The following is a 1,134,053-nucleotide window of genomic DNA, read 5'->3' as shown; positions in this document are numbered from 1 at the left end:
TGCGAAGTGCACGATAACAGGGACGTAAAATATATATTTTCTCTTTTTACTCCAATTGTCTGTTATGTTAGCGGTACCAGATACTTCGAACCGGTGCTTGTTTCAAATTAATTATACAATTATTGAGTCGTACCAAGCATATTCATACCTTCGAACGCGATAATCCATTGAATTCAGAATTATTTTATCTATCTATCTAATGTAGCTCTATTTCTGTGTCAGATTATGTCACCAAATGAATGGTGATGGCTTTACCCCCTTTGCCTCCTCAGTAATCATCTTTCCAGTCTTGTACAGTATATTTCTGACTTCTGAACGTTGCTTTCAGCTATCATCAATTTGTTAACGAGCATTATTAAGCCTTTTAGAGTCATCTTGAATTATTTGGGGTTCTTGCTGATCATGCATCGATAAATTTTAAAATCGTGGACATATAATGAGTATTTAGTGCGTTGGAATAGTCTGGAGATGTCGTTAATATAAATAGGAAAGGTACCAAATGAAAACGTTACTCTCGAGTAATTGTTTTTCAGAAACTCTTTTCGATAAAGATAGCCAACAAAGTATATAGCAGTTTATTCCCAACTTATCTTGGAAATCAATTATCATTATTTAAACGATTTCTAGGGATAAATAATGTTTCAAATGAAGATCCTCAAAGATTTACAAACTTGGGAGAAACCACTGTGACGGCTGGAAATAAAAGCAATTTTCAAGAATTTTTCTGGGTGTAACTATGAAACTTTTTCTGATAAATGTTTAATGTTTTCGAAAGTACATTTCTTGAACTATTTGAAAAAATTTCGTATAAAAATATTAATTAATATAGCCACAATAGGAACCAGCGTGAGAGGATTCCAATAATTTGTAATTTTTCACTGCAAGCTGTGAAACGAGAAATCATGCAATTTTCTTAAACTGCAAGACATAGCTTCAGTTGCATTTGCAGATTTTTAAACATAATTATTTATTATAAAATGGTGGAACTTTGAAGGGAAAATCTCAAAAAACTGCGACAAAATCAATACTTCGTTTAACACCATCTACTAAATCTTCTGTAACTTTGTCATCTTTTTGAATTTTACTTTAATATCTTAGGGGGTCAGTTTTAAAACCCCAAGCATTGAGAAGGGATAAAGAAAAATTTCGATTCGCCACAGTAATTTCCTTAGTGACACCTAAAGTAAAATGATTGAAGGTGATAAAAAATTGTACTTTTTCGCGTCTAAATCGTCGGTGTCGAACACCGTGCATTCTTATCTCGGTGGCCTCTATTTAGAACCGATGCTGCGCGACAGGATCCCGATCCCGATCCCCGAACCTCGAATCTATCGCGTTCGCCTACGTCTCCCCTCCCGGTTGGCTTTTTGCACTACACTCCACCTCAGAGATGCCAGATTCAGCACCCGGTGCTCTACTCACACATGGAAGATCACGCATACGTGAGCTCGTGGAGGTTCGGAAAGTCGACAAAGGCAAACTGACACATGCCTTCTTTCTCGATTATTCCGAAGTTGCCCGAAGTAATGTCGGACCGCCTCGTGGGAGTCGAGAGAGAAAGGCTCACATTTGCCTTCTCGCTCTTAACAACTGAAATCCGACCTCCCGTCTACGCCATACGATTCGGAATCTAGACTGTCCAGGTATTTTTACTTGCCTTTCCTAGAGTTCATTACTGAACTCTGCAAATTACTCATGGTTTCTATTTGCCTCTGATGACCTCTGATGACCAGTGCTGACAAGAGTACAGAACTCCCGACAACTTTTGACACCATACAGCGACTGTTGCTGACTGCTCCTGATTACTGCTTGCCTCTGCTGGACTCTGCTGACCATCGCTTATGTTTCTGACAACCTATAACGATTATTACTGACTTCTGCTAACCTTTGTTGGTCTTTGCTGATCTCTGTCAGCGTGTGCTCGTCTCTGCTGAACTTTCCTGGCCTCTCCCGAACGCTACTGACCACTGCAGGTATTTCTGATAATGTATAACGATTAATACTTACTACTGCATGCCCCTACAAGTCTCTGCTTGCCTTTGCAGGTTTTGGCTTGCCTGTGCATGCCTTTACTGGCCTCTGCTGAACACTGCTGACCACCTCTGATGCTTCTGACAACATATAACGCTTACTACTTGCTACTATTCGCCCCTGGTGATCTCTGCTTGCCACTGCTGGCCTCTGCTGACCACCGCTTATGTTTCTGACAACGTATAACGATTAATACTGACTTCTGCCTGCCTCCGCTGGACTCTGCTGACCGCTACTGACCACTCCTGATACTTCTGACAACGTATAACGATTACAACTTGCTACTGCCTGCCCCTGCTGGACTCTGCTTGCCACTGCTTGCCACTGCTAACCTCTGCTGACCACAGCTGACCACCCCTGATGCTTCCGACAACGTATAACGATTACTACTTGTTACTGCTTGACCCTGCTGGACTCTACTTGCCTCTGCATGCCTCTGCTGGCCTCCGTTGGCCCCCGTTGGCCTCTGCTGATCGCTGCTGACCACTGCTGACCATCGCTTATATTTCTGGCAACGTACAACGATTACTACTGGCTACTGCCAGCCTCTGCTGACCTCTGCCAGCATCTCCCGACCTACGCTGGCCTCTGCCAACATCTCCCGACGTCAGCTGACCATCGCTGACCACTGCTGACCGTTGCTGATAACTTGTGACATGATGTAATATAATATAATATGTTTATATGTATTAAAGTGTTGTATAATGTAAATCTATGACAATAAATGATATAATTTCAAAGAATTCTATGTATTCTCATCATTTTTTACCTCTCTTTCCCTCTCCAAATTTCGAATTCGTGGAAATGACGTCGTTTCTAAGAATTCCTGTAAATTCTCGGATCCCTGAAACTTACCGGTGGCCCTGAAACTTCTCGGAATCCCTGAAATTTCCAAGAAGTTTCAGGCAGAATTTTTCGGCAAAAATTTAAAGAGCTATTACGTAATATTACGTAACATTATGTAATATTACGTAATAGCTCTTGAAAATTTTTCGCAGCCGGAATTTTTCGGCAAAAATTACGTAATATTACGTAACATTATGTAATATTACGTAATATTACGTAATAGCTCTTAACAATTTTTCGCGGCCGGAATTTCTCGGCTAAAATTACGTAATATTACGTAACATTATGTAATATTACGTAATATTACGTAATAGCTCTTGAAAATTTCTCCGGACGGAATTTTTCGGCAAAGATTACGTAATGTTACGTAATATTACGTAATATTACGTAATGACGTCATTTCCAGGAATTCGCAAAAATTCCTGGCGGCGGGAAATTTGAAATCTTTCCGGGGAACTTAGAAAATTTTAAAAGATTCGGTGTGTCTTATAACTAAGGGAATGATTTCGATAGGAAAAGAAGGGTAAAAATGATGAGAACACATAGAATTCATTGAAATTATATCATTTATTGCCATAGATTTACATTATACAACACTTTAATACATATAAACATATTATATTATATTACATCATGTCACAAGTGGTCAGCGATGGTCAGCTGATGTCGGGAGATGTTGGCAGAGGCCAGCTTAGGCCGGGAGATGCTGCCAGAGGTCAGCAGAGGCTGGCAGTAGCCAGTAGTAATCGTTGTACGTTGCCAGAAATATAAGCGGTGGTCAGCAGTGGTCAGTAGCGGTCAGCAGAGGCCAACGGAGACCAGCAGAGGCATGCAGAGGCCAGTAGAGTCCAGCAGGGGCAGGCAGTAACAAGTAGTAATCGTTATACGTTGTCGGAAGCATCAGGGGTGGTCAGCTGTGGTCAGCAGAGGCTAGCAGTGGCAAGCAGTGGCAACCAGAGTCCAGCAGGGGCAGGCAGTAGCAAGTTGTAATTGTTATACGTTGTCAGAAGTATAAGGAGTGGTCAGTAGCGGTCAGCAGAGTCCAGCGGAGGCAGGCAGAAGTCAATAGTAATCGTTATATGTTGTCAGAAATATAAGCGGTGGTCAGCAGAGGCCAGCAGAGGCTGGGAGAGGCTAACAGTAGCCAGTCGTAATCGTTATACGATGTCAGGAGTAACAGGAGTGGTCATTAGCGGTCAGCAGAGGCCAGCGGAGGCAGGCAGAAGTCAGTAGTAATCGTTATGGGTTGTCAGAAATATAAGCTGTGGTCAGCAGAGGCCAGCAATGGCAAGCAGAGATCTCCAGGGGTGAATAGTAGCAAGTAGTAAGCGTTATGTGTTGTCAGAAGCATCAGAGGTGGTCAGCAGCGGTCTGCAGAGACGAGCAGATGCATGCAGTGGCAAGCAGAGATCAGCAGGGGCGAACAGTAGCATGTAGTAATTATTATACGATATCAGAAGCATCAGGGGTGGTCAGCAGTGTTCAGCAGAAGCCAGCAAAGGCATGCACAGGCAAGCAGAAACCTGCAAAGGCAAGCAGAGACTTGTACGGGCATGCAGTAGTAAGTATTAATCGTTATACATTATCAGAAATACCTGCAGTGGTCAGTAGCGTTCGCCAGAGACAAGCACACGCTGACAGAGATCAGCAAAGACCAACAGAGGTTAGCAGAAGTCAGTAGTAATCGTTATACGTTGTCAGAAATGTCAACAGCGGTCAACAGAGGCCAGTGGAGACCTGTTGACGGGAGGTCGGATATTAGTTGTGGCATGGTGCGGTCATGAGGCACCAGCCGCCGAGGGGTAGAAATGGGGTCGCGGGCGGTTGCGAGTTGGGGCTCGCAGCCGCCACTAAACGCGGCCCAGAGACGGTTGGCAGCGGGACGAAGTGGCCTCGTCCTGCCGCTATGAGATAGCGTGACTACCTGGGGGAACCGTTTGTCCCCCCGTGGATGAGCGATCAGCGCGGGCACGGGGAGGATACCGGAAGTATGCTTCGAGCTATTCCCGGTATCCTCCCAAATCGTGCGAAAGGGTCACCGTGGGGTTTTTAGTGGGTAGGTCCCGCGCCCGTCATTGCATGGGTGCGGGGAATCCCACACACCCCTCCCACCTCTCCCCAAAGAGGTGGGAGGGAGTCTTTCGAAGATTTTCCCCACGAAAAAAAAAAAAAAAAAGGTCGGATATTAGTTGTTCGATGGTGGGGTTCTCGTGACTATAGCTCGTATGTACATTAATCAAAAATTAATGTATCTACGAGCTTTTTTTTCATTACATTAGTTTAAACATTTCAATATTGCACATTGCATAATTAAATAACAGTTTTTTACATTTCCCTCCTGATGGAAGAGACCACCACCTTCCCGTGGTTTCCATTGAGCGGTATCGTTCACGTTATTAATTTTTATGGATCGATACAATCATTTTTTTATGCAAAATTAAGCCAAATCAGACATATAATATTTAGTTCGTCATAACAAATTGATACGGTTAACTCAAAATATATCGAGGAAAATCATTATTAATTCATTTCCGCAACTATTAATTCTACTTTTTTATTTATGTTATAAAAATAAGAACTCTTATTATCGAAAAATGCCACAGCGTGCACGATACTGGCAAAGAGTGGACTCTCATTTTAATTTATCAATTTTCAATCTTAAAGAATTTTGATTTTGAAAAATCGTATTATTAATATACATATGTACGCTCATACATGGGAATAATAAAAAAAATTTCTTCTTTTTCAATAATTAAAATATGATCAGGGGGTCTTAAAACTTGTATTTCCGTAAAATAAATTTTACAAAATTTTTTCCCATTATGGGTACTTTGCTTATGTGCGCCTACATAGGTCGGAAAGTAAAAATGACTGTGCAGTCGAGAATCACGGCTCGAGATTCCAAATCGTATGCCGTAGACGGGAGGTCGGATTTCAGTTGTTAAGAGCGAGAAGGCAAATGTGAGCCTTTCTCTCTCCACTCTCACGAGACGGTCCGAAATTACTTCGGGCAACTTCGGAGAATCGAGAAAGAGGGCATGTGTCAGTTTGCCTTTGTCGACTTTCCGAAACTCTACGAGCTCACGTACGCGTGATCTGACATAGTGTGTGAGAGCACCTTCGGTGCCTTTCTGGCATCTCTGCTCCACCTCCTACCATCGTTTCGCCATTTCCCTCTCTCCGCGAGCCGATGCACGATGCAGGGGAGAAAGACACGCTGCCTTCCGACCGGCTCGTAGTTGCTCGAAAACCTCTCTTACCTGCGCCGTGCGCTCGCTTGTATCCGCCGACGAGCTTCCGAATCGGTTCGTTGTCGCGTACGGTATCTCCACGCGGCGAGCCCTTCCGCCATTTTGGTCCCCGGGCCGCTTCCGGTGCCGCGCGTTCACTACGGCTCGATCGAATCGATCCAAGTGCCGGAAGCGTGCTCGGAAACGCGCCTAACCCGCGCGCGCGCGCTCTCCGATCGACCGTCGCAAGCGTCGAAACGATGTTTTGATGATCCACGGGCGGCCCGGATCCCCGCAGCTTCCGCCCGCAACAAATGGCTCCGAGGAACCAGACGAGACGCTCGAAACTCTTTCGCTAGATCGAAACTGTCACCGACGATCGAATAATAACAAAATAGAGGAGGAAGCATCTTTCTCGAGAGCAAGTTTAATGATTTTAGAGATCGATCTCCAGTCAATTTCACCTGTCGAAGCTCTGGGACCAAGACACACCTGACCGTAGAGAGTAACTTGACGATTACTCGGTCTTAACGGAAACGAGGTGATGAAAGGTTGGATAGCGATCGATCGCTCTTTCGCAGATTTAACCGTGGAAATCCAACTGTAAACGAGAAGACCAGGAGCCAATGTCGTCGAAGTACCGATGAAACTTAACTGTGCAAATTAACGATCGGAACAGTCTCGATTAAAAATCTTCCGTGGTTCTGGAGGTACTTTTCAGCCGTCGAGATTCCAAGTTGGAAATCGAGAAATCGAATGACCAAGTTTGGCCGCCGCGGTCCGTTTCTAGGCGAACTGGCTCGAAAGTGTAATTCAAACTGCTATTGACTAATCCCGTTCCGCGGCTGGAACGTCACCGCAGAGATCTTATCTCCGGCGTTCCCCCCGTGCACCACCCCGCGGCCGCAAATAAATCACCGCTAGGGATCGAACGAATGCGTAATATCGTTTGATGAAATCTGCTCCATCGACAAATTGCCAGCTTTCGATGGGAATCGTCGGTTGAGTCGAGAGTCGATCCCGAGAGTCGCCGAAAGGATCAACAGGTTCGTCGTGTAGATCGAACGCCGTCGATATCCGCGAGTTATCTCGACAGGAAGCGTCGGGGAACTCGAAACCTACGATCTTCGCGGGTTCCGTCGACGCTTCGCGCGATTTCTCGATCCCGATCGAGAGGGGAAACCCGTGTCTCGCTGGATGAGTCTCGTGAGATTGAATTTTTGGGAGTGCAGCGAACGATCGAGATCGAAAAGTGCAAACGCTTGGGACCGTTGAGTTTTTTATTCTGGAATCACCGAAGTTTGGGGGAGGTTTTTGTCGATGGGGAAAACACGGTGAGAAACTTTGTAGTATTTATGCAAAAGGCGATCGAGGGTAATGAGATAAGATCGGATAAAACAGGTTAACAAAATAGCACCGTGTAAAAAGTTATTACATAAATCGCGAGATCGTATCGAAGGTAAAATAAACGTTGCTTGACGATAAACTATACGATATTGACATATCTGCTGATAACGAGTTATTTATCACGGACTGGATAACGTAAATCAGTCTGTAATAACATGTAACGTGAAAGTTGGAAAACATTGATGCAAACGTTTCCTTTGCAATAAAAGAAACTATTGTACTAGTGATCTAGAAAAATTTGCGAAACTGTTCCACGATTTTAGGAAGCTTGCTCTTTTTAAGGATTAATTCGAAATATGTTGACTCGCCATTTTGCTAGCTTAACAACACAGCCATAAACTATCGTTTCAAGATAGCAACATCGAAATTGAATCGATAACATCTCGAGTTTAATTATTTTCACAGTAACATCCAAGATCATATTCTTTCAAGATTTTTTTCATTCAAGTAAGGCCATTTCAAATTGTTAAGTTCTAGGTCGAGGGTTTCCTTTTAAAATTTGGTGTTTCATGTCGAAGATAAACTCAACGATCAAGTGTTTCGAAAACTATTATCTCAATATAGATCGCGACGAGACGCTGCACTAGACTATGTAACTTCTCGAATTTAATTACTTCCAAAACAGCGACAAAGGCTCTTCCTCGAAATTCAGCGTTTCATATCGTTGAAGATCAATTAGACTTCTATCTAAAGGAGCCTAAACCATCGTTTCAACATAAACTGTGACGCCAAGCGGAATGGAAGCTTAACTCCGAGGTAATTACTTCCCAAACAACGTCAAAGGTTTCTTCTTGGAATTCGGTGTTTCGTATTGAAAATTAACCGAACTATTCAAGGGTTTATAAACTGTCGTTTCAAGATAGTGCCATCGAAACTAAACTCGTAACTTCTCCAACTTAACTACTTCTGAGACAGTGTCAAAGGCTTCTTCTTGGAATTCGATATTTCACGCTGAAGATGACCAGCCAAGTGTTCGTAACTCGTAACTCTGATTGCAAAACAATGTTAAAAGTGTTTCCTTAAAACATACAACGCTTCTCAGACGAATTCAACGATGACCCAAGAATTCGTAAACTCCCATTTCAAGGTTCACCAAAACTGAATCGTAACCCTTTCGAGTTACAATCCTCCTCACAAAAGAATAAAAGGTTCTCCCTTCAAACCACGAGTCTAATATCGCCATAGATCAATGTATCTGTGAATTCGAGGGCTCGTAAACCTGGATATAATTCCTCTGGTTTATTTTCTAAAGAACGAAGAAGAATTCTAAGCAGAATAAGAATCGAATAGTTTCGAAGACGAGTGCCAAGGTTTTAGCGGTTCCGCGTAGAGGATCGATTAGGGGTGCGCAAACTATAATTTCGAAGTAAAGAGCGGCATCGAGTCCCCGTGTTTGGCCGCGATTGCTCCCATTCGATGTTTCCCAACGTCGTTTCCCCTGAAAGGTAGGGTTCCGCGTCGTTGAAGGTCAGCCGCGGAGGAACCCAGGTAATCGGCTGCAGCGAGTCCAGTCGCCATGAGAACTTTCGTCGATTGTCTTCCCGAAGATCTGCTGGTCCCGTGATTCATCGAGGTCGTCGGTTGAGCGGGTCAGGGACGCCTGTTCCGCGGCTTCGGGTCGGTGTACGTACAACCTGGATTTCTGCACGATTTAACGCGCGTCGGGGCTTCGAAGACGGAGCGAGCGCGTGCAGACGGTTAACGTCATCCGAGCGGCGATAAAGTCGCGCGGCTCGCAAACGATAAGGAACTAGCTCCGGTCGATTAATCGAGCGTATTTATCGGTCGATTCTGGGCTCGTTAGGGCGATCTTAGCGTACTCTGGACAACGTCGAGGCGCGTTCGAGGCCCCGCGGATTCGGGATCCGTTTCGAAAGTGAGAACAAGTGCGAGAGTGTGTGTGTATGTGCGTGCACGTGTCCGTGTGCTTGTGTTTCGCGAGTGCGGTGCGAAGTGTCGAAGCGGGAAGGGAGTGGAAACTATACGAGGAAGAATAGAGGAAGGTTGCTGACCGGAGGAACAGTGGAGAACCTCGTTGGTGAGTACCCGGACGATTTTTAGGCGATCAACTTGAACCCAGAGCTCGTAATTGTAGTTCAGAGAATGTTTCGATGCATCGTAACGTTAAAAAAAAAAATGATATCGACTGTTTTAACGATGATCGATAGGAGAAAGAATAACTCGAGATTGACATTTCGAGTTTCTCGAGGCGGTAAACGTTGATCGTTGGAGACGAATGCGGGAAATTAATGGCTTGGAAGGGTACTCGATTCGATGATGAAATTGATAATTTCGAAGGCATGAAAATGCGGATAATATATGGCAGACACTACATCATTTTTGATCGAATTTAATTCGGGATGCTGGCTGCTCCGATATCGTAAAATGCGGTAGATTTTGTTAATTTATGGTTTCCTTTTCATAGCACGAAGAACATTACAGTAATAAACGTAAGAGTTTAAGATGAAAATAGCAGTTGTTCCGATACAGATGTCGTATGGTCGTTAAGCGTTTGTAATTAAGGCTCTATTCAACTTCATAAAGTATAGTGGTCCTATGTCGGGCTGGACTCGACGTGGTATTTCGATCTAAACATACTATAATTATTTCACTGATATTTGCAACATAATTAACAAGTCGATTTGTGGTTTAACTATACCGTTCACGAGGAAAACATATCTAGAGACTGCGTGGAATGTTAAATCCGTAAAGTATAAAAAAAAAGAAGAGAAAAGTGTTACGTAAGGTAGTTGTTCGACTAATCGGTCATACTCCAGTCACAGGACACTTTGCATAGTTATTTTTAACGTTGAGAAAACAGGTTCCCGACTGATCTTAAATTGCAAGTAATAGTAAAACATATTTCTGTAAGTTAGCGTAAATGAAAATGGGCGAATAGTGGATTTGCTCCAACGAAACGTGAAAGGAGTCTCGAATTAAAGAACGATCGAGGATCGAGGGGGTCAATAAGCGCGCTCCCGTTGATCGAGATGTAATTGAAGGATCGAGAGGATCATCGCGATCGGTGGTCAGAGCGATCGAGATGCGGTTCGTGGAAGCAAACGAAAAGGAAGAAGTCGACAGCCCGGCGCAATGGAAAGCTCAGCATTATCTGCATCCGTGAGAATAAGAAACGGGTTGTCGTTGATTGACTGCGCGAGCGTGCGGAGCCGCTTCGTTAGAACATTAACTCGGCAATTAAGTGAGCCTGGAGAGTATTACGCCGCACGCTTGAGCTCTTCTATTTTCGAGATTCGATCGCGTCTCGATTAACAGAGTCTCAGGAGTGGCGCGAACGAGTCGTTTCTTTTCCCCCTTTTTTCTTTTTTATCCGCAAAAGCAACCCTGATTGGAGGGATCGTTATCCAGATCGTCCCGAGTTGGAGGAACGCGTTGAATTGCTACTCGAAGAGAATCGTGACGTTAATCGATGAACTTCGGGAGCAACTCGACAACAGTGATTCGAAACTGGAGAGCTATTAAATGCAATCGATATTTTAGCGCGTCGTAGTCGAAGGGGAGTGTCTCTCCATACCTAATGGTTTTGCAGATAAATAAAAGGATATTCAGGGACGACAGGTGTATGACAGAAAATAGATACTCTGGAAAATCTGGAGGAAAATGGATAGTAAAGTGTTGGGAACATTTCTGGTTAAAGGATTAAAAGTTTCCTTTTTGAAAATATTTTCAAATTTTTAAGGATTCTCAAAGGCTAATAAAGCATGTTAAAAGTTATACGAAAAGCTCGATTTGAATGCAAAATTTAAAAAAACAAGCACGTTCGAGATACGTCTGTTTGGCTCAGGACGACAGTATAATCATTCTCGCCAACAATAAAACTAGAAGAACATCGGAAACGGTTTGCAAACCGACTGCACCGGCACGACCAACGCGTCCATGAAACCACATCCTGTGGACAGAGACCACGAAAGCGTTCCATGGGACGAAGATGAGTCAAAAAATTCTCCGAACAGAGGGAATGTTTACAAGCGTTAATAGTTCCATTACATAATTTACTACGACTGTAAACGTTAATTTGTTCCCAACTGGTACGATTAGTCCTCGCTCTTAGGTGAATTATCATACCTATTCTAATAACATTTTGTTACACGATATTAATTTTAAAAAACAATCATAATTTTGGGGTGTTCCAACATTATTATTAGCTTCCAAATATGGAAAATCACCTCTACAGAAAAAGAAAGGAGACCATTAATTAGAGGACCAAATTTCAAATCATTAGGAGGTGCCTAAATTTTTCGGAGAAAAAAAATTTTTAAATCCTTCTGAAAAAATTATTTTCGGATGCAGGGGTCAATTACAATCATTTTTGGTGAATAGACGTATTCCCAAAATCTTACGCATTTTCAAGAAAAAAATTGGAGAAGGTGTGAGATTTTTCGGCGAAATAAAAAATTTTTAAATCGTTTTGAAAAAATTATTTTTAGCTGTGGGGGTCAATTACAATCATTTTTGGTGAATACACATATTCCCGAAATCCTACGCATTTTCGAGAAAAAAATTCAGTAAGTGCAGAAATTTTTCAGCGAAATTAAAAATTTTCAAATCGTTTCGAAAAAATTATTTTCGGTTGCAGGGGTCAATTACCATCATTTTTGGTCGTTATATATACCCCCGAAATCCTACCCACTTTCGAGAAAAAAATTCCTTACCGAAAATATATTTTCTGGCCACAAATGTCAGCTCGAATTTTCATGCGAATCTTTAAAACGTCATAACTTCTGAACGGATTGGACGATTTTTATGTTTAAAAAAGCAAACTACGCGTATTTTGGTGGAAAATATGTAGAAATCGCAAAAATATTCGAAAACTTGGTCCTTGACCCCGTAAAATTAGAAAAACCCCATAAATGTGGTCCAATTTTCAAACAGCCATAACTCCTACGATAGTGAATATATTTCATTGAAATTTTGGGGGGAAGTAGAGTTCATGGATACATACAAAAAAGTATTAAAAAACTTTTTCGTATAGCGCCAACCAAATTTATTAAAAATGAACAACGAATTTCTAAGAAAAATCGACAGGGGGTAGCTGTTGAAATTTTTCGGCAAAAAAAAAATTTTTTAATCGTTCTAAAAAAATTACTTTCGGTTACGGGGGTCGATTACAATGATTTTTGGTCAATAGACAAACCCCCGAAATCCTACTCACTTTCGAGAAAAAAATTCCTTACCGAATTTTATATTTCCAGTGAAATTAATCGTGATCTCATTTTCTGTCTCATTTCCTCTCGTGTTAATTTCTGAAATCTGTGCGAGTGACACTAAAACGGTAGTGGTGCTCGGGAGCACCAGAAAAATGGACCGAAAAAATACATTGAACGTAAGGTCTACTCGTATACCTGGTCTGTGGAGCAACGTTTTACGCAGCAGAGGATAACTGATGGATCGGCGTTGATTGCTCGGCTGGGGTTTATTAACTTCTTCCCGCAACTTCGTTAGAACGGTATCCGCGCAATTAAGCCTCTGTTAGAAACGAGAAAACACTGTATGGTTTTCCTCGCGTGGTTTTCTGTTTGATGTTTTTGTCCACGAGACTTACATATCCAGTTGTTATTCTCTTGACGGACGCACAGTACACTGAGATTAATTCTCAAGCGTGGCCATTGACAGTTATACTGACAGTTGGGATCGTCTTTCAACCCTTTGCAGTCCTTCAAGCCAAGCTGGACGTAATATTTCAGTGTAGATCCTCGAGATCGACTCGATATAGAATTATTCCATCAATATTTTTAATTTTTATTCATTATACGGGTAGAAACCTATTAAAAATACAATAGTTTTACTGTCAAGGTACGCATAGAACAAAATAGAATTATAGAATAAAGTGTAAACCCGATTTTTGAACGAGAAAATTTTAATGAAAATTTAATACGATTAAGAATGTAATAGTCAAATATTCAAACGCTATTTGAATTTTATTCAACAAATATTTGAAACACTGAAGTGTTTTGGATATTATAGAACTAAATAAGTTCCACTCCCAGAGAAGGAAAGAATATTCTTTTCAAATGTTTCGCTGACAATCAGTCACGAGTAAAAGTGAAAAGATAATTCAATGAAGCATTCGACTCGAATCGAATGAGATAGACGGTGTTCCAGACAGTTCGCTCGCTTTCATCGAAGATAATCTGCGAACGCGTGGAAGAAAGTCGGCGGTAGCATTATGTTTCGCTCGGGATTATTATGAAATTTGTCGAATCATTGTCGCTTAAGACGAGAAAACGTTTCGATCGTTACCGTTTTAGCCACGGTCGTAAAACGCGGACTTTCGTATCCAGTTATTCCTTTCGCACGCATCTGCCGTGGATGGCTGGAACACGGAACCATTTCACTCTCTATAAGAAGCGTTTTGCTTCGCGTTAGGAGAACCGAACGGAGAAATTTCTCACTTGTGCCCGATCGAAAGCAATTTGTCAACCATTTAGTTATACTACTTTTCCCGTACCTTTTCTCCAGAGAAATCGAACGACTGTTCGCTCTCTATTCATTCGAATTTCATTTCCTCTCGAAAGTTCGAATTAAAAAAGTACGATAATTTTTACTGTGGCATTGATTTATAAATCTACAAATAATTAGGAAAAATTCGATTAATACTTTGGGGAATAAAATACAATTATTATTGTGGAGTAGTGTGATTTGCAAATTGTTTACATTTAAAATTGTTTTCCCTTGACGCGAAGAAATCCACGGATCGCGCGACAGCCCATCCCAATTTGGAGACGGCTGCAACAGAAGGTTGAAAATGGTTCACGAGCACTCGAATTACCGATGTTTGTCGTTCGGGTTGCAGAGAAATGCGTTTACAAAAGGTCCCCGTCTCGTGTCTCTACTTTCCATCGGGTCTTATATGTGCAAAAATTTCAAGTGCGCCGCTTCGAACCGCTACGATTCCGCTTAAAGCGTTTCGCAAGATCCTCGCGCCTGTTCCGATTTGGAGAACGATTGATCAATATCGGCGTCTGCTGGTACAGAAATAGAGAATCGTCGATGCTAACGCGCGTTCCTTTTCCTTTCGAAACGTTTCCCTCCGTAAAGCTGTCCGACATCTTTTTCAAATCCGTCGACGTAAGTATTTTATTTCTAGTTACTCTTTAAATAAAGTACATTTCCATATTCGTTGTGAATTAAAAAAGTATTAAAAGAGTATATTTTACTTCATTTTCTGAGGCGCCTTGTTTTGAAGGACCTTTATTAACTTACAAAATATTGAATATTTTTCTACGAACAAAATTGAGTATATTCTTCGAATATAGATATAAATACATATATGTTTAAACTTAATATAAAAAGATTCCCCTGTTCCTCACCTCCCAAGAAAAATTTCCAAGGCAGAATACTCTTTTAATAAATATGAAACAGACTTCTTCTCGCATGAATATCAATGCTTAGAATACTGATAGAAATACAAATAATATATTCAGGTGTTCCCATTTAAATTCTCCTATATTTCTAAAACTCTGTTAAAACTATATCATAAATAGATCGTCAAAGGGTTGATGAAGGGCCAATATCAATACTGATAGAATTATAAATAATATATTCAGGTGTTCCCATTTAAATTCTCCTATATTTCTAAAACTCTTTTAAAACTATATCATAAATAGATCGTCAAAGGGTTGATGAAGGGCCAATATCAATACTGATAAAATTATAAATAATACATTCAGGTGTACCCATTTAAATTCTCCTATATTTCTAAAACTCTGTTAAAACTATATCATAAATAGATTGTCGAAGGGTTGACGAAGAGCCATTTATGTGCCAGGAAACGTCTCAGACGGATTAACCGTAGTTAATTTAATTGTAAATCTCTGTAAGCTCCCGAGGAAGAAGACCGTCGAGGAAAAAAGGTGGGTCCGTAGTCGGTTCTTTTCGATTCCATTGAAATGTAAATGGCGTCGGAGTAGACGCGGAGCGTATGGCGAACCGCGACCGAAGAAAACGGAAGCGTCGTCGAATTCCGAGGGTACGTAGGTCGTATTTGCATCCTCTGGTTAAACGCGAGCGAATCCCCGGGGAATTCAGCACCGTTAGAAACCGTGCGAACCGACGATAAAAGCGTTCTTGGTTCCGAGGGAACCTTGCGACGCGAGTAAATCAAACCAGCCATTCCCGTGCGGCTCTTCCTTCCTTTGGGGTGCATCAAGACGACGGCTCTTGCGGCTTCTTCTCCTAACTAAATACGCGGGTGTTTGCCGGTTTATGTGTTCTTTAACGACAGGATCGAGTTTAACGTGTAACGATAAATTTCAATTGATGCGACGCTTACGCGCCGTTTCGCCGGGGATCGTACGAACGTAAATATCTCGTTCGATGCGCGGTCGCTGGAAAAATTTACATTCGTAATGAAATATGAAATTACACTGCACGCGAGACCCGACGACGGAATATTCCTAAGAATAGCGGCGATACGAAAGTTTTGGTGGACAGAAAATAACGGATTTTATATTTAGAAAATTAATTTGCATCGAAGAAAATATATTCTATTCAGCTGAGAAGGGCATGAGTACCATTTTTTAATTCGATGAATTTTGTATTGAAAAGTTTTATCAATTATAACGGATTTTATATCTAGAAAATTAATTTGTATCGAAGAAAATATATTCTATTCAGCTGAGAAGGGCATGAGTACCATTTTTTAAATATCTAAATTTTTTAATTCGACGAAAGCTTGGTCTATCAGTGTATCGAATGTTCGATCTTTTTGATGTTCTATTTTTCTCCAGCATATTCATAGTGCATGTTCTTTTGCACATTGTAATTCAATTTGTAATTGCAGGTAGTGACTAACTAGCGACACGTTAATGTAACAGTTTTGTCTCGTACTTGAACGTATTTAGGCTGAGAAATCGAAGAAATTCCATGTTTTTCTCTCGCGCTTATTCAATCTCGATGTATGAATAATGTATGCTATCTCATAAATGCGTGAGAGAGCGTTTGTAAATGTACGCGGTTTACTATTATGCCATGTACATACAAAGCGATAATAATGGATTCGATTGTTGCGCATTCGTTTTCACGATACGCATCGTTTCTTTACCGCGTGTGGTTCGAACGAGAGCAAACCGACGACTACGATATTTTTAGATTAATCGACGATTAACGTTATTAGCAATATATATCATATATCGTCTCTCCCGTAAATACACCGAATTAATTAACGCTGATAAGAAACTTTTTGATGCATGGCCTCGTCCACTGTTGGGTCCTTTAAGAAAATTATACCAGATAAATGGGAGCATTAGCAACTTCCTTAATTAGTAGTACGATTAGCATGAAAAGGTAATTATTTCTATCTTATATCTGAATGGAAAAAACATGATGTGTTTCGGAATAATTACGTAAAAATAATAAATACTTTATCTCTTGTTTTCGATAGAGACTTTAACGGGGTTACCAAGAAAAATGATATAATCGATGTACGAGATTAACTTCTGCAAACTTGATTCGTTATTTTATTTTTACTATTTTATATTGCAGGCTTTATCGAAAGTCTAATCTACTCTCGATTCTGGTTAAGCTTGAAACAGTATTTAATCACACATCGCCTGTTTGTACAGTTGTATCACGAAGATTGTTAAATAAAATAAATAAATCCTTGCGTGTATGTACATCGCAAAAGTATCTGCAATATGCAGAGTTGTCTACTTTAATTTGTGACCTGATTTAAATTTTGCGATGACACCACTTAAAAAAATACTCAAAATTTTATAATACTTTCTCTGTCATATTGATTTCTACATTAAAAGAGAAGATACACTTGTCGGTAACGTTTCATCAGAATAAATTCCATTTATATAATAATAGAATCTAACATATTGTAAGTAGCATATTTTTGTATATTAATTAGTAAGTTAAATTGAAGTTTACAGAAACGTAATAAGTATAGAATTCTTTTCACGAATCTACCTGTAGTCGGTAAAGCTTCGTGGTTATCGTAGGTCGATGAAAAAGCTTCCTAAGCTTGGAAAAAGTTTAAAGCTCGAGTTTCATTCTCTTCTTAATTCTCGTAAATTATATTTCAATAAACAAGTACGCGATTCGCCTTATTCTGCACGAAGCTATGCGTTAAGAAATTTAATTATCGTTCAACAATTGAAGAGGGAAAATCAATATAGCCACTTTAACATTTTATGGATTCATATGTGGCCATGTAGCTACAGCTGGAACGAAAGCGTTACTAAATTACAGCATGTAGTGTATACAGTTTGTAGGTAATAAATCATCCCGACAGCATAAATTATACTCAAAGTAATATAACTCATAAGTTAAGATAACGAAGAAAGTCCTCACGGACATTCATACATTTCATTTCCGATGAAATATTTGCAGAATCGTTAATCGCAGAAATAAATTGCAATTTAAACAAACAAATGAAATTTAGATTTCTTTTTTGCGTGTCCAGAGATTACGTACGTATAGCGCGTTCTGTGTGGGATGTATTTGTAGGTAAAAGTATCGTGTTTGGATTTTAGAGTAAAAATAGACAAAAATTCGGATGTCAATGGGTTGAAGCACCAACTCGTACCGGATAATCCGGATTAAATGTACGGATTAGCGAGAGTTTACTGTGTCAGCATGTGGGATCAGTGTCTCGTAGGGGACGAAACAGTTTTGGAACTTTTTTTAGCGTGTTCTATTTAAACGGTTTCATCGAAACTTTAAAGCAAAACGTTTTTCCATTGAAAATATGCAATTTAGTCGAGTTCAAAAGAATATCCATCAAAATAAACATGTTAAAATCTATCGGGTTGTCTTCTAATATTACAAATTATACAGGATGTTCGGCCAACCCTGGGAAAAATTTTAATGGGGGATTCTAGAGGCCAAAATAAGTTTTTAACGTTTAAAGTTCCGCCAGTACTGAATTTTTTTCTAGAAAATGAGTAAGATTTCGGGGGTGGGTCTATTCACCAAAAATTATTGTAATTGACCCCCGCAACCGAAAATAATTTTTTTAGAACGATTTAAAAATTTTTTTTTTCACCGAAAAATTTAGGCACCTACACCCCCTTGTCGATTTTTCTTAAAAATTCGTTTTTCATTTTTAGTAATTTTGTTTGACGTCCTACAGAAAAGTTGTTTAATACTTTTTTGTATGTATCCATGAACTCTACTTACCCCCAAAATTTCATTGAAATATATTTACTATTGTAGGAGTTATGCCTGTTTGAAAATTGGACCATTTTTATTGGGTTTTTCTAATTTTACGGAGTCAAGGAGCAACTTTTCCAATATTTTTAGAATTTCTACATATTCCTCACTAAAATACGCGTTGATTGCTTTTTTAAACATTGAAATCGTCCAATCCGTTCAGAAGTTATGACGTTTTAAAGATATGCATGAAATTTCAGGGAAGCATTTCTGGCCTCACATTAGATTTTCAGTAAACAATTTTTTTCTCGAAAATGCGTAGGATTTCGAGGATATGTGTAATGACCAAAAATGATTGTAATTGACCCCCACAAACGAAAATAATTTTTTTAGAACGATTTGAAAAATTTTTTTTTCGCCGAAAAATTTCAGCACCACTCCGATTTTTTTTCTCGAAAGTGGATAGGATTTCGGAGGTAAGTGTATTCATAAAAAATGATTATAATTGACCCCCGCAACCGAAAATAATTTTTCCAGAACGATTTGAAATTTTTGAATTAAAATAACTGTTTAACGAAGCCTCCATCAATAAACTGGTATTTTTGATTTTTGTCTTATTTTGGCCTCTAGAATCCTCCATTAAAATTTGTTCCCAGGGTTGGCCGAACACCCTGTATTTTACTACTCTGCATACTATTATCCTAGGTCAACGTCGAAGAAACCACTGGAACAATTCATTTATTATTACTCGCGATACCAGCCGAGCAAATAAAAAATAAACGAACGATTTCATACGCTGGGATGAATCGAATAAAAAGAATTCGTGCTCCAGCTAGAATTCGACTCGTTCCCGTCGAATGGGAGCCGTTTTTCGTGAACTGGGCGCGAAACAGGTGTTCGAAGCCACCACCGGAATTCGCAAGATATTTCCACGAGGAAAAGAAACGATACGGGTCGGGGAAAACTGGAACGTCCGCGTTCCACCCACACCTCTATCGTCGATCGATAGTAACACGTCGCTCAGACTACACCGCTGGCATAATCAATACGGACTGATATATCCGTAATAGGAACGAGACACGGGGCTGGTAAAACGGCAAAGGGTAGAAGAATACCGATGATAGATCGTTGACTAACAGGTACGATACACAGCTTATCGCAAAATGCCTCTCTCCTGAGAAAATTGTGTACACCTCGGGGCGACGCTAATCGTTTTTCCCCGTGGCGCGCGCGGGAAATCGAACACGTGCTTCCCAAGGAGTTGCACGGCTCTGGGAATCGATGACTCCCCGCTATTTCGCGTCACCCTGATCGAGAAACCAGGGCTCCCAAAGAAACTTCTATTTTTATCAGCTTCGTCGTAACTACGATATTCTTAAAAAATGTACGTGCGCGTCTAAGAAACGAGAATTAAATTGGAATTGAAAGTCGATGACGTTTCAACGGATAAAACGAATGAAATGTGTAATGGAACTGGGAAAGGTGATATTAGAAAACAGAAAGTGGAGAAGAAAGGAATGGGATCTATGAAGTATTCTTCCAGGAAAATAGATTACTTCTTCGTGGATTAGTGAAGAGTTTCCAGTAGAAACGAGAGGAAACGAATGTTTTTATTTAGTAGGAGCAATTAGCGCTTTCACCGCAGGCGATTCTAATTTAATACGGAGTTGCATGGAATTTAAAGAAAAATCCCATTCGATTGAAGCAGAATTCGAGTGATAAATTGAAAGTAAAAATGAAAGAAAGATTGCTTTTTCTCGTTCGTTCGAAATTGAGGGGAAAAATGAGTCGCACGTCCCGAATTCAACTAGGAAACTTTCGCGTTTATAAATATGGAAATATTAAAAGATCGCGCGAGAGAGCACGGTCTGAAAGCACCGTCTCCGCGGCCAACTTTAAATTATTTTCTAGCACTGGTGTTTAAGTTATCGGCTGCTGGAAGTTTGATGAAGTGGTTAGTTATTCTCCGTGAACTCTGTTGTTTGAGTTCGGCGGTCAGTTTCAAAATTGGGTGTAGATGTAGTCTTTTATGATGTTAGTACAGCGGTTCGGTGGCGATTTACGATACCTGATGGGGAGTTTAAAACGAGTTACAACCTCGACTTTTCTACATTGTCGTTTTAGAAACTTTAATAATTGGAGTAGAATCTAAAATCCCATTATGAATTAGAAGAATATGTATCCTTCGAATACTGGTGAAACTCGAGGTAAATTTTTGACAAGAATTTATTAATATTTTTGTTAGCGTGAATTATATACTAATCAGCTGAAGAATATATATACGGGGTGTTTGGCCACTCCTGGGAAAAATTTGAATGGGAGATTTTAGAAACCAAAATAAGACGAAAATCAAGAATATCAATTTCTTGACTGAGCCTTCGTTTAAAATTGATTAAAAAATTAAATTAAAAAATTTCAAATTGTTCTGGAAAAATTATTTTTACTTGCGGGGGTCAATTACAATCATTTTTGGTCAATGGACAAACCCTCGAAATCCTACCCACTTTCGAGAAAAAAATTCGAGAACGTGTGAAATTTTTCGACAAAATTAAAAAATTTCAAATCATACTAAAAAAATTATATTTAGTTGCAGGGGTCAATTACAATCATTTTTGATCATTACACATACCCTCGAAATTCTACGCATTTTCGAGAAAAAAATTGTTTACTGATAATCTAATGTGAGGACAGAAATGCTTCCCTGAAATTTCATGCATATCTTTAAAACGTCATAACTTCTGAACGGATTGGACGATTTCAATGTTTAAAAAAGCAAACAACGCGTATTTTAGTGAAGAATATGTAAAAATTTTAAAAATATTGGAAAAGTTGCTCCTTGACCCCGTAAAATTAGAAAAACCTCATAAAAGTGGTTCAATTTCCAAACAGCCATAACTCCTACAATAGTGAATATATTTCATTGAAATTTTTGGGGGAAGTAGAGTTCATGGATACATACAAAAAAGTATTAAACAACTTTTCTGTTGGACGACAAACAAAATTACTAAAAATAAAAAACGAATTTTTAAGAAAAATCGACAGGGGGTAGGTGCCTAAATTTTTCGACGAAAAAAAAAATTTTTAAATCGTTCTAAAAAAATTATTTTCGGTTGCGGGGGTTAATTACAATCATTTTTGGTGATAGAAATACCCCTGAAATCCTACCCACTTTCTAGAAAAAAATTCGAGAAGGTGTGAAATTTTTCGACAAAACTAAAAAATTTCAAATCGTTCTGGAAAAATTATTTTTGGTTGCGGGGGTCAATTACAATAATTTTTGGTGGATAGACCTACCCCCGAAATCCTACTCACTTTCTAGAAAAAAATTCAGTACGGCCGGGAGGTCCTACACATTACTAAATTATTGTTATAACTTAATTAAATTGCATTCCCAGCGCAATATTTGTATAATTAAGTCAACTTTCTGTAATTCTCCCTTTCTCTAGTCGATACAATTTATTCTTCTTTGGCAGAATATCGTTTCTTAACACAGTTTCAAACATGGTACACGTTGCTTTTCATTATTTCAACAGCAACATATCAAAATTGAAACTTTTTAAGTAATTTTATAATTATGACACGCAGTGTATATACGTATCTCTTTTTGTATTATCCTCTTCTCTCACATTATATAATTTTTGCTCGCACGTTTACTCGTATTAATATTCACATTTTTAATTGGGCCAATTTAAATTGAATACACCTCTGCTTAACAATTTCTACCAAAGTAGGGGTTGAAGTATTAATTGTTTCTTTTATTTTCCATTACCCGGTAATTTTTCTCGAGCCCCCTCTCCCCCCAGTCAACGACGGGCATATTTTCATTTCCTAGCTTGGTTGATCGACCATTCGGGCAGCCCCCGAGCAGTCTTCGAGTGGACACCCTCGAAGGGGTGGGGTAGCGATCGCAAACAATTTCGCAACACCGAGGCGCGCGACAAATTACCGCGGGGCAGGAAAAACGAGGAAGTTAGTCCCGGTTGGTGGAAAGCGGGGGTGTCGCGTACGAGGGATCGCGGATGCCCGTGGGGCTGGCTGGAGGGGGGGTTGGTCGACACGAAAAAAGGGGCGCAGTCGCGGCGAACGGCCACCCCCGCGGGCACGTTCGCTCACGCGGCGCCTCGTCAGTCCCGGTCAGTCGTCGGCGGCCGAAAGTCGTGTGCAGCAGGGTGGCGAGGGAGGAAACTGAGTGAGATACCGCAGGAGGAGTCATCGAACGCGGGAGAGGAGGAAAAGAGGAAGTCGCGGTAAGGTCGAGCGGGTTAGATGAAAATAAAAACGGGATCGAGGCACGATGGATAAAAAGTTTGGAACGTAGGGGGATGGGACGAAGAAGTTGTTAGGTCGTGAGTCGCGGAAAGTGGGGTAGAAAGGGTAAATAATTGCAAAGTCGAGAAACGAGAAAGGATCGAGGCGGGCGTTTTTATTTAAATTTAATTTCAAATGATTTTTCCAACGTATAGTATTTAATTCTGTTTAAAACGAAATAGATTTATGAATACCTCGTGAATGTAATAAATCTGTAAGACTTGATGACGAGTCAGACTCGTTGAAGTTAAAGAGGGAATGGGGATTAAGGAAATATATCGTGAGGTAAGATCGCGAAGGGGTGGTCGCGAAGATTATAGAGCAGGTGATTCACGATAGGGCGAAGAGAAAGATACACGTGGGACAGGCGCGACGAAGGTAAAGACACTATTAATCCAAGGGGCAAGACGTATAGAAAGGTTAAAGAGTAGTGAAGGTAATAGAGTCGAGGCACGGGTTATCTAATATAGAAAGTGGGTTGAGCCATGGAAAGGGTAAATTGTCCTGGCGAATTGACGATAATAAAATAAAAGCAAAATTCTAATCGTGTCCAGTAGATCAACCGTATGCGAACGAGAAAGGTAGGGTTTAGAATCGCGGTGAATTTGATCGAGGGGTTGACGTGGATGAAAAGTGGAAGGAGAAATTCGAAAAGATCGTCTGCAGCGTAAAGTGGGGTAAGTTATCGAAGGCATTAAGGGAGGTTTGTAAATCGACGAGCGAACGATAATAAAATGAGAATGGAGATGAGGGTGGAAAAGACCTCATGATGGATTAGGGATACGTGGAAGAGGGAATAGGGACGTAGGACAGAAGAAACCGTGGGGTTGGATACAAAACGTGGCGAGGTTAATTGAGTCCAGAGGGTTAGCAGGGGAGAATGGGATTTGAAAAGCACAGACCATCTGCTGTGGAAAGTAGGTTAAGATATCGGATGGGTAAATAGTCGTGGTGAAGTCGATTACAGAGTTAGGGGATGAATGATAAAACGAAAAGATACTTGGACACGCGCTGTTAAGATGAGATGAGCGGATTTGTTGAAAGTGAAAGAGGGTGTCGCGATATTAAAAGAACGAAGAATCGTCCAGATAGTTGATACAAGAGAAAAGAATCTAGTTAATAGAGGTATTCAGTTACATTAAAATCAAGAGGGTTTGTATCGTTATAAAATTAATTGTAGTGCATACGAGTGATTTATGAGTAAATAAAAATAAGAAAGCGTTTAGTTTGATTAAATAAATGAGAAAGACAGAGAATAGGGTACGATACGGTTAAGGAGTGTTTATAAAAATAATCGTAAACGAACGATAACAAAATGAAAACTCTGTGAGAAGAGAAAACCGTTGGGCAAGGTGTCAAGAGAGTAAAGAGCCACGGTAAAGTCAATCGAGTCGAGAGGGTTGTCGAGGAGGAAAAACGAAGGAAGGCACGTGGAAAGCGTAGAGAGTGGGGTAAAACACATCGAAAGGGAAAATAGTCGCGTTGAAGTCGATCGAGTCGGTGGGAGGGGGTTGGTACGGAACCAAGACGGAGAAGGAAATTTGGAAAGCACGGATCGACCGATGCGGAAAGTGGGGTAAGATATCGAGAGGGTGAAAGAGTCGAGGGGAGCTCGATTGCAGAGAGAATGAATGGCGATAAAACGAAAAGTATGGTATTCCGACACGTGTTGAAAAGAGGGGACGAAGTAAAGCTCGCGAAGGCGTTGAAAACGATCGAATAATCTTCGACAGGACGGGAAAAATATTTAAATAAATTTCCTGTCTATCTGTCAGTTTCTTTTTTATCGTTTCGTCTCCTTTGTGATCAAATAATTTTGCAACGCGATCCAGTGAACGAAGCACGAATTTCCAATCGACACGTTTATCTTGTATCGTTTTCTTTACGACTCGTGTTTTCGCGTTAATCTGACAGAGCTGAACGCGTGACCAAGGTTTGCTATTTTCCCTCTGATCCGATCACTCGTAATAAAAGTCTTTGCTTACCGCTGGATCGTGAGGCAACAGTTCGTGATGGATAATCCTTTACATATCGCAGCATACGGTAATAAAGCTTTCTCGTAGATCTGGTTTCGTTCATAATATCGAGGTTTCGCCATAAATAACTCATTGATCTCAGCGGTTAACATTACCATGTTACAGCCATTTCTCATACGCCGCTACATTTCTGTACAAATCCGTTCATTTCTCAGCCCAGACGGAAGCGTAACTCATCCTTTGCTCCGATTCGCGGGGCACCGTTCATATTAACATTTTTCAAGCGACGACGGATCGTAAAATGAGTTCACTCTTCGAGATCTATAACTTCAATTAGGGCTCGTACGATATCTCTCGGGTTTCATAACGTGGAACTCATATTCCAGGCTTCAGAATTTTTTCATCGAGATTTTGTAAACTGCTTTTTGACACGTACTTTAATACTTTACTTATTCATAGTATTCAAAAATCAAGTTTTCGAAAGGGTACCAAGTCTCGATAAGTTTGAAGTCGTTTGATGACTCTAGAACGATTCAAACTCAAACGTGTCTATACTAAATTCATTCTAGATCCATGATTACTGTCTGTACGCCTCAACCACGAAAGAACTCAAAAATTAAATTTTCAAAACAAAAGGGTACCAAGTCTCAATGGGTTTGAAGTCGTTTGAAAACATTCTCTAGAACGATTCCTAAGCGCGTTCCAGTTTCATGATTACTTGGATCTGTAGGTCTCAACCACGATAATAACTAAAAATTAAGTTCTTAAAGAGGTATCAAGTCTCGATAGGTTTGAAGTCGTTTGATACCTCTAGAATAATTCAAGCTCAAACGTGTCTATACGTTCCAGTTTCATGATTACTTGGATCTGTAGGTCTCAACCACGATAACACTTAAAAATTAAGTTCTCAAAAGAGGTACCAAGTCTCGATAGGTTTGAAGTCGTTTGAAAACATTCTCTAAAACGATTCCTAAACACATCCCAGTTCCATTCTTGGAACACTCATGCATAATATCGTTAACCCTATCTGTACACCTCGACCATTGAAATAACTAAAAATTAAGTTCTCAAAAGAGTACCAAGTCTCGATAAGTTTGGAGTCGTTTGATAACTCCAGAACGATACTCAAACGTGTCTATACTTCACACCTCCCAATTCCACGATTGCTCGTCAGAACACGTCATAATATCACACGATGGGATTGCTCGCGTTTGCACAAACGTTTCATATTATTTTTCCCGCAGAATGTTCACGTTTGCAGACCTACGTCAACCTGCATGGGAAAAAAGAGCCTCAAAAGAGAATCGTAGGTAGAAATAATGGAGTGGTTGAATCGAGGGGGAAAAGATGGGCGAGGAAGAGAGCTAACGGGTGGACAAGGAGGGAACGCCGCAGGAGAGGCGCGGAGGTTTCGCCCATCAGTATCGTGGTTTCCGTGGAACCGAGTGGAACCGAACGGAACGCCGCACACGGTGGAACGACACGAAGCGACCGGTACCGAAGTTTCACGATGGGGCCCGGCCGGTTTTTCGTGTTCAGTTCGTGCGGCGAGCTCGGCCCGTGCGCCGTTTCTCATTTCGTTTCGCGTTCCCCACGCCGTGTTCCCCCATTTGGATATTTTTAAGCCACGTTCGCCACGGACCGGAAGCACCAGGGAACACGTGACGGAAAAATCGGAAGCAGCGATCGAGCCTCGACACCATTTTTCTCTCCATCGCGTTTGGTCAATGATTTCATTCTATTCGGTGCCCGGTTGATTTCTTCCTCGCGAAAGGCTACCATTCGAATTCTCGTGGGCAGTTTGAAATTGTTATTATACGGAGAGAGAGGAAGCTTTATGCCGTCGTTTGTGTTTGGGTTCAGATTTCGATTTTTTAACGATAGTAGGATGGAAAGAGAGAAGAGATAATGGTGGCCATCTTTTGTCTCTTTTCATCGCGTTCGGTTCGCGATTTGTGTTTGGTGTATGGATCTCTTTTTCCTCGTGGGAGCTCCGTTGTGGAAATGATAGAGGAAAGCGGAGAAGTGATTGCTTTTAGTAGGTGGATATTTTAATACAATCGGAATAAAAAAAGAGAGATCTTGAACGTAATGAAATATCGAAACTTTGTTCGCGATATGTATTTTGTCTATAGACTTCTTGTTCTTCGCGGAAGATTCGTTGCGAATGTAGTCAAAGGAACCCAGAGACGAGGAAAATTATTACCTGTATAAACATTTCAAACATCCACGGAAAGATAAACTGTTTATCCGTTACTCGTTAAATAAAAATAAAAATTTGAATCATAGAATGAAATATTTTACAACGAACAGATACAAATTTAACTCTTCCGTCGAATAAACGTCACGAATAAATTACTGTACGCTGGTTTTATTGGCTATCTGCTATCCGAATAAAATTTTCCGCGTCTCTGGAGGGAACTGACGTTCGCTAGGAATTTATTTGTTATTTTTCCTGTAACGTCCTCGCTCTGAAATTATTCGAGGGAATATTTTGCTAGACATTTCGTTTTCTTTGAAGTCCAGATATTTTAATGCTACCAAAAATAGCTTTGAAAATTCGCCGTGTACTTTGCAAATGAATGTTCCATTATGGAGGAGCTAGATTGCTTTTAATGGAAGCCAATTTTACGCTGCTACCTGAGTCGAAAACTTAGAAATTATTTATAATTGATGCTCGTTTCTACAATGGAAATATACGCGCAAAGCAGCACTCATAAAAGAGGGATGATTAGTTAGAAACGCGTGGAATGCAGGCACGTGGTGCAAAGACGTTCAAAGGAGCTCGTTTCAATGTTTCACAGCGCCGGTTATACGATTCATTTTTTATAAACGTTATTCTTAGAACTCGAACATTGTGGAATTCCATTTTTATAGGTTTGTTCCTAGAAGGAGCGCATTTAACATTTATTATTTCCTCGAATCGATTTCTTTTTAAATGTACCTCGATCTACGCGCGTTATTTAAAGTAGTTCCCGGCACTGATTCTTCATGATTAATCAATACAGTCAATGAAATAGTTAAGAGACTGCATTTCAATTTAAATAAATTCCGAAAATTTATAATAGAACCGACACATTTTCAAACTCGATATTTAGACTAATATTTAAAAAAAAATAATCTTTTTTCTTTCGCTTATGGTAGCATTAAAATAATTTTTTATTAACCCGATGCTTGGTCTATCATTTTTAAATGTTATCTATATAATTATTAGTGACAGGTTGCCATTCGTTGGAATTTGTTCAACAGGCTTGCGTCCTCGAACAGTGCAGTGCCTTTTTTACATATTTTATTGCATCGACCAGTGGCAATTTCGTACGTAATGGTTTTCGGGTGAGAGACTCGCGAGCGTAGCGATATTTTGCACGAGCTAAACAAAAATTGTAGGAACGAGGCTCGACAAAAGAACTTGCTCGTCGTCGATCGTCATTCGCTGACGCTATAAATTCCCCCTCGCCGCGCCAACTGCTTTCAACGCCAGCTGAAACAATCCATTTTCTTCGCTCGTCCTCGGTCGTTGTATTTTCGCCGATCCGCGACGATAATTCCCGCAATGCTTATTCGGCGACGATATCGCGCAACGCGAACCGTTTCGTTTCGGTTTATCGTCCCTGGAATCGTGGCGAAACCGCGCGATCGAGTCGAGAACCAGTCCCAGCAGTCGAGCACGGCAAAAAGGGCCCCGCGATAATTCGACTTCGAACGTCAAAGTAAATAAAACAGTCGAAAAGATTTTACGGGAAAAAAGATTCGGCGAAAAGTAATTTTGCCAACTCTATCGCGAACTCGTTAGCTAACGTTTGTCACGGACTTCAAACGACTTTCGTGTCGCGGTTGTGATAGATCGATGGCGGTTGGATCTGGATCAAGGATGCACGAGTCATCGGCTGCAGAGATGGGTGAAATTGTTCAGATACACGTTTTAAGATTTTTTTCGAATTTTTGCTCGCCTCTTGGGTTAAGTAAACATTTATTAAACCACTACTGTTTTCACGTAATTTTGTTAGTAAATCAGATCAACTATATCGAAAGCTGCTTCACCGATTTTCCAAGCATCGTTAATTTTTAATTTGACGATGGTGATGTTTAAGATTTTTCGCATTTTCCCACGGAAAATAAAGGCAACGGAGGACGCAATTTTATTTACGGTATAAATATTCTGGATCGATTAATTCTGAAATAATCTCACGGGTTAATTGCGTTTTTCATTGCTTCTTTCGTTATTTTCACACCAATTATGCCAGGTCGTGTTCTCGTGCAATGAATAAATAAACAAATATATCCGGTGCAGTGTTTAAAAAAATCAAGCGAAAACGGTGCGTTTCGAGATAATAAAATAGAAATACCGTAAATCCTTGAAAGCTTCTATCGTCGAAATAGCTGATTCAACATTTATGCACGTGCTCGCGAGTCGATTCGCTGTTTGACATATTATTCGCTGCTGCTATTCGAAGCGATTCGATAACGATCGATCGCTCGAAATCGTAACAAATTCATTGACTTTCAATTCGCGATCCAATCGATTCCCCGGTAACCAAATCGTTCGCCAACGCGGTCCGGGTCGACCAGTTTCGTAAAATCGCTTGCGAAATCTCGACTCCTACACAGAAAATGGCCGCCAAAAACCTTCGTGTCCCCTCCTTTACTTTATTATCTGCGAATTCGTTTCGCAAACCCGAATAGAGTCTCGTCGACGATGGTCGTTCTGTATTTGTTTGAATAAATTTTACTGAATTTGTTTATATTTGACAGGAGATTGAGCTTAGCAGATACAAATATAAAATTTATATTAAATTGGAATTCCATACTGTCAACTCTATATATTCTAAATTTAAAAAATTGAATTAAAATCGCGTGGTTCTGCTTTTCATGATTTATTTATTAACCATTACTATTCAAGATTTCAATCGTTGCCTGTATATTCAATCAGGAGACACGAGGTTCTAAAATTCAAGTGTTTTATTGTATTTTGTTTTATGGAGACCACGGAGGTTTTAGGTTTTACATTGACATTTTTAACGCTGATACTAAAAATCATCCTACGATTACGTGACTCACCTGAGCTGCGGAGCAACAGGAAAGAGAAAGGGAAATGTATCGCGCAGGTATTGACGCCCAAACGAGGGAAAAAGTGGAGGAAGCGAAGATCAAGGACACCTGGAAGGTTCTGGCGGGTCTTGGCACTGGAAGAATTCACAGATGTGCAGTGTATAATCGTGGATCTTGCAATGCCATCACTTGCTGGATACCGATTCACCGTGGACACCGAGAAAGATTAATCGCTACACGATCCTCGTGTCTTTCGAAATTATTCACTGGCGCGCGACTCAATCTAACGTAATTGCACCTCTGCAGAAGTAAAATGAAACGCATGCAACAGACGATCAAAGGGAACACGGTAATTGTTTGCTATTTTAAATTAAAAAATCATTTAGAAACAATTTCAACCATTTACCAAGCCTTTAAAGACTTTGATTATATTTTCAACGTCCAATGCAATTTCGTCGAATCTCCTTAACTGAAATCTGAGTACAAGTAATCTGGTAAAATGATCCACAAATTGGTAACAAAATGTAACGAGAATCATCGCTTAACGAGTACCCTGAGGGACGAATTGGCTTGGTCGTATTGGCGGCTAATGATCTTCAGAACTGCCTCGATCGTGAAACCAATGATCTCGCGACATGGAAATACAGGTAGCTGAAGAGATGCTCCTTAACCGAATATCGAAGTAGATCATTGCCTGGAGATTCGTTCGAGCGTGTTCGCTTTAATCGGGTGAAAGTAGATGCACCGAGGAAGATTCACTCGGTCGATGCATCTACCTTGCACCGCGGAGCGTGTCGTTTCTGTTGTCGATCGAAGATTAACTCCCCTTTCGTACCGTTACTAAACGCCACGCTCGAGTACTTTCGAACGACGAATTGAATCGTACTTTCGAGCTGAATAGCGTTAAGTATTTCCGCCGACGACGGGGTCATTTTTCTTTGCCAACAACGAGGCGTGCAATCGAGGAAGAGAACAGTCTCTGCGATCCAGAAACGAGAAACGCAAAGCAATGTTTTATTGTAATTTCGTAAATAAAAATTGTAGCAAAGATCGTAGCAAACTCGATAAAATTTTCTTATTGTTAATTCTTTTAAATAGGGAGAACGATTTCTGATTGTACTTAATGTTTAAAATGTTGAAAATTGAATTGAAAAATGGTGTACATTAACAGTTATTGTTCACTATGCTTCTCTTGGATGCAATCGTATTGCACAAACACGATATTAGCTACCTATAAATCGCAATATCGACTGCAAGTTTGATTCTGGAGAGTTAGATAGCAGGTATTATGGTTAAACAGATAAGAAAAGAATGCATAGAAGTTCCAACGAGATAAGAGTAAAATGTGACAATGGATTTCTTAACAATCATCGTTGACTTTCTCGGACGAGATAATTATTGATACGTGTAACAAGCTTCTGAAATTTTCTTTGTCTGAAAATTGTAAGTCTTTCCATTCTCTATTCTCGAATTGGAATTATTTTTATTGCATAAAAAGAAATAAAAGAATTATAAACTTGTTTAGATAATTATACGATGGTGTGCTTTAATAAAAAATTCTTCTCTGCCTCACAATACTTGAAAATTAAACAGTTGGTTTTATCTGATGCATTGTTAACATGTAATACCTACTAACAGATACGAGTATGTTTTGGTTAATTACAGGAAACCGTATCTTGCAATAGGGGAGTTTCAGAGTCAGGTATGATATAAAATGTATAAATAATACGTATAATAATGAAATAAAATTAATATAAACAAGTAATAAAAATGTATTTAACTAAAATCACGTAGCTCTCATTTTCCCTTATTCTATCCCAATGTTCTATTTACAGAAAACAATAACATCTATATTAATATTATAAATATTGGATGCAGTTTGAGGTGATTTAATCGTAAATACAAGTGACTCGTTCACTAAAAGGAAATATAATATTTTCTGCCCGGAAGATATAGTTTTTAGGGTAACCATCGATTCATTTATTATTAAAAAATTTATACTCTTGTACAAACAATAATTAGAGTTGCTTCAAAACTAAAAGTGACAAATTCCTTCCGATAGATAGATCACTAACTATGAAATAAAATATTTATAATGGAAAGTTCTTAATAATCTTTCTAGCTATATACAAATATAGTAATTCCTCCCAGTCTAGATTTAAGTATTTACATTTAAAATGTATTCATTGATAGAAAAAGAAAGTAAAATCGAAACATCGAAGAATTCTTTCGTGAGAATTTATTTACTATTTTATCGAATGTAACTCAAGCAAATGGCAGTTGGAAATATTAAAATACAATTTATCCAAGTAAGATTGAACATTTGAATGGTGACTTGTAATCGGGGGGCCAATTTTCTCGTTTTTCACGGCGGAAAGATACGTTTCCAGAGGTTCGTTCAGCCGACATCGAAAGAAAGAAACGAGTGGCACACCTTGGAACGTGCTACGTGGAATTTCATTATGCATAGGCGCTCACATTTTCTCCGAGACGCGCACCTGCCGCAGATAAGGAGCCCCTATCGCGACAGGTTGCAAATGCGAGGGCTGCCCGGTGAAATTAACGTATCTTTTTTGTCCCTCGGCTTTGGTACTTTGGATTAAATGTCACGCGACTTCCCGAGAACTCCCGAGAGGATAAGGAAGAAGCGACAGCTGTGAGTTCGTCGAGATCATCCCTGATGGTTCCTCCATTTTTAATACTCCATAAAATCAAGCGTTCAAAATCGTTCGAGAATTTTGCACAAACGCAAGAAAAACATTGTCTTTACAAATAGGAGAAAAGCAATATTAACAGAGACGAGTATATTAATGATAATAATTTAAAACATCGCGTGGACGTAATATTAAATTTTGAAAGATAAAAGGAAGTCGTTTAATGCAAATTGTTAAACGGAGAATGTCGAGATACGCTATGACACGAGCGTGCACAACTTCTTTCACGCTCTAGATCTTACGCTCGTAATGGTAAATTTTACTACGCGGTCGATCCAGCGACGGATATTACTCTTTCTTTCGTTTAATACAACGTTAAACTCCCTTATCAGATCGTGGCGGCTACTGGTATTGTTTACCAGAAAGACAAAGAAAATAATAACGATAGTTGTGCCTCTAACCTTCCCATACGTTCTTGCAAAACTCTTCGGCGAACAAAGAGCGTTCGGAACTTGGAGAACTTGGGTTCCCCCCAAACCCATTGAATTAGATTATTTAGAAAATATTATTCTAACGCCTCGAATCACAGGATTCCCGCAATTCACAATTTTTAATTTCTATCGACTGTCGATCCCTCGTATTAATTGAAAACAGAAGTAACGTTGGAATACAAATATGGCGGCCATGACGACGATCGAAAGTTCACTCTAAACAGTAAACCCTATTTCTACGTGAAATTAACTAAAAATAAGAATAATTTCCACACGGGTATCGCGTCCACGCTTTTGTTTTACAGTCTGCGGAGCATCGTGTGCCTGTGTAACCTAATTGTTCGTAGCGCTGATAGCCAAAGCGAGCCCCAGTCGTTCCCAATTTGCCGATTCCGTTAGACCATTACTCGGAACGCAATCGTCCGGAAACGAGACGGCGAAGAAAAATCGCATCTCCGTTCCAGGGGGGGTAAGTTGGCGTGACCCGAACGGTGGCGCATCGCGGAACACCATCCCCGAATCGATCCGTAGATCACGGGCGTGCACGGCCTAAGGTTTATTTGGCGGATGCACGCGCGCGGCGACGCACAGAGAACGCAGGTGGTGGCGTGCAACGATAGGTGCACGGCCTGGCCGAGCATCGTGATCCATAATGGTGGCGGGTGGCGGTCTTGTGTACACGAGGGGCTGGCATGGCAACGGGGTCGATAAATAGCCCGGCACGGCAGCGACTTCCGATTTCATCGTCGACCGTGCCTCGCTACTATCGTTGCCCTGCGCTGGCATTCTCGGCGATTCCTCTAATTCGACCTCAACGTCCCTACATGGCCGCCTACGACGACCTGAAGCCTCCAGAAAAGCTCTCAATCGCAAGAAGATGGTTCGTTTCGACTTTAAGGGGCCATCGTTGTTCGTAACTGGCGCTGGGACCGAGCCACGTTTGCTCAATTTACGTATTTTTACTACAATTTGATGTATAGATTGAAAACAGAGGGGTTTTCTATGAGATAGGATTTTTAATTGTCATGGCCGCCATACTTGATTTTAGTAGTGTTTTATTTGTCGATATGGAGAGTACGTATTCTCCATCGTGTTAAAATCAGAACAATTTTGTATGTAAACCGGACACATAGGGTTCTTCAACTGAAGCAATAGAACTTTGAATTGTCATGGTCGCCATATTTGATTTCAGTAATGTTTCATAAGTCAATATGGAGAGATACATAGTCTCCAACGTGTTAAAATCAGGCAAACCTTATATACACATCAGAAACACACAGTTTTCCAATGACAGTAATACAAGTTCCAATTGTTATAGCCGCCATATTTGATTGACTCGAAGAAGTAAAGAGAATATTGCTACTCTAAGCAAAAGTGTTTCTGAGAATCCAAATTTATCGATTAAACTGAATTCTAATTAATGAAAGTTTCTCTAATACTCGAAGCCAATCACTATTGCGATAGTTATTTTAAAATACTGATGTAGTTCAAGTTTGACGCAAGAATACTGTACTTAGACATCTTCTTAGTCACCGATTTCAACGTAGATATCGAAAACGCGATAGTGAACCAAGTTTGAATAAACTTGAAGAATCCCTCACGAGTTTACATCAGTTCGAAACAGATTGAAGGAGAAAAGTTTTCTGGACTTCGTGGAAATATTCTACTTTTAATGGCAGTTGGTACTAAAACGTCTAAGTCGATTTTTGAAAATGCGGTTTACTGCTTCCTTATTGCGTAAACGAAATTATCCGTAAATTCGAGACTTCGCGACGACTCGAAGAAAGAAATATTTGCGAGCGTGGTGGTTTCCGTGTGCTGTCGTCATCTATCATTTCTCACGAACGTTGATACCAATCTATTTCGCGAAGAGGGGGTAAATTAAGATCGTATTTAAACACGGTCTTTATCTGGTATCTGTAATAATTAGTATTTAAAGCTGCTAATTATTCGTGATCGTTTAACATTATATAAATTATTTTTCCAATCTGAGATCTGCACACATCGTCGGGCCTGTATAATTTTTCCGACGCGGTCGCGCGATTAAATGGCAGAATTTGTACAAATCGATGGTTCCCGACGTTTTTCTCGAGTTCGATCATTCGACGTACGGTAATTTCGTGCGATACAATTGCACGTAATTTGCGGAATTAAAACCTTCGTATCGTAATGGTCGTAACGACGTCACGCAATGGATGATAAGTTTTATTGCGCGTAGTTCGCTTCCACGATTCCGTGGCAACGCTTTCAGGAAAAACAGGAAACACTTCTTTCCACTTTGTTTTCAACGGTATTGCAGTATTACGTTATCTAAAATTAACAGTGACGTTTAAATGATATTCGATGAGACGTAGTTAGGAAACTTTTAATTTCAAAATTATTTCTTTTGTTTTATAACAGAGAAAGAGGGTGTGATAACGTAAATACTTAGTGTATGCTTATCGTTCTACTATTTACAAAATTTTAGTTCCGTCATTGACTTTGACACTACCGAAATAGAACAGACAGCTTTCGCTCCTTTGGAGATATACTAAAAGACTGAACCGCGGCCATAATGATATAGCATTATCCTGACAGTGATCGCCTTTCAACCCTTTAGCTACGAAATAATAGGCTATTCTACTTCAACCCCTCTGTCGTGATGCACGTCAAATATAAAGTGCTCGTGGTGCTGTCTACATGCTCTTCGAAACTCTTTTTCAACGCGACGCAGCTTAATTATTTAACGCATTACCGTCCGGAGACGTAAACATATATTTTTTCCTTGACTGCTCATGAAACATTGGACACGTACAAATAGGGTTTTACACGCTGTGTATAGCTATGTGTCACGACATATACAATATACTACGATATAAGTAAAGGAAAATGCAGACATTACATCGAAAATGCCCAATAAACAGAACGTAATCAAATAATACAATTTCCCTAAAGCGTTGCAACGTAGTCGAGGACTATTTTCATATCACAAAAATTTAAGCCATTATTATAAACGTTATATCGTATCTCCCTCCTAGTTATCAGCCCCTTATTCGACTAACAACGATAATTACGAAGTGTCTCCGTACCGTCCAAGTCAGAATCACGTCAAATTCGAGGGTTCGACGCGTTAACCAGCAATAATGGCGAACCGAAAGGCTCGCCTTGTAATTTCGGCCGCGCTGTAAGTCACGACTCCGGTGCCGCGTCCATCGAATCGATCGTTTCGTCCGGCCAACGATATTTTTAACCGTTTCGTGTCGCGTCCGACTGTCCTTAACCTCCTCCCACGCGCAAAGACACGCGACGATCCTTGCTCTTATCTGTCGATACGCGGGCATTTTTTATAATAGCCAGTAAATAACGATTATCCCGACGGTTTATTCGGTTCCCTCGGCGATTTATTCGCGTCCGTGATCCGATAGCGGCGGAAAAGGATAAACGTTTGTCCGTGGTCAGGTTTCCACGCGCTTTTCTTCTATTTGCCGGCGGAAGGACTTTTACGGGGCGACTCGAGGTCCGCGCCACTTTCAAATTGCAACGAACTTTTTCCATTTAAGGCGTTCGAGGCGCCTCCGGGGTCCCGGGATTTTCAGCATAAAGTTCCCGCTACACCTTACGGCCGTAATGTTAATATACGTGGTATTAGGTGCGTGGGTATAATCCTGGAAATAAACACGCGATGCACGGTACACGATTCTCTGCATAAACTTTCGTGTCGAGACGGAGTAACAGATAGGAGTGTGCCCGCGGATGATGTTCGAGTTTTCAATTTGCATTTTCTTGCCCGCGTCCCTCCCTTTCCCTTGGATTTAATTATCCCATACCCAGTCGCTCTAATTTGGTAAGTGGTCTTGGGAAATATTTTACACGCCGCGGCTAACACGTGTGCTTTATTTATGTCTTTATGTACTACTTGCTCCTTCATGTAACCGTGCGAACGTGTGACTGTGCAATTTGTCTTTTGATAAGAAGTGTTTTAAAACACATTTAAGTTTCACTCGTTATCTTTCCATTTTAATTATAGGAGTAATTGTCAGGCTGTCGAAGCCTTTATAGTTTATTCGCTGAACGGGAGAATTTAAATAAAAAAGCGAAACACAAAGCGCCTAAATAACGTTAACGAAGTTCTGGTGTGTTTTTCAAGCATTTTGACGGGAATTTAACAAGCTTGAAATTATAGAGCGGAATTAATCTGAAGATGCAACGTTGCGTTAAATTCTGCCACGGACAAACCGGTTGTAAGAAATTTACGTAAAAATTTATATTGTTAGCAGTATTATCGGCTGACTAAGGTCACTTTGTTGCAAGTCATATTACTGGAATATGTTACCACTGGCATTGTATGAAATTTAAATTAGATACTAAACTCACCTCATTATAAATTTTCTATTTTTATATTTATTCGTTGCTTCGAAATATTCTGAAAAATGTTTCAATTTTCACGCAAAACAGTCGAGTAAATATTTTCTTTATCTTTTCTAATAGAGAAACGAACGAAAGTTCATTCGAGTACGAATGAAAACTTTACACATTTCTTTTGGGCTTTCATTTTTTTAAAGTCGTACAATTTTTTAATTAAGGTGTTCGTACGAGCGTGTAAGCTCGTTGTTTTTATAGCGGACGGGCAACGCGAGTTTTCGAAAGCGTTCGTGGTCAGGCACGAAACTAGGATCGGAATAGAAATAATGCAGGGGACCAACCGTACAATGGCAGGTGGGTCCATAATTCCGCTCGCACCTGATGCTCCCCTGCTTCCGTCTGCTGGCACACCAACCGTAAATTCACGATTCTGTCTGTCTAGGGCGTGACCGACTGCTCGAAATGTCCACTCGTGAAACGTATCAGCAGCCTCGGACGATTAAAACTAATTCTCGTTATCGCAGTTTACCCTTAACCCTGGCTTCGAAACTACGAGACTGGCTCGACGCACGTGACTGCTTTTAAACGAACGCTATAATTATCCGAATTTTTACGTAACCACGTCTCGTGTAATTTCGTCCGTGAATTAGGCTTTTTAAAAATAACTTTTCGAAGAGTTTCAGGTTAGAGAAATAAAAATTTAACGCTGAAGGTTCTGGCGATCCTGTTTCGGATGCAACCGTAAATGAAATAAAATTTCTAGCAGCGATCTAACAGTGGAAAGTTTGCCCAACCTTGAAGCGAGAGACAAAGATCGAGATACATTCGTTTAATTAATTATGCAATTTCTTTCGCTGCGTAGACATTGCTGTCTGTTAACTACAAGTTTTTAAATTTTAAAATTAGAATTTTTAATTTGCAAATGATTCTGCACCGACTCGAATGATTGACAATCAGGAAATGTTAAGTATAGGAAATGTAGTGGTTGGTTAAGTTGGTATATTGCAATGTACAGTAGGTCAGAAGTATAACTGGTATAATGGGAAGCGTTATACTGACGGAAGAGAAATATTTTATTATTGGCGATTTACGGTCATTTCCTTTCATGGAATTTATTTACTTGGCCTTATGGCCGATAGTAAACATCAGTTTTGATGGTTTGGTTGGGCTCGAGAGGCTCGTAATGAATTATTCTTCGCATGTCCAGTCTGATAAGGATCATAATTTTTTTTCGGAATCTAATGACTCTTTCAGGGCTGGTTATGGTACCTTCTTTGTTACGTTTCCGAACGACATTACCATAAAATATGCATTTCTTGTTACACGTTACAAAACTTTGCAAAAAAAGTACCTTTTTGAAAAGTAGATGAAATTATAGATGAAATTATGATTATCGTTGGCAGCTAAAATTGCATGGATATTTATTTGTAATTATTCTTTGGTGATGTATGAAACATGACGTATCAATCATAAAATCATTTTGTTACCAATTACAAGTCTCTTAATATTATCACGTAATTTATATGTATCTTAGACTCTGTAATAATCAATTAACTCCTGCGTTGAGTATCAAATAAATTATAATTATGACATATTGAATTCAAAAGCATTCTTCAAGACGTCAAAATCTAATTACTGTCACGAATAAAGAACATCTCAGTATGATATTTATTTTAATTCATAGCTACCAATGCGTTACTAGTGTTCAACATTTAAAACGGGGCATAATTGTTACATTATGAGCAAACTCACCTTTATATTAATCAAAAACGCGATTACTGTCATGAATAAAGAACACTGTATCGTTCTATTAATCATTGCACTAAATGATTTCTCACAGCCGCTTGGATTATAAAAGAAATAAAAATTTTCTATAGAATATGAACTACAATATGAACCTTTATCGCTTCAAGAATATTATGGTTTTCCCTTTATGCTGGTAGTATTTCTACCGGTTGATGTGTTAAGGGTTAATAATCTTTATCTATGTAAAAATAAGTATTGCTATAACCTGTAATTATAGGTAATAACCACGAAAAGATTTCTACATCGATTTCACATAAAAAGTTTTTTATATTCAAGCAAATAAAAATACGTTTACATATTCATACTTTTCAGCAACCATAAAATCACTGCCATAAAGATAAATTGCACGTTCGAGACAATCCACGAAATCGAATAAATTTTTTGGAAGCTTTTAGAAAAGCAGCCACGCAAGTTCAGTATTATTTATAATCAGAAATGCTCATTAATTCATAAATTTATTTACGTCGAGCCAACTAACAAACTTCACGTTTGACAGTCATTAGTATCCCTTCAGAATTACAGTGGCTTTGATTAATTCACGCTCTTGCACATAAATCTGAAACATTCATCTTTTTTACTCGCCCGACTTCAGCTGCATTATTTAGCGACAGTGCTCGTTAGTACGAATCAAATATTAATTTAATAGCCACACGTAGTCCATCAATCAAAGTAAATAAATAATGGCTGGACAGGCGCAAAACGAAAGCAAGAAATTTTCCCTTTTAACGTTTCGAACCTTTGTGCTAGTTCCAACCCTCCTCAGAAGTAGTTTTATTCACGCCGCAGTGATAAAATATTTTATTCCCACGAAGTTTGCTCAGTTTTGCGACAGACAAATTCATAGGGTATCTATTTCTCTCTGAATCATTATTTTGCAATAAAATTGTATTCGGTAGTTTTTTTTCAATTCTTCGTAAATTTCAATTTTAGTTTAGATTCTCAAATTTTTCTTCAAAAATCGTGGAATAACGTAGTAATTGTTTAACGACGAAGGATCCTTCGATGGCGGCGCGCGTTTCGAACAATCGCGATCGTTCGCGCCGGAAATGTTTCAGATTTCGTGGTTCGGGCCGCTCCTGGAATTATTAATCACCCACGGGCGTGTATTACGGCATCGCGGCTCTATTGTTCGGCCGACGGAACACCCGGGGAAAAAGAAAACAAGAAAAGGACAACGCTGGTTGAACCTGGACGAGGAGTCTGAATGAACTGCGCGACCACGCGGCCGTACTTCCGGTTTATTCGCCCCTGTCCTCTCTTCTCTCTCCTCTGTACGCGTCTACTTGCGTCGTTTCTGCCGCCGTGCACTCCAGAACCGGGCAGGCTGGATTTAATTTGGATAACAAACGACAAACGATCAAATTTTATCCATCGATTATTCATCAGAACGATTACAACAGACTCGCGATCATTTAACCCCATGACGCACGATTTAATTTCAAATAATTCGTCAAATCTATACTATTTAATTTTGTTTAAATTTGTCCGTACAATGGTCACGAAAAATATTAAATTTACGAATACTTTGTGAATGTAAAAATGTGTTAATTTTAATATACAGGGTGTTTGGCCATCCCTGGGAAAAATTTAAATGGGAGATTCTAGGGGCCAAAATAAGATGAAAATCAAGAATACTAATTTGTTGATGGAGGCTTCGTTAAAAAGTTACGAACGTTTAAAGTTCCGGCCGTACTGAATTTTTTTCTCGAAAGTGGGTAGGATTTCAGGGGTATATCTCTTCACAAAAAATGCTTGTAATTGACCTCCGCAACCGAAAATAATTTTTTTAGAACGATTTGAAATTTTTTTTTTCGTCGAAAAATTTAGGCACCCCCTGTCGATTTTTCTTAAAAATTTGTTTTTCATTTTTAGTAATTTTGTTTGACGTCCTACAGAAAAGTTGTTTAATACTTTTTTGTATGTATCCATGAACTCTACTTCCTCCCAAAATTTCAATGAAATATATTTACTATTGTAGGAGTTATGGCTGTTTGAAAATTGGACCATTTTTATTGGGTTTTTCTAATTTTACGGAGTCAAGGAGCAACTTTTCCAATATTTTTAGAATTTCTACATATTCCTCACTAAAATACGCGTTGATTGCTTTTTTAAACATTAAAATCGTCCAATCCGTTCAGGAGTTATGACATTTTAAAGATTCGCATGAAATTTCAGGGTAACATTTCTGGCCTCACATTAGATTTTCAGTAAAGAATTTTTTTTCTCAAAAGTATGTAAGATTTCGAGGTATGTCTGTTCACAAAAAATGCTTGTAATTGACCCCTGTAACTAAATATAATTTTTTAGCATGATTTGAAATTTTTTAATTTCGTCTAAAAATTTCAGTACCTACTCGAATTTTTTTCTCAAAAGGGAATAGGATTTCAGGGGTATGTCTGTTCACAAAAAATGCTTATAATTGACCCCTGTAACTAAATATATTATTTTTAGTATGATTTGAAATTTTTTAATTCAATTTTTTAATAACTTTTTAAGGAGGCCTCAGTCAAGAAATTAATATTCTTGATTTTCGTCTTATTTTGACGAACGTACAAGACGTGATGATGAGAGTGAATAGCCTCATGATCGTGATCGTAATTGTATAGCAAGAAGTTAACACTTTGACCAGCCTTTTCTCTATAAGAACAACAAAATTCTCAAATTAGAAGAGAATAAATTTGACACGACTGAATTGAAATCAAAATTGAATTCATTCAAATAAACGGAAGGTCTATTATACAATGATATATCAAACGAAAGGCAGCTAATTTTATATTAGTAGCTGTTTTAAATACTTAAGGAATTGCAGTGTTCTGACACGAATGAAAATTTTCCACACAGGCTGCGACGAAACGAAACTCCCGACAAGAGGAACTCGGAGAACGACTTGGACGGTGTTGCACACGTGACAGGGATAATCCCGAGTTTTCAGATTTCGTCTGACCCGCGTAATCCCAAAATGGAAGCGCACGGTTCCTCGAGAGCGTGCTGCGATCAAACCGGATCGCCCTGTAGGTCGAAACCTGGCTCATAGAGGAATCCGGCTCGTAAGAACTTTCCTCCGTTCCGCCATTTATCTTTCCCTAATCGTCCGTCAGAATCTAGCCAGATCTGGTAAACGACACCCGGAGATCTCCCCGAGACGCAGGGGAATCCATATTAGGGAGCAAGGTCGGCCGGGATTTATTAATCCGCTCGTCCCAGTTCCCACTACGAGACAACTTGCTTTATTCTTCTGTCCTTACCCGTATAATCGTCGGGATTTATTCGGAGGATACGCTCCTTGACGAGTAACGTGAAATTAATTACGCAATAGTTGGGACAAAGGTTCGAAATTCTGGAATAATAATCTTAAAGAGGACCTCGAAGCAAAGAAACGTTCAATTTTTAAGATACACCCTACAAGCTATTTGCAAAGTTGAAGATCGACTCTTTTACAATTTTTAAGAGTTGATCTTCGAATCTTGAAATAGCTTTTAGAGAGTATCTTTAAAATTGTACGTTTCTTTACTTTGGGGTCTTCTTTAAGATCGATGGATTATTTATTGTACAGTCTGGTGTGTAATCAATAGCGAGAATTACGTTTGCGAGCAACAAACGGACCACCAGTGTTACCAGTTTAATTACGAAAACATTTTTCCCCAGCCGCGAAAGCAAACGCGTTTCGCTGTTCGGAGACACACGGATACATACGCTTATGTAAATGTGTCCGCTTTGCACGCGTGAACGCACGCGAATAAATACATAAGGATGAGTGGCGAATCGATACGCCTTTACCGAGAAAACGCCAACGAAAGAGTCCATCAATCATTTTGCGCGCCGCGCCGGAATCGTGCAGCGCGCCAAAGTGTGCTCCCTCTGTACACGGACACGCGACAGAGAGAAAGGGTGAAAGGTGAAACGAGACGGAGTCGCGGGTTCCGTGGCAATTTATTTATGCCTCGGGACGGGAATCGATTTACTCGATCAGGAGGTGTCGCGACGAAGGAAGCGTGAATTTCCACGTTTTCTGCAAACTTTGAAAATTACGGATCCGAGGGTATCGAAATGCGCGAACAATTGGGGGTTGTATACACCGATTCACCACCTGGTCGAAGATTGGGGTAAAAGTGGGCACCGTGGATGAAAAATTCATTCGAGAAATTTTGATCGTTTTACTAAAGGCTGTATTTAATTTCTCTAGGGATAAACTTGTGTTTTAACCCTTGAGTGAGCTCTCTGAACCGAATCATTTTACTTAATGTTGATTTTTACCAAATTGGTAAATGGAAATCAACTTTTTGTTTAAAGCATTTAAAAGATAATTAACTAATGGAGGATCATATAAATTTTCGAATAATTACAATTAGTAGTTTGAACTTGCGAAGGGCTCCAAAGATCCACTTAAGGGTTAAATGTAGCTTTCATTTTATTTCCAATATTACAACTCAAACGATGGTATTATAATTATAGTGTGGGGGTGAAAATTCACTTATAGTGCCATTAGTGTAACAGTGAAGGATTGTACTAGTTAAGGGTTGAATGTAAAAGGTAAACAGTGTAACTAATCGGCCATCTTTCCTTATAATTCACGAAGAGATCATAAAATTAGTTTCTACGTAGAAATAGGGGACTCGAAACTTCTTGCTATTTCTATGACTCGAAATTCCAGTAGATAGGTCTTTTATACAATGTAAATTAGTATGTAGACAAACTTGGAATTGATCTGCATAAAGGCTGATATATTCTTTAACGTTGTCTCAACAACGTGTCTCAATTCTTGGCCCAGTAGGTCGAAACTTGCGAACCCAATACCTAGTCGCAAGTTCAGTGTACTGGGCTCAAACTGGCGCCGTAAACTCGCGAACTTCTGCTTGTACGTTGTAAAATTCGCGCAGGAAGACCGCGAAGACAAGGGGGAGCGGGTGGTTTGTCGTAGAGAAATTTGGTGGGCGGGGGTGGCTCGTAAGCACCGTAAGCCCGTACGTACGCCACGCGGCCGATAAATGGACGAGCAAAAGCAGCCCGAAGCTCGTCACGTTTCCAGGAACATTTCGTTACGATCGATACGACCTGCCATTACTGCCGGTGGATAGGCTCTACTACCGCCTTCTTCCTTCTCTCTTGGTGGCACGGTCCTTCCGCTCGGACCACCCTCTCGCACGCCACGCGGTAATAAGGGTTGTTCCGCGGTATAACGCGCGGCAGACGTTGAAATCACAAGGAGAACGATTTTCGCCCTCGTTTCCGGCTCGGCAGTTCTTGAATTACGCTACAAACGGCCCACCCCCCCTGTCCTCGGACCTGCATTTTATTGTTTACCATTTTTATGGCGTTTCCCGCGCAGAGATTCGCGCGCTCCCACGCCAGAACCCCTTCGCGATCGCTAATAAAAACCCATCGTCCAGACTGGACACCCAGATAGCAAATAAGGGTAATTTATTCGAATTTATTTGATAGATACTTCAACTCTGGAAACAGGCTTTAAAAATCTGCCATTCGTGCGTGGAAAGTGTTTCCAAAAAATTATGTATCGTCGCAAATGAGGGTAATTCATTCGAATTTGATTGATAGATATTTCCAGTCTAGAAAGGCCTTTTAAAAATCCTTAAAGATCTGCCATTTGTAAAGAATTTCCAAAATATTATCTACCATTGCAAAGTGTATTTAGGAGCCCGAACGTCTTCGAATCTTTTTATTCGAGAAACGAATTTTTAACGTGGAAAGAAACACAGTTTTTAAGATCGAAATTGGAAATTGACGGTGCATTTGGCGTTATTAGTATCGCGACGTACATTGTTGCGATTCTTGGGGGTGGCTCTGAATAATAGAAAGAGCCCGTGCACACGTTCGCCAGGATGGGTTCGCAGCACCGATTTTCGTTCTCCGCCGACCACCTCGGTATAAACGCCAGCGTCTAAACGAAGTCTCGTGCAAACCGACTCCTGCACATACGAACAGCGGCAAACTATTGATCCGTGAGTAGTCACGCGATTCCCTCGTACAACGCCACTCAAGCCTTTCTTGTGCCTTTTTCCTACCTCTGGTCGCGCCGCCCCCGCCGCGACCCGTTAGAAACATTCTCATTTTGCGCAAAGTCGAATGCCCCGGACTCCGGAACTCGCCTTTCTTCCCGGCGAGCCTAGTCCCTGTCCTTCGACGTCCTTCGCGAAATCGGTCGATCGAAGGTCGAAGGAGCGCTCAATTATATACGATTTTATCGCGAGAGAGGTGCCATTACAATATCGACGAATCCTTGATACCACCGGTACCTCAAGCTAAGGAGAATGATAAATTGGTAATTCCATTAAGTCTCCCTTTCCTCTTGTGCTTCAAATAGGGTAACTGGTACCCCTTGTTCGACGCGTTGATTTCTAGACGAAACTTTGCTTTTTAGACAATTGGAAACTATTTGAGAGTCCTATCTAGATTTATTTTCTTGAAGATCTAATCTTTAGCTTCTCAGTGAAAAATTATGGCAGCCGATGCGTCGAGCCACTCTATTGTCTGTATGATAAATAAATAAAATCGACTTCGAAGAACGTACCGGACCAGTAATCGCCGGTTCACGATCGTTATTTCCCGCCGTTCGCGTCTGGAATCGCGACGGCCAGAAAATGCTCCAGGACGCCAGCAGCCCTCGAGCTGTCCTATCCAATTAAGCTTCTCAAACAGGAAGCACCGCGAGGTGTGGACAAAGTGCAATATCGGGCCAGGAATATAACCCCACCCTTTTATTTCATTTCGCTCGACGGCGTCATTGCGCGCTAGGCCTCGCCTGTTTCGCCGCGAGGGCGGCGAACGGGGGGTGGAGGAGGGCGACGGGTGGGCCTCGAGCCCAGGCAGAAAAAAGCGGTTCCGTAGGTTTTGACCGATTCGCCCAACGCCATCATCACCTACCACCTCCCTTAACTCACCCTATTTCCCCCGCTTTATCACCTGCCATCGGCTACCACCGGCTCTATACCCACCTACGGGAGCGCCTCGGTTAGGTCTTATCGGTAATGGTCCTATTTTTGGAATCTCCGCCCATTCTTCGCGTGACCTACCTCTTCAACCCCTACACTCAGTCCCCCCACGAGTCTAAAGTCGGGAGCTACGCGGTCAGCGCGAGGGAGCACCAGGAGCCTTCTCGACGCGGACTTAGGGGATGTTCCAAACCTACAGACTCGGTGACTTTTTGAAAAGAGTCGCCATCAGCTCTTGCAAGGGTAGTCCTTGACGCTAGACAGATACTGAATGGTAGATCCATAATCGTAGCCTTGGATGGGCAATTTTGGGGAAAAGAAACTAATCTTGCAAGATAAAAATATTGTTTTATCTGCGATCCCCGGGGTTGATAATTCGGACGAGACGGAAGACGGTGAATTTCCCAGGCTTCCTAATTTATTTCTCCGCGTCTGCCCATAATTCTAACCCGGCGATCGAAGTCCTGGACGCTCCCCAAAATCCTTTTCCCAAATATCCCGGGTGATCGATCGCCACGAACGCGCCCCCCATAAATACAACCAGATTTTCCCGCGTCGAAGTCAGTCCGTCCGTTTCCACGTAGGAGGAAGCTACCGTGAAACGCGGAAATTACCTGGGTTGCTCGGCTCCTACGGGTTACCTCGTCTACCGAAATCAGAGTTCTGTTCCAGGGCAGGTTTTCGCAGGAGGGGAGAGTAGAAGTCGAAGTCAGAGGCTCGAAAGGCCTCTTCGGGGCGGCTGGTCGGTTGGCGTGACTCGGTTCACGGATCGATAAGCAAACCGGAGGGCTCTCCGTTAACCAGCCTCGGGTCACGAGAATATCATTAAGCATGCCGGTGCTTTTCCGACCGAGCAAACGGATCCGGGCCGCTCGACTTTTATCGGCCCTCCGCGATGACAATAAAAAATGAGGGAACGCGGGCTCTCTCCTGGCTTTTTCGATGCGCGCCACGTGACCCCGTGCTTTCTTTGACTCGTCAAGCTGTTCTCTACGATCGCTTGCAGCCGAGGGTAGGCGAACCTTTTGCCATTCGTAGGCCACATGTTACTTCATAGGATTCTTGATCGTTTCTTAGATCTAATAGGCTTGGTGCAATTAACACGTTCACTGGCAGATCAAAACTGTTCTGTAGAACTAAAATTTTGATTTTGGAACCATTGTATATTATGGAATTTATTTCGGTACTTATTCTTGTAAGCTTGCTAAAATTTATAAATCTTATCCAAATTTGTTTCCCTCAACGTCTCGACTCGAGGATTAATTTTTCTAGTCCCACAGTGGAAAATCCTGTCACCTATGTATGGTAAAGCGTTAATTGCTTTGTTTCGTATGTTTTTTAAAAATTGTACGAATAAACGAAAAAGGAATTGCTAACCAAAATTGAATTGAAAGACTAAAATTTTGATTTTGAGCCATTGCAAACTGCACAACCTTAAATTTGTTTCAGTATTCGTTTTTGTAACCTCGCTAAAATTTATAAATCTCCTCCAAATTTGTTTCCCTCAACGTCTCGACTGGAGGATTAATTTTTCTAGTGCCAAAGTGGCAGTTGAAGTGTTATCTGCTTTGTTTCGTATGCTTTCTTAAAACGTAACGAATAAACGAGGTGTCACTGACTAAAATTGAATTTCCCCCAATTTTCGAGCGTGTCTCGTTCGATCGCGAAACGCGTAAATTGAATTTTAAGACTAATTTTATCGCTGCCAAGTTCCACAGTTCGGTCTATTATTCTGTTCGTACGAGAATTCGAGAATCCCCCGCAAAACGCCGCTCGCCATTACACATTCTGACGCAATTCCGTTCCGCAGTGACCAATACGTTGAAAGCAGTAATTTTCAAGCGATCGCGATTGAATAGTCCGGCACGTGAGTACGCGTAACTCGTTCCTATTATTTTAACAACTTCGCTTTACGATCTTACTCCGCATAATGGCAGGTTGCATGTCCACGAAGAAATACTTCATTGCGGGTGGAGCGTAATCGCGGGGAGAAATATACGAAAGGCGTCGCCCGAAGAGACGCTATGAAAGCCATTTCGACGCGGTCTGTCATTAAGTGCGCTTATATACAGGGCGTTAAAAAAACTGTCGCAAGACTTTGGTATCTGATCAATATTTATAGTAAACATTCCTTCTATTTTTGTCGCGAGAAAAGCGTGCTTTTCAATTGCAAGATATCAATGGAACATATATTTCACTTGGAAATATAATAATTTTAAAATAAGAAGACAAAATTATTTGATTCTCAGCAAGTAACCTTGATTGATTTTAGAACTTGAGTCGATTATTATTTACCTCTTTTGGCGAGTTTGATGTATCTCTGAATACTAGAGTTTCTTTTTTAAACAGCCTGTATGTAGAATCGGCTCTTTTCTATCAGCACTTTGATCCGTGTCGCGTGATGTCTCGCGTGCACGAGCGCGTCGCAGAAGGCTCGTCCTTATGGCTTAGTTTCCACCGAAAGGAACCAGAATACGCAGCGTTGATAAAAAATAAAACGCGTCTACCCTCGCAGCTGCCAAAGACGTTTATGTAAATTTGTGCCAGCGGACGCTTATTATTTTGATTAGATTGCATTTTTCGGCCTTTAAATGGGCTCGGAGGCGCCCGACAGCCAACGGCGGACCATCTGACACTGTTCGAGGGCTCCAGGTGTGAGCCCTCTCCTTCCGGAAGACAGTTTCGTCGTTGTAGATTCATCGGGGCCTCGATGACGTACGAATTTTCGTCAAAGAATAAGAACATAATCCAATAACACGGTTCCAAAGATCGTTCGAATGCCATATTTTGCAAATAATTTTTTAAACGTCGTACGAACTTACTCGATTACCAACAATGTATTATGCATGCTAACGAATTTAACCCTTAAGTGGGGTTAAGGGTTTCTCTGCAAATCTAACAAAAATTGATTTCCATTTACCAATTTGATAAGAATCGACATTAAGTAAAATAATTCAGTCGAGATCGAGAGTCCACTTAAGTCACAGTCGAATCAGAGTGCAAATATCTTGCGAACTTCCCAGCGTAAACCTGTTTCGTTCTAACGACATTTAAAGTTCTCCCGCGTACCGTGGCGTGCTTCCCCCGTGGCAAGGGTTCAGCAAAACGAACGAGAAGTATACTTTAAAGTAACTCATTACTTAACCACAATTCCTTCGCGTTGCTAGAGGGCAACGAAACTACCCGTCCCGACAGAACCAGCGAAATAGTAGCTGGAAAGGAAAAATGAAATAATAGAAAGCTCGCCGTATGGGATGCCCATGGACGCCATATGCTGTGTGGCCATTCATGTCCGACTGTACGCTCGGCGTAGACTTTCTGGCGCGTATACCTTTGCCCCGATGTGCCTTCGATGATCGCGAGGAACACGTAAACGCACGCGTGGATACGTGGTGACTGCCTCTACGCGCCACCAATCGCTTTCCATCGGGTATAAGCGACGGATCGTGCAAATCGCGACCTAACTGGGACATATGCGCGTTAAATGTTAAAATGCACCTCTAGGAACATGCACACTCTGTTGCAAACTGCTCCACTTTTTTCTTCGATTAACGTCCACGTTGCTGTCTGGGGGGCAGGGGAGAGTATGTTGTTCGAGATCCCGCTCGTTCCTATCGGAACGCGACATTCTTCAAGCGTGGGACTTTGATCCGAGATTCGAGCGATAGACTCTTTGCGTCAACGCGGGTGACAAATCGACTGTTGCTTGGCGGAGAGGACGACGGAAATAATCACTGTACTAACAAATGCCCTAATACTCATCGAATACTTTGTAAAAAGATCAGAACCTCCAGTCTGGAAATGTTGTAGCTAAATATTATTGACAAGTCTCATAAATCTATTCTTTTTCGCGACCATTCCTTGTACGAGCAAATTTAAACCAAATTAAATAGTACACGTTTGAAAAATTGCACTAAATCGTACGCCAAGGGGTTGAGATCTGTGCAATGGACAATTTATGTAAGTTTCAATCGTGTCGCTCCTATGGAGGAACGCTAGAAACTTTCTAATTCCACCCTGGAAGTCTGATTGTATCGTGATTTATGGTCGATGTTTTTTCTTCCACGACTACCCTCTTTTATTCGGCATATCCAACCATTCTGTTTTCCTGCTGTTCTCGTAAATTCGATCACATTACTCCTCTGTTCCAGCGTTCTGGCTGACTGAATATGTGACAGTGATGGATTCCTCATTTCTGCTGCCTTGTTCACAGGGTCCTTAAAGGCTCCTCAAAGGCTCCTCTCCGATTTGTCTTCATATACCGAGAATGCTCCAATCACCAGATTCTATACTTTTCTCTACCCTCTGTTCGCGCTACTAAATCTCAAGCCCAATTTTCTTATTCGTCTACCACTATTTTAACCCTGTCTCCGTCGTCCTCAAGGGCCAATTCCAGCGTAACGAATTCAAAGAATCTATTGTCTTATTGCACGAATGTTTCAAGAATATAATTGAAGAGACTCGTGTTGATTTTTGATAAATTTTTAAGGTAACCGTTATTTTTTATTTCGACGACCCCATCGACTCCCCCGCGATGCCTCGCCACGATCAATCAACGTTGTAAATCGCGGAACGCTCGAAGGGCGGAACATCCAGTCATGCAATTTAATGCACAAACCGTCGAACTCGGGCAACGCGCCCCGGCGGGGCAATAACAGCGAAAAAAGAGGAAATTAAGAAGATACGGAGGAGCAAGTCTAATCGTCGCGTGGAAAGGACAGACACAAGGGGGGGAGAAAAGAAACGCAGGGGGCAGAAACAGCTGGCGCGTAATGGCCGTTTCGCCCGCGACGGTGCAGAGATGCCAGACGGAGCCCCGGGTGCACCGGAGACACCTCATTCCACTTTCTCACACTATGCCAGATCACGCGTACGTGAGCTCGTAGAGTTTCGGAGAGTCGACGAAGGCCCTCTTTCTCGATTCTCCGAAACTGCCCCAAATAATTTCGGACCATCTCGTAACGTACATAGCAATCACACGAAAAAGTTAAACGAAAGCTAACAATTTTTCGATCTATTATATTTGGCACCTCATCCACTACTGTACGGAACGAACTACTTCTCGACAAGCCTGGGCATTCTGGTCGTTGACCATCGTTGACCAATTCGCCGCTACCAGAATAGAGGGGGGCGGGGGGTTGTTAAAATTTTTCTGAAAAATTCCGCCGGAATTTTTGCCTGCAGTGACGCAATTTCCAGAAAAAGAGGGCATGTGACAGTTTGCCTTTGTCGACTCTCCGAAACTCTGCGAGATCACGTACGCGTGATCTGGTGCAGTGTGAGAAAGTGGAATGAGGTGTCCCCGGTGCAACCGGGGCTCCGTCTAGCATCCCCGCGACGGTGCCCTGCAGTTTCCGCCGCGTCGTTATGAGTGGCATTAAGAACGTCTGCGGCTCGGATAATTTCGTTGCGGTCCCGCGTAATTCTCCCCGGCCTTCCCTTTCTTCTTTATCTGTCTCGGTTTTCGTGATACCGGCCGAAAGAACGTTGGGAAGGCCGGGGATTCTACGGTGCGTGACGCCCACCTGCCATCGTCCACCCTGTTCGCCGGACAGCTGATAGCGTCGGGCACCGGAACCCGCTTCTTTCCTTTCCGATTTTTTGCCCGCTGGGCTGATCTCCTTTATCGCGGTTCCACGAAACTCGGAAAACAGAAACAACGAGACCCCGATCGAACCTGACGTCTCGATTATTTGTGAGGATGTCGAGTATGGTCACAGACGTGTGGTCGGATTCAAATATTCGAACTTCTATATTATTTAATATTACTACAACTATTTAACATAAAAAGAGTGTCTTTCTGCTGTCGAAATCGAACCCTCTCGATTCCTATCTACATATTACAAACACTTCTTACATATTCGAGTCTTAAACAGAGCCTTATCGTCTCGTCGAGGGGGGAAAAAATCGAAGTTCCACGAAGAATAGAATCATTAAGGTTGCCTTCTTTTGGGACGTAGAATCGACTCTGACTGCGAGAGAAAAATAGAACAGAAATAGAAAAACGTTCGATCGAAGTAACCGGAGAAAGAGACATCGTTGCTCCGATTTCGTAAGCCAACGACTCGAAATTTCAGAAGACGATTGATAGCATTAGAAAATTTACACCCAGCCAAGGATAATTTTAAACGTCTCCGATAATATCCTCGGTTTCCTGATGATCGAATCGCTGACCACGGAATTGCGTTTAATATAACAAATGTTCGTAAGTTTCTCGGAGAGGAGACACGCTTCGAAGGCAAGAAAGATTCTAAAAATGCGGGCAACGAGACTGCCAACGAATTCCACAGTCTGTTCGAAACCATCCATTATCGTTCACCGGTTCCATCGGTTTGCATGGAAGTTGTTTCTTCGCGGTGTAGCGACAGGAGGACCGAAACGTCGCGAAACGGCGTCTGTCCGCATTGCGGTCCCCCGGGAAAGAGACCGACGCAGGAAGAAAGAAAAGGGCCGAGTCACGATTGGGCGAGTGTCGTCGAGCCTCCGTGCGACGTCCACTTGGTCGTCACGAGATCATCGTCGAGATCATCGTTCGGGGTTTCTGTCGTAGTCGACGACGACTTCGGCCTAGGCATCGCGGGTGCCCCGTCGCCGCAGTGCTGGCGCAGCGCCCTGACCTCAAAACATCGCCACGGATCGATAGAAAACTTCCTTCCTACCCTTTCTGTTGCGTTCGCCACTCGGACTTCGCGGTAGGCCGAGAAGCTGCCGCAAGAAGATGAATATTGCACTAATTGTAAGACTCTTACGAAACTTGTTCACGTCGCAGCTAGACTCCAGCGAGCGACGACGGTCCGCGGGGTATTTTATACTGCGGAGTCTCGATTTTTTTCTTTTACCTTCGTGGAGGCGATGAAAAGGGTTGCGAGACTTTCGAAGCCACGGGGGTTGGACCCTTTACGGGAGGAAACCACTGTGATGGATTGAAAAAATCGAGTTTTTTTTTATCTCTTTTCAATGCTTGGGAGTTTACGAATGACGAAATATTAGAGTAAAAGAAAAGTCCTACAAATATAATGCTCTTCGTACTATTTACCTTTCTCCTTGGAATTTTTTCATAAATGCGTGAAACAATTGCACCCTGTATAGTGTATAATTCATCGTATTGTATGAACTTGCCCTGTTACATGAACTGTTCAACCCCCTTGAAGCTCTACTGCGATTACAAATATTAGTATTTTAATAAAATCCCCAGAACAGTGATATACCTGTTCAAGAACGAATTCCACTCGCATAAATTCAACCAAACGCGTTGTAAAATCCGTAGAAACGATACGTGAACATCTGATTCAAGATGGTGGCTTAATTTGATAAGGAAAGGCCGCAGAAAATTGCGCCCGTGGCAGCCGGAGTGGTCTCCATCTTTACGGCTTAAAATTACAATGATCCGGCCGTAGAAAGCATCCAGAGAAACGGTAAAAACTTTCATTTGCCGTAATTGTTCTCTCCTCGACGTAGCCATAAGCAGGACTTCCGGTGGCCAGCAGCCGAGCACCATCAACGCGAGCGGTCCTCTTCGATCCAAGGTCGCGGAGGACTTCCTCGAGGATCATCGACCCGGGCTCCTCCGCTCGAATTTCTCACGGTCTTCCTCGTCGAGAGGATCTCTTGAAAACGCGAACCGCCGCCACCTCCACGCGCCTCTCTAAACGAACCGTGATTTTTCTACTTCCCCCCGTCCTCCTGTTCTTCACCTGGACGAGCGCTAGACCCGCTATCTAAACACGGCCTCCTCGTTTTTCGCGGTGTTCGCGTGGGTCACGGTGTCCTGTCAAGATACACGGACCGAGGAAGAGGAGCCGAGTTTATCGTTGCTACGACTTCCTGCTGCTTTACGAGCTGTCGATATACTGGCTCGTTAACTCTATGCAACACGGTGGCTAGCGTGGATGACCACCTAGAAAATATCCATTCCGGCAGAGCGGTTAGCATCACCGACTACTTTGCTTCGCTACTTTCTCGTAGTACTCTCATGGTGGTTATCCTTCGGCTAACTACCGAGCGCGCGTGTGCTTTTTCCTTTTGTTGTTGCGCCCATCCTGGATGGCTAGACGGCCAGAACTTCCACGTCCCTTGCTAATTAAAGATAGATTTTATGAAGAGGCGTTTTTAAATTTCTCGGTGGCAGGATCGAGTTGCTGTATCGAGTATCAGAACCGGCCGTGCAAGATTTATCCACTTACGTTTATTAAAGAAAACGATCCTATGTTATGCGATGCGATCAACATTGAGATTACTCTGGGATCATTCAGTTATGTTGCACAAATTTTTCTCTTATGTACAGGGTGAGGCACGAAGTACATACGATTTTTCAACCCCTTTCCATGGTCTGACAGAAAAATTTTATCGAAGTTAATCAGTGTTTAACCGACAAGAAATTGCAGTTGATTAAATTTAAAAACAAATTGAATCTCGATGAAAAATTAAGGTCATTGTTGTATTTTTAATTTCATAGGGTTGGAGGTGACATCGAGACGAATTCAACAACCTGATACACTATGATTACATATGTAAAATTATTTGGCGATGCACAACACTCATTTATTCAACTTCAGAGCTTAAAATGTGTAAAAATGTAAAAAGAAGTTCTCCAATTGAAGCTACACATAAGACTTTATTACAAAAAGCAGAACATTCACCTTTTTAACATGCGTGTTTTCAGTTTGGTTATATATTTGGTTGTATATCAGGTCTGGGGACAAATTTGCAGTATATAAAATGGTAAAGGGTGATTCGATATGGTCGAAGTGGAAATGCATTCACGAGGACGTCGAAGAAGAATAAATCGATAATTTATAAAAATGTATTAAACATTTCTTTTACGTCGTCTCCATAAAGCGAGATTAAATTTTAAATCGTATTTCCTTTTACGACGTTGCCCCGAAATTCCATCCTAAGTTTCTATGGAAATATAATGCACCACCGAGGCGAATCGATCCGCGACTGCGGTTTTCGTCGACATCCCTGAATTATTTCACTAATTCGCCGCTGACAACGTTCGCCAGGTATCGCAAATTGACGTAACATTACCTCCGCGGGCACAAAACGAACGTCAGCGATGCACGCCTGTTTTATTACGACTCGACGAACGAGAGAGGAATGACTTCCTTCTAGTTTACGATGTGCCAATATACACAGTGCCTCGATAAATCCATAGAAACGGCGTTCCTCTTTCGAACAGTACGCGATAGCCTTTGTTCAGCCGTTTTGATTAATACAATTATTCCCAGCGGTGATTTTCAGTCGTAATAATTGTATCTCGTACGTGACAATTAAAAGCACGGGTCACTTTCCTTGCACGTGTACATTTCATGTTACAAATATAATTGTTTAAAAACAAGAAGACAATTTCCTAGAAAAGATACAAGAGTCGTCTCCAATGTTACTTGTTGCTTAGCTACCCCTAGCTTGTCGACACATTGCAGTGAATCGAGGTTCTACCTTTTTATCAGTGCATATTTTACAGTTATATCTGATGCATTCCAGTATTCGTAGCTTTGTATCAGTATTTTCCATTAGCTTATTATTGCTAGGATCACGAATGTACTTCTCGAAACTGTCAAAGCTGAAAGCTCGAGCTATAGGCAAGATTAAAGAAATCCGAAGCTAGACCTACTTCGATAAGGTGGCGTCCTCCAAGAGGGAGTGCCTCGGACCACACGTTAACCAACTTTACGACGCTACACTTATGAACACGGGGACATAATAAAAGTAGTACTGCGCCGACTATAAGTAAAATCCATTAAACGTCGCAGTAGATGATATCGCGATGCGGGGGGGAGGTTAAAAAAAATTGTTCCTGCGAGTCTCGTTAACCCATTTGCATCGTACGAAAGAATGAAAAATACACTCTTATCGTCGAATTTTCGCCACCACTGACAATCTGAACGCGACAATGGTAATTTTGACGTATGGGCTAGCATTTTCTAAGAACTGATAAACCAACGTATGAAACGTGCCATGAGAATGAACGTATAGTTCGTTCCATACATTCCCAGGGCGTGGACAACGTTGAATATTAATTGTTAAAGTAGCAGAGCGATAGTTTCTTAATTTTAAAAATACAGAAAATCTTTCAACCAGATTTTTCAAGCTTCCGTACGATGCCCAATATATGGTAATTTTGACGTAACCTAACCTAGACCCAACCCAGGACGTGGATAACGTTGAATACGAATTATTAAAGTACCAGATAGTTTTTTAATTTTAACTGAAAAATTCTTTCAGATTTTTCAGATTGTACGAAGCCCAATATAAAAAACTTGCATGTGGGTTATAAAAATGAAGAAGTTACGAGGTTTCTTCCGATCAATGACGCGTCTGCGAGCATGGATCGCGACGACAGACTTAACAAAATATTATCGCTGGCGGCGTGCACACGGCGACGCGCTCGTCCGTCCTCATCGAATTTCCTAACGAAGAAAAATCCACCTAGAAAGTACGTCGGATCAATATTGCTTTATGCTAGCGTACGGCGACACCGGCGCTTGTATGCTCGTTTTATTACGGCGTGTACACACGGGAAAGGTACGACTTCCTCTTGGTTTACGAGGTGTCGATACCGCGCCCCGTGTAAACGTATATAAAGCGAGTTTACTCTGGCCTCGCGTACCTCGTAGTCCACGGACCATGTACGCGATCCTGTCGCGATCGAATGTCCTGTCGTGCAGCAGGAAGGAAAGTGAAAAGAACGAACACTTATCACTCGCCGACTCGAACCTTTACGGCACCCTTAACCTTTCGCGGCCCTACACGCCGGATTTGACGTCCCACTTTAACGAAATTTACTTATTAGAATCTCGCAGAACGCCTACGAGTTCCTTGGATAACCATTTATTTTTTATCGAGCATTCGAAAATGATTTTCCGAGCTTGTACATACGTTAAGAAACAAATGAATAATGTCCTGTGTATCTTACCTTCGAATCAGATAATTTTTTAGATACTCGTATCGCGAACTGTTTGCAAAATTCGGGCGATTTCAATCGTTCCCGCGGCCGGATTATCGCTGGACAGTGATTCATCGAAGATTTAAAAGTTTGGCTCGTCGCCTGGCGAAGATATAAGTCGTATCCAGCGAAAATCCAAACAGGCATTCGCGGTATACTTTTTTAAAGGCGCGATACCGGCGGAATAAAATCGCGCGAAGTTTACAGAGGGAGCTCGCGAGATTTATGTCCCGAAAATTGGCAACCGGGACCCTTTCGGGGAAGTTACGGACTGCTTGGTCCTCGAGCGACTGATAATATTTCAACCGCGACGAGCACTGTGAACTCTCGACGCTCTATCAGCGAATTCCTAAAGACGCGTTTCATTGCATTTTAAATGGTCGCCACTGGGGGGGTTCAAAGTTTACTTATAAATTAATAAACGATGAATGGGGTTAAGAAAGTGAATTATAGTAAACTGAAAGTCTTCCTGAGCGTACAAGGATTGAATAGAATAGTACGAGGGAGAAAATTTCTATTCAACCGTGCAGTAAATTAACGCCATTTGCATGGATTTATCGCTAGCGGAGTTAACCTAATGTTGAAATGTTAATGATGGAAGTTCACGCGAAAATGTCTCGGGTTACGGGAACGATGCTGACGAGCCAAGATACTGGCATTTCCACGAATCGTCGGAAGTTACCCTTTCTACCGATTCTTCGGGTTGGCGAGTAGGGTGTTTTCAGGCAGCCTCGAGGGTTCGTTGGCATTTAAATGACGGGCCAATCCGCGGCCCGTGCCGAACTAACGAAACGAGACGGCAGGGAAACCGACGCTGTTCACCGCGTAACCGCCATTACGGAGAACCGGCGACATGACGTGACTTTTAATCTTCATTTTCGTTCCTTTCGGTGCCATCACTCTGCATTGTACGCTATTTTCATTCAGTCTACCCTGACGAGGCTCGCTTCTTTATATTCTATTATTTTTTAGGGGCGCGGGTTAGGGGTTGTTCCAATCTCAAGAAATTAAAGAGACGTCACATTCGTAGCTATTTGATAAAAGGCTAAACAAAATTATTTTGCTCGCCATATTGAAAGATGTGTCAATTGGAATCGTTAGGGGTTTTTTTTTTAAAGAAACGGAGAGATTGGCGTTTTTGTTTAATAATTCTCTATTGCAAAAATTTTATAATATGATGATTCGATGAAGAAATTTATTTAGTCTTGAGAGGAATAGATTCTATAAAACCTGTCTGTTCAACGTGGTCCTCTTCGGAACCTAAACAAAATAATATAATGCATTTTATCTATCGATTCTCGCTACATCTATAATTTTATCGCAGTTGAACAATTTAAAAAAATTTTTATCGCGAGAATTAGTCGATTTGTAACGTTTCAAAGTGTCCGTAACAACGTTAATCTGTCAATCGAACGAGTCGCGTAACGTGACAAGATCCCCCGTATTTATTTACGATCTCACTTCCCGTTTACGCAATCATTTTAAATGCTAATCCGAGGCACGGTGAAATAAATGGCCGGACAATACTTGGATCTCGTTTAACGATTCTTCGGGCTTCACCTTGATTGGCTCCCGTCGCGATGCCTCATCGTAATCTTACGCAACAGATTGACAGCTAAAATCCCGTGGGTGTGCGCGTACTGTAAACCTCCGTGGAAATACAACGGGGTGGCTATAAATAATATCTGAAAAGGGACGGTTGAGCGATTTATGACCGATCGTGTGTGCTCGGATTATGCAAGCGTTACGAATGTTACGTCGCGTCGTCTGCGCGGGGATTAATCTTCCGCCGCGAACTTTTCTCGCCGGGAAATTTACGCGACAAAACCGTAACACTTTCTTCGTAAATTTTCGCGCGTCGTCCCGCGTTATTCCTTGGCGAACCTAGCGTCCATTTTCATCCAAATCTCAGTTTATTATCTCCCCAATCGGTGTTACATTCTCTATTTACTATTGCTATTTTTATTTATCGAGAACCAGAATTCCACGACTTCGAAATAAACGGTTTTCATGGATTGAACTGTGCAAGAAACTTGCAGATCGTTTACGTATTAATAACATAGTATATTAGAATGGTAATTCGTAATAGTACACGGTTCATAACTGGGTCAACTGTGAAAAATACGACTTGGACATTGCTAACTTCTGAAGTAATTAATTTTCGACCTAAGATCCCTAATACTTTTGTAAAGAGAATGATAAAATGTTTCCTAAAAAAAGTGACATGATCTTAAGTTTTTTTATTAAATGTAATATTATTGTCAATCATAACTATTGCAATTTCTTTATAGTTAATAACTGACTAACAAGTCACTCGGATGAAAAATTGGCACACTTTCCGGAAAATGTATAAAAAATTGCTATCAATTTTGAAGCACAATTTTCAATTACAAAATAGTAGTATCACAATGTATGTATCTCCATGAATATTTCAAGCTATAATAAGCCATCATTTACAGATATTAGGTCTTTTATTTTTCTCCATTACACGAAACACTGTGGCATCGGCGCAAGTAGAAACAGAGTTTAATGGACAGACGCGCCAAGCGAGTAACATCGTGCTTCAATCGTTCGTTTCGTATCGCATTCTATAAACATTGTTGAGTATGTACTTGTATAAACAAACGATTAAAACTATTAATGGATTTCAAATCGTGCAAGAAAGTGTTCGAAACTATAATTTTGCACGTTTCACTGCCCCGAGCTCTTTGAATTCCCTTTTAATTTCGCCGGACGATGACGGTCGATGAACAATGGACGACGATCGCGAAACAAGAGGGAAACTACGGAGTCGTCCGACTTCTTGAACGAATCGTGTCCGTTTCTATGTCGCTGGGCTCGATTCCACTGCGCTAGATACTTAATCCTCTCAGCCGGTTGTCTCCGTTCACGGGTCAAGTTTCATCGAACAGCGTTTGCACGTTTCCTAGTTCCGTCGTCGAGTTTACGTATCGTTTGCACGCCTCCTTCGTTTCGTTCCTGGACGCAGTTTAATTCCCACGGATACCAGAGGAAACACGCGTGTCGTATAATCTCATATTTAATAATTTCTAGGGAGCGATAATGACACTACACGGAGTTCCGTGGCTCGAGAAACATTCGTTCGTCAGACTTTCTTATATTCATTAAAGAAAATAGTTCCTGAAGATATACGACCGTTCGAAAGTTTACAAGGGTGGACAAGATGCATTTAATTTAAATTGTATTATAGGGGTTGTTAAATGGCGAATTGATGAAAATTTGTTTCGAGTACGTTTGACACGTATAAAAACATTTTTACGCGCCCTGTGTACGTCTGGGGGTGTAAAGTTATTTTCCGGAGATTGATTCCCCGTGCACGTGGAACGAAACACGAGTTATCGCGCCGACCCGTGTTCTACGAAAGTGCAAGGATGTTCGTAAACATCATCGCCTTTATCATACTCCCGGTGCGCGCAGGGTGGTGCTTTTGTTCGTAATTAGGAGTAATTAGACGACGTGCCATCGGTGTAACTCGCTAGGTGCGAGCGTATAATTACCCGTAAAAAGGCACCTGGAATGCTCGAGCTTAATAAAGCATCTCGTTATCTCTCTCCTTCCCCCTCGAACCCCTACTCGCGACTTTTTTCTCTCACGTGCGCTCTTTTATTTCCGCGTGGAAGCGCCGACCTAAGACGCCTTCGAGGCTCTGCCCCTTTCCTCGTTCCTCCTTCGTTCTGGCGATCGTTAGGTCCACTTCTGACATTAACCACCGTCGTACGTATTTTTTCGTACAACTGAAACAGTTTCGAGAAACGTGGATTTGCAACAGAGAATCTTAAAAATTCCCACCGAGGGGGTGGAAATTTCAGGGCTGTGATTTTTCCTCCAAATATGTGTGTAACACAGAATTATAACCTCATCGTGAATTAACGATATTTCAAGGTGTGCTGTTCTTTTTGTCGAGAGTGTATGTGCAAATAAAACGCCATAAAAATTCTTCGTGTGTTTAGCTGTTGGCCTGGACGAGAATATGGTTGCAAGAATGCTGCTCGTTCTCGTAAAAATTCGAGGAGGAATTTCAGTGACAGGTCGAGCGTCGAGTTTTCCTGGCAACGGTGCCGGGTGCGTGAACTCTCGATGTCAACGCCGAACGAACTGCACAGCAAACAAAAAGTGCATAACTGTGCAGCGCACGTGCCGGTCAGGAACAGCGATTAACATTACCGGTAACGGCAAGTGGGTCACGACTACGCTCGGATAACTGACCGATCAAGAACACCGACCGATCCGTGACCTAGACACCTCGACATTAACCCGTCTCGATCTATTCTTCTCCCTGCCCTTTCCCAGACGATCAATGGACGAGTAAGAACATTAGAAACACCCCGACAAACTGTTATTTATTAAATATATACGCCGAAAATCACAGTTCTGATTTATTTCGATGGGAAACGAATCTTTTTATTGCCTGCATTTTTTTATATTTTCCTTGAAACTATGGTTATTTAAAATTTTATGTGACTCACATATACTGTGAAACGAACTACTTGGGTGATGTACTAATATAGAAGAATCCATAGTTTTTCTTTTTATCCTCGATTTTTAATACAAAACGTTACATACATACCACCTTGACGTGTTACAAATATTGATTTTAGATTTTTGTAGGACGATTTTTTAAAATTTTCATTTCATAGTCGTTACAAATTTTATGTGACTCAGGCATATTGTGAAACGAACTGGGTGATGTATTGATATAAAAGAACCCATAATTTTTCTTTTTATCTTCGATTTCTGATACTAAAAGTTGGACGAGTTTTGTAGGACATTGAAACTTGAATGTTTCAAACACAAATGGGAAAATTGAACTTCGTACGCCTTAATAAGTTTACGAATTCCATAGTATATATATTCTTAATCAGAACATGTTCCTTAAAGCTTGTTTTTTTTTTTTAATTTTATTTTAGAAGATCGACGAGTGACGAAGGGATTAAGTAAGTGGGGAGTAGCTAGATTCCGATAAAATTTTTTTTCGTAGCCTCTCTCTCGCTAAGAGAAAGAAAAACGATCATGCATAGACTCATTTACATGCTCTGCTTTAACGTAACGAACTGCATCGCGTGCATACGGGCCGCCTATGCACCTTCTCGGAACCTGGCTGGACGAGCGCACGCTAATACGGCTCCCGTAATTCCTGGAATAAATATTCCTCGCTGTTACTACTAACCTTCCTACATTTTCTGAGAAGTTTTACGCTGACATCGAATCGCGATAACATGGCCGCGTGTAGCTTGCAAATTCGGTGCTCCGGAGATCGATGAGAGATTTGAATTCAGATTCGCTAATTTTAGGAGAAACACATGTATCGTACGGACTCACTAGAACAATGGAAAATTCGATCATCAAACACAGTAGTCAGACTGTTTAGGTTACGATAATGTTACTATTCGGTTTATACTTTTAAACGACACTGGAGTATGCTAATCATAACACTCTAAAAGTTTTTAGCTTGCATTAGTCGCTCGATACACGTACATAAATCACTTCGAAGTTTCGTCAGTTTGGCATTGTTTACACAGCTGGCGTCGATTCGACGGATTTCTCACGCCAAACGCAAAAAAACATGGCGGGGATAGCCACATATGTTTTATCGAGGTCGGAACGTTGCACTTTATCAAGGTGATACTGTATTCGGTGAACTACTAGTTTTAGGATAGGTACACCTCGACACTTTTGTACTCGGGATTAACTACTCTATCGAATTTTACCGTAAAAGGCTAATTCCGCTAAAAAGGAACGATCTACCTTTAAACGCTTCAATGTAAAGCAATTTTCGAACGAAGTTAGGTAGCTCTGTGCAGAGGATTCTGATTCTTTGGGAAGTTCCCGACTCCATTAGCCTGCAACGAACCGAAAGTAATCTAACTAAAGAAATTCTTCGCAGAAATCGGACCTTGTCGAAACCGTTGGTACCGTCGCCCGACAATTTCCTTTTCCGTTCGACGCACGCAGGAGCACTTCCTCGAATCTCGGTAGTAAAACAGGGCCGCGCAAAGTTCAGGTTGGCTCGTTTCACGCGGCAAAACTTGATAAGTAAGCGAAACAAAAAGAGGGTGGCGCGATACAGCTCGTCGAGATCCTCCTGGCAGATAGAGCCGCTCGTAATAACGCACGAGCGCTCAGTCTACCTGGCAGGTTGTTATTGCCGCTTATTATTTATCCATCGCGGCCGGCTCAAAAACGCGTCGTTCGCGGTCTGTTTACACGGAGGGAGAAACGTTGAATGGCAGTGACGCCGCGAAACTTTAATTATTATTCTGGCGCGCGGACAGGCCGGCCCCGGCGATCGATGATTCGACCCGACACGTCGACTTTCGTATCGGCCGACGCGTTTCGTCGACACGTGCCACGGCACGATAAGAGCACGGGAAAGGTGCGCGACGTCCTGATACCGGACACCGCGGACAAAGAATTTTTCCTGTAATCGATAAACGAGGCCCGTTCGCTTCCGCAGCGTCGTGGCAACGCGTGTTTTGAACCAGCGCGCGTCCCGAGCCAACCCCTTGCACTTCCGACCGATGGCCGACGCACGTTTAATGCACGCTGTAACGCGTTCACCACCATTTTGTTTGGTGCAAATATTCTTTTTAAGCACCTTTTCATATTTGTAAATTTTGGAGTAATTGTTGGTGAGATTACTATAAAGCAGAGTGAAATTTTGTCATCGCCATTTTGCATCCCCTGTCAGAATATAAACAGTATTCCTTATTGGAATAACTTGCACAATCCTCAGATAAATTATTTCGTTTCAATGACTTTTTATATTCGAATATGAAGCAGAGTTTGTAAAATCTTATCACCAGCATCCCCTGTCAGAATGTGAAGAACAACCCCTATTAGAATACCTTATACAGAGTGGTCTCTACCAAAAATAGTTTTTTTAGATGCCTTTTCATATTTGCAAACTTTGAAGTAACTTCATTATCATTGAGAATGCTATAGAGTTTGTGAAATCTTGATCTCAAAATATGAAGAGCATCCCCTATTAGAATACGTTGTATAGAGTGGTCTCCACCTACAATATTTTTTTTAAATGCCTTTTTAAATTTGCAAATTTTGAAGTAATTTCATTATTATTAAGAATGCTATGAAGCAGAGTTTGTGAAATATTGTTCTCATCATCTCTGCATCCCCTGTCAGAATATGAAGAGTATCCCCTATTAAAACAATTTATACAGACTGGTCTACTCAAAACAAAACATCTCTCAGTCCTGACATTGATACTCCTCCCCCATAAAATATGTTAAATTAACTTTCTCAAATTGTAATGATGAAATAATGATCTCTCCAGAGACCATTGCACTTGTATTCGCTACTTTTAAACGAAGCATGAATTCCAGTTTCTCGCTGTATGTTGCAAGAAAATTTGCAACTAATTTACACTCGATGAAAGGTTCGACACGTGATTATACATGTATCGAAGATCAAGTGGTTACCAATAACGATCTGTGCAGGAACTAGACGCGAATAGGAGATACTAGATATCTCCAGGAGGATTTTGGCTATTTTCCCCCGAGTAATCTAACGCGAACTCGATCGAACCGGGCGACCTGTTTCAGGCGGTTTACCAAATTAGCGAGGAAATCCAGTCGGCGCTTAAACGAGGGACTCTCAAACAAAAACCCGTCGCGCTGATTATCTCGGGGCGGACTTTCATTTACATAACGCTCCGGCTCGGTGAAATGCAACGAACGAGGAAGAAAGAGAAAGAGGAACAAAGAGGGACAGAAACCTGCGGGAATTTCGCTAAATCGCTTTAATGCGCTCGGTCGCGATTCTGCCGCAACCGCGGCTGATCTCGCAATAGTCGGTGACTCACTGTGCTCCCCCGTGTCAGTGGGGCATTATACCTCCATGATCCTTCTAAAAAAGGTGAACAACGATTTTAAATACTAAACGATGATCAAATATTGAATCGTTTCGTAAGGTCGTGCAAGTAAATATTCATCGATATTCGGAGAAAAGTGGGAAAAACTGTTCGAAGACCGTTCGAAGCTCAAAATTCGATGGCTATCGATCAAACAGAAACAAAAATTCTGTAAATGTGTAATAATAAAAATTGCCTACGAATTATACAATATTGCACGGAATATATGCTCCGATTTTATTCGTACAGATGTTACTGTAAACTGGGTTTAAAAAAAATACACATAATATCGAATGAGTAATAACCGAATAGTTCACGAGGCTATCGAATGAGAACATCACAAATGTCTCGAATCGTAAAAGGGGTTGATATGAGAATAATAATCCCTTGATCTTGGGTACCCATTTAGCTGCTAAGCAGATGTTTTTTCTTCGTTTACGAGATAACGAGTGGACAACGAAACGAGAAAATTCTGGTCGATGCGCGACCAGTTTTCGAGATTGCTCTCGACCCGAATGATTTTGTGGTCGCGGCTCGAACGACTACTCGTACATCGAGGGAACGCTAATGATCCGTATCGGTGATCCCGTTACCGTTGCCACCTCCGGAGCACTTTAGCTTCCGCCTCTAACCCACGGTCCTTCCACCGACGCGGCTACTGCCTTCTTCAACCTTTCTTGAACTCTCTGCTCGATGGCATCCGACGATATCCTGCAAGGGATACTTCGAAAGCTTTAATCGGCACGTAAACGGCCCTAATTGGTGTACGCATTCGACAAAAATACGATGGCGAGTGTAGAAAAGCCAAGCCCCTATCTACGAAAAATTTTTCCTCCTTCTTGTCTTCCGAATACCTCGTAGCAATCTCTGAACGATTGCTTCGTTGGTCTTTAGGGCGTATATACAGCGAATCATTTTATCGTGGGTCCTTTTTAGAAAACAATGTAAATTCTAAAAATAAATTAAATAAATCAATCTCTTCTTAACGAAACACTTCTTCTTTTTCTTATCCTCTGATTACCTCATGTAGCAGTCTCAAAACACTCGTTATTTCATTGATCTTTAGATACAGTAAACAATTTTATGATTTTTTTTAGGAAAGTATATAAAATTCAACAAAGTACGATGAAAGTTGGGAAAATTATTTAAATTCGTGAAAGGGGTAAATACATATGTCATCCAGAAGTTCACCGAATGAAATATTTGGATCCAAGTATTGCGTAGCAGGGAACAATGAAAGTAAAATTTTCTTCGAAATAACTTTCACAATTTCTGACAATTACTTCAGATTTACGTGGCTCTTTGGACGAAAGTGGCTCTGAACTGGAGATTAAAATCGAGCAAACGAAAGTGTTGCGAAATTTAATGCTACCTGTCTAAACGGTGCACTTCGTTAGCACTTTTTAACGTTACATCAAATCGCGAGGTGTATCCAAGCACCCAGGAAGTTATTTTTCACGTTAAAACTTACGTATATACGATATCATCGCATTTCACTCCACTTTCAAAATTACAAATTAAAAATTACGCTTATTAAAGAGTACATCGATTAATTAAAAGACGTAATTTTTGCTTTGGTTGCAAAATACTGTTGCAGAAATGTCAACGACAGCTTCGTTTCATTATAATTAGCATCGTGTGGATGAGAGGCTCAAGATAGTTAATAACTTTCTAATAGCTAAGCAAACAGCCGTTTTCAAGGTAGCATTTACACTTTACGCAAATTGATAAATGGATAACGAAATCCTAACACAAAAAAAAAAAATCCAATTGCACGCGTGTGCATAAATATATCTCTACCGGTTATATCGCAATCGATGACGTCGAACTACGGTGAAGGTTTTCTAACGCAACAACTTGTAATTTCCTTATCGATTCAACGAAGTCGTAAAATCGTAGAATCTAGCGCAATTTTTCTTCATTACTTCCACGAAGAAAATTAGCTTTTCGTAATCGATATTCGGTAATTCATTTAAACGACAAATCACCGAAGATACGATATTTCTTAAAATCTGATCCTTCTAACGTTTAAACTGAGTCTATCAAACAGGTGCCATAATTGTCTCGATCCTTATTTTTATCAGTGATTAATAGTCAAGATGCTTTGTATACGATATTTCTTAAGATGTGATCCTTCTAACATTTAAACTTGAGTCTGGGTTAGGTGATGAGTCTATAGTCGTCTTGATCCTTAATTTTATCAGTGATTAATAGTCAAGATGCTTTGTATACGATATTTCTTAAAATGTGATCCTTCTAACATTTAAGCTTGAGTTTAGGTTAGGTGATGAGTCTATTAAACAGGTGCTATAGTCGTCTCGATCCTTAATTTTATCAGTGATTAATAGTCAAGATGCTTTGTATACGATATTTCTTAAAATGTGATCCTTCTAACATTTAAGCTTGAGTCTGGGTTAGGTGATGAGTCTATTAAACAGGTGATATAGTCGTCTCGATCCTTAATTTTATCAGTGATTAATAGTCAAGATGCTTTGTATACGATATTTCTTAAAATGTGATCCTTCTACATTTAAGCTTGAGTCTGGGTTAGGTGATGAGTCTATTAAACAGGTGATATAGTCGTCTCGATCCTTAATTTTATCAGTTGCGTGATTAATAGTCAAGATGCTTTGTCGAAATGATTACCGTCGCTGCGTCTAGTGTCGCTCGAAGATTAATTACAGGTAATTACCAAATAATTTCTCTGTCGGCGGAATCGTCAAAGTTGTTGCGCCGTACGCGGAGCTCCGAGTGTATCCCATTGTTCCCAGCTAGACGCATTGTTGTTGCGCGTTTTCGCGTGGGTTTCGCCCCGGTACGCGGGCAATTTCCTTCTAATTGCATTAAACACGGTCGTCGTAATGGAAAAGGAAAAAAAGAAAAGAAAAAAAAACAAGGAACTTGATTTGTTGCCACGCTCGGCACGCAACGTTTAGAGACGTTTAATTGCACCTGGAAACGTCTGGAATTGTTCTCCTTTCTTATGATTCACGGCCATCCGCGGGAACACGATGTGTGCAAACCTCTGCCGCTGCTCCCCTTAACCCCTTAACCTTTTCCTCTTCAACTCGAATCTGTTATACGGTTTTTATCGGTTGAACAACAATTTTATTCGATATGAGCTGACAGCGTGGCTTGTGTATTCAACGACCACCGATATGACGAAAATTTTTTAATTTAAATTGAATTGAAACTCTGAGACCAAGAGAGAATTAAGTGGTAATTTTTGCATCGTTTCAGATATTTAGAAGACATGGGACTGGCCGAGAGAGAAGCCGAAATGCAAGAGTTAGAAACGTCAAGACCCGGTAGATCGCGAGATCTCTTCGGTGTGCAGCTCGAGGTAATTGTTATTGCAATAATATTCATAGCAGGGGCATCTTTCTTCTGGTGGAAGCTTGCATTCTGATACTTTTATAATTTTAGCGTTTCTCTCGTGTTCAGAATGGCGAATAAACGAATTAAAAAAGATGGTAGTTTCAGCGCCAACCGATCTCCGGTGCCCTCGTCGAGATCAGAAACAAATTCGATCTGGAATCGATAGCCCATTCACCGAACGAGGCGCTGGTTGCAAATTCAATAGCCACTTTTGTCAGGCTGAGCATAGGCCAGTGAGAGGCGCGACCCAGAAAACCGGTGTCGGTTCTGCTAGAACAAACGGCTACCTGATACCGAATTGGCCGAGGAAAGTCTGTCTATCGGACTCTCTTTCTTTTTTGATCGATCCGCCGAACTCACCTTTCTCCGTCGGTGATCGTTAGCGGAATCTAGAACGCGATTGGATCCGGGGATCTTCCGCGGTGTCGTGAAATTTATCCTTCTATCGCGTCTGTAAAAGTATATACCGATCGAAATACCCAGTTATTTGGGTTTTCTTCGCTAAAAAATTATTCCCTTCTCTGCTTTCGAATTTCCACGATTCGTGATCGGGGGACAAGATCGTTTTAGAAAGGTTTCTCCTTTCTCCCGGTGATCGATCGAGGAAAAGGATACTCGGATCGGAGCGGTAAACATTAGTAACCGAATCCGGCTTTTCGATTTCGCGGAGTCCCGAACACCTGCGATCGATTTTTATCCGATCTCATTGCCAATCCTTCCGCGGAGGTTTTATTTTCGTCATTGCACGCTCGAATGCACGGAAAAATCGTTTCGCAATGTTGCACCTTTCTCGAGATTGTGCAACGACCATCGATTCGTTCCCGGTAAAAGTAAATATAATTGTAACGAGCGAAATAGAGAATCGAAACGAACTTTTCTGGCATGTAAAAGTAATTGTAACTGCGAGAAATTAAATGACTTCGTTTTAAGGTGGATTGGTTCACGATTTCATTTTGGTAAAGCAAAGTAATAAAATAGAGAATAATGTTAAACTTACTGAAGGAATTAAGTCTGACAAATAGATTACAAAATGGATCTTGTTAAGATACGTTCTAAAATGGCGTCAACTGATTTTAAACGAAGAGAAAAATACGTATAAAAGTGGGTTAGATTTTCGAAGAGGCACATAAAATATCGTTAAAGACCCTCGAGCTTTGCTTCGTGTAATATTTTACTACCACGTATGTATATTGTAAAGGTATTAATATCCAGAGGCTGTAACGCTCTAAGTAGAAAATGAAGATAAGGACACTTTTTCCACTTACGAGTTTATCTGCTTGTCGCGATGCGTTTTCGTTATTAGAGCTAAAAAGTCATAAGGGAGGCGGTGTTATTTATCCCGTGTTTTGTCCGTGCAATATAATCACGAATAAACGGACCGAGGGTAGTTTAGTTTTTGTCATAATTTCGCCTTCCTCTGGCGATTTCTTAATAATCCGCGACCATGGAACATAACGATCAACCATCCCGCGTATATTAAGATCCTCAGGATTAGATCCTCGGGAGCTTAGCCTTTCGTTTACGTGCAACGTTGCCCCTTTTATTCTTATAAAACTGATCGTTTCAGCTGCCTGCTATTCGCACGATTGTTATTCATTGCGCTGCAATAATTTCTCATTAGGCATTGGAATATATACGTTGGGAAACTTTTTCAATACGGTTAGGAATACTTAAACGATCCGTCGAAGGACGCCGTTTAAACATCGTTTTCGGTGCGTTTCAATTATCTTTCGTAACTGAAAATAGTTGCAAATTTACAGGATGCAATAAAACGGTACCATTAATTAACTATGACAGATATTATTATCTTCTCCACATCGATATAAATTTTCATTCAGAATAAAATTACCCATAGTTGCAATTAATCTCTAACAGACACATTAGTCCATTTTTTTTTGACAGTACAATTAATCGACTATAGTAGATAATATTATTTTCTCCCCATCGATATAAATTTTCATTCAAAATAAAATTACCTATACTCTCAATTAATTTCTATCAGACACAATACTCCATTATTTTGACAGTTGTCCTAGTGCAAGTGAACATGAAATGCAATTAATTGGCTATACTAGATAATATTATTTTCTCCCCATCGATATAAATTTTCATCGAAAATAAAATTACCTATAGCCTTAATTAATTTCCAAGGAACACAATATTCCATTTTTTCGCAGTAGTCCTAATGCAAGCGACTACGTAATGCAATAAAATAGTACAATTAATTGGTTATACTAGATAATGTTATTTTCTCCCCATCGATATAAATTTTCATTCAAAATAAAATTACCTATAGCCTTAATTAGTTATCCAAGGGGCACAATATTTTTTCACAGTAGTCTTAGTGCAAGTGAGCAATAACGATGCAAGTCGGTGGAATCGCGCATCGAAATAAGACAAAGTAACAGCGATACTTAGGAGAAGAATGTTCCGCGGCGAGGTTCATGAATTATCGAACAAACAGATGTTACGATGGCAGGAACCGCTGCTGTTCTAATGTAAATTGATCGCACGAGGAGATAGGGCTCCCATGGAACGTACCCCGCGCTTCTGTCGTAATTACTGATGTGGGTTTATTAATTGCTTGGCAATATGGCGCGAGCCTAATTAATCGGCCCGCGGCTCATTATAAATGACACGGCTTAATGTTCGGAGAACCTGGCATCGTGTCCCGTCCGATCGGATAGACCTGGTCGTTTTAATCGCGTCGATGTAAACGACCCGTAATACCGAGTCACGAGTTCATTAAATCGGCCGTCGGCCGAGATACAAATCGTTTCGGTCGGTTTGGTCAGTTTGGACTCGACGACGGAAACTCTGGAACGACTGGCTCGATGCGAAAGACGATATTCGCCAATTTCGTTCCACACACTGTGAAATTACTACAATTTTTACGATTGTAATTAAACGAAGATTAAAATATTTTTAAGGATCTACGAAAATCAGAGTTCACTGTAAACATAAAAATAAATAGTAACTTGTAATTCTTCGTATCGCATAGAATTTTTGGTCAAAGTCTGATGCCTCATTCTTTTTATTTCACGAGCTTTCTATTGAATTACGTTCGATATACAAGGCGAGTGTCACCGTACGATAACGATTTGCTTTTATTTTTATCTAAACGGTCACACTAATGTATGCGAAAGAAAATAAGTAGGAGAACGAGAGAACAGGTTATGGTAAACGCATAGAAGGTTTAAGAAATTGACGAAGTACAAGGAAACGGAAATTTCTAAGTTTGTAACTAGTTTACTTATAGGACGTTTAAAATTATGAATAGACTTGGGAATGAAGTTATCGTGATTACAGAGTACACTGACACTGCCTATTGCATATTACGGTTATAGGTTTGGAACCACATATAGTTATGTTAAAAAAGATTTCTGGGTCGAAGCTGTAGAATTTATTCGTTGTGCAATTACTGTTTCCCAGAAGACAGCAGTCAGCAGCGAGAATAATAGTGTAATTTAATTTAATTTGTATCAACGACGAGTCCACCCATGGTGTAACATCAAATATTTTGACGAACTACAGAATTAATATGCTCACTGTCCACGCTGCTTAACGAGGTTATTTCGTCTCGCCAACTCGTGTTCTCCGTGCTTTCGAGCGAATTTATTTTCTACTCGTTGAAAGTAGGATGAACGCGATAGCAACATATTCGTAACAAAAATCAATTCCCATACGAATTCATTTCCCACCCATACTTCTTTTTCTTTTCATCCTATACCAAATAAAATTAAAATTCTACCAGAATTTAAAAACAAATATTTGTGAACTCATCCACTGTTGCAACTAGACTACGGATGTTCATGCATTTTAATTCAACAAAACTATAAGAAATACTTAAAGTGAGAATCGTTATATGCAAAGCTACCGTTTCATTAATTCTACAAAATTTGGACAAAGATCGATCTAGTTCTCTTCATAAATGATACAAGTTGGATCGTACGTTGTCTATAGAGTCGCTGTTCGATGGAATTTAATTTAGTTAATAAAGTTCGATGCACTCTTTCCGACGGCTACTCGATGCAAAGTGTAGTTCGTTAATCGACTAATTACCAGGCGCGATGGAATCACGAAATCGTCGAAGGCTCCCAACGAAAATTGCCCGGCTGACTTTTCAGACCCTCCGCAGACACGATTAATCGATACCCGTCCGACGAGTGTCGAGTCGTTTCAGGTCTTTGCTCAATGACATTTAATCGAATCCCCGTCGACGAAAAGGAAAAGGGGGGCCGGCGACGGGAAAAGAAGCGCGGGGCGGATTTCGTAATTTGTTTCGTCGGTGCAAACGCGTATCGGTCGCGCCATTATCCGGTTACGCTTCCCTGGCCACGGGAGCGTTTTCACTTTTACGCTAAACGTAACCCATTATCGACGACGCGTCGAAATTATTACTCACCGGCCAGAAAAACAGCGTTAACGTTCGATTTCGAGTTTTTTTTTTTTCTTTTACCGCCGGTTTCCGCGCCGCTGGAGCGTTGTTTCCTATTCGAAAGCGTTTCAGGAAACGCAAGTCAGAGTTTAAGTCTTCAATTTCGATTATTAAACGGTCGGTAAATTGCTTTCGACAACTCGAGGATGTATATAAATTACAAGAAACGTACAACGTTCAAGTATACATCGAATAATGGTTTGATGATGTTTTAACTCAGGATGCCACGTAGTTCGCGACAATTTGACATTTTCCAGCGTACGGAGCCTTCCAGCGATAAATTGTGCAACTACTGAACGCTTAATCTCCGCGCGACGAAGATGAAGTGGAAATTAAAGAATGTACGCGTACAGTGTGCATCAAAGTACGTGGGCTTCACGATCTGTAATGGGGGAGTAACGAGAAACTTTTGGAATCGAGTGATATTTAACGATGTGTGTAAGTTTAGTATTTCTAGGCTAAACAGGCACCGTGTATAGAAGAGGCCAGGAAAAGCTTCACACTGGGCTAATTTCGTACCAACGCTGAAACACGTCGATGGTTACCCCATGGTGTGGGGCTATACGAGAGCAAAAAGTAGGTAATTTGCATATTATAGATGGGATGACTCAACATGCATATTTGAATACTTCAACCCTGTATGCCATACTATGTTCCACCAGCAACCTGGTAAAAACAATCTCCCTGAGCTGAACAAAATTTTACGAGATTCTTAAGAGCTTAAGCCCACTTATTACGTAATATTTCGAAATATTATTTCTTGAAAATCGTTATCAGAAATGTTCAACGTTTGTTAAACGAGTGTCAACCACCCGAGAAGCTGCAGAAGAAATCGCTATTAAATACTCAACGTAAGAAGGCTCCTCCCAGGTTCGCAACGCGATGTATTCAGCGAAATAAAAAGCGAGAGACGTCATCTTTATGGATGAGAAAAAAATTTTAATCGTATGGTCCAGATGGTTGGAATTATTACCGTCGTGGCGCATGAAAAATAGAAAAAATTATGGACTCGTCGACAAATGGATGATGGAGGTATTACGACGTGGGCGGGAATCGTTATAACGAAAGGACTGAAATAAAACAAAGGAACGAACAATGTTACTTATATAACGTTAACCAAAGAGCAAGTAAAAATTTGTTATGCTAGAAAAATTCTACAGCCTACTCTTCCAATGAAACAAACGACTGCTTAACTGGAAAGTTTAATTTAGTGATTTAAATATAGAAAAAGAAAATGTATTAATTGGAGGATGGATTAGATTAGTCCGCGGATTGTATGTTATCCTAATGTAAACGAAACGACTGTTTCTTGGAGTCGCTGGAGACGATAAATCGTTGTTGAATTTTCCTGTAGCATCGCAACGATTGCAAAAGCTGGATTTAACTGGACGAAGCGTATAAATATTGGTCTCCTCGCGCCTGGAAATTGTAGAAAAACATTCTCCCGACGCAAATGCACCGCGGAACGTGAATTTCAGTTAATTACGCTTCGGCAAACACGACTCGATCCCTTTTGCGATTCGATCGGCCGTGAGTTCCAATTGCTGACGCGCAAAAACCGCCGTAAGAAAAATCGTTCCATTATTACCGCGATTAAAGTATCCTCGAAGCCCGCTGGACGGTTTCATTTTGTTCGAGGCAACGACAGAATCTCGATTGTCGATGCGGTCACGACGACAGGGGTACAGGCGAGACGAATGAAATTATACGCGATCAACGAAATGAACCGTGAAACGCCAACACCGCGATCCACGAACGAGCAAAAAACGCAGAGGAGAGAAAATAAAGTTTCACCCAACCACTCGTTGTTAGATCCGCGACCATTCCTAACCATCGTGTTCTTAACAAATACGATCAATTCTTAACGCTCGTTGTTTCTAAAACTGTTCTATGGAAGATCGAATTTAGTTCGAAACATCTGATTATTTTTGTCCAAGAATCATCGAGGCAAAATAAGTATAAAAATTAAGTTTGGATCAATATCTGGTAAATAAAATATTTTTTAAATAATTGACGATATTTTAAATTACTCGATAGTTTGCGAACTTTGATTTGAAAAGGTTGAAAACCAGTGGCTGAGATGATCGAAACAAATATCTCTCCGATTACTTTTGTCCAAGAATCATCGAGGCAAAATCTATAAGTGTAAAAATTCAATTTGATCAATATCTGGTAAATTAAATATTTTTTAAATAATTTACGATATTTTAAATTACTCGATAGTTTGCGAACTTGGGTTTGAAAAGGTTGAAAACCAGCAGCCAAGATGGCCGTCCGCTCACGCATTGAAATTCGATATTCTGCGTGGTAAGTAAATGGAACAAGAAATCGACGCTTACACGGACGACGAAAAGAAACTGTATAATTGAACGAGATATGCTTCGGCGGCTAATGTAATTGGACGTGGAGTGTCGTAAATGTCACTCACGCTGCTTTTTCGAATAGGTCGTAACTTTTCTGAACGCTACATGGTTCCGATGAGTTGGACATCTCTGTGAACGATTTAAGCCAGCGAACAAAAAGTTCGAAGAGAAGAGAAATACGTCGTAATAAATGCGAGGTGAAAAAAAAATAACGTTAACGACGCTGATGATTTCTTTATTATCGGAACTCTACGAATGTTCCATACGAGTAACGTATTTAACTTTCGGTTGAAATTCGCGAATAAGAAAACATTTTTTCGCCAAGCGTGGCCGTTCCGATTGCTTGATGGCTGAGCGACGTCGCGCGAGCATGCAATTTATTAAAAATATAATTCGCTGCAAGCGTCGTCTCGACCGTAACGGATCCTTTTTTCTCCGACTAACAAGAATGTCCGATTACGACAGACAGGATAATAACTCAGCACTTCGTAATCAGCCTCGTATCACGGGTAGATCTTTAATAAGCAGGACCAGCCCATAGTTGCACAAACTTACACATATTTCGACAGACATCCTGTCCAAACGATTCGCGGTTCCGTGTTTACCACGACGGATCAAAGCGGGAAATCGTTGTACGAGAAAACTGTATCTCGTTAAAATTAAAACTGTAAGCTCGTGGTTCAGATTTAGGGAACAGCCATGGTTAAAATTATTCGATTCTGATTAATATGAGTCTTTTTTAACATCATCATTATTTTAAAAGGAAAATTCTCTATGAAAGTAGAAATTTTGTGTCAGTGATCGAATACCTTAAATAAAATTGGGCTCGATTAACTTGATTTATAGTCTATGTCGTGACACTCAAAATAGATACAAATTTTGTCGAAAACGATCACGTCGAGTGCGACAAATTTAATTAAAAGGACCTAACCCGATCCACGCAAACGAAGATTTAACGCATCGCGAGCCATCGCGTTCTAAACGCGTATTATTGCGCGCGAACATTGTTCCAATTTATCGTAAAATCGGGTGCGTTTACTAATTTCCTGGCAACCGGCCGGCAAACCGTGTATAAATTGCGAGAGACTGCAATCAACGAAGATTTCGAATCAGCGTGGCAGGATAACCGCGTGGTGGCACAACGCTCTATGACACGATGTTATTACTCGAAAGGGAAACCGCAGGGGGACCTTGAAAAAGAAAAGAACCGTGGGCTCCGCAAGAAATTTCAACAACCATATTTCACTTCATTTTTGACACAACGAATCGCGAAAAGTTAAAAAGAACAAACGAGCAAAAACGTGCCGATACATTACAGAGTTTTTAGGAAGAAACGCATAAAGTAAATAAATAATTTTTTGGATGACTCTAATAGCCAACTAATTGATTTCTTTTTACTTATGACGTTGACAGCTCGAGCAAACAAAATGAAGTCCAATCTCATTTGTAACCTGAGCTATGGTTATGAAAACCTTGTCGCGACACAATATATTTTCCTTTCGCGTATAACGTCAATGATTTTCGTAGGAAATTACGATGTGTATATAATTAATATTTCGAATACAATAATTATAAATTAATTTTTTTAATATTCTAGATGGCTATAAGAACCAAGCAATCAATTAATTTTATTTTCTGGAAGAAAAGAGACGGAGGCTCTGGGTAAAATTTCAACAACCGGGAAAAGGAATCCGTGGACAGGCTGTAGTTACATACTGGCAACAAACTGTGATATCGTATCATTTGTTACAGTTAGGCAACACTTGCCTTACCCGGTAATCTACGTAACTTTATCGTGACATCAAATTTTCACGTCAAGTTGATCGAAGAGCTGTTATCAGTTGCACCAACCGGTTCGATAGCCTGACTGCTGTCGATATAGCCTGACTCCGGCGGTTAACTTTCGAACAGCCGACGTCCGTGGTTATCTACGATGATTTCGACTTTATTATTTAAACCCCTGGGAACGCGATAGTGGACGGAAATGAAAGTTACAAAATGGACAATTTTCTATATTTCGTATCAATTTTAGCTTCGCGTTTACAGCACATTCACTACTACTGTAAATTTAACGTGCAATGTACTTCCAACACTGTCGAACACTGGCTAATTGAAAATAAGACAAAGAGACTCAGCTTGCTTTGCCTCTTTTGTTTTTAATTTTGTACTAATTCTGAGGATGTATGTACTTTTTAGAAGAGGACTCTATGATTATATTTTATTCCAGTAAATCTGTGATGTACATTCGATATCCTGTTTTCATCAATTCACGTTTATAATTCTTTGTAGCGGGTCTCAAATGAGAATTTTGTAATTCGATAGCTAGGTATGTCATCTCTGCAGCCCTTTTTAGCAGTACAATATTCTGTTTATTATGAATGTCCACAGCCACGAATATTCAGATACAAATATATAAATATGTATGAATTATATATGGAACGATTGTATACAGAATCATCCATAGAACTGGAACTATTTTAATGGAAAAGTAATAATACACTTATCGATTACAGCTTAGGTGAAAAGATTATTCCTAACCCAGACCTAAACATTAACATTAATAAATGCTTTTGTACAAACGCGTGATGATTGTTCTTGTGATCTAGATATATTCTTTTTATTAAAATTACGGAACGAATCATAGTATTATACAGGGTGTTCGACCACCCCTGGGAAAAATTTTAATGGGAGATTCTAGAGATCAAAATAAGATGAAAGTCAAGAATACTAATTTGTTGATGGAGATTTGGTTAAAAAGTTATTAACGTTTAAAGTTTCGCCCGTACTGAATTTTTTTCTAGAAAGTGGGTAAGATTTCGGGGGTAGGTCTATTTACCAAAAATTATTATAATTGACCCCCGCAACCGAAAACAATTTTTCTAGAACGATTTGAAATTTTTTAATTTTGTCGAAAAATTTCACACCTCGAATTTTTTTCTACGAAATGAGTAGGATTTCGAGGGTATATCTATTGACCAAAAATGACTGTAATTGACCCCTGCAGCCAAAAATATTTTTTTTAGAACGATTTGAAATTTTTTTTTTTCGTCGAAATATTTAGGCACCTACCCTCTGTGGATTTTTCTTAAAAATTCGTTTTTGATTTTTAGTAATTTTATTTGACGCCCTACAGAAAAGTTGTGTAATACTTTTTTGTAGGTACTCATGAGCTCTAATTCAGAAAAAAAGTTTCATTGAAATGTATTCACTATTGTAGGAGTTATGGCTGTTTGAAAATTGGACCATTTTTATCGGGTTTTTCTCAGTTTACGGGGTCAAGGATCAACTTTTCGAATATTTTTAGAATTTCTACATATTCTACACTAAAATACGCGTTGATTGCTTTTTCAAACATTAAAATCGTCCAATCCGTTCAGGAGTTATGATGTTTTAAAGATATGCATGAAATTTCGGGGAATGATTTCTAGTCTGAAATTAGATTTTCGGTAAACAATTTTTTTCTCGAAAATGCGTAGGATTTCGGGGGTATGTGTAATGACCAAAAATGATTGCGATCGACTCTTACAAACGAAAAAAATTTTTTTAAAACGATTTGAAAAATTTTTTTTCTGCCAAAAAATTTCAACACCTACCCAATTTTTTTTCTCGAAAGTGGGTAGGATTTCAGGGATATGTCTATTCACCAAAAATGCTTATAATTGACCCCTGCAACCAAAAATAATTTTTCTAAAACGATTTGAAATTTTTGAATGTAATTCTTAATAACTTTTTAAGGGAGCTTCCATCAACAAATTGGTATTCTTGATTTTCGTTTTATTTTGACCTCTAGAATCCCCCATTAAAATTTTTCCCAGGGGTGGCTGAACACCCTGTATGGTGGTGTGCGTTTAAAGCGCCGAACGATTTTTAGCGACCGTTTTCCGAGCATCATCGCGAATCGAGAGGAAAGACGCGAGCTCGGTCGATCTCGATTCACCGTCGAATTTGCATAATCCAAGAATAATAACTCATATAATCGTAGGAAGTTCCAGCGGTTTCAGCCAATTATGGAACGCATTCGCATGCAGGCTCGCTCTCAGATCGGAGCGCGTTTGCGTCTTACGGCGCACGTTCTCCTATCTCCTCGAATATATCTATGCGGGATCTCTGTGTTCTACGTACGAACCTACGCTCACACGTAAACGTGGATGCACCTACGCCTGGTGCATTACTGTACGCGGCGCATACGAAGAAAAGACGACCAGAGAGAGACAGAGAGAGACAAAGAGAGAAACAGATCGTTATCGGTTTAAACAGGAAGGTAAATTTTGCACCAGCCACGCTCAGTGATCCTTGTTTCATGCTCGATATGGCACTTCTTGGAAGATCGCTTTTCCGTTCCTCCATCATGGATTTCTTCAGGGTGGATACACACGTTGCTCAATCGGACGTTAATCGAGCTGGACTCAACGTAGAATTTATTTACCAGCGTTGCCTGGCTTCCTCAATTATGATTCCAAGTATCTCACGATTATTTCAATCGGTATTTTATGTGTGCTAGTTCGAACGAAGACCATCCTCGTTTGAAACGTTGGGTCGTAATCGAGTTACCCCAATTTCCAGACTGTGTACAAAGAACGAAAACAAAGATACGTCATTCGTTTAGGAATCGATTTGCTTGGATAGGCTGCAGCATTCACGATTAGTCGATCTGTATATTAGCATGAACAGTGCTATAGCTAAGCTGACGATCAATACGCTTGAACGTAGAAGCCTCGGTACCTAATCTTCGCGTTTAAAGTATTGTATCGCGGAATAATGTCTCTTTGGCTGTTTAGAATTCCCAGAAATGCACTCCCAAGATTAATTTAACTAGCACTTCTACTCAAACCGACAACATACAGAACCAAACCAGCTCGTAAAGACCCTATTAACAGAATCGATAATCTAGCAAATAGCTTTACAAAGCGTAAACGCTTCCTTGGTTTCGATGAGGTCGTCCAACCACTGTGTTAACAGTGATTGAGCTATAATTGCATATATTAATTGCAATTAGCAGATTGCATTCATTAACTATACGATCAATAGCGCCATTAAATTAAATAAATAATTTTCTGCGACGAGTCCATTATCCATGCTTTCGAAATGCAAATATCAAGACGTATATTTTTAAATCCAAGAGTTATACATCGTCATTGATCTCGAGTCTTTCTTTAATTTGGCGCCATTCGTTGAACTGTTCTATCGATAAAAAAATGAAAACGATACTGGCTGTTGGTCGAATTTTTACCGCAGGGATTTTTATATCAGCTGTTGGTGCATGATCGACCGAGAAGTATGACTGGTTATCGGTAAAAAAGAGAACTGTATGCGTTTCGTGCGATCATAAACATAGACAAGGCGTAGAATAGACGTTGCAAGCAATGCCACTACCAACATTATCAGTTCGAGAGAGAATAAGACAATTGCACCGTTGGCGTTTGGAATTAAGACTAGATAGCGAGAGAAATAATTACTTCGATGCAATGAAAATTAAGTCACAGGTGTAACTTTAGACGGATTCGATCGGGAAAGCCACGTTTCGATTTTAAAACTAGTTTTATCGTTTTTAACAATAAACTTGCGGAACCTGTCTTCAGATTCCAGACTTTAAATTATAGAACTCATGAAAGTTATTTGAATTTGAATAAATCTTCACGTCAAGTGTACTTTTATCGCAGAAAATTATTTTTGTTTACTCAAATGTGCACGTGAATGATCGCGAGCAAACAGAACACGAATCTTTCAAAAAAGTATCGCTTCAAATTTCTACTTTACACCTCGCCTGAGTTAAAAATAAATTTCTTTGTAGCATTAAATCCATCAGCTTGTTGCACGTGGAGTTATCGACTTTATAAGCGCGTAAAGTTTTTCTCAGCTTGATAATTAATGTGTGCCGTCAGGTGTTATTAATTGTACATCAATTTAAAGCTTGATGCTAGCTGAACACGACATGATGAATGTTTCGTCCATTGTTCCAGAATAAAATGACAGATTGTGAACTAAAGCGGACGATGAATCAATGTCGAATCCGATTTCGAAAATTCACGTAACACGAAATAAAGCTAAAACGAAATTTTATTTAAAGATAATTATTAGTTCGTTTGGGATTCTCGTAACTTCGAATCGATTCGCAATTTTCTGCATATATTTTTATTTTACCCACATTCTATCCGCTGTTATAAGTATCTAGTTAAGGAATAAGAAACCATTCTAACACCTTGCTTGTATTTTTCAAATTTCATTTGCTCTCGCGTCTCTGAAATTTTTCAATTTCTATTTTAATATAAAACCACAGACGAGGTATACGAGTAGACCTTACATCTTATGGACTTTCGTGGCTCATTCTCGTGGATGGCGGTCAGATGAGAAACTATTCACTGAATTAGTATTGATGGGCTGACAGCTGTAGTGTGTGTATAAGCACATGTGAATTGACTATGCGAGGATTGAAATTCATTTCTAAATTTGTTGGTAATGTTACAAATGACACGAAAATGGTAATGGGGTTACGAGACTCCATAAAAATGGGCCGAAAAAATACATTGGGTGAAAGATCTACTCGTATACCTTGTCTGTGACAATATTCTAGAATCTTTGATGGATCAATGAGAATCAAAACTAACCTAGCGAAGAAGCTCTATATTCATGATGACCTATGCAAGGCGGATCGCAGCCAATTTGCTAATATTATTTAGTTTTTAATTAATAATTGTATTACCCTGCTAAGAACGATACGATTATTAATTAAACGGTAAATAATATTACCCAGGTCTCACCACGAGGAGGTTGCTGCGAATGGAGACCCATCCTAACCGATTCCCATCCACCCTCCATTAATAAAGATAACGATCGTTGGTCGAAGAAGAAACAGACGACAGTGCAACCAATAAAAGATGCACAACCAACGAAGATAGTGAAAGAGTTTTCAAAAGAATTTGTCTTCAAATAAAAATAACTTGCCTAACATAATGGTTAACCAAACACCTGCCTCTCTATAAATCTAAATTTGTTTATTATATCAAGAAACAATTCTAAATTCGCAGCCATTAGCTCGGTGTCACCCACGAAGAATAACTTTTCTATCGTGGGTGACACCGATTACCAGGTCTCACCACGAGGAGGTTGCTGCGAGTGGAGACCCGAAGGGAGATAGATGGAATCAAAGTTCCATCGATCTCCCTTTTACAGTCTTAGAAACTAGATTACTAAACTAGAGAGATAGAAGGAAGCAATGTTCCTTCGATCTTCTAATTTAGTTGTGCCAAGTAATTATTTCGTTTAAAAAGGAATGAAGCTAAATTATGGGAGACGCGACGCGACGCGATGCTGAACCGTGCAGCAGATCTTCGGATCGAATCGACACTACCCTTGGTAGATTGATTTCTATTTCTAGAAATCGATCTATCATTGGCAGGCGACTAGATCTTTCGGACAAACTGGACGGCCGATCACATGTTTCGTTCGACGAAACAGTGGTGACCGAAGCAAGAAACGAGAGAACGAGTCGAGAGAAGCTACTTGTTAAATAATTACTTGGCAATATTGGGGGACGCATACAATAGGGACTTAAAATTAACGTCGAAGCTCAAGTCTAGTCAAGTTGAAGCTAAAATTCGGACGATAGAAGGAAACAAAGTTCCTTGTACCAAGCAATTATGTGATTAGAAAGAGGGATGAAGCTAAATCGTGGGATACGCGACGCGACGCGATGCTGAACCGTGCAGCTGATCCGAGGATCGAACCTACTGCCCTTGCTAACTCGATCTCAACAAGAAAACAGAGAACTGCAACTCCGAATCGAGGTCTCCATTTCTCCAACGCAACCCGCCGGGAGCCCGAAGGACCCGACTTAGGCTGTCTGACAAAGAGAGAGTACCTGAGACAGAGTCGACTTCCGCTGGAAGGTATGCGTTTCCGCAGAATACGGAAACTCCACACCTTCCAGCGAAGTGCCGTTTTCCCTCAATCAAGCTTACCAAGGGAAGGCGATTAGATCTTTCGGACCAGATATACGGCCGATCACATGTTTCAATCGATGAAACAGCGGTGACCGAAGCTAGGAACGAGGGAACGAGAAAACGAGAAGCTACTTGTTTAATAATTGCTTGGTAGGACGCGGAAATATGTACAATAAAGAAATCTTCGACGTTAATTTTAAGATTCGCGACGAAGCTTAAATCTAATCGACTTAGAATTAAATGTCCCTCGGCGGTTGTGGTGTTTTCCATCGATGTCCCTGCGAATAGTCTGAAACTAAAATTGATATCCATATTAGTGACATACGAAAGGAAATCTAATAAACACCATGCAAACTAGTCGAAACGATGGAATAATTAGTCGTGCTGATGTACCTAAAAGTGAGAATCTATAAGATTCTCGATGCTAGACCTACTTAAGGAAACGTACAAAATTTACACATGTTAGGAACAAAGTATTTTACCTATACTTGCGTAACGAGAGATAAATAGAAGGAGAGATAATGTCGAAGTAAAATAGCAAACGATTACAAAAATTATCTGAAGAACCATACCAACGAAGACGAACAGAAACAAAGATTGAGCAGAATTGAAAATCCAACGATGAAATAATAGAAAACGAAGAGTGAAAATATCAGAGAATTAGACAAAATATCTTAGCGAAATAGCACAAAAATAAAAATCTTATTCGAATTAGTTACATCAAAATTCATACAATAGTATGCAAACAAAAATTATACATGGGTCAACACAATCATGCCAATTCAGAAAACAAGGCAGAAGTAGAAATAGAGGAAGAAAACATAGTAATCAAATGAAACCGGACAGTCAAAGAACATTGAATTATGACCAAACAAATAAAATAAACTGGTCAATTTTATGATAATAATATAAATAAGTAAAGCGAGCTTACTACTTGTTGAGCATTAGTTACCATTACCAAGGAAGCACCAAAGGTCCAGCTGTAACATAAGAAACGATTCGTAATTTAGCAAAAGCGATGGACAGTTCCATAACGTTCAATTAGTATCAAACGACAAAATAGAAGTGGGGAGAGCAATTTTAAATAGTTCTTACCAGTGGTCATCACGGTCCGGCACTGGTCAGTAGTGGTCAGTAGTGGTCAGTAGTCGGATCTGCACTGGTCAGTAGTGGTCAGTAGTGGTCAGACCTGGTCAGTCCTGGTCACTCCTGGTCCCCAGTGGTCAGCGCTCCTCGAATGGCCTGACTTAGGCCCGCGAGACCCGATCCCCCTGGATGCTCCAGGGGTACTGAAGAATTTGTCCAGCGGTAGTCTTCGAGTAGGGAAGTCGAAGAGTGGGGAGACAGTGTCAACGTGAAGAGTTAAGAACCGCTTGATCTAGAGAACAATACTATTTCGATTGGTCCCATCTCTTGACCATTTCTGGATCTTCACTGGACCGCTGACCTTAATGTCAACCTCACTGTTGACCACCAGTGACTATAAGCTGGTCATTGTTGATCATTGACCCATTAAAACCATTACGACGATTAAAGCCTTCTTACGAGTATCCCCTTACAATTTGATGCATGATCTTTTTAACATTTTGTTCCACTTTAAAAGAGTGTATCTCACGTTATAAGACACTCGTGGTACAGCGATAGCGTTCATCCACTAGTGATAGGTCTGTTCTTTACCTCGTTTATGTGTAATAGGTATACATGGGTTGGAAAATAAAAATGCCTGGGCAATTGAGGCTTAAAATCGTATGCAGGTTGACACACAATTCGGATTTCAGCTGTTTCGAAAGCAAGAAAGTCTCACATTCGCCTTCTTTCTTGAATTCCCGAAGCTGTCCAAAGCACCTAAGTTCACGTACACATGGCTGTGGATTGGTGTGCGCAAATGGAGGGGTAAGCTCACTCTGGGTACCGGTCTGCCGTCTAATAACACTGTTATGAATCAATTTTTAGATTTATCAAGACACATATGTATAACTTCCGTATCTGTAGTATTACTCATTTTCTATTCGTTAATTTTTGTTAATACGTGTCTTTTTGTATATCAGTTCGAACAATTGCCATACCGAGCGAAAAATTCAAAGGTGATTTTAACGTTCTCGTCAGTTGAGAAACTATTCACTGAATTAGTATTGATGGACAGACAATTGTAACGTGTGTGTAAATACATGCGAGTTGACTATGGGGAAGGGATTGAAATTCATTTCTAAATCTGTTGGTAATGTTGCGAGTGACACGAAAATGGTAATGGGGCTCTAGAGCCCCAGACCAATTGGCCGAAAAAATGCATTGGGTGAAAGGTCTACTCGTATACCTCGTCTGTGGTAAAACTATGGGAATGGATGGTCGATAGAATATTCTATGTTTACTGTCCTTACCAACCTATGCACTGGGGTCGAACATAGTGTTCTCAGAGTCAACACCCTAAAATCTAGGGTGCGCTGAGCAACTATTGATTTTTTACGATGTCGGTACTTCAGTTCGTGTAACAAATACTACCGTAACATAGTTAGGTCACATACGAGCTAATTGTACTTTTTTAATAATTTTAATTTTAATTTTATCCGTTTTGAAAAACGATGATATTCTTATTTGTATTCTAGACCCTTTCGTAAATATATATTTTGATAGATTTCTAACATCAGTTTCAAACTTCATTGTTACAGGTTACTTCTCTGCTTTTGGAAGGTGAACGCCGAAAATTGGCAGTTCTTCAACGAGAATTGCAAGTCGCGCTCGCCGAAGGGGGCAGCGTGAAAGTTAAAGAGAAGCAGAGGCAAGAGTTGCTGCACGCCATATCGTAAGTAGAATAGCCACGGCCACAGTCAGGCAAACGTATCGAACGAGTAGAGCATCTCATATATCATTCGTACGATGTTTTCTATTATTCTAATTATTTTTTTCATCGTAAATGATCCAGTCAGAATTCATTTCGATTCATCAGAGATCAAACTTTATTCAGGAACATCGAATACAAATTTTAGATTCGTTCGTAAACTAATTTCCATTCGCGTTTCATTGATTTTCAAAATCGACGTTTAGACAAATGAATTTATTACGATCGAGTACAATACGAAAGAGAAGCGTCAGACGTCGAGGCAAAAAATTCAGAGCAATATCGGAAAAGGAAATAAATTGCTAGCGTATTGCGTGCGTCATCGGAAGAATAATTCCATTGAAAGCTTTTGCTGCTCCACGGTGTCGACGAATCTCGAAGCCACCGACAAAACTATCGAAACGTCCCGTAAGAAAAAATCCTCTAAGGAAACATCCATTTTCCCTGGTGGTGGCTTTCGAATAATATATTTTGCAAGTTGGCACTGGACTCCCGTAACACGAACTCTGCCCCGGGACTTCCCTTTCCCGCCCCCCGAAAGCCAGAAAAGGGAGGGAGGATTAACTCGTTCAAGATTTATTAGCGCCTGTCCTCCGGCGAACTAACAATTTGATCAAACTACCGTGGAATTATGCAGTTTCGCGTAGCTTCCGGCGCGACTCGTTCCTAGTCGAACTGGAAACGACGAACTTTCATCGTTTTCTCTCCCGTAAAATACGTCCCGATTAATTGTTTTCCTACTGTAATTAGACCTAACGACTTCGCGGCCCAATATTTGCGTCGAGTTTCTCATCAAGATGCATCGCAACTTTACAGCCTCGTCCGTGCGCGCGATTATTACTTGCTATTTTCGACGCGCATCTCTGGAGCGTAAAACTACCCTAAAATTTGTCGACTCCTCGAACTCTTGTATCTACGTTATCTATTTGACACTGCAAAATGAAATTATTCGGATAAATATATTTGGTTTCCATTAGTAGATTCTATATTTCTCAAAATGATTCCAAACTGGAGGATCGTAGTAGAGATTAATGTTAAATTTGTCTTAATCTTCGAAAAGATTGTTCACACAGTATTACTCTTTCGTTGTCATGTAACTTGTATACGAAATATTTAGATGGACCACTTCTGTTTTGAAAACAAAATCATGGAGTACTTTACTTTGAAATTATACAGGGTGTTCGGCCAACCCTGGAAAAAATTTTAATGGGAGATACTAGAGGCCAAAATGAGACGAAAATCAAGAATACCAATTTGCTGATGGTTGCTTCGTTAAGAAGTTATTAACGTTTAAAGTTCTGCCAATACTGAATTTTTTTCTCGAAAGTGTGTAGGATTTCGGGGGTATGTCTATTCACCAAAAATGATTATAATTGACCCCTGCAACCGAAAATAATTTTTCCAGAACGATTTGAAACTTTTCAATTTTGCCGAAAAATTTACGCACCTACCCTCTGTCGATTTCTTTTAAAAATTCGTTTTTTATTTTTAGTAATTTTATTTGACGTCCTACAGAAAAGTTGTGTAATACCTTTTTGTAGGTACTCATGAGCTCTACTTCAGAAAAAAGTTTCATTGAAATATATTCACAATTGTAGGAGTCATGGCTGTTTGAAAATTGGACTTTTTTTATGGGGTTTTTCTCATTTTGCGGGGTCAAGGACCAACTTTTCGAATATTTTTATAATTGCTACATATTCTGCACTAAAATACGCGTAGTTTGCTTTTTTAAACATTAAAATCGTCCAATCCGTTCAGAAGTTATGGTGTTTTGAAGATTCGCATGAAATTTATGGGAAGCATTTTTGGCCTGAAATGATATTTTCGGTAAGGAATTTTTTTCTCAAAAATGGTGAGGATTTCGAGGGTATGTCTATTAACAAAAATGATTATAATTGGTCCCTGCAATCAAAAATACTTTTTTTTGAACGATTAGAAATATTTTAATTTTGTCGAAAAATTTAACACCTTCTCGAATTTTTTTCTCGAAACTGGGTAGGATTTCGGGGGTATATCTATTCATCAAGAATAATTATAATCGACCCTTGCAATAGGAAATAATTTTTTTAGAACGATTTGAACAATTTCTTTTTTCCCCGAGAAATTTCTCTCACGCTGGTTCCTATTATGTCTATAATAATTAATATTTCCATACAAATTTTTTACAAAAAGTAGTTCAAGAACGCATACTATCGAAAACATTAAACATGTATCAGAAAAATTTCCATAGTCACCCCAAAAAATACTTGAAAATTGCCTTTATTTTCAGTCGTCACAGTGGTTTCCCTTCTTAAGAAGACTTCGGTACAAAGAACCATTAACTCGTTTCTCCCCCTCTCTATTAAATATCACCCCGGTTCTCATAACGAGTGTCGCTGACGAGCATCCAATTTCCTTTCGTCGACGATAAATCTAACGCGTCGGGATCCGGGGCTGACTGGTGCACGCGGATTTCCTGGATCCCGAAAATTAGGATCGCCGACGGGTGTTCGCGAGACGCTGGGCCCGGGGCGTCGCGTACAGTTAAGTGTCTCCGACACCTTGAGATAAAAAAAGCTTCGAGTCAGCGATATGTAAAGCTCCGTGATTCTTTTTTTTTTTCTCTCTCTTCTCGTCGCCTCTTTCGCGCTTCGACGCTGTTTGCGCAACTCCTCTCCGTGGCTCGCGGCGTTTCGGCCCTGTTTGCAGATGGCGGCGGCGCCTCGTTGATTATACGGCAATAATAAATTTACGAGATCGCCGTACCGCGAAATTTCCGCGTTTCCGGGGCGAAAAGGAAGAGAAGGGGGGGGAGGGGGTACGAATTATTTACCCCGAGCTTTCTTTCGAGCTCCACCGGCCTCTTTCGCGAACCCCCCACAAGCGAGATATTGCGTCGCGTTTCGGGGAACACGTGCGAGGAACAACGCAATAATTGACGATCCCTTTTCCCGACCGGGGAAACGAGAAATTGAATGCGGAAACGGAACGCTGCAGGCAGAGAATTATTCACGGAACGGGCGCTCGATGCTCGTTCCCCGCGATCTTCTTTTTCCTGGGGAAAATAAAGACGCGGGTGTAACGTGCAACGAGAATAATCGAAGGCTGCCGCGAGTTAGAAACCGGAACGAGAACGTTTCGAGCTGTTTCGTAACGGACAATTTTATTCCGTTTAGCCTCGCGCGCGTTAATTTCTTTTTAGCGTGTCGTCTCGTGGACGTGAATGTTTCAAAACTTTCCTAAAGAACCTTGGATCTACGAAGTATCGTGTGACGATAGATTTATGTAATTTCACTACAAATGGACGCGATAAATATAACAAGCTGCGCAACGACGCGACATTATCGTTCCGCAAAGACTGAGTGAATCCACCGTTCCAAAGACTCATGTATCACTGTCATCGCGCGGTTCGTTCGCGAGCTTATCTTGAAATCCCTAAACAATCTAGCTCCACCTGCCCTCGCTGTATTCCCCGTGGGTATTCGCGATGACAGGACGAGTGTCATATTTCCTGTCGCGGCAATTGTCGCGTTAAATCACAAATTTAGAAATGGAAGACGTTTGTCTTCGATTGTTCCTCGAAGGGTGGTAAAATTCAATGCCAACCTCCCGGATTCGAAACAGCGAGAGTATTGGTAAAACTTTCCTTCAAAGAAATGTATTTATATCCGGGGGAAAATTTTTCATCCCCAAAGTTCGTCGATTCGTTCTCGAAGCATCTTGCACGCTTCGATCGATCCGGCCAACCGCGAGAAGATATTTCATTTGGGGCAAGTCGAAAACAAGAGGATCCAGGTGTCGTTAGAAAAATAAAACGCTGACTGCTAGCGTTCAAAGTCAACGTGGCAGGCTCGCGCCATGAATTCGTAAGATTGTTTGCTCTCGCGTAATTGCCGAAGTTTTCGCGGAGACGTTCGTCCATCCGTGAAACTTTTTCGATTCCTAAATCACCGGGCGGAAACCGCTTGGAAGAATCCGCTGGCGCAGACGGCGTCGTCTTTTTCCCGGTTGCTCGCTTTAACGCTTAATTTTTTTTTTTTTTCTCGCGAGAAAGGGAGAGCTCGCGTAAACCGAACGCGACGCGACCAAATCCCTGCTTCTTAATGCATTCCGTAACTTTGCCATTTCGCTAATTAACTGGGAATTTTAAATCGTGCGAATTAAAGCGCCCGATAAGCCTTGGATATGTTTCTATTATAATCCTTCGCTAATATTATCTACTTGCTGATACAAAAAAAAAATTAAAAACGGGCTGATCTGTGGGAAATTCTGAGCAATCTCTTTTCTGTTTATGCAACTTACAAATAGAAATTACTTCAACTACAATCGTTCTAATGACTGCTATAATTTACTAAAAGTGGCAGCATGGGGTTCAAAATGTCAACTATAATTTTTAAACAAGTAACACAGAAGCATTTATTATAATTGGTATATCTTCAACATCGAAGAAGGTAATTAGATATGTATTTGAAGAAACATTCTGTGAAAGTCAAGAAAGAAAATTATAAGTGTATACGACTGTCTGTACTTAGGGTTGCTGACTGAAGGTACCACAGGTGCAACGAAGGATATCTATTCGCACATAAATTGTATTTTTACGGTAGCAATACCATTAATTCTGATCGATAGAAAAATAACATTCGAAAATTCTGAACACTGAATTTACATTTGATAGAAACGGGCGAAGCTTTTCTTCGACGAAACCTCATACCACCTTGGAATGATTCAATTATTCATGCCAGACGAAAGGCATCTCTCCTTGGGACATTAACGAAAGAATAATGTTTTTTAAGGTGTAATTTTCCATTCGTTTTGTCCGTAGGAAAATTCAAGGACAGCATGAGCAGCTCGACAAGGAGTACAGAATCCACGCTGCCGGTGTTCTCTTATGCAACTCGAGGGCCTCCGGGAAGGTAAGCGTTTTGTCATTATTCTTTCCTTTCCTTCCGTGATTCACGGAAGATAAATGGTTCTCTCGATCATCGCAACGCTATCTATTATTTGTTAGACGAGAAACCCCCGAGCGTCCTTCGCTATTTTCTCCATGACTCGGCTGTTCGTTAAATAAATTCGATCGATCGGCTGTCTCTAGAGGCAACGAAGGCAAGAGACTCTTTCGTAACTTTTCCAAGAATTGGACATCTTCCCTTGGCAACTGTACACCGAATTTAGTATTTTCGATCCGCGTATCGTCGAACATTATATTTACACGGGAGTTCGTACGGTTATAAATTTCTATAAATTTGTAACACGCAAAGGTCTACGATTCTTACGTAAGCAGCTTTGTAGCGATCCATAAACCCAATAAACGATTTATCGAACGTACTCGACTATCTTCTTACGGTCTTCTTTGGAACAATAATCCTAATTTATAGTAGAATAAGCATCGTGCTAATAATAAAAGAAAATATCACATTTTAAATGCAAATATTCTTTATTTTTATGAACATGTGTAAATTAATCTTGAATATCTCTGACTAGAATTTAAACGCCGAAAACATTGAAAAAGGAACCATATACATAATTCGAGGAGAATAAACAATAAAATGTATCTAAATGGATATAAATTAAAAATTGACTCCACTTGCAAAAACACAGTTTACATCATATCGTGTACTTTCTCAAACCCTAAAATTTCCCTAAATAACATTTTCTTGAATTCTTTGAAATAGTCAAGATATTTATGTGGACAGAGTCCGGCGAGACACGCTGTGTACGCTTCTTTCTCCGAGCATAACTCGTCGAGAAACGTTATTTGCGTGGTCAGTTAATTTCATCGAACAATGTACACCGACGTTTGCACTGCCTCATCAAACAATATACCGAGCACGAACGCAAGCAACAATCCGGGAATATTCGCAGCGTTAATTCGCGGAAACGTACGATTTTCCGACATCCACGGAAGCCCATCGAACCGGTCGCCGGACAATGGGAAAACTCCATCTCAGTTCAGCGGGAAAATAATGTAACGATGCAATCTAAAAGAACGAGGCAAACTTTCGACGAGTATCGGGGAGCTACGCGATCTTTCCCTTCGGCGTTCCATCGTCGAGCCCTCGGAATAATAGATTCAATTCCTGCGTGCCCTCCCACCACCCCTCTCGTTCCGACCATTTTCCTCTTTCGTCCCCTCTCTTTCACGCACACACGTACACACGTACACGTTCTCTAGCTGCGTTCTCGGTCGTTCCGAGCCCACCGTCTTCGGGCAAATGAAAGTTTGGCTGGATTATCGCGCTCCGCCAAAGACCAAGGAAGACCCAAAAGCTCCTGGAGAAGTGGTATTTCGAGAGCTCGAAGCAATCGAGAATTGGCGACTCTATCTCGAGCTTCACCGTCTTCGTCGCGGCGAGAGACTAAAGTTGTACGGGGGAGTTGACCCGGACTGTGACGAGCAACCGCGATTGGAACGAGGGAGGAACGGGCCAATTCGACGATAAGGCGAGATCCGAGGGCTCGAGACATCGAAGAAGGCTCCAGGCGGGGCCGCATTTCCGGTTACATCGCGCAGAATCACGCATTACAAATTTCCCTACCTTTGATGACGCTCCCCTGCCACTTTTTTCTTAGTTTTCGAATACTTATTTTATCTGCAGAAAGTTTTGTGAACGCTTATTTTATCTACAACCCTAGAGATATACAGATATCCCTCGGAAAAATTTTAATGGGAGATTCTAGAGGCTAAATACAACAAAAACTAAGGATACTAATTTGTTGATTGAGGCTTCGTTAAAAAGTTATAGAAATATTTCCAGCCACACAGTAATTTTCGGTAAGGAATTTTTTTCTCAAATGTGCGCAGGATTTCGGAGGTATGTGTATTCACCAAAAATGATTGTAATTAACCCCCGCACCCGAAAATAATTTTTTCAGGACGATTTGAAATTTTTCTTTTCACCGAAAAATTTCAGCACCTACCCCCTGTTGATTTTTCTTAAACATACGTTTTTCATTTTTAATAAATTTGTTTGACGTCCTACGGAAATTTTGTTTAATACTTTCTTGTAGGTATCAATGAGCTCTACTTCTATATTAAATTTCATTGAAATTCATTGGGTATTGTAGGAGTTATGGACGCTTGAAAATTGGACCATGTTTATGGGGTTTTTCTCACTTTACGGGGTCAAGGAACAACTTTTTCAATATTGTTAGAATTTCTACATATTCTTTACTAAAATACGCGTTATTTGCTTTTTGAAACTTCAAAATCGTCCAATCCGTTCAGAAGTTATGTCATTTTAAAGATTCGCATGAAATTTCAGTGAAACATATCAATGAATGGTCAGACATATTATATTTTCGGTAAAGAATTTTTTTCTCGAAAGTCCATAGGAATTCGAGGGTATGTCTATTGACCAAAAATGGTTGTAATTGGCCCCTGCAACTGAAAATATTTTTTCCAGAACGATTTGGAATTTTTTAATTTCGCCGAAAAATTTCAGCACCTACTCGAATTTTTTTCTCCAAAGTGCGTAGGATTTCGGGGGTATGTCTGCCCACCAAAAATAATTGTAATTGACCCCTGCAATCGAAAATAATTTTTTCGTGAATGACTTCAAATTTTTTTATTTAATTTTTTAAGAACGAAGCCTCAATCAAGAAATCTCCCATTACAATTTTTCACAGGGGTGGTCGGACACCCTGTATACAAATAGATGCTCAGTCGAGCAGTTGCGAAAGAGCGTAGCCCTCTGCAGGCCTCCATTTTAATTTATAAACTTCGCTGATTAACAATTTCTCTTCAGAAATGGGAATTACAATAGAAATACAGCGAGAAAAATACTAAGGTGAGTATAATGATAAGTGAAAACTGAACGTTACAACATTTCTAATAAAGTGGAAACCGGGTAGATGTGCCGGAGGCATGCTTTCAATATTCATGCAGCGCATAAAATTAATACTTCATACCGTGCAGAAGCTGAATATGTATGAATTATTTGTATCTGTTAAACGTACCACTGCTTCAAAATTGTTGAATGCAAATCAATGTGTAGAACAAAAAGCTTGAATTTAGAAAAGCATTCAGATAGCAATGGTCCAAGTTCAAGCGCACTATTCCACTGTTATTTGTGTCAGTTTTTATTATTATCATTCATTGCCTCTGGAGTTATTTGTTAAACGTACTATTCCCAACATTCTTGAATGCAAATTAATTGTAGAACAAAAAGCTTGAATTTAGAAAAGCATTTAGATAGCAATGGTCCAAGTTCAAGCGCACTATTCCACTGTTATTTGTGTCTGTTTTTATTATTATCATTCATTGCCTCTGGAGTTATTTGTTAAACGTACTACTCCCAACATTTTTGAATACAAATTAATTGTAGAACGAAATGCTTGAATTTAGAAGAGCCTACTCTGTGTTAATAAACTTCTCGTAAACAAGTAACCAAAATTCTGGGATAGTCAATAATAATACTTTTAATCGTTTTTAAAGTACGATCTTTTTATTCCTCAATTTGTTTAGCGAGTCAGAATAAAGTTGAGCGCCAAATATTTGCCAACGACAACAGTCCGCTTTATCCGTTAATTGAAAAAGCAAAGTATCGTCGTTGGAACCGTATAATATCCCGGGGTCCTCTGACGTTTCTCTTGGACGCTAAACGGGAACTCGATACGAAAGGAAGAGGACCGTCGGGACAACGCTACGAACGCATAGTGAACATCGAGGGAACGGTCGGGGGTGGCATAATAGGACGCAGGGGACGAATAGGAGACGGAAACGCACTACGTAGGAAATAATATGAAATCCGAGGCTCGTTCGCGGGGGGGATGGAAAGAAAAGAGAAACGCCGAAGAGGCGGCGGAGTGTACAGGCTGGCCGGATGACGAAGCGCAAAAACGAAGGAGGAAATTGCAGGGCCGAGGAGCCCGGATCACCAGCCGGATAATAAAGCAACGCAAGAAGAAAGTCGACGTTCGCGATGGACGGGAATTTACGGGAACGGAGGGAGAAGGACGACATAGTTGGGACCGACCCGTTGGGTGCCAGAAGGAATGAAATATGAAAGACGGAGGCGAAGTGTATCGAGTGACGCGGAACCGAAAAGCGTGGCCACGTTTGCTGGGAAAAGGCAGAAACGTATAGCGGAGGAATATGAAACGGCGGGCGACGACGACGTGATCAAAAACAAAACCGTCGAGCCTGGAAATTAAAAAAAGGACAGAATTCCTGCTACGTGCTCGGGGGTCGAGGACTCCTCGAAGAAAACGCTGCGATAGATCTGTCTTTTATCCGAATGTGGTAAAACCGTTCGCTGAGAACGTAGACGTTTCAGTATCGCGCGGAACCGTAAGGGACAATGGAGCAAAACGATCGCTGCCTTCGCTCGAATTGCGTCTTCGAACGATCGAAGGAACGTGCTTCGTTAAACCTTTATGTGGATTTTTATTATCAAAATACAATGCACAATCGCAGTCGATTCGTTGCGAACTAAATGCGAAACACGAATAAAATAGACAACACGTGTCCAAATAAACGGTCAGCTCGGGATAATAATTTTCATCCGTGTTTCTATTCGCGATAAATATCGCGTATCGCGTGTATATTCGGAAATTGCGTCGTCGTCCAATAAACTTTATATCGTGGACGCGGTATCTCTGGCCCAGAAGATAGCCATAAACTCGATTTAATCGCGTAGTATATTTCCGCTAAAATTGGTGTAGACACGTTTGACAAAGGACCATATTCAAAATCGACGGAATCTGCTCCGCCTCTCGTGGATTCGTTCTAAATTATACGTACAAAGATACATTGATGAAATTTACGCTGAAAAGGAACGGGGACAATTATTTAAAAAAAAAAAGAAATTATTGAAAATATAGCCGATTGAACGAATATTCAGTGACTTGAGAATATATAAACTCCGATATGGCATCTTCGATTCGGTCTTATTTCGAGCTGCACACCTTCGGAATGTTTAAAGCGTCATTTTCTTCGATCAGGCAAATATTTTGTGACAACTTGGGTGAAAACTTATACGTCGAAAGCATGGAAACGGGCACACTGTTGACTTCGAAAACAGAAATCTGTTTCTGCAACGCGTCGTCAATGCGATTGAAAGCGTCGGTCGAAAAATAAATCGAAAAGTAATAACGGCACAAAGCACGAAATGCACTTCTAACATACTGTGAAAAATAGAGTTATAGTAAATATTATTTATCTGTTATTTACTACTGAGAAAAGACTTTACAGCGAATTGATATCTGTGTACTCTACGTTTTAGGAAGTATCCCATGAACGGAGATAAACAATGCCTACGCACTGATCATGCTCCTCAGTATGCTAATCCAAAGTAATTAACTCCGTCTAGAATAACCATCTACGGTTAAACCAGTTTTAATTGACCTCGTATTCAAACTCTCGGGATTACTTCCATTCCCTTGTAAATCGAAATAAATGCTTGTTATGGCGAAGACGTTTGTTAGCACCCGGAGCAAGTAACACTGGATTTCAATTACTGTATAAACTCAATGTTTCTTCTTCCATAAAATACACGTCGAGTTGTAAATGGAAATGAAAATGAGAAACTTGGCAGAAATAATTAATCCTAACCTTATATTGTATTGCATTCGCGTTAGAAAATTGTTCCCGTTGAAAATTGACAAAAACTGAAGCAGTCAAAGAAAAGGTGAAAATAGACAATAACCCGAGATAAGGTGGTGGTAGATAAACTGTTGGGAAACGAATGGCACTGGAGAAAGTAGAGGAAACAGATCGAACGAACGAATAAAGTAAATAACGACGACTTCAATATCGACACACGCTTCTCACTTTTCATTCTTGGGTTTCTTCCCTACGTTCCGACCGTGCTACTTTCCCTTCGTTTTCCTATCTTCTTTCGTTACCCTTTCGATCCGTTCTTCCGCGTTCCTCTCCTTTCCCTTTTCCATTCCCTTCACGTTCGACAAACGAGGTTGGGGTGCATTAGTGGTGTCCAATTACGGAACCGCAGTGCACCCTGGTTCAGACACATTATTTCAACGGAGTCGAGAACGAACAAGCGTGGACGATACTTTCGTTTTTAGAAAAATACGAAGGCCCTGGTGAAACGTGTACCGTATTGCAATAAGTTTGCTTGGTAATATCCAAACCCAGCGAGCAACTCGAAGACCCATTACAACGACGTGTCTTCTAACGGATAGGATTACGGGAAAGTTGGCGATCCCACGCGATGAAATAAGTAGAAAGTGTGCAACAAAATTTTCTGATACGTAGCGTTGTTTCTCGAAAGAATTACTATGAAAATACGACAGATGCACGTGTACTTTATTGCCTCCGTTTTGTAGCAGAGGAAGGTACTGGGATGTGCCAGAAAATATTGCTCAATTTTAGTCGTTTTGCTTTCTCTCATTTATAATAAAATATAAGAGCGTTCGTGCGAATGTATATTTTTATAAAAAGAAGATAAAGTTGAGACTCGAACAGATATTTATTTTATTATCGATAACAGCTAATTTTATATTTGATGAATAAATTAAAATAAATTCTTTTTAGTTTTGAATACCTTGGCGGACGAAGAGATCACGTATAAAATAATAATATCGTAATCGATGACAATTTGATATATTTAATCAGTTCTTCCTTAGATATCGATTACCCATAATGGTTATCGATTTGACCTACTTGTTTCAGTTCCGATTAAGCCGATTAATCTGGATCCTCCTGTACATACAATTTGAATTATCAGTTACCGGTTGCGCTAAATTGGAAATTAATTTTTCACGATTTATTACAGGCCTCGATTGTCGTGCTTTAATATTAGGTTAATTGCTATAAAAGAACGTCGACGAAGGCCGCACACCTGTTTCATTTTCAGTAATGATGGACACGTTTTTCATTATCCCAGTATCGTATCCGAATAATTGATAGACTGCCGCGCTAAAAGGCTCGATCGTATATTTTATACGTCCAACGCGTCAGAGGAAATGAAGGTTTCGATTCGAGTCCATCGTTCCTCGAAAATATCGACAATTTCGAAGAGAAAGCGAAATTGATTTCATCGAACGTAAACGCGAAAGCTTCTAGGATCCATTGAATCCGTCGAGCAGAAATTAGATAACGGGTACGAATGGCCGTTGCTTCATTATCAGATTTTGATCGAATTCGAAGCGACAATATTGGTAAATTATTATTCCAGCTGTTAACGCGACTCGTTCACCGGGAGGGGCGGATCAATTGTTTAACTCGCGGGACCGTCCTAAAACGCGAAACGTTCCCGCGTCCGTACGTACGAGCATTTTATCCGAACGTGTTTCGAAACGAACGTGTATGACGGGAAATTGATTTTGCAAGTGTGATTTGTCAGAGCGCGACACGTACGTTGAGCCGCCAGGAAAGAGTTAATGAGCAATCGATGAGTCGACCCAGATTCGAGACACCGCAACAGCCAGTTTTGCAATCAACAGGACCCGTCGTCCGGCGAAAAAATGTTTTCGCTCCTCTCCGATCGCGTAAAACCATCGACGCTGCTAGGAAACCGAACTAGACATATTCGCGTTTTATTTTCGGCCAACAATTTTTTCTCGAGCTTCGCGTCGATTCGTACGTGTGTTTAATCACGAATTACCGGATCTGACCAACGGTCAACCGACCAATTACGTATCCAAGGGACTAGCTTCAATATTACCTCTCATTTCAATATTAAAAATAGCAACTTCTAAGGTGTTCAGTAGCATTTAAAATAATAATTTTGTACACACTAAAATTGATATAATTAAACGATCATTAGAAAGTCTAAAATTATCCTTGCAACGTATTGTAAATTATTTTGTTAAAATTTTATAAACGATAATGTTTGGATATGTAAATTCCACATATGTGGTTCCTTACATATTTCATCTTTTGTACTAAAGGGTATGACTAAATCAAATAATTGAGTACCTTGAAAATAAAAATCGAAACTTGAATTTTCTTTAAAAATATTTTCCAGAGTATAAAAATCTGTGTGGAAGATACGGAGACGCTTCGTATTTTGAGTTAGGAGAAAAGGTCGATGATGAAAAGGCAGCGTGGAGCATTTGACGATATTAAAGGGAAAATTAAGCCCGATGGTATTTTTCTCGGTTGAAAAGACGCGGTGGAAAATCTGTTTCTCGTATCGTACGTTGCATTTCGAATTACGCGGCCATCGAGGCGTTCTCCGTGAGCGTAATTCGAGGCGACAATGTGCCACGATTCAACCCCGTAGCGCGTGGAAAGCTGCGTTACATGAACGCATCGGACAGCGAATATCCATAACAGAAAACTCCTCTGTCATTCGACGCAAAGGGTGAAAGACAGAACAAAAGCTGAAACGAAGAAGACTGGCGAGGTAAGGAGAGGAGAATATATCTATCGACGCGTCTCGAGCGAATGCCCGTGCGACGAATAACAACGCTTTTAAGGCGGATGTTCCGGTGTTCGAGATACACGGCGCAAAGGTAAGAGCATCCGGGCCAGGGAAAATAAAATATCGGAGCCGCGCCTCTGAAGGATAGCGCGCGATAGAAATAAATTCGCTTTGTTCCTCGAGTTACGGAATCTGTGCCAATTACGTCTCGATGGCGCGTGGAACTTTGATGCTTTAAGGGAAAATAACCTCGCGATCCTGGCAAGGCAAATTAGTCGAAAGAATTAATAACGAGGAACGCGAGAGCACGAGAAACGATCGTCGCGTTCTCCGAACTAAAACAGAGCGAAACGAGTGACTTATGGGCGATTTAATTGAAAAATTAATTAATTCCTTCGGAATTTAGGGGGTTCTTGATAGTAAAAGAAATTAATTCGACTTTAGTCAACTCTTTGTACAAGTTTTATCCCTTTTCAGGTTTTCAAGAATTTGTAAATTAAGTTGGAAATAACAGAAACATGAATTTAAACCAGAAAGGGTTTCGAATTTCACGGTCCATAACCAGTCAAATTCCACTTTTGCGGTTCGTTTTGTCCGGAGGGGTTTATCTTCGACAATGGCTTCAAAAGGCCCGTCTATATTTTAGGACGCTGGGATAGTCTGTTTGCAATTGAAGTTTGTCCTGCTGTCTCTAGAAACGGATCCTGGATGTGTGTTCGCTACGCGAAACACCGGAAAACAGAGAACCACGCGACTCCAAGTGATAGGAATCGGGTGGCTTTGTGCATTTCCGGTACCACTCGACGTGCACGCGTGTGATTCGAGCAATGGCGGAGATGCCAACGATACGCGAGCTGGAAGAAAACTGATCCTCGAGATGCCACGGTGGCCACTCTGCCTACGATTAAATCTAGAATTATTAAAATTCTATATCTCTTGTGATTTGATATAATCTCGTACGACAGTTATTCTTGAGCAAAATATCTTTACACAGTACAGCAGGATATCTCAGAAGGAGTTGTAGTTATTAAAAAAATGTTCCCACGAAAATTGTTTGGTAGAAGGGTAGAAGCTACATGATGTAGTACTAATTGTTTTCTCTTGGAAGGGGTTGATGGAGAAGATATGTGGGTCAATCTAATTTTCTTAAATGAAATTCTACATTAAAAAATATAGCATTCCATTTAAGAAAATTAGATTGGCCTTCAGATGTAGCCCCTTCTACCAAACAACTTTTGTACGAACATTTATTTCTGTAGTCACTCAAACAAGGCACCCAGTATAAATATTTTATACTATCACATTGTATAGACAAACATAGTTAAACACAATCAAATTGAGCACGAATTGCTAACAAATAATATCCACGGACAGTGAGTTAATTTGACCATGTTTCGTAGATCCAGCGTGGACAAAATACAACGAGCAGAGGTCTCGTTTCGTATTCAGGCGATTAAAGAAAACATTTGCAAGCAGCCCGTAATATTTTGCAGAGGCGAAGGCGGCCTGTATATCGAGGAACATTCTATTAAACGTTCACGCGATAAGGGGTACAAAATATTGCTGTACAAGCATTAAATTTTCCTACCGTCCCTGCTATCGCGTTCCCCGCGTGACAGCGGAATCCGTGCATCGCGCCCTCGCAAGTACTTCTCTTTGCAATTCCACGGGAATACAACAGCTCAGCAGCCCTTATCTGGCCGGAAACGCGCGAGCCCAGGAGACGGACGCAAGAGAGGACCACGTCACGCGGCGAACACGCGAAAACACTTTACGTTCTTGGCAGACCTTCCCCCGAGCAGCCAAATTGGCAACGAGCACCAAGAGTCGGGGGGATAATTATCGTTATCGCTGGCACGTCTCAGCCTCCTTCAGCTCCTTTTGCCGCCGCCACATTCGCCGGCGGTCGTCTTTTAAACGGTTCCCTCGTACAATACCCAGGTGCCTATGAATTCAAATTACCGCCCAGAAGCGCCTAGAATTTTTAATTAAAAAGCAACACCGCTACGAGCCGGTCGCCGCCCGATGCCCTCGTCTAACGAGCATGAAATAACGAGAGCAACGTTCGCCCACTCGTCTTCCTCCAGCGGTTCGTCGTTTCGAGTTTCACAATTTTTGACATTGAAAGACAATTTAGAATTCGTCGTGTCTCGCGAAATGCACGCACGATTAATCGTCAATCGACTCTCGGAGGCGAAGATAGTTGGAAAGCTTTCGGAAACGTTTCGGAAGAAATTAGAAAAAGTTCGCGTTCGAAAGCATTTTAAAGTACTCGCACGCTTCGCGAAAGTTTCGTGGTTCTTTGCTAATGCGCAGAGTTCAAGCGCGAACTGTATCTCCGGGAATATCTTTTCGCGCAAATAAATCATCGCAGATGTTCGAGCATACTTCTCCTTCAATTTCCAGCGTCCCGGAAGAAACTTTACTCTCTCAACGAAGTTCTTCGCCCGGGTTTCAGAATCTTACATTCGTCTCCTCCCGTCTGTTTCCTTCCGAATCTCCAACCTACTGTCGGAAATTACATTACGTTTCGTTCCATTAACCGTGGTTGTTACTCGGAAAATATTCTCACGTTTATATGTTAATAACACGAGACGGAAACACGTGCAGTTAACGCCTATTCTCGCGTTACCCCCTCCAGGGCAGAAACCCCAATCTTCCTCGATCATTGGAATATTTTTAGCGAAATGCTTCCCTTTCAATATTTTCAGAAACGGAACAGAAGATTATATTATATTTAATAAAGTTGTAAATTATATAAATAGTAACTCTGGTTGCTAATGATTTTTCAAGTCGAAACAACCTTAGTAAAAAAAGTTTTCAGTTTCTTTTTTCAGCAGGTTGGCGACAATTCATTATGATTAGTATTAAGTGGGCGAACAGTTAACCAGGTTTAGTGTTGCACAGGTTGCATGAAAAAGTTGTACGGAAGCGACCGAAACTTTTCACGACTCGTGGACCTTGCTTTACAACAATGCACCTGCTCACATGGTGCATTGGAGGAACTTTTGGCTAGTAGAAAAATAAGCGTGTTTTGGAACATCCTCCCCTTTCGCCGGGTTTGCCCTCCAACGAGCATCTTTCTCGAAATAAAAGTCTGTCTCTAAGCTACTTGCTCATTACCTTTTTTTCTTGGTCTCGTCCACGATATTTCCTCTCAAAGTATGGACGCGTACGAATCACGTTTCGTAGAAGCTTTCTTTACGAAAGAGGACAATGTAAAGTAGCGTTGGCTTTCGCCATTTTTGTTTCTTAAAAGCTGCTGTTACGGGAGAACGACACGCTCGAATGCAATTAAAGCGTGCGTGAAAGTCGCTTTTATTTTTGTTCCCTCGGATTTTATTCGCTGCCTTGGCTTTACTTTCCCCCTTTTCCTTAAACGGAGGCTTATTAATAATATTTTTTACGAGATAGCTTGTAACTTTTAATTTCGAAGTTTAAACTTGCGAGCAAGGACTGTGGTACATTTTGATACGCGAGATTAAACGAACGTGGACTGTAATTTGAAATTGAATTAAACCGTGAACGATGTTTCAGAAACAATTTCACTGCAGTCGCCGAAGACACTGACTGGATGCTTCAGCGGCGACAGCGTTAAATTGCGCAAGACTTACGATTTGTCGAGAAAAGAATTATTGTAATAAACATCGGACAAATGGGCGCGTAGTGTTGAAGTAAATTTTTCCGTCGAGTCTGAACCTTCCGCGACATAAATCAGCGCGTAACTGCAAGACTGGTATAAGACTTGGACGATAAAACTTTTCCGTCGGGTTTCTCCGCTCCATCCGGAGATTAATAATATACACGATGTGAACGTGGCTTAAGCGTCCGTGTTTTAATTAAATCGAAATCCGCAGTGGGGCCAGTTAGGCGGTCTATTAAAGGAGCCTGGAGTTGATAAAAAAGCATTATAAACGACCGGACCAAGGAAGAAAGAACAATGCAGATATAGAATAAATTCGTAGGAAATTTTGCGTCTGCAGCTTGTGGCGTTAATTGTTAAACGCAATTGTAAAACAGCGTCGAACGTATTCGTAATACGGTACATCGGTTAGCGATTACAAATTAATAAATTTATGTCATAAATGTTACTTTATGCTTTCCAGTTCGTTCCTCGTGTCCTTTAAATATTCCAATATTACGTAAACGTTTTATCCGATTCCGTTAATAAGGAATACATTGAATTTTTTTATTAAACTCGTTTCACGAAATTCCCCTTATTACTCGCAATATACACGTCGCTTAATTACAATTATTTCGATTTTCCCCCGTTAAAAAATTGCGAAATATTTACGACGCACCGTAGCTGCTACAGGGGCGATAAAAATAAATAATATACGCGCGTAAACGTACGAATTACGCGCGTTAATTATTGACATACAACCGCGATCAATTACGAGCGTGAAACTACATTCCATTCAGGATGCCCGCGGTGATTTCTTCGATTTCGATAAACTGGAACTAACTACGACCGAAATAGTAAATTATCTCGCGAGGGAAACCGGTTACGAACAATTTCATAGAAACGTTTCATTCCCCGGGTTCCGAGGCCGATAATTCGCAAACGTTGTCGCCTTTTCAATCGGCGCGCATCGACTCAGTTAATTTCGTGGCTGGCCGAAATTGCGCGAAATTAAAGCGCGTATATCGGCCATCGACGATTCGCTTCTTTTCATCGTCGCTTATTCTCCGTGCGATTTCAGCGTCGTCCTTTATGCCGCTGGCTTATAATTACGGTTTAATGAATCGCTTGGCCAACAGCGCGGCGTCCATTGGGCAACTTTTTCAATTCTGTCGTGCCGACGCCAAAGTTAAATAGAAAGCTGCCTCGCGAGCCGCCGCTCGAAAGTTTCCGCTTTTGTATATTTTAATGCAATTGTATGTACACGGAGCGTACTGTGTGTCGGGGAGAGAGAGAGAGTCGCGCGAATTGTATTGATTCGGGCGTGGATTTACATTTTAGCCGCCTCGTGTCGTAAGTTCAAGTTTTTAACGCATTATGGTCTGTCGAACGAACGAAATGTTAAATAGTATAAGTGGAACCATTGTAACCGCCACGTGCACTATTGTAGGCGTCGTTTATTGGCAGGCGAGCCATTTTGTCTGCAGTGTGCGACTGTCAATCGTAGATGAAGGGTTTATAAGGATTCAATTACTGATAAATATGGTTTGATGCAACGAAGGAATTAGATACTACAAAATACCATACGTCATTAGTTTCGAAAACTTTTATAACGTGAGGAACAGCTTACGAGTAATTCGAGATGATCAAACTGGTGACTCGATTTGAAAATCACGAATTTATAGCTAGATTTCTATAAACGTGTCTGAATGTACCAGTGGGCTATATGCGAGAGTCAAGAGACTGCAACGTTGGACGATAATGCGTTAATATAGAACCATCTTAGTCCTCGTGAAGCTAAACTGTGCTCTAGTTTCAACGCGAATTATCTGTTATCATTGTGAAGTTTAGATATAGGGGAAACTCAGATAATTTCGTGATACTAACAAGGATCATCCGCGAAAGGTCCATCCCCCATCCATTTTGATGAAATTTTGGAGGTTTATACAGTAGTCAAAAATAATGAATATGTATCTTTAAAACAATTCGGATTAAATAGTTGAAATTACCCTCCAAAGCATCATATTATGGTCCATTATCTTATTCCTAGTCGCAACTCGACGAAACGGGTTTCTGTTTAGTAATATCTACGAAATAATTCTTAATATTACGCCAGAATTATTTAATGAATATCTCAAGTATTATAATATTCGCTAGAGCACAAAATTATCAGACTTCTCTTACGTTTAAAGATGATGAGCTGCCCCGGATCAACCACGCTCCTGATGAAACTCCGTTATGGATAGACTAAGTTTGAGTCTGTTATAGACGGGATCTTTCTTCATAACTTTGTATTGCATAATGTGACCGATTGAGAACCCTGAAGATGGAGTTCCTGCAAAGTTCGTCAAAGAAATTTTGTGAAATTTGAACACAATGATTTCTTCTGGGCGCATTTACATAATAATTCCTATTTAGGCCCAAAATTATTCCATTAATTTATACTAAGTTATACGTTGCGAGTTCTGGAAATTATATTGCAAAGCCAAAATAATAGAACATTTAATTAACTTGTTTTAGAAAGGTGACATATAGCGAAAATATATCCAATCTCTTGGCAAGAAATGTTATTCCGCTATTTAGCACCTTGTATACAAAAATCAAATCAAATTTCATACGGCGAATGTTAAGTGGTCTTAAGTTTAGTCTTACTTGCATCTCTATATAGTCAAAATAAACATAGAAGATGGCATAAGTTATAATGGTTAATATAGTCATCGGGTAGGGGATGAAATGTCCTTTAAAATGAGCGTTTGTACGAGTCGATAGCATTATTAGTTCCGGAGATATAGCGATTTTAGTTTCAAGTCGATGCGGTGGCTAGTTACGGAGATAGAAGGGTTCGAAGCGTTTGTTTACGTCGCGAGGTCAGTGAACGCTCACTACGGCCTTGCCAAGGTCGTTGACCGCACGTGCTCGTAGTAACTAGGTCACTCGGCCACGAGTCACGTACGAGACAAAGAGGTCCGGCGCGACGCGTCAGAGGAAGACAGCGATAGTCGAATTAAGAAAAATTACCTTTTACATAAATTACGATATCTCGAAAACGGAAAGTCGGATCGACAAAAACCAAAAGCCATTTTAAAGGGGAGGCTTTGTCGCTTCTAACAGTGGCTAAATAATTAATAAAACACTAATAGTTTCGGAACTGCACGCGTCTAAAGTTTTACTACTTTCGATATGCGTTACTAGACTATTTTTTAAAAGTATTATTACCCGTAAGTAAATTATTCGAATAATTTAATTCCATTAAATGTTTTCGACATTCCTAACAATGATTATTTCATGAAATTTCGTTTACTCTGATACTCTGTTAGAAGTTTAAAGTACTTCTACTTCAAAAGAAGAAATTAATAGAGATTTTTGAAGTATATGAATGTAGTTTTTTGCTATTGTGACACTTCACGCACTCGCCAGCAGAGGGACACGTTCTCTCACAAGTACTCGACCGACATCTAAGGCAGGCCTTACTGATCCCACCAACAGGCCCAAAATGAAATGCTTCCTTCTCGTTTCATCCTGCTATCTTGCTTACTACTTCCTACAACAGCAAGCCGCCACCACGAACGGAGTATAAAGGATGAAACATATCTAATCTTTCGTCCCGGAGTCCCGTACCGCGTCCAGCTCTGCGAAATCTCGTCGTGGGCTAAGCAACGCTCATCAAAATCTGTCCACGTCGCGATACAATTGGCTCCACGGCCGAGCGTGTTAACGTTTACAGGCGAGCGTGTCTGCTTATCGGGCCGATGATTCATTGCGGTTATCTCGGCGTACAGCAGTTTGCACCCCCGGCGATGGAAGGAAAACGGTGTGTGCCTGTGCTTGCGAAGTAGAGCGTAGAAGGTTGCCAGGGTGTCAGAGTCGGGTTAACCGAATTCAAAATTATTACGGTCCGCCTTAACTCTCACGTATCCGCCCCCTCGTGTTCGCGGAACTAGACTTGCCACGGTGGAACGACAGGGACGAGAGGAAAGTTTGGGCTACAAAGGACAGAAACTTACGAGACGAAGCCGACGGAGACAACCGACGCGTTTCAGGACCAAAATGCAAGCGATAAATGAAAGGGGACAGAGAGACGTATGTGCAAAGTTTGTAAGGCCCCGGAGCCTGTTTCGCGGTGCCAATTACGAAGTTGATGCTCCATAGGAAGCGGTTAAGACGATACCGGAAGCACCAAAAGATCAGAGTCGGGTTCGACGCGGGAATGTCCTGAAAGGATACGTACTTTAAGAGGAGGTCTTAAGCGAAGATGCATGTTCATCTTTTTGAAGTACGTGGACTTGCAAACGTCGAAGAAGAATAATGATTTAAGATTCTGAACAATCAAGTTTACAACAATATTCTGAAGTAGTTTGATACATGAACGACTCTTGGGAAGGGTTTACCTTGCAGAAGATGTAATAAGCAGAGATACGTAATTGTTTTCTCGAGGTGAATGGCCTGTTAACGTTGGTAGAGACGCTTCATCTGAATTTACAAGCTTAGAATAATGTTTTGAAGTATCGAGCGAAGAATTAAAGTCAGTTTCAGTGTAGGAGACCTTCACAAACATGCGTACTCTCTTCTCGAAGTAATTAAATGAAATGCTGGATTGCTGATTTTGATGAAGAAATTATCTGTAAAGTTACAAGATTAAAACAAAGTTTTAAATTACCGTAGTTTAATATTATGAAACTTCGTTCTATATAAAGTTGTAAAAGTAATTTAAGAATTACTGAAGGGAGGTTCAAAATCAAGTTTGTTTCCTGATTTTCTGGAAGGATGTGCAGACTATCCGGGAAGGTGGCAATTCTATGGGGAAAAGTATAATGGTTCGTTTGGAAAATAATTAGATTTGATAATTTTGTCTGACCATTACTCGGTGTTTCTACTTGCGCTGGCGTTTAAGTCGTACTCTGTTATACGCGTAAGAAAATTTTATTTATATAGATTGTATCCATCAGAAATCCATTGGAATGAGTTTTATATAAAAGGTGTTAAGTAAAGCTACACACATTTGTTTCTGAAATAATAGAATTTCTTCAAAAAAATATCTGCGGAATTGTAAGTTTTAAAATAATCGTATAACGCACGGTAGTATAGATACGTGAAATTTTATGCTTTGAAAGGTTATAAAAGTAATGCAAAAAGTACTGAATAAAGGATCCGAGTCAGGTTCGATACAAGAGTTTCATGGAAGGATTTATATTTGAGAAGGTATTAAAAGGAGATGGATACTTCTCTTGCTAAAATAGGTGAGATGCCATTGTGTGCAGAGTTGGAAGTTGAAAGTTTCAAAGTACAGTAACAGAATATGGTGAAATTTCATTTTACAGAAGTAAGGTGAGTATTTGAATATATTTTACAAATTTGTCTCCTTTGTTTCTAATTTACTAATGGAATATTAAAAAAGAACCTTTACTTAAAAGCTATAATACTTTCGAATGCTTTAAACTATCTATTTTTCTACATAAGATAAGGAAACAAAGACTAAGCTTGGAACATTTAAAAGACTTTTTGTTACAAGCTCAACATTTATAATACTTCTAACGGGATTATCTGCGATGGGTAAAATTCACGTTTTTATTACACAAATTTTTTCAGACGGATTCAAAGCATAAAACCAAACGGAAAAATGTATTTCCATATTACCCCACGTTAAAGTCACACGCTTCGCCGTGGCAATAGCCACGATTCAAACAAAGAGAAATAAGAGGAGAAGGATGGAGTAAAAACATTTGCGTTCTTTCTGGTCTCCTTCCTCTCTAGGGAAATTCAATAGAAATAATTCTGTAATTGCATGGTCTAGTTCTACATTCGATGCCTGGCCACGGATCGGGAATATCCTGTACCGGATTTAAAGTACAGCCGTGGCTGGATGCACAAACCCGCAGGATATTCCTGACACTAATTAAACTTGTTCGTTATTGTTGTATCTATCGTCTGTGGCAAAACTAGGGGCTGTCGAGTCAGTGTTACCAAATAATTTTCCGGAGTAAATCGATCGACGGTAGCGCGTCGTCAATGGCCAACGAATTCTCGTTAATAACTTTGCCAAGGCACATCTGATTTGCAGAGGCCGCAGATAACAATGTCGCGACGCCATCGATAACCAAATTATATTTAGTTTTTTGCACAGATTGCATTTACGTTTCTTTCTTAAACAAGGATCCACGAACGAACTTTCCGAACCAATATCAAGCAAATCCTAGTTTATCGATAAATCTAAAATTGTAATTCGTTGTTCATGAATAAAATTTGCTCGAATCTGCCTCCATGGCTGTCGCGGCGTTCGCTATCGATACGTCACGCAGTTAAAAAAGATTTCATATTCAAATATATAAATCGTATTATAACAGAACTGGTACAAAGTATATACTACTGTAAATAAAACGACCGAGCGCTTTCGGTTATCTCCCGGTCAGTTGGGACATATTGCTTTTCCATAACTTTGTTCCGTGTGTACATTTTAATATCGCCAGTGGATGGAGTAAACAAAGCAGGTACGCCAACGATTTAAATTTTCATTTCGTAAGAATGTAAATGAAACGAAACGGGGAATAATAAAATAATGTGGGGCTGTAAAGGGTGAAAAAGCAGCAACGTCACCATATTCACTCGAATACGTAATAAAATTAATGACTTTAAAAGATTTTAAATATTTTATTACCTATAATTTAAAAAGTAGATAAGTTTTAATGCAATACGCTCGATATTTATGAAATTGTTAATCAACATTGTTCGCGACGTTGATTCTGGTTAGTCGAAATTGCAATCTTCTCTCGCGATTTACTTTCGATATTATAAACAAGAGATCTTGTTCGCAGCGTGCGAAACGACATTGCTATCACTGGTGCGCCATCTCAATGCTCAGTCGTTCGCAATGAGGCAGGATAATTACGATGAAAATTAATGTTACGCCCCGAAATGCGTCGACTCGGTTGCAATCTTCGTCTCGTAAAAATTGTTCCACGATCGTAATAACGTGTGGCCCGTGTGATCGGGGGACGAAGATAGATTTGCGATTCGTTCGAAATCGTGCCCATTCATTTTCTTTTTTGCCACCGTTCTTTCGAATTCCTCATTCGAACCGGCCATTTTATCTCTGTGTCGTGCCCAAAGGGAAACTCGACACTCGAAAACATAGCGCGATTTCCATCACGTTGAGTTATATATTGCCCGATTAGAAAGCATTTAATATAAATTTTTAAAACTTCCTTTCAAAAATTAATCTGTTGAACGAACTGAAGGGTCATAAATATTGTAACTAGGTCTCTGATATTTAGTTAAAGGTTTCACGTAAAAAGTAAAGCATTGGACCCGATTTTTACGCTTCAAATAATATATAGTATATTACCTTGCTGACTGGACAACCATTTTCAGTCGTTTAAGATAATTAATAAACCATGGCACTATTTGTACAGTCTAGATACTTTGAAAATTCTTGACTTGCTGTTGACACCTTTTTTCTACCTGTAATTATTAATAATAAAATTAAACCTACACTTAAAGATGTTAAATTGCTGAAATGCACGAAGATTGTATAACTGGCGTATAAAATAATCGTGATGCATTGTCAGTATTGCAGTTGAAATTCGTTTCAACGAACATTGAAATTCGTTTCGTACTTGTGTATTTTAGGAATACACGTCTATATTATGCATCATCGACTATCAACAACAATTTTTAATTGATATACCTGGTCAGCAAAAAATTGAAAGGAATACGCTTCAAGTGACGTTCAAGTGATAGCTTGACGTTGATATTGTTGGAGTATTTCAATATTTCCCGTTTTCCTGTACTTTCTGGGTAAGTAGACCTTTGACCTGGTTATTACTACAGTTCAACCACTATTTCGAGCTTTTTTCTCAGTTATGCCAATTTATATCTTTTTTTTTCTAGGGAAAAAGTCTCTTATGTACGTTCGATGAATGCTCAATTTACGTTCCAGTTTTTTTTACATTCATTTATTCGCATTTATTTTTATTTTTTTTTAAACTCAGATTCCATATGGAAATAAACAAATAGCCATTTTCAGTGACAGTTTGCTCGCTAAAACATTTTCCGCGTTAATTTCACGATGACATTTCAACGGATCATTGCAGATTTGGTGTAACAAATGCGCGGCTGATGCTGCAAACATTTTACCGACGTCGAAATAAACATTACGGATTGAAGATTAAATTTCGGTTCGTTTAAAATGCATTAACTAATTAACGAATATATTTGATGTCACAATTTGTCGTCACTTGATTAGATCATCGTGACCGAAAGAAACAAAAATGAAATCACAAATTAAATATCGATAAGAGAACTTCGTGGAATTACTATTTATATTTGCAACATTTTTACCACGGTGATATTTCAATTGCGCAGCGTCGTTAAATAATGCAGAGAATTTAAACGAAGGTTCGGAACAATGAGTGGTTTTATTATGAATTTTCCGTAAAAAAACGTTCCTGCGTCTGGTTAATTAAATTCTGTGTTTTATGTCGATACTGTATTAAATTACTATGGTAAATTAAGGCAAGAATTCCATTTAATCTAAATAGTTAAATGACTGTTAAAACATCTGCGTGAATTAATGGATTAGGTATTATGCCGTACGCTCGGTTAATTAATAAATCGCTTATTGAACGCGCGGATTGTTCTTCATTAGCCTTTATAAATTTAATTCGTTATTTTTGTGCTGGTTATAAGTGATAATGCCGCGAACAAATCTCGCTTATCAACTTAAATTCTCGGCGTACATTAAGCCGCATTGACGTTATGTCATCGAGGCTGCAATGACGCACGCACTTAATTCAGGTGCAAATTAATGTCACATTTATGCCAACGTGTATTTCTACCATGTCACAATGTAATTTAAATTAACTTTCAAAATATTAACTTCTATCATGATTACAGTCACCCTTTGTTATTGCATAGCACGATCATTATACATAAATTATATGTGCCCGTTTAAAGCTTCGATCATCGTTGCTTTTTGTCTCAGAATACCACGTTGGTGGCGTAATTCCGTCGAACGAAATTCAATTATGGTGTGAAATAAGTCCATGAGCCCTAGGATAGCTTTGGCCAAATCAAAAATAGAACATAAGAACAATCTTTCCTGATCGAATTAAAAATATTCACGAGTATTTAGAAAAATTAATATTAATTTTACAGTATTACCTTAGGAAGTGAATTTCTAATCGTTTAAAGATTGAAATTTGAAATTACAATAAGATTTAGGACCTATTGAATCTTCGAATACTCGTTTGCTATAACGAAAAATTGAAAATTGGGTCGTGTATTATTACGGACCGTTGGAATATCGTTTTACACGACGAGGATCCGAAAATCGCGACGATTATTGCAAGGGAATCTGTGCCTTGACATTCGATAACACTTTCCAAGATAGAGGGTGATGCATTCGATAATTAATCGTATCCCTTTATTCCCGATCGCTTTACTTCCACGGTTATACCATTTCTATCGACGACCGGAACTACCGATTAATCACGATCGAAAGAAAGTGAAAAATATGCCAAGGATGAAACCGTGACGTTGATTGCATCGCGGAACGATGAGGAACGAGTTCCCGGCAGCCTCGTGTCAATTTAATGGATTAATACGAGTTTCATTCAAAGTTCTATCGTCCAAATGACTACTGTAATCGATGAAAACAATTTTATAACATTTCAAAATTCTAAATAACAAGGAGACAAGGCATCGAATATCTGTTCATGAAAACAAAATCGTTACAGTGAAACGTTCGCGTGGAGCAGAATAATTAGCAAGATTTCGTCGGAGGTCTGGGATCGCTTTTCAGCGTTGGTTAACGAACGGTTTACAAAACCGAACGAAAAGGTATTAGCAGCCGACAAAGGTAGCCGCGATGGACAGGCGAAGTTCCGTCGACGGGGGCACGTTTCCCCGGCGAAGATTCGCGGAAAACTTCGTCGAAAGTTCCAGCGTGCTTGCTAAGTACCCAGCAATACCGGGTCCGCGTAACAATGCTGATGTCATAACCGAAACTTTGTGCTCGTCGTGACGGACGGAGAACTCTTTAAAGTTGATGCTTACGATCCCGCAGATGTTTTAAGGTGGGTAGTCTCGACAGCGACGTCGTAGAAGTGTTAAGTGGAATTAGGAAACCTTCGCGAGACTTTACGACTACTTTTATGGGCAAATCGTAATTTCCAGGCTCCCGGCGTCGAGCAGTTCTCGGTATCCGGGGACCTCGTTTACGGAGGTTTCGCGTCTTTGTTAATGACAATTGAAAACCTATTGGTCCCGGAGTTTCATCGATCCGAGTCCTGTTCGCGCGCGTCGACTGCGCGTCGTGAAATTGGGTTCGACGCCTCGTCCACTTTCGTTCGTCTTTTTCTTCCGCTACAAATGAAAATTAAATTATGTGCTCAGGAATGGAATGGGATTACCACGCGAAGGTGATTTCGAATTCCGTGTCAAAACTGACGGAGGCGAAACTGCGAAATAACTTGTCCGAATCGCGAACCGGTTAACGAGAAACGCGCGTTCGAATTTAATATTTACACTTCGGTTATTAATAATGGACAATCATTTGGAATTTGATTTATTACACTCTGACAAACTTTAAAGGCAAAAATAGGAATTGAGATTAATATTATTCGCGTAAAGAAATTTCTACGACGTTGACGCGACGATTCGGTTATTTCAATAAGCACCGATCGGAGGGTTTATTAAATAAAAGGATATTGGAATTCGAATCGAGCTTTATGAAAATGTCGAGAAACACGGCAGCAGGTTTAATGTCGTTTCTATTTAGAGTGTTAAATATCGCGCTCAAGGTACTGATCTCTTTAATAAACTCGAAAAAGTAATCTTTTAAGTAGTTCGGGGCAACTTTAATGCAGCATGAACCCTACGGGCGCCGCGCTTTATTACGGAGATTAGTCGAACCTTTAAACGCTGTTTGATGTAAAATAATATTAAAATCAATGACCCGTCCGTGACAACGATGTAACGCGTCGTTTCTTTCCGACGTGAAAATAAGTCCCCGATGAATTCACTCGGGGCCAAATAATTGATTAGCCGTGACGTGGGTTAATTGGTTAAATTCAAAGAGTATCGATACCTAGCGTGCATTCGTTTCCGTGTCACTATGAAATTAATAAATTGGGTTAAGTCAACTTATTTGGACTGCAACCTACGTTGGACGACTTTGATAAGTAGTCGAAATTACTAAAATTTTGAGTGCTTTCAGGTTTGAAATCACAGTCAAACCTAACTCTAAAACGATTTAAATACGATATTTATAATTATGAAAATTGGGAAATAATAGTTGTAATAAACGAGTCTAAAATTCAGGGGTCGTAGCGAGCACGACTCGCTTAATTTATGCGTGTCGTCGTCCCGCTGTATTCGTACGACGTTTGTTCCCAAAGTAATTAATCAGAAAATCGTTCCGAAAGTCTGTGGACGGTGTAGTAAAACGAACAAATCATAGAACTATTGCCACGGAAGGCCAACAGTCCAGTATCCTGGCTGGCCTAGAACGCGTTCAGGACAATGGCAGAAATAGATTGCTTTGGGTGCTTTTCCAAAAAGTACAATTGCTACGAAATATATTAGTTCGAACTAAACGATAACTAGAAATGCCCACACCTACGCAGATGCGAGAAAATTGCGACTATTCGGAAATTAACAGTTATGTAACAACTTCCACTCGGATCTGTGCATTCCTATACAGTGGTTTTATTAAAATTCTTCTTTTCAAATTAGTGTCTTTAAAATAAAATTATAACTTTCTTCTTCGTTGAGTCATGAAATTAGTTTGTTGCTCTGGAAAAAAGGAGTTGCCTTCCTTGAACGGTTATGACAATCTTTTATTATACAGTCGTGATTCGTTTTACATCGAAGATGAAATTCGACACCAACAGATATGTATAATAAATACAAATCGCATCTGAGGTTCAGTTTACGAATCATTGCCCCACTAACATTTTATGGAAAATGTATTTTCCGTGTTAAACGATAATTTAACGTATACGAAAATAATTAAATTTAATCGATCTTATTCCACCAAATCCATGGATCGTCCATCGTCTTCGTTTTCACTTGAAACTTTAATTACGGGGGGAAAACTATATCAATAAGATCGCACAGGGGGTCTTCTCGTCGCTGTTCGCTGTCCCAGATACGGTCCCTGAGTAATAACCCCCTCGAAACTTGGCGGAATTGGCTACTTTAACCATTAGACGGCTGCCGATCGAAGGCCGGATGAAAAGTCGTTCAGGAGGTCCTACGAAGGAACTTCCCCGAGTCTCCCCAGCTTCGGGGGAGGAAAAGATTTTCTCGCGCGGAGTGCCTTTCGCCCTTCCCGAAACTCGTCAACGTTTAAAACCTCCGACGCTCCGGAATCGCCTATTCTTTCACGACCACCGTCGAAATCGGTACATACACTCTCTCCGTTCGCAAGTCACGGCTCGTGTTCGACGATTCCCGGGGACTCCTGTCATTGTGCCACGGGCAAACGGAACCTTTCCCCTTTCCGTCGTTCGTTTCGTCCTTCTCCGACCCTATCGAGTTCCTTCGCGCCCCTCGTCGTGTTCCTACACCTCGTCGAGTCTCGTTCTTTCCTCCTGGGTCAGATTACGCGAGGGGCGGTACCGACAACGTACACGACGAGGCTGTAAATAATAAAAAATGAACCACTTCCGAAAATGAGTCGCCGCGCAACCCCTGCCAGCGGCCCTTTGTCGCGCGACACTTGTCTCCTCGTTTGAGTCCTTTGCTATTATGAGTCTCCCCGATGCCAGTACTTTTCACTCCGGCGCTCTTTTTTTTCTTTTTTTTTTGCTTTCCTTTTTGCACGCGTTTTTCGTGCACTGGGTATCGCTGCTTTTGGGTTTTTGATACGATTCTGTAGTCGAGGGGGGACAGTACTTTCCGTGCAGATGTCCGCGGGGTTCGCGCAAAAACATTTGTAGCGTTCCTAGCGAGGACTTTGATGGAAAGCTCTTTTCTATGGAAAGCGAACTCGTTTTACACGGGGACGAAACTATTTCGGTACTGACAATTTTTTTTGGCGGGTAAATCTGTATTTCTTAACGGGGGTATGGCTATCCAGCGAGCCAGACAAAGGGTAGTTCGATAATTGATAAATTCCTAAAAATCTGAAATGTTCCATAAATCAAGTACACGAGAACTTAATCACATTTCTATTTTTAAAGAGTTAAATACGAAACGTTATAAAATACATTGTGATAAAAGATTCCAAAAGAAATTGTTTAAATAAAAACCTTTTACTACCTTCGGTTGGACATTTTGTTCTCATTAATTTTCGTGCCATGCTTTGGAAAATATCGCGTAAAAAATTTAAATAAAATAATATTGGACCTTCTAAATGGAATTAAAACATTTAAAATTCAAATGAGTATTTTTAAAAAGCAGATTTAAATTACGCGAAAAAACTAGTCGTTTAATTCTTCGTTAGGGGTTCCGCTAAAAATGTTTTTCATTTAAAATACGTCACCAGGACGAAGTTTGTGTAACATTACTGTAGATATATGATACCACAGTACACGTATGTTTAATTCAGTTGAGGAGAAATTGAATAACCGAAGCTATTACTCGGTTGCTTAATTTCCGTAATTTAAAAAAAATAATATTCGCAGCTTTGAAAGAAACGAAACTATTTTTCGAGGGATTTTCGACTTTGTGTTTAATTGAATCTGGCTTTATCAAGCTCTTCGCCTGCTACGAAAACTTGTAACCGTCTCGACAGTATGAAGAGAAATGAACTTTGCTAATCCCTGACAACGCTACTACAACTACAAATAATCGAAAGCTTGTTAAACAGTTCGCAGCCGCCACGAGGATCCTAGTAAACAATGGTAATATTGCACTGGTGTATTTAATACGTCAGCAACTTATCGTCGAACCAACACATTTTCAGTTACGATTTTTTAAATTCTCTCCTGTGTTGGGAATTTTCCTTTTATACCACACAAAGCATTTTAAATCGCGTGTCCTGGCTGGACGTGAAAAGAAACCACAAGAAACGTAGCACTTTCGAGAATGAGTTGTGCTCATTTCTTACCAGCCATTTCCCGAACATTTGTCGCATAATTTGTACTGTTCCGCGCGCGCCTTGCATTTCTCTCTGCGTTAACTTCGCCGGTTTCATATTTGTCACTAACAGAATATATGCAGTATAAATAATACGTTCGAACAAAATTACTACAAGTTCGACAGATACTTCCAATGATTCAGAAACGTAGACAACGATAGAGAAGAAACTAAAAAGATATTACTCGTATCGTTTATCGTTGCATATTTTACTCCCCCATTTCGGATTCACACTTTGACATTTTATTGCCAGCAAAATAAGCATCGATTAAAAGCAAATGCCCGGCCGTTTATTCAATACCTCAAAGGGGGAAAGGAGTATTAAAATGCTAAAGGTGCTTTTCTGCTATCTTTCTTACTTAAACTTTCAGCTGTAATTTTCCATACGAAAGTGCTTCTCCTTTGTATCCTTCGCTGCCTCCTATTATTTTCTCGACGTGCTGCAACCCCTAACCCCTATTTGGTAATCCGATGGAATAATTTCAATGTAAAAGCCAGAAGCTTCGGGAGAATATCTTACCCGCGACGAGGGAATACACCGTACGGCGACGATACGGTCCTGAACGACATTTCACGAATCGGAGAGAAAGGGAATAATAAAAAATGAACCACTTCCGAAAATGAGTCGCGCACGTCTGCAGTCAGAGCGAGGCTTTGCAGCGCGATACTCGTTTCGTCGTTTGAATCCTCGAGCGGCGTCTCTACGCTTTCCAAACCTCTCCCTTCGTCCCTTGCCGATGGGAAACCTCAACGAAAGGGAAACGAAATTCAGCGACAGTCCCTTCCTTTTGCATCGACCTACGAAAAAGACTTTTTTCGAATTTTTTTTTGAATTTTCTTTTCGTATCCATCCACGCACCGGTTCAATTCTGGGCTGACGTCGGCTCCGATTAAAATATTCGTAGCAAAGAAAAGAAAATTCCAACATAGAAATTGTAAAAATAATTCTTATCCTTTCTAAGTGTTTTAAATGATTTTACTTTAGGAAAACTATTCGACACAATACACGGTAGTAGCGCCAGGGAAAAAAACGTCTCTCACGGAATATAAGAATAGCATTGCGAGGCTGGCGACAAGCTAGCGAAACGTTTTCGAATAGAAACGAATAAAAACGATGTTCATGAAATCAGGCTCGAGCAATCTGTTCGGTGTGCTTAAGCCGCTTGTGTCTATTTGCTCGACGACGAGATTCGTTTGCGAAGAAGTCTTACAATCTCGTTTCGAGAGCTGAACTATCAACTTGTTTGAGCGAAACGATTTGACTCGGGGGTGACAAAGTTGTCCACGCGTCCTTTCCAGAGGTGTCTATGACAGCGTATAATCGGCAAATGAAGTTGTCGCGGAAACTGCTTACTGACCTGGCGCAAGTTATACTCACGGAACAGTTATTACCCCGAAATGAAGAGAAATTCACGGAAAATTCGATAGGAAATTAACGTTCCTCTTGCGTGAACGTAACAACATCGACAATGTGAATTTATGAAATTACGTTAAAATTTCTTCTTCGAATAGCAATATTTATTATCGAAAAGCGTTACTTTTTCTTTGAATTTTATTTTATTAAAATTCTATTTTATTTTGTTCGACTCGCTAACAAGAAAGATCGTTCGAACGATAGTTAGTTTGCCTAAAAAGGCGAAAGTGCACGGTACACGTCCCCCGAAAAGCGCTACGAGACGCTCGTCATCGGAAACTATGTTCAAACTCGATAAACTAAACGCGAATACTAAACTTTGAACACCGAGAGAGGTGGCCAAGTAAGCCATCCTAAATGGAGTTCTCCGTAAGACGACAGAAATTTCGTAGTTCATAAAGGACCGCGACGCGCCTTTGTGAAAATAATTATTACCCCGGAAGTAACCAAGCTCTTGGATGGCGTCGTATATCATCTGGGATACACTCTTTCGGGAAACCGGCGAAGGAAGAAGCAACACGTTTCCTTTCGCACGACGCTTTTTTCGTCAACTTCTTCCTGCTGATAAAAATGATACGATCAGGTGTCGATAATACTCGAGCAATTCGATACTGCAATCGTTGACAGGAAATATTGGAAGCTAGCGAAACTTGGTATCAATTTTCGACATTAATCATAATGTGAAATACTTATTTTCACTGTTGCTTGCGACTTGTTATTAAGGAAATTTAATTTAAACTGAAATTAAGGAAGTAAGCTCAAAGTATTTCGAAGAGAACGAAAATGAGACAGTATAGACAGGCAATTGTCATTCAAAAATTTATTATGAAACTAAAGACGTAATTTATTCAAGGATCTAATGCCGTTCCAATAATTTAATGTTCAAATATTTTGTAGGTATAGTAACTTCGAATATTTGTACTTTTGTTCTGATGTTTTTAAATATTGCATCTCGTCGTTCGTCGATTTGACTCACGTTGCGGTGAATGAAATGGATGATTCTGAGAAAATGGAGAATAATCTGCATGCACATGAACTTTTTCCAATAAAATTGTGTATTCCCCGCAGCTGGAAACGTTATAGCTGCTCACAGACGAAAAATACAAGTACGTACGTGCGTTTCCGTTTGTCAAACTAGAATTGTCGCGCAGAATATCGTTCGTAAAATATCTCCGATAAAAATGATATTTATAAAAGATCGACGAACACGAAAAATTTGAATTATAATCCAAATCGTTGTCTAAATATTTTTAATCGAGGCACAAAATATTCGAGTATTCAAATTCTAGATTTTATCAAATCCCAATTACCCAACAGATTTTGTTTCTTATTTTTACGATTTAAAAATACGGATACCAAAGATTGCTATAAAAACAGTTTCACATAGAATGTATTAGACCTATCGCTACTTCATCGTTGTTTGTATATTCGCTATTTTCTTTAATTTCCGCAACCCGTTTCCCGATAGACGAAACACAGGGCGTGCATCTTTCGATCTGTGGCTCTCTGCGTGGGTGATTTGTGCCCATGGAAGGGGCTGATCGTGCGAGAGGGTGAAAAAGTTTACGATCCTCGTAGGACGGGTGCACATTTACTAAGTCTATTTGCAAGTCCGGAGGGACGAACGAAAACAATTGCGCAACAAAATTAGAAAAGAAAATGCTCGATGTCCCTACATGGTCTGCGTTACTAAAAAATTACCAGGATATTTGGATTTATTTTATACAATAAAAAGGTCTAACAATTCAATGGACGTGTTAACATTTCACTCGAGTATAGATCGTTATTCGAAAATAATTTATCGATTTTCACGGTCGATAATTTCAATTAATCCATACCGTGTGACTATAAACAAACACACCGGGTAATACGAGACAAATAACAACAAAATGTTTAACGCGCGTTAAATTACAATAAACGAAGAAATTCCATTAATTCTCTCGCGAGCATTTGCATCGCAAAAGAAAACCGTGGGTCGCGGCGCAATTATTCGGCAATTATGTTTCGAGCTTACGTATCTCCGCGAGCGTTTCGCCCTTATCGAGTGTACTAAAGTGCACCGAACAAAACAACAGTCCTAATTGAACCGTTATTCAAGTAGGTGGATGCATATTCACGCGGCAGTATCAACACCCTCGCCGGCGAGGGGGGCAAGTTCCATCGGGTTGCGGAGGAAAAACAGAGAAAGTGAACGCACACAGGTGCACGCAATCCACCCACATGCATGCACACGGACTGTCGAAACCGCTGGCGAACCTCGAACGCGGACGGACGAAGGTGTGGGTGTAAGCGCGCGAGGGAGAAAGTGCAGTGGCGTAAGCCAGCGATGGCTGCAAACGAAAACGGGGTTGAAAGAGTCGAAACTGTAAACATTTTTGGCGTAACGTATATACAGTTATCCTTTTAGGATAGACTGCTACACTTTATAAAGGTTTTACAATGTAATTGAAAATACTACAAACAATTGGAAGTTTGAGCGTAAGAAAGACAAACAAAGTTTCTCATTGTCGTTGAATACATGAATTCGCAATGGACCAAAGGAACGTCGAAATTAACATTTATTTTATGGTACGCGAAAGTTAATTTTACGATAATAAAATTTAAATATCTTTCTTTCTGTCTCATTATCCTACACCTCGTAACAACCGCGTTGCGCAATATTCTGTAATTTTAGCCAACGCCGGGCAGAGTAAGAAATTGATGAAACCACGCTTATGCGAAATTCATGAGGAGTAAATGTTCCGAGGATGCACACAATTCGTGCGAGCAAAATGTAGTAATATTCCACATTAGAAATGGACATTATGACAATAATTGCACAACGAAAATAAATATCGCGCGTCGACTGCGGACAAAGCTGTGATTATACTTTCTCACGTCCCTTTGTGTCTAATGCGCCTTTGTGCGTTGCTTTACAACTCTGAATGGGAATTACGTTTTCTCGTAAAACAGTGTCTGTTGTACGTTTCGTTTCGCAAAACACGACATGTATGTAAAGTTACATTTGAATATGCTGTTCTCGTAACCCTTTACGAGCGCGTGTAAAATATCGTGTGTAAACAGTAAGTTGGCTTCGCGATAGCTTTCTGAAAAGCGCAATTCCCAAAGAACTACATCTTCGAAATAGCTTGCGGCAGATTTTACAGCCAATTTTCTAGTAGATACAAATTTTCTAAAAGAATAAAACACTCGTTTCCATTGCTAGGCATTTTGCTTCCTTCCAAGTCCTACTTCTCTCTCACCGCTAAATCTGAAATCGAACGAGGTCGCGTACACCGTCTCCATCGTCGTAATTTCGAACCTAAACTTATCCGACGCGTCGTATCTCTCAGACAGCGCCCTTCCTCCCATTATCAAGCGTTATCGCGCGACCTTAACTCGCCCCTAATTTCGAACTTCTTACGATCCCCGTGACTTCATTTTCCCCGAACCTTTTGTCCAGAAAATTCCCGGATTTCCGCGCCACTGCACGCCGCGCTATCGGCGGTGTGTCGGTGGCTGGAGAAGAATATGGCAGCCCTCACACAGCCGCGGTAGCTCGGCGGTCGGTGTAACGTAAGCAGAAGAAGGAAGACGAGGCGGGCGAAACCCCGTTTCTGCATCGTCCTCGTCGTTTTGCCTGCAAGTTTATTAGAAGATGGGTTTTCACCGAGTCGTATCGCGTAGTCTCCGCAATGCAGGAGAACTTCAACGCGAAGGGCGGTTAGAGACCTTTGGCGCGACTTTCTCGACGAACTTCCCCCACCCCGGGTTCTAGCTTTTTCTTCGGTTGCTCTGTATACAGAAACATCGTTTCTACGTTCCCGCTAATCCTTCGCGCGATTATTTTTCGACTCGGCTAACGAACTTCCATCCCGGAAAATCCACTTCCGGTACCCGTGACCGAAGACGCTCTTTCGGTTTCCCCCTTTGCGTTGCTTTCGTTTTATTAAACCGATCAATCCAGCTCTCCATTGGCGAAGATTCAATATTACCGAGAAACGAGTTTATTATATAAATACAAACTAGCAAGAATATTTGAGCAATTTTTAGTAACTTGGGAATGTTGGATTTGCTTATAAACTTTTGTTCTATGAATTATCGTTCGACGGTTACTGTAAAAGTAGATTCAGAAATGTCAAGTTCAAAAAATCGTGATCAGGATACGTTGATTGCTGTAAAGTTTTAGAAAATTTTCAACGCGAGAAACTGCTTCTGTGGCGAGTCCTCCGCCATCGCAAGGTGGTTTCTCTAAGGGCGGAAACGAGGTCGCTCTTTCTCGATACGGATTTCGAGGGTGTTAATATCGACACCCGATTTAGCACTTCGAGACACTTTTCAGGGAGGGATCGTCACGGATGTTCGATTTGTGAAAATCCGCCCTCCATTCGAGATTCACTGTATTCAGGATTCCTATTAGCTGTTTTCGATATCCTATTCTGAGCACTTTAAGGAACATTGTTAACAAAACTGATCTCACGAAATTTACGTTTTCTGTAGAACCCACCATAACAATAAAACCACTCTAAAAAAAGGTTTGATTCTTTACTTCAAAATAAGTAGTTTTAATATACAATTGACAGAGGTAAGTGATTTAGCAAGGTTTATTTCAATGCCCATCATATTTTTCTTCGATGAAACTATAACGTTTCCTTTTAACTCAAACGTATTTTTCTTGTAATTCAATGAATGGAAATATTTAAGTATGTTAATTGAAAAATTAACGTTTCACGATATATTTTATTTTAAGAAAGTACTTCTTATTATTTCAATGATGTATTGTTTAATAATTTTTGAATATTTGTACGTATAAGAAGAAAGGAAAGTGTATTCGTAAAATAATACTCTGAATCTTTTACCAACCCCCGGAATACTCAGAGAAAAATCTTCCAGAGCTACGGAAGCGTTTTCACCGGAATTGAAACAATACCTGAGTTCATCGAATTATCTACATTAAATCGAGCAAGGAATATCTCGATTGTTCTGGACAATGTAAGAGTGCAAACTGCAGTACAAGGAAACGCTATAAGCGAGCGCATGAAGGCAACCGTGGTAGAAATGGATGGAGAAAAATGAAAGGAGATACTGGGAACAGACCGAAAGACTTCAGTGTTCAACTAGCTAGAAAATATTATGGCTGATTCACGATATGATAGCTCTTTAAAGTCTTTCTTCTCGTGAAATATGTGAAAAACTCTTACTGCAACATTTATGACACTGTTACTTTACCATTATAAACTTTACGAACCGTGCTTTTCGTGTTTCGCATTAACCCACGCCTAGACAAATATTTAACATTACTGCTAAACGTAATTAAATTTAGTCTTTAATTGATTGCAAAATTGATTTAAAAATAGTTACTTGTGCGAGATTCGATGGAACTATTTCCGTGTCGATGTCTCTTGTATGCGGATGGATGATGGTTTTGGAGTCAGGGCCGTGGACCACTGGCGTACGAGGAGGAAAGATGAGGCACGAAAGTATGGGACCGATATCACTAGCGGAATAGAAATCACAGTTTATTTCGAGTGGTCCGGTCAGCGGCGATACGACAACTGAGCTCAGTATCGAAGCGTTTCGGCTCGGTTCGATTCGAAACCGGGAGCAAAAACTTTGTCGGTAAACACCGGTAACCGTCGAGACGGCAGTTTACTGGTTTAACCGTCTCGCGTGTCTGTTATTGTCTTAATAACGGCGAATCCGAAACATTACTAGAACCTCTAACGTTAATTAAAATTTCAAATATGTAATCGTATCTGAAATAGATTATACGAAACAAAGTTTTATCAAAGATCACAAATAATAGATTCGAGAAGGGACGATAAATGTTGTATCGCTCCAGAGGATCAATTTATTTAGCCAAAACGAACAATGTACCACGTGAGCATCTAACACAGAATCTTTAAACGTGCACGTGCATTCTACTCGGCGTTACTGCTAAAGATGAATACGCATGTAGCAAGTTTACACATTGGCTAAGTTTACGGTTGGCTTGCAACATAGACAATGTTTAACCTTTCAGCAGCTCCGAGCGAATACGCTCGCCTGCGAACCTAACTACCCCAACCGAATTCGCATGGTTTAACTAACCGGTTTACGGCTGTGCAGAAGCCAGGCATAACTTACGTCGAGTTCAAGTACAAATTAATTAAACAGTCGATAGAAAAGCATCTCCGTACGAAGATATCCGCATAAAATAACGACGAAATATTTTCAGAGACAACGTTCGCTTAGTCAATGTCCAAACAGTTATGGCGTCGGGGTAGCTGCGTTAAACGAAGCTAAAATATTTCGAGAGACAACGTTTGCACTAAGCACCAGTCTAGCTGCAAACAGTTGTCGCGAAACGTGCGTTCGGCTCGTACGTTCCCTCTGTAATAACCCATATTGTTCCAACCCTTATCACGTAGGGGTGTAAAGAGGAGGCGAGGGAGTGACGTACGAGAGCACGCTAGGGAGGAATCGTGGATTCGAACACCAAGAGGAAAGAAAGAGTAGAGACACTCGAGGCAGTGGAAAAAGGGTGGGTCACTGGTGCTCAACTAGCCGGAGGGCTAGGTGATCCGAGGTCCCGCAATGGGGACGCGGAACTGCAAGCTCAGGCTAAGTAAAGCCTCGGATACGAAGGTCTAGGGCAAGTCGATATGTATCCCCCTTCGTCTTCACGCTACTCAAAGATTCCTGGCCCTTTTACCTCCGAGGTAAGAGCTGCACTCGAGGCAGACGCAGCACCGTGGAAGCTGGCAATTCAGAATCGCCACCCCTCCGCGTTTGCTATCTCGACAGGGTTGGTAAATCGAGGAGCGATAACTGCTTCTTATTCGCTGCTGCTCGCTGCCATCCACTGTGTGTGTTCGGTTGTTATGGTTATGGCTCTCTCGTAACGAGATTTTTTAGGTACCCGTGGCTTTGGCTCGCGGAGATAATACTGTTTGAGGATTCTAGTTACGAGGATAGAAAGGACCTGAAACGATGTTTCGCTGGCGTTGCAACTTCATCAATGTACGTTCCACCCTCCCACTACCTCGGATCACCTAATCCATCTGGAATACGCTTTCGGTGGCCATACGTTCTGTATTACTGCTTTATACTTCGTCTTTTTATTTCGTTAGTAAAATACTAAATTTCGATCGTCTGTTTTTAATAAAAAATAAGAAATATTCTGTCGAGATGTATACAGGTTAATTCTGGAAATATTCTTTATAAGTAAATTACCCCGATAATCGATACGTGTCAATGTCGTCACAATACATATCACGAGTCAACGTCAATTCGAACGTTTGTGCATTTCAAACAAAATAATTAGTCCCTGCAGAGGTTAATGTACTAGCCTGTACGAGTAAACATACTTGGTGTCAACATATCTGTACCACTGTGTAATTGTATAAGTTACTATTAATAACAAATCATCACAGAGCCATCCCTCAGGATGAGATAACTAGGCCAGAGAAGGTCTTGATAATTCGAACGACAGTATAAAATATTAAATGTACCAAAAGAATCTAACGAAATTAGTTAAAATATTTAACGAACTAAGACCACGACTAATTATTCGATGTTTTACTAACCGACGAAACCATCTGTAGCTTTGAAGTCGGTGGTATAAATATTTTGTACGGTGCATTTCGTCGACGGGGACCAGATTTGCCTGGAAAGTTGCAAAGTTACTGGCGCGGAAGTTTGATAGATACTGTTATCAAACGTCGAGCGTTCTCAAGGCCTTCACTGACCACCTTGGCCGTTCTTATCCCTCTGGAAATATGTTAGGAACTCGATCATAGCGGGATAATGGGGTTCGAGGAAAGATAAACCAGGGCGTAGAGAATGATGGATCGCGCTGGTAGTTGAGCCAAACACGCGAAACTTGGCATGCAGGTCACACGGTGGAAATGAATTCTCCTTCTGCTCATCGCGCGAGCTGCCAAGCAAACGGAAACCTGTTCCTTTTTTTTTTTGTTTTTCGTATTATTGCTGCGAACTATGGATTGAATTCAGACCCGCCGGACGGAACATCGACCCGTTCTACTGACACACTCTCGCCGACTCTTCCATTAGCAAGCAAATCTGAAAAGAGCGAGCGAACGAATAAACAATGAACAAATAAACAAAGAGAAACGCGATCACGAAGCTTGATTCGCTCTGTCGCGAGTAGAAGCTACATGTGTGTGTTTCTTTTTTTTTATTAATTCATCAATCCGTCGGCTTTCTTCTTTTTCTGGCTTTACATCCGAGCTTAGCTGTTTGTTAGCTTCTCCCTCTGTTTTCGTTCGACCTGTAGGATCGATTTTAAGCGATCTGTTATTTTAAAAGTCAGTTAGGGGAACGGAACGCAGCTTCTCCTCCGATTTAATGCCGTGTCGGTGTTTGTAGAGTAACGGCTTTGCATCATAATACCGTTTCACTTCTCATTGTCGGTATCTTTCACACTAATCTCTTACTGGACAATTAAAGGCCACGTAATATGTTTATTTCACCCTTCTATTACAAGAATTTTATTATGTTTTATATTATTAAGAGATTGATGTAAAAAATTACAAAATGAAGACGCTTTTTGAACATTTGTCGTTGCTTGCTCGTAGAATATTATGAAAATTCATTGTGGTCCCTGTAAGTTTGATATCGATAACGTTTTCGATCGTGATTTGGGTCCTCCTCGAATGTAACAATTAATTACGTTATAAATCGAGAAACAAAACTCTTTTCCCCGTGTTTTTTTCGTATAATCTTTCGATGGATATTTCTGTTTGACTAGTAAAATATTTTTTTGAAACCGTTTATGTAAACGAGCCGCGGAACAATTTTTCTTTCAAAGAAATCGCTATTACGGTCGAAGTGGAAGGCATGATGGGTTTCTTATTTTTGCATGCATTATATAAGAGCCGAAGCTTCGTTGTACCATATTGTTTTATTCTGTTTAGTGTTTATGCGTACGACTACTTTACATTCTTGTTACAGTAGCTGCTTAAATTCAGATTGACACAATGCCCGGATTAGAAATGAAATTCGTTAAAACCGTTTTAATATAATTGAAAATATCTGTTCCGACACGATTCATTAGCAGTTTATGGATTATTCAGTTTTTGAAAGTCTGAATATCCGCCCTAGTAAAATAACAATTAGAGTAATTGCTTGCTCGTAGAAAATTATGCAAATGCATTGCAGTCTTTGAAAGTTTCGTATTGACACTGTTTCTGACTGCAATTTGGACTTTTATGGGTAAATTAATCAAGGATAGTAGCTGATAAAATTTCTTGAGTTAAATTTTCTACTGACAGGGGATAATACGTTGATTTTACGAAACATTTGGCTGATGTTACTTGCAAATGGGTGACATGATTTTCCACTAAGGAACTAAAAAAATTAATTCTCAAGATTAAATAAAATAAATCTAAATAGGAGATAAAAGTAAGTTCTGTGACAAATTTTAATCTGGTAGTCAACGTGTTATCAGAGGCTCATTTTTCACTAGCCTCACAAAAAGTTATTCTTCCATACACAGATATTCGTTAACGAAGCTACTCGACACTCGATTGCAGAAGATTCGACACATTTGCAACGCTCTGATCGACGGTTAGCTGACCATTCGCGGGAATAAAAATTCCCAACTTCGGGTTACTGCTTTCAGACGAAAACTTGCCCGAACAAAAGTCGGAAAAGAAACTCGAAGACGGAGACCGAGGGAAGTTAATTAAAATCTCATTTAGCGGAAAGTCCTGAATGCTACCGAAGTCTCGGGGTTCGACGATCTCCGAATCGCCGAATTGCCAGCTCCCAGCTCCTATATTAACAAATCGAGCGTCGAAACACCGCAGCGATTAACATCCGCTTAATCGAAACGGGTGAAATAAAACTCGCGAATTGGGTCATCGCGATGGCCAAGTGGCCATTAGACCTCCTCCCACCTCGGGCACGGCTGGTATCCTTCGGAAGATGTCGACCTTCTCTCGCGACAGATCGCCTCGGTTTTGTCTTCATTCACAAAGACGCGCATAGCCGCGGCAACGCTGTTATCGGAGCTCCGTGGAGGGTGGCCTGCCAGCATGGAGGGTTCAGCGTTTCCCCCTAACCTCGAGCCGCCCGCGCCCCAACTACCCCCAGGTGCCCACATCTCCCACCCAATTGGGGATTCGATCGACGTTGGAACTTCCAACCGTGACCACCCAACCCCGTGGTGGCGCCTGCGTCGAGACGCCCCGTAAACACACCAAGAGAACCGCCAAGGGAGCGAGCAGGACGCCTCGACTACCCTCCGCGCGTCCCTTCCTACGATTCTTGTCAACCGTCACGGGTATTCTGACCTGCGCGTGGAGAACCACTGCCTTGGAATCGTGCGGCAGGATCTGCTTGTACCCACGAGGGAGTACCTCTGTGTTCGTCGTATCCACGGCGTTGTAGGTGTCGATGTCGACGTTGGGGCGCATGGAAACTTGGAAGTGTGCGCCGATAACCACGTTTGAAGCGCCGGTGATAACGCGAATTCGTGCAGGCGATAACGTGCCGGACCCAATAATTGTTTAAAAACTAGTTTCTGTGCTTCAGGCTCTTCATCCAAAACAGGAACAGCGTTCGAAACTGATCCGGTTATTAATCGTATCGTCGATAAACATCGACTCCCGACGGACCCCCGTGAAACAGCAAAATTTAAACAGTCGTTGTAGCATCAACGTTTCACTAGGTAATTCCACGACCTTGTTACGTTGTAACTCGAACACAGACAGGGCGCCGGTGTTAATATCGCCGTCTATGTGCGGCCCAACTGGATGCCAGTCCCTCGACAGTGGTGGGTCGACAGGATTTCCCAACCCGAGCCACGGTATTACTAATACTCGTAACGCAGGGATAGCGATACTGGTGGTGGAGCGTTTGGTGGTGTTGGTGGTGAAAGTGGAGGTGGTTGTGAAAGCGGTGGAGGTGGGCGTCGGTGGTGGTGGTGGTGGTAGCGGCGGCGGCGGCGGCGGTAGCGACGGAAGGTAGTTTCTGGGTGGTGGAGGGCGCGGATCGTCATCCGCAAAGTCGTGCGTTCACCCCGTGCCGCGACGACAACAGGGCGTCGTTCGTTTCGGAGCGAGCGGCGTTGCGAGTCGAGTTCGCTGGGTGTCGCGAACTTTTCACGTCCTGATGGACGTCCACGGTCACGACTCGCACACATCGATACGGTACAGCCGGTGGTCGCGACAAGGTGATCGTTCGTCCGTGCAGTGTTGATTCCGGCGTCGACGGTTCGTCTGTGACCGACGTAGCGTGCACGCGATAGCCCACGGCGCGAACAGGAGCCGATCGCAAGGAGACGTGTGTCCTTTGGAACACGTGGTCGAGAGCGCGGCGAACATCGACGTAACACGAGGCAGGCGCTACCCTCGAAATTCGAGGTTAGGTCCACGCGGTGCTTGGTTTGCACCCCTGCGAGAAACCTACGGCGCCGGGAGTTGCTACGGGCGCCGAGCCACGGTCTGCAAACGGGACGAGGGTGGTGCTCGACGACGTCAGGGTCTAGAGCGAGCGTCTAAGTCGATAGAAGGTTACTGTATTCCTCGACAGCCTGGTGATCGTCGCGATATTCGTCACGGCAAACATTGTCACGTGGTTGTCACGGGGTGAAAAAAAAGCAATTGTCGTTGATCGCCGGATCGTACGAGCAAATTACAGGTCCGTGAACGGATGGCTGCTAGAAGCACCGCGGATAATTAACGGTTGTGGAGGTTGCTGGCTGGTTAATTGGTGGCTAATCGGTACGGAGAGATTCGGTGAAAAGGTGCGACCCGAGGAACCGAACGTCGAGCGTTTCGTCGCGACGCGAGTGGGTGCAATCGTCTACCCGAATAAATCTTGTGTTACAGTGGGATGAAAAGCTAGAGCCCCCGACAGTTTCAGTGAAGTGTGGCGCGGCAAGCGGCGCAGTGGCAGTGAAACGTTTTTCAGGTGTAAATCCAACAGGTTCCATAATGAGCCCATCGAAACGCGTTTAAGGAGAGCCCGTGTGGATTCTTCGCGCCAGCGTTTTGGATTACACCGTGGCGGCTTTAAAGGACGCGGATTCCTGCCCTGCGTCGCTAGGGCGAACACGTGAATCAACCCTCATAACGAAAATCGATCGTCTCGCTCGCGTACGAAACGTGGCCTGGTAAGTTCCACGGGAGATCCTCCAGCCCGATAATACTCCTCGTAATATTCCGGCGCAAAGTTTCGCGTTCGTTTAGCGAACGTCCCGAGAAACGACGACATAAAGGAGAGTAATCTTGAGAGAGTTCGATGCTAAAAGCTCGAAGAATCGGTCGGGCCATCCGGAGGAGGCATCGCAATTTATAGGAGTTCGCGGAACTTACTCGGCTTCCAGCGAAAGAGAAGATCCTCAGATTTTTTACTCGATAAAACAGCCCCTCTTGATGACGAGGAACGATGGATGCTCGACTGCATTCAAATATGATATATTCGAGCTATAGAGAATGTCGTGACGTTTACGAAAATCATCCCTTGTGTCCATGAGCATTTTTACGACACCAAACCAACAGTGAAATAATTTCTCTTTTTGAATTCTTATTGCTATTAATTCCACTCTGGGGGTATTCTCTGCAGCTCTTCGTTTCTGTTTAATTGGGCAAGTGTTTCGGACGAACAGCGTATCCTCATTTTCACAAAGACCCTCCAGTCCTGCGCGCCTTAAAGCGCAGGTTATGCAACGTTTCAGGTGTGGCTGAGAATTTAAGGGCCTCGGAAATTTATCAAACGACGTACAACGTCTGACTAGAGCTAACCTGCGTCTTCTCCAGGGATTTCTTTAGCCGCTTTAGCGGGGCACAGACACTCGAATCGCGTCTTTGCTTCTTCAGCGTCACGCTGGTTCGGTCGAGACTTTCTTCAAACCGCGATTCATCGACGCGTTCTATGCCGTACGGGAAATATCGTATGACAGTCGAGGATACCAAACTCCGAAGCATCGGGCAAAGCGGCTGTTCCAGTTTAATATTTATGAAAGCTTCGACTTCCGACTCGAAGCGTCGAACGAGAAACATAAATTGAATTTATCGCGAGCACGGCAAAGAGCCTGTCTCGACGCGAGAAGCTCCGCGAAACGTAATTGCTGATTTAATATTGAAACAACTGGCAAAAGTTTCCGATTAATGGAAACTTGATCGTGATTTTAACCCTAACGGAGTTTCCACGGCTGCCACTCGTGGTCTGACTTTCGATGTCGTGCTCGCGTGTGCTCCAAGGAGGGCGAGAAACCTCTTGCTTACGCGGCCACGAAATCACCCCTGTGAGCATCGACGAGTTCGATTAACTGCACCAAGCTTTCGTGGCATTCACGTACCAAACAGTTTTCTTGCTTGCGGTTCGTTAATCGACTCGTTTGTAATGATTTCGCGTCGATCAGAAGTTGAATTCGTTGGGGAATCGAACTCGTGGCTGGTTCGATCGCGCCAAGAAAACTATTAATTTTATTGCGCTTCGTGCTTTCTGCAGAGGACGTCAAAGAGACGGTGGAAAACATTAATATAATTGGTTTCCTTGATGCGACCAAACTAATTATGAGTATAATATAAAATAATATAAAATAATATAATATAAAATATTTTTAACGATATAATTTGACTACCAAAATTAAATTCTCTAAAAATTAAAGTTACTCTAAATCAAAAAGACATTTTGAACAAAGCCTCCCCTGATCAATTTTGAAAATTTCGATCGTCTTTTAAATTCATTTCGCTCGCGCCAATTAACAACGTATTTTGGACCTGAACTTCACGCTTCTCGGTCTTTATAAACCTCAACTAGTGTTCTAAGTTTAACCTCCGACCTAATTCTATCGCTTAATGTGACCCTGGGGACCCAATAAAAAGAGTCCGTGCAAAGTTCGCCGAGAAGTTTTATGTCATTCACAGGCACGACAGAGGCATCTTTAGTCTCCTAAGCTTTGGCTACTTATCGAAATAATTTTTTTAAATAACGTTAGCTCGTTGAAGCAATAATATCGGGATCCAAAATCCTAATGGATCCTCGACAAACAGTGCCTAGTGCTTGTAACTAACCCACAGGTCACGTATCCCCGATATTAGTGGATCTGCAACCGCGTAGAAGTGGCCATAACGCTAATGCAACACGGGTTATTTGGACGGGAAATCGGCTGAATGGTTGAAACAATTCTATCGAGTAATTGCAACGATCGAGGCACACGTGTATTAAGTCCGCGTTCGCTGGCAGGATTTCGTATCTGGAAATACAGAGGCATCTTTGCTCCACTTTCGATTAGGCAGGATCACGTGGTCGGGGCTCGTCGATGCTGACAATCGAGGACGAAAAGCGACATCCGTGCTTCTAATTAAAGCCGTGTACGTTGAAAGATGTCATCGGGGAAACTGATTACCCGTAATTGGACCTCGCCGAAGCCCCCAGGCTGGGGGCTGTTTTGACAGTCCGTATCGGAAGTCGACATCGGATGATGTGCTGTGTCGCCGTGCACAGCCGCTCCTCGGATTACCGTGTATTGTACGTGGAACACGCTGGTCAAAGCAGAGGATTTAAAATCGACCGCTGGAGACCGTTGAGCGGCAAATTTTGACCTCGCTTTCATTTTGATTTTGGTATCGTCCAACGAAACGCACAGGTTGCTTTGCACGCAGGGATGGTAACGATATTTTTTCCTCGCCGTCGGGATATACGATAGTGTTCTGCTATATGCAAAGGAATCGCCCCGGCTACATGCAAAAGAATCCCCTGCCGGGCAACGGAGTTTTTTTTTTATTCGCGCACAACAAATATCGTGTTATTTGATTCCGAGTCGTTCACCGGATATTAATCTTTGCCAAAAGGTTCATAAACGTACGGATCGCGTAGCGGTGACACGTCGCGGATGACAAAATGGCCGTACTACGATATCGATTTATTTAAAACGTTTTTCTTTTATTTTTTAAATAAACATAATGAGAAACACGATTGTGTTTGTAGTATTCCGAATCTGTATACGATATTTACCAATAATGGCCATATTAATGAATATAATTTACATTATTGACCTCATTAAAATTTTCATTGGATGCGAACAATAGCGTTTCAATATCCGTGGCTCTAAATTTCGGGGTGGTATCGTCTACAAAGTAATTATTGGATTATGGTTCCTTATAAGGTAGAGATTTCGATCGTTATTTGCTTTAAACTGATTATTCGTCTTGTAAATACGTTTCATTTCGACGAGCTAGTGATTTATATCGAGTTGTTGAAAAGCGATTCGAAATAGTGGTGTCGTTGAACTCTTTTTCCATTGACAAGGCGAACTGTATCTCTGATTAACGTCGAACAGTGTGCATTAGTGTGTTAGAAGAACGTACAATGGAACGAGGAGCACGTCGGGGAAAAAATCATGTAAAATTGCGGAACAAAACGCGTCCGCGGGCGAACAAAACCTTTGTGCATCGATGTAACTGGTAAACATGTGGATTAGTGGTGGCACGAGGGTGGAAAACGGGGTGGAAAGATTAATGGAAAGCTTAAAGGTGAAGAAGCTGAGTTATGTTCGGTTTAGCGGAGATGAGGGAATAAATTAAAGCGCGTTTCAAAATGTATCGATCGATCTTTACGCAGATTAGCATCGTCTTCTCTCGAAATTTTAGCGCCTCGACGCGTTCGATCGCGTCAAACCCAATGTCCCTGTTCCCCACTATCGACGTCATTCATCATCGGCTGTAATTACACGATTTGCATCGAAATGGAAATTACCTTCGACTTTAATGGGACGTTAAGAGCGATAGCTCGAAACGTTCGACGGATTTGTCAAAAATCTGCTAACTCCGTCAACGACGTGATTTGTCGAGAACGAAAAATTGTAAGATTACGATTCGAACGAGGAGTAAATGTTTAAAAATCCATCAATGCGATAAAAAAAGAAATTGCTACGTACAATTTGAAATTAAAGGAAAAACAAATTTTTGATATGTTCGATGTTATCGAATATTGTCCGAGTATTTATTAAAAGTGTGCGCGTTTTTGCGTAATAACTGATCTGGCAAACAAACGTATCGATCGTATAAATTAAAATTATTTTCAATTTCACGATACGCGATACCTGTAAAAACGATGAATTCGATTCATTGCTCGAAATTGTTAAAGAGTTAATAACGAAAAAACGGTAACGGTGGAGAGGCTGCGTGCAATTTCATGCGGAAAGTACGAAATCAAAGTTCGAGTAGGGTGGAGACGATGAGGAAACATGTCGACCTCGTCACACTGATTAATAGTCGATTCTAATGCCCCAATTTATGTCGCAATCAAGGTAATTTGACGTTTAATCAAAGCAGTTGTATCGTACGACTTCTGTGCGAAACAATGAATAGCGAACTATTGCGAAAATGAAACAAACTGACTGATTGTACGGTCAATATTGATGAGCGTTATTTATACAACTCACTTTTCATTAGAGTTCCGCAAATATATTCAGTAACGAGCAATTAATAGTTGACTACAATTGTACACGATAAATAATAAATTAATAAATACGAACGAACGTTCTAGCGAATCTCTGATTTGGAGGAAAATATAAAATAAATTTTGATATTTAAGCATATATTGTAGTTTGAATATATCGGGCTGCGTTTTGTTCCGAAATAATTATTGCTTATTAAAATCGGTACCATTAATTGGTCACATGTATTTGACTGTTAATTGTTAATGATTTGCTATCAAATATATAATTGCTTCCATTCCATTGCGAGAAATTGCGCACGTAATGAGGAATTTGGTAATGTTACTTTGATGTATCCTAATTAACGTCAGGAATGGACAGTTGTTTTTTAACGTAGTTCACGTATTAATAAAAGTGACCTATTTCATTAAAAAAAATCTGATATGAACGTGATACGAACTTCTAGTTTTATAATTTCGGAACGAAAAATATTTAGAAATTCTTAAATTTTGAACAAGGTTATAATTTATTTGATTTCTATTTAGAGAGATTTTATTACATTTTATTCTCAGTGCACCACTGATTAAATTTAGTAAAATCGGATTGCACTTTAAGAGAGTCGTCGAGATTTAATATCCTCGTATATATTTGCGTGTTATCGTCATATGAAAGAAACTTGTTATAGATGAAAGCACCAGTTAACTCGCTTACGAAAATATTAAATGAAAATATCACTCGACGTAAAATTTAAATTTAATTTCAATTTAATTTGCATTTTTAATAATTTTGTTCCGTAGGAAACGTAAAACCTTGTCGATGGATGAGTGGCACTGAATGTATTGCGACCTACATTTGGATCATGGCCCATAGGTTGAGAAGCACTGGTCTATACCAGGAACTTTATTGAAATTCAGAGTATTAAGCTAGTATTAAACACTCTAGAGACAACTCTGTATTCTTTGCATAAAAATTATTGAACATGTCTTCAATGTAACTAAACCAGTAAACTGTACCACCGTAATAATTTGTGATCGTAAAGCGAATAGTATCAGACGTATAGTTTAATTATTAATGGTTTCATTATAGTTTGCAATGCAAGAAATAATGGGTTAATTATACAGGAAACGGGAGAAGAAGAGTTGATATATGCTTCGTTAAAAACGCTGATGGAACAATTAGTAGTGTAATAATTCAACTCCAGAGAACTATAAAAAGCATTTAATGGCCGCTTGGAACATATACCCTGTTATAACTAGCTACCATAAAAGGTAATAATAACTCACTGTCAGCCGATATCGTGTTTTTCGAACGATAATGTTATTACAGAAAATATGCTAATATTTTACCAGAAGCGACGCATAAGCGAAAGAACTAATCGTTCCAAGAATTAAGTACAATGCAATATAAAATTACTATAAAAGAATTACGGTTAAAAAAGAAGCTGCATTAGCTTCCACTAATTATGTCAGTAAGGAGGTTGGTTGCTTAAGGAGAGTAAGCGTGTCTTAAGTATCCATATCTTAAGAGTGAAGCGGGAAGGTAAAGCTACTGCACATATATTACGAACCTTTTAGTGGCACATAAAGTTCGCATAAACATCGCTATCTAAAAGTATAAACGTGAAGCGAGTTTGTTGCTTTTAAAAATAGCCGCGCGAAACGAACGAAATAAAACTAATTTATCACCCGATATCTATAAAGAAACGTAAGATCGAACACTTTTGCAAGTGTTTCACTAACTGAGTTTGATACGATATTCTTGCAATTTAAAAATTCAATGGAGATACTTAGTATTTTTGAAAATACCGCATCAAAATTTCCAAAATAATTATTAAAAAATAATTTACTATTTATTTCACTTCGCAATATTTCCACATCCATCTATCAAGCCTCCAAAAAAGAGACCTTAAATAACACGATGTACGATTCGCTACACGCGACAGGGAAACGCAATTAAAACGCAGTGGCATGCTTTTTAGAAAACCGATGGGTCTAAACCAGTGGTTCTCCGCTTGAAGTTCACGAGTAAAAAATTTAGAAACTCTCAGAGGATCCTGAACATAAGAACAGCTCGTAAGCTTATCTTCGTCTCGTACAGCGATCGAGTTTACGTTCTGTCTGGTGGCCGACAAAAAAAAAAAGGTTAAGAACTATTGGCCTAAACAATCTTATCCAAGGGGCAGAATGAAATGGACCAATAAATGAAAGCTGTTTGCTCGCCGTTGAAATAACAAATGGCCGCGTTTCGGTCGAGCGCGGGAAAAAAGGACCATTATTTCTCTGGACCGCGTTCCAAACGACCAACGCGACGTGGGGGTATTAGAGTGTTAACCGTGGGAGAAATTCCTCAGCGAGATGGCCCACCGCTCTGTTTACGCGTGATAATTAAGCTAGACCGGTTAATTGAACCAGGAACGGTATCGCGGTGGAAGAACTCCTGATACGTCGTTATGATGAATGATCGCGAAATTGGAATCGCCGCGTGATTAGTTTCACAGCTTCTATTGGATAGTTGTGTGATGTATTGTCGAGTATAGGAGGTAGTAGCGTTACAGCAATGTTTACATGGGGTATATATGGCCAGCCAACGGATCAGGGTTTGCACGAGACGAAAGAACCAGGACACGTGTTTGTCTAGATGATCGGATTGTTGTTTCAAAAACACTTCGCTTCGGAGTGCAAGTATTTGGGGGGGATTAAACAAATTTGTACATAACCCTAACCCTATCTCTGTCTATATATTAAATCGTAAATAAAATTAATTACATTTAGTATTTTAAAAAATTTCTCAACAAAACACAGAATAAAGTTCTGCATCTCCCGTGTAATATACGAGTTCTCTCAGTACGTGAGGATCGATACTCCAAGATCGACTCCCTGTTTTCTTATTTTGCAGACCCCGTGAAGAAGGGTCAGAATGGTTTTTCTCGAAAGAACAACACCACCAAATCATCCTGAGATGGCAACAGCGTAATCTATGCCTGCTCGTCTTTCCTGTTATTTATGGTATCGCGCCCTCGAAACTTTCCAAGTATCATTTTCGTCCGAGAAAAATAATACGTCTCGAAACAGTTATCCCTTCGTCGCGAGTATACATCAAAATAATTTACAAACGCAACTTCCAAGACGTCGTTAAATTTTTAGTAATGGTACCGACGTCTAAACATTAACTGCAACGGCAAATGTCTTGGGCTACAACACGTTCCCTCCAACTACTGTTAGTGGATTCCACGCTGAATTCAATCTCTGCTGGAAACTTTGTGGACAGCGAATTACCAAGTTGAATTTGTAAACTGCTAACGAAGTAGTCTTCGCGCGTTTCAGTATTTAAGTTCTACAACGTTGGCTTGTCATAAAACTACGGTGGAGTCTCATCGGGATCGGGATCGATTCTCAATTATACCGAGAGAGAACTATCGACGAGTGGACATTGTTACCGTCGATTTAAAATGTACAAAAGTTCCGGTGAATATATGATAAACGTTCGCCCGTTTAATCGAGGGGGGAAGCTCGGTCCATTAAGGTTCGTAATAAAGTTTAATGAATCGAGTTTCGATTTTAACTTAATTGCGATTAAATTTCAATTGATCGCGAAACGAGTGAAAATAGGGTTTCGATCTTACGTTACATATTTCAATACTTTCGCCAAAAATGACTAATTAAAAATTCAATTTCGTTCTTATCTCCGGTAACTAGTTCAACCTAATATCAAAGTCCACGTTTCGCTTCGTTTTGTAATTTTGTCCGAAATCAAAGGCATCGGTATCGATTTCCGTGACTCAGAATTTCACCTAGTACCAATAACCGACATTCTACCGTGTTATAAATTTGCCATTAAACGTACACGTTGATCGTTCTAGGACAGAACCATCAATGTTCGTGTTTAACGACAAAAATACACTGCATTGTCAATCCGCTATGCGCAATACAAACAGGTGGTTCATCGAACATTCTGTACGCACACAGTGGTGTTTGGGCAATCGTGTAACGCGTGTAATCGTCGGTCATTTCTGTAAACAGGGGCTAATGATCGATAAAAGAGGAAGACGATGGCTGTCGATGACGTTTAATTGATTCGGAGGCAGTGTATCAGTTGAAAATGAACATCATAATTGCAGGTGTCTGCGGTTCTTACGGTTTACCGCCGTCACAAGTGGTTGGCAAATTTCGCGGTGTATGTAACGAGGGGATCAAGACCGTATCTCCCTTTACAGGCCGCCATTTGCAGTAAGAAGGGGTTGGTTCGCGTTTACATTTACTTGAGTCGCTTGAAATTCCAGGTCACGCGTGTGCAACGGACGCCCACCTTTGATCGGCGAATCGTAAACAAACAATTTGCTGCTCGGAATTTCAGAAAGTCCGGAAACCTGTCCCGAACACAGTTAATGCAAATAAATTTCCACCGACCGCTAGTTTCGAGTTGGACAAAAATATAATCAGACGTAGTATCTAAAAAATGAAAATCTCGTCGCGTGTCGATGTTAGTAACTCCAGGAAAGGAGAACTGTTGTTAAATATGCTTTTGCTCGTTTTGCAACGGCAACTCGAATAAACTGTTTCCTTTTCATAACTAGTTCTTAATTGGTACTCGTCCCTTTGGTACCTCCACTCTGTAATTATTCCACAATCGAATTCTTTAGAGTCACGGACGCAGGAACTCGAATGCCAACCTATTAGTTTCAAGCAATTTAATTTTAAATCAAATTGCTTTTCTTCCAAACCCAACTACGCAAACAGACACAGACATACCTCAAACTAATTTCACGATTACTCTATTTAGATTTACATTAAGTTATCTTTGGAAGCAGTTGTTTTTAAATAAACTGTTGCTTTTCTTCCAAACCCAACAACGCAATGTTCAGGCTGGGTTCCCTCAAACACACATACACACACGTGCGCGTACACCGCTCAGAATTTCAAATCATCTCGCTGAGCAGGAACGATTGCGCATTAAAATTTCCACTCATCGGTACTCGATACAGCACACAGCGGCTCCCGCAGATTTGCTTTCCGAGTACCGTAGACGCAGCTTCGAATTTTCCGCAAGAATTCACCTCATAGGTTAGAAAGGATCGTCTCGGGAATTAGCTGCGAGCGTATATCTCTCTAAAAGCTCTCGAGCGCCGTAGGACACCGTTGTCGAGCACCTACAAGGAGAAAATGTATTCCTCCATTCCCTCATGCTATTGTATTTTCCTTTTGCATTGTTCCGTGTCATGCTCCCCCCCCCCCTTTCTCCCGCGGCGATTCCCATCCGCTGGCTGCGGCATAAGTAATGATCAGCCGTTCGTTGTTCGTGTGTATTTTAAGATACGTCGACCAATGACTGCGCAATAATTTCATTTTACGCGCTGAAAGGGTTGGGTACTCGAGGGACGTTAAGTATGAATGCGCACTTCCCTCTTAGACGATGCAAAAAGGAAGGAACTTACAAGGAGAGGCGGCCCACCGCTGCCGCGGTCGGGCAATTAAAATTTTAAAACTACGTACAGGATGCGGTGGAACTATAGGTGCGAACCTAAGTGGCTAATAGAGCGCGAGAAAGAGAAGCAAAAAACCGTTGGTAAACATATGTCCGTGAGACCAGTGCCCAGATGCGGTACAGCGATTAAACTTTCAGAGATACTCGGCCAACGAATTAAATGGTTAAAGTAAATCCTTTAAGTAGAAAATCTCCTCCGGTAAATGACTAATAGAAAAGCGAAGAAACCTGATTGCCAATTAAATACTGTTCGCTGTTCTTATTTTAAAATAACTTTCTACTTGCAAGATTAAATGAATTTATCTACTGATTATTTGTGTCATAAATAAGAAATTCGCAGAATATACCCACTGTATCTAATAAGTTATATGAACTCATATATTTAACTTAATCCATTTTGATTTTAAAAGAATCCATATAAGAATCGAAATATAATTAATAATATATTTTTCCAATCTTTAATAAAGAAAAATTTCATACTTCACTAGCCCCCATAATTCATTTTTCGTACGAAGGACATCAATTATGTTCGAAGAAAGATTGAAACTTTCAGGTCGCTTAACTTGTCCATTATTTCTGAGAAACACGTCCAATAAATTTTTATATATCGTCCGAGTACGACATGCCACTTTTTATTTCTATTTCCCAGACGTAAAACTACGAGCTCCTTTTCTGATCGTGAAAGGCACCAGTATTTTCGAGGCGATTTCTGGGATAAGTTTGTTTCATAAAGTTAGAGAAATTCAATCTGCTTTCACCCGAATCGCGGTTCTATAATCTTTGAAGCCCCCTTTGAGCCTGGGAAACATTGTACAGGCGATCGTCGTTCGAAATTACCAAGGAAAATGACGGTATGGAATTTGGTTTTTCTATTGGAAAGCTTTCAGACCTGTTTCCCGAGCATGCACTCAAACGACTGGGAAGAATGCAAGTTCTTTTCTACTCGCACCCTCTGCACTTTCAGTTCTCGTCGCACATCTTTGCACGATAAAGCATACGTAAAGAATTCGTATCCATGAAACGCGTAACTTTCGAACATCCTCCAACAGTAGCGCGCCTTGTTTTCGCGATAAACTTTCGTTACACGGTCCGATAGGGCCGTATATCAGTGGACATTCAAGATTTTCAAGAATCTCCGTAAATAATTTGCATCCAATAGTGTCATGGATCAGAACAAATAATTAAATTTATTATAAAAACAGTACAAAGTTCCGTAAAAATCGGGCGATTCCCGGAACTTTTAAATTCGGTCGTTTATAAAATGGAATGTTTTCGCACGCTCGCGTAAAACCGCGATGATGTTTCGAAATAACTACCTCTGGCCTCGCGTAACTAAATTTGTGCACGGGGTTAAAATAAAATAACTGTTCGATCGCGGGTGTCCAAAATTTTTAGGAGCGAAGAATATTTTGTATCGATCGCTTTTCGTCCAGCAAAAGACGATACAAAAATTATACAGCTCCCCATGTAACGTCGATAGAAATATAATTCGTATTCGGTGTTCAATACTCGCGAAAATGAGATTTGTAAAATATTCATGAACCTGCAGGCGCTGGATAAAACGATTCGTTCACGTGTCCGAGGGAATTTTATGTAATTTTCTTTGCTGATACCGTGCCGAAACCTTTACAGGCGAAATGTAATTGCTCCTGTGGAACGTGACGCGTACAACAGGATAGGGATCATAAAAGGTTAAACAGAGCGTGATAAAGGACTTACGTTTATTCGAACGCAAGCGAAACAATTTAGTCAAAAACGTTCAACGCGGAAAGGTCAATTTTTATTTGCGATTCTTTTTTTACGATGTTATTCTACGGCTACAAAAAATATGCTGTTTGCGTATTTTTTTTTACAGAATGTTATTGAATTTTGCGTTGGGTAACCAAATACTCCGAGCTTATTATATTTATTGAAATCTCCATTCTGTATGAATTACCCGTTCAATATTAATTTTATCTTCTTTCGCCTACGCGAAATAAAACACGGTTGTCACGAAACTATATATAAATCGTTTCAAATAACATTTATGTTTCCTGTATTACTTTTATTATTTTTTACATGCACTGGATCAGTCGAATGGAAAATTTAATCCTGGATGTATAATTTATTTTCTTAAATATTCAGGAATATTGTTATCCTGTTTTTTGAACAATGATTTGAAGAACATCGCTTGCTTTAATTTAGGTAAGGGTTTTGTATTTATCATTTATTATTCCCACAAATATACGCAACAGGATGCATTAAAACAGACATTATTTAAACATACATTCTCCATCGTAAATTCAGTCAACCTTATTTTATCTTTGAATAAATTGACTCAGGAACCGTACACGCAATAATTGTAATCTGCGATTAACTGAAATTAATTGCAAATGTAATTCGTACTTAATTTCAATTCATTACCAGCGTGATCTACGTACTTATTATTGCAGCCAATGCTGTTAAATTTTAACCAAATTCATAACCACCTTCATTAAACAAAAATAATGTAAAAACATAATTTAATATAGGCTTTTAATATAAATGAACATTTTTTTTTGCATATGTATACAAATTATTCACTGGGAAAATTTTCAAATTTTCATTTTTCATTTTATGGATTCAACATATTCGTTTAACATTCAAAATTAATTTTTAGTTAAATGATGTTTCTAATTATATGTGGATTCTTTTATATAGTCCAAGGCATCTAGCTTCCGACGTTCATTTTGGTTGTCAGGAAATATATCAAGTTTCGTTTTTCTTCGCGAAAAGAAGCACATTTGAGCAGTCGGCTAGGAGAAAAAGCATGTTTCGTCTTTTGCCACGAAATCTAATAAATGATTTAAAAAGTAACATGCTCCATTTGTAACGACGAAAAGAAACACGTTTGAAAGATTACCTACGAAAAGAAGTATACTGCGAAAATTAACATATTTCAGTGATCTATCGCGAAAGGTAACATGTTCTATTCCTAACGATGAAAAGAACCACTATAATTGATTACCAGAAAACATGCGTTTGACTTCACGGTATATTCAGATTTTCTACTCAATTCAGTTATAATATGCAGTGTGACAAATTCAATTTGGGAAGCAAATTCTATTTCTCTCTTACTCTGAAGTTCTCGAATTTTTGTATCGATCACTGCCATCTTGAAAATTGCACTGTCCTTGGTCCCACAAAGGGGTAGTTCTATGCACTTCATACGCTTCTAAATTATTTGGAGGCGACTAGTTTTTGTACTTTAACTTTCCATTCAATAATTAAGCTGTTATTATTTTGTTATTGTACGTTTTACTCGAGACGTTTCCAATCATCTGATCCTGTTTCCATCGACTGGTCGTTTCTCCGTCGTTTCATCTTAGCAGAGCATGCAGAGTTCGAGTTCGAAGACAGCGCTCGTCTTGAAATATTTTCTCGGGGTGGTGCACATTATTTTCGTGATAAATTCATCCCACTTAGGTCGGCTATAACCGTACATTTCTCCGGAGACTCTCAGGTGCGACGCTCGTGAGCTTATCGCATCCGAGGATCCTGAAGGAGGAAACGCGACTCTCTCCATTTAGCCTCTGTTTCTCCTCTGCATCCCTGTCTCGTTCCTCTCGCCCGTTCAAAGAGGGTGACATGCCCTCAAAAGGTTCTTGGCGTATACTTAAACTAGGATCCAATTAGAGGAGATAGAGAGCCAGGCGTCTCGTGTTTCGAGACTCGGAGCTCTAACTTCTTTTTAAGGGACACTAATTAATCCACCACCTATAGATTCCTATTTGTTTAATGAAGTGGTCAAGAAAAGAGGACCTCCCGGCGGGAATTATTTTTAACGAAGTTTGTGTAATTTACAATGGACCTTCCTAACACACTCTTCTCTAGGAAGTTACTTATTTGTCCTCGTAACGTTTGCGTAAAACAGAATCCAATTAATACAATGATCTAACTTTCTTTCAGGCGATACTCATTAATACCGCGCCTGTGGATCATTATTTTGTTTAACGATGCGGTCAAGGGAAGAGGACCGATGGGAGTTATTTTTAATGAAGTTTGTGTAATTTTACAAGGACTTTTAAGAAGTTCTTTCTAAGAATACTTTCAGAAAACAATTGATACGGAATACTGAGAGTAAAAATATTTACAATAACGTAGAAATTCAATCGAAAATACTGGAATGCGAAATAACGAAATTCAGATTTTAATGTAAATCGTGCAGCTGCAATTAAATGACCATAGGACGTACTTAAAAAACAAACAGTCTGCCCAAAATTTAAATTCATAATTATGAAAAACTAGAGACAAAAATGAAATGCTATTAACCGATTCGACCCAGTTATTAAATGACAAATAAAATCTAAAAACTTGGAACTGTCGAAAAAATAATCACATCGAAATGCAATTCAGTTTTGAAGTGAAATCTTAAATTTAAAACCATATTACAGCAAACATTTTGACATTCTGAGGTGAAATTCTGACTGAAATCATTTTTAAAAAGTGTGTGCAAATTAAAAAGAACCTTTGTGAAATACTCTTCTCTATGAAAGTTCAATTATTAAAGTTTTATCTTCTTAATTTATACATGGCATAATATTAAATTAGTAGACGCGGAGAAGTAGAAGTATTTCCAAAAAGCGATGATCTAACCTCTTTTGAGAGGATGTCAGTTTACATGACACTTACGTTTCAGGTGGTTCTTTGTTGAAAAAAGGAAAAGACTATACCTTTGACGTCTATGAAAATTAATTCTGAATATGCGAAAGTAAAATGGAATGCATGATATTTCCCTTTATGAAACTTATCCGTTGACATTTCGTATTAAAATGTAATAATTTAATTTCTCCACAAAAGAGTTTTATACAGTGGATATGAAAAAGAAACTTTTCGATGGTAAAAATTTTAATAAACTTCGTGTAACGCAGAGAGAACTTTGTAAGGTATTTTTCCATGTGAAATGAAATTCTTTAAAAGTTATCATCTGGATGTTTGAAATTAATTTCTGGGCGAGTAAACTTCGAATAAAGAAAACGCAAAGACAGTCTTATGAGTTCTTATAATTCATAGTTTGAAAAGTCCAATTGTGATTATTCTACCGTTCCTGGTTCTCAGTTATACAGGGTGTACGGCCACCCCTGGGAAATTTTTAATGGGAGATTCAAGAGGCCAACATAAGACGAAAATCAAGAATACCAATTTGTTGATGGACGCTTCGTTAAAAAGTTATTAACAATTAAATTCAAAAAATTCAAATCGTTCTGGAAAAATTATTTTTGGTTGCGGGGGTTAATTATAATCATTTTCGGTGAATAGACATACTCCCGAAATCTTACCCACTTTCGAGAAAAAAATTCAGTATTGGCGGAACTTTAAACGTTAATAACTTCTTAACGAAGCCACCATCAACAAATTGGTATTCTTGATTTTCGTCTTATTTCGGCCTCTAGAATCTCCTATTAAAATTTTTCCCAGGGGTGGCCGAACACCCTGTATTTATAACAAAAGACGGAATTCGTTTATTACCATTTTCTTCGTTTGAGACTAAGTAAAAATACCGTGAAATTATTATTAATCCTAGTTTCTGAATTTCTATTTCTTCCATTCGAATGCTTTTCTCGCGAATATAGCTTGAATATTTATATAAAACAGCCAAAGAATTGAATCGCTGCTTCAAGCAGTCGACAAACTAGTTAAATTGCGAGTTGATTCCAAACTTTCTGCTTTGATTCTTCCAAGTTTCTTCTAATAAATCCACCTCAAACAACAGAACGTTGAAGCGGACTCCCGTTTGCATTTGCATTGACAAAGCTTGCACAGAAACGCTGACTTTAGTAGCACCTGTTACCAAAGCAAAGTATACGATGCTCGCGTCTTTCTAACACGTATTTCAGTTTAGAAGTGAATAATGCGATGCACTCGATGCACTTTGATCGTTAGGCGCATCTGCCACCTAGTTGCAATAACACTATTCCACGAGCGACGCGTATCTTTTCCAGCTTAAATGATAGACGCGGGCTGCGCTATCGTTTCGATCGCTTATCTAAGCGTGGCTGTCTCATTGATTAGGTTCTTGTAGGCCCTTAGTCGCCCTTGTAAATCGATCTTTCCTCGCCCACTCTCGCGGCAAAGTGCATCGAGAGTGTGAGTTCTTAAATGCTTTTGTGCGCCATCCGCTTTTTTTCGCAAACCACTCAGAAACGGCACGTGAGTTCATAAATGAACGGATATTGGTACTCGAAACGATCCTCGCGTGCAAAGTGAGTCATTTAATCAAGTCGTTTCGAACGCAGAAGCTAGTAAATAATTTCTAATAACAAATTAGACAAAGAATCACACTGAACTTGCGTGTAACGATAGGGAAACTTTACTAACGTATTTGAAAATAGCATTGCTTTATTTACGATCGTTTAACCAAATACTGTTATCTGCATCGTAATAATTCGCTATTTATTCTTCAATATCAGGCATCTGGCACGGATAAAGGAATCAGGTTATGTTTGTACGCCATTAAAATGTTTCTATGCTTCGCTAATGAATCACTGATTTCACGCATCGCTTTACTTCGTCACGGTTAAATCAAATACACACGTTGCGTTCGAAAATTTTAAACGTCCAGTTACCAACGTATTTACGTTGCACCGTAATGCTGCCGAGATAAATCCAGTGACAGTAAATTAACTGAAGTCGAGTTATAATCCAACTTTATACGCGTAAATGTGCTCTCCGATTTTACAATACAAGCAACAACAAATTTCGACGGAATAACGACCACTTTTGCATGAAAACTTCTTCGATTTGTATAAAATCCTCTTCGATATTATCTCTGTATAAATTAATTACTTGGACTCATTTAAAATTTAAATTAATAATTGGAAGCTTGTTTGTATCAATTTATTTAAGAGAGTTTTCACCTAGTTTTATCCTACAACATTTAATCGTTTCTTTTTATGTGTTATCGAATGAGATTATATAAAGCACTGTGTCGATTGTTCAATGAAAAATTCAGTTTTCCAGTGAATTCAGTATTCATACGCTATATAATATACATAGGTTTCTCTCTATTCGTATTGTTTCACATATAAATCGATGCTGAGAGTTCACGAGCGTGCAATATCATTCAGAACATCTCCAAAAATATGTGCCTCTATCCAGGAACGTATTACGACTTCCCGCTTCTCTTGCATCAATCGTGATGTATAGATCCGGCCGTATCGGTGAAACATAGCCATCGATCATTTCTGACACGCGAAATCCTTTTAAGATATACACCAGTGCTTTACATATTCTTCCACCGTATTTCGGTTGAACTCGTTGCGTTGATGCATTGGTTCCTTTCAGCGTTATTTGAGATTTACATTGAAGAAGCGTTAGGGAAAACGAAAACGAATTATGCTGAGATCCATACAACAGAGTGGCAATTTTACCAATTTATCTGCTTCCCAAAAAATCGAAGCTGGTAACGTTCTATATTTTTTAGTGATTAAAAATAATTTGAAAATTTCTTTCTTAATAAAGCAGAACATAAATCTATGAAAACGTAATTCCATTAGAAGGATAGCACGATAAAAAATTACGCGTGAAGAGTAAAAATGAATGTATAAGAATAATATTGAATAAAAATAGCACATTAACTTTGTCTCTTCGTAATCTGTTTTTTTATATTCTATTATACCGTAAACTTTGTGGGATATAAATGCTAAATAAACGAAATAAATTAAATAAAATGTACAAGAAGAAAATAAAGGTCGCAAAGGAAGTAATAACAGCAAAAAGTTACACCGGAGCTTCGGGAACTATATTGTCATTGTGTCTCTTTGAATATATACGTATTTGTGTAAAAGCTACTTTCTCGATGAAGCTGGCAAAAACTCGGTATACTGTCTATTCAATTTTTCACAATAGGTAGTTAGAAAAGCTTCAGGGCTCCATCTTGTTTTACGAATTCGTACAACTTTTTGGTAGAAAACTTTCCACAGAGCTACTCGAATTGTTTGCAAAATATTGTCCAACTACAAGAGAAACTATTAAGCGTACAACTGTTTATTTTATTTTTTATAGTTGAAATGGTCTTTATCCAATAACCATATTTGCGTCTGTTTTAATACTATTTTTGATTTCACGCAAAGCAACGAACGCGAATAAAATTATTTAAAGAGTTTACTTGTTATATTTGGAAATCTAGAGAAAACGGAAACAAACGTTAAACTTTGAAATAAGGAACAACAAAAATTCCTGAACTCACGTAGTTCCGTGGCGTTCATTTCCTAGCTTTTTACGCGTGTACATAATTTATGGTTTCCGAAAGCGAATCAATTTACGCTCAACTCCCATAAATCTACGGCACACAAATTTCCGATCACGACACTCTTCATCCTGGTTAGTTCTTAACTTACACCGTCCTGCCAACTTTTCTAACGTGTTTTATACTCTAAGTTTCGCGGAGTCCATAAACTAATAACACCGTTACGAAGATTATATTCCACTAGCTTCGCATACAGTTGGAAAAGTTTTAAAGTGCGTAAGTACGAAATTGATTACGAAGTTTCAGCAGCTTTGTAAATTAGATAAAGGTTCTTTATTACGCTTGGGATCCAAAATTAAACAGAAAATTATCTTAACGGTGCTTCGAATCCTTCGAATAAATTTTCAAACCCATTATGAAACTCTCGTGATTGTTGCAGACGTAAAATCGAAGTTTGTTACGAGTGGAATCGCTATTATCGAATATTTGCAAAACATTTACGTTAAACAGAGAAATTGGAAACAGTAAATAAATTTACATTGAGATTTATTTCGATAAAACGAAATTTCCTTTCATAACGCTGGCAAATAATCATTGTCAAGAGTTATATTAACAAACGAGGATTGAAATTTAAAATGAATTTTAAATAAGTTTTAAATATTTGTACTGATAGACGTTTTTTCGTCCACTTAATGACAATTTCTTTATTTCTTGGCAGGTTTTTAGCTGTCTAGATTAATCTGCTTCTTTTATCTTTCTTTAGGATTTACATTGTTCCGATATGATCAAGCTTTCATGAATGGGCGGCGAAACGTCTGACCTACACGCCGCGGTAAAAGTTTTGTCTGGTCAGTGACTTCGAACCGAGATGTTACTACTGCTTGAATCTCGTGGATCAATAACGAAATGTTTTATCCTAGACAGTCTTGAAAATTATGCACTGTAATTACTTCTACCAGAAGTACACTTTACGTGAGAAATATATTAAAATTTTTTCTGTGTCGATATAAATTAACAGTTAATTCAATAATTGATATTGCACGGTAGAAGTAGCGTTAACGAACTTGATGTATTATAGGTATAATTAATATTAATAATACCTTGAAAATTCAGTGACTAAAATTACTAATAACCTAAATTGATTAATTGCAAAACTTTGATACGTGATATCTTGTGAAACTAAGTGTCAGATTTCTAGTCTGGGTTGTATGACTTTGACGTTGATGAAAAACGATCAATAAAATTTTTAATAAAATATAACGCGATATCCAAAACCGGGCATGTGCGATCGGTTATGAATTTTCTGCCTCTTTTATTTCCAATAGTATAAATAAAAATACAATTTCCTTTTCTGAATGGAATCGAATTTGATTTTTAATCTTGCTCACGTTACTACGTTTTACTAAGAGTTTTAATTATAAATGATTTAAAATAAACTCTAAGAGTTAGCAAATAACACTTCTTATATAGCTAATATGAATCTCTATAAATCTACTAAGAATCTCTGCACTTCTCGTAATTATATCGATAATAAACAATGAATTTTCTAAAGTAACTTGTTAGTACGCTTAATATAGTTCAGCTATTTCTCCATAGTATCGCGCGTGGAAAAATCCACGGAGAAGTCTATTTTCGTTGGCGTTTCCAGGGACGCTATCTACTCGAGCAACTGCGAATAAACAGCGCTCCAAACGAGTACAATTAGCGGGGGTTCGAAATTCATTAGCAATGATTTCCTTGTAGCGAGCGCGAGCGTTTTTCGAATGAGATCCCCCACTTTCAGCCTCAACTAAAGCGTCTCTCTTGCTTGGAAAATCGCATAACACGCCTCCGGGGGTCGACCCAGCTCGTCGTTATCGTAGATATCGCTTGAAAGGAGATTCAGGTTTAAAACGCTGAAAATTAGGAAATTTTCCAGAATTTCTTTAAAGAAAATAAGCTCACATACAAACGCCATACACGAATCAATTGGGCACATGAATTTGTTTGTGCCCACATCCTTTTTATTCTTTAGAATATATCGGTATTAAAAATTATGGTGTTTCATTCTGAATCTGAATCTCCTCTCATTCTGTGTAATTAAAAAACTACGATGAAAAATTAATTCATTTTGTATACACATTTAGAGATAGTCTAAGCACGTTTAGAGACAAGTATTCCAAGCTGTTCCGATTCTGTAACAAACATGCACATTTGTTCGATAATAGGAAGATGGTTTCGGGAAATATTATACCAATAACTTCCAGTTTGTTTACATTTTCTAGAGAGATAAACAGACTTCGTAGATTAGATGTTTGATACATCCAAGTTAAACGAGAATGTTATTAGTATTAATGTTGACGCAACTATCGTCGAACTGCTGAGTATTTGCCGGGGATTTCGATCTACGGAAGTCACGTTTACAGTTTTACGTTCGTAATTTGTTCTCGCGACCCAGAAACTCCTAAAAATTTTATAGACACCGAAAAATTGTTTGCAAGTCGATTCTTCGTCGTCTGAAACCACGGACAAACATTTTGTACTGGCGGTGTTTAATAATTTGTGATTGTAGGGGTTGGCCAACGTTTCCCCGCCGGCGTGGAAAAAGAGGACCGCCGCGGATAAAGACTCCAGAAAAAGGGGATTCCCGACATGACACCCCCAACCCTCGATATTCATTATGCGTTCACGCACGCCGTTGCCTCGGGCTCGATCCCGCGTGGCTCGTTTTATCGACGAGCTCGAGGCGTACTAGCCCGTAAATTAACGCGCACGATATACCGTGAGCCACTTTAACGTCGCGATACTTTATTCAGTGTCCTGCAGTGTTGTCCACCCGGCTGAATAAGAACGTTATCATTGATATATGAACTTCGACGTCGTATTATCGTTATAGATCGCCGGCGAGATCGTTCGGTGATACCGTTTAACCAACTAGCGCGTGGGCAAACAGCTTTCGCAAATTTTCCTTGGGGCCTCTGAATGACTTTTTAACAATACTAGCGAAGAAAGTAAACGATCGATCGACCTTACAATAATTACAAAATTTTAAGAATCTCCATTGTCAATGCATAATAGTTCAAAGTGACTTGTAAGACAGATCTTGAAATATCCTGTACACATTTTCAAAAATTCTGTGGAAAACGTGTTTACGATTTACGAATGTTTTTACTTATTGGTCCCTTATTACTATGACTACTTGGACATTCATTTTTATCCGTTTGCAAGTAATTATGAACGAATTTTTGAATTTTGTTGAGGAAAATCCGAAGAGTGACTCTAAGAAACGTATAATTTAATAAGGAGTGAAGAATTCAGTGTTTGGCGTTTCGAGAATCGTTTAACCCAGGACGTTATTCTCCAGCTTTTTTGAGCGACACTATCGGATTCCAAAATTAGAAAAAGAAATAAAGTTGCGAGATTCGATCTGGAACAGCCTGGAATAGAATGTCACCGCTGGGGAACTGAAAGGAAAATTGAGTTTATAGGGACGTCAGGTGAGAGACGAGACTGGACTAGAGTTCCCCCACCGCAGGAATCTTTTCTAAGTCTGCGTTAAAGTTTCCGATGCTAGAACAAAAAGCTTGTACAGGGTTAAAGCTTCTGCATTTTTCATGCCCAGATTTTCAGTGCGCCTATCTGTCTAAGAATATCGATAGTCGAAGACGAGAACGAAATTCAAACTGTGACTGGATAATTTCATTTCTAATTTTCTAAATTCTAAAATAATCCAGGCAAATCGATAACCCCTGCAGTATTATCTTTCTTTATGCTGGATACGACTATGTATAACATGCCTGATTAAAACGTCACTGTTAATAAATTAATATAATTTTGTATTTTCACTTAAATCGTACGACAAATACGAAAATTATTGCAAACGAATTGTCGAAAGTGAAACGAAGATAATCTGATTAGTACATAAATTAACTCTTGTAATTATAACGATGTAATACGAAAATACATATTCGTGTAATTTTCCATTAATATTTTATTTCAGTATGCACCGTAATCATTCGTAATCCTATATTTTTAATCATGTTTTTTCAACGAAACTAGTCACACGGAAGAATAAATATCGCTGTTTGGAATATCTGCACGTCATTAAAATTAGAATATATTCGAAACTGTAGACGTTGTCCAAAAAATTTATTTACAAATAAGGTGCTTAGACTTTCAGTTCCCCTCGAGGAATGGCCTTTTCGTCGTGTTGCTTCTAGGATTAATAAAATCTTTATGAAAGCAATTTCCCGGAAAATTGCACGAATTTCGCGCTAGAAACGTCTTCCTTTTAAGAATTCGCGTTTCTATCGAAGCGTGCACGAGCGCCACGATACTTTGGTCCCCCGATGCTCAGAATCTCTCTGTGGTCGAACCACCCAATAAGGACGTTATCATTGATGTATGAACCTCGAGACTGCGCTACGATCATGAATATATCAAGAAATGAGTCCGAGATATTATATTCGAGGTCCCACGGATGTGCTAGAGCAGCTCTACGATCGTGAAAAAAAATGGGAAATCGATACTTCGCTATTTTACCACGGAGCTCGCCTACGTCGTTAATTGTTACTTTTTTAATTTACGTACGTAATTCATTATCAGAGTCAACATCTACTTTTTGGAGCTTCGAATGGATATCAATGAACATTTAATTTTATGTCATTTGAATTGGTAATATTAGTTATTCGTTTGCTTCTTCTGACTGTTTGCAAGTTAACTATAAATTCAAGTCCACGAGAAAGTTAATGTAGAACCACGAATGAGAAGAGAGAAGAACTATGTTCTTACGGTATTTGTACAAAGAAGGAACTTTTAGCAGAAAAGTAAGATAGATTGATATATAATTTGCTAATTACAAAGAAAGTTTAAAGTAGTTTTATCTTTTGGCAAGGATATGCAACGGCTGAAAGTTTGGGAATGTAAATGAAAGTATTACGATGTGCTCCAATTACCACAGAATCTGTGGAATTTGTGAACTCCGAATAATATTATTACAGTACACAAGAATTCCTGAAAAAGAATATTTTTTAAATTGGACGTACAAAGTATTATAAAGGAATAATATAAAATATTTTTAATTCTGATCAAGGCAGAGCGTAGAAATTTGAAACCGTATCTTGCAATCTAATTATTTAGATTGTTATTTTTAAAATACGATTTCATTGACTTTACGAAATTACACGTACGCAAGTTCTTAGCATTCACAACGTACATTATTGCAATAAATTTATGTATATCACATCTTCGTAACCCGCAATTCATTCATTGCCCGATGAATAATAATTTTCGTACGTAATAAATTTGTCGGCTTTAGTAATTGCTGGTTTAATGAAATTTCGATTTTAGCTCGCCATAGACCGGAACAAAAGCTACAAAAAGAAACCGTTGGATAGGGAATATAATTTTAATTTTAATGTCTCACTCCCCCGTGGTGGAAAAGCAATTTTATTAATCGGTCGATGCACAAATATTGGCACGAGGAAAGAGTCTTATTGAGACACAAATAGTGCCCAACGAACCTTTCTCTTAATTATCGAAGGCCTATTAATTAACGGTAAGCGAATATTGCCGCGCGACTGAAACGAGAATTGCTCCGCGATATTAATGATCCTTACCACGCCGCGTTTCCATATTTATGAACATTATTAGTATCGATTTTTCATGAATCAAGGTGGTTCCGTCTCTAGATAACGCGGCCACCGCTAATTTTTATAGATTTCGTGTTGCAGTAAATTCGACGAGAGATATTAATTTTCATGGGAAAGTACCGTGAAAAATGATCTACTAAAAGATGCTTGGTGTTTATGATTCGATTTATCGACTGCAGATTAGTCTTTCGAGACTTACTTTCCCAGTTAATGTTTACAGTCTAGCGATAAACTTCTTTTAACATCTATTTTTCGTAATCCTAGGATCAAGAGGTTTGTGAAAGTGTAGAGATAGAGGATGAGAGAAGTAATTTTTCCCAGGTTTATTATTTCAATTAATGCTTTGCAATTGACTGATAAAATTCTTGTACACAAGTTTAATTTCTGAGTAGGGAATTTCCTGTAGAAAGTGCGCAGATCTCGAGTAATTTTCAGCGTGGAAGCATTACTGCTGGAATGATTAAATCGTCCGATTCAAAAATGGTTAAACGCATAGCGTTTAATGGATTGAAATAACTGCGGAGGATATACCGCGTGCTGTATTGTTACTATGCTCGTGTGCATTGCGTTATCAAGCGACTCTATATGTATTAAACTAATGCTTTGTTCACGATTTCGCATTGTTATTACGGTTTAGCGAATATTCAACACTACTCCGCTACGAAAATTTGTGGCCATTAAAATCACCATTAAATTGATTTAATCTATTTCAGAATTAGAAACTGTTTTTTAATTGAAAAATCTAAAAAACATCATCGAAGCCATTTTGTTAAGTTATGTGTAACTTATTTAAACATATTTTTCGATGTCGGATTTCATTCGTACAAATTGAGCAAGGATACTTTTTCGATATTTGTAATAAAGGGAATCGTATACAATTTTGAACGATTGCTAACAATATTGAAATTAAATATTAATAAACGGTGATACGAATGTATCTTTTTATTGTTTTAATTACGAGATATTTCAATTAACGAATTTAACTACGTGTCAACCTTATCAATACATTGGAAACAATTTTCACATTTGTTGAAAGTTTTTATTGTAAATGCAATATTCCAAATAATTTGTCAATAATGACGTTTATTATGACGTCTGGAATAAGAGATGATTTAATGTAGCTGTTAATATATCAAAACGTGACGTTATTCTTATAGAAAAAGAATTTCAAATGAATCTTTTAAAAATCCTTCAAATTACTTTTACTGAAATAAAAGCGAACATAGCATAGTGTTTTCATTCTTTCAGATATATGTTCGCGACGAATGAATCAATTTGACGTAAACAATTGATTCCAATCTATAATAAATTAACCGTAAGCTAAAATTTTGCACCCTTAAGATTATTTATAATAACAAAATTCTGAGAACAACAACTTTCTCTTGCAAGTATTCCAAATATTTACTATCGTGAATGAACGTACCTAAAATTAAATATTAATAAATGCACCAGGCAATTTATTATTTCCCGAATAAAATCACTTTGCATAAGTAATGATTATGGAAAATTTATTACTGGTGTAATAAGTTACCTGTCATTTCGTTCCTATAAATGCACTTGACGTTAATCACGTACAGCAATTGAATTATTTCAGACCGAATATTGGGGTAATATCGATACTTTGCATACATTCGAATACATTCGAGTGAGCGCTACTGTTTCGTAAATTTACGCGAGACAACGCGTAGGCTATGGTATTTTATCGACGTGCTTCATCTTAATGTATTTTCTACTTTATCTATCGCAATATTTGCTTATAAATAGCTGCGGAGTGACATGGAATACCTTGCCTATATGTTTCATTCGAACGTAACGCTCATGCATTCTGATTAAACGAATTTATAGGAACATCAATAGCCTCGTTACAATATTCCAATATTACGATTTCGTGAAACACCGTTTCATACTTTCGTGTCTTCGATTCTCGCCCACCGCGACGATATTCCGATTTTTCGCGAGATTTCAATCGAATTCATGTACCACATTCATACGCGTACAATTTGCAAATATATTATACTTTTATCGTAACATAAATCATTTTTAATCGAGGTTTTGTGATGTCGGGGCTTTGAATTTCATGTCGTGATTGTTCGATAAACTGCTTGGGTACTGATGATATTAATGACGAAAGTTTCTTTGGAAACTACACAATACTTTGCGACTACAATATCAAAATCTGATCAATTTCAGAGCACTAATTAACAAGCAAATTTCTGAAATGGGCTATCATTCACGATCAAATTGTAATAGAATCCGATATCCAATTTCCTTGCTCGTAACAGGCATGCAACTAGGTAATTACCACGCGTAAAACTTTCAAAGTCCCCTTATATACGTAAAATGACTACAAGACACGTTTACGTGTCAATTAAAAAAGCACACATACTTAAAAGGCCAAACAAAATTATTTTTCTTCATTTGTTTTTCAGAAATCGATCTTCCCCTAAGGTTTTATCTTCTCCCACCCTTGCGTTCGATTTCCGTATAGTTTTCGTTCAGGTAATAAGTAACAGTTACTCCGCCGCCCACCCTAAACTCGTAATTTCACATTAGGGACAAATATTCTACGTCGTGCAAAACTTGAAACTTGTTTTCCATCGAAGCAGTATTTTAAAAATTGACAGCAGAAACGTGCTGCAAATTCTTACTGTGCACTGTATTAATATTTCTCTTTTGCAAGGTAGTCACCATTCGTTTCTTCAATGAAAAAAATTCATAAATCACGGCTGTCCGGTGCAGAGGCTTCCCTTGACAATTCCAAACGCTTTGCCATATGGTTACAGTGCGAATGAAAGGGTTAAGTCGATGACTGGTGACGTCAGTGCCTTCGCCACAATATTTCAATGCGACGATTCGAACCAGCCGACAACCCTCGCGTTTCTACGTCACCGTGGGACCGCGTAATACGCCCTGTCGCGGCGGCTTCCCTCCGCGAACACGCAACCCGATTAGAATATTATCGCCATAACGCCGTGTACAATAGCGAATCACACGACGCGCGACGCCGGCTCGATCTATGGTTTCACAGTGTCACGCACGCCATAAATTAACGCCACGCACCCGGCCACGACGAGGGCCATTCCGTAATTCTTTCCCGCGGAATCTCTGTACAATGAACGTACCGTTTACGATATTAATTCGATCCGAATCTTCACACGCGTATCAAATACCGGAGAAGTCATATAAATATGATTTATGACTATACGCTGCCTAAAATACCCCAAGATTTTGCAGAATGATAGTAGATCCCTTTTCACGTATGGTAAAATATTAGGTGTAGACACTCAACATATTTCAAGATATAAATAATTCAAGCGCGACAAGTATAATCGACTATTCACACGATGTCTCGTAAAATTTAATATGAATTTGTTGGTTTTGGAATATTGTAGCAATTAGGAGAGTTGAATCGCGGCACGACACTTACGAATTGATTTAATATTGATCTCTGTCATAAAATATATACAACCTCGAAATCTGTGAAATCAATGTGTTACCAGATTATGTATACCAAAGACATATGTGAGGACACATAAACATGTAACTCGAGAACTCGTACTACATGTACGACAGGTGGAAAACCGATGATTACTGTTGCTAATTTGCTGTAACTGCGCGTCGCTGATAATTTGTTGTACGCTCGAACAGATTATTTGCGTAATCAGCGACGCGCTGCCGGTTCGAGAACGCTGGACATTTTCAATTTCCTTAGCCACTCGTAATTGTATCGAAATGCGCGAGCAATGTTAATCAGTCTGTTGAAGCAGCAATGTTATTTACCATGAATCTTTTAACTCGATTTTTCCCAAGAGAGGAACGCTCTTGTTGGAAAAATTGTTTCGTGATTCTCATTATAACGTAAAAAGCGAAACGAAGCACAGTAATGGCAACAAAATTATTTATATTCGCTATTAAACAATAACAACGTATGATTTATCATAAACTTTCTTCTAGTAAAAATACCATGTGAGATTTTTTAGTATTTATGTTAATACTTCACAAAAACGTTAATAACGATTTTTAGCATTCTTCTAATCCTAGAAATTTGCTATTTACGAATTTATGTCTCTAAAATACAGACTATCTGTTGTGTACTCGAACTAACCTAATCGACAAACTAGTAGAATTCTACGGAAGAGGGCACTACACAAAGTGACTATCATTAACTTTGTAAACATGACTAACTCTTTAAATATTATCAAAGATGATCAGACCGATTCAGAACTGCAAAAATATGTGTAGTATATTATTTAAGAAGTTAAAAGTGATTATGTGGCCCATTATACTAAATAGAAACTAAATCCTCGATTTCCATATAACAAAAAAGAAATTTTTTTCAAATCATTCTGGAAAAATTATTTTCGGTTGCAAGAGTCACTTACAATCATTTTTGGTGAATAGACATACCCCCGAAATCCTAACCATTTTCGAGAAAAAAATTCATTACTGAAAATATGTCCGACCAGACGTGTACCTATTCCCCTTAAATTTTTCGGCGAAATTAAAAAATTTCAGATCGTTCAAAAAAAATTATTTTCAATTGCGGGGCTCAATTACAATCATTTTTGATGAATAGACATACCCCCGAAATCCTACGCTCTATCGAGAAAAAAATTCTTTATTGAAAACTGTATCAGTTCCTCTTGTGTTAATTTCTATAACCTGTTAGTAATGTTGCCAGTGTCACGAAAATTTTAATGGGGCTCTAGAACTCCAGAAAAATGGGGCGAGGAAACACATTGGATGTAAAGTCTACTTGTATACCTAATCTGTGGTTATATTCCTCGAACCCGGAAGGGAATAACAAACCGTAACGTCAGAGAATATTTCGATAGAACTCTGGATTCCGAAACTTTGTGCTCGTAATAAATATGATCGTTTCTTTCGTTGCTACCGAAAAAGTTTGAAGGTAAGTTACACGCGTAGAAATGTTACTTCTGGCCCTACACCGAGGCTTACTACTTTGAACGTTGTGTACACAGAGGCACCGCCTCGGTCGTAGCGAAGACGAAAGAACGAAGTTTTAAAGAAACTTGGTGCTCTTGTAAATATAGGTCGGCGGAATCAAGTTTTCGGATCATAAAGTAGTACAGCGACAGTTTGTCCCATTTCAATGCACGGCGAATGAATATCCAAGTTTCTCGTCGTCCAGGAATTAAGGCTATAAAACTTGCCGCACCAACTTGTTTATCGAAGTTAAAAGGAAATAATTCGTGATTGTGCTTCCAAGGAGTCTCTCAGTCTTCCGTGGGCTTTGAGCGCTCGTAAAAGTAATGGCGGTCGTTCCGTCTGCCGATACGCCAGGTACAGCCACTCCGTGAAACGACTTCAAACATTATTTTAAGAAGTAATAAAGGCTTTCATTATTCTAGCGCTGACAAAATTTCGTCTACAGAGTACTTTGATACGAAACAACTACCCGTCGACTCTATTATCTAAATGCATAAATGTTGTTTAACTTTGTATCATAACGCCGAAGAATATAACATTGTATTATTAAAATCGTAAATTGTCTATAATAATGCTTACTGGAAAAGTTCGTAGTGAGAACGACAAAATTCGAAATAAATTATTTTCATTGTTTTCATTGTCAATGAACGACTTTTATTTACATTTTATTAAACCGACTGTTTTGAGACTTTTTCCCGGGAAACTATTACTTTACGAGATTTATCAATTTTATCGCGCGTAGCAAACAAAAACTGAATGGGCCAGTTGATGTAAAATATTACGTGCACGATGATAATCTACCAACCATGAATCTACTGTTTTTCCAGAAATGAAATATAGGAATGAGTTTTGCTGATATTTTCATTAAAAAATGTATCTTGAAATTTTATTTTGAAACAACATACTATCCTTCTGTCCATCGCTGTGTTATTCTTTTTCCAAGAGAAGTTTCAGAATTTTAATGAGTTTAAAATTTTACTGCAACGGTATAAAATATTTCGCTCCGAAACAATTAGTTTTAACATACGTTTAGCGTGCAAAATGAATAGTTATTACCGTCACCGTTTCATTATAAGTTCATTCCTATTTAAATTGTTTTCATTTACGAACAGTATCGACATTTTTCGACGAATTCAGCAACTTTTTTAATAGCGCATCGAAATAACAAAATTTCCTGGAAAATCTCGCCCGTTTCTCTTTATTTAAAAATACGCTTCGTCGCCTGCTCTGGAAACACAATTCTCACGGAAGCTCCGACCTAACCCGCGTCTAATTTAGATGTAAGCCAGATCTACCTCGAATTTTCGGTAACGTCAGGTTTGATGTAAATAACGCTGGGAGATTGAAGCACTGAAACTTCAAAGTTCGAGCATATTCTACTATTACTTTCCCTGTAATGATCAATCTCTGTTCTAATAACATTAAAACAATTTCATTGGACTCTCCAGAGCTGAGAGATTTTTCAAAATTCGTAGCAATCTTACTCTGTAATCAGATATGGATAAATTGTATTTTTGCATAAAGATAATAAGATGATAAAATCAAACGTCTATAGAACATAAGAAACGTTACAAAATAGTTTGGTATTCGTTGGTAAGGAGCCGCAAAGCTGATTTCGAAGCTTGGCCGTGTTACCGGAGACGGTTAGACCGAAATTCGCTTGGAAGTTCCGTGAGAGATATCTTATGCAGGTACGATCGTATCGCGGCGTGTCAGTTCGATAAATTCTGCGTCGGTACGGGAACGGTATCGGTGGATTTTGCGCTTCGTTTGGCCGGATAAGCGTCCGCGATTAGGCGAGTACGGCGATGGCGGATACTACGGAATTTCCGATCTGACCCGATTCAATTTGCTGGACAGTCTGCAGGGACGCACTGTCCCTTCTGGGATGAATGCCCAGCGAATCAGAGGCAGGAAGCCGCTTCTCACGCATCCATTAATTATGTCGAAGCATCGTCCTGCGCTGTTACGATCAATTTTTAACTCGATCCTTTTGATTGGTAGGAAACTGCATAAGCTAACCGGATTTATTTACGGGCACGAGTAGTTATGATTGCAGGCTGAACGGATTTACTTCTTATGGCCGAGTTGTTTCTGGTTTAGCAATCGGATGCCGCGAAATTGATAGGTATTCCGCGTTTCATTCATCGTTGACAAACGCAGAAACTACATTTTACTTTTCTATTTGCACTGTAGTTTTTTTTATATGGACAAACGTTTCAATTTATGTGACTTTCAATATCTATATTTAATTAATTAATTCCGACAAATGTTCAAAAAATTTCTATCTTTAATTATGACAAAGACAAACGATAGACGCTAAGAAAAGCATACTCGTAACGAGAAACTAATTGATTTTCAACGAGGACTCGATACTAGAGATTGAAGTTTTAAATTACAGTATAAATTTTTTAATTATGGCTCTATACTTTATGCAAAGAAATTCTTCGTTCTGCATTTATTAATAATGCCCAGGCACGTCGCAGTTGTCTTTACACTGTAATCGAAACAGTAGAGATGACCGCGATGTACGCGCGTATCAACTATCACGATCTGCGACCACTACAAATTGTAGAGGCTGGTTAATCAATTATTCACCAAGCATAAAATGCGGTTAAAAGGTTAATTACTTTCTCACTCTTCACGTTCTACGGAATAACAAATGAAAATACTAGTAATTGTAAAAATTATTAAGTAGATAAACTGGTTCAATACGGAATCAAATAAAATAGATATTTCTACAAGTAGTACAGATCAATATTGGTCGGACGAGCAGGTTAAATCACTAAATGAACGCCGTAAAATCTACCACCGCAAATCTGTCGAATGAATATTGTATATTCACAGAATTGTCGCATACTAGAAATGGAATATCTGCGAATACAATAGACGAACGTTGGTCGGATAGCCAGATTTAGTTGAAATGCAAATTCGATGCAACAAAATATATTCCCAGTAAACATTAAGTATGTACACGGTTCTCGTTTATTTTCCATGGCGCGGTTAGTTTATTGCTAAATCGAATGCTCAATGATGGAGCAAATACTCTGTCGAGCAGCATTGTTGTTAACAGCACAGTTCGTTGATCAATAGAAGAAACGCGAGTTGATAAATACGTAGATATATACGGAGATATTACACCACCGACTATTATTAGATACTTAGAGCTCGAATATCCAATCTAGTCCAATCTAGAATTGAAGTATTAAAAGTAACAAATTTCTGCAAGTAGAATGGAACAATTGTGGCCAGACTGTCTGATTTACCTCAATCCCAAGATTAACGCAATACAATCTGTTGGCACGAGGAAACCCGTCAAATAAATATTAAGGATAAACAAAGCTTTCCTATATTTGTGTTTCGTGTTTTGTGTGTCGCTAAATGGAATGCTCAACGATAGGAAAAAAGTCGATCGAGTAGCATCGTTGTTGACCAAACAAGCGTAGTGACCCGGTAGAAACGTAGATTGGAGAATGGATTTGACTCTGGCTTAGGCAATAGTAATTCAAGAAATCAAATGCTGAATAAAGCAGTTTCGCGTTGCAAAGCCTCGAGTCACATTGTGTTGTTTTTTTTATTCGTTTACTATAACGGTAATACATTTGAACGAAATCTACCGACACTAGAAATGCCGTCGAATAAATATTAAGGATACACAAAGCTCTCGTTTATTTCCTCAGGTATTTGTCGTTAAATGAAATGTTCAACCATAGAAAACAAGTCGATCAAATAGTATCGTTGATCAAACAGTGCGGTGATCAATATAAACGAATAAATTTCTCTCGGGTTCAGTCAACAAGGATTTAAAAAGTTAAAACTAAATAACGATTTAACTCTCCGGTACGTCTGCGCCTATTCTGCTGGAAAAATTGTGTCTAACGGTCGTTGGCCACGTTATTGCTTAAAAATTAAATAAACTGAAAACATACATAATGTATACGCGATTGATAATGGATTGAAACTGATGATTATTTCCCGCTAGTAAAGTAACCCAATGCTGGTCAGACGGCCGGGTTTATTCGAACCGTAAAATTAACGTATGGAAATCTATTGTGATGCGTGAATCCGTTGGATAATCATTAAATATGCGTAACGTTTCCGTTTTTCTCTCACGGTGCGGTTTGCCAAATCGAATGCTGAACGGCGAAATAAAAAATAGATCGAATATCAGTTATTGTCCGGGTAGCGTGGCGACCGATAGAATTGTAGATTCGTGAACGGACTTCTCCCAGGTTTAATCTGGGAAAAATTCATTCAAACTTTTTTTATTGTACTTTTCTTATACCTCCGTGTGTAATATTATCGCGTCACGTCATAGAGAGAGTCACGATCAATTATAGCACACATTTTGAAGCATATTAATCTACTAGATTGTATTTAATAAATTTATAGTTTATAGATTACTAACGACCTTTTAAGTTGAAACAATCTTAATAGAAATCATATCAATGGCAGATTCCCTCGAATCAATCAACAAAGGAAAATAGACGTTTCTACAAGTAGTACAGATCAATATTGGTCGAACGAGCAAGTTAAATCACTGAACGAATATATTCGATAGTTTGTCGAATAGAAATTAAGAACGAGCGATGTTCTTGTTTGTTTCTCGACGAATTGAGTGCTCGACGAGAAACAGTCGATCGAACAGCATCGTTGTTGACTGTACAGCGTGGCGACCGAAAGGAACGTGCGTGGGTGGTTTCGTTAAACGGTGGTCGAGATTTGTGCGCAGCCGGCGCGACTTCGCCCGGAAAGTATTTGTTTCGTCGAATCGACGGACGAGCAACTCGATCGTATGAACAACGTGTCACACGGGGAATTTTGGGCGACGATGACGACGAGCAAACCATGTTCTGCGGCGTTCGGGGTTCGTTTTCAGGCGCAATCTCTTCCGGATTCTCCGCGCGCGCGATACACCAGCGTGCTTCGAATCGTAACGCTCTCAGAACAGAGATTCGATACTCAAAGACCGCAGGGGAAAGAACTGCCAGACTATCGGAGATCCATGATTAAGCGAGCAGAAAGAGACAGGGTATTTAATTCGAGGAATTTCCTGGAGTTCAAAGATCGTTAATTAGAATTTTCTTTGCTCGAGAGTGGAGGCGACTTTCGAATAAATTGTTTTATCTGTTGCTATCGATATCGATTCGAAGCGTGCAATTGAGTATTTACCAATTTCGTACTACGTGTTATTAGATATACGGTAGAAGAAACAGCTGCTTTTATGGGACTGAATGGAATACTTTTTCTCGGAAGCGATTTATTTTTTGGAGACGTTTTAGGGAGAAACTGTTCCGGAATCTTTTTACGGGAGCATAAAGTGTGGCTTTTAGTTGGAAGTTACTACGATGGTATTTCGTGGCGACCAGCCACGAGAATGGAAAAGCGATGGTCGATTTTTTCAGAATGCGTGTCTTTTCACTACGTTGTTCTTGAAAAGGACGGCATTCTCGACTGCCTCGGGTGGATGAAAAGCCCACGCATTGTTGTGGAATCTCGCGTTACACTTCGCTGGATTTACTTCCTTTACCTCGCAGTTTACGCCCCTTACACGCGCGTGTACTTTTATAAGCAACACCCACCAAGGAACGTCGCGATATTCCGCGGGACGATCGATGCAGTTAACCTTTCGCAAGTTTGGAAAATGCGGTTCGAAACTTCGTGGGACATTGATGAATATTGATCGCAAGTTTTGAAGCAGGAAGGTGGAAGTTTTGCAAGTTTCCTGTATCGACAGCATCGATCGTTGCAAAGTTGTATCTTTGAGCATAAAGGATAGGAAATCGTTTGTAACGATCATTGGTGAAAAGATTGTCGAGAGGCGACTGTATAGCTCGCTAATCGATGGTTGGGGTTGAGTAACGAGCCAGGATTAGCATCTAAGTTAAACTATCAATCTTAAGAACGAATTTTAACATAACAGGCACAACAAAACGAAGATGCATAATTTCGTAGTAAATTTGGTTGTTGAATGTTATTAAAAATAGCGAAAATTGCGTAAGTGTTGTGCAACTACTGGTTAATTCTTTTGCCATGCGAAATATTCCGTAAAATTCATAAAGATAAAAAATTGTTTCATTAACGCGGGGTAAAATGTAATTTTAGAAATTATTTAATCCCGGACCTTAATTTTAATCCACCGGTAATTTCGTCCAACGTCGGATTATAAACTTTCGTCTACTTCTCGTCATAAATTAAAACTTTTAAATTGCGTCGATAATATCGTATTTTCTTTATTGAGATAATCTTGAGACTGCCAATTAAATTTAATGTTACACGACGACGACGTGTGGATATTATTTTTGGCATTTTTAAGTACAATTGAACAATTTTTCGGACCGTTGCACGAGTGAATGAGTTAATCTATATTTCAATAACAACGCAAGTGTACTATAAACCTGAACAATCGATAAAAATTCTACGTTATAAAATTTTCCACGGTATTTATTTTGTTTTACATTTTACGTGCACAAACATTCATTGCCCAGTAATTACAATTCGATGGTAATACGTAAATTCTATTTGTATATTAACTAAGATCTTGTAATCTTAACCGTGTTCAACTTTGGCGTTCATTAGTTTGTCAATTCACCGAGACGATCTTATTCAAACCCAACCGTCGTCGGAGCGTAGCAGGTAATTAATTTTAGGCTCGCCTATTCGAAACAAATACCGCGCGTAATCATGCCTAGTCGCGATAATTGCAACAGTGAACTTGAAAATACGGGCATTGATCGAAGCAAATATTCGCACAGACGTGTGTATAAGTGAATCTAATATGAGAAAGAGGTACCGTATGATCGAGCCTCTCTGCAATAAATGCATCAGTCCTTTGACGCATAGGCAACGATCAAAGTGCAGTAAACGTACTTTACTACGACAATAAACAAGCATCGTACGTTCATATTCTGTTGAAATAAATTCCACACTGATCGATATACTGTAAGACGTAGTTTAATATAATATTAACAAACGCCACAGACTCATGCCTTGCTGCTGAAAATTAATTAACGCGCAGTAAAGACAAACCTTCCTACTTTGAATTTTCATGCAAAATTTTGCAAATTAATTTTTAAAGAAGACCAGAATGAAAGATTTGAAAATGTCGTAGCAAGGCTATCGAACAGTTATAACGAATTCTACTTTTGTTTAAACGTTTGATACTTATTTCTACGGAGATAATATTTTCTGAGTAGCGTTTCGAAATTTTCTACGCTGTTTTCCATCTATATCGCGAAACAAGCAGAATTAAAAGCAAATCTAAAAATCTCGAAAAATTAATGCACTGATTTCATCTGACATTCGCGGCCAAATTTAAAGATTTTACAAAGTTCATTATTATCATAGGATCGAATTTGTTCTAAAATTTAAATTAAGTTCATTTTATTTCTCATTTATGCAGCCGTTATTAATTCATGTTACCAATTTTTCCCCGAGTCCGGGGAAGTAAAAATTACTCTGTACATTTGTCTTCTTGAAGCGTCCCTCTATGCATTATTCATCGTTCGTTAATATCACCGGAGTCTTCGCGAAGCAATGCATTATTTCACTCCGTGAGCGAGATTCGACTCGCAGAAAACATTGTCTTTTATTTGGCCCAGTAACGAAGAAGGATTTGCAAAATCGGCATAAATTTTCATCAGTGACTGTTCGTCGAAGAAGATTCCCGCGTTTCCATTCGTCGGGGAGAATCCAAGCGTCGCGATCCCGGCTGGTTCGAAGTCGGCATTAAGTTGTCCGTGCGTCAAATTCTGTCTGCAGGATCGAACGGATCCAGCATGAATACCAAATAGTCGCAGGTCTGCTGCGAAACGGCCAAAGACGGATGTCCGCGCGCATTCGTCGTGAATTCCACGACTCTCGGCGATTCCGTTCTCCAGGAATTCCTCGACAATTCCGAGCCAGCTAGTCATTGAACATCGATGCGCCTCATTGTCGTGCTACTTTTTGCCAGTCGACAAATCGACCGACTTCGTTTCGTTATCTTTTTGATCGTCGAACCGTACCTTCTTCCTATTACCCGTGCTCGTCGATTCCTTCGCGAAATTCTCCATGAGCTCTGATCTTTTCCACTCGTTATTCTCCGCGACAACCGAATTTACGAGTCACGAATCGTCCGGAAAAGTCGTCGAGCAAATTGTTCAATTTTCGTTCCTGATACCTTTCGTTCCACGCGAAATCCTCTATTTCATTTTCCAGCCGAAGCACTGAATATCGATGGTATTTCGTTCGTCAACGAGTCAACGTAATTATATAAAATTGATTATTCGTAAAATGGTTCTTAAATCCTCGCGCTCAAAAATCGCGTAAATAGGGAAGCCCTCGAGAAGAATACCTGGAAAGACACAGGCAGGTCGAGCGTTTCTTTCTTTCTAGGGTGGTAACTTCGGTGTTCGATTTTTGCACCGTCTGGCTCGTCAATAACGTATTTACTCGCCGGGATTCCGAAGGGAGAAACGCAGAAACAAGCAGCGAAAGGCAGAGTGTCGAGAGAAGCGAGCACTCGAGTTCAGCCTCCTTGCTCTCCTGCGACTCTTCTGTATCGTTTTCAACCACCATTTCCCTTCTCGAGACCGTCGATCGGGCGTGGCTCGCGTTCTACTTTATGGACACATGTACACACTCGCCGATCGCGGCTCGCTCGCCGTTCTCGCGTATCAAAGCGCGATGCACTTTTCCCGTTGTTCCTCTTCCCCTCGTCTTTCCATTTCTTTTCTCTGCTCGCGGCTCGACGAGCTGCGTTCGTTTCGTATCCGAGGCGAGCCTGTGTTTTTACAGTCCCGACGACACCAGACTGATGGCGACGTCCATTTTACCCGCCGAGCGGACGTCGCCGGTTAACCCTTTAAAGCGGGAATTAATCTCCAGTAAGAAATTAAATTCACGGTTGATGCCAGCGGCCAACCATTTTTGCAATTAGACAATCGTTTTAACGGATACTGAAATTACTTCGTGAAACGTGGATTCTGGCTTTCAACGAATGATTCCATTTATTCACTGTTAAATTTATTTTTGTTCGTAACGAAGACTGAAATTTTCAGTCGAAAACGTTTTATAAGGGAGGAGTTTGGGAACATAAAATATTTATCCTGAAAATAGTTGAAATTATTTTTCACCGCGTTCCGAGAAGGAAGTTCGGTTCGCGACCGTGTCTCTGTGGATTAGTTTCGAACTACACGGTTCGCCGCGTTATTTTTGTTTTCGCGGTCGTTTCCTCGCGATACGCGTTTCCAGCCTACGAGAAAATGCGACCCGAGAGAAAGCATTAAAGTAGTAATGTAGAAGGGAGTACAGCATAAATTTCTAAGATTTGCATCGTATAAAGTACATATAATATTACGTCCTATTTGGGTCGTGACTGTGGTCCGAAATTGTACACGCTTCACGTGACCATACTAGCCACAGAGTCGAGCGAATTTTATTTCCGGAATAACGAATAAAAACGTTAAACGTCGATACCGTTTTTTCTCGTTAATAATTTCTATAAACGCGTACTACACGTTACCCGTTTGCAACATTCTCATACTCGAGCGATCTTTCACAGTTTGGACAAGCTCGCGTGTTTGTAAGTGGTATGAAAACATAGATAACAAAACTTTCGACGCCTAAATTGAAAAGTTAACATTGATTAAAATTTATTGCCTCGAAGGAGATTACTCACGCTACGATAAGCAGAACCCGGCTTGGAGATTGAACCAGACTCGAACTAATAAATTAATTTCTGACTTCGGAAGTAGTTGGAAGATGGATCCAGCCACGCAACAGTGCGAACTAATTTGGAAGTATGCGCGTATCCTTGATCCATTGTGGACTGAAACGAGAGTTGGATACCTCGCGTGAAAAGTACGAGAAAATAGAAATAAAACTGAACTGAATATTTTCTCAAATTTTCAATTGTAATACTGAATATCGAAAGGAGAATTAAAAATGAGAAAAATTGAAAACTGCCTAGCGTAACGTCGCGTTCTGGTTTCCTATGCGCGGGTGGTAAACTATAACCTGGATGTGTCGGCGACTACTACAAACGAAACGCACCGAACAATAATTTCGGTCGCAACTGTTGTCTAATTAGCCGCGCGCAATTAATTATCGCAGGATAACGCAAATAATTTCGAGGCTGGCCGGTCTTTCGTTTTAGCCAATTATTATCGCGATTGCCCGCGATAAATACAGAGTGACGCACAATGCGACAGCGCTGCCATGCAGTTACAGCTTTCGCGATTAACGATCGGCTGTGTGTCGCGTCGCACAAATAACACATCCATCGTGCCTGCTGGCCAGAGATTCTATTAGCGCTCGACGAGTTCCTAGCTCGGTCCAACGGCTTACGCGTTTGCGCTGTAACACGCTCCGAGAACTTTCCAGCGTCGGGACTTATTGACACCTCGTTGCTCAAATTAATTAACGCGACCACGCGCGTACCTCGATTGGGAAACTTAAATTCGCGCGTGGTGAAGGAGTCGTATCGCGATAAGGCTTCATCGCGAAGGGTAAGCGGAACGATCGGAGTGGCCAAACTTTCGAACGACACGAAAGAAAACTTCCATAAATTTTCGACCGCTAGAATGGACATTGCGGGGCCAATGAATTCTTCGTTGAGCATTAGCTTGCGTTTCGACGTTACGATCGCGCCGTTGGAACAATCGGCCAGGATTCAACTTCTCGGAATCGCCTCGAAGCTCTCCGAACGCGAACTCACGACGAGAGAAGGAAAGCAATTATTACATCTAAAAGCGATTTCAACGGGGTCGAGAGGATCGAAGAGTTTTATCTAAATCCATTTTGCCCAAGAAATCGGGTGAGCGTCTGAGAAAGCAAAGTCCCTCCGATCCGGGGGAACGAAAGAAGAAATAGCTTCGCGCGAACAATGGAAAACAAGCTTTCCCAACAAAGAGGGAAATTTTATCGCCTGGATTTTCGCGAAACGTGACGAACGGGGAACTGGAACGATTTGAATCGAATTTGTCGATATAATTGATCGTAGAAACAGACAATTTAAATTTCTAATATTGTGAATCTAGAAATAGAAAGAAAGATGGTCTAATTAGTAATCAAAATATGTTGGGCCACAGAGTAAAATCTCGAGACATGTTGGTGTGACGTATGGGTGGTACTTGCGATGTCGTTGACCGATTATTTATCGGACGGACCCGCGTATTTCTCTGTGTGAGCGACGAAATAGAAAGCGCAGGAGTCAGAATTACATTCTGCGAATGAATAATTGGAGGTCAACGAGCAGAGATCATTTAATCCGGGGAAACAAAAGAGGGTCGGTGGAGTCGAGGCGCTTTCCATGGAGCCGTCACTGCTCTGTATACAGCACAGTCGAGGATTAAACTCCGTTCACAAGCCTGCTCCGCTAACCCTTTCGAATCTGCATGAAATTAACGCGAAGTTTACCGACCAAGCTCCATCCCGCTCTCGGAGGAAGTTGCCCACGAGCTTACAGCGGTGCAAGAGGAAATAGGCGTGCACGTGCATCGCAGGCGGCCGAGTTTTTTGATATGAAATGCATCACTGGTCGCTTGCTCGGAGCTTTCTGCTCTCTCGTAAGCTGCTTACTCGACGATGTACAATGCTTCCGCACCGAGAATTTATTTAAACGGACACGCTCGATACTCGTCACCATTTTATCGGTTATTCGCGAAAATAATCTGCCGACGCATAATTCGATAAAGTATCTCATCGTTGAAAGTCTGCCAAGAACTATCGATGCAATTTAGTTATTTTTAAATTGCATCAGTAAGAAGAAAAAAAGCAAATCTTATGAAAGTAGGCAAAATAAAAGAAAAATATTGAAAAGTTGAAGCACGTTTCAAATAATTTCGAAATACGATTTAAAGGACAAGCACGATTCTTGTCGTTGTGTTTTATGAACGTATAAAGAAGATATTCTGCGGTTATTCTTACGAAAATCCTGGTAATATAAGAGATGCATACGAAGGGAAACAAAACCCAACAACGTGCTCGTACTCAAGAAGATTTACAGGCAGTGTGTACTATTCGTTGCGTTAAAAATGCATCGCTCCGAGAAAATAATTTAAAAAAATGGTGATCCGTATTTGCCCGCAAGCATCGCGCAGAAATGTTTCCATATTCTTTCATTTTCACGATCCCGCGAGGCAGGCAATTTGTTCAGCACAAATTTTCGCAACGCTATAATTATAATGGCGGGTACATGTGAAATATAAGAGCGAACCAGTTACATACCATTAGCAATTAACCTAATTGCTCAGAGCTTATTTTTACAAACTTTTATTATACAAGGTAGAGTGAAAATCTATCCATCTGCAACAGAGTTGCCGTTATTTTTGAATGAAAACAAAGTTTTTGCCTAGCCTTACATACTGGTATTCTTGGAATATTTAAAATGCATCGTGAGACTTCCACACGTTACAAAATTTTGGTTAATATTTTAATTACTACATCAAAATAGCAACAAAACTTTTTCCCGAGAATTGAAAAACGCGAATAATAATTTAATCAATTCGAATGGAAGTATCGTTATCAAATTTAATTATCAAACACAATTTCAATCCAAATAATCCAGTCCGATACTCTCGAAATAATTGTTCGAAAGTGTGTTACGAATCGTTACGTGAGAATATCATGCTAATGCTTTTATTACACGCTGCAAACACGATTCGTATTTTGCATTTTTACCAACAACTGTACACACATGGTTTAAAATTCCAAACGTGAAAAATACAGCAATCAGATTGTATACCGTGCGCTGTGCGTATTAAAAAAACAACATTGCAAAATTTAAACGAACAATTTTTGTTGGTTTTTAATGCTCAATGAAATACTCTGCCATTGCGTAAATGTTAAATATATCGCAGAAGAGGATATAACGTTAAAAATCAAACAATGAAACGTCAAAAAATAAAACAATTCGCTTGTTAAGTAAAAATTGAATCGTGGACTGCGCGATTATGTTGTAAAAAAGAGCGATAAAAATGTTTCCGTTTTTCTGGGCAAATCCACAGCGGGATTTCGTAGTTTCGCGAAAATAAAATTAATGGCAGATCAGTTTCTGTAGTCTCAATATTTGTGCGTATTTCCCGGTGCAGAAAGTCGAGCAACAAAATTTGACTAGGATCGAATGGCGTTTCGAAACATCTCTAAAATCTTTCTCCTGCCTCGTTTCGCCGGTATAGCGTTTCTTTCAGAGCAGAATATTTACTGAAATTTATTTACTGTCTCATGGAAAAATTCAAAATGTTTGTTTAAGCACTTGATGACGATACAGTATTCAATGACAAACGAAATGTGGAAATTCAATTATTTAAAATTTAGTTTCTTTATCAAATATTTACTTTTTATAACAGAGAAAACAAGATCTTTTGAGTAATAAAGAAAACGTTGCAAAACTTTGGTGTCCCACTCTACTCTTTCTAAGGTTGACGAAGAATCAAGATCTTATTGATTGCATATTTTGTTGTTTCAATCCCGATTTTCTTGTAACGAGCTACGGCTGTGTACAACGAGAGAATCCAGCGAGGGATAATGTTTCCAAAGGAATATGGTTTCAGGTTGTTAGATCCACAAACGAACTCGACGCGAAATCGAGTAGTTGCTAGGATTATTGATAGCGAGGTCGAACCTGATGCGAAATCGGGAGCTGCAGGATGCAAATAAACCTGATGCTAAATCGGGGAATCCGAGGAAACGTTAGTTCATCCCCGTAACTTCAATATTAAGACAAACGATAGGTTTCATCGTTATTATAAATAACTTCAGTTCCATTTTATTCTACAGATATTTTTTCTCTTACTGAGACGATTACTGAGACGTTCTATCCTTTCTCCTGATTATGATGATACGAATTCCTGACCCTTAAATGATCGAAGAACTTAAAACTTCTCGCTGCCAGGAACTGAAATCTGGTGCCCAAGAAGCCGAGCGAGATGAATGCGAGATTAGCTCAGGACTGACAAATCCCTCGCGAATGAACCTTGCAGGCCAATGTGTCCCCATCCCTTGGATATTCTTACTCAGCAAAACTGTCTGGAAACGAGTTCCTTGAGAATCGAACGCGCTGTCTCCTAGTTATAACGCGTAATATAGAAAACTTCAGAATTACTAAGCTTTATTCCCCACAGAAGTCCACATTTTTTCTTGCTCTCTGAAGATGATACAGAAAAGGTCCAAAATTTTAGTTATTATAAAAATTTAGCCAGCATTTAAATATCTCTTTTTCAAAGTCAACTACATTTCGTTAACGTTCAATATAGAATATCATTTTGAAGTATAGTGCATTCGGTATTGCACCCTAATTTGTTCTGGATCGAGGCGTTAGAGTAAGGATACTTCACCGAGCGAACTCTTAAGAGTCTCGTTCCCCGTACGCTTGATTAACGCGAGATTTGATGGAGAATGACAAATTTCTCATGGGACCGTCATGCGCGACATTACGCCCTCCTTGACCCGGTATCTGGGTCTGCGTCCTGCTGGATATTCTGCCAGCAAATTTCATGCCAGGGAAGGGGAGAAGATTTTCCAAGGAAATTATAATGCAGTTAGGGGGACGTGACATCACCCTGAAACGCCTCACCTTTCAAGAAGCAGTGGAGAGGCTCTTCCAGCGGATCCGGAAAAAGAGGAAGCTCGTCTATTTTCGAAGTAGCGCGGAAAAGAACGGTGGAAAGAGAAAAGGAGGGGGAGAGCTAAGACCGAGAAGCTTACGTTTCGGCAACTTCCGCGGCTCTGAGTGTACCGAGCAGTTCCTTTCGTACTTGGAACTGCGAGAAAGCTTTGCAACGAAGTCCTCACCCCGTTCTCTCGTGAATATTAACTATTGTTACAAGTTCCGCGCGTATAATGGGTCGTCTGAGCCGATAAATATTTCCTCCGTGAAATTTGCATCCCCCTGGGGTAATCCTGATACACTTGACTGCCGTTTCAATATTCCGCGTCCTTTGTCCTGCTAGGCCAGTGGTTCTTAACCTTTTTAAGCTCGAGGCACGGGGGGTGGAACATTCGTGCAAAATGAGTGGCACGCGAAATTTTTGTTCGAAGATTCTTGCTTTGTCGTAAAGGAAATTCTCAATAGTTTAATTTGTACGACTATAAAAATTTGACTGATAATAAGAGTCAATGTAGTATATAAAAAGAATAAAATAATTATCGAAACAGTTGATTATCTGTAATTTTATTCGAGCAAGAATAATTGTACCAGGAAGTAATTCTCTGACTTCGGTATAAATGACTATGGAAAAGTTGAATCAGTCCCGAATAACTTGCAGTTTTACATTTTTATTAAACGCGATAAAATTCTGTTAATTTATTCTTAAAAGTGAACAATGCGAATCGATATTCAGTATGCAGAAAAGGGAAATCTAGATACGTCAAACAATGATAATTTATGTCTCTCTATCTTGGAAATAATCTTCGAAATTAATGCCGGAAAGCACTGATGGAAAAATCAATAAGAACGCTATTATAACACGAACGAGTTGTAAAGCGTTTTCGTATGTAGTACAAAAGTTTTCTCATTTTTGCACGAAAGTACATTTCTCCGGCATCTCAGAAATAGCTGTTCGTTGAATTGAACCATTTCGGTGCGCAGGAAATACGACAAAATTGTGTCGGCTCAAAGAGAATGTTAAGTCGTACGAATAAACCACACCATTGCAATTATGAAAAACATCGATCTTAAAATGACGTAAATACGCCAGGAAACAAATTACGTGCTCATATTTTAAATATTACGTTTACCAAAATCAAGGTAAATTACAGAATAATGAAAGGTGAAAAATTTTAGAATTTTTTTAATGTATAATATGAGCACAAAAATTATTATGAAAGATAAATGGAAACAATTCATTTCCCGTTTATAATAATTCTAATGAACAATTGCAAGTTTGGAATCTCTCTTGAACAACTGAAAGTTGTGGTTTACGCGTGGACGTCGTAGTCTGACTACAAAGATCCGTTTCTACTGTATGGATCGCGTACACATAAACTATCCAGAACGTTTGTTTTCTACCTTCCACCCTTCCTGACCGCATAGAAACCGCATGTTGCATTCACCAACTCCAATAACACGAAGATTTAAAAATGATTCCTGTTATTGTAGTATCGTGATGCTTTTATGAAATTCTATATTTGGAAGAGAAATGTTTTCAAGCACAGAGAATAAAAGATACGAGTTTTATTATATTATTGATTCTGTAAACAATCTGTGCAATTATTAATTAAAAACAATAATATAAAATTGATTTACAAAACTAGAAATATTTTTAAAGATACGTGCAATATTTCGATGCATCTCTGTATTTTTCTATTGTTAAAATTGCAGTTTCTATGGTGTCTGATCACAACCGTTTTATTCTACTTTCTGAGTCGGTTATTCGACGTACTAGTGCACCTTACTTATTATTTATTACGAATACAATTTTTTGATACTAAAAATTATATTTTTGAAGAATGCAACAGGACAACAGTGATTTATTCTTTGTTTTCTCCCGTCGTCTTCGTGTCCTGGTGCAATCGCAGAGACATACAGCACACGGAATCGTTGCAAATGCTGCGTGCTTCGTTGCGAAAGGTTTCTCGAGCGGAAAAACCCGCAGAAAATGGAATATGAATCGCGTCGCGTTTCCGAACGTTTCTTCATTACTTGTTTTCCGTGCACTGCTAACCGTGCGACGAGTTTCCGTTCCGCAGTACTGCCTCTTTCGCTATAAACTTCTGGCTTCCCTCGATACACCTAACCCGTGAACTGTGAAAGGCTACACAGCGTCCGCCGACATGTTTGCGCTTCACCTTCGACGCTACCACCGACGCTAGAAAAGCTATCGACGTCGGCGACGACACACGAGCCCCGAATAAATTCGAGGCGTTAACGTACACCTGAACTCGATGACAATCTCGCAGAAAATTCCCCAGAAAATCTGATCGTGATTTCTAGACGACGTGCTTCTAATTTCCCCGTATGAATCTTTATTTTCTCCAGTACCAGAAGAGTTCAGAAATTTTACTTATTTAAAATGGTTAAAAAGATACGAACGCAATTACTAGAATTAGCACGGAAGAGATGGAATAAAAAAAGAAATGGTGGAATTTGCGATATTTGTACTGTACTGTTGTTGTGGGTTTGATTTATGCCTTTGACTGTTTTTTTTATTTCTGTGTATATAGCTCGAATATTTTAAGAGTACCAAAAAATATTATTGTTACACGTTAACACGCTTGCCTTAAAATACTGTCTAACGATGTTTATTTCTAGGAGCTGAGGAAACTTGGCCCCTCTCTGCTCGATCAATTTACTTATTTTGATTTAAAGGATTCTTCGTGAGCATGGTTAGAAGCGAGGGACGAGGTGGTTGTACCCTCGTGCACTTTCAAGTTTTATCCGCTTAAGTTGACGATTACGCGGAATAAAAGTTTTATACGAGGCTCTGGAAGGCTTTGGTACTTTTACAGAAGTCCCTTAGTTTTATTGTTCTTTAAGATGCTGTAAAAGTTGTTCATAAAAATTTTCTAGAAAAACTCAGGACACCAACTACGTTAAATTTCTTCCTGCAAATATATTTCGCTGTTATTTTTGATACCACAATTTGAAGATCGAGTAGTGAGGGAAACCATCGTTTACCATTAAAAATGCTTCGATGCAAACTGAATAATAAATTATACACATTTTATCGCGTACATTTTAACGATCTACAGATAAGCGTCGGCATTGTAAACAATCGTACCGATAAGATAAATATAATCCCCGAGTTCGTCTCTATTATAAACACCATTATCGTTATCCTGCACGCAAACAACGACACACGATCGCGTATTGCGTGAAACCGACGAAACCGGCAACTATTAGAACCGGAGATCCCGAGAGCTCGATTCCCCTCGAAACTTTTTCCGATCAAAGGCAGCGGAACCATTTCATCCGCGATTGGTCAAATCATTCCCGTGCGATTGCGTGCTCTATCCGCCGCGCAATAGCTAAGAAGCATTCGATACCTTTTATCTCGAGCATGATATTCAAAGAGACCGCCTTTCGTCGACGGTTCCGCGTTTTCGACGGGAAAATGGGTTTCATATTTTTCGATCGGAACTGCTGAGCGGGTCGAGCCCTTTACGAGCGCTCCATCTGTACCTCTGTTCCCTCAGCCACCCTCCACCCCCGTTTGGTATCGTTCCGTCTCTTTTCTCAGCGGTCTTCTACGCAATTGCGGAGCCGCGCTGAGGGATGAAAGTCGCCCGAAGCCATTTGCCGTGCGCTTTGGCAAATTGTACGTTACACCTGGAGGTCTGTCGCGGGGCCCGTGTGTACAAAGTACGGTTTCCACTCGCGTAAGCGCGGAAAATTATTCACGGCGCGGCGGAATACGTGGCCGAGCGTTTGTTAGCCGCGTCGCGCAGCTGGCGACACGACTAATGATCCTTTTCCCACCCTCGAAACGCGTCGTCGTCGCGAAACGGTTCGCGACCGTCCCGGGAACAGACATCGGTTTTCTATTATGATCGCGCGACTTTCTTCGATAATCGTGGGCAGCCCCGTTCGAAGATCAAGCTGTCTGCCGCCCGCAGAGACCACGTGGCGCGGAAAATATTTACGGCTTCTGACGATCGTTGCTTGGTAATTACGCCACGTTACCAACCGCACGCACCCGCGACTCCTTCCCGCAACAACGAATCACCGACGAATTGCGCAACCGTTGCTACGCCCGAAATGTTCGTTATATTTTTCGATTCGTTCATTCTATTTCTGTTTTATTCAACATTTTTATCTCGCCGTAATAAAACAAGGCAGGGAGGAAAAACGACACGGCGATAGGGCGCGTGGGCGTGGCTCATTTGTATTTTGAAAATATTCCTGAATTATTGCATTTGTTTCTTGGGGGAAAATATTTTTCTTCGCAAGTAGTATTTCGTAATTTTCTTGTAGTAGAAGATAGAATCGTTGTTAGTTCTATGGTGATTACTGGGACACTATATTTAAAGATTGCAAAAATGGGTGAGGTATAATGTAAAAATAGATAAATTTGTATAAATTTGACACAAATAACGCAGGTAGAGAGCGGTGTGGTTCGCTGACCGTAGAAGTCGATTACCTGAAATGGGGCACCTCGCAGACTCAGCTCATTATGATGTCAATTAAAATAGAGCCACCCTAGAAATAACCTCGCTCCGCACTGGAAGCTTCAAAGAACACGTTCATGTTTTTATTGGATTTTTAAAAGTCTCCCTCGGACAGGAAATTCGCAAATTAAAAATTTATTTTCAATTTCTAAATTTAAGGCTGCTACCGGTGAAACACTAAACTGAAGCATTTGAATCGCAGGCAGGGTGTAACGTATATGTTAGTTAATTTGTTTGCGTACGGCGGATACAAATTTCAAAATGTAAACAGTGATAGCAGAGAACTTGCGATATACACACGAATAATCAGTCATTTTACCGTGTTAATAAAGGAAACTGTGTCTTTTGCAGTTTCGTCCATTGAACTAGATTTAAAATAAAAAATAAAATTGCAAGTATTATTAATTTTGTTGAGATTCCACAATTTTCGGGGCTTCCATTTTCAAAGTATTGTACTTGCGCCGATAGACATCGTTGCAAAAATGGTTTCATCTGCTTGGGATTATTTTCAAAAAATTTCGAAATCAAAACTTTTCGACGCCACAATGCAAAGCGGCCATGTATGTGTATCCATCTACTGTAAAGTGAATGGGCGGAGGGCGCCGTCTCCCATTGTTGCCTCGGGCGTCGAAATACCTAGGCTCGGTGCAGTTTGGGATACGTTTGCAATGTTTGAATATTTGAACGTTCCCAAATGCTCCATCAACGAAAAGGAACTCTTTGAATAAAAGGAAAGTCATCAGAATCTAAATTGGAATTTAAACTTTCAAACTTTTTAATTGTAGCTGCCCGAAATTGAAGCGTCGAAATATTAAATTTAATCTCCGATGAGTTTGATTCCTCCAAATTTGCCAAGATAATAGATTTGTATCTTATGAATTTTAAAGACACGTAACAGTTAAGAAAAACGTTGTTTCGAACAATTCTCCGCCATCGACAAGTTGCACCTTCGCGTACCTATAGCTCGATTACTTCTACTGGACAAAGTTTGCGACGGTAATTTCACAATTGCGTAATAACTTAAACATCAATTGAATGCAATGTTACGTAATGTTGTTTGCAAGCTATGGAAACGATCGAGAACGAACGAGACACTTGCGCGGGTCCCTACTGGAAATTTCATTAGTGCCCTTTGCAAGATGCGAAACGTTGATTTAATGTACATCGATGTAATATAATATAGGATCGTCTACGCGCGCGGCCATGGAAACTCGATTACCAGGTCCGACCAGGCTTTGACTAATTAAGTGGCGGTTCCTAAGATACGCCACCCACGCGACCATTCGTGTTCGTTGGCGCGTAGTCACAAATTGCAATTGACTCCGGAATGCTATGTGCGCGTTCCCCGTCGTGCGAAAGTGTCTCGAATGCAGTATCAGAGTGTACACACGGTTCGTGTATGCAATCAGCCGAAATCGATTTTAATATTTTATTAGTAAAATTTCTCTCGAATCGCGGTAACGCGGGAGCAACTTCTTTTCATCGTTGATGATTAATAATATCGTTAGTGCGTAACCATGGTTTACAATAGCGCGTTATCAACGTGAAAATAAACAATTTTCGCACTACAATAACGTCGGAATTGATTTTAATAATTTACTGACAAAATTTATGGCGAATTACAATAGTACGGTTTCTGACGGTGCATTTATTTCGACAATGAAATGTTTTCAAATGCAATCGAACGTTCGTAAATATAAAAGTAATTTAAAATAATTCAAAATAACCCTCCAGGAATGGTCAGATTGGAGGAAATAAATGTAGGAAAACATTCGGAATAGTTCATCAATTCAAAGCTGCGCACCTTCGAGTATAACGTTTTTCTTCTCGATTGTTTGATCCATTATTCTTCAAACTCTGCGTGTTTTCGTACACCCTCCGTATTCTTTCTCTCGGAATTCTTATTCAAGGACCTTCCACTTACTAACGCGTTTGCGAGTACCAGTGGGTTTAAGTTATTACTGAAACGCTTTCTTGAAAGCATTAGGTGATTGCAAATAACAGCGGAATCCAACAGCCATACGTTCACAATTTCTTTGCCAAATATTTCTATTCCTGTTGCCAAAGCTAACACCATTCACAGTTGCATAGTTGAACTACTCTAGTAATACAGTCATTCACGGTTAGGTTGTTAACATGTGTTTATAATTTCTAGAATTAGTTTTGGATTTCTAATTCTAAAAACAATTTAGAACACACGAGTCAAAACGTAAATAAAAATAGCTTGCTTAAGACTGGCAATTAGTAACTTTTAATTTGATGTAAATTATAATTCTCTGTACTGTCTTATTTAAAATAAAATAAAGTAAAATCTCCTGCTCGTTCATTTTGTACTTTGTTTCGTCTGCGAAACCAGTTCCTAAATAAAAATTTCGCTGCCAAGTAGACTTTAAATAATTCGAATGGCATTCTACGAAAGAAATGATAGAGTTTTTAATCGAAAAAAGGCGAAATCTCGGTATTAGTCATGAAAAACGTTTGAATATTCTCGGAGAGAGCACGGACCACGCGATTTCGGTGCATCGACGCACGTAATTGCGCTTTAATAGAATCTTTTTACGGTATTTTTCCGCGAATCGAAAAGATAATGGTTTTATTTAATCCGTTCAAAAATCCTTTCACGAGCCTCAACTGCTTTCTCGTTTCATTACTTGATTATGATGCACGTCACGAGGCACTTTAATAGTCGACCATGTATTCGCGCGTACATACCTATATGCATGTATGATAAATGCTGGGTTAGAGGAGCGTAACCGTTCGCAATGGAAAGCTCAGATCGATACCACCGACGGAAATAAGTTACTGTGACACATCCACGGAAGTGCCGGTAATGTCGCGAGTTAAGCTGAATGCAAGTGATTTCAAAGCGAAACATCGCTGGAGATGAAAATCTACGAGCTTCCATCGGGATTCATCAAATATCGCGCGATGACAAACAATTACAATGCGTGGAGCGCGAAATCGATTGCCTCTGTTTCATAACGAACGTCGGAGAGATTAAATTCGCCGGCTAGAAACGAGAGACGAGGGAATCTTTGTTCCACTCGCTTTTACAGAGAGAAAAAATCAGACTTATGTAAAGTTCAACCTACTTTCTGTTTTTATTGCGATAATCCTCGATGTACACCGACGCCCGTAACTCATCGGTCACTCGTCCAGTTCCGAAAATGCAGACGAAAATGCAGAGCCACGTTTCTGAATTTATCTATTTTATCTAATAATATTCGCCGTTGTCTTTCTAATAATTCTTCGTATATTATGGTTTAGACCGTCTGCGATACGAAAATTGTCAACCGAGTCCTCAGCGAAAAAGATCAAGAGCCGCGAAGAAATTAATGTAGACTCTGAACGAGGTAAATCATCAGACTCGAGGGCGAGAAAACGAATATTAGTCAGCCAGGTCGCCTTGTCAAATTAGAAAATTCAGCGTTGATTAAATTCCAGCAGCAATCTGCTGTACACGTAGACTGCAGTAACTTCCGGGTTCGTGTCCTTCTTATTCCAAAATTTTAAACAAGACCCAGCTTCGAAAATTAAAAAGCAGTACAACTGTCAAAAAGATGGCTCTGCGTTAAGTAACTTGCGAATATAAAATGAGATTTCGTATTGAAATTGAGAAATTTCGCAAATAGTGTCCACCAATCACCGTAGCTCGCCTCAAATATTAATTTTCTCTCTCCCATTTATTTTGTTCGATATTTCATTTTCTTTCACACTATTATTGTTGTCATCGCGTCGAAAGGAATGTAATTATTATTTTACTCGAAAGCTGTACAAACTATTATAGAATCACAAAAGTATAAACTGCTGTCACATCTTAAGCTTTTAACTCTTCTATCCGCCCGAACGATATTTTCTTTATCGCAAAAATTGTACTTCCGTGTATACATTCCTAGCCTTTCGCCGTCTTTGCCGTGAGAATCAATTAAACCGAGTTTTTAGTTCACTCTGCACACACTTTCCAGAACAATCCTGATCTGTTTTCTCACGTAGAGTAGTTACGTTTCCCTGTTACGTTTTTACGAAAACAAAAACGAGTCCTTTAAATCTATATTAATTTCCAGAACTGACAATTAATTATTTAAACGGAACGGAATTGCTGATTCCTTTAAATATTTTCTCATAGACGAGAACCTTTATCTCATTTCAGATAGACGTTTTACCGAGTCTGTTTAATACGTATGTTTAAACGAATGTCCGTTCGTAGCTGCGACATTCTTTTATCCGAAACAAATGTAAACCGTGAGATCGAAAGGCAACAACGAAACAGGGTCGTCTGTTTATCGATGTTTACCGATTCGTTTCGCTTAATTTCCTGCAACTTTATTCGAACGGAAGGCAAACACGAAGGAACCGTACGAACGTCACGGCCATTCGAAACAGAAAAACACATGCTAAAATTCGCAACGACATTCGGAATAACGGTAAATAATTGAAAGCGAGCGACGCGGAGTTTACTCTGTGCGCGGCGATGGTGTACAAGTAGCACTTTACAAAATTAATGCAAGCGAATTCGTGTACGCGCGCGGACTTCCATCGGCGATTTTTCCGGATATTTTAAATGCATCTCGCGCGGAAAATTCACGACCGACCGGCGAGCTCGACGGGAACGTTTTATCTTGAAGCGAGTTTTTCGTGCCGTGGTGGCGCGTGAAACGCTCGCAGGGGCCAGCGAAACTCCGTCGTCTGTGTACATTTTCATTCGATCCACCCCTCTTTTTTTCTCCTTTCGGTCCTTTCATTTCGTTTTCTTTGTGCTATCTTCGCGTTACAACCCTTTCGTTTTCCCCTACCCTCCCGTGCCCCGCCTTTTTCGTCATTTATCGTGTCTCTCCTTCCTTGGAATCCCGTCCTGCCCTATTCTTCTTTCCGCAGCTGCTGAAACGCGCCGCGATAAAATATTTATCATTCCGCGATTCCTTTTTCGCCGCGTGCAGGTGTAACGACGAATAAACGTCGCGATTGCGTGGATTTCTTGCGGATGAATAATTTAAATGGTCGAGTACGAAATCTTATCAGCGAGACAAGACGTTCTTGCGTAATAATATCGCGTTTAAAAACCCTAGGCGCATCAGTACGATAGCTTTGTCTGTTTTGACTTGTCTGACTGCAGGTAGTGATTTCTACTTAAATTATCATTTTGCTCCTTCTCGAAACTTTTCTAACTATTAAACATACGGTCTATGTACGGTAAATCTGTCACCGTGCAACGCAAAAATGCATACACGCGTGATAGAGTACGATTTAACCACCGCGTCTGACAATTACTCGATATATCCACTTGCATTGGCGTTTGTATCATTGATACTGATACGATATTATCTGGTTTCCGTTAACCTTACTATCCACTAACTAGTTCGAACCAATTAAAGCAGATAATACAATATTACCATTAATTATTACATGTAAACCTATGCACACACCACCGCAAGTAGAAATATCGAGCGATGGTCGGACAAGTTATACTCAATAGCACGAGTGCTCGACGAATTTTCGAAATCGACTTTTTGGAAAACAATACCTTATACAAAACAGTCTACGCCTGATTGTATCTTTTAATTTTGAAATCATTTTCAAGGGAGGATCGACTTATTCTAGACATTTTTAACCTGCAAAGGGTTCCTCGACATGATCTAATCTCTTTTATAGATTTGTGAAAACGCAATCTTCGCGGGTTTCTGCACGCTTTGCCTTTCCAAAGCTGAAAGCACTGAGAAGAAAGAGGGAAAGGCACGTTCTATTTGTTCGTCACTTGCCAGGACTTCGAAACCGACTCACGTAACGCCATAGACGCTGAATGAACGTAAGCCAATGTCAAGACGTCCGAGAGACCGGATCTCAGGGAAGCTGCAATTATATGTATTTCGAGGAAACCGAAGGGATTTCCGGTGCACAAGCCTTCCGGCATCCGCGTGGCAGACGGCTCGGAAAAGAAGAACGAAGAACGAAGGAAATTCCTACGTGGTTCTGGCACACCAGCAAGGGTAAAATACTTTGGAATTTCAGTAGTTCCTCCGCCGACGAGCTCGAAACACAGAAGAAGAAAGTCGAGGAATTGAAGCGAGGATAACCGACATATGAGATTCTTACATCTTTTAATTTAAATTCTTCAAACACATATAACGTCCTCCAGAATTTAACGGCGGCCTTTGTCAGAATTTCCGAAAAATACGGGAAACAGAAAATCTCCAAAAATGCTCTCAACGTTATTTATTACAATCCGCGATAAATATCGTTAAATTCTATCAATAAAGACGTTTCGCTGTATCATTATAGGAACTAGTCCTCTTTTATCCAGCTGGAGGATTAAAGGAGACGTTCGTCTCACAGAGAAAAATCGACAAGAATTGGAACCTAAATTCAGTCGTGAAACGCGCATCACTATCGGTGAATCGATCGAATATCATTGGAATTGCATTAAACGGACGACAAAAGATGGCCGTGGATCTGTGCTAGATTTCGATGCAATGAATGGTATACGCTCTATTCATCAAATATCTGGGATCATGGGTTGATGTGTTTATTTAAATATCGCGAGAGATATATTTCTGTCACCCATAGAAACGTATGACGACAGACTGGATCTATTAAACAGATAAACATCCTAAACATATTGCACGTGTTGTCAGGCAAGTTTTATGCGAATCTAATATTAATGTAATAAACCGGCCAGGACAATATATCGATCAGAAACCTAGTGAAATATGGAGCAGTACGTAAATTAGCGGAAACCGAAAAATATGGACCCGTTGTTCAATATCTATAGCAGGTAGCTACCAAATACTAATGTTACAATCCCAAAATTTATACCGACTATAAAAGTCAACAAATTTTTTACATTTTTCGTGTCAGAAACTACTGCAAATTGGATTTCACGATAGACTGTGCTTTGTTTATTTTCCTGTTGGTCGAACGACGGTTTTAGGACGTCTAACAAGCACGTAGCCTAAAACTACAAACCTGACATTGTAAATATACAACTTCATCGACTAGCCATACCACGGAACAAGTTCTATTGGCAACCAACTGACCAAAAAGCATAGGAGGATCGATGAAACGATGCTGCTGCCAAGACGTGTATCGAGTTGTTCATTTTTTCCTTTTCTTTCAGTATTCAGCCGCGTCGTACTCCGGACGTTACGTTAATTAACGTTTAATAGAAATTTCGTAGAGCATGCGGTAACGAACGTCGATTGGCCGCGCGGCGCTCAGCCAGAAGCAACACCTAATATCGATTCCTCTTTTGTGTTAAGCGAGCTGCCGTTCGCCGCAGAAATGAAGCTAAAGTTCGCCAGCGGGGAAAAAAGCGAAGGCCGATTTTTCATCGGCTGCTGCCGTATCGATGCGACGAAGCAGCTTGCCTCGTTACACGCTCGTCGGCCCGATGCTGCCGGAGATTAAATCCCGGGAAATTGTTAAATCACCGGCCGCTTTGACAACGACTTCCGCTCGGAGGATAATAACAGCCGCAACGCTTTGAAAGATGGAATTCTACCGCTCGCGAAACGAGAAGGGACGACCGGCGTTGAATTATGCGAGAACTTGATTCCACCTATTCCTAGCGGTCGTTGGGAAAAAGAGAAGCGTGAAAAACTGTGGTTGAAGAATTTTAGAACATCTGCTGTTTAAAAAGAAATCTTCCGTATTAAGTTGTCCAAAAAATAATTGCATTTGGCAGACCAAGTCGAAATTCTCAACCTACGCTTTTCTCTCTTTGAGAGAAGCGTACCGAATGTATTGAAAGCTATTATTCTTAAAATAAATTGCATTGAAGAGGTATTATTCCAATTTATTGCTAATATCGAAAATACGCAATTATTTTCGGAACAGCATAATACTCAGTGAAGATGCATTTCGATCTATTTCTCTTCCAATGGCTCCAACAATTTGAAAACATACAAATTAACTATTGATAGGAATAAATGTTTGTTTTTCTTTTAAAATTGAAATAGTGAAAACTCCAGAATTGAACTATTGCTGTCCTTACCAGGGACATAGAGTGAAGGTTCTAGAATTCTATAAATACCAAATTTTTTGAGATAATATTCCTTGAAATTTTTCCTCAGGCTTGCATGAAATGTAGCCACTGCCCCGAGACTTTTGGGCGGCAATTGACGCGCAGGCGCAGAGGCGAAGACGAAAGAGAGCAGGAGAAAGGGGACCTTGTTCTACTCGTTTAGTAGGGACAACCGAATCAACGTAGGCAAACGTTTGCTCTCGTTCCACAGACTTTTTTCTCTCTCTCTCTTTCGTTAACACGCTGACCCCTTTTCACCTGGAAGGACTCCCGTTTGACGTTCTGCAATTTTAATCCCCATATTTCTGGCTTTCTTTCGCGCCGGCGTGCGAATTGTTGCGGCACCGCCAGGGGGTCAAGTGTCGTCGACGAGCCTCTTTAATGATCGCGGTTACGAAAATAAGTGGCCAGTAACGAATGCCTGGCTAATGGCGATAAAAACTAACGTACGAATCGGGCCACGTTGGCAAAACTTTCCCGTCCTCTGTTCTCCCCATTGTGTATCACTCTTGTTCCTCTCTCGGACAATACGTGAGTTTTTTCTACGTCCGCCTGAATTTGTACTTTTTTTTTTCTATCGCGAACAATAGATTTTTGTGGCACCGTAGTTGTGACGAAATCCATGAATTCTACAAGCCCCGGCGGTACGTATAGCTCGACAAATTAAATGAGATCCCTGGATTCAGTTCAACGTCGGTCCTTCTCATCCTTTCACAGTTTCGCTTGCTTTCGACAGTATCAGATGACACTCACTAACTAGACTATTGTCCTATGCGATAGCCTAATCGCTAGGTCTCATCCGTGCCACTCGCTTATCCAGGTTCGAGTCACAGCTCTTATTAAACTTGTTGAGCTACGCTTTACATTAAAACGTCGTTTGCACGCTGATGGATACAACAAGATTGTTTTGTACCTCAATTTTCAACAAAGGTCAAAATTGAAATTACAGGAGTGGATATAATATAAATTAATATATCGTGGCCGAGTTGATAGACAACGTAGTTGTTGAAATTACGAAGCATGAGACGGATAATACATATATGTATTTAAAATTCAATGATGAAGAAGTGACTTAATATTAAATTTGATACTTAAAGTAGTATGTTTCTTGATAAACACAATTCTCTACGGATCTCACTTTCATGAAATTAGACTACCATGAACTTTCTTAGAATTAAATTACATACACTTTCGCTGCATCGCACCAAGTTTCCTTAATTGTATTGCGAATTGTAGACGAAAGTCGCGACGAAACGTTTCTATTTCAAGATTTAGCGTAACCAAAGTAACGAATAAAACGTAGAGATTCGTGATATTTCCAAACGGAATTTTATATAACTTTACAAAAGTATGAAAGAAACCGTAAATTTTGCGTCGACAATGTATTTCCTGAGTTTGCTTCGTCGCGATTCCTACGAAAAGGAAATGAAACGAACGATCGGTCCTGTTTAATTTTCTCGTCGTAAATAGAGTGGAGTTTCTACACCGATGCCTCCTTCCGTCCGGAGGGAATAAGTTTTCAAGCCTGGTACAAAGTTAACGGAGGAAACTTCCTAGCAGTATGATAAATATGGAAATCAGAAGACCCTAACGTAGCTATGGGTACTCGGGAAGGAATAAAAATGCAAACTTCCAAGACAAAAATGACGAACGTGGATGCATACCATATTTTCTTTGAACAATTACACACGATTAACATAACATTAATATAATATTCATAACTGAGTAAACTGAGGATCATTAAAATTGTCTAAATGCACATTAAAGTATAGTAAAAAAATAAATGAATATTATTGACCTACTCTGTATATTCACTGGTTAATGTAGTTTTAAACATTGGATATAGTATGATACTACGTGATTTCTATTAATTTTCTAACTAAAACAATTTAAAAGAGACAATACTATTATAAGTTACCATCCATGACAGAAAACATCGATGCAAGTAGAAATAACGAATAATAGTCAGACGCATCAACCAGCTAGTAGTAAATCGTACGTATGCCCGACGAATTTTTAAAGACAATTTTCATATAGACTTCTCTACATCCCCTAAAACGATTTTTCATACGAAACCGTAATAATCATGAATACCTCACAATAACTACCAATTACTTGAAAACCATGCGAAGGAATTCAGGAATTTATGTGCTCGAACGATTGAAATTCCTGTAAATTCTCTAGAAAAATTCCCCGAGGTAGGAATATACCAAGAATATTTTCTAATAACATGATCCTACTAGACTGGGCCGCAATATCCTCGTATTGCGCAAAGTATACCTACAAACGAACCACAAATTAACAGCGACGAAATCTGTAGACTATCCAGGGTTGTGGCAGCATCGACATCATTATCGCTGGCATTGCGCTCTGTAGACTTGGTCCCCAGGAAGCTTGGAATTTTCATTCCACCGTAGATTGTACGCCAACATTCTGCACCCGCCTATGTAGGGGTTGCAGACGTTCGCGCGAGATGATGCACAGATATTACCTATCCGCCCCCTTCCTGGAGGTCTGCGCTGCGGTCTGCATAGGAGAGGATCCAGAGACGACGAACCAGACGTTTTGGCTCGTTGGTGGATTTTAAATCACAGCAACCAGGCCACCGGCAACGCTTTCTCGCTGTTTCGTACAGTCGTTCGGGGTTAGTTTGCCAATTAAGTCCGACGTATTAACTTCGCGTACTATACGAACCGATCCATAGGCAACTTTAATCGATTCGGATCGGTCGCAGTACTCGACGCGATAATTGGCAGAACTTGGTTTTACGCCAATTAGAGTTGAGCGATACTACACGTCGGTTACGTGGTTTCAGTAAATTTGGTATGCTCACTTTTGTGCTTAGTTCGAGGCTATTGTTCGAGCGGACACGATCGACGGATCAAAATGCATAATGAAATATCCTTTGTGCCGAGAATTCGAATCCAGTAATTGCAACGATCGATCCCACCGACAAAGTATTAAATAAAATTTTCTAATTCGGTTATCTCGAAAACGAAGCATCGTGCCGACCGTACTTTGTTATATATTTTCGATTTCATGTTTCTTTCATGACAAAAGCAACGCAACCGTTGCTCGAATCTAGTTATCGATACTCGAATTGCTTGTACGCTTTGTAACGGGTACGGGGAATATCTTATTGTCCTCGATAAATGCAAGGAAATTGGAAGTCCTTCAAAATAAATGCTGAAATAACCGGGTCACCGTGTTTTGTAGTATTGGCAAGTAATAGGATTTCAAGCCGATTTCAATTGATCCCGATGCATCGCGGCAGTCGATCGCACTCCTGATAGCCAGACGACTGTACCTAGACCGAGGAAATTGGTGTAATTCGGTCGCGGTCCATTCCATGACCTCGCGTTATTGTCAGTTTCCGACGAACTCTCTCCCAGGAATGACAACTCGATAATTCGATATGGATTTCTTCGTGCATGCTGTAGAAAATCGCCCTCCTAAAGAACAAGAAGGCTCGTTGCGCTTTTGGAAGTTTGCTTTTAATCTATCAGAATTTCTTCCACGCTGCAGAAACTACGGTTTTTTCATTTAAATTCTTGCTTGATACTGCATTTCAATCGTGCAATATTCGTGCAAGGTAAATTCAAGATTCTCTTTTTCTTTATCTTTCGTTTAATTTATGTCTGCCATACAGATAGATAGCAAAAGGTCTGGGAAAAGAAACGAATTCGCATCGGGAGAAAGTTCCCTTATTGAAAAATTACAGAAGTCAAAAGTTGTACGCTTCAAAGTAGTTCATTCCCTTTTTCCATTTTCTTCTTCCATGGTTAAGAACATTTTTAGAAGTTGTATTTGGAAATGCTTCTCAGGAGCTCCGTCGTACGCTTCTTTATATCCTCGACGTCGTCAAAATAGGTCCCCTCCATAACTCTTTTTAGTATTCAAAGTTGTACAAAGTCAGAAGGAAAATCCACCGTTATTATTCGCTCCTTTTGTTTCAACTTTTCATTTCTTGCCTGTCGATTAAAATCTTTGGCGTGAACTTCGTGTGTATTTTCTTTTTTTAAGATATTATTTCTTCTCGAAGTTACCAAAACTTAGTGTTCAAATGTTGTAATTCTTTTTCATAATGAAAATTCAAACATTTTCATCAAAATTAATTATACCTTTGGTTGCAGTTTCGTTTGATTCGATTAAAATTTTCACGTTAGTAGGCTGTTTTAAATTTCTATCTCGCATTTTCCGGGCAATCACGACAATACGCGTCTACGAAAAAGGACCGAAAACAAAGACTATTTACCGGAATCGGACAAACGCGTCCTTGTTGAATCAACAAAAGCCGACGTAATCCATTTAACTGCGGAGAGCGTATTACGCAGACTAATTGTTCAGTCTTGTTTAGTTTTTGCTAGACCTCATACGAATTCAGACAAGAATAAATATCCTTAAAAATCAGTCCCTGTCTGTATTTCAATCATTTAACAATCGTTTAATGATGTCAATTTTCGGATACTTAAACACGAATTTTCTCCTCCAATTGCTTTTGTATCAATTTTTAAAAAACCAAGAGCAATAGAAATGCACAGAAACAACATTTTGTACTCCATTTAGGTTTGTTCTATACGATTCTTTAAAAGCAGACTTAGGATCGTACCGAAAGCCTTAGGAAACATGGCTGCTTTTAGTTTCCTCGCAGGAATCAACGATCCTTATCGACTAACTGGTTTACAAAATACATACTTAACACAGCTTAAAGTATACTAACTAGTTTAATCGGATAACTAGTTAACTAAATCTGCAACGAAAATTTCACGAACAGATCTTGCTCCGTCGAAAATGTTCAATGCTTGTTCGCTAATACTGTATTTCGTTACTTCGTGGATTTTTTAGCAACAAGGATTGGTTACGTTTTAATACACTCCGTTTCATTCTCTCCAATTAAAAACACAAGAATGCACAAAGACGTGTTTTCCGCAAATATAGAAATCACCGCACTGTTTTGTCGTGTAAATGGATTTTACGGAAAGTTTGTGGTATCGGTGTACCTCGATGTAAGCACGAATAGTAATCCAGTGAACGCAATTATCGATTATCTCGTTACTCGAGTTCTATCGTCGTTCCACCTCAAGTGGCAATGTCTGGTGTCGGAAAATATAAGTAATGACTTTCTCGAGCTTTAATTAAACGAACAAGCCCGAGCATAGGGGTGCTCGAAGACGCGAATTTAAATGTGAAAATGCATAAACATATAATTATACGAAAAGTATATAGTAAAATGTTTATACATTGTAATTAAATTTCACTACGTATTTAGGTAGTAAAATACAGCCACCAACTCAGCACGCCCAAAGAATTTCTGAATTTGTTGCAAATTTAAAGAAATCTAATTAGAGTTGGGATCTAAGGTAGTCTTCGTAGACGATTTGAAATGTATCGTAAAAAGGAAAATGCAGAGTCGCGGCCAGATGGCTTAATTAGACGCGTAAGCTCTCGATTCTGCTGGGACATTACGTTTCAAGCCTTATAACGACTTCCGATCGTCTCTCTTCGAATGGCTTCCCAAATCGTGGTCGTTAGTGAGCCTTTTAACGGAATAACGAGCTAATATTCCGCAACGTTACTAGATAGCGTCGGATGGTCGTTCGGTTTACGAGGAATTGTCCTCGACCGGCGCTGTAAATTCCTCACTGCACGTTCTCATCAACTACGAGCGAGATAGATTGTCGATTGCTGTTGAATCACTTTCGAGGGAAATAGTCAGCGAGAAATGGGATAGTTGTAACTCAATGTCCGTCAGCAGGAGCGACATTTAAGATTCCTCTCGATGGTATTTATCCCTTCGCTGGGTCCCATCAACGTTGCAAGCATGTAGCACTCGTTTCTCAAAGTAGGACAAATTTTATTCTCGAGTGGCAAATAAAGATTTTAGATTCGATCGTAAACTAACTTCCGTTTACATCACGTTTATAGCAACGCGAGGCCGAAACATTTTACCATGTTTTGTAAGTTAGAAACGAAGCAAACTCTACCGAGAAATGTTTGAAAGAGCTAAAGAGTGGCTTTCAACCGACGAAAAAAATATAAGCACGGATATATAAATTAACGAAAAGAAAACTGATTAAATTTTGCTATTTAAATGCTTGATGAAAACGCCCTGAACCTTTTCCATAAAATACAATCCTGTTACGCGATTCTATCAACCGTGTTTAGATGCTTAAAGCGAATATTACATTCTGTACATTTCCAGGCGTATCTACGCATCTAGATATTGGTCGAGTAAGTAAGACAAAGTATGTGGATGCACGGAAAGCAATTTATTTGCTTCCCCCAGCGTCTGGAAAATATCTCGGAGATACGTCCAAAGGAACACTTTTACGTTGTTTGTCATCCAGTCCTAACGAGTCTGTGATGTCTTCGTGTCTCGCTTCGTTTCGAAACGTACACGCACGGGGATGTAAAAATAATGCGGAGAAACGCGACGTCCTGTGGCGCAATTAGAGCAATTTGGAACGATTGGTACAATACACAATGGATAGCTGATGGCGAATCGGTGAATTAGTGACGCAGCCGAAACTGTCGATTTTGCGGAAATGTTGGTTTAAAGTAATGGAAAAGATTCGCCTTTTATCGTTCGGAGATCTGCTTCTTTCAGTATTGCTTGCTCCTCTACTATGAAGAACGTCCCGCGGGATATCCGGGAATCGTCTCTAGCGTATTTACCAGCAAACAAAGAAGGTTAGCCAAATGATATAAATGTGCACGCGAATCGAAAATCGAGAAGTTCTTGTGGAAATTTAGTAGCGTCAAAATACGAAAAATTCTTTTTATAAAAAAATTGTTATACGAACGAATGTTTAATAGTAAATAATTGAATCTAACGATGGAATTATTGATCGAGTAATCGAGGTAGAAACAACACTGAAATAATTTCAGTGTTAGTTTTCGTGTCTAATAGACCGAGAAACTTTAGGTATATCCAATCAACGATCCCTTTATGCGAACTGGTCGAATGCACTTGCCCGGGTTTCGGTCAAAGACTAATTTGTTGCATCTGTGCGACCCACAGCTTAATCCTACTATAGTGTTGAATTGCAAAGGGGTGGCGTGTATGTTTTGGGGTGTCGCTAGATGTGCGGGTGTAGCCATCAAGGCCAAGGTAGCGCAGAGTCCCTGCGGGCAGAAGGACTAAATTTGCACAACACCTACATCTTCGAATTTGGAATGTACAGAATGAAACAGTAGCAATTAGCACATCAAGTATCTTGAAAACTGTAATAGCACAACGAGAAGAATTAAACAGTTGTTGCATGGTACAGAAGGAACTATTATGGTAATTTTCCTTCCACGTGCAGTCAATACGTAAACGTGAAAATTAGCTCCACGACCAAAAGTAAATAATAATAAAGATACGAAACGGAGGTCTATTATTGTTTCATTAAATGGTAGTTTGTTCTATGTACGTCTATTGCAATAGAGAATTAATTCACCTAGTACGTATCTATTCTGGTTGACCTACTCGACACTCTTGGGAAAGTTTGGGTTAGGTTGTACTATGTCTTGAAATATCCTGCAATTGCATCTACAACGTTTCATTTGGATCGAAGTTACTTAATCCATTATGTATTTTCCAAGTCAAACGTATAAAATCCCTTTACGAATAATGTATATGTTTTTATATAAAATTCTTATCACAGATTTTCCGATACAAAGAAAATATAAGAAATTTGTCAGTGATTGAATAACCTCCAATCGAATACGATTCACTACGAAAGATTCATATTCACACGACGTAACAATATAAACTCTTTCGTTTTCCTCTCGACCAAATACCGTAGAGAAATTATAAAAGTAAACGCAGAGACGGGCGGGGCTGATAGTACATGGTTCACCGCGAGACAGTGAGATATTTTCAGCGTCTCTGTTTCCCCGCAAAGTAACTTTCCGGCAATGAAAGATGGCCTTCCAGAAACTTAAGTGATCACGAGGCGCCTGGGAAATCACGAAAACAATTCGCACTCCTGAAAGTAAAACAGATCGCCCACGAAGCACCGAATGCTTTGTTCCGCGCTGTCATTGTACGATAAGTTGTAACATGGATTGTCAGCGTTTTTCGAACACTGCCAGAAACACAGCTTTTATCGCTCGCGAATAAGTGCTTCGACGCGTCGCTTGCCCAAAATCAGACCCCGAAATTTCCGAATGCGCGCGTACATGTTTGCTCCAACTTTTCCTTCGACAGTTTCCACCCACGTCGAACTTCCCGTTGTTAATCAAACTCTTTCGACGCCTCGAAAGTCGAACGTCACGATATATGAAAAGTTTACAAATTTTATACACAACGAAACATAACATTTTCATGATATATGATGTGTACAAATGTTCGTAAGGTGACCGATTTTAGTAGAAAAGATTACTCTCCGAACGTACGTCTCACACAGCGCCGAATATTATGGGGACAATTTGAATAAAACTATAAAAAAGTAGGATACATTTCATGTCCTTCTCTTACAGATCGATTCTGCCGATTACCTATCGACGAAGTATACGCCGACATCGCCCTAAGAAACTATATAAAAATGTATACCCACGTACTCATGTAAAATAGAAAAATGGAAACGAAGGACTAAACGGGATACGAATAGAAAATCAAATGCTGTCTTTCAGTCTGAGGAAATCAATCATAAAATCATTGCCCGAATCAACGAAAAGAGAAGCGAGAACTATCGAATTCTGTAACGGAAACTGCCCAACGTAATCAAAAATGTTCAAAGCTCAACACCGAGAATCAAAAACGAATTAACGAGTTTTATAACGTTTCGAAGAATTTACACCGATTAATCTCGTCGTACCGAGTAAATATTTACATCGTTTAAAACGTGTCCACCGCAAACCGCTGTGTAATCCAAGCGTCGAATTATACACAGAGGATTCAATATTTTAACAGAAAGTCGAGCGGATCGTAACCGACGACAGCAGACGAGCTTTTTAAATTGCGTTCCATGAAGTGACTTCCACAACGAGCAAAACGAATCTAGAAATACGAGCGACTTTTTGCGTGCAGACGCGCCGTTTCATCGCGACGAGTATTTACGAACAACGCGGGAAACCAGGGGAAAAGGGAAACAGTCCTCCTCCGTAATGCCGTTTCTGTTGTCTCGTGGCAAGAAGACCATGAAGTAACAACAGTATCGCAGACAAGACCAGGTTACAGGACTGCTTGTTTTCCGATGTAGGCTTGTACAAAAAAAAAAGAGAATCAAAAGGATGCAATAAAAGAGATTACGTTCGCAATTGCGTATTCCCTTTCGCGCAGCGGGAAACGAGAAATACGAGGCCCGAGCTCAAAGAACAACTTGTACAAACGCTTAAAAATTTTTGCACGAAGTTATTCGCTAAATTTGCAATTTATTAACAAAGCAAACAGGACAGTTGCGAAAGAGACGCGGTGAAACACCGACGAAAAGAATTTATTAATAAAATTAAGCTGTCTGGCTACCGATTTTAATGGAATTTCGTCGATATTTATATCCACTTTGTACAAAAACAATTTAAACCGAGAAGCGAAAGAAACTTTATAAATTCTAGAGGATCGACGCGAGTCAGACAAGACGATATCGGCGTTTACATGCCTCGAGTCGACCTAGCGAAATCCACGAGGCGCAATAACGCGATCCGCGACGATTACGTTCGAGCGAGGATCTAAATTTCCAACGGAGAGTTGCTCGGTAAGTCGTCACGGTGTGCGGATTGGGGCGAATTCTCGGCTACATCGGCGGACGACCGTCGGTGGGGGCCGCCAACATGTCGCAGTCCGGGTCGGGTGGCGCGAACGATAGCCAGGAGCAGAACCAAGCCGGTCAGACGATGGAAAATCAACAGACGACGTGTCAGAATGGCCGGGCGGAGCCGCCAGCCGACAACGCGAAGCAGGATCTGTCGAATGGCTTCGAGAACCGAACCCTCGAGTACGACAGATTCGTCCAAGAGAAGCCTCAACCGAATCAAACTACCGGGAAGAATCAGGATCAACAACACCAACAGACTCAGCAGGCAAGTCAATATCCGGGTGGCAGAAGGCAATCCGTGGTAGGTCTCCCGGAAGACAGGCATCCACCAACCGGACAACTCCCGCCCCAACAATACAACGCCCAAGAGAAACCGGCCATCGAGAAGACTCAACACGTTTCTCAAACCAGCACACAAACCCTACTGGTCCAAACGCATCCTCAGTTTGTGCCGGATTACGATCAAACCCAGTACACCCAGATACGAAATCAGTTCGAGATAAGACCGCAAATGTACCCTCCGCAGGCGCAGTACACCGAAAGGGCTGGTTACGTGACCAGAGACGTCACGTACAGAGATCCAGCATTGTATCAAGGAGGCGCAACGAATCCAGTGTTCGCTGGCCAAGGTCAGTACGTGACGGTTCAACACGGATCACATATACCCTCTCAGTCAGCCAGTCCCCAGCCACCATACTTCTCGGGAGTCGTGGTGCCTCAGCCGCCAAGTTACGCTCAATTCGGCACGCAGCCTCAATACTCCTATAGCCAATATCCTCAAACAGTGATGAACGCCGTTCCCTACACTCCTCACGCAGGGATGTATCCCACGCAACAGTTCGGCCAGCAGTCGCCGAACCCGCAGAGATTCTCCCAAGACTTGGGGCAATATCAAACGCAACCGATCATCCAACCGATCGCCCAGAACGTGGCCCACGGCATCGCCATCGCGGCGACCGAGAGGCCGAGTCGCGGACCGAAGCCTATGGTTCCTCCGCGCGGCAACTCGAAGATCACCCACGACACCGGTCACAGGAAGTCAGCGAGCGTCGACGTACCGGGCATGCAGAAGCCAAAGTACGATCCTAATCAGAACCCTCCGCAGGATCAGATACACCGTAGTGACGGGGCGATCATCGTGCAAGGTGCACAGATAATCGCCGACGGCCAGGAGAGACGATACCTGACGACCATCAATCAAACTCCACGAACGAGGCAAGATGGCCTGTACGTGGACACGAACGGGGATCCGCCGGGGCGGGAAAAAATTTGCGAGGCCGTGGCCACCGACTGCGGGCTGTACGTGGCCAGACCCGAACACAGAAAATCTATTTCCATCGACGTGACGTCGAGCTTCCCGCGGCGAAACGACACGATTACTTTCACGTTCCCGGGCGATACGAATCAGGAAATATTGATACCGGCCAGGAAGACCGGTACCATGGTGGATCCGAAACGAGTCGAAGCCAATCAAGTGTACCCGCCTGATCAAAGGCGATTGGATACGAGCTTAAGAGTATCACCGATGGCTTTTGATACGAGACAGGAAAATAGGAAGAGCATAGGGGCTGATAGGAAGCCAGAATGGGGTAACGTCAGCCCTAATCAAAGAGCGGCGATGCCGCAAGAAAACAGACGGTCCGATTACTTCGACGAGCACAGGAGATCGCCTATGACTATAGAAGGGAAGAGAATGGAGGACGTTAGAAGATCGCCGATGCCATTCGTGCCGATTCGAGAAGCGTCGGTGGATCGCGCCGGTCAGAAGAGCCCGTCGTTTGTGAATCAGAATTTCGAGAAGACGAGGCAGGAGCTGGCGATATGGGCCGAGCAAAGGCAACGTCAGGAGCACGAGAAGAGCATGATGCAGAATCAGATGCTCTCCACGAGTCCGCGTTCCAGAAATCAGTCCGAGGAAAGAAGAGATTCACGGCCCTTGCATCAGACGGAGGAACGAAAGGAGACGAGAATGACGCAATCTGCTTTCCAACCGCTTCCCAACATCAGTCAGAGCACGATAATGGAACAGCGTCGTCATCTCCGGCACGTGAGCGCCGATTTGACGAAGCACATGGAACTCTCGAGAAAGGAGTTCGACGATCAGCCGATCAGCGGCTCGGTGGCCAACCTTGGACCCACGGTCAGCACCGTTCCGTCGCAGAGAGCCAGTCCAAACATATGTCATCAGTATCCGGCCCTCAGCGAGGCGAAGTTAGACACCAAGACGGTGCTGACGGTAGTGACAGACTTCGGCGATACGAATCTGAACAAACCGATCGATCAAGTCGATCACATAATACACAGCCATCGCAAAAGTTACAATCATTCGAGCAATCTACTGACTCACAGCAAAAGCCAAACGGACAATCTACAGAGTCAGCTAGACGCGCAGAACGACAAACCGGATTCCCTGCAAGCGCAGCAGCAACAATTACAGAATCAACGTAGCCTCGATTTGATCTCGGAGAAGCTCAGCCAGTTCGAACGTCAGCAGAGCGATCTACAAGCGAAGCTGCAGTGTCTTCAGAATCAGAATCAAATACTCGACAAGGTGGCGCAGTTTCAGCACCAACAAAACGACTTTCAGGCGCGTCTGCAGAGCATACAGGTGCAGAATCAACTGTGCGATAAATTGCAAAGATCCACGGATTTTCAGCAGTACGCGATCGGGAACGAGATCCATCAGGTTCAATCGAATTCTCTACCTAACCACCAGGAACAGACCGATAAGACTTGCCCGTCGCAAAGCCAGCATCCGTCGCACAGTCATCATCAAACATTATTGACTGCTTCCTATTCACAGAACTCTAATCATCAATCCTGCCAATCGTCTGTCCGCGAGAAGCTGTCGCCGAGGCTTCAACACGATACAGGCGACCCGAATTCTATTCAGATACCGAACATGTCACAGATGCCATTGCCGTGTCTCCCGCAATTCGAACGCGCTGACACATCGCGCGCTTCGTTCACGCAGTTCCATCGGCTTCAATGTCAGATCGACGGCCACGAAGGCGCTTCAGCCTCGCCCGGCGGTGCTTCCACCACGTCGTTCACGGGTACCTTGAAGAAAGTACCGCCGGAAAAACCACCGAGAACGTCCCTGATCATTCAGTCGCCGGAATCAGAGGTAAGAACTACAGAGAACTGTCATGCGTTTGAGTTTTGCACGATTTAGAAGCATGCTTAGTCGTGACGTAGCGATTTGTACAAAACGATCTACAAATGTTACCAATATTTTCTTATATCTTTACTTAGCAATTACTTTTTTCATTTTTAGAACGTACACGAAATTATCAAGAGTACCTTCTTGTATTGCTGTCGCGGTCGAACAAAATTTTAAAAAATCGAGCGAGGAAAGAATCGTTCGTTTTCATCGAGAAAGTTGCAATGCAATGTGCCAACGAACAATCTTCTAACTAAACGAAGGAACCTTTTGTTTCGTGGATTTCATAAACCTTGTTTTATCTCGAGCAGCGTGCCAAGACAAAAGCGAGCTAATGGTTGCAAAACAGAATGCAAGATCCGTAATAAGGAACACTTGAACGGTCAAAGTACGCTCTTCGGTTTCCAATAATTCTTTATAAAATTATAATCTCGCGAACCTTGGACGAATGATTCACGAGAGTTCTTTCACGTTTCCCGGACGCTAGAGCGACCAAAGAACGTGAGACGAAGATAGAATGGCGGATCGGTGAAGAGATCTCCACTTGCAGTTTTTGCCGCGGCATCGGAGTCGAATGAATTCGTTATATATCAGACTCGATGTTATCTTTGAAAACTTCTTTACTAGCCCTGTGTACCTTTCGCTCCACTCCCACGGTCGGCCTTTCCGTCTAGACGATTCTGTTCGTGCTATAAAACTAAATGTCCCGCCGTCATCTGGAAACGACGTTACACGCTCGGGCGTCACGTGTTTCGAATCGCAAATCCCAGATTTCGCGACTATACGATTGCTCGAATATCGTATTGCGGGGGCGTTCTTCGTACCTCATTCGAGAACGTATCTTTTTGTATGTGCTACGTTGCTTTGTGTAGAAATGTATGTTGATAATTGTAAGCAAAGATACAACTTTCTTGTTTGATAAAATGTTCGTGACGTGGTTAAATTATAGAATATTTTGTAGAAATGATATTAAACGAAGCGTTTCAAACGGAGATAGTCGAGATGCACGCGTTAAAGGAAGCACTCTCTAATCGCTTCTCACGGCAATGTATTTCCCAGACTCCTTTGTCGTTCTTAAAAATCCAGAGATGTTCTCAAGCGCGATGGGAAGCCGGCAGAAAAATATTTTTAAGCTACCGCGCGGATTTTCTGGCGGAATGATATTATGTTAACTATCAGCGACGCTTCCATCCAAGACAGACCGTTTCCAATCTTTTCCAATATTTTGCATAAAAGACGGTACCGCGCAGAGCCGTGCAGAAAGGCAAATAACCGGCTCTCTCTGCGAATACGTAGCTGCCGAACCTCCGCTGGCGTCGTCCCGGCAAAATTGGGTTAGCGCTTCGAGTCGCGCGCGTATGAAAAGCTCCGGGAGTTTACTTTCTCAGAAGAGCAAATATACCCCCATCACAGCACGGTGGACAATGGAGAAGTAAAGAGAATTCGCATTTCCGACCACGGTGCGTTACCCAACCCGCCCGACGGTGGATTCTCTCCGAGAGTCTCTTTGATACAATTCAGTAATGTCCCATTTTTCCTCTCCGTCGCGGTAACGATAATACGTGCAAACAAAAGCGTCGAACGAAACGTATAAAGGATTTAACGGCGCGAAAGGGAATATTTTATTGTAACGCCACGTGAATCGAAGGAACGGTGAAACTGTAAAAGGATTTCGTGTTTCCGCCCGCGTCGCGATTCTTCTGACCCAAAAGTGATTTGCCCTGGCACAAAGTGCTCCATTTTTCTCGTTTCTATCTAATTAAATGGTCCATCGACGGTAGAACTATTTTTACAGTTTGTAAAACTCTTTTTCGAGACGGGTCAATTAGAGTCATTACGCTCCGAAGACTAAACTGTAAAACGAACGAAAGTTACTACTTGTTTAAAAAAAAAAATACTTAACTCTGCGATTCAAATATCGATGTTTTTGTAAATATTTCAGGTGAATTAAGAAATGCAGAATTTTAAAATTATTTCCATTAGTTATATCAATTTGCGTGCGCGGTGAAAGTAATTCGATAGCGAAAGTAAACACCCGGCGTAATGGTCGTCAAAGGTGTAAAGCTTTCAGTCAGCTGCGAGAAAAGATTTTCTCTTTTAGGCAATTTGTCGCAACCCTTTATAATACCACCAACAATACAAAGGTTAAGAGAATGCCCCGTTTCTGACCAGGTTCTGCTGGCTCGTTTACCCGCTAGAGGATTCTTGCTAGGCCAAGTGTCTAGGCAACCAAGCGCGTTTCATTCTAATGTAATTAATGTCTCGTTCTTCCAACACTCGTCTGCGTGCTTAGCAATGTAAGCGCGGAAAATGAAACAAGTAGTCCTGGTGACACATTTCTGCAATATTAATGGACGCGCACCCATGCCTGAAAGATGGAATGTCGAGTTCCTGGAAACAATCGCTTGGTTAAATACAGTTCTGTGGATGGAATTGTTTAACACCTACGTTACGTATACTCAAATAGTGGAATATGTATTTGACAAGTTTGATTCGATCCGTTCCAGGATAAATTTTAACAATAGAATATGAATATAAGCAAATTGAATACCGAACAATGATGGGCAATCATTGTATCTAAAACCTATTCGATGTATCGAGTATTTCGAAGAATGCAAGCTTTCTAAGCGATACTTCCAAGCAAACCTTCGGTAAATCGGTCTTTTTAAGAGATTTATCGTAGCAGGGGAACAATTTCATGGATATAATGCTCCAGGTGAACACCTTTTAAGACGCTGTTGATATATTTTCATTCTATCGAAATGGATTCGACGAGCGAATTGCCGAAAGCCATTCGAACGTGTCGAACTATTGACTTATTTGGCTAGTGTCGCTTCTGTCCGCCTATTTCTTCTCCTTCGGCTCGAGTCGTACGTATTTCCGGCTTTTCGGGGTAGAAAACGAATAAAACACCATGGCTGCCGTGAATGCATCCATTTCTCGATCGTATCAACCCCGGTCGATGCTTTGGAAGCGTCAACAGAAAGAGGACGCGCTTTTCAAAAGTCGCTTTCTCCATTTATACGGATTCGTTTTAATCATTGACGTAGATAGCTGTTTCTCGTGTTGGAGACACCGCGGCTCATCGAGAAGTCGACGCGAAACGTACGAATGATAAGCAACCACGCGATTTTGATAAAATTCGTGACACGGAACATCGAGGTAAAATAGAATCCTTGTTAAGTAATGAAAGAAAACCACGAGTGACAGAAGAAAGCTTTTCTAATAAGCTTCCTTACTCAGAGATTATTTCATTTAAAAATATACTTTCTGTACACGGTATTTCTAATTTAATTACTACGAAGTTTATACGATTCAACGTTCGCAAACATAAGAGAATATTATTCTTCTTCAAAGCAGTTAATGTCATTTGCTATCCTTCTACTTATACAACCGTGTTTCTACTTGCGTTCTACAAATTCACAAGATCCTGTTATTTTCATGGAACTCGAGCTTGACTACCCCGTGTCTCTCGGAATTATATTTGCAAATTGAAACTAATGGTTCCCTGCCGCATATACTATCACTTTCAACTGTATGCAACATACATCACTATCTTAAGACAATGATACTAGTGTCAGCTAAAAGGAAATTGAATTTGTAAGAATTAGTTAAATAAAAATTCTATTCGCGTTTGGGTAAAATGTTATCGATCCATCGGTAATAACTATCAGCCCACGATATTCACCGTTCGAGAACGTCATCGTAAAGTGCTTTCCGCGTCGGTTTTAAGTCACAGCCGTTCGTTGGCGAATACTTTGGGACAACACGAAGGTGTAACAAAAACTTTCAGCGTTTTCCTGAATGGCAAAATGAAAACTGTCGCTGGTGAGGCCGAAAACAATCCGTTCTACGGTCCACAAAAGTCCGAGGTAACAATAGATGGCAGCCTCTAGCTAGGTTGGATGTCTTTGACGATGGCTGGACCGTGTGTTTGCATGTCCCACTAAAAATCGTGCTGCACGAAACGACGAGCAGCGACGAGTTAATCAGATTTGGCATGGCCGTATGGCTTCTATAACTGCAGATAAAACAGCCGGTTGAATTTGCGGCCGGTCTGCGGAAAAACGAGAATAATAAAGGGATGAGGAGCCACCGCCGAGCGGAAAACGCGAAACAGCGGTCGCAATCACGTAAAACGGCACACCGCGTTGCCTGGAAATCTTTCCTGATCCTCTTCAAATACGTTTCGCTGATTTATAACTGCAATTACGCGTTTAAATGTATTTTGTTCCATCGCACTTCATTTCGTTTGCCGCAACTTTGCGTAATCTGAACGAAACCCCTTTGATCGTGTCTCATTAAATCGTAGACAAAGTTCCCTGAGAGTCGCAGCGAAACCGTGAATCAAATATCGCAAGAAACATCTTTGTACTATTCTATTTAAATTTACTTTCCGACCTAATATGTTTACTTATTTATTTTAAAATATAAAAAAAACAATAATTTAAATTTCAGTAATACCGGAAATTATGTTGTTTACTCGGTGAAAGTTCATCGATAATTTTTTGATTTTCTTGTTCACTTTTTTACCGATGTCTGCACAGTATTATTTTTCACTAAAAGCTATATAGAGTTTGCTTGGAAGACTCCCTTGAATATCCGATAGTTTTAAAAATAGCATCAGATGGCTGAACTTTTGAGGGTAGTTTCACCCCTTAATACTGAGTTACGATAGAAACGTGCATCCCTTATTTTTGGTCGCGTTACAACCCTGTGCAAGTTTGATCAAAATCTCTCGGGTAAAATGGTTGCAAAAGCTATTGGAATCGAACACGCTCTTCGTTTGAAAAGGTATTAAAAAGTCGACTGCGTATTAGTAAATAAAAACAAGTAATAGCCATGTAAATGGACAATATTGTTGTGCCAATTGGCGGAGCGGCAGAACGAATGCAGTTTTGCGCATTAAACTTCGGGCTTTATTGTTATCCGATCGAGCTCGATTATATAGGAATTATTTTTTTGCGTACTGGGAACCTGGCGGTTGAGACCAAACTAACTGCGAGGTAAAAAAAATAAGGAGTGTTCTCCACAATTAAAGATTAATAGCAATCGAATGTTTTCAGTAAAAATTTCTCAGGAGTCTAGTACCGTTGATCATAAATTACTTCACGCAAACTAATTTTCTCCTATATTCTGATTCATTCAAACTCTCAACTATTGCATATCTTCTATGACACGATTTATTAATGCTCGACAGATTGGAAAGAATTCTGCAGGAACCAAGACTTATTACAAAATTCTTTGCGCGACGAAAACATGGTTGGTGGTTAGATCCATCGTCCCAGAACTCAATCACGTGAATCAACATTTATGTAATTTGAAATACACTCAACATCTGTTTCAACAAAGTACACATAGCTACCTCGCTGGTGCAATCCACTCTTCCTCTTCGTACCTTTCGAAGACTTCGTAATCTTTCAATTAATCTCGGTTATGGTTATTTCCATTCGGTACACGTCGCGAAGAACAAGATTGCGGTTTCTGCAAACGAAGGGTATTGTCGGCGAGCGGATTATGAAATTAAATATAGTTTGGCATCGATCGGAGCGAGGGAATCGAATGACACTGTCTCGAGGAAAATGACAAAATACGTTAAAAATATTTTCCACTTTGCCGAAGACATATTTTTCGTAATTTTTAATTTCAAAAAGAAAAAATGAATATTTTTATAGATCGTTTATAGAAACGTTTATGTGGTTGATAAACTATTTTTAAGGCTTCGTTCGTCATTTATTGGCCAAGAGGAAAAACGAAGAATATTAAATAAGACGACGTATCAATCGAAAACACGTTCGTTCGAGTTATATTTTTGCATTTCTTCGAGCAGAAGAAAATGCTCCTTCCAATGCATTCATAGTAGAACGTTTCACTTAAGAAGCGAGATACCTTTAATAGAAATCCAGGCACGTACGTCGGAGGATCGATAATCGATAAACTGCGCATGATTCGATTCAGCGAGATACAATTTCAGAATGTTTTTAAAATCTGTTAGACCAGTTATAATAGAAAATATAATTCGTGAACGTGATACAATAACTTCGTGGACGTTTAATTGATTTTGCTAGATACGTACGATGCTTTCTATTTGAAAATACAATTAATTCTTCGGAGTACACGAGACTTTACCATTTTCCTTTACTCGCAAACAAGTGGAAAAGCACAGTAATAAGCAAACATTTATACATTTCGTTGAAAAGAGAATTCGATAAAGAAATACAGCGTGCTATCGATTGAAAACTAATACAATTATGGAAATTGTAACAATTCAAACATCAAACGTGACAGAGACACATCGCGATGGGAAAAGGAATTAATAAAACTACTTTGTACATTTCAATTACCGGAATAAAGTAAGGCTGTCTCTTTAAACTCGACGGCGTTACGTAATTCTACTTTGCTGTTACGATTTAAACATCTCGAACCTTCAGGATTCCATTTAAATCGAAATAATGGAGGTTAAAGAATCGCAGCAACGAACGTACATTCCCGGATCGAGTGTTGGTGCGCGACCAATAACCATTGGAATGGAATTCCTCTAGAAAATCTCATTTTCTTCGCGACTGATACAATTATCTCCGATACACCTGGCGGAGACTAAAAAATTTACGAGGCGTACGAGGCAGCAGGGTATCGCGGGAACGGGTATAAAAAAAAAAAGAAAACGAAGCAATCGAAAGTTCGAAGCATAGAACAGAGACTGGGAACGTTTCTCGTGGGATTCAACGTTTCCTTCTTTCTGGAACTAGCCTCCATTTTGACGCGTACACGAACAAACTGACGAAATGGAAAAACGTCGAATCGATCGTAGTTCCCATTGATTCTTCGTCACCGACTTTGAGCGTCGTTTCAATCGACCAGAAGATATTAATTGAGTTTATCGATTCCAAGACAATACGAACCTAATTAAAACTGGAAAAGACCCGATAACTAAGCTACAAATCAAACTTGTTTTCTGCATAGTTAACGTAAGTAAGTATCGTGCAATAAACAGCTGTCTTCTACCTTCTTGCACTGTCATATCATTTATTATTTCCAATTATTTGGGATAACTGAACTTTGTATACGCAGAAGGACTGAATCATAAATGGTCGAAACGAGCAATAAACGTATTAAATTCAGTTTGTCTAGCTACGAATTATTGGATTAATTTAGTTTTCATTATTATCCGGGCACAAACGTTGCTGCGTTTTGCACGAACACCGATACGTCGTACAGCTTCTTTTGCTTTTGAAATATCGAACGTCGCGTGGCTATTTCGAAACGGCACGTGCTTTCTACTGTATTCTGTTATCCAACGTGTCATCGACATTCCGCATTCCGCTGCATCGTACAAAGTTGCGTTGCACGGAAGTGATACGCGTTTAGCGAATGGCATAAATTAAATTCCTGGCCTCGCTTGATATTATCGATGCTTCCGTATTTAAAACGGATACATTTTTTAAAACGCGCGTGCGTACCGTTTATCGTTAAAGTACTGTAAGTCCATTTATCTCTGTCCCAAAGTACAAAAGGTTCTGCATGTTGATCGTTTGGAAAATATCAGACAAAATTTGATGCATTATTTCCTCTTACGAATGAAAATTCGAAACGTTTTATTTCTATTTCAATATTTGATTCACTTGTCAGTCATCGAGTGTCAATCAGGCAAAAATATTAATAGGCAAAATGAAATAAAAACTAACGTCGCAGCAGCGAAATATTGTTTTAGATAATCATTAGAAATCAATTATCGTCCCTGTTTACAGTTAGTTCATTAGTGTCGCAATGATATTTACTGTGAATACTCTATCAATACCACAAGAAGCCTTTAACAAATCTGTCTGATTAAACCAAGTAAACTGTAACTTGCTTCGTTTCGTGTTTGATACCATAACACTTGGGAATTGATACGTAACAGCATTAATGGATATGTCAATCGATTGGCTCCATCACTAGCACTCGACGTTCACTGTTGATTTTCCTGCTCGTCTGTTACATCGTGCTGAATACGAAAATCGATTTCACCCTAGCTACATGCGCACTATAAAGTGCCACAAATTTACATCTCAGGACAAGAATATACACTTACGATGCCCTACATTTTTATGCAAAGTATTACTATTTTTTAAAAAGTAACAAATTTTAAAGTCGCTCGAAAACCATACATAATCCTCAACAGATCTGATAGTATCAAAATGATCTACACTATTATTTTAAGGCTCCCTATCGCTTGATTACAGCAGTCATTTATCTCGGATCTTGTGTTTTCTACATTTAGTATGTTGCTACACCCTGAATAAAATACAAGAGATAAATGTTTTAGATATTGACAAGTTATTAGTTTGTTTTCCAATTTTACGAATGAATTCCCTGATGCAATACAAAATTTATCTGTGAGCCGTAAATGGACTCATATATCCCTGAGCTTTTGACTATACCGTTAAAAAAGTGCTTTTGATGCACAATATACCTGACAGGAAAGAGGATTAAATAAAATGTGTATTATAAATTTTTATTTTCTATTGTTTTGTTCATTTTTAACTTCATTAAAAACGATAGTATGTGTCAAAACATTTGATACTGTAGCTAGCAGCTCGATATCAATCTTTGTAATTAAGCAGCGAAAGCTATTATTAAATAACTCATTCATTATTCTAATCTCTGATGAAATTGACCCTTTGCCTACTGCTTTCGTACTTGAAGCTATGATAAACCATTCTCTGATGTTTATTTTAAGTTCTTTTTCAATTATAATTTGATACTAATAAATGCAACAAACGACGTTAACCTATTATTTGAATGAAAGTGTGAAATGAGAATAATAATAATTACTTTATTACGGTTTATATCCTCGTGTCGTTATAATTATTATCCGCGTCATAATGAATTTCCGATACGAAGAATCCAATGACGCGCTTTTAATATAATTCATGGTGACTACTCGTATAATGAGAAAATTTTATTGTCCAATTATAACGTAATGAATAGAACCAGTATTAAATTTTCTGCCAATTACCATCGAAAAAGTTCCATATTAACGAGGGTACAGTTTCATTTTTCAACGCGACATCGACGAAACAAGCGAAGGGTTCGAATTAAAAAATAATAATTATTCGAATTAAAAAAAATCAGATCTTAAGACGCGTTGTCTCGATTTCAATACTTTCTTTTCTTATAGGTCGGAAGGTAAACAGTTTTAACGCAAGCAAACAAGAAGATGCAGCGAACGGTTTAACGTGATGAATTTCATTTACATTGTAATGCGCGCGGCATTTGAAAGGGTAAAAAATTCTAGCAGGCGATTTTTCCAAGCAGCGCTTTCTCCCCGAGCATTTAATGCAACAGTTCGAAGCCCGAGATTGGAATAGAGTGAAAACGTTCGCACCAGTAATGAGATCCAGAAAAACTCGAATGTGTCCGCAATTTGCCTCAGCAACCCTCGAACCGCGTTAATGTTCGATTCGTACGACCCCAACTACTTTTAATCAGAATTAAATATTACTCTCGTTCTCGACTCTCGATTGCACAAAGCGCCGGCGGTGACTATATAATTATCGGAGTAGCACGTCGCAGAAGGTAGCCGGCGGCCTCCTCGGCTACGTGGAATTCTCATTTCCTTTGTACGTGATCCACCAATGGATTTTTCACATCCACCTGATATCCTCCACACTCGTGCCACGTTTCATTCCGGTAAATTGATTTGTATTCAATCCCCCGTCTACTCGCGTTGCCTCAACCCAGAATTAACGTTACCAATTCTGACTAATGAGTGGTCTTCAGTCGACGAAAGATTCTCATCCAACTAAACTCTCAGTTCTTACTATCCCCTTGCTCGTGAGATCGTAATGGAAGTTTATCCAAAGGCGTGGAATGAAAGGTTCCTCGTCTTCAGACTTCACGGCTTTTGAGATCGTTAATGAATGCCCCACTGAAGAACCGTCCTCCCATGAAAAATCTTTTACTTACGTAATTTCAATGCTTGAGTGATCACGATTACGATAAACTTTAATGATTAATGTTACGAACAACCAGCTAAAGTTTCGCTTCTTTTTTCTAAAGAAAACGATACTCCATAATGATCGTTGTCCAATCGCAGAACATCGAAATATTATACGGCAATTTACAGAAACGATAGGACAAAGGACAGAAAATTTAAACGAAAAGAGAGAAAATAATAGAATAAACGGAAAACAGGTTTCAGCTGAAGTCGAACAAATTTCTATTCGCGAACGACAAATAAAAATTTCACGTTCGCTCGTAAATTAACTTCCGCTTACGTTTCATTCGTAAATTAAAATCCATTAATGGACTTTTTAAACCGACATCCAGGAGAGTTTAAAATTTCCCCGACGCTACCAGCCGCTCTGACATTTTCGCATTTTAAAAAATTTATTTCCCGAGAACGAAATAGACCGTGTCGTTTATTATTTTCTAAAGTTGTTCCGTGCGTTCTTTATCGACGGATCGTCTCGAAAAGAGAAACATTTTTAAACAGGATCGGTGGCCGCCGTTGTCTCGTTTCGCCCCGCTGCGAGGCGGAGAAACGCGTTTCAAAATAGTTAAAAACGACCATAGTCGGAACTTCGTTCTCTACGCGTGTCTACGTAACAAATCTGTCTCTACGGACTGAAATCAGAGACGGGGCTGCAAACTTTTCTCCGGGTTGAATTGGTAAAAAAAGAAAAGAAACAAACGATACGGCGTGTTCGTGTCAACGGCGTCGCTCAATCTCGTTATAACTTGACGCGAATCGCGAAGCAATAAATTCACAAAATTGCCTGTAGCAGCGTCGAAACTAGCTACGAACGAAACGACCGGGCGAAGAAAAAGTTTTTAACGGGAAGAAACGAACCGACGGACGCGCCGTCGTATTTTCGACCGCGTCTTTCTTTCCCTCGAGTTCCTCCTTTAATTGTTTGCGCCAACCTTCACGGACGAAGCTTTTGGATGCGACCCGGATTCGGGCGATTAAGCGGCCAATAAAAAAAAAGGATCGAAGGGAACGGGCGAGAGAAAAACGGCAAAACAGCCGAAGAATCGAGCAACTTAAAGGAACCGGACCGGCGCGCAATTATCGAAACTGGGTCGAGCCACTCTCGAATATTACCGTTTGGCTGAGCACCGAGACAACTCGATAGAAAAGTCCAGCCGATTACAAATACAGCGACAACGAGCACCGTCGTTGCCAAATTCCGTGGCAGTGACGACGGTGCAAGAAACAACGAAGTTTGATTAAACTTCCGGATCGGTTATAACTCTAGGAACGGCGCCACAAAATTACGCGTTTTGTTTCTCCGTGAGAACTTTTTACCAGTCCTCGTTCCCCGACGGGATTGCGTGAATCTTCGCGAGATTCGTTTTGAATGAGTTTCTATTGGACGAAACGACGCCGTTGCAGAGTTATTTTACGAGTTGGAAACGAATGAATTGATCTCTATAAAGTATCATTGGATCGGTCAAGTTCATAGTCAGTGGATCGTAACCGAGAATCGAGATCGAATTTACTTCCCCAATTTACGGCGAGTGTCAGGTTGCACGCAACCGTCAGGGAATTATTTATTAGTGATTTTACCGTGCTAAGATCTGTTTAGAAAAGTTTTATTCCTGAACCGTACCCAAAGCAAAAATTGAATTGATCTGCATTTTTGGAGAAACATCCTTTATTTATTTACCGGAAAAGAATCACTCGATTTCCATAATTACGTGTTTACACGATCAGTACTATACGCTCGTAGTGATTGGGAAATATAATGAAATTTGCATAAAATAATTTAATTCTCTGGCTGGAAATCGGAATCACTGTGCCGAGCTTCGAAGATAGCAGTTGTTGCGGTCGAGTTTGCGTCAATTCGGACAATGGGTATGTGTCGAGAAGGACTAGTGTTACTCGCGCTAACCATCGGAGTAATTGGACTAATTACCTGATGCAATTATCCGAAATTAATCGAGATAAACCGCGTAATTATCACCGTAGCACTACGTTCGTTGTTTCTCAATCTAGTGCTCTTGTTGATTTCCAACTACTCTAAAATATACCAATCTGGCTGCTAGTCTTCGTAGTCAAAATCGATATCCTCCACGATAATAATACAGATACTAATTAAATTTCAAATCTGGCGTCACGATCTAATCTTTACGCAGCCCTAAAATTTATTGATAAATCTCGTGACGTCGAATTCATGACGTTCTTCGACGATTAACAAATAAAATTTTACGCCTACAGTAGAATGGAATTCTGAATCGATTTACGGCTACGCTTAGGCGTTGCTTCGTCGTGAGACAGAAACAAGTTCGCGCATTCAATTTTTCGTAGTTGTTGGTTAACGTTACTGGCTGCACACCGCTGCACTTCGCCAATTAAGATTTACGTGTTTCCAGCAATGACGGCCCGACACGACGATACTGTACGGTTCGACAGTTTCCTGAATTTATCGTTTTATCGTTTGTTCCTACGCCCGGCGATACCGCGCAGAACGACACGTTGCTTTTCTGGAGCGGATTTATTCGCTATCGGAACACAACATTCTGAACGCCATAAAAGGATGCGATAGCAACGAATTTTTTTAACAGGCATATGCGACAAATTGTTCACACTCCGATGATTAACGCTTCGAATACTTCATACGTTCTCCATTTAGTAGTTTGAAACAGTAGAACAACACTCGATTACAGACACAATGGTAGATAACATATTTCTAATGACTGTTTCTTTATCATTACACTGAATGTAATAATATTATATAATGTAATGAAAATATTCACCCGAGTTTTCTCGAAGGTGATCCTTTTATAGCGGTTTTAAGACATCGTGGCACAATTTGTTAAAATGAACTGTAAACGGAAACGATTTTACTTTGTCGTAAAATCAGTCCACCGCCATAGATCGACGATACTAATCTCGAGAAAATCCTACGGAAGATTTTATGTCACGTCTTCTTCTCCCTCGACCCTCTACGACATTGAACTTTTATAACCGAACCTATCAACCGCACGTTTCAGAATAGTTCTCCGCTTCCCGAGAAGGTTAAATCTTTGATTTTATGTCAATATTTCTTTACCCGGAAGTATGCTGAGAAATATTCATATTATCTCATCTTTAATAATGAAGTATTTTTCTTTCGAAAGTCACCAATAATACAAGACAAAAATTTGGCATTATTTTCCAATACATAAATGATTAAATTAATTCCATTATCCTATATTTAGCAGACACTACTTCTCCGAGAAATTATTACCTTCCTAGACACTTTACAGCTGGAACGATCGAAGTTACACCGTACTCGTATTGCACGTTAACGTTAAGGTGTCCCAGAAAATATTGCGCTACAAATAGAAGTGTTCAACGTATGTATGTTCCAAGATACTACCTTTTACCAGTCGACATGAAAGGAGGCTCGTTTCAGGGGTTTGCAGCCCCATATATTCAGTGGGGGAAAAAATAAAAAAATATCATTTTCACGAATGAGAAAAAATTTAATTCGCGAATAGCTAGTCTGAATAAATAAGGTTTGAAATGAAGTTAATTTGCTCGAAATGTATTAATTAATTACTGACCGTGGCGTTCTCTGTTATTGTTACAGAGCAACAGAAGCCAGCCAGCTATCGGCCTGAAGGAGATGCCGAAGGTGCGGGTAAGTTTTTCCATAAGTGTGTATAATGCTTCCACTGTCAGCGACTGCCGCCGTTAGGTTTTGCGGCACAAAGACCAAATTCAAATAGGGTGTCCGTAGCAACGATCCAGCTCCAAACTAGTTACCAAGAGCTCGTTAGAGGCCCGATCGATGCCCACGACCGAGTTTCCCGTACTTTTGGCCAAACAACTTTTCAACGAACCCTTCCCCAGCTTGCTCCTGCTTCTTCGAGCTCTCCCGGTGGGAAGTTGAAATAGGTGAACGCACCCCTTTCTCTCTTCGTTTGATATATATCATCAGAGAGCAGCCAACCACGAAATCGCTCCAAGGAGAGAGGGGCTGAGTATAATTTTACGACCATAGTTTTCGCGAGAGCCGGATCGTCGTGTTTGCCCGCTGATATTTGCTCCCGAAAGTATCGAACAGTTGACGTTATCGTCGAGACGTTTGCTCGTAATTTATAACCGCGAAATTGCGTGTCGTACGTCACCATTAACGCAAGACCTGGATATTGCTCTATGGTTTACGATTTTACTCGCATCGATGTCTTGCGATATTGTACAAATCTCGAGTCTAACCTGACAGAGAACTAAAAGTGAAAAATCGCTATTGTTTCTCTGACTCGAACATTCCTTTTTTTTAAGTGACATTTTTTCCATGATTGATTCGTCGTTTTGGTAAGAAATAAAAAAGTTCTTTCCCGTTTTGCTCTTTCAGATTTTGTTGTCTCTGAGATACGAGCAGTTATGGTTGTTTTATGGATGTGAACGTCATGGACACGCGCTTCTTGTAGGTAAAGTCACGTACTGGAAGTCACATTGGTAAAGTTTAACTATTATATAAGGTGATTCTAGTAACTGGACCAGGCCAGAGCGCTGGTTCTAAACGAAGGTAGAAAAAAATCGTCGTGGAAAGTTTGGTACGGCTTAATGACAACTACTATCACGTGATACGACTTTCTTTACAGAACTCGACTTTTTAGCTCGTTCTAGACACAAGTTATAAAGTAAGATGATCGAAAATTCAATACTTTGGCTTTAAAACGAGTCTGTTGGTTCTGAACTCGCTGCTTTAATGGCAGCTACATTGACTATGAATTATTAAATTCAACGAACATTAATTACAACAATCAGGTTGCTGTCGTAGAACCGCAACATATAATTTGAAATTAATTCCTGAGTAAGCGATTTCTATGTCCATCAATCGTGACTTAATATTGACGAGTCATTGATTGTTATTAATTACAACTGTTTGTTAATGCACTCGTCTGTACGGTGCATCGAAATATGCGTATGGCATAATGTACAGAATTATAATGGATTATTAATTAGGAATGTTTCAAGAGCATCAATTTTAGAATATTATCATTTCAATATACAGAATGAAGAGAAAGGGAAATAAATATTCTCGATTAACGTAGATACTGTACTCGTCATGTACATAATTTTAAAAACTTTCTACTAATTTCTCAGGTGTCATTCAATATATACCCTGAAAATAACAACCACCTATACTTCATCGAGTTAAAACAAAAAAGTAGAAATTCACAAATTACTCCGAATAACGCGAATGCTGACACCGATTGTATCGACTTCAACGAATCTGCTTGTTCAAATCCTGTGTCAATAATTTCGCCCGCGTTTTAAATTAAAATGTGATTCATGCCCGGCGCGAGGCGAAACTCGTGCCAATCGTTCGCGAAATTCTATTATTGGCGCATCGGCGGTGTATCGAAGCAGCGTTCGTAAATATTAACGATGTAAAAATTCGATGCGTTCCATCGAACCGGTAATAATGTTCGTCACATTCGATCAAACGACGCGCAGAGCCGTGCGGACGATTTCGTTTCCCGTAAAAATCAACGTTCGTCGCGTTTCTACGTCGTGTTGCCATACACGCGCGATTCTTGGTGCACGTAACGTTACATAAAATTCTGTTCGTGTGAGTGACAGCCGGCAAGAGTGCACCGAGGATGCATACGAACGAGCAAAACCACTGAATGACACACGGGACCCCCGATCTAACCCCCCTACTCGTCGCCCACGCTTCGTTTTAATCCCCACTGGGCCTACTTTTTTCACGAAACAGATGGAAACGGTGGAAACAAAGGGCTAAATGTTAGCAATCTCGCTATCTCTGTCGTCGGAAAAATAAGTAAATCCCAGATTCGCTGGTTAAATCAACCATAGTTCGATACGATCATCTGGTATGCACGCGCGACTCTAATACTCGACATAAATTATTCAATCTGCAAGGTGAAACTGTTCGATAAACATTATCAATACATAAATTGGCCTTTGCCAGTCGTAAACAAGCTAATTTTATTTAACGTTTCGAATCACAGTCGGGATCTCGTATGTAACCATCTTATCTAATTTCTTTCCAAATTATTTATGAAATAAACGCGTTTAATTTGGCCTAAGTTACGAGCAAATGGCAACCAGACAATCCAGCATCGTCGATGCAAGTATTGATTCCTTGTTCTTTTATTAATTAACTCCGCCCCTCGATCGTTCCTTTTTCCATTAGTGCGGCGACTGGAGCTATCGTGGCTCGGACCGTTCAAGATAAAGTCCATCTTCGATCCAAGATTGTCGTTGTTTAATGCATCGAAATCATTAGTCAGCGACGGTAACGGTTGTGCGCGGAGATTAACCCAAATCACTTTTCCTCCTTCGCTCGTTAAGCTCTCCTCGGGACGGGATCATGTTCCGATTGTTATTCTGTTTCGCCTCCTTCGCATCCCCCCCCCCCTCCATCCCACTGGCCGTCGTGCAAATGAAACTCGAAGGATTCGGAATAGGGAATGGCGGGAACGCGAATAGTAACGTCTGCGAAACGACGTGAAATCGCGCGGTGCAATTTCGTGAGATTGCTTGCCGAGGCGACTCGCCGGGAGGACCATCCTCGTGGAAAAGAGCTTCTTGGAGGCACGAGGGTGCTCGTATTTCTCCCCACCCTATTCGCGAAAGGAAATACGACCTTCCTTTCGGGAAGGAAATGCGCAGCGAGTTCTATGACAGACTGTCAAATGCAATCCGTACCGTCGACTCGCGTCTTGCTTACGCGTTGCTCTTAATACGCCATTCTCTCGAATGAAGAAACATCGTTCGCGGGGAGAATATAAAAAAATCTGCTTCGAGGGGGTGAAAATCAGCGAAAGGATTCTGTCGTCATTATTGCGTATTATGATACTGAGTGACGATTCAAGAGAAATTGGCCCTTTAACATGTTACTAATATTGTAAAAATATGCAGGGTAGGTCGAGACAACCGGACAGATAAAGTTGCAGATAAAATGTTTCCTTGAATGGCTTAATTTTTTTCAGGATAAGGAATTAATTTAGTCGTGTTATTATTCATCACTAAGGGCCGAGAATACACAAAAGCGCAATGAGCAAGGTGCATATTTTGCAATGCATCAGAAACCTCTATTATACACCTGGCTACACTTTGCTGTCTCTAAAGCTGACCGATGCACGGTGAACCGTCTGTGAATGATAACTACCGTAAACTCTACGTAAACTTAGCTAGCTGATGGGGTGAGATTGTGCCCCGTGGGTAGCACTAACCTTCCACGAAATGCACGTAATACGAGAAACAAGCATCTACGGCAGCATGGCGGGCCATACACGCATTTCTAATACCTATTTATATGCTAATAACTCACCACCGGTATCTCGCATCGAAATTGTCATCCCACGGTTTTAGTTGCTAGGAATACTATATAACAGTCGGTGAAAATATTCGAAATTGATTCTATTATATAGAATTGTATTTTTTTTCGCTCGATTCAAATTCGCTCCAGAGATTCTGCCTGAGTATTATAACACGTTCTGTACGTGGAGAATTAATTAATTTTTTGGACGATTGTAATACGTTCGGAAATCGGTGCAGCACAAACAGCGCTGGGCGCCAGTAGTTGACGATAGCTTTTAGTAATATCAGCGAACGGAAGAGCGTGGAACTCCCCGTTCCTACGATCCATACCGAAGTTATTAGGTGAAAAGTGCATTTGCAGAGGAAAGAAATGCCTGGGAAAGCAATACGTGGCTTCTCCGGGTTTCAAAAGTTCACCGCGAACGGAGGAACGTAATTTTATTCGAGCCGCATTACCCCGTTATTCTTTCAACGATATTTTCCACTTCTCCGTCGTTACAATACCCGGAAAATAAACTGCAAATGAATTCGTTCGCAAATATGAGCGCGTTTCCACGCAACTGATCGAAATACAGCCACGCGAATTCGAATAATTCGCATCTCGAACAATATAACACTTAATTTCAATAAATGTGTTGCTACATTCGATACCACTGGGAAAACAAATATTTACTGGAACATGCAGAGCAGTTAAATTTTAATTATTTTTATATTATAAATAAAGTGTGCATATTATTTCTTATGTTAATCAAATTCGTAGCTTGAAATTATCAATATTCACGTCGTTTTCTCATTTTACTTAAAAAAAGTAAAGTTAAGCTGTTCCGTGTGCTCCGATAAATACTAATCTTGAAACGTGATATTTAACGCACCACTGCTAGAAAATGTTTTGTCTATTAAAAGCGGCAGGTGGCTGCTATTTGTGCCAAGGAAATGAAACGTCGGACAAAAAAAAAAAAAAATTCGATGAAATTCCGCGTTGAGCAACTTTTTGAAATTGAAACCGCGAACGCCCCCAGCGTAATTTCATTCCTTTCTCTGCCGTACAGAAACACGGAAATCGAGGGAAAAATAATGATTATGCAACAGCGACCGTTGTGAAACGCGAAAAAAAAAAACATAAATTAAAATGAAACATTAAAACGACAAACAGCATAAAATTATATTTTGAATTTTATAAGTTGCAGTAACTTCTTTGTCGGCCCCGCTTGCAATTAGTGCATGTAAACTTTTCGTTTTCGCCTGGAAGTTTTTATACGAGCAGAAATTTCCATCATGTTTCCGTAAAAGTCACATTTCACTCGACGTACCGTTGATTCTCCCACTGAAACCGTTTATATTGTTATAATGCTTTAATAAACATTCGGACACGGTCGAGAAACGGCGCCCGCTCGCCGAGATCCTATAATTTGCAAATATTGAAGTTCGAATTTGACTCCGACTGAATAATTCATGAGGATGAAAACATTTTCGAAACGTATCCTGAATGATGTAACTGACGGTCGCGTGAGTTACTTCCGACGTTTAGGAAATGTCTCTATTTTTACGAGTCTTTCTCTCTCGTTGCGATGAATAAAAAAATTCACAATAAACAAAGATAGATATTGATTAATTATATCGCTCCGTGGATCGACGAAATTTACGGCGATACGCGACTTGAAATTAAATTTGCCCATTCTATCTCGCGAAACTTTTTAATCCTTTCCATCTTTCCAAGCCGTTTTTCTTTACTGAAACAAGGCTGAAGTCGTAAACAAACCGCCATGTTGATTTTGCACAAATTTTCCTCAGCAAAAATTACAAATGCACTCTGTAGATCTTTCTTTCTCAACTGTTGTGCTTGAAGACATAATATTCTTTTATACCGGTGGTGCGCAAGCTTTCTTCTTACTAGATTAAATAAAATAATATTTCGAGTTAAGACTTTTAATTGCATCCTTTAGTAAATTTGAACCGTCTGTATTCTACCCTTGGAATCTGTTTATATTTAAATACCTTATACTTCAAATTTAATGACAAGCTGAAGGTATTACGGTCTCGAAATGTCCTTCATAAATTACGTATACGAAGTTTTCGTAAAACTTACGAATTGGCTTTAAACTTTATTTTACGAGCCGGACAAACTTGATGAAATTGTCAAATTGGCCTGCGGGCAGGACTTTGTGCACTATTGTTTTATTTCGTCGACCGCTCGAGTCACTGGTGCTGAATAAACACAAATAGTGGTGGGGATGTTTTCGCTTCAATTATTCATGAAAAAATTGTTTTGATTATTCTAAGAATAGTGTACATCGAAGGAAAACAAATTTAATAACTCGCTTTTCACTTTATTGACATGGTTCCTCCATATTTGGATTTATATTTGAATATTTATTAAAAATATTTCATCCCCTACTGTGAGTCACTTTTCACAGACTTTTTGTCTGTCTATTTATTTCGTTCTCGTTTCAAAATATTTCTAAATGTCCGATTTACGAATGCATTTCAGTTTTCGTTAAAATTTTAAAGTAAATATCAAAATCGCCATTTCTTCGTAACGAGTGTACTCGTCATACACGGCTGACAAGTTAAGAAACAATTCGCGTTAAACGGATAATGACGAAGGATGAAACGGTGCAAATGTTGCACTGAAGGTCGTTTATTTTCGTAAAATCTTCCCCGCTAACGTACCGTCTCTCGCATTATGTCTTTCAGCAACAAGGACACCCGGCTGTCTAGCACGTCTCGCAGTTTCGCAAAATTATTTCATTTTCCGTGATATTCGCCGAGTCGTCTCGGTCGGCTCAGCTCGTTACGTTTGAAAGCTTCTGACCGGAAACGAGATGACAAAGGAAGAATTTAAATTGCCGTTCGCCGCGAACGCCTTCGAATTTCCCAACGCGACGAGACTAATACTTGGCTGCTCGACTTTTGAATCGCTGGGAAACATGTCCCTCCGTTTAGGCCGTGCCATAAACGACTATCTCGTTCCATTTGCATCCCTCGAGATAAATTTCGACCTTTCGCGTGGAAGCCACGAAACGACGTAGCTTTTTGGACGAAATCGAACCGAAAATCTAAATAGCAATCCATGAAGATATTTGTTAATATCATAGATTCGATAGGAATATTTTTTGTATCATTTTTAAAGAACGTAGAGCGAATGGATTTTTTGGTTGCAAGAGCACACTTCGACGGGGGTAATAATTTTATTTATTTACTAGAGCTGGTAATCAAATTTCCCCTCGATAATATAGTCTCTCTATTTCCCGATGCATAGAGTCGTCTGAATAATTATGACCCGTGCAGCGCGTACCGAATGATGGAAAATTTTCAGCAAACTAACGCCCGAGAATGGCATCTAATTAGAGCTTCATTGGGCCCCCTATCAATGCACGCGAAAACGTAATTCGGTCGTTCGCAAGTCGACGAGTGAGTGCACTTAACGTTAGCGGAACGAGGCACGGCGGTCGACCGTACATTTCTTGGCGGTGTAATGAATTGGTCGACTGCTAATTACAATTACAAATAGCTACGCGACCTTCTCGCAACCCCGTTGAGTGTCGCTGTAACGGCATCTCGGTCTCTGCCGCTTCCACCCTCTCTTCGCCGCCCTCTCAGGCTGTACCCTCCCCCTACGCCGCATTTCCGTCCTTATCCACCCCGTCGCGGCTCCGGTTTCCTCGCCCAAATGCTCTCTTACACATATCCACGCTGCACTGCACTCATAGATATGCAAATCCTCGGGAACGGAGTGCGGAACCCGGCCCAGCTTCAGAAATAAACGAGTATCCGTCTGAATCTCGAAATTACGCGTCCATTGGCTGCGCCTGGGTTCGATTAATGACGCAACGCGAACGTGGGCAATAAAGTTCGTGAAATCACGAACTTGCCAAAGGAATTCCTTCCGATTTTCGAGCCAGAACGCTCAATAAACGTGCGCTCTATTTTTAAAGAGAACCGAAAAACCTAGTAGCAAAAACTGTAATCGAGCAAAATTGAAAATAAATAATTTTTGACGAAGAACCTACGAAAAACATTTTTTTATTGACTGAGTAAAACCTACTGTACAGGGAATATAGAGATTTACGCGAGTTTGCAACCAGAGGGTATATCAAGCGTTATTTAACAAATTTTATAACGCTGCTCCGGGTGATGGCTCCCAATAGAGTTTGCAATTGTTACTCCAAAAACATCCGTAGTAATCATTTTAATGAAAATATAGTGACTCAAGAAGCGTCATAACATGGAGCCTTTTTCCCTCTATTAGCACGAAAATAACGAATGAAATTCCTCTCCACTCCATTTTAAAGCAAATGAAATTCAATTTTTCCTAGCAATCCGTCAATCGATTAAACGAAACGTACCTGATTTCGCATGCTCTGTTTTTCACTAATAAAGATGAGTCCGGGGAGTCGTACCACTAAAATTTCACTAAAACAGACCTATCGCGTCGAAATATCTACTCCATTTTTTTTTAACACACTATCCGAGCGAAATAGTATCGCCCGGATCGAATTGATTAAAAAAAGAATTCATTTTCATTATATCCAGAGTATATCGTAATATCGTCCACTTCAGCGATGGGTTGGAGACGCAAAAGCATTAGAAAAAGTAAATATTTAATCGCTTAGTTAATTGCAAATTGAGTATAATTTATTCTACTACCGTTTATCCCAATATAAAATGTTCGATAACTCCTCAATTCAAGACTACCTTTTTGCAGCACAATCAAATATTATAAAATTTAATTTTTGCTCGTTAATTAAATGCACCGAATATGACGTAGCGTAACTAGAATTCTATTATTGTCAATGAAGAAATAAATCAGCTCGACATATATTTAACTCTTTCACGAGCGAGCACTCCCCCCAGGCTCGGTTCGATATTCCCATCGTCGGCTTCCATCCGTCAGAATTCGATTTCGAATTTCGAGCAACAATGGACTTCCTTCTTTCGATAAACTGGCCGGGTACGTTTCGTCCCGGATTTCTTTCAAGGCGTTATCGTCCGTAGTAGTTTCCAATTGGCGACAGGGCGGCCGTCGATTCGAGGTTAAAGGTGCCGGAAGCGGCGGGTGGAATGCTGCCGCCGGAGGGTGCGATGCGGGGGAGGAGGTGAAGGGCCTGTTGCACGACCTTTGTTTCCGACGAACAAATAAACGCGACCCCCGCTCGATACCGTCGCCGCGAATCGACATTTCGCTAGTTTCCCGACCACCCTCTCGTTCGACACCCCTTCTGACCCCCCGACCCGTCTCCTCTGTGTCCGAGCCAAAGGTTCGTTCCTCGTGCCAAGTCTCGTCGTCTGCCTCCGGAAAAACGGGCCGTGGAGAAGAGATTCCAATTTTCCCATATTTCGCGGCGCTCTTTCCTCGAGACTAATGAAAACTCGTGGCCTTATTCGATGATAAATGCCGCGAGGCTGTGTGTGTGCCCGACTTCCTATGAACGAATTCGGATCGACGGAGAGCGGCTCTTTCGCTCTGCGAACTGTAGCCGATGCCATGGAAAATTATAGGCGCTACTGGTTGCGTTCAAAAACTCTTACTCGATATTTTTCGAGACTTCAAACTGCAGTTGATAATCCGTTCTGATATCTATGCCCTCGAATAGACGATGTTACGTGCCCTTAATATTCGCAATCGCAGCTCTCCTCGCACTATACGCGCTTGATTAACGAATGAACAATTTTTTTAGATTGCTTTATAGAATTAAATATCTCACAATGTTCGATCTCATCACAATCGATTAAATATTGACGAATAAATTTCTTTTACAGTGGAACAGTACTTTGGAAAAATAATTCACCCGTATCAAAGTACCGCAATGCCCACTGGCAAAAGTCCATGCGATTTTGAAAGTCTCTTCAGCGAAGTTCTTGTTATAGAGACTCGTGAAACGAATAGAATTTGTATTCATCAAGAATACCGAGAATGTAAAACCTTATTTTAGATATGCCGCTATCTCATTCAACGTGGGGCTCGTATGAAACAGCAGCCAAAACAGCAGTAACTACTTTTTCAATTGAAATACTACGTTCGCGATTTCTTTTTCATCTACTAGTGTCATCGATTTTGTTTTGTATTTGAAAGAGATGACGTTTCTTCGAATATCTTCATAAATAGAAATACAATATATAATCGTCAAGATTGCAGAAATTATATTCGAAGAATATCAATTAAATCACATACTTTTTTAAGTATTTTACTTCGAAACGGAATATTTCTCGGTTCGAGATTAGCGACGAGACGACCGTTATTCTAATAAATCGTTTTAAAACGCGAAACGCTGGTCTCGTTCCGGCTGGCCAACCGCCTACAGAAGCTGTCGGTCGAAGGGATTAAATATTTTCCTCTCAGCTTAGATCCGTTCGTCTTTTGTCTACGATCGCGTTCATAGGCGAAGCATTTTCTCATTCTCGGGCATCGAGCCTTTTGTTTTGCCCGTCTCCTGCTCGATCCAAACGTCTTCGTTCTCGCCTTTTGTGCCCTCGCGCTGCGCCGCCGCCCACATCCCCATTTCGCCCTCTTTTGCTCGCCCACCTTCCATCTTTACCTCGTTGCGACTTCCCGCGGCACTTTACCTCTTTTCGTTCGAGGTAAAAAACAGGCAGGAAACGCCGCAAGAAAGCTCGTGTGATGCCAGAGCCGGAGCGAGCTTTCTTCCAGGCAGCTTTCGGAGACAGCGGACGCTCGCGGCTTTCGTTTGACCGATAACCAACGTCGAAAACTTCGCGTCAATTTTCACCCTCGATTCATCACCTTTTTGCGCGCATCGATGTCAAACGACTCGTCTACATCGTCCAACGTACCTCTGCGCTCTTACTTTTTCTACTTGTCAGTTGCATTCTAGCAGCTTTGCGGCTTCCTTGCAGCGAATACATTGTGGATGCTTCCGTTTACGCAATCAGTCTTTTTTACGTGCCTCCGAGAGCTATTCACTATTCTCCTGATTTATGGTTTCCCTTATTTTTCTTCTTCACACTCGTTAATTTGATATTACACAAAAGCGTAGTCTGGAGAAGTTCGATATTAATTCATTAAACTTGAAAACTCGTTGTAATCCTACTACGTGTGTATATTTTGAAGTATCCATGTAATATTTATATGGTCTTCAACAAACAAACGGAAATTATAAATTATATAACGAGGAAACAATTAAAAACTTTCTTACGACAAATGGATGTTATAACCAATAATTACATCTGAAACGAAATACACGTGGAACAAGCCAGAGAATGTTACGATAATCAGCACGTAGGAATAATTAATACTAATATACACATTGCAACATTATTTAACAAATAATATATTCAAGGGAATTTAATCCGTCCATCTGATCATTCTCATGATTAAGATTAAATTTCACACGAGTTGGAATTATTCAATAGGGACATGGGAACTTTATAAATGAGATTACCCTTGTGCTACTGGGATAAATTGTATGGAGTGGTTCGCTAAAAACAGTATTCCAGATGTAATTTCGTTTACATTAAACGCGTGAAAATAAATAAAATATCGCAGGTAGTAATACGATTTTAAATTGAATCGAAAATATGCAGATTAAATTACCAAGATTTCGTAGATTCAAGACTCAAAAGAAAATTCCTATTGCATACTTTTTTACAGAATTTCTCAAATTAATTTTCCCAAAAGAATGCTAATAGAACGTGTTAAAAGGTCTCGACAATTTTCGTGTTATCGATATTATCAAAATACTATTAACAAACCTCAAACCTTCTCCCTGAATTTAGGTAAATTCACTTCCCATTTCCGTGCGTTCGTCAAACACGAATAGATCGTTGTAACTAACCACACAAACTCGAATACTGTCAGCCAAGGAAATGGTGGAACTTCTGGACGTGCAGTTTTAATCGTCGATTGGAGACAAACTACCAGAAAGGGGACACTGAATAATCCAGTCTAGAAGACAAACAACTGACACCTACGGAGTTTAGCAATCACCACGACCCTCGTATCTCACCGTCGGCTGCTCATCCTTAATTCGAGATCTCGTCACTTCCAATACGCCACGAATTGCGAATTGTCTCGCGTTCCACACATATTTTGCGAATAATTTAATTCGCGGATTTTTTCGTCGGAAGAAATCGAAAGAGAGAAACGAACGTAAAACGTAGAAGTATGGCAGTAGTAAAAATCAATAAACGTTCCCTCGGAGCTACAAATACGATCAAATATAATTTACAAACGACTATAATTAAATTCTAAATCAATTACAAAACATTCGTCCAATTTGTTTACACAAAACGCCAAAGGCAACCCTTGTTTTATATTTATTTTACGTTTATTAGTCGAATGTTTCGACCGTATGATTTCGGTACTCTTCAGAAATAAATTTTTTTCAAAGGAAAAGACCTAACAGTATGGTGAAAATAAAGAATAACGATATATGCATACATATGCTTCAACAATTAAAAAAACAGAAAAATAAAATAGTAAATCATTAATTGCTTTAAACAATATGTTATTTACTTTCCATTTATTCTTACAGTAAAATAACTTCTGATTAATTTCATTGCTGTATTGCCTGGTATAAAAAAATTTCTAACATTGGAAATATGTAATATCCTGATTAGAATTTACAGTAATTTAACGCTCCTCTGTGAAAATCGTAAAATTTTATATCTTCGATATTTCATATCTTCAATTCCCAGGGCAATAATTTTTTATTCAACTTTTGAGATTTGCTTATAAAAGATGAATTAACGTAATTAAGCACGCCTTCATTTCCATTGTACTGAAAATATTACTCACAGAAACCTCGATTCATTCAACTGTACATTAAACTTTACACGCACTTTCTTACTTATGAACTTTATATTCAAAGCACTGTACGAACTCTTTCATTCTCTCGAGTTGGCTTTTGTTCTCCATGCGTATTATTAGTCCTTACATTTCCACATGTTAGTAACAACAATGCCCGCTACCGTTACGCGTTAAATATGAGCTGACCAAGATGACCAGAGATGACCAACTTAATGGTCGAACAAACTTATGCTTGCAAATAATAATGGACATTTACTAGCTCGACTAAGTTAAAATATATATAGGAAAAATATAAACGAGCAAAATGATTATCAATTTGTTAAACAGAAAATTTATTCAAATAGTTGGTCTAAAAATAATTTCATTATTCGAAAATTTCTTTCACTGTGCACGCGCGTCTCTCTATTAATTGAGACGACGGAAGCTCCCGTTGTAAGTCAAAACAGACGCGCGAACATCCCCCCGGTGAATGCACCCTTTCGTAACCGAACCGACGCAACAATAGGGGAGATTTATAAGCCGTGCAAGTAACTCGTCGCAGTCTGTTGACGTTCGCGTTTACTCGACGCGAAATACGCGAGACGCGTCGTTGCCTCCGAGCACGTCTTCCACGCTGTGAAACGGCGTCGGCGTCGCGGCGTATACAGACGCACACGAACGAACGCGGCCGGTTGAACGAAAGATACCGTTCAACCGGAAGTCCCCTTATTCGACGCGGCGATATTTCGGTACGCGGGCATCGAGCGGGTACCGCCATTCACCGATGCGTTTCTTCTTTATTGTTCGTTCGTCCGCTTCCTTACGATATTCGTTTCGGCTTTTCTTTATTTCCGTTTGCCCGCGCCCGCGAAACAAAGAGGAACGAACGCCGCCGGAGGCTCGACGCGGGTAGCGTGCAGGCGCTCTTTTGTGTTTGCTCCTCTGCCTCCTGAGCTCATCACTCCCCCTCCGACCCCTGCCCGCCTCCCCGCAGCCTTCCGCCCTTCGTAACTTTTCCATTCCTCGGCGCGGTGCTCGCTACTTCGACTAATCACCGGGTACCTCGGCGAAATAAAAAGAAAGCGGAACGAGGGACGGAAAGGGACGACCGGGAAGAAAAGGGGGACGATGAGCGAGAAAGAAGTCGCGACCCCTATCCCGTAAGCGGCGTCGTTCCGCGCGGGGAAAGACCGTGATTGAGATCGCGCCCTCGCTTTCGTCCCGCAACCAACTCGAACGGGAAATCAGCTTTTTTAAACGATGGAAAGACGATTCGCGAGCAATCGTCGGATTCGCCCTGTGACGCTTGAAAAGCGCGACAAAATGGATTTTCAACCGCAGGAGGGGATGAAACTTTCTAGGTCACTTTGTTCGAGCCTGCGATGTGCTCATATCTTCACCCAGCGAGATTTTTTCCACTACTGGTATGAAATTGATGCATATTAACACGTTGACTACCTCCTATATATTTGTATATACAGCAGAATTCCGATTATCCGACACCCAGTTATTCGGAATGTCCGAATTTATTTTATTTACCCCGATTATTCTTCAGTAAATATTACGAATTATATTTCCCACAAAGAATTCCCAGCCGCATACATCCAGACGTCGATACTAATCAGTTGGCTACTAAAAAAGTATTAGACAACTTTTCTGTAGAGCGTTAAACAAACGTATTGCAAATGAAAAATGAATTTTTAAGAAAAATCGACAGGGGGTAGGTGCTTAAATTTTTCGGCGAAAAAGAAAATTTCAAATCGTTCTGGAAAAATTATTTTCCGTTGCGGGGGTCAATTACAATCATTTTTGGTGAACAGACACACCCTCGAAATCCTAAGCACTTTCGAGAAAAAATTCTTTACCGAAAATATAATGTCTGACCAGCAGGAATATTCTACTGAAATTTTATGCGTATATAACTTCTGAACAGATTGGAGGATTTTAAAGCTTCAAAATGCAAACAACGCGTATTGTGGTGAAGAGTATTTAAAAATTCTGAGAATATTCGAAAACTAGTTCCTTAACCCCGTAAAGTGAGAAAACCCCCATCAAAATGGTCCAATTCCTCATTTTTACCACTTCGTATGTAGGTAAAGTCCACTTTTCTGGCACTATCTCAGTCCCGCTAATGCCGGAGAATAGGAATTTTACTGTACTACATCCCTTGATGAATGCATCCCCTCAGAATGTCTTGAAATGTTATCATAAAAAAATAAGAATATTCGATCGCTCGATGGTGTGTTTGTTATTGTAGGGCATTCATAATAATGCTAGAATTATTTGAAAATGACCATCATTACAGTCAACGTGTTAACGTATCTCTCAGGATGTGCGGGAAAGTTATCGAATAATAACTTGTAATAAATAATAACCACCTCGCAGCGTAGTGCCGTTCGCAGTTTCGAAAGACGACACGCAGCTTACCCAGGTACGACCGCTGTCGTTCGAAACAACCGAAGTTTAGTCGGATTTAGTTACCAAACTATCCGGCGAGCGACGATTTTACGCGCGCGTAACCGAAAATCCGGTTACCCCCCGTGGAAAGAGGTGTAACGATTAACGAGAAAGTTCTCAACCAGAGTTATAGTCGTCCGTATTACGCGTAATTTGTCTTACCCGTTCGCCGGGTACTTTGCAATTAAAATCCCGTTCCATTAATTACTTTCACGCCGCACGGATAAACTTAAGCCGCTTCTATTCTTCCGTTTGCAAATTTTATTTATTCTCAGTTACTCAAGCACGTTCGCTTTATTAAGTTTTATCTTCGCTCGTGGCGATTTTAATGAATAACGAAGTATTGCGAATGTCAGGCTTGAAAAATGGCCCCATTAATTTAGAAACGTCTGTTTCAAATTTCAAAGCAGCTGTAAAAACACTTCCTCCGACTAATGTGATAAACTTTCTTTTTCTACGGTTTGAATTATTTCACTTGCTCGTTACTTGTTGCAATTTTGGTTTCGGTACTGGCGATTATATCGCGTGGTAGTGTCGCTGAAAGGTACGATTATGCCAGAATGGGTGCCTATTTACGAATGAATGCGCGTGAATTGACAGAGATTGAAGTGAAACGAGCGATAGCCGAATCGACAAAGTCGTTAAACTATGATACTTAACGTAACTGGTTGAAACGCGACTTAATGGATACAATTATTTCCAGGGGCGTTAACGAAATGACAGAGAGAGAGAGAGAAATCTCGGTAGCTGTATATTTCAGATTTAAGTGAAATTTCGCGTTGGTGAATCGTCGATGAGTAATAGAGTCGTGTTATCGTAAACATTCGTTAACAGTGTACGTTATTCAAGTAACGGCAACTGCGTGGCAGCTGTCTATGCAATTACAGAAACAGGGCTGCCATAGCTGAATATTATGCTGTCCATAACGGAGAGTTTGCTTGCGCGCGTATATCTGTCTGCTGCACGTCAAATAGCTCATTTTCGCGAGAGCTGCAAAACCATGTACAATGCGATTCGTGGGTCTGTACAGTCGGTGAAAATTTAGCCTAGTCTTAGGAACAAGCTTTATTTATTTACACGATTCTAAAAGAAAACGTAACTCCGTCTAATAACGACCCTATTCGCGAATTCCTGTAATATTTCCCTCGTTAAAACTTTATCCGCCGCCACCCTGTTTTCAGCTATTAGCTCGGTGTTTGTTTGAAGTTTCACTCACATTCTCATAAATTATACTCACGGTGCACGGCTGCATGCGCCAGCTAATTAAAATACATTGCAGAAATAAACCAAACTATGAACGATCTTTCCCGTATGGAGCATGTAAATTTTTAACAAATCCCTCTCGCCCGCATACTCGCCGACGGGGTTTTGTTCCGTGAAGTTCCCTAGCAACGTTGAGACATTTAATTAAGACAGCGGCGCATCCTGTTGTCGAATTATTCGAAAATTATTGCAACGACAAGTTGATTGCTCGCGCGTCTTTTCAACGAGGGCACGCGAGCTCCCTTCGACTTGCAATTGAATCGCTCGTCGTCATTGCGATCCGTTTAAAATGCATGAGGAACTGATATCGCGAGATCACAATCGAGCAGCGACAATTACGATAAATCGCTGCAACAGGAGGAGCAATTTAATGCGCATTACGACCGCGAACCGGCGAGGAAAAAATGCGTGTACGACAACGGAACGCGGCGGAAGATGCACGCACACGAGCGGCCATTTTCATTCGAAAGAAACACGATATACGCGACATTCGGATTGTTCCGTGCGGTGAATGTCGTAATAATTAAAAATTGTTGCGTAGGTATGCCACACAAGCCGTAATTACGGATTCAAGTGCGCCTGTTGCTTAATTAGTAATTATTATGATTTCTGTTGCGAGCCCCATCCGCATGCTCGTTCCTCGCTCTACGGCTACATTCTACCGGGTGTAACCATTTATGGAATCGATAAAGAATGATATCTCTGTTTTATGACACACGACTGGGCATAAAAGTGACTCGAACTGTGTATATCTATCAGTAATAAAACATCCACGTCTGTAGACTCTAGTATACAGGGTGTTCGGCCACCCCTGAGAAAAATTTTAATAGAGGATTCTAGAGGCCAAAATAAGACGAAAATCAAGAATACCAATTTGTTGATGGAGGCTCCGTTAAAAAGTTATTAACAATTAAATTCAAAAATTTCAAATCCTTCTGGAAAAATTATTTTCGGTTGCGGGGGTCAATTACAATCATTTTTGGTGAATACACATACTTTCGAAATGCTACCCACTTTCGAGAAAAAAATTCGAGTAAGTGCTGAAAGGTTTGGGTGAAAAAAAAGACTTTCGAATCGTCTTGGAAAAATTATTTTTAGTTGCAGGGGTCAATTGCAAGCATTTTTGGTCAACAGACATACCCCCGAAATCCTACTCAGTTTCGAGACAAAAATTTATTACCGAAAATTTCATGTCTGACCATAGCGTTGATATGTTTCACTGAAATTTCATGCGTATCTTTAAAACATCATAACTTCTGAACGGATTGGACGATTTTAATGTTTAAAAAAGCAAACTACGCGTATTTTGATGGAGAATATGTACAAATCGCAAAAATATTCGAAAAGTTGGTCCTTGACCCCGCAAAATGAGAAAAACCCCATAAAAATGGTTCAATTTTCAAACAGCCATAACTCCTACAAATGTGAATATATTTCAATGAAACTTTTTTCTGAAGTAGAGCTCATGGGTACCTACAAAAAAGTATTAGACAACTTTTCTGTAGGGTGTCAAACAAAATTACTAAAAATGAAAAGGTAATTTTTAAGAAAAATCGACAGGGGGTAGGTGCCTAATTTTTCGAGGAAAAAAAAATTTTTAATTAATTCCGAAAAAATTATTTTCGGTTGCGGAGATCAATTGCAATCATTTTTGGTGAATAGATATACCTCCGAAATCTTGCGCATTTTCGAGAAAAAAATTCAGTATGGTCGGAACTTTAAACGTTAATAACTGTTTAACGAAGCCTTCATTAACAAATTGGTATTCTTGATTTTCGTCTTATTTTGGCCTCTAGAATCCTCTATTAAAATTTTTCTCAATGTTGGCCGAACACCCTGTATAAGTATAGGAAGAATCTTCGACCTAATAATAAAGGAAATTCCTTCTTAAAATGTTATTATTTTTTATCAATTGAGTTTCTAGTTCAGTTGGAACATATAAACGTGGCCTGCACAATGATATTATGTGTTTCAATCAATCCTAATTAGATAGTGAAATCAATGACAATCAGAGTACTGTATCTGTACTGTAGAAACAACAGAGATAGATTCGTTATTCGAGTTGTACCGGGAACCAGTCGAATATTCACAATAAATTGTATGAAAATGTATCATTCTACCACGTCAAATTAAACTTGAGTTTCTAACTTTAAAATAATATAAATTGTACATATTATAATAACGTTCTATTACGTTTCTGTATACATATTCGCACAAATTATTGTCAAACATAGTCGTTTTTAAAATTGACTTCCCTCGCTTTTAAACTAGGAAGCTCTTTACCAAATTTAATCGCCTCTACGTTATGAGCTTGTATGGTAAGCTACGCTTAAATATGATAATCGTATTTTGTTCATTAATATTTAAAATTGCTCCTCTTTCATTTCTTGTTAAAGAGCCCCTGGCAAAAGCACATGCTGATCAGTGTAATGCAATATATTACATACAAACTGAAATATGCTAAATTTATTTCAAACTGTTCTTATACCTACATGATAAAATAGTAGATATTTGATTATTATTTTTAGAGAGTTCGTACTATATGCGATTTTACTGTCTTTAGTTCTCAGTAACTTTCCTAATATGCTATACGTAACTCGAATAGAACCACGATCCACCACAAAATTTCAGAACAAATAGACTGACCCTGTTGAGAGGATCTGGTTGCAAGCAGATCCCAGTAGAAATAAATCGTCGAATAACTCCCAACCCTGCAAAACAATTTGAAAGGAAGAATTGGAAAACCGTGAACACTGGTTAGGAGCGATTATTAAATCAGGAGAAATATTTCCTAGCAGGTTAGCCACCTGTACACCCGTTAGATTTATGCACGCCCGGTACCAGTACCAAGGCTTGTTTACACTTTGGCGGAGAGTTAAGAGCTTCTCCCAGGCGCTAGGGTGCCGAGTAATCGACTTTCCTGACCCAGAAAGTCAAAAGGGCTTCGTTTACTTGCCGTCTGTCTCTCTCTCCCGTCCCTCTGCCATTCAGTCGGCCTCCTTCTCGCTCTTCCGCCCCTTCCGTTTGATTCTTATACCAGGCCGAGCGTCCTTTTCTCTTCTGCCTCTTGTCCCGCTTCCGCCTATTCTCTTTTTCCTCTCTCCTCCGGCGACTCGCGGATCCGACTGCCTGTCCTGCTTCCGGCTATCCTCCTGTCTGTTTCACTCTGTCTGCCAACCCCGGGCCGCCGATCTGCCCGAACAACCCCCGTGCCACCACCCGGTTTTCACGCTGGAGTGTCTCTTTCTCCGCGGAGTCGAGTCGAGTCGACTCGAGCGGAGTCGAGTAGAGTCGCGTCTGGATTCGGCGCTGCCGCGGAGATACGGTCGTATAGTTAAAATCGGGCACTGACCGAAAACTTCAATATTCCGGCTCTTTCACCGACGAGAGGACGAGGAAGGAGCCAAGTAGATATCGACAGTTTCCAGCAGAAACGAAGACGTGGCCGGGAGTAAAGAAACTCTGAGAGATCGGGCGGCGGTTCGGGTCGGGGGCGGTCTGAGGGAGCTCGAAAAACGCTTTCTGTGCCGCAACACGGGCTTCGGGATCAGGAATTGAGATGCCGCATCCGAAAGCGTTTCCAGCCCGTTTGAGTTCTCGGGACCCAGGGACCTTGATTCTTATTGCACCGAGATATTGTAAACGCGTGCTTTTGTGTGTCTCTGGCTTAAACTCGATCTTAAGAAGCGTTCGATGTTCTTTACCAGTCTCGATGCAAACGATGCTTATGAAAATCTTGTATGATCTACTCCCGCGGTGGCATCTGTCAGATTTCATTTTCGAAGACTTAAATCATCCCATTCGAATACCACGGTGATTTCGTATTTGTGATTTTGTAATCGAGACGATGACAAAGCATGAAAATGACTCGACTGAGAACTGCGAGTACAATTAGCGAACACAGAAATTACAATACAGACGAGAACAGTAGCGTTATGAATGTTAATGAAGAGAAGGATAATTCTATCGACACCCTGTCCGACGCGTTAAACAATTCAACGCCGTCGTTAACTTCAAATTGATTAAACTGTAAACGTCACGCGTGGTGTTTCTCTGTTAGTTATACATTGGATAGAGTAAACAGTCATTTACTATTAATCGCGTGCGCCATTTAAATCAAATATTTGATTGAAATTACGGTTTCACCGACCGCGTTATATAATGGTACAGAATACTCGGCGAACGAGCAAATCACAAATGATTTGAAGCAGAATTACTGAGCGTAAAAATGAACGAAAGGACGACGACGTTCCTTTGGAGATCGGTTCCTCGAGTATGCTCCAAAGTTATTAAAAGCCTGTTCGACCAATGTAACGACCGATTTCTCACGACCTCATTCTCCACCATCTTTACTTTGCAAGTTACTCGTACTTTGCCACGGAAAAGCACTTCCTTTTCAGCTTGTTCTGTAAACCATTCCCGATAATGTTCAATAATTCTCAACGGACTAAATATCGAAAAGTAATATTAAAAATAAATCTGTAAACAAGATTTATCTATTTTTCAGGTACAACTTTAGTAAAAAATAATGGTCTAAAATCATAAAATATCATCGCGTAGAAACTTACACAGTTCTTGACTAAGGACCGCCATAAATTGGAATTAAGCCTTTGCCCCAGTTTCGATTAAACGGAGAGAATGGTATGGTAATTCAAATAAAACTAGCTTTTGGAAGTTCGCTGAGAAGCGTATGTATAGGCATATTATTCCATGCTACGCCCTGTTCGACGTAACATTTTCGCCTTTAAAATTTAAGGGTTTAGAAAATGAAACATTCCCGAATAAACCAGAATCCTGAAGCGTCGCGCAGCATTCAGACGGACGCGCGAATCGCGAAAAGAAATGATGAATTACGATCGCGACTCATCGTCCTGGGACTCCCCCGCGTTTGTCAACAAGGGTGGCCAGGTATTTATTTCGAATTGAAAGGCAACCAAAACCGTTTGGCCTTTCATTTACGAGAAATCAACTCCGGTTGGCAGGCCGGCGTTCCCTTGAAATTCAAATCGCACCTACCGCGAGAAAGTAATAAAGGAGCGCTTTCATCATCGTCCTAGACGTCTGTGCTCGGCAAAAGAGCACTTAAAACCACCGCCAAGCCTCGCCATCATCGCGCCTCCTTCAGCCGCCACCGACAGCTTCTGTGTTTTCTTCCAACTTTTATATAAGCGCTGGCCTCTTCTTCTTCTTCTCCTCTCCACGTCAGCTCTGTTACACACTTCCCCGACCGACTATTCTTATTCCTTTCTTTACCTCCACCGTAACTCTTACATCTTCTACATTTTTTTTTTTCTACAAACACTTCTACTGTTCTTTTCTCTCCGCTTCGCGTCGATAATTCTTTTTCTACTCGGGACCGTTCGATCTATCAATGTTTTCGCCCTTGGTTATTTCTATTATTTTCCTTTTATTTCCCATTCGTGTTCCTTCCTCTGCTTCCATCGTAGCCCCTACGTCTTCTACTCGTCTCGTGTCGTAACTTTTCTTCGTTAGCTTTCCTTTTCTGCAGATTCGTCGATCTTTTCAAGGTTTTCGTTTCCCATCCGTTTCAATCGCGCCTTGCTTCTTTGCTTTTCTTTTGCTTCCTCTCGCCGGCTCTTTTACACTCTTTTCTGCCTGGCTACTCTTATTTCTTTACTTACTTCCACCGTAACTCTAACATCTACTTTTTTCTTACAAACACTTTTACCGTTCTTTTCTCGTCAGTGGCTCTTCTTTCCTTGGAAATGTTCGATTTATCAATGTTTTCACCCCAAAGTTTTTTCTATTACTTCTAGCTTTCTTTTCTTTCGAAAAGCCCCCCACCCCCTGCACTTTGCTCTGGCTACCTATTCTTATTCCTTCCTTTATTTCCATCGTGAGTCTTACATTGTCTTGTCTTCTTGGATCGTAACTTCCCTCCATTAATTCTTCTCTTTCTTAGACTCATCGGTCTTTTCAATGTTCTCGTCGCCAATTCATTTCAAGTGTTTTGTATTTCTAGGTCATATTCCATTCTTCAGGGTAGGTCAATTAGGTATTGTAGGTCGTCAAATACATGTTAACTTCAGCTACTTTGGCGTGATAATAAAAATTGATTTTATTTCGACTTTAATTTTAAATTCAATACAAAAAAATACATTTGAGCATTAATTATATATTTTCCACTTCGAAAACAAAATAGCCACGAAGAAATTAGTGTTCTTCGCATGTATTAGAAAAAGAAAATATTCTGTGACTAAAAGGATTTGGGAAACGCTGCTTTAGTTTCCGTGTACATTTATTTCCGTATATTTCCCGTGCTGTTTTTTCTTTACTTTCTTTTTTCAGCTCTATTACGCTTTCTCTAGTCACTTATTCTTTCTTTATTTTCCCCGTAACTCTTAAATCTTCTGCCTCTTTTATGTGAATTTTTCTATTTCTTTTTCGTTACTGCTTCCCATCGGTGGTTCTTCTTTTCCATGGTTTACTCATTCTACCCAATATTTTCCTCTTCGCTTTTTCTTTATACTTTGCACTTAATGTATCCTTTCTGTTTACGCTCATCAGTTTCGACTGTGTTTCAATTATTCCTGGACGTTCTCGTTGCTTGAATCCTTTCGATAATTCTTTTATGTTTCTTTTTCGACATAGTTTTCTTTTTATTCCGCCACGGTTCGAACGCGACAAATTGAATACTCATTTTAAATTGCTTCTTGTTCCTTCGTCTCCATTAATCGAGTCAAAGGTAGTTCTGCGTTTTAATTTAATTGTAATTAAAAGTTGGTGTCCCCCGTTAGAATCTGTTAAAGATTACCTTCTACTGAACCTTCATTCTACGCTATTTTTGAATTTGTTGATCTTTTGTTGCACGAAACTGTCTGATATTTTATTTGTAGAACATTTTTAATATTTTCTTTCTCTGGCCTACTGTTATAAATACATTTTATCGACAAACACGTTTGGATATTTAATTGGAACCATTGGAAGTTTTAACTGGTCACCTACATATCGTATGGAGTTATCGAGCCCCCTTTCCTATAAGTAAGAGCAAACGCGAGTCACTTGGTTACGATAGTTGGAGATACGGAGTCAAGAGACCAAAGCTTAAATCGAGTTTGCTCCTTGTATCGAATTTTGCAGGAAGTGCACTCCCCGGTGTGCAGCTGGCTATCGGAAGAGTCGCTAAGACATTATCGATTTAGCCGGCGATCCACAGAATGTATCGCCTAAATTTATTTGGACCTAACGGCGGGAATACCGTGAATACTACCTAAATCGAATTCCAACGATAGAAGACGGTCCAAATTCAATGAAGTTATTCTTCCGTATCGACAAAGAGTCAAATTACACAATATTTGTGTCTTCGTATCTCAATTCCTACGAAAATTAATTATAACAATATTTTCAAATTCATAGAACATCAAGTAATACTCGTATCTAAACTAATTGCAAACTTCAAGTTGGATTTCTAGTTACTAACTAGTATTTCATCAACCAGAAAATTCTCCTCGTGACAATGAGATCGTGATTTTCAATTATTACCTACTAATACGGAAATCCTATGGTCCCAAAACTAATAATCATTCCATCTAACAGAGAATGTGCATACGAAATTCTCTTAAACTCGAAGACGTATACGTAATTCAGTTCAAACTTCTAGTTCTTGATTTTAATTAGCGCCCCGACAATTAAACGAAGTTTGCCTATTAATCGATCGTCGAAATTACCCCCTAGTCTTATCAGGGTTGATATTCATAGGAATATAAGGAATGTTGGGAGAGCTATTGCCATCTTTCGAGTAGAAATCAAATGGATTCTGTTTCAACGACGGTCGTTCGACCAGGAAACTTCCATACCGACCACTGGATGCACTTCTTTGCAGTCGACCTGCAGTAGAAAACAATCTTATGACTGAGTAGTTCGAGCCAGCACCACAGAAAAGGTGCACAAGTGTATCGAACTTTCGTGGCCCAAACTGACTGCCGTACCGACCTAAAAACTGAAAAAAACAGGTGATATTCCCGTCCTCTTCTCTTATTTGGGCAAAAAAACGCGAATAATCCTTCGCAACGCTAATAAAAAACCGCTGTCAGTTCTTATTCGCAACGCTACTTCAAAAACAAACACGAAGAATATAACCGACCGCAACTCTAAAAGTAATAAAAATCGGTCCACTATATTTGCAACGCGATAATGTTCACATTTCGCAGCACTAATACAAGCCGAGATTAGTTTTAATACGCAACATTACTCTGGAAGAAAACGCGAAAAACTCTCATCGTTCGCAACACTAAAGTTATCTATAAAACTAATTATTTGCAAAATTATCTAGACAAGTAACGCGAACAATATTCATTTCTCGCAACTCTAATGCAAACCACGATCTGTGTTTACTCGCGACACTACTCTGAAAGGAAACGCGAAAATATTCATCCTTCGCAACGCTAAAAGTAATCGCGATAAGTCTTAATTATTCGCAACGCTACTTTGAAATCAATCGCGATCATTCATAATTCGCGACACTAATGCAAACCGCGATTTGTTTGGGGGGGAAATGATGATTGTTCTGGAACAAGTACCATCTGAAAAACTACTAAATACTACAACTACAGTCGAGTATAGCGACAAAGTAGGAACACAGAATGATTTTCCATCCTCATCCGAAGATGAAGATGCAGAACCATTTGTTGCAGCCCACTCTTGCGACAGTTTGTCAGGGCCTCTTCGACTCATCGAGTCTTTTCTTTTTTCGACGGTCCTGCCAAAGCCTGAAACTTAAATCTAGACTCGAGATTCCGTGCAATACGCAGTCCTCTGACAATTCCAGGAATTGTTATCGGAACAGGTGTGTGGAAACTCGAGCGGGACGAGCGTTTCGGGGAGCCTACCGCGAACGAACGCGACCGCGACGAGCGACTGTAAAGCCGCATGATTCCAAGAACCGAAAGTAAAACCAAAACAAACGGTATAAACTGTTCGAATCGGCTAACATTTCGACTCTTAAAATCGAACTACAGGAATAGGTCTACCACGTGAATAAAATCTGTAGCAGCCCTACCCTGACCCTACCTACTTAGGTCTAACACACATACCAGAAAGCAAGTTACCTACCTACCTAACTCTATATTTAAAAAATTGCAAAACTCATTCTCGCAAACGTACACTCCACGGTTCTCATACATAATGTCCGGGCGCAAGAGCCTAAACTAGAGAGGATTCCCCGGGGTTCCTCCGACACCCGAACATTGCAAACATTCACACTCTAAAGTACGTACCAATTTCCTGAAATCGGCTGACAAAGGCTAATGACTATTGCGTTTTTATATTTACACAGAAACATTTATATAGAATGTGTTGATATAATATACTCTTTGAAAAAATATATTTTATATATGCTTTTATACAGGGTGTTCACCTGGGAAAAATTTTAATGGGAGATTCTAGAGGGCAAAATAAGATGAAAATCAAGAATATCAATTTCTTGACTGAGGCTTCATTGAAAGTTATTAAAAAATTGAAGTAAAAAATTTTAAATCATTCTGGAAAAATTATTTTTGGTTGAGGGGCTCAATTACAATCATTTTTGGTGAATAGACATATCCTTGAAATCCTACGCATTTTCGAGAAAAAAATTGTTTACTGAAAATCTAATGTGAGGCCAGAAATGCTTCCCTGAAATTTCATGCATATCTTTAAAACGTCATAACTTCTGAAAGGATTGGACGATTTTAATGTTTAAAAAAGCAATCAACGCGTATTTTAGTGAAAAATATGTAGAAATTCTAAAAATATTGGAAAAGTTGCTCCTTGAACCCGTAAAATTAGGAAAACCCCATAAAAGTGGTCCAATTTTCAAATAGCCATAACTCCTACAATAGCGAATATACTTTATTGAAATTTTGGGGGGAAATAGAGTTCATGGATACACATAAAAAAGTATTAAACAACTTTTTTGTATAGCACCAACCAAATTTATTAAAAATGAAAAACAAATTTTTAAGAAAAATCGACAGGGTAGGTGCCTCAATTTTTCGGCGAAACTAAAAAATTTCAAATCGTTCTGGAAAAATTATTTTGGATTATAGAAGTCAATAACAATCATTTTTGGTCAATAGACATACCCCCAAAATCCTACCCACTTTCTAGAAAAAAATTCAAGGATGTGTGAAATTTTTCGACAAAATTAAAAAATTTCAAATCGTTCTGGAAAAATTATTTTCGGTTGCAGGGGTCAATTACAATAATTTTTGGTAAATCGGCCTACCCTCGAAATCCTACTCATTTTTTAGAAAAAAATTCAGAACGGGCAAAAATTTAAATGTTAATAACATTGTAACGAAGCCTCCATCAACAAATTAGTATTCTTGATTTTCGTCTTATTTTGGCCTCTAGAATCTCCCATTAAAATTTTTCCCAGGAATGGCCGAACACCCTGTATATTTATTTATTCGTTATGTCGAACGCGTAATGTTATGAAATCCAATATTATTTGTAAATTATAATGGATTTTAAAACGACGCACTTCCACATCCTAACCACACACACACATGTGGAGAGTACGTCGTGCACAGTTCACTAACCAATATCAGCCGCTAAAGTATATTATTATAAATTTTTACAAACTAAATCATCGTGCCCATTGCCTTCGCTCATGCAAGTAGCACCTGGGCACGTGCATGAGTTCAGGCAACGAACACAGAAAAGTGACCTGAAAATCCTGATCTAGAAAGAGTGGTTAATAAATAACAAAGTATAACGAAACGGTATATTGAAAGCAAAATACATTAATACTGAAAAATGTTACTTTTATAGAAAATTATTGAAATTTAAATTTTTTTATTTAAAAGGACAAACATTAATCAAGGTTTTACGATAAAATAGTTTACTTTGAAAATTTGAGACAAATCATTTAAATAAATTTATTAAATTATTAATTCAAATATTAATTATCCTCAATCGATTCAGGTGTGAAAGTAAATTTGTAAAAATTTGAAAATAGTTTACCATGCTTGTTACTTTCACTCGAAAATCGACTAATCGCGAAATGTTTTTTTGTACTTAATATATTATACATCATATGTTGTAATAATTAAGGAAATGATCAATATTCAAAAAGCTGTCTTCCTGAGGTTAACAGGTTAATGAAAATATTCATTTTATAAATATTTAATATATTAGAGAAATAAAAATGTTTGAATGAAAGTCTATAATAATATTTTCTATAATCATCAATTTCTATTTTAACATGAAATAAGATAAATATAAAAACAGATCAATATTTAATATATGAACAATATTATCAAGAGAATTATCATTGTATACTGAATTTAATCAAAAGTAAAGCCATTCATATTATAAAAATTAGTGTGTAATTTTATTGTAATTGATATTTATATTTAAACATTATTGAATTATATGCTCATATTCATTTAATATGTAGCATTTATCATGTTAAAAAACGCGATGTACAAAAAAACCCTAGCCTGAACTAAGAAATAAAACAATATATGTTCCTATTCACGGGTATTAAAAATACCCGCGGTCGCTATACTCGCTAAAAATACTATCTATACAACCGGTCACCCGTGTTGATTCGGACCTTTCGTCCTACAACATGATTGGGGACCGGAGGAATAAAAAACGCATGCGACATACTAATTGTTGACGATGATCAAGTCATACTTCTGCTGCCCAATAGAAGTGAACAGCAAAGTCATCTGCAGAGTCCTCGTTTCCAGGATGTAGAGACGAAATCTAGAAACTGTAAAAAAACAAGAAAAAAATTATCATCTATCGTAAAAATAATAAACATTTCATAATTGAATATAAAAAACTACGTTCAAAACTAATCACAGGTTTCTGATCATTTAGACAATTTTAAATTGATAGTAAAATTTGAAAATATTAGTTTTTCTAAACATGCATAGAATAATATAGGATATACTTACATTTTTTGCTCATGAAGCATCGCCCAAAAGTCCTCTTTAGTGAAACACTGACTCTAATACCGATAACGAACGATTCTAATTTTTGAACAATAATTAAAAAAAATAATAAAGATTTATAAAACAAAAAGAGCCACGATGCTCTGGGAAAAATTTATGAATGCGTACTAAACACTGATTCGACTTACGCGTGTGCTAAAATATAAACGCAACTCTATTCGAAGCAACTGTGCTTCATAAAACAACGAACTACTTTACGAAACAAATTGATTCTATAGACCGCATTGCACGCGGTCATCAAAATGTCTGAAAGAAAACCTGAAATTAGAAATAAAAAATTAACAACAATCTTTTCTTACTTTTCTGTTGCTCATAGAAAATACTGTGTTTTAATAAAAATAATTGTTCAATCCGAAAGCATTACATTATAACCTTTAATTATTAATTAAGTCAAATAAATATTTAATATCTATAAAGATGCAATGGCGAACAAACAGTCGTTGTCTAACGACGCCCTCTGAAACCGTTACACAATCGAAATCACGAACGAGTCATAATTCGAAATCTATTTCACTTTTAACTCAATACAGACCTGTCTATTCATCGATTTGAGACTACATTAAATAATAAATCGGTAGGAAGACCAAAAGATATAAACATTTGTAGGTAGATACTCACTTGTTATATTAAAGCTGATTTCACCGAAATTCCACAGCAAATTCCTTACTTTCGACATTTTGAGACATCGAGGAGTCCGTTGCTGTTCCGCTAGCGTACCTTCCCCCCGAATTGCAGCGATCAAATCCTGTAACAAGAATATGACACGAATTTCGATCAAATGTTTATAATTAATGCACTTATATGTTCATGAAGCATCAACTGAAACCGAAATGTGGTCTATGAGTTGATAATTTCGTTTAGAAGTATCATAATTAACGTCGATTAAACGTGGAAGAAAAGACGCGAAGCAGATTCAACGTTTTTCGCGATTCAGACTAAATTTGTAATAAAAACGTGTTAATATTGAACAAAAGTACCAATTCAGGGAGACAAGGAGTAGTAGTAGCGATTATAAACATTTAAATGACAATAATTGAACAGTACATACCTAATTAGATGCGAAGCAGTTTACACGTCCAACCATACCAATCTTCAGAGGACGAATGACGTCACGAAAGCAGAGCAGTCGCTAACCGTTGAAGAGTAATGGGTGGGGGGTAGAGTGAGGTAGTCACGTAGTCCCGCGCCACGATTCTCGCTGTGTTTTCGAAAGAAAGGTTAAATCTTAGATCTCGAATATCTGAAAATAAGTAAAATAAATACCGAAATATGCTCGACAAACAATCAATTAATTAATGATTTATTATCGTTACATTCTTGTGATGTCAGAATGCACAGCATTCATTGGTCCATTGTCATTGGCTCATTGTCATTGGCTCATTGCTAATGGTTCATTGTCATTGGTTCTGCGTGAACATCGAATATCGATCTCGTTATGGAACACATAAGAAACTAGATCGATTAAAATATATTAATTCTAACCATAGAAACAGATAATATGTTAATATTAACTTTCAATCTAAATTTCAATCCGTTTTTTGTCTAAATGTTTCTGTGTGTAGTATATTTTCTAGTTACTTGTTTTAATTCTCACGTTCAGTCCATTAGTTTGTAGAGCAGGCATAGGTGGAGCAGACGTCACAAACGATACTTTTTTCGTAATACGAGTGAAGGGTACAGACAATGCATACTGTAGTCGTGTAAAGCGATCGTTTTTCGCGTCAGACGGACAAGGAATTCGTGAATCTTTCTCCAAGGTGAAGTCGAGCAGTTGACGACTGAGAATATAAACACAGGCTATCCGAGTTTTCAAAACACAGGTGTTCCGAATTACTGTCCTTGGATTACGAATGCTAGCAATGGTAAGAATAAAATTTCTTTCGAAAGATATTCTAGAATACATAAGAAATAGGTACAGAGTTTGTGTCTTACGACGTACAATATACGTATCGTGAAAAATTAATATTTTTGTGTATTCATTGCGTGTGACGTTACAAAAGGACAACGGTACGCGTTCCATCCCTTTGCAGTCGAAATCATCTTTTCCTCCGGTCAGATTTCATCAGTTACAAACAACCAGTGGCGACTGAAGCATGGAACGACAGAGTGAGTAAAAAAGAAATTACTACATTCATTCTTAAAAGAGAAATCGATAGAATTTGTGTAATTCGTACAGAAACAAAGTGACATTTATCTTGTCCCTATTGTTACAAATATAATCGTCGAAATCAGATTCCAATCTTGTATTTAATCTTGCGTAAAGAATAGACTGCGAGGTTAGTTGAGTGAAGAAAGTAGTTCGCATATAGAAAGAGGTTAGGTAGTACCGACATACATATGCGTTCATCGTCAATTTGAACGTTCTTAAATAACATATACGTTCAAAATAGAAAACATTTGAGTATTATTTAATATATAAATAACTGTCAATCTAAAGTTTCGTGGAGGTAGCAATAGAGGACGAGATTTTTATCCTATCGTTACCGACTCCAGTGAGTGGAATGAAAACGGTTCCAGAAATCACCGTCCTTAACCGTGGAGTGCGCTGCATAGCCATTAATTTTTCTCGTGGTCGGTATCATATAACCATCTCTTATCCGTTGGGTACGATTTATCAGCCGAATTTTATTTAGTAAAGCCATCTTTTCAACGACAATAACTGAATTGTTTTACGAATCATTCAACGCTTTGTTATCTTAGTTGCATACATCGTTTACAGGAACAGGAAATACTCAACATAATTTTCCGATAACAGATACACTGTTTTAAATTCTTGTCTAAACTATTTATAATTACGTTCGGCTAGACTTCTCAATCTTCTACCATACGTATATACATACGCACAATACACATTGTAAAGTACGTAAGTTTCAGTTAAAGATGCACGCTATTATCTAAGATCTAATATGCGCATACATTTGAATCCTAACGCTATGCTTCCTCTTCGGAAAGTACACACATTTCTACTATTATTATCTAACATATATCCTTGTCACTGCTGTTTTCTCCTCAGTGTATGCAAAATATAATAAAACTACTTAATAATTTTAGCAATAATGTGAACATTCGAGCATATAAAAATATGTAAATCGGTTTTTATAGATTTATACAAGCGTATAAAACAGGTATATAAATTTCAGAAGTTTTTAATGAATGTTTCTCAAGTTTGAAAGGCGTAAAAGATTGTTACTTAGATTACATTTCGCCCGACATTGATTTATGTAAATAATGATGATCTTCCAAGAATCATCGATTTAGTTCACCGCAACGGTTCATCCATGTACGTGACTCGAATCAGCTGGTGGCAAAATATAATATTTAAATACATTATCAGTATCCTCATTATTCAACCAGGGCAAATATGCGAGTACTTTCGTCTAGATTCGAAGCTAGTAAAATACTTATAAAATGTTTAAATAGTTTCCTAGTACCCCCGTTACTCGAGCAATTTAAATACGTGAAATTTGTTTAGTTTGATAAATAATGATTTATCTGAATTCTACTTTGTTCGAAGTTAGTAGTCGAATATTTACAAAATATTAAAATAGCTTCCTAGTACCCTCGTTACTCGAACAATTTAAATATGTGATTTAGTTTGATAAATAATAATTTATCTAAATTCTACTTTGTTCGAAGTTAGTTCGTAATAGTCGAATATTTACAAAATATTAAAATAGCTTCCTAGTACTCTAGTTACTCGAACAATTTAAATATGTGATTTAGTTTGATAAATAATGATTTATCTGAATTCTACTTTGTTCGAAGTTAGTTCGTAGTAGTGGAATATTTACAAAATATTAAAATAGTTTACTAGTACCCTCGTTACTCGAGCAATTTAAGTATGTGATTTAGTTTGATAAATAACGATTTATTTTAATTTTATATATTCGAAGTTAGTTCGTAGTAATCGTATACATGCAAAATATTTAGTTTTCCAATATCGTTGTTATTCAAGCAGGACATATGCACGAACAGTTTTTTATTTTGATAAATAACGATACGATATTCGAATCCTCCGAGATTGGAGGTTGGTTGGCGGCAGTGGGATACTTGTAAAATATTCAAATAGTTTAATATTCGGATCCGAGCCCTCTCCGGGACCAGGTAGGACGGATACGCGTGAGCTGTGCACGCGCGTGAGTAGGGATAACGTGGCGCGTGGGGCTGCGCCGGCTTACGGTTGTCACTTGTCAGTCTGCCGCGAACGCTCCTGTGGTGTGGATCGTGTGCCGCGTCTCGTTCCGTCTGTGTTTTCATTATTTCGAAGCCGCGAGTGGGGTGATCGTTGGAAAATAAACATTAATGTCATCGTCGAGGAGCGTTCCGGAAGACGCGTCACCGCGTCTCGTCGCGGCGTACAAAACGGAACGACGTCTCGCTCGTGTCGATCGGTGCACGTCTGACAGTGCCGTTTGATTTCGCGCCCCCCCACCGAAATATATTTCGTGTTCGCGACTACGTCCTAGCGGAAGGAAACCCAATCGGTGCAGGACGTTACGTTTCCTCGTGCTTGGTGAGAAATTGTGCTCGTGTTCGGTGAAACTTGTTTGTGTTCCTCTTGTGCCATTGGATTACCACCGGAGCGCGCCGTTTCCACACGACTCGCGAACAGGAGGAAAGGACAGCCAGTGAGTCCATGTTATTTCGCTCGTTCCTGGGTAATTGTTAGGTCGGTGCACGGGAAATATGGCTTTTACCCTCGGCTTTTTAAACCTCGTTCGGTAGAGATAGCTGCGTACCTCGCGATTGTTTACGCTTTTACCCAAAACCAACAGGCTTTGGTACTCCCTTGCGATAAGAATAAAAAATCTGAGCATTTAAAATTTACAATTTGTCGTCGGAACCAGCGAGTCGAATAGAAAATGTAACAACTCCAACGTCGGTTAATCGAGGCTTTTTGATATTTGTACGACTCGAGATTTTTCCTTAACAATAGAAAAAACCCTGTTGTCTTTTTAATACGATGTATAACAGCAGTCAATCAATTGTCATTCATCTCGTGTTATCGTACCATAGAGCATTCGAACATGAATGGAGCGATATTTGGCGTTCACCAACCTAATACAAGACAGGTCGAACGTTTCGTGCGAAGCAACGGGCGAAGTGGCGCAAAAAGGAGTTACATAAATATTTACGCGTTCATTTACTGCGAAATGAACACGACCGTTGTACGGGAGCGGGCACGTAAACATAGCACGAGCGTCGAATACCTCGAAAAATTGTATTTCGCGAAAGAGGGAGAGAGTAAATCAGGTGTCTCGTTTTCGACACAGGTGAGATCCATCTCGCACGTTGCTACGTAAAATGTTTGGTCTGCGCTTATTGTGTAAGACGCGTTGCGTGCATTGACCGTGGGACCAGTGACAAATTATATTTCGAGCGAAATTCGCGTGCACGCGCGTCTCGACCAAAGTCTTCGCGTTGCAGTTGGGATATATTCGACCAAATAGTCGATACGTTTAATCGTATTTACCGTTATTGGTCCTCGACGGTCATATTTAGTTAAATAAAGCTCGTGAAACCTGTCCAATTTCAGTGATTATCGAAACTGCGTGATTTTCACGTTTCAAAATCGCATTATGCAAACGATACGCTTTGCCACCGATTCAACATTTATTTGCGCAAAACTGCGGCGAACTGCTCGCGTAAAATTTGAATTTGAACGAGACAACGAATACACGATGCTCTCAGAATTATTCATTTAAATCTTGGCTAAATTGTAATCCGCGTGAAATTATTTACTCGTCGTCGTAGCGTCGCGTGATTCTATTTCTATTGTAATAATAATTTTATACTTTTGTCGCGCGTCGCGTGTGAAATTTGGACATGAAATGTACTTTTAACGAGTTTCACGAATTATTGTCTGAAAAACTGCGTAGGTATGTAAATAAAATGAACGTTCAATTTATAGTGGAATTTTCGCTGTTTTTCCATGTCGACGCTGAATGGAGAGTACAAACGCGGTAGAATAAAGTATTTTGAAATTCCAAATCACCGAACTGGACTACCCATGTTTACTACTTTTTTTATCAAACGCCACAACGACGAGTATTACACGATTTTTACAGTAACGGGAACTGGACTTCGATTCGCGCTTTTGCTGTTTATGCGTCGAAATCAATGTCGAGCGAAATTTAAATTCAAATCAGTCGCAGTTACCTTCCTACGCGTCGAATCATTATCGAGGCCTCCGCCGCTTCGTAGCTCGAATCCGTCTTTATTTATCGTCTATAAATCACTGAAAGAAACGTGGGTTGATGCTTGTCCCACGGTCAAGTTATTACGCTCGTAATTCGACGTACGATCGAGGCTCCCAGCGTCGAGAAGACGATCGAGACAGCGCAACGCGCTAAATTCGAAAAAGTAAAAACTCGAGTCTCGGACGCCTATTGATGCGAGTCAACGTCGCGTCGCTCCAATTACTTCAATTATAGTAGCGTCACGCTGATTCGAGCGCACAATGGATTTTTTAATGGCGCCTGTTTTTGATTGGTCTTGCGTGGAACGACGTTGGAAATTCGCAATTAATTGCAGTTGTTTTTCCGGCGCCAAGCATTGCTTTATATATTTTTAAACTAGAAACTATTCAGTTCATATTAAAATTGTAGTATATAATTTTCCTCGATGAACTTTCGTTTCATTTGGAGGTCTACAAAATTTTTTTTTTTAAACTGCAGTCAAATAGTTGCAATTGGGAACAGTCACTGAAGAATAGAATTGCACCCAAGTCCATTTTGCATCTCTTTTACGTAGAGTCAACGTTTTCTCCGTTTCTAGTAGCAAAACAACACGGTAGATCTGAAACTCGGAGCACTCGAATCAGCTTGGCAGCGTTCGTCGATCAGAATTTCAAAAGTTGTACCGCTCCAGGGCGCGCTAGCGCGTCGAATCGCTTCACTTTCAAGTTCACCGGCCTGAGATTCGAGCAATCTCCGTTTCGATCGTCCCGCGAAACGCCGAGGAGCCTCGACCGTCGACCATTTTTCTAACCCAGTTTCCTTGGCAAGCGTGTGCAACCCGGTCGACTCACGGGAGACTCTCTCATCAACACACGAGTGCTGGCGGCCGGTTGGCACACCTGTTGTTCGAGTTTCACGCGAGCTGGCTCGCTTTAAGCCCGCGTGCACGCTCGCAAAATCTGCTTTCGCGACAACGATTCACGAAATCGTACCATCCACACCTATACGGGCTCGTTTCTCGCGTATTATCCGATAAACAAACTATCATTTCACCGGGATGCGACGTGAGATCGCGTGCATAAGTTTGATGAACCGTAGAGCAAGGTTGAGCAACGAGATATCGAATGACATCGTTGACTAGGCTCCTCCTTCGCACCGGAGCCACTCCCTCCGGGGATATTGTTAATGTTGTCGGATAGTACGTTCTGGCCCGCCTTGGTGTTCCTGTTGCGCGGGTTGAACGAAGGAGAAACGGAATCCGTCGCAAACGACGGCCATGGTGACCTAAATCCGACACGACGAGAACGACCGTGACGAGAGCAATGTAATTTCTCATCCGTCGCTCGACGTGTGCAGCGATGGAATTATTGAAATTTTCGAGCAATTAAGGACAATTCGAGCAAATCGTGCCGACGAGTAGTGCCGATTCGGAGGAACGCCGTGCACGGACGTGTAACCGTGATTGATGCGAGGTAAATCAAGTTTCGCGTGGCCGGACCTGACTAGAAAATTGGTTGCAATCGTTAATAAAAAATAGAAATCACGAAATCGACAGAAGCTATTTTGTTTTCATCGAACGATCTTATCGAGTTTTAAAGAGGCAATTTGCTGTTGGTTGTTTTACATTTTAATTAACTTCTTAAACCAAAGGATGGTACGTAATATCTTGCATACAATCTTGAGCAATTTTGTAAGGAAATTTATATTTTCAAGATAATCGTTAAGGTAGTGGATATGTTCGACTAACTGTTAATGAGACGATCAAAGAGTAGTAAAATAAAAATTTTGCGTTCGTGTGTTACATAACTCGAGCAACGAGGAAATGGACGGTCGTTACGTCCAGTGATTTCGTTTTATCATTGAAAAGCCAACACGACTAATTAAAGGGCGTCGGTGTCTTTTAATATTACGAAGCTATCGACAGTTCATTAAAATGCAAAATTATTTCGTTGTTAAGCGCGTTTAAAAGGTCCATTTATACGTCGTGGAATCGACGATAATTGAAGTGTAACATTTCCTTCGAACCAGTAAATTTAATGGTTCCAGCGGAGAAAGCTGAGTGTGGTTTTATATACTCTCTCGCGATACTATGTAAATATGCTCTGGTTGTTCCTCAAAAAGAATCAGGTCGATCGAAACACGTTTAATTTTACTATTCCGTAAATTCCGTCTCTCCTATAGTTTTCACATACGTACGTGATTCGTCTTTTCAGAATTATTTATAGTTTCCATGTTTGCACGCTTGCCAACGAAACGTAAAAATATTATAATAATCCTGTATATTGTATTTTGTAGAAAAAAGTGAAATGGTAAATGAAGATTAAAATGGTAATATTTTCATTTACATTGTGTCGCACAAAATATTACCCATGAAATTAATGTGCGAAATTTTCAGTTTGCGTCGACCTCATTTTAATTTTACGAACCTCCGTGCGAATATCGATAAATGGATGTGGTATGCAAAACATTAAAGCGCGAATGGTACATTCTCGTTGTTCGATAATATCGTCGACTAATTACCGTGTAAAACTGATGAAAAGAGAAACATTAATTGTAGCTATATTCCCTACGATAAAAGAATTAAATCAATATTGTTCTTATAATTACTGCAAGGATAAAGCTTTGGACGAATACAATTTTAGGATGAACCGATTTAATCTCATCTCGTGATTTTATTCTAAACATTCTCTAATTAAGCTGCTGGTGCATATGACTGTAAACTAGGAATATTAATTTTGCATGTATTAACAAGACAGCATTAATAAGTTCGATAATGTATGCATATACATTCAGTAAATTTCTGCAATGTAATCTCGTATTCTTGTAACGATTGCGTAATAATGAAGACAGGCATACTCACTGTCAAGATCATAAATACACTCCTTGACAGTGTTTTCTTTGCAAATTTCAATATTCCAACTATTTATTATCATACTAGATCGATAGTAAAACATTAATACATTATCTTAACAATCTTAAAACTTGATAGTAATATGAATACTCAATTTCGTATTTAGGAATAATTACAAAAAAAAAATACCGTGACCCCGATATTTGGCCATTGTATACCGTGTCTGCGCATTCTGAACGCCAGAAGCTACGGGGACCACATGCACCCGGATATCCGTGAACGGAAATCGTAATTAATAATTTCGGCGCTCTCCCGTATGGTGGTTCGAGGCCACCCTACTTTTCTGCGTCCCTCGCAGTCTGTTCTTTCGAACAATAGGTTCCACTCGGCGCGAAGGTGTCTTTTCGTTCACCTGGGGAGGCAGTATTGTACCTAACTTACGCCCATTCATGTGGTACGTGGGGTTGAAAATTAGATAACCCACTCCGCGATGCACAGCTGCACGGATCTCTTTGGAAACTGGTTTCTCACGCAGTACAATGTACAGCGAGATTAGAATTAAATTTGTACTAACATTTTGTCGGCCAAGTTTCCTTTCAATGCAGCCTTCGCGAAAATTTTATTTACACTCTGCATCGAAATGCACAAACACCTCGAACTAAGTTTTCTGGCAGGAATCGAAAACGATCTTAACGAATAAAGATATGTTCTTTAGAATTATTTAATAAATAGTAAAAGGGTGAAATCAGTCTGGCTTTTCGAATTATTATGCGTTTCAAAATTATTGTCAAAGCTCTCCGGGTTTTAGCAAAGTCTACCATCAGGTTTATATTGACAAAGCTTAAACAGGGATCTGCTAACGCAACAGTTATGAAACACATATTGTAAACACAGGGTATATGAAGGCATCACTAGTATTTGAGCAGTCCGCCATAACTTCGTTATTACACTTTAATATTTACTTGCATATCGCTTGGGATTAATTACCTTTCTATGGCGGGATTCACGTCATGCGCTAATTTTACATAGTCCTGTTCACTATGGTAAAATTACTATGGCAAAAATACTTGTGTAGCAAACTAACAAACATTGTTTCACACGTTCTTTCCTTCAAAATTCCATATGAATCGATCTGATAAAGTTGTGTTATTTTTTGTTTTAAAAAAAAAGGGAACGGTATGCAAGTATTTACAACTTATTGAAAACAGGAATACAAGTTGTAAAATTGATTGAAATATTGTTCGTGGGAGTATGTAAATTCTGTACGAATTGAACAAACACGGTGTGCAACAATAGTGCTCGCGATCATCCTGTTATTGTTTGTATTCCTATATTGTTCTCGCAAAACGTGTGACAGACGTGCAGGCGAATTTACCTGGGCGCGGCAAACGTCGATGTCAGCTTCGTACACTGGTCAGTAGAAAGGGAGCTAAAAATTAGTTAAACCGCCCACCCTCTGATTCCCCTCTCGCACGTCCAGCCTGGTTGCTGGCTGTTCGATAGCGAAAGCAAGAAACAGTATACGGAACTGTTCAAAACACGTTTGCACGCGCACGATACGCGAGAACTAACATTTCAAATAAATACTAATAATTAAACAGAGTCGATAGCAATCTTGTTTGCTTTTATTTTGAACAGTTGTCGCAAGTATTTATGCATTCGTTGACAAAGAAACGATTATTTTCTATTTTCGAACATTTTAGTTATTCGAAACATGCTACGGACGGAATATATTAAAGATAAGTATTTCCTAACAGAAACGGGTTATGTAAGAACTCTCTGCATACCCATTAACGATTACGGCTTTTGTTTTTATTCGCTAATAAGTGGACCATAATTAACTAATTTAATTTTAATCATTTATCTAGACAAAATTTAAGTATAGAATTTCTCAAATTACAGGAACATATATAATTCATATAATAGGCAATATTGTATGTGACATTATATATTTTTACAAAGATAAACTTAAAGTTAGATATAAAGTTGATATGAAAGATTACAATATTGTTGAACATTGATATAGCTTATAAACTGTGTTCTCTCCATTGATGATACCCGAAAAATATTTACTCATTTTTTAACAAAATAGTCGTTAGTTACCTAACATTAAATCAGTTAAAACTGGCTTCTGTGAATAAATATAAATAGTAGCCTTAATTTCGCTCTATTTAGCCGGAGAAAAATCGTTCGTGTAATCTGAGAAATTCTGTTTCAAGAGTGATAGTAAGGTTTCACAATCGTAGCTTCTTCTATCAGCGCATTGCAGGATTAACCTGCAATCGTCGAGGTTCTCCACCGACTGGCGCCGTGTTTCATATCTTCTGTTTATTTGTAGTCATTTTTTTCTACGTGGCGGTGGTATCGCCCTTCTGTTATGCGACAAGTCTTACGCGTCACCGGTCTCTTGATTAGCCGGTGCACCGAGATTAGACCTGCCCGTGGACGTATACCGGTTTTACGACGGTAATTCGTCCTGAGGTTCGTGATAACAGAGCGGAGGCTACGTAGAAATCGACTCGTCGGATTCCATTCTTTCGCTACGTTGAAAGTTTTCGGTTTCGTTTTAGGCCACGAGGAAACGACGAAAGGGGCTGTTTGCTCGCGAATTCCGCGAGTGCACTGTCCTCGAATAGAGCGAGATTTCCTGACTTCCGAGATCCCTCTGCACGCTCCGTCCACAAATGTAATATTTGCCTCCATTGCGCGCACGCAAGTGGGCTAAATATTTGCCAGTCTCCTCTGTGTGCTTTACTTGGTTAGCGTACCACTACGCAGTTGATGGATTTCCTTCGTGGTATTGGATTCTGCAATTTCAGACTATGTACAGCCAACAATATTCCTAATAGTTGCATTTTCATTTAACCTATAATTACGTTCGGATATATATCTGCAGTTTCAACGTTAAAAATCTGTTTCGTTATACTCAGTGTAAACTTCACGAACGTTATTGCTATTAGAAACTAGGACACATCAATCTGTAATCTTTTGTAAAGGATGTTTGAGAGTATTGGCAGAGACTTTTACCTACTATTGTATCGTACAAAGGCCAATGTCTTGAGAATTCAGTGTGTCAACGATACTATGCGACCTCGAGCTGGATATGTTATATGAATTGCTGTTTGCATTCTCGGTAATAGCACAGTCCATTCTATTAGGACTTACTCATGCTGTTTCTATAGTGTTCACATATAATGGATTCCTTGCAACTCCTTTTGCTTGCATTTTATGTTCTCAGTCTCCTTCTTATCATTGACCATGTATGAAGGTAGAGTAAGATATTTACTTATGAAAAAGAAGAATAGAAAAGTCGAATCAGCAAATTACCAATATTTCTTGAGTACATAATTTAACTCTAGTCGTTTCAAATAATCTCATAATTTATTTAATGTATATTCGTCGAAACATTTTTGCCCATTGTTCGAGTCTTTCTCAATGGCATAAATTAAAGTAGAATAATTATAGGAAAGATATCAGATGGAACAGTTCTTTAAAATGTGTTTTAGTAAAACTGTTAAGGCCAATCTTAAACGCGATATATTTTACGCGTTGCAAAATCTCAGTGGTTGCATTGAAATTAATTTTTACCGTTTTAGAAAAAGTATCTCCCATTCATTAGCCGTTGAATAAGCAGAGACATAGAAATGCAATTCATAGAAGACGACCTTAATAATCGAGGCTGTCTATGAATACATCGCGCATATGCGCGAGGGATCAAGGTCGATTTCATTGCCGATCAAACAGGGTGGTCATTAAGCCCTCGTAGATCCTCTTTTAATGGACATTCCACTCTAGTTACGTTCATTTCTGATGCTTTGATTTACGCAATGCTCAATCATTTTAGTATTTTCTACTCCCTCAATTCCTTGAATGCAATTAAGAATACGGTATGCTATCGCAACGATCTTGCTTTGATATATTCGCGTAATTGAGTTTCGTTTCTCTAAATGCACGTCTTTCATAATTTAGTGGAATGCTTCGTCGACACTGTTATTCCTCCGTTTCGTTAATTTAATTTCAAATTAAACGTTTTTGATATCTATACATATTTATTTCTTGCATTTATATAATTTTCAATGAATTATTATTGGATTGGACAATACATTCGAACACGATTTTAATTGAACGTTATGTGAATAATTACTGAAAAGAATTTTAGATACGTACGTGAAATTCAAAATTGTTTGGACTTAATTATAAATAATAATTGAAATGATTTCGAAGCTTGAGGCCTAACTGTATTGATTTTATTATTGAGAAACTTAATTTAAAAAATCGTACTACAGAAGAAAATTTGATAACTTCAACTGCGTTTGTTTCTTACTCCGTCAGGTATGATTACATAATCCTGTTACGTTATAATTATCGTATTGTTCGCGAAAGACGAAACAACGCGATTGTACTCCACTACAGAAATATAATTACTAACAAGTTACTATTCAAACAAAGGTTTTAGAAACACTGATTTCCGTGTAGTTTCGATTTAACCCAACTTTACGTCGTTCCCTTCACTGCTATAAGAGTACACGGTACGTCGTAAAACGCTGCAGTAAAGATTTATCGTCGCAATAGAATCGACGTCGTAAAGTCCCGGAGAAAATTTCCTATCATTTTTTCCGTTAGGAACATTGTTGTTCTATTTTAAAAAGAATTCGCGTCGTCCCGAGAAGCACGTTTTGCTCAAACAATTTCTATTTAAATCTCTTTATCTGAAAATTATTGCCTCTAAAATTCCGTGGCAAAATTAACAGAATGCTTTAAAAACATTCCTGCTTCTCCTTTCGCTGATTCTTTTCTACTATTTACTACTCAACAGTCTCGAGCTGGCCAGTTATCGGTACATTTACCTCAAATATTTCAGTCGTATTTGAATATAGAAAAATTTGACGAGTAATCCAAGCTCGGTTTCCAGTCGAATGGCAAAGTTGACGCGATCGGTGGCGACGTATTAGTACACGCGTGCGGAGTCGCGTGTCGTTGGGACTGCGACAGTGTTACTACGACCCACATAACGCGTTAGTTGCGTAACAGGCTAATACGCGTATTGTGCACGATGGAGAGGAAAAATGCGCATGGAGGCGCACGTGCGCGCACTGTACGTGTACGTACACGCCGTAAATGGCGCAAATGACGGTACACGTGAGAACGCAAACCGACGCCCCACTTGACTCCGCGCACCGAGGTTCAAGTCGCTTCGATGAAACGTAAACTGGCGAAAAATACTGAAAACGACCAAGACATTTCACGGTAACGCGAACTCTACAAATTCAACTGCAAATCGATATATTAACTACTAGGGCAAAGTAACATTTGTTTATTTTTCATTCAATTTTCACGAACGTGTTATCAGTAGTTCGTTTCACGAGCCAAAGAGTAATTTATTTTTTTCTTGCGTGGGTACTTTTTGTAACTCACGAAGGCGAGCGAGGATCAAAGAGTCTCGAACGATTGTTAATGACACGTCAGGTGTCCGCGAGGAATAAAAAGTAAATCTAAACGCATCAACGCCCGACATTATTCTGCGCTTTTTGAGCACGTTCGTGGTCGACGAGCATAAAAGCTACCTATAAACACCGGTATACAATGAGGGACCTCCTGTGCGGCGTATAATGCCGGTTGATATCGTGGAACAACGCGCGCCGTCGAGTTTACAGAAACGTTGGTGGAAGAGGCTCTGTGAGAATTATTCGACGACGTAGACAGCCGAACGATCCTCCCGTTTGCGAGTCGTTAAGCGGTCGGTGACTTTTTCCCTAAAAAGAAGTCGAAACAGTTTCTACTTTAAAGAAACGCGTTCAGGTTGATCGTTTGGGATGTCGCGAAAGAAATTTCTTGAAAGCGTCGGTGCATTTATACGAATCTGCTTTCGGTTAACCTCTTTTTATCGACAAAGCCGATCTTTATAGTCTGCAAACTATAATTGCAACGAGTAAATTGGATGATGGCCTATGATGTGGAGGTCATCTATCAATGTCGTTCCCTTCTACCAGCGCGACTATGTAGTTTGACGTCCTTCAGGTATTGGAACTAAAGAAGGCCATTTTTGCTTCACTCTTCTCACTCTTAATCTACGTCTGAAGCTGTTACTTGAAAATTACGTGCCAAGGAACGCGAACAGTAACGTATAATTAAATGTATTTTAACTCAAACTTCCATCGACGCACAGAGTCGTTAGCGACTGGTTACTATTAGTTTCGCAGACTGTTCTTAAATATTTGTTCAGGTGTATCTTACTCTACTTATAAAACGAAGTTTCGTGTCCCTGATCAAATGTCTTTACAATTTGCTAGTCAATTTTTTCCTTCGATACTCTAGTTTGATCGTTCTTTTCGTAAGATTGAAATCTTTTCAGACTTGCTTTTGTACTTTGATAAAATTCAGTAGTAGGTAACGCAGTCTTGCGATTAGAGAGATAATCCATTACGAACATGACTTCGAAACGTTAGATGCAACGGGGTTTGTTAACAACACGAGGCTCGATTGAGAAGGGCGCTGCGAATGGACCAAAGACAAAGAATACAGGAGGAAAACCAAGAATCTAGGCAATTACTAAGCCGGTCAGGTCGGACCAGGTCCCTTTGTTTCACGACGTCGGTGCTTTCTTCTGTTCTTCTCTCTCCATTTTCTCAGTGACCTACAAAATTCCAGCTCGTTTGCTCTCACGTTCACAGGCTCGTTCTTAAATTCGGACCTCTTTTAACCTGAGGTTCGTTAAAACTCAGGATTTTCTCGTGTAGACCGTGGACATTTTATCTGATCTTCGCTGCTAAATCGACGAGTCGTAAGATGGGTCTTTGATAAAAATTCAAGTTTGATTCCGGAGTGGTTGCGAAACCTCCATCGTGCTGTAAACCATAAACGGGTCGGTCTGATTTTCGTGTGTATCGTCGCGTTATAAACGCAAACCCCTGCGTACGATATTTCGGACTTTATTGTTCCCTGCTCTCCTACGTGCTCTAGATAAATATTAATGGAATTTTACATTAAACACCTCATCACGCTTTGAAAATTAGTGTGCACATTACCACCTGCTTTACATACGATAATTGTCAATTGAATTTTGCACAACCTACAGTTACACTTCTACTGAAATATGTAATCTTACATTTGTAATTTCTGTTTTTCCGTTTTGAATACCTGGGAGTAGAGGAAGTTTTCTTTCGTACGAATACAGGATAAATTATTTTACACTTTGCGAGGACTGATCGACATTGTTCATAAAGTATTTGCAATAGAGTTTCTTGGACACCTATCGTGTGGTTCTCGCTTCAGAATTCTGAGGATTACACGATGTAATCCTTATGGAAGCACGGTTCTATTGATATTTCCTGCTTAAAGCAGAATCCTATCGAACATCTCGTTTATCAGGCTACGGTTCTTTGCGAGGAATGGGAGGAAGTGCGGATTGCCGGTTAAATCGTAAAATTTAATTAATCGGCCAGTGGTTGGCCGTGTACCAGGTTCCCAGCAGCCTTTACCAAGCTCCTGGCCTCTATCCAGAATTAATGCTCATGCCAACACGATATTCCCCTCTCTTTATAGGAAGTACTGAACTGTCGCTATATACGCCCCTGAACACGTACTATCCAGTCTTGGTCGTATATACCGCGTTCAATGTAGAACGCCAGGATAATCTTCGCTAGTGTCTATCTAGACTCTAGCCAAAGCATTGGTAAATCATATGTCTTTGATCTTAGCCCCCTTGCTATCGATTAAGGAAATATTTGTATAGACCAAGCCGTGTCTTCTGTTGTTCCTTCTAATAGTATACTGTCTAAGATTCTGTAAATTATCTTTAACTTGCTTACAAATATTATCTTATCCTGAAACAGAACTGTCTTTGTTTAAATTTGACGTTATACATATAATACCAAGTGCAAGTAAATTTCAAGAAACTACGATCAACCTACGGTCAACTGTCGAAAATTTATTTACGCGTTAGCTAAAATGATTTAGAAATCAGTTTTAAATTTAATAGAAAATTGTTTTAATGTTTGATAGAACTCTAAATAAATTAATTTCTTTGGAGTTCATTATGAGTAAATTCAATCTTTTCGATTGTATCAACAATGTCAGTAAAAACTTTGTACTCGGACGCCTTCGGTATTGCGAGACATTTGTAAATCATCTCGAGTTACGTTAGCGAAATGCAAATCGCGGCGCAGAAACTCTTCGATTCGCTTCTGAATATCAAGTATCGAAGATCAGTCGCGTATAATCGCGCGTCGAACGCCGAGATCATGCTCAGCAGTTTCCGCGAAAGCAAAGCTGCATGTAAATCAACCTCTTTCCGTCGATACTTTCTTCGATACCATAAATTTGCATGAAATTCTCGGTTTATGTTACGCAACGTATTTGTATACATGAGCGTGGTCTTTCAACGACATTCGAAAATTCAATTATCTTCTTTGCTACAGCGAGTCTGCAGAATTTTAATTAATCTTTAAATAGACTGGTTAAACCATTCGATAGAGATCATCTCCTCGATACAAAATAATTTTTCCTTTATCCTTGTCATGCAAATGCTTATAATTTATTTTACCAAACATGTTCATACTTTACTCGAAATGAAAAATTTAGAAACCTTACATCTCGTGATCGAACACACTGGTAAAAAGAAGAGTCATAATCGTCAACCTACATACGTCAGATAGCAAAGGTCTACTTAAGGGTTAATTGACGGGCAGGCGTGGAAAATGTCACATTGAAATCATCGCGTCTGTCGATCACGATTCAAAAATACCCAGTAATCGATGAAAGAACACGCTTTGGTAGATCCAAAAACAACGTATCGTATTTCGTATCGAAGAAACTGTTGCGAATAAATTCAATTTTACGGACAAAAAATCGTCGTCTCCCTCCGAGGCTCGTTACTAGGACACGCACTTGTCGTTGGAGCAGAATTATTTAATAAACTATCGTAACGAGCTCCTCCGGAAGAAACTTTTCCTCGGAGGACCACCGAAGTAGAATTCAGCCGGAGTCAGCTGGACTCCTTCGTGCTCGAAACATTCTGATTGCGTGTGCGCGTTATTTAACATAACAGAAAAGAGGAGGAAGTTTCCTTCTGGGACGAGGAAAAGGAATCGAGGAAAACGGGTAGCGCAACGAAAACAGAGGGGGGAAAAGCTAGATGGGCGGATAGTTCGTAGAGACGAGGAGATCTATTTTTGGTGAGCTTATTCTCTCGTGCGTACAAGTTGTAAGTACAAGCATGAACGTGCTAGGTTCGCGCGTTTCCTCTCCAGACGAGATCTGCTTTACTGAAGTCGGAGGGATCGGCAACCTCTGGCGAGCACACCGGGCAGATTAAATTATTTATACCGGCCACTTTGGCGCGCCGCCTCGTTTCAAGCCTCGCTCCGATATTCGATTATTATCGATTACGTGCTATTAGCCGGTACCCGTTTCAACATCTCTGCCCCGGTAGGCTTGTAAAATTTCAAGCCACTTTCTCCTCCGTTTTTGTTTTTCCCTCCGCTGGCCACCACCTTTCTTCTCCTCGACTTCCTTTTTGCGATCGTGAAATCGAGATCGGGAATTTTTCAGCCTCTCGTTTCTTTGTCGTAGATTTGGGAACATACAGGCACGTCAAATTCGTTTCACACCGAGAGTTTGAGACAGTCAATAATACTTTAGAGACAATTTTTCAGCAATTATTCGCGTCAATATTGTCTTCGAAGTGACCATTCAAAGAGGGAATTAGTAGAATTTCGTTCTGTCGAAAAGCTGCGAGTAAAAGCTCCCTTTACGAAACGTGTTCGAATAACGAAATTAATATGGCCTCCGGGAACGAAGTTATTATCGTGACCACATTATCGACAATTGCGGAGAAATAGTAATCGCGTTTCTGGCGCAATAGCAGCTAAATTCATCGAGCGCAGTGCAAGAGATTTGGAATTATTTCCCGCGAAATTCGGTAAATCTCGAAATTCAAATCACGAAAATAATATTTCCTATTTTCAAACCGATCGAAAGTTTATCTATAATGTTATTTTATTGTCGCGTTATTCGTTTGGAGCGTATGGAAGTCACGAACGATCCAACCTCGACCATTTCCAGTTCAAAGGTTGATCGTTTTAAGGGGTCGAAGCTCAAAGGTTTCACGCGATAACGTGAAATCAAAAGTATCTACTTGTTAACTGGCCCCGCGTTTTGACATGGAATCGACCACACACGCGAGTGGATATCGAAGGTGTAGCCTCAGACGGATCCCACGCGTCTAAATGCACGAGCTCCTTTCATCTAGCGTCCGTTCGTTTGTCCCTCTGCGGTTCGCAGCGTGTACTCGCGCGTAACGTGTCTCGTATGTATTACTGACGGTACGCGTTTAAAGCATTGCTCGAGCAAACGGCCTTTTAGTGCATGTTCGAGCCAGACGAGTTTACCAGGGAGCGTAGGAAGACTGCCGGTTTAGCGAGGGAACGCTGGGATAGATGAAACGCCGATAGGGAGAAATATCGGAAGAAGATTGACAAACGGAAACGATTTCCGATTTAAACCGTTCGCCCAAATTGGCTCTCGATCCAATATCTGGTCATTCGTGGAACAATCTGTGTAGAAATCTCACTATTCGTAGGATCTCTCGCAAAATTTAATATTTATTCGATTCAGAAGCTTTCGTGGGGTTTTCTGTTGCAAGAAAATATGCACCAAAGTTGGAGTTTATTGATGTTACAATAATATAGTAATTAGGAGAATTGTCTTCACCACAAGTGCCTAAATTTTTAAGAAAGAAATTTATTAGCGAACCTAATATTTTCCATACACCAAAGGAGATGACTATCATTTTACGAAATCACGTTAAAATCGAAGTCAAACAGTTCGTATACACAAAATGGCGGGAAAATAATTTTGGGGCTCGTGAATTTTGAATTTCGAAAACTGTGAAACGCGGTCGATTTATTTCGTCATTATACCGCGAATCGCTGACGAGTGCTCGGTGTCTGAAGATTCGCGATGCGGAAATTCATTTCCCTGGCGTTGCAGCAGTCATTTGGGAGACGCGTCTATTGGAAGAGCAGCGTGTGAACGCGCCCTTAGCCTTGTCGCCTCGTGACTCTCGTGCGAGTTCTCCGTGCGTGAATAAGCGACCGCCCTGCTCGAGAACTATGCCAACTGCCAACTATTATGTAATGCGTCGCGTCTTCTTCGCCCGTTTCCTCGCCCCTTCGTTCCTGTATTCTGGTTCACGCCTCTGTGCTCGTGTTTCCGCGACCGCGTGCACCTCCGTCGCTGACATTCCACAGAGAATTCCCCGACAGGTGTCTAAATACGGTTCCCCCATTAAAACTTGGAACTATGCAGGATCGACGGGAACGCGTACATTTTTATTCGTAAGTTTGTCGAAATACACGTTGAAAAAATCGGCTACACACGCGAGTTCGCGTGTGTTTCGATAATTACACTGTATGGCTGGTGCAGCGGCCATACGAAAATATTGATGCAGCTTGCAATTCGGTGTAAAAACCTTTGGTAACTACTGGACGAATTGCTTGCATGTTTTTTTGTTTGGAATAACTCACTTGTTTATGCGAAGCGTTCCAGGGATCGCGGTGCAACGTGGACTCCGATAGAAGTAGAAATAGACAGTAATGGACAGACGCAGATTATCTCGGAAACGAAGCATCGTTCCAATAAATTTTATTCTACGTTTCTGATTTGTTTCGTCGCATAAATTTCTATTGCACTATCGGTTGGATTGTGTTCGCCGGACAATTAGAGTCGCTGCAGGATTAAATGCGAATCGAACGACGGTTATCGAGGTCGCTTGGCTCTTTGGAGAAGATTATTTTCGCGATACGTGGCTGCTCACAAATTTGCACACCCACGGTCCTCAATAAATGGAAGTCGTAGTCATTGTCTCGAGGCTCGACGCTCTTTATTCACGAAGCACGGAGTGTAACGAGTATATGAACCCATGTAATGACTCAACGTCGTTTATGGTACGTGCATTTCTCTCTCGTTCAATCTTCGTCCGCTCGACGGTGAACATTTCCAAAAAATATTCAGATAATAACTAACGAAGGCTAAACAAAATTCAATCTATACGTTCGTCGAATGAAAGTCAGAATTTCAATCTTAAATCGACCGAATGTAAAGAATACATCATTGTATGTTGCTTTTATTATCTATTATTCGATTAAAGTTTTGCACATCTTTAAGTGAGATTAATGGGAGGAACAGAACGACGCGTGAAACGTGATTTATCGAACCGTAACAGCAACTGTCGATGAGTCACAGATTTGGCCTCGTGATTCGTCTAAATTGCAGGATATAAATCCTTCGTCGAGAATTATCTGGGCGGATAGAACGCGATCTTATCCGCGAAATCCTGAAGATTTATCTCCCAGGAGATTTCACAGAATATTCCGTGGAAAATGTAAATTTCACGGAACGTAACTAGTGCGAATTTTCTTGGCGTAATCTGAAAAAAGATTATTAGGTATCCTAGTATTGAAATCGGATTTCTTTTTATCCCTCAATAATGTTAATCTACCTGGAAATATTTTTTTCTCTTAATTTCTAATTAACCACGAGGGAAGGGTTTTCGTTTGTTTTCCATTTAACGCTATCGAAACTACGTGAAAAGTTGTTCGGTCAATACCTCTCGGTCGAAGCTTCTTTTTCGTTTGCTGTGCAACTGGTTCGACGCCAAGACCCGAAAACCAGTTCATTGTCAAGGACCACCGGTGCCGCCATTCTCTTTTTTTCCATCGCATCAGGGGATATCGTCACTCCTACGCGTAAAGGAACAAACGGTAGTCGGTGATTCTATTCAGCATCCGCATATCGTACCTACGCATGCAGTAGTATCGACCCGTAACCACGTATGTGCTCCTTTATTCCTACCTTCTACTTCTCTAGATATCTCACAGATTGTTTACCGTTGGGCATTATTCTGCGACTTTTACGGAAATCCCTTTCGAAGAGATTAATTCTCCGCCCAGAAACTTGCAACGAGGGGGAAACGAAGGTGAAAATAATGTTCGAGCAAACGGGCGAATAGAGGAGAGGAAAGTAAAATCTACCATTTTCATTTGTTCCCTTCGTCTCTGTTATATATATTTTTTTAATGTATAAAACGGAAGACCGGTGTCTGTTTTCGAAATTTGTATCTGAAATTATTCGCACGAGATACGATGGATATATAATTTACCGTTCACGGTTCGCCTCTTCCATATAAAGTGATAGTTTCGCTGAAAATGGATAGCGATTCGTTCTGGAAATGGATAGCGATCGCTTGATAGGCGACTTTAAAAGTGGTATCGGTAAATGGACAGGTAGTGAAATCTCCACAGATTTATCGCGCGTCGATTCGTTCGAAGAGTCAGAAGTGGATTTCGAATTATAATATCTCTGGAATAGACGTGAAATTAAAACGCAAGAATATTTTCTTCGGTCGCAGGAGCAAAAGTTATTTCGTTTCGTCATGGATCGGTTAAAGTCGTTCTAGTAAATTCTACTTCAGAGTCACGCACAACTTGAAAACTGTCTCTTATATGCGAAGTCTTTAAGCGACTTGCACGCAGTCGAGGCTCAAGGGGCAAGAAAATCTTTCTCGTGGAAAAGACTCGTGAGAAAGAGAGTAGATTAAACCCGCGGGCAGTCGTAAGCCTCCGCGTGTATGGGCTGTTATAGATCAAACTCAGCAATAAGAACGATCTTAGCAGCAGCCATCCGGTAGCTAAAAGGGGAAAACGTTGAGGTTTAATTAAACAGTAAAAGATATAGTACTCGTTTCGAACTGACAGTAATGCAGAAATACAACAAGCTCAACTAAAAATTAACAGAGTCGAACGAAACTTTATCAGAAAAGATAGCGTGTCGACGTAATTCTCGTTTGCTTTGCTCTTCGCTTGCAATATTAAATACAGAAGCTCGCGATGTCGATATCTCTTCGGGATTAACTTTCACCGGACTTTATCGAGGTATCCGAAAAAACAGATTTCGTTTCCAGTTTGGATCGTTTCGCTTGATTTCGACAACCACGGGGAGCAACGAAAATAATTTCACGGCTGTTGCTGCACTTCGTGCTCGTCAGGATCCCCGATGCTGGTTGTCTCGAAAAATATTTGCACGATTCGACGGAAATAGCGAACGCTCGACGGTCGCCCCGATTCCAGTGGCGGATTGCACCGAACGCGAAAGAATTGTTTAGGGCTCGTAGAAAAAAATAAATATACAATTCGAAAAATATTTCTTTCAACCTTTTTTTTACAATGAGTAATACACCCCCGTGTGTCATTAACGCATTCACAAAAAATGCCAAAATGCATCTGTAGTTCCTTCGATTTTTTTTAAGCGCGACGGTGCATATGCATTTAACAATTTCATCGTTTCTCCAAATGGAAATAAAAAAAATCTAAGGACCTACAGATGCAGTGTCCATCGAACCATCTATCTTTTTCCCTTGGAAGTTTTTCATAAATGCATTAATAACGAAGTTATGAAACAATTGCGTGGACCATCTACTGTATCAGCAAAGTTAAATTGACTCATCTTCGAGGGTGTTTTCGTAAATTTTTCAATATTCTGATGGTACTTCGAACGCGTCATAAATATTAGAAAAATGCAGTTTGTCAGAGAATCTTGTTGCCTAGGGCCTCGTCGAAGGTTAGTGCGTTGTTGCTCGATCGAGGCTCGAGGATCCTCGATCTCTTCGCGCTCGTTCGCAATGTTTTCGTCTTGTCGACCGACTGTCTGGCGTCGCGTTACGCGTACGTACACGCAGCAAACGACCCGGGGAACTACCGGTTTAAACCGCAGCCCGATCTCTCGGTCTGGTCCCTGGTACCGGCCGTTTCCTCTCATGGGCGAATAATCGGATCTCGAATCTGGGATATCGTGTATACACGCACGTGCTAACGAGCGTGTCCGTACGCTGGCCAGGCTGGTCTGCGTGCAGGTGAACAAGACGGATCGTCCAGGCCCATCGCAAACTGGTTTCAAATCGAACGATCGAACCAGTTTACTCGGCTAGACGACGACTGATCTTAGATCGCGCGGAGAAGTGGGACGCCATAGGTCAGTACACCGGCGATTTTCGTCGTTTACCTTTTCTCTTCCCCTGCTTTTTCCTTCTTTCTGTCACTCGATCGAGTCTCGTTTTGCTCCCGCGGTCCTTTAACGCACGCGATAAGCTTTATGAATAATCGTCGCACCTCGTTACTTTCTATCGCGCTGTCAGTGGTCCGGTTCTTCGTACTTTCGCGACGCTATTATCGCTTTATAAGGTGATTTGTGGCTCAGCAGGCAAGCCTCATTGTCCTCTGCTCCTTCTTCACGGTTCTTGATTCGAATTAACAGCGAAATTTCCGCGTCGTTTCATCCTAGACGCTGAATACCCGAATCAACCGAAATTGCCCTGTTATTATGCTCAGCGACAACGTTTCCGCGTGGTTTATGCGTTCATATTTCCGATCTCGCATTGTAAGCAGAAGGGCTCCGTCGTAAACTAAGTTAAAGTTCCCTGTAATTCAGCCCGATCGAGCGGTATCGAGAGAAACGAATAAGAGAAGTTCGTGTCTATAGGTAGATGCTGAACGTTAAGCCTCGAACGCAACGAGAAAGCTGAATCGAAAGACTGGGTCTATCTAATCGCAGGGGAGATTAAAGATAAAACTGGACCGTATTTTAATTACTCGGACCGGAATAACTGGATTACGATTTAAATATTTACGCGTAACAAAATGATTGAAAATGCATTAACTCGCCAACCGGTAACTCACGTTATTATTTTCGAATCCTACGTTTAACAATTAAGAATCCTGGAATCCGAGATTCCAATCGGTTCCAAAGAAAATCCTGAAATCCTGACAGGAGATTTGCACTCGATCGCCGTACGCTTGGGAACGCCGTCCCTTTCGAAGACCGACAAAAAGTTCCTTTCACGACCACGAAGAATTTCTTTCTCGTTTCCCGAACGGTTTTTGATCTTCCTCGAAACGTGGACGCGAGGAGCCGACGGATTGTTTGTTCGTTTTATTTTCCGCGCGAAACGTCGGGGATCTCGTCGACCACTCGGCGTATCGGAGTGCACTTCCTCGAACGTCGAAGAACACAACGCGTAGCTCGTATTATAAGATTTGATCGCGCGGCTGTTTGTTCCTTCGCGATAAAATCGAGATAAGTTCGCGTTTCCGACTTTACCGGGAATCATCGGCTCCGGAGATACAGCGATCGGATAAAAACACTTCCTGGGTGCGCCGGGTCGAGTTGCATCGCGTACGTGTGCACTCGTGGGGTCTCTGTGTGAGCCTACCTTTACCTGCCGATGGAACGTAGCACACACAACGCTCGTTCTTCTACATAATGGAAAGCAATTCTTTCGTCCTTCTCGGAGAGGGCGCCATACTTGGCCCTCACAATGTATCTGGAGTGCAGCCAGGTACAAAAGGGAAGGAAAAAACCGAAAGTGTACAGGTCTGGCAGAATGGAGAGGCAGGAGCCATTCGACACGAGATCGGCAACAAAGAGAACGTGTTGCGGTCGGATTACCGTGCATATATCGTCTTTTTCGCCCGAGAAATCCTCTTTTTCCAGGTGCATCGCGAATACCTTCCCCGTGGCGATCAAGTTTTTCTCGCGATCGCTCTCGAATCGGGGAGACACGCGTTGCTTTTAACGGAGACGATGTCGAGACTGAATTTCCGACGATTTATCGCGACGCGGTTTTTACTGGAAAATTTGTCCACGATATTTAGACTTGGTCGACAAAATCAGTTTTTATAATATCGAGCCCCTGGAGTTTCTATTAAAAATATCAATCTTTATATATATTAAAATATTCTTTTTTAATTCGGATAAGCGGGAATGTGACTTTAGATGGTTCGGTTTGAACGTGCCCTAATAGTCTCATTGTAGCACGTGTTGGAACGCACCAAGTTAATTTAATCTCATCCACGTCATAAAACGTTGCTTAATTCGAGTTGTATGGTTCAAAGGAGTAACACTGGGTGACTAATAAAATTCATGAGTCAATTGGACTTATCAGGCATTCATGCCGCTGTTCGTTTAAGTTTTTTTTATTGTTTTCAGATTTCTTGTTTGAAACGTAATACCGTGCGTATGTTAATAAAGATTCTAAATACTGTTTTACGATTGTCAGCATCGAATATCTAGTGTCAATATCAAGGATATCTATCAATGTCTTGTATTACATTTAACGTTCAATTTTCTGCAAATACGAATATCACTTTACGGAGTACGACGTATTACTAAGAGAACTCATGAAAATCAAATAATGACAGAAGGATCGTATTCAACAATTTGCTAACTGATACAATTTTTCGAAGATACATTTATCTTTTAGTAAATGATTTTAGGTAAAGGCTCTCTAGACAAACTTTTGTAAGTCATTTCACACAGTAAACCACGTTTTAATAGGGCAGTACAAAACTCTGAGACTAAATGATTGTTTTTTATTTAATTGGCAGATCTCTACTAATACGAATCCTCAATGTTATATATCAGGGATCATTGTATTCGCCCCTAGGTGTTCGACGGAGCACTCATCTTGTGTCTCTACTATTCAATTACTTTATTAAGAGCTCTACAATCACTTAAGAGCTCAATTGATGTGAATCCTTTTTGTATGCTGACGATTTGAAACTCTGTAAGCGTGTATCATCGTTTATTCGTGCCCTCGAACTTCAATCAACACTGGAAAAACTTGAATTACGGTGCTTAAGAGACTCAGTACCCTTTAACATTACCAAATGATCAGTCATTAGATTTCTCGTTGTACATTATTATTACGAATATAAATTCAGTGATCTGGGCGTAATACTAGTTAGATGATCGTATCAAGTTTATTTGTAACTGCAAGTTAAGGGCATTAAGCAAGTTGAAGCGTACCTCAAAGTACTTTAAGAGTGCCTCTTCACTCAAAACCTAATATTTCTCTCAAGCGAGACCACGCCTTAAATGCGTATCTCTGATGTGGCCTCCGTAATGTAAACATTGTTACGTGTTAGATAAAAGCTAATGTTCCTACGTTTTGCATCGTTTCAACCTGATTTTCTTGTGTCGCAACTTATATTCCATCATTTCTTTTTCGGAAATACGACTTCGGTTTATTGATCGATAAAAATCAGTAACAACGATTCAATTTTTAATTAAAGTTAACGTATAGTCCGGGCCAAAATATAGCGAGGTCGTAAACTAAACTTTTGAGGGTTGGGACCGACTATTGCTGCGGCACTTAGGGCCGTACATGACATCTTATTTGAGGGTGCCTTTCTGAATGTTTTTCTGTGTCCGTAACTGCACTATCTTTTTTCATTTTCTACATGCATATAGAGGGTGTTCGGCCACACCTGGGAAAAATTTTAATGGGGAATTCTGAAGGCCAAAATAAGACGAAAATCAAGAATACCAATTTGTTGATGGTGGCTTCGTTAAGAAGTTATTAACGTTTAAAGTTCCGCCAGTACTGAATTTTTTTCTCAAAAATGGTTAGGATTTCGAGGGTATGTCTATTGACCAAAAATGATTGTAATTGACCCCCGCAACCGAAAATAATTTTTCCAGAACGATTTGAAACTTTTTAATTTAATTGTTAATAACTTTTTAACTAAGCCACTATCAACAAATTGGTATTCTTGATTTTCGTCTTATTTTGGCCTCTAGAATCCCGCATTAAAATTTTTCCCAAGGGTGGCCGAACACCCTGTATTATAAGCAGGTAAATTAAGATATTAAAGACTTGAGTAAGACCTTTACCTGTTACGATACCTCTGAAAATGGCTTTCTAAAAATGGCGACACTAGATAAAATATTTTTTCATACGGCCCTGACTATGGCCTAAGGCCCTTAGCTGCTCGTATTTCTGTCAATTCATTTGTTTCGGGAGCTGAAACGTGTAAACTTTGACACCCACTCGAGTTTACGACTTCGCTATATTTTGGGCCTGACTATAACAGAAATTGTCTATAAATTTCGAGTCCAGAAAAAAATGTTCAAGAAATATAGTTTTACTATTTTGTGTGTTGCTTCTGTGACGCGGTAAACTAGGATAGATAATAAACGAATGCATTTTATCCAGAACCGTATAATGACGCGTCTTCGCCTGTTTAACGAGCAAATAAATAAATTTGTGAAAATATACAGCCGCAGTTCGAACGTGGAGCATAAACAAAGTGGTTATCGGTTCGGTCCAAGCTCATTTTCGAGTCCCCTTGCAACTCGTTCTCGCGTCGAAGACACTATCTCCACCTCTGGAGCGCATTTCTGTTCCTGTTCGGCAAAGTTATTGTGCCGTAGTGCACATACGCGACAATGGCAAACCAACCTAGATACTATAGAGTAATACCTATGCTCGTATGTAAACCGTCCTGAAGGAGAGTGGCGCGGAGAAGCGACGTGCATTGTGAAACGTCTCTACAAAAGCCGTTAGATGCAGCCAGAGACGCCGGTTGCGCCTCGTGGAAAAGGACCAATCTCTGATTATTCTACGAAACGGTCAGCGGTTGGACGTCCGTCCTGAATATCGCCCTGAGCTTTTCACTTTGCCCGGGGAAATCTTTGAATGGCTCCGATAACGTTCTTCGTTCACGGATTTTGAATAATTTCAAAAGCGTTTTCGTTACGACGAGATTTTCACGTTTTAATTAGAAGCGCGGATGATACGTTGCATCATTTTTCATTCGCGGTGTATATTATTTTCGCGGGAATTTTTCGCGTTGTGGGAATTTCTGCGCTATCAAAGACCGTTCCAACGTGTTTCATTCAATGCAAATGCGCTTCGGGATTCATTAGCGCATCAAAATTCATTTCTGCGTTTTTACGTGCTTTTTTTTTCTTCGAGTGATTGTACACATTTGAATGGGGGTTATTAGCGCGTGGAACCTGTTGATTACGGTTTACGGTTGTTGAAAAAGTTGATTGATGATGGCACGTGAACGTTGAGGGTTTTTATTCTCGTGGATAAGGTAAACCAAGATTATGACACAAGCTAATGTACAAATTGTTGTGTGTACGGAGTATTCAAATAGCGAGTCAGATGGTCGGATGAAAGCAAAATTGATAGAATCTTTCCGACAAATCAATACTCAGCATAGGATTCGTAGAGGCAAATTTCTTAATAGTTTTATTATATTATTATAGAAAAATCTATAAAAGAATTTAGCAATTTTTTACTCTACAGTGGCCAGTATAGAACCTAAATTGAAAATTCATCAATAATCTGTGAGCATCATTGAAAACGTGAATGTAAATTGCTATTGCATCGTTCAGCGTTGAACTTTTCACCCAGAATTCATAAACCAGTGAAATCAAATTTTCCTGCACGAGTGCCACAATTTTGTAAAATCTAGGTCAAGATAGAGGAACACAAATTTCTATAAAATTTTGTACTTGTAGCGTGTAGGTTCAGCTGTTATTTGCACGTATTTCTGAAACACTGTTTCACACTCGACGAAACATTTTATTTTACCTGGTCCACCCAGGGGGGTGAAAGGTCGCGTATCATCGGTCTAAATGGAAAGTCCATCACGGATCACCGTTGACCCACGCGGCACCGAACGCGTTAAGTGTCATTCACGCGACGCGAATCGCATCGTACGAAACGCAACCAGAGCCCCGGCGTGCGCGTTAAGTGTGTACATTCGTGCAGTAAATCCAATAAAATTAAACGCCGTATGAGCGCAATTCAGCAAAGCTCGTTATATCGCCGGGACAGGTCAATTTACGGGCTGGGAAATAAATTGTTAATTCCTCCACGGAGTGGCGCGCATAATCGCGGAATGCTGGAACCCCATTAACGGACGCTGCGTAGGACGAATGACGGCGTTATCCGTGCTCCGGGTATGGCTTCATTTACGGATAATCGAGGAGACACTCGACTCTTGCTTCGAGAGGAAGTTATCATCGAGGAGCGCACACGGAGAACCGAACGGGAGTTTATAATTGGGTCGAAAACGAATAGCAAGCGTCGGCTAATGGCGAAGGAACGAAAACGCGGCCGGGAAACGAGCGTGAGCACTCGAAGAAGCCTTCCGGCTACCGGTTGCCTCGAGCTGTTCCCGGAAATCATCGTCGAGGCACCTGCATTCAAGCTTTCGTTATTCTGCCGTGTATTTAATTCTCCTCGCGCGATAACGATCGATACGCGGTCGTCGGAAGCTTTTGCGAGTACAGAATGGCCGCCATACGTTTGATGCCTCTCAACCCGTGGAAACGTATTCACGTTTTCATGGTTTCTGACTTTAACTTACAAGAAGAGGGCCATAACTGTTCGACTTCAATTTCATTGAGCCGTAAATTTATAGCGGACAGGTTCCTTAGTGATTTACGCGTTATATTCTCGGTAAATAAAGTTTTCGTTTTTGCAATTTTATCTTGGAAATATCGTGCAAAGTGTCTGACTATATAAACGCATAATAAAATTTTATTCATTGCACTAACATTATCGTATACGTCATATGGAAGTATTTGAGTACTATATACCGTTCAAAGGCAGCTAAGGGGAGTTAGACTACGAATTTGGAGGATGATACAAATCCGTTTAGAAAAGTCTCTAATAATTCTCTGTATGATTCTTTAGAACAAGGAAATATTTTTGTTATGACTTCAATTTCTTCGAACGATCAGCTGAAAAACTCCTCAACGCGTGACTCTTTCCCATTTTTCATACTCTGGGCGTGTCCCCTTTTCCTTTTTCACGGCTGCAAGGTTGGAAATAGCAGATTTTACAAGGTCAAGTGTTTTATTACTGTACATATTTGCCGAACAAAGAAGCCACGTCGAATAATGAGGAAAATTCTCGCTTCTTCCGTGATTCATTGCCGGAAACGCTGAAATGCAGCTCTTTTCCTACTTTCGTGACTTTCCTACTTCTCCTTCGCGGCCCGAATCTGTTATTAGCTCGAGCACAGTTTTACATTGCAATGGAAAGGGTCACGTATATAGTAACAGTATCAGATAAATGAAAACTCTTTCTTTATTTTGCAAAGTAGGTTACTTACTCTTTCTGGGAATATTCTAACGCCTCATCGACCTAGCTCGTTCAAAAAACCTTCAGTTTTTCAAAAGTCAGCATTAATTATGGCACTGCAGGTTATGTTGCACACGATGTACTGATTTTTAATTTACGCCGTAGCTGTCGAAGGGTCAGGTGACTTTTTCAGAAGCGTTCCATGGTGGTTTATAAAGACATCGATATAACTGGGATTAATTGTTAACGAGGTGGGAAGCTGGAACGTGCCGCACCACTCAAGTTAACCTTGGGGTGTTCCACGTCACTTGTTCTTATCCCTCGTTCCTCTTACTCGTTCTCTCCCTTCTAGCAACCCCCATCAGTTGTATCCCTTTGAAAATTCCCGTAGGAGAAATGAGTCATCTTCGCAATCGATTATCTCCGTAGGAAGAAGCTGGTTACGACCGCCCAGACTTCGTTGTGAATTATAATCGAAGACGATAAAACCATTCGCATTCGATTTATGACTGATGTAAATGGCTTACGGAAGGAAATCTGTTTTTTCGTCGAATAATTTATTCTGTGCAAAACCGAGAATAGGGAACACAGATTTATAAACGACTAAGCGACGATGTGTATTAGAAAAAAGAATTTAAACGAAGTATCGGATAAAAGATTTAGCCATTTGATTAATCATTAAATATGAATTAATCATTAATTAATATTAAATTATTATATATGATTTAAATCATTTTACGAACATTTTACCGTGAAAATTACAAAAGTTTTTGATTCGATTCAAAGCGTGTATTTCTATTGAAACGACCGGTTGTCACGGGATTTACGATCGTTTATATCTATCTTGGTTTCGTAATATTCACGTCCATAAAACTGGTTTGTCTCAATTTATACGCGATGACCCAAAGCAGTTAATTATTATCGTTAATTGCAGTTCCAGTGCGCGATGGGCGCTGCTAATTAATTTGTTGTGATCGGTTGAATCGCTTCTGTTATGTTGGGCGGATGAAGAATCCCTCGATGCAAAATCAATGTTTCAAACGTTTAATACCCGTGGCACTTGACAAATTGATATTAAAATACAATCATCGAAACAAGTGTAAAATTTAATGATAGATTTTCGAAGAATACATCGCGATATTTGTTTCTATTTATATAGAGAACGAATGGTCCAATTATTTTTATTTTAAAACATACGTTACATCAATATTTTCATTGCGGTATAAAATAAAATTTAATCGAAAAGTTCTTTTATTTTGTATCGAAAAACAACACGTAACTACTAGTATTTGAATTTGTCCATAATTAAATTTACCCATTGGATACATGCGACGTAAAATATAATTCTTCCGTATTTTAACGAGCCTCTGTAGAAAAACAGACACAGTATAGTTACGAGGAGAAAGGGGCAGATGAAATCATTCTTTCGGATGCAATCATTCGATTGCAAAGGTATAACGTGCCAATTCCAGTCTGAAACAGTGCAATTTGAGTTTCTGTCAGGCGTCCGATATGTGTACTTTTCAAAAACGCGGAGAGACCAGCACGCGATGTTGTTTTCGGTGGGCGTCGAGCTACCGGATGTGACGTCAGGTGGAGCGTGGAAAATCATGGAAAACGTTTCCTCGCTGCCAAGACTCCTCGAGGGTTTGCCGAGCGAGGAGAGAGCTCGCACAAAAGAGTAGTGAAGAGAAGAGTAGGGACGGAAGTGAGATCGATACGAGAGCAGACCGAGAGTTTAGCAATTCCCGCCATTTCGTTGAAACTTACGCGTCTCTCGTGGTCTTCTGTTTATCTTAATATTTGATACGGTTCTTTGTTTACGAGTTGATACGCAAATGTGAAATCCCCGTATATTTTACGCGATTACGTCAAGAAACTGCTATTGCACCGTGATACAGGATGCAAATAATCTAGGTGAAGAAAAGGAACTAAAAACTAACAGAAATAGAAAAGTTTTATGGAACGTGAAATAAAATAATTAGTAACGCGTGAAAAGTCTAAGTCTGTTGGAGGAAATAAAAAATTTACATAGATCAAATACAGTCGTTCACTTATCCGGGATGAGAAACGAGCACTTATCGGGGCAATAGCGTAGTACTGTGAAATCTTTTTATTCGGTCTGTGACATACATTAGTATAAGTATCTACGTCTAGAAATATAAATTTATTTATTCGTTACGTTTTCGGTTTTTATTTTAGAATAAATTCAAAATCAGAACTTCAGAACTATTAGTTTTTGGGCATAATTTGGACAAGCATTTAATTCGTTCATAGTCTACAAAGTAAATATTCCACTCCATTCGTAATTCCTTTAAATATACTAGAATTTCAAAAAACTGTGGGTATAAAACAGTCGGAATCAACGTGTTATAAAAGTACAATGGTTTTTTCGGTAAAAAGTAGTACGCTGGAAACGCAAAAAATCTCTCGACTCGGATCGAACGTTACGATAAAAGTTTTTTCGTATTATTTTATCATAACTGTTCGCGGTATCGCGGAATATAAATTCGAGTGCCCCAAACGTTTGTGTTTTCCCCGACGGGTTTTACGTGCACGCTTCGAATCGTATTTCAGTTTTTAGTAGAAGTGTCCTCGTTGCGTTGTTTATCATTTTTCTTCAGATTGCAGAATTTTCGCTTTGCGTTCGTTATGCTTACCTCGTATACGAATTCGCCTCGTTACGTCATGCGGTTTAATTAAATTGAAATGTTTCGCGTTCGATGAAACTTACCGTATTTTTGCGTTAGTTAAACTTGGCAGATCTCTCCGTAGCGCGCAACACGTTTCGCTGGCATCCGAATCGAAAGATTCGAACCATTGTTTTGAACATAGAAAACGTTTCTTCGATTGTTATTTAAACGTTGCTATTCGCGAGGCTGACTATTTATTCCTTAACCTAGAAACGATAGTTATTTCCGTTTTCGCTTCCAAACCGTTGGCGATCGACGACAAGCAGGATATTGGATTTCTCTGCAGCCAAGACGATTTCGCAATGCCTTGCATATTACTACATCTATCCAAATCCAATATCCTACACAGAACGCCGTGACAGAAATGTTGAAAAATATATTCCAACACTATAATTTCGGAGCATTGTCCCGGAGAGTTCGTTGCATTGTATTTTTTCGATTATTTCGGCGCACGTATCCTTCGACTGAACGTGCGTCGTGCATAATTATGAAGATGCCATTAAACTTGTTGCAAAGTTTGAAACATACAGCGTGAGTGGCTAACGATTACCCTCTGAAACAACTTTTCATTCACTAATTATAGATAGTATTGTTTTATTTTGAAATACAGTAGAATCTCCACTACTTATTCAGTTTTCATTTAAATAACCAAAGTTTGTTTCCAAATAAGTGGATTCGTTCGCGCAGGGGCAGAGTTGGGCAAATTTTATTCATCACAGACGAATACGAATTTTAAATTCGTTCGTTAGCTAGTTTTCGATCGCGATTTCGTCCAAAAATCGGTTTAAAAAGTTCGTTAATGGATTTTAATTTACGAATAAAACACAAACGGAAGATAGTTTATGAATGAATCTCAAATTCGTATTATTTAGTAATTTATATACGAATGTACAAGATTCGTCATGTACAATAGAATAAAATATATAAAAAGCCTATAATAATCATGATGAATAAATTTGAACTAGAATCAAATTAAAATAAGTTATTTCGGGCGATAATTAATATTCGCTCACACTGCATAACTCGCGATATCTAATACCGTATGAAATTAATAATGAAAATTGATTTGGTACAGAGTGATGTGTTGCGCAATCATTTAAGATGATTTATTCACTAAAATTCTACCCATGTCTTTCGCGAGGATTTATAACTGGCGCTCGTGAATGATTTCGCATAATAGAAGTATAAATTGCATCTGTCACGCGTGTACTGTATTTAACAGCGCAATATCGATGTTAATCATAATCAGTGCAATATTCCACGCTGCGCTCGCGTTGAATTGTAACCGAACGAGGCATGTATTAGTCACACGCAATTTATATACATAGTTCATTTCATTATTCGGCCGGGATTCCGCCATTTATCAAAACTGCGCAATGCCTATGCTTGCCTCTGCGAATTTGTCAAACCCCGGTGGATATATCTTTAAATCGGAACCGCGTGCTTGGTTATGCAGCTTTCGAAAATGTTTTCGTTGCGATCAAATGCACGCGATCGAGAGCATCGATGGATATTTCGAATGTAAAATTTTAATTATTTTTCGTTTAATAGTAAAACGTGTACTTGGGGTTCTCCAATTTATCACTCATTTAATACAATCACTCCTGCATGCGCTATAGAATGATTCGTTTGTCAGAGTTTTATAAAATGTCATAAGCGACACGTTTTATTATTCGAAATAAATCACGATGTTATTGAAAATGAAAAATATATTCTAATCTATTATGACGAGACATTTCTCAGGTCACTTGGTACTTGTTGATTCGCTGACCTTACGAGATATTGATTACTTAACAGTGCATTCAATTGCACAAGAGACGTTGACTCAGAAATTGAGAAACTAATATCTCGGAAATGATTAGTTTTTTGTTGTATCTTGAAAGTTCTATCGATCTGCAAAATTTATATCAATGCTTCTGAAATATATTTTGCAATAGGGTGTCTGCATAAATAGCGCAACTAACGATGATTTTGGACTTAAAAATAAATTAAAAATGTAGAATAAAATTTGTCAAATCTATTTGGGGTTAAATAAATTTAAAACACTATTTTCTTGTGACTCATCGAAGCTTCGTAGGAATAAATTTTATTTTAATTCATTTTTGTATGTAGGATACCGTTTGTCGCGGGGCAATATATCGGTAAAAATCGTGGATAAAGTAAATACAAGTATGTCAGTCCGTGTAATCCGTCCGGTTCAATTGCGAAGACGATCGATCGTTCCTAATGGCGCTTCTCGAAGAGCGCGTACGCAAATACGCGACCCAATCGCGAATAATGCGAAAAGCTCGGTGAATGACGACGACACGACGACTATGCCGGGTTGATAAAGTGGATAGAGTGTCACCCCCTTTCGAGCGGCGTGGATTCATCCATCAAATCCATAGCCGGTAAACAACATTCTGCCAACAGTCCAGAAGCGTTTGGCTGGTGATCGTGCAACCGGCGTGTAGAGACTCCTCCCACATGCTGATCTGTCTACATAATTCATGAATCTCTTCAGAACCACCCCGACAGACGCTCGCCGGTGGGTCACGTAGCCTCGGGAGAGCGGAACTCGCACTAGGTATCTTATTATCAGGAAACGTCATGGGAAAGGCACCTTTCGAATCGTGGATAAATCAACCTAGCCAGTGTTGCTTAACTCTCATCACGGTCGCCATTGACGGGCTGTGCGTTGTTCCGGAGAAGAGACTTATCTCTTCTTTGAATACGAAACAAACAAATTTATTCGATACAAAATTAAAACGCAATTTCCTTCCTCTGGCTCGTCGTCATTCGAAAAAATAATTCTAATCGTCGAGTCGAATGCGGAGAGAGAGCTCTCGATATTTTACTGTCATCTCCGTTTCGAAATACGAGAATAGGTTCTGAATACTGGGCAATTAAGTGAACCAGGTATACAGAGATCTACAAGCAGAAAGCATAATCTTGTTGAAAGAGGGGCATATATAATTTCAATTATTATAAAATATTTCTACGTATTTGCTAATAGTTAAACGACACAGTTTCATTAATATTTCAAACATACTGGTTGTCATCGTTTTCGCGACGTATTTCGTTTGAATGAAACAAGTAATTATTATGCCGTTTACTTAAGATATTATACAGAGTCCCGAAGTCTCCCTTTCGCGAGAAAAAGAAACGTGCCGGGCTGACGAACGGTTCCCTCCTGGATTTTTAGGTTAAGCCTTCGTTTTGTTTCTCGTTTGAATGCGAGGAACGGTGTTCGCAAGGAAACTCCGACCGTCGGGAAGACATTGCCGAAGACATCGGTGAATAAACGCCCGGGAGAGGGTTTTAATATTCGCCGGAGAAATTTTTTTCACGAGGCCCCGTCGAGAACTTTGCCCGAATCCTGGAGTAGGACACGATCTTAATCCCGAGGGAAACGACGCTATTCATTTCAACGCCTCGTTCCGGAGCGCGGCTCCCTGTATCGCTCTGGCAAAGTCTCGAGAAGAGCCCTCTTTTTTCCGGGATTCTCTTTCAACTACGAGACCCATACTCGAAGTGTTCCGCGATGCTTTAACGAGCGCTTCCTCTTCCACCGGAAGAAAAGGAAAGAAGCAGCGACGAGGGCCATCGAAAGAGCACAGTTTCGAGCGCAATTAAGTACGCGGTACGATCGGATTTGATTACTCGCGAAATTCGCTAATTACAGCGTTTCCAACGGGGAGGGATGCTCGATCGAACGTATCAGAAACAGCGGTGCTATCGACGAAACGGTATGTAATTATCTTATCGAGTGTAATGAATTTAGGGAAAGCTTTGGAAGCAAAATCGTTATTCTCTATCCGACTTATTCGAACAAAACACTTTGGATGGACGTTTAATAACAGCACCCAAACGAGATATATTGGCGGAGAATGAAACTGCATCCATCAATATTAGAAAAATTTATTCAACAATCTAATGGATTTGTTGCGTCGAACGAACGCGGAACGGAAGGCCCACGTTTTTCTTTTAACGGCTGCTAATAGTTGAGCCACCAGGAGTCGGTTTAAGCAAGATTCATCGCCGCCAGGATGCAGATCGCGGAATCGTGTAACGTTGAAATTGGAGTGGGGCTCGGGGATCGATAGCTCGGGCCATGGTCGGGAACGTTTTTCACGGCGGAAAAACGAGGAGGGATGATTCTCGATGAACGAGATGGACGATTCATTCTACGACGTACCGACGTCGACATTAATAACGTCCCAGAACGTTTGTCTAATGATCCCGAAACGTTCGGCCATTTGTCGGGCATGCAATTTAATCGACGAGCCGGGCTCTCGTGGCTGTCGATCGAAGCGTTCCTTTCGATTCGTTAATGGCGCGTTGTTACTGACGATTACTGCGCCGCTCCGGGTCCCGATGGCTCGTCCAACTGCGGTTTAGTGACGTTTTTTTTTTTCGGGGGACAAAGGATGTGTATTGCAAATTAGTCGAAATTGGACGAACGCAGGAACCAAAGTAATTGGGACTTTCGGCTCTCGGGAAGTTGACAGTTTCGAAAATACTGCTCATTAAGCAGGTAAAAAAAGGAAACTCTTGCGTCGTTGGTTGGTTGGAGAATTTTCAGTTTGGTCGATGAACGTTTCGGGTCAAATTATCGGGGAAAATACCGGTAGTAAAAAATATCGGAAAGTCTCACAAACGTAACATGCGAAGCATGGCTTTGTTAAAAACTAGTCTCCAGGTCAAATTATCGGGGAAAAATACCGGTAACAAAAAATATCGGGAAGTTTCAAAAACGTAACATGCGAAGCATGGCTTTGTTAAAAACTAGTCTCCAGGTAGATATAGTAAGTTATTGGTACCGACAATCAGCAAACTATCGAGTATGGTAATTTATGAAAATACGTTGACATGGCTACTTAATTACTTAGATAAACGCGCTTTAACTGTGTAAATACAAGCTCTCGAGACAGATGGAACTCGTAGATAGGAACAAAGAGGTGTTAATAAATCGATAAATATTTCTTACACATGATCTTTCACATTAACTTTATACGATCGTTCTAAAATTCAAATCGTTGCACTAGATAAGCACAAACCGAAACAAGCCATGTCAAGTACATGACGCGATCCATAATCCATACATGTACTCGAGGTCATTTATTTTCTGACCCGCTGAATTCTCGATACGTCAGTCGCTTAAATTAAAATTAGAGAGCCACCGCTGAAATTGTTAGTTTCCAGACATGGTTTTCCAAGAAGCTCGACCTGTGAAGTTTGCACCTACGGTTTATCTATTTCCTGTGTAATACACCACAGCGAGTATCAAATTATAGTACCGTAGAACCTCAATTATCGCAGGAAATCGAGGCTGAAAATTCCTGTAAGAAACAAAGTGACTAAGTCTTCAACCTTATTTGTTACCTAGCGATCCTCTCTTCTTGTCAACTCCATATATTTCTATGCTGGTACGATTTTACAACAAACAATTTTAGCGGTATTTAATACCCTGTATCACTGCTTCGGTAAAAGGATCGAGTTCAATCTGTTCGCTTTATAACCTCATTAACGTCGAGGAGCATAATGCCGTCGGTCGCAATAAAAATATATTACCGTGCACGTGTAGATAATTTTAAAAATACCGGTTTACTTGACGGGTGAATGAAAGCCGGTTCAGTTGAATGAAAGGCGATATCTTGTAACCGGGGGCAGATTCAGGGACGGGAAAAAACCGTAAGCCTGTGACACGAGCTAGGGCGCGTGAACTCGTCTTTACGCGCAATGCTATCCGCTGCGTGTTCGTTTCACACGCGCGTTGCACACGCATGTTGGTCCGCGGTGATTCAGGCCGATGTAGCGTAAAAAGGTTACACCGCGGGCACACGTGGCGTCGCTGGCCAGTTTTTACGCTTCCGCGTATAGGAAATGTCGGAGTCGTCCCCGAACCTACGAGCACATATGCTACGAAGCCCCACAAAATTCCGGAATTTATCTATCGACCGGCGCATTAACTAATTCCATCGATTAATACCGGTGAAACGTGCAGGGGAATTACTGAATCTTTGGAAACTATTTTCGAGGACATCAACAGTTGGTATTTTTAAAATGTATCGCTTCAATCGTTACTAGATGTAAGTTGATTTTCCAGAAGCATTATTAGAAATTATCTTGGCTATAAAGCAGCGTTGAATATGTTCATAATGAAACGATATGCTGACTTTTATGGGGAAACAGGAGGGAATCGCTACCATGTTCAGTTAAACGGAGTCAGTCGTAAACAGACAAATGCATTCTTCAAGTACGCAATACGAGATTTCCATCGGTAGTCATAACTGTTATATTCAAGTACCCACTGGTGTACTCATAGTACTTACCATTAAAATCGTCTGGTATAATACGTAAGATAATTGCAATCTTCGAGCTTCTGAATAAATAACACAATATCAACGTGATTTAAACGAAATAAACCCAACTCTACAGATAAGAAAATATGCGACGTATTGTCTCGCAGGGTTGCAGTCGGCTCCCGGAAACAAGTAAAGCAAAGAAGTTTGTAAACTGCGCGAAACTCAATTTCGTTCTTCAAATTTCGTACACGAAGAATAGAATGAAAGTTTATCAAGTTAAAATTTATAGTAGCAGGGTGTCTCGACGCATGACAGGAGAGCAGTTTGTTCCGAGGTTGGTTTTACAGGCTCGCGTCGGAAATACAAGGCGACCGTGTCGTCCAACCTGTGGTACAGCTCTTAACAAGCTTTCCAAACAATGTGTACGAATAAACTTTTAATTTACCTTACAAATAGAACAATTTTCCGGCGGTACAGCGTTAACACATGGCGGAATAAAAGCGCGTTCAACGATTTATGTCTTCGTAAATCTCCTCGAACCAAACGCGTACGTACTGTACTTCATTCAAAGAAATTGACTATAATCTTGGGCAACAGACGTCCATTATTACCTTTATCGATTACCTTATAATACCTCGCAACCTCTCTGTACATACCAACAGACTAACATTACACCTATCGATGCTCGTTATTCGCGTCCCTGGCGTCGAATCGATACATTCCAATTTTAATGTGCACCTACGTCGATCAATTTCTGACTTATTCACGGAGTATCTTGGTCTGAGCTGTGACGGTCACTGGCTCGATTCACCGAGTTTTGTACAAATTTGTGTTGTCTTCGGGGTAGTAGATCTGGTAGAATGGAAAGACTATCGCGTGTATTTCGATTAATTGTTGTAGGGTCTTCTCGCGATGTTTCTAATTTTCCTTTGCTATAACAACACGAAGTACAGTCTTAAAAAATTCATATTAATGGGTGAAACCAATACATTTACGAGACAGTTACCGATTTCCAATCTTGAAAACAGAAAATGAATCGTTTACCAAGTCAGTTCACCGTGGTTTGTGCTCGATGGCCAAAAGGCTACGGCGGAAGGGTGTAATTTAGAGCGCAACAGGGCTGATTCCAAGTATCGAAACTAGTGTCTGTTCTGTACCTGCACATTCCCCTGTTCTGTTCGCGTCGATCGCGCTGTTTCCTTTTCTTTCTCTTATATCGTAGGACACCTTGTCGTTCCAAGCGCGCCTTGACTCGCATACGTGTATTGCCATGCATCAAAGCTGGAAGCAGGACGGTGTAATGCAAATAGAAACGAACGAAACGACGGGGGCGGTCGAGGTGGAAGCTGAGAAATTTAATTTCCATCCTTGCACAAACTAGCTTACTTTCTCCGGTTCTTTCTTCTGCGTTCTACAACTGTCGACGGTCTCTCGTAGACCTTGCACTGGTGATTTCCCTTCGACGACTCCGTTTTAATTTTCGAAGCTGTCGAGTTGTTTTGAAAATCTGTCTTTTAAACTATTGAACGAAACTCGTGGTCTTTGTATTTTTGATACAACAATTATTTCAAATATATTTTCAAATCACCTTTGGACATTTGTTTACGAGAAACTATGAAGTATTTTTGGCTGACCTGTTGCACGCGTGTCTATCCACAGGGACATTTATACAACCGGTAGTTACGCTGAGAATTGAGGGTTAGGCGTCTTCATAGCCACCGTTGAATATTTACGAAGGTTTCCGAGATAACCAGTCTGATTATAGCGTACGTCGATTTACGACTCCATATAGAACAATATTTCCGAAGGCCGTCTGAGAGTAAGTGTATCGATTCACGCTCAGTGGGTGTACATATGACAGGAAGGAAGTGCTCGTGCCTTTCCTGTGTAAATACGAGCCTTCCGATTGGATATGGATTCTCCTAACGCGTGACAGATTACAATGGCGCACGACTCACTTTATTGGAATCGCGTTCCTTATTCTTCCAAGTGGAAATACTAATATTAAATTACTAAATAATAGCATATCTTCATTTTACTTGATATAAAATTTTGCTACAATAAATACACAGTTACATTTAATCATACAAAGCGAATTCGAACGAGTGATTATTCATTAAAAAAATAATTATCATTATCACAGTTGAAATTCATATCATACATTTGAATTTGAATAAAATTTCAAAAAGAATTGCACGCTAGACATGAATTCACCAATAAATTTCTCGTGTGTGAATTGTGCGTAACTTCGTTCGAAAATTATCAAGTAGAAAAAAGGAAGAGGGAACGGTCATACGAGTGCCTTTATCATCCTCGTTTTAAAGCTCAATCGCAAAGTGGCTGCCGGTGTCGTCGTCGCTTTTTTCCTCCCCGGTGAAATTTTTTGAACAGAAACAGCTTTTATGAAGCTTAAGCTGGACGGATAATACGCTACGACGAGGGGGCTGGTTCGCCCTTCTTCTTAAGTAGACAAGGGTTCACGGCCCCGTGATGACGTACGCGCGAGAACGTCTACTCGCTTCCCTCGGCTACGAATGCCTTTCCACCCCTTTTTCCCGGGGATGACTCATCCCGTGGAAAGCCCACGGAAACATTCTGAAGAGCAGTTCCCCGGCAACCAGACGAAAAACCGAGTAGGGTGTCCTGTTTTCTTTGCGCTTACGCGGTCCATTTATCCCAACATTTTGACCGATGGGTGCGAACGCATCGATCGCGCGTAATGCATCCGACAATAAATTCGAGCGTAGTGGGCTCGTGCAGCTGGCGAATAAACAAATAAAACAGAAATTTGTGCGTCAGTCGTATCCGTGGAACGAATGAATCGAATATTCAAAAGTGTTTCTCTTTATATTCTTATTTTTATTTAAAGGAAACGTGGCTCACTTTGATCAAATTAAGGGGTGAAAATTACTTTTAACGAAAAGAATTTTTAACTGCCCTGTTTTCAGTCTTGATGTACTTTAATAATTAATTTAAAGGCGGTCAGGGGAGTCGCGACGTTCAATAATTGAAATATAGGGGCTCGTAATGTTCCAACTACGATTAGTCGGATAAAGTTCCTTAATTAGAATCATCTGACCTAGTAGTTTGAAAAGCTATCGGTCGAACGAGGAAACTGCAGCCACGAAAAGGAAAATCAATACGTAATATAAATTGTGGTAAATATAACCACCGTAATTTTAAGATACAGGCTTGATCGAATAGCTCGTAGTATCTTTAGCTCGTTCGATTATTTCTCGTGTTGGAATTTCGATGTGACCTAACCACGGTTGGTGTAGGCGTGCTGTCGCGTGTCCTCGAGCACACTCGGGTCACAATTACGGGGATCGTGACTGCGAATACGACTCCATGGGCTCCATGGATGGATGAGTCGTTCGGTGAGTCATGGTTGCGTAGGGACGGGAGACCTTCAGGGTCCCTGTAACCCATGGCATTTCGGCGAATCGAGCGATTCGTGCCCCAAAACCAACGTGTTGCGCCAGTTTCGCCGTCTGGCCACCGAACCACTCCAAAAACCACACAATACAGTATTAATTATGCTCTTTAACTACCAAGTCTTATTAATTACGGAGAGAAAAAGAGGTCATCTTTAATTGCAATATTGAGACCAACATAGAATTCCAAAATGCAAGAGAAATTCTTAAAAGTTCCGGTACAAATATTAATGTAAAAAATACGTGTTGTGTTTTGACTCCAAATACACTTATTAAAATAACAGATTTAAGGACAGAACGTTAATTAGATTACCCGGAAATAAATTTCGCGTAACGAAGCGTCGTCTGAACAAATGATTAAATCAATCTCGGAGCGTGTAATTAGGAATGTATACGGAGTGGGTACAAGCATCGTTTGAAATAAGAGAAGCGAAGAAAGTCATAAATAATATCAGTAGTAGTTATTAAGTTAATGACTTGTTCACTGTAATATTATGAGCTACAATTGGTCAAAGTCGTGCGATTCTGCTGTCCGCGATACGATAATAAATATGCCATTAAGGACAGCATGATATAATGGAGGCCTTGTAGTAGTTCTTTTGGCTGATTCGTTTCGGTGTATAACTATAATACATCGATATAATTACTCTGATACACTTTTAGCGATACATAGTTGGCGTTCCCGTTTTTTCAACATTTTTCTTTCGTCGAGAAACGTTTGAACGCGATCGTTGGTACGTCAGCTTCGAGACATCGTAAACGACGAGCTCCGGCGCGAATATCGTTTAATCGACGTGATTGCACTTATGTCACCGACGAATTTGGTTCTCCCCCCTATGGACTACGGGCGTCCTCCTTCTTCCTTCCTATTCTCGTTGACGTGGACACGATTTATAGGGCGCGATCATAAAAGATGTTCATAGCGGAATGACGCCCGGTCGACGGAAGCTCATGGAAATGCGATGTCGTAAAAGTCCACTTAATGTGCCAGCGCGAGATCAGATCCAGAAAATTCTCCGTGGAACGATTGCCCAGTTGTCGGTTTTATTAACTTCGCTGGTCGCGTAAAATTTCAGTTATCGTCGTTGCGGGAAGCGAGCTTGCGCAAGCAAAAATTACAGTTTCGCGATTTCTGCCGGATAATTCCGCGCGGAAAGATCTCCTCGTTATTGTGATTTTTACCTCGAGCCAACCGTTTCGCCGCTCGATTCTTACCATTATTCTAAAGCACTGATTTAATTTTATCGCTACATCATGGGCTTCGTTTTACGTTCCATTTTACGGCAGCAACAACGTCAGCACATTATTATAAGGCATCTTAGTTTATTACAACAGCAGAATTTATTTTTCTTATATTACCACGCGTATCTTCTCTGATAATTGAATTAAAATATCGAAAGGATAAATTTTAATCACTCGCACGACCAAAAGGAATTTACCTTGTTCGTCCTCGCCATATCGGTTCGAGCACGTAGATATCGAACGTTCGAATCGGTCGAGATCCCAAAGATCGGGATTAAATCACAGCAATAAAGTTCAGCGAGCGTGGAGATTGACGTGGATAATCGAATACCCGCGATCAAAGTGAGGGACGCGTTACATCGTTCTGGATCAAATGTAAATCCACTGGAATTTCGCGATGTTTGTCGCGGGACAAGCATCGTGATCATATTGCCGATGTTCGAAAGCCGGGCTCGAGCCGGGTGCACGTTCGCGTATACACGCTCATAATAAATGCGTACATGGATATGCGTGTTCGTGGCCCTCGAAAGTGTTTACGAGAGGCATTAACACGGTACAACGGTCGAATATCACTTTGGATCAAAGACACCATTCGCAGCTTCGAGATTAACGCAAACATGCCCTCGCGCGATGGTTTAATTAGTGTAGTTGTTCGCTGAATTTCGTTTTATCGTGCTTGTACTTGCAGAGAACTTGTCCTGAATCCAGCAATTTCAATTCACAAACTCCGGTTGGTCAATTTAAGTAAACTCTATCACGATTTTTCAAAGATATTCATTCGATTTACACAATTTCTTTTTACATAAATTATAAAGATTTAGATTCCATTTGGCTCATCCATATTCACTCGATGCCGACCGCGGAGCCAAATGGGAAAAAATCATTTTCTCGTTCACTGACCACTGTCCATCCCAGAGAATCGTAACAGTGCCAAATGGTCCGTAGCGTTGAACTCTCTTGGAACCGTCATCGAGCGGTTACGAAGTTCTGCGAAAGGTCAACGACGAACAGTTACGTCCCTCGAGTTCCCCTCGAATTCGAAGACGGTCGGTTTCGACAGCAACTGACCGGTATTTCCGCGGCAGAAGTCACACGCCGAGAATTTCTAGGGTTTGTAGGGTTCCTAGGAGTCCGTCTGTCTCGGACTACGCGACGTCTCTGGACACCTTTGATCAACGAAAGCACGAGGGTCTCTCGACGATCTATTCGCGGTCGCCTTTGACCGCATGGTCCTTTGAATCTGGAATCCCAGCGAATTCCAAGCACCAGACTATTAGGAGACGTTTGCTCTCGCGCGTTCGACGAATTCAAATTTTTCTCCCGAAATCGCGAAACGACAGAATTGTGCTAGGAAGACAGAATTGAAAATTGCTAGAGCGGGAGTTCAGATAGAGATTTCCTGTACGTATGGAGCATTTCAAATCGAAAGAATATTTGAACACGCACATAACGAAACTTGTGCGTTACAAACGATTTGAATAATTTGTCTTCATTCCAAAAATCTTCGTATTGAATTTTATATTTAAAGAATATCCGATTGCCTCGAAAAGATGGTACGATTCCAAGATGCGAAGGCAGCTTTACGGTCTCTTTCGACGAACGTTAATTAACGTTATGGTTGCTGCACTCTACGGTAATGTTGGGGTGGAGAGCTAGCGTAGCAAGTGAAATTCCCTTTGTGACCGAAAGCCCAATATTGCTGAGCTTAATCACGCTTAAATACGCTAGCTCGTCACAGCCATTGCATCTCGCGTCCCTTTCTGGTTCGCGACAACGCAGTCTGATCGAAACGTATCCATAGATATCCGTGATATCACGTCGATTTGCCTCTCTGTGATATCGATACCTTTCGGATTATAATTATTATTAATCAGTCAATTAGCGTTTTCCATTAGCTTCTCGCGCGCGTGACGTTTTCGCGTATTCGCGTTACACGGTCCATTCTCTCCTTTGACAGATTGAAAATGATGACGACGATACCGATGATCGAAGATTCTACCGTGAAAAGAGACCAATTCCAGGGTTCCGTGTAGGTTTAATTTAACGTTAAGTAGAAAAAAAATGTGGTCAGGGACTCCGAGGACCGTGTGAAAGGGTGGCGTGGAGAGATGACTTAAGGAAGAGCCCTTCTCTGCGTGGGTGCTTGAGAAGGAGTCGAGTGGTATCCTGAAGTACCCGAGAAGGGATGTGAACAAACTAGCATAATAATGGAGATGATTAAAAAGTATGGTGAGTTGTTGTGCACGCGTGTGAATATATTGAAGTAATTACCGTGGGAGTGATTTTACTTGTAAACTATCGCTTGTACATCTTTATTAATATTATCGGTGTATCGGGATTACGATACGAATTTCATTGAATTTTTCGTAGTTTTCACTACACTAACATCGTTAACTTCATTAAAAAATTAATAGATTCCGTTGATTTGGCATTGTGGAATTTTTTATTCGATTATTCCGTGCACTTCCCCCCATTGCTTTAATATCCGTATTTTCGCTATACAGTTTTACTCTCGATAAAGTTTAAAAAGCCTCGCCGTTGCATTTCAATGCACCGTATTCGATATCAGTGCAATAAAACGCTTATAGCCACGTTGCTTTTACGAGCTTCGATCGAACTTTTCTGAAACATATTTTTACGGTTCTAAATTATGAAAACATGTAAAGGAATAAAATCTATATTTCCGAAGTGCTGGACCGGAATACCTTAAAAATAAAATCTTGCCTCTGCTTCTAAGTTCGGAACATTCTTCCTTCCCTGACTTCTGAGGATCTAGATCAGAATATGGATGCGATAGATTGTAATAAAAAATTTTCCTTCACTTTTCTTTCGTTATTTCCGTGCTTTATGAATTCCTGAAGTTTCTCTATGTTTTACTTACCACTCACGGGAAGGAATCGATTCGTTCGATTCGCAACTTCGCGTACTGTGAGCCAAAAACGAGTATGCGTTGTACTTTGTACGTAACTTCGTCGCGGTTTTAATTCGTTTTTTTTTCTCAGATATTGGTTTCGCGTGTAAATGGGTTGCTGGGCAATCGCTGGCGGCCATAAACAGTCATTGACAGTGCGTACGTGCAGCCATTTGCTAAATCGCTTTCTACCGCCGCGACCGCAACAGCGGTTAGACTAAACCGTCGTTTCTCAAATGCATTCAGCGTATCCTCAGTGATCAATGCGATTCTCTGTGCGAGGATTTTCCTTGATCACGCTCAGTGATATCTCTTCCGTTACAATTAATCGAAAACTTTTGCAATATCCCTTTTAAAACGCATCGTTCGCGCTTGTACCGAGCATATATTAAAACGAACCCAAACTACGATTTGGCTTTTAGATAAAATTATATTCGTAACAGGATATTGGTAAACATTGATAATGGAATATAAATTAAATGGTGAATTTTAATGAAAACAATTATTAAACATGCACGTTTTAAAGTCACGTTGGTGAAATGGAGAATCTTTAAAAATATAGACTCCAGGAGTCACAGGCATAGAGGGCTAATTAAAATTGATAATTAACGATTTTCGATTAAGTAGCACCGTCGCGTTTCAAAGTGCCACGCACATGTCACCGTGCATTTGAATAATTTTAAGATAGTCTAACAGTTTATTCCTTTTTTGTTTTGTAATCATTTTTAAATATACAAACGGTTGTTGTTCACGAATTTTTGTTACGTTATATTCACGGTATGCTCGCAGTGTCAGTGTCTCTGCGTAGGAATATTCTCTTTCCTTTCTTTTATCTCGCCATTCAGCGGAAATGGTGTCCTATCGAACGCATCGACATCCTGTCAAGTCTCTGCATATTATATCTCAAAAAGTTTCCTTCTTTCGGCTTGAATTATTTCCCCGACGGAATCGCTTGAAATTGACTGATTAATTTCAATTACTTAAACTCCGAACATCGTTGATCACCGTCGTCGAAAGTTTCTTGAAACAACGTCGAGCAACGATATTTCGAAATCTAAAACTCTGGGAACGCTATCGAACAGAATTTCATTTTATTAGAAAAATTCCTCGAAGGAATCGCGATGAACGTTGACGCTACAAATTTCGTCTGAACGCTGGGCGTCCTCTGTAATGCAGATTCGCTGCATAGCGTCAAGCCCGAAGCATGCATATTTCATAACGCATCTCCATAAGCGATTAATCTTTTCTCGACTCTTTTCAAGGGCCTTTCGATGGTTGCAACCCCCATAGAAAACACTTTCGATCGTTTCTAGGCGAAGCTGTAAATCGTCAAGAGGGAGTCTCTTTGACTACATCTGGTTCAATCTGCTCTCCTCATCTTTCTGTATTTCTTCGTCCTCCCTTACAGCCCTTCCATCGCTTTCCACGTGGAAGAGCCATCCTTTTGTGCGTGCGGAATTAGTTTCCTCTTACCAGACTGGCTGGTAGCCATTTCGTCCTCTTCCTCTTCCTGGTTTATTCGTCGCCACCGTACCTCAGCGACGTCATCGTCTACGTTATTTGCTGGACCGAGGGGAGAAGTTCTGGGGAAGCTTTGAACGCAGTTTTCTCACATTGGTCCAAACGTGGAACTACGTAGAAACGCGTCCCTCTGTTCAATGGGAAGCTTTCCCGATCGTCTTTCAGTCTTAACAGTAATGAAAGGAGTTCAGTCTCGAAATCTTCCAAGAACCATTTTCGAGACTTCTACGCGGACAAAATTTCAACGACAAATAAAAACTGTTCGATGGGATAAACGTCGCGAATAAATTTTTCAATGATTTGTTCGTTGAAATCATTGAAATGTATTTAATTTTTCTAGAAACTTGTGATTTAAAGGGAATGTAGTTTTCATTTTATTTTCAATATTACAACTTAAATAATAATATTATAATTACAGTGCATGTAAAAATCAGTATTTCAAAAATGATAGTATGGATCTTACAACACGCTTGTAAAATTTCCAGCTATTCGTAGATGTAAATATACGAGGTTCGCATTTGCCTGCTTAATATTTTCATAGCTAATCATGCTACTTGGTTGCATACTTCGCAAACGTCCGAGGGAAAGCGAGTCGATAGAATAATCTTTGACTTACATTTCCTTCTGCGCTATTTACTAAACCAACTATGGCAATTTGGGAACCTTGGGTAGACTTTTTCCTCTCTTGCTCGTTAAAAAGTACCAACGAACATGGAGACGTTTGCGAGCACGTTTCCTCGTTAGAACTCCCTTTAGTTACCACTTATGTTTTCCCTCAAAAAATTTTTTTTGTACGACTTTGTAAAACACGCCAGTTCCTGAGCAAATTCAATTAATTATATCATTACTCTCCCTACTTTCATTAATTGTCCACTCAAAATCGTGCTATGTGTTTGTAGATAAAAAAATGTTCCTCTCGTGAGTTCGTTCTCGTTGAAGAGGTCAAATATACAGCCCAACGCAATTAACACGTAATTTCCAAGAAAATATTATATCGTAATATCATGTAACAACGTTTCTTCGGGCAATGACATCTAAATAGCTTACTCCATTCACGCCAAGTAATAAATAATTATCACTTTGATTGTTTCTATTAGCAGCGTTCGATAATTATCGCAATTGACACAGGTCGATCACTTTTAACGTTGCATATGTCTAATTGTAACTAAATATATTTTAATTGACAGTTTCGTGACAAGTACAATAGGTCGAGGAGTTTTCTATGATCGTAGGAAAATCTTGGAACGATGAAAACGAAACTGCAATCCGTCGTTTATTTATTATACCGTATGTTTATCTGCCTCGGGAAGACCTGATGCGCGCATACGCGATTCCTGCGGGATCGATACTCCTGGTACTCCAGGCTCGTCACAACTGGAGGCGCGAGATTCCCGAGAAAATTGAAAACCGAGGGAACCCTTGGGAACGAACATTCATTGCCATTGAACAAAGTCAAAGCAGGCCTCATTAGTGGCGCCCGACTGAAGCCTGCCCCATAAATTGTGATGTGGCTTTCTCTTGAAATTCGAACAAATGCTCGTGGAACACAATCAACAAACATACAACTGGATATTCCTTTATGATTTTTAATATTTTTCTTTACGAGTCTAGCAACAACCTTAGACGAAACGTATTTTCCAGAGCTTCTATATTTTTAATATTTACAAAGTTACTTTAATGCACTACTGGGTAATTAAAATTTATCGTATCAGATGCAATTTAATAATAACTCTTACTCGTAACAATTTCCTCGGATTTCTCTCATCTTGCGAGATGAATTTTCGCGTCTGACCAAAAAGGTCCGAATCTACTAATGGCAGCCATTAAGGCAACTATTAAAACAGTCGTTAGGACTGTCAACTTACGAAATAGTTTTCGAATAGATAAACTGTACCTATTAATTATTACCGTGCCGTGAAATGGGGTAAAATGGAGGGAAATTTATTGGCAGGAATCGATGATTGGTAATCGGGATTCATTACTTGCATCTCCTGTAATTTCGCAACGGTGGATATTTAATATTAAATGATTTTGCACGATGTCGATTTGCTATCGGCAAAACGTGGCAAATTGTTTGCTGTTTGCGCATTATGCTGAGCTGCAATAATTAATGTCGACTGGCTGAGAAATTTGTATGTTCTCTCTTAGTTTCACGAATAAATAAATTACAATATTTACTGAAAAGTAGACGTTAAATTAATGTTCCAGAATTTATAGACATTCTAAAACCTTGACATCTTAAATTGACTGCTGGATCACTAGTTCATTTATACGAGAGTTTGAGTTTTGCTTGTTATTTTATTTTGCCTATATCTGCTTTCACTTTTGTTTTCTCCTTGCGTCGCATTTCTGGTCGCATAATCTCCGACGATATCGCCTATCAATTCTTGGAATCGTGTTCTACTCGCATGGGGTTTTGTAGTTTGGCATTCGATATGTAGAAACGTTCAGTCACGTATTTCGTGACTCCCGAGGTGCATAGCGCCGTGTAATATGATAACGTTGTCACCGATAACGCCACCTTTCGTTTTCCTTATCGCGAGATTTTATCATAAACTATTTTCTCGATCTACCCGTGAGACAAAACGTGGGACTGTATGTTGTTAAAATACCCCTGTATCGTTCGGTTATTACTCTAATCTTCGATCGTTTTCTCGTTAACGACATGAAATATTGCACGCAATAAATGTCGGTAGCATTTTTCCTGTCAAAATATGGAAATTAAATACCTATCTTATCTATCTAAGATAAAAGATACAAATGTAAATGCACCTAAACGTGCCAGGAGTTAATGTCTAAATAAATGAAATATCACTGATCAATGTCAGTACATTTTTATTTGCTTAAATAGGTATTTTTACCGTGCATAAGTTATCGCCCAAATAAGTGAAATAATACAAAAGTCGTAAAAATGACTGTATTGTTTGAAAGACAAGTTTCGATTTTCTCGAAAATATTTGAAGCTTCCGCAAGCAAGAAGAAACCTTTTACAGACATCGAGTTGATGTTGGTTTGATCGATTGAGGTACATTTACTTTATATACGTGTCAAATTTCGAGGCAATCTGTCTACTTGTTCTCGAGATATTACGTCGACCAGTTTGAAAAATGTCGCGCCAAGAAAAACTACTTTTCTAGGGTACATATACCCAGTTGAAGTATAGTGTACCTAGTATATACTTTAGTTCGAGTGCTAAATTACCTACGGGGCATGTACTTAAATACATATGAACCCAATTACATTTTCACAATATTTTTACTCAATATATAATTCAATAGTAACTTTGTGGCATTCGATGAACCGAATGCATGGCTATCGAACTCCAAGCTTCTTGTATCGTGCGATTCTTTATCGTTCATCTGCTACTTTACATACTTATTCCGTTGATCCGAAGTATCTATATAGGATCAAGATCCGGCGATTCAGCCAGCCACGTTTATATCATGATCATTTAAAAATGTCTCAACAACGCGTGCAGTATGTTTCGGATCATTGTCCGCTCGATAAATCCATTCTTTTGGCACGTGCTCCTCGACAAATAAAAAGAATACATTTCATATTAATTGTCCCATCAAATCAGTTATTTGTAAGAATTTTATAATATAAAGAATTAAATTCTACGTAAAACAGTTAAGTAAATATTTGTTCTCTAATTGAAGTTTTGCTCGTTTCACACTTAAACCACATTGACAATAAATGTTTGATTTAATGTATTTGTGAAATTATTGTTTCGTACAAATGAACATTGTCTTGTATTAAAATAGTGTTAAGAAAGTATTACTATGTGTTCGTATCTGTTAGCTGTATCATTTGTCTACAGAAGCTGATACTCCGATTTCAGAACCTAACTAAATCACGTTCAAATAAGCTCGAGGTAGACTCAAAGATAAATAAAGCAATGTGGTCGAGTTTACAATAGATTGCTCTTAAATAAGTTCACTGTAGAAGCCCGTTGTTGCAGATATAATACACAGTTTGTTCGGATTACACACGAATCGTAAACTCCGTGCGTAAGAACGGCTTTTAGAGCACTAGTAAGGAACGCGCTTCCATTCTTGTTTTCACACTTGGCAGTCGTTCTTCTCATTCATTCAAACCATTTACTTATGCAGGCGCCATTCATGCGGCTAACGTGCGTTCTAAAATATCCATGCGTCAACCGATCGACGAGAACTATATTCCTGGACAAAGTGCTCCAAAAACAATTTATCGTACCCCACAAGTATTTTTAACTTTGGCAATTTTAGAGAAATCTTAAAGATATTTTGTAAAATTTGTTCTGCATAAAAGACTTCTTCATAATTTACACTTTCTTTTTGAATATCAGTATTTTTATTCTTCGTACTTTTTTGCATACTTATATTCGTTCAAATCGATCCATTTCATCATTTTATATAATATTCCTCGTTCGAGAGAAAGCTGAATACACCATATTTTAATTTCAAATAGCCAGGTATAATATTTAGAATATTTAATTTTAATACACATATATTTGTTATATTATTAAATGCAGAAAAAACGAAAATTAGTTGCTCGTGAGCTATATCAATCTTCCAAGAATATTTCGTGCAATTATCATCAGTGTATATGCTTGAAAAAAATTAAGACGCTACCAAAATGCATAATTCTGTTATTTCGGTTCATCGTACTGCCACGTTTCTCTGTAGATTCGCTTTCTTAGAATTTGAAAACTATTCTCGACGTGCAATGATATCGTCGAACGCGTACGTGGATTTATCATTCCCGCGTAGCACAATTTCGCGAAACAAACGTTTCCATTCGTCATCGTGATAAAACTACTTTCGAAGTAAGCGAACACGGTGTTTCGATCGCTTCTGCGTCGACAACAGGCACACAACTTAATCGCGGTGCGTAGACGTACGTAGCGGGAGGCGTGATTCGAATTCGAATTAGCGATCGGCGCTTGCAATGCAGCCTCGTTCGGGTTCGTAAGACCGAAGTCGAGATTGCTGGCGAGGCTCTCTTCTGCGTTCCCGTCGGCTTTACCGTTTCCAGCGGTGCACGCTTATGTATACGGTCGTTCGTATCGTAACCGTAAGCGCAATCGGTCGCGTGAATTGATCCGCGCACGAGATAAATACCAATCGATGCAGGAGTCTCAATGAAAATGCAAATATCCAAGGACCCTTCTCATAAACACAGTAATTATGAGCGCTCGAAGGTCTCGAAAGTACAAACTTCGCTATAAGCTCATTTATTTATCACCGCCTTGGTGCACGGAAATCAGATATCGCCTCGAATAATTAACTTATAAGTTCGTCGAGTTAGAAATTGAGAAGATCGTTGCTTGGAAACAGAAACGGAAACATACTCTTTCGAGTTTTATTTATTTTCTAAAAAATCCGTTTCTCGAAGGTCTTCGAGGTAGCTTACGGTATTTTCTACTGTCTGTCCGAGAGATGTTGGCAGAGAGGGCGGGGCACCAATCAGACCCGCATTCCTTTCGCTAGTCAACTTCTCGCGGACGTACAGTAGTTACCAAGAAAGTCTTGTATATTTCTAACGAACGCGTTTGTTTTTAAAGTGAGTCACGTACTGGATAAGAGAGAACTAGTATTGTGTGGATTCGATGGCACGACGTGGCAATGAAGTGTCTCCTTTTCCCGATACTTGTCGTCGCTGTTAACAATTCGTATCGTTTTACGAAATATAATCTCGATACCACAAAAAGGAAAGTCAACATCCCGTGAGACTGACTGTACCGTAGAGTTTTTATCCGTGTGTACGTAAACACGTTGAACTGATTTCGAAACGAACATGTAGTTCGTGCTCTCATTCTGCCTTAACGCGTACTCCAATATTAAATATGTACTACACATCAAGCGAAACGAAACAAATCTAGCGAGTATGTTTCTCATTTTCACGCGCAACTCCGATATTTTTATTCTCGAACACTTGTTTACGAAACATAAATTCGGTCGAAATGCGACAGTACGTTATAAAATCAGATACGAAACTTTAATTTGAAAGAGTCCCTTTGTTGCATTCAATACTTTCTAACGAGGTTGGTGATTTTGTTGCGTGCAAATCGATTTTAATACGGGATTTAAGCTCCAACGATCGCTATCAAGGACAGAACAGGAGTGCCACAGGAAGCTGTCACTATTCGTATCCTTGTTAATGTCAACAGCTCAGGAATTAACTTTCTATAAATAATCTATGATTTTCATCGGCACGAATTTGATGTTTTTAGTATTTTCAACTTGTGAAGTGTAAATTCAGCAACAGTGCAACGACCTCTCCTAGATTTTTCACGAAGCTGTTTAATAAATTAGCCAATTAAATTCGAACTTTTTCGTGTTGTTCTGTTTAAATTAAATTATTTGCAGACGAATGAGATTGAAAGTTGCTTGAGATAACGTGGCTTCAAATCCAATAAAAATATACGTATATATTTCTTGTATAATAATTTCTTCTACCTCTGGTCGATAGTCTCTTTTTAACGATCTGCTTTCACCTCAAACGCAAGACACGACACTTGTTGCTAAGTGGCATCCTTTCTATTTGACAACGCATCGAAATTGTTTTGGATGCAAATATCGTGAGCTGAAAATACAGTGGACAAAACAAATTAGAATTTATGATAAGAAAAGACAAAGTACTATTTGGTTTTTAAATTTTACGAGTAAATTGTGCAATAAAAATTAACTCGACGAGTTTAAAAGGGGGGGAAACGAAGTTTTAAGGATTGAAACAATTTTTTTCGAAACGTAGAATTCAATTTGACGGCGGGATATAGGACGAAGCACGATTTCCGTTGAATTTTACAAAAATGCGCGCGAGTGGATGCTTCAACGAAAGGAGCGCATCGCTTTTAAAACTTTTATCCGCGGGAAGTGCAATCGAGCGTCGGTTGATTTAATTGCAAGTTACGAAGTGTACCCTCATGGTCGATTGGTTCCCGTCCAAAACGACATTCTGCCCAGCCGCCGGTAACCCTTTTGCGCTACCATTTACATGATATTGAATCCAACGGGCGGATAAAGTCGACGTTAGTCGCGACGAGATTGGGTACTACGTTATGTGCGGGCAATTTTTCCTGGGCGAAACGTTTTCATGACATCCAGCCAATATCGGCCCCGCATGGAGGAGAGCCGAGACGGTAGTATTAAAGGAATACGGGTCACTGAGAAATTTTAAAGCAGCCACGTTCGTCCCGTGCCAGCAAAGAAGCACGGATTACAATTAGACGCGCCTCGATTGTATTAAAGTGCCCCAGAAAATATTGGCCAGTTTAAAACGTTTATTAAGCGACGACTGGAAGGAAACGTAATTTCGAACGCGACGATCTATAGCAATATTTTCCAATCTTCTCGAGAGTGATGCGAGAATGGGAAAAATAAATAAATGAAAAGACATATACTGCGACTCTTGATGCTTTTATTTATTTTTTACATTTCTACATTTTCGTAATCCGCAGAGAAGGAGTTTTACAACGAGACGCGTATATTTCATTTCGACAGACGTTTTAAAAATAGCGGGAATAGACGGCTGAAATGCGAAATATTTCCTGGGACACTCTGATATTTATTACGCTCCGCTTCAAGTTTTGTTTCAGATACAGTCGAGTTAAATGATAAATTCAGATCGTTATGAATCTTTCAACTTCTGCTGTATTTACGTCTAACTTTAACTTTAGAATTGCATTTATATATTCAGATTATTTTTGCAATTTATTTTTCTTGCGGCATAAATGCATTAAAGATTCTCGATTCATTCTTTAAATTTATTTTACAATTTATAAATTAATAATATTCGATATCGTAGGGCTCAGAAAAACTGTAGTTATTATTTTCACCATCTTCAGTTTCTCTTTATAAATCTACCTTTCCGATCCCGAATAAATATCTCCGAATGCATCGGAAGGGAAACGAGTTTTGCTCTTAATAAACGATAACACTGTTCGAAGTGCATGCACCGAGGATGTAAAATATAATTACAGCTTCTACGAGTACTATTTACGATAACAGTTTACAGCGTTCCTAGACCCCCTCTTCCCCCTTGTGTATTACGAGTATCAATTGCGATATGCGAAACGGGGGCGGATGGACGACAATCGAACGTGTTTCGATTCCCCTTCGAGTTCGCTGTCGGTGTGTATGAAGCATGTCGTTGTTCTCTCGCGAAATTGGAACGTTTCACCGCGGCGAGGCCATTGCAATTTTCATCGATACGATCTGACCATCGACCGTGAAGCCGGGCCCCGTTTCCTGTCCGGAATCGTCGAACCGATTTCGACCGGTCGTCGGGGCACGTGCTACCGCCATTTTCTCTCTTTCTAGCTTTCACTGTTTCACCGTGTATCCTTTCTCCTGGTACGTCCAATCCGGGCATCTATTCTTTCTGCATGCTCCGATCTTTTCTCTTGCTCGTCTCCCTCGCCGACTCGACTTTCCTTTCTGCTCTTCGCCGCGTCCCCGTTCCCTGAATCCGCAGTTTATTATTGCCGTTTCCATCTTCAGAGACGGTTTCGCGTTTAGCGAGCCACTCCTTCCGTAAACTTCGCCATTCTTCCGTAATCAGCGGACCGATCCTTTATTTAGGACTATTGTTTCCGCGGCTGAAATAGAGCCAGACGTTTCATTGACGGTTCTATGCCCCATCCGATGATCGATAAATGATTCGGTGGAAACGGCGAGAGTACTCGAATGCTTTTGCAGACGAATTTCCCAAACAAAAGAAAATATCTTTCTATATATTACTTAATTAATCTTCCAGTTGAATAACAAGTGGCTGAATCTGTAGAGGTACTCGACGTCTCTATAAGAAAACATTTATTTAATCTCTTTCGTCATCACGTGATATCATACACATCCGAGAAGGAATAATTTGTATCGATTTTATTTCGAAATGATGTCTCTTAAACCACTTATCAATATTTAATACGTAATTTTCGCTCGCAATTACCACGATGGAAACAATTTTTTTTCTAAGCATGCCTTCGCTTCTGCATCCCTTGTTTCAGCAAATTACGTGTAGTTTGCCATTAACTCTTTATTCCCCATTGAAAGTAGGTAGCCTATTACGTTCCGTAATAGCTCCTTCACAACGAGAACCAGCTATATGGTCTACTAATTGTCGGACGTATTTCAAATGTAACTCACATGGAGGTTTTAGTTTCTCCTTTTAATGAAACTCCATGCGATTATAGAAGAATTTTTTAGCAATTCTTAATGCCATTTTGGAGTTTTGCACGGAATACTGTGCAAACTAATCTGCCTGTAGTACTTAATAAGACAGCATAATTATAAATTTTTCTTTTGAAAATCAATAAATAATTATCGAGAGGATTCATCCTTTTGCAATAGTATAAAAAATCTAATAATAAGACGAGGATTGCAATCACGCGTATCCTAGTCGTTTGATTAGCCTGAAAAAGAACATTCCTTTCGATACTCGACTCTTCGTTTGTTTTTCTATCTTTAGATTATGCACTCTAAAGCTACGTTTATCTTACGAAGTCAATAATAAAGTATTTTCAGCTCGGTGAGCAAACGTGTCATTAGCGGTAAAATGGGGTTTTCAATTAACTACGAAACCATAACTGGGATAATTATGTTGCGAGGAATACCTCGACATCCGTTCCCAAATGGCTAATTACGAACGAATATCGATTGTTCAATTTAATTAGCGATCGTATAATTTGAGTAGCCTCGTTCCTCGACTTTAAAACTCGCTGGTCGCTCTTCTCGTATAGTTTGGTATCTCTTCCACTTCGTTGTAGTCAGAACAATGACTATGTAGATTAACAGAACGAGTTTCTTACAATCTTAAACAAGTATCACTCTTCCGCGTCACGCGAGCGAGAACGGCGTCGACGAGGAAACTAATCTTAATTCCATTAAGTCAACCGGCGTAGGTGGCTGCAATCTTTACGCGACACGCGAGTAATAATCGCGATAACGATCGTATGCTGAAAGCAGAGTTAACGAGTACCGCCACGGCGGTTCGGGACGAGGAAAAAACATTGAAGACTGACCGGTCGCACTTTCTAAATCTTGGACTCGTTCCAGATTACTCGTGTAGACTTATTCGCGAAGATGGCGTCGACCAATGGAGGCATTAAGGCTCACAAGTTTTCGGCCTAACCACGAACGATCGTTCATTAAGAAAATAACGTGTGACTATTCTTTGAAGAATGGAGTTTCTGCGAGAAATATTCCAAACATATACCGAAGTTTCAGTGTTAACGAGATAACATTGTTTTCACAAATTTACTGACTATAATTCAATTGTTACAGAGATTGAGGAAGACGTTCATTATAAATGTCCAACATCAACATCAGCGTATAGAACTTATTATATATCTCGTAGATCAGAAATCGTTTTGTCGACAAAACTGAATCGTTTAATGTTAGTACTGTGCATTCGTGAGAAGTTGACTAGTGAAAGGAATGTGGGTCTAATTGGTTCCTGGACCCCATGTGTTGTTGAAAGTGGGGATGGAAAGTTGGGTGGAGGAAACGAAGTACTCCTCTGCCCCCTCTATCGTTCTACTTGACAACTTCTCACGAATGCACAATACTTTTTACGATTTGACTTATAAAAACTTACGTCAACTTAACGTGCAACGTAATCCTTGACTACGAGTCATACGCAATGCTTCGATCGACGGAAAGTGAGTCGATTGTTGGGCCATTTACGTTACTCCCCCAAGTATTATAGGCCAAATGAAGTAGTATGGGCCATATTGTGTATTTGTGAAGCGATCTGCGAGAGAAAGCTTCGATAACCTATGCCGGTCGACCATCTCGCGCGCGTACGCCGACAAAAGGTCTGCAACCGCAGACCACGTGCTTTCTCCGTCGGTGTAGTGGACCGTTATTCTTTTTAATTATTCGCTGGCCACTCGCGGACGTAAAAGGATCCTCGAGGATCCGAGATGCAATTAGGAAGAGCCTCGCCCGGTCGGCGGTAATTAAAATTGTTTGCTCCTTACACCGTTGAATTCGAAGCTGAAACCCAGCCGGAATATCTCTCTTGGCTTTGTGCGCTTCTTTTGTCCATTTTTCCTTCTTTCTTTTTTTTTTTGGTCTCTTTTCACGACGCGGCGAAAAAAGGCTATCTCGTTAGGCAAGATAAATAATGAGCCGGCACGATACAAGGGAGAAATCTGACTTCTATCTGGTCCGTGACGCGTGATTCAATTTGGCGGACGGTAATTGCGCTCGATTTATCCGCTCGGTCGGTTGTGCGTGGACACTTCAATTGCGCTTGGAAGCTCGCGAGCGTTTTCGTGCGACGTTAAAATGTCGCCTGGGTTTTAATTTTCGACGATCCTTGCATCGATGAAACGTTTTGGGCGATGAATGGAATACGATGCTTCTCTGGGACACTTTTCACTCGAGAACTTATGAGAAACATCCCCTGTTCCTTTTGTTTACTTTTTCTTTAAACGAAAATATTCAGAGACTGCTTCCGTGACTTTCTCGGATCAAAATTTTCACCCCAAAACGATCAAACATTTTATAATGTTTCTCAAAACGATTGCAAGATACACAGATTGTATCTGCCTCTGAAAGTTGTTCTTTTCTTAGTAATACGAAAGAAAATGTCACTCATTCAATTCCTGCCACTCGTAAGTGTCATCGAGCTTATGAAACGAGGAATTAAGCTCGAAGAACGAAAAGAGCGGATCGTGTTTATCAATTTACACGGTGCAATTAAAAAACACGTCTCCCTCGAGACGTACAATTATATTCCAGTAAGAAATTCGAATGTCGGTCATTCGGCGTATCCATCGCATTATGCGCAAGAGCACAATCTAAACTGTAATTAACATTCCTGCTTTTCATTCGCGGTCCTATTCATCGCCCGAGATGCATTTCCTTATAAAGTCGCCGTACCGTGCGTTTATTTAATAAACGAAATTAATAACGGGGGCGGCTGAAAAGAAACACGCGGAAGTTCACTGTACAGGACGCAATTTAATTCACACGTTTTGCTGTTCGGTCTAATTTGCACCGGTAACGTTACTAAAAAGTGTTTCCTTTTGTTGTGTGGATATCTGACGGATAAAATTCATTGTGAAATCTGAATAGCCCGGGTACTCGCCGACGCGAAACTGTCGGGAATAACAATTTTCGATTCGTTTCCGTGCAAGTGAACTCGATTTACGTAGTCAGACGTATCCTGGACAATTAAGCTTCGTTCGTGAATTTAAACGCACCCCGTCTATTTCCGCCGCGAACGGTTTCTTTTGAAGTGGAATCGAGGTTTTTGCGCGCGATATGATAATTCCGTCGCCCTAGTTTTCCGGTAATATCGGCCGCGCTTCGCTTCTCCTTGAATTTTTATGCAATTTCAGCGGTTGGATCTGCATCCAATTAATATTTTCAGCATAAAGACCGGGAAGAGGATATCGACCCGATATTACGAACGAATTACACTATAGCATGGAAGTAGGTAACATTTTTAGAAATCCAATGGCACGAACAACATATTGTCGACCAAGTAACTAGAGGGAGCAATAACACTACTGACAAATAATTGAGTTTGGTCTTTACACGTTTTCGAAACACGTATGAACTCTGTTTACCGATTTTGATGGACACCAATTTCAGACAATTGCTGTCCAAATATCAACTATGTGTTTTTTTTTCTACGGTACAAAACTTTGCTTTTAAACAATCGCAAACTACACAAATTAAAATTCGTCTCAGTACATATTTTCTCAATTTTCCTTAATGTATCAGCGTGAGAATTAATTGCTTTGGGTTACAAAATGAAAAGTCCATACCCATGGATGGATGACAGTCAAAGTGTCAACGCGTACCTAGAAATCAATGACGAACTCGAAGCCTTTAATTTCCAAGCATAAATATTTTTATGTATTTCCGGACTCGACGTACACCCCACCCGGGTCGTTCTAGGATTAATCGAGCAGTCAACTTGACTCCGGGTCACGGGGGGCGAGGAGGGAAAGCGAATTCATTAATTTCGTTGCGTACAGGCGAATAACCGAGTTCCGGCAACAAGTACGTAATAGCCGTCACAGTACATTTTGACGCCGGGCACAGTCGAAGGTCGACCTCGTTTCCTTTTTACAGTGACCAGTCCGCCGGACGACCGTTTTATATTCGCAGCTGGCTCGTCCTCCGTTTCACGCACACACGCGAAACCCCTCGATACGAAGGGTTGAGCTAAAACCCTGCCCCCCCTTCCCCTCCCTATCCGGTAGCCAGGGTATTAAAATGGAGCAGCGGAGGTTGATGCGCATGCATTATGCAGTTAAACGGAACATAAATACCAACCCCCCTCGCCCTACGACGGCTTTTGACCACCCGACGCGATTCGTTCGCGCGCTCGTAACTACAAATATAGTCGCGCAGGACATCCGATGGCAAAAAGGACCAAGGGGACGGCCGACGATTGCACGGAAAGTAGGCTCGTCGAATCCCCGCGCACCATATTTGGTCGCGACTGTCGATCTTCCCCCGGCGCATCCCCCGATTCTTCTAGCTCGCTCGACCGCATTCATCCCGACGTTTCCCTATTTTTCTAGTCGTTTTATAGCCAATTATTGCGTTTCTGGAAACGCGCCACGAACCTACAGGATATCGTAACGACCGCTGCGCTTTTGCAAAAATAAAAATTTTCTCATTCTTTGTCGAGCAACCTTTAACGATTCTGCATTCGTCGCTGAATTAAAATTAGAATTTTATTCGTGGAATGAAATTATATTACAGTGGTATATTACAGTATCTAGAACACAAGAGATTGTACAGTAAGAGTTAAATTAAGAATTTGTTACGCTTCGGAATAGCTAAATGATTGCTGTCTTTCCATTTCTGTTGTCTATAATATTTTAGAAAATCGATCTTGTTGCACCGTGAGAACGGAAAGCTTTGCAACCCTTTGAAATTTTAAATCGATACTCCGAAAACGCGGGTTCATCGAACGGAACCCCACGGAAGCTTGTGCATAAACACCGGATAGCAGCCCCCAAAATATTCACCCTTGCGGAATCATACGTCGGGCACTGATAAACGCGCTCCCGTGTACGGTGGCTGTAGAAGGGGGACGAACCCTCAGGATGGCGCAACACAAAACGCACAAGTGGTACGAAATTCCCTCCGGTTGCGCGAGAGGATTACACGGGAGAACATTCATCGATGTAAGGGAGAAATTGCAGCTCCCCCGCAATCGCGTCGATTCGCCCGCAAATTGGTTTATCGTGTTCTCTGGCGAGTCGCTCGAACGAAAACAAAATGTCCGATGTGGAAAACGAGAGCCGGTCGAGTACCTCGCATCGCCGAGTCGATCAATCATTCGCCAGCGCACGGCAATTGACGATGACTCGTAGACACACGACGTTTCCAATAAGAAAACACGAACGACCGATTGATCCGCGGTCCTCGCCGGTTACGTGTCAATTTACATGAAAACGTTGCCATTTGTAACGATCGTCGATCGGCGAACTCGATCGAAAGATACCGAAGAGCCATTGCGATAATTAACGTATCGTTCACTTGTTGTAACAGAGTATTAGTTACAAAATTTATGTAGTCACGGTATCGTGTATTGCTTTAAAGATCGTCGGTGAGAAAGATATCGACGTATCCTTCCAACGAGTGTTTCTTAACCTGTTTTGGCTCGTGGCGCGCTTCAGAATTTTATTTATCTCCGCGACTCTCACGATCGCTGTCGTTCGGAAAAGATAACAGTGTTTGTTTATTTATGATACGCTAATTAAAAATTGACATTGAACTCTTCTATCGTGCGCCAACCACAATTATAAACGCGTATTAAATTAATACTTCTATATCGAACGTCTATTTATTATCTAAACATATATATGATATTAAATGACAGTAACTGATACGATGCATTGGCAATGAAACACAATAATACAAAACTGTCAATGATTCAGTACAGTAATGATTCTTAAAATGAACATCGCTCTAAGCTCGACATATTCATTTTTCGTACAGCGTAGGTGAAATTCGACACCAGCATCTCGACTCGTATCGTGTTTCAAATATCGTCTTTCACGCTTCACTGGCTCCAAGATAGAAACGTTCAACTTACGATCACGTTCAAAGGATCATTACTATAAACCGACACAGTTGGGAATCACTGCTCCGCAGTCATCGTTCATCGAGCAATTTTCTCTCGATAATTATTTCCGATTCGACCAGGAAAAGTATATCGAGTGCAATTGTGTTTCGTAACGAATGCACGAGTGTCAATCGATATCTACTTGGAGGTCTCCGTTTCTGTAATCGAATTCGTTGATTCGAGATAACGCGTTGTTCTATCGTGGCTGGAAATTCCACGGGGGTTCATTTGCGAACCATTTGCGACAAAGGAACGTGCGTGCTCGTATTCGAGGAACGGATCGCGGTTATATAAATATGGAAGGAGGCGAGCGTAATCGCGCAATTACTTAACGTTCCGGAGCATCGTTGCTTGGGGGGACTTTTACCGCTAGCATTCGGCGCCGTTTATCGTGTTTCACGAAAGGAAATATCTCCATTTGCACTCGGGGGTCTACGGGTACGTAGGATCCCTTTCTTACTGTTGCTCGCGATTATCTTAACTGCTTCAAATGCATTACATCCCGTAAGACGATTGCTTAAACGCGTTTCTCCGACGATTCCTGCCTCTCGTTCTTGACACCAATTACTTGACACGTTTTGCATTACGGATACTGCTAACTTTTCGCTCTGCGTACACGCGTCACTCGCGTCCATATAAATTTATAAAATTATTCTCCGTTCGACCGTCCACGAGACGCGTCGTATCATTTTACCAAATATAGTTTGTCTTGATGGATGCATTTTAATATAATTCCAATATTTCGTGGATCGATAAAGCGCAAAATTATGAAACAATAGGCAGCACATTTTATTTCTGTTTCTCCATCTGTTAGTTTATTCGCGTGCTCTACGTTCGAGGTTCTTTGTCACCGATTAATTCGCCGGAAAATATTTATGAAATCCTATTCTATACGGGGTGTTTAGCAACGCAATTCAGAGGATGTAAATTATCATTTGTTCGTTGGTCCTAGGGGGGATTAGCATAGTTCTAACAAAATATCGGGATTTTCGGCGCCGCGAAGTTCCTAAGCATAATTTAATCGCGTTTAATCGCTTTAAACCCGACGCTGTGAATTCGAACCGAAAGCAAACCGGACATATTTCTGGTTACGCGGTAAGCGACAGACGTAACGAGACAACTTGGTGTCCCGTAATGCTGGAGGTAAATAACCAGGGTGTTGTAGGAGGGCGTAGCGTCGTAGTTTGGTTAATGCGACTGTCCTCGCAACTGACTTTACGAAGTAAGTTTAAATCAGTTAGAATAGTTTGGGTTTCCGAAAATAATTGGAGCTTAACTCGCCAGACGGACGAGCACAAAATAACTGGACTCACGTATCGACTGTGCAGCGATACACATTATTTAGAAAATAGTTTTCATTTAAAAGAACTTACTATTTCACACAGCGAGCGTGTGATTGTCAATTGTTGAGGATTATTTGGTTACCGTGTTTGGTTCTCTTTTTTATCATTCCACCGAAGAATAGATCACTGATTGCACTTTAATAAGCTTGAATAGCAGTTAATTGCATTACAAAATATGGTCTCGTACCACAAATTCCCTGGATTCCTCGACGACGTGCAATCAACTACGAAACAGCGTGGAACAAAGTTAAACATTTTCCGCCAAGTATCGCGAACTCTGCACAAGTTTCGTATTCGTTTCGCTACGTTTCGCTACGTTTCGCGTTAAGCATTCATAGCCGTTCGCCGGATGGATTTTTCGTCGTCGTCAACGTTTCAACTTCCACTCTTTCGCGCGCTCATTTTAAAATGGGAAATTTCGAGGGAATATTTCATCGCTCTGAAATTCGCAAGGGGGGAAAAAATTGTTCGCGAGCGCCCACTAACCTAAATAAAGTTTCTACGGCGTTCCTCGCGGCGCGTTTCGGAGTTAATGATACGTCGCTGAAAGGGATTAACAGCAAACCGTCTAATGTGCTCGCGGGAGGGAAAATTCGTTTCCCCCGGACGAGAACACGTTCGAACGTCCGTGATTTCCTCGGCTCGTCGCGTCGCGGCTATTTCAAGAAAGTAGGCGAATGTGCAGAATTCGAAGAACGCCGCTCGACACGAATTCTGTAAATTAGCAGTAGTTGTTCTCCAAACAATCCCCTTCTGGTTATGCCTTGGACAAATTTTCAAACTGAAAACACAGAAAATAACAAACTACTGATAATCACAGATTTCCTTTAAAACTTGTTAATCAATGGACCTTTCTCTAATTTTTTTCTCCGCTCCAAGGGAGAAAAGAGTTTACTCTGATCTTGTCTCGATTTAAAAATAATCACAACGATGATCGTTAACACTTATGAGGTTCTATATTCTCGAACATAGGACGGTTTTCCCCATATTTCGCTCAGTGTATCGTTCTTTAGAGATTCGGGGAGGTTTGGTTGTTCGAAACACACGAACTTGATAAGAAGGATCGAGAGTGAAAAGAAGTTGTCTGTATAGGGCGGTCGTATTAAGCTAAAGCGAATTAACGTGCAAACGAGGGTACGTGCCTGGTTCCCCCGTGCATCGGAAACGCAGCGATCGGGGCTCGTTAACATTGCAAATTCCTTACGGAGCGGGTACTTTTTACGAAGCTAATTTCACTCTGCAATGCAAATTTCGGCCCGGCCACCCTCCCGATACACAACCCTTCGTCCCCGGCCGCGACTCGCGGTTCATTCGCAAGGAAAACGCGGCGCGGGCAGCCGACGACGCTGGGATATCTCGTCTGGAAGCAAGATCGTTCACGGTTTTTGCGCCGTTTCGCCGTCAATTTCACAGCATTACGCTTTCTGGCCGGGCTCCAACGCCGGCCGTTCGCGAAAAAATCAAACGAGCGGACCGGATTTTTGTCGACGCTCAAGAAACGAACGTTTAAAGGCCGCTCGAATCGCTGGCAAATTGGTTTCTTAATTGCGAAAGCGTCTCCGAGCGGCGCCAGAAGAAACAATCGCGTTGTTTATCGGTACACGTGCCCGGAAAATTCTTCCTTTTATCCTCTACTGGAAAACTCTGGATAGAATTCAGATTTAGTTATCAGAATTGTTGGGAACTTTTGGTCAAAATTGGACGATTTTTTTATTTACAAAAAATACGCTTTAGGGACTACTATAAAATATCCAGTATTTTTTAAAGATACTAATATAGGAAAATTATAAATTCATGATCGTAAATCGAAGTATAGAACCGTACAATTCACGTTGTCGAATAAAATATACACCTCAAAGATGCAATTATGTAAACACAACCGATATTCTCTATAGTCCAAGCTCTAAAAACAATACTTGTGCGTTGAAATGTATAATATGACGAAGGAACTTATGCAGTATCTTAGTATCGTGACAGTGTTGCTCGTCGACGTAACTCTGGACAATATTACGTAAGAAACAATTCATCGTGTTTGCATTTTCCGAGGAAAGAGACAGCGAGACTTCCACGATGGAAGTGTATACAATTTCAATTTTAAATGCGTTAACAGAATATTCTTGGCCGTCTTCCAGCGAAATGAACTGCACAAGCACGGGGGGGGGGGGCACAATTCCGAAAGTATTTAGAGCATACTTCGAACAATGTCGCGCCTCTACGCTAAATAAAACAGTCTGTGTATCTAGAGTACCGTGTTACGCAAATCTTGGTACCGCGTCGATTTGCTATCGAGCGCCGATTGTTTGGGGAACCTGGCTGGCAAAAACATTCGTATTTTATCGTACATACGTACTGTCGTTCGATTTCGTATGCAATTAGCACCTTCTCGTTTCACGGTCGGCTCTATCGTTCCATCGCATTTTCATGCGGCTGCGAAACAACGATAAGAAGCGTGCTTGTAAATAACACATGGGAAAATTTACTCGCTTCTTGTGCTAATTAAACTCGATATGACTATGTGTATCGTATCGAGTCTAGACTGTAATCTGTTCCAGACTATTCTGGTATGATGTGTTAATCTTGCGTTAATCTAGATCATCTTAGTTTTAGAACTTTAGAAGACTATTTTAGATTACTCGTTTCTGGATAAAATATAATTTCCCCTCGTAAGGCATATATTCCTTCCAATTCCAAGATACTAAATCCCCCATTTAACAGTTATCGTTTCCTCGGAGTGTTTGAATTCTCGGCGTAAATTATGCCCCGTTTCGAAGTAAATTTCATTCGCCATAAAAATACTTTTAACCGTACCAGGCGATATTGGACCACCGTTTCGCCGTGTTTTAACGAGTTCCATTCGTTTCGGTGAACGATCCAACGACGGAAATTTCGACCAGTTCAGCAACGATTCCGTATCAATACGAGCAGCACAGAGTCGATCGACTAGTAGCTTAATATTCGAACAACAACGACGATTTCGAACATGACCGATGATAATTGCGCGCGTTAAGCCCTTGGCTCAGCGAACAGGTTTTACGCGGTGTGGTATGGGGTTCTAAACAGCCACAGATAGGTAGTTCGTTACTATCCGTGACTAATTAACTGAATATTAAACGTCATCGAATTCCGCGTGTCTTTCAAAGTGTTCCGGTGCGCGGCATAATTACGCGAGCATTAACGGTAGAGTTAGGCATTACTTAACCAAAGTTTTCTTCAATCTCCTTTCCCTCGCTTAATTTTGTCTTTACCGCAAACGAGGTAGACGAGTAGACCTTACACCTTATAGATTTTCGTAGTTCAATCTGACTATCATTCTGAAAAAATAATTTTTAGTGTCTAAATTTTTCGACGGAAAAAAAAAATTTCAAATCGTTCTGGAAAAATTATTTTCGGTTGCAGGGGTCAATTACAATCATTTTTGGTGAGTACACATACTCCCGAAATCCTAACCATTTTCGAGAAAAAAATTCATTACCGAAAAAAATCGTACAAAATAAGTACGTATTGTTTTTATTTAGCCTGTTAATTCAATATTGCAAGAATTTTGATCTTATCTTTCGGAAGAAAAAAAGAAACGTATCTCTGGGTTATTTATACTTGCAGGAAATAATTAATATTTAAACGAAAGAACAAGTGAGGGAACATGCAGAGCCATAAATGTCTCCTTCAACATCACGTAGAAATCTCGTACCGGAAAGATTCATTTTACGGGGCACATTTTAGAACGGAGTGTGATTAAATTTTGAAATTGGTAGCTCAGGTTTAAATATACGAAAGTTCGTAAGCTTCCTAGCGAAAAGCAATTAATATAGAGGGGAAAAAGCGTCTCGGTTTAGGTTTGCTGAACGTAGATAAGTGACTTGTGCGTTTAATTGAATGGACCGTCCGTACGTGCCAAGATATTCAATGCAGAAATAAAATAAAATATTTTAAACGAATCGCGACTCTGGTTACCGGTTGCATGTGAAACAGGATTTTCCGAGCGCGCGTGACTTCGCGAGTGAACGTATTAATTCACCGGCCTGCAAATGTTTTCTCGCGAAAGGAAAAGTGGCCTAACGTTTACGTTTCCGTTTATAGTAGAAATTGTGACGGAGTTTTGTATAGTAAAATATACAAACTGTTACGAGTGGACAATCTTAATCCGTTGTAAAATTGTGTTATTCATTCTGAACATTTTTCGGAAGCGTAGACGTGGCTCTAATTTTCTTCCCGTTTAGAATATTCGAATAATTCGGTAGTGAATTTTGTCACTAATTTTTAAACTAATAGTTTTCTTTATCCTGGAAATTCAATTTTGTTTCAAACGTTGATAGACGACACTTACGTAACCTGAATGGTACAGAACTCGTCTACGACAAATGAAATTGCAAAAAATACACGCTATTTGAAATAGCGTTACGGTGGTGCAGGGTAGCGCTAATTCTCGCGAAATGCGAATGCTAATTTGCGTATTTCGATAAATGACTCAATTAAAACTGTAAAACCAAGTGTTCGCACTTTTTCGACACGCGGAACGCCTCGAGGTCGAGCGAAGTGCCTTCGTACCGAGCAAACCAGTACTTCGCGAGAATTAATTAGATGCTCGTGGAGTAATTAAGACGGGGAACGGTAGGAAACAGCCTAAGTCTGCGTTCATCACGCGATCTGCGCGAGCTTTTGTTTCGTCGAATGTAGGAATGCCCATTGGAACGCGTTGCTACGGTCTTGTGATGCGTGAAGAGCACGAACATTAATTAAACGAGTTTGGGCGAAAATTCGCACGAGATCTCGTCGGATAAAGAAAGTGCGAGTCTTGATTGTGTGCAAATTACGTGCCAGTGGCTACCACATTAAACAACACGCGTTTCGTGAAATGTCTCGTGTTGTGGGCCCCGGGTATCTTTCGTGTCCTTTTTCGGGTCGTACGCGATCAAGTGTCGAAACTTTTGTTTCATCAAACGACTATAATTCTTTCGTTTTAACACGGTGTTCAAAAAATAATCTATTGACTACGACGTTTCGAAGTTTTAGGCGTAAGTTCGACTCTGATGAGACATAGTTATAATTAAAGAACATGTAAGTTACTAGATTACGTGACTTCTATTCTCTTCCTTAGTGGTCTCGTGTGTGCGTGTAAATGATAAATGAGTTTTATCTTGTTTAGCTTTATCGAGAAGCACACGGTAGAAGTAATTATTTATAAGATACAATGTAGGTAGAATGAAAATACAAATTCAATAACCACTAATGTATTTATAATTAAGGAAGTACACGAAAGTCACGAATATTTTCTAGTAATTTACGTGCTCGGAACTTTCGTACTCTTTCTTAATTATGATTATATTAATGATCGTTTAATTTAAGAAGAGACTCGTAACATTATCAACCCAAACTTATAATACACTTGGCGACACGGATGTACATGAAGTTATAGGCAACGAGCATAAATATTGTATGTAAACGAATATAGAATTAATGAATGGATAAATTTGCTGCATTTTTTTCTTGAAGCTGATTCATAATTTTCACGTAGAAACGACGTGCTAATATGCAAAAATACCAAGGCCAGAAACAAATTAACAGTTGGTTTTGTGGGTTCGTGTTACAGTAGGTCGGCTGAAGTATGACGCGAATGTACACGATTGCTTATTGTATAGGAACAATGAAAACACGTCATTAGTCGAACATTCGTTTCTTTTCCTCGTTACTATTCAATTGTGTTATGCATATCAAAAGAATACTTTTCATACGAGAGACTAAAGGACCAACGAATATAAATTTCGATATTACAATAATTCCTAAGGAAGATTCGCAGAAATATTTAATAAAAAATCATTATACACAATTTGGAACGTTGGTAGATTAAATTATACAGGGTGTTCGACTACCCCCTGGGAAAAATTTTAATGGGGGATTCTAGAGGCCAAAATAAGACGAAAATCAAGAATACCAATTTGTTGATGAAGGCTTTGTTAAACAGTTATTAACGTTTAAAGTTCCGACCGTACTGAATTTTTTTCTCGAAAATGCGCAAGATTTCGGGGTTATGTTTATTGACCAAAAATGATTGTAATTGACCCCCACAACCGAAAATAATTTTTCGAAAACGATTTGAAATTTTTTTTTTCCGTCGAAAAATTTCACACTTTCTCGAATTTTTTTCTAGAAAGTGGGTAGGATTTCGGGGGTATGTCTGTTGACCAAAAATGATTGTAATTGATCCCTGCAACCAAAAATAATTTTTCCAGAATGATTTGAAACTTTTCATTTTCGCCGAAAAATTTAGGCACCTACCCCCTATCGATTTTTCTTAAAACTTCCTTTTTCATTTTTAGTAATTTTGTTTGACGCCCTACAGAAAAGTTGTCTAATACTTTTTTGTAGGTACTCATAAGCTCTACTTCAGAAAAAAGTTTCATTGAAATATATTTACAATTGTAGGAGTTATGGCTGTTTGAAAATTGGACCATTTTTATGGGGTTTTTCTCATTTTGCGGGGTCAAGGACCAACTTTTCGAATATTTTTGCGATTTCTACATATTCTCCATCAAAATACGCGTAGTTTGCTTTTTTAAACATTAAAATCGTCCAATCCGTTCAGAAGTTATGACATTTTAAAGATTCGCATGAAAATTCAAGCAGACATTCCTGGCCAGAAATTATATTTTCGGTAAGGAATTTTTTTCTCGAAACTGAGTAGGATTCCGGGGGTATGTCTGTTAACCAAAAATACTTGCAATTGACCCCTGCAACTAAAAATAATTTTTCCAAGACGATTCGGAAGTCTTTTTTTTCACCTAAAACTTTCAGCACTTACTCGAATTTTTTTCTCGAAAGTGGGTAGGATTTCGGAAGTATGTGTATTCACCAAAAATGATTGTAATTGACCCCCACAACCGAAAATAATTTTTCCAGAACGATTTGAAATTTTTGAATTTAATTGTTAATAACTTTTTAACGAAGCCTCCATCAACAAATTGGTATCCTTGATTTTCGTCTTATTTTGGCCTCTAGAATCCTCTGTTAAAATTTTTCCCAGGGGTGGCCGAACACCCTGTATATGTCTGTTTATCGGTTTAATTAATATCGAATCTTGGAAGTGCAACTCAAAGTGGCCTTAAAAGCTAATGGCTCTGGATACGATGTTAAATAAATACAAAGCAAATTTCTACTAATTTATACGAAAGAGAGATCACAAAAGGAAACAATTTATTAAATTTGCTCGTCTTTTGTGCGCTTCCTGTTCGTTCAGCTGCAATATTTATTATCTGGGTTAGTAATTACCGTGTATGCATCGACAACCGAACGCAGGGGACCTGGTTTTCGCTTCATTGTCTTCCTGTCTGTCCTCAGTCTCGTTTCCATGCACACCGGACACAGTACGATAAAGTAGAGGAACGGCTCTTTATTATATTTCTTATTATTATTCCCGTCTGAGAAGACGCGGATCGCGTGTTTCTGAATCGCGGTTCGTGAGAACCTAGTCCGTGACTCTGACATCTGGAAAGGGGAGGAGTTACCAGCCCGAGAAGGAACCAAGGTGCGTTTGTAGTCGCGTTGGGCATTAATTAGACTACGTAGTCGCTAATTACACTCGTCCGAGTGACAATCTTGATTGATCTGCCGTTGGATTGCGGTTTCTCGTAAAAAATGTACCGCAACGTTTAATTTGATTCAATTTTTCAGTCGTTTTACCAATCAAACGTATTATTACAAGGACGAATCGAACAAGTAAAAAAATATATTTCTAATAATGCTTAAAAATAAATAATACGCAAAAAAAACTATTTTACTTTGAAAATTGTCAAGAGGTGTATCACTCCTAAATTATTTGCAAAAATAGAATTATATTTGAATACCTCGCGAATTTATGTCGGTTTGAATAAAATAAATGAGCTCTCTAAACTCTCGCGCAGAACGAATTTAAAACACTGAAAGGATTTATCGTGGCGATTATCCTTCCAACGGTATATAAAATGCGGAATAATACAATGGTTTCATTGTTCAAAATACTTATTGTTTCAAATAAATCGATATTTCGTTTGTTTTCGGATTGCTGGAAATTCATATATAACAATTCGTTGTGTCAAACGTTGAAATTTACTCTTTTGTATGTTCGAGTTGATTTCGGATAGATGGAAAAAAATCGCCTCCCGATTTTCATCCTCACCGATCATAACGATTTACGATCGTATCGTTTACCGACGTTCCTTCGACGACGTGCAAATTGTGAAGCGGAATCTCAAACAGATCCAGACGCGTCCAAACATTCGAGTTCCGTTCGCAGCCGTGAAGACGATGCGATTAAAGACTAATGAGGCTCAATAGAAGCCGACTGATCTTGGAAGGTTGCGAACAGTTTCAAACAGCTTGGCTTCTGTATCTCAAGTTCCCCGCCGCGCAAATAGAGCGCCACGACACTTCGTTTCGTGCCCTTAATTAGCACGCTGGCAATTAATTAGCCCTCCCGCCAGACGCACTTTGCCTTTCCAGCGACTTCCACGCCACTTCTTCGTAGCTTCTTCCTCGTTCGTTTTCCTGCCACGGTCGTCTTGTTACGGCTAAAAATAGTCCATCCGTACGTCAGGATCGAAACGTCGTCACGATGATCCGAAAGGCTAGGAATTCTTTCGATCGTCCATCGCGCTGACGAGAAACAGGAGCGAATCACTGTCGTCACCTTGTCAGGAGATAATATCTAAACAAATAACGTATCTTAACAGGATAGATTTTTACACTACTATAACGAGAAATTAATAAAGTCCGTGAAAACTCCCGATCCATAACAGTTTCTTTATCACAATAATTTTTGGGGTATGTGTCTTGCTTCCTATTACGGCTAGGTTTTCCTTACTTCCATCGAAACTCTGATTTCTCGAAATATCTTTAGTCGCGCTCGCAACTTTCGGTACTCCAGAATTTTTGTAAGAGAGAAAACCCCAGGAAAAAAGTTGTTAGGCTCGAGACTGAAACCCGTGTTCGTTCGAAGAAGAGTTTTTTTCACAATGTGGCACTCTGTTCTCTCCGGCAAAGTGCATTCCTGCCGCGCCATTGTTCGCGGTAGGCATCACGTCGCCCAAGCGTGGAAAACTTAAACATTTCTTTCGTTTATAAATTGTAGAGGCGCGTCTAGCTGTTTCAAGGTCTCAAAAAAATTTTGATGAACAGATTACGGGAACGGAACAGAGATTCCTGTAATTAATTGAGGAAGAAAAATATTTCTCGTTGATAGAAACCGGTAGTTTCCTAGTTGCCAAACTGTGACGGTTATTAAGCCTCTCGTAATCTCTCGGTAGTAAAATTTCCTTAAAAAATTATAATGAAACGTTGCTCTCCGCGCGAACGTTGCATTATTCATGCCTCAATGCAATAATAGACGCGACGCATTTCCATCACAACGACGAAGATGCCTGCGAGATAAATCAAGAACTCTGGCTTCGACCTCGGTCACGAATGAGGTTAAGAACGTTGCAGGCCCGATGATGCGAGGAATGCATTAGCTCGGTTCACGCGTACGATGCGCCGAATCTACCTTCGCTGATTTACACTTTGAAGGAAGCGATGGAGGATGCGGAGCGGCGACAAGCAGCGTTATTTATGGCGAATGAATTGTGCGTCTCTGCTCCGACTCTTTCCCTATGGAGAACCATGCGACGGAGATAAAAGGAGAAGATATTTGTCGAGAGCTCGTGAATTTATCCCAGGACAATGTACATATCACAAAAACGCTCCTAATGTATCAGACAAATCTCGCGTATGGAAATTTACACGTACAGATTAGTCTACACGAGCTTTAAAATATAGCGTTGACAGATTTGTGTTTCTGTAGATTGGAACAGATGGGGCATTTCAAGGGAAACTACCCTCAACGAACAAATTCTTCGACGCGAATTTAGAAAATAATAGAAGTAGTAAAGAGTATCGAATTATTTATTTCCGTCTTAAACGATGGATAAAAATATTTTCGAAAGCTCGAGGTTGAAAGCAGTAACCTATCTACCGGTTTGCTTTCTGTAATATTAATTTAATAACAACGATTACGAAACGAATTACCGTGGTCGATTTGCCTCGTTACGCGCAAATCGCGTTTCTTTTTAAACGTTTCAATTCCTGATGCGATTAGATTTTATCGTTATGTAAAAATTCTCACGTAACTAATGACAATCTTGATAACATTCATCGTTCAATTTTCCCATAGGCGAGGGAAGGAAAAATGGTTGCACGACAAGCATGACAATGTACGATAGTACGGTACACGATTCGATTTAACTACGTAGCCAGCAAATTGTGCTTTACCGAACCATCTACTAAGCTTCTGCTTCTCAGAACGGGTCATTAACGTATTTTCATATCTGCGAATACCCACTTACTTCATCTGATATGGTAGCTGCCTATTAAACTGATACCTAACACGGACTATGTAAAGCGCGTACGATCCGTGTTATGCTGCTCGATCGCGTGCAGAGATACGAGCGCACTCTTGCACTCGTGAAATTGCATTGCGTTCAGGAATTGACGCTTTTCGAAAGAAATTCCATTCAGAGCTTGAACTTACAACCAATTACGGTATAATGATTTTCAAATTTACGTAAGAGCAACGTTAAAAAATATTTATACGGAAATGCTTCTAGCACGATATATTTCTCGATATTAAAATCCGTAGACGAGTTACTTGCATGACTCATAGCTTCCACAAACTATCGATATATTCGTAATTTCGCGAAGTCAGCTTCTTATGAAAGCAATTTATCCGCTATCAAGGTTCCTCGTTAAACTTTATTTTCATAAATCAACGTCCTATCGAAGTTCATTGTAATCTTCCTAATTTTAATATTCGGAATAAGTCTGCATAATCTTGATCGTTATTCGTTGGAGTATTCGCCACCTACCAATAACATGACGATTCTACATCGAGTATTCCACGCGTACAACGCGACTGGATTCTGAAACATAGACGAATATGGTCATACATAATCATTGGTTGCATGTTAAGCACTTTTGCCTGTACCTCGGAAACTTATTTCTCAAATCAAGATACCGACGACGGTTTTTTCGTGACGATGCTATAAATCTACCGGACAGTGATTCGATACGTCGATAAGAGTAAACATCGTTGCAGAATCGTTAAAAGGACAATTCTTATCGTGCTCTCAATGGGTGCATTTGGACATCGATTCTCGATGCAGGTGCGTGTAGTTTCTTGTTCTATGCAGGTAGCGTTTGGGTTAGGTTAGTTCAGGTGGCTCAGGTGGTGGGATGCACGTGCGCAGGTGTTCCGATATTACCTGAAGTCTTCACGAATAGCCGGCAGCTCTTGACTCGACTCGTGATTCTCGTGACTTGGTTACGAATAATTTTAAACGCATTTGCCCAGATCACGTGTTTGCACACAGCTGCATCGCCGTTCAAGATGTTGTCTAGATGTTATCACGGTCGAAACTTGTGTTCATCCTAGACGTGTCAATTTTGTTCGGTATTCTAATTGATTGCTTTCGATCGCATCGACTGGTGGAATGAATTATTAGTGTATTCAATTCGTTGTGAATTATTGATCTTGTCTGTTCAAATACTCGTAGTTCAAAGTAGAAATAATGGTAGAATCGATGTCCAAAAGGGGAATTTAAAAACGAAACAAGAAATTATTTATAAAAACTTACGCCATTTATATGCAAAAATCTATGCTACTTTTAGCTGAAGACGATAATACAGTGGACTGTGGGTTTGTTGATACATGCTTTTCGTAATAACTGAGAATTAAATATTAGTTCCAGCAGCTTAATTTGCAAAGATTATTTCAATTGGTGGTTGTTAGGATGTAATTTTATGCCTTTGCCGTTGACAGAGTAATTACTCACGAGGAATATCATGGTGTGTGTACTCGGATGCAATAAGAGGTGCAAGAAAAAAATGTTGGCTGCACCTTTTATTTCTTATGAAACCCTACATCGCGATCGATTTAATCTGATTAGATCGAAGCTAGGAGATACGAAATTTACGATTTCACGGTTCGTAGTTTCGCCGTATTTTGGTCACTGTACCTTCATTTGCAATTCAGTGCGCAGCTGATTCCTCGATGTCCCCTTCGAGCGTATTTAAGTATACTTTATCTTCGTCCAATCGGGCAGGTGCAAATTACTGCGTTTGTATTTCCCCGGACTCATTTTGTCGCTGAGACGTCACCTTTGTGGCATCTAAAGATTTATTTCGTAAGGCTTGGTCCGATACGCGATATTAAATTAACGAACAATTATTTTGTTATCGACGTAAGAGACACGGTAAATAAATATTTGTCTATCGAGATTTCTGTCAAATTCATCACGTATTTAATGAATTTCTGCGGACGCAGAATAATTGTCTGTGCATTTTGAAACCTCAAAATCAAAGTCGCTTGGAAAGCAGTTTGGAGCACGGACTGCAACGACGAATATTTCTTTTATCGCGCATCAGTTTCCTCGAACGCTGTCCGAGGAATTTTAAGATTTGGAACTTGAGAACAGAGATTTATTTCAGAAGCTACTTCGTTACAACGTAGTCGTACTGCTCGAAATACCCGACTCGATGAATTTTATAAAACCTGAATTTTAGAACGAGTTATTTATTACTAAACTTATACCGTGCACATTTTACCGTGTCTCTAATAATAAATTACCAAGTTTCTTCGTTTAATTAGAACCTTTATACCGTGTATGGTTGACATAAATTTTCCACTGAGGAGCTAAAAAGATCCCAAGATTACATTTCAAAGAAAATAAACTCATGACTCTCGAATTTTAACGAGACTAGCTTCCAATCGTCTACAAAACAAAGTATCGTTTTCGTGGGCAATTCGAGTGGTTTGGCGTGGCGTGCGAACGCGTTGAAATAATTTACAAACGCGACCGTATGGGTTGCCATAAAGTGTTCGTCGTAACGTTACACAATCAGAGCCCATACTTCAAAGGCTAAACTTCGAAGGAATCTAACCCAGAATGTGACCCCCGTAAACGTCCAGAGACCATAAAAGTTCATCAAAAGAAACCGCAACCACGTCCATATCGATTTCGCACGAGGTTCCAATAAATCAGCCACGAGTTTCGCGTACCAACGTACCGTACGTTCACAGGCATGGACGATCACGAGATCCAGTCGACGGTGGAGTCGATCCTCGGGCCCGGGGTGAAGGTGGTGGATTGCGAAAAGAAGTCCAGCATGAGGGAGGAGGAAGTATTGCTGATAAACGGCGTACCGATTCCCCTCGAGGGCCCCGATGGCGTTGCCATTCGCGAAGCTATGATAACAGGCCAGGTGCCACCGTGCGATCTGCTCAATCAGATCCTCGTTAAGGCCGGAATCCTCAGGTATCATCGTGGATCCTCTTCAGCTAACTCTAATGCGGAATAAATTGCACTCGCGATATTATCCTTTGCCTTGTAATTTCCTGAAATTATTTTGGAACCGCCCTCTTACGATTTTGATTACATCGGGCACAGTTGGAAGCTGGAAAGATCATTTTCGAGTTAAGGGGAACACGTAAACTGTTTAGAGGCCTTTGAATGGCTGGGTGTAACGTTTGATGCAATGAGATTCGTAACTCCTTTCGGAGATCAATTTTTTTTATTATAGTATGTCTACTTGTATTCAGAATTTTTATTTTGGGTCCCTTTTTCAGACTCATATAGAGCTAATAATTGTAATTGTCGTGGTTTAAATTAATAAACTGTTGGGAGGAAGAAAATAGTTTTGGAAGGAGTCGCGAACCGTACTGGGTCAGACATTCTACTTAATCTTTTCACTGTCGAATTAATCAGTAATCGTGAAGCCTCGATGTTGAATTAATTTTACAATTTATTTTTCAATGATTATGCGTTGTAGAAGTATGGACTTTCTTAGAATGTCCAAGCCTTAATTTTGTTGATGTTTTTACTCAGTTTCAGAGTTTCTATTTATTGTAGTATGATTGCTATATGGGGAAATGTTATTCGAGAGCGGCAATCGAAAGGTTAATGATGATACTACATTCCTCTTTACTCGGGACTGATCTTTCTCTTTATAATATACCGGGTGACATTAATTTCTGTCGTTTAAGAGGCGTACAGTACATAAAACTCATACTCTTCTCCTCGACAAGCTTCTAATTACGTGACATCCAACTTTAGTATAACTTATGAATTAAATATTTATCAGAGTATTTTGAGAACAAATTTGCAATAATTTTTCACTTTGCCTTCTTTGCAATATATTATATTTTTATGAAGTCATGAATTTTGTTTTGTCATGACATACAAAGTCGTTAAATAAGAATAAAATAAAGTAAAATGTTTAAAATTTGTAATAGGTTATTTACTCGACAAAACAAATGACTATGATTTGAATATAATTGCGTCTTGAAAATGATACATGTAAGCCGTACGTGGCAGGTAGCGCGAAACGCTATAAAATAAGAATAATGAAGTGCGTTCCCTAGCGTTTCAGTCACGTGATACTTAGAAGCTTGTTACGAAGGAAAAGGGTTGATGTATAGCGTTTCATATTCTCTTTAAACAACAGTAATTAATGCGCATAGCAGATTAGCTGCTGAAGGGGAAATACTACAGAAACGTTTTTTAAAACATCGCACTATCATGATACCCTACGCGGACATTGCAGACAGTCTACGTTTACTGTCTTCCGTTTGTCATTAGCAAACTACGAATTTTACGCGTTTGATGTGGTATGCTGAAATCTGTAAAATAATTAATATTCCTACGCATAGACAAGAATTCTTAATCGTAAAAATTCAATAACCTTAGAATTATTTTAAAATTAATATACCAGAATCGAATATAGGGTCTAATTAAATTAGAATTTAACAGAAGTCTCGTAAATCACTCGGAAGTTTGTCGAAGTTAACCCCCAGAACTCATTTCGTTTCCCCTAAGTCTGGTACTTCGGAAGTTCGTCGACGCTCCGAAGTCTTCAAACCGCAACAAATTCTATTTACCGTGCCGTTACGTTCGAGAACCTTCGTTGCGTACTTGCTAAAAACATTTCCCATAATTTCGTCCGCTGTTCGCGTACGCGTCGAGAGCGGTTCGAGCGCTCGAGGATCCACCATGATACCCCGGTAACACGGAATGCTTGCAAAGGGCCCCGGTGCGACTCGAGACGTCCTTGAGCGTAAAATCGTCCATCGTGACGAAGGAGGAGGTCACCGTGGCACGGGGCGGAAAGGTCGTAGACGAGAGGAGTCGCGAGACCAAGGAAAATAATTTCTACGCCTCGTCGACCAGCGAAATATGGGAACCGGTGGGAATCGTTCATCGTCCCAGGAACATCAAACCTTTCGACAGCTCGGACGAGTCCAGGCCCAACTCGAACGCCAGCTCCGACCAAGGTTACACGACCAACACCAGCAGCAATCACGTCCTCAGGGAACCTGGTGGTGGTTCCTCCACGGTCGGCTGTCCGATTTGCGAGGATAACGATCCCGATTGCTCGCGTAGGTGTCTCGGAGGGCTCGCAGGATTGGGAACAAAGGTACCAGTACAGACGACCAACTCGGCGGTAAGCTACTCTCAATCTTGTTTCAAACTACCGGGGCAAACTCACGGATTTGCAAACGTACACAAACGTGGTCGAATTAATTCCGAAACTAAAAGCAATCGCAAATTGCAGAAATTTTAAACTTTACATAAAACCCACGTTAATTTGGGCATGCAATCATTTATACAGGGTGCTCAACCACCCCTGGGAGATTCTAGAGGCTAAAATAAGACGAAAATCAAGGATACTAATTTGTTGATTGAGTCTTCGTTAAGAAATTATAGGAACATTTCTGGCCACACAGTACATTTTCAGTAAAAAATTTTTTTCTCTAAAGTGTGTCGGATTTCGGGGGTATACATGTTGACCAAAAATGATTGTAATGGACTCCCGCAACGAAAAATAATTCTTTTAGAACGATTTGATTGTTTAATTTAATTTTGTTAATAACTTTTTAACGAAGCCTCAATCAACAAATTGATATTCTTGATTTTCGTCTTATTCTGGCCTCTAGAATCTCTCATTAAAATTTTTCCCAGGGGTGTTCGAACCCCTCTATTCAAGGAAATATCAACAAACCATTCGTTATTTATTATTACGAGGTAACGTCGTTGCTATTTATTTACTATGAAACGATCCTACTCTTACTTATCACGAGGACGATACTAAATAAACAGTAGTTTTACGATCAATCGTTTCACGCGTAAGCACGAAAATTATTATCTTCTCGTTCGTAAGTGTTTCTGTGCGCTTCCGAAGTCGTAATTAAATTCTTCATTGCACTTGATGCGCCTCGTTGGATCGAACCGCGTGGCACCGAACGAGCCATGCCGGAATTGATTTTTCATGCCACTAATTAGAAATTTCATAGATCGGGTACTCGTATCGTAGAGTTGCCTCGATTTTCGCGATCTTAACTACCCGTACGTCTCTCGTCGTCTCTTTCGCTCGTTCTTCGCCTAACTTCAGCCTGTTTGTACAAGCGGTATACTAATATAGCCGACAGGCCTCGGCTGTCCTTCTGCATTCTGTGGGAGCGAATAGCGCGAGATAGGAAAACCGCTTTGGCGAAACGAGTCGCCGCGTAAGTTGCCATATAAGCTGCTTTGTCGGCTCCTTCGCGCGGAAAGTTATCACCCTTGCTCGCTGGCTTTGGGTCACTTCGGATCTCGGAGACGATCGCGCGACACGTTTCGCGCGTGTTACGAGCCGGCTTAACGATTAAAAATTTCGTACGTTCGCGGGAGAATAGCGGGGTCCGAGGCGAGGCGATAAAATCGTCGACATTGTTCGTCGAACGTTCGGCAGCTCCTTTTGTAACGGCAACTTTGGACCAATCGATGCTTTTTACCGATTCTCCATACATTTCCAGAGTCAAAAAGGCGCCTTAAGGCTAAAATCATTTGCTTTCGGACCGAATCGCTTTTAAATCAAATATTTTCATTAATTTTTTCGCGACGGTACAGAAGTTCCTTCGATGTTTCCATAACAGCGTTATGTTGCGGTTCAAGAATATCTTTCTCGCGCCAAAATGGTTACCACAAGACAAATGCCCTTGGCGTTAGAATTGCTGCGGTTGGGTACTTTGTTCAGCGCGTATCAGCGCGATCGTTTGTAAGGTGGACCCTAAAATGGGAGAAAAATTGAGGAAGGAGAGTCGAAGGGTCCAGGGAAAGGCTTGTACGGTGACGGTGGACAGGTTTACGAGATATTTATTGCGTCCCGACACCCAGTTTAAAGCAATAAACTTAATCCCATCGAAAGGGTAGTGGTGCATGCTGGTTCGCCGAGGTACGTGAGAGGAGATCTTAACGACTCGTGTTTTTCCTTGTTCCGTCGGAGAGTGCAGAGGTGAGTCAATGGCGGATAGGTGAGCTGGTAGGTAGAGGCAGTCTGTAAAAAGGATTGGCTAGCTCGTGCCACCGCAAGCAAACGTCGCGATCGTCATGGATGCGCTGCGTGCTTGACAGACTGAGTAATGGCCTCCTCCGTTCTCCTCGTACGGAAATCTGGAATACCGGCAGCGACGTGTGTCTGTTTCTTTTTTTTTTTTCTTCTCTTTTCGTCGCGTTGATTGGGTGGAAACGAATCGACAAACCCGATTGGCAATTAATGGATCGCGACGGGATGTTTTAGTCCGGTAGATTCCCTCGACGCGGACGGGGGCTGACTAATTGTGATTCGATCTTCGGGCTGGACCGTCGTTCGGTTCGTTTGCGTCGGAGCTTTATTCGATTATTGAATATAAAGGGTGCTCGTTTGATTAGAAATGATTCGATAAACCGAGGAACAACGCCAGCCGAACGAATTCGGTACGCTTTAAAAACGAATCTCGGAAGATTGTCTCGATGCTAAGCGCGCAAGATGATCCATCGATCACGGTAGTCGAGTTTTAAAATTGTAACGAGCGATAGAAACACGAACTTTCTCACTCTCTAGAAACTCCAAATAGCATCTTAAGAACGACTATTCTATAAATTATATTTAACGCCGCGCCGGAGTGAAACCGTATTTATGAATTATTCACTGTTTTCGTAGCGGAACGATTTATTCCGACAATACCTAATTGGCTGTGGCGCGGTTCTCGCAGTCTTAGATAGGATCGTTCCAGCCAACTTGAAACGGTTAGTATGTGTTTACGCAAAACACGAATTTATCGTTGTTCTCTCGAGGGGAAAATAAGCAATAAAAAGGCCGAGGAAATTATATTATTTGTATTTGCTGCACGCGTAGCGCATGAAACTTTTACGGGCTTCTCTTTTTGCGGGCACCTCGGTCGAGTACGCTCGACAGAAGCTGTTGCAGTCGCATCGCAGGGAACTTTTATGATCCTGAATTTCCTTTCTCCGCGGCGCAAATCGAATTAACAAAGACGAATGCGTCGCGAAACTTTCCAGCGCGTCGCATTGTTGCTGTTTTAATCGTAGAAGATATTTAAACTTTTTTCGTTTCTTTTCCACCCCGTTATTCTTGCGTTCATTTTTAACGAAAAAGTGTCATCCATCTTGCTAAAATTCACTTCAACGACTATTACAAAACTGAATATGATGAATAGGCGAACGTCTTATGGCCTGAACGTGATTAATGATGTTTTAGCGAACGCAAAGAGTTACGAAGAAACCCGACGCGATACTGTACACTTTTATATTAATGTCACTTTCACGATGTCGGCTCCAAAATCATCAATTTCATCCAAACCGAGTCTCGTTTAAAAGCGTATTATTGTTAACCTTTCGGTTAAGAACAATAGTAATTTATTTTTACGGTTTATAGATCCGGTGATACTCTCGTTATTAGAGGTTTCCTCGGTTCGAATCGCGAAACTCGGACACTTTGTATAATCAGACATCTCGAACGACAACCTTCTGGTGCGCATCGCATTGTTCTGTCACAATTAAATGTATCCCCGAGACATCTCGACCGATGTATATTGTCTGACACGCTTGAAGACACGCTTATATGCACCTGCAATTGGATGACTGAGCGTAGGACGTAATATATCGAACCGATGATAATGATACATCCAGGAATTCTGCGCCACGCCCCTTTGATTTGCATAGAATTAGTTACTTCCCGGTTCGTTTCTTTGCCGTGTTCCTGGCGACGTTAAGCTCCTGGTTGAATACAATCGCAGCCATTGTATCGGAATTTTTTGGCTCCGCGCGAAGAAACGAACGCTCTATAAATTATAACGACCTCCTTATAAATCATCGGTGCGAATATAAAATATTGTTCTATATTTTATTAACAGGACCCGTTCGTGCTTAGTCTGCCAATAGTTTAAGAGGGCTTTTAACTGTGATTTTGTATCTTTGAATCTACTTTATCGATTAATCTTCTTTCACAATAAGTTATCTGCAATTGGTAATACTATATCAACAGTAGGTTTGTTTAACCGATAGTTGATAACAGGTTCTCTACTCTATCGACTGATAGCAAAGCATATATATGTGGGTGGCCGATAAAGAAGGTTCCCTTGTTACCTCTGACGGTAATATAGGACGCGAAATGTAGTTACAGGTAAAGTGGACCTAGTATCAGAGGCGAGATAAAGAATAGACGTACCATCGTGCACGAAGTACAGGATAAATCTAATATTTTATGATTAGATCTTGTTGATGCCGAACTGAAGTACCGATCCCATGATAAATGATCGTGTAGCGCACTCGGCGTTTACACATAGCGACTCTGAAAACCACATTTAACGCAGAAGTCGATAAATGTAGTACATGTAGAAAACTCGTCTATCGTTCTATCATACTTATCAGTCTCAACGATATTATATACCATCCATTCTTGTTGCTATTTTATAATGTATCCGAATATAAATAACGAAAACCAAGACGTTAACATAGAGGCAAATATTATATATTTACTTCGGAGTCCACTAAAGAGTCACAGCGTGCAAACTGCGCGACAGTTCTCAAATTTCAAAGTGACAGGAATATGACATCGTCCAAAACGTGATCAGCCTACGTGTGGTCACCTTAAATGGGATTATCCCCGTTTCTTGAGGACCGTAACATTTACCTCTAGTGACGACTTGACGTTCCTTGTGCCTTGTTTCGAGGTATGTGCTGGCTCTTGATCTTCGTGCATAAATATGCAAGTATTCACGGACGTTCGTTTTATTTCGTCCGTGTGTAACTGTCTGTTTATGCTGCGTTGGGATGCCAGAGATGGTTTAAGCTTCGTGTAAGATAGAGGTATATTAAATAATGATAGGAGAAACTTTGTATTTCAAGGTGTTGTTCTTTCCTAAACGAAGGTTCAATGTTTTTTTTTAGATAAATCGATTCGAATGTAAAAAATAATTCTTACGTGGTCCATAAATATGTAACTAAATGCGTGCATATTGAGAATTATTTAACTGCAGTCGTTAAAATATTACTTGGAAACATGTAACCGCGACGTCGGATTAAAAGGGGCGAAAGAGAGGATTACCTAACAGGACAAGTATTAATTCAATTAAGTCAATGAGTTATTAACGCAATATTGGGACTGGGGTCTCTAATGGACCTCGTGCTGTCCTCGAAGGGTTAAGTGAGATTATAAATTAAGGATTAAATAGAGCCAGGTCAGTGAAATAGTCTCATTCGCTAAACCGTCGCCCGTTCACCTCGCTTCTATAAAACGAATGAATAAATCTCGCTAGTTTAGAGGCAGCCAAAAAGTTCCATTGTATTTTAAGCAAAAGAATTCAGTGCGACGGTGAACGAGTATATCGTTTAATTAAAAACGAACAGTTGGAACGTGAAACCTGAAGTCGTGAAGAGGATCAGAACGGTGTTTACTCCTCGATAGCCTTGAGCAGCCACTTAATTTTGCGCCGCGGATATTAAAGTTTGACTAAACACTTTAGGACCGTTGAACGGGTGCCGATCGTTCAGTTGCAATTCGAGTAGAAGGATCGAAAATCAGAACTATTCTCGTCGATTGAACGGGCATCGAGACCAACAGCGCGAGAATTTTCGACAAAGTGAGAAAGAAATCAACGATCGTCGGGTTTACGATGTCGATTACACTCCTGGGCGGGGGCGGATTTTCACGTGGCTCGACCGATAGCGGGGGCGGACAGGAAATGGGAATCAGAAAACCGATCGATAAATCCAATTAAATTTCGTAACGCGTCCGCCTGGGGTAGCAGAGCGGGCAACAGTAACGGCCGTCTGACACCCACCAAATTGCATTTTATGCGCGACCGAAGAACTGCTCTGATGCGTTCACCGGGGGCCCCATCTTCGTGTCGTTGCGACGATACGCTGCACGGGCTGTTTGTTTTTGTAATTTGCGAGTTAGGTTTACTTTGATAATTCGTCGACGTGTTTTTCTCGATACGCGAGCCCACCTCTCACCTTCCCCACCCCCTTGTTGCGAAGGTTAGTTTAATTGGCAATTTATTTAGCGACGAATATTTCGTTCTATCCGTTGGCCCGGGACCGGGGCGATGTAAAATATTTGCGCCTTGATGTTTTTCATTTTGCCGGCACGGGCTCGATGAAAGTCAAGCAGATTCGTTTAAATAACGTAACGGCGTATAAAATAAAAACGTATACACGATTCGAAACGCTGAAACGCAGTTTTCGTGACAGAATGACGAACGAATTAGTGGATTTTCGCATTAGCCTTCGAGGCTGGAACGTTAGAATATAACGTTCGCGTTCGATTCAACTCGGACGTGTGAATTTGTTTGTTTTTATAATTAGAGAGACGAGAAACATTCGGAAGTTATTTTTAAAAAAAATTCTGCGTAAATTTCCCCGTCGCGAGGCAGCGTGTTTTTTTTTTCTGCAACGTTACGTCTGTTTCGAAAGAACGAGCTTTCTCTGTGAAAACTGAAACAATAAATAAAGGAAGCTTAATTGTACTTTGTTGATTAATAGCGAAGCATGCTACAGCGGTTGTTGTTGCGAATGCATGGAATTGTATATCTGGCTGGCGAACCAGGGACTTTATAGGGAATTGTTGCAACAGATTGTGGTTTCCTAAAACAGTTCCAAGGGTTTTCGAAATAAATTGTACCATGGCGCGTCATAACGTCCCGCTACGCACAACATCGTGTAGTAACTTGTACCGGTTCATTGCAGACGCAGGAACTATGTTGTATTGTTGGAAAACAACCCAGTAAAGGACAGGGGAGAACTTTACATTTAAATAAACGCACAGCGAATTCTCCGACCCGTGAAATTAACTTTCCCGATTCTCTAACGATAATGCATCCGCTGATTTATCGCGTGCGATTTTCTTGGATCGCAATTTGAAATTTTTACGTAATCTGCGTTCCTTATTCGAATCAAAGAACGATCTGTCAAACGCTTTGTGTAATTTAAATTGCATCGTTTGGATCCTCCGTAGCAAAGAACAAAACGTAAGTTTTTATTTTTTATTGATATCATAATTATAGTTTCGAGTGTGTATCAAAAGTCGACTATATGTGTGGTTTAATTTTAACACGGATGAATTTAATTTGAATTTAAAATATTCTCAAAGCAGCCTCTCGTACGTCATATAAATTTTGTCACTTTAATTCTTGGTGTAACTATGATGGAAATGCTTCTAATATTTAGATTAGAATATGTAGAGTAGACTACATGATTGCTTGCAAGATTTGCATTTCGTTTGTTCGTTAAATATATTTAATAACTTATTGCATCGAGAAGAAACGACTCTTTCGGGGATATTTAAATCATGATCGTGATTCGTTGTCGAACTCTGTACACTGTACAAGAAAAAAAATGGTGAAATGCAAATAGAGAACGCACATGCAACGAACAGGGCGTCGATCGTAATTGGATTCGTGATTGCCTCCAACGCGTTGATAACTTTTTCACCAGCCGCCAACCGATTATTCTGGATATCGTCAGTATTGCGTTCAAATTCGCCTGGCCCGTCCTACAACAATTGTAATCTGATCGTTGTCGGAGTTTACATTAATTGTTAGGGCACTCGTCGATTGAAATAGAATGACTCGCGAATTTGCGATCTGTCGTGTCAAGGATGTGGATAGAAAAACTTAATCGCTCAGAAAATTTTCTTTATTTTCACAAGATATGGATATAAAACGCATTAAAATTATAACACGTGACCTTCTAGTAACAAGAATCGAACGTCGCTATTCTAACAATTTTAATAAAGAACGGATGATAAAAGATATTGTAGAAGAATGTTTAGTATACAGGAGGTTATTTAGATACAGATAATTGAAAATGGACCCAGATCGCCGTGGCCTTTACAAAGATTCTCAGCAAATTTCAATTTGCATCTGAATTCTTATAGAAGACGTAGATGACACAACTTCGCCCACGGAGATAGCACTTTGTTCGAAACTACACGGAGGTTCTCGGTTTCAAAATTAACATATTCATGGCTGCGTCGAGAAATATTTGACGCACCAACTACAAGTGTTTTATTCAATTTAGCTACGGCTCGCTTATCGTATTATCAAGATTATACCGCCAAGTTTCGAGCAGTCTCGTCGAGTGCTTTGCCTTTCGTCGACGTGTGTCGAAAATTTGAAATATTAGGTTACCGCGGATGAGATGCACGAATTTTGAACGAACCTTTCGACGGGGTTTACGTTTGCCGAAAACAGTATTTACGGTCCAAGATATTCGATACGAATATTTCCCTACCGATTTTCTTACCAAAATTCGAACGTTTGTTTTTCAAGAAAATATCAACTATGATATTTTCCATCGAATTGTTTCACAAATAAATGTTTACAGTTAGTTCGAATCAAAGTGGAATTCTTGATTCTTCCGTATATACTTCTATTAAAAACCGATGGAACACGGTATCGATATTTAAACGCGTGTTTCCGAGGCTTCTCTGTTTTTCGACGATTCTGTGGAATCGATTTGTTCCTACCGTTCGGCTGATCTATTAAATTCCCCGTGGAACTTTCCGCAAATGGAGGTCAGATTTATAGGGAGTCCGGTCCCGAAACTTGTGCTCGGTTTGCAAATCGCGCGGACGAAAATGCGCTGAAGCTTTACCGTGTTTTTACGATATCCGCGTTCGAAGTTTCGTGTTTTTCGTAAATTATTGCGACCATCAAAAATTGAATCTGCTATCGTATGGAATAAAAAATCTATAATTCAGCGAGGTTTGAACGCGCACGTGCGTGGAAAGAATTAAAAATTAAAAGATTTTTTAGAAAGATTAAAAAAGAAAATGTAAATGTAGCAACTGCAGTCTTTTTACGTTTCGATTTTATTAATGAATATTAGAACGATTTTTAAAATACCCTACTTTGGCAGAGGACGAATGAAGTACAATCATTTTAGATAAAACGAAGATATTATATTAATTTTGCAAAAGCAAAAATCCTCTTATAGACGATTTAGTGACCGTAATTCTAGTCTGGGTGGTTCAGGCACGGGGAACAATAAATATCCGGATATCGACTGGAGTCTGACGCGATTTCGTGTTACCCTCGATCGAGGCTCACGCGTAACAGCTTGTTCGCCGCTGTTTTCCCGTAGCTCACCTAGATTCCATTTCCACCGAACTATTAATACGCGTTTCCGCGTCCAGTGGTCTAGGTGGAACCAGCAACTCGGACCGAAAACCAGAAATCAGTGGTCTCCTGAGCATCGTTCGCGGAGGAATTTCTTTTCCAACGAGTTTTCCTCGCCCTTTCGATCGCGATCCACGCGGCCGGCTTTGACCCTCGCGTTAAAAATAGAGAGAGCTTTTCTCGTCGATCAGTCGGTGTCGATCTCTCGTCATCGAGACTCGAGACGTGACCGTAGTCGTGCAACTCGAATTTTCTCCGACGAAAAAGTGATTCTAAATTAACTCTCGCCCTAATAAATGTTTCTTCCATATTATTATTGTTCTTACAGTGTCGCGTTTGTAAATGTCTCGTGGAATTCTGTAGTGTTCGATGAATTAATTGTGATGCGTGGCGCGAACTTGGGGTGAAATGTCTGAGAAGGAGTGGTAGCAGAAGGTTCATCTTCAACCCTTCGATGCTACCACTCACGGATTCTTTTCTTTTTCATGTCAGTACATAACAAATCTATTTGATTGCGTAATAGGTTAAGAATATTAAATACTACCAATTTTATATAGAATTTTCTTGATTAATACGTGTCTCATTTTGTTCTATGAATTCAAGGTTTTTCTTCGTTAATCAAGAATAAACGAACAATTGTTATTCGAGATTTTTACGTAAGAATTTTGTCTCCGCTTTTGACTCACCCTGTGTTTTCGACGATAGTTTCGACACGATTAAATATTTTGTGAATTCTGTTGGGGCGTAATTAAGATGCTTAAATAATTACGTCACATTACAATTTTAACTTCCACGCTCGTTATCCCACGCTTCTCGTCGCGATTCTTCAGTTCTTTTTTCTCAAGAACGATCAATAAGGTGAAGAGCCTACCTACTGACCTACCTCACTTATTGTTAGGTATTCACACTTGTATTGGGTTGCACTAATTGCTCGCAAGGTTCCTCTTTACACCAGATTAAGGATCACTTGTACTTTCTTGTTGACACAGAAGCAGTGACATTGATCAATGAAGGGGGCTCTGTTCCTCGCGACAGTGCTCAGCCACGCGTTCGATGTCAAAACACTGAACGACTTCGAGTACGAGGGGCTTTATACATTTATCACGCATCAGAGATTTCTTTTCTCATGGAAATTATTTTTCCCGCCGCTTAAACGATCTTCTATACGAGATCGCTTTCCCGTTGACGCGAATTCATACGATTGAGTGCCTCGGAATTCTATCAACAGAAATGCGTTCGTTTTAACGGTCGAGTTAATCCATCGAATAAACGAATATTTATTATTCAAATATAAAAAGGTGGATGTTACGTAACTAAAATCATAACAAAGTTATATCAGACGATATGCCATTCAGAGGAGTACACACATGTTTTGTACTATAAATGGAGTTCTGCTATATCTTAATAAATATAAATGAACGTTTACGACCGTCCTCTATCTCTAACCGACGAAAGTTTGTCGATGGGATGGTTGTATCAAGGTCGCGTTTACGCCAGGTTATTTTCCCGATCGTGAAAATGGAAGGAAAACACTCGGCCCGAAGAGCAGGTAGTTTCCGAAAAAATGCTCGTTTCTGGTGCTCGTAAATGATAGAGCATGGGGTCGGTTTCGATAAGTGACCACCATAAATCTCTCTTCCTTCTCGAAAGCCAACGAGAATCGTCTGCTTCCTTTTCCTCCCTGCAGCTCTTCGATGCTTTCGTGTTTCCTGGTCGGACGCTTTACTGGCAAATAGCTGCACGGAACCAGATTTATCGATTTGCTGTTGCTGGACAACGGGGTTTCGTGTCGCTATTTGCTGGACATGAAACTTTTCTTTCGATAAGATAGGATTTCCGAGTTCTCGGGATTCTTGCAATGGCACGGGCTGGCTGGTTTTGTAACGATTGATTTACAATACGTTCCCAAATATTCACGTCGCGTTTTGGAGATATCGCCATTGTATCGTGTACGATAGTCTATCAGTTAAAGGAGAAATTTAATTTTTTAGTATACCCCATTATATGCCTAGTTAGAAAATAAAGAAAAGAATTCAAAGTTCGCTAAAATAAATAGGAAAATTATTTATGTAAGCTAGAAAGAAAATCTACGAGTCCATAAGATAATATATTAAACAATTTACCTCCATTTATAAATTTCAAGAATTTCGTTTATTGTGTTATAAAACTGTTTATAGAATGGGTGTGAGTTTGTGATCATGTTTTGCACAATTATTCGAAATTATTCAATTGAGCCTGTTTGTCCGTAATTGTGAATGCAGTGAATATTCGTGATTGTGAAGTTTGGGGTGAAACAATAATATGGAGGAAGGAGAGTCCAGTGAGGAAACATTGCCGACAATTTATGGAATTATGATCGCGTTTCTCACTTGCATGCTTGGCTATGTTTTATGGGTAAGTATTACTTGCCATGAAAACTGTACAAAAGATCCAAATCAGATTTTTAAAACAAAATATATTTATACATACCTAAATTGAAGAAAAACAACTATATATACAAGAAGAACAATAAAGTACAGATCTTTATAACGTGTAATTAAAGCTTCGAATATAAACTAGAAGTTGAGTGAACCGATTAGTTGTCGTATGAAATTACATTCATTAGTAGTTAAAAGTAACATAATGTTCAACATTAACGAGAAATTTGCGAATCCCCGTCGGTGAAATTTCATCAAATGTATTCTGGATTCGTATCTTTTGATATATAATTTCCCCGATTGAAGCGAAACAGCGTTTATCGACAATTATTTCCACGTTTGAAGTCAAAGCGCCATTCGGCGGGTCCACTTAAGAGCCCGGTCTGCCTCTTGTTTGGCTAGGCCACTCAATATCGTCGGCATTGTTTGCGGTAATCGTCGCTCGCATTCGCGGCATCAACTATAATCTGCAGACTCGCATACATTTGGCGAATGCTGACTCGGGGACGCGTTGTCCGTTAAATTATGGCCGCGTAATTAAGATGCGAGCCGATTGTTTCATCTGCTCCGCCATCGGGGTCCGGGGGTTAACTTACATTCCAATACCAGGCAATATTAGCCAGCCGCTCTCGTGCTTCGCGATTTATGCTTTCGACGGTCTTTTGTTCCCCGGTAATTGATTGCTCGATGATTATTCGATCCGACTACTTCAATATTATTTAATACCTTATATACGAAAATCAAAATATATTTAATCATACATGCATCTCTGTATAGACAAAATAAACATGGAAGACAACGTTAGTTATAGTAGTTGGTATAGCCATCGGATAGAGGATGAAATGCCCTTTAAGATGAGCGTTTGTACGAGTCGATAGCGTAATTAGTTCCGGAGATATAGCGATTTTAGTTTCAAGTCGATGCGGTGGCTAGTTCCGGAAATATAAGGGTTCGAAGCGTTTGTTTACTTTCTTACTACGGCCTAGTCAAGGTCGTTGACCGGCACGTGACTCGTAGTAACTAGGTCACTCGGCCACTCGGTCACGAGTCACGTGCGAGACAAAGAGGTCCGGCGCGACGCGACAGACGGAGACAGCGATAGTCGAATTAAGAAAAATTACCTTATACATAAATTACGATATCTCGAAAACGGAAAGTCCGATCGACAAAAACCAAAAGCCACCTTAAAGGGGAAGCTTTGCTGCTGCTAACGAAGGCTCAATAATTAATAAAACTCTAATAGTTTCGGAACTGCACGCGTCTAAAGTTTTATGATTTTTAATACGCGTTAGTAGGCCTTTCGGAGGCGCCGAGCGAGATCGTAGTCGAATTAAAGAAATTACCTTTCACATAAATTATGATATCTCGAAAACGAAAAGTCGGATCGACGAAATTCAAAAGCCACCTTAAAGGGGAGGCTTTGCCGCTGCTAACGATGGCTTAATAATTAACAAAACTCTAATAGTTTCGGAACTGCACGCGTCTAAAGTTTTACTACTTTCGATACGCGTTACTAGACTATTTTTTTATAAATATTAATACCTTCAAGCAAATTATTTGGATAATTTCATTCTACTAAATGTTTTTGACATTATTAATAATAATTATTTCATAAAATTTCCTTTACTTTGATAGTTTGTTAGACGTTCGAAATACCTTTGTGAAAAAGGAAGAAATACAGATTCATAAAATATATAAATGTAGTTTGTTGGTAACAATCAAACTATTACACGATGTATGGAGTATTATAAACAATTTTATTTATAGAAACTATTATAAATTCGCAGCCATTAGTTCGGTGTTACTCACAAAGAACTTTTCATCACAGATCACACTGATTATTAGGTCTCACTCGAAGCAACCTTCTCGTGTAGAGACCCTTTCACGTTCTTAGAATCTAGATTGCTAAACTAAAGAGATAGAAGGAAATTGAAGTTCCTTCATCGGACATATTCCGGACCAGTAATCTTCGGTCGTTCACTTTGTTGCGAACGCGCTCAGTCCCGGCGCGCGGATAGTTAACTATCGTTGGACCGTCGCGTAACAAACAATGCGAGTTATGATCAGAGGCGGGGAACACGTGTCATAAATCGTGCCCGGAGTTGGCGCTAACACGGTTCGGTCGTTAGCAACAAAAAGTCGCGATGAGGTACGGTGTACGCAATCAGCTAGCAGAGTCAATGAAGAGCGCCGCGCGCTGGTTCTTCCTCTCAATCTCGCTCTAATCGAGCCGACGAAAGTGGATCGAAGAAACGAATTGCCCGGCTAACGATCTCTGCGGCTTGGATCCCCCTGGAGGACAGGGAAACTCCATTCGATCGGGGCCGCGGTGGTGCGTTGAACACTCGACGCGAACCCGCCGCCTGCGTTCACGCGTTCGCTGGACGATCGCGCTCGTTACACTCTGTCGGCAATCAGGCCGTGCTGCGGTCTGGGTCAGGTGTGCAGAGAGGAAAAAAAAGACGGCAGCAGCGGCGGGGTGGAGAGGGGGGCGAGATAAAGTGCAGATTGCACGTCGGGGAAAAGCAGTCGCGCATCAAAGAGCGATTAACCCCCTCGCGCGCCGTGGAAAAGGAAATCCGTCGTTCCCGGCGAGCCGCAAAAAGGGGATCGTTATATGTTTTTTCGATACGCGACGCCGGTGTTCCGGTCGCGGGATCGCCGCGTACGCGATTGAAAACTGACGAAGTATTCTGGCGTCGTTACAGCGTCGATATTGTTTCGACGCCCCCGCGAAGCACCGCGAGAATCGTCCCCGGACAGCCGTGAAATTTGTCGAACAGGCGTCCATTATTTCCACGATTCGATACCGCGTCGTGTCCTCTTCAATTTGGGACAAGGTTTCTCTTTGAATGACAATTTTTCTCGAACCCCTTAAAACGGAATTAAGTTCTTACGTTTTTGAATAGTTGCTCTAATATGGAATACCTTTCTTTTGTACGCATGTTTCACTTGCTTGCAGAACTTTTATAAGCACTTAAATCGTATCAATTTATAGGAAATTTTATGCTCATTTGACTGGTAGTCAAATTTAAAATATAATGACGGTTTTTTTACTGACTGAGATCCTCATTTTCCATATTACGCTCTAGTGTTCGTAATATGGAATATCATAACATATCTGACCCTATGATTTAAAAAAACTACATCGTAATTTCAGTAGACTATGAATTTATTTAAAACGTCGACGCAGCGTACGGAAAATTTTTAACGAATCGCTTCATTGCCTCTCGGAGATTCTATCAACGTCAAATCAAGAGAAATCGTCTCTATAAATCTATATAATATTCTTTTCAGAAGGCTATAACTCTGAACGTCAGGTCGACAGAAAAACAGCTTTAAAGTTTCCAGTTATATTATGTGATCTATATAACATTCTTTTCAAAAGGCTATAACTCCTCGAAATCTTCGAGTATCGCCGTAAAATTTTAAGAGCATAATTTGAAGATCTTAAGGGTCGTAGTAAAAGAGTAAATAAAAGAGTCGATTTTTCATCCGAACAAACCAGAAATTTCATTTAAAGTTTAACGTTTATTTAAATCGTTTGGTTTCCTTATTCGGTCATAAAGAGTAACAAATGGTGTATGAATGATATTACGTTTAGTGCCGTATATAGAAGGAGTAATATTCTCGGTTGGCGAAGCACTGATGAGTCTTCTAGCGAATCTAGGGCGAAATGCCACAATATTTTTCCTTTACCAACCAAGAATATTACTTTCTATACGTACGGTATTAATCTTTACGACGAACGAATAATTCTTGTTACCTCGAGCATCCCCAAATTTCTCGTGTATTTTCGTTTAATGACTATTCTGAATATCTTGTTGTTAATTTCAATTCGAACCTTGCTCGCCATAATATTAAACGCTTATATAATTATACGAATATTACCTATTTGAAAGAAACACTTTAAAATATGAATATTACTCATTACGTATCGTTAATAGACTTTCGATCCACGGGAAGCAGTTAAATGCGTATCCGAAGGAATTAAATTTCGTTGGCAAATATTTATTCGATGAACGCGTGCGTAGGTGTACACATCGATTGCAAAATGTGAGTTATTTGATGCGTTTCCCAGCGTAAATTAGGGAGTACAAACAGGAACGAATCTCGTTTCACGTTTGTTGTTTCAGTCATTATACGCCAGCGATATAATGACTGTAACAGATTACGATATTATGCATGTTGACACTGTCGTTATCATAATAACGTTGTAACGCGTCGGTGGGGGAGCAGAATGTAAAGACCAGTTGCTAACAGAAGGCTGCAGATGTTCACAGATAATTAGGCAAAATCAACACGGTCTGTTATGAAGCACATTATTTAATCTATACATAAATTAATGCACATTGTGCACGGGTTTAAATAAAATTTAGTATGCATTGTGCAGTGTGTTTACAATAATGTCTGGCAGTAATGTCACACACTATGGAGGAAAAGCAATCTAAAGCGTTGCGATGAAACCTTTATCGTGCAACTATTTACTGCCTACGAAATTTGTCAGATTGGAATATTATTTATTTATGTAATCACGACTCTAAAAATTTTCTCTTCTTGTCAAGTTTAAAGTAAAACTACGATCATTATCAGTCTCTACCAAAATCGTGTAGCAATTGAGAATGAATTTTATACAAAAATTTGTTGTAATATTGAGTTATCAGAACCAGCAGGGGTGGCTCAGAATCTCTGTCGAAGAATTTTTAGTCACTGCAAGAGAAATTCGATAAATTTTAATTTTCATAGCTTGATCAATTTTCCTCGACTGTCATGCCACTCACGTTACATCGTGGCTGACCTCTCGAATCAGAGAAGCCTCGAACTGACAGTTAACGGACAGTACAAACCAAGACCTCCCTTCGTCTCGCTCGTAACTTTTGTAAATACAGCCGGTCGCAATTAATTCGCACCCGCGAAACAACGAACCTGACTGTAGTTAATTTCACGAGCGTTGGCCAGGAAACAGCGAACCCGGATAGATCTTGAGACACTTATAAGCGTCTGCTCGAATCCCGAGAAGTAGTTAACCGTTTCTCAAGTCGCTGGAGTTCCATGACGCCGAATGGATGCATCAGTAGGTTATACGCGATGCCTTGGCCATTATCGTAATGTCATAATGACATGATATTATGGGCTACATTATGGGCATCGATCGTTTGCTGACTGTAATTACAGACCAATGCGATGCTACACGCAGAGTTGGAATATGATTATTATCGCCAGTCCGCGCCTATAGTGTAACCGAGCGTATACTATGATGAATCCGCGTGCTGTAATCCAGCGATAGTTACAAGTAGCAATTCGATTTCTACGATAATACCGGGGGACAACGTTGGGCGTTATGTTTTATATTTTTAAACGATGCTTAAATTGAAACTGAAATACAATTTCTTCTACCGTGGTTTCTATTTTGTTGTTACAACGAATTTTGTAATAGCCACAGTAGAAAATCCATTATATCAGTCAGTTTCGGTTCGCTCGTTCAGGGTCGAGCGTTCTATTTCTTAATCGGGTCTGTCTGGACTGCTGCTTCTCGACTCTAAATAGAATACTCGCAGAAATCGTCGAGGTTCGTTGCTAGTACCAAAGTCTACTTCTGTATTTTTAGAATGGCTAAGAATATCGCTTCGATACATAACGTCACTCCACGGGAGGAATCCGAAACGTTCGAATTCCTTGAGGAAACTGTGCTACGAAAAATTAGGATCTCAAAACGATGCTTTTAGGCTACTCGATTTTTTCAAATTAAATATTGCTTGAATTTCTTCGAGCTTAACACGTTCCTAGAAATTAGCTATCTTGTCTACACGTACAACGACGATCATTTTGATACATTACGAGCACGTCTTCCACAGTCTCCATTTCAACAGAAGACGTTTCTTTGCGCGGCATAAGCGATCGTTTGCAGTGCTGAAATTTTACATTCCCATTTCTCCCAGTTTCTTCGCGACTGTCGCGTCCATTCGAGACAGCAGAACGCAAATAATAATTCTAAAGAAACCGTTGAATATTTATTTGCCAAAATAAATACGACAGAGTTTCGACATAAGTATGTATTTAATCAATGCCGTTTTACAAAACAAAAATGCTGTTTTTAGCTTGACGGTTTTCTGCTGACTGAGCTTGATGCTCAGAAAAGAAAACGAGATGCTCAGGAGGTGCAATAAACAAGTGTTCTCAGGTAGTACAGACCTTTGCAAGGAAAGGGACCAATGGATACAAATTTTCATTAAAAATACATGCAATGCTTATTATCAACGGAAACATATATGATATTGTCTGCACGATAAAATAATTCCATCGCTAATGGCGAACCTCGATCAGATTTATCGGAGTTTTCGTCGCAACGGTGCACGCGATTCCGACCGAAATCACGAGCACGTTGACGCAATCTCCGATCTTGACGGGGAATAAAAGGGAAACGCCGGGGAAGCATCGGTATCTAGGACAATATATCCGCGAAGAGAGTTTCCCTAGGCGATCAGGACGTCGCCTGATATCGTGTCTTTACGATCGAACTTGGTTCGCGATCGCGTAGCAGTTTTATTTATATCGTTGAACGGCATAAAGCGGCGATTTGTTCGATGCCTTCCGCCATCGCTGACGTATCCGTTTCCGGGCACGGTGTTCCTCTTCTGTACCTCTCGTTTCCCGCGAATAATACAGCTGCTACCGCGGAACTTCTGTTTGTCCGACGGATCCTCCAAGTTTACCCCCGGGGGACGACGATCGAAGATTTTTCCGCGCTGCCTGCCGTGATTTAGAGGAGTTCTTCGCCGCTTCTTCGCGGTTCTCGTCATCCACGCGGCGCGGAAATCTAAAAATTGAACATTTCCTGCCCTACTGATGTATCCACGCTCGCGTTCGAGCTCTCTTTACGATCGATTTATTCTTTCGTCTTTTTGGGGGCAAATAAGGTTTACACGTCCACCACGCGACAATTTGGAATTCATTCCGTGTACCGCGATGTCGATCGTGGTCGACCAAATTCGGCTGCAAAGTCGAGGGTCGATCGATCCGTCGTTCCGCTCGCACGCTCCCGAATAAAGCAGTTTTAATCGCCTTTGGCGTGCCCTGATCAGCTCTGACATTTTCCCGACGATGTAACCGGACAATCTTGGAACGTACGACTGCGATGGACTCGATGCGGTGCGCAGTAACTTCGGATTACTTACGGAGCGGAATAAAACGTTACGGTGGTTTTATTTCGTACGTCGGGACTTTGATAAATCCGCGATGGCAAACGTCTCGCAGACACGAGTGTCTTTCGTTCGGATTCGAGCGTGTAAAACGAACGGATAAACATCGTGCAAAATTTACGACGTTAAAAGTTAAGATCCAAATGACGAGATAATTTTATTGTCCGAGTTCTTCTTGTGAAAGAACTGGCGTTCGTTTTCGTAGCGTGTATACACACCCACGCACAGACCAAAAATAATCACGTGTCTCTGGAAGAGACTGGCATTAGCTAATTTCAGGAATTCTTTTCACGTGTAAACGAAATTGTAAAACAAGTTGTTGAAATTTGTATTCATTGGTGCGGTCTCCTCTCTTGCAAAGGTTAATACTCCCTGAGGACACTCGTTTATTGTTAGCAGAAAACTACATTAATTAAGTACATACTTAGGTCAGAACTCTGTCGCATTTATTTAGCAAACACATATTCAACACAAGTAAAAACAAATTCGTAACGAAAGGGAGTTGACAATCGATCTTTGTGAAATAAACACTCTTGGAAGAAATCGTTGTTTACACGTTCAATTTCCACGTTTCTATCGAGTTCGTTCACACGCGAAAAATTATTTCCGAATGTGTAGAGCAAGGAAACAGAATGATCGTATTGCAAGCGAGCCGGATGTTCGAAACGAAAAGCTTTTCAATTTTCGGTTGCTCTGCTTGCGTCCCGGTTAGCACTCCTCCGGTTGAAAATGTCTCTAATTTCATCAGCGGTCGCGTTCTCTCGTTTAAAATTGAAACAAAGCGCGCGACGTCGCCTAAGACTCGCAGCCAAAATAACAGAGGGACGAAATGGCCCGTATTAGAGAGTCCGCAGCACGGAGTCATTAGCTACTTCGACATGTAAATTGGTTAATTGCTCCTGCTCGCTGCGGCGAACGACATTTTACTGGCAAAGCCTGCGCAGCGGAAACGCCACAGGCGCGAAGCGACTGGTAAGTAAAAGAGAAAAACACTGTGCTATGGGAAATAAAACGAGCGTTTTTTCCTTGATTGGATATCACAAATTACTTTCGTCAAATTTTTCTGAACGCAGTCAAGGATTTTTTTATGCAATCATACATCTTCTTTAAGGTGTTCGAATGTCCTGATGGTTTTCAAATATTCATGATTTTCAGTCTCTTTTAAATACAGTTATAATCGTACATTATATGTAAATGGTGTTTTACTAAATAGAAAAAGATTGGAAAAGATTTATAGGAAGTCTCTTTTCGTTCACACAGTGTAGGAATACGAGTAGGAGTAAATGAAAGACGTAGCACCTGCATTAGAGGCAATTATTGAGTTAGTGGCAATGTCTCGTCGAGTATGTTCGACTAATATACCATGCGTATAAAGTCGAATCGGAGAATACGGTCTATTTTCGGTGAAATATCGTTGCTCGTAAACCGAAAATGGCGAAGGAATCTGCGAGACTCTCGGCCGGATCCTTATGCAAAGCTACGCACAGTATTATATGTACATTTACGATGACTGTAGTACGAAATGGAATTTGGAATCGAAGCTCCTGTTGCATAGGAACAGAAATCTGTGTACACGGAACGGGATTCATAGCATGAAAGATTGATTTCAGTGATATATACATTACTGGCGAGACGCGCGGAAAATAGCAATATTCCCAGACACGTTTCGATATGTTAAGAAATAAAATTCCAATATACTGCAACGTCGTAGCGATTTTAATTATACCTGCATGGAATATAATTATTATCCTTTAATCGTACGATCATCTGAATGAGAAGAGGCTTTAAAATAGTTTTTAGCCCCTTATGCATTTTATTTTGAATACGTTGGATTATGTATTACGTATTAAAGAGTTCTAATAATTTTAAATATTTTCTAAACAATTCCTAAAATATACACACCAAAAAAAGTGTTATTAATATTAGAACTACTGACAATTATGGCGTATTTATTTGTACCAAAGGAAAACGATAGATACTTGAAGTATAACGCTCTCATAGAAATCCACGATTTTGCAACAATCCGGTCGAGTAAATTAACAATTTATTATTAGAAATTACCAAACATTTCGACCACTTCCGGTAGTTCTAGCGTTAAATAACCTATAACCCAGCGAGAAATTTCGTCGTGTTACATTGTTTGAGCTAATATTAATCCGCGGTCGGGTTCAGGGGATTTAAGCAGTTAATATAGTCAAAGCAGCGTTAAGCAATTCAATCCACTTGAACAGTTAATACACTTAAAGTTCTTGCGCGACGAAGAACAGGGTCACAACGGGACGTTGCGCCGGTGTTATCACTTTAATAATTAATAGACGGCGCGGCAAACAATGTCGGGGAACCGTGTTCTCCCCCGAAATATCGGCGTCGACGCCAAAATCTCGTCACGATCGCCGCGACAATGGACATCCGTCCGGCTCGTGGAGATTTATCGCGTCGTTCCGCGACGAGCACTGGGTCGGAGAATCAAACGAGGCACGAAATATGGGTTCGGATCTCGAGAAAGCTCCGTGCATATACGGGTTCCGTGGAAATTCTGACGCAGCCAAGAAGATGATTTCCTGAAACGTTCGCTTCCCTCGAACGACCGACTTGTATCATCCACAAAGCTTCCCGTGAACTAGAAAAATTAATTAAATTATGGATTCTCCGATGGAACTTTACTTAACCCCTGTACAACGACGAATCTGACTAGTTAGAAGTTCTTAATGTTAAGTTTCACAATCATGAGGCTACTCACTCATAAAATTTTAAATAGTAAAATCAATACATTTTTACATTGACGAAGTATTCATAAAATAAATCTGTGTAAAATAATATACGTTTTAAAAATTACATTAAAAAGTCAAGGGGTTAACATTAATTGTACAACTCGAATCTTTGCAAACTTACCGTGGTTTTCTATAAGAGAACGAATAAGCATTTATGTTTAAGTTTTAATCCCTTTGATACAAATTACGCTCAGATCAGTGTTTCGAATATCTCCTCATCGCGTCGGAGACACGATAAAAAATTCACTCCATTTTTTCCAGCAAAGTCTCCGATCTTTCGACGTTCTTTCTATCTTATCTTCCATCTTATCTATCATAGGAAGAAAATATTACTCTTTCGACGTATTTTCCCGGAGAGCAGCGAGCCTATCTCCGAACGAGCCGCGATATTTATCGCGCCCGTATAATCGTGACGCTGGCGAATCGAACGAGATGGGTTACGAGCTACGGACCGGGGGACAGGGACCTTAATAGATAGGATGATGGAGCGCCATGATTCTTTACGACTTCGCCGCGAGCTCGAGGGATGAAATCTCGCGGAGAGGATCGCGAGGGACGGAGACGCAAGACCGTGGGATTCGAAATTCCGCGAGTCGGTTCGCGAGTAAATACCGTCGCCCGAGTTTTCTCCATTATGTGGGTTTAAAACGATTTTTCTCCCGCATTTCCTCCCCTCCTCAACCCCCGTCGGGCCGATGCTTTTGGTAAATCAACCGTCTCGAACGAGGATGTGTTCATCGAACGCGAGTTTTTCACTCCCTGGAACCGGGTCTTTGTAGCTATGGTAGACGGTCTTTTGACGGAATTTTCGGGGAAATGAAATTCTGTTGCGAATTCGATGGATCGAAACGCGGAGGAGGTATACGACAAAAGCTTTTTCAGGGGGGGAAGCCTGCAAGCAGACGAAACTAGTTCAAACAACTCGTATCAAAATAGGAGAGCCTCGTCGAACCGTGTCAAGATTCGTATTTTTACGTTGTCGTTCGTGCAGACGCGTTCAAAGTAGTTTCTAACCATTCCGCGTATCGGTTATTGAACTCGGATGCATCGACAAATTTGTGTGTATGGATATCACTTCTTGAACGTTTCTACTAGTTGTCAGTCTTTGGCAATTATAAATATCTCTTACCATGGTCCTAATTTAGTTCTCATAACAAGAGATTTAAAAGAATTATAGTGTAAATGTTAGGAACAGCCAATCTTCAGTTTCAGTTTTCCTTTATTGGAGTGTGTAGGTGCTATACGTATAGCATTCTTTGACACCAAATTGTACGTTTCCTTAGATAGCTTTCGTTCTTTTATATTTTCTCTCGTCCATTCCTCTTTTTTCCTATTCTTCCTTACGCTAAGTATATTTTATACCAAATAAAAACAAACACAACATATAGCATAAAATAAACAAAATAGGTACACTAATGTAAAATTGTAAAAGAGAACGTAAAATGTAAGCACAATACTTCGCAGTCTATCTCAGCCAATCTTAGAGTATCTCTAGTTGAGGGCTAAAGGTTTATGGGATCCTCTATTAAGCTATTAGGGTATTATAACTGCCAAATTGGGCCACTTGAGCATCTTGACTTCCCAGTAACTAGTCTCTAGTTAAATCTTTAAAAGTCTGATCCCAATCTGTATCCTTTAAAAATAGTTTCCAATTGATTCATTAAGGTCTCTGACACTACGGTCAGTGAACCAGTTCAATAGTTATAAGCATTCTGATCGTAAATAATATACCAACGTTAATTCATGCTCAGAATAATCTTAGAGAATTGCAAATATAAAGGAAGAGTGTTTTCTGATATAAAGTTCACAGTATGGAGTGTATTAAACATCTTCGTGGACAGATCCTCGCGACAACATAAAGTTTCGCGTCTTTACGGTCACCGTGGACGAGGATGGAAAAAAAAGAAGTCGCTCGGGACAAATTTTGAACATTTCAGTCGGATTTATTGCCGTGTCTAGGGATTTCCACTTTAGAGACGATTCTTCTCGCAGCTTATCCCGACAGGACAACGTTTTATTTTCCACGTGGTTTTTCCATGACGGCCGTCTACTTTTACGTCTCCTTATTGGAGCGGTCCGCACCGTCGAGACCGTGGAACAACCTTTGCTAGGAAAAAGAAGGCAGAAACGGGGAAGAACGTCGAAGACGTGGTATACGAGCTGCTCGTACTCGTTAGGTTTGAGAAAGCAATAATTAAGTCCGTACAGAGAGAGTAAGTAATTTAGGAACGTAATCCTTCTTCGTAAGACTTCGAAAATGGGTTCCAACTCCGCAGAAAATGGCCGAACTGTTCAAATACTCCTTCCAGATCACCCTAATATTCACAGTAAAATATTTCTATTACTTTCATTCAAACATGCTATTCAAAGCAGGACTAAACGAAGTTATAATTTATCGTCGCATAAAATCACAAAATATTATTTCGAATTCTTATTTGTCTATTCACTTCAAAAAGTTTTCATTCATTTGCAATATTCCCAGACGAATGTGAGAATTAAATCGTTGTAGAATACTCCTTCCAGATGACCCTAATATTCACAGTAAAATATTTTTATTTTCATTCGAATATGCTATTCAAAGCAGAACTAAACGAAATTATAATTTATCGTCGCATAAAATCACAAAATATTATTTCGAATTCTTATTTGCATCGTCACTCTTCAAATCTCATTCATTCATTTGCAATATTCCCAGACAAATGTGAGAATTAAATCGTTGTAGAATACTCCTTCCAGATGACCCTAATATTCACAGTAAAATATTTTTATTTTCATTCGAATATGCTATTCAAAGCAGAACTAAACGAAGTTATAATTTATCGTCGCATAAAATCACAAAATATTATTTCGAATTCTTATTTGCATCGTCACTCTTCAAATCTCATTCATTCATTTGCAATATTTCCAGACGAATGTGGGAATTAAATCGTTGTAGAATACTCCTTCCAGATCACCCTAATATTCACAGTAAAATATTTCTATTACTTTCATTCAAACATGCTATTCAAAGCAGGACTAAACGAAGTTATAATTTATCGTCGCATAAAATCACAAAATATTATTTCGAATTCTTATTTGTCTATTCACTTCAAAAAGTTTTCATTCATTTGCAATATTCCCAGACGAATGTGAGAATTAAATCGTTGTAGAATACTCCTTCCAGATGACCCTAATATTCACAGTAAAATATTTTTATTTTCATTCGAATATGCTATTCAAAGCAGAACTAAACGAAATTATAATTTATCGTCGCATAAAATCACAAAATATTATTTCGAATTCTTATTTGCATCGTCACTCTTCAAATCTCATTCATTCATTTGCAATATTCCCAGACAAATGTGAGAATTAAATCGTTGTAGAATACTCCTTCCAGATGACCCTAATATTCACAGTAAAATATTTTTATTTTCATTCGAATATGCTATTCAAAGCAGAACTAAACGAAATTTTAATTTATCGTCGCATAAAGTCACAAAATATTATTTCGAATTCTTATTTGCATCGTCACTCTTCAAGTAGGAAATTCCTATTTGTCTATTCACTCCAAAAAGTTTTCATTAATTTGCAATATTCCCAGACGAGTATGAGAATTAAATCGTTGGAATCTCTTGGTTCGTTTAAATACCCTCGCACGTTCTATCGCTCCCCCATTGTTTCGCATCGCTGGAAATTAAAGAATCTCCCCCATCCGTTGTTTCTTGTTATTTTCGCGACGAGCACGTCTCGATCCTTTCAGAATTGTTCCCCGGTAGTTCGCAACAGTTCGTAATGAGGTCCGCTTGGAGGACGCCTACGAAATCACTCGCTAACTGTGTTGGGATCATCGTTATTCTCGAGGCTTCCGTTGTCCCGAGTGTCCTGATGGTTCCTCCAGAAATTCTGGTGGCGAACCACTCAGGACAATGGACCAACGTTTGTCTCCGGCTCCTTTTCTAGCCCTTTCTTTTTTCTTTCGCCTATTCCCTACCCCCCCCCCCCCCCCCCTCCCCCTCGTCGTCATTTTCTTCCTTTTTCTTCTCCGTTCCTCCTAGAAAACCTCATTCCGGTTGCGTCGTCGCTGGATCGCCGGCTCTTGCATGTTTCCTCGAGGAATTTTCGAGGTGGATTCTTCGCGCTCGTGTCCCCATCGATCGTACCCCGACTTTTTTCCCGCCGCCTTCGACCCCGTTTCTGTAGCATCTCGTCGTTTTCCACGGGAACACCGGAGACGGATTTTTCGCGCTTATCGTACCATCGATCGCCTCGGAAATTTGTCGACACCTTTGTCTCTTTAATTGGACGAGCCGCTCGAAGCAATCAACTCGGATGGAAAACTCGATGTAAGCAAATTGCCTTTCTTTGTTTCCTTTGCTCGATCGAACATCTGTCTTAAATAAATCAAACGATCGCGATCGAATAACAAACGGTCTGCTAGTCTCCCAGCACGAACAAAATCAGTTTAAACGTTTAAAGAGTTTTCTTTAATTAAATGTCTCCGAACGTGAAACAAGGAAGAAGGAATCAAGGTTAAAAATTGTTCTGTTAAATACTCGAATTCTAGGTTTTGATTTATTTATTTTTTAAGAATTTAAAGGCTATTAAACTTGAATAAAAATGTAAGGAGTAGTTAAAAGGAAAAATCTCAATATTGTATCGAACTTTTCTTCCGTAAGTCTGGTCGGGGCTTGTATCAGGCAATTTTTCACTCGTGATTAACACGTTTGGTTCGACTTAAATACTGTCGGGATGTCACTATCAGAGTTCTTCCCAGAGCACCAGGGTCCTGGAGTAATTTGTAAATAAGACGGACATCGGTTACTTGATCCTCAAAGGACTCTCTTAATCGTCCGCTCGAGAGTATCCTGCAACGGAAACGCGGAATAATTTAACTACTCGAAGGATTTAGAGACAAGCCAGATGCCCGTTTCAGAGAACCACTTGAAGGATCGCGTGGTTCCTCTTTTATTGGAACTACGTGCCACGGACCACATATTACCACTTTCTAACAGAATCCTGAATTCATCGTTTAAACTGCAAAATTTTACGATTTAAATTTAAATTTGTCGTAGCACTTCTGCATCGAGCAATTAAATTTGCTTTTATTTTAATTGTAATTTTCGATGATCGGGAATTCGATTTTAAACGAAAGGAGAGCAACTCGTCAAAATTTAATTAATATTTGTTTTTAACAAGTGTACAAAGAGGAATGTGAAAAAACAATTGGCCAGATATGTCTAATATGCGCGATAACGATTTCCTTTAATTCTAGTACACTGTTGTTTTATAGCAAAATATTAGACTTTCACGATTCGTTTCTTCCGCATAGTTTTTAATTAGCTTTGTTTAAAAACGACCGCGTTCGCTGTTGTTCCTTTCATCGTGGAGTTCACGCGGTTAACTTTTGTGTCTAAAATATGACCGCCTCGCTCGTAGAAATATCTCGTTTCCTGCAGTAAAATTCCACCACGGATTTTCGATTATTTGTTTTTGTTTGTTTCCCGTAGAGCGGTTTCCCATTGTATGCGGTTTCAACATCGAACAAAGAGGAATCTGCGAAATTGCTACGATGCTGGTAACGAGGATATGTCGCCCTTTCTTTATACGACTGTACTCAGATAGGAATCCCATGAAAATGATGCCACTGTTTCAACGCGACTAGTTCGCTGAAATAAATTTACCAAATACCAGAGAACGTACAAAGGTGCCTTGTGTGATAAAGTACGCGTAATAAAATACAAATTGTACGCGTTTTAAGAGGGCCAACCGTACGTAGACTCGACTGTCGCGAGCGTAAAAAAATGTCCGACTGGAACAAGAAGCATAGGAACGCAAGAAGAAAGACCCGGAAGAAATTTCTGCGAGGAAGCTGGCCGAATACCCTTTTTCTCGTCGTCTTTTTGAATCAGGGACGCGATTGTTGACCGATCCGACGAAGCGGATAAAGATAAGGAGGAAACGATTCAGTGCTGATTCCGTGTTGCGGATGTTCCACAGAGCGCATCGATTCGACTTGTTTTTCTCGTCCGACACGTCGTACCTGACTGTTACGTCATAAATTACGAGCTCGTCCTTATCAGACTTTCCTTATCGCGACCGGAAGGATAAACTTTTCGTAGCTCGGGGAAGAAAGGTCGACCCACCTGAAAAGGGTGAATAATTTAATTACACGCAAAGCTTACGGTAAAATATTTCAGTTGGAACGTTCGAGGGAAATTTAAGGGGCTAATTTCGATCGATAACATTTCAATTTCGAGTCTTTTAATAATTTAACGAGGCGTCGCACGAATTAAGAAGCTGGAAAATAGTTACTCTCTCCATTTCTCGTTCTTTTTTCTCGATTTTTCTATCCAATCGTGCTCTTAAGCTACATTATCCATATCGATAACAATTACTTTGAGTGAGTTTTTATGCTTTTCAAGACGCATCGATTCCACTCGAGGCTCGTAGCCAGCAATTACCTTCGGTGCTTTCACAAACGACAATGGAAGATTCCTCCTTTGAGAAAAATGTTTCGGCTCGTTCAATTCATTATTGCTTTTCGGCTTTTAAATTCTTGCCCTTATCCTTCGACCGTTTTACGATCCACCGTGTTTGATAACGGCACGCGAGTTTACGGAATTTGAGTGCTGGAGTTTGTACAAACAACGGATGAATAATAGTAATCGTGTTTCCGGAGATTTAATTCATTTCCGCGATTGCCATAACGCGCACGCAATAACTGGAAACCCGATTCACCATGCAGAATGTAAAACATCCACCCTGGGCAGATTTATCTCCCAGAAATGTAATATCGATTCGACGGAACGAATTGCAACCGTTTATTCGATATTTTGTTCTCGGGCATACGAAACCTTTCCGCCGTTGCAGTAATTAAAAAATTAGTGGAGCTTCTTAAATCAGGAGACATTAATAATTTTCTTAATTCTAACGCAAATTCAACAGTAATATTTACTATAAGTTGCTCTGGTTAAATATACATTAAAACTGAAATAATAAGCTATCCAGCAGTTCAAGTTTTATTTAAATTAATCGAGTGTAGTACAAACTGTTATACAGGGTGTTCGGCCACCCCTGGGAAAAATTTTAATGGGGGATTCTAGAGGCCAAAATAAGACGAAAATCAAGAATACCAATTTGTTGATGAAGGCTTCGTTAAACAGTTATTAACGTTTAAAGTTCCGACCGTACTGAATTTTTTTCTCGAAAATGCGCAAGATTTCGGGGGTATGTCTATTCACCAAAAATGATTGTAATTAACCCCTGCAACCGAAAATAATTTTTTCAGAACGATTTGAAATTTTTTTTTTTCGTCGAAAATTTAGGCACCCCCTGTCGATTTTTCTTAAAAATTCCTTTTTCATTTTTAGTCATTTTGTTTGACGCCCTACAGAAAAGTTGTCTAATACTTTTTTGTAGGTACCCATGAGCTCTACTTCAGAAAAAAGTTTCATTGAAATATATTCACAATTGTAGGAGTTATAGCTGTTTGAAAATTGGACCATTGTTATGGAATTTTTCTCATTTTGCGGGGTCAAGAACTAACTTTTCGAATATTTTTGCGATTTGTACATATTCTCCATCAAAATACGCGTAGTTTGCTTTTTTAAACATTAAAATCGTCCAATCTGTTCAGAAGTTATGACGTTTTAAAGATTCGCATGAAATTTCAGTGAAACATATCAACGCTATGGTCAGACATGAAATTTTCGGTAAGGAATTTTTTTCTTGAAACTGAGTAGGATTTCGGGGGTATGTCTATTGACCAAAAATGCTTGCAATTGACCCCTGCAACTAGAAATAATTTTTCCAAGACGATTCGAAAGTCTTTTTTTTCACCCAAAGCTTTCAGCACTCGAATTTTTTTCTCGAAAGTGGGTAGGATTTCGGAAGTATGTGTATTCACCAAAAATGATTGTAATTGACCCCCACAACTAAAAATAATTTTTCCAAGACGATTTGAAATTTTTGAATTTAAGTGTTAATAACTTTTTAACGAAGCCTTCATCAACAAATTGGTATTCTTGATTTTCGTATTATTTTGGCCTCTAGAATTCTCTGTTAAAATTTTTCCCAGAGGTGGCCGATCACCCTGTATATGGTTACCCAAATTGAGTGTCAAATTTTTAAATTGAAATAAAACACAAACTATTTGAGATATTTCAAGTTTCTCTATTTTAATGTAAAGTCCACTTCATAACATTAATCGTGGGACACAACGTCATTCGAATTCAATTTTCTATTACACTATTACATAATTGGCGACTATAATATTGGTTTTAGTTCGTCGATCGTTTGTGGTTTATCGACATAAACCTTATTTTTTAAAAACCCCTCATAGGAAAAAGTCTATCGGAGTTAGATCGCATGACCTTGGTTGATGTCTCCTCGAGAAATCAGGTGTCGAAAACAAGCTCGAACAGATCTGGAATGTTTATAATAATTTCCAACAATTTTTACACGTTGTTGCACAGTGTAGCGTTCACGATCACGTGTGTGAAATATAACAAAACACATCTGTTGAAAGTTGTCACACTCAGTTTGGATAACCCTACATAATGCTATAAATTATATTTCAAATGAGCATTTAAACGTTCTTATCGTGAGACGGTCGAAATATTGGGCTGTAAGAGTTGCGATTGCAGAAACTTTGTCTCTTCTTATAATAGAGGGTTGACGCGATAATGGAACAGCCGTTTGATGTAGTCGCGAGCGTCTATTTTCAACCACTTGGATTTAAAAGAGGAATGCTAGAAGTCATCAGAACCCTCTATCGCGAATATCGTTTTCGTTATTGCAACGAAAAGCACGAGTCCTCGGTTTACTGCTTTCGTCGGTGTTTATAGTTGTCTAACACCGTACGAACCGCGTAAAACCGGGGAACCTTGGTCCAATTTCATTTTTTATCGTCGCATAAACTGCAAATCCTGGCGATACGTTCGGCCTGTGCAAGCCGAGAGGACGATTTGTTGTGCGCTATTTAATTCCGCCGTATCGCGTGGCGTTCAAGGAAAACTGCCGCGCGGAACTGTTATTTCGGAAATAAAAGGACGCTTAATGGATCAGGACTGTCTTTGGCTTGATCAAAACGCTTCGAGCGGTAGTATTGTCGGGCGAGGAGGATCATTCTCCGTTAACGTTACGAAATTATCGACCGATCCGAAGAGGTACTTGTGCTTTATAGCGAACGTTTCCGCGCCTGGGCTCGATTGATTTTTCCTACGGATGATTTAAGCACGAATCGACGTACGGGAAATTTACGAGGCGCCAAGTTCTTGGCAATCGCGGCTGCTATGAATTTAACTAATATAATAATCGTCGTTCGCTTCCATCTTAACGCTTAAAACCAAGTACGTTCCATCATTTAACAAATCATTATACAGGGTGTTCGTCCACCTCTGGGAAAAATTTGAATGGGAGATTCTAGAGACCAAAACAAGACGAAAATCAAGAATAGCAATTTGTTGATTGAGGCTTTGTTAAAAAGTTATTAACGTTTAAAGTTCCATATCGACCGGAGAATTTTTCGGCAAAGTTAAAAAATTTCAAATTGTTCTGAAAAAATTAATTTTAGTTGCGGGGGTCAATTACGATCATTTTTGGTGAATAGACATACCATCGAAAACCTACGTGCTTTCGGGGAAAAAATTCGAGTATGCTGAAATTTTACGGCGGAAAAAAACTTTTTAAAATCGTTCTGGAAAAATTATTTTTAGTTGCGGGGGTAAATTACGATCACTTTTGGTAAATAGATATACCATCGAAATCCTACGCACTTTCGAGAAAAAAATTCTTTAACGAAAATATAATGTCTGACCATACATTGATATGTTTCACTGAAATTTCGTGCGTGCGTTTAAAACATCATAATTCCTGAACGGGTTGGAGGATTTTAATGTTTGAAAAGGCAAACAACGCGTATTTTAGTAGAGAATATGTAGGAATTCCAAATATATTCAAAAAGTTGCTCGTTGACCCCGTAAAGTAAGAAAACCCCCATAAAAATGGTTTAATTTTCAAATAACTCCAATAGTCATTGAATTTAATTGAAATTTAGTGATGAAGTAGATCTCATGTATACCTACAAAGATGTACTAAACAACTTTTCCGTGCAGCGTCAAACAAATTTATTAGAATGTAAAAATTTTTCGGTGAAAATGACAAGTTTCAAATCATTCTGGAAAAATTATTTTCGGTTACGGAGATTAATTACAATTATTTTTGGTGAATATACACACCCCCGAAATCCTACGCACTTTCGAGGAAAAAATTCGTGTAGATGGACAAATTTAATCAATAATTTTGTTAATAACTTTTCAACGAAGCCTCAATCAACAAATTGCTATTCTTGATTTTCGTCTTATTTTGGCCTCTAGAATCTCCTATTAAAATTTTTCCCAGGGGTATATTTCACATTGTATATTTCACAAAGAATCGTAGCCGAAGGTTTACCGTGATATTTTTCTGCATATTTATATTCCCATCGGTAGACTCAGATTGAAAAATGGAAAATGGATTGTTTGATTTATATTGCCACGAAGAATCGAACCCGAAGGAAGGGGCCATACTCGCGCGGACAACCATGTATCGTCCCCGATTTTCCATCGACGCTTTCTTCTTGCCCGATGCAAAGAGGAATGCATTTTCTCGATCAGGGGCAGTTAATGGCGCGACTGCGGCCACCGAACTGCATAGATGGCATTCCATAGATTTACGAGGCGACAGCTTTTACAGCGGCGTTTCGGGATTCGCAGTTTTACGCGTAACATCCGGACGAATTCACGGGCCGGAATCACGCCTCTATTTCGAATTGACAGCCCGTCGATCGATGTCAAAAGGCGCGATATTTCGCCGGCTAAAAGCTGGGAAATGTAATTGCTGCCTCCTAATGGCAGATCGCTACGCTTTTTAACCCTCTAATTGACTCGCTTTCACCCCTACTCACTGCATCTTTTTTTTCTCGACGACAACGCGACATCGAATACACGTTTACGCATATTATTTGCTGGAATGCACGTGACTTTTGGTGAACAAATATTTGTATAATTAAAATGTTCTCTCCTGTCGATACTCTGCTGGTCAGTTTCTTTAAAATGGCGTCTATTCGGAGCGATAATAAGAGAATGTGGTTCAATGGATACATTAAAAGCAATTCATTTTTTGTTACAGCCCACTATCTTTGGCACAGTCACCACGGAGCCCAACCTGAACCCGAAGGACGGCAACAGTCGAAGGGTGAGTCTCGTAAAACGATAAAATTCTATAATTGATCTCCGATTTTTCTTAGGAACGGTTAAACAGCTCTAAACCGCGATAAAGCGTTCGATCGAAAGATGGCACAGACTGTCACGATAGTTTTTAGAGAATAAAGCAACGCGTTTCCACGTTTCAATGACTGCATTCACTTTTTCGAGCGAAACATTCAGCAAACAATAAATCGGTTCTATCTATATATGCGCAACCATTGTTTATAGTTTACCAACCTGATACACAATCGACGAATTGGCATTTCTATTCCGAAGAGTTAAACTTTTTCTAAATCAAACCAGGACAAATTTTATCCGAAAGAAAAATATAAATAAAAATAACCGTTTGAAACAATGTTTCGATGTTTTAATTCTTGCAACGTATCCAGAATATCGTGTCGATTTATTTCGAACGATAGCCGCTTCAAATTACGAGAGTATTTTTTTGTTCGTAGATTTTTTACTGTTTTGATTTCGTCTATTGTTCGAAATATTGTTTCGTGGTTTTGATTTTTACGCGTTTTAAAAGGATATTCCGCTTCAAAAGTAAGTCGAGCTTCAAGATTAAGGAAAGGACGAGAATCGTCTCAATAATTTCGCGCACGATAAGGATGGGAAGACCCGGCGCCGTGCGCGAGGAGATTTTGGTCTTATTCGTGGAACGCGTCTCGCGAGACTCTTCCTCGAGTTTTAATGGGTAAAAATTGCTGCTAAGTCGGTGTCCTCTTCTGCTCTTAAACGCTCGAAGATAGAGCGTCCGAGCTCTCTAATTAAAAGTAACTGCCGCGCCAAGCAAGTCATTCAGCCCTAAAACCCTTTTTGCGGAGGGACCTTAACGTGGAAAGTCGCGGAGACCGTGTCCCGCTTTATGCCTTGCATAAATTTTTCATAATTGCAGAATCATGCAGAATATTGCGGATCCCTCGAGGGACGCAATAAAAAGGGCTGTTCATTGTCGCCTGGAACTTTTTGATTATTTTAATACTTGCTTTTGCTGCTCACGATCCTTAAAAGTGCGAAATTCGAGACCACTGGTCGTAAGTTTAGAATTTGGCACGTGGATCAGCAAACTTGAATAGACATTAAAAATTCTGCTCATGGACAGAGCGAGTTTCGAAAATACGTAGAGACGTAGTATATTTCCAACAGAATTTTCGAGGCTACATTTTTCATGTCAGTATACTTTTCCGATACCATGACTGCATTGCCGCGTAAATATTGTTTCAGCTCGCGGAAATCTCGGTTCAATCAACACACCGCGAAGACGGTTCCCCCAAGTTGGGTTGTCGTTTCATTGCAATTTTAAATTTCGTTATTACGTCACGTGGTCGATACGCGTTGAAAATACTGTCGAACGGTCGCGATTCGCCGAGCAGGTCCTTGGATAAATACTTCCGATCGACGTTCAGAGGTCCTGTCGTTTCGAAATAACGCGTGTTCATCATAGAATATCACGAATTAAACCTAACGTTAATGCTACAAACAGCTATTTACATACGATATGAACCGATCGATCGGGGCATGTGACGCTATCCGTAGGAAACGCGGTACGTTATTGCCACCAGATCACAGCAGAACTCGAAGGGGCACAACGTCAAAGGACCAATCAGCACTGTAACCGACAAGAAAGGTCCAATCAGGAACGCCAAGTAACTAATAACTAGTACTCGAACGGCGATAGGATTTGAAACTCGATAAACGCGGGCGATAAACAAGTAAATCTGAGGATGAACGTCAAACAGAAATCGGTTCTATTAAAATAAACGAGGGAAATACTTGGCAGAATTTATTGTAATGTTTTAAAGACGCCCAACGTTTCTCTTATTACATTACTATCAAACAATTTCTAACATTTTTCAAAAGCCTAAGAAACCTGTAAACATTCTCACGTACGAAGAAAACATTTTAATTTTGCCCGAGAAGTATTCCTTAAAATTATTCATAATTTCTATCGTGCTCGTATTTTGTTTCATCTTATATTTCCAAGAAAGAGGAATATTACTAAAAAATTGTTAGTAAAACGTTTATAAAGCTCCTAAAGGGTGAATGCATTGCATATGTATGACCTTCTCGAATTAAATTTTTCCAGCTCGAATTTTGGCCATCTTTCGAATGGATGCGTTGAATAAGCAAACATTCGGGACATTTTCTCCGTAAGCGTTCCCTTTACGCTGCGATAAAAGTTGCTCGAATAAATTCGTGAATCTTAGATGGAGGAGCCTCGATCGACGACGTCTCGCGCTCGAATCGATTCCAATGAATATTTAATTCACGATCGCCGATAAACGGGCGATGTTTCCCCGCGATGTCACCGCGAACAGAGGTTTTTTTCTCCCCTCGCGAGAGCCAGAGGTGGAGGAGTGTGATCGAACGACTCCTGAAAGGGATGAAACGTAAATACGCGTGACGCGGCCGCGCGATCGATGTTAGCGTTTCGGAATGAGCGGCGGATCGTTTTGGATTTACATGTTCACACAGCGTGATTACGTCCGCGGCACCGTAACACGCCGCGTAGCAGATTCCGGCCGCGATACGTTTACCGGAATGGAAGAGCAAGCACCGCGCCGCTTGTACGGTCATTGCCGTGTACCGGGGATTAATACGAGAGCCGCGAGAGTAATTTTCGTTGGATTTACTAAACGTATCGGCGATTGAATAGAAACGCGGCACGAACGTGCGACTGACTGGGGGCTTTGCGACACCTGCGTCAAGATATTTTATTCCGGCGTTGTTAACACGTTCGTTGCGTGCTCCGATCGAACCGAACGGGTATTCACTCGGTCCATTCTTCGCGTTCGAACCGTTAAATATCTTATTGTATAGAGTATTCTCGAACTGGCATGAAAGGGATGAATTTATGCGGAAGAATAAGTCGAAAATGTGGGGCGACAGATCGTTCTACGAACTTTCGTTTTAGAATAAATCGATGTTGATTTTGTTGCGAGAGTTTTGGTATAAAATTCGGTTCGTTACGAAGAGTGACGTTTTTAAAAGGCTCTTGTACTGTAAAACACGTTTTTTTACGTTCTCTTTGGTATTTTTTTTATAATATTGTACGCAGTATTTTGAAACTGACACGAACCTTCGTTTTAGAATAAATCGATGTTGATTTTGTTGCGAGAGTTTTGGTATAAAATTCGGTTCGTTACGAAGAGTGACGTTTTTAAAAGGCTCTTGTACTGTAAAACACGTTTTTTTACGTTCTCTTTGGTATTTTTTTTATAATATTGTACGCAGTATTTTGAAACTGACACGAACCTTCGTTTTAGAATAAATCGATGTTGATTTTGTTGCGAGAGTTTTGGTATAAAATTCGGTTTGTGAAGTGTGAGAGATGGCATTTAAAAGATGATACAAGTTGGGGTGAATCTACGTGAAAAAATAAATCGAAAGTAAAAATGTAGAGTGACAGATTTTCGTACGAAGTTTCGTTTTAAAATAAATCGACGTTGAAAGCTTGTCGAGAGTTTTGACAAAAAGTGGCATTCTTAATTAAAAAAAAAAAAAATACTTTTGGACATAGTTACATAGTGGGTTATGCCCACACAATAAACGCCATGACACAACTGTGTTTGGGCGGTCCTTTCGTAGCTTCAGGGGAAAATCAACAGACTAGAATTCGTAGACTGGTTGGGGACGTCCATACACAGGGTGCTTCCTGGGTTTCCCGGAAAATTGTAGAAGTATATTTTACAAGTGGAAATAAGGGAAAATCCTCGTAGACTTGTAAATATTGTACGCAACAAAACATTTTCTATTGCAGAATATGCTTAATGTTTACTTTATCTTTGGCTTAAAAAGATTCAGTCTCTATAAAAGATATATAAAAATTTGTATACAAGTGTATATAAAAATTTCTATGCTTTTTCAATTTCAAACATCCTCCTTATACGTCGATACAAACTATCAATATAATATTGAATTTATTGCACTATGAGTTTCTTGAGCAATTCAACTATGAATTAAATATACAATTTGTAGTACATTTTTTGAACCAAAGAAGAATTGTTCTATAATATAAAGATTTTCGTTCTTGAGTGATAGTTTATTCAACATTTTAACTTCCTATGCAAACTATCAATATTGAATGTATTACACTATGAGTTTCTTAAGCAATTCAACTATGAATTAAATAAACAATTTCCAGTATAATTTTTGTACCAAGGAAGAATTGTACTATAATGTAAAGACTTTTGTTTTCGAGTGATAGTTTATTTAACGTTTCCACTTCCTATTAGGTTCTTTTCAGGACCGAAAATATTTTGTTCTTATTCACACTTGTAGAATATGCTTCCGTAGTTAGGTAAACCCCGGAACACCCCGTAGAGGCGACGATGGCACCGCGGCGTAAAAATAAGAACGAGACAGGTTGCAAAGGAAGCGTGTAGAACGAAGAGGAGATTCGGTGAACGATTTCCACGTTATATTTGTCGAGGGTAAATATTGCTGGCGGCGCGAAACGGGGGCGGAATCCGTTTCGTTATGAATATAAATGTCGTTCTGCTCTCGTGTTGTGCTTCCGTCTAATGTATAAGAATCGAGGAGGGAGCTTAGACATTATAGCGTCGTCGATAATAATTTAGTTTCGAATCACTCAAACGGAAGAAAAACTGTTGATTGCTCGGAAAATTGCCTCTTCTTCGACAGACATCGTAAACAAATTTTGTAGAACAACAGAACTCTTATTTTTCTCATTATTTCTTCTTATTTATATCAGTATTTATTTATGCTTCACTCAAATGGAAAGTAAACTGTTGATTAATCGGAATATTCTCTCTTATTTATCGTAAACAAAACAGAACTCATATTTTTCTATATTCGTTCCACGCTTGAAATAAAATAATAAAAATAATACTAACAGAAATACACATCTATTTCACGAATTCCACATCTTTTTGAGAGACTGTTAAAAACGTCAAATAATCTTACAAAACATTTATATCAACTTTTTCTAAGGCATGTCAGTATTTATTTATGCAGCGAAGTACTTATTCAATTATATCGAGGACTATTATCCAAAGCATCGACGAATTATCTGTCAAATTTATCTTCCCTGCTAATAATTTCGGAACTCAGCCCCATAAAAATTTCAAGCCCGAGCGAATCCGCAGGGGACGCGCTGCAACGTTGCGAAGAGTTAATTAATCTACATCATGAAGTGATAAAACGAGGAATTAATCGTCGATGTTTGGACCGTGGCTGCAGTACGACCTATTAATTTCGTATAACAATACAGGCGCCATTTGACGAGTAACTTTGCACACCGACGGCCGTATAATTTTGTCGATTACTTTCTTGCGAAGCAAACGCGGCTGTCGTGATTTATGAAACACCCGTCTGAACGACGTGACGCGGATTAACGAGACGAAAATAATTACATCACGTGGATCGAACCGTCTATCGACGTTTCGTTCCATACACGATATTATGGCGTCAGTTTCCGCGACGATTCGCGTCCTCAAAGAGGAATCGACGACAAAGTTTAAATAATTCAACAACGATAAAATCAGAAATTTAATTTTCCGCGCGGTTCAGCGTCAACAAAAGGATTAATAATTTAAGAAACGAAGCGCAAGCTATATTTTATCGGTGTCAAATTGCGGCAATAAGCTGTTATGTAATATTACGATGCACGATAATTCAATTTGTTTGTTCGTCGCTTCCCCGTGATGGTAGAAATAAAATCTTTCGCGCTCGAAAAACTGTATCGTCGAAAGAGGTTCGCGGAAAATTGACTTTATCAAAACGTTAAAGAGAAACGATCGTCAGTTTTGCTACGCTCGGACGTCGTCTGAAAATCTCCGATGAGCACGTTTTGAAAGCTCTTTCCTCTTTTAAGATCTATAAATTGATTAAATAGAACGACTCGATCGACGTCGTCCCGGTGTATAACTGGGCTGGAAGCACGAAGATAAAGATGTACAAAAGGTCGCGATAGAGGAAGATGAAAGGTGCGGGTCATCGGGCAATTTCTAAGCGTTTTATGACACGCGTCCAGGAAAAGAACGCGAAACGCGTGATTGCCCCGCAACGTTTTGGCTTTATTGCAGCGCGTGCATGAAATTAACGTTATTGCTACGGCGAAGGGAAACGAGGCGGCCAAAAAGAAAATTCGATGCGAAATATTTTCGCGGGCGATACGCTCATATTTGATGCGCGTCACGATAGCAATAAGACCTGGCCACCTTAATGGTTTTCGTTGCTTTTATGGCCCATTAGGAGAATAGATAAATTTCGATGGAAATAATGAGTTCCGTTGAAATTGCATCGTCGCGCGATTCTCCTCGATTTTTATCCGAGGAAATTTTTCAGAGTGCAGTGGCAATAAATACTGTCGATTCTCGTTCGTAAAATGAATTTTAAAGGATACTAAATTGTACTCTAATAAAGTAAATTATTGTCGGGTCCTTGACGAAACTTGTTCGTGTTATAAGAATTTTCCTTAAGCAATAACATACTGCATTTTTAGGAATTATGTGCACTGTAAAACTGTCCTAAAATAGAAGGAACGAGAGAATATCGCGCAATGGCCGATAAGTGTAAATGGAACAACGTGCAAGTATTCCAGTCAGTAGAATATCTCGACAATGGCCAGCCGTATACCTGTAATAGGTATTTTACGCGTTAATAGTTCTCGAGAAATATGAAAGTTACGTCGTTTCATTTGCATTTTGATTTCATTATTTCTGGCAAGTTGAAACTCGCGATAGTTAACGCTGAGTTGGGAAAGAAAATTTTGAAATAATTCGAAGTAGCGAAATCGTTCATAAATCAGACAATTAGCGAGCAGTGACTTATGAAAGCGAACCATGACGGAGTTTTGTTACAAGTACATTTCCATTCTTCGTTGAAATACGAGCTTTCGAAACAATAAAATATTTACTTCCATTTTTCTGTTATTTATTTTTTTTATAAACTAGAACGAGTAATTGCGAAACCGTAACCAAGAGGAATTCTCTATTTCCCCGATATATTTTCGGTTCCATACAATGAGAGCACATTGGCAATAAAAATGAAGTATTATTAAAATGATATTGTTTATAACGAGAAACCGTTTATTTTACCGACGCAGTGATTCGGTATTTGTTATCGCGTTAACATAAATACGAATCGTGCCCGGCGCACACAGTTCTGGACGAAGTCCATTAATCATGTTCATATTATTCGAATAATAGCACGCAGTCGAAAGGATTACACGTAACGCTTTCAACGGATAACAGTAGCGACCGTTTGGGAAAACAAAAGGTTAAATCGATAACTTCGCGTTACCTTCGAATCGAAAGACACGAGCAAACTAATGGAACCGAATTGTATTTTAATCGACGGTTAAATCGCGATTCCATTGTAATCTGCGATTCGTCTTCGTAAACACAATTCCAACAAATACCTCCGTACGGTCGGATCATTTTCAGGAACCGTCATCGACGCGAATGTCCGTCAATCCAATTCACCACGGGCTCTTACCGCCGCAAAAACTCGATCCGTCCTCATTCACGATCCATGAACAGATCGGGGAGCCAATAGGACGGCCTGAATCCTTAATAATGACTCCTGCCACTAATAACCGCAAAAGCACGAAATTCTCGTCCAACGAGGTTGACCCAGAATCAGGAACAGGTTGGTAAACAGCGGGAATATGGGCAAACAGTATGAATCAGTTTTTGGCCGGCTATCGACAGAGTCGACGCTTTGGACGATCCCACGTCCTTGTGTCTATATTAACGTGTGCACGCGTGCATGCATGTGTGTGACCAGGAAATTAGAGTAGAAATTGCAGTTCGTTTCGACGACGATACTTATAGCCGACCCGAGAACACACCCCACCTCAGAAATCATTTTCTCACCTGCAGACACTGCAAGCTGAAGACTTTTCACGAGATTGTTTGCATTTTATTGTTCACGGTCGTTTTCTCAGTTTTTGGATCTTGTAAATTCACGTGAAATATTTCGGGGATATTGTGTTCTCTAAACTTACATATGTAAATTAAATTTTTATCGTCGTCTTAGATTTCTCAAGATTAGATTATTTAATGCTCACATTTTGTTGAGTTTGTAATTACTGATGGATGGATTTTGAGATACGATGGTGAGATGCCAAAAAATATAGTTAAACCAGAATAATATTTATGGCTTCTGTTCGGGGATTGACGAAGAACCATGTTGTTGAAAACAGGCCACACATCAGAGTATTGGAAACGTCACGTGAAAGTGATGTGGAAGCTATGCAAAACAGTAGCCAAAAAAAGATGATTGACGTTAAGCTCATATTCGTGTCAATGTTGTAACAAAATGTATGAATTTCTTTCTCACTGATGTGCACATTTATCTTTTTAATAATAGGATGTATATCTTTAAAGACACGAAACATAAAATACTCGTTAGATTTGGAATTGTAGAAATATGAGTTAGAAACTCTCCGGTGCTACGTCGTATCGATTTATAAAAATACTGATTGACGTGCATATTAATTTCATTTCGATCGATCCCTTCTGTGGAATGTTTATAAACTTAGTAATGAGGAACTTGGTTAAATCAGAGCTCACGAGGAGCGTCCACGAAGTGTCCAATTTTAATGAAACTTTGCTGATTTGTAAAGAGGTACGCGTTCCTTTCATCTACGGCAACTCAACTTTAAGGGATGATGAAATTACCTTCCAAACTTTCAGCCTTTTGATGCCATCTTCAAAAGTATCGAAAGCCTATATAAGAAATTCTTAAAAACAAATTATGTATGTTCGGTTAAAATTAAAAATTAACACACTATCCTTTGAAGGGGATATCTAATATTTGTAAAAGGTAAATATACTTCCTACTAATTATTAACATTATTTTTTAAAATAATATGTACACGTTATTTTTCTTCACAACAAACTTGTTCGAAATACTTCCTTATATCTCTAATTATCTTCAAGATCAAGGGATGAAACTGGATTGTAATATCCCTTAAACTTCGGTTATCGCAGCTGAAAAGAATCTTATTTGTAGCCATACTAAAAACCTATAAAGTCTCATGAAAATCGGGAGATGGGGATGCTTCATGCCAGTAGAACGTAGCCATAATGATCAGACATATACTCAAGCGCTGTTGTAAGCATTCTGCATGTTGGTACTTACCCAAAAATCGCCGTGTTACTCTACTCTTTTCGATTTCAGTATTGTCTTTCGACTAAATCTCCGAGATAATTCAATTCATACTAAAAATTTTCAAATAGATTTCATCTACGTTTCCGGGAAAGACTCGTTTAAAGTTCTAAATTTTTTAAAACATCACTTGAACCATACTCGAAATTTTTCTTCAAAAATCTAATCAGTGCATTCTGAAATACTTTCAAGAAAAATGCGTTTAAAGTTCTAAATTTTTTAAAACATCGTCTGAACCATACTCGAAATTTTTCTTCAAAAATCTAATCAGTGCATTCTGAAATACTTTCAAGAAAAATGCGTTTAAAGTTCTAAATTTTTTAAAACATCGTCTGAACCATACTCGAAATTTTTCTTCAAAAATCTAATCAATGCATTCTTAAATAGCTTCTAAAAATGATAAAAAAATGGATTTTTTGGTGCCACAGAGAAACTCTTAAATCACACGACCAACGCCATAAATAAAATGGTATAATATCGATGTATTGGAAAGTATCGTGACTCATTGGGTCTTTGTTAATTTGGTTAATCGTTGGACCGTGGTTTTCGATAGTGTTCGTCCCCGAGTCTGTCTCGGCAGACTGTTCCACATTTAAATGGTTAATTGCGCGCAACCTGTGCAACGCACCTGGGCTGCACATCGCATATTCACTGGCGTAAACGCACGATGATGGTACCGTGGCGCGAAACGGGATTGGGATTGTGGTACAGCCAACGCGTCAATCACATCTGATATCATCATTGCCGGTAGCTGCCTAGGCGGTGCCCAGCTCGTAGATTACAATGTGCCGCGCGTATTGTACCGTCGATGGAGTGCTGAGGAGAGGTGACCGAATGAGGGCTGGGACCGAACTCCACGAAGAGCTGCCCTTCCGGTTCGAATTACTTGTAACACGCGTAATAGGATCTCTTGGTCCATCTCTCAACTGCTCCCATTGATTACAATGCGCTTCTCTTTGACGTTCGTTCCTTTTTGTCCAACCGCTTTCAAATCTCTTTCTGGCAAACAGATACCATCGGGACTAAACTTCATTTGGAATGGAAGTTATTGGGGGAGTGCAAATGTGGTTGGTCACGATCCAAAGTGAAATAGATCCCTCGATGATCTGTAACTATCGGATGGTTTACGATTTTGATGAATATTAGACGGATAAAGGATTGAAAAATATCGATTTTATGGATGAAATAAGCGTTTAATTAAATGTCTCGAAAAGCAATGGACGTCGACGCAAACGTTTCATTTTTGACAGGCAATCATAGGGCTTGAATGGATATATTATTCATAGTACTATGCCAATATCCAATTTCGAAACGTGAATCGTTGCTTCACAAAAGAACCCTGCAGTCATTTTAATTGCATAGATTGAAACCATAAACTGATTTCAAAATTCGCGTCCGCTGAAAGAGATTGATTTTTAAAGTGCTACGAATGAAAAATAAAACAAAGTTCTACCGACTATAATAAATATTGAAAACACCTTAGTAATAATAACGTCGGATATTAAACGGTTAAGAATTGGAAGTCTCTTTTGTAGAAATAATTAGTTGACTTCGTTGCTCGAATGGGGTATAAAAATTCTCTCTCGTCGCTTCTATTACGGAGTCGATCGATTCCTCACCCGTGATCCAGCAGGTTTATTATAGTTTCGGTAGAGAATCAGAGAGCACGATGGCGGAAGAGGAACGAGGGCATAAGGGGTGAGAAGAGATGGATGGAGACCTAAACTGCTCTCCGTTCCACGTCCACCATATGCAATATTCGTATTACGACCCCTTCATATATTGCACCGTTGATTGCGATCGTTTAACGGATGACCAGCGGGTCGTTCATCTTCATTCCTGTTCCCCCCGAAGGTTTGCTTTAAGGATTAATTGGAATACGCTGTCCTAATTACCGCCACCTCTCGATTTCCTTCCAATTTTACTTTAATAAATTATACGGTCTGTATTAAATTTTAATTGATTCGCGAAGCCGTTACAATCGCAATTACGACGTAGATAATTCGTCGCCTCGGCGCTGCGATTAAAATCGGCTAGAACGAAGTGGAAATAAATGGTTGGTAATTTAATTTAATTGTAATACCCGTTAATTCGTCGCGAAAAATATTCCACGATAACGCGTCTTCGAGCAATATCGCGCGAGGCGGAACGCCGAATGCCAAAGCGTGACTGAAACCGGAAAACTTTTGACGTTTTTCGATTCGACAGAATGTTACGAATCTGGGACAAGAGCTCTTGATTAATTCGAGCGCTCACTTCTTCCCGGCGTAATGCTTTCCGGTAATAGTTTAATACGATATTACTTTGCTCAATTTTCCTAACAATTTTACGCCGCGAATTTTCGAGGAGGCGAGAAACGAGTATTTCCACTACGTCTTCTTTAAAAATGTAATAAAATTAGAGAAGAAGCTTTCGTATTCTTAAAAAGACTAATGGTCAAAGCTAGCGGAAGATAAACACCTCTAAAACAGACTCGTGCGAACTGACAATTTTCCGAGATTAATGGAAGTTCGAGAAGGTTGATTCTACTTGAAAATAATAGTCGTCAACGTTCTTTGCGCAGCAGTGTCAGTTTCGTCGAGTAAAAAGACGGGGATTTATCACAAATTTTCGTCCGCAACCACGTAGAACTTTTCATAAATCTAAGTGCTGCGTTATTTCGTAACGAATGGAAGAGTGTCTGCCAGAACAAGTGGCAGGATACGTCAAGACGTCCGTGGAAAAGAATTTCCACCGCGTAGGAAAAATATTCCCGTGTTAAGAAAAGAGCGGACATTTTGCGTTGTTGGAACAACGGTTCGCCGATTAAACAATTTTACTTGCGACGGAACCGCGGCGACAAATCGAGGGAGGGGATGCTTATCCGCAGCGGGCGATTATTACGAGTAATATTCATCCGCGGTCCTTCGCGCGAAAAGGCGAGTCCCGTTCCAATAAACTTCTCCATCTGACTGTTCATCTGTCTACTTTGAGAAACGGCCGTTCCCCGTGACGCGAGTAATTACGAATAACCAGTCTCGTCGCAGCACCAGCAGCGAGACTCGATGGCATGGCCGAGTGATAAATCGAGTCACGGGACGACGTCATGCGGTGTTCCCTGTTCACGTGCAACGTTTCTACGTTCATCACCGATTGTGCGTATGATTGTGCTGTTCGTGCGCCACTTGCATGGAACAGTACAACTAGTGGACAGTCATTTTTTAAAAATGTTCCGCGCCCGACAGCGCCCGGCGATCGATCGATCCAGGTATGCGAAAATTCATGCAGTTTGTTGACGCCTTCTCGGGAATCGAAACATTTATCGAAACCCTCGAATCGTCGTAATAATGAGAGGTGTATCCGGAAAATTAATTTGGAATTTTTTGAACACTTATTTGCATGGTTCAAATTTATCTGATGCTTTTTATTATTTATTTTTGGTACGTTAAAGACGAAACGAATATAGAAAATAAAGTGTTAATGTTGAATTTTGTTTTAAGTCGATACTGTAGTTAATTCCGGAGAAAACAATTATTTGCGCAAATAATGATGGTTAGTAATTATGATGACACCCTGTATAAAAATGTAAATTCTTGTTCAATTAAATAAACAATTTATAATCCAGTTGTATCGCACATTAGTCGTATAATCAATAGAAGTTGCTGAAACTTCTTTGGGTATGCAGCGTCCAAGTTAATTGCAAAATAAACATAGAAGACAACATAAATTATAATAGCTGATATGGTCATCCGATAGGGGATGAAATACCCTTTAAAATGAGCGTTCGTACGAGTCGATAGCGTAATTAGTTCCGAAGATATGGCGATTTTAGTTTCAAGTCGATGCGGTGGCTAGTTTCGGAGATATAAGAGTTCGAAGCTTTGTTTACATTTCGTTGCGCTCGCGCGAGTTCATTCATCTCGCGCGCGTAGATAGCAGACAGTGCGTAGTAAATTCTTGGAAATACTACGCTTCCGCGTCACGCGACTGTCTCGACTCACGCGCGACAAGGAGGTCCGGCGCGACGCGTCAGACGGAGACAGCGATAGTCGAATTAAGAAAAATTACCTTTTACATAAATTACGATATCTCGAAAACGGAAAGTCCGATCAACAAAAACCAAAAGCCATTTTAAAGGGGAAGCCTTGCCGCTTCTAACGATGGCTCAGTTATGCAAAAAACATGAGCGGCTTCGGAACTGCAAGCGTTTAAAATTTATGTATTTTTAATACGCATTAATAGCCTTCTCTAAGACGGAGAGCGGAATTTAAAAAATTACCCCTTTACATAAATTACGATATCTCGAAAACGGAAAGTCCGATCGACAAAATTCAAAAACCATTTTAAAGGGGAGACTTTGCCGCTACTATCGATGGCTCGATTATGCAAAAATCATAAGTAGTTTAGAAACTGCACGCGTCTAAAGTTTTATGATTTTTAATACACGTGGTTAGACTGTTCTAAGACAGTGAACACTCTCCTTTCATCTTTATTATATATTTCTTATTTACATCGGGAGCTAATAAAAATTTCATACCAGATTTTTTCTCCTTAACCTATATATTTTTCTCAGAAAACGAAAAATAAGAATAGAAGTGAATATTGAGAAAATTCGTAAAGTCGTGAAGTTAAATGACGCTAAAATAACATTCTGTGTCAGAAGTTCTAAACGAAATTTGAAAAACGATCATTCGACCGGTCGCTGGTAGGTTTAGTGTTAATATTAGCGTCTCGATGTAATAGGTACTGCTTAACGGGGGATGTTGTCGTGTTCGCTGTGATTAGAGCATGACGGATACGATGACACGTTGTCCTGTTAAAACACGCAGGTAAGATAAAGTGGTTGACAAGTTTGGTAATTCAATATGTTCGCTCGTTTAATCCAAACGCTTCGTCGCGGCAAGTTTCGATCAGTACGAGAGTATGTTAGAGAATATAATTACGTCGTGCACGAAAGGATGGAACACTGTAAACTATTAGAATATTAAATACAAAGTCTCGAATGCGTCTGCCTTGGGTTATCGTCGCCTGATTCGTTCGTTTCGATTTACCGTCGACGGTTTCCCGCGGCGAATTCCAAAAATTTCATCGAATGGCCCCGTCAGGGTTGGTCCTCTTCCGGTCGTGCGATCGTCACGAGTCTCCTCGGTCGATGTAATTTCCGGAAACGACCGCAGGCCTGTCGGCTAAGAAGAACCAGACGTATGATCTTATCGGGTTCGGAGTACAAAGCTATCTTCATTCCAGCAGTCCCTTCTGCCGTGTACGCTCGGCTCGTCCGCCACTCCTGCCGGATTTCCGGCAGATTTGCATAATCTGCGCATGAAACGAGCGAAGCAGGATCGGGGAAGGCCCAATAGCCGTACGGGCCGACGATATTGGCGTCGTTTTGACGTTCGGTTCTTTGTAACCCGTGTGCGCGGCAGCAGTATACGAATCGAACCAGGAATGGGAAATCCGTGGGATTTTTGCATACTTTCGACGATTACAATCGTGGAAAAAATACATATTCGCATTGTAGAAATAATTATTATTAAATTCTAATTAAAACGTACTCGCGATGTTACTGAATCGGATGTACAGGAAAAGTTATATACGTTTATTTTTTAAAGCCTCGACAGTAACAGGCGAACAGGTCGTTAATTATCTGGACGACAATCAACAGCTGGCCATCTCTATTTATTCATATAAACAATGAACCATTTATTCTTTAATACAGAAACGCACAATTTCGATTTAATGTCTTGCCATCCATAATATCATTCCCCCCTTCTGACAAGCGGTTATTCCAACGCATCTCCATTTATTCATACAAACAGTAGCACATTTGTTCTTTAATACAGGAACACACAATTTCAATTTGAAATGCCGTCCATAACAATATCCCCTTGATAGAATGTTCAATCAATAATTGAAATTAATATGAACATTACCGTATAGATAAATTGTGTTTAATGGACAAGGCAAGCAATTAGGGAAGAACGAAATTAACCGTATGTTCATGGAACATGCCGTTAGCTAGAAATATAAATATTTTCTATAGCTAACGATACAAATTTACATCAACGCTAACCAACTGTATTATATTATAATTTAAAATAGCCACAAAATTAATACTTTAACGACCATGAACATATAACTTTCAACAACGGAACATTGCCTTTTTTTTGTTAATATTAATTAAAGTACCCACCGTTTCCCTCTTTAAATTTGTTCTTTAATATTCTTCTTGACATTTCATTAACGACTGATTTAAAATTTGAAGAAAAAAACAGCCTATTATTTATTAATTCTATTATTATTATTCATTTTTCACCATTAAAATTTCCTCGTTCAGAATTAAAGTTTACAATTTAGAATTAAATTCTAAGTCTCAACAATATAATTACATTTCCTTTCGTACACTAATGGTTTCTTATCCGTAAAATAAATAAATCGTCCATTATATTTTTTCGATCGTGTCCTCGTTGCATGGGAGTATAGTCTTCATCCTGCTGTAAAAGTCGTGTGCTGAACGCGAAACACATTTGAAACAAAAGAAGTTTATCGTAAGAACGCCGAGCATCCGGTTTGCAGTGAGATTTTTTTATTAACGGCGAGAACGTGGATTCGTCGAAAACGTGGCTTTCGATCGCTCGCTCGGAACCGTCTTACCCCTTTTTCTGGCGAGTCTTCCAACCAGAGATCAGGGAAGGAAACATTCAATCCGGTCGAGAGTTATTCGGGTAGTTTGCATCGTAAGGGTCTTGTTTATTTCGTGGCTTCTTAGTTTCTTGCAGACCCGGTTTTCCTGGACTTTATGAAGCTCTCTCGGCTGCTTGCATGCGAATGTGAGCCGAGGTTGAAACGAAATCATTTTGCACAGGCCAAATTCGTTCCGTTTCAGTTGAAAATTAAAATGGAATTTTTTATGTTTAACTCGCCCCGCAACGAAATTGGTATTTACCTAAGTACTTCGAAGCTTTAATAAACTTTATACGAGTCGATTATAATATTCATCAAATACAGTAAACTAATTTACTACGTGAATTTATCCGACGAGTTACATGGCAAAGGACGCCGAAAGAAATTGCAATTTCCTCCCCTGAAAACGCACAAACGTCGAATTAACAAATTAAAATATACACGCGAATTTTAATGACTGTAATAATATTCGTACAGTGACATTTATCGAGTTATTTCTAACGTGGAAGTTCGTTGGAATTTTCGCTGACGTATTTTAAATATTACAATATTTATGTAAATTTTGGCAACTATATTTATCGACATATTTCTGGGCGCACGAGCCCATCTAAATGTAAATTATCTCTGATTATAAATTACTCTCTATAAAGAGTAAATATTTCTGGCATAAAACACGACACACGTTTCGCAACAAAAATATTAATTCAAATGTTTCGAGCATTAGCGGCCAAAGAATCGATTCTTTCGTTTATTATTTCAATGTTTCTTGTACTTGCACGAAACGTAATAACCGTTCCAAAGGTTTCTATTGATTCTCAAAAAGGAACTCGACGCCAGGAGGGTTAAGAATCGTCTCGAGGCCTCTCGAGGAAAATTTTGTGAAACGTATAGGAAGGTTTCTCGATCGATAAGTGCCCTTTGGCGCAACAAAACATTTTGATGGAGGGGTTACTTCGCAAACAGAACTTTCGAACTGATTCGGACTCCGGGATGCCGTGTTCCACGCCCGACCGTTCAAAATAAATTTCTCGAATTCCTCGACGTAAGAAAGCAGTGCCTTTCTATCTGTCCAACCGAAGTTTTTACAGCTGTCCGAGTTTTACGATCATGGTTCTTACCGATCGCCAACCTCAACGTGCAGAAGCCGGTCGAACACGTATGGCCGACTTCTACGGTGATCGTCGACGCGTTCGATAAATCAGGATCGTTCGTACGAGCATAATAAAGTCGAACGGGATCACCTAACCGGCGATGACTAGGATTACGATACTTTATGCCTTTGCTCGAACTCCGGAACCGTTGTCAAATATAGCTCGTAGAAATAAAAAAAAGTTACTCGACCCGGGTGTTCGACGCGGGAGTGTTTCTCAAGTAGCGACGAGTGCAATTTTTCTAGAAAATCGATTATATCGAGTCGTAAGGTTGCGAACTAAATCTCAGTAGATAGAGTATGGGATGAGTAATAGGTAAAGCGTAGACACGGAAAGATGTAATCTGCTGTTATTGGGTCCTGAAATTTATGATGCTCCTGAATTACTGGGGCCTGGAAACACGCGAGAACCTAAGCGCGATGACATAGTTACTGCACTTTTATGCTTTAGAAAGTTGTCTTGGAAATGTTACGCTTAAGACGAGGGTGTTTTTTGAACGGGGACGAGCGTAATTTTGGTCGGGAATCGATTATATTAAGATTTAAGATTTTCGACTGAATTTTAGGGCAAGGTGTAAGGGATGAGTAATAGGGGACGTGTAGACATGAAAAGGTGTAATTTACTGCTATTGGATTTTGAAATTTATGATTCCCTTGAATTACTGAGACCTGGGGCACGTGTCGTATATTTTCGGTTATTCTAAGTAAAAGATGTAATTTTCTGTTATTGGATCTTTAAATCTTTGATGCTTTTAAATTATTAGTTATGTTGGAACTTTTTTAAAAATACGATCGCAAAATCTTTTATTTTGTTTGCTTTCTGTGTGTGTTCAAAATGATATTTTTATAATTCTAAATGGGAGTTATTTTCTATTGAATAAAATTGTAGTTACCAAAAATTCAATTCAGTAACGTAACGAATTTACATAGTTGATTACTCAAACCTGATGCAACCGGACTAGACCAAATTACAAACCTGACAACTGCTCATTTGTCTAAACACATGATGGGTAGAATTCTAAAGCTATGGAACGTAAGCCGACAGTCTGGACAATATCCAAACCAGAATCGCGAGGCAGCCATTATACCCATTCGCAAACTATAATTACTAATGAATTGCAGCAGTAACAGACCAGTATCATTAATTATCTCGCTGAAGTTATGGTACTCGACGCATTTAAATTTATAGAATACAGCATTCGAGAAAATCGTCATTTTAAACATTTATTACGAAACATTAATATACGTAAATATATAAATAAACATGTCATACATATGCAGAAACTTGTACAAGCTCGTGTCATTTTCTCTCTGACCTACTTCATTCCGAGTGATAGAAGACTTTCACATTACTACAGAATGTATTATTTTATTTACATTGATTTAAGTTTAAAATTGAAAAAAAATGATCGCTTTTAATTCTCGAACCAGTTTCTTCCAACGCGATCCCCCGTGCTATCGATAAAACTTCCCAAAGTTGCTGTACGCGACCAAAAAGGTTGATAAACGCCCTGCATGTCCTGCAATTTTATCGAAACCGCGTGTCAACCGATAATCACGGTTCACCGATCGCGTTACAAATTGAACCTCACTTTTAAATAAAAAAAATTGACGCGCCAAATTCGATGTTCACCTGTGGCACACCTTCGATGAACTCAGTCCCCCTTCCGCTCCCCTAGGATGTCAGTTGTCCCCCGCGGTGATCGAATTTCATCAGCCCTCGGTAACCGAGTTTGCGCGCGGTGCCGTAGTTGAATTAACGTTAACGAAACCGCGGACATATCAGTAACAAAGCTTGTCAGTTCGTCGTACGCGGACTTGTTTGTTTCGTTTCGCGGGGTTCGACGTTCCGCGCGCGGAACTTCCGGCTGCGGATCGACCGCGCGAGCCGCAAAGGCCCTTACACGCCGCAGTGCTGTACCAACTGCAGCCGCCGACTGTGCCAACTGTACCGTCGGCGAAGGGCTGCTGCTCATCCAGGCAATTTGTCACGTACGCCGACAGCTCGCTACCCGTTCGTTTGATGCCCTTTAGATTAATTACCTTTGCCTCCGATGTGCACATGGCCGGGTGTCACGCTTGCTACTCGCGCGCTTCATCATCGGTCGCGCAGTTACAGAATATAGTCGCCGGTGCATGGATTGGCAATGGTCGGGTGTGATACAGCGATGATTCTTAAAATGAACGCCGCTCCAGCGACGAAACGTTCATTTCTCGTACAGCCGGAACCGAAATTCGACACCAGCAGATGTTTATACAGCGATGATTCGTAAAATGAAGTCGCTACGAGGTTGATAGGTTCATTTCTCGTACAGTAAAAGTGAAATGCAACACTAGCAAATGTTTATACAGGCATGATTCGTAAACTGAAGTCGTTTCGAGGTTGATAGGTTCATTTGTCGTACAGTAAAAGTGAAATTCTTCACCAGCAAATGTTTATACAACGATGATTCGTAAACTGACGTCGCTACGAAGTTGATAGGTTCATTTCTCGTACAGTAAAAGTGAAATGCAACACTAGCAGATGTTTATACAGGCATGATTCGTAAAATGAAGTCGCTTCGAGGTTGATAGGTTCATTTGTCGTACAGTAAAAGTGAAATTCGACATCAGCAGATGTTTATACAGGCATGATTCGTAAAATGAAGCTTTTTCTGTAAAAAGTCGAGCTAAATAGTCGTGTTTGTGCTAACTCAATCGTCTTAAAAGACTGTCTCTCACGATTTCTCCACGTGCATTAATGGAAAAATTGTTGTCGGTGCGTTAATTGCGATTACGTGTCGGTACGCGTAGCTGCTAGTCACAGATGCGTTTCCCGCGATATAGTAAACACTGAACCGAGTAGCATCTTGCTCGTTTATCACCTTTAGATTGATACACCCTGTGTGCACCGTGTACAAGAATTACTGCTGCTGTGACAGGGATGACAAATTATGATGAGCATTAACTGCTTCCTGTTCTAATTCTGGGCCAGTTCGAACTGATGCAGTCGAGGCGTTGAAATAAACAATATATGTTGTATTTACTGTAATTTGAATTTGTAGTCTATATATTCTGAAATTAACGTCTATAGAATTTGCACGAGAATAATAATCATACAGTGTGTCTCACGAACTCTATTCAATAATATAATGATTACATAATCCTCTGTAATCTTTCGTAAACACACGAAGGAAATATCATGGAGATATTTTTCTATGTGCCTATTTCAGAATTATTTGAAAATCAAATTGTATACAGGGTGATCGGCCACCTCTGGGAAAAATTTTAACAGAGGATTCTAGAGGCCAAAATAAGACGAAAATCAAGAATACCAATTTGTTGATGGAGGCTTCGTTAAAAAGTTATTAACAATTAAATTCAAAAATTTCAAATCGTTCTGGAAAAATTATTTTCGGTTGCGGGGGTCAATTACAATCATTTTTGGTGAATACACATACTTCCGAAATCCTACCCACTTTCGAGAAAAAAATTCGAGTAAGTGCTGAAAGTTTTGGGTAAAAAAAAGGTTTTTTGAATCGTCTTGAAAAAATTATTTTTAGTTGCAGGGGTCGATTGCAAGCATTTTTGGTCAATAGACATACCCCCGAAATCCTACTCAGTTTCGAGAAAAAAATTCATTACCGAAATTTTCCTGTCTGACCATAGCGTTCATATGTTTCACTGAAATTTCATGCGTATCTTTAAAACATCATAACTTCTGAACGGATTGGACGATTTTAATGTTTAAAAAAGCAAACTACGCGTATTTTGGTGGAGAATATGTACAAATCGCAAAAATATTCGAAAAGTTAGTCCTTGACCCCGCAAAATGAGAAAAACCCCATAACAATGGTCCAATTTTCAAATAGCCATAACTCCTACAATTGTGAATATATTTCAATGAAACTTTTTTCTGAAGTAGAGCTCATGGGTACCTACAAAAAAGTATTAGACAACTTTTCTGTAGGACGTCAAACAAAATTACCAAAAATGAAAAATGAATTTTTAAGAAAAATCGACAGGGGTAGGTGCCTAAATTTTTCGACGAAAAAAAAAATTTCAAATCGTTCTGAAAAAATTATTTTCGGTTGCGGGAGTCAATTACAATCATTTTTGGTGAATAGGCATACCCCCGAAATCTTGCTCATTTTCGAGAAAAAAATTCAGTACGGTCGGAACTTTAAACGCTAATAACTGTTTAACGAAGCCTTCATCAACAAATTGGTATTCTTGATTTTCGTCTTATTTTGGCCTCTAGAATCCCCCATTAAAATTTTTCCCAGGGGTGGCCAAACACCCTGTATATTTGATCACTGAATCGCGGTACTAAAATCGCACAGACACATCATTAATCGCGTCAGATGTCTGCTACAATAGTAACTTGTCCCAGCAAGTGGAGTTTCGCGTCGAAGTTCACCGTAGTCTAGCGATCATCGCCTCCAGGCATAAAGTAACAGCAATACCAACGATGACTGCCTTGACATTCATGAGAACAGAAGTCGTTAATGGTATTTGTCGGGGAAGATAAACGAAAGGAGTATCTGATAGTTGTTTCACGTTTTCTGTTTATAATTCTAAAATGGATACCGGGGCTCGTGCACGCCAAATTATTTCCTGGAACCCGTCCAGAAAGAGGAGAGTCTCGGGGGATCTAACATCACATAACTGAAAGGAAGCTGATCTTTCTATTGAACCTTGGTAACGATACTTCAGAATCAACAAACAATACTGCTGACTCCGAAACGACAAGATACAATTAATTTATCACGTAAATAGAAACGTAGAAACTCCTTAACGAAGACTACGTCGCATTGAAAATCAATTTTTAATTTCAAGTTCAATAATGTTCGCAATTTGCATTTCACCGGAGAATTTTATCGAACGCTTATCAAACAAATTTTCAAGAAGTTTTAAACCGGGATTTCCGGAGAACGAAGGCGAACGACGGAGAATTTCCGCGCCTCAAGGAACTAAAAAAAAAAAAAAAAAGAAAAAAAAACTGGAAACGCAGAATCGCTGCTCCAACGATGAGGGACGATAAAGAAGCAGCGACTGCGTCGGTTTTTCTGGTTTAAAAACGTTTCACGGTCGCTTAGCGCGCCAGTTAAGCAAACACGCGTGCCATCGCGCTCCATTCTGACCGAGTGGAAAATCGTTTCGCGTCAGGGCTGGTCGAGGAGCTCTCGGTTGGCCGCGCGTTTCAGAGGAAATTAGATCGGGCGATTTCCGTGGGCATCGGGGCTGGCCGAGATACACGAGACGGACCAGAGACCGGGAACACGCGAACCAATCGGCGAAAGAGACGCCGACGACAGGGAAAAGGTGGATTAAGTCACGTATACGCGGTGGCTGGCGAGTAACGGAACGAGAAAAACTGAGAAAGTTTCCAGGAACTCGGACTGGGCGGCCGCTAACAAGACGCCTGTAGTCTTTGTCCATGGTTTGCTGCGCGAACTGGACGGCCAGAAAAGTTACGAACGCTTTTTTCCTCTCGCTTCTCGCCAGTCTCGAAACTGTGAAAACGAACGAAAGAAACATGCGGAGAGAGAGGAGGCAAACACCTTGGGCGTTTAGTTTTGAGGCACCTGGACTTTTAATTTCGTTAACCTTAATGCGCCGATGTGAGGCAACTGATGCACCGACGGAGATGAAAACGAGGGTGCACAAAGGATGGAGACGGAAAGAAAAATGACTTTTGAACGTTAAACTGTAGCTCGAACGAATAATTAAGGTCATAGTGTCGGTGGTTGACGCTTCGCGATGAATCTCTTAACGAGAAACTGCTGGTAGTAATTTGCAAGAGCGGCTTTTGTAAGTAATTTTACGGAAATAATTCGGATCGACTGTTCGTACGTAGATAAAAGGGATCGCCGGGGAGAATGGAAGAATGAATATTGAGAGGTCAATAACACGATAGACTGTCGTGTCTGGGAGTGGAACGAAGTTGATAAACGGATATATGGACGGAGACAATGGCAACAAATACAACACAGCTTCGATTATTTCAGATAAATTGAATCAGTCCGCTTTCAAACGTGTTCAAAGATGGTTGGATAGTACAAAAACCGAATTACGTGCAGGTATAGTTCGTGGGTAACAAAGAGACCTTTTCATTTGTTCAATAACATTTGTTTGTCGTTGTACAGTTCACCGCACTTGTCGAACGAACGTTGAACTAGTTTTATTTTACGCAACACGCTTTATGTTCTTTCGAGTGGTTCTCTCTTTATTAGGATAAAGATTACGAATTCGTGATTTAATCACATTGATTGTCATCTGATTTTTCGTTAAAATTATTAAAATTAAGAACAAAATTAGAACTAATTAGAACAGAAATTGGGATCTTGTATCAGCATTTTCATGTTGTCATTAGCCATGCAAATCATTGACGCGAGGTTCCGGAGTCTGAGAAGGCAGTATCTCTAGAATATTCTGAGCGTATCACGTCATACACAGGTGGGGATCGAATTCTCGTGCTGATTACGCGCCAAAACACGTCAATTGCTAGGAATCGCCTAGGGAGTTAAGCACGAGTTGATCCTGCAGACAACAGAACACTGCGATTCAACGAACCGAGAAGTATAACTCACGCTTGAACGTACATCTATAGTCTAAATAAAAATTTAGAATGAATCGAGAAAAAATCACGTTGCAAAAAGAATTAATTATATTCGAGAAAGAAATTAGCTGATACGTCTGACCATACGCATATTATTTCCACTTGTTTTTATATTCGTGCTGTACATATATCTATAGTTTAAATAAACATTTAGAATGAATCGAGAAAAGGCTACGTTGCAAGAAGAATTAATTGTCTTCGAGAAAGAAATTAGCTGATACGTCTGACCATACATTTACTATTTCCACTTGCTTTCATACTTGCGAACTGTGATAGTGTATAGTATTATTTATTTCACCTTTTTTCAGTTAAAAAGTATTAAAATCGGTGGAAAGCAGACAACATTATACCACCATCAATTTTTACGATCATCGTCGCAAGTAGAAATAACGATATATGGTCAGACATGCCAGCCAAAGTACACCAATTCCATGCATTTTCAAGTGCGATTATCTCGACTAAAAAGCCTCGTACGAACAAATCTTATACCACATTTTCAATTTATAATATCACGACGAAACGCCCTGATTTTTATCGTAACAGGTATTTTGTATTTATTCCGACTTACGTCACTGTTAATGGAGTGAACAGCACAACTGCAAATCAAACTTTTGATTTGATTCCTAAAGAGAAAAGGGGATTGTGGATATTAAAAATTTAAGCGTCTATAAGTGTTTTTCTTTAAAATAATAAAATAATTCTCACTTAAATACTGAACTGTTCAGAGGTGAACATGTACGTATAATAGAGGCAATTGGTTGCGCGAAAAAAGAAAATGCAATTGCAAAGCGGAACGTTTGCGATCAAAGATACAAATAGATACAGAGCGGAGTTACAGGGAATCATGTACGATGAGCCAATAGGAAACGGCCGAGCCATCGGTTACCCGGACGGAAAGAGAAAACGATCGACAAATAGGAAGATGAGGGGAATCGGCGCAAAGGAGCGACGTACAGAGAGAAGCGCAGCGCGCTACGCGAGCAATTGTGTATTTATTTGAATGGTTTCCCGGGGATTAGACGGTTTAAAAGGATTAAATTAGATTGTGTTTAACCAGTGGTCGAGAGAGGCCGGTACCACGCCGCTGGAAACGGTCCAGTGAATTTCCGGCTTCCAAGCTGAAATTTACTCGTGAATCCACGTTGCTCGCGTTTCGAAACGCGAGCGTTTGCAATATTCGGCCATTGACCTGTCGCCAAAGATTTTGCATCGCCCACAGCGACTCGTTCGCTTTGACGTAAACCGGGGATCAATAATTAGTAGATAATCGTGTTGCTGAAAAAGAAACACAAACACAAACTTTCGTCTTTTTCGTAACGTTCACATAAATCGTGATAAACTCCTGTTTCTCGTTAGTTTTACAATTACCCACTGTTGCAACACTTAGCTGAAAATTAAGTATTCCACTTCTGATAATATATTTTGTTAGATGAAACTTTAGAACTGCTTTCCAAATCAAAGGTACGCGACTTTCGATTCCACTGGAATCACATGTAGGTCAGATGACGTAGTCAAATATGGATTAGCCAGACAGTGAATGAGTTCAACATCGTTCCAGCGAGCTGATTATTTTAGAAAATGAGGAATCCCGCTTGGAAACACGAGATAATTTATCCCGGTTCGTTCCTCCGAGAACGTTTAGGTTCGAAAGTAGAATTAATAAAATAAATGGATAATCTGTTTACGACACTGCATATCGTTTAAAAAAAAAAAAATCCTCGAATCGCTTTTGCACTCAGTGCATGCACATTTCCAGCGTTTATCCGACAGTAGTAACTTACACGGCATTTGGTGCTACGCACGACAATATATCAGTCTTATGGTAAAAAATTCGTTATATATGCATAAACGAAACAGCGAGGTAAATCTACGCGTTGATTGTACGCGATGTAATTTATTATCACGGCAGTTATTTCTCTTCATTTTTTCTTCTCGAATATGAACTGATATACGAGCAAACATGCACTGAATTAAACGCACTCGTGAACCTGAACATACTTTTATGGAAATAACGGAATCTTTATAAATTATGCGTGCATTATGTTGATGGAACGAAATGTAAGGAGCGTTAAAAAAAATAAACGCAAACGTGGTATCAGTTATATGACTTTAAACATATAAATATCTTACTAAGATAAGTGTGCCATGGTCCAAAGCAACCGAATAAGTTTTTGGGTTCTCTCGGACGACACCGCGGGTACCATTCGAGGAAACGGAAGTTTCGACATTCCCCGAAGTTCCGCAAAGCGTGAGAACGAACGGAGGAGAGACAAACGCCCGATTCGAGTTCATTATTAACTGCGCTCAAGATAAAGTGACCGAACTCCGTTGATCTTTGCTGCTGGATGTTTGGCGCTTCTTTCGCGCTTTTGTGGGATTTCTTCGCGCTCAAAAATAAAGACAGACTTCCTCTTGCACCCGTTTCTTGGACACTGGCATTTAATAACGAAATCACAGGTTTTCTCTACCTGTTGCTATCCCCCGAAAGAAATTTCCACAAGACACAATAAAATTGAAATTAATTATCTCGACCCTTCGTTTATTTTCTTTGAGTAAAATTAATATAAAAATTGATCTTATTTTCGGGTCATTTGAATTGGGTTCACGACTTTCACAAATTGCCTATACATTCGCGAACTATTATATGTATTTAGAATAGATTTTCTTGTTCGGACAATGTTTCTTAACACGAAATTTGACGCCCTTCCTCCAAAATTTATTAGGATCCTGTTTCCCTATTCTTCCAAGCATCCACTCCCATTCGAACTCGCATCTCCATTTGCGCGTTCATTTATTCATGATCCCACACTTACGCAAGACGACGTCGATAAAGAGAGAGCATTAGAAAAGAAAGTTGTACACACACCGAAACGTTAAATAACGTCTCGAATAGTGAGAAGTCGTCCATTGTGGAAATTTAGCGATTCGACGGACGCGAGGCTATCGGTGAAACGTGTGGATGGCTTTATGGTGCCGATAACAGTAATTCAGTCTCGCTATTTATCACGGGGACTGTGTATTCGCCGTATAATCGACTTCGCGAAGTTCGCCGTGAACCACCGCAGACGTCATCAAATATTTATCGACTGAGCGTCACTCGTGGCTCGTTTCTCCCGGCGAAGACCTTGTTTTTGCTTGGTTTCTTTTCTCGCGGACTAACACGTCGGTGGATCGAGGGGGAGCTGGTTGCTTGGTTCGCTGGTTTGTAAGTTGGAATGATGCATGGATGGCTATTGGGAGAATGCAAATTGAAAACCAATATCCAGGCACCCCGACCCTCGCGAAATACCGGGAGACCCGCGGTTCGTGGCGTTGCTCGAACGAGAGGCAGAAGTTTCGAGACAGAGGAATAAGTCGATATCCATTCTTCCGTCGGCGTACGGAGGAATCTTTCGTTTCCTCCGTCGTTGCATCGCGATCTTGTCTTCTCCTGCGGGCGGTTCTTGCGTTTCTATAAATAAGTTTTCCGCGGGAGCCCGGTTACTTCCCGGGGATGTTCCGTGCTTGTCGTTACTTTATTAAAGTCGTCGGAGACGGCGACGTCGAGGACGGTGATCGATCGAATTTCTTTCTGAATTTTTAATGCTCGGAACTTTCAGCCTACCCCTCGAGATCGATCTTCAAACAGCGCAGGTTTTTTATAGAAAACAATTTGTAGCGTATCATTTAAAAATAATCGTCCTGTTTTCCAGCGGACCATCCGATATATTTTTTCGGAGTATCGTTTTCTACGTTTGCAATTTCTGCTCGATCAACCACGAGATCGATACAGTACACCTTAAATATTAAATTCTATCTAATTTTTATAGTCAATATTTTCAATCTCGAATTCCAAATAAAAATTCTCAAGACGTAGAAACTCTATTCAGCAGTCTCTTTATACTTGCGACTTCGAGTTTCCTCTTGTCGAGGAATCTTCTTTTTATCATTCAACAGACTGCAAGAAGAAAAGGTACAAGATGAATTGTCCGATCTGTAGATTGGAAAGAACAAATCGAATCACTGGAAATGCCCGATAAAAGTCGAATTATCCGCTCGAAATGAATTTCTCGCTAACAACGTCTTCGCAATAAATTTAACTCGGCAAATTTCATTTCGCGGCGCGTCGGTTTTTAATTTTCTAATTGAATTTCCATTTACTTACGAATAATCCATTTCTGAGTATTTTAGGCTTCCTTTACGTAACGCGTGCGTGTTTAATTCTCTTTCGTTGAACCTTTTGGTGCTTCTGCTGCACGATCGGTCCAATTATTCGACGGTTTCGGGCAATTTCGATTTCACCGGAATTCGCGAAAAGCACGATCAACGATTAGCCGACGAAATTTCGGTTGATCGATCTCGCGTATCGAGTTACACGGTCAGGATAGGCGTTGGGCCGCAACTAATTACAACGAAAATTGAGAACATCGTCGTCGTACGTGTTGGCGGTGATGTAAAATTTGATGATCGTCGCAGCACGATCCCGCGCCTCGTTATTCCAGCTTTTAGTGAAATTACGTTCCCGGGGTTGTTAATCGTGTCTGACGTTCCCAAAGTTTCTCTGCGTCGAACATTCGTCGCGACACCCTTTTCGCGGAACGTCGCTCGAATTTTTCGACGTTTAATTTTTTAATCCACTTAGCGCGCGTTCCCTCTTTGCTCGGTAATTTTTTACGCGGTTTTAATTACGGACGAATTATCGCAATAATTCGGATTAGAATCTGCCGGACGATGAATCATTATGTCGCCCGTAGTCTGCGAACGTATCGATAAAACGCGAGTGATTAATTTAAATATAAAATAGACATTAAATTGGATATTTGCGGATCCTTAAAAATCCTTTAACGATTATCGGTAAAAAGAATGCCTCTACTTTTATACTAGAATTATTTTTAACATCCGATATATTCCCTGCTAATAATTGAATAACCACGTTATTTTGAAATCGCAATGGGCGCACAGCGACGAATAGAAATCAGATTTCGGAAACGTAAATACGATATTCTATCGGTGTCTGTGCTTTATTTACAGTTATTCGTGTTCTCGTTAATTACCAAACAACGTATATTTCTGTTAACGTTTAGCAAACACGTCGAAAAATTGTAATTACCGTTTCCCATTTCTATACATCATTCCATCGATTCGACAGCAGCCGTGCAACGCGTTTCGAAGCAAATATCCCGCCAAAGAACGGTGATCCAAAAATAAATTGAACGTATCGAGTGTCCCAATCAAGGCACACACTTCGACGCTTAAACCGAGTCGTCGACGAGTCTCGAAATTCTGTGGACGAGAGATACCGTGGACGCTAGAGAAGAGTATTTGTTTATCTCTCAGTTCCTCGGACTTGGCCGCAGGAGTCGCGTTACCGCAGCCCGTATTAAAATAAGTGGCTGAAAGTTTCCCGGGGACGCCGGTCGACGTTGGCTCCGCTGCAATTCCTCGATTCGCTTTGAGTTCCTTGGCTTTCTCCCCTCGTTTCCTTTTCGCCCTCCACCGTCTTTCGAATCCCCTTTATTGCTCTTTACGCGTCCTCCGTTTGAGGCAGCAGACGTCGTCGTCCCGGAGTTTCGACCACGGACGAAGAGACCTCGAAGAGCCGCTGTTCTCGGATAAGCGAATCCGAATGTATCAAATAATCCCTCGCCTCTGTGGCAATTAGATGAAATTCAGATAGTTGGAAATTGTTCGTACCTTCGATGCAGTTTGCGCTCTGTGTGCTTACTCCGACGGAAACGTTGACGCGAACACTGCTCGCGGACTTCAGAAGGATTCTTTAGGAATAACTGGACGAGGTTTCGTAGAAATTGGATTTTAACCCCTTGTCATACAATGACGTGTCTGACTCGTGGCAAGTTCTTGATGTCAAGTCACAATTATGAGGCTTCTCACTCAACACATTTTTACATTTTTACATTCGAGGCATTCGTGAAACAAAGTTAAATAAGGGGGTTAAAAATAGAATTTGATAACAGCATACGTCTTATGTTTCCTGTATATCTTTTTATAGAGTGTCAATTGACAGCTGGTTTGTTTGGTAATTAAGAATCCTCGATTTATAAAAGTAGGAGAGATTAAGACTCTGTGCAAACGCTTTTGTAGCGTTTTCGAAGCGATCCTGTAACGAAGCTTTCCGAAAATACTTAGCGACGTATACTGATAATGGCTAGTTTGAAGCATAACACCTTGATCTCCGTGTCGCCCGGGCGCTTACAACTCGAACGAAAGTCTGCCGTGGTAAAACACTTACTGCAGAAGCGATGCTTTCAGCGTCGAAGACGAGAAAGCTCTCTCCTCTTCGATCACGGGTACCTCACGGCGCCCATCTTCTTTCGCGATAAGAGCTTTCCTTCGTGTTACTCGCCGTCGAGTCTCACGGTTATCACGTGATGCATCATGATAGAGACGAATGGGTGGAAAGAGCGAATGGGGGGGGACTACCCATCGCGGGGCCAGCCTAATTACTCTTAATGACTGTGCCGCTTTAATTGAAAATGCTTCCCTACGTAAGCGCGACTTTTAGTTTCGGATCGAAGGTCTTCCTGACTTGCAAAAACCCGGGACGAGAGCGCCCCCGGAAACGGGGCAAAAAGTGAATGAAGGATTACGTGCTACTCATCGGAGGATCGAACAGTGACCTGGCTTCTTTCGTGTTTCTTTCTCTATTTTTTAACGTCGCCCGTAACCCCGACGCTTTTATCTCAGCGAAGAATGCGGGGGCGACGATAAGGGTTCGACCAGTGAAAGTGCAGTTACTGTAACGTTGATTCGCTGTAAATGAATTTAAATTAGGAAATACAGGATATTTTAAAAATATGCAGGAATGATGATTAAAAAATGCCCTACGTGCCAGTGGTTCGCGAATTAAAATTGTGTTTCGGATGTAAGGTAGAAGAGACGGAGCAAACCACTTTCCCGCGAACGGATTCAAGTGGAACGGAGACAAGGTTCGGATACGATTTACGTCGATTCGATCGACCGAATCAACCGCGGGCTTGCAAGGCTTTGGTCGAGGCTCGCGTTTTCGTAACCTCGGACGATTCAGCCGGCCGATTGTCTTTTGGTTGAATGCCGCGGCGGACCCTCCTTCCGGTCGGCCGGATGTACGAAGCAAGGATCGTTTCGCTATTCGATTTCAGGTCTTTGTTCGGCTCGGTACAGTCGGAAGGCCCGAGACCACGACGATGACGTCGCCCTCGAACGTCTACGATCGAGGATCGTCGAACAATGGCGTGGCTGACGCGAGCGTCTCGCCTATTGTGGGCCTAACGTCGCCGATATTATTATCAAGCTTCGACTTTCGATCGCCTCTAATCGATACTCCAAGAAAGTCGATAATTATCCAAAGAGTCGACTGGACGAAATATCAAAATTTACGAGCCATCAACAATAATTTTATAATCGTTACAGTAATCGTTACTCTTGTCTCTCTTGCAAGAGCTCGACTGACCCTTCCGTTCCTTTATACAGTAAAATTCCGATTATCCGGCGTACTCGGGACTGGGGTAATATTGGAAAATCAAATATATCGGATAGTTGAACTATACCTATATATAAAGTGATAAAAACGAGAAATTGGACCACTTTTATGGGGGTTTTGACACTTTACGGGGTTGAGGAACAATTTATTGGAATTTTTTAGAATTTCTAAATATTCTGCACCAAAATATGCGTCGATTGCCTTTCGAAACATTAAAATTCTCCAATCCGTTCAGAAGTTATGATTTTTTAAACATACGCATGAAATTTCAGGGGTATTGATCAACCATTGGTCAGACATTGTATTTTCGGTAAAGAATTTTTTTCTCGAAAATGCGTAGGATTTCGGAGGTATGTCTATTCACCAAAAATGATTGTAATTGACCCCCGCAACCGAAAATAATTTTTTCCGAACGATTTGAAATTTTTTTTTTTCGTCGAAAAATTTAAGCACCTCCCTACTACCCTCTGTCGATTTTTCTTAAAAATTCGTTTTTCATTTTTAGTAATTTTGATTGACGCCCTACAGAAAAGTTGTCTAATACTTTTTCGTACGTACCCATGAGCTCTACTTCAGAAAAAAGTTTCATTGAAATATATTCACAATTGTAGGAGTTATGGCTGTTTGAAAATTGGACCATTTTTATGGGGTTTTTCTCATTTTGCGGGGTCAAGGACCAACTTTTCGACTATTTTTGCGATTTGTACATATTCTCCACCAAAATACGCGTAATTTGCTTTTTTAAACATTAAAATCGTCTAATCCGTTCAGACGTTATGATGTTTTAAAGATACGCATGAAATTTTGAGCAGTCATTTCTGGCCACACATGATATTTTCGGTAAGGAATTTTTTTCTCGAAAATGGTTAGGATTTCGGGGTTATGTCCATTCACCAAAAATGATTGTAATTAACCCTCCTAGCTAAAAATAATTTTTTTAGAACAATTTGCAATTTTTTTTTTGCCATAATATTTCTGCACCTACTGAATTTTTGTTCTCGAAAATATGTAGGATTTCGGGGGTATGTCTATTCACCAAAAATGATTGTAATTGACCCCAAAATAGTTTTATCAGAATGATTTCAAATTACCTAGTGCCGAATAAGCGGAACTCTACTGTATACACTCCTCGACAGACTATTCAATATCCCAGCGTCTAACTTTCTTTTCTTATTTCTTACTATCTCGTTTACCATTCCTTCATCTACCAAATCGTGCCGCATTATTCTCAAAATAAACATCGTCCCATTGTTTTTCACGTTCATTCTACGTGCAGCAAAGACCACTGAGCTTTAAGGAGGAAATGTTCAACTCCTAAAATCACACGTGTCCATTTTAAAAATCATTACTTCCACGTTAATGAAAACGCGCCAATTTCGATGCATGCCCTGTCGCCGACGACTGCCAGTCTCAGCCAAGCCCGCGTTACGAAATTTGAATCGTGACTCGGATTCCTGCTACATCGTTGCCTCGAGACAAAGTTCCCATTAACTCGCCAGCTGGAAGGAACCCGGAGCTTACAGTTCGCTAACAGTATCCCCTCCGAGCCGTGAAGAATATTCACTTTATGTTCGACGATAAGGGGCAAAAGCGTAAGAGCGGATTGTATTCTAAAGGTCGCGTTCTAGGCTCTCCGGCGTACGGCGTAATTAAAAGGGGTAATAGATCCCAGAAAGGACATACATTCTCTATGGCCTTGTTCTCTGTACCCGGGCCCGTCTTCCTATTTTAGTTCAGTGCTTCGAGCATGACCACAAGCCTCGACAACGAATTGTACGCCGGCAATTCCGGGCGCCCAACTGATCCCGAGAAATAATCTCGTCCCAGAGAGGATGAATAACTTCGTCCACTTTACCAGCAAGCCGCGGCAAGTTTTGCGCCGGTTCATGACAGTTTGTAATATTCGCTCGCTTTACCCGTTGGTTCACGGGCTTGCTCCGCGGTTTGCCCCGGATTTTTGTAACGTAAATACGTTTGCTGCGGTTGAAGTGCAATTACGAATTTCCCTACTTCACTGTCTGGCGCCGGGGCCACGGCGATTGCAGTGTATTTAGGGAAGCGGCGATGTGTCTTCGCGCTTTGTCTTCCCAACGTTTCGATGGCCACGAATTTACATCGCCCGTTCCCGTTTCGTTTCCCCTTTTCTTTCGCCACCGGGGACCGCATTGTTTCGAGACATTCCCATCCTATCCGATAAATACGCCAGTCGTACGTTTCTTCGTGGCAATTGTATCTCACTGTTCCCGATTTCATATACTTTTTCTGCCATCCCGGTTTACATTTTACTTCTTTGTCGAGGGAATTCCGGGTAATATGGAATATTACCGCGCTATTGTTCAAACGCCTCGCACGCCTCGACAATCATTTTATCGCCGTTTTCATGCCTGTCGTAACCGTTGACGATCCGCGGATGATCGCTGTGTTGTCTTTTTGTTACTACCTTGTCGTCGAGCTCCCATTTAAGGCACGACAATATGTTTCGCTATGTTTGTGCGCGTTTCTGGGGCAGCTGCCGCGACAAATGGCTGGGAAAATACAAGCGTCTCTTCTCGAAATAATCAAGACGCGTACAAGTTTCATTGCAAACTACAAATATCGTATAAGAACTTCGGAATGTTTAATTCTCATTAAATTTTCCATTTTATCGTCGTCAGGAAACATTTACGTTCTCAGAGACGAAGCACAAAATTTGTAGTATCTCGTGGAGTTGGTGTTGAAAACTTGATATAATAATTTTTAAAAATTGTTTGCACTCCAGCGAAGCTGGTTTACCGCAACCATAAGTCGCGACGCGGTATTACCTAATCCCAGGATGATCTTGCGAAGTAAACTCGTTTCAGGGACTTGAAACTTGGCTCATCCTAGCCCGTGAGTTCCACGAAGTTTCTCAATACTTCGCGCGTACCCGGTTTTTTGCCATTTCTTGCCACGCGTCGCGGTTGTTGGAATTTTCGAAACTTGGATTGTCTGTCAAAATTTTGATTGGACGTTGACGTACGTCCTTTCGACGACGCGTTCAACTACGGAACAGTCGCGATCAAGCCAAAGTTCCCGACGCGAGCACTCGCAGTTAACGTAACAACGGTCTTCCCGGCGTTACCGTGTTTTCGAATAGGCAACGATGAAACGCAAAGTTTTATCAGGAATGTAATTCCATTCTGGATAAACTGCAAGTTCGTCTAGCTTCGAAAACGATGTACCACGGATTTCGTTATCTTCGGCTCGGCTTTCGCTCTGTGCTCGAGGCTGTTTGGAGAATTGACAATAACCGCGTTATTCTCGCACGCGTTTCGTACTTGTTGAAATATTTTACCGAACAGCGAAAGCTTTTCAGCAGAGAAGTTAGCAATAGCGACAAACGTGAAACAAATATCAAAATTTACGGTCGTTCCAGCCAATGGTTTTATTCGTGGACAATAATGGAATCGAAACATTTTCGACCTCGTACAATTTCCTTCGACCGAATTCTGCAACGGATGCAATAAAATTTATTTATAAAAAACTTTAAACAAAATTTAATAATCGTATAGTGGTAATAGTATTCACTATTGAGCTTATTAGAAAGGCTTAAAAAAGAAAATCTGTATCTCCCTCATAAAACCAAATATTGTAGCGTGTATTCATGTATACCGTTTTCTTAAAAAATGTAACTTACAAATTTAAGTTATTCACACCACCATTATGTATAGCTATATAACTCTCACAAGAGTTTCACGAAGCTAAATAAAAAAAAAAAATATTCACTATTATTGGAGAAGTAAATAAAGATGTGTTGGTCGAAAAATATCAGTTCAAGGATAACAGGAAGTACATTATACCAAGCTTGCTAAGATTATATTACGTTTCAATGTTTAAGAAGTTTGCCTAAGGCAGTCACAATGTACAGTGACTTGGAAAAGAGATTGTTTTTTATCGGTAGCCTAGAATTGCAGTGGGGGGGCGTTCTCGTTCAGCAGTTTGTTGCTCGAAGAAATATTTCGATGTTGATCCTGACGCGAGCACTTATCCCGGTAATTTCGAGTGCTCGACAGGGTCTCGAGGAACTTGAGGCGCACCATTTTCCTCTCTGGTAATCCCGCGGAGTCGCCTGGCGAAGTCATTTCACGAGGTGGCTTTCGCTCGTGCAAAAACACCTCTGATATACGCGACGGACGTCGAGTCCCGTGTCCGGGATGGATAAAATGCTGACGTTGTTTCGACAGAGACTTACCCGGGCAAACAATGTGTTGGTACGCGCGCAGAATTTTGACGAATTTTGTATCGCGCGAGAAAGGGGCACAGGCACTGAAGAACATTCTTTTGGATTAATTTTGTCGGTACGAAAGTAGAATTCCTACTATTTAAATAAACGAATTTTCGTACCGCGTGCAAGCTTCGTGTATTTTAAGGTATATTTGTGCGACTCTTTTATGAAATTTATTTCGATAAGAAAATACCTTGGATGATTGCTTCCGCGGAAGACCGATAAGATTTTTGTTCTAGCTCTTAATGAAAGTTTTTATATGGCTTCGGTTCCTGTTTCCTTGCTTCGTGAAAGCAATTGCTGACTGTTGAATTAATTTTTCGAGAGATATCAAATAATTGAGAAGCATCGTTGTACTACAGATATTAAGGGATTGTATTATACGTTATTGCATCGATGTTTGGTTTAATTGTTCTTGTTAGTATATTTTACATACGAGTATTAGAAAGATATATTTTGAGGAAACGAGAGGTGGACAGGGGCAGGGAAAGTTGGAAAAGAGAGAACTGGGAAGAGTTAAGAGTTGAAAGATGGCTTTCGACACGCGTCAGTGGAGGGAGAATTTTCCACGTGGAACGTAATACCATGCTGATGTTATATCTCGAATTCTCATCCCGAGCCTTCTACGGAGAGACGATATTTAACTTATGAATATTTGCCGACGTACGATATGAGGTTTGTGCTTTTCAAGCGCCTAAGTATAGCGGGGGTTGCGCGAAGGTATGAGGGCGGGGAGCATAGTTACATCTTTCGCGAGGTAGACACATCTTATCTGTCGTAGCGCAAAATCCGCGTCGTATGAGAAAATTGGAAAATCTACGTCGTTAGTTTCCTTCTCTATTTATTACTAATTCACCGTGCTATTACAAAGAGACGTTTCACGACAAAAAGAGGATAACTCAATTATGAAATAAATTAAGCACAGGTAGCCCTCCTACAACGGTTTCGCTTTAACACAATAAGAAAATTGCGAAAACCTTTGTACAACACTGTACTTCTACAGCACTGAATAACATGATTTTTGTTTAACATATTTAAAAACTAAATTACTTTAAAATAATGACGCGAAAATTATAATTTAATTGCTTATGTAGAATTAGAAAAAAATATTTGTTTTTAATAAATTTTCGGAACTCCCCTTTTTGTACTGGCTCTGGGTCTCGTATAATACGGTTTCACACAACACGGAATTTTCTAGGAACCTATCTACCGTGTTATAGGAGGGTTACCTGTACACGCAAACGCATTTAACTTTAGAATTTCTCCTCGTTTTCTGTACTGTTTATAAAATAATCTCGAAAATTTCCTTTGCTCGATATTACGATGGGGCGTCGTCTATATTTATGAATGTCGGAGTTATCTTCCCGGCCAGAAAATTCAGATGTACTCTCGAAAGTGGTTCGCACGGCGGTTAATTAAAACTTTTCCTCGGGAGTTTCTTCGGATTACTTGCGCCCGATCCGCGCCGTTTCGATTCCGATAGTAACGATTCGACGTTATTAAACCGCGCGTCGATCTCCGCGATTGTAACTTCGACGATCCAACTTTGATTGTTTACCCGCGCACGATAAGTTTCGCGGGTTCCCTCGGTGCTTGAAATATGAAAATTGCCAATCGGAGGAAGGGCTGTAGAACGTCAGGGACCGTTGTTTCTCTTAACAAACTGGACGCGTATTATTTACGGGGAGACAGGTACGCGTATCTAACCGATCGTTGCGCATCGAAACGGCGCGGAATTTTTTGCGTTCGTAACGTTGCCTCGTTATTTTTCGCGTTGCTGTAACAACAAACTCCCAGACGGAACAAACGCTTTGATTATAAACGCGCACTTCTTCTGCTTCGTACGGAATCGATTCAAGCGTGGCTCGTTAGGAATTTCCTTGTTAGGTTGCCCGGGGAAATTTGAGAATGACCTGCTTCGTTCCTGGATGAAACGAGGCGAACGTGTTTCGTAATTCCAATAACGAAATAAATACGAGAAGTCACGGTATAAGATTTATCTAGCGAACAGTACAAGTATGTATTACTATGGAGATAATTTGCTCGCCCGGACGGCTACAGAAATTGTTTAAAAATTAATCGACAATCAAGGAATCCGGATTCAAAGATTGAAAAGCAAGCACTCGTCGTCGCGAGCTTCGCGACTTCCTGGCTGTGTTTGAAGTTCGTCGGGAAAGGAAATTTCGTTGAACAAATGGAGAACGAACAGTCGAGCCGCAAGGTGCAGGAATCGGAGAAGTTTGAAGGTTAATAGACAACGAGAAAGGGTGCAACGTAGAGAAAGACGAGTTCCATTAAAGAGCTCTCTTTTCATTTCATGGAGTTGCCTCGTTTTCACGGAATAGGGTAGCAGGTGGAGGGATAAGACGAAGAAGGACACGGCGGGGAAGTTTTCAGGGCTGAAAGGACCACGACGAGCTGCTGCAAAAGAATTATATTCGAAGAATCGACTGTTATAATCTCACGAATATTCCCTTTTTATTTTCTTTACACGTTCGTAGTATAGTTCGCCTTTCTTACGATCGAACTGGGACAGTGATGTGGCAAGTATCCGTAACGCACAGTGATTCAAGAACCGGAACAATACTGTATTTTCATATATTCATCCAACGACGCGCTGTCAGGCCTGAAAGGCAACGTTTGAGATTCTCCATTAACTCGAAACTTCCTGCGACGGTGGCATTTAATCGAGTCCTGAAAGACGTCACTCAATAATGCTGAAATTTCAATATGAAGTTTAGCTTTCGAGAGAATATTGGATCCCTCTCGGGGAAATTGTTTTAATACGACAGCTCCTCGAGGGCTCAATGTACAGCTGTAAACTGGAAACAGAGCCTTTGATGTGCTAAGCAAAAATTTAAATTTAAAATTAGACAAACTTGTATTAAATTTCTTCGCCTCTAAATGCCTTCGTTCTTTAAATTTCGTCATTTAGCGGTTGGAACGTCGCTGCAGTTCCATTTCCATTCTTGGGAAATTAATAAATATTATTTACTCGAACCCCGGTCCTGAAGAAGGGCTGGAAGTTCGCGAAAGTTGATTGGATCGTTGGTTCCTAAAGTAAATCGACTTTATACTTTTACAGGGGATTGATTGCATTCAACTGTCGCGAAATTCTGTTCGAAAGTTTCGTTTACTTCAACAAACGACAGAAAGTAACGCCAGATTCGAAGTACGAGGGTATGTCCATTCCGAGCAAATTGAATTAGTAAACGCGTTTCTAATCATCACGTCCCTGGGTGTGCGGAGATATTGTTTTTCAATCGATTCATTTTTAATTCGTTTTCGCTGAATGTGAAACGTAATTTCTGCGACAGAAATCCTTGAGAGGGAAACTCGAAAAAATGTTCCGAGTTATTGACGTTTACCTTTGTTTCCACCAAGAAAGTTCTTCTATTCCGCAGAAATTTAATTAATTACCGAGACTTCGTTCCTTTTAGTCTGTTTTGCCCGCGTGTTCCTGCGTTATTCATTCAACTTTAAACTCCTTTGAGCGGCCGCTTTGCGGCTTAACCAGATTTCGTTTAGCCGGAGCAGCTTGTAAATCTAAGATGTCAGAGAAATTTCTTTTCGCCATGTGCTACGTCGCTTAAAAAAATAAAAATAAAGAAAAAAGGAAACTTCTGTCGAGAACATGTCCGTGTTTTTCCCCTGGCTTCGTTGAAAAGCTCCCGTTTTCGAAACCGGGAAGTTTAGGAAAAAAACGCGGGAAAATAAAACGTAAGTTCGCTGTTAAGTTTTATGAAATTAATATCATATTTACTCGACGCTCGTATCATCTGCACGCAAAAGGGATTGGTCCGTGCGTGGACGCAGGCGGAATAGTGAACGCCATTACGCGATAATTAAATATGGAAAATAATCTTTCGTCCCATTGAAATATAAATTATGAAAACATAAAGAATCTGGAGAGGCAGGATAAAATTCACACGAGAGAAATTTTACTGTATTTAATTCTTTTATAGGTAAACTTATTGCAACATAAAATTAATGAAATTTTAAAAAAATTAATAGGGAAAGCCAAATGCAATTTTATTAATGAATCGAATCCACATTCAATTGTGAAATTCAATGGTAAAAATTTCTCTCGATCTTTTTTAAAATTAAACAGTACCAGTCGAGGATTAATAGTGTTCGCATAATGAAATACATTCTTCCTCTACCCATTGATTCGATTGCTGTTTATAACGACGAAATGGTTAAAAATTACAGTGAACGTTCGTAAACGTCCAGTATTCCTAAATGAACGTCTCGATGTGCTCGTGAAAAATTCGCCGAGAGGTCACAGTATCGTGCAACAATGGAGTTTCGAGGGTTTCAAAGATTTCCTCCCGTTTGTTTCTCCGTTTGAAACGTTTGTCGTCGGTTTGGGTGAAACTGGAGTCCGAAAAGCCCGACGGGAATAGGGCCGATATACTCGGAGGCCCGATGGAAACGTTCGATCCGAAGTTTCGTTCGGAACAAAAGGCGGTCATCTCGCGAAACGCGGAATTTCCCGGAATATTCGTTTGATACAGCGGTCCCCTCCGCTGGTCCATTAGATGAACAAACATATCCCGGTGTCTCGCGACGGGGACGATGGTATGCTTTCTCTCGTCAATCCTTTTTTCGCGAGCGACCGTGTAACTGTTGACCGGTGGTTCCTCGCCAGCAAGATCGAACGTTCGTTTCGAACAGTCGAAAGTTTCCCCGGTCTCCTAACAAGATGTCAGACAACAAATGCTAAAATATTTATACCCGGGCGTGTTGGAATAAAAGTACGGCTCTTTCGTGGACCCATTGGCCGGTTCCCCTTCGAATCCCTCTTTCCCTCGATTGCCTCGTCAAACCGGAAGGGGACTTCATCCCGCTAGGCATCGATTTTAAAGCTCTTCCGTTTGTTTGTTCCGCCCGTACATACTCTGTCTTCCCGACACGAAGCTCCATCGTCGAAAGGCTTCCGCGGAATTTTCCTTTCGCGAACCGATGGAATTTTGTTTATTCATTTAGGGAGGGGGGGGGGGGGGGCTGAAAAGTCGGCGGACTGTTTAATTTTGTATGCTTTGTCAGCGGAGTTTATATCGCGAGAGAGCGTCGAACGGAATTGGACGGGCAAATACCGCGGACGAAGTTCAAACACCGAGAATCGAGTCTCTTCTATTTTCTCGTTGCGTTTCTGCTACTTCGAATTCAGATTTACCTTTTAATCGCGTTTGGGTGAAATTCCGTAAAATCTTCGAACTTTGATCTCGTAGGTGGACGTTTCGCGGTTCGAAAATCGAGACAGTTTCCAATTTACAACGTTGGTGATTGGAAACGGCGTGACTTGAGTCGCGTGTTTAATCACAAACACACCGGACACCGGTGTTGTAAATAGTAATTCAATATTAACCGTTTCGAAGCTGGCGGTGGGGTGCGTGTACACGAAATTTATTGACTTTGCGATGCACAACACGTATTTGCACTTATATTTTGCACGGGTTCGCGAAACTGTGCAACAGTCTTCTCATTGTGTTAGTATCTCGAAGCTCGTTTATAATTAAATTATTATACAAAGAGTCAGAATTTCATCGCAGAGGAATGTAATTGCGATATATCGTCGCGTTCGAAGTTATACAGGGTGTTCGGCCAACCCTGGGAAAAATTTTAATGGGGGATTCTAGAGGCCAAAATAAAACGAACAATAAATAAATTTTTTAAAAATGATAAAAATAATTTTTTTAGAACGATTTGAAATTTTTGAATTTAATTGTTAATAACTTTTTAACGAAATCTCCATCAACAAATTAGTATTCTTGATTTTCGTCTTATTTTGGCCACTAGAATGTCCCATTAAAATTTTTTCCAGGGGTAGCCGAACACCCTGTATATTGCTGTAGTTATTATCTAACGAATTTTTAGGTTTTAAAACGCGTAGTATTTTCTGGGGTGTTCTAATAAATATAACAATAGGAGGCAGCGGAATATCCATAAGAACAATGCAGGCATTGTACGCCCAAACAAATATCGCTCACCGGGACGCTGTTTCTCGTGAATTTACCCAAACGTTTTTGACGCACGCGAGCCAACACTTTCTCCTGCGCGCAGAGAGGCGACGAAAATTTAAAAACGTTTCGTCCAGACCGACGTTCTTTATTCAGACGAGCGTAAACTTCGTTTCGCGAGGAGGGACAACCAACGGACGACGATTTCTTTTCCCTTTTGTCCACCATCGCGGATCTAACAAGTCGAATTTAACGACAGTAATTCGTTAAAAATCGTACACTTTTTAACAGACGATCCATCCATGATGCACTATATCACAGTACACTGATTTTAATTTGCACACATGCTTCGATCTAGTACACGGTGACTCGATAAGTTCTCTTTGTGTCTTTAAGCTCGAGACCTCTGAAAGGACCTTTTCCTCTTGCCCATTAGTCATTCCGTTTTCTATCAGCTTTGGTTGCACGCTGCAGGTTATAACACAAAACGTACACGATTATTTTCAGTATCCTTCGATCGTCGACACAAAAGATTTGTAATATTAATGGATTCTGTTAGGACGATTAAATATTCGTACGAATGGTACGGACCGTGGAAGGTACACGTGACGCTCAGACTTCCGGTTGGGACGTTCGCGGTCCTCCTTGGAGCACCTACGGTAATCTTCCGCGACCATTAAGCTCCGCGTGGAATTAAAACGAGGCGGTACGTGGCGGACGTACAAATGAAAGCGTCCGCCGGCGCTTTATCCACTTTTTTCCCTGCTCCCGGCGGTCTTGTATCGCGGGAAGTAATCATAAGGGAAACCGACGAAAATTGTCCACAATACGCCGCGGAAACGGAAGGTAAACGCGTATAAAATCTCGGGGAAGAAGAGGTTGCGTTTAAAGAGCCTTTTGTATGGCCTTCCACGCGTTAGAACATTTCCGAGCCCGGTTTATTATACGGACGACCGAACCGCGCTAGCTTTTTTCGGAACGTCTGTGGAGAATATTTGCACAACTAATTCCGCAGAGGGTTACATTGGGGCGACGGGACTAAAAAATAAGCTAGACCCCAGAAATTTTCTTCGAACACTGTCACGTGATTTTATCGAATAAATGTACGACTACAAATCTAGTAAAATTTTGATATTAGACCATTGTAAGCTACATAACTTAAAATTAGTTTCGGTACTTATTTTCGTAACCTTGTTAAAATTCACAAATTCTATTTAAATTTATTTCCCTCAATGTCTTAATTTGAAAATTAATTTTTCTAGTATCGTAATGGCAAATCCTGTCACCCATATACAGGGTGTTCGACCACCCCTGGGAACAATTTTAATGGGAGATTCTAGAGGCCAAAATAAGACAAAAATCAAGAATATCAATTTGTTGATTGAGGCTTCGTTAAAAAGTTATTAAAAAATTTCAAATCGTTCTGAAAAAATTAGTTTTGATTGCAGAGGTCAATTACAATCATTTTTGGTCAATAGACATACCACTGAAATCCTACGCACTTTCGAGAAAAAAATTCCTTACCGAAAATGTAATGTCTGACAATACATTGATATGTTTCCCTCGGCGAAAAAAAAATTTCAAATCGTTCTAAAAAAATTATTTTTAGCTAGGAGGGTTAATTATAATCATTTGTAGTCAATAGACATACCATCGAAATCCTACACACTTTCGAGAAAAAAATTCCTTACCGAAAATGTAATGTCTGACCATACATTGGCATGTTTCCCTGAAATTTTTCGGCGAAAAAAAGTTTCATATCGTTCTAAAAAAATTATTTTTAGCTAGGAGGGTTAATTATAATCATTTTTAGTGAATAGACATATCCTCGAAATCCTACACAGTTTCGAGAAAAAAATTCAGGAAGGTGGACAAATTTTTCGACAAAATTAAAAAATTTCAAATCGTTCTAGAAAAATTATTTTTGGTTCCAAAGGTCAATTACAATAATTTTTGGTGAATAGACATACCCCCGAAATCTTACATACTTTCGAGAAAAAAATTCTTTATCGAAAATATACTGTGTGGTCCAGAAATGTTTCTATAACTTTTTAACGAAGCCTCAATCAACAAATTAGTATCCTTGATTTTCGTCTTATTTTGGCCTCCAGAATCTCGCATTAAAATTTTTCCGGGGGTGTTCGAACACCCTGTATAGGTGACGTGGCAGTCAAAGTATTAATGACGTAACGAGATAAAACAAGGAAATTTTATGCGTTAAAATGTGACAGAAATCATAGAATATGCTTTGAATATGTATTTTCAGAATCGACATTTACGGAAAAACTAATTTCTTCATAGAGACAGATTCCTTCGGTTGCAGCGTGGATATAGGAATTTGTAATCTGTCTGTGTATTCATAGTAACGACGTCGTGCTTATTTTCTGGAAAGAATCGCATTGGGATCGCTCGGGGCTCGTTAGTGCCGCGTGTTACAATTTCCACGGAACGAAATAAACCGTCCATGCCGATAAAGCGAACGGCGTTCGCCGTGTGTTATCTTCTCACCTATCGTATTCCCCCCTTTGTTCGAATCCTTCTAATTAGAGTCCATTTTGGCGAGAGTAACGAGGTCGTTTTGCGGGAACATTTTCCACGCTGCGGCCGAATTTCCTTTTAATTCTCCCCCACTTTCCACCTTCGAATCATCCGGCGTTTCCGTGTCTCGTGCCGGTGGAACTACGGCTTCCCTCCGCCACAATTTGTCTTCACTGTTCGTCCCTTTTTCCCTCCTCGTTCGCGGCCGACTGACCGTCTATTTCGAATCCTCTAGTTAAGTGACTTTCGGTTTAGTCTTCGTTCTTCAAGGCGAGTGTGAAAACGTAATCGACTATTTTCTAATTCCGATAATTGGAGGGCCACCACCACGAAACGGAGAGAGAGAAAATGGTCAGTGTCTTAATTGGACAATTATTTCGCTAACCATCATTCCATCTAATCTAGACCTTTCCATGCAAAGAGTAAACGAATTCTTTATTCGAGGTTCGTTTAACGATTGGGACAATTGTTTTTAAACGATTTTTAGAATTTGAAATTATTAGATAATTATTACGAATTTTTGGAAATATTTCTACTTTATTCTCGATATATTTCGATTTCATATCATCCGATATTCGTCTCGCATTTCCTCTCGCCAAAGCAAACCTGGGAAGGTAAACTATTCAGAAACTTTCCATTTGATTTTTCATCCTGTTATCCGACGGTAGAACAGAAGGTAATGTGAATGTCTTGTTTGTCAGAAAACACCACTCTGTTTGCACATCCTGGAAGTCTAGTGCAGAAGAAACGCGGCGAGAGAATATTAGACGGATAAGAACTGTCAAATATTTGGACATAGACAGTACTCATAAATAAAGTTAAGAATTTCTAAGGAATTTTTGTTCTATTTTTAAATTCATTTAATCTGTTACTATTTTTGGCGACCATTACATTAATCGCTTTCGTATCAGGTTAGTGGGAGATTTAGGTGGTTTCTATCTAATATAGGTGGATGCAAAAGCTGGTTCGAGTTATAGCTCCTTTCCAAGCGAAACCGGAGAAAATTGCTAGAGGGAAATGTTGCACGGCTAAGTAAGGTGTATTTCCCTGTAACCTAATTTTGCTGGAAAGTGCTCCGATGCACCTGCAAAACATTATTAATTTGTTCCCTTAATCGAACGATCGGAGTGAGGTTTAGTAACAGCTGTCTTATTGCTGAAATTTACGTTTTATTTATGGTTTGAGTAATAATGACGTTAAATGCATGCCTATAAAAACGACAGTATTTCTCTAATTCATTCTGTTTATTTTACTTTGATCTTTAAATGGTGTAATGAAAGAATCGGTGGAACACTCAGGAATTTTCCTGAGTAACTCAATGTTACGCGAGAAAAATATTAATCTCTGTAGGAATTTCCATTCTAGTCTCGTACACCAATGTATTAATTTGTTAAGAACGTCTGGAACCAGAAATTATAGCGCGGAACCAATTCGTCCTTGGCAAAGTCGAGGGAAATCCTTATCGCGTGTCACGCGAATTTTCCTGAAGGAGCATTTGAACTGCAGACAAATGCAAATGCAGGCAGAAATGATTTATGTGACACGCGAAACGCGGCAGTGGTGAACATCCCCCAGTGGAGTCGTGATTTAATTAAATGCACGAAACCGCCTCTTTCTTCGGTAAAACGTTTTAATGGTCATTAGCGTTTATGCAAAGCAAAGAGAATGGTCATGGTCGCCAGCTAGAACGAAAGTTGTCACAGAAATAAAACGAAATTTAAAAATCGTCTCGTCTCTTGGATCTTGGAGTCCCAGAGTGGAAAATGCAAAGGGTAATTAACGACGAGAGGAGCAAACTTTATTCGCGAATGACAAATAAAGATTTTAGATTCACTTTGGAATTAATGGATACTAATTTACGAACGAGTGCACGAAAGAAACATAAACGAGTGAATTAAAAATTTTGTTTGCCATTCGAGGATAAAATTTGCCCAACTCTGGAAACTGATTTTATATTTAACCGGAAAAATTAAGTAGACTGGGGATGTTCTTGAATTCTTGCGAATAAGTGAATTTCGTTCCTTTAACAAGTTGAAGTAACATTCTCATGCAAATGCTAGCTGTGAATCAGTGTTACCGGCGTCTGTAATCGAAGGTCTGGGGAATACATTTTTTCGGGATTCTATTCTCATCCCTTTCGTTCCAGTTAAAGTCTTCTATGAAGCTTTCCGGTGCAGGAAGGTCATCCTTTTATGCAGATTTCTCAACGTCCCAGAAAGAATACTTGCAAAAGCTTATAAACCTTTCAGGATCAAATACTTTTTAAAACGGATGGAAGAAAACGATGTGAAACCTATTTGAATAATTTATATCCCCGATTTAGACTCGTGGTACTTATAAATCTTAACGTGCATCTGTTTATACAAATATATAATCACTGATTAATACACGAATAACAATTCGGATGTACCAAAATAACTGTAACGTTAATACATATCATCTTTTAATGATATAATCTAACCATATATTTTCAACTTCTAGTTTTCTCATACAGACGAGTATGAACAAACAAATTAAGTATCTCTGAAGAAAGGAAACGTACAGGATACAGTTTTGTTATTTACAAATTATAAAACGTAGTCCATCGATCAATGATCCTCCTGTAAAACTTCATTTTGGTTAAATGTAATCTTGACACGTTACGAGAGAACAATAAATCGGTTCGCTGAGGGTTTCGTATCCGAAGGAACCGAAAAACCGGAATGATAGATAACGAGAAAAATAGCGGAAATCTTAAATCGAACGGACGCGGTTTTTTCGTAAGAAATAAAACGGATCATCCGTGGAAACAGGATCGACTGCGTCTTTCGGTGGAACGCGCTTTGTCCGTGTCCATCGCGTTCGCCGTCTTTCAAGATTTATCAATTTTCGCTGCGGGCGTCTTTCTTCCGGTCAGACGAGTCTTCTTTTATCCAGAGTAACGGTTTTCAGGGCGGTCGTAAGGGTCGGTTGAGAAATGGCCAACCGACCCACCCCTGGGTGGCCGTCAAGTACCATTACACCGGACGCGGATAGGTTACATTTTTAATTTCCTCGTTCGGCCGTTTTGACGGAACATCGATAACGGTTATCGCGTCGGTCCGATACATCGTCGCCCGGGTTTCAGGTGAATTCACTTATACGCTCGATAGGTATGTCTATATAAGCGGAACGTGACGCACGATCGAGATTAATGAACGGACGTGTGAGAGAGTCTTGAGGGGATTCGTCGCCCCGGCGTGGCTATCGCGAATTTATCGCGAAAATAAAGCTACGGGAAAATTAAATCGATATCGTTCCTGATACCCCCTCGAGCGCCGCCAGCGAGCTGGGAAACTGCTGATGCGTCTGTTTCATCGGTCCGGACGGAACAAAAAAACATTGCGAAACAAACGTGACACGAGTCCGGAACTGTCCCCATGATTCGAAAGATACTGTTTATCGACAAGAATTCAAGATGATGAATCATGGACTATCGAACGCTTCTATTCCTCGTACGCTCTATAAGCTTCGCATTCTTACGACAATTTTCTAGATAATCAAGAAAATTCAAGCTGGATTCTTATACGATATTCCCAAGATTTATTCTTGAAATTTTATCGCCGTGAAAATTAGTGTGTTTAACTCTCTAGTGGAAATTCTTACCACTCGTGTTCGTACACTATAATGATGATAACGGGACGTTAAATGAAAATTAGAATTTTAATAACAGAATAATAAAGTCTAACTGGAAATTGTTTAATAATTAAACTCAAAAATAAACATAGGAAGCAGAATAAATTAGAATAGTTATTACGTTCAGTGGATAGAGGATGAAATGCCCTTTAAAATGAGCGTTCGTACGAGTCGATAGCGTAATTAGTTCCGGAGATATGACGATTTTAGTTTCAAGCCGATGCGATGGCTAGTTTCGGAGATATAAGGGTCCGAAGCGTTTGTTTACTTTTTTACTACGGCCTTGTCAAGGTCGTTGACCGCACGTGATCGTAGTAACTAGGTCACGAGACTGTCGCGACTCACGTGCGAGAAAGAGAGGTCCGGCGCGACGCGTCAGACGGAGACAGAGATAGTCGAATTAAGAAAAATTACCTTTTACATAAATTACGATATCTCGTGAACGAAAAATCGGATCGACAAAATTCAAAAACCATTTTAAAGGGGATGCTTTGCCGCTTCTAACAGTGGCATAGTTATGAAGAAAGCACTAATAGTTTCAAAACTACACGCATCTAAAGTTTTAGTACTTTTAATACGCTTTTCTAAAACGGAGAGTGGAATTGTAAAAATGATGCTTCATTTAAATTATGATATCTCCAAAACGAAAAGTCGGATTGACATAAACCAAAAACCATTTTGAAAGGGAAGCCTTGCCGCTTCCAATAGTGATCAAATAATGTATAAAACACTATTAACTTCGGAATTGCACGCGTCCAAAGTTTTACTATTTTTAACACGCATTAGTAGACAGCTTTTTACAAATATTACAATAACCAGTAAATTATTCGAACAAATCAATTCTCAACAGTTCTATTAAATGTTTTTTTATATATCCAACAAAATTTAGTAATTATAAATGTCTTTCCATTTATAATAAATCACCATTACAGTGGACGATTACGAGTGAGGTTGTAGGTCACTAAATCCAGGAACAGTTTCGAAATTAGCCTAAAACGAGACGCAGAATCGTCGCAAATTATCTTTCCAGGACGAACTATGATCGCGACAGGATAAAAGGGACCCCGGATATAACGGAACGCGCCACTTGCTACTTTCGCTTGTACGCGCGACCGTTTCAAAAAGCCACGACCGGTGACAATGGGCCGAGTGTTGTCGCAGTTGCTACGCCAGCAATAAACGGTGCATCAACCGTGCCGGTGCAGCAGATAACAAGCTCCATTGCAGCGAACGTTCGAACCTGGATCCCTTGGCTGCGATGCACCTGCACACACATACGTACCGATGCGTTCGCGTGCATGCAAACAGACCCCTCCATGGATATATCGACTCGCGTTCCTATATGTGTGTCTGTGTGTGTGTGCAAGTACGTACACAGACGTGTAAGCGCTTACGGAACTGATCGTGCCGACGGATCCGGAATCCGGAATGTCCAAGGGTGTATTGTTGATTGTGGGGAACGATCGGAAATGAACCGATCATCCGGTCACGGGGAATCTGTCGTTTGGACCTGACGTACCGTATCCTCGATAGAAATCCAGTTCCTCTTTGCTCTGACCTCTCTCTCTCTCTCTCTCCTTCTCTCTGTTCAAGTAGTACGCTGTTGGGTCGGCCATGTCTGGCCCCAGACTATATTCGCGCGACGTGCAGTCGATGGGGATTCACCGTCCTGCTGCGACCTGTCGTCCGAGAACAGGCGGTGTAAATCGAACAATCTTTTGAAATTGAATGAAGAGGACTTAGCATTGTTGGATTTATTACCGAACGAGTCGCGGAAGTAGGAGTTACTGGGGGAATTATCTTGGAATCGATCCACGGAAGCGTTCGACGATAACGATTACAGACCTCTTCGATTCTGATTTCCCTTCTATCAACAAAGGAATATTCTTAAAGTTAAAGATCGAAATTTTAATTCAGGAATATCATATTGTAGGTGACTTTCCACTGAGAAGCTAAAAAAATTAATTCTCGAAGCAGTGTTTCCCAACCTTCTTTGTAAAGCTAAGCTTTTAAATGTTCACTGAAGAAACTCGAATGATAAGTTTTAGGAAGAAATCACTAATTATTGAGCAAACACAGTAAGTAAATTTTCAAAATATATAATAAAGAACTGAAATTCAAGTACATAATAATTTTAATGAAAGATTTTTCTATATTATTTTAACTATCAGTAATTATTTATTATTCAAATTTAGTGAGATCCTTGCGCTTGTTGCTTACTGCAAAAAGATTTTATGTAAGCTAAATTCAGTCTCAAGTCTCCCCGTTTTATTATATCAGAAAGAAATCTAGATAGAACTCTTGAATTTCAACGAGGCTTTAAAAATAAGTTCCAAAGTTTCCAGTCGTCTAAAAACAAAGTCCCCGTTTGGTAGATAATTTCAAAGATTTGTTAGTAAGAGCGTTAGAAAGCAAATTTTCGAGCCATTTACTCCGTTCGCTTTCTCTTGAACGGTTGATCGAGGAAACCGAAAAATCTGCAGGATTCTCGGTCGATCGGAGGGGAACGTTCTGTCACGAGTCAATTCTCCGTCCACCGTACTATTACCCTGTTTCTCGTTTCCGATCTCCATCCCGACGGTTCTCGATACTCGCTCGATAAGTTCGGAACAACAACGAGGAAGCAACGCGGCGTGGGATAAAAGAAGTTCGATCGAAGATTTCCCGGAACATTCTTATCCTCCGGTGGTCTCCATCCCTCCCCCCGGCTACAGGGAAATAATAAACAGAAGTTTGCGCGAAAACTTTGGTTTTAAAATGATATTAGTCGGCGGGTATCGGACCCGAGGTGCAGAACTCGGTTTCCGATGCAACGGGTGCAAAGTAATGATAAACTTCCGAACAAGTCTCCGCGCCCGCTGTCTGCAAACCTTTCCTTCCCGTTTTTATTTCATCCCCCCTTTTCTGTTTCGCTCCCGTTCCAAACAACTTTTACGCGTTTCTTCCGATCACACGTTTCGAAGAATCCCCGATCACTTTACTGTTCGTCGCGTGAACCTTCGATTTTGCCGCGCGAGAAACCTGATGGCTGATCCGGCCATCGGCGACAAAACAGATCCTTTTTTTGTTCGATCCTCGATTATCCTATCTCCGTTCTTTACAATGCTCAGCGATAACTCGACGTTTCTTTCATTATTATTATTTACAGAACGGTCACACACATTTCGTTTTTATTGCTTACCAAGTGATAATTTTATTCCGCGTTCCTGTTGTTTTAATATTCGTTGCTCGTACAGCGAACACGAAAGAGGAATAAAATTTTCCGCGTATGTACGTCGCGTAAATTTCGCGGTTGCGCTTTATCTCGCTATCGTTTTGTAATTTTTTCGCCTTACAGGTTACAGTTTCTATTTCCAGAAATTTTCCCGTTTTATCCCGTGCCACTGCGAAGTCGATTTCCCGATCTCGAAGAATTTCTCCACGGAATCCATAGCAATTCCGGCCTTGCAAAATATTGCCGCTACTTCGAGACTTCTCACGCGCAGATGCAATGCTGTAAATTCGTTTTATTTTCGTCTGGTTATGGCTCTCATTTTTCCTTTTATTAAATCCTTTTTCCGTTCCCGTCGTCTCCTTAAAAATCGTTTCCACGTCGTGTTCGCGCAACACCTGGGAAACAATTTCTCTTTTTGGTGGTTCTTAGATCCTTCTTGGCATAAGAATCAAATTACGGTTTCTTCTGTTTCCGTACGCGTTTTTCCATCTTCCCCCGCGCGAACCGCCTTTCGAATATTTCTGACCGGCGTTCCGTCGTTCCCGTTTTCTACGTATTTCCCTTTGTTCGGGATTATCCGCGATTTCCTCCAAGTTTTGATCCCGTTTGCGACGTCTTACCGTACACCCTTTCTATCCTCTCGAAATCCTTCGAGATTGAGCCGCATTTATGGGAATCCCTGTAATTCTGTACCCGGTTACCTCTTTCAACGATGTCCGAGAACTTGTTGCCTTTCTGATTTCTGCTTCTCCGCAACGTGTTACCATTGAAACGCCTTGAATAGCCTGGCCAGCTCGTTATTTCAAGTACTTGGATATTTCCAAACCCTCCAGAGGAAATTGAGACGTTCGATCGACCGAGTCTCGCTGCGAATTTCAGGTTTATTTTACCTTTTTAGAAATTTCCCTTGTGGATCGAAGGATCACACGATTTTTGTATAATAATATCTAGCGACACCGACTCGATAACGATTTTTAAATATTGTTTTCGCGCTGTTGAGTCGTCTCGTTAGCGAGACGATCGAACGAAAACTATCTCCCGTCAGACTTCCAATCATTAGCCGTGCATATTCGCAACTCGCGCGTCGGTTACTCACACAATGTGTAATGAGTAATGTTCCCGCCACTTTGCTAATTGCATCGTGCTGGTAGACGTCGCGTTCGCCCCCGACTCATTGTCGCAGAATATTGCTTCACGGAAGAACGACGTCGCGGACGCCTCGGCAGTTCGCGTTCTGCTTTTCACTCGGCCTCGTCGAACGCCATTGAACGCCATTTCCTGCGTCCATTTTATCGAGCTTTCATATAGTTTGCGTCGAATCGTTTCATTGGTCGCGGATCAACAAAATACGTTTAGAAAAAGAGTCATTGTTTCCTCGATTTCCTATCGGGCGGCGCTCGTAAAACGTTCACCAAAATATTTCATGTTCCATGCATCGGGCAAATTCGTAAATCTTTTCGTATTTTTCGGTTTAAGCAAATCCTATTCCAGGAAAATATGCACGCGCAAAAAAATATTCATCATTCACAAATTCATCGCTGTTCGTTTCACTCGGAATTTGTTTTTAGAAACTTACTCAAAGTCGCTCTTAATTTTCACGAAAATTTTAATATTTCATGTTCCATGCATCGGGCAAATTCGTAAATCTTTTCGTATTTTTCGGTTTAAGCAAATCCTATTCCAGGAAAATATGTACGCGCAAAATAATATTTATCATTCACAAATTCATCGCTGTTCGTTTCACTCGGAATTTGTTTTTAGAAACTTGCTCAAAGTCGCTCTTAATTTTCACGAAAGTGTCGATGGAATTGTAAAATATCTAATAATTCTTACTAGTCGTTAAAACAGAAGTTGATCGACTCATAGCAAGCTTTTGTACTGGAATGTAACTTCGTCTCGAATTTATTTATTATCCTTAATAGAATTCGAGTCATTCTCGTAGCACGACGGCACCATGCACTCGAACAATTGCGACGAATGACGGGGTAAAGTCAAATTAACTAATTACTCCGCTAATTCGTCTCGCGCTGCCAAAAGGGGAAAATTGAATCTCGCGACGACAGTAAATTTTACGGCGGTCGTCCTTAACGGGAAAACTTCAAGTATAGGAGTCTACGTTTGACTGCAGCCAACGGAAGAGTATAATAAACGACGGGGGATCCTATTCTAGCTGTTTCTAGGCGACTCATTTTCCTTTCCCCGAACTTATATTTCCGCGCGAGAGTATTGCTTCGTCTCGACGTAAAGTTTCACCGGGAAATCATTTGCTGTATGGCTTCTTCGTATTTGGGTTTCGCGTATTTACCGTCTTCCGTTCGAGGAAATTGGAGATCATGGTTTATTCCGTCTTCGAGTCGATCGAAGAGGTGTCGAGGATCTCGAGACAATTAGATTTTATTTATTTTACTTTGAAATTCTGTTTGTTTCACCGACAGACCGCAATTAGCGCCAAATCTGAGTCCTCTTTAACGAAACGAAGGTAATTGTGTAATAAACCGACGAATTAATTACGATCTTCTCGGTTTTATCCACAGCGAGCCACGAGCGTTGACGCGTGATCCTCCAAAGCCTGGAATTTAATATTATATTTATTAGCCTAGCATCGTTAATCATCTTGACATCTATCGCCTTGATTCCACATTCCTTCGAGGTTGCCCTCTACGCTTTTCTTCCCTTTCGATCTCGAGTCTTTTGAAAATTCCAGCGAGAATTGGCTCGCGTCAGGACTTGAGAAAGTGTCCATTTTGTGGAGGATCGTCTCCCTTATTGGACGTTTTTAAAAGATATTTTTTTAAAGGCGATTCCACGGTTCGAAATAAATTATTAATCGCTGGAAATATGAGAAAAATATTACCTTTCTACGTCTAATAAGAGAGTTGCTTGGAATGAATGTTGTGCGCATAAAAAGGGACAATAAAAAATTGTAACGTATCCAGGCGTTCGATTAATCAAGATTAACTTACAATTTTCTGGATAGGGAGTAAGGGGGGGTGTTGGAACAGCGTCGAGGGAAATGAAAGGTATGTATCGAAGAGGCGAGGGTGTTACTAATTAGGAAACTTGGGTGATTAAACGCGACCACGTCGAAAAGGATCCCAGGAGGATGTCTCGTGATCTGGTTTTCGTTCGATCGAAGGCATCGCGACGACGCCCGTTGATCCCGTTCCAGATTTTGGCCACTGACGCGCGCATAATTTTGAATTACGACGCCCCGTGACGTCGCCTCGTCTGCGTGACTGTGAAATTGCCGTTCATGAATCACGCCATTGGTATGCCACAATTCACCAGCCGTGTCTACGGACCGATTAGAGTCACTCTGATCGATTCGCGGTGTCCAATGACGGACCGTCGATGACTGTCCTTTCTCAGCTGCCAATAGTTGATCGAACAGAGTACAACCCTTTCGTTCCCACGATAACAATACAGCTGCAAATTTATAACTACCAAATACAACCTCTCTGCCATTTAGATTTGCAAGTTTCCAAATAGTTCCGATTGTTACATTTTAAGCGTTAAGCTCGTCGCGACGGGCTTAGCCTGTCTCGAGCGAAGAAAAGTAAAGCCAATTAGTATCAAGGAGAAAGAACCACAGAGAAGATCCTGCAAGAATAGTCAGTCATAGGGCAAACACGCTTCTGCATTAACGCAACATGTTCATCCAGAAAGAATAATCCTCACACCTGCGTCATACAAGAAATCCTCGGAGTCCGGTGCAACTAGGAAACTAGTTAATCCAATTAGGACCTGGGAGAAAGAGAAAATCCTCTAACAGGACTCGGTGCTAATGTACACATGCTTCTGCACTCACGTAACGAGTTCGTTGTCATAGATCTATCCGCGTATCTGCCAAGTGCGAGAAACTCTTGGCTCATTGCGATCGAAACTATAGCAAAGGCAATTAAAACAAACTAAAAGAAAGAATGGAGAAAATATTATTGTATTTCGTTCTTCTTTTATATACCACCCCTGGGAAAAATTTGTATAAGGGATTCTAGAGGCCAAAATAAGACGAAAATCAAGAATATCAATTTGTTGATGGAGGCTTCGTTGAAAAGTTATTAACAATTAATTTCAAAAATTTCAAATCGTTCTGGAAAAATTATTTTCGGTTGCGAGGGCTAATTACAATCATTTTTGGTGAATACACATATCTTCGAAATTCTATCCACTTTCGAGAAAAAAAATCGGGTAGGTAGTGAAATTTTTCGGCGAAAAAAAAATTTTTCAAACCGTTCTAAAAAAATTATTTTTAGCTAGGAGGGTTAATTACAATCATTTTTGGTGAATAGACATATCCTCGAAATCCTACGCACTTTCGAGAAAAAAATTCCTTATTGAAAATGTGATGTCTGACCATACATTGACATGTTTCCCTGAAATTTCTCGGCGAAAAAAAAATTTCAAATCGTCCTAAAAAAATTATTTTTAGCTAGGAGGGTTAATTACAATCATTTTTGGTGAATAGACATATCCCCAAAATCCTACGCACTTTCGAGAAAAAAATTCAAGAAGGTGTGAAATTTTTCGACAAAATTAAAAAATTTCAAATCGTTCTGGAAAAATTATTTTCGGTTGTGAGGGTCAATTACAATTATTTTTGGTGAATATACACACCCCCGAAATCCTACGCATTTTCGAGGAAAAAATTCGTGTAGGTGGACAAATTTAATCAATAATTTTGTTAATAACTTTTCAACGAAGCCTCAATCAACAAATTGGTATTCTTGATTTTCGTCTTATTTTGACCTCTAGAATCTCCCATTAAAATTTTTCCCAGGAGTGGCCGAACACCCTGTATACACTTAGTCGCGTTACATATTTCTCGCATGCAAGGATAAACAGATTGCAATCTGATTTCAATTAGCCCCGACGATATTAATTTATCGGAAGAGCAGCCGGAATATCGCGTCAACGGTTGCCCAAATTAGCATTAATTTTGATTTATGTTGATGATGACGATTTTTAATTATATTTTAATGACTGAGCAATCCGGGTTCGAATTTTAAGCGATTGCTAGTATTATTAAGATTTATCATCGAACGTACAAATATGTACTTTCCTTTTTTAGTTTCATATTTATTTTGATACACACGAGAAAATACCAAGCATTGCATTCGTGTATAAATTTTCGTATTCTGAGAAACGTTTGGAATTGACGTTTCACTTTGTAGATCTAAAAAATAGCGCGAATAAACTTGACCAACAAACCAAATTAATTTCTGTACGTACGTGGCTCGTTGTTGTTGGAATTTCAAGCTCTCGCGTCGTCACGAATCGTCGGGCGAAGCGCAAGTTCGTTAGTTGGCGGTCTAATTTCTAACAAATACCGTGCCCCGACAACGCGAAACCATAAATACTAAGCCAGAGTGAGGCCACTGATAATAAGTAATTGCTCGTCGTCATGACGGATCGTTTAGCGCGATAGGGCTAATTGTACCGAGGCCGGACTCGCAAACGAACTGAAGAGTCAATCACGACGATCGAAATCGTGGCTCGTGAATCATTCTGTTGCGACATTTGTAATTTACTAAATGTGCCCGTCTATTTGTACGGGCGCATTTGGCAAAGGGAAGTCACAGAATGCTGACAATCATCGTCAAAATACTCGTCAAATTCGAGGTTTATTAAAGTAAATATTTCTCTTTTAAAGTGAAACCGAAGCAGATAATTCTGGATGTAAAAGTCACTATTAGAATCAATGACAAAATCCTTTGCTAATTTTTGTACCATCCACCATCACAGATAATTGAGAATTTTAATCTGTTCGTTGGCCCTCAGTGGCCAGTATTTGTCAGCATTTCGTTACTATTTCCGAACTATTAGTTACAGAAACTTGGGTAGGATCCGAGTACGGTAAATTGACTTTAAAACTGGCTTTAAGGTCGCCTCGAGTAATATAAGTTAAAGTAACATTTAATATTAAACCGCGTATAATACGATTGTGAAAACCACCCGGCCTGTCCACTGATTTTACCTCTCTGCCTTAAATCAATTTCGTAATCGTCCTAAGGGCAACTTGAAATTTAAAGCGGGCTTAACTTATATCGCTAATTCTAGTATTTCAGCTAGCTACTAGGACCGCTCGGGGCCACGTTTCCAATATTATCGCCATCGCGAAACTACCATAATAATCATATCTGAGTAGAATTGTGAAAACGCTATCAGTTCTGTGAATCGGTCTTTAAATTTCCCAAACGAAAGCAAGAAGCATTAAAATTTCAAATATTTTTGTTTTAACCCGGTTCGAAATTTAATTCGTCGAATTCTGCAGCGTCATTAATGGGTTGGTAATGACTTAGAAAACTCGTGGCGATCTCCATCCACGAGAGATAAAATTGACAACAAGTCTTCCTTCGAGAGGATTAATGGGCTCCTTGCTTGTATAAGAGAGCGGTATATTAATCGAGTTTTCTGATACCGGTCCTCCTCTTTTCTGTCTTCTTAATTCAAGGGTTCCGGAAGGGTTAATCTTCATCAAGAGAATATTTAAATTTAATAACACCTAACCCGGATCGCTCAGCATCGCTTCCACCCGTGCTATAAGCGTGTCATTGATCTTCGACAGCGATTCTATAGTAAAAGTGATATCGTAAAATGTCACCTTTCCATAAAAAAAATCTTTACGACGAAGTGACCTAATTACGAGCAACCGTTTCCCCGAGTTTAGGAACGTGTGACAGTTCCGTAAGAAATCGATCGAAGGCATTAAGAAGTGCTTCCGAGAACGTTGATAGAACTCATCACGAACACCGGTTCATCGTAATTGTTATTCGATCCGTGGAACTTCTCGCGTATAAGTAAAATTCGAAAGTTTCGAAAGTTGGCCCAAGATCGGTCTGAGCTTGCCACGTAGACGCAAAGAGGTCCTTAAATCTTGTCTGGAGCGACGTTTCCATCGATCAGCATTTCAATCGACGCCTTCTTCTTCGCTCGTAGGGATCATATCGTCGGCATATACCGGGTGGAATTGAATTCGAGCAGCGGGGATGGACGTCTCTCGCGCATATTTTCGCCAAGTCTCGAATAATACATCAGGCCTTCGACGCAAATAGTTCAAGTTCCTTTTCTAGACATCTGACCCGAGTTATAGCCGTACCTTGACACTTTTAAAGTATCGAGAAAAATATTCCAATTTTTACAATCTTTATTATTCGAAGTATATTGAAATTCCCGTCGTCTCGATAAGGTAAATCGTGCAGGTTTTTAATTTAAAGACTCGTGGTATTTATATCGTGTCCACTGGAAAACTTTCCACGGTTAATTCTTGTAACGAGACTCTTATTTTAAACGAGCGGGGCCAGGTGCCAGATTTGTGTTATTTAAAATGTTGCAATGTGCGAGCTGTGCTATAAAGTTCCGCTAATTCCCCCCCATAGCCGGGGATAAAGAAAGAATAACACGGTTTACTGCCACGGCAAAAGGAACCTCGTAGCATCTCGAGAAACGAGAGAATTCCATTCACATTTCACGTCTGCCACTTCAGATCGATTAACTTTCGCGGTTGAAACTGTGTACCGACTATTATCTTAATTGAAAACAGTCGGGTAAGTTCAGTAGAACTGCAGGATTAAGTAGAAACGAACTTCTTTGTCCGTGGTTTCATTGCTTAGCGGTAAAGCTAGCGCGTCCTTCTTAATCCTGGTCTGTAAAATGTACTTCTTAAATTTTTTTTTACATTTGAAAAAGGGACGAGAAACGAAAGAATATCGGGGACGGAGCAATCAAACGACGCTTGAAAGGAATGTTAAGATATTTGCAGCGGTTGTGTACGTTGTCGAAAATTCTAACTAGCTTCCAGTTCTCGTTTCATCCTTCGAAAAGCAAGATGCTTAAACGAATGTCGTGGTTAATTTACTACTTTGCTGAAATCGCTTCGCGGACTAGCGGGTGAATTTAGAAATGCGAGAGCAGAATGCTCCCTCCAGACTAAGTTCCCTAAAATTACTTCGTTAACTCTCGTGGCATCGTATATTAAGCTTTAAACGCGAAAAACTTGATCCTTGTGGAAGTTAAATTATCTCGTTACGAGCCAGTGTCTTATTTGGAAGAGATTCGAAACGGTATTAAATTTTGCGGGAATTTATAAATATATAAATCTTTGATCCGAAGGAAAATATTTATGTACGATGATGTACTTTCCCTCTTAATTCCAAGCCAGCTTCGGTTTGAAATCGTGTGAAAATGTTTCGAAGTTCGTTCGAGTCTTCAACAAATTTTAAATTTCGTCTATCTCAGCGAAGTTAAGCCGGCGCAATATTTCCGCAGCGCAAGTCGTTTCCTACGGCAGTTTTTTCTCGCTTGAATGGAGCCAATCGACGGGTCGCGAGTTCTCGAAAATTTCAAAAAATCGATCGAAAGTGTGTTTGAACTTCAAATCCCGCGTGATCTTGCGTAATACCTTCAACAAAAGTTCGCACCACCAATTTTGGTTCTTGATTTTCGTTACTCGTAATTCGTTAAATCCTGATTATAGAAAGAATCTTCAAACATTGCATAATGGAAGAAAAATCACAGACATTATGTTTGCAAGTAAGCTAATCAAAGGTCATATTTCGTGTTCAATTGTTTCCTTTGTATGTATCATGAAGCTATTAAAGATATCACTTTCTACTTTACTCTGAAAGTTACCGTACAACGTTTGGATCTCAGAATTGTGTAAATAGAATGATTAATCGTGCAAATTTTGTGCACACTAAAACTGATATAACTGAACAATCATCAGAAAGTCTAAAATTTTATAAGCGATGATAACGTTTGACTATGTAAAATCCAGTAAAGGGTTTACTCCCGTTAATAAATGAATAATAATAGAAATGAAATTATTCTTAAAAATACGTGGATATTTCGACTTGTTTCGAGCTGTTTGGAAATTTTTTGGATAGTTTGAAAGCCTTCTGGATCGGAAATCGAACGGTTCCATATTAATCGATGGCTCGTCGCGAGCATCGCTCAGTTCCTCGAGACATCGGGCCTTCTAATTGGCCGCGCGGAAGCCGGGAATTGTTCCTTTTGTGCCTCGATTCGCCGGTTAATTGACGAAAGTTTCACATAGGGACGTCCAACACCTCAGTGGAGTTCCAGCGGTAACGAGAACGTGTATCACGATCGTGGTCCCCCTTAATTGTTTCCCTTGGCGGGTTCTACTCGCGGCAATAAGCTCCAGGAAGCTGCGGATGAGTCGGTACCAGGGGTCTATCCAGTTACGCGGCGTCCCTTTCATAAAAAGTAAATGAACTGGTCGCACGTGATCGGACTGAATTATTGCACGGCTCTGTGAAAAGCTTGATTGAAAGTCTCGGGCGGATCGGGCGGTCGTCTTAATGGCCGATCTGATGTCGAGCGGGAAGATATGGAGCTTTTAAAAGAGGGAAGCAATCACTGCCGCGGTTGGTGTTTCTACTTGAACCTTTCCGTTCGTGGCTACGGCCATATTAATCGCGCGGGTCCCGCTGGCGAGCAATCGAAACTCGGGAACTATTCGAATAACGCAATTTTCGAATACTCGATCGATATTACGAATAAACTTATATGGAAGTAGAAAGAATATAACAGGAAGGCTATTTGTGATTCGTAAGTTGAACATTTCTATCCCTCCGACCTAGATTGAAATTGAAAATAGAGAATAAAGGAATCTTCGAGGAGATTTGATTTATTCAATGAACGATACTAATAATAATTATTTTATTCGCGAATTATTAGAGCTTTTCGCTGGCGGTTTCAAATCCGTTTTTATATTCGGGGCAGCGATAAATTAAGCACGGGTTAAAGTGCGTCGATCGAAGCGCTTTTTAGTATTTTCCAATTTCGAAATGCTCCGCGGAGTGGGCGAGTCATCTTGGCGGTCTTGTTTTATTCGAAACGGTCGAAACCCGATTAAAATCAAAAACTGCGTCAGCCACCCCTCCCCTACGTCTCTGCCACGTTCGTCGATTCACGAGCGAAATCTGGTGCGTCGAAATGAAAGGTGCAGAGGGATTCGCACGTAGCAGAACGTTTGAAGCGCTGATACGTGGTAAAACTCTGTGTGGAAATTTGAAATCGTAGCCGTTTCGAAGCCAGGATAATCCGAAGTGGCCACAATACAGCAGTTGATGTATGGTGGGTTGGACAGGGCATTGGTCAACCTGACGCGAATATATTGCACGGCCTATATTACTGCTTCAGTTTGGACTACATATCTGCTTGTCTACTAGCAACGCTCTCGCGGACTACAGTACGGATGCACTTTATATTTGCGTGAAACATTCTGACCGAATCAATAATTCCGAGAACGCGATTGTTGCTTCGTCTCGCCGCGGTTTGATCTTTCCCCTATTGTGAACGATTAATTCGATCGAATATTCGATACCAAGCTTGTCCATCGATTCTGTTTCTAGTACTATATTACCACAACATTTTGACAGAATATATTTTATTTATATAGACTAGCGTTTTGCATATTATATTCAGCATTATGGGACGTTGCCTTGAAAGAAAGTTAAAAAGAAACCTGTAAAAGTCAAGAACAGAATACCTTTATATAAAGCAATGATTAGACTTCTAAAGAAATAAATATTGACTATACAGGGTGTTCGGCCACCCTTGGGGAAAATTTTAATGGAAGATTTTAAAGGCCAAAATAAGACGAAAATCAAGAATATCAATTTCTTGACTGAGGCTTCATTAAAAAGTTATTAACAAATTAAATTAAAAAATTTCAAATAGTTCTGGAAAAATTATTTTTGGTTAAATTCACACACGCGAATTTAAAGGAACCTCATCTCAGCAATGGCCAAATGACTTCAATATTCGTATCAACGTGTCCGGAATACAGATGAACCCTCCTTATGCAACGATACGGTTACGCTCGCGAATATTAATTTGACGCGACATCACGAATAACTACGCAATTTCAGAAACTGACGTAATTCATCGGATCATACATCAAATGCGTCCGTTTGGTCACGATCTCTGGGAGCTACTCTGTTTATTGCTTTCTAATAGACAATCAGCAACTGACGATATACTCGATTGTCATCTGGGCAGTATATCAAAGGCAGAAAGATTTGTTTTAAAATAGTATTTCTCAAATTGGGGTTGGAAACTCCGTTGTTTAAAATAGGAACTTTTTATCGAATTTTCCGTGTGCAACAGTTTTATTTGGAAGTCGAGTAATATAAGAATATTTAAATAGTTTCTAGTAAATAGAGGTAAAGGTCTCGCGAAGACCCAAAGTCGTTTAAAAATGTATTTGATATTCTTCTACGAGGAAGATGAAGTTTAAGGAACGCTGCTCTAAAACGTGGATAAAGTTTACCGTTCAAAGCAGTGAGAATAATGTGGGTAATTCTAGAAGATTGACAATGGCAGTCTTCCTGGATTTCACAGAAGGTATCGATGTTGTCGCCAGGCATAACGGTCGATATTTAACAATGAAGAGCAAGTGAGGGAAAAACGGAAGAAAAAGAGAACACAGGAAATAGGAGTGAAGTAGAAGTTTAGAAGGTACCATCGTTCGTGTCTGTGAAACGTGGAACCGTTGCTGGGCAAGCTGCAGTTGCAGCTGCAGACGGACTTCCTCAGAGAGGTTCACGACTCCTCCCGGTAATTGGAGACTTTTAACGATCCAGCCAGCTTTCAAGCTAGCGCTGCGTATCTGTTTTTTCACAGGACGAATAGTGGGTGAAAAGGATCAGAAAATAGACAGCCGGCCATCAGAGATAGATATGGAGTCATTGTCCTGTGGAACACTTTGATAATTTCTACGTACAGTGTCTTAGACTCCTCTGAAATTTGACTCCATAGACACTCGTTAAATTTCAATTTGAGTTATTTAAAACTTCTCGAATAGGCAGCATTTAGTAACAGGCAGGTTTCATTCGAAGCTATTCTCGCAATAGACGTCAGCACTCTAAATAATTTTTTAATGGATGACTGTCGGGTTGCAAATAAATGACACTGCAGTGGGTGTATAGCAAACAACTGCAATTGCACCGTGCACGAAAATACCTTGTTCATGTTGCGCTGATGAACTTTTTAGACGCGCTTGTACTGTAAACAAACGCGAAAATTTGAAATACAGTAACAGGAGTGGTACCATCACAATTGTATAACGAACAGCATGATTATATTTGGTTTAAGTAGATGCACAATTTTTTTATATATGCTGTAAAGTGTCTGTCATTTTGTATTTTTAACTATTAACACTGAACCTATCACGACCGGTCAAATGATCGTTTTTTAAATGAAATTATCCGAACAATTTACTTACAGGTAATAATACTTGTAAAAAGAATTCTAGTAACGCGCATTAAAAATACTAAAACTTTAGACACGTGTAGTTTCGAAACTACTAGTGCTTTAGCAATATTTGAGGCGTCGTTAGAAGCGGCAAGGCTTCCCCTTTAAAATGGTTTTTGAATTTTGTCGATCGGACTTTCCGTTTTCGAGATATCGTAATTTATGTAAAGGGGTAATTTTTAAAATTCCGCTCTCCGCCTTAGAGAAGGCTATTAACGCGTATTAAAAATACATAAATTTTAAACGCTTGCAGTTCCGAAGTCACTCATGTTTTTTGCATAACTGAGCCGTCGTTAGAAGCGGCAAGGCTTCCCCTTTAAAATGGTTTTTGGTTTTTGTTGATCGGACTTTCCGTTTTCGAGATATCGTAATTTATGTAAAGGGGTAATTTTTAAAATTCCGCTCTCCGCCTTAGAGAAGGCTATTAACGCGTATTAAAAATACATAAATTTTAAACGCTTGCAGTTCCGAAGTCACTCATGTTTTTTGCATAACTGAGCCATCGTTAGAAGCGGCAAGGCTTCCCCTTTAAAATGGCTTTTGGTTTTTGTCGATCGGACTTTCCGTTTTCGAGATATCGTAATTTATGTAAAAGGTAATTTTTCTTAATTCGACTATCGCTGTCTCCGTCTGACGCGTCGCGTCGGACCTCCTTGTCGCGCGTGAGTCGAGACAGTCGCGTGACGCGGAAGCGTAGTATTTCCAAGAATTTACTACGCACTGTCTGCTATCTACGCGCGCGAGATGAATGAACTCGCGCGAGCGCAACGAAATGTAAACAAAGCTTCGAACTCTTATATCTCCGAAACTAGCCACCGCATCGACTTGAAACTAAAATCGCCATATCTTCGGAACTAATTACGCTATCGACTCGTACGAACGCTCATTTTAAAGGGTATTTCATCCCCTATCGGATGACCATATCAGCTATTATAATTTATGTTGTCTTCTATGTTTATTTTGCAATTAACTTTGACGCTGCATACCCAAAGAAGTTTCAGCAACTTCTATTGATTATACGACTGATGTGCGATACAACTGGATTATAAATTGTTTATTTAATTGAACAAGAATTTAAATTTATATACAGGGTGTCATCATAATTACTAACCATCATTATTTGCGCAAATAATTGTTTTCTCCGAAATTAACTACAGTATCGACTTAAAACAAAATTCAACTTTAACACTTCATTTTCTATATTCGTTTCGTCTTTAACGTACCAAAAATAAATAATAAAAAGCATCAAAAAATTTCAAATTGATTTTCCAGGTTCCAGTTATCTATTTTCCGGTACACCTCTCATTATTACCATGATTCCAGAGTTTTGATAAATGTTTCGATACCGTTCCCCTATGTTTATTTCGAAATTTACTTTGACTCTATGCACCCAAAGAAGTTTCCACAGTTCCTATCGATTATACGACTGGTGTGCGACAGAACTAGATTATAAACTGAAAATGAACTCAAATTTGTATACAGGAATCGCTTCCAACATATTAGCGTTATGAACGGCGAGCAACTAACCCACTGTCGTTTTTATATTGTCTGCGCGGACCAACGAATTTAAAGTCCCTTTAAAACTGTCCACCGTGCCCTTCCTTCTTTCTCCCGTTATCTCGGCGTCTCCACCCTTTTGGTAAGAAGCGCAGTGCAGCGGTGCACTAAATCACGGCGGTGGGTGGTTCTTGTTTGCCGTCCCCTTCCCCCGCGCTGGAATCCCGAGCGTCCTTCGCCGCGAGATCTCCTGCAGGAACAAAAAGGATGACGAGACAGGGGTAAGTGAGCCGAAGGACCTGGTCGTGGAAAGCTTAGACCTGTCCTACCTCAACGTTAAAAACCGTACGCTCCCTCTTGTTCCTCCCCTACTTCCAGACTGCCTTTTCCTGCCACTTCTCCCAGCCCAGCCGTCGGTTGAGGCGATTTTCGCGGCTGGATTCGTGCCAAGGGCCAAGCGTCGTTACGGTCAACTTTCGATTCCGTTCTTACGGTTAATTAAATTTTTCACGTTGAGCCCGATACGCGGGGCCGGCTTTACGCCGACAAGAAATTCGCGCGTGGTTAATGGGAGCCGCGCGAATTAACGCCGTGTCCTGTTTCCTTCGATTTCGAACGGATCCCGGACAATGGTCATCGAGGCAGAAATTATTGATCCCAAGAAACGAACGTGCTGGCTCTGCGGTGGCGGAAAACTACGTAGAACGTAGACCAGCGGCGTTTCCAAACTTTTTCGAACTCGTTCCCCCACCACCCCAAAAAAGAAAGAAAATTTCTGTGCCCGAGATAAGTGGCTGGCTAAGTGCACCTAATTTCGACGCTGACCCAGTCCGAGACACCTTACGCTTTCGTTGATAGAATTATTAAAACTATTCACCACGTTAGAAATTTTCTATCGCGCCTCCCTCTTCGGTGAACGGATTTTCCAATTCCAGATACTAAAAATTAACATTTGTGTTTAATTATTTTTAGTCGTTGCGTAAAGTACTGTTTGACAGTTATTATAATAACATTTCGTTCGTGTAAAAATAATTATTCTTCTGAGTACTATTGCATTTTCATCAGTAATTTCGCGACTAAATATCATCATCTGTGCTGTTGTTAAATCTTATTTTTCATGGATCTAATTAGTAATATGGTTTTTGACAATATTTGACAGTTTATAAATATAATGCAAGATAATTTCAGGAGGAAATTGCTTAAAAAATCTGTAAGCTGTAAACGCGAGCTGTTTCGTGCGTATCCTTGATCTTGGCGATTCCGTTCGAGCGTGTAATCACCAAACGGATTAAAATGATGAGGTGACGAGGTTGGTGGAAGTTTAATAGGGAATGTCATTCCCAGCGAGGGCATCTTATAAAAGGTCGCGTCTACCAGCGTCGAAACAGTCGGGGTAAGGAGTTAATTCAGCCAGGCGAATAGCCACTATCTCTTCTACCTTCGGGGGTGGTTAAGTCGTCTATGAGGTCGGGGATTTAACGATCGTACTCGAATCTCTCGACTTTTCCTCGTTCACCAAACGATAGGCGGTCCCGAATCGATGGCATTAAACGGAAGGATCAGTTTCAGGAGTATCGACTGTACAGGGTGCCCCTAAAAACTGGTCCAAAAAATTCTACGCGAAAAGAGAAATTGAAAACATACAGTGCAATTTATTCGTTTTCGTATAAATATTTTCTCAACGGAGGTTGAAATGAATTTTTATAACGTAGAAAGGACGTAGGCCCCCGCGAATCAAATTGACTACGATAAAAATATTTGTATCGATCCGTAAACGCCAGCAACGTAGCAGCTGATCGAGTTACATGGTTCATCCTGTACAGCACTTTCGGAATCCTGGAAGATTCCTCCGGCCGTTTGCAATTAAGCTTCGCCCGTTTTTTCCTCCGCTTCTCTTTCGGTGCTCCAGGATGAATTTCCGTCAAACCTTTTACAGTGGACTCGATTTATTAACAAGGGGCACGATCGTGAAATAAATTCGTTATAAATTGTTCGCGAGGACTGACGCCTTCAGCCTCCGCCGTGTTGCCTTTGTCTCTAAAAGCCCGGCCGGGATTTTACATCGATTCCCCGGGATTTCTGATTATCGAGTGAGTCCGTAGTTTGTTTGTTAGACGGATTAAAAGCGGCGAGGATCCGTTGCGGAGATCGCGCTTCCGCTTTCGGAATTAATAGCGTTCTTTGCGAACGTACAATGCCTGGACAGACTATTCAACTACACGGTCGTTGCACGTTCCGTTTGAACAAAACATTATAATACGAAAGTAACGTAGATCTTCTGTTTTGTTGTATAATAGTAATCGATGCATATCACGATTTATTTTAGGACTATTACTCATTTGCATTTTTCTGAAATTTGAGAAATAGAGCAGTGAAATATACTTGACACGAATTTTATTGATTAATTATTATATGTTCGTGCTTTCGGAATTAATAGCGTTCTTTGCGAACGTACAATGCCTGGACAGACTATTCAACTACACGGTCGTTGCACGTTCCGTTTGAACAAAACATTATAATACGAAAGTAACGTAGATCTTCTGTTTTGTTGTATAATAGTAATCGATGCATATCACGATTTATTTTACGATTATTACTCATTTGCACTTTACTGAAATTTGACAGAGAAATGGAGTAGTGAAAAATATTAGACACAAATTTTATTGATTGATTATTACATGTTCGTGCTTTCAGAATTAATAGCGTTCTTTACGAACGTATACAGGGTGTTCGGCCACCCCTGGGAAAAATTTTAATGGGGGATTCTAGTAGCTGAAACAAGACGAAAATCAAGAATACCAAGTTTTTGGTGGAGGCTTCGTTAAAAAGTTATTAACAATTAAATTCAAAAATTTCAAATCGTTCTGAAAAAATTATTTTCGGTTACAGGGGTCAATTACAATCATTTTTGGTCATTATATATACCCCCGAAATCCTACCCACTTTCGAGAAAAAAATTCAAGTAAGTGCTGAAAGTTTTAGGTGAAAAAAAGACCTTCGAATCGTCATGGAAAAATTATTTTTAGTTGCAGGGGTCAATTGCAAGCATTTTTGGTCAACAGACATACCCCCGAAATCCTACTCAGTTTCGAGAAAAAAATTTATTATCGAAAATTTCATGTCTGACCATAGCGTTGATATCTTTCACTGAAATTTCATGCGTATCTCTAAAACATCATAACTTCTGAACGGATTGGACGATTTTAATGTTTAAAAAAGCAAACTACGCGTATTTTGATGGAGAATATGTACAAATCACAAAAATATTCGAAAAGTTGGTCCTTGACCCCGAAAAATGAGGAAAACCCCATAAAAATGGTCCAATTTTTAAACAGCCATAATTCCTACAATAGTGAATATATTTCAATGAAACTTTTTTCTGAAGTAGAGCTCATGGGTACCTACAAAAAAGTGTTACACAACTTTTCTGTAGGATGTCAAACAAAATTACTAAAAATGAAAAAGTAATTTTTAAGAAAAATCGACAGGGGGTAGGTGCCTACATTTTTCGGTGAAAAAAAAATTTTTCAGATAATTCTAAAAAAATTATTTTCGGTTGCGGGGATTAATTACAATCATTTTTGGTGAATAGACATATCCCCGAAATCCTACGCACTTTCGAGAAAAAAATTCAATACGGACGGAACTTTAAACGTTAATAATTTTTAAACGAAGCCTCCATCAACAAATTGCTATTCTTGATTTTCGTCTTATTTTGGCCTCTAGAATCCCCCATTAAAATTTTTCCCAGGGGTGGCCGAACACCCTGTATACAACGCCTAAATAATACAAATTATTCAACTACACGCTATAATAGCCAATGCATATCACGATTTATTTTACGAATATTTTCTGAAAAACAGAGAAATGAAGCAGTGAGATATATTTGACACAAATTTTGTCGACTAATCATTATATATTCGTGTTTAACACGTTGACTGCCATTCTAAATTCCTAAAATTGTTTACGAGACCAAAACTTTGGTTTCAAGCAATTGTAAGCTACACAACTTAAAAGTTATCGTAGTAGTTACCTTTGTAACCTCATTAAAATTTACGAAGCCTGTTCAAATTTATTTTCTTTAACATTTTAATTTGAGAATTAATTGTTTTAGTTCCATTGTTAAAAATTCTGTCACCCGTATATGGGCGACGTGGCAGTCAAAGTGTTAAGGAATTGAGAATTCACCATTACGTTCGCAGCAGGTAAAGGGGGGATGTAAACACTTGCTGCTTTGTTGGACGTTTATCTCTCGACGTCAGCGAGGAGAGAAACGGAAGGAACGATAACGCGAAGAGTCGGGATAATCGAAGGCGACAAATGCAATTAATTAAGCTCGATTGCGCATCGCTGCGCTAAGTAACATTGCCTAATGAGAGAAATCATTAGAGCCGTGAAACAAAGGTGGGACACGCTCAGCCTTCTCGCTCCAGCGAATTTACGGCCCCTCCGTTTAAGACGGAGCGCATTTGTCCTCGTTTAATTGCAACCTCTTGCCTCCTCGAAGAATTCACCCGCAAGAACCGATAGAATTTCTGACGCGCGTAATTTGCGAGAGAATGACGCTGCACGCGCAATAGCTGTATGACCCGGGAGTGGTATTTAGTAATAATTGTTACGGTAACGATTCGGAATTCGTTGTCTTGCGAATAATTTTGAAAATAGCGACTCGAACGATGGGAAATGCAATGGAAAGGAAGTTAATTAATAGCAACGTTCACTGGTCGGATAACGACGATCCAACAAATAAAACCGTTTCATCGGGGGGGCTTGTAAAACCGAGCGACACGACCTCGCGGATTATTTTCATCGTAACCAAAGTCATGAAACTAAGTTTCCGGTAGGATTTAGTATCACGGTAATGTCCCTCTATGATTGATATTGTCATTATCGGAAGCCACGATCGCTTCGGAAAAAGTCGAGCGAAGCGGAGGCCGTAGTTGAACGACTTTTCGAGTGCGCGTGCCGTGGCGAAGGATCGTAAAAGACTTTTACGTACTTACCTCTTTGGAACGACGGGGGCGTAATCTGCGAGGAGTTCCCCGCGGGCTTCGCCCCCATTATGCGAGGAAACCCGTACGGATTTTAGAATGCGCGCGTATAATTCGGCAAATCGGGAATCCTATCCAGCACAGTCCCGTGAAAACGAGTATATGCGCGGAAGTTTCAACGCGGATAAGTGAATATGCTCGAACCATAATCTCGCGACAAACACTTCGTTAAGCATCGATAGAAAATGCAGTATACGCAGGATAAACTCTTATTTAAAATTATTCGAAAATACCAGTGTCGGAATTGCAATCGCGATTCTGCATTTTCAAATCAGCCGCCACGTTGATGCTTCGCTTTGGGACTCGAGAGATGGCGCTAAATGTGCGTACAAATTAAAATGGCGTCTTCAAGCTAAATACATATTATGTTTTTAAGTTTATTAAGCGAATTTGGTTCGCGTTTGAAACATCAAAATTCTTTTCTGATGGACTATTACTGATAGCAACACGACTTTAACTCAAAAACTATTGCACAGAATATCTCTATAATAGACGAGTAATTTATTATGAATCAGTATAATTTATTAAAATTTAAAATTTCCGAGGAATTACGCACGCCACGCTGCGTTCGGGTATCACGAAAGAATATTAAACGGTCAAAGGTTGAGTCGCGACCCGCGTTAAGGAGGACGAATGTACATTTTGAAAGAGTAAGGGTCCCAACGCGCCCCCCACAGCGAGGCTGGGCGAGGGAATCTTTTGTGAATGACAGAGAACCGAGGCTGGAAGAGTTTGCCCTAATGGGAACAGTAATTGAATTACTCCGGACCTTGGGGTTCCATGAATTTACCATCGACACACGGTTCGAGCCATCTCGGCACTCCTGGGAAGGCCAATTAAGGGGTTATGGTAACGCGGCTTTATGGACTTAGAGTGGATTCCTGCTAGAATACATTAACGATACCGCAGTTATTCCTGTTACGTCTGACCCAGTGAACGAAAGGTCGTGATTCCAAAATTGAAATTCGACGGGAAATTATATTTCGAGGGTAGTACTGGTACTACCCTCGGATGGTGTTCCAACGGCGCACGATGGGAATATGAATATCACTTAAAGCGGATTAGAGGCGGCTTTGCGTTTCGCGCGTTTACTTCAAACAGTAGCCGTTACCGGTTCTCGTCAATTTGTTGGCGAACTTTGAATTTTATCTCGACTCGACGCAACTTTCGCCAAGCACTGTTCGCCGGGTTCAGTTTTGACGTCGAAATTGAAATTGCACGGATGTATTTAATACCATGGAATTTCCAGTGTACGAAATTTTAATCCTTTGCACTCGAAGACTTTTCTCTTCGATCGCCTACTACTAACTCAAGCAAACATATCTTCATTTAGTCCTATATAATCACTTTGAAACAATAATATCGTTGTGATTCCTTGGAGGGTACATCCAAATTATTTGTTGGATGTCTCTTCAGAGGGGGCAGCCGAGTGTAGAGGGTTAATTACTTTGCTAGATAACTATTATAAATTTACTCACATTCTCTGTTTTTTTACTGTTCCAGGTAAGCATCAAATTCCATCCAATCGCGACTTAGACGCTAAGTTCAGCTTCGAGTGAGTACTCAATAAAATAAAAATGTAATTTATAGAGGATCCAAGGGTATTAAATGACAAGAATAACAGTATTAAAATTGTCAGATAACGTGAGTGAAACGAGCAGTATATTTTCACAAATCCACAAAGACCACAGTGCCCAACGATTTTTACTTCAGTCGAGTAGGTATTATTATTAACGATATGATTGAATGGCCCCGTTTCTGCGCGAGGGTTGTGCTTACACGACCCAATAGAAAGAACCTGCGATATGCCAACACAATCGAAATCAAGATACTGTTCGCTTGTGTTCGATAGCTGCTATACTATCGACCGTAGCCTCTAGAGTAGTTTGCCCATTTCAGTGAACCACGAAGGTCCTTTCTGAAACCCTGAAGCGAGTACTCAGCTGCGATTCAAGCCAGCATTGTGTACTTGAGAGACGACAGGTGTACCCGTGACTATTGATTACAATGCCAGTCGTGAAATTGATGTGAAAACGTCTTATTGTGTAACGCACGAGTTCCTCAATATACTTCGTTAACGCCACTGGAATGAACAAGAGATACAGTCTAACGTTTGCAAAATTATTTATTATTCTACTAAAGTTATGTTTCTTGCGCGACTGGTCTACTCACGTACAGTATTCTTAAAACCAACCCCACGTGTGATTCGTAAATTGAACATTTCTATCCCTTCCAACTTGGGGGAACCTTTTATCAAAATTATAAAAAATTTACTCGACTAGATTTTTCAAAATCGTGATTTTCTATAAAGGGAATAAATAAATATTTATCCCCATCGCATTATACATTTCTTTGAATATCTATAATTTTAATTTCTTTGGTATAAACGTCTGTTATTGAAATTTGCCTCCGCTGTACGATAAATGAACACGATTTGACCGTCCAGCTGCAATCGATGTTCATTTTACGAGTCGTTGTTGTATTTCGCGATCCCAATTCTAAAATTTGGGGCAGTTTCATCGGTTTTAGGATCAGATAGTGTATCGAAATTCACCTCCACTGCACGAAAAATAAACACGACGTTCTAGCTCCAATCCATGTTCATTTTACGAGTCGTTGCAGTATTTCGCGATCCCAATTCTAAAATTTGGGGCAGTTTAGTCGGTTTTAGGATCAGATAGTGTATCGAAATTCGCCTGCACTGTACGAAAAATGAACACATCGTTCCAGCTCCAATCGATGTTCATTTTACGAGTCGTTACAGTATATCGCGATCCCAGTTCTAAAATTTGGGGCAGTTTAGTCGGTTTTAGGATCAGATAGTGTATCGAAATTCGCCTGCACTGTACGAAAAATGAACACATCGTTCCAGCTCCAATCGATGTTCATTTTACGAGTCGTTGCAGTATTTCGCGATCCCAGTTCTAAAATTTGGGGCAGTTTAGTCGGTTTTAGGATCAGATAGTGTATCGAAATTCGCCTGCACTGTACGAAAAATGAACACATCGTTCCAGCTCCAATCGATGTTCATTTTACGAGTCGTTGCAGTATTTCGCGATCCCAATTCTAAAATTTGAGGCAGTTTAGTCGGTTTTAGGATCAGATAGTGTATCGAAATTCACCTCCACTGCACGAAAAATGAACACGACGTTCTAGCTCCAATCCATGTTCATTTTACGAGTCGTTGCTGTATTTCGCGATCCCAATTCTAAAATTTGGGGCAGTTTAGTCGGTTTTAGGATCAGATAGTGTATCGAAATTCGCCTGCACTGTACGAAAAATGAACACATCGTTCCAGCTCCAATCGATGTTCATTTTACGAGTCGTTGCAGTATTTCGCGATCCCAATTCTAAAATTTGAGGCAGTTTCGCCGGTTTTAGGACCGGATAGTGTATCGAAATTCGCCTGCACTGTACGAAAAATGAACACATCGTTCCAGCTCCAATCGATGTTCATTTTACGAGTCGTTGCAGTATTTCGCGATCCCAATTCTAAAATTTGAGGCAGTTTCGCCGGTTTTAGGACCGGATAGCGTACCGTAGAGGGACCGGAGTGCAAGGTCGCGCGATGTACCGCAACGAACGTGGAACCGAACGGTTCTCGATGGTCGGAAGTTCGAATTCAGGCGGGGCCATTCGATACAAAATTCATCCGGGACTAAATTACGAGGTGGACGTTAGCTGTTGGACGGTGTTGGAAGTTTGGTAGCCGTGTTACCGATAGGGAACGCGTGTCTGTGTGGGATGGACCTCTCCTCTCACGAAGCGCGGAACGCAGAGTTTACGACACGGTGCTTTTAGCGTCCTCTAACAGTCTGCCAGCAATCACATTAGTCGCCTGGGCCGTCGGTTGCCATATTTAACGGCGGACCAAGTTCCAAAGCGACGGATGTCCGGGTCGTTGGACCAATCACACGGCCCTCTCCAACGTCCGCCAGAGACCTTCGAGAGCCGGGTACAATTTCAGCTATCCTCTCTGTTTAGGCTATCCCCGGTGTCCGTCTCTGTCAATCTTCCTTCGAATCTACTCCCCCTAGGGGACCCTCTTTTGCTTTTCTTGCGCGAACTCGAGCCCCCGAACCCTTTGGATTTTGAGCTTCGTGGACAAGCAACGGGATTAGCCGCTGATCTGCGTTTTTCCGACTACCGGGGGACACGTTGTCTCTTGGGTGGACTCCAAAGACGCAAACTTTGCGCTCGAAAGGGAATTCGAAGGATCGACCAACTATCGTTTGGTTTGCCTGGATGGACTTTGATGTGTTTTGGGATAAGCTTTCCGAGTCTGTTATGTCTTGACGATTTCTGAACAGTGAATTTGGAAAGGGCGTTGCGTTATATTATACACCGATAATGCACAAAATTTTCGATTATTATATACTGCTGTTAAAATAGTGAAAAGCAAAGTGTACCATATTTGAAATCGTGTTAACAAACGATATTCTGCCAAAGAAGGATGTTATTGTAGCGGGTTCGTAGCGTTCGATATTCTGAAATTAACGATGATAAAATTTGTAATTTAATAAGAAACAAACAAAATTTGTCAGTTCAGGGGATTTCTAAAATTTGAAACAAATATATATTTTGTTAAAGCTCGATGTTTGGAATACACACTGGTTTACATGAATATTTTTGTTAGCATAAAATAGAACCAGGTTTATCAGTAATAATTTGAAAATGTTAACGTCTTAACGAAAAGCGTGAAACTACATTTTAATATAAAATTAAACAAGTTTTGTATCGACGATACAATAGCTCTGGCGAAGGAAAGGATGAGAGTTGTCAAACGAGAAGTGGATTACTGGTTTTCATAAAATTCTATTATAAATATTATAGAAAATAGAATTATAAGATTCGTAACTAAAAAGGAAAGAAATAAAATTTTAGAGTTGTCTGAGTAAAGTCTTCTATCATTCAATGATTTCCATTTCCTTTGACGATATTGTTTCCGAAGTTACAACATTTCACCCGGCAAAGTGCAATTTCAAGTTTCTTGCAGTCGAGCCATACAGTCTCTTTACACAACTCACAGAAACATACATTTTCACTTAACTCGGCCAATTTGCAGAAGTAGTCTTCGTATTATTGTAAAATTAATAGAGATTGAATAAAATGTCGAGATATAACGTGGGTTTTAACTTCCAGTGCTGTTTACCAGAAATTACCATAGGACCTTACCACCGAAATAGAGGGTGTTTGGCTACTCCTGGGAAAAATTTTAATGGGAGATTCTAGAGGCCAAAATAAGACGAAAATCAAGAATACCAATTTGTTGATGGAGGCTTCGTTAAAAAGTTATTAAAGAATTAAATTAAAAAATTTCAAATCATTCTAGAAAAATTATTTTCGATTGCAGGGGTCAATTGCAATCATTTTTGGTGAATAGACATACCCCCGAAATCTTGCGCATTTTCGAGAAAAAAATTCATTACCGAAAATGTAATGTCTGACCATACATTGACATGTTTCCCTGAAATTTTTCGGCGAAAAAAAATTTCAAATCGTTCTAAAAAAATTATTTTTAGCTAGGAGGGTTAATTGCAATCATTTTTGGTGAATAGGCATATCCCAGAAATCCTACGCACTTTCGAGAAAAAAATTCGAGTAGGTGGACAAATTTTGTTGACGAAATTAAAAAATTTCAAATCGTTTTGGAAAAATTATTTTCGGTTGCGGGGGTCAATTACAATCATTTTTGGTCATTAGACATACCCTCGAAATCCTACCCACTTTCTAGAAAAAAATTCAGAACGGGCGAAACTTTAAACCTTAATAAATTTTTAACCAAGCTTCCATCAACAAATTGGTATACTTGATTTTCGTCTTATTCTGGCCTCTAGAATGTTCCATTAAAATTTTTCCCAGGGCTGGCCGAACACCCTGTATAACAGTTTGCGACCCGGGAAACCTCTTCTCCAAAAAGTGCTGGAAATTCGTTAAAAATAATATCTCACAGGGCGGGTAAGTATCTTCCTTTTTAAGAGCTACCGGTTTAAAGCGTATTTCATTAAATGCACAGTGCCAGCTGTTACATTGCTCTCGTAATTTGCTTTCCATTAAAATTCTCCTTTCTCCCCTGCGTAACGTATTAACCGCCCGGCATAAAGAGGGGAGTTTCTGAAAGTTTATGTAATTTCGAAAGCGAAACGGGCCATATTTCGAGGAGAATGGATAAACGAGGAGTGGATTGAATTCCAAGCGCGAGGGCGCGCGATGGAAATTGAGACAGCATAACTCTCGACTTTCTCGCGAGCTGAAAAATTCCACCGCCACCGCTGCCTCGCGGGAAAACACGGCCAGGGGTGGTTAAGGATCGTCGGAGAGGACTTCCCTGTTGACTCCCCTCGAATTCTTATCTCGACCGACACTCGAGATTCCATTGACCCCTAATTTCAAACTTTCGTGCACGGTGAGACAGTTCCCAGGGATTTAAAAAATTCAATAATTATAAGTAGACGTTTCCATGCAATAAATACAAATTGAATTGAATAGGAGGGAACGTAAGAAAAATTGAGAAGCATATATTCTTTGCTATAAGTAGACTGTGGATGTTTATGCAAATGCATATGTTTCTAGGAAATAGGTAAAGGAGTGAACACTAGAGGTTCTTAAAAATATATTTTTTATAAAAACATATGTCATATATGTTTATTGCATTTCTTTTCATAAAATTCTATAACTATTTCAGTCTACTAATTCAACGTTTGTATACGATAGTCATGGCAGAAATTGCAATATAGTTATTTATACATCTCGTGTTTACCTATAGTAAATCATTAATGGTAACAGTTCATAGATGCTACGAATAGTATTAATCAATAATTCAGAAGTATTTTTGGCACATAGATTCTACGGAAACTATTTTTATGTCAGATTATTATAGAATCTAAAACAATTAAAGCATGCTATTTCAGCAAATTCAAATATGCGCATCTTGTAATGTTGAGCGTTCGTTCTCAGCTTATAAATTGATTTTAAGCGATAAACGTCATCAACAAACTCTTGACAATATTGAAAAACTACTCGTAACACACCGTAATTTAATTTATAATTGATTATTATTACGTTTAAGTAATAAAATTATTTGAACGTGTTTTGAATACATTTTGTATATTACATATTGACATAAACATCCGCAGTCTAGTTACAAGATATACTTATCTCCTTTTTCAAAAAAAAAAACTGTCTCAGGAAAATTAGAAAAGGGAATGAATGAAAGTACTTCGCTCCCAATCTTGGCCATACTCGTGCATCATTCAGAAAAGTTTCTCCCTTTCACGAGATATTTTTCAGGATTTAAATAAGTCAATTTTAATAACTCACCGGGTAAAATTTTCATAATTTCCAATTTTAACTCTCGCTCGAGAGGGGATCCTCTTGGACCTGAATTCAATTTTAATCGTTTAATCGGTTCAGTCACTTGAGACGGAACTTGCTTCGCGAGATATAAGTGGATCGCCGGATAGCAATAAAATTTCAGAGAATCACGAAAACATTTTCGACAGAGAATAATTAATATAATATCGAGATTCACGCACTAAATCTTCGATTCGCGAGAATACCTTGTCTGGTATAAACACATAATATAAAATTCATTCTATCGATTCTATATATTCATATAAGTAGATGCAACTCGAGTTGTATTGCTTCGAGAAACTGTATTTTGGCATTTTAGAACGCCCGTGGGTCGTCTCGAGGCGAAAAAATGGCGGCATCGAAAATTGGTATAATTTTGTCGCGAAAGGGGGAAGAAAGTGACGCAGAAGCGGCACTTCCGGTTGTACCGGATGCGGAAGTGTACCCCGGAGCGCGAGCCAGCCGTGGTTTTTCGCACGTAGCAAACGCAATACGCGGCGTTACATAATGTTGTGGCGAGTCGTCGAGTTGCGCCCGAGTGCCAGGCTTGCATTGTGGATTTTCATCGCGGTCGAAATGTTTGCTCTCTTACTCCTGCTTTCGGCCACTGCAACCAACGAGCTTTCGACCCTTCCTCACCCCTCCCCTGACGCTTCCCTCTCGTCGCTGCAAAAGAAAACCGGGGAAAGTGTCTGCCGCGGCACGTGTTAATTTTCACAATGTTCGCGCGTTGTCGCATGTGCGCGTACGTTGTCGAAACTGGAGCGGTCCGTGTTGTGGCTCGCGGAAAAATTTACCTAGCGTTTGTCTCCGATTCTGGGTCATCCGAGACTCGAATAGAGATAACAGAACTAGGAGAATAAAATTAAATCGCCAGATTTTAATTATAGATTTTACGAAGGAATTGATGGAGATTTCGAGGAACTTCTCAGAAAATTCATTTAATAATAGTAGATAGTAGATTGTCATTTGTTGCAACTAGCGTCCATATGCCAGAAATCCAACGCAACACGTGTTTGTGAAAGAATATTGAAGAAAATATCACAATCTGAGTTTTTGCAAAATCTTTGATCTAATATTGTACATAATAAGGTAAATGCATCAGCTTTGTGTTAGCTCGATTATTTCTTCGAATATAAATATAGTATTCCATATTGCGAGCACTATGAGCCTAATATGGAAAATGAGGAGCTCAGTAAAAGAAGTAAACGTTCCTTAAATCCTTATTATACTTTAAATTTGAACGTTACCAGTCAAAATTCATAGTATTTAAGTTTTTATAAAAGTTCTGCAAGCAAGTGAAACACCTGTAGAAAAAGAAAGGCAACTGACCCTAATAGAAAGAAATTTTTTACGAGTTGTGCTCTTTACGCTTCAGAGAGCAAAAATATTTTACAAAACGAATCACTGAAAGATTTTTCCTGTTATTAGGAACTGGTCTGTTAATACCTCGAATATCTCGTATAAATTGCAACAGCAAAAATACAAGAAAATGTTGTGTTTCATATGGTTTAATTTGTTTTATATTTGCAATTTTTTATTTGTTTTTCTTTTTACCATTTGAATGATGGATGAGAATGATACAAGACTTGTTTTGATTGTCAATTTACCATATTTTTCAGTATCGCGTGATATTCGTTGACTGTTTGCATTATTTTCTTTCTTATTGTTCTTTAATTTTCCCTAGTCAGGTTAAATCTATTAAGAGGTCTTTCTACTTTGTAGGATTTAAAAAATCGAATTTTTTTTGCTTTTTCTTTTAGTATGCAGTCTCGAAAATATATCTACCAAATACTAAATTGAAATTCGAAAAACTAACGAAGTTATAACAACTGGACGTGAAACTTTAAAGCTGTTTTTCTCAAAATTACATATTTCGGCACTGCGTAGACGATAACGTGATAACTATTCAAGATATCAACATCAAATTTATACAATATCTTTAGAACTGGTCTCTCTATGGCATGAACTGAGATAATTGCGATATATGCAATACTTTTTCTTTTATTAACAAAAAAGCAACCGAATATATGAAAATATTCAGTATATTTTCGTAAAATAGCTGCCATTTTGCCATTTTTCGTTTTTTTGAAAAGATTCCAGTTCTTATCTGTATTAAGAATATCTTTGGTTTTTGGATTTCGAATAACTTGTTCGCAAGATATCACCTACGCAGTCGAGCGCCGTTCGTAGAAACTGTTGTTCGTTGATCAACAAAAACAGCGTAATCAATAAATATTATGCGTTGAAAAAATTCGTAAATATAGTTAAATATATAATAAATATATCCACAAAACCCGGAATTAATCGCTCTTTAATAGCCCACAAAAGAAAATCATAAAGAAACACGTATTTTTCTTGTCTGCAAAGTAGAATTGGCCCCTTAAGCACCGTAGGTGAGACTCGCTGTGAGGACCAAGACCGAGCGAATTTATGGGATGCCAGCCAGCCAGCAATTATTCCGATGATTAAACCACCGCACAGCAATTAAAGGTGCATCTGATAGATTTCATAGGGCCTTTTAACAGGTGCAGTGCCACGCGAAAGCATGGCGACGCGTCGCGGCGGCTGGCCCCATAAATTCGCAGATAATGATCGCAGTACGTCTGCGTCCATGGGATCTACGGCTCGCTATGGGACCCATAACTTATCCACCGCCGTATAGACGCGTTCGCGTTGCTCCTGTGTGCACGCCGATAATGTATACGCGGTACCTACGGTTCCGTATGGAGCGAATCCGTGGCGGATTTATGAAACGGAAGGGAAATCAGAATCGTCTCGCGGACGTATCGCGAGCCTGGGTCCTTCTGATCGAATTTCTGACCCGTCGACATCGTTCTTTCCTGAAATATAGGCCCCTCCATTCACTGTTTATCTCGTTTCCGTAACGCCATTAATTCTTTCAAATATTCGAGAACCAAAGAAACAGTGAATCTAAAATAAATAATTATTTTCTTCGATCATAATAGTATCAGAGTGTCAGTATCGTGATGTATTAGTCTCCATTTGCAAGCTCTGTTATACCAAAGACACTTAATTAATACGCGTTCTTAATCGTTCCAAAACTAAAATAAAGATTCGTTAGGGTTCAATCTAGAGTCCCATGGATCACTCAGAGTCATCAAAAGACACTATATTGACTACCTCTTTGGCTAAATCTTTCATTATTTGCAAGTTCTTTAAAAAGAAAAATCGAATTCGACGATTAAAAATTTCAGAAGAAAATGTTGTTTCGTCTAACCGTGGAAAAATCATGATAGGTGTGGCCCAATGCACGAGCGACAGAGTGTTCTCACAGTAGATTACCGAGTTGAAAACGAAGAACCGAGATCGATACAGGGCAGAGGCAGTAAAGCAGGATTTGTCGCGGGTCGAGGCTCTCGCGTGCATAAAAAAAAAAAAAACAGGAACAATGCGGCGTTATCTGCTGCTTTCTGGTTAATTAAATTTGTATTTGTTTCGCTCTGGCGACGCGCCAGGATCATCCGGTCGTATCCGTTCCCGTCGATCCCCGACAGACCGTAAGTAGGGCCGAACGCGAGCCACCTCGCGGAAGATCCGCCGACAGAGGAAAAGAGGAAAATCCCCTAATCCCGGAGGAACGTTGTCCTTCCCATGGACCACTTTGTCAACTTACTGCCAGGCAACTTTCCACGAGACGTACGTACCCAGCCACACCTCTCCGATGTTTTCTCAGATATCGAGGGCTCTGAGTCTGCGAAAGATTAAATATTTACACGAAAACGGATCGAATCGCCACTTTTTCTTCGCGGCGTATCCAGAATCCCCCCACTTTGAGTCCCGAAAAGATTCGGTAAATACGTATCGTTGACGAGGTCGATGTTTCACGAAGTCTGGAGAAGATTCGAGTGATCCTCGATTTATTTGCCCGGAATTGTATCGCGATCATTCGACTGAACGATCGCTTTCCATCGTAGGCGAGTCTTTTTCGAAATTTGAATGCTAGCTTTATGCAGAAATATAAGAAATACGAATTATTATATTTAGGGGTTGCGAGACAACGCTATACAAAGTTCATTTCATGAATTTTCACAGAGCATTAAATTTTCGTGAGTTTTGTCACTGTAAGAATTAAGTCGAGTGGGAAAATTGGTCGAGAAATAAATAACGTGTGCACGTCGTGCTCCGCGCAGAGCATCTTTCAGGAAAAATAGATGTCTCGATGCTTCGACGGAACGAAATGCTCGTGCTTTTTCATGACAATGGAGCGGTGTTTGGTGAAGAACGTCTCAATTTCAAAACGTCGACGAGACGGTTCGAATTCGTTTCGGTTACATAAATCTAACGAGAATTCGTTCTGTACGCAACATCGAAACGACGTATACATCATCGGTCGACGCGCAGAAACGATGCACTGAGAAATCGCGCGGCCATCGATCAGTTGCGAACAAATTGTTGAATTGAAAATTGAGGAACGGTAACCGCGGATTTTACTTCCGCTTCTGAGTGAGATTAATACGTTTAACTACACTTTCTCTGAAATATGTTTTCAACAAACAACAATTACCAAAGTATCTGCAAACTTGAGAAAATAAAACAGTTAATCGAATGTCTATTTTTTAAAATTGCACATTGTCGAATTATTTGACGGCTGTACTCGTTGAACGTAGCATGATAGATAAGTGTGTGTTTTCAATCGAACGATGGTAGTTCGATTAACGGTTGGTCAGTGGTCTGAAGGGAGCTGAGATTAAAATAAATCCCAACGCATCCCGTATCGGTTCGATCAAAATTGCTCTTCCGTTTAACTGATATTAACCACTTAACAAAATGTATGCACGGTCCGCGGGAAACACCGGCGAAACACGATTTTCAGTCGTAAATTCTGAAACTTTAATTTTACACGCGCTATAGAACGTATTATGGTCGTTCTCTTTGTCGCCCAAAAATTCTCTTTAAGGAATTCATAAAACTTTAAAAACCAGGAGAACTTGTAAAGTTTAAATCTTCCTAGGCTTCTTCCGCCTTTTTCGCGTTAAAGATTCAAGAACCTTTCATAAAAGTTTTCACGACGCCAGGCTGGATAATTTGCGGCTGTGTTTCCATTTTCGTCGTCTCGTTGTTTGCTGCCGTGAAATCTGCGTTCGAGACGATTTTCCCAGACGAAAATTCCACCCCGTGAAAAATCTATCTCCGGCAAGAACGGCTGAAGGGTATCCGTGATGTTTACTATTTCATTTGACGGTATCAGAGAAAATGTTCCGCGAACTGTGCACATGTTTTTGAAATGCTCCTAAATTCTGCCAGTGCTTTTGTTGAACCTCCGAGTGAAATACATGACCTGAAAACGTAATACAGGGCGCCATCGCTATCGCTAGTACCTAATGATAATACATAACAGAAACAAACTTCTATTTATCATCGAAAAATGTACGTCGCTGTTTTCGAGAAACAAATGTCTGTTTTTATTGCACGCTCTACAGTTACAATTAGAATATGTGTTAAATGTTAAGGAGACACGTGGAACGTCAATTTTTCCAATCTTAAATATCACTTAAATATCATCAAAAATTAAAGTAAATTGTGAAATCTGTTAAAATAAGGATAGTTAACTGTTCACAAAAATGTGGACTTTTCTTTCCCGAAATTTATAAAAAAAAGCAAGTATTTCTCTGCAAGATCGAACAATTTAAAAAATAATATCTTCAGCAGGGATATATTTCAGAAGCGTGCTGAACTTTAAATTAAATTTCTAGTCATCGAGGAGCTCTCCAAACGAGATTATATTGATGTTTGAAGAAAAAGCAAGAATGGGAAATAAAGATAAACTTTCTGCGACTGGGAAGAGAAGACACAAAGTGGATGATGACATGGGCGGCACCTAAAGTCTCGGTGAGCATCGAAAGTTAATTACAGCTTGCTATCTCAATCGTCGTCGAGCTTCACGAGCTTTTTCTTCCCGCCTCGTATCGTTAAGGGCTTTATGTCCTCTTTCATTGTCGCCCCGCGGTGGAAAAATCCACGGGAAACGAGAAAGAAGCTCACTGTCTTGAGCTCCTTCGTTCCTTCGTCCCGGAGACAAAAGCGTATGTTTTATTCCACTGAAATAAAAGTCACTAACGAATGCATTCTAGTAAAAATAATTACAAAACCTCGATTACGTCGGACGCGATCGTAACAAATTCGTGTTTCAACGTATCTGTATTCTAAAATGGAGAATATACAGGGTGTTCGGCCAACCCTGGGAAAAATTTTAATGGAGGATTCAAGATACCAAAATAAGACTAAAATCAAGAATACTAATTTGTTGATGGAGGCTTCGTTAAAAAGTTATTAAAGAATTAAATTAAAAAATTTCAAATCATTCTAGAAAAATTATTTTCGATTTCAGGGGTCAATTGCAATCATTTTTGGTGAATAGACATACCCCCGAAATCTTGCGCATTTTCGAGAAAAAAATTCCTTTCCGAAAATGTAACGTCTGACCATACATTGACATGTTTCCCTGAAATTTTTCGGCGAAAAAAAAATTTCAAATCGTTCTAAAAAAATTATTTTTAGCTAGGAGGGTTAATTGCAATCATTTTTGGTGAATAGACATATCCCCGAAATCCTACGCACTTTCGAGAAAAAAATTCAAGAAGGTAGACAAATTTTTCGACAAAATTAAAAAATTTCAAATCGTTCTGGAAAAATTATTTTCGGTTGTGAGGGTCAATTACAATCATTTTTGATGAATAGACATACCCCCGAATTCTTGTGCATTTTCGAGAAAAAAAATTCAGTACGGGCGGAACTTTAAACGTTAATTACTTTTTAACAAAGCCTTCATCAACAAATTGTTATTCTTGATTTTCGTCTTATTTTGGCCTCTAGAATCCCCCATTAAAATTTTTCCCAGGGGTGGCCGAACACCCTGTATAAATTACATACGAATATCTGTTTACTATGTTCTTAATAACCTTAATTGCGAAAAATGAGTGCTCTCTATTAGAATCTTAATACGTACCTTAATTTTTAAAATCATTGTTAAAAATTATCAAGGCTATTTAGAATTTAAAATGTTTCCAGAGGATCACTGGAAGTTTCCTGCGTTTGTTTCACGGATCGTGTAAACCTGTCGAATGAAGATCGTCGTTAACGACAAGCCCAGATACGTTCGACGCAACACAATTAAAAGGGGTTAATGCGAAATTGTTGTGCAAGTATAAATACGCGCGAAACGCTTAACGCCAAAAGCCAGGGGTGGTTTTCCCTGTTTAGATTTAATTCCGGTCCTGGCTGGCGGCCAAAGAATCGTTGCGTTCAACCGAGTCACGATCGAAAGTGTAACATTCATTATATCAGCACGGCTGCGACGACCATAACGATCTATCGTATTATCCGGAACCGTGTCGCCCCGGAAATTCTATCTTCTCCGTTTATTTGGAATTCTTTCCGAATGGTTATGAACATCACGCCGTTCAAAGCGCTTTGCTATACGCGATATCGCGTTTACCGCTCTTGCCAACGAGGTCACACGTTGCGATATTTGCATTCCATCCATTTTTCCTGACATTTGCAGGGGATGCATTTTCTATTCGCGAACCGAAACGTAAATGGTCCCGAAATTTCAACTATATTCATAACCACTGTGATACATACGCGCTCTTAATCGTTCTAAAACAAAAATAAAGACGATTCTTTAGGGTTCATCGAAAGGCTCAGGGTCATCAAAAGACTCCTTATTAACCCCTTGACGTACGATTTAATGTAATTTCTCAAACGTATACTATTTAATTTGGTTTGAATTTATTCGTACAAGGAATGGCCACGAAAAATAATAAATTTTTGTTTTACGAATACCTCGTGAATGTAAAAATTTGTTGATTTTAATGCATAATACTTGACGAGTAGCCTCGTGATTGTGTAAACTTAACATCAGAAACTTGTAACGAGTCAGACTCGTCATGGGGTTAAAGACACTATTTTGGCTACCTCGACACATTCATATTATAACAGTAAATTTAAGAATATCTAATATTTGAGGGTTAATTTTCACCCCTTAGAGAAAATTTCTCCACGTACGTGTCCCCAACGGAATTTTTTGAGTCTTGAATATTTCCCCTCGGAATAATAGGAGGACACGCGGGAAAATGAAGTCTGAAATTGGTAAGCTTGTGTACGGAAGAGATTGAGATAAAACATAGCGTAGCATCGGCGGTGGTGGTAGATAAATTGGCCGGAAATAAATTATGTAAATAAATGGGAGTCTTAGAACGAGGGATCCTGTAAACGAGGTAACAAATTTGGCGGATCCGTCTCTGTTGCAAATCCAGCCGGAACGTTGCTGGAGGGGAATTATGCGAAACATACGAGCATCGGTGGGAGAAACTCGATCGTCACGTAATCGGGATCGTCTTGGAATCGAATTTTAACGAAACGTTCGCGCGAAAAATTTAAGCTCTCGAGCGATAAGTCCATTTGTAACGCGTTCGTAGCAACGACAACGGGAGTACCGTTATTTCGTGTAGCAAGAATTACACCGAAAGCTGCGGGTTTTTTTTCGATAGGCGAATCCAACGGGCTTTTGTGTCGAGACTCCTTGGACGGTCGCCAGGCTGGAAATGAAATCTAAGCAGAGGGAACAGCCGTCGGATTTTTGCCTCACGGAATATTTCCGTGCGGTGCATTAACCGCTTACGTGTCCGTCGACGAAGTTCGCCCTGCGAGAACTTCCGTTTCCGGGTGGATCGGAAAAGCGGCCAGTCCGTCGACGCTGGGGCACCGCCATCCCTCAGACCGTTCCTCGAGAAATATGGAAAAGCTGTTGCTGGCCGCGGTGTTTACGGTTACGAGATGCACGTACGTGACCAGACCAGTCTATGCAATAATGCACGATGGATGCAGTCTTTGGAACGAATTCTTGGCACTGCCCGGACGAGCCAGGGGTCTCCCGGTATCTCCTCTATTGTTCTATCGCTCTCTTTGAACTCGTCCCTCCCGTACGTCGAGCTAAAGATACCCCTTTTTCGATACTCCAGCAAAGCATCAATTATTATTTAAGGAGGTATTGCTGTCTAGACAGTCAATTTCACGGCCCTTTTTGTGATTTTTTTTTTAATGATAGATAAGCTGTTTTGTATTGAGACTTTGTAGATATATTTATTCATCTTCTAAGCATGTACAATATTTTTTTCATGGAAAAATATTAAAAATCGTGGGAATTATAACTTCTTATTTAATGGCTCTTTTGGAAAAGGTGCTCCAATGGCTTCCAGGATTCCAGATAATTTGAAACAGAGGGGGTTAAAGTATCTTCATCAGGAAGGTTGTAGTTATAGCAGGAACTAGGGATAAGTCAAAATCCTGATGATTAAAGAAATGGCGACGCTTCAAGTTTCGAATTTCTATTTGTTAATCGTTCTTTTGTCTTTAGCGTATCAAAGAAAATAGTAAAACTCAATATTTTTTTAAATCTCTAGTTCCAGCTATAAAGGCGTGTCTGCTGAATATTCTCTCCAAATTTGAAGTCAATCGATTTGCTAGATCTTGAAATATCATGTAAGCCAGTTTAAATGCGTTTTTTAAAACAAGAAGCTATAACTCTCGCAATTTTTAATATTTTTTGATGAAAAAATACTATACATACCTATAAGACAAATAAATATATCTGCAAAATGTCACTACAAAACAACCTACCTGTCGTTAAAGAAAAATCACAAAAAAAGACCGAAGAAATAACAGCCTAGACAGCAATACTCCCTTAACCCTTTAACACTCGAGGTCGTTCTTATACCGACGACAAAAATATAAAGATGCAAGAAACAGAATATTTGTTAGATATTAAAATATCATTCAGGGAAGAATAAATGTTTTCGATTTTAATTTTGGGACCATTATCGATACAATGGAACGGTACAAACTATAGAATCGTTATCGAAGACTTAATGCATTGCGTACCCCGGTAACTGGTGATACAAACGGTAATAGGATTATTCAACGGGGAAAAGTAAATTGAAAATATAGAATAAAATTTGTTGGTACGGGGGCTTTGTTTCCCCAGGAAAATTGATTTCAAAAATTCGCGTACGATTGAATGCGACCTGGCGAACGTGTTTGCCCATTATTCGTTATTTCTACTTGCGTGGTATTGTCTGCTTTCCTTTGGTCTTATTGGGGTTTTTTTTTACTAATTAGAACCGATTGGAATAAATAATACCATACCCAGCACGATTACAAGCGTAACAAAGTTTACTTTCGATTCATTTTCTATTCAACGTGCGAGTTTAGCGGTGAATTTAGATCACAAAAATAACAAAAAGCGCTCGTATATACACGCGACCTATTTGCAAGTATAAATAAGGGGTCCAATTTAAATATCAGAGAAGGTAGTAAAATAAATCTGTACTATTTTAGAAATGAAATTTATTTCTTTTATCGGCAATAGTTCTCCGGGACAGTGAAACGGATTTTAATTTTATGCACATAATTCTCGCGAAACGATCTTTATAATATTTATTACTATTCAATGAATTTCAAAATTGAATTGTATTACTTGATTAATTTCCAATACATTCTATCATTAAATTGTATTATTTCATTACGCGTCACCGAATTATGCCCCTCCAACGAATAAATTGCACCGTTGAATTGTATCATTCGATTACTTTCCGCGGGGATATTACAGATTGCGTGTCTTATTACATTATTACTCTACGAAGGTATTGTTACACGTTCGGCCACGAATTAATTGCAACACGTATACCGAATCCTGGTGTTTCGTTTGTTTTGTAACTAGGCCATCGCGCCATCGACAGATTACACGAATTTCCAGGGAACGTATTACAATTACAACAAAACGATAACCAATTGTTATTACGTTCTTCCATCGTTCTCTACGCCAGAGTGGAGTAACAAATACATCGAACGTCCGCGTTGGTTTAATTAATAACACTGAGTAGTCGAGTAGAAATTTAGTTGAATTTATACCGAAATTCGTCGCAATGAAATACTGCTCGTTCCCGTTAGAATAGAACGCAACGCGAAACAGTTAGTTATAAATTATATATGCTTTCCCTCTAATTAACAGTTAGCGCAATTGACGGTGTGCGTGACGTGTTTGACTTTGGTTGCTTACAAGCGGACGCGATGGGAATTGTTGCGCGACGTAAATTATTTATACGACAAAATGCATCAGGCCACCGTGCCTTTAATTTTTTAGCAGCCAAAGTGTCTCGTGTTTCATTTACGCCATCATTCGAACGCTGTTCCAGCGATCGTGAATAAAAATGAAAATAATTTTTATCCAGTCACAACCATCGTTTTCACGAAATTTCACAAAACTTACACAAACTTTCAAGGGCTCTAGAATAATCGTATCAACAGTTTCTTTGAAACTATTAAATTATTCTAATGATTCGTAAAATGAACATCTCTCCAGACTCGGTACATCTTTTGTACCAGCAGATGTTCGCAAATAAAAATGTTCAATTTACGAATCACGTATGGGTTCATTTTACGAATCACTACTGTACACGCTGATAGCCTCGTTATACGACCACAGAACTCGATCAACCTAATGCTAATACTCGTACAAAGTCCCCAGGAGTTTCGATCACAATTCTTGCTCCTCGTAGGTTTGACTGCGCTCGAAAGTGCAGAAACCTTTAAAGCGCAGACACATCGACATCGTTCGCAGGCCATTTCCTTTGTCGCTGCGCTGGAAATTATCTTCGCCTGACCTGCTTAATCCCGGTCGATGTCGAGATAACGTTTCGCTATTTAGTAAATCGGAGTTGAGAAGTTTGAATCGGCAGCCATCGCGCGCGCGGGCGAGTTCTTCCGCGAGAATTTCGATCGCGCGACCTCCCCTGGTCGACATTGCTCCCCCGCGTCGGGGGAGTGCTCGAATTTGTGCGTCGGATCCTCGACGTTCGAGAATCGGGCGATGATATTCCGCTTCCGTGGATTTCTCTCGCCGAGAAATCTCCGCGGGAAACGCCGAGTTTAAGATGACAATTTCATCCGTGAATTTCGTACCCCCCGCGCATTGGGAACTTCGATAATTGTTGGAAAGAAGTTAGCGTTCCTCGAAACGTCGCTGAACGTTTCCAGTCGGACATTAGCATTTCGAGCGCGTCGAAAATTCCTTGCTCGCTACGCCTATGCACGTGGGTCTTCGAACGATCGTACAGCCAATACAAACTGTTGTTCAGATCTTAATCTATTGCTGGTGAGTTCATAACTGCCAATTTCCATCAAATTTTAACGAAACGAAATTCAAGATTTGAATGAATAATTTTTTTTTTTAGCCTCGTTATTTTTCAAACGTTAGATATATCAGAATGTTCGATAAATGGTTGAAATTTCTCTGTACGTCACGGTGAGTAGTAAAATGTTTGTTGTTTACAGAAGAGACTACGAATACAAACAATGCGAAGATTCTGCTCGGTTTGGAAAAGAATTACTCGGAATGAAAAGTCTTTATTCCGAGACGATGTTCGGTGCATTTGTAGGAAATAATCCCTGGTATATCTTACGTCAGTTTAAACAACACATATTTGGCAAGATTTCTCGGGGGATAGTTGCGCGGAGGAAATGAAGCTTCAACGTTTTCGTTGTGCTGGAAATTGCAAGTGCGCAATCAATAATGCATTACCATTCTCACTGCAGCGGCGCAACGTTCTTTATGATCTACGTATTCATAGTTATCGTTTGTCTTAATCACTACAGCTTTGAAGTATCGGTAAATGTTTTGTCTACTTTGTAAATGGTAATTTGTTTTTGTCTCTTTGTCCACTGTTCCCTCTTCGAACGTACGATTATTTAATATTCCTTCCTCGATGCAGACTTTTCTTATAAGGTAATAAAATTTACTTATTTCTTCGTTATTTATTTAATTTCGTGGAACTAGTACTGGACATTTCTTGTAGTGTACTTGTAATCGTTGTATATTTATCTTTGGTTTTACCTCTACTCTATGTTTCCACTACCTCTGCGAAACGAAATATTATTTCAAATTCTACTTTGTCCAATATTTTCCATCGTCTCTCTTTCACATGGATGAAAATGGCGAATGTAATACTGGCTTTGCGACGTTTATCTGCAGTTACGTTTTCACGAGACTTTCTAGTTTAAAATATTTCTCAACATATTTACATTTCGGTACAGAGGATATTAAAACTATTTTATCGATTTTGCGTATTCAAACTATACAGCCACGATGTGATAAGGTTAAATCAATCGGTAAATTACCAGTCTAGGAAATCTCTGCGTAACGCTTAAGCGCCTATCAGCTAAAGCAAGAGCTTTAATTTATTCTCCTTCGACAAGGCAGATCCCAAGAGTGTATAACAGACTGCTGAACTATTTTCAATTTATACACTCTTGGGAACGGGCTGGATTTAAAGATTAGCTTGTAAGATTCTAATACATCCTCTCTTAGCGTAACGTGTGTACTGTGTGCAACTTGAAATTAGATTTCACCATACATCTCTGCCTCTCTGAATCTATAGATTGAACACTGTTTCAAGACAAGGTTCTGTCATTTTAATCATTCAAAATACTTTAGATTTATTCCCCCTAAAAGTTAATAAACACAAATCAAGGTGGTAATTTTAAACGTTTGATTAAATGTATGTTAGACGTATTTTGATAAACTTAACTTAATGTTTCGATAGGCACATTAGTGTTCACGACAGTTAATATCCAGATATCATAAACAGACGCCTCTAAGCGTAAGCTTTCGTGGCAGATGCTTTGAAAATTATTCCGCCTAAAGAAGGAACACAAATTATCACAGACGCTACGTACCGACCAGCTGAGAATTATTAAATAGCTAGCTTGGCTGTAAATAATTAAAATTGAAATTACTACCCGGCTTTTAAAGGTAATTCGATTTTCATAAAACACGTGTGTCGATAAATTTATTCCACGGTAAGAAGATGTACGAGAGAATCGTCTATGGATGATTGAAAAAACATAATGGCTTATGAAACGACAGGATATTATCGACAGAAACCATCAGTGTCTGTCGGTCGTTCGATATTTATTGTGAACGTTACTGTCGCGGGTAGTCTGTACGGGGGGAAATACTTCAATCATAGTCATCTCGCGTGACGAGTTATTCAGATGGCGGAAGATGGATTTGGAATGTGTTTCTTCTCGCTTTCGTTGTCAAACTGTGCGAATTAAGCGGATCGTGCTATATTAAAAATTGAAATTTAGTGGCCAGTCGCATGATTTACGGAACGGAAGAGCAGGAACGTGCGTGGGCGGAATGGAAATCATAGTTGTGCACGCACGGCGAGGAATTACGAGCTACGTGCGGCAAGGATGAAAATCCTAGGGCCAGCGGATCGGTCGACGTTCGCTGTCGAGCTACGATAATTGTCCGGTGATCTGAACCCGCGATTTCCGCGGATATTAACCCGAAGTTAATGCGATTTCGCGGTCGCGCGGATAGACCAATCACGTGACGTCGCCAGTATCGTCGAGCGTCCTCGAAATTTGCCCGCGGTAATTTTGCTCAAATAAAAAAGAAATTAAGGGAGACACTGTGGAAGCACAGGGTGCATTGATCAAATTACTATAGAGCGTTGTGGGAATAATAATTCCAAAACAAAATATATTTGGAAATAAAACTAGCTACCGATCGTTAGCACGATTTTCAAAATTCTCGTAAACGGAGCCTGACTCTTGGACTTGTTCGTATAAAATTCAGATCTTATTTTCATTCATGAAACACGCTGTAAAGGTTTAGCGTTGAACACGGACGCATCCTGTGTAAAATCTCACATTCGATTGCGTCGTTATTGGAAAGACACGGAATGCTTATGCTTTCCACGTTACTGTTTCGCTTTACGGCTCGAGACGCAGCTGTAGCTCGCAACATCCTTTCGGATCTTCGGTCGACGTTGCTACACATCGGTGCACCTGTTCGCATAATGTGCACACAAGCGAGCCCGTTACGCTGACAGTGCTATCTGTGTAATATAACGTATAACGCAGTTCGCCTGTTTCTTTCGTCACGCTTGTTTATGCAAATTAATTTATTGCTGTCGCCGTTGACGCCGCGTGAAATTTCTTTTTTCGCTGGCAGAACCTTCTCGTTGCTATTGCAAGCGTTGAACCACACCGCGGTTCAGTGGATTTATGCGTCTGAAGTTTGACTTTGATTAGTTGCGTTAAAGTCGTTTAGTTTTTTAAATTTGATTTTTTATTAACGTTGCTTGGACTCGAAAGGTCATTAACAACCACGGTTACCATTTACATTTGCGTGAACTGTGTCATAATATGTGAGAGTGAATAATAAGTAGAACATCTCAGTAGAACAGAATGCGATGTGGTCAGACATCTAGAGAATTTTTATTTTTATTCGATAAAAATTAACACCTCAATTATTTCCTTACGACTATTAATAGTAAAAAGTTGGTTTCAAAAATTGAAGAATAATTGTATATTCTGATCGAACGAAACGAAGACGTGTATATATTGTGTTAATTCATTTTCTACCAATACTTATAAACGAAATCAGTCGTTTTAGCCGTGAAAGTCAGACCCCAACGATATGTACACACATCATCCTCGAGTTTACGTTGTCAGGTCGAACATAAACACTTCGACGCCCGCCACTGCTTTATCACTTCGTTACGTACGCGTCAATTTCGGCTTAGTGGTGCAGCTGGAACCTTCGTAGACGAATCCCTTGTACCGATTACTGTTCTACATAGTCTTACAAGCATGCGCTGACCGATTCGAGCGGCTTCGACGAGCGTGGTGCGTCGTAACGTCCAGCACAGTTTACTTCGAGTTTCCATCGAGGCCCTCGAGCCCTGTACACATATGGTTACAGGGCTAATATCGTACGGTAACGTTCCCGTCCTCTTTACCCCCACACAAAAGCCTAAGTGGATCGAAGAACCAGGAAGTTTCCCATTTCACCATGGCTGGGAACATGTTCCGCGAAAGGGGAGGAAAAAGTGCACGACAAACGAAGAATCCGATTGCTTTCAAAAATCAGAATCACTAGAGGTACCGTAGTCTGTACCATTGTCCGATATTTTCACGTTCATTAAACGCTACTTGCGAGAAAACCTTCAAACAAGATACGATTCGAAAATTCGATACATTTTGAAAGATTGAGATTGTAAACTTTTTGACAAAAGTTAAATGGGTTTCGAGAATTATTAATTATAATTTTGGACCTCGTGGTGCGTCTTCTTCGATACTCCCTGCTGCCAATGGTCCTCGAAGCAATCTATGTTGGGCAATTATCGTTGGTTGCAATACGATATTACATCGCAAAGTTCGACGTTTCCATTTCAATTCAATTAAGTGTTTAAAATTGGTCGGTTCAATCGTATCGAAGGGCAACAAACCGAACGAGACGACAAATTCAGGCGGTGAAAACTTTTAGTCCGCGGGACCGTGGAGGCGTATTGTTTTAAAATATTTGTAGAAATACCGTGTTCGAGTAGTTATTATTTTCCATGGAAATGGTACGAAAGCAGTCCGGTGAGTATCGTGACGAATTCGTTTCCGAAAAGAGAGACGAGAAATGGACGCTGGAGACCGTTGAGCCGTTCGCGTCGATTTTGGACGAGAGAAATCACAATACCTTTCGTCGACTCGATTGCTGGGGCGAGAGTTTCATTCGCGTGGAAACGGGGACCGTTCGCGTAAACGATGCACGTACACGTATCGCGTATTAGTTGACTCGCGCACGGTTAGCGTAACGGTTCCTAGCAGCACGCAACTCGAAGCGTGGATTATTCGATGCTCACTCGCAGCAAGCAATTTAGAAACTTGCAAGGAACTCGCAGTTTGAAAGACAGCGTGTATGCACATTTCTCAGCCGGCGCTTTCATTCCCACCCGCGCCCAACGTGGCAAGTTAACGCCTCGAGGGGGGCGTGATTTATGATATTTACGCCGGGAACCGAGTCTTGTAATTCTTTGCCCAACCGCGACCGTGCATCCTAATAATTACGTTCGAACTTCGCCCGGCGATAAACGCGTAATTACGTCTTACAGGTTCATTACGCGGCTCGCGTTCGTACGAGAGCTCGCGGTATTCTCTATCATAATTATAACTTCGCCGCGGATGCTAAGGGTATCCGTGGCTAGGTTTACATCGTTAAACTGGTCGGTTTTTTTAAAAATATTTATCGTACGGTGAACTTGAAGTATTCGTGTCGATTATAATCACATTTTGTTAGTTACGAAACGTGTGGATTGCTCGGTTAATATAATAGCCATTCTTGATTTTAGTTAGTGGACTCATCGGTGAGGAATCTATATTGACTTCTTTTATCCGAATTTATCCGAAATTATCCAAATAATTTACTTGCAGGTAATAATATTTTAAAAAGAAGTCTAGTAACGCGTATGAAAAATACTAAAACTTTAGACGTGTGTAGTTCCGAAGCTACTAGGGTTTTCACCATTATTGAGCCACTGTTAGTAGTGGCAAGGCCTCCCCTTTAAAACGATTTTTTGTTTATGTCGATCCGACTTTCCGTTTTGGAGATATCGTAATTTATGTGAAGCGGTAATTTTTCTAATTCGACTCGTGAGGTCAATGACCTCGCGACGTAAACAAACGCTTCGAACCTCTATATCTCCGGAACTAATTAAACTATCGACTTGAACAAGCACTCATTTTAAAGGACATTTTATACTCTATCTGTTGACTATACCAACTACTATAATTAACGTTGCCTTTCATGTTTATTTTGACTATACAGAGATAGAAGTAAGACTACATTTATAACCACTTAACATTTGTCGTATGAAATTTAATTTAATTTTTATATACAAGATCCTAAGTGGAGGAATAATATTTCCTGTCGAGAAGCTCGCAATAATTCATATAAACAAACTTTGCTAAATTAACTCTGTATTAATCCGTCTTTAAAGTTTTCTTTTTAAATTTGTACAAAGGGGAATCGACCCGTTAAATAAAGAATTATTATTACTGTTATTTCGAAAGGAATATCCTTGTCTGTGCTGAATTCTTCTCCTGATAATCATCGTCCCAGTGTCTGCTTCCATCCAACGTGTACTTCCACATGTTCCCGTGACGATTTTCAATTAATTCTCAGATCTTGTTAGACTCGATTGCATATACAACTCTCAACAAATAGACTCTAGTAGCTACGATTTACAAATTAGGAACTACTCTTTGAAGCTGGTCCCTCGCTGCTAATTGCAGCCTTTCTCTCTGACTCTCCGTCAAAATACAGTAAAGATATAATCGTGTCTAGCTCGTGAATATTGAGCATACCTCGCGAGGAACTTCTAAAGGCGTCTCGAGTCGAGGGGAGCGGAGAATTCTCCGCGGAGGTCGCTGTGAAATCATCTTTCTTAACTGAGCTACGTTCAAATCTGAGCCATATTGCTGCAAAGGATACGATTATACTAAAAGGCTCTCAACGCGAAAACAGTCATAACTCGCAATGAAGTTACGCTCCATACTCGAATATTACAAGAACAGAATCCAATTTCGTGTTCTCCCATTTTCAGGCGTCGTCTACTCGACACGTCGTCCTTTTCATTGAGAAAAATTTTATGAAAATTCGCAAGTCAAACACACTGCTGTATAGCCTATCCAAATAATTACAATAAAAAGATTATGTTACGATTCGATATTAAAACCCTCGAAATGATAGAAGTACAAAGATGATTAAATATTAAAGCAATTTAAAAAGCTTGGGATGTTTCGAAACACGATAGACAGTTTAATAAAACCTGAAAATTGTTTTCGATTTTTGAACAAAATAAAACAATACAGAATCGATAGTGAAAAAATACCAGTTCGTTATAACGACCCAGCCATAAATCCAGGTTTGAAAATCCAAACGCGTAACGTGGTTTGCTTGAAAATTCAAGATTGATCGACTAGTACCCCATTTAATACGAATTTCTACAGGTTCACGCAAAGATTCTTAATTAATTCATTTTTAAATCTTATTACGCGCAATTTTGCATACAATTAACGAGAAACGTGTTTCGGTATGATCACGAAATATCGTTTGAAACAGGATTTCATGGAATTGCAAAATTCCTTAACATATGCGCGTCTAGGAAGTCGATCCTCCAACAGAGACACGAGAACCGTCGCGTTATTATGCGTTTGTTATGTTAATCACTGACCTGACAGGTTACGAGACGCCGTGCAACGCGACTGTTATGCTAACTGCCAGCTGAGAATGCTCGTAACGTGGTTGCAAATGCGAATCTCCACGCGGTTCTAGGAGCTACAATGACACCGGAAGCTGGCAGCTCCGTGGAAATTAAAAACGGAACGTATTAGCTGTACACCTTTCCGCCAAATGATTATGACCGCCCAGATGATTCTAATTTAACGGATACTTTTTTGTATTGTTGTGAAATTGTCGAGAAATGTTGAAGGATGACGACGAAACGGTATTTCTCTTTCTACGAAACACTATGAAGAGTAAATAATAAATCTCTTACGAACTGGATGCTTTCGAGAATTAGTCGTCGATTTAGATAAAAATATTGGAATCAACAAACCCTCTTTCTGAATACCGTAGACGTTAATTCTTTCGAAATATAAGAACTAGATTTTCTCGAAGAATACGATTTTAATACACGCGGTGGGAGAATAAATCATTAGATCGTCGATCTTTAAAAGTGCTCGAATACGTGATTCGCAGTTTTTGTCAGGTTCGGTGTTTGAATTTCTCTTTGTAGATTTACAGCGCGGCGAGAGCATTTTTCTAATATGTCCGCAGCATCTGCTATGTGGAAATTCAGTTTTCGCGTTAATCGTTTTTGGCGCAAAACTGGGGGAAAGATAACCGTGAGCATTTAATATACCGCGAGCTACCTCAAGGCAGGAAATAAATAACTCCGTTTCATCCGCTCGTATTTTCACGTCCGCGAAGGAAGTCTCTCTGGTAAATATTTCCTTATATTCGGATCTGGTGTTAAACGTTTTCTGATCTTCGTTTCGAACGCGATAACGCTTCGAGGAGCGCGGGTCAGTTCGAACGGAAATCCTGAGACTGGCTAATCGATGAAATGGGAAATGAATTTCGCCATTCCTACGGGAGAGGGTCGAGACGGAGTAACGATGTAATTTTCTTGCCGAATATAACGTAGTTAGAACTAAATCGTCCAAGGGACGTTAGTTATTTATTAAATATGCAAATAAATTGTGGTTTACCAAGTACATTTTTACTATCGATGCGTTACCAACAAATTTTGTATGTCTATTCACCAAAAATGATTGTAATTGACCCCCGCAACCGAATATAATTTTTTTAGAATAATTTGAAATTTTTTAATTTAATTGTTAGTAACTTTTTAACGAAGACTCCATCAACAAATTGCTATTCTTGATTTTCGTCTTATTTTGGCCTTTAGAATCCTCATTAAAATTTTTCCCAGAGGTAGCTGAACACCCTGTATAACAGTTAGAATCTCAGAAAATAATTATGCATCGTACCGTACGTTTTTCAGTGCATTAGCGAGTCTAATTATTTTCCAACGAAATTCCTGGAAAACAAATTTACATTCTCTGTACTTTGCAACAGTCCTCCGATAAATTCAGCCACGTTCCACGAGTGATTCGTTATTAGGTGTAAAAATAGCATATTAACCATATTAAGACTCCTAAAATTGACCAGAAAGATTGGCATCGCTTTATGTCGTTCGTAAATCAAACAATTTCGTCTAGATCGAATATACTACTGCTGAATATTGAAAACGTTATAATTATGAACAATTCGTGAACCGACATAAGCTGAATATTATTGTCCTCTGTCGCTAATTCGATTTTTCTTTTTCGTTTCAGGTAAGTCACGAAAATCTAACATGGAAGAATTTCTAACTCATTTCCAATGAAATTTTTCATATCAGGTATTTATCATAGTTACTCATTGTTGACTATTAGGTATTAAACTGTCTCGTTAATATGCAACGTATTTAAGGTGGGAATAAAAAGGATCTGATTAATCAAGCTTTCTACTGATATTTCCATCGACAAAACAAATTATAAATTTGTGCACAATCATATTACAAATCCGTATTGCTCGCGATATAAATCATTTTTCAAAAGCGTGTATTGTTCAAAGCTGGAACAACAAAAGCGAATAAAAATATTAACGCGACATTTGATCGAACATTTCTATAAATGACAATTCTTTATTATCGTCTTGCAAGTTTGACCAATAAAAGTCAGCTTATATTAACCCCTTGCCATACAATGGCGAGTCTGACTCAAATTTCACAATTATGAGGCTACACACTCATCACGAAGTCTTCTAAATTAAAATCAACAGATTTTTACATTCACGAGGTATTCGTAAAACAAATCTATTCTCTTTCCTAACCATTCCTTGTACGAACCAAACTAAATATTGTCTAGGGGTTGAGATGTCTTATTCTCGTTTCTGACACGGTATACGATGAAATATAGAATTTTTTTCCCAAAAAATACAAAATACAGAGCATCTTATATTTTTATCCAGTAGCGTAGAGCCCAGACGCGTCGCGTTCCGCGGAATTTCGGCAACTTCCGGCAACAAAAGAAAGAAGAAGTAAGTCCACTGGAAGAGAGATGGGCCTAGCGTGTAGGGGGAAGGAGAGAGACGTTAAGGGCGACACGGGGGTGGTTATACGCGCGCAGGAGCGTAACGCAAGCGCGCTGGGCCACAGCCCCGTTACCGAGGGTGCCACCCCGCCGATCGAGGCCTGCTGGCCAAGAGACGCTCAGTTCTGTCTCGCTCTCCTACGGAGGGAACCGGAAATCGTCCGCACGTCCCGGCTAGGCGGGAAAGTTCGCGTCCAGTTCGATCGTTTCGGCGCGCGATCTCCTCTTCTCGGCGCTCGTGACGCGTGAAATAGAAAAAAAAAAAAGGGAGAAGAAGAATAAAAACGTGCGGAATCGCGTTCGTTTTCGGTCGCGCGTGAAATTTGTTTTCGCCGGGTCCGTGGTGCATATCAGTTCGACGAGTGTGTTCTGTGAATGCATACAGTTGGAGGAGCTCGCTGGCGCGACGTGCGCATAAACGGAATTCGAAAGTGTACAGTGACCCGCCGGTAGCGATTCCCTTTCGAGGGGAGAACGGAGATCGCGGAGGCGCCAGACAAAGGCTAACACCGTTCTCGAACGAGGCTTGGTCCCGCGATTCGCGAATTAATTACGCCCCGGGCACGATTTAATTCGCCCAGTGCCGCGGTAAGTCGACGCGCTCGAAACCATCGTCGAAATCGGGGTAAACACGACGATCGAGCCCTGGAAAGGAGGGGAATCTAACGTCCGATGCGACGGGTATCGCGTTATGGAGAAACATAATTCAACGAAACAATTCAGGGAACATGTGGCGATTACATACCTTCTTGCTTTCGCGTGGATCAATGAATCCGCCAAGTTGGTCTTTCGATATCATGTGACTCGAAATCGGGGACGATAAAATAATCCGTTCTGACAATTCTAATCGCTGGATTTGAATTACGACCACCGGGAATTTTAGCGTTCATTTTTGGAAATCAGAAGTAATGTTTACGAAAGGAATCCTCTTTCATGATAGGAATTATTCCTTTATATAATGGAGAATCTTAACAGTTAGGTAACGTTGTTTAAAAATCAGCGGAGGACACGAACTCGATTTTGACACACTTTTTAAGATATAAATAATCAAAGTGGAACAATTATAAATTAGCTATGCCCCCATCGACCATTCAGAGAATGCTTCGTAACATTTATTATATCAATTCAGTCCACAAGTTTTTAAATGAGACATCAATAAACTCCTGCTAGCTACATATTTTCATCCAAAACTACACAAAATCGTGCAAACTGAATTAATATTAAATTTCTTACGTTATACGCCAAAAGGAACTTCTATAATTTTGCAAAAGCACATTAAAATCGAAGTCGACCAATTCCCTGTTCATCCCTCGTGTTCCCAGCGTTCTCGCTATTTTCATGCGCGATTAAAAATTCGCACCGGCAGCGTATTCTGGGGAAAAAAACGATAGAACGGAAATTTGCATCGATCGGTTTGGTTTCAGCGTAGATTGCAGGTTTCGGTGGCAGGCGATACCCCGATCGGTTTTCGTAACGTTAAATCCTCGTTTTTCCCCGACGCTACGCGCTCTGTAAAGTGTTGTAATTACGCCAGAGTAAATTAGTAAGTTGTGGTATTTGAGGTGAGCGCGGGGTTAATTAACTGAGTGGCAGGTTCGGCGAAGTCGTGGCAAAAATTTCGCTCTTGGCGCGCGGCCTGTCTGTACAGCGTGAAATTCCTGAAACAAACTTCGAACGTTTTCTATTCCGCGCGACGGAGGGGGACGAATTTTCAGACGAATTTTTAAACGGCCGCCAGCAACTTTTGTTTCGTCGCGCGATCCCCCGTTACGCTGTTCGTCCCCAATAAGAATTCGTTCGCCGAAAATTTCAGTTCGATTTTAAGCGCGATAAATGACTCCCTCGGGAATAAAGTTAAATCAATACGAACTTTGCTGGTACCTCAGGCGGGGTGTACTTCGGTCTCGATCGAGAATCGTTAGTTTTTTTGCGGAGCGTCGTCGTTTCCGTTCTTAGTTCCAGAACTCGATAAACTTTGGCCGATTTAGTTTCGCCGACGAGCACCATAATCGTTCTTATCGTACGATGCTTTTTGGGCTTCTGTTTTACCCCCCTATCGTTGGCAATCGGCATTTTCTGTCGTTGTTTAATGTTTAGTATTTTGTTGCGTTCGACGTAACGTACAGTGCGGAATTAATTACGAGTTTTAATAACAATGGCACGAGATTGCCCAGGAACCTGCTGCAACCGAATTTCGGAAAATGTATGTACGGAATAATCACTATGGTATCGATATTATTGCATTGTAAATCGACATAATTATCGCGTCTGCCGGGCAAGAAAATATTTTCCAAATTAATTTCGGCAATGTATTCTGATTAAATTCTAATTAAAGCCTTAAATTATATTTCGTGAAGAGTACGAACGACAATGCGACGGAAGTTAATTAATCCCGGTGAAATTATATAGCGCGTAGGGGTTTCGTGTTCGTCGCTATCCTTAAACTGAACGTGTGCAAATGATAAATCCCCTCGACGATTAACCGTCACCGGAAACTTTCTCCTTCTCCTATTAAAATATTTTCCAGTTAGAAATTATACGCGTTCGAAGTTTCGTATTCGTCGCAAATAAGGCTACAGTAACGATAGATCGATAGGGAGGGGAATAGCAATCGATCTAAAATAATAATAAAGCGCATAGTTTAATGAGAGAATAATGGGAAAGGCGCAGGGTTATAAGTCAACGGACCGAACTGCTCCAGATATTATTTTTAATGCCGTATCTCTTCATTCGTTAAAAGTACCGTTCTTCATCAGGGATTCGCGAGCACTCGGATCTCGTTTCTCTCTCCCTTCTTTTATGTTAAATTCTTCTGGCGACATTAAAATTACAATGATACTTGCAACGGTGAAAAAGAAGACGTTCCATTTATCGTATAATCCGTTTCACCGACACCATTCTCTGAAGGATGTTTATGTTCTGTCGTTTGAGATTCGAAACGGGGTCAATGAACACAGTGAAATTAATATATTCGCCGGTTTCGTGTGTTTAGGCGTCGCGAGCAGAATTCATAATATTCTAGTCGAAGCTGAACGTTTCACGGTTTCCGTAGAATCATATTCGAAGAACACGGGAAACAGAGAAGTTTCAAATTTTAATATCACTCGGAAAAAGAATTTTACATTGGACGTTGCGTTACAACTTGGAATTTTTTGTAGATAGAACTAATTTTAACGCTCGGTTTGTGTCGTTTACATTGCGATTCCCAGTGATGTTGATATTCTAATATTGGAATTTATATGTAATATACATTGACTATAGTACACATTGCTATCTGAGTTAATTAAATTTAAGTAACAGCCGTTTGATAGACCGACACTGTCAAAGTACTGAAACTGGTCTGAGATATAAAAGAGACAAGTTAGAGGTCTAGACGAACTTCTAATTGAATTCCCGAGACATCTTCTAAGCGTGGAAACTGTGTTAGCCTGTTAATCGATTATTAACGAGCTCAAGACCATTACTTGGCGATTGGTCAGTTTTAAAGTGCCTAGTGGTTATCCTTTAAAGCTCAGGAGTATCTTCGACGAAGAGATATGCAGGGTGTTCGGCCACCCCTGCGAAAAATTTTAACGGGAGATTCTAGAGGCCAAAATAAGACGAAAATCAAGAATATCAATTTCTTGATTGAGGCTTCGTTAAAAAGTTATTAAAAAATTAAATTAGAAAAATTCAAATGATTAACGGAAAAATTATTTACGGTTGCGGGGATCAATTACAATCATTTTTGGTGAATAGACATACCCCCGAAATCCTACCCACTTTCGAGAAAAAAATTCTGATAGGTACTGAAATTTTTTGATGAAAACAAAATTATCCAAATCATTCTAAAAAAATTATTTTCGGTTGCTGGGGTCAATTATAATCGTTTTTGGTCAATAGACATACTCTTGAAATCCTAACCATTTTCGAGAAAAAAATTCCTTTCCGAAAATAGCATTTCGAGCCAGAAATGTCACTGGAAAATGTCTTGCGTATCTTTAAAACGTCATAACTTCTGAACGGATTGGACGATTTTAATGTTTAAAAAAGCAAACTACGCGTATTTTGATGGAGAATATGTACAAATCGCAAAAATATTCGAAAAGTTGGTCCTTGACCCCGCAAAATAAGAAAAACCCCATAACAATGGTCCAATTTTCAAACAGCCATAACTCCTACAATTGTGAATATATTTCAATGAAACTTTTTTCTGAAGTAGAGCTCATGGGTACCTACAAAAAAGTATCAGACAACTTTTCTGTAGGGCGTCAAACAAAATTACTAAAAATGAAAAACAAATTTTTAAGAAAAATCGACAGGGGGTAGGTGCCTAAATTTTTTGGCAAAAAAAAAATTTTTTAAATCGTTCTAAAAAAATTATTTTTAGCTAGGGAGATCAACTACAATCAATTTTGGTGAATAGACATACCCCCGAAATCCTACGCAGATTCGAGAAAAAAATTCCTTACCGAAAATTTCATGGCTGACCATAGCGTTGATATGTTTCACTGAAATTTCATGCGTATCTTTAAAACATCATAACTCCTGAACGGATTGGACGATTTTAATGTTTAAAAAAGCAAACTACGCGTATTTTGATGGAGAATATGTACAAATTGCAAAAATATTCAAAAAGTTGGTCCTTGACCCCGCAAAATGAGAAAAACCCCATAAAAATGGTCCAATTTTCAAACAGCCATAACTCCTACAATAGTCAATGGATCGCAATGAAATTTAGTATGGAAGTAGAACTCATGGATACCTACAAAAAGGTACTAAACAAAATTTCGGTAGGACGTCAAACAAACTTATTAAAAATGAAAAACGATGCTTTAAGAAAAATCGACAGGGGATAGGTGCCTAAATTCTTTGGTGAAAAAAAAAATTTCAAATCGTTCTGGAAAAATTATTTTTAGTTGCGGGGGTTAATTACAGTCATTTTTGGTCAATGAACATACCCTCGAAATCCTACGTACTTTCGAGAAAAAAAATTCTTATTGCTATCTTTTCTTAATGTTGAAGTTAACTGTAAGGAATATGAAACTACTATATCATTAACATTTTGGCCCCATTTTAAGATTCTAACGCGTAGTGAGGAACGAGTAGCTAGAAATCATTCTTGTTCTTCTTTTGTACATTTCTATTTTTGTTAGAAAAAATGCAAGCCAATCAGAAAACTAAGTTATTGCTCAGACATTGTAGTCGAAAAGTCTACGAGCAAATAGGTCGCAGACCTCGATTCTCTCTGTCTCCCTCGTTTATTATGATTGTTATCTTCGGTGGAACGATCTCCTACATCGTCACTTTCGTTAACACCGCAGAGACAGTTAATAGAATCATCGATCTGTACGGGCGTGACGAAACGCTGGCTTCGCCAAACCAGTGGAAGTAACGAATATCGTTCAAGACCAAAACTATCATTAAACCGTCTTTTCCAACATTGTCATCATTTTCATTTCCCACGCGACCCAATTTCTTTAACGTCGAAAACATTTTCCTTTATTTTCTCGTGTCATCCTTCTTATTCGAACTTCTTTCAACTCAATCAAACTTAGTTAAAGATATAAGACAATTCCGTACCGTGCTATTCTCGCGTCCTATTTTTATTCGAGCGATCTCGACTCGACCGGATGTGGTTTTCGAATGGTAGAAGGCATCTATTAACGGGGGAATATAAAAAATTCCCCCGTTTCCCATTTTTCTGCGAATATAACGTCGGATCCCGCGATTGGAGCAAATGTTGTTTGCAGACCGACGCGATTGGAAAGCAATACGTCGTGAGTGCCAATTTTCGATGGATTTAATTTTTAGTCGAAATCAGTTCAGGGCTTGCCAATAGCTGGAAAGTCTGCTCGTCGGCGATTTTACACTAACGACGGTAAAACGTGAAAAATGGAATTGCAGACGGCGTTAAACAATTATCGTATAACAATATTTCGCGTGTAGCATTTTCGATATGTCTGCTAAATGGAACTCTGGGCACTTAACGAGTCAACTTAACGGGTTCTGTGCTTCGCCAAAGTGGTCCGCGGTCAGAAAAGTTTGAGAAACACTGCTCGAGAGAATCCGTGAGATCCACGAGCGAGAGGAAGAAGCAAAGACCGACTTAATACTCGTGCAAGGACCTCGAGAAGCGAAGAGTTAGTCCTGCTTGAAATGCAGCCTGCGCCCATCGCAGAACAAACCCCCCGTTCACCCCTATGTTTCATCCCTCTTTCCACCAACGAGCACAGCAGCAGAGAAACGTAGCGTGCAGTTCAAAACGAGGAGTCGCTCCTCTCACCTCGAATCCCGTTTCTCGTCGAATGATGTGCATCGCCATCGTAAAAGAGGGCGTTTTTCCACCTACTAATATTTTAAGTCTTGTTCGGTACGCAAAATTTAATTTTCAATGATCGTATGGTAGGCTCTCTCGAAGAAAAACGATTTAAAATTAAAAAAAAAAACATATTTGATGCATTTACATGCATTTTGAAATTTCTGGGTATTTATTGTGAATTAATTGCTACTCAAAGTGGACAATACATGGTTTCGTTTTCCCTATTAGACTATTAGATGTCGTACGAAGGTAAATTTTCTTGGGATAGGTATGAAACATTCATAATAAATAGAGTTGGAAATATCTTCTTCTTTACAAAGAGCGATTATTTAAAAGTTTCTTTAAGTATTATTCTATCGACTGTATTTTCTATTTGAAAAATATTGATTCTCACTGATAAATTACAAGTGTTCTTTGATCGTTTTTCATTGCGATCAGCGTTCGATACAATAATCAGTTCGTACGTCTCTGGGTCCGTGCATTAGTTTCATTGGCAAAATTACGAAACGCCACGTTCGGTCGCAAAGAATCCCCGATAACGTCTTCGCTTTCGTGTAGTTTAATGGCAGAAATAAAACTCGATTGTAGACTTTAACGAGCGCCAGCTGCTTCATATAAAGATCGCGTCTCTCGACGCGAACAGTTTCTACTGCGCAAATTCGAGCTATAAATAGAAGGTGTTTATAAATTATAGGTACAGACACCATAAACATATCGCACTCGTCGATAGAAATAAACAATCGTCGATAAAAGTACGTTCGGAAATTAACCGTTACGAAGTATTGAAGTTTATTTTATAGAAACGAGGCAGTTCTTTATATCAACACAGAACTGAATAAATATTGATTTGCAATATTTAAGGTGTCTTCTATCGTTTCATAAAAATACGTATTTTTTAAAAATTACGACTATCTATCGAGTGTTGCGTGGACATTGATTACACCATCTTCTTTGCATCATTATTGAATAAATATTGATTTGCAATATTTAAGGTGTCTTCTATCGTTTCATAAAAATACGTATTTTTTAAAAATTACGACTATCTATCGAGTGTTGCGTGGACATTGATTACACCATCTTCTTTGCATCATTATTGAATAAATATTGATTTGCAATATTTAAGGTGTCTTCTATCGTTTCATAAAAATACGTATTTTTTAAAAATTACGATTATCTGTCGAGTATTGCGTGGACATTGATTACACCATCTTTTTTGCATCATTATTGAATAAATATTGATTTGCAATATTTAAGGTGTCTTCTATCGTTTCATAAAAATACGTATTTTTTTAAAATTACGACTATCTATGGAGTGTTTCGTGGACATTGATTACGCGAGGGATTCAATAACGCCGGCGTTTCGCGGAATGAAAAGGCGGCCATTATCGATTAATTTCGGCAGGATTTGGCAGCCGACGTAAAAGTTTCAGCCCATCAGAAATAAAAGAGAACGGTTCGCGGGGATTAACCGTGCCACGGCGGTTCGAAGGTAGCGGGATTTAAAGGCGAGTTAATTACCGCCACTAAATACTCCTTAATTGCTTTGTACGTGCGACTTAATGCCGAAACGAACGCGTGGGCGGTTGTACGCGTCGTTGCGGAATCGCCTCATATTTCAATATTTGCTTGGTTTTACGAGGACTGATTGGGAGATTGCGAAGCAACAGCAACATTCCGGGGGTGGTCGTCGACTTTAACGAGTATCAATCCGTGGAAGGAGAGGGCACAATCGCGGGATTCCGTATCGGTGTTCCTGGGAATTGAGAGAAACTACCGTTACCGTGTAGTGAAGTTTAATTGCCGGAGGTGGTGGAATTTAAGGGTAAATGCACGCCAAGTACTTCCGATCTGAGCAACGCGTCGGTATTTATTTCGATACGAGACGCGTTGCTTTTTACGTCTCGATACGTTAACCGTGCAATGATTCTTCTTCTTTGGATACTGAATGAAATGTTTACGCCTCTATACGGTTACTGAAAAATATTTTTAGTTCAGTTAATAACCATTGTAATACATCATCTGTGTATTAATGCAGATAGCAGGCAACAATACTAGTAGAAGTAACCAGTAATGGTCAGACGCTTCAACTCTTAACACTCTAGCGGTCCCCTGTTCTATTGTACAGCGTCTCCAAGACAAAAATACAAATGTACACAAAATACTGATATAAATTTCGTTAAAGCTTTGTCCGTAATTGCATTCGTTACTGAAAAATATTTTTAGTTCAGTTAATAACCAATGTAATACTTCATCTGTGTATTAATGAAGATAGCAGGCAACAATACTAGTAGAAGTAACCAGTAATGGTCAGACGCTTCAACTCTTAACACTCTAGCGGTCCCCTGTTCTATTGTACAGCGTCTCCAAGACAAAAATACAAATGTACACAAAATACTGATATAAATTTCGTTAAAGCTTTGTCCGTAATTGCATTCGTTCTTAAATAAATAAATCTTGGGTAGAAAAAGACTCAAAGAGAGCCTGAGTGTTAATTGCATGCGCTTCAAACGAATTTCAGAAATTAATTTTCTCGAAAACCCACCCTCGCGTGAACAAATTTTATTCATAATTTTCAGACTCAGTCCGTTTTGCTACCTTTGCTTAATAATTACATAATATCAAAGCAAAAGTTTCATAGAACTGTATTTAACCAGTAAATGTGCATTACTGTAATTTTCACAAGAATTCAGGCTATTGTTTTTCCTAAATTAATGAGAACGAGCTTGGCAAAGATGCCATTGGTAATAATCTTGCGTCTCACGAGCGAACGATTATTGAACAATTTCGAGCCTATAGAATAAAAAGTTACTCGGTTGAAATTTAATTTCCAGCCTCGTTGGAACGCTCGAGGAACGGTTCGGCTTTAATCCGCGACGGGTTCAACGATCACAGAGTCCCCGCTGAAAGCCTGGTTTAATTTCTTATAATTTCGCGGCGCATTCATGGGAAACTCATTCGCATTTAGCGTCTTTAAAATCTCGATAACGAACGCGGCGTGCCCCGACCCCCTCCGCGTCGGAATTCGATTACTCTCGCGTTTCACTGGAAAACGCTTTTCTTTCCAGCTTTCACATTCAAATCGCCAACTACGCCTGAAATACAAATATCCATGAATAATTCCAGCCCCGAAACGCCGCGACGAGTCGTGCTTCTGTAATAAATTTCATTCATTGCCGTGGCAGCGCGGGGAACGCTTGAAAAACGATTATCGATTGTTCAGTGGCGTCTTTAAATTCTGGTCTGGCGCGCAATTAGAAACTCCCTGCAGTTTCTCCCGATTGATCTACCACGGGCACACCGATTCCCGATGCGCCATTATTCCTCGAGTGGTTCAATCGATGCTCGTTAAGGTCGAACAAGCGCGTTAAACAAATCTCACCCTTTGCGATACGCTCAAGAATCAACCGCGTACGGTCCAGCTACCCTTGTCCACTGCGCCTTGAAACAATTAGCGGTGCTCGCAATCTCACCCTGTTACTTCCCAACGAAATTTCTGAGAACCGATAAGACTGCAAAATTCAATGAAAACGAAAACACAATGTCGTACGTCCACTTAATAATATGCAACTCGGTGGGATATTCAATAAGATTCAGTCTACAAAATGTTAACCTATGAAAAAACATTGAGACTTAGGTGGAAATAACTCTTCAATTATTCAGCTACTTTTGGAATCAGACTTGTAGTTAAATGTTGCGCTGTTTATTAATAAAAACGCGCGTGTCAAGATTTGATACAGAGAAGAGAAAAGAAAATGATAGATGGTACAAAAGAATAGAATAGAAAGTGGGCGCGCGGACTGTTGAGTGTACGCGGTGAATTTAAACTATAGAATTTATTTCTAATATGCATAGTGTAGGAAAATATTTTTAAACAAGAGTTACCTACGTGAATTAAATTTATCATGCAGTAGACAATTTGTCAATTTTTTAAAAATATTTCGCAGAACTAGACGCTCGTGGTTTGGACCATTTCAGGATTCTCGAAATTCTTGTACCGTCACAAGTATTTCCATTTAATCCACTCTTCGCTAAAAAAAATCAGGGAATTTCGCCCCGCGGGAAATCTCATTACTGTTGTCCCGAAAGAGTACATTCATAAAGTCAACGGACGTAGCAGCAATTCTAACAGACCCGAAGGGACTCCTGAGTCGTCCGAGTCCAAATAGTAACTCTCAAAAATAGCGAAGAAGTCACGTTTGTTACATAAACCAGTACGTGTGTCGTCCTCGGTGAAGTGTACTTCCTTGAAACTGATTGGATGGGAAGATGAAATTCACAGATACGGTCCACATCATATCGCGATAAGCATTTTTGTTCGAAGCTTGCATACGTTTCTATTATAATTTAAATATTGTAATTCTTCACAGACCGCGATATGAAAAATAAAAATTGTCTCCGTGGAGCTGGTCTTCCCATCTCTGTCTGAGGCACGTTTAATCTACTAAGTCTCAGCCGTGCATTGCGAGAAGGATTTCCCAGGTTGACGTCGGATGAATGAAAGTTCGAGGTGACACGATTCCGTTTCGCTAAAAGAAACGACGGAAATCCATTCGCGAGGGTCGTGGCAGCCACGAGGGGGTTGCACCGTCGTTCACCCCTCCGATTTGTCCCCGATTTACGAGGCAGACCCCGGCGATGCCGTCGGAAATTTGCATCCCTGGAAGAACCAGCCAGGACGATGCACGCGTGTCAGGGAGGACGCATAAAATCACCGTCGTCGCTTTACGGCCTCGTTTAAACGGTCCCTGGGAAGATCGGGACGCGATTCTGAATAAATTAGCATCGGCACACAGCTTGGAGGATCCGTGTATTTAGAGATTTTCGCGTACCCCCTCCAGCCATTTCTCGCGATCTACCGGCGCGCGTTCGGATCCGAGAGTCTCGCTTCAGCGCTTCGAAAAGTGGGTCATGTTTGAGAATTCTTTTTAAAGAATATGCACGCTGAAACCCCTCCAAATTTTACTCGCGATTTTATCGATTACTCAAGAAGGTCTAACAATTTTTATAACCACTATTTTACGAGAGGTCGTAACGTTATTTAAATAGAAACGGAATCTATCGCCCAGCATTCGATTTTCCGCGAACTACGCGAAGTCGCGTTCCATTCTATCATCGACAATTTTTCCACGGCGTTTCCGCGCGAATGTTTCGCGTACCATCGAAAGGAAATACGTTTAAGTAGTTCGCGGTAGCAGCATATTTCCTCATACTTTCAAGCGAGCCCTGTTACCGACTATGTCGAAGGTTTTCGAACGAAGTCGCTACCTATAATTTAATGGAAAATGCCAAACATCCACAGGCGTGACGTGATCGATAACGAGAAGTTAACAGTATCTTTGGTCTCCGGGTTGCTGAATGAAACTCAATTTTCGTCGATATTCTTTGGAACGTCGGCTCGCCGGGCGAAATTTGAATACAGAATGCTACGCGGGTTGGTACAACTTGCGCTTCGAAGCAACGTTTCGGGGCAACTCCGACGGATATATTCCGGGCGGAACTTTTTCGCGCGTGTCAATGTGAAAATAAGTGAGAAATTTTCGACGTAAGTTATTCCGATACTCGCGTTTTCCCATGTGCAAAAATTTGCTTGCAGAATTTCAATGACAGACCTAGCGAGCACCGGCGCGTCGAGGAACTTTCAAAGAGAGCGATTTGTGGACTACGGCTCCTTCGCGACGTAGATTTCATTTTATATATCCTCGTGTGAAATTTTTGACAGACGAATGCACTGTGCCCGTAAATATTTCGCGTCCGTGCCGCGTCGATAAAAATATTCACCGTACCCTGTACACGGGATCATCTCAAAATAGCGGTTGATTTATTGCAATTTCATTCCTCAGGAATAGCAAAACAAATTATTCTTGGGTTATTCATACGTCCGTGAATGGATGCTTCCGAATAATTTATTTTCGAGCGAGTTTTCTCGCAAAAGATATTCCGTGTGTCTATTTCGACGCGATGGGAACAATATTTTTGCGAGAGCTACTTACTCTTGAATTCTTCGATCTGTTTTCTATAGAATAATTTTAAACATGCAGTATACTAGAGTAACGAAAAAGATAAAACTTTCTTTTGCTAACTTTTGTGAATTCACCCCTGAAATTTCACAGTTCGCGAAACATCCAACGTCGTGCAGACTATTTTAATAGTTTTAGTAGTTTTTACTTCCATTATTCTTTTTATTCCCCTTTTTAAACACGTTAAAGTTAACATTTAGTATTCCCGTGACAGTTGTATTTAAAATCCGCTCTCTGTTACAACACATTTAGTCGTGTATTAACGTCGTACAATTTTTATGTTGTAATATGACATCCGTACTCCCTGTACGAACGAAATTTGCATTATTTACTCTTTAAAAATCATTCATTATTCCTCGTATATTCATTATATTTTCATTATTCGTGGAGGGAATTCTGTCATAAAAATGAAACGTTCGTTTATTTATCGCTGCAGGATTATTCGGTAAGGCTGTGTAATAATAACTCTTGAAAATCATTTAATATCTTCGTCCAAATAAAATCCTTATTACTCAAACTTACAGTTCTGCTTTTACACATTACATAAATTTACACGTATTAAATTGCTATATAAGCTGCTAAGGGCATATTGTTCCAGAAACAGTTGCCTCTGCCCTTAGGGTAACTAACCCCAAAACCGTTAGTACAACATCACCGCTAATACACGAATTCCTCTACCCACTCGCGTTATCATATTATATTCCATTATTCACTCCGTCCTTGTTCTCTTTATTATCAAAGTTTTGATTACTTACGGTTGTTTTCCACTTAAATACGTTACATTTAAACTCTTCACGATAAAATAGCATCCAAACAAAATTTCAGTAATAAATTCAACCTCGTCTGGGTTCACAATGTTGACGTACTTCACGTTTATTTACAACAGTGCTTTAAATTATAAAAGAGTGTCGTTTCAATCTGCAAATGGAGCATCTCTGGCGAATATCTCTATGTAATTCATCGACGCTTTACTTAAACCAAGTGCCAACAGTGACCGTCCTAATAAATATTTGATTTCAATTGAATTTCCTTTAGAGATGGCAGCTCCAATTTACGCGGCGATGTTATTACCAGCTCATAATCACGTTGCAAATTGAATAATGCCGCGAACTAATATTCGCGTTCAACTTACGTTGCAACAATATTACACGAACTTCACAAATTGCTTCTTTTCATCCTGCTTTCGCCACGAGTGTTGCCGCATTTAGCAATAATCGAGCGCGCTCGTGTTGAAACTTGTCGATGCATTCTCCATCCGTGAGTTGTAATAGCAATTACAACAATGCAGACAGAGTTTTGACTAATCGACAGATTTCTTTCATGCAATATATGAAACCGAATCAAGTAGTTGGATATTTGTTTATATTTGACATTGTTAGGCTTGTGGAGTCGAAATCACACTAACGATCGAGCATTACCGATTCTTTTTCCTATCCTCGTTCAAAATCTTTTGGTCTCGAGGGTCTGTCGATAAATCGTTCGCATCTGTAAAACGTGTATGGGATGTTATCATATTTTACTTTCATTTAATTTTCTCACGAACGGACCGTTTCGCCTCGGGTTGTGTATTATCGAGCACCGGTTATCGACAGCATTATTTACTGTCTTGACTGGTTTGTTTCGAGTCGCTGTTTTGTAAAGCACTTCGTCGCGTAGGACAATTACAGCGATGGTAAAAGGCTCGCGATAAAAGTGTAAACGTTCCTGGAAATTTCTTCGATGTAATTACATTAGAAAGGAAAGAAAGAAAACGAGATTTAATTACTACAGTTTTGCAACAAATTCCCTTAATTATTCGTACTTAATTACAGAAATTACTGTCGCAAACAAGATATAAACTTTTCGACCTGTTTTTCAATACTCTGCTATAAAGTATTCAGGTTCTTTTTCAAGATGATTATAGTTCAGGAGATATTCTAATTTTTAGTTTACAATGTTTTATTCTTGTCTCTCAACCTAGTTACACGTACGCTCTTACACACGGACGCTCTTAATCATGTTTGTAAACATTAATCAAGTTACTGGTACGATAAAGGCGTGCATAAACATGATTATAAGTGTATACTTAAGAGAGTACGTGCACGTTGAAAGACACTAATGCTCCTTTGTATACTTCGCTGGAATATCTTTCAAACTAATAACCTTTTTGCGGAAGCATCGACACAGTCTCCGATTCTCCATAGAAAATTGATCGATCATTGATCGACGCACTGAAAACACAATTTAAGTTTTCCTTTCTATCCAGGAACTGCTGATTAATCTCGAAGAAGATTAAATTGTAGTAATATTGAAGGAACAATTTTCCTTTTAAATATTCAAAATGCTCCTATAAAACCAAGATTCATATATCAAACAATAAAAAATATTATATGTAGTTTAGAGTCCTTCAAATTAATAACTTACTCAACTGCATCTTCGTCAACGTCAATAAGCAAATTTCAAGCATAATACTTCTCGTCTTTCTCCGTCCTAAAACAGCTTGATGCAATTTAATTTAATTTCAATTTCAATTTAATTGCTGTCTTTATATTTTTCTATACTGAAGGTTTTCTCCCCGTAGATAAATAAGTAAATAAGTAACGATTGAGTACCAATTCTGGAACCGTGGAAAATATTACGTTCGCTTTATTTAATCAAGCGACGAAGGTTGGACATCACTGATGTAAAGGTGACCGCCGTAAGTTCTCTATCGACTCACCAACGTTCACGAAGGTAGAAGGGGCCGTCAAAATGAAGGAAAAAAGTAACGTTTACGACGGTAATTGATCGTTAAGGCGACCTATTCGGTACCCTTGGCGAACTTAATTAAAAGCATGGTCGCCCTGCGCTTTCGAGGCTTCGCGCAACGATACACGCCGGGGGACGCGTGCACCCCCGCACCCCCTCTCCCCTCTCGCCCCCGGGATCGAATAATAAAACGCCATTTTAACGATAAACGTAATGAATTAATGAACGACAGGGCGTGTCGCTCGCGTGGCGTTGACGGAGACGCAATTTCGCGAATTTTATCGGCCGCCGACGCTGTTATCGGCGAGCCGCTCAAAATTGTTGCTCCGGGCGTTTTTTAATGACACCGTCGGAAAATACATTATAATAATGCTTGGTTCTTTATCGAGCGATCGTGTTTCGACTATCGGTAAATCGAGGGAATTTAACGGCACGTTTCGTTCGGCTTTCAATTTATTCCACGGCTACTCGTATTCCTACGCTATAATGTTGGTTCGCTGTAAATGAAAATAGCCTGTTTCTTGTGAATTGCGATGTTGCTTTTGAAACTGGTATAGTTTTTCATACATTGAGATACGTAAAAGTTTATTTATTGAATAATTACGCAACCTTGTACACAAATTTTAATACATTATCAATTAAGTAAACAATTTGTAATCCAGTTTTATCGCAAACCAATCGTATAATCAATAGGAATTGTTGAAACTTCTTTGGGTATGTAGCGTCAAAGTTAATTGCAAAATAAACATAGAAGACAGCATAAATTATAGTAGTTGGTATAGTCATCGGATAGAGGATGAAATACCCTTTAAAATGAGCGTTTGTACGAGTCGATAGCCTAATTAGTTCCGGAGATATAGCGATTTTAGTTTCAAGTCGAAGCGGTGGCTAGTTACGGTGATATAAGGCTTCAAAGTTTGTTTACATTCTTACTACAGCCTGGTCAAGGTCATTGACCGGCACGTGACTCGTAGTAACTAGGTCACTCGGCCACTCGGTCACGAGTCACGTACGAGACAGAGAGATCCGACGCGATTAAACCATTTTAAAGGGGAGGCTTTGCCGCTGCTAATAGTGGCTCAATAATTAATAAAACTCTAATAGTTTCGGAACTACAAGCGTCTAAAGTTTTAGTATGTTTAATACGCGTTAATAGGCTTTCCAAAGACGAACAGAGAGACAGTGGAAATTGAAAAATTACCCCTTTATAGTGCACGAATTCGAGAGTAACTGTATATATTTGAAACTGTAGAAAGTGTCCACATTACTCATAAAAATGATTCAGTGTTAAATTGATTTGAATGAAACGTAATCAGGCGTAATTAATTTCTCTAAAAATGGACTAGAAGTTGGTGAAACATTTCCTCGAAGCAGTTCGTTATTTCCTACAATAAAAGTATTAAGATAGTCGAAAATGACCCCTGAGAAATATAACGTTGGCCATTGTAGGGGTCATCATCGTCCCCTTTGGGAATCCCCTGATTTAGGCCAGCCGAGTACGCGCGATACTTGCTGCAGACGTTACAACGTATCGATGAAATTTCGATCAGCTTACCGTGCACGGGGACGATCATGGCCGGGTTCGATTTTCGCCCGGTGAAATTGATACATTAATTATTTCACAACGATGCGCCGCGATGTTTCGTACGAGTTTCACGATCGTATCTTAGCCCGTATTTCAGTCGGTTGGTAATCGTGGTCGTTGCTCGAGTTACGTAATTTATTTCTACGACACAGCAACCGTAACTACGATACCGATCGAGGCATTGTGCATTAATAATTGAACCGGCCGGATTTAAATAGCGCCGCGTGAGATTTATACCGTTGCCGGTGGTTACCGGAAACGTTCGCCGTTTATTTCCGACTGTGTCGCGTAATTAATCATGCGCGTCAACGAAATTAGATGATAATGACGGCCGCGCTAGTACCGTGCACGGAATGTTTGCTTTCAAATGTTTGTTCGCAGCTTGTCCAGCTGGATTATACACGATCGTCCAAGTCTCGTGTTTAAACGGTTCTTTGAGAGAGGGAACAGCACGATCGTGAATTTCGAAAGGTTATCCGCTTCTGCGGCCGAACAGCGTAGAATAAGTTTTCTCCGATTGTTTCTCTGTTTAAAGAAAGAAGAATTTGCAAGGAGAATGTGGACACAGTTTTGTTATAAGATAAGATTACCTCGAGCAGTTTCTTCTCTACAGAAACAGTGTTTAAAATTGATCTAAAAGGACAATCTTTGCTCTTTTAGATTAATATCGTACTGTTTCTAAAGAGGATTTATTTCATTCAGTTCGTACAAATAAAGATTCATTATTTTCTTAAATTAATTTTATATATTTCTGTTCGTGAAGAATAAAATGTTGTATCGTTATCTGGTGAATTATTTTTCTCCAAGAATCATGAAATAACGTTAAGTAACGTTACACCGAGTAACAAAGACGGATGCGATCCGAAAGTCGGGCGATTCAAAGTGCACTTTGAGCACGGAAGGGGTAGTATGTGTTATCTTAACATTTGTCTTCGTCTGCTTCTTACTGATGGAGATCGAAGCGACGAAGAATATAAACCAGGTCAACTGGTTGGCTTCATTTGCTATCTCAAAGTATGTCTGACCGAATACGGTGTTGTATCACTGGTTAATATTAGTCCTTGTATACTATAATTCTTGTGGCTTTACACTTTAGATTCTTCGTATATCAATCAAAATAAGCATCGCATTTAATTTTACGATTTTCTGATTAAAAAATCACTTGAATAGCAGTATGGAGGATTATCAGCAAATACACGGTGACGAAACAGACTTCAGCGGAAGCGAGATGAAAGGACTCCATTCAGGGACTTGCTATTTTACAACCAAACCCAGAGGCTCAATCACAGATGCATTCAAACGGTCGTGGAAACACGTCTCTATGTTATCTTGTTCGTTAAAATGTTACGTACCTTTATCCGTGTCGCGATAGCGAATGGAGAGGACGAGAGATAGTGTGAAAATTATAGTGTTCGGTGACGGAACGTACCGGAAACGAAAGCGCGAAAATGGTAAGGCAGCCTCCGGTGTGTTTCCTCGCCGAATTTACGTTCGAAGCGTTGGGGATGGCTGGCTCGACGCGATATTGGGTCACTACGAGCGTAGAGTAATACGCCAGAGGTACACAGTACGTAGGGAAAGGCATTGACAGCGTAAACCGCAGAACGGAGGCAGTCGAGCCAACAGAGCGGCAGTCTCATCTCGCAGCAGTGCATTCAGCACGACCGCAGAAGAACCGTTTGCCAAAACGTCAATACCGTCTCTCGTCTCTCCTAACTCGAAAAAAGCTCACTATTACCGTCGCGAACGATTCCCAATTAATCACAAATTCTTAAACACGCTCGAAAATCTTCAAACATACTTTGACCACCAGATCAAAAACCGTCAAATTTTCTATAATACCAAAGCTTTGAGTTCAGACAATCGTAAACTCCATGAATTAAAATTTGTCTCAGTAATTACTCTCGTACCCAAAATTCATCAAATTTTCTATAATACCAAAGCTTTGAGTTCAGACAATCGTAAACTACATGAATTAAAATTTGTCTCAGTAATTATTCTCGTACCCAAAATTCATCAAATTTTCTATAATACCAAAGCTTTGAGTTCAGACAATCGTAAACTACATAAATTAAAATTTGTCTCGGTAATTACTTTCGTACCCAAAATTCATCAAATTTTCTATAATACCAAAGCTTTGAGTTCAGACAATCGTAAACTACATGAATTAAAATTTGTCTCAGTAATTATTCTCGTACCCAAAATTCATCAAAATTTCTATAATACCAAAGCTTTGAGTTCAGACAATCGTAAACTACATGAATTAAACTTTGTCTCAGTAATTATTCTCGTACCCAAAATTCATCAAATTTTCTATAATACCAAAGCTTTGAGTTCAGACAATCGTAAACTACATGAATTAAAATTTGTCTCAGTAATTATTCTCGTACCCAAATTCATCAAATTTTCTATAATACCAAAGCTTTGAGTTCAGACAATCGTAAACTACATGAATTAAAATTTGTCTCAGTAATTATTTTTGTACCCAAAATTCATCAAATTTTCTATAATACTAAAGCTTTGAGTTCAGACAATCGTAAACTACATGAATTAAAATTTGTCTCAGTAATTATTCTTGTACCCAAAATTCATCAAATTTTCTATAATACCAAAGCTTTGAGTTCAGACAATCGTAAACTACATGAATTAAAATTTGTCTCGGTAATTATTCTCGTACCCAAAATTCATCAAATTTTCTATAATACCAAAGCTTTGAATTCAGACAATCGTAAACTACATGAATTAAACTTTGTCTCAGTAATTATTCTCGTACCCAAATTCATCAAATTTTCTATAATACCAAAGCTTTGAGTTTAGACAATCGTAAACTCCATGAATTAAAATTTGTCTCAGTAATTATTCTCGTACCCAAAATTCATCAAATTTTCTATAATACCAAAGCTTTGAGTTCAGACAATCGTAAATTACATGAATTAAAATTTGTCTCAATAATTATTCTCGTACCCAAATTCATCAAATTTTCTATAATACCAAAGCTTTGAGTTCAGACAATCGTAAACTACATGAATTAAAATTTGTCTCGGTAATTACTTTCGTACCCAAAATTCATCAAATTTTCTATAATAACAAAGCTTTGAGTTTAGACAATCGTAAACTCCATGAATTAAAATATGTCTCAGTAATTATTCTCGTACCCAAAATTCATCAAATTTTCTATAATACCAAAGCTTTGAGTTCAGACAATCGTAAACTACATGAATTAAAATTTGTCTCGGTAATTATTCTCGTACCCAAATTCATCAAATTTTCTATAATACCAAAGCTTTGAGTTCAGACAATTGTAAACTACATGAATTAAAATTTGTCTCAGTAATTATTCTCGTACCCAAAATTCATCAAATTTTCTATAATACCAAAGCTTTGAGTTCAGACAATCGTAAACTACATAAATTAAAATTTGTCTCAGTAATTATTCTCGTACCCAAAATTCACGAATCCAATTCCAATTTATTTCCTTGAGAATTAATCGTTTTAGTTCCAAGCTGATAAGTTTAACAAACTAGAAAACCCCCGTCGATTACAACCCACGATCGAGCTAAACCGAATAGTAGAACGTTCCCAGAGTATTCCAACGTCATTGATAACACTGAATTAACCCGGCAATGCGGGCCAGAGTCAAAGGCACCGCGCAAAAGTCGAGTCGAAAATTATTTAACGCGCCATTAACGAACTCCCCATACGTCCACCGTGGGCAAAGCGAATTTTCTCGCAGATACGCCGGTCAGTAATGGAATAAAACAACCGGAATTCTCTGGTAAAGGCTGCCGGACGAGCACACGATAATTATCGTACGAAATTATCAAGACCATGAGCGAACCGTTGGACGATCGCTTTTGACGGCGTATCGTCGATTTCGTTGAAATGCACGCGTTCGATTTCCCGGCGCGATCGTTCCCGTGGATTCACGACGAATTTCCGACGCGCTGGAACATCCTGGATAATCGTCTAAATCAAATATTGGAACGCTGGATCGGCCGAAATTATGTAACATAATTGTATCCGGTGAGCTTGAAGCAACCCCTCGATTGCAAACGGTATGCCGTGCTCGAACAATCGCTTTGTACATTACACGGGCCCCGAGCGCGGGATCTGAGATTAAATCTATAGGAATTAGATTTAGATTGTCAAATCCCTCGCCCATCGTCTTGATTGACTTTGGATCGAGATCGAAACGCGACGTAAGGAGAGAAGTTACTGCTGAATTGCTGCTGAAACTGATGTTCATTGTCTAGTGATTCACTATAAATGAAAAGAGATAAATTTCTTTTACGAGATAGTTCCCGGAAAATAATTTGACAAATATTTAGGAAGCATTAAACTACAATTTTATCGAGGACCAGAACGTTTGCAATCAACTGGATTTAGAGTTTCATCTTACGATCGAAAAGTACCGGGAAGTATTAGAGTAAAAATTTTCTCCGGGATTTAAGTAGATACTATAGATTTTGGAATGGATCCAAGGCATTCGGAAACCATTTTACGCAAGATATACGCAACAAGTCAGAAACGAAGATATCGTCTCTTCAGTTGGAAATATAAACGATATCGCGTTTAAGCTTCGCCGTGGCAAGAGTGTCATAGTTATAAATTAAATCAATTAACCGCGTCGCGTCTCGCATATTCAAACTTGTATAAATTATTGCCCGTTCACTTTCAGTTATAAACCGTGTCGCGGTATAATTAATTCCAACATTCCTTAGCGTTCGTTTTATTTAATTTCTCCAATTTCTAGCGACTCGTTCCGAAACAAAATATTTAATTCATGTCCCACGGTGATCGCATTCGCAATTAAAGCGGAACACATTCGGAGTATTTTTAATTTCTATTTAATAAATTCTCATTATCTACAAACTTTACTACTTTTAGAACATATACTACAAATTCTTCAGTCATATTTTACGACAGTGGGTCAGTTCCACGATCGAACTTAATAAATAATGAATGTATTACATTGAAATTTATTTATAAAGTAGAGCTCATGGATACCTACAAAAACGTATTACACAACATTTCCGTAGAACGGCAAACAAATTTAGTAAAAATCAAAAACGAATTTTTAAGAAAAATTGACAGAGTGCTGTTGAAATTTTTCGACGAAAAAAAAAAATTTCAAATCGTTCTGGAAAAATTATTTTTGGTTGCAGTGGTCAAATACAATCATTTTTTGTGAATAGACATACCCCCGAAATCCTACGCAATTTCGAGAAAAAAATTCAGTAGGTATAGAAATTTTTCGACGAAAAAAAAAATTTCAAATCGTTCTGGAAAAATTATTTTTGGTTGCAGTGGTCAAATACAATCATTTTTGGTGAATAGACATAACTCCGAAATCCTACGCATTTTCGAGAAAAAAATTCTTTACCGAAAATACAATGTCTGACCAAAGGTTGACTAGTTCCCCTGAAATTTCATGCGTATGTTTAAAAAATCGTAACTCCTGAACGAATTGGAGGATTTTAATGTTTCGAAAGGGAAACGACGCGTATTTTGGTGTAGAATATTTATAAATTCTAAGAATGTTTGAAAAGTTGTTCCATAACCACGTAAAGTGAGAAAACTTTAAGGGAGAAAAGTTCTATCAATGGAATTTCGATGCTACTCGCGATCAGTTTCGTTCCGTCACTAGTCAGCGCTATGCATAGTGTGAGAAGAATTTCTTCCATCGGAATAAGTGGTGGGAGGCCTTTGAAATCGATTCATTCTTGGACTAGACTATAGTTTCCCACGTATCCCTGCTGCGTTATCCTGTGGAGAGAACGTAGATAATAGATCTACGAGGTTTTACTAGGTTTCGTGGTCTGGCGCGGCAATAATCGGCCTGGAACCGTTCCAGGTTTTTCAGAAGGCAATCGATATAGCAACAAGTTCGCTCGGGGACGCTTTCGGCGTTACTTTATGCGTTTGAAACCGAAAATTCCGGGTTCACTACGATATCGTCACTGTTCAGCATAAAATCCAGAAAAAATAAAACATTTTCATCTAGAAATTAGGTTTACCCGTTGACTAATTTTTAACAAATTGCTAAAATCAATTGGAAGATCGGAATTTGAATACTGATTTCTGTATAGCGATGAAAGATTATATTTACAAAACAGAAGATAATAAGCAAAAGAACCGTTCGAGCCTCATTGGAAAGATTAAGATTTCAATATTTATCTCGTACAAAGTTTTTGTTCCTGCCTTGCTTTGCATCGACGGTCGATTTTTCGTTCATTTTCTTATTTTTCCGCAACGACGTCCCCAATACGGCGTTCGACGAGGAACAGGAATTTATTTGACCGCTGGCGAGGAAAGGAGCTGCTCGAACTTCGAACGAAAGGACTTGTAAGAAGACCTGGAAGTTTGATACTGAAAAGTCGAGAATATAATGCGCAATAAAGAAGATTGCACGGTTATCTCTACCCCCATGCTAGATTCTTTCGTGTCCCGAGCAGCTTCCATCGAATTTTTCACGACGTGTAACAGTCCTCGAACTTTCGAAGCAATAACGTCGAATACCCCGCTTACTACCAGCGAATAAAAACAGCTATTTAGTAATTATTGTAAAAGAAAAACTGGAAGAATGTGCAGCATATTTCGAACACTCAAGTATCTAAAAATTCTTTGTTCTAAAAACTACGACAGGATACATCTAGCGGACCAGATTCGATCGATGCAGCGACAATTGTGTTTGATGAATTTTGACGACCACAATTCACATTAATTATACTATGACTATTAATAATACCGTCCGGCTTCGTCAGCACATTTAACGGGCAACAGAATTTTGTTATTACGCGCTTGAAATGCTTGCGGAAACTAAAGCCGATTCATCGAAGTGCGTATTTGATCGTATAAACAATCGGTACTGGAGAATCATTAACCATCATAGTTAATCGATCGCTTTATTCGAAATTAATAGAACTGAAACCGGTACACCCTTGTTCCCGTTATTACGCGGGGTCACTTCGTCATCGCTCGTTCTCTCGCGTTAATCACTTTGACCAAATTCATTCTCTTCGTTACCCTAACTTCCCCGCTAATCACGACCGATAACAATGGTTACAAGGAAGATATCGGCCGGTTGATGCTTGCGGAACGTGTGTTAAAAGATTTATCAAAGCCCAGACAGGTAAGAACCCCTAAGGAGAAACTCCGACAAATAGGGAATAATCGTTGAGTCAACAAGGGGTGAAAGTTCGCTGGGAAGGAGGCGATAGGGGTAACCGGGAAACTCGTGGCTACTTTGCTCCACCTGCTCTTTAATTCTCCGGTTACCGGAAGTTCCGCGGCGGCCTTTTAACGTTAAGGCGTTGATTCATCGCGACGACCCGCCGCGTCATAATTATTTCCAACTCCCCAACTATTTGAATTTTAACCGCTAACTGGTACGCTTGGGAATTTGAATACTTCAACGCAGTGACTACCAAGTCATCCACACATAGGTGACACGATTTTTCATCGAGAGAAGATTAATTCTCGAGATTAGATTTTAAAGAAAATAAATCTTGAAAACAAAGTTTCCTTTTCGTAGACAGTTTGAGGGGTTCAGTCTGGTGGTTAATGTTAACGAACGATAGGGATTTGTATACTTCGACGCACTGACTACCAAATCATCCACACATAGGTGACACGATTTTTCATTGAGAAAAGATTCATTCTCAATATCAGAATTGAAAGAAAATAAATTTAGTCTCCAATTGCTCAAAAACAAAGTTTCCTTTTCGTGGGTAATTTTAGGGGTTTGGTCTGGCAGTCGATGCTAACGAACGATTACATTTTTACACTTTTCACGCTTGGAACGACGAGTACCGGACGTCCGGAGGTGCCTCATAAGATTTGCAAATTTTCTGGCTGATAAGAACCATTTACGTGTAAACTGTTCCACCCGTTTACCACGGTTTTCCCTGCGATTTAGCGTGCGACGAGCGCGGGGGCGGTCGGTTGCGGTGTCACCGAAAGAAGTTGGAAAACTCTCGGTGCCTTGAAATTCGCGATAAACGCAGCTGTCACGTCTGCGTTATATAGCAACACGTGGTCCGACAGTCGCGAGGGCCGAATACATTATAAAAGGTCCCTTGTTTCGGATGGAGCTCGCGGCCATCTGTCGTTTTTCGACGCGAAAGTTGAACGACGCCCGGGCTACGGGCGAATTTGCACACGTTCCCCGAAATAAATTTTGAATGCTCTGAATTCGGGTATTCATACACGATGGGATTAGAAGTTGGGAACGAATATGGAAACAGTTCCGTGATTCAAATGTTTAAATAATTAAAAGGAACGTCGAGTCTGTAGTGGGATTTATTAAATTTTTTTGAACAGTTTTCGTAACGTGGTAAAACTAAATCGATAGTTGCATTATTATAGCAAGTGTTAGGGTGTTTTGTATATTTTGTGGAGTAATTTGCCTGTCGGTAGGATTTGTTTAGGCGAAATAGATTTATATCTGTAAAATCCGATCCCCCGGAACAGAGCGCGCGGTCTGACAGCTGGAAAAAGCGAATACATTATAGGAAGTTCAATGTTTTACGTGAAACTTCGAGCCATCTGTCGTTTTTGCATGACTGCTGCACTGCACAAGTTAGTTTCAAACTTCTTCCGATCCGAAAAACCGAGTTTGCGCGCTATTCGGAATAAGTCTCGAAGGCGCCTCGGGAAATACTTTAATAAAACTTGCTCGACACTAATTTGTGTTCGAGTACCATCGAGGATATCGACGTTTGATACGTTCCTGTTATTTTCATAAGGAAACAAATGACCGAAAGAATGGTCGGAATTGAATTCTGTTTAATCAGACTGAAAACAACGGAAATCAAATTAATTCGTAAACAAATGAAGGCAAACGGAAAAGTATTACATAATAAAAATCGCGTAATACAGGTCAATTGTTATTTGGTGGCAAGGAAATGTTCACAGACCTTCAATTTATAATTTCAAATACGAGGACCTTCGCAGTTTTCAATTTTGAAATAGATTTCCGTTCCGCGGAAGCGCGTGAATAAATCATCGATATCCCGATTCGGTGTTCTCACGTTTATTTCCTCTTTCCTTCATTATTTTAGCATCGTCTCAGAGTGACTCTGCTCTATTTATATGCAAAGCCTAGATTTTGAAGAATAAAACATTAATACCTTGAAACTAGAAGCTAGATCAGTAGTGAATTTTTTATGAAATTATGCAGCGAGCTTTTGGATCTGATTAAAATATATTTTTAGATTGTACTACTATCTATAGAAATAATACATAAATAGGAAGGTATTTCATGGCTTCTGAATACGTGCAAAATGTATTGAATTTATGGGATTAAAGATCACTAGAATCAATAGAGGGAATTTTAAGTAGCGTCCCAAAACTACAAACTCAGAAATCTTCAACTATTACTAATACTATAACAGTAATATCTACTATAGTATTGCAATTAAATAACTATGAATTATATATAAATACATTCTATTATATGTAATGGAATATGTGTATAGTATTCTAACTATCGTATATAAATATACAAATACACAAATGCATATTTTATATAAAAATTCTGTTCCACCAGAGGATGTAGCTTTCGAGTATTTCTGTTAGGCAATATATGGCTTCTTTTATGACAAGGCTTGACCACCACTGGTGTATCATCTATACGAAAGGCAATTTTTCCAAATAGCCCTTTGAGGGGCTCCAGGTTTTCGCATTCCTGGAAACATCCGGCAATATGCGATGCGGTCTAAAGTAGGATTTACGTGAAATGCTACGTGAGGAGAAAACTAAAATTATTTTATATTCATTTCCCCAGCATTCAGACGCCAATGGATATTCTTTGTATTACCATCTCGTCCATTTCGTGTATTTCTCTATCGAACGGCACACTAAACGGAACGAATTCTTTCGATCAGAGCTTTAAATTCAAATTCTGGTTACTCCTTATTTCATCGTCTCGTTCCTATATTTTCGACTTATCTTTTCGATAAATATTCTCCGTTCTAAAAACATTTCATCGAATAGCATAGGATCCATCAATTTTCAATAACTCGGAATGAAAATTTTCTATGCAGGACTTTTTTGTTTCCACCTTACCGATGGAAAAATCATCCCCACAGGTTTGTTAAGTATTAATCTCCTGGATTGTATCACGAATTACTCCGAATCCTGCATTATCATCGCCGCGTGAGTTCCATATACGCTTAGTCTACAACAGTAAATGTGCAAATGGCCTATGCGTGCAATAAGCCTCCTATAATCGTGAAAATTTCGATGCTACTTTACGATACCCACCCGAGCGGTTCTTTATCCCTCGAAATCTCCGGGCGATTTCACCGTATCGCAATACAATTTATACAATGACTGCGACGCAATAGGAATTGAAATCGCGATTTAGGGTTTCGTACTGTGCCCCCTTGTATCAAAAAATCGTTACTTCATTCCACTCCAGATACTCAAAATACTTCTCCAAGTGTCTATTTCAACCCTCTAAACGTTTCATTAATTTTAAAAAATCCAAATATGAATTGTCAACAAAAATGAAAAACAAGATTTGTAAATGAACTGTTAAAAATTAGGGAAGCAAACGCTGGCCTACATAATTATTTATTGGTCATTGAGAGAGTCTTACAAAAGTTGTAATTAAATAACTCCGTTACAAATGTTCCAACGACCCAAAATAATTAAGAAACCGGAATATTTAACAATGTTTGATGTTTTTCTTTGCTTCTGCCCGTGTCTTGCCAACAGGAAGCGATCAACCAAGATTTTGACGAGCAAGTTCCGACCATTTTCCCGTGCTAACGAACGCGAACTACCATGGGTTCAGACAGGGCGATACAAAGTAGTTATTTACGGAGGATAACGTTTAGGTGGCACATGCGCTTTTAAAGGTGGCTAAGTACGAGGAATGCGCATGAAGTTTTCGATGTAATCGATGAGTAACAGCGCGGCAGCCGAGGAAGATGTAAAAGCGATGGATGAAAGGTGATTGATAGTTTCCTGATTAATGGTCCGTAAAAGGAAACGGTAGGTCATGGACGATAGTAAATAGTAGGGAATGGGGGAGAGATAATGGGAGTTGATGAAGGGCGGCTAGAAGTAAAAGGTAAGTGATGAGGGTTTATGAAAGATAGGAAGCATTGATTAAATTAGTGTTTGGCATGGAAAGGAGAATAATAAATGGCAAGAGACGAGAGAAGACGACGGAGAGCAGAAAACTAATGGCGGATAGTAACAAACGTTGATTCGTGCAGTTTATAGCGAAGATCCTTTCGAATGTAAACGCTGGGTCCGAAAAGGCCCAATCTTCGCGTAAACCTTTCAATTTCGTATTCGACGATTCTCATTCTTAGACGTAAATATGGACTATTGAAGGGCAGTTGTCGCGGCTATTAGGCGAGAAGACGAAACCGTTTCCAATATCGGTACTAACGAGGCTGGTTTGCGCGACCCAATTCGCCTCGGAGCGATACGTTGCAGGAAAGTATGGCGTACCCAAAGGATTAGCATGCTGCAGCCGGACGATAGCGGTGGATAAAAACGTAGCAACGAGCATCGGTGAAATACTGTGGCAGAGGGGGTTGATGGCAAGGTACACAATAGAAGAAATACCGACGCTAGGAATAGCAGAACGTGGGTACGCAACGAGAGTGGCGACGCAAAGCGCGAGACAGACGGGGGCGGACCTTAACAAAAGCTAGTGAAACATGACACACAGTCGCAGACGGTGCCACGAGAAAATAGAAGAGACGGACGATAGCGGTGGTTGGAAGTTGCTGGTGGGCAACAAATAATAGCAAAGGACGGCGACTACCTCGTGGCGGTGCTGCGCAGGCAACAATATGCCAGGGATGTAATGAAGTCTATTGGCGGGGGGGAAGGGGGAGGAGTGCACTACAGATTTCGAGCTACAAACCCTCCCCGGGGTTTCGCTTCCTGTCCGGAACTGCTCGACCGTTGGTTTCAAACCGAAATCACGATGCTCGGTATGCGTTTCCTCTTCTACGTACCTTGTTCACTGTTGCGACACTTCCGTTTACAATGTAACTTCGATAAACTCCAAGATTCAGTGTTCGAAGGTTGCAAGGTTACCCAACTAGTTGCCCGACTATTCAGCGGAGTTGCTTTCGATTAGGATCAAATGATTTTCAGTGTGTGTTTAGCGCACAAATAGAATCAAATCTTGATCGAGTTCGTGATCGGAGAACTCACTGTGAAGGAAGGAATTTGGTTCTATCTCGAAACAATCTTTAGTTGATTTATAGTATGTTTAATCTGATACTTGGAGCCTCTATCTCGAACAAGCGATTTATATACGATTTGTAATTTAGTTTATTACTTGGGTTGTAGCAGTTTGCTTATTAATATTATGCTTTGTATCGCTGTTGTTAAAAGTAGTGTGTGAAATAGCAGGAAAGTAAAGAAGAAGGAGAGTCCTGTCGATCGAGTACTTGTGAGAGAGCGAAGAAACAGAAACATTAACTACTAAAATATACATACATGTTGAATTTTTATAATAAAAAAATCTTCCTTAGAAGTTCAGACAGTTTTGCAAGCTTCCAAAAACACACACAGTTTATAAAATTAAAATTGAACACGAGTAAATGACTATATGAGAAGACTTCACAACAGAGTTAAAAAAATAAATTCCCACAAGATATTAAATAATACGAAAAATATGTGAGCAGTTTCCGCGGTTGTTTACGAACTATCGATCAGAAAGTTGCACAGATTTGGCCGTTAACGCGTTAAAGGTGTAATTTCCATTTCCCTCGTGGGGAAAGGCGGCGTCGACCGAACGCGCGGAGGTCTTTCGAATCGCGTATTGCAATTTCAGGCGATCGAGGGTGGCGTACCGTCGGGATTTCGGTTTAAGATCGCGAACGTTGGGAAACACTGCGGGTGTTCGTTATGTACGGTCCCGGACGTTGTCTCGGGGCCGTGATAAAAGTAGAAAGAGACAGATTCGCTCGAAAGAGAAGCGGGGAAACGCCGCTGGTGAGCTGCTTCGGACGCTAATGGCTTTCCCAGCGCAAACGCCTATATTCAGCGGGTACGCTGAAGTCGGAGAGGGATGTTAGTTATGTCGAGCCGGAACAACCTGCAGAATTATACCTACCCGGATACCCTATTCTCCGTCTCTCTCGCGCGACCACGAGCACGTAAATGCAGGGCTTCGCGTACGTGTTCTCTGCCGGTGGGATTTTCGTACGGATCGAGGTACGGCCGAGAATCTTGGATCCCGGAGAGCGAAATTGCTCGTTGGTGATTGAGGGACTGCCCCTGCTGCTTAGTAGTCGGAAAAATTTCGAATAAAACGAAAGGAATATTTTGAAAATGCTTCTCTGACACGATACGTTGATTACTATGAATTTGCAAATTTTTTATTGTGAGACACGCGATTAAGAAAGATCCCCAAATCACAATTTCCAATATTGACGAAATTTATGGAACTACCCTTGCAGTTCTTTATTACGTAGTGTAAATAATTTCTATCGTTATTTTAGTATTCGGAACATTATTTGTACGATGCATTTCCCAGTGTCCTGTTGGAACGGGTTGGTAGAGAAATCTATTTGACAGATCCAGCTACTTTATCTTGCAGCTAATGTTTCACCAGCGTGGAATACTTCGGCGCTTAGATTTATGAACCCGTGTAGTTCGAGCAGATCGCAGGTAACAGTGTCACCCTCTCTCAGTGATGTAACTGTCAGTGGCGTCGAAATGTGGGCCACACAAATCGACAAACATCGCCCCGCTCGCTTGCGTTCGGATTAAATTTGTAAGACTGAATTGCTTACGCCACCGAAAAGAGTTTATTTTCTCGACAAATCTCGCCTTTAATAGACAATTAATACGCGTTCCTTTTAATAGCAACAAACTTGATAGTATTACGAGACGACAAATTTTACACGGACTAATCGAAACAATTCCTTTTTATTCAGTCCAGTAACCACGGGGTTTTTCTTTCTGTAATAATAGTAAGGAGGGTAGGAAACGAGAGAAACACTTTTGCAATTTCGTTTCTATCGAATTTCTTGTTACTACCAAGTGCACTAATTACGAACGGCAATGGACAAAGCGCAGCGTATTCCAAACAGAACCAAGCGCGGAGCAACAGCTTTGTACAATCTCGAAACTAATTACTTTCGAATTTATAGAATTACCTTCACGTCGAATTATTCACTTGCGGTTGCACAGAAATTACTCCTTCCGCGTCTGAATCTTAATACTATAATTCCATCAAAGACAAAAACAACACTAACATAGTAATTGAAAACCAAGTGAATACTTAGGCGACTTCTAATTATAATAAATAACACGAAACGAAAAATGCTGCGAACCAACAAAAAATCGTATGACGGGTGTCATAATCGAACGCTCTCGAAGTAGTTTGAAACAGTTCGCGCGATCTGATTCGAAGAAATGCGTTTCAACCCTTCCGTGACACACGAACTACCCCCGCGCAAATTTATACACATATCCAGGGCACACGTGCGCGTATTACGGTAACAGTTCCTCGGCAGAGTAACTCGTCGAGACTTCCGGTATACTGAAACAGGAAGAAGCATCCGGGTAGGCGACTAGACGCCACGTACAGGCACGTATGCTCGTCGAGGGGATGCGTGGACGGGGTTGAAAAGGGTTGCTGGCGAATCTGCTCGTGTCGTGCATCGAAATACGGTTTAATCGTCCTTTGGGCACGCGTGTGCACGACCATTTCAGATTTTCCAAACTTTTGGCACACGAGAATCGATACTGCATCCTACGGTGTCATCCAAAATGGCGGTTCATTGCAAGAAGTTCCGCGTATTCTTAGATCTTACAATTCACAAAGTACAATTTTCTCTTATACATCTTAAAAAACAATTCTAAATTCGCCGATTACCAGATCTCGCCACGAATCCAAGTTCCTTCTGTTTCGAATTATTTCTTGAGACACGAGAGAAAATACTCATGGAACTTTGAATGTATCGAGTACATTAGAAGTTGTTAAAGGGGTTCTGAACTGTTTTCAAAGTAATCGATTTTATTTATCGAGTTATCGCAGTTAAAGTAAAATACAAATCTGTAACTTCTCAACCTAGTCAGGGTGCTTTCAACAAAGACTCTTTGCGTTTAGAACGAGGATCGAATGCCCAGAGAGCAGATATTTTTCCCCCCTGTCGAACGAAGGCAGATAACTGCGAGTTCGAGGGACGTAGCACAATATGGAATCTGTTCAAGCAGCTCGTTAAGGTTCGACCATGTTCGCGATGGCTGCTTGGTTTCGCAATTTTGCGGTCATTACGTTCGCAGCGTTCTGCTCTTATCCGTAATCCTGTCTATTGCGGAAGCTTGTTTATCGCCTTGCGAGTTTGCTTGATGCAGCGCTCGAGTGCCATTCATTTCCTGCCTCGCGGATACGATCCGCCATTGGCTGATGAAGCATCTTTCCAAACGGGACGCGCAAATTTTGTAAAGAGTAACGCTTCTCCTCGAGAAGATTACATGGAATCGCGAATCAATTGCCATTCATTGCGATCGACGTTCAGATTTTATCGTTGCAATAACCAGAAAGGAAACTTTCTTCGAATGTAAATAGTAATTTATAGAAAACTGGATAACGTTTGAACACTTTTCATTTCACCTCGCCGCTTTCGTTCCACGTTTGCAGCCATAAATATGAAAATTTTTCTAGTAAACGCCCGGGAACTTTTCGCGACAACGATTTATATTTTGTACGTCGAAAGCAAGGCTGGAAGACTGCACCGCGTAGTCGACGGAGGGACTAAGTTACAAGAGCGAAGCACGAGGTGGGGCACGAAACTTCAATATTAACTGAGACAACCGACCTCTGTTTGTTCTTGGCACCTTTTCCTTTAATGTCTGAACTGGAGGTTCTCCCAGCGTTATCTCTGAAGCCCCGGCAAGATTTTTCCTCTGTCTTATCCAATAATCGGAAATCGCTGCACAACGTGCTCTTCTGCCAATTCTCTTTTCCTCTTCTCTATCCTCCAGCCGACGTAGCGAATCTCGAGTGCTAGCGAATCAGATTTGATAAAATGAAGCGAAATTGTAATTAGCGATAAGTGTAACGCTATCTTCGTTCTCCGCGAACCTTTGAAGATCCATGTACTTACGCTGCTTGAAATTATTATCGGGGTCACGATAATGAAAATCTATGAAATGAATGTTTTGGTCAAATTTTCTTTTTTTCCCCCCTGTCTCCAAAATAATTTCGTTAAATAAGGCGACGAGAGGGGAAACGAAAATTCGCGAACGAAGGCAAACAGCGGATCCTGATCGATCAGCGTCAATTTCACCGTTTTAACCGGACGATATTAAAACTCCGCTCGTATAAAAAATACACGCGGATCGCTGTTTAAACATTTACGTATTGACTTAATCAGCCCGAATCGAACGTATGAGCATCGAGAAATTCGTTGTATTAACAACATATAGGGTACCGTGTCAGAATTAATTACCACTCGCGATCTTGTTATTCGAATATTCATCCGCTAGTTTTTCCATGCACTCTTTATAATCACTTTAAAAGTAATGGAAGTTCTCCAGAGTGCCTTTTGCATTTCCAACACCGCGAATAGAGGCGACGGAGACTCTTCGTATCATTTGTAAACAAAAAACTGCCCCCTGATAAGTGCTCGAACTGAATCAAATCGTCGTTGTCGCGTCGACGTTAAATATTTGAGGCGGTACAAATACGGAAGTCTCGTAGAGGAGGGGATGGAACAGTCGCATAGTAATCACCACGACGTGGATGGAAATAGAAAAAAAAAAAAAGGAGAATAGGTGCAGTAGAGAGAATGGAAAAGCGACCTTTGGCAGGCAGGTGCGCGAATCGGCCGATCGAGGCAGGGACGAAGTTTCATTTGGGTCGCGACGAGTGGCGGGAACGAGATGCTGAAAGGGCGCGAGTAGGAGGATGCCTGGAGAGGGTGTATCTGAGTGCAGCGCACTCTAAACGGTGTACAGGGTAACACACTGCTCTTATTCCCATCGCGGGTCGTCCGTAATTTTTCGCGAACCCCCTCCCGTTCCTCCCGTTCTGCTTTACATCCGTCTCACCCGTGCCCGCTTTACGTGGACGGTTTCCTTCCTTTTTTTTTTTTTTTTTTCAACGAGCCGCCTGGCTTCGTTTCGTGCCTCGTGAACGAGAAAATGTAAACGGAATCGCGGATTAACCTCATTAGCGACCCCGGGCGGTATACGTTTCCTGGATTTCCAGCGGCTCGAGTTCTCGATTGGCGTCTGTTTAACCCTCGTTCGACCCTACGAACGATCGCCGTAGTCGACTTCGCTGCCCTATTTTGGGCATTTCGTTCCCTGTGCCTTGCACGGACCGTTCGATACTCGATAAAAAAATTTCATTTCGATAGACAGGTGGTTCCATCGTCTAACAGTTTTAGAACTCGTGAGATATAAATAATTTTCCAACGTTGCCTGTTAACGTTAGACAATCCAATTTAGTACGACGTGATTTTAACTATGCCTCGTTTAAATTGCATGCTCGTGGGGATACGTGAAAAAGGTTGGAGCGAGTCAAAGGCTTCCTAGAATTTCGTACATGGGAACACGTATCACATATTACACTGCTCGAAGGTCTGACGACACCTGCTGCTTCAAAACCATTTTATTTCCTCTGTCGTCCTGCGGCGCTACCAGAGGTTTAGCAAAAGGGATGGAACTAAAACGTACCAAAGACAAATACGTCGCGAATATAATACTTTCCGAAATTTTAATAAGTTTCATCGGAGAAAATAGAAAGGAACTTTATTATTTATTATTTGAACTTGATATTTTTAAATATTTTTGAAACGTTTGCGAAATATAGACGAATACTTTTTCCTGCAATTAACTGCATGCAGTTGTTTCCTTCTAAAGTTTACTCTGTTTTATAACAGTTTCATAGTTTTCGTATTACTGGTGCAATAACTCATTCGTCTGAACGTACTCGGCATTAACGCGTCGTACAATACAGTCTCGTCATAGTTTTCGTATTATCAGAACAATAACTCTTTTATCTCAATATACTCGACATTAACACGTTATAGAATATATAGTGTCCCATCTAACTTTATCACGCGAAATATTTCCTCTATTTTCAGCGTTCGCAAAGCATATTTCCTGTAGAAGTTATATACTTTTACGATCGACGCTGTACGATGAAAATATTTTCATTCGAAACGCGGATGTTAACACGTTCACTGCCATCATTCTGTTCGAAAACCGTCTTTCATAGACCACGTTCGTAATTTTATTTAATGCAGCGTATACTTTTAATCGTACATAAATCAAATTATTTTTCGTTTATCGTAATGTTATATATTTTGTTAGCAGTTCAAGGTAGAACTAATAATGTAGAGTAAGGAAATTTCATACAGAGAAGTGTACGAATAGGCTGTCGAGGCCGTTTTTAAATAATATAGTGTACCTTGTAAAGGAGTAATAAGAAAACTTTCGTTTCTCCCCGACACATCCGCTTAGAATGAAAATATTTTTATCGCACAATGCCCTTGGCGGAAGCGTGCAACTTTCGTGGAAAATATTTTTTGAAGCGGCGATAGCAGGGGAAATGTTTCGAGTGATAAAGTTGGGAAGGACAGTCTGTATATTACTACAGAAAGTACAGTACTTCCTGCGAAGACTGAATAATTCATTTCGCGAAAACCTTCGTTTTTCATTGTTCGCTCGGGTCGTCTAGCTTCGTGGTTTTTCATCGCAAATCGAGTAAAAAATTCCGCGCAATCGGGATGAAAACGCTTCCGGCTTAAAGCAACTGCAGGGACATCAAAGAACAGCTATGTCAGAGACAACCCTCTGCGAGGGTTAAATTAATTAACAGACGCGTACGTTCGCGATATAATGCTGGAGCATCAAATCCATTAGCAGCGTGCATTCTCGTTTAAATGGAAAATCTTTGTCAAGAAATTGTATTCGAAGAAACGATATCGTCAATGTGGATTATAATCGACAGTTCTATTAATAAATTTATTTAAAAAATTTTTTAATTATTTTCAATATACCCAAAGGGAAATTCTGCGTACATTTTTATTATGTTTGCTCGAGTTGTAAGCAACGAGACAAATTTTGAATGATAAAATAATTCGAGTTTACATAGGTAACGTCTCATTGTCACGTTTCGTCTTTCATTGGACAGAATACAATGAAAGTTGTACGGAAAAATGGAGAGCCGAAAAAGCGTTAAATTTTTTTCTCGTACGAAAGAATCGTGTTATGCCATTTTTGTCCCGCGTCAAAATACCGAACCGTTGTACGGCGTAACACAGTGTTCCAGTCCCCATCGCACAGCCTATTTTCCCACTTCTGTTTCCACTCTCGCCTCCCCATAACCACCCCATTTCCCGTCTCACCCCAGGCTACGCTGGCTCGTTTCATCCTCGTTTCGCATTCGCACCCTTTTTCAATGAGCCCCTTTCTGTTTAGCTTCACCTCGTAAACGAGAACATGTAAACGGAATCGGGAATTAACCTCATTAGAAACTGTTCAACGATATTCCACGAAAAGCTCCAATTTTTATCGGCAATTTACTCGTAGAATTGTCGTAGCTTCATTCAGAAAACAAAAATATAAAATTTAATTGAATATATTGCCATTGATATAAAATGATACTGGCCGATTATTAAATTTATCACACACCAGAAGCTGTATTTAGAACAGGTAGAAAAGGTTTTCAACCCTTTGCCCCTACGTATCTTTTCTAAAAACACAAGCTCGAAAATCAGTTTCGTCGTTCTTGCGTTCCGTTTAATTTTTGTTTATAGAATCGTCTCCTGAAATATTTACTATCGGCAGTGAAATGCCTGGTACACCTTTGAGTTTAACGTGAATGAGTAAATAATTACCAGAACACCCGGTTCCGATTCACGGATGAAGTCAAATATGATTTTTAAAGCACCCGTCCGTCAACGTTTAATGATTTTGTCGTTCCCTTCTGGACTGGAATGCAATTTCGCTTTGTTTGGCGCGACGTAATCATTTCCGTTCGTGGACCTTCGATGGAGCATGGCACGCGGGCACGGTTAAAGCGGCACGAAACAAAAATATTTGCACTGCCTGAAACTATACAGGCGTTTCGACAATGAATTTGTCGGGTAATACGAAGTAACGAGCAGCGAACTCGGTATTGTTTAAATATAAAGGGCGTCGCACTAAACCGTGGGAACTCGAGGTATCCAGCGTTTAAATTATGTCACTGTTTACGGTGACGCGCGATAGAATTAATTTCTTAATTGGAATTAAAGGGTCTGCCTAATTTCGAGATTTAAAGATCGTGGCGATGTTTAATCTCTTCTTACACAGCCATCGGGCATATTACCTTCAAATTAGGTACGTATATTTATTTTGCAAAATGGTACAGCGCTGAATAGGATTGTAATACCGGGGAAACTTCGCGTTTGAAGCGATCTTCGTAAGTTTGACTAGTTTCTCGGATGTTCCTAAAGTCGTTTCCAAAGTACATAATTCATCGAGCAAGGTTTAAAGAACTTATGTTTAAAGTTCGTAAGATTCTTGCAGATACTATTAATATTTTACTCGTACTTTGACCTTTCATAAATATAGAAACATTTATTGCCTTTTAGGTACATCGTGTGAGTATTGGAAACATTTAACAAAGTTAACAGAATGTATGAAACGTATCATTTCTAACATTAAAGTGGCTGATAAAATTGTAAATGAATATTCGTAATTAAACAAATTCATAAATGCTTTTATTTGGAACAAAATAATTAGTAGAAATTAATTCTCAAAAGTAACGTGTTTCTAATAATTTCTTATTTCTCCTGACGTACGTGGTCTAGGTTTATAAGCAGAAATTTCTATAATAACTGAATAGTTTTATTAACCCTACAGTGACGAAGAATATAACGTTTACGACGTTATGGCATCATAACTCGCGTCGGTTTCAACAATTTTAAGAGACCCTCGACGGTGCTTTATCGAGATCGTCAAATATCATAAAACATCCACGAACACGTTGCAAACCATCTTAGACGATTTTCAGCGCGATCCATACGGTACACTGAGATGAGATCCTTCCAACGTGTACGCAGTCTGAGTAATTTCGTTGGGAGAAAATTAATTAGGTGCTCAGGCGGTTCGAGCCCTCTTAATGGTTAATCCTTTGAACGTTATTTCGATTTGGGTAATGGAATTCAGAGAACTATACGTTACCGTGAACCGATATAGGAATTTCAAAGAATTCTCTACATTATAATCTGCAATTTTATTCTTGATTCTTGATTTTCGTTTTAGTTTGGCGCGTAGAATCATCTTTCAAATTTAAGTCCCTGTACATATTATTATTGTCCACATATCAAAATTAAACCATAAACTGCAGACGTAGCGCAAACATAAAAGTATCCCCGGCACTTTCATTCGTTCCCGGGAACGAAAATTGCACGCGTCGCCGAAACGTGTACTTTTAATATCGAGGAACGTTAACGGTAAACGCACGGACATTAACGGAATATTTATACGGGACGTTCGACCGTACAAACGTTGCAATTTGCGTAACATCTGTTGCTCCGCGTGTACAGTCGTGCACACGCTAGCAATAAAGCCGGCGAATATTTGTACAGAGGCCGCGAGGAAAGAATCGAAAAAGGGATTGCCGCTGGCTGTGCCGACTTATTACGGTCACAAAAATGTAACAAGTACCATTTTCCCGCAGGAACGTGCTCGGAAGCCGAAATAATGTTTTCATTGTCGTCTCGCGACCTGGACGCGACAGAAAAAACTGGTCGGAAATTCTTTTGCCCAGCTTCGGCGCTCTGGTAAAAACGATTTTTGAATATTGACAATTTTTCGATGGTTTTTGCGCAGAAACGAAAAAATTTCGGTCCGTAAGTCGATTGTTTGAATTTTGGCCACGTTTCGGGGGGAGGGAATCTGTTCTGCGTGTGACGCTCCTAATTACTTCCACCGGTTTCGCTCGCGAGTATCGATCGAGAATTTGGAACACAATGCACAGAGAATTATTTCTACGCCGTTGGACGAGCTTCGCGTCCTTGAGTTATAAACACGAGCCACGCAAAACCGCCCTCTTCCAGACGGGGTGGCCCACCGGTGCCCTCGTTACGCGAGTTTTCGACGTGTCGCGCTAATTAGGAAAATTGAGCGTCCAGTCGGCCGGCATATTTGTGATTGGCCGGCCACAAATGGCCGGAGCATTCGGTGCACGCGCCACCATAAATACGGATATGGGGGCGACCGAATGGATAATTATTACCGCGCAGTCACTGTTTCGATAATTAATTGATGCTGTGTTCGAGATTTACCGATAAACTCTGTTCCGCCTGGGCTATGCGCCTCCTGGACGTCCGCGAAGGGATATTGTCAATCATCATTGACCGATTTGCTGCGCCCTTAGGGAAAACGTCCATTATTGCGCGTTCCACGCCCTGGCGTTCTACAGTGATCAAGTTTCGAGGTCTGCAGGAAAGTGTAACTTGCCTCGTATCACGGTTGCGCGTAACTGATGGATAGCTCGATCGTGTGCAACTGCTCGCTACGGTGAATGTTTGATTATTCTGGCGAATATTGAGCATTTAAAGCCTTCGAATCGGTTCGGAGAAATGTAACGAGTTTCATCTATCCGGGGGGAGAAAAATTGATTCGTATAACCGGAGATTACTGTATATGAAACTAAAGTTATTAGCATTTAGTCGATCCTATGAAATTTCTAGAGTAATGTCACGACGAATTTCAGATTCGTGTACATACTGTTTCGGAACTTAATCTCGTTTAAATAGTTTGACACAGTCTAATGAACGTGTAGATACGATATCGGACAATCGTGACGCCCGATAACATATCAGCATTACCTTGTAATGCTTTGGTAAGCGACGGATCCCTTGGGAGAATGGCGACGTTCCTCGTGATTGTCTAACACCTGCTGAAACGAGAATTACCCCTTTGACGATGATACGTTCAACGATGTTATCGTTCGTGTCCCATGGAAACGTATCGTCTAGATATTCTAGCTATTTTCTGGTAACCTCTAAACGAGATTGCAAGTTCTGTTCTCAATTCTCAACTTGGATTTCTAATTAGAAGATTTAAGTATTAACCGTATTCTTTTTCAGATTGAGATAGATTAATATTTTTACCAGTGTCCCAGTATTTGACCTCACAGTTCCATTCTAGAGGCCAAAATAAGACGAAAATCAAGAATACCAATTTGTTGATGAAAGCTTCAATAAATAGTTATTAACGTTTAAAGTTCTGACTGTACTGAATTTTTTTCTCGAAAATGCGCAAGATTTCGGGAGTATGTCTATTCACCAAAAATAATTGTAATTGACCCCCGCAACCGAAAATAATTTTTTCAGAACAATTTGAAATTTTTTTTTTTCGTCGAAAAATTTAGACATTAATCGAATTTTTTTCTCGAAAGTGGGTAGGATTTTGGGGGGTATATATAATGACCAAAAATGATTGTAATTGACCCCTGTAACCGAAAATAATTTTTCTAAAACGATTTGGAACTTTTCAATTTCGCCGAAAAATTTAGGCACCCCTCTTGTCGATTTTTCTTAAAAATTACTTTTTCATTCTTAGTAATTTTGTTTGACGACCTACAGAAAAGTTGTCTAATACTTTTTTGTAGGTACCCATCAGCTCTACTTCAGAAAAAAGTTTCATTGAAATATATTCACTATTGTAGAAGTTATGGTTGTTTGAAAATTGGACCATTTTTATGTGGTTTTTCTCATTTTGCGGGGTCAAGGACCAACTTTTCAAATATTTTTGCGATTTGTACATATTCTCCACCAAAATATGCGTAGTTTGCTTTTTTAAACATTAAAATCGTCCAATCCGTTCAGAAGTTATGACGTTTTAAAGATTCGCATGAAATTTCAGTGAAACATATCAACGCTATGGTCAGACATGAAATTTTCGGTAAGAAATTTTTTTCTTGAAACTGAGTAGGATTTCGGGGGTATGTCTATTGACCAAAAATGCTTGCAATTGACCCCTGCAACTAAAAATAATTTTTCCAAGACGATTCGAAAGTCTTTTTTTCCACCCAAAACTTTCAGCACTTACTCGAATTTTTTTCTCGAAAGTGGGTAGGATTTCGGAAGTATGTGTATTCACCAAAAATAATTGTAATTGACCCCCGCAACCGAAAATAATTTTTCCAGAACGATTCGAAATTTTTGAATTTAATTGTTAATAACTTTTTGACGAAGCCTCCATCAACAAATTGGTATTCTTCATTTTCGTCTTATTTTGACCTCTAGAATCCTCTATTAAAATTTTTCCGAGGGGTGATCGAACACCCTGTATACAAAAAAAGTCGAAGATTCACAAGAAATAAGTTTCTTTTCATTTACAGTGAATCACCATTACAGAGCATGAATATGAAGTAAATCTATTTCGTTGATATAAACATACGTTAACGGTTACACGCAGTTACATTATACCCCGTGCAATTGAATAACATGTAGCTAATGCCAAATAATCCTCGAAAACAACGATTGTTCGTTAAAGTTTATTATAATCAAATCATGTATTCCGTAATTTCTATGCGCGTGCGTATATATCGTTCAACAATTAATACGATTAACGTCAAGCTTCAATTTATATTATTCACCGCGTACCGCGATCTGACAATAATTCACACAAATTCGCCTCATAGTGTCCTATCTCCGCAAGGTAATCGAATAATTAATTAATATCGCGATCAGTTGCTGGAACCGGGAACGTTCTCACGTAAGTAATAACTCATGATTAATATCCCTCGTGTGGGATTGACACGTTGAAAGATATTATGGACTACACTTCTGTATCCTTTGGGACGGCGTTGTTACATCATTCCGTCATGGTTTGTCATTCATGGAAATACCAGCGACGTCTCCATAACGATATAATTTATTCATTGACTTATTATGCGGTCCAACTGGATCCTGATCTGATAGAATTACTTATAATTGGCACCGAGATGAGCCCGGATTGCCAGACAATGGTAATTCAAAAATTTCCATATTCGCAATACCGTTCACTTTTCGTTTCAAGAAAAACAAAATTTTTATAAACAACCATTAAAAGACAGAAAATCGTATATAATTCCCTATAAAAAATCAAATTACTCTACACTGTTTTTATCCATCATTTATTACTTGAACATATCCTTGTCTGATTTTTAATGCAGTTTGAAAATACGAGAAATATTTCCAACAGCATATACGTTGTTATCTAAAAGGAAAAGCGTTCTCTGCTAATTCGATGGTAATTAATAGTAACCTCTCGATAATTCGATGAGCCCTCAAATTCACTCTGAGAGGGTTGGTCTACCCTTGTATCCTCTCAAGGCTAACTAACGATGCCGCTTCGTTGCATCGATACCCCAAGTTTACATATAAACTTCTGATAAACCTAAAATACGTTTTACTTGCAACTCTGCGTGAAAAATTTTTAGTGCTTGCACCATACAACACTACTTTCATCAGAGAAAGCCAAAATCGTTCGTACAGGATTATTTATACATACACGTTCACACTACAGTGGATGAATCTACATTCCTTAGTTTCTGAATCATAAATCTTATGTTTACAAACAATATTCTATGATATCATAATCTCAAAGAAATCTAAGAAAATAAAGACTGTATCTTCTGATAGTTTTAGTTTGAAGAGAGTGAACCTTCGTAGGGTTTTAGGGGTCCATTTGATCCGACTCAAGACTCGTAGACACGCAATCTGATAATTACGAATGTTGTGTAAGAACATAAGTTCTTCGATCATTAAGCGTATATAAACAATATGATATTAGACAGTGTTGCTTTCTTCGGGGCACAAACAATTTGATACAGATCTCATTAAAAAGATATTAATCGTAGTAACCTATATATACATAATTACATTAAAAATCGTGGAACCTTATACAAGAGACTGGTTTTAAAAACTCTGTCTTTCTGAAGTAACGAACTGACTAACTCCATTCGAAGGTCGCTCATCCCATGCGAAACTTATCCTCTTCACTCGCCATTCCTTTACGAGCAACGAGCATTCATTGGCACGATAAATGTGCAGGGGATGTGCACTACCAATAAATAGAAGAAAATTCCCAACATTTTAATGCCAAAAATAATGAAGAAATTCATTTCTGCTATGACGAAGAACCAAATAAAAATTGTAACCCATTTTTGGCCATCTGCTCGATTACTTCCACTAAAACAGATCAGATTTTCAAAAGCGCGCTTACCATCGATTTCGACATACTCAACGTCGTTGAAGTTTTCGGTCTCAGCTTCGAAACAAACGACATCGTATAGTTTTATCGTTACTTGCGATATACATAGAATGACTGTAAAACGACCGATAGTTTCCCACAGTGAAGAAGCGTTTCGCGATGTCGAGCGACTATCCGCGAGGTGACCATGCGACAACAGCGTTCATTTCCGTGCGTGAAACTATTCGTCGTGTCCCCGAACACCTTCGGGCCGATCGTATTTTTGTACGTTCGGGCCGCGTCTCTTGCAATATTTACGCGACGCGAATCATAGACGGTCGCTTGAATTTCCAGCGACGTTTTAATGCCCTCCGTTTTGTACGCTCGCAATTCATTCGACTTTTATGGAGAAGAAGATTTACGGTGATTTTAACAGTGAACTACGCCGCGTACGCCCCGGTGCTCGATACGTGCTTTGTAAATAGAGGAGCCGCGCATGCAGTGGACGTTCGTCATAAACAATGTTCCTTTTTTGCCACGATCGATATCGACGATCGTAGAACCGCCTCGGCGAACTGTTACTACTTTTATTGTCGCTCTGTCTGCCCATTCGAACGAGTTTCTCGAGGAAAATGCTTGCCCCGGAGGCGTGTACGTTGATCACGGAACAGTCGATGAAGTGCTTAGCGTTGTTGCTGGTTGCGGGGGTTCTGGGTCTGCGGAACGAAGTTGTTCGGAAACAACCAACGTGTAATTATGTAACGAATTTCTCAGCGTTGAACGAATTACCGTGCGCGAGTTTCATCGATCAGTCGTCTACTTTTATACTCGACGGTGCTTGCTCTGCTCGTGAAAATCTATCGCGACGATGAAGAAAGAAAGGGCTTTATTATTCCAAAGTCGATCCAAAATATTTTTAAGCTGTTTCATTTGTATTTCCTTCTTGCGGTGAAAGAAAATTCGAAAAAAATGTCAGAGTGTAAAATTATTTTCTTTTTTGTGCGACGTATTGAATTTCATGCCTGCGTATGAAACTCGTTAATAGTTATACGCACGCACGTATGATTGTATCTGTGTAAACGTATTCGCCCGTCGAGACCTCAGGGAGCTAGCGCGGGCGTCGAAAATGTGCACAGTACGAGCTATGGATTAACGAAGTGTTCGCGTCAGCGCGATGTTGGTTATGCAAACTAATTCATACGTCAGTTTATGGTCTTTGAAGTCAGAATAACAATGCCGCCAACGCGTTCTCATATGTTTTGAAAACCGTTCAAATTGTATCCGGGAATTAAAGTTCCCGTGAATAATGTCCAATCGTGTTATCTGCACCGATAACCGCGTGTACAGTTTGTCGAAGGCATGAATGGAGCTCCTGTCGCTCCTCTCCGCATTCAATGCTGCATTTTGCACATTTACTATGCAGTTACGTATGAAATCGACCTACTAACCAATCGAACGCGAAACAATGTTCCGTTGAAAATTGGAACCAAGAATAGACGACGGAACAAAGCGTACCGTAACTTCGTTTTGTGTCCATTTTCGCTTGTTTTTTTATCCGTTTTTGTAACACCAAACAATGACTTGTCACAACGCGAAAATATCGTGATTCCACTTCGGGGCTTCCACGGGATGCACTGTTTTCGTTTATGGTTCTGATAGTATTGATATTCCGATGTTTCTGGCCATTTTCGTTGCCTCCAGTGACGTTTTTTCATTGTTCAATGCTTCTCCCGCGATATCGTCGCTGTTCCAATTTTATATTAGCACCGTGTTGGCGAGTTTATAAAATTTTAAGAGTCGCGAATTCAAAATATCTTGCACTCTCAAGTTCTCGAAGGTTAAAAATAACATTTGTAACCGCGTCAAAAATATTTTTGCCATTACTACGCGAATCTCGAAGTCGGGACCAAGTTCGGCGTCCATCAACAGATTCCTCCGGACGACGTCCACAAAACAAGAAGCTCAATTACTTCAAACAATCCGACAAAACCGTGCCTTGTTCAGCGTACAACTCTCCACGAATCTAATTAATCCGAACAGTTTCATCCAAGTGTCTTTCTACGTGCAATAATCGTCAAAAGCCTCGCCCAAGTGCTCCATAAAGAACTCTAGCCGTGGTTAAGGAACTCCCCCGTAAACAAATACTTCGAACGAGTTTCGTTGGACGGGGATCGTGGATAGAGAAGGATAGAGCGTTAGAGGGACGAGCATAAACACCATCTCGACAAACATTCTGCCGTGAGCCGAGTCAGCGACGCGACGAGCGAACCTCGGTGCAAACAAAGTCGACCGCGAGCGATGAGATTCACCTTGATCGTTCAGTGAGTCGTTACGCGGGGCTTGTTCATCCGCTCGAAGACGCTTCGCCGCAGTCGGTCCCTCGAAGCAACGCGCTAAGGACGGTCGACCGTCATCGCTAACGTCAGTGATGACAGCAGTGAGGTGGCGCGCGGGCCGTGGTGTTAAGCTCTCGCCGGATAAATGTGCGCGATGTATTATTACGCCAGCAAGCTGACTGCGGCAGCTTTAAGCGGCGGTGGCTCCTTCGGAGGGGGTGGCGGGGGCGGGGCCGGGGGTGGCGGAGGATCAGCGGTGTGCCGATGCCACGAGGCACGGAAGGAGCAGCAACAACAGTCGCCGAGAAGGACTCAACAGCAACCGCCACAGACTGCTCGTCATCAATCGCGACCGTCCAGAGTGAACACCCCCACCCTCGGACCCACCACCTCCGAACACGTCGTCGTCGAGCACCCCAGGCCCAACCACTACCACCGCCATCGCACCAAGCACAAGGTACGTCCATCTTCCTCGATAATTGACGCTTTGTTCTCGTTAAAAACACTCGGTACAGTATTCCCTCGCTCGATGACCGAATTTCCTCTGCGTCTAGAAGACGCGAAGCCATCCTCGCTACTATCTTCTTCTCGTCTGAATCATTGACACCGAATCACTCGTAACCAGTGAATTTAAAAATCAGCTACTAGTGCAAACTAAGTAAAATTTTTTGTATTTTGCCTTCATGATGTTTATTTGGAGTTCAATTTCACGCAGGTTGAAAACATTTTTAGAAGCGACGAAGCATTTGGATTTACTTTTAACGAAAAGAATTTGTAAAGTGATTGATATAATGAAAAGTATATATTGCACGAAGGACTGCTCTATAGGAAAATCATTTTGTTATTACATCGTACGAAATTGTAAGAAATTATAAAGTACGTACGACTTTAAAACTCTTGAACAGAGTGTCAGGACTTTGTTTGTTATACTTTCCTGGCAAAGGTGTCCGTCTTTGGAGGTATGTTTTCAAGCAGACGTTCCTCGAGCAAACAACTTTTCTGCCAGGAAAGTTGTTTTGTATCAAATTTACGTCCCCGCGTAATTCTTGACAACGTTATGTAAAGACAACCGGCCTCGCTTTCCAAAGCGCTAAACTTTTAATCGTTGCTCCGAAGCCATTGCCCTTAGAAAATCGGGAATCGTTGGAATTAATCGGTGCACGGTACAGCTTGGAGATAGTTTGCGAATTCATTTCGTGCGGCTCATTCGGTCATGGTGAACGTATTTGAATTTATTTAGCCGGGAACTTCGAGTTGGAGCTGAAAACGGAACGGTCGGAATAATGCGGATGTTTACTGGACCCTTGATTTTTAATGGGCAATATGTGAACCGCCGACCGTAACCGAATTACTTCGGATTGGGAAGGAAAATAATGCCTGTTTTGTTGTTCAAGCAGAAGAGAAACGTAGCGTACGTTCGATCGCGTCGGAAATAAATTATTTATATCGTTTTACACTAAACCTACCGGCACATGACCGGTCAAATGACCATTCTTTCTTTTTCTCTTTTACGAGGCAACGTACTTCCAATTTTTCCATTATATGTATAGAAAGTTGCGTTTTGATGTTTATTCGTAAGATATCCTTCTCTTTTATGTTAAAAATTTATTTAATTTTCATCGGATAGAGTTAGTTCTAGAGGGAACAACTATTTAAGAAAAAGTGCTGGCTAGTAATCACGCAAACATCCTGTATTTAAATTCATTTTCAATTAAATAAATAATTTTGTAATCCAGTTGTATCGCACACCAGTCATATAATCAATAGAAGTTGCTGAAACTTCTTTGGGTATGTAGCGTCGAAGTAAATTTCAAAATAAACATAGAAAACAAAATAAATTATAGTAGATTTTATATTCATTCGATAGGGGGTGAAGAGCCCTTTAAAATGAGCGTTTGTACGAGTCGATAGCTTTATTAGTTCCGGAGATATAGCGATTTTAGTTTCAAGTCGATGCGATGGCTAGTTTCGGAGATAGGGTTTGTTTACGTTTCGTTGTTGCGCTCGCGTGAGTTCATTCATCTCGCGCGCGTAGATAGTAGCGCGTAGTAAATTCTTGGAAATACTACGCCGAGACTCGGTCGCGACAGTCACGTACGCGGGGTAGGTCAGCACCACGCACGTGCGACAAGGAGGTCCGACTCCGCTAGACGAAGACAGAGATAGTCGAATTGAAAAAATTACCTTTTACATAAATTGCGATATCTCGAAAACGAAAAGTCCGATCGACAAAAACCAAAAACCATTTTAAAGAGGAAGCTTTGCCGCCGCTAACAATGGCTTAATAATGGAGAAAACACTAGTAGTTTCGGAACTGCACGCGTCTAAAGTTTTATGATCTTTAATACGCGTTAGTAGGCCTTTCTAAGACGGGAAGCGAGAGACAGCGAAATTTTAAAAATTACCTTTTACATAAATTACGATATCTCGAAAACGAAAAGTCCGATCGACAAAAACCAAAAACCACTTTAAAGAGGAAGGTTTGCCGCTGCCAATGACGGCTCAATTATTAACAAAACTTTAGTAGTTTCGGAACTGCACGCGTCTAAAGTTTAACTATTTTTATAAGACGGGAAGCGAGAGACAGCGAAATTTTAAAAATTACCTTTTACATAAATTACGATATCTCGAAAACGAAAAGTCCGATCGACAAAAACCAAAAACCACTTTAAAGAGGAAGGTTTGCCGCTGCCAATGACGGCTCAATTATTAACAAAACTCTAGTAGTGTCGGAACTGCACGCGTCTAAAGTTTAACTATTTTTCATACGCATTGTTAGGCTGTTCTAAGGCAGTAAAAACTGTAAATTCTTTCATTTCGTCTTTGCTATACATGTATTTCCTATTTACATCGGAAGCTAACCAGAATTTGGTACCAAATTTTTTCCAGTTTTTTACAGAAAAATATAAATCATTCAACCGGTCAGATTGACCGGTAGTAGGCAAGACTACATATTTTTCTCAGAAAACAAACAATAAGAATAGAAGTGAATATTGAAAAAATTCCATTGCACGCTAAAATAATATTGTGTGTTAGAAATACTAAACGAAATTTTAAAAACGGTCATTTGACCGGTCGCGGTAGGTTCAGTGTTAAATTCTAATGTCGTAGTTCTCTGGACGTGATTTATGAGGTATTAATATTACTGAATTATCGATATTGTCTGCTGAGCATTGTAACAATTTAAAAATCATGAACGACTACTATCTATTATAAAATATATTAATCAGGAAATTTAAAGTTCAGCGAAGAAGACATGGACTCGCTGAGAACCCACGTCAATCGGAGTCAAACAGTCGGAAACAAACATTGAAACAGTTGAGCGACACTGTGAACTAGTCTAGCAAACATACTATGTACTGTGTAGCAGAAAGGGCTCACAGAAGCCAGAGAATGCAAAGTAAAATAATGCAAAATGCAGTCCTACCACTACAGACAATTTGTTTCAATTGAATACGTTTGTAAAACTAGACAAGGTCAGATTTTACATATCCGCCTAATACTTTAGGGCCACAATCAAGAAATTGTTACAACGAAATATAGAAATTAACATTGTTAAAACCTAAATTACAATTCTATTTAGTTAAATGGAAATTGTTACTGTATCAAAGCTCGTCAAAAGTTGTGGTTCGTTAGATATGTCTTGTGTCAGCCAAAGCATCGTGACAAAGACGACAATCGATAAGACAGGATAATAATACGGGGACTAATTATAATAATTAGTTGTTGGTTGTATTAGTAGGGTAGGTAAAGTGTAAGATAAGGGGAACGTTCGTTATGACAAGCATAACAGGTGATTAGGAGTACAACGTCAAATATGACAACAGTAGACTCGTCAGAAGTCTGTTAATATAAGGATGAACAAACTTCCTCAAACCAGGTATTACCGGGGATGACACGAAGTCTTTTCAGTGCAATTTATAAACAAAGCAAGAGCTTTATAATAAAATTCCAAGCATCCTAACGATGGTGACCGTGATTATTTTATTTTATATTCGATTAAAGCCGACTCCTCGCCGAAAGAATTAACAAAATTTCGGAAATTCGTCAATTTACGTCAGTTTCTAAAATCTCCAACTAAAAAAGAGGTTTTTAGCACAGTATATAAAGAGTCCAAGTTTTTACCTCGGAACTATGGTTTCGAAGGGCTACCAAGAACACTGTGTTCTCCAGCAAGCAAGTTCTTATCAAAGGCTTTGTAGCGATTAATTTACCATGGCCTCTCTTCTCGGGATAAAGGCTAATTTAATTTTCATACTTGCATCCCACGCTGCTCTTCCTCAAACATCAGGAAGACGCAGAAATACTGGGACCGGTTTTTGCGTTCACCACAGACGCGAGCAAGCTCGTCGATCGTGCTTTTAATGGAATTAGCAAATTATATTCCTTTGTTTCGCCCCCCCCCCCTCCCTCTCCCCCCTAGCTTTTCTGCTGTTTTATTTTGAATTTTCTGCCGAAACGTTGAGAACAGCGTTTATAAGTAGTTTCACCTATTTTTTATCCCCCCTTCATCGGATGGTTCGCTTTAATTGTGCCCAGGAATGAACAATGCGAAGGCGTAATGAGCGAAACGGCTTCCACTCGAAATTATATGCCCTCGGCGGTGAATTCTTTCTAGAAATGGCCGCGTTTAGCGCTCAGCGCCAAGTCTGTAATTTACGTGAAAATTGTAGGGGTTCTGTTTCCCCTGCGCGATACACTGTTGATGGAAAACAGTAGGTGATTAATTTCGAACGCATTATGAATTTTGAAGTTGCTCGGATTCGTAATTGCTGGCGCAATTTTTCGGTAAACTTCCCCAGTAATTAAGCAGGAAATTGAAAATTCCACGGCAACGGGAAAGTTACGATTACTCGCATGAAACGCGTACTTTTTTCAAGAAGCAGCCGTGGTATTAAAGAACGAGAATAAATGTTTTAGGGATTAACACGAACGTAATTCCACGTGTGTACTTAAGTACGTTTAAAAAGCATGCAGGTCTTAGAAGTTAAAAGGATACATTGTTCGTACGCTTTTAAAAGATCGTTTTAATTTTAAAAAAACAGCTGCACCTCCGACGCTTGGTGCAAACCACAAATTTTCATTTCATTCTTCCCTGTTAATCGTCGAGTTTCGTGACACTAAAAAGACACTCTGGGACTTAATACACTAACGCTACAATCCGTGACTGTTCCAAAAGTGCTCTCGTGCACACATGATTCTCGTAAATCCGTGAAATCCAAGGACGAGCTTCAGAATTAATAATGGAAAGGCGTGGCGCAAGGGGAAACGCTTGAGAAATCCAACGCGTCGTCTGACCAAGCACGCACACGCATCACTTAAAAAATTCGTGTACGAACGGTCCAACAAACGTAAACGTTCTCGCGATAATATTAAAGATCCAAAACTTGGAAATTTTTAAAATAAGTTCAATTCGTTGTTCAATTTTATAATTCGTCCTGTTAACTACATTTGATCGATTGATATTTTGCTATTAGTTTATATTTAGATTCAATTTAATGGACGCCAAGTTTTCAACTGGTCGTTTAATCGTATGATTTGCGAGATCACGGTCGCGTTATCTCGTAGCCAGAGTTTGTGTTTTGCGCAATGTATGTTTGCTTGCTCAACGTGCGTCTGCGTTAATGCAATAACGTGCAGGAGACAGTATAAAAGTTTTAAGCTGCACGAGACAGACGGGTTGCCGGATATCCGGTCCCTGGCGGTCTCTACTCTTGCTTTTAGCTTCTCCGGGTCTTAGTTTTCTTTTCCCCAACGGGGAAAAAAGATTTTCTTGCGGTTAAAAAAATATGTTACATTGCACTCTCGCGTGGACGAAACAAGGTGTCATAACTCACGTTTTCCACTGTTAGTTCTTCCGAAACTTTCAATTTGAACAGATTTTTGAGTTGCAACGATTACCGAGTTTTGATGCTACAATTTTCATTATATTTTGAATTCTTTTCTTATCAGTTCTATGGCAGGAAGTCTAAGAATTGTTACTACGATTAAGATTCGTAATAATTTTTGAGAACGTTCTGAATCGAACAAATTTGCAGTGGATATTAATAGAAGATTAATATTTTTATTCCACGTGCAGCGTTTGCTTTCGATAGAAAACATGAGTGGTTTTGTCGTGTTTGCTAGCATCTGTATAATGGTTGCAATACAATGGAATGGAATGGTCACGGACCAAATAGAACCACCAGAGTTCCTTGCAGTGTCTGCTTCTTCCACGAGTGAACTGCCTCTGTACGCAATCCGAGCATGCAATTGGTGGTTGCGTGTATACGCGAACCTCCAGAATGTAACTGTGGTTACAGGTCAATCGAAACGTCGGCAGAGTTAATTGCTAGCTCGTTAATTACGCGTGTGCATTTAGTCACGAAGGATGACGATGGATTCGCGTCTCGGGCGTCGATCTAAATCCATTAAATTTCACACTAGTTTGGCTTAGACGTGTAATTTGGGCGACGCACGAAGAGGAATGCGACACAATGAGATACGAAAGGGTGTGGAAATTCCCGGAACAGAGAGTCCACAGAACTCGAAATTAATTTTCTATAATCATGCTCCTCGTATTCTTAACCAGAAACATTTAGACAATCACACAGGCATGGACACATATATTTCTTTTAATTCGACGTTTATTTGAGCAGCTAACTTTGAACCTGTACGTAGAATGATAAGAAAACTCAGATCGAACATACAGATTACGTCGCCACGAGATCATCCCGCGTGGGGAATTCAACTTCTTCCTCCGTGAACTTTTTATGTCTTGGCTTGTAAAAGCAGCTTGTCCCAGTTTCTAGAGTCACGCTATATCTATAAATTCGATACGAAAATTGTTTATTTTTCGCTCGAAAAAATATGGGACGAAGGGCGATTTCAGCTCGTTTGGCTGTCGTTTTAATTAAACCCTGATTATTAATTGGGAGGCTAAATTTCAAATCGGACTTTTTTCTCTTTTATAATCCGGTTCTAACCTCTTATTAAATTGGTTTCACGAGTGCCCCGCGAAATAGAATATGATCCACTCGAGTGTCATTAGAGTGCACGGAAGTACGAGCTAGTGGTACTTGCGAACACCGACCATGGGTGAATGGATTATTGAATAAGAAGTGCTTGCTCGAGGAGAGTCGATTCAGGACTCGATACGGATTCCCTCCATAAGGATTACAGTGGTGGCGTAGTCGTCCTTTGATCTTCGAGTGCATCGTCGAAAGGAACCGCGTTTCGACCTACATTCTGACCGGTGGAAATCGTGAATCGAAGCAGATTGCTAAATTTCTCTCGGCGTACGAGCCTCTTTCGTGTCGGTTCTAGTTTTTTCCCCCCCTTTTTTTTCATTTGCGTGCCTTCGAGGGCAAAATTCACGAAATTTCAATAAAACGGACCGGTACGTTCGCTGGGAATTGCTTGACCTCGACGAAATACTTTTCTGCGAGCATCGCTAAGAACTAATTTGACAAAATATTAATAGAAATTAATTTTTATTTACTCTCGTTAAACGTTTTGATCTTGGTACCATCTGAATAATTCTCGAAGATGTCGTGACGAGCATTCACAACTGATTTCCAGGAAAATATTCAAAGCTCAGTTTACAAAGAACTGGAAGAGTTTGAAAATTTGGCGACTCTCTGTGGACAAATTCTCCAGGCGCCATCGCGGAGGAAGTTTCATTAGCAACACGTGTTCCTCAATTTTAGCTATATTTAGGAGTTGCTTGTACGTACTTGGAAGACAGTCGGGCAGCAATAACGAAGTGAAATTAGGGATAACGAGAGAACATCCCGGAAATGTGGCTATCATTAGAAACTCGCATAATCGTGACTGAAATTAACATGTTAACCCTTTCAAACCTTTCATTATACGCGATCTCCATTCGCCAGTTAATTGTCTCTACACATTTTCGTAACGGTGCTCCGTATTTGCAGTTGAGAATTATATTCACGATCGCGAACAAAAGGAACGATAATTTTTTTAATTAAAAAGATTCAACTTCATTTACGTTGGAACTATATTAACGTACATTTATTTTCTGTTCCAAGTGAGTAACGTATTTTCGAAAGCATTTTCTAATGTAAGTAGTAATTCTGTTTATGCAATGCACTTGGAAAGAAAATTTAATTTCGATGTCCTGGAATTTTGAACAATACAATCTTGCAAAAGTTAAATAGGAATAAATTTAGATTACATTTCATTTGTAGAACGAGTACGAGTGGGAGTGACTGTGTACGTTTGTTTGCTTCGAATAATCCAAGGAATTTGTTTCCAATTAAATGTTGCGTTTGCATACGCTTCCTTAGATCGAAAGCGCGTGTTTAAAAAATGTTCGCGTAACGTGTTCGGTTCGAATTCGTTGAAATACGGGCAATAAAGCCCAATTTAAATAATTGCTCTCGCTAAACGAATAATGCATCGATAGACAGATCTCGCGCGCTAAACCTGCATACGCTAACGTAAATAATAGAACACGCTTGATCGCCGTTTAACTAGCATCTTCACGCTCCAACGTTACCCTATAATAACCCGCATATCTCGTCACCTCTTGACGTACAAACGTATCCGAACGTGAACGCAGACACTGGTGCGGTGACAGCAACAATTGAACAGGGATATCAGCAATACGCGAGTGTGTCGGAAGGTAGCGAGATGCCATAAAGGGGCTCCTTTGAGTTCGTCGCCTCAACAGCGTCTGGTCTGGTGTCGTGATGACCGAGGCCCCCTGGGTGCTGCTTTGAAGCCGAGTCATTATAATCAAGTCGAGTGCAACTTTGTTAACAACATCAAACCCCGGCGTCTAGTCCATACGCTCCGTCGGTGTGCAAATTCAGGGTGCACACGAAGTGTGGCGACGATGATCTTGAACGCGGCCTGGCAACTGTAACGATGAGAAAATGGCGAAGCAGAAATCTACGAACAGTAGGAGCAACGGAGGAATACTTATTTGCAGATTTCGTCGCAAATACGAGACGAACCACCTAATTTCACTGGGGAAGTAGTTCTCGATTCTTTGAAGTGTTTTAGGTCGATCCTTTTTCGAATGAAGAAAGAACTATTTGGGAATCTTAAATAGAAAATGAAAGGAACATTGATATCTCTAAACAACAGTGAAGATTACCTACCTAATTTTACTGGGGAAGTAGCTCTCGATTCTTGAGAAGTGTTTTCGATGTTTAATGTTCGCTTATTAGTATCCTAGCGAATGTTAAGATGATCCTTTTTCGAATGGTGAAAGAAATATTTTGGGAATCTCAAATAGAAAATGAAATCGATATCTCTGAACAACAGTGAAGATTAGCAAAGAAGTGGTTAATAAAATTCATTTGGCTTGAAAATTGTCTTTCGAAAGGATCAAATACTTAAATCTCCGATGTCACCGAGGCTATTAGATTGCTCGAGATTTTTAAAACGCTCGAAACTTAAAAAATCGCTATAGAATTCCATAATATACAGAGCATTCGGAACATTCAAAAGTTTGACATGCAAAACTCCTAAGCACTCATAACTTTCAGGACATTCGAACTTTTCGAGATGCTGGAAACTTTCAAGACTTTCAGAGCACTCGGAATATTCAAAAATATTGATATAGCTTCAAAGCTTCTGTTTCTAAACCAAACCTCAACATCATAATTTCTCACTTTCTTGCTCAAATTATCCACAAATACACTAGAACAACATGAAAAGTAATAGTTACGTTACTAATACGACTATAATTCTTTTTCATTTATAATAGAAACGATTATAAAATTAATTCTTTTATATACAAATTGTACTTACTGAAATCTTGAGATTTTTGGCAAAATATATTTCGTGTACATATTTAAATATACAAAGACAATGAAGATTGAAAATTTCCCAGCTCTCCGTAAGAAATTTTGCAGTAGCGATTCTTTGAGAAATTTGTATCGCGAAACGAAAATTCGCAGCGCGTTTGTTGCGAATTGGGATGAAAGGCTGTGTGTACTTCCGTATTCATCTTTCTGAGCCTTCTGATGTTTCGGTACAATGATTCTGAATAATGGCCGCCCTACCGACGTACTCTGCAATTTTATGACAGCCACATAATCTATACGCCATTGTAACCAGGGAAAAAAAGAACTGAAATTGAACGACACTGAATCTTTCACGAATTGATTTCGCGACGAGAACTGAAATATCGATTTCTACTAAAATTCACGTTGTTCGTCACAGAAACTAAAAGCAACGATGAATTAATAACGTGAATTAAACGTGGACCGATTTGATTCGGCAAGGAATGAAACTTTTACGGTTGCGTGAAAGTAACGTTACATAAAAGAGTTACACACGGGGATGACGCAAGTTGCTTTACTGCATTGTAAAAAAAAATGATCCCGAACGCGTTTCGAACGGCTCTGAAATCGTTCCCGACACCTTAACGAGGCGAGTTCTAATGACGTGTTTCGGAATAAAAGGAAAAGACAGAAAGTTAAAGCTTCCCGAAACTTTGAAAGGATTCGCAGAGTCGGCTGGTATCGACGAAGTCGCAACAGAAGTCGACGGTTTCTTTCCTCGAAACAGTTTTTTTTACCAAAGGAGCGGACAATTGACGCGGAATTTCCCGTTCGTGTCGCCAAGAAAAAGGTTCCTTTATTAAACGCTTCGAACTTAGTTCAGGCGTTTCCATAAAGTTCCGTTTAATCGAACACAGGAAGCTTACCATCGTTGTGCTTGCAAAACCAAGAACAACGCGTTCGTGTGAGACAATATGAATCGCAGAAGGTGAATATTCGAGACATTTTGTTAACAGTAAATTTTATTAAAGTTAGCTTGAAATATTTGCGTATAAATATCTCGAAACGACTATTTAATCGTAAAACTGCATAAGAATAATCGACAGTTTCAAAGCTTTAGTTGTTTCGTTCTCTCTGCTTTTGGCTAACTCTTTAACGCTTTCTGGGACCGTAAAAAGCCCCAAAAGCGAACAATAAAATGTTTTGTAACTTCGTGTACGACTAGTACGTGACCGAGAAGAGCTACGGAAATAACGAGTTTTAACGAGCTGCTTTTATCTTTCATCCGAACTACACGTTCGTGCTAGCTGTAAGAACACCCTCATTTTGCGATTAATTTCTCGATTTCGCTGCACCGCTAAAGTTACGAGCCCTTCGATTGCGTTTCAATTCGTAGTCCCATTGTATTTTAATTTTATTTTGCATTGATAACGACTGAGGATATTTATCCGGATAATATGTCGAATCCAAGATTTAAAAAATTAAATAATCGGACAATAGGTACGTTTAAATGTGAATTCAATGAATTAAAAAAAAAATTTTTGTTAAATCAGTCATCGTGTCACGCGTTAGGATTTACAATTCGATAAATTCGTATCACGAACTTCGTTTTCAGATTATGTCGGAATGCTAGAGCCACAAAGGAACTTATCTTATCAGAGGCGTCTAGACGCTTGTTCGCCGCGAGGAGCTCGAGGTGTTCGCCACAAATTTCAATTGTAATTGGCACTAACGTTCGCCGTCAGATTCTGCAAATAATCAGAGTTACGCGGTGCATTGTATTTTCCCGTAATACTCGTATTAAATACCGAAATACGCTACCGTAACAAGTGCCATTATCCACTTTATGTCTTACTTTACTGTGCACCAGATCGTGTTTTTATTACAGTTAGCGGGAAAGCCCGGCAAAAAGAATTTATTATCGCTTTCTTTTTTACTGCGGCTCGGTTTACTGCCGTCCCGTGGAAAAAATATATTATAATTACTCGGTTTATGGCGTACTCGTGTTCCGACCTAACCGAACGCATTCGAATCGACGCAACTAAGTAATTGGTTCACGATGGAACTCGAATTTAGCATCCTCAGTGTTTGGAATTGAGACTAAACATTGAGAGAATTTAATTGCTTCAAAAGCAATCAAAATTAGCTTCTTGATTGAGACTTCGTTAAAAATTTATTAAAAAATTAAATTAAAAAGTTTCAAATAGTTCTGGAAAAATTATTTTCAGTTGCAGAAGTCAATTACAATCATTTTTGGTCAATAGACATATCTCTGAAATCCTACCCACTTTCTAGAAAAAAATTCGAGAAGGTGTGAAATTTTTCGACGGAAATAAAAATTTCAAATCGTTTTGGAAAAATTATTTTCGGTTGCGGGGGTCAATTACAATCAATTTTGGTGAATATACATACCCTCAAAATCCTACGCAGTTTCGAGAAAAAAATTCAGTAGTTGGACGAATTCTTCGGCGAAAAAAAATTTATTCAAATCGTTCTAAAAAAATTATTTTTAGCTAGAGGGGTCAAATACAATGAATTTTGGTGAATAGACATACCCCCGAAATCCTGCGCATTTTCGAGAAAAAAATTCAGTACAGACGAAACATTAAATCTTAATAAATTTTTAATCAAGCCTCCATCAACAAATTGGTATTCTTGATTTTCGTCTTATTTTGGCCTCTAGAATCTTCCATTCAAATTTTCCCCAGGGTTAGCCGAACACTCTGTATAATTAGTCATCATCAATGGTCGCTATTTTCTAGTAAAAATAGACCACTAAACTTGCTTCTCATATTATTGAGGGTAAATTTAATAAAGAACGATAAAGCGAGTCGACGCAACGTACAAGGAAAAATGTCCTCGGTAAGGGAAAGCGTGAAATTAATATTCAATTCTCTATCGAACGTGATTCAATATGGTTGCTCGGTTCTTCTGTTCGATCTATGGTATATTAATCTCGACGTCGCATCTCTCGATAGCCTACCGGAACGAATCCTCGTAATTTACGACGTCGTAAATAATATTCTTACGTAGGAGGGCACAAATCACGGAATCATTTGTTGCTGGGAGAACTCTCGATTCAAGATATCGTAACGCGAGTTCTGCGTTTTTACTTCGAAGTAAGCACATTCGATCGCGCTAAGGAATGAAAAATAACCGAAGCGCTATTTTACCAGGACGTTCGTCTCTTTCCTGGTTCGATTTAAATCTCGTTTCTCATTCAAGACACATTAAATGAATACAACATAAATGGAGAACTCTTTGAAACACACAAAAATACAAATAGAAAGAGTATAAACACGCAGCTTCTCCTAGGCGAAGCGAAAATTTAAAGAATTGTGTAGTGTCCTTTTTTATTTACTCGATTTATTATTAACCGCAACCATAATTACTCATTTACCGTATGGTGTCTTCGATATTTCAAAAACTGTAGACGCAGGTGACGTCGCCTCTCGATTCGGCCCTGGCCCAACAATGATGGCCGCCAGCAGTCGTACCACACGTCTTCCACGTGCTCCCCATCCAATTTCATGTTCGACTGTTTCCCTATATCCGATTCGGTGTTCACTTTCTTCAACAATCACAAATTGCACACCGTATCACCATAGTTCAGTCGTAATATATTACACATTCCGACTAAATCGCCATAAAGAAAAATTACTGCCGATGTACACTCAATCTGAACCGATCATAAACTGGAAACCCGCGAAACTACACGCTATTTCGTCTCTCACCTTTGTTATTAATAGCGATTAATCAGTTTATTTAAAACACTTATGCCCTTTGTTACCGCTTTCCTGATATTGTCGTGAATACCGTCCACGTGGCCTAACGTCGTCATTGTCCACTGATATATTATAACACTTACATAATAACTCACTAATTCACTCACAAAGTTCCTTATCCCACTTCTGATAACTGTAGTGTCCTTTCTTCCTCACTCGATTCATTATTAACCGTAATTACTAACCGTAACCACAGTGACTCGTTCGCCGCTTCGTCGACGCCATAACTAACCTCTCTTTAACCCTACCGGTCCCCGCGAGAAGCTGCGCGAGAAGCTGCGCGGGAGACTGTACGTATGGCGCCAACATTTGAATTAGAATGTAGAATAAATCTACGGTGGAAAAGAAAAACGAAAAGCATCTGCAGACCGCGTGGCGCAGAATTGCAGTCAGCGTTTCTAATTTGCTCGAGAGACTCGAAGCACGAGAAACCTCAAGGCATTTGGAGGAACAATCTGTATTGCACCGATGTCGAATCTTTAATTAGTTGGCATTGTTTGGTTAGTTAGCGGGCAGGAATAGGAGGACTGTAACAGGAATGAAGATTGCCTGTCGTCAGCAATTTGCTGACGGGAACAGCGAGCTAGTGTGCCGAGTTAGGCAGAAGATATCGACTGGGAAACAATTCCTTCGGTCGTGGACAGCTGCAACATCCTTAAGCATGATTCCCATTAGGGTTCGCGAGGCTCAAGCATTGCAAACATCAAAATACGTTAATTAGTAACGTTTGGCTTGGAAATAACGAGTCTTTTAGTAAACTTGGTAGACTTAAAGTTCAAGTTATTATTAGAAACTGATTTAATTGAATACTATTAGCGATTGAATTATTGTAAACTTTCATAAATTAAAAAGGCGTATCGCGTCACTTATGTTGCGTTATCGACGTTTCTTGACCGTCCACTGATTTTCTGTTCGCAAGTTTTCGATCGAAATACAACAGGAGCTCGAAATATATGAGCGTCGATTTTATAAATTACGTCGTAAATATTTACCCTTTTGTCGAGTAGAAAATAAAATAGTGACAGAAAACAAGCGAGAAACAATGGCCGGAGACAAAAAATCGCGGACTCGTGGATCGGAAGTGCAGACACGTCTGCGAAACACGATGAATATTATTTTACTCGTGGCGCTTGTTGCGCGATTCAAAGCCCGGATCTGAATAATGAAAAGCCGCCTGAATGAAAACGCCACTCGGCGACGCTGGAACTTTGTAATTGGGACTATCATTGTCGTTATATTTGCATTTTTCCCCGTGTAAACCGGCAACTCCATTCGTAAATAACACTGGTTCGCGGGAAACGTTGCGAAAGCTCTGGCTTCAAATAGAGTTTGATTAAAGTGTTCGTATTTGCGATTCTAGAATTTTTCCGCGACTAAGCGACGCTTCTTTTTAAAATACCACTTACTTTTCGGTGAATCAATTTTTAGACATCGTTGCAAATATATTATATCATTTATTAAAATACCTTCCATATTTAGAGAAAGACATTTCATTCTTGTCGTTAACATCAACAGTTTCAGAGATGATATAAACATAAAAACAAAAACTTATTAGCTTATTTCATATTTCTTTCAGCGAATGTAAAGCTTAGAATGTACTGTGCGTCTGCTAGAAGATGACTAGTGAACAGAATGTGGGTTTGATTGGTGCCTGGATCCCCGCGTGGTGCCGCTATTGGTCGATGAGGCGGGGAGTGGGGATGGGCGGAGCCAACGATGTACACCTCTGTCCCCTGTGCCACCCCACTAGCCAACTTCTAGCGGACGCACAGTACACACGTTCCGTCGTTCGTGCTTTCTCGTTCGGTCAGCAACGTCGGCCCCGTTCCATAGACGATTGCGGGTTTTCATCGAAAGTCGAGTGACCCGCGAGCTTTTTCGCCATACGAGGCCTCGGTGAAAAAGAGCACGGCGGCACGCGCGCCGCCTCTGATCTCCGGTGAAATCAAGCTTCGCCGATCAAAGCTCGGCCTACATAGCGAGGGAAGACCAAATTTTCAGTACCGAGGACAAAAGGAATCATCGACGTTGAAAATCGAGATAGATCAAAGTCAGTCGGGATCGTTTCTTTTTTCTTTTTTTTCTTTTTTTCTTGCCCTCTGTCGATTCGCCGGTTTTACTTTGCCCGATAGATTTTGCTCGCGCAGAAGTCAACGCGAATTCGACCTTATTACTAAACGCTCGCCTGTATTTCGCGTTCGATGCCTTTCGTGCAGATTGTATTTTCATGCAATTTAAAACGAGATCAAAGGATTGGATATAGAAAATATTCCAGTGATTTTTTGAATGGTTATTGCATAGGACCTACGCAAATTCCGAGAGCGAAGTTTCAATAATATCGATCGTTTACTGTTACGGTTTCCGTTCCTATCGAATTCCGAATTGAAAGTTGACGTTGCATATCGTTTCTCCTTGATTTATATTCTTCGGTCTGTGTCAGGAGTAGCATCGTTTAATCGAGATACACGTCGACTGCTTCAAATATAAAACGAATGTATCGCATATGGTCATCGATTGACCCTTTTTCCGAAATATCTCGCGAAGTTAATCTTGTACATGCTTCCGTGACCCACTTCCTTTATATTCGCTCCGCTTCTCTTTTATTTCTTCGCATTGTGTGATGTATGCGCGATGATTGGATTCACAACCGTACCAGCAGTTCAATGAAATTTATTAATAATTGCCGTTTGTAACCAGCGTACGAAAGAATTTCATTCTTGTTTGTAAAATATCGTAAACGTAACAATTTTGAACGTGAACCGGTGACATAAGTGAATGGAAATCATTCCAGGTCAAATAAACCCGAACAGAATTGTAGCGTTAATTTAAATGTTTTATGGACAACCACGCGTTTCCAGCGTTATCGCGCACGAAAGTACACATGGTCGTTCGAGAACTTTTCGAATTAAATTGTTCGTCCCCTGTCACCCTTTTAAGCATTACAATTCCAAACGTTACCATAAATTTCTGAAATGCCCGCGAAGGGGAGGAATGCCTCCTCCTTCGGGAACCATTGTGTTTCGCGTCTATTTTTGCGCCGCTAACGTGCAAGTTAAAACAGCACGGGACGTGGCTGCTTTTAAATTATTTATTTTTCTGTAACCTACTTTAAGTGAATTTATCGAGCTACATTATTCAACAACGAGGAAATACACGATATAGCAAACGTACGAGACATCGATTATATAGATCAGTTTGATCGAAGAATAGCTAAAACTGAGATCGAAACGTTTAGTATAAATATTATAGAATTTCTCAATGGCTAACGCAATTCGTTCGACGTAAATGCAGGATTCTGTCGAGTCGCTTATCGATTATCGACTCCTATAATTAATTTTGCAACGTCGTATGTTTCCTCGTCGAATGTCGCTCGTGGCAAATGCGACGGCAATTACCAAAACAAAATTATGTTAACATATTCGACTTGAATAAATTTCTGAATTTAATTCTGGGAAACGAACGAAGCAGAAAATTAAAAAAGAGAACTACGTATAAATAATGTGATATTGGCGTCGATTTCATTTCGTAAATAATTTTCACGTTTCAGTTGTACGTTAATTTTAGGATATGGAAAATGCACGTACGTAAAAATAATTTTTTGGTGAAACTTTGGGAGCAGCGTTTCTGTTTTTAATTAGAATTCTGTTTGCTTCCGAGAATATTATTATCAGTAATGAACGTATCGTCAATATTTTTCTACCGTAGTATTGATCTTTGTTCAGCAATTATTATACATCAATATCAATATTGTTATTTAATTTGTACATTACCTAAAACGCTTTTCATATTCGGTTTATTTTTTCCATTTTAGGGGTATTGTATATACAGTTTTTTCAACTTTATCAAGAAATATAATCACAAGCCTAAAAGAAGTTTGAAAAGTGGTGCAGTCTAGATGAATGCATTGGTTTACGTATAAAGTATTGTTTTGACAGAAATAAATCGGTCTTGTAGCTAGGGAGGGGATGTTTTAATCGGCCCGCATAAATTGCTGATATAGCGATATTAAATTGTTGCCTGTCACAGATGATTTATTATTCAATGCAGAACGCAATATCGTGATTTCATTTTACGATTCACATAACTAGGCGACATTTAATTAACGTTAATGCTGTTACATCGTTTGTGTAGAGAAACTAGCGTTGCATTCAGAATATGCGATTAGTTTCCACTTCTTCCTGAAATGTCTATACTTTTATTAGTATTAAATTTCTCATTTATTATTCCCGGACTGTACATCAAATTGCACGATTACAAAATTAATAATAAACCGAAATTGTATCTCCCTTAATGTTTGAACGCAGAATTTCCAACTCAATTATAAACTACCCTTTGCAAGTTTGTTTTAACACGTAATTCTTTAATTGAAACGATTTTGAAGCTGAAAATTACAATATTTTAAATTTATATTAACAAATACTGTCGTTTAATTCGCGACTGCGGAATTTATTTTAATTTAAATAGATCTTGATATGAAAATATAGAAACTTTTCTCGATTAAATGACACACAGAAGTGGTAGAATTTTTTATTTTTTGGCTATTGTAATTTTTCTCCCGCTAATCTGTATTTTTGGTGTCACTGACTATCATTGGGCCGTAGCCATTATACTACGAAACCGATAAACCCGTCAGACCGCATGATAAATTACTTCTGGAATTGTCTGTCAGCGTTCAAATTGCAATTTTGGAGCCGTGAAATCAGGCAGTGGGCGGAGCTCGTGGTCACTTTGATACGCGATGTATTAAAAACGGATAAAGTAGTTATTCTGATCCATCAACGTCAATGATTAATCCGACAGGGATCAACTCGCGATCGCTAGAAAGCCGCGATAAATTAAATTTGTCACGCGATTCACCGATAGAGTATGGTAATCGTTCGAATCGATGAAAAATGACCTTATAATATTTATAATAACGATGACGCATTTGATGAATCGAAATATCCAGTTGATATCAGAGTTTTTATCGATACCGTAACATTATCTCTTATCTCACAACGGAGGATTATAACAAAATTCTTTCGACCTCTCCGTAATCGCCATAAGCTTCTTCAATATTCAATATTATCGACTTAGACCTTCTTTGATTTCTCATATTTTATTAAGCATATAAATTGTGGCGAAGAAGAATAAGTACTTACAGCAAGAAATTAAAATAAAGTATTAATATGGAGTGAAGGGCTGAGAAGAACCATCGTTCGAAACACGGGAATTGCAAAATAGACGGTGGCGACTCGAGGATTAATTCATCGAATCTCGAGGGAAGTGTGTTTAACGTGTATAATACTGACATAAAGAAACAGTCGACGAGCAATGGGGATAAAGAAACCACGGCCATTAGAGGAAAACATGTTGGTGTATTTGCATGAAAGATCCTCGTTGCTCGCGAAACGACTAGTTTTACTGTGGCCGTTGAAGCCCAGCTAGGCGGCCTGGCTCCAACGACCATTACTCTGCTTGTCATAGCGTAACTGAGAAACAAGTTGAAATATGCAGTCGGCCACCTAGCAGCCCTCTACGACGGACCATGAAGGAAAGAATCACCCCTAACAGGCCAATTTGTTGTCGCGGATTTCGTTGTCCGTAGACGTGATCAACGACAATGCGATCATCATTGAAGTAGCCCATCGTTAAATCAAAAGTTATTCTCTTACAGAACGTTCGTTCGAGTAAACATCATTATGTAACGAATCGATTTCGGTTTTCTGCCTCTTTTTCCTAGTTGGCAATTCGTCGAGCCTTTATTCGTCTCCTACGACTCGCTTTTTAGGTTTCCAGGTGCCAGCAAGATTGATTAAACGCTCATTTTCGCACGTTTCATACTTCATAGTTTATAGATTTTCTCATAAAATTTTACTTCGCCTTGCCACAGTCAATTTGTAGTATGTCTCAGGTCTTATTCATATGTTTCGATTGTTCCCTGTGTCATTTTCGATTTTCCAATATGCATTATAGAAAACGGTAAAATTTCTTCGACATTGATAGAAATAAATTGACGAGACGCGTCGAAAGGAAAGATTTCGTGTCTCCGTTCGCGAAGGGAAGGAAGTGCTTTAAGGATGCAGGCGGAAACGTCGTGAAAAATTAGAGCAGACACGTAAGCTAGAGCTTTGTTCTAGACCTTGATATATGCAGGCCATTAGACGGCACTGCTGTACATGCCATCGATGGCGCTGAAAGAGAAAAAGTGCTTCCTTCCACCTAAATTCTTGAATCCAAATTCTCTTTCCTTCTCGAAGGAATAGTATTTGTACAAAAGATCGTGATTCGTGATTGCGAACAATTTTATTACAATACAGATTTCTCAATATTATATAGTCCTATTTATGTAAAAATTCGATTCTACTGTTCCACACATTCTTGCAGAACATGATATTCAAAATGAAACTGATCATTCAATCGAAATATTATTTAAATATTTAAAAGAATTTTCCAATGGAAAAAACGAGGCTTTGAAATATCTGACCAAACTTCTTGTAGGGCATGATATTTAAAATGAAACTGATCATACAATCGAGAGGTTATCTAAATATTTAAAAAAATTTTCTAATGGGAAAAACGAAGCTTTAAAATATCTGACCAAACTTCTTGCAGGACATGATATTCAAAATGAAACTGATCATACAATCGAGAGGTTATTTAAATATTTAAAAAAATTTTCCAACGGAAGAAATGAAACTTCAAAATATCTCACCAAACTTGAATAGAAATTGTATGCCCTCGTTCTCAGTAAATTATTAAATTTAACTCGAAAGCCTGAATAGCTAAAATTCTCTTAGCTGAAATTTCTGTTTCCCGAACAATTGTCAACGCTGTCCCTCGATTCGTTTTTCCCCCGCACGAATTGAAACGTCTACGATCGAGGAACAGGACGCGAAACAATCGAGGAACGTTCGTTTCGCGCGATGATCCAAGGGTGCGGACGAGCGGAAATCGCATTGCTCGCGTCGAGCTGACGGATGCCTTATGCAAATCCGCGCGCGCCAGCCTCGATGGCCAGTTCAGCGTTGCATCAGCAGGACGACGAGGACCGACGGAAAGCATCCTCCGCCCAATGAGAATGCTTTCAGCCCGATTGGACGAACGTTTCCTGATGCGGATTCAGACGTTCGACCCATTGAAGCCTGATTAATATTGCGCCACGCCGGCTCCGTGCTAGAGACGCTGAAAAAGAGATCAACGAAGAAGAGCCCCGGGGAAGCCGTTTGAAAGAAAATATTATTTTACTCGTAAGCAACGGCGCTTTCAATCCACGGGCGTCTAGCCTTTTCACCCCTCCGGTTTGACCCCTCGCCCTGTCCTCTTTCGTGACGGCGGATCTTTAATGAACCTAGCAGAGTCACCGTACGTAAACGCGCGACTCAGTTGTCGAGATTTACGAATATCATCCCTGCTAAGAGTTCACTGTTCCAACAATCGAACGATTTAGCACTTGTGCACTTGTCGATTCGAATATTTCTTTAATTAGAATAGTAGAAACCACGGTAAATCGCTCGTAAGTGTAAGAGGAGGGGTATTGAAATTTTATCCGGGAAATTTCTGTTCCCCTTTTTCGACCACCTGCAATCTTGACACACCATGACTTAAGTGCTTGGGGTCCCCACTTTGCATCCATAAATATTCAAAGTTTGGCCCACGTCGCGTTAATTAACCAATCCCACCTTGCAGGATTCCATAGATTAGACAGCGACTCAGGTCCCAAGAGATGCTCACGCGACTTCGCTAACGTATCGAGTTGCTAGGTCGCGAAAACAAGAAACCATCGGGGACTTTCGACCATGTTTAAGGCACAATCTCGATAAACTACTGTTAACAGAGCCCGACCGTAGACGTGTTTATTCCACGAGTTTGTTTCAAACGACTTCTAGTCATATAATTTATTATTTTAACGATCTCGTTAAGTCTTATGTTTCGAATATTTTAGAGTGCATATCTTGTAGAAGAGCTTTCGTTTCACCACGCTATAAACGGGGTCCCCGATCCGTCGGTACAAACCAGGGAATACATAAATTTCCAATTCGATGATGCACATGATTTTTGTGACATTCTATCCGCCTCTCACAATGTTTGATTCCGATAGTACAACAGCGAGTCAGCTTAATCAGTGACGATTGTGCTCTCGATCCGATTATAGTTGTGCAAATCCGTGCTACTGAACCGAGTATAATGATACCGCTCGATACAGCATACATTGTACGCGCTAGAATATTTATCGGTATTAAATTTTCAAAATCGACGAATAACAACAAACTGTATCTTACGCCTTATCGAACCTCGAGATTAATTCGATTTATATTATGTCACGAACTAATATGAATTATGAATTAAACATTTACTAGAATTTTTCTTTCAAAAATAACTTTAAAATACGTTTAAAAAATTGAAATGCAATTTTACAGTGGGTATTTCGCCAAAAAACCCTGTACCAGAGTATCGTGTAGCCCGGACGTCAGAGATGACGACCGATGTTTCATTTAACCGAACATAAATTCACTGTTGTTTTCATGGTCGCTCGCGAGCGTGTACTTCGCCCTTATGAGACACGATATTCTTTTTCCCCGGCGGTTTGCATATTTTACCAACGTTGGCTCTCGCGTGACAACATGAGTAACAACCTTAAAATGTTGGCCGAAATGCTCGCGGCAGTCGTTCCTACTCCATGAATCGCGAATGAATAGAAAATTAAAAGCGACGCTGGTACAATTCTGTAACGCCAACGATCGACCTTGAATATTTATGAAACAACAGTTGCATCGATCCGAACGACGGTGTTCTACTCCGAAAAACGACGATGACGTTCATTTTTAAGGAATACCAGCGCACGAAGAAGCAGATTCTAGCATTTGGTAATTTAAACATCTTTCTATACACAAACTGAACTTCAAGTAAATGTAAATAATAATGTTTCGTGACTGACGTGAGAAATTAAATTTCAAGTACACAGAGAATATTTTATCGTGTAAAATTTAGTTAACAATTTATAAATGGAGATACAGAGATCAATCAGAAGTTATAGGAGAAATGCTGATCATACCAATATCGATACAACCATTGCAACAGAACATTTCCTTCGCGAGACGTCTCTCCGACTCGGATAGTTCTTTTTCTAGTTACGTATTCTCATAACCGCAAACCCCCCCATGCAAACTACAACATTCGTTCGTTCATCGATTTCGTATCTTCCGATATCCTTTCCCTCTGTCGTATAAGCTTAGATTTTCCCATAAAATCTACCTACTATTCATTCCAGTTACACGAGCCCTGACAGGTCCCGCATATATGCAAAAATACGCTCATATTTCACGGAAAAACATTTCTTCTTACTCTTTTTTATTCTACGTTCGTACGCGTGCAAATATAGATACTTTTTCTGACGAAAGTTTCTTTTACGCTATGCAATTACTTACAGTTTTTTATGGTTTTAGACTACGTACGCGGTCGATATATCCGTGTTAAAATCCGTGTACCGTTTAATACACGGTAACCAACGTCGAACAATTATTATTGCAAACAACGAATAAAATAACTATTTTCTTAATATCAAGGTATATAAATAAATGGAAATACGTTTAATCGCGTACGATATAGAAATAATTCGTGTTTACTTCGATAGATGAATTGATAAATGAATACTGACGCCGTTTAAATATTTTAAACTTCCTCCGTTCGGCGTTTAATTTCCTTAATTTGTAGTTTGTCTAACACCATGCAGATACGTCTATAGTTAATGAATCACGCGGTATTCTTTATTTTAAAAATTATTAAATCATGCTTCCGTTGTTTGGCATGTTATTTAAAAGAAGCGTACCCGACTGAAGATTAATTTTTAGATTCGTCTATGGTCAATCACATCTGCTAGTACAAATACTTGGGTGCATCTGGGTGTTTACCATTTCCAAGATTCGAATGGGATTCCCTTCCGTCAGTCAATTGATATCGGTTGACATATTCACGTTTACCTTCCGAGTTTGTATTCCTTACGTTCGCGCCTTTCCCTCCGCGGCTGTCTTCGCTGAATAATTTTAGAGGATTTTTATCTATATTTGGCGTCTACGCAGATAGATATATCCTCGCCCTCAACTGTTCCATATTCAACGACATTTGCATACCTGTTTATATTCGCGCATTGATTTCGTTCGGGGACTCTTTCTTTTCTGCCCGTACCTCTGTATTTCCATGTTACACGTGCATGCATACAATTAGTAATCCAGTTGTTTCCTACATAAATCTAAACTCGAAAGCCGTGTACCTTAAATCAAACTAGCTTGATCAATTTGCAGATCGCGAGAAATCATGCCTTAACCAATTCAACGTCTTCAAAGGAGAGCATTTACGTTTTTCAAAGAATGATTAAGACAACATTTTGAAGAATTGTACTTTCATGTAATTTTCAATGATAAATTTAATGGTAAAAATAATTTTTATAAAAACATATACATGCATACCTAAATTGTTGAATGTCTTTAAATTATTATGAGGCTTTATTTTTGCTGGAAATTATTATTCTGAACTACTTAATAAGCGAGGCATTCATAGAAGCTAAAATAAGACGAAAATCAAGAATATCAATTTCTTGACTGAAGCTTCATTAAAAAGTTATTAAAAAATTTCAAATCATTCTGAAAAAATTATATTTAGTTACAAGGGTCAATTACAATCATTTTTCGTCATTACACATACCCCTGAAATCCTACGCATTTTCGAGAAAAAAATTCTTTACCGAAAATACAATGGTTGACCAATTCCCCTGAAATTTCATGCGCACTTTGAAACGTCATAACTTCTGAACGAATTGGACGATTTCAATGTTTCGAAAAGCAAAAAACGCGTATTTTAGTGAAGAATATGCAGATATTCTAAAAATATTGGAAAAGTTGCTCCTTGATTCCGTAAGCTGCGAAAACCCCCATAAAAGTGGTCCAATTTTCCAACGGCCATAACTCCTGCAATAGTGAACGTATCTCATTGAAATTTTATTCTGAAATAGAGCTCATGAATACCTACAAAAAAGTACTAAACAACTTTTCCATATAACGCCAACCAAATTTATCAAAAATAAAAAACGAATTTTTAAGAAAAATCGACAGGGGGTAGGTGCCTAAATTTTTCGGCGAAAAAAAAATTTCCAATCGTTCTGGAAAAGTTATTTTCGGTTGCGAGGGTCAATTACAATCATTTTTGGTCATTAGACATACCCTTGAAATCCTACCCACTTTCGAGAAAAAAATTCAGTACGGACGGAACTTTAAACGTTGATAACTTTTTAACGAAGCCTCCTTCAACAAATTAGTATTCTTGATTTTCGTCTTATTTTGATCTCTAGAATCTCCCATTAAAATTTTTCCCAGGGGTGGCCGAACACCCTGTATAGTGTTGAGGTATAAATAAAAAGGTTCAGCAACATTTATCACTTTATTGTAAAGAAAATTTCCTGGAATAGTATTCCGTCTGAAAGGGATAAAAAATTATTGAAATAATGGCTCTTTCGTTTGCAACTAAGGGAGCAGAAAGAAGCCATTGTATAAATTTACAATTCATAGAGACCTGAATGATACTCGGATTCTTATTCTACGACTTATGGAATTTGTTACGCATATATTTAGTACGAGACTCTTTTCTTATCAGAGGCGAGGTACACTCACGAAAAAAAAATACAAAGAATCGAACGATAGAAACCATAGTAATCTAGCTTGGAATTCAAGATCTCGTTACTTAGACTTAAAGTGCATTAACAATCTTTTCATTAGGTATAAATGAGCTAGTTGTTCGATTATAGAAGCTGAGAAGAATAACAATTATTTAGAGTATATACTTTTTACACAAATCAAACTTCTTTAATAAATAATTGAAATTACATTTTACAGGTTGATTATTAAAATATCGTATTTCTTCGAGTTTCGAGGCTCACGAAATTTTGAAATTCCAATTAAAATATTTTAATTACACGTAACTTGGGTATCGATCTACGATGCGCGCGAATTTTTACATCTTTACCAGCGATGATTTTGCGATTCATTGCAATCATAAAATCGGCAGGCGTGCGGCTTTTTATATTTCGTAAAATTTCTATATTTAAATTCATCGAATAACTGTCGGTGAATTTATATATTTTGGAACTTTTACGATCGTAAAAAATTCTACGACTCGAGCAGCCTTTGAAATCTCCTGTCACAGAGTTGTTCCCGATCTGTTGCACCGATATTGGCGTAAATCGGTTGCTTCCTGTCCTTCCCTCTCGTTGTAGCGCCATGACTTTTCGAGTAACGAGGAACAGAAGAAAAGTAGAGGAACGGGGGAACATCCGTTGAACGCTCGAGCGTACCTGCGAACGCGGACGCGATGGAACGTGGCGTCGCGACGGCAAAGGGAGGCCAAGTCGACCTTTATTTCGCTCACAAAGGACTTCTGTTAAGGTAGTAACGAAGGCAGCGACGAAGTCTCATTATCACCCACTCCCGCGAGGGAAAACGACCGAGGACCTGTCCTCTAACCGTGGAGTCGCGAATGAGGAAGCTGCGTTAAGCGGAACCCAAATTAAGCCACAAAGAGACCGACGTCGAAGGTTTTTATGGCGCTCCGGGGACCGGCTTCGTTATCGTTTCGATTCGAGATCACGCGGTTACGCGAATATCGACGATGATCTTCAAATGGGTATGATATTTTAAAAAAATATTCCACCACAAACAAATTAGACGTAACAGATTTAAATGGAAAGAAGCTTTAGGACATTCTATCAAAAATTGAAATAAATACAAAACGAGTGTAAATTTAAATATCGAGCTTTGACGAATTTTGTATTATAAGCCCATGTAAAAATTTTTTAGAGGATATATTAAAAATTACCCAACATTTGACTTTAAAGATCGGTGTAACGAAACTCTCGAAATGTTTCGTGGTAGGACTAAACACAAAACGAGTGTTAATTTAAACATCGAGAGTTTAATTTGAAGAATTTTCTATTTTCTAAGCTCAAGTAAAAATCTTCGAGAGGTCGTACTAAAAATTACCTAAAATTTGACTTTAAAATTCGGTGTAACGAAACTCTCGAAAAGTTTCGTGGTAGAGCGTGTTGTCGTGTCGCCTATGGCAAGACTATAAATTCAGCGTCGGCTAGGAAATGCCTTTCACGTCTATCCACACACTGTTAAGTACGAACACGGGTCTGAAATAGACACCGCGAGCCCGGCACGTAGGTTCCTCTTAGGCACAGTTTTGAGGGAAGACGGAAGACAGAGGAAAAGCGCGAGAAAAGCGGAGATACGGGAGTAAAATCTAGGAGGGAACGGCTGGAGTGTCTGAAAATGCTGACGACTGGCTCTTTTACCCTTTCAAGGAGTATCTTTCCTGGGTAACGAGGAGGGAGTCTTGAAAGGGGATCGACGCGAAAGAGTCACGAAATGAAATCCTGCCTTGGAAATCTACGATAGAATCCATCCGTCGGCGTATAGCTCTACGCGTAATTGCAATCGCGTCGTACCTTTCCTGGCCCCGATAACGAATTCAGGGCGTAAAATTGTGTGCGCGCTTACTGGAGACGTATGGACGCGTAAGTAGATCAAGCGGGTACGTAGTCAGACGCGGCTGATCGGAACAAAAGCGAAGTATAAAGCCGGGATTACTCGTCGCTCTTTCCTCGAGGAAAGGAATAGGAGTTTTTCACTTTATTATCGGCTTTCTTGTTTCGGCCAAATCGAATATTTTTATCGCGTTCGAATCCGGTAAAATAACATTTCGCCGCGAAATGGCAGACGGGGGGAAACGGATTTACGAAAGACCTCGCCACGGGACGATTTTCCAAATCAATTACAGTTACAGTTTATTCCACTTTTCTAAATAGATTGTTAATATCAACGGCGACGTGTTTTTATTGTGTTCCAAAGTAATTCGAACTTAATGTTTATCTAGTACGCGCACCAGAAATATTGTTTTTCCGTCGGAGCCAAAGTAGAGTTGCTAATTGAATATAGAAGCGAACACATAATTTACTCGAAATTCGGTAAATTTGCTCGGCTGGTTCGAAAGCAATTTCGCCCGTAAGATCGTTTAGATGTACGCGCCGAGCAGCGGTATTCTAGTTCCACTTTCGAGGTAGCAGGAAATAATTTACGAACCTCGCGTATCACTCGAACCAAATGCAAACTATTGCTTATACGTTGCTTACAGCGGCGTTTGATGGTATACGTGAATGTTCGGCGTCCCTTGCGAAAACAACGATTTATGCATGGTTAAATGAACGAAATGTTTCCACTAGCTGTCGATCGTGTTGAAAGTATACTAATTAAAGAGTTATTTCGATTATTATCGCGTATCTACAATTTTCTAATAATTCTATAAAAACAGTGAAACTCTGAATCTGAGTATAAATTGATCCTGAAAAAATTTTACTTCCGCGAGACTGTACGCTAGTTTTCGTTAATCGAGCAATTGCCTTTCGCAACATACTCGATTTACTCGTATGCTCGTTTACGAACTTTCATGTCTGGCGAATAGATCACGTTGTTTTCGCGTCGCGAATTGACTGTAGAGCGTACGATGATCAGTGCTTTGTTCCTGCCCTCGCTACCACAACGCGACAAATTGTATTTCGTCCTACGAATTGGTCGTACAAAAGTGTATTGTTCTTGCCATTACGTCGTGGCTCATTAGCGACCGAAGAATAAATGTAATAATGCGTGTACGCACCGAAATCTAATTTCGTCGACATACCCGCAATCCTCGACCGACCCGTGAATATACTGTCCACCTACAACCTTTATTTGCTGGGCCTAAACTCGGTTTGCCGAAACCGTGGACTACACCGAAATCACTAGCAAACACGATGTACAGGGAATGTCACTTTATTGCTTAGCATAGTTAACGTTGCATTGTAATTTTTAAGTTTATTTATTTTTTAAATCTGTATTAATTTCTTCGGTTTTTAATTGTCACTGTCTGTAGCGTCAAGAACATTTGATAGAATGAAATTATCTGAATGATTTACTTACAGGTAATAATATTTATAAAAATCAGTCTAATAATGCGTATTGGAAATAGTAAAAATTTAGACACAAACAGTTCCGAAGTTACTACTGTTTTATTAATAATTGAACCATCATTGAAAGCGGCAAACCTTCCCCTTTAAAATGGTTTTTGGTTTTTGTCGATTGGACTTTTCGTTTTCGAGATATCGCAATTTATGTAAAAGGTAATTTTTCTAATTCCGACTATCTCTGTCTCCGTCTTACGCATCGGACCTCTTCTTTCTCTCGCACGTGAGTCGTGGCCCAGTGACCGAGTGACCGAGTGACGTAATGTGTACTATTTACTACGATCACGTGATGTCAATGGCCTCGTGACGTAATCAATGAAAAGTAAACAAACGCTTCGCGCCTTATATCCAGAACTAGCCACGCGATCGACTTGAAACTAAAATCGTCATATCTCCGGAACTAATTACGCTATCGACTTGTACAAACGCTCATTTTAAAGGGCATTTCATCCTCTATCCGATGACTATACCAATTACTATAATTTATGCTGTCTTCTATGTTTATTTCGACTATATAGTGATGCAAGTCGAACTAATTTTATAGTCACTTAACATTCACTGCATCAAATTTGATTTGCTCTTCGTATATGAGGTACTAAATAGCATATCAACAAATTTTGCGAATGATTGGTGTTATTTTCATGCGTTACTTTTTTAAAGTAAATTAATTCTCTATTAATCCCTCTTTAAAGTTTTCTTTTTAAATGTATACAAGGATGAATCAACCCGGTCGAATAAAGAATTATTATCGCTATTATTCTTCTAATAATTATAATTTCATTTAACATATCGATTGTATTTGTGAACTCATTAGACATATTGTATTCTAAAATAGAGATCGTAGAAGGATTAGGTATAAATGTTATCATTTTGTCGCGGACTGTAGCTCGTCGAAGCTTCCTCCAAGTCGAAAGGGACGTCAAGCAGCTTCGAGGGAACGATTCTTTCCGGATCGTTCGTTCCCCGTCCTTCTAATCGAGTTAACTTTCGTCGTTCTTGTTGCTCCCTTCGCGCGACGTCGAGAAATAAATCAGGCAACCAATAACTCGAGCTATTTGTTTCTCCGAATTCACATGGGCGAGTACCTTACAAGTGTCGCAATAAAATTCATCTTCCTTCCCCGGGCGAGCTTCCTCTTCTCACGCTCTTCAGGTTCCTCCTCTTTGTCTCTTCCACCCCCATCCCCTTCTCGACGATAGGGGCTTCCTTTCCTCATCGTTCACTTCTTCCTCTTCCTACGAAACTTTCTCCGTCGTGTACTTTTACCTGCGTCTGCTTTTCCACGAGGTCTATGCAGGCCGCTGGGAGTTTGCCAATGCGAGAAAGAAAATTAATTGTTTTTCGTCGCGGTGCCGGCGCTAACTGCAGGGTCCAACCTTCTCCTGGAGTTTCTGTATCCTCGTTCCTCGTTATCCCTTTGCTCCCGCCCATTCCACCCCATCGCCCGTTTCGTCGTTGTTTTGTCTCGTCTGGTTGAAATTAATCGCAGCCGGACGTGGAACTTATTCGTTTGGGACTGTTCGATTTGCCAGTGACGAAAAAGCCGCTTAAACGAGAGCACGGAGAGGAGAGTAAGTGCGAAGAGTGAAATATTAGGCGAATTTACACAAGCCTCCGGGAAACTGTTTCGAGGCGTTTAATTTCGAATTGGATTTTATGGAACAGATAGGCGAAACGAATCGTTGAGGAAGTACAGGTGTATAAATATTGCAAACAGAATATATTTTTTAAACGTACGTATGGACACAAGTACTGTAATACTAATTAAATATTTCCTTTCTGTTTCAGGTAAGTGACGAAAGCTGAACATAAACCGATCCTCGGAGATTTTTCATCGCAGGTATTTATCATAATTACTGATCGACACGATGGGCCACAGATTCATTTTATTCATGGTATTGTCTCGAAATCACGGAAGGAACCTCTCGATTTTGCCCTGTATCCTACTTTGGCCGCCAAAAATTCGGCCTCGCGCAAGAAAATCCGTAGTATCCGCAACGATTTACGGAATTGCGAGCAAACCCCTTCCAGATCTCCGTGGATGACCCCATTATCCCGAGAGGGCGAGCTTATCGTTCACAAAACCGACGGCGGCCGTATCTTGTAACGCGCTACGTGATCGGCATTGATCGTATTGATTCTTCGTTGCTCAGCCCCCATCCTCGATCTCTTGCCTCTGTCGTCGGCATAGGAATAAATAGAAAAACCACGAGTAACTTGGTTATCTCCAAACCAGTCATCGAGAACAAACATACAACTGTCAGGGTTTCTATTAGACATATTAATAGAGATTTGCAAACATTCGTGATTAAAAAATTTTCCAACAGACTGGAAACACTACAGAACTCTTTTAACAATTGTCTCGATGATGTTAATTCCCCTCTGTTTAATATAAATTCTAGCCAAGATCCGTCGATCTTGGAACCAAAATCTTGTTAGAGTGGAAGTTGAATAAAAAAGTCTCGTCTTGTGAATTAATCTACGAGATAATGAGACGAGGGTGAGACTACGGGGAATGGCCAGTCCGTAAATAATCTCTATTCTCTAAACGCACATGGGGCAACAGTTTCTCATCGCGACGGGTAAAATTTATTTCCAGATTGTCAGTCCCGTCTCGTCCTCGTCCCTTTACGACGAAACTGCCGCATTATCTTACGGCCACTTATCGAACACGAGAAGGAGAGACAGAGAGAGAATAACTCTCGGGAATCTGGATTCCCGACACAGAGGATCCCTGGGTCACGAACTCAATTTACCCACGCGATGCGTTCGTACCTACGGCAAGATCGCGACGGCAACTGCACCGATGATAAACCTTTTTCCTCCAACCCCTGCTAAGATCGTTTCAATTAATTCGTAGGCGACCCACGTACTTCCCTAGCCGACCGCTCGGCCATTTGCCGGAAGTAATCTGGCGAGCTCGTTACCATATGCACCGGGACAGTCTCTTTTTCTCGCGCGAAACTGCGATTTTCTCGATCGGTCCTTTTGTTTCGCCGGACAGAAAGATAAAAGCAACGAAATTGAAATCTTATGCAGTAACCGGTATACACACGATGGATAAATTAATTTCGATTGAGGCTGGTCAAGAGAGAAGTTCGTGAGTCCAAGAAAACATATTTTAAATTTAGGAAAAATGAGTATATTTAGAAAATTAATATTTTCTAACGTCGTATATATTGATAGTAACCAGCACTAAATTTTTACTATTATTATACGTTAGATTGTTGCACAGTTTTCGAGATTTATGATCTAAATGTAGTTCAGGAATTTCACGAAAAGCTCTATGTGGGTAGAAATATACTGGCAAAATATAATTAGTTCTAATTGAGTGACAACTCGGGACGCTCTTCAGGGATGTTGACTCTTGAGCACAGTCAATCGCAAAAGTGTCTAAATTGCTAAAATATAGGGAATACAAGAGTTTCGATATTTGAACAGTTTCATAAACATAGGATCCAAAATAACATTTTCAAACATTCTATAATTTAAGTTCACAAATTACTTAATTATTGAATCTTCCAAAAAATTTGTTTTCCTTTCACACGTCAAATATAAAAAGTTCGAAACACGCAATATTTATGATATTTATAGGGTTACCGTTCTCTTTTGATTTCCTCGTGGATTGAATATTCATTGAAAAACGAACAATTTGAATATAAATAAATTTGTAAAAAATGCTACCATGATCTAAAAATAGTATGAATGCGCAGACTTTGGTAAAGTATTTTAATAATTAAGTAAACGTTCTTGAAATGTGAAAATTGTACGAGAGAAGTTTCGAAGGACGTGTCGCAATTTTTACATTTGGCTGTACCACATCGCGGAATTCATTGCGGAAAGCATCCGGTAAACTTTAGTTCCATCACGATACCTGACTCCGTTGGACGTCTACGGAAATTTCGATTCGATTAGGAACATCCCAGTCGGGGTTTAAGCCGAAAGTCGATATTTAACGTGGAATCTAGTTAAGGAGTTTTGTTTAACTCACTTACAGTTTTCAAGCAGACGGTTGCTTCGCTTTTACTTCCGTACGCTCCTGCGTAAATTATACACACGTGCACATTCGGGGACTGTTTCTCAAATAAACGGAATGCGAAATGTTCCTGCGAAATTTTCGACAGACGCTACGAATAAATTTAATACCAGCTGAAAGCTCCGTGTGCTTTCATTATACCACAGGGCTTTTAATTGTTGGTGAATTTTTATACACGAGGACTGCAGACAAAAATATACTATATTCGTTTTTGCTATTAATAAATTCCACGTAGAAAGAATACTAAAAATACTATTAATTCGTTCTGTATCGAAACTTCGATAATGATTTGTCAAATTCTTTAACTGAACCCTCTTTGAAGTTATATTTTTTAAAAAATTGTTGCGATTGACTCATTAGAAATAGGATAGTCATTGATTCTTAATAAAATATTTGCAGTATACAGGGTGTTCGGACACCTCTGGGAAAAATTTTAATGGGAGATTCTGGAGGCGAAAATAAGACGAAAATCAAGAATACCAATTTGTTGATGGAGGCTTCGTTAAAAAGTTATTAACGTTTAAACTTCCGCCCGTACTGAATTTTTTTCTCGAAAATGCACAGGATTTCGGGGGTATGTCTATTCACCAAAACTGATTGTAATTGATCCCCCTAGCTAAAAATAATTTTTTTAGAATGAATTGAAAAAATTTTTTTTCTCCAGAAAATTTAGGCACCTACCCCCTGTCGATTTTTCTGAAAAATTCGTTTTTGATTTTCAAGAATTTTGTTTGACGCTCTACAGAAAAGTTGTTTAATACTTTTTTGTAGGTATCCATGAACTCTACTTCTTCCCAAAATTTCAATCCAATATATTCACTATTCTAGGAGTCATGGTCGTTTGAAAATTGGGCCACTTTTATGGGGTTTTTCTCATTTTGCGGGGTCAAAGACCAACTTTTGGAATATTTTTGCGATTTGTACATATTCTCCATCAAAATACGCGTAGTTTGCTTTTTTAAGCATAAAAATCGTCTAATCCGTTCAGAAGTTATGACGTTTTAAAGATTCGCATGAAAATTCGGGCAGACATTTCTGGCCAGAAGTTATATTTTCGGTAAGGAATTTTTTGCTCGAAACTGAGTAGGATTTCGGGGGTATCTCTGTTGACCAAAAATGATTACAATTGACCCCTGCAACTAAACATAATTTTTCCATGACGATTTGAAAGTCTTTTTTTTCACCCAAAACTTTCAGCTCTTACTCGAATTTTTTTCTCGAAAGTGGGTAGGATTTCGGGGGTATGTGTAATGACCAAAAATGATTGTAATCGATCCCCGCATCCAAAAATAATTTTTTCAGCATAATTTGAAATTTTTTAATTTAGTTTTTTAATAACTTTTTAACGAAGCCTCAGTCAAGAAATTGATGCTCTTGATTTTCGTTTTATTTTGTCCTCTAGAATCTCCCATTAAAATTTTTCCCAGGGGTCGAACACCCTGTATATGCTCGAGGGTTCGAAATATCCAGTAAAACAAAATGCAAACTGTTCGATTGCTCGATTCATCCTTGGATCAAAGGGATTGATCTCCCCCGGTTCCAGCTATAAATCCCTGACATACCAATGAAGTTACCGAATACTGCAATCCCTTTCCAAGTTTCACGAGCGAGACAATAGACTTTTCCGGCTCCTCGATACGTCTGTCGAGTCTCGCGAGGCATACCGTTTCCCATATACATACGATTCCGAGCGGAGTTGAAGATCTTACGACGGTTCGACGCACAAACAGCACAATGTCCACCGAATAATCGAGATCGGTCCAACGCAAACAAAGACGTTATAAGCCGACGCTGAGAGAGCAAGAGGGTCAAAGGTGCAGTAGCTGGATCACGATGGCCGATTCGAGAGGTTCGAAGTTGTAGGCGGATGGCACCGATACGGCTCGAGACTCAGAGAGCACGGAATGGTCGAATAGGAAGGGCGAAGGAAGAGGGACTAGAGCCTCTGTCGAATGCCCGGTGAAGTTGATCTTCGTGTCCTAAACCTTCCTCTCTATTGTGGTAATTTAAATTTACATACTATTAGAAATGCATCGAATACGGTACCATGCATCGAATCCAATGGTCTGGTGCAGCCTCTCTCGAACGAAGAAAACATTTTCTGATCACTTCTTCAGTCACTTTCTCGCGAGGCTATAACACTAGTTCCGTAGGATATACTGACATTTAAACATCGATGACAGTAGTTCATCATAAGAATAAAATTTATTGTTTCATTTTAACCATTTATTTCTTAACATTTTTGCTTTGCGTTGCTAGATAGACGTCATATTTAACTTCTTTGCATCATTCAGAAATTTAAGAATACTGACTTCATACTGTTGATTAAGATGGAAGAGATGAGGTATCGAAAAGAATGATTTTTCTCACGTTCTCTTATAGATTTGACAATATTAATCGTAACGTCGATGGAGAGAAATCGTACGACTTTCATATTCGGAATAACTTTCGAAAATGATGCCACAATTGATGGCCATTTATAATTACTATACAAACACGTAGATCAAGCTTCTTTTTTATTTATTATAAAATTTTGTTATATTTGACAAACTTGAAAATTGAGTCGGGAATATTAAAATTATGGACTGGTCCATGAATTCTATTAGTACAGACTACTAGATATATCTTAACTGCATTTTCCTTACGATTGCAATCCTTTTCCCCTGAATATGCGGTATTTAAATTTGTTTACGTGGAACTGTCGATGTATGGCACTGGAATTTCTGGAAATCTGCGCAACCTTTCAAGTGCAGTTCCGATTCTGACCACCGAGAAACGGTGCCTGCATGCAGAGTTATCGGCGCGAAAGTTATTTCGGCAAACAGCGACACGATGCAACCGATACCGGTTGCGTACGGATGCAAATCCCGTGGATAAAGCTCTCGTCCGGGGACTTCGACGCGAAATGAAAGATAAATTCGATGAATGCCGTCGAAACGCACGGATTCGCTAGAAAGAATCTTAAATGTTGTTTGTGGCCGTCCATCGTGCGTTGCATATGAGAACTAGCTTGAAACGAAAATAATAACAGGCAGACGTTGATCACGCTACCGATGGGGATCTAATTTACGAGAGACTGCAGTTCGTCTTAATTTTATTATCTCTCATATTTATTTTCCTGTGAGAATTAATTCTCTTAGCTCCTTGATTGGGCATTATTTAATTAATTTCCAGAGAGAATTTTTAAAGGGAATACTTTTAAAGCTAACATGGAGAACCAGAAGGATCGTGCAATAATAAACGTGACGAAAAATGAAAATTCCTTTCGATCTCACATATTAATAAACAAGCGTTTAAACTGTATTCTAAATTTAAATTCGAGGTAGACACTATCATTGAACCGTTCGTGACAGAGAAATTTCCTTTATTTTCCAATCGTTGATATACTGTTGCGTGGAAAGAATCGCCGCAACAATAAGCGAAAATATGAGAAAGATTCTCCGACTTTTCACCGGAGTTCTTGATTTCTCGCGTATTTCACTCGACATAAAGGATATCTCGAAACGTTCCGCGCAAGCCAACGTGTATACCTTTCAATGGACTTAGGAATCGTAATTTATAGAGAAACTTTTCTTCTCGACTGGCTGGGGGAACATTATCGTTCCTTTTGGTCGGTGAAATACATCGGGGATAAAATATTGTAGCTATCAGAAATTTTGCATATAAAAATACTCTCTCTCTCTTGACATTCGAGAACTACGGTTTATCCAAAACAGTACAGAGAATAGTACACGGTAATCTCGATTATTTGTGTAACAATGGAAGCATTGTAAATCTTTTTAAGTAGAATTCATGGTTCGTAAAATGAGTGAGTTCGTTTTAATTTCGAATTACGAATCGAAGCGAAAATATAAGTATTACCAAAAACTCGAAGCTAATAGAATTTTCTGTGGACGCAGAACCGCGGAAGTTTGTTTCCCAAATAGTTTATCGACGAAAAGAATGCTTTCGCGAGGCCAGTGCACTGTTAAAACGGGTGGCGCATGCAATTCTGAGCGGACGAGTGTGCGAGGCAGATTTATGGGGAAACTTTTCTTCCCAAGCGCTTCGCGGAAACTACCCTGATTCTTTTAACCACGAAACTCCGTCACATCGAAAGGTTTCATTATCGACAGCACGCAAACATTCTGACGCTTAAATTGTTTCTCGCTTGAATTCCGTACAAAGCATCGAAATACGATTTTCTTTCTTTTTTTTTTATAATACATAACGTTTATCATAACCTTATATGCTTTTAAAATTGTTCACTCTATACAAGTTCAAGTTTAAGGGATAATTTTGATTCACTTTTCTCAAACGTACGAAACGTTCACTTTCCGAATAAATTCTCGATAGTTCCGGCCAAAGAGCCAAGAATCTCTGAAAGGCAGATCGTATAGACCAGTTTCAATACACAGTGCATCCTTTAGAATCATGGATTTATGGGAAAACTTTTCCAGCCAGTACTTCTCATGAATCTGGGTACTCATAGGGAATATATATTATATTGTCAGTGCTTCCACGTGCTCCTTCCTCGAATCACGTGCGCCGCCAGAACAATATGTACGTGTATCGTGCCCTGTGACATTCGTTACATTTCGAAGTTGGGCAACAATTGAATCGAGCGAAGGAAAATATGGAACACGGGCTCCTGATCTGATTCAATTTGCGTTCGACGAGTATTTTAAATTAATTAACATTCCGATATAGGGCGAAAGAAAAATCATTTAATAAACGCTCGAAACAAATTTAAGCGTTTCACTTTACGATTGAAAAATTTGTAAACCCTATTAAGGTGTTTCCATTACCATAAATCGTGGACAATAATAGCGCAGGCTCTTGCTTTCCGCAAAATTCAGTCGTAAACGTACACAGGGATTTAGCACGCTCGATAAATCACGAAGTTCATCAAAGACCTGGCGACAATCGCTCTTTAGAAAGTAGTAAAACGCTTTCGAGCGTGGACACTGCTAAATAACTGCAGCGGGAACTTCGCGAACCATGGAAAAATGCATTTTCATTATGCATTGTCGTTAACTGCAGAACTTCCACGCTATTTTATGACAAATCCGCCTGAAAGGGAATTTAACTCGGCCGCATAATCAAAATTGCTGTCTCGGTGTTGTTTAAATCGCGTTATACTTTTACGCGTGGAACTTTATATTCGTAGAAAAGATGCTTGGTAACTCGAAACATGGGAATAAAACAAAACGCGTCGAGAATCGATCGTCGAATCTGATTAACGCGTACAATACTACGATCGTAAAATTCTGTCGCGCAAGTAAATCCAGTCGCTTTCGATAAATTCGAAGTTCAAGCGGGATTCAGAATTTTCTACCATTATACGGGGAACACTACTTTCAACGGCGGAGTGGCTGCGACGAGGCGTCCTCGGCACCTTTCGATCGTAAATTTCGCGATCATTAGGAAGGAGAGAGACAGAGAGAGGAAATTAGATGGAAATTTATTACGCACTGCCGCCGAAGTGCCCTTTTTCTTGACCAGCCCGCTGTTTATGAGTTCAGGCGAATTAATCGCGGATGACCGTGCAGCAGCGCGGATATAGCAAGATTTAACTGCTACAACTTGTTCTCTATCTCAGTATTATGCAATTCAATCAGACGAATCGACAGATCAAACGTAAGAGAAGATATATTTCTTATAAGAATTATTATGTTGCTTAAAATTAGAAATCTTTTTGCGTTTCATATCGAGGATTTTGTCGAAACTGATGCATGGTTGATTATTAACCATTCTGAAGTTGTTAACCTTAGAGTTTATAATTGGAGAAGGCATAGCATTTGACACACGAGATTCGGCCAACCCTGGGAAAAATTTTAATGGGAGATTCTAGAGGCTAAAATAAGACGAAAATCAAGAATATCAATTTGTTGATTGAGGCTTCGTTAAAAAGTTATTAAAAAATTAAATTAAAAAATTTCAAATCACTCTGAAAAAATTATATTTAGTTACAAGGGCCAATTACAATCATTTTTGGTCATTGCACATACCCCTGAAATCCTACGCATTTTTGAGAAAAAAATTCTTTACCGAAAATATAATGTCTGACCAATAGTTTATCTATTCCCCTGAAATTTCATGCGCATCTTTGAAACGTCATAACTTCTGAACGAATTGGGCGATTTCAATGTTTCATAAAGCGAACAACGCGTATTTTAGTGAAGAATATGTAGAAATTCCAAAAATATTCGAACAGTTGGTCCTTAACCCCGTAAAATTAAAAAAACCCCATAAAAATGGTCCAATCTTCAAACGGCCATAACTCCTACAATAGTGAATATATTGGATTGAAATTTTGGGAAGAGGTAGAGTTCATGGATACCTACGAAAAAATATTAAACAACTTTTCTATAGAGCGTCAAACAAAATTACTAAAAATCAAAAACGAATTTCTAAGAAAAATCGACAGGGGATAGATGCCTAAATTTTTCGGCGAAAAGAAAAATTTCAAATCGTTCTAGAAAAATTATTTTCGATTACAGGGGCCAATTGTAATCACTTTTGGTGAATACAGCTACCCCCGAAATCCTACGCACTTTCGAGAAAAAAAATTCTTTACCGAAAATATACTGTGTGGCCAGAAATCTTTCAATAACTTTTTCACGAAGCCTCAATCAACAAATTAGTATCCTAGAACACCCTGTATAACTTCTATGATTCATGTTACTGTCAAGGGAACATATCGAGGCGTCAATCGTCAAATTTTATTCAATCCTAATTTTGTTAAAGCATTCGAGGCCTAAACTTGTTACTAAGCTCTATTAATAATAGCTTTAGCCTCGCCAAATCGCCTAAATCGAAATAACAAGTCAGCCGTATGCATATCTGGCCAATGTTCAAACTCGATTTCCTATAAATCGAAGCCACGAACGAAAAAGTTCCACAGGAAATTTTTTGCTTTTGCGCCCGCGATGGGATCAACCCCGTTTCCAATTGTATCGTAATTTTCAACCAGCTCCGTATAAAATGTGCAACGCTCGTTACGCACGAGCGAGCACCAACACCGATCGTTTAAACCACATTTTCTCGACGAACAGCGTAGCATTTTGCACGGAATTATTCCGTCTAAAAAATTCCTAGTGTATCGTAAAACCGAAAGGAAATCACCGAACGAATGTCCCCGAAATCCAATCATCGCGGAACGTTCGCATAATTTCCACAAGCCGCGGGTCACGTACTGGCCATCGTCAGCAAGGTACACCGGTTTCAAGCCGGTAATAAGCGCGGCCTTTTGTTCCTCCTGCAAATACTACCGTGCTCGCTCATTCTACCGTGTATAAACGTTCGATTGATGCATCCCTTTGTGCGTTCAGCGTGCGTGTTGCTATACTTGCTACAGCGAGAATGGCGGACGGAACGAGACGAATGCCAGAGGTGACGAAAAGAGGGGATGAAAGAAACAGCGGACAGAAAAAGAAGGTATATCGAGCGGATTTGTTTGTTGCTTTTTAATCAGGATGCGTCGAGAAACGGGGATTCGTTCGGACGAGAATTAAAGTCGAGGAACTTGTTATTAACGCTCCACCAGTTCGAGGAAGATGTGTGTTTCAGCCATTACCTCATCTTACTTTTTCAGAATTATCAAGCTTTCTCGTGGTAAATTTAATTGGTAATTTATCGTGAGAGTTATTTCGAAAACGTTCAGACTCCTACGAGCCTTTAATTACGAGGATGATGTTACATTAATACCGGAGCAGCTTTGACAAATATTTTTCTAGATTTCCTAAAACTTCCGACGGGGCATAAAACACGGAGGAATCCGCTTACGACGCCTTTAACTGTAAGCACACTGTGAGGTGAAATTTCATCAGGGTTGCCAGTGAATTATCACGAACGGAAAACAAATTTGCTGACCGACGTTTTCTCGCGGCAAACGCACGCGCGGCCCGAGTTTAATTTTCGTAAAGTCGCTGCCCAAAGTTTGCAATCGTAATTGGTACGTCGTCGGGAGTGAATTTTAGAAAAATTATGGTCTTCTTAGAGCATTTAAACGTCTTGCTGACGAGCATCGTTGTTTGCTGTGACTAAATCAAACGTGACTTCAGTCACAATCGTTACTCAAGATACTATTAAATATCACTCATTTTTGCAGAGTTATTTGAAAGCAATATTTTCGAGGACAGATAATTTCAAAAAATATTACGAGCCCTAAATAAAAGACGATCGACGAGGTACGATGTAAATTAACAAGAAAGAAAACAAAGATTCAGAGAATTCTTTTAATAAGGTCCTCCTTTCCGCCTTTGTGTCCACGAATTGCTCGCTGATCCGATTCTTCTGTTCGTTGAACAATTTGCAACGTAACTCCGAGTTAAATTCAACCTTTGGCCTGTATCGCGTTCGTCTTTGTCGGTCCATTTTCGTTACTAATTAACGAAAGGTTCTTTTAACAGCCCGTCTGCCGTTTAGTACGATACTCTTTCATCCGCCATTGCAATGTCACCATTCAGCAGGTTGTTCGATAATCGCCTTCCACGTAAATTGCAAGCAATATTTAAAATTCCCCAATGTTCACATATAGGCTCACATATGTTCAACAGACGTAAAATTTAATAATAAACATGAGAATAAAAAATCATATCGTGTATTTGAATTGCACGTGAATTTATTTCTTAAAAATTACAAAAACTAGAGGTGATTGAAAATAAAGTATAGTGGCCCACGTAAATTCAAAGGAATGTTTGAAATACACATACATTCAAGAGATGCGACACTGGACAATAAACATAAGAATAAAGAAATCATATCATGTATTTGGATTCAAGTAAATTTATTTTGTCAGAATTACAATAGCTAGGGACTGAAAATAAATTGACGTAAAGAGCATAAAAACGGAAGTAGAAGCATTTTGTGGCTGCACGGGGGAAATTGTGCTCAACGAACGTTACGACGAATCGAGAGAAACTGTGAACTTATTATTTCTAATTCAGCGAACGGATTGCGTTTGCTTAATTCTAGCCGCGGTGCCTGCGTTAATTTGTGGCCATTCAGCAAGGAACTCGCGCCCTTAACAAAGCGTCGCAGCTCGTTGGAATGCAAACCGGTAAACAGAAAATGAGATTCGCGCGGGGGAACTTTTTGTTCCCATTCTAGCGTTCGTCTTGGGTTCCGCGCTGCACGCGAACTTTCGCGAAAGAAGAACGAGCAATAGCGCAAACGAACTTGCTTAAACAATTTAAGAGCCGCCCGGGCAGTTTTTATGCATGCAACGCGTGGGGAATTAAGGAAACAAGCTGCGAGATGCTTTCCCTTTTATTCGCGACTGCTATTAGTTGATCCAACGTCTGGATTCCCGGCTCCGGAGCGTTGTTTTACATTCTTCATCGAGCCGTTCCCCGCGATTTTCATTAAATTCTCATTTACAGAAAATAGCAGTCTTTTGCAAAACAGTTTAAGTAAATGTTATCGTTGTCGTTTGGAGTCCTCTTGAGGAACGATCGATCCAAAATTTTTAAATCGAACGTACTACAATTTTACAGAAGGTTTGTCGTATGGAGAAAATTTTGTTTACAAGATTTATTAATCACTTGGAATTATTCGTACCAATCACGTTGACAAACTGCATCTTGCACAACATAACAGTCAGTTTTCAAGACAGTTTAATTAAATTGTATCGTTGTCGTTTGGAGTCCTTTTTAGGAATAATCAACCTAAAATTTTTAAATCGAACGTATTAAAATTTTACATGAAACTTATGGTATAGAGAAAATGTTTACGAGATTTATTAATTCGAATTATTGGCGCCAATCGTATCGACAAAGTGCACCTTGCAATTCATCGCCGATAACGTCGCTGTACCGCGATTAAGTAATTCAGTAACAATTAAACACCGTTCGCCTAATCATCGATTTCCTTTAGCCGCTGTCGTTACATGAATTATTCGATACATTCGACCGGGAACGTCATTATTAGAGGAATTGCGAGAATCACAGCGTTACCAGCGCGCCGATGAATTACGGTCATACGAGCTGTCGGTAGTAAATTGTTCAACGACTAATATATAATTATTCAGGACGATTCGGGACTGCATTGTCCATAAATTTCTCGCTATTCGCCGGTTATCGGTACGAACTGGCCCCTATGCGGTACGGGTAAACTGTCGAGCGCCCAAATCAGCCGTAAAGAATTGAAACGTAATTGATGGAGGACGATCCCGTCGCGTCTGTGTTTTCGCGCGGGGGAATTCAAATTTCGCGGACGCCGGGAGCACGGCCGTAGGCTGGACATCCTGTTCGAGGCGAAGGGATATCAATTTCCGGCGCGGTCGTCGCCCTTTCGGGGAACAGATTTCCGTCGCGCGAAGAGAAATCGAAGGAAATTATCCGTGAAATCTGATAAAATCTCTTTGCTGGATTTCGCGGGTAATTAAATCGTCGACGCGTTTGGAGCGCAAAGAAATTATTTGTCACTGAATCTTCGAATCGATGGACGTTCGTTAACCCCTTAACGTTCATGCCCGAGTTTAACTGCTTTGAAAAACGATATTTGTTTAATCTAACGGTTTAAGGGATGATACTATTTGTTTTCCTTCAAATTATACGTTAAATACAACATTGTAATTAACAAAAACCGCATTTTTAGAAACAAATCCAATAAAGAAAACTGATCATTCTTGGTTAATCTGAAAAATATGAGCGTTAAAAGAAATCTGCATTGAAAATTTTTTAAAAAGAGATTTCATCACCGCCATTTCGTCATTTGTTGATATTTACTTGAAAGGCAAATTAAACCCCATTTTTGAGGTATTTGTTTCCCAACGTCTGTAGAAACATGTCCAGTGAGAAGTTTCGTCGCAAACCAGAACGAAAATTGGTCAATTTCTACCATTGTCCTTTCCCCGGTGGCAATGTACTGTCCGAACGAAGAAAAATGTCTCTTAAACGATGGGACGAGACCCCGACGAGCACAGATAAATTAAAGAGAGGGGGAAAAAGGCGAAACAAAACGAGGAAGGAAAATGTCATTGAATTCGGACGTCCAATTTTCGTTCGTTCTCCGTGTATCCTGCTTCTCGTAGCTGGTACCGGCGTAGCTTTCTTACCGTGAATTTTCTTATTTTCTGCATCCGGTGGGCAGATTCGATCCTGTTACACCAGTGCCTCGGAGCTCGTGCCGCCGTTTCGTCGAGACAAGTGTCTCCCAGAAACGTGACTGGACGACGGAAGGACGCGTCCAGGAAATAAAACTCGCTCGCGTTCAGCGGACGCAAAAATAACGCGTTTTCCAAGCGGTGGCGATGTCGCGCGCCGGAAGCGGATCGTTCTCCATCGGAACCACACCCCACTGGACGTCATCGCCGGATTTTCTAAATTCGATGCTCCTGATAGTGGTCGCTACAAAAAAGTCCACTGGAGAAAAGTAGACTGGAGCTTCTCTGTCGTGGATTTGGATTTCCACTTTTATCTCCTCGACCGGAAGTGGAGTATATGGGACGTTCTCCGTGTTGAACGTCGCCTTTAAAGTCGAGGTTGCTCGTTACCTAACGACAGAGTGTACCCAAAAATAATTTGTATTTCGAAACTTTACGTTGACTGCTAATAATAATGCAAAAGAATCTTTGATTTCTTTTGAAAATTATTTTGCAAATAAATTTAATAAAGCGATCGTGAATGTTCTTACTTTACGTCGAGTGTCAGTTTGGGTGTAAGAATAGAATTTAATCGATTCTGTTCTGTATTTTGTTGGTGAAATTATGTTTCACGGAGTTTCGTTGCAATATTTTGTATTAAGTGCCGAGAAATTTACGAGAAAGCGAAACTTGAACAGTGACCAGAAACTTAAGGACGGTAGTGTATTTCTGTGTTCAAGTTTTGCCGTTAAGTTGTTAATTCGCATAATTAATTTCTCGGGGATTAACGGGGCCGGCCCGGAAACTTGGCGTGATTCGAAACTCGTGATTCGGATCGTAAATCTAATTAATGGCTGGTTAAGTGTGACTGCGATGTTAAGGGACCGGAAGTCTGGGAAGGCAAACTTTTGGGGACGATGGAGGAGATAACGATTATGGTAGTAAACTTCGGTTTGTTGTACCCGAGCGTTTGGCAATTAGACAATTCGAGCTTGAGTGCGCGAAAACGACAAAAAAGTCTTTGGGTTCTTTTAAATATCAACATCGAACGTTATGCGATTGTTAAAATTTTGTACTAGAAAAATTGGGAATCTTTATACAACGCATTAGTAACGATAAAGACGCTTGAAGTTCGTAGAATATTTAACAACGTTTCTAAATGAAAAAGAGCCTACTTTAATTGATAGTGCAGTACAGTAACTACTTTCGTGGCCGCAAGAATTAATCAGTCGAAATTGACAGGTTTAAATAGTCCATCCCCACGTTTCGTGTTTGGCTTTCAAATGACTGTTGCGTTTGCGGCTTGCCACGGTTGATGTGTAATTCATGCCTCTCCCCCCTCCTGTGAATTTCTTCATAGTGAGGCGAAAGCGATAAATTGATGCGGGTGTCGATTATACAGGGTGCACCGCAACTCGTGCTACAACAGCCAGAGGATTGATTCTTCGTTCAAATACAGACTGAAATTGTACAGTGTGTCCGACTTAATTGCATACGTGCAATCATTTTCGAGCCATTGAATTTAACGTTGCTCGATCTAGATAGGGAAATATAACCACAAACGAGACTTTCGTGGACTTTCGTGACCCAATCTGTCATATCGACCTAAAAATTAAAAAAATTCAAATCATTCTGAAAAATTATTTTTGGCTGCAGGGGTCAATTATAATTATTTTTGGTCATTACACATACCCCCGAAATCCTACGCATTTTCGAGAAAAAAATTCATTACCGAAAATATAATGTCTGACCAATGGTTGACCACTTCCCCTGAAATTTCATGCGCATCTTTGAAACGTCATAACTTCTGAACGGATTGGGCGATTTCAATGTTTCAACAAGCAAACAACGCGTATTTTAGTGAAGAATATGTAGAAATTCCAAAAATATTCGAACAGTTGGTCCTTAACCCCGTAAAATTAAAAAAACCCCATAAAAATGGTCCAACCTTCAAACGGCCATAACTCCTACAATAGTGAATATATTGGATTGAAATTTTGGGAGGAACTAGAGTTCGTAAATATCTACAAAAAAGTATTATACAGCTTTACTGTAGAGCGTCAAACAAAATTATTAAAAATCAAAAACAAATTTATGAGAAAAATCGACAGAGGCTAAATTCGGAAAAAAAAATGTCAAATCGTTCTAGAAAAATTATTTTCGGTTACAGGGGTCAATTAGAATCATTTTTAGTCATTATATACACACCTGAAATCCTACGCACTTTCGAGAAAAAAATTCTGTCCCGTTTAAATGAAACCATATATTTTTACCAAATCATTTGCTTACCAATTAAACCACTCTGCAAAACAATTTATGCGATTTCCGTTCCATCTTGCTACGAATCGTGCGACACTCGGTATACAGCTTCGAGATTCGAGATCTCAATAGCTGGAATCCAATCAAAGATAAACTGGCGAAACTATTCGAAATGGGCGCAGAATTAATATCGTGGTTGAAGCCGGTTCTGAATCGAATACCGTTTAAATATTCGGGGTAATTTTGATCGCCGGAAATTCGGAATGATCTTTCAAATGGCTCCGCCGCGAGGAATTAATAACAGCAAATATTTGAAGACCGTAGCTGTGGCCCGACATATCTACATTTTCGAAATATCTATCTAAAGACACCGATTTTCTTAAACAAATAAATAGTGAAAATTCTACTCGAACAATAAAGAATTCAATTTGATATTTTCGTTTGTAACTTCAGAGAAAGTATGATGCTTTCGAATGATTAAGAACTGGATCAGTAACGGTTCTATCCGTTTATTATAATTCACAATAAGGAAAAGATCTTGTCGAGCGATTTCCCTATTGTTTTCAGTTAACTGACATCGTGTTCATTTAGCTCGACAAGACGTGTCGTTGTTTCGCAAACTATTTATTCCTCCTTCTGAAGGCAGTTGCAGCTGCAGGTGAAGCTCACCCTGGCGAGTTTTCTAAAACAAATTGAAGTCGTAACACACAACACGGATCCCTTTGTCCCGTGTTAAAGGATGCAGGATCAACGAGACGGAACGCGAGGAAGATGATGCAAGGAGTCCCAGAATATTTGCTCGGTACTCTATTGAAATTCCTTGCGCTCCTATTTCTCGTTCGGAAGATCGTCTCTGTGTTTCTTCAAAATTTTCACTCTTTTGAAATTTTCCTTCGTGTGTAACGCTATATTCGCCAACTTTTTACTCGCAAACGCATCCTCGTCAGCGTGGCCACCAAACAAACGTTTCGAGAGTCACGAAATTTCGGTTTTAACTTGTTCCACATACAATATAATTTCTTCGATGACTCTTGTATAACTATTATCACGCTTTCAAATGAAAGAGAAAAATTTTCGAGGCAGAAAATATTAATGTTTCGCGTTCTTTTATTTACGTTGGTGTTTATTATTTTACTACCAGTGTCCAGAAAATTTCCAGCAACTTAATATCGCAGTATTTAACATCTAACGAGTTTTTCCTCTCTGCTCTATTGTCATTAGCAAACATCAAACAGAAATTTGTACCATTAGTCTCTCCCCTTTGTGTCGGCGAGCGTGCGAACATTTCAGTTATTTTCAAAATTCTCACGACTTCTTTGCCATCCGAGGTATATTCGACTGCATAGCAGAAAGCGTCGGAATGGAATTTCAAGTACGTCCGCGTTCGAATGATAAAACGTTTCTCGACCCTTTTTCGCCTACTCTCCAGCGATTTTACGTTTTATCGATAACGCATCGCGTTACAAGCAACATTTAACGCTGCAATAGTACGCCCACGCGTAACCACGTCAACATCCCCAACCGTGGAAATAAATAAAAACAGAGTTTAAATGCCATGTGAGATCTAGTTTGAAACCAGAATTTCTTGACTATATTAAAAATGGAGAGACGAGTGAATAAAAGAAGCAGTTCACGTTATAATTTCCCGATCAGCGAATTTATTGAACAAGATTGTACGGTTTCGTCGTTCCATGAAAGTTCGACGCCGCGTCACTTTGCGCGTTACGTTCAATCAGATGCACAGAGTATTGGAAAAAAGTTCGAGTCATGCTTTGCTGGTTATTACAGTACTTATTAAAACGAACAAAAAAAAGTTGTAACCCTTTCGCTGCTATTAATCTCTATAGACGCTTAACAATATAGCTCGTCGTACGCATATAGACATCGATCGATCTGCGAAATGCGTGCGGTAAATGCGACCGTTCGACGTATATACAGGGTGTTCGGCCACCCCTGGGAAAAATTTTAATGGGGGATTCTAGAGACCAAAATAAGACGAAAATGAAGAATACCAATTTATTGATGGAAGCTTCGTTAAACAGTTATTAAATTAAAAAATTTCAAATCGTTCTGAAAAAATTATTTTCCATTGCGGGGGTCAATTACAATCATTTTTGGTGGATACACAGACCCCTGAAATCCTATCCACTTTCGAGAAAAAAATTCGAGTAGGTACCGACATTTTTAGACGAAATTAAAAAATTTTAAATCATACTAAAAAAATTATATTTAGTTACAGGGGTCAATTACAAGCATGTTTGGTCATTATACATACCCACGAAATCCTACGCATTTTCGAGAAAAAAATTCGTTACCAAAAATATAATTTCTGGCCAGAAATGTCCGCCCGAATTTTCATGCGAATCTTTAAAACGTCATAACTTCTGAACGGATTGGACGATTTTAATGTTTAAAAAAGCAAACTACGCGTATTTTGATGGAGAATATGTACAAATCGCAAAAATATTCGAAAAGTTTGTCCTTGACCCTGTAAAATGAGAAAAACCCCATAAAAATGGACCAATTTTCAAACAGCCATAACTCCTACAATTGTGAATATATTTCAATGAAACTTTTTTCTGAAGTAGAGCTCATGGGTACCTACAAAAAAGTATTAGACAACTTTTCTGTAGGGCGTCAAACAAAATTACTAAAAATGGAAAACGAATTTTTAAGAAAAATCAACAGGGGGTAGGTGCCTAAATTTTTCGGCAAAAAAACAATTTTTCAAATCGTTCTAAAAAAATTATTTTTAGCTAGGGGTATCAATTACAATCAGTTTTGGTGAATAGACATACCCCCAAAATCCTACGCATTTTCGAGAAAAAAATTCAGTACTGGCGGAACTTTAAACGTTAATAACTTTTTAACGAAGCCTCCATCAACAAATTGGTATTCTTGATTTTCGTCTTATTTTCGCCTCCAGAATCCCCCATTAAAATTTCGAGCACTATAATTGTGATATTAGTCCACGGTATGTCTACCATTCGATTATAAATACGTTCAGAAGTCTGTTTAAAAATAAAAGTCTCACCACTGCACAGTTGGAATGGAAGTTTCACATTCGTTAAATTTAATTTCTGACATGAAGTATTAAAATAATATTAGCTAAGTCGAACAAAATTGTCAACATCTTACGTTATTTGCTAAATTCCATCGCTTGTTTCCAGGCAAGGTTTCATAAATTTTTGGGGGAAATAACGCTCGTGTTTATTACAGCCAGTTTGCGAGACTTATCGCTTCCATTCAGAAAATTCATATTACACTCGCGTTTCGTGTCGCCCAGCGACTTTTCCGACGGCGAACTCCGGCGAAAACGTTCATTGCGTCGAGCATTTCGGCACGCGAAACGTCGCGATGAAACCGTAAACATCGGCCACGACAATTTCGCGTGGGCTTTATTAAAAAGTTCACGAAACCCCAAAAGGCTCTGCCTCGAAAACGTCTGCTTCGAGACCGTGAACAAGACGATTTCACTGTTTTAATTCGCGAGAATTAATATAGTCATTCGAGAGAAAACAACACCAGTTACCAGATTTTGGCGATTATTTCCAGTCTTAAAAATGAAATTTACCGAATTACGTGTTTAAAGCGTTCGTTCTAATTGTGATTTCGTTAAAAGGATGCTCGAACGCCTGAAAATTATTCCGATTATTTTGATTAACGAAATACGAGCGAAAGGAACGCTGCGCGAGCGGGGGCGACTTTGTTTCGCCGCGTTGAATCGCGTTCACGGGGAAAATAAGCTTCGTGACCTTTCCATTCAGCCTCCAGTTCGGGGAAACCGGGCGCTCGTTGAATCTCGAAATGTCAAAAAATTCGAAATACCTCCGGGCGCGTGATTCCGCGTTCGCTGGATGCTAAACGCGTAGCTCGTTCGTTGGAGCTCTTCTGATTTCTTTTAATTGGCCCGGCCGGGCGGCTCGGATCGCCCCGTTGCTTTCAGTTTAATGAAACATCGTCGAAGAAAACGGGAGAGTATCGCGAGAATGCGTCGCGGGGCGTCCGCTTTTCATTCCGCGGGAGAAAACCTACGTTTCGCGTCCCTCTGGATTTTCTCTCGAATCAATTTCCTCGCGACGAAATTGACGGGAAGGAAAACAGGACGAAAGGCTGGGCCAGAAAGAGGAAATTGCGCCGCGCTACGCCTTGAAGTGATGCTGCGTAAATTAACCCTCGAAGTGGGACAGTTCCGAACTTTCGATTCGTGCTGGGTTAAATTGGAGACCAAAGTAACGAATCAGACATTTTTTTTAATCCTTTGCGATCCAAAACTTTCCCCCTTTCTTACGACATAGGTGATAAAAACTAAAATAATAATGAAAATAAATTTTTCAGAACGATTTGAAATTTTTTTTTCGCCGAAAAATTTAAGCACCTACCCCCTGTCGATTTTTCTTAAAAATTCGTTTTTTATTTTTCGTAAATTTGGTTAGCGCTATATGGAAAAGTTGTTTAGTACTTTTTTGTAGGTATCCGTGAGCTCCACTTCAGAAAAATATTTCAATGAGATACCTTTACTATTGTAGGAGTTATGGCCGTTTGAATATTGGACCACTTTTATGGGGGTTTTCGCATTTTACGGGGTCAAGGAGCAACTTTTCCAATATGTTTAGAATCTTTACATATTCTTCACTAAAATACGCATTGATTGCTTTTTTAAACATTAAAATCGTCCAATCCGTTCAGAAGTTATGACATTTTAAAGATATGCATAAAATTTCAGGGAAGCATTTCTGGCCTCACATTAGATTTTCGGTAAAGAATTTTTTCCTCAAAAATGCGTAGGATTTCGAGGGTATGTGTAATGACCAAAAATGATTGTAATTGACCTCTGTAACTAAATATATTTTTTTTAGTGTGATTTGAAATTTTTTAATTTCGCCTAAAAATTTCAGTATCTACTCGAATTTTTTTCTCGAAAGTATTAAAACTGCTTATGAAACAATTACTTTTATGATTGAATCGAATATTTATGTTCCACATGTTGGAGCTTAAGATTATTCTCGAACACGCTGCATCGTCGTGGCTTGTTTTTCAAGAATTTATTCCCCGAAGGGAAATCTACAGTCGAAACGTTGAAATGAATAAATTTATTCTCATGTAACTGACGGTCGCTCTTTACGACCAAATAAAATACACCCTTCGTCTGATCAAAGTACTGATATTCGGAGAAAAGCACGTAAACTTTTTTATTTATCGCAGGCTGTGCGTTTAGTTAAATCGAGAAACGTTCTTGAAAAGTCGCAGGACTTGATTAAATCATTTCCAGAATAAATACGAGACACGCTATGACAAAACTAAAAACAATTTACTTAAGATAAAGTGAAATGTCTACAATTACTACAAATTTCCAAGTGTACAAAATTTGTTATATCAAACAGATTAATAATAAACATTGTGTTAGAAGGTCTACAAAATTCTTACGTTAATATTGGGCTCTTGTTATGGACCCAAACAAATTTTTAACGTATATTTTTAATAAAATTCAGTCTCTCGTGCAACGTCAGATTGCTCTATGTGAATTTACGTGAGTGACTGTACGTCTCGCGGCGCGTTTCCGAGGAAATAGAAGTAGACACGAGCGTTCTCGAAAAGTACGTGTCTTCTTGTAACGATATGCGATCGAGGGGAGAAACCTAAGATTGCGGAAGGGTCATGGATGTTCCTTCGCCTCTTTGACGCCAAACGAACGTCTTCTGTCGCAAATTTCGCGTCCCTTCTCGAGGACTTCGCGGCGGGTGAAAAACTTGTGAAATATTCACGACGAAGTGCTCTCTGAAGTATCGCGTTTGAGAAACGTTCGACTTCCGCGACTGTTCCGCGATCTTCGAAAAAAGTTTTCCGAGTGGTTACGCTTTTTTAAGAGCGACCAATCTAGGAAACGAAGCTGGTACCGCCCGAGATCGCGTTCGCTTTGAAGAAATATCGCGTCTGAAAATAGTGAAAACGCTGAGAGGAATACCTTCGTTGAATATAACCGAGACATTTTTACTTACAAGGCATTATATCCAATCGAAAATCTCTAGTTTTTATAAATTTTTCTTGATACTTCTTTCCATCGACTGATGTCGAACCTGAATATAAAACAGTTGCAATATGAAAATGATTGTGAATCGAAGTGTTCAATAATGTTTTCTTTTTATATTTCAGATAAATTACTATTTCTTGCTGAAAATTTCGATGTTACTTTTCGGCCAAAATCTAGAGAAGCGTTCGAGGTATTTAATTTAGACTCAGGTGATGCGACATAGTGCGTTGTAGCGTTAACGTGGCACGAAGTCGACCGAAGCATTGCAACGTAAAAGTCGTAGCTGCGGATGCGGAGACGTCGCGCATCACCTGAGGAAACGTCAGATAGTAGAGTGTTCCCGAGTTTAATGCGATATACAGTTAGTCCAGCGTCTAAGTCAGCTAATGTCGACCCTAAATGGATTACCGAGGAACGTCGAGCTAAACGACGATATAATACCTGGCGAATTTCCCTTCTGCAAATCGGTTTAACTGCCGCTCGGCTCCGCAAAGCGCGCGCCCGTGCTCTGCCCGCTATAATGTACGTAATACTTGCTAACAAAAACAAATTTGACATTATGCGACCCCGAAAGGACCTCCGCGGTGCTTTTGAATCGGTGAACAGGATTATACCGTCCTTTTCGAGAATTACAGACAGCTTTATGTACAGTTTTCGTTGGGGATCGCGAAGCTCCACCGCGTGGTGATTTAAATGTTCGAATAAACTGAAATATTCGTTATAATTCGCATTTAAAAAATTTCTTCATTCTCGACTTACTCGTACTTATTACTCCGTTGTCCCCGAAATTCAAGCGACGCTTCGAGCGTGAAGTTGCGATTACAGAGCCCTGCGTTTACAATATTCTCCTCCAAATTACGCGGCCAGCTGCGTTACACGGTTGTGTTTTCGCATGACGTATGAATAAATCAAATTCTGCCCGCGTGCTCAAAGCTTGCGCGTTCGAAAGCTCCTGGAAGCCGTAAATGAGTTACTCACGACCTGTGTAATAGGCGGTAGGAATTTTACATCGAGTTGCCAGCCATCGTTAACTTCTTTCCGCTCAACCATTAGCCGCGCAACACGCTCGAGCGAGCCTTTGTAAACTTTTCGCATTAACTGTGATCCTGGTCAAAGGGTTGTTTTCCCGTTTCGACGAACGTGTCGAAGAATTTTCAAACCGTTTTCTCATTAATAATTTCAACGCGTCGCCACGTGGTCTCGAAAATGCAGTTTCCTTTTTTTAAACTGAATCCAAGCGATTATGTCGCGATATAATTTTTCTGTTATCAATTTAGAAATTGACCCGAGTCTTGGATCAATTTCATTTAATATTTCTCACGTATATTCGTATTTTATTTTCTCCGAGAACGCGAAATTCGTATTGGAATTTCGAGAGAACGTTCCCCCGTACGGACGGGTCGATTTTTCTTTCACAAGCTTTAACATTGCAATAACTGTCATCAACAAACGAAAATACATTTGCATTGCAGATTTCCAGAAATATTCCGTCCAATACGGGACAAAGGGTTCCCGTGCGCTGAAAGTGGAAAACCCTTTCTCGCGATGCCATTTTTGCATTCTTTTTGTCAGACAAATAGTCTCATCGCGCGGCTCACCAGCGGCAGACCTTAAATTTCTTCTGTCATCGAGGATTCCGAACGGTCTGTAAATCACCCTCGCAACCGGCGAAAAGGAAGCAGAGAAAAATTCCGCGTTGGCGTTTCATAGATCCTGCCGCTGTTCCGAAGGACGAGTTTTATCACGGCGGTTCCAGTGTCCTTCGCGCGGTTCCCGTCTCTCCTGTTCCCTTCCTTCCAGCGTCTGCCATTTCCACCCGCGTCTCGAGGAACTGCGCGCTATATATCAGCGGATCTGTCCTCGTGGGCGTGTTTCGGATTTTCTCCAGGCCCGGAAAACTGCGGGAAACTTCTCTCGCGGACGAATCTCTGACATCAACCAAGAAAAAGATCGGAAGTATCGGAGAATTCTCGCGGCACGGATATCGAGACTATGCTCGTTCCAATTATACAGGAATGACGAACACGTAGAGTCTGAATTTTCTGTTAATAAATAGGTTTAAATCAGACTCGAAGAATGTGGATAAATTTTTCAACGAAAATTTTCTCGAATTAAGGCTTAATGTTCAACGTTCCTACGTTTGTAGTGATTTTATTCCCTGTAAATTAATTCAGAATTAATTATTATCGCGCGAGATGAATTTCGCAGAGATTTCTTTCTGCGGTTTGAAATGTAAAAATATAAAAAGGAGAATTGGGATCTCGGGTTTCAAAGGTATAAAATTTGTCGATAGGTTTGAACTTTCGTCTGAAACAACCGTTTATATTATATATGTAGAAAAGAATCGATAAAGTCCAAATGAATCTGTGAAACTTCGCGGACAGAGATGAACGAGGGAACTCCGTTTGAAAGGTTTTTCGCTATTTCCTGTGAAATTTTCTGTGATTTTTCCACAGTGTGGTTCTCCTTTTTTAAAGGCAACTCGTTCCTCTTTTGCAATATGAAGTTTTAAACAATGGCAGCATCGATCGTTCGTGTACGGTTCCATTGTTTGAATGTATTTTCTTTTTAATTGTAACGTTTCACAGTGTTTGTAGAAAATAACATCTTTTTATTATTAGTAGGTTACGTAAGAAAGGTGCTTTTACTTCTGTATTGATCGTTACGTTATGAATATGTAGTTAAAATCCTATTAAATATTTTATTTTTTTCGTGAATACCTGCGTCTGACTTGTCGTCTACCTATACTACTTTGCTCTAGATTTCAATATTTCATTTTACCTTTATATAACGTTCGACATGCATTATTTTCTCTTCAATTTAACATTGCCTTCTTACAATATATATTAAGCAAAATTAAAAAATTTCAAACATTTTAATTGTTATAAAATATTGCATTAACTCCAGTTCAGGTGTACCCTTACGTTGACTTGTACTACTTGCTCTGGACTTTATCGTGATATATTTAGTGTAAATTATGGATAACACTTTCGAAGGTTATTTTTTATTAGTATTTAATATTATTGTGCATGTTTAAAATGTAATAAACATTAAATGTTCGACTTGAGATATAACTGTTAATGAAAGAACTATTTGACTGCACTCTTAATTTCTGTTTGATTTCTATTAAATTTTAAGTAAAACACGAGGAAGCTCGATAGTGTTTGAAAGTTATTCATGTCGAAGACATCGTTGTTTAACAATTTTTGCGCAAAGTACACTAGTAGCGTGGTTTAAATATTCATCGTGTTTTTTATCGTTTGAAGTAAACCATTATCTTGCGAAAATTGATTGTCTCCTCTCTCTCCCTCGAGAGAAAAAACGTGAATGGAAGGGAAAAGGGTCGCCATACTTCGTTCGCGTTGTTTCAACAACGAAGTTGATTTTTCCATCTACTCGTCATCGTGTTGGCATTTTCAATTTTAACCCGGGTAAATATTAAAGCGAGATACGAGGTTGTTAGCAAACTGTAAATTATCAAAACCATTCAAGCGTTAAAAATTACATGTTAAAAATAACGTGTATTTACGTTCATGTTATCGGAGCTGCACAAATATTTTTTACTTTTAGAACGTGAACTCGACATTTTCAGTGATTTGTTACAAAGCTACAACGAAAATATATATATTTTAGAAAATATTTATTTCATGAAAAGCAATATTAAACCTTGTAATTAAAATGTTATTTTAGATTTGAAATAGTATTACAATTATTCCATCAATTTTCTACGACAATAGGCATTCTTTATGTTGAAATTAAACAAGCAAGAGCAAACTTCTTTTGTTCTTATCGAGGTTTAAACGCTGGACAATTCTTTCACGTCTTTGTAAACTATTGTATTAATATTTTTATATTTATTTCGTTCGTAAATATAACCGTAGAAGTAATTTTCTCTGTTCAAACCCTGAATAGTAAACTTGAACTAGCAAGAATATACTGCCCTGCCTATAGTTAACAAAAGTTTTAATTATAACCAACGTTGTTACAAACTCTGTGAACTTTGCAGAAAAGCTTAGAGGATAGGCGACTGAGATGGTTATATTGGAATTTACTAGAATCAAAGTTATTCGATAGAAAGAAAATTTTACGTTTAATAACGACAAACTACCCCCTTGAAGGATATCATTAAGAATATGTCTGGGTGATAAATAAAGCTTCTTATTTAAAAGTGTACTACTTGTCTCCACTTAATTATATTAGCGTTTAACGCGTTATTAAGGGTATCTTTCTTAATTTAACGTATCGGGAGTGGCGCTAATTTTCCGACGACTTCTTCTCGAGATTTATAACGCCGTTCATCGAGCTTTGGCCTTCCACGACCGCAGGAAAACACAAGATGGCCCCGGTGCTGCAGCCCCTCGAAGTAGTTGTGGAATTCAATTTTGAGAATTACATTTAAGCTGCAGTTTGAATTATATCGTGCTGCAATAAACCCGAGTATAATATATCGTGGCGCACGAGGGGGAGTCGATGGGTCTGGAACCGCGTACACAGGGTGTGTCACCAAAGTTTGCAATCTGATGCATCGTCGTTGCCTTCATCGACAACAGGAAATGGAATTAAAAGTATACAACATAACAATTTTCGAAAATCGAAGTTTTTTAAACGAAACGCTAATCGTATATATTCCCTTTGGAAAAACGAAAACACTTTAATAATGTTACGAACTCTCATCACTGCGTTGCAAGCCAATTTGAATCTACACAAAAAGATCCACATACTCGTGTTTGATTTTTATTCATCGTTCGCTTTGTTCCACGATCCGCCATTTTGTTATGGCGCAATTAACAAAATACATCTATTCCGTAATTACCAACGAATGTGCGTAGCTCCCAGAGAACATCGACTTCCACCATGTTTGCTTATCTCGAAATTTCAAAATACATGTCAGAATAAATAAATACAATGTATATATTGTGTTTATGTTAATTTAATTGGGTATTTTGATACATTGGTGGCGCCGTTGATTAATACAAACACGGATGTTTCATATATCGATTACTTAAAATAATTACTTTGAATAATTACAATAAAGTAAAAAATGATTATCGAAGTGAGAATTTAATTAAAGGGTGGCAAATTCTGGCCACAGGTACGAAGTATTCGGCCACGGTTAATCGTAATCCCCGAAATGGAGACGGTCAAGGCATCAAATTAATTGACATCTGACCACATTTTCCAATTTGACAACGGCGACTTAAATCTCTGCGCGTCAGAGAACGGAAAATTTGTCCCGACCCGGTGTGACGGTGCCCTTTCGCCCGGACACCTGCCAATCTGTCTCCCAGCTGGGCGACAATTAATCCGCGAGATGATCGCGGCCCGCGATTTTCGTAACGATCATTGCGAAGCGCGATAGACGGCGAAAAATGTCACGTGACGGGTACAGAACGACCGAAACGAAGATGGACGTGCAACACGAAATGACGAGATGATGTTGGAACGAAGATACGTGTACCTTTTTAAGCGATCGACCGTAGAGAAATTTGTTCCACGCAAAGGGAACTAACGACTGATTGTAAAGCAATCGTGCGTTAAACAATAGTTTTCTAACTATCAAAAAATTACAACGACTGAAACGCTTTGGATAAATGAACCCTAATATTTTTAAAGACTTTTTACAGTTCTCATTCGTTTCATTTTTAGCAAGAAACAATCGCCATTGGGAATTTGTTACATCTTCGCGCGGAAGAAAATTGTTTTAGTTTCTGTGCTCAGTGAGAAATTGTTTTACAATGGAAGTTGAAATTAATTTCTACTCTCGCAGAAAGAAACACTCGTAACGTAAGATTAATTGCGTGGACTTTCTTCACAGTTAAATCTGAAATTAGCCGTAGCTCCCGCGAAGAAATCCAAAAGGATGTAAAATATCGTTCGTGCGTGGTTCTATTTTTGGTATGTAAATTGTAAAGTTAACAATGGCCGCGTCTTTGCGCGTATGGGGGAGCGTCGCGGTAACAAATGAAATATAAATCAAAGTAATACAGTTCTCAATATGCGTTTCCCTCGCGAGGGTACGTCGCGAGGACGAAGCGTTGCAGCGGCGCGCAGCTGCAACTGCGGTAGACCGACTATAAAAATAAAATAAGAGGGAGGAGAACGATCGAACGGGAGCCAACGAAATCGATGGCAGGTGAAAAGTGGCGAACCGTACGGGAGACAAATCACTGGGCGCGCACACCGATGCTATTTTTATAGCGCCTAACGCTTCGCACGAGGGCGCAACCTATTACGCAATTTTCCTTTTTTATCCTTCGCCGCGAGAATCGCGAAAAACGGGGTCGCTTAAGCTTGTTGAAAGTAAATTATTTTCATTTGTGTACTACTATTTGAATTAAGAGGAAGAGAACAAATGAACGGTAAAAAATTGTCTCGTATAAATAAAATACATCACGTTAGATATATTTATGTCCTGATACTATTAAATGATCACAGAAACGGGAAAAGAAACTCTAAACTTTGGATAAAAAATTTTATACAACTGCAGGGAGGATTTGTATTTTAAATCGATCGTTACGCTGTGGATATGACAGTCATAAATCTGGTTCCAAAGCGAGCATTAAAGCGACAGAAATATTGACAGTTTTCGTAAAATGTTCTGTTCTGTTACGTGAACGGAAATGTCTGATTTCACGCGGACCTGTATTACTTACTTTAGACTTCTATACTTGATTTCAAGCTATAGGTAACATTTAGTATATTTTTTGTCATTTCTTTATTGAATTTTTACCACATACGTGGCGAGGAATATAAGTGGAATTATTTCGATAACTCCATAAATAATAATTTTTCAATGTCTGATTTTACGTCGATCTGTACTATTTATTTTAGACCACTATTTTAATCTTCAGGCAACATTTAGTATTTATTCTTACAGTATACAAGACGAGGAATATAAGTGGAATGACTTCGATAACTCTGATTTGACACTGACCTATACTACTTACTTTAGGCTTCGCATTACATTTTAATTTTCAGGTAACATTTAGTATGTTTTCTTTTAATTTCTTTATTGCATTCTAACAATATACACGGTGTATAACTGAAATAATATCGACAACTCTATAAATAATAACTTTAATAAAAATTGATTCCTGCGAATTCTGTGTGGCTTCAACCATGTCATTTATCAAACGAAACCCAATTCTTTCGTGATAATAATCATGACTAATATGAAAATGGAAATTTTTTATATCGAAACAAAGCGGAGGCAAGATTTTAATTGAATTCCACCGAAGTACCGAAATCTAACCGAGGCCACTGATACGTAATCGTTTCGGGGATAACATAAAATCAACAACCCGTGATGGGTCGCTCGTTTTTCCACGTAACCGGGAAAAATTTCATCTTTATTTATAGCGGTGTAGATACCGGTAGCATAAAAATAAAACAGCTTGGAAGTCAGTGTGCTACTGTGAGCAAAGGCGGATCTGTCGTGGATCGTCTGGCAAATGTCAGGAACGATCTGGGTCGCTGGCTCGAATCGAATCACAGGGCTTTAGTGGTAAGCCTGTCGGGTAGTGGCATCGACAGGATCCGTCGACGGTGCTGTGACGGTTCCTGTACATGTCCTTGAGTAGTTTCGCACGACTGCACACAGAAGGTCTCTCTTTCTCTCTCTATCGCTATGTTGCTCTCCGCGAGTCTTGCGTTACGCCCACGATTCCGTCTCCTTTGACGGCCTGTCGATAGACAATAAACTCGATTTGAGAAGCGACCAGGATCAAATGTAAATATGAGCACAAAGTGGAGCGCAAAGTTTGCGAATCGGTGAGTTGTAGTGCTGCATGCACGAGTTACGCGTGTTCCGTGCGAAGCGACCGAATTGCGAATCGCCTCCCTCGTCGTGCGAAATTCGATGACGAGGCGGAATTTAAACGAACCGGTTGATCGCAGTTGAAAAGAATAGAACAGTTTCCGGAAAAATTGGAAAACTTACGTATCAGAATGGCGGGGAATCATAAAACAGAAAATTTTATAAACGAAGAACGTTCAAATAGGATTTGAAAAAATCGGTAAAATAGAAACTTCGAACGCGAATTTTCGCGTTATGAAGTTTGCTTATTCTGTGTATAATTTATGGTTAGCTGCGCCGGGGAGATTGCCTGGGATCGATTCGATTTCCAAGTTTAATTAGAACACGGGGGTTACGTATTAAAAGAAAATTAAATGAAACTGACGAATTTATTTTATGCGACCGCGAACTCCTGGCTGCGACTGACTTTGACGGAAAATGTTGGTTTAACCGAACTCGTCGCGATCCGTAGCGTTTGACGTTTCACTTTTTCGTTGATAAACGTTTTCTGTGGCAAAATGGTCGTTATACTTCGCAAGATAACTTCGCATAATATTTTATTTATTTTACACAGATTTTATTCTCACTTTTTATAGCGTACATGGGCTAGGTTGCATTATGCAATGTATTGGAGGGACGGTGATGTGTAAAGTATATCACGTTACGTCACACAAGTTATCAAATTTCATACTATCGAGGCCTGGAGTTCGGTATATTGCTTCTTCCATTTATTTTGAAGTACCGAGGCTAATGCATTTTTTATGTCTTAGCATACTTGGTCAGCCGTTGGTCGATTTTTATTATAACATAGACTCATCGAACAGTTTTATTTAGTTCGGATAAATTTTAATTTCGTACTTTACGCTGCACATTTAAGCCACGTTTTAATATTCAATATGTGGTAAAAAGAGAACGTACTAGAGAGAGGTTACTCAAATTATCAAATTACGGACGAATCTGGTTAAACTATATTTTACTTTCGTCTGTTTTGAAATCCCAAGACTAACACATGTAAATTATTTTACGAGGAAAAAATGTGACAGAAAGCTCGTGCAAAAATTATAATTATTACTAATCAGTAATTACGAGACGAGATTCACAGAAAAATTTCGATAGTTACTTTACACTACGCATGTTCTGCCATTTATTTTTAATTAATCTTACGAAGAAGGATGAGACATAAACACGGCAAGAACTCTCAACGAAATCTCTGATCTAAATTTAACCTGATTCACCGCGATCCTAACGCAGTATCCGCATTACGGAATCAAATCCTGGAGAACGTCGCTGGTCCCGTCTTCGAAATCCCATTGTCGCTCGAAAATTTATACAGCGACACGGTAAATGCGGCAATTATTCATTTCTCTTCGTCAAAGAAGAGGACACGCGAGCGTTCAGGTTCGAACGCGCGATACCGCCGCCCCTATAAATTCGAGCCTCGTCGAATATTCCACGAAAACCGTGCGCTACGCGTTGAACGTCGGGACGAGGGTAGTCAGCCACTCTGGGATGCATAATGCAGTCCCTGGTGTCTCCCATCTGCCTGGTCCCTTCGTGAAAACCACCCCCGCGCCTCGCAGCTCGCGTCGCCGCCTACCAGCGTCGTGACCAGGCTGCGAACTAACACCCCCGACTTACGTGTCCTTACTTTTTCTTCCACGGACCGTCGCCCCTCTCGCGCAACCCCTTAATACTGTCTCGTGTCGGCTCCATAAGTCACGGGATATAGGATTGGAAAGAGTTTAAGGTTATCTTCGGCGAACAGGTGGAGACGTCGCTCGTTTTGCACGAGTGCCTTCGCGCTAGGAATATATCGCGAGCTTTCTCGACGGTGTTGCATTAGCTTAGACGATGTTCGGGAATCAAACGCCCCGTCTTCGACACAATCCACGGGACACGCTGAAGAAAACATCTCCCGAATGTCAGAAATTTGCAGTTGTGCAATTCTTTAGACGATTTTCACTTAAACATGCACGGTGGAACATTGATTACTTATTCATTGTATGGGTAAAATAGGGGCAAAAATGATTAATTTATTTATTATATTCGTCAGTGTGAAAAGAGAATGGTATTTTTACAGTTGAGGTACAGAACAGTGCTCACAGATAGACTGGGTATTTAACACTGGGTTCACGGACACTCGTTGCACATATTTTTATTGTAATTCGCTGTGTTGACAGTTACGTTAGAATGCAGTTTTTCCTTTAATTTGAGTATGTACTTGTATCATTATATCAATTAAATTCGACGTAGATTGCTAACAAATAATATTTATCAGTTCCGTAAACGTAGTGTTAATATAATTGATATTGAGACTTATAATTTAATTATAAATTGTCCGAGTGAAAATATAATTCCGTACTCCAGGCCAGGTGAAAAAATTAAAGTGCTGAATTTTCGGAAACGTTACTCTCGATTCTTTTTCCTCGAAAATTGAGCAGTGTATTCTCGACTTTGGAGTAACAGAAGGGGAAGAAAATGGATTTTTTTAAGGTGTCGCGGAGGAATGACCCCTTAAGGAAGCGGAATAAGCGCGGGCAAAAGGGACCCGTTGAAAGCGATTTCCCGCCAGGCAGAGATGGAATCGAATATCCTTTATGCATGCATGTATACAACGGGCGTTGACAATGTGATATGCTAAATCGGAAGCATCTGTTTGCTACGCAGCCGCGCGATCCGACTCTGTTGGTATTCAAGCCGAAACCCGTGTGATTTTTCATTCAGCATGGAAAATCTACGGCCGGAAGTCTGGAGGGTTGCCCGCGCGCGGCAGCGACATTTAACCTGATCGATGTTTCCGATTTATCTCGGGGCTGATTTCAGGACCGATCCACGGCGCAAAAACTGGAAATTCATTTCGATTCCCCGGGCGAGAGTACCGATCTGTGAACGTCGCGACTGCATCGATCGTTATGCAGAAACCCTATGCGCGTATATCCGGGTGTAGTCGAAAATAATGCACACGGACGGAATTGGGTTTTAGCGATCAGAATTTTTCGAAATAGTCGTACACGCTATCGGTCAGGATTTCGTATCGCGCGAACTAACGGCTATAAGCTATCGCTGTCATGAAAACGCTATTTACGAACGGAAAGACGGATCTCTCTCGCGCACGGTGAACATTACTCAGGGAACATTCTTTATTGCCCTTTGCGATACTTGCTGCGATCCGATTGATTCTCGTTGGAGCTTTTGGGACGGAGACGAACGAGTTCTGTTAAGATATTCTGGAAAATATCAGATATAATATTTAAAAAAATACACAGACGGGATAATAAACAAATTTGGTAAAAATAAATGGAAAAGAAGTTTCTTTTCGCTTATTGCGAATAACAATTATAGCGTACGAGTACGAGTAACTGTAAATACCGAGCTGTGCATGTGGCTTTTTAAAATTTATACTATATTATTAAAATTTAATCTCATCATCGTTGTCGAGTTAAAATTAAAAACTCACGCACATTGTCAAAAACAAATTTGGTAAAAATATATGGAGAACAAGTTTCTTTTCGCTTATAGCGAATACGAGTAACAGTAAATGCCGAGCTATGAATGTGCCCTTTTAAAATTAATATTATATTACTCGAATTTAATTTCATCATCGTTGTCGAGTTAAAATTAAAAACTTACGCACATTGTAAAAAACAAATTTGGTAAAAATGTATGGAGAACAAGTTTCTTTTCGCTTATAGCGAATACGAGTAACTGTAAATACCGAGGTACACGCGTGCCTTTTTAAAATTTATATTACGTTGGATAGAAACACGTACGTTGTTTCCTAACTGGAAATTTGTTCCGCGGGAAATATTATTTCACTTTATTTGGTCCGGTAACGAGGAAGCTCGTCGCTTCGGTCCGTGGCTCGTTCCCTATGCAATTTCGTTTCCCCGTCGCTTACAAGTTTTCATTATCGTATACTAGGCACGGTACACGTTCGGACGTGTCATCGGATCTCGCACTTGGACAGGCAAAAGTTTCATTGAATCTTTTATCAGCGTAAACACAGTCGGCCGGTGTGCTCGTTACCCGCGGTTAAATATGTACATTCAATCTCGCTCGCTTCTGCACGCTTTCCATCGGGCACGCTCGCTTTTGTCCCGCTAATTCGAAGAACGAACGCAGTAATGCGTGCGCCGGGCCACGCATTGTCAACCGGGACGTCGCTCTTCGCGCAATAACGCGAATAGGGCAAGGGGATGAAAAATGACCGAAAGTTCTCGACAGTGAAGGGCGGCGACGGAAAGGGGTAGCGTCGGCTATCGATTGGCCATCGGCATTGTTGTCAGCCCCCGTGCCGCGGAAGGGGTGAAAAATAGTGCGATATCACGGTGGGGAATCGTAATGAATTGATATAAAATATGCGGCCATCGTGTTGCCGTGAAATTCTCGTTTGCGATTTTTTTTCTTTTTTTTTTTTTTTTTTGCTCGCGCGTCTGGCTAATGCCGGCCCCGCGAAGCGAACGCGCGTTGTCGACGATTGCCTGAGAGAAATTGCGCCACCGAAATTAATTCACGTGAAATAGAGCTGGATATAGGAAGCACGGATATAAAATATTAACGGACTAAATATGCTGAAATGCGTCCACAGGCCGCGCCAAAATGGACGCGATCGGTCCACGCAACGTTTTAAGGGCGGTTGTTTGGTTATCAAGAAATTTACCCTCTCTTGCGTTTCTTCTAAGTCTAAAAATTATTGAATAATTATACCACATATATTTAGAAGTAAATTAGAGAAATAAAATTTGACAATCTCTGTGTCATACTTTTCAGAAAATCGTGTGTAGAATTTTTCACGATATTCATTCTAATATTTAAAGTCAACGTAATAACAAGGAAAAATGCAACTAATATTAATGTTTGCATCAACTTTGATTTCATTCTTGTTAGAAGAGTTTCCTGGCATCGTCGTTCGATTGACGTTGCATCAATATGTGATTCCGATCTATTTTACATTTATCGTAAAAGATTTGTAAAAAAGGATTCGTCCACGAAATGAACGTAGCCGTCGAACATTTACTCCCGGGAATGGAATTCGATATGGGAAATTGCATACAGGTCAATTTTTCTCGGAACAATCGTTCGGAGAATTGGTTTCCACGCTTGCTGAATGAAGGTTTAATGGATCCACAAAATGGTACGTCGTTCTTGTAACGTTCCGAAAACGGTTTCATTCTATTAGGCGGGTCCATTTGTCTTTCGTTTCCGTGTTTTACGAAGACGACGCACAGAACCTTCCCCCTTTGACATTTTCCTTGCCCTCGGCCTCGTGTCCCCCCCGGGGGAGACAAATGATGCCAGACCATCACAATTTGACGCACCACATGCTCTTCTTGGGGTCGCAGTGATTCCTTCGCGGATTTCGGTACACGATGGACAATCGTTTGTCAAGTCCATAAAGGCCCTTCATATTCTTTGATTACGCGATTAAACATCCGCGAGTGCTTCGAATGATGACCGAATAATATCGTTCCTTGATACTTGCAATATTATCACTTGGTCCGCGCTACTTGATTTTTGTAACATACTTTAAAATTTATTGTAATTTTAATCATTCATTGCGTTATTATTATTGAACGATTCATTGCGAGTGACCTCGATAATTGTATCTCAGTATTTTGGGATAAAAACGAGAATAATTTCTATTTACATATTAATGGCTGCAATTAATTCCAAACTAACTTAAATATGTATGACAACTACATGTACAAGTTATAATTAATGCGTTTAATTATTGTGAATTAGAACGTTGACTAGAAAATCAGTCAATTAATATTTTGATTGTATGTTATATTATTTATTATATTACCATGATTATCCACTGTTATTTTCTGTATTTATTTTTAACAACCACGATCTGTTATAGATCGACGAATCAGATTCCCCGTACGTTTTTAAAATTACAGATTTTCCAGATGAGATTACTTAACGACCCTTATGAATCCAACTTGAAGGACCCAGGGACGTTTCTCGCAGAAATCTCGAATTTCAATCAACGAACGCGAGTAACCAGAAGCTAATTCAAATTAGAGACTTTGCTATCGATCGCGGAACTTTGAAGGGTCCTCGAAAACCACTGGAAAATGGTCAGTCCTCGAGTGCGCGTGGCCTCTAATTATGTACCCCAAATATCCGAACAAAGGATATTCGGGTTAATGAACCCGTGGCCAACGAAAATAAAAATGCGGAGGGCCAGAGATTAATGAAATTAGACAGGAGAGTTGGTAAAAAAGAACACGACGAAATTGTTCACCTCGTTTCGGTGAACTTTTAACAAGGAATTTTAATGAGCCGTTCTGACGATGAAACAAGCAAAACGAATTTATAATTAGAATCTCAACTTTCAGCAACACGTTACGCGATGTTTTAAAAATCTCAAATATAACTTTGTGTTGCACGGAAAAATGTTTAAGTACTACTTTTTTTCCCCTGAAACTCGGCGAAGTTCTTGGAGCCGTGTGCCCGCGAGTTCATTCATGTTGAGTGGGGGAAAAAAATGAATTTTAATATTACCGAAGCAACCGAAACTATTTAAGTAGTCAGTGAACGAAAAATTAATTTTAAAAACAGTATCTTACATCGATCGAACGATGTAATTCTTAACTCCTCGGAGGTTTCTAATGCTCGATAAAGAAAAAAAAAAAATAGCGTTTCACAAGTGAAGGAATACGATGCGAGATCTGAGAACCGTTCCTCGGACATCGATTGGCTGAAAACAAAGGGGTAGTTCGGGAATAGGGGAACGTTCGTGACTCGTTGTGCCCAAGAAACTTCTCACAATGCGAGCAGAGAATGCTACGGGGGGGAAAGAAAAGGCACAGACGACTGCGTCCCGACGCCGATTTTCCTAGTGAACAGGCAGCCTCCTCGCTCCAAACGCGAGGAAATCGCGCAGCGCCTCGGATGAGACACGAGCTTCCAATTACACGGGAATTGAGAAACGCGAGACGATGGTGCGTGCTCGAGCACGCGAAACACAGCGAGAACATAATCCGAGAATGGCTTGCATTCTTTAGATTCGAAGGGAAAAGGGCGCTGCGTGGCGTGCTCGAAATACTTGGAAGCGTTCGAAGCATTGGACCGGGAAGGAAGCTTCGTCGAACGAAAACGGAGAGCGAAACGATTAGGAGACGTTCGAATTAATCGTTTCGATTATGTGGTAATCCTCGGTAACGTATCGCGAAGTGAAAATTCTAATGTCTCGAGCGTTTCATTAAATTTTCCAATTCTTTGCAGTTCATTTCTGTGGCAAGAATATCACGTTTACGTTAAGATTTCGTGGGAGGTCATAAAACCACGGGGAAGATTGTCACCTTCGTTGGGGGAATTGCCAAGGGGACTTTTAATAAGATGTATGAAAATATGTATGGAAATAGGAATGGAAATTTAGATCTCAGGTGACACGTACGCGTGTGGCGCAAGTGCCTGATGAAATCTCTTTAAAGCTGAGTACCTATGTATTTCAGTGACGGACAGAATGTTATTCGAATAGGATAACTTAGAAATTGCTGGCATAAAAGAATCTATAGAAAATATGAATAAATATACCTGCACGATAGAGTGCACGTTATCATAAGTTTTCACCGCGAATCCTCTACTCGGATTGCAATTTCCCGGTCGAAACACTTTCGAAACAAATTCAGAAAGGTCATGATTCCCTCGAGCACCGCCAGATCTTTGGTTAAGTTCAACAAATTCGAAATGAATAAATTTAAAGTTACGAAAGAAGTATGTTCGTGGGGATCGAGCAAAATAAATGATTTGAATATGCTGCGAGGAAGTAATATCGAGACTAATTGCAAAATAGAGTTAACATGCAATTAAAACGAAATTGAAAGTGTTTCCAATAGAAAATTCAAATCGAAGAGATATTATAAATAATTAGAGGCACGCGACTTCCAAAAAGTTTGAGAACAATAACGATAAAAAATTTGCAACAAATTCGAATAACCTAGCCTGCTAGCGAATCAAATGGAAAAGAAAAAGTTTATCAGTTTTCCCGCTCATCGGTCCGCCGACTGGCGTTAAGTTCACGATTCTGAACGATTCCTCGAAGGGTTGGGCGGTAGTATCCGCTCATATTATCGAACTTCTTGCGGATTTCGGTGACAAAACCCCGAGCGGAAAGTTTCCCAGGCGTCAGGTGCGAGCAGAGAAATTTCACTCATCGCCCTGGCGCGTTGAATAATGCAGCAGCTCGCTCGCAACACCGAAGACGAGACGGAGGTGCATTGCCGTGATTCTCTGCGTAGGAAATGGTGTTAAACATGGGGCAGAGGGTGTGGTGTTTAGCTCTGTGCACTGGTCACACTCATCCCTTTATCTGGCGTCGACCAGCGCCTACGGTTTACAGGGAAAAGCCACCGGTTATCTCGCCGCGTGTTTCCTTGGGCAGAGATCACGTCCAATATCGATTACTGATGGATCTATAACTCTCAGACCTTTATAAAAATTCGATCGCACGAAACTTTTACTTGTTAATTTATTTAACATTATTCTAAGCGCCGTAATCGTGAAATGAAAATCATTGATACAGTAGAACATTTTAATAGTCAAAAAATTGTTTCTTTTCCACTGCCTTCCGCAACAAAGTGTTCAGTTTTATCATAAGGGTCTACAATTTCTAACTAACCGTATCCTTCAGGGAAATCAACCGTTACACCATATAAATTCATCTCATCCAACGGTTACAATTCCACCCACAAGTATCAATATTCGTGATATTATAACAATTTAAAACACGAACGCTTCGAATGATTTTTTGTTTCTTTTTTCGACCTTTTTCCCGCTCTTCTGACACAAGTACTCTACAACGCGACAGGTTCCGTTTCGCCAGAAATTCGTCGGTCGGACTAATTAATTATCGCTGATCGCGATTGAAGCCGCGTTGAAGTGCGTCGTCGACGACTTAACGCAAACACGTCACTCCTGGGAAATATAACCGAGGCTGGCAGAGTGAAAACGTATCGTACGGTTCGCGAAGACAGCCTGAAAAAATAAACGCGCCCGAAGCAAAGAAAAAGCTCGCTACGAGGGCGCAGAAGAATCGAGTTCCGCGGGGCCAAGCAGAGGAAACGGGTGGGGGGATGAAGCGTCGGGGGTGGTTTACTCTCGAGAGGGCATCGTTCCGGCAACCAGGTCCCTGTGTAACGTCGTCCTCGTTTCTGCCGCGGTAAAATTATTTTTTCCCGCCCTTTCTTCTCTTCTCCGTCATTTTTTTTTCTTCTCTCTCTCCCTCCTCGTCCAGCTTCGTGCTCTGTGTTTCCCTCTTGTCGCTTGTACGACCCCTTCGGCTGTATCGTTTCAGTCGTGGACGAGAGGCGCACTCGAGGCCAGCTAAATTGCACCATTAATTGCGCCCTACGCGCGCGGTATGCAACTATGTCAAGTGCAATGGACCGTCCTTGGCCCAGATACCGGTTACGTGGAGCACCTTATCCGGATTGCCAGAATTACAACTGCTTAGGTTGCTTCGATCGGTCCTGATAATTGGATAGTTTGACTCCGTTTACGTGGACTGTTTGTTAATCGTCGAACGGGAATGACTTTGCACGATTTTTATCTCGAAAGATAGCGAATCTGTTTTTGAAATTTTCTGATATTCAGAAACGAACGCCATGTGTGAAAATAAAGTGGTCGTACATCCACAAATCTATAAACGAGATGTGTACATACAACGTTGATATTTCTATAATTGTTATAACTGGTTTTGATGGTTAACTGATCAATGTAATATAAGCTTGTAATTAAGACCGAGTCCGTTTATCTTAACATACTTTACCCGAATGGGAATTCCTTGAGACTTCGAAAAAGTCAGGAACAGTAAACGAAGAGCAACGAGCTCTAGTGACTGCAGAGCAAAACGAGCTCTACACATGGAATTATTCAAGAGCGCCGGGACTCTTAATTTGCTGCACTCTAAAAAGCAACGGGCTTCTCTTAGCAAAGCATCAGGCTTTCTATATTAACCCATTGACTCCGGATGATTCACACGTGTGAGTATTCCGAGAGCTACTTACGAGGCAAGCCACTCGCACGTGTGAGTCCTCGACCTCAACGTGGTTTACGCTGTTTTGTTTTTTATTAATTTATAAGCCGCATTAACTGCTCTTCGTTTTCCTTAATACATTTATTCTGACGAAGAAACTATAATTAATGCTAACGAAACGTAATATTCGTCCATTTACTATCATTTGTACGCACAATTGATTTTAAAATTCGATCACAGTCCGTACGAATACTTCTCTATCAATTCTCAAACTCATTTTATAGTTTCTAACGTTGGTCGAAACTCTTCCACTATTTTCATTTATAAATTAACTTTTCCATCTGTGAGAAATAGATTTATTCGAAAATGTCGATATATCGATTCTTGTGCATCCGTTTCCTGCGCACGCGCGAGCGTGACAGTGAGGCTATAGTCGCGCATGCGCAGTGTCACGTGGTACAGTGTTATTTTAATGGCCGCGAGCGTTGCACGTGTCATTCGTTTGTCGCGAAACGAATGTTTGATTATTAGTGGTTAAATAAATCATAACGTTGTTCTACGGTTCGAATCGCGATCAAGCCTCGTCTAAACGTAAACTCTGACATCGTGAAACGTCGATACGTGCTAGTTCGAAAGTGTCAAACCTCTTATTGTTTATCCGCAGAAGCTTCCGTATTAATATTTCTAAAATGAAAATAGGGCGATGTCGCTTTTGACGATAACACTGATTGTTTGAAAGTGCCAAGTCAGCCTGTGAGAGTGAGGTTAGGAAGGTTTCGCGGAATGGGAATCACGCGAGATGATTTTGACTGAGATTACGCTGCATCGCGGAGTTTCTTGGTCGAGATGTTCGAGGCTTTGATGTTTGTTTGTCGTTATTTGCGGTTGTGTGCGCGGTCGGAGGTAGCATCGTGTGCCTGATGCTGTTATCGGAATCCTAAATGATGACGAGGCCACTGAACGCAGAAGACGAGTCTCCGACAGGCCTTGAAGACGAGCACAATCGTCCACGGAAAGTTTATATAAACGTCGAAGACTGCTGATACGACAATGTAAGAGAATTTCTTCAAATATACACATATATGTAATTCGATTAGATTAAAGTAAGCGTTCAAAGTATCGACAGAACCGGAGGCGAGACTACGCGGAGTACGATTTAAGATTAATCTCGTTCCGCATTTTTCAATTGCAAAGGAATATTTATAGCACGGGGACGCATATGCATATCGCAAAACTGCGACAGCCGGTTGCAGCTGCAGAGCATTTCGAATGCAACGAGTTACACAGCAGAACAATGTGGATCCAGCGTCGATTCAGGTTGATATCGTTCCAGTTTTGCTACGCGCCAACAAAGCCGTTCCAGGTTATTTATGATCTGTCTTATAGCAATCTAACTTAACCGCATCCCCTGCAAAGGGGGAGTCCTTGTTTCGCGTATCCACTTATAGTCTCGTTGTTGTACCTTCCCTTTTTACAACATATTTCGTCGCGTGTTTACGTTTTGTATCGTAGTTGCCACCCTTTGCACGTCTGGTCTCATATTTTCTTACCACTCGTGTTATTTAGGAATTTTCTTGCCTCTGTGGAAGTTCTAAAAATGGTTTCATTATTTTTAGAAAAAGTTTGTGGCACGAGGATGCAATTTTGATTATTTTCTCAGGCTTTACACCGGCAGAAAAAATTCAAATTTAGTAAAAATAACGATATTAAAATTGTTTTCGTGCATTCTCGTCTTCCTGCCCTCCAATATTTTTAATTTTCAAATTTTTTATTTTTCTTTTCATCTTCCATTCTTCCAGCCCCTCATTCTACGCCCCTGTATCGTCAACCCTATCTCTTCTCCTCGTCTCCGTAATTTTTCCATAATTTTTCTTCCCTTCTCTGTCCCCCTCCCTCCCAGAACGTACTCAACGCGCGTACTGATTGTCCCACATTACTCCTCCCCCTTCCAACCCTCAGTCCCTTCTTCCCTTCGCGTGCTCGGAGATTTCCCCACAGGCGCGTGCCCTCACTTATTCACGCACTCGATTATTTACGCGTACACAACTTCCCTCTTCCAGCGGAAATCGTCTTGTCAGTGTCGCCTATTTGCTCCCTCGCACCTTCGTTAAAAGCGTGAAACTAGAACTCAACCCAAAATAATAAGCAGGAAAAGGGTTAAACTCCATTTTGATTGTACACGGTAAAACGAGTAAAAAGTTTCATATAAACATACGTTACATTCTACTTTATTTACAAATTACAGCGACTTCTATATTGGAATAATTTTTCTGGGAGATATATGATTTCTTAGTTTCACATATGACTATCGATGAGCAATAACACTTGGATTGTGAAAATTATTTTCTTGTAATTTAATATATATCATTGGAGGATGATCAGAGGCGTATGGTCGGATTCAAACACGTGGACAATAAACGTAACTATATAAACTATATTATTTAATATTTACTAAAACTATTTAACACAAAGAACATAAAAGAAAGACATAAAACGTAAACGTAAAACTGTAACTGCTCTCGATTAGCATTCGATGCAGAGTGACGTTCCTGCAGTCAAAGTCGAACCTTCCCTAATGCTACCTTCCTAATAATCTAAACAAAACGCACGTTTGCCTAAACCTAAATACCTCACTCGATACATACTCTAGCTTAGATTAAACACCATCGACGCCAACGGTCCCACGGTCCAAACACATACACTTCTTACAAATATATTTTCGTAATAAATAGTGAATCTGTCCAGGATGAAAATAGTTGTTTGAAACTCGAAACTGCCAAGCTTGCAGCGTTAATTTCGTCATTCATTGGGCACCGCGCAGCGGTTGAATAGACGTCGTAGCTACGACTATTTCCATTAATCACGACGCACTTAACTTGCGCGGAATATGTCAGGGCAGCCACTGATCGGGCGTCCCCGATGGATTTGCTCGTGAAACGACCCGTAGTTGAATGCCACACCCGCAACCCCCGTGATTATTTACGCGATCAGAATCCGTCGATGTGCTCGGTGGTGTGCGCGCGACGGTGAATGCTCGATTATTCCTGGTCACGTGGCGCCTTAAATTCGCGTTTACGTGGGTGCAATTGATTCTCTCGGCACCCTTATTTCCACGTTAATGATCGGCTAGCGCCAAATAATGTAGATCACTTTAACGTCGGTTATCTGGCTCTTTTCGAGCCGTCGTTAATCGTAATTTATTTTCCTCGCCCACCGACAACACGATAATTTCCTATTATCGTGATTTGCAGGTACGTACACGATGCATGCAAGGGGACAATGGTCCGTGAGTAATAAATTAATTTCCCCTCGGTGATAGAAATTTCGCAAAAGTTCCATCCATCATTTAGCTCTTTAAGAAATTTCTCCATTAACGCGGGCATCAATTCTCGTCCCTCTCATTATATTTTCTCGAGCGTTTCGTTGCGATAATATTTTAAAAGACTCGAAGAAAGAATGCGATAAAGAGTTTCCGATCGAATTTAGAACGTAGAAAAGTTTCTTAATCGAGTTTCCTGTTTCTCGCTGTCGTTTGTATAAAAGATCTTGATTCTCTTCAAACGGTATAATCGTCTCGTGTATCCTGTCCGTTTAAGGTGTGCCCAGGTTTGTTATTAAAATGCCCTCCGCGTAGTTGTCGCAGTTTTCATATTTCATTATTCATGAGGGTGGTCGGGGGAGTTTCCACGGTTCGCGCGGAGCCGACGTAATCTGCCGTCGGAAGCGCCTGGCGACGCCGCGGAATTTTTTCCGCGAGACGCGTTTCGACCTCTCGAACGGTCGTTCGGCGGGGAAATCATTCCGTTTGTCCCGGAGACGGTCGTCTCGTTTCGGTACCAATTTAAGAAGCTTATAAAGAGGAACTGCACTCTCGACGGAATGCAAATCTTCGCGAACGCCGGGAAAATTGCGCCCACTTTAAGCCCTGGCCGGAAATAGTTTCCGCTTTGATGGAGATCGTTGCTGCCCGAGCGAAACTGAATCCCCGCTGCCAAATTAAACGGCCGGAATTTTTTTTCTTCCCAGCCAGTGTCGCTTACTTTTCGAGCTACCCCGATGGCGTCGCGGACTATTTCGCGCCATGAAAACGGTCATCTTTAGAACGATCTTTGGAATTTCACTCAACAGGAATTCATTTTTACAAAATTCTTAAACGAATATTATCTTCTTCTTATTCTGGTTTTCACATTATTGGGTCATATCTGTATCGTTAAATTTTGTCATAGATTTGAGTTGCTCACGAATTTCAAGGTGTTCCTTACATGGTCCTTGGATGTGAGGGTATCTGATCTAATAAACCTGTCGTTGCTGGTCGAATTCTCTGCATTCGTATAGAATGTGGTTTTTGAACGAATATTATATTAGCTATGACTTCTCGAAGAAAGCATAAACGTGTTTCCCTTTGAAAAATTTTTACGAAGTTTGTTATGAATAAAATTGGACGGAAGAGGGACGTGGTTCGAGTCTATTTCAAATTCCAGTCGGAAGCCCCGATTATTACGGCGACTAGAAACGTCCCGCGGATTCCATTCAGCGCCATTCCCGACGCAGTCGAGTCAGGAATCTCGAGTCGTGTGCCATTTTGTTAGGAAAGCCGTATCAATCCGTTTGTACACATACAGAACGTGCCGAACGAGCTCTCCCCACCCCCCACCCCCGCCCCCAACCCTTGCACAAGCATGCAACCCGAGCGGTGCAACGAAACTTTCCCAACTGGCAGCAAGCCACCGTCACGGTGGACAGAATTCCAATGTGTTTACAGTTATGTTTACGCTCGCAATCGTTTCTGAACAATCCTATTCGCCACCGCTCTGTCCGCCTTTCCACCCACGATAGCGACGATCAGGTTACTTCGCGACGTAGACGGATAGTTTTCGTTTACTCGAAGTCTTGGGGAATAATTGTTTGCGGATCAAATATAACAACCACGGGGCCTGGTGCTTCTCGAGCCAGATATTTCACTAACAAACTTATATTTTAGCTTAAATCAAAAAGAATGCTCGAGAAATAAGGGGGTAGTCGAGCATCAGAATTTGAAATATCGAGCGTCATATTTCTGGAAAATGATTAATTACTTGAAATTTGCACAGTTTATTGGTCGTTGTTTGGTGAATTTTCTCATTTCAGTATTTATTTCTGACACGCTTTAGATAATCTCATTAATTGTGGATACAAAATTTGTTAAAAAATCGTTTCAGAGGTTGTCGAATATATTAACATTCTGTACATATGATATTACAAATATTCGATGACAAGTTATTCTGCTGGAAAATGGAAACGTATTCATTTCAAACGTAAAAATGCATACCGGTTCGGAATTCCGATATCATTTCATCGAATTAACAAAGCAGACAATAAAAATACGCGAAATACTTGTAAAAATCTCGAAATCAGATATTCGAGTTTTTCGGGGCTCCCACGCCAACAAAATGGTTTGCAATAAATAGCTCGAGAGTTTTCAAAAATCGAAGTAATCAACTTAGAAATTAGACATGTCGTGCTTGTCTCTGAGGGAGGGGGGCAACCATACCGAACAGCGACGACTGACGATCGATGGCGATCGATGGCGATCGTTGTCGAACGTGTAAAGGGGAGGGGATCCGCGAGGAAGACAAGAGAAATGCGTGAGTACGAAAAGAATTGTCGTGGTGTGAGGATCTCGCAAAGACGTTGAAGAAATACTCGAAGACGCCGCGACGAAAATGGGGGCGGTTTCACGAGGGCGCGAACGCCGCGATCGAAGTGGACGAGTGTGCGGTGTGTTCCACATATCAAACCGGAAGTTTACGAGAAACGAATAGTGGCTGTTCAATGGTGACTCATTGGAAACACGAGCGACACTCGTCAACCCTGAGTGTCGACTTGTTCAACTTTTTTCGTCGAGACGTTTTTCCCCCTCAACTCTTACATACTAATTACACTCTGAATATTTCACATCACACTTCGCTACCTTACTTAACCAGGTAATTTTTATTTTCTCTTATTTTACATTTCAACTCGTCTAATTAAAATATATTCAAAACGTAATCCTGCATCAAAGCTTTAATAAAGGATATTATAAGTGAAATGTATTCTACTGATACCATCGAGTAGAATTATAATTGGGCTCTAGAGAAATTATTTTTTCGATAATCAACGAAAAGAATATCATCCAAATTTGATATTTAAACCCCTGTTTAGCGTTGAGAATTTAATAGTAACATTGTGAAAATTCGGTGCTACATTTAGGAGGCTGTTTTCAAAAACAGGCGGATTTCCGCGGCATGGCTGGTCTGTAAATAAGTGGTAATGACACTGGAATTTAACGAAATTTCGTGAAATGGTTCGAATAAAATTTTATAAACGGGATCCCACTGATTGCAGCTGTGATTATTGTTAAATAACGCGGACGGACGTCCGGCGGCTGCGGCCGGGTAATTTCGTTAGGTTATCATCCAGAAGAATTTAATTTAATGTTCCATTTAATTATGAATTCCAGTTAGTTTAATGTAAGGTAAAATACTGATCGCGGTTATCTGCGAGGAAAATTCTAATAATTAGCGTTACGTATCGCTCATCCTGACTCAGAATTATTTAAACTCGTTTGATGAACTATCTCTTTGAACAATATTAACAGCAATATCTTAGAAAGTAGATTTCACTTTCAAAGACAGAGTCTGCGATCGTTGCGTGACGAAGTAATTACAAGTTTTGGAACGATACTATACGTTACGATTCCCGATTAGCAATTGAAGTTACATATTATTCCCAGTCGAGCATTTAACGTCGAGATGCACCGAGCAGAGGAACAGATGGACAACGAGAAAATGTATGTTTGTGTCCGTACGAACGTATCGAAAACGGAGCAATAAATTGTCAAATAGAAGTAATTTATGAATCATGCAACGAACCATCCAACTTTGCTTATATTCCGAAATAATTGATCGACCCACATTCTTTTCTTCTTATTTTACTAGTTACTACTTGCTGGCAATACACGAAAAAAATAAAGAATTTCATTTTTTCTAAGAAGTTCAGTAGCAATCTATTTTACTCTTAAGATAGTTTCGAAGCCACTCAAAGTTCTACATTCTTGATTTGTTTGAAAAGCTATTAAAAAATATTTATCCATATTTTTATAGATATCAGATCGCTAATAATCGATTTGTAAATAATGATTTTTGTCGTTTTCATAGATTCGTATTAACCCGCAGGGAGTTCGAGGCCTTAATTGAAAAAATAATTTGATTGCTTATATCTACTCGTCATACACGTCGTATTAAATTAATAACGAGCATGGATCGAGCGTTGAAATTAAAAAAAATTTCGAATAAATTCCCCTCGTATCGCAAAGCCCCCAAAATGCTCCTGGTGCGCGTCCATAATCGCGATGGCTCTTTGTTCTGCATAAACACGTTGCTCTCGTTATTTTGCGCTCGCGGAACCGTTTTTGCGCGAAATAAAAAATAATTCGCGATATTCGATTCGCGTATTTCAATTTGCGCGAGTCACGGCAATTAATTTATTCGGAAATTGTACAACCAGGCGAATAGCATTGTAACTCGCGTTGTGTTATTAATAAGCGGAATGTCGATCCCGGTTGTGCAAACGGAACGAAAGTTTCGGAACACTTGGTAATTGCGACTCGACGTACACGATGCGCGGCACTTGCTCGAACGAGCACATTCCTCAACTTCGCCAGGAGTCTCACCGCATTAATAGAATTCTGCGTGATTCCGTTCCCCGACAGCCTGGTCTATATTTCCATGAAAATCTTGCAACCTAAATTTACTAATTTCGAACGATTTGTTGGAAAAAATACTGTTGCGTCTCAACGTCACAGACAAGGCATATGAGTAGACCTTACATCATGTGGATACCAATTTTCAAACGACCATAATTCCTATAATAGCGAATATATTTTAATGAAACTTTTTTCTGAAGTAGAGCTCATGAGTACCTACGAAAAAGTATTAGGCAACTTTTCTATAGGCCGTCAAACAAAATTACTAAAAATCAAAAACGAGTTTTCAAGAAAAATCGACAGGGGGTAGGTGCTGAAAGTTTCGGCGAAAATAAAAAATTTTAAATCATTGTAAAAAAATTATTTTTGCTTGTGAGGGTCCATTACAATCATTTTTTATGAATACGCATACCCCCGAAATCCTATGCATTTTAGAGAAAAAAATTCATTACCGAAAATACAATGTCTGACCAATGGTTGACCAATTCCCCTGAAATTTCATGTGTATGTTTAAAAAATCATAACTCCTGAACGGATTGGAGGATTTTAAAGTTTCAAAAGGCAAACTACGCGTATTTTGTTGTAGAATATTTAGAAATTCTAAGAAATTCCGGTATGTTGTTCCTTAACCCCATAAAGTGAGAAAACCCCCATAAAACTGGTCCAAATTTCAAACGACTATAACTCCTACAGTAGTGAATGTATTTTATTGAAATTTATTTGTGAAGTAGAGCTCATGGATGCCTACAAAAAAGTATTAAACAACATTTCCGTACAGCGCCAACAAAATTTATTAAAAATCGAAAACGAATTAGAATTAGATCGTTGTACCCCTTGTAGAAATTGATTACAAACAATTTTTTTTTTTGGCAAGGATTTGATTACAAACAATTTTTTGGCAAGGATACAGACGTAGCTGCAGATAATAATTTCGCTATTATCCAGCATTGTTTTCCTTGGAAGTAGTTTCACGTGCGGAAGACATTTTCCAGTTCTTCGAAAGAGAAGCGCATTCCTCGTCGCCGAGAGTAATCTAGATACGGAACAGCAGAAACAGAAACTGTAATGAAATCTCGACGGATTAAGCGTGACACGTCTTATCGCGATGGCTGATAGCCGTCCTCTTTCAACTTTAATTCCTTAATTCGTATTCGCGAGTGCGCGATCCCGCGTATCACGGCTTAAACCATAGTGGCGGAGACTTTTGTTCAAATATTATTGCAACTCGAGGAATTTCGCGTCTGTTTATCAGACGGAAGTTGGAACAGAGGATGGATTCCGGACCAGTTCGGCCGGGTACGCAGTTAAAAGGGGGGAATCGGGATAATTCCATCTGTTATATCGCTACTGCGATGCTCGTATCGTGCTTTACGATGTATAACGACTGTGAAAAGAGTATATATATAGAAGAATGGAGAATTTTCACTCGAACGACAGTTAAAAGTTTCCAGTCTCCTTTCCGCAGTTTGCCATAATCCGTTCTGATCTCCCATTCGAGGCTGAATGTAGGGGGTTGGTTGCTACAATGACTGCTTCGGAAGGTATTTCAAATTTTTTAATAGATTCTGTTATGATCGGCACTAATAAGTGTAATCAATTTCTTCATAGCGTTATTCGACTTTCTGGTTTATTCACAAATTGCAATTCGTTTGCTCATTAAATATAATAATACTCGTATTCATTTTATAGTGACTTATATTGTCCTCTAATTTTAATATTCAATTACATAGAAACTTCTTAAATTATCATCACACACAAGAATATTTATAATAATCAAAAGAATCCACTTTATAGGTTTCTAGAATTCACAAAAATATTAATATATAAATACAAAAGATAATTTAATTTATTTCCCCTGTTTTGTTAAGAAATTTGAAATATCTCCGGAAATATATTTTTTAAATTTTTTATCCAACCACAGATACAATTGAAATGAATATCTACAAAAGTATATTCAATAGTTTACTGAAAATTCAATTTCCTACAATAATCCTTAGAAATAACACAGCTCGGTCGACGAGAACAATAAGTGCCACAGAATTGTAGATCGTTCGTAGCTTCTTCGATCTTTAATGAACGTTCCCGAACGTTTCGTGCACTGTGCAATTTTTCAAACGATCGTCGGCCGAAATACGAGGCTCGCTTCGCTGAAGAGCCGGTGCACATTGTCACGATCTCGTCTGCGTCGCAGACGACAAGCGAAACGGAATGCAAGACGAATTCGTGCTCGACGACGAATTTGCAGTTGCATGAACACACGACCCTTAACAAAGCTAACAGACAAAAGTGCATGTGGGGGCGTAGCATTGAAACGAGAAGTGGCGCGGGGACGGTAAACCGGAGACAGCTGAGCGAAAAAGGGAATCGAGCGGAGCATCTGTGCACGGTTTATTAGACAACCGGGTAGGGAAATTTTAATAACGAGGTACGATTCACCCACAACCACCCACGATCAACGCGTTCGTTATTATCACAAGGTAGCTGTTGTGAAAAAATCGACGAACATCACGAAAATGACTTGCAAACTAGTAGTTATCAATATCAATTCAGAGATATTTATTACCATCATCGACCATTCTAAATATCTATACAAGGTATTCGGCCACCCCTGGGAAAAATTTTAATGGGGGATTCTAGAAGTCCAAATAAGACGAAAATCAAGAATACCAATTTGTTGACGGTGGCTTCGTTAAAAAAGTTATTAACAATTAAATTCAAAAATTTCAAATCGTTCTGGAAAAATTATTTTTGGTTGCAGGGCTGAATTACAATCATTTTTGGTGAATACACATACCCCTGAAATCCTACCCATTTTCGAGAAAAAAATTCGAGTAGGTACTGAAATTTTTCGGCAAAATTAAAAAATTTCAAATCATACTAAAAAAATTATATTTAGTTACAGGGGTCAATTACAATCATTTTTGGTCATTATACATACCCCCGAAATCCTACGCATTTTCGAGAAAAAAATTCCTTACCGAAAATATAATTTCTGGCCAAAAATTCTGCCCGAATATTCATGCGAATCTTTAAAACGTCATAACTTCTGAACGGATTGGACGATTTTAATGTTTAAAAAAGCAAACTACGCGTATTTTGATGGAGAATATGTACAAATTCTAAAAATATTCGAAAAGTTGGTCCTTCACCTTACAAAATGAGAAAAACCCCATAAAAATGGTCCAATTTTCAAACGACCATAACTCCTAGAATAGTGAATATATTGGATTGAAATTTTGGGAAGAAGTAGAGCTCATGGGTACCTACAAAAAAGTATTAGGCAACTTTTCTGTAGGGCGTCAAACAAAAATACTAAAAATGAGAAAGGAATTTTTAAGAAAAATCGACAGGGTACCTAAATTTTTCGACGAAAACAAAAAATTTCAAATCGTTCTGAAAAAATTATTTTCAGTTGCGGGGGTCAATTACAATAATTTTTGGTGAATAGACCTACCCCCGAAATCCTACTCCCTTTCTAAAAAAAAATTCAATACGAACGAAACTTTAAACTTTAATAACTTCTTAACGATGCCTCCAACAACAAATTAGTATTCTTGATTTTCATCTTATTTTGACCTCTAAAATCTCCCATTAAAATTTTTCCTAGGTGTGGCCGAACACTCTGTATATTGATTTAAACTCTCCGAGAATCTCGTTTGGAAGTACGGAATTATTCCTACGAAAACTTGTCTTGTAGAAAATACATCTATCATAATAATAGAATTTCACATTTTGCTGTTTATTGCATCGGTTTGAAAGCTCGTGGTGTTAACAAGGATCGATTTAAATAATTAATACGAGTATCAAGCTTGTATCGTTTCACGAGATAAATGGTCCTTCGTTAAAGTTTTGTACCTCACTTTCGAATGAAGTCGCACCTTGCCCCAGTTTCTAGAATCACCTTATGTATACGTAACGAGACAATTTCAACCGGAATAAAACATCCCGAGCCCTTGTACCCGTTTACAATTACATGGATCCGTTAGAACGCAGAACGTTTCAACTACCGTGTTTCTGATACAAACGCTGAGAGAAGGAAAACAAGTTTTAACGACGGTGAATGAAGGAAACGATACAAATACGGTGCACAGTCGTAAATAATTATTTATCGTTCTTGCGTCTATTCTTCGAATTTAGTGTAAATTTGTCCACGTTTTGAGAAATGAAAATTGGGTGAACGAAGCAGTCGACGTCCTTGGAGTTGCACTGTAACGGCGAAAGTAAAGGGATATCTGAAAGTATCCTCGTCGCGGAGGTTCGTCGACGACGGTGAAGCTCCGCGGGTACGAACGTTTACGTAATTTCTAAAGAGTCACACTTTTTCCGTTGAAGTCGAGCTCTCTTTACTTCGCCAGGGGTTAAAGCTTCGTAAATATAACCGCCTTATTGAAAGGGAGCTCGCGAAAGAAACGTTGCGGCCGGGATAGAGGAGAATGGACGACGGAAGCGGACGGGACGAAGATGGCGGATGACAAGGAGGACAGATAAAGAGAGTAATTTTCGTGGGTACACAACCCGTAATTATTAATGTCACGGATGAGACTGCGACGGTGAGGCTTTGCAAGCTTCTGCATCTTGGGTTACAAGACAACAGGCTACCCGCGTAAGACGTACGGTTATAGCGGACCATTTTTCATCTCTCGCTGCCGTAACAATCTCTTCCGTTGCCGCTCAGACAGGCCATCTGCGACGAGAAAGGGGAAAACATATTTTTTCCGCTTCGTTTCACAGTCTCGCGTTACTGCGTCATTAACCCTTTCTGTCTTCATTTTCTTCCCCTCCCCACGCGAAACGAATCGAAATGAAATCCGAAACGTATGATTTTTTATATATTTGCGAGACTTCGATCCAATAATGAACGATAACTCGAGATAAGATGGGAATATATTGCATTTTTGCTCCGAAAGTCTGTTTACTTTTGACGAATATTACGAGATTTTAATTACGGTCGCGAAAAATTCTGGATGCACTGAAAAAGCTTTTACAACATACAGACAATTTAAAAGCTCACCCACTATTGCGGTAAAGAGTAAAAGTTGAAATTACCCAGACTCTGCATAGAGCACTGGTTCTTGGTCAGTCGTTTGAATAAAATATTTCTGTGATTGTTTACTCGTTATCGAGATGAAATATTTCTTTAGTTAGCTATCGTGATAGGCGTTGAACAGCACGCTGTTAGGAAAGAGTTAAACATTGAGTATCGATTGGAAGGTCTTTATTAATGAAGCGTGGACACTGAGGTGGATGCACGATAACGGGCGATTGCCTGCCTGTCGAATTAGTCGGTACGGATGATTACTCCCGAATGAGGCTGCGTCGATGACTGGGGTAATTAGGCGGCTCGTCTCTTCAACGTTGCGTTACACGAACCGCACCGGCTGCTGCCACATCATTGAACTGACATTATTCCCGTGACTTCGGCCAGCATAAATATAAACTGCGGTACGTGACCAGTATCGTTTAACCCAATGACAAGTGATGCTGTAACGTTACAGCTGAGCTGAAAATTTCCTTTCAACTGCTTTGCAAGCACTAATCTCGAAGTTTGATAACAGAATAAAAATTTATAATACGTTCGAATATGTATTCGTGAAATATTTCGTGAAAATGAGTAGTCCACGAGTACGGGTGTATTTGTTATTGTATTTATTACTGTCTATGTAGGAAAGACTGTTTTATTTATGTGCAAATACATTTGCATAGCGTTTGGGGGAGAAAATTTAACTCAATTTCTACGGAGCTATGCAATCTTGAATAATTAAGGTTCATGTCTGACCAGTGACGTGGCTGTACTACTTAAATCCAGTATGTACGACTTTATTCGAAACGTCTGCAAGTTTTGCGTACGGGGAAGATCAGATACGATTATCGCATTACTAATTCGTGAAAAAATACATTTTTCAAATAAACAATTTAAAATAAGTATCTAGTATTTTTAGATTGTTACTGTAAATTTTTATTTCCGTTTCAATTGATTCAAAGAATTGCAATTTCGAACAACATTCGTTTCAACGATGGATAAATTTTTCAATTTCCTTTGAAACGTGAAATCAACGTTATTGTACATCCAGTATTCATCAGTTGAAAACCAAAGCGCGTATTTCCCTTGCACCTTTATTATCGTGCTGCTTTTTCGATGGGGGATGCGTTTCATGAAAAAAGGCTATTGGTAACGTCAACAAATGCAGATTAACTTAACGAAATAATTATCATTCGATGCACACGAACGATCGATCATTTCGCCTCGTATTGATCAATTCTATCGACGAATGTAATCTGTATTAAAATATAGATCGCCATTAAGGCAGAGTGGTTGAAACGGGAAGGGCGTGAATTCCGGGAGAGATAGGCCTATTCTACGATCTATCGAAAGATTAATGCATCGAGCATGTACGAAGTACTCGTCGCTGGCTGGGATCGCGTGGCCCCTCGCCCTTCCGACGGACATCCCGGGTTGCAGAGTAAATTCTAGTTTGCGCGTGCATTATCTCGGACGGTCGACGATAAATATTTCGCGCGAGTGTTTCGGCCGTACGCGCGGCTCGGTACATTGGAAAGCCATTATGCGCGGAACGACGCGCCCTGTCCGCGATTTACGCCCGCTGTGTTCCGCCAATGCACAATGGCGTCACTTAATTCGCGTCGAACGACGTCCAGCGTGTTCACCTGGACGGTTCGATACTTCCGTAGTTGGAACTTTAAATTCTGGTGCGGGCCATGGTGACGCGGTAAGGTCCAGAAACATTCGTCCCGACTATCGAAGCTCTTTCAACGAAATACAATTTTCAAACGACCATAACTCCTACAATAGCGAGTGTATTTCATTGAAATTTATTCTTGAAGTAGAGCTCGTGGATATCCATAAAAAAGTACTAAACAACATTTCCGTAGGATGTCAATCAAGTTTATTAATAATCAAAAACGAATTTTTAAGAAAAATCAGCAGGAAGTAGACAAATTCGGTGAAATTAAAAAATTTCAAATCGTTATCAAAAAAATTATTTTTAGGTGCGGGGGTCAATTACAATCATTTTTGGTGAATACATATACCCCCGAAATCCTAACCATTTTCGAGAAAAATATTCAATAGATGGACAAATTTTTGACGAAATTAAAAAATTTCAAATCGATCTGGAAAAATTATTTTCGGTTACAGGGGTAAATTACAATCATCTTTGGTGGACACGCATACCCCCGAAATCCTACGCATTTTAGAAAAAAAAAATCATTACCGAAAATACAATGTCTGACCATTGGTTGACCAGTTCCCCTGAAATTTCATGCGTATGTTTAAAAAATCATAACTCTTGAACGGATTGGAGGATTTTAAAGATTCAAAAGGCAAACTACGCGTATTTTGGTGTAGAATATTTAGAAATTCTAAGAAATTCCGATATGTTGTTCCTTAACCCCATAAAGTGAGAAAACCCCCATAAAACTGGACCAAATTTCAAACGACTATAACTCCTACAATAGCGAATGTATTTCATTGAAACTTATTCTTAAAGTAGAGCTTATGGTTACCTACAAAAAAGTATTAAACAACATTTCCATACAGCGACAGCCAAATTTATTAAAAATCAAAAACGTCGAGGCTTTAAATTCTGTGTGACGCGATAAGGTCTAGAAACTTTCGTCCCAACAATCGAAGCTCTTTCAACGGAATACACGTAGTCCTCTCTTACGATGGGACCTTTTTAACAGTAATTAATCGAATTTTAGAACGGTACAATAAATTCGCGCCTCGACGATATACGATATACGTTTTCTATTAAAGTTCGCGATAATAAAAACATAATTATCGGTAAGAGTGAAAGATTACGAAGATTCGAGGAACCGTGAGCTCGCCAGTGCATTGTCCCGTTTCTAAATCCGTCGCAGAAACACATTCGGTGCTTAAGAATTAACGTGGCCACTGCGATGGCTTTGTTCGAGACTTCCCCGGCTCTCGCGTCTTATTACGGACAATCCCTGAAGATCTCGGATTTCTATTCGTCCCTGGTTCTGAGACGAGTGCCTCGGATAGCGCCGGTTTCGACAGAAGAGCCTTTGTGCACCAGCAGAACACCCATTGTCCACTTCGCTCGCGCCCTACGTGCTCATCCATCGCTTCTTCTTCTTCCCCTTACCCCCTGGCTCCCTTCGCCTAGCTATCGTTGTCTCGAGTATCTCCAAGGAATAGCGACGGACACCAGATTCCGACGAGACCTTCGCGACTGCTGAATACAAGCACAAAACGCCACTTTTACACACCGGAATCCAACACTTTGTTATGGGTCCGCCGTGGCGAATTTCGCTGCGACTCTTCTCAAGGGTTTGCATTAAACGGATTTTCGTCTTTTAATTGGACACCGGGAACTCCTTCCGGGCACTCTTCCCTGACCCTTTTCGAACGTCGCTCAAATTGCTCACCGCGAATTGAAAATAATTTTGAAAGCTTCCTTTATCCAAAGTAAAATCATTCTTTAATATTTTAGAACAGTTTGATAGAGTGGCTCCATTCGTTTGCAGGCGTTCTGAAATTAACCCGTCAAGGGTAACATGATAATCGAATCCAACAGAAAATGGATATACTTATATGCAGTTCTAATGATCCAGAGAAAGAGACGATCCTTGTATCGCACGCGATCCGATCGACGATTTTTAAGGCATCGGCGAAATGAGTTGTAATTACGAGCACGGCATGAAATTCCTCGAAATTCGGCACGCAATATCGCGGCTTAATGACGCCCGTCTGTTAACGAAGGATTATGATACGCTCGTTAAATCGCTCGTCAGGGGAAACTTTTCCAGTTCCCTGCATTAGGGTTGATCGATTGCTTCGTTTCAGCGACGGGAAAAAGCCGGAAACTTTCGCAACGCCGGCGAATACGTCGCCCAGTGACAGGGGTCTGACTTTTTAATTATATATTTATTTTTTTTTTTTCGTCCCACTGAAAAACAAAAAGGTTGTTCCGTAACTAAGACTGACCGTTTTCAAAACACGGAAAACCTCGGGCATCGGCGATACGATCGATCAAACTTGACAAAAATTATGAGCATCGCGGTGCACGGTTGTCCAAACATATAAACGACTGTCAGTTTTAATTTAATTTTAGCTTTCAGAAATGATAGTGTATACCATAATAATATAGAAGAGATCGAAGTCATATAAAAATTCAGTGTTATATATTTCGTTTCTAGTATCGTGCTTTCTGTTTGCTTTGCAATATTACTCAAATTTCGTAAGAGAATATTTTTTGATACATAATCTTGGATGATGTACGGTTTCGATGTCAATTTTTCGCCGCTGACAGCATAAACGCACTGGAAACAGATATATTTGAAGATCAAATTGCGAAATTGATCCTCGACGGTTTCGGTGGAAACCAAATTTCAAATATTACAAAAAAAAAATAAACCCGGAAATTCAATCTGCGATCTGTTTTACCCGTTTGTGATATTTCTATAACTACGGGATTTTTAATTCATTTTTCATTTAAATTTCCATAGACGTTAAAAAGAAAGGGTCGACCAGATTTTCAGATTTCGTTAATCAATAGGATCATTCTGACAAACTTAATATTTCATTACCGATTTATGATGTATTTGTATGTGGTAAATTCGCTTTGATCCCGGCTAGATTGTTAAAATATCGTCGGGACGAAAGGCGAAAGCGAAGGTGTCGCGTATCGGGCGACAATTAGGATCCGTTTTATTAAAAATACTTTGAAGAATATCGGGGCTGCTGGTCGATGAGGCGATATTTGGCCCTCGCTAATGGATCGTGACCGATCGAACGGCACTTTGCAAGTGGCTGCGTGGTCGATGGACCGTAGCTCGAACGAGCTAAAGGAAACTGGAAGAGAGAGAATCGGTCGCGGAAGAAGCGCGACAGTGTCGATGACGATAGTAAGTCCAGGTGAGAGCACCCTGGCTTTTATTTCGTGTATTGGTAATAGCATAGAGTGCTTCTCTCGAAGTAATAGAGGCTTGAAGACCCCTTAAGTGACGTTCGACACTTTACGATCGCTCTTTACAGACGTTCCCTCTGCCTCCTTTATTCCCAGGTGGATCCATCTCTGATATCTTTTATCGAGCAAAAGGGTGAAAAAGTCAATGAAACTACACGTAGGATATATCGTTTCCGCCATTTATTTCTTCTTAACCTTTTCAGGCTTTACGTAAATTTCACTGCACATGGACTTCAACGATACACGGGGAATCTATGTGAAAAAGAAGTCGACCACGTAGAACGATATTTTTTCGCAGGATGGTTCGTTTTCGAATAACTCGATATCGTAGATTCGTCGAGTAAGCGTGCACTTGACTACACTGTAATCCCTATTTCCGATTGAGACTCTCAGTCTTTGTCATTCCGTCGATATGCTTGTAGTAATCGAGAGTACATCGACGCGATCCTCGCGTCGATGTACCTAGAGAAGAATGCGAGCAGAGAACGGGTAAAAGAGAGAATTATTCTCGCATTCGAGCATTTTCAAACAGAAATTACTCTGGAAAATGTTCACGGAAGAACAATACGTTGGGCAAAATTATGGTGACAGAGAAATGCGAGTCATTAATAAAAAAAATTCTACAGTAAAAAGCACCTTGTTTGCACTGCTTTACTATCTAATGTAATTAGTAATATGCATTAATGTTTCTTTTATTTATTTCTTTCTGAGTTTTCGACATTTAGAAATTTTATTTCCGTAGAAACTATTCGATCAATATTTGACTCATATTGTAAGTACATTTAATAATTTTTTTATCAAGATTACTCGCACAGGTGCGTGGATAGAAAAACTTTGAAAACGACACGTTCGCTTTGTATGCGTTACTTTCGAGTCACGCTTCGTAAAATGGTTTAAAAAATAACTGTCCATGATTATTCTCGTTATAAAAATCGTCGATGAACCCATTTTCGCGTCGAAAAGAATGTTGTTGACAAAATAATGAAATTTTTTTTTAAATATCGATCATTTACAATTTTTCTCTCGATTAAATCGCACGAAACGTTCGTTGGAATTTCCCCCCCCCCTCCCCCCATAGAAATGGATTCGATATCTAGTAAACAAATTTTTTTCGTCCCTGTAACGATCGAATGAAGTAGTATATAAACGAAATAACGCGACTGCAATTTATATCCACTCTACTAGTCAGTCGAATAAAGAAATTTTCTTCGAATTAAATTAAAACTAATAAAAATAAAATATTTCAACTATAATACATATTTTAAATTAGCTTATACGATGGTAAACCCAATTTTACCATAACTATTTACTCGAAGCTCGGAATAGTGAAACTTTGGGAACTCGGGTTCGACTGGACAGAATTTTGCAGGAGAAACGATCTTCCTGTGTTCTGAATGGGTCGAAACTTCCACTAGTTGAATAAAGAAATTTTCTTTGAATTAAATTAAAACTAATAAAAATAAAATATTTTGATTATAATAGATACTTTGAATTGGTTTATACGATGATAAACCCAATTTTACCGTAACTATTTACTCGAACCTCGGAATAGTGAAACTTTGGGAACTCGGGTTCGACTGGACAGAATTTTGCAGGAGAAACGATCTTCCTGCGTTCTCGATGGGTCGAAATTGCATACGAGTAACGCGAGAATGTCGGCGTAAATCCAGTCGTGCATCTTCCGAGGCTCCTTTGAAGCCGGTTCGCGTATTTCTTATTTTACGGAGGATCCGAAACCAGGATGGGCTTCCCTTCGCGTCAAAGTTCGCCAGAGTTTTTCGGCCCCCAAACCCGTTGCATGTTTTCGCGTACAGCATTACCGGATGCGTGCTTTTTTTCTGCCCCGTCCGCAGGGTCTGCCTTAATTATTTCGTCGACTTTGCTGCCGGGGAAATTCGCCTCGTTTGCTCCGTCCACAACCGAAAGCTCGAAACGTTCGTCCAACGCGCTGGAAAAATCGCGAACGCTTTTATTAAATTGGTCCGTCCTTTCTAAACTACGAATTTAGCGGTGGAATTAATATTACGCCGGACGAGAACTTTCCTTCGAATGGAAAAATATAAATTACGACAGAGTTTCTTTTTTAACGAGCGTCAAACGTTTCTTTCGATCGTTAATATTTGTCTGAGGTTCTCGAATCGTGATTTTTTATTCCGTTTCCATAACATCGTGCAAACTGCGTAGATCGATGATGCTGTGACGCGACTCTGTCGATGTAAAGCACTATACAAATTCTTCTCCGTTCGTGGAAAACGTCAAGCTCGTTGCACTTTCTGTCCAAAGCAGACGCATGATCCATTCCTGGAAACGGGATCAGGAAATTGAGGGCCCCCGCTACGAGACAGATGAGTTTCCCTCGTAGTGTTCTCCGACACGGTGTGTGGGTGCACGATCACGCTCGTGTGTTTCTGCATCGATGTTCCCCGATTATCCGAAATATAATCTAGTAGAATCCTCGGGCATACGTTCTTTACTCGTCGAAAAGCTATAACTCTGAAACGATCCTGGCGACGAGATCCAATTTGCGATGTACATAATCTCGGGGAGACAGCTTCGAGTGTACACGTGTACGAAGGTTTGAGTTAGGTCGACGGAAACTTGGTTAGAAACAGCGCATCTTCCGTTGGATGCAAAACTCGAATAAATCTCGCTCACCAAAAATTCAATAACTTCGTTGTCAAACTATTTTAGTCGTTCTACGTTCAGCTGTTATCTTCGACTTCGAACTTACTTTCTGACCACATCGAATCCTTTAAAGCTCGAATCGTGTATAGCTGAGAGAAAGGATGATCAGTCCCTGGATTAAGGGGAATGTGGTGGCGCGAGCAAGTCGAATGTGGACAGTATCGAGAACTTTTCAGTAATGTTCTTTTCGCCTTGAAACGGTGGGCTACTTAAAGTTTTCGTAACTTTTGGTTTGTTCATTGGGAAGGATTATTTTTGAGGATTAAAACCTTCCACATCGCGCGCTTATTTTTATTTAGCGAAGATCAAAGTTTAAGAGATGAAACTACCCTCTAAAGTTTCATATAGAATTTTTTTAAAAAGTACACAAGTTAAAACGCTTCAAATCACTGCATTTAAACCAGGAACCATCGTGAGCTTGACAACCATCGGAAATTTCACGTAACATTTTCATCCAGTGGCCAATTTTCGATTTCTAAGCAATCTCGAAATTTTCCGACGAAAATCCAAGTAACTTTCGTCCAGTTTCACGGTGATCCTTCCGACCAGTCGTTCTCCCGATCCTCGTACATCTTCCCCGTCCGGCGATTCGTCTTTATCAAACGCGGTAAAAGAACAGAACGACGTCGAGGAAGAAAAGACGATCGAGGAGGGGAGACGGTCGCGCAACCGAGAATTCCCGGTGAAACTGAATTTTCCCCGTCGAAGACTGCAAAGTGCAGGGTAAAAGAGCAGGTAACTCGCTTCCACGAAACTTGCTGCCGGTCGTGGGAGCGAGAAAGACTCCCGTCGTGGTGTATAAAGACTTGGAACGAAAGGGGTCCGGGAAGGTCTTTGGCGCTTGAAAGATTAAATCGCCGTGAACGTATTTATTCGGGCTTTCAAGGGGACCACGGATACCATATTCCTCCAAATGGGATTCTACGGAGCGTGTTACCCGTCGAACGGATTGCCGGCATTCCGTGATCGATGAAGAGTCGACTGCCGCGATTTCGTGCCTCGTTTGCGACTATTTGCCCCGGTACTACATTTTCTGATTTGCATTGAACAGCGAACGTGATCGAGAATTTCTAACTACTAAACGATTCTTTCGACAAAGCATAGAATTTTTGCGTCGAACGTCGCGGGGCTAATAACAGACGTCGAAACTAGGCGAGAAATTTATTAGACGATCCTGTAAATTACGAATAAGAAGAGTACCGAACGAGCTGGAAAAATTGTTGAGTAAGAGAAGTGGAAATTTAATCGTCGAACTGTGCACAACAGATTTTAGTTTGACATCGGTAAGGATCTCTATTGAGATACGAAATTTCAATGTCACGTTACGGGAAAAGTTCGTAATTATACGACTCCCGTGCCAGGCTCGACGCCTCTGAAATTTCCATTCGATTTCAGCGCGGTTCCCGGTGATTATTATTATTAAAAATACAAAGCGTCACGGCGCTGCAGAATCGCGAAGTTTAAATTATTTTTCACCGAGGTCGTTTGATCGCCGCACAGTGTCTCGAAGGTGCAACAACGCTGGACGCTTAAGGCTAATGACTTTCCGTGTCGCGTTATGAATTTTAATGAGATTTATAATTACAAAGCAGCTCGTGCTTTCTACCCGAGTGAAACGAACAAGAGATAAGGCGGTGAACGGGGTGCAGGTTGATCGATCGTTTAGATCATAATTCTTTCCTCTTGTTACCTTTGGCATCGCGGTTTGTTTCTCACTCTCCACGCTCGCCGGGGGGGAAAACTATCTTGCTTCTTTCTCTTGACTGCGTCATAAATATTTTATAACCGACAGGAATGAAGGTGGAACGAAAACTATTCGCGAAATCAAAAGGTTTCTATTTTTTGTATCAACCCCGTCGAAAATTTATCAAATGGGAGGATTAAACAGTGTTAAGAAGTGAATATTGAAGAGTCGTGAAGTGAAATGACGCTAAAATAACATTCTATGTTAGAAATTGTAAAGAAATTTAAAAAATGATCGATTGACCGGTCGTGGTAGATGTAGCGTTAAAAAAGTCAGCGTGTATTAGGCAACAATGATTTATTCCAATGTAGATTATTACAATTTCTCAGTATTCGATTTTCTCGATACCAAATAAGACTCAGGGTACTCGAAATAAAATTTTAGGTCTCGCCAGACACTCGACTCAGCCTGTAAGGCAGGAACGAGAACGGAGAAATCTCTTTTAATCTGTCTGTTCGGCGTCCTCGTGCACAGGGTAGATCGTAGGTTTTCGAAGGTGCCAACCAACCGGTGAAATTCAACGAGGAGGTGGTCTCGAATACAACCCACCTCGATCGATAATCGAACAGCCAGAAGGAGCGTTAATACGCGTAATCTCGCCATGCGTGCGTTGGTAGGCGTAGTAAGCATGCACGATGGTGACCTGAGCACAAATTTCCAAACCTATCAGGAAAGACAGTGAGTTAGGGCACCTTAGAAATCTAGAAACAGTCATTTATCTTCTGAAGGCCTTATTACTTCCTCCTTTTGCTGTTCACGAGGTTGGATTAATTTTTCTTTCCACTCTTATTAAACGAGGAGTAGTTTGCAAATGTCAACCGACTGTCTGAGATCGATGGCGCATAATTATGACACTAATGGAAAGGATTCGATTGCTGGTGGAGCTAAGGTAGCTCATATTTGTTGTAACGGTGTACGTGCAAGGTTAGTACGAAGACAAATAGACGGTGTTTGAGTTTCGTAGAGTGTATGGCTTTCCTAAGGATCGAATAGGGATCTTGACATGAGATAGGCGAATGAACGATTCTGTCAACCGTGCTACTCGAACCTATTGGAAGGGTTAACTCCTACCACATGGTTCAACTGCTGTTGGGATGCTGAAAGGGTCGAAGGTAGCCATCTGTAACTATATTTACTTGGGCTTCTAAGTCTGCTTTATATTTCACACTGGCTAAAACCACTCTATAGTCAAAGCCGCCTCTGATAAAGTTCTGCACCCCTAAATTCGTGATCGCGTCAACGAGTTCTGCTATATCGCGCGGTATTAATTAGCACGACGCACAGTGGCCATCGTCTGGTCACTATAGAAACATCCATTCGTCGTAGAATTTTCCTCCTAGTGTTTCCAACCCCTCTACGAAGAGCGACTGTGTCACAGTTGAAGCGAACTGAACTGAAATATCCGTTATGATCTGCGTCGTCGTTAGATTTCGAGCGCAAAGAGCAGAGCACGCACACGTTTACTCTGTGTCGAGCAGAGTAGGTGGTCGAAGGAAGGTGGCAGAAGGTGAGACGAAGAGAAAAGGCTCACGGTGCGTGTGAAATTCGCTGATATCATAATAAATACTAGATTTCCGGCAAACTCGCTCGTCGGATTCGAACTTCGTCGCTGTAGTTTGCTAGAAAGCTTGTTTCTCGTTAATTGTTTCCATTAGCGCGTTGACTGGTATGCCAGACCCCTCAAATCGTCCACGAAAACGAAACTTTGTTTTAGGACGAAACAGCCTCGTTAAAATTCAAGAATCCTGTCTTGAGAATTAATTTTTTGCTCATATATGAGTGTCAAAATTGTTCCCCTTAAATATCGATTATATGCATATTAATATCGTCGCGTACATAAGTTTGGTTCCGTATTCGACGCAGGAAACATGAATATTGACAGAGAAATTAACATATTACACGAAACTAAAGCAGTGCGTCTTACAAGATTTACCTTGTTAAGGTATACAAACTCTTGGGAAAAAGATAAGATGTGGAATAGAAGTATGATGGGGATGGTTGAGAACATTGGTGGTGGAACAGGGTATGGGGACATGCAGGTTCCCCTCGTTCCCTCGAGAAAAGGTTCTCGGACCAGAAGCTTCCAGAACGATTATAACGATTTTCACGGTAAACATTTGCCCATAGCTTACGCTTGCTGCTGCGGTTCAAGTTAAATTGCCTTCAAAATTGCATCCCCCTAGTGGCGCTGCGTTATAATGGTAACCCGGCCACCGACTCGGATCGTTCGCATAAATTTCAGCGCGGTGAGCTTTGCCAGAACTCGCAACACGTTGCGCGTGTGCTCGTAATTGAGCGAGGATAATGATAAACAGGAAGTTTTACGTGGATTCATCGATGACGATGACAACGGGGGCGGAATTATGCGTGGACGACCCCCGTCGCGCAATTTTGCAGCTCTCTCTCTCTCTGTTTTTCAGTCGAATTTCTCGCGTTGAATTTTCGACGCTTGCTGGAGGATAATTTATTACCAAAATATGAATATTTCATTTCGAGGGAATTTTTGTACGCGAAACTCATCACAAGTTATTATCTCGTTCTTCGGGAAATTTTATCTTGCTTCTCTTTTAGAGTCAAAGAAGATACTGCGACTAATAGAAAATAAGTTTAAATATTTGAGACCGTTGATTATAATGATAATGAACTTCGTACTTCAACTTTGCTACTGACAGAACCCATCTGCTCTTCAAACAAAGTTCAAAATCCGTTCGCCTCTTTGTATTTATTTAGGAAAAGTAATTATCGTTTCGAGTACGAAGTACGTTTAAGCAGACGAATGTATCAGACTAAATTTTTTCGTTAAATAATTCCGAAATGCGGCGAATCTAACGATCTTGTATGAAAGAACTGATAGAAGAATTTTTGTTGAGTCAACAAAGTCGAGGCATCGGTGCTCTGGAAATTGTGATATATTTTCATAGGCGAGATCAAGACTAAGCTTACTCTCGGAGAGATTTAAGAAATCGCGTCATTTTTCTGTACAAGTTACGGAACGACGTAAAAAAATCGAAGAACTTTTACCACCGAGGCTCTGAAGCGAGCATAAATTTTCTTTTTACGAAGGCTGTCGTACATCAAAATTCCACAAAGTTTTCCTCGTGTAGATGTAAAACTCTCAGTCATGACAGAATTAATACAAAATATAGAAACTAAAAGTTGAAACAGCAGTGTACGCTATTTGTTATTGCGTCTATCTCGCCAGCGGTGAAATCGAGCAAACACGATCAACAAAATTTCCCTTTACGGTCATCTTTGCACCACCTAATCCTCCTCGTAAAAGCGTGCTCTCTGGAAGAAGAAGAAATCTCGTATGTGCAATACGCTGCGAAAGAATCGGAGGAAAGCTGCTGAACGAAAGAAACGATACGTTTGGGAAGGAATATTGAGGCAGAAATCCAATGCGAGGATTCTGCGGCAAAACAAGTCGAATAAATAACACCATGTGTCTTTCTTCTACGTCTCTTTATCCTCGTGATTCATAGCGTTAAATTGCTCTGCTTAATCCCGACGATATTCGTATTCGTTCTTATTTTCTTTCTTCTGTAGTCTTACAAATCACGTTCAAGCCAGTAATTAGTTTTTCCAGGGACGGGAAAAATCGTAAAAAGAAGCGGACGAAAGGACAATTTAATTTTGTACTACGCGTTATGAAAATATCAGAAAGTAGAGATACGAAAATGTCTTTGAGACTTTAGATGCCTTCAATATTTTTCTCCTTTTTTATATAAACGTTCCTCCAATATGGTATTATTCTTCATTATTGGAAAATAACATAGATATTATTACGAGTAATAGAACTTCCTATAATAATATACGTAACCATGAATAAAATAATAATACGAACTTCTGACCGTGTTTGTTTAACAGATGTGCTTCAAATTAACTGAATCATAAGCTAACAAAAAATTTCACGACATGTAATATACCGTGCTGTTTGTTTCTTGTGGTTCGATAAATTATTCTGACGTTATTCCTCTATTTTCCAGAGCTTGCCACAAACTCCAGCTGGCGGTGTCGGTGGAAAAGGAAGCGGAAGTGCTGGCGCCGGTTCTGGTATGGTCAATGGTTCCGGTGCCGATCATCAAGATATTCGTGACGGTGCTGCTTTAAATACAGAACACGTAAGGAATTCTATTTCGCTCATTTTCCATCAGTAAATCCCCATTAAAAATCCAATATTCAAGATTTAATAAAGGGAACTTGTTGCGTATTCAGAAAATTAAAAGTCTTCCATATCTGCGATTGAATTTTAATTATGATCGTCGTATTTTTCAATACCTCGTTGGGACAAAATTCTTAACCCTCGAGAGACGTTGTAATGTCTTGTATAATTTATTTTCTTTAAATTGTAATAGTTCTAACAATCGTAATAAACTGTTCAAATATTTGTGAGCAGAAGAAAATAAATTATTCTCTTAGTACGCTTTGTATTTTTTTAAAATAGTTGTGTGAGAAATTGATTCGTTGAGGTCTGCAATACGTTTCGATGTTCAAGTTCAAGAATAACCTCGAGTAGCGTTCGATAGGAAATTTTAATCGCTCGAAAATATTTTCTCGAGAGGGGGGAGCAAGAAACGTGGCCGGGTCGCGGCACAAAACCGTCTCGTAAAAATTTCGTCACGCTTTCAACTATAACGCCGCGCGACGGAAAAAAGCTGCAAGTTCCAGACCGAGCGAACAAGAACAAATCGCCCGTTCCACCGACAATGATTGCCGTTACTGTTCTTCGAAACTTCCTTAAAAGTACCTCCACGAGAAAAGTTTCGCAGTGAAAGCAACAAAGTGAGTCATTCGGCGTGCCGCGGGGCATTGTTTGCTTTCTTTCGCCTTATTTCGTGGCTACTTTTATATCGTCGGATAGCGAAGTCCAGGGAGAAATAAACGAAAGAAAAGACAGTCGACATATGCGAACGATCGTGAAAATCCACGCAATTACTCTACTCGCGCGTAAAGATAACTTCGTCTGTCGATACTTTGCCGAAAATAGAGGACGAGGTTCAATAAATTCACTATTAACCTTCTTCTAAATTCAGTTTCCAAAATTATTTATAATCTATGTTGGATTTCAATTTTATCACGTTCAAGAATATTCCGAGTTTCGTCTCTCGCAAGTGCTTGAGCACTATTCCTATATACAGGGTGTTCGGCCACCCCTGGGAAAAATTTTAATGGGAGATTCTAGAGGTCAAAATAAGACGAAAATCGAGAATATCAACTTGTTGATTGAGGCTTCGTTAAAAAGTTATTATAAAATGAAAATTACAAAATTTCAAATCATTCACGGAAAAATTATTTTCGGTTTCAGGGGTTAATTGCAATCATTTTTGGTCAATACACATACCCTCGAAATCTTAATCAGTTTCGAGAAAAAAATTCAGAAGTGGATAAATGTTTCGGCGAAAAAAAAAATTTCAAATCGTTTTGAAAAAATTATTTTTAGCTAGGAGGATTAATTACAATCATTTTTGGTCATTACATATACCCTCGAAATCCTAACCAGTTTCGAGAAAAAAATTCCTTACCGAATATACGATGTCTGACCAATGGTTGACCAATTCTCCTGAAATTTTATGCGTACCTTGAAAACATCATAACTTCTGAACGGATTGTCCGATCTTAATGTTTCAAAATGCAAACGACGCGTATTTTAATGTAGAATATGTAGAAATTCTAAAAATATTGGAAAAGTTGTTCCTTGACTCCGAAGCCTCAATCAACAAATTAGTATCCTTGATTTTCGTCTTATTTTGGCCTCTCTGAAGAATTCTCTGTTATTTGCATATATCTCGTAAATTTTTAATAAACATATATTATAGAAAAAAAAGGTCCAGGACGAAGAACGCCTCCCCTTTCCTCTTCGTATCTTGCCAGAGTTTCTTCCCTAGTTTGTGGATAGTATCTCAACAGCCCCTCCCCAAAAGTTCATAAGACTTTCGATAAGACACCCAGTTAACAGTTGAACAATTGTCATTGAAATCTGGGTGGAGCAAATCCACAGTGATTCCATAAGGAATGTTACGTAAATCGATCCCAGTTTATTATTAGGAAGATCGAATTTGGCTTTCGTTGCAGCAGCAAAAACAGTCCCGCACACGATCGATTCGATCAACAGGATTAAAAAGCCCCTCCCGGAAGACAGTTCAATCGGAAATCGGCTGGACATAGCCTGGAATTCAGGAATTAAGCGATTACTTCCGAAGTTAACCATTGTTCGAACCGGTCCATCAATCGGACCTCCCTTCAGGCTTCGCCCTTCCGATCGAACCTCCCTTCCGATTTTCGCGCGTTGATCCATTCGCACGGAATTAAAACCTTTATCTACGTTTCTCCGTCTGCTTCGGTGAGCTGCGAGCAGCGAAAACGGATGAGAATGCAGCTCGGGTGTGGTGTGAGGGTAGAAAACGATGGACTCGACGAAGGGCGATGCTCGGGCGAAATACCTGCGATCGTTTGTTTCGAAACGTTCAGTTTCCCGTTAAAGTCGATAGCCACGTAAATTTTTACGTCATCTGACTTCGCAGTTCCCCTTTCATAGTTTACTCGGTCTTTCCAGAGCACGGTAACGCCTCCAAAGTTACGAATCGAAATTCGAAGCCTGAAGCTTCACCAATAATTTTTTAAATTTGGAACGTAAACGTTTTCGAGAGATTCATTTCGAATAATCCTTCAGTAAATTTAATTTGAAAATGTTTGCATTAATTCTGAATTACACGAGGTAACTTTGAGGAAAAGTTAATTTTACAGCATCGCGCGAGGAGTAGGAACTACCCCTGTCTAGGCAATTAACAGAAGATCAAATCTAAATAGGAGATAAAGGCATTTGCGTTGCAGATTACAATCAACGCGTGGTAATCTACAACGCAAATGCCTCTCGCGTTTGTTTAGATTTAATCTAATGTTAATTGCTCGAAGATGGCTAACTTCCACGAAATGTATAAAATAGGATCTTCTGCTTCGCAATATTTATCACAATTGTAACCATTGTTCGTGATTCTTACGTAAAAAAACTCCTTCGTTATATATTTTATTTCCTTGGAACTTTTCTCTTTTCCCTGTCTTCGCTTTTTCGCGATAAGGTCTTTTTGTTCCCCGGTCGTTGTAAAGTCTTCCTTATTTATACGTCCGTATTTTTCTCTTCGTTTTCTTGCGTGCAAACGAACCTTCTCCAAGCTTTATGTTTTTCATTCCTGGTCCCTTCGCTCTTCTCTTGACGATTTTAATTCGTTCCTCGTACCGTCTAGTTCTTTTGTTTCCTTCGATCCGCCGTCTCTGTCTATCGTTCTCGGTCACGCAGGCATTTTTCTTTCTCCCTCTGGCCTCAACGTCGGTGATTCTTTTTGCAATTTTCGACGATGTACTATCGATTTACATGAGGCAGCAGAAAAAGCTCGCCTTCGTCAATTCCAGCGCCGGTTATATGGATTCTATAATCGAAAACCGAGATAGGGCCAGAGGAAAATGAGAGGGGCGCAGACGAACATTTCATCTTTTCCGAAGAGGCGAGAGCTTTCAGCAAGTCATTGGACCTTCGACGTAATACGTCGGGCGACTTTTGTGAAACAAATATATCGATGTCTATGAAATAAAATTATTGAACAATTCAAGCATCCATATTTTCGGTGAAAGACGCGTTGTTTGGACCTTCTTTTTTAAAATTAGACTCGTTGGTTGTTCCGTAATTGATTAATTACATTCAAAATTGAAATCTCATTCTCCCTCGTTAATAACTGTCCCTTCGTGCAACGCTAAAATGATGCAATCGATGTAAAGGGAGGAAATAATAGAATATTATAAGCAACAGAGTTTGAGGAAATAAAGCCTTGGTTTAATTGACTGAATTGGAGCAATTTATTATTAAATGTAATTTATTTTGACTTGAAAACAGGAAATTAATTACGTCAGAATCCTTGAGAAATAATTGTTAATTTCACGCGCCCGTAATATTTGCGTTTATTTTTTAACGCGAATCCGTACAAACACAATACAGTTTTAATTGTCTGTTTATTGTCGCATCGTGGTAAATTTGTTAAACCAATTGCAATGAAACTTTGAGCATAACCAAAGTGTGGTTCGAATTAAAATTTAACCTACTCGACGTCACAAAATTTCTATCATAAAGGGGAGTTATGGGAGTGCCAACCATATAGTTTACGATGCCTCGTTTATCGTTGCTTTTATAGCAAGAATGTGTGTAACAAAAGTGGTTGCAAATTAAATTTGGAAACGTTTCTGTTTCGCGCAAATTTTAGCTAGAGTTAGTAATAACCGATATTTGTCGGATAAACTAGAGCCTTCTTTGTTTCACGTTATTTACTTGGTCGTAGCTGTAGCAAAGATGAATTGTACGCAAGTTATTTAGATTTGAAAATATCCCAGGGATTAAAACTTAATTTTTTTATTGGACTTCTCCAGGTCCCAAGAACTGTAGTTTTCGAAATATAAAGTAGCAAATACGACGATTCGATAATTCCAGGCTGCGCGGAAACTAAATCCCGTCGACTTAACCATATCTCCATAGGAGTTTCCTACGTTTCGACTTATCTGAGTAGGGCAGTTAGCCGGAAACCATGCTGACTGTGAAGTTGCTCCGTACTTCCCCCTGTTAAACACACTCACTAATTCCTTAATAGGAGAAATCCTGAGAGTACTCGGGATCCACAAACTTGCGCTAGCAATTCCTGTGCTACCGCGTGCAACGCTGTCAATTTACTTATCAGGTAATTGTCGTGATTATTGAGCACGCTCTTCGCGGAAACCAGAAAATGGTAGAAACACCATTAGCGTTCATTGAACCGTTAAGTAGGAAGATTAACACAAATTTTTGACATGCATTCGGTTGTAGCTTTGTAATTGTTCACTCTGGACCCTTCAGTTAATTAGTTTTTATTCTTAATTACAATTTTAGACGTTGAACAGTCGATTTTCTAATATTGACTTATTTACCCCCTCGACTTTCGATTTAATTTTGTTTAAATTTGTTTTACGAATACCTTGTGAATGTAAAAATCTGTTGATTTTAATATATAATATTATGACGAGTGAGTAGCCTCATGATTGTGAAATTTGACATCAAGAATTTGTAACGAGTCAGACTGGTCATTGTACGATAAGGGGTTAAAAGAAAAGGCAAAAAATATTACTTTCAAAGTTATTTTCCATTTACATATTATCGAAACACGACGTCCACGTGTTCGTATTTTTTTGTATGATGCATTCTTCGAGTAATGTTAATGAAAATTGCTAAAATTTACCGCCACTTCCATACAATGATTTCTAAACACACGTGACCCTCACATTCAGGTTCCACTGTACGAGAAATGAACCTGTTAATCTCCTGTTAATTTTAAGAATCGTTAATGTTTGACCAATTAGAACGAAGAAAAAAAATTTAGAAGGCCACACAGGTAACGAGGAAGGTGTGTTTTTTCCGGACAATTATCCGTAAACGTAGGGAGATTTTTAAGCGAGAATATTACGCCGTAAAGCACGTTCGTCGTGAAAATAGTCAGTGCAGCGAGCAGCCGGAAAATTAGTCGACGACATTCAGTGAAGGGAGACCGGAAGTACCAAACGACGACGGCCCGTGGATTCGCTCGGCCGAGCACGTACACATCCGGCTGCGTTTTATTTTCGTCGATTCGCGCCACTGGACGGTCGTCGCTAGGGGGAAAAAACTAATTCCGTAATTGCGAAGGAAATTTCTTTTGCGTGGAACTTACCAGCCTCGGCCATTCTTCCTTTTCCCTACGACTTCAAAACATTCTTCGTCTTTGGTTCTCGACGACGCTTTGTTTCTCGTTCTCTTTTTCAAAAAACCCCTGCCCCCTCTATACCGCCGCTTCCATTAAGTCTCGCTTCTGCATATTTCCGCCCCGTTTTCCGCCTTACTTTACCTCAACTCGACTTTATACCTTTTATTTCGTTCACCTTGCCCCACCCCTTTGCATTAGATTCCACTTATTTTTCTTATTCAGAGTTCTAATACATCCTTCCTCGATCCTCTCATTTGATCTTTCCGTCGTTCTAACTTCGCGTTCCCTCTTGTTTTTAATTGCTATTCCCTTCGATTAAGTTCGCTTGCGTCGTTGTTCTTTTTCTTTCGCCGCTCCGTTTTTCTCTTTTCTTTTCATCCGCGACGCGAAACTTCTCGAACAATTTCTTTGCAAGCTCGTTCTCGAATCGATCTCTTTCTTCGTCGCTGTTGCGGATCGAAAATTCACTGTAATAACCGATCCATCAATTCGGAAAAATATATATCTTATATCTGACAAACATTTTTTTTAAACCAAAGTCTTCGTCGGAGTATTCGATCTTAAGAAATTTAATTTTGTCCCGTCCCTTCTTGCGCGAAATCGAATACAAAACAGTTTTAATTAATTCTAATTTATTGTAATTAATGACTCGCAAGTTTCTTCCGGGGGCTGTGAAGAAACTCAGATATTTCAGGACTTATAAGTCCACGGAAACGTTAAAGAGCTCCAAGATTTTCGAGGTGCACTCAACTTCTCTAATCCTATTACACCGCGGCGAGGGGTAAGGGACTGTTAATTTTTTAATTCCTCTCGAGCGGTCGTCTTTTTCCTCTGTTTTCTAGTTTCGCGAGACTCGTTTATCGTCGAACCGTTCTTTTCTCGTATCTCCGGTTCTGTTGCGCTCTTTGGGCACTTTCATCGAGTCCCGGACTACGAAGCCTTCCTTTTTTATTCTTTTTCGTCTTCATTTCATCTTTTTCGGGCCACGCTCTAATTCCCTTCGGTGTTCTTTGCCTCCTTTTACCGCGTCGTCGTTCCTCAGGATGCGCTGAAACTACGCTGCCGCGGGTCGCCCTATTTCCGTTTCGTCGATGCACCAACGGATCCTTATTATTTAAATTTTCAGGCCGTGAAATTACAGCCGAGCGTGCCACAGAGATAATAATCGGACGGATGTGCATGACTACAATACACGGTGATCTCTGTCACGATCTTTTTTACGTAGGCGTTTTCGACACAACACGACCAACAATATTTATACAGACAGTATTCATATATGCCGAAAATCCCTATTTACGAGGCTTCACACGACTAATTTCAATCAATTTTCAATCTCGAAATTCGTATAGTCTTTCATATCCCCCGCTGTGATAATCGAAATATCAGTATTAATACTCGAAATTATTCCAGAACACGATTTTAACTTCTTTCGTTAGTCGTATTTCGCCTCCATTGTCTTTCACGTTGTTTGCTCTTTGTCTGTCCTTGCCCAAAGCAGGAAATGAAAAACGCAACGATTAAACGAGGACAGGCAGTCGAATTAAAGTTTCATTAACCAACCTTCTTGTAGGCTGTGGACTCTTCTCCGCTTCTGAGTCGCGGTAGCCTTGAGTTTTGTGGGTCATGTCCGACAGTTAGTACGGAAGAGCCGTTAAGGCATTCAAAATGTATCCCTTTGATTGCAAGAAGCGTATGTATACCAGAGTGTTTTCAAAGTTACAGCACAAACGGGAACAAGAAATTACGAACTTGTCTCTATTTTTGTTACGTTAAAATATCTGACTAATTTTTTTAAAGAACTGCCCGACAAAATTGCGAAACTATCGACAGTTTAAATTGAACATTTCTACCCCTCCCAACTGGTGTCGAACATGCCAAACACCAGAGCGATGTTCATTTTAAGAATCATTACTCAGAGTTCGTTACCCTAACGAAGCTCGAGGCTATCGATTAATATCTTAGCCAGTAAAATGAAAGGTGTCGCGAGCAAGGGGTTAATATTAAGCGCTTTGCGTGACATTCGAGGGGAGGAAAGTGCACGATGTAACGACGAAATAGCGCAGAGCGTTTTATTAAGCCGGAGATTCATAAAAACCACGGCGAGCAGTGCACGAAAGGTACGAAGGGCGAGAAAAGCAAGTCGCGCTCGGACGAAAACAATAGAAAAGAAGGGAAGACTCGACGCTGTGTAACAAAGGATCCCGACCAGCGTGGCTCTGAATTCTCCGTTCTTTCGAGCCACCTTTTCGCTCCCCTCGGTCGTTCCTATTTTTCCTAGCGCATTGGTCGGCACTTTTTCCATTTCTTCGGACAGTATAATGTGGAAAGCGTCGGAAAATGCTCGTCGCTTCCGTGACCGCGCCCCCTTCCAAAGCGCGAGCTCAAAAGCGATCGCGAGGATGCTTTATTAAAGCTAAAGCCAAGCGTTAAGCAGCCGACTCGGTGCGTTATTGTCGTGGTTGCGTCGAAACAGGGACGGCTGACGCGCGTGTTTTTTGTTTTCCGGACAATTGTCGGCGCGAACGAGCGAACTCGATGATTCAAGGGTGGCACTCGAGTCTCGAAAGTCCGATTTTCCATTCTCAAACTTCGCTAACCCTTCGTCCTTTAAATTAGTCCGGTGATGAACCGCGAAAAAGAAATTAATTTCTAGCAAATCTTACCAAAAATAATTGCCTGTTAGGTGTAGAGATAAAGATCTAACTTATCCGATTTGTGTATTCCTGAATTTATTTCGCAGGGATCGTCGCTGAACAACTTTAACGATAAATCGCGAGCACGAAAGCTCCTGGAAAAAGATTTAGCAAAAATTGTGTAATTTACATTCCAATTAAAATAATTCACAGAATATCGGAGCAAATTGCTCGTCTAATCGTCTTAACTCGTCGGTTTCTCGGGCTCGATTAAGTTATAATGAATACATAATTTTTCGCTCCAATTCTCGCGCAAATTAATTGCAGGACGGGCTATTTAAATACGGTCCCTTAACAAATGGTATTTTCTTTCAATTTACAAGAAAAATGAACGAGGATTCTTGTTCGTTCTTTTTCTCGACGTGAACCATTTTTATTTTCGCACCGATTTCTTTCACAAGTTATGATCCAAAAGAAAACGCAATATCAATATCTATCTATATCATTCAGACCTAACCCTGACCTGCTATGTTAGATTATATCGTGAATATCATTATTTATTCACTTGGCGACAATACTGTGAGACACTATATTAAAAAACAGTGTGTTATCGTTTACTTTGAGAGACATATTTTGATGCACATTGTTACAACGCAGATTTGTATCGTCGCGTAAAATTGATCTGTCGTATTATTATTATTAAACGCGTTATTCGGTGCTGGAGGGTTGCGAGCGTCGAGCGATCGGAACGTTCAAAATTCCATTAAGCCTGCAGAAAGAAGGGAGCATGAAAGTAGTGGACAAAGGGTGCTGGACATCGAGAGCCAGGTTGGTCCGGCAAATTTTCCCGAGTCATGCTTTCACTCGGCAGCTCGTAAACTGCAATCTCTGGACGGCGTCGTTTCGTATTTCCACCCCCCTCCCACGCTTGAAATTTGTTATCGTGATCACTTCGACCCCTCGTTCCATCCAATTTCCTCGGAATGGAGGAACGGTTGGCCTCTTTGAAACGGAACGGACGTCCGTCGCGAGCCGTTCCGAGGAGCCCCGGGTGCGATCGCTCGAATTGCAACGAGCAACACGGAAATCGCGAGCGCACGACGAGCTCTGCGCGACAAAGGAGAACGTATCTTGAACACGCGCGATCGTCCGTCGGATCCCTCTCGAAATTGCTACTTACCCTCGCCAACACTTTCCAGCGAGGGTGAGCGAGACACGTATAAATCGCGAGGCCCTTTTTACACTCTGCTACACAAGAGCTTAGCGTCGAAGTCTCCAGGGAGGATTGATCCAAAATACAGTATGTTCGGTCATCCCTGGGAAAAATTTTAATGGGGGATTCTAGAGGCCAAAAAAAGACGAAAATCAAGAATACCAATTTGTTGATGAAAGCTTCGTTAAAAACTTATTAATAATTAAATTCAAAAATTTCAAATCGTTTTGGAAAAATTATTTTCAGTTGCGGGAGTCGATTACAATAATTTTTGGTCATTACACATACCCCCGAAATCCTACTCAGTTTCGAGAAAAAAATTCCTTACCAAAAATATAATTTCTGGCCAGAAATGTCTGCCCGAATTTTCATACGAATCTTTAAAACGTCATAACTTCTGAACGGATTGGACGATTTTAATGTTTAAAAAAGCAAACTACGCGTATTTTGGTGGAGAATATGTACAAATCGCAAAAATAGTCGAAAAGTTGGTTCTTGACCCTGCAAAATGAGAAAAACCCCATAAAAATGGTCCATTTTTCATACAGCCATAACTCCTACAATTGTGAATATATTTCAATGAAACTTTTTTCTGAAGTAGAGCTCATAAGTACCTAAAAAAAAGTGTTAGACAACTTTTCTGTAGGGCTTCAAACAAGATTACTAAAAATGAAAAAGTAGTTTTTAAGAAAAATCGACAGGAGTAGGTGCCTAAATTTTTCGACGAAAAAAAAAAATTTCAAATCATTCTAAAAAAATTATTTTCGGTTGCAAAAGTTGATTACAATCATTTTTGGTGAGTAGAAATACCCCCGAAATCCTACTCAGTTTCGAGAAAAAAATTCCTTACCAAAAATATAATTTCTGGCCAGAAATGTTTGCCCGAATTTTCATACGAATCTTTAAAACGTCATAACTTCCGAACGGATTGGACGATTTTAATGTTTAAAAAAGCAAACTACGCGTACTTTGATGGAGAATATGTACAAATCGCGAAAATAGTCGAAAAGTTGGTCCTTGACCCCGCAAAATGAGAAAAACCCCATAAAAATGGTCCATTTTTCATACAGCCATAACTCCTACAATTGTGAATATATTTCAATGAAACTTTTTTCTGAAGTAGAGCTCATAGGTACCTAAAAAAAAGTATTAGACAACTTTTCTGTAGGGCGTCAATCAAAATTACTAAAAATAAAAAACGAATTTTTAAGAAAAATCGACAGGGAGTAGGTGCTTAAATTTTTCGACGAAAAAAAAAAATTTCAAATCGTTCTGAAAAAATTATTTTCAGTTGCGGGGGTCAATTACAATAATTTTTGGTGAATAGACCTACCCCCGAAATCCTACTCCCTTGCTAAAAAAAATTCAGTACGGGCGGAACTTTAAACGTTAATAACTTCTTAACGAAGCCTCCATCAACAAATTAGTATTCTTGATTTATTTTTGTAAATTATTAAAATTTCTCCTTTTAAGCGAACCTCGTGAACTTTTGCACGCTTAAAATAAGAGCTACTGGTGAATAATCTTCCACTTTCGAACCCTCGTCGCAAACACTTCGTAGAATAAAATTCACCCGAAATAAAGGGGAACCATCCTTCGCTGATATCAATCAAACGTGCAATTTACGGGATTTATGAAAAAGCTGAGCTTGCAAAAGGATCCTGGAGGATCGCTATCGCTCGCCCGAGACCTCATGATATTATAAATTGTACTACCACGTGTTTGTTACATAAATTCCCGCGCGTAACAATTATTTGGGAACTCTGTTTTGTTTGGGATCCAAGATGGTCGAACTGTCCCCTCGTGCTTTAGGCGTTTCTCGACCAATTAATTTCACTGAGTTGCTTCATTTTGTTCGGTAGCTTCTCACATTCACCCTCCGTGTACATCTTTCCGGCGGCGAAAGGTTTCTGAAATAAAAAGCTCACGAGCGCTAATGGATTCCATCAGCCTGGATAAATTTCGCTCGATCCTCATCGTTCTTGAAGATTCTTCATTATTTTGCAATCACTTATTACGAGCGCGTTTCCTCGATGCCCCGGAAGATGCACCGCCCCCGCAATTTATCGTTCCTATCGATCCTTCTTCACTGATACTTTCCGTGGCGGCACGAGGGCCGAGGCTGTGTCAAATCGCGTCGACTCGTACTGTTTGTAATCGTCTTTGACGTGAAACGCGAATCTTTCAGGCCACGTTCACGCGAGAAACGAAGTTTACGCGGAATTTCTCGAGCGCGAGCATCTCATGTCGCTCGAAGCGCGAAAATATCGAGTTTACCGTAAATCGATTACGTTTCTCTAGAATATTTCACAGCGAACGGAACGAAGAAAAAGTTCTCATCGCGAGTACGTTAATTAAAAGGAGAAATAGGTCACATTGTTGCGAATCGTTTGGATCGTTTCGAAAGTTGCAATAACGGCGATGGTGGTTTTCCAAATAATCGAGTAGCAGAACCGACGAACCGCGAACTGCAAAAAAATCGCCACTTTTTTCCCCCTCGTTCCCCCTTTCGAAAGAGAAAACAGGGATGCTTATTAGAGAGTTTCGCATTAAAGTATAATTAGAAATGCAATGAAATTGCCCGAGTCGCGGTTAAAAGAAGAGAAAACGACGAGCAGAAATGTACAAGGGGTTGGGGGATAATAAGAAGTCGAAACAAAACGACAGCGATGGTGGAAATATCTAGACGATTTCCAGCACGAAACTTTCCAGTCGTTTGCTTTATTGCCTCCTTAAAACGGAAATCGTCGCCGCTCGATTATAGCTGTCTACTAATTAAGACGACTTCACTGTCATTGTTTCTTGGTCGTTTTCATTTTATAGGCTGAACGCAACTTTCGAGCAAAATTAGACGTCGAGAGTAGTACTATGCAACAATATAATACGATTCAATGTAGTCACGAATTTGTCACGATTAAATGTAAAATAGTGTCTAATAGACTTCCAGAATCGTGACGAGTGAATAAATATTAGATGATATATGTAAATTTATTAGCTGTTTTAATGATCAAAGAAATTTTTGGTATTTTTGCATCTTCGTGGCAGGGAGTGATACAGTTAATATTGTCAATGGCTTGCAGCTGTAAACTATTTCGTGAAATAACGTTTCGACGTTACACTGTTGTTGGATCAAACTTAGTCAGTTGCTCAATGCTATCTCTGACTGTGAACCACAACATACACGACTTCGTGTATTCATGTTATCATAGCTTGCCTCTCTGTTTGAGAAATAGAGACAGCATTACTGCAGGTTCACGAGAATAAACGAAAACCATGGCGTTTTAGTACGAACATATAGTAAGAATAACACTTAAGTGGCCTTGAGCGTTAGTTTTGACTCGGCTATATCAACAGTATCCATTTAAAAAACCACCAAAATTCAGAGATTTTAATATCACTTGCTTGTATGTACATTTACTAAGGAGAAAAGTCGAGAAACTTTACTGAGACTAATACCAGATATTAAACAAAATGAATAAGATACATCAATAGAATAGTAGTTAAAAATGAAGCTGTTAGGCTAGATTCATCACAGGAAAATAAATTACAAATGTAAAAGTTAAATCCATAAGGTACATATTCAATCTAGTAGTACAAGCCCACGATGTCTGACCATTCCTCGTTATTTCTACTTGTAACATTCTTAAACTTGACCGAGACTAATATCGGATATTAAACAAAATTAATAAAATACCTCGGTAAAATAGTAGTTAAAAATGAAGCAGTTAGGCTAGATTCATCACAGAAAAATAAATTGCAAGTGTATTCTTTTTAATCTGTGAAGTACATATTCGAGTCTGATCATTCCTCGTTCTTTCTACTTGTGTCGATGTTCCTAAAAATTGGCGTTGATATGGTATCATCTACAATCGATTTTAATTATTTAGAAGCTGGTACAATCGTTCTAAAAACAAATAATACAGTCTGTATCCACAATCACCGATGCAAGTAGAAATACCAAATAATAGTCAGTCACGTTCTTCAAGCCTCGTACGAAAAAGATTCGTCTACGATGTAAAATTGACTTTTATCACGTACGAATAAAAGTAAAATAGGTTGATAAATAAAATAAATCTTGATACTGTCTACTTTCGCAAGGAACGCATTGTAAATAATTTTGAATTTACGCCGCTTGTAAACCAAGCGCGGCGAATGACCCTTATCGGAATAAACTAGCATACAGTGTTTCCAGCCAGACACGAAACGAGCAAAAGCGGTTTTAAGCAGAGAGTAGGAGAAGGCAGAAGCGTCTAGCAGGCTGGTTCTCCAGCGGGGATCGATGCTGAAAAGAAAAACAGCCATCCAGCTCGCGGAAACTCGGACAGCCCGGTGACGCTGGAATGTTTTATAACGGGTGGACCGCGCGCGTTTTCTTCGTCCCGTTTTCCAACCGTGTTTCTTCCCGTCTCGGCCTCCTCTTTTTTTCTCCCCTCGCAAACAGAAACGACGCTGGCTCGAAACGCTGAATAGCCCCCGCGATTCTTACGGCGACGACAAAAGTTTAGTTAAAACGCGGAGACCTGGTTTCGCGGATTTGTTTTCCGCCTTTCTTCGCCCGGCGGCTCGCAATTAAACGCACGCCGTGATTGTTCGGGGAAACGGTTTCCAAAAGGGAGTCCTGTGCTAAGTGGAGCGAGCACGAAACGATTGTTTCTCAAAGCACAGAACTCCGATGGAGGGGAACGACGGACGCGTTGGCAATTTTTACGAAATTAATTACACCGTTAAAGAATCGAAGCGCGTTTCTATATTTCAAAATAAGAAGTCATCCTCCTGTAAGACGTATTCGAATTTTCAAATGGATTTTAGAGGAAAACAGCGCATCTTGCCAGGTGATGTATTTTAAAATCGAGACATGTCGAAATAATTATCGCGCGATGCACGTTTACGGTACATGGGAAATGACGTATGCACGAGACACCGTGAAAGAGAAATGGTGAAAAAAGTTTGCAAGATTTCCTTACAGTGTCGAGTTCGTTTGCATTCGGGTGAAATGGACGAAACTCCGGGGCATAAATTTCGAACGAAGGCTGCAAGTTTTTCATCAAACTCGTGCACCAGGGCGGACGGTGTTCCCCTCTCCCCCTCCCCCGTCCCCCCTCCAGTGGCAAGTTTACGAGGCAGGAATTCTGCTCCGTCAATACTGTATTAGCCCGCGATAAGTTTAAGCCATTTGAATCCTCGGTGAGTTGTTCGGGCTTACCGGTCGGCGCAACTTTAATGGCTCGCAGATTTAACAGGGCGCAGGTACAAACTTTCCTACGGGGGCCAACTGAAAAGCTCGAGGCATTCGGCCGTGCAACCGAAACAAATTTCTAATTTCGTACACGTACAGACTTGAAAGAGTTTCCGACGTTGCGGAGATCGGGTGGAACTGTCGCGAAAATTAACGGAGACGACAAGGGGATGCTCGTTTATTCATCGCCTCGGCCATATTTCGTCGATCCCTCGTACCCTGCAAACCTCGACAGATCTTCCCTTTTTCTAGAAGTTGGCGTTGTTTGCTCGAAACATTAAACGTTTTATGCAGTATAATATTTTTTAAATTCATTCAATGATAGAACTTCGATAAATAGTGGCGTCTCTAATTGCCTATATTTTTTATACGTTTATTTTGTAATATAATTTTATAATTATGCATGCCATGTAACGCTAAAAGTGTTTTGCCTCTCCAAATTTGCGCTGGACTCAAAATTCAATAATTATTACATTCGGTTTAACGCATCCCGGTAACGAGCCATCAGCATCCAGTTTCGCGAACTCTTTGAGATAAAAATGAAATTTAAATTCTACTCGCGTTGAGCATCGGTTTAACGATGTTATCGAATGGCTGCGTATTTCCTCCGGAAATCAGATTGGGATATTTAATTCGACGACGCTGTTACATTAATTAGTATATTCGATTATTAACGCGACTTCGAACGCCAGGATACGTTGAAGCGGTGTTAATTTACGAGAATATATTTTTAGATTCAGTATTTAAAAACTATTTTTTATTCCATTTATATCCTCACAAAATGGAACTATTTATCGCCTGTATTTTTGCTAAATTCCAAAAAAACTAGCATGTATTTTGTGTCTTGTATAACGGTTATAGCAAAAATTACAGTTTCCAATTCCATTAGTTCATAATAACCAGCAGGGATGGCGCTTTATGGGAAATGCGGGCTTTTCAACGTCAGAAGGCTTCCCCACGCGTAATACATAAGCGTCGCTCTCCCCGGTGCAGCCTGACGCTAAAGCAGCCCCTAAATCCCTCGAACCGTTCTCGATCAATTAACCAATTCCGTGTTTCATTTCAGGCTCTGGTTTACCGGGACGGGAACCTCGTCTCCGGGTCCCTGGAGGCCCTGGTGCAGCACATGGTGCCCACCGAGGAATATTATCCCGATCGGGCGTACCTCTTCGCCTTTTTGCTGAGCGCCAGGCTCTTCATCAAGCCGCACGAACTCCTGGGCGAGGTCTGCGCCCTCTGCGAGCATCAGCAAAACCTGAATGGAGAGGGTGGCAAGGTGAGCCACGAATCCCGCGTCCCACAAAAGCCCGCCGAGAGCCTTCCGGGCGTGCACTTTACGGCCACCGCGTGCATTATCGTTTCATCGTCTCGCAGGCTCGACCCCCTTTTGCATTCACCCCCTCCGGAGAATCATCCCGGCACGTTCCGCGTTGTAATAACGAGCACGCGTATCCAGGCCAGAAAAGTCTCGCTCGCAAATGAATTTTCCACTCCCCCTCGGAACCCTTCTCCCCTGTACTTTTCCCTTTTTTCCAATTTCGTCCCCCGCTACTTTGCACTATTTTTTTTTTTTTTTTTTTTGGAATTCGGAAGGAACAGCGTGTTCTGGCGTTTGCGACAATCCTTTTCTTGCATAGAGTCTATTCAGAAAATTATCAGATGTATTTGAACTCATAGAGAAGGTTCGAACGTGGGTCTTACGCTTTCAAATTTTCCTGCTTAAATATAAACGCTACAATTTCATTATGAAGTACTGGAAGTGCATCCCGAAATAAGATTTCCAGCGAATCTTCCAGGTCCCGCGTTACCCGAGTAAATTCAATAACGAAAAATCGACTGTTCCTCGCGAGACACATTGTGTCTGCGAAGGGTTAATTCCGAAGTCTGAACGAGCCACTCGTGTTTCTCGTTGAAGCTTCGCTTCGCCGTTTCTTCGGTCTCTTTGTCTTCGTGTTTAATCCTCTATTGCACAATGTGGTACCAATGGGGAACCCAATTAAAGCAGTCCCTGTCATATTTGCTAATGGAGTTCCGTGAGATTTTCGAATCGTGTTTTCTTGCGGAGACATCTGATAGTTTTGCAGGCTTAGCCACTTGTTCTTTTCAAGAACATGAAACTACCTCCTTTAAGAGATTAAATAGTAATGGAAATAAATTTTTAGAGAGAACCTTCCACTCCGTGTAGCTAACATTTTCGAAAATTGAGTAAACAGCAACCAAAGAAAATCTCACGCGAATTGGAAAAGAATAGTGGAAGGTGCAAATGAGAAAGACGCAGATTTAGAGTTTTGTATTTGTTATAATAATGGAAGCTTATCGCGTGTTTTAGGAGCGCCTACAGCGTTTCGTTCCGCGACTGGTGCAGCTGTTGGCCGAATGGACGGAAACATTCCCATACGATTTCCGGGACGAGAGGGTGATGGGCCACGTCAGGTCCATCACGCAGAAGATCGCTGCGGTCGACGCTGCGGCCAGGCAGGAAGTTTCAGCGTTGCTGCAAAACTTGCTGCTCAGACTGACGGCTCTGGAAAGGTACGAGGAAGGCCTGGCCAGGCTCGCGACCGAGGCAGCGACAGAACAACTTACACAGGTACCTAAGTTTTCTACAAAAGCGCATTACGACTGTCGAAACCTGCAACGGACGTTATTTAAACGCTCGATCCTGTTTGTTCCGAGATTTCGAACATGGAGAACTTTATACAAAACTATCTGGCTTCGAACGAATTAACGATCACCTGACATTTTCATAAATACATTAATTATAACATTGATAGTACAGGTTACAAACATATTTTAATTTTATTTCGAACAGAGAAAACATTTTCTCTGTTATATTATTTTCACGTGATATACAATTTAATTTTTCACTGAGATTTGTTCGAGACATTTTTTTAGACTTGCAAACATCTTTCGCCATTATATTAGTCTCTTGCAGAAGTATAATGATGAATTTTCTGAACGAGCAATTACTCTAATAATTATGTTGTACAATCAGTACGATTTTCAATTGTAATTATGTTCATACAGAAGGTGTTTAATTAATATTGAATCGAGCACACGAAGAAAGTTTAAACTTCGCGATTTCTTTTGATTGTTTATCTCATGCGAACAGTATTAATTCGTTCTGATACGCGCTCCAGTGGCTCGATCTCATTTATCGGGTCCAATAGCGATTATTCGGTTTACTGTAACTGCACGGAACCTTCGAGAGAACTTCCGGTATAATGAACCGATAATATTCTGCCTACGATACTCACCCTGCGTTCCGCTCGTTTCGTGCGCCAATTCCATTCCGTAACATCAGGCCCTTGTTTCGGTTTAAATGGTTCGCTCGTGTCCTTCGCGCTTGTATCGATACGAACGCACTTTCTGCCATTTGCATACGTATGAGCAACTGTTTGCATAAGATGCTCTCAATTACGGAATTCAAACCGGAATGGCGTCTGTGCAGCCAGCATGAGAGCCGTACAAAACGTCCCCTACGGTATCTACTCGCAATTTTACAGACTTCGAAGCAATTCTAAAAAATGTTACGCGTGGAAAACACAATAAAATATTGTAAAATATTTGAACGTTCTGTCGAGTATATATTTGAAGAAAGTTTGACACGAAATATGGAATCATAAATTAACAATTAATTCTGATCTAATCTTCTATAACATTATATTACATTCTTCATTTGAGAAATTATTTGAATCATACAGTAGTCCAAGCTAAAAGTGGGAATGTTCTCAAAAGTGGATCTAAAGTTTATCATTTTGAGACGAATACCACAGGATTTATTATTCGCCCCTGAATACTGTCTGACCAGTGTCTGCTCCGTTTTGGCCTAGATGAGGTTTCAAAATATGATGAAATTTTTCCTAAAAAATATGAAAAAACAATGTACAGTAAGGGTGAACCTAACCTAAATCCATTAAGTACGTCCCTGTAGCTAACAGGCAGCTTTTCCAGTAGGGAGAAGCATATTTGGTGGTTTGCACCCAGCAAGGGTATCACTTAACAGACCACTTGACTCTGCCTCGAGTACTTTGCTATATCTGTTCCACCTACTATACTCGAGGCGCACTCAAGTGGTACCTAAAGCAATCCCATAAGGGTAGAAACCGCCAAATATGTTTCTCACCACTCGTTACGGGACCACACATTCTCACACGCCACCCACCCTCCTTGGTGCTCTCGGATCCTTAATATACTGGCATCGAGTAGATATAATGTGTCACCCCTGACCCAGTGACTCTTGATACCTATATTTACCGCGGTTACTACTTTGGATTCCGCTTGTAGATATCGATGTTACAAACTTTAGGTTTATTTTTAAGGTTACCTCTTAAATCCTTAATACATCGATGCGGAGAAAATACACACGGTCCGTCCTTGACCTAATGACTTCCACTATTCATATCCACTTTCGTTAATACAGTTACGAACTTGGGTCTATTTTCATGGATGTCCCTTGCTCGATGATTAAATTAAGAGTGGTAGAGACGTAAAATATCGACGTACGAAGATATTTTCAAGGATGTTCCTTACTCGGTAATCAAAAATGTTAAAGATAGAAGAAAGAAACCTTGGATCTGGAAAGAACAATGAGTTTTATTGAGTCAGACGTTTATATTATATAACTAGTAACGCGTATTGAAAGTAGCGAAACTTTAGGTACGCGTAGTTCCGAAAATACTAATGTTTTATTAATTATTGAGCCATCGTTGGAAGCGAGTAACCTTTCTCTTTAAAATGGCTTTTGGTTTTTGTCGATCCGACTTTCCGTTTTGGAGATATCGTAATTTATGTAAAGGGGTAATTTTTTTAATTCGACTATCTCTGTCTCCTCACACGTGAGTCGTGACTGTCGTGACCTACTTACTACGAGCACGTGCGGTCAACGGCCTTGCCAAGGCCGTAGTAAGAAAGTTCATTGACCTCGCGACGTAAACAAATGCTCCAAAATCTCCGGAACTAGCCACTGCATCAACTTGCAACTAAAATCGCTATATCTCCGGAACTAATTATGCTATCGACTTGTACGAGCACTCATTTTAAAGGGCATTTCATCCTCTATCCAATGACTATACTAACTACTATAATTAATGTTGTCTCCCACGTTTATTTTGATTCTAAAAACATGCAAGTAAACTTCTGGCCACTTAACATTCGTCGAATGTTAAAAAGTGCTAAATAGCAAAGTAATATTTCCTGTCAAGAGGCTCGCAATAATTCATATAAACAAATTTTGCGAATGATTGGATTTATTTTCGTATCTCATCTTTTTAAGACAAGCTAACTCTGCATCCATCCGTCTTTAAAGTTTTGTTTTTAAATCTGTACAAAGGGGAATCAATTCATCGAATAAGTATCTATCTATTTTGTATTCTCAAACTTTATCATACAACCTCAATACAAATTTTTAACTTTATAGAGGTCCCTCAGGAATAAAGTAAACATTCTTTTCTTATTTTAATATACCTTTCACCACCGAAAATTCGTGGAATCCAGCTCGAGGAACTCTGGCCAAGGCGGTTTCTCGCGTTTCGAGGAATCAAAGCGGCTTCCTTTCGGCGCATCGAGCAATCCCCCGTCGAACTCGATTTCCCAGCCACGTGCACACCTTGACAGACAGTTTCGATATTTTACCGTGCACCGCGTCGCGACGTCGACGACGTGAACGATGGATCCGCGGGGCGTTCAGGTACCCGCGATCCTGTTTATACATGTTATTCGCATTCCTACGTCGACGCGGACACCCGTGCACACGGAATCGCATATTCGGACGCGTGCACTTTGTGCAGTTAAGCTAACAGGGTTACGTAGTTTCCCGACGCGGGAGACAGTACAGTAACTATTCGGTTTAATTTGATTACAGTACGCCTATCTGCCACCGCGTGTAACACCTACTAATAGCTAATTTGCAACTGCATTAGTTAGTTAAATATGCCCGTGCATCGGGCGCGGCTAATCAGGACGGAATTGCGTGAGCTCGGACCGCTACAAGCACCATTGATGATCGTGTGGCTGGAGAAATTGCTGCACACCCTATTGTTTCGTTGCGTGTTCCGTTGGCCACGACGAGGAACCTGTATCGAGCCATGAACGTCTCAATTTTATCGACGATTTCGCGAAACTACGAAGATTTCGAGACGTTCAAGGTTATTTTACCGGAGGTTGCATTTTTACCTTGTGCATATTTCTCTATGAGGATGGACACAGTCTTTAACCTCGGGAAGATCAAAGGGGCTCGTCGAGTCCGCCAGTCAGAAATTCTTAAAAATATTCTGCTCCCGTTCACCTACGCAATCTGCTCAAAGAGAACGTGGATACGAAAAATTTTATTCCCACGGAATTTCTAATTAAGAAACTTTGTTACGCTTTGAGATAACCTTCGACAACTGTTCATAGTGTTTCATATATTTTCTTATTTCCGTTTTTAGGATTACGAATTAAAATTAAGTTTATATTTGTTCTCAGAATTACCAAATATTCATTTTAATAATGGATAGTTTTATTTTCTCTTCGAAAGATCTTTCATCTTCGCGATGACGTAGAATTAAACGCGCACTTCGTTCCGGACGAGTGAATAATAGTGCCGTTCTTTACGATCAAAGGGAGATAAATTTCCTGCCGCATAATAAATAACTTCCTCGTCAAAACCTGGAGGAAATGGCTCCATCGCGTATCAGAAGTTCCCGGAAATTGTTGAAAGCGGCTCCTTTAAACGGTAACTTTAATATTCTTTCCGTAAAACCATCTCGTAACTCGCCTTCTCGATTCAATGGAAATTGTTACGATAAATATAACATACTTCGTCGCGGGGAGCGTGCGTTTATTTCGTATTCATGGGAAAATTAATGTGAACGCAATTTCCTCTATCCACAAACGGGGTAAAAGATACGAATACATCGTGCGCGTTCATCGGATATCCACAAAAGATATTAAAATAATGAGTTACGAAATAAATATTAAAATATTGAAACGCAAAGACCATCTCGTTTCTCCAATTTCTCGACGAATTCACACTGCTCGCGTATATTTTTACGCTCGAAAGTACTCTTCGCTCAATTATTTTCCATGAAATCAATTTTACTCACAGAAACGCCAAAATAAATAAAATTATAGATTTCGTTTCGTGGAATAAACATGTACATTAGAAACAAATATTTAAACACGCATCGATTATAAAAAAACCATTGCATTCGTTTTCAATATATTTCTTTCAAATAGACGTTATTTTAATTTACTTACCTTGAATTATACATAAAATATCGTACAATTCGTTCCAAGAAAAGAAATCGAATAAACGTCGCGAAGCCCTTCGTAACGAAAATTATAGAATACTATATTCGTAAACTCGTTCATCCCCGCGGAAATTTTCGACAGAATCGATATTCGAAGAGATATCGACGCATCCAGTCTTCGATATCGATAAAACAAGAATCGTCGCGTGTCAATTTTTTGAATTCGACCGATATTTTCCGCCGCGAACAATATCGGGTGATTCGGCTGGCGCGCAATAAGGAAAAGTCATCGTTGAATAAAGAAGAATGTCCCGACGTCCGCAACATCCTTTCAGAGAATCGTATTTGCGTGGCGCTTGTGCGTCTGTGGCCAAGATTTACGACGGAATTGCATCGAAAGTGCAGGAAGTCGGAGGCTCGAAGGAAAGCAATAAAAATGTACGAATACGGGGAGAGAAGAGGGGGGGAAAAAAGCGGATAAGGAAACGGGCAGGTCGAGCTCTTAGGAAGCTCCGGCTTATTAAAGCGGAAGTTCGCCGCGCTTTTTGAACTCGTTCCTGCTACGTGCCGCGACGACAGCTTCGCTTGAACTTTTCAAGAAGCGAGACGTAACTCGCGAGACCAATAATACGCCCTTAATCTCTTTTCCTACCCCCCTCGTCGTCGTCGTGATGCTTTTTTTTTCTTCTCTCTCCCGTTCGTGCTCGCCGTCAGAAAAGTTCCAACGGTGGCCAGGAACTGGGCTCGACTACGGTATGCTTTATCGTATTCGAGAGACCGCGATGTTATTAATGTTTCGACCAGCTGTTTGCCGTCTCCGCTTGTTCGAAACGGCGATAGGAATTGTCTGGCTCGATGTTTCTCGCGCGAGGTAACGCTTTAGAGAACACTCGATTATTATCCCTTTCGTACACGTGGCCCTCTTTATTTCGATTATGATGTTCATTTTTAAAGATCAGTGGCTTGCACTGTTATCGAGACCCCTCGTGCCTGTGTCTTTTTATCTCGTAAGTTAGTACAAAATTATTTAGGTTCTCAACGGTTACTCTTGCCTGTGGAAAAAGTAAAATAGAACGAGACAAACCCCTTTTTACACGGTTTTACTCTCTTTTGTAAAACAGATTCTTTTCTGCCATAGGCAAGAGTAATCGTACAGAGTATGTATTTCAATTTATCTAAGTAATAGCATGCGTACGTATGTATTCCAAAGGGATTTAATCAAATATTTTTGTGTTAACTTTATAACTATAAAATGTAATGTTTTGTACCATACAAATTAACTACGAACAGGATTATAATTACTCCTATATTGACGATGATTTTACTGAGGGGAAACCAAACATAATAAACATGCTAGAAAAGTCTACATTCTCCTAATCTCTGATTGTAATTTTTCTTGGACATATTCATCATAGATTCTGGAAAGTAAGATTTAATTGTACCAGAGAAATGTGAACTAATGTGGCTTAGAGAACAGTCCACTGATTTTACCGTGATTACCTTGGTACCTGAGATATTCGGTAACACGCGGATACAACTTGAAAATTCTAGGTCGAGAGTATTGACAGATTACTGGAAGGATGAACGATTGCTGCAGTGTCTATTGACCCCACGCACTTCTAGATTACTCTTAACCCATTTGCGTCCAGAATCAGAATATTCCGCGCGCGATGTCTGGTATAATCCTCGAACGCTGAGTTATCTATTATATATCACCGATTGCAGAACAATCCGCAAACAGTATAGCGACACATTTCATGGATCTTCGTGGCCCAATCTGACTGTCATACCTGAAAATTCGGAGGTGATTTTAGCTTTAATTTTTCGGCGAAATAAAAACTTTTTAAATCGTTCTGGAAAAATTATTTTTGGTTGCAGGGGTCAATTACAATCATTTTTTGTCATTACACATACTACCGAAATCCTACGCATTTTCGAGAAAAAAATTCTTTACCGAAAATACAATGTCTGACCAATGGTTGATCAATTCCCCTGAAATTCCATGCGTATGTTTAAAAAGTCATAACTCCTGAACGGATCGGAGGATTTTAAAGTTTCCAAAGGTAAACAAAGCGTATTTTAGTGCAGAATATGTAAACATTCCAAAAATATTCGAAAAGTCAATACTCTTATTATTATTAAGATTAAAATTCGTTAACATTTCAAAGGCTATTAACGTTTGCTTAATTTCAAACCGCTATAAATTACTCTAGAGTTTAATAATAGGTATTCTAGTCACAATACTTTGGATGCACTGTGATTATGTCACGTAGAAAATTGGGTGCATCTTATTAAAACTAAAATTCTGTGTTCCAAAGTTGCTAAAGTTGCCTGGGTTTCGTTACATAGTGGGAGAAACTGTTAAGAAAATTGTACGACGAAGGTGGAAAATGATCGACAGAAGAGGAGAAATTTTCTAAATATTAACGAAGAAACTTTAGTAGGTATTTAGTTTCTTATCTTTTATGCGGAGAAGGTTGAGAGGGAAACAACATGAACTTCCATGAACTCCCCCTTTATCTATGTAATTTGAATATGTAAATTCCTTATTGTTCCTGGTACCGCAAATTAGATTGCTCTAACACATTAGAAGAAGTATCATCTATTATTTCTTTATAATTTAAAAAATTTATCCCTTTCTTTAATTAACAAAACTTTGGAAAGTGATTGACCTCTTATGATATAATCTTATCATGATTCAACTTTTAACGCATTTATCGATTAAATAGCCTTTTTCCCGTGTTTTCTGGGGATAAAAGAAACTCGCTAACCAACAACACGCCATTATTCTTTCTCGCGGAAAGAAAGTTTCGAACGAACAACCAACAACTCGATAGAGATCCTTTATTGCGTTGTAGCGATTGCTTGCTCGACAAGCTAATTTGTCGACGGCTTCTCTGTCTTAAAAAAAATGAAACTGAAACCCGCGATTTTACATGACAAAGATCGTATATCAATTCATCAGGCCAATGCCTTTCAAACGTTTAAAATATTCAATTTAGTATTCGCTTTGTGTCGTGTTTGCTTTATCAACAAAGAAATTAAAATGGCGTTTAAAATGGGAAAATAAATGAAGAGGCACAAAAATGTATATTAAATTTTTAATTTAAAGTGAGGAGTATATGAATTATTCGCTAATTTATATTGAAATTTCAATTTGAAAAGGTGTTTGCCTTTTATTGACGAAGGAATTTGCATTTAACGAATAATTTATAACCGACGAAAATTTAAAAAGAATGAAACGAATATCGTATTTAAAATATATGCATATTTATACGATGGACGATACATCTCAATTTTATTATGTAATGCTTATGACTTAATTTTTCTGTCATCCTCAGTTCCAGAAAAGAAACTTTAAATGCATAATAAAATTCTTCTGAAAGATTTCATATAAAATTCACATCATTATTACATATAGAAAACCACACAAATTCCTTTGATTACGACTTGTTGTTAATAGATTTGGATTTGATCTTGACTTATTCGTAAAAAGATATTGCACTAATTTTTTTGAAAATGTAAAAATACGATAAATTACAACGATTCGCCCTGTATACGTGCGTGGCAGACAACTCGAAACCAGCAGAGCCCTGTAAAGTCTTTTTGCGTATCGCGGCGAACAAAGCTTTTAATTACGTTTTCTTGCGCGTAATGGCGACAGAAAGAGAAGCCGAAGACAAACACAAAGGCCCTCGAAACGCAGTTCCCGCTCGCTATCGGCCGTATTTAAATGTGCCCGTTAACGTTGTTACTGAAGATAACGGGATTTTAATTGGTAACGATAATACGCGTTAAAATCCATATTAACTCCATTACAAGCTATTGTATCCAATTAACGTGGAATCGAATTTAATACCTGCTTTTAAACGATTAAAGCGCGTCACTATCAGTTTTGCGTAATCGATCGCCATGTAATTATCGTTAATAATCTTACGCCTTTTGTAGCGCAAATATTACCAGCGATACGTTGTCACCAAATTCGATAGAACTATTTTAAAAATCGTTTTCCTAAAATTATTTACGTCGAATGGCTTCGACCATTTGTACGAAAATTCTGTACTTCTATTATTTCTGTTGGGAGTGTTGGAAATTACCGATGCACCTCGTTTAAATGCAATAACCGATATCGAAGGGAAGTTACGCCATCGGTTACAACTTCATATATCGTATCGTTTCGAAACCGTCATTAATTGTCCGCCGCAAGAAACTGTGACAGTCTCCGGGTGTGCATTGCATTCGGTTTGCAAGAGAATTGCATGCACTGCACAATACCTTCTACCAGGTTTCTTTGAACACGGCAAACATTATCGTTCTCCAAACTCCAGCAGTTGGAAACTTCCAGGACTCGCGTTGTACGATGACTTTGTCCTCGCGCGATACCAATTTTATCATTATGTAACGTCGCGGTTTCTGGACTGCAACCGTAACACGGTTTTACTCGATATTCGTATTCCCAACTATCCTTCGAAAGTAACATTCTAATACAATCTGAAGACAATACTAAAATAATTACGGAGTTACTGTTTAAATATTGCGGGATGTATACTTGAGGAAATCCAACTTTCTCGCGCTTTATCTTGAGATTTTATTTTCGTTTTACTTTTCTTCGAGCGGTTGTCGCAGAAATTAATTTCATTTGCACGATTGTTGAAAACGTTCAATTTCCCTGGGAACTTTTACGATTTCTCGCCGAGACGTGGACCGTGAGAGAAATAGTGGATCGTAAATTTTTTAATTTCTCGACAGTTACCAGTTTTAAGAGACCGTGAACGGGGAAAAGTTGCGAAAAAGTTCTGCCTTTTATATTTTGCGGGTTCGTTGCAGCTTTCTTGATTCGAAACAACTTGGCTCCGCGTCGCCTAGTCATTCGTAGCACGTTCCTTTATTCTGTTCCATTTTGCTCACGGTACGTGGCTTGGTCTACCCCGTTTGGCACAACGAACTCATACGGGAACGGTTTACACGATATTTGGTGTTTTACCATATCGAATGTTCTCGTTTAAAAATTAACTTAAACTCTGTACTGTGTTATAACACGAGACTCGACGTCAAAATACAGAATATTATCCGTTCGTACTGAAATGCAAACTAATTTAAAATCACTTTTTAATCCAAGAAATTTACAATAAATAATAAATTGTCTAAATCGAAGAACAGTAACTATTTTAAACACTTTGATATTTCGTAACTTTAAACTTTAAGAAACTTAGCAAACAGAAACCAACATGCATACGTAAATACGTAAATACGTAAATATATACAGAATTTTGTAATCTGACCTTTTTGTATTTTTGGAACGAGGACACTTCGAAATGGAAAAACCGGTGAAGTTTTAACCGACAGGAATGGTTTTCCTGTGTTATATCGAATGAGAACCAAGAAAAGAAGTATAGAAGTGCATTTGCACGTAAATCAAACGTTTCATTCGCGCTCTGTTTGTTCCTAGTAGTTCGAATCAATGCTGTCGCAGACGGTCTCGTCGAAAACGCTTTCTGTCACGTCGACCGGACCTGCTCGCTGATAATTCGATCGACGATCTAATTCGAAGAAACGGAGGCTGCGGGAACGCCATTTGCGCGTAACCGAATCACGCGGCTCGCTGATCTTATTCGAACCCGACGGTTCTTACTTTTATCGCGTCAAGGAAACGATATGACATTTTATGGAAACGTCCGGTGGAAAATGCTATTTAAATGCGGCCAACGAATCGACGCAGTTGAAATCTGACTGTTTTAATTCGCTCTTCTTTAATTTCGAGCACAATATTTCTAGAGGACATACTCGAAACGCGCGGATAATCTTCCTCGTTGTTGCTAATTAACACTTATCCGTAATAACGGAACGCGTAAGCTCTAACGGTTTATGGTCGATGTTGTCACATTTTTATATTATTTTTATTAGCATGAAAGTTGAATTCATCGTTTCTTTTTCACTTTGCAGTGTCACGGAAAATTAGTCTAGCTTCCCAAAGTCTACTGAGAATAAGTAGAACATATTCTTCGTCAAAGATAAAATGGTTGAACCCTACGCGTACGGTAAAAAATATAAAATTTTTCTTATAAAACCGCATTGAAAGCATGGCGTCCCTCGCGAATAAAATATAAAAGCATAAAGTTTCACAAAGTAACTGTTCTTTGTCAGCTGATGCATCGGTAACCTGTTTTGCTTGGCGCTTTTATCGTATCTCTAATATCCTTTATTCTTCTGAGCAATAGTTTCTTTAAAATAATCTCCCTTTGCGATGATTTCGTTTAGAAAATGCATTCTGAACTTCGTTTGATATTTTCTTGCAATTCATTTCAATAGTGAACGTGCAACAATGGTTTATTCTTTCTTATTCTGAGATATTTTGTTAATTGTACGTTTTATAATAACAATATAAACGTGTACAGCAACCCTGGAATTGACTTTGCACGCGTAATTTTTATGTAGATTTTTATGCTCGATAAAAGAATTCCTATAAAAATTCCAGTGCTACAAAGAAATATACGATAAAGTATTTTCATCTCGCGATTACTTGATTGTGAGCGTGAACCGCAATTACCAGCAATTTTCATATATTTCGTTGAAACGCGAATAACAGCCGACTAATTATGGTAGCTCGAGCAATTATCTCTCCGTAATCTGACCGCGCTAATTGCCATTTTTAACTGTTGATGATTCTTTAACGTGGAACAGGGAAAAAATTATCAAAATTTCCCAGAGAAATAATTACAGTCCATCCACGCGTCGACTATTCCAACTAATTTCATCGTTAATTAAATTTCTGGCACCTTAATGCAAAATAGGAGCGCAATTCATAATACACGAATAAATCGCATATTCCGCTCAAATTTTTTTAAATACAGTTCTATCAAAATTGCTTTTTCCACGCAAATCAAAGAAAAATAATTCATGTAGGTACGAAACAGGTACAAAAATAACATTAAAATTAAATATTCATAATAAATTTTTTATTTCTTGGACAAATTCATTTATACAGTATAGAAATACATAAATAAATTTCCACGCTTCTAATAGAAGTTTCTTTTTATGTTGTATTACTGTTTGTGTTCATTTGCGAAGATCATTGACTTTCTTGAAGTTCCTATTCCATAAATCTGACGTTTTTTCTCACTAATAATGAAGTCGTTGTGTTTGAAAACTCAGCCTGTATAATGTAATATCGATAAAAGTGCGAGAGAATGATGAATCTCGTTACTTTTCCGAGTCAGCGCCACGCAGTGATATGGGTCAACGTTTGCAGCGTCCCGTTGTTTTCCTCCCTATTATTCCGAGGGACGATTTGAATGAGAGAATATAAATTATCTGGGGCTCATTGAGTTCAATGGGAAAACAAGCATAAATGGTCGAACGTTCGATTAAAATTGAAATGTTCGTTGAACTCGTTCCTTCGATCGATGACCGTGGCTCCAATATCGACAATGAACGCACATAATTGCATAATAGCCGATACTCGCGAAACATTGAACTTCGAGGACTAGTTCAGAAATTTACAAAGAAAATTTGCAAAAATATTGCGTAACTTCTCGATCAGTTTCCTCGAGAAATATTATCGTTTGGAAAATCGCTAATGAAATGAAACATTAACCCAGAGTCTTCGTAACATATTCAGCATTAGTCTCGCTTTGTTATATAAGCTCACTATGTTGATATAACCGGGAACGAAACCAGCAAACCAAAAACAATGGAGCACCGTGAAAGAATAGATCGACGTTGGAGGGTTCTTTGTAGTCACCGTGCACTCGAGAACAGTGATGTTTAAGTTAAATAATGGCTTGCTCTACGGTAATGTTTCTTCGTTAAAAAGGTATTTATTACGGTGTAATGTTTCGAAACTCTTTCTCGACATGCCTCGTATAAACAAATACGAGATACAAATTCCAAAATATTCTAAAACACTTTCGAAAAGATTCATTTCTTTTGTAAATGATTAAAATAAAAATTCGGACCAGTAAATAATTTTTTGGAGGAACGATCTTTGCGAGTACCTTTACCTCACGTGCTTAGCATCGAATTCCAAAGGACGACAAGGCTCCGATGCATGCAACGCGAGTCGCCAGATCTTTATCGCGGTGTCCGAGGGCGTCGCGACGCTACGGGAGCCACTTCGAAACTGCGGTTGGCGCAGATAAGAACTCGCTCGAATTTGCTCGGCGAAGCACGAGGACGTGAAATTGGAAAGGAAAGGAAGAGGCGTTGCGACACCTCCGTACGCTCGCCCGTTTCCGTTTTCTGTCTTTCCGCGTCCGCCATGAATCGAGTTCCCCGTTGACGTCCTCGTTCTTCCCTTTCATCGCGTACGGACCATCCACGGCCCCGGCACCACCTTCCAGAAGAAGCCTTCCCCGACACTTTAACCGAATGGAACTGTCACCGTGTTTTTCAGGTGGACATCACCGAGCTGTGTCCCTCGGCCACCGTTCTGGCGCAGCAATTGACCCACGTGGAACTCGAGAGGCTCTCTTATATCGGCCCTGAAGAATTCGTCCAAGCATTCGCCAAGGTACGTGTCTCCACGCTTTTCTCGATCAGCGTAATCGGAAACTCTTGTACCCTCAATCTCCTTCGTCGTCAACTTTTCTCTCGAAACGTTTAAAAATTGTTCGCTCGTCCTTCTCGAAGACTAATTGAAAATACTTCGATCAATTTTATCTAGAGATGAACTTTTTTAATCTCTTTTTATGTATTTTATGCATTTTCCGTATAACGTCAAACAAATTTATTAAAAATCAAAAACGAATGTTTAAGAAAAATTGACACGAGTTGCTGTAATTTTTCGGCGAAAATAAAAAATTTCGAATCGTTTTGAAAAAATTATTTTTAGCTGCAAGGATCAATTATAATCATTTTTGGTGAATAGACATACTCTCGAAATCCTACGCACTTTCGAGAAAAAAATTCAGTAATTGGAGAAATTTTTCGGCGAAATTAAACAATTTCAAATCGTTCTAAAAAAATTATTTTTAGTTGCCGGGTTCAACTACAATCATTTTTGGTGAATAGGTATACTCTCGAAATCCTACGCACTTTCGAGAAAAAAATTCAGAAATTGGAGAAATTTTTCGGCGAAATTAAACAATTTCAAATCGTTCTAAAAAAATTATTTTTAATTGCTGGGTTCAATTGCAATCATTTTTGATGAATACGTATACTCTCGAAATCTTACGCACTTTCGAGAAAAAAATTCGAGTAGGTGCTGAAATTTTTCGGCGAATTAAAAAAATTTCAAATCGTTCTGAAAAAATTATTTTTCCTCCTCCTCAGAGTTTTCAGCCTCCTTCGTCGTCAACTTTTCTCTCTAAAATTTATATATTACTGTTACTACGGAGTAACTTTTTATAACTCTTTTATGTATTTTACATTGACAAATAATTTCAATTGCTCCAGGAATCTCCCCATCTGGAAACATCGTTCAAGGACATGAAGAAAACGCGCAATCTCGAATCGTACGTCCAGTGGTTTAACAGGCTGAGCTATTTCGTGGCAACGGAAGTGTGCAAGGTACATTGTAATATAATTTCTCTATTCTAGTAAATGGAAACATTATTATTTAAAATTTATGACGTTTAAATTTCAACTTTGTTAAAAGACTGCTACAACGTACGCCGAAGGGATACAAAAAACGTTTTAGAATTGTTAAAATTGATACCATCCTGTCGAACTGAAGTAACGTTTTTTTTATTTATGGCTGATCCCTTCGATACGGAAATAAAAACTCGTAGCTTTGCTATCGAATGTTATCGATAGAATTCGGAGGATGCACAGTTCGACGCAGGTAAATAGAACTGACAAATAATCCTGTTCACCATTTTATAGCATGCAAAAAAGAAGCAACGCGTACGCGTGGTTGAATATTGGATCGAAACAGCCCGTGAATGCTTCAATATTGGTAATTTCAACTCTCTGATGGCGATCATTGCCGGCCTGAATATGTCGCCGATATCTCGTCTGAAGAAAACGGTGAGCGATTCCTTCAATTTCATTCTTATTGCATGCTGATATGTTTGTTACCTCGTAAATATAACGTTCCTTTATACATCGATCAATCATAAAACTATTATTTTTCTGCCTTAAAAAGTGCAACATGTAGTTTTGAAATTGATACACTTAGAATTTGTAGTAGAAGTTGGTTTATCTAGATGTTTGACTAATCCTTGACTCAGACAACTTGCAACTACTAATTTCTATGTGAGATCTCTTAATTTCCATATATATTAGTTTGTTCGACTCTCTATCGTATTAATATCTATGTAAGAAGAGTGAGAATTTGTGTAAGAAGTTGATTTATTTAGATAGATTTATTTAGATAGATGTCTGACTAATTCTTGATACGTACTACTTGAAACTACTGATTTCTACTCGAGATCTCTTAATTCTCATAAATATTAGTTTGTTGGACTATCTACCGTATTAATATCTATATAGAAAATGTGAAAATTTGTGAAAGAAGTTGGTTTTGATAGATGTCTGATTAATTTTCGATATGTACTACTTAAAACTACTGATTTCTACGTTTCTATTAATTTATCTACTAATTTCCATAACTATAAGTTTCTTAAACTATCTATCGCGTTAACATCTACGTAGCAAAAGTAAAAATTTGTATTATGAAGTTGGTTTAGATCGATGTCTGACCAATTCTCGATACCTACTACTTACCACTGATTTCTACGTGAAAGCTGTTAATTTCTAAACACCATGGAGTGTTACACGATTATTTTCTGTAATTTTCTAATGTTCCAGTTGAATTTACAATACATTCGTGCAATATTACGTTAAAATTTCGGTTATTTGGAGATTCTATGAAATTGCAACTCGGTTTAATATCCGAACCTTGGTCGTAACATCTCGCGCTTAAAAAACTTAATTTTGCCATAGCGATCGATTGATAAAAATTCAAATTATAAACGAAATTATACTAGTGTTTTAAATGACAAATTGTGGATGCTAGATATCGAAGAATGCTGTTGAATTATTAATAACGAGAGGAAATGTCTAATAAAAGCTATGTCGTTTATAAATAGTATGCAAATGAACCGATTGGTTCATTAGACGATCAAACGAGGAGGGAGGAAAGTAATCGATCGTAGGACATAAAAGCGATACTTTTAAGAGGCGTTCTCCAAGCTACTCGGTTCTTCGGCAGAACGATGACATCCACTCGGGGAAAGCGTTAATACGGGGATGGCACGTAGGATCGGCCACGGTCGTTTGCACCCCCGTACAAGGGGATGGGCACGGCAATAAGCGGTCTGTAATCCTCGTAAATCGAGCGTGGCGCCGCGACGACCAGCGTTAGCCGTGACGAATCGTTGAGAATCGAATGTTCTCCGACGCGAACGAACGCTGGAACGGAGAACAATTTCGAGAGGAAATACCATCGAAGAACGGGAGCGCGAACGAATTGATTCGCAGGAGGTAAAAAAAAAAGAAGGAACGCAGTGAAAAGTGGGCGGAGCTGTTTTAATTGAATTTTTTTCGTCGCTGTTTTGCGAGTTCGATTGAAACGTACAACGGGAATCGAATTAATCAAGAAGTCGAGGAACTCTGATTTTTAAATACTTTAATTTCCGCTTTCGTTCGTTCGATGGGCTTTCGTAAGTTTCCACCGATCTCTTTGTGCCACGAGTCGACGTTTTTTCGCGTAAAAATTTTGATTCTGTAAATTAATAGATGCAGAGACGTACTTCGTCATATATTAGCCCGTCAGTCGCGTTTAAAGAGGGAATTAGTTCGTCTATGATGGATTAGAAATTGTATTATACAATTTATGGTATCATCAGTTTAGATTGAAACGGTTTTCAATGGAATTATTGCTCGTCGAGAGCACTTTCCACGTTTATTCACTGATTCCTTTCTCCATTAATCATATCGGATAAGATTGCGTCGAGGGTGAATAAAATTCCCAATGGCTGCTGTTACCGGAGAACTCTGTCAATTAAACTGTGCCATAAATCTCTATCTAAACTTCGTTTATGGAAACTTCTATTTCGTTTCTTGCGCGCGTTAATAAATATCTGTTGTTTCCTCTTTGGATGTTAATCTTTATTAAATTCTACTGGACGTGTAATTAGTATATATAAATATTAATTTACTTTTTGCAGAAATACGTTGCGACGAAATATAACAACGTGGAAATTTTGAAACGGAGGCAAACGCAATTTAATCAAAGTCGAGTGAAATTCTTGCGTGGTCGATAAAAATAAAAATGTCACTATTAGACAGTGAAACGAAGCGTAACGCGAATTTATTGCACTCCTACGTTCGCGAGAAACAAAAAAAAGGAACTTTGCATTCCGATCTGTGACGCTGGCGAAATAATCGAAACACGTGTCGCTCGCAGCGATTGCATTTCCCCAGGAATGGGAGAAAAAGGATTCAATACGTATGCCTTCATGTCAGTTTCTCGCGATATTGCTACCTTCCTGATACTAGGACGTCTTCATATATTGTCCTATTTTCCTCTTTTCCAACTGAATATTACCGTGGAAAAGACGGCGTTCCTGAAAGAAAATATTATAGGCTCCTTCGATCGGTCGGACGTCTATTTGTCAAATAATTATTTCAACAAAGGCCTCCGAGGATATTAAAAGAGACAATGAATCCGTTCGTGGAGAATGATCGGCTTAATAATTACGCTCTCGGGAATGAAAACTGCCTACGACAATTTCACCTTGTAATATTAGTAAAAGAAGTATCCCGATTTTGCAATTCTTTTTGTCTTTGATTATTTCCATACTCGATGGCAGGATAATCGACTGTAGATGGGGATTAATGGGTCTGAAACTGTGATCGAATTACGGAAAAGTGACTTTTATTTCTGCAAAAGAACCCGAAAGAATTTGCGTATCTTTGAACGAGGCTGTCCAAAAATAATAACTCGATCTCGTAGAAAATATATTGGTACAAACTCGAAAGATATCGGCGATCTGATTTAAATGAAAATATTTCCCCCGACGGGCGACCCGTTGGCTACAATTTCATCGCAAATTGGATTAAACGGGAGGATGGCGCGCGAATGAAAATGTGGCGGTCATTACAGTAAACAAAATTAAATTTTTTCTCTTAACTTCGCTTCTGCCCTCCCGCGTTACGCGCATAAATATGTTCGTAAATATTCTTGCCAACTGGGCTGTTTGTAATAAATATGTCACGGCTGTGCCCGGCTCCTCAAACGAATTTATACGGCAGTATGGCGTATTTAGCATATCAAGTTATGGCGACATAATTGTTGCGAGCCTTCTAACTCCGCAACGCTTAAAACAGTAAAAACAGCAAAGGCTGAATTAACGAGGAACGTAATCTGCAAAGCGTATAATATCTCGAGTGAACATTGTTTCTTTGTGAGAGATATGACAAACAGTAAAATTTTTTATTTAATCGCACCTAAATGTATTATTAAAAGTCACTGTCGTAAAAGTAACAAAGATTTTCCAGTAACTTGATCGCAATTTTAATTCTCGTCTGCAGAGCCTTTGCACGGTTAAAAGACTCAAGATTATTTTTTTTAAAAAATCACCCGAAACGGAAATCTGTGTTAGATTATTTTATTTCGATAGGTGTAACCGAAACACGTTCGGAACAATCGTCGAGCGCGTACAACTTTATCGGGAAGCTGGACAAATTGCGAGGCGGAACGGAAACCATTAAACGTTTTTTCTCGTTTTTAATTACGAGACCGGGCCAGTGTTCCGCGGACATATCCCTCCGGCTCTATTCGATGCGGACTGTTATTCCAGGGTTCATTTGGTACGGCCAGCTGATTTATACAGGGCACGCTTAAAATAATTGCTGGAACTATCAGCGACCAGGCGGCGTGGGTCGCTTCGTAATTTGCGTTAATGAAAATTTAACGCTCCCGTTCGGTCACGCACGCGCGTTGTTTTCACACCCTCCGTTCGCCCGCGTGTTGATCGTTGTCAGTTCGCGAAAACATTCGCGAATTTCTCGCTCCTGGCAGGACGAATCGTTTTTTCGCGTAGTCGCTTAACCTTCACGTCGATATCCCCATGTTTCGTTCAAAAATTGCCACAACTCTCGTTGAAATTCCAGATAACCCCTCCCAACCTCAAAATTAATTAAAAAGAATCCAATAAACAAATCTTCTAGACATCTTATTTTTCGAATTATAGATGACCAAAGAAAATTTTCGAAACGTTCACGCTTTACTTTTGATAATTTCTTAAATAAAATGTGTAAGTTGAACGACCATTTCTGTCAAAGTTGCGTAAGATTCGAACTAGAATAGAATAACAATAAAATGTTTTCGAGTTGAAAATATTATCCGCAACGTGCAACTAGAATCGAATAAGATGTCTTTCCTAAACTTTTCTCGTCCTAAAAATGTACGGACAAATCTGCATATTATTTAAACAACGCGGTGTTCGGCGATGTCCAACGCAAATCACATGAGTCAACGAAAACTTGGACCACTTTTCTACTCGAGCAACGTCGAGTAGGAATGGAGAAGAGATCGCGAAAGGCAGCCGAGCGCTTCGAGTCCACCAGAAGACATCCGCCCTCGACTTCCATTTACGAGGCCGTGGAAGTTCCAAGTTCCGCGTAGTTTCGTCTCGAAACTCGGCGTCGAAAGCTCGACGCCCGTTGGTATCTTCGTTGGCTCGCGTTTCGAGGGAGGACGCCGATACGGCGACGTCGGTGGAAGATGAACGATACCGACCCGCGCCGGGTTAATTTACCACGGAGATAATCTGCGAGTGACGTCTCCTTCTTCCGCGGTGAAAAGGAGCCTTGGCCTGCTCCTCGTCCCTCAAAAAGCTAATTACGTTCGGTCGTTACGATCCGCCGTGCCAGATATACCGCCCCCATCTGTCCCCCCGTCGCGTCCATAAGAAGCGAGAGACTGACGAGGACGAAAACAACGATGGTCGATTTCGATAAAATTAGCATGTGATTCGGGGTCCGTTGCAACATGATTCCGTAAAATGAACATCGCATCGTACCGTACTTCATGAAAGGATTAAAACAATATTTCTTTACCCCAGAAAGTCTATCGATGTACAGCAAGGAGCATAACTGAACCAATAACCACAAGTTTTGTATAAATTTATGGCTAAGAATGTAGGAGAATATTACAAAATAAACATTATAGTTACTTTTATCGCAGTTAGAAGTAACGTAAGAAATTTTTTTTGTAGTTAACGTTTTCTCGTTTGGCAATGAAAAAATGAATAAATTGACTCAGTGTTCAAAATTAAATAGTGTACGTTTGAAAAATTATACGGAATTAAATCGTAAGTTAAGGGGTTAAGAATCGTTATTAGACTGTAGATCTTTATGGAAATTCGTATTTTTATTTATAAAATTAATGAAATGGTCTTAACCCCTTAATATAATAATTTGTATTTCTTATAGTTTTGCATATTAAGTGCATTTTGTAGTTTGTTGAGAATTAAAATTTCCTATGAATACAAGCGTGGAAAACTACAGTGGAGCCTCCATTATTTAGGATTTCCTGTTTCAGTTGACAGGGTCTTGTTCTTCATTGAGTTGCTGATAAATTATAGACTCAACTTGAAAGAAAACGTCTACCATCCCAAATAAATCGTGAAAAGAAACCGAAAAATTAAAGTTCTGCAAATAATAGGATCATTAAGGGTAATTGTCTTAAATTCGAACGTAGGTGAATCGACTATGGCGATTGGAAAAAAATGTGTAATACATAGAACGAGTAGAACACACTATCAAAGTAGAGTCTCTTTCTATGTCTTCCTCTGTACGTCTAATAAATGCCTCTGAAATGTTGTTTTCTCATTCGTAATACAGTACTAGCAAAGTTTTTACAGGTCCTTTCTATTATGTAATCTAGCTCAAGAAGGAATGTAGTCTAAAACAACAGGTTAGAAACGGTTCGATCGTAGTTCGTTGGAAAAGCAGGTGATTCATTTCCCTCAACTCCCACAGTATCGTCGATCTAGTTTTGTGTATTCAACCAAAATTTCCATCACGATCCAAATAGATGATTTTGTGTGTTTTTAAGGAACTTTAATTTTGTTGTATTGAAAGTAGCAAAATTTCTAATGAACATATTCGATTAATATTATATATATATATACTCGTCGTAGCTATAGACCGATCATCCTAAATTAATTTTACAACTGCAAACGCTCTGGTAAACAGCACGTCACAGATCGATGTTCGAGATCTTTATCAACGAGAGCGTCGAGCAAAAACGATTTGGAAGAGTAAGTTCTGCGAGTTGGTTCCGACAGAATGGCGACTGGACGCCTCGACGAAGGTCGGAGGGAAGTGCAACTCAATTAACCTTCAGCTGGCGTGGAAAAGTAGCACGGTTGAAAAATATGTCGGAAGAACGACGCGAGAAATGAGTCGAACTTCGTCGAGCTCGACTAATGGCGATGCATTGTTGCACGTTATCGTGGTTTAACCCTCGATTGGTGGATGTTGAAATATCGTGCATTGTCGTTCTGGGGCTCTGTATTTGATGGATTGTAACGATCGAACGTTTAGAATTGATCACAAAAGTATCCAACGATCCTGAGTCAATTTTGTGGAAAATTAGTTGAGAAGTAATCGAGTAGAAGTTGAAAAGTAAACTAGTACGAAGTATTTCCAGTGAAATATCGTGATTAAACAAAACTTAATGTTTATCTATATTAACAATGTTTTAAAAACAAAATGTATTTTGTTGAATGTTTTCATTCTTCGATAAAATGCAAATTTTCTACTCTAGCAAATGACATGCATCCCCCAACTGTGACAAACCATCATGCTTCATCTTTGGTATTAAGTTCCCCTGGTTACATTCTTGACCAAGTATTTTAATGCAAATTTTTTCTTCACAGCGATTAAAATTCCAGGTTTACCATCCGTTCTTAATGAAAACTTTTTGCAAATTCAGGATCTTCTTTTGTCACTCGACCATTTGAATCAAGCTTTCGTATAGTTCGACGTATTGTTACAACGGTTATAATTTTACTGGAATTTTCTCTTATTGCACCTTTCAACCCCGTTACGCTAATTGTTGGATTTTTCTTCGCAGATATTAAAATATCTTTCTCTTCTATCTTGGGTATTATCTTGGGTTGCTTTGATACTCTTTTAATACTTTCACAGTTGTACATTCTATATCTTCTGTATAATAAGCTTTGTTATACAAGCTTATCACTATCTTACTTTCTTGCAAATTCTTTTCTTTCAAATTCTGTAATTTTCTTTTCTGTAAGTTATGGTAAAGAATAGTTGAAAATTATTTACTGGAAATCAATAATTTTCATAATTATAAGTTTCTTAAACTACCTAATATATTAATATTTATGAAGCAAAAGAAAAAATTTGTATTAGAAGTTGGACCAGATCGATGCCTGCCTAATCATTGACTCATACTACTTACAACTACTGATTTCTACTGGAGATCTCTTAATTCCCATAAATATTAGTATGTTGGTCTATCTATTATATTAATATGTATATAGGAAATGTGAAAATTTGTGAAAGACGTTGGTTTTGATAGATGTCTGATTAATTTTCGATATGTACTACTTAAAACTACTGATTTCTACGTTTCTATTAATTTATCTACTAATTTCCATAACTATAAGTTTCTTAAACTATCTATCGCGTTAACATCTACGTACCAAAAGTGAAAATTTGTATTATGAAGTTGATTTAGATCGACGTCTGACCAGTTCTCGATACCTACTACTTACCACTGATGTCTACATGAAATCTGTTAATTTCTAAACACCACGGAGTGTTACACGATTATTTTCTGTAATTTTCTAATGTTCCAGTTGGATTTACAATACGTTTACGCAATACTGCGTTAAAATTTTGGTTATTTTGAACTACTTTGTCTGCCACGAGTTTTTTCGAGATTTTACGAAATTGCAATTCGGTATAAGTCGAGCTAATGCATATTTAATATCCGACTCTCGGTCGTAACTTCTCGCACTTTAAAAACTTAATTACGCTTGATCGCAACGATTCCCTCCCCGCTACCCTCCTCCCCTCCGTCACCCCCAACGAACAAATTCTTTTTCCTCCCGTTACGCGCGAATAATTTTCGGTTCAACGACGCGAAATTTATCGGCTTCGGTTACGCGGAAGGTCCAGTTTTTAATTAAAAATATCGAGTTCGAGAAACAACGAAATCTTCTAAATCATCGCGTAATATTTAACCGATCGATTAAGGGGCTCCGTTTACCCATTCGTCTCGGTGGTATTTTCTCCTATTCTTTCCCGTACCGAGCGTCGAAAATCACATTTCAGAAGCGAATTTGCATTTCCCTTTTCCTTTGACCCGTCCTCCCCACTTTGCCACTAATAATTTATCGTCCACGGGTTTTCCAACCTCGACGATGCGGCGCTCTTTTATGCGACAAAGCTGCACGAGTTCAAATGGAGATTCAAATGGAGTTTTTAATATGCAAATCAACTGGAAATACGAAAATCAGAGCCGCGAGGAAAACATTTGATAACGAATGGCTGACCATAAAAGCGAATCTCGCGGAAACAGGTTTAAATTCATGATTAGTGAATTTTACGTACTTCTTTAACGTGACAAAATTCCGAAACCCAGGTATTAATTTGCACCTCGTTTATTAAAAAGTTTCAACGAAGTGTCACAGTGTGGACGTTTCTCTTTTAAACTTGTTCGAAGGAAACGGAAGTTACAATTGCAAATATCCTATGTGCAGATGTATCAAAGAGTTTCATCAATTCTAGAGCTGTTTTCAATTTTTTCCAATTTTCATTTGTTTATTTAATCCTTGCCTGGTAGACTTGAGATGACTTTCAGTTTACATGGTTACTTTCTCTGTCTATTCGTCATTTACAATTTATGATCCAGTTAAAAATACATTTAATAAGAAAGTGTGTAAATAAACTCGCCAGTTGTTAGCAGCGAGAATCGCGATTCTGGCGCGTAAAAAGGATTACGATAAATAAGAAGAACGCTCCGAGCCAGCAATAAATAATAGTTCGAGCTTACGGTGAACTGTCTTGAAACCTTTTACAACGATATTTCAAGGAACGATCCTACCGACGTCTCGAAGAATTATTAAGCAGAATGATATATTGAAGATATCTTGCGTAAAGACCAGAGACTGGATCCCCCTCGCAAATGCGCGGATCCTTCTCTCCGCGGAAGCTCTCCGTCTCTGGCCAAGAGGACTAAATTCTTTAAGGATCGAAGATCCTTCTCCGACGTTGACTGCATTCCCTGAAAGAGAGAAGGTTTTCCTGCTCGCCGCGGGAGCCATTTTTCTCCGCGCGACTCGATTCGATTTCTCAGGAAATGCCCTCCATCGTGGAAAAAAACAGTGAAAATCGGAGACTCCTGGCAGATCCGGTAAATTGAAACTGGATGGAAAACGGAAGGGGGTAATGGAGAAGGTGGGGAGAACGGTATCATCTCCTTTCAGGTGAAACTCTGCGAGACAACGTCGGAGAACCTGATGGCTGATACATGAAATAGAGATCCTAATTGCTCGGGAAATTTTTAACGAATATTGTGAAAATTTTATCCTCGTAATTTTAACAACATCGATTCGGAATTAGATGTTTAAGATTTATACAAAGAAATCGTGAAAAGAATTAAAGTTGCGAAGGATGCAGATGCACATTTTTAATTTGACAATTTTCATGCAAATTCCTAATTGTTGGGAACTTTTTCGCGAATATTGTGAAATTTTATCCTCGTAATTTTAAAAATATCAGTTTAGAATTGGATATTTAGGATTTATGAAAAAAAGTCATAGAAAAGAAATTAAAATTGCAAAAGATGGAGATACGCATTTCTAATTTGGCAATTTTTATGCAAATTCTGGCCACGTAAGAACACTGTTATACACATACGTTATCAGAAAAGGTATTAAACGTTTGTATGATCACATACCTAATTTATAAATGAATACACTGAAACTTCGTAATGTCAATAACTGAAGCGTTCCTACGTTTTAAATTTCCCGGGAGACCTGGAGCTTACGAACACTATCTCCCCAGCAAATCGTATAATTACAGAAAGGCTACGTATTACCGCTATCCTTCGAATTGCAAAAGTAACTCGATAATATTGGCTATGTATTTAAAATTATGTGCAACGCTTAAACAAATTTCGTTTTCTACAAAATATCGAAGGGAATGAAATTACTTCGAGCATCTTGGAAACTTAAATTTAATCTCGTGGTCGCGGATTCTCGCTCGCGTGATAAATTCTTCGCGTTTATTCATTAACGCTCGAGGAACGCGTCCGTCGAAGCTTGAATTCGAAGCGGGAGAATTTTAATGCCAGCCAACTCGATGACACGCTATTCGATTTACGGATGGCAAGTGTTAAAATTGACGAGCGCTCATTGTATGGCCGCATTGCCGCGCGGTTTAATTGGTCGGCCCCGAAAAGTCCCGGCAAAACGAGATTCGGTTTAATTAATGGGAATTAGCGTATCCGGAATACAACATTGAAATAGTTTCCGATAAATTAATTCGAGACCGTGGCTGGTATGCTTGACCATTCTATGGCGAACGCCATGCCATTTTGATGAGACCGTTAACATTAATTAAGTGTCGTGAGTATCGCCCTATTTCGAAAGAGTTTCAACCGTTTCGTTAATGAAACAACAATTTATATTGCATTTTAATTTAAAGTTTTCATGCGTTATTTACACTGTCGATACTTTGTGGATAGAAGCGTCGATTGAAATTCCGTTCGATTCGAAGACAACTTTTCGATTTATTCTTTACAGGTTTGACGTTTAGTCTGTCGGAATCTTCGTTTATTTATTCCGAATTTAATGATAAGTAGACGTGGATTTTGATTTTTATTAATTAATGAAATTGAAGCTTTGTAGAGATTTGTCTCAACCCCTATTTCTTGTATTTTTGCATATTAAGTGTATTCTGTAGTTCTCTGAGAATTAAAATTTCTCATAAATGTATAAATATCCGCAGTTTAATGACGTGTTTAATATCACACGATTTTAAGTAACCGTATGTAACATTCACCCTTTTATAATATTCATAGTCCATTGTCTTGATTTGCCCAACGATTAAATACCAATGGTCATGAATTTTAGAGTCCATCGTTATAGAATCGATCGAGTAGCTACATCCTCTGTCATAGCAAGGATTAAAATAAAATTCAGTACAGAGAAGTTATCTAACACTTTTTCCGTGGCCCAATAACGCGAGTTCTCAAAGTGACATAAATTAACCGAGTAATTAACCGTCGAAAAATGGAGATTGGCTCTTTGATCGGTCAGTTGTGATATAAATTTTACGCGTCCGCCCATTAACGAGTTTCGTGATATCCGTATTCGACGAATTACACGAATTACGCAAAACATATTTCCGGGGCGAATTCGTAGCCTCGAAAGTGCTCAGATTTGCCCCCTCCCCCCCTTGTAGCTCGTTAATGATCATCGATATCTCCGCGCGCGTTGATTAATATCATCGGTCGCGACACGCGTGCGCTAATTGTGAGTCGCTAATGCACGTTCGTCTGAGCGTTAATTTCTGTATTAAAGCGGGCAAATACGCGACAGAGAAAATTAATTCCGACGACTACGTCGACGTTTTCATCGTTCCAGAAGTTAATTAAATTATTACCCCGGTTTAGACGCGGATGCCGGTTGGAAACTCTAAGCCGCGTCGCGACGCGGTTCATTTCTGCGCCGAACTTGTTTCGAGATCGAAGAACAACGCCGCGTCGGGACGCTCGTCGTCTTCCGGATGCTTCACGCTTCGTCGTCGTCGAATGAGAAATTATGTTGCACGAACGAGTCGCGTTCTGTGTAGATATAATTCGATCGAGAAGTTCGGAGAGATAAGAAGTTTAATAGTCGTTCGAAACGTTAGAAAATTACACGCAATTGAGACAACGAACACGTGGAGGAATCTGTTGTTTAAACAAACTTTATTCGTACAAGGTTTCTTTGATTGATCAAGTTTGAGTGACCGTAGTTTTACGTGTAAATCTATACTATTTCATTCTGATTTTTAATCAAGTTTGAGTGACCGTAGTTTTCACGTGTTCTGATTTTCTCTGATATTGTGTGCTGCAAAATGGAAGAACATTTCAATAAAATTGTACTGAAGTTCGAAACGTTAGAAAATTACACGCAATTGAGACAACGAACACGTGGAGGAATCTGTTGTTTAAACAAACTTTATTCATACAAGGTTTCTTAGATTGATCAAGTTTGAGTGACCGTAGTTTTACGTGTAAATCTATACTGTTTCATTCTGATTTTTCATCAAGTTTGAGTGACCGTAGTTTTCACGTGTAAATTTATACTGTTTCATTCAGATTTTCTCTGATCCTGTGTGCTATAAAATGGAAGAACATTTCAATAAAAGTTGTGCTGAATTTTCGCACTGTGGAAAAGTGAAATCAAAAGCTGCACAAACCAAATCCACCCCCGTTGTCGTTTATTTGACGGCAGCTGGATTTCATGGAATCCTTTGTGCTTATTTCCAACCGATCCGTCGTCCCTTTGTACACGTTCGACTTTTAACACGATCGAGCATATACAGAGCGTTCCACTCATCTGGGTCCAACCATAGTGTTTTAAATAAACGACAAATTTTCTCGCAAACTTAAATGTACTAAATGAATTATACATTTTTATATACACTGATCGTCTATTTTATAAAAGGAACACCGTTTAAGCCTGAAAGCTAAGGATAATAATAATAATTTTTCGACTTTAGTTCCATAATACATTTTTAGAAAATATATACAGTTCCTTTGAACAAAATGTAGCTTCCACTTTAAGAGTAGACACATCAGATACCATTTAAATCTGAAGAAAATTTTCCCTATTTTGTAATGTTTGAGATGGCCGGGGCCCAATTACATGAAACATCCTGTACACTCGCGAAACAAGAAGCTCGAACGAAACGTGTTCGCGACAGACAATAAGTGCAACTGACTCGGCCCTCTGGATACAATGCAATCGAACCGATACCATTGCCTTCACTCGATACCCTTTTCCCCATTTCGATGTATCGAATTCTACCCGCCGTTTGCACGGTCAGATAAGTTACCTTCGCTTTCTGACCCTGTTCCTCTCTCGCTAACCTACTCCTATCCCGTTTCGATACTTTGTATCTTTTCCTTTAATTTCCTGGCCTCTCTTAATTCCTGCGCCTTTTCTCGATTTCTCCGCGCCAGGTTCCGTGATTCGATCCCACCCCTCTCTCGATTCCATTTCGTTCACCCTCGAGTGTTTTGTTTTAATCTGTCCTTTCCATTGATCCGTAATACGAGTATTATTTACTTCTGTCTCTTCCATAAGAAAAAAACCAGCTATTTTGTAGATCATCGAGAGTCCCCTGAAAGCTTTTGGAAGTTTAAAACACGCATTAGCGCGTATTAGCTCGCGAACTCGTGAAATATAGCATCGAATATCGGAATTTTCATAAACGCGGTCGTAAGTAAAAATTCTCACTGACCGGTCCGGAAAATTGTTTTTTCTGTTTCAGTGGTCGAAGGTGCAGCTGGCGAAGTTCTCGATCCTGGAGCACCAAATGGATCCGAGCAGCAATTTCAGCAGCTATCGGAGCACCCTGAAGGCAGCGATGTGGCGTAGCGCCGGCGCTACGGACGAACGACAGAGAATCGTCGTGCCCTTCTTCAGCTTGCTGGTCAAGGATCTCTACTTCCTGAACGAGGGATGCAGCAACAAGTGAGTAAAAAAAAAGAAAGAATAAAAAAACGTTGCTCTCGCATTAATCATTCAAGGGTACTCGTGGATATTTCAAGTTTGATAAAAATTGAAGAGATTCGGTCCCTTCTTTCGCGCGTTAAGTAATTACGACCCTCGTCGGGGCGAAATTGACAAGCACTTTTCATTAACTCTTTTCCCTTCGCCGTTTCTCTCCGCGTCTGTATCAAAGTTGGACGTCCATTAAGAGTTTCATGTTAACTATTCTGCCGGCACGCTCAACACGCGTAAACTAGAAATAACGAATTGGCCGTTTACAAGAGGACCTTGCAACAGGTCACGCCTTGAATATCTTTTTTAACAATGGCAAAGCTATCTCTATGACGTGGTTCGATCAATAAAATGTTACGCTTTTGCACAACTTAACGTTCCATATTTTCTGGAGTAACGATACGGTAAAATATAAATTTCAGGAAGTAATATTATACGGATCAACGTTGCATATATTATTTCGTGCATTTTCATTGTTGACGTGCAATCCTGCTATTCAGGAATTGCGATTATTTTATTTACTCTTTTAATTAACAACTCCTCAGCGTAACGAGGGTGAAAAGAATATAAAAAATTTCAGTACATGAATAGAGGAAGCAAGGTGAAAGGGCGAGGTTCAGCGAATTCTTGTTTTGCAACCTAACTCTAATTTCATAATAAAAGTCCAGACTATTTTACGAATGTTTTAACAGTCTCGAATTATTTTTTAAAAAATAAGAGGTTTTAAAGAAATGCAATTTTAGAAAACAGTAAGTAAATTTTATATAATTACTGAAATTATTAGGGAAATCTTCTCGAGGCTTCTGGTGTATCTTAATTTTCGGTATCGTTCGACCTTTCCTGCGCGATTCCGTAGATTCGTGTTTCACCCCCCCCCCCCCCCCCTCCCTCCCGCGAAGGCACAAAAAAGGGCTTGGAAACGCGAAAGAATAATTATAAAGTAATTTAAGTTCGCCAGATGCGCAGGCAAATTCCCGGTTCGCATTGAAACGCGATCGGCGATTTTCTATCGAGGGCACCGAGGGCGAAACTTTTTGCCGTGGCTCGTTTGAAGCTTCGATAATTTTGTTCCTGCACAGGCGATACGTCGACAGGAAGGAAGCTCGTTCCCACACGAAGCGACCGACCTTTCCGTCCTTTTTGTCGACCGTATTTATCACGACGACGAATGTGCCATGCCATTTCCTTCGCCTTACTGCGCGCGAAAAACGTCCCCCTTCCACGGCGCTACGTGTAAACTTATTAAACTTGTAATAGCAAAAGTTGTTGCTCGGCTAGAAGTTGCTGAAAAGAAGAGTGGAGCGTGTAGAACGGAAAGAGCTCGTCCGCAGAGAGGAAGACGTAACGCTTTATACGTTCGACTTTTTAGTTAAAATTTACAAGAGAATATTCTGCAGGTTGCAGTTTTCAAAATATGTGTAACTATGAGCTTGTTGAGCTGCGTATCGTATTAATATGTGTGGACGAGAAGTGAAAAGTGTGAGAATCTGGTTTTTATAGATGTCTGACCAATGGTCTGTTCGTACTACTTACTATTGATAATTCTACGTAAAATTTATTAATTCGTATGAGCATAAATTTCTTGGAGTATCTAGAGTACTAATATCTATGTACCAAAAGTGAAAATTTATGTCAGAAGTTGATTTTGATAGATGTCTGACTAATTCTCGATACGTACTACTTAAAACTACTGATTTCTATGTTTCTATTAATTTAACTACTAATTTCCATAACTATAAATTTCTTAGACTGTCTATCTTTAATATCTATGTCTCAAAAGTGAAAATTTGTATTATGAAGTTGGTTTAGATCGACGTCTGACAAGTTTTCGATACCTACTACTTACTACTGATTTCTACGTGAAATCTGTTAGATTCTATACAACATCGAGTATTACAGGATTATTTTCTGCAATATTGTTACATTCTAGTTGAATTTACAATACGTTTGTGCAATGCTATGTTAAAATTATTTTAAAAATATTACCATAATATTATTAAATTATGACTTTCTTTTTCCTAGGCAGTGTCCACATTTTTGGGTTTATCTAAACTCTTATCTTTTTATCTTAAATTTCACTATTCTTTCTTTTTTACCGATGACACTTGTTCCTTGCTTTCGACGGGAGTAATACCTTTTCGAACAAATTACATCCGTATCGCCTCTATTTATTTCAATAACGTTGTTGAGTACCAAAATTTGATAATGAAAAGATTCACCGTACAATTTATGCATGCAAAAGCTGTGTAAGTTTTTATTTAGCCGTCCATGTTTGTTCGATAATAATATCCGTGAAGTATTTCCCATCGTTTTCCGACTGTTTCTCGCCGGAAGGAACGGAAACCGTAGCATTTCGGTGCTCTCTCCCCGTCCACGCGGGGATTCCAATAATTCCCCGGTTTCAACGTGAATATTTTATGACCCGGGCCTGATTATCGCAATGACGCGGCCACTGGAGCCCGCTTTTTATTCAGGAAACTCATTACGCGTACGATTGCGCTGCCGAAATGAAACCCGTCGGTCGAAAAAAACTGGAACTTTCGTCGGTGGGAGGGAAAAAAATTCTATTCGGGAATTGTTCCCGCTACTCGAGTCGGTATTTACTGGACAACCGCGTGCATAATGCACGGTACCGTATATATATATATGCGGCGTCGCCGGCGCATCGCGTAACATATGTGCATTAAACTCATAACGGGCGCGCGTTATCTCCGAAACGACGTAGGAAACGCGGAGAGATCTCTGGCAGAATTCGTGTTCGGGCCAGCCATCGCCTGAGCAGCGCCCGGGGAACGTTTCCCTCAATTGCAAGAACAGATCACCGTGCAGACACGCGAATACAAATTGCTCCGAGACGCACGCAACCTGCAGACAAATGTCGACGCATTAAACGTTTTAGGCGGTTCATAGAGTATGAGGATCGTAAACTACGGCCAGCCTCGGAGATTATTGTCCTCCATACGGGACGACGTTTAATTATTTTAAATAATTCGACGTGGACGCACTCGTGTCAAGCATGAAAGAGAACAAAAATAAAGAGGGTGCAGGTAAAAAAAATTAACACGGTCGGATAGATGGATAATACTGTTATTTAACCCTCTCGTGCACACGTTTATTTAATGTGGAATACGTCACAGTCAATGTGTTGAATATAGAGGGTGCTGGTAAAAAAAATTAACACTGTTGAATAATAGATAATGATAATACTGTTATTTAACCCTCTCGTGCACACGTTTATTTAATATGGAATACGTGACAGTCAATGTGTTGAAATAGTGGAATACTTATTTGAAACGATATTTACCCTTGATTAAAACAATATCATTCTGCAAGATTAAATGTCTAATATATCCATCCCAAATATTTAATTTCCTTATCTGGATTTAAATAAGGGAGGTCCAAATATTTTGCAAATAATATGAATCAGTTTGAGCGATGCAATTAATAATTTTTCGAACCCACTCCTACTCCATTGCAAACCAATTTAATTTTACAGCCTGCTAAATGTTCTCTGGCACGATTTTAAAATAGGGCTACGCGACTGACAGGTTAATTTTCCCTCGTGTAATTTTTCTCCGGGCGCAAAATGAAAAAGTATCGAAGCGAATGGAAACTCTGCAGCCGTCCATGGTACAAGTTTCAGTATCTATAATATATCAATTACCCTGGAAAGTAGGATTCGTCGATTCCCAATCCGTTTTCCATACACTGCCTAATAAGGGAAAAGGTCTGTAGCCAATTATCCTACCTGCTTCACAATGCACGAAATCCGTAATGGAATTTCGATCCGGAAGGTCGCTGGGTACGCGAACGGAGGGGGGTTGGTTGAAGAACCACGAGGGAAGATAGGTTTCTCGAAGCCACCGATGGATATTGGCCGATCGGAACAGCCAGCGACCGAAGACGAATAGCTGGCCGTATGTAAATGTCTGTTACGTGCACGTTACGCGGACGTCGCGTAGCCGGAAGCGAGCGCCGCCGGCGCGCGAGTTCCCCGTACATCCGACCGACGATAAATTGCTCAAGTTCGATTCGTAATTTTCCGATGGCCCCCCGCGAAAGCACCGTACGTGCCTGCGTGTAGTCTCGGTCGTTGTATCGTTGCGCGGATCGTTACAGAGGAATTCGTTCCTTCTTTCGATGGATCCGACAACTTTCGAAACGATCCTCTGAAACCCCCCCTCTCTAGAAACTTTATGTCTCCCATTTTACGAACAATGATTTTTCTTGCTTGCAAAAATTTTCACGGAAATTCGGTACGAGAGATTTCGCGAATTTACGATCTGGAAAATCGGATGTAATGTTTACTTCTTGTGGTTTTGGAGAAAGAATCAACGTATTTAATGTGGAACATGTTATTATTCAAAAGTATTGTCTTGCATGAGAAATTAGTAAAAAATGATTTAGTGGAATCATAATGCAGACTGAATAATGGTTGACTCTTTCTACTAAAGAATTATAAACTACCATTTAAAAGTATAATATCAATAGACTTTCTGTTACTTTTTATGATAAACGAATGTAATGTGATTAAACATAGTCTTGCACGTGAAACTAATAAGTAACGGTATATTATAAACAGTAGTATGAGTCAACCATAGTGCAATCTGAGTAATCGTTGACTGTTACTACTGGTAAATATAAACTACCATTCAAAGGTATAAAATCTATTGATTTGCCATTACCTTCCATGCTAAACACACATAATATCATTCAATTTGTTACAATTATCCCACTGCTTTATTAATAACGATCCTGTAACATTTTCTACAGAATAATAATTTACTACCATTATTTAATAAATTGAGTATTTCTACGTTATTCCAAACAATAATTTCCTCGAGACTCACTATAGTAAATAACTGTGAATATTGTTAATGGGAATTTCAGTGAACCATTTATTTTTTAATTTATTACCTTTCTAAAATTGCACAGGGAAAATGCAGTGTCAGAATCACTTATTTGGGAAATATTACAGAATATCGGTACCTATAAATGAAAATAATGAGAAATGGTATGAGATAACCAACGATCTAGTCAACATCGTAACTTAATGAACTATGAAATCATTTACGTTTGGTTTCGCATACTTTTATTTACATTGAAATTACTTTACATTTTCCGAATGTCCAGAGTTGTTTGTCGAACATTAATTTTTATTTAAATTGTAACGATTGCATACAGCGAACAAGCTGGCATAATTTTAAATATTCTTTGATAAATGAACTGCCTTGGGCGAGTAAAAACGTTACACCGACGCGTTATTTTTCTAAATAATCGTCAACCCGGAAACGTTCTGTAAATCATTGCGTTCCTCGACGATCCATATTCTCGTTTTTTTTCGAATGTCACTGTAACTGCATTTATTAAACTTTGAATTTTTTTAAATATTCAGATAACATAAATAATTGTCACACAAAGTAATGGTAATATTACGATGTCAGTGGTTACTTTTTATGCACTTTTATAATGATCATTTTGCGATATTACGATTTTTTTATAATTCATCTAAAGCACCGCCAGTTTGATTCGCTTCTTTTTTCTTGAGAATGATTTTAAAAAAGTTTGAAGATTGTTTGCGCATAAAATCACATTGCTTTCGAAGAGTATATAGAACTTGAAGGGACTACTCCGAAACTTCCCGAGTTTTCCTCGCAAACTGACCACTTTGAGCCCACTTCTTGAAATTACGAAATGAAGAAGCTCCTAAAGCCTCTCTTCGCATGAACTTTCCTTTTGCCCAGTAAAATATTCAGTTTCAATATTAACTCCTTGCAGAAAGAATACATATTGCGAAAACTGGTTTATCGAGTAATTCGAACGCTCTAATTATATTCAATATTAATTTTCCGCCATATTAACTGATCGTATACTAATACAACTGTCGTAGAATAAAAGTAAATTTCAACTAATGTTAAAATGTTTTAAAAAATCTTATTCCAGCAGTGATTATAAAAATATTAATAGATTAAATATCACCCTATTCGTCGAGCCTACCCTCCAGAAAATATTCATATTTTAAAATTGATATACTGTTAAAAACAACGTTTAAAAAAATGTTCGAACCTCGCAGATCCGTGATATCTAGACGACGGTCCGTAACACCTGCAAATTTTATATATTTCTCCAATATTCCTGCAGTCACTCCAACTTTTCGAAACATACATTCTGCAGATGAAGGCTTGAGGGATAAAGTGATATTTCTTTCCAAAGCTTTTGTCACACTGGGAACAGTGTTGCAAAAAGTGATAAATTTTACCGTTGAAAACTCTTGGCGTTTGAATTTCATCTCGCAAGGCGTCACCCACAATGTTCGATGTCATATTTTTCTTTGAAAATTTCAGACAGATAAAAATAATAGGCTAACATTTGTTTCGATTTACATTCAAAGTCAGTTCTTCCGATTTCCTCGCGCCATCGTAACTTGTACGAACAAACTAAAAGCAATTCTCATTAAATTCGAACCAATCGAAGCATAAATCAGACCAAGGATTGATTAATTAGTCCTAAACTTGAAATTTGTGGAGCCAACCATTAACTTAGCGTATCAATACGTTCCCCTGGCGGGCTAATGTAATTGGGATTATCCGAAATTAATTTAACGAAATAACAAACAGCGGTTATTACGTAGGTAACTCGTGACACTACGTAAACAAGAGGTAACGCGCGCGTTAAGGGGTTCGATGGTGCAATTATCGATCCTCTGTGCGCTTCGTCCAACGAGAAACAAGATTTCGATGCACTTTACATATTTCAATAAAATTGAACATGGGTTTTTGAAACCAACGAGCAATCTTTAGTTTTAAAATCAACGAACTTAAATAGTTTACATTTTCCACAATTTTGTACATATTCATCCTTTCCCAATTCGTCGCATTAATAGCAGACTGCGGATTCTGTGCATTTATGGTACACGATAATATAGTAAACATATGCAAAACATATGCAGAATATATTTAATAAACGAAAATAATATTTATAGTTTATTTTGCATAATTTCTGCTGTGTGAGTTTGATGTATGATTTTCATATTTTCGTACGTCATAAATGTGTAATACGTCGGAGTCTATCGAACGATTAGGTATTTGAATTTTAACCACGAATATATAAGTTTTCCTGATTTATAGATGCGAAAGATTTAAAATTCTCGAACGCACAGGGGATGTTTTTCGGAAATCACGAACCACCACTGACGAGATTTTGTGCGATCGCTCATCCGTGTAATCGTTATTCCAGGCTGCCGAATGGACACATTAACTTCGAGAAATTCTGGCAGCTGGCGAAGCAGGTGACGGAGTTCATCGCCTGGAAACAAGTCGCGTGCCCCTTCGAGAAGAATCCACGTGTCATTGCTTTTCTTCAGGCGAGCCCGGTGCTGACAGAAAATGGTAAGATGCTTCTCGTTTAATTTTATTCGAAGTTATATCTACAGGGTGTTCGGCCACCCCTGGGAAAAATTTTAATGGGGGATTCTAGAGGCCAAAATAAGACGAAAATCAAGAATACCAATTTGTTGATGGAGGCTTCGTTAAAAAGTTATTAACAATTAAATTCAAAAATTTTAAATCGTTCTGGAAAAATTATTTTCGGTTGCAGGGTTGAATTACAATCATTTTTGGTCAATATACATACCCCCGAAATCCTACCCACTTTCGAGAAAAAAATTCGAGTAAGTGCTGAAAGGTTTAGGTGAAAAAAAAGACTTTCGAATCGTCTTGGAAAAATTATTTTTAGTTGCAGGGGTCAATTGCAAGCATTTTTGGTCAACAGACATACCCCCGAAATCCTACTCAGTTTCGAGAAAAAAATTCCTTACCGAAAATTTCATGTCTGACCATAGCGTTGATATGTTTCCCTGAAATTTCATGCGTATGTTTAAAAAATCATAACTTCTGAACGGATTGGACGATTTTAATGTTTAAAAAAGCAAACTACGCGTATTTTGATGGAGAATATGTACAAATAGCAAAAATATCCGAAAAGTTGATTCTTGACCCCGCAAAATGAGAGAAACCACATAAAAATGGTCCAATTTTCAAACAGCCATAACTTCTACAATAGTGAATATATTTCAATAAAACTTTTTTCTGAAGTAGAGCTCATAGGCACCTACAAAAAAATATTAGACAACTTTTCTGTAGGGCGTCAAACAAAATTACTAAAAATGAAAAACGAATTTTTAAGAAAAATCGACAGGGGGTAGGTGCCTAAATTTTCAACGAAAAAAAAAAATTTCAATTCGTTCTGAAAAAATTATTTTCGGTTCCGGGGGTCAATTACAATCAGTTTTGGTGAATAGACATACCTCCGAAATCCTACCTACTTTCGAGGAAAAAATTCAAGAAGGTGTGAAATTTTTCGACAAAATTAAAAAATTTCAAATCATTCTGAAAAAATTATTTTCGGTTGTGGGGGTCAATTACAATAATTTTTGGTGAATAGACCTACCCCTGAAATCCTACTCCCTTTCTAGAAAAAAATTCATTACGGGCGGAACTTTAAACGTTAATAACTTTTTAACGAAGCCTCCATCAACAAATTAGTATTCTTGATTTTCATCTTATTTTGGCCTCTAGAATCTCCCATTAAAATTTTTCCCAGGTGTGGCCGAACACCCTGTATATTGAAAATGTAAACAAATATTTACTCGATGAATTTTTCTTATTTTCGCATAGCTCTGGCATTAGCATCGTTCGAGTGCGAGCCACCAGACAACAATCCAGAGAAGGAACGTTATAAATCTTTAAAGTAAGTAACCACATCGTTCAAGATACAGAATATTCAGCGATCGATCGTTTAAAATCTAAAACTAGGCAGTCGATAGAAAAGTAAAAGAGTTCTCGTTCGACTGGGAGGTTCAAAAACCCCTTTATTTCGATTGTCGAAGGTAGAGACGGGCGTTTGAAGTTTCACGGTAAGCATTTTTATAAATTTCGTGTCGACAGGTCGGAGCTGAACGCTCAGTGAAAACAACCTACCGTGCAACGCGTCGAATGGAAGCGATACTGACGGACCGATATATAAATAGACGCACTCTTATAAATGTTAATATATTCACGCACGAATCTACTACGAGGGGGAGGTCAGCCTCCGCGGGGATCGAGAAACGAGTCGTGGAGAGGGATGGATCCGAACGGCGAACGAGGGACGACGATAATCGTGAAAGGAAGAGAAAAAAAAAAAAACTTTACGACGCGGCGACTCGCTAGCGATCGACGAGAAACAAAAAAAAAATAAAAGAAAAAATTCACCATAGTGATCTCGCATCGTTTAAGGACATCGTTTAGGTACTAGGAACGCCGACGCGGTCGTCGACGATTTCCGTAGCGAACGTTTCCGTTTTTATCGATAATCGAGTCGCGACTGGACCGCGAACATCCTGCATTCACGAATATAACGATCGTACGCAAAACCTACGCAGAGTATAACGCGCGAGACAAACTATTAACGTTGTTGTATTAATTTACGAAATATTTACACGCATTCTCTATGTGTTTACCGTTTCGTCGTGCGATCCAGTCGCGAAATCGAGGCTCGAGCATGAACATTGAGACTCTCGAAACGGTGAAAGGCATCGAGGTATATCAACTTCGAAACGGAAATCGACCGCGTCGGTCCAAGTCGTCCGCGGATCGAGGCTCTGAAAACGACGGAGCCGGTTCGTGGTAACGAGAATAAAAAAAATTCAGTGAACAGTATCGCGTAGCAGTAAGTATAGTTCCTAAGCCCGAGGGCCAGCGAGAGAGCGCTCTCGAGCACGTTCCTCGCGAGGTGTTCGAGAGATCGTTTTCCCACGGTCTACAGCCCCTTTTGTACATAGTCCTTTTGATATACGCTAACGAAACTCCTAGGTGTGAACAGAGAGGGATGCAGACGGAGGAGGAAGGTGAAAGAGAGAAAAAAAAAAGAAGAAGCATAGGTTCGTTCCTGTAGAGTAAGCCGGAAGTTGTCGTTTTTAAGATTCTAGGATACGTAGTAGCGGACGACGGTCGTCGTGCACGTACTTAACGAACGATACGAGAGAACGTTTCGACGCGATCATCGAGACAACAGGGGGACACGACTCGCTCGCGACCGCGTGCAGTTACGTTATTCAGGAAGCGTTTACATCTTTCCGGCGTTGACGACGCGGCTTCGTTTGCCAAATCCCCGGTGACGCACTTCTCGTCGATGAGAATAAAAGAAATTTACCCCCTCGTTCGACTGTCGAGGGGGGCAATACTGCAGCTGCTTGAGTAGCTTGTGCATAAACAGATGAATTATATCGAGAGCGTGGAATAAGATTTCTTTCTACGAGTTTTGCTTTCTGAAATTATCAATCTTAAAGTTTTGATACCGATTTTCTTGAAAATTAAAGCTCGTACGAAGAACTGTTCACACTTTCGTCTTATTTCGCATGGAGAGGAATTATTCGTTGATCGATTGTATATTGAAGCACCATAATCGACTCATATCTGAGATGTTAACAAGTGTTTTTATTTCAGAGAGGAAAAAGAGCAGGACTCAGTTTGTTAAAACGTTTTGGTACAGTATTCTCCATTATTTCATTACATAATTGATTTTAAACTTTACACATTTTACGTATAGACGCTCTATTTAGAGATATACAGTTACTCCGACTGGTATTCGTACACTGCAGTGATTCACCATAAATGAAAAGAGAACTTGTTTCTTGTTAATTCAATCATTGTTTTCGAAACTGATATAAGTCCGTTTTGAGATATTCAAAGGTTTGTGTTTGAATAAATTATAAAGAAAACTCGTCATATTATTATGTGCCACATTATTAAACCCCTCTATCAATTTTATAATCGAACATTGCCTGTGCATTAAAATTAAAAAAAAAAGCTACTTCATAAATAGAAGTAAACACAGTGTAATCAAAGCAACGTTCGATCGAAATAAATGAATCACCATTACAGTGTACGAATACGAATACATGTAACAGTATAAAATTTGGTTGAAATAAATGGTGGATGCCATTTAAAATATAAGAACACGAGTAACTGTACGTTGTATTTAAAGATCGATCGTCGTAATTTTGCACGAAGCCCCGCGCGCAAAAGTGTTTTCTTCCCACCGTTTCGATTCAGTTTTTTCCAAGAATTCGCTTTCTTGGAGTAGCGCCGCGTGCACATAACGATCTCCGGGTGCCCCGCAAATAGTTATGGAAAAAGCTCCGTTCCTCGCGATGGATCGACATCGACGACGAAATGTTTCCACCACGTGCGTCGCCGGGTTTCGCGTTTTGTTTTTCTTGCGACGACGGATCTCGACTTTCCGCCGGTTCGAGAGGGCGGAGGATCGATCGAGTCCCCGGGATCCCGTCGACCAAACAAGCGATGCTTTTGTTTCGTTCATTGCCTGGATGAACTCGTAATAGACGGATAGAGAAACAAAGAGGAAAAATCAACGGGATGGCGGGGGGTGGGTGGGGGGGATGCAAAGGAGGGGGATGGATTTTGTGAAAACATAGGGACCAAGAGTTCGTTTTTCCTGGGTATGAACTGCGTCTGCGACACGTGAAGAGAAATATTCGAGGGATCGCCGACGATTCGCGATTTCCGGCGAGGAAACGCGAAAACGGACTGTTCCGAACATTTTCGCACGCTAATTCGTAAACACTTCGCGTACTGAGAGAAACCTTGCAGTCATTAGGCATTTAAGTAGATAATTTCCGTGTGCCCGTGCACGATTATTTATAGTTTTTGTTTTTCTGTCTTTTCGACGTTAGGCAGGATGAACGGGTCGACGACGACCCGGTGCTTTACGCGTGTTCCTTTCACGCGCGCGTGAAAAACGATTTTGCAATCAAAATTGCAAGGTCGTGAGTTCACGGTAAAATGTATCATAGATTATTTTCTGTTTAATTTAATTATTTATACGAACGTACTATCGAGCGAACGAGCAAACGTTGCTTGTTCGATTTTTTTTTATTTCTTAACCAACGTACTCAAACGAACGTGTACAAATTTTTTTTCTTTTCTCTTTTGTAATCCATCGGTGATTTTATTTTCGTAATTTCGTTGTAGGTCTTTACTAAGAAGCGTTTAAATTATGGCAGCTCTTCTCGTATTTAATTCGTAGCTTGTACGACAACGCTTCTCTTTCGTTTTTACTGTTCCTATCTTATTTATACAATCGTACCGTTGGATATACGATATTTTAATACCGCAAAATATTTTTCTACATTTCTATCGACGGTTCCCGTGATAAAGGCTTCGATCGTAATTAATTTTAATCGCGACAGAATAGTTTTAACGTGTCACGAGTATGGTAAGAACGTTTATTCGTTATTTGTACGAGCCTGTGTTGATGAACACTATATTTTGTGCTACAGAACTAATCGATGCGAATGTTTGCCGTAGCTGTTGATACTTTTAACGTATATATTTCGCGTTCTTCTCTCAGTACGAGAAACATGGGGATATGTGTATCATATGCAACAGAGTAGCGTCGTATGTACGAAGACGAACCAGAGTCTACGCGAAGATCGCGTGATAAAGAAAGTATATTTCATCGATCGAGCCGCCAAAAAATCGAAAACACCATTGCACGTCGGACTCCTTTCTCCAAAACATTTTTATCCACATAAATTACGATCGATGCGTTCTTGAACAGTGTTAGAATTTCCACCGTACGATATTACTAAAGCTTCCCGGTAACTTCATTCTGATAAAATTGTACGTAACACGACGAAAGAGATAGCCTGGTGTTTCTATTTAAATCGTGTACTTTTAGAATTACATAATTTTTTACATTCATCGATATAGATTCTACAAAGTTATTAAAAATCTCATAGAACCACCGATTTGACTACTTTCGTGTCGACGTGCACGCTATTACTATCATTTTATCTTAAGAATGTTAAGTATTACCTATATTTGGAATACAGCTTGGTATTGTGTTCCATAACTGTAGGATATTTTATTCTTACATTTAATTCGATCCTCTGTTGCTGCATTCGATGGAGGATTTCGTTATGAATACTTCGTACGAGTATATGTATACTCGATTATCTAAACTACGATTGTATTTTATGACAGTTTCGTCGACTTTTAAACGTTGTGTCCGCCTCGAAATCGCTCAACGTCGAGAAAGGAGTCCGACGACACATGTAGCCCGAAGAACGTTCTGGCATTAGGGTATGTTTACACTGCTGCACTTTAGGAACAATACTTGAAACTCTCGAAAAGGGTCGGTTTTAATGATGTAACATGCACGAGACGTCGAAAATAATTCATCTAGAAAATAAATCGTACACGTACGATAAAATTACTTACGAACCTTCGTTTTCCAGATAATCGATCTTGAAAATAAACCGAGCACGCGCTTTTAATATCGATTTTCCTGAAAAATAATTGTCCACGTGAAAAACTGTTGCTCCATGTGTTTATCTTATTTTTTCGAGAAGAATTGTTCATTGTTATATTTTGTTATGTTAAAACGTGTATTGTCTACTGTGCAGGGATCGTAAGTTGTCATGACACTCGAAAATTTACGATCGCAATTTAAAAACAAACGAGTATGCGATACGAGATAATTTCTTTAAACAAGCGTGCTGTTTTATCTTTCGTTACGTAGATTGCATACGTAAAATGTAGAAAAATTTTATGAAGAAATTGTATATTTTGAAAGTTAGTATTTTCAGAACTGGAATTGTGTTCGTACTTTGGTAGAATTTACTTTTTACTCCTGACCGAGCTTTTCTAACAAAATCAAAGTGTCTTTGTTTTTTTAAGTATATAATGTGACGTTTGCAACGCGCGATATTTTCCATGGCTGGTGGAAAACATCGCACGATCGAATTCAGACATTGTTCCTTTAACGCGTTACCAATTAATAAATTATATTCTGTCAACAGTGATACGTGGGAATATTTAAACAAAATATTAGAATATTAGATTCTCCAGGTTTGAACCAAATATTTCGCTCAAAACCACTTCCCTTTATTCTTCTACTGTTGCTACGTTCTCCAAAGTGTCTCTATTTTGTCTCAATTTTCCCATTCTTACGTACACTCTTCTCTGTCCTCGATGAAAGAGACACAAGAAACAGCGACGTAGTAGCCAGACAGTGGTATTAATTGCTCAATAATCTCGAGCTAAAATATTTGACGTCCATCGAACCTGAGATTATCGATTCGTAATGCTCGATATCCGACAGATCGATCGCAGTAAAGATTGCGAAGTCTTAGCAACGTAAACGTACCCTCGGTGCACCGAACGAAGTCGACAATTATCCATGCACGTTTATCATAGGAGTACACGATATAACAATACGGAGTTATGGTAAAACGTAGTAATTAATGAGTGTTAACCGTGTAAAGCCACCGCGCGCCGTTGTCGATATTCGAACGAGAGAGACGATCTGGTCGCCAATCGTTCGAAACGAGAGAACGCCTCGTTCTCGCGTGAAAACGGAACCGCGAGGTGATCTGCACACATACGGACACACACGTACGCACGGTGATCTCGAAAACCAGCCACTCGATTCCTTTCGCACTCGTCTCGACTGATTTCTCGCGGGCAGCAGCACGACTGGTCGTTGTAATATTTTCTACCGATCGCTTTTTTTCTACGATTTTTGTAAACACGAGAACGGAGAGACGTGAGAGAAGCTGGACCACCGATCGTCCGCGTAAACGACAAGGCGAACGGTCATCGACCAGCCAGGAAATCGCTCGAGTGCCGCGCGAGTAATTGATTCATTTGGAAAATAATAACCGAACGCCGCCCACGCGCGTCTCTGTCCCGTTCTCGAACGGTTTCGCGAGGACGTAGCTGCGTAACGAACACCCATAGTTACGGTACTGTACATAAACGGAAGAAGAAAAAAGAGAGAAAAGAAAATCGTGTATATATATATAGTTATATGACACATAAACATATGCGTATATCTATGCGTTATTTAGAGTCTAAGGTTGGATAGGCCGTAATCGAATTTAAAAAAAAAAAAAAAAGATATGAGTGAACCACGGCGAGGAGGTGGGCGCAGAAGCGACCTCGACTTGCGACGTCAAGCGTCGACGTCGATGGCCTGTCGACCACGATAATCGCCGATCGATCGATCCGAGATCGCCTAACGATACCTTATAGTACACACGAACCTTCATCCTCGAACGATTGATTGATTGGAAGAGAATATGAACACTTGCTTACTGTCTAGTCATTAGATCGTTAGTCGAGGGCCCGTGTCAGCGATCATCGCGATCAGAAAACTCGCGCGCCTCTCCTTCGGTGCTTCGTATCGCGTGTTTCGAACGAAAACTATTGTTTTTTCTTTTAAAATAAATTATTTGCTCGGAGGTTGGCGTAGAAATTGTTTCACCGTTCTTTCTTCGATGTTTTATAATGAATATGAATAGAGTCTTTCATTATCTTTTGTCCGAAATTGTATTGTATTTCTTATCACGAACAAGAGAATGTTATCTTTCCACTTTATCCTTCGTGACTCAGAGTCACCGACTGTTACGATGGAAATATATGATCGCGTGATCGGCAATAAAACCGTAGATTACTCGCTCGAGATCTGAAAATGTTCGTTCCGTTTCAAATTAGGAGTCGTTCTATTTTTGTTTGTTTATCGTTCGAATATTTATGAGAAATTATTAGGAATCCAAGAGTATCGATCTGCGAAAGTATTTATTGAATCGTATATTCCTCGATGTAGAATAACGTAATCGATTCTTGGCGATACTGTCCTCGTGCTACGATTTATAAGAATGTTTTATTTTATTTGAATTTAAACGTAATGCAAATCCAACGAAGCTAAGTTTAAACCGAAGGTGTCGAGTGTTTTCTGGAGCTGTAACACGGGCCGCGTTATGCCTAAATTAAGAGTATTCGGGTTAGAGTTAACGTTAAGTTTCATATTAAACGTATTTTTGGCCGACATTCCCTTAATTGTAAGACGTTTATAATTACACGATAAAAAGGTTTGCGTAGTTGAGCGGATTTCATTCACCGATTTTGCTTGCGTGTAATTCTCTCTATTTTTCGCTCCTGTTCCATTCAGCGACGATCGTCGTTCATTTTCTCGAACGTGTTCGCGACGCGATGATCGTTTCGAAAGTATTGGGAATGGATCATTCGAGAGAGAAGATGAAACACGATCGGTATTCGCGACTTTCTATCCATCGAATTTAACACTGTGATCGCGATCAATTTTTTAGATTCGCGATTTAAACGCGTATTGCGGAAACAAAAAATCAATGTAACTGGTCGAACGATCGACGGCTCGATTGTCCTTTTTATCATCGACGTATACACAGTTGAAACTTTTAAAACGTATTTATCAGTATATATAAAATAATCGATTCTACGCAACAGTTCTGTTGAATGTGTTAGTGGAGGAGAAATCAAGATTGCAATTAGTTTTTAAATTGATCAATATTTGTAATATTCACCGTTTCGTCTATAATAAAAAATATCACGTTGTTCCTTAAACCATCCACTACGAAATATGTATTTCCAAAGGAGACTGAGGGCCGAGAAATATTTCGAAAAAATTTCATCAAAATTGAATTTTAAACTTTCGAACGTTATTTTAAATAATAATCTCGAGTAAAGATTACTTTTTAATAGCTGAAACGATTTAGAATACTAAAATAGTACAAGAAAAATGAAACCTTGAAAGTTGCACGTGCCTTGGGTGTTAAAATTTACCATTTTTCAAATATTCCGTTATCGAATCACTGTAAGGGAATACACATTTTGTAAAAAAACAAATTCAAGGAATTAGGTAATATTATTTCTTATAGAAGAATTAAAGAAGTACGTTGCTTTGCAATAATCGATTTTTATACGATGTTTTTAATTATGAAACTCGGCAATTTGTCAAATTTTTATATGTTACTATGACAGATGAATATAATATTATTATTTTCCTTTGTAAGGAAACGTGCCGTAGGAGATAATTCGCAAGACGAGCGATAAATCGTTTTATAAAACAGAAAAACTGCCAACGTTGCAAATAAAGTAAAAAGAAAAAAAAAATTGTTTACGGTCGGTCCAGCTGTCGATCGATCCGCCTGAACAGATTGCGTACAACGATTTCATAATGTTACACGATTTTTGCAATCTCGTAGCGTAAGTCACCTAAACCTATTTCCTTTTCTTTTTCAATTTCGTTGTTCGTGCGTCGATTTTATTGTATGAACGTCGAGGTTTCTGTTTCCGTGGTTTTGATCTATCCAATCGAATATGTTGGGACTATTGTACATAAATAGGCTCAATCATGTAACAGCGACAAGACAGCAATTACAATTATTGTAGAAACGATGATGTCTTACGAAATAAACTACAGATTAATGGACGTTTCTCCAAGAAGTGTTCTTTAGACTCTCGTAAAACTATCCATTCCAATAATTTTTATTCTTTAGATTCTAGAACGATTACAAATTGAAGAAAACAACGAGTAAGTGGGGTATAACACAGGAATATATTGCACACAATCCTCTATACTACTATACATCTTTAAATGATTCTGTAAATTTTAATTAGTAAAATAATGAAAATCATTTGCGACAGAATTAATAACTTACGTGTAGAATAATGAAAATCGTATTTAATTTTAAACCTATTACGCATAAATCTAATCGATAAACATAGGAGTAAGTAAACAACTTAAGTATCGACGCATATTTAAGGTTACTATGCCTATTCGGTATTGCCTGAACAAACACGTGTTGAAGTTTTACGGATTTTTGATTAAACTCTTTATCTCCCGGCTAGAGATTCTCTTATCTTCTGGTCGATCCAACGACGATAATAAGATACTCGAACATAGACACCGGGCTTATTGGCTTCGCCACAATGTTGACCCCAACTTGTAATTCCGTATAACGTGAAAGCTCCTACATATGAAAAAAAAATATTACTCAAACTCGTGTTTCATTGATGGATGACCTAATAATCAATCTCCTAAAATTCTGTTATTTCTTAAAAAGCAAACGGTATTAAAAGTCGTATAATTTTATTTGCTCGTTTCAGTAATAAGGAAATCACTCTTCGTTTAAGATAAGGCGTTTTAAATTGAGGTATTTATATTATCAGCGTTAAAAATGCTCGGAAGCAGAGGTCAAGTGTGGGACTAATAATTTCATATTATCGAATACAACCTATTCTGTCCGTAATAAAAGTGGGACACGTCCGATTATTCGAGCAGCTATTTTACTTGGAATTTACGGCTATTTTAACTATGTTACCATTGTGATAGCACGCCAATGGCCCACCAGAATCACCGTCGCAGGTGTCAATACCCTCATCGAGGTACCCCGCGCAGACCATTCCGTCGCTGATTGCACCCCCGCCGTAAATGTGCTCAGCACGACACACCGACTGGTCCAACAATGGTATCCAACCGTATCTCAGATCCTTAGAATGAGCTACGAACAACAGATCTCACATAATAAAAGACTAAATTTTATATAGAATTAACTTTCGTGAGTAGACTTCATTTAATTTAATTTTAACCAGTCGAAACTAATTATTTATTGAGAAATCCCTCTTCAAATGATTAATTCTACGACGAGCTTTTAAATTTGTAATAAATTATTCACTCGACTTTCCAGTCTCGATGCTGCCAAATCCACTGATGGTGCAGTTAAGGCCCTCCGGGTACTCTGCATTTTCAGGTGGCAAGCAAATTGGCATGATGTCCTTGCCCAGGAAGATCCCTCGTCCTTTCAGCAGCACGAGGGCAATGTCATTGTTCATTCGATGACCTTTACGGAAGTCTTCGTGTATGTAATAGTCCTCGATGTTGGCCTCGGCTTCTGTACCCTCGTCTATCTAACATAGTCATCCATATTTAGCATCCTAGGCCTGAAACTTTGGAGGATAGTTGCACCCCTTGCACAGAAATTTAAAATATCGTTTCTCTTTTATAGAAATTCTTCCGTTAGTCGATCCCTCGAGTAACTCAAATTTACTATTGCAGGTGTGAAACAAATGTTGCAGTTCCAGAAACGACGCATCTTTCGTACCAAAATGGAAGCCTCGATTCTCAAGAAACGTCAGGTATTCTTCAAACCTCGTGTACGATTAATTTGAAATCACCATTCTCATTTATAGGACAAAGTGTCGAGATTTGAATTACCTCCGTGTTGTAATCGCCAGCACGGACGAAGTAAGTGCCTTTGTTATATCCTTCCAAGCAGTGGGCTGCAGTGAGCACGTGCAGGGGCGAAAGGACCACAGCACCGCACCAGTGGCTCGATCTGCTGTGCCCTCTGACACGAATGCTGGCCTGTCAGTTTCACAAAACATAGGGTAATTAAAATGAAGACCTCAAACAGAACAAATAAATGTGATACGTTTAACCATTTAGCTTTCAGTTCCAGCCAACGTGGTATTTTGTTAAGCATGGACCATTTTCAGTGCGGACTCTCAATCTCAATTATTTTACTTAACGTTGACGTTTACCAAATTAAAGGGTTAAAAACAAAAATGAAAGGTAAGAACCTAACTGATGTAAATTTTCCACATGCTATTTCCCCTTAATTTGGAACTGGTCTTTCTTCTTTTTTATAATACGGAGTGAAACATCGTTCAAAGAAACATCGTGGTATGAACGTTTCGAGTTTCGAAAGAGGCGAAAGATTTATGCGTGATTCGAAGGGAAACCGGACTAAAATTGGAAAAAGGTTGGATTTACCTGCCATGGGTAGGTGCCTTTCGGTGCAACGGAACCGTGCACCACCTTTTCGAATATAAGATCCTCGTCGTCGTTGAAGTCTTTGAATCGCCTGCCGCAATTGGCCGGAAGTATATCGTTGATGTCCGTCTGTGGCAAATCCGGCAAGGACTCCCAGTTCAGCTGCAATTATTGATTCGATAATTGCACTCGCGGATTGAACGGACAAAGGGAAAGATCGGGGTCAAGGAATGAAGTAAACAAGCCTCGTGATCGTTGCGTAAGCTCATCATTTATTGAACTGATTCTGAATTACCTAACGATCGTTTACAAAATCGCTCGATAGTTTACAACACATCAGCTGAACTGTCTATTAAATAACTAACGTAATCGTTGCAACGTAATTGCTTTAAATATTGCTTACAATATAATTATGTTACATTACAGAGAACTTTGATGGACAAAGGTCTCGGTTGAAACTACGCTACGGGTTTAAAAATAGTACGGATCTGTTAGCTACTAAAACTGTTTCTCTACGAAAGCGCACTAGCTACGACAGCTATCATTATATACTTTTAACGAAGTGATTATAAACTACACGACGTCAGAATTCGAATCGCGATAATAATTCCAACGCGACAAAAGATTATGTTGCTCTCTTTCGTTTTTGAATTATTCACAGCACAGCCATCGTAATGGTTCTCGGTATTAAAGGACGTTAATCAAACTTCAAAGGAAACCTTTAAAATTTACGCCCTCCTTCGAGCGTGAGTGTTTCGATTTACCTCGGAATCGTTAACATCTCCAGGCGTACAAATCACACCCACGTCCTCGTCGTGATTGCAATTATGTTTGCCCCAGTGATTATGCCCGCATCGATATAGCTGAGTTTCGTTTCCGTGACAGAAAACCTTGTTCAGAAAATTGTTGCGTTTAGACAAAATGGCACGGTTGCGATTTTAAAATTGATAATGTTGGATAAATGCATTCGCGTAAAGAAGAAGTCTTTTCGATATACTGGTCTTGTGCTGGTAAAAATAAAACTGTATCATTGACTCTTGCCTTCAATAATCGAGAATTGCAGGATACTAAAATTGACCACAAAACGAATAAATCTAAGGACGTCAAATATATTTGAAGATTTTTACTTAATTTTATTTAATTATTTTAAAGTAGACAGATGGAAGAAAACTGAGGAATCAAAACACATTTTCAGGGGAAATGAGATCAATGAAAAAAAATGAATGTGTGTTTTTTTAAATAAAACTTACTTCGTCGAGCCAAATAGGCCCCTCTCCGGACCCAAAAGCGCCATCTTTTTTTACAGCAGCTCGACCACCGTATCCCAATGATCTGCAAATGACCGTTGCCGCTGCGTTCGAAAAATCATCGTCGCAGACCGTACCCCAAATGCCATGATGGCGAACCTCGACTCTGCCTTCGAGAGGCGAGCTTCCGTTCGTTAAACGTAACTCGAAAGGCGCCTAAAACGATCCCTTATACTTGTATATCGTAACTCCATGCACTTAATTAAGAATTTGTAATGTTTAATTTTGTAATTTGTGAACTCGTAGCTGGTGAAATTGATTTAATGATAATTTCTCGCGAACGTTTAGGCTTTTTAATAACATACAGTTGTCTACTTTAGTATACTTTGTTACTCACGTCGCAATGTTCAGAACTTTCGTCGGAGCCATCGGGGCAATCGACGACCTCGTCGCATATAAATGCAGTTGGAATGCATGTGGGACTTTTGTCGCATTTCCAATGACCTTCTTGACAGCTATCGACTGCAGTCTTGCAAATAACGCCCACCGCTTCTTCCGGTTGGCAATTGTGGACTCCCCAACTGTAGAAACAAATATGGAAACCATTGTTCGGTGACTGACCTTTTTAAGAATTTTGTTTTAAATTTCTGAAGAAAGTCGCAGTTGCAATTCTTGACGTAGACATAACATTACTCGTGTTAAAAATTTTCTTTTTACTGTTTATGAACATTAACAAACCTATCGACGTAGGATGATCTATGTTAATGAGAAAACATTTAAATAATGTAATTTATAAAACTAGCAATTGGCAGTATAGTTCAACGTGTAACGCAGAATGATTTCTATTATTTCTCAAACGATTTAAAATGAAATATTCAAATAGGTAAAATAAAAACGAAACTTGATTATTTAGTATTTTTCTTAAAATTACCCCTCGAAATCGCATTCGCGCAGAGAAGTCTCGTTGCCTCGGCATCTCAATTGATCAACCATAAATCTCGTGGATGGGTCCATATTGCCATAGAATCCGCCTGGTCTGACTTCCAAAGCACCAAGAACGAAACCCAATTCCTTGCAAATTACGCCTGCATCGATCATTCCGAAACCATCGTCGCAAACTTGTCCCCAAACACCTAAGACTGCACAGATCGTTGTACATTATCAAAGTGAACATTTTTTCGAAATCACCAACTAACAAACAGTCGGTTAAAATTATTTTGTTCCGCGAGAATTAAATATTTTTACAGTAATTTATTTTGTAGATACATCACAGTTCTAAATACAATTCTTCTGTTATTAAATATGACTATTGACAATTATAATGCACGTGTATTTACTTACTTTTAACTTCGACTCTGCCTTCGTGTTTATTTTCCGAACCGGCCAGCCGGATTTCGTAATCCAAATTTTCCACGGTGCAAATGCTCTCGTCGCTACGATCGTTGCAGTCGTTCTTACCGTTGCAAACTTGAGTCTGGTTTATGCATTTTCCATTATTGCAAACGAACTTGCCCTCGCAATTTATACTCCTCTCCTTCATCTCGTAATAATCAAACTCTCGATTGGGTTTCAACGATCCTGTCAACCCAACGTTGCTGTCGCTCAAAAGACAAATGTTTCCCGACGCCCTGCAAAAGAACACGAAACAAGTTAGAAACTTAGTAATCACATTTTCCGCGCGTGAAACACGAGCTGTGTTTGTCTTTTAAATTTTCATTCAATCGTGATTTTAGCATAACAGGAACATAATACGAATCCTTACTTTCGAACAATGATATTGATAACGTTATTATTTTTTAAATATTTACAAAATTTTACTTACTTGTGTGCAAAGGATCGACACGTAAAATCAGCCTCCTTGCACCTGAGAGCACACGTCTTTAACGGTGTGTTCAACCACTTTTCGACGTCGTAGCCTTCCAATTTTTGCTTGGACTGTTTTTGGAAAAGATCCATGTGCGACATACAGGCCCTTTCATCTGCTCCGTTTGTGCAATCCTTAACATTCCACAATTACACGTAGTATTTAATATAATAGACTCGCGAATGCATTCGTAAAAACATATTTATTTTTAAATTTCAAACCTTCCTCGACCAAGTATACGATATAACTTGAAAAATATAATTTAGTGAATTTTAATGAACGTAAATATTCAGAAAATAGTTCAATAAATAAAAGAAAAGATAAGAAAATAATAGAAACTAACTATCTAATCTGCCCGAAAGATTAGAGCGTTATTACGACGTTAAAATTAGATATTATTTACGTCATTTTCTATACATAAAATATGTCCATTAGTTAAGCAGTTGTGTAAGGAAACAAACCGTTTTAGAGATAACAAGAAGAGTGCTCATTGACTTATAAAATTACCTGTTGGTTGTATTAACATCGTCAACAAACAGGAATGACTATCATAACTATTATAAAATGCAGAACTTGTAATTTGGAGGCTACTGAATTCTAGATTACTGTTCACTAATACTGTTTTCTATTATTAACACGCTGAGCATTATTCCTTCGTATAAAAATTTTTTTACAAACGAGAAAGCTTCAGAACAATTTTTCTCGTACAAACAGTAAAAGATAGGAACGGTTTTGAACGTTATATGAAATTTACCTCCTCTCCATCGCACACCCACGGCGAAGGAATGCATTCTCCTGGCAAGCATTCGAAGTGTTTAGGTTTGCACTGGCCCGGCAATGGTGATTTCTGAGAGCCTGAAACGATCGTATTATTTAAAAATACTTTGGAAATATCTAAAGTGAAAAAGAAATAAGAATTCTTGTTGTAAATAATACCGGTATTGCCGCAAGGTGGAATGTCGCAATATTCCCGTTCTCCGGCTGGACCCGTGAAACACCATGGCCTGATCTCTCTACTCGGATTCGGATTTCTGCAGTAATTGTGAGTTTTCAATTTTTCCCTGACTTCTCTATTAACCACCTGTGGTAACAAAAATCATCGATGAACAGTATCATGTAACGTAGAGTTTACTTTAATGTGTTATTCTCTTTCTTTTTTTTTAATTTGAAACTGCATACAGTTAATTATAAAAACTAGAAATAGTAGAAATCTACGAAAAAACGTAGAAACTAACGTTCACTGTGAGCGGATGTCGCACTTTTTCGTCGGCCCACGAAAGACACTGTTTCCCCGACGCTGTTACGTTTGCGTTTCCCGCGTATTGGCTTCCTTTTCCGTAAATGCAACCTAAGCGAATAAAAACGATACGTATCCGTTTTAAAAAAATATTCGTTCTCGATCGACGATTTCGTTTCTTTCATTTTAACCCTTTGCACTCGTATGTCGCCTACATTTTATTATTACACGCATGTTTACATTAGTATTTCATTTTAGGGACCTTAACCCCTTGTTACAATGTTTTCTTCTAATTTCTGCTTAAATGTGTGTGTATATACAGGGTGTTCGGTCACCCCTGGGAAAAATTTTAATGGGAGATTCTAGAGGCCAAAATAAGACGTAAATCAAGAATATAAATTTGTTGATCGAGGCTTCGTTGAAAAGTTATTAAAAGATTAAATTAAAAAATTTCAAATCATTCACGGAAAAATTATTTTCGGTTGTGGGGGCCTATTATAATCATATTTGGTGAATAGACATACCCCCGAAATCCTACGTACTTTCGAGAAAAAAATTCTTTACCGAAAATATACTGTATGACCGGAAATGTTTCTATAACTTTCTAACGAAGCCTCAATCAACAAATTAGTATCCCTGATTTTTGTCTTATTTTGGCCTGTAGAATCTCTCATCAAAATTTTTTCCAGGGGTTAATATAAAATATAATAATATAAAATAAAATATTTTTCGTCTTTTGTCCTGGCTAACTGATTTTGTTCCCGAGGTCTTTGTTTATAAAAAAAATCATCAAAGTAAAATAAAAAATTGTAACACAAGATTGTGTCTTCGAGAGGAATATTGGAACTATATTTCATACATTCATAAAAGCTGGTAATAAAGAATATACTCGAGCCTTTAGTATTCCTGTGTGTCCCATGTGTTCCTTTCAATATAGAAGTTAGTTTTATTTATTTTTTAAATATTTTGAAGAATCAAAATTTGTACAGACATATCATATAGATTCTCACTGTACAAGAGAAGGTGAGATGCAGATTAAATTTGCGTATTTTTCTAATTTTTTCTACTAAACCAGCAAGTTAAATTGTAATATGTTTCCATAAAAATGTTTGCATGTAGCTTTCTCAAACATGAATACGAGTGCAAAGGGTTAATAGTTTTCTGGGCAGATATTGATATACGTCGATTCAAAAGTTCGTACCAATATCGTCGTAAGGTCTCTCGCAGATGTAGGAGTGACCTTTCGTGGAGGTGGCACAGTCCTCGGTGTCCCAGAAGAAATAGTCTGCGACGCAAATCGAGTCTGGCCTGTCGTGACACGGAAATTTACGCTTCATCACGACGCAAAGGGGTCGAGAACCCACGATCGGGGAATGTTTCTTGTCTTCCATCCAACCTGGCCACCATTTCGTGAATCTAGTTGAAATTAACGAGTCTGTAAGTTGTTACTTTCCGTCTTTAACCCTTAAGTGGATTATTGGGACCGCAAGTTTAAACTAATAATTGTTTAATACATGTCAATGTAATTATTTGAAAATTTACGCAATCCTCCATTAGTTCATTATTTTTTCCATGCTTTAAAGGAAAGTTGATTTCCATTTAACAATTTGATAAAAATCAACATTAAGTAAGATAATTCAGTCGAGATTGGGAGTCCACTTAAGGGTTAACTTCCGCATTCTAGGGACGAGTTTTTCCAAATAATTATCCCCACTTAAACTTGGCGCGAGACGAGTCCTCCCAGAGCCAAAACGTGCGACTCATGGTGGTGAAACCGACGCCGGAAGTCATGATCGAACCGACTTCCGGGTGAGCCTGCGACAGCCATTCGGAGACGAAATCATTCTCCGCCTGGCTGGTGATATCGAGAAGTCGTGCCTGTCTATTCGAGCAATAATTCAACGCTTCCGCGTGATTCAAACTGCTGTCAGGGTCCGCCAGGTGATAGCATTGCCCTTCGTAAGGTACCTCGTCATCGCGACAATGCGCCACGCGATTCAGCGTGCACCTAACGCCAATAGCGTCCCTCTCTATTCGACACTCTGGCTCGTGGATGAATCTGAAAAATTATCAGCGATGATTTTTCTTTTTTAATCGTCGATCTTCGGTCGTTGCGTAAAGAATCTCACGAAAGTTAAAACGTGTGTAATCTTATCGTCACAGTTTCCGAGAACGCAGCTCGCGGTCGAAAACACTTGTCGGCACAATGTTTATTTGAAACGTCAGAAACCTAACCATAATCTTATCTATTGACCGGGATTTGAATCTATGAATCATCGCGTCTTACTTGCACGATTGGAATCTAGTCTCGTTGCCTTGGCACGAGACAAAATTCGCCGCGATCCAGGTTGGAGCCCCGTTGCGATTGTTTCTTCCCTGCCAGGCCATTTCGGCGCCCCTGCGAGGAACAGATGAATCTTTTTTACACTAAATTAGAACGGACGCCTAGAAATATAATTCACAATTGTGCTATTATTGAAAGGGGGAGACTCGTGTGAAATGGTAAAACAAAAAGTGATATTTGACAATTTTTTTATACCATAAGGGTTTGATGAAACTTTTCGATACATTCCACGTATATTCTTTAACATTTCAAGATACAAATATTTTTGTTTTCGTTACATTTTATCGACTTTAAATGAGATAATAAATGCTATTCTTTATGCCCACGGCGTTGATCGGCATGCAGTCAAGGAGTTATAACTCCCACAATTGTTAATATCTTTTGATGAAAAAAATACTGTACACGCTTATAGGGTGAATGAATATATCTGCGAAATCTTAGTACGAAACAGCCTACCTACCATTAAAAAAAAAATCATGAAAAGGGTCGAAAAAATGACAGTCTAGGGATGCGTGTCAACGTAGAATTTAAAATATGCAAATTAGATGAGATATGAATTCGATTTGACTTAACGTGTGAAATACCTGGAGTAGCCGAGTTGTTTGCATACAACGTGAGCCTCTTTTAATGTCCAGCCGTTTCTCGAGTCGCAGACGACTCCCCAACCGGGGTTCTTTCCTTGAACTTCGACGTAGCCATCGTGGGGCCCGGAACCACCCCTAAGTCGAACCACCTGAGAAGATATTAAACAAGCACGCATGAAGTCGTTGATTAATTATTTTCGAACGACGTCGGAGAAGAAATATTATTTTTTTTAAATTCTCACCTGGCCAGAAATCGGGGTTGGCAGGTTCCCTTTTTTCGTGTGATCGATTGGTTTCACCAGCGGCACGTAGTACGATGGAAACGGTGGTTCCTCTGAAAAATAACACTCAATATATTTTTGTACAAACTGGAAGTTTTAACAGCGTCCTTTGCTTAGATACACGGCTCAAAAAAAATCGTACGAAGCGCGTGCAATTAATTTTTACTGCGATATTTCTTTACACAACGATGCATTGCGACGATTATGTAATTATCGAGATAAATGAAACTGTCAATGTTATTGCGATCTTGAGAATATTTTCAGCCCAACGTTAAGAGATCATTCCAAGAGCGTGTCATGCTAAAAGCAGATCGATTATGCGGAGAAAGCGAAATACTTACCTGCGTTACGTTGAACTTCAGGACAATGACTCGAGTACAGATAGTTTCGTTAGACCTACCTTCTTCGGACGGAGGAGTCTCGATATTGACAGGATCCACGTCAGCCCTCTTCTTAGTGATTTTCATAATAACGGAGGACTCTGTAGTCGTTTGAGTCTTATTCTCGAACACCAGCACTGGCTTCCAAACTTCTTTGTCGTCCAGCACGTCGACCTCGTAATCCGGATCCTCCGTTGTCGAGGAACCCTCGTCGTATTCGATCGACACGCTGGGCACGTTCGGGTCCATCGTGGTGGAAGTCTTCATCTTTTTCTTTCGAGAAATTATCATATGCTTGTCTGGAACTCTCTGAGTCGTACCAACAACAAAGTCTGTCCAACTGTTCGAAGAACTGCTCTCCGGCGGTTCAAGGTTCTGCGAAGGAACGTTTGGATATCGATTGCTGGTATTCGGTTCGTCCAGTCTTGGAGGAACCAGAAAACGATCTGGTGGCTGGATATCTGTGGAATATCGATCAACGTTCGTCGATGGGAACGTTGGAGGATCTTGAAAACGCCTTGCAGGCTCGTACGGCGGTGGCTGAAGATCGACTGCTGGCGCGGGTGGATAATTTGTGTTCGTAGGATCGTACAATGGTGGCTGCAAATCGGAAGCTAGTACTGGTGGGTAATAATTGTCACTCCTCAAGTTGATTGACGTTGGAGCAAACGATCGATTCGGAGGTGGGTAACGAGGCGGTTGAAGATTCGTTGAAGGAACGAATACACGACGATGATCTGTACCTGTTTAAACGATTGATAAATAATTTATGAACTAAAAGTAATCACTCTTGTTATAACTGATTTTAATCGTTAATAAGTTTCCAAACTTGTCGAGGTTCGTAAAATTACTTCGACATCTCGTCTCGAGACTTATTCAGCTTCTCGCGTGGCAGCCAACGCATTAAACGTTATTGTATCGTGCTAGTAAAATGGAATAATTGTTACCAGACTCTTGTAAATCACCAAAACCAGACGAAGGAGACGATGAATCGATTGGACGTTGCTTGGGTGTGCGATGTCCACTGTTTTGTGGATCAACAGGATCGTAATATGGTGGTCGAAGATGTTGGTCCACGGCTGGCCCAGAAAAAGGAACATTACGATTAAAATCGTTGGATTGAAAATCGAAATAAATATTCTGGTCTTGTCTGTTAAAATCACTCGAGCCACCGAGATCGTTCGGTCCGTAAGTTTTCGTTTTCGAATGACCCTGATTAACCTCGATTCCACTCCCAATAAAATGACCTCTGTTATCGTCTACGTTCGGGTACTGAGGCTTCGGAGAATCGGGTGAATTTTTAACTCCTGCGAGAACAAAAGAATATCGATTGAAACGATTAAAACGTGGAAATAAATATTAAAATATCGTTGGCGCACCTGGTCGACGTTGTCCATTAGCATACTCAAAAATATTTGTTTTCGACGCCAGTTGGTCCAGCTTCGAGTCTGCTTCTCTGTCGGCTGTGCTTTGATATATGTTAGTTCTAGATCCCCAATCGCGGAATTTGTCTTCGTTGTTAACACCTAAAAGAAATCGAATACTACTGATACCTGATGCTTATTATTCGTATCATTCACGTGGCTTCTGTAGTTGCACGAAACAAAATGAAAACAAAGCTCATTTTCTCCTCTTTTCAATTATTTCCTGCAATTCTTCGATATACTTACGTGTATTTTAAACATCAGCTTCTATACGAAAGGTTTACGTGAAATGGAAGAAACGTTAATTTGGACGTTCCCTTTTCCCCACGTGAGCCCTTCGTATATCAAAACCTAATTGACTACTCGTTATTCTGATTCAGCGATCTTACCTTCAGGTTTGTTTGTAAAACAAACTCCAAAGTTTATATATGAAGATTTTTATTGTGCCTTTAGGTGTAAATGCATAGAACAATACATTTTGAATTCTGCCTAATTTAAATTGTGAATGAATTTGAGTGTTACAAAAATCTCGTTCTCAAAGCCACGCTATAATGTAACATGCAGTCGAGACAACAAAACTAGAAAGAACCCTCGTGCATTGCATGCATAGATCGTAATAAAAGCCATTGATTCCAAAAGCAGAGTATTGGAAGAAGCAAAGGAAAAGGATCAATAAACGATTCCTGAACCAAACTTTTCGTTCTTGTGATCGACTAGTCTCGATAAAAATGATATTACCGATCGATGTACCATGCAAAATTATTAAAAAGGAAGTAAAAACTACCTTGATCCCATGGTCGATCCTGCGGTCGCGTTGAACCTTGCTGGCTCCAGCTACTTCCTGTCGGTATAGGTTGCGTCCATCTTGTTTCGTTTCGTACAGTCTCTGCGTGTTGGTTGGCTCCTTGCGAAAATCCAGGACCGTTTCTGCCGTATTCTTGTCTGTTGGGTGCAAACTCTTGTCCTGACCGTCGATTCGTTGGAGAGTTCCCTTCGTTTCCGTCATTGTAATTCCGAGGATCATCGAATCCACCAGGAACGCCTCTCCGGTCCTTCGTCTGGTCGAAAGGAGCCTGTTGAGTCTGTTGACCAGCGTCATCGTAATCTTCCGTGTAATCGGGAGAAGAATGAGGCTTGTCACGATGGTGGTAACCTGGTCTAGGACTCCAACTTCCATCTGGAATTCCTTGGTCGGGTCTTTCAGGCTGAGAATGGTCGTACGGAGAAGCAGGCTGCTGGGTTTCGGTGTTCGTGTTAGATCCGTGAGAATGGTGATGTTGCTGGTGTTGATGGTGATGATTATTATTTGGGTTCTGATTGTTTGGTGGCCATTGGTTGTTCGAGTCTTGATCATCAGGACTATCGTAGGTGCCCTGAGCAGGTGGTTGCCAATTTGGCCTCCAAGTTGGTCGTAGCGAATCCCAGTCCGTTCCTGGACGATTAGTCGTCGTTGTTCGATTATATTGAACATATTCCCACCAGGGTCTCGAGCCGACAGGATCACCCGTCCATGGCCTGGACGTAGTTGTTGTTTGCTTTTCTGGAAGAAAGATCAAAGCTTTGCTTCGTGGGAATCGACACGAAAATGTTTGCTAGCTACCTCCTCTGCAAGCAAGTACGTTTGGAAGCCAATCGCAGACGGACATCCTTGGATCGAAGGCTTTCCCAGGACCGCAATCCTCGACGTAAGGGACTCCATTCATGCATCGAAGGAACTTCCTGCACGTATCCGGATGTGGCAATTTTCCCGAATGACCGGCAGGACATTTAACCTTGTTCAGTGTTTGATCTCCATTATTGATCAATGGTGTCAGAGTCTTCTTGAAAGTATCTGATTTGTCAAGGATTTTCCATTGTTATCATTTTGCATTCTATACGAGCATACTATTTTGTAAATGTCGATGGAAATTATAATGTATTCGGTAAAAATTTATAAATTATCTAACATTGAAGCAACTTTATTCGTCATACACTGTTAGTATCCCTCAATTTGAGAGGGATAGGAACGTTCGACTTACGAATCACGACTGCGGATCTTTATGCAAATTCATATTTTTGTTAGTAGAATTAATAAAATGGGAGCTTTGCAGAGGGTTCTCTCAACCCCTGAATATAATAAATCGTATCTTAGATATTTCTTATATCTTTACATATTAAGTAAATTTTGTAGTTTTTTGAGAATTAAAATTTGAGAAATGGAGAATATGATAAATTGGGAAATTGATAATTCCGTTTCTAGGATATAATACGTAGATTACGTGACGTATAAAAATCTTGATGAAATATTGTATCGCTAGCATTTAGAATTTTGAAGCTAATCAAGTGAATCATAAAACGTTCTTTGATTAATTTTATTATCGTACCTTCGCAGCCTCTAACTTTATAGGGCCAATCGCAGACTCTGATGGCTGGGTTAAACACCGTTGCAGGGGCACAATTCATGATAAATGTCCCGCCTTTTTCGCATTGCAAAAATTTCGTGCAATCCGACGGATGCGGTAACAATCCCGAATAACCGGAAGGGCATTTAACCTTGACCTCTGTTTGACGTTGATTATTGAACGGTGTTGGAATCACCTTCTCGAAGGTATCTGCTTTGTCAAGATCTTTCGTTGTTATCGAATCATTCTATATAAACCTCTTCAATCATCGATGGAAATTATAATATAATCATACAATCACTTTTAAGTTACAGATAGATATATAGATTACGTGATACACAAAAATCTCGTTAAAATATTGTATCACTAGTATTTATAATTATAAAGCTAATCTAGTGAATCGTAAAGTGTTGTTTGGCTAGTTTTGGTATCGTACCTTCTCTGCATGCAACTACGTTAGGAATTAAATTGCAGACGGACATTCTTGGATCGAAACCTCTTCCAGGACCGCAATCCACGATGTAAGAGATTCCACTCACGCATCGAACAAACTTCCTGCACGTATTCGGATGTGGAAATAATCCCGAAGCGAGAGGACATTCGACCACGATCTCTGGTTGACGTTCATGATTGGCCAATGGTGCTGGTCTGTTCTTCTTGAAGACGTCTGAATCAACTTTTCGATTATCGACGGGAATTATAATCTACTAGTCACTTTTAAGTTACAAGTAGATATAGAATTCCGTTTCTAAGACACGATACATAGATGCAAAAAGATCTTGATGAGATTTTGTATCGATTACATTTATAATTCTAAAGCTAATCGAGTGAATCGTAAAGTGTTCTTTGGCTAATTTTGATATCGTACCTTCGCAGCCTATCACGTTGAAGGGCATATCGCAGCCATTGATGGCTGGGTTGAATACCGTTCCAGGGGGACAATTCCTGATAAACGTCTCGCCGTTGTTGCATTGCAAATATTTCAAGCAATCCGACGGATGCGCCAACATGCCCGTCACATTCACTGGGCATCGCAGTGTCTACGAATAAAATTTCATATTCACAAGGAAATATACTATTTAACGCTTTCGACTGGTATTTAATAATAGAGTCAGTTACCCTAATATGGAACACGTTCCTGACTTGGAACACCGCAATATTAAAAAACCGTGATTTTGCAATCTATTGGCGATAAATCCAATTGATTACGATCGTCATTTCTTGCAATTAGCGTGCGTATACCCGAATTCCAAAGCAACACCTATTCGTAAAAGAACATATTTAATATAACTAGTGTAATTTCGATATTAATATAAATATATATAAATTTAGTATTCCATATTACGAGCACTATGAGCCTAATATGGAAAATGATGACCTCTGTAAAAAAGTAAATATTTCCTAAAACATTATTATATTTTAAATTTGACTGTTGCTAGTCAAAGGAGCATAAAATTTCCTAATGTTCCATATTAAGGCAACTGACCCTAGCATTTGTGCCTAAAAATCCTCGTAATCGTATGTATTACACTAACTTGTAGCTGTTCCTGTTTCAGGAAATTATGAGAACCAGTTAACAATGGCTCGCGCCTCCCTGGCGAATCCAAGCGTTCGTTTGATGGAAAATCGGCGACCTCGCCGCCGTAACACTTGACTTTGTGCGGAAAATCGCACTCCAATGTGACCGGATTGAAGAGCGTACCGGGCGCGCATGCTTGAACGAATGCTCTGCCCTTCCAACAGTCGACGAAGAATTTGCAATCCGGAGGATACACGAATTGACCGGTCGAATCGATGTCTGGGCACTGCACGCCCAATTTCGGGTCGTATCGAGCGACCGTGGACTTTGGTTTCGACAGAAGAATCTTCTCCTTGCGTGGCTTCTGGGGGGAAAAAAATTAAAAAGAGGAATGATAAATATAAAAAGATTTTTTGAACGTGGAGTACTAAAAAAAGGATGTTTCAGGGTATCGAAGATAAATTTGATTTTCTGTAAAAATATTTTTCTCGACGTTGATGGCTATTTGATCTTCGTGACTTTCCTTGCAACGAAAGAAAAGTTATATTACCGTGCTGTCGGCAGATATCCCCTCGTAAATGGTTTGATCGCTTGGTTTCTGTTTTCTTCCATCGTCTTCCACGCAATCCCGATCCTGTTTTTGTTCCAGATCTGGCGAGCCACCCGGTTTCGGTGGAAATCTCTGATTTTCTTGCTGTTCGAATTGACTGTACTCTAAAGAGTAATCTCGATCTTTGTCGAAGTTCACGTGGGACTGACTGTCGTCCGTGATTTCCGTTCTTTGCTCGATTCCGCTGTCAGGATTTGTTCTCCAAGGACTCCAGGTCTTCGGCTCAGAGTTCACCACGGTCGGTTTTCTGGGTACCGGATTGTCTGGATCGATCTGCCATTTTGGAGAACGCTCGCTCGACTCGATGTCGTCATTTTCGGGCGTGTACCAGGGAAGTACTGGTTCCCGTCGTTTCGGTGGCTTTGTTGTAGCTTCTCTAGGGTCGTAAATCTACGCGATAGCACAAGCAATAATTATAAAAAATAATGAAATTTTGGTATGAAAATGGAATGGAATAAATCGCTGAAAGTTAAAGGTTCGTTACGTTACTCTGCGTCTTGTGTGTATTTTAAAAATTGAAACGATCACGGTGGGTTAAAATTTTCTTTAATTTCCTTTGTACAAAGTTCATATAAAATTACAAAATTTAATACAGTCGAAAACAATTGAGGCGACGATGTTCGACGTAACGGTTCGATAATAGAATGTCTGCGATACTTATCGTGTTGTAATAAATGTATATTTTAAAATATGAGTACTGTTTAAATTTTCTTTAACCGATACGTGCGAGAGTGAACAAATAAATTTATCGATCGTTCTAAACAACAAAAGTTTCGAGCAAGGAACACATTGTATTACAACAATTTTTATAAGTGGGAAAGAGAAGGATCAATATCGTTTATATTCATTGTTATTATTCTGAGCATTTCTCTTAGAATTAGTCGATATACTTAGTTCGCTATGTATCGAAGTAAAATTGACAATATATTTATTTCAAGCGATAACAAGATATAATTAGATATTATGCTGCATTTACGTATATGAAATATGTACCTTTAAGATATATAATTTCTAATATTTTGGAAATGATATATTGTGCTAAAACATATTAACTACTTATACTGTAGAAAATTGTGGAATTTCGCTTAAAAATTATCCAGTTCCAAGATCAAAAATCGTTTCCATTGTTATACAGAGTGTTTCGTAAAGTCATAACACACAAGTGAAAAGGAAAATTTAAATAAATAATTTCGACAAATCTCGTTTCAAGCTCCTAGACGCATTCGTGATACTCGATGAATCGTTAGAAGACATTTTCTTGCGAAGATTAATCGTGTTAAAAATTTCTGTGTGAACTTTGTATAACAGATGACAACATTAACAAGACCGCAACTTGATAACAAGATTCAATAGGACAAATATTTACAGAAACTACTTTATTATTTTCGTATTATAACCCTTTCGTGCAAATTCTAGAGGCCTGTGTCTCTCGTACCTTTAGCTTATCAGCGCTTATCTCATTAATAAACATTAACGAGATCAGTCTATAGAAAGAACACAGTCCTTAAATATTAGTGATCTTTCTCTTCTGCGATGTTAATTAACACGAATAAACAATGGAAAATAATGTAGAATTATTGTAAGATCTCGATTATCCGAAGTCTGTTGAAGAACAGATGTTTATAGATTTTTGGTAAATGAATTTTAAGCTAACGATAGCGAAGTAAATATATGTAATATTTGTATGCAAAATTGGTACATACGTATTCTGGTTATATTTTATTTTGATATATATTCATGCATATACTTCCACATATATGGAATGAAGACGTTTAATAATAATATATACTAAAAAGTCTGCTCGTAGATAAAATAAATAAATAATTGTCAGTCTTAAACAAGCTATTTTTGTACGTTTTGAATCGCCTTCAAAATAAATGTAAATTTTGCAATCTACAAATGTGACATTAAAATTATATATAATATAGAGATACGAAGAGATTCTCACCAGGAAATTTGCATTCTCGGTCGATCGACAAAATATTATTGCAACGTTTCCCAAATTTATTGCATTCAATTTAAATTCGATTCAAAACGATATTAATTTACGGAACGCGTAAATAAAAAATATTCGTACGCGTCAAAGATGACAGTCGTTCGCGGTTCGCCATTCGAGGGTCGGAAAGTGAAAAATCCTCGAGCACAATGATCGTATTTTACCGTGCAGAAACCCGTTAAAAGATAATCCAACCGTAAATAAACACTCTCTGTACGACGATCGAATCCCAGTTTAGTTTTAAATTGAAAAGAAATTCTTTCGATCGCGTTACTGTTTTCGATCCTCGGGAAATTTCTTTCTCGACAAAAATATGGATGATGGAGGATACGTGGATCGTCCATCGAAACCCTTGGGAAAAATTCACGTCGCGCACGTATCCGTTTCAGGGTGTCGACCCGTCCGGAGCGGTCAATTCGTGATGTGGTTTAAATCACGTGGCGACGATCGACACCATTGGGTCAACGAGCAAGAAGGGAGGAACACGTACCGCACGAGCGACACCGACCACGCAGAGAAGAGCGAGAAGGACGAGGAGACGATCTAGCCGCGACATCATCCTGAATGCATCCACGATACACCAAGCATCCCGCAATACTGATCTCCTTTTATCCATAAAACCGACCAGCAACGTTTGCGTCGCGTAACTTACTCGGAAACGGCAGATAGCTGGTCGTTCTTGGGAGAAAACGCACAACGGTACGGGGAATAGAAGAGGTTATCAGTCGCGGAGGTCGAGGGTCGGTGTCGGAGATCAGCGTCGGTGGTGGAATCTCGTGCAAGGAGAGAGAGAGAGAGTGAGAGGAACGAACACGACGACGAAAGAAGAGGGAGGATCGCGTTAACGAAAGAGAGACGGAGGGACGCGCGGTTTTGTCAACTGGGCAATCGAGCGAATGCACACAGAACTGTTTGCCAATTGACGACTACCAGGAGAACAAATTGGCCCTCGTTGGCAACAATCAAACGCGACTGCTGGCAAAGAGGCCGACCAGCAGAGGCAAACACCGCCCGGGAACGTAGAAGCAAACAGCTGGCTGGTGTAATTGCTGGAGCAAATATAGCGATCTACTTAAGTTAGCTTCAAGTGGTCTGTTAAACGGTATCCTCGATGAATAGGAGGCTTCGCTGGGTACAGAGTCCCGCGTATCGCTCGACGCCCATAAACGTTGACTTAGGATGCCCAGGGGTAGACCAACGACCGGAGAAAACATTTAGAGTGTTTCACGAGATCGCTATATTTGAAACGCGTTTTCGTTAACTCCGTTACGGGAAGCTGTGCTTCTTCGGTGAACGACGGTCGCAGTTGATGGTTCCCCGTGTTCGATGGGTGCAGGTGCCCGTAGTCGGATCGAACACGTAGGTGTACTGGCAGTTCATCAGGTTGCAGACGCCCTTTCGACACAGCAGGTACTTCGAGCAATCCTCCGGGTACGCCTTCATGTCGAACTCCTTGCCCTCCTGTGTGCAACATAACGATAAATGTCCACTTTCAGCGATCTTGAGAAAAACAGATTTGATCCTGGAACATCGACGTCCACGCTACCGACGCAGCAAGGGAAATTGTATGTTTTTCTGTAACGTTCGAAATATCGCGGCAACGTTATTGCAACTAGGAATGAAAATGGTTGAATTTTTATTTTAATAAAAATATCGAAAGACGAAATAATCGGCGATGATTTATAGGTAACAGACTAAATCCAATATTTCTCGTATATGATACACGAAGTGAAACAAAAAGTAACATTCGGGACGTTTAACTACCGGAATATTCTCTAAACACGGCTCAGAGCGCAAAGGGAAGTATCGTATTAGGGGCAGAAAATAGAGACGATAAGATGATAACGTAACATCCGGTAGCAAGATGAATTGTAATGACAGTAACAAAAGGGAAGGATAAACAAATTTTGTCGTTCAATAAATCCTTAGAAAATCCAAGACGTGGCACTCGTAGCATCAAAAATGGTTTGTTTTTAGTAAGCATCATGACTCACTAGACAGCTGTCAAAGTCTCAGTTATATCCATCACATGGTTTCATTTTTATTGTCGATTGAAGCAAGAAACTTCACAGATTCGATGGTTAAAATCATGAAATTAAAGGTCGAATTATTACAACATCCACCGTATTCACCGGATTTGTGACTTTTTTATTTCCAAACTTAAAAAACTAGCTCGGTGGACAACGGTTCACGTCGAACGAGGAGGTCACTGCCCAAACAGATACCTATTTTGAGAACCTTCCGAAATCTTACTGTTTAGATGGCTTAAAAAAGTTGGAGAAACGCTTGGAAAAGTGTATAGAGCTAAAACGAGATTATGTTGAAAAATAAAGAAAACATCTACCTAAAATAATTTGTTTTTCTATCTTTTTCTAAGGACTTATTGAACGACCCTCGTATATTGCTTCGTTCTCTTCGTTCGTCGTAATTACGTAGCGAAAATGTTTCTCAACGTTTTCCTCTGCTTTTCAACTTTCCTGGTATAGAATAACTTTTACGAAGATTTCCAGGAACTAAAGTTATACTGTCGATAATACCAATTCGCTAATAAGTCATGCGTCCTTACCACTTTCACCCTTTCAGCGGTGGAAACCAGCAAGCAGCAATATAACACAAACAACAAAACCAATGATGCAGACCTCATTCTCTCGCATATAAAATTACGGATATGTTTAATGTAGATTTTATATCAAAGCATAGAGAAACCACGATTCGAAATATGAAGGAACAATAAGAACAACTCCACAGGTTTTTCTACGTATCACCATCGACTATCAGCTTGACATCTGAGCGAAGGTCGCATCCACACTGTAGCACTACTCTTCTTGCGAGCAGTAGCTAACGTGAGTAAAGCATCAAACGTCGTTCAGTCGCTTTGCAGGGACCATTCGTAGCTAAATTAGCAATTATCAGCGATGCTCGTAGGAGCAACAATGATAAATACGTTCGATACTCCTACAATACACAGGCAAAATTGCATACGGATTTGATGGGACGCAAATTCTTTGCATTTCGTTTGATGAAAATTAGAGCTATGTATATTGTTTTAAGGGTAACCATCCTTTTAATCGATTATACGGGATGTCCTGGGTGTTATCCTATCAAAATTATGAAAAAAATATTGTACGAAGGTCGGCTATAAACGTTTACTGACGAAGTTACACGACATCAAATATTTAATTAAAAAATATTACGCAACAAGAAACGTTTGCCCAAATACGTTTGTTCGGCATTGAGATACAGTGAGATAAAAATTGAAAATTCCAGAAATCATATTCTATTCTACGTTTCGGTGAAACATTATCCGTCGGATCGATAATGTAACATTTGAAGATTATAATCTTTCCAAAGAAAAGCCTGATAAATACTTACGCGTGAGATTAAGCACAATCGACTGTCTTTTTCACGTGTACGAAACGAACTTTGTATTTTATTTAATATAGAAATATATTTTTGTGAAATAAAATATATTTCTATATATTTACAGAAATATTTTTATAGCATCATCCCCCTTTAAATCTAAGAAAGATCTACGGTGGCACATTTCGTTGTCAGCGATCTCGATAACGTTCTGGAACATTCCGACTTCCAATTCGATTAATCATCATCGAAAATAACACGAATTTTATCAATACTTAGAAATACGGCTAGTCCGGATAAGAAGAACCGTAACAACAATCGATAGAAGTAGCTCAAATACTGAAAAAAAAATCATCTAAAGAAAGAAACGGTTTCTAATAATTGTTGGTATTTTGTATCCGTTTCCATAAAATTGTGACAAATTGTCATATAAAAATTGCTCCTACAGAATAGAGATTGACCCAAACTATTGACGATTATAGTAATAATATGAAACATCGATGATGCATACAATAAATTTTATTTGATTGTTACGTATTGTTAAATACAAGATGCAGATTATGTGACACTGTTTAAGCGTCGATCAGCTTCATGAAAAGTAAAACACGTTAGTGCATATATTGCATTAAAAATACATTAATGGCGTTTACAATCGGTACGGGGATTGTATGGATAGTCACAGGTGTTGACCATGGGGTTAAATTCTGTTCCTGGACCGCAATCTCGAAGAGTACAAATGCCATGGTCACCACATAGCCAGAACTTTGAACAATCTTCCTCATAAACTCTAGTAGTGGCCTGAAATTATTAAAGCATAGTATCTATCAGTATTTATTTCACTTTATCAGTACTAATCCCACTGGAATGTGACTTTGTGTTACACACCGCAAGTTTGAGTAATTTTTACATATTATTATATCATAGAATAAATGTGCAAAAAAATACTTACTTGTGCATCTGTGTAAAAGAAGAAAGAGATGCAAAGCATCAGACTGACTAAAGTTGCGATGAAATTCATATTGGCGAACGTTGTTTTTCCAAATTCGTTTCACAAATTTGACTAATTTCCTTACCAACCGTTCTTCTATTTATACTCACCAATAATAATGTGTTAATAATATGCTAATTGGTTTTGCATAAATAGCTTTGTGCATGGTAATATAAAAAACAATACCTATTTATTACTAGATTACCGAAGTTTATGCACTAAAGATATGCTAATTGATTTTGCATAAATATCTTCGTGCATGGTAATATAAAAAACAATATCTATTTATTACTAGATTACCGAAGTTTATGCACTAAAGATATGCAATGGACATATTGAAGGACGTTAAATATGCATACGTGAATAAAAATTTGTACAAATGTGTAAAAGTGTACAAAACATGCAAGCTACTCTGTGAAATATTATAACATATTATGCCTTTGAAAATACTTTAGACGATGTAAAATAAATTTGACAAATTGGAAAAAGATTGTAATTTTCGTAGACGAAACGTAACAATGGGTATCCAGTACCAAAAAACAATATTTTACAATTAACAACTTGTTTAAAATAAATAGATTAATGTTCCGATACATTATGAATAGCATTGCTATACACAAGAAATAATATTTACGATACAAAAAAATATATACGTATATAAACGTAAGTAGATATTTAAGCTATCCGCTGCTTTCTGCGTTGCAAATCTCCTTCGCTACTTTCATTAACATGGTTTATCCCAGTGTTTTTCAATGTTTGAATAATGGAGGTTCTATTGTACTACGTATCAATTGCAAATCGCCAAGGACAATTGTACACAAGACCTCTACATAGCAGGTTCACGACTTTGATAAGACTACGAAACATGGATGACATTAACAACAAATTTTATTCGATTATTACATATTGTTGAAACTTTACATTAACATTTACAAATATTAAATGCACTTCTTCGCTCTTCCCATTGGAAAATGCGGCACTGATTCGACAATAACTTGCTCTGGAGAAGTTTAGAACATTATTGATTCAATTTAGGGCTTTTGCAATCCGTACGGGGACCGGTAGGAATGTCACACAGTCCAATCACAGGATTAAACTCGAGTCCTTCACGGCAAGCATAAACGTCACATACGTTCCTAATACACTCTATGTACTTGGAACAGTCTTTCGGGAAAATTTTGACTTCCGCCTAAAATAGTTAAAACACAGCAAATATCAATATCTATTTCAATTAAAAAATTTCATCCTAACAATTGATAACTATGTGTCAGTTAAGTTTTAATAATTAATTTAGAAACAACTAGAATTACAAGATTGAGCACAATTTTTCATCCTTTATCGTTATATTAAATTTTCATGTTGCAGTAATTTACGTTTACCAAATTGTGCTATCTATTGCGAACGAAATGGTCTATTTCTTACATTTGGTAAACTTTATGACACAAACTCGTCAAAAATTGTCTATAATTATGGAAAACAGAAAGAAAAAACTTACAGCAGTAGCAGAGAAGAGGGAAGCGATGCAAAGCATCATAAATGCAAAGATTGCAAAATATTTCATTGTGATTAATGGGTTCTTTCAAATACGGTTTTCAAATTCAACTACTTTCACATCCGAAGAGACCGTTCTTATATACAGATCTGATTTAAGTGATTATCTTATCTTCACCTTAATACAAGAAATATTTTCGACACTCGTGAATCATATCAAATTTAATTTACTTATTCACATAACATATAGTTAGGAGTAAGATTGACCACGCGTACGAAATTTTTATATTAATAATATTTTATTTAATGTTTACATGCAATGTACAAAAGAAACGAAATATACAGTATTAAGTAGATAATTAATTCAGTTACACGTAAAAAAGGCTAAGTTATGAGCCATCACCATTATTGATGCCAACTCTATTATTCATAATTATTTTCGGAAAACTGTCATTATGTCAAACATAACGTATGAATGCAATCGCCATGGAAAAGGAAAACAAAACAAATACACACCAGTTTATTTCTTATATGTATATTAATTTTTGTTACACTACATTTTCATGAAGACAATGTATTGATAATTATTTAAATAGTTCAATTAAACGAAGCTATACATTTCAAATAAAACTTAATTAGAGTGATGATATTACAACTATTCCGGTATGGTCTAGTGGCTAGGATACCTGGCTTTCACCCAGGAGGCTCGGGTTCGATTCCCGGTACCGGAAAATTATTTCTTTTTACATGAAATTGAGTTTTTTTTAAAGTTTTGAAGTCAATAATTTTAATCTATATGCACATATATTAATAATATTCGCATATATTACTACACTATACATGTAGAAAATTGTTTCATGTCAACTACGTCTAAAATCCAGGTTTAAGAAGATCGAGTCTGGATTAAGATAAATTCGATTTCCATCAATCATATATTTAATTCGTTGATCCTATGTAAGATACGAAATTAAACAATAAATACAATTGTTTGATATAAAACAATTTATCGTTGGAAAAGACGATAATAGAATTCCTGTACGATTATATTACATAAAATACAATAATGGTTATAATGAGATACAATTAATGAAAGACACCTAAACAATAAGAATAATTACATTGCCAAAATAGATAATAAATTTCTTGGAGATTTCAAACAAAAAAAACATAATGAATCAAGCATTGATTTATCTTCTTTCGTGGATTATGTCGCGGATAGAAGATTAATGGCGAAACAATTTATCGGATTATTTAATATATTATTATCTGTTGTCAGTTCGATGCGACAAAGGTCGTTACTATGATGTAGCAATTCACATCTTCTTGCAAGCAATAAACAAAGTGCATAAAAATTAGACATCGTTTAAACAACGTTTACGATTACTCGTAGTTGAATTCCTAATTTATCAATACTGTTTCGTAAGAACACCAGCATAATTTGTAAAGTGCATTCAATTCTATTCGCATTAAAAATTAAAAAAAAAAATTATCTTTTAAGTGACTGCAATTATAAGATTTTCTGAACCAAAATATCGAAGAATTAATAATCTGAATTGATCCAATAATACCGGGAACAATTAGAATGATTAAGTTGTTTGTCTAGAATAATTACTGTGATACCAATTGCGAGCAGGCAAAACACGGACACACGCTTGTTAGTTAAATGTATATGATAATATTAAGGTACAAAATTAATAAAAAAGATTAGTGGTATATTACTTATTTTTAATTCTTTATTAATACATTTTATATACTTATTTTACTTCTCTATCCACGATTCAGTTATAAAATTCACATATGTATGTGTAATAGAGAAGATTATATAATTTTACATATAAAATTATAACTTAATTAGAACCATTAATAGGCACAATTTCTAAATGGTTCACATATATAATCAATTTTATTTCATTAATCCACCTCGATAAAAATAATTGCAAAAGGAACAAAGGCTCAATTCACTTTTTCACTACCTTGCTTGTGTATCTCTTCATTGAAGCAATATAATGCCAATGTAACATCAACTTCCACCATAAATATCTATCAATTTCCACGATTGTAACAATCCATGCGGTTTGCTAGAGGGTAGTCGCAAGTTCCAATATTTGGATTAAATTCCGTTCCTGCACCACACGATAATACAAAACATCCGCTCGCATCACAATGTTGGTACTTTGTGCAATCGCCTGGATAAGGCAAAACTTCTCCCTAAAATTATCGAAACGTAATGTACGTAAGTATTTATTTTTAATTAATTTATACGTGATTCTTGGCCACATAAATGACGTCAAGTACCAAATATAATAACCAAGAAAATATCAATTAATTTCTAATGTTACAATATTTTAATTAGTAACGGATCTATAATTCAAATAAGTTATACCTTTTGCAACCACACAATAAACATACAATAAGATTTACAGACTACAATTATTAAAAAATTCATTACGTTTATACAATCATAAGTGTTGAAAGGAAATACTTACTAGTGTTGATCCACAGAAGAAGAAGCTGATGCAAAGAATTGCGCACAGCAAGATCGTGTAGAGCTTCATACTGGCCGTTGTTTCTTCTGCAAATACGTTCTTCGAATCTAAAGTGTCTTCTTTACCGAAGAAATTGATTTTATATACGTATCATCTAAGTATAAACAAGGAACATGATTTCACATGCTATCTGGAAACAAATTTTTTCAATGACTCATTACCGTTTTCATCATCGGCATCTTGTGCAAGGTGACCTTTTTTACGACCTTAGATCAAAGTCACTGATAACATTTCGATTTTATTTATTCTGAGTATTTTAAATGGAAATCAACATATTTAGAACGGTTGTAGATTAATAGACTTGTGACAATTGTCAACAATATATTAGCAATATTATTTCCGTTTCATTGTTTCATGCATTAGGTTATCAAATTAAATGAAACTAATAATTTAGTTTAGTCAAACGTTATACATACCTGTTATTGTTTAGCTACATTTCGTTCTAAATAAAGTTTCTGTTTCATGCTTTTGTATAATTCTGCATATGGACGCTGCAATTCGGAATCCGTTTTAGGTATTTTTCCTAATCTACGAATCTTCGGAGACAATAACAAAAGAGTTTGAGAAAGTGTGTAGACATTATTAACCGTCCAGAACAAGGTCAAACACTATAATATTTATTTTACAAAAATTAATGCAAAACCTTGAAAAAAAGAATTGATTATTTTCGTTTTTTCAACAATGTGTACAACTTACAGATGGTACATATGCCATTATAGGCACTAAGCAAACAGTTAGTATTCTAATAAAATTGGTGAATATTCTTCTAAATTTTGTGTTATTTTCTCTGTATAGCATATTCTGGATCTGAAAAATAAATTATTTTACCGTAAAAATATTCTGGTTTAAAAATGGGGAGGTAAATGTTTATGTACATACTTCTATCAAGGTGAAGCCAGTAAGTCCAAAAATGATAGGTAACATAAATGAATGATCCATCTCTGTGAGATTTTCCATCCATCCAAAACCACCATTAGTGAACTCAAGATAATCTTGATAAGCAACTAATACAATATATGTCATACATTCAACTATGTCAATTGTAACCCAAGTGCACAAAACATAAGATGTGCAGTACTTACCTTCATCTCTGTTTGGTAACATGGAACAAATATTTCTTAAAGCAAATGAAAAACCCACCCATACTGGCATTTGTAATATTCCCATTACCGCGATTTTAAGTGGATGACAATTTTCTTTAATTATTAATTCTTTCCATTCTTTGCTTACCTGTTATAAAGAACAAATTATTTTGCACTTTGCACTAACTCAAGTAGAATTATATTTTTAAATTTAATTTAAAACAAAAAAACTGATTTGATATAGAAGTAAAAGATCTACATTTTTATTATAAACACTTGTCGCATAGGATGCACTCCAATCTAAAGTTTTTACTGCCATTCTTGTCTCCATTTTCAATTTTTCTGCTATTGGTTTCATTTCGTCTTGTAGATTTTCTAGTTTAGCTCTAACTTGAAGCTAAAATGATCATCCATGAAAGAAAAGTAATTCTCTTGAGATAGACATAAAATGATTCCAGTGAAATGATACCACTTACTTGATGTATAGCTAATGGTAAAGTTACAAATGTTCTAGCACATAATGTTGCAAGAATAATAGTTGCCCACCATGGTAATCCTGTATTATAATGCATCGCTCTCAAAGCATCCATGATGCATTCTACAAGAAAACTTTCAGAAATAATTTTAACAATACCATTGTTGTATACAACAGCTTCATTTAAAATCGAAGGTAACGTTGAATTTGAAAATTGTCTAATACTATTTACTGTAGCGAAATGATTGACAGAGTTTGCTCTAAGCAGAATTGTATTATTTTGACAACATAGTGGCCCATTAACTATAGGTATAACCGTTCGTTGCAAAGGTGTTACTGGTGTTTTTGAGAAATTCTGCTCGTTCGAAAAATAACCGAACGATGCTTTATTTTCAGAAAATAAATATGTGTTCCGATAAAAAACATTACTCGAACGATCGTTAAGAGAATGGTATTTCATAAAAATACTATTACTGTGTTTAAAATCTAATGTTAATTTCTGAAATATTCGTGCAATCATTCTGGTAATAAATAAGATTAACTAAATAATAAGAAACACTTTTAACGAAACGATGAAACAAACATATTTGTTCCATGCATTTACATCTGTATAACTAAAATACATAGGTTAGTTTCTCAAATGATCTTATTTTTCTGTTGAATATACAAAATCCCGTCCGTACATGATAATTGTATAAATTGTATATTTCTAATTATGTCTATAAATAAATAACAAAGTATTTTATTTAAGTACATTTATTTATAAATATACAATTAAAATTATGCACTATATTCAGGAGTATTTATTAGAGGTTTAAAACTCATAAAATCCAATACCACACTTTTGTTATTGTATAATTTTACTTTGTAATTATGGAATCTGTACAAAAATTATCAATTTTTTCAAAATGCGTATATGTACAGATAGAAGTGACTACCAGTACCATCTGGGAATAATTGTAGAATTAGTACACGAATAGTAGAGCAGTGTTACCATAGAAGAGGTATACGAGTAGACTTTTCACTTACTCTTACTCGCTACATTACCAACAGATTTAGAAATGAATTTCAATCTCTTCCCCATAGTCAACTCGTATGGTACAACTGTCTGCCCATCAATACTAATCCAGTGAATAGTTTCATGCATACGATTTTGAGTCTCAACTGCCCAAGCATTTTTATTTTCCAACCCATGTATACCTATTACACATAAACGAGATAAAGAATAGACCTATCGTTAGTAGGATGAATGCTATCGCTGTACCACGAGTGTCTTATACCATGAGATCCACTCTTCCAAAGTGGAACAAAATGTTAAAAAGATCATGCATCAAATCGTAAGGGGATCCTCGTAAGAAGGCTTTAATCTTCGTAATGGTTTTAATGGGTCGATGATCAACAATGACCAGCTTATGGTCACTGGTGGTCAACAGTGAGGTTGACATCAAGGTCAGCGGTACAGTGAAGATCCAGAAATGGTCAAGAGGTGGGACTAATCGAAATAGTATTCTTCTCTAGACCAAGCGGTTCTTAACTCTTCACGTTGACACTGTCTCCCCACTCTTCGACTTCCCCACTCGAAGACTACCGCTGGACAAACTCTTCAGTACCCCTGGAGCATCCAGGGGGATCGGGTCTCGCGGGCCTAAGTCAGGCCATTCGAGGAGCGCTGACCACTGGGGACCAGGAGTGACCAGGAGTGACCAGGACTGACCAGAACTGACCACTAATGACCACTACTGACCAGTGCCGGACCGTGATGACCACTGGTAAGAACTATTTAAAATTGCTCTCCCCACTTCTATTTTGTCGTTTGACACCAATTGAACGTTATGGAACTGTCCATCGCTTTTGCTAAATTACGAATCGTTTCTTATGTTACAGCTGGACCTCTGGTGCTGCTTCCTTGGTAATGGTAACTAATGCTGAACAAGTAGTAAGTTCACTTTACTTGTTTATATTATTATCACAAAATTAACCGGTTTATTTTATTTGTTTGGTCATAATTCGGTGTTGTTTTACTGTCCGGTTTTATCTGGTTATTATGTTTTCCTCCTCTATTTCTACTTCTGACTTATTTTTTGAATTGACATAATTGTGTTGGATCATGTACCATTTTTGTTTCCATATTATTTTATGTATTTTGTTTGTATATTATTTCATGAATTTCGATGTCACTAATTAGAATAAGATTTTTATTCTTATTCTATTTCGCTAAGATATTTTGTTTGATTCTTGGGTATTTTCATTCTTTGATTTCATCGTTGGATTTTCAATTCTGCGTTGGATTTTCAATCTTTGTTTCTGTTCGTCTTTGAAGTTTGTATGGTTCTTCGGACAATTTTTGTAATCATTTGCTATTTTACTTCGACTTTATACTCTCGTTACGCAAGTATAGGTAGAATACTTTGTTCGTAACATGTGTAAATTTTGTACATTTCCTTAGGTAGGTCTAGCATCGAGAATCTTATAGATTCTCACTTTTAGGTACATCAGCACGACAAATTATTCCATCGCTTCGTCTAGTTTGCATGATGGTTATTAAATTTCCTTTCGTATGTCACTAATATGTGTATCAATTTTAGTTTCAGATTATTCGCAGGGACATCGAGGGAGTACGCCACATCCACCGAGAGACATTTAATTCTAAGTCGGTTAGATTTAAGCTTCGTCGCGAATCTTAAAATTAACGTCGAAGATTTCTTTATTCTACATATTTCTGCGTTCTACCAAGCAATTATTCAATAAGTAGCTTCTCGTTTTCTCGTTCCCTCGTTCCTAGCTTCGGTCACCACTGTTTCATCGATTGAAACACGTGATCGGCCGTGTATCTGGTCCGAAAGATCTAATCGCCTTCCCTTGGTAAGCTTGATTGAGGGAAAACGGCACTTCGCTGGAAGGTGTGGAGTTTTCGTATTCTGCGGAAACGCATACCTTCCAGCGGAAGTCGACTCTGTCTCAGGTACTCTCTCTTTGTCAGACAGCCTAAGTCGGGTCCTTCGGGCTCCCGGCGGGTTGCGTTGGAGAAATGGAGACCTCGATTCGGAGTTGCAGTTCTCTGTTTTCTTGTTGAGATCGAGTTAGCAAGGGCAGTAGGTTCGATCCTCGGATCCGCTGCACGGTTTAGCATCGCGTCGCGTCGCGTCGCGTATCCCACGATTTAGCTTCATCCCTCTTTTTAACCATATAATTGCTTAGTACAACATCCAAGGAACTTTGTTTCCTTCTATCGCCCGAATTTTAGCTTCAACTTGACTAGACTTGAGCTTCGACGTTAATTTTAAGTCCCTATTGTATGCGTCTCCCAATGTTGCCAAGTAATTATTTAACAAGTAGCTTCTCTCGACTCGTTCTCTCGTTTCTTGCTTCGGTCACCGCTGTTTCGCCGAACGAAACATGTGATCGGCCGTCCAGTTTGTCCGAAAGATCTAGTCGCCTGCCAATGATAGATCGATTTCTAGAAATAGAAATCAATCTACCAAGGGTAGTGTTGATTCGATCCGAAGATCTGCTGCACGGTTCAGCATCGCGTCGCGTCGCGTCTCCCATAATTTAGCTTCATCCCTTTTTAAACGAAATAATTACTTGGCACAACTAAACTAGGAGATCGAAGGAATATTACTTCCTTCTATCTTTCTAGTTTAGTCATCTAGTTTGTAAGAATGTAAAAGGGAGATCGATGGAACTTTGATTCCATCTATCTCCCTTCGGGTCTCCACTCGCAGCAACCTCCTCGTGGTGAGACCTGGTAATCAGTGTCACCCACGATAGAAAAGTTATTCTTCGTGAGTGACACCGAGCTAATGGCTGCGAATTTAGAATTGTTTCTTGATATAATAAACGAATTTAGATTTATAGTTAGGCAGGTGTTTGATTAGCCATTATGTTAGGCGGGTTATTTTTATTTGAAGACAAATTCTTTTGAAAACTCTTTCAACTCTCTTCGTTGGTTGTGCATTTTTCATTTGTTGCACTTTCGTTTGTTTCTTCTTCGACCAACGATCGTTGGTCACAAAAGATCTTTATTAATGGAGGATGGTTGGGAATTGGTTAGGACGGGTCTCCATTCGCAGCAACCTCCACGTGATGAGACCTGGATAATGCAATTATTAATTAAAAACTAAATAATATTAACAAATTGGCTGCGATCCGCTTTGCATAGGTCATCATAAATATAGTGCTTCTTCGCTAGGTTAGTTTTGGTTCTCATTGATTCATCAAAGATTCTAGAGTATTGTCAGAGACGAGGTATATGAGTAGATCTTTCACCCAGGTGTATTTTTTCGACCCATTTTTATGGGGTCTCGAAACCCCATTATCATTTTCGTGTCATTCGCAACGTTACCAACAGATTCAGAAATGAATTTTAATCCCTTCCATAGTCAACTCACATGTATTTACGCAAAGCTACAGCTGTTTGCCTATCAATACTAATTCAGTGAATAGTTTCTCAACTGACCACCATCCATGAGAAGAGGACGTTAAAATCACCCCCGAATTTTCAGGTCGGTATGGCAGTCAGATTGGGCCACGAAAGTCCATAAGATGAAAGGTCTACTTGTATGCCTCGTCTGTGAAAAAATCAATGGTCAATAGAACTACTGAAATTGGTAAAGTTATCAAAGGTACACGTTTTAACGTCTGATGATAACAGTTAACTGCGCTACCTACTGTATCGCAGGTAAGAAAACTAATGAAATCAATTATTCAATTGGAATAATACATTATTCTACGTGCTGAAATCGCTTCACTGGAATATACGTTCAAGTAATTACATTTAAATATTTCGAAAACAACTTTGCAAAAAATTGCCAACAATATCTACAAGTAAATTTTTAGAACACGTATGGATAGTAATGTACAATATAATCTGATCTGTTTAGGAACTTAGTACGTTTCATGTAATAGATTATATCAGAAGTCTTTTACTTAAAAAGAAATTCTTAAAATTATTAATTAGAGTATGAGCATCAATAATGTGCGAATATTTTCATTGTACGCAAATATTTTAGTGTGAATTTTTATTTTCACATTTTGATTGTACGAATACTTTTTCCCTCCACTGTATATATACGAAGATGTAGGTGAATAATATATGATGCGATTACACTATATTGTTTTATGAATATCATTTTGTTCACGTTATGAAATATTGAATATATTGATTCATCTTCATTTAAACAAAACATTTTTTTGCACATGCTTATTACAGAATTATCATACGTTTCCAGTTCTTTAACACAGTGACAAGCGTTTCTTTTAACGTAAAAAATCGTACAATCGATACACTTCTTTTTTCAAAATAAGTAGCTTTCTCAATATACATATTTACATTTGAGGCGTCTGAAGATAGTTCGATATTAATTACCATGTAGAGTAATTATAAAACAAAGATTCGGTTTCGTTGCTCGAACGTTCGGGGTTGGCATTAATCGGCGAAAAGAATGTGTATTCAGCGTGCCAGACTTAATCCGAATCAGTTGCAAAACAAAAAAAAAAAAAAGAATGAAGATATCTGTGTCACGTACACGACGAAACTCCCCCGAATCAAAGCGCAACGTTCCAGGGAGTTGGAAGGAGATGTCGCGCAACGAGTATCTTTGCATTGACAATTTACCATCCCTTCTTTCTCACAGAACCGCAGCTCGCACCATCATGTCGATTTCCATCCTCTCCCAGCCCCGTGGACGGGGAGGAAACGACGACGTACAGTTTCATCGACAAATGGCATCGCATCCCTAGCAGCCACCTACGACGTCGGTCTAATCTCGCGGCGCCGGTTGGTCGTTGCGATCCTGGCTCTTTTCTATCGTCGAATGGGCGTGCTGGAAACGCCCATCACCCCTTGCTACATAGATCTGCACCCCTGTGCCGTCTCAGGGGTGGAGTCGACCAATGACACGGTGGTAACGCTCGTCTGACAACGTGGCCTTCGGAGCCGCCCCCGCATTTCCCGTGGCTAACTAGCACTACCCCACTATAGACGCGTCAGCCACTCGGCCAGCAAGTCCGCGGGCCGTCTAGTCGCCCGCTCGAATTCCCCACCTATCCTGCTGTCACCTTCCTCTGACACCCCCTCCTCGTCTATGCCACCCAACACTTCTAGGCCAACGTACCAGCCACACCGACGGAAGCGGTGTACATCGCGCGATAGCCTGACCGAAGCTGCGCGCAGCGATGGCTTCGACCTCAGATTTATCCTGATCCAGAAAATCGGGCTCTTCGAATTCCCGGTACAGTTTCGCGGGCAGAATACGTTCAAATTCTGCAAGTCTTCGGTACACAAACAGCCCCAGCATCGGGGGTGATTCTACGCGAAAAAAAAACAAATGAAATATGAAGAATAGGAATTTCTCGTTTGAGGCAAGTAGAAATAACGAGCAATGGTCAGACGCGTCGGACGAATATTCAAAGTTGATTTCCTCGTCGACCTTCCTCGTCGAGCCTCGAACGAGCAAATCCTATCCTTCATTTTCTATTTGTTTTTTCACGCAGAATCACCCCTTGCACAACATTTACCTGTGGTTCATCGTCCAGATCCAATTCTATCAGTTTCGTAGGGAGAACACGAGGGGATCGACGCCATCGCTAGCCGCACATCGAAGTCACAGCTACGCCGACTCGTGGCCGTTTAGGAAGTTCTGTACGTGTGTTAGGCGTCGCCCACACGACCGAGACCACCCCAGCTGCCCCTCTGCCCCCAACGTCACGTCGAGCGTGCTGAAGAGCGACCCGTGATTCCACGTAGTATGGCCACGGTCAGGAGAGATAGGTAATTCCGACAGCCAGTCGGGCAGCAGCCCCTGTATGTGCGTACGCGGGCGGACAGACGCATCGTGCATACACCTACACGGCCACCAACACGGACACGGTCGCGGGTACGCCCTTCCCGGCCGAGATGAGTAGGTACGCCGAGGCTCGAAGCCACCCCGTCACGGAGAACGCTTCGGGACTTCGCGCGACTCCCTCGGCGTCGTGTCGGAACGACCACCAGCCCCGTTGTCCGTCTGGGGATGCTCGACTTTTGATCAGCCGCGAAGGATGGGCACAGGTCAGTTCGATAAGGCGCGCCTCTTGCTTATACTGCCACCGATACGCAGGGGTGGCGAACCACCCCCTCCTCGGGCACGTGCTCAGTGTACAGTGACCGACGTTTCTTTTCTTTAATTTGCCTCGTTTGTTTGCAGTTCCTTTATCTATTGTTTTTTCCCTCCGATTTTCGTACATCGATTGTGACTCGATCGACCTGTACGCTCCCACGTACATACATACGTCCTCGCGAGTGTGCTCGAACGAATCGCTCGTACGTTGTTCCCCGGGAATTCTTTTTTTCCTTTTTTCGTTTGGTTTTGTGTCGTTGTTCTTTGCGTTTGGTTTTTGAATATTTCAAGGGGATTTTGTTTTACGTTGCTCGCACGCGATCGGATCGAATGTAAATTAGACTATAAAATGTACAACCAATGATCGTTTGTAGCTTTTGTGTAAAATTATACGGGTTTTTTGAAAATAAGCGTTGCGATATTTTTGACACGTTTTGTAAGAGCTTGATAATGGATATGCTTCAGAAATACTGCAAATATGTTTGTGTCTGATATGTGGACGATAGTGAATGTTTGTTTTCGGTTCGTTCTTTCTGAAATAATAGCTCCCCTTCACCATAAAGAATTCGAAGCACGTTCTGTTACTAGAGGCGTACAAAAACTCCACGAGATTAATTTTCATTAAATTTGAATAACTCTGGACATTTGTCTGTTATCTGTGAATACTATATGATCTCGAAGTCTTTAGGAAAAATTAAATTCAACCTATTTGCCTGCCATTGATATTTACAATGATGTGAAACTATCCTGTTCGATGAACTTTACTCATTTGCAAATATTTTCAATGATTGCATTCTTTTACGAACTTTCTCCCGGTCTTTCAAATACTTCAACTGCATAATCACCGTCGTAATCCTAGAATAACCGTGCAATACGATTACTTTTACCTATAGATCTCTCAAACATTCGATAGAAGATAACAAAAGTCAAATTTTTATGTCGTCTTCGACGCGTGCTAGGAAATCGTTCGCTTTGGTTTCGAATCTTAGAAGGACATAACTCTCATTGGCTGTTGAAGCCATTTATACCTAATCGACATATAGGATATAAGACAATAGCGTGCAGGTGTGCGTTCGAACGTCGAAGGAGGTAATCTGTTGGGGTTGAAGTAACTCGTCTGATCGGGTTAGGTTGGTAGGTTTTTGGGTGTGAGAAGAAGGTGGTTGGTTCCCCAGGCCAGAAACGGAAGCTTTGGTTGGCTTAAGCATGGCCGTGTTTTTCTTACCGCGGATCATTAGGGCGATTAGGGTTCCTTCGAAAAGGGAGAGAACAGATTAAAGCTCGAGTTCTTCTTGCAGTCCGCTTCGCTTTCTAAAACGGACGCCTCTTTTCACCAGCTTCTCGCGTTTTTAAGTTCCCTGTGCTCCCTCTGCGGAAATACAGAGTATTCGTAAAGCACCCATCTATTCTCACGATTGAAAGAAAAATTATATAGAATCCATTCATAAAATGATAAAGTGATATTTATCGTCTAATTAAAAGTAGTTTGATATTACATCCATCGGTACCTTTGCACGGTTTAAGACGTTCCTCAGGCTTCTTATACACACCCTGGAGTAGTGGCATAGTTATGTCATCTGCAGTAATTTTTATTTATTTACGTATATTTACCACATTCGTTATCTTTATCAAACAGACGCTAAAAGAGTTAAATCTAGCGATTTAACTAGCCTAGGTCTGTTATTTCGATACGTTTACGTACATAATTGTTGATTAAATATAATTTTTAAAATACATTATTTAATTTAACGCGTTTCTGTTTGGTTAACGTCTGTCAAATAACTCATTGTAATTGCTAAACTTATATATTAGTGGATCTCTTGATCTCTGATGAAGTAAAATTCTTGGTTTACCGTACCATGTAAGAAGAGTATTTATATGGCAAAATGAAATGTTTAACTGTATATTTGAATGTTGTGAGTTTGTTTAGAATAGCTTTAGGATAATCGCGATGAAATTTGTGTAAAAAAGAAAAACTTAAATTTAAATGCTTGTCAAGTATGGAATGAAGTAGTGCTTTCTTTGTTAAGTCAGACACGCAGATAAATCCGTGTCCTACTACTGACGAGGTAATCAACGAATTTGTTTTATTATACTGATTCGTCGTTTCACATTGAAAAATTCTGTAACTTTTGCTGTTATATGTGTATATGGAATATGTTTTGCAAAGAATTCATTTTATTTCATTTTTTGTTACAACGTACTTAACTTTAATTCGATGTATACAGAAAATGTTTAATCACGTACTGATTTATCCTTTTTGTGTCAGACTAAAGGAAATCTAATAGTGCATCGTACTTTTCCTTTTAAAATATTTTTAAACAGAAGTAGCATGTTTCCGTGTCTGACAAGTGCAAGCCATTTCTACTGTAAGTGTTTGCTGCAACACTTTCGTTAATTCTTGTTGCGTAACAAAGCGAAAATTTATTGATTATCGAAGAATAAAAATAATTCGTCTGATTCTAGTGAAAAGTCAATATAAATAATGTTCTGTAATACGATATATATTTTACCACTTTTGGTCAATTGATGCGCTTTCCTTTCCGATTCTACGAGATCTTATTTCAGTGAATACATTTATTTCTGAAAAATCATGTTATTGACGTAAGACATTTTACTTTCGTTTGCCAATTGACCTAACCGTAAAGTCAATTTCTGTTGCAGGAGACAGATTACTTGATATACTGTGTAATGTATGCGGTGATCGTAGCTCCGGAAAACACTACGGCATCTACAGTTGCGACGGTAATTACTAATCTCTTCTATATTTTAATCTTCTTTGAAAATCTTATAATAAATAACAGATTCGTTGATTACAATTCCTTTTCAATTATGATTTCGTTTTTAAAAATATTTTAGTAGACTTTAAGCAACCGGATACCAGATTCAAGACAAACATAATAACACCCACACTTTTTTTATTTCCGAACGCAAGTCTTAGAAACTTTAAACTCTTAACTGGCAAATAAATTGATAGACAGAACTGGTAAACAATTTCACTGACGACGTTGATGCTCAGACGTTACATTTCACAATAATCGTGGAACGCTAGTGGAAAAGAAAATAATTCATTACGGACATTAAATCTACGTTCTTTTTTGCGATTTACCCGACGGTGATAAGATTCATCTTCGCAACTCGAAATAATACAGTAAATTAATTGACAATATTAACTGAATCCTAAGGAAGGGGACACTTGTCTCTTGCGCGTGAAATTTTTTAATTCGAAGCAAACTTGCGCGAAATTAAACCAATATTAAATTCACACGTGACACCAATACAAAGATTTATAAATAATATACGATCGTCGCTTCAGACAGACGCAGAATTTATTTATCGTTTGACAGTGAACACGATCAGCTACAAAACTATTTCTTTCATTCCACTCGAATCACATAATTTTACGTGTTTATTGTCGTTTGCACGAATTGCAAGCAGTCGTTGTTGGTAATTTTTGCAAACGGATTGCACGTCTCGCATTGTTCCGACGCTCTATTTGCATTTCTAGTTTGCGGGTGTATAAATCAACGTGACCGTTCAGCTAATCTCGACAAACTAGTGGCGGCAAGGCAGTTTGAAGTTTGAAATTTGAAATTTGACTCTTTTAAATACGATGGGGCAATATTTCTGGCCGAAATACCACAGTCGTTTTCTCTCTGAATTCACCTAGACAAATTCACATGTTATTATTTACTACTTAAATATAATTAGGCGTGTCGGTCGAACGTTGTCCGCGTATTTTACTACTGATCGTACCTATACAAGAATGTACAAAAGTTTAACGCGAATTTTCACAACGTTACGCACACGATCTCATTGATCCTCAGGTTGCTCAGGATTTTTCAAGAGGAGCATTCACAACAGACGAGAATACATTTGCAAGGAACAGGGTGCTAAGAAAGGGCGCTGCCCCATTGACAAGACGCGTAGGAACCAATGCCGTGCTTGCCGTCTTGCTAAGTGTTTTGCAGCTAACATGAACAGGGACGGTAAGTGATAAAAATTACATAAATTATCGCGCAGAACACTGACCGTCGGAAACAAAGTTGATCAAAGTGCTGATCGTATTTGTCACGATACGCGATCGTGGATCTTAAAACCGAATAACAGCTGGTCGTTACATGCGATCGTATCGTGTCAAGTGTAATCAGATAATTTCTAATGGCGAAACAAATACTAGAAAATCGGGCAGTGGACACTTCGAACGACAGAATAAGATAATCTTACCGTTACGGTCTCATGGATCAAAGGTGTTCGAGCCACAAATACACCGCGAAGAAGTGACTTTAGCTGTTGGTCAGACAAACCCTCTGAGCAAACGTGGGCCTAGCGAAACAGCAATCAAGTTGAAATAGTCTGTTTGTTATTGGTTTCACGAGTGGTCCCTTGAAACGAATATCCAGTTTGTAACACGGAGAAATATTTAAATCTATTTCCATTTTGGACTTTGTCTTCGATTAAATATTCGTACGATCGCATCCTCTATTTCCCCATTTGCCTATTTTTATCAATCTTAACATCAAGAAGGTTTTCAAGATTGAAAAAAGAAATTGTGCTAACTCCCAATTTTTCTTAAGCATTTATTTTGATTATCTTTAACGACTATAGCTAATAGATTCGTCTAAAGTAATTCAGTTCTTCTACGTGTCTATATTAAACGACGGTGTGAGAGACTTCGAGAGAAGCACATCGAATGTGAGGACTTAATAATAATTTTGCAGAATCATGCCACGTTTCGCTTTTCCACGATCTCTCACTTGATCGTAACTTCGTCCCCCTCGACCGTTTCTTGCGATACGCGCAAAAAATAATTAAACGAATGTACTACACGAACGTATTCCAAATGAAAAATACGCGTACTCGTGTTAATAAAAAAGAAATTCGTGAATAAACAAAATAGCGACTGTATTACAAGGAAACTTACGCTCTTAACTTTTCAACAAGCTTGAGAATAAATTCGTATTTACAAAAACTAACATTGCATTTCGCGTACTTGTTACAATCTTCTCTAATCGTCCATAGTCCATAGTACGATAAACCAGTAAACCACATGTCAATTCCTATTCTATTACACGCGTGACATATTGTCAATTCCAACACAATACAGTCGCTTGTTTGTTATACAAACTGAGATATAATAGCAAACGATCGCTATTGGTGACTCTTATACAACATGGACGTAGAAAAAAATATAACGAAGACTCGAGGAAATTATTATACAGTGGGTTTATAAAATAATTTTATTCCAATTATTGTTTCCCGTTCGAATAAAATAAACCGAAAATACAGAAACGTTCAAAAGTGAAATGGTTCGCGTTTTACCACGCGTTTCTCCGCGAAACGCGAACGTCGACCGCGTGCCAAAAACTTTTGATCGGTACCGTACGCGCTCTTCGATAAACGTTGCCAACCATTTCCATTTAATTAATTAATCGCTCGAAAACTCGTAATCTCCTTTCGATGCGGCATTACATTATGTCCCCGATCGCGGCCCGAATAGTAATTAAACGTCTATTTGCTGTAAATTTTATCGTTTTTCTTGTACGGTGCTCCGTAAACATCGTGTTGCCTCCGAAATTACGAACGAACGAATCGCAATTAAACAGTAATGACCGGGCATTATTCGTTTCACCGTTCCGACGACGGGACGCATCGCGTGCAAAGAAATCCCCGTAATGGTACTTTAAAACGAATCGAGGACGGCTCGAAGTTTCCTGTTTTGTTATTGGAACCGTTTCATCGAGGTATCGATTTAGAGTTGTATTTTGCGTGGCACGGCAAATCCGATTTGATATCGAGAAGTACACGACTATATACACGTAATCCCTGGTTTGATATTTCAACCGAATACTCGGGCAAATTTATAAGCGATTCTTGTATCGACTTCGGTATAAAATTAAGCGTCGACAAAATATAACGATAAATCGTATTCGATTTAATCGTGCATTATATACGCGCGAATCGCGAAATTGTTTCTTCGAACACCGCGGCCTTTCTTCTTTACGGTTAAATTTCGTCGGAAGAAAGCATAATTCGTACAGCGTTGTTATTAATATTATTTATCGATTGTAACGTGGATTCCTGGAAACGTATTCTCTTCAAGAATTCTGTTAAACGTCACGCGAGGAACAAATATGGCTACCGACAATCGAAAGTTGTATCGTTCTTGTTGAGAAATAAGAGTATCCAGGTGAAAAGAAAGGCTGGTACGAACGGAGCAGAAGTAAATAACAAGAAGATGAAGAAGAACGAAGAAGAAAGATAAAGAGAGACGAAACATATTCAAAGGAAGGTAGAGAGCAAGGCGGAGCGAGAAGGACGCGAGGCAGAGGTACATATCGAAAGAGAAAAGCAGCCAGGGGCGGACCAGACCGCTCGATGGGGATGAGGGTGCCCAGGGTGTCGGGGGTGCTTAATGCAGGACGGGTGCTCCGGTTCCCAGCGGTTGCTGAGGCTTCAGACGCGAGTAAGAGAGGAGATTCAATTAGTGGCAGAGCTTCCTAACGTTAAGGAGACTCCACACGGGGTGAAGCGTGCTTTCTCCTTCTCGCGTTTGTCGTGTCCCTCTCCCTCTCACGGTCATCATCCACGTAAACGCGCCAGTACATGCTAGTTACGAAACGCTTTCCCCGGTTGCCGCTGCTTTCCCGGAAATTAGCGGTAGTTCGCGAAGATAATCAACGGGGATGAATCCTGCACACGAAGGGGTCGGTTGTACGACGCTGGCTATGGCGGTGGATGAAAGGAACGATGCAGGTAATTTTCAAGGGATGTAATCGTTGGACGGTGCGATAGAAATCGTTAGAAGAATTTTTCGATGATCGTAATTATATTCGATGATGGCCATGGAAGAGCGATGTCTAAACGATACAAATGTAAGGGATGAAGTGAAACTAGTACAGGTTTATGAAAAGAAATGAATAGAAAGAAGAAGAACGAACCATAATTCTTAATTCTTTTTGATTTATCCATTTCGAAGACAATGATCTCTGATATTTGCACTGTTAGGCACTTCTGTATAGCGAGACACCGAATACTCTGCAACACTAAAATTTTGATTTTGGATCAATGTAAACTACACAACCTGCAATCTGTTTCTTGTTCATTTCAAATTCATTTTTCTAGTTAACTTGGTAAATCTTGTCACCTCATACATGAGTTCACGTGACAATGACAGTGTCGATATGTGGATTCATCATTTGAAACATAACGTTTACGAATTATCTTGTACAATTAAGGGGCCAGTTTCGTCATAGTTGAAAGGTTAAGCGTGAAGGTATCGAGTAACGTTGTGAGGAGGCCATAAAGAGTAGGTGACCACTGGGTAAGTGATATATATTATGTACGCGGTGCTTCGCGAAGCGCCGCCGCAGGCACGCAATCACCCACCGCCTGACAACCCGGAGATCTCTAACCCCTCACACCAGCCTGTACCAGCACCCTCCTCGTTCAACGGAAATTCATCCCTCTCTGTGTCATTTGCTCTGCCCGTCTACCTTGCCGCCGAAATGCCTCGCGCGACTCCGAGGCCCCGTATATTTTGCGAAATATGGCGTTAAACGATATCAGAAGATTACCAAGCGGCTTACCGCGTCGGATTTGTAACTTGTAAAGGGAAAGAGAGGATTCAACCGCCAAACGTTTCTTCGAGTCGATGGTTTCCGGGGTACTCGAGGAACTTTTTAGCTCCTTTCCGTCAGGTACCCTCCTAAAACGCGCGAGGTCTTGCGAGGCACGGTCCTTGGCAATTAAAATATTGCGAAACATTAAACGTACATGTCTTTTTTAGCTGTGAAATTCACTTTAAGGGATGGGAATTAATCTTTGGATGTTCGATGCTTTTTATTCGATCGTTTTAATTCGCTAGCCACGCGAGAAATAAAGTTTTTGGGCGAATATTACACCTTCGAAGTGGAATCCGTCGCGTGGTAAATGACTCGTAAATTTTTTAAGCAACTTTAAGCAACGAATAGCCCGTAGGCCAAGTCTTGACTTGTCAAGACGAAATAATGAAACCCTCCGGTACCCCCTGCACGGTCAACATCATTTCCAGTGTACACATTCAAATCGGGCGAGACCTTTCGATCCGCAAACTTCGTCTCGTTTCATGCCCAATCGATCGCGGCTCGCAACTTCGAAGTTTAAATCTCTTTGTTTCCGTTCATAATTCGAAGCCACCCTTTCTGGAAAGTACGAAAGTACTCTGAACCGGAATTAAACCGACGCCGCCCTGTGTTTGCCCCTTTCGCCGGTAGAAAATCGGGATTATTTCCAATACTTCGGCCCCTACCTTCCTATCATTTGCAGAATCGCTTACCGCGACGATGGGGAAGAAAATCATTGAAATCACATTAAACCGCGCCATAACTCTGTTCGATCGAAATTCGAATAATCTGCTGGATAAGATTGTCTGGCTGCCAGTGTCTTATTAACTTCAAAAATACTAGGGAGAAAGCATGTTGACTTTTCAAGAATTCTTAAAAATATGGTACACAGGGATCAACGTAGCGTTCAACCTCCTTTTTCAATTCAAGATGGAAAGATTGCTTAACTGACCTTTTTTTATTAACCCTAGAAATACCAGAGAAGCATGTTGACTCTTCAAAAATTCTTAAAAATATATTATAGTGTATTAATTCCTTTAAAAAATTGAATTTTGGTCAGTTTTTCAACGCCAGGGATCAATGTAGTGTTCAACCCCCCTTTTCCCAATTCAAGATGGAAAGATTGCTCAACTGGCTGTGTCTTATTAATCTTAGAAACATCAGGAGAGCATATCAAGCCTCCAAAAATTCTTAAAAGTATATAATAATATATAAATTCTGTCGAAAATTTGACTTTTGGCCAGCTTCTCAACGCAAGGATCCAACATAGCATTCATCCCCCTTTCTCTCAATCCAAGATGGAAGAATTGCCTGAGTGTCCGTGTCTTATTAACCCTAAAAATACCAGAGGAGCATGTTGACTCTTCATAAATTTTTTAAGATTGTATTTTGGTCAGTTTTCTAACGTCACGGATGATCGTAGTGTTCAACCCCCTTTATCCCAATTCAAGATAGAAAGATTGTTTAACTGTCAGTGTCCTATTAACCCTAGAAATACCAAAGGAGCAATGTTGACTCTTCAAAAATTCTTAAAAATTGAGTTTTGATTAGTTTTCCAACGCCAAGGATCAATGTAGCATTCAACCCCCTTTATTCCAATTCAAGATAGAAAGATTGTTTAACTGTCAGTGTCTTATTAGCCCTAGAAATACCAGAGGAGCAATGTTGACTCTTCAAAAATTCTTAAAAATTGAGTTTTGACTAGTTTTCCAACGCCAGGGATCACCCTGTAGCGTTCAACCCTCTTTTCCATCCACCGAAAAAGAAACTGGCGAGAAGAATCGAGCCTACGGCGTTACGATTTCGGTCAACGCGGTCTCGTAGACCACGGGCACGGCGAGGAAAGATAGACACGGCGAAAACCATAGAACAGGGGCGAGAATGATGGAAGGGGGTTGCGTGGGAGTGGACGGCTGGTAACGCAACGAAGCGAGGCGTGCCGTACACGCGGCCGGCAGCATCAATCCATCCACATAAACGGTAAACTGTAAAGCGGGTCCTGGAAGAGAGATGGGAACAGAGGCATGGAAACGCACGGAGGCAGGCTGACACAGCGGAGAAAAGAGGAAGACAGAACCAGCCCCCGTACGGTCTCCCTCTTGCGGCGGGGCACGATCTGTGTGGACGGAACGAGTCGTTGCGCTAAGCTGGGCTTTGATCGTCACCTGTCATACTAACGCCCGTAGGAGCTGCACCACGGATACGGTTCACATAACTGCGAGAATTACATCTACGAGCTTATGCATCGAGGGGGACGCGTCGTTCCTATTCGCGAGCTGATCGCTTTTAAGAGGAATCCCGCCGATTAATGGCGCTGTTTTGTGCAATTGCAGCTAACCCCCGGGGCAGTTCAAGCTAAGGGTTCGATACGATACGCAAGTTCAGTGGTTCCTACTTTCGAGTGACGATTTTTAATTCTGATAAACTAGATTAGAATGGCAATTACAGCTCGCTGGATGGAAGAAGCAGACTCGTAAACTGGAGGTCATCCTAAGCCTATCAGGCGTTAAATAAAATAAATAAATAATAAACAACGGAATCATCCCCTTGCTTATGTTTGTTTGGATCGAGCGACCCGTCGCTAAGAGGGGTGGAATCGTTGAGGTTTTATATATTTTATATGTTCTACTCGGAAAATTGCAAACAAAATTAATTTAAAGTAAAAATAAAAAATTTATGAAGAGGCAGCGTTGGTCGTTACGTGTACAGCAAATTTTAAAAAGTTTCAAAACAAACGTACACGTGTCCTGGACAAAAGAGTAGGACTATGTCATCTGTAAGTGTCGCGGACTGGTGTCATGACACTTACAAACGATTCACTGTAGTGTGTTTCTTCAATTCTCCTAATTGCTACAGTATTGCAACATCAAAGATACACAAAAGCTTACGAACTGAATTAGTATTAAATTTTACGAGACATCTTGCGAATAGAGCTAACTTATAACTGCCTTTGATTATGTCGAGTATTTACATCTAATATTTTAGGGCTATTATCATTCTGCAAAAGCGCGTTAAAATCGAAGTCGGACATCTCCTGTCCTTCCTTTGTAAGAACCTCAAGGTCAGTTCTGCTAAATGCATAATCCTGTCGGACAATCCATGAAACGGTCATCTCATTTAAACATATGTGACATGTCACATGCGCTCACCCTCCCGTTAATCTCCATAACATACATACCTACTCGCATCGTGAATCGGACTACAATTTCCGGAAGAGACAACGGATCGGGTTCCGCTAACACGAATCGTATCTACGTATTACACTCGAGACGCAGTAATTCTGATTACAGCTCGCCTATTACTTTCTCTCAGTTTTATATTAAAATTGATTACATAGTGAAAGGGGTTTTTCGTTGGAAAGATTTTAGGCCCAAAGCTCACTTTTAACTTTAACTAGGTAATTTCTCATGCTGCTTTTGTACTAAATTATACTTGTGTCTTTACCAAATAAACCTAGACCATAGATGCAAAGGGATCAGACCAAATTACAGCAGTAACAAAATTTTGACTTAAATTTCTTATAGCTTCATTTAACCCTTAAGTGGATTATTGGGGCCGCTGCAGCCCTCCACAAGTTTAAACTAATAATTGTTTATTATATGTCATTAGTTCATTATATTTTGAATGCTTTAAAGGAAAGTTGATTTCCATTTACCAATTTGGTAAAAATCAACATTAAGTCTCTGACAAAAGTCTCTTAGGGGTACCGTTGTAGACTTTGCTCTACTATCGTGTGAAGTAACAAACGTTTCTAATGAAATGACTAATGTACGCACACTGTACCGAATACATAAAATTGGGAGCCCGTTAAACACCCCAGCAAACTTTTCGCTGTGTTGACGAGACGACCTTGCGCCGCAACAGGCGCAGCATTTTCCAGAAGGCAGGAAACAGGTTCATGGGGTCGGTACCCTTTCCAACCCCCGTTCAACTACACACGCGTCCCCGCCAGTGTACACACAGAAGCTCCATATGAATCTCTTTGGAGTGGTAACACGTGTACGGGCGCGTCCTACACGCGAGGCCAACACACGGATCGCGAATTCGACCCCTCCAATCGGCACGGAAAACGTTGATGGCGACGGCGATGGTGGTGAAGGCGTCCGTGGTGGTGATGGTGGCCTCGATGGTGGTGGTAGTCGATGTATCAACCCCACTCACTCGAGGATTAGCCTTCGAGATCGCTGACTGCTGAAATGTTCACAGATCGGTTTACCGTTTAGCAGGATAGAGAGTGTGAGCCCCGTGATCCATGGCCCGTGTGAGCGTCGACCCCACGCACGATCGCGCCCACACACGCTCCAATACACAGTCAAATTTCGTTCCTCTCGTCGTTACGTGCATCCCGTGTCCTCCTCCCCCGGCTATTTCTGTCACTTGTACACTTGCTTCCTTATCCGCTTGGTTTTTTACTGTTCCGCGTTTCGCTCTGTTTTTCGCCATTTTACTTTTGTTAGTTGCTCGCGTGCGCTCGCGATCTCCTTTTTGGACGGCTTAAATCGATTTCCTTCAAGGTTCTCGTTTTCCCTTTAAGAATTTTCCTTCTCAGTTCTGCATCTTTGATTATTTCTTGCCTCGTATTACTGTGTTCCTAATTTAGCGATACATTGAGTGTCGGGATTGCATCTTCAAAATGAAATAAAACACGAACTATTTGAGATATTTCAGGTTTCTTTATTTTAATATAATGTCCACTGTTTCATTAATGACAGCTATAATATTGTTTTTTAGCTCGTGAATCGTTTGTGGTTTATTGACATAAACTTTGCTTTTTAAAAAACCACATAAAAATCCCTCCCCATGATCCCCATGATCCCTCGAAAAAACAGAACTTGAATGTTTATAATAATTTTCAACAATTTGTACGCGTTGTTGCACAGTGCGTGATGACGTGTGTGAAATATAACAAAGAACAATCAAACTGTTTAGCAGTCCCATCTGTTGAAACATGTGACACTCAATTCGGATAACCTTATATATTTTAGCGATTCGAATGGTTCAACCCTTTATTTTTTTTTAATGGTAGATTCTAGAGGGCAAAATAAGACGAAAATCAAGAATACCAATTTGTTGATCGAGACCTCGTTAAAAAGTTATTAACGTTTAAAGTTCCGCCTGTAGAACGGCAATCTGCGAACAGCTGTGGTTCTCACTCAGAAAACTGTAGCGCTGTCGATACGTCAGTAAGTAGAGTTTCTCGTACCGAGTGAGAACCCCTATCGCATGCACGCAGCTGTTCGCAGACTGCCGTTCTACAGGCGGAACTTTAAACGTTAATAACTTTTTAACGAGGCCCCGATCAACAAATCGGTATTCTTGATTTTCGTCTTATTTTGCTCTCTAGAATCTCCCATTAAAATTTTTCCAAAATGGCAACAAATTTCATACAACTTCTACATCGATAAAAAATTATTACATTCGGAGGTGTTTCACCGAATGAAAAGCATCCAGAAAGATCGTGGATCCCAGGCATCCGAATCGAATTTGCCCCAAATCGTTACATAATCTTTTCAAACAACGAGATGCAAAGTACACTTTCTGTTGCTCCTTTTCCTCCGGACGAGCCGCTCGGCCACCGCCACCCCTTATTGGCCACTCGAGTGTCCCTCGTCTCTCTCCGTCGAGCAGGATTTTCCTGCTTCGTCGGTGTCGTGGCCTACGGTCGGGCGTTCTCGCTCTTCCCCGTCGCGAATGACAAAACGCGTAGCCTAACCTGGCCGCGTATCGCGTGTATAGCCCGGACGCCACTCAACTGTGGGAACTCGCATTGTGGACCACACGTGGCACGCGAGTATTACGGTGGCTCGTGGCTTCTGTGTGCACTGGATGTTACCAGGGATGTACGCTCGAGCGAGAGAGACCCACGGGTTAAAGAGAAAAGGAGAGGGCGGATGAAAAGGGAACAGGGCGCGGTCCATTCCAGCGCATGCGATCCTAATCCCCGCGTCCATTCGACGTCCGGATCGCGAGTACGCACGTACTCGAAAATCGTCCCCTTAAGCCCTTTACGCCCGGCGAAAAATTGTTCCGGCGAATTAAGAGGAACCGTATATACACTCGCCACCGGCGGAATCCGCCCGAGACGCGGACATCGGGGATGAAATTGGGGATTTTCGTTCCTCGAAGAGGACCGCCCTTTGTCCGCGGATCCTTGCGCGCCGCTACCTTTTATGGGTCTGCGTAATTTTTGAAAGAACAGCAAGCTGAACCGCGAAACAAAGAACGCGTTTCGTATTGAATTTAACGTTTTTTACGATTCGTTGTCTCGCTTTAATTTTATCCGATTGTTTCCCCGTCTCTTTTAAACGACGAGTAGAAACTGCAATTCCACGAGAAATTACTCGTACCGCGAATCCTGGGATATCGTCGTCGATTCAGAGAATTTTATACAAATAATTTGCGACGAAAACTGAACGATTTATCAGCCTTGGTGTATTGCAGCTATAATATAAATGAAACGTGGCAAAGCATAAATATAAATTATATACGAGGAAAATGGATATGCAAAAGCATCTTTTTATTATCCGCAGGGAATTATTTATCAAGTTTCGCGGCGTGAACCTTTTCTCGAGTGATTTTCGATTCGAAATATGCATCTTAAAATTCGACGACGCACAGTGTTCGAAAACGACGATTTAGAGGCGAAAAAGTCTAATTTTTTACCATCTTCAATCATTTTACTTCGGGTGTTATTAAGTTTGTAAATCCTTGAGGATCTTCATTTGAAATATTATTTATCCTTAAAAATTGTTTAAATAGATTAATTTTTCTTGGAAATCTGTTTCTGCAGTTCATATTTTTCCTTCTAGAAAGTAATGATATTTTGTACTTTATGAATCTCGCACAGGAAGGTACACACTTTATTTTGGAATAAAAACAATTGATCAAAATTTATTATTATTTTAAATGCAGGTAATCAAAAAGAATCAATTTCAGTATGCAGTTATCGTAAGTTTTTGGAATAGTTATCAGATTGATACTTTGGTTTCTCTGAAAATCAGCTGCTACTTTTTTAATAATATAACTTTAAAGTTAACGAATCCTATTCTTATTATTCCCATTTTCTTCATTATTTACATACATTATATAATTCAAAATGTTATGATTTTTCTTTAATTTAATTTTTATTTAACATAAAATGATATAAAAATTATTAAGCAAAATTAATTAATGTTAACAGTGTTAATAATCGTTCGTAAACTTGTTTTTAAGGATTGATGCATTTCTAAAATGAAATATAATATTTCTCGTCTAAATCGTCACAAAACAGGAAGACGTCGAATTAAATTTTTCCAACGATACTCTTCCTTTGATGTTATCGCGAGGTTCCTTTAAGGTACATCCGATTTCGCTTCACGAGACCGAGAACTGCTGCGTTGGAAATCTTCTGTATTTTATTAACGACGCGTATCGAACGTTTGCGAAACATCGAACGACGCAGTATTTTACGTATTATTTAAACGTTCTTCGAATGTTCATCGGTTTCCACAAGTTATTGTTCGTTTTAAAGACCGATAAAAACCGCGCTCGCGGGGGAGAGAAAGAAAACACACCGAAAGCTTTTAAAAATGAATTTCCACATTCTAATATCTCGACTGCGTGCACGATGCGAGGAAGTTTGCTTACAGAGTAAACAAGCACGCACCGTTCGCTGTTTTTTTCCTCCAGCAGGATATACTCCCGGTGAAAAAACAGTTATTACACTCGGAAAATAATAATATTTGTACCTGTTTCGATGCACGGCCAATTTAGTTGATAAACCAAACAGACCCGTAGCGAATTCCCCTCGCCTTACTTTTCGAGCTGATTGCATCCGGGCGTTATCGTATTGTGCGCGTACGAAACGCTCTATTCCTTCCTAATGAACGTTCGAAAATTTTACAAGGGCGAACGCGAGCATAATTTACGCGATAATAGCATGTTCAAAGATATTTGACCCGATATCAGTATCGAGGAGTCTGCCATCGAATCGACTCAAACTACTTCCGGGAACGGTTAATTCTACAGAGCTCGCCGTAGCACTGATCCCGTAATCGCTTTAATCAACGGGTTCGAGATTCGCCGGGTGACTTTAAACGAGACCGACCATCGAGCATTAATTACTCTGAAAACACGAAACGAGCGCTCCCCGTCGAGCTCTAACCTCTTTCTGGGCGTCGTTTCCGCACGCGATACCGTCGTCAAAGGCTCGCGAAGAGGGATCCTTACGCCGCCAATGCCGGAGAGAGGCCGGATAAAGCGCAGATATTGCGACGCCAGTGCGAACGTGGGAATCCACGGCTGCTATCCGCTCAGCCTCATTAATGATGATGTGCTTGCCACCCAGTTGCAGTTCCATTCTCTTTCTCTCTCTCTCCCTCTGACCCCTGGCAACGTACATCCACACACCCTCTACATATTTCAACGTGTATGGCCCTGTCTTCGTCTGCGTTCTCGCGATGTCTTGTCGACGAGACCCCCCATGGAAGCTGACGCCCGGCCAGCCACCGCACGGCTCACCCTCTCGCGTTTCTCCACCCGGTGAATTCAACACCACCCTTCGGCCTCCTCGACCTACCTTGCCGCCCGTTCCGCCCCGCCAACGGGAAAAATACAGCTCGTACATCTCGAACCAGGCCGTTCCACCCCCCCCGAACTCAATTCCGCGCAGGTTGCCCCGGACTTTTTCGCTCCCACCGTTAAGTTCTCGGACGATATTAATAGGAAAACGCCCGGCCGCGGGGCTATTAAGGGATGATTTGTGATTCCCGATCGTCCCGGCTGAATTGGTCGCCTCCAAGGCGGAGGGTAACGGCTTGATCGCGTCGTTTCTCGCGCAAATGAGGCGAACCAGTGGCTCCGAGACGCCGAGTAACTTGATTTTCAAGACTTTTCAATGGGAGGACGAAAGTGGGGATGAAACGCGAGAGGAAAGCGTAGTTGCGCCTGTATCGAATACGTTTATAAGGAAATACTGTGTATACAGGGAACAATTTTAATGGGAGATTCTAGAGGACAGAATAAGACGAATATCAAGAATATCAATTTCTTGATCGAGGCTTCGTTAAAAATTAAAAAATTTTAAATCAAACGGAAAAATTATTTTCGGCTGCGGGGGTTAATTATAATCATTTTTGGTGAATAGACTTAGCCCCGAAATCCTAGGTACTTCCGAGAAAAAAATTCGAGTAGGTGCCTAAATTTTTCGAAGAAAAAAAATTTATTCAAATCGTTCTGGAAATATTATTTTTAGTTGCAGGGGTTAATTACAATCATTTTTGGTCAATACACATACCCCCGAAATCCTACGCATTCTCGAGAAAAAAATTCCTTACCGAAAATCGAATGTCTGACCACACATTGATATGTTTCCCTGAAATTTCATGCGTATCTTTAAAACGTCATAACTTCTGAACGGATTGAAGAATTTTCATGTTTCAAAATTCAAACAACGCGTATTTTAGCGAAGATTATGTAGAAAATCTAACAATATTGAAAAAGTTGTTCCTTGACACCGTAAAATGAAAAAAACCCCATAAAACTGGCCCAATTTTCAAACAGCCATAACTCCTACAATAGCGAATATATTTCAATGAAACTTTTTTCTGAAGTAGAGTCCATGAATACCTACAAAAAAGTATTAGACATCTTTTCAGTAGAGCGTCAAACAAATTTATTAAAAATGAAAAACAAATTTTTAAGAAAAATCGATAGGGGTTAGGTGTTGAAATTTTTCGGCGAAAAAAAAAATGTCAAATCGTTCTGAAAAAATTATTTTCGGTTGCGGGGGTCAATTGCAATCATTTTTAGTGAATACACATACCCCCGAAATCCTACGTACTTTCGAGAAAAAAATTCTTTACCGAAAATATACTGTATGAACGGAATTGTTTCTATAACTTTTTAACGAAGTCTCAATTAACAAATTAGTATCCTTGATTTTCGTCTTATTTTGGCCTCTAGAATCCCCCAATAAAATTTTTTCCAGGTTTGACGTTTAGCAAAACGTCAGGAAATATTCAGATATAAAGTAATGTATTTGTCTTCGAACGATATTTTTGTAAACTCGCCGATCGTGTCAGGCCTTTAATTTTTTTGTTGACGCTTAATTTAGACCTAATTACGAGTTGTATATTCAGGAGGATCGACAACCCTCGAATTCAATCCCGCACGAGCTTCTTTTCTTCCCCTATTAAGCACTGGGGGTGGCATCAATAGAGCCACTGAAGATGGTACTCCGCCATTAAGAGATCATTCCTGATTATATCGCGAAAAGTATCTCGAGTATCGACTATTACTGTTATGTACAAGTGCTCGTAAAAATGGAATTTTACATTATTCGTATACAGGGTGAGGCACGAACTAGTCCCCACGATTTTTCAGTCCCTTTCCATAGTCTGACAAAAAAATGTTCCCTATCGAAGTTATTCAGTATTTAACCGACAAGAAATTACATTTGTATATAATATTTCTTAGTCGTTTATTTTAGGATTCACTTTGAAAAGAAAGCTCGGAATTTACACGTTATTACAGATCGTCAAAATGGTGCACCCTTCTAAGCTGTGTCACTATTTAAACCAGATTAAGAATGAAAAATTTTGCAATAATTACCGTTAATATAAAGATAATATAAATTCGTCATGACTGATGTTTAGCAGTGCAACATGAACGTGGCCCGAGGAAACCAAAGCCTCATTCGATGCACTCGGACAAACAATCGCCGATTGGATCACCGATACACAACGATCGATTAAGATCTAGCTCCAGCTATATTCTGTCGCCTCATAGGTGGGTAACGTTCGTGTTAGAAACTGTATTTGACTAAAAAGACACCTAGAAACACGCTCTCCCATAACAATGCCTTAAGAATATTCTTTCAAACGAAGGTTCCAAGTTCTGGGCAAATTGTTTTTTGTTAATGTTGGATGTTTATTTCGATCTCTGGTTCGTAACTTCGAGGATTAATGAAATCGTAATGACAGTAGGAGGTTTCGGTGCGACCAGAGGTTTACGCCTTATCCAAGACCAGTGGGTCTGGTGCAGAAACCACCGGAGGACTCTCAATCCCCTGTACCGCTGGCTCTGTCGCATTCTCCTTCGACCACGACCCTCTATTCGGCACACCCAACCGTCGCCCTGGCACCGCAACCATCCCTTCTTCAGATACTAATGTCCGCCGAGAAGTGTCAGGTAAGTAATTCAGCTCAATTTACTCGACCCAGTGTTTCCCCTTTGCAAACTTTATAACGGCGACCCAGCAAACCCACTTTCCACACAATGGACCGAAACCGAGCGATCCCCCGGACGATCTCGTCGCATTTCCCGTTTCCGTTTGCGGCCAGCTTCCGGCCAAATTACGGCGACAGCGGGCGAAACGAATTTTTAATCGAATCGCTTATTCATTTCGTCGAACAACGAAGCTGTTCTCGATATCATTGCGTGCAGTTCACCGATACCAGAATTTGTCAAAATGCGATCAAGCTCCCGATCAACGATTGTAATTAACGAGTAATTAATAATCATGACTAACAGGAATCAATTCGAACGCAATCATCGGACACGATTAACTTACTAATCGTAAACGTAAAATGAAACGATTACACTTTTTAATTATAACCGATTTAACGAGTTAATGAGATTTTCTAAAAACAATGCGAGACACATTTTTCCGCGATAGGGCAGACCTTCGAATCGCAAATTCCTGTCGGCGCTCGATCTGGTTTGCGAAAGCACGCGTCGAACGCAGTTACACATTAATTCCCAAATCTCTACACGCTTTTGCAATTTTTGTACGCCCCCTCGGAAGTAAAAACTATTTTTCAATTTCCCATTTACAAGGAACTCGCATGGAATGCACGACTACAACCGGAATCCGAATATTCCCTGGAGCAAACAGAAACCAGTCACAATTCGACGGGGACATTACAAAATCTTACTCCTATTCGGGAACTGTTACAGGTAACGCAAACTGTATAAAACATTTAGAAAAATTTCACGATCCGTCTAGCGATCAAATATTTACGTGGGATGGGATATGGTTCAGAGAGTATTCGAATTACTACTAAACTAAAATAGAAACGACGAGAGCACGATACTTTATCGATACTTTTTCATTCAAACGATACACACTCATGCGTACGAACACTATTATACAAGGTGTTCGGCCAACCCTGGTAAAAATTTTAATAGAAGATTCTGGAGGCCAAAATAGGACGAAAATCAAGAATACCAATTTGTTGATCGAAGCTTCGTTAAAAAGTTATTAACGTTTAAAGTTCCGTCCGTACTGAATTTTTTTCTCGAAAGTGGGTAGGATTTCGGGGGTATATATAATGACCAAAAATGATTGTAATTGACCCCTGCAACTGAAAATAATTTTTCTAAAACGATTTGAAACTTTTCAATTTCGCCGAAAAATTTAGGCACCTACCCCCTATCGATTTTTCTTAAAAATTCGTTTTTGATTTTTGGTAATTTTGTTTGACGTCCTACAGAAAAGTTGTCTAACACTTTTTTGTAGGTACCCATGAGCTCTGCTTCAAAAAAAAGTTTCATTGAAATATATTCACAATTGTAGGAGTTATGGCTGTTTGAAAATTGGACCATTTTTATAGGGTTTTTCTCATTTTGCCGAGTCGAGGACCAACTTTTCGAATATTTTTACGATTTGTACATATTCTCCATCAAAATACGCGTAGTTTGCTTTTTTAAACATTAAAATCGTCCAATCCGTTCAGAAGTTATGACGTTTTAAAGATTCGCATGAAAATTCGGGCAGACATTTCTGGCCAGAAGTTATATTTTCGGTAAGGAATTTTTTTCTCGAAATTGAATAGGATTTCGGAGGTATATGTATTCACCAAAAATGATTGTAATTAGCCCCCGCAACCAAATATAATTTTTCCAGAATGATTTGAAATTTTTGAATTTGATTATTAATAACTTTTTAGTAAAGCCTCATTCAAGAAATTGATATTCTTGATTTTCGTCTTATTTTGGCCTCTAGAATCTCCCATTAAAATTTTTCCCAGCGAACACCCTGTATATTCACGCACCAACATTCATTGAAACAATACCTTTCATGTTTAAATTTTGTCCACAAGTAATGAATACAAATTTAAAATTAATTCGTAAACTGACTTGTAGTTATCTTCAGCTTCTGATAGTACATAAGTAGTTACATAATTTGACCAAAATATTTAAGAATTTAAGAAGAAACGAAGTAATTTCCGTGATAGAAACCAGTATATTGCGTCTGTATTTGATTGGAAATTTAAAAATAAGAACATTGGAACGATATCGCGCGAAGAAGAAAATTCGTTTGCACGTTTCAGGAAACAACCGCTCGACTATTGTTCATGGCCGTAAAGTGGGTTCGATCTTTGCCACCTTTCCTGGCGCTTCCAAAGAATGATCAATTATTATTACTGGAAAGATCCTGGACGCAACTATTCCTCCTGCATCTCGCCCAGTGGTTCATATCCTGGACTGATATCAGGTTTCTGGAGAACGAGCAAATACGAGGAAGATTACCAAAAGACGAGGCCTCCACGAATCAAGATTTCATTACCATTCAGGTGATCCTAAGTGTCTGCTATAATTTAAACGAAACACTTGAAACAATTCTATTATAAATTCACGTCTAATTATTTAAGATCAACGAAAGCTGATTCAAAGAACACAGAAGTCACTTCACTGTACCGTGTGTGTCTGTTTCAGTCCATAATATGCCGTTTTAGACAACTCACGCCCGACGTCGGCGAATGTGGATGCATGAAAGCAGTTGCGCTCTTCACTCCAGGTGATTTCTAATGAACATTTTGCAAACAAAATTATCGAATCCTCTCATAGAAGAAGCATCAAAATCATTGCAATACTATTATCACCAGTCAAAACGGAGTAAACGATCTCCAATGATTTCTTTTTAAAACGTTCCTGCAAAAGACTCTTCTACCACTGGTGATCCTCAACCGTCGATACTATTTAGATAATAATTGCTATACTTTATTACTGGTTATTTCCGTTATTAGTCGCCTGTCTTTTTTAGTCAACCTAGGGATGGCAATTAGGAGTCGCGCCACTGTTTTCGATTCCAAACGACACGAATGAAATTTGTTCGCAGAAACGGAGGGTCTGCAGGCCATCGAGTCGGTCAGAATGTTGCAAGACCAGGCCCAATGCATTTTAGGGGATTACGCGACCTCCCATTATCTACAGCAACCGGGTAGAAGCGGGACGCTAATGTATCTGGTCGGTTACATGAAATCCGTCTCTTCGAAGACGGTCGAGCGTTTGTTTTTCCACGAGACTATAGGCGAGATTCCCATATCTCGTTTGCTGGTCGACATGTATCAGATGTGAGGAGCCACGGGAACCGAGGCTCTCAAAATGGCGAGAGTTGCTCCGTCGAATTCCTCGCGGCATTCCGTAAACTCTTCCGATTCCTGAAGTCAGGCTCCAGAGGGAATAGGAAAAGTTTTTTTTTTCGGAATCTGTAGCTGAAGACTGTAACTATAGGCGTATGAACAGATTATTGATCTCTTCGCGATCGACGCATTTTCGTGGTTCTCACGGTCCCTTTAGACTACGCTGAGTTGCGCCATTCCAACGATATTGCTTTTTAGCCATTGCACGTCGATCGTTCGTGTTTGATTAAAGAACGTCGATGCTTTATTAGCGATATTATTTGCAGCAGCGTGCCGTGTAAATTACTTTCCAGAAATGTGAAAATCACTGCCACGACACCGGTCGGCTGTAAGACGTTATTTAGTTGAACGAAGTCGTGTGCAAGCAATGTTTGTAAAATACTTTTAAATGATCTATCGTTTAATCCCTTTGTATTGTCAGAGAACGCTGTTTATTGCGGATATTATTCATATCAAAGTATTGTAATATCATTTTTTTTTTTTTTTACTTGTATAGTTCGTTTTGTAAATACATATATTTGGGGAAATGTGTCTTTGCTGGCAAATCGAAGCAGAGAAATAGGGAGAAGAAACAAACGTTATTTAATACAGATTATATCGAAGAAGTATTTAAGATTATGTTCGTTACGTTGCGTAATTTTCTAAGCATTTTATTTCCAAGTTTACCGCGTTTGAGCAAATTTTACGATCGATGAAAACCCCGGAATTATACACGGTAAAATCTGTATACTTTCTACGAAAACGTAGTTTATATCAAGGTAAAAGTATAATTGTAATTTTAGTAATTAATCAGTAATTCAGTTCTATTTATTCGTAAGTATTTGAAGAATCGGAATTTAATTGACGATTCTGAGTAATATCAATCGATTGTCTTATTTTAAATTCGATATTTTAGTCTTAAAATATCTAAATGTATTACAAGCGTACAATAGAATATTACCTATCTGCATCAATATCTCACCTACATATCAATGTGATCATTTCCTCTTTCTTTTCTAGATAACATTATTTAGATGTTATAAATTGTAATTTAACAATTACACCTTGTATTATAATCTCTGCTAAATAACAGCGTTTAATTATTTCAGAGTTATCTATTATACGTATAATTTTATTTAAGAACAACTAATTACAATTAGTCAATTTGTATAATATGTATTATTGATTTGTAGTATTTGTTATTATATTCGTTTACGATCCTCAGACATAAATGTATTTGTTATAAATGAACAGATTTTTTGTTTTGTAGAATAGACACTGTGTTATACACTGTTAGCGAAGAAATGATTTATACGAATCCGTGAAAACGACGGATAAACAAAACAAAGTTGTAAAAAGCAGTGTGTATGTAATTACAATTAATATTACTGGTGCTTTCCTTATTTAATCCCTCGTCGGTGTACAAAATTGACATTTCATTCATTAAATTAGTTTTTAAACGATGCAGCTCTTGTCATAACTATCATCTCCAATATATGTAAGGTGTGTATAATAGTATAGAATAATATTTTAAGATATTGTTAAACTGTTATTGTAATAAAATGAAAGGCAAAACGTTTAACATCGTAGTTCCAACAGAGCAACTAATAATGTTAATGAAATATAGAACAATATGTTCTGTAATAGTTATATGATACATTAAGTAAATACTTTGTTTAATAGCGTTACTCGTACTAAAATCTTGAAATCTTTATTAAGTCAAACATAAAATCGTTCAAGCACTTACTTTTATTTATTAATACGAACGCGTTTGAGTGAAATTTAACTGAAAATAAAGAGTACTTATTTTTTTACATCGCAATAGTACTAATCTTATAAAACATAAATGTGCTTATAATTAAATATATATGTATCATATGTATCACATGATATAAATATAGCAGGATAAAATATATTTTTGAAATTCCCGCCTTCTGATGCATTGGCTTGCACCAAAATATAATGTATGCAATTCTCAGTTGCAAAGTTGACAAAGGCAAACTGCTATGCTCTCTCTCTCTCGATCCTCCGGGATTCCTAAGTTTGTCGTGGAATAGTTCGCTATTTTCAACGCTAGATGGCGCTTATTTTTCAACCTCAAACCCTCTGGTGCTAAAACGCCCAAGTTTGTCGTGGAATAGTTCGTTACCTTCAACGCTAGATGGCGCCTATTTCTCGACCTCAAACCCTCTGGTGCTAAAACGCCCAAGCTTGTCGAGATATCCATCTAGCGTGGATGATACGAACTATTCCACGACAAACTTGGGCGTTTTAGCACCAGAGGGTTTGAGGTTGAAAAATGAACGCCATCTAGCGTTGAAGGTAACGAACTATTCCACGACAAACTTGGGCGTTTGGCCGGAAATCAGAGATGCCAGATTCAGCACCCGGTGCCCTACTCACACATACCAGATCACGCGTACGTGAGCTCGTAGAGTTTCGGAAAGTCGGCAAAGGCAAATTGACACATGCCCTCTTTCTCGATTATTCCGAAACTGCCCGAAGTAATTTCAGACCGCCTCGTGAGAGTCGAGAGAGAAAGACTCACATTTGCCTTCTCGCTCTTAACAACTGAAATCCGACTTCACGTCAACAACATACGATTCGGAATCTCGACTGCCCAGGTATTTTTACTTGCCTTTCCTAGAGTTCATTACTGAACTCTGCAAATTACCTGGTTTCTATTTGCCTCTGTAGACCTCTGATGACCAGTGCTGACAAAAGTACAGAACTCCCGACAACTTTTGACATCATACAGCGACTGTTATTGACTGCTCCTGATTACTGCTTGCCTCTGCTGGACTCTGCTGACCATCGTTTATATTTCTGACAACCTATAACGATTACTACTGACTTCTGCTAACCTCTGTTGATCTTTGCTGATCTCTGTCAGCGTGCGCTTGTCTTTGCTGAACATTCCTGGCCTCTGCCGAACGCTACTGACCACTGCAGGTATTTCTGATAATGTATAACGATTAATACTTACTACTGCATGCCCCTACAAGTCTCTGCTTGCCTTTGCAGGTTTCTGCTTGCCTGTGCATGGCTTTGCTGGCCTCTGCTGAACATTGCTGACCACTCTTGATGCTTCTGGCAACGTATAACGATTACAACTTGCTACTGTCAGCCTCTCCCAACCTCTGCTGGCTTCTGCTGACCACCCCTGATGCTTCTGGCAACGTATAACGATTACAACTTGCTACTGTCAGCCCTCCCAGCCTCTGCTGACCTCTGCTGACCACCCCTGATGCTTCTGGCAACGTACAACGATTACAACTTGCTACTGCTTGCCCCTGCTAGTCTCTGCATGCATCTGCATCCCTCTGCTGACCTCTGCTGGCCCCTGCTGACCACGCTGGCCTTTGTTAACAACTTCTAACATAATGTACATGTATTAAAACTTTGTATAATGTAAATCTATGACAATAAATGATATAATTTCAAAGAATTCTATGTGTTCTCATCACTTTTACCTTTCTTTTCCTCTCCCCATTATTCCCTTAGTTATAAGAAACCGTTTCTCTACTTAAAACTGGAATTCCAAAGTGCCAGGAGCGTTTTCTGAAATGCCGGTGACCTTGACCCACTTTCGAAACTGGGTCAAGGCCAAATCCTGATTCCCAAAGCGCCCGGAATTTTTCTAAGATTCGATGGCCTTGACCTACTTTCGAAATTGGGTCAAGGCCATCCGGATTTCCAAGTCGGCCGGAAGATTTCTGAAATTTCGAATGGCCTTGACCCACTTTCGAAATTGGGTCAAGGCCATCCGGATTTTCGAAGCGCCCGGAAGATTTCTGAAATTTCGAATGGCCTTGACCCACTTTCGAAATTAGGTCAAGGCCATCCGGATTTTCGAAGCGCCCGGAATTTTTCTAAGATTCGAATGGCCTTGACCCACTTTCGAAATTAGGTCAAGGCCATCCGGATTTTCGAAGCGCCCGGAATTTTTCTAAGATTCGAATGGCCTTGACCCACTTTCGAAACTGGGCCAAGGTCAAGGTCAAATTCGGATTTCCAAAGTTCCCGGAACATTTCTAAAATGCTGGTGAACTTGGGAAGAAGGTGGTACGCATCTTATAGGTAAGAGAATGATTTGGAGAGGAAAAGGACGGTAAAAAATGATGAGAATACATAGAATTCTTTGAAATTATATCATTTATTGTCATAGATTTACATTATACAAAACTTTAATACATATAAACGTATTATATTATATTACATCGTGTCACAATTTGTCAGCAATGGTCAGCAGTGGTCAGCGATGGTCAGCTGACGTCGGGAGATGTTGGCAGAGGCCAGCTTAGGTCGGGAGAGGCCAACGGAGGCCAGCAGAGACATGCAGAGGCAAGTAGAGTCCAGCAGGGGCAAGCAGTAACAAGTAGTAATCATTATACGTTGTCAGAAGCATCAGGGGTGGTCAGCTGTGGTCAGCAGAGGCTAGCAGTGGCAAGCAGTGGCAAACAGAGTCCAGCAGGGGCAGGCAGTGGCAAATTGTAATCGTTATACGTTGTCAGAAGTAACAGTAGTGGTCAGCAGCGGTCAGCAGAGGCGAGCAGAGGCATGTAGTGGCAAGCAGAGATCAGCAGAGGCGAACAGTAGCATATAGTAATTGTTATACGATGTCAGAAGCATCAGGGGTGGTCGGTAGTGTTCAACAGAGGCCAGCAAAGGCATGCACAGGCAAGCAGAAACCTGCAAAGGCAAGCAGAGACTTGTAGGGGCATGCAGTAGTAAGTATTAATCGTTATACATTATCAGAAATACCTGCAGTGGTCAGTAGCGTTCGGCAGAGGCCAGGAAAGTTCAGCAGAGACAAGTACATGCTGACAGAGATCAGCACAGACCAACAGAGGTTAGCAGAAGTCAGTAGTAATCGTTATAGGTTGTCAGAAATATAAGCGGTGGTCAGCAGAGGCCAGCAGAGACTGGGAGAGGCTAACAGTAGCCAGTAGTAATCGTTATACGTTGTCAGAAGTAACAGGAATGGTCAGCAGCGGTCAGTAGAAGCCAGCGGAGGGTGGCAGACGTCAGTAGTAATCGTTATACGTTGTCAGAAATTCCAGGAGTGGTTAGCAGCGGTCAGCAAGGGCCAGTGGAGACCTGTTGACGAGAGGTCGGATATTAGTTGTTCAAGTGCGAGAAGGGAAGTGTGAGTCTTTGTCTCTCGACTCTCACGAGACGGTCTGAACTTACTTTGGGCAGCTTCGGTGAATCGAGAATGAGGGCATATGTCATTTTGTCTTTGTCGGGTTTCTGAAACTCCACGAGCTCACGTACGCGTGATCTGACATAGTGTGAGAGAGCACCTTCGGTGCCTTTCTGGCATCTCTGCCGGAAATGGCTGTGCAAATCATGTACCACCGATGGGTCACACTTTCTTCAATCTATAGACAGGGAGCATCACGGACAAATTAAACGAACATTTAAGTGGATAAGAATGCAGTCACTTATGGAGACACTACTGTAGTTATTATAATAATAATAAGCTTTAGACACTGTTTATTAACCGCCCACTTAAGTGTCCGTTTAGTTTATCCGTGATGCTCCCTGTCTATATGATAAAGAAAGTGTGACCCGTCGGTGGTACGTGATTTGCACAGCCATTTACGGCAAAACGTCCAAGTTTGTTACCTTCAACGCTAGATGGCGCTTATTTTTCAACCTCAAACCCTCTGGTGCTAAAACGCCCAAGTTTGTCGTGGAATAGTTCGTTACCTTCAACGCTAGATGGCGCCTATTTCTCGACCTCAAACCCTCTGGTGCTAAAACGCCTAAGCTTGTCGAGAAATCCATCTAGGGTGGAGGATACGAACTATTCCACGACAAACTTGGGCGTTTTAGCACCAGAGGGTATAGAGTATAGTTGATGCCTCGTTCAATATGGACGCATCCATGGTTCCAGCTTTGAAGCATGATTGTGTATTCTAACCTAATTTTTTATATGTAAACATTATTTTTGACACATAGTAAGACGAGACAATGGTGCAAAGCAAAATATTTTTAAAAAATCGGGCATTAGGATATGTCAGTAATCACATTCCTCTTGTAACAAGATACATCGAAAGACGAAAAGAAAATCTTATAGTAACATGCGTTGGGAACGCATTTCACACGTACGGTTGCGCTCATTTTACACTTCTTAGTGTGTCAGGAACGCATCCTGGAGACATTACGTGCTTATCAGCAGATACCTATCACATATATACAGCATGTAAAAATGTCATATATGCATGGAGGAGAGGGACAGAACTAAAGCATACCTATAAAGGTCATGAAAGCACTGTGCATACACTCTTACCTTTTGGACCACATTTAATATCTGTTGATGAAGATAGCAATGTTAAAGTATGGGATATTAAATTGGAACAGCTCGTTTTGGAGCTTAACTTTAGCAATAAGATTTTCAAAATAACAACATTAATGCATCCTAACACTTATATGAATAAAGTTGTATTTGGAAGTGAACAGGGTCAATTACAGTTATGGAATCTGAAGCTTGCACAATCAATTTACACATTTATTGGTTGGAATACACCAGTAACTGTAATCGAACAAGCCCCTGCAATAGATGTTGTAGCTGTGGGTTTGAACGATGGAAGAATTATATTACACAATCTGAAATATGACGAAACTCTTTTTGAATTGGTACAAGATTGGGGCTCTGTAATATCAATTAGTTTTCGTACAGATGAATACCCAATCATGGCCACAGGAAGCTCAGATGGCCATATTGTGTTTTGGAACTTAGAAAAGCAACATGTAGAAAGTCAACTGTATAAAGCACATTTTGATGCAGTGACTGGTTTAAAATATTTACCAAACGAGCCATTATTAGTGTCATCATCACCTGATAACTCTTTGAAGCTATGGATATTTGATTTAGCTGATGGTGCTGGCAGACTTTTAAGAATTAGAGAGGCACATGCAGAACCACCTACTGCAATTCGTTTCTATGGGAACGAAGGCACCAATATATTAACAGCTGGAAGCGATTCTTCCTTAAGAATATTTTCCACAGTTACAGAAATTTTGAACAAAAGTTTAGGAAGAGCATCATTTAACAGAAAAGCTTCAAAAAAGAAAGGAAGGACAGTAGATGATCATTTGATAATGCCACCAATAAGTGAATTCTGTGCAGAAACTACAAGAGAAAAAGAATGGGATAATATTGCAGCAATACATATTGGCTTGGGCACAGTTACTACATGGTCCTATAACAAAGCTAGAATGGGTGAACATAAACTATTGCCAGAAAAATTTAAAGGGAACCACAATGCTGTAGCAAGCACTGTATGCTTGACAAAATGTGGAAACTTTGCTGTTATAGGCTACAATACAGGTCATGTAGAAAGATTTAATATGCAATCAGGGCATCACAGAACTAGTTATGGCAATAATAAAGGTGCGCATAAGGGACCTGTAAAAGGTGTAATGGTGGATCCTTTGAATCAAACTGTTATTTCTGCTGGAAGAGACACTTTCATAAAGTTTTGGGATTTTAATCAAAAGAGAGGTAGGAAAAATAAATCGATTCGGAATGTTATTAATTTTAACGCGAGGGTTGACAATCTTTTGGGCAAAAAGTACTATAATTAATTAATAAAAAGGAAAAGAAAATAAAGTCACATATATACAGTACTGCCCGTTTTAGCGTCCATTGCCATCCTCCCCAGTTCTTGGAAGTTAGCTGGCTTCTAGCGTTGAGTGAATCGTTCGTAAAATTTGACTCGTCCCGCATTCTTATCTCAGTTGAATTCGTAGAATTCACCTCACTGCATAGATTTAATGCAGACGACCGGCTTCTTGCCGCACGATGCATTTGTCTTCGTTATTTTCAGTTGGAGAAACAAGGAAAGACATGCGATCGTGCGTCAAAAAGCGTTCGAAAATGGGCACTACTATGACACTATCTCATTTACAATTGCAATATTTGCCCCTTCCACTGAAATGCCTTTTTGTCTTCTTTAAGCATTCAGTACGTATATTGTATAATTTTAAGGGAATACACAACCAAGAACAAAATTATCAATGGGTGAACCGGTTGAATGGCTAAGGTATCACGATGAAAGTTCGCTTACGGCCGTAGCGTTGGAAGATTTTAGTATTGTATTAATAGATCTTGATACAACAAAAATTGTACGACGTTTCGAGGGACATCAAGCACGAGTAACAGATGCATGTTTTAATCCAGATTCAAGATGGTTAATAACAGCATCAATGGATTGCACAATCCGTACATGGGACATTCCTTCTTCGAATCTAATAGATGTTTTTCAGGTATGCCTTCGTACACATTTTTGTTGAATTTTAAATCTATTACTAATATTATGCATTATTAATACTGGAAAAGTAACTAAATTAATGAAAAAACTTTATACATTAATACGTTCGCTCTTACGCGTCACTTTTCGCATAAATCGAAAACTGAACTGAATGTTTCGATTGTATCGATATTGATATTTTACAATGGCGTTCCAGGTTCCAGAGGCATGTACGTCTTTACATTTTTCTCCGACAGGTGAATTCCTTGCCACAACACATGTATGTAACGTTGGAATATATTTATGGTCAAATCGAACTCTGTATTCTTATATTTCGCTAAAAGCGGTAAACAAAGACGATCCGATTCCAATGATCGATCTTCCAAATTCAGTAGTAGAAGTAATCGATATCAAAGATGACGAACTCATTGAACCAGAACCAGAATACATTTCTCCAGATCAACTTCACAATGATCTTATTACAATGTCTGGCTTGGCTCAGTCGAGATGGCAAAATCTACTTAACATAGATATCGTTAGGAAAAGAAATAAACCGAAAGAACCACCCAAAGCACCAGAAAGTGCTCCTTTCTTTTTGCCAACGGTTCCATCGTTAGAACTGAAATTTGATTTCTCAGATGTACAGAATACGGAACCAAATAAGAAACTGATAATTCATCCCGATTTACAAAATCTTACTATTTTCGGTAAATCTCTACTATCCGTTAAGGACGATGAATTTGAAGTTATTGTCGAAAAATTGAAATATATGAGTCCAACTTCTATCGATTTTGAAATTCAATCGCTTTCAACCGACGAAAACACGGTGAATACCCTGTTGCTTCATTTTATGAAAATGATACATTACATGATAGAAAAGAAAACGGATTTTGAATTGGCACAAGCTTATTTAGCTGTGTTTTTAAAGTGGCATGGAACTGTAATAACAGAGACCGAATCGTTAAGAAGTTATTTGACTACGTTACAAGAAGCCCAATCAAAGAGTTGGATTTTATTAAGAGATAAATTGTTTTATAATCTTAGTGTTGTACAAGCTTTGAAAAAATTGTAATATATTTTGAGAGTAAAATTATTGTTTTGTATATTTTTAAATGCGTCATTACTTATAAAATATTTGATTTATTATAGCATGTTACAAATTTAAGTTTAGGTATTATCACGATTACTTACAATTATTTTTTCAATGGAAATTCATACATTATATTCACCAAGCCTTAACCATAATTGTAAGAAAGATTCCAGTCATAAATATAATTTACATATATGTATATAGAACAATTAAGAAAATAACTGTATAATTCTTGTAATACATATATATAATTTTGACAATGAGTAGAGTATCATAGATTTTATAACTATTTCGGAGTATGGCAGTATATACATTATGGTTCATAAATTATTCAAAACGGTACAAAAGTCATTCTCTGTAAGCTAGGAAATTATGTAACTGTTCCATTGTTCCAGGCTCTAGTGCTAAATCTTCAATATATTCTTCAAAGTTTATAACAATCCTGTAAAGACTTCTCTTTGTTGTACCACATAAAGATCGAAGAATTTGTTTAATAAATTCATCATCTTCATCTTGCTTTTTTACAATATTTAACTTTTGTAATTTATCAAGAGCTTGTTTCAAAGCAAGTAAGGTATTAATTATAAGTGGTAGATCCTTCAGTACAATTCCATAGAAATCTTCACTTATTGATAATGCAGATAAGGAAGAAATTGCTTCAGCAGCCCAAACAATTGATTGTCCATTGAATAAAATATGACACACTTTGCCACCTTCCACTTCACCAAAGATGTAAGAAATAAGTGGTTTGGAAAGCAAATACTTAAGAAAATTGTTCCACTTTGCTTTTACAAATTGTTGAATGAAAAGTTCATTGTCAATATCTTTTTTTACATCACTTTGTTGAATACATGTTGGTGCTTCCTCTTTTACTAAATTGCGCATTTGGTATACATATTCTTTTTGATATAAACTACCCTTTGTTAACACAGCTGTGTTTGAAGTACATGATGGAATTTGTTCTGGATATTTAACACATGCTGCACTAAGTTCATCTGAAAATTTCTTAATAAATCCAATGCATGTTTCTACAATGCAATTCCAATTGTAAGGATGACCACCAGGTTGACTCAGTGAAAATAATACGCTTCTTCTTGCCTTGTCCTTTTGTGCCATAGTGACTAAATCCAAGTACCCTAAGTGTTGCATTATTGGTATTTTATCCATGGATAATGCTTCTGGAAGTGTTACTTCAGGGTTATCATTACTAAATACATTACTTTGTTTAAACTCAAATGGAATCCATTGTGTCAAATGCAGATTGAATAATAAATATGTGCTATAGATTGCCAATACAAATATCAATTGGTATAACCACAAACGGAAAATCAATGGCAGATTTATTAATCTAGGAATGCTATTCAATGGTTCATTTTCCAATTCTGCGGATGCTAAGAACAATATCACAGAACGAAAGTAAGAGCCCAGAAAGTAATAGATAATTAAATAGTATAAAGTTGGCCACACACACTTGACCATTAATGACGGTAGCAGTGTGTTTAATTCTGTCTTAAATCTATAGAACTTTGACATGGATATAATAGGAAATTTTAAGTAATTTACACGTAAGATGCTAATCTTAAAGAAAAAGTACAATCCGCTCCAAAATCCACTTAAGAACAGAAAATAATGTTCTTCCATTAGACATATTCCATAGATTACAGTACATTCTGTTGTTAAAAAATTGTATGCTCCTCCTTGGACTGACAAATGCAACCAAACAAGGAGGCCACTGATGATAATGTGTAAAACACCCATTAAAATATTTTGAGGTGTGAATATTCTACAAAATTTTGCAAATCTGCTTTTCAGATAAGGTGGAGTATTCGAGTAACTTTTACTACAGATAATCCCTTGGAAGAACGTAACGGTAGCAAGAACGCAGAAATAACTCCACATACGAAACGAGGTTATCGTTGTCCATGTGTTTTGAAACCACGATGTATAGTTTGTATTCAGATTTGTGATTAAAAACAAGCATGATACAAGAAAAAATTGCACTGCTATGCTAGAGATTATAGCTAAGAACATCCTCTGCATCAACAATTCCTTGCATCCCTTTTTATTTGTCTGCATCATCTTGTTTTATGTCAGTTAACCTTCAATGCCTTGATATTTTATACAATGTGTAATTCAAAATTCTTTCAAACAAATCGGCATAACAAAAATGTTCTTCAAAGGTGTGAAACTTATATAAACTTATCGTTTATCTTCATGATTGTAGTTCGTTATATATCCATTATTATGGAATAATAAAAACGATAAACAATTCAAACTTCGAAAAGCCGGCACGCTTGTGAATTTTCCGTTAATTTTATCAAGCGCGCCACTAGGGTAACTTTCATAAAACGAACATTAAAGGATATATTATAAATGTAATATGAAAATCAATTTTAAATAGTTAGAAAGTATATATATATTTATTGTAAAATTAAAGATATTTATTAATTAATTAATTTATGGCTTAAATTATGACCCAGCCCCGCTGGCGGTCTGTTAAATATTATGCAAATATGAATGCTTGTTTCTAAGCCACAATGATTCTTATTATATATTAAATATTATAGCTATACGAATAATACTTACGAATGAACGTTTTACTGTTTTTCCGTAGTTTCCTTTCTATTTTGTATTCTATGTTTCTAGTAAGAAAATGTAAGTCAAGTGCTTGATACGTTTTCGAACCCGAACAGGAACTATTCATTATTCAGCGAAGGTTGCCTTACTAGTAACATCTTTAATTAACCCGCATGTCATTTTCAATGCGCCTATATAAATATATAGTATAAACAAAATGGATTAAAGTTTTATAAAAATTGGTTTTTGTTATTTTATGGAACTGTTGATTACCTGTCGTCATGTGGAAGTGCCATAAATGTGGGAAACCAGTATACTTCGGTCAGTCCCAATCTTCACATATATTAAAAAGGCGTACTAATTTTGACAAGTACCGTTTCCTGTCATTAGAACGAATTGATTCCTTTCTTTTTTCGTTTATATGAATGTTATGATACTTGAATATTTCTCAGACACCGAGATTATTCGATGGTTCTTTTGTGCATGTATTGGTCGAATATTTCATCGTTAATAAAAACATAATTTATTTTAATTAAAAAAGCAATCCAAACAATGTTTATTCTTTATTTTGGCAATCCGACGATTTTACTGTTTACGTATTAAGGAAAAGATGAATAACATGTGTGGAAGTTCAAGTTTATTTGTATGTTACAGATATCAATTTAAATTAATAATGTAGTATGCTTTTATAATTTTTAATTCTATTAAAAATATTTATAATACACCAAAGGAACAAATATAACAGTTGGTTTATACATTTTTTATACTAATGTACGAATTTTTAGAAATGAAATCAATACATTCTATACAAGTATAATATGAATATATCTATTTAATTTGATAAAACAATTCAAAGAATTGTATATATTTTTAGCTGAACGTAAACAATCATTGGGATATGATTGGCATCCAGAATGTTTACGCTGTGAAGAATGTGGAAAAAGATTGAATCCAGGCCAGCATGCAGAGGTGCAATAACATTTTATTGCAAAATTATTGTTATAATACCTTTATAATATTTAATGAATTTAAAATATATTTAAAATGTATTTAATGTATTATTTATTAGTATTGTCAATGTACTGTTATTAATTATAAATCATAAAGTGGTATGATTGACATTACTTTTTATATATTAATATATAGCACAAAGGTGTACCATATTGTCATGTACCATGTTATGGAGCACTTTTTGGACCACAATTATTTGGTCATGGAACAAGAGTTGAATCACACACAAGCTTTGGAAAAAAAGAAGCTAGGCCATCATTACCTAGGTATGACATTTAACGAATATTCTCAAACTAATATAGTAATTAAATTTTGTTATGTTCAGATCACACTTGGAGTCAAAACTGAAAGTTTTCAATCAATATTATGAAGGCAAAAGTGGTGGATTTCGGAGTCGCGAGGTAAATAAATTTTTTATTATTCATATATTTATATTTAGGAAAGTACGAAATAAATAGATAGTCGCGATTTATTTGATACAGGTCAATGGAAGATTAATATTAGAAGGTGCACTTCGAATTTATTGGGGCGTTCGAGGAGTAATTCATTTAAAAGAAGATGACGATCAACGTACAGTGGTTACAGCGCGGAATAGAAACTCATGCAGGCGTAGCGTTTCCGATGTTCGTACATTTTTTATGTAGAAATGTGCGCCTAGTTGGAACTTTATATAGTAATATATGTTTTAAATTTTTATATTAGAGTATAGAAGATGAGGATAAGGAGGAAAATTCCGTGAAGGGTACATCGGAGCAGGATACAGAAACTGAAGCAAAATCTGTTCCAACTTCGCCTGATCACCTTAAAAGTCTTACTTTGCCAATGAAATTAGATGTTAAGTCCATGGAATGGGATGAGCTCGATGAACTTCTTCAGGTAATAAACTGATTCTTTAAATTTCTGGTTATTAGACGTGTTTTATATTGTTATTTAATTTTATTTTTCGGAATATTTATTCTCCAGGTTGAACGCAAAGTTGAGGACGGCAATAAATTATATCAAACAATGCCTGAAAATCTACCGTCGATTAGTTCGCAAACTAGTGCGGACGCACTACCGCTTTCTTCTCAGTCCAGTCTCGATAAATCTGATTCTTGTGAAAATTCAGAAACAAGTAGTCCTAATCACCAAACCACCCGCGGTAACGACAGTAGCATAACCAGTACACCGACGCACAGTATAGGTAGCTCGTCTAGTACCGATACACCTATTTACCATGGAACACCAAATCGAAACGGGACGCTTCGAAGGATAGAATATTTCGATAGTTTGGAAAAAAATATACCTTGTAACAGAACTATCAGCACCGACGATAGTTGGATAGAGAAAGGATTAAATCGATCGATGTCTGGACCAGACTGTCTGCAAAGACATCGAACGGACAGTGATACAGACTCCGTGAACTCTCTTCAATTTAGAGAAGATGATAACATGACGATGTCCACCGATAGCGGATTAGAGGTAATTGAACTTTGATCAACATTAGGCCGCGAGATATCTCAGCTAGGAATGCGAAGTTAACTATCATTTTGCATTTCTACGTGCGTTATTTTTCAAACGTGTGCATTTATAATATATTTTAGCTGGACGGGGTAGTTTTACGACGAAAACAAGGGTCTACTGCGATCAGACGTCGACCCGGAGGTCGGCGACAATCCCGTAGTCGTTTGCGGCGTCGTTGTTCGATCAACGGACATTTTTATAATCGTGAAACCAGCTTTTTCACACCGCCACATGGATCTCAAATGTCTGTTTGGATTACGAGCTTAGTAAATACTCAAGAAGTTATCAATCTCATGTTGGACAAGTATAAAGTCGACGCTAAGCCGGACAACTTTGCGTTATTCGTGGTCCGTGATAATGGCGGTGAGTTGAATCAATAATTTTGCTTCTAAAATATACATATATCGTAACCTAATATTTTACACAAATATTTCGTAACCTAACCTATACAAATGTAAGACAAGTGTAAGAACACGTAATGACCAAATTGTTGAATCGACCACTCCTTCGATTCGCGCTCAAGACGAGGTTCATGGTAGGGAAAAATTCTTTCTTCGATTCTCCCATCTACGCGCCAGCACGCAGCCCTACCATGAGCCTCTCCCAACTACAAATTTGGGGAAAGTTAACTTGCTCGTTGATCAACAACGGCAACTTTCTCCAACGTCTTCAAGCGACGTTTTCGTTCCGACGTGGCACGCACCCTCTTCCAAGGGCATCGTTGCAAGGGAGCTTGGAAGGGAGGAGGCGGCGTCGGAGTTGTCTTTCAGACAGTTCGTTCTAACACTCGATCTTCAAACATCATCCTCACATTCTCACAATGGCTGGAACTAAGTCATATCTCTTCGACCAAACACAATGTACTGTCCCCCGCTGACTTGAAGTCCCGTAGCAGGAATGTGAGAAAAGTAGAGGGGATACACCTATTCCCACATACGCATAGAACTCTGATTCGCTATTCGTCGCGGTAGTTACACACATATGTGGACTGCCTAAGAGCAAAGGAGCAAAACAGTTAGATGAGCGGTTCAAGTTCGACTCCTCGTGCCCCTGTGGCGTCCCGCGAGACTTCAAGTCAGCGAACCACAATAGTTTAGTTTCTAAAATTACGTGTATAATAAACGTTAGAAAACTCAAATCTCTCAAAACCTTGCATTCCTCCACCCGGAATATTAATTTATTATTGGAAGACGCGAGTCCGACATTGACAAATGATGACCAAATAATGCTTTTTTTTCTAGAACAAAGAAGATTGAGAGAGGACGAGTATCCTTTAGAGGTTAGAGTAGTGTTGGGTCCGCACGAAAACGTTGCCAGGCTCTTTTTGGTGGATAAACTTTCGACACCGGAAATCAGCTCCGATGTCGCTCAATTTCTCAATCTATCTTTGGCAGAGTGTCACGGTATTTTGCAACGTTATCATTACGAGGAGGAACGTCAAATTCTTGTGTTAAAAGAGAAGTAAGTTTTTATGGAAATTGTATATAATTCCCAGGAAATAATTAGTATAAAATATACTTAAATTTTGTTTATTTGAAATTTCCAGATACAAAGAGATGCGACGAAGAATACGACAAAGAATGGAGGAGCTAAAGGTCCGACTGTAGTTAGTACGTATACTTAATGAATACTTGAATATCCATATCATTATTTTTCTATTAATCCCCACTTGAAGATCATTCTTTCTTTTTTATAAATTATTCACTGCGAAAAATATTTTGTTGTAATCGATTTCAAGGTATGTATCACAATATGGTACATAATCCTTAATCCATGACTTATTTGAAAGTTCAAGCATATCAATGAAATATTGATTTACGTTTGAATGTGTTAAGCGATAACGTACTAACATCTTCTAGATTAAAAACTTGTTATTTCATTATCCAGTTGTAATCATATTTTGCATCTTTACTGCATTTATCTGTACTCTGTATGCGCAGCTATTACCGAATCGTTCAGTGCAATTTAATTAGAAATTTATATATCTAAATGACATATTTTTTAAGTCGACTGTGCATTGTACAAGAGTCATACAGTCATATAAGTCATTGTTTAAGATGATATCGTCTAAATTGCTAATTGTTATACGTACAGGGTGTGACGTAATTCGCGGTACAATCGAAAAAAAGGATTATTCTTCGTGATATAATTAGTCGAAAGTTCGGGAGAAAATATTTCTAAGAGAGGATTTCTTTTTGAAAATATCGAGCTTGAAAATATGTGATCTATATATGCACTATGCGAGGTCTTGTGTACACAACTTTTATTCTACATATTTGTATTAATTTTCCACAAGGAATCACCTGTCTTTCGATTAAGTCGCAAATTTCGCCTCATCCTCTACAAAGCTTTACTTCGATTATTTGTACGATCAGTAAAAACGAATGAAATCATTGTCGCCAACTTATAAAACGCGATAAAATATCCGTGTATTAGATAGATATCAATATTAAGTCAATTTATATGACTTCTGATTGAAACGAAGAGGAATTTTTATAATTATATTTGTCGCTGTTTAGAATGTACAATTATTAATACAATGCTGTCCAACTTCTCACCTGGTGAGGATCATGTTCTTCTAAATTTTGTTTTCACGTAGGTGCCAAAACAAAAATATTGTATATTGAACGATAAATAGAAATAGAAGTTTAACGAAGAAATTGTTGAATTTAAAATGGAAATATTAGAGAAGACGTAACGTTTTAAAAATATATGTATATGTATATATCGTCACACAACAGGGTGAGTCGTCTAACACTGGAACTGCAAATATCTATATTTTTCTCGATGACGGAGGAAAAGAGATCGAGGAAGGAAATTTTCGTTTTAAAAATGCATGTACTATAATAAGATTCACTTTTCTTAACATTAGAGTTTTCAGAATTTCAAAGACACTTAAATTTTTTCAAGTTACGCGCGTTTCCTTCTTCGATTTTTTTTTTTAGTATCATCAGAGTTAAAAGAAAAGTTGAAACACTTGTAATTCCAGTCCTATACGACTCACGCTCTGTATATGTATGTATTGCCTAGATGAAAATGGCTATAAACAATTGTACCTTGGGATACATTAGTTGGACAGCTCCGATCGAATCCATAGATAGAAAGATTGTTATTACTTAATAGCAATGTTCTGTACTTGTCACTGCCACAGTTGCTAGATAATTAGTGAAAGTTTTATCGTAAAATAATACGATAGTAAGAAAGGGATTGCTTCGAACATAAGTTCCATAATTCGTTTTTAATGGTATTTTAATTAACGTAATCGAGTCGCGAATAGTCCACAGTTTTCGAATGTAATTTAAGAAAATGAATTTTATTCGCACGGTAATCGTTTCGCAATTTTATTGCTAATTAGCGATTCTGATTAATCGTAACTGTAACATAATCGCGTTCGTCACGTTGGATACTTCGATACGATCGACTTTGAAACATTCTTCCTGCATAACGAAGGATCGTAGCTTATTATAAAATTTATTTAGATTTCGATTTACATTTGAATCATTAGCGTAATTTAAATTAATGACGTGAAGGCTCACTTTCGAGTTCGAATTAAATTCTCTCTTGATTAGATTATGTACAAGTCGTTCTTGTGTAATGTCTTTAATGTTCTATTTTCTAGATTTTTTTTTAGACGTTTTCTAATTCGCTAATTTTATACTGTCGGGATATAACACACGAAATGTTCAGTAGTTTAGGTTGAAATAAAAACACTTCCGTTTTTTAACAAAATAGTTCGATAAATTATTGATTAATAAGACTTCGAATTGTATGCAGTCTCTGAAAATATTCATTAGAAGAGTCTCTCTGGTAGAAAATTAAAGAATATGATTTTCGTTCTTATGATAAATGCGTTGTTTCGTTGACAGTATTCAGCATTCCGGTTTCACGCAAGAACGAACAATCCTTATGTATTTTTGATAAATTGTTTAGAGAATCCTTTCTACGAGGGCGTTTTGAGATTAGTTTCGTACGAAGTACTTCTTAAACAGTGAGAGATTTCATCAATATTACATTTCATGGTCATTTAGCAGGTATCGTTTTCACAAAGTTTTATTACCTTCTTGTTCTTTGTCGTTTAAACAGTCGGTGCCTCTTATTATTTAACAATTGCTTCGTACGGTACTCGTCTCAAGATAATTCTGTATGTCATAGAGTTTCTATTAGCAGCTGTTATGTATCTAAAAGACTTCTAACTTCCGTGCGTAGACGTGGTCCAGGCAACTGGAAGTACTTATGCACAATTACGATTGTACAGTCACATACTTAATATTGCACAGTGCAATTGTTTTCCTTCCCGCGCGAAAAGGTGCACGGCGAAAGAAGCGCAACTTTCAACAGGAAGGTGCAGGTCGATTGTTGACCGTTGTTTACGACAATAGCGATCGTTCGTGTAATCATAATTTTAAGCTAGTCACAGTTTTCGAATAGTCACACAGAGTAGTATGCCGCGACAGCGTTTGCGATTCGAGTCTCTTGGACAGATGTTACTTGTGTTGTTGTTAAGGTTCGTCAGACTATTTTATCAAAGACTTATTTCAATTAGTATGCTAATTATAGACAAAAAAATAATGTTAAAAATTACAATAACACGAAAGTAATCTACAATCGTGCAAAGTTTATTTGTCTTTTTGATTGTTGATTACGATTCTTCGCGAAACGCTTGTTCGTGTTGCACGGAACAAAGTAGATAAGGAAAGTTGAGATCAGCCAGGGCAATCTGGCGTCTGACCATAAGAGGAACGAAACTACTCGATCTTTGGACAGACATCTTATTTATGAACTTTGGGCAGCGACGAGTTATTCTTTTCGTAATTGATTAATGAAGTAAGAAGAAGATACCTTAGTCATTATTTCACTTCTCGCGTCAGTTTCCTCTTGTGTAATTCAGTCCATAAATTATATCGAAAAAACAAATGGTTTATGACCTACTCTTATTAGTATTTCTTTTTATTAATTTTGAGGTCTCGAATGCCTGTAAATTTTCTGACAGAACTCTGGATTTATCTGTTCCAAATATATTTGACCGAACGCTCGAATCGCGATCGCGTCGCGAAATAGAGTCTGCATGCGTATCGAATTATTGGCGTATTACGAAATTAATTTGAAGCGAAATAGAGAAAGAATAATCGTGGACTGGGCCACGCGAGACTAACCGTACGTATTTTTAAACAGAATAGCACGCGCTTTGTTTGCCATTTTATAACAGACGTTCGATGATAATCTTTACGCGTAATTGCGTCGATGTAATAGAGTTCTCCTTAGTTTATAAGGCAGCTTTCGCTAGCTATTAGGGAAAATCGTAATCGATATTTCGTAAGAACGCATTATGATCAATAACTTGTCTCTTCGTTTCCCCCTCCCCCGTAATTCGTTCGAGTATTTGATGGATGTCGCGTGGAATTTTCTATCGGAGCGTGTTTTCACGGAACGCGCGAAAGCGAAATAATGGAAGTGAAGGGAACAGAGTATGTATAGAATAGAAACATGGAAGCATTCGATCAGAGATTAAATTTAAAATACTCCGTACCATGACATACCCGTAGCGAACGTTCGCAAGAATAGAGGCGATACTCGATGTATCGAAGCGTATCGAGGGTACACCGAAACCGCACATGTCCGATATACGAACTATATAAATGTGAAATTGTACAATATACAAATGCATCGGAAATTTGTATGAAATCGTTGAGAAAATAATAAAGTGATTGCTTCTTTTTATTGGATACCACCCTCTCGCCAAGTAACATCCCTCCAAGTTTCTAAATTAAACGAAGAAATCTTTGGAAATTTTATACAGGGTGTTCGGCCACCCCTGGGAAAAATTTTAATGGAGGATTCTAGAGGCCAAAATAAGACGACAATCACGAATACCAATTTGTTGATGAAGGCTTCGTTAAACAGTTATTAACGTTTAAAGTTCCGACCGTACTAAATTTTTTTCTCGAAAATGCGCAAGATTTCGGGGGTATGTCTATTGACCAAAAATGATTGTAATTGATCCCCGCAACCGAAAATAATTTTTCAAAAACGATTTGAAATTTTTTTTTTCCGTCGAAAAATTGCACACCTTCTCGAATTTTTTTCTCGAAAGTGGGTAGGATTTCGGGGGTATGTCTATTCACCAAAAATGATTGTAATTGACCCCCGCAACCGAAAATAATTTTTTCAGGACGATTTGAAATTTTTTTTTTTCGTCGAAAAATTTAGGCACCTACCCCCTGTCGATTTTTCTTAAAAATTCCTTTTTCATTTTTGGTAATTTTGTTTGACGCCCTACAGAAAAGTTGTCTAATACTTTTTTGTAGGTACCCATGAGCTCTACTTCAGAAAAAAGTTTCATTGAAATATATTCACAATTGTAGGAGTTATGGCTGTTTGAAAATTGGACCATTTTTATGGGGGTCTTCTCATTTTGCGAGGTCAAGGACCAACTTTTCGAATATTTTTCCGATTTGTACATATTCTCAACTAAAATACGCGTAGTTTGCTTTTTTAAACATTAAAATCGGCCAATCCGTTCAGAAGTTATGGTGTTTTAAAGATTCGCATGAAAATTCGGGTAGACATTTCTGGCCAGAAATGATATTTTCGGTAAGGAATTTTTTTCTCGAAACTGAGTAGAATTTCGGGGGTATGTCTGCTGACCAAAAATGCTTGCAATTGACCCCTGCAACTAAAAATAATTTTTCCAAGACGATTCGAAAGTCTTTTTTTTCACCCAAAACTTTCAGCACTTACTCGAATTTTTTTCTCGAAAGTGGGTAGGATTTCGGGGGTATGTCTATTCACCAAAAATGATTGTAATTGACCCCCGCAACCGAAAATAATTTTTCCAGAACGATTTTAAATTTTTGAATTTAATTGTTAATAACTTTTTAACGAAGCCTCCATCAACAAATTGGTATTCTTGATTTTCGTCTTATTTTGGCCTCTAGAATCCTCTATTAAAATTTTTCCCAAGGGTGGCCGAACACCCTGTATAAACATACGAAAGTCGATAAGTAAATAAAATCAACGAGGGACAAATGCTTCGTTTCAAACTGAAGTAAATAAAAGAAGACATGTTCTAAACTCTAAATCGTGGAGAAAATAATAAAGTGACTGTTTCTTTTTATTAGATACCACCCTCTCGCCAAGTAACATCCCTCCAAATTTCTGAATTAAACGAAGAAGTCTTTAAACATTCCATATAAACACGCGAGAATCGATAAATAAAAAAATCAACGAGGAACTAATTCTTCGTGTTAAAGTGAAATAAATAAAACAAGAAATTTTCTAAACTATACACATAAAATATAAACACACGAGGTACAAGTCCAACCGTGCATTCTCTGCGTGACGTACTTTGGATAATTTTAACATCACTCAAAGTGTGATAATTCAGGAACAAAAAATCGTACAACTTTTGAGAGATTATTATAAAGGCGAGGCTTTTTTCCTTCGATTTAATCGCAAAACAAAACCGGAAAAAATTTATTACGTTCCGTGGAGTCGCTTGGAGTTAAAATTAACCAAAATAAATGGCGTCTTCGAAAAGATTGAAATTTCTGATTTGGATGCAAACAACCGTGGAAATGATTGTTGACGTGAATTATATTATCGAGGAAAAACGATTATAATTATACTTGGAATCTCAAATCTTTGGTAAGCAAACTTACGTAAATGCACTTACCTTTCCACGCTTTACACAAAGTTAATGCAACAGAATTTCGAGTACTTCCTTTATTATCCATGCTCCCATTGCTATTTGTTCGATTTGTCAGTTTCTGGAAAAGAGAATGTCGCATGCACGGGTCGCGTAAGAATGAAACGATCCGCCGTTGAGATTGGACAGAATGTATTTATTTATCTTTGAAGTACGTAGAGTAAAGTAGATCAATGCAATGTTATGAGTAGTATCGAGTAGTAATTGTCATACGAGTTGCTAGGAACGAGTATGTATACCCACAACACCGAGGAGCTCAGCCGCTCATTTTTTTTTTTTTTTGTTTGCACGACACTGATATACATTAAACGTTACAAGATAGCAATAACGATTATCACCGTTGTTCATCGTTATCATTGACGTTACTATAATACCTTAGCCACAACTTTATTACATGACTTACATCTTTGGCATCGCTGATACCAGATTCAACAACAACACGCGTTCATGCATACGTACACACACGCAACAATCTCGTTTACCGCGGAATTTTTTCAAATGTAACGCGAAATGCGGCATACTGCTTACAATTAGTAACTTAGGCTTTCTCTTATGCCAGTCTCGCCAACTGGGAAATCGGTTGCTTGACCCTTTTTCTCCCGTGACGATTTTCTAGTTTCGTTTCTTTCTCTCCTTGCGATCTGCCGAATGGTACCAGCGAGGGCAGCCTAAATCTTCACGAGCAAACGAGCGTGAAAATTGTTCGACGACGTTTAAACGAATTTAATAAAAATAAAAATTCGTTTTAATTGGACAGGAGGCATAAGTGATATTTACAGATGAATATAAGCTTGATAGATTCGAATTCGACGGGGGAACAAGTGCTTGATGCGTTGGAGAAGAGCAAAGAAGGCGGTGGATGACAAATGGCGCTGGTCCAGTTCATCGTACAGAGCAAATTACGGACCGATTTGTCTATTTAAATATCGCGTGGGGAGGCATTGTTGCCATATGCAGAAACCTGCATGCCAAATGATTGGATCTGTCGGGCGAAATACGACCCAAACCACACTGCACACTGTCAAAGCATTTTTAGGAAACGGAAATATTAATATGCTAAAATGTCCTTAATTAAACCCCATCGAGATTTCGTGGTAAAATATACACCGCGGAGAAAACGAGAAAACATAGAAGAATCGAGCAACTTTATACAAGGACGGAAACCAATATCAATAGACGGATACATGAGCAACCAAATATTAAAAATAAGAATTTTACGAGTAAGCAAAACTGTGTATTTAACACGTTGACTGTGACACGATTTTTCAATAAGCTAAAAAAATTCTCAAGATTTTAAAGAAAATAAATCTAGACAGGATTTCAGAATTTTAACGAGGCTGTCAAAAATAAGTTCCATGACAAATTGTCTGAAAACAAAGTTTCCTTTTCGTGGACAATTCTAGGGTTCCATTCTGGCAGTCAACGTGTTCAGGACGCGAAGTAGAACGAGCAAATAAATATATTTTCACACGGAGACAAGTTCAATTCGAATCGTGACATAATTTTTACCAGGACTATCAGTTTCTGTTTCGAACGTCAGCGTTTAAAAGTACACGGAAACGATTTGAAACCAGGAAATCTGGCAAAAAGAAGGATCGTTGGACCGCAGAACGGAAGGAACTGTTCTCTAGAAAGATCGTCATGGTCTAAAAGAACTCAAGCGCTCCGTCGTTCATCCTTCATCCAATGCGCACCGGTCGAATCGACACTTTTTTTTTTTTTTTTTTGTTTCTCTCGCGCCGGTGGCACGCCGGCCCATCATCATCATCATCGTCCATTTAATCGAGGATGCCGCGGACTTGGCTATCACAAATCTGGCACGAACGAGCCTTACAAAAAATACAATACGCGCCCGCGACTTTTTTTTTTTTTTTATCACAGACCAGCGCGCCGCCCGACATCAGCGTCCTGCTAATTACGCGTCGCTACCGCTTTGTTTCGCCTCGCACCATCCGTCTACGAAAGCTCAGGGCTAGGAGAGGTGGTAAAGGGGTGCAGAAGGGAGTGATCTATCGGTTAACATTTATCGGCCATCGATTCATCGATCGTCGTGGACGCGAGAAGAAAACCATTCGCTTTTCGCAACCTTGTCGCTGTCTCTGGATACTTTTCCTTCGTTTTTTCCATTTTAAATAACATTTCCAGAACGAACGAATTACGCGTACTTTTCAATCGGTGGTCGAACGAAATCCAAAAATCGTCGTTTTATGTAGCGCGTTGCAACCGGCGTCGGTGGCAAGTAGTGCGATCTACGATTGGCTCGACTTCGCGAACACTTTCACTATAGCTGTTGTCGAGCGACTCGTGAGCATTTGTTATGCTGTGTAAATACTTTTTTTATTTAATTGCGAGGTCCTTTAAGGGAAGATTCTCTCCCGTACTTGATTTTCACAAACATTAACAAAGGAGGAGGTAAATATTCCCTCGATAAAGCGACGATAGTTAACAGGAATATCTTTTTTCAAATTAACGAGAATCTCGACGTCGGTTGCAATCCGCACCAATAAAATTTGCATCGAGAATCGTGCAACTAAAAGGAACGAAAAGCAATTTTCATTCTCCGTCGAATAGAAAATTCAAGTCTCGAAGGTTTTGAAAACGAGCAGAAGAAGGGAAATGAAAATTTCGTCTAAGCGAATGGACGATCCGAGCAAAAGTGGCCGTACCGGAAGTTCTTTCGGGAGAAAAGGTGGAAAGAAGTAAGGGTTGCGTTTCTTAAAATCTCGTGTGTGAGTCTGTCTGTCTGTACCTGTGTGTGTGTGTGTGTTCTTGTGTTGTCTTTATCATTCTCTCTCTCACCCTCTCTCTCCCTCTCACTCTTAACGATAACAATTGAATACGAATTAGAAAAATAACATTATATCGTAGACAACAATTGATTACAATGTATATAATAATGTACCAGTAATAATATGTGTTTTTTTTTTACACGGTACTTTTTATCCCCGGTTTCTTTTTCCTCTTCTTCGTTTCTTTTTTTTTTTTTTTTTATTTTTGTTTGTTAAAGCGTGCCATTGACGTGGGGCGCCGTGACTGGCGGCTCGTAGAACGCTAGGAATTAAATTACACGCCGTTTCATAGTCGTCGTTTCGTCGGCTTGGTCGGTCGATCGATCGTCGATCCGTGGCGATCGACGATCTAGCGGTCGATGGGATCGGATTTATGTGGGACTTGCAGCTTTGTACCAACGGCTATTTATACATACGTAATATATCGAACGCGGTTACCGTGAACGGGCTGCTGCATCCTGTTAGCGATTTCGTTTTCGACAGGTTACCAACTAATAGAGGAAAAAAAACTTCGTTTATAACGCGTGACGTCGATCGACGGACGACAAATCATACACATTTCGCGAAACGTGAAAACATCCGCAGAATACGCGCTTAACCCTTTCGAAGGGTCGAGCAAGTATCTGCAAAGGTCAATTTAACATCTACGAAAGAAAACATGGGCCTGATTTTTAGCTCATTGTTATCTGATTCTATACTTTCATCCGAGCTTCTAAGGGGATCTGCAAAGGATTTACGCTAACCGGCCAAAAGCATGGGACCAACTTACCTTTTTCATTCTACGGATCACAGTGATCGATCCTACGATTAAGTCTTTAGCTACTGCATACTTCGAGTTGCGACTGCCGCGTGTTTCGATAAATCATGTTCTCGTTGACTCGTCGATCCCATGCATAGATACTTTCATGAACGACGATTTGCAACTTATACCGGGTGAAAATCCGGCCTAGTGGGCCGCGAAACTTGCGAAATAGTTGGGAGTTAATCGATCAACAGCGAACGGACGTTTACACGAGATGGATCCCACGTGCACTTTGCAAACGCGATATTGGACACGGATTAGACATGTCGGAAAATTGAAACGGACAGTGACAGGTTGATTCATTAATCTTAGGCAAAAGTTAGCGTTGTGGTCTCGGTCTGGCTATTGATAGATACACGAAGCATTCGCGAACAGGAGATTCTTTTTTTTTCCGCCCCGGTGTAAATAGACAGATTGAAACGTTTGCAAACAGGAAAGTCTGTATACGAAGTTCTAATACCGTTGTTCGTCTTCTCGTGAGATATTCATACTTCTTGTTGTATTCGAATAAAAATTACAACCGCTCCTATTGTATTTCTATCGAGTCGCTGAAATATCTGGTCCCATACTGTCGGACGGTCGAATAAAAATAGCCTCCATCGACCGAAAATAGATTGTGCATTGTGTTCGACAACTGTTAACGTGCTATTAACGTGGCAGCATCGATTCGATGAATCGACGAGAAGATCGAAACGATAGACGCAACGAATAAGAATTTCTAATTCAAAAGTCGTGTCTTCCCGCCAAGACGTCGAATCGATCGGTCGCGTCGCGCAAAGATGGATGCAAAACCGTGCAGCCCGCTTCCGGGGAGTTCCCTAATTAATTAATTAATTAATTAATCGATCAATTAGCCGAGCGAGCCACGCCATCGGCGTGGCAACGAAGACAGCGCCCGGCGTCAGTGGAAAAAAGTCGTGGACAGATTTCGAGACGGCGTGCGACATCATCACCACTTTTTCCCTTCTATTTCTCGCCACTCCTACGGGTTTTCTCTATTTTCTCCACACCCTTTGTTGCTTGAACTTCTCTCGTTGCTTAAAACGTACGCGGAGAAAAGTACTTCACGCGTGTACAGTCATTAAGCTAACACGTACTAGTTACGGTAAAACCTATTCACGGCTTGTACGACAGACACGTATTTATAATATATTTATATATAATATATATATAATATATATATAATATAGTGTTTATATATTACAGTCAGATTGCTCATTGTCAATTCATCGGTTTATCACATTTAGTACAAGTTGAAAAATATCTCTAACATCCACGTGAGGACAGCGCCTGGGCGTTCACCACGTTCCGTTCTCCAACATTTTTTTTTCTTTTTTTCGTCGCCCACGTCGTTGGGTCCGTGGTGCACGGGCGCAGCCGCCTCTCAATTCGTTAATTACGCTAATTATTACATTACAATCATTAATATCTAACAGTAGGTACGACAAACAATTATGATAGTACGGCCACGAAATCTTCGTTTCTCGTTTTTCTCGACAACCTCGCCAAACCGGTCGAGTGTGATTGCAAAATCGACTTTCGTTAAAGCTTCGACACCGGTGGCGAACGGGTACAGAGGAGGGGGAGGGGAGTTTGGGGGTTGGTGGTTTAGGTCTTAAAGAGAAGGGGGAAGGGTGAGCAAACGCGAGGGTAGCGAATTTCACGTTGGAAATTCTTCTTCGTCCCCCTCGTCCTTCTCTCTGTTCCTGTTTCTTTTTCTCTCGCTTTCTCACAGATCTCATTAGGACGTTTCTTCTCTCTCTAAACGGGGAGATCGGGGACATTACGCGAAGCGTGCAGAGTGTCAAGCTACGTCGCGAGATCTACGAAACCCTTGGCTAACGGGGGTTCGAGCCGGAAGAGAACGTCGCTCCGGGGTACGAAACATGCGATAGCTTGTATATTTATTTTTTTTTTTTCTTTGTCGTTCATTATTGCTAGAGTAACGAGAAGTTTAGGAGAAAAGATTAGGAAAGAGTCTAAACAACACCTACGATTAATTCTCGGCCGAAATAACGCGGAAGTTCGCGTCGTTGTGCACCGCGGAAGTGCGTCTGCCTACGAAAAATGGCGGAGGGGTTGGAGGTGCTCGTAACCGTCTCGTCGGTGCACAACGCGCGCGCACCTACACACGGACGTAAACGTCTCGCAACCGTGAGAAAAAGGGTTTCAAGGTATTTTTTATTCTGCTTCATTTCATTTTTTTTTTTTTCCTTTTTTTTCCCCCTTGTATCCGTGCTGACATTGTACGTACTATTACACAGACGAAGCCTAAACGCTGAAATCGTTCGCATTACGCGTTTTTTTACGTTTTATTACTATTTTTTTTTTCTTTTCCTTAGGGTTGCTTAATATCTGTTTAGAATAGACACCAAAAGACATCGAGAGACTCGAAGGAAGGTTTGAAATAGGAGATTAAAGTCCGTTTCTTGCGACTATTATCGAAAATTGTCTGGCTACGTTAACGCGTCGAGCTAGCTACTTATACTTTTTTGCTATTACTTTTTTTTTTTCTTTCCTTTCTTTCTATACACGTATGCTGCGTATGCTGAGTCGTATTAGTGTATCTATGCCGTGTGAACGTACGCTTCGTACATTTTTTTAAACTTACGAGTAAGTCGTTCCGTACGGACGGACCGACGGACACCGAGGATTGAGCAAACTGTTATTGCACGGAACGCATAAACTCGAAACACCACCCGAATTGTTTCACTGTTTCTTCTTCTTCTTTTTTCTGTTTCTTTTTTTTTTCTTTCTTTCTTTCTCCTATGAACCGGCCACGGTTCGTTGTGGGGTTCGCCAGAAAGAGAACCGCGGTATTCAGGGGTCTTCGCTACAAAGAGAATCGATGACGCCTTCGGATTACGAAATGTGGGTGGTTCTCGATTAAGAGAATATAACTAGTGCTGTCACGTCTCGGACGCAGGGAGAAGAAGCACGGGTCGATTGGATCGTCGGGATCGAGCTTCGAAATCTGCTCCGCCGATTGGATCCATCCCGGTAAACGGATTTCTTCTTCGCCCCCCTCTGAGTCTAATAATCGAGAATAGCTGTCACGCGGAAATTTATAATTCTTAAACGATCGTGCTTTTTTTACTGTATTAGAATCGTTGAACTACGCTTCGAAGCAGTTTTCGATCAAATCTATCGAGAAGTGTCGAGTTTATAGATATCTATAGAAATAAAATTGCAACTTTTATTTCGATAGTTTACAAAACATTCGACTGAAATTACTGAAAATGACTGAGTACTGAATAGTTATCACCATTTAGGGTTGATACAATTTGTTTAAAAATGAAAGTTCAAAGGGTGACAGCTGGTATCTCGTTAAATTACGATTAGAGTTTCACGAGGTTCGAAAGGAGGTAACGGTTCTAATTGGAAACCAACGGGACGAGTCTCTCAAATTTTTTATGAACATCGATTCGCGTTCGCGGGTATTGAAATGTCATTGGACGGAACGAATTCTTCGATCGATACGCATCGAGCAGCGCAACCGTTTTCTGGCGTCGGAACTAAGTATACCGTGAATGAAAACGCGTAAAGAACCATGCATATTTCACGAACGGCGTCGAATTTTGGTCGTCGGTTCTCTTTCGTCGCGAACTTGATCACTCGTGCGGTCTCTATCGATTTAAACATTAACGGCGAGAGACCTTCTTACAACTTCCTACCTAAATACACTTAGCATATATCCTCGGAACATAGATAAACCAGTTAAAAACATTGTATATGTTCCTATCTACTTATACACAATATATAGATATAATGTTTGTATATCATAACCATATTAATCATATTAATTACATTGGAGTAAATAATTATTAATTAATCCTTATGCATATATCACATCTGATCGTTCAGTCAGTATAGGAAGACCCTCGCCTCGTCACCAACACACGCAAACCCGCTTAAACATCCTCTAATTTTCGTTCCCTTAAAAATTTGCATGATGTTTCAATATCGTTGCGTTATTTTTTCTTTTTTCTTTTTTTTTCCTCTTTAATCTGTCGTTTCTCTCCGTCGCCTTCGTTTTACATTCTTTTCGCGCTTAACTCTACGCACCCTCTTCCTCTCTTTCTTTCGCTCACTCTCTTCCGATTCGTTTAACTTAACCCGATTAGTGGCTGCTATCTAAACAGACATTTAATGTATTTGTTGTTGTTTTTGGTAAAAACTTGAAATCGCCATCGAATATTAATATAATACACTTATTACGTACTTATAGTATAAATATAGGAACATTCATTAAATATATTTTCATATATAATATTATCATCGTCATATATATATATATACATATATATTTATATATTAGACTTTGTGTATATATATATTTATATATATATATTACTTGGTGTTGTATAGGTAGCTATAATTTTTTTTTTTTTAAATGTGGTTTAAAATGCCCAATCCATTCCATAACGCCTGGCCATTGGTTCAGCTTGTCAAGGATCGAATTACTATTTCTCTTTCGCGGGTAGGGGGGAGGTAAATTAGAGTTGTCTCGATACGTACGCCGAGTCTCTCTCAAACCTGAACGTGACTATCTAATGATCCGCCGCCACTGCCTGAAATTCCGAATCGCTATGCGTCCGAATTAATCCGCGCGATTAAAACTTGCGTCGGGGCAAACGTTCCGCGGTCGGGTCGACGCGAAGCGAGGCGAACTTCGACTGTTAACCGTTTCCTGTACAATCCGAAACTTCTAGCTCCTTCCAGGAGGCGGGGACAACGATTCGATTAAAAAGAAAACGTAATTTAAATCATCGTTTGCTCGTAGATTATGAAATGACCACAGACTGTTGATTAACGAAGCTGAGTAGCAATAATAAATGGTTTTTTACGACCAGAATCAACGTTATCGATTGATACACGAAGCTACGAAATATTTGAATCCTAAATATAATTAGTGTGGCCACAGACTGTTGTTTAATAACGCTGTTTACAACGTTATCAATTGCTACACGGGCTACGAAATGTTTGAATCCTAAATATAAACGCGAGTACCAGGCTTCTGAGTACAATATTTGAAAAAATATTGCATCGAATATGAATAGATATTCTTGATAATTTCGATCGTTCGCTGAAAAGTTCCACACCGCGTTCAAGTGTCAGTAGTTGGTTTGTTCGAAGAAGAAATCGGAATTATTACGAAAATACGTTTTTTTAAACGTTTGATTTTGCTGGAAAAATTCTCGTCTAAGACGAATCAGCTGTCTGCAACGTCACGTAGCACGGGTATACCGACAGCCAGGCTATGTGTACACGAAAAGCCAATAATGTATCATCAATGGTGTGCATCGCAGCGAACATGTTAATTATCGACACCGCTACTTAACGTGACACAAACATTAACGCGTTCGCTGTGTAGCGCGTCAAACTACCGTAATGTGTGACAGTCAACGGGCATTAAGCCTCCCTGAATAAATATTTAAATTTGTAATTTACGGGATATCGTGTACCGCGATTCGATTATAATTTTCGCCTAGCGAGACAATGGACGCCCAAGCTCTTGTTACCTATCGCGATAAAATAATAAGTAAACGCGATGAAAAATTTCGTCGACGATAAGCGTCGATGGAACACAAATTTTCCCACGGAACGAATAAAAAAATAAATTCAACGAATTTGGTAATTTTATTCAGTTTCCTGATATCGATGCAGAGTATCGATCAACGAATCGTCGGATATTTGCTTTCGTACAGTTCGAAACCTAAGCATAGTTGATCACATTGAGAGTCTTTAATCATTTTCCTTGGGAAGTTTCAACGAAGGTTTCTTCGTTCCAAGAATTCAACAATATTTGTGTTTAGTTTTTTCTTTTAAGTCACTGCATTCACTTGCGTATAAAATAGAGACGAATAAAGAGTTAGGAATATCTGTTATGCCTTGTCAAATAATACAGTACACTAAGCGCCATGGAAGATGTTGAATTTGCCAATTTGGTTTGAATTGGGTAAGAAAATGATGGTCGAATATTTACAGATCTAAGTTTAACGGATTCGAATTCGACAGAGAAATGTATGTTCGATGTCGCGTTTGAGATGAGTAACGGCGATATTGCATTAAATCAATTAAAATGAGGCGGTGGGTTTGTTATCGCGTGGGTCGCAATGTCGACGAATGGTGTTGGCCCGATTCGTCGCATAGAACGAATTACGGGCCGATTTGTCTATTTAAATATTGCGTGGGAGGTATTGTTGCCACACGCAGAAACCTGCATGTTAAACGATTGGATTTGTCAGGCAGACAACGATCCGCGCACTGTTCGTCAAAACGTTTCTATCGGACGAAAATATTAATACGCTGAAATGGTTAAAACTCATCGAAATGTGGAAAAGTATACACCAGAAGAAACGAGCAACTTTGAACAGGAAGCTTGGCAATCAATACTAATATGTCATCGTTCTAATGTTTTCGTGAGCCTGTGTACATAATAAAAGGTTGTATAATAGTCTGAGTATTTTCACAATCTAGGAATTAAAATTTGTTCGTAAGTAAACAGCCTTTAATACAAATATATTTAATCGAAATCTGTAGCAGAGACTTGGTTTATGTTGAAAAAGATGACCATAAAAAGGAAAGATACAAATCGCTTTGCAAGCCACTATACAGGATGTTCGACCACCCCTAAGAAAAATTTTAATGGGAGATTCTAGAGGCCAAAATAAGACGAAAATCAAGACTATCAATTTGATGATTGAGGCTTCGTTAAAAAGTTATTAAAAAATTAAATTCAAAAATTTCAAATCGTTCTGGAAAAAATATTTTTAGTTGCGGGGGTCAATTGTAATCATTTTTGGTGAATAGATATATCCTCGAAATCCTACGCACTTTCGAGGAAAAAATTCATTACCGAGAATATTATCTGTGGCCAGAAATGTTTCTATAACTTTTTAACAAAGCCTCAATCAACAAATTAGTATACTTGATTTTCATCTTATTTTGGCCTCTAGAATCTCCCATTAAAATTTTTCCCAGGGGTGGCCGAACACCCTGTATACCGGATATTGATATCGCCATATTGAACTTGAAATTTTTCATTTCAGATTCGATATCAGGAACCTCGTAAATTCCTAAATTACTAAGTTTGCAGAAAGATCCGATGGGAATCTTGAATTTTGGCCACGTTTCCGACGCTTTCAGCCTACTATGCGACCTTTGCACCGTCTAAGGTAGACGTCACTGTGAATTACGTCGCGGAATTTCCGTTAAAAATCTCTCGTGTGAAAAAAACAAAAAAATGGGCGACTAATAAAAGAATATCACGGGGGGATGTTATTCGCGTTCGACGTACGACGGAAAAATAGTTTGTACCGGAAAAGTTCCGTGGCCCGCGACGCCCCCGAACACGCTCCGCGCGACGCTCGCGTCTGGAGAAGCCGCGCGGGGCGCGACGCGAAAGTAATCCCTTTGTGGCGGGACACAATCGCGTTGAATATATTACGCCGTGCACATTTCGGAGGTACGTTTCACCGACCCCGGGATTGAAAGACGACCGACCATCACGCGAGCTAACGTGACGCGGAGTCACAAGCTCCGCTTCCACCCTCTCGCTTCCTCGCCTCGTCTCGCTTACAAGAGCTACCTGCGGCCTGTTCGAGCGACCGCGCGCACCATCGCGATTAATTGATTCCTGGAATCCGACGTAAGTTCGGACGAGCTTAAAACGAGGACCCGATGCATTATTTCTTGATATCGACGCGCACCCCACCACCAACCAGTTCGTCGAAACGGGGCTCGCGAAGGATAGGTCGCGACCAGGTATTTTCCGTATCTTTTTTCGTTCCGACGATCGGGTCACCGTCTCTGTCTTCCGGTCGAATAACCTCCCCGGGTCGACTCGCTTCTCGTTTTCGTGCCACGGCGACGATTCCCGAAATGAACTTCGAGGGTGGGATCTTTATTTTTCGTACAACGGGCGCGAATTAACCAGCAGATGTTCCTTCATAACGATATCACTGTGTCTCAAACTCGTCTTTACCTTTTATTATTAAAAATTGATAAATTATATAACATCGAAACAACTTTGTATTTGCACATTTATCATATTCACCACGGGGATGATTCTTAAACTGAACTTCGGGGTTGGGACGAACGTTATTCGTACAGTAGACGCGAATTAACCAGCAGATGTTCCTTCATAACGATATCACTGTGCCTCAAACTCGTTTTTACCTTTTATTATTAAAAATTGATAAATTATATAACATTGAAACAACTTTGTATTTGCACATTTATCATATTCACCACGGGGATGATTTCTAAAATGAACTCCGGGGTTGGGGCGTCTATTTTTCGTGCAACGGATGCGAATTAACCAACAGATGTTCCTACATAACGATATCACTGTGCTTCAAACTCGTCTTTACCTTTTATTATTAAAAATTGATAAATTATATAACATTGAAACAACTTTGTATTTGCACATTTATCATATTCACCACGGGAATGATTTCTAAAATGAACTTCGGGGTTGGGGCTTTTATTTTTCGTGCAACGGATACGAATTAGCCAACAGACGTTCGTACACAGTGCCTCAGGCTGGCCTTCACTTTTTATTATTAAAAATTGATAAATTATATAACATCGAAACAACTTTGTATTTGCTTTGACTCGAGAGGAACAGAAATGTTCAACTTACGAATCACGTTCATTTTAAGAACCATTACTGTAACAGTGACGGATCTAGAAGAGCTTAAAAGGGATCCAAATATTTTTATTCTGTAAACGACTTTGCGTACGCGTTTGTAACGCAATTTTTCAAGCGTAAAAATTTCATCGACAAATAATCGTTGCAAGCACCGAATTGGATTCTCCACGCTTTGATAAGGGATTAGCGAGCGATTGCAGGGTAAATTAAAAATTCCGTGGATATAACCGTAGCACGTGGGACTGTGTTTCTGGAGCTTTTAGGATTTAAAAGATTCTTGACAATACGCGAATTATTCTTTCGCGGTGTTTGTTCCTCTGGTTCCTGTTCGACCGGGCTCCGGGATTTCACAGAACGTATTTCCCGCGGGCATGACGGTTTTACCGTGGCCGCCATAACAAGAGTTATCGGAAGGATCTTGTGAGTTTTTGTTTTCGGGGTCGAGTGGACGCGACGGGGGCGAAAAAAAAATCGCTTTTGGATTTCGTAGCGGCGGCGAGAGCTCGAGAGCCCACTAGTGGCGGTTTCGACTCTGTGATTTGGCAAATTGGAAAAGTGCGAGCGGACTCTGCCCTTTGATTTCGCACGGTCAAACGATTAGTTTCGGCTATCGATTTGACCGATAGAATTTTACCTATCCTTACCAGCCCCCTAAAATATCGCGAATGAGATTGAATTACGCGGTTCCCGCGAATCGACCGATAATTAAAAACACGGAAATTCAATATCGATCGGACGAAAGTGATATTAAACATTGCGTTCGTTAAAGTATCAAGTACAGTTTAATATTTATTATATAATATCTTGTGCACGTTGCGAAGCAATCACGTTCTTGGAACGAGACGTTCGCGACTGCTCGCTAAAGTATTAGATTAAACCTCTGTATAAAATTACAATAAAATTACCGTAACCGTCCATCTGCTCTTCGATGATCTCGTATTATCTATCATTTTATCACAGTAAATCAAACCATTGACTCTGCAACCGGCAATAAAAGCTAGTTAAAAATCGCGTTAGGATTGAAGTATCACAATTGGTAGCGGTTATAAAATATTATCACTGTCGGTGTCGTTATCACTAGTTGTATAGATAGAAAAAATATATTGTTCGGTGTCAAGCAATATCGCTTATAATGTAAATGTAACTAGTTGAAGGAATTTAATCGTACACGGAGATCGATTGGTGTTTTATTTGTGCCGCGAATTGCGTGTCAGATTTCGTTGTCAAGCGTTTTAAATTCAATATTTGGCATACAAATTCAATAACGCGTACAGTAAAACGTACGCGAACGTGTTTATTTTTATTCGATGCTCGTTTAGTTAAGAAGATGAATGCAATTTTGCGTAATTTTACGTCGCGCTTGCGTGCGTTTAACGACGTAATTGTCCCTCTGTTTCGTCCAATATTGATATTTGGCACCGTTTTAATCATCGAGCTTAACAGAAATTCACACCAGGTAGTATGCATTTTACAACACGAGTACTAACCTTTTGATTCATAGCACCGGCGCCTGGAAAACCGAACGCGTTATTCGGATATTTATTTTATCGGTAAATTTTGCAGCTGTTTTCCTAGAACATATTACGCACGAACAGCTTTTACCATTTCTCGATATTATTGTTCGTTGTATCAACGTTTAATTGTACAGATATTTGTCGACGAAACTCATCGATTTCTGATACCGATTATTTACCAATTTAACGTCACCCCGCGCGACAATTTCCATAATACTAACCGTAAACGCAGTTTCGGCGATTTTAAAACAGCAATATAGAATAAAAAGAAGACGGAAATGATACAAACTACGAAAGTTATAATTTAATTTTAAAACTTTGTAACAAGTCCATCATTCCAGTCGAGCGACATAAATATACTGATTAAATACTCTTTCCCGCTCAAAACAACGATATCACAGATTAAAAAACACCTTTCGCAAAGAACAGTTGCACTTTCGATCGCGAATACAGGAACTTTGTAAAAATCTGTCATCTCTTTCCGTGCTCGGCATTGAAATTCCCTCGAGCCCCCAGCTATGGATCAACCATTAATCTAACATCCACGAAAAAGTTCGTTTCAAAAACCCACAAGTCAACATTCAGGATAGCCAGAGAAACAACACAAGCACGATACGAATTATTTCGGTTATCTTTTCCGAAAGCAACGAACACTATCGAATCAGAGATTTAACAATTCTTCAGAGATTCTAGACTTAAAACACTATTAATCAAAGCCTTACGTCACTCAGAGCGATATTTTTTATTTAAAGAAAGTCAAAGAGTCGATAAAATTGACTTAAAAAAAGGCAATATAGCCGTTAAAAATATTTCTGAGACGCGTATAGAGAACAAGATTATTCTCGGTTTCCGATAACAATTTTTAAACGGTTCCCTTTCCGCTTTGTGCCTTCGCAAGAAGTTTCCAAGTACGTGGTACTTTTGGAGAAACGGTTGCACGCGGGTAACCAGAACGCGAGACTGCTCGGAGCGCAAAGGGTTAAGCAATTATCCGGGCTGACGTCCGAGTTCGAAATCCCACGGAACGTATGTAAATATGGCGGGTAACGAGAGTAAGAGTCGCGACTGCCGAGTTCCCCAGGATCTAAACGGGACCGATCCTCGAAGCACGCTCGAGCGTACAGGCCGTAGCAGGAAACGTCAAGAGCAGTCGGTCTTTCAGTGACAGAACGATTTGCAGCTTCCCTCGGCCGTCCATAACGCGGTAAATTCGGCGTACAGTGGAAATGGAGCGGCAGTGGGCGGACGGTGGTACGCCGTATAAAAGCTAACAGAGGCATCAGGCGTCATGGAACTATTTTCCTTAATCCTTGGATCGTTGATCGCGCGAGACGGACACGAAACGGGTTCCTGTCGACCGACGTTTCGAGCCACGGCTGCGCCGGGGACAAACCGGCGTAAATTAAAAGTCTCGTCGTTTGTCTCTTCCTTCGTTTCCGTTAATTTGTATGTGTATGTACGACGTGTGTGTTCTTTTCGCTTCGTTTTTTGTTTGTTTCGAAACTCGTTGACATTCGTTGGACATGTTCTCTGTTTTTTTTTTTTTAGTTTTTTTTTTGTTTGTTTTTGTTCGTTTTTCCTTTTTCGTCAATTATCTTTTCGTTTTTGCGTTTCTAAATTAGCGGGGCGCGGGATCGCCCCCCGATTCTTTTCGTTCGTCGATCGTCCGTCGCTGGGGGGAGGGACGGAGCCGCGTCGACGATCGAAACTTACAGCCTTAATCGACAGGACTAATACGTAATTTTATCGACTAAAGACAGGCCTTTATCGCGACGCTGGACCGCCGGTGGAGGGAAACGCGAGAGAATTCGTGTCTCTCGTCTCGGTTCCTATTTTATGTTTCGCGTTTAATATCTTTCCTCTCGTTCTGTTTCGTGAGCTTCGCGGGGAAGTTTCGTTTCTCCCGTTAAGTATTTCCCCCTCTTTGGCACCGGGTGAACCTTCCCTCCATCGAGCCCTTTCGTCGTCGTTTCTGACCCGCGATATCGACCCCCTATTTCTTAGATAGCACCTTCGTTATTCGACCTCGTTTCACGAACGCGCGTACAACACAGCAGCGAGTGCGTCCGTATATAATTACTAAAGCTAAGGATCCTAAACGTTCTGACGGAAATATATCGGGGGGAGTGGGTTCTGGTCTCGTAAGGTAGCCTCGTCCGATTTTCCGCTCGCAGTTTCTCGTACGCCGACGGGGCTCGGTCTCGCGAGATTTTCTTTGGTATCCGGCAGCGGTTCGCCAGTTTGAATGTCCGACGCGATTATACACGTCCTCAGGAGCAACGGAGTTCTACGGCGAAGTTGTGTGTGCTTGCTCGACGTAGAATTCATGCGGGCGAAATATCGAGTTGAACTTGGTTACGAAGCCGCAGACGATTGGGAACGTTCAAGCCTTCTGTATTCGAGATTGCCAACTTCGCTGGACGTACTATCGCCTTGTGCACCGCGAATCAAATATCGAGAGAGTCTGATAGCGGGTTTGGGACTGGCGAAACAATTCTGTCCCGGTTATCGCGATTTAATATTAAAACGATCGTATGGTTATTGTGGAAAGAAACGAGAAAGGATATAGGAAAGAAGAGGGTAACGTTTCATTCTGGGTCTGCAAAGATCGAGGAACATATATGTAAGAATAGGTGGTCGGTCGAACACTTGTGAGAGAGCGTATCCCTCTACTGGCGAATGTGGAAAGTGTCGCCACAATACTAATGCACTACATTCATTTAAGAATCTGTACTAATTTCTCAAGCAGAAGTATTTCAAACTTCTAACAGAGTATCAAAGTAAATGAAATTTCATGAAATAATCATTGTTAGGAATGTCAAAAATATTTAATAAAATTAAATTATCTGAATAATTCACTTACGGGTAATAACATGTAATGGAAAACAGTCCTGTGACGAGTATTGAAAGTAGTAAAACTGTAGACGCGTGCAGTTCCGAAGATACTAGTGTTTTCTCTATAATTGATCACTATTAGAAGCAGCAAGGCTTCTCCTTTAAAATGGTTTTCGTTTCATGTCGATCGGACTTTCCGTTTTTGAGATATCGTAATTTAAATGAAAGTGCAATTTTTAAAATATAATTCTCCGTCTTATAAAAGGCTATTAATGCGTATTAAAAATACTAAAACTTTAGACGTGTGCAGTTCCGAAACTATTAGTGTTTTATTAATAATTGAGCCACTGTTAGAAGCGGCAAGGTTTCCCCTTTAAAATGGTGTTTGGTTTTTGTCGATCGGACTTTCCGTTTTCGAGATATCGTAATTTATGTGAAAGATAATTTTTTTTAATTCGACTGTCTCACTGTCCGGCTCGCGTATAATAGCCTATTAACGCGTATTAAAAATTCTAAAACTTTAGACGCGTGCAGTTCCGAAACTATTAGTGTTTTATTAATAATTGAGCCACTGTTAGAAGCGGCAAGGCTTCCCCTTTAAAATGGTTTTTGGTTTTTGTCGATCGGACTTTCCGTTTTCGAGATATCGTAATTTATGTGAAAGATAATTTTTTTAATTCGACTGTCTCACTGTCCGGCTCGCGTATAATAGCCTATTAACGCGTATTAAAAATTCTAAAACTTTAGACGCGTGCAGTTCCGAAACTATTAGTGTTTTATTAATAATTGAGCCACTGTTAGAAGCGGCAAGGCTTCCCCTTTAAAATGGTTTTTGGTTTTTGTCGATCGGACTTTCCGTTTTCGAGATATCGTAATTTATGTAAAAGGGTATTTTTCTTAATTTGACTATCTCTGTCTCCGTCTGACGCGTCGCGTCGGACCTCCTTCTCGCACGTGAGTCGTGACCGAGTGACCTAGTTTCGGGGCGTAGTATTTCCAAGAATTTACTACGCACAGTTTACTATTTTCACGCGCGCGCGTTCATTGATCTCACGCCGTAAACAAACGCTTCAAACCCTTATATCTCCGGAACTAGCCACCGCATCGACTTGAAACTAAAATCGTCATATCTCCGGAACTAATTACGCTATCGACTTGTTCGAGCGCTCATTTTAAAGGGCATTTCATCCTCTACCCGATGACTATACCAATTACTATAATTAACGTTGCCTTCCATGTTTATTTTGACTATATAGAGATACATGTAAGACTAAATTAATGGCCAACATTCACCGTATGAAATTTGATTTGATTTTCATGTAGAATATTTTGACCCAAATAATAGACAGTTTTGTTTCTATATTAACATCGATAATGGAGGCTATCTTGTAACTACTGTCACTGGATCATAATTCATCCAAAAGGAGAAACAAGCGATTATAGTTCATGCCTCCCACTCTAGATATTCCTTAGTCCGAATACTTTCATGTTAGTACTGGTGGGAGTTTTGAAAGTCGCCGATTTATTTGTATAACAAGATAATTTTATAATACTTTATAAAAAATAATAATTTTGTTATTCATCATTAAAAAGAGGTGTTAGGTAAAAAATGACTCAGTGATAGTAGTTACAGAATAAGAAATTAATGATACTGGTAGAAGGATGAGAAACTATCAGCTTTGATTAACACTGAATATCAGAATTTATATTCTCTAGTAATATTATATAATTTCTCAGAGGTGAAAGGTAATGATTGTAAGTTATGGTACAGAATGAATCATTTGGCACTTTTAATTGAAGTACACTGCCAGCCAAAAACATAAGATCACCTAACTGACTATTGTTATCTATGGAAGACAGGCATAATAAGATTTAAATTGTGATAATCTAAATTTGCGTAGGAAGAGACCATGTAATATGTGTTTTATGACGTTAAATTCTAAATGTCTTCTCATGAAACTAGGATAATATGTAATATTCAAACAATCTCTTCTGTATTAAAGTATGTTTCATTAGCTTTTGTGCTATGTTGCCAACAAATAGAATTAAATGTATTTTTCAAAAAGTCTCCCACAGTTTTAAACAGAAGGTAATTCGTGGGAGAGAAGTTACACAAAAGACTAACCTGAATTTTCCAACAACTTACTTCAAATTTCAAATATTTCACGATGTTAACAAGGCAAAAGTTAAGCATTATAATTAGAATCTACTCGTCGCTCAAAGCCACCGAAGAGCCATCCTTATCATATCGTTTCTCTCTTCACCTTTCGTTCATGCTCGTTTAATGTTTTCCTGGCTCTCAAACGGAAGAGCAAAACGAAGATCCGTGTATCAAAGATCCAGAAGTTTGCTTCCAATTCCACCAAACGACCCCACCATGTAGAGCTCAGGAAAGTTAAATTCAAATACCGAATAGTTCAATAATCGATCAAAGGCGTCCAAAATAGAAACGCTAAAATAGACACAGTCCAATTCGTCCATCCCTTGGAACCGACAGAATCGTTTCGCCTCCAACGCCCATTAACTATTCCGTACATAAAAAATTACGACCAATAAATAGAATCGCTGCAAGTATAAAAACTTTCTCGCCCCGAAAATATCAGCGACGATTAGTATATCTAAATCAATATCTGCGTAAGTTCGGGCAATCCAGAGTCGCGGTTGCAAATATCACGGGCTACGAATACGCGCGCGAACGGCTGATAAAAGACCTCGACCTCGTTCCCAGGTCCCGGCTTCAGGTTTGAGCAACGATCGCGAAATCACAGCGTTTGCTAAAACGAGGAAGTTGTGTAGAAGAATAAAATGTAACGTAGTGTTCCGTTCGAGGATCCTCCGCGGTTACCTCGCGTTCACGGAGATAAGGAATCACAATATCCTGTTCTGACATTGTCGCGCCGTCGTTGTTCGAGCCACCCCGGATCGTTGGATACGCGTCGATCGCTCTCGATCGCCCGTCGCGACGTCTGGATCGGCGCCTGCTATGCGGTAACTTTCATGAAAGTAAACGAGACTTGGCACTGGGACGGCACGTTTGCAACAATTATCGCTGTAGACCTCATTACTTATCCTTATTTAATGTCTATTTTAGAAGACGGAATAACGCGCCGAATAATTCAAACGTCGGTTGGGTCCGGGCGATCGATCGTTCGTCCGCAGCGAAGTCGTCGCGAAATAACTCATCGAATCCAGCGGAGGGACTCGTGAATAGTTTAAAAGGCGCGACGAGAATTCGCGCCGGGGCTCGTAACACTCTGACCAGGTGACCGGGGGAAAGCTGATTCCTCCGTGTCGATCGCGATCCGACGTCCAGCGTGGAACGCGAAACGTGCGAGCGTTTGGAAATAAATAAATCTTGGGCCGTCGGGGCCCAATGATCGTTTTTCGGTCGCTCACGAAACCAGACCCGTTGAGAATGAGCCGGCACTCTCGTTCTGGACATTTACTGGACCATTTACCCCCACTCGTATTCGAACACTACTATACTCGTTCGCTATAAACGAAAAGAAACTCCTGTCTCTTACGAAGTCTTTTATTTTTATTAAATCTTTGTTCATCATTACTGTTTCTATTTACGGTAGTTTCGTTCCTTGTGAATTCTTTCCCATTTATTTTTACCAAACTTTGTTCCTCACAACTGGTGTTTCATTTTGTATTTTTTTTTTAATAGTAAGTAATGGCTAATTATAATATATAAATGTATAATACAGTATACGATAATAATAGTGTCAACAGTACGATAGGTTGGCAAGTTTTCTTTTTAATTTAAACCCTCAGATATCTCAGTTTTCTTCATTTATAGCGAATCAGTATTGTAATTTAGGAATACGAGTGGGAGTGACCGTATGTGCACACGTATCAGGGACATACATATATGTATATATACATGTAGACAGCAGAATGTGGACAGCGATTAAGAAGAGGTTCGAAGGACCGTATAGACCGTGCAACAAGACGCTACTTCGCGGCTCCCGACGATCGAAACCTAAATCGTTTGCTTTCTTGCGCGCGACAGACGCGCACCAGGAACGAAAAAAAGACACTTTATTGCTATGTCGCGTTAAAAAGGATACGGGGGTTCGAAGGCACCGGCAACACTAGCGCAATAGAAACACGCCTGTCCGCTCCGTTCGATGCCAAAATTCGAACACGTCGCCGCGCGCTTTCGCGAAGAAGTCTATCGTATCGGTCGTTTCCGCTTTTGTAGTCGCGATAGGACGGCTGCTGGCGAGGAAACGGCGTCCTTCTGGGTGCACTCTCGTTCAGGATATTCTTAAGTATCGACTCGCGAGACCCTGGAGATGGCAACAGTGGCGTTCCTCGGATGGAAAATTAAACGTAATACAACATTTTGCTATCGGATAGCTGTCGGTTGAAAACCTTTCTCGTTGCTGCTCGTTATGCTCACGGTCGGCGTCAATACGAACACAATCCTATATCACGCGAAGCGTTTCGCCTGATTTTTTTTTCATCAGATCGAATCGACAAGTATTTTATCGTATCGAGGGTTAAGAATCTTGTACGCGAGATACAAATTAACACGTAAATTTTGCATTGCATCGAAAAGGATCGGATAACGTTTACAACTTTAATATGGTATATTTTCTAGGCATTCGCACCGGAACAGACAACGAGAAATTCGAACGGAAAACAAATTTCCAAAGCAAAATCGTCAACTCGCGTTCGAGTCTTTTTAACCGTCAAAGGACACCGTTTCTTCGGCGAAATAATATCGACGTCGGTTTGACGTCCACTAAAAAAAGGCATTAAAAAATATAGTCCGCTGCAGATAATCCATGACTCCCACAGATCTGCTGGGGAAAACTATTCTTTCGCGACTAGTTGAATCGCTAAACTATTCTCGCGTACCGTCGAACGTCAACGTCAAATCGATATTAATGTATTAAAAGGCAGCGGTTTCGGCGCGTTCTCCACAAAAACCGACGGAAACGCGTCGAGAGGCTTCCTCGCAAGAACGAGAGCCGCGGCGCTGCAAGGCGTACGGAAAAATCATCGTTATTGCGCGCGACGTACAAATCACATCGACCACGCCGATAGCTAGCACATTATCTTCACGCGAAGACGATGAGGGCAACAAAAAGGAACTGTTTTACAATCGACTTTCGTCTGCCGCGTCGTTGCGTTCTTTGGTTTCAAATCCTTATCACAAGTTAGCTTTACTAACGTTATGTAGAAACCTTCTTCTTCTTCTTCTTCTTCTTTCTTCTTTCACGAGTGTGTGTGTTCATGGTAACGCGAGACTCTCGCGTTTCGATGCCGGGCGAAAGCCCCAGCCGCGGCTTTACGCCATCGTCATTGACGATTACTTCGTTTCCTTCTTTCTCCCGTAATTGACTCGTCTTGCTGGGCCAACGGCTGGATGGATACGCGATTCTCCTCTCTTCCGTTCTCGGTTCGAAACGTTTCTCTCGCTCTCTTCTATTCTCGCGAAGCATCTCAACGGAGGGGAAAGAACTCGTGGAAAATATCTGGGCTCAACGAACTCCGGGAGGAGGATTCAAAGACGACGAGTACCCTCTTGGAAAATCAGTTCAAATCGAATTTCTGCTTCGAAAATATTCCGATCTCGTGATTACGTATCGAAGCCTCTCGTCTTCGAGATCGTTTCAACGAAGCGAAACGAGTACTTTAGGAGTGACCGAAGCGTCCGTCTTCGAATGTCATCCTCTCGTACGTGGACGTTCCTGCACTTGTGTCGTTTCGATTCCTCGTGCTTCCGTGTTTAACAAACGTGCACGCGAATCGCCTGTACGATTCGTTGACTGCTGGAAAGGCTCGAAATTCGCCACGATTGTCTACCGTTCTCCTCGTCGAATCGAAAACCATAGGAATACAAAATCTAACTCCAATCGTGGCGTTTCGAGGAGTCAACGCAGTCGTGGTAACTTGCAGTATCAGTATCAGCAAGAAAGCGTCGCACAGATAACTTGGAAAAGTCCTTTAGCGAAACGACGTCGATCCTTGTTATCCTTCCGTAGCCTTGCTTTCAGCAGGATGAGATGACGCGACGCGTAGGAAAGTCATCCCCGCCCGGATCACGTTTTCAGGGATCCCAGTTATCAAACTATAGAGGCACCTTTGACTCATTCGCGTAATATTCTTCGAGCAATGTTTTAGGCCAATATCGCTGGACACTATCGTAATATCACCGAACAAGGATTGCAATCATTTTTCTCAATCGTGAAAATAGTAAAAAACTTTTCAATTGTATGGGGACGAGAGTTACAAATTATGTGTGCATCAAATTTCAGTAAATACTTCTTCCTTTTCTGTTGTTTCTCACCCATCTAAGATTCCAATGAGCAGCTGGAAATTACAAAATTTAGTTATCTTTAAGATTGCCTGGACACTGGATGAACGTTTAAAAGTAATTCTAATGATCCTCAAGGCCAGCTACAGATCGTTGTTGAGGTTTCGATGATACTGTTGGATTGTATACAGAGATGACTGTTGGCTAGGCACCGACAAACTGAACACTGATCCCCCGCTTTTAGCTTCTTAGCAATTACGCAACGCAGGAGTAGGATTTCCAATATTCGTGGTTATGTTCCATCCTGCTCTGTCTCCGAATTGTTGCGATCGTCTCAGCCAACGAGTCGTCTCTATATAATACTTGTTTCGATGCCTGTTCGCGTTTGAATCACCGATGCGAATGAGTTCAAAAGGAGCCGTTTCGTTCGCGTGCCTTGCAAACAATATTAACCCTCTGCCCTACAACCACGCGTGAGACTCGTGGTATTCAAGGTGGTGGCAAGGAATGAAGAAACACGGAAGCACCGGATGGTCATCGAGTACCGCATTAAGTGCCAAGAACGTCCCAGAATTCGTTTTTGAGCCTCGTTCAGCGCTGGTGTATGTGCGTGGTGAGGTGCTTGGAGAGATAATCCGCCCTGGCGAAGCACTTGCCGCACATCTCGCAATGGTAGGGCCTCTCGCCGGTGTGTATGCGCAGATGCCTGGTGAGGTCGCTCTTCCCGCCGAACGCACGTCCGCAGAACAGACAAACGAACGGTCGTTCCCCCGTGTGCTTGCGCACGTGGAGCTTCAGGTTCTCCTTGGACCTAACGCACTTACCGCAAAACGGGCAGGCGAACCGACGTTCGCGCCTGTCCACCTCGTGGCTGCCCCTGGCCAGGCTGATCATCGCCTCGGTGGGCTCCGGTCGGTCGTCGTCCACCGCGTTGTCCTCCACGTCGCCCGCCTCGCTGGTGCCGCCCCCGACCCCGGAGCCCCTCTCGTTGCCTGTCGGCGCCTCCGTCATCTGTACCTCGACCGCCTCGCCCGGATTCTCGTGCACGCTGGCCGTCTCCGACACGCTCTCCTCGCGAGCGTTCTCCGCGAACGTCGCGCGGGTCTCCTCCTCGCTGGGGTTGGTGGTGGTGTCGCTTCCGGTCTCCAGCTGTAGGGGCTCGCCCGTGCTGGACACCTGGTCGCTGCGTTCCGCCGCCGCGGACACCGACAACGCGGTGCTCTGAGGCTCCGGGGCACGGTGCAGACGCTCCACCGCGTGGTTCAGACGGTGCTTCTTGAACGACTTCAAATACCTGAACTGCATGCCGCACACGTCGCAGGTGAATAGCTTGTCGGCCGGCAGACGGGCCCGATGGTTCTGCTCGCGGTGCTTGACGTACGCGGAACGGTAGCGGTATCGCTGGCCGCATTGCTCGCAGGTGAACGGCTTGTCGTCGCTCGCCTGGCCGGCGTGCTGCAGCAACGCGTGCCGTTCCAGCAACCAGGCGGAAGGAAACGTCGCCAGGCAGACGCCGCAGCGACGCGCCAGCCCCGCCAGACCGGCGAAACCGCCATGACCTAACAGGGAACCGCTTCCGCCGCTGCCGGCCGATCGTTCCACCAGGGCGCCCCAACCCCCTGCCTCCAAACCGAGAGCCAGCGACACCTGAAACGATCGTGGGTCCGTTAGATGGAACGTCGATTCGACGACGGGGGGAAAGGTTCTGGAGGAATTTTCTTCCTTTCGTAACGTTGCTTCGCGCGTGGCGGAAACGAGGAAGATCGTAGGAAGGCAGAAACGGAAAGGAAAGAAGAGATAGTGGACTCGTCAGCGAGGGAATCCTAGCAGGCTCTGCTTTAGATGATTGGGTAGTCGGTCGAGAAGTGTATATGTAGGAATGGAGGGGTTTGTTGAGTGCTTGCGAGAGCACGACCCTTCTGGTGGCGAGTACGGGAGGTGACACCACACTTTTCTCGCAGGCACAATCCAAGTTTCATCGATCACCTTTTTGCATTGGCATTTTGACCAAAGGGTGGTTTCAAGAGAAATAAATTGATTGGTTCTGTATATTTATTAGACTAATTATGGCCAAATCACGACTCGTCGCAGATTTTAAGATAGTAGAAGTTAGTAGTATGTTTGCTTCATTCTATAGTAGGCATACATATTTGATTATATTGCACATAAACAAAGAAGTCAGAGCCGCATGCGCCCAGCAGTGACGTCGATACTAAACAGTAGGCGAATAAAGCGTAGGAATTTTATATATTTTATTTTTTATTAATAGATTGTATTACTACATTACCCACGGTTGTGTTTATTAAAAATCAAAAACAAATTTAAAAAAGAAAATCGACAGGGATAGAAATGTGGAGAAATTTGTTGACAAAATTAAAAAATTCCAAATTGTTCTAAAAAAATTATTTTCGGTTGCAGGGGTCAATTACAATCACTTTTGATCAATAGATATACCGAAAATATAATGTGTGGTCAGAAATGTTTCTCTAATTTTATTTTCTGTCTCACTTCCACTTCTGCTTTTCCATGAAAAGGAGTTTCGTAAATGAATTTTTATCTCCAGAATTTATTGACTGCACAAGATTGGTATATTTGCATCGTTTTAATCGAAAAGGATTTTCTGAACAAGTTTCCCACAAGTATTATTTTTACGAATCGAAAATTGATCGCCTGCTCCCTAATTGTACATAGCATTTAAATAGTATCAAGATCCCTGGCACCCAGTGCAAAAAGTAATCGATTTTACATGGAATGGCCTGAGGTCGTTTAAAAGAGTCTGCGGTGAATTGTTCGGTAACTAGACGCGAGTGTCCTTGCAGTTGGAAAAGTATTCTTTATTTAGTTCTGACCTTTGGAGAAAGCGTCGCTGATAGGGGATGTCTTCCAACTAGATGATTGTGATTTTAATGGGATATTGCGTGGAACTAGAGCGTGAAGGTTCGCGTAAAAAATGTTTCTCCTTTCAATAAAAAAATTTAGTTTGAAAGCTCCTCGCAGTTACTTTAATTGGATTACGTTACGAACGGGACTCATTACTTATAAGTGTCCTTACGTGTTATATACGTGGTTCCATTCATGCAGGTTCGAACGATCGAAAAATCAATTTTGTTTTGAATAAATCCGGTACAAGTGAATTTTTGACATTTAATTTTGCGTATATTATCAAAATTTTCTATTTGTTTCTTACAAAATCACATTGCAGAGAACTGTTTTTGTTTATAATCGCGTAACTTTCCCGTCGCAATAGTGTGAAATTACAGTTTAAAGTTAAATCCACTTCGGAGGAAATTTCCGCAAGAAAAAGTTTATTTTTACAAGCTTCAGAGTGTTTTCCCATGTTCCATAAAAATTATAATTCTCAAATTGCGAACACTCTACTCGTGATTTTGCAGGCATAAAATGGAGCTCGTTATGAACTCTTATCAACACCCATTCGTTTCCGGCGTATGCGTTCAGAAATGCATAAGATATGAACTTCACATGATACAAAGATCGTTGCAAACGTTTATATAAAAAAATATATTTCATTTGGAAAATAATTTTTTATTTTTTAAGTCTCTGATTTGATTATCTACGGATGGCCAATCTCGTGTAAATGTGAGTGGTCGCTAAAAAACATGAATTTCATTTTAATGGAAGTACATGACACGAATAACGAATATAATGTAAATAATACAATATGATGTGATATAGTAAAATAATGTAGATCGAATAACGAAATATTTATGTATCAGAGTTTACACAAAATTGTGTATATGTTAACTATCAACTATAGCCAAGTACAAGAAAATTTGTGGAATAATTTTAATAGTAAATATACTACTGAATTGAGGCTTGCAACAGGTGTTAATAAAATTAGGAATAAATAATGATTTCTCAACGATGTAACAAAGATGTTCGTAAATTAAATTACTGCCACATTTAAATATTTATTAACAATAATAGCGAACACGTACCGTTTAGATGCAGCATTGCGGATGCAAATTTTATATGAAATCACCAGCGAGGACATGCATTTTTCAAACTACGAAAACAGAGAAAAAGCTTGCGTTCTTAAAATAGATGTAACTTACCGATCGTTTCTGCGTATTTTGTACGCGATCTACTTCTTCGTTTTACCACGGATACTGACGTAGCAGACATTTCTTCGGACGATTTAAAAATCATTCAAATTAAACGTCGACGTAACGCAGAACAAATAACGATTTAAATAAACGATAAACAATTCTAATGTAACCGAACCAACGCGATTCGTTGGAACAGTAAAAAGGAAAAACCTGTGAATCGCAGGTGGTCCTCCTGTAACACGGTTAATTTGCATTACAAGTATTACAAAATAGGAAAGGAACTTGTATAAAACAAATAAATTTGCAATTTATATAAATGTGGATGGTAACTGCGGTTGTTAATGACTTTTCGTATCGAGGCAATCTTAATAAAAATTAAATACAAAAGAAGAGAAATAACAGTGTACCCAAGTAGGACTCTAGAAAGATGAAAAATTACAGTTCGAGATGTATTACGTTAAAATCGTGTTCTCGGAGCAGCGTGTTGCAGGAGGGTCACTCTCGTCCCGCTACGAAAATAACGGACAGGGAAGAACAGACAACAGACATCAGGTTCAATGACCTATTGTTAACACAAACAGTTTGCAGCTTTTATTTCACAAATTGTTAATTTACAACTATGATATGCATTCGTTCGCCTAAGAACCGAAACAGAAACGTCATTTTACACGAAACAAGGCGTGTTATCCACAATGATCAGAACGCGTATCGACGTGGTGAGAGTTTACGGACAAGTCTTTTCTCGGCTTTGTCGTGCCGGTCGAGCGATCCACGGGGATCCTGCTCGAACGACAACGTTTTCAAAAATCACTTACTAGCCGCGATGGTGACATTCCGGTCTCTTCCATCAAACAGACTCGCAACCTTACGCATATATATCTCCCCGTAAACGCGCGAAACGGACGACGGTCGTCCGATACGACGCCCGTTTTGGTCGTCCATTTCGCAGGTTCGCGTACCAGAGTTCCCCTCTTTCCGGCTCGACTCGCACATCGGGTCCGCGACTAACAGCAAAAACATTCATTCGACGTGTATTTCATGTACTCTTGGTTGTTTCGCTCTTCCGCAACGGAAATCGCCCCTCTGAACGCGTCCTTCGACCGCGTTCTCGATTTTTGGCGCGCGCGAGCTTCCACGGAGGTTTGCATCGTCCTTCCTCGTTCGCGAGCCTCCGTCTTCCGCGTGCTTCCTGTTCTTTGTTCCTACCGAACACGACGGAAGCGCGGGAATCGCCAGTATTACAAGGAGATCCACAATCCTTCCGCGAGAGGAAACGCCTCCTATCCGTCAGCAATTACGTTACAAGAAAGTACCTCGCGGAGCTGCTAAGATCGTCCACGATTGTTTAATAGCTGGTCATCGAGGGGCTGGTAAACATAGAGCGTCGAACAAGTAAATCAGATTCATCGTTGTTTCTTTAACGGAGCGTCGATATAGTTTTTGGAGGTTTTGCATACTCTTCTATTATATCAAACTTTTTCCACAGTATTTCATGGAGTTTACAAATAGACTAAGTTAATGTAAAGTTGATCAAATTTGGAGCCTCGTTCTGTGTGTTTAACATATGTCAATGTAATGATTTGAAAATTTATGTAATCCTCCATTAGTTCATTATTTTTTAAATGCTTCAAGGGAAAGTTGATTTCCATTTACCAATTTGGTAAAAATTAACATTAAATAATTCAGTTGAGTTAAATAAACATCGAGTGGTTTAAAAGATGTATTCGATAATGTTCCATATCCTTAACTCTTAGCGTTTAGACATCGATTCCCAGACCCTCGACACTTCACAGCAATTGAAGCAACCTTTTTTCAAAAATCCTGAGCTCCGTTCGAGTGCAATCTCTTTAACATCGAAGTACAGATGCGTTCGTCAAGCGGGCGACAGTACCGAACCCGACGTCGACGATTCTTGTTTCGACGGGTAATGCCCACCCCCGCTCGCGGAAGGTCTTTTCCTCTCGTTGCAATACAACGAACGCCAGAAAGACGCATAAGCTTTCGGAGCACCATGTGTGTTTCGTTCGTCCTCTGATCTGGGTTCCACTGGGAGCACCGTCGACCGAACGAGCTTGCGAATCGTCGATCGCTGAACGGATTTCGAAGATCGCGTCGCAATCTCGCGTCGAGACGACCGTTCGCGGAGGAATAAATCGCGAAAACGAGACGCACCGATGTTCGTTCGCGCCGTCGTCCTCTCCGCCGCGAAGATCGCGCTTCGATAATTCATATACGTGTCCTATCGCGGACCGCGTTATCTAAGATCAGCAAGGTCGCGCTAGAGAGTTCCGAGTATCACGCGATATTCCCTACGTACGGGGTGGTCCCGATGTGTCGGAACGAGCCACGCCAATCGGCGAGATTAACCAGAAATTTTCGAATTTAAATTGTCGTTAATTTCTTCACGACGAATTAATTTCGTACGAAGACGTTCGAATCGAATGATATTTAAAAAACTCTTAGCCCGACGTTGCCAGGGTTCTGAGAAAGAATAGGACTCGGAAAGTAAATAGATCACCGCCGCAGAGCCAACAAGATGGAAGTGATAAACGCGTGGTAGGCAAGGTAAATCTACTTCCTGTGCAACGAACCTGTTAAAGAGCGGTGCTATAAATTTTCATGAAGTATTCGTATGGATTTTTCTTGCACGCGGGTAAGAAGAGATCGTGGCGTAACCGATATTTTATGTATCAGGCCTTCGATGAATACGAGGGCACTGTGGAAGAAGTCCGTAATTACTTCGTAATTGTTTTCAGCGTTTATAAAATATTAAATGAAATTTCAATTATTTGGAGAGAATTAAATAATATATATAAGTTACTGAAATTGTTGCACGGTTAGACCACTGATCTCGAACGCGTTTCTCGCGTCATAAATGTTTCAGATAAATTTTTAATCGCAAACAATGGCACGAACGATCGCGAGTCGCAACGAAACATTGACGTAAAACGTACGTGACATCGCGCGTGTTCCTTTCGCGTCTCGAGAAACGTTCCGGGGAAAAGAACTTGTCAACCGGGCGGAGAAACGATCCGAAACACGTACGAGCAGATAAATCCTTCAAACATCCCAGCCTCTGCCGTCCTCGCGATCTTCTCGAATCTACGTCGTCGTCTGCGAACGTTTTAACGTGCCAGCGAGCGCTCTTGCATGATCTTAGATCGTTACGACTCCGGGCGCTCATTTTGTTCGATGATTTCTGGACCGGAAACGAGTCCACGGTAGACAGAAGCCGCGATGACGTCGTTAAAAGTTGCTCGCGCGTGACGAGTAAATTCTAATTATTCTTGGGTATTCGGATTAAATTACAATCTTCCTTCAACGTTTCTGAGCATTTGAGTTCGAGGAAACGAACAAATTCCATAGATTTTAAAAAAGATGAACGGTCGTTCGAATAACTTTTTCAGATACAACGGCTCGTAATTATTCTATCGACTTGTATATTCGACGACGGTGGCTCTCCAACGATCTTATTTCTGAAACGTTCGTTCAGGAATTTTAAGCTTTGGGAAATAAGTAATGCAAATTCAAATATATCGAAAGCACCTACGAACGATCTTCGACTTGAAAATAAATGCAACCATTGTCTTCAAGTACCATTCCCCGTGAAAAATATTTCTCAAGATGGACGTAGTTAGATTAATTACGAGCGATAATGTAACATCGAATCCACAATGTGGAGAACAATGAGACCCGTCGATTGCTCAATAAACAATTTAGCACAGTCTCCCCGAGCACCTCTTTCTCTAAGAGAAACAAAAGCTAGCGTAAGATTCAACGATGTCCACGGTAAATTACCTACAGTAGCAACTGTGTCAACGATCGACGATATCCTCGTCATTGTTTCGAGCTTCCTCGATATTGGATACCCAGAGAATTCTCTTCGAGAACATCATCGCGGCCCTTCGTCAAGAAGTACGCGAAACGTTCGAACACACGGTGCGTCTCGAGCAAAATGGCACCTCGCTTCCGGCGTGTGGCGACCGAGGCAAACTAGCTACGCGCATTTAACAACGTCACTCCGTCTCTAATCTCTATTTAGTTACTCGATAATCAAAGCGATTGGACGTCAAGTGCTGGGTGTCAAGGTGTACTGAATTGTATTTGGAAACGGCAATTGGGGGTAAATGGGGTAGCGAAGGGGGAGGAGGTTGGGAATGGGGGGGGGGCGTCATCGATTTTCGCGACAGAGAAATTCGGGGCGCGGGTCGCGGCCGCGCGTCACACATCTGCAAAGGAAAAAATCTAAAAATCCTCTTGGTTGGCACACAAAACGAAACGATGTAGTATCATGCGGGCTTCCGGTTCGCCGACCGCGGTTTGCGTCCACGGCCGACCGGATGCGTCCCGCGCGACTCGTTGCAAGTATGAAAAATATCCCGGCTTGGTAATACCGTTTAAAAAAGTTATTGCATCTGGGTAACCTATGTTGTATAGGTACGTTTCTTTATCGTATATTGTACAAATATTGTTGTAAGTCGGTACAAACGTTACTGTAGAAAACATAACAACTCGTAGGTTCTTCGTCATCTTTCTCTTTGTGTGTGTGTTACTTTTTTTTTTCTTTTTTTTTTATTTCTTCTTATCGTTCTCGCTCTCACTCTGAATCGCACATCAAGCATACTTGTCTCTATTCTGTATCATTCGCGCGCGCTCTCTCTTTCTCGTCCTTTCTCTCGTTTTTATATACGGCAAGCTTAGTTAAGTGTTATACAATCTGTTAGCGCTATGCAAAGATCTCGATCTACAGGGTGGCTTTTTCAAGGTATCTTCAACGCCGCGATGCACGTGTCGTCTCTTTGCGTGTTACGGTGTCACGTGTGTATGTGTGTGTGTGTGTGTGTGTGTGTGTGTTTCTGCGGGTTTCCGGAGCAAACGAGAAAGAACGAACCGAGAAGCGAATGCGGAAATCGAGTCTCGTCGAAAGGACCAGTCTGCGCGGTTCTCTATTCTTCCGACGCTCGGAGAAAAGCGCGATCGACGTATTTTCGAATCGATCAGTTCGCCTCGCGTACGTACCGTGACATTAATGGATTCATAGTACCGTCCATTAATGCTTTTTCCCTCCAAGTACGAGCTGCACTTTGCAAATATTGCTAACGAGTGAACTCCTAGCACCAGTCTTTAGCACCACGTGCGCCAGCAAATCTGTTGCTAACTGTCAACCCCTTCTAACAAATAAATTTCAAAATCCTTTTTCCTTAATTTTTTACGTTCCGTTTCTTCATCGATTACCAATTTCCTATATTTTTACCTACGATCGATGAACGGTAATGTCCTAATAAATCCCTCCAAGTTTTTAATTCGATTCGAATTAATTGCTATCATCTTTCGGTATCAGCTAAACGACGACGATTGTCGACGAACGGACAAACTTGTCTAAAATATTTTTCAAACTTTCGTCGTGTCTGAATCGTCCGTAGGATATTAACGGCGAAAGTGCACAGACCGTGGATGAAAATCGAGACGATGTTCGTGGCAGCAAATTCGCGAGAAGAGTTTAACTTCCACGCGAAGGGATTTACGGTTACGACGAGCATCCGAGGACCTTGAACGAGGTGCTTACTAAGTACTGTAAAAGTGCGGCCTTGCATATCCCTCCGTTCGATAATTGCAGAAACGGACGCCCCATGACTGAAATATGCGACGCCGATGATTCCCGGTATCCTTAGCTTTCGCAACGTTCGCTTTTGAGGAAATCTGGCGACGTCAACTTTATCAGCGCGCTCCTCTTACGTCCGTGTTCTTTAAACGTTACGCCTTTGCGCTGTGCGCGCCATAATCGAATAATATATACATATATATCTAATATTAGTCAGATCGAGCTATTAGGGGTGATTTTAATTAATATTACATAGAAACTTTGACGTTTCATTCAGAGTTGTTGAGTAGATACCTCACCAGATAATTTAAAAAAATTTTTATTTGTAATGTACCTATTACTGTTGCAAATACGAATAATAAATGGAAAATCGATGATTTTAAAAACAATTATAAGAATATTTCACGAATTAAACAGAAAATATTGGCCGATTTCCACTTGATCTCATTCTGTAATCATCTATATTTCCGTCGGCGCTTTTATGGGGGCGTTAATTTCATTCGAACGGATCGCGGGCTGTTTGCAACGTTTACCGAAACGGTATTTAACGATTTACTTTCGTCATTAATGAAAACTGAATATAACGGATAAGCTTTACAATTCCGTGGGCAACATTAATTGCAATCGATAATGATAAATGTTTCGTGTAAAATTGTAATTCAATATTCTATAACTCGAAACAATATTTTCTTCCAATTGTATTTCTTCGTTTAACTAAAAGTGCAAACTTACTTTTCGAGCTTATGGAAAATGTAATTGTTTGCACAATTAAATCACTGCAAGGTACATAAATTTCTGAATTTATCCAAATTTACGAAGCGCAGGAATCGAAACTATAGAGGAAAGAATTTAAATTAACAAACCACTGTTCTTATTAGAGATACGTTTAATTAGCCAATCGAATGACCAATCAAAGAGTCACCATGACAAAGTAATCCTGGAAATTCTTTTTCGAAGTAGTCTTTCGTGGAATCCGCCTCCCCCCGGAGCCAACGAACGACAAATGTCTCCGTCGGGGTTGAGCCAAATCCAATTTCCGTGTCTCGGGTTGAAAAAGGACGAAATAAAAACGAGAAGTACTAATGGAAAATTTCACGAATCGTTTGCCACCGGTTCTACACGGAGCTTCCCCAGGAAAAAGGACGCGCGTTCAAAAATGTCACGCAACATTTTTCACCCTCGCGCGACTCTCTGAAAAGGTTGTCCGGCAGTTCCTGAAATAGACGACGAAGTAAGTGAAAAAGCCTAGAAGGGCAGAATGAAGAGTGGTAGCGGCGCGTGGCATGTTGGCGAAACTGTCGCGAAAAAGATCTCGTCAGCTACTGGTCGACTCCAGCGATGTTGATAGTTTCTGATAGTTCCATCGATATATCGACTCCTTACAAGTAAACGTTTACATTGGATGTGCATTAAAAGCTTTAATGGCTGACTGCGTTCTACGAAAACGAACTATTGGAATATCTCAGAAAATATCTCTAGCCTCTGATCGCAGAAGTTTTACTCTTTCAAAGTTATAATTTTATAATCGAAACTATAATTCTTTCGGTCTCTGATACGATTTTTGTATATGACTGTCGTCTCTTTGGAGCAACTTTTTTAGACGATGACTCAACAACCATGACAAGGTGGAAAGCAAATGTCGGAGCTTTTTGTAGCGAAGGGACTCGGTACAGTTGTTTTGAAAACAATGGCAGATAACCATAATAAATGTTTCAATTATGACTCGATAAATTCAAGTTTCAAATTTGTAAAATATTTTCTGGGATTTCCTGACGATGCAGTGCGTCTTATTAAAAATCTGAAACGTTATCTAATCAAAGTTATTTGTTATCGAATGCATTATTGATTCATTATCGATGGGCAGTAGATACGTTTCTATCGAATAAGCATTAAAAGCCTCGATGCCGACTCTATTCTACGAAACAAAGCGTTACAGTGCTTCTGTCCTATTAACATCGTAAAATACATCCTACTTGAATTGCCTTCTCACAGAATATTTGTCGTTTACGTGAGCTCAAACTTAGAGTGCGTGGGACGATTAGAAATATCAAATATTCTTCGAGAAAGGATTTTGCCATTATTGTCTGACAGCAGCGATGTATATAACATTCGATAGTTCAATCGACACTTTTACTTCCTGAAGATTCGGTGTGTTCTATGAAACGAACTAATAGAGTGCTTTCGCGCTGTTAAAAGCATCAAGTATCATCGAGCTAAAATGATTTATGCGACAATCGACACCAACAAAAATTCAATATTTTTAATGAACTATCCTACAGTAAAAACATGCACGATTTCCCTTTACTTTCGTCGAGATTTACCACTTGGGGGAAAAAACGAAATTAATCTGACATTCTCCAAATTCGAACGTTCAACATTTCCCTTTGTAAAACCTAACAGTCTAGGATCCATTTTAATTCACCGTGTTTTACATTTCAAGTCCAACTTTATCTACATTATCTTTCGTAATAACAATAATTCTCAACGTCAAAAAAATTAATTATTCGAGCCTGTAACGCACGACTACAGCAATGGTTCGTAAAATGAACGTGTTTATCTTAAATTCTCCAAGTGAAGGGGATGAAAACGTTCATTTTACGAAACATTGCTGTAGTCGTACGTTACAAGCTCGTTTCTTCGACGTTTGTAACCCACGACTATGGCGATGATTCGTAAAATGAACGTCTCTATCCTTTCATCCGGAGGATCTTCAAATAAAGGTGATTTCACAGCTCAACGATACAGTTGTGTGTAAATACCTCACGTCGAATTTCTACTGTACGAAAGATGAACGTGCCCAAAGCCCGGGGTGACGTTCATCTTAAGAATCATCGCTGTGTCGGCAGAAGGAGATCGAGATCCCAGTTGCAGCGATAAACCTCGAAATCTCGTTGAAGAGCGGCTGTACACGCGGCACCCCGTGCGCTCGCGATCCTTGGACAAATTTCCCAAGGTTAGGCTAACTTTTCTCTAGGTAAAAGTCGAGGCGGGGCGCACACACGGCTATAAACCGCGTCGTCGAATGGGATAGACGTAGGAACGTGTCACCGGGTGACCCGCTCCGCGAACTCCGGGAACGCGCGTCGTCGCGAACTGGGGTAGTAGGAGCAGTCTCGGTGTGATCGGTCGCACGGGGGTGGTAGGCGTAGGCCTACCACGCACACCGACGAGGGGTTGTACGTGCCGGGTCGCTGCTGGAAGCGCTAACAAGCGTTCACCTGTCGATACAGTCCAGGACAAAATTCGAGGGACGAGTGGCTCCTCTGATTACGTAATGCCTAGGGTTACGCAACCCTCTTCCCAAAGGATGACAATTTACAACCAATCGCGGAAGAACACTGCACTGTGTACGCAAGAAAGGAACATCTTGTATTTGTCTGGGAATAAATTGCGAAAACTGGGTCTCCCTTGAGTCGAGTGTCTACTTAGTTTGAAAATGATGTAGATACTTTCGAGTATAATTTAGAAACGTGGTAATGAAAAGGAAACAAATTGGTATGTTTTTATTGGATCGTCAGACAGCAACTGCTCGTAATATTAATCATTTGATGATGAAACTACTGAAGGGGCAGTACAAAATTGGTTGGAGATCCAACGTAAAGGCTACGTGCGAAGGAAATAACTGTTCCTGATCACTTGAGGGAAATTGGTGCAGTAAAGGGGTTCGATAAATGGGTTCCCCATGAGCTGAACGAAAGACTAGATCGTTATGAGATTTGCTCTGTACATCTCAGATGCAATAATGATGGTTTCTTATGGGAAAGTTATAATTGATTAACGAATCGAAGGAAAAATTAGTCGTCGGACGCCTGGAAGTGTTTCGTGACCTCCTTTTTCCATCTCTGATCGTTGATTTATTTTGCAACAGTCGAAGTTCGTACGAGACGACGATTAATAAGCAATTTCAGAAAAATATTGCTACGCAGATTTACTTCCAGGTTTAGAATTATGAGTAGCAACTTCAGAAAATAATTTTCAGGGTGAAGATTGTGAAAGGCAGTTTCTAATTGACTAATGGATTGGAGCGAAAATTAATCATTCGAGACGCCTAGAAAGGTCTCGTTACTTTTTCCTTGCTTCTACAAAACCTGTACCATTTTTTCCGGTTTCTGATGGTTCATTTACGACTTCGTTTTGAAATTAGATTTGAAAAATCAGAAAGTTATCCGAATTTCGAGATTGAATCTTTTTTAAAAAATTCTCGTACCTGAATAACTCGTAAATTAATATTCGAAAGGAAATTCTGGACCAACAATTTTTGATCGTACCGATCCTTTTATCTAGGAATATTCTCGATCGTAACGCCGGATCTTTCCGGTAGATCTAGCGGAATATACCTGCCACGTTTTACGACGCTCTTCAAGGTATTACAGACACACTGATTATGCTAAGCAGACTAACTGCACAGAAGAATGAACGAACGAAACGACTCGTAAAGCGAAGATATACGTGCCGGAATTTATGGACTGACCTGACGCACAATTGTCCGATTAACACGATCTTATTCTACTGTACAGCCGTCGTGCTATGAAGTATAATCTCGAGTCCAAAGTGGCGTTACAAAACTTACAAACCAATTAAAATGTACTTACTCTACTATACAGCCATGATACAGAAAGTGTATCTCGAGTCTGAAGAGATGTTACAAAACTTACAGACCAATTAAAAGGTTCTTATCGTACTACTATACAGCCATAATATTATAAAGTACACCTCGAGTCTAAAAGGATGTCGAAAATCTTGCAGATGTATTCTATGCCTCAAAACTGAGAGAGGAATCTTGATAAATATGTGCTTAACCATAAGTTTTCAAGGTCCAGGTACTTTTTGATAGACCAGTATTTCGTAATCCACGAAATAGTTATTATTTAGATATGCTTGTATTGTATCATTATGGAATCCTGATTAATTTTCGATATTTCTATATGAGAAATTTAGCCTGTGTCTATATAATGTAACGTTGAAAGAATAGATGTTTGAACACTTTTGTTAAGATTCTCTTCTTAGTTACAAGGCATAGAATACGTCTGCAAATTGTGTACACCCTATTAGACACACCCTGCATACAACTGACCAATTAAAGCAATCTTAGGTTAGGTTTTAAAATTGAAGTTAGGTTTTAATGACAGCACGTTGGCTGCACCTAGCCTCTTACGCATTTTTGTACTTCTTGTTCTATTTGTTTCTATATTCATATGTATCTGTTCCCTTTCGCTCGCGCAACGAAGACGTTCAACGAAGATAAAATGAAAATCTTATCCTATTTCTAATACCCTACACTGATAATGTACAAATATTTTATAGTATTACGGCTGCATGGCGGAATAAATTCGTTTCGAATGACCAGTTTTGTGTACCAGGTCAGTCGATAGCTTCGTGCACATTTGTATTTACATTATAAATCGTATCGTTCTGTTCTTTGATCCAGGTGGTATAGTCTGTTTAGTGTAATCAGCGGTTAACGAATAATTCATAAAAATTGATATTACAAACGCGTCTAATAAAAAACAATTTTTTCATAACAACGAAAAGACATTCGGTTTAAAAATTAATCCTAACAGACTATTACCTATTAATTTTCATTCTCATGAACCGATATCACCGATGCGAATAAATCGTTCGATATTAAATTCGTTTTAAGTATTCAGAGACGCGGGCTACGGAGATAAATTATGCACGCTTGTCACTTTTCACGATGCATCCTTGCTTTTTGTATCTCCCATGAAATTTAGTACTACTTTTCATGGAAACGTTTTTATCGGGAAATTCGAGAGACATCGAGAGTGGGATTTCCGGAATAAATGTATATCAAGATATCCTTCCGGCGGTTACGAGCGTAAGGATCGATATAATTCGACTCATGAGCGTTTCAGGAGTTATTCAATTATTCCCGCGCCCTGCAAACCAATATGGCGAAATTGCCTCGCGTTAAAGTCGTCCTCGAGTCTGTGACATTGTTACTCCATTCCTTAAATTTTTAGTAACTATTTCTTGGAGATAAATTGGTTATGGGCAGGAAATTATTACAATCAACAATAATGAATCTTCCACACTCTTATTTTCTGAATTATACTTTTCAGTTCTTGCAGATACCAGTTTCTTGGTAATTATGTTCGAATATGTTTGATTTTTAATTTCATCTGTTGTGAGCTCCTTACCTCAAATTCTAATTCTGAGTAATTAAACGTTCCTCAGATATCGTATAGAGGCATTAATCATTAGTAATTGCTCTTTCCCTAAATTGCAGTTTCCCAATTACTTCGAAATATCAGTTCTCAGTAATTTATAGTAATTTTGCTTCCAATTCAAATAAATTTCACACAACTAATCCAGATTAGATTCCTACTATAAAATTACTAATTACTTTTACTAATTACTCCGAAATATCAGTTCTCAGTACTTTATAGTAATTTTGCTTCCAATTTAAGTAACTTTCACACAACTAATCCAGATTAGATTCCTACTATAAAATTACTAATTACTTTTACTAATTACTCCGAAATATCAGTTCTCAGTAATTCGAAGTAATTTTGTTTCCAATTTAAGTAACTTTCATACAACTAATCCAGATTAGATTCCTACTTTAAAATTACTAATTACTTTTACTAATTACTCCGAAATATCAGTTCTCAGTACTTTATAGTAATTTTGCTTCCAATTCAAATAACTTTCACACAACTAATCCAGATTAGATTTCTACTATAAAATTACTAATTACTTTTACTAATTACTCCGAAATATCAGTTTTCAGTACTTCAAAGTAATTTTGTTTCCAATTCAAATAACTTTCACACAACTAATTCAGATTAGATTCCTACTATAAAATTACTAATAATTTTTACTAATTACTCCAAAATATCAGTTCTCAGTAATTTATAGTAATTTTGCTTCCAATTCAAATAACTTTCACACAACTAATCCAGATTAGATTCCTACTATAAAATGGCCAATTATTTTTACTAATTCTTCCCAGAAAATGTTCCTAAGTCGTTTTATCGCGATCAGACCGACTGCACCTATCGTCGAAAATAAATTTTCCCGGAATAATCGACTCGGTATTTATACTTTTCTTGGCAAGAAATTTATGTGTTTCGGTTCGTGCTGCCTCGCATCGAACTTTTGTAAATCCGATCGCGTTTGGTTCGCGGAAACGCCTGATCGTCGTCCGGCACGAATCAACGTCCAGAGAATTTTGCCCGAGACTGTATGTAGGTCGCGTAGGTGAGAGTATAGCGTTGTGTCGGTGCACGTGTAGGCGTGCCTGCCTACGCTTGGAATTGCGCAGGTGGGCGTGACTTGGGGCGGCGCCAGGTGAGTACACCCCTGACCTCGGTACCGCAACTCCACGCGTGTCTCCGTACCTATATCGGCTTCCGATTCGCCTGTCCAAGGCATGCGGTAAGAATCATCGACAGTCCACCGTGTTTCCCCTCTAAACAAGACCGCTTCTTTCATCGAAATGGGTCAGTTACTGCGTCGAATGGCTAAAAGCTTACAACGTTACGATTGACAGTAATTCCACCCCAAACGAGCTTAAATTTAAAGTTGCTCGATTCGAAACGATCATCGATAGTCTCCAACTATTTTTGACTCGGACCAAAGGTAAAATTTGTTTTAACAGCCACCACCACAGGAAGCTGAACGTTTAAAGAACACTCGAAGGGGGTTGCACACGCCTCCCAACGCACTACTCTGTATTAAAAACGTTTTCTTCCCCCAACAATAAAATACACGATATGTTTCGTTTCTCTATACGTCTCGTTTGAATTATGCGATTCCACGACGTCTCGGGTCCACGAACGATCGTACGCCCACGCATCTCTTATTCAAACGTTCGTTCCTATCCTAAAGGCAACCTGCAGGAGCCACAAAATTCTATCAAAAACCGACTTAAAATTCTTTTCAGCGATATTTCGTCGACGGGTCTCCTCGTCCTCCTCCCCCGGGACGAGTTCGATCGAGCGTCCTAGCACCGTTTGTTTAAACTGGTCCTCCCTTGAGAATCGATCACGCTTAATCCGCGACGGATTCTCGCAAACATACTCGAGGCGAGGGTAACTTCCGACCAAACATCCGACCAGCCTCTTTCCTAGACATCTTTTTTTCTTTTTCACCACAGTTTTCGAAGCGTAAAAGCGCGTTTACCTATCGGCGATACTACTAAAATCTAACGTCCGAACGTCGTCTCTCATTGTCGCGTTGCGAGATGATTATTTTTTTTTTTTCTCTTTTCGTTCCAACTTTATCGTTAGCGATTTCTTCGATTTCGCTTGTTCTCCATTCCGCCGGTCAATCTTTCTCTCCCTCTATCACCGAAAAGAGCAGCAGCGTGTATGCCTGGACACTACTGTTCGCCGCGCGAGATCGTTATCGTCGCGGTAAAAATCGCGGATAAATCGGAAACGATTCACGAACGTTCCGTTGCTCGACGAATCGCAGATTGTCCCGCGAAATCCTTCCATTTCGCCGCGACGATAATCCCCCGCGCGAGGCGCGGCGTGTAAGAATGAACACGATGTAATGGAATTCGTGTAGTATAAAAGCTCTGAATTCCCGTGAAAGCGGGTTATGCAATCTTTTTTGGTCGAGACGCGTGTTCCCAGGGCCGACGTTAGTCTCGGGATCGGTCCGACTCTACTCTCGGTCGGCTCTGCTCGGCGTCGAAATTTTTCAAGCCGAACACCGTGACTCTACGAATTCTTGCACGATCGCCGTAAGCAACGATACAGCGTTCGAAGCGATGGAAACAACGGGGAAAGACTCTCGTGCAAAAATTCCACGCGACGAAATACATAATTCTCGACAATGGCGACGACGTTAGCGAAACCGGACGCGGATCGTCGGTGTCGCCGAAGCGTCCGTTTAACGTCGGCCCTGCATGTGCGGTGTGACTTCGAAAATCGTACAAAACACGGATCACAGTAAAATAATAGAGCATTCGTGCCCAATGTACAAACAATAAAGTATAGTATCTACCTAAAAATTTCGTCAACATGTTTTTTTTTTTTTCATTGCGCTAGGTTGTTATTTTTCTGCCTAAACGTTATCATAATGTCAATAATTATGATTAGGTGTCCCCCGTAGTTAATGCCTACGCATCTTTACGTGTGTTTATGTATATATATAAGTATTATACGTATTACATGTACAGGCTTTCTTGTACATGTAATACGGTATAATAAATTTCACCTTATCCTAGATATTCATACCTATAGGTAATTTCAGTTTAGATTAGTTTTCCTATTCACATATTCGTCTATATCAATACGCCGGTGTATACAATAATTCTATGTTAATGTCAGTATCACTAGTCATATTCAATATATATTTATATCGTAGAATAATATCTCTATGTGTGTTGTATGTATTTACAGCGCCTCGGTTTCTCTTTTTATCGTTTGTATAGTACATTCGCACTCTCGCTCTCTCTTTCTCCCTTTATATATATAATATATATATATATATATTGCATTATGTACTAAACTATTAAAATACTAGTATAAATATCTCTTGACATATAATATATATATATATTTTTTCATATATATATATGTATTCATTTTATTCATTTATTTATATATATATATATATATATATATATATATAAATGAGATCAGCGGAGCCGTGATCAGCGGAGCCGAAGAAATGGTTTCGAGTTTATTGGTTATTACTCTTTCTCATATATATGTATATATATATATATATGTATGTATATATAATATATGCAGCGCGATGTCATTTCGACGTCTCCGCGAGGTTCTCTTCTTCGCCCCTTTCCACCCCTTTCACACTCACCGCGCTCCTTCCACGTTTTTTCTCTTTCATATCCATCTTTCTTCACCTTTGTTTATACAGTTATTGCTATTGGATTCATTGCATAGTAGGTTGTCCCGTGTGAACTGATATTACTTACTCGTTTTTACTTTTTTTTTTTTTTCTAACTCCATTAACCGCCCACGCTTCTCGTCGTTCGTCCGCGAACGCAATCATCATTATAGAAGAGAAGATGTCGAGCGATTTCTATCGTTATTTCTTTCGACCCCTTTAGCGACAATGTCCTCGAAACATCGCTCGAATATTAATGCACACAACGCCGTGTGCTTCGATAGGTACCCGGAAGCAGGACGCTTCTTATCCACATAACGAACGTCAAACAATTTCAGTCGATGAACGAAACCATTCTGCTTCCGGGAACGTCCGCTCGAATGTTATTGCAAACGTCTTTGTGCAACGCGAGGACGACGAGTATCGAACGAAAACGACCGGAAGGGGTTCGAACAAACGCGTCGAGGGTTCGTTTCGTTTCACACACGGTCGAACCCTCGGGATCGTAGTTGTTGAGCACCAAGTATTTAACAATTAACTATTTCAGTCCACTAAAATTATCCAATTGAAATTTCTACCGTGACGCGCGTTGCTCCGTTTCTCCTTACGTGCAATGGTTTCTCGGATAGCTCTTGGAAAATCGTTTCCGCGGAGCCTCCGAGGAAACGGTTTTCCAGAGCTTTCCTCGGGGAAACGTGACAAATTGCGATGCTACGCAAGCGGATAAGAGACGTTCTTCCCTCGCGAAGCTCTTTGATCGCGCGAAAATCACGAGATTCGTCCTCGCGGATTATCGCGCGGAAACGAACCTTCGAGCGCGTTCGCGATTCTTCTGGCGCTCGAATTTCAAAGCAGAGCCCAGCCTCGCAACATTAATCAACGTAACTCGCAGCATTGACATCGCATCGTGCATTCGAAGCGATCGTTATCGCGAATAATTAATCGTGCGCGAAAGTAATCGCGGGAACTCGGGGTCATCGATGAACTTCGACCCCTCAAAATTATGCATTATGCTGCCCGAAGCGCGCCGGAACCGCAGGAAAGTGTATTTATATTTACGAAACGCATGCCCACAGTGATAATTAACACAAATTGCTCGGAACGAATTTACGTTCTGAAAATATTTAACCTCTTTCCACGGTTAAGGATTCGAAGAATTCGCCAGGTTTGTCGTACACGTGTTTTCCAAGAAGCTGTTCGAGAAATCAAGGGGCAGTTCAGCCCCTAATCGTGGAAACGAAGAAACAACCTCCTCGGGGATTATCTTGTTTGAAACAAAAGTAAATTCGAACCGTCTGTGAAAATTTAAATTAAATTTATTTATTTCCAGCGAATGTAAACAAACGTTACTTTGGAAAGTAATGAATATTTCTATTGATGGTCGAACGAAGTTGAGTGATAATCGTCGAAGAGGTTGGTACAAATAATGCGCGAGGAGTATTTGATAGAAATTAAATGTGGTCGATCGACAGCGTGTGGCGTCGAGAAAAACGCCTCGACGATCGAGACATCGACAATCGATCGCGAGCAATCCCCGCGGTCGACCCTGATACGAGTACCCCTTTCCCGTTCTCTCAGTCAGTCTCCTATTAAAGTCTAAAATATATCGAGTCTGCGCGGGGGTTGGAATCACGCTTGTCGGCGTCTCGACGACACGCGTCGATTCGTCCCCGGGACATTTTCGATCAGTCGATCTTCTCTTCCATGAGCAAATCGCTTGTCGCCGCAACGAACGAACCGTTTCTCTATCGCGACTATCTAGTCGAGCAGTGTATATTTATATTTTTTTTTTTTCACCTTTAGATCGTTACGCCTTAAACTTAGTCGCTATTACTATTGTTCTGTCTCGCGCGGTTCTCTCCCCATTTTAACAGCGACAATCGGTCGGCCAGCGCCAAGGGTCGAGGGCAAGAGACGCGGGGCGCCCCGACGCTTAACCTTAGGAACACATGTGTTTCGCCAATACGGATGCGTTGGTCGGTTTGTGCTTTCGGGCCCGAAAATTCTATCGAATTCGACGAACAAACGAATTGGAAAATTTGTGCAATACCGAAACGTTTAAAAAGATAATCGATAGCTTAAAGGAACCCACTTGGAGTTATCGAAACAATTTCAATACGAATTTTAATGAATGTTCTACTGGTAGAATAAATTAAATTTTTTGTAAGTCTTTAAAGGAAAAGTTACTGAAAGTTTTAGAATTGTTTAGAATTATGGATCCTTGAGAAGATAAGGTAAGTATAATTTTAATATATATTAAATTATGAGGAAGAAAGGTGTATGTTGTAAAAGCAATTTTGTTGATATTTTGTGGATTCCTTTGATCCCGTCGATGGTTTGTGCGTTGAATGTTTATTAGAAATTGTGTCATGGAAATAAACGAGTTCCTTCTGACGCAGAATGATGCATGTAGCGTTTACAAAATTCATCGGAATTAGTTCCGAAATCGCGGAGTCCAATTTCGTAATTAATGAATCAGGCGTTGCTTTGCAGCGAAACTCTGAAACGCTGCCAGAACAGCCTCTGCACTGGCGACTAGTTCTTGTAACAGTTTCCAATTTAATTTTGAAGATAGCGTTAATTAACATGGAATAAAGTACGGTTAATAACGAAAACGACATTCAAAACGGAGCGCTGAATAACGTTGCCACTCGTCGATTAACATTTCGATTCAAAGGATCAATATCCACGAAAGCCATTAAACATATTTTCCAAAAAATTTCAATCATAATGTTCGTCGAGAGACGAGAAGAAGCGTTTAATTTTCTCGATCACTCGTCGTTCGTCAATCGCGACCACAATTATTTCAAAATTATACGGGGAATAAATTCTAAAAATTCCATCAATCCTATTCGCGAAACTTGCACAGAGGGAAATAAATTATTCTTGTATTTAAATTGGCAAAGACACTTCGATGAAGTTTATAAATTATTGCAAAGCTCATTGATGAAACCTCCGTGATTGGAAATTAATGGTTTCAAGGATATTTAGAAATTTAGCGTCGACTTTTAAATTTTATTCGATCTAAAAAATTCATTGCATCAACCATCGATTAACGTAGGAAAAAGGAACCGATTCGTTCGTTAATAAATAAATGACACGTTTGCGCCAGCAAAAGTAATCCCTGAAAAGTTTGAGGTTAGGCTTCGTACCAGTATTAGCTGCACCTCGTTTATTATGAATTTACTTAAATGCCATCGCGTAAATTATATTTTTGTATATACAGGGTGTTCGGCCACTTTTGGGAAAAATTTTAATGGGGGATTCTAGAGGCCAAAATAAGACGAAAATCAAGAATACCAATTTGTTGATGGAGGCTTCGTTAAAAAGTTATTAACAATCAAATTCAAAAATTTCAAATCATTCTGGAAAAATTATATTTGGATGCGGGGGTCGATTACAATCATTTTTGGTGAATACACATACCTCCGAATTCCTATCCACTTTCTAGAAAAAAATTCGAGAAGCTGTGAAATTTTTCGTCAAAATTAAAAATTTCCAAATCATTCTAAAAAAATTATTTTTAATTGCAGTGATCAATTATAATCATTTTTGGTCAATAGACATACCCTCGAAATCCTAACCATTTTCGAGAAAAAAATTCTTTACCGAAAATATAATTTCAGGCCAGAAATGCTTCCCTAAAATTCATGCGAATCTTTAAAACACCATAACTTCTGAACGGATTGGACGATTTTAATGTTCAAAAAGCCAAACGCTGCGTATTTTAGTGGAGAATATGTAGCAATTATAAAAATATTCGAAAAGTTGGTCCTTGACCCCGCAAAATGAGAAAAACCCCATAAAAATGGTCCAATTTTCAAACAGCCATAACTCCTATAATAGTGAATATATTTCAATGAAACTTTTTTCTGAAGTAGAACTCATGGGTACCTACAAAAAAGTATTAGACAACTTTTCTGTAGGGCGTCAAACAAAATTACTAAAAATGAAAAAGGAATTTTTAAGGAAAATCGACAGGGGGTAGTAGCTGCCTAAATTTTTCGACGAAAAAAAAATTTTTAATTAATTCTGAAAAAATTATTTTCGGTTGCAGGGGTCAATTACAATCATTTTTGGTGAATAGACATACCCCCGAAATCCTATCCACTTTCGAGAAAAAAATTCAGTACTGGCGGAACTTTAAACGTTAATAACTTCTTAACGAAGCCACCATCAACAAATTGGTATTCTTGATTTTCGTCTTATTTTGACCTCTAGTATCCCCCATTAAAATTTTTCCAAGGGGTGGCCGAACACCCTGTATGTATATTGTAGGATAAATTGATTATTATTGTAATTGATTGAAAGTCACGAGGTGGAGACAAGCATCCATGACAGTATCTAGATAATAAATAGAACTCGTGTAACGGATAGATTTGGGCCACGTATACACGTATATATCATCCGACCGTCGAAATTGCTCGATAATTTCAATTTTACGCGTTAAGCGTGGAACCCTCAGCCCCTGACCTGGTTTCGTGTCTCCGTTTTGCGTACGTACTCGCTCGAACAATGCGGCGCCACTCGAAACGTACAAAAGGGCGGGAACAGGCGCCAACGAGCATGACCGCCCTTAGCCCTTAATAACACGAGCTACGAAGAGAATTCCACGGGACAAAGGAAAACAAAAGAAGTCCCATCGATGACGCGCCGAGGAAATCGCGCACCAAAGAGAACACCGGGTCTGCTCCGTAGCTGGGGAATGGAACAAGAATTTCCTGGCGTTGCGGATTTAGGGATCGGAATTTCGAGAATTCAGACTGACCATTGAACCGAAGCACGTGCTGTGATTTTTCTTCGTTTCGAGGGAGCTGCTGTTTCTCTCTCGAATCCATGAAAATAAGAATTTTTATAGCGACCTAATTAACAAGAGTCAACGCTTCTATTCGTCAACATTCGATATTAAAATTATCAGCACACTTTTAAGAGCCTCGTTCCTCCGAATCACTCTGCAACGTCACAGCCTTTTCTCCGACTTTTTAAAAATCATACAATCTTTTTAATTTAAGTGGAATTCATCTAACGCTTCGGTTCAAGGGTCGATCGGATTGTTTCTAAAAAGAGAAAGAAGTGTGGTCCCAAGGAGAACTGTTTTCTTCAGAGATCGTTTCTCGCGATCGGGCGGTCATCGACGCTCGGCGTGCTTTTGATATGAACTACAACTGATATGGGATGCGTTCGTTTTACACAAATTTTAATATAGTTCCGTGTAAACGTGCGATTCAACGCTGGCGAGTACGCGCAAAACGGCGACGCGCACCGTCGCTCGCTCGCGCCGTCGAAATCGCTCGAATCGCCGATCCCCCGATCCCTCGATCCCGATCGCCATTGCAACGCGCCGATCGGGATCGACGATAACGCTCGAGCTCGTCGTTTCAACGAGTCGTTTTTTTAATTACCGGATAAACGTTAAACCGAACGATCGCAAAATGAATTTCTCGCCCAACTTTTCAGTAGAATCGGTCCGTCCTTGTCGCGGAACATTAATTTCTTCCCGTCGAAAGGACACCGAACTTTTGCTAACTTTATTCGCGGCGCTTCGAGTCGATTCGACCTCGACAATCAAACATCCTTTCAAGTATACTTCCGCGCGAAAAAAAACCACTTGGAGCTGACGTAAATCAATGGTAAAAGGAACGAAGCCGGAAGAACTGGATCACGTGTTTACAGAAGACATAAAATCGTCAAGTTTCGGTGTCTTGATCGATCATTTAACCCTCTGTGACCCCAAATTGCGATGGAATATTGTTGTACATTGGTAACGAAACGTGAATCGAAAGAGAAATTTTTATTTTGCCATTTTTCTTTAACCCTAGTATACGTACTGCAGTTTTAGTCATTTTTATTCTAATTACAATGTTTTTCCCCCAGACACGTGTGAAAGAATCCTCACTATTTATGTTTCTTCGAACGACCGAGATTAAATGTAAAATTTAACCACTAATGCACACTAAAAACTTTTATAGGGTACCTGACTTTCGTGGCGTGGTCGAGATAAGAAAGGTCGATTCTTGGATACAGTCCTGCACCACTTTATTTCTAAGAAACTGCTTTGTTATTTATACTCTCTGATAATCGTCAAGCAGGAAGAGATTTATCCAGCGGCGATAATAATTCCACGTTAATAAAATGATTTTTTTCGAACCACTTAGACTCCACTTTTACTCAGCTTCGTCGGTGTACACCGATTACGTAAAAACACAGTATCGAAGGATTAAAGCGAGGGCGGTGACACGTAAAACTAAATCAGTCTTTGAAAGCGTACACGACCTCAGCGTCGCGAGGGGTTCTAGAGGGTTAAATTTGTTCTTCCAGCTTAATTCACTGCTGCTGAAAAATTCGTCGTACAGATGTCAACATACAAAGCCATCAATTATTCAAACTTTACTCCAAAGGAAGTAAGAGACTCGTTTGCTCGACTCCATCAACGATAGTTTTTCGATTAATGTTCCGCGACAGAGAAAACCATAACGTCCTAACGAATCCTAGAAAAACGTCGTCTCGATAATACCGAAATCGGAGCGTCGTCGATTCGAACGCGAGCGTCTGTGTATCCCCTAAACTCGCCTACGCGTAATCGTAACTCTACATGCTTCGCCTATGCGTTTTGCGATAAAGTACTATACGTAAGTATGTTTATGCCACTTATTTCTCTCGTGTGCACGTGTGTCTGTGTGTCTGTGTACGCGTAACCCGAAAGTGTGTGTGCTTGTCTGTGAGCGCGTGTCTCTTCTTTTTTTTTCCCCCCCCACCCCCTTCTTCTCGTTTCCCCCGTTAATCATTAAAGCCTACTTTATGTTACAGTCGGTCGAGTGCGCAGGCAATCGTCGGTGTTCTCTTTTTTTTTTCCTCCCACTCTCGTCGCTTCGACGCGTTCAACGTTCAACCGAGTTCGAGAAAAGCGAGGAAAGAAAACTGTCACCTGGCTGACACACGCTTCTCGCGTCGAACGCCTCGACACCTGGGTTTTGCGGTTCCTCTGAAACTCTCGTTTACACGAAACGAGTAACGAAACGATCAATAACTTTCTGATAAAAATTTTATCACCGAAAGAAAATCGTTCGAAGATAATTCTGCCTTTGCTTTTGATAATCGTTAGGCGTTAGGTGATTAACGTAAAAGGAGATTGAAATAACAACAAACAGTTACAGACATAAATCAAACGGATCGTCGAGAGTCTCGACGAGTCCTAAAAGTCGATAATTTTTAGAAGAGTCACGTTTTGTTTTTAAAATCTAGCCTACGGCTACGAAGTGTCTCGTTTGAAAGGGTTGCTTGGTCTTGATAGATTAGAAATTCTTCAAAGCTCTGAAAATCGTAGCTGTCTCGACTAACGTATCACGTACATCCCTTTGACGCTGAGAGTGCACAGCAAAACATTCTATAAATTTTATTCGAAACTTTTCTGTCTTACATTTCATCTAACTAAAATTCGAAATCATAATTTCATTATCCTGGAACCTTACGAATAAAATTACAGAAATAAACACGATTAAATTGAATGGTATCGTAGAAATTCTCGGGAAAGTTCAAAGTTGCAATTTTTAGAATCATAGAGAATCTGTATTTTTTCTGTTTTTCGAGAAATCAGAAATTTCTCTTTCCAGCGATTTTCTACGCAATCTGAAGGCGAAAGAAGTTGATCCGAAAAAAGATATTCATGGGAAGAAACGAGCTTATTTCGTACGCAAATTGTGGCGTATAATGGTCGTGGAACATCGAACATTGGTACCGCGGAAAAATCGTGAAAGTCCTGGAAAGTACGTTGCGCGGTTTTACGTAAAAATTTGCGGTCACTCGAGGAAAAAAAATAATATGCCGTATCCGCAATATTACTATACGTGCCGGTTGCGAGGCGATTAATCGGTATTGCGTATCAGTGGTACTCAACCGAGGCTTGAAAACTTTGTGGAAACTTTTCCACGTACGCCGTCGACAACTTTTAACATCTCGTGACTCACGCGATCTATGGATCGTTTAATTGGCGCCCCAGGCGAATTAACCGCGAAATAAAAATTTATTAGTTCGTAATACTGCCAGAGATTGGTGTAAATTAATAGCGAAGCTTGGTAATAACAATAATCGCATCGTACGACGTCTTAATACTGCAACGAAAATTAGTATACGTTGTTGCATGAGTCATTTGCAAACTAAGCGTTCGTAAATATAATTTTATATTTTGTTTTCCATCGATTGGATGAAGTTTGAAAGTCTTCCTACTTTTCGAGTAAAAATTAACGTGAGTCGCTGGACAATTAATCTTTTATACATATATTTTTTTTAAAAGAAGAGACTTAGGAAATAACCTACGATGCGATATCACGACGATATTGGACGTTACGTAAACAAAATTGAAGGCTTATCTAAACTAGTGGATCCTAACAATGGTGTAAATTAGCACACAATTTTTTTATGAGACTCTGACACTAGCGAAAAACTTTCAAACGAACTTTAAATTTTCGGATATCAATATTTCGAATAAACTTCATAAATTTGGGGTTGAAACAATTGTTTCTACTCATCAGCCCTTACGATTTACGCTAACCGTATCGTCTCACTTTCTGAGCGTCATACTAATCGTGACCATCATACTTAACTTCGCTAATCAAACGAGAATCAGTGTCTTCCGCGTGGCACAGCCATCGACGAGAGTCCTGAAGGGAGAACGATCCAACATTCATTATTTCTCACGACGATTTCATGGATAGTTCAAAGGTCGCGTATTTGTTCTTAACCAGAATTCGTAAATATCGACAAATAGCTGGGGGATCTACGGATCTAGACGAGATCGGAATCAGTGGGTCACAAATCGAGCGTGTCACACAGGTTACTTGAATGGAAACTTTAATTAAACAATAGGAAGAAGTATCAGAAAATTATACATTTACTTTCCTCATAACGATTTAAGATGAAATCAAAGAAGCTAAGAAAATAAATATTACGAATCATTTTTATAGTAAGAAAAACTCTTGTTTGCGAAAGTTGTATGGCTGCAACAGTCGTATTGTACCCATACAAGTTTGTCAAACAATATTTGCTTTAATAATAATGTAAAATAGCGAATTGACCCTGCATTGCATAATGTGACTATTTGGGAACCCAACAGAAACAATCCCTGTGCAGTTTGTACAGGAAAGTGTATGTAATTAACGCGTGTAATTTTTTCACACAGGTTCTGCCACTTACTACTATATCTAAACTAAAAGTTAACGGATGGACGTAACCAAGAAATATCTGTTTTCTCAAACGATAAAATAAAATACACGCTATAGAGGGTTTGACGTGTATCTAGTGTAGCATCCTACGCAGGGTGGCCCTTAATTAAACGACCAAAATTTCTCGCCGTGTTTTACGAATAAAAACACAAGGAAAATGTTGGATTAAAATTATCAAAAGAATCCAGAACTTGTGCAGATCGTCCGTTCGATGCTCCCCAGAAAGGAGTACCGACAAACACGGACTAACGTTGTGCACAGTTTGATCGTTTAAGTGTATACAGGAGACGACAGGAATAAGGGTGAACGAGGTGCTGGAAACGCGACACGCAGTGGAAAAAAAAATGAAAAATGCAAAGTAAAATACAGTGTACGAAGGTTCGTGTTTGAAAATAGGCATTCGTATATTTTAATAATGTACGTATAAGTAAACGTAATAGTATGTCGTGAATAATAATAATAATAATAATAATAATAATAATAATAATAATAATTAATAATAATAATAATTAATAATAATAGTAATCATAATAATAATAATATTGTTAGAATAACAAAATAAATCCTAAGTAACATAACTATGTCGCTCAAGGATGATGATAAAAATCAATAGCTCTAATTAAAAGAGAAACAAAGCACCGTCATCACATCGGGGTGGCTTCGGTTCGAGACACGTACCAAACGCATAACCCCCAAGGAACTTTAGTCCGGAAAATTAATAGTCGCGCTAATCGTTTATGGGTTTATATGTATAGGTACCTAATAATTATTGTACATGCGACACCCTTATTCTCATTCCTGTCTCACCCCCTAAACCTAAACAAACAATCGTCTCCCTCGAGTACACGCAGGATCGTTCCGCGTGATTCGTGATTTTATTTCACCTTTCTTTCGCTTTGCACACGCACACACACACAAACATGCTCGAACACGCTCGCACACGTGCGTCACATCCGGTTGGTACTAATAAAATCCTACTAACGTCTTGTACTTCGTAAAAGTGCTTGCCAATTACGCACCGTCGTGTCTTCAGTAATAAATCTGTGTACATACATCTATAAATATATATATATATTTTTTTTTTAATATGCGCGTATTGCCGTGTAACTTGTACGTGTGTGTATGCGTGTGTGCGTGTGTGTCGGCGTGTACGTGTATGTATAGTCGGAACAACCGCGATAGGGTTACTTAACTCTTTGTAACTCTTTTAATACTGTCAACGCCATTCGCTAAACGATAATTAAGGAAAATCAGAACGAGGAAAGCATCCCGGGAGAATTTGCAGTCGTCGTTTCGAGCTGACACGTCGTTCCTCCTCGTTAGGTGTCCTAAGATCCACAACCATGTATTTCCTAATCGTTTCCTTGAACGATGATCCTTTAACAAACGTCAAGCTTCCTCGCGATTTCCAACTCTCGCGACGGTTTCCCCGCGAAAACGAACGTCAAACGAAATGTTACTAGACTCGTCGACGATTTCGGGACAGACGTCGAGCCAACAGCGGTCATCATCGATCATCGAAGGATCATCGAAAGAACAATCGATCGAGACGACTCGATCGCTCACAGCGAGGTCGATTTTCGCTGGGTGTCGATTCTGTTTTTTTTTTCTGTTTTTTTTTTTCATTTTTTTTCTCGTTGCACGTGCACGAAGAACAGGAGACAGAGAGTCCGCCCCCGCGTTAATTAACGGTAAGCTGCCTTAACAGGAACTCTAATTAGGAATAAATCTATCGGATATGTGTGTATTGCAACGTGACACCCTCTGGCAAGAGATACGGGCGATATGCTACGCGTACGTTCCTATTTACAATCGAGTAGAAGTACCTAATCCTAGAACGCTACAAAAGTACAAGTCGGAACCTTCGCCGGGACGCGACGATGATTGGTCGCGAGGTAAACTTAACTAAAAGTGTCACAACGTTCGTGGACGGAAAGGGTTCACGCGCCCCTCGTGCCTAACTTAACACAATAACAAACCGTGGCTCGCTTCTCGACACTTTGAGACAACTGGGTCTTCCACTTTAACCCTTAACAAACGTACCGATCGATGGTGGATCTAAGAAAGTTCGAGGGACGGGGGTGACAGAATTCGAGATTTTAAAATAATAAATAAAAAAATTCAAATAATAGATATTTCGTAGTCATCCCCTTCTTGAATCCACCACTCTGTTGATTTCAGATTCCTACGAAACTGAGAAATTAATAGGTAATACACATTTTTTACTGTCCATTTTAGTCGAGACAAAGCGTCTTGTAATTAAAAATTAAGGATGAAGATATTTAACGTTTGTCAATCAGAAAATTATCTGAACTTTTTCACTGCTGAATTACAGTGGGACCTAGATTAGTCTGTGGATTGTATATTTTCTCGATCAAATTAATTATTGACAATAATTTTCTGATACTCGCGTTGAAAGTAGTTTAACATTTGTTCTATGATACAATTCTTAACACGACGACTCTTTCAGTCCTTCGTTTATAAAGAACATTTCAGAATACAGAATTAATACTTGCAAAACGATATTTATAGAACGAATGAATTCTAAAGAAATTGATGTATCCTGATTTATCAGGCCTTTGGCAACTCCTAGGTCAGAGATAAATCAATTGACGCGTTCAAGGCCACCAGGAGGCTGCTCTGGCCACACCGATGCGGCCATTCATTCTCTTTGAAACAGAAACCAACTGTTATAGCGTCAAAGCACGTTTCGTGCTTGGCGTGATCCACGCTAGCGTCTGTGGCCTCGAGCTGTCGCTTAATTTTGTTTCGATCATACACGATCCAAGTCCCATTGTATCGCCCCGAAAATATCAAAATCATGGCTCCCCATTTTTATAAATAGCCACGGAATTTTCGTCCGAGTTTTAAAAAATCCATCGATCGTCGTGCTCAAAGTGCGATTAATATTCGAACACCAATTATATTTCAAGCAGACTTCGTCCAAACTTGAGATTTTTTAAATGGTTTAGCACAGTTTCGAGGGTTGCACGAGAGGCGCAGTTAAAGTAAAATAAAAAAAAAAAAAAAACAAAAAAAAACAAAAAGAGAACGAAACGCATTTTTATAAATAATTCAGCAACGTTTCAGGCTCCTCGCGTCGGATTTCGGATATATTCTCGAACAATTACTTACGCGGTATCTACACACGATAGGACGTTAACATTTACCACACTAATAAGTACAATTTATCGTTTACATATTATGTACACTTAAGTTAGAACGAGTCTTTAGGAACTTCAGAACAGAAACTCGAGTGCTACGTCGAACTAAGAGCCTAGGACCTTCAAGAAGACGCGATTCCAAGACCTTCAGGAGCCGAATCGAAGCTTTTTACCCGTCGGTGTCGAGCCTTGCATCTCGAAGAACGTTTCCGGTTTCAACGTCGGCCTTCCTCTCGACTCGAAAGAGCAATTCACAAACGTTCCACGAGACGCAACATCTTCTCGTAACGTAATTACACCGATTAAGTTCCTTCTTTTTTCTCAGTATTTTTGGCGAACGATTACGAACTAAAGATTAAAAGGACCTAAGTACCTACTGGAAATACTTATCACGTCTACGTATAGCGTTCTATGTACAGAAACCGGCGTACAATAGTGTTCGAGGCACGTGCAGTTCTCACGATGGACGACGATGACGAGGATGAGATCGAAAATCGAATGGGTTTTCATTTGTGAACGGAAACGTTCTTTGATAAACGGAAGAAGGGCCGGGGACGAGACGTATGCACGTTAATTTGGGACGTTTCTAAGGTCAAGAGGAATAAAAATTAATTTTGGGGAAACGGAGTAGCCCTCGTTTGAGGGGAATAAAATTTTAAATCGTTTAAAAAACGAGATTTTTAAGAAATTTTGTAGAAATATAGCTGTGGAAAATGCGAAAAATTATACGATAACAAACTTCGTTAAAATTTTAAACGCTACTAACATCTCATAAATCTACGTGAATTATTTACAATTATAAACCAAATAATCTGTCCTCGTTTCATATATAATTTCGTAGACTTTTTAACAAAGCAAATCTATTATTGCGGTGACAACTTTAGATATTTTTAATTTCGAAGTATACTAAACGAGAAACTTCAGCTTAACCTTCCTGTTCTGTTCCGATCAGTGGGATGAAAAATGATTTTCATTCGCCCAGAAAAAAATTTAATTTAAAGGTCACAATCTTTTACCACGATTTGATAGAAATGAAGATCCAAAGCATACGACCAAATTTTGCCGGGATTATTCCCAAGAAAAAGAAAGAGATTGCTACAAAATATGTCTTAGCCACTACTATCATCCAATTTTAACTCGATTGAGTTTCTCTGAGACAAATGGACAGAGAAATACGAAAATGTGCTGCAGAAGCAGAAGATTATCAGGGATATCCCATTCCCCGAAAAGCTACAAAGATTTCTATTTAAAATGTTGAAATTTTTATCCTAAACTGACTGATTCTAAATGTTACAGGAATCAAGTAACAAGTATAATTATTAAAATTAAATATTGCACTTAACTTGTTACTACAAAGGGAATTTTATTTGAGAATGTAAATTGTTGTTCTGATAATCCTAACAACAATTCCAACAGGATACAGTTGGATCTACAGAGCACCAACTGCAAATTGGAATGTAGATTCATTGCAAGAGATTAAAATCTGCTTCTAATAACTCTCATCAGTTACATATTCGCCTATTGTAATAAATCTGCATTTCAAATATCAGTGATTCCCCATACACCCAAACAAACCAATTAAAAAAAATCTTTTTAATCTTTGCCCCTTGACATTTTAAATCCGCTATTCTACAGAAAACGAAAGAATCCGTATATTGTTGCCAAAAATCTCTTCCATTTGCAACAACGGAAGAGCCGCGACCCAGTTTACGATCGTTCTGCGTCAGACGCGAGAGCCTCGAGTCTCTTTCGACCAGGATTCTGGACTTCTCCAGCGTAAGCGGATGAAAATCATGCCACGGATCCGAACGGAACAGCACGGTCGACTCGCGACACGGCAAACGAAAGGGATCGACCTCTCGACGCGAGAAAAGTCGAACGATCGAGAGGCGGGAACGGAACGATGGAAAATCGTGGCTCGCGAGAACGTCGAACTTTATCTTGACGGTCGCGACACGTCGATTCTGCACGCGCCAGCGGCCGTCGGATGATCTAAAACCTACGCTAATTGGAACTTTGCTAATTGATTGTACTCTACGTCAGTGGTGCACGACGTTCATTAATTCTCTTGTCGATTGCACTTTACTGGGCGATCGTTGTTCCGCGTTTCGCGGCGTAATTGCGATCGCGTCGGTGTGTTTGTGCGCGCCAAGGGAAACACTGTGCGTGGATGTAAACAGGACGACGACAACGGGGGGAGAACGTTCAAAATCGGTGAAAAACAGCGGTTCGCGTCGCGAGGGCGGCTAAAACAGCTTTCTTCTCGCGTTGCAATTAACGGGTCTTCGATATAGAAGAGATTAGTTTTCCTCTTTCTCTTTCGTACGCGTGACAACCACGCTCTGTCGCTCTTTTCTCGTCGAACAACCACCCCCCGATGCTCGTCAAAGTTGCGAGCACCGGAGCACCACCTCTGCCAGGAAACATTGCTAATTGACGGTGATTCGCCAAGTCGTTGGGGAATCAGTAACACGTGTAAATTCGCCATACCGTGATGAATTAAGTGGTCGGTCCTTCCGGAAAACCGGAAACGCCTGGGCGTTTTCGAAGAATTGCAATTAACGAGATAGTGCCCGACCGCGTGAGCACGGTTCGTCGTTTTAAATAATACTCGAGACAGAGTTTGCTACCAGTTTCGAATGCACTGGGTGTTTGGACGTTTTCTTTTCTTTTTTGCCAACGCGTACTGCTGGAAACGATTCGAGGACTCGTTCGAGGGACATTTAATATGTCCGACGTTTTAAAACAAGGGTGACGTATCTACGACACGTCGTTCAATTTGTCACTTATCAATTTAATCGAGAAACTTATAAATTAATAAATTAAGAGAATGATTTCACTATTAATTAAGGGTCGGGGAATTTTAAGCAGAATTTGTAGCCGATGGATACAAGTATTTAAAAAGTGTTTACTTGAAACGATTTCGAAAATTGCAGTCGTATCGAAAATCACACGAGGATACAACCTGTTATACAGAATGTAAATAAATCGCGGACGTAAACTTGGGGTTTGATGGAATTCATTGAAAGAAACGATATCTTAATAAACATACTCCGAAGGTAATGGTTTCAGATATATTCAGCTGTTTAATTTGTAAGTCAATAGGTCTTCGTACGATTACATAAGCTGCAGGTCACTGTTTATGTATTGGTTTTCTACACGTTTTGTGAATGAATTTTGTATACGTTCGAAATTGACTTCCTGAACGTTCGCGATATCAATCATTCTACAGCATTTATAGTCATGAACGGAAGCATTGACTTGAAAATTAAGAAACGGAATACTATTAAAATTATAAAAGAACAATTACTCATTATTCCTTTTTCAAACAGTACTTCTACTCTAAATTTCTCTCATTTTAGAACGTTTGCGATTTTAATCGAATACTAATGATTTATTCATTCCACAAGCAACAGTCAATTTTTATATCTATCGTTTCTGCTTAACGTTTTCGATCAATGATTTGAAACTTTAAACAAAAACGATACACGATTCAACAAGCTTTGTTCCTAATAATTTTCGTTAATAACCTAATAAATTTCGTTAATGTTTTACGTTTAAACCTTTAATTACACCTTGTACAGGGATACCGGGCTTTCGAACTTTTAACGCGCGAATTAATTTAGCAATCGTTCCGTGGAAAGTTGGTCATGTTAATAGAAGCCTGAGAAGACGGTATAATTTCAATTAAAACTTTTCAATGTTAGATTTGGAATTTGTTTTTTTTATACGATACAGAAAGTTCATGAAACAAAGAGTCAGAAAATAATGGAACGAACGTAATGATTCTTGCGAGTTCAATTTTTGGAAAATTTACTAACTCTACTGGGGGGGAAAAATCGAACAGAACATTTAATGAATTTTACTAGAATTGATGAAAAAAAAAGATGAAAATAGCTGCAAAATTGGTGCAATCGATCCTGCGAAAAGGCAGTCCAAAATTAATTTAATCGTAAACAATTATATCTCGCGTATGAAACGTCACGAAATAAATTGAACAATTTCCCCTAAATAGCTTTTACGCGATAGCAAATCCACTAATGGTTGATCTACGCGATTCGAGATTCTGGCTCAACAGCGAAACAGTCTTTTTCGAAACATTCCGGATCGCTAGATCTGAATTCGATCCATGGTCATTCTTTCCAACTCTCCGATAGACGCGGCAGATCCTTTCAAATTGGCAACGTCGATCCACGGCGGATCAAAGGATCCACCGATCGAAAATTCGCGCCGAGCGCGCGTGTACCTTCGATCGTCGATCGTTTCCCGACGAGATCGTAAATCGATCCCCGGTCGTTCGTACGCAAAATTGAGCGTCACTGTCCAATTTACGATTTATCTGTCGTGACGTGCACGCCGTATGCATACATGCATGCATGCATGCTCGCGAGCGCGATAACGCAGTGCAGTTGGGTCGATGCATTATGCAGTTTTCCGTGCGTCCATTATATTTTTAGACCTTTACGATTGCAAGGTTACGCTCGTAACGCTGCGTTCCTCGTTAACTGCGATTTTTCCTCGCCAATCGCCAGCTGACCGGATGAGGATTCCTAGCAGTCGCCTGATTCGCGACTGCCCCGACCGATTTCTTTCGCGTTTCCCAAAATCGAACAAATCCTGCGATGCTCATCAATCCGGGAAGCGAAACGTTCTCTAATACGTTCGAACAACTCAATTTCAAAATAACATTCTACGAAAACTGACTGCTATAGCTATAAATTATATCGATACACAGGGTGCAATAAGTATTATTTGCTAATGAATTTCTTTACAGTTTTCTAACTTGTTTTATAGATAATATTTTTGCGAATTAAGTAAATTATTTTTATCGTCGAAACGTGAAGAATTTAAAAATAAAATTTCATTTCGAACGGATAAGATGGTAGGCCATATAAGGAAATGACAAACACACAGATTTACAGAAAAATATTAACATATGAAGACGTAACATACGAAGGAAGAAAATAGGTAAAATTAAAATAATACGTATTTATGTTATTATTGATAGAATTTATAGTTGTATTTTTGGAGAGAGCCAGAAGTTGTTCGAATGTATCAAAGAAGATTTCACTCCTTCGATCTTGTCTAACGTCTAAAAAACAAAAAAGAAGATGTCTCTAGATCATTAAACTCTGCGAGCTTGATTCGAGAAATCTGCCTGCTTCCCATCGTGTCGGTGAAAGTCTACGATAGAACCTCGATCGTCCGAGCAGAAAATGATCTATCCATTCTAATTTTTGAACGCTCTGGGATCCAAACGGAGCTTGTCCTTTTAATATAAAACAATTTTTGTTGCTACTTTTACAAGTGTAACACGATTTCGTGCTACGAATTACTGTTCTAATTGCCAAATAAAAAGGATACATATTTCCTATCGATACATAGTATAGTTCAACCGTCATTATCCAAATTATTATTATGCAAAATTTTTAATCTACGATACCACCTAGGGCTTTTAAATTTTAACGTTTAGGTGTACGTGAAACTATAAAATTTGTGACCATTAAAAAAAAATTATAAATACAAATAAAATTCATTTACGCGTATGAATTAAATTTTTGTTCCTACGTTTCAAGACGATCGTTCGTTTGCGTGATCGACGACGCGAGAGCAAATATCCTATAATCAGAAAATTTCCCTAATCGAATACGTGTCTCCCTATTTGTTCGTATAATGGAGGATTGTATTGCATTATTCATTGAGAGATTCTTCTGTTAAGCTCGAAGTTAATTCCGATCGTAATTTGGTATCAAACTTGCAGTGCATGCGTTTACAGACATAATGACATCAAAGCGGGCACGCGTGGGGCTAATTATTGTGTAGGGTGATCTATTAGGTCTACTGGAAAGTTCTGTCCGCGCTCGCACGAGGTTTTCCCAGATAGAGAATATCAATAGCGTGCCACGAATGATTATTAACTCTCGTTATGTTGTCTAGTGGCTACGTGCCGTGTAAGACAGTAATTTTCGCTGTCCAAATACTTAGTGCGTTTGAAGTAACAGTATTGTAAATACGTCGAACGACAAGGTGTATCCGCGAGATATTGCATATTATATGAATTGCAACGAGGAAATAACGCGATTATGGCTAATACAAAATTTATGGCGTGTTTTTGGACCAAATGTGCGATATCGAAGCGCGCGTACTGGCAATAGTGTGATAAATTTAAGTGGAGATTCGAGTATCAAGAATGAATCGCGCTTGGAAATATCATCAAAAGTTGATGACCACGCGTCGTTCGTAGTGCACCGAAAAAGAGCCATTTTTAACACTATGGAATATTGGAGGTAAGTTACGAGACGCTCAAGGAGCAATTTACGATCGTATTAATTCTTTAAGTACCTAGTGTGCTACTTAGAGAACATTCGAAAAAATGTTTTATTATCGGTGTTAAAATTTATTTGAATATTACGTGCTTTTCAAGCTATGAAAACCTTCTAACTTTATTATAATATATTGTGCATATAAAAGTATTATATTCAGCAATAAATCAGTTGAACTTTTAGTCTGGAGTATTTCCAAATCCGGGCCAACAAAATTCTAATTCTACCTTGTATCACAATTTTGGAATTTTTAAGTTATCGTATACGACACTTTTAATTGTGGTATATGAAACATAATAGAATTAAAAAATAGGGGCTCGGATGATTTGAATCGCAAATAAAATAAATTTCTTGACGTCAATCTTCCTCTTAGTTCGGATAATGAAGGTTCTACCATATCCTTACTTTTTATCTGTAACTCCTAAAATTTCCCATAGCATTCGACTCAAAATTTCAAATTTGCTAAAAAATTTAGCAAAACAACGAAGAGAACGATTCTGGTCGAGCAAAGGTCGCAAGAAGGCACGCAACTGCGAAAATACGCTAACGAACGAATGATTAATACGTAACTGAAAATAAATTAGTAGTCTCGCGAGAGAAACGAGCAACTAATGACTCTGTCGTCTCGAATTAAGTACTTGGCATAAGCAAAGGCAGTTTCCGAAATATCGACGCATCCTTCAACGCGTCGGTGCGTTTCCTGTTCCACCATCTTTCCTAGAATCATCGACGACGGTTAATGGACATTTATTATTAATCGGTAGAAAGTTTCGCGTCGAATCGATCGAGTTCGATTCGTTTTCAGACACTCAGTGCGTTCGAGTGTGCTACCTGGATTGTTAAAACGATCAGAAGTTGGAATCGTGGGCTGGAACGGGGTACAAACTTTTCCATGGAAACTTCGGTGTGGAATGAAATAATAGCCTACCGAAAAAATAACCCTCTAAAAAATTGGACGCGACAATAGCAATTATCTTCTACTTGGATTCTAAGTAATTATGCGTCTGCAATGGATAGGTATCGATTGTTTGCAAAACCTTTCGTGCTCGCGTTTTGAACAGGTGGAATTCATGAGTATATGTTAAATATTTTACTGTACAAGTTGGGAGAAATTAGTGTTGAACGAGTCGTGTGCCGACAAGTTTCCTAATTGTAAATTTATCACCAACTTTTGCTCAGAGAAAATGGAAATTGTTCTGTAATCAATTTATTTATTAACTTCTTATTCACTTGGAACTCTAAAATGGTGTGTAATCGTTTCTTTTTTAAGTTAATTCGATTTCGAGCAGTATTTTTCAAATCAAAAAACGAAATCGATTCCTCTAGGTTGCAATTGAGAGATTCAACGCGATCGCAACTTCTTCGAACGAAATCCATTCGAGGCACGGATCGCTCGAACGCGATGTTAATCAAATCATGCGATTATTGCCCGACGCGACACAATTTCCACGCAATGTAAATCATCGAGCAACTCTCGGAACGAAAGGGTCGATGCTCCATAGCTCGATTAAAACCGAGGAAAAAAACGGAACGCGACAGCGGCGTACCTAGTCTTCCGCCAAAGCGATCGTAAAAGTGGAAACGAAGAAAGCTGGCACGAGCCCGAAGTTCGCTAATCCCTTCCGGGATCGACTGGCTGGTAAATTCCGAAATGGAAGAAAACGGATCGGGGAACGAATCGAGGAATACTCGAAGGGAAGGATTCGAGAGAAGGAGCGTACAGAAAGCAGGACGCGTTCGCGTTTGACCTCGCGAAGGCGCCGGCAGCGGATTAATATTCACGTTTTGTCGCGAACGAGGCCGAAATCGTGCGCGATGGGCTCGACTATCGATTAATCGATAGGGGCGGGAGTCCCGTGGCCGATTCCTTCGGTGCAGTCACGGGCCTCTGCACGGAACACGATGAATATTTCAGAGATCGATCGATTTCGAGCGACTCCGCTACGCGAGGGTCTCTCCCGTGAAGGAGGCGGGAAGCAACCAGCGACTAAATATACAATGCGCTCGGCTCGTGCGGGAACAACGAAAAGAAAAAAGAAAGCTTGTCCTGCCCGACGCGTAGCTACGATCGCCATCGAGTTCCGAACGTCGATCCAAACGACCATTTCGTGCCCTTCGCCCTCCGTATAACCGTTTTCCTACGTGATCGACTGTATTGCCTCGATTAATGCACGAAAACGAGTCCTGTAAGTAGCCCCCATTGTCATCGGTTACTTCCTCTCGCATTTATTCATTTTTAAACGACCACTTGTCAATGCACTGCAACAATCGAGGTTCTATCGTAACGAATTTCACGAGATTCTATAGCACGGATCGACGAACTATGGACTCGCGGGCCAGACTCGAGTTTTTATGTATCGTTAACGTAGTTTTTAACTGAATTTTATTCTACTATTCTCTGTCTATTCGTTTAAGTATTATCGAGGTCTTTCACAGTACTTGATTCCCTTCTTCCTGATTAAAATGCGTATTTTAATTACTGTCGGCCACTCGAGCCGAGTCGAAGGAACGTAAACAGTGGCGATAGTCGAGGAATCTGTTGCAAGTATCCCTAACGCGAATCGATGCAAGAAGCGAGACATCGCTGTACTCGTCCGGGCGAAAGGATATCCTTAAACGTGAAATATGTGAACGAGGTCGCTTATAATTTATTAAAATACGCAGAAAATTGTGAAATAAGAGCTGTGGTTGGTTATTAGCCTTATCAAAAAGAAGTTATTATCCATATCACTTTGAACTTAACCATTTCAGCAAACAAAATTCCTAGTAAAGTGGGTATTCTAAATGTCCATTTTGTTGCTAGAAATGCAAAAATTTTAACCGATTCGAAACGAAGCATACATTTTTGCAAAATTTGCAAAACGAATACGCTAGTTGAAATGATATTTAATTCGAACACTTCCATGATTTCTTTGAAGAAAAAAATTATTTTATAAACATATTTATACGCCCACAAATTAGTTAACACACGATGTAAACTATAAGTGTCTGAACTTGGATGGTCAACTTAGAAAATGCAAATAAGAAAACGTTTTGTGTAAATCTGGTGAAAGTGTTCTCGTCAAATTAATGTAAAACTTTTATTGCTCGAACGCAATTTGATCGAATTAGACAAGAACGACGAAACACTTGACCCGAAAATTATTTAAAAAATTGCAAGATAATTAACAATTTGGTTTGCTTGAAATAGTAAAAGTTAATATTTGTTTTTCGTTGCCACGAGGCATCGTGGCTCTTGAAAACGATAATTGGTCCGATAAAATGTAAACAATTTTACGTAAAAGGCTTCCTTTCGATAGCATTGCCACATTGTAACGGGCAATTAAATTTAAACACGTTAGATAAACTGTTAAACACTGTCGGATATGGACTTTACTTGTCACATTTGCACGAGCGTTTCCCTTCTGACGCGTTTCCGTCGCGAGGAAAACGGTCAGAAATTATATACCGCGTCGATATTCTGAATCGTTAATTTCCCCAGATGATCGTATATATTATATGTTTCAATGCGTACACGCTAATCGTCTTATCAGCACTAATAGGAAAAAAAAGGAATTATGTAGTTCGAATACTGGTTCTCGTATCACTTAAACGCTTATGAGAAACGCGAGGTCATCGCGCATTGCAACCGACCGAAGTGCAATGCCGCCTTCTAGGTGAGTCTACTACACTCTTAACACATCCGTTCCGTGACGCGGACGACACTTACGCGATGTAAACAAATTATTTCCGCGATTAAAAATTTTCTCTCAAATTAGAAAGACATTGCAGACTCGATAGGAAACGAAGTCGACGCTCTCGTTGCAGGATAATCATTCTTAATAAAAATATTTTTTAAATAAAGAAAGATCTAAAAGTAAAAGAATCATATAATAGTACGATATTGATTGCAATCAGGATCTTCAAACTCGTCTGACACTCTCGATTTCTATTTCTTTAAATTTCTGCAAGTATTCAAAGTAATGATAATTTTTCAGAGTTCTGATATGGTAATTTCTAATAGTATCTGCAAGAAACGTAAACACATTAGTAACACCTTCTGTATCGTAACGATATTCATGCGAGTTCACGCGTGCTTCGAAAAATATGTAAGAAATATTACACGTCATTCTGTACGTAAAACTTCCAAAATTATCGAATGTAACTTTGAATGATAATTTAAAAGTTCGAGTGTAACTAACGATCGAACAGTTCAACAAAAGGTGTTGATGACTACGTTGATGGATGCTAGTACTCTAAGGTCAAGGACAAGCAACGTCGAAACAAATTCCAAAGTTCTACATAGTTAGATAGTTTTGCTTCTCATACCTCGTTGAATCTTCGACGGAAGGAGTCTGCAGACGAATACAAGGAATATCCTGTTTACAGGATTACGTTGCACTCTCCTGTTCCCAGAATAAGCGTGCGCGTGTACGAGCGTGGCAAACGTCACGTTCGGTCTCCTGTTTCTTGGCCTCGCGAAACGCTTAGAAGAAGGTCGATATTTCGTTTGCCAATGCGCGTTCGAACCGGATAGAAGCAGTTTGGAAAATAAAACGCGTCGACACCCTGTCCCGAGGACGTCGAACAAGGAACTGTTCTCCAGCCGCGCACGACTCTGTCCTATAATCAACCTCGAAACCTAGGTACCGCCTATTACAAGTTTCGCAGACCTCGCGAACAAAACACGTTCGCCCTCTTCACGCGAAACGTAAGCAGGAGCAGGTGAACGATTTATGAAACTCGATCGACCCTTCTGTCTCTACTGGCTAGCTTTGTCACGCAAAACGGTTGTACACGACAGAAATAAATAAATTATAGAATAGGACAATCCTCGGGGAGCAAAGAGCTGTTACAGAGGACCGTGCTCCCTCGACCTTAATGGAGGAGTCGTTAAATATAAAATTCGGCTAGAAGAGAGTTGAACTGCGTCTCGGTTTAGTTATTGCACTGTCTTGGTCGGTCTTACGAACCGCCGTTAAATATATGCGCCGGCTTGGCTGCCTATAACGCGTTTCAGCGTGCTCGACACGCGCTCTCGATACCGTGTTTGCGTCGACTGCGTGATAGGAATTGGGTAAAAGCTGTCCCCCTAGACTGTCGCGAAAGATCTTCCGACGATATTTCAACCGGAAAACGTGCTCGAACGATATTCGATGGTCTCAGTTACAGCAAACACAGTACCAAACAATTTTACCCAGCGTAGACGAAACCCGAGGTCATCTACGCCGCTGGTTTTGTCAAATTTCGAACGAAAGTTAACACTTTTATATTTTCATCGTATCCTCGTGAAACTGTTACAGACGAATCGACGAGAATTTCCCGACTAAAACGAGTACAAACACGACCACGTTCGGCCTAACTAGCTAGCGTCGAGCTATGGTGCGCGAACGACGTGCGCAGAACACGTATAATTAAAAATAATTCGAACTACGTCGTGTTTGGACTCGTTTTAATCGGGCGAGACTCGTTGATTCGTTGATAATAGTTTCGCGAAGATGAAACGAGGAATAAAGAAATTTTCGAAAAGGTCGAGCCCAATTCCGATACATGTAAACGAATTTACCGAGATCGGTAATTTATTCCTCCCACAGGAGGGCTTGGAAACAATACGACTAATTGACTCGAGGTTCCGTGAAAGGGTAACCTGTCCCGAGCGTGGCGGGTAGAAACGAGTTCTGACGTTGACAATGGTCTACGTACCGGGCGAGCACGCACGTCCACGATTCGACTCGCGGAGCAAACCGCAAAACCAAACGAAGATGAAGAGAACCGGTAACGAAATGCACGATGAAGAAAACCGCAGCTCGAGAAGCTGTCGATGCCGGCGCACTCGTAACAACTTAATTAGCAGCCCCGCGCCGCGCATAACTTTCCTCAGCGCTACGCGTGTCTTCGAAGCACGTCCACGAACGCACCGAATCGAACGTTACCGAGAGTGGACGTATCTCTACCCACCCACACTCCCCGTGCCTCCCGTTCAGTCAGTCCAGAAAAACCAACCCCCTCCCCGATCCGTTGCGTACGGTCAATTTTCTTTCACTCGTATCGCGATAATCGGCGCGCGAACCCCCCAACCCTTCCCCTTGTCAACTGTATAAAATATTCTCAATCGTATCAACAATAGTCACATCGTACATCGTACAACGTTGTTACATTATTACAATAGTTTATAGTTAATCGTAATCAATATAATATTCACAGCATTTTATCAAAATCTCTTAAAAGCACCAACCGTGGCGGCTCAAATTTTCCCATTCGCCCTCTCGTAATCGTCTCGTTAATTCTTCTCGATAAAAATCCCGATCTTCTATCATCCGCTTCCGTAATTCATATCTTCTTTCTCTTGTTCTTTTTGTCCCCTTTGTTCACTCTCGCACCTTTCTATCACTCATGCTTTCTCTCTTTCACGCACTCGCACGCACACTCGCTCGCACACATATATATATTTATATATATATATACCTTCAATAATTTATCGATATATATATATACATGTATATATAATATATATATGTATATATAAGCTAAACGTTTCGTCTTAAAGCACTGATTAACCGAGGGAGCTCGTTTTAACGTGTCCCTCCCTCTGAACACGCGTTTACCAACCATCCTAACCAAAATCACAGGACTAACTAGAAACACCGCCGGCTTTTTGCCTCGTCGCTCAGTGGGATCGATTGACGCGAGGTATACACCCTTCGTGGAGACGAACGAAAGAACGACAGGAGTGACGAGGAACGACGAAAGGGAGAGATCGAGGGTTGAGGAACGATCGAGCGTCCCGCGAAAGCGACGTCGGTCGTTCACGATGAGCAGGAGGCCGTAGTGGCTCCGTTCCGTCGAGAGAAGGACGCGTGAGATGATGAGAAGGAGAGACCGTGGCGGGAAAAGATTAAAGAAATGCGAGAAACAACGAGCGAACGAGAATGAGGCACTACTAGAACGGCTCGTGTCCGTGTTCCCGTTCCCGTTCCCGTTCCCGTCGTCCGACAGCGTTCTAGGTGTCGCGATGGCGACGTCGATTCCCCGACGGGGCTCCGTGCGGTCGATCATCCGCCTCTCCGGAGAATCCATCGTCGCGACGATCGATGGGTCAGCAACGGCGACGGCGTCGACGGGGCCGCGTCTAGCGGACGCGGGGGAACAGAAACGTCGAAGGAGGTGTATTGTTCGGCGGTTGTTCCTCCGGCGGCGTTGAACGTGGCGGTTCTTCTTGCGCGGACCAAGGCGAACTCAATGATGCGGCGGTGGCGGCGGCGGGGCCTCTTCCTCGGAGGGATCCACGGGGCTCGGGGACAGGAACTTGCGCACATACTTCGGGTAATGTGTCTTTTCGTGGGCCTTCAGTATCGTCGACCTCGAGAAGGTCTTGCCGCACAACGTACACCGGAACGGACGTTCCCCGGTGTGCACCCGACAATGGTCCTTCATGTGGTGGCGCAACTTGAACGCCTTGCCACAGAACTCGCACTTGAAGGGTCTGTCGCCTGTGTGGGCCGGTAGGTGGGCTATCAGGGAGCCGACGTCCGGGAATGACTTGCCGCAGAACTTGCAGAGGACGACGCCCGAGGTCGGGTCCGAGTGGGCCGCGAGCTCGAGGTCCATCGGCTCGATCGTACCTGCTGTGGGGTAGTGGGCCTCCGGCGGCAGGTGCATACCGGGTTCGAGGCCCAGCTGAGCCTGCAGCTGCAGGTGGGCCGCCTGCTCACGGTACTTGAGCGACTCGAGGCTGTGCGAGAGGATGTGCCGCGCCAGCTTGCTCTGGTGGAGGAACGAGGCACCGCAGTACATGCACGCAAACACCCGCTCATCCACACCCATCAACTCCTGCAACCAAACAAACAAGAACATCAACTTCTTGTCTTCCCTTTAGCTCGTCCTTACAACCCACAATAACGTTTCTCGCTCTCACTTTCATTCTCCCATTCTCTCTCTCTCTCTCTCTCCCACACTTGCTCACTTTTCTCTGTTCTACCATCTATCTATCTATCTATCTATTTATCTATCTATCTACCTTTCTATCTATTATTTTTTCTTTTGTCCTTTTTGTTTTGTTTCTTTCTTTTTTTTGTTTTTTTATTCTTTGGTGCGTTTACTTTTGAAGTGATCGTTTCAAGCAGAAAGGAGATATTTCGTTCGCATACTCGTTTTCTCCGTGTCTTACGATACCGCGTATGCCGCGACACGTCTCGCCACTTCGCCGCGAGAAATCGCTCGTTTCGACACTACTCGACTCACAAGCGTACACAGGCACGCGTATATCGTTGTTTGTACACGCGTACGTATGCACGAGCCCGCGACGCGCCGGGCTTCAATCGACGCGCGTAACCGCGCTGCTTGCTCGGAAAAAAGCGTCTCCTATTTCTTTTCTGCGTTCTCTCTGTTTCCGTTGCCTCGCTTTGTTCTCGCACTCGTATCTGGCTACTGGTTTTCTCTCTTTCTAGGCGCCACTGTATGACTCGTCGATTAACGAAATAAATAAGTAAAAAAAAAAATATTAAAAAAAAAATTATTAACAAAGAAAGAACAGGCAAAGGCTCGTCGTCTCGAGACCACTACTTTCGTAAGAAGCGCGTCGTTTCGGTATGACCGGATGTTAACGCATGTACACGAGGTTCTCTCTTTCTTTCTTCCTCTGATTCATGAGCTCCTCTCCATTTTTGTGTTTTTTTTTTGTTTTATTATTTTTATTTTTATTTTTGGTGGAAGAAGAAGTCCCTGGCCTGACGAGAAAGTGATATTCCTCTCGACGGCATGTAAGACGGTAGCACAAGAAGTTGACGCTCATTTTTGTTTGGCACGACGCGCACCCCCAGGTAAACATGTATGACAAGGAAATTGTCTGAGTGTGTGTGTCACCGTATATATACACACGTACGAGGCTCTTTATACGTGTCTATATATGTACGTATATATGTATCGGTCTGGATTAACGAGTGACACATGTACGGGCCCACGGCAACCCCCACAGCCTCGCTCAAGAACAACGAACAACAACCCACCCGCACCCTCGTCCCTCGTCCCTCCTCCCGTTGATTTTTAAAAAATTTTTTTTCTATTTTTCTTTTTCTTTTTTTTCTTTTTTGTATATATACGTATAATCGACTGCGGCCGAGATCGCCGCGGTGCAAAAATTGATTCGCCGATAGCAAAAGGCATTGCAATCAACCAAAGAAAAAAACGACAAAATCGAAATACAAATATTACAAAAGTAACAAATGGTAATAATGAATGTCAATATAATCTGCAGTACGTATAACGATACATATATGTATATATATATATGTATGTCAATAATGAGTATATATATAAATATATATATGTATGTATGTGATGTATATTATACCAGTCATGTATATAACAATATATATATATACACATATTGTGCGAGCATGTATACGCATGTATACACACGCACATGTATATATACATATTTACGTATTTATATATATATATATAAAAATGTAGTAAAAAACAACCATGGCCAAAAACGAAGGTCAACTTCTTGACAGTGAGCTAGCAAGACAGGCTGGCAGGATGGGATCAACGGGATTTCTGTTATTCGCCGGTTTTTCCAATCGATCGCTCGAACGGCCAGGGAAGAGAAAAAACTTGGAGGCGTCGTCACGGATCACGCATTTTCCGCGCGGTTCACCGCAGCCCCTCGAAGCACCAGGATGCGACCAGAAATCATGGAGGAGGAGTACGTCGGGGATTAACGGTCGCCGAGGAGCGTTTTAGACGAGTGAATAAGGGATCGTTTGGACAGACTCGCGCGAACGATCTAGCGTTGGAGGTCGAGGATCGAGAGAAAGAGAGAAAGAGAGATAGACAGAGCGAGGCTGGAGAGTCGCGCGAAAGATTTTGAACGGGGTACGGAAAGTGGGAGCAAAAGAAAGAGAGAGACAGAGACAGACAGATGACAGGATGTATGCACCGAGCATGGAGAAGTGAATTAGTTCGGAAAAGAAGAGATAATACGTTCGTCAATAGTAGACGGCATGCACGATCGATCTCCGGGCGCAGCGCGTCTCGACGAAGATCTCTTTTTACGCTGAAGCTAGAAACAAGCGGCTAGGTATCGAATTTACGTTCGGTCTCGGTCCTATCGCGTCGTTACGCGCGCGGAACGTCGACGTCCACTCGCGAAGACTTTAAAACACGGACTGAGAACCGCGGTGTCAAGGGTTACGCACTCTCACGAGCACGAGTTCGTGAACGGTTCGCCCGCGAGCTTTTTGTTCGCCAGGAATCGTCAACCGTGACGAAACGTTCCTCGAATCACACGGCAAGTCGAAAATCCCATTGCTTCAAGGGGAACGTGTTTCTCTCTGTCGTCGAACCTCCGATCACACTCAACTCACGGCGAGGACAGCGATTTATTTGTTAATGACACGATCACTTTCAAATTAGCGGGGAGAGCAGCAAACAGCAAAGCACTTGGGCACGCATGCAATAGTCCCACATGCAAAGTGAACTCGAAATATAACGCATGCCTGTCTATCCATAAGCGCAGATAGATAGACAAGCAAAATAGACAGATATATAGATAATAGATATATATATGTATATATTTATATATATATAATAGATAGATAGATAAAATGGATCGTGTTATGTTCCTCCGAGGTATCGAAACCCGACTTTTGTCACGGCGGCCCGTCGTTCGGTAAACGAGTAGCGCGCAAACGAACGATTTGTCGTAACCTCAGTACAACAAGATGCATCGAATATCCAACGAGTTTTGCAGGCGCTTGTTTTGCAAGAGCCGCATCAGCTCATCCGCAATCCGCGGTAATGCCGGCGTGTATATGCGATTGCAGATGAGTCGAGTGCGGGGGCATACTGGCGATAACCGTAATCGATATATAAATGCAGAGTAAAGAGAAAGTACGAGAATAAAAAGTAGTCAATAAATTGGAATGTATAGTGGTGGAAAGAGAGACACTCACCGGATCTGGCGGGAGTCTGTAGTCCGTGGATATTTCGCTGCTCGCGCTCCGATCCTCGGTCGACCTTTCCCAGTCCATCTCTTTTTTTAACGACTGCAAACGAACATCGGGCACACGTCAAAGTAATAATTGGATAGCCGTCGATGGTATCGGGAAAGTATGAACTTTCCTCGCAGATCGACGCACAGGAGTCATTAGCGCGAACGTTCTACCGAAACTTCAAATGCGATTAGCCTCCTAAATAATTCCAGTCAAAGTAAACATTTGTCTCTAGAGCAACATTCCCGATTTCAAGGAAACAAAACTTCGTTCCTTTTGCGGCGCGGTGACGAACGTTGAGGGATTTTAATACAGCTGGCTGAATGTGCGAATACTGAGCATCTTGACTCTTTTAGTAGGTTTTATATTGGTTAAGTGATCAGAGAATACTTGCAAGAACTGATAATCGATTCTACATCGAGTGTTCAGCACACCCTCAATGAAAAAAATGTTTGGTCCACGCCTGGAGAAAAATTAAATCATTACAAAGGAACGTAGAGACGCGAGAATTGTTTTGTAATTCGAACTCTCTGTAGTCTGTCCATTCAACCAAAAATACTATAAATATCCCAGGATGATAACGATACGTGCAATTAAAACTGAACGCTTTCTAGAGAGCATTGTGTTCTTCGGTGAAATGATTCTGGTCACCGAAGCTATAATTTTGGTTAGGAATTCGTGATAAGAGGCCTGAAGTGACAGGAACGGTCAGACTATTAATCAGACTTTTCACTGCACAGTGGCCAGGCGGAGACGGGAACCATTCTCCTTAACTCGTGATATATTGCACGCTCGTTCTCTATAGCTTTGTGTGTTGACTATTTAACTCTAGGACTTTCGTATTTTTCTATCAGTGAACGTGTAAACAAAGAAGTAAACACTTATTGCAAAAAAGAATTCGTGTTTTTCGTGACATAGTAATAGTAAAAGCCAAACAAGTCAAGATTTATTCGTACGTTGGAATACTTTTACGACATCCGAAAACGGTATGTTTACACTAAATCCCCTGTAAATTCTGCAGGGGGGATTCCCCTAAAACCGGACGGCGCCTAGTACCGGACAGTAACGATATTTTTAACACGTTGACTGCCAGATCAAACCCCTCCAATTGTCTACGAAAACGATACTCTTTTTTGGATAATTGGAAACTAGGATATGCACAATTTGTCGCAAAACTTATTTTTACAGCCTCGTTAAAATTTAAGCGTCAAGGAAACGAGAAACTGAAACAAGAGCAAGAAGATGTGAAAGTAAATAAATTATTGACCAAGAAGAAAGAGAACAAAAAATTCGGGAAATAACTATCGTAATAATATTTGTTTTGTTGCTTTATATTGATTTCTAATATTGTTAAATTAGAAATAAAACAGTATAGGAGGCATAAAATATTATATTTTTGTCAATGATTTAAAAAATACCTTAACTGCCCGTTACAAGGGGAACTCCCCTATGTGTTGTCAGATGTGTTTGTAATTTTACGTATACATTTTCGAGACACCTACGTGACCTTACTTTCAATCTTACTTTGAAAACTTAAACCTAACGAGTGCATTCAATTTGTCAACGATGTAAATTGGAAGCGTTCGAATACTTTCGTGAATTACTGTACGTAGCGTGACTAAGAAGGTAGTTTAGTTCCCTAGCCATCGAGTCATCTATGGTACCAGAAGCGTTATAAAAGAAGAAAGAGTACTCACAAGTGGAACTTGCTGGACAGGAGGTAACCCCGACGGACCCGCTAGAGGTTCTGTACTGTGCGGGGACGGAAGCCGGCTCTGCGGTAAGTTCAAAGGTAACACACCGGGCGTACCGCCGGTATTGTTACTCAAACTCATATCCGACGGTCCGCTGTGCACCGAGATCGGACTGAGGGAACCCCTCGTTTCCTCTAGGCTCGCAGCATCTTCGGAGTCCCTCCTGGGTCGATCGAGGGCCAAGGGTCCTGGACAAGGGCTACCGGGTCCGGTGGGCGATGGCGGACAGTCCGTCATGTCTACCGCCTCGGTGGACTCGCTGGTGGGTGGTTGGACTACGATTTGTTGGGGTTGCTCGCATTCTTTCACCCCTCCCGATGGCACCCCCGTGCCACCGGATGTATTTCCTTCCCTGTCTCTCTCTTTATTGCTCGCTTCCTTTATGCTTTCGCGTTCTCGGTGATGCTCTCGCGACGTTTCGCGCTGTATACCCTCGGATGCGCTCGTGTGTTGTTGTTGTTGTTGTTGTTGTTGTTGCTGTTGTTGCTGCTGCTGCTGCTGCGGTTGCTGTTGTTGTTGCTGCTGCTGCTGCTGCTGTTGTTGTTGCGGTGGCTGTTGCTGTTCGTCCCTCGACGCTACCGCCGCGTTGATGTTCGTCATGTCCGCTAGACCCTTCACCTTAAGGCTCTCCGCAGTCTTGAGGAGGGCCGATAGCTGGCAGTACTCGACGTTTACCTCGCCTTTGTACATGAAGTCGACGAGTGTACGTAGCTCGGCGAAACGTACGTCCTTTAGGATGACTATGGGGTGGCGATTCGGGTGGTCGAGGAACAGGGCCTGGAAGTAGCTGGAGCACGCGGAGAGGACTACCTTGTGGGCACGTATCGAAGGTCCCTCCGTGCACGCCAATGTCACGTCCACCAGCGACTCCGACTCCAGCAGTTGACTGAACACACCCAGCAAGTTGCTCTGATGATTGTTCCACCTCAGGCAGTAATGCTCACTTCCCATGTCTGAACTGCACCCCGCAACCCTGCTGCAGAAGAAACATTTGTACCGGTTCGCGTTATTCTTCGCTCTTGTCATTCGTGTCAAATGTGTGTTTTTTTTTTTCATCGTCGTGTAGGTTTTTTTTTTTTACGCCACTCTTGTTGCCGAGACTGCTCACTGCTTCGCCGTTGAGGTTCTCGGGATCGGTGCGACGCCCGTGAGTTTTAATTTTTTTGATTCATCCGATACACGTCGGAGAGAGGTTGGAGGCGCTTGTTAATAGGAACATCGGAGGAGAAGCGAATTAGGCGAACGGCGAAGGTTCTGACGGTATATGTACCCAATGTTATGGTCATTGAGTCGACCAGCGTCGAAGAGTTTAGTACAGAGTATCTGTATTTTAGATACTGCAGCGACAGAAGTTTTAAAGGTTTCAGTATTATTATTATATTATATCATAATAATTTGCTTTGTAATTTTCATCAAATTTAAATAGTGATTTCAAAGCTTTCCTGCAAAACGAAGTTTTCTCGAAGGTATGTACTTACTATACACACCTTTCGTTCCGTAATAACAGAAGTAATTTCGCAAAAAAAAAAGGAAGCAACGATTTAACTGTATATTTTCAAACGTGAGAATTCTGTAGTACCTTTTGGTTTAATGCCTTAACGCATTAGCGTGAGAAATCGCGTGTCTACGCATGGCGGTCGAACATAAATCTAATATTGTTCGATTCCCCAGCTACCCGAGAAGTTACATCAAAATCTGAATGCGACGCATCATGGAATTCCCTCGTCAAAACGGCGATAAAAAATATCGTAGTCATCGTGAGCATCCATCATTACTTTCGGTCGGAGTTGAGCATTATTACAGTGAATCTTTTATTTAAATATTTATTTAAGCCAGGCATTTATTATATTATGTTATTTATGGCTCAAAATACGTCGTGATTTCTTAAATTTTGCATTTTTTAGTGTAATGAAAATTCCATGCTGTTTTCATTTGAGATAAATACAACGGACTCAACGTAATCCCTTATAACTCCTACGTTTATGACTCTTTTAACTGATAAAAAATTGTTATACATGTTCCAGTAGTGAGATAAAATACTCTCAAAATTTCAAAATAATTGCTACGCTGCTTTCTTTACAATAAATTCCCGAATATTCGTTCACTTCTTCTTTGTGGCGATATTTCTCGCGCTCGCCAGCAGAGGGCTACGCTCAACCCGTACTTCTCTCACAAGTGCTCGACCAATTAAATGCCCTGAATCTCTTCCTACAAGAGCAAACCGCCACAGACTAATGGACAAAATCGACTATTTCTGATTTGTAATTAAAATTTCATTTCCATGTATCGTCCCCATGATTTATTATTCAAATACAAATTTTCCCAACCCTGTCCTCCCGTGTCGGCCCAGAGTAATCCCGGTGCCATTACGCAACGACGCGCCTAATCGCGTATAGGCTCGTCGGCGTGCACCCGCGCGCATAAATTACCGCCGCGCAGCGTTTTCCAGCGTGGGTTGTCTCCCGCATGAACGCGAACAGCGCGAAAAAGAACACGGAACTGCGGATGTCTAAATTGGAATTCCTTGTCCGGCGGTGGAAAACCGTACGTTCGGACCCTTGGCCGGCGCTATCACAATTTCCTCCGCCATAAATCAGCGTCCGCGGAAGCGCGAAGCGGCGCGGCGGCGCTCGCCCGAGACTCGCGATTTATTCGACGCGGTGCATCGCGAGTTTCTTAAGCCTCGGCCGCGGCGGTCATCGTTTAATTCCGGGCCACAGAACACGCGTACAGAAGATGCACGACCGATAATAGTCGGCTGACGATATCGTCGCTTATCTTTACTCGTATTTATTGCCGCATCCGATGCGTGAATGGCGCGCGCACGCACGTGTCGCGACCATCAGGGTTGTTGCATTATGGTTTTCGAGGCTGGGGAATCATCTGGAAGTCCTCTCGATAAGAAAATCGCGAAACAGTGGAATCTTCGATATTTCAAGTTCCAGTAACTCCTTTCAATTATACGAGAAACTTTGTTATCGCTACATTTCTTTTATAATTATTACAAAAATGATTGATGCAATATAAAATTAACTGTATGCTTTCTACGACTAACCTTGATATTTAGTACGACTAGAATTACTCTAAAACTGAAACCTGGGGTTTTAAATTTGCTAATATGCTTTCATTTTTGGAATTTAATTATTAATTTGTACTAATTTGTGCGAGAGTGTACTTCCATAAATCGATAGCGACGTACCAACGTACTCACGATAAGTCTATTGTCACGTCTGCTCAAGGTACAGTAAATCCTTTCATTGTGTCGTTGGATTGTGACCGGAACGGTGACACAATGAAAGGGCGAACAACGAAACTCTATCGTTTCTTATCTCCCCTCGACGCGAGACCCGCTCGCGTGTGTATACGTTGGGATCAAGAACGAGAATAGTAGGAACGATTGAGAAACAGCGAAAACGAGTCAGATACAGTCAATACTTGATCGTTGGTAACTCATTAGTAACCTGAGACACCCTCGATCGCGTGTTGGAGATAACGACGAGGCTCGCTCGAGCAGCTCCAAGCACTGATGGGGATAACTTTGTGACGCAATCAAAGAATTTATTATACTTAGTCTCGCTTCACTACGGTTTTGGGAAGTCATCGCGAAAGGGTTGGTTTCTATATTTAAGTCGCTTCGAACGATTTAAAAGAATTCAGGAAAATCACGTCTCACTTTTACTCGCTTTCCAATGCTTTGCTTTCTAAATAACGATATTCGAATACTGTTTGCGCGGCGCGTCTGTCCATTGCTTACCGTTTCTACTTGTGCTGATATCTAACCCTTTCTACATTGCACGCTACGTAACCTAAAATTTGTTTCGATAGTTATTTTTGTAACCTTGTTAAAATTCACTTCTCTCAATGTCTCAATTTGAGAATCAATTTTTCTAGTTCCGTAATGGAAAATCCTGTCACCTATATGTGAATATATGAATATATGCAGTTGAAACTGTGTCACTTTCAGCATTCGCCAGCAGAGGGCTACGCTCAACCTGTATCTTTCTCGTAAGTACTCGACCATACATTGAATGTCTAATGCAGGACCTGTCAGGATTGTCTTATTGGTAAGTCCCACTAACAGGCCCATGACGGAAAATACTATTTACTACTTCCTACAACAGTAAGTCATCTACAAAACAAATTGAGAATTATTTCTCCGTTAGATACTTGCAAAGGCCTATTCTCTTACTCGAAGAAACAAGGCCCAACGAAGGCCAAGGCCCCTAACCACCCCCTCAACCGAGCCTGGGGGCTATGTGTGGCCACGGAAACGCAACCAAAGTGCACGCGTAATTATTCTCGCCGACGAAGCCCCGAGCAGACGTGTGTTCGTTCGATGTGTCCGCGGATACGCGCGATGGCGTGCACGAGGGCCGCGCGATGCTCGCGTGATTCGTTCGAGCCCCGTGATAACGCGACCGTACGTGATAATACCCGGGACGTATCGTAATAATAAAGAGAAAATAACGTTTTTACGTGGACCAAATTGCCGTGGGATCGTTAACGGTCGTTGATCGTTTGAATAATTCCCTCGTACGTCCGTCACCCTCGCTAATCCGTCTCTGGCGTCGCGAACCGATGCGACTGGGCGGCAACGGGATCATTTTCTCGAAAATTCCCGTGATCTACACTTTATTCTGCTTATGCACGGTCTAATAGATTCAAGATAGCGGGGTATTACGCTGGACTCGCGATTCGAGCGAATTATGTTTGCAGACCGATGAGACTGGGAAACCTTGTGCCTTATAGGGACCACGAACGCGACGATTCGTCGTACGATAACTTGTAGAATTTTTAGATCAACGTTTTAATTGTTCTTTCGATTGTTCAGAGTTCGATGTTTTTATTTTTAATTAATTACAATAATTCCCTTTTTATAATTAACTCTTAACCTGTATCGATAGAAGAAGAATGAAAATAAATAGGAAAAAGTAAATCATTGAAAGAAAAAGTGCAAAATATTTGCATTGAGTCACATAAATGACAGTTTAAAAAGTAGACGCCTTTGTTCTGTTTTGTATTAAATCTATTGGAAAAGGATATTCGTTATTGTAAATCATAAGATTACATAAAAAGTGAACGAACTTTTCCACTGGTGGTTTGATCTGTGTATAGAAACGAGCTTTTAGATCTAATAGAATAATAGAATAATGGATAGCAAATATTTTCCGCGCGGCCTAACAAGCATCGTGGTACAACGATCGAGTGTTCTTCGCGAATTGTGTCAAAAACTGCGCGGAACCTCCGTACGGAATATTCCTCGCGTGTTCGTAAAACTTCTGCGTTTTAATTAGAGCTTGCAGCTAAAATTTGCATTTACGGAGTGTCTACTTCACAAACTTTGCCCGCGTGAAGTTGTTCGAGAAATGCTTGCACGTGCAGAGCACCGCGTGAGGGAAAAATGATGATGTCGCTAATTTAAGAACGGCATCGAGGAGCGATTAATGACACTAGAATGATCTATTTGTGTCCGACATTTCTTCAAATGTTAAACAAAATCTTAAAATTTACGTTCGATTTGGGTATAGGGAATATGTTCAAATAATATAAACATTTGTTTCTTCTTTTGGAAACAAAGTTTTTCGATAAATTTGTAATGAATAAGTGTGCAAGAGTTGTGGAAATTTATTTTAGAAGCAATTGTTCGGTTATTGCTACTCAAAGAAAATTTCAGTGTGGTTTTAACACTCCAAACGCTCCGTTTGCACACTGCATTGATTGCTAAATTTAGAGAAGCAGGATCAACTGGTGATTCTAAGCGAAGTGGTAGACCACGATCCGCCGAAGTAACACTTCAATCGTGCGAGCAAGAGAGCCTACGTAAATCCCTTGAAACTTCGACACGAGAACGCAGTCAACAATGGAGGATTTCGCGATCGTCATTAGGAAGAATTTTGAAAAAGAGTTAGTTCTTTTTCCGTGCAAAATACAGCTGATGTGAAAGTTACTTCCCACTTTTTTTAATGTAGTGGAAATTATCGAAGAATTCAGTATGGAAATAATAACGAGTAACGAAACTCATTTTCAATTAAACAGTTTCATTGAGAAAAGAAATTTAAGATTTTAGAGATCGAAGAAAGCTAGAATTATTTATCATTTTTCGGGAAAAATTGTACTAGACTTTGTCAGTCATTAAATTGCTTAATAATTACTAAATATCTTCAACATTTTTTGTTAACTGCAAACTTAATTCTGCGAATACTTCACCCGAAATAAGACCAGGAAAATAGTCTTGTTGGGACATTAATCATGAACCATAGTGGTGTAACGTGTCGTATGTTTAGCGTTCTATTCTTGTGTGCATAACACGAGGCAAAATTTTAGAACGGTTTTTATAGTTTGTTAAGAACTACTTTTGCTGGCTATATTTCACAAAAAAATGGCTATATGTATTGTTTAACATTAGGAGACTCTAATTTATACGCGACTTAATCTTATAGTCTATAATTTTAATACTCGTAGAAGTTTCCATCTATTTACGAATAAAGTTTGACGTAATGTTATGTCACAGAACATCATCCTTCTCTGTACAATGAGTGTAACAAATAATTCGTGAATGTAACAGAGTATAATATAAATATATAAAATATTTATCAATAATAAAAACTACATGAAATATCTATCAAAATTTTACTATTGTATTTTCACCGAAATAATTATTCTGTAAGTACGAAACTATTTAACTAATAATTATTTCATATAATATTTCCATAGTTCACATAATAAGATATATTTTAGATATAAAACATCTAGTACTTTATATTTCTCCACATTCGTCAGTTATTTGGGAATAATTGCATTTGTTTCAAACGTCAAATATGCAGGTGAAGTACCAGTAATAAAAAAAACTATGTTCGATACGTTGTCCAGCACAAATCGTAGACCGAAACAGAGATTTTTAATATAATTTATTTCACCCTTTGAGGGCATATATATTCAATTTATTCTCTGCATATTTTCTGCTCCGCGAATTTCAGTGAAACTAAATGTTGGAGAAAAATTAATATGACTTTGATTAAACGTTCGCCAAAAAATTATATTACGCGGATTAAATACTGATAATTGATATTAAAATGATAATTAATAAACACTACATGAACAAATTCTAATCCACCCATTTTTTTTTTTCGATGGCAAATCGGAAAACGGGGTTACGCAAATCATTATTTCGTCAGTATATGGTCCGAGTGTGTTCCGAATCTCGTTTCGACGTAGTAATGAAAGTGGAGCGAAATGTGTGTCGCTTGAAATCTCGCTGGGAATTTCCGAATGTGTCGTGACGATCATTGGCACGATTTTGGCGAAACGTGGCGCCCAATCGGTGGCAACTGTTTCATCGCGGAGTTAGCCAAAGTTTTCGGAGGAAGGCGCTGGCAAGAACTCGATGATCGATCGCAAATTGAAAAACGAGACGTCAGATTTTTGGCAAATATTTCTAACGAGTTTTATCCGTGCTAAAAATCCTTCTACGAACACCTATATCGCTTTAATTTATGTATTTCAAAATACTGTAATAAATATAGTCCCGACAAGCATAATTTTTTTTATATAAAACTGTCTAAATTTCTAAAATGACTCCTAAATATATTTCCTTGGTTAATAATATTTCTTTAAGACACGATACTTCATTAGTCATGAATTTATTTCATCAATCGATCCGGTAATTAAAAATACCCGACACGTGGGGCAAAAATTCGTACCCTTTAATCACAATCAAGAAAGAGAACAGGAATTCCAAGTTTCTCGCAAATGAAGCGTGCAACGATGCGCCCAGCTGACCTTTGCTTCTCACCCACCCGCTTTATTTCGCAACGTTCCCTTTGCACTTTCCAGCGAACAAATCTATCTTTCCCGTAAAAACCTTTCCCACCCTCTGACGCGTGCGTAGGGAGGTCAAGCAGTTTCCGAAACGACACAAAGATGGCCATGGCCACCAATTTTTGGGGCTGCTCCATCGATTTAACTGTCATTCTAAACCAAAAGAAAAAGCATCTTTTGCCTAGTTTTCACAACAAAATAGACGTATCTTAACCGCTTGTTCTGGAATTGATTCGTTCCTTTGGAGGACAGTTTCATCCCTTAACTATCAATTAGTTAGTAAAAAGAGTTCTTCATTTTTGCAAAATTTTAAGGACATTTTAAGGATAATCTTTGATAAATCCAATTGTACCTATTTTAAATAATTAATAATTAGCAGATAGATTTCGAAGAAAGATAAACAAGTTAGCACTATTATTGTTTTTAAGAAAAAATGTAATGTAGGAACTCCCATCGACCCGTCAGTTTCCAACGCCGCTAGTGGAAAGTGCACGATAGAAGGAAATGACAGCTTATTTTTCTAATGCGTATTTAATGATGCCTTGAATCAAGATACGCAGTTAAGTCTGTTATCATTTAACCATTTATTCTTCGAATGAAAGAGTTGCTGTACAAAACATGCAATACCGCTTTACTTTCTTAGCACTTTCGCCAAGTGTCTACCGCAAAAAATAAATATCGACTGACAGAACTTCCTTTTTCAAATGTGTCAATTACCGAAACAATTTTCAGATACTTGGATCGAATTAAACGCTATTCTCGTATACGAACTGGCTAGGAATAAAGTATTATTTCGTCGCGACGATGCAGATACATCGACAGTCGCGACAGCCAATGTTCATGAAATTGGTTTTCAATTTGTACCGCGTGTCCCATATTCGCCTGATATCGCTGCTTGATGCCCGACTATTTCATAAATTGAATAAATTCGCGGCTGGGCGTAAGTTTTCATCGAACGAAGAAGTAATAATTCTATGCTGATCATTTTTCATACATCCTATTTGCTTCTCACGTTGGGACGGTTTATACGAGACACTGAGATAAAAACCTACTTTCAGTTTTATTGCTTGGAACGGATTATACTACGAAAATACTATGCATGTTACTAAAAAATAATTCGATAACATAACTTTAGATGGTTTAATTTTATCAATGTGTTTTGGTTCAAGGAGCGTTGACTGGCGAGTCTGACTGATTATAGTATAATCTCCTTCCTGCAAACCTGGGAAAGTCTATAGGAAGGAGATTATACTGTTAATAATCAGACTAGATAAATTTTTTTCGTGTATACTTTGTACAGTATACAGGGTATTCGGCCACCCCTGGGAAAAATTTTAATGGGGGATTCTAGAGACCAAAATAAGACGAAAATCAAGAATACTAATTTGTTGATGAAGGCTTCGTTAAACAGTTATTAACGTTTAAAGTTTCGACCGTACTGAATTTTTTTCTCGAAAATGCGCAGGATTTTGGGGATATGTCTATTCAACGAAAATTATTGTAATTGACCCCTGCAAACGAAAATAATTTTTCCAAAACGATTTGAAATTTTTTTTTTTCCGTCGAAAAATTTCACACCTTCTCGAATTTTTTTCTAGAAAGTGGGTAGGATTTCGGGGGTATGTCTGTTGACCAAAAATGATTGTAATTGACCCCCGCAACCGAAAATAATTTTTTCAGGACGATTTGAAATTTTTTTTTTTCGTCAAAAAATTTAGGCACCTACCCCGTGTCGATTTTTCTTAAAAATTCCTTTTTCATTTTTAGTAATTTTGTTTGACGCCCTACAGAAAAGTTATCTAATACTTTTTTGTAGGTACTCATGAGCTCTACTTCAGAAAAAAGTTTCATTGAAATATATTCGCAATTGTGGGAATTATGGCTGTTAGAAAATTGGACCATTTTTATGGGGTTTTTCTCATTTTGCGGGTTCAAGGACCAACTTTCCGAATATTTTTGCGATTTGTACATATTCTACATCAAAATACGCGTAGTTTGCTTTTTTAAACATTAAAATCGTCCAATCCGTTCAGAAGTTATGACGTTTTAAAGATTCGTATGAAAATTCGGGCAGACATTTCTGGCCAGGAATTATATTTTCGGTAAGGAATTTTTTTCTCGAAACTGAGTAGGATTTCGGGGGTATGTCTGTTGACCAAAAATGCTTACAATTGTCCCCTGCAACTAAAAATAATTTTTCCAAGACGATTCAAAAGTCTTTTTTTTCACCCAAAACTTTCAGCACTTACTCGAATTTTTTTCTCGAAAGTGGGTAGGATTTCGAAGGTATGTGTATTCACCAAAAATGATTGTAATTAACCCCCGCAACCGAAAATAATTTTCCCAGAACGATTTGAAATTTTTGAATTTAATTGTTAATAACTTTTTAACGAAGCCTCCATCAACAAATTGGTATTCTTGATTTTCGTCTTATTTTGGCCTCTAGAATCCTCTATTAAAATTTTTCCCTGGGTTGGCCGAACACCCTGTATATACGCATTTGTATAGACGGAATTATTTCACGTGATATACATTTTTTGAATTTGTAATAAGGGTTGAAACCTAATTCTTAATCTCGAAATCCTCGAAACTCTAAATCCGGCTATTTTTCGAGTCGAAATAAAATTCTTTATATCTCTCAAATACACATACAATAATTGGTGAACTCCAAAGTAGATTGGGAAGAATTAATATTCGTAAAATAAACGAAGCCATGTACAAGAATAAAGTAGAAGAGCAGAACAGTTTATACATATCATTATCGAACTCCTCCATTTTTTAGTAAAAAAATTTGTATCCTCGAAAGATGAAGAACAAATTATCGAAAAGTTTCATGGTTTTTTTTGTGGAAAATTTAAAAGTGGAAACGAAAGAGAGACTTTGAAGATCGCGACCGATCGCTTTGGTTCTGGTCGGTTTGTCGGGGTTTGATTAAAATCGCGTATCATCGTCACTGTTTTCCCGTGACTCGGTACTCTCGTTGCATAAGGCTACCCTGTGTGCACGCTTTCGTTATTTATGTCATTTCAGAGGTTTTCTTTGGGTCAATCCGTTTAGACGGTCGCACGCACGTGTGTCCGATAGTCGGCGTCGACACCGACTGAACCGTGCAATCGGTTTAATGTTAAACAGTTCGCCGGCCCGCTACGCAATTAGATTACGCGCGAGCGATAAATGGCTGTGATCCGACTCTTCCTGGTCACGATTGGGCTTTTGCGAGACGGCTTTCCGTGAAATCGGCCACACGATCGGCTCGTCAACACGATTCGACGACGTTTCGCCGGAGCTTGCACGATCCTCCTCTCGCAGACTGGACCAGAATTTATTCCCAACGCGACAAAAACAATCGACTGACTCAAACAAAATGTTATACGTCCCTGTATTACACTTGGACAATAAGAACGATCTAGGAGAAAAATTTCTTACGAGAAAAGATCGTACTTGTGGGGTCGTTGATTTTATTCGAACATTTTCTTGTAATTCCAGAGAAAAAGTAAACACTTTGTAATGTTTTAAGGTACAGACAGTCTGTGTTCGTATAGTGCAAGTAGGTGTAATTTTTTTAAGCGTATACTCGTAGAGAGATAAAGCTAATTGGTCTATTGATTTCAAGCAAAACACCGCTATCCTCGCGGAGTATAAAATCTTTCAACTTACTATAAAACGTCACAAGCATAAAAGATGATACTACTTCTGGTGACAGTGATTAATTGGGTACAAACTTCTGTTTTCTTTTTTTTTTGTTTTTGATAATTTATCACACCGATAATAATCGTAATATACAGGGAAGGTTAAGGAAATTACTTATTGAATATTTTCCTACGCGTAGTTCTCGATGGAATCTAATTTAAATTAATTTCTCGAAAGATAATGACATAGGAAAAATTGCTAAATATAAAAACTAATGACAAATAGTAAAAAGGAAAACAGCAATCGATGCAAATAAAATCTTACGTTTTGATTCATGTTTTTAGCTCCTCGTTGTAAAGAACTTATAACACAAGGATAAACATTACGAAATTAAAAGTATCAAGATAAATTAACGAAATTTTCTACAAATTAAAATTCAACTCGCAAAAGAGCTTGTAAATTATAAAACAAGAAAATTTCGAGTTCCATTGCAAGTTTTGAACTATATAATGTTCTGATGTTTCGATGCAAAAATAAATTAAATAATCAAGTGCAACATAATAGAATGTAATGAAATTGCAACATAGTGAAGAGAAGGCAAAGAGTAGCGTCGATAATCATAAAGTAGGCAACGTAATTATGCAAATGTTCCCAGTTTTTGTACGGAAATTCGACCTAATCATTACGGAGAGTGTACAAAGAAACGAATAAGTTTAAACGATTTATTTGAAAAATACGACGTCAGTTTAGAATTTGGCTCGTGCTCCTAACAATATATCTAATAATGAACAATATAGTGTAACATAGAATGTACCAACGTGTGAAAGCTAAATATAAATATAGCTTCTCGAATTGGTGGCGTGTTACAAATACTTTACATTATACATGTGTTTCGAAACTTAATTTCAGCATATGAGCTTTACAGGTGTCGAAAAAAAGATTTGGAACTTTACATCGAACAAATCACGACGAGCAATTTAGGCAAAGAATAATCATTTTCAGTAAAATTATAATCTTACAAATCTTTACAAATTTTTTAAGAGAATACAAAACATAAGACATCTTTGTGGTTTGCATCTAAACAAATCGAACTAATTGTTAATAACTCGATATCCTCTTAGCGTTCTAAATAGTTTTCAACTTCTAATCTTTACTTGCTCCGATTCCAACCAACGATAAATATTATGCAAATAAAGTAGCAACTTATATTAGGTCACAACTCGTTATATTGTGGAAAGAAAAAGTACAGGGTTGAAAATTTACTGCAACATAAAAGACTGTAACAGTATATTGTATTATAGAAAATTGCTCGGTGAATTTTTAAAAAATTCCACTTAATTTATCCTTTCATGTCACGCCATTGTAGAAGTATTTCGTTCCACGCCGAAATATTTACAGGTTTACCGTTATTTTTCTAACTGTTTTCATTTAACTTTCTATTGAAGTGTAATTGTGCAAGTTACTACCTCACGCGGCACGGTGTTTCGTTCATTTTCCGTGAGTTACGCCTGCGACGAGTTAAAATTCGTTCATTCGCGCAAAAAACACGTAAACATGCAAACTAAAATATCGTAAAAGATAGTAATATTTTTCATAAAATGCGATACACTCAAACGTTAATGCGCTAATTGTTTTTCATAAACATTCCTCGATGAAAACAATGTGCAAATCGTGGAGAGGGAAACGTTAATTTTTCCCCGATAATGCTAGCACGATTATTATTGCTCCGCCATTAGCAATTTTCAAGAATATGTTCAACGAACATTCGTACAATTTTCCATCCAAACATTCATAATTTTGAAATAACACAATCACAGGTTACGTACATCAAGTTTGCATAAAACTCTTTAGGTACAATATTAATGAGAAATAATTAAAATAATGTCGTCTAATTGTAACTACGTGAAACGTAATTATATTTGAATACAAAAATCTGATCGCATCTCTGTAACGCGGCTACGATTTATTAATATTCACTATCAATTAATCGTCGTAAATTACTAACACGTAATGTAAAACAGCGTGAATAATTTATCATTGTCATTGCCTTTGCAATCGCTATGATAAATAACGAGAACAACACGGGCAATAATAATGTACAAAAACAAAGTATAGAATACAATCGCGTTTAATTAACAGATATTATTCCACAAAATTCTGGCCTCCTAATTAAACAATTTTTAACCGCGGTAAACATTCAAAACAAGGTGAAACACATTTCAAAAAAATTAAAACGATAGAAGGAACAGATCTCTTAACTTGTTTGCCCTTGTTTTTTCAAAGACAAGCCTGATGCATTTTTACGACCAAAGTGCAATTTCCATTGCACCGTGTTGAAGTGTACATTGAGGTTGCTGATGGATATTTTAAGCAGTTCGTGTAGTCCTATGCTACTTTATACTTACATAATGAATTAAATAATCCCTCGTTGAAAGCGAGTTTTAGCTTTAATTGGCTTAAAAGCTTTCCTATTTTCGCACAGTTTTAAGCATCTTTACTGGTCAAACAAGGATACTCGGAAATATTGCAGACTCTGCCTTTTGGAATTGCAGTCTCTAAATATTAATAATATTAACAATACATAATTAAAAATGTATTACCGTTTACTAGTTAACTCTAATGATTTGAATTTTATGAAAATATCGTGTAATATTTTCTAGCGAATTCCATTTAATTTCTCAACTTCCAAAAATTGTTTTGAGCAGTAGATTAAAAAAATTTGCATTTCTCAACGATGTGTTACGAGCGAAAGGATTACTAGTCTGAACCCCGCATAATGGTTTACAAATTACAATTTCATAGAACATAATCCTAACGCAGCGTCGAATCAATTAACAAAATAATTCCCCTGAATTCGACGCTCCGTCGTTACGAATCAATGTTCCCGGGATCGTTTCGCGTCGACCTGCTACGATTACCCGCATTTATGCGATACTAAACTGCATCATAACAGATGCGTATATCCCCAATTTGCTCCACAATGTTCCCCAATGATCCCCAGCCCTTGATCGCCATTACACGAATTAAAGAAAAGAAAAAGAAACTGAAACGAAACACTTAAATGTCAAGACGGAGCTGAGATCAAAAATTCTCTTTATCATTTTCTTTTGAAGTATTCGAAGATGCTCAATTTCCTAATCAGTCGATCCTAGCTAGTTGAATCTCTTCGCGAACAAATTATTTTCTTTGGAAACAAACCAAAATTAATTTTGATATTGATTTGTAACGTCTATAAGCTTTATGCGGATGTTGCTGTGCTGTATTATTAGGGAATTGAATTATGAATATTCGTCCATAATTTTAGTGGTCGCATCCACGCTATTAGTACTCAAAATTACATGAACACTAAATGTACACGTACTGGTAGTGTGCGAAAGTTTTCGAGCGGTTGCTTTTCTAACAATTTTGTGTAACGCGAAATTAAAGTATAATAAAGTAGAGCAGAATATAATGAACTGCAAGGTAGAAGTGTGTAACAGAAACATTTATTTCATTTTCAGGGGATACTTTCCGCGTTACGAAATAACTAGAACAGCGGTTTCCGAACTTTTTGGTGTAGATGACTTTCTACAAAAAAAGAAGAGGAATATTTCTGTGCCTGAGATATATGATACGATTAAAATGATACGAGTAAAATACATTTTTACAGTTATTGTTATTGCTCGATGATTAATATGTTAATAAGAAGAAAAGTTTTTGATATCTAAATATATTTATTTTCAAATTGAAATTTTAAATACCGTCTAGCATGTTTCTATTTTTATTTACACAAATTCTACGTAAGATACTACTTAGAGAAACACTCAACGAGAAGAGTAATTGTCCAGAAACTTTTGTTCGCGATTGCATGTGTCAGTATCCTTGAAGAGGTTGAAGAACTTTGCAACGACCGAAACAAAATGATAATCTGTCGTCGTTGAGTCAGGAGAGTATGGCGAATGATTAATTAAACCTTGCAGAAGACTGATCCAGCAAAGAAAAAGTCGAGAAAATTGATGTAATAGACTGTTGTTTCTTAAATAATTAAATATGCAAAATATATAGTAGAGGAAAGATAACCCGTTCCTTCCATAGTGAATTGTATACATTCTTTTATGTACATTTTACCTTTTCCTTTCTGTTTGCTGAACAAAGTCGTTAAATAAAAAAAATAAATGATTTACAACATCATTAAATGACGAGTTAGAGAGTTCCAGCTACTGTGTTCTCGCGTATAAAATGTGCCTCGTGCGTTTGCATTGCTATTAAACGTAATCTCTTAAGATACTAACACGCGAAATCGTAAATTCACTTTATAAATATACAATTAACAACAAAGTAATAAAACGAACTCTTTCACTTGTGAACCGTGCGTTACAAAGTCATGGTAGTAGCTCTTAGTTCGTCGATTAATATGGTAAGTTATGTTGATTTATGTGGCAAGCTGCGTATGGCATATAATTAGTCGTGTAAATCGATTTTACATAACAACGTGGAATAACTTCCAATGATTATTGACGGGATTTTATTTTCAAATTTACATGCAATTTATTGGAAAACACGGCCGGGGAACACGAATTCGCCTTTTCATCGATGCGCAAATTCAGTTAAATTAATTATAATAACCGCGCGAAATAAACGAGCAGGAAAATTAAATAACCAGGCGATTCGGATACCGAGATAAATATGATGCGAGTTCACGCTATTGAAAGGGTAAAATTATACTTTGCAGTGAGTAATAATTATCGTTCTCTCTTAGTTTCGGGCAAACGGCGCTGCTTCGTGCGCCACGGGAACCGTCGGAAGCCGTTTTTAAACAGCGGAAGGTGCAGAATTTCCACTCGCACTAATTATACGAATTACGACAAAGCAAATATGACAATCTGACAATACAATGTCTCTTATTAAACTGCTATTTTAATAGAAGCTTGCTCGCGGCTAATACTTCTCAGTTAAAATTTCTTCCAAACCGAACGAAAACGAGCAAAATTTTATTCGAATAACAAACGTCGATTATTCGACTTAATAGATGATTCATTGTTACTAGAATAACTGTGCAAATAATATTATGAATTTTTATTTCTTAGCTCAAATTCAATTCTGCATAAGTTACCATGTATATTTTAGGATATCATAAAATAATTTGATGCAGATATACGACAAATAATTATTGTTATAATAAATATTTCTTCGCCGTGTTGCAGTATGTAAAAGCGATACGGAGGACCATATACCGATAGCGTAACTATAGTCTAGGCTATCATTTAAGTTTTTAAGTTTTTTCCATTGTCGCAGTTGTAACTCGTCGACACTAATTATATTTAATTACGACGCTTCCTATGCGTTTAATCAAGGTCCTCGCACATTTGTGTCACACTGGTTTTCAGGCGAAATTACGCTGGAATAGTCATATTAATACGCCCATCAATGTCTCCCCTGTCACTTAATTTAATCGGTAATTACAATGTTAACATGGACGATAAAGTGTTTTACACGTCGCAAATACACCGCAGCACGGTACACATAGTGTTATAATGCTCTCGCGTGAGATAAAATAATAAATTACGTATGTTATGTATAGCACCCTGAAGAATATTAATTTTCTTTCAACGTTCGAACGCTTGTTTCGAGCCTTCTGTTGAATAATTTTTAAAGACATAATTAACAAGAAAGTATTCCGGAAGGCACTCACGAAAGACAAGTAAGTATACGTTTTGCCTGGCGCTCCATATAATTATTTCAATTAATATTCCATACTGCAATAGCGGCTATTCGCGTACAATCACAATATTTAAATTTTAAAAATTCACCGTTCTTCCATTATTTTATTCCTTCTTCGTTGCTTTACCGTATTCATTTATCAAAATTAGTAAGACTAAAGGCCGTTGTATCGAAATCAATAATGTTGGTTGCAGTCGTAACATTCATCTATCATATCTCCTCAACTTTTTCGAACAAATAGTTTACTACGTTCAATTTGATTTACGATTTCTTCCGTGACACACAAATGGCGTACTGGCATGTGGGAAATTTAAAAAAATTCTAATTTAACGTAATTCTCCGGGAACGGTATCGTAATGTGTTTATTCCCAATTGGGAACAATAGAAAAAATGGAAGATATTAAATTTTCGATCGCACAAATATCGACGATTCTCGAGACAATAATTGCCTGTTATTTCCCAGGAATTGTTAGGCGCTCGAAAGAACTCGACAGAGCACCTCTTTAGCGATCCTTTGCCGTCATTATTTTATGGTCGGAGCCGTGATGTACCGCCATTAACCGTCATGCACCGACCCGTGATACTCATACAAGTATTAATTAACGCTGCGTTCACGATTCATCAAAACAAATTTATGTCGCGCGTTAATAAACCGCAGACCCTAATTTCATAATAATTTTATTAGTGTTGAGTGAGCTGTCGTTACCGTCAGTGAAGTTATCCGTGACTCGGGAACCCGTTGAATCGATGATTTTCGAAAATTAACTATACCAATATTGAGTTCAATTTAAAATATAAACAAACTATGAATAATGTTCAAGGGAATTTTCGATCAATAGGACACTTACTTCTTTAACATTAAATATTTTATATTTGACTTAAATTGACACACCTTTTCGTATGCCAAGTCTCAAAAGATTTCTCAACGCATTTAACTACGTGGGCTTGCTTCTTTTTATGCCTCAAACTGTCGAAGTCCTTTCGCTAACGACATGAACGCTTGAGAAATTTCTAATAATATGCCATTATATTATTTTTCTATCATTATTATTCAAGATAAATTCTTATAAGGAAGAAAGACTTAATATTCTTTTGAATATTGTATTTAAAATTGAAGAGATTATAGTGAACGTGATTTATTTACGATAATATATTAAATATACTAGGAATGAATATTTTTTCACGATCGAAGAAAATGATGAAGCCAATTTGTCTAGTGTAACAAAAATTTTTAATAATTTACGTTTGACGTTTATTAATAAACCGTTCGTAAGATACGAAACGCGTTCTCTGTTTGCAAGTTAAAAAAAAGTTTTACTTTGCAACGTCAAGCAAGATACGACGCGACACGAGACACACGAAATTCCGTTTCGTCGGAATGCATCAAGACGCGAATCAACTGATTCCGCGTACGTAATGACACCCTGATGGAAAGGATTGCGTGGCATATTCTACAACGCCATTTGTGTATTTCCAGGAATTCTTTTGCTTTTGACTTCACTGCGCGAGCCTTATCACGCGCCTCGTCGCGTCGCGTTACCAGAACTTTCAAATTAAATTCTTACGACTTCATTACGTTCTTTTGCACTTGTCTGTTTCACTTAAACGCGTAATACCTAAACTATCTGTCGTTACATATTCTTTTAAAATAACAAGACAAACATAATTCACTCACGTTCGAGTTCGTAAACCAGTAATTTTAGAATTTTTTTCTCTACATAGAATTAGAGATATCATTTCGACTGTATATTTACGGTAAAACATGGCAGTGCAAAAGTTTCGTTTATGCAAACTTTCAACCACGCAAAACTGTTATTCGCGATAACAGTTTTATCTAGATCGAAGTTTTTCGAACAATACGAGTAAGGAATAACAATAATTATATAGAAAAATGTTTACTCGAAGTTATTCCAATAATACCTAACCGGGGGTTGCAGAAGTTTTTATATATAATGATCGAATAAATACGGAAACGCATGCAAACATGTTGCAAGAAGTTCTGAACGCCTTCGTTGTGACTTGTTTGAAGTTATAATACGACGTCTACATATATTGTCATACTTCAAAAAAAAAAATCTACAGTTTTCTACGCGAACATCTTTCTAAACTATTTTTTAACGAGTAATGGAGAAACCATTTTATCTAAGAAATCACGATGAAATTTGGAACGTGTCCATAAAGTAATCGAACTTAAAACATAAAGAGGAATTTTGTTCATTTCTGGGAACGCGATTCAATACTTTTGAGCGGCGGTGTACGCTTTACCCATCCCTAGTTGGATCTAGCCGTCAACGATCCACAGAATTCTACTTCCGAGCGTTCTCGAGAAGGGAGTAAAATAATAATCGCGTAATAAAATTTCGACGGAAAGGTTGTCGGGGTGAGCTGTGCGTCGCTAGCGTGCTTGCTCGTCGTCGACAGCCCTCGACCTCCGAGAAAAGATGCGCGCTTCGAAAGCACTTTAAAGTTCCGAGCCGGGTAAGGTATTCGAAAGTTAGCGAGAGTTGTCGCCAGCGTGCGTTCCTTCGTTACAACTTTTAGTCAGCAGTCCCGCGAAACGTTTTGCGGGTTATTTCTCGCCCCGGAGATACCGGAAACGATAACGGACACGAAGGATCCGGGACTGGAAATATTCCAATAAGTTAATATTCGAATTTAGAATCTCGGAGAAGCTCGTCGACACTATGGAGCAAAATCAAATCTCAGAAATGAGTCCCTATGAAATTTTTCAGAGGAACTATTAAAGAAATTTTTTAGAAGACTCATAGTATCATTTGTTTGTATATTTTGTAATGTGTGTTAGTTGGTAATAGAAACAGTACCAATGTTATTCAGTGCTTCATCTATGTTTTAGAAAAATTGATAATTGTTGATTGGATGATTATGATAAATCGAATTATAGCCATTTTTATTCTTCGATAATTCGTAGAAACTAAACCGGTTCTATTAAACTGTTTCTACACAATGTCCGATAACTCCTTGTTTTTATTAGTAAGAGATTAACAGGCCAATCTTATGTCACTTTCTTGAGTAATCAATTGCATGAATTATTGAAAGAAGTTCCATTAGATGTTGTAAGGCACATGTCATTTATGCGTGACGGTGCATCACCGCATTTCAGCCGAGTAGTTAGACAATTTTTTAACGAACTGTTTCTTATCTCAGGATCAGTTCGTTTCATTTTTAGAATTTGAATCGTTTCAATGTGTTTCCAAAATTTTGGTCCTCGATTCTGGACATAAATGGAGTACAAAAAATGGCTGCAAATAGAGAATTTGAAAACAGCATAAAAGAGAGAAGACATTACCCCAATAGTTGACAGGAATTTTCACTAAAAATAAACAAAGAATTCGCAAGTTGAGTCGTCATAGAAGAAAGGAATGACGAGGTTACAGAAATACTGTGTCAAATTTTGGATTGTGTAATTTTCAATTATTCGGAAAAAACATTATGGTCCCATAGAAAATTTCACAGTTATTGACGCGGCGGTCAACGTGTTAAAGGGCGTAGTTTATCTCTATCTAATACGCGTGGTGGTGGGGGGAGATAAAAGAAAGCAGCGATAAAACAAATCGCGAGTCGCGAGCATGGAGTCGCGACTCCTTTATTGCTTTCCAATCGTCTTGTTCCTCTTTCTGCAGTGTGTGAGAGAAAGAGTAGACTATCACTGTCCTTCAGTGTGAATTTTAGCGTCGTACGATCGCACAGTATATCTGTGTAAATCCATGGAAATGAGCAATAGAAGAAAACAGATAAAATTTTCAATAATTACAAAATGTAATCGATAAATTACTTAAAGCTGTATTCGATAGAAATTGTTTATCGTATACTTTCTGCTTTACTTCTGATGTATCTACGTCGATATTAATATCTCTAGTGACACCAGACATTTTTTCAACGCCATTTTACTCAGCTCACTTTATGAATTTTATATTATATCGAGAGTACATTTGATCTACAGAGAAGGGCCACTATGAATTATTGCATTCGTGAATTGCATCAGTTTCTTCCGTTATTTAAATATATTTATTATAATTATAATTCTTGTTCAGAAAAGTAGCGTCTTATCTTCTGTAGGGTCACAATTTATAATTAAATATGCAAGTCTCAATATCAATTCTATTTTGTTCCATGCGTATTGTTTCTTTATGAGTACCGTTACTTCAACCGTAAAAATATCATTGTATTTTCTCTTGCGAGCTAATGGGTTTTTACTCGCGTAATAAATAAATAAATAACGGGATCGCCGTGGAATAATAATTAAACTGTAATTCTTGCGACGACAGAGTCGGTGGCCCGCGACGATAGAAACCGCAACGGTGACGGCGTAATCGCGATCGTATTAATACTTGTATTTGTACGGTTCGTTTCTGCGACGCGTAACAGGGTTTTGCTGAATCCCGTACGAACGCAAATACGTCGATCGATCGAGGCTATTGTGCACGTAATCGAGAGAAAGTTCGGGCGAGCATAACGAGAAACAGTGTAAATCTGTAATCGTTACGAGGGCGACTGTCCCTGGAGTTTTCTCCGAACAGTCAACCGCAAGCTTCTTTCGTACTTCTTTACGGTTCGAACGTTTATCGGCCTCGATATGTTTTTCACAATATTAAACATCTTTTTGCCACCGGGAGTAAAAATTCTTTTTCATTCTAGATCTGAAAGAGAACCCTTCTTCCTGCTCGACAATGTCTGAACTCTTGTAAATTGTTTCCAGACTATTTCTTTTACAGAGAGAGAATAGGTTGCGTTTGACAATGCCTGTAAAGTTTCTACGATATTTAAAAAGTATTATTTTTAACGAATTACTATTATTAATATACAATAAATGATCCTTATGAATCTTTTTGTTTAATTCTATTGCCTCGAAGAAAGTCAGTTCCAAGAGTCCGATTATTTTGTAGAAGAAGGGATTAAAACGGATAAAAATCTTCAACGGTTATAAACTGTTTTAATGAAGCCCACAGAATTAATATTATTAGGACGATCGATGAAAAGACGACGGAACGAGCCTTGAACGTAAGATTGTAACGGGTAGCCTAACAAATTAAATGCATTTTTGCCGGAAAATATGCTGCAAATGTCACGATCGTGATGAAGATCCTTCGCCTGCGAGAATTTACAATATTTAGAAATTGTTACAAGATAAAGTATTCGCAGCATTTACCCTTTCGCTCGTGGCGTATTAAATTTAACCGTGGAAAGCAATTTTACGCGTTGTTTCACGTTTTCTATGGTTCGTACATGCATACTAACGTCGTTAAACGCGTATTGTCATCTACCTTCTCGTACGAACATTTAAATCAAATTACAGGTACATGTTAATAACACAAATGACTCGATGCATCGACTAAAAACTGCATATAATTAAAAATACTCTTATCGTATGCATATTTTAAATTGGTTCTTGATCGAAGGTTGACGTCGAAAGGATTTCTAGTAGCAGAACCCCAAAGGAACTTCATTAGTCACGAAACTACTTCGAAAGAACGAACAAAAAACTGAAATCTACGGTGTTTATAAAATGTGGATGCTGAAGAGTTAAAGCCTCTAAACGGCGTTTCAACAAACATTTCCTACAAATTAATTCCCCGCATAAGTTCTCACGAACCGTCTGTACGCCTGTCAAAAGCGACGCTCGTATTTCTTCGCCGTTCGCTCCGCCTCGGTGCGAATAGCACAGAAGCTAACTCCATCGCAAATTTCATCCACGAGTGCCCACCAGAGATGGGGCAAAATTTTATTCGAATAATAGGCAACCAATAAAACCAACGTACAGCAATTTGTACACGACGTTCGTTCGATCGGACAGTTAAATTTTTAAGTGTCCATTGTGAAATATTTCCTCCTGTAATTAAAATCTTCGTTTCTGTTCCACGAGTAATGGATGAATAATTGTTACTGACAAGAGGCACGGAAGATCCTTCTCTTGCGAGAAATTGCAATATTTAGAAATTCGCTGCAAGATACAAGCATTCGTAGCGTTTACCCTTTCGCCTATAGCGTGTCAAATTTAACCGTGGAAAGCAATTTCACACGACTTTTTACGTTCTTCTACTTTCCATACGCGCATACTGACGATGTTAAATTGATATTGTCGTCTACCTGATTATAGAAAGATTTCAAATTAATTAGAGATACAAACAGAAAACTTACACGATATTTAAAATTGAAACTCATTGGACCTTCTATGGTTTCGTTTGTGGAATCATAATGTAAACAAATTTCGTACGCCACGAAAAATTGAGGAAACAAATTTCTTTCGATCCCTCTCCACCCTTTATTACAAATTGCCACATTTTTGTAACCTCCCTGCATTTCCCAAAGGACGTGACGTAATTCGTCGAACTCGTTCCCGCGTAATCTCTCGGCGTCGCGTCGCGGTAAATTCAAATCGAGCTTTCATCGATTCGGTCGGCGAATAGTTTCGCGACGCTTCGCGTCGAGCGTGCTTCGACGCTCTCGACGGCGCCCACGCGGCAGGAAACGCCGATTAACCCCTTAACGGAGTATTAAAAATGACGGAGTACAGCAAAAAATACCTGTTATTCTTTTATATTCCGGAATTTGTACTACACAGAATTCGACCGTGCAGAGGAATTGTAGCTTTTTATTTTTATTTTGAACAGTGCTTGTGAAGACAAATGATCAAGACAAGATTAGTTGAATAAATTAATAACATCGTCTAGTATGTGCAAAAATTGTCTCTATTGGAATATTAGCTTGTTAAGACTTAATTTGTTGGAGAAAACTATATAAATGTTTACCTGAACGATGGCGTTGAATATAAATTTGTAAACGTTAATGTACGAATATAACTGCACCTATGTATTCACAATATTATTTTATACATAACGCAACACGAGCGCGAGCACGTGCTTACGTGTCAGAACGGAAGATGAAACAACGGGAAGGCACGCGAAACTGTAATGAGAAACGCACTAGGGGGAAGTACTGTCCCAGAAATTAGTCAAGAAGGTTCCGTTTGAAACTGAGAAACGAACGTGTCACGGTATTAGATTCTTTATACTCGGTTTTAAATTTAACTTGAACCATTAATCTTTTCGTCTTGAGGGTATTTTCATTCAAGAATAGAGAAAAGTGTTCTTAGGGAATTTTTTGAAAGTAAACTATAAACCTGAACAATTTCAGATTTTTATATCAAATCTGTAGAGTTTATTAACTATCATGTTTTTTAATTTTGAAGATACTAATAGTTTAAAAATTGTCCGACAGCCACAAGAAAATGACCTTTCTTGTTCTTACTATTTGTACTCAAATGGTTACGATAACACTGACAAAAAATATGAGAACCTCCTTTTACGAAGAAACAATTTTTCGACCACTTGAAAGGGATGAGTCCATTGATTGTTCAATAACCACAAGAAGATAACCTTTCTTGCTCTTAGCATTTTGACTTAAATTGTTACGTTAGTGTTTGATGACACTAACAAAAAATATGAGAACCTCCTTTTACGAAGAAACAATTTTTCGACCACTTGAAAGGGATGAGTCCATTGATTGTTCAACAACCACAAGAAGACGACCTTTCTTGCTCTTGCCATTTAGGTTCAAATTGTTACGTCGGTGGTTGCTAGCGGTATCAAAGAATACGGGAGCGTTCCAGAAACAATTTTTCGACGGTTAGAGCCTCGCCAGGGTTGATTCGTCCGAAAATTGGCAGGGAATCTCGGTCTCGATCGCGACGCGTGCCTTTAAAGGCAAGGCGGTTCTCGGTTACGAGACTTTTCCAGTGAGTTCGCCTCGGTTACGAGATTCCATGGGATAAGAGGTGTCTGCCGGCACCCAGTCGTCGTTAGCCAGTGGGTAACGACCGGCCTCTCTCCCACCCACGTTTAAACGCGAATCAAGTAGGAAATCCAGGCGGCGTGCGTGCAAGAGGAAAGGAAAGAGGAAGAAACGGATGGACGAACAGAGAGGAGGCGTACAAGAGAGAACAGCAGGAAGCTGAAGCGTTCGGAAGGAGACAGAGCCGCGAAACGGGCGAATAGAAAAAGGAAAGAGTAAAGATGAGGACAGTGGAAGTAAGGGGAACGGTGGGTGGGGTGGGGGGGAGGAGATGAAGAGAAGAAAAGAGAGAGATGGAAACACGGTAGGGTGAGCTAGGGTAAGCTAGGCGAAAATAACGATGGCTCGCCATAAATCAGCCAAGGCGACGGTCACGACTGCGGGAATCGCCTCTCGCTGCGAAAAAGCTCGCTCGGTTACCAATGACTAATCCCCGTGGTAAGCTTTTTGCAACGGCTTCCTTTTGCGCGCACACCGCGCCCGTGATCGCCGGTGCTTATCGGCCGTTGCACGACCGGAGAAAAAGTCTCGCCGTGGCTGTGCGAGCACGGCCACGGAAAAATTATTTTCGAGCCCGGGGGGAAACGAAGCGGAATGAACCTTCTGGTCGCGGCTTCTTGTCATCCGACGGGTCGACGCGTTCGATGGCGGACGGACACCGGCCGCGAATACAGGACCACGACGGAGCTAATAACCGAGCAACTTTCGGAAAATTGATATCCAGCTTCGTAAACCGATAGGCAGGTGAAACGATAAACGCGGATACCCTGGTAGCTCTGTATCCGAGCTGACGTTGAGACGAGAGACGTTGGGAACAGTCGAAGAACACGATTTTAGGGTAGATTTAAGAATAAAAGTATCATTGAATCCCACCCTTTGTACCGAGGATACATAATCGTTATATTTTCTGTGTATTATTTTGTCGAAAAGAAGTCATACGATAATCTGTAATAGAAATGTCTAATTAAATTTGCTATCTTCTACTTCTCTTAACAGCCACAGGATTAAGAGCAACGAAACAATGTTTATAAAACTAAACAAAAGATGGAACAAACTTGAGCTTAACGAGATGGATGATACTGCATCTCAGAAATTAAGAGGTTGTTCCTCTTGTCGTGTTTTTACCACTGATTATAAGAAACTTTATAACGAGAAGTTTTTAATAAGAATAAAATGCTACGAGGAAATACTTTTCGTTTCCTTATGTATATGGCATTTTTCTTTCTTCTGAGATTCCCCTGGGGTTCGTAGACTATATTATGTAGTACATAGGAAGATTAACAACTTCATTAACAAAATATTTAATAATTCGTATAAACCTATCTTTGACTTATTAAATAAAATTCTAAAATATGGAGGAATTGGAATATTTGTCGGGATATTGGAAACAATGTTACGTAGGAATTGAAATGTTTATCGTACCAACAAACTTTCCATTCCTTTGACTATGTTTGCAAACGTTAAGAACGCAGTGAAGGTTTGCTACCTGTCAGAAATGAACTTGCTTCGGTCTTTAGTCAAAGTTCAATAACAGAGATCAGATGAATCGCACGATACATCAGATAAAGAACTGTTACAACTAATCCGATACGACGTTCAACAGAATCACGATGCATCATTTTGACCTCGCGTTGCCAGTCGGGGAATTAAAGATTACAGGAAGATTAGCGATGATGCATCTTGTTGCAATTTTGCATTATGCAATGTTTGAAAAATCGCTTGGGATTGAAATCGATATTCTGTGAGTCGATGACTATGAAGAAAATGGTTGTACAAATATATTAAAATATTTAGAAAAGTATGAATACACATTGTGCACAACAATTAACCTCTTAATATTGAATCAGATTGGCCATGATATTTATTTTCAAATTAGCATCGCTTGATCCGTGTATTTGAAATAAAGTTGCTGTATATAAAATATAGTATTGATACTTTCTGATAGATCGGATCCTCCCTGTTCATCAATCCTAAGTATGTTTACAATAGTAAATGTCGAACGAAGGATTTGCAATGTAACGGGACAAGTGGCGTGACATTTGCGCGAGACGACTAGACAGAGCCTTAAAATGGCGACTAAAATGCACCTCTGCGTGAAATGTCTAGCGTCGACTTCCTTTTTTATCGGATCTCGCAATTCAATGAGTAAGCGAAGAATCAATTGCATTTTCATCGAGTCATCTAGCGAGATCTTCGCGACGAGACATCAACACGAACGATCGTATCACCGGAATTCAAAGGTTTATCGGCGAGGCTACGCAATCCACGATAAGTTATAAGATATTGTGAACGATGTACAATCATCTCAATTGTTTGCCCTTGCAAACAAGAAAATTGTCGCTCGCGAATGAACATTAATTTCCCTGTTTACTGTGTGCAAAAATCGCTATCTTTTCTTTGTAACTTATCGAGGACTCGAGTTAAAATTGGCTTCTATTTATTTGACAACTTTGTTTAATATGACGAAGGGGGAAAATTCAAGTTCAAATACATGGAAACGTTGCTTACAATAAAATGCAAACATAGTTTTGTAAGTTGAATTCCGCCAGTTTCTTTTAAATATAATTTTGTGTCTGTAATCTTTCAATATAATTTGTGTTGTTATTATGTTATTGTGTTGTGATTCTTTCCTAAAAAAATGGCAGAAACCTTTGGATATAAACGTTAAACAAACGGAAAAATTATATTGAAATTCGCACCGTCGTTGATACGAAATATTTTTTACAAGCCAAATGTCCGCGGTCGATTTTGGCGAAACCTTGCAGATTTGTGGAGCAGACAAAAATAAAGGTCAAGCATTTCCTTTTTATCGCGGCAACTCGTGTACAAGGGGTGAAACTACCCTCTAAACTTTCGCCCTCCCGATGCTATCTTGGAAAACTATCGGAGGTTCGAGGAAGTTTTCAAAACAAGTTTTTTATGGGGTTTGATGGAAAACAACATATCGTACGTGTAAGGTAAAATAGTTAATGAAGAAGTAAAAAAATCATTTTTACTATTTCTCTAATATTTAAATAATGATTCGAAGTCACGTAGCCATCAGATGTCGTAGGACTGATTGTTTGGAATAGGTTTAGACGTGTCGAGGAAGGCAAGCAGTCTACGAAGATATTTTCTCGAAGGATTTGGCCAAGAAACGGAGGAAGGATACCTTCTGCTAAGTGGCCCTTCAGGAACAATATGGCACTTACTCCAGAACCGTCGAAGGGAAAGCCATATTGAACGAGTGAAGCGAGTATCTTTATATAATATGTAACGTACAGTATTGGTATCGAAAATTGATACCAAGTATCAGAAATTTCGATATCTCGATATTTCCTATGAACGTGAATAATCCAGATGGTTTTGACATATCTTGGTTGCAATTGCTCTAATCACTGAACTTTTAAGCATACAAAATTTAAAAAATGATTTATACATAAAATAATCTACATTCAAATGTCTATTAGTATTTTTCTGCGCCCCTAATTTATTTGTATTCTGGGTCCCTAGACAATTTGAATGAAAACTTTTGCATGTCACTGTATCTTAGAGATGGGTTTATTACTGTGCAGAGCTGGAAAGATGATTAGCGGGACGGTACAGGGGCAAGAGGGGTACTTCATTTACTCCACCCAATCCCTGCTTATGACACCCCTCTAGCCACCATTATTCGGCCCTCGGTGGTACTTTGCGACATAGAAACAGGTCTGGATTTGGTACATGCGACAGTTTCGGCCAATGGTATGTCTGTGTAGAGAAGAGTCAATTTTTTTGTGGAGGAACTGAAGGAAGTACAAAGATTTATGCTACGCGACTCTTAGGCGATCACGAATAGAAAGGTCAAAGTTTGTAAAGATTGTCCTGGTTCTAGGTCGAAACGCGACAAAATAGCCTTCCTGCTTCCTACCCACGATCGGTTGTTAACCCTAATCCTACTAGGCTCTTTCACCGACGTGGACGACCACGTTCTGACTTCGAGTCTCGCGCGTTGTTCTCTACTCTGCATAAACTAAACGCGTTTATCAATAACAACGCACGAAAATTTCTCAAACTAACGAAAGTAGAATTAATAACTAGCTTCAATTCCCCCGGTTGGGGGGACGAATCGCGTACAGGGTTAATTTTACGAATCATTACTGTAATCGTTTCTCGGACCGATACGTTGAACAATCCGCGTTGAAAACTAAAAATTGCTCGCAGCGCGAAAACAGATATAGACCGCAAAATAAATCTCCCGCACATTGGTTTTGCGCGTCAGCTGTTATTCGAATAAAATTTCGCCCGCCTCTGCGGCCAACCCCCGTAGCTCGTAGGAGGGGTGCAATGATGAAAAAGTTTTTCGAATCAAATTAAACGGCCGCCTTGCCGGCGCGTTTCGCGCGTTTTAAACGCACTGCCAACATTTAATGGCACGTATCGATTTCGACCGCGATGAATGGCATCGAGAACGCGGTGTTCCGCGATGTGTCCCCTGCGTGGGAGGAGAGAGGGGGGGGGGGGTGCAGAAAGCGCGCGAACGGGGACGGAACGCCGCGGTCCGCGAATGACATTTCAGCCGGAAGAGCGACGGAGACGGGTAAAATCGGGTGGGGAAAAACAAATCTGCAGGGCCGCGCGCGAATGACGTTTCAACAGTGCGGCCGACTGGAGCAATTACTAACGGAATATTGCAATCATTACGTCTCTATCTGCCACGCGGCCGATCCCCTCTGTCTGGCCTGGTCCCGTTTTAAAAAAAATGATCGCGTATCGGGAGACAACCGCTCCGCGGTGGAGATCGAAAATCATTCGCGGAACGCCGCCAATCAAACCGTTTCCACGTGAAACTTGATTTCAAACCCCCCCACCCACACCTCCTCCCTTCGTCCCCTTTCTGCAGCGAAACGACGACAACCGCCGCGTCGACGAACTATCCGTTATTCGTTCTCTGTCTTTTTGTCCATGGTTGAGGTCGATTTATTTCGCGATTTCGGTCCATGTTCGCACGCGTTTTTCAACCTGCGTCGCGAGCACCGATTGTGCTCTCCGACGGATCGTATCGGAGACAAACTAGACGATTGTCCGCAGCCCCTGGCGTTCGAGGGTCTGGAACGTTTGAAAGATTAAATATACCACGACTGATGATACTAAATTTATGCATATTAAGAAATTAGAAAAAGCACCAGGGCAAGGTACTGCTACATTTGGTTATTAACCTGAACTTAAACTTCGTATTACTAAAAATTTTGGAGTAAAGATTCTGTATGGTAGGATCGATAAATGAGAAGTTCGTCAATGTGATCGAACAAATATTGCTTTGTAACCAAATTATCTAAATTATGAACTGGTTAAATATGTAATCGGTTATTTATTTAATGAAACGCGAATAGATACGCTGGAATATTTATCTATTAATCGACTCCCTGTTCCATCCCGATATTTTCGTGGTTTTTAACGCGAAAAATATTCCACAGTTCTCAAGTATATTTGTCACTGCGTAAGCATAGCGGGTTAGATGAAAAAGGCTCAAACGTGCCGCAAAATTTAATAGTTGAAGCCGCGTGTTTGACACGTTTACTATAGCGATTGTTTCGCGCGTTGCACGGCCAAGAACGCGATTGGAACAAGCTCGATCGCGACGCGCAATCTGGCATTCGCATCGAAATAATCTATCGGCGCGTCGAGACGCTGTTTCACGCCGTCGTCGAAACGTAGCTCATTACGAGCCCGCCTGTGTTTTAAATGAACGGTATATCTCGGTCGAGCAACCTCGACCAGCCGCGGCCGCTATCTGCGACCGATTATGATTACGAATCGATAACCCGCGCCAAGAATGTGAGCAGATGCACGTACGTGCGTTTCGCGTGTGCAACCCGGTGAATCGCGAGGACTCCTCGAAACTGCGATACGACGCTCTTTATCGGACCCCCCGTGTCTCTGCTTTGTCGACCAGACGATCATTTTTTTTCCTTCGTTTTGGAAACCGACGTTCGATCGTTCGGCCGTCCGTCAAATACGGGCGAGATTCCGTTCGAATCTCGATTCAATCTTATTTAGAACAATTCTATGAATGTAATTTCTGAAATTTTAATTAATTGAGCGGTGGAACTGCTACAGAAAATAATGCAAATATTAATCTATTTAAAAAAGCAGAAAGAACAAATCCTACAACGCTATTTGAGGATCGATCATTCACAAAGTGAATGTAGAACATTAAATTCATCAGTAATTTCTGTTCCTGAGATGGCTGTCCAAGAGAAAAATGTATAATTTGTGTACAATAAAGCAAAACAATAAAGTAAATGTATAATAAAGCCATCAAATAAACAGAACGTATATTTAATATTCAAACTCAAACGAAAGTCTCCGTAATATTGAAATTGTAACTGTTTTCAACATTGTAATGTGGAGAACCAATAAGTTAAAAGAACCCGTCCGCCTGCAAACAACAGATACGTAGATTTACGTTCGTAGAGCGGGCAGCAATAATTGTTACCAATACTTTCGTCGTCAAAGAGTTCTCAAAGCGAAGAACTGTTATTCGACCCAGGCTCGCTAAATCGAAACTGGTCGAACGCCAAGAGGATCGCAACGGTGGAAATTTCGCGCGAGTGGAGCGTTAAAAAATCGTCGCGAAAGTACAACTTCGCGTCGCTTTCTTTTGATTTATCAGTGGTTAACGACCCGAGCGACGGTGCAGGGAATGCGTTCGCGTATTAATCAGTCCAGAAAATGTACAAAGCCGCGCGGGTCTCTTTCGTAACGGTCCGGCACAGTCGCTATTTTTGCGTTTCCACAAAACGCGAAGTTTGCCCGCGCGTACGCGACCGTCGAGAGTCGTATGATTCACGGGATCGAGCCAAACGAACAGCTGATCGTCTGACACGTTTCTGTCTGAATCTACTAATGCAAAGCTCCTTAAGGAGGTACGCAGAGTCGGGCCATTTTTATTTTCGAACGTGCAAATTAGCTTCTCGTACGAACGTTAGTTTGAAAAATTAGTCGATAGATTCGAATTCATAAACGAATTTATGAATGAAACATACGCAGAAGTTGATTTACGAATCGATCTAAAATCTGGAGAATTATTGTTCTTCCTTATTGAAGCTGTTCAGGTGATTATATACTCCAAAATAAAACTTTGCATAATAAAAATAAAAATGAAAAAATAAACAGGTCAAGCGGGCCGCGTGTTTGACGCGATTGCTCTAGAAAAACCGAGCCACAAGCCGTCGCTTACCCTCGTAAGACCAAGCCTTATTCTGTTACACGGATTACAAGGGTGGGAGATTGCTTTATAACCAAATAAAAACTTATAACGTCGAATAACAATTTTATAAAATCTTTATGTTTTAAATGCGTCTCGGAATAAAGAGCGTAAACTGAAGTGAAAAATTGTATTGCGAATAAAAAGTTTTACGAGAAAATTTGTTATCGAAAACGCACATTAATGGGAGTATATCGTATTGGCACAAATTGGCGAGTTGCTTTCCTATGAACCTCCCTCACTTCCTCATTCTTTCGAAAGAATTGTTTCGGGTAAGAAAGTTTCGTGCCCGTTGCTCTTTGCTTTATCAACTCATCGCGGGGAACGAAATCTAATTTGCCTTTTGTTTTGTTTTCCTCGGGGAAGTACTGATGGAATTTGTCTCTCGTTTAAGAAGAATTAAAAGTAGACGACGAAGACGTAACAGTAATTGTTCTAGATTCCGTCGGTAGAGATTACTTACTGGTGTATCACAGTTCCAGGTAGAACTAATCATATTTTGAAAATTCTTAGAAAGTTATGTGCCACGGAATTGCTTCGAGATATAAAATAAAATATAAGATTCATTATACGAGCTTCCTTTTTAAAAAAAGGGCTATGTATAAAACTATCAGAGTTCTTGTAAATGTTTTTGAATCGAATAAATTAACAAGTTAGTATTAAAATACGCTATTGGATGAAATAAAAATTTACTACTGTCAGTACTTCTTTTTTTAAAACTACGAATTTCTCACGGTTTATAAGTTCTCGACCACTATTCAAGATTCTATATTCGAGCGTTGTAAAATGCAACCTCTTTCAAATCAATAATATCGACTGTGTAATACTTACAGCCTTTTGTGAGAACTCGGTGCAAAGAAGTATCAAATATTTCATATAACAAGAAATATTTTTGTTTAACATCGCGTGTTAGTTATTAAGAGAAAATACTGTGATAAATCATAAAAATCTACAATCACAAATTTTAAATAATAGACAAAGTAGTCTACTAAATAAATACGTATCCAAACCCACCATTGTTTTCTATATATTTAAATAATTTAGAATCAAATCGTTTAGAAATGAGTATCTATTAAATTCATTTATTAAATAATTTATTATTCATATATTTAATGGTGTAAAATGAAGCCAGTTTGGCATCAACGATTCCAAGTTGTTCGCATTGTTTTCTTCAACGCGTCACACTACAATCGCCGAAAGTCTTTCCTTAGAATGGGACGTGGGGATGTGATTAAAACTAATGGTACATTAAAGGTAGAAGAATATACATGAATATTAGAAGAACCCATGATAGTATCTGAACTACTTAATTGACAAGAAACTTTCATTTCGAATAAAACAACGACCCAAGACATTCTTTGAAAGTTTGTAAAGAATACTTTGCACAAGGAAAAAGGAATGTTAAACAATGCAATTTCATCTCTGCAATCACCTAATCTCACTCGAATAGATGATGGTCCAATATCTATGGAATTGTTATAAGAAGTATGAAAATCTATGACATACTTAAATGGAAAGAAAAATACGTCGATGAAAAAAATTGTAAATAATGTAATACGATTCTCAATTTTATAAAATGAATAATATATGTAATTCTAATCATTACCGTCTATTAATAATGTTTTCGTGTTAGAAAATATTCGAAATAACGATACACGTAAATTCATAAAACTCGACTGTGTTCTTTTAATAAATAAAAATAAATTTTCGTTGTACCAAACAGATGTTTCTGCTAACAGTTCCTCATAAAATCACGAAATTACGACGGATACCAGTTCTAAATTCGCACGTTTTATAGGTTATTCGATGATAAATATTAGAGATTTTATACCGAGCATTGAATAATGTACATTCCACATCAACAATATCAATTTTATGATATTTTTTTTTTATAATAAACAGTACTAAAATCACCGTAATTATGACATTTTTGATTTTTGTAAGATTTTAACCTTTTTGAAATTTCTAATACTACAACTATTGAAATCATCATATTTCGCAACTATGTCTGCTAACAAATTCTTATATGGCCATGGAATTACGAAGAATATCAGTTCTAAATTCTCGCAATTTCATAAATTGTTAATAGATCTTTGCGATTGTAATGCATACTGAGTGGAATAAATTGCTCAACGTCACGAATTCCAACTTGATAGTACTATTTTCAACAAAGTTTCATAAAATTACGAAATTCTAAGGAACATTTAGTGTTAGTTTAAATTCAGGAATAGTTCTAAATTAAATTTTTGCAATTATATGCTGAGTGATTCTCATGTGTGTTTCTCAACGTTATGAATTCCCAACTTGATAGTATTGTTCTGTACAAAATACAATGTTACAATTACCGTAATTATCATATGTTGTAATACGTGTTGCTACAAATCTTCGTAAATCCATTAAATCACTAAAAATATCAATCATAGATTCTCACGATCTCATTCACCGTTGATAGACATTCGCGATTTTAAAATGCATAATTCTACGTGATAAATTTCAACTTGAAAATATTGTTTTCTGTAAAATGTAACAATCATTCTAATTATCATATATTGCAACATACGTTTCTCCAAACTGATTCTCGTAAGAGCATAAAAATTACAAAGGATACGAGTTCTAAATTCTCGCAATTTCTTACCGCTGTTGATAGATCTTAGCGATTCTAATGTGGAACTGAGTAAATTGCACATTCCTCTTAGTCATAAATTTCAACTTAATAGTATTGTTCTCCGCGATACGTAACGCTACAATTACCGAAATTATCATATATCGCAACAAATGTTTCTGCTTATAAATTTTCATGAATCCACGAAGTTACGAAGAATAACAGCTTGAAATTCGCGCGCTCGTCAGGAACTTAATTTCTCGAGTCGTCGAAAGGATAAAAGTCGCATGATCGAACGAATCATGCGACGTTAACTTTCCCACCCGCGCTTTTTCCGCGCGCGAAGGATTAAAGTGACGCGTGTCTGCGCGTAGGAAACCCTTTGCACGACTAGTTTCCACCGGGAAAACTGAATTTTCACCCGGATCACCCTCTATATCGGAGAACTAGAGAGAATGCCCCGTGGATGGAATTCAAATTTAGCGATCAGAATTTTTGAAAAAAGGTTATTTCACTATCGATCTGGATTTTCTATCGCTCACGGACATGGCCAAATGAAAACGATCGCAGAAACCTCGTTAATATTTTTCTATTAATCAATTTATTATTTCATAAAAATTCTATTTGGCTAGACCTATGTACAATCAATCTTGGACAAGTATATTATTTTATTTATCTCTCTGTCGCGTATTCAGGAAATTTTCGCCTTTATTCTGATAGTGATTTTTATCAATTTGATTCAACAATCGATTAGAAATTTTCTACTGTGTTCATGCCAGGAGTGTATAATATAATAGTTAACAGATGTTTCTAGTAATGAACTCTTGTACTTATACTTATACTTATACTTATACTTATACTTTCCATGCGCTTTTGAATGAATTTCAAGTTTTCATGTTGCTTCGTATCGAATGCAATTTTAATTATCATTGTAATTATGAAAGTTATTACAAAAATATTAAATTATTACATAACTGTACGAATTTGTAATATGTATTTTAATTTCATCGGTTTTATGAACGATTATTGTGCAAAAACATCTATTGCAATGTATGATAGTTTCAGTGATTATGGTAAAAATTGCGTATTACAGAAAATAATACTACCAGTTCTACAACGGGAGTACATTTTCATCCTTCTCATGCAGAACTTCGTTATTTAGAACTTATACTTATAACTTCAAGCGCAGATTGCGGTTTTATGAAAGACTGTTAGCAGAAACATCTGTTGCGACGTATGACAGTTCCAGTGATTGTAGTACATATTACATATTATAGGAAGTGATATTACCAACTTTACGGCAAGAGTGCGTGTATTTCCTCTTCGTACAAAAACTTCGACACTTATAACTTCAAATGCAGTTTGCGAACGTGAGCACCATTGTATTGAAACCATGTCTTGCAACAAATTATTAAACACAGGGATTGGAAACATTTTTATATAGACAGAGACTTTCGAATAACGAACAGGAGATAAACAACTTTCAATACGTTACTTGTTCGATAAAAATTGAAATCTAAATTATAGTCTAACTGTGTTTCACGTTGAAAGAATACTTGATTTAACATTGAGAATAAATCGTGAATACAGAGTTTCTATTTTCATTCATCTTCGATTAGACATCACGATAATCAAATATAGTTCATGTAATAATTAACAAAACATTGACTTCACGAACTGAAAGTTTCATCAGTTATCGTATTAATTTAGCCACTAATTTTGCAAACTAACTAGGATTAGCATATACGATTGTATTGAAATCATTTCTTGCCACGATATATTAGATACAGAGATAGGTAAACTTCTTATCCAGATAAAAGATTTCAAACGACGAGTACAAGATAAACAATATTTAATTTCGTACCGATGAGATAAAAATTGTACCTGTTATCCAGTGCTTATTGTGTTGTTCTATGTGTCAAACGGATCATTATACTTAAGTATGTTATTTATATAAGTGTTTTTAATTGGTTTAGTTTTGTTTACCGCACCATATCCAATAAGTTGAATTTTTTAACATATTATATCTTTTATTTATATAATATAATGGTGTTTCACGAAACAGAATAAAACTAAATGATCCTCGAAGAAGAATTTAGTTAATGCACAATTTTCACAATATCTGCGACAAATTAATTATTACCTCTCTCCGGAGAGAGAGAAAAACCGGAAGTAAAAATTCGTTTATATCGAATGTAATTTTCCAATATGTAACGTGCGAATCGTTGAATATTTATAGAGATTGCATCTAAATAACAACTTTCAGCGCCTCGTCATTCTGTACATTCTTATTCAAAACTTTTGATTTATGTTTTTATTATAACTGAATATAAGGAAACATAGCCATTAGTTTGTCAGTTGTTCTAATAACTGATTCCTTTTCTTTGCTTATTAAATCCAGTTCCTAAATAAAGTAATAGGTACCTATAATTGATAAACCTAATCTTTTTAACTGTATCAATCAACAATTCTGAGAAGTACTGTGGACCCCACAATGCAATCACAGTGACAAAATGATCACAGATTAAAATCAGAAAGACAATTTTGGTCCTATCCACGTTCCACAGTGGGCCAGATTTTAAATTTAGCGATTCTAATAAATTTAAAATACTCGATCTATTATTTGAGCGCTTAAAAGATTTTTTAAGCAGAAAAATGAGGCTCTATCCGAAAGTTTGCCTTAATTATAACACGGCAATACGTATTAAAGTATCATAACCAACTTTAACAGAAGAATGACTATATATTTTGGTTCTTAATAAAATTCCACAATGATAAAACCGATTGGTTCATGAATGATCGAACAATGTGTTAAGTCTGACTATGTAAAATTCAATTTTGGCCCACTGTTGCAGTCCCTCGGGGTACGCGTCATCCCTTTGGCGACTTCGTTCCCCGAGTTCTTCAATGTCACGCGTGTGCTGGCGCGTGGACTTCGCGGAAAATCCGCAGCACTTGGAGGAAAACCGATGAGCCGCGACAATTTCGCGCGCAACGATCGTTAAACGTCCAACGGTACGCGCGTACGTGCGTAGGGCGAGACGGATGACCGGAATAGAAGAGAGGAACGAAGAGACCGCGATGAAAAGACGAGGAGAAACGTAGTTGCAGCGGGAAAGTTAGAGAGAGAGAGAGAAAAAGTACGCGACAGAGACGGAGCGCCAGCTAAAGCGAGATAGAGATACCAACGCAAGGGAGATAGAGACAGCTGACGGCGGGAGAAGGACAGAGCCAGAGCACGCGACCTTCACGAAACGTCAAACGTCTATGCTGTTTAGCATGCAGGGCCGTACGACCGAAAGAGGTTTACCCACGCTCTAGCTCTGATTACCTTCTCCGAGACTGTCATTAGGTAACCCGTTTCGCGGTTTCGCGGATACCAGGGCGAAAGAAAGAACGGTCAACGTACAATTGGACGCCCCATGTGGGTCCTCGAATACGCCATTGTTATTTATTAACGTTCGTCTATGCGCAGAGCCGACACGCGAACTCCGAAGTCGAGTAAATTAAACTGAACGTTGCTCGAGGAAGGGGAAGAAGTTTTCTATAGCGGAGCCGAGCGATCGGTTTGCAAATATATTCGGTCGTAGTTTTTCGGTTATCATTTTCGGGTTATGTAGAGCGATCGAAGATCGTTTAAAATGAAAATAAGTGGATTAAGTTATGAAATGATAACGTACGAAAATTGAAACCACGTGGTCGTATCTGCAATAGCGATAACAGGAACGTGAACCAAAGTCTTCTAACTTCGTTCTAATTCTTTCGATTTTACTTTCTCTGTATTCGTGTGTAACAACATTGTAGCAAATAAACAGTATTACATTGGAAAGCATCGATATTTAGAATTTGATTTAATTTTTGTTCATAAGCTCTAGTATACGTTAGGACTCAATGATTATAAGCAGGACTTCGTAGATTTATATTTTTGAGGATAGAGACATTAATAAAAGCTTGATTAGAACTGTCAATGTTTTTTTGTGCATTAGCCTCTTTCCAACAATGCTTGCTGTCATAAAAATTGATCCAAATTAATCGTAACGATACAAAACTTTGAGAGTTTAACATACTTATCAAACTATGGATCCCCTTTGGTACGCAATAATTCAATTAGCCTATTTAAATATAAACTTCCGCAACCGTTCAAAAGATCTCGAAAAACCGGTCAAAGCGCTCAACGAATATATTAAACCTCCAAATTCTTGCGTTACTACGATCTACGTGACCAAGCTACTAATTTTCGTCCGTTACGATGAATCATTGAAAAATGCTTAAAAACGATAATCGAAAACGCTATCGATACATTTGCTAGCTACCCGATCGCTCGACAAACTGCAAAATTATCGTTACGCGTATTAAAATGAGCGTGAAGCTATCGTAAGTAGAATAGGGACAGTATCCTCCTTCTAAGTAGAATAGGACTGATCTTTCTTTCTCCCTAACACTGAATTCCCGACGTATGCACTGGGGCTTCGATGCAATCGCGAACGGTTGATGGGCTTTATGGTGGTCTGCCGCGTGTCCGTTAAAATCGAACGATCGCTGGCGCGATGCTCGGTGAATTTCGAGCTGTCGATAATCAGAAACTTCCGCGGAAGAGACCGTGGCGGACGTGGACACGCGACAGCGTGTCTAGGAAACGAAACGTTCTGATTTACACAGCGCGGAGGTACTCGTTTTCTCCGGCATGTAGCTTTCATTTTTTTTTTTTTTTTTTTTTTTTTTTGGTCGCTCACCCAAAAAGCGCTCTCCTCACCGATCTCGCCCCGCTTGACTCCCCGTCGTCCTCCAAAAATCTCGGCTTACTCCGGACGCACGTGTGATATTTTCGTCCCGCCGTGGCGGCTCACGGAACACGCACTCTTCTCGCCTCACGTTTCGCTTCAACACCAATCGAGATGAGATTTCGAACAAACCACGACCACGACCCCTCTCCGTCTCGCAATTTCTTCGTTCGATCCGACGTATTCCGATCGATCCAGCGTCGTCCTGACTCTTTACTCGCGTTTCCTGGTCCGTCGAAGAACGCTCGCTTGTCGCGCGCTTGACAGCGGACACAGCTGAGTGTAGGTTAGGTGCAGAGAGTCCGTAGGTTAGGAAGATGAAACGTGCTCGTGATCGACCAGCATCGATCGTTCGGCCCGTGGCCGGGAATTTTTAGAGTTTCGCGTGGATTCCAGCAACGTGGACAGTCGTCCATGCACCGACGATCAAACGACAAGTATTCGTACTCTTGGTGAACAGCCGAAGAAGATTGTCTCCGTCGACGAAACCCCGGGCTGTCATTGTCATCGTTTCACGATGCGTGCCGTCCCAACGCATTCCTTCGATCCCGGCGCGGATCTCGGCTCGTTTCGAGCCTCGTGCCGCGACATTCGACCGGGGAATCTTCCTCTACGTCAACCGGCGTTTTAATCGGCGACACGATCGGCCGACGTTGCTTTCGCGAGTGCGTTTAACTTTTGTTTACTTTTCTCCGCGTTACGCGGCCGTATACTTTTCCGATCGATTCGTATCTCGCGCTCGGTTTCTCTTTATCTCTGTTTCGATGACCGGTCGAACGATCGGGTAATATCTGCACTGTCGCGCGAAACGGCTGGCCGGGTGCTTCACTTTTTTCACTTTGTCACGTGACTCCTTTGCGAAATTCTCTTTTCTCGTTCCCTTGGGTGTCTCGCCGGCTGGGTCCCTTCGAGCAGTTCGAAATTGATTCGCGTTGCTCGAATCGTCCGAACGTCTTCGAGCGTTTCGAGGCGCGTCAGAGCGACGCGGATCGTAGCCGAAGACGCCTGGCGAGAACAGCGTGACACCGTTGCACGCGGACGGCGAGCCTCGAGGAACGTTTGCCAAAAGTTAAACCGCACAAGGTCGAACAACGTCGGAGCGTGGCCACGGCGCGTTGTCGGAAACGATTGACGATCCACTGACGTACGCGCGCACGGTTAAACTGTCAACCGTGTGCGATTTCACGTGTCTCGGGCGCGCTCCTCGGCCGACAGGAACCCCCGTTTCACCTTTGAACGATTCCTCGGATCGTGGACACGATCGGTGCCAAAAGGGTCGCAAAGTGCGTGTTCCGTGTTCTGCCTGATGGTCGTGGTTTTCTTTTCTTTTTTTTTTCTTATTTTTTCTTATTTTTTTTTTTTTTTTTTATTTTTCGATTGCGATCAAGAATCGCGGAAACGGTGGACGAATCGTGCTCTCATCGTTTTCACCACGGGCATCGCTCGTGACAGCGAACAGCAGCGGCGACGACAACAACAACAGTAGCAGTAGCAGCCCAGGCGTCGATGATTTTGTAACAGGAACGGACACGAACGTGGCGAGAAAACGTTACAGAAAAATAGGCGAAAAGGAGAGTAACTTCTTCACACCGTTGGCGAAAATTTTGTATCGGTTTCGAGGCGGACTAGGGAATAGACGAGGGAGGTAAAAAAAAAAAATATGAAAATAAAGAATAAAGACTCGCGTAACACAGATCGATCCCCGTCGACGGTTTCACGCACTCGTAGCCACGTATTTCGAAATGGACACTCGCATAGAAATATTTACCTTGCTACATGTAAAATGAATAGAGAGCCTGCCTGAATCGAACGAAGGAAGGCTCAACCGGCCCACTGTGACGTCGCCGGCCTACTGTCAGCTCAGCGCTCGCTCGGCCCCGCGGTCAACTAACCTACCGTGTTCGCCGCGCAGACTTTACCGACAAAATAAATCGATTCGACGCCGCCCAGGCGCACAATTCCACCGCGATAAATCTTATTCGGTACCGTAACTAATTTACGCACGATTTGCAAAACGATACGCAGGTTTTTTAAATGTTCGATGTCGCCACGGTCGCTCGCTTGACTGGCGTAGTAGTCAGGTGTGAAACGCTCACGCGCACAGCCGCATACACAGAGACGGCGCACGTTTCCCTCGCAGATCTCGCGATTCGTAGAGCCATAGGCGTCTCGTTGGACCAAAAAAACTCTTGTTCGCCGCGTTTAAGGGTGGGAGTAGAGAGCGTGTAAGAATATCAAACGCATTGACGTCTTACGCAGCGCGGTAAGGCAATTATTTCGGACGTACTTTGCCGCGCGGCTGACCTCGAAATTAGAAATTTCGCACGGTGCCGACTGGCGTAACTCGAATTTACGTGCGCGACAGAGAGACGGTGGGAGAGAGACGAACGAAGATAGAACGAGACGGATGCATCAACGGAACAGATATTCGCGTGCGATTCTGCTCCGATTTGTCACTAGTATTTTTCTCGACGCCGGCCACTTCGTTTTCTTATATCGGCCACGGGACGCCTTACAGAGATTCGTCTTCCGGGAAACTCGCGTTAAGAAGGTATTTTAAAAATTCATTTCCTTTTATAGTTTCTCAAAGTATACTTGCTTTTTCTTTTTCTGATCCACGAAAATAATGAAAAGCTTTCAAAGTGTTTCTCTCAAAACTATGTTAGTTTCTATGATTATTAGCCCTTGCTAATACTTAATTATGTAATATTAAATCAATTATTTACAGTTACTCGTATCACAAAAATATCTAATTAGGAAAATTTGTAATTATGTCTCGACTCTGATGACGATCTACTGCAAAAGTGTTTCAATTTTATCGAGTGCATTGCAAGAAGTTGAGATTGTACAGGTGGCAAGAATAAATTAGTGGATAGTAGATACAAATGACATCAGGTATTGCATAGGCTAGTTCTTTTCCGCAGCGTCTAGATTACGAATCATAGTTTTTTAAGTATGAATTATATTGGTCTTTGCATTCGGGAGAATAATTTTGTAAATATACATGTTTAATTTTAGTCGATAGTATTCGTATCCAGGTTTCTATCATGTAATCCCCTTCTTAAAATAAATAAGGAAATGAGACCATGTATATTTGACTAAATGTTTACAATGAATAATAACCAAGCATGAAATTTCTTTCCTATATTTACATTAGCAGGTCTCGCAATACGAGTGAAAAATGTATAAATTTCTTTAACAGTCAATGGCTGACCTCAGCCTTGTTTGTAACGCAACTTGGATAATGGCTTCTTTGTTTCAATCAGAGTATTTTCGTTCTCTTTAGCGATATGCAAAATTTGATATGCGATAGTACAGAAAAAAACACTTTTTACTTATTTTTGTGTGCCAGGAAAGTAACGTATAGTTTTCCTTTCTTTCTCGGTAAAACAACCCCGTAAGATGGTGTATCCCTTAGTTTGGAATACAATAGTTTAACTTTTTTTTAAGAGAAGATCTTAACTGTTTTAATCAAACTCCTCTATTTAACATTTCATGTGAAAATTGTTAATGCAACTATATCGTTCCAAAACAATATATTTAAATACCTTCTAAAATAAATGTCATTAATTATTTTCACGGGAAAATGTATTCAAAATATTGCAACATCGAATGTAGTTATAAGACCGTTAAAATCGGTTTCCTTTAATCATGCTCGTGAGTTTTCTCACCAATTGTTCTTTTCGACGGTCGCGTATTTATTCAGGTACGCTATAAATAATTGTAACGGATACGAGGCGAGAAGGTTGGCGGGCGCAGTGTCACGGAACTGCATCGGAATTCTAGAAGGATCTCGGACGCGCGACACGTGTGACTTCGGATTAGAAAAGGTAAACACGCGTTCGACCAGGTGGCGCGAAACACCGTCGGTGCATCGGATCGTCGAAGCTGGTACACGCGCGCACAGGTACGTACACTTTTCGTGCGATATAGTTGTTACGATGCAGCTAGCTATATAGATTCTTAGGTAATACTAATTGCGACCGACTGCCGGCTACATCCGAGAAACGCGCGCGTACGTAGGCCACACGTGGACTCGCGCACAGACGCGTCGCCGCGGGGAATAATTTCATTGTGGCTACTTTAATGCGATCGTCGCCGATAAATTATTCCCAGGCTGATAACTCGTGATCGCCGGCCGTAAGAACCGGAATTTACGGCGAACCGAGCCGACTCCGTTCGAACGCAAATCCATCGTGCAAATTGAATTGCCTCAATGTCAATAGTTTCTTATAGCCCGAGAAAGAAGGCCGCGCCGCGACGCGTTAACGCGCCTAATCCCTCCGCGTCCCTCGCGATCGGTGTTTCTTTCATCGAATCAAATTTTTTCCCTCCCCCCTGACTCGACCATACGTTGGATTTTATTGGTCGTGCAAACAGCGATCAAGATATTTTAAATCGAAATTTTAACACAAAGGACTCGTTAATGCGAATACTCTCGAGTATTTTAAATTTACAAAATGTATTTGTTTTTTAAAATATTCTTAGAGCGTTGGTCGAAGTTCGCGAGGCACGTGTCTTCGAGCGACTAATAAATTATACATCGTTATAGTTGCAATTTTGTTACGACGATCTTTCTTTCCATCTCCAACAAGCGCGGGTTTTCCATAATTGGCGGAGGCTATGTCTGCATAAATCAAAGCATGTTCGATGTTTCTGCGCGCGGAATTCGCGCGTATGTAACCACTTTGTTGCAATATCAAGAATTACGTCCATTTTCCTGCATCGAGCATCGTCGCTGCAACGTGATACGTGTTTCAGAGTTATCCAAAGAATATATGCTAAGGATTGGCGTTACAATTGCAATCTCGAGTGTTCACCTTGAAGCTTACTAATTACTGATTAGAGAGAGCACTATATTCTGCTACTTCTATTGTTTTTTACTAACGCAAATGTTAAATAAAATTATGTGCTTTTATAACGGAACGCAATTCTAGTCTGGGATAAACTCGTCCATTTTGGAACCAAGAAACACTCCATGAGTTGGGGCTGCCAAAAGGGTTGAAAAATTGTTAGAAATCATTGTTCTAGATCAGCACTTCGACTACCACGTCATCCAGATATGAGTGACTTACCACTATGGAACTAGGAAAATTAAAACTCAAGTTGAATGTTAGCATGCAAAAATAAATACTGAAACAAATTCTAGGTCACGTAGTCAACAATGATCCAAAATCAAAGTTTTACTTTTGCAAAATATTATACGCTTTTTATTTAACAGTGAACGCTTTAAAAGACCCCAACGTGTTTACTGACACCCTCGGGGGGTTGGTGGACCTCGGTTTGAGAAACGCTGATCTAGAAAAGCGACGTGGGTTCAACCCCGAGACGGAACGACACGGCGACGCGCGGTGAAACGTAGCCAGAGAGAAAGAGGAGTACCCGTAGTGATTCCAGCTAGAAAAAAAAAAAAAATCTCCAGCCGGCTGCCTTGATACCTCATTATGGCCAGGCTTTTCGCAGGGTGACCCTCGTCGCGCTCGTCGGGTATTTTCCCGCGTGATGAGCGCGATTATTGTCTGCCGCGTTCGTCGTTGTTCGCAGATCGATCCGTCGTTGCATGCGCGTCCGCGTACACGTTGTTTTTCATAGATCGTCCGCAACGTGCGGCGGTTGTGGGAGTACGGCGCGAGAGGGGCGGGGTGGGGCAAAGAGAAGGGCGAGAGGGGCAGAAGGGGGAGGGACGGTCGACTGAAATTGCGCGTCTACGCGTTCTTAGGTAATGCATCGCGCGTTGCGTGAACGGAACTCGGCTTGTTCGCGTTCATGCGCACACACAGTGGCCAGCCGGTGTGCCAGAGCCCGTTGCAATTGCCACAGTTCGTTTCGCGCACCTTTATTTTTGCTTTGCGTGAGCGCAGGTGCCTTCGTCGGACACGTGACACGTCGCCCCGGCGTGTATCCGCGTCCACGTAGCACGGCTATTAGGTAACGCGTCGATAGTGCGTGAATCGGATTTGCCGTCGTGACGCTCCGTCCCGACCGTCTACAATGCGATCCAACGTCGTAACGATCGTAATCGACGATCCCGTCACGAGGATTCTAGATTCTTTTTTTTTTTTGAATGCTCGCGCTGCCGATCGAAGGAAAGCACGTTAGTTTGTTAAACGTATGCAATCGTAACGCAAATAAACGTCTTTTAGTTGCGTTAGATCGTTTGACCAACGATGGCCATCGACGTTTTCGTATTTAAAATAAATTCTGTGTACAAAAGTTGTGTAAATTCTGTTGAAATCGAAAGGTATTTAGACTCTTTGGGAAAGTTTATGAATAATACTGTGTTTTGAATGTCTTTCTTTGTCCCTAACTTTGTGCCAAATTGTTAAATGTGTACGTTAGGCAACAATGTTGATCACACTCCAAATTTGATTCATGAATGCGTGCTGTTTAGTTTAGCGATGCCAGAACTCCGAATTTCGGAATTCTTTAAATTATATATCTCACAGGAGGAACAAGATGAAATATAGCATTAAAATTTTACGTAAACTAAATTATTTAATCGCGACTAAAGACTCGAAAAATTATGTAATCGTGTAGAGACCCAATGGCGAGCAAACGACGTACGAATACAGATATTACAATTTCAATAATATCTGCATGGTGTGTTAGTGTTTCATAATACTTATTCGCTCGATATATTACGTTTATTATTACGTACAGTTTTACATCAAAGAATACCACAACATTTTGAATTGGATCGAATACAAAGACATATCACCGTAGAGCATGCAAATTTCCCATTGCACGAACAAAAATACTTTTGCAATATTTCCATTGCCGTGTTCCTGTCATAGTAGTTCGGACCTGGGCTACCATTTTTTTCCAAGCCAGTCACAATCTACACATTTTTTTCGTTTCGTTCTAGCAACTGCGGTTTGATTCGCAAAATATGCTGTGTTAAAGCAGTTCGCGAATGAAGCAATTTATCGCTGTAAGTAATCGAATAAGTCCTGAAACGCTACAAGCGGATATGTTACAACATTGATTCATAATATGCATTACGAACAATAATAAATCTATATTGAGAACTAGTAGACAGGAAAAATAAACAACTTCTTAGGTCTTTCGATGACATCTGCAGTTATAGCTAAGCTGCGAGTTGCACATCTTCCAACGTTCTTTATAAACTTTTTCTTTCAATGCACTCAATAAAAAGAAATCTGACGAGCCGACCAATTCACTACACTATATTTTCTGCCAAATATTGTACTATATTACTCTATCGACGCTTCATAAAAAATTCATTTAGACTAATAAGATCGAATTATCCAGTTATATCAACGCATCATGGACGTTGTTGTTTCACTTGTAAACAATTTGGATTTTCTACGGATCAGTAATGCAAATTTCTGATGTTTACTTGACCGTGATTCGCGTGTATCGATTCGTTGGTAAACAATATTTTATCGAAGAATGAAAACATCGGTCTGTACTTGTTGCAATAACCATCGACGAAGCACTACGCGATTATGAAAATCGTTCTCGCGAGGTTTCCGATGTAGCGACGCATGGAAAGGATGAAGGAGGTGATAATGGAGAATATGCAAAACACTTATTCGAGATATGCACATTGAACCGATGCACAGATGGTTTGTCGTTGTGGCTAAAATACTGTGTACATTTGTGTTACTTAATTTTTGGATGGGCGGATGGCAGATTTTAAGATTATTTGTATTTTAAAAGTTTCGAAGTTAGTTCTTTTGCGATGTCTATTTGAAGAATTTAAAATTGATTTTATACAAGTAAATTAATAAGATTGGTCGCTGTGACGTTTCCCTCTTTCGACCGGACGTTTGAATCTTCACGCGCCTCTCCGGCCTTCGCGCGCTTTGCGACTACCGTTGCACCGCAGGGAATGGAACTTAAAATGTTGAATTAGTTATGAAATAACGCTACATTTCTGTCTGTTATATTTTCCGTTCCAAGAAAACAGTTTGTAGCGTTTGTTCGCTGAAACTCCTAGTCGATAAATTGATTTATAATAGTTACCACCTCTTCAGGGATGTGTGTACTGTTAGCTATGAAAACATAAAATTCATATAATAACGTTACTTACAGTTAATAATTATATATTGAAATATTATATGATTATAAAATAATTATATATTAAAATTAAGGGAAACTATGATTCAACGAGCGATCTTAAGGATACGCCGCTGATCTGTTCGCAGTGTTTCGAGTCAATGCCGTCGCGTTCTGGCGATAAAATTCGCCCTGCTGCACGCGTGTACATTGATACCGCGACGGTTTTTTCCAGCGAAATTTTTGATAATGTTGTACAATTCAAAGGAACCTTGGAATTCGAGAAACGTCGATTAAGAGAATACAAACTCTGCCCGGTTGCTACGGTTACCAGAGTTCAACGTCGCGAAAATAGCGTGGAAGCGAGCGTAATCGCACACGTAAATGCATCCTTTGGGCTAAATGTGCTTGTTCCTGTTGCATACACGTCAATCAGGTATCTGTTCACACGTATCTGCTTGTACGTGTTCTTCTTTTTCCCCCCCCTCGCGAAATCAAATAAACAACTTTCGAACGCGACACGCACAATCGTTTCGTTGCTACGTGGATAAAGTGGAGGAAAGAAGATTTATCTGAGACCTTAGATGACCTGTTCAAAATGCTTATTTTACGATTGTGTAATAAGCACCTCGTGACATTTCCATCGGTCAATCAGACGTTCTCATTGTGCTCGACGAAACCGAGAAACTGTGCGTCGAGTGGCAACACGTGTCGAAAGGTTTTTTTTTTTTTTTTATTGAATTTAATCTTATTGATCAAGTTTTAATCACCTGCTAGCCGTCGACTCGATAAATTGAATCTTTCCAGCGTTTGTTGAACCATTTATCCCGAGCGATACAACAAATTTTTTAACGAACCCAATTTCGATTAGAAAAATATTGTCTTTGGTATTCCATACCAATTATAACTCGTGCACGTGCAATTTAATTGTTTAGCCAGCTTTCTGGAATACCGCAAGATACGTTAATTTCACACGTTTTCGTTACCAGCTTCTGCATCGATAACTCATTTTTTAACCGAATGCATTTACTGGTTCGGTCAATTAGTATTCTATCGCAAGAACCAAACTGGTATCGCGTGATCTATGTTCGACATCGACGGTGTACAACTACTTATTACCACAATTTCTTCCGGAGACGCGGGAAAAAAAATGAAAACCTACGACCGATCCGGGCGTAAACTACCAAAGTCTAGCATTATGTCCTTCTGCATCTTGTTATTCGTTCGATATGCTAAGTTTCGAGAAACTGCACGAGTATTTAAGACCGTAGTCCAGTACTTTACGTCCGAAAATTGATGGTTATAACATTTTTATTTTATGTAGAAAATAATTGGAGCAAAATGAAAAGTGGTAAACATATATATTTCGTGTCGTGTGATTTAACGAGATGCACATTATTTTTCCATAACAATTATTTCTGGTTGTTGGTCCCAATTCAATTTATGTTAAGAAAAATATCTATCTCGATAGAGTGCATGATTTTAGGTTAATCGTGAATCGGATAGAGAAAAGTCAAGAATATTGAAGAAATAAGAAATTTTAAATTACTCTTTATCTAATATTCTTCGATTTTTAAAAAAATGGCGGAAAGATGTAATTAGTCATTGTAATTTAACAATTATCTGTACTTTCATTTCAATGTATTATTATTGATTTTCGAGTAAATATTTCCATCGTGTTATCGTTACTAAAGATACGTCCACATGTTTTCAATATTCGTAAGTTAATGTTTCAATTTGTTCTATTTTGTATCGCTTTCAGATATCACCGACGATGACACAAAGATGATGGTGAAAAATGTTACGAAAGAATATATTTAGAACCTACACATAAATATTGTAGAAGAAAAGTTGGCCACCGTGGCACATTACCAATGTCCAAATAATAAAAATAAAATAGTTCGCGAGCCGATTAAAGGTTAGGTCTGGTTTGCTCTTTTAGAAAATACAGTCGGTGGTCGTTTGGACGAATACTGTTTGACGAGCGAACTTAAAATTGAATTTCAAAACTAAGTTTACAGGACCCTAAATCTGTAACACGTGTCTGTACACACGGAAATGCGAATCAAGCACAGTCGGAAGTGACGTGAGCCACCTGTTGGTGATTTATTTCGCATGTTTTCCAACACATGTAAAAATACATGTAAATATATGAAACATTCCGTTACGTACTATCAATTGTATTCAGGATGACTCGAATCCAGAATCGAAAATGTCATACCTTCGCGTTTTGTGTTCGAAATGATCGCGGAATTATCACGAAATTACAGAATTAATATGCAAACGAGCAGGTTGAACGATCTACTCCAAACTTTCGATGTATTTTAACCGCTATTGCAGCGATGGAAATTAAATAACATTAGTGGTGGTTTAGATAGTTCGATATTACAAAAACGTTACACTTTTCTTACAGGATATATAAATATTCAATTTTTGTCGAGCACTGTACTTCCGACGAAGGTTGTCTCCGTTGAAATTGAACCTATCATTGGATAAATTGTTTATAATGGCCGTGGAGCACGGATCGCGATACGTCTCGATTAAAAATCCGCAGGTTGCGTCGGTGTGTCAAAACATTTTGCACACCATTAATATAAAAGCGTGCCGCGCTCGTGCGCTCACGTGCCAACAAAGTTACTCTAATTAATGGCGGCGTGTTCGGTATTGTATAATTCTGTTTACGCCGATGGCCACCGTTCCGAGCGTCGGGACGCGGGCCGCTCGCGCCAATTTCTACCGTCGATTGTTAAGTTCCATTTATTGGAACGTAACCGCTCCAACGAACGCGAGCCCGCGACAGGTGAAAACGCTTTTTAACGCGATGAATAATCCGCTGGCGTCCGATGAACGCAATGCCATCAATCAGAGATACCGCGCGAAATTACTAATTTCCCAGATGATTCGAACGATTCGCGCGCTCCGTCGCGATAGGAAATGACGCGAAACGAAATTTTTTGCCCCGTTCCGTTTCAGCCTGCGGACAAATTTGCACTACGCGCGACGATTATACACTTTTGCATGCGTAGGCAGTTTCTTCTCGCGGCAGTTTTATAACCCGTCGTCGCGCGACGCGGCTTAATGAGAACCTTTTGCTTTCGAGCGATCTTATGCGCATGTATTTTCTTAATAAACGTGCGCGATGCAAATTGAAACGTTACGCGATTAGCCGAACGCGTTATGCAACGGGAGAGTGAATATAAATTCGATAACGAGAACCGAACGGAGATTCTTAATTCGCGTTATCGCGTTCCTCCGCGGACCGATTTTCGGTGACTTTTCATTCATCATCGCTGGCAATTTGACTCCAAGAGCTAAGTACCAAAATACATAACCCTCAGATAATTTTTAGGGATGACCGTTGATAAATTTGGCCTTTAATTTATTCAAAAAAAAATGGAGTGGGTGTAACTGTATATTCATTACTATTATTTATCGAAGACTCTTAACGATTCTGAAATGAACAGTTTCAGTGGGTCTAAACGGACCCAAACTGGAAAAAGAAATGTACGCAATCGTATTAAAAGGCACACACACCCACACGCAGTGCAATGCTTTTTCAGCTTTGCTTTAGAAAGGGAAAAGGAAGGTGAACTTCGAGTAACATAGAATTAAAGTAAGACTCGCTTTGCACCGCGTACTTTGCATACATTGATGAAATGTTTACATATCAGAGTCACGTTTCTTTACACGAAGATCGAGCACTTCCAGTATTGAGACTACTGCACGAGTCGAAAAGAACAAAAATAACATGAAATTTACAAGGAAATTGATTTCTCGTATCTATGTTTAAAAGAATTATGTCCCTTTTATAAAACTGGTTATCAGCCTGTCAGATTTTTCGCCAAAGTTTCGCGAGTCGATCGACTGTTCAACTGTTTGCGGCAAAAATGTTTGTGCCTGAAAGAGTTAACGTGTCAAGACGAATGGAAAATTGTGCTATACAACGGAACCAACGAAACGACATCTGCAACCATGAATACTGAATTATTAAAACGTGACATAGGAATAGAAATAAGCAAGTGGACAGTTCGGAGAATCCTCCGCGCCGCTAGACTCGGTACAAGTTTTATTGTAACACAAATTGAATTAACGCAGCGACTGAAATTCGAATTATAAGCATTTATAAACTTTTGAAAGAAATGGAACAGTTTTAATTTTTGGAAGTCACAAAATTGACAGAAAGTTAAAATATTTCTCGAAGAAAAATAATAAAGTAAACTGTCGGATGTGTAGTCCTTTTCTGATTGGGAACTAATTTGATCGAATCAAAATGAAATTTACAGAATTCCGTTAGATGTATTCGGTATTGAATTTGTAAAGCTCTTCATTCATGATATGCGAAGCAAACAGTTGAACGCGGAAGTGGTTCCATTATGTTGAAGGGGTATACGAAGGGGTATAAAGTAACTTCATTATAACGTACAGAAGGAATTATAAACTACTAAATCTACAACGATATTATGAAGCAAAGTGTACTACAAATTGTGGAAAATACACTGCTCGTTAAAGAAGATATTATTTTCCAACACGACAGAGACTCTAAATATAATGTCACAAATGGCCTCTTGACTTTTGAACGTGGTACTGCGAGTAAGTAGAATAGGGCCTAATAAAGGCTGACTATAAAGTCTGACTCAGAGACGAATAAAATTTCATTAGAATAATAGATAATCAATAAGGCGATTATATAGCAAATTATTCGCGACCTTTATTCGATCGAACAGTTCAATTGGTATTTTTTTATCGTGAAATAATTGAAATTATTGAACTTATTTTTATTTAAAGAGTAACATTTTTATCTAGATAAGAATTTTGCCCATCTCTGATCTAACTTAATATGACTCCCACGCAAGGTCCTCTTTTCTCCGCAAAATAAATATGGCCATATTAATTTATCCACGTTTCAAGGAAAAGTCACCAAGGTTCGACAACTCCAAACATTCCACGAAGCAAAAAGGGGAAGTAGTAGGGCTCTAAAGGCAAACCAGCACTAGTTACTTTCCTTTGAGACCAGAACGAATTAGTACGACCAGGTGCACATACACATATTCAAACAAAATTTTTCTTTCAGTAGTCCAAACGTAATCAGGGGATCGTTAAGAGCTTAAACAGGCACGTTTTATCGAGTCCGTTTCTCTTAAGACTAAACAAATTTCTTTGTATAATCAGCGTAGTCAAATGTTCTACCACGTTCTAGTTTTGTTATTAGACGGATGGGAACTTTATAATTGCCCTGACGCTTTATCGACATTTATTTCCTTTGACGTTTCAGCCAGAGAATTATTCTATTTATTTCTCTTACCGAAAAGTCCAGTTACTTATATACAGGTAAGAAATTTGGTGCGATGTTTTCAGTGTCTCAAAAGCAACAAAATGGATACGTATAGTCTCCTAATCTGAACCCATTAGATTTCTATTTGTCGGGCCATTTAAGATCCATTGTGCAATACAAGCGAGCAATGTCCAAGATCTACGAGAAAGGATACGAAATGGATTGGAGACTATTCGAGGAACACCTGATATTTTCCAGCGAGCGCGAAATTCGATGTTGAGGCACACGGTGGACGTTTCGAAAATTTTCTTTAGTCATCCATAACTCGAAAAGCAGAGTATATAGGACATTTTTAAGTCGCACGTAGATTCAATTTCTTGGGTATTTACATGAAATGACCTACATACATAGATGTAGCAATTAATGTCTTAAAATATATTTTTCGTAAAAAATGGAAAACGATTTCGAGAATCTTTATCGCGACGCTTTCCTTGTTTCGAGGTCGGGTGAGGGGAAAGAAACCAAGGAGGACGGAAATCCCACCACCTACGCGCGGTTTCAAGGCCCGGTAAATCTGAAACATCGACGTTCGGCCGGTGAGTAATCGTCAACCTCGTTTTTCCTCGGCCTGGCGGTAAAGCAAAGGCTTACTTTCCGAGTCGGCGAAGGGGGAGGGGTAGGGTTGGTTTCCGAAGGGACGCGTGTACCCGTCACGTCACAAAGCGTCTGGGCTCCAATCAAGCGTTAAGGGGAGACCACCGGGCGTCGTGGCGTAGAATTTGCAACTATGCTAATAAGAAGCGAGCCGAACGGACAGCTAATGGCTGCCGTGGAGAAAAAGGACGAGCAAAAGTGCACAATGAATTCGTGAGGTCGTGACGCCGGGGAGAAAGAGAGACGACCTCCGAGACAAAGAGGGCCGGAGAAGGACGAAAGGGTGGAAGGAAGAAAGAGGATAGAGGGACGGAGGGCGACCACGGATCAATCGTAGCCTTCCGTGTTCCCTGCCGCCCCTCGGTCGCCCTCCCACCTCCCACCCACCCACCCCCTCGGCGCCCCGTACCGGGCCCTCCCCCTTCGTTTGCCCCTTCACCTACCCGACCGACTTGCACCCCCTGCGACTCGCCTCTCCGCCCGATCCTCCCTCCCGATCCTCGTCCTCCCCCTCCCCCCTATACCCTTCTACTCGCTGCAACTCTCAACCCTCTATCGCCGTACTTGCACCGACATGCACGCGTCGTTACGCAGGCCCAGACCCGTCGGCCAGACACAGACTCTTCGTCTCCTCTCGCCCACCCCCGTCCCTCTTCCGTCCCCAACCACCCACCCTCCTCCTCCTCCACCTCCACCTCCTCCTCCTCCTCGCCCAACGCAGAGTCACCGAGTTCCTCCCTACAGACATTCGTCCGTTTCTCCTTACTCTCCCCCGTTCGCGTTTATCCGCACGATTTTCTTCGTCGCTTTGTCCACCCACCCGCCTTCTCCTTTGTCTTCGCCAGTTTCCCTCTCGGTTTCTCCCGCTGTCGTTCCCCGTCCTCTCGCTCCCGCCCATTTCCGTCCCCACAGAGCGCCGAGCACGCCGCACAGAGTAGGTCAGTGGCGTGAATGATCATCAGTATTCGCCTGTGTGTACGTGTGTGTGGGTGCGTCCGACCACGCAGCCGCTCGCACCCTCCCACCGCTTTGCACGCACCCTCGCGTGTCCGCGAAAACACGACGACGACGCTGCCCGCTTACGAGAACTGATTTTTCCCCTCTCTACCTGATCGTTTTTCCGCCGTTACGTGTACGATTGGTTCCTTGCTTCCGGCGGTGTGCTGATTCGCCGGTTTTCGTAATATAGTGGAACCTCGGTTATCCCAAGAATGCACCGCGCGGTTTCCATTAAAGGAGCGTCTTTTCACGCGTTTCGTCTGTCTATTTAGAATTAAATTCTGTCGCCCGGAACTGTATTTATACGAACAAATTTATTGAAAACATAACGATGCGTTTGGCTAGTTAAAAATACAAAGTATCTCGGAGATTATTTTCCACTCATCAAAATACAGGGCTATACGTTGGGCAATAAGACATTTAGAATCGCGTTACTGTACTTGAAGTATCTGGAGATGACAGTAAGTGGCAATCGTAAAACAATTGCTTTGTAATTGGATTTAATGCACATGAAAGTTTTTGTTCCGTTCTTTCTCCTTTCTCATAATCCTACATTCCCATCTTTTTCTTGTACTTAACGGCATCCTTTCATTTATTTTATGTTTGAGGTAGTCTTGTTTACCGATCCTCGTCCTTTCAACCTGCTTCGATGTGACGCAATGGTTTTGTATTCGTATTTTGTCTTTGTGTTTAATACAGTGCATGTAATAAATAGGTAACTCTTGCATAAACGGATTTTTATCAAGGTTTCAACTCTGTTGAAAGATTACAATTTAAGCGAAAGTATAATTGTTTGAGATTTATATTTAAAAATGATTCTAAGATAGTTTTTATGGATGCAGAGTTGTCGAAAATTCATTGTTTATGCGTGCAATCGAGCACGAGTTGCTTTCAGCGCAAGTAGAAACGGTGAGCAGTGGACAGACATACCGGAGCAACTCTTATTCCATCGTCCGCGTATCTGGCAAAGTTTCGAATTCAATTATCTCAAAAACGAAGCCACGAATGAAAAAATTCTATTTTTGATTTGGTTTTCCGTGTACGATATCATATCTTCCTCGGTTGCACAGTCGATACTGGGACACTCTGTATAAATAACTTCAGAAATGAAACGAAAAATTGATGAAAGAACGGCTCGAAATTCACTACGAAACGAAACGAGAGAATTTCGTTGTACGACAATGCCCCGTGTAGAATTGATGACTCGTGAAACGTTAAAGGAACTGAAATGGGTAGTTTGATCACATCCTGAATACCAACCAGACTTAGCACCATCAGATTTCCATTTGTTCCGTTCTATGCAACGCAAACCGTGTTATATAGCTTCCATAACTGTTACTTTTCGGTTCTGTGTACGTGTTCTTAATTCTTACTGAATTTCTGAAAATATTAACACAGTGTATGTGTAATATTAATTTTTATTACAGCATAGCTACTCTCATAATTGTTTCAACCCCTACTCGAACGTCCCAAGACACGCTTCCCACGTTTTCCGAAAATGATCCGACAATTTAGGAATGAATTTAAACTGTCAAAAATGTTATTTCGCTGTTCGTAAATAAATGTTGCCCGACTGGCACGTGGTGATATAGGAGGAAAATGCAAATTGGCGCTCGGCCCAAAATGAGTTCGCCCGCTGTACACTCGTGCTCGAAAGAAGGAACAAGCTAAATCCCGTTTCATTCGTTCGATACGCGTTTCATCCCGCGAATGGTGCCATTTCTGTTGTCACGCGTCCCGCGAGTTACGAACAATCGCGTAGCACGATATCCCGATGAAATCGCAGATTTTGATACCAGTTATGCACAGTTACCGGCGTATTGCATAACTCAAACTCTATCTTGCGGCTTGTCATATCCGACCGAAGGATGTGAGCGCGGAATTGCACCGTTGAATTGGACGAGTTTCACGGCCCCGACCTTGGAGCGGTTTAACTAGTTTTCACAACTTCTTGCGCTACGTTCCACGAGATTATTTTTACTTCCCAGTCAAGTATACGCGCACGTGTACGCGCATGCACGTATGTCCGGCTACAATCGCGCGACCTGCTTTTCATATCTTTCCTTTTTTACCCTCCATCATAGTTTTTCGCACGCCGAAACGACCGATTCCGAACCAGGCACCGACACATTTTTTTATTCAAAACGAAACAACAATACAAATAAATTATTAGAATTTTCCTCTTTCTTATATTCCGACAAGATACCGATATTGCGAAGATCGAAATTTATTAATTTTAATTTAAATGGATTGCTTGCACGATCCACTAATAATGAGTCAAATTTATCGTGACAGTTTCCTTCTTATATACCAGATTTTACGAACAACAATAGAAACGAGAGGTTGGTGGGCGATTTCGAACGCATACTGTGCCATACGCTTCCAAATCGGCTTGGAGTTTGCGAGTGTTCGTTAAATTTCCTACGTCCCCATGATTCAAGAATCGAACGTCGCTAATTGGCAAACGACGCGGACAAAGGATAAACGGTGCCCGTAGCACACGTACCGTTGGAATGCGAAACATTAATTCAATTAAATTTCATCATTATTCGTTGGTATATCGTACGCCTGTGTATCGTCGAGAACGAAACGAATATAAATTAATGAAATTGAAGCAAAAGGTTGTGAAGTACAATATATGTATAATTAGTAACGCGAGTACAGTGATTTGGAAACAAAGAAGCCTTAGATTGAAATAACAATGTACCATAAACCAAGAATCACTGAATCTGAAAGATAAAAGAAGAAGCAACAGGAAGTTCTGACACCCTGTGTACACAGTTGAGAGCATACAAAAGTTCGCGAGGTCTCCTTTCACTCTTAAAGTCAAGAAGAAACTACACAGGTTACAAAATTTATTTTCGTTCGTCCAAAATTTCTATACGCGAGTTGCACAAAATCTAAAATACCGCGAAGAAATATACAAACGATTGTAAACTCGTAATATTAGGTTGTTTCACGAGTCTTTGTGTTATTCTCACGATTCGATACGAATCCAACGAAATACACAGAAAGATAAAATACATCGACGTTATTGTTCATATTTTACAAGATATATTTTCTCGTCTTACAATTCATTTTGAAATACAAATTTTGTAACGTACCACGTTCTATAAATCAATATTATCTTGAATATATGGAAAGAAGAAAATTTTTTCATATATAACCAATAACTTTACTAATGTTCTATTTAAATAACATTATGACAAAGAAATGAGTAAAAATAGCTAATATAATAATTACGAATAAACACTCTTCGCGTACCACCCGAGTCTAACGTCAACGAAGACTAATGGAACGACGTAATGCATCGTCAGAAATAAAAATGCAGCGGCGCATTCTGCAATTAAGAAAATCGAGGGTGGCTCGAGGAAAGGCAGAAAGGATAGAATATATTTTTTCTAGCCAAGAACCCCAATGGTGGCTACATCGTCGAGTCGAGTTAGTTTATGGGGACCTGGAGTCTATGTAGACATCTCACGATCTAACCTTACCCAACCTCCATCCCAGCCTTTCCTAGCTCTAGCCTAGCCTAGAGCTGTGTAGGAGAAGTGCACTCCACCACACTGCACGGACGTCTGCCTAGTATTGATCCTCGGCTCAGCTACTGGCTACCTTCACCCACTAATAATTCTTGTCAGTCTCTCGCAGGCTCGACGATTCAGGCCCATCTTCGGATCCATTTTTCCAAGACGCCGTTGGAAAAAAATTCCTCAAAGTCACCGCCCGTAATCGCGCCCTTAAAATGAACCACTGCGATGGGGATCGTTGGCACGTCCGATTTCATCGCCTCTGTCTTTATTTACCCCACAGAGCGTTATTTTTTCTGTTCGTCCGAAGAAAAGCGATACCAGAAATACAGGAAATCGTTTCCAGTCGACCATTTTTATTTCAAATATTAATTTATGTCTACGTCGTTTGCATGATAAGTTATCGTGTGAAACATATAGATTCGTAGATTCGATATAGATTAGTATAACTTCTTAAAGGGTTGTTCGAAGGCGATCCAGATACTTTCGAAACATTTGTGGTAATAAGCTTAAATCGAGTAATGGATAACTTTGCAGAATTCAAGCGAAACAATTTGAAGTTATTTCCAAAGTTTTCTAGGAAGTTTATCTTATGTTGTGATGTAGTGATAGTATTCGAGGGTAGTTTAATTGTACTTATTGTACTTTGCAAATGAAATTGAAGGATTTGTACGTAACACTTTCTTATGGAGGTATTTATATATGAATTCCAAAGTCTCCGATTATGTTTTATAACTTTCTCACCCTCTCTAAGGTAAATAATTACGCATTTCGAATTCCCTAAGACTCGTAGAAACGTAGTCCTTTCCTGGAATCTCAGAAAATGTTCGCAAATATTGTGTGTAACCCATTGCTCACATTCTGTAAATATATCTAGTTGAAAAGAGGAAGAAGTGATCCAACAGAAACTTCGGACCCCTGATAAAACTCTCACAGGCTGTGACTTGCTGTTCGAATACTTTGCACACTCACTGTACGTATCGTACAAAAATACGAGCGGTTATTTAGAATGGGGAAAAAGCTTCGATATTAAAAATAAAGAATCCGCTGAAAGTGCAGAGTACCGATACGACGGAGTTACAAGAAGCAATTACACAGCAACCCCTCTGCGATTGAAACCACCCTCCTTCAATCTGAAGGCTTTCATCGTATCTTCTTACGTTCCTGCCCAACCGCAGATACCGCTCGATTAGTTCCGATAACGATGGTCTCGATATTTCGAGACAACGCAAGGCGGCACCCACCTCGAGTAGTGGTTAGATCGTCGAGGACGACGACGTCGATGTTCCCGTCGTCGTCGCCGATAGACTCGCGTCCCTTAACGACGTTCTGCGCCGCGGCGTCGAGACTCGGGGGGTTCTATATCACGATGCTGCAAAATGTATGCCTCCTGGTGATAAACGGAGTCAACCCCCGACCACCCTCACCATCTTCGGGCTTCCCCTAACACCTCTAACCTCCAGTGGTCTCCCACTTTTCATCCCCCTATCCTCCCCACGGTCGAGTATCTCTTTCTCTTCCGCCTAACGTTTTACACTTCCGCGACTCCGCCCTTTTCTGATTCCAGGGCAACTCGAGCGCGACACAATTCGCTAATAGAACATGCGTGGCGGGAACTTTTTTCCCCTCGGATGAAAATTAAGCGCATAAACACAGACACTCTGAATAAGAACTGTTTTTCAAACATCCCGATAATACGATTCGAATATTTTATAGTCGCAGTATTTGAATAGCGTGACATGAAACGTAAATCATGTTGAAGAGCTGTGTTTTTTGTTGTTGCAGAAGATGCTACATTTGGTCGAGTACTTGCGAGAGAGCGTATCCCTCTGCTGACGAGCGCGAGAAGTGTCGCCACAGATTGATTAGGAATGGAATTAAAATGAACTCTTTCTTCGTTACAAGAATAATCGTGCTTTTAATAATATATGACGAAGATTTTAAAGCCTCTACTAATTTATATGTCATGAATGTGTTGAATTATTTTATTTGAAAATTATTCGAAAATCGAATGATTTTAGTCCTAGTTCTGAACGGCATGCATCGACTCGATCTTCTCTGCGCGGTAACGTGATCTTTGACTTCGATCTTTTTTTTTTCGATTCATTACGCACGAGGCTTTCGTTCTCTTTCAATTTTTTGTTGCCCGATTTTCTTGCGCGTTCTCAACCCGTTGGTAATTACGAATTTTTGCGTATTTATCGCATCGTATGCATAATTCATCGCTGCTCGACGCTGAAAGAAAAGATTACGCGTGCACGTTAGGAGACACGGAACATTAGCATGTTGTTTTTCTGTATGCAGTAAATGTGCATATTCGTATTCAGAGCAACCTTACATTGTGTTCCTCCGCGTTTGAAGTCGCTAGGTAATTTAATCTTAACGGTAATTAGTCTATTGTCTACATATATTGCTCATAATCAGATTAGGATTTATAACAGCAATTTTTAATTTCAACTCCTATGCACTTACGTATTCTAATTATTTTTGTAACTTTCTCGTATGCGTAATAAAGACGTTTAATCTCTGTTTATCGAATATTGACTATATAAATATAGGAATAATAAAAGAACGTGTTACGAATCTAACGTTACGGAAAGGATGTATCTATTTTCAAATTATTTCTGCCTTGTAACAAACTACCTCAAAATGTACATATTTAGACAACAAGCAGGAACATTCGCCTTAGTGGATTTCATCGTACCGTGCTTGTTCAAAGAGGGAAATTTGATGCTTGTAAGTTCTGGAACACTCGCTTTGCAATCTGTTGTAACCTAAATATTTATCAAGCTCAAAACCGAGGATTAATCTATTCCAGTGATATCAAAATTTTCTAACAGACACTCCTCTAAAAAAACAAAGAATTTCCGATTTCGAGATTTATAGACTACACACTTTCATTACGTTTATTTTAACTGATTAAAAATTAAGTCGTTTGAAACTAGGATTTAGTCCTAGATCAGTGTATTTATCTTAAAAATCATTACTATACATATATACAATTACATCAAAATATTGTATATCGTTTCTTATTTTATTGCGCAGTCGTCAACAACCACAACCCTCGACTGTAAACAACGTCAATGAATCCCAAAGTCTACAATTACCAAAGATACACAAAAGCAAATACCAAAACGCGTCGAAAATCTGTCCGGAAGTAAATGCAACGCGGTTCGCGCAACACCGCAAGCTTTTCCGATAGTCGGAACGGTTCTCGCGTACTTCGTACGCGGAGAGGAAATCAACGAAAAATAAACGACGAACGCGGGCGCTGAAAAAATGTAGCAGAAATAAATAAACAAATGAAGGAAACAAAAGTAATTGTCGCGGGGTTCCGAGGGTGAGAGGGGGTGGGGGCGGTTGGAACGCGATCAAAGTGCACCCGCGAAGAATCGAGAGACCGCGTGGCAAGGCCTGCGAATCGGATTCGCTTTCGGTGGTCGTATGCACATGTGGCTGCTTATCGCTCGCGGTGCATGCACGAACGGGTGCAACGGAGACGGGCGATATGCACACACGGGTATCCGGTGCAGCGTGGTGCACCGTCGAGAGAGAGTACAAACGGCTGAAAGCGAAACGTAAACAAACAGGTCTTCTGTTTCATCCAAACCAAATAGCGGGGGAGTGAAACTGCGGCGCGCGCTGTCGGCAGCCCGGCGAGCGCGGAAACTTTCTTCCCTTTGTTTCCCCATTATATTTCCACATTACTTTTTTAAACGCCCCGTTAAATAGTAAGCGCCGCGAGTCTCGCGCAATTTTATTCGTTGAAAAAGTGAAACAAAAAGAAAGAAAAAAAAAAGAAAGAACAAAAAATAGGAAAGAAAGAAAAGGAAAAACGAAAGGCAGAGGCGAAAAGGGAACAGAAGCGTAGAGAGGAAACGAGCGAAACGGAGAAGGTAGAGAAAAATATACCCAGCCGCGGGATTTGCGTTCCCGCCGAGCAGGAAATACTTGGTCGCTGTTGTGTGTATTCTATTTAATCGGGGACGTTGAAGTGCGTTTTAAGTGGACGTTTCAGGGGATCGGTGCTCGGTCAATTTATGTGCATCATTACCGGGACTGATTGAATACCTGGCTGCTGGCTGCAGCCACTGCTTCTTCCTCTTTTATTTTTCATCCTCTTTTCGGCGGGAGTGTCGTCTGGCAGAATTAGCGACCCAGGGGAGCTAAATGAAAACGTTCCAACGAATTTTAAGGAGCATGTGGTATTCCCCTTAACGAGCCCTCGCGTTTATCAGCGCTTGTTCGCTCCGAATTGTACTTAATTTATTGCCCCTATAATGTGTTTAACTCGTCAAGCATCAAACGACTCTTTTTAAATTAATGGTTATTATCCTTTAATTCTCGTGTCGATAACCAAAATACTCACGGTTGTCTAACAAATTTACTACTCAAAGTCAGATATAAAATAGTGATTCCCCGACACTGAGGTCCATGTAAATTCGTTCCCAAGAAAAACTACGAGTTACAGCATCGAAATTGCAAGGTTATTCGAAGGACCCAATAGTTAGTATTTCGTAGATCGTTTCGTAGGAAAAGAAACATTGTCGAAAAGTTGACGTTAGGCTGAGAATTATTGCTCTTCAGATCTCCGGCTCGATAATTGCTTTTCGCGACACGCGTTGAAAAATTAAAGAGCATGCAGTTCTGCATTCGCGCGGCTGTTACGAGCCGCGCGAAAGACACAACGCAAACATTTCCCACTCGCAACGGCAATTGTTCGCGGAATAATGTCTCGCTAAGGTACAAAGAGAACTGGTATCTGCAGTCGATCCTACGTAACGGCCAAGGTAAACGCATGCAACTTGTAAAAAAAAGCGCGGAAGGGATTGCCCGTGCTCGTCGATAATTGTTCGCGAAGACTGTTACGCGTGCTCTCTTTGTAACACGAAACCGATATAATGAACATCCCTTTTCGCCCGGACTTTTTCAAATCCCGAGCCCTTTTAACGCGCGATATGATTCTTCTGAATCCAGCTTCGTTGTTCAATTTTTCTCGCCGATCAAAGCGATCCGTTTAGCGATTAAAAGGGTTGCTCGAGTCGCAAGACTGCCTTTCCCCGCGTTTAGAGTTTAAATGGAAATGTTCCCCGCGATTCGTCGCTGGGAAAATTATTTTTCGTCGATCATGCCACGAGATAGAGCAACTTTTCCACCGTGACAGGTGTTCTCAGATCGAAAATTTAATTTTGTGGAATTCGTGTTAATCGATTTACGACGAAATTTCGATTTTCGGAACTACGCACAGCTTTGTAGCAATGTTTACATTTAATATATCGCGCAACAGTGGCTTCAATTTGCACCACTGTGCAGAATGTTATCTTTTCTTTTGCTTAATAAACTTTTTAAATTATATGTATTTCGCAAAACGTGAAACAACTTTTTCGTTGTATATGCCACATACGTTATGGTATATTTTGTTGGGCTTCTTTTGATTGTCTGTTTGCCGTTTGAAATGGACCACACTACTGTGGTCGAAACACGACGCTTGCTTCATTAAACACGTTATTTTGTTACATTTTTTGCTGAACGTCCAATTAAGTATCTATTTCAGGTGAACTTTTAAATGGTTAGTCGTAGCAAATATAATTAAAGCTTCATTTCATAAATAAATTGTTCGATCGTCAAGTTTAAAAAAATTTCTTTTGGAGCTTTCTAAGGTCTCCTTAAAACAGTACACTTCCCATTTACAATATTTTGTACTATCTTTCTAATAGATTTCTGATCTAAGGGGTGGTTTCTCCCTTAGAGTCGAAAAGTATCAGCAGCGAAATACGGTATGGTTCTTAGGTCGGGTCGATGATCTTTGTGAAAAATTTTATAAAAAATCTGCATCTCTTTTCAGGTGATTTTACGTGGCAGCCGAGTTAAAGGCACGGTGCTAGCGATGCGTAGTTATTCAGGCGAGTAAATGAGGAGGCTACGGAAGGTTGTGAATCATCGCGCGAAACGAATTTCACGGTGTCGGTCCGCCAGTCTGGTCGAAAAAGCCCGGCGGCTGCTGAAAAAATGTATCCGTAGGATACGGAGATGACTTAGGAAAGAGCTGCCGTAGAGCTTCGAGGAAAATTTATCGCGATAGTGTGCACCGGAAACGGAGCACGCGCGCGAGAAAAATTTCTTCCCTCCGCCAGCGATTTTGCTTTCGGATAAATTTAATCTATATAAATAAAATTGTAACTTCGTATGCGATTGTACAAATTTCAGGCGATTCCGACTTTTTTAGAATTTTTGTTTGCGTTCATTTTATTTACTACCAGAATTTTTCCCTCCATTGTTAAAAATACAAAAATGTTGTTCGCGTAGAAGTTATCTGATTTGTCGAAGGAAATATAGTATTGGACTTTAATGTCTTGAGAAATTGTGATTTTATAGAGATTTTAATACCAATCCCATTAAAAACAACCGAAGGCATTGATGTCTCCGGTAGTTACAACCTTATGAAAATGTGATAGAAAATTAGGACCAGATAGGAAAAGTAGAAAATGGTTAATTTATCGTTTATAAAAATTTATCCATGTTATTGAGCATCATATTTTCTACTATCGTCAGAATAGGCGTTCGTTGAGTTTCAATTTTTGTAGGGGTAAAAAATCAATGGCAGATACAAGGGAGGCTATAGGGAGCTTGAACACCCCCCATTAACCAAAGAAAACATTTATCTACATTTTAGTCGCTTCTTTGACAAATGTTACACGATCATCAAAACTTAAATATTTCTATTTATCACTCCTAGGGGTGGGATTCTCGAATCCTCAAACTCTCGAATTTAAATCTAGATCCGCCATTATAAAAGCTGCATATCTACGGCAATAATTTTTCTCTACCATATTTTGTACAATTTCTATTTTTTAATTCATAAAAACGACCTATTTTTCAATTAATTTCGCCAATTGCAGGCGTTCGAGCTCCGTTCAAATATTCTTTCGGATTACGAATTTCGCTCTGCGCGCTGTTCCAGGATTTCTCGCGGAGATCTCGAAAGCAGCTGCTGACAACGCGATCCACGGAGTTCCATGGAAGTCGAGGCAGTGAAAGGAAAGATTGGAGTAGCGGGTGAGAACGACGAACACGGACGAGACAAGGAGAGGAGCCAGGGCGGTGTCCGTGGCGATTCGTTGACGTAGGGCAAAGAAGTAGCTCATCGTCACGCTGTCTGCCATCTGCGTGCTACTGCCTCCGCAAATGACCGATCTCCAGCGGCTTCTGTTGCGGGGGTAGGCGCAGCGTCGCGTGGAAGATCGCGAGATAGTCGGGGAAGAGAAATGAAAAAGAAATTTCTGCACCGCGTACAAGACACGATGGAAGTTACGCGAATGCAACGGGTACAATGTATCTCGCGTCCTCCATGCGACACGCACTGACTGGTAAATCGTATGCTAACTGTAAACAAGAGGTCGACAAACTTTTTCTAAAAATAAGTCAAATAATTGTTTCTTTTCGCTTAACAATATTTTCTAATAAAACGAATCGTCTTTTTGTATTATTCTATGACACTAGAAGAATGTTCCTATACATGCGATTTCACGTTCTTGACACGCGAAGTACTAACGATTGTGCAAAAGATGGGGAGTTAGTACTAGAATTCTATTGCTATTCTAAACTTATAATTTAAAATTTCAATATTTTTTAATTTAGGATTTTATAAGTATTCGAATATTACTGCAACATAAAATTGACCAAATATCGCTTCTATCAAAAATTTACAGCTTTTCGTTTTCAGCAGGGCATTCACTCAATCACGGCTCGTAACAAGATCACGTATACGTGACAGCGGCCGACAAATGTTGGCTAACGAAGTCCCGTACACGTGACAATCACCGCCAAAATGTTAACAAACTACAGAATATAATTGCAACGAAACAGATGGCATTCTGTTCATAAGACATAATTATACTTTATTGGAGCTCAACACTAGTATTGTTATTATTGAAATCGATTACAGATGGTCATCGGATCTGCATAGAAATTTTTATTACGATCACAGATTTACTTAAACTTGAAATAAAAATAGTAAGAAGAACTTGGCGAATAATCTAATATTTGAAAAAGACCAATAATCCTTTGAATATTCACGATAAGAAATTGAGTAATCGATACTAATCACTGATATAATTGAATCGCTTATGAATTGATTCGAATCACGTTACGAAGAAAAACGATGAGATTTTCAGAATACTCTATTTTAAAAATGCAATTGCACTTTTGTAAAAAGTACGACTTAATGATGTTTTAAATTAGCGGACAGGATGTAGTCGAGAATAAAATCGGATATTGAACGATGTAAAGAATTATTTATGAGTTCCTTAAAATAATAGTTATACATGCTACTCTTTTCTGGATCGTTCATTTATATTTCAAGAGACTATATACGATTCGTTTCCGGATTTAATTTTTGAATATCATCATTCTTTGTGCACCAAAATTTCCAGACACCTTCTTCTATTTTCACCGATTATCACTTTGCAGTAAATTGAAATTATTTGTGCCATTTATATACAGAAATATTTCGATGGTATTTATACGAACGTTTTCGGCTAAAATAATCCATCGAATTAAAAACAGGCATTGAACATTTAAAATATATTTTAAAATACATCGCCGAACGTGTTTCCATTCAATAGGTTACGATTTTATTTTCGATATTCGCGATGCTTTCGTGTCAAGTGGTTGTTATTCATCTATAAACATTTACAATTTATTTTTATTGTAATCAGCGATACAAGCACTTTCTCGTGTATTTCAATATTATTGAAAATTTCGCTTACCCATCGTTATTATTCGCATTAAGTGTATCGTATAGGTGAAATTTCTGATTAATTTCGAATACCAATTGGGTTGTAACATTTCGCCAAAATTGCGTTTGTAAACACAATTTCGCCGATATAATAATTCATTACATTTACGCCAGCGGAAATTTTAAATATAATCTCGCAGTGCGTCGCGAATATCGTTTTCAATAGTAATCAATACAACATTGCGGGATTCAAGAACAAAAAAGATGTAGCCACCAATAGTCGCGTAATTGGAATTAAACTCTTCGAAAATTTATTTTATCCATTCGATCGTGTATTCTGCTCATTAGCAATTATTCTACAGAAATTTCTGTTTCGTTTCAACGGCACGTATCATACTTTATTTGTTAAATATTTCCTTACTGCGAATTCGCACTTTCCTACTCGGGGGAAATTCTAAACAACGAACAAAATACAATTAAAACGTTTCGCTATACGTTTAAACTCCTGCGTTAAAGTTCAAACGAAACTCTTTTATTCGCTGACCGTATGATTCACTCGAACGAACGATTTGCTGTTCAAACCGCTGCTAAACAGATAGGATCGGATTTAAAGCGATTCCGGTACACCATGCTTCCGATTTCACTTCTTCGTTTAATTAACTTTTATTCCCCGACAACGCAGCTCCCTCCTCCACATTACGAATTAACTGAAGGGTTTCTCTTCCTTTGGTATTCTTATTGCATTCCCTTACGATTTAAAAACATTCATAACGTACTCGTGAAAAGAAATCCTCGGCTACATTTCTCAAATTAATAGTTTTACCAAGTCTCGACTGACGAACGATGTTTTTACTTTGCTCGACTGTATTCGAATTTTCAACGTTAAAAAATGTCAAAGTGTAGCGAATATAACATAAAAATCGCAAAAATTCCCTGAACGATTAGAACGGTAATAAGATCAAGTTTCAGAGTTTATGTTCAACGTTAAGAAGTGTCAAAGTGTGGCAAATGTAGGCACCGTGGTCTTGTATTAAAATCCCACATAATTCGTGGTTATGCTCTCGTTGCAGAAAATTCGTACGAACATTATTTTTTCTGTTTCCAAACGAGTATACCGCGTTAAAAAACAATTACGGCGGTCCGCGTGTAATTTAAGAGCGTGTTAATAAATTGTGTTTAATTGCCGGTGCGCGGCGGACCAGGTTGCGTCCGTGCCGCGGAGATTATGAGTCCTTGAAAAACCGAAGGGAAACGACGCCACGGTAAAAATCTCGATTCGCACCAGTGAACCGTCACCAATGATTACACGCGAACAGCGTTCAGCACCATGCGATACACGACAACAATAATCTGGTGTCAATTATCTGATTGGTGAAGTTCTGGTAGGTAACCCTGCGCGGCTACAGGCGTATCGATTTCTGATATATTCGACGTTAATTTCGGTAATGCACGTTTCGTTAATTAAATTAATTCATTTTCTAATTACGTGGCCCACTTTTGGCCCACCAAGCGATATGAATTAATGGGTCGTTACGGTAACAGGGAGAACTGGTAATGGTTTCAATTTATCGTGACATCCTTTCTTTCCTAGCGAACGTTACATCGCCGAAATAAATCTACGAAACCAACGGGGATCCGGGTAACGCCACAGATTTCGAAAGCCATACATCATTTTATCATCTCGTAATCTATTGATAAAAGTTACAAATTACGCTTGTAACATGGTAATTCGGTAATTTCTAATCGTTCAATGGGAAATTATATTGGAGATGTTTAACTTAAGGTTCGAAATTTTTTTTGGATCTAGAAGATCAAAGGGGGGAGCTAACAAAAGAGTTTGAAAATTTAAGAACCCCTTCCTAGAAATAATGAATAAAAATTTCGATATTTGTCAACGAATAGAGAAGTCGTTCGAAGTGATTATAATTTCGTTAATCTTTGTGGTTAATGGGATCCCTGTAACCCCTCCCACGCATCCGGCATTGTACAGCAGACGTTTTCCAAGCGTGAGACATCTGCGAGTCGTTCTATATGCGTGGCCGATCTATCCCGCAATTTCCTTAACTTTGCGGAACCGCGAAACCGGTCCGAGCAGGTTTTTCGCAATCGATTAGTCTCGGGCACGCGGATTCAGTAGCCTTCGGAAAGATCGGTCCGTTTTCTGGACGCGGTGGCGGAGCGCGAACCGATTCGAATCGGTTCTTCCTCGCATCATAGACGCCTCTTTGTATCAGCGACGTGAAATTGTTCGTCGCGTAAAAAAGTATCCCCCCAGGTTGAGCCGAGCTTCCCTTGCCGCTTTTTTTCTTCGTTTGGCTTCGGTCGTTCGGATACATTCATTAACCCTTCGTCGTTCGACGGTACTTCAAAGCGCGGGACTTCGAATCAAAATAATTCTTTCATCGGTAATTTTTTTGAAATTTTAGATCGTCCGTGGGAACCTTGTGCCAGAAATTATGGAACCATAGAACAAAATTAAACTTTCGCACGCTTGGAATAATCAGAGTTTATTAATTTTATTTGGAATTTGTTCGATCAGATACGATTTTAGGAAATGTTCGAACCTCTGAATCGATGGAGAATTTGGTTAAATAGTATTTTCAATTTATTTCAACGTTATTTACATGATGTTTTTACAAATTAACCGATCGTTTTATATTCTTTTTGCCATTTCATGTTTTAAATTGTTTACGGGTTCTGAACGAGACAATACACGAGTCGAAATGTAAATTCAATAAACTCTTATTACGCGAAAGAATGTTTGCATGGAAATATTTACCGATATTAATACTGGTAAATAAAAATAAACGGTGAGAGATCGATTATTGGAAATAGTAGGGAGACAAAAACGTTTCCGATAAACGTATTTTCGTACAATAAATTAATGAGTACGAATGAAAAGGTTTAAAAGGCAAGTACAGCGTTTGAAAAGCAGATGCAATTTGCATGACTGAACAGAGTAACAATATTATTCATAAATTCAAACATTTTAATAGTAGATCAGAATTTACGCATCATCTCTTTTAGTAATCAATTTTTCCGATAATAGACTTTTCCTAGATCAATATTTCAGTTAATCATTGTTTTAATAAGCGACGTTTTACTGTTCTAGCTCCAAAAAAGGTTTTTTCCTTTTGCACTCCATAATCTAAAAACTATCCAACCCTTTAAAATTGAATTTCCTTTTGTAGCTTTAAGTAATTTAAAAAAATTATAAATTTTAACTGGAATTTAATAAAAAACTTGAAAATAAATCGTATACGGACACGATAAAAGTTTACTTTATTCCAATCAATTCATATTTTTACGAGCGAATTTCAATCGTTGAATTTTATACATATTTGGTAAACATGGTACTTCTAGCATTTTCGCTTGTTTGATCAATGGAGTTTTCATTAAAACTCTTCCCCAGCTTAAATTTTTAATTATTTTCAATAATATTTATTAATATATTATTGAAAATAATATAATTATTATTGTTATCAAAATGTAATAACTATCTGTTTAACTTTCTTCCAAACCTATCTGTTACTGTATCTACAACGATTGTACTAAAATTGCTACCCGTTGAAACAAAATTCTATCGCATGAAATCCTGGCAATCAGTGGATCATTATTTTGATAATTAAACAGGATTTCAGACGTGAAACACGCCTCGTTCGAAGTCAGTGTATTATCGATATTGTAACGATTTTATCAATATACAGCACTTCTACTATTTTACCACATCGATCGATCCTCCGCTTATAAGCTCCCGTAACGCCCACGGGGTTAAAATAAAATCTAAAACGTCAAGAGATATCGAAGTACGATTTAATAGCGACTCATTCCACGAATATATACGAAAAAAATACAAAACTCCACATTGTTGCAACCAAGTTCATTCTCTCTTCTCGACAAAAGGAATCGAGGTGGGGTCAGCCGCTAAAAACCATAGCCGTTCGTCAAAATTTCGTTTCTGTTGTTTCGCGCGACCATAGATCCGTGTCGAACCCGGAGTTAATAGACAAAGCATGGAAAAACATAAATTGTCTGGTCTTCCCGAAGTTTCGAAGCGTGTTAAAAATATGGAAGGAATAAACTGATTTATGCACGTGAATAAAATGCATACAAGTTGCAACGCGAAGCGCGGTTAAATATTACCCGCAACCGCGGACACGAGTTATTCAATTCGGTCTTTACTTAGTTGCAGCCACATTCTTTTTCCCCGTACGCGAACGTTAAAGACAAAAGAGTGATTTATAATTCCGCTTTTTCACCTGGTGTCAACGTCGCGTTCAATAGTGAACATTGAATAGTAATCCCATTTTCTTGGATTACCATCGACCCTTCGTTCGTCGATCTCTCCCACTATTCATACTTGCAACTTTATCAATTTATTTAAAAAACTTTTTTTTTTGTTTCTGTCGTTCATTCGCGATACCGACACTCCGCACAAAAGCGATACAGTCGTCGTGTCCGAACGAGCTCGAAAGTTTCCTGCACGATCGCGTAAAGAAAAACGAACGCGTCGCGCTTTGAAGAAATATACGCAAGAGAATGCATTTTCGAACCAACGGATCCGTCGAATGAAAAAAAATTACACCGCGGAACCGTTTTACTCGCAATAAAACCAAGATAAATAACGCGGCCGTAAAGATTTTCTGTTCGAGCGTTGCAAAACTCGCGCGCGAGAGACGCCCCGCCGCCACTCGTATTCCGCGAACGAATTAAATTATGCAACTATTAAGGTGTGCAAACGATTTCACCGTGTTTCCGCTTTTTGCCGCGGGAACCTTGAGGAACTTAACGCACGATAGGTGTCATGGTTTACCGGAGAACACGTCAATTTACCAGTTTTCCTATCCAATTTCTTCCCTGTGCTCGTCCAGCCGGGAAATTTCGAACCCACGATAAAAATATATTCTAACCGGGTCCAATCCTCGCAACTCTGACTCTAAATATTTCTTATACACGCGGGGGGACATTGAAATTTAAACATTGGGTCACTTCTTTGGCACAAATATACAGGGTGTTCGGCCATCCATGGGAAAAATTTTAATAGAGGATTCTAGAGGCTAAAATAAGACGAAAATCAAGAATACCAATTTGTTGATGGAGGCTTCGTTAAAAAGTTATTAACAATTAAATTCAAAAATTTCAAATCGTTCTGGAAAAATTATTTTCGGTTGTGGGGGTCAATTACAATCATTTTTGGTGAATACATATACTTCCGAAATCCTACCCACTTTCGAGAAAAAAATTCGAGTAAGTGCTGAAAGTTTTGGGTGAAAAAAAAAGACTTTCGAATCGTCTTGGAAAAATTATTTTTAGTTGCAGGGATCAATTGCAAGCATTTTTGGTCAATAGACATACCCCCGAAATCCTACTCAGTTTCGAGAAAAAAATTCCTTACCGAAAATCTAATTTCTGGCCAGAAATGTCTGCCCGAATTTTCATGCGAATCTTTAAAACGTCATAACTTCTGAACGGATTGGACGATTTTAATGTTTAAAAAAGCAAACTACGCGTATTTTGGTGTAGAATATGTACAAATCGCAAAAATATTCGAAAAGTTGGTCCTTGACCCCGCAAAATGAGAAAAACCCCATAAAAATGGTCCAATTTTCAAACAGCTATAACTCCTACAATAGCGAATATATTTCAATGAAACTTTTTTCTGAAGTAGAGCTCATGGGTACCTACAAAAAAGTATTAGACAACTTTTCTGTAGGGCGTCAAACAAAACTACTAAAAATGAAAAACGAATTTTTAAGAAAAATCGACAGGGGGTAGGTGCCTAAATTTTTCGACGAAAATAAAATATTTCAAAACGTTCTGGAAAAATTATTTTCGATTGCAGGGGTCAATTACAATCATTTTTGGTGAATAGACATACCCCCGAAATCTTGCGCATTTTCAAGAAAAAAATTCAGTACGGTCGGAGCTTTAAACGTTGATAACTGTTTAACGAAGCCTTCATCAACAAATTGGTATTCTTGATTTTCGTCTTATTTTGGCCTCTAGAATATCCCATTAAAATTTTTCCCAGGGGTTGCCGAACACCCTGTATCTATTGAAATTTTCATTTGTTGTACATAGGATGAAAAATTTTTTTAACGCGATACACAGCCCCGGTGCATTAAGTTGGTCAGTTATTGGAACATTTGCCTACGCGACAGACATCGCTCGACCGATTCGGTCCCGTGGGACCTTTTCGTCCTCGCTGTAACGTCAGAGTGGATGATTCGTCATTCGTTGGGAGACCACAAATCACGCGAAAGCGAATTCACGCAGGCTGGCATTTCCTCGAGCGGTTCAGCCGAAGGACTTTCGTTTCTCAGATTAAAGGTCGTGCGTGCGTGAAACGGCCCGAGGAAGAAAAAGGAAAGATCAGACGAGGGATAGGAGGAATGGACGAAAGCTTCCCCCGACGCGGCTGCCGTCTAGTTTTTGCGGCTTTTAGAACGCAAAAATACCATTAGGCTGTCCCGCACGCAGAATGCTCAGCCCCCCGCGGGCCTTTTTGTCCCTGCAATAATTATAATCGTTCAAGGTCGCATTTAAGGCTTAACGTATAAATTAACGGTGGCCAAGTATGTGTAAAATCGTTCATCCAAGCGAACAAGAATCAAAATGTGATTCGCTATCGATTGTTTCAAACTTTGTATATTATATAGAAACATTTGTGCAACTGGGCCAATGTCATAACTCTAGTATAAACTGACTCAAAATATGAAGTTTTAAAATACATTGGAAATGTACACCGAAGACTATTTTCTACTTCTAGTAATCTAAGGAATATACTATTTAACTAGCTCGAAAATGTAGTACAGTATAATTTTAGTATGTAGAAAAACAATTTCTGTAATTATATCGTTATTATCAGTAGTCGCTAGTAGTTTACAAACCCATTACGTAAATAGAATAATTATTAACCACTAATTTATGATAAAATGTTGTATAGCGTATTACAGGATTTTATAATATTATTGTGAATGAGATATTGCAATGAATTCGACTAAAAAATCACTGCGCTCGACGTAAGGTTGAAGCACCGAAAATCTTTCGAAAGACGTTGACGCACTTTGAGTTAATTACACGAATTACGTTCAAGGATGACGAGGGAACCTTGAACCGTGCCTTCTCTTCGTAAGAACACTGTTCGTCGACAGCCGTGTAACTTTAATAATCCTGCGGACAAAATATTTGCTCGCGGACGAAAGTAAGAATTATGCTTTATTATGCTTTATACAGTGTGTTTACCTACAGGTGGGCAATCTTTTAGACGGTGATTCTGCGTGCCATAATAAGACGAATATTAAGAACGAAGAAATTGCCTTTCATGCTCTTTTTACTTTTCGACCTATTAGGAAGGTACTGCGATCGTTAATGTTGAAATCAAGATAAATTTTGAGGATATTTCATCTGCAGAAAAATTACGATTTACGATCCCATGATCACTTATTATATATTAACAAGATTAATAAAAACTATTGACACAGTTTTGTCCACGTATAATTCCAAGATTCACCATTATTACCACTCGTAAGGTTGATTATTAACGACTAAAAACTAAAATAAAATTTATGCAGTACAAATAGAAAACACGTGGTAAAAGATTGGAACTAAATAACATTGATTAGGCATAACAGTTCTAGGTCTTACGCTTGTTTATATTATATAAAATAATAAATAGGATTGGAAAAAGTAGTAGGAAAGAAAATAAAATTGGGTTCGAAGGATTAATATCCCACAAATATGACAACGATACTTAATGGGTTAAGTTGGAGTAAAGAGGTTCAAACTAACTCAAACAACGTTCGACTTGTCTATATGAATATTCATTCGGTTATATCACCGACAATGGATCGCCCTGTATATCCTGAAGAAAGCATAATGGTATCGTGTCTGTTCGCTAAATAGAACCATTCGTCGAGCATTAAACCTATCTGGCGTTATATTCCCGACAAGTTTGGCAACTGTTTTCAGCCAGGTATCGATCACGCAGTTTGACCTGGCATGCTGAACGATACGCGCCAAGGAACAATGCGGTAAAAGATTCAATCGAGCTGTGGAAAATTTGAGAAAGCTATGCTGTCAACACGAAACATTCGCGATATTATTTACAAGGCTATTTTCGATCATGGACATATGGATTCCTAAAACGAAGCATACATAATTTCACAGGAGTTGACGATCAGACTTCCTTAAAATACATGTCGGTTATTAAATTAATTTCGATAAACGCGATCTTCAAACATTTCTTCCATTTATTTTGTCTATTACAATTTCTGGACTCGTAGATTTTTCTATTCGAATGCTGTCAGTTTCACGAAATTGTTCAATTAACTCTTCAATTAAATTTTTATACAAAGAACGCGATACACTCGAGATGTTATTCTCATACATTATTAACTTCGATCGTAAATGAAAATCGTATTAATTTTCTTTTCGAGCATCGAGTTGAAAACTTTCGAAATTAAGAGAAACGAACGCGACAGATCGTTTTAATATTACTTTATTTAAATTAAAATAATTTCCTTGAATTTGTCAGAATATTTTTCTTGAAACTGTTTAAATTGCGTACGAAACATGTTCTCGTATCGCCTCGAGTGAAAAACATAATTAAATTAAACTTGAAACAGAATATCACTTACTTTCGTAAACAGGTTTGTATTTACTTTCGCGTAAATTGATATTTCACGAGTTAGCGATTAATAATACATTAATATCACGATAGTGGGCTGGTAATGTAATTGGCAAATTATGTTCGCCGTTTCGATGGACGAAAATAGGGAAGTGGAATATAATACAATGATGCAGGAAGAGAATTTTTTGTTATCAAGACAAGACAACTCGACGAAGCTGTGTCGACACTGGGTACTTGAGTAATCCGAGGCGATTAAATTGATTATGTTCACGGCTGACACGTGTTAATAACACCTACTTATAGGTTAATAGAATTGAAGGTACAGCTTTTCACCTGTCTGTCACTGAGATGTGTTACACCACGCCGCGTATAGTTAAATCTCAATTCAGTTCGAAGTGATTGCTTAATTAATTCATCGGCACAGCCGAGGCTTTAATCTCGTATCTAGATAAAACGACGCGTTGCGGTGCATTTTAATTATAATTCGACGCAGTGAGCGGATGAAAAAATTCACCACGGACAATAAATCACACAGGCAGAACGTTACATTGCTACTTCTTGTTCTTACGTCAATTTTGATCATATAAGAGTTCGACGCGTTATCATACTTAATATCGTAGCTATTTCTGGATTTATTCAGACCAGAACAAACTTTAAATTATTTCGGTATAATTGCAAATGTGCGGAAAAATATACAGCGAATGCTGCTTGAAAAGAAAAAAGGAAATAACGTAGTTCGTTAGAGCATAAATCGATATAGTTTATTATAAACGTTTCGACCGTTTGTTTATGGTTATCATCGGTTCGACTAAGTTATCAACGAACATTTTAATTTGATTTCTAGAAATTATTTTAAAAATATAACAACACGAAAATGTAACGAGATCCGTAAAAAGTTCTATCGATAAACGAAATGTAAAAGAATGAATTTCGAAAATAAACGCAGCGATCGTAACAGCAATTTTTAATTAGCAAAAAGGTAAAACTCGAAATCCAACGGCTGCATGTTTCCTGTTCTTCGACAGCTTCCTGCAATTCCTTGCATTATGAAACGCCGTGCGCTCGTTACACGAAAATTATTCGCATTAGGAAGGTACAACATTCCTCAACCAGAACGAACCAAAAATATTAACTTAACGCAACAAATATTTTCAACAATACCAATTTCCCTAACCAAGATACCACGAGGAAATCCATAATTAAAATTATTCTAAACGGAGCGGAAAGTAAAATAAAAATTCGTCGAACGAACAGCGTACAACCACGAGCAACTCTGAATATTACAAATCGATAACCCGCGGTAACTAAGTTTTCGAACCTCGTCCTATTCTGACTTATCGAATCTATTTAAAAGCATTAAACCAGAATTTATCTTCGATTTGAAAATATATGACTATATTCCAACTTTTACTTTTGTTTCTGGACACGCACGAAGATAATAAATGGAAGAAAGAGCAATATTAACAATCTCCACGTTTATTCGTTTATTTCCATACGTCGAGCAAAAAAAAAAGGACGAAATTGTTTTCAATCGAGTCAAAGTAAACTGTTTTATTATGATTAAAATGAAGTACCGTGATTCTTTGATTGCTTAAGGATAAAAATATGAAAAATAACGAGCAGTCCAAACCGATTTCCCCCGGTAGTAATTTTACACACCTCACGGTCCACCGGTAATAAGGATAATAACGATGGGCAGCGGTAACACACCTAACGCGCTGTAACATTATAATAAACGCATATACGCACGACGCGTAACGTGTGCCTCTTTCCTCGGAACATTTCGTAACTGGAGCAAACAGCTCTCTCCTTTTGCCTCTAAAATCGATCGTTGCTGCGAGATAGCAGAAGCAGCGAAATAGCGTAAATGAATGGGTCCCATTTGCGGGTCTCGGAGGGGTATCGGCGTGGCGCAGTCTGCATTGGATCGCGTGTTTAGCTGAACACAAGATCCTGCGAGGGCGAACGAGGCGGTCTGGGCTCCTGCGTGGTCGAAGGACACGACCGTTAGGTTAGGTATATTAGCCAGTGCAGATAGGATAAAACGAGCCAAGTGGCTATGGTTCTTTCGTTGCGGGAAGGCCACGCGAGGATGCGATCGTTCAGAAATTGGACGTCGGTTTATCATCCTTCGTTCGTTTAAGGGGGTACGTATCCCCTTGTCGCATCGAGATAAAAGGCACTGCACATTCCATGATTTCATTTTTCTCTTAGGGAGATGGGATATCTTGTAGATTATTTTTTAAAAATTGTTGGAGTTGTATATAAGCTTATATAACCGACAAACTAATTTTGACTGCGTTACCTAAGTTTTCCCAGTGCTCCAATTTAAACTTCTGCTAAAAAGTTTGAACTAACCATTTTTTAACGTTTCTTTACAATTTTCTACATTAAGTAGTCTTTTTACGTGAAAAGAATTTTAAGTACTGAGTATTGTTAAGTAATAATGTTCACTGTTCTACGCAATATTGATGTACTCTTTGAGTCTGTTTGATCGTTTAAATATTATGATCATATACTACCAAGCTACGAAGTCATTGCTCAACTGTAGTCTGGGATCGCATAATTCTTGTGCAAATAATACTTACTGCATGTACAATTAGTCACAAAAGTCCACATACACGCAATAAATTTGCAATATTATATAATACGAGAGTTTCAATAACGTCTATATATAATTCATCGTAATGCCGCAACTACACTATAAATTTCTACAAATATTCCATTTAACAAGAATTATTTTCTCTAATCAAAATCTATACTATAGAAAATATGTGAACAAAATTATTCATAATTTCACACATACAAAATCAGTCGACGTTCAAATAAATTTGAATAGTAGTAGGAAAATATTTTTTTAGTCTTAATGGGTTGATAAATTATGCTTGCGGATAGTACTCGAAAAATCTGACCGTCTATCGGCCATTCTATTTAAAAAGAGCTGTATACACACTGTCGACCAGCGAAACGCATTCGCGCGTACGTTTTTCTGCGAGAGATGCAGAAGAAAGACCGACACACAGAGCACGAGGGAGAAAGACATACGCAAACATACACGCACACACCGAGTGGAACGAGGGACAGAGAAGTGCCGCCACGGTTGCATCGCACACGCAACATTAGCTATTCAAACGCAGCCCTGTAGAGTTACGAACGGCGCCGGATGAGTTCGTTTTTAAAGACAGTGGCCCCATACCTGTGCCCTAGAGGGATCGCCCTAAACGTTCAGACTGTCTCAAAATCGTGCACGATCATCGACTTTCATCTTCAGCGACCGTACTATCGTATCTCGCGTTCTTTGCTCCCTGAATCAATGATCATTTTTAATAAACGAAGATACGTTCGTTCCACGAACATCGTGACGTTGTTTTGCATAGAATTATGCAGACCCCCAAATGCAAATGCCTAATGATATTGCATTATCGTAATTTTGAATAGAGAAAAACAGAGAGGGAATTTATCGAATTACAGGATGTCTAAGAATGGAATGAACATTTCCAACATTCTTGGAATTTCTAAATATTTATCACCAAAATACGCGTTGTTTGCTTTTTGAAACATAAAAATCCTCTAATCCGTCCAAAAGTCATGATTTTTTATAAAAACATTATATTTTCTGTAAAGAATTTTTTTCTCGAAAGTGAGTAGGATTTCGGAGATATGTGTAAATTTTTAGAAAAACGACTTTGGAAATCCGTCGAGCACACGTCCATTAGACTGAGGATTAGTAAATCTCGTTACAAACCCTATTCCCCTTATTCGTGTTTACAAATGGTGCCAGTGGCAAGGTACTATTTCAGCTTCCAAAGAGTTATAGACACAAAATACTCTACAAAACGTACACGATAATTTACTTCATAAAGGTGAGCCATACGTGAGGCAACATGCCCAACAATTTTAACAATTTCTACGCTAATAAATCTTCGGGAAAAGTATATGTTTTAGCTTCGTACACAAACCTATTCTAAACAGGCGGGTAGCTGTAAACGCAGACGAGCGAGATCTGGCTCGTAAGAAGATTTGCTACACTAATTCTCTGTAATGTGTGCGTGTACCCGACGGATTTTCCAAGTTATTTTTCTCAAAAATGATCTAGCACTTTTGCTAAAATTTTATTCTATACGGTTGCATTGATTTAACTTGGAACATAGAATATCTTTAAAATGATTTCCGAAAAATGACTCATTCTGTGATTGAGTTCTGAAATTATAATTTTAGTTTCAAGACCTACTAACAAATTTCTATTGCATTTTATTTGCTTCCATTTATTATTTGCCAGTATTTTCCGGTACGACATACAACTTATCGAATGAATTCACCGTGGAAATACTGGAATGAATAGAGGCGACATTTGTTCAGTGTCCGTAGGTTGAAAGCAAATAAATCTGTATGAAAACGTTAATTCCACCTAAGAACGTGGATCTGCATTGCACGCGTGCTCCCGCGGCTGGGCTCAAATTTAATTTCGCGTTGTCAAACTGATTCAAGATTTTCTTAATTTCGACTGGAAATAGAGCACGCGTCGTTCGCTATGTCCGCGAATTTCTTTATCACGAAATACGGTCACGTATCGTAGGAATTCCAAAGGGACGAAAGAACAGATCGCGTCGAAACGTTGCTTCAAACGAACAGAAAGGTGTTACAACGATGCAACGCGATGGTAAATCATATTATGATATTAACGACAATCAACACAGAATACGCGTACACAAAGCGATGGCTGAAACGGGAAACGACGTTGGGTTTGAATGTTATTACGCGTTATATAACGCAACGAACAATGTATAAAATAAACAATCGAATCGATGTGATTACTATAAAATAAGAAGTTCGAAAAAGTCAGTTTTAGTTTCTAATACTCGAATCGGTGCAGCTAGTTAAGAATACATTGACGTACTATTATTATTAATATATCTAAAATTGTTCTGTACCTGTTTGTTCGATTGTTTTATTGTACTGTAACTTGACTTCCGTGTCTCTTAATGCTCGCCTGAAGATTTCGACAGTTTTGCAACACGTTTAATATCTTTTTAACGCTTGTCTTTCACTATTACAAAATTTCTACGTCATTTTAAGTTTCCGTAGCGAGATTGAAGACGTGTACGCGTTTCGACTGTAATCGTAATACTAACAAAAATGACTGACAGGCCAAGAAATTCCCACCCTAAAAGGTAAATATGTTTACGAACCAATGACGAAAGTTCGTGGTGACTTGGAACGTAAATAGTGCCAGAGAAATATTTCCCACAGTTAATTCCCATTAACAAAGATTCTTCTGTCCTTATTGAGCTACCGTTAAATCCTTGTTTGAGACCTTACGGCGGTCACGTACCTTAGATAACAGTGGCAGGTATAAATCGCCTGGTCGCGACTACGTTCAATTTTGAAGTGTTGGTATTTTTAAAAATTTATCCGCAAAGTGGACAAATAGAATATAGTCTATGAAAAAAATATATTTTAAATTCTTTGAAACATGTTTAAATATTGTTAAAGATTACAAACGTATTAATGTTTTAGAGAACTTTGAAATGTTACTGTAAAAAATGTTCCACTTCACGTGTAATGTACCTTTTTGAAATTGAAACAGTGTCTTATGAAAGGAAATATGAAGACTCTAAGGTATCAATTACCCCAAGAGGAACTTCGTAAGAATCTCAAATTCGAAGATGCAGGTGAAAGAGAAGGCAACGGAGTCTAACAATATTTTATATCAAAAGCAGCGTGTAATGGAGATCTTGGTATGAATCATGTGTTGTATTTTTGATATAACAAGTCGAGTTATTATTATACTATTTTTAAAGATACGAATTTAGAATCGTGGAAGTCAAAATACTCGTAACGACGAATGATCTCGAGCCTATTACGATCGATTACTTGGGAAACCTTTAGTTCCAGAACCAAGAAGGATATTGTGCACCCTACGTCAATACCGTGCATTTTTTCCGGACACGCAACATTCTATCGTGAGTGACAGTTTCGCGTTCTTCGATCGTTGAATTAATAATCATTTTCAGTGAACGACGAAGCGTTTCTTTCCACGAGGAGAAGAATGTTTTACTTTGCCGTAATCTTGAGTAAAGAAAGGAAATTATTCGAAATACAAGATAAAATGCATTTTTATCTTAATAAATAAGGCGGAAATGAGCGGATATTTTAGTCGTTGTAAAGATGTTTATGAAGACACAGCGTACTTTTTATCAAAGTAATAATACGCGAAAATTATTATATTTTGTAGTAATTGAAGAATAATATTTGAAACAAAATAGGGTGAATTTTTTTCTATTATCCTCAGACCATAATACTTCCTCCTCCGTTTTTTATTATTAATATTTTTGATAAATATCTAATCTGTTATCATGTTGACGAACTTGTGTAATTCGCCATTAAAATCCCTTGAATTTAAATATTTTACTATCTGATAAAGATGCTCGCGCGTATATTCAATGCGGGCTTTTCTATTTTTACTAGCCCGAGTGGTTTTTTATTCCACGACGTCCGTATAAACTGAGAAATATTGCCCGGCGACCTACTATACGTTCACTTAAATTTAAACAATCAGTCTCGACTGAAGTTACATGAATATTTAGCGATATCCTGCGCGGATCGATTACTGATAGTCGTCGTATATTTTTAATTTGCCTAAACAAAGTTCTCGATAATTAACGGCAAATATAGATTTAAATATATGTGTTCAAATTTAATACAAAAATATTTCACTGTTCCTCTCCAGAAGTTTCAAAGAACCACTAAACAAATAGAGTAGAATACCCCCTTAACATGTTGATTGCCAGACCAAACCCCTCGAATTGTCCATGAAAACGAAACTTTGCCTCTAGACTTTGCCTCGTTAAAATTCAAGAGTCCTATCTAGATTTATTTTCTTCAACATCTAATCTTGAGGATTAATTTTCATAGTTCCTTGTGTGGGTGACGCGACAATCAACGCGTTAAACGCTACTAAATTTTCCGATCCGGACCCACCGTGCGCCTTCGTAATTTCACGGAACGCTTGGAACAAGTTTGCGGAACACCGGTTAAGAACCACCGTCGTACGCGTTTGATATTATTTGCTATCAAACTATAGTTTACCGGCTGGTACCGATAACATTGATTCGGTATATCATTCCCATCGCTAAGTACCGGCCTCGAACTCGACTTCGGCTCGGTTCGCACGGTCCGCGGGCGCGCGATAATCTCTGAAAATTGGCGCGATGCGAACGTCGGGACCGCATTCCAGGTAAGGTAAAAGAAAAATCGCGCCGTAGCCGCGCATTACGCCCTCTGCTCCGTACACGTATGCACACGGCGGATGCACCGCGTTGCAACGGGGCGCACGTAGACCTGGCCCTCCTCCTGGCCGACGTCGTTCCGCAGTCAGGTATTTACAGAACCGAGCAAATAGTTCCCGGGGCCTCCGCCGTTTCTCTCGTGACTACTGTTTTCAGTTCGTGGTCGACTTCGATCGACCTTTGATCGATCGTGAATGCACGTTTAATCGAGCGTGCATGAGTCGCGCGGCGTGCACGCTGCCCTTCCCTCCTCGCTCTCCGCAGCCGCGCAACTTCGCTCCACGGTAGCTTTTTTTCTATCGTGTCCTCCGTTTCGCTTCTCCTTGGAGCTCTTTTGTTCCAGCTAGACTTTGTCGTTCGCGCACAGCAGCGTGAGGACGCCGTGTCGCCGCGGCGTCGGGGCGCGGATAGTTCCGGTACGAACTTTCGGATGGCGGGGGGTGGCAAATGTGGAATGTTGCGTGTCCTTGCGAAATCAGTGAAAATTTGATTGGAAAAAAATATTATTCCGTAAACTAACTTTTGATCTGTACTCGAGAGGAAAAAGAATCGTGTGGAATATGGTTTTTCATATAGAAGGTAACATGTTTCGTAATGTCAAACTGTTTGAAATGATATTAATTATCACGTAGATTACAATGCACAGCACGTTTCAAGAGGTTAATATTAAAAAAGAAAACGAAACTACTTGGTAAATAGAAGCAATACAAGTGCGATAAACAACATTTGCAAAAAAATAAGTGAAAAAAATTCATAGGAAACGAGTGGTGTACGAACACGAGTGGGAGTAATCGTAATATCATAATAGTAACTGCTGGAGATCGTAAAAAAATCGATGGACGTCGTGGGTGAATATCAATTTGCATTCAGGTTTATTAGAAAGAAAATAATTTTGCTCTTAAGAGGTTAATCTTGATTTTGGTATCGTGAATACGTATCGATATCGGTCTCATCCCAGGCGATGGGAGTTCCGGAAATCCTCGTTGCACGAGCTGAGGGTAACGTGGCGTACCGATTATGGGGCCGGGCTCGACCAGCGATCAACGTGCGCTCGACTCCTCGATGCCGGAGTTATCCTGTGGCCCGGAACTTTCAGGTAGCCTGGTGTTTTCGACTTATCGTGCGCGCTGCACGATACACGCGGTAGCTGGCCGGGGGAAATTAAGAGGAGGCCGGCAGCCGCCACGCTCTATCGTTACATTGATTCGAGGCCCGCGTAATTTCCAGCCAATATTCGCTCCGCGAGCCACCCCGGCCCCGGGGATTCTGCTTAGGAATTTATTTATTGCCGGACAGGGCCGCCGGTGCGTATTCTGGATGATTAAGAGGGGAACGAGGGCCGTGGGTATCGTGGAAACGAGAAAAGAGGCGCATGCCGGGGCATACATTGTTGTTACCCGGATGCTGCTCACCTTAGACCGAGGATCGATCTTGATTATGCATGCGCCAAGCAAGATTTTCACCCCGCGAATTTGCGGGTCGTAACAGTCAGCTGTTTGACCCTTGTGTCAATAACCGGCTACCCAGCTACCATTTTCCATATTTCGTTCAACCCGTTACGGACCTACATGAAACTCTTTTACTACCGGTACTCTATTTCCTTCTGCTATACCCTCTATTTCTAATTATTCTTCCACTCAATATTTATGAGTTCTACAACTTTACGCATGGACTCATAAACGATGCAAACTGTCGAAGACACGACAGGTTAAACAAGTTCTCAAATTAAATATACATTTACAAATCTAAGTCCCTACCGAAACAAATATCTTAATCGTTAATTAATGTCACCTAACGAGCTAACAAAAGCAAACGAAATTTTTTTATTACAATCGCTAATTTGCCCATCTAATGCTCAAGTCTGACGAGCATAGAGCGAGTTTGACGCCGTTTGGATACGATCTCGCCCAACGGCCGCCTGGTTCACGCAACCCAGCCTGGGCCTCGAATTCGAGTTCAATTTCCACGGTGGCGGGACCGATCGCGCAATCCGAGCGCGTCCATTAAACAAGAAACGAAGCCCCTCGGAACAACAAAACTCCTTCACGCAACCCGAAGACACGCACGTTCCATCGATCGTAGGAACGTCGGCGGAGCAGCGTTATTCTTTCCCGCCAATAAGGCTACTTTCACATTGGATGCGTGTGCTCGCGCGTTAATAAAACTTTGACCTCCACGCAGCTATTTCATACTCGACTTTCATAGAATAAGCGTCAGTTATCTAAAATTTAATATCTTTCAAAATAAAACAACCGTTAACCGTTCGACCACTTCGACTCTGACTCGGAGACACGGAAACAATGGCGGAAGTTGACACAAATATCTGCCCCATCCTGTTTTATTTTCACAGCATTCCAATAAAAATACAAATTTCAATTATGGAATAAAATTCTATAAATGAACTAGCGTCACAAATTCAATAATGGTCGCCTTTCGATGCTATTTTCGAAATGTTTCATATTTAACGGATCATCTTCATAGACGATTGTATTCGAAGAACTCCCCACACTGTCACGTGTCCCACATTCTCCACCGCTCCTATTCTTCGAACATTGTTGCTATCATTTTCTTGAACGTGATTTACGACCCCCCCTTCGAGATTAACAGTTCCGATATTGACTGGCCTACCGCTGTCTGACAATCGTTTTTTAAACGAACCTGTGTGCGAGAGGCGTTCGTGTGATCTTCGAAATGGTTTCTTATTCGACGAACGTCTATGGGAGAAACTGCATGTGAACGTCTTGCTCGAACTTAATTGCATTCGGCGAATCCATGTTACATGCACGTCTTACATTTCCTGGTTCGAATTCTTATTCATTGTCGCTTCTAACGCACAAGTAACCGATGCACCAAGTGGTCGTAGCGAAAGAACGAAGTAGATGAATATACAGAATAGAACAGTTAACAAGGTAGAGATATTCTGCAACTTCTATGTTTTATTCCATACTAATACCTGAAGTTTTGAAGAAGCCAACGTTTCTAAGAAATACAAGTTGTTGAAATCTATCATCTCGTGATCTCATTTCAAGCGATCCATTATAACTGATATATCAGAGCTCACAACGTACCATATAAAAACAATGCAGTGTTCCTGGTTCGTGTACAAATGGCAGGAAGTGCGAAACGTGTGTGCATATATTGAAATTCAAAGATATACGCGGCGCTCTGAACCCCCACATAGGTGCGTATCCAATTGGGTAAACATAGTGGTCAATGTGTCACGCGAACGCGTTTATACACCCGGAAAATAGATCGTTCAGTGCTTAGATTGGTTGCAATTCGCTCTGACTCTCGTTTTCTGCCTCTTTCTACAAGACCGATTCGCTCCCATCCCTTGTAGTTAAAATTTGCTCGTTATTTTAAAGTCGTTAAAATCGTTGGATATAAAATCATGTAATCCTAAAATCTGGGTCTGAAAACATTAAGAATCCATTCTCAAACACTCTTTACACGCAGTTGATACCCTGATCTGAACGTCCACTTACAATATTAACTCAAACACGTGACTTAAAAAAGAATTTAACATTTTTTCAATCAACAGAAAAATAGTTTATACTAATCTAAAGACGTAGAGAAGTTGAGCCATCGACTTGTTAGGGAAATGCTTTAGCCAGAGGGCTAAAATTCTATCTTTTACCATTTGTGAAACTGTTAATATATTTCTTAATCAAGTGGAGCGTAATAAAGGCGGTGTCAGGAGTAGTTTGTATAACTCGCGTGTGTTGTGTAACTTGTGCGGCTTCTGTTTCCCAAATGGAGGGTTGTGCAATCGTAAAGTTATGTATTGCTTGAAAATTGTTTGCTAACATTTCAGCTTTTATTATATGAGTGGCGGCTTTAGTGTTGGTGTAATCCAGGAGCGGAATACTTTATACCTTTCCATGCATTATTGCATTCGATTTTAGAGATTTTGAACTTATGACTCGAGATTTGGATTTTTGATTTCGGTACAATTTGGGTCGATCGTGTTTGTGCGAATTACAAATTGTACAAAGGACTCGAGCAATAAACTCGTAAGCTGTTGATGTATTAACAGTATAAGATACTTTAACGGTTGTTTCTAGATACTACATGATTCGCAACATGAGTTCTAAGGCCAAAGCATGGACATACTAGGGACTTTCTATCATTATTCTCGAGACGGTAAAAGGCACGGGTCTATATGGAAGCACCATACCAAGTCGATCACTCAACGACTCGATAAAGTAGGCGGAGAGGCATTCCTCTGTTTCTTATTGGCTTTCGTTGAGAAATCACGGCCGGTGCTTCGCTCGACTTCGACAATTCGATAGCCAGAAAATAGCTATTACATCCGAGTCTTAACAGTCTTAACAGTCGAGAAACGACGCGATTTCAAACTAAAACTCTTTTCGATAGGCATCAGGGTTGTATGTATTCTAACGAGAACAGATCATCGGGTGTAGCTCTCACTTTTCAACGAGTTTCTGCACGTCGATAGTGCATGAAATATCGAAATCACTAAAATACTTAAAATATTCTGAGGCTGTAGAGATTACGATTGTTCAAAGGAAAGGTTTAGGCTGGTCCTTGAATTGACGTCTGAGCGCCGAGGGACAAAGTGACGAAAGACGGGACACGAATCGCGATATCATCGATAATAAGAATCCGGATCCTACGGGAGCATTTAACGTGCTTGAAAATGACTCTGGCGGGACTCGGTGTAAGAGAATCCGCGGGCCACGATGAAAGGGGGTGGAATAGGACGAGGGGCAAGCAAGCGGACAGCCACGGAAGAGGAAGCTAGAGGAATCGATAAAAACAAGGAGAAAAAGGCCGGTGCTAGCTGGTTCGTCGGCGGGAACGATAAAAAATTTATTCGACGATCCGTCGGTGCCGGTGGCGTCGCGATCATGGGGAAAAAAGGGGGTGAAAAAAGAAGGAAACGATGGATGGGTGGCGATACGGGCGCAGAGCGTGGTCGAGAGGATCGTTGCTGGAGGAATCGGAAAAATAATAATGTTATTGCAATCGACGGACATCTGTCGAACGCTGACTCGGTTCCGGGGATGCTGCTAATGATTAGCGATAAGATATCGATAACTTTCACCGTAATTTGTCGTGTTATTTATTCCTGTTTGCGTTTTATATTTCTATAATCGCTTATTGTTCGTCAACTCCCCACAACAGTCGAGCAAAACTCATTTTGGATTTGCAAGAGAAGGGCACGAACTGTCCGACTTCGATTTTAATGTAAAATAAATAATTAACCCTTAAGTGGATTATTGGGACCGCTGCAGCCCTCCACAAGTATAAACTAATAATTGTTTAATATATGTCAATGTAGTCATTTGAAAATTTATGTAATCCTCCATTAGTTTATTATTTTTTAAACGCTTTAAAGGAAAGTTGATTTCTATTTACCAATTTGAATAAAATAATACAGTTGAGATTGAGAGTCCATTTAAGGGTTAAAGTTGCGCACCTTAATACAGATGTACCCTTTCCTTGATAGAGCCAAAAAAAGTTTGTCCAAATTCGCCGAAAGAATCAATTTTGTTTGAGTACGCGTTTTTTGTTTTTGTATTTCTATCAACAAAACATGGTCGTACATAAATTACCATAGTTTAACGCGTTTCCGTGACGCGAGCCAGCGTCGGTGTTGCAAAGTTGATGGAACGTAAATTGCAACTCGAGCGTTTGATTCTATCCGTCGGTTCTGTTAGAGCCAAGAATATTGTTGCCTTGTTATGCAGGAAGTATCGTGCGTTTCAGTGCCTCCTTAGCAACAAGCTTAAATCTTCCAACGAAATGTGGTTTTACTAAAAAGGAAGCGGACGAGTAACAGGGGGTTTGCTACGTTACCATAACCGTCGATGGCGTTATTGTTAGGCGTCTGTGCGGCTGGATTCGAGCGAAAAAAGGCGGACGCCGATTCCGCGCGTACGTGGTTACGCAACAGCGTTACGGAATGTATGCGTGATTACTAATTGCACCGATCCTCCACGCGGATGAATCGCGATCTTATCGTCGCCGGAAGCGAACGTACCGTCCTACCTGGTGCTGCTCGGGCCCCGTTTCGCAGACGCTCGACCGAGCCGATCTCACGCGGAAGATCGTCCAGATTCCGCAATCCCCCCCTCCCCTTTCCCCCCTGATCGATATTTTCCCGATGGCCCCGATCGCCACGGTTTCATCGGCGAGCGTCGAGGGGAAAATTGAATCGGCCACTCGAGAGTATTACTCGGGGCTCCGGCTCGTTCTTTTCGAATTTATTTAATTGATGAATCGCCGAATGGGAACCGTGTTTGTTCAAGTGATTTGCTTCTATTTTCCATCGTAATGGGAAGCTCGATTCCTCGCCGGTGTAAATTGAGTCCGCGACCGATGGAACGGAAACCGCTTCCTCTTTTTTTTTACGCGCGAACAGAACCGGGTTCCCCAAAAGATTTCTGAACCGGACGCGCGGCGTTTTTTTCGACGAACGTGCTTTGCTCGCGTTTCAAGTTTTCGAGTTTGCCGATGTTCCTTTCGATTTAAAATAGTTTGCTAGTTAGAGCTCGATGGACCAAGGTTACAGAGACTAACGTCGATCAAAAAGAGTATATTTTTAATAGTTGAAACTGAGAAATATTAAGAAAAGTCGATTTTTGTTTTCGAGGTTGTAAATTATAAGAACCGTTAAATACTGTTCCAAGTGTTGGTACCATAAAATTACAATAAACGATGTACCTTCTAAAACCATAAACGTATATCGAATCGACTTGCAAGGAAGATGCATTAAGCACTGCATCAGCACGCCTAATGCGCATATATTTGCATTATCTAATATACTTCACGTATTCGTATTTACTTACGGTATTTGCATTCGCGATTCAGTAACACGCGAGAAGGAGGTAGCACAGAGAAGATGAATAGACCACCTTGCATCTTGATATAACAAGCTCACGTGGCGAAGCAAACCAAAATCGATGCCTCCCGATGAAGGATCGTAATTCGGCCCCCAACGGTCCTCGCATTACAATATCCTCTCTTAATTTGCAACTGATCAGATGAGACCTAGATTCGCGCGGAGAACAGCTAAACTGGGACTGGGACACGACTTTTAATGTTAATTTCAGATCCATATCTAGATATTCAGCGTTTGGCTTAAGGAACTTGGATGTAAAACGATAAAAAGTGTTTCAACAAAATTCGGAGCGAACTTGCCCAAAGCGTAACCTCTCAGAGACTTTCGCTTTAGTTTTACAAAGGACTTGTCAAACAAGATCGTGACAGGTATGAAATTCTATTTAGTACCTTAACATCTTCTTAAAAGAAGAAAAGCAATTTAGAAATAATTATCACGGTAATGGATTTATAAGAAAAACAGAAGTACACGTGTCTTCGCGGATCGCGTCAACGCCCCACTCTCGACGCCTGGTACAATTATGCTTTTTTTATATTCGTGCATTTCATGCTTGAATGATCGATATAATGCATTCACCAACGATTGATTGTCATTCACGGACAGTCCGTGTCCGAAAAAAATGCGATTTGTAGAATCCACTGTGCGTCTCCGTCTGATACGATTGCGCAACGCTCTGCGTCGTTGCGCAACCGCGAAAAAATTATGCAACGCCCCGGTGAAAAGTCCCTGCGTCTCTAAAGACGCGCAGCGTTGTTGTTTACGCGCGCACCGCATAACTTCCACCGGCATGCACGTGGTTATTACAGAAAATTACTCTCGGACTCGTTAAAACTCCCGAGACGGGCGCGGACGAACCTTGCCGCCGTCTATTCGCGAATAAGTCGTTGAAACCAACGTTTCTCAACCCATTGACATCTTGACCCTTTATATAATAGTTACCAAACTTGTTGAAAGACACTTGGAAATAGAGAAAATTTCTGCGACCCTATAAGGTGACAAGAGAAATAAAAACAAAGCAACGAAACAGATTGAAGGTTCAAAATGGCCTGGGATGTTTTCGAGAAAAGGAAAAGAATAATGATACTTTCATTGTATTCTAAATGAATGAGGACGTCTTGAAAATATTTAATTCTGAATAAATTTAATATTGCAAACGAACCTTAAATACAAAAATATATTTTATTGCTCAACCAAATGAGATATATCACTGCAAACGAACAACTGTCGAAGAGGAAACAATTCTAAGTTCCTTGTTAACTGTTGGGGTTACCACAATAAAGAAACTAATTTTATTGTGGCTATAAAATCCTAAAACATTTTCTACCGAGCGAGCTGTGTGGCGACGGAACCCGTAGTATTCCGAATATTCGTTTCTACAGAAATGTTCAACGATTTTCATCGTAGCCGAAGACTGAGAGGATGAAACGCTAAAAACTGTACTTTTTCAGTTAGACGATCTTTAAGGGAGGCGGTGGGATGACATTCTAACATATGTCGAAAAAGAGGTAGCGGGGCAACAAAGGTTGAGAACTACCGTGCTAGAGTATCGGTAGCGAGTGAGGAGTAATTTGCAGAGTGCATGTGAAGATTTGACATGCATGGCTGCACGTGACAATACAGTGTGCTGTGCGTGTGAGATCTTTAAGAGTGCCCTTTGATCAAGAAAGCGAGAGAGTCGTGTGCGAATCGTTGATTAGTCGATAGAGAGTCGATCAGAGTCTGAGTTAAGGGTGATTTCTGATCAAATTAATTAAAACGCTTGTACGAACTTTTGAAAAGACTACGATTATTCTGCTATAAACTCAGAAAAATTCACGACGATGTCCCCGTATAAACTTCTTCCATTTTTTACTAATAACTTGAGTATTACTTGGCATACAATAAAGTAACTGTGAGAATAAGTGTAATACTTTTTAAGTTACTGTATTCCAAAGTCAAAGTGTCACTATTGACCCCGGTCTCCCCTACTATAATAGTTTTCCTCGTATTATCGATTGTAAATTAACGTGCCATCTATCCGGAATAATCTATTACAGTGTTTACTATGACTTCCATCTGGTGTCGTTCGAAATGCGATTTTCACACCTGCGCGCTCCCCTTGTTAGTCGTAGGGGCGATGCGTCCGACGGGCCAGAATAATTGAAAACGACTATACTCGAACAACCGCGCGACGCGAGCATAAACAAGTGGGTGGCGCGTCTCCGATCGTCCCGACAATTATTCTTTCTCGTTCCGCGCTGCGTGCCGTCAGATAATAATTACTTTAGACACGGGCCTCGTGATTCTTCGAGAAGTCGGCTGGCGACACGTGAAGCCGCTCTCCGAGCCGTACACGAGGCATTGTAGTCGTCGTGCGCGCCAAGCTCATTCCGCTAATCTTGCGTAGGCACGCATGTTGCCCGTGCTTGTCGGAAACGCGACATCGTCGACGTCGACGTCGCTCGTCACGGAACGGGAGAAGGCCTTACCTGGCTACGCCTGCACGAGTCGCTTCCATGTGTCAACTCGCCCGTATGTACCTTGTCGCGTCGCCGAACCCGTCTGACCGCGGAAAATTTCGTTCGCGGAATTAACCCTCAACGTATCAACTGTCCCTCGAAACAATCAATTTTTCACACGACCTTTTCCTTTTTTGAAGAATCCGTTAGGTCTACAAATTTATTCTCGGTTTTAAATGTAACATTTATTTAAATTGGTGTCATAAAATACCAATTTTAGAACCGTAGTAATTTTAAAAAGCAGTGGCGAGTCTTGTCATTAGAATTTATGCAGAATTCGTTCTGTAGCCTCCATTAAAAACCTAGATATTATCGTGGTTTGGAAAGGAAACGTCACAAAAGCTCTGGTAAAAGAATTCTCATCTATCAAAGTTCGAAGAGCTGGACGTTCGACTAAACTGAAACATCGATTCTTTTGCACGGGATAAATAGCAGATTTTAAAGAATTTCTGTTTGGCGCGACACGTTCCCCCGTTCCTTTGGTCTTTTAAGGTCTAAGCCTCGACAAAATATACTGGCCGACCGTTATTTTCATAGTCCGAGCTTACGAGACTCCATTGTTCCCTGGGTTCAGATTTTTCGTCGGATTACAGGGCGACTCGAACAGGCCGGATCCCCCGACAGATTATTAATTGAACGGAAACGCGCGCGTTTCTGATCTACCAATGGCCGTTGCTCGTAATTGTTCGTAAATATTGAATCGCCGCTTAAATAATTCCTTCTGCTTTGTGTTGTAACAAAAGAATGACATTGAACAACCGTGTTTGGTTTCGTACGTTGCGTTACACGAATGGGAAACTGAATGAAATTGAGATATATTATTTTATTTGATCTACAAAAGGCTGTCCACCCTTATCACGAAATAAATATAAGGAGGCTGGTTCAAATAAGGTGGTTCAAATAAAGATCCGATTATCTACCCCACAATTATTAAATGTTTATTCGCGGGTGTGGGGGTGTAGCCACATGTAGATTAATATTACGAACGTCTTTACCAGACTGCGTTACGACAATGTCTTTAACAGATTAGCTATGTAACACGACGACGTCTTTATCAGACTGATACGCAACGCGTCTCTAACAGACTGACCGTTCCCTCGATTCCTTCTCACTATACATATACATTTTCTTACCCTAATAGCAAAGGGAGAGAAAAAGAAACAGGACAGAAAGATGGAAAAACGAAACTGGAAAATACTTACAAGGGACCATCCCGAGGTGTAAATCTCCAATTTTTATGAAACTTCGCAATTATGTAGTTCTCATAAATCTATTAGACAAGTATTTTTTTGTAGCTGCTAATATTCACTTTAAGGGACAAATTATAATAATTTTTAGTCAATAGACATACCCCCGAAATCCTAACCCTTTTCGAGAAAAAAATTCCTAAATGAAAATATAATTCCAGGCTAGAAATGTACCCCGGAAATTTCATTCGAATCTTTAAAACGTCATAACTTCTGAACGGATTGGACGATTTTAATGTTTAAAAAAGCAAACTACGCGTATTTTGATGGACAATATGTACAAATCGCAAAAATATTTGAAAAGTTGGTCCTTGATCCCGCAAAATGAGAAAACCCCCATAAAAATGGTCCAATTTTCAAACAGCCATAACTCCTACAATTGTGAATATATTTCAATGAAACTTTTTTCTGAAGTAGAGCTCATGAGCACCTACAAAAAAGTATTAGACAACTTTTCTGTAGGGCGTCAAACAAAATTACTAAAAATGAAAAACGAATTTTTAAGAAAAATCGACAGGGGGTAGGTGCCTAAATTTTTCGACGAAAATAAAATATTTCAAAACATTCTGGAAAAATTATTTTCGATTGCAGGGGTCAATTACAATCATTTTTGGTGAATAGATATACCCCCGAAATCTTGCGCATTTTCAAGAAAAAAATTCAGTACGGTCGGAGCTTTAAACGTTAATAACTTCTTAACGAAGCCACCATCAACAAATTGGTACTCTTGATTTTCGTCTTATTTTGACCTCTAGAATCTCCCATTAAAATTTTTCCCAGGGGTGGCCAAACACCCTGCATGCGATCTGGTACTTCGTACAACGCGAAATACGAAAAAAATTACAAATATAAAATCTTTCTTTATTGTGAAAAAAATCAAAATTCCAATTTATCCGTATTTTGTACATGAATGTGTAGTTTCTCTGTACAAATGGAGAAAAAAAAATCATTAATATCCAACGAGAAAAATAAAAAAATGTGCTATTTTTTAACATATTGTATAAATAAATAAAAGTTTTGCAAATCTCTTTACACCATCAAATTCGCCGTTTAAAAACATAAATTTCATCCATTTGAAGCACACCCCTATCTCTAATAGTTTCCGAGATATTCAACAAAGCATGTTTTGAACCCCCAACTTTGAGGGCTGATTTCAATCCCTTAAAGTAAATATTAGCAGCTACAACAAAATACGTGTGTAATAGATTTATGAGAACTACATAATTGCGAAGTTTCATCAAAATTGGAGATTTACACCTCGGGATTGTCCCTTGTTAGTGTAGGGGAAGTTTAAGCCACTACAAATATAAAACATTGTCTATGCTGACACTTCTCATGGTTGTTCAATTATGTTTCGAAACGAACCGGAAGTATGAGAAGCTACGATAAGTACATCGGAACAGCAAAACTAATGTTCGCGTAACCCCGTCGTGCGATACACGTTACACGACGAATCGATCGGTTCTGATTACCTGGTCGAGAGCATCCGTCTCTATTATTACGCGGAAAGACGGATTCGCGTTGTTCCTAGTCATCGATTGCCTAGAATATACAATCTGATTGCAGACATCGCGTTCGCGGTTCCGTTATCATCGAATCGGAATCCTCTTATCGCAGGAAACGCAAAGTCGTGCCGCGAAATTCTGATCTGACGCGATTCTTCAAGGATCGAAGGCGAAGAAAAATTCGTTACTCGCTAACGGTACGTAATTTCACGGAAATTTTTCTTCTTCCCATTGCGTGGTGTTCCAGTTGCACGTTTGAAAGTATAACTGTAACAGAGTTGGGTGTAGGTCCGTGCTTAGGCATTTTAGTGCCCGGGGCAACGATGTCCTTTGCCCATTATAAACGATAGAAAAAGAAACTGTTATTTTATCGACATCGTTTGACAGATATCGTAGAAAAGCTACTACGTTAAAAAGAAATTTCATCAGATTTATTAATAGGACCGGTGAAAATGCAAGCCTCCGAGAGAAAATCTGAAATCTGTCGGTGAATTATTTCTCACATTTTATCGAGATATTAGTAAAGTTAAGATTCAATTGCCCGCCTTTTCCATTGTTTCGTTTTTATCTGTTTCGCCTGTCTCCCTAAAATACGCCCGAAAGAACGGAGCCGCGATATTCAATCGGTTTTCCAGGTTTCCAAAACTCGGAAAATTCAAGTTTCCTCGGCTGCCAACCGAGCAACGGCACGGGAAGAAAAGAAACGCCGCTGAATTACTCTCAATGGCGGTGTTTAATGGGTGAAACGATTAATTTCCGTACGCGAAAACGATTCGCTTATTGAATTTACCCGACTGACTTTGCGCTTAATGGACTCGGATCGACCGTCGAGAAAAACCCAATGCAGGATAACTCTTCAGAAATACTCGGTCGAAATGACAATTAGCGGCCGATATTTTTGCTCTTTTCAACTTCCGCCGAAAATGTTCGTCTCACGAACGAGAGGCACAAGACTCAGATGCAGTAAGGGTAATACTTAAATGTCTTTGAATACCAAACCTCTTCGAAACCAGGTTTGCGCTAGTTACGCCGAGAGTTGAGTAGAAATTCAGTCTCCTTTTTGATCATTTATATATTTACAAATATAATTATTAATTGGTCGATTGATTTTTAGAAGAGAAAGAACTCAAATGTACCATTTCGATTTTAACAATTTCTAGAATCATGCTGTATTTCTAAAGGGCAATGTCAGAAATGAGGAATACTCCTAATTCTTTATTTCGCTTTACTACCGTATACGATCTAGAAAGTGGGCCAAAGTCTTCGAACTCTTCATTTATCTGTTATTGTTTCGATAAATGTATTATAATATTAAGCCTTTAATCAGTTTCTGATGTTGTTATAATATTCCATCGAGCATGTGCCTTTTTTCTAGCCTGAAAATCATTCTGTTGAGTGGTAAATGGCCACTCGGTTGTTGGAGGCTGACTGTGTGATAGTGAATGTAAGTTTTTCCGAATAATTACCGAAACTTTTCGACAGAGCTTCGAGCTCTGTCCAAAATTTAAAGTCACCAGGGACACTAGCCCCTAGCAATAAGAAATCGCTTAGATGTCAAAGGCAGTCCCCCGTCGCGTTTACGATTGTGATTTTAATTAAGGTTTACGTTTCGCCCCTAATTACCATTTTCGATAGGAGATGCAAATTCCGTAGTCTGGCCCCGAAGAGTTTTCCGTGGGTATCGTGAGAAGCTGCAGGAGCTGTTCGTGCTGCCGAGCCCGGAACACGGGACGCCGTAGGAATGTACGCTAGGATACAACGTCCGTCTAGGTATTTTGAATCTTGGCCCGAGGCACTTTCGGATCGTTGATCGGACAGTTTTCGAATATCTCGCTAGACGGTATCCACTCTGTCAGCCGTGCATGATAAGCGTCCCCGACGAAAGCTGTATACCATAGACTAATTATGTCTTCCGTTCGAGGCTGTCAGATCGTCCCATGGGTAATAAAATCTCTTTGAAGACAATGATGCAGGGACGAGCAAAATATCCTACTAATATCTGTGGTCGTCAAAATTTGCTATTTATTTCTATAAACGGGAATAACTCAACACGTTCGCTACGTATTTTTAGTACATTTATATTCTGTGGAATGGAAAGATTAAATAAATAAAATATATAATAATTTGTAACGCAAACGTAGGAATTAATGCGATCGATTGATGCGATTACTAGAAGCAAAAGCTTTGAAGGGGTAGTTTTGCTATGACTCTCGTGTCTTCAATTTTGATCGAAAAAATAGCGGATGAAAGGTTATTTACCTTGTATTCGTTATTCGAAATTTGTATCCAGATATGAATTTTTCCCGTATCTGCGATAAAGCGATAAAACTGCCCGTTTGATATAAATACTGGCGCGAGGAAGACAGACGTGTTTCGAGTCTCGACTTTGGGTCTTTGCCAGAAACTTAAATTTATTAATCCTGTAAATTCACTGCATACAGTGACGAATCAAATTTGTACAGTGTTTGCGCGGAATAAAAATCTTGGTTGTTTTTCGTTGTCCAATTGGAAAAAAATTGCTATGCCTTTTCCAAGCGAATAATCAATTTCTTTAGATTTTCAGGTCTACTTCCTCTGCCGATAAATATTATTTGTTATTAAAAATATCGATACAAACTACGCACGTGTACATAGTATAACACTTCCAGTCGAACGCAATTACGTAAATACAAAAAGTAAACAACGAACGTGTTAAAAATTCACGATCTCCGGTTTCCAGTCTTTTCGAGAATAATGCAAAGTATAAACATAGCACAAGCATTAGCAGTATTAATGTCAGATTCCTAAAGTAATATTTGCAAAAGAGTTTTGCCCGTGTTCCGTGTAGTATTCTTCTACAACTATATTTTTACGAACTGTGCAACGCTTCCATCGTTAAAAAGATGCGGAAAATTTAAAAACAGAGTTGCCAAAGCAGTGGTATCGTAACGAATACCAGCCGATTAGATGGATATCAGGTGCGAATATCTAAGCGTTAAGCGATTAAAGTAATCGAATTAGACGGGAGTAAGTTACAGCAAACGAAACGAAGAGAATTATTCCCGCCGCAGGAAATCATACTTCATTCGCGGAATTCATTAAATCGTACTCTAGGATGTGTACACTTAGATTTTACCAAGAAGCAATCAGTAATTTTTTAAATATCCAACGTCGAGTCTGCGTCCTTGCAATGGAAGCTAATTACGCGCTCTGTCGTTGGCAAACAAGGTCGTGTTTGCAATTTTTATGGACTAATGTCTGAGCAAGAATCGCGCGACTTTCGGAGAGGGTGTACCATTTTTAGAAAATGGCTATGCCCAGATCGATGCGTACGCTCCTACGAACCAGCTAGTTGAAATTCTAACTAATACTCGCACTCATTGTTGTACACGTACGCCACACGAAGTGTAAATCCAATGGTCGGGAGATTTTATTAGAAGATTTAGAGATTCCACGAATTTGAAAATAGTTACACTTTCAAAAAATCGAAGGATATATAGGATAATAAAATAGAAACATACATTTTGTTTTGGTAGTAAAAAACATTGAGCGAAGCTTCGAGGGAAAACTTGATATTTAGCGTACTTATTTTAATTATCGTTTTGACCTTTCGTGTAAGACCTCTGTACAAAGGACCATTTGTTGAGTTTTAATTTGGAGTGTAATGTAACTTTTAACGAGAAGTGTATTACTTTTTTCTGTTACAGAGAGCAACATATCAAATATTTTTTAATTTTATATTATAATGAATATCATCGTTCCTTCAGGCTAATATTCTATAAAATTATAAACAAAACATAAAATAATGTAAAAGGAAATACTAGAAGAGGTTTATAATTTTATATTGTTTCATAGAATTCTAATATCATAATTCTTGAATTTAATCTTATTTTAATTTAGCAATACAATATTAATATAGTGGACACGAAATTTCTAAATTGATTTATGATTAAATCACTTTGATAAGGTTATTCTGAATCCCGAATATGATTTAATATGGATTAACTAAGTGAACATGTGTCAAGGAAATTAACAACTTCGTTATATGATGGATTGGGAAATACAAATTTAGATTTCAGACAATATCAGATAAATGCTTCAGGCTATTTTATAGGATGGAATTCCGAATTCTGTTCAAATTCTTTTACGAAGTAACACTAACGCAACTTTAGGAATTTAAGAACTTTACTTCATTCTGAATTTCATCTTACTTTGCCTTTTCTATTCCTATTATTATCTATTCTACATTTCATTCTATAATTACTATTCCTTATGCCAATTTTCTCTTTCCTCGTCTAGCTAATAATCGTTATGCATTATTATAATCCTTACTATATGTTTATAGAACTTTATGTACATTTTATATACTTTATATATTTTGATTTTTCCTTATTTGTAACTATTATTTATTTACATTTCATTTCTTTCTGTCAGCACTTAAACTATTGTCTGGACGAGAAAGCTTAAATAAAATATGCGTGGATCGAAAGTATCGAGCAGTTCATTTCCGCACTTCATTAAATAAATAAGGCTGTGTCTAAAAATGAGAAAGACATAAAATACCGCTGAACCACAGAAAAATGATATTTAATTTAAAGCGAAATGGACGATATAGTCTAACAGATTAGTGACAACTTAAATTCTCGTCTGACACACATGTTTTGTTTCAACTTATCGATCTTGTCCATCTTCATACGTAGTATTTCATGCGAGTATTCGATTTTCATGTTTCACAGCTCGTCGCCTTTAAAGTATTCTCAGTCGTCAGAGCGAAACGTCCTGTTTCTTTATTCTTCAAAGCTATTTCATTTGTATTATTTAACTTGGATAACACGAGGTTGAAGAAAATTGTTCTGCTCGTTGTATATTAAACGACGATTATAGAAACAAACAAGCTACGATACGATAAATAAAATTTTGTCTTCGGAATAAAATGTCTTTACAATAGTTAACCGTAAGGAAACTTCAGTATCTTTAGCTTTGAAATTTGGATCACTACAAAATCATCAGAATTTCTTGAAAATGATCCTCTATCTAAAAATACACAATTTGGTACTCAAAAAGAAATATGTTTTTTCACGGACGAGACAAGTAGAGAAACTTTAGATCGATAAGCAACTAGAAAAAATTAAATCCTATTAATTCGACGAAGAAAACTGTTGCTTACGCGCGATTTAGGCGATGTTAAGTTGAATTTCCGACTTTCAGGACCGCGATTTTTCATTTTTGGAGCACGCTGTAGCTCTACAGCGGACATAAGTCCTTCCCATTCTCGTGACACTAATGGCGAGGCCAGTTCGAAGAGATAGGATCTTCTTTGACTCTCTTCCTCGCTTCTTCGGCAACCTGCGTGACAGCAGACTGACTCACGCACTCACGCACTCGCGCGTGCACGCACGAATCGTTACCAACGGACCTGGCGTTCCAGTCTTTCCTTTGTGATATAAGGGATCGTTTGATCCTTCCGCTGTGGATCGTCGAAAATTTCGCTCCAAGGACGTTTTAAATCGCCTGGAACCGCTGTCGCATGTCGAGACGTTACGTGCTCGATGGAAACATTTTTCTAAATTATTCAGTAAGGTGAACGTATCGATATCTGACGAGAACAAATAATCTTCCAACACCAATGTTTAAAAAATGTTAACATTTTCCAATCTCTGCTCTGAATAAAATTCTTTTTAATTTTCAAGGCCCTTTTTCTAGATGAAACTAGTTTTCCGGAAATTCTGAAATCTGCTCGATTCCTTCGACCGTCAACCGATCATCAAGCGAGACGAGTTTCGTTTGCACAGCGCTCGGGAAACGCGAATTAACGCGACGAGCTGAAAACTAATAAATCAAAATAAGCAGATGGGAAATCCTGCGATGCGTCATCGCGTTGTAAACGATGTCCATTCGGTGTTACGTTTCTAGTTTATAACCGACGCGCTCCCGGGCCGGGCGTAATAAAATATGGGCGTAAACGTGCGCGAGAAAATATTTTCCTGGATATTGGCGGAAAATATTAAACGTTACAATGGAACTTGTTAAAGGATGGACGCGGTATGCTCGATTAAGCCTGAGCCGATTTGGGCTTCTCCTATCGGTCGATTATTCGCGCTCTCGATAAAACCATTACACTCGGATCTAACGTCGTATGAAATTCGGACGCAACAATATAGAAATCGGTGATCCGTAGCTCTTCTAATCGGCTTTCGGGGTTTCCCTTTTTCGTCCTCCTGTGTTTTTTTTCTTTTTTTTTTCTCATATTTACTCGACACACCCGTGGCTCGACGTTTTGCGCGAATTTGGTAAACAAACAAGGCGTGCCCGGTTTATTCGATACTTTCTGTATCCCATATCATAGTGACGTTTGATTTTGTTACGACTGGTCGCTGTGACGAATGAAGAGTGACGTTTCAAAAAGTCCAATTTCGTAGATCGCGTCCTTTCCAAATTTTTCCACCTCTACGATACGACGTTGTTGGCTTCGAATGTTTGTTCCAAATATTTGAGTAAAGTACCAAATATTGACGAGTGTCGAAAACGTATCGTTTCTCGCCAAATGTTGAACCGAAACCGAAATAAAGATGAATGGCACGTACTGGTTAGCAATGTACGGTGGACGATCAAATTATTACTTAGACAAGGTTAAAGTCCTCTTCAAAACAATTCAATTCAATTAGCGAGGAATAATAATAAATTGATTATTAATACGAAACCCGAAATAGAAGTCAAGAAATCTTTCCAGGAAAATAAAATAAAAAATAAAAGAATGAAACCAATCGTCCAGTAAATTTTTAAATACTCGATACGGACGTTAAAAAAATGTAATAATAAATTATAACCGAAGCGTCGGTTAAATATAAACCGCGCAATCAATGTATCGGATAGTTAATCAATCGATATTGCTCGTTGTAACGGTCCAACAAATTCATATTAATTACTTAAATAATTCAATTCTCGCACAATCAATTTTGCCGATATAATTACGCGGCGCAGAATTTGATTTAGCAAATGAAAGTCCATAAAGGCAGATAATCGAAACGTATCGCGCGTCTATTTCCCTATCTTCCTTTATATCAGACATCGATAAATTTCTCTTAATATTTTCATCGACATATTAATTGCGCTCGTAGCACATTGAATTTAATACAGTGACGATTGGCTCGCCGCAGAGTTTTTAAGCGACGTACCAATTAATTAGTAAACATCCGTCTTACTCGATCGTGCGCTCGGCAGGGAAATTACTTTGTCCGCGCGAAAGCGACCGGAATAATTATCGAATCGTCGAGCGCTAAATAGTTTTTGCTCTCGCGTAGACGGCTCGATGTATAAAACTTCCCTCCGCGTTCGATTTCCGGTTTTGATAGACTTTCAGGTATGATCGGCCCGTAATTGAAATAAACCACTCCATCGGTTTGTTTCGAGACATTAGCGGATTTACCATCAGTCAATTGGCCTTTCAATTAACAGAACGAACGACGCCAATGGTTTCATTAACGCGAAAAGAGATGCGTAAAATAAATTCCGTCCGTAAATCCAACGTTCCCCTGCCGCGAGGATCCGTTTGTGAAAACCAAAACAACGTAAAATGTGGAAAACTGATAATCGGATTTTAAACATGCGTCACGAGCAAATTTTGAGAAATTGGAGCTTTGGATGTCCTCGAAAAATCCGGAAATACGAAAGAAAACTATTTCTTCGAAACATATAAAATTTCCAGAGATTTTATTAGTTTTTAAATATGAGATATTCGTCAGCGTTCGGCCAGAGTATTAAGAAACCGGAAAACGCAAGGCGAAACCACTCGAAGTATAAAGAGTTGAAAAAAATATGGAAGTTTATTCGTTCGAAATCATGAAAACTTTTGACAATATCGGAAAATATTACGGAGCTCGGAGTGGATGAAAGTCAGAACCACTTTAGCAAAATCCAAAAGATCGCAGTGTAAGGGTCTCTCATTGATCTTTAAATACGATACTTTCCGCGCCACGGGAAATATTAAAATTCCGAGAAGAGGTACGAGGAATCGGAAGTACGTTTCTGGAAATAGCGAAAGGTTGTTTCGATTTCCGGATAACCATTATTACAAACCTCTAACATAGAAATGATAGTTACTCCTTTTTTAAAAAATGAAATTTAAACATTTTAAAAACTGTATCTTTTAAAAACAATGTAAGTCAATTGTGTGTGCGTATATAGAGACCCTCGATAAAAAAAAAAGTATTATTTGGGGTTCGAGGCAACATTTCCTTGTACGAAATTTGTAAGGTAGAAAAGTTCATCCGTTCTAGTTATATTTGCGTCACGGCGTTTGGTTGCTCACGCGGTCGTTCTCACAGAAATACGCGCATACGTATGTTCCACGGCCCCATAGATACGTATGAGCGGTTGAACAGTTACGTGCTCCGCGAAGCATTCGGATCTACTCGAGGGAATCAAGATTTTACGACTGCGTGCATCCTGGATAGATCTTTTTGTGCGTAACTTCCACTCGGCAGCCTCACGCAAAAGCCACGCGGAATCGTCCATGAGATAGTGTCGTTCCTGCGTGCGCGACCAGACTCGGAATTCAGAAGAAGGTACGAGAGGATTTTCTGTTATTGCGATTAATTGGCAATCTTGCGTCATACGAACGAACGAATTACGTTCGAGCAAATCGTAAAGCGAACGCAAATAATATCCTGTTCAGATTTCTGCCTGAAAGATTTTAATTGCTAGAGTACGAGTTAAATATACAGATAGATGAACTCGATAAATATAAAATTACCAACCGTGCTCTTTTGAGGTCGTAAAATAACGTGCACTTTCGTTCGACGAAATCAAACGCGCAAACACTCTAAATGGGAATAATTATCTTTCTTTTTTGTTTCGCGTTTCCAATCGAGTAACGCGAAATTTATTCTATCGTTTGGTGTTTACAAGCATGCGATCGGAAAATTTTGTTAAGAAATCAATTCTAGCGTTCCCTAACAGTTTGATAATCGAATCATAGACACTGACGAATGAAGTTTTCGTTTAGGATATCGATAAGAAAGAAATGCCTTTCATATTTCTCGTGCCATTTATCGAAAGAACGTTAAGCGAGATATCACAACTGTACGTGAATTTATTTCATAAAATAAATCGAGAAAAAGTATTCCTCGAAAGTGCCTTTAAAGAGGTACGAACTTTATGCGTCGTAAACCTATTGGATACCGAGATACCGACGAAATTATTTCAGATTCTAATTGGGTACTTTGCTGGAGGTAGTACGTATATTAAGATCAAACGTCTGTGAACTTTGTAGATATTATCGTCGGAATTATTCTCGACATTAATGAACACTGGGCGCATATAAAAAGTATGATTCATTAAGCATAACAATAAATACGAATTCTGAGAATAATTTTTGATAAACTGCACCGTTGTTCGAGAAGTGTGGTCGTGTAACCGGGTTAGCGTACTAAATCGTCGACGTTTTCTTGAGAAATCTAGATGCAGTATAAAATATCCTCCGACAGACCGACGTCGTAAAACTCTGATTCCTTTGATACGTCGAAAGAGAAGGAAATACGGGTGATCGAGTGCATGCACACGAAGGAACGCGCAGTTACATGCAACTGCAGACGCTATATGTATGCAAATGCGTAAAATTTTCATTTATAGACGTTTTAAGACACTGGCAAAGACGGCATGCCGGGAATAAAATATACACCAACGAAATGTCTTTAGATCTCAGTGAATATTATTTACTACACCGTATTTTCTACATTTGCAATAACATTCGTGTAATATTGCAAAAGTAATGGTACTGTTTCATTGCGAAAATTTTCACCGTCGAATATAATTCCTACTTGCACAATATATTATATTACTTCGAATGCGTTTAAAATTATTTACTTCCATGCAAATTGTCGACTCGGCAACAACACTACATATATTCACATTTTTACGAGTACAGAATGAAATAAAGTCGTTAACAATTTTCTTTTTTATTATAGATTTTGTAGCCTGTACTATGCAACTTTGTAAAGAATAAATAAGTTGGCTCCCAGAGACACCATGCTGTCCCTGACTGAAAGCATCGATGCTTGAAATAATTTAAAATTACCAGCAATTACGACGTAGCATCTAACTTGAAAAGACGCGTAAAAAATGATCGACAATCTGCAGGAAAGGAACAACCAAGGTGTTGAACAGAAATAGGAACATTGTAAGGTGGAAAGGGGAATCGCAAGAAAGTCTCGTGCGCGATTAAACGATCACGATGCTAAATAACACACAGGTATGCGAACGAGAAAACAAAAAATTCTCTGAAAGAAAGAGATAAATCGAGGGGCGGTATGTAAAAGGATGAACACGCGTTGCGGAAAGAAGCTACGCGAGATACGCGTGATTTATAGGCCATGCTATTCGCAATATTCAAGTAGCCGGCACGAGTACACTGCTAATTAACATCAAACTGCCCTCATGGACAAGAAGACAATCAAACATATGTTAATATGTTTGCATTACTCGGCAAGTTTACTGTAGTTTTTAATAAGCGAAGAAATCATCTACGCGCCGCGTGATGGACTAATTACAGTATCGTGATGTTTCTTGTAAATGGCAGGAGTCACCGACCTCGCAAGCTTTCTTTTTAATCCTGAAGCGAGAAAAACGGATGTCAAATAGCAGCGTTTCCCGATCACGGTAGAAGGAGTTTCCCTACTATGGTTTCTCCCACGGCAACTAGTCTTTAGTAATCGTCGTAGATGTAAAAATAAATGTTTTCTTAATCAAATTTAAACTTTGTCACGAATTATCAGAGATTATACGACTGCAGAATTATTTACAGCCGAATAATCGCGATCGAATAACCATTTTCTAGGAAGCTACGATTCCGTTCGTTCGATGAACCTAATAACGAGCGACACAACAGGTGTCCTGAAACTGATCATTGTCCCAGCGATCTGCCATAGATCTTCCTATACGGTTGCACCCGATCAACCCCATCTGGTCACTGTCAGCTTGGCGAGAGACAGATTCAAACTCGGTGTTTATGTCCGACTGATCTTTCAGTGCGTAACTCTCGCGGTGCGATTTCAAAGGAAGTCACGGTCTACGCTGCGTCCGACCACCCTCGCGACTGTCATTACGTAGCTGCTGAGAGAGAAATTCCTCGAGACGGAGAACAACGCTTTAGGAACGGCGGGGAACGAAACGGTCGCGAGAATAAACTCGAGCAAAGGCGAGAAAGGGACGACCAGTCGGGGAGGAGCGAACGAAACGACGAGCAGACGAAGACGGAGAAGAAGACTAACGATAAACAAAAAACGAAAGAGGAGAGAAATGCTCGCAAAGAAACGCAGAAAGAGCAGGATACTGAGAAAGAGACACGCAGAGAGGAGAGAAAGGATAGCAAGAAGGTAAGAGGACTTATGAAGAGGCGAGTTCTCCCCAGGTGGTAATGACAGTCTAATAGCGGACTCCTCTGGTGACTGAGCGGCCTGGGTGTTGTTCTTAAACTCGTATCAATTGGACTACATTTTCAACCTAACACGGGTATCTTGATCAAAGAACGATTTCAACGGTCACAGCTTCTTTCAAACGGAGAATTGATTTCGAAACTCTGTTAAACACTTTTTCTTTTAAATATCCAGTGATGACGTGTGCACTATATTGCTTGAACATTGTGTTAACATTCTTGTTCCTCCTCTACCAGAGCAAACAACGTTCCTTGAATGATTGTTGTAACCCACAGCCGTGAGCGTCTCATTAATAAAAAGATAATGCACACCATGATATAAAGGTTTAACGAGCGGACGTTTCAAGAGAACTAGTCAAAAGAAGGAAACTACTCGCGTGACGCGATACGGAGAACATTGTGTAGATAGGATTGCAAGCAGTGGAGAGGATTTTACAGAGGATCCTGGGGGTCAAAAGAAATTCTATCTCGTTGGGTGTCTTAACATCTAACTCAAAAGCAAGGAGGCGCTCGTACAAGGTGCTGTGCCAACGTTGGTCAGCAAACACTCTTGCAGTCTTAATCTAACACTCTTTGATTATTTTTTGTTGCCCAAGATCAAGGAATACTTAAAAGGACTTCGGTTTAATTTGCTCGAATTAAAAGAAATGCTACAACTGTTTACAGGAGTGGAATTGATTACGTATAAATATACCTGCGACGATTTGTTTTTTCGATTTTCGGATCTTTCGAATCGCGTTATTATCGGATAAACTGGAGAAGCCAATCGATCATTGTGGTATCTAATTCACCTATCGATGACGCCTTGCTCTCCAATCATTAAAGCAGATGAATAGACACGGTGGGAGTAGATCGGTAATAAGCAAAAAACAGGGACGCAGAGACTGACATTGAAGGATGCACAGCAGGTATAAAATGCTGACAAAAGAGTATAGAAGAAGGTAGAAAATTTATAGAGAATCGAGTTGACAGTTCTGTTCCGATACAAGGATTCTTGTCAAATTAAACGCCTAATTTGTTACTGGTAAACTTATTTCGATCGTAAAATAATTATCAGAAAATTTGGAAAAAGTCAAATATAAGAATTATTAGTTTGTCGCAAACTCCCAACCGTGCAGTAGACGCTTAGATTCCTGGACTAAAATCGTCCACCACCCTCGTTAAAAATCTCTGAGGGAACACCCGGTTCGCGACTTTTATCGAGAAGGTTTTGCAACCGGGTATTAAACCAGAAATATAATTCAATTATTGGGTTACCGACTACAGTTTACTCTCCACTTATTCAGACAGATGAATTGATGTTGAAGAAGGGAAAGGCTGGCAATAAGCAAGAACAAAGAAACGGACGCTGGCTCGGGTAGAAACGCAGAAAGAGCACGATGATGAGGAAAAGATACAGAGAGGGGGACGTTATGAAAGGGCAGGCTCTCTTCTGGAGATAATGATAGTCCGACTACGGACACCTCTGGTGACTGCAAAGCCTCGCTGTTGTTATTAAACTTATTCCACGGCGAGCACGGTCATCTTGGGGAATCCGAGAGTGGACGAATCATTCTCTTATTCACGTGTTCTGTGCGACGATTATTTAAATGAAACCGCGGACTATCATTCCGACGGGGTTCCAGAAAATATAATGCGACGCTGCGGCGCTGGTCGACTGTTTAATTAATTTTTCATTAATATGCTTAAGGTGCCCCATTCCGACGGACGGGCCGAAGAAATTTAATAAGATCGACGCCGAACGAGCCAGTCGGACCGTTCTTCGGGAAACTTTAGAGAAAATAAGGAAATCTTTATCCTTCCCTGATATACGAGTGTTGACGATACGGTGCAGATATAATTATTATGAAAATTTCTGAATATCTCTTCGTTCGAATATTCTTTTTCGAGACAAGGTTCTCGAACAAAAGAGATTTCGTTTCTGCTTAGTGGAAAATTGAAGTTACTGTTTGAAAATCGTAAATAATTGCAATTTAATATCTATTAATTATTAGTTTAAATAGTTCAGCTGTTTTTGATCCTTGTGGATTTTGGTTTGGAAAAGCTTTCTTCTTAAAGATAAATTTAATGGAATAGAATGTTTGAATTTAGTAGTAGAACATGCTCATTTAAAGTGGTTTAAAATTTCAAGTTATAATTGACAATAATTGTAGTCGTTAAATCAGATACTCACACAATCTTCTGTAACCCGTTTGATTAATTACACGAGTTATTTGCATTTTGAAATATTAAACCATTAAACTTCATACCTTCCATAAAGATCAAAATCAATCTTATTTGCATATTATTATTCGTTACGACCAAAGGGGAGTCATTAACTATGATGGATCAACAATGCGAATCGGTATCATCGGAGCCGGCTGTTGTCGATATCAATGAATCAGAACCGTAATGAATCAAGGTTACAGTCGTCTCCATCGGAATTATTAACGAGCTTACATCGATAAATCAACTTTTAATAACAACAATAATAACAGTATTGTAAATATAAAATGTTCCCCTGAATTTCAAACAGGATATTAATCATATTTCAATAAGCATAAAATCTAAAGAAGTTAAATATGTACGTCATAGATTTTTACAAATAAAAAAACTGAAGACGACGTCTACGATTCTTACTCCGAAATAATATGACTGACCCTTAACATCCTTGTTGATCGTGGTAATTAATTAAAATCACACTTTCTATTGCGCATAGGACGATGATTGGGAGGACTATGGACTAATGAATGCAATTAACAAAACTTTGGATGGATATTTGCTCGTCACAGGCTCGTAGGATGGTTCTTTGCCCTTTCAACGGCTGCAACCCTCTTTCTTGGAGTTTACCGAAGCCAGCTGAGGAAAAACTCATGTTATTAAGCCGCGGCAGAAGTACTTCGTCCGTCGTCCTTTCTTCAGCACTCCTGGCCGCGACTCGTCTTCGTTCTCCCCCCATGGCAGTGCTCGCTAGATTAGTTCATTACCCGGCACGGCGTGTCTTCTGTTTTTACACACCGTGGAAATAGATTTGTTGCAAGATCGGCGTTGCGTTCTTGCGTACAGCACGACCTCACGTGCTCACTCTCGTGCTGCTACACGTGTGCCTGAATAGCGACGAGAATATAACATGCTTCGAATTGCTTCGAATATACGATACAAAAAATTCGAAATGACTCAAATATTATTCGAAATTGTCTTGAGTACCTCAGCTGGCTTTGAATATCCTCCAAACTCTTGGACGTACTAGCGAATTTGAAAAAGCTGACGACAATATTCCAGAACTTTGCTAAAACTAGTTTAGAACATATTAATCACCGTATCAAACCGTAATCAAACGTATTAAAAATAGTTAAATTTTTCCAAATATTTAATGGTATTTTTTGTTACTTTTCTAAGGAAAACTGCATAAAAATTTTAGTTTATCGATACTACAGGAAATTTCAACGACTATCAGGGTCACGAAACACGCTTACAAAAATTCTGAAATAATGTCAAAAACATCGGGACCTAGAGCATGAGTTGCAACTGAGATATAAATTGAATTTTACGTTAACCTAACACTAATCGAGGTATACTATAGTTACGTGATTTTTATAGCGAACAATACATCATTCCATATCATTCGTTTCTAAAATAAATTATAAGTTGGCTTGTATAAGTCAAACAGTTCGTCGAAAGAAATATTTCCACGCCTCGGATGCGTTTTCCAAAGTGAATATAAGACTGAAAGCAAGCGTTCCGTGCCATACAAGCGTCGTGTATATTATACGCTGTTATCGGATCAATGATCATTTTCGTAACAACTTGTCGGTATGATTATCGCATAAAATGTATTGCCCCCTAAACTTGCCTTTCCTCTATCATACCCAGACCAACGCCAAAGAATAATAAGAAAGCGGCTAAACAACCGCCGCTTCATAGCAAGAAACTATGCAAATTTATAATTACTGATAAAAGTTGCACTAACTCGGCGTTTCTTTCCTCCAGCGACAAGATCTAACGTTTGCGTGCCTGAAATAACAACAACTGCGTGGCATTTCACTAAAATGCGTTCCTAATCACGCTTTTCATCGTGCCCTCAAGAAAGCGTACAAGAAACGAAATTACAGCAGCAGTTCGAGACCGTGTATTACACATGTAAAGCTTGCTCCGGCGAAAACTGAAATTAAGATTTTTTTAACCGATCGCCGTGACGTGTGTACGTTCTAAATTACAATATTATTTCGAGGCGTTGCTCGCGTGGCCACTTTTCCTCCGACCCCTCGGCCCCACCCCTCCTCGAGGGTTATGATAACTGTTGGCACAGATCCTTATTTAAAATAACGCTGGTTTCATTATTCTAACAAGGTGGAAAGAAGAAAGGAGTAAAGCAGAACGGTTAAGGACTTTTCAGAGTCTAAACAGCACGGCCCGCTTCGCACGACCCAAATGCAGAAAATAAAGGAGGTCCGCATAAAGCGAAAAAAAATGTCGCTACGCGGGCTGATAAAATACAATAAACTCTCGAACCGTATGACCTTTAAGATGGCGCGCGGTCCACGTTGCCTTTCATTCGTGACCAATTGACTAATTTTTATTCTCCCGCTCCGACGACACAAAACTGCAATTCCGTCCCTTCGTGCGCGCCTTTTTTTCAAAACCCGACCAACGAACGGGGTTAACCGCGATTCTTGGGTATTCGGGCAGATCCCAGAGAAACGAGAATAAAAAGATTGTCTCACGGTGACGTTTCATTGTTTATAGATCGCTGAATATATAAAGTGTTAAACTTATAGAGCGTGTGGTGGATGCAGTAACTCTCTGATTAGTGATAAAGTCGATGTCGTCAATTACCTAACTTGCCAATAGAGGGAAACGTTCGACCTGTATCTCTCTCACAAGTACTCGACAGATCACCGTAAACCGCAAGTGGAACATTTTTCACATTGAAAAATTAATTTATAAAATACGAAATGAAAAATCTCGCAAAAGCAGCCACGTAGGGCGCATTGTTAATGACAATACTAATAAGATCATGTGCGTTTGTGTTAAATAACGCACAACGCTACCTATAATAATACAGTGCAGCCAACTCAAACTGCGGAGAAACGGAGTTGATGCAGTTCATTTAGCTGCCTCATGATACCTGATCACTAACCTGAAAAGGGAGCGTGAAAAAATAATCGCAACACTAAAAACAGTCACGATCAAATTCATATTACTATATTTGCAACGCGATTAATTTTCATATTTCGCAACACTATTACAAGCAGCGATTTAGTGTTTACACGCAACTCTACCCTGGAAAAGCAACCACGAAAAATTCTCATCGATCGCAACACTAAATGGAACTATACAGTAAATGCAAATCATTTGCAACTTTAACTAGGAAAAGAAACGCGAATAATTCATACTTCGCAATGTTAATGGTAAACCGCTATCAGTTCTAATTCGCAACACTACTCTGAAAGAAAACGCGAAAAATATTCATCGTTCGCAACTCTAACATTAATCATGACATGTTTATATTAGTTGCAACACTATCCTAATAGCAAACGCGAATAATATTACGCAACACTAATGCAAACCGCGATTTATTCAAAACAACTGACGATGTGGTACAGGTACCATCTGAAAAACTACGAAATACTACAACTACAGTCGAGTATAGCGACAAAGTAGGAACACGGAATGATTTTCCATCCTTATCCGAAGATGAAGATGAATAATCATTTGTTGTAGCCCACTCTTGCGACAGTTTGTCAGGGCCTCTTCGACTCGTCGAGTCTTTTCTTTCTTCGGCGGTCCTGCCAAAGCCTGAAACTTAAATCTAGACTCGAGATTCCGTGCAATACGCAGTCCTCTAACAATTCCAGGAATTGTTATCGAAACAGGTGAGGAGAAACTCGAGCGGGACGAGCGTTTCGGGGAACCTACCGCGTACGACCGCGAACGCGACGAGCGACTCTAAAGTTGCCGCACGATTCCAAGAATCGAAAGTAAAACCATAACAAACGGTACAATCCGTTTGAATCGACTAATATTTCGACTCTTAAAATCAAACTACAGGAATCGGTCTGCCACACGAATAAAATCTGGGGCAGCCCTATCCTGACCCTACCTACTTAGGTCTAAACACACACACCAGAAAGTAAGTTACCTACCTACCTAATCCTATATTTAAAAAATTGCAAAACTCATTTTCACAAACAACCACTCCACGGTTCTCATACATAATGTTCGGGCGCAAGAGCCTAAACTAGAGAGGACGCCCCGGGGTTCCTCCGACACCCGACATTGCAAACATTCACACTCTAAAGTACGTACCAATTTCCTGAAATCGGCTGACAAAAGCTAATGACTATTGCGTTTTTATATTTACACATAAACATTTATACAGAACGTATTGATATAATATACTCTTTCAAAGAATATATTTTCTATATACTTTTATATAGTTATTTATTCGTTATGTCGAACGCGTAATGTTATGAAATACAATATTATTTGTAAATTATAATGAATTTTAAAACGACGCACTTCCACATCCTAACCACACACACACACACACATGTGGAAAGTACGCCGCGCACAGTTCACTATCCAATGTCAGCCGCTAAAGTATATTATTATAAATTCTTACAAACTAAACCATCGTGCTCATTGCCTTCGCTCATGCAACTAGCACCTGGGCACGTGCATGAGTTCAGGCAAAGAACACGGAAAAATGTCCTGAAAATCCTGAACTAGAAAGGGTGGTTAATAAATAATAAAGTATAACGAAACGGTATATCCAAAGCAAAATACATTAATACTGAAAAATGTTACCTTTATAGAAAATTATTGAAATTTAAATTTTATTATTCAAAAGGACAAACATTAATCAAGCTTTTGTGATAAAATAGTTTACTTTGAAAATTTTAGAGAAATCATTTAAATAAATTTATTAAATTATTAATTCAAATGTTAATTATCCTCAATCGATTCAGGTGTGAAAGTAAATTTGTAAAAATTTAAAAATAATTTACCATGCTTGTTACTTTCACTCAAAAATCGACTAATCGCGAAATGTTTTTTTGTACTTAATATATTATACATCATATGTTGTAATAATTAAGGAAATGATCAATATTCAAAAAGTTGCCTTCTTCAGGTTAACAGGTTAATGAAAATATTCATTTTATAAATATTTAATATATTAGAGAAATGAAAATTTTTGGTCGAAAGTCTATAATAATATTTTCTATAATCATCAATTTCTATTTTAATATGAAATAAGAGAAATATAAAAACAGATCAATATTTAATATGTAAACAATATTATCAAGAGAATTATCATTGTATACTGCATTTAATCACAGGAAAGACATTCATATTATAAAAATTAGTGTGTAATTTTATTTTAATTAATATTTATATTTAAACATTATTGAATTATATGCTCATATTCATTTAATATGTAGCATGTATCATGTTAAAAAACGCGATGTACAAAAAAACCCTAGCCTGAACTAAGAAATAAAACAATATATGTTCCTACTCACGGGTATTAAAAATACCCTAGGTCACTATACTCGTTAAAAATACAATGTATACAACCGGTCACCCGTGTTGATTCGGACCTTTCGTCCTACAACATGATTGGGGACCGGAGGAATAAAAAACGCATGCGACATACTAATTGTTGACGATGATGAAGTCATACTTCTGCTGGCCAATAGAAGTGAACAGCAAAGTCATCTGCAGAGTCCTAGTTTCCAGGATGTAGAGACGAAATCTAGAAACTGTAAAAAAACAAGAAAAAAATTATCATCTACCGTAAAAATAATAAACATTTCATAATTGAATATAAAAGTCTACGTTCAAAACTAATCACAGGTTTCTGATCATTTAGACAATTTTAAATTGATAGTAAAATTGGAAAATATTAATTTTTCTAAACATGCATAGTATAATATAGGATATACTTACATTTTTTGCTCATGAAGCATCGCCCAAAAGTCCTCTTTAGTGAAACACTGACTCTAATACCGATAACGAACGATTCTAATTTTTGAACAATAATTGAAAAAAATAATAAAGATTTATTAAACAAAAAGAGCCACGATGCTCTGGGAAAAATTTATGAATGCGTACTAAACACTGATTCGACTTACGCGTGTGCTAAAATATAAACGCAACTCTATTCGAAGCAACTGTGCTTCGTAAAACAACGAACTACTTTACGAAACAAATTGATTCTATTGACCGCATTGCACGCGGTCATCAAAATATCTGAAAGAAAACCTGAAATTAGAAATAAAAAATTAACAACAATTTTTTCTTACTTTTCTGTCGCTCATAGAAAATACTGTGTTTTAATAAAAATAATTGTTCAATCCGAAAGCATTACATTATAACCTTTAATTATTAATTAAATCAAATAAATATTTAATGTCTATAAAGATGCAATGGCGAACAAGCAGTCGTTGTCTAACGACGCCCTTTGAAACCGTTACACAATCGAAATCACGAACGAGTCATAATTCGAAATCTATTTCACTTTTAACTCAATACAGATCTGTCTATTCATCGATTTGAGACTACATTAAATAATAAATCGGTAGAAAGACCAAAATATATAAACATTTGTAGGTAGATACTCACTTGTTATATTAAAGCTGATTTCACCGAAATTCCACAGAAAATTCCTTACTTTCGACATTTTGAGATATCGAGGAGTCGGTTGCTGTTCCGCTAGCGTACCTTCCCCCCCCCGAATTGCAGCGATCAAATCCTGTAACAAGAATATGTCACAAATTTCGATCAAATGTTTCTAATTAATGCACTTATATGTTCATGAAGCAGCAACTGAACCCGAAATGTGGTCTGTGTGTTGGTAATTTCGTTTAGAAGTATCGTAATTAGTGACAATTAAACGTGGAAGAAAAGACGCGAAGCACATTCAACTTTCTTCACGATTCAGACTAAATTTGTAATAGAAACGTGTTAATATTGAACGAAAGTACCAACACACAATAACGGAGAATAGTAGTAGAGATTAGAACTATTTAGATTACAATAATTGAACGGTACATACCTAATTCGATGCGAAGCAGTTTACGCACCTAACCATACCAATCTTCACAGGACGAATGACGTCACGAAAGCAGAGCAGTCGTTAACCGAAGAAGAGAAATGGGTGGGGGGTAGGGTGAGGTAGTCACGTAGTCCCGCGTCTTGATTCCCGGTGCGTGTTTTCGAAAGAAAGGTTAAACCGTACATCTCGAATATCGAAAAATAAATCAAATAAATACAGAAAGATACCAGACAAACAATTAATTAATTAATGATTTATTATCGTTATATTCTTGTGACGTCAGAGTGCACAGCATTCATTGGTCCATTGTCACTGGTTCATTGTCATTGGCTCATTGTTAATGGTTCATTGTCATTGGTTCTGCGTGAACATCGAATATCGATCTAGTTATGCAACACATAAGTAACTAAATTGATTGAAATATCTTAATTCTAACCACAGGAACACATAATGTGTAAATATTATCTGTCAATCTAAATTTTAACCCGTTTCTCATATAAATGTTCCTTTTGTATATAGTATATTTTATCAAGTAATTTGTTTGAAACCGTACTAGATTTACATAAAAATCTATCTTGATTCTGTATGGTAATAGTTACATATAAATTTTATGAATCCACCATCAACAGAGAAGAAATATATATAGGAAATACAAGAATATTAATTTTTCATGATGTTTGCTGTTTACGTCATAAGACACTGACTCGCACTACATGACTGTTCTAGGTTATTATTATTTCTGTAAATATTTCTTGTATGTTCTAAAATATGTTTTAAAAGTAATTTTTTTCTTACCATTGCTAACATTCCTAAGCCGAGAACAGAGATTCTTTATGCACGTTCTGTTTTGTTAGCTCGGTCGCTCTGTGTTTCTATCAGCAACCGTCGGCGTCTCGACTTCACCTTGGAGCTGGACTCGTGAATTTCTTGACCACGAAAAAAGTATTGTTTGTGACATCTGCTCCATCTATGCCTGCAGTTCAGACTAATAGTCCGAACACCATACAGTTCATGGTTCTTACCATAACTGTGTCAAACCCAATGTTATCGATTCAGAATAAAGAGAGATTTTATGTAAATCTAGTGAGAATTAAAACAAATAACTCTAGAAACTATACTATACACGAAAGGAACATTTATATGTCAAACGGGATGAAATTTATATTGAAAGTTAATATTTACACATTATGTGTTCCTGTGGTTAAAATTAATATATTTTAATCGATCTAGTTACTTTCGTATCCTGTAACAGATCGATATTCGATGCTCACACGGAACCAATGGAAATGAGCCAATGATAATGAACCAATGACAATGAACCAGTGACAATGGACCAATGAATGCTGTGCATTCTGACGTCACAAGAATATAACGATAATAAATCATTAATTAATTAATTGTTTGTCTGCATCTTTCTGTATTTATTTGATTTATTTTTCGATATTCGAGATGTACGGTTTAACCTTTCTTTCGAAAACACGCACCGGGAATCGAGACGCGGGACTACGTGACTACCTCACCCTATCCCCACCCATTTCTCTTCTTCGGTTAACGACTGCTCTGCTTTCGTGACGTCATTCGTCCTGTGAAGATTGGTATGGTTAGGTGCGTAAACTACTTCGCATCGAATTAGGTATGTACCATTCAATTATTGTAATCTAAATAGTTCTAATCTCTACTACTATTCTCCGTTATTGTGTGTTGGTACTTTCGTTCAATATTAACACATTTCTATTACAAATTTAGTCTGAATCGCGAAAAAAGTTGAATCTGCTTCGCGTCTTTTCTTCCACGTTTAATTGTCATTAATTACGATACTTCTAAACGAAATTATCAACTCATAGATCACATTTCGGTTTCAGTTGATGCTTCATGAATGTATAAGTGCATTAATTATAAACATTTGATCGAAATTTGTGTCATATTCTTGTTACAGGATTTGATCGCTGCAATTTGGGGGGGAAGGTACGTTAGCGGAACAGCAACCGACTCCTCGATATCTCAAAATGTCGAAAGTAAGGAATTTTCTTTGGAATTTCGATGAAATCAGCTTTAATATAACAAGTGAGTATCTACCTACAAATGTTTATATATTTTGGTCTTTCTACCGATTTATTATTTAATGTAGTCTCAAATCGATGAATAGACAGATCTGTATTGAGTTAAAAGTGAAATAGATTTCGAATTATGACTCGTTCGTGATTTCGATTGTGTAATGGTTTCAGAGGGCGTCGTTAGACAACGATTGCTTATTCGCCATTGCATCTTTATAGACATTAAATTTTTATTTGACTTAATTAACAATTAAAGGTTATAATATATTGCTTTCGAATTGAATAATTATTTTTATTAAAACACAGTATTTCCTATGAGATACCGAAAAGTAAGAAAAAGGGGAAAGCAGGACAGAACACGTGTGCTTACTGAATTCTTTTTTATTTCTACTTTCAGGTTTTCTTTCAGACATTTTGTTGACCGCGTGCAATGCGGTTGATAGAATCAGTGGTTCCTTCGTAAATATTTTGTTTCTTTTTCGAAGCACAGCTGCTTCGGGTAGAATATCGCTTTGATTTTAGGTCGCGTTAGCATACTATTGTCTTTATTATTTTTTTCAATTATTGTTTCAAAATTAGAATTGGTCGTTATCGGTATTAGAGTCAGTGTTTCACTAAAGAGGACTTTTGGGCTATGCTACATGAGCAAAAAACGTAAGTAAATCCTACATTATTCTATACATATTTAAAAAAATTAATATTTTCCAATTTCACTATCAATTTCAAATTGTCTAAATGATCGGAAACATATGATTAGTTTTGAACGTAGAGTCTTTTATATTAAATTATGAAATGTTTCTTATTTTTTCGGTAGATGATAATTTTATTTTTGTTTTTTTTGCAGTTTCTAGATTTCGTCCCTATATTCTGAAAGCCAGAAGGACCCTGTACATGACTTTGCTGTTAACTTCCACTGGGCAGCAGCATTATCATGGACTGGTAGCAAAAGTATGACTTCATCATCGTCAACAATTGGTAAGTCGCATGCGTTTTTTGTTCCTCCAGTCCCCAATCATGTTGTAGGGCGAAAGGTCCGAATCAACACGGGTGACCGGTTGTATACATAGTAATTTTAGCGAGTATAGCGACCGCGGGTATTTTTAATACTCGTGAGTAGGAACACATATTGTTTTATTTTTTAGTTGAGGCTAGGGTTTTTTTGTACATCGCGTTTCTTAATATAGTGAATGCTACATATTAAATGAATTATGCAATAATTTTTATTGTATGAATGTTTTTACTTTTGTTAAAACATAAATTGATGATTATCGGAAATATTATAGACTTTCATTACTCATACAAAAATTTTCATTTTTCTGATATATTGTATATTTATGAAATGAATATTTTCATTAACCTGTTAACCTGAGGAAGACAACTTTTTGAATATTGATCATTTCCTTAATTATTACAACATATGATGTATAATATATTAAGTACAAAAAAACATTTCGCGATTAGTCGATTTTTGAGTGAAAGTAACAAGCATGGTAAACTATTTTTAAATTTTTACACATTTACTTTCACACCTAAATCGATTGAGGATAATTAATATTTGAATTAATAATTTAATAAATTTATTTAAATGATTTATCTCCAATTTTCAAAATAAACTATTTTATCGTAAAACCTTCATTAATGTTTGTCCTTTTGAATAATAAAATTTAAATTTCAATAATTTTCTATAAAAGTAACATTTTTCAGTATTAATGTATTTTGCTTTGGATATACCGTTTCGTTATACTTTATTATTTATTAACCACCCTTTCTAGTTCAGGATTTTCAGGACATTTTTCCGTGTTCTTTGCCTGAACTCATGCACGTGCCCAGGTGCTAGTTGCATGAGCGAAGGCAATGAGCACGATGGTTTAGTTTGTAAGAATTTATAATAATATACTTTAGCGGCTGACATTGGATAGTGAACTGTGCGCGGCGTACTTTCCACATGTGTGTGTGTGTGGTTAGGATGTGGAAGTGCGTCGTTTTAAAATTCATTATAATTTACAAATAATATTGTATTTCATAACATTACGCGTTCGACATAACGAATAAATAACTATATAAAAGTATATAGAAAATATATTCTTTGAAAGAGTATATTATATCAATACGTTCTGTATAAATGTTTATGTGTAAATATAAAAACGCAATAGTCATTAGCTTTTGTCAGCCGATTTCAGGAAATTGGTACGTACTTTAGAGTGTGAATGTTTGCAATGTTCGGGTGTCGGAGGAACCCCGGGGCGTCCTCTCTAGTTTAGGCTTTTGCGCCCGAGCATTATGTGTGAGAACCGTGGAGTGGTTGTTTGTGAAAATGAGTTTTGCAATTTTTTAAATATAGGATTAGGTAGGTAGGTAACTTACTTTCTGGTGTGTGTGTTTAGACCTAAGTAGGTAGGGTCAGGATAGGGCTGCGCCAGATTTTATTCGTGTGGCAGACCGATTCCTGTAGTTTGATTTTAAGAGTCGAAATATTAGCCGATTCAAACGGATTGTACCGTTTGTTATGGTTTTACTTTCGATTCTTGGAATCGTGCGGCAACTTTAGAGTCGCTCGTCGCGTTCGCGGTCGTACGCGGTAGGTTCCCCGAAACGCTCGTCCCGCTCGAGTTTCTCCACACCTGTTTCGATAACAATTCCTGGAATTGTTAGAGGACTGCGTATTGCACGGAATCTCGAGTCTAGATTTAAGTTTCAGGCTTTGGCAGGACCGCCGAAGAAAGAAAAGACTCGACGAGTCGAAGAGGCCCTGACAAACTGTCGCAAGAGTGGGCTACAACAAATGATTATTCATCTTCATCTTCGGATAAGGATGGAAAATCATTCTGTGTTCCTACTTTGTCGCTATACTCGACTGTAGTTGTAGTATTTCGTAGTTTTTCAGATGGTACCTGTACCACATCGTCAGTTGTTTTGAATAAATCGCGGTTTGCATTAGTGTTGCGTAATATTATTCGCGTTTACTATTAGGATAGTGTTGCAACTAATATAAACATGTCATGATTAATGTTAGAGTTGCGAACGATGAATATTTTTCGCGTTTTCTTTCAGAGTAGTGTTGCGAATTAGAACTGATAGCGGTTTACCATTAGCATTGCAAAGTATGAATTATTCGCGTTTCTTTTCCTAGTTAAAGTTGCAAATGATTTGCATTTACTGTATAGTTCCATTTAGTGTTGTGATCGATGTGAATTTTTCGTGGTTGCTTTTCCAGGATAGAGTTGCGTGTAAACACTAACTTATCGCCGGTTGCAGCAACGTTGCAAAATATGAATATTAATTGCGCTGCAAATATAACATGAATTTGATCACGATTGTATTTAGAATTACAATTATTGTTTTGCGTTTTTTTTTCAGAGTAATGGTCAGATATCACGAAACAGGTATGTTAGCCTAATCAGATGTATTTCTCCACATCCTGAAGAGACTGTTCCTGATTCTTAATTGCGATTTACTTCTGCCTACTAAATTTTACTCCAATGAAATCAGTCGATTAATGCCGAATTCCAGACCCTACATCTATCTTTCTCCACACGAGACAATTCCATTAAAAGAAAAATAAATGTGACCAAACGTAACTCGTAAAATCAGAGACAAAACTCGTCTCGGGTTGTCGGAAAAAGCGAGAATAGAGCGAGGAGTAAAGATTGGGACAGAACACAGACACGTTCGCCGAAAAGGGAAACCGAAGGGCGTGCTCGCGTTAAATCGCGAGCTTTCTCGTTCCGCGTGTAGACAGGGGCAGGAGGCACGAAGGGTGCCAAAGGGGGGGTGTAACACTCAGCGAGTTTCTGCAGTTACAGCCCGTGCATGATCGTTCCTCGCGGCGTTTTCGTCGGTGTGAGCGTCCAAGCCGGTGTAAGCGCCGAATCGTCGGCGCGGCCATTATGCACCGACAAAACTGACACCGGTTTCTCGTTAAATTGTAATACGGTTATCAGCCGGAACGTTCGACGCGCTTCGCCTCTATTCCCACGAGGGCGGAGGGGGAGGGGGTGGCTCGGGGGTTGGAGAGGGTTTGAGGGTGGCGGAGGCTCACCGCTGGAAGCGGCGGTGTCTGATGGCGGCGCCATTTTTGTCGAGTGCGTATCATTATCGATTCACTTTTATCCATAGTGAATGAGCGTGTGTATAACTGGCTCTTTACACGAACAGGAAGTCGGAGGTTATTACACGGTACGGCACGGATAAAGTGGAGTACGCGTACCGACGCGGCTCGCGCGGTCTTTAAAATATAATATCGCGAGGCTAGCCGCTCGCACGGCTGCTACCCATCATCCCCGTGTACCCGTGATTAGAGCGGTTTTTATGGTAATGCATTTCACCCGCGGGGGCCCCGATCGTAAATTGCACCGATGACCCTTTACTTGTTTTGCGGATGATCCAGCGTCGGTTTTACCTCGACCGGGAGTAATTATGAAATTTCCATCGGCAACGACGCGCGCCCGCGCGCGAGCCCTTTTAGCCGCCGTCCGACATTGTTCCCGAACTTCGTTATTAATCGCGGCGAAAGTTTTCGACCTTTTTGTCCCCGTTGACTGCCCTCTTTTATGCAGGAACCTGAAAATCGGTCGATCGATCGGGGGATAAGGAATCGATCGCTACTATTCGACCAAGCTCTTCAACCCCCCCCCCCCCCCCCCAGGGTCTTTTGTTCGTTAAAGGGGAGTGTTGCGTACGAAGTTAAAGAACAGTCCAATCTTGACCCGGTGCTATTTGACTTTCGCTTTAATCCCTTGCTATGCGGGGTGAGTCACGATACGTCCACCCCGAATAACTACTAACGTATGCGTTCTACCAGGAAGCGTTTTATGTAAAAATTGTGTGTTGTTCCTGTTAAATATTCAGTCATTCTTCACTTGGTTGAGCAGGTTTATCCTTATTTATCACATCCCACAATCCTTCCCTTGTTAATAAAAGCTCTACTCTGTCCTTTCACGATGTGTAATTGCTATTATTTAACTTTGCAATCGTGAAACGTGGTTCCGCCATGTTGTATCTCGAACTTTCCGGAAAAAAGCTTTTCGTTTTACACTGACCGATTTTATATAGAATATCACCGTAAATACAACACGAAAAATATGTTATTAGAGCTCACTGATTCACTGGGCCCATAATCTGTTAAATATTCAGAGGAACCAGGTTGTGGTAAAATGATCTTTATTTAGCACAACGTGTTTAGATACATTCGCTTTTACGCTTTATACGAAGAGAGTGTGATCCACCCTTGGCACATGAAAAACATGTGAACAGCGGTCTTCTGTTGCTCCACCACAATCATCCTTATTGCTTAGGAAATTGGTAGATGGTGACGTTGTCCAAAATAGCAGATTCTCAACAGTTCCTCTAATTAATGGTTCAAAAAGTAGGAAAGCGTCTCGGTAGTCTCTTCGATAAAGCTAACAAAACAGTTTATTATCTTAAATGCAATTATTCGTGTATGAAAATTACTCTTATATAGAAGTCAATTAGTCTCTTTGACGAGTCCATCATCAACTTAAGATGAACCGCTTTCAACCAGAAACCATCTATTTTCATTAAACATTTCTTTCGATCTTTTCTTAAAAGAAGAAACTCACTGATATTGTGCCTCTTAAATTTTATGATGCTAATCATTATAAACGCATATGGTTTTTGACAAATATTAGAATCAACTGAAAAGTTCTTGCATTTTATTTCACGAAACAAAGATCTACAATGGCGTGAATAATTATATTAGGTTCAAAATTTCTTGTACCGTGTTTCACATGTTCTGATGGAAGATTCATCGAACTATTTCCAAATATTTTTTACTGTTTCTTTTTGCTACAGAATTCCTCTATTCAGTATTATGACATGAATATGCATCCTATCGATCGGCATCTAAACAAATATTTGTAGGGCACTATATTACTTAAAAAAATATAAAATCTGCTGACAACGCCAGAACAGAAGGCTCGTTTATTAATAAATATCATCGTTTCATAGAAAATGCAAAAAAACCTATCGTTCAACCCAATATTTCAAGCAGAGCGGAAGAGATCGAACGGCTATTTAATCTAGATCAGTGTTTCTCAACCTGTTTTTACCCATGGTCCACTTCTAAGTTTTATTTATCTCTGTGACTCCAACTTCGCCACATTATAGTTATTGGAAAAGGATGAATTTTTTTAGTATTGGTTGTATTCTTAATTTAGAGTTGGAAGGGACAAAAGACATATTTATATGTTTAAAATCCTGCCAAATATCGTTAAAATCCTTTCCTGTTATGGTTATGCACTTTGATCGCGAAACTTTATTTAACCTGCACACTTTAATCAATTTCATGTTTAACCATACAGTAATTGATTTCTCAATTTCTTTGAAGCATTTCCAAACATTTGCACTTACCAAATAGTATGTTACTTCGTCGGAAAACATTTGTTCTTCGTTATTTTCAATTATTAATTACTTTCAAACTTTTCTCGTTTCTCCGAAGTTACCCTTTGAAACAAATTCTTCGCCACAACTCTTTAATTATGCATTGAAACAACTATTTACCTCATTTATACCGATTGTTTAAAAAAGTTCAGAGCCTCCTTTTTTCTCCTAACAATCATTCCGAAAGAATTTTATGCACACGAAAAGTTTAACTTCCTCCTCTCGAAGCTTTTAAATCAGAAAATAGATAAAGTTGATATCTCCATTGGTGTCTGAGAAAACAGCTCGTAACGTTTTAGTGGGACCGCATATCAATTCAAAAGCAATTATGGTATCTGCTCGACATTCACATCTAAAGAAAACATAGCAAAATTCCATAAATCCCCGTCGAGTACACGCTCGATAACTCGCAGGTGTGTCGTTTTAATTAATCGTAAATCGATTTAAACTTTATGATCCGACCTCGTGTTCGATCGTACGCCGATTCTGGCGCTCCTAAAAACCTGGCGAACCCGACGCCTATGAATTAAAACCATCGGGGTTAGTCTTGACACGAACTTTATGGAAGTTGCTAGTTATTTGCGGTTTGTTGTTAGTCATGTCAATGTTACGCGTCCGCGGCTATCTTACACGTTCACGCGATAGCGCTGTGTAACTCGCTCGTTCGCGAATTTACGAGACTCGCTCAAGGAAAAGCTGCGCCGGTTCCAAGGTTGATGTAAAACCTCCGATCCTATCTTCCCTGTTATCGGATATTTTAAATTCGTCTCAATTTATGCAAATGGCAACAGCGACGTTCTTAATCGCGGAGAAAGTTCGATGTAGATGTTTCCAGTGGAACCGTTCGCCAGGAAACGTTACATTACGTCAACGGGCTTTTAGAGTCGTAATTAATTACGGATCTACCGCGAGCAAATACAATTTAACAGTCGATTTCACGTTTTATACCGCGTCTCTTATTGCCCGGATTAATTAATTATCCTTCGTTACGATAGTTATTCGGAGCTAAGTAAAATACGAAATTAAATCACTGGAAACAGTTTTATCTTTATTCGTTTCGTCACTTTTTGGTAATCGTGGTTTGCATTATTTTCAAAGGAATTAAATCTTCGAACGAAAAGATCTCCATTTTTACAATGAAGTATCTGCTATTTTGTATTTCTCTAAATTTTGAAAAAAATACTACCGGTTAATATTTCGATTTCAATTACAATCTGCTTCACTTTTCGCATATGGGATCACGGTTGAACTAAATGCAGCCATTTAAGACGACGGTACAAGGACATATTCCTGCCCTTTCGAGCCCGAATCGGAAACTCGAGCACGAAGTTATGAGTCGAGTTGGCCGGAAGTTCGCAAACTTAGCTTTTACGTTCCATAAGAATGTTTCAACATGTTGCTCGTCGATCCGGAGTAACAGGGAAATAAAAGAAACGCGAAAACATACAGAATTCGTTCCCTCGGATAAAGTATACGCAGTTAATCGCGTCCATTCGTCGTTGTCTTCGATTGATTCCCAGCAAGGAAGTGAACGTATTAAAAGACGGACGAGGCACTCTGGTTTTGAACGGGATACATCATTTTAACACGCTCTGAAAATTCTTAATTGCGTTTTCGCTACCTTCTATGCGTTCGTTTCGTTTTTTACCTCTTATTTAACTTTTCGTACTCATTTCCTGGATCGGGAAGAGAAAAACATTTATCTTGAAGAGAATCGAGTCATCAAGAATAATGATCGTTGATACCGTTGGATTATGCAGACGTGAAAGTATCTCTCGTATCGGAGCCGCATTTACGATGAAAGATCCCTGTGTTTGTTAAGAGCAGTTAAACAGAAATTTATACTTGGTGCGGTGAAATGAATATTATTCTTTACCGATAAAAATGCAATCAAGTTGCTTTTTACTTTTATTAATAAATTCGTGAATCGCATGTATGCAAAACGATTTAATAAAGGAGTTAATTACTTTTTGATTTCATCGAGAAACGATCGCTTCGTTTATTCTTGTTTCAAAATTATTTTCATGATCGTTAAACACTGCACGTTTTCAACTTTACTAACTCTTTCTTCGGGAAAGAATTTAACATTCGCATACTGATATATGTAAATGCGAATTATACACTTCTATCACCACCGAAGTCCACGTTCCGCACAATGTTCATAATTGATAAATTTCCCGTACGTAATTTCCCATGGAAATTCGCCTGCCACATTTTCATCGATCTGACGCAGTAATTAAAAATATAATGCCGCATTATAATATGTTGCATGCTCCGCGGTGCTATTACATGCTTCCCGTTATCACACCTTGAAATTTAATCAATTCACCACATAGTAGCAAACTCATTCCACCTTCATTTACATGCACATGTAACCGGATAAAGGTACAAAAGGCGAAGGGCAAGTGGAACGAAACGGTCAGGATCGCGAGAAATTTTCGAAGAAAGGAACCTCCCGTTCGAACCGGACGAACGCCCACTTCGACTTTGATTAATTTCACGCGAGCGCACGAGTAACAGTATGGTGTTACAACTCGTTCGACAAGTCGATATTGCCTCTATCTTCGCCGACAAGCGTTGTACATACACCTTCTTCTTCTCTGTTTCCTTAAAACCCCCGCGTCCCCGCGCGAACTGTTTCGAACTCTTGACTGATGATGAATATCTGCATCAGTCTTACAAACAACCTCACATTACAAACACCTAGCGCAAATAAAACGATCAAACTGTGTTAGTACGTTCTGGGAACAAGATACGAGTGCTACGAAACGAGATGTCCAATATTCATTCAAAATAATTTATCAAAAACACATTACCGAAAGATGCCCTAGAGTGGGCTAACACACAAACAGCCAAAATGTTGTGTACTTAATAATTATCGTTTACTAAACGTTGTTCCACCGTAACACTGTTAAATAATCGAAGTATGTTAGTGTATTCTATGCACGAGATAAAAGTGTTGCACAAACAAAGGTTGAAAATAGCTTCATTTTAATGGTACAATAGAATTTTGAAAATGTAGAAATAATAACTAGTTTCTTGTGTTTTAATTATGAAACAAAAGCAGTTGCACACGGTAGATTGAGGAATTTGTAATTTACCGTGGAATAGCACACTGAGGTCTTCCATGAGTCCAGCAAAATTTTCTGTATAAATAAATAAAATGTGTAAGATTAATTTAAAATAATTTCGTATTTTAATTTGTAATCCAAACTGCTTTATTCATTAATTATCTCAGTTACGTTTAAAATATTTTCAAACTGTACTAATTTATCTATGAACAGTTGTATCATTCTGTTAAAACACAGAATGTGTGCTCGTAATTCTATTTGTTTGTTTTTTATCTGCACGTCTATTAACGTAGTATAATTGGAACTATTTTTCCAATTATAAACTGAATTTTTGTATTTCAAAAGTATCCAACATCAAGCCACGGTATTAAATTTTCTTTACCTGCTTATCGACGGCTGAAAATCTATGTTTCTCTACGCAAATCGTGGAAATAATAGCAGTATCCATCCGGTCCATCTAATGTAAATTTCTTTTAATCAGCAAAACTAACTGTTCTTCGTATTTTCTTCCCATGAATATGTTTATCAGCAAATTGCAAATGAGCTTCCTCGTGCTTCTTCGTTAGCGGTGGTTTACGCATCAATTTCTTGCGTTTTAAATATTTATATTTTTACACACTACGTTGTACATTGTGCAGTTACATATTCCGTATAACTTTTGATGCGATTTCTTATGCATTTGCAGCAGAATACATAACTATTTTGAATCGATCTTTACTCGAATAAAAATTACATTTCTTTCTTGTATTTATGGTATCATTTACCCTTAGACGAATAGATTTGCAGTCAAATAAAACAAATTGCCTGCTGCAGAATGAATATTGCGCACGATGAACGAAGTAGTGGTTCTTTTATGACTTTCATTGCCATATTGCGTTCTTCTCAAGAACTTTATTTCGATCGTAATGGTGCTACGTTTAATGGCATGGTATCGCTGAAACATGCGATTTACTTATTAGGTCGATTGCGATCTTTCCCTTCTCCCCCGTAGATTGGAACTTATTGGTTGCAGATCGTGGAAGTGATAAAGTTGCCCTACTTTGGACTTTCGATTCACGAGCGAAAAGAAAAAAGGCTGTGTAATGATTCAAAATTTAACCCTGATTTACTAGTTTTGTACAAGACGATTTACCGAAAATGGGACGCTCGAGTAACTTAATTTTTATACAATTTCAACTGCTTTGAGAAACGGAAGTATAATATTTCCTCGAACTTCCGAGACAATATTGACAACTGACGTTTTATTTTCTCAGTAGAATATCGTGTTTGCCTTTTAAAATAGTTTAAATTATTTCTGGACTCGTATTATTATATTTTCAAAATTATGAGGAATATTTAAGTGTCCTACTTCTAGCGACGAATTTACCTATTCTATCGCAAAGACTTACGAACCGTTCTCCCTTCCAGATTTGCATGAAACGAACATGGTTACTCATTTCCTTCCTCTATTCGACGACCGTTTGTTAAGGGGATGACAGTTTAGGACAGACCATCTATTCTACCCTCATTTTTTTGTTCATCCTGTTTCTGATTATACAATAATGCTTTTTACTACCCTTATCAAACCTCTACTGACACTTAAATCTCTTCTTACAGATTTTCTTAATAATTTCATTGCTTAGATTTGTACCTTACGATCGTTTAGATTTTACATTGTCCAAATCCTTTTCGATTTGCTTTAAAACATACTGATTTCAACTGCACCTCACCTACCGATTCATTATCCCTTTATTCATCAGACACATAAGATTAAGTTGGCAACTGACGCATAAAATATTACATTCTACACGAAACACTAACATTATTCTTATTTCACGGCATGCATTCGTGTCAACTTCGTTACTGCAAGCATGAAGTACAGTTTGAATTTAAAGCTACAGCTCGTAAACGAAATATTTTCCCAACATCCGACTTGCGTCGTCTTTCGAAACGGTAAAAAATCGTGAAATTCAACGTCCCATATTTCTCAAAGAAATTCGACAGCAAGAAAACGATGACTTAAAGTCCCCCTAATTCTACCTAGACCAAATCATATTTAAATTTCGTCGACATCCATCGCGTCCAAAGCAAGGAATGACCAATTTGTCGCGGAACGGGCCAACTGCTTTCCGGAATCGACGTCATAATTTGTGAATTTCGTCGTTGAAACTATAAAGAATCTGCAAAGTACCGAATGCATCGTCGAAGATGCATTACGGAGCATACGATGTCGGTGATTTCAATATAACCCGGTCGGCCTACGATCGTCGACGATCCATCAGCGAGCCGATCGGGCGACCTCGTTCCACAGGAAGGCCCGCGTGCCCGCGCGGATACTTCGCCGGATGATTATCGGCGTAGAAGCGACGACGTGCTATAGATAAATTATATTTTGAGCGCCCTTCGGCCTCCTCGCGGCGCAGCGGAACATCCGTCGCGTGGGAACTGCGAGCATGCGACCCGCTTATACCTTGTAAAAGGTTAAACGGCCTCTTTAACGCACACTTGCCGCAACCGCCGCTGTCGGAGACCTTTCTATACCCGGGAAAGCGCGTCAAGCGTTGTCGCTATCGAACAGTCGTGTCCGTTCGATCGATCGATTCGCGAGATATCGCGCGTTCCTTCGAGAATCGACGACAGGACCACAGCCGCCCTTTCCGATCAGCCACGTTTGGATATCGGTTACTCGCTCGAAATTCTTGCCAAACTTCTACTGTTACTCGTCTCCCCGATCGAATTATTATTCTATAGTTTTTTTATTTTATCATATTTTATAGAAATACTTGAAGAATATTCGTAGGTGACTTCGATTTTGTAAACATATCTTTTTTTTTTTTTTAAGTCCAGCTCTATGTATAATATGCAGTTAGCAAGTATTTTTCTTGAATTTTTCCAAAATTGTTTACCCATTTTGTAAAGGAGATGAAATTCAATATCAATGTATATCGTACGGAATCTATATTTTCGTTCGTACATTCCTGGAAATTTAATTTGTTATTCGAAATTGGAAATAACACTTCGTGTGTATAAAAAAAAACCTTTTCCCCGGTAAAATACTGTATTTCGATCGAAATAACGAAATTCAGAGCTTCGAAACTTTTTCACAAAAAATTATCTACATCGGGACACGGCGTGTCACGCTAAAATGAATGAAATTCGATAGAAAGGTCAGTGAATACGTCAAATTCGATGCATCGTTCCGATTTCGCGTAACTATAAAATGTTCCGCGTCAAGTATTCAAAGGCCATACCAACGGGACTCCAATTTTTCGTTCGAATTTTGAAATTCCGTGCTTGGTGCCAAAAAAAACATTCACGTTTTTGTCAGAGACACGTGGGAAGAAAAATTGTTGGTATTGGCCACTCGATACAGGGATGCTCGTCAGATTGCATTTATTGTTAGCTTTCATTCGTTCCAGTGTCGTTGCAAGTGGTCGGCGATTGTTGGCAAAGTAAAAATTCAATTTTCTGCAGTTTTACTTCTACTTTGCAATACGTATCCACTGCTTTTATTTTCAATAAACTGTCATTCAAACGTTCGGTGATATTTCGTAGTTCAAAATATCGAGGAATTTATAATATGATGCACTTTAAACATAAAAATATGATTTTGTAAATTATATAATTTCTCTTTTAAAAGACTATATGGTATTAAAATCTCAAAAACTGTGAGACTTGAAATTTACTTTGTAACTATTCGATACCATTTCATTTTTATAAGATTAAAAATGGAAGAGTTATTCAAGGCGTTAACCTGCGTATTTTTTCGTAAATTCCAAGAAACGTATTTAATTATCTATAATAATACGCTGCATTTATCACGTTATTTCGCGAGGCAGCGACCTTCGACATTAGAGGAGATCAGCGACTCCCGCACGTTTTGCAAGAAATCCGGTATAACGGAAATATATGCTGCTGCAGCGCCTTGTTTCGTAACTTCTGGTGTTGTAGATTTCACTCCGTATTTCGCGAAAAGAAAATATAACGAGAGTAGCGGAGAACATTCAGGTTTTCGTGGGAAAACAGTGAAGTAAACCTTCAAACTAAATAAATTTTAACATGACTTGCGAAGTATCTCGGTGATACTTGTAAATGTAACAAAATTCTATATTTTAAAATGATAAACTTCGTCGACAAAGGCGACAAGCACAACACACTTTTCTAAACGTGCAATCAGAGCAATGCGATCATATTTATCTTATTTTATAAAAATTGATTTCTCTGTTAATTAACTCGGTTAATCGAGGTTCTGCTTTGCAACAAAGCATAGTGCAGAGTCAAATTCGATAGGACGTCAGAATCAGACGAGCCTTTAGGCATTTCCTACGTCGATACGTACGTGTACGTGATTGCGTTCGCGGTTGTTTGTGTTGATCGCACGCAAAAGCATTCGAACGAAGCAAGAAAACGTCAGAGTTCGGATAAGTATTGGGTTCTTGCTGCATATTTCCCACGTCATTAGTGTACTGCCGGTATGAACTTTCCAGCAATTCGACGAAAGAGCCTCGTGATTGCCGTCGGTGTGCCCTACGTATCGTACGCATCCTGTTTCTGGCTCGTCTATTTTTTTTAAAAAAGATTCCTGCTCGTTGTTTATCGTTCGAGTGCTTTTCGTTGCGACGATATCGCGAACGTAACAGTTTTTCGTGCATCTGTAATTGGACCGAGTGAACGGAACGGCAGCTGTCATTTGCGAACAGTGCAACGAAGTGCGAAACGATAAAAATCAGTTACGGAAGAGTATAAAATAGTCGTGCGTCAGTCTGCGAACGCTTATTTTCCGAAGTCGATTATCTTCAACGGAAATACAGCATGATTTACTTGACTCGAAAGTTGTTAAGCAGTAGCAACCTTCCCATCGTGCGAAGGAAATGCTTAGAGGGGATTTCGTTACTTTGACAGCATGAAAAATCGTGCATAACTCTGTCAATACCATAAATCTTTTTAATTAAATTGAAATATCAGAATCTTAAAAGGCTAGTCTACGAACGAATTTAAAATATTTATTCGGTACTTGTGAATAAAGTTTGCTCAACTCCACTTCTTGGTGTCATATTTATCGTTTAAAAGAAGACAATAATTTGATAATATATTAAGTATATCCATTTAACTAATTACCAATCGTAAATGTACAAGTGCTTTAAGATATGGAGAAATCTTAAATGGTGAACTAACGTACGTATCTCGAACGTCGTCTATTGTTAATGCAATTCTAATTCGAGGTATGAATTTGACTCATGTTTTACACGTGCCCGTGCGAGCGAGCTGAAACTTTGACACGAAGTTACGCCGATCTCAAGACTGAAATACCTAACTGTCGCAGTCTAACTGAAACGGACGTTGGTCCCAGCATACCTTAGAACAATGCAGCGTTGAAACTGCCACGTAATTTGCAACTCGCGTCTAATACACGTTTTGAGTATTTTGTTAGTTCGCGTTACCCGGTCGTCGTTACGCCGACCCGTCCCCGCGTTGCTTCGACCGCGGAACTGCAACAATTATAGCTTTCTGTTAGCAGAATGGACGCAATTAACGTTAGTAGGTATTGCAAGTATTTCAAATTTTCAAATGTTTATTTCGGTTCGGTTAATCATTTTAATTGCGCTTCCCCCTTTACTAAGTTCGATAAATTAATATTTATAGCTTTCCGTTAGCAGAATGGACGCAATTAACGTTAGTAGGTGTTGCTAATACTTCAAATTTCGAAATGCACTATTTATTTCTATTCGGTTAATCATTTTAATTGTGCTTCTTTTTCATTTCGTTAAACTCGATAAATTGTTATTCCAAAGTGAGCCTTCTGAATAGTCGTCCAACGATACCTGTGCCTCGAAACACGCTACGCGATGTCGTTGCGAAACTGTAATTCGAAGATAGGAATGAAACTTTTTCAGAACAAGAGGTCGATCGTTGAATTCGCCCGACGTATCCAAAGTTTTGTGTCGAAATTCCTAAATGGCTGGATCGCGTCGCGAAAACTCGCCCCCGAGTTTCTCCTCGTAAGAGGTTCCAGGCTAAACTCGATCTTCCCGAAGCGCCATCGTTTAAGATTCACCATTCAGAAGGCAATTCGTAAATACGGTGCAGGAGCGGGACCGGTCGAATGGCAACCTTAAGGTCCCGCGTTACGTTCCTCGGGCAGACTGACTGTTATTTTTCAGCTGAGTCTGTGAGACGCCTCTCTGTCTCCGTCTCTTTCGCTCTCGCGGCGCACTGAATTTCGGCTGCCGCTTTATGGAGCTGTTTTCCTTCCTCTCTGCTACGAGGAAAGTTTTCCAACGGACCCTCCGTGCAGAAGCGTATCTCGTAAGGGGGCGTAAAACGGGAATGCGGTTCCGCCGAGAGAAAGAAGACAAGTTTAAGGGTGAGCCGAGGGTGTTAGGGTAGGTTGCGGCACGCTGGAATTCGGTCACTATTTTAATATCGATCCGCCCACTGCGTCGCCCCTACCCTCTTTACTTTTCCTCCTGCCGGCGGAGAGCTGGCACATACACGCCAATACAGGCGTCTACGCGTCTGCAAATATAGGGGTTGCTTAATAATAAAACGCGGAGCAAGACGATATGCTTATCGGAGAAATATAAATAAACGTATCGTACATATTAATATAGCGTATCTCGCGAATTCTGTCCACTTAATATCAAACGATGCGAGGAAATGTTACTTAAAGAAGTTGTAGGGTTTAAGAAAGTACATGGGGTAAATGGTATGTTTGCAAGCGGAGACATAGAGGAGATATCAACTTTGTTTTTTAAATGGAATGAAGAAGAAAGGATAATTGGAATTTATAAAACTTACTGGATCGTATTCTTGAAACAGCCCCTGTAAAGGCAAGAGAAGTAATAAAGTTACGATTAATAGAAACGTGAAATGTTTTGAACCGAGTCCTGCAACAAAGTTGCCGGCTCTTCTCTAAATATAACGGATATTAGCCGGCGTCACGTTTATCCAAGCCTCATTGGTTCCGTCCATGCAATCCTTTAAATCGTAGTCCGCATACAAGGCCACCACTCAGCGAGGAAATTGTAAGATCCTTCCCAGGATGCTCCGACGGAAGGATCTCTTCACTTTTTCTATTATCCTCTGGTCCATCGGCCGCGGCATCGATGTCGTGTTCGTGGGAAGGAACACAATTTCACTATTATCGTCCTATTTTCACAGTCCCGATGTTCATTTGTGAGCTGTACAGTTGCCTAACAATAATAGTCTAGCAATAATAGTATCCATTGGAATGGGACTTTCTTTGAGCTACTGTTTTCTCACGGCTGGCTGGCTTAAATTGTTCTCCAGTCGATCGGCAAACACGTTCCGGTACACCCAAGTTTTTTTGTCGGGCCTTGGAACTGACCGACACTGACTTGCGAATATTTAACGCGTAATATAAATTGCTTGTCATATTCTGAAAGTAAATAAAACGTGCAGCTTTCACGAGCACAATTTAATACTATAAGTCAAATTTCTAGAAACTTTCAATTGATTATAATAGTTCTATTAACCATTGCCATCCCACTTTATGCTGCAGTATTCTTTTAGTTAAAATATTTCACAATCATAACAACTTTGAAAAAGCAACAAAATTAACTTTACGCATAGGGAAAGCCTGAGTCTTTGTCTTCTTAGCTGCAAGCATTCGAACAAAGGAATATCAATCTCTTGGAGTCATGATAGTCATGCTAATGCCAATTTTCTTTTTTCCTTTTTTATCGATAATTTTGAGAGTCAGTTTCTTCTTTATTTCGTAATTAAACATTAACGTCATGTTAATGCTACTTTCAATTCAAGCGTCGGAGGCTATCTTTAGCGCCTAGTCTTTAGAATCCTGTCCGCGTAAGCAGCACTTCTAAGTTTTGAAGGATTAATAGGAAGATGGACATTTCTGACAGTGACGCGTATTCCCGTCTTTCGAGCAATTCAATTCGCTCATCGGTTTTTCATGTCGCGTGCTACAACCGTACCCGGTAGATTATGTATGTTCATGGTTATCCACCCGGAGATAACAATTCCGGATACGGAAGTTAATGGAAGCGGATAAATTCCGGTTTAGTTGTCTTTTCGAACAAACAAGAACGGGTTTACGGTTCTTCGGAGGGACAGAAAGAAGATGGAGTCGCGAAAAACGCGTCTGGGGACGGAAAGTCACTTTAAAGTTTGAAATGTTATGTTGAAAGTAGGGAAACGCCACGAGTGAAAATATACATACGCTGGAAACACCGATATCCGAACTACAATAGACTTCCGATTATCCAGTTATCCATGGTTGTGCTTATTAAAAATTAAAAACGAATTTTTAAGAAAAATCGACAGGGGGTAGCTGCTGAAATTCTTCGGGGGAAAAAAAAATTTCAAATCGTTCTAAAAAAATTATTTTTAGCTAATGGGGTTAATTATAATCATTTTTGGTCATTAAACATACCCCCGAAATCCTACGCACTTTTGAGAAAAAAATTCCTTACCGAAAATTCAATGTCTGACCAGAAATGATTCCCCGAAATTTCATTCATATCTTTAAAATATCATAACTCCTGAATGAATTGGACGATTTTAATGTTTAAAAAAGCAAACTACGCGTATTTTGATGGAGAATATGTATAAATCGCAAAAATATTCGAAAAGTTGGTCCTTGACCCCGCAAAATGAGAAAAATCCCATAAAAATGGTCCAATTTTCAAACAGCCATAACTCCTACAATTGTGAATATATTTCAATGAAACTTTTTTCTGAAGTAGAGCTCATGGGTACTTACAAAAAAGTATTAGACAACTTTTCTATAGGGCGTCAAACAAAATTACTAAAAATGAAAAACGAATTTAAAAAAAAAATCGACAGGGGGTAGGTGCCTAAATTTTTCGACGAAAAAAAATTTTTCAAATCGTTCTAAAAAAATTATTTTCAGTTGCGGGGGTCAATTACAATCATTTTTGGTGAATAGACATACCCCCGAAATCCTACCTACTTTCGAGAAAAAAATTCGAGAAAGTGTGCAATTTTTCGACGGAAAAAAAAAATTTCAAATCGTTTTTGAAAAATTATTTTCGATTGCGGGGATCAATTACAATCATTTTTGGTCAATAGACATACCCCCGAAATCTTGCGCATTTTCGAGAAAAAAATTTATTATCGACAAACTAATAAAATAATTTCTATTTTGTGATATTAGGGCTTTCATAATTATGGTCGAAACGTGTAATTTATAAAATTGTATTATTCGAATGAGAACAATTATTATAATGCTGAAAAGCATAACAGAAAAAAAATACATACTGCGTTGTGTTGTTAAGGAAAGACAGGAAGAAAGTAATTATCGATAGGCAATCAATTACCGATAATACAGAGCATAATTATTGATAAGTCGAACAGAATGAAATTAATTTTGGTGAAAACAATGGACTTTGAGCAAAAGGTATTTAATAAGTTGCAATTAGTTTGAACAGGTTTAATCGTTTCAATTATGCATCGGTACGAAGGACGTATTTTACATCTTGAAATTCTTTCCACGCGATTATAAATAATACACATTCTGAAGGAATTTGTACGAATACGTATATCTATTTCTACGTGTTTTTGTTAAGGGAGTTAACTTTACCTTCCCTGTGGGAAATCTAGGAGAGAAGGACTTCGTTTAAGAAAAAGGAAGTAACGGAGTTTCTTAAAGGAACTTACTCTTGACGTTGATCAAAATTAAGGCATTTTCTAATTGTATAAATTACTGCAAAGTCCTTGGGAATGTTGTCATAACTAACGAATCGTTTTAATCGATATAGAACGCTTGAAAATAAATGCACGTTCAATTATGATAGAAGAATTAAAGTTGAAACTCGAGAACGTTGAAATTGAAAGTTGAAAATTGTCTGAAATTCGTACTAGAAATTTAATTGGATTTGTTACATTGTGTTATATATACGTGATATGAACTTTTCATATTTCTCATTTCTAAGTATATTATTTTGGAAGAAGAAGGAAGTTCATATTTCGGAAGCCCTTCTTTTCGAAAAGTTGAAGAGGTAGAATTTCCAATAAATTCCCAATAAAGTTATAAATCTCTTCTACTATTTTCTGAAGATGATAGATAGATGCCTCGCAGCGATACACCAAGAAAACCATTACATATATTGTAAAGTAGGAATCCAGAAAAAAATTATTCTCGTAGGAATTTTGTAAAGTATTTGGTATTTCCTACGCAATAAATTCACTTAATGATATTTTTTATTCTTCGTAATTATTAATTGCAAAGTTGAGGTAAATGATGTCTCGATCAAATGAATGGAGAGATTTAGGAAAAATTTTCAATGTAACTTTCACATTAATTTTGATTTAGAATCTTGGTCTGTCGGTTCCTTTGAAGCAAACAATGCGCGCATAACTTCGAAAGTATGCAAAATAATTTTTATACCTAAAATGCCATCCCACAGCGTGCAAAACACCGTATAGCGAGATCGGGTTCCACGATGTTTATAGTAGAAAGTAACTAATGATTCTCGCAAGAGAAGCGGATCTACGAGCTGTAAAACCTTTACGCTTGCTTTGGAAACCGAGCCGGCATCTCTTTACATCGCGATAGTCATTAGAACGTATTATTAAGAATACTAACGAGGCATATATTCTTTTAAATTCTCAAAAGCAAGACCACAATAAGATCGCGCACGCACTGTTCTCTTCATTTGCGAAGACGGTATTAATTTTCAAACGAAACTCGCATTCTGGCGATGTAATGCTCCGAACGTTTGCAAAGATCATCTAATTAACATAATTCTTCGCAATAACTGATAACGGGAATACTTATATTTCTGTGAAAAGTAATTTCCTGCTCTCGTTATATTAATCGACTATTTACCGAAGAGAAAGTTTTGCGCGTTGTACGTAATTATAGAAGAATCAAGGGAAAACAATGTATCGAGATTAATAATGTTCCATGTTGTGCAAATAAGAACGAATAGAACTTCTTTCGCCAAGTATTGACTTCGTTCTTGCTTTTAATAGCTCTCTGGGTAGCGTTTAATTTTGGTTTAATTTTAGTTTCCAGTCTACAATAGTTTTACGGTGAACAGATATAATTACAATAAATGCAACGTCATGTAAATATAATTTTGTCTCTGGAAGAGTTTAGTATATCTTTGTGTTAGTTGAATGTATAGAAAAAATGCAGAAGTAACGTGGAAGGTGGCAATAATTTATAAAATTATATATTTCGTGCGTAAGCGTAGTATGTTTTTTAAAGAAATGCCGCTTAATTTATTGTAATCTCTGCGCGGTATTAATTTCATTTAACAATAGCATATAACTTTGCAACGCAACTGTGCGTTCGTCTCTACTTCTGAATTTCGTATTTCATTTAATTTTTCGTATTGTACGGAACTCTCTCGCGATAAATATTTGTTATTAACGTCGCGTTACGCATTCGCGGTGAGATGGTTCGAACGTTAAAAAAATATTTAGAAATATATTCGTTGCTTTTCTCTCGAAACGGGGAATTGGAATTAAATGTAAAAAAAGCGCGGTCGTAAAATTACGCTAACCACTGATTGCGAGTATGCAGCTGAATCGTAAAACCACGGTACATGGCGGAATGAAATCATGAGCTAAAGCGGCGGTTACACCTTGAAACCATAATGCTTCATAGAATTAAAAACCAAACGCGGCGCTCGAGAAACACGGAAAGCCAGAAGCGGATAAAAGCAATGCACGCGTCAAAAATCTGCAACTTTCCAGCACGCACTCCCCGGTGCCTTATACATTTTAATCGATGGATCGTCAAGTGTTACACATTAATTAAGCTAACCACTGGAAAAAGGAGCGAAGCAAAAGAACTCTTAATACGTCGAACACGAAGTCGTTTTCTCATTTACGATGCACGCGTCTCATCATGATTTGAGAATAGAAGTACTCATTAAACCTTTTAAAGGTTACAAGATATGAAATCTGGTTCGTTAGAGCTCTTGTCTCGCGAGATCTGAGACGCTACACTTCAGAAATTTAATTGGTGCTATGACAAAGAGGAACGGAATTATGCGGGCACTACTGTTGTTGGTAGTCTTAACTCAGACTTATATTGTCAAAAATTCAGCTTGCTTGTTAGTATATGGTCTGGGTGAAATTTATTAAAAATAACTGAATGTGGAATACAATGTTCTCTCTTTATCTGTATCAATAATAACGAAAATAATAGTGGCGAATTTGCTAAAAATCAGGGTTCCATATAAATAACATTCTTTAAGTTCACTTTTAAAAATGTAAAGAAAATTTCTTTAAATAGAATAATATAAAAAGAACCTGAGGTTCCATATTACCACGTTTTTTTGTTTTAATTAGAGCAACTGGGAAGGGCCTGTAGAGGGTGAAAGGTTTGATTTGAACGAACGATAAAAAATCGCTGCTAAAGAGGGAAGCTGGTGCATTTCAATTATGAATTTGATAACCAGGCGATCCCCGTTTTGGGGATTTTGTCCCACTGTGCAGTGATACGATTATCCGGATGCGCGATCGAACGCCCCCGCCTGTCCCCCCGGTGGCGATAATTGTGGTCCGAGGCGGAGCGCTGGCACACCGGTCGAATAGCTAGGAAAAGTCGCATGTTAAGCCTGATAAACGAAACATAAAAGCACGGAAGGTGGCCGATGGGCGGCGGGTGAGGTTTGGGGGACTCGAGGAAGGGGTTTCAGGCGGACGTCGGTGTGCGTCGCGACGTACGGCGGCTGGCCGGTAGCGTGCACCCGCAAACACACACGCCAAGCCGCGTGGTTGGCTTTTCCTTCTTTTTGCCACGACCCGATCGATACCGGTGACTTATTTTGGATTATTTTCAGCGGCCAGAGTGTGCGCACCTTTTCTCGGCAAAAAAATAGGAATTCGCGCGGACCGGTGCATGGCTTTCTGGTAAATTTTGCTGCGACAGGCGTTCTCCAATGAGCACGACGAAAAAACGTATCGGAGCGTGTAACCGGCAATTTTTGTTGCGCCTCGCCATGGAGAGAAAGAGAGAGGAAAAAGAGAGGGACTTGTGTGTTCCGACGTTGGCGGGGAGCGTTCTGTAGATTACGTAAAAAAAAAAGAAATAAAATAAATAAATAGAAAAGGGAAAAGAAAGAAAGAGGAATTGTGGGCATTAGACACCGCTGTCCAATGAAACGCCGTTGCGTTGCTCCGACCAATCCCTCTCTCGCCCTCCACGACTCTAAAACAGCGCGCGGCGTAAACGTTACGGGGATACAAGTATCTTTTGTCGCGGACGAAATCCGCTATTTTCGCCCTCTGCGGTTCCGCGATCTTTTCACCGGCGTTTCGCGCTTTTGATCGTTCGCCGGTGAAACGATCGCGCGATACGAATTCCTTCGACAATGTGTACTTTCTCCCCCTCCCTTGGCATGGTTTATACGAACGAAACCGTAGCGCGTGATTTCCAGTGTCGCGGCCTGCGTTGAAATTAACCCTTCGATCGAAAAATTGGTGCAACCCGTGTCACGTATAACGAAAATATATTGTAAAAATTTTTATCGGAAAAGAAACATTGCAAATTTAAGAATAGCGCTTTAAAATCACCTCGAAGTCGCCAATCTCTGAAGAGTTAAACAACAAATATAGGAACAAACTTACGTCTTTTTTCGTCTCATTGGGAATTTCGAGAGATTTTTGTTACCGGTCGCCGTTCAACCGCCAGACTAAATATATACCTAACATTAATGTATTCTGACGCAAATCCGCAAATGCAAATTTAATCGAAATGCAATCAGCAGAGGCAAATACGAGATACTTATCGACCTATGCACGTCCACCTATTAATTCAGTTAAACGTACTTTAAATTTCTTATCCCTCTGTCTGTAGTTTTCATGGTAATCTTAACGATAACCTGCGATTTCGTCGAATCGTTCCTTCGCGCTCGCGATGTGTCGCATTCGGTCGCGCGGATATCCGTGATCGGGAAACGACGAGCGTGCTATTTAAACCGGCGCGTATCAATAACGGAGTAGTTTTTGGCGGATTTCATTGATTTCCGATGGAGTTGCGCCGATGTGCAAGGACGCCGTCAGGTAGGCTACATGCACAACATTGTAATTGATTGGACCTGTGGCTTGATAACCGCTCGGTGACCTCGCCGCCAGGCTCGATACGCGCATTCGGTCGTAGAATAATTATTTGTACTCCGCTATATTTATCGAAGAGAAACAAATTTACAGCATACATAGCCCGTTAACTTAAAACAATAAGAAAAATATATTTTAGAGTGGCAGTTACAATAATACCCGTCTACATGCAATGGTTTCATACCGGATATACGCGAAAGAATCATCCCCCCACCACAGTAGAGGTTTCTTTGGCTTGAATAAGAAATCCACACTGATATCGGTACGACAGCTACTAATCCAAACTAGAAACGTTTATAGCAGACCTACTTTTTATTCTAAGCGTAATATTCTTGGAACGAATTTGTGTCCAATTCTGGATTGCGAACCTCTGCGCCGCACTGACAGGTCCAACTAGATGGAATAATTATTTTTTCTTTCCGTGCGTCGGATTTCCGGCTGGCTCTATCTCGCTGAACGCTTTTGAATCGATTACGCGAATGATCTTGTTATTCAACTCGCGGGTACCGACGTTTCACGATGCGGAATCGACGACGCGCCCCGATATCGAAGAACCGGGGCGACCTTTTTGAGCGGAAACAGTAAGATTATTCGTCATTGTACGAAACGTGAAAAGTTTTTGCGAACTCTTCGCAATGAATGCGTGAGCCTGACTGCTGGAAGAATTTGTCATGCAGCCTGGAAGACATTCGATACTATTTTTGCCGTCAAAGTTTCATGCTGTTATCTTCCTAGCTCTTGCGAATGAACGCTCGAGGCAAGTTAGGCACTTTAAACGTGCTGTGCATTGCGATATACGTGGATTTTATACATATATTCATATTCTTTAAAGAATATTCCAAACATTTATCATGAAACATGTTACGTTTTATATGAAAAATCATATACTTCATAATTTTTACTTCAAAGCGTGGTCATTTTGTTATCTCTCGCCTGAACAAAAATATCATACGTCGCACGGTAACCTTTAATTTATGGAATATTCCATATTTCAAATTTTGTTTCAAAATCCTGAGGTGGTCCGAATATTTGAAGTAATATATCCGAACGTGACAGCAATTGACAAGAGGAAAACTCAGTCGAATTTAGAGTGACGCAATTCGCGAACGATCTCCGAAAAAATGGACTAGCTTCGACTTCAATTAGCGCGGCCTCCTTGTTAACCTTTATGCCCCAGTAGGCTTGTATCGTTAAAAAGTCGCCAACCCGTGGTCTAACCCCTTCAACGTCGAGAAAGATCGATAGGAGCCGCCGTCGAACGTCTATCTCCGATCATAATGGCGGAAGTCGGGCCGAGATGTGCGCTTATCGGCGCGGAATTAGCTGAAGATGGCAGGACTCGGTTGCTAGGTCCGAGGAATTACGCTCTTCCTGTACTTCGCGAACGATGCGTATCTTCTTCATTCATCTGATAGGTTCCAGGAAAGTTGGCTGCTCACGCACTGCGAAGTTCGTTCGCGCGCTGGCGTTCAAGGCGGTAGGAAAGTCGATTCCGAAGAATCAAAAATTCCATTCTTCGACGCAGAAGCAACGCGCTCGTAGCAGCTTGCGTACGCTGGCACAATGTTACAACGGGGCACCTCGCGGGTAATTACGCGATACGTGCGTTTTGGTCTCTCGTTAAGACAGATTACACGTTTTCAGTCCGCGTCTTTCATCAGAAACATGTTTAATTAGCCCCGGCGGTGTCGAACGGTATTTCTTTCTTAATTATCACACGACTGCGCTTTTCCGCTTTTAATGCGCCGCGTCAGCCTTGGGGGAGTTACGACGCGTCTTCCGCGCGCGAAACCCAACCGAGGTATTATAATAGAGTCTCGATTATTTGAACGTCTATTAACCGGAGCGAGTAATTACCCGAGCGCGTCCGTTAAACGCAGTTTCAGATATTCGAGCGCGTTCAATAACCGCACGCTTGATTTTCCGCGCCGCGTTTCGTTATTAACAAGCTGTTAAGTTGGCGCACGCGCACCAACGTTCCAACGTAGGTTTCGCGGCGTGATAACTCGATGGACAAAAATTCGAGCATCTTTGGTACGAGCACATTTGTATAATTCGTTTCGATCCAACGTTGGAGTCTTCTACGATGTACGGAAATTTTTCTTTAAATTACAGGGGCTTAGAAACTTCAAAACTTTAATTACTTGAATTTATGAAAAAAAAGGTGAAGTTAAGGATGTCCCGTGGTTTTTTCGCTAAACTGCGAAAACGAAGAGAGAAACAAAGTTCGCGAATAAACGGTTTGTTTTAGAGTTGTGGAGGGAACGGTGGAATTCGCAAATAGATCAAGAAGTTTAGGAACGAGTTTCCTTCGCTGTCTAATAGTAAACTATTTCCTGATCGTTTGGAAAAATAATCAGACACGAAGGAAGCAACCCGCGGACGCCGAGATTGCACCTCGTTCCGCGAAACGGTTGCGCTGAAATCCTCGTATTTATCATTCAACACCCGGCTGATTACCTAATTAGCAAAATAACTAAATCGTATGTACGATGATTTTCATCCACCGACCCCCCCCTAATGGACACAAATTACACGGGGCGTCATTCGCTGTCATTAGGAGCCGAGAAAACGACCGATGGCTTTAAACGCGCTGCCGTGGAGCCTTCGTTTACGGAATACGAGCCTCTAAACGACTAAACCGTTAGTAAAAACTCACGGACGTATTCCCTTTCGTAGAAGAAAGAGGCGAAGGAAAATGGTAAAATTGACGGTCAGACTCGAGGATACAACGAGAACAGTAGGACGCTGTTAATAGATTTTGACATCGTTCTTACGAATGTTCTAACGTAACAATAATAAAATTCGTTGCTCTTAACTGTATGCGAGGATGAAGAAATCAGGTGTGTTTTTGGGATTTAAAAGCAGTCACGGTAGAAATGATAAAAATGAAGACTCGTTTGAGACGTAATGCCAAATTCAAGATTTACCTTACGCCACTTACAGCCTCCACCATCATCATTTGTCAAAACATTTTACTCCAGGCAGCGTTAATTTAAGCTTCGTCCAGCATTATAACGTCACTGTACACTCAATCTCTCGAATAATTTCTCTGCAGACCCGCGGTGCAATACACAACTTCAAATTGGGGACACAAAAATAATGAAAGCTATTTTATAAAAAAATTATAAAATAATTACATGTCTCGCAGCCAAGTTCAAGGAATCAAATTTGTGTTACCACTTTTAAACAAATGTGGAAGATCTTATTTTGGGCCTTTGTACGAATCAAATGGGAGTAGAAGAATAGTTTGCACTAAATTCTTTGCAATGACCAAGGCTGACAGCCACTGATCGCAAGAAATTGCATCAAAATTCAAGCGGAGGTACGATTCCCACCGAACGAAATATCTGCTTACACTCGGGTGGTCAAGGCCTCGGAGTCTACTCTCGAAAGTGTTAAATGCAAGCGGAAGAATACCCCGAACAGGTGCGATCAAGCAAGACCGTCGAAACTTTCTTGCCGGAGCACAGCTATCAGCAACAATGGAGCCAGCGTTTCGCACGAGTGTCAGGATTTCGATCTCCGGTTCATAAATCGCGCGAGGCATCGGTGGCCGTGATTAGCAAGGAGAGCAACCGAAGGGCCCTTCCACGGTTCGACCGTGGAGCGGCAGCGTTCGTTTACTAGCTACCAGGTTGTAAACGATTTAACGGTTGGCAAAGAATTGCAAGCGTGGTCGAGCCAACGGAGGGAACGAGCTGGAAAAGAGAGTCCCGACCGCTTTCAGTAGTTGTCGTACACCATCGACAACTCGGATCCTTCGGTGAGTCCGAGCAAAAAGCTGACCGATCATTATGGTATGCGCGTTAGGAGCGGCGTTAGCCTCTGGAATTTCCTCCGCGAAAAGTAGTACCTCGGGTCCCGCCTGTAAATCCCGCACGAAATTGCCGCTAGGACTCCCGGGCTGCTTGAAACCTTGCCAGCTACCACTTTTACATCCAACTTGGCTTCTAGAGCCCGATAGAGTCTTCTTCGGATCTCGATTTCGAGTACGATTTTGATCAAAGTCCGGGGAGAACGTTCCAAGGGAGGATGAGGAACGGTGCTTTTTGAATGGAACCGGGCTTAAAATGTAGTCCAGGCGATGCATTCAAACGGATCCCAATGATCATTGATATTTATCGTATAGTAGCTCTGATAGGTACCAATCCAGCACGTCGTCCTTGGTCACTATTTCATCTTGTTCTGTCAGAAAATAATTAGGGAGCAAAAGATTTTTTGTGTATACAGTGCCCGATTAAGTGAACACTTTTATTGTCGAATCCACTTATCCAAACATTGACTTTTATTATTAGAACGAAAAATCAATGGGAAGTGGAGAGAATTAGTGAACTCCTACTATAGGAACGATCCAGTTATATGAACTGTTTGTCCCCCGAGAGAGTCAGATAAATGAAGTTCTACTGTATATCATTTCGCGAAGAACAAAGCTAGGGGACTAGCATAATTAAGAGCACATTGGAGAATATTGTAGTATAGGAAGCAGGATGTCCTATTGAATACTAGAGGGATAATAGAAAAATTACATTGGAAACTATTTTGGACGAAGTTAGCAGTTTAAGAACTTTTCGTTTGCTGAAAAATGGTTGAGAACAATGAAAATGTAGTATAATCATAATCGTTAGAAAATAAATTAATACGTAACAAGTGCTGTCTTGATGGTGAATTATGTTTGCAACATTACATTTCATTCGTATAAATCCAGATCATTAAAGTGAGTTTATGCCCCGGTTGGCAATAAATTACATAGTAGAAAAACTATTTATGTTACTCCGTATCTGCTTCATAAAGGTTTTATCTTAATAAAATGACTTCATGCAATTTAAAAATAATATAATGAAGCAGTATCGCGGGATCAATATAAAGCGTCATGAAATCCATGAAATTGTATAATAGATAATACTAGAAATATTACTTTACTACGTCTGTTGCGTTTCTTTCGCTATCGATGCTTCTTCCATTCATTGAAATCACCCACCAGAGCGTGGCGTTTATTTCTTCGCGACGATACAGATTCGGCGATCGCGTTTTCTATCGTTTCTTTTCGTAAGCGAACGTTGGCACAGCCTCGACCGCCGCGTTAGCGCTGCCGTTCGCGGCGAGTTCACCAGTGTGATACAACTTCCGGTTATTTTTATTAAATTGGAGGAAGACGGAACCTAGGCGATAAAAGTATGATGCAAACGCTGTCTACCGTTGCATCTCGCCCACGAATGCACGCGTGCGTGCATCTGCACACGAGGACGGATGCGTTCCGAACCGTAACCGTCTTTCCTCGTCCGAGCTCGATGCACAGGGCCGTCTTCAGACGCGAAAAATTCACGCACATTTCTATTCGATTGCCATTTACATAAACGAAGAAGAACCAACGCAAACGTCGACGCAAGAAATTCTACAACGGAAACAGAATACTTGTCGATCATGCGATAACACACTGCAACCAAAAAACAACGTTCAAATTTCTGGTGGCTGAGAGTCTAAAACGATCTCGAAATTTAAATCCAGACACTTATGCAATACGGTGTAAGTCACATAAATTATGCAAATTTTTACGAGTAAGGTACTTAATTCAAAAGCGATCGAACAAATATCACTATTGCAAAATGTACGGGGCTACGAATTGAAGTTTCAACTCCAGCTTTGGGATCATGTATTAATGAATTATTTAGGACGACGCGGACAAGTTTCTGTCACTTTTGGGAAGAACGGTATACCATCAATATTCAATACTACCAAAGATATGCCTCGAAAACAAAGCGTCGTCTGCTCATTTACATACAGCATTATTTTGTATATACTACAAAATTGCTATGGCATTCTAGGGTTGATTTTTCGTCCCTGGGGATTGGCCTAAATGATGAAAGCGCGTGCATCGGTGTATACGCGGATAATAATTATCATACGCTGGCCAGCGCCGGCAATCTTTGAAGGTCGACCCGCGCCACTGCTTCCTTATTGTCAGCCAGGTAAGAGGGAGACGAGAAAAGGCGCGAGAAAGAGAAGAATCCCGCTAGATTAACCTTACAGCACGCCTGTATGCGTTTTACCCGGCCACTGTCCGCTCATTACGTAGGCACTGCGATTTCAGAAATATGGGGTTCGTCGGGATTGTGAAGCTGATCTTTTATTCCCTTCTTCCCCGAGACTCCGTTTTATCCCGCGAAAGATTAGCGGCCGACAGTGAGGTTGAGGATCTTGGGTCTCGTAGGCGGACGTAACGCAAAATTACGAAACGTAATAAGCTGGAGATCGAAATACAGTATAACGTCGATTTAGACGATTCATTTTTCACAGAAAACAAAACAACCATTAGAAAAGAACAAAACTGAATTTGACGTTCAAAACTGATCACCCAATTCTCGACTGGCCCAAGATATAATATGCTTCGAGGAAACAAAATAAATTGACAAAATATAAGTAAAATGTAATGTCGTAACGCGTACACTCAGAGCAACCCTGGAAGGCAAAACGACGTTAGAATACGTTAGTATAAAACTCACCGCTTCGTAGCAGCCTTCCTTCCTCGAGATCCAGTAACGTAATGACAAACTTCGTCGCAGGTAAAAGGTGGACCACGTACCTTCGTTACGGAAAATGTGAAAAAAAGTTTTGTTATTAAATGGCCGCTGAACTACATCGCAGCTTGTAAACACGGCCACAGCTGGCGCGTGGAAATAGTACGGAAAAGTGAAAATAATATTCCACGTAACAAAAACTGTTTCGAGTCCGGGACCCGCCATTGTCATTACAGCCGAATAATCTTTAAAGCTTACGCAACACAATTTGACGTACCTCTGTCTGCTTATCGAAGACTGAAAATCAAATTAATTTATACACATAGCTGTTTAATTTTAATTTTGTAATCTTGAAGAAGACCATTTATTTATTTTTGATGGTTCGAGACGAAAGAAGCTACATTAAGTTGCGTATATTTTCTTTGAAATCTTCTGTAATTTCTCTTTCCCGGAACAATCGATTTCAAGCGGCGCGCGTTAAACAGCTGGGCAACGATTCAACGCACAGTCGTTAAATTTTTTCCCAATAACTCACGTCGAAACGAATCGAAATTGTATTCTTCGTGCTCGACGATCGGTTTGAGCGCGGCTTTCATCATTGATATGCATATAAGCAGCGCGCCGATGAATAGCAGGATCGATATCCACAGGTGAAGTGACAAATAATAAAAAAAAAAGCTGCGCTGCTGCTCCTCCTCGAAAGCTTTTATTGTTCGCGAAGTGAAATTCCAAAGAGAGCAAATTGTGTCACGTCCCATTCTTATTCGGTTTGCCATTGAAACCGAACCTCTTAAACGATCTTTCAACGCGGTTGTAAGTTAAATCTTGATCCCGACTTTAAGCAAGATCTTTGCAACGCTTTACGCGCGGAAACACCGAGCACAATGAAAATTCTTTCTCGCGAGCAACAAGCAGCAAAGCGTGGGCGACTGCAATGAGAAATCGTAGGAATTCAGTTTCTTTATTCAATAAAATAGTACCCTCACGAGCAACATGTGTGATTGCAACATTGCATTGAAACATAGGTGGAAAATTTTTTTGCTAGCATAGATGCATTCGTTAGTATTTAATTGCACTTCGTACATAAATGGCTTCGACCTGATCGTGTTCAAATGTAAAGAAATCACAATTTAATTTATACGGATAATCAAATTTCGATCGCGTTAAATTGTCGAGGAACTTGATACAGTGTTATTGTTCGCTTGTTTATACGACTTCGGCGTCGTTTCTTGGAAGAATAATGCAGAGTGAATTGCAAGAAAAGATCACTAAGATCTGCAGTAGATAGAACGTTGAAAAGGAACGCGAAGACAAGTAAAACCGCCTCGTTGGTGAGTTACGACGTGATAGAACAGCCCTTAGCCGCGCATCGCTATAACTCAATTCTGTCAATTTGTGGCCTGAACGTTTACTACGTGGCGTCATTCGCGCGTCACACATCGAATAAATCCAAAATATATACCCGACTCGTGATGTCGCTTCCGCATTGCGCTTATACAATCTATGGTTACAAGTGTTTTCGAACTCGGTAATCGCGTTCATTCCTCCATTCCAGATATGGGCATAATTTTATTCCAAAACCAACATAAAACGTAAATCTTTAACCAGTCACGGACGAACTCTTGTTTATCTTTTATTTGTTATTCCAAATTGGTATCTAGGTTCATCATCTGCTTTTAGCATATTCCCTAAAACCAGAAATTCGTACTTGGATTCTCTAGGACAATTTAGACTATCTTCCACATTTTTCTAAAATAATAAAGTAGCAACAAAGTTGCACAGATTTAGGTGGACGTAAAATCTAAAGAAGCAAGCACAAGGGATACGCCATTTTAGACCAGTAGTGTCGATTCTTGAATTAAGAAAAGTCAGTTTCTGAGGGGTTAATAATCACGTGCAACGAAACATGAAATCCTACTGTATTCTTCGAGCAAAAGGAGCAAAGTTTCGAAGCAGAGTGTGAAACGATCCAATTATTATTTTATCCACGCACGGTGGCTGAGGATGGAGGACTACCGAAGATCGTCAATCTTTCTAGCGGGTTCGTTGTCAATCCGCGACCGGTGGTCCAGGGAATATTTAACGACGATGATAAACGGCCCGGTCGATTAAAGGTAATCGTCGATCGGTGGACTCACACCTGTATTCCCGGTAATAGACGGTTGTCCGTCCCTGCGGACAAGACCGGTAGCCCAGGCATACACGCCCATCGTACGAAGCTCGTTCCCTGAGCGATACAACACAGCATATACACGGAGCCGCGGTGATAGGGAGGCATGCGAGGTGGCTCACGCTTATGCATGCTCGCAGCATCTGTTGCTACAAGACAAACGTCCCCGGCATTACGTTACGACGTTACGATCCCGTAGCCTCGAGTGGGCCACATATGCCGCCACCGAGCACGTGTGCCCGTCCGATCGCGCGTACGGCCCGTTCGAGTTCTCGAAAACTGCCCTCTGGTTCCTCTCATCTTTTATTTCGTTGCCCACTGGCACACCCGAACATTCCTACACTCTGTGACAAGAGAATAGTACGCCTCGAAATTCGTCTAATTTTTGTTCGTCAAAAAGTACAGGTTCATAACAGATGGTGTTCAACGTGGCTTCGCGAGAAAAAAGCTAATTTTCTAACGAACCCTAAAATTATTCAAAATTGTCTCTGCGAAAACAGTCGATGGTTGATACAAATTTAAGGAAAGTTTGGACCATGTATCCTAGTCTGTACAATAACTTTTAACGAATCTCAAAGAGTAGAGGAAACAAATTAACGACAACAGAAGAAGTATTCTCTTATTCTGTACTCTTTTGTGCCCTTGATAATGGCTTTGTCTTGATAGGAAGTCAAAAGCGTTAAGGAGTCTGTTAAAATGAAGTTAAAATTTGAAATATCCCCATTCATATACATATACTATGTACATACCATCTCTTTAGGAAGACTAAGATGAATAGTCGCTTAAAGAAAGGTACACAGAGACTGTCTCTTTATCGGTGAGGGGTTTCCGTACCCTCTAGTCGTCAATCTACTAATTAACTTACAACGAAGACTGTGGATTGCAAGCATAAGCACTTACAAAAATTAGTCGCGACGATTACCTTCAAAATTCCATTTCACTTTGGTTCTAATTAATAGGAATTGATTTGTCTCGCACCAGATAAAAAGAAAGTAGATTAGTTCGCTAATAATGAATTATTCGGTCAATAAAAATTCAGTAAACAAGAAAATTCAATTTATAGAGATGAAATTAGAGGGTTTAACGTTTCAAATGACTACGATCTCTTTTCATGGAGTTATAATAATCCAAAGATTGCAAACGTTTTGGTTAGCTTCTTATAATTGGGCAGCTGATCGTTAAAGAACCTCGAAGAAAGCTGCTCCGAGTAGAATTTCGTATCGCGTGCCTTTATCCATTTGATATTATTGGAATGTTTATCAATCTGAGGCAACTCCGCGCTATCGAGAACCAGAACGCGTAAAACGTTAACAAATTTTACGGGAACATTCGTCGACCACAAAAAAGTCACTTTATAGGCCGTGAGTGTTTCTTTATTTTCCAATACCTCTACAGCTCGGACGTTTATTACGTCAGACGGCCGATACGAAAATGCTGTTCCGTGACTTCGTTCCTTTCAAATTAAACCATGAAAACAGACCGCTATCACTGCATTACGATTACGCAAATGTCTAATTTAATAAATTAAACAACACTGCTTACAAATTTTTTGCATCCTCCGTCTACATCTCGATTGATACATTAAACCCTAATTCCAGTGGTTCTTTATACCTTCAAGCTATGTGTTCATTCTTGTAATTATATTATTTGTTCTTACACTATAAATCTGACTTTCGAGGGCGTCCATAGAAATGAAAAGCACCAACGTAGCAGAGTAAACGCGTTAATTTGTTTTTATTCTGGAGATGTTCTTGAGGATATATCCGTATTGCACACGTTCGGAATACGTTTTTTGCAACCGCGTTGATGCATCCCCGAACGTTTGGGGGTGGTCGTTCGTATCAGCTTCGTCAAACGTCGACGACGCGACGAAGAACGCGTTTCGACAGTCGTCGTTTGTTCACCTCCGGTTTCCCCGTTATCGTCCTCGTCGACGACGAGTAGCGTAGGCGTCGTTTATGATGCCACGTACTTGCGCGGAGCAATCAACGAATCTCGTTCTACTTAATGCGTTTTAAATACACCGATGGCCGCCGTTTTCTTCGCTGCTGGTTGATAACGACGGCGGACGCCTCGTAATGGGTCGAAATGCGAATCGCATTCGCGAAATTCGTTCGGTGCTTTTACGCGCGTTGAGGGGTCCGTGCACCGGAAGTCTCCACGGCGCGCAAAAGCGTTCGATGATCGGTTCGAGGCGCGTGGAACACGTATTCGTGTGTATTTTTAATAAAATACCAAATTATCGGGCACTATTATTAGTTACATTTATTGTATAGTTTCTTAAATTCCGTATTCTTGTAGCAGTAGAAAAGGAAAGAGTGTATGTATAAAAATCAGTCGAGCACTTGTGAGAGAGGTGCAGGTTGGACGTATCCCTCTACTGGCGAGTGCAGTAAGTGTCGCCACATTGTTACGAATCACCAGAACAAGTGAAATCTCTTTTCATATCTTCTAAAGTAGGATTCGATTATCGTGGCTTTAATATACAATATTTTAAAACTGTTATACAGTGATTTTGTTTTCTTTTAACAATAGTTCGTAAAGTAATACCGAAGAAAATTGCCGATTGAAAAAAAAAATATTTGCTTCAACTCAGGGTGACAGAAATATTTCTATTTTTTAATTCGAAATACGTTCCAAAGGATAAAGCATTTTTATTTTAAATAAAAGGACGTCTGAACTCTTGAATACATATTCGAACGAGAGTTTCGACACGGTGGATCGAGCCAGAATATTATCGAATCGCGAGTTGGCGGGAATCGTGATCGTTCGTTCGCTTTTATTTCCGTTTGTTACGAGGAGCGTAATCAGAAGCGGTGATGATTTCTTCGCGGAACAGGTGCGAGAGGAGAGGATGAAGGCTTGTTAGCCGGTAAAGCTGTCCGGAAGAAGAGAAACAGCGGGGTGGACGAGGGACACGGGTAGGGGGAGAAACGTTTCTGTCGATCGATCGAGGTTTCGAGTTTATTAGCGGCGAGACCAATAAGATGACGACGACGTCAGTGATAAAGGGCACCGCCTTATTCTACGAAAACGCGAAATTGCTACGTCGAGGCTGGCCACGACGAGAATTTTTCCTTCGGTTTAAGGTCGTCGGGGCTGTGTTCGTTAAATGAAACGTCGGATTTCTGCACATGCTTGACTCTTCTTAATTGCGCCGATCCGCAACGAGGGAAAAGCGAACGAAAGGGATTTTGATGAATAACGGTGGAAAACTGAACGGTACGATTTATAATTGGTGTAATTGAGAAGCTGATACGGTTGTTGGCCGATGGATAACGAATGGATGGAATGAGTTTGGCAACGAACTAGGAAAGCTTTTAATAACGTAAAGGGGGTCCGGATTAACACAAAAAAAATTTTATAACAAAAATCTTTATCGAATGAACTTTATATTAGTCGTATCCTCCAGGATTTTCATGGGGAATTGTCTGATCTGTTTGTTCTGAATTCGTGTAAATAAAGGGAAGGGTAGTAAACATGCAGTGAACTGACCTCGATGGCCTTCAAAAAAACGGTGAAAAATAGCGAAACTATTTCGTTTACCTTTATTTGGAAGTATAAACAACGCGGAATGTTTAAACAAAAATGGACTGACCTCGATGACCTTCAAAAATATAGAACCGTTTATCGAGGAATCTGAATACGCGTATTTTCGTTTAATTGTGACTTAAATTGTGAGACTCATGCAGCGTTGCTATACCCTTTAAGGTTGTCGACCACCTAATGGTGTTAAGTCTGGCGATCTCGCTAGCCAATTTATTGGTCCCGCACGCCCAACCCATCGATTTGAGAACGTATCTTTTGTAGTATACATTAGAGAGTATATATTAGATGATAATAACAGACTATAACACTGTTTAAGAGCTTAAGGTGGGAATTTCGAACGTATCCTATAAATAAAGTAACTGAAATAACAGGGTACTCGATTCTTGCATGTTTTAATTTCTTTTCTTTTCTGTAACATTCAATCCCATTATTTATAAAGAGTGTAAAGAAAGAAGAATATTTTTCCTAAGGTGGAACTTGAAAACTATTCCTCACGATTTGAAATTGTTACAGCTGAAAAATTATTCAGTCTTCTAATAGAATATATGATAATTTTTCATTTTTTTATTGCGTTTATACGCACTCACCGTCTAACCGTGGAATCTTTCAATCGTTACGGATGCTGTATAAATTGTATCCAGAACGTGACCGCGTGGCATTTCCTACCGGAAGTCCAAGATTTATAGCTGCAAAGTAGGCACGTGCAATTTGAGTTTTTAAATTTTAGCAAAATTAAACAAAATTTTTCTCGGTACAGAAAAACAATTTTGAAACTCTAAACATTTTTAATCACACCGTATTGACTAGTAACAAATTATTCATATATATATAATATTTTATAACAAACTAAAATATATAATATAATAAAATATATAATATCTTAGTAATAGACTTTGCTATTAGAGTTCACGTCGCTCAATTTTACCAAAAGTTTCGAAAGGTCGTAAGAATGAAACGGTGATCTCGTAGAAAATTAGCTTGGCGATCAACGTGTTGAGTAGAAAAAATACTATTGCAATTTGATAACGATCATAGGAGACCACTTAAGCAATGACCGCGATTAAATGCGAGCATCGTAAATGTAGATAGCTGAAAAGTTTCGATTATGGTCACGGCCAACGGCATAGGGACGCTCGTAAATCCGGCTAATGGTTTTCAGTTTTTCCACACGCACGCTTGTTATCGCATAATGCATATTTTGCAAAACTATACTCGGGCTGTTTATTGAGCTCCTAATTACCCGAACTCCGTGGGGGTTTCGGTTATTATTCCATCTTAGGATGATAAAATCGTACTAATTAGCACGCATTGCTAGTCGGCGTGCGTTCAGATCGCAAACATCTTGATTAGATCCTGCATCTACTCCTGGTGGTTGTTCAGTTTTTGACGCCATTTTCACGTCGCGCACGGGTGAAAGCACTATATCCCAGAGTGGATCAAGAAAGAATCACGAGTCTGTTATTCGCTAGTCGTATCTTAATTGCATAAGGAAACGAGTATTTGTTAATATACATATAATATAAAATAACTGACGTAATATATACAGTGTTCCATTCGAGTCGAATATCTTCGAAACTATGAATGATACCAAAAAATGTTTCATACAAAAGTTAAATAACTTACGTAAACTTATATTTTACTATCGTCTTACGTATTAACTATATAACTGGATACTTTTATCTTTCTATAATGCAGTATATTGTATACTGAATGTGCAACAAAAACGACGAAACGAGAGGTAGCAACTCGAAACGGGTAAACGCGGGATAATTTTGTTCCGGATCCGGCCACGGAGCATCGAGTAAACTCGAATTTCGGAAAACCTTCCATCTCGTAGCTCATTCCCTCAGGTGCGGCGCCAAAAATCGTCGCGGCTGGCTACGTGTGCAGCGTCACGATTTACGAGCGTAAAACGCAATCTAGCCTCAGCCGGTTAACGTAATAATAATAACGGGCATGGCTGAGCTCAGCTTTTTGCATTTTACACGGTCCGCGTGTATACGGTATACTAAGAAGCTTAGTGGAGATTCGCCCAAAAATGGCCAAGCATATTGACGGTGCATCTCTGAGGAAACTTTTACGAGTTACCCGCAAGCGCGTAAAACACGACACGTATAAACATCAGCCTGTGCCTTTCAAGCAGTGCCACTAAAAGCTTTCGGGATAATCGTCCCTCAAATTTCTTGAACCGTCGTTGATTCGTTTGTGAAACTCTGCACAAACGTTCGTTGACGGTGTCATTTGGTAGGCGCTCATATAGAGAATGTTCCAAATTTTCGTAGGTGATCATTTTTTTTATTCTTTGTTCTTTGTGACTTTGTTTTCTATCTTTATTATACTATTCTTCCAATCGTTATTGAGACTATATTTACGGAAGCCGTCAATTTGATTTCAGATTCCATGCTCAGGGTTACAAAACTCAACTATTATTTGTTAGCAATTCGATTAATGTTACAACACCGATATACGTTCTAATTAAAAGAAAAACAGCGTTTCAATGCAACCATCAACGCGACGAGTTTTATCAGTGTCCGCAAATCTGACGTTAAATCTACCATCGAAAGTGAAAGATATGGCAAAATAATGCCTTAATTCGGACAGTGTCGAGTGGTAAGCGCGAAGTGGCGTTTAACAAGTAGAATCGCCCCGTCATGGATCGGACACCGGGCTAAGTTCATCCCCTTGGCGATTCGATAATATTTCAACGGCGGTCCGTAAGTGCTCGTTCCGCGGGAAGAAACGAAAAACCGGGAAACGAAGAACAAGAAGAAAGAGAGACTTGTTGGTTCTAGTTGATAAAGCAAACAAGCCCGTCGATCCACGTCGGCCGGGCCCGAATTCGCCCCGTTAAAAATGGTTTCTATCGCGCGAATAGGAAGAGCCCGGGCGGGGCGCGGGACGTGGGACGCGGGGGCGGGACGAAAAGAAAGCAACAAAGAACAAAAGAGTGGAGAGCGTGAACGAGGAGTTTAACCATCGTCCCGTAATATTCCCGTCGCGGCGTGCAGACGAGAAAGGACGGCTGATGGCGCTGACAAAAAATGGAAACTATTTGATCGTGAACCACCTCTCACACGATACGCGCGCGGCTGCCTGTGATAGCGATACACACACGACACGCGAGAAGGACAGAGGCGAAAAAGCGGTGTACTCGTTCCAGCGCCGGGGGTTGGTGCCAGGGGGATGGGCTGGGCTACTCTGTCCACAAGCGAGCGACTGTGCACACGCCTAAAAGGGTTTTCGTTAGATTTCATTTCACACCCAATTACCTGACACACATTGGGCAGAGGGGCGGGAGAGACGGAGGATGACACGGAGAGACGAAGAGGGGGTGTAAACCGGAGAGACACACTAAAGAGACGACGACGCTACACGCGGTTACGGTGTAAAAATACACAAAATGTGGGAGAGGCCGCATGGATCGCGAGATACTGCGCGCTATTTCATTTAAACTCGCTCGGATGCTGTGACGCGACGAAACACCGCGTATTCCGATCTTTCGAGACCACGGTGCTCCAAACAGCCCCACATTTTGGCCAAAATCTGATTTTTCAATAGCAAGATTTGTAGAAAATTTGGTTTTCTTTGAAACGATTATCTTTTACTCAGGTCAGATTCAAAGAATATGTTTTATATTCTTGTTTCGTGTATGCATTTTTACAAATGAATTGATATGTTATCAGATACAAGTATTAGTATTTCGCTCCCCTCAAGCAAGACTTTAGAATCCATCCCTTTGACACTTTGAAATTCAACTATTTCTTGCTAGTATAATACATTGCAATTAGATTCTTCTATTACTTCTTTCAATAATAAAAACACAATTTACAATAGTATATTTAACACAAGTGGAACAAAAACTAAAATATGTTACGTCGTTATTTATAATTTAGAATTAGTTGTTATATCATATCTTTTAAATAATATATATTTTTCATATGAAAAAGTTTGCATTATTGAAAAAATCACATTCGATCTTACGCGTGCAACAAAGTTCGACTTGGACATCAGTATAAGTAGAATTAGTACGTAATGGACAGACACGCCAGTCACATCGTATTTAATCGCAAGCATATTCGAGAAATTTTTAAATATATTTATCTCCAAAATGAACCATCGTGCGAAAAAATGTTGTCCCATATTTTCGACTTATAATTCATAAAACTAAAAATTAATCACAATTTGCACGCTGTTAAGAACATATCAGTCATTAAATATGTTTTATTGTCATGGAAATATCCTTTGCAATAAGAACAGTTTTAGTTTTCTGAAATAATCCATTTTCTTATACAATGTTTCAGATATTTTTGAAAATATTAAGTGACGATTGTTCGCGACAAGACCTAAAAGTTTGAAAACCACCTAATTTCGCGCAGTGAATTTATATTAGCTTTCAGTCTTCGTATTTAAATGCAATATACGCGTTCCTTGAATCAGCCTGATTGATGTTTTCCAACATCGGTTTCGGGAGGAAATCAATACGCGTATTTTATTGTTAAATATTTTCATACCACAACGAATTTACGCCGTCAAATATTTTCACATCTGGAGTGTGATTTTAAAAATTACGTGTTTCCTTTTTCGTTGAAATATGTATAAACCCGGGTTATAAGCGTTGCACGTGAGAGTTGTACGCAATGTTGGCTGGAAATTAAAATTAAAACTCTTACGAATATAAACAGTAAATACATACTTTCGCGGCGGTTTCAGTACATTGTTTTATTGCACGACGAGGCTCAAGTTTGCGGCTACAGTACCAAACCAGTTGCCTGGAAAGGAACTAAATGAGATATTCAGTGACGCGAATATTTGTAAAATCCGGCTATTGAAATCAGTTCTCCCTTCCGTTTCAAAGTAACGAAACGAAGTTACAACGCATTGAAAAGTCTTTATTCTTTAATTTCCCATTGAAAAACCCATTGAAAAATCTTTATTCTTTATTCTTTATTCTTTCATTTTTCCGAATAAAAATGTTGCTTTAAATCTGGAAACATATTTCAGAGCTAGCATGAAGCTTTTTGCTTTATGCATTCCATTTTCGTATGGCAAACTTGTAAAAGTCTATTTTTCGCGGAAATTCAACTATTTTATTGCTGTTCCTTCGGCCATAAATAACTACACCGCGGATGGGCTTCCTTTTCATTCTTATCGATTCAATTTTATAGAGTTTATGCATTTATCCGTGGCTTTGTTTCGTTTCACTTTTCTGTTCAACTCGCAAAGATCTTAAGTTACTTTTAATAATTGAACGAATTTAATTTTTGATAAACGTAGAGAGACGGTCATAACTTGTCTTTATGACTAATTCAACTCTAATTTGGTTGCAGTGAAACGAAATTTCGTGCAAGCTGTATATATACGTTTATATAAACGTTATGTATTCACGTAAGAATTTGCATCAACATTGTTGCCAAAAATACTGTTTACTCACATAATTGTTAGAGATTATTGTATCAATTCTTATTATGTTAAAATTATTTGAGTGCTTAAAGAGTGCCAATTTCTACTGCTTTCAAGAGCTACGATTTCTTTTATTTTAAAAGCTAAAAGAGGGCAAAACAAAAATGTTCTAGCATTTTAAAAAATGCTAGAACATTAATTAAACAGTACTTCGAATTCATTAACAATTGGAGAACAGGAGAACAATATTGGTATACATATACCGTTTTCTACTTACGTTGAAGTGTCCTGTACCGTTTGTTCAAATTACCAGCAAAATTCCTTTTGTCGCTTTCATAGGTTATAGAGTTCCTCTCGAAAAAGAAAGAACACGGGTACGAGTTGAAATTAACCAAGAGCACTTGGCTCAAGAAACAAATTGACTGCTCAAGTTACCACTCGCTGGTGACAGCTACGAGCATGTATAAGAGCCTTCATAGAAATCGGGCGCAAGATTCTTGCAGGAGATTTAATCGGCGCACCAGCAGAGCGCGGTCTCCTGCCACCGGTGCCAAAGATCGAAATCGTTAAGATAAACGGCCAGATATTAACAGAGCGAATGCCGGCGATCAATTAATTGCCGATTAATATTAAGCCCGGTGGACGCTAATTAGCGATTAATATTGGGCCTGGCTAAATGTCGAGGCCAATTTGCGGTAATTACTTAATCGTTGCACGCGGGAACGACGTCTCCCGATCGGTAATGGAGTCAAACCTGTTTCTCCAGGAACGAAACGCCGGGTATCGTTCGAATCGCGTTCTGTTACGTATTTCTCAAGTTCACGGCGGTAATAAACTCCGATGCAAAGTTACCCGCTGAACTAATTAAGTTCGCATTCTTACTGGCCTTGCAAGAGCCTCGTGATTACGTAAGCGCGTCATTTTGGTATCGCGCTTAATATACCAGATCCTCGGGATGAAATAGACGTAGCAAGTGAACACTCAGATTTCGAGAACCATTCAAAACCATAGGATTTTTTTAAGATCAACGAACAGTATCCAATCTACAAAGGTGGAAGGTTCGTTAAAATTTCTGAGGAGTAATCTCGTTTTCTATGTTGACATTTTGTAAAAATTTTAAATCCACGTTAGTGTACGATTAAAATAGAAATTTTGCAAAATTTCTACTGGTCGTGAACAATAGATCGAGGGAAAATAAAATGAACGCCACGGATGATAATAATTGAAGCTGCTGAAGTAATGAAAGCCTACGGACAGTTGAATCCATTCAAGCCTGACGATGGAAGTCTCACGCTTCAGTCGCCTTATTTACAACCGAACAGACAGACAGGCTTAATTTTATCGAATAATTAGTCATTATTGAACCTGATTATGTGCGTAGATCCTGAGTATCGGCTAGTGTGCACGGAGCTCCGGTACAAAGGCGACGATGTAGGCCGAACGGGTTGTAAATCAAGGGCTTGCACAGAGGACGTTTATCGCGTTTAAAGACCATTTCCTGTCTCCGTGGTGTTCTGTAACAGCATAAGCATTTATCGACGAAGCCACTGATCGCTGCTAAAGGTTACAATAGCGATCGCGGGGCTTTGTTTCGCTCTTTATAAAGATTTAGAGTGCTTATGAGCAAGTATTATAGATACGTAACGGTAGAAATGCGACCATCCGTCTTGTAAATTTTTGGACAATGAAACTCTAAGAACAAAAGATTCCTAATTCCGTAATATGAGAACTTATAAAACTTTGAGAATATATAGGAGATACTTTACTGAGTAAATTACACGATGAAGAAAACGTTTTTAAATCTCATTTGTGATTCTATTTATTACGAATAAAGTATAAATACTTGTAATATTGTATTTATATTTATCCAAAGAGTATAGGGAAAGGTTAATTTCTAACGAAACATCTGTTGCACATGCTCGTACTAAATGCGAACAATGAACTCAATCGCATGATAAATAGTGTTCTTGAGGCGCAATTATGCCTGTTATATTACTTTCGCGCTTAGAAGGTTGTATATTGTGAACGTGCCGTTATTAGTAACGTCAGCAATTCCTCGACGAATATTTATTCTTCGACCTCCCATATTTGCAGGAGTACAAATCAATATTGCAATTACCATCTATCAGGAAAACTATTTGTTGAGCGTGTAGCTGATGCGTAAAATGAATTACGATGTTTGAGAAACGTACCGCGATTTGCGCGGAATGATACAATCGAGACGATAAATAGCAACGTAATGCAAGAACATGGCGTTCTTATTGGCCGTTGATGCCGATGAGAAAAAGTTTCCTTCGCTCGCAAACAATGAACGCGGTTCACAGTCGCTCTGAAAGAAGCAGAAATCGCGCTAGCATTTTCAGCAAAGCCAAGATGACAATCATTGGCTCGTTTTATTTTTCTCTTAATATTATTTCCACGCAGACGAAAATTTTTAATTGGCATTTTCTGTGATGGGTGTATCATTGTGATTAATGTAACTTATAAAATTATACAATCGATATGTGACATGAAAAATCTGTACCAATTTGTAGCATAACATTTTGCATGAAACATTGTTGATTTATTTCAAGTAATTGTTACCGAATTATAATATATTTTAATGGTCCAGATATTAAAAAATATATCTCAAATACGTAGAACAATATTCGTCAATGATTTGGCTGGCGTGTCTGTTCAAGACTCGCTATTTCTACTTACATTGGGGTTCGGGTTATGTGACGACACTTTCCACACTCGCCAGCAGAGGGATACGTTTAACCATTTGCTTTTAGTTGATCTTACTAAAAACTCACACATTATGAATATTTACATCAGGAGTCGTGAAAATAATTTGATGGTCAAAAAATAGAGTCCACCCTAATGGTCGCTGTGGCGAGCGTCGAACGAGTCGTTTGAGCGTCGCGTCGTCAGGACACAGCGACGCGGAGGAGTAACGACGAAGAAAATGGCAGGAGCGGAGAAAGAGTGACTGAAGCATCACTGGCAATAGCGGGGGAACAACAGCAAAGGAATAATTCTCCGTGTTTCTGAGGAACGCGTTTCGAATTACCGGCGGATCGCGTTGCTTTCTGTCCATCGCGCTTGGCTAGCAGCGAGCAAATCTAATTCCTTTCGGACTCTCGGTACCGATCTCTCCTTCGTAGCTGCCTCTTTTCTTTCACGTCGGTCTTACGCTTTGTTTTTCCGACTTCGTTCTACTCCCAACTTCGGACCTCCTTCCGTTTTCTCCGCGTCTACATCCCGTTCTTTGTTCCCTGATCATCCTTTCTCTCGACTTTCTTCCCTTCTTGCAGTCCCTTCCTTTCCCGCTGTTCTTTTGTTCCCCGGGTGTCCTCTTTTTCCTTGACTTTCAGTTCTGCCCACTCCACGCGTTTCCTCCCTTTTCGTTCTACCATAACGCGCCTCTCTCTTTCGTTCTGCTGGCCAGATTTCACGGATTCCCCGGGGACGAGACGTCGAATCTACAGACCGATCGGCGTGTACCTTTTAGCGCTGAACGCGCTCCTTCCTCCCGGGAAATCCGAGTCCCGAATGCTCGATATTATCTCCATCGCAGAATCCTAAGAACGAGGCTAGCACGATTTTCCCGCTCCCGGGTCCGGGTCCCGTCGATGCGTACTCAACTTGTCGGTGAATCCGCGGCTCGGTCGCGATTTACGGCCGTCCGAGCGGACTATTCATTTCGAAATTACCGTCTCACAGCGGGGAAGCACGGAATTTCCAAAGTGATCGTAATTCACGACGATATTGATCGTCACCGAATGCAGTAGTGCCCGCTTACATGCGAAAATCTCGCCCCGGATACATGCAAAAGAATCGTGATCAGTCGTGTATAGAATCGAGAACTTCCTACTGATTTTCTTAAAAAAAATTGGTACGTTATATTCATACAAATATTAAAAATACAATATAATATGAAAACAAAATGTGCGATTGTCGAAACTACCACCTTACGGTCATATTTAATACGAAATTTACAATATTGGTTTGGGCCAACGTTACTTAAACTGTACCGAAGTAACTCGAGCGAGCTTGTTTTATTAAAGTTTGGCAAACTCTGACTAACAAAGGTAGTATGTAATCGGAGCGAACGCTTTTTAGATGTAGCCCAGTGGAAAATGTAGGGGTCGATGAATATAAACGAATTCTTGAATATCTAGCGCGCAGCTATTTTTATAAACACGTAACTCGTACGTAGTTTCTTTCGTGTTAACAACTTGCTTGCTTGCTTGTTTGCTCGCTTGCGAGTTATTAAAAGTTGAAGAATGGTTAAAATTTTTCTGAGTGTAGAATAAGAGAATTTCAGAACACAATTATTATTATATTGTATATGTCACTCTGACGTTTTGTACAAACATATTTGTTACACAAATGCCATTTTATATTTTTCTGTTCGCAAAAACTCGAGTTGAGTTTGAGCGACTCGAAAAAATTCAAATAACGTAACTTGAAGGCAACCGAGCTGTCGAAACATTGGAACAGATGGAATTTTTTCAAGTCTGATCAAACATTCAAGCTATTTGGATAATCAGATACTTGACTTGGTTCGAAGAAACGAATTTTCGTTTGAATTTCAAGTACTTGGACAGCACTAGCGTACCTATCCATAAGTATATCGCGTGACGGAAGTCGCGAAGAAGAAACATCGAACCAGCATGATCGCTGAGAATCCAAAGGTGGGGATTTCTGGAGGGGAGTAGGCGGAGTCAGTGGCCTAACCCCTCGCCTCTGTGCCAAAAAGTTTGTAGGTACTCGGCAACTTACGATCTCTGCACGGTACTTATCATCCACGAGATTCGACGGGGTAGTAAGGAAGGCATATTTCTCTGCAAGTTTATAAAGCTGTCGAAATTTGAATGTTATTTTCTGGATCGTACTGCTTAGCGAAGGAAACGTTTCCCTATAACGTTGCTTTCAATGAAAACGAAACAAAAACTTCCTTCCCATTCTAGCAGACAAAAAGCCGTCCATACGCCCCCCTTTTGCTATGATAATTATTCTACATACTCATAGTTACAAACGTTAAATAGACTCTAAACTTGGATCAGTTGTTCATAAATGTTTATCGATGCTACCCTTCATAAAAAATCTTATCGCGATTCTTTGCTGCACACTGCGTTAATGGGATAGGGTGCTCAAACACGTATTTACGCGAACCAACCTGCACAACGACTAAAACGGTCGACAATGTTTACCTTTTGCATGCAGCTAGAGGGGAATTAAGCTACACAATGGACGAACATAACTGTTTACACCGTAGCTATTAACGCGTTGATCGGTCAACACAAATCGAATACGTTTCCTGCGGGGTTGGAATCTTTGGTTCACCGCGGATCATAGTTCTAGCTTATAGCTGTCAATGACAATTTGTTTATCTTCGCAACACATTTTCAATATAAATGCTCAACTAAAAAGTATCGAATTCCCTCATTACCTATCGTCGTTGCCCTGCTTGGAAATTCCTCAGTTTTGCTTGCGTTGTTTCCAAGGATACCATAGAAGACTGCAGTAGCGTATAAATAAATTTTAATAATTTCAACGCTGGGGGCTACCGTGTATCTCTCCGCGATGACATGTAAAGCACTACTGAATACGAATATCACGCGACTCGAGCGAGCGAATAACAAATATGGCGGCTATGACAATCGAAAGGTCTATCGGTCTTATTGGAAAACGCTATAGAATCGGTATAGAAATGGTTGAAAATATCGGTTCTACATAACAGTTCTTCGTAACCGTTCGAAGAATCGAAACCGATATTATAACCGTTTTCAACCCCTCGGTTTCGAGAGTCGAGGAGCTTGCGTCTTATGGAATTTCGCGCCATTATTTTCGGCCGTTTCGATCGGCGGCAAGGGTGACGTCGCGGATTATCTCGGTCCCACGGATCGCGGTCGCATTTTCGTAAGATTCCCCTCCGCGCAATCTATCTGTTCCATCTATCGTCTCTTTTTCCCCGGGAAGTAAACGGACGCCCCGGAACGGCACGTTCCCAGACTATCGTCTCGACTACGCAGAGACGCAACGGCGCCACGGAGACGCACTCCTTCGATCGGATTCCTCGTCTCCACTTACGTTGCAGGAATTCCTTCTCCTCGTCCGGCGTCGCGAGCGTGGCCGGGTTGCTTTCGAAGAAGGCGCAGCTGAAATTCGCCGGCTGAGCGCCCCAGAAAATGCATGGCTGGCTTAATTGCCGTTTCAGAGAGAATTCATCCGGCGTTCCTCCGGGTACCTAATCGGGGAAAGATTTCTACCTCCCTTTTCTTCGTTCCCTCTTCTTTTTTTCTTCTTTTTTCTTTTTGCCCCTCTGTTCGGGCAAACTTACTAAATCAAGAAGAATAGGCGGATGGGAATTCGAGTGAATTCCTTTCCTTAGTTATAGCTGAGGTTGGTTCCGTTAAGGGCACTGATTCTTAATCTTTTCTGCCTTGCGTTTAGGTCAGTAAACATTGTTTATTTTGCATATTTCACGTGACTCTTGTTTGAATGTTTTTGACTCTCAAATATCATGAAATTCTAGATGTCAAAATTTCTCTTATTTCTCATACCACATTATTGGGCCATTCTAGAATGATATTTTCTGCAACACTATTGGGACATACAATCCTAAAGGTGCGTACCCCTTCATCATATCGTCGTTGCGTATCATCCGACAAAGGTAAACGTCGCTTCATCGCGTTGCTTGAAACGGATACAAAGATACGCAACGCACTCGTTATGCAACCGTCGCATCGTTGTGTATTAAAACGTATGTAATTAACTTCTTCCTTTACGTTTCCATCGTGTCTGGAAATTTAGAGAGTTTCTGGAATGCGAATCGAACATTAATCGAGTATTGCAAAATTATAATTTCGTCGGTATTTATTAGCGTTGCGAAGACGATGTCGGTGCAACAGAGAGACTTCTCGCGCAACAACACGTGGAAGTCCACGAAGCAGTCGTCGAAGCTGTAATAGCATTCCTGAGCAGAAATCCGCCTCCTGGAACGCAGCTTTACATCTGTCGTCAGCGGGCCAACCTGAGACTATCCTCAGGTACTGCACGGTACTCGTATCTGTACACGTTAAACCGAGTCGAACACCGTGCGTAGCCGGAACTCGCGCCTCTTCCCGGAACTTAACCCGCGCCGTTCTGCTGGCGACGCGTTTTGCTTGGGAGCACGCTCGAACAGAGATCTGGTATCTAATAACGCGATACCTACCCCCCTCTTACCTTTCGCCGACAACGTCCACCCTGTTCCTTTATCCGACAGTTCCTTTCTCACGACGATGACGCTCGATTTTCGGAGTTCCTTTTGTGCTGAACACGCTCTTCCTCGCTGTTTGCTTTACCTTTCTTCCGGAACTACGCTTCCTTAAGAAATTAGAATACAATTGTTGGTGAGGAAACAACGTGCACTAGGAACATTTTAATTAATAGATTTATAAAAATAATTATTATATTAACCTTCTTTTTGTGCCAAGTTTCAAAACGAATTTTTACAAGTACTCCTGAAACAAATCTGTTTTTTTGTTTGGGGTATAAAATTTGCCCAATTCCGCAGTTGAGTGTGAGAAACACCCCCCAGATTCCGGAAATGCGGATGAATTCGGGGCGACGCAGGGACATAACGGGGCACGTCGTAGGCTGAAAAGCTAAAAACAAGGATGTTGGACGAGTCGGGACGATGAAGTCTCGGGGATTGAAACGCTGTTGCGAGAGTGTGCACACAATGGTAGCCGCGCGGCGGCCGTACGGCGGGGAACGGCCGCCAGACGTTGTAAATTTTATCGCCCGGATAAGAGCGAACTTGCGGGGAATGCTCGTAAAGATACTTTACTGTATATTTACATCCCGACATAATACGTTACGTGAGTTAATACCGTCCGTTAAGTGAATCGAAAGGCGGCTCGATTGCATTTCCGGCTAGAGGTTCGATCGAGAGAACGGGAAAAGAAAAGAAAAAAAAAAAGAATAGAAAAGAGTTATCGACCTCGTATATCCACGATTGGAGTATCGGTGATACGCTGTCCTACGTGGCCCTTTTTCCACTCTAAAAATCATGGGATAAAAGGGATTCCTTGCTGTTTCGCGGCAACGTGAAATTGGAAAAATTATCGGTGGTCCATTAATCGTAGCGATTTCGCTGTATATTGAAAAGTAACACCGCTCTGGTTACGTTAGTCTCGCGATTGTACCTGTTTGATCGTTCATTTTGACGTCTGGACGACGGTTGTGTTTTATTTGGCACGGTATTGGGTCGCGGGAGATGCACCCGGGGGTAGTAAAAGATATTTGAGTCGTCTAGAAATTTACGCGACTGTGTATTCGAGAGTGTCAGTATGTATTGGGGGGGGGGGGGGGTGGAAAAGAATGGGGACCGAGAGATTTACTGCTACTGGCTGTGACTGTCGTAATGAATCGACGAGGATCGATACGCGTTTGAGATGAAAATAACTTAAGACTCTGTTTCTAATACATAGATCATGTTTAAAATCATTCATAATGAATTCCAGTTACATATACACTTTTCGGTCACCCTACCATTAATAGTAGTGTTTCCCCTCGAGAGAAAATTATTGTTTATCTGTAATTCCTATTTCTTGATAAAATGCAAAGAAGACACAGTATTAACAGAGAAAGTATTGCCGAAAAATAGTTTCAAAATAAATTAAAATACTATGGTACTGACAGTCCCATTGGAGGCAAAAATAATTGCAAATATATTTTGAGGTTCTATTCGTTGCGATATCGGTCGGTGGTATGGATTTTTTAATAGGTTTGCTATATCAAGAAATCAATAATCGAGCTCATTATGGTAGTCGTCACGAGCGTCAAAGCTAAATCGCTTAGACATGCATGGATATTGGAATCTGATCCTGTTGACCCGCGGCACGTCACTTTACGTTTGATTTGCGCTGAGCAGCATAATGAAGCGACCAGATCATTCAAATTTTCAAACTGCATTTACTCCAAACATTTCACCCGATTTCCTCGTTCTTAAAAACGAAACAACTAAAACTCCTGCATTCCTAGACTGGTATCGTTCCATATTTTAGTTCCATTTGTATTTAATTCCTTATTGTACACATATAAAGTATCCGAACTAATTGAGATCATCTAAATATCTATCTTGGTTATTATTGAATGAATAAACTTCTCGAAACGACGATGGAAGACACTTTTTCTGAAGATTATTTTTTTATATTTCGTTAAATGGAATCCCATATTTATTTTGGACTCGCAAAGAAATGAATAAAAGGATGAAGACAATGAACTTCCGATCGCAGGGTTGTAGGTTTCCAAGTCTCGCAACTCGGTTGCCACGCAGACCCACGATCGAAGTATTATTTTAAACAATATCCATCGCCAGAGAACGTCCATCCGTGGCGACGGTTCCAGTGCTCGCTAGTAGAGGGCTACGCTTGACCCGTACCTCTCTCGCAAGCGCTCGATCGACCATCGAACGTCCTTTACCGACGAGTTCGCCTGCAAATCCAGGACGAAGGAGCAACGATTTCACCCCGTCCGTTTTCGATTATTCCGCATTACGTTTTCCCCAGCAGCGTCCGGATTATAAATATATCGGTCCACGCGTTGACCGCGCGCCGGCGGTCTGATCACCGGTGCTGAACGGGAATACAATTATCGGCGAGATAAAACGGGGCGAAACGGTGACAGGGCTGGAAATCGGACGGCTGAAATATGCAACGCGGCCCGAGGTAATGGAGGAAGCGGCGAATGGTGAAGAGGGACGGGGCGGGACGCGGAGAATGCAGAAATCGGAATGTACCCCGCGGGACACTCGACGATGGAACGGATCGACTCGCTATTTAATTACGTATTTCGCGAAGTTACGTCAACGGCGACGCTGACGTCCCGGCCGCTCGCCCCTCGGTCCCCGACGCTCGTCTCCGTCGCCCACGCTGTTTATACCTATGAATCTTTCAGCGCCGCCGCTTTCGGAACTCGTCGGCGGGGGCTGCTAGTTCCGGGGACTTTTCATTTCGGAGATTCGTCAGCCCCGCTTAAAGCTTTATCTCGAGGCCGCGACACCTGGCCACGATTAGCCCGATTTTTCCGCTCATCCGTGCTTTCCCAGCCTCTCGAGGCTTGCACACGCGGGAATGCATCGAAGAAAAGCGCAAACGCGGCTGCCCGGAACACGCTACCATATAAAACCCCCGAAGGATGATTGGCACCGGGATCCACAACAGTCTGCCTGATAAAGAACAGAACCGACGGTGTAAAATGTGGAAACCGATCTTTGTATTGGTACAGAAATCCTCGCGGAAGACGTTTCGCCGATGTTATCTGTGCGTTTGATCGCATCGATTGTTCTACGATACTTGAATTAATTTTATTTTGCGTGCTCTCGTCCTCTTTTCTGAAATACTATCCAAGCGTCGAGAAAAATTGTGCAAATTCCGCCTGGTGGGCTGAATCAATACTTGTTTGCCATTGTGAAAATATTGTTCCTTCCGGTGTGATTCTGATTTAATTATACCATCCGAGGTGAGCATAATTTTATTCGAGTAATAGACGACGAACGAATCCAACATACTGCAGTTTACGTTTGTTCGTAATTGAGACTCTAATTTTTATTCTACGAATAACGAATAAAAATTTGTTTGCCATTTATTTTGTTATTCGAAATTTTTATCTCGATAAGAATTTTGTCCATCTCTGGCTTCGATATCGCTATATCGGGTCCCTTTCACTGGCATTTTCAGTCTCTGAAACAGAAAACGATTCATCAGTTTTATCACCAGTCACTATTGAATTCAGGAAGCTTTTATTCCTCTGGATTGTTTTAACTATGTTGTGGTTTGCCCTTGCAGCGTTCCACACGAGCTCTATCTTGGTCGTTGATTAATGAGTGCGGTATAAATTGAGCACAGATCTTCCGTTCGTCCAAATTTTTAGTTAAAATTTCGCGAATCAGATCTTTGCTCGCGTCAAAATTATCTGAAATCGTACTGTCACGTTCGAATCGAAATTAATGAATCCACACACTCTATACAGTAGTTTGTCACTGTGTGCAGACTTCGTATATCTGGCCTTAGGTATATCATTGTGGCCGTAAACTTCCATCGACATTTCAAGCGATCGCGTGATCGTTTTCCCAAGTTTCAAATAGAATTTAATATTTGCTTCGTCGTGTTTTCATGACGAAATCCCAAAAGGAACCGCCACTAAAGTGTCAATAGTTTTTGAACGTGTTATCCATTCCTGTTGAAGTTTTTACAGTCGGTGGCTTAAACATAAGAATGTCGATAAAAATACTGTTGAATAAATATCAGTTCAAATTCTTGTCCAGATAAAATCTCTAATAAATTTCCTTACAATTTATATTCGTTGTTTTTAAAATAGCATCATAGATTTGATATTTTTTACAAATTTGTGGTCTGTTTTCGTAATAGCTTTTATAACAAATAAAATAAAAGAAGGGAAACCTTTGGTAAATCGATGTGGCATATTGTAAAGAATATTAGTAACACGTTTGAAGGTAATCGGTAAAACCGTTTTACAGTTACCGTGTACACCGCTTTAAAAATCAGTGTTTCGAGAGAAACGCGTTAAAAGTTTCTTAATGTAATATCCGACCGTGTGTACCGCTGGCGCTAACGGGCCATAACTTGCTTAATAATGTGAAATTCTATATAGGAACACCTGTATATTGTTTCTATAACTTGTAGCTACAAAATATTTTGGTTTCTAGAACCGATTAACCCTTGTTTATTACGCATCTAAATAATTTCACGGTTGTCGCAAGGCACTGTTTCTATCCCAATTTTTGAATCACTGATAAAAACAAATTAATGAATATACTTTGAACATTTTAAGATGTCATTTAATAGTAAAAACATACGAAATCAAATGACACATTCGTAAAATAATTCTACGATACAAAATCTCTAAAAAAATCATAACTTTTCTCGTTTTAAAGCTTTGAGGGCGAATTTAGGGTTGTACTGTCAAAGTATGGTACTTTTCTAAAAAAAAATATTTTATTTCTATCAGTAATATAACTTCACGTCAATCTTTAACTAATGAAACCCTGGAAATATAGTCCTTCTGAGTACTCTGTAAAATAAGAACAATTACACTCGCCATAAGCAAACGTCTTCGTTCCCAATCGCGAGATACCATTTCGCTATTGTCCTAGCAGCCTCCCCCAATCAATCGGTCCGATCGACTCCATTAAATCATCGTCGATTTTCGGTGTTCGCGATCGAGGCTCCTTCGCCGTTAAATCATCAATTCCGCGCGGAAAGTATCCACCGGCCGGTCGGCCGATAGAAACGATCAATTTTCCCTGCGCGAAAGGGTTTTCCCGAAAACGAAGAACCCGAGCAAAAAGAGGCGACCTGGCGGATAGGGGCAGGGAAATTAATTGCAGCGCGGTCAATTTGGCATTCGTGATTCGCGGGCCGAGCGAAGCCACGAATCTCCTCTGGGCTTGGAGGGTTTCTGAAAACGCGGTCTCGCAAGCAGGCGAGCGTGGCCGGGAGGCGACGAGGGAGAGAGATATCGGACGGACCGCATTCCCGAAAAGCATTTGGCGACGTTGGAGAGACCCGGCTCGATATTCGGGGTGCGGTTCCTAGGTCCGTAGGTCCTGGGTTCGCCTGAGCGTGGGTGCAAGGGAGCGCGAGGCCGGAAAAGGGACGCCAGTGGAAAAGGGAAGGAGTAAAGAGGACGGTCGTGTGCGTGCGTCTCCGTCGCGACTGCAACCGGCGTGCGTGTGCGTATGCGTGGGCGTGTTCGCGTGTGTGTGGGTACGCGTAGGTTCAGCACGTGCGAGCACGTGTTTGGGCCAGTGTACGTGTGTCGTAACCGTTGGAAGAGGGCCGAAGAGGCGACAGATCGGGACAGAGACGGACAGAGGGAAAGAGACCGGAGCGCGAGCGAGAGGGAAACGCGTGTCGTCGACGAGGGGACGAGGAACGGGCGGCACGGTGGGTCGGGTTGGGTGGCGAGGCGGATTGCACGCGTTGTGCAGTGCGGTTAACGGCGTGTGCGTTGCGCCGACGGCCAACGACGCTGCTTTTCGAAAAGGGAAGAGCGAAAGAGGAGTAGGAGGCGACGGTGCCAGAGGGGGAGGGTTAGCTCCGACGGTAGCTAGCAGAGAAGCATCAGCATCAGCGTCAGCAGCACGAATGAAAGCGCGGAGGACGAAACTGGGCAGAAAGAGAGACGGAGAACGAGTAAGATAGGTAGGAAGGGAGCAACCGAAGAGAAGAGAAGAGAAGAGTAGAGAGAAGGCAGGAAGGAAGGAAGGACGCGGGCGTCTCGGCGTTCTGGCAGACGAACGCATCGATCCCAGGCGGGTCAAGCACGGAATCTGTCTCCTTCTCTCTCTTTCTATTCCGCTACTTGCCTGCCTTTCCCTCTTTATCCTTCTCTTGCCCCTTCTGAGCCCTCCCCATCACTCTCCGCCTCAACCCCTTTTCCGCTCTTCTCGCCACCAAACTCCGTCCCCCGACCACCCACCACCCACCACTAACCCCCCTCTTCCATCCTCCCTTGCCGCCCTTCACCCCCTACTCCTCAGGCCGCCCTTCTCGCCGTTACTGCGCGCTCGCCCCCGCCAGACAAAGACAAATTACGCTGCATTTTCAGAGACCCAAAGAGCCCCACCGTCCTCCACCTCTTTCCACCTGCCTCCTTCTCCGCCACCCTCGATCCTCGTCTTCCTCCTTCCACGGAACCTACCTTCTACCACCCTCGCGCCACTTTCGTCCCTGCCCAGACCATCCCGACCGCCACCCTCTCCGGTCTCCGAGACTCTCCGCTATGTAGGGCATCAAACGGGTGCTCAACCCCTACGCACTCTGAAGGCGTCTTGCCTATCAACCGCGACGTGCTTCATCCTCCTCGGTGCTTCCGCTTCTAGGACTGTCCCCCGATGACGCGCGTCACGATACCGACTACCACCAGATGCCACGCCGCTTCCAGAGGCCAACGGGTTTAATGACACTCGCGGGATAGTTTATCGAGGCGCAGTGGTAATAAATCATGGGTGAGTTCTTTGTTTTTCGGAAATGAATCGTCGAACGTTGTTCTTGGCTAACGCTGTGCGTATCCGTGGCGAAGTTGTTACACGGTTTCGCTGCAGTGTTGATTCCGTCAAACTTTCCTTAAAGCATCCCTCTTGTTTTTCGCAACCTCCCAACCAGGAGAAAAAGTGAAACGTATTACGGTTGTTAACAACCCAAGCGATTAACCCTTTTTCTACGAAAATAATAAATGTTAAAATATGCATGCTTGTTTTTTATTTAATGAAAATTATATCTCGATGACCCAAATATAGTTGGCGGCAAGATTTAATATTTTATATAACTTTAACTTTTTTTCAACTTGATTAAAAGTTACAGGGTGTATGTTTCTAAGCATATTGGATTTTGATATGGGATTGAAATTGTAATATAATAGAAAAGGGGATGATTCTACGTGAAGAAATATGTAACAAATTTAACGGATGAAAGTTGGCATTTGTAATCAATAGAACTATTAACTCCAGCAACCTCATTCTTGCTACCCTTCTATCTTTTCTATTCCGCAAACTCTTTGATCCACCCTCGTATATGGGGTCATGAGAGCCAACGCGGATTGACTGCGTAAGCGTTTGCTTTGAGCGATGAGTTCTTTAACATCTTTCGATGTTTAATTAATTCTTTATGTTAATAAATTGCAATACTTACATTCAAAATTATTTTTAATTATGAAATAAAATGATATTGATCATTGAGATTAGTAGTTCCTTTTTAATTTAATGGTGGGTTTCTTAAAAATTGTCACTAACGGAAGATTCTGATTTCGATGAGATTTCACAGCAACGTAAAAACAATCGTTTGTCCGTGAAAATTCATTTCGAGCAGATGCAACCGCTTTTTAAAGTTCCAGCGTGTATACATTTTGTAAAATTTCATCTTCCTGTAGAAACTTTACCCTAAACAGTTTGCTTCTACCCGTTACCCGTATATAGGGAAATATAAAAATTGCGCAAACTGTGGTAAGTGGCTACCCACCCTAGTAGGGTGAATTTGCATATGAAAAGCAATAATCTGTTACACACTTCAGTGTACGCTCCGCGAACGTATGTTTATTAAAACCAATTCTGCAGCGACTCTTATCAATTTTGATTCCTTAACTCCATTAAAAAACAGGATTTATTTCAATATTAATACAGTATGCATGCCTTTAATTCAAATGAATTATTCTTGCCAAAGTAGTTTCTATGATTATGCAGAAAATATCAAAAATAAAAGATACTCTTTTAAAATTCTATAACGACCATATTGTTTCTACATAAACTAATTTACTGACTCTACTACTCACTCTTAGAGTACGACTGGGTGGAATTAGGGTTAACGACGTTTTTATTTTACAATGATGGGTATCCACTAATAAGAAATGTTTTCGTAGCGAATTCTTTCTGACAGACTCGTTCGTTTCTTTTCGTACGTTCCTCGACGCGGTATCATTAAAGGAAAAAGCATTTTTACCGCGGGTTGTCTACTTCGGTGACATCGCAGCGACAGTATCAATATTGGTGATTCGAGCAGCTGCTCAACCCCTACGCGTTCTCAGAGCATCTTGCTCGCGAAGGACTCCTCCTTAGGTCAGTGGAATTGCCGATAATGCAGGGTAGTTGTACCGGGACGTCAATAGGGGATGAGAGCTCTCTAAGAGCATCTTGCCCAGGAGCAACGATGCTTACCCGTTTTCTCCTTAGGTCATCGCTACTGACGATCGTACACGAATACATTAGGTCGATGACTCCGTTCGAGACTTCAAACACCGCGTGATAATTAAGTCATCTTCCTTTACTTCGTTCCTTATACTAGAATCTTCTTTTAGAAGATGTAAATTGCATATTTTACTTCTATTATAAAAGGTTAATTCTGTAATGCAGTCAAATTGCAATTTATTATGCAATAGTACACTGCTTCCTCTTCTTAACGAACATTATTCCATGAAAATATATTAGTATTAGGACGGTAAGAACTTCGCTTTTACATCGTTTAAAAAAATTAAGGGTTTTTAATTAAAATTCTCTAGATGTACACGTATAATTATTAACGTTCATGAGAACCATGTATTTGTTCATAATAAAGTACTTCCCTTCGATACACAAATTTAATAAATGCAAATTGCTGTAAATGTTAACCACGAATAAAGAACATGGCTCACAGTATATCGAGCTTCCATAAAAACAATTTTTACCGCGATAGTTTATCCTCCGCGCATGCTGATAACACTTAAGCCCTAGTTAGGTGACTGGCGTCTTAAGGAGGTAGGATAATCTCTGTTGGTAAGATCCGCGGTGTTCCTGGTAGAAGAATGTTAGCAATGAAGGTCTAGAAAATAGCGGGTCGATGTGCGTTAATTAAACATTCCTGACGAGGCAAGTCGAGGGGGGAAGGGGGTTGAAAGCCGGACGCTTCGCGTTAAACCGCGAAAGATGGATGTAAACCACTTTGGAGTCCACTAACACTCGAGTACCCTCGCAAACAACGGACTTTTAATACTGCAACCCAGATGCACACAGTGCACTTCAAAAGAAGGAAGATTTTTGTATTTCCCTTTTGCTTTTGGTTGTCAAAAATAAATTTTGAACAAGCAAGCTCGCATCTTTCATGGGTGTACATTTTCGTACATCATCGAATCGCGTATAAAATTATTTCAGTAACGTTCGTAGACTGAATAGTCGGTATAAGAATTTCTTTCAAGCGGAAATCTAACATAAATACTTTTTATGTTCACCACTTGGTCCACAGGGTATTAAAAATTCTCTATTCAATTTGTCACGTCTGAAAATAACCGGTTGAATTAAAAACCGATCATAAATCAAACAAATTTTGGCGATGTCGATATACTGTTTGCAAAATCGATGGCCTCTGTGCGGGTCTATCTTGTTAAATTTCAACAAGCAAAAGCACTTTTGCTTTAATAAAATTAATTCGCTATCGCACGAGAAACGTTAATGAAATTGGGCATTACTCTTGGACGCCTTCTTCGTTATTTCGCCCAAAATATTGACGAACGTAGTTAATTGAGATGCACCGTGATAATTTTATCATGACGAAAAGTAAATTACCAATGACAGACTGAGAGATACCCAGCTCGTTAAGAATTTCACGAGACAAGTTTTTAAGTATGCTAGCGCGGGAAGTGGTAGCAGACGTTAAGACACAGACCGTCGCGGCGGATAATAGCTTTCTATGCGACTGACTTAAAAGTTTCCCGTAAACGGAAGTTGGTAAACAATGTTTACGACGTTTTAGAAGTTACTAATCTCGTTGCGCATCATTATACGTCACACCTACGCAACACGTCTAGACGGCCTAAGGCTACTCTGTTTCAGCGTCGCGCTTCAGTTCCTTCCCATTCTCGTTCTAATCGCATTGTCACACAGTGCAAACAAGGTTATGGTATTAGGAGCGATATGTTTACGGGAAAATGTTTGCCAACCGAGGCGCCGCGGTTAATGATTTTAGAAAACGCGACGCGCACAATAGCGTTAACATTTCTGCCGGAATAAAATACAGAATATGGCATTCGACAGCAATACCGTATTGTTGTTTGAATGCAAAATACTCCACATATCCATGTTTAATGTCCTCGATATTGTTGAACTACCTCTCACTCGAGAAGTGCGCCATTGGTTGCAAAAGTTCGCACAAAGTTCGGACAATACACCGAGTAAATTATAATTTTAATTAGATAATTATAGTTTTGTTCCTAATAATGTCACAAAAGCATCGAAACGTTATTTATGTCACGACTTCCTTCAAAAATATAATAAACAAAAATTCAAAACAAACTTTGAAACTATATGAATTTTAAACATGATAAAACTTATTCTTAATTATTTTCATATGTAGAAATTGTTTCAAAGTGGGTAACTATCTATTTAATGCAATTTTAATAGATAAATTTATCATCAAATGTTATTTTATCGACTTTGTTTTTGCAATCAACCCCTGCACACAGTTTTTGCACGTACCGTAACCAATATAAAGTTTCGCGAAATTTATTTACTTTCAAGTGGAAAAAATAATTTACGAAATTTATTTTCTACGATCGAACGCGGATAAAAGTGTGTAAATTGAAAAACCTGTTTTCCATTTCTTCTCGTATTTTTATACTTTTTCAGTCTTGAAATCAATCAAGCTTTTTCATTAATCGCGAAGTCAATCAAATTTTTTTTCGGAATGCGCAAAAGCTTGTCCGAGGCAAAATTTATTTCGAAAGGCTGATTCATTTTGATAAAAACAAAACTAGAATAGAATAGAATAATTTATTTAACATTAATACATTATTCGATGGACATTTTAAAAATTACAGAATTTAAAGTGACTCTAAAATACGCAAAATTTACACCCCAACATTTGTACATTATTTATAAATATTTGAAAATTGACAGTCATTTTTTTATACAAAATTTAATATACACCAAATTATATACTACATATAATATAAGTGTATGAGTGCTTTCTTATTTGGATACTAGTACTGAATAGTGAAATTCGCATAGATATTCGAATTTCGTTCGTAGCATCCGAATATTTGTCAAATACCCGATCGGTAAACGATTCGAACAGTCGCATACCCAATACGGACGACGAATTTTCAAATTCCGGAATATGTCGTATCGGCGATAATTGCATCGATGGGAACAAGTTCGAAGACGATCGATCTCGACGATTCGGTAAATTAATGGATCAATCGCGATAATACCAGCCGGTCAGTTGCTTGAAACCTAATTCCGGTCCATTGAGAGCAGCGACGACCACGAACACGGAATGCCCAAATAGCTTGAAAGCCGGAGCGTTTAGCGCGAATTCGGACGTTGGACGATTGGCGGTCGAAAACATTAAGATTTTTCGGAATTGGGCCAGCGTCGTGGGAATCGGTCGGAGGACACCGCGGAGGAGGACGGGCGACAGACGAAGTTGGGAGTGCATGTAAGTGTGTCTGCACTGGTTGAGAAGGTTGTAGCGGGGCGGTTTGGGGGCCGAAGGACGGAGGCAGGAGAACGAGAAGCAGTAGATGGAGGAAGAGTACGGCGGTAGGTAGCAGTGGGTGGCAAGCCTAGGGTGGCGAAGGAGTCAGAGGATGAGAAGTAGGAAGAGATGGAGGAGGAAGTGGAGTAAGAGGAGAAGGAGGAGGGCGGTCGGTTGAGACGCGGAGTTGCAGGCGAAGGAGAGAGAGTCCGTTGGGTTGGGTTGGTTTGCACCAGCACCACCAGCACCGACATGGTTCCAAGCGAAGAAGAGGATGGGGTAGGATGGCCGGGCCTCTGCTCGCTCGATAGAGGCGCGTCCCGTCGTCCCATGATTGGAAACCAAATCGCCGCACATCCAACCCCCTCCCCCTGCCACCGACCCATCCCCTGCTTCGCCGATTCTCTTCCACCCCCGAGGATTCCCTGGCCACCGACTATCCACCCTTACTCTCAGTCCTCGCAACCCTATCCAGAGCTTACTCCCTGCAACTCATTCGTTCTCTCTCCCTCCCTCCCTTAGTTTCATTCTCTTATCCTCGTCCCTTCTGCGTCTTCCTCTTTTCTATATACCCTACACACGCTCTTCCTTCCTTTCTATCATTCCGTCTCCGTCTCCCTCTTTCTCTCCACACGTACCAACTTCACCTTCCTCTCGAGCCACCTTCGCATCCACGTCCACCTCTGCCGCCTCCTAGCTCACCCACTAGGGACGCTAATGTCGAGCTAAGTCCTTAAAACCCCTCAGCCGGAGGCCGGCGAGCCCGCAGACCGGAATGGCCTCCATAAGTAACCGGGTTTACACACCCCAAGACCCTATTTCTCACCGTGGAAAAACTGCAGTCAGCTCCATTGCGAACGTCCCCTCCCTCGATGCTACTCGAACCCCGGGGGTGGTTCGACGATGCCGGATTGCAGATTCCAACGGCGGGCCACGGTATCGACGGTTTCCCAAGAGCGACCGACGCTCTCCAAGAAGATTAGGAAGATGAGCGCGGTGAAAAACGTCGGAGATCTTTTCCTGGTAAGTGCTCCGACCCAAGGATGCAGTTTTCGGCGCTGCTGAAAACGACCGGAACTCTTGACCGATCTCGACACGCGATTTCTACGGACTCGGTCTTTGGGCAGTTAGACCCTCTCCAAGGCATTTTCGGTGCTCCTTAGTCGGTAGATAACGAGCTAAAATATTACGTTGGTTCGTTTGGACGGAGCCTGTATTTTATACTGTAAGCTGGGATTCAACGAAACTCTTAACTTCTATAAATAAAAGTTAAACTCAAAAAGGTCGATACAGCGCTCCCCTCAAGTTCGCGACCTAAGTCTAGTCGATCTAATGGCTCACGATATAGCTTTCCGATATAAACAGTATTTGACTTTCTTTCGAAAAATGAGGTGAAAATTTACGAGAAAGATCGGTGAAATTTTTTAACGATGATAAAAAACTAGCCTTGTCATTCCGTTTGACGGAACACGTATTATTTTCTAATTTTTTAAACCTGAGTTTATGATAAAACGTCATGTGGGATTATTCATATTGCGTCCGTGCACATCTGTTTGAATTACCGATGGGTTTTTCGTTAGAAAATTATGGTGACAATAACAAAGTGGATTAAATAAGCTTTGCATTGATAGATAGCATCTACCGAATTAACAACGAAATGTACCAAATACAGCGTCTTCGTGCAACTTTAAAGACACTGAAATTAAGATGTTTGATGTTCCAATTTAAATTGAAAAGTTTCTTGAAACATTTAATTGTTACAGATTTAATTATTGCCAAATTCAACAGACAAAACAAATACTATAAAATTTATGAAATCATAACGAAACGAAAAAGAAAGAAATTTAAAAAATTTGAATATTCTTCTAATTTTTATAAAAAAACATGAGACTATAATAACAAATTGATATTTCGAATGAGAATGATTAATGCGGAATTTCCCATCGCGTTGCACGGAGAATTTGGAACGATATCGAGGGTGCAAGTACTACTGTCCTACCTCACGGCGAAACTTTCCTTTAGTGACGCTGCTACTTTCACTTTTGCTCGTAATGTTTATGCAGAACACCGAAGAAACTTTCTTGAGGTGCAAGTGTACCGGTAACTGCAACGGCCGATGCAGTGCGCGCCGGGGGATGAAGGGGGTGCGAGGGGCGCGTCGTGAGTATACATAGCGGAGGAAAGTTTGAATCGAATATCCCTAGAAGAGATATTAAATGCATAACTTTGACGCGAGTGTCGTCACTTTCGATACGCGTGCTCGTGCTTCGCTCAGCTGGAAATTAATTGTCCCCATTGTTCCAGCTCTTCTAAAAATCTTGGAATTAAAATTGCGATTGGAAATCCGTCGGCGATTAAAACAAAATTTAGAGAGTACGTACGCGATAAAAATATTTCGTGACCACCTAAAAAAATTATTTAAACATTACAAAATTAACGTATATTTAATACACCCTTTATGGAACAAATTTATATTACTGTTTTGCTTACTATTATTTAGGCAAATTAATTGCATTCTCTTCCATAAGCAAAACTAGATGAACATTATTTACCAAGTTCTGTTTTTCAGAAGTGAAAGAATTTTTCAAATCAATATTTACTTGTATATAATGTCGGTACATAGATTATTTTTCCAATTATGATCAAGTTGAATCATCTCCGCCGTAAGAATTATTTGAACAGTGCACGTGGGTTAATTGACAAAAATCCTGTTTTTATCGTAACATAACAATTATGCAGCCCACGTTACTCAGAAAGAAGCAAGCTTTTAAGCAGTGAAAGAATTTTTGAAATCGGTTCGGTAATTTGTGAGATGACATCGAACGAACAATGTTTACTTGAATAGAACATTGGTACATAATTTTTCCGATTCTGGTCAAGTTGGGCGGAACATCCAGTAATTATGTAAATAGTGCACGCGGGTTAATTACCGAAAAACCACATTACGAAACTAATATACCGCATCAGACGGTGAAAAGCGGTTTAATATAGCCGGTTCTAAGCAGCCATTAAAATGCTCAGAGACACGTACGAGACCCGGTATTACCGCGCGACCCCATGATCATACCTTTGAATCCGGGGACGAAGAGGGGGCGTGCTTTATACCCGAAAGGGAGATCCCTCGTATTCGTGCGGCAGCGTGAAATGCGGCTCTCCTTAAGGGTACCTAGAAGCGATACCAATATGTCCGTCGTCGTTAGTGACGTTACTGGATGAGCAAGCACGGAGAGAGTGAGAGACGGAGGGTGGGTGGGTGAGCCCGGGGGTGCTGAATGCCCAGAGGCTCGTAGGATATGAGACTCCGTTAGCCGCAGGATCCTCCGCAGGAGCCAGGAACCAACTCGATGGAACGTTCCTCTGCCTTCGGTAAAGTGTATTGACGGCTAGAGCGACGATCCAGCTCACGCCAAGCGGCTGTCCTCTCGTTTTCTCCCTCTCCGTCTCTCGCCCCTGTCTCTTCCTCTCTCCTGATCGCACAAGTGTGTACTCGAGAGTCTTGGAACGTTGGATGTGCGTGGTCCATGCATGTGTCCGGATACGTGGGTGCACACCATTCCAGAGACACAGTCGGCGGTGCACGGGGGGAAGGACGGACACGTCGAAGTCACGCGTACACACGCGGCGCACACACGGACACGACGGTATCCGAGCGTGTGCATCCGTCTCGTAGGTCTCATAGGTCGAACCTCTAGGTTCGTGCTGGAATTACGTCACGCTGCGCTGCGGAGGATAGGGCACGGCAAAGTAGAGATAGGACGGGTCAAGACGCTCCTATCGCCTAGGATGGCTTCGAAAGGGTTAAAGCGCTGTCGTGACCTCCTTCCACGCTCGTTCGACGAACTTGCGCGTGGCTTTCTACTTCGCGCTGGCAGAGAAACTTTGCCCGCGATCAACGGACCGGACTACGGTTCAAAAGAACGACATCGGGACCGTGTCTCGACACACGACCCTCCAAAGACGAAAGAAACTTTAAATTATTGGAATTTGTATTTCTACTCGTCCACTAAATTCGTGTTACTATTGAGATATTATTCTGCATCGTTTCGATAGAAAAAGGATACGCTTCATTTATTAAATTTTTTAATATTTCCATTTTACTATTTTTATTCTTGGTATTTTATGAGTCACGATATCTCACATTTCAATCAAAATAAATTCGAAACAATGGAATGAAATCAGCAAAGAACAGTGCAAAGTTGGGAAAAATAATTAAACGAACGTTTCCATCTACTATTCTTACCTACGATGCTTCGGTGTCGCAATTTTACAGATATCGAAGAGCAGCGAAAATAATTGAAATTTAATGGGAACTTTTCTGAAAAATATCGTTTCGCCGGAAACTTGTTTTCTCTTAAAATAGTATATCCCCGTCGTGCGGCTGTTTTCCATTTAGCGACCGAATTGTCTATTTCGTCCCCGCCGTATAATCTACCACTGTAACGAAGCGATTACCATTTCGGCGCAACGAAGCCGTCAGGCGATTCCAGCGAATCACGTCGTAGGTAGTTCGCGGTAAAAGGTCAGCGCGTGTCAGTGAGACGAAGTTCGCGTTCGTGCCGTTTCCATTAATGGCGACAGACGTGCGCGGCCACCTTAGCGAGAAGGTACACGCACACAGAGGATAACAGTGAGCGTGAAGAAGAGAAGAAACGCACAAAGGTCGAGGAGCGCGGAGTTGGTCGGTGACTCTTAACAACGAGTAGCAAACGCGGCTGGTTGTTAAAGGCGGCTAGGACGGAAGGGTTATGAAGTGGAATCACGGGGGTTGGGCCGCGGTAAAAGTGTGTCTCTGTGGCACGAGGGGTGACGTTTTGTTGCTGCCTCGCTTCCCTTCCCTGCTGGCCTCCACGTGGTCCCCCTTTCGACCCGCCCAACGTCACTCAGACGTGAGGCAGGTTAGGGTCGTCTGGTAGGGCGGTAGGACGAGTCAGTCGATGTGTAGGGGGTTTTACGACCCTCGACTCGTCGGCTTGGATGGGGTCCCCGTTCCCTCCCCGCCAGCCCGTCCGTCTACCTTCTACCCCTTCGTATCTACCCTCTTAGTCGACACCGCGTGCTCCATTGGGGTAGGTCATGCTGGCCCCATTATTATATTACATCAGGAATGGAGAGCCCGCGAGGAACCTCCGACCATTGCCATCGCTGCGGATCCTCGGCCTCCTTGACATCCATTTTACCAATCGTAGAATGCGGCTCACGTTTGGCGGTCCTAGCGCTCACATTTTTTTAATAATATAGTACTCGTTGATCCGGCTTTCGAGTCTTCCATGAATTCCTTGGGTCCAACAGGTCCGTGTATTTTTGATCTTCGATGTTCTACGTCCTTACTATTTTATCTACATATACAGTTACTCCCATTCGTATTTGTATAATGATGATTCATTATAAATGAAACGAAACTTTCCTTTTTTTTTAGCCAATATTGTTTCTATTATACTTCTGTTACTAATGAAGCGAGTCGTCATTATAGTCTATGAATACAAGAGTAACTGCATACACTGGACAAAAGTGTTCGAACGATTGATTACATGCATAAATTACGTTTTTTAAATATATTTTACAACGCTACGGAGCAAAAATTTACCAAAAATTTCGAAAGAAACAATCCAAGCGCCTCGTACCGTTAAAAAATCTACCCACCCCAAGTTTTTTCAATTTCAGCCTATTGTTCCGCATCGCGTTACGTTGCTACGCGTTCTACTTTAACGCGAAACAGTCTGAAAAAAATCTCGCGCCTGCTTCAATCGATGAAAGCCACCTACGTGGCCCCAGGTCGACCCTGTTCCTTCTCGCGGAATTTCAAGAACGCCATCGAACCGGTCGACCAATGCCCTGTGGAAGGGGGGAGAAAAAAATTTTTTTCGAACGTCTTCTACCGACCTTTTGCAGCTAAATTGCCGACGACGGGGGCTAAAACTTTGGCGCGGCGGGCAGAAAACTCTGACTGGTAACGAGACGCGGAACAACGAATTCCGATGCAGAGTGATACACGGTCCTGGCCCGGCGCCAAGGTTTACGCTGCAAAATTGCACTTCCACCCTCGGACCCTCCGCCGACCCTCTTTTTCGCTCGTCCGTCCTCCACCCTTTTCCTCACTGTTTCGCCGCATCGTCTCCCCGATAATACAACCTTATCTACGACACCGATGCCTCGTAGGCCACTGTTCGGCACGGTTTCGGCTGCACGAAATTCGGGCATTATCTTGGCCCTCTTGTCTGCAACGACTAACACGACGAAGATGGATCGTAATTTGAATACGGTTACACGAACCACCCGCGAGACGTTCAAGGGCGAATTAGAAACTTTTGCGAACTTCCGGTGATTAATTGCGCCTCGATCCCTGTAACTTTCGATGGAATTGCGTGAAACGACGGTGATAGGCGATACCAGCACGGTCCATAACTTCCTCGATTCTCTTTTTCCACTCAAAATACGAACGTAAATGTTTTAATAAAAATTGTTATCGAACGTCGAGACCATCCCGAAATATTGCCACTAAATATTTTCTGCTACTCTTTCGTCGATCTTCATTTATCGAACACTCCCCACGCGCGTTATAAATATTTTTAGCGGCTTCCTTAGCCGCATTGCCTTTTTTAAATTCGTACAGCACGCAATGCCGAATATGTATTTCGTCGACGCTCGTTCTTTGACATTCTTTCAATAGAAAATATCGCTCCAAATGTTTCGAATGCGCGTTTCAGACTGACGAAAGGATATTTCTTGAAAGGTGTACGAAAAAATTTCTACAAACATATAACAACGTGCGAAAGTTTCTATAAAGTACGACGAGAACGACACGACTTATGGGATTTCTAACTAGTCCTCCTTTGTGCATATTTGCCAACGATTTACTTGCGCGACGACAGAGGATACCAAATTCTTACGGAAGCGAGCAAACACGATCGAAACGAGAACTTTGATCGACGAGAATAGATCAAAGTGGATCATCCTTCGGCGGCGTTCGTAAATAATTAAATTGAAAATAACCGTTAACGATGCAAAGTCTAAGAACGTTTCCCTACGTAGCTGCATCGCCCACAAAGGAAGAGGAATCGAACGAAGTTGCGAACTAATGCACCTGCAGAAAGAACAGCACGCAAAAGTAAAAGTTGCATGCCGTTGGCGATGTGTTGCGCGCATTATCGATAGGGGAAGGCGGAGTATAGTGCTTCCGTGCGGTTTAAGCCTTCCCCTTCGTTTCCACCGTGCTACGCTGTATGTTCCGATGTGGCATGTTGCGACACAGAAACGGCCCCTCGCCTCTCGCGGTTCACGCCATTTTAGAAATGACAGCGTAGCACCAATTCCAAACACTTCCAGAACAACTTATACTTCTTCTTTACATCGAATAACAACGTGTCACGTATGTCTCGACGCCCACGAGGCGTGGCGATAAAATCTCGAGAATAATTCGATAAATATAATATAACCCCCATTTAATTAGTTCCCCACAAACTGTACGCACACCCTCCAATGCTGAATCCATTAACCACGACATTTTTAGAACTCTGTTTTTGGTATCTTGTTAACGCTAGATAATAGAATCCAAATTAACAAATAATATTTATATTCATGGAAATAGAAAAAAGTCATGAGATGGCGAATCAGGCGAATTTTGAGGGTGGTTTAACTTTGTGTTCCATTCGATACGTCACAGTCCACTAAATTCATACGTTAATAATTGAGATTGTTTGTAAAGCGATAACGACAGACGTTCGAAAGTAAAGCGAGCGTTTATCAAAGTTTCTCTTTTTTGGTTATAACGTTAAAAATGCAGACGCGTTTTCCTCTCGAGGAACAGTCGGTGAAAAATACTGTTACGAACCGCCACGAATTTACGAGGAAAGCGAATTTTCTTTATCTAGGAAGTTCGGAACTGTCGGCGAGCCACTTTTCCACTTGTCGAGGTAAACGACGATGAAATAAATTGAACGCTAGTTCCGCTTGTAATCTAATTTACTCGTTCAGTCTATAAATCCTCTAGTGTTTTACGCTAAGTAGACAAATCGATTTTTTCAACGATGCTTCTTGAATATTTCTAGGCGATCCACTTGAAAGCAAGAGCTAAACTTTTCAGGCGATTTCGGCTGCTTCGTGAAATCGAAACAAGGGTCTATTATTTTGAAACTAACTCAAATAATTGAAAACTAATTTTGAAGTAAATTCTCAGTTGCAAATAAAGTCAAATGAATGGAATGTTCTTTGGTATATTCAAATAACTACATTCTGGAATTATGTTGCCTAAATTTACGAAAGAATGTTCCATGCCTTTGGCTTTGCTTAAATACTGACAATAATCCAAGAAGACGACTCTACTTTAATAATTCTACAATTAATTTTCAACGTTTACACTGATAGTCTTCTGCAATGTAGAGGTTCTATTGTCTTTATGTCCCACACTATTAACAAATTATTATCTATTTAACATTTATGATATCAAGAACGTAGTTGTCCTAAACTTTCGTCCATTACTGTAAGCTAATATTAATTACCTATTATTCGAATAAAACATTTTCCATCCGTGACTTACGAGTATACTTATCCAAACCAGCTGGATCAACGTACCCCACGAGCCTCTTCTAAGTCGTCGATTTTTATTATACATAAATAGACCCTCATCAGTTTGGTATTAGCTCACAGAAACGTCAGACATTTCTTCCAACAATGAGTATACCGCGCGTACAGCAAACCCTCGGTTGAAAGGATTCAGTCCATACCACTACAAACGCCCGCGAACAACGCTAGACCTCAGATTGGTGACGCTCGTTCTACCAATCAGGAGTCGGAACGTGACTCGCGTGTGTCTGGTGGTACGAACAGAATCGTTTGACCCGAGTGTACATCATCGTCGGACACCTATGGCGAGAAATTAATCTCGTGACAAAGCGTACGTCGAGCCTGTGGGAGAGAAGGAAGAATCCACGAAAAGGTTCGAGGGAAATTTGATTTCCCCGGGACGCAAACATTCGCGTGGTTAGGCATCCGAATCTTATCGTTGGAGATTAAGTTGCCGATAGAGAGAAAGGAGAATCATGGAGGTAAGACGCCGACGGGGGTATGCTAATGCAAGAGGAGCCTTCTGGGCCCTCGGAGCCAGAACCAACACGCGTTCCTGACCCGACGCTGTCACGACTTTAGAACAATGGCGTCGATATACATGTCTCATTTATATACACGTATTCCTCGATGCAGCGTACCGCGCTGCAGAACGTTCGCGCACCATGGTCCAGGGATCTTCCTCGAACCCTCCGACCGATAAAATCCTGAGAATGGAAATCAATTCAGCGAGAGCCGGGTCATCCATGATTTAACGCGCCGCTGATACCGAACAGTTTGAATTGTTTCGTTCGAACATCTTTTTTGCTCCCGATGCGTCACCGAAGTGCGGTTGCTCGCCGTTGGAGAACATCGTTATTCATTTGGGAGACGTCCAGTTTATTTATTGGATGTTTTGTTACGCAGAAATCGATCCGTCGGTGTCTCGAGTTTGAAAAACTGCCGGAGCCAGGCGCCAGAAACCTGGATACCGCAGACGTTGACATAGCGAAACTGTACCAAATTATTATTCTTTTCAAATCGACGTCTATTTTCTTTGCGGTTTATTCCTTGATCCTTTGTCAGTGGTGCTTCTGATAATAGAAGCTTTTTTTCTAGATAAATTTATCCTTATCCTGTCTTTTTTCTAAGAAACTTCTCGTATCTTAAAAGACCAAATATCAGATTCATATCCAACTACAGAAGTGAAGTATAGTGTCCTGAGAGTGAAAGGATGGATGAAGTCAGCCATTGTTCTACGTGGAAACCTTGGAGATTGAAATTATTTTCTTTAATTACGGTACAACGTTCATTTACCGCTCGAAAATGAAACGTGAAGCTCGAAAAATTTTAATAGCCGAAGTTGGACAATCGTTTGGAGTTAGGTACGTATCGATTCGTTCGATATCGAAGTTTCGTTTAAAACGAGGGGGGGAAAAAAGTGTTCGTTGCACTCGGAAAGTGGAGCGTGCGATCAGCTTATTACAAGTCAACCGAAGAAGGCCGCGACTGAAAAGTTTGAATCTCCTGCTAAGAACGTTTCTAGGACAAGGGACTCTTGAGTAAACTCAGCCCGCGAGGAACTGACGGTTACTATCCGCGATGGTTAACGAGCCTGAGCACCCTGATTCGATGGATTCTCGTTTCGAATTTAATAAAGACCGATTTGCTTTTTTTTTTCTTAAATAACTCGATCGCGATCAAAGTAAGAACATCTTTAAATTTGTGCAGCCTTTGCTCCCTAGCCATTCGCTTCGCCTCGTTAGCTTAATTTTATTTTCTATAGGTTGTATTGTTACTTGTAGAAAATTTCACCCACTTAATATTGTGCAAGCGTGAAGTGAATTTATTAGAAAAGAAGACCTGTGACATTTTTATTTTGTAAGTAGAAATCTTACATATTGGATCCAACTTGCTTTCCTCGCGAGGAACAGTATTATTTTTGGTTGTCAAACGACTTACGCCCCGCCATTTATACTCGTTGGCATACTTGCCAAGACGTCCTTGCTCCTTATGCGTTTTCCGCGTCCCACACGTTTAAACGTTTATTAATTCTAGAACATTAACGGTCGTCGTTGAATCCTTTATCCCGAAACTGCCCTCTGGGCGACGTTTAATCCGACTGCGTCCCCGTGTTCGACGATTTTTGGCAAGGTTCTTCTTTCGAAAATACCAGCAACGTTTGCCAGAAGAAAATACACTTGGCTCGAAGATATCTAGACGCGTAGATAAAAGGAGCAAACGTATACGAGGGAAGGAAAATGAAACGAAGCAACGGAGAAATATGAGAGATAGAAAAACTATGAAACGAAGGCTGGTAGGGGGTAAAGGAAAGGGGCGGAGAATACATAGAATGCATACGTCTTAACAGAAACATACTTGCCGTAAGCTAGATACGCGGAAATAGAAACGAAATAAACAGCTGGGAAACCGTTTCTAAGAGAGGTAACGCGTGAAGAGGGAATTGGGAAGGGAGTACGAGGAATAGAAAAATAAAAACGGAGTATATCTTCTTGGAAATTGTCTTGAATTCAAAAATAAATCCGAGGGGGCATTCACGTTTACGCAGAAAATTGTAGGAACTGTAGGTATAATTGAGCACGAGGCTCGTTTTTCGTGTTACAGTGCCCTGACAAAATTCTCTTAAATCAAATTTGACAACATCCAATGTTTTACGATGTACAGGCGCGTTTTAATTCCGGATAAACTTTCGAATCAACCGCTACACGCGATATTTGTCGCGTACTCGGCGCACTCCTGAATCAAGTCTTCCTCAGGATGCTGTCTTGACTTATACGGAAGTCAACGAACCGTGAACATGGTAATATTTATACCAACTAGATAGTCGAGCTTCGCGTTCGCTTGATTCATTACACGATCCTCGGAAAAACTGCATTACTTATAAGATGATCCTAATGCACCTGCCGTAATCTACGTGTGAGATCTCACCTGCGGACACTGCGTCATCCTTTTCCATGAACACTGTATCATCTGTATCTTGCGAACCCTGCCGTCTTCCGAACTTCCGTATCTCTTACAAAACTTCTCCAATCTTGCCCCATCATCGCCTCTCCCGATCCGAACTTCTTCAAAAATCGAACCAACCCTTCTCAGAATTGGTATTCAAACTTAAGAGCCACCGATTCAAAATTAATTTGTCAACGTAAATTTAACTTTATTCTTTACAGTAGATATTTCAACTGTAAGTCTATATAAATTTTTAAATTTCGCTTATTTGACCGCTGTATTATCATAGAAACCTTCGTAAGATTACCCAGAATTCAATTTTTGTTGAAGTTCTATCTCGAATACTTAATTTTATGTAATCTGCCCGTCGTAGACTGGATTAGTCTACGTGTGACTTCTCACCTTCAACCACTGTTTCATTCTACCCTCTCTGTGAAACTTCCGAACCTTGTCCCATCCTATCGACTCATCTTCTACTGCAAAATCCTTGAAAAGTCTACAGTCCTCATTAGGGTAAATCTACATTCAACCGCAGTGTCTTTTCCAACTACTGTGGATAGTTAATTCCAGATCACTTTCAGTTTTCATTCTTGTCAGTCGACTTTATCCCTGTATAAGCTTCTGTATCTCTCTGGACTATTCGTTAAAATACAATCTCGACTATTTAATATTATGTAATTCGATCTTATGATCTGATATAAATTATGGAAGATGCAATAATAATGACACGTCTTTGTTATTATATACTCTACGATTTTGTTGGGGACAAACCTGAGTTTGTAATCTTTTACTTCATATTCTTCGTATATTGAGTACTGCAATCTTGTCACATATTTGTGGTGGCACTTTCCGCGGTTGTCAGCAGAGGGCTACGCTCAACCTGTAGCTCTCTCACAAGTGCTCATATATCCCGGCGTCTAGGGTTGTTTTACTAATGAGTCCACTATGATCCCGAGGAAATCACTTAGCTTCAATTTGACTCTACTCGCAGACCCCAAATCATAATCTTCAGTCAAGCGGACTAAAATCTGATGACGCAGAAACCTGAGTAAAAGAAACTGAATTTCCAAGTCTCTTGTATCATATTCTTCGCGTATTGAGTACCCACACAATCTACTAGCTGCATAGTCAATAAAAAGATATATCTGGCATGTTGACATCAGTTAACTTTAATTTGAGTCTGCTCGCGGACCCGAAAGAATCCTCGGATTGCAAACTCCTGATGGCAGGGTAAATCCAAGTAAAAAAGATGGAGGGAAGCAGAGAACGGAGACGCGGAACGCACACGTATCGTCGCAGCAATTCAATCGGCGGCGGCGTCGGTGCATATACGTCGGTACACGTTAGGTAGGCAGATGGAGGCGGAGGCGGAGAGAGTCTCGCACGTACGCCGTGGCGCAGGAGTTCAAATGGTCGGTCCGAGGTCCAAGGAGAGCGAGAGAGACGTAAGAGGGGTAATTTATTAGGGCCGGAGGCGAGCGAGGCGTGCTTCCACGGAACGAGTCCGGGCGCTGGGCACCGAGGGCGCCTCGGTACGGCACTGCACGGCACCGTAGCAGCACCGATCTCGCGTGTACGAACGCCCCGTTTGCTGCACGCTGGTGTTGGTCGCAGGGACGCCAGGCGGGGGAGAGATCTCGTTACGTGCGAGAGTTCACGGGTCACGCGAGAATCGTGAACCTCCGGCACGGCAGAAACGGCCGAGGCATCGAAGAGACACGCGGCTCCTAACGATAAGTCGCGTTACCCCCCTTAACTCTGCATTAATAATCCTTAGAGACGAGTCTCTCTCGGTTCCTACGACTTCTACCCAGCTTTTCTCCCTTTCTTTTACGGGTCCTTGCCGCGCGAGTATCTTCAACCCCCTCGTCGCCTCCCTCTCGAGTCCTTTATTTTTCGGAACGACGTTCACCCGGGTTACGCAACGCGATTGGCTGTGAGTCCGAGGACATCCACCGGGTTCCCAGAACTAATCTCTTCTGCCCGATTGCGACGAATTAATGATTCCGCGGAAACGGAGGAGGCGATGCTTGGCTAGGGGCGTCGTTTGCCCGACGAACTTGTAAATATACATTGCAACCCCGTTTCGTCTACTGGTAGAATAACTGCGACCTATTTATCGCAGTTGACGTGTAGAGGAAAGACTCTGTGCACAGGAAAAAAGTCTGTTTGAAATCGATCTTTTTTTCTCTTTCTTTAAGGGAACTTTTTACTTTGGATCAATAAATCGATGTTTGCGTGTATTTTCTGAGAGTATACACATTTAGGAATATAATAATTAATATATAAAATATTTTCTATTAAATTAAAATTCTATTTGCAGTTTTAATAATAAATTTTACCGAAGTGAATTTGTATTATGATCCCTAAAGCGAAACTCATCGTTTCAACCTCGATGAAACCCTTTTCCCTGGAAGCGACTAACCAGTTCTTTGATTATTAGCGGTATCGCCAATGATCAACGGTCGTAAACGCAAGTAACTGTGCAAATACACGAATCGCGATGCAAGATATGCGCCTCGTAATTGGCAGAAGAAAACGCGTACGCAGCGGTTGAATATGACGCGTGCATCTTTTAATGGGTGGAAACGCGCGTGGAAGAAGAAACGCAGAGCCAAGCGATTACGTTCACGGAATCCGGCTTCTCCCTCCGAGTACATAAAGTGTCCCGAGGCGTATTCGCCTAATCGGTATTATCCAACTCCATCGCAGAGATTTACATGGTTGGTCGCCATTTTTACGAGCCTATTCTTCCACTTTGTCCATTCATTAACAGTGTATAACAGTCTTATCGCGCGAACTAGACTCCATTCGATTTAGATGAACATCGACGAATGATTAATGAAGTAAACTAATCCATTGTACAGTGACTGTACGTTGAGTACAGTGATATAAAAAATAATATAATCACTAAATCTGAACTCCATACACAAGTATTTCCAATTATCTGATGCGGTAATATCGAAGTAGAAAAGTCGTGTTTTACACAGACATATTTGATCGGACACAAAGCTAAAACTTCTTACAACTCTAAAGAAAATTGTTGATATAAACAATGAATGAGTTATTAATTGGCTTGTTTTATTTTAATTCTACCTGCTTCACTGCATAAAAAAATATTTTATTAAACAAAACAAGCGTTGACCGTCGGAATTCAACAATCGTGGAAGTGTAATTTTCTTTAATGATTTTGAACCCGCCACTTACATATTTTGGGCGCAGAAATTATCTTGGGGAGGGGCGTCTTCCGAAAATGTTGAAAATTGATGCCCTAGAGCCTCGTGGATTTCACGAAACTCGAGTGCTTACGGGAGATCTTAGAAACACATCTTCTAAAATTATTCGCGTCGTATCGTCGCATCGGCACGCAACATTTATCAAGTATATCCGCGTCCAAGTGATTCTAATCGGTCGGTGGTACTGACCTTTAACCAAATACCACCCATAATCTCGACACGCGTGCGCGATCCCACGTTACGGTTCTTCGCAACGACGTATTACGTAATTCCAGCGACCGCGCTACGAAACTGACAATCGTTCGTCCCCGAAGACCGCAACTGCCGAGTTTTATCGCCTGCCGTAACCTTTGACCTGCATCTGAAACGCAACCCCTGCCGTTACAGGCACACGTCTCCGATCGGTTACCACATCGGTATTGCCATCGTGTATTAGTTAGTTTTTCTCAGATTGCATCATCCGAGATAAGGGTAACAGCCGATACAGCGTTCATGAATTATGTACGCGCGATAACTCCGGTCAACCCACTGGCCCAACGTCTCTGAAACGTTTCCAAAGACAGTACCGATTCTGCAAACTCGCCCAACGGACATAGTATAGCTTGAGAATTATAAGATCAACAACTTAAGAGTGTTTTAGTAACAAAGTCGACTGATGCTATGTCAAAAAGATTCAAATCGTATGAATATTGAATTATTTTTACTTCAAGCTATAACTATATCCTTACTGAGTAGAATACATTTAGATTCATTCCATTTTGGATGAGCAGAGAATAGTCGCCATGGTTTTTCGATTCAGCCTATGCGTATTATTATCGAACTCCCACAATTTTTACACTTTCGTACTACAAAAATTTGCGCGTATCCTCGAAAGATGAACACCAAAGCTAGCGAAACTCTCATATCGAAAAGTCTCACGGTTTTCTCGTAAAAAATTAACAAAGAATGCTTATCTTTCCGTCTGCTGTACCAAAAGACTCATACTGAGATGGTCGACGAAGACGTAAGGGCGAGGCATTTCGTAGAAGAACGATGGTAAACGGGGTTGTCCCTAATCTTGAGCTAATGCGATAGCAAGTCGATGCTGAAATCGGCGCCAATGCGTACACCTGTTCACCGGACTTGAATTCCATCGTGCGGCAGATCGCGGAGCCGCGGTCGCGGCGTCTCGGACCTCCTTTCGCGGATGCAACGGAAAATCGTCGGAGATGGAAGAGGGGAAGTAACTGGGAGACGGGGAGCACCGGTGCCAGGGAGCGTGTAGGGTGACGGCGGAGGCGGGCAGGGGATTACCCGTTAGCCCGGGTCGACGTAAACGTCGAACCACTTTATTCGGCGTCGGTAACTAGACGAGGAGATAGCCTCCCTCGGCGTAAGAGCCAGCGGAGTTAGAGGCGGCTGAGGCGGAAGGAGGAGGGGGGAGGGAGAGACGGTGCGGTAGGTGGAATAAGAGAGGACAGAGGTTGGCGATGGTGGACGAAACAGGACGAGAAGATGGAGGACGAGTCGAGCGAGAGAAGGACGGTCGTACGAACGGACGATGCTGAAGGTGGTTCGCTAATGTCACGCCGCGTTCCTAGAACCCTCCGCACGCTGAAATTAGATTACCGCGAGATTGCTGCCCTTCTACTCGTCCCTCCCTCCCTGACCTCCTCATGGCAGGCTCGCCTTCCTCCTCCTCTTCATCCAGCTCCTCCAGCTCTGGCAGTGTTCTCCTTCGGCCTCCACCGACCTCCTCATCTACCTTCGCTACGTCGTTCTCAGAGTCCTTCCTCTCGTTCGCATCGCCTGCATCGCCACTGACGGCAGAACCTACCTGGTGGGCTCTTTTACCTGTGTTGCCAACTCCGCCGTCAATGTTGTGCGCTCTTTCTCCTTCTCCGTCAAACCTTCCCTTCGTTCTATTCCCTTTTCTCCTCGGTTCGTCTGTTTTTTTTTTCTTCTTTTTTCTTCGTCCCCTTCGTTTTCGTAGGTGCTTTCTCTTTCTCCGGTCGTGCACCCACGGGCACGCACATGCCAGACCCAGCCCGAGGTGGATGCGTAGCTGCGTGCGTGTCTGTATCACCTACGCAACTGACGGCGCACAGGATGGAACGGGATGATACCGCACGCCATTTCTAAGAACTCATCCCGTCTGAATCCTCATCGCACGCACGCACGCACGCACGCAGGCACGCACATGGAGCCACGACGGCGAGGAACCTTCGCAACGACCTGACTTTGCACGATCGGCTTCAGGACGAGGCGATGGGAACTACTGGTTTCGAGCAGGGAATTTCATTTTGCCCTGTGTTTTTGGACACTTGATTACGTGATTCGCTTTCATTGCCCCGACCAGTGGTCTTTTTCAAGCGGAGGACACGCTCCGCCTTATAATCTAACCGAAGCACGCAAGATCTATTTCTTCTGAATCTTCGCAATCATTCAAAATTATTTAAATGCTAACAAGCTCGTTCAAGCTATAATAAACTCTCACGTCCGCGAATTAATTAACACTCTAACCAGACGATGAAAAGAGACTGGTAGAGCTATTGGCCGTAAAATTTCATAAGCAAAATCTACAAAGATTGGCCACTTCCCATCAGAGCTCAACGACCACAGAAATATGTTTGCCTTGTATCGTTTTAACCCCTTGACGCACGATTTAATTCCAATTAAATTTCGTACAAGGAATGGTCGCGAAAAAGAATAGATTTGTTTTACGAATACCTCGTGAGTGTAAAAATGTGTTGATTTTAATATGCAAGACTGGAGGGCAAGTGAGTAGCCTCATGATTGTGAAAATTGACATCAAGAATTTGTACGACAAGGGATTAACATCTTCTAAGGCGGGTTGCTTTGTGCAAGGTAAACTAAACTTCGAATATTGACTCATTCCATCAAGCTTGATGAATGATGTTCTCGTTGTATCGTCGAATAATTTAATTGCGAACATTTACTGACAAACGTAGTGGTTGATTCTATAGTTACCTTTTCGCGTGGCAAGTATTTTCCATCGAGACGATATCAACAAATTAAAAAATGAACCGACGCACATAGGTAGATATCAGAGAACACGTTGCATTTCAATTCTGTAGCCGAGAAGGTGAGAGGTTCAACGTTTGCGGTGCGCTCTGCGGTAGGAACGACCAACATCCGGGACGAACTATTAATTTCCTTTCGGTCCCACTGATTTCCGCGGCCACCTGCCGCTTAATCTTCTTCGCAGATTCAGAATACGATGACGAGTTTCGTTCGCGACGCGGATCGGCGAGACGGTAATAGAAGTCGCGCCGTGGATCGTTACAAAACGATTCCCGTCCGCGGCGCACGGCGCGTTTCGTCTTCGAGGGCAATTTTCTAATTAGACGAGGAAACGACGACGAATAGACCGCAGAAGTTCGTGAGGCTATGCCTCTTGCATGAGTTTCGAGGGGAAATAACGAGCATGAATAGAACCGCATTGTTTCGTGCACGAACGTTCATGTTACTGCGTCGCCTGCGCGAATTATCTTCGCGCCAACGTAGGTGATAAACGCTCGAAAAAAAGGAGCAAAAAGAGAAACGCGTCGCTTAACCTCCGCGGCGATTTTTCTTCCCGAAGGGCTCGGAGTTCCTATTTTGCTAGATCAAACGATAAACGAAATGGTCGTCCATTGAACGTCGAGGACGACGCGTCTTCGATATATTATAATTGTAATTACTTCATTGCTAAGGTCTTTGAGAAGGGTAGATTTTACACGATGATGGATTTAATAAAAATTCTGCAATGCAACGCCATAGTGGAGTATTCGTGGCGCATCCATCGCCATCGATGGATTTAACGAGTACTGCGATGAATTGTTAAAGATCGCGAGACCTTCCGAATTAAAAGTAACGAGTTTCCAGAGCGGAAAGGAAACGCGTACGCTTGCACAACGAGGTCCATTAAACCGTTACGCGGCGTGCGTGTGCAGATAACCGCGCGTGTAACCGTTTAATATCCACGGATATCTCACTCGCGAAGGGCAGCGCGTATCGAGCCAAAGCGCGCGGATATCTTCGCGAAGCGCGCCGCTCGGCAATTTAAGCGTCAAACCGTAGGAAATTTATCGCGTTTGCCCTCCGAAGATACTATTTTACGACGTTCTGTTTCCCGTGCTGTGCCGCGGCCACGGCATTATGCGTGCGTTATCGTTTCGCGTTTCTGAAACGCGAACTGCTTAGTTAACTCGGTGTGCAGCCGGAGTGAGTTACGACGAACCCCGTGGCTCCGTTTCCTAATACACGCGATCACAGTCGTTTCCTACTATCCGGCTGGATTCACGGGGCCACTCTTAATAACAAAAGTTTCGCCGCGGCGCGCTTGCCTTACCCGTACGATCTTCCCCCGTCTCTAGCCTCATCAACGAGAAGTATCATCTTACAGCTTACGAAGATCACGCTTGTACCTCGCTCCTGTAAAGCAACTGCCGCCCCCTCCCCTTCACCACCCTCTGAACCGTCGGTTGCGCCGAGGCCCTTACGGTTCCGACTTTCTTCTCCGTTTCTCAAAGGTGAACTTCGCCGTGAAAGCTGATAGACAGCTCCGATAGTGACAGCCGAACCCCCGTGCGTCCCAAGTCGAGGGTCAAAGGATCTGGAGCAAAGTGTCGACCTTATAAACTCTATCATTTACACAGGGCACGCGTACAGTGACCCGAAATTTCCATATTTTACAGTAAAAAGGAGTTTTATTTACGGAGTATGCGTCAGTGAAGCGTAACCACGGGTAACACTGATCCTCCGAAGCATCCATATTCGCCGTAAAGAAATGGATTTCAAGGAACTTAATATTAAAAGCACATTTACAGTTTACAGTTAGGAACGGTCGGTTGCGTAACCGGAATCATTAAGTCATTCATCAGGGAGCATTCAAACAGTCGTTAAGGATGTATCAAGCAGTATATCACTCCGTGACGCAAACGATTCTCCTTCTCTTTAGACTTATATCTCTCTGGTTACACTTGTGAAAATACAGATACCGATAATCTTTCTGTGAGAGATGCACTTTCGCGTTGTGAAAATTACGATTGGAAAGCTCGTGATATCTCATAGAGAACGCATCAAATAAATTTAAATTACGTCTATTCCGGCTTCTAAAAGTCCTAGTTAAAAATTTAATATGTTGTATTTGCACTTGAATAAAATCTTTAGTCTACATAAAGGATACTTAAAAACGATAAACATTAATATGCTAAATAATGAAATTCAGACTTAGGTCAGAATGGACTCTAGCGTCCATCGTGGTTAAAGAGGAGAGTCGTTTGAAGTCTATAATGGAATGGTTGAGAGCGAGTAAGGAACCGGGGACCAATCAGCCGAAAAATTGATCGAAACAATCGGGGAGCCGAAAAGCGACCCGATCGGAGTTAATTAACCGTCGCAGGGTCGCAATTCGCAGAGAAAGATTTATCAAACGTCCCTCAGGACTATTGATGACTGCCGGGCGAAATCAATTTCTATGTACGTTCGCGGTCAGCTCATCCGTGCGCGTCTACCGCGTGCTGTCGCAGAAAATCTATTCGCCGGGACAAAAAATATTTACCAACAGCCCCGGGGTTGGCACAGGAGCATGGCGTGCATCCAATAACCGTTTCGCAAGGGACCCGGCCAGGCAGGCCAGGCCAGGCAGAGGCCGTCCAGCCAGCCAGGGTCAGTTTTCAACTCGACGCCGTATAACAGCACATATCCATTTACTGCTTCAGAGGATTGTTTATAGCGTGCGTGTCATAGGTCAACGGTTCTGCTCGCTTGAAAGGACCACACGCTCCCTTCCACTATTTATACGTGGGTGTCGTCCTCGTAGCTCGCGCCTTCTGATACGTTCCGCGGCGAGCGTAATTCAAAACCGTAAATTGTCGCCGTATCCATATCTGCCGGGGCCCTATCACACCTGAATTAACCACCGAGCTTATTTATGGCCCGTTTTGGCAGACGGAAACGACACGCACCTTCTGCTTCCTTGCTACCGCTTGCGTACGCGACCCTCTAAGCGTTCATCTCCGCGTCGTGAACGCGTGGGCGACGCCATTTATCCGGCACCAAATCACATTGGTAGCTGTTCGAAAACTCGACGAGTGGAACAGTTGTACGGTAGGATCTCCATTATCCACGATCGCGTAGCAGATGAACTATATCCTTAATAGATCATACGTCCTGTAGAAATTATTTGGGTTGAGAGGTTCCTACATCGAAAAAATTTTAATAAGTCAATTAATTTTGAATAATATCAATAATACCATTTGTTGAAACCACTTTTGTAACTGTATTTATTCCCGTCTAAGCGCGATACAAGTGACAGTATTCCGTGTGACGTTCGTCGAGAAATCACGATGAAGCAAAGAGCCAGGCCATCAATACGCGCCCTTGTTTAACCCCAAAATATGTCATAGCGCTCGGCCACCCCTATATTGACCTGATTTGGCTCTTTGCGGTTTGGCATTCAGTCTATATTTCCATTAAGTCTGCTTGTTTCATTTCCGAATTTCCCAATAGAATCGATAGGTGCTATTATTTCTTTAATTCGTTTCTCTTCCCCTCCTCGATATCAAAGCAAACAGTCATTTACAAAACGATACAATTGATAAAGATTCTGAACACCTCATATAAAATTACTTTTAATTTTTTTAACCTTTTCGAAATCGTGAAACCTTATTTCTATCAGAATCACGCTAACTTCGAAATAGACATAAAAGTAAATATACGCGTAATAAAAGTAATAATAGAAACATGTGCAGAGTATGGTAGCAAAGTTCAAATTGGCCCTCGGGCTATAACGTGTTTGACATGCCTGACCCGCGGAGACGAAGCGATAAAACACAACTTGCGTTAGATTTCGAAAGATCCTCGACTTCACGAGACGTCGCACGATAGAAGTCGACTCGATCGAAACGGAAATGCAAATTTCGCTGAAATTCCGCGATCGATCAAAGGAGGGGGAAAAAGTTACGCGTCTGCGTTAATTAACCGGGCAAAAAGCCTGCGAGTTTTTCAGTCAGCAGGACGCGGAACAAGGAAAACACGTAATCGTTATTCTGCAACCCGCGGCGTAGGTTGCAGAATAAATATAAATCGGTGGAAATACGCTGAATACGTGCGTGCACGAGCGTGATAATTAACCGAGATAATGCGTATTACCGAAGGCTAAAACCTGTGATCCTGTGTATCGTTAGTTCGGCCGACAGATTGTTCGACGCTCGTTGTTCCGCAAGTGTTTAGAGCGTGAACGTTTCTAGCCGCATGTACGTGAGATCGTAAATACCGCAACGATGGGTACAGAACAGCGAACAACGCTCTAGTTTAATTGATACGGGAAATCTGATGCAACGAACGAGTGTCCCGCAGAGGTTCAATGTTTGCAAAAATTATAGTTTTCGCGCGAAACTTTGCGATTGAAGGGAAACGAACTTCTAGTTTAGCCTTGATGGAAGCTGTCGAGGAAATAAAATTTTACGCGGACGTTTGAAATGAAAAATAAAGATATAGATTAATTAGATTCACTTTAGACATCGTTCCTTTTATTGTAGGTAAAGATGTGGTTTGAATAGTTGAATGTCTTTCTTTGATACTAACAAAACGTCAAAACCATGAATATACATATACGTTAGGTAACAACGGTGACAATGGTGAATATATTGTTTTCTGCATTCAGTCTAGGCGATGTCAAAACTTCGAATTTCAGAATTCATCCAATTGCACATTCGTGGTTCTGGCACAAGGGGGACGATATGATTGATTATGGATCATATATGAGTGATAAGGGATCATATGCGACGTCATATACACAATGACGGATCTAAAAGAGTCGAAGGGAAGGGGCTAACAAAAAAATCGTGAAAAAAATCGAGATTTTAGGAATCCCGAATTCTATTCCTATAAATTATAAATAGTTGGGATAAATACAGTTGGCGAAAGTAATTTAAAAGCTCAAATTAGACTCAGAAATATTTTTGGGAAATTATTGAAATAGTGGTAAAATTGAAGAAGGAACTGAAGATCTGGGGAAATGCAAAATTGCGTTTCATCGGATTTCACGGTCCGTATTTGGTTCAATATGGCTTTAGCGTAAAACTGCGAAAATGAATTCCTGCATTTTCTGATTTTCCGTGCATATGTAAGGGGATATTAAGTATGCGTTGTGACGCATAGAATGAATACTGCAGCTAGAATAAATGCAAACATTGCTCAGGTTTTCAGTCCATACGTAAAAAATTGCAAGCTAAATTTGAAAAGCATCCAATCATATCTGTCTCGTGTTGTCAATGGACAGACAATGACGGATCCAATTTAGGATCTGTAGAATGCTCGCCAAGAGAATCTCCGCAGAGCAGAATACCTAAGTTGCAAATTCATTTTCATTGCAAAAATCTGAGCAGCTATTTCGGACTTGCAAATGAAAATTTAAAACCTGGTGAGATTTTTTTACTATCAATTTAGAGCAAAATTCAGAACTAAATATAAAGGACAATTCTACAAATCGCCGACAAAAATATTATAAGTTAAAGAAAGTTAAAATTCTTATTTCATAGATTCCAAGTCAAAAGGGTTTCATGAAAGAGTATATTTTTATGTGCCTGTACCTACAAAATTTTTTCGACGACTCAATTTATTAATGTAGACTCTGAATCCATTCTGAAATCGAGGCTGAACATTTTTGAAACGGACTGCGTGGAAGAAGAGTCGCTATGTTACACTGAAACACGTTTTGCCATTGAAACAACGATCTTCGCTTGCATAACGGCAAAGCGTTTGGCTTCGCGGAACTTTTGCAATTGTCTAATATTAAATTAACGCGTCGAGACAGACGCGACGGGCTTCGTTGCACAACCACGTCGACCGATAACGCATTACCATAGCTTATGATTCTATTACCGACGTTTTCGATGAATTTTCCATTCGCGACCGTCGCGATTACGAAGCATCGATCGGAACAGCCAAGTTCGTAAAGCTTGTAACACACGATCGCCGTGTGGCTGATTAATACTCTTTTCGTGTTTCGACTATTGTTCGACCAGCCATAGCTTCCAGCGAAATCATCTTATCCTCAAATCATGCTATTCTTTCGTACGATCGAAAGTTCTGGCATTCAGAAACTTATGGAACTCCGAGTCGAAAATAGATTATTTCTATAATCCACGCGTCACGCGTTAACGTAATTCTGTGTGACTAATGGATAAAGTACTTGCAAAGTACTTCGCCGTTTAGTCAACGACGGTAATGCATAAGATAGCGTAATTGCTATCGATGTTATTGATTCGAGTAGATGGTTCCGCGGTTAGCTTCGAAACAAAGTCGCTTTCAGTGTTAAAAATTAGATAAAACGTATGTTCAAAGCAGATTGCGATTAATTCAAACACGAAATGCTCCAGTTAACTATTGATTCTAGAGGGTTTTATATTTTGCAGAGGAAAGGGAAGAAAGTGCAAAAAAGTAGACTGCTTCGTTGAAAAATTTCTAAAAAGAAAATTTAACTAATTAAGCAACGCAGGATGTTACAAATTACAAAATACAAAAAATGTTAATCCTTTGTTTCATACTTTTCCAGAATTTGCAATCCTCGGGTAACGAAATCCCATACGCGATAACTACGCAAGCCGCCCAAGCGACTTAGTATTTGTTGACTTCGTATGCTTGCATAGTCCTTTCGTAATGCGTTCTTATCGCGTTTATCGCGATAAATCGATTTTCTGTCTTGATAAATTCTCGAAACCTCGAATCTCGAATACAGTCTCGATACGACTATTGTCAAAGCGTGATTCAGGTAACGCGGTGCACTTAAAGTCTGCATTCGCGGAGGAAATAAGTCGGTGAAAGGGAACGAACGAAGGATAGGAATGAAAGCAGAGAAAATGGAAGGGAAAAGACGAAGAAGCGCGGTGCAAGAAGGAATACAGCAGAGATTGCTAGGTTGAGTGATTGCTCCGCAACTCTCATAAAGATTTTCATTACGCGAACCTGTTTATTATGCATGCACGATGCGTCACGTTACAGTAACGTTAATTTCTCATCGACAACTTCGAGCCGACCAGCTACTAGACTTTCCAGGCAATTTCTGAATCGTTCCACCGTTAAAATAAAAATAATGCACAGTTTTATAAAATTCTATTAGGTTGAAAGACTAAACACGCTCTAATTCTAAAAACTCGCTGACACGTGTCATATAAACAAATGAAATATAATCGATCATTGTGTGGAATATTACATTCACAGTATTCGAATCAGCCTATTAAATATATCTTATTTATCCATAATTGGAAACATTACACTACATTGAATAAAATTACTGTAATTATCGTATCAATGCTTTTTCACCGATGGTGGGGAACGTGTCGTAAATTATTTTATCATCAAATAGTTAGAATTACATCGTAACGATTTTATTATAATTACTATTTCCACCTGCAGCACGTCGATAGCAAATGCAACAGAAAATCATTCATCCGAAGCGATTTTTCCGAAGCGGAAATTAATATCGTAAAATCGTAATTCGAGGTAACTGAATTTACGCTGTAACTGGTTTCTCTATCGATACTTGTTGCAGGTTTGACATAAATTACCGTGCTTGCTCGCGGTGCAGTGTATCATACCAGACCTAAATAATTGTAAATATTGAAATAATTTATGCCGCACGAAATTAAGAGTGTTGCGCGAGTTAATGTCGTTGAAATTATGAGAGATAGGAGTACGATTATTGCGTGTTATTCGGCACGAGAGAAATTATATCTCATCGTGTGTCTGGTATGAAATAAATAAATGTTAACGTGGCTGCTAAATTATCGCATAAAACGGTGTAAACTATTAAATTTTCCGAATTAAATCTGAGTATAATTATTATCGTCGTATAAATGTATTCCTACTAGTCCATATAATGTAAGTTCTATTGTATCGTTGGGTGTTACGAAGCAGTGAAAAATTATTAACTGCTCGAACGTGCGATTTAATCTGAACTAAGACGTACGGGAAAATCGTTCATCGAAAATTGTACAGTAAACACAGTGTAAAGACAGGGTTAAAAAATAGTAATAAAATGACTAGGACTCGTGCAAGTGAACCTTGACTACCAACACGTGATAAAGCACGACCGTGTGCGTGCACGTTGCTGATATACGAGACAGCAACGTGCAATTTTACTACATTCGCAGAGAAATTGTTACCTGGTGGTCATCGTTAGCAACTACCACTTGCCAGTAGCGAATTGATCGTTCTATCAGCCTCGAACTGCAAACGGAATCGCAATGCAAACAGCGTGAATCCTAAATTAGCCAACTTTGCTGCGGAGCTTTTTACGATAGCCAGTGTCGACCAATAATTCTGCTGTAATTAATGTACAATTTAATTCGAACGAGTAATGCTTGCTCCAATGGTAAATTAAAAATGAATTTGCACCCTCGTGAGCATATTTTAAACGTGCATTGAATGTAATAACTTAAATCTCTAAATGTATTTTCGTATTGATTATTTGCATAATTCTTTTAAAAAGTGAATATTTGCTCTAAGGATTTTTACATATAATAGAATTTGAGGGTTTTATATGCTTGTTTCGCTAGCATCACGTGTTGCAATTCTTACGAAATAATTCATTTTATATGTACTGTTATGAATAAAACAGTGTTCCATGAGATTATGTATCCTCTTATCTCTTGAAAGATTTAGTGGTATCACGTTGATCCAACTTGTAGATTTATTGCAGATAGCTGGTACGGCGGGATCAATTTAATCGTGACCAAAACATTAGTGAATTATGAATGAAGGGAAATGTAATGGTTTTTCGAGCGAAACAAAATATATTTAATAGTTCTCGACGACGTTCCGATGAAAGGGATTCTGTCCCACTTTGTATCATTTTTTATAACAACGAAATAATTGTTTACTCGTGGTAAAATAAGTTGAAAATTTGTCATACACGCGTACGATTGAATACGATTAGGCTGGCGCGTCTGTTCATTACTCGCTGTTTCTACTTATACTGATATCCAACTCGAACACTATTAAACTGTAAAAGAAAAAACCCGTACATAGAAATAGCTTTTACATTTCAACTCTGATGAAAGCTTTCTTCAAAAGAATCTTAATTTAATTGAGTGTGCTATAACAGAGAATAAGATGATATAAGCGATGACTATAAGTTAATAGATGGATATAGATATCATCAGGCATAAGATTCTAACTGTCCAGAGTGAAGTTTGCGAAAACTAGTTCGGTAGGTGTGAAATAAAATATATGTACGTGTTCTGATCCTCAGAAATTCCATTCGATCGCACTCTGTATAATATACTCGCAGAGAGAAGAAAAAGAATTTGTGTTTAATCGTTGAAAAGAAGTCGAGGAATGTCTGTGAGAAATAATCGAGCCCACAGTGGCGTAGATTCCTCTGGCGTAAATATCCCGTAGGTACACAAAAACACGCGTGACTAGAGAGGAGCACGATCCCGGGGAATGTTTCAAATATATTCGACGGGCCCCGGCGATCGATTCGAAATTTAATTTGCGGGCAGTAAAAAGTGCCATTAGATATCGTGCATCGCGACTGAGCGTAGTCGGGCCGATAAGGAATTTATAATATCGTCCCATCGATATTATCGGCTCGCTTGTTGCCGATCGGTAAATATCCGCTTAAATATCGTCGTGTAAAGATGAGCGCGGGCGGCTCACGGTTCCGCGAGAGAGCGAGCGAACGATAGAGAAAACGTGAGCGTGGAACCAGTACGTGCGCACCGACGAAAAAGGGGGTAAATGAATTGCCGTCGGAGCCGAGAGAAAAGGCAGGCAACGCGCACGAAGCTTATCCATGGAACATGCAATAGCACGCGTATTAAAAGTCGGCTAATTTAAAATCGAGCGAAGATCTGCGCGCAGCCTGCAATCGAGCCCGCGAACCGCACGGGGCTCAACTAGCTGACTCACGATCTCGGCCCCCCATTGGCGTGGGTAGCGGCCAGCTATCTGCGACGCGATCGTTCCCTGGAATTCGACGAATCCGAACTTTCCACCGCGGATCGATTCGATTCCGGCGTTCGAAGAAACGTGTACGTGCTCGTGTGAAACACGTATAGATCGGTGCGATATAAATCGCGTCGGGCACGTTGTAATAAAGTAAAGAACGTAAGTCTCGGGGGAATCAGTCGCCTAGTCGCGGATAACTACAGGAATTAATCATTCGAATTAAATCGAATGCAATTGATATCTGTCTTCGAACGACAATTCGAATTCAAGCAATGTAATGTTCGTTCACTATTGAAAATTGAAATTTCTTTTCGTTAGATTCTCTTGGTAGTGTTACCGGTGAATTGGTGAGGTTTTCCCGATGAAAACGAGTCCAAACACGACTATCTTTCAACTGTTTTTATTTATAGGTTTCTGGAACCTTTTTTGAAAATCGTGTAAATTGGAATGATTAAAAATAGTCCGAAGGGGGTCGTGTTTGGACTCGTTTTCATCGGGAAAACCTCACCGATCTAATTACAATATTCTCGTACAGATATAATGAGTAGTATATCGCTTTAGAGTTTCGTATGCTTCTATCATTATACTTCTGTTAACATCGACTGTCTGTAAACGTATCATAAACTGTGACAATTTTTAACCGGGCCGGAAGATACACAAAACGGTACTACCTACTCTGATCGGGGCTCTCTACGGACGGCTCGTTGATCTATGCCCGTATAATGGTGGAACACAGGCAAATACACATACATTATCAGAGAGGATCGAATGATCGTTTCGCGTCACGTCTTCATCCGCTACGGTCGACCTTAAACGCGCATAACGGCTGACCTTGATTAACCCTTGTGCCGAAGGAACGAGAATGATTCTTGGAAGTTCGCAGATTCGCTCGCGCACACAACCACCCACCGTACGCACTCGAAGGGAACGGGTCGCTTGCAAATGACTGAATCCCCATAAATCAGGTGTATAAATCGATAGTTCAACTTACGGGGGCCCATTAAGCGAGTGTAGTAATAAAGCTGTATCGGTAACATTATTGGTGTCCTCTTAATAACAACCCGATCGGGACTGAATAACAGAGAGGAGGTTGAATTATGGGTGTAAACCGGGCTCCACCCCTTTCTCGCCCCGGCTCCTCGGTACCACGCGTGGCGAGGATATAACTTTGCCCCGCCGTAGACAAACTTTGTTCTGCTTTCTGCGCGAAACAATTTCTATCTGTCGTCCTCGTGGAACAGCTTCGGGTAGGTCAGGCGGTTCAACTTCCTACGTACCTACGCAAAAACGATGGGCGTATAGCGTGAGCCCCGTGATCGGTGAAACTAGCGATGGGTCTGATCTAGACATATCAAACACATTTTGATCCGCGACCCATTTACGAAAGAAAGAAAATTTCCTGGAGACAGAGACGTAAGAGAAACCATCGATGAAGATTAGAAGATAGGAAGGTATCTCAGAGCTATCCCAAGGTTACTTCTACAAAATTTGAAGCGATAAATATTCAACGCATAATCAAAACGGAGATATAAATTTTTCGCTTTGAACATCTATCCTCAACTGTTTTATTGCGCGCTGAACTATATCGTGGAATGTCTGCAAACGTACCTAAATTGGATTTAGATGATTAGGGGCAAATACGAAATTCCATGTTGCCATGGACAACGTGCATTCCTTTGCTGAAGGACCAATGTAGAAAGGACACGGCAGCGACAGGAACATCGAGGGGTACACATAAACATGCGTGTCATGATTACATCATTATCTTAAAGTGGCATGACAATACAGTTGTTCCAGTGGCAAGCAACAAAGTTTCCATTGCTCTAATTGTCTCTGCTACTCGATGGAGTGCTTCGGACAAGAAGAAGATTACAGTTTCCATGCCACAATGGCTGACAATTTACAATGGGAAGTGTGGATACTTGGAATCAAGCTGCAGTGGTCATTGTTTACGTGGGTACTGCTATTATAAATGGTAGAATAAAGAAATTCCGAGGTTTACACGACAGTGCTCGCAGGAACTGCAAGACACTTATGGCAGGCCACTATCAGTTATGCGCAAAGTTGCATCGCAAGTGAAATATGACAAGTACTGTGCGTACGCGAGAAGTTGGCTAACGAGAGTATACTTTGCTCGCTCCACTTGTTTCGACCAATAGCAACAGTACTATTTGGGCTCGCCAGACTCTAAACTAAACTGGGGAACCAATCAAACTTGCATTCCTTTCGCTGGCCAGCTTCTCGTGGACGCACAGTACCGATTAGTAATTTTTCCCGTGTGATATGCTTCGAAACAATTGCCAAGATTCAAATTAAAAGGTTTTCCAATAACAACAGACCCATACCACCCACCGTACGAATCAAGTTCGAAGACACGGGTAGATTTCCCTCTGGACATCCACGGTTTCCAGCGCGTCTCGCAACGCAAGATTCGAATCGACGTTCGCGCGTCTTGGGCTCGCACCTTGTAAATCATCCGCAATCGGATCCCGCTCGAAACCAAGGGACGGCTTTCCTCGGTCGGACGGACGCGATGCTCGGGTGAAAGAAAAAAAAACTGGGGGGAGGGAAAAAGGGAAAGAAAAAAGAAGAGCGGCATCAGATACGTCGGAGGAATGTTCGTTCTGTACGTGGCTCGGGGAGGATATAATAACAATATCGGCAGAGGCAGAGGGAGGGGGGATATAGTCGTCACGACGGATCACGTCGAAGTCGTGATCTTCCGCGGCATCCAGGGACGGCAAGATCGCGCTTGTGATCAGTTCGCGAGGGAGTCGAAGGAGAAGATCCCCGGCAACCTCCGCAGAAAGTTCTGGTGCGTGCAATGCGAAACGTGACAGAACCCACCCGCCCTTCGCCCGCCTTCCTAACAATACCCTCGTCTTCAACCGCTTCTTCTTCTTCTTCCTCCTCTACTACCACTCTCTCTACGTCCCATTCTGCTTCTTCTTTCCGCGCCATCCGCCTCCTCCATCTTCGCCGCCTCTTTTCTCAACCTCGTCCGCCTTTCTTCTTCCTCCGTTGCCTACCGCGCGACCCTCGGCTACAACCGCACGATCCCTTTTGCTTCCTGAGCTCGATCTCCGAAGGCACTCTGCCCGGGACCAAGGATAACCGGAATCTGTTAACGCGACATCCAATTTCGTACGGTGGCCAGCTGTAAATCGACAGGGAACGACGCGTAAACGTACGCGTCAGAGATATTAACCGACGCGGACTGACAGAGTTCAAGCGGACCACGGTAGCTTACTTCCTAAGCATTCCGTTATTTATCGCCCCTGGATTTGGCGGGCATTATTCGGTGATTTATGGGCCGCCTCGTAATTCATATACGCGTAAACAAAGCAACGGGCCACGGTCGAGCCTTTCTCGCCAGCTTAGCCCTGTCCACTTTCGCGGCTAACGATCGAAACGGCCCGCAGACGTACGTACGTAGTTTATTCGTCTTCGACACTGACGAGTAACGGGGGGAATAATAAATTTCTACGCCCAAGATGAAGGGCAGATTTGATCGGTTTCGGAATTCGAAGAATCTTTCCACGGACGAGTGGTCCGATCAGTAGAACTGACAGAGCCCAGACTCCTAGGTTTAAGGAGATAGTCTGATCTAGGCAACTTTAGGCTTCCTTTGTGAATTAATTTTGAAACAAACATTGCTCCTATCGATCTCGAATTTTATACGAATATCTCCACTTGTTCTGACCATTTGCGTCAACTTTTTAGGAGTATTAAATATTTTTCGTTCTCGAGTTGTATACTACTGTGTAATAAACATATAAATCCGCACGAAAGTAAGTAAAAGCAGAGTCGGAACGAATCGTTTCATTAGCACGAAATTATTGCTAGCCATGAACCACATAGAGTTTTCTGCTCCACAGTCCTATGACAATCAGAGCGGAAACAGACTTTATGAGAATTGCAAATGAATCAGTGACAAGACTTAGAAGGAATGCAGTAGTCCATTATAGTATTCCAAGGTAAAGGTACCAGTAGAAGCTCGATTATTGCACGAGAGCCTGGTGCATCGATGGGGACGGTCGCTGAACGAGTAAAGTTTGGGACACTGCGTGGGGCTAGCTTTCACCGGATTGGTCGTCTCGATGGTTGCACGAAACCGAGGCTGGGAATTCGTGCAACGATCGAGGTTGTACTGCGACGGTTTCGAAAGGACCGTGAGATTTGTATCAACCGGTACAGCACAGAGGAAGCTTATGATGGCGACCCCGCTATCTTGCTTCGCGATCCTGATCACGATCACGCACGCATGCCGAACCGCCCACTGCGTCCTCGCCTCTTTGCCTCCCCCCTCGTCAACCATGGATCTCTGCTCTCACCTTCGAGAGTGCGAACGCACGTGCGTGAGCTCGCATAGCAAAATCATTTCGTCGGCTTATCACCCCCGCGCGTCGTCGCTCGAAATCTCGTTACGTAACCGGGGATTGGTGTTCGTTTTTCATGCACGCGTGTGGGTGATCGCACGGAGAAAGTGAATTCCGGTGTATCGTAACAGGGTGGGGGATATGATTTTCATTCTTGAACATTAGACGGTGAAGATTTTAAAGATTAAAAGGTATTCGAGATATTTAGGTGTAGGCCGTAGGGGCTTGGAGAATTGACTATTTCAGTATTTAATATTTTTAATATCAAGTTGGGAAAAGTTTGAGAAAGTGGTCTTTTTTTATTTTGAAAAAGAGAGCAAGGTGACGCTGATGGAGTTCTAAAAATAGCGTCATTGATGTGTGCGATAATAATCGTATTTTGAAATCATTTGTTTAAACAGGTAAAGTTTCTTAAGGCAAAATTGTAAGTAGGAAAATTGCGTGTGTCGATTATTCGTTTAAAAATGGGGAAATTATTCCAAACATTTTCGAAGAGTCTGCGCATGAGTTATTTAAAACGTCTGAAAGTATAGAACAACGAAACATGCATCAAATCATCGAGCACGTCCCACGCTTCCTTTCTTCGAAGATTACAATATTCGTCTTCTTACTTGTGTACGCACGTGCGTGAAGTCGCATAAGAATGGCGCGCAGTTTGTCATCTTCCTTCGAAATTGCTTCCGCTGTATCGTCTTCTCGCATGGCTTCCCGTTCGGGTAAATACGAAATTTATTATGTAAACGGCACTTGGAATGCACGGTTTAACATACGGCGAACTGGCGAACGCGGACAGCGCAATAATACGCGAGAAATTATCGACGAGTTGATAATTAGGATATTTTATTCTTCGCAATATTGTATAGTGGAAAATAAAAACAGCTTTTGGAGGATCGAAGCACTTTGGCATCGACATTTGTTCAGATTATGGTACGAAACATACAAATATTCAATAATTCAATGGTGTACCTGCTATTTTATAGCATCTCTAATTAAAGTAGCGTTATTTACATTTATACAAGTTTCAGGATTTCTCAATTCATCCGTGACCACCATAGCAATCAACGCGTAACAGTAGTAAAAATTGATCAGTTCTGAATCTTAAAACGTACACCTATCGCATCTAAATAGAAATTAGTGGCCTCTCGAACCAATTTCTTTCGGGAAGGACCCGGATCGAGGACTGTTTACGAGCAACAAGGGGCAAGATCGGAAGCTCGCGCAGCGTTGCACGGACATTGGAGAGCGCGGAGCGCAACGGGCCACTAAACTCTGTAAGCTTAATGAACGACAGGCTCGCTCTAAACCAAGCCCCTCGTTCCACGGCGGCCGGAACCGTGGAGCAAAAAGGAACGGTTATCGCCGCCAAACAAAGGGCATTACTTATCCACTGGTCATACATTTCCATCACCCACGCGAGCACGCGTACATGCGTGGACCGGGGCAGGCTTCCCGGTCGCTCGCTCGCGCGCACGATTAACGGTGCACGCGGCGATTTTTCGATTCCGTTCGCTTCTAAGGTGGAAGCCGCGTGGGAGGGAATCGCCTCGAACCGTCTCCGTGACCCGTCGTAACCCCGCCGTAGCTGCCGATCCGATATCTCGGATCGACGCGATGCGAAATTCCCGATTAAGTGGTTCCAGCGCCCGGTGCCCCGACATCTACCCCGCGCCCTCTGCCCCCTCGTTTCGAACCGTTTTCTTGTCCGGCTCCTCTCGTTGCCGTCAGTCGAACACCATCGACTCCCTCCTCCCCCAGCCCCTTCTCTACCCCCCTCGTGATCTGTTTTCCTGAGAACGTCGCCGTCTCCCAACGGAGCTGGAGCAACTCGAACCTTTATACATCGGCGCGCAGTTCCTCTCTATGACCTCCGTTGACCCCCGAGGACGCCCGAGCACCATGTGTACTCGAACGTACGTATTTACACGGCGCGATGCTCCTCGTGGTCGTCTTCCTACTCTTCCAAAGCGACCGTGCTCCTGCATCCTCTTCGTGGTGGTGGTGGATGGTAGCGAGCGCCAGCGCGCCTTGTTCCCTGCCCCCGGGACCACGGAACGCACTTCGAAACCGACGGGGTCGTCCTACGTTCATAATTATTGCCCGGTTCCCGCCCCCGCGGTTCTTGTTGCCCCTTCGACTTGTCCCGCGGTGCTTAATTAGGTGTCCCGGCGAAAATTTACCGTCGATCGGGAACGATCTTCGCGGCCGTTCGCGTCAGAAACTCGCCCGGCCACGACGGACGCGGAATTGTATTCAGATGAGGGATCCAAGATTTAACGGTCTCCCGGCGCAAACGCAGCGGGATTTGTTCTCCGGGCCCCCAGACGCGTCAGGGATCTTCGATGCCTTTGATTTCATCGTGACTTCCGGTGGTGTCTTTGCTGATACGGAGTAAAGAAGAACCGGGGGGAGTTGGTGGACCGGTGTTTGCGAGTAACGAGGCAGGGTTAATCGTGTCCAATTATGTTTGTGTCCTCTGCTCGAGGATCCAAAACTATTCGATTTGAGCTAAAGTTTATTGCTAAATCGACGAAACTGTACTTGATTTTCGTGCGAAGCTTCGATGACGCGTGTCAGTTTGTTTGCGAAACCATGCTTTGCAATGGAAGTTCTTAAATTTGTGATTTACATTCTTCGAGGAAGGAGAAAATGATTTTACGAGCCTTTGACAGAAACTTGAAATGCTTTTGGCAAAGGGGTAGTTTGAGTTCTGAAAAATCTGACAAATATTGTACACAGTACCCAACACAGAGGTTTGTAAAATGATTTTCTCCTTCCTCGAAGAATGTAAAAGAAAGGAATCAAAGCCTATACATTCATGAACTAATGAAAAATGTTTTGAAGAACAAAGAACAACTATTTCAAATAACTTTGCCGACCTGCAACAAAGACCAAACATATAAAAGTTTAGTGCAACGAATGTAAATATCAAACTACCCCACTAATTGGTTGATGGAACCAATATCACGGCGCCGTTAAGAACACGATGTCGACGGATAGCATTGATAATTGATATTCTCTTAGCCGGGTCACATCTTGTAACTTTCGCGGCGGCGCTTCGACTTAAATGTCGCATTATCGATAATGCGATCGTTGGCCGTCGCCTCCGTTACATACCGCAATTACGATGAAACGTTAAACTATATTAAACAGCACTTAACAACCGCCGTGTCCTGTTCCCGAGTGCTTCGACCGCGAGCACACACAACGGGTCTCCCAGGATCAAAAAGTCGAGCGAAATTAATCATCCTCGAATAATTCACACCTACCGCTCGGCCCTCGAAGAATCCATTAATATGACGGTCAGTCTCGCGCACCGGATGGACAACGCGGTGTTCCGTATACACCTAATATATCTAGTTAATCGCTAACGCGAGAGTGGCTTAAAAGCAACGCGACCGTAGCCGCATTGTAATTAGAAGTAACGAGAAACGGCCCCCTCTGTGGGAGTGGACGACTTTTGCTTTGTCATAGGCTGAGCAGCGATGACTAACAGGAGGAATGGAGGACCTCGCCAAGGTGGAAGCCTCGGTCGAGGTATAAGGTACGGTAACTGCAAAGGTACGGGTAGATCATTAGCCATGATTTGTTGTCGAGCAGGCTGCCCAATGACCCCGCCGACCGGAGCGTGAACTCCGGGCGTGTCGAGATCTCCGCGCGATGATCTTGTATGCCTATAACCATCGACTTCTCCCTGTCGATGCGCATTGTGCGGAATGTACATTGCGTGTATGAATATTATGTATGCGCATTAACGGCGTATCGCTTCTGTAGGCATCGACCGCGAATGGCCACGGATAACCGACGGTCTGTTTTAGAGTCTACGCCATTCTTGCAAACGACCAAAGAGTATAAATAACTGGTAATAGAGGCATTACTACCGATTAACGACTGCATACGTTATGGAAAGAGAATTCAGATTTTACGATTCGAATTTTTTCACGAAGATTCTTGCTAAGGATTTTGCATCTTATACAGGGTGTCTCAAATCTGAGGAAAATCTTCATTTTATCTTAAATCCAAGGTAGACTACAATCTACTCTAAGAATAATATACATATTTCACGCTTTGTAGAAAATTAAATTTAGTCTCAATGGTAATCTGCCATATCCAATTTTGTTCAGAGCTTTCCTCTTTCTTTTTCTTTTCTTTAGGCTAAGGTAGTCTCTATTTAAATAACACAGATACCGTATCGAAGTTCCCTGACTATAATTTGGTCGGTGAGCAAATTCTACATTGATAAGAAAACAAACCATACAAAACTCCAGTAGTCATACGTCGATACAGGAACCGTTCAAATATTCAGCGGTGAGACATCGATATAGAAACGAACAGTCAACGATTCAGTGGTTGAATGTCCTTCCTGCAGGAGTTGTTTGAGTTTCTAAAGGTATTTGAAGTGGGAGTTGGGGTAAAAGTTACTGTAAGTTTTAGGAGATTGTATCGAAGAACGTGATTCCCGGGCTGCTAACGCACGGACTACCTAAAATTTAATCGACACAGGTAAAATGTTATTTGAAATGATAACATTTAGCTCCTGGAGTTGAAACATCCTCGTATTTTAAATTCAGTATTTTCACTTACGCTCTCCATATCCTGTGGCTCTTTTCCAAACGTTTCTGCGCCCTAAAATACCATCGTATGCATTCTAAGAGCAAGGTTTAACAGTCTCGCTAGTACCAAAATTAAATTCGGCTCGATTCGACTTTACAACCTTCGATGTCGATATCTATTTACAACGTTATTCGCTACCAGCGCCCAATGCTGCATCCGTCGAGTCGCCTGCACCGTCAGCGAATAATTTCCATTGTGAGTAAACGCTGCACGCGCGGCATTAATTTCTTAAACCCTTTTGAGGAAGATTTTGGCATTTAAATGGGCCTTCGTTGTAACTGTTTAACCACGGTAAATATTCAAAGGGTATACTGGCCGTCGCACTCGATTTCCATTTTATTGAATAAAATTGTTTTCGTTGTCGATATTGAAATATTGATAAGCTTCTACTTTCTGTCAATAAAACGCCGAAACATCGACCGGCCCTTTGCCGGAATAATCCGATACGCTCTTCGTTGCGATACACCAGGCCCGAAAACTAAAATATCCCTCCCACCACTGGGGTTCCTTTTACGTAGCTCGATCAAAGATAACAGTACAGAATTCGTCCAAACTTGCAACAAAACTAATTTGTATATTAATATTTATATGTATTAAATTGGAGGTCGATGGTAAATTTTATTTGTAATTGAAACGTTTTAGTCAAGAAAATAATTGATATTTTATAACAGTTAGGATCTCTAGAATGTTAAATAATATATTCATTCATTAAATATTTCCATTTTATATGGAACAGCATCCTGCATGTAATTTAAATATTCCTTTACAATAAAACTGTTCGTTTTCTTTATTAAAAAATCTAGATACAAGTAAATTTATATTCATCGAAATAAGTAAAAATCAAATGTTTGGGATACGATAGTTATTGGACCCAAAAAGCAACTATTTCTTTTGCACGATTGCGTTTAATTCATCCAACCCCGAACAGTATATCTTTCGTTATTAATCGTCCGGTTGTGCAATCGAAAGTTTATAATAAAGCATTAAAGTACTGGCGTCTACGCGAACGGACATATTACGCAACCCAATCGAACGAGTGTGTTCATAGTTCGCGGAGGCATGAAAAGATTTCGCAAAAGGGCATTAGGCCGAAAAAGATTGGGAAACGCCGGTTCGAACAACTATATTTTCCACGCGAAGCGAAGTGGAACGAGCCTCAAAGAATGCAGCTGCACGGCGGAAGCCTCTTCTCGTGCCTTCATTTAAATATTTATTTACGCGTCTTTGCCTAGAGAACGGGATCCGATATCTTTGTTACCGCTCGGCCATTGGAATCCCAATCGTTTCTACGTGCTTTCCGCGTAATTAGATCGCGGACCGAAGTGCAGCTCATATTCCGCGACTCCTGATCATCGCTCACCTTGTTATCCCTCCGGTACCGTCGCCCATTTTGAAACGCCAGCGCGGCCGCCACGAGTATCACGCTCTGCGCTATAATTTAACGGTTTACTATCAATGATTGATATCATATCCCCATACAAAACTGGTAAAACTTATCTTCTCCACGCATTGAAAACCGTTTCTTCTCTGACGATGGCTTTTATGCGAGTCATTATAAAATTATTCGACATAAAATAATATAAAAACAATAAATCAGCTACAATTCTAAGTTTTTCTAGATTTATCTTCTTGATCCTCTTGAGTTGGGCAGTGTATTCTAAGAGAGTTCGCGTGACCAAATAAATCTTATATTTTTTATATGTATAATTAAGAACATTACAAGTAATTTAGTTTAATTTAAAATAGAATATTAAACACATTCCACGACAAATTAAAATATAAACTAAAGGATCTCCGTTTAATTAAAGAAAAAAGAAATTCCTCGACTCGACTGCCTTCGCGAAGAATATACAAAAATAACGAGTAAAACGGCTCTCGACTTCGAAGCAGATGAAGTTCAGCGCGCTAAATTTAGCACGTCATGAGCGAAAGGGTTAACCTCCGAGCGTTTGGTGACTCATGCACGCTGACGTTCTTGGATTCCGGAAACAATGTACGTTATTGGCTCGCGAGAAATCGCGTCATTAATTGAGACTTCTTTGTCGTTCGGTTGTTTAAATAGGAAACAATGTTGGAGCGTGGCAGGGATAGTTAGGCTTCCCGTTATCGGTGCTCGGAAACGGGCCCGAAGGAATCCGAGACGCGGTCCGTAGAATAGAGCGCACTTAGGCGGATGTTGGGTACGCAAGACTCCTATATTTCCACGGCCAGGCGTTGAATTTACGTTACTACCGTTCACCGATCGGCAATAAAAAGGAGCGCAATGCGTAATGGAGCCACGGTATAACGGGTACACCGTGAAAGGTCAGGGGTTCGCTCGCATTTCAGAACCGAGCGAAGCGAACGGGACGCGTACGCCGGTCTCGCTGAGGAATTAACATTCGCGGATATTTACTGTCTGTCACACGAGCAGCGTAGATATCTCACCGAGGATTAATCGGGAATATAAAAATAAGCGACGTACAAGCGCCCGTTACTCTTGGACCACTATACTGGACACAGGAAAAAATATATTTTCAAATTAAAAATTATATTTGGTCATGTTATCCTAACAGAAAAGTCACCATTTTGTTTTTAAATGATCTTTAAACGATATAAATTTTTGTTTGTGTAGTTTGTTCAATTATACGTGGAATATATTATTGATCAAATGGCCATCATCTTCTTTCAACATTTTTGCTAATATTTTCTTGTACTGTGGTAGATTGAGATTGATTTGTTTCTGATATTTTTATTCGAATTAAAACTTTGCGAACCTTCAAATACACGTATATGGCTGTTCGATAATTACAAGTAATTTCACCTCGACGAAATACCTGAAAATGGTACGCGATATGCCAGAGAAAAAGTCAGAAAAGAGTTGCTGGAAACTATGGGGGCAAAATCATCGCTGTATATCGGATTTATTTGAACAGGGCGATTGGAGTACCCGGCATCCCGGTTATTGGACAACCGTAAACGTTTCGGTTATTGACACAAGGATTAACTTTCGACCACGCAATATACTTCGTTTTACTAGTAGACAATCGCGTGAAGCAGTTACCAAAATATTAGCCTTAAACAATGCAATCGTTAAATTCGAGCTTAGAAAATCTTCAAAAGAAGTGTACGAAAACAAAAATCTACAAATTTTACTACTAATTTTTGTACCAGTATTCATTGTAAGATAATTCATAATATTTAGACGTGGTCATTGATGCTCATCAAAAAATCAAATACAAAATGTTGAAAAATGTCCATCGAAAGATTTTAGCCAGAATACGTCCACTATTATTTTATTTAGTTTCACGATGATGTCAATTGGAACAAAAACTTGAATGGCGTTCCTGTTTTTGACCCATAGTATAGAATGTTAGTCTACGTTCGAATATCACTTTAAATCGACCGTGCGCGATAAGTCATAAAAAATGGTTCGCTACCTCCCCGGATTCAACGCGCTCGAATCGTCCGCGTACGCGTCGTTAAACGATCGGTGTTTTTCTACTTCGTTACGGGGATTCCTGGACAGACTGGATGCGGGAATGCGATTATCTCGCAATAAAGATGCATCGACGGCGCGGCGCGATAGAGGCGCATCAGATTTTAGACTGTTCGGGTCTTCGAATCGTAAATCTGATTTGCAAGTGCTCCGTTGGATTCATTACATCCTCGAGCCTCTTCCGTCGTTTACGATATCGGGCTCGTTATCTTTGGGCATAAAAGAGAACAACTACTTTATATCTGCGCCCGTGTTCGTAGTTGAAATAAGTACCGCGATTTAAAATGAAATAAAAGTACACGGTGCGTTGTACGTTCGCATGCCTGTTTCGGTTTTCTCTTTTGTTTCCACTCGTTTGTGCAACGCAGATAACGCAATACGAGAAGGGAAATATACTTAAAACGAGTCTCTGTTTAACGATGATTTCGACACAATGCGTGATCGATCGGTTACTAAAGGCGAGATACAAGTGTAGAAATATCGTAGTGTTTGTTGCATAACCGAAACACAGTGGCGTACGAAAGTTTCCTTTTGCGTTACAACCTCGTTCGCGTGTTTTAAATTATACATGTTACATCTTTAATTAAATTTATTTTAAAACCGCATTATTTCGAGCATAAAGTCCTCGAAGCAGAAGAATAAACGCAACGGGGTTCGGGCAGTTTCGCTCGCGTTATCGCGTAATGTATTTAAAAGCCATTTGCCAGGAAGCGAAATTAGCACCATCAATCTACATCAAGAGCTAAAGGGATGGTATTATCTCGAAGAAATTGAAAAATTGGGATTGCACGTCACCCGGACGGGTGGATCGTGTCCGTTCGCAGGCCGAAACCGAAGGAACTGGCCGCAGGCAGCAGAGTTCAAAGGGGAGGATTCACGTAACGAGGCTACGATAGCGCCTACATGACGAAGGAGATGAAGCACCGTGAAGGGGAGGGGGAGGACGAAGAATCGGAGTGCGTGAGTTCACGACGTGTCTCGGTCCAGTGCGCGTCTCTGGAAGTCGAGGATGAGAAAAAGAGGAACGGTTAGATGATGGGGAAGAACGAAAAGAGAAGGAATCAACGGACAGGAACGAAGGGGAACTAACGCGGTGGCCTCAGGGTGGCGTAAATGTGTTCGTGGTGGCGGAGCGTGTACCAGATACCCGGTACACGGTACTTCGTATCGAATACCGCGTACATAGTATTCGGACCTAGAAGGTGGAACACAGAAATGGATTAAAAGACACGGTAGAGAATCGAAAAAGCCAATCGGTGAAGAAGACATTCCTATCAGTGAAGTAAAAGTAGATAGGGAAAGTCTTACGACACGACGAACGGGAGATAGAAGGAACAGGGTGTGTAAAATGGCAACTTCTGAGATTAGGTTTCTGAGAAACTTCCGCAATTTTTCTCTGTCCGCTCTCCCATGCGTTCCGTACGAAATAGAGATTAGATCGATCTGTGGTCACGTCCAGAACTATTTACCATATTTTGGACGGTTCGTTCATTTATTACAAATCTTTTCTGAAGATATTGCATCGAATAATGTGGCATTACGAAGTACATGATTGTAAAGATTGTATAAAATAACAGTCAAGTACATTGGTATTAAAAATAAAATAATTCCGAATTCTGAAATGCTTTCGGGCAACAAATTTCGTGTTTGTTAAGAAATTGATAGGGAACGCTGGGTCTCAGCTGCATATTGCTAAGGCTGAGGATTCGAAAGGTTGCAAGGATGTTGCTTAAAAGCATCTACCAGCGTTTGAAAGGCTGCAAAGATGTCAGCCTCTAACCTTTTCTTCTTATCAGTACCATAACCGGGATAGCTTATAATTTAACAGTGACTCTAGGACGTTGGATCGAAAGATTTATAGTCTAATAGCTACGTACAACCTTAAGCCTTAGCGAGTAGGTACAATTTAATATTTCCAACCGGGAATTATTTACCAGTCACTAAGAACTCAAATGGTTAAACATTCGAATCTCTCGTACTATAATTCGAGGACATCTTTAGATGTGGGAAGAATTCTATATTAATTAATTCTCTAATTAGAAGGCCCACGGCACAAATGAAAGGGACGTCATCGTGGTCCGATACCCTTCTGTAGCAACAATTCTATAATTGGAAGGCCCCGGTGCATAAATAAAAGGGACAGAACGACGAAGAAAATTGGGATAAGAGATCAGCGGGAAAACCGGAATAGGGACGCGTCGAGAGAAGAAGAAAAACGAGGATAGGAGTAAAGAAGGAGTCAGAACGTGGAGAAGGAAAAGGAGGACGAGGCAGAGAGCTGAGCAAATCCAAGCGAGGCGAGCAGGCAGGCAGTCGGCCGAGCAAGCAGGTACCCCGTTTTGCTCGCGATACGCGCTCTCGATGGGACCCAGGGCCTCTTCGCCGCGGGTTCTTCGGCTCACGCGGGACCGCTGATCTGTGACCCGGATCCTCCCTACCTCACCAACCCCGACTACGGGTTTCACCTTAACTCAGGACACTCACCCACATCCGCGCGCGGCCGGGAACCTACGGACGGTCGCATACATCCCCGGCGGGATCCTCACGGAGCACACCTACGTGAATACATTCGCGTGGAAACGAGCCACGGAGGAGAGCGGCGGCGTGCACGCCGCACGCATCGTCCGTAAAAAAGCTCTCGGCTCTTCCTCACGAGCAGGAGGGGAATTTTTTACCGAATACGTAATTCTACGGTCAGGGTTCAGCCAATAATCTGGTTCATTCCGAGGGAACGTACACCGTGGAGAAGATTTCCTCCGCGTGGCGTGTACTATCCGGCTGAAATCTCCTTTCTTTCTCCTCCCTCTTCCTCTCCGTCTTGGTCTCCTTTCCGTGCACTCCCCCCCTCCATCTCCACCTTTTTCCCCCGTAAGCAGCAATCTATGCTTTCGAGACGCCCGCCGCAATATCTACGTATCCACGTGAATAGCGTCTCTACACGATCTGCGTCCTCCTTCGATCACGCTTCTTCTGCAACCACGTCTGTCCTCCTGTCCACGACGTCTCCCTCGCACGCATAATGTCGATCCATCCGTCTTCCCCCACCTTTAACGCGGTTCGAAACTTGCTCATTTTCCTCGTGCTTGACCCCACATCTCCTCGGGCTTTCCATTTTCTTACGACGGTTTCTTTTCTCTGCTTTCAAATTTGGGTTGGATTTAGACCTCGGTGACTTCGAAACATACAGCATCTCCTATTTATTTCTGAGCAATGAAAACAGATTTTTGGGTCCAAAGGAAAATGTTAGAAAACCATCAACACATGATTTTATACGTGAATATGATAACGATCCATCTCAAAAGTCCACTGTACGCTTTAAGATGACTGGATGGAAATTTTAAGAAAACCTAATTCCTGATACATTGCCGATTGCTTGTGTAGATTCTTAATGTTCTACTTTTCTACTTCGTTATCGTTCCCTTTGCCCATTGAATTCGTCTTCTTTCGAAGTTTGCGGTTAGGCAAATCCCTTTCGACACTCCTTCTTTCGTACGTCCTTGGGAAGAATAATTGAACTGTTTTACGGTGAATGGACCCCTGAAGTACGGATCCCCGAAGTACATTGGATACAATTTCCTCGGGTCTTTCTTTGACGTACTTCGATCGCTGATAAAAAAAGGACTGCAGTCAACGCGTCCTTTTCCCGTTCCTGTGTTCCTTCTTCTTTCGTCGTTTTCAATTACCAGAGACCGGGGGATAGCAGATTTCGAAATGCCTTTTCCCTTTTCCCTCGTTCGCTGCTCCGTTTCCTCGTAATTATACTAATAAGTTCTGCAAATTCATCGTTCTTCGGCGTTTCATTTATCCCTTTCATCGCTTTCCCCGTACGTTTAATCAGACCGTCGTGCTTCAGATCGTCGATTCCCAAAGCGGTTAAACAGCGAATAGTCTTTGATTTTCACGACTCTCCTTTTCTATTTCCTTTAATCGCCACTAAAACGAAGTTCTATTAATGCGACGTCTTCTCGCATTCCTGCGCTTCTCCCGGACAAGATAATACGAGAAAGACGTTTCCTTTTTACGGTCTTCTTGAATAACCTTCAACTTCCTATTCTTTAAACGTTATTTATCACAGTGTATCGGTACTTTTATTTCACCCACGATGAATAATTGCTAGCCATTGATCCTCCAGAGTGATTTGCATGAAAAATATTTCCATACTTTACCATTAATTCTTCGAATTAACATACATAAATTCAATATTTACGTTGTCGAAGAATTCGTTGGATCCAGAAATAGCAGTTTTGATTCAGAAATCGAACAAACGATCGTCCATTGGTATATGGAACCATAACTAATCTTCGAAGTGCTGAGTTATTTAACTATATTACTTGTGGTATGCCGTGGAAAGGCTGAAAAGGGACGAAAAATTTCGTTAAAACGCGTGACTCGCTAAGCAAACGTTCACCACAGCGGGCAACGTTCGTGCTTCCGGTGTCTTCTCTCGCTTCAATCTCATCGGTGTGCAATTAAAACGAGGCTTTCCCCATCTATCTTCCCGCTTTGCCTCACATGTTCGCTCGTTCTTCCTTGTGGTACGCTTAATCGAGCGAGCAAGCTCAAATCACCGATTTCTGTGCGGTGCAACATCCGCGTAATTGCGAATACTCGGTGCGCGCATAATTGCCCGCTCCTCGATCTTCCTCCGCCTCTTCTATTTCTATTCGTTCGTACAGCGATCGCTGGCCATCCTTGTCTATCTTTAAACCCGCGGACGTAACACGTGGCGCAATGCAACGCTGTGTGCTCACGCAGGATAACTTCGGCGCTTCCTTTCTTGCTCCTGCTTATCGTCCCATCTGCTTTCGTGTGACTTCGACCTCATTCCGTGTACCATTCCCACGATTCGGATCATTAGCGATTTTTAGAATTCATTCAAGGATCGGTAGTTGATTTCACGAGGATTTTGTTCGAACCATTAAGGCAGCCATGTCAAACTTAATGGACTCTAACGTAAATAAGCTCGGTTACGTTCCATAGTTTTTCTTTTATTTATTAACAAAGAACACGATCACGTTGAAATCGGTTGACAGATACCGGCCAAACTAACGTTTCTTGAAGTCGCGTAAAAAGAATCCAAACCAAAGGCGGAGTATAGTGATGATTCTCAAAATGAACTCCAGACGTGATTCGTAAAATGAACGTTTCTATCAGTGAACGCGTCTCGTCAAATGGCATTTAAGAATCATTACTGTATCGAAACCTTTTTTCTGAACCGTTTCGACAAAACAGCCTGTTCCAGTTCCGTGGGACATCCTGTACAGTTGCGAAACGAGTGTAATTAGCATTTCTGTGCGAAACTGCTTCGGTCTTTAACCTCGCTTAACGAGGAGATACACTTTACCGAAATTCGTACGACGTTCCCTGAACTGGTTAGACCTTTCGTGTCGATGCCCCTGAGCGAGGGAAACATTTTTGACGTCCGCCATTGGCTGAATGGAGCCAATCCGTCGCGATTAAATGCACTATCTCGCCAGGATTTTCCACCGTCGCTTCACGAATCCACCGAAAATGCATGTCGCGCTAATATCGTTCGCGGTGGCCGTGTATTAATGCCGTGGAATTATCATCTCCTTGAAAAAGCGAATAGCGAGCGAGGGCTCGCTCGCGTGCGCCGCTAAAGGAATTCGTAGCGGGTAAGGCAGAAGGAAGGGGGTCAAAAGTCGGAAGTTAATCCATGTAAATCTAAATTAAGTCCCGCGAGTGCGAGCTCGTATACCACCGCCAGGATAATTAGCTTCTCTGCAAATCCAACTAATCTGTGCTGCGATCCGCATAGAAACGGCTCAGAATTTGACCATGCCGAACTTGTTCCACCTTCTACGCTTCATTATACGTAACACGCGCCTTGTGCATTCTACGTTCACCATTCGGTGATTTTTGCTGCTACGTTCGCCGGAGAATCGAGTCGTAATCGGTTCCCTAGTTTTGTCTAATGGACGATGCGAATACGCGACGTCGAGGTTAAGTGATTTTTGTTGTCTAACCCATTTTCCACGCATCAGGATTGCCTCTGTTTGAATATCCTGACCTAAAAAGGAACATCCAAAGTGCTTTCGTAGCGTGCATAAAGACGAAATTACAATCGAGAACGTGATAATAAACATCAAGCTTGTAAAGACTATACTACTACTGAGATTCCAAAATTTTTTTACATCTGATATTTATGATTATTTTGTCTCTAACGGCTTACGTCGAATCGATACGATTATTACGTCGCTGCAGAGAATCTGAAATAGTAGTCGGGATATCCAACAATTAAAGTGTAATCTGTTCTTGAATCTGCTACGATTATTAGACTTTATCTAATCTATAAATTATGTCAGATTTGAACGATCTACATGAATTTCTTATCGTATCGCATCTTGTTACGATCTTCAAGCCTGGTATGAATTCTCTCCCGTTTGTGTGTGATCTTAAGAAGAGCTTGGTATAATTGAGTTCTTAAGGAAAGATCATATCAAGCCACTTGAAATCTTAATCCTGTTTACCAGGTTAACCTAAGTCCATTACGTAGACACGAGGCTTTAGATAATCGTGGATGTACAGGAAACACGTTCGGGACAAACTGGTCCTTTCTTTCTACAAAATTCAAGGCTTGCCGCTTTCGAGATCGTAACGAGCATAGGTTAACAGTAAAAAATGGTCGATGTGGGAGCAGGATGAAATCATACAAGCATCTTTAAAATACGGACGCAACATTAAAAGAAGCAAAAAGATGAGGAAGTGAGCAAACAATCAAGGATTCTACGTGCCATGAAAGTGTTATACAGGATGTTTCATAACGCGTGGTATGGATTTTCATGGAGAATAAAGAATACAAGAATAAATAAAAAATTGTCACAAATTAATTGTGAATTATTACGCTAACTATTATTTCCTGAAAGTAATAAACAGTTGATTGGATTCTAAATGTATAACATTTGCAATTTTAGGATTCGAATTCTCTTTGGTACATTTAATTATATTTAAAAAGAAATTACAAATAAAATTAGTTCTGTATCTTAGTATTTCTTAGCCATTTTAAGGCCCTAGTAAATTAAATATGAAAGGATAAAATGGTGACCATTTGGAATGCGTTCTAAGATTAAAATGATCCTGATTCTGATTGTAAAGTATGCATTTTCACCACAAGGAAGTCTCGAAAGGCTATATTTGTGCCTAGGCGGGAGCAGACAAAATGTCAATGAGAATTTAGGGTGGTTTCCTAAATCCTGAAACGCCCCAACGGCCTCCTGCATGGGACCTGTGGGGATCCTACACGGTGCAGCCCTTTGTGCTAGGAAAACGGCCCATAAATTCTGCCCTTTCGTTCCGTGCGGGCTTACGACGCGTCAAGTGCCATTAAGAGGGGCACGGCTAGACAGTTTTCCTTGGGAAACAGTTAACTGATATTTTCTAGCCGTCCCCGAGTCTGTAGGAGACGTATACTATGCAGGGATCGTAAGTTTCCGACGAATCAAATTAACTGCATCACCTCCACTCGTTACGAATTGCCATTATTGGTTAAGTCCACACGTATATCGTGGGACAAAGATTGCGAAGAAGGAACGTCGAGACAATGCAATCGTTAAGAATCTGAAAGACCCTTGCATTGTACAAATTGAAGTTTCAATGATCATCTCAAAAATACACTCAGCCAAATGTTCTTTCAAATACTATGAAACAGTATATGTATGTACACAGAGATATCACTGAGGGGGATAGAAACGTTCAACTTATGAATCACAACTAAGGTTCATTTTAGGAATCATTACAATAATAACCGTGTCCTTTAAAAAAAGTATTCTGACGTTTCACCAACATTGTAGCTAGGTTCTTCGGGTAAATCATCGTATTTTTGGAACCTGAAGTCCTCTTTAGGAGGATATGGTCACAGACGAGGTACACGAGTAGACCATACACGCGTCAAACCAATTTATTGAAAGTCAAAAACAAATTTTTAAGAAAAATCGACAGGGGGTGGAGAAATTTTTCGGCGAAAAAAAAATTTTCAAATCGTTCTAAAAAAATTATTTTTAGTTTCGGGGGTCAATTACGATCATTTTTAGTGAATGCACATACCCCCGAAATCCTACGCACTTTCGAGAAAAAAATTCATTACCGAAAATCTAATGTCTGACCAGGAATATTCTACTGAAATGTCACGCGTATGTTTAAAAAATCATAACTTCTGGGCAGATTGAAGGATTTCAATGTTTCAAAATGCAAACAGCGCGTATTTTGGTGAAGAATATTTAGAGATTCCAAGAATTATCGAGAACTTGTTCCATAAGCCCAGAAAAATGGGACAAAAAAATACATTGGATGTAAAGTCCACTTGAATCCCTCGTCTGTGATATGGTTAACTTCCGGTAGCCTCGATCGGTATCGAAGCCGCGTATTATGAAACACTGTGTACATTAGCCGGGAGCTAATTTCGGTGCATCGAAGTATGGCAATATTTCACCGTTTGTCGATCCCTCCTTCGTCGGAGGTTTTAAGGCAGAGATACGTCACGAAAAATCGGCCGACTCACGTCACGGAAGGGAGGAAGGCCTATATAGATTGCGGGGTCGATAGCCGTCTGGCGAGACGAAGGAGCAAGAAGGAGGGCATGAATGAAACCCGAAAGGAGGGAAAAAGATGCCGGAAGGAGGAAATCGGAGGATGAGAACCAGGGTGAGATCGCAGAAAACGGAGAGCACGAACGACGGTCAGACACTGGCCCGGTTATAAATGAGGAAAGCAATTTCCAAGTTGGCGACTTGACGAGCTCGAGGCCCATGGCCGTGCTACTCGATGTGGAAAGAGGAACGTTAAAGAAGGTGGACGAGGGGGTAAGAAGGAAAGGGTGACCGCCCCGGGTACGAGCGTAAGGTGCCGAGACCGGTGGCGGAAGACTCAGGAAGGGATGACTAGACGAGGTGGGCAATATGGCGGGCGATTAATGGCTTTAGTTACTGCCGACCTGGCCGTGTCCTTCTAAAGGCGTCATTCTCTCTTACCTCTGCCAGACTGTCTCCAGACGTTTCTCATTACTACGAGGCAGTTAATAGCGCGAACGGCGATCGTCCGTTTGAACAGTTTATGAAAGTGGTTCGAAAATTTACTGTCCCCGTCCAGATAATGCGTTACGCCCCGCGGAACACGATTTTCAGGGTTCGTTATGGGCTTTTCTATTTTTCCGTTTACTTTATGCCGGGGACGATCGGTAATAAAAGGAAGGACTCTTTGCTTTTCGCGCTCTTACGACACACTCTGACCGCTGGTAACTTTTACGACGCTTACGAGAGTCATTCGATGAACGAAGGGACAAAGCTGTGCTTCAAACAGTATCTGAACGAGAACTATAATACTTTTAGAATCTTTGGTTGGAGTTCGTGTCATTAGCTCGAATCGACTATTTATCAATTGTTTCAATATACTTAACCTCTGTCCCTCGGTTAACAATGCCTCTCGAGAAGCACGCTTTGGAAAAACAGAGTTTTGAGAGCGAACTTTACAGAACTCATATTATTTGTTAGCAATTTATACCCTACTTAAAAGAAAAGCTGCATTTTAATGTAAATGTCAACGAATTACAGTAAAAATATGTGCAACGAACATCCGTCAATCTAGCGTTAATCTTGACGCGTCCCTGCTGACTAGAAGTTTCGATCTCGCGTCAGTCAAGTCTAAAAATATGCATTTAATCAAAAGATATGGAACGATAAATTTCCTGGGTTCCAGAAACCCACGCGTTGGTCTACCTAGTTAATTAAAAATGAAAGAGACTGCCTAGGGTTAAAAGTTGTCGCCGTTATCGCAAAGTATTGAGTTTGCGTGTACGTCAAGACTAACAGACGAATGCAATCTAGGAATATCACTTACCGTAATAAATCTTATCCGGGTGGAATCCGGTAGCGAGTTACCCGGTAGCACAATTTTAATCCGCGCCCATCTTAATCGTGGGTGTGGCGGAGGCGCGTAATCAGCTCTTTAATTCCTGTAAAATCAGGGATAACGAGCAGCTTCGTTCGTTTCCACGTCGGTACGGCTCTCTTTCTCGCCTTCCACCTTTCTTTTCTCTCCTTTTGTCAGCTTTCAGACCCTAACTCAGCGCCACGTTCACGGATATAGAGGCGATCGTTACGCCGAAAGATCATCAATCACTACCGCGTCGGTTTAACTCGGCTACACGCAAAAGAGCCGGCTCGTGCATGCTCCGAACGATCTACTTTCTTTTTTTACACTCGGTTACGCTAAAGTGAAAAAAGAGCGTGAGAGGAGGCTCGAACTCGGAACAGAATCGACACGGGCACCGCGTCGAAATGCAAAACCCACAGTCGCTACGTTTACAGGACTCCCACCTCCATACTAACTCACAAACTTTACCCAATTAACCATAAAACACCATTTCGAAGTATAGGTCCACTCATTTTTGTTGTAGATTTATTCGCAACTAGAATAAGAGGCATAGCCACTGTCTTTATTTACAATATTTCGGAAGCTACTACTGCCACCTCTGATGTTAGCAACAGGGTACTCGTGTGCCCATTCCTATATATCCTACAATATTTGTTTGCGTTCAACAGTTCACAACAATACACAATTTATTTGCAACTAGGATAAGAGACTTAATTACTGTCATTATTTTTATTTACAATATTTAGGAAGCTACTACTGCCACCTCTGATGTTGGCAACAGGGTACTCGTGTGCCCATTCCTATATTTTCTACAATATTCGTTCCACGTAACAGAACGATAGTAATTTAATAAAACTTGGCAATGATGCGTGTAATTTAGTTCAAATTTATTCTATATTATAAACAACAAGTCATTAGTGATGCAAAACTTGATCTGTCCATAAACATAATCTTGCGAACAAATAGGTGCCTCAGTTTCAACAGAAAATCGATATCGTGAACTTCAATCCAGACGTCTCGAGTGTACAAAGTGTTGACAACGTTGCTGAGCGGAAGGTACACTTTGTCGATACCAAACATGATAACAAATAAGAATTCTTAACATTGTTTCGATATCGAACAAACTTTCGCTATTTAATAATTACTCCTACCGTTCCTGTAAAATCTATTAGACTCAAAACTAGTTTTAAACTTTCGTAGGACTCGCATCTATCAACATCTGCTATTGTTTGCATCGTCCCTCGATAATACGATCATTCTTAGTCTCAGCAAGCCAGCTGATTCTACGTTCCTCTACGATCCACGGTCCAAAGAAGACTCGAGCACGGTTAATTAAAGGAGAACCGTCGAATATCTCGGCAGTAAAAATAACCACACACTCGCCGTCGAGGCAAGTGGTGGAAAGTGTACAAAGAAAAGCGCGAGACGTCGACGATGAATGCTGCCGCGGACTCGAGCCTCCAGCTCTCAACTATTTCCGGTATTCTCGTCGCATACGAGGAGACGGCGACAACGTGTCCTATACGCGACGACAAAAGGCGAAATATGGGTTGGATCATCCGAATGTTCCGGCCGCATCTGCATGCTCGGCTAGCAGGACCACCACCCCCTCCCTACTCTGCACATTTCGCCCGTAATCACTGCTCGTGCCTTCGTAATAAATATAAAAGTACCCCGGGTGGGCGTTGGGGGGGAGGGGATCGGAGGGTGGATAGCTGATAGTAACGCGACTGTTGCCTTGTCAGAAAAGACCGGATGGCGAAGCAGCGGGGGTGGACAGGGTGCCAGTATATTATTTGGCGGGCCTCCAGCCGGCCGCGAGGCTCACTTCGTGCTTTTCATCTTAGGCATAGTTTTTTTTTTCCTTTCTTTTTTTATACATTGAACAAAAGGGAATACCATACACTCTCCGACAGCCAGGTGAGCCGGGGTATCGATGACGCGCCGTTCTTGTTCTCTTGATTTTACATTTTTTTCCGCGTACGTTGATTTGACATTTTCGTGTGCATTGTGGACCGACGGCTAAAAAAGGCCTCGATGCCGGGGAATAAAGGACCCGGCGAACGGGTTGCCCGGGAAGGAGGACGCGATTCGCTGATACAGCGAATGGTTTTCACTGCTAGTCTTTAGGATTCAAACTTATACGAAGCATTATTGATTTGTAAAGTAACAACGTTTTTTATTGCAAAAAACCCCGTTGCTTGTAGGAGATAATGAGTAGAAAGCGTTATAAATAAGTAGAATAAGCGTTTTGGTCAGCCTCGAAATCAATGCGAAAGATTTATACGGCAATAAGGTGTGAATAAACCGTACCGTGAGACCGTAATCGTTCCTTATTAATGTTACCCGTAATTAGTGATTTATAGAAGCAAATATTTTCTACCATAAATCGTTGAAAATTATCTGCTAAAGAAGAGGCGAACTCGAACGACGGCGTTTGATCGTCGTCGCGCTGATTTCTCTCTGCTTCGGATTCATGAGACAGAGACACCTTGTTTGCGTTGCTCGTGTTGATACCCCGGGGGCGTGATATAATAAGTATGCAAAGTATATAGCACTGGTAACGACGACGAACTAGAACCGAAAAATGGAAATCAAATGAATACGAATGGAAGCAACTGTAAACTATACGGAACAGCCTTTCTCGCGTATAAGTTTATTTCATCCTGTTATGACCTCCCGTCATTTCTAATTTACTCGAACGCGTCGTATCTGATTAATTTTCTCGAGGATGTTGGTTTAATTTTTATATATTCCAATATATAAATGATCGACGAACTCGTGCAGCGTCAAAAAGCGAAAACAGTTTCAGAATTCGTGGCTCGAATTGCTAAACAGATTATTCTTTCGACCGCGATTCCTCGCGTTCGCGCGTTCGCGAGATATTCGCGTTTGATACGTTTCTGTCTGATAAGCGATTACTCGGCTACCGCGCGTTCATAGGTAACCATAGATAGATACCGGCCTCCGAAGATCCCGTGTACACAGATTTCCCAGTTCGATCGTTAATGTACATCATTCGGATAAGGATCAACATCTCGTAAATATAAGCCGGCGGAGACCCCGTAACTTATAGCTTATTAAACATGATTTACCACAAAGTGGGCACAATGTAAAATAAATAACGATAACGGCAAGCGGGATGAAGACACGAATGGTGACAAAAAGAATCGCCGGAGGAACGTTGCTGCCTGGCTAGGATCCGTCCGAAAAATCGACGCGTTTCCGGGTCCGTAAATGGGCGTTCGTAGCCAGTGGTTCTTAACCTTTTTTACGACGAAACAACGAATAATCGGACCTTGACGACAATTTTATTCGTCAAAAATATGATACGTTCTTAAGAAATACATTAGCAAATGTGGTACCAGCACGATGTTCGACACACTATGTTCGAAGGATGAGAAACACGCGGAGATACTATTTGCTGGGCCGAAGTCTAGATTTAACAACCCTAGATTATTTTAAATAATACGAGGCAATGTTACTTACAGAAGTTTTGTGAGGTTCAAGGAAGTAGACAATAAGGTATAAATGGTACTCTTGCGAGTGCAGGCGTGGAGGAGGTATCAAACTTATTTTTTTAAATGGAATGTCCAATTTTTGTGCACCTCTAGATTTTTTCTTGCGGGGAGCATCGAAAAATATTGTGTATAAAGATACGAAATTATTCACCGTGTGTCACGATAGAGGCACAATATCAGAGACTACAACGTTGCATCGCTGATGGCCGCCATATTGAACACGTTTCCTGAAAACAATCGAATATCTCAGAAACGGTACGTTTTAGGACAAATGTACTTTAGTACTTTTATGCTCAGAATATTCCAATCTGTCTAAATCGAGCATAAAACATTGGACATTTAAAAAAACAAAGTTGCTGCTCTATGCCTCCTCTACTAAAAGTAACATAGTTCGTGAGATAGACTGTATACTTGTGAAAATTGAATTGTGAACAGGTTGTTAGGTCATAGGCCATTGTTTAAGATAATCGAGATATCTAAATGAACATAGCTCGTTAGATAGACTGTATACTCGTGAAAATTAAATTGTGACCAGGTTGTGTAGGTCGTAGGACTTGCAGAACCTGATGTTTGCGTATAGATATTCGCGAATCTGCAGAAATCTGAGTATGGAGACCGGTTGTGGTCCGTTTGGAAGCGAGGTTAAGAACCACTGCGCTAATGCATCGGCGGCTACCTTCCGCGCGCTTGCACCGAGCGCAGTAGGATGAGTGCGTGCCTAGGCTGCATATAAGCGGTGCATTGACAGACCGCGGCATATGACTCCCCATTGGCGAACGCTTAGAGAGCGCATAGCCCCGCTGCGTGGGAACTGGAGCACTCTGCATACGGAGAATGGTTCGCTGCGCCACGACTCTGCGTCTAAAGACGACGAAGACAACGACAAAGAGGAGGAGGATCTGGACGATGCGGTGCAGCACGAGGCACGAGATCCTCTCTATAAATCACAGCTCGAGCAGTTTCTCTCCGTGCAGGAGGTGGAACAATATCCTTTCCTAAGGTCTTTGCCTACCGTGCGCCTACCGTGCTCACGCGGTACCTGTACTACAATAGTACCCTAAAGCATCCGCGATACGAGAGGAGCGGCTGATTAAATGCAAACAGAAAGAACGTACCAAACGCTCGTAGATTATGCGCCGCGGATTCGATTTCGATCGCCGACACCGATCTTACGAGTGCCCGGGAAACCCTTTATTTACGAATACCAAACAACGTTGTTGCGGAACTTTCGCGCCGCTCGTTTCGAAATTATCGAATTTAACACGCGTACGAATTAACCGTGTAAATCGAGGAGTCGCTGTACTTCTTGCAAGATTTCGTTTGCGTAAAAGATATATCCGATTAGGTAGATTAATCGTTCCGTCGTGAAATAGCGTATTCCTGGGAAGCTTTTGCTTCATAATGGCTCGTAGATTTTCTATTGGATCAGGCATCAGGGCAAATGAAATTGCCATTCTAACAAGGAAACGTAAATTCACTGTTTTCACTCGTGGCAGAACCAATTGTTCTGGATCGTTATCCTCCCGAAGCATCTGTATATTAACGGCCAAACCACTTCACTGCGGAAAGTAACAGATTTCTTTCGTATAATTTAATCATCCGTGTCGCATATAAAATACCGATAAACACACACAGAACACGGATAGACGCGGGGATCGAAACAACCCCGAACACGAACTTTTATCGAGCGTTTAACGGTTCGTTGAATCAATGCAATTTTACAAGAAAACAGACTCTTATTTCTGCATCGAAAACATTTCCAGAGAAGGTAAACGACAATATATCTGATTTATGAAAAATTGATAGAGTAACTTGTCTTCAAATGAAATATCAAATTCGAAGGGAAATCGTTAAATTGGTAATTTCTATTGGATTAGTGTGGACTATAAATTGTTAACATTTTATTCCCGCTAGCGTGGGATTAGAACTCATTTATAGATTGTCGGTGAAACCTTTCTAACTCATAAAACGTGATAAAATGTGTCAGTGTTTGTTCATAAATAAAATTAGTACGACCTTACGAGTGGTTCATTATGTAAGCGGTTAAGTCCAAGTATCTTAACAAATAATAAGTGTATTGCAATGCTGACGGCATGCATCGCATTCGAAGTACAATAAAGTGTGAATAAATCGGTTTGAAAACACCGTGCAACTCTGAATGAATCGCATTTCTGGCGACGCTTCTCATATTCGCCAGCAGAGGGATACACTCAGCCTGTACCTCTCTCGCAAGTGCTCGACTAATAGCCAGTCTAGGGAACTACAAACTTGACAATATGCCTTTTGAGCCTCTCATCGAAACACCTAGACTAACTACCCCACGAAAACAAACTTATCGCATAATGCATGCACAAGAGGTTTTATATATTATTAGAAAACTACATAACCTTACCAACTCAAAATAGAACAAAACGCTAACTCTCATTCTAAATACAGATTATAGTGATACAGGAAAGAAAAAGAAGAAAAACATAGAATGTCTAAGGCTGCTAGGATTGCTTTACTGAATGAGTCCCACTAGCAGGCTCAGGACGAAGCACTCCCCTATCTTTTACTGTTTTTCTGCTATCTTGCCTGCTACTGTGCATCCGCGAGAAGTTAGCTAGCGAAAGGGATGCAAGTCTGATTGGTGCCTAGATCCCCCCACTCTAGTTTAAAGCGAGGACAGGTGGAGGAAACAAAGTACTCCCAACTTCTCGTAGATATACAATACTTCCTACAACAGCAACGCGTTAATTGAAATCGTTTGAAAGGAGGTAGTTTCATACAGAGCACAAATTTTTCTTGCACGACATAAAAGATTGGACGTTCTCCGCTTGCACCAATGGCGGAACGTTCGTTTCAGCCGCTGAACGCGCATTACTTTCGAGGACAGGGCTGCGTAGTTATCATTTCGTCGTTAATAACGCGACTCCGTCGAGCGAATCGAACGGTGATGGACGCTGCTTGCGACGGCGTTCTTTTCCGCCTATATCAGCTGTATTCACGTAAAAATACCCGTGGAAATAGCGGTTCCGGGAAGTCGCCGCGTATCGGGGCAGCCAGTCCCTGTTAATATCTAAGCACCTAAATCACAATGGCACGTCATACGCGCGGACCGCGTTAAATCACGATGCGTCTAGTAGCTCGTCCACGGATCTCTCGGCGATTCTGCCCGCTGGAGAGGGACAAGAACATTCCGGGTCCGGTTAGCCGCCATTCATCACGGACAGCGCATAGCCGCGGTTTAAAAAAATGCGTATCGTACACGCGGACGGATCACGCTCGCGCACGCTCGTGAGATCTTTGACGCGGTTTCCGCGGTCATTAATAATGCTGCCCCGAGGCGGCGAGGCGCGCGAAAAAATAGCGCTGCCTTCGGGCGGGGGCGGGAGAGCGTACGGGCAGAAAAGAGGATATATCGGGCCAGGAACGAAACCAGGAGCAGACAGTTCCGACGCGACGTGTGTGGAACTGTCTGTTGCACGGTGTTTAAACCGTTTACCCTGTACCGCCGATGCGCGGCGATAAGTGAGCCCCCGTATCCGATTCGACTCGCTAACGAGAACCGCGACGAGGATCCTCCGCTGGATCTCGACCAAACACGCGCTAAATTCTTATCTGGTTCCGCAAATTATCGATGGACTAATCGATCAGTCGAGTGCATATTTTTATTTCGACACCTGCGGATGTTTAGGGTCAACTGCCCTGATATGGAATATGTTCCTAATTTGGAATACTGCAATATTAAAGCGATTCTCGCAATATTGGCGATGAATGCAATTAATTACTCGTTGCCACTAGCGTGCATATGCCCGAATTTCAAAGTAACCTTCGTAAAAGAATATTCAAGCAAATATCACAGTCTAAATTTTTGCAAGGTGATCCTTGTAAGTGCATCAGCTTTGTGTAAGCTCGATTATTTCTTCAATTATTAATATAAACATAGTATTCCATATTACGAGCACTATGAGCCTCCATTTCCTAAACCATTATTATATTTTAAATTTGACTATTACCAAAAAAAGTATTCCATATTAGGGCAACTGACCCTACCCACCCTAGTTGGGAGGGACAGTAACGTTCAACTTACGAATCACGAAGAGGGTTCGTTTTAACACGTTCGCTGCGTCAGAAATATTATGGATGCTCACCGAGAGCGACTAGTTTGGTAGTTTAAGTAGACATTGATATGAAGCTCCAACTTGCAGAATAATTATTAGTTTATCCGTAACAAATAAATTGTCACAAAACACAAAGGTCACGAAAGGCAGCGAACGCGTTAAGAATCATTCTTCACAACGTAGCCGCGGAATTTGTTGGGATATCGAGTATTTAGAGCCGTCACAAAATATTACGTTCTCGAATTCTTCAACGCGAGCACCTCGTCCTCCAACGCGGACACTTTTCCGGACAATTTTCGAACCTGCTCGTTCAGTCCACCGACGTCGTATGGCAACGTATCGGAGGATCCCGCCATTCGATCGACGCATTTATTCAAGATCGCGTCCACTTTATCGGCCCCCGGCTCGTGAGCCAAGCATTCCTCGATCAGTAAATCACCGATGCTCCAGTCCTTGATGAAACGGATGTGATTACTGCCGAGGTACCAGGTCATCGATGCACGACATCGATAAGACCACGGGTTCCCGGCGATCAAGATTTTCCGGAGTTTCTTCAGCTTCTTCAGCATGTCCGGCGACAAGCACGCGCGCAGTTCATTATGGGCGATGTCCCAAACTTGTAGCTCGGGCAGCAGCTCGTAAATTTCAGAATCTATATCGACGACGCGATTCCGCCACAGGATTAACGCCCTCAGTTTCGATAATCCTCTAATCCACGCGGCATCGATCTTGCGGATCTTATTGTTGACCAAACCGAGCACTTGCAATTTATCGAGCCCCCTGAACGCGTCCGGTTCGATTTCTTCCACGCCGCATCCGGTTATGTTCAGCTCGATCAACGAATTAGAGTATTGCAGGAAAGAATCCGTCTTTATTTTGCTGATGTTCGAATTTACGATGTTGATCCCTGCTGCTCCTGCTGGTATCTGCAACTGTTCAAAATTTTTAATATTAAACTATGTTGGATCAGACACAGTTTTTGTTTAAGAACTGTACAATTATTAATGCATGATTATTGCATGAACTGCTTGTTTTCGAGTTGTGTATTCAAATTTTTACATGCAGAATAACCGAAAGAATTGATCGAAACATATTACACCGTTTAAGTTTGCATATTTGTAACGTCGATCTGACACGAAAACGAAGAATAAAAACACTGTCGACAACGCTCTGACAGCCACTTGAAATTACCGCATGATTTCATAGTAGATGTTAGAAGTGACCTCCATCGGATGTCACACAGTCGTTGATACGCCGTATCACGGACTGTCGCATGCGTTCGAACACTTCTGCTTGATTTCTATCTGAATTGCATGCATTGATTACGCTGCGTGTTATTGATTGCTCGCGTTGCGTGAGAGAAGGTCAAATAAGATTGCTGATACGGTTTCTCGGTATTAGTTATAATAGTTCTTGTATTCGCATCAAAATTGCTCGCCGTAGTTCGTTATGGATTAACGTATGCATTTTCGAAACGAAGGGTTTATTGTACCACTTTAGGACCTTTTTCTCAGTTTTGCTTTCACAACTATTTTAAATTATTTACTTCCAAGGATTCTTCGAACTTATTTTAAAAATTGTATTTCAAATTATTTCAAAATTATTTTAAGCACTTGTATTCAATTTATATTGGTTTTATTTAACATCAACTTTTATTTATTAAAACAATGTGTAAAGTACGAACAAAAATTGGCTGATTAATATGGAATATTATGTAACTGATTTACATGTATACAGGGTGTTCGGCCACCTCCGGGAAAAATTTTAATGGGGGATTCTAGGGGCCAAAATAAGACGAAAATCAAGAATACCAATTTGTTGATGGAGGCTTCGTTACAAAGTAATTAACGATTAAATTCAAAAATTTCAAATCGTTGTGGAAAAATTATTTTCGGTTGCGGGGGTCAATTACAATCATTTTTGGTGAATACACATACCTCCGAAATCCTATCCATTTTCGAGAAAAAAATTCGAGTAAGTGCTGAAAGCTTTGGGTGAAAAAAAATACTTTCGAATCGTCTTGGAAAAATTATTTTCGGTTGCGGGGGTCAATTATAATCATTTTTGGTCAACAGACATACCCCCAAAATCCTACTCAGTTTCGAGGAAAAAATTCCTTACCAAAAATATAATTTCTGACCAGAAATGTCTGCCCGAATTTTCATCCAATTCTTTAAAACGTCATAACTTCGGAACGGATTGGACGATTTTAATATTTAAAAAAGCAAACTATGCATATTTTGATGGAGAATATGTACAAATCGCAAAAATATTGGAAAAGTTGGTCCTTGACCCCGCAAAATGAGAAAAACCCCATAAAAATGGTCCAATTTTCAAACAGCCATAACTCCTACAATTGTGAATATATTTCAATGAAACTTTTTTCTGAAGTAGAGCTCATGGGTACCTACAAAAAAGTATTAGACAACTTTTCTGTAGGGCATCAAACAAAATTACTAAAAATGAAAAAGCAATTTTTAAGAAAAATCGACCAGGGTAGGTGCTTAAATTTTTCGACGAAAAAAAAAATTTTTAAATCGTTCTAAAAAAATTATTTTCGGTTGCGGGGGTCAATTACAATCATTTTTGGTCAATAGACATACCCCCGAAATCCTACTCAGTTTCGAGAAAAAAATTCGAGTAGATGCTGAAATTTAAATGTTAATAACTTCTTAACGAAGCCTCCATCAACAAATTGGTATTCTTGATTTTCGTCTTATTTTAGCCTCTAGAATCCCATATTTAAATTTTTCCCGGGGGTGGCCGAACACCCTGTATATTATTCGGTGATTCTAGTTTGAAAAATCCTAATCTTCAGCGAAAAGATACGTAAATAGAAAACAATTTCTCACGTTTAGCTGATTCAATCCCTCGCACTGGTACCAATCTTCTCGACCATTTAATCCCGGACTGCAGGTCGCGATGCAAGAAACCACGACCGTCGCAAGGACTACGGATCCGAGCAAGACTTTCATCTTGCGGAAAATTTTTGGAGCAAACTATGCTTCCTCGACGCACGATTCGTCTTTTATACGGGTTTGTACCGACGACAGTCGAAGCTTTGGTCAAGGAAAATACAAACCGGGGAAGTATTGACAATTGCAAACAAGAATTTATCTGACAGCCCATATTGTGCGAACGACGACGCAATGTATACTAAATAGCACCAGTGTTTCTCAAATGGGAGTCTTAAAACTCTTAAAAGAAACACGAAACATATTATAGCATTCTATAAAGAGGTTTGGATCTCATAAAATGTAAATAACGTTTCGAATTTTGCATTATTATTGAATCGTCGATAATTGAGACTTTTATTTTATTGGGAAAGATTTTCCTTGCGAGTCCCAAGGATGGCCATTTTCGAGTGTCCTTTCCCGGCGATCGCCTTGTTTGGAGGGACGTCGATTATTGAAAGTATGCACGCGACATCTCGAACGTTTCAATGGCCAGTCGATTGTGAGAACGAAAAGGACTCTGATTGAATAATTAGGATTCTGGATTCGTTCCTTGCAGCCACTCGTGTCACCGATGTTAATGCCGCGTTGAGTCGGAACCGGTTTCGACGCTCGAGAGACACAAAATTGATCGCAATGCCTGCAATTTGACGCCTCGTGAAACTCCCACTTTAACTTCCACGGAAACCCCTTCTGCCGCGTATTAAAACGTTCGGGATAATAACTGTATGATTTCACGCTAATGGCAGTCGACACACTGTCTCGCGCTGGCTTTGCTAGTAATTTGAGGACTCGCGTTTGTCACGTTTCCGAGCTACTCATTACCGTTTGCCTTTTATTGACGCTTTATTATATGTCAAATCCATTTCGACGCTTTCGCGATCGATGCACGACATTTTAAAATCTTCTCTTTTACGTATAACAAAAAGTTTAAGAAAAAAGATATAATAAAATAATTATTATTTATTTTCTTTCGTCCAGAAGAAAAGGAAATATTAACTCTTTGACGTACGATTTAATTTAATTTTTCAAATGTACACTATTTAATTTTGTTTAAATTTCTTCGTACTAGAAGTGGCCACGAGAAAGAATAGATTTATTTTACGAATACCTCGTGAATGTAAAAATGTGGTGATTTTAATATATAAGACTCGATGATAAGTAACCCCACGATCGTGAAACTTGTGTCAGACTCGTAATTGTACGGCAAAGGGTTACCGTATAAATTTTATAACGAGAAAGAGCGAGTTTGCATTTTTGAAACTAAACGTTGCAACTTCTGGCAACGTCACAGAACGCGACAAAACCCCGAAGGCTGCTATTATAAGAAAAGGGGTGAAAGAACGATTCGACGTTTAATTATTCGGCCGCGAGGGGTGGAAAGCTATGTTTAGAATTTCGAAGCGTAATTGTCGAAAAGTTCGAGAGGTAATTTCACGTCTGCCGGCGTCCGAATTCCCATCGCGTTTTGAAATATCGAATGATGCTCCTTCGTGATAACACCTACGTGTTTTACAGGCATTAAGCCCCACGCAAACTGTGCCCCGGCACATAATAATAAAGCGCGTTACTTCGATCGTACTGTAATCACCCGAATAAAGCCACCTGACGATGCCGCGGCGTGGGTGCATTTGTCACTCTCGTGCGAGGCGAATAAAGTGTTTGCATACTCCTATAAAACGATGGAATACGCCGATAACGGGCCCGTGTACGATAAAGCCACCGCGTATCTGGCGCATACATCGCGATAAGGAGAGACTGCAAACCGATCCAAAATGGCGTAAAAGTGCGTTAACCGTAAGTTAACATCTGCTCAGACATTCTACTGCTACACCAAACGCGACGTCGATGCTCACAACTTTCGCGAACGCCCCGCAGTTCATCGGGCTTACGAATATTTTAGTTGAAAAATAATCTCGATGCGTGGTAATTTCGTTTCCAAGCGTGTGAAATAGTGGGACTCGCTCTGAAGCTTTATATTTTAGTGTTTGGATACATTGATTACTGTTTGTGCAAAAAAGAAAATTACATGGACTGTATTTAAAACAGTATAATAAACTTGAAGATAAAATAAAGATTTCAATTTCAGTTTTTGACGGTTTGATTTTGATATATTCAGGACAAGTGGATGGCAAGTTTGTCTCGCGACGTGGTAAATAAATTCAGCTCGAATTTTTCGAGTAAATAAATATCTTCGAGCGTCGTTCGCGTGCAACCGTTTAGGTTTGTAATTAGTCAAGATTCGAGCACGCGTATCATGCCCGTTATCCTTTATCGGTGTCAGCGATAAAGGGGAACTTACGATGTGACCGGCACCTGGCTGTCTCTGTCACCCCTTACAATGAAATTCCCCGTGTATATATTTAAGCTTTTAACATATGTACGTACATTCGAAACGTGTTATACACGCACGGCCGAGTGTATGAGAGGTCTGCATATATGCATAAGCGCGGTGCACGTGGAGCACCGGCAAATCGTAATGCTGTAATAATGGATGCACTACCAGCAACAGTTGTCCAGCAGTGCGAGGGGACGCGAACAGAGATATGGAGATCGAACGGGACGCGGTAGACGGAGAAAGAGGAACTGAATAAGTAGCATGAGCTTGTTCCATGCGTGTTTCGCGCGCACGAACGACGACTTTCCCATCTAAATGCTTATTTTAAGAAGCATCGATAAATTTCACTTCGTACCAATGTTCCTTTTTCGAACAGTTCGATGAATAGACCATCTACGTAAGTGATTTTCTACTGTAGACAATCGAATTGTGGGGCTATAAACATCTGCCGTCAGTCAAAATCACTGTTGGGGAATTTTGAACAATGGAAGTTTTAATAATAATTTTAAAAATTCTTTTCGAACGAAACCCATCGAACTGCATCGAAAGATTAAAATTGAAGCAAGTACAGAAACGAAGAAAATAATAAGGTAAGTATTATCCAAGATATATTGACGGAGTGGTTCGATGATTATTTGTGTTGGCTCGGGAAATTCCTCGCTGATAATAGCTAAGCGTGGAAACAACACGTGTGCATATTTATAAATCCCGATATGGTTGCGTCACCGATAAAGCAGCCTTAAAAAAATGGAGAGTAAAAATTGCATTACGTATAAACAGCTCGTATTTCACTAGCATACTAACAAGTCACCCGGCTCGGTATCGCGATTTTTAACAACGAAAATAGGTGGACCATATGTACACCCTATAAAATGATAAGAGTTATAAATCAAATTATGAATTTGATTGTGAAACGTGTCGCGTGGCTAAGGTAAATACATTAGTCGGTTTCGTGATCCGAGAAATCTTGCGTCCCGAGCCCTGACAGCATTAAAGAATCCATTAGGAGGTACGGAACCCCGCGTTTATCAAAGTACATCTAATATAAAAGCAAATAAACACTTGTAATTTAAATTTACGATCCTATCAAAATTCGATATTCTGTGTTCTTGTAACTTCATCGCGTGTCGGGGCGAAATAGCGTTAACTCGTCATGCGATCTGAATAAACGTTCGACTGATAGCAATTATCGTTTCCAGTGCATCTTTAATCTGCGCACGAGAAAGAAAAGTCATCGGTGAAAGATCAGAACGATTATTTAAAAATATATCGTAATGTCTCGCGTAAACGTGTTAATTTCATAACGTCGCGGCTGTTAGGCTCGCTTTCAGAATTATTTATCGCGTAACTGTCGCACGATTAAAATAACGCTTCGTACGACAAACATCCGCGAACGTTTCTTTCGAATTAAACTTGTCGAGACGTTGTCAATCTTTGAAAAAGTCGCAGGATAATCTTCCCCAGATTATTTTAAGGGCTGGGACCCTCCGCTTTCGCGCCCTTAAGATTCCCTCCAAGATCCATTTACACTAAGAAGCAAGTAAGAACGTTATACGAATCCAGACGGTCTTGAAAGTCTTAATCGGTTTTGAAGTATTGATATTCTTGATTGGCGTCAAAGTCTAGATTAGTCTTGGAAGTCTCGATCGGTCCTGAATTTTTGATCGGTTTCAGAGCCCCGATTGGTCCTGAATTCTTCATGAAATTTGAAACTTTTAATAAGTTGAATATTTTACATAGCTAAGTAAATGTAATATATATTCATAAATCTATGCTCTCAAAAATTCATTTAATTCGTATCAACGGTTGTTCAAATTTTAATGAATTGCCATGCATTTTTCATAAGCAAAGACTTAGTCAATTTATAGAAAATTCAGTGGTATATTCGGAGAAATATAATCATTTTTATATCAAAGTTAATGTAAATTAAAAAAATATAGGGCGCTTTGAAAATCCAGGAAACAAATTTCTGAATCATATTTTTTATCCGATGACCCATTTTTCTGAATAGAGAGTTGAGGAATTTAAAATCTTTCGTGTAATTTTAATCATACAATTTCTTTTTGCTTGGTTTCCTGTAATATTATTCCTTATTATTTAATTTTATAATGTAGCCAAGCGTATTAGCTCTCGATTCATCGCAGAAAATATTTTTAGAGTATCACTCTCCTCCCATAAAATAAATCTTACGTACCGAATCGATGAATAGCATTATCTGTAGGTACACGCGTACAACCTGATCACAGTGAATTATCGCTAACCCCTTCCCGTGGAAAATATCCCGTAGGATCTGTGCGCCGAGAGATGCGTTAATCCGAAATTACGCGCCAATCTTTCACGGCTGTTACGCGCCAAGTTTTAGTGAATGACGATGGGTCTGAAAAATTGTTCCGAGCGTACAATTGAAACACATGTTATGAAAGGGAGTGCTGTATTTCAATGCGCGACAGGGCATGAATGAACAGTTACCTAAGGATATATGGAAGCAATAAACCGCCCTGCGCCGCGGTAAAGTGTGAATCAGAGATGCCAGATTCAGCACCCGGTGCCCTACTCACACATGGAAGATCACGCGTACGTGAGCTCGTAGAGTTTCGGAAAGTCGACAAAGGCAAACTGACACATGCCCTCTTTCTCGATTATTCCGAAGCTGCCCGAAGTAATTTCGGACCGCCTCGTGGAAGTCGAGACAGAAAGGCTCACATTTGCCTTCTCGCTCTTAACAACTGAACACGATTTGGAATCTCGACTGCCTAGGTATTTTTACTTGCCTTTCCTAGAGTTCATTACTGAACTCTGCAAATTACTCATGGTTTCTATTTGCCTCTGATGACCAGTGCTGACAAAAGTACAGAACTCCCGACAACTTTTGACACCATACAGCGACTGTTACTGACTGCTCCTGATTACTGCTTGCCTCTGCTGGACTCTGCTGACCATCGCTTATATTTCTCACAACCTATAACGATTACTACCGACTTCTGCTAACCTCTGCTGGTCTTTGCTGATCTCTGTCAGCGTGTGCTTGTCTCTGCTGAACTTTCCTGGCCTCTGCCGAACGCTACTGACCACAGCAGGTATTTCTGATAATGTATAACGATTAATACTTACTACTGCATGCCCCTACATGTCTCTGCTTGCCTTTGCAAGTTTCTGCTTGCCTGTGCATGCCTTTGCTAACCTCTGCTGAACACTGCTGACCACCCCTGATGTTTCTGACATCGTATAACAATTACTACATGCTACTGTTTGCTCCTGCTGATCTCTGCTTGCCACTGCATGCCTCTGCTCGTCTCTGCTGACCGCTGCTGACCACCCCTGATACTTCTGACAACATATAACGCTTACTATTTGCTACTATTCGCCCTTGGTGATCTCTGCTTGCCACTGCTGGCCTTTGCTGACCACCGTATATATTTCTGGCAACGTACAACGATTACTACGACTCCTGTCTTCCTCTGTTGACCTCTGCCAGCGTCTCCTGGCCTAAGCTGGCCTCTGCCAATATCTCCCGACGTCAGCTGACCATTGCTGATCACTGCTGACCGTTGCTGACAACTTGTAACATGATATAATATAATATAATATGTTTATATGTATTAAAGTTTTGTATAATGTAAATCTATGGCAATAAATGATATAATTTCAAAGAATGCTATGTGTTCTCATCATTTCTACCTTTCCTTTCCTCTCGAAACCATTCCCTTAGTTATAAGATAGCTGCCACCTCTTCCCCTACCATCCCCTCCTGATAACAAAGTCTAAAATGGACATAAAACCGTCAGTGCCTGACCTATGGTCGATTAGAGATACTTACTCATTCATTCAGTAAACGTCAGCTCCCGTACTAGCTGCCAGAGATAAAAATTTTCAAGTCTAAAATGGACCTGAAACCGTCAGCGCCATAGCTATGGTCGATAGGTAAACGCCAGCTCCGCGTACTAGCTGCCAGAGGCAAAAATTTTCAAAGTTCCGCGGAAAAATTTCGAATCTGCCGCCGCCTGGGCTTTCTCACAAGCGCTCGCTCGAGCCTTCGTTTCTATATATACACTCGTTAACCCAACTCTAAATGGGCCATTTCATGACATGCCTTCCTAGCAGCAACATCTCCCAGCAGCAGCGGAGCCGGCAGGAGCTGGTCCTCCCCTGGAGGGGGGGTTGGGGGTCCGGCCAGGTCTGGCTGGCGGTCTCCCACCCAGTGGGGGGGGGGGGGGGGGGGGGGGTCGCTGCAAAATTTTCGGGATGTTCCTTCCAGGAGGAGAAGGGGGCCAGCGACGATCTTCCAGAAAAATTTCTAAGTTCCACGGCTGGCAGGAGAACAACAAACACTTGGCGGAAAAATTTCAAAGTCCCACAGCTAGCACGAGACACCTGGCGGTTGACGGGCTGCCAGGAAAGATTGGAAGGCGGGCTTGCGATGTTCATCCAGAAAAATTGCAAAGTTCCCGGGAAAGATTTCACAGGGGGGGCTCTTTAAAATTTTTGTCGAAAAATTCAGGCCGGAATTTTTGCCGCTGCCTGAAACTTCCGAGAAATTTCAGGAATTCCGAGAAGTTTCAGGGTTTCCGAGAAGTTTCAGGGATTCCGAGAAGTTCCAGGGATTCCGAGAATTTTCAGGAATTCTTAGAAATGACGTCATTTCCAGGAATTCGCAGAAATTTTCTGGCGGCGGGAGATTTGAAATCTTTCCGAAGAACTTAGAAAATTTTTAAAGATACGGAGTATCGATCGAGTCTTATAACTAAGGCAATGATTTGGAGAGGGAAAGAACGGTAAAAAATGATGAGAACAGATAGAAATCTTTTAAATTATATCATTTATTGACATAAATTTACATTATACAAAACTTTAATACATATAAACATATTATATTATATAACATCATGTCACAAGTTGTCAGCAACGGTCAGCAGTGGTCAGCGGTGGTCAGCGGTGGTCAGCGGTGGTCAGCTGACGTCGGGGGATGTTGGCAGAGGCCAGCTTAGGTCGGGAGATGCTGGCAGAGGTCAGCAGAGGCTGGCAGTAGCAAGTAGTAATCGTTGTACGTTGCCAGAAATATAAGCGGTGGTCAGCAGTGGTCAGCAGCGGTCAGCAGAGGCCAACGGAGGCCAGCAGAGGCATGCAGAGTCAAGTAGAGTCCAGCGGAGGCAGGCAGAAGTCAGTAGTAATCGTTATACGTTGTCAGAAGTAATAGGAGTGGTCAGTAGCGGTCAGCAGAGTCCAGCAGAAACAGGCAGAAGTCAGTAGCAATCGTTATACGTTGTCAGAAATATAAGCGGTGGTCAACAGAGGCCTGCAGAGGCTGGGAGAGGCTCACAGTAGCCAGTCGTAATCGTTATACGTTGTCAGAAGTAACGGGAGTGGTCAACAGCGATCAGCAGAGGCCAGCGGAGGCTGGCAGACGTCAGTAGTAATCGTTATACGTTGTCAGAAATTCCAGGAGTGGTCAGCAGCGGTCAGCAGAGGCTGGGAGAGACTAACAGTAGCCAGTCGTAATCGTTATGCGTTGTCAGAAATTCCAGGAGTGGTCAGCAGCGGTCAGCAGAGGCCAGTGGAGACCTGTTGACGGGAGGTCGGATTTTAGTTGTTAAAAGCGTGAAGGCAAATGTGAGCCTTTCTCTCTCGACTCTCGCGAGGCGGTCCGAAATTACTTCGGGCAACTTCGGAATAATCGAGAAAGAAGGCATGTGTCATTTTGCCTTTGTCGGGTTTCCGAAACTCCACGAGCTCACGTACGCGTGATCTGACATAGTGTGAGAGGGCACCTTCGGTGCCTTTCTGGCATCTCTGGTGTGAATCGGCTTTTAAACTGATACCCGCCAGAATACAGAGCGCACAACAGCGTCGTAAACGTGCCACGACGTAAAACGTTAAACTGCGTTTTCGTAAAACGCACGTTCCTGTCGTTACAATACGAAATTGGGCAAAAAAAAAGAAAAAGAAAAACTGTTTCTTCTGTTACATCGATCATTCACGGATAAAACTCAAGTAAAACGCATCAGAATTACAGATTACAAGACAAAACAAAGTATCGTAACAATTTAATTAGATTTTAATTTAAAAACGAGGATATAAATTCATATGGTTATAAATAGGTTTGCATTATTGGTAATTTAGTCTTCTCTGTGAGGGTTTATATTTGAGGCATCTAAATTGTTTAAAAATGTTCTCCTGCCCTAATATTATTGTATTTAACCATCTTACATTTTAATTAAATAAATACGTGTCTGGAAAGTTTAAATAAACAGTGCAAGATATACATTTTATCAAACACTTTTAACAAGGTCTAATTCCATAAAAGGCCTCGATCATTTTTAATGTTTATTATTTTTAAAATACTAATCTTTCACACGAGCATATATGTAAATGTTTCAAAGTAGTTGTTATCCAAACGGTAACTAGTATCTTATTTCTTAAGTATGATTTATGGCTTAATACCGTACCATAGAATGCAATACGGATTTAGAAATCCGCGTATACCGTGGACAACTACGAATAAGCCTATACGGCTAACTAACTAGGTGTTGGCTTTCATAGTGTGCGATAAACCGAGTCTCTAGACTCTAGCTCAAATACTTGATACGCGCGCGAGTAATTGAAAACAAAGTTTTGTGAGTTGATAGCCTACGCAATTACCGTGATACATTGAACGGTACTGCCTGTAATTTCAATAGCATATGATTTTTCTATAAACTTTTAATAGTCTTATCACGAACGTTTACCACTATTAGGATCTTCAACTCTTCTTTCTGTCGTCTTCAGAAAATTTACACTGAAATGTGAATTTGAAATAATATCTAAAACAAGGCTTTTAAAATAAATAATAATTGTAAATATACTTATCTTATCGTGAAGGCTCGAAATAATTAATTGTAATAAAATCTTATGTCAAACACTTCTAATTCGATAGATTGATGGAAGTCCTATTTGTACAAAAGAAATAATTGAGAATTTTTTAAATTTCTAATAACGAGTTTATGATTGGATAATACCGTTAATAATTTTGGCGCAAAGAACGATATTATACTGCGTTTCGTCCTGGAGCTGCTAGTTGGACTCATCGGTAAGGCTTATCCGGAAAATCCTGCTTCAGCCGTGACGCCATTAATCGTTTTAACAATCCGTACAAACTGATTATATACTAATAAACTATCGAATAATTGGAGACTGTTCAAACGATTAATAGCGTCACGGTCGAAGCAGGATCTGCTAGATAAGTCTTACTGATGAGTCCACAGCGGATCCAAGACAAGAAACATCGCATAATACGCACAATATAATTTTAAAATAGAAAACATCGTAAAGGAAACAATTACCTCGTGTTGTAAATATCTCTCAACTTGCGACAGCTACATGTATGATTCAATCTGACATGATATCTCAGATATGTCAGGACATTTATGTGCGTTTAAATAAATTAAACCAAACAAATTCCTTCGAACTACTGGTGATCTCTATAAAATAAACAAGTCTAAGAAAACATAGATTAGAACAAGAACATAAAGCCTGAAAGTATGTATGAAATCCTTGATAGTTCCATATCAATGAATAAGATACTAGGAAATGTATTTTTGTCTAATTGTGCATAAAGGTTAGCGACGAGAAAATAAATTAAAACGGGAGATATCGATGCGGGGTTTTATTTTGATAAGAAGGTATGTCTAAGAAAATTTCCTGATCGTCATGGAACAAGTATCAGGGTAAAGATGAATCTTTAGTGTCGGGAATACCCTTTGCGGGAAAGATAAAACAGGGATAAGAGTGGCATAACGACGGTGAACTGACGTCGTAAGTCGCATCTTTACGAGCTACCGAGATAACTTGAAAATTATCAGGAACAGCTTTAAATAGCGATGAAATAAAGTCGACTCTTTTCAAACAATTCGATAAAGTGAAAGGTTTCCGCGAAACTTGCTGAAAACATTTCGAACTTTCGAACTTCGCGATAAATTCGGAGGCAAATAATGTTAAATAATGCCCAAGCAAGCATAAAAGGGTCCTAAAGCATATGAGTCAAAATCTTTCCACCGATCGAGCTTTCAATTCGTACCTCAAAATATTTGCATACAATTCGAAAATAGAAATGGTTTTGAAACACAGTTGATTTTTATGACTTTTCGCATGATCGATCTACGATATAATATTTCGAATGCTAAGTCTCGATCTTCGATGTGGATTCATCGTGAGGAAGTTCGAAATCCGTGGGACGTCAGCTGTGTCTCAAAATTAAATCTATTCCCGGTTGCATTATCTAATTTAAACACTAATTGCCTGTAGCGGTAATTAGTTGTACGATGTTTAACACGTGGACAAGAAAAACCAGAGGATCATTAATCATAATTAACATTTTTCATACAATGTATATTTAAATAAATATGTATATCCAAATGTAAGACTAGAACAAACGAGCTTCCTTTTGATCACGATGAAAGGAACTGAGGCATGACAATTCATTGAATACAATCTTACTGATACATAAATGTATAAAGTACATTGTGACCATATGTAAAAGCAGACAGTAATTGGCTGCTGGGGTTATTGTAAAATTAACCAAATCTTGTTAGTCGTTACTTTTTCCAGCCCAACAAATTTATTTTAAAGTTGATTAAATTTTGTAATATAGTTTACTGTTCTATCTCCTATACGGCGTTAAATTAATTTCGTGTTAATATACTGCATCGATTGCACGATTAACTCTTTCCCAATTATTGCGCTCGTAAATTAATTTCCAAACTGATACAGTTTTCGGTATTATTATGGATTTAAACGCGAACGATCGAATCTACTTACGCGAACGCGATCTCCTATTAAACGAATGAAAAATCATGCTGGGGAGAACTAGGTTCTGTTATATAGGATGAAAAAAGTTTATATAAACATATGTCAAAAAATGTGAATGTATTCAAAATGCAACGGGTTCGACAAATAGAAGCCTGCATTTTAATATCTTCAAACGCATATATCTTTTCAATAAAGCATTTTCGGACGTGAGTTTATACGAACTTTTATTATCTATTCGACCTCAGTAACACGCAGCGAGTTAGCGAACGTCGCTAAAATTAATTTGCATAAAATTCTTTACGTATTTATTTTTCCGAAAAGAGCAAGGCAGAAAGCTTGCCAAAGGATTGGGATCGATCGCGGTGAGAATTTTCATTTCCTCCTGGCAGCATCCTTCCCCTTTACCAGAGTATCACTCGTCCCCCGACAGGTTCCTAAGAACGGAACTTCGCTAAAATTAATTTGCATCATCGGAGATTAAGAAAATCAGCTGTTTAAATTTCAAATTCTTTTATCCGTATTTATTTTTCCGAGGAGCAAGGTAGAGAGCTTCCCGAAGGGTCGAGATCGATCACGGCGAGAATTTTCATTCCCTTCCAGCGGCTTCCTTCCGGTTTACCGGTATCGCGTGGTCCTCGTATCCGCAACGGTCCGTGGCATGCAAATTATTTTCACCTTGCGTCGATACCACTAGAGATTCACTTGGCCGCCGATCGACTACGATACACCGGAGTGCAGTGTGTTAACGTAAATGATGTAACCATCCCGCGGTACTTTTCTACCACACCTACTCCACTTTCTCTACCCCCCTTCTTCCCTTTCCTCTTCCACCTCCGTAGACACGTTTTCCTCTTTTTGCCCCGTGTCTTCTTCCCCGACGTTCGCTCCATCCTCCGGGAGGATCTCTCGGGCTCTCGCGCCGCGAGAGCTGTAAACAACTTGGCCGCCCCACGGAAACATCCCCATAAAGTACGTTTTATCTATCGTAAATCGATGGCGCGGCGTATTTCACCGACACGCTGTTATACAATGCAGCTCAATTAATGCCAAACTGTTGGCCTGATTTATTTCTTAACTCGCGGACGCGCCGCTGCCGACGCCGTTCCCGCCGCATCGCGATAATCGTCGATCCGTATACGGTAAGTGTACGGCCATAAGTGCGTGCCCGTGCTTACGGTGAATCACCCAGGTATGCGGTCTATGCGGTAAACAGTATTAAACTGCCGTTTCTGCCACATTAAAATACACCTCGGGGGCCCACCCCCCTTGGTCCCTTGTGTCACCGGTTTTATACGCAGATTAGCCGCGAAGATATCCTTCGCTCTGACGCGAATAATAGTCGATTGTGGTGTCCGTCGGGACAGGAGAGAACCAACGAACGGAAACACGACCGCTGCCTCCGCTATTTATTGTTTGCTAAAAGTTCCGCCGTGACCGATGTACCGAACGGTTACAGTGCGTAAGTCTCCGCGTTTATTGTTTGCTAAACATTTTACCGCGGCCAATGTAAACGTTATTTCTTGTATTTACATAACTCGTCGGTACACCTAATAACGGACCCTGGGTATACGCTCGCCCCGGCGTATAATGTTGCTCGACGCAGCGGAAGCTATTAGTTTGCCGCACGCGGAACGTTGTTTTTCCAATTAAACTTCAAAGGCAACTGTAACTTTTGCACCGCGATTCGCGTGCGTTGTCTTCATTTTTACCGCAGGTTCGTTGCCCTCGTTATTTTAACGTTGATCGATGGAACCGAATCCCCGAGGTCAAACGATCGCGGACGTTTCGTTCTAGGATAATTTACTCGGCGAACGATCCTCCGACCGCCTGGGTATTTTATCGGCCTAACGCTTCTGACGAATGATGTCAGCGAAGATTTCGACGGTTTGTCATTTATATTCTTTTTTTTTAAATTCATGTTTTACGCCGCATCGACCTTCATAGCGACGACTTAGTGCTGAGTTCTCTTCTTTTAATGTGGTTATATTTTGTGATGGGTGTTGGTTTCTTTTAGATATTTCAGGGTATTTTCTATATGCTTCTGTGACATCAAGGTATAGGTAATGTCTGGTATTTTTGTCTTTGATGATACTATCTTCTACATTCGTATAGTAGATGGTTGGTCGTTATGATTTTGTTGCATAGATTACAGGTTGGTGGTTCGGTTTTTATTTATATTTAAGGAGAGTCGCTTTCTATTTCCGATGACCAGTTTGTGTTTTGTTTTCTTACTTGAACTAACTAAACTTACTAAACAGACCAGACTGATGCTAAACTGCTTTGCAACAGAGATGATAAGAATTGTGACCAACTCTTATGATGTACCGATGGGAACTAAAACTCAATCGCGATCGTGATTTGCTGTCCGCGAGTCTGGCTCCTGATATTCGTATTTGGGCCAAAATCTTCATCACGAGTCAGATTCGTTAACTCTTTGCAGCACAGGATTTCAGATAATAAAATAGACTCATGTTGCATAGAAATTTTATTGCGGTTTAAATTAAACAAAATTGGTATATTTTTATTAATAAAGGTATCACATAATGTAAAAATATAAAAGAAAAAATAGTAATAGTTGTCGCAATAAACCTTCCACTTGCAACCATTGATGAACCAGTATTGGCATGTTGAATGTTGCCAACACAAGTGAATACATTTGTAACATTTGTTGAAGATATTACCAACTGCTTTACGTAAATAAGACGAAATATAAACCTATGCACATGCAGCTATTGCAATGTTTCGAAGTGGGACTAAAAATGTTCCACCATGCATTACAGTGCATCAAAAAAGTGAGACACTTTTAACAAAAAAGTTTTGGGTGAAAAAAAAGACTTTCGAATCGTCTTGAAAAAATTATTTTTAGTTGCAGGGGTCAATTGCAAGCATTTTTGGTCAACAGACATACCCCCGAAATCCTACTCAGTTTCGAGAAAAAAATTCCTTACCGAAAATATCATTTCTGGCCAGAAATGTCTGCCCGAATTTTCATGCGAATCTTTAAAACACCATAACTTCGGAACGGATTGGACGATTTTAATGTTTAAAAAAGCAAACTACGCGTATTTTGATGGAGAATATGTACAAATCGTAAAAACATTCGAAAAGTTGGTCCTTGGCCCCGCAAAATGAGAAAAACCCCATAAAAATGGTCCAATTTTCAAACAGCCATAACTCCTACAATTGTGAATATATTTCAATGAAACTTTTTTCTGAAGTAGAGCTCATGGGTACCTACAAAAAAGTATTAGACAACTTTTCTGTAGGGCGTCAAACAAAATTACTAAAAATGAAAAAGGAATTTTTAAGAAAAATCGACAGGGGGTAGGTGTCTAAATTTTTCGACGAAAAAAAAAATTTTTAATTAATTCTGAAAACATTATTTTCGGTTGCGGGGGTCAATTGCAATCATTTTTGGTGAATAGATATACCCCCGAAATCCTACCCACTTTCTAGAAAAAAATTCGAGAACGTGTGAAATTTTTCGACGGAAAAAAAAAATTTCAAATCGTTTTGGAAAAATTATTTTCGGTTGCGGGGGTCAATTACAATCATTTTTGGTCAATAGACATACCCCCGAAATCTTGCGCATTTTCGAGAAAAAAATTCAGTATGGTTGGAACTTTAAACGTTAATAACTGTTTAACGAAGCCTTCATCAACAAATTGGTATTCTTGATTTTCGTTTTATTTTGGCCTCTAGAATCCCGCATTAAAATTTTTCCCAGGGGTGGCCAAACACCCTGTATATTAACTATATTAATTATAATTGTGAACCTGATTTTTGAACGAGAAAATTTAAAAAATTCAAGCCTTGTCGTATATTACGTAATTATTTAGAGTTTTGTTCGCCTTGAAATATTATTTCCCCCCTGCGAAACATATTTCGACGTACGTACGTATCCCAGTCGTCGTTTCAATTATCTGAATTAAATTACGCCGCACACGAGACATTTTTCTCCGTTCCATCGCGCTCCATTCTCAGTAATAAAGTCCTTACTCTTCCGCGAAACGGCCTTCGTACCTTGCATTCATTACACGTTGCATGCACGGCTCCGCGTTAAGAGGGATAGCCTTTGCGTTCCATGTCGCGTACGACAATGCAGAAAAGTTGGCATCATAATTAACGCGTCCGCGAAATTTGAACCTTCGAATACCTATGGCACCGGTGGGAAGAGTATAGCTTGCCAGGGATTCACAGAATCGAACAATGAAACGGTACAGAAGCAGCACGACTCGATATTGCATTAATTATCATTACCCTAGCAATCGAGTTCTCATTACTCAGTATATTTTATAATCAACGGACAGTTCTTAGCAGCGACGAGTAAAATGAGATGGCAAGTGTCGAAATTCTTTCGAAGCAGGGTGTATGAATCTTAAAAGGTTCTATCACCATGATGACTCAACAGAGAATACCTTTCCACAAAAGTTTCAACCCTCGAAAATGATACAAAGGCGTTCAAGATTCGATGGAACTTTAAAATCGTATTACGATCGTCCAGAAACGAATATAATAATATGTTACTCGAAATAAAGTACGAGGAAGCATTCAACAAAATTCAGACGAGTTGAAATCCGTTTGAAACTGTCGTAAAATACCTTGTGTGGAAATAAAATTTGGAACCAGAGAAAAATTGAACACAAGATTTGTTTGCGTGTAAATAGCTACGAGAATTTTCCTCAGGCTGGTTGCTCCCTCAAAATTTAATCTTACACGTCTACCAAACTAATTTTCACATGGAACCGCTGCGTACGAATTGTAATACGTAAAACCGCACGCACAAACATACTGACAGCAGTTAACCTTTTCCACCGACTGTAACGGCGCGCAATCACCGTAACTGCACCGAAGCATTTCCACGGTTTCCACAGGCGACGTCAGTCACAGATGCAGTTACGGTGCGACGTCTTTCACGGTGAATGCATAGACGCGCCTCTCACGTGATAATAACTCACGAGTGACAGCGTTACCTATCCGCCTAACAATCTCCTGTCCTGCCAGAAATTAATCTAATTTGCCGGGATAAGCCATGATTTTCGTATCTGTGATAACTCTCATCTTACCCATTTAAATTTTATCGCACATCGCGCGTATAATCAATACGAATTGTTGAAACCTCTTTGGATGAATAGAGTCAAAGTAAATTTCGAAATAAACATAGAAGGCAGCATAAATCATAGTAGATTTTATATTCGTTCGATAGGGGATGAAACGCCCTTTAAAATGAGCGTTCGTTCAAGTCGATCGCGTGGTTAGTTCAGGAAATATAAGGGTTCGAAGTTTGTTTACTTTTCACTGTTTACGTCAAGCGGTCATTGACCTCACGTGATCGTAGTAAATAGTAAACACTACGTCATTCAGTCACGAGTCACGTGCGTAAAAAATTACCCCTTCACATAAACTACGATATCTCGAAAACAGAAAGTCGGATCGACATAATCCAAAAATCGTTTCAAAGAGGAGACTTTACCGCTTCTAACAGTGGCTTAATTATAAAGAAATCATTAATAGTTTCGAAACTGCACGTGTGTAAAGTTTAACTATTTTTAAGACAGTGGAAACTGAGAATTTGTCGGAAAGATGGATCATGATGCAATATATAACAATTACAGACGATTATTCTAATAACAGAGAGTCTAAAAAAGTTGTAAGAAATATCTTTATTAACTGTGAAGATTTTGCAACCCTTTCTCTTGTTTCGTGATTGCTATTCAAGAATTATTCCACGAATCAACAGCCTGCTTCTTTTGCCACATCAAGAACTCCACTAATGACTAATATTCAACGCCTACCTGCATCATGCAAAATCCCTTAAAACCCGGTATAACTCGAATGGAATGGAAGCAAACTCGGGTACAATCAGACTCAAAATCAAGAACAAGCAAAGCACGCAATGTTTGGACGTTCGCGTACCTTCGTGCACACGAATCCAAATCTCAACCACAGAATTGCAAACTTACGTATAAATTCAAAGATCTGAGCGTATCAAGAGCTAAACTTAAAACAAGGTTTTACTGGAGCGGCTAAAATCCAATCTTTCTGAAAGCGTAACTCCGTCGTGAATGCAACCTTTTGTGAAGTTTTTATTATGGCGAGCGAAACTTCAAAGCGAAATCTGAAATTCGGAAGAAGACGAGCTGTTTTCGACCTGTCGAAACAAGAAGTAGAAAATAGTATATCAAAATCGTCACTCTTATTTTCTGCACCCCTATTATTGGCGTTACAAACTTCTTTTCAAACCTTTTAAAATTGCAACACTTGGTGAGGATCATACTAAAATAACGGTAGAATAAAAAATTTGATACTATACTAGATTTTCGTGTATATTCCTGATCTCAAAAGTCAACAAGAGGGGAGAGATACCTACCCTTAAAAGAAAAACTCGTTTATAGAATAAAATAAATTATTGAAAATTTACACGAAATACACATAAAAGTTTACATGAAATCTGATGATTCTCAGAATGTTGCAGTAATATCTATAAGAGAAAGGATTGGTTTGCAACTTTGTCGCGTGTATTTCTAGGGACTGTCCACGGTACTCCGATCGGCTTAAAACATGTAAAACAAATTGAAAAGTCCCGTTTGTAGGAATACACGGATCGCGTACATAATCTGAACGACGATAGGAAACCAGGATGATACACATATCAGCGGTGAAAAGAGATCGATCGTAATTCGTATCGGGGCCGAAACAACAAATACTTTACACGTTGGCGGCATTGTATCGGGCACCGATACGATTGGTCTTTAATCTCGATCAGAAATCTCTCCCACCCTTGCGAGCCCGTGTTCTCTAAAAACACTTCCCTCGCGGTCGGGCAAGGCGAGCTGCGTGGGAAATCGCGGGCGGCCGGTAATTTCTCTGGCCTGATTCTGCCGACGGTGCGGATTATCTACAGCAACCAGGTTTCAAATATATAGATATATTATACGGCATCTATATATACAGTGTGCCCCACAAACTCTGTCCTCTTAAATATCTTTATTAAACGTTCACGTTACTTAGAAAAACTCTAGGGTTTAAGAAAGCGCATAATATATACTTTTAGTATTGGAGACATAGAGGTCAACTTTGTTTTTTTTAATGTCCAACTTTTTACGCTCGATTTCGACACGTTGGAATATTCTGAGTACAAAAATACTAGAGTACGTTTGCCCTAAAACGTACCGTTTCTGAGATATTCGACTGTTTTTAGGAAACGTGTCCAAAATGGCGGCCATCTTCAGCGATGCAACGTTGTAATCTCTGTTATTGTGACACATGGTACAATAATTCGTTGCTTTGTATCTTTATACACCACTTCATATCTCTTTCTAGAGAAAGTTTAGGGGTGAACAAAAATTAAACATTCCATTTAAAAAAATAAGTTTGATGCCTCCTCCTACACTCGCAATAGTACCATTTACCCCATATTGTGTACTTTGGTAAACCTTACGAAACTTCTGTAACTAACATTTTCTCTTATTATTTAAAATAATCGAGACATTTAAGTGGACATAGTTCGTGAGACACACTGTATGTACATATAGCTACGTACACACCGCGAAACACGGATTGGCCGGGCGCATTGGCACGATTCGTCGAGGTACGTGTGCTCGAAGGTGCATTGAACAAACAGAAAAGAATTATCGTCGCGAACAGCGGTTACACTTACGAATAACCAGCCGCGAGTAATTCTAATAACACCATTATGACGGATCGTCGCGCCTGATCTAGCAAAATTATTCTTTGCAATTCGCGCAGAGGGGTGGGTGGGAGGGTGGCGGTTAACAATAACGGGAATTGAAATTTATTCGACACGCTCGGATAATTTATATAAATCAGCGAATCAGTCGCTTACGCGTTATAAATTTCACGCGTGCTCCGTGACCCGAATAATAACTGTTTTCGACGCCGCTAATTTATTAATTACAAGTGAATATTCCACGAATGCGGCGTTAATATTGTCGATACGGCTGGTCCACGTTCGTTCCAGCTCGTTCCCATGCGTTTACGTTCGCTTATTTTGTGAACGCGTGCTGTCTAGCAGAAAGTAAGCAACAAGACGAGTGTTAAACACGAACCGAAAGAAACTGCTAACTTTTAGTTTTGTTTTCTGTCGGTTGGTTTTTAAACTAGTCTCGCGGTACAGATATTTTCGAATTTTTTTAGTAAAAAGTTCAACGTCGGTGGAAACTTTGAATTTCTTTTATTTCGTAAAATAAACGAAACTTTGTATTTATTGTACGGTATAGATAATAGTTTTGATAGCGAAGGTTACGATAATAATATTCGTAAATGATCTATCTATGAAAAAGGATACCTGTTCCCAGTTTTATTTCTAAACATTCTGCTCAAATTGGAATTTTGTATTCATCTTCTCTTAACAGAATTTATTATGCACTTTTATTATAACAGTTTTAAAGGGAGCTATTGAAAAAGTTCCATAACTATTTGAATCTCCAATATAAAATTATTTCTCTTACAGTTAAATTCTCTGCTTTAAATAAATTTAGTAGAAAAGGTGATTATTCCTTTCTTACTAGTATTTTAGAATAAAAGTCATTCAATTGTCTATAGCAAAAATGGGATTCGCGAGATGATAAACATACAAATGTGAAAGTATGGAAACTTTCAGTGGAATAAAATGAATTAACAATGCATCCTGTCGAAAATTCTTTTTATTCTAAAGTATCGTCGAGGAATACTTTTCCCAGCGGTCGATTCATCTATTTTAAATTGCACGTATAGAGTGAATTTTCCAAGAAAAGTATATCACGGGCAAAGGTAATACGTTCGAAGTAGAGATGGTAGTTTATGTGCGGTCTTTGACGATTTTTCGTCGGTTCTATCTCAACCACTTTTTTGAGAAAACTCGCCCTGTATGGAAGGTCACGATCTCGACCGACCAGGGGATTGGTATCCCGCTGTTGCTGCACGCTCGAGAAGGTGTCTCGTATCTACGTCCATCGCTAAACAGCCCGAGCGTGAAATCAGACCAGTGATCTCCGTCCCTGTCTTTCTTTATCCTTTCCCTACCTTTACTCTTTCCATTCCGTTTACTTTCTCTCTCTCTTTGTTCGTGTCCCTTCTTTAATTTTCACTGGAAACCCCGAACGACTGGAATTATCCGTACGAAGAAGATCCTAAACGTGATCCCGGTCGAAAGTCGTATTTCAGAGGCCAAATCTTATGGCCGTACTCTGTACATTCAAATGCCGAGGATTTTCAGGAAACACCGAGCACGGTACAATTTTCGTTTCCCCCTGAAATGCACCGGTCTTAAGGAATACGAAAAAGTTTCATCGTAAAGTGAAACATTTGTTTAAATTTACACGAACGATTAAACGTATCGATTAAAGGATTTATCGGTTTGCGCACAAAATTGTATCCTTATCGACGAATCTTTAAAAAATTGTTAACATTTATTTAGGTGGAAATATTTCATTGTTTTATTTATCAAAATCATGAGTAAAATTGTATTGGAAATATCAGATATAATTAAGTGCAATGGTTCGTTTAAAGAATAAAACAATTTTTATTTGTTAGGTAGTTCTAAAAATTAAATGAGCAAAAAACGCAATTTGTTCGGACCATAATCCCTTAATTGCGACCTAATTTTTGTAGTAATTAACCCAGCTGCGGGGAAAACGTATCTCAAATTCTACTGCAAAGAGCTATAAAGAATGCCCCTGAGTGATGTTCACGATGTGAGAGAATTCCGTCTTTTCGCCCATAAATTGCGTTTTTATGATAGTAATGCTATTACTCGGTAGTTTATGCAATACGAAATTCTGCCCAATAGCGAAATAACCTTTTTCCAAAATTCCCGGAAATATTCTCTTCAACTTTATGCACGTTAATTTATCAAGTACTTGGAAATAACAAAAAATTTCCACAGTCTAAGTTTAATAATTTAAAGTGGTCAAGATGAAAATTAATTCATTCCACTAATATAATAAATAATTTCATCACGACTCCTGATGTCAAATTATTATATCGAAACATCGAAGAGACTTACATATGATACAACTGGTCCCATGACAGTTAAAGAGCCTATACGTCTACGGTAGAAATCATTAAAAAATTACAGCGAGGAGGTTGTTTCCTGGCTCCCCGGCGTTTCACGTACTATTTGTATTCCTCGTACATTCAATAATCAACTTTGAAACATCGAAGAGACCAACGTATAGTGAACAAAAGTTACTTAAAACCGACGCAACTGGTCCCATGACGGTTAAAGAGCCCATACATCTACGGTAGAAATCATGCAAACATTACAGCGAGGTTATTTCCTGGCTTCCCGGCGTTTCACGTATCATCTGTACTCCTCATCTCTCCAATAATCAACATTGAAACATCGAAGAGGCGTATAGCGAGGAAAAGTTACTTAAAACCGACGCAACTGGTCCCATGACGATTAAAGAACCCTCAAGAGCCTATATGTCTACGGGCAGAAATCATTAAAAAATTACACCGAGGACACTGTTTCCTGGCTTCCCAGCGTTTCACGTATCATCTCCAATAATTAACATCGAAACATCAAACAGACTTGCGTACACCGAGAGGTTACTTAAAAGCGACCGGTCGCAGCGAACAGCTTCAAGGAACCGCGCAAGAAAAGTGGTAGGATCCACGGGTAGAAATCATCCAGAAATTACATCTGTCATCTGCATTCCTCTAAACTCCAATACTTAACATCGAAACATTAAACAGACCTGCGTATACCGAGAGGTTACTTAAAAGCGACCGGTCGGAGCGACAAGCTTCAAGGAACCGCGCAAGAAAAGTGGTAGGATCCACGGGTAGAAATCATCCAGAAATTACATCTGTCATCTGCATTCCTCTAAACTCCAATAATTAACATCGAAACATCAAACAGACTTGCGTACACCGAGAGGTTACTTAAAAGCGACCAGCTTCAAGGAACCGCGCAAGAAAAGTGGTAGGATCCACAGGTAGAAATCATCCAGAAATTACATCTGTCATCTGTATTCCTCTAAACTCCAATACTTAACATCGAAACATTAAACAGACCTGCGTATACCGAGAGGTTACTTAAAAGCGACCGGTCGGAGCGACAAGCTTCAAGGAACCGCGCAAGAAAAGTGGTCGGATCCACGGGTAGAAATCATCCAGAAATTACATATCGCGGGCGTTGCCTTCTGGCTTCGCGACGTTTCACCTTAAGCAGGATTTATAAAAAAGCATCGCATCTCCGCGGAGCCAAGCCGTATGACGAGCAGCGTCACGTTTGCGGCAAACGACGCACATGGCGCAGCTGGGAGTCTCTGCATAGAGACTCTACGTGCCTTCTATCGCGGCATATGCGTTCCACCGTATCCACGCCGCGTCCCTTCTCGCCCTCTGCCCTTCGAGTTCCTTTGCTTTCTGTCCCTCGCCGCCCCCGCCGCGAACCCACGTAATATTCTTCGGATCCTCGGGAACTGCCGAACGAGCAAATGGGACACGTCCGCGGACGCGTAGCCCGCAATTGTCGCGGTTGTAGCGGGCGTCCAACTGCGTTTGCACGCCCGCCGTGAGCACACGATCGTGTAACAGACGCGTGTGTACGCGCTCGTCAACGTCGCCGCACGTGACGCCAAAGTATCTCTCCGCTGGCAGTCACGCTTCATGACGAGACTTCGGGACGGAGCTTTCCGAGTAACTCGAGTATCGGGATTCCATCGATGACGCTTCGAAACCGCTCCGGGGCCGATCAATCCTGGCTGGAAAGTTCCCTACGAATGCGTGCATCCAACCGTACTGGCGTTTCTTGCACGACGAACGAAAGCTAACCACTTAGGGAGGCGTCTCCCTGCAGTGTTTTTCTATTTGCCAAATAATCGACGAACTTTGTGGGAGCCAACATAGATATTTGGTTCAAGCTGACGTTACATACTGTGGTTTGAGATTTGTGAGAAGTATCGCTCTTCTACACAATTTCCCGGAAATTAAAGGTTCGTATAAAACAATTTTGTTATCCAGAATGACTGTATTGCTGTTTGTAACATCGGTTAGAATAATATCAACCGACAGGCGTTAATCAATCCGAAGAATAGAACGCCGTTGGCGCGTCACCGGGATCATCCAATCAGCGTGAAAAGTTCGTCACCGTTAAACTCGAAAACCGCGTCCGTCGGGCGGTCGATCTTATCGAAGTATCAACTCCCGCATCGTTTCTGTGTACGTATATCCATACAGAAAGCGTACTAGATGCGAAACGGGGAATGTTTACGAGGCAAAGAGAGAAAGTCTCTCTCTTGCTCCTGCTGCGTGGCTCTCGGTCCAACGACGGGGAGGAACGAGAGTAAGGCAGGGTAGATAACCCTGCATCCTAGTGCTAAGATAACCCGACTTGACCCGCGGGTCCTCCTTGCTGAATAATTACGGGGAAGCCTCCTATTCCCGTCCTCTTCTCCCTAACTGTCTCAACCTCTTGGTATCTCCTAGCTCTCCGTCTCTCTCGGTCGTTCTAACCCAGCGTCCTTCTCACCCTCGTTCCCTTTTCGTCCTCTCTGTCCGTCTTGGCGGTGCATAGAAGCAGCGGGAGACCTGAACCTGGTGGCTCTTAGCGATGGTATCGACCTGCGGAGAGTCTTTGCCTCCCTCCTGGCCCTCCTCTTTCCAAACCGTCGATCCTCTTGCCCACCTCTTCGCCACTTGCCTTCTACCTAGCCCCTCTCCCTCCCCCGGCGATGCCATCCTCGCCCTCGTTTACAACCTCGCCCGTCCCCCTTGGGCATTCTAACGCCCGCCACAGCAAGGGTTGCTCCGTGACTGCTCCTTAGGGCCGCAGGATCGAAGACGAAAGAGCAGAAGGATCCGGGTGTACTGTTAGCGTTCTGACCGAGCTTGGTGGGAGACTATGGAGAGAACGAGCCAGTCCAGGCCCAACGTGGCCCGAGCTAGGCCCGACCCAAGTCACGAACACGCACGGATGAGGATAGATCGTGTACTGGCAGAGTCTTGCCCACCCGCCTCCAGGGGCGGATGGTTCTGTACCGTTCTCGACCTTTTCTACAAGGATGTAGATTACCGTTTACGTAGCCTTTTGTTGCACGCTCTTCTGGCGTTTCCTCCATCTGCTGATTACGACGATGATTCGTTGCACCGATCCCGGCTACGAATGTTCCCTCGTTACGGATCACGATCGATGATGTATGCGCTTCTTTGCATACGTTGCTTCGCGGTTTGTAAACATTTACGGCGGTTCACCGAGCCGGCTACTTTCGAACGAATTTTAGTTTCGTTCGCGATGACAAATATTCCACATAAAGAAATAAGAAATCAGCAAAATTTTACTTCTACAATGGGATTTGATTGATAATATTTACAAAATAATTCTTAAAGTACCTCCCTTACCTAATGCCAAGAAAAAGAGAACTGGAACAAGAGCAAGAAGATGTGAAAGTAAATAAATAAATTATATAATTTATCAATTACAACAGTTTATAGTCAGATACTTGGAAACTTTATTCGAAGCATTGCAAAGCAAAGACTTTGTACGTCAGATGATTTCCTATCTCATAATTGCAAATCACCCTATAAACTTTAATTTTGAGAATTGCAAATGACAGTTCTTCGTTCTTTTTTAAATTTCAATGTAAGTTCTAATCAAATTAGTTTAGTAAAAGTGTTCGAATGTTTCTAACGATCGACATCCACTCTAGATCGCGAAACAAGACAGTCGCGAAGACAGTATAGATAAAAATCGCGTTGCGGTACACCAGGTAGATTTACGCGTAATTTCATACAGCTGGTGAAACGCGAACAATTTCTCGGGCCAGTAGTCGAATCAGCATTACAAATGACACTGATAATACAGGGGAACACGAGTAGTCACGAAAGTTTTACACGACTATTCTTTACCCTGCAACAGCACCCTCACCGTGCGTTTAGCATTTCATTATGAGCGGGAAAGCTGCTCTGTCCCGTTTATCCCGGCTACGGTGGCGGCGTTTGTGTACGAAGAGCTTGATCCCAAACTAATACACGTCAAACTTCACGATTTTACAATGAAACTTTCACGGTGACTAGAAGCCATGAAATTTACCACTCCAAAACCTATGTAATAATAGTTTCGGGCGAAAACTATTCGATTAAAGTACAAGATTGTACTTTTGTTCGATGGAATAAGTCTTGCTCGACTTCTCCAAGAAATTGATCCCAAACTAACACAGATCAAAGTTAATAATTTTACATGGAAACTTTCACGGTTACTCAAAGTACAAAACAAACAAGCAACTTATATCATAATAATTCTATTTGATAACTGTGTGACTATATTAAAATTAAAGTAGAAAACTCTTTATATAAATTAATTGTATAACTTTCAGAAGAACTTGATCTCAAACTAATACACGTCAAACTTTACGATTTTACATGAAAACTTTCACGATAATTCAAAGTCTAAAATCTATATCATGATAATTTTACTTGATAACTGCGTGACTATATTAAAATTAAAGTAGAAAACTTTTTATATAATTTAAATGTATATTTAACGTTGTTTAATTTTTTAAATGAAATGTATATCTATTTGATTTCAAATTAATACACGTTGAAAACTTTAAGATTCTACTATGGATCTATCACAGTAAATCGAAGTCTTAAAAGTGATAAAGCTCTCCAGAAATTATGTATCACTGTTGAAGAATAGTATTCAATTTAAAAAACTTTTCTAATTTGACAGAATTAAAACTTCATGATTTAATAAGGAATCTTTTACTCGAATATCTAAAAGTCGATGAAATACGGTAAAAATTGTACGCTCGCATCACGGTTGAAGAATAGCGTTTATATCCGGGCGAAGGTATGGCGTATTAGCTATTGTTTAAGCGTATTATACGGCTTAAATAAATCCTGCTTAACTTCTCTCGTAGCATCCCTCCGTTGTATCCAAATTTTACATTCGGTCCTTGTTCCAACTCCCTCAGATACATGATAAATTAACCCTTTGGAAGTTGCGAGCCCCCGTGCATTGAACCAGGGCAGTAATTCGAAATTTACAATCTCGAAACCCGTAACGCGAATGTACGGTTGGTAGAACAGGGATTCTATGCACACATGCTTCGAACAGCACGTAAACACGTTGCACCATTATATAGCTGAGAACCACAGGCCCGTTAACAGACACGATCAACGGGAATTCAAAGCAACGGACAAATTAATACGCTCTCAAAGAAGATGGACGCCATCTCTAAAATTGCAGTGATCTAGAGATGCTCGGAAGGAGGGGAAAAAATTCGACAATCTCGCCTCTGAAAATTACATAAAATTTTCGAAAATAGTATACGGTGCGGAACAACAAACGGAACGTACTTTAAACGTTATTTGTTTTCTTGTTACCAGAATCTGTATGGTCAACTTACTCGTAGCAGAAGTTACGGTTAGGATTAGGTGTATAGGTCCTCGACGATACACGCGTGATCGTGGACACGCACGCGTTAACACACGCGAGTATCATCCCCTAATGCTTGCACACGCGAGAGGTCGGTATGTGCGCGTTAAACCGCGCTTCATCCTCTAGGCTCCCTTCTTCCTCCCCCGCGCGCGCATCAACTCTACTCGTGAACTTCCGGTCCTCGACCCTTTCACCCTTTTCATACTCGTGTCCTCTCGCATCCTCGAAATCCGCCCCTCGCCACCTGCCATCACGCTGTTCCTCTTATCCTTCCATTAACGGTGTAAACCCCGGGCCCGTAACGCATCCTTAAAAATCGTCCACGGCATATTTAATGTTTGCACTTTGACGCTTCGTCGTAAAGCTCCTTTCGGGGTCTAACGGGACTCTCCATTAGTGCTTAATTACGTGGCGCTTCTTTTTCTTTTTCTTTCTTATTTCTTTTGTGTGGTTTTTTCTTTTTTTTTCTTTCTTTTTTTTGCCCCACAGAAACATAATGCCTCGTGAATATTCAAGCCGAAAGTTCAGTAATAACGCGGCGCGACGGTGACAGCGGCGACGCTCGCGTATTTGTGTTTGCACGTTGTAAGCGATACAGGGAAGTGGGGTATCCGGTTTCGGAATGTTCGCTCAACACGTAGGGTGAAGTAGTCGCTACACGGCTGCTAGGGTGGAATGGATTTGACTCCGATCGAAAAGATAAATGGAATGCACACCGCCGGCTCGTTGTTGGCTTGTAACGGACCGGGAACTTAGGCTAATTGAACGGAGTAAGAAGTTGTTTGGGATTTCACCGAAAGATTTTCAACTTTCGCTAATCCGATTTATCGGGCTGAAAGGGATGAGACTCGTTTAATCCCCCGACGACGAACCGCGTTGGCGACCCAACGCCCCGAACACAGGGGTTTGTTTTTATCCGAATTATACGTTTCGATGTTGAAACAAACGGCTTGCATTAAATTTTAATACGAAGAGGACTCTTTCTTGTTTTTTATTTACGCATTTGAAACCTCATATGAGGTTTATTTCAGCTATGCAGTTATTTATAACGATTATAGAATACTTAAATTATGGTTGACACTAAGTTACGTTACATTAAATTTTAAGATTACAGTCTTTAAAAAAGGTGAGAATACATGAACAGGCTGGTATACTTAAGGGAAGATATAAATTGATTTTTTAGAGTTCTGTTACTAATTTATGTCGTTGAGAGTAAGAGAATTTTGGTAAACTTAGAATTAGTATAACTTTCTAATATACAGAGACGATTTAAAATAATATACGTATACTTGCTTATATAAATTGTACAAAAATATCAAAAGTATAATACGACGTATCGAGGTTCTATTTGTATTATCACAATGCTCGTCGTATCTCTCGTTTAACAAAATGAAGGTTGGATAAAGCATCAAATATTCTTCTGTTATTTATCATTTCTTTCCGCTTCTTAGCCTCCTCGATATTGAATCTCTTTCTTTGAGTAGACAAACAATTCTTCGAATACCTCGAGTTATTTCAGATTCAATAAATATAACCGACTCAAGAAGCTACAATACGTAACAATGTACACTGATATTTATTTGTCTATTTCTCTTGCAAAAATTCTAAATTATCTCACGAATAAGAACAAAGAGTTTGCATTTCCACCTAAAAAATATAAAAATGAAAGTATTATGGTTTCAATGCTTGTTCAACATCTGTCAACAAATAGTCGCTTCAAACACGTTTTTTTAATCAAAGAGGACTCGAGGCACCGATTTTTTTCAACCAACGAGCCAAGCCACGAGCAAACGATAGTTAAAAAATAATTCCAAATAGTTCTCGATCCAGCATTCCAACGAAAACGTTTATCCTTTCGTTTAACATTACTTATGAAAACGTTTAAAAAGTTCCCGCGATCAAGAAATTCCGACACTACGATTTATAATTTATAATGTCATCGTTGATGGCACTTTGCCTCGCATTACCATTGTAATAATTGATGCTTGAAGTTTGCGAGAATCTCATTTGCGTCTGGATTCCTCCTCCAAGAGAACTCCACGGATAATGAAAGTCAAAGGCAGACAGAAGTACGCAAAGAAAAGAAGAAGGATAATACTTTCGCGATGCCCGGGTCATTGAGACCGAAGGCAAACAGGGATCAGTTCTTGATCGCGATGGATAGGGCCTTCGTGAACATTTCCAACTGGGGTCATCATAACGAGGTCTCGTGTCACGCGCTCGCCGCGCTGTAGGAGGAGAAAGAAAAGAGCCAGATGAACAGTGAAAGGCCGCTGAAACTGACGAGAACGAGAGTAACAGAGACAAAAAGACGTTTGCGAAGTACGTACGTACTTGTAACAAGATCCTACGAGAAACGCGACGGAAGAATAAAACGAGTGGGGATCATTTACGCAAAATATATACGTACATTTAGTTAACAAGTTCAATTGGCCTTGTAAATTACACGCCTACGAGGCAAATACTTGCGAGTCAAAGGGTAACTGATACTCCTCGAGCGACTGGAAAGAACAGTACTTATTTCATGAAACGTCAGGCAACCTTTTATTAACAGATCTCTTACCTTGCGAAAAATAACCATTAAGCTTGTATTTGAAATAACACGTTACGGGCAATGTTTTCTTGCTTGAATTGCAATACTAAACGTCTCTCCGTCTTTCTTTGTGATTTCGAGCGATTCAAACATAGACAAACTTTTGATTCTTTATATGTAATTGTAATTAATTGTGTTATCTTATTATTGTAAACATACCAATTTAGGATTATAAAGTTTGTATATATTTTTACTCTTTAGATAATTCTATGAAGAGTGTTTTTCGTTTTAAGGGGAATATAGAACTTCGACAGTCGATTTTTATAAAGAAAGAATCGATAAATCACCAAATAAATAGAAACAGACCACCGATGGTGATTTAACCGAGCATAGGGTGGTTCTTTATACAAAAATAAATCAAAAACGTAGAATAATATTTTTCGATACGATGCTCCATTTCGGAGGAAATCGATTTTCAAAATTAGTCAAACGTGTCTGACCAGTGGTTACTCTTTCCACTTGGAATAGTGTTCATTAACATTGACGGTGAAATGATATAATTTAAAACGATGTAGAACAATATTTTTTAATTGGTTCCAACTGCTTAGAAGATAGTAAGATAAGTATAACAGAAATAATACCATATTACTGTCGACGTTTGTAAAAATAAGTAGAAATAGCGAGTAATGGCCAGACGCGTTCATCGAATGGCATTCGATCGCTCGCGTGCCCCATGCATGTTCAACCCTGATTTTCTCGAAAACGAAGGCGCACATAAAAAATCTGTATTTTACATTTTTCACGTATTTTTGCACCAAAACCTTATATACGTACCACCCACCTTAACCTACCCTATGTTGTACATAATATTTGTATGTAACACTTACATACGTTTAATACGAGATGAAAAAATACATACATGGAAACCTGCAATAGATTTATTATCTAGAATTGTGTAACAATAATTGTTTCATCATTTCTGCCAATATTTTTTTTATTACTTATAGGCAACTGTCTTTCTTAAATGCTGGTGGATTTATGAATTCAATTCTAAAATCTTTGTATGTTTTACCATTATGTACATATTGTGGTATATTGATCATTGAAGGATGATGGATCCAACTTAATTGGCGTAGATAAAATCTCAAGAACTATACGTTCGATTGCTCTGAAATTTTTACACATTGTTCCACATACTAATAGCTCTCGCCTGAACCAAAATTATATTTTTATAATGAGTTTATCATATTCTTTTAATAAAAAGTTGCGGAAAGAATAACAAAATTTTGCAATTTTCAACACAAATTAATTATTTTGGCTCAGACGATAACAGGAAACGTACCGAATAAAAATCTTTTTGATTTGGTCAACCTTGAGAGCAGCGATCACCTACACCAGTGTTTAAACACACGCAAAAAATGTATTTTTTATTCCCAAAGGATAGTTAAGTAAACTGCGAAAACGAATTATAGCGTTATGATTAAATTTTGCAACATTTACATGAGACTGCCCCGTTACGAGAAACTATCCATAAATGATATCAAATGGGTGAATAAAGTATCGTTTATAAACGGGTTGTTAAGGTCCACCCGGTCGAAACAGAAGGTATCGAGACGGTGCCTCGGTCCCATCGCTACTGTCAGACATTCGTCCGTGTACATTGTAGCAAACGGATCTGTTTATGCGCGTGTGTATGTAAACGATACCCAAAGCGGATTCGGAGCGGGCGTATGCATATCCGTATGGAAAGGAGTTCCCGTATCTCACCGGTCAGAGCCACTTAATTGACACGCGGCGCGTCCCTAACACGCGGCGACCTCCCATCCAGTCGCTGTGACTCTCCCTTTTTCCCCTCTGGTTGTCTCCGTTTCGCTCGACGGCCGGCCATCCGCTCATCTCGTTCTTTTCAGCCTTCCTCTGGCGCGCGCGGAATCACGAATCTCCATCTGTCGCGGCGATACACACCGGCCGCCAATTCCTCGTCGGTCCAATCATGGAAATGGAAATACTTCGTACGCGTGCATACAACCCAACGCTACCCGACGACACACGGCCGACGGCATAATTAACGGCTCGCTGCCGGTAGATATTGCTTTTTTGACTGCAGCGCGACCGTAGTTCAGAAAGATTCTTTGAGATGAAAGCTGAAATTAACGAGAAACCGTATCGGCGGGAATGCGACGCGGAGGCGTCAAGCAACCGTCGCTCGCGCTCGCGTTCGATCCACGCGTTCACATAGACCATTTTTATCCCCATAATAGATTCAACGAACAACTATTTATCATTTAAAAATTCTAAGCAAGATATCGAGTCTCTAGCTACGCGTTTACTTTTTGGAATCGTGGCCCCCCGAACGCGATAAATATTTAAAATACAGTAAGATTAAAATGGTCTTTCCTTTCAAAGTATATATTTTAAACGTATACGTTTTTAAATTAACAATCTGTAATTTAATCGCGGAAAATTGAAGAAAAATGAAAAGACCCCGACCGTCGTCGGTTACGTTAGCGGTTATTTACCTGAAACGGACACTTTGATGGATGTACTCGAAATTAAATTAAAATGTACATTTACTGTACTTTAACACTACGCCGCGCGTATGCACGGATGGAAATGTTAGTCGAGTGCAGTCGGAAGTGAGATGAGCCACCTGTTGGTGACTTATTTCGCATGATTTCGAACATGTGCGAAACGGAACTGTGTACGTATAGGAACGCCTAATATATTTTAATGTATGTTCCTGTTGGGGTTGCAAAGAATTTTTATGATACTCGTAACGGGGTTTCAAATGTGATTTAGCTTCGGTTCTCTTTTTCAAAGGGTACAGTTATTTCACATTTTACGTGGACATGCTCGGAGACGATGTTTAGTGAGAAGGTTATACTACACTAACCAAAGGAAAGAAGTCAAGAAGAAATTGACAGTCACAAACGAGGAACCACTAATTCTGTGACATAATTATTTCATACGACCACTAACTTTCACACAATACAAATAACACGATTCTAGTCTTCTTCTCGTTCATTCCTTATTCCGGTGATTTCAATGCGTGGAGAGCAACTTCCGAGGTACAGACGGTCTTTGTACTTCTTCGTTTGTCGCGATACATATTTGCAGTTTACGTAAAGTTCTCTATAATCAGGTGTACCGTGATATCGTCGGGAAAGTCGATATTTACAAATAAGCGACTCCGAACTTTTAGTCGGCGCTGTACGCCGTTGTAAGGAAGTTTGGCGCTCGTTTGGAAACGAACCGTGAAAGTCGAATGACATTACGAAGTTAAATTCCGAAGCTGTCTCGTGATCCGTTGAATTATCCCGCTGATTATCGTCGAATCGACGCGACTGCGGAGGAATAGCTAGTTCCTCCGGCACGGCGGACGAGCCACCGAAGAAATTGCATCGCCCGTAAAGGTATCCCCGCGCCGCGACGAAACGATTTGCCTTATAAGTGACAGCACGTAAATGTGTGCTTCACCGTGGCACCTTTTAAGTGCGTCCCGTGCAGCCCCTTTGAACGGTACGAAAGTCGAGATTCTACACGCAAATTCTGATTACGTATGCGCGCGAAACTAACTGCGACGCACGTACCAGGATGGACTTTCGCCTTTTCCCATGGTGCTCGTTAACCATTGCTACTGCGACATTCTCACGGATGCGACCAACGCTGATAAAGACTCTCTATCGCGCCAAAATTCCTCGAAACGCTTCGACCAAGAAACATTATTCACTCAGCTTAACGAAAGAACGATTCGATTCCTTCTTGTAACTTTCTCATCGTTAGAGAAAAAATTAATTTTGATGAGAGTAATTTTATCAGAATTTACGGTATCTTTGAGTGTCAAAAATAGCAGTTCTGTAAGTTTATCAAAGTCAAAATTTGTTGAAAACAATCGATATAAATTTCATATTGGAATTGGAATTATTCTTAGGGAGTCGAGTCTTATTCTATTGCTTTTTGCTTTTAAATTTGCTCCAAAAAATAAATAATCGTTTCAAAATTACTGGTTCATCCTTAACCTGATTTAATCGAAAGGGAAAATAGCATGAAATAGTATTTATATTTTATTGAGTCTGACAACTATTAAATGTAAAAGTTCTATCTTTGTACGTAATCATTTATAAGATTAGCAATAGAAGATGTTTTTGTTAACGTTGTTTGTCTTCTTTCCACCTTGGACCATTAGAATAGAATTTCAATAGGAATACACATCTGGTCGAAATTGGCCTAGTGAACATAATACTGGTTACTGACAATATACGAGGTGACCGGAAATGCCGCGCCTACTGTACAGAATTACCCTATTTCTTCGTGTATCACTTTCACCAAGGTAATTTCGACTACCCACTTAACTCACTTTAGGCGTAACCTAATAGTTTTTACATTTGTGGCAATCGTGAAACCAGAATTCTTTCACTAAGTTAATAATGAAATAATTCCAAGTACTTTTCAAAAAATTTAACAAGTGGGTTTTTTTTCATTATTTAGTAATTTTCTTTTGTCGAATAAGATATTTCATAACAATTTCATTGTACTTATTCGACAAAAAAAATTACTAAATAATACAAAAAAAATCGGATACGAAATTAAAATTTTGATTAGTTTTCACATTTATCATAATATGTCCATGTCATGCTTATCTTTGACACTCCTAACGTGTTCTTGAATTCTAATCTTCAATCTTCTTTTCGTTTGTCCCACATAAATCTTCCCGCGATCCTTGCAATTTATTCCGTAAATAACCTTACGTTCGTCTGTTTTCTCCAACTTATCTTTCTTTGACAAACACGGTAGTAATGGCGGGAAATGGGTAACGACATTGCCCACGTTTATAAATATAAACACTGGTAAAAACTGGTTTGTTAACTCGAAACTTACAGTTACAGTGTACACGTATCTAATTGTTTTTCTCACAAACGAAACCTCGAAAACTATGTTCTCCACTTTCGACTTTCGACTATTATTTTTTTAGAATACTCCCTTAAGAAAATTAATAATTACTTATTCATTAGGTTACAATGTACGAGTAAAGAAATAAGCGTAAGAAAACCAGAAGATTCAAATCACGAGAATCAAACTTGGAAACCATTTGCATGGTTTGTTTAGAAAGCAAAGAAGAAGACTAGATTCAGTGTTATAGCTGTGAAAAATGGGCACACGAAGCTTGTACCAATATCCCTGAAAGTGCGGATAACTATGTTTACGATTGCTGTAAATTGCATTGAGACTGTTTTGAGTTACGTTCTGAACTTATGTTATGTCCGGTACTAAGGGGCACCTAATGATCTATTCAAAATCTATACCAAAGTTTCAGTTAACTATCATACTAATGTTATTTATTTTGTTGCTTTATATTGATTTCTAATATTGTTAAATTATAATTACATTAGTATAAAAGGCATAAAATATTATATTTTTTTAATGATTTAAAAAATCCTCAAGTGTTCGGTACTAGAGGAACTACCCTAATAACGTAATAAACGATTGTCAGCACGCGTGATCGAATACGATTTCAGTGCGTCGAATAACGGTCGATTAAGATGCTTCCTCGCGTTCCAATCTCTGCTGTACAAACAAGACGGCCCGCAATGACATCGGAGATATTACAGATCGGTATCGCGTACCGGTGGATATTCGACTCGATTAAAAGTACCATCCCGGAGCACAAATTACAGTCAATTAAAGGTTCTCGCGGTAACCACCACGACGTGATATCGACCTCGACGGAGGCGAACCGTTCCACCATCGGTCTCCCCTGGCGGATGGACACACGAATACGTACGACTGCGTAGCGAGCACATATTTGCACGAAGTAACTCGCGTCCGTGTATTTCTCGCAACCACGTACGTAGCTGTACTTACATACAGAGTGTGAGATAAGATAGCCCGTGGTACCTACGCTCCGGAGGGGGGTGGCAGGGGAGCATATAATTGCAGAGGGCAAATGGAGAGAGAAATACAGTACGCGTGTACGTATACAGGCTCCTCTCTGTAGCTCGCGCGAGCGCAATCTCGTGCACGTACCTTTTGTACGTGTGTTTGCGAGGGCGAAAGAAAGATGCGCGGAGATGTTCTCGCCAGGTCAGCACGGGGTCACGCTTGGAATCCAGAGCAAACTATCCCCTCCTTCGTTTTCCCTCCCATCCCTCCCCACCCCCCCTCTCCGTACCTCTTTCCTCTAAGTTCCTCTTGCTTGACCGCTCGCTTGCTTACCTACCTACCCACCTACCTGCTCGCTCACCGCGTCCTTTCCTTCGTCTTCTTCTTCTTCTTCTGCTTCTTCCTCTCCTTCTTCTTACTCTTTCGTCTTCCTCGTGATCTTCTTTTTCCTCGATGCCAAGTAAGAAGCCTATATACCATCAGTTCTTCGTATAACCCTTCACCTTCCCTCCTCTGTTCGTCCTTCTCCCGTCGAGGGATCAGGAGAACCCGTGGCCCGTCTCTCTCCAGCGATACCGTGAAACTGCCACGTGAAATTCGCGTCTTCCGCGTCATTGCGAACCCCGATCCTCCCGGACGACGTGGAAGGGACCGCTTGGACGTAAATCGATCTCTGGGGGAGAACCTGACGATGGTTCCACGGTTGTCACAGGTAAATAGCCGGGTATCGATTCGAAGATTACTCGCTGGGATTTCATACGGTCAATTTGTTTTCGGAAGTCTTCGTTCCCGGTTGTCGCGATTATCAGTTTCAAAAAATCATCGTCCTGCTTCGGTCCTGAACAATTTCTTCTTTTTAATCTGTAAAAAGTATCATTGTATGAACTTGGATTCAAACTTTTTCACAAAGCAATAATAACTTTTATCGTCGATGATTGCAATCCATTCTTCAGAACACAATTTTTAAAGATATTACAATCCAATTTAAATAACGTAGAAATTTTGTGCAATGCAAACGAAATGGTTATTAAACATATCTAATTAGTCGAATGAAAGATGACAAACTTTTTAAATCCAGATTTATATAAATTTGTCGATCCTGAAGCAAATCACGCTTCAAAATTTAACAACGTTTAGCCATGTAAATGATTTTGTAGAGATCTGAATAAACGATCTAAATAAACACGTCGAAGGATGTTGTCCATGAAGCATTCTGTTAACGAGGAAGGAGTAAATCACATATTGACACTAGATCCAATTTGTCTTTTTCAGACAATGCATGAGCAATTCAGATGTCAAGCGCTGAGACCATTCCAAGATGATGAAGCATTTCAACGTTACATGCTTGGGAACAATTAAATCCTTCCGTAAGCTCTCGAGTCGCTTATTCGACAATTTCGAGGAATCTCTGCAGTCCATACACACCCAACGATTGATTTCAACCGTTCAGTGCATCGTTTACCATATTTCCTATCTCTAATTCAACAATTTCTAGTCTTAATAAAATCTACCGACAAGAAAATGGAACATTGCGTTACTCGTCATCGACACAAAATTATTTAGATTTCTATTTCTAATTCTCACGTTCGTATATTCTAGTTTCCATATAACATTTCTATTTCTCCCAAAGAAGACTAGCTTTCGAAAAAAGAGTTTAAAAAATTGGATATCTTTTTCATCCCCTTTTGGCGAGAGGAAACTTTCATGGAAATTAATGAAAGGGGTTCACGAAGCTTGTCTTTCTTCTTAACGTATCATTAATAGCAAAGATGACACATGTAACGCGATACTTTAAATCTTTATTAGGAATCGCGGTACTTTACAGGGCAACAGTAACGTTGTAATCGCGTATTGATTAATTTATGGCCCGTCCAATGTATCGATCCACGCCTTGCATAATCATTCATAATCTGCGCACCTGTCGTAAAAAAGATACGACAGTGAATCTTGAGGGTCGATATCACGGCTTATGGTGGGCAGTAAGCCTTTAATTGACTATAATTTGCATGCGGAGAAGATACCTCGAGATTGTAAACTGCCGACCCAACTCGGTGAACTTCGAGAAAAGCATACTCTAAGTCTGAGGTCGGCAACCCCACGTACCACTCAGAAATCGTAACTGGCAGCAGACAGGGATAACCTTAACCCTGAATATCGCTCGTTTACTTCCGTGGTCGGTGTGTGGCATAATTGACCATTTGGTACGTCAAATTTAAACAAAACGTACTTTACACAAAACGTTCGACGCTATTTGACAACTAAAAGATACTCTTTTCTCTCAGCCACGCTTTATTTTAAATATAAAACATGTGAAATTTCTTCCAATCACTGGGTATTTTTCTTAACCTTCAGTGTTTCGATTAACTATTATTAAATCATGTAGAACGCACTGAACAAATTCACGATAATTATTTAGTTTAGGGAATTTTACTAATTATCGATCAATCGAATTTTTGATGGATTTAGTATATGCAAGTATTAAATAAATATTACATATTTGTTTTTGTACTTATATTGCTTCGTTATTGTATATGCTTGAAAACGAAACTAATTTAATTCTTGCCGCAGAAATTTAATTACGCGCCGTTTTCAAGTGCCGCCGTCATTACTCTAGATTTGATAATACTCCAATATAACACTAATATAACCTCCGATATAATGGAAATATAATTAATAAAACATTCGAAAGTAGGAATACCGATATTAAAATACCAGCGTGAACCTTCGTTAACTTTCAATTGGTAATCTGACGTCAAAATAATTTCACCCGTCTAAGGCAATTATGAATACTCTCCCAACTTTCGATTAAATATTACCAAGTATCAGAAATTAACAAAATTTTGTTCCAAATAATAGATATATAAATAAGATCATTGAGATCTACTTGTAGTAATATGTTCGATGCAACAAATAAATTTTCATTTCTTTGCTGCAAAATACTTTGTTCGATAATTAGAATTAACATTTTTATTTTATACACCACTCACTCCTTTGCATCCTGAATTAATCAAACCAATCCATTGCTGTTACATCTGGACTTACTCTTTTTATCCTTGTCAAGATCTATACAAATATTAAATAATTTGTCAAAATTAAAAAAAAATGGTGTTATTCTCGATTACATACCTAGTGTCTATGAAATTTTTAATTCTTAAAAGACTTCTTAATTTAAAAAAAATCTTACACACAGACTACCTGATATTTAAAAATATCTACAGCTTGCATTAAATAATTTCAATGGGAAGTATTTTGTGCTATCAACGTCAGATACTTTTTATCAATGACAACGAAAGAGATAAGGTTTAGGAAATCGGTGCAATTTCGACTCCAAGTCGTAACGCCATCCGATACCGAGCAGTCGAAGTGCGTGATCATATTTCGCAACGGGCACACATAAAAGTTATCCGCGTTTATGGCAGCCAGTAATCGTCGAAAACAATTTTACAACGTACGCTGTTTATTTCGAAACCGTTCGCGGCGCGTTCATCGATCGGCCCATTCACGCACGCGACGCGAATTTCCGAAAAGCACTCGTAAAATTAAAACGCGACGTCCGCGATAATGCAACTTCCGTTGGGAACCTGATACGATGCAATAATTCAGCCGGCAGCGTTCATTTCTCAACGTTTTCCACGTCTCGGTCGAAGTGGAGGCGATAAGTCAACGACAACGATTTTTCGAAGCGCTGTTAGAAAGTCGACAAAAGTCGTGACAATAATCTATCGATCAGAGAGTGAAACAGTGACGGGGATGGGACGCCATTTGTTAGGGAGGCAGAGAGACGGGGAGGAAAAACGGAGACGCGACGAGTATCGTTAAAGATCCTTAAAGAGGGTCTATTAATGTCGGCTGCATTTTTCTTGCCGCCTAATCACAGGGCGTTCTCTATGTCTGCCCTCGTTCTGGCGAGTTTTTCTCGGCGCTTCCGCTACTTTGAGAGAGTCGAACAATTTCCGGACGCGACGAAACCTCCTCCGACTCCTTTTTTCGCTCAGCGTTGCCCACGCTGGCCGAGGCGCCGCGATGCTTCTTGCACGGCGCGGAACAAGCCACCGATTTAAACATGATCATGCCGCTGAAATGACCTCGCTCTTCCGTGCTTAGCCGGAGCCTTCTTGCGCGAAATTGTTTAGAAGTAGAATAAATTGCCGACGAGAGGCGAGGGTCATCTGACCATCGAGTATAGAAAATGTTAGGGTGGAACGAAAAAATTAAAATTGTCATCAAATAAAATTTGCCTTTACTCTTTTAGATTAGGCGATCAGCTAGTTTCTGTCGGAGCAATTTGTCGAGTGACGCAGGAACACTGAAGTTTTAATTATTTGATCTTTGAAACACGTTTTTAAAATGTGTCAATTTTTTTATAGTGTCCAGTTTTGAAATAAAAATATACTTTTGTTTAGATCAAGTATCTTTTAAGATATCGTTCTCCATCCCCTACTTCGAGAGACATTTATGTAGACATTTCTACAAAATTTGTAGAATAATGTTTTTTTAAATAAAAGTGACTGGTTTTGTGACGATTAAGAAATAGTTGAAAGTTCGAAAAAAGGATGTCTTGCAAAATAGAATGACTAGTAACGATTTTGAGCGAAGATATTAAGTCCAATTCGAGATATTAGTACCGATTTTGAAAACAAAGTTTTGTAATAGAACGTGTTCGAAATTTTACGTGACTAAAATTAAAATTTCTAAGATAGAATAAGCGTACGATTACATACAGTTTGCTTAGCATGTCTGTCCGATAATTACAGTTTCTACTTGTGCTGATGTCCACGTATTCTGTTGCAGTGCTTTGCAAACCTTTATCAAAGCACAATAGAAATGATATTAGTAAATACATAACGAGAACGTAAGAAGTTTATTTATGTGTATACTAATAATTATAATAATATAAGAATCCTCAACTTAGCTTCCGATGTAAATAGGAAATATATAGCAAAGATGAAAGGAAAGAATCTTTAGTTTAAAGATACTTAGTAAAAATAGTTAAACTTTACACGCGTGCAATTCCGGAACTAATAATATTTTATCTATAAGTGAGCCATTGTTAGAAGCGGTAAACCTTCCCTTTTAAAATGGTCTTTGGTTTTTGTCGATCAGACTTTTCGTTTACGAGTTATCGTAATTTATGTAAAAGGTAATTTTTTTTAATTCGACTGTCTCACTGACCGACTCACGTATAATCGCCTATTAACGCGTATTAAAAATACTAAAAGTTTCGACGTGTGCAGTTCCGAAACTATTAGTGTTTTATTAATTATTGAGCCATTGTTAGAAGCGGCAAAGCCTTCCCTTTAAAATGGCTTTTGGTTTTTGTCGATCCGACTTTTCGTTTTCGAGATATCGTAATTTATGTAAAAAGTAATTTTTCTTAGTTCGACTGTCCCACTGTCCGGCTCGCGTATAATAGCCTATTAAGGCGTATTAAAAATACTAAAACTTTAGACGCGTGGAGTTCCGAAACTATTAATGTTTTATTAATTATTAAGCCATTGTTAGAAGCGGCAAAGTCTCCCCTTTAAAATGGCTTTTGGTTTTTGTCGATCGGACTTTCCGTTTTCGAGATATCGTAATTTATGTAAAAGGGTATTTTTCTTAATTTGACTATCGCTGTCTCCGTCTGACGCGTCGCGCCGGACCTCTCTTTCTCGTACGTGACTCGTGACCGAGTGACCTAGTTTCGGGGCGTAGTATTTCCAAGAATTTACTACGCACTGTTTACTATTGTCGCGCGCGCGAGTTCATTGATCTGAATGAAACGTAGCAAACGCTTCGAACCCTTATATCTCCGGAACTAGCCATCGCATCGACTTGAAACTAAAATCGTCATATCTTCGGAACTAATTACGCTATCGACTCGTACGAACGCTCATTTTAAAGGGCATTTCATCCCCTATCCGGTGACTATACCAACTACTATAATTTATGCTGTCTTCTATGTTTATTTTGCAATTTACTTTGACACTATATACCTAAAGAAGTTTAAACAATTCTTATTGACTATACGACCGATGTGCGATACAACTGGATTATAAATTATTTATTTAATTGAACAAGAATTTAAATTTATATATAGGGTGTCATCGTAATTACTATCCATCATTTTTTCGTAAATAATTGTTTTTTCCGGAATTAACTACGGTATCGACTTAAAAGAAAATTCGTTTTCAAGAGCGTTTTATTTTCTATCCTATGGTATGGGTATCTATGAAGTGTCTGTAGGTTTAGTGTTACTATTCAGAGGAATATTGTGATATTCGAAAGAAACGTTCCGTAAACTTTTGTATTTCCGTCAAGAAGTTTCAACAATTCCTATTGATTATACGGACTGGTGAGCGATAATACTGGCCTATAAATTATTTATTTAATTGAAAAAAATGACGTGTCGATAGATTTACTATTAATATAATTTAACATTAGTTCCTTCAGTTCCCATGTTCAAATCATTAAATGAACAAACAAAAAAATCCTCGTTTTAATATTATTCGAACCCAACGCACCCGCCTCTATATTTATAGAACGAGCTTCGTAGTTTCGCGCAGCAAAATCAAAGCCGACTAGAAACCTGACTCTTCAACAAAGCACCTAATTACACGAGCAACGACGGAATTAGTCCTCCGGGCGTGGAGAATGCAATAAAACCGCTTCCAGTTACCAAAATGTTTTCGCAGCGAATTTACCTGTCCCGGTTTACCGCCCCCCTCGCGCGCGTCCCACTTTCCCGGTCGCGCCAAAAAGCTCGGCTCGGGTAGACGACGAGTGCCGACGGATGCGCGCGATTGGATCCAGGTGCGGACGTCTGGCCAAAGTCTGGACATTTCCCGACTGGTATAGGTGCAGCCGGCCGGAATGGAACGAGGAGAGTTAACGAGCCAGCCGCCATAAAGTCTAATGCATTTGTCGTCGTTGACGATGCACGGGCTCCCGGCTATGCTGGGTCCGCGAGCACGACGCCCGTACCGAGGCCGTGGAATTTACGCAGCGCTCGTAAAACCGGGGGACGGATTGACACGTCGACGGTAGTAAACGTTGCCGCTTGCTACCCGCCAACAATGCAAAGTGCTGCATTACCGACTGCATCGTCGCGGTGCAGCGACGTCGACGTAACCCCCGATGTCAGTGGTTTGCGCTCGTCGACAAATCCACGTGTCCTTCCCATTCCAGTCGCCGGACACCCAGGCTCGCCCGTCGCCCTCCTTCGCGGCTCGTTGCATCTTGTCTACCTTATCACAACTGCTACGCTTCCCCTTTCATTCCCCCGTTTTATCCCCGTGAAACACTGTCCGATTCAATCTTACCGTTCCTCGTGATCCCTGTTACGTACCAGTGTAATTAAAATAATATTTGTAACTGGTACGTCGTCCCCACCCACCTCCCGTCAAGCATCACGGATGACCACTCGTCCTACGAATTAAATTAAAATAATATTTGTAACTTGTACATCCCCCCATCTATCGAGCATCGTGGATGACCACGGTTTTGCATTCCACGAATTATATTAAAATAATATTTGTAACTGGTACATCAGCCGCGTCAAGCATCATGGATGACCACTCTTACGAATTAAATTAAAATAAAATTTGTAACTAGCGTATCCTCTCTATGGAGCACCATGACCATTCATCCTACGAATTAAATTAAAATAATATTTGTAACTTGTACATCCCCCCCATCTATCGAGCATCGTGGATGGCCACGGTTTTGTATTCCACGAATTATATTAAAATAATATTTGTAACTGGTATATCAGCCGCGTCAAGCATCATGGATGACCACTCTTACGAATTAAATTAAAATAAAATTTGTAACCAGCGTATCCCCTCTATCGAGCACCATGGTTTTTTTACATTTCACGAATTAAATGAAAATATTTGCGACTGCAACGATCACGATTTCGTAGTAAAATCGTCCATGCTTGGGTGATACCATTTTCCACTAAAAAAATGAATACTCTTTGGGTGTTAAATTTTACGAGTGCGAACTCAGCAGAATTGTTTGCATTTGTGTCTAATAATTTTGAGCAGTTATTAAACAGCGATATCGAGACTGCAAAAATAAAGTTCATCTAAAAAATTAACGAATTAAAATTGTACATTCTGTAATTCACTGTATTGGCGTTCTTAACTTTTTCGAATGAATAGTACACCTCGCATTATACAACTCATGTATACCGTTTTGCGACGCGTTGCTATGGGATAAATTAATATTAAATACTGTCGAATGAATTCTATTCCTATCTGAAACATGCACAGCATCGCGTACCTATATTTAATCTTGTTTCCGTCCGTCAATTCGCTGAATTCTCGGCAACGTTTTCTGGACTCGTCGACATTACAATGGAAATTGAACTGCTTGTATATACATAACGATCAATAGCATTTACCGCAACTCTGTTGAAACATAAACCGTTTCCCTCTAATTCATGCAAAAGTCTCAATTAGAAGATTTTAATCTGGAAACTCGAACCCCCTAATTCAATGATCACGCGGTTTGATAGCATAACGAGCTTTTAACATAACAACTATCAATCTTCGACTTATTCCTATTTTTATCGTATTAGCCAAAATTACTGTTACGTGAAAAAATTTAATGCCCTTCGTTGTCTTCGATTTAACTTATTTTTAACACTGTCTAATAATTAGCTGTCACACTTTACTTGCAACAAACCTAAACAGAAATTGAGTGTGTTGGGTATGCACGTAATCAGGAAAAAAATGAGGGCGGTCATTTTAAATTTAAATTAATTTGTGGTTCGGAAAGGCCTCTGTAGCGATAAGTTTAACATACATATTTTTATATAGTGACATTTATATAACTACAAGTAATCCTTCTGAAACACGATATTTTCTGAGCACGGTCTTAGTAAAACAGGCCTTCATAAACATGGGCAAACCTCATATAACATAATTGTACCATAAAACTGTCTTACAAGAGTTTGAGTGGAATTAACAGAGGATTTCCCCTTGTATGCATAATAAAAGCTTTCTCTATTTTCCTTCTAAACGTTAAAACTGCAGTTATTGTTAGAAGAGACGAGATTAAAAGCTTCCCCAACTATGTACTCTCCGTTACAGGTAGTTTAAAGAGTTAATTTATTTGTCGTGTCGTTCGCTTGATCACAAATTCCAAAGTTCTCTTACGAAAATTTACACAAGACGCAGTGATTTCCTTAAATTTTTTACTCCGTCCGTGTTTCTAGCTCGTCTAAAAAAGAATTTCGACGACACTTTTACCAATCTGAACGATATCAAACACGGCCAAACGTTTAGCACATTTGAATAGTGTGATTCTTAAATATTGATAATACTTCCAGATGTTCTTCGGTATCTAATCCCGAAAATTAATTTCTTTAGCTCCTCGATGAAAGGTTCTGTCGATTGGCGCCAGCGATCGATCGGTTTGCACCTTTCGAAAACGCTGAAAATCATGGGGGTATTCTGTTGTTTTGAATACGTTTGTCCGTCACTGTGGCAGGAATACCTTAGCCGCGTACTTTGTGCGCATTGTCAACCGAATGGTACGTCGAAACGACGGTCGTCGACGTCGCGCGGATTGCGTGTGCGTGTCACGGTATCAGACAAAACGTACGTCCGTTCGCGTGTGAGCGTGAATACGCGGCCTCGCGTGCGTGCATAAATTCGTTCCAGTGTGCGTGTGTGGATCGTGTGTGGGTGATTCTTGAGCCGTGTGCGTGTATCGAAGCCGGAGTTAGGGGCAACGGAAAAGGGAGTAGGGGGACAATAACAGAGCCGCGTTTTCGGGCAACGACCCGTCGCCATCCCTTCAACCTCCACCCTCGCCACCGTTCCGTGTTCCAAACCAACCGGCAATCCACCCCTGGCCCCTTCCTTGCCTCTCTTTCCCTTCTTCGGTTCTTCCTCCTCGCACTTCACTTGTCGAGGCATTATGGCCCTCTCGCCGAAAGAACACGTTAAACGAACGAATTCTTGCCTCGAAGCTAAACTGGACTGGGACGAAACCGCGAACCGAAATCGAGCGATTATTTGATAAGAATAACAAACCGACTGATACGGAAAGAGAACTTGGTCAGGAGGATACATCTTTTAAATTGCTTTTGGCTAATTTTGTGCTGAAGTGCGTGGGTACGTCTATGGATTTTGTTGTTTCGAAGCAACACGTGTTGCAGCCTTGCACAGAAATGCAATTACTGTATTTTCTGTGTTTTCTATGTATTCTATATACTGTACAGAATGTCGTTAAAGGATATATACAAACAGATACCGAGTGATTCCTCGTGAAAAAATATGGAAAATGTATGGAATAATTTTATTTTGGGAGCTTAGTTTTTAAGAAAATCCAATTTGAAAATTCGGTCAGTGGTTTTCAGACTTGAGTTATTTTGAATATTGTAACGTGAAGATGACCAATAAGATTGGGAATAAATATTTAGAAATAAATTTCCTAAATCAATATCAATTTGAATTGTTGTGTATTTTAAACACGATAATTTGTCCCTAAAGATATCAAGAAATTCTAAAAATGTATGTATTGAATTAGATGACTTATGCTGAAGGAACTGTATTGCTAATTTGCCAAGAAAATAATTAAAAAATTGTCAATTTCAACAAATGCTTCCTTTACATGACGTGTCATCGAACTAACGCATCGGTAAATTATGCATGACTGGTGCAAAATCGGCAGTTGCATACGGTAATTTATTGAAGCACAGCCCTCTGATGAACATCAAAGCATTAATGCCGAAACCATTATTTTGCTCATGCTGCTTTTAAAAATATAGTGCGAAAGGGATTTGCATGCGCCTCGTGTAAAATCTGATAACACCGCCTTGTGCGCCAATAAAAGATCTGAAGATAGAAAGCGTAAGAATTCTGCGAAGGTCTAAGCATTCAGGGAAATATTCCCTCGAAAGTTTACTAAATACTATGAAAACTGACGAGGAAAAACAGCATTAATAGAAACGACTACTCTATCACACGATACGAATTTAAAAAAATTATGTAAATATTGAATTTTCTCCTAAGAGATGATTCTCCTTCTTCCTTGTCGATGTTTATATGTTATGTGTCTTATTATTTAATTATTTATCCAATTTGGTTTGTAAGTTCTTGCCTTTTGTTAAAATGAATGTAAAATAAAATTAGCTTTAAGAGTACGATTGCATTCCTTTTGACGATTCGAACGTTCATGTAAATTAAATTTTGCCGCTATATGAACATCGATCGATTGTAATTTATTTTTGTTTTTGTTGTTTACGTTGTATTGCACCCTGTTGCGTTTTATTTCGTTCGTTATTGTGACAAACAATTAGTCTCCAATCGCCTGGCTGTCAATTTTCTGCTTTAATAAACGTTGATAATGCCATTGATTTTGGAAATTATGGTTCATCGATGCAAAGTAAATATAATGCATTTGTTTGGAAGCTAAGTCGAACAGCATTATCCTCTTTGTCAAAGAACCAAAATTACTCGATAATTTAGAAAATTAAAAAAAACAGAGATAATTAAAGCTATTAATTACAGTATGCCACTTTAATCGTCAGTCGTTACTAATGACCACCTCGGTACAATTGAAACTGCATTGCACTCAACACTTAACTGGTATCGTGGGGTATTTTTACACCCCTACAGTTATATATTTTTTTTTTTTTAAATCCTCCTAACTTCTGGCTAGCTTTAGTATAGTGACAGAGCTGACTGTGAAAAAATAACGAGAAAGCCTCGTTGAAAGCTACTGTGAAAGTGACAGTGACGGAGCACGGGAAAATGTATTTTTTGTAGTATAAAACAATAATCTCAATTTGGACTATCAAAACGAGTACAATCATATTATCACTAGTTTAAAGATTATTATAGCATTCATCACAATTTAAAAATAATACGTCTTAGCAAAACTTCTCTTCTCTGTTTTTTACTAATGAAAAATAATAATTCTCTCTCATGGCAGGTACTAAAAATGGACCCTGATGATTAGTTCTATGCAGAAGCTTTCAATGTTCCTTTTCTCCTCACCAAAGACTGCACATTCTAGTTCCATTTTTAAGTACTACAAATATTTGTATTAGTATAAAGAACCCATTTACCAATTTTCGATTAAGAGGATAGTAATTGGGTCCTCAATCCAAAATTCGTTTTTCTTACACAATTATTTACTGAATCTCCATATCTATAAAAAGAAGAATCCTCTGTAACTCGAAACATTTTTCATCCCCCTTCAACTCCTACTTATCTAAATAGCAATTGGGTCCTCAATCCTGACAGTAATAGGGCTGTCAATAATTCCATCAAACCCATTTCATGCACTGCATTCGTGTGTTTCAGACAATTTAATATTTACTCAGCCTCCATATCTCTAAAAAAAGAATCCTCTGTAACTCGAAATATTTTTCATCTCCCTTCAACTCCTACTTATCTAAATAGCAATTGTGTCCTCAATCCTGACAGTAATAGAGCTGTCAATAATTCCATCAAACCCATTTCATGCACTACATTCGTTTTTCTTAGACAATTATTTACTCAGCCTCCATATTTCTAAAAAAAGAATCCTCTGTAACTCGAAATATTTTTCATCCCCCTTCAACTCCTACCTATCTAAATCTTCCTCGTCTACGTCAGTCAGACTCTAAATCAAGAATTTATATTTTTCCCAAATTCGAGATCACGTTGAACGAATTTATTATGAATTTTACCAAGTACCGTACGAACTTATTAAAAATTATGCTCGTCGGTTTCGATGCTTCTACCGCAACGCGATAGCCGCGAGTCTGGTACGGTCGTGACACAAGTAAAAACGACAGCAACGACGACGACGACGAACGACGATGACGTCGAAGACAACGACGACGACGACGACGACGACGACGACGACCAGGAGAATTTCTGAGGGGCCAATTATTCTCTTTTCCCGGGGCAAAGTTTTACGCTCGATCCCGAATATTATCGTCCCTCCAGTCCGTTGTCTGACGAGGCCGGTGTGAACGAACTCTACTTCGGGGTTTGTCCCTCCCCCTTTCCGGTCCCTCTTCAAACCGCCGCTATCCCCCCGGCTCCTGGTAGTAAAGTTGGCCAGCCAGACGGATATTCGGCGTCGTGCGTGCACGATGTCCCCAAGGGGGCGGGGGACGAGGGGGTGGAGGTTGATGGGACGACAGGCGGAAGGGGTGGAAACGGCCGCAGAGGATGAGAGTTACGTTTGTCAACAGAATTCGACCTCTTGCACGAGCCTGACAAAGGCCGGGCACTCTGGATTAATTATTGTAATTATATCATCTCTCTTCTGCGAATGCTGTGCACAGCTTTTGACGATACGGACGTTAATTGACCAGACGTGCACGATTCCCCGGAGGGTGGAAAACAATATCGGTGGACGAACGGAACGAATTCGACTCGACTCTGCATCGATAATTCGTAAGTTTCTTTTTCATTTCAAGCGGAACACTATACAGGCGACGTTTCTTGAACTTCTTTCTCGCGAGAGGAAATTATTAACGATCCCCAGGTACGTAAAATGTGTAGGTAGAGGGAAAGCACGAGCCAAAGTCGAACCCCCAAATTCGTGTTTTATGTAAGGTGACCTCGCGAAGCGTGGAACGCCTGGCTTTAAAAACTTGTCGAAACTCGCGAAGAAGCTCGATTATGTATGCAACAAAATGGGCGACATTTTGAGCGGTTTCTCGGGCGTTAACGTCGCGATGAGAAACTTGATCAAAATGTCTCTTTAAAAATTAATACTGGATGGTGTTAATCGGAGTTTATCGCGAGAAAACAAATATGTACGGAGGAGAGGAAGGATCGCGATAATAATTCAAATAAAACGTCGACTTATTCTATCCTCGATTCCTGACACCGCCTCAGACTTATGTTCGAGAACTGAATTCTGGACACGCTCGAGCGGCCATAGTGGACGAACGATAAAAAGCGAAAAACGTGGAGCGTTTTATTCCTCGGCCGGCGCAGTGTGTTGTCCGTTCTCAGAGCTTCGCGAAAGCTCCAAGAAAATTCCGTTTACGGACAACGTGCCACGGGAACAAAGTTGAGAGCTTGCTTGGCCCGACGCATATCCTCGATGCGTGTGCGAAGCCCTCGAGAGAGTGGACTACCCTGCCACCCCCTTAAAAGAAACTACGGACGAGAGTAGCGCGGTGAACGTCAAATGGACTGAGATTTAGATGGCATAAAACGGAGTATAAATGTCGATCGGGACGACGAGTATAGACAAATACGTTATCTAGGGAAAATTGAAAAGTTTTCCAGAGCAAACAACTTTGTTGTAACGTGGAATAGATTCGAGAGGAGGTCAAAAAGTACGTGGAACTAAAGGGATGGCAGAAAATGTTCTATTATTTTACTTTTTTGATATAGTTTTCGATACACAGTATTGGAATGATACGTAAATATTTTTACACTTTGTATGATATACTTTAATAATCTGTAATTAGCTATATATATCGAAAGGTCACACGAAATATCATTTAAATGCTCGATAAGATCGTTTATTTATTCCTCGTAAATATAGCTTTTGGTCTGTGTCTTAAAACGAACTAAAATTACACCTTTCGTTTCTCCATCCTTTTCAAATTTTTTCTCGTAAAAGATTTTTTTTATATTTAGGAATAAACGATAATCACGCGAGGCTAAAATTGTAGGGAGGGTGGTTTAATTTTTGATAGCTACATTCGTGCATTCTGCAATTTTCTCTCTTTACATTTTCCATTCTAATCTAAATACGTGATCTAAATTATAAAAGTTGATATTTATAATCATAATAAGTTATGCGATAGAAATATTAGCCCTGACAAACCCACCCGTCCCTCTGTTTCCGTCACTTCACGAACTTTTTGACTCGCTCTCGTAACTACTAAATTTATTAATTATTTTATTTTATTCTAATCTTAACTTTGGTCCATTTGTGTCGAACAGAAGGTTGGATTATTTCATTCATTTATTCTCGATTTAAAAAATAGATAACAATTTGAACACTCGAGTAGAGAAAGGAAGATGAAAGGAAGAGATTCGAATTGCTACCTTGCAATTTAACTCAATCTTTGTAACGATACATTATTTTCAATATTGAATTGCAATTTAAACGTGGGTTTAATTTAATGTTTCCTTCTGTGCGGTGCGATGTTGTTATTTAAATAATAATCGCATTTGTATGATACCACTATCCCCGTAAAACATGATCTGCAATGTAAACGAAGATGAAAAGCTTGCGAGCCAGAATCGCAAGTCGTTCGTCATGCATGCTCGCTGCGCATGTAAGAAGCCGTCGTGAGTGGGTAAGCACGATGTAAAAACACCACGAACGAAGGGCGAAGATTTCGATAATATCAAAACAAGCGAAACTTGTTTCAAACTATAACGCAACGTCTGAGGAGCAATTAATACCATCAAGTGCTCCCGGGGAAATATGGTTTACTTTGATGATCGTTGCGACGAAATAAAAGAAATTACACCTGCTTAGGAGGTAATAATAATACGACTATAATAAAACAAAATTAAACTTCTTTTCATTTTTAAATATTTCTATTTCTAATTTCTAGGGGTACAGTTCACAAATCTTTCATTAGCGCCCTTTTATTCTTTATACCTGCTCCAGAGAAATCAAAAGGAAACACGTAAATAATAAAACGACTATAATAAAACAAAGTTAATCTTTTCTTTTTCTACTTTTTCATACTGACGAAAGGGTACGTCTCGAAACAAATTTCTATAAATTATAGAATACATAAGAATCGATACCTAATATTTCTATTTCTAATTTCTAGGGGTAGAATTCCCGAATCTCTCGTTAACCGCCTTTTATTCGAGCTTTTCCAGATCCGTCACATAGAGTATTTAGACATTCGAATTCTATTTGCAGCGTTCGAATGCCCGTCAAATGACCAAACAGTCCCATCCCTATCGTCGAACCGACAAAAGTGAATCGATAATCGTCGATGAACGATCGTCTCGAACGGCTCGCTGACCATTGCCGAAAATAACTGGCGTCCGGCGATAAGTCGCTCCGGGGGTTGGAACAACGAGCGTCGTAAACGCACATACGCAGTGCGTGCGTGAAAGGTTCGCTGGATGGTTGACCACCGCCACCCCCCTGCGGGCAGAAGGAGGCGAAGGTGGAAAAGGGGCAGAGGTTTGGATAGGACGCGGAGAAGGAGGTGGACGAGGCAGGGGGTTGGCAGGGTCGTCTGGATGAGAGAGGGGCGACGGGGGAGGGAGGGTGGGAGAGCGGGTTGCGTCTGGTAGCGCGACTTGACCCCGGTTGACCCGAGACTCCTCTTTCCTCTTCCTCCGCCTCCTCTTCTTCCCACCATACTACCTAGCCTCCTCCTCCTCCTCCTCCTCCTCCTCCCCCTCCTCCGCCGGCCTCATCCACCCCTGACGTCCCCCTTCGCGTCTTGCCATCCCCTCGCTGCCATGGGTAATTATTGATGTGTCCGCCGCCGTCGCTGCCGCCACCGCCGCCGCCTACGCGCTCTTCAGGATGGTGCAAAACGGGGGCTTGGGGGAGGGTTACGTAGGGCGAGGCAGGGTGCGTGTACGCATCCGCCCTGAATGAACGTGTACGTGCCAACACCCTCGCGGGAACATGCGAAACACGCCAAGTTCAGGCATTTCCTCTCGCAACACCCGCCGAACGTCTGCTACCAAATGGAGAGATAACGCGGATTACGGAACTGTTTAGACGTTCAACTTTTCGGTTTCGTTCGTGCATCCCGAATTTCGAACACGAAATCGTTCGCGAACCGTTCTTCATTAACCCTTCGCCGTACAACGACGAGTCTGAGTCGTTACAATTTCTCGATGCCAAGTTTCGCAATTATGAGGCCACTTGTCATCGAGTCTTATTTATTAAAATCAACACATTTTTACATTCACAAGGTATTCGTGACCGTTGCACGAACGAATTTAAACAAAATTAAATAGTATACGTTCGAAGAATTATTTGAAATTAAATCGTACGTCAAAGGGTTAAGCTTCTGCTATCGTTTATTTTTCGTTATTTTTTTATTTTTACCATTTGTTACAATGGATTGTAATCTGGTCGGGTGAGAAAAGAAATTGATATACTTGGAACCAATCAAAACCTCTCGAAATTCTATTTCTGACTTTTTGATTATATAAGAAGTATATTAAGGGTAAGTAGGGTGCCCCACGAGGACAACAAATTATTAATACAATAAAGTAATACGAATTGTAGAAACATTACAATTTAAGCTCTGAGATTTGTTTTGTACGTTTTAAAAATAACATTTCAATTTTAATATCGGTTCTTTTGACGATCTACCAAGAACTAATGAATTACCCAAAATGAAAAGAAGGTTCCTGCATTAAGGTATACAAGAAACGAGAGGGTTGATACTGGTTGTGGCTTTCAGGTGTAAGCCGTGTCCTTTGAGGAAAATATTCCCAACATCAAAGGACGCGGCTTACATTCGGAAGCCTCAACCAATATCAACTGTCAGACCCCGGACCGTGAAAGCTTCGAATATCTTATTAATGAGAGGGTTGCTGTGCTTGATTGGGGCAACTTGAGATATAGGCTATACCAGATTTTAATTCCATTTTGAAGGAGGGACTCGTGATCCTTTTAACGCGTCAACTGCCAGACCAAACGGGTAAACTGTTTTACAAAATAAAAATTTCATTTCCAAACACTACGTAACCTAAAACTCGTGGCAATATTTATTTTTGTAACGTTGAAATTCGTGAATCCTGACCAATTGCTATTTCCTTAATAAAATCCCCAAAGAATTTATTAATTCAACGAATTATTGAAATTCCCGCACGTTTCTCCGAAGCAAATGAGAATTTTCAAAGCGTAAAATGCGTACGTCGAAAAGCACGTGTCCCCGAACCATTCGGTATTGTCCTTTATTTTAAAAGAGCGCGACTTTGAATGACACATTATTTAACGACGAAAAAGGTCTCGGAACAATAAACGTAACGCGTATTTTTTTCAGCAGATGACACCAGATAGTGTAAAGATGTAAACGCGAGAGTGTTTGCGTATTTACGTATTATGTAGAGAATGTAAAAGTCCCTGTATTTTCCCAGTTCATCCGTGTGGATTCCTTTAAAAAAAAAGTGAATTAAAGGCTGCTTTGATGTTACACATAACTTTTTCTCGTTCCTTTTTTAACGTTGCCTGGCTAACAATACGCCACGGTTGGTCAGGAAAGTGGAAAGAGAAGTCTAGACGCAGGGCTGGGCGACGTGCGTGTACGCAACGATACGCAGTCACCGTGAATGATGGCATGCGTTTTATTACCACTTCAAAGATAGTTCCTACTGTTCAATTATTTATTTCGTTATCTCGAAACACGACACATCGAGATAAGATCCTAATAAATCTACCTGGACGTGAACGCGTGTAACCTGACGTATCAAATATTTCTTAAATTAAACTCGTTAACCCGACTTTACCTATTCCACGGTCGACAATGTTTTTTTCTCTAACAAAGATTTAAGGGCTGAAATTACACGTGCGGTTGATCGTTTCAGTTCCAGTCTATGTTGACTCTTTTCCGCCACTTCTTCCGCTCTCTTGCTTCCCAGAAGAGCGAAACGTGCCTATTCGCCCCGCGTCTCAAAAGAAACGGGGGACAAAAGAAAAAATAAACACGGAGACACGTCAAATTTCTATGCTTGTTTCCTAACGTCGGATATTTCGTAACTCGGAATTAATACAATTACACCTAATTTTCCAATCCTGAGGAATCTGAATATATTATTTGTTCAGTTTGCATTGTTTTAAAATTATTTACTATTAAAAGGAACACTATATGATCGAGTTATTTAAGAGAAGATTATATTTTTCCAGTAAATATTCTCGTTTTTCTGTTCGATCATCAAGGTACAAGTTTCGGTACGAACTTATGGGACGACATAACAGTACCCTTATACTCGGGGTCGATCCGAGAATCGACCTTTGTCCCCCTTACTTCCTGCATTTAATGGCTCTGTAGTCAACCGTGAGTTAAGTTCCGCATATTTCACAATTAGGTGGATCCGTCTTTACCACCGGGCGATTACGGGTCAAAGGTTACTCCTACCTACTCCATTCTAAGTCTTGCAAATGTTTGTTCTTTAAAAAAAAATTTTAGAATAAAAATTTTAAAATTTCTTCTGCTATGACTTTTCCCCCTAAATTAATTTATCGTTACGCGTTGTCCTCTCGAACCAAAAAGAATTGATTCAAGTTTTTACTGTCAAGTATCGAATTACGATTGACCTAATATAATAAGACGATTAAAGGTCGAATCTATGATCCGGGAGGTGCTAGAACACCGGTCAACTAACCTTTCGTTTCTCGTAATTTCGCATGAGTCACGGCCGTATCGTTTGGCAACAGAACAAGAGAATAATTCACGTTTCACATCTGTGTGATGACGTGTCGGTCTTCGTGCTTGAAAAGCAGGGTGTAGGCACGTAGTTATCGATCAAGTTAAGTCGACAAAATGGGTAGCCTCGTTAAGGAACTTCGTTACACCCCTACCACCTAGCGCCACTTGCTCTCCTTCCCTGACACTCTATAGTCAAAGTAGCTTTCAAACTCGCAACTTTCCACTCTGCAGTAAGTAATGTGTATCAGTCAAGTAGCAAGGTTATTAGGCGTTGTAATCGGCTGTTACGTTGCACAAGCTTTTCCATCTCTATTCGTCCCCGTTCGCGGGGAAAATTTTGATAATTCGCCCGGTTGACGCGAAAAGGATCGCGAGATCTTTCGATCCGTCGATACGATAACTTTTAACACGTACGCTGACCGCCCACGCGTTAACGCGTGGTTGATGATCTGTCACGCGACGCCTACGAGTAAATAATGGATGATGGACGCTCGAAAGAAGAATTGAAATCAGTATGCATTAGACGACCGGGCGGATATTTGTTCGTCGAAGAATAAAATGAGCAACGAATTATCTCGCATCTGACGTCTGGACGGTTTTGTCCGGCAACGGCGAACGTGCAAAAGGCTCGAAACTCGTTTCGAACTACAACACCCCGAGTCTTGGATGCAATTAATGTCGTTAAATGTTCGCGAAGAAATATGATTGCATCGGTTACCGTGGGACGAAACGAAAGAAGTATCCGTTTCGATGCTTCGACTATCGCGCACATAAATAATTATAGTCAGCTCTCTAGACGTTATTGAGATGAATGAAATCAGTACGCATTGGAGAACTGATTTTTTAAGAAAACAGTCGTATAACGATGTATATTTTATTCGATAAATTTTAAATAAATGGAGATTTATTTTTTCGATGAGGAGCGAAAGTTAAACACGAACTTTTATCGTGCATTTGCCAAGAATATTTTCCCCGTTAATGGGGCAAAGATCGAATCGATGTTACGAGCAATGCAAATACCGGTATTTTAAAGCGTCAACGATTTAACTAAGTAGGGTCAATTGCCCTAATATGGAATACGTATTTAATTTGCAACAAGGCAATATTAAAGAATTGTGATTTTGCCATCCATTGACGATGAATGCAATCGATTACAATTGTCATTTGTTGCATGCAAGATATCGCAGTCTGAGTTTTTGCAAGGTGGTCTTTGACCTAATATTATACATAATAAGGCAAGTGCATCAGCTTAGTGTTAGCTCGATTATTTCTTGAAATATGATCAAACTTTCGCAACAATTGTCGATAATTATGGATTTTTATCTCGTAAACCTAATATTTCTAAAAACTCAAGGAACATATAGTATTCCATATTACAAACACTGTAAGCCTAATATGGAAAATGAGGACCTCACTAGAAAAAGTAAACGTTTCCTAAACCCTTATTATATTTTAAATTTGACTGTTACCAGTCGAAAGAGCACATAATTTCCTATAAATTCGTAATATTTAAGTTCTTATAACGTGTGTATAAAAAAAAAGTATTCCCTACAGAGAACTAAGTTCGAAAAGTTCGCAAACAGCATTTGTTCGCGAAGCTAACCAGTTTCGTGGGGATCCCTGTTCGCAACACGCGGTTGAAATACCTGACATTCGGACAATTTACGGGCCGAAAATTTCTCGTATCAACCGTTTAAATATAGCATTTTACCGTGCCGAATTCGTGAAAGTAGACCCTCGTGCAAACCCGCCGCCTATTGTGCCACTCTGTCGCGGCCTACCCTCCGTTGGAGCGCCATCTCATCGCTCTGTAGACGACGTTTTAAGCGTACGGCATTAATGTTGCAAATTTCGAGCATTCCGGACGGCCGCGAGACCCCGGCACACGGTCTCGATTTGTCTCAATTTCGCGTTCCCTCCTTCCGGAATGTATTCGTAAAACTATGCTCTTGTGCAAACTTCACTCGTCCCGAGTTCTCCCTTCTGTTACACCCGACGTCGTCCCCCTCGCGCGCGCCGAACACCGTTAAAAAGGTTCCGGGGTTCACGAGCGCAAGTGCACCATCCACGAAACCAGCGGGAGTTGGACACGCGTCCATTCATCCACCTGAATGCCACGTTTACATGCATAATGCCGCGACCGTAATGCGTTTACCACGTCGGCCGTGGAAGAATTATGCTACTGTTTAAAAAGAGCAGTCTCCCAGGCGGTTGCGTCACGGACAGAGAAAACGCGCGAAAAGAAAAGAAGACGAGAGACACGACGGGGTCGCGGGTACAGGGTAACCGAAGATGGGGGTAGAAGCGTAGGTGGATAGGAGGAAGCGAGAAAGGGCGGAAGGACGAGGGAGAACAGCGTTAAATACCCACAGCTCGACGCGACCCACTGGCACACTGTTTCCATGCAAATTCTGTTTACTCTCTCTCCCCCTCCCTCTAGTCTGTCGCCTCCTCTTTCTCTTTCACCCGCACCCTCTACCCGTGAAACCGAGGCGACGCACGTGTGCATATCCGGTTTGCATCATGCATACATCCCTCCCCTCTCGTCGCTGCCCTGCGGTTGATCCACATTATCCCTCATTTCGTGTCGATTCCATCACCTTCGTCTACTCCATCGACCTTACCAAAACAAACTTTGTACGAACGTTCGCTAATGATCCACTGCGGCACACGCCGCTGACTGTGCGGGATCCATCGCCGTCTTTGCCAACTATCGTTTCTTCTCACCCCTCCCGCGCTTCCCACACGTGTTCGTAAATTCAATAATTCCCGTAATATTGTAATTTTCGTCGTTCCTAGCGTGTATCGATTAATTGCACAGTCTATGCAAAAATCTTTTCCCCAACTTTCGGTGCTTCTTCGACTCCCAATCTCGACTGAATTATTTCACTTAAAGTCAATTTTTACCAAATTGGTAAATGGAAATCAGCGGAGTTCACATCGACATATATTATACAATATTAGTTTAAACTTATGAAGAGCCCAATAATTAAACCAGTATTTTTAAAACACTCTTCGGGACATATGCATAAAATAGCATTCGAAGGGTCGAACTCGCCCCAATCTGGACAAATTTTGAACAGACCAAGATCGACGCGTGTCAACGTCCCGTAGACGGTGGCGTAAAGGAAACCACGGGTGAACCAATAATATCCTCGGTACCTGGGCACGCTTAAAGGCCACCCACTCGAGGGACCCTCGTGTGTCCTCTCCGACGCCCCCTCATTTTTGCCCGCGGCTTCGACCCTTCCACGAGCGCCGTAGCTCCCTCGAATCTCGATCGCATGACCCATATCGGTCCCGAATGCCTGCAAAACTATCCGTCGATTTACGCCCGTTTCCCGTCTACTTTCCTAACGTTTAAAACGCAACGGTGCAATTTTCTCGCGTGGTCGATGCAGCCCTCTCGTAACGTCTTTCGTGCCGACCGCGCGTCGTATCGTCGACTCGAAGAGAAAGAGGCAGGCGGGCGGGAGGGGAAGGGTCGAGGAACGGGGGGACGACGGGGGCGGCAAAGGGGTGGAAAGGGGGCTAAAATGGCATGGTTAGGACAGGGCGAGGGGACTGCCGGGTGGGAGGAGGGGGAGGGGGGGAGGGAGTGAAACGAGACGGCGGGCCACGTTAGGTACCCGTTTCGGCAGGGTTGCGTGAGAGTCGACGAGGCCTCTGCGTGCGTCGCTCCGACGCGAGGTGGTTGAACCCCCGCAAAAAGCTGGAAGCTCAAAGCTGCTCGGTGGTGCACCCGACGATGGTAGTAGGACGGCAGCGGGAAGAAGAGAGGTTGGAAGGGCCGAGGGCGGAGGCGGAGACGAAGGAGCAGAGGGAAGAGGAAGGCTGACGACGTTCTATCTTGCTTCGTTCGCGTTTCTTCCTCTTTTACGCTCTCTCTCTCTCTCTCTCTCTCTTGCCTGCCGGTAGTGCTGGGTCATAGAAGTGGCTAGGATCTAACCTCATGGGACGGAGGATGAGGGTTTTGTGCGGTGCTTTCTACGCACACACTCGCACACACGCCCACGCACGCACACCGGCACGCGGACGCGTGTGTACAGTAGTGTAACAAGCGACGCGAATTTTTGGGCACTTGCCTCCACCTACGAAAATTTTTTTTTTGCTAAAAAGAAGCTGTTTCTTTCAATCACGATGGAACTCCATTGATCAGGGGTGACCATTTACGTGCAAGTCGTATTTTAATTTCTGAATATATTGTTCTGGGGAAGATTTTGAATTTTTCTGTTGTCCAGCAAAAAAGACTTTATTGAAGAAATTTGGGGTTTACTAAATTGGGCATGGAGGAAGATTTCGTTCCAAGGAAATGGAGTTCCACAATACAAGTCTATCTGGACGACAGATTATCAGAAGATGCTCTACTTACTTTTAATCACTGTGGAAATCTATTGATCGGTGGTGGCTATTTACATGCAAGTTATATTTTAATTTCTGAATATTGTTCTGGGGAAGATTTTGAATTTTTCTGTTGTCTAACAAAAAAGACTTTATTGAAGAAATTTGAGGTTCACTAAATTGAGCATGGAGGAAGATTTCATTCCAGCAAATGGAGTTCCACAGTACAGCAACTCTATTCTCTGGGCGACAGATTATCAGAATACGAAACGAGACACATATGTCTATAGCATCACCAGCCCTACACTAACGCTGTTTACGCTTTGACACACGTATCCATCATATGTAAACGATTTTACTAACCTCTGCGATATATTGTAACTATAATTCAAGAGTTCTAGTTTAGGAGTTGTGATATGTCATCGCATAGTTAAAAGAAGAACGTTTCATACGCTCCACTACTAAGAATAGAAACAACATGGTACTGAGATAGCAAGAAAAATTGAACATTAAAAGTTCGAAAATACGTACATTAGTAATCCAATTAAAAATTACAAAACACTACAATGCGAAAATGAATACGTAGAATAATTTTCAAAAAATAAATAAAATTCCCACAATGAAGAAAAGTGACGAGCCCCAGAGGCAAAGCCGTTTCTTTGTTATTGGACAACAACCGTGTCCAATAACCGAAACAAGGATAGGAACTTTGATGCCACTCGAGTGCGTCTCGCAAAGTTCTCGGTTTCTATCGGCCGGTACGTTTAACGACCAAAACTCTCCCTGGTTACGTCACTGCATACAGAAACACGAACGACCATTGTGCGAGGGTGTACGTGCGGATCTATACGCGGAGCGGGGGCAATGCTTTTCGCCCGTTCCTTTTTGCCCGATGTCCTTGCGAATAGGACATCTTTATCTCCGTCGATGGGGGCGAGGCCCTCTGTTCCGTTCGTGAAGAACGATCACGGCAGAAGGAGCACGGAGGAAGAAGAAAAAATTACGACTCCGGGTAAAGGGGAAGTCGACGAACCCGGTCCGTCGTTCTCATTATCGTCTCGGCTTCGATTGTTCCGGTTCGGCGGGTACAGGTGCAACCAGGTACACGCTCTATTCCGCTTCCGTTCGATTCTTCGAGATCTACTACGAGAAAGAACGTATATACACGTGCACACAGTCCCACCGAGGACCGTGCACGTATTCGTGTCCGTCTATGTGTACGCGCATCAAAGATAGAAGCGAAAGGAGAAAGATCCGCGTCGAGGTATGTCGGTCGATCTTTGATTATGTCCGACAGAGTCCACGATATTAAAGACAATTATGGTCTCTACCGTAGTAATCTATGTCCACCTCCCCCTCCGTCCTACCATCAATTCTTTACAACCTGTAAAAATGCAGGCAGAACGCCAACAGGGTTCACTCGAAACAATACTACCCCTCTTTTTAACGAGTCTTAACTGCCTCGCGTCGAACAGGCTAACCGGGCTCCTAGTTCTGTATTATATCATCGTACGGGCATAACTATCAACGGGTAATCATAGTATGGGCAACGATACGTGACGTGTTTTTCGGAACTAGGCTACTGGAATTTCTTGAAAACTAGAATTCTTATGGAGTTCCATCGGATATAGCGTGTTGGAAGTTATTTTTACTTCGTCGTGAACTCAACGATTAGACGTTGTATAGAGTTGGAAACGTAAAAAATGTTTGAGAATTTATTTAAAGAGAGTTTCAGTTTGTTTGCAATCCAAGCAATATTCTGCTGTTATCTACGAAAGAATATAAATTACATTGTTACGTCTTCGATTCACATGATTGAATTGTACGAAAAATAGTGTGAATGTGCGATGTATGGCGAAAATAAAATATAAAAAAACGCGAGTGGAAAGGTATGTAAAAATAGAAAAATACTTATAGATATTAAACAAATCAGATAACAGTTAGGTCCTAAGTGTAACTATGTAAAACTGTAACATTCATTGTTGTATTAGTGGAAAGTAAATAATTCGATTCCAAAGGTCGATAACCTTTGCATATTCCATACAAAATAAATTCTAAAATTATTAAATATTCTAATAGAAATACATTCTTTTATCGAGAATCGATTCGAATTGGCCTTGACTTTTCTATCTAGAATAAGAATAAATTAAATATTCCTATTTGATATTCCAAAGAAAATAAAATTCTAAACGTGTAGGATATTCTCACAGGAAAAAAGTAATTTTACTTGCGATGCTCGATTCTTATCCTTGAAATTTATTTATCCGTCTCAAGCAAAGAGGATATTCTTACGAGTAAAACAGAATTCTATAAAGCATGTGCCAGACGAATAATTAAAATTAAATAAATATTACATTAATATATCCAACGAATAATTACTTTCCTCTTTACAAAACTTTACGTACGCAATTAAGAAACACTTTGGAAACCATCTTTTATTATGGAACATCAATCCATAAATTGTATTCTCGTCTTCTTTGACAAATTAATTGCTTGACAGAACTAAACCGGAAGATCGAAGGAACTTCGATTCCTTCTATCTCCTAAGTTTAGTTATCTAAGAATGTGAAAAGGAGATCGATGGAACTGGGATTCCATCTATCTCCTTTCGTGTCTCCTTACGCAGCAACCTCCTCATGGTGAGACCTGGTAATCGGTGTTACCCACGATAAAAAAGCTTCCCTTTAGAAAAGCTGGGTAACACCGAGCTAATGGCTGCGAATTTGTAATAAATTATTTAGACGTAAGAGAAAATCAAAAGTGTATGGAACTTTGAATATTTTAACATTAACTTTTGGTGTCGAATAGTTTTCCTCGATTCTTCTCTTATGAAATTAATAACGAGCGTTCGGCAAAAATGGCTCGCGCTCAGCGAACCGTTCGAGGATCAAAATTATGCATAACGCCACAGTGGATGTACACCCACGTTTAGGTCGTAGCGTTTCCATCTGCCACTTCAAGGTTCGCAGTTCTTCCGTGTGAATAATTGATAACCGTTCTGGACACGGTCTACCGAAACGACACCGGCGTGCCTTCACTATTTATAAATTTCAAGTAGCCGTCCTATGCATTTCTGCTAAAAAACACGCGGACGAAGCTCTGTCGCAAATGGGTAACCCAATTTTCGTCACATACATCAGAAAACGTGTTTCCACCGCTTTGAAGCGGGAACCATGCCAAGTTTGAATAAGTTAAAGTCGTTCCAGCAACGATCGCGTATCTAACGTTACCGAATACGCTGCACCTCGAATCGTGTCACGTATTTAACCCATTCGATGCTGCGGGCACTCGTAAGAATTCGATCGACGCGATTCGTGCGTGGAACGCCTATGGGCGTTCTGCTTCTGTGCTCGATAAACGAGACTATCGAATTCCCGCACGTAGTGTGAAGTGGAAACTCGACCCTTTCTATTCAGAACGTAATGCAAATATAGAAGTATTCGATGGTGTACGTGTTACTGTATAACATTCTTGACAATTTCTCATTGTAAACGATCTTAAAACAGATTGTAAATACAAAGTGTCTATCACAAAAATACGAAACGTATGAATGTCGACCTGTGATATAGTAGTGTTCTGACTATCTGGCGCTCAGTTATCCGGATAACTATAATAGAAGGTGGAAAAATTTGTTGGCGAAATTAAAAAATATCAAATCGTTCTGGAAAAATTATTTTTAGTTGCAGGGACCAATTACAATCATTTTTTGTCATTACATATACCCACGAAATCCCACTCACTTTTGAGAAAAAAATTCCTTACCGAAAGTATAATCTGAGGCCTGAAATGTTTCCCCGAAATTTCATGCGAATCTTTAAAATGTCATAACTCCTGAGCGGATTGGACGATTTTAATGTTTAAAAAAGCAAACTACGCGTATTTTGATGGAGAATATGTGGAAATTGCAAAAATATTCGAAAAGTTGATCCTTGACCCTGCAAAATGAGAAAACCCCCATAAAAATGGTCCAATTTTCAAACAGCCATAACTCCTACAATTGTGAATATATTTCAATGAAATTTTTTTCTGAAGTAGAGCCCATAGGTACCTACAAAAAAGTATTAGACAACTTTTCTGTAGGGCGTCAAACAAAAATACTAAAAAAGAAAAAGTAATTTTTAAGAAAAATCGACAGGGGGTAGGTGCCTAAATTTTCCGGCGAAAAAAAAATTTTTCAAATCGTTCTAAAAAAATTATTTTCAGTTACGGGGGTTAATTACAATAATTTTTGGTGATTACACATACCCTCGAAATCCTACGCACTTTTGAGAAAAAAATTCTTTACCGCAAATATAATGTGTGGCCAGAGATCTATGATTATATTCCTCGTTTTTATTACTTTATATGTAGATATAGTCCAATTATCCGGCACATAAAATTTTAATAAGATCGTAAATGATCGTAAATTGTAAATATAAAGTGTCGGTCACCAGTGACCACCACAGTCTGAGTATTAATACATTAATCATCAGAGTTTAACAACTACGGGAGTTGTATCTATCTGCCACTCATCTTGATCGTAGAAATTCCCTACTTTTTAGGGATCGTCTTTTAAAAAATGTCGAGACCGCTGATATAAGATACAAGGAGACGGAAAAAACTAAAAGAAAATTGCGCGGAACGTTCACATATGTGATCGTATATCCCATTCCTTGGTCATGGCAGAAGGAAACTTCCGCGTTGCGTTTCATCGCTGTAGGTTCTCCCGCGCGTGAATAAGTTAACAGCGTCGCGGATACACAACTGCGTGCCCAGAACGCTCCTGTACACGCAGAAACGCACACTGGCAAACAGGGTTGCGCATATGTGTGTCAACGCTACAGGAGGAGCACACTAGAACCGTGGCTGACTTCATTAATAATGGAGACGATTCTATTACAATGTGAAAAAGGGGGCGAAGGGGTGGTCACTGGCAGCGTACGCCACCCTAACGTGCGCGCAGAGATCTAAATACATGCGTGAATGCGAACACGCGTGTGTGACAGCTAAGGCTGACGGTAATAATAAATGCAACGAAAGGTATAATCAAAGCTAATGACGTCTAATTGATCTAAATCGTCGTTTGCACGGACGAGGAGAAAGAAGAATGGTGAAACTTATTACAAGACAAAGTTAATTCTTTTAACGTGATTATACATTACCGAGAAGAAAGATGTCTTTTGTGATACTAGTCTCTATTAACACATTATTGACCAGTTACGAGTTAATTCGGTTTGCACTAGCATTATCTATTTCAATTTATGAAACCCCAGGGCATAATAGAATATTTCAAAAACTTTGTTCATTCTGATTAGAATTTTGTGTAAAATTCAACAATGTGTTAATTTTTGATTGGATTTTGCTAAATATAGAGGTGGGATTCAGCAAGGAACAATGCACCCTCGACGGTCCGAAATGTCCAAAACGGTCTCGCGTAAGAAATCGATTGAAAGCGGATCGATAAACCGAAAGAGTACGATCTGTGCGTACGATCCACGATCACGGGTACCTGCTTATAAAGCCCCGGGTTATAGGAGGCTAGACCGCGGGCCGGCCAAGACGAGATAATTGCGTAATGCCGCCAATTTGAAGAAACCTTTTTGTGACGTGAACGTGAAGGTAGAAAACCGTGTAGGTAGATATCCTGGCGCATGCCTATGTATAACTCGCGCGGGAGCTATCATCTTCTACGTAAAGCAGCGTAAGCACTTGTACGCGCCGCGTTCATAAGATAATTGCGTAATCTACTCGAGCGCCACAATCAACCCCCGTGGACGCCTCTTCGTCTCCTCTCTGCGTCCCAACCCTGCACCGACGCTGTCCGCGTGTGCACGGTGCATACATTCACACTTACACAACTAGCTGCACAGAAATCCACGCAGAATCACGTTCCGCAAAGTATAGAAACCAGAACTTACCGTCCTTGTCGTGTACACGGCCCACGATTGCGCCTTCTACGGCTGGAAAAGAATTTAAGAACGCCACACGGGTTACGAATCGATTTACAATCGTCGAATCTTATTTGTGTTGTCGCGATCGAATGTTTCTCTTACGAATGATACGGAGGATAAATTCATTAGGATCGTTAGCTTCTACAATATTATGCAGTGGGTCCACTGGTTGAATATCACATAAAGGAAAATTGCTACAATAATACTAATATTATTTGGATTCCATCGGATCGCCAACAATTTTTTAATTTTCAACAATATCATTGATACGTATAAAAACAAAGAAAGAAAATACAAAAGTTTACAAAGTGTTTCTTTCCAATATCTTAATATTCCTCCGAATATTAACGCTAAACCTATCGACATTTAATGCCTACCAATATCATTGGATAGAAAATAAAACGCCCTTGAAATCGAATTTTGTTTCAAATAGATACCGTAATTAATTCCGGAGAAAATAATTATTTACGAAAAAATGATGAATAGTAATTACGATGACACCCTGTATATAAATTTAAATTCATATTAAATTAAATAAACAATTTATGATCCAGTTTTATCGTACACTAGTCGTATAATCAATAGGAATTGTTGAAATTTCTTTAGGTACATAGTGTCAAAGTAAATTGCAAAATAAACATAGAAGACAACATAAATTATAATAGCTGATATGGTCATCGGATAGGGGATGAAATACCCTTTAAAATGAGCGTTCGTACGAGTCGATAGCGTAATTAGTTCCGGAGATATGAGGATTTTAGTTTCAAGTCGATGCGGTGGCTAGTTTCAGAGATATGAGGGTTCGAAGCATTTGTTTACGGCGTGAGATCAATGAACGCGCGCGCGTGAAAATAGTAAACAGTGCGTAGTAAATTCTTGGAAATACTACGACTTCCGCGTCACGACTGTCTCGACTCACGTGCGAGAAGGAGGTCCGACGCGACGCGTCAGACGGAGACAGAGATAGTCGAAATTAAAAAAATTACCCCTTTACATAAATTACGATATCTCGAAAACGGAAAGTCGGATCGTCAAAAACCAAAAGCCATTTTAAAGGGGAGGCTTCGCCGCTTCTAACAATGGATCAATAATTAATAAAACACTAATAGTTTCGGAACTGCACGCGTCGAAACTTTTAGTATTTTTAATACGCGTTAATAGGCTGTTATACGCGAGCCGGACAGTGAGACAGTCAAATTGAAAAAATTACCTTTTACATAAATTACGATATCTCGAAAACGAAAAGCCCAATCGTCAGAAACCAAAAGCCATTTTAAAGGGGAGGTCTTACCACTTCTAACAATGGCTCAATTATGGATAAAACTTTAGTAGTTTCGGAACTGCACACGTATAAAGTTTAACTATTTTTAATACACGTTAGACTGTTGTAAGACAATGGAAACTGAAGACTCTCTCCTTATATTTAACCAGAGTTTGATACCAAATTTTGTCCAGTGTTTTTACAAAAGTAGACAAGATAGATTACATATTTTTCTCAGAAACAAACAATAAGAATACAAGTGAATGTTGAGAACATTTGTTATACGTATGCTATAAGAACAGTCGTGAAGTTAAATGTGTCTAAAATAAGATTCTATGTTAGAAATTCTAAACGAAATTTTAAAAACAGTCATTTGCCCGGTCAGTGGTAGGTTTAGCGTTAATAGTAACATCCGATTCCAATTTATCACCAGATTCATCAATACTTGATACAGGCCATTCTCCCGTAGTATATCTCGCGAGACGATCGTCGAAAATTGATTACCATTTTCTAATGGAAATTTAAAGACCGCCGTAAAGGAGGATCCATGGATCATTCAACGCGATTCAAGGTCATCGAATAAAGAACGGCACGTTGCACGGCGGCGGGAACTGCATGAAGAAATCGATTTGCCGTGCTCCTCGTGATCGGTCGATCCGCTCAAGTGCGTTCGAGTATTTCGACACGCGTATCCCGTGCGTTTCTCGCGGTACCGGTCTGCCTGTCGAGCCATGAGAAACTCAAAAAGACAAAGAAGAAGCGCTGCTCCGATAAACCGTCTAGCGCATTCATTCGATCCCCTCCATCCGCTCCCGGCTGAAATCGCGTTCGAGCGTTCGATGAAACGCAAAGATCGAAACCTCGACTGCAAAGTGGTAACGCGTACGGATGCAATCGGTACCTCCTGGTCCACGGGCGACCAAACGAGCAAAACTTGTACCATTCGACGACGCCCTAACGCGATAATGCAAAATACTTGGGCAAAAGTACCGTGGACAACCTCCATATTGCATGACAGTGGTCAGGTGCGACTGTTGTCTGTTACGGGGCTCGAGGACAGAAAGAATCAGTGTTTCTGCATAGCTCAATGAAAAAACTAATTAGCGATTTATGAGAAATTATTATTCTATTCGATCTTAAGAAATTTGCTAATATCTTTAAAGCATGGATCTCCAGCTTGGTTCAACGTCGTTTTGAAGTCGATGGAACACGCTTGAGTAAATACGGATCGCTAGAATGAAATTTCACTAGACTCATCAGCTGACGATTTCTCAATGTCAGATTCAAAGCAGCCAAACAACCACGTGTCTTCAGTAGGGCAAGCGCATCCGTCCGAACGTACTTGATGATCCAGGAAGAACATCGTACGTTGCAATCCGGAGAACACGTCGAAAACGAATTAATAATAGTTTATGAGAGTGCATTTTACGATCTTATCGATTCTCGTAAATGCAGAACGAAGCTATCGTTCTCTCCTGAGATCCAGTAAATTGGCACTCAAGTGCGACATGTCATCCAAGCAGAATTACTTTTGAAACGAACAAGAATATCCCCGATAATAACACCAAAACGTGCCACGAGTGCAGTAATACCGAAGACTCTAGGCTTGTGTCTACCAAACGATCTTTATCGATATCCACGATAATCTCGCGACGTCAAATCAGTGTTCAAATTGCTTGCATTCACGATACGAAAAGGGAGGAAACCACTGTGACGAATTGAAAAAGTCGAAATTTTTGTTTATCTCTTTTCAATGCTTGGAGTTTTAAAAATGACCCTGAAGTTGTTCGACGTGGGGTTAAAAGAAATATTGATTTTGTCACAATTTTTTGAGATTTCTCCTTCAAAGTTCCACCATTGTATAATAAATAATTATTTTTAAAAATCCTTACGTGCAACCGAAGCTACCGTCTTATAGTTGAAGAAAATTGCATGATTTCTTGTTTCACGTCCGCCCGTTTCTAACAAATTTTTGGAGACCTTTCAAGCTGGTTCTTATTATGGCTATAATAAGTAATATTTTTATACGAAATTTTTACCAGAAATAGTTCAAGAAATGTACTTTCGAAAATATTAAACATTTCCAGAAAAAGTTTCGTGGTTACTCCCAAAAAATTCTTGAAAATTGCCTTTATTTTCAGCCGTCACAACCCCTAAAATTTCAAACCCTCTTTCGAACACCCTCCATAGAAATCAAATGCTGCTTCGCTGAAATCAAATCTTGCCTCTACAGAATATTTTCTTCGAAATAAAAATACCGAGTTCAAAATACAAATTATAAAAAAAAAACCCCAAAATTGTGTCCAAAGACCATCCCTTCTTATCGTGACAAGACGAAATCAACGCGCGTTACGAATCTCTGAGTGGTTCGAACACGCTGGAGGAGCGCTGGAATTAAACATTTTAAGACCGATCGTGGAACTTTTTGACCAAAGTTCGCAAGTTTTAAAAAACTGTTTCGATGCTCGGTGAGCCGGAGTCGGTCCGTGTCTCGCGTCTTACATTTAAGACATGGAACCGTCGGGAGGCTGAGAGGCTGATGACGCCAGCCGGACCCGGACCTAGGTGGCGTAACGGAAGGGAAGTGGAAGTCTGTGGAAGGAGGTGCGCACAGACGGCGATATCGACCGCTCCGGACCTGCCCCACGCCACTCTCTAACGCCACCACATCGCCACCCGCCGCCATCCGCCGTGCTGCCCCACTACCACACTGTACCGTCTTGCCTTCCGTTTGCGCGTCAACGTGCACGCACACCCACGCCACTACGCATTGCACGCGTACTTGCATAAAACAGTGCAAAAGAAAACACTCGAGGCGCGCATTTTCTGCACGTTCACCAAATCGAACGACCATGTCCGGTTATACTTCCAGCAACACAAAATCTTACTTAGCAGAATGCACTGGGCGAAATAACGATTCAGGGACACTTTTCAGATATGCTGGAACGGGATCAATGATACGATCGATACTCGTTAACCCCTTGACGTATGTACAATTTAACACTGGAGCTACCAAAGCAGTCAAAATGACTCATTATTGATATTGTAAAAAATTGACTCGACTGAATTTTTGACAATTTACTTATTTCCATTGTATTATACGTTTCTTCGCGTATCTATCGATTTAATTCCTTTGGTAGAAATAAATCTACTATAATTGTTGGTAATTCTAGTGTTAGTTCCAAATAATTTTTCAAACGTACACTATTTAATTTTGTTCAAATTTGTTTGCAAGAGGAATGGTCGCAAAAAAGAATTAATTTGTAGAAACATGTTGATTTTAATGTATATGACTCGATGACTCATCGTTGTAGTACGAAGGATTAACACTAGAACTACCAACAATTATACTGTATTAATTTGTACCAAAGAAATCAAAACGATAGATAAGTGAAGAAATTTATAACGCGATGGAAATGTTTATTCATTCTCTTACAGAAAATTCAGTCGAATAAATTTTTTACAAATTCTATTAGAAATTACGAATGGGTCATTTTGATTGCTTTGGTAGTTCCAGTGTTAATAAGTATATCATATAAATTGCCAAGCATAGTATCGGACAAATATCAGAATTAGTTGTCATCTCGTTTCTTTTGGTATCTATTCAAGCGTCAAGTGGCATCTTGATACGAGAACAATATGCACCGTCCACGAGGCAAAGTCTGATTGCATTTGCTAGTTCGCCAATTTCTTAAGGAGTTGAGCAATTACTTTCTTTTTAAAAGTTAGCAAAGATCGAAAGGATAGATATTTCTTTTGTTTACCGTTCGATTGCATTTTGCGGGCAATACGCGGCAACCGTGCACGCGCGACCGTATCTTCGTGTGCACACGCGCGCTGAGCAAACTCCTACGCGAACGCGAGTTTCGCGAACGTCACCACGCACACACGTGCGTGCCTTTACGAAACGCACGCGCGCCGTATTTACACGCTGACTAACAGTCCCGTACGTGTGCGTTCGAGTGTCTGTGCACGTACGGTTACGTATTGCAGTATTCATCATGCAAAAGTATCGACGTACTTGATATCGACCGATCCGGAATTATCAGACCGAAACGGTTCGCGGTACCCACGATTTTCGTGACACGCTTTATTCGTTGTCATTACCGTTATTTATTCACGAAAGAAAGAAACTGCGCGACAAAACCATTAGACGCTCGAGAATATGAAGTATACGGAATCCCTTCTTCTTTCATACTTCGTACAATTTTACGAATTTTCAACTTAACAAATTGGAATTTTGAGAAGTTCGATTGTAAATGTAAACAATATTGAGGTTTTTTAGCTGCTACAGAAATGTAAAATAGTTATATTGAAAATTAAATTTGAACCCCGCAGGAAAGTGGCTGACTTACTCTTTGTTAACAGGGCATTTAATGGACTGATCTCGTGTCCGAGTATCATTGAAATGTTTAGATTTAATGTTCCTTCCAGAATACTAGGTCATTCTGAATTATTTCACATAGGACACCATCGAACACTTTGTGGCTTCTACAACCCTTATAATTGGCATCTCCTTGTAATTATCCACAGTCAATCTCATACTTATTCAATTTTGTTTTTTTTTTAACTATCTTCTATACTTGAATCTCTTTCTTTACTAATGGGTATTTAATCCAATGAATAAGTAAATAAACAAACAAAATGTACCCCTAGTGGGCAATCTATTTCAAGCAACAACTTAGGGGTGGTTTTCGATTCGATCCTCGAAACATGGCCAATTAGAAGAGAAGCTAAACAGATATAAACTGTAAGAGACATCACAACTGACAACCATAGAAAAGCTCGATTAAATGTAGCGGAATAAACTGGTGAAAAAAATAGTTTCGAGACGAAAACCGCTTTAATTCGGATGATCCTGATGGATTGCACTATTATTTTCATAACCCGAGAAAGGAACAATTTGTACAACAGAAGAGACAAATGGACGGAGGCGTTGTTACGGTATGGGGCCACGATAGACTGCCATGATAAAAGTGATGTTAAGTTTGTTCGTCGTGAAATGAATAGCTGGGTGTACGTGCAAACGATCGAGGAACAATTGATCAAACACTGTCGACGAACGAAGAAAATGTTATTTTGAATATATTGAAGGATATAGTCTTAGAAATATATTTACGAGAATTATTATCGAGAAATAATAATTTTTTTGCCACGATACCTTAATAATTTTTTACGTAGAATGGACAGGGTAACGGATCTGTGCAACAAAAAATATGCATTTCCATTTGCAATTCTTAATTGCACTGTTGAATTTAAAAAAAATCTAAGGTCCTACAAACGTAGTGCTCTTCGAGCCACTTACCTTTCTGCTTTGGCATTTTTTCGTAAATACATTAATAACGGAGTTATGACCTGAAACAGTTGCATAGACCACCCTGTGTATGAAAAATGCCGATGCAAGAAGTTTTACAGTTTCTTTGTAGAAAAAATACCAAAGAGAACATAAAAAACGCGTTTTACAGTACAAAACCCCCCTTAATTCGATACCCTCGTGAAACGCGCGAAAGTGTTGGCCCTCGTTACGTTTTGCCACCCTATCGTCTAAGATTGCATCTTTCGCCGTCGTGGATCCTTATCTCTCCTCGATCGAACCCGACCCCATCTTCGTCGCATATTTAATTACGAGTTCACTGCACCTCCGTAAACGGTCCGTGCCCGAAATCGTTGCATATTTCACTATCGTCAGCAAATATCTGTCCTATTTTGCGTCTGCGAATAGTTGGACAACGACGTCGCCCCGGCGCAGACAATTACCAAATCAACGTGCAATTAAATATCGATGCCATTTGCATCGACGCCCGTTTCACGGAACGTTATACGTCTGAAAGGTAAATGCTACCATAGATGATAGTTACGTGTAAACTTCATTTAAATATTGACATCATTAGCAACAATGGGAGCCGGGTTTACGCGGTCGCGTTAAACATTCCGACAGTGTAAATAACAAGGTGCGTACCGGTTACACGCCAATTTCCATTGAGCAATGACACCGTTGCCGCCAGGTCGAATACGTTACCACTGTACCATTACCGTTTACAAGTTGCAACAATTCGAAACGACTGCTTTATCGTGGCTCCCCCCCTGTCTCCGTACCCTCGAGTCAAATTTAAAGGGAACAAAGTACCTTTGACGACAAAACACTCAACATCGAGTTCGGTTATTGTAGAACGAGGGACAATTGAATCGAGCGGGGCGAGAGACCAAAGGGGTGGATAAATTTCTCTCCCTTTAAGATTGCGTTTAAACCGGGTATCCTCCCACGCTCGACGGGGTTAGCTTTGTTGAGCTGTCTCCCCTCAGTCTAGCCACACTTTCCGTATTATGTAAGATAATCGGTAACGCACTAATTACGAGTTAACCGTTACAACTGCTGTTATGTATTGTAACATGACAGTTACGCGAACACGGAACGAATATAATGGTCTATTGTAACCTGTTCATCCGTTTTATCTCGTGCACAGACGCGTACTTCATACCGCCTTGTTGCGTTATCCGGGTTAGTACCTACTCAACTTCGAAGCACGCCGTGATGGCAGTTTCTACTGAGTTATTACTTCCCATAAATTCTAACGGACGAATGATTTGCAGCGACCGAACTAATTGTTAATATATTACGTATCAACCAGCGGTCGGAAATAAGGAGATTAGGATAATTAAAATGTATTCCTGGGTCGTGGGGCAAACCGAATCCGGGCGTTTCCATTTCGTAAATAGACGAAAACAGACGGATACCGGCGAAATAATTACGTACGTAATTTCGTAAGTCTTTGGCTTGGACCTTTGCTACGTATTTTTTGAATATTTAGTAACGTTGGATTATTAACACTTTGACTCATTCAGATTCTAAACTTAACGTTAGAGAATTCATAAATATTATTTGTTAGCAATTTATGTTGAATTTAATTGATGTAATGATATATACCCTAATCAAAAGAAAAACTGCATTTTAATGTAACTGTCAATACAGCAAATTACAATAAAAATAGAAGTTAAAATAGTGTTTCTTTTCGGCACGCGTAATTAAAATGTGGTATGTAACTGTTTTCAGGTGATACGTATGAATCTGGGTTAAAAATTGAGACATTTAATATAGTGGATCCAATATGGCGGATATAGCCACCAAATATGCGTGTAGGAATTCTTTTTTCATACGCCACGTTGAAACTTATTGAATGTGGGTTATTGGAAATCTTCGAACAGCGTTCAAAATTTCACTATTTTAACTGAAATTCTGAAACTGTGTCAGGGAAAAACTTTGACAACTTTCGCGAAATTCCGTAAAAACCATAGAAATTAGTTATAAGTTAAAGGGGGAAACCACTGCAACGAATTGAAAATTTTAATTTTAAGAGTTCGGTGATATGCTTTTGCATATGTATTCCTAAGACTATATCCTTTAATCAAATGCAAAAAAAAAGAAAAATCGAATTTTTGACAGTTTACAGTAGAAGATCCCCTTAAAGGGAGTTTCGGGGTAATTTGTGCGCGGTTCGCCTTTACTTTTCATCCCCCGCGGCGTCAAACGAAATCCCATTGTAACGATAACCTTATTACGCGTTGTCAAACTTTCTCGCATTTTCGCGTAGCGAATTTAAAACTAAAAAAAAAGGATGGACGAAAGAAAAGGAGAGAAAATAGGACAAGGTCAATCTGTGAGAGAAGCACACAAACATGGTCGAATAATTCCCACTAAACGGAAGCATTTACCCCCGGTAGTAATATAAAAGCGTTACCGGGGGTAAAGTGGCGGCCGTTATCCAGGGGAGGGCGACGCTCGTCAAATCTCAGAGAGTGTACTCTCGTAGGAGAGCAGTTTCGGTTTCTCCCTACCCCCTTCGCGAGCACCTAAGTTTAAAGGGAGCGAAATATCGGCGGCAACAAGGCAGTTAACGCTGCAGCGGCTGTCGTAAAGAGCGAGGGAGGTAAAGAGACGTAGTAAAGGGGGGGTCCGCGGAGGGTGGTGCGGGCAGGTAAATTCCCATCCCTCGATAGTCTGTCGTTAAACAGAACCCCCCCGCGATACGGGGCCAGGGTTGTGACGCAGTCTCTCCCTAGTCTAGACGCAATCTCTCTCTCTCTCTCTTTCTCTTTGGCTCTAACGTCGGGTTCGCACTCAACGGCACGCATCCATAGTCATTCCGTCTCACTCACACGGACAAAGATTTACTGCCCTATCCCCGTGTACCCTGCAAACCCCCGCGACTACCCTTCTTTCACCGTTAATGCCGCGCCACGTACTCTCGAACACGTACACGCGCATAAAGATACGGCCCGTAAACCCGAACAAGCGCGAAGACGTGCATTTTACTGTGTGCGCGGGTACACACAGACGCGAGACCAACGATTACCATCGGCGGGGGTGAGAGCGAGGGAGCGCGCGAGCGCACCACACCGAGGGGGATAGCTTCTACGAGCATAATGAAAAGCAGATTAAAAAGTTTCGTCGGGGACGGCCAAGAACGACGCGAGATGATTGGGGGATGAGAGCTTCCTGGCTTTCTGGTCTGGTTTCGTACCTGTTTCTCTTCTCTTTCTCCCCGTCGGCTCGCGGGCCACGATAGCGCCAAGAGTTATTGAGTTGAGCTAGGTCATGTTTATGATCTACTGTGGCCGCGCGCGGCTTCGTATTTAGATTCGGCCCCGCGGATTGGCCCGTCGCTTTTATTGCGTCGCGCAGAGCGCAAAAATGGCCAACACGCGGACAAAATATGAAATCGATCCTTGATCTCCACGAAAATTTGTACGTTACGGTTTTTGTGGTCGATGATTACGGATCCAATGTCGGATTAATGTTTGAATCGACCGTTCATCGATAAAAAATATTTTCAATATGAAATAATGAATTTTTTAATTTGTTATTAATAGATTGAGATATTATTGCGACGTACAGTTGAGAAACGAACAGTATATTGAAAATCTAAAGCTATAATATTCGTAACTTATTTGCATAAATTGAAATCGGAACTAATTATTTCTTTATGTATTTTGTTTTATATGCTTTGTACCTATAGTATTCTTTAGATGTTTTTTATATTATTTTATTATATCCTCATATATTTCTATTTAATACATTATGCTATTTAGTGCATTATACTGCATTCTTTGTATTTCTGTTTACTTGTCACTTTTCCATGTATATATTATATTACATTGCAGTAATGTGCAAGTTTATTTATTATTTAATTATGTCATTATTGTCATTAATCGAAGCGTTCCCTAATTATCCAACATTCTGTGAGTTCAATCAAACAAACTAATTTCAATTTATTCGTAAAGTTCGTAAACTAAAATTACCATTTTTTAATCGACGCTCCTTTAACTGTACATACGTAACAATTACTTGAGGATATCCTAAGCTGGTATGAACTTACGAGTTATGATCGCCATCGAAAGTAGCTGTTACGTGTAAGAAGGAGCAGATGGTTACATAAGGAGGAAAGGATATTCTATCCTTTAATTTACTCAATAATTGAATAATGTTTTATAGAAAACTGGTTCGAAATTATCTGAGGACATTGACATCAGAAGTATTCGTGGCAGTAGCTACGTGAATTGTATCGATGAGTAAAATAAACAACTTGTTTTATTTTACCGTGAGGTTGGTCTGAAATATTAAAATATTAAATATTTCATTATAATAAATTGGTCTGACGATGCGCCTATACGCGACATTGCATTATCGAACAGGGGGGGGTCCTTTGGTCTAATCTAATAAATGCAAGCCGCGAATGTTTACAAGCTGAAAACATTATGCAAAGAAGGCGTCCCATCTAATGTACGTAATGGATAAACGGGGCAAGCTTAGGAAAGAAGATAAACCGCGATCGCGATGCAAACGAAGGAAAAACGCGAGAAAAGTGATTTTTTATTGTCAACTTCGATGCTGTATCTATAGTCCGCTTACGTCCACCTGGAAGTGGTTCCCGCCGCGTCGAGCCGGCGTACACAGTAGCTATGGGCTTTATTAAAACGGTATATCGGCTGTTTTATCTTATACCTACACAGCCTTGTATTTAAGGTTTTGAAATTCAAATGAAGCGGCCCGGTGCCTGCCATCTGCCATTGATATGCGAAATATCGCGAGGCTACCGGGGGGCCCGCCCGGTCTCCTATGAACGATGCTATAAAATGACAAAGGAATATACTTGCCGTGAAAAGAAAAAGTTCATGGTTTACCCGGCAAAGGATACTCCAACGATTTTTACGATAAGTCCTTTATCTGGTTATAATACTGCAATATCGCGGATAACATCCTGCTACCCGGAATTTTTGTCTAACATTTCGACGATTATTCACTGAAAAAAATTACTTCAAAACAGACGGAGCAGAAGAAATATATTATAGTTCGATCTTTACGTAGACTTCAGGAAAATAAACAACGTTTATCGCGTAGATACTGCGTCATGCAACAATCTGGACAGAATTTATAGACGAAAACGACAGAGTATTTTGTCCATGAATCAGTGTATATCGTTGCAATCAAAATATATCTCTGTTTTTTGGATCTCGTCGCAAAATAATATATATGTTACACCTTTTGTTATCTTCAATTCTCGTTTGAAACGTGTGGATTGTCTACCTCGAAAATACTATCCAAGTATTGCAGGGGTGTACGAGGTATACATTACAGAGACACGAGTGTTTTGCTCCGCCACCCATTACGATTTCAAATTTAGCTATTAAAGTTCACGAATTTTTTGTCACGCAATTTTTAGGGGAAACGCGTGCCCCCGGAGACGGTTTCTTTGCCGCTTGTAGGGTGATTTCCAGTCGGGAAGGAAAATAGAGGCGAGATCCAGGGAATTTCACGCGATCCGTCTCGCTAGGTAATCCAAACAAACGCACACCGGCGCACGGACAAAAGGTATCCGTTGCCTTCGATTGATCGTGGGTACTTTCATCGAGGGATATCTTTCGGACACGTAGCCGCCTAACATCCCGGCAGACCGAATTTTCCTCGGCTACGTGTGCCGGAATGACGCACGTGTACCGTCGCGGCGCACACGTACGCGGGCACAGGGATGGTCCCGGGGCGCACACACGCCGGGCGAACCTCGCAAGAACGGAAAATCGAGAGAGGAAGAGAGAGCCGGACGGGCGGAAGGCTAGGATGGTAGAACGGCATAGAGAGAGAGGGAGAAAGAGAGAGAAGCAACACGCAGACACTCGCGAAATTACGACCTTCGCTTACGTCTGGATACATCGCTCGAGTGAACGAGCTAGCGCCAGCAGACGACCAGGGTTTATAGGGTTGTCAGAGGCATGATGAGGGGCAAGAGGAAAGGGCGGACAAGTGGCAAGAGGAAGACGGCGAAAGAGAACGAACCGCGAGCGTTAAAGAAAGACGGAGGTAGAAACAGAAAGAAGGGGATGGGGTTGGTTAGCGAACGGTAGGGGATGGGGGTTGGAGTAGGATGGTGGTTACGGGGACGCACACACCGGCGTGGTTTTACTGTTTCGGAAGTCTAGCCGCCCCTAGGCTATCCAGCTCCCCCCCCTTTCCGGCAGTGCCGGGGTCCCACCATCCACCCTACGACCACCCTTCGTCCTCCCATGGGGGTGGACCGCCCGCTTATACGACCTTCCATCCCCTTTGGCCAGACTAGCGCGCACCGAAGTCGTAAACCTGCACCCTGCTCTCTGTTTGTCTCGTTCGCTACCCTCCCCCCCTCTACCGCCAACTCTTGCTTTCGCGCTTGCTCCCGCGCTTTGGCTCCTCGTTCCTCGTTCCTCGTTCCACCCTCGTCCGACCAGGCTGCCTCCGCCGACTCGCCCGCGTCCCTTCAACCTAGCGCGCGGATACCTCGAATGCACCAGCTCTTTCTCATCGTCTGTCTGACACGCACGCACGCCATCGCTACCGCTGGATGGATACAGACACGTATCGCGCGGACACGTGTGCGCGCGTACCGACGCCTCTATATACGATCTTTCGCTAAAGGTATGGGGAAGAACCGTAATTCCATCGACACCGGCGGTGGTACCGCGCCAACGACCCCCCCTTTTCCCTTTTCGCCGCGATCCGGGAACCCACGGCGGCTGGATCACGAATTCGTTTCGACGAAATTGTTCGAATCGACGTTCGGCATTATCGGACCCCCGAAGCGGTTAAACGACAGCCTAACTGCTTCCCGGCCGCCAGTATGTAGATCAAGGGACGCGTACGGGGCTCCCTGGCTCCAGACGATGCGAAGAGCGCTCGTTTCGGGAAACTTTCCCGCGTCAATTAGACCCGTTTACGATCCGGTCGACGCTGACTTCCCGATATTAAGACGAAGCGGTAAAAGATTTGGAATAAATTCCGAACGGACGATTGTAACTTCCGTGGCTATAACCGCTGTGGCCAGCCAAGCTGGGCTGGCTGGCCCGCGGGATCTAACTTTTTCGAAGCCCTTTTGTCTTTGGTAGGGCATGCAACAACAACGTTCGGTTCGCGCCGACATAACTAAGTTTATGGAGGATTTTAGGTGTGTTTTCATGGAATTAATACAGAGTTAAGTTTCGCGGCCATAAACTAGATCCAGACGGCAGTAAAGCGAGCGAAATGGCCGGGGACAGTGCCGTCTCGCCGCGGGCCATTAATGGATCACGAGACGCGGCTAACTATAAATTGATAAGAGAACCTGACCTGCTCCATTAAGACTAGAAGTTCGCCGGACTCTTTGTCTTTTTTAAGCCCCGTGACTTTTTAGTTTCGACGCGACGGTTATTTAAACTTGCCGGTTGTAAAATCGTTCGGTGACAGACGGAAGGAAGCTCGGAAGCTTAACGACCTTAAATAATGAATCCTCGTCTTAAACTTCAAGTTGACGCATCAAAGAGTCATGTCGGTTTGCGGTACTCGGCTTCGTTTGTTCGACACTTTCGCGCGGAAAGACAATTCTCAAGCACCAATGAGAAACGACTCGTTGAAAGCAACCTGATTATTGCTGAGGTTGTCAGTGTAAACTGGATTACCTTGATTGAATAATTATTGTAATTAGTAAACTGCGGATGTTTATGCCAATAAAATGTGTCAAAATATACAGGAATATGCAAAATATATTCAAAATATGTTCAAATAATTTTATTACTTGAACATAATAATAATCAATTATAATTTAAATTACAATATGTTACGAGTAATTTTTCGATACTGTCAAGAGTTAGTTGATGACGTTTATAGCTTAAAGTCAATTTATAAACTGAGAACGAATGCTCAACGTTGCAAGATGCGATTGTAGTAGCATGCTTTAATTGTTTTAGTTTCTTTAACAAACCGACCTCATAAAATTCGTTTCCATAGTACCTATCTACCAAGAATACTTCAGAATAGTTAATACTATTCGTAGCATCTATGAACTGTTACCATTAATGATTCGCTATAGGTAGACACGAGATGTATAAATAGCTATGTTGTCATTTCTACCATGACTATCGTATACAAACGTTGAATTAGTAGACTGAAATAGTTGTAGAATATTATGAAAAGAAATGCAATAAACATATATGACATATGTTTTTATACAAAATATATTTTTAAGGACCTCTAGTGATGAAACAATCCTCTATTCAGGTTTTACTCTTTTATCTATTCCCTAGAAACATATGCATTTGCATAAACATCCGCAGTCTAGTAATTACATTACAACAGATGAGTCAAAGGAACCGTGGTCGAAAACGTTCTGTAATAAATAAATTTTATGATTGTTTCAATCGAATTGAGCAATATTTAAAACTGGTGTTCGATCCAGACTACCAAAATTTAAATGCAATTGAAATTTGACAGATTCTGACGTTTAAAAACTGGGCAAAGTAACAGTTTTGTTTTGACAGTGATTCTTTCGATTACAACCAGGTTGGTAAAAATATGAGAATGTGAATTGCGTATCCAATTATACGAACCGCGTTCGTTAAAAACCCGTACACAAGGATCAAAGAAGGTTCTTGATTTAAATAGTACGCCGTTAGATAACAAAGCCATTTACGCGAACGACGGGAATAAGTAACCAGCGAGGGATAGACGTTAAAAGAGCTACAATACGGAGCCGCGTAGCTCGTTACGCTAAATATTTGTCCACGGCGGAGATTTATTCGGGTACGGGTAATTTTTATTCATCGTTTCGCAACAAGTTAATTTATGTATAAACTGCAGCGTTCGCCGTATACGCGATCCCGTCGCATAAATTCTCCCGAAGTATTTGGAGCATCTCCGGCGATGCGAATCCAGTGGATTCTGCGGGTCGAGTGGCGTCTCGTTAATACGAGCCCCGGAAGATGATAAACGAGGCCAACTTATCAGGAGTCTACGGTCACGACCAAAAAGTTTCAGGAACCAAAGTGGCGGCGCCGACGAAAGTCGGGAAAGAGAGACGGCAGAGGGACAAACGGAAGCGACGAAAGGGGGGAACGAGGATGGAGGAGCAACGAGAGGGTCGGGTAAGTCGGTTTTCGACATTGACTAAACGAGACACGGAGACATGGCGTCCGAAGGAAGGATGGTAAGTACATCGACCACCGCCCGCCCGTTTCACCCGCCCGCGCTGACGCCGTCTCTTCGTGCCCACGTCAACCCCCTTTTAACTTCCCCTCGACGCCCCTTCTACCGTTCGCCAGGAGCTCTAGGCATGTAACACCCTCTGCTCCAGGCTCCTGCCCACATTCAAAGGGCACTGCTGCCTCGCGCTGGAAAGGAGCCCTTCTTCCTCTGATGCCACCCCTCGGACCCTACCACGTTCACCCTGTTCCGTACTCGCGCTACTTCTAGACCCTTTCAACCGCCTCCGTCGTCCCTCTCTCGAACCCCATTGGCAATCATACTGCCATGGTATCTCCGCTGCAAAATGGCCACCTGACCTTCTGCCCTCTTAACATCCATCCGCGACTCAAGACCGAAAAAATTTCTCGCATAATTAATCTTTCGGACCACGGCAATATCGCACGAGTCGCCCCAAAGACGCGATTCAAATCGACGCTCTTGGACGAGCTTACTTTGCTATTCGTTAACGTCTGGTACCATGTAAAGCAATGGTTAACCCTCTATGGGCCAGGTTACGTGCTAATATATCGACATTTTAACAAACAATTTTCGTTTTCTCACAAGATGACGTATACGTCTTAATTATGTAATTTCTCTGAGATAACTAATAGCAATATTGATGACAGTTAGCAGTACCATCAACATGAAATATCAAAGTAAATGCCTCGCAAGTTTATATTTAAGACAAAAATTCGACCCATAGAGATACTTTCATATGCAATGAAAGATGGACTTTTTTAATGTCATTAACATCACTCAGGATCATTCTTTATAGCTCTATACAATATTTGATCTAATACGATAAAATGTCGATTGTCCGAATTGTAATAAAATAACGTCAATTTGGCTTTTGGTGGCACAAACTGACCTGATAGTCGTAAATATTATTGGTCGAGATTTAGTACCACGTAAAGTAATGGTTAATAGCATCATTATTATATAATGAAAGCGAAAAGACAGATTTCTTCAACCCCTTGATGTACAATTTAATTCCAAATAATTTTTTACACGCATACTATTTAATTTTATTTCAATTTGTTCGTACAAAGGATAGCCACGAAAAGGAATAGATTTGTTTTACAAAAACCTTGTAAATGTAAAAAAGTGTTGATTTTAATATATAAGACTCGATGAGAACTAGCCTTATGATTGTGAAATTTGACATCAAGAACTTGTAGCGAGTCAGACTCGTCATTGTACGATAAGGGATTAATGTCATCAAAACCACTTAGGATCATTCTTCACAATGCAGTCTTCGATCCATTCCATAAAACAATAAATCGTCGATTATCCGAAAGAATAAGAGAACCAAAGTTGCAACCACGTAATAAAATACCGTGAATTTGGCTAACGGTGTCACAAATTGACCCAAAAGTCCCAAATACGATCGCGTCCTTGAACTCCTCCCACGGCTGGGAAACGAATTAAGTCAAACGCGGGTGGGTGGTTCGTTCCCGAAAAAATTGATTTTCCCATTTGGCTGAGCTTTCGCAACGCGGATAAACGCGTTGTAAAGTGCGCGAGGACGATTTCTACCGCGACCTCGATTCTCCACGCGCCTCATCGTCGCCATCGTCGTCTACTTTGGAGAGGCGGATGGGGGATGTCGGTGGCGTTACGTGCCGTGAAAAAGGAATTTTGTGGGAGAATTTCGGATTTCTTGGCGCGAGGAACGAATGTCAGCAACCACCCACTCCCCTCGTCCCCCTCTGGCTCCCCATCGCGACGATCTTTACAAGAGTGTTAGCGCTTCGAGGGTGAGGATGAATCGTGAATGCACTGCGAACCAGATGTAACGCTGAAATGATTTTTAAGGAGTCGAACTACCGTCTAAACGATGGAAAAAAAAGAATGCTCTCGCGTAATGTTTGAACTGTGGTGCACCTTGCGCGAATAACGGTAATTCTGAACGTTCTTGCTTCTTAAACTGCTAATATTACAGATTTTTTATTAGCGAATGAAAATATCTTAAAACTCTGTTTCACGACGGACGAGATTCTTTTTTGCAATTGCAATTTAGACATGATGTCTTCTGGAACGTCGAGTGTATTTCAATTTCTATGTTATGCTTGACAGTATTTGCAAACGTGACTTAACGAATATATAATATCCGATAAGACGTCGTTCGAATTAAATATTTAACATATTCGTGCATATCTCACTTAATATATGCAAAGTATATGCATTATGCAGAATATGCAAAAAAATATAAGTTTAGAACCCTCTAATGATAGACCAAACTTCCGTCTGTGTTCCACCTTTCTATCTATTTTCTATAAAAGTATGCATTTGCATGGACAGCCACAGTCTTGATTATAAATACTATAAAAACATCTAAAACATTATTCATAACATGCGTCGAATAAAAAGCAAACACAAAACCACGTATCCTTTTTTTTCAAATAAGAACCACTAAAATACTAGTTATGATATATCTATACATATCGCGTACCAAAGTTCATTTGAAATTACCAATAAATTATGGTTACCACCAGTCGACGTGCACTCGTACTTCTAGGAATCGCTACGTAAGTGAAAGAACATTGATAGAGAATGCAATAGCATTTTAAGAAAATGTCGTGAAATCGTTCGAGAATAATTCCTTTCTTCTCCTCGCAATATCGTATTTTGGGAGCGTACTTCGCATTTCCAAGGAACGTTTCTTCTTGCATCAAATCTACCGTGCCGCGGGTATTTGAATTACGAATGGGATGCAGCCAGAAATGTCGCGCCCGCGAGAAGACAAGAGAACAGAGTGAATAAAATAAGTGGGAAAAAGAATACTCATAGATTTCGTATTTTTTGGAGCTTCGTACCGAGCTGCTATTTTCTTCGCGACAACGTTACCGCGGTCTTGAGAAAGAGTTCGCATAAATGTAGCGTGAACCGAACCGAATACTCGCGGAAGATACTTTTCTTTGCTCGATTGTTGGGAAAAAAAACGAATACAAAACGTTTTACAAGCATTTTTCACCCGTTCTTTAACGTCTTCTGCAAGAAAATATACCGTAAGAAAGAAATTGACATTCACAAATTCCAAACATTACTTTCAAACGATGCTTTATGTCATCTTTGGTAACACAAATATATTATTATGTAATACTATAATTTTACAACGTATGATTTTTGTAAGGACTTTGCACCAAACTTTAAAATAGAATCATAAAATTGTTGTGAATCAAAATATCAAAAAAATATTTTGAACAGTGTAAGTATGCATATATGTAACAAGGTAACCAATAGTATACATATTATGTCCTGGAAACGGCATAACGACATATTTATAACCTACCTGTTGCCCTAAGGTGAAAAAATTCCCTCGATTTTCCGACCTCCTCGATTATGCAACCAACCTTCGTTCCCATTTTGTTGGACGACCCAGAAACTGTTGTATTCAGACGTGAAACAGAGTACTGCAAGAAAAATGGCGCGAAGAAAATAATAATGAGAAATTCGAGATGACAGACAAAAAGGGTTGAAGAAATTGGGCCAAATCTTAAACTCGTACAAGGACAAATGAGAACGATTTCGGGAAAAAATTTAACAAATTTCCTGCTTTAAAACCAATTAAGCGTAATTAACAGGGAACACGTGGTACGCGGAAAACATAAAAAATATCGCAATTTCGTTTCTATGTTTGTCCATGAACAATAAGTCACAGTGAAAGAAGATTGCAAAGGATTTAAGGCTTAGAACAAATCCTGCCTGCGGTTGAAACGACGTTTTAATGTTATAAGCTCTTTGTTCCCTTTCCACTTACTCTTCCGCTGCCACCTAGTAAAAAAGAATTTATACTGCGCGAACTACGCAGAATGGAAACAATAAACGGACAATTAAATTCGAATAATAAAACTCGTGGCAAGACACGATCGATTAGCAGCCGCAATTATATTTACGCGATGGATAATTTCGTTTCCCTTGCTTTAACGATGTATCGCGTGTTTGTTTCCCAGTTTCTGTTCTTAATTTATTGTAATGGCATTCACGATTTTTAAACCACTTGCGATAATTGGACAGAGAAATACTAAAATTACTCCAATTCTTTAGCCTAAAATTGAATTTTAATTGATTAAATGTTGTTTTTGTCATTTCTTTGTGTTGTTATTGATAGAAAAAGTTAATGTTTCGCCGTGGGTATAAAATTGGTTTTCGTATAAATTTTCCAGAATCTTATAATAAATAAAATTATAATATATTGGGCTATAGATTGCTGTGTACTGGTATATTTTTTACAAAGTCGAAGATATTTTATTTATATTATAGAGTGAAGAGCGTGGTTCAGTAAGGAGGTGACTGTTTTTAAACGTGACCCCAATATTCTAAATTTTCGAATCCTGATTAATAGATTAACTGTTAGATCAATACCGAACAAAATTGTGCAAGATTAAAATTTTGATGTTAGACAATTCTGAACTATGTAACCTAAAATTTGCTTCTAGACTTATTTTTGTAAGCTTGGAACATCTCAACTTGGAAATTAATTTTTCTATGAAAATCCTGCCAGCCATATATGGATGGCGTGTCAGTCAAAGTCTTAATCCCTTGTCGTACAATGACGAGTCTGACTCGTCACAAGTTCTTAATGTCAACTTTCACAATCACGAAACTACTCACTCATCATCGAGTCTTATATATTAAAATCAACACATTTTCACATTCACAAGCTATTTGTAAATCTATTCTTTCTTGTGACCCTTGTACGAACTAATTTAAACGAAATTAAATAGTATACGTTTGAAAAATTAAATCGTACGTCAAGGGATTAACCCTTTGGATTGGATATTTTATATCTAATAGTGTTTTACTAAATAACACGAATAGGACTCTCTAAATTGATTCATTCGCATCTAATAACAAAGAAAGATGCTCGAAATGTCCAAACTGTAACGTAAATCGTATAAAACGCATTACATTTGAATACAATGATTTTCGTCTTAGTAGAGAAAAACACGAAATTAAAAATGATGTGAAAGAGATAATGGACTAAATAGAAAATAGGATGAAACTTATCTATTTTTTAAAGAACATCAATGATCTAAAATAAAAAAAAGGCACCATGGAGAGATACACGGTATAAATTCTTTTCGTTACCGAGGATAGAAATTTCATAAATGTTAAAATAATATGCATTCAAACTTCCCGGGATGATAAACGGCATTTCAAGGGTTTGAAAGTGACAAAAGTCGGACAACGAACAATTTGAGATCGAAAGCCGCGCGCGGGTGTCTAGGGGTTGAATTCATCAGAGGATATTGGCGTTACGAATGCTTGGATCCAGTTTCCAACGTAAAAAGGGACAATTCCGTAGGAAGCAGGAATCAAGGTCCCAGAGCGGTAGGTCGAGGCGGAATCGACAAGCCGCATCCGAAATTGCGCGCGATGTAATACAATAGACCTACCCCGGGCGTCCCGTATCGAATTACGTAAGACAGCGAGGATAATGACGGCGCAGGAGGCGGCGCGGGGGGGTGGCAGTTGGATCGATGGAATCGATGGAAAAGAAAAAATTCTACCCCTGTCCGTGGTTCCGGGGGTTTTTGGTGGGCGGCTGTAACAGTCAGCGTCATACCTTTTCTTCTTCCTGTTCCGTAACGTTCTTCTCCTAACGTCGGTGTCGGCGTGACAAAGCAGAAGTGGGTGGACAGGGTGAGTGGAGCACGGTCCAAAATGTGGCTCCTTCTC

The 1,134,053-nt window shown here is 40.0% G+C and overlaps 11 protein-coding genes, 3 long non-coding RNA genes and 1 other non-coding gene across 29 annotated transcripts; 10 read left to right on the top strand and 5 right to left on the bottom strand.

Moving 5' to 3' along the window:
* The first annotated feature begins 9,204 nt into the window (after positions 1 to 9,204).
* Positions 9,205 to 91,117, top strand: LOC143345785 (uncharacterized). The gene is made up of 5 exons (XM_076773206.1): positions 9,205 to 9,552; positions 68,281 to 68,383; positions 85,826 to 85,959; positions 90,797 to 90,887; positions 90,983 to 91,117. The coding sequence occupies exons 2-5, from the start codon at positions 68,294 to 68,296 to the stop codon at positions 91,040 to 91,042; spliced, it is 375 nt and encodes a 124-aa protein (XP_076629321.1). The 5' UTR covers positions 9,205 to 9,552; positions 68,281 to 68,293; the 3' UTR covers positions 91,043 to 91,117.
* Positions 91,118 to 195,299: 104,182 nt separating this feature from the next.
* LOC143345783 (uncharacterized) lies at positions 195,300 to 650,877 on the top strand. 2 transcript variants are annotated; one of them, XM_076773190.1, is made up of 13 exons: positions 195,300 to 199,029; positions 212,628 to 212,672; positions 354,283 to 354,348; positions 593,686 to 593,820; positions 609,600 to 609,809; positions 610,863 to 611,123; positions 624,158 to 624,274; positions 625,159 to 625,272; positions 625,588 to 625,731; positions 639,238 to 639,440; positions 646,707 to 646,858; positions 648,146 to 648,218; positions 648,416 to 650,877. In XM_076773190.1, exons 1-13 carry the CDS (start codon positions 195,919 to 195,921, stop codon positions 648,435 to 648,437), a joined length of 4,653 nt encoding a protein of 1,550 aa, XP_076629305.1. In that variant the 5' UTR covers positions 195,300 to 195,918; the 3' UTR covers positions 648,438 to 650,877. The 2 variants fall into 2 exon arrangements, with proteins under 2 accessions (XP_076629305.1, XP_076629304.1); XM_076773189.1 differs by having other exon boundaries at positions 212,628 to 212,678.
* On the top strand, positions 244,977 to 319,721 carry LOC143345786 (uncharacterized). Its single transcript, XR_013080313.1, has 2 exons — positions 244,977 to 245,397; positions 319,330 to 319,721. It is a non-coding gene; the product is annotated as an uncharacterized LOC143345786 (long non-coding RNA).
* LOC143345787 (uncharacterized) lies at positions 452,881 to 498,065 on the top strand. The gene is made up of 3 exons (XR_013080314.1): positions 452,881 to 453,317; positions 497,464 to 497,693; positions 497,743 to 498,065. It is a non-coding gene; the product is annotated as an uncharacterized LOC143345787 (long non-coding RNA).
* Positions 650,878 to 656,824: 5,947 nt separating the features above from the next.
* LOC143345828 (uncharacterized) lies at positions 656,825 to 675,681 on the bottom strand. 8 transcript variants are annotated; one of them, XM_076773311.1, is made up of 30 exons: positions 675,487 to 675,681; positions 672,941 to 673,390; positions 672,407 to 672,754; positions 671,740 to 671,911; positions 671,308 to 671,547; positions 670,854 to 671,096; positions 670,091 to 670,321; positions 669,275 to 670,030; positions 668,446 to 668,592; positions 668,014 to 668,370; positions 667,087 to 667,809; positions 666,648 to 666,739; positions 666,406 to 666,554; positions 665,765 to 665,875; positions 665,192 to 665,536; positions 664,679 to 664,893; positions 663,476 to 663,588; positions 663,177 to 663,321; positions 662,995 to 663,095; positions 662,199 to 662,374; positions 661,718 to 662,004; positions 661,308 to 661,515; positions 660,774 to 660,957; positions 660,380 to 660,592; positions 659,894 to 660,019; positions 659,130 to 659,291; positions 658,572 to 658,721; positions 658,033 to 658,264; positions 657,679 to 657,858; positions 656,825 to 657,327 (listed from the first exon to the last, which is right to left on the bottom strand). In XM_076773311.1, exons 1-30 carry the CDS (start codon positions 675,610 to 675,612, stop codon positions 657,191 to 657,193), a joined length of 7,119 nt encoding a protein of 2,372 aa, XP_076629426.1. In that variant the 5' UTR covers positions 675,613 to 675,681; the 3' UTR covers positions 656,825 to 657,190. The 8 variants fall into 8 exon arrangements, with proteins under 8 accessions (XP_076629426.1, XP_076629428.1, XP_076629427.1 ...); XM_076773313.1 differs by having other exon boundaries at positions 668,014 to 668,373; positions 670,854 to 671,084; positions 675,487 to 675,678; XM_076773312.1 differs by having other exon boundaries at positions 668,014 to 668,373; positions 671,308 to 671,538; positions 675,487 to 675,678.
* A 5,813-nt stretch (positions 675,682 to 681,494) lies between these two features.
* On the top strand, positions 681,495 to 681,566 carry Trnae-uuc (transfer RNA glutamic acid (anticodon UUC)). Its single transcript has one exon. It is a non-coding gene; the product is annotated as a tRNA-Glu (tRNA).
* A 1,810-nt stretch (positions 681,567 to 683,376) lies between these two features.
* LOC143345580 (cytochrome c oxidase assembly protein COX18, mitochondrial) lies at positions 683,377 to 685,866 on the bottom strand. 2 transcript variants are annotated; one of them, XM_076772897.1, is made up of 8 exons: positions 685,413 to 685,864; positions 684,940 to 685,061; positions 684,723 to 684,860; positions 684,464 to 684,611; positions 684,261 to 684,385; positions 684,078 to 684,188; positions 683,798 to 683,989; positions 683,377 to 683,511 (listed from the first exon to the last, which is right to left on the bottom strand). In XM_076772897.1, exons 1-7 carry the CDS (start codon positions 685,456 to 685,458, stop codon positions 683,801 to 683,803), a joined length of 879 nt encoding a protein of 292 aa, XP_076629012.1. In that variant the 5' UTR covers positions 685,459 to 685,864; the 3' UTR covers positions 683,377 to 683,511; positions 683,798 to 683,800. The 2 variants fall into 2 exon arrangements, with proteins under 2 accessions (XP_076629012.1, XP_076629011.1); XM_076772896.1 differs by having other exon boundaries at positions 684,940 to 685,866.
* A 6,027-nt stretch (positions 685,867 to 691,893) lies between these two features.
* Positions 691,894 to 713,982, top strand: LOC143345415 (nuclear receptor subfamily 2 group E member 1). The gene is made up of 9 exons (XM_076772513.1): positions 691,894 to 691,989; positions 694,703 to 694,783; positions 695,866 to 696,027; positions 710,277 to 710,409; positions 710,607 to 710,811; positions 711,460 to 711,579; positions 712,956 to 713,198; positions 713,341 to 713,422; positions 713,744 to 713,982. Exons 1-9 carry the CDS (start codon positions 691,980 to 691,982, stop codon positions 713,980 to 713,982), a joined length of 1,275 nt encoding a protein of 424 aa, XP_076628628.1. The 5' UTR covers positions 691,894 to 691,979.
* Positions 713,983 to 719,908: 5,926 nt separating this feature from the next.
* LOC143345247 (WD repeat-containing protein 36) lies at positions 719,909 to 723,366 on the top strand. The gene is made up of 3 exons (XM_076772168.1): positions 719,909 to 721,539; positions 722,026 to 722,303; positions 722,505 to 723,366. The coding sequence occupies exons 1-3, from the start codon at positions 720,006 to 720,008 to the stop codon at positions 723,357 to 723,359; spliced, it is 2,667 nt and encodes an 888-aa protein (XP_076628283.1). The 5' UTR covers positions 719,909 to 720,005; the 3' UTR covers positions 723,360 to 723,366.
* An 81-nt stretch (positions 723,367 to 723,447) lies between these two features.
* On the bottom strand, positions 723,448 to 726,049 carry Ndc1 (Nuclear division cycle 1). The gene has a single exon (XM_076772511.1). The coding sequence runs from the start codon at positions 725,454 to 725,456 to the stop codon at positions 723,726 to 723,728; it is 1,731 nt and encodes a 576-aa protein (XP_076628626.1). The 5' UTR covers positions 725,457 to 726,049; the 3' UTR covers positions 723,448 to 723,725.
* A 6-nt stretch (positions 726,050 to 726,055) lies between these two features.
* Rassf (Ras association family member) lies at positions 726,056 to 734,191 on the top strand. The gene is made up of 10 exons (XM_076772512.1): positions 726,056 to 726,275; positions 726,829 to 726,923; positions 727,101 to 727,231; positions 727,291 to 727,366; positions 727,448 to 727,588; positions 727,668 to 727,841; positions 727,929 to 728,426; positions 728,549 to 728,831; positions 729,710 to 729,929; positions 730,015 to 734,191. The coding sequence occupies exons 1-10, from the start codon at positions 726,236 to 726,238 to the stop codon at positions 730,073 to 730,075; spliced, it is 1,719 nt and encodes a 572-aa protein (XP_076628627.1). The 5' UTR covers positions 726,056 to 726,235; the 3' UTR covers positions 730,076 to 734,191.
* Positions 734,192 to 757,967: 23,776 nt separating this feature from the next.
* On the bottom strand, positions 757,968 to 851,440 carry Mamo (zinc finger protein 628-like). 6 transcript variants are annotated; one of them, XM_076773607.1, is made up of 4 exons: positions 851,303 to 851,440; positions 809,910 to 810,942; positions 808,174 to 808,266; positions 757,968 to 760,687 (listed from the first exon to the last, which is right to left on the bottom strand). In XM_076773607.1, exons 2-4 carry the CDS (start codon positions 810,915 to 810,917, stop codon positions 759,632 to 759,634), a joined length of 2,157 nt encoding a protein of 718 aa, XP_076629722.1. In that variant the 5' UTR covers positions 810,918 to 810,942; positions 851,303 to 851,440; the 3' UTR covers positions 757,968 to 759,631. The 6 variants fall into 6 exon arrangements, with proteins under 6 accessions (XP_076629722.1, XP_076629724.1, XP_076629723.1 ...); XM_076773609.1 differs by having other exon boundaries at positions 809,910 to 810,939; positions 851,303 to 851,426; XM_076773608.1 differs by lacking the exon at positions 851,303 to 851,440 and adding an exon at positions 849,507 to 850,720.
* On the top strand, positions 835,993 to 855,754 carry LOC143345676 (uncharacterized). Its single transcript, XM_076773038.1, has 5 exons — positions 835,993 to 836,023; positions 850,618 to 850,817; positions 850,923 to 851,179; positions 853,241 to 853,441; positions 854,087 to 855,754. Exons 1-5 carry the CDS (start codon positions 835,993 to 835,995, stop codon positions 854,367 to 854,369), a joined length of 972 nt encoding a protein of 323 aa, XP_076629153.1. The 3' UTR covers positions 854,370 to 855,754.
* A 6,536-nt stretch (positions 855,755 to 862,290) lies between these two features.
* On the top strand, positions 862,291 to 876,407 carry LOC143345951 (uncharacterized). The gene is made up of 3 exons (XR_013080359.1): positions 862,291 to 862,884; positions 862,966 to 863,424; positions 874,973 to 876,407. It is a non-coding gene; the product is annotated as an uncharacterized LOC143345951 (long non-coding RNA).
* A 168,790-nt stretch (positions 876,408 to 1,045,197) lies between these two features.
* On the bottom strand, positions 1,045,198 to 1,048,126 carry LOC143345502 (uncharacterized). The gene is made up of 2 exons (XM_076772680.1): positions 1,047,967 to 1,048,126; positions 1,045,198 to 1,046,046 (listed from the first exon to the last, which is right to left on the bottom strand). The coding sequence occupies exons 1-2, from the start codon at positions 1,048,087 to 1,048,089 to the stop codon at positions 1,045,345 to 1,045,347; spliced, it is 825 nt and encodes a 274-aa protein (XP_076628795.1). The 5' UTR covers positions 1,048,090 to 1,048,126; the 3' UTR covers positions 1,045,198 to 1,045,344.
* Between the last annotated feature and the right edge of the window lie 85,927 nt (positions 1,048,127 to 1,134,053).

This window comes from Colletes latitarsis, chromosome 9 (assembly GCF_051014445.1).
Source record: "Colletes latitarsis isolate SP2378_abdomen chromosome 9, iyColLati1, whole genome shotgun sequence".
NCBI classification, from domain to species: Eukaryota; Metazoa; Arthropoda; class Insecta; order Hymenoptera; family Colletidae; genus Colletes; species Colletes latitarsis.
Note: the sequence above shows the minus strand (reverse complement) of the source record. Positions and strands in the feature narration are given on the sequence as shown.

Excerpts from the sequence above, each read along its gene's own strand:
- LOC143345828 (XM_076773319.1), bottom strand. The coding sequence starts at position 675,612 with ATGGATAAAAGGAGATCAGTATTGCGGGATGCTTGGTGTATCGTGGAT. Across the intron at positions 671,097-671,307 it reads CGTAGTTGCATGCAGAGAAG|ATCTTGACAAAGCAGATACC; the intron begins GTACGATACCAA and ends TAACAACGAAAG. Across the intron at positions 663,322-663,475 it reads GACATCCGCTCACAGTGAAC|GTGGTTAATAGAGAAGTCAG; the intron begins GTTAGTTTCTAC and ends TTGTTACCACAG.
- LOC143345785 (XM_076773206.1), top strand. The coding sequence starts at position 68,294 with ATGGGACTGGCCGAGAGAGAAGCCGAAATGCAAGAGTTAGAAACGTCA. Across the intron at positions 85,960-90,796 it reads GAGTTGCTGCACGCCATATC|GAAAATTCAAGGACAGCATG; the intron begins GTAAGTAGAATA and ends TTTTGTCCGTAG. Across the intron at positions 90,888-90,982 it reads ACTCGAGGGCCTCCGGGAAG|ACGAGAAACCCCCGAGCGTC; the intron begins GTAAGCGTTTTG and ends ATTATTTGTTAG.
- LOC143345783 (XM_076773189.1), top strand. The coding sequence starts at position 195,919 with ATGTCGCAGTCCGGGTCGGGTGGCGCGAACGATAGCCAGGAGCAGAAC. Across the intron at positions 611,124-624,157 it reads CGACAGAACAACTTACACAG|GTGGACATCACCGAGCTGTG; the intron begins GTACCTAAGTTT and ends CGTGTTTTTCAG. Across the intron at positions 625,273-625,587 it reads TGGCAACGGAAGTGTGCAAG|CATGCAAAAAAGAAGCAACG; the intron begins GTACATTGTAAT and ends ACCATTTTATAG.
- LOC143345580 (XM_076772896.1), bottom strand. The coding sequence starts at position 685,458 with ATGATTGCACGAATATTTCAGAAATTAACATTAGATTTTAAACACAGT. Across the intron at positions 684,386-684,463 it reads GTTACCAAACAGAGATGAAG|TTGCTTATCAAGATTATCTT; the intron begins GTAAGTACTGCA and ends ATATTGTATTAG. Across the intron at positions 683,990-684,077 it reads TAATGGCATATGTACCATCT|TGTTTGACCTTGTTCTGGAC; the intron begins GTAAGTTGTACA and ends TAAATATTATAG.
- Mamo (XM_076773606.1), bottom strand. The coding sequence starts at position 811,022 with ATGAAAAAAAAAAACACACATTTGACACGAATGACAAGAGCGAAGAAT. Across the intron at positions 808,267-809,909 it reads CTGTCCAGCAAGTTCCACTT|TCGTTAAAAAAAGAGATGGA; the intron begins GTGAGTACTCTT and ends GTTCGTTTGCAG. Across the intron at positions 760,688-808,173 it reads ACAGACTCCCGCCAGATCCG|GTGTCGCTGGCTCTCGGTTT; the intron begins GTGAGTGTCTCT and ends CGATCGTTTCAG.
- LOC143345502 (XM_076772680.1), bottom strand. The coding sequence starts at position 1,048,089 with ATGAAAGTCTTGCTCGGATCCGTAGTCCTTGCGACGGTCGTGGTTTCT. Across the intron at positions 1,046,047-1,047,966 it reads AGGGATTGAATCAGCTAAAC|TTGCAGATACCAGCAGGAGC; the intron begins GTGAGAAATTGT and ends AATTTTGAACAG.
- Rassf (XM_076772512.1), top strand. The coding sequence starts at position 726,236 with ATGTGGAAGTGCCATAAATGTGGGAAACCAGTATACTTCG. Across the intron at positions 727,589-727,667 it reads GCAGGCGTAGCGTTTCCGAT|AGTATAGAAGATGAGGATAA; the intron begins GTTCGTACATTT and ends TTTTTATATTAG. Across the intron at positions 727,842-727,928 it reads AGCTCGATGAACTTCTTCAG|GTTGAACGCAAAGTTGAGGA; the intron begins GTAATAAACTGA and ends TTTATTCTCCAG.
- LOC143345676 (XM_076773038.1), top strand. The coding sequence starts at position 835,993 with ATGGATGATACTGCATCTCAGAAATTAAGAG. Across the intron at positions 851,180-853,240 it reads CTAGGGAATAGACGAGGGAG|GTACGCTATAAATAATTGTA; the intron begins GTAAAAAAAAAA and ends GTATTTATTCAG. Across the intron at positions 853,442-854,086 it reads GCTGGTACACGCGCGCACAG|TTGCAATTTTGTTACGACGA; the intron begins GTACGTACACTT and ends ACATCGTTATAG.
- LOC143345247 (XM_076772168.1), top strand. The coding sequence starts at position 720,006 with ATGGTGCAAAGCAAAATATTTTTAAAAAATCGGGCATTAGGATATGTC. Across the intron at positions 721,540-722,025 it reads GGATTTTAATCAAAAGAGAG|GGAATACACAACCAAGAACA; the intron begins GTAGGAAAAATA and ends TATAATTTTAAG. Across the intron at positions 722,304-722,504 it reads ATCTAATAGATGTTTTTCAG|GTTCCAGAGGCATGTACGTC; the intron begins GTATGCCTTCGT and ends ATGGCGTTCCAG.
- LOC143345415 (XM_076772513.1), top strand. Across the intron at positions 710,410-710,606 it reads TATATTCTGTCGCCTCATAG|GAGGTTTCGGTGCGACCAGA; the intron begins GTGGGTAACGTT and ends TAATGACAGTAG. Across the intron at positions 713,199-713,340 it reads AAGATTTCATTACCATTCAG|TCCATAATATGCCGTTTTAG; the intron begins GTGATCCTAAGT and ends TGTCTGTTTCAG.
- Ndc1 (XM_076772511.1), bottom strand. The coding sequence starts at position 725,456 with ATGATGCAGACAAATAAAAAGGGATGCAAGGAATTGTTGATGCAGAGG.